This window comes from Schistocerca gregaria, chromosome 6 (genome assembly GCF_023897955.1).
Source record: "Schistocerca gregaria isolate iqSchGreg1 chromosome 6, iqSchGreg1.2, whole genome shotgun sequence".
In the NCBI taxonomy this organism is placed as follows: Eukaryota; Metazoa; Arthropoda; class Insecta; order Orthoptera; family Acrididae; genus Schistocerca; species Schistocerca gregaria.
This window is the reverse complement of record NC_064925.1, coordinates 67,497,373-68,650,805: the sequence shown is the minus strand read 5'-3', so window position 1 is coordinate 68,650,805 and position 1,153,433 is coordinate 67,497,373. Positions and strand designations below refer to the sequence as shown.

The 1,153,433-nt window shown below is 42.8% G+C and overlaps 1 protein-coding gene across 1 annotated transcript in view; it reads left to right on the top strand.

The window, feature by feature from the left end:
* Positions 1 to 1,058,933: 1,058,933 nt before the first annotated feature.
* The window catches only part of LOC126278105 (uncharacterized), a 1,197,991-nt gene continuing 1,103,491 nt past the window's right edge, over positions 1,058,934 to 1,153,433 (top strand). Inside the window, exon 1 of the mRNA XM_049977982.1 lies at positions 1,058,934 to 1,059,321. Coding sequence (XP_049833939.1) covers positions 1,059,249 to 1,059,321 — 73 coding nt within the window. The 5' untranslated portion in view covers positions 1,058,934 to 1,059,248. The remainder of the gene's footprint in view (positions 1,059,322 to 1,153,433) is intronic.

Here is a 1,153,433-nt window from a genome sequence, read left to right as displayed (position 1 = left end):
CAATTGGAAAAAGCAACCGATGATTTTGTAATTGTGATAAACGGCAATCGGCGCTGGTTTATGATACTGGTTGCCAGTGTTATACTTAAACTAATTAAAAGTAGTAGTGTAAGTAATTTTCTTGCACCAAATAGGGCTAGCCCCTAGTTCTAAGGTAAGGTGTACCACGTTACCTTAGGCTAGTCTGTTAAATAGGTTGTCTCTAGATTTATGTAGTGCTGTTATGCTGGCCTCATTCAGAATGGAACTACCTTAAGGCGCGCTAAGCTATTCAAGTTCCGCTGCGCCTGAAATAACTACTTAACGATGCTGAAATTTTGGCATGTAGAGAGCATAACGCGTGGAGCCGTACTGATTAGGTGATGCTTGGCACACCGGTAGTCCCGTGCTGTCTGTTGTGTTCTGTGGTGATGAGTGATCAGAGTTCGTTAGTTGTTACATACGGAGTAAATTGTATTGTGTGGTAATTCTTGTCAACGAAAATAAAGTGGATAAAAGATGTAGTCACTTGCCTTATTTTAATGTGGAAGTGCGTTAAAAGGAAAACGCTAGCATTGATCTTAATCGTTAAATTTGAATGTGTATTATAGCTTGAGGAAGGTTTCATCTTTTGAGTAACAATGACACTTCCAGTCAGATTTGAAAATTTTAATATTAAATGAGACTGCGTGGATTTGTTCTATTGTTTCTCAATATCATATTTATGAAATTTTAAACGCAATTCCTTCAGAACACCGTTGATATAAACTTATAATTTTTTAAATATTGATTTCAGAACTTGTGTAACCATCATTTTTAATGGGTGATAACGCTGAAAGAGGACCATGGTTCTTACACCGAATTCAGTTACAGAAAGGCGTCCGTGAACATTATTGAGGGATCGGTTGTGCCTGCGTCACGTGGTCCGACAGTTATGACGTAACCTCCTCTTTAGCCTCCGAGATTACTGTGGCTACCGCAAATAGTTTTCCCCAACAATTTTCAGCTCGAACTGGACAGTTAATAAAACCTCCACTCCCAGACAACAAAACTCGGATCATCTGTTAGCCCATGGTTTCACCAAATCCATTCTCTTTCATCACCAACCATGCAAACATAACATAAAATTTCGATATGCACCCATCACAGTTCAGCACTAAACAAGTACACTTACCAGTACGATTAGCAAGGTGAAGGTGCCGACGGGAGAGGAAAAACAAGACTATTCCCATTACATGACATAATCCAGTAATCGAAGCGGCAATGAAACAAATCACCATTAATATAAGAGAAGAAAAATGTTGTAGCATTGTGTGATAAATGCAAGTCTTATAGAAACACCGCAGTAAGTAGTATTCTAGTTGTCTCAGAGGAATTACTATTCAGTATTTACACCAAGTTTTCTAGACCCTCTTGATTTTTACTAGCACGGTTTCTAGGAATCTGGTGCAATTCCACAATAAAAATAGTCATGTAGGCCGAGGCGTCAGATTTGATTACTTAGATCGAACGAGATCCGTCTGCCGGATTATTAGTAACGTATCCCTTTTCCGAGAAAGATCCGAGTAGACACATTCCCCAGCCTGGGTTTCTAAGGTTCGCTGTGACTGAACGACAGATGGTATTCAGGTAGAATGAACGAGTTGTTGTAGCAATTACGGCATAGCTACTGTTCTAGAGGACTGGTTTTGGAATAATCGTTCAGTCGTTCAGATTTAGGTTATCCTTGATTTCCAACAGTTCCTTGGATAAATGCGGAATGGGGCCTACAACATCGCCGCTGATGAATTTCTTCGCCTTCTTTGTTTTATCTGTGTTAATTGGTCAACTCAAGTAAACCTCTACGTCGATAGGTCACTAAATCTCACCCATTAGTTCTCTCGATAATACACTATTTTCCAATTTTCCGTTGTACTACCAAGTAATTTCTAAGCAGTTCAACACTGTGAATACAGCTGCTCCATTTGCCGTAATTAATAAAAATAGTTGTAATTGTCACTGCAGTGCGTAAGTGCACTTTTTTGGCAGATAAATAGTAAATATTTTGATGTATCTGGAGGTAAAGAAGCACTACATTTTGGAGCGGCCAAAAAAAGCTCAGTACGTAACAGTTCGTAGTGGTGTCAGCCAGGAATGACATACGTGTCCTATGTTGCGTGCGCCGCATGAAGAAATCTTGGAGCAGAGTATATGAGACTGCACTCTGATCGAGAAAGTAGTTAGCAACCTCCGATAGACGCCCTGCAACGACTCGATCAGTTTTAATAAGAAGTAGATGGTTCAAATGGCTTAGAACTACTTAAACGTAACTAACCTAAGGACAGCACACACATCCATGCCTGAGGCAGGATTCGAACCTGCGACCGTAGCGGTCGCGCGGTTCCAGACTGAAGCGCCTAGAACCGCTCAGCCACACTGGCCGGCAATAAGAAGTAGACGTAAAGACGTCTGGAAGAGAGAAGAAACTGCAAATGGTACGTGAGTTGTACAATACGATGAAACACGTGTGGCACCAACGAACTGGGCGTAAGTCTAGAGATCATCGACCTTAAAAGCCGTTTGGCATCAGGTTCACGATTATTATTTTTATAGAATCTGAAAGTGTATCACGTATCATTTTCAACGTGTTTAAGTGCCTGCAAACTACCTTGTTATCGAAATTACAGTTTGTATGCTATTGTGTATGAAGTAATTTTAAAAGCGTTTGCGTCATGAATAGTACACAGGTACGCAAGATTACCACTGTGTTTCACAAATATGATGTATACTGCACTCTGCTAAGGCTCCTATCTTCTGCTGTTCTTAGTGGTTGAGTAAGACACTGAGGGCCTTCAGCCACGCATTGTTGTAAAATCTTAAATAAATTAAAAACCGTGTGTCAAGTACTGATAGTAAATGGAGTGTTTCCACTTCCTCAAAGTTCAATCGAGAATGACAACATTCAGATCCAAAACAGTTTTAATTTTTCAATGCGCACATACTGTAGCGTTTTCAGAAAAATAAAACATTCTAACTGATTGTTTAATGCAGAGCACTGGCTTCAGTCGTCCTCCGCTGTCGCAAAACTGAGATAATATTACACTATGTTAAGCAGGTATCAAGCTATATCAAAATTTAACTATTATTGTTTAGTTCCTGATTCTGTCTTCGTAATTTCATTGCCTCATCACTGATATATGAATTGTGAACTGATCACGGTCTGGACACGCCACAAGTGTGACATTAGGTAGCTTATTAGTTGCTGTGATAAAATGGGGGCATATTACAAGTAGAGCTACGTCATTTTATAAATAAAGAAAATACTTTCTAAAAATATTATTAGGAGTCCGTCTAAGTATGAATATCTCTAAGCTGTTTGGCATTTCCCATTTCATTTAATATGAGTATCATACACGTAGAGGGTAATGAATGGTTGGAATATGATGATAATGTTTTATAACAGGTAACTGGACTGCAGTGGCTGTAAGTACTGACTTCAAACTATTTCATATCTTCACGGCACTTAACATGGTGCAGGTGTTCTTTTTCTCTCCACTTTCTGAGAGTGCGTGGGAATAAGGTGACACTGGATCTGAGACAAGGAAGGCAGCGCCTGATAGAACAAAGAAAGTACGGTCGAAGAGTCAGCAGGGCCTCTGGCATTCTCACAGGCAGATGGCGTCAGGCGTTGTCTCCCTGAATGTAGTCTCCCCGGTGGACCCCCCTGGAGGCCATGCTATTGTGCATTTAGGACTCGCCTCCAGCCTGACAGAAGAGCAGTGTGAGAGGAGGAATTTGATAAGCGGCTGGCCTATGCTCTCTTGTGCACTGAAAAGTGTCTACAGCACATAACAATCGTAAGGCCAATTGACGCTGGCCGTCACATCACATCGTGTCCCGTATTGTCAAAACGTTCCGCAATGTGTTACAAATAGTGGCGTCAACACTGACCGTCCCATTCCATCATGTCACGCCACAGCACTGTCAACGTTTCCCGGGAAAGAAGTCTCGATGGTTGGCGTCATCTGTCCGTTGTTGATCACGTGCCCCACCACGCTCATTTCCTCTCGACATAAGGCCGCGAACAGATCTCCATATTTCGTTTCGTCACGGTTTTCGTGGCTGATATCAGTTGTTTGTTGTTCGTTATTTTTTATAGACCGATTCGTTACTTTATTTCCTTTGTTAAAATTTATAACAAATGACGAAATGTTAATTGAAGCAGCGAGGCAGCACACTGAATTGTACGGCACAAGAGAACTAAATTACTTGCCCTATACTACATTTACAAAATGCATTTTTACACGTACCACTACTGAATTTAATATGAAATGGATTGAAATATGACAGCAACTTGGAGTGAAAAATGTACTGTGGATAAAATCAGAATGATTGGTAGGTGGAATTTATTTGTATGTAATCAGACCCTTGTAGTGTTTCATAAAGAAATTGACTGAAACCTTTAGAAATTGCACGTTCTTTGTTTAAATATATCTTAGATGGTGGCTTAATTATTGTCTAGTAGGTTTCTGGACTGTGTGTGAAACTGTTCGGAAGCATCAGTGGCCAAAATTTATGTGATTTCATTAGCTAATAGTACAAATAAAGCACTTGAAGTATTAAAAGCCGTGGCCGGGGTGGCAGAGCAGTTCTAGGCGCTAAAGTCTGGAACCACGCACCCGCTACGGTCGCAGGTTCGAATCCTGCCCCGGGCTTGGATGTGAGTGATGTTCTTAGGTTAGTTAAATTTAAGTAGTTCTAGGTTCTATTGGACTGATGACCTTAGAAGTTGAGTCCCACGCCCGCATCTCATGGTTGTGCGGTAGCGTTCTCTCTTCCCATGCCCGGGTTCCGTGGTTCTATTCCCGGCGGGGTCAGGGATTTTCTCTGCCTCGTGATGTCCTTAGGTGTTGTGTGATGTCCTTAGGTTAGATAGGTTTAAGTAGTTTTAAGTTCTAGGGGACTGATGACCATAGATGTTAAGTCCCATAGTGCTCAGAGCCATTTTTTGTTAAGTCCCATAGTGCTCAGAGCCACTTATTAAAAGCCTAATAAAGGATGTAAGCAATGCATTTAAATCTTGAAGGGAAAGATATTGAGGGAGATATAACTATTGGACAAAAATTTACACTGGGCTGGCAAGTAAATTTAAGCTCAAACAACCCAATTTTTCACAGGACATGATGGCAGCTCTTTCCTTTTAGTAATTCTAGGTGCAGTTTAACGTAACAAATTAAAACTGGGGTTTCGACTTCTTAAATTATAAAATGCAGATTCCTCTTCCTTGAGCTCCTTGCGTAGCTCGTGAAATTTTGCTTTTGTGGCACGTAATGACAGTTTTCGGACGACACTATTTTTTGGTGTGTTTTGGCCGTCTATCTTCCTTCTCTAATGTATAAGCTGTCCCTGCAAGCTGCAAACCTTTGAATTCAACAAATATAGATGTAGATGGTTCAAAACGGTCAAATAGCTCTAAGCACTATGGCACTTAACATCTGAGGTCATCAGTCCCCCAGAGTCAGAACTAACTAATCTAAGGACATCACACACATCCATGCCCGAGGCAGGATTTGAACCTGCGACCCTGGCAGCAGCGTGATTTCGTACTGAAGCGCCTAGGACCGCTCGGCCACAGCGGCCGACAGATGTAGAAGAATGTCATTTCCGCACAAATGTGCACTCCACCATTCACGTATATAAGCTACCGTGTTGTGTACGCGCACTTCGGTTGTAAAAGCAGTTGAAAATCATCTTGCGAAGATCGCAGTTCCCTCGAAAAACAAGACGGTTTAGGGCAGATCTCGTAAACTGAACTGGCTTGACGTGCCGTTACGTGACGGACAGTTTGAATTTGCCTTGTGCTTTCTAAAAAGACACTGCCAGCAGACCTGCAGGAATGTAAGGGCCTAGATTTGAGGATAGTTTTCTACTCAGAGAGAACCTCTGATAGGTTTTTGTGACGTTAGGAGTTGGAGTATTAGCAGCAGCTTTTTTAAAAAACAGAGTTGGGTCACAGAGTCATTGGAGTTTTTTAACACGCCGCGTTTTCCTTGTTGAGGTTTTCATGGAAGAAGTTATCATACCAACGGCTGGTTGGGTGTTCATATTCGGCGACTGACAGTCACCTCTTATTTGGCAGAAAGGAAAGAGGAGGCCGTTCCATTCACTAAAGATTTAAAGTTCATCCGGCCATGGAGAAGAAAGGTGACCTCTGTGAGCGCTGGCACCCACACGAGCAGCGAGTCTGGGTCCAGAATTGGTTATCAGTGGAAGCGCAAACCACGCCCTGTACTTCAGAAGCACGGGCGCGATGGCTGCGTTCTGCGCGTCTCATGCAGATTATCTACAGTGAGCTCACCAGCACCTTAGGACAGCCTTTGGTCCATATCTGTCTCAAGTCCAGCATTGCTTTAGTAAACGCTTGCATTTCTCAATCTAACTGTCAACCAACAGTCACTGTAATAGTTTAATTAGAAGCTACCGAGTCATTTTTTCACTGAGCTACAAGTAACTCAGGAAACCAGCAGGTTCGCGTGATGTAATTCGAGCAAGGCAGATTTGTAACATTACTTGAAGTTTCTTCCTACTCGTATGTGTTATATGTTTGTGTTTAACTGAATAAATTAAAGTATTCACTTAAAGCTTGTTTCTTTTAATATCTTCACAAAAGACTATATTGGATATGATGGTGTTCTTCGTTTTAGAATCCACAGCTTTGGCAGTGAATTCGTCGCATTGGTCTTTTTGTTGGGCACAATACCTTCAGCTTCAGTCTTGGAGGTATGTTTGGCTCTTAAGTGATTTCCTGGCCAGGGTATTGTAAGTTTTGTATGTTAACTGGGGACCTAGAAACGACTCAGAGGCTCCGTCCCAGCCTCAGCCGAAGTGGTCGACAACCCCACGACGGCTACCCCAGTCCACTTCACCCCTCCGCCACCCCACACCTAACCCAGGGTTATTGTGCGGTTCGGCTCCCGGTGGACACCCCCCTCCCCCCCCCCCCTCCCCCCACCTCCTCCGCGCCGGGAACGTGTCACACCGGACGGGTGTAAGCCCTATGTTTGCGTGGTAGAGTAATGGAGGTGACGGTGGTGTACGCGTACATGGAGACAGTGTTTGTGCAGCAATCGCCGACAGAGTGTAACTGAGGCGGAATAAGGGGAATCAGCCCGCATTCGCCGAGGCAGATGGAAAACCGCCTAAAAACCTTCCACAGACTGGCCGGTTCACCGGACCTCGACACAAATCCGCCGGGCAGATTGTGCCAGGGACCAGGCGCTCCTTCCCGCCAGGAAAGTCGTACGTTAGACCGCGCAGCCAACTGGGCGGGCTTCTGACCAGGGTAGCCATTTCAAACACAGATGAGATTTGCAACTAAAATGGAACCGCTAAATTACGAGGGTCGTTCAATAAGCAATGCACCACATTTTTTTTCTTAGAACATATTTATTGTTAGGAGTCAGAATTTGGTGATAATATACATCAACATGTCATATTTTTCTATGTAGTCTCCATCGAATTGTGTGGCTGTACGCCAACGTTATGGAAGAGCATGTACTCCCTGCTGGTAAAAGCTGTTGTGCTGTAGGCGTAGCGATGTTTTCACTGCATGACTGACACCCCCGTCATGTTCAAACGGTAATCCCAGTAGAGAACCTTTAAGCTGCCTAGAGGTGGAAAGACAATGGCATCCGCACGATTAAGCATTTCGGGAGCAGGACGACCCGAGCGCGGGTGATCGTGGAGCTCTGTTTCTGCATTTCCTGAGGCTGTAACTCCCTTTACCCATAGCCCAATACTGTCATACACTGCACCAAAAGTTGGTGGATGTTCACCAGGGTTTCTTTTTCTGCACAAGAGAATTGAGCTGGCTTGGCTCTGACCACTATGGGACTTAACATCTGAGGTCATCAGTCCCATTCAATAAGAGCACGTTGCTTGTGACGTGAGTTGTATGTAGACGCCACTTTGACGCTGTACTACGCCTCTGCCATCTGCCAGAACGGTTCGAAACTTCACCGGCTCACGGAACAAACATCAGTTTACGCACAAACAAGGACGTTTGTCTAAATATATTTTTGAATTTAAAAAAAAAATGTGGGGCATTAGTTATTGAACGACCCTCGTAAATGAAATTAACTGCACAGTTGTAACAGCGTAGTTAGCTCGTATAATAATCCGATAAGATAACAATGCTGAAAACTAACTGCGGGCGTTACATACACAATTTGATTTGTCTAATCTTTTATATTGCCGCACCACATTTTCGAAGTTTCTCTTCTTATCTGGACTGTTAATGGCTCACATTTTACACCGTAGAAACAGACAACATCTACAACCAAAACTTCCTAACATTTCATTTTTTGTCCTGAAATGTTAAAGCAACATATCGTGTGTTTTTGCATATCTTTACTGCTACCTCCGATATACAGGGTGAAAAGTATTTGAACCGACAAACTCTGGGAGGTTGTAGGTGACATCAAAACAAATACTTTTCCCAAATGTCATTTTTTCCTATGAGGAGTATTTAAGCCGGTAGAGAAAGATATCTCTGGCGGCAAATTAATTAAACCAACAAACATTTTTTCCATTCTTTTATGACGAAGAGACAACACATTAACACAACCAAATTTCAATCACAGTAGATTTTCAGAAATGCCTCCATTCACACGTAAAGAAAGGTTACACCGTCGGATCATGTTCTGTCTGACACGGGTAAAAACTCCGGGAGTATCCTGAATTCTTCCTGCTGCTGCTAGTATCCGGACAACCAGATCCTCTTCTGATGCAAAAAGAGTTGCGTAAACAAGGTTGCGCACCTCTCTCCACACAAAAAAGTCCAGAGGGGACATATTTGGGGATCGAGCAGGCCATGGTACAGGATCAACTCTGCCAGTCCGCGTTTATGGGAACCGTCGATCCAGAAATCGACGCACACGACGACTGAAATGTGCCGGCGCCCCTTCATGTTGGAACCACATGCTTTGTCTTGTAGGGAGCGGGATGACCTCCAGCAATTCTGGCAATGCTCTGGCGAGAAAACTCTAATAGTGCCTGCCATTTAATGGCCTCGGTAGCAGATACGGTCCAATTAAACAGCCCCAACAACACTGACCCACACATTAATCAAGAACCGCACTTGCTGAGTGGTAGTAACTGTGGCATGTGGGTTATCCTCACTCCAGACATGCGAATTGGGCATGCTGATGACTCCATCACGCCCGAACGCTGCTTCGTCGGTAAACAACACAAAGGACGAAAATGTAGGATGAATTTCACACTGTTCCAGGTACCACTGCGAAAACTGTGCTCTGGGTGGATAATCAACTGGCTCCAGGTTGTGGACACGCTTTAAGTAACAATTGCTCTTGCATTCGTCTGATTCGTCCCCAAGTTACGCGCAACTGCACGAGTGTTGATTGAAGGATCTCGCGCCACACGCTGCAAGACATCTTCCTCAAATTGCAGCGTTCTTACCGTGCAACGGTGTCCCTGTCCAGGTAATCTGCTAAATAATCCAGTCTCACGCAGACGTTGGTACACAGCAGCAAAGGTCGCATGATGCAGGATACGGCGATTAGGATATTGTTGTTGATAAACCAGCTGTGCAGCTCGTCCGTTGTGGAGAACTACGTAGTATCAGTGTACTCATTCCAGGTTAGGGTGACCAAATTATTTTCGGTGAAAACGGGGACACATTCACCCGGGTGCCAGTGAACACCTCATTCCACATGTACCCAGGTTTCTTAATTTTAAATATTAATGTTTTGTTGATACGTTTTGTTAACACGATTATTATAGCTAATAAGAGGATACAAAAGATTGATATAAACTAGATTATCTGTACAATCAATGACATTTAATAAACGTATACAGTAATAAAGAAATTTATACGATTTTACAAAATTTTACAGCCATTCAACTTTTAATCAATTAATATTAACATGAGCTTTAATATTACTGAGCACTTGTAGATGGAATTGTCTGTCCTTGGACAAAAGGGTATTTTTCACTGCCTCCAGCCTTCTTGATCATGTCTTTGTTCTTTGAGACACAGTGATATAACTCTGCACAATCCATTATGTAGTTCTACAGGATCTGCAGGATTGCTTCAAGAGAGTCCACCTCCATTCTGTTTCTTTCATCGGTCCGCTGTATATTCATGAATGAAAATATTCTTTCCACATTGGCATTATGGGCTGGGATTTCAAATAAATACCTTGCAATTATTACCAACTCAGAGTATTGCTGAAGACAGTCACAGCTTTTAAAAAAACTCACCCACTTCTCATGACATTCCAATGGTGTTTTTTTTTTTTTTCATCATTCCACTTGAGAAGACTTTCTTCAACAAAATTTGTCAGTATGCCGAACTGATCAAAGAGAATGGATTCATCGATTTCAATCTCTTTACTCTTCAAATAAGAAACTCTCTCTTCAATACTTTCCCATTTTTGCACTCTCTTCAGTAACATCCAATCAAACACTGGCGATGAGGGTAAATATGAGGCGCTCCCCTTGCTGAGATATTCTACACAAGTGTCATAAAACTTGTCAACTTCTTCTCTAAAACTCCTTTCCGCTGCTTCTGATACTTCTGCTCTTTTAAGAACAGATTTCACTTTAAAAGAAATGAACTGCTGTTCTCTCCTCTTAGTAACAATTTACAAAGTATTTTTCAAAACGTCATTTACCTCTATTACACTTTTCGTGCTTCCCTCAATTTCCTTTATCCCACGCAGCAAAGTGCTAAACTGACTGTGAATGAACTGTAAGTAGGCTTCACTTAGAGAGTCACTGAAAAACTGAACCAATATTTTGGCGTCTTTGTCTTCATTTAGGAAAAATATTTTAACGGTTCAAACAGGCGGATTACTGTTTCATCTGCTGGAAACAGTGATAACCAGCGAGTTTTCAAGTGACACATTACATTCATATATTCAATTCCCACATAATCACAGAACTCCTTACGCCTCTCTGTTCTAACAGTATATATGTAAAAGTGTGAGTATACCTTCATGACGATAGTTTCAACATCACAGATTAAAGTGTCATCAGTCTGCACGCTATTGTGTAAAACATGTGCAGAGCACACTATGCCTTCAATGTTTTCATGCAATGTTGCCTTTAATTTGGTAAATACGTGTCATTTGCCTAGTCTTTTTAAACCACCAAAGTTTGTGTTGGTGTTGCCTCCACAAAATGCCACACATTTATTTTTCTCAAGTTCAAACATTTCGATAGTATTCATACAAAACTTGAAATTTCGTCAGATGTTTCATTAGGTAGGGAACTCATCTTCAAAATTTTCGTCTGAATTCCCTGATTAATATCGAAAAACTGAACAACAAACGGAAATATTTTAGAGGACTTATGATTGCTGGCATCAGTGGATATCCCGTAGAAAGAAGACTTTTTGATGTATTCAAGGCTTTCCTTTACACTCTGGAGTGCAATAACTCCTTTCACTAAGACTGACACTTTAGTTCTTGCTGAACTAAACTTTTTTTGCAATGGAAGAATCAACAAACATAATGTTGTTAAGCTTATTAGTATAATCACTAGATGCATGAGTTTGGTGATGTTTTACCGTGTAGTAGGCTACTGTAAGATCGGCTGCTCGAACTTTCGTCTCTTTACTTGACTGATGTTCCACGAAATAATTTTGTAGAGTTTTACTGCAGCTCGGTGCACTATATCTGCTAATGTGTTTCTTTGACCTAATGTGATCAACTATGTCGGAACGTCCACCATGACTTATACTAATAAAACAGTTGTATACGGAACGCTCTGCTTCGTAATCAAAACGATCTTTCTTAATTAAATTCCATTCCTTGGAATAACAGTCACCGAACTTGCAGGCACGTTTCGGCATTGCGTTTCACAGTACTGCAGCAATAATACCACTGAGAAAAATTATTGCAGTTTATCTGACAAAAATCAACTACTACACTGTTCTGACAATGAGTGTGTGAGTAACTGGCGAGGCAATCGGACGGTTTCATAGTTCTGTTACAATAATACAACTTACTACTTGTTGGCCAAAGTACCGCTCAAAGTAAATTATAGCCTGAGTGTATCAATACTGATACTGTGATTACTAATATGGGACAATGGAGGTTTTAGACAAATTAGCTAAAATACATTAATTGCTTGTGTTGTTTTTCCTTTAATATATCGAAATCCTAAAATTTTGAGAAAGTTTCACGAAATGTATTTAAAAACTGAATTCCGGGACTTATGAGCGTCCAGAAACAAATTTTCGGGACACCGGAACACAGGGATGAGAAGCGGGACAATGCCGGTTTTCCGGGACGTTTGGTCACCGTACTCCAGGTGTATCGCTCCATTAGTAAACAGAGGCAATGCCTTGCTTCATTGGTGGACAGAAGTTGCCTATAACTGAAGAGCGAAATACGACCTCTAACAACTGAAGAGCATAATACGGCCTCCACAGGTTTAAATAATCCTCATAGGAAAAAATGACATTAGGGAAAATATTTGTTTTGCTGTCCCCTACAAACTCCCAGAGTTTGTCAGTTTAGATACTTTTCACCCTGTAGATGCACAGTGGTGAACAGCAGGAGGTAGCAGGAGAACCGGAAGGTGTCGGACGTTCAGCTGGTGACCGGCAGACAGCGGACGCGCCGCCGCCAGCGGAAGCCAGTCTCGCCAAGGGCGCTGGCCGGCTAGCCGGGCGGCTACTGTGCGCCCAAGTTCTGCCAACTCTGCCGCCGCCGGCGCTGGCTCCGGCAGACCAAAGGAGTGTGGCAGCGGAGAGCCGCGCGCTCTGTTCCCGCGGCAACTTGGCCCGCTTGTTATTTTTTCCCGTCGCGGGGCTTTTCCTTGCCGCTTCCCTTGTTGATGTTGGGCCAGCGTCCCTCTGGCGGGTGTATCCGTATGTTTGTGCACGGCCGCGCCTGTTTTGTCCGCTCGCCAAATAAGGGAAAAAGTTGGCGTCCCGCATTTAGGGGCCAGTCCGTCAGTCCGTCACAATGGGCGCGACGGACCCGGGGGCGGCGGCGGGGGCGGCGCCAGCGAGGCGAGCTGCCGGTCGCCCCGCACAAAGGATACGGCAGAGAAGTGCGGGCGGCGCTGCTGCGTCTGCAAGACTGCGACCGCCTCCAACTGCCGCGGGCTGTTGTGGTAAGCCATCCATTGCTTTTATGGCCAGAGGCTGTTTGTCCTGACGCACAGTTGGAACCTAAAACACCCCGAATGAAAGTAATATCCTGCTAACTGCTGAAAACTTACCATTTTAAGATGCCTCAGCTTCATGAATCCGTTCCATACAGTTGAACGGCCGCAGTGCCTTGCATCTAGTCCCTTCAGTTGGGGGCCCAAGAACACCACCTGATTGTCTCCTGTTTTCGTGGAAAAGTGTTAAAGCATCTCAGACAGCGTTAAATCCTTTACACGGGACGTGTGTCTCATCGTCAGACATGCCACATGTATTTTCCGTCATGCTTCCTGATTGCTCTGAAATGACCTGCTACGTCTCACGTAACGTAATGTGCTCCTCATTGTGATATGCGAGAGCAGCGCTCTCCAACGGCATTTCTCGGCTGCATCTGGTGTGTGCGGTAGCTCGGCGGATTGCTAGCCCAAGGGGCCCAGGTTTGATTCCCTGCAGGGTGGTACGTCTTCTCTGCCCAGAGATTGCGTGTTGTGTTGTCCACAGGCTCGTACGTTCATAACTTTAATTCCACTGTTCAGACGGCTGGATAGGCACATGGCCTAAGCCAACAAACGAAAGAAAAGAGCTCAGTTTTTTTACGATAATGAACGCTGGTGAAATATCTGTGTTACCTCTGTCACTGGATCGTCGGAGATGAAGGGATAAAATCACGAAGAAGATTCAAGACACGTTGTTGGTTTTGAACAACGAACTGCTGGGACAGGATCACTAAGTCATGCTGAACAACGATCTGAGGTGCATACTAGTGGAAGTTACTCGTTAACACAATTGAACCTGCAGCTCAATTTCGCTTTTCAATTGAATATACTTAAAATATATTATCTTTAGTCAGTTTTCGCATCTATAATACCCATATTCTCGATGTTGTGTTGGCTATCATCGCTCGGTACCAATGTACTTCGCCACATAAATCGGGATTCATTTCGTAATTTCATTCGAATGAAATACTAGATTTTTTCAAAGCTGCTCACAAGCGAACCTCCCCATCGCACCCCCCTCAGATTTACTTATAAGTGGGCACAGTGGATAGGCCTTGAAAAACTGAACACGGATCAATCGAGAAAACAGGAAGAAGTTGTGTGGAACTATGGAAAAAATAAGCAAGATATACAAACTGAGTAGTCCATGCCAAAGATACGCAACATCAAGGAAAGACAGTTCCGAAGCGCCGTGGTCCCGTGGTTAGCATCGGCAGTTGTGGAACGAGAGGCCCTTGGTTCAAGTCTTCCATCAAGTGAAAAGTTTACTTTCTTTATCTTCGCATAGTTATGATCTGTCCGTTCTTTCATTGTTGCCTCTGTTCACTGTAATAAGTTTACTGTTCACTGTGATAAGTTTAGTGTCTGTGTTTTGCGACCGCACCGCAAAACCGTGCGATTAGTAGACGAAAGGACGTGCCTCGCCAATCGGAACCGAAAACATTTGATCGCAAGGTCATAGGTCAACCGATTCCTCACAGGAAAACACGTCTGATACATTCTATACGACACTGCTGACGGCATGTGCGTCACATGACAGGAATATGTTGTCGACCCACGTAACTTGTACACTTGGCGAATGGGTGAAAGGACTCTTCTACATTGCCCGATTTAGGTTTTCTTGTGGATGTGATAATCACTCCCAAAAAGTGATGAAAACATAAGAGTTTGTCACATAAACTGAAAATAAAAAATTGAACTATTTCACTCGAGGGAAGACTTGAACCAAGGTCGACTGATTCCGCATCTGCTCACGCTAACCACGGGACCACGGCGCTCCTGAGCTCGCACTATCCTTAATGTTGCCTGTATTCTGCATGGACTACTCAGTTTGTATATTTCGCTTATTTTTTCATAGTTCCACACAACTTCTCGATTGATCTGTGTTCAATTTTTCAAGGCCTATCCACTGTGCGAAATTATAAGTAAATCTGAGGGGAGTGTGATGGGGAGGTTCCCTTGTCAGCATCAGTGACAAAGGTGTTTACAGGAAATGAGATAGTCGAAAAACCCAAGAGATAAGTATATACAGGGTGGTCCATTGCTCGTGACCGGGCTAAATATCTCACGAAATAAGCAGTCAAACGCAAAAAACTACAAAAAACGAAACTCGTGTAGCTTGAAGGGGAAAACCAGAGAGCACTATGCTTGGCCCGCTAGATAGCGCTGCCATAGGTCAAAATGATATCAACTGCGTTTTTTAAAAATAGGAACCCACATTTTTTATTACATATTCGTGTAGTACGTAAAGAATTATGAATATTTTAGTTGGACCACTTTTTCGCTTTGTGATAGATGGCGCTGTAATAGTCACAAACATATGGCTCACAATTGTAGACGAACAGTTGGTAACAGGTAGGTTTTTTAAATTGAAATACAGAAAGTAGGTACTTTTGAACTTTTTATTACGGTAGTTCCATGTACCTTTGTGAAATTTTCATTTCTGAGAACGCATGCTGTTACAGCGTGATTACCTGTAAATACCACATTAATGCAATAAATGCTGAAAAAAATGTCCGTTAACCTCAATGCATCTGGCAGTACGTGTAACGACATTCTTTTCAACAGCGAGTAGTTCGCCTTCCGTAATGTTCGCACATGCATTGACGATGTGCTGACAAATGATGTCAGGCGTTTTCGGTGGGTCACGATAGCAAATATCATTCAACTTTCCTCACAGAAAGAAATCCGGGGACATCAGAACCGAAGAACGTGCTTCGACTACCAATCCACATGTCATGAAATATGCTATTCAATACCGCTTCAACCTCACACGAGTTATGTGCCGAACATTCATCACGTTGGAAGTACATCGCTATTCTGTCATGTAGTGCAACATCTTGTAGTATCATCGGTAGAACAGTACGTAGGAAATCAGCAGACATTGCACCATTTAGATTGCCATCGATAAAATGGGGGCCAATTATCCTTCCTCCCATAATACTGCACATTAACGCGCCAAGGTCGCTTATGTTCCACTTGTCGCATCCATCGTTCATTCCGTTGCCCAATAGTGCATATTACGCCGGTTTACGTTACCGCTGTTGGTGAATGACGCTTCGTCGCTAAATAGAAAGCGTGCAAAAAATCTGTCATCGTCCCGTAATTTCTCTTATTCCCAGTGGCAGATTTGCACACGACGTTCAAACTCGTCACCATGGAATTTCTGGTGCATAGAAACAAGTATGTAACAAAAAGCCATACAGCAACACGATATAGACCTTTTCCGCAACTGGTAAACGGTCCATTTTAACACGGGTAAAGTATCACGAAGCAAATACCGTCCGCACTGGCGGTATGTTAAGCGATACCACGTACTTACACGTTTGTGACAATTAGAGCGGCATCTATCACGCAGCGAAACAAGTGGCCCAACTAAAACAATTCATAGTTCTTTACGTACTACATGAACATGTAATAAAAATGGAGTTCCCATTTAAAAAAAAAAACGCTGCTGATATCCGTATGACCTAAGGCAGTGCCATCTAGCGAACCAACCACAGCGCAATTCGTCAGTATGTACAGTACTTCCTCGATTCATCGCCAGTTGGCCCAATTGAAGGAAGGTAATGTTGGCTTCGGTGCTTGTGTTGATATGCGACTCATTGCTGTACAGTACTAGCATGAAGCACATCAGAACGAAGCATCAACAGGTTAGTGTTCATCACGAATGTGGTTTCGCTGTCAGTGCAATGTTTACAAATGCGGAGTTGGCAGATGCCCATTTGATGTATGGATTATCACGGGGCAGTAGCCGTGGCGCGGTACGTTTCTATCGAGGCAGATTTCCAGAACGAAGGTGTCCCGACAGGAAGACGTTCGAAGCAATTGATCGGCGTCTTAGGGAGCGCTGAACATTCCAGCCTATGACTCGCGACTGGGGAAGACCTAGAACGACGAGGACACCTGCAATGGACGAGGCAATTCTTCGTGCAGTTGACGATAGCCCTAATGTCAGTGTCAGAGAAGTTGCTGCTGTACAAGGTAACTGTATGGAGAGTGCTACGGGAGAACCAGTTGTTTCCGTACCATGTACAGCGTGTGCAGGCACTATCAGCATCTGATTGGCCTCCACGGGTGCACTTCTGCGAATGGTTCATTGAACAATTTGTCAATCCTCATTTCAGTGGAAATGTCCTCTTTACGGATGAGACTTCATTCCAACGTGATCAAATTGTAAATTTTCACAGTCAACATGTGTGGGTTGACGAGAATCCGCACGCAATTGTGCAATCACGTCATCAACACAGATTTTCTGTGAACGTTTGGGCAGGCATAGTTGGTGATGCCTTGACTGGGCTCTATGTCCTTCCACCTACACTCAATGGATCACGTTATCATGATTTGATACGGGATACTCTACCTGTGCTGCTAGAACATGTGCCTTTAGAAGTACGAAACTACATATGGTTCATGCACGATGGAGCTCCTGCACATTTCAGTCGACGTGTTCCTACGCTTCTCAACAACAGATTCGGTGACCGATGGATTGGTAGAGGCGGACCAATTCCATGGCCTCCACGCTCTCCTGACCTCAACCCTCTTGACTTTCATTTATGGGGGCATTTGAAAGCTCTTGTCTACGCAACCCCGGTACCAAATGTAGAGACTCTTCGTGCTCGCATTGTGGATGGGTGTGATACAATACGCCATTCTCCAGGGCTGCATCAGAGATTCCACGCTACGGAGGGTGGATGCATGTATCCTCGCTAACGGACATTTTGAACATTTCCAGTAACAAAGTATTTGTAGTCACGCTGGTACGTTCTGTTGCTGCGTGTTTCCATTCCATGATTAATGCGATTTGAAGAGAAGTAATAAAATGAGCTCTAACATGGAAAGGTTCCGGACACATGTCCACATAACATACTTTCTTTCTTTGAGTGTGAGGAATGTTTCCTGAAAGTTTGGCCGTACCTTATATATATATATATATCACACTCAAAGAAAGAAAGTATGTTATGTGGACATTTGAAAGCTCTTGTCTACGCAACCCCGGTACCAAATGTAGAGACTCTTCGTGCTTGCATATATATCTCTGGCCACAGGGGAAACGTTTCAGTCGTTGGCATATGCAACAAAAAATCCAGCATATACATTATTTACAATAAATAACATCTACCATTGGATGTAGTACTTCTACTAAATGAACAAGAGTGACCAATAACCTTTTGGAAAAAGAATAGTGTGAAACAATTTGGAAGTAGATGGACGTAAACTTACCTTCTTTCTCTTTAGATCTTACAACGCTATCAACTACACTCCTTCTACATGGCAACTCAGCCTCAGTTACATGGCACGCACTGTGTAAAGGCTATACCTAACAAGGTCATTAGTTCATATTTAACTACGACAAATTGCACCAAAACAACCTACTTTTTCTAGGCCGTCATTGTGCCGGAACACTGAAACTACGTACTTCCATAGCATACAAATTATTGCACGATAAGCAACAAATGAGGCAAGCCGATATGTAGTTCCATGTCATTCTATTACAACAAATGAAACCTTAAACGACACGTATTCGGGAGATCTTCTGTGTTTGAAACACTGTACAGTCATACCATGTAAGCTACACTGAAGTGCCAATGCAACTGATACAGGCATGCGTATTCAAAGACAGACATATATAAAACGCAGAATACGGCACTGCGGTGATCAATCCTTATATAAGACAAAAAGTGTCTGGCGCAATTGTTAGATCGGTTACTGCTACTAAAGTGGCAGGTTATCAAGATTTAAGTGAGTTTCAACGTTGCGTTATAGTCGACGCAAGGGCAATAGGACACTACATCTCCGATGTATCAATGAAGTATGGATTTTCCCTTACGACAATTCCACAACAGTACTCTGAATATCAGGAATCGGTTAAAACATCAAATCTCCGACTCCCTGCGCCCGGCATAAGATACTGCAAGAATGACACCAAGAACGACTGAAGGAAATCGTTCAACGTGACAGAAGTGCAACCCTTCTGCAGATTGATCCAGATTTCAGTGCTGGGCCACCAACAAATGTCAGCGTGCGAATCATTCAACGAAACATCATCGATATGGGCTTTCGGAGACGAAGGCCCACTCGTGTATCCTCGATGACTGCACATCCCACGCCTGGGTCCGTGAACACTGACATTGGAGTGTTGATGACTGGAAACATGTTGCCTGGTCGGACGAGTCTACTTTTAAATTGTATCCTGCGGATGGACATGTATGGGTATGGATATAACCTCATGAATCCGTGGACCCCGCATGTCAGGAATGGACTGTTCAAGCTGGTGGAGGCTCTTGCAGTGGCGTGCGGCATGTGCAGTTAGAGCGATATGGTACCCTTGGTAGGCCTAGATACGACTCTGACAGGTGACACGTACGTAAGCGTCCTGTATGATCACCTGCATCCATTCATGGCCATTGTACATTTCGACGGACTTAGACATTTCTAGCAGGACAATGTGACACCCCACACGTCCATAATTGCTACAGAGTGGCACCAGGAACACTATTCTGAGTTTAAACACTTCCGCTGGCCACCAAACTCACGAGATATGAACATTATTGAGCATATCTGGGATGGCTTGCAACGTGCTTTTCAGAAGATGCTTTCTCCCCTCGTACTATTACTGATTTATAGACCGCATGATTAATGCTGTCAGTTTCCTCGAGCACTACTTGAGATATTAGCGGAGTCCTCGCCGCGTCATGTTGCGGCACATATGTGTGCTCGCTAGGGCCCTACACGATATTAGGCAAGAGTACCAGTTGAAACGTCCACTTTGAAAAATTAAAGAATGACTACCACTACTAAACTTCTACGTTATTTGATGCAAAGACAGCTGAGTAAAACTGAACGTACTCCGACAGTTCTCTCGTGTTCTGACCATCACTAAACTTACACACATTATTTTCAGCGCAACGCAATCTGACTTTCAAAAATCCCTAGAAAAGAATGGCCCTGACTAACAATAACCTATACCTTTCATGAATTACTTACCTCACAAAAATCTTCGTTACTCGAACTACTGCAATACAGCGAGCGCCAATAATGCCAGTTAAATAAAAGATTCTAACTACTGAAGGCACTAACTACTGATAGGCATAGTTAGCAAACGAAAGATTTTGACAGAGAAGAAACGATATATTTACCTTAATAGTATAATGCGAAGAATGGAATCAAGAACCTTCATCTAAAACTTTTGGCTCGTGGAGACGAACGTGGCCAGTGAGATACAGCATCGGTTTTACGTCACAAGCACTACTTAGGAGCCGCCATTGTGTATGGAGTTAAACTCCGTATGTGGTGGATCTACTTTTTAAGTAGGCTGTTTAGTTTTTGATGTTGGTAACGCCACGTAGCGCTCTGCATGAAAATCACTGACTGCTCTGTTTGCTGTCTATAGGTGGCTGGCACTGTTGGAATATTCGTTGTCGTAGTGTTGGGCAGTTGGATGTGAACAGCGCGTAGCGCTGGGCAGTTGGAGGTGAGCCGCCAGCAGTGGTGGATGTGGAGAGGGAGATGCCAGAATTTTGAGAGGTTACTATAAGAGGACAATCTTGACGTGTGTCCGCCAAACACACATACACACACACACACACACACACACACACACACATATATATACAAACACACATACACACACACACACACACACACACACATATATATATATATATATATATATATATATATATATATATATATATATATAAAACAACCACCTTTAGAAATTTCCCTTATATCAATTCATGACAACCATCTTTACCTATTTCCTTTTTCTGGCGGACACACGTTAAGATCGTCCGCTTATAGTAACCTCTCAAAACTCTGGCATCTCTCTCTCCACATCCACCACTGCTGCCGGCTCACCTCCAACTGCCCAGCGCTACGTTGTGTTCACATTCAACTGCGCAACACTACAACAGCGAATATTTCAACAATGCCAACAAGCCACAGACTACACACAGCACAGTCAGTGATTTTCATATAGCAAGCCACAGACTGCACACAGCACAATCATTGTTTTTCATATAGAGCGCTACTTGGCGTTACCAACATAAAAACCTAAACAGCCTACTTACAAAGCAGATCCACCACAAACAGAGTTTAACTCCATATACAGTGGCGGCTCCTAAGTAGTGCTTGTGACGTAAAACCGATGATGTATTTTTCATTGGCCACGTTCGTCTCCACGAGCAAAAAGTTTTAGATGAAGACTCTTCATTTCATTCTTCGCAACGTAGTGGAAGGTGGAATTCGGCGCTGCGAAACTACCACCTCGTCGTCCACGTACGTTTTCACGTGCTGAGAGATGACGGCTTTGGTCCTGCCGCCTCTCGCGATATCGTTGGGCAGCGTCGCCTTTCAAGAGCCAATCAGAGCCTATGTCGCTATAACTCCAGTTCAGACATCGTGGTTGTGCAGAAAGGCACTGTTGGGCACGCTCTGGTGTAGTGCAGATGTCCTGATCAGTGTTTCTGGGCTGACGAAACAGATCTGTGAATTCAAAATATTGTTTCTCGTACTTGGGTGAGATCACTGTATGATTTTAGCTTTACCAGTGCACTTTACGCGTACCACTTTAGATTCTTGACGATAATCTAACTTTTGGGCACTGTTTATACAAAATAAAATCTCAAATTGTAACGAAAACCAGCATTCCCATGTGGCTTAGCAGACGATATCTATGCGCAATTGCCACTTTCACGAAAGCCGGTAGTAACTGACCTGACCAACGATTTTATTCTCATGTTCAGAAAGTTATAAGGCAGATTGCTGTGTAAGCGACATCATCCAAGTAACTACAGTAACAGAATGAAGGAACAAATGTAAACAACAGACATGCATTTGACCAGTGAGATGTGAGCGTCTAATATTAACTACTGGATGTGCTGCCATAGTGCATCAACGTGACGGAGTCACAAATCTAAATAGAGCAAGTGTCCAAGACATTCTCTAGAACGCTCCGAAAAAGAGGGAAGTGTGTCCTAAGTTATTCCCCCACACCTCAACTTCCGAACAAAAATTGGCCCACCGATGCCTGCCACGCTTTACAGAAATGCAAAACATGGATCTTTTCTGGGAAGAATCAACAAGGGTGACGAGACTTGGTGTCAGCACTTCGAACTTCCACTAAGAGATGAAATACAGATACTTACGTAACCGTATTAACGTCAATGTGACGCGCGAGTTGAACAGTATCCAAAAGAAAGACCTGTTATTTTCACATAGTTTTATGAACGTCCTATGTGCTGCACTCATAGAAGGGAGATTAGTAGATTACCTGAAGTATTAAAACCTCCATCTGTACTTTCTTTTAATTTTTATTAATTCGGTTTCTGAACTTTTGGCGCTGACGGGTTATAAAGACATGATGTCTGTGTGGTATTTGAAACTAACTGTAATCACCTACATGGCATCAACTACCATGTACAGAAATTGCTGATACTGGATTCTATTTTTTAGCACAATTTTCCGTTCCGGATTTAATTACATTAAAAGATTTCACTCTTCTCCAATTGAAACCACGTGCCGTTATATAATTTCATCAGTAATGAATTTACTTAAGGCGCCCGGTCCCGTGTCTGGCTCTGAGCACTATGGGACTTAACTTCTGAGGTCATCAGTCCCCTGGGCCTTAGAACTACTTAAACGTAACCCATATTCTGTTGACCATTTTCACAAGGCTTTGTTCCAGCTCTCTGCCTCCTTTCTTAAACACTTCTGCTGGAATACCATCTGTCCTTGCCGCCTTGTTGTTTTTCAATTTTTTGATGCCCACTGCAGGCCATTAAAATTGCACAGAATAAAGACAGCATGCAACAAACGACAAATTAGTTTAATCTATACTATACGCTTTGATATGCAGATGAACAGCATTTCAGCGCAACCGCACAATGCAAGTAGGAATAATATCAGCTATACAACGTATACAGGGTAATCAGAAATAAAGCTTGGAAAGGTGTTGCAGGGTATCTTCTGATGAGAAATAATTGTTAAGAAAAAATTCGATGCTTGCGCCGCTTCCCAGTTAATTAGCACTGAAGGTAGGCAATCACACGGACAAATTCAGTCGGCCCTCCAGACATAATGACTTGGTTGGCACACTGGCCTCGCATTCGGAAGGACGGCGGTTCAATCCCGCTTTCGGCCATCCTGATTTAGGTTTTCCTTGATTTCCCTAAATCGCTCTAGACAAATGGCGGGATGGTTCCTTTGAAAGTGAACGGCCCACTTCCTTCCCTAATCCAATGAGACCGATGACCTCGCTGTTTCGTCTGTTCCTCCAACCAACCCAATCCAACTTGGTTGGCTGATTTGGGGAAGGGGACCAAACGGCGAAATCATCGGTCCCATCGGATTAGGTAAGGAAGTGGAAGTAAGTCAACCGTGCCGTTTCAAAGGAACCATACCGGCATTTGCCTGAAGCGATTTAAAGAAATCACGGATGGCCTGACACAGGTTTCAACCATCGACCTCCCGAAAGGAAGTCCATTGTGTTAACCACTGGGCCAACCAACTCGGTGACACGATTAGTGTCAGTCTCATATTGTAGGTGACAGCGCAAGAGACTGCTCAGCCTTTGGCTGGGGCTCGATCCTACCTTCCATCCCATGTCAAATTTCTGTATCGCTTTCTTGTTCGAGTTTAGGAAACTAAATGAAGTCCGTGTCTGGCGACACCATCTTCGGCGGGCAGCTTCAATTTTTGTGCTCAACGGCGTGATTGGTTAACTCCAGTGCTAACTTACTCGGGATCGGCGCAACGTATCGAATTTTTGTCATAAGAATTATTTCTCATCACAGCCTACTCTGAAACGCCATTACAAGCTTTTCAGACTATTTGTGGCGATTGTGTACAAGGAAGGATTACACAGTTGGTTTGTCATTCAGAATTCTTATTTGGATACTGATTGTTTGTGAGAAGATTATGGTATGCTTCGTGTAAGAAGGGGAAAGTCAACCAGCATGTGTTGGATTCGGCAAAGAGAAAACTGTAGCCTATCGAGACTGCGGCATACCTTTTCGTGGTACTGGCGTACTGTTTTGTCACGATCTCATGACAGTCAAGCCAATATCTAATCTTTTCATATACGATGTCATGTTTCTTTGATCTGTCAGAATTTTATTTTGCGACTGCAGTTTCAGCATTAAGTCATTTTCCAGCATAACAGATTGAGATATAGACAGCAGAGATGACAGCGTAGTATTACCCTCGCCAGGTTAAACGGGAGCACTAATGCGCTGCTTCATGGACTCAGGTAGGCGCCCCAGCCCCGGATCGAATCCGCCCGGTGGATTACAGTCGTCGGTCGGTGTGCCTGCCAGCCTGGATGTGGTTTTTAGACGGTTTTCCACATCCCGCTAGGTGAATACCGGACTTGTCCCCACGTTACGCCTCAGTTACACGACTCGCAGACACCTGAACACACTCGCACTGTTCCATGAATTACACTCGACACAGACAGCTGGGGTACACTATTTCTGTCCTGGGGTGGCCGCAGGAACAATATCTGGCCACCCCTTTCCACTAACCTTGCCAAATCCGTTCCTAGCAATGCCGACACTGCGTCAGCGCAGGAAAGGGCACCAGTGAAAGAAAGAAAGAAAAGAACAGTGTACTATTACGTTTTTCTTTCTACCTAGCGTAAACCTGTACGTCAAATGAATTAAACCTACTCAATACTGGTGTAATATTCAACAATATCTATCATTTGTCACACAAAACGGTTTTCAGCTGTTACTCTATCATCAGGTACTTACCTTTGTACCTAATGATGGTGTAACAGCCGGAACCGGTTCGTGTTTAAATATTTTAGAATATTACACCAGTTTTAAGTGTGTTTCATTCATAATGCATAAAATATTCTACCAAGAACCGAGGGAAAAATCAGTCAATGTGATCAAAATCTTTTGTCTGAAAACGACTCAATGCCGAAATTGCAATCGCAAAATAAAATTATTAGAGCGGAAATCAAGATGACATTATTCAAAAATTTATTGAAACTGTGGACCCGTATTACAAGATAGTAAATATAGAATCGATAGTTTCAGGAGGGCCATACTGAATGGTATTCAGATAGGCAACAGCTCAACGCGATTAACGCAGGAGAAATGGTTCAAATGGCTCTGAACACTATGGGACTCAACTGCTGTGGTCATCAGTCCCCTAAAACTTAGAACTACTTAAACCTAACTAACCTAAGGACAACACACACATCCATGCCCGAGGCAGGATTCGATCCTGCGACCGTAGCAGTCGCACGGTTCCGGACTGCGCGCCTAGAACCGCGAGACCACCGCGGCCGGCTAACGCAGGATAGGTGAGGCATAGTGTTCGCTCGTCTGTATGCCGTCATGTAACGTGAGTCACGAGCTGCACTTGTTTACAAAAAGACATGTATCCGGATGGACTGTGCGTCCATACGTGGAGCATTACGGACTGTAAGGAAAGTGATCGTTGTTGCTGCTGCCTTGACGTGGCAGTAGGGAGAGAGGAGGTGAAGTGCTGAGCGTAACAACCCCTGGACCCGGGAGGGCCGTTACGAAATCTTTTTCAGACGGATCCCAGTTCTGATACATCAACCTCTGAAGGCAGTGAGGAAAACTAATATTGTCGTTGTTACAAGGACCGAGCACTTGCTTGAATGATCGCTGGTAGCCATTAGGTACACAGCATGATGACGACTGGCTCACAAACCTTGTTGTTTGCACAGCAGCCGTTACATTTATGACTTGCCAAAGCGAATGGCCGCACCCTAAATTAGAGGTCCCCCTTACACTGTGAAGTTATATTTCAATTAGATAACGCAAAACGGCATGTTCCCCGTGCTCTCCTAAACTCTCTCGCACTTCTCAGCGCGTTCTGCAGACTTCTTAATCGATGAAAATATCCCGTCATAGTTCACCAAGACTTTCCCTCATTGTTCTTTGTTGCGAAATTCGATATTATTTTTTGCCAAATTAGTTGTTGTTTTCACCAAATGTGACCTTTTTTTAAAAAGAAAAATTAATATTGTCTTTAATCTCGTGTTATATGTTTTCTTTGTTTCTTTGTTTTTTGCCTGTTTCTAAGCTGCTGTCGCTGTCACATGAAAGAGCGTTACGGGAATTTAAAGATTATACTCAACCCTCAGCATTGAAGCTAATACACACATAAAAAAAGTTTTGTGTCACTTCCGTTCCGAGAGTTCCGGAACCTGTACAGAAAACTGGAATAGAGATCAACATAAACATCATTTCGCCCTTTTTATTGTTTATGAAAACCACAGATTGCCTGTTGTAGCACCATACAGAGAGACTCTAAGAGGTGGTGGTCGAGACTGCTGTACACCCTGGTACCTCTAATACCCAGAAGCAGTCCCTCTTGCATTGATGCATGCCTGTATTTGATGTGGAATACTATCCACAAGGTCGCCAAGGAACTGTTGGTTCAGATTGTCCCACTCCTCAGCGGCGATTCGGCGTAGATTCCTCAGAGTGGTTGGTGGGTCACGTCGTCCATAAACAGTCCTTTTCAGTCAATTCCAGGCATATTCGATAGGGTTCATGTCTGGAGAACATGCTGGCCACTCCAGTCGAGCGATGTCGTTACCCTGAAGGACGTCATTCACAAGATGTGCACGACTGGGGCTCGGGACTCGAATTGTCTTCCACGAAGACGAATGCCTCGCCAGTATGCTGCCGATATGGTTGCACTATCGGTTGGAGGATGGCATTAACGTATCGTACAGCCGTTACGGCGTCCTCCATGACACCAGTGGCATACGTCGGTCACTCATAATGCCACCCCAAAACAGCAGGAAACCTCCACCGTGCTGCACTCGTTGTACAGTGTGTCTAAGGCGTTCAGCCTGACCGGGGTTGGGTCCAATCACGTCTCCGATAATTGTCAGGTTGATGGCATATGCGACACTCATCGGTGAAGTGAACTTTATGCCTATCCTGAGCGGTCCATTCGGCATGTTGTTGGGCCCATCTGTACTGCGCTGCATGTTGTCGCGGTTGCAAAGATGGACCTTGCTATGGACGTCGGGAGTGTAGTTGCGCATCATGCAGCCTATTGCGCACAGTTTCAGTCGTATCACGACGTCCTGTGGCCGCACGGAAACCACGATTCAAAATGATGGCGTTGCTGCCAAGGTTCATTCGAGGCATAATTCGTAGGTAACGGTCATCCACTGCCGTAGTAGCTATTGGGCTGCCTGAGCGACACGTGTCATCGACTGTTCCTGTCTCTCTGTATCTCCTCCATGTCCAAACAACGTCACTTTGGTTCACTCCAAGATGCCTGGACACTTCACTTGTTGAAAGCCCTTCCTGGCACAATGCGAGCGCGATCGACCGTGTAGACGTGGTTGAACTACAGACAACACGAGCCGTGTACCTCCTTCCTGGTGGAATGACTGGAGCTGATCGGCTCTCGGACCTCCTCCGTCTAATAGGCGCTGCTCATGCATACACCTTTGGGCGGGTTCAGTGGTATCTCTGAACAGTCAAAGGGACTGTGTCTACGATACAATATCCACAGACAACGTCTAACCTAAGGATTTCTGGGAACCGGGGTGATGTAAAACTGTTTTTGATGTGTGTAGTAGTCAAAATACAAATTTATCTTTCAATAGCTATCTGTTGCCAGTATCAGCAGGTTTATAACATTTTCATAGTAAAAAATTAGAAATTTCACTATATTTCATAAAAACCGCCGATTTCGCGTAATTTCCGAAAATCCGCTAATATAGCTTTACCGTTTTCGGGAACTTTCCTGTTTTTAACAATAAGTAAATTTTAGTTGTCTGCTATCCTTCTTCGTGTTGCTCGTCCGTGTAGTGACCCACCGCATATAACATTTCATTCATTGGGTAGGAATAACTTAAAACATCTGAACGATAATGTGAATATTGGTAGTGTTTGATGGTCAATAACGCAGGTAAGGCACGTGTGACGTAGCACTGTGCGTGTTCAGTACGGAGTATGCATCAGTGCAGATTGTCTACGAGTAGTGCACACCTTCGTATTTGCATTGAGAGGGCCAGGCCGACGTCCAGTGAAAGACTTAACAAAGTTACAAAGAGGGCACATTTTGGGGGCTGGATTATCTGGAGCATCAGTAACCAAGACAGCCAACTTATTGAATATTCGAGAGCAACTTTTTCAACAGTCTTGGCAGCCTACACAAAACATGGAAAGACATCATCGAGTAACGGTAATGGTAGGCGCAAATCAAAACTAAATGAGAGAGATCGTCGCACGCTAACGCAAATTGTGTCAAAACGACACGAAACTATGGCAGCTGAAGTGACTGCAGAACTCAATAGCCATATTCGAGACCCCTCCATGAAGTCAATATTCATGGACGAGCAGCTGTATGAAATCATTAGTGACGACAACCAACGCAAAGAAGCGTAAAACATGGTGTCAGGAGCATAATTCCTGGATGGCTGACCTGTGGAAACACGTCATATAGTCCAACGAGTCAACGTTTTCGTTATTTCCAGCACCGGGCTAGGTTTACGTCTGGAGAACGCCAAAAGAAGCCTAGGATCCTGATTGTTTGATTCCAACGATTAAGCAGGAAGGTGGAACTGTGATGGTATGGGAAGCCTTATCACGGTATTCTGCTGGACTCATGATAACTCTCAAATGCCGTGTTACAGCCAATGATTACGTGAACACTTTGGGTGATCAGGTGCACCCCATGATTCGAATGTTGTTCATCAACAATGTTGCCACATTTCAAGACGATAATGCACCCATTCACACAGCCAGGTCAGTACGACCGTGGTATAAGGAGCATGCAACTGAACTGCCGTGTCTTCCCTTGCCAGTGAAGTTCCCAGCTTGAACATTACCGAAGCCTTGTGGGCGGTATTGGAGCACAGCCTCTGGAGCCGATTACTGCCTCCCTCGTCTCTATATCCAGACACTCCGGGATGATGATGGCATTGAAACAGGGGATGACACGCGTAAAGTTGAAATACTAAACACCATTTTCCGATGCTGTTTCACAGAGGAAGACCGAACTGCAATTCCTTCTCTAAATCGTCGCACAAACAAAAAAAAAGCTGACATCGAAATAAGTGTCCAAGGAATAGAAAAGCAACTGAAATCACTCAAGAGAGGAAAGTCCACTGGACCTGACGGGATACAAATTCGATTCTACACAGAGTACGCGAAAGAATTTGCCCCCCTTCTAACAGCAGTGTACCGCAAGTTTTAGAGGAACGGAAGGTTACAAATGACTGGAAAAGAGCACAGGTAGTTCCAGTTTTGTTGAAGGGTCGTCGAGCAAATGAGCAAAACTATAGGCCTATATCTGTGACATCGATCTGTTCTAGAATTTTAGAACATGTTCTTTGCTCGCGTATAATGACATTTCTGGCAACCCTGAACCTAGTTTCAATCTGCTTCCCGCAGCGCTGCGGCGAGGACGTCTTGTTTACGTCCCGTCCGCGCGGTCGTCAGTGTCCGTAGTTGTTTATTACTGCGTTGTCGCTAGTTTAGAGTCCATCACTATCGACGCAACATGGCACATTCATACAGACAAACCACCATGAAGATCAGTTTTCAACCCGATCGTGCACGAACTCGAGCTTTTGAAGTGGAACGTTTTCTACGTGACGACGTTAAAATTGACCCGCGAGCTACAATTGGTATCCATCTCTCTATCACGAGCAGTGTTGTCTACGTCAAGCTAGTAAGTGACGAGGGGTGCAATCGTGAGCGCACATGCGAACGATCTTAAATTCAAACATTCTGATGGCCATATTGGGGCGGTCGCTATCGATTACGCGGGGCTTGGCCTCCTTACGATACTCGTCTTCGAACACCCTTTCGAAGTACCACCGGACGTAGTCACCGCGGCTTTCCAGCCCTACGGCAGAGTGATCAGCCATATGGCCGAAAAATGGACCACCTTTACAACAGATTAAAATTGAACTGACAAAACTTGTTCCGTCATATCTTGTCATTGGCGGATGTAGGGCGATCATTATATATGACGGTCAGCAACGCACTTCCTCTGGTTGTGGCCAAGTAGGGCACGTCCGGTCGGATTGTCTCCGACGACGGCTTACTGAAATCCCGACATGTGAATCTATGACTCCTTCTACGGTGACGAACCCTCCTCTCAATTACGCTGAAGTTACACGGGCAGCAACCTTTTCCGATGCTGGCGACATTAGTCCGATAGCCGCCCCCGATGGCGAGACCATAATGGCTTCTGCAGTACAGGGTCCGGCCTCTACAATGGCACCCCCACCAGAAGATAATCACCGACCGATCTTGCAAGAAGGCGTCGATGCCAGGATGGACATTGACCCACGGGTTGTGCCGACAGCGGCTTTTCTTCCAGACACCGGAGCAGCTGAAGAAATCCACCCACATTCAGATACTGAAACACACGTCCGTAAACAGCGTTCCCCGCGAAAACACAAGAGACTGCGGCGTGCTTCATCGGACGAGTGTTTGCAGCGATCGTCTGACATGGACTGACGACGGTATCGGCGGTACAGAGGCCGCTTTAACTTCAAACTCAACTGATCGCCGTGGTGATGACTTCAGCCCCTCCGACCCCACAGAACAGCAGGATCACAAGCAGACATCCGCTGCCGATTCCCAGCCAGCAGAGCTGATGGAGTCAGCGCCGAGTGCCGCAGCAGCCACTAACAGCCACCAACAGTCAATGGTATTTCATGGCGACTGGGCGGACGACTGTGAGGCAAACTCCTTGCCCATCGTGTCGGACGACAAGGGGGGAAATTTACCCCACCAGTGTAGATCCTTTCCCGCAATCTGTTACAGTGACGAGACAGCCTTACATGGGTATTGATGGCCAACACGGATGCTCTGGATAGACCTCACACTTATCGCTTTGTAACTATAAACATCAACACTATACGGACGCGCGCTCAGGTATCCTTGCTTCATGATATGTTGAACTCTGCTTCAGTCGACAGAGCCCTTCTCCAGGAAGTGTACGTCGACGACTTCCCAGTCACGTACGGTTACGATGCTTGCGTCTCTACAGCTTCCCCAACAGGCAACGGTGTCGCTGTACTTCTTCGGGATGGGATAGTGGCGGACGATATCCTGTTTCTGCCTGGGGCATGAGGAATGGCACTCAGAGTACTGGGTGTCCGCCTCATCAATATCTACGCACCTTCGGGGACCTAAAAACGTCGCGAACGTTCACGATTATTTGCGGAAGACGTCGCCCCGCTCTTCGAAGGCCGCCATGACCACCTGGTGTTTGGAGGTGACTACAATTGCGTACTGGCGCGCAGAGACCAGCTCCCACGACATAATCCGTGCCCGGAACTCGAGACGCTAATTCGAGACCTGCAGATGGTGGACACTTGGGAACATCTTCACGGCCACCGACCGGGATTCACGCACTTCACGAGTAACTCTTCCAGTCGTATCGATCGGATTTATGTCTCACGCTTTCTCGTCGCTGGAACACAGGACGCGGAACAGTGGCCCGCAGCATTCTCGGACCACTCAGCTTACATTTGTGCCGTCATCTTGCGGCGGCAACAAGTGTGGAGAAGCCGCAGCCCGTGGAAATTAAACATCGCTCACCTGTCGTACCCGGATTGCCGCCAAGCCGTTGAGGATACGTGGCATTCGTGTGAAAATCGCCTCCGTGTATATCCCACAACGATCCGCTGGTGATTGGACTGCACCAAACCGGCACTGAGGCGAACGTTGATAACCTACGTTCGCGACCACGCTACTTGGAGAAGACATACACTCGACTTTTACTTCCGGGTTCTGCGCGACTGCGATGCTATGGCGCCGTCTCCGGAACGACAAACGGCGGTCCACCGTGCTAAGGCTCAGATCCTCGCTCATATGCGACGCCACCTAGAGGGGGTAGTCATCAGCTCGACGACGCAGGATTGGATACCGAGCGAACGCCCGTCAATGTTCCACGTCCTTCGTGAACGTAAACGTCGCCTGATATGACAGCACTGGGGGACGTCTCTCAGACAATTTACGGCACCGTCACCCCGGCAATGGAAGCGGCCTTGATGGAAGAGATTACAGGAGAAGAAGTGATCGACGCCATTAGAAAAGGGGCTGTCAACAAGTCTCCGGGTCCTGATGGCCTCCCATTGGAATTTTACCATACTTTTCGATATTTATTAGCCTCCCGATGGACGGACTATCTCCGGACGTGCCGCTCCCTGCGACCCTTGTGGAAGGGATGATTATTCCTATTCACAAACCGTCCGGTGGCTCACGACTGCAGGACTACCGCCCGTTGACGCTATCGAACTGCGACTTTAAGATCTTTTCTCGACTGTTGGCGGCGCGGATACGCCAGACCCTACAAAATGTTATCTCACCTGATCAAACGTCATTAGGAGGCGACAATAATATTCAAACAGCACTCAGTGAATATCGTGACTTGATCTCACTGGCGAGGGCATGTCATCTGAAGGGTGCACTGGCGGCAATCGATTTTAGTCAAGCTTTCGACCGAGTGGACCACAACTATTTGGAAGCGATCCTCCAACATATGCGGTACCCACTGCCATTCGTCACTGTCGTCATTCGACTACTTCGTGGCGCGACGTCCAAGGCGATCGTCAACGGCCGACCTTCGCAGTCCCTCACCATTTCTAGATCGATACGCCAAGGCTGCCCTCTTTCCACTTTACTTTACGCTGTGGCCATGGAATCTCTCCTCTTCGGCCTTCGCCACCGACTAACGGGTATGACGTTACGAGGCCACACTTTCCGATGTAAAGCGTACGCTGACGACCTGGTGATTGTCATCCGCAACGGTGACGACACCGGTAGCGCACTAAATTGGATAGCGAAATATGGTATGGCCACTGGTAGTCGTATCAACGTTCAAAATCGGTGGCGATGAACATCGCGGTCGGATTGTCTGAGAACAGTGTCACCCCCATACAGCTCAGAGATAGTTTGAAATGTCTCGGCACTGATTTTCCAGACGATATACGACGGACCGCTGCTCACAACTTTCGACGGCCTTTACGAAATGTTCGGACTGGAATTACCAACAACCGCCTACGTGCCCTGGACGTCGTCTAACGGACCCAGTATGTTAACACACATTTAGCGTCACGCATTCCGCACATCGCCCAGATATTACCTATACCTGTGATGTTAGCTCGCCGTATACTTGCGGCGTTTGGGTCCTTCGTGAGTTCAGGAATGCTTTTCAAAATCAAATATGAGACTCTCACCCTTCCCCGGGATCGGGGAGGGCTTGGCCTTTATCACGTTTATGACAGAGCTGTCGCCCTATTTGTGAGCACATTAGTCAAATTATGGCACCGCCGTCCGGACAGCCTGATCCGTTTGTTAATAGAAGAACTAGCACCGCCCTCCCTGTTGCCACCTGTGCCGATACACCATGTACCCTCTTCGCTCTTCTACATCGGTGTCTTTTACCTCGAACTCAGTTGCGATCGTTTGCCTTACCAGCGACACAACAGGCATTGGCAAAGACGGTTTATAGGGTCCTGCAACGTGGTCGACCCGATAACGTCGTGGAGAGGAAGCACCCGAACGTCCACTCGCGAGTAGTGTAGAGGACAATTCACCACGTAACACTGGACACTGACCTCACGGCGATGTGGTATATCACTGTCAACGGTAAGCAGGTGACCAGATCAAAGCTTCATGCGATCCACATGGTAGATTCACCCACGTGCATGAGCTGTGGAGTTGAAGACAACGATGAACACCGTGTTAGCTGTGGCGAGTCTACGGCAGTGTGGCACTTAGTGAGGCAAAAATCAGTATACTTCCTTTGGGTAACGACGAATCATATCGACCCCAAGACTATCTTATTACAGGTTGAAACGTATTACCCAGGAACTAAAAGAGCAGATGAGCAAAACTATAGGCCTATATATGTGACATCGATCTATTGTAGAATTTTAGAACATGTTTTTTGCTGGCGCATAATGACATTTCTGGAAACCAAGAATCCAGTCTGTAGGAATCAACATGGATTACGGAAACAGCGATCATGTGACACCCAACTCGCTTTATTTGTTCATGAGACCCAGAAAGTATTAGATACAGGCTCCCAGATAAATGCCATATTCCTTGGCTTCCGGAAGGCGCTGGTAAACAAAGTAAGAGCCTACCGAATATTAGTCCAGCTGTGTGGCGGGATTGAAGAGTTTTTAGCAAACAGAACACAGCATGTTGTCATCAATGGAGCGACGTCTACAGACGTTAAAGTAACCTATGGCGTGCCACAGGGGAGTGTTACGGGACCATTACTTTTCACAATATATATAAATGACCTAGTAGATAGAGTCGGAAGTTCCATGCGGCTTTTCGCGGATGATGCTGTAGTATACATACCTCATAATTTGGTAAGAGATGGAACGGAACCCCCGTGGTATACAAAAAATGCCCGAACGCTGTTGCAGAGGCAACGGAAAAAGCATGCGAAGTTCAGAAGAACGCGAAATCCCGAAGATTGGCTAAACTTTACAGACGCACGAAATTTGGAACGGACTTCGATGCGAGATCCCTTTAACCGGTTCCACAACGAAACATTGTCTCGAAATTTGGTAGAAAATCCGAAGAAATTCTAGTCGTATGTAAAGTACACAAGCTGCAAGACGCAGTCAATACCTTCGCTGCGCAGTGCCGATGGTACTGTTACCGACGACTGTGCCGCTTAAGCGGAGTTATTGAACGCAGTTTTCCGAAATTCCTTCACCAGGGAAGATGAATGGAATATTCCAGAATTTGAAACACGAACATCTGCTAGCATGAGTTTCTTAGAAGTAGATACCTTAGGGGTTGCGAAGCAACTCAAATCGCTTGATACGGGCAAGTCTTCAGGTCCAGGTTGTATACCGATTACGTTCCTTTCATATTACACTGATACTATAGCTCCCTACTTAGCACTCATATACAACCGCTCGCTCACCGATAGATCTGTACCTACAGATTGGAGAATTGCGCAGGTCGCACCAGTGTTTAAGAAGGGTAGTAGGAGTAATCCATTTAACTACAGACCTATATCAATGACGTCAGTTTGCAGTAGGGTTTTGGAGCATATACTGTATTCAAACATTATGAATCACCTCGAAGGGAACGATCTATTGACACGTAATCAGCATGGCTTCAGAAAACATCGCTCTTGTGCAACGCAGCTAGCTCTTTATTCGCACGAAGTAATGGCCGCTATCGACAGGGGATCTCAAGTTGATTCCGTATTTCTAGATTTCCGGAAAGTTTTTGACACCGTTCCTCACAAGCGACTTCTAATCAAGCTGCGGACCTCTGGGGTATCGTCTCAGTTGTGCGACTGGATTCGTGATTTCCTGTCAGGAAGATCGCAGTTCGTAGTAATAGACGGCAAATCATCGAGTAAAACTGAAGTGATATCAGGTGTTCCCCAGGGAAGCGTCCTGGGACCTCTACTGTTCCTGATCTATAGAAATGACCTGGGTGAAAATCTGAGCAGTTCTCTTAGATTGTTCGCAGATGATGCTGTAATTTACCGTCTAGTAAGATCATCCCAAGACCAGTATCAGTTGCAAAGCGATTTAGGAAAGATTGCTGTATGGTGTGGCAGGTGGCAGTTGACGCTAAATAACGAAAAGTGTGAGATGATCCACATGAGTTCCAAAAGAAATCCTTTGGAATTCGATTACTCGATAAATAGTACAATTCTCAAGGCTGACAATTCAACTAAGTACCTGGGTGTTAAAATTACGAACAACTTCAGTTGGAAGGACCACATAGATAATATTGTGGGGAAGGCGAGCCAAAGGTTGCGTTTCATTGGCAGGACACTTAGAAGATGCAACAAGTCCACCAAGGAGACAGCTTACACTACACTCGTTCGTCCTCTGTTAGAATACTGCTGCGCGGTGTGGGATCCTTACCAGGTGGGATTGACGGAGGACATGGAAAGGGTGCAAAAAAGGGCAGCTCGTTTTGTATTATCACGTAATAGGGGAGAGAGTGTGGCAGATATGATACACGAGTTGGGATGGAAGTCATTACAGCAAAGACGTTTTTCGTCGCGGCGAGATCTTTTTACGAAATTTCAGTCACCAACTTTCTCTTCCGAATGCGAAAATATTTTGTTGAGCCCAACCTACATAGGTAGGAATGATCATCAAAATAAAATAAGAGAAATCAGAGCTCGAACAGAAAGGTTTAGGTATTCGTTTTCCCCGCGCGCTGTTCGGGAAATGTGAATTGCAGAGTAGTCACGTAGATAGATGTAAATATACTGAGACGTTGCAGCATTAGAAAATAGTAGCGAAATGCAGGAAGATCTGCAGCGGATAGGCACTTGGTGCAGGGAGTGGTAATTGACCCTTAACATAGACAAATGTAATGTATTGCAAATACAGAGAGAGAAGGATCGTTCATCGTATGATTATATGACAGCAGAACAAACACTGGTAGCAGTTACTTCTGTAAAATATCTGGGAGTGTGCGTGCAGAACGATTTGAAGTGGAATGATCATATAAAATTAATTGTTGGTAAGGCGGATGCCAGGTTGAGATTCATTGGGAGAGTCCTTAGAAAATATAGTCCATCAACAAAGGAGGTGGCTTACAAAACACTCGTTCGCCCAATACTTGATTATTGCTCATCAGTGTGGGATCTGTACAAGGTCGGGTTGACAGAGGAGATACAGAAGATCCAAAGAAGAGCGGCGCGTTTCGTCCCAGGGTTATTTGGTAAGCGTGATAGCGTTACGGAGACGTTTAGCAAAATCAAGTGCCAGACTCTGCAAGAGAGGCGCTCGGCATCGCGGTGTAGCTTACTCGCCAGGTTTCGAGAGGGTGCGTTCCTGGATGAGGTATTGAATATATTGCTTCCCCCACTTATACCTTCGAGGAGATCACGAATGTAAAAGTAGAGAGACTCGAGCGCGCACGGAGGCTTTCCGGCAGTCGTTCTTCCCGCGAACCATACGCGACTGGAACAGGAAAGGGAGGTAATAACAGTGGCACGTAAAATGCCGTCCGTCACACACCGTTGGATGGCTAGCGGAGTATAAATGAATACGTAGATGTAGATGTAATACAAGAGTTCGAAGAGGTTCTGATCGAAGAGTAGCATAGTATTCCACTGGAGACTACACAGTCATTATATGCCAGTATCCCAAGAGGAATCACAGCTATATTACGGGCAAATGGAGGTCCAATCCATTATTGATAATCAGTCCCAAGTAAGTACAAGTGTTGACATTATATTGCCTGTTCCCTTTATTTATGTGGTATGGTGCGAAATGGGTGTGAAATAAGGTATCGTGAATGTAACTGTGCGGTACAGATTGACTAGCACAGCTAGGGGCACTAAATTCAATTCTTCTGCCTCAGAATTCTCACGATCGATCGTCGCCTCTTAATCGAAGCGAGCGAAAGAATTCGGAAATGAACACGCAGAGCTAAGCGATTGAAGCTGCCAGATCCGTTCGGCCCCCTCTCTAAACTTTGCCTTCGAAGTAATTGTTATTCCGCGGCCGAGCGCCGTTCCCGCGAGATTAAACCGGAGCGGGTCCGCAACGCGGCTCCACAGCGGGGTTTTTCTCACCTCTCTGCCGCGCTCCCCCCCAGCCGGCTACGGTATGACAGTCTCAAGATTGCGGCAGAACGTATTAACCGTGCCGGGCACACAATTACGCAGCTCCCGGCCGCCGGCTGGCCGGACGCCGACGTCACTCGCAGTGTGCCATTAATCACGCGCGCTGCCTGATGGGTAATTCTGCCGCCGCATCCAGCGCCGGGGCGGGGCGCCGCGCCGGCTTGCCACAGTTCTACCCTCCTCCCTCCCCCCCCCCCCCCCCCAACCGTTAAATGGCTCTCCGCTGATTTATGTACATCCCGCGTGTATCAAGAGTGTCTGCATATTTCATGAAACCTTCGCGCTACATCAAACGGCTTCCTGAGCGTCTTAGCTCTGCATCTTCTCTCCCGCCGGGGCGCCTCCCTAATCCCTTGACACATGTCGCTACTCGAGACTGGCTGCGAAAATGGCACCATACGTTACCCCTTCCCCCATCGCCACTCACCCACTATCGGTCGCTCTAACCGCCTGCCTTCCTCACACCCGTTTGTCGCTCACAGATGTCTGTGCATGCTTCCTGTGAGACTTTCGTGAACCGTTCGGTAGCGTTCCCTGAGATACTACTCCTCAATTACAGTGGATGATAGCTCTCTACATGCTTCGGATCGGTGAAGAGGCTTCCTGCATGGCACAGGGGTGACTGTCGGAAGGTCATAACCAATCCGGTATCTAATTTTTGCTTTTATACTTGCTACAATGAAAATTTTCTACCATTAGAAAGCTTTCTCACACTCATGCTCACAAATTAAGGATAATTGCAGTATGTGGTGCCACACAACGTGGCATTGCACAAAACTGGCGCTAATAGCATAGGCACATAGGGAACACACACGAAACCGATCTATAAGTCCACGGTATTGTTGATAAGTTGAGAAAACCGTCCCGAAACACATGCGCTACAAAACGCCACTGTTCCCTGCGCATGTACCCCGACATCAATTGGGATATGATGAACATACACACGTACAGAGTCCGTATAACGGGTTTGCAATTTTGCACCAGTGCCTGTAGGACCTCCTGAAGTGTCGTAGGGGTTTGAGGACGTGCAGCTATACGTCGACCGAGAGCATCCCAGACGTGCTCGATGGGGTTTATGTCTGGAGAACAGGCACGCCGCCCCATTCGCCTGATATCTTCTCTTTCAATGTACTCCACGATAGCAGCTCGGTGGAGCCGTGCGTAATCATCCATCAGGAGGAAGGTGGGTCCTACTACACCCCTGAAAAGAAGGACATACTGTTGCAAAATGACGTCTCGATACACTTGACCTGTTACAGTTCCTCTGTCAAAGACATGCAGGGGTGTGCATGCATCAACCATAATCCCATCCCACACCATCAAACTACAACCTCTATACAGGTCTCTTTCAAGGGCATTAAGCTATCTGGTTGCTGGTTCACTCCAGATAAAAACCCGGCGAGAATCACTACTCAAACTGTACTTGGACTCGTTTGTGAACATAACCTGGGACCAATGTTCCAATGACCATGTGCTGTGTTCTTGACACCAAGCTTTACGGGCTCTCCTATGACCAGGGGCCAGTAGAATACACCTTGCAGATCTCCTGGCGAGTAAACCATCTTTGTTCAGTCGTCTGTAGACTCTGTGTCTCAAGAAAACTGTTCCAGTGTGTGTGGTAAGGTGCCGAGCAAGGCTACCTGCAGTACTCCGTGGCCGTCTGCGGGCACTGCTTGTGAGATATCGGTCTTCTTGTGGTGTTGTACAAAGGGGAGTCTCCCGTACTGTAATGCCTGGACACGTTTCCGGTCTGGTGGAATCGTTGCCATAATCGTCAGATCACACTTTTTGGCACACGGACCTGCTGTGTTTGACCAGCCTCCAATCGCCCTATTATTCTACCCCTCACAACGTCACCAATATGTGCTGTTTGAGCCATTTACAACACACAGTCACCATTTTCACTTCTGAAAACGTCTGCACACCTACTCGCTGGACCGTACTCTGACATGCACCAACACACCTCTGCGTCGGTGAACTCCCGCCAGCGCCACCGTGCGACAACCGCAGGTCAAATGTACCGCATGCTCATACCTCGAGGTGATTTAAACCCACAAACCGCCCACCAGAGCGTTGCTTCACCATGTATCAGCATTATCCTTAATTTATGAGCATCAGTGGTAGTATTATAAGAACGTAGGCTTCCACTGCCGGTGTCATAGTGATTAAAATTCTTCTGGGTATTACGCCGCGTCATTGCTAAAAACTAACAATAATAATAAACTATAACCGACGTTTCGACCGAACTGAAACGGCCTTCCTCAGGAACGTCGGTTTTATATTATTATTGTTGTTACTTTTTAGCAATTACGCGGCGTAATACCTAGAAGAATTTTAATCTCAGTGTTAGTATTTTTCTTTCTTGGTTATGACTGAAAGTCAAGTGAAATGAGTTTGTTCACGGTAAATGATAACAGCCGAACAGCTGCAGGATAAATATTTATTGAAATCCTTGAGTATAGTTTCGGTATATCTAAATATATCTTCATCAGAATTAAAAATACACTGAAATAAGATCCTGCAGTAGAGATACATTTCACGGTTGTTTTATGTATATCCACTGCATGGCACTATTGTCTTATGGATCTCCGCTACAGGATGTGATTTTAGTGCATTTTTGCTTCGGATGAAGGTATATTTAGATATACCGAAACCGTGTCCAATGATTTCAATAAATGTTTATCCTGTAACTATTTACCATGAAGATTTCCAACAGTTGCTGTTTCAGCCACGTTTAAAATTTGAAATGAGTTTGAGCTGTAAAGTATCAGATGAGAAACAGCAGACGAAGTGTCACGAAAGTCTATGGGGCTTCCAGTCTTGTAAAGCAGAGTATATTGTGAACAATTTCATAACATTACTACATCCGTATTTGCATAAATATTTCCGTGTAGCTGAAGACAGGTTACCCAAGGAGATGTTTGGGCTATTTACCTTCCCTTATCTCAAATGTCAGTGTCATTCTTATTCATACAAGGAGAAATTTAGCTGCAACGTGGTTGTGCCTGGCACAGAACAGTGTAGGCTCGAGGCCGGTAGTGTTGTTCCAAAGCCTGTGTAAACTAAATAGATGATTTTCTCATTGAAAGAAATATTGAATGATTTCGACTTTACTTTGTAGCATTCTGGTAGTTCCTTAGAATTTTTATGGGTATTCATTTTTCTATTGCATACTATGTCAGACTGATACCTCAGTAACAAAGCTGTACATTAAATAAGTTTTTATGTAGTAGTTTTTCTGAATTTTGAACTGTTAGAACGTTCATGAGTAATTTAAGGCGAATAATCAATTCTATACCGTCTGTCTCACCTGTTAAACAGTTTAATCGGACATGTATTTGTACTGTAATACAAAATGTCGCACTAGGTAACAGTAACTTTCCGATTATCCCCCCCCCCCCCCCCCCCCCCCTTCAAAATAAATATCTTTCGTGCAAATCAGTTGTTTGTTATTTGAAAAACTAGCAGTGCAGTCAATATAGTTACGTCAGTTGGTTTAACAGCTGTCCGGTCAAGAGTACCTCCACCTTTTGGCTGGGCGAGGCCCAGTGCAAAAACTACATCTGTGGGACGTGAAGTTGGATGGATTCTCTTTTATGTACATTGGTTTGTCGACTAGATTTTATTTTATATAATTCCATCTACCGTGGGAGTGCTAAAGAATGTGATTTACACCTGTGTGTGGGAAATTTGTTGCTGTCGTTTTGAAACGTCCCCTTAGAAAAACCTATACATGACTGTGCTTAAACTGACAATATTTTTAGCGCAAAGCAATCTGACTTCCAATAATCCCTACAAAAGAATGGCCCTGGCTAACATTAACCTATACCTTTCACAAATCACTTACCTCACCAAAAATCTTGGTTACTCGAACTAATGCAATACAGCGAGCACCACTACTGCCAGCTAAATAAAAGATTCAAACTACGGAAGGCACTAACTACTGATAGGCACAGTTAGCAAACGAAAGATTTTAATAGAGAACAAACAATGTATTTACCTTAATAGTCATAATATATATATATCAGTTCATGACACCAATTCTTACAAATTTCTAAACTCCGCCATCTCTCTCCCCACGTCCACCACTGTTGGCGGCACACCTCCAACTGCGCAACGCTATGCGCTGTTAGCATCCAGCTGCCGCTGCCCAACACTACAGTGGCAAACAACAATGCAAATCAGACACAGACTGCACACGGCACACGGCACAGCCAGTGATTTTCATACAGAGCGCTACGTGGTGGCGGCGTTACCAATACAAAAACCTAAACAGCCTACTTACAGTTTGTCTGGCTGCGACTGCTTCGTCTGTTGCAGTCGTCTGGTCCGGGGTGGCGGTTTTCACAACCTCTGAGGGCTGTAAATTATGCGTGGCATATGTCGGTTAGTGCAGTACATTTTCAGTGTTAATTGTAAATGGATCTTAAGGGACAGGCACCGTAGTGGACATTGTATGTCAGTGGCTAATAGTAACACGGGATTAACCAAGCGGTCGAGGGCGCTGCAGTTATGGACTGTGCGGCTGGTCCTGGCGGAGGTTCGAGTCCTCCTTCAGGCATGGGTGTGTGTGTGTTTGTCCTTAGAATAATTTAGGTTAAGTAGTGTGTAAGCTTAGGGACTGATGACCTTAGTAGTTAAGTCCCATAAGATTTCACACACATTTGAACATTTTTTGTTTGTTTTTTTTGGCTGATAGCATTACACTGCTCACCACTGTCTCGCTCCAAATTCAGCTTCCAGTTTAAGAATTAATTTACTCACACTTCTGCCTGAGTGTGGAGATGGGGGCTACACCCCAGAGTTAACCAAAAGTGAAAGTTGTGTCCAAGTTCCGTTAGCACTGCGACTACGAAATATAAATGTCATGGATTATGTTCACGATATCACTGTTGTTGTTGTTGTTGTTGTCTTCAGTCCTGAGACTGGTTTGATGCAGCTCTCCATGCTACTCTATCCTGTGCAAGCTGCTTCATCTCCCAGTACCTACTGCAACCTACATCCTTCTGAATTTGCTTAGTGTACTCATCTCTCGGTCTCCCTCTATGATTTTTACCCTCCACGCTGCCCTCCAATGCTGAATTTGTGATCCCTTGATGCCTCAAAACATGTCCTACCAACCGATCCCTTCTTCTAGTCAAGTTGTGCCACAAACTTCTCTTCTCCCCAATCCTATTCAATACCTCCTCATTAGTTATGTGATCTACCCACCTAATCTTCAACATACTTCTGTAACACCACATTTCGAAAGCTTCTATTCTCTTCTTGTCCAAACTAGTTATCGTCCATGTTTCACTTCCATACATGGCTACACTCCAAACAAATACTTTCATAAACGACTTCCTGATACATAAATCTATATTTGATGTTAACAAATTTCTCTTCTTCAGAAACGCTTTCCTTGCCATTGCCAGTCTACATTTTATATCCTCTCTACTTCGACCATCATCAGTTATTTTACGTCCTAAATAGCAAAACTACTTTACTACTTTAAGTGTCTCATTTCCTAATATAATTCCCTCAGCGTCACCCGATTTAATTTGACTACATTCCATTATCCTCGTTTTGCTTTTGTTAATGTTCATCTTATATCCTCCTTTCAAGACACTGTCCATTCCGTTCAACTGCTCTTCCAAGTCCTTTGCCGTCTCTGACAGAATTACAATGTCATCGGCGAACCTCAAAGTTTTTACTTCGTCTCCATGAATTTTAATACCTACTCCAAATTTTTCTTTTGTTTCCTTTACTGCTTGCTCAATATACAGATTGAATTACATCGGGGAGAGGCTACAACCCTGTCTCACTCCTTTCCCAACCACTGCTTCCCTTTCATGCCCCTCGACTCTTATGACTGCCATCTGGTTTCTGTACAAATTATAAATAGCCTTTCGCTCCCTGTATTTTACCCCTGCCACCTTTAGAATTTGAAAAAGAGTATTCCAGTCAACATTGTCAAAAGCTTTCTCTAAGTCTACAAATGCTAGAAACGTAGGTTTGCCTTTTCTTAATCTTTCTTCTAAGATAAGTCGTAAGGTCAGTATTGCCTCACGTGTTCCAACATTTCGACGGAATCCAAATTGATCCTCCCCGAGGTCTGCATCTACCAGTTTTTCCATTCGTCTGTAAAGAATTCGCGTTAGTATTTTGCAGCCGTGGCTTATTAAACTGATAGTTCGGTAATTTTCACATCTGTCAGCACCTGCTTTCTTTGGGATTGGAATTATTATATTCTTCTTGAAGTCTGAGGGTATTTCGCCTGTCTCATACATCTTGATCACCAGCTGGTAGAGTTTTGTCAGGACTGGTTGTCCCAAGGCCGTCATTAGTTCTAATGGAATGTTGTCTACTCCGGGGGCCTTGTTTCGACTCAGGTCTTTCAGTGCTCTGTCAAACTCTTCACGCAGTATCGTATCTCCCATTTCGTCTTCATCTACATCCTCTTCCATTTCCATAATATTGTCCTCAAGTACATCGCCCTTGTATAAACCTTCTACATACTCCTTCCACCTTTCTGCCTTCCCTTCTTTGCTTAGAACTGGGCTGCCATCTGAGCTCTTGATATTCATACACGTGGTTCTCTTCTCTCCAAAGGTCTCTTTAATTTTCCAGTAGGCAGTATCTATCTTACCCCTAGTGAGATAAGCTTCTACATCCTTACATTTGTCCTCTAGCCATCCCTGTTTAGCCATTTTGCACTTCCTGTCGATCTCATTTTTGAGAGTACAGATCGCTGATCGCTGCTTATGCTGGATCACACAGTGGGGGTTCCTCCCATTTCTACGTTTTGTGATGGCATGTGGTCGTCCAGTAGCATGCGGCCTCACGACGCTTCAACCACTTACCGCAGGTGCTCACGACAGCAGTGCGCTAACAGGCGACGAGCTTCTTCGGTACAGAGATTCTCGTTTTGTCGCAGCGGCACATAGTGCCCTTTGTGAAAACCGCTTATTTAGTAGATTTCCGCACATGCGGACCGTATCTTCGCTTCTTGCCTGCCCATTCTCCTCTCTCATTCTTTTCTTACTGCCGTCACGTGCGCGCAACACCACCGGACTCTGTACACATTCAACTTAGCGGTGGACAGTGGCCATAGCTTGTCATAGAGTGCCGGCCGCGGTGGTCTCGCGGTTAAAGCGCTCAGACCGGAACCGCGCGACCGCTACGGTAGCAGGTTCGAATCCTGCCTCGGGCATGGATGTGTGTGATGTCCTTAGGTTAGTTAGGTTCAAGTAGTTCCAAGTTCTAGGGGACTGATGACCACAGATGTTAAGTTCCATAGTGCTCAGAGCCATTTGAACCATTTTTTTGTCATAGAGTAGCAGACGGCTGTGGTGGTTAGATTATGTTAGCAGCAAATTTAACAACTGTAGACGTGGCAGAGTCATTGCGTATCGGTTAACTAAGTTTCTACTGATGAATTTCACCACTAGTGCTTATACTGATTATCCCTTTGTGCTGCCTTATGTAGTGTGTTTGTTTGTAGGGTTATTCGTGTCGACCGCAAATTTTGAAAGATTGGAAAACACTTAATAAGGTTTTAAGGAAGCCGTGCGTCAGAGACTTCAGTTATATTACTGAAGACAGTTTTGTGAGTGTTATGGCGAAATGTACCTTTTTAGACTATATTAATCACTTCTTGTTAATGATTAGAGTCGTTGCTATTCATACATGTTTCCTCCTTTTATGCTGCCATTGAATATTATGAATATTGCCATCTTACAAATCTACACAAATGCCGTAAAGAGTGCGTCACCATGTTATCTATACAGTTCTCTGTTCGAGAGCAAACAATTTTTCATTTCTAATTACAATCCACCTGTAGCCATTCTATGGCTTTGCGCCCCTGGATCCAGTGACCAGGAAGCAGACGACCCGAGGACGCCGACGACGTATTTTCTATTAGTTTAGTGCCTAAGTTCGAAAGGTTTTGTTTTCTTATGGTTTTATTTATCGAGTCTCATTTTTTATTTGTAGTTCATGGTTATTATTTGAGTTTACATTTTGTCATTTCGCCAAATAGGGACAATGACTGGAGCTGTGATCTCTAGAATGTGGAGTGGCAAATGGAGAAATCCTAACATTTCCGACATATTCTTCTGTTTGAGTTAAGTGGAGAGATAACAACAGTGTAGGCAGCCGGAAACATTTGAGCTATGTGTGGAGGATAATGCCATTGGGTAGAGTACGGCAAAATGACAGTTTTCTTGGTTTAGATTGGTTTAGACTGGACCGTTTTGACATAAGTGGCTTTCCATGTACAGAAAGAAATGTTCAAATGTGTGTGAAATTTTATGGGACTTAACTGCTAAGGTCATCAGTCCCTAAGCTTACACACTACTTAACCTAAATTATCCTAAGGACAAACACACACACCCATGCCCGAGGGAGGAGTCGAACCTCCGCCGGGACCAGCCACATAGTCCCCACTCATACGGTTATAGTTGGTGGGGACTTCAACCTACCCTCGGTATGTTGGCAAAAATACTTGTTCAAAACCGGTGGTAGGCAGAAAACGTCTTCCGAGATTGTCCTAAATGCATTCTCCGAAAATTATTTCGAGCAGTTAGTCCACGAACCCACGCGAATTGTAAATGGTTGCGAAAACACACTTGACCTCTTGGCCACAAACAATCCAGAGCTGATAGAGAGCATCATGACTGATACAGGGATTAGTGATCACAAGGTCATTGTAGCTAGGCTCAATACCATTTCTTCCAAACCCATCAGAAACAAACGCAAAATAATTTTATTTAAAAAAGCGGATAAAGTACCACTAGAAGCCTTCCTAAAAGACAATTTCCATTCCTTCCGAACTGACTATGCGAATGTAGACGAGATGTGGCTCAAATTCAAAGATATAGTAGCAGCAGCAATTGAGAGATTCATACCTCATAAATTGGTAAGAGATGGAACGGATCCCCCGTGGTACACAAAAAAGGCCCGAACGCTGTTGCAGAGGCAACGGAAAAAGCATGCGAAGTTCAGAAGAACGCGAAATCCCGAAGATGGGCTAAAATTTACAGACGCGCGAAATTTGGCACGTACTTCGATGCGAGATGCCTTTAATAGGTTCCACAACGAAACATTGTCTCGAAATTTGGTAGAAAATCCGAAGAAATTCTGGTCGTATGTAAAATACACAAGCGGCAAGACGCAGTCAATACCTTCGCTGCGCAGTGCCGATGGTACTGTTATCGACGACTGTGCCGCTAAAGCGGAGTTATTGAACGCACTTTTCCGAAATTCCTTCACCAGGGAAGACGAATGGAATATTCCAGAATTTGAAACACGAACATCTGCTAGCATGAGTTTCTTAGAAGTAGATACCTTAGGGGTTGCGAAGCAACTCAAATCGCTTGATACGGGCAAGTCTTCAGGTCCAGATTGTATACCGATTAGGTTCCTTTCAGATTACGCTGATACTATAGCTCCCTACTTAGCACTCATATACAACCGCTCGCTCACCGATAGATCTGTACCTACAGATTGGAAAATTGCGCAGGTCGCACCAGTGTTTAAGAAGGGTAGTAGGAGTAATCCATTTAACTACAGACCTATATCATTGACGTCGGTTTGCAGTAGGGTTTTGGAGCATATACTGTATTCAAACATTATGAACCACCTCGAAGGGAACGATCTATTGACACGTAATCAGCATGGCTTCAGAAAACATCGCTCTTGTGCAACGCAGCTAGCTCTTTATTCGCACGAAGTAATGGCCGCTATCGACAGGGGATCTCAAGTTGATTCCGTATTTCTAGATTTCCGGAAAGCTTTTGACACCGTTCCTCACAAGCGACTTCTAATCAAGCTGCGGAGCTAAGGGGTATCGTCTCAGTTGTGCGACTGGATTCGTGATTTCCTGTCAGGAAGGTCGCAGTTCGTAGTAATAGACGTCAAATCATCGAGTAAAACTGAAGTGATATCAGGTGTTCCCCAGGGAAGCGTCCTGGGACCTCTACTGTTCCTGATCTATAGAAATGACCTGGGTGACAATCTGAGCAGTTCTCTTAGACTGTTCGCAGATGATGCTGTAATTTACCGTCTAGTAAGGTCATCCGAAGACCAGTATCAGCTGCAAAGCGATTTAGAAAAGATTGCTGTATGGTGTGTCAGGTGGCAGTTGACGCTAAATAACGAAAAGTGTGAGATGATCCACATGAGTTCCAAAAGAAATCCGTTGGAATTCAATTACTCGATAAATAGTACAATTCTCAAGGCTGTCAATTCAACTAAGTACCTGGGTGTTAAAATTACGAACAACTTCAGTTGGAAGGACCACATAGATAATATTGTCGGGAAGGCGAGCCAAAGGTTGCGTTTCATTGGCAGGACACTTAGCAGATGCAACAAGTCCACTAAAGAGACAGCTTACACTACACTCGTTCGTACTCTGTTAGAATATTGCTGCTCGGTGTGGGATCCTTACCAGGTGGGATTGACGGAGGACATCGAAAGGGTGCAAAAAAGGGCAGCTCGTTTTGTATTATCGCGTTATAGGGGAGAGAGTTGGGCAGATATGGTAAGCGAGTTGGGATGGAAGTCATTACAGCATAGACGTTTTTCGTCGCGGCGAGGGCTTCTTACGAAATTTCAGTCACCAACTTTCTCTTCCGAATGCGAAAATATTTTGTTGAGCCCAACCTACATAGGTAGGAATGATCATCAAAATAAAATAAGAGAAATCAGAGCTCGAACAGAAAGGTTTAGGTGTTCGTTTATCCCGCTCGCTGTTCGGGAGTGGAATAGTAGAGTGATAGTATGATTGTGGTTCAATGAACCCTCTGCCAAGCACTTAAATGTGAATTGCAGAGTAGTCATGTAGATGTAGATGTAGATAGTCCATCACTGCAGCGTCCGAGACCGCTCGGCTAAACCCGCGCGGCTTTACAGAAATACCTTGGGGATTTGATAAGGAATGTTTGAAGCCATTAATCCTCAATGATCGACGCTATTGTGTCGAGAATTAGAGAATGTGACCAACTGTGATCATTATACCATCCTGCGACATTTGCATGCAGTGACGAACGTTCATAAATTAATTGTATGGGTGACGCATGGTCTAAGTCAAGACCACGAAAGTGATCGGGTGCCTTGCTCGTCATTAATTGCCTCGTGAACGAGGCAACCTATCCTGGCAAACAATGGTGTCTGTATGAAAATATAAGGAAAAGAATATAATGATTAAGCCGAAAAAAAAGCAGCAACTCCCCGCAGAAAGCCCTACGCGCATCTACAAAACATAATGTTACCCATAGGGTCGAACAGCGAATATGTGGTGTACTACGAATTGCTTCCCCGAGGTGTAACCACCACTGCTGACATTTACTGCCTGCTGACCAGAAAGACTGCGTGAAGTGATCCTACCCCACGATAACACGAGCACGCATTCAGCTAGATTGACAAAAAACACTGTTCAGGAGTAGGATTGGCAAGTCATTCCGAACCCACCTTATTCACCTGATGACGCACCCTTTCTGCTCTCTGTGGAACAGCCTTTAAGGAACTTCCTTCCGGATGTAAATGCGGTCCGAACGTGGCTCGACGAGCCCTTCGCCAAATACCCACGTGGTTTCTACAGGCGTGGAATGGAAGAGATAGCCCAGCGTTGGCAGACTGTTATATATAGTGAAGGGGAATAGGAGAATATATTATTGATGACGAAAGTTTCTGTTACGCCTATCTGTTGTCTTTATTATACTAATGGAAAATCGCTACGAACTTATGCACTGAATCTAACACTAAAAACTGAAGTACGAATGAAAGAAACATTTGGTCAACCGACTATCATCAAAATAAAAAAGAAACTGTTTTTGTTTACTGGAAAATAAACAGAAAGCCTGAAGCTTCCGACATCTATTGTAAGATATAGACACACAAAGTAGGGGGACCAGTTAGGCCCATTATCATTGGGAGAAGGACGTCTGGAGCAAAATTAATTAAAAGGTGGTACGAAGTGCTTAGAGAATGGTGTGTTAAAAAGACATCCGTTACTTAACAGTAGCAGGGAACTGGCGCAACTGATACAAGAGTGTAAATGAAGTGAGGATGCCAAGGTTGACTTGACTAGATGTAATTGTTTTTGAGATATATTTATCTGTACCAGTTGAGAAGAGGAAAGGCGTTATGAAAAAATCAAATATACAATCCTGAAACAGATGAATTTATATTATTAAATTCTCTCTTACCGTTCTACTTTTTTGAGTTTACTGTAAGTTTTATGTTGACGAGTAGGTTTGCTACGGTTCTTCTCAAAATCCTGTAGAATCTTGGTCCTCTAAATGTGGTGTACGCACGTCCCGATCCCTCCCTACAACCATCGGAGTGCTACCCGGTTATAAAATAAGTGAAAACTCATTTTCAAATAATAATTTTATTTATGAAAGTAGAGAGTACAATCGCCAACAAACTTCACATATTCACATACGCCTTTTCCTTTAACCCAAATAAATACAGACTCATTTCAAAATTTTTGCGCCTGTTACGAGTATACAAAGACAAGGAAGAAGGCGAAACATAGGCTGATTTACCAAAGTCCTTATTTGCTAATTCAGATATATGGTACGTACGAAAAGCAATAACGTCTCTGTCGACAAAGCTTTCGAGTCCAGGAACATTTGGTACTCCAGTACCACCTCGCACAATGGCTACAGTCAACCATCCGTTGCCATGACTAAATGTATCATTTATATCTATACTAAAATTAAGTCTACAGCTGACAAAAACGGCAGGACCGTCAAGCAGAGCTTGGGCAGCGACAGATTTAACTGGAATACGATTCTTCTTGTCTCCAGCTGTTGTAGCAAATTCGACGTTCTCGATGGTCTTGTAGACTGTATGTTTAGATTTTTCGTAATTTCCCTAAACAGCTTCAGGCAAATACCACGATGTTTCCTTTGAAAGGGCACAACCGACTTCCCTCCCGACCCTTCCCGCCGGCCGTGGGGGCCATGCGGTTCCAGGCGCTGCAGTCCGGAACCGCGGGACTGCTACGGTCGCAGGTTCGATCCTCTTGGGCATGGATGTGTGTGATGTCCTTAGGTTAGTTAGGTTTAAGTAGTTATAAGTTCTAGGGGACTGATGACCTCAGATGTTCAGTCCCATAGCGCTCAGAGCCATTTGAAGGTAATCCGATGTCACCGATGACCTCACTGTTTGGCCCCCTCCTCCAAATCAACCGACCAGCTTCCCTGCACGTTGGTTTAATTTAAAGCAGTGGTTCCCAACAGGTGGTCCGCGGGCCACCATGCGTCTGCGAGCTATGCCAGAGGGGACCGCAAGATGCAATCAGAATAAAAAATATGTTAAATATATTTAGTGTGGTAACAGATTTTTAGTTTTGGCCGCTTCCTGCATCTGCAGAGCATAGCGAACGCTAACTTCTGCGTCTACCATTTTCCTAGAGCCAACTGACACTAGAACATTCTAGCGCAGAACTAGAATTAGATTGATGCAAAGAGTTCTGCCGTATGCCGTTAGACTACACGCGCTGCCTATTGGCACTAACAACTGACAATCACTTTACACAGGCGACAGTCGGCCATGTTAATTTATTTCTGTGCTTTCAGAGACCGCTTTGTTTACATATTAAATTTTCTATATTGAAACAGTAGTGTTTGTAAAGCGTTGTGTTTTGGGGAAGCTACAGTTCGCGTAGTTAAAAAATGGACCGTTGGTTAAAGAGTGGTTCGTTAAAACGAGAAAGGCCTACATATGATGAGGAAGATAATGCATTTCTTGTACTGATCACCCAGAATTCAAGACAAAGAAATTTTACAATAAAAACAATGGCTAAACTGAAAAACTTTTAAGCTCAATATTTTTTCAATTATGAATATGGAAATATTTTTTCGATGTACCGAAAATAGAAAACGTATAAAAAGACGCTTAATTTGGCTTTTTTAGGTCCTTGATACTGTGCTATGACAAGATACCAATCATGCTCGATGAGGGGTCCTCGAGAGAATTTTGTTTTGAACCCCTGACTTAAAGGATTTATTAGCACACAATGCCAAAAAGGGACTGAAATGTTGTGTGATGTGGTTGGTGCCTCTGTTTTTGTATAGCCGCGCCGTTTCTCGACCGTTTCCTTCAGCTTTGCCGTACTCTTGCTCCCGATATGAATAGAAAATCATTCTTTTGCATACAATACGCAGCGTCAGTCATACAGCCTGCAACGAACAAGGAATACACGACACGTGGTCAGAGGAACTTTTATTGGTTTAAATGGCTCTGGGCACTATGAGATTTAACTTCTGAGGTCATCAGTCGCGTAGAACTTAGAACTAATTAAACCTAACTAACCTAAGGACATCACACACATGCATGCCCGAGGTAGGATTCGAACCTGCGACCGAAGCGGTAGGTCGGCTCCAGACTGTAGCGCCTAGAACCGCACGGCCACTCCGGCCGGCGGAACTTTTATTCGTCAGAGCCATCTGCAATGGCAACGATGCATTTCGGAACACATGCTCATAGGACCTTCTTTCAGCCATTTCCAGTCAGGAATTCGTCCATGCAGTCTGTCGATTTTGTTACTTTTCACTCTGTATATGAGACTGCAAAAGCAGTTACCGCAAAGTAGTTTACAGAATGTTCTGATAACGGCATGCTGCTGTTCGTAAGAGGGACGGGTGTGTCATGACCGGCACGCTCCAGCAGCTACGAAGTGCAGAGGAAGCCGATGTGGTTAATTACCGACTATCGCTCGGCCGTGTTTCGGGTTACACGTGCTGGAGCGCACACCAATCTCAGAACGCAAATAAATTTACCGTCGACGGGCAAACAAGCAGTGTGCGCGCGTTTTCCATTTCATGCCAGCGCATCGGCGGGAATCATGACGCCGCTACAGCATTACCTCCCTAATAATTAGACACGCCGGCTGCGCCGTGCGGTTAGCCGGAGCGAGAGCAACGGGCCTCTTTCAGCCGCCTGCGTTCGCCGCTGATTGGGAGTAAACAACTGTAAACGCTACATTCGCAAATACTGCGGCGGGCTCGTAAATTACAGAAAAATAAACATCCCGCAGTCCGCGGCTGCTCGTTTATATTTCAGAGTGAGTGGACGGCGCTTGTTTTTGGTCCAGAAAGGCAATTATTCTTGAAAGAGACCAGCAGCAGCAGCCGCCGCAGCGCTGCGAGCGAATGCGGGCGTGCGTTCAGCAGACGGTACGCTGATCCGCAGTACTCCCTTCCCCTCCCTACCTATCTCCCACCTTCTCTCTTTCAATTTCTGTCTCTGTCTCTCTCTGATCTCGCCTGACAGCACGGTCCAGCAGGTGGGGCCCAGCCAGGAGTCACGAGAGCCGGATATTAATGGCTGACGGGACGCCTGTTCTTGTGCGTCTTCGGTCGAATAATTAGCCGTCCCCCAGCTCTGCTGGCCGGCAACTCTTAATACCGTAGCTAGCAGTCCGCGGAATGCCCATAAATCACGCCGGGAAAACGGGCCACGGCAGGAAAGCAAAGGAGAGGAAAGGAAAGAGGATTTCTGCAGGCCGAAATTTCTCTCCGCTTTCAACAAGCGCTAGGCACCTGTAATTGGTCCCAGCCTGGCTCCTACACGACCTGCTCCCGCTGTTATGAATAATGGATAGTTCGCGTATTATTTTTGTAACTTTCTCTCCCCCTTCCTTCGTTATTTCTGCAGCATACTGCTAAAAGTACGGCCAGTTTGCTGGGAAAAATGTTATTCTTTCCGAAAACAGGAACTGGTATTGATCCACTGTTGTCAGTGTCGTCGCCATGACCGTATTACATTCATAAAAATGAAAACAAACCGTCTTCACTGACCAATCGTGATTTTTGTTCCAATACACCAGTGAAAGAACAGACAAATTACAGGAATTATGGAGAGGATTGAACAGTCTATTTTGTACAGAAAATGCTTTGAGTGTAAATCGAAGAAAGACGAAGACAATGAGAAGTAGCATAAATGAGAGTAGTGAGAACTTTACATTACATTTGGAGATCACAACGTAGACGAAGCTAAGGAACTCTGCTACCTAGGCAGCAATGTAAACCATGACGGTCGGAGCAAGAAGGACATAAAATGCAGACCAGCACGGGCAGAAAGTGCATTCTTGGCCAAGATAAATCTACCAGCATCAAACATAGGTCTTCATTTGGGGAAGACTTTTCTGAGAATGTGCGTTTGGAGCACAGCATTGTATGTTTGCGAGATATGGGCTGTGGAAAACCAAGAACAGAACACAAGCATCTGAGATGTGGTTCTACAGAGTACTGTTGAGAGTTAGGTGGACTGAAAGAATGAGGAGATTCTCAGGAGAATCGGCGAGGAAAGGAACATACGGGAAACACTGGCAAGAAGAAGGGACAGCATGACAAGACTTCTGTTAATATAACACGGAATAATTGCCGAGCTAGTAGAGGGAGCTGTAGGGGGTAGAAACTGTAGAGGGTGACAGAAATTGGTCTACATCCAACACATAACTGAGATCATAGGTTTCAAGAAGTATTCTGAAAGGAAAAAGTTAGTGCAGCAGAGGAACCTGGATGTCACTTTCAGGTGCTTCATCAGGTTATACCATTTTTTGAAAACAGAGCACCACTGGTATTGTTAAAACCACTTAGGTAAATTACAAGGCGACATTCTGTGCAATGCAGGCAAAATTTTTGCGACGCAATACATAAAGTAGTAATACACACATGCAGAGAATACGATTGACGCTGTTTCCCTCTCTGCTTCATTCCACAGGTAAGAAGTGGTATCTTGACTTCCCATCTTATGTTGCGACCAGAGGAAATTACATCCGTCTGGCCACAAGTGTAGTACCTTGATCGCCCTGGGAAAAGGCGCATCAAACTAGAACACAGGAAATAATAGTTGAATTCCTTATACACGTGAATTAAGGGTTTACTTGACTTTGACACATGTCTTTGCCACGGATTAGCTCGACAATTTGCAACTGTCATTCGCTATAAAGCATCTTTAGCCGCACACATTAAAAAGCTGTTCTTTTCTAGTACAGAGTGCAACATTTATGAAAGTACATTTCATCAGAAAACTTAATACTGTCGCTGTCCTACACTATTGTATTATCTACTGTAGCGTAAGTCATGAACTGGCACGAGCTCTTGCATTCTCGACACTATGTTGACCTCAGTGTGAGTGCACGTCTGAGCTGCGAGGGAAGTGTGGTGTTCTGGAGTGCCCCGCATTCGTCACTGCGGATTGCAGCGAGCCCTCGCTAATCTCTGTGGCATCGATTGCTGTTGACGACTTTAGTCTGGTCAAATTATACGCATCATTTATTGTCGGTAACTGAACTACTTATGCGATCAGTTAAACGTGATGCTGTTCGTGTTTACTGACTTCGTCTTCATTACATATGATTTACAAGGTGACCAACAAAAGGGAAAAAAACAAAAATGAATAAGACGCAATACCATGGGTTTGTTACAGGTGTAGGTGAAGTGATAAGATGAAAGCCAGCTTGGAAAAGGAGATACATCCATAGTTGATAATATTTTGCCGTGTTCTCTGGGAAAATGAATAGCTGTTCAATAGTTCCTTTGTTTGGATGTATCACGAATTCGAACAACAGGTTATTTCAAGGCTATGCCCATCCTGCAGAGCTTGCATTGAGGTACAACTTGTTATCTGAGGTGTCTGCTCTCCAAATGCAATTATGGCAGACAGGCTACCACATGGTCATTAAGCGTGGTAACGAAATGTTCCACACTACAAGTACCCGATCATCTGTAGAGTAATTCTAGGGCTGTGAATGGAAAAGATTTTTTGGTATTTTCCATAAATTAATAATAATTAACAAGTATCCCAAGTATGATCTATGACGGAGACAAGGATTCCCGGGGATGTCCTCGGCGTACCACCGTGATGTAACTGTGCTGCGGATTACAACCAAAGGAGTCCCGTTATCAAACTAAGTGGATCCCTAGACCGTCACTCCTTGTCGTCAGACCATATGGTGGGCGTCAGTTAGGTTGGCACCCCACCCCTGCCCAGGACGTGTCCGGACACGTCTTCGGCCTGGAATATCATATGTAGAAGAAGTATCTTCAGTGATAAGACCTGCTCCTAACTGTGCCAGACAACAGGTGTCTGAAGAGGATCTGCACAACAGTAGGATACCAGCCTGGGTGTTGCCCGCTGGTCGGCCTGACTATCAGAATGATGGTCTGGGACGCCATTTCATTTCAGGATCCCTTTGGTTGTCATCCCCGGCACATTTCCAGCACCTTGTTACGTTGACGATATTCTACGCCCCATTTTGTTGCCCTTCATGGCAAGCAATCCTGGGCTTATATTTTAGCAAGATAATGCGCGCCCGCACACGGTGAGTGCTTCTACGGCTTGTCGTCATGCTTGCTAAACCTTACCTCGGCCAGCAAGGTCATCGGATTTCTCCCAGTCGCGAACATTTGGAGCATTGTGGGTAGGGCCCTCCGACCGACTTGGGATTTTGAGATCTAGCGCTGCGATTAGCCAGAATTTGGCACGATATTGCTCAAGAGGACACCCAACAACTCAGTTAATCGGTACTAAACTGAATAACAGATTTCATAAGGGTCAGAGGTGGACGAATGCTGTATTTATCCGCTCAACTTGAGAAGTTCTTTCTTGTGATCAAGTCATTCGATTTTCCTGGAATTGTAATCATTTGTTTGTGTGTGCATGAACAGTACATCTACCTGCTTCCGTACCATTCAGATAATTCCTTGGTGGTACCTCGTTTTCTTTTTATCTTAGAGTCAACACTGCACAACAGAATAAAAGGAGCACTTTTTAGAAACTCCGTAATTGTTTCCCATTAGGACACAGAGGTCTGAAAATTAGCTTAAAAGTACCCACAGCCTTCCACTGTAACGATTCAAATCGTGACGTCCTGTGACGTCACCCTAGGGCCCATCGACGTAATGTGTCGATACATGCGAAAAAAAGCCAGAGCTCAGAAAATCATGTGATGTGTGTTAATGCTGTCACATGGGTACCAAATTTGACTAAAATTCTGCTAGTAGCCGTTCGAATACATCTGAATGTGTTTCGAAACACAAAAGGATAATTACGCTTTTTCAGCCCTCCTGCTTTGCGCTCGCCTGTTATGTGATCACAGGAAGGGGTGTTGGCGACACTGCCTCACGGTTGAATAAAACACCAAAGGGACCACATCAGACCCCCAGCGCGGAAACTCCTCCATTGATACCCGTCCGCAATTCTTGAGTACTTCAAAAATGTACCTGTACAGAGACGACCCGTTGTACACGTGTAGGCGCCTGCAGGCAGGCTACACTTATACACTAGCACCTGCTAGCAGACATGCCAAACCTGCAGGGTGTCAGGAAGCTGTCTGAGAGCAAGTGCTTAGGACTCCATCACAGGTTGTGTCTGTAGAGACACATTTTTAATTTCTCAACGAGTAGAGCGGTTGGCATCGGAGATCCTACCGAGCTCGGAGGCCCTCAAGGGTCCTTCGACGTTTCAGTCATACATGTGCCAATGTCACACCCCTCCGTGTTCACGCCACAGGGTGGTGTGAAATAGGATGATTGAAAAAGTGTAAGCAACCTCTGCTGCTTCGCGTCACGTTCGGATTTCGTCCAACGGTTTTGAATGGTACCTAGTGGATCCGTCCTCTCCACCGGAGCAAAAACTTCGGCCGCGCTGCACTCCAAAGAAGCACCATCACGTTCATTGATGTTGGTGGCCGTAGATGTCCTCAGAGAAAATTGAATCGTCCGGCGCGTGTCAGCATTGTCAATGGTTGTCATGAGCACTGGAAACTGTGGTTATTGCCTGGCAAGTGTGTGAGAATTGACGCCCCAAGGAAAAGCGTTCTTTCATTGACACCCTTTACTCAACTCCCTAAGCAACCTTTGTGACAATTCCAAGCGGCGGTGCGCCTGAAATATTTCCCTCATCCACCAGTAACAAAACCGTGTCACACTAACGTTGGGCGTGGCGGTTCGAGCTCTATCGCAGACGCGTATAAGAAGTGTCCAAACTTGGGTAACAGTCGATGTGACGACCTTGGTGTCGTGTGACACGTCTACCGTGGCACTGTACTGAATTTTGGTGTAATTTTGTGCTCATGTGGCATCACTAGCCCACTTTAGACCTCACACACACGTATGAAGTCTGAGCGTTACTTCGCACGTGTCGATACCTTGTTCTTTGAAGCGTCGCCGATATCAAAGATTACACAGCACGCCACCACGGCATTGCAGAGGAACGTCGTACCCACCTTTGCGCAAGGTTTCGAACTTTTACATTGCATTGGGAGACATTTACGTGGCATCGAAAAAGTATCGTTCAGTTGCGTTGCGCAATTTAGTTCGTCTCGGGTGAACTCTCTAGCGGGCTACAATAAAAATTACCTTCAAAAATTTAGTTACAAGCCTACGAGTTATATCAGACGCTCTAGAATTCACATGTGAATGTATTTAATTACGCTCCGCTTCTAAGGCTGCCGCTGATCACCAAATGATGCCAAGCCATCAATCAAAAATTAATTAAATGTCTGAGAATAACACAGAAATTTAAAAAAACAACTGGACATGGTACTAAATTCTTCATCTACATCTACATCGTTACTCTGCAGTTCACACTTAAGTGCCAGGCAGAGGTTCATCGAACCCTTTTCAGACTACTTCTCTACCATTCCTCTCTCGAATAGCGCGTGGGGAAAAGGAACACATAAATCTTTCCGATCGAGCTCTGACTTCTCTTATTATATGAAGATGATCATTTCTCCCTATATAGGTGCGTGTCAACAAATTATTTTCGAATTCGGAAGAGAAATTTGGTGACTGAAATTTCGTAAATAGATCTTCCCGCGAAGGAAACCGCCTTTGTTTCAGTGACTGCCATCCCAACTCGCGTATCATATGACACTCTCACACCTATTGCGCGGTAACACGAAACGAGCTGCCCCTCTTTGCAATTTTTCGAAGTACTCCGTCAATCCTACCTGGTAAGGATACCATATCGCGCAGCAGTATTCCAGCAGAGGACGGACAAGTGTAATGTAGGCTGTATCTTTAGTGGGTTCGTCGCATCTTCTAAGTGTTCTGCCAACAAAGGGCAGTCTTTGTATTGCCTTCCCCACAACATTATCTATGTGGTGTTTGCAATTTAAGTTGTTCGTAATTGTAATTCCTAGGTATTTAGTCGACTCGACAGCCCTTAGATTTGTGCGATTTATCGTCTACCCAAAATGTATCGGATTTCTTGTAGTACCCATGTGGATGACTTCACACTTTTCTTTGTTTAGTGCCAATTGCCACTTCTCGCACCAAACAGAAATTCTCTATAGATCATTTTGTAATTGGAATTGATCGTCTGATGATTTTACAAGAAGGTAAATTACCGCGTAGTCTGCAAACAATCTAAGGGGGCAGCTCAGATTGTCGCCTAGATCATTTATGTAAATCAGTAACAGCAGAGGGCCTATGACACTACCTTGCCGAACGCCAGATATCACTTCTGTTCTACTCGAAGATTTACTGTCTAATACTACGAACTGTGGCCTCTCTGAGAAGAAATCATGAATCCAGTCACACAACTGAGACGATACTCAATATGCACGCAATTTGATTAATAGTCGCTTGTGAGAAACGGTATCAAATGCCTTCTGGAAATCTAGGAATATGGAATCAGTCTGAGATCCCTTGTCGACAGCTCTCATTACTTCATGGGAATAAAGATCTAGCTGTGTTGCAAAAGAACGATATTTTCTGAATCCGTGTTGGTTATGTATCAATATGTTATTTTCTTCAAGGTGGCTCACAATGTTCGAGTACAGTGTATGCTCCAAAATCCTACTGCAAATTGAGGTCAGTGATAAGGGTCTGTAATTCAATGGGTTGCTCCTATTTCCTTTCTTAAGTACTCGTGTGACCTTTGCTACTTTCTAGTCTTCAGGAAGATGCCTTTCGTCAAGTAAGCGGTGGTATATGATTTCTAAGAAAGGCCCTATTGCGTCTACATACTCTGAAAGGAACCTGATTGGTATACCATCTGCTTTTCTTAAGTGATTAGAGTTGTTTCGCAACACCTAAGATATCTACTTTTATGTCACCCCTGCTAACAGCTGTTCTGGTTTAGAATTCTGGAATATTTATTTCGTATTCTTTCGTGAATAAATTACGGAAAACTGTATTTAGTAACTCCCCTTCAGCGGCATCATCATCGGTAACATTTCCATCGCTATCGCGCAGTAACGGTATTGACTATTTTTTGCCACTGGTGTACTTTAATGGTTCAAATGGCTCTGAGCACTACGGGACTTAAATTCTGAGGTCATCAGTGCGCTAGAACTTAGAACTACTTATACCTAACTAACCTAAGGACATCATACACATCCATGCCCCAAGCAGGATTCGAACCTGCGACCGCAGCGGTCACGCGGTTCTAGACTCTTGCGACTAGAACCGCTCGGCCACTCCGCCCGGCGGTGCACTTTACATACGACCAGAATCCCTTTGGGTTTTCTACCATTATTTGAGAAAATTTTTCATTGTGGAAACTATTAAAAACGTCTCGCGTTAACGTCCGCACTAAATTTCGTGCTTCCGTGAAACTTAGCCAGTCCCGGGGATTTTGCGTTATTCTGAATTGATATGCTTTTCTCGTTGTTTCTACAACAGTGTTCTGACTTGTTTTGTGAACTATGGTGGATCAGTCCCGTCTCTTATTATGTTTTATGAATCTTTCTATTGCTGTCGATACTGTATCTTTGAATTTGAGCCATATCTGGTCTACACTTACATAATTAGCTTGGAACGAATGGAGACTCTCTCTTAGGAATGCATAAAGCATATATTTTGCGTTTATTTTTTCTCGAAACAAAAGGAGATAATCTTCATTTTAGTTCACTACCTAAAGGAAACGACAGAATTCATAGAAGCAAAACGAAATGCATTTTCTTAACAATATTACAGGAGGCATCCCGTTATATTAAACCTTCTAGTGTTCTTTAAACATATTCCTTAGCCAATCACAACTATAAAAATATCAGCTTAGAACGACTGTGAGGAGCGAATTAAACAATGTCTTAATTGTCTTGTTTCTATGAGACACAGAGAGGCCGTGGGTTCAGCATCTCATAGCCCGATGTTCCGAATCCCACCAGCGCTCACATCAGCGTTCTGGGTGACGCATTCCCCTGATCTCAAAGCTGTATGGTGCCTCGGACGTTGTTAGACCTGATCGTGAAACATCTTTTTTTTCAAAATTGTTATTGAAAGGATTTTTCCCAACTGACAGCGCTTTTCGTATCAGGCAGTTCGAAATTAATATTTTCCAGTTTAGCAGCGATAAAACAAACGTCTGTAACTGCATCGTTACAGTACAAGTTCCTTTCGACCAGCCCACATCCAGCGAGAGTAGACGGAGGTTTGTTACTGGCGCCAAGTCGATTATGCATATATCAGGATAATATAAATTCGGCAATACAACATTAACAGAACGTTAACAACTTCGCCACTATCACCTAGCTGTTAACGACAAACTACTGTCAGTAGACTTCACCATTTTTACTTCTTTTGCCATTACATGATTATTTAACAATCTTTCGTTTTTGAGGATGTGATATCGGAATATATGTGTTCACTGATGTTGTTAACCAATGTTGCGTGTTTATATGTTGTACTAGCTGAGTACCAGGCATTGGCCGGGTACGTCTTTATTTCAGTCTTCAATTAATCCACCGCGTCCTTCTCCCTCTCCTTGTCCATCACCTCCTTCACCCCCGTCTCTCTCCACCTTTTTCCCCTCTTTCTGTATGCCTCCTTCAATCCCAGTTCTCTGTCCACCCTCCTCTGCCCCTCTGTGTCCTTCGCCTCCTACACCAATCCCTGTCCATCTGCCCCTCCCTCTGTCTCTGTATACCTCCTCCTTGCCCCTCGAACCATCTGCTCACCTGTCCATTTACTTCTACCCTCTTTCCGTCTATCTCCACGTCCCCGTCTCCCTGCAAGTGTACCCCATCCACTTTCCCTGATAGTTTTCTCCTCTTTCTTTCTTTGCCCATAACCTTTCTCTCCCCTCTCTTTGTCCGTTTTCCGCTCCCCCTGTGTCTGTATATATTCTATTCCTTCCTTTTCGTTCCGCGATATCACTTTTACCCCACTTAATATTAGGTGCTGGTTCCTCCCTCTACAGTATTTCTTTACGTATAGTAACTAATGTATGTACCAGATACAGTTGCAATCGCTCGAGGGACTAAGCATGAGATTTTTACACATGAAATTGACAGGAAACCCCCATGTCAAATATATTTCACATCTATTTAATACACTGTATGATCAAAAGTATCCGAACATCCCCAAAAACATACGTTTTTAACATTAGGTGCATTGTGCTGCCACCTATTGCCAGGTACTGCATATCAGCGACCTCAGTAGTCATTAGACATCCTTAGAGACAAGAATGGGACGCTCCGTGCAACTCACCGACGTCGAACGTGGTCAGGTGACTGGGTGTCACTTGTGTCATTCCTCTGTATGCGAGATTTCCATGCACCTAAACATCCCTAGGTCCACTGTTTCTGATATGATAGTGAAGTGGAAACTTGAAAGGACACAAACAACAGAAAAGCGTACAGGCCGACCTCGTCTGCTTACTGACAGAGACTGCCGACTGTTGTAACGTGTGATAGGCAACTATCTATCTAGACAGTCACACAGGAATTCCGAACTGTATTAGGACCCACTGCAAGTTCTATGACAGTTTCGTGAGAGGCGAAAAAACTTGGGTGCTCATAAGCCACACATCACGCTTGTAAATGCCAAGGGGCGCCTCGCTTGGTGTAAGGAGCGTAAAAACTGGGCGATTGAGCAGTGGAAAAACGTTGTGTGGAGTGACGAATCAGGGTATACAGTGTGACGATCCAATGGCAGGGTATGGATATGGCGAATCACCCGGTGAGCGACACCTGCCAGTATATGTAGTGCCAACAGTAAAATTCGGAGGCAATAGTATTACGGTGTGGTCTCGTTTTTCTTGGAGGTGGCTTGGTTTTTGCATGACACTATCACAACACAGGCCTACATTAACGTTTTAAGCACCTTCTTGCTTCGCACTGTTGAAGAGCAATTCGGGGATGGCGATTGCATCTTTCAACACGATCGAATACCTGTTCATAATGCACGGCCTGCTGCGCTATTATCACACGACAGTAACATCCCTGTAATGGACTGGACTGCACGGAGTCCTGACCTGCATCTTATAGATCTTTTGTCATTTTTTGGAACGCCTACTTCGTGCCAATCTTCGCCGACTGACATCGATACCTCTCTTCAGTGTAGAACTCCGTGAAGAATGGGCTGCCATTCCCAAAGAAACCTTCCAGTACCTGACTGAACGTATGTCTGCGAGAATGGAAGCTGTCATGAAGGCTAAGGGTGGGCCAACACCATATTGAATTCCAGCATTACCGAGGACTCCTAGAACTTGTAAATCTTTTTCAGCCAGGTACTGTTGATCAGCTAGCATTTATTGCAAACGTATTTGCACACATATTTCATCTGTGCATCTAGCAAATTTCACGCCACGGAGCTCAGTGCGTATGACGTTGTAACTCCTGAACTGTGTTTCGTACACTGATGTAATATAGCAGGTCGTCCAGTAGCATAACTTGATACAACGAAAGGTGTCGTGAATAGAGCTGGCGTGTCGTCAAAGCCTTCAGGCGCCGACACCAGACTGCAACACATTGCTGTCGGGCGTATTGCCAGCTCCGCCCCTGCGACTACCGACTACACGGCGTTTCGGCACCGCCATTTGCAGCGCGACCTGCCCAAAGCAGAGAGGGCGTAATCAGCAAGACAGATCGCTCCTGCCACGAACCTTTTGCTGCATCCGTCAATATCAAGTGCAGCCAATCAGAAGGAAGTGTACCTCTGCCGTGCGGGTATTTAGGACCACACCCACGCCGATTACGGCAGTTACGACGCAGCGAAGAGTTGAGGTTTGTTATGGATCCACTGCCGCTTCGATCGCACGCCACTTTCGACGGCAAGAGACCTCGGAAATAGACTTGTAGGCCTGTTGGTATTCTGTCAAACTCGTTTAGCAAGATTGTAAAAGCTGTGACCTCGAAGAGATCGTAACTTACATGTTAGTTTCGTCCAATGATCTCCATTCAAAGAGAGCGACGATTCAAACATTTGCTAGACAAGCAGAGAACGCTGACTGTAGAAGCTTCCATTGCGTTGTCTCCTGGACCAAGATTTGTATTCCAAGTACTTGCGTTTAATTCTGAACTTATGTTTCTGTCAGGAACAAGTTAGGAAGTTTGTTACTTGTTTTGACAGTCAATGAAGACCATTTGTGTCCTTACATATAGAGGATAAACTATATGCTCGAGTGTTTTTTTCGAATGTCAAGGATACTTCAAGAGTTAATAGCAAAGAATAACAAATTGAAGCGTCATATATAAAGCGGCTGCTTTTCACTCATCTAAGTTTTTTTATGACGTTATACAGGGTGGTCCACTGGTCGTGACCGGGCCAAATGTTTCACGAAATAAGCGTCAAACGAAAAACTACAAAGAACGAAACTTTTCTAGCTTGAAGGGGGAAACCAGATGGCGCTATGGGTGGCCCGCTACATGGCGCTACCATGCGTCAAACGGATATCAACTGCGTTTATTAAATGGGAACCCACATTTTTCTTATTACATATTCACATAGTACATAAAGAAATATGAATGTTTTAGTTGCGCCACATTTTTCTCTTTGTAATAGATTCCGCTGTAATAGTCACAAACATTTGGCTCACAATTTTAGACATACAGTTGGTAACAGGTAGGTTTTTCAAATTAAAATACAGAACGTAGGTTATTCCAATGTGATACAAGTACCTTTGTGAAGTTTTCATTTCTGAGAATGCATGCTGTTCAGCGTGATTACCTGTAATTACCACATTAATGCAATAAATGCTCCAAATGATGTCCATCCACCTCAATGCATTTGGCAATACGTGTAACGACATTCCTCTCCACATAGAGTAGTTCGCCTTCCGTAATGTTCGCACATGCTTTGGCAATGCGCTGACACATGTTGTCAGTCGTTGTCGGTGAATCACGATAGCAAACATCCTTCAACTTTTCCCACAGAAAGATATCCGCGGACGCCAGATCCGGTGAACGTGCGGGCCATAGTATGGTGTATCGGCCGCACGCAAGCTAATTGCCGGACATCCATCATGTTGGAAGTACATCGCCAATCTGTCATGCAGTCAAACATCTTTTAGTTTGTAAAGAAGTAGTAAATTAAAATGTCATGCTTCATGTGGCGTTTTTACTGCATGAACAGAAAAAATGTAGTAAGCTGTAAACTTTATTTCGTCATTGTTTTGTTTGGGTCATCAGTGAGAATAGTTTGAAAATGTGTGTAAAGTTTGTTGCAAGTCACTAACTGGTCTCATGCTCAAATACTGCGTCACTAAAGTAAGGGTATTGGCGCTTCGTGGGCTACAATGTTTTATCACCCCAAAATCCATCCCATAGGAAGATAGGTGCTCCTCTGAAAGGGAAAGCTTTATGGAGATCTTGCTGCCTCTCACGTCCATCTAGAAAAGATAACCATAAGTGTCCTAAATAAGGCGAAACGTGTCGCTGAATAATAAAAAAAACTAAAATTGCAACCAAGGCTGTTTTTAACCAATACAGTTAAGCACTGGTGTGCTGTTATGCCACAGGTGGACTGGAAGAATTTCTGTAATACTAAGACGATCCTTTGTTGGGTATACAAATGGTCCCTAGCACATGGGCTACCCAAAACACTGAACCCTACATGTTTATCACCATCAGAGGACGAGATATGAGCACTTGAAAATCTATTAATTATACGGGGTGCTCTGGAACATACAATGAGAGCCAAAAACATACTGGTACACCTGCCTAATATCGTGTAGGGCCACCCGAACACGCAGAAGTGCCGCAACACGTCGTGACCTGGACTCGACTATGTCTGAAGTAGAGCTGCAGGGAATTGACACCATGAATCCTGCAGGGCTGTCCTGTAAATCCGTAAGAGTACGACGGGGTGGATGTCTCTTCTCTTCTCTTCTCTTATTCTCACATATCTCTGATACTTGACAAAGTATATATACATTTCTCTTCATGGCTATGTACAGGAATATGATAATCTTATTAGGTACAGACTGAAACTTGACAATAGACCCATGCAGACTGATACAGACTGATACAGACTGGTGCAGAGTGACTAATCGGAGGTCTGTACACTCGTTATAATACCTTGACCGTACAGGTATCACTGCGAGAGTGTGATCGGCGAGGAGAAAAGGTTCTACGTTAGCAGCAATCTCATTGGCTGCGTTACATATTAATACGCGGATCGGTGGAAGCACAATTTGGTCCGCCTCAAAGGCAGCGCCATCTCGTAGTGTGGATACGGACGGCCGCTGCGCCTGCGCTGTTGTGCTTAACGGGGCGCTCTCTAGTAGGAACGTCGTGTACGCGCTGACTACGCGGAACTATGTACACAACACAACGGCACGGCTGTCTTGTTGCGAATGCCACTGTAGTCTATAGAGCATATCAGCAACGCTCTCGCACTCACTAAACTGTCAGTAGAGGGAGTGTAGCGCTCTTCGTTGGGTCTACTTTATCTGTAACACCAATCCTGTTCCTTGTTGGTTCGAGATTGATAAACAGTACTTACGAACCGGTCAAACAACCGTTTGTAAGGCAATTCGTCGGTGGCTGACCTACGTTTTGCTAAGATTCTTTCAGTACCTCTCACCCCGGCATATGCTTTTCTTATAACTGGTTTTATGTGGGGTTTCCACTATAGGTCGCACCAAACGGTTACTCTAAGGGCCTTACGGTTGTTGCTGATTCCAGAAATTGTTCACAAATAACGGGGTAGACTTCTAGCATAGCAGTATCAAATGTAAAATGTCTCACTGACCTTCCATATATAGAATGGGTAAACCCCTTAGACACAAATTAGCCGGCCAGGGTGGCTGAGCGGTTCTAAGCGCAAAAGTCTGGAATTACGCGACCCCTACGGTGGCAGGTTCGAATCCTACCACGGGCATGGATGTGTGTGATGTGCTTAAGTTAGTTCGGTCCAAGTAGTTCTAAGTTCTTGAGTCCCATAGTGTTCAGAGCCATTAGAAATAAATTAAGACGTCTGCAAACTACGGCAAGGGACAGTCGATGAGAAACAGATCCTTTGCATGTAAAATACGATGTGCTTTATACATATTAATTGATAGATCCACGAAAAAATGGGAAATAACAGATCTGCCTTAGTTTCAGATTTTCACTAAACCTTTGTCAGGATGTATGCATGTGAGCAGTGTTGAGACCCTAAAAAAAAGAAAAAAAACAAAAAACTCAGTAGTAGCAATGTGTGTGATGTTCGTGGCATAAAAATATATTCGAGGGTCGATTTGGATAAATCGTTAAATGATGTGGAGATCTACGACACATATAAAATCGTAAACATGTTTCTGAATCGTAATGCGGCTCAAAGTGTTGCTAATCAGGTGTATATGAAGAATTAATTAGCCGGCCGCGGTGGTCTAGCGGTTCTAGGCGGTCAGTCCGAAACCGCGCGACTGCTACGGTCGCAGGTTCGAATCCTGCCTCGGGCATGGATGTTTGTGATGTCCTTAGGTTAGTTAGATGTAAGTAGCTGTAAGTGCTGGGGGACTAATGACCATAGATGTTAAGTCCCATAGTGCTCAGAGCCATTTAAACCATTTGTTGAAGAATTAATTGGGCAAGTAAACAATGTTGTCTCTCTTCTCATAATTTACGTGAATTTTCGTAACAGTGCCATTGCAGAAATATTAAGAGTCCACTTGAATATTGTTTATGTGCTCTCAAGGGCGACTGTAAAACTTATTTTGTGCTGGGCTGTACCATAGACTAACTTTTTTCTATAAATAACATGTGTGATACTGGAGGTATCTACTAAGCTGCGTATTTCGTACACTTGTCTCTATCCAACATATAATTTATTCATTGTAATATGTAACAGTAGTTTTCACTCACGAATGAGCTAAACGATCTCTGCATCCACAACGAGCTTTAAAACATTCTACTTTCATAATTACGATGACTTTTTAATTTATATAAAGTGTTCACATGTCCCAACGGGATAAATGAGATGTGTCTTTCATCACGTCGTTAATACGATAAAAATTGTTAATCTGCCCCCTTTAAGAAATTTTTTCTAGCATATAATGAGTTTCATTGCATTTTGACCTGCTATATTCTGACATGCATGGTATAATTACATTTATGTATTTGACTTATTGGTTTCAATGTAATATTTTAAGTAAATTAAAACCTTATATCTCTGACTTTCTACGCCAGATGGCGGTTACTGTGTCATAACGAATTCTGTTATATTTGATGTCATGCTATTTGTATATTTTTGTTCTTTTCTAGTCCTGTAATCAGACACCATATAACTTCTCCTGTTGATTTTTATTCTGACATGTTTTTTAAGTTGTTTGAAAATAACACGCCGGCCTATGTTGGCAAGATGTGCATTTCCCCCCTGTCTTTTTATGCGTTTTAATGTACAATTTTAAAACCGAAGTATTCAATTAATGATTTGTAAGTGCACGTTGGTAATCTCTTGGCAAATAATGAATTGTTAAGTCTCCACGCGACACACGCCACATAGAGGGCGTTCCAAGACTCTGTCAAACGGAGGTCTGCTGTATAGGTGATGTAAACAACGTCTTCAGTTATTGTGATAGCTTCTCAGTTTTGGTTATTGATAACTTGATACTAGTGTCTGAGTTTAATTTGTACAGGTATGTTCTTTCCAACCGCTGGTTTATACTCAGGTGTATTTGTGGTTTTGGTTTTTACTCACTGATCGCTATGTAAAGAAATTTTGAACATCCATCACAGAAGATGATCACTATGTGACCGAAAATCGATTTTGCTATCAATGAAACATCAATATCACAACCAACGCTGACCTTCCCTAGAATTTTTTATTTTGTTATACTTTATTATACATTATAGTTTATTATAATCTCAAATTCGCATTTTTGACAGGTTGCACAGAAATTAAACAGTGGAAAGTCAATGCTAAACCATGTTAAGTACGCTGTGTTTGAATTTAAAATTGTTAAGTAATCATTGATGTATTGTGTAGAATAAAATTTTGGCTGGGGTTTACGATTTAATAAAAAAATATCCGTACTCTAGAAACATTTTATAAAAATGACTGAATAAAAAATTCACAATGAACGTCTTTGGGATGTCTCATTTATGAAATCTTATTGAAAATTCACTGCACAATTTATCGAAACAACCAATTAGTCGCTTACCACCGTTTACAACCGAGGTCTTCAAATCAGCTCCGGTATGAACTTTTATATCACGTTGATTAAATTCTAATTGGTATACACTAAATGTAATAGTATCTGCTGTACGTCAAAAAAATCTGTGACGGACCAGGACTCAAACGCGGATTTCCGGCTGTACGCGAGCGGTCACCTCAACTTCTTTGGCTATCCGTACACGACTCACGGGCAGATCCAAAAATCTACTGTCGCCGTTCCTGCGTCACAATCTATACTCGCACACACATTATGATAGTTCCGTGCAGGGGAGGACATTTTTTTAAATGCCTCGTATCGGCACAGACGTTACTGTCGTATTCCGTTATGTAGCTGACGGCTGTTCGTATTCACAACTACGAAAACATTTCCTATACTTCATAACGGTTATAGTAGTAGCAGCATCTGTTGCTTCGGACTTGTATGCATGACCGAAGAAACACTGCATCGTTCTTCTTGACAACACACCCACTGCAATATCGTTACATTTGTAGTTGAAAATGAGATATTCATAGTAGCCAACCTGCCCCACCTACAACGAAGTAAAGAGAATATAAATAAGAAAGTTGTTACGCAGGATGGTTCACGAAGATATGCAAATATGTTATTCTACAAGTAAAACTAAAGAAAAAAGTTCATATAAATATAGGTCCACAAATTCTTAGTTACACAGCTACAACTAATAAAAGATTTTGCCTGAAACGTGGCATCTTCGCTAATATGAAGCCAGCGCAAAACACTACGAGATTAATGTAAAGCATGATATCCATATATTTAGTTGTTTTTGATCTGGTGCATCTAATAAAACATGTCCCAGATGTAAATCTGTAGTAGTTTTCCAGAACATCCAGAGAAGTAAAAGAAGTAATTTCGTAAAATTTTTAATTAACTACTTGGCTAACTTTGTTTTTTTTAAATTCCAGACAATTGCACAAAGTTTTCAGCTGAAGTTATAGAGATTCTAATTTTGTAGTAATGGTGGTAAAACGTTAACGGAATGTGTATGAAAGTGTCAGACCGTCTGATTTTATTAATTCGTGTTAAACAGGAAAATACAAAGCACAGTGTGAAGGAAGTTGTACAGTATACATACAGTTGCACAGTACATTCATAATAAATGTTCAAAAACGTCTCCACCGAGTTCAGTGTATTTAGCTGCGCGCGTATGAACACATTTTGTTGCTCGTTTCAGTTTCACAGGGTTGTTCTTTATTTCGTCTATTTAACTCATAAAGCGCGCAAGTAATGCCTCGCGTGTATTGACTTTGTCCTCATAAACCATGTCTTTCATCCATCCCCAAGCACAACAATCCCGACGTCTAACACAACGAGCAATCGATTTAATCTTTACTTCTCTAGAAGTTCTGGAAAACTACGGCAGGTACGAGTCTGGGTCATGTTTTATTAGATTCACCAGACCAATAGGAACAAAATTAATTGGAAACCGTGCTTTACTTTAACCTCATACAGTTCTGCGATAGCTTCATACTAACGAAGGGGCTAAATTTCAGGCAAAATCTTTTACTATCCGCAACTCCGTAACCAAAGATGTGCAGACCTATGTTTAAAAATGGTTCAAATGGCTCTGAGCACTATGGGACTTAACATCGATGTTCATCGCTCCCCCACAACCTAACTAACATCACACAACACCCAGCCGTCACGAGGCAGAGAAAATCCCTGACCCCACCGGGACTCGAACCCTGGAACGCGGGCGTGGGAAGCGAGAACGCTACCGCACGACCACGAGATGCGGGCACCTATGTTTATATGAACCCTTACTTGTAAAATAACATATTAAAATATTTGCATATCCTCATGACTCACCCTGTATCCGAGGGCTATTTAGAAGTTGGATTAAGTTTTCACCTGCAGCAGCAAAGGGCTTAGCTAGTGCGGCCCTATTGTTGTCTGTTTAGTCGGCATCCAGCTGTGCAGACGTGAGGTTCCTGTAGCATCCTCTTCATTCACAATAATAGCGTTAAATGTACGCTGAAATTGAAGTTCAAACTGTGAACAGCGGTCAGTAATGACATTTTTGTCAAAAAAATCGTAAACTGATTGAAATTTATGGGCAGCTGTGTGAAGTGTACAGAAACAACGTAATCATGGCAGTTGGTGTGCGTCTGTGGTGCAATAGGTTTCAGATCGGCCTAACTGTTCGCAATGAACAGCAATGTGAACGACCAAGCACTGGGACTGAACAACTGGTCGCAAAATTGGATAACAGGGTTCAGGAAGCCCGCCGATTCACAGTGACGAAGCTCTGGTTTCGTTGTCCACGAATTTCACGAAGAACATTGCATAAAGTCGTTGCATAGAATTAGGCTACACAAATTTTGTGCAAGATTGGTACCAAAGAGCTAGAAAGAAAACTACAACAAGCAGCGTACAGCTGTGTCACTGATATTTCTAGAATCTTATGTAAAATGTGGTGACTCATTACTTGATTGAATCGGAGCTGGAGACGAGACACGTGGACTGGGAGACCAAATTGCAGTCTGCGGACTGTGGCCACACAAACTGTCCAAAAAGCAAGGAAAGTTCTTTGAAGAAACATTATAGCGAATGTTTTTTTTTTCTTTTGTCGTTGTTGTTGTTGTGGTCTTCAGCCCTGAGACTGGTTTCATGCAGCTCTCCATGCTACTCTATTCTGTGCAAGCTTCTTCATCTCCCAGTACCGACTGCAGCCTACATTCTTCTGAATCTCCTTAGTGTTTTCATCTCTTGGTCTCCCTCTAAGATTTTTACCCTCCACGCTGCCCTCCAGTACTAAATTGGTGATCCCTTGATGCCTAAGAACATGTCCTACCAACCCATCCCTTCTTCTAGACAAGTTGTGCCACAGACTCCTCTTCTCCCCAATTCTATTCAATACTTCCTCATTAGTTATGTGATCTACCCATCTAATCTTCAGCATTCTTCTGTAGCACCACATTTCGAAAGCTTCTATTCTATTCTCCTCTAAAGTATTTATCGTCCATGTTTCACTTCCATTCATGGCTACACTCTATACAAATACTTTCAGAACTTACTTCCTGACACTTAAATCAATACTCTATGTTAACAAATTTCTCTTCTTCAGAAACGCTTTCCTTGCCATTGCCAGTCTACATTTTGTATTCCCTCTACTTCGACCATCATCACTGATTTTGCTCCCGAAATAGTAAACATCCTTTACTACTTTAAGTGTCTCATTTCCTAATCTAATTCCCTCAGCATCACCCGACTTAATTCGACTACATTCCACTATCCTCGTTTTGCTTTTCTTGATGTTCATATTATATCCTCCCTTCAAGACACTATCCATTCCGTTCAACTACTCTTGCAAGTCCTTTGCTGTCTGTGACAGAATTACAATGTCATCGGCGAACCTCAAAGTTTTTATTTCTTGTCCATGGATTTTAATCCCTACTCCGAAATTTTCTTTTTTTTCCTTTACTGCTTGCTCAATATGCAGATTGAATAGCATCGGGGTAAGCAAATACTGCTCGAGAGGTACTCGGTGTGGGCGGTGTTTCCATATACGCGGATCTTGCACCCAGTGATTACGATGTGTTGTTAGTAACGATGAAGACCTGTCTCGCAACGCAGCGCTTTGATCATGATGCGGAATTGCGGAAGGACGTGACTGACTGGTTGAAGTCTCGTACGGAAGAATTTTATGACGATGGGAGTACGAAGCTCACTCTATGACAAGTACCTAAACTAGTGTGGAAAAAGGTTCGAATGTGTGTGAGATCTTATGGGACGTGACTCCTAAGGTCATCAGTCAGGCCGGCCGGGGTGTCCGAGCGGTTCTAGCTGCTACAGTCTGGAACCGCACGACCGCTACGATCACAGGTTCGAATCCTGCCTCCGGCATGGGTGTGTGTGATGTCCTTAGGATAGTTAGGTTTCAGTAGTACTAAGTTCTAGGGGACTAATGACCTCAGAAGTTAAGTCCCATAGTGCTCAGAGCCATTTGAACCATTTTTTTCATCAGTCCCTAAGCTTACACACTACTTAACCTGAATCATCCTGAGAACAAACTCACACACCCATGCCTGAGGGAGAACTCGAACCTCCGTCGGGATCAGCCGCAGAGTCGATGACTGCAGCGCCTGAGACCGCTCGGCTAATCCAGGGCGGCAATTAGTGTGCAGACTATACTGAAAAGTAGTCGGTTTTAAATGAATAAATTTTTTGTTCGCGATTTTGTATCACCTAAGATGTATGCAAAATGACATGCTCAGGTGAGGCAGTGCTCTACGTAGAAGTCACAGAAGGAGTATTGCAGACAAGTACGGTACGCAAACCGGTACAGGGTGCCCCGCAAGCGCGGCAGCCGCATCGGCATTAGCTCTCGCCCTGCGCCCTGGCAGCCGGCCAGGTCAGCTCCCACAACCACCGAGCGCTGAAAAGCTCTCAGCATCGCCTCTGCGGTGTTCTCGTTAATCGGAGCTGGTCACGGACGGCATTTCCTGGTCGATCGCCAAACAAACCAGCAAGAGCTCCGTGTAGCATCCCCACACAGCGGCCGAAAAATACAGTTCAGAACTAACGCTTTTCAGAAGCCCACAACACCTAACACGAAAGACTGCTCAAATAACGCAATCACCTTCACGAAGATATCTTATTGTACACTTCTATTCTGAAATACAGCGAACAGATATACATGAATCAAACACACTAGCGATGCAAATGATGATGATGAAGTCCCATACTCCTTGACAGAGCGTAGGGGAAAGAGGAGGTGGTTTGCCATTGCCTTCCTCCGACCGTAATGGCGATGAATGATGATGATAAAGGCGACACAACAACACCCAGTCATTTCGAGGCAGGTGAAAATCCCTGACCCCGCCGGGAACCGAACACGGGACTCCGTGCTTGAGAAGCGAGAACCCTACCGCAAGACCACGAGCTGTGGACCGCTGAGAATAGAAGTGTTTCATTAATGGGAGAAACATAATGATTCACGATACACACTAAAGCGCCAAGGAAACAAGTATAGGCATGCGCATTCACATACAGAGATGTGTAAACAGGCAGAATATGGCGCTACGTTCGGAAACGTCTATAAAAGACAAGAAGTGTTCATCGCAGTTGATAAATCGGCCACTAATGCTGTTGCATTAAGTACTGGGAGATGAAGAAGTTGCACAGGATAGAGTAGCTACATCAAACCAGTGTCAGGACTCAAGACCACAACAACAACAAACTGCTGCTACGATGGCAAATTATCAATATTTAAGTGATTTTGAACGTGGAGTTATAGTCGGCTCACTAGCGATGGGACACAGCATCTCCGATGTAGCGCTGATATAAGGATTTTCCCGTATGACCATTTCACGAGTGTACCGTGAATATCAGGAATCTGGTAAAAGATCAAATCTTCGACATGGCTGCGGCCGGAAAAAGATCCTGCAAGAATGGTACCAACGACTACTGAAGAGAATCGTTCAACGTGATAAAAATGCTATCATTCCGCAAATTGTGGCATATTTCAATGTTTTTCCGTCAACAAGTGTCGGTGTGCGAACCTTTCAACGAAACATCATCGATATGGGCTTTAGGAACCAAAAGCCCATTCGTTTACCTTTGATGACTGAACGATACAAAGCTTTACGCCTCGTATGGGCCCGTCAACACCGACATTGTATTGCTGATGACTGTAAACATGTTGGACGAATCTCGTTTCAAATTGTATGGAGCGAATGGATGTGTACGGCTATGGGTACAGTCTCAAGAATCCATTGACCCTGCACGTCAGCAGAGGACTGTTCAAGCTGGTGGAGGCCCTGTATTTGCGTGGGATGTGTGAAGCTGGAATGATATGGGACAACAGATACGTCTAGATTCGACTCTAACATATGACACATATGTTGGCATCGCGTCTGATCACCTGCAACCATACATGTCCATTGTACATTCCGACGCACTTGGGCAACTCCAGCAGGAAAATGTGACACCCCACGCATCCAGAATTGTACAGAGTGACTCCAGAAACACTCTTCTGTGGTTCCGCTGGCCACGAAACTCCCCAGATATGAACATTAATGACCATCTCTGGGATGCCTTGCAACGTGCTGTTCAGGAAAGATCTCCACCCTCTCGTACTTTTACGGATTTATGGACAGAGCTCCATGATTCATGGTGTCAATGGTACTGACCCGCTAGTCTTGTCATAAATCCGAGGTAGAAACAAGATAGTAATGCGTCAGACCACTGTCTCAGTGACACTAGAAAAGGTCACACAAATGTCTTCTATGCCTTGCCAGGTGCAAAGCAAGCAAATAACATAGGCACGGCTCTAGTGGGGTTGTTTTTATGACTTTTACATGAAGTGCTCTAGATGTTGAACATGATAGTTCATGGAACGAACAGAAAAATCAACATATTGAATCTCATCGGGACTTACTGCAGCATAGGAATGTGTTAGACGAAATTTCATGTTTTCGGGTGTAATTGGTATTTCCTTGCAGACTTATTCGTTTAGTTGCCACCAACAACAAATATCGAGAACTGTTAAGACGAGAGAGAGGGTGTGTCTTTTTCTGATTCCTGAGCGACGGATTCTGCGATCCCGAAATGTTCTGTCAATAAGGTGAATAAATGTTCAAGGGAGCCTTAATGTTGGTACCGGGACACATTTAAAATCCTTTAAAATGTGTCCTAGTTCAGAAGACCCATCTGTCCAACAGGAACACACTATGCAGTTTTTTTGAAAAGGCAGGATCGTATGTTAAAAGACGAAGGGCTTCCTTCAGTTTTCTCAGCTGATCAATACTGTGCATTCGAAATTTGATTTACACTTGGTTTGTAAACGATGTTTCACACCCAAATAAAATGTGGCATTGAATCGCCACATCACTATGCACATTTTCTGGACACCATTCGGATAAATGTGACCGATTTTGAAATTTATAGCCATGAAACCGTTGGAACGACATGTGAAAAGAATGAAATGGTATTGGATGTAATAACCGAAGAACATTTCCAAAGCCGAACCCCGCTCGCACGTTCAAGCTTACTTGTATTGGCATGTGGATTGCGTGTTACTATTGTTAAAATGTTTGTAATATTTCTTTCATCAGTAGCTGCTCCTGCTCTTCACAGTTACAGTCAATGGAATCTTTCTCTAAAGTTTGCAGTCAGGTCGTAAGATTACCTTCAGCTACCTTTCACAATTCAACCACCTCACTTCACTGCTTTGAGATACGCGCACCCAAAGAAAACTCATACCTACTTTCCCAACTCTCGTATTTCTGAGAAAATGTGAGTAGTAGACTTAGTAGGACAGTCGTCGTAGTGTAGTGATTATGATACTAGGTTGTTGAATGAAGGGCCGTGAGTTCTAAACTCGACTAAACTGTTAAACTTTAATTTCTATTATCGGTTCGGGTACATTCTAGAAGTTGTGTAGCTGTATACATACCGTGTGTGTTCTGGCCGGACGCAGTTAGGTCCTCGTTCTTGTATGTGCAGGTGCTGAATAAGCTTTCTTTACGTGAAAATAGTGTTCGTAATTCATCTGCTTACAACTTCTTCTACGTGACATTATTCTGGTGAAGACGCTGGCTATTGGAACTTGTGATAACCCACATATCGACGACACAGTGGCTCCCATCAGGCCACGACAGAGTCGCCGTTTACGTGGCGACAAAACCCGAGCTCGAACCATATTCAACAAATCGCAGTCTATCGGAGACAGAAGAAGAAGACAACGCTACGATGACAGCAACTGTGTGCCACCACATGAGACATCCTTCCGGGTTCTCTGATGACGATAGCCAAGATCCAAAAAAGTGGCTGAAGGTATTTGAGGGCATAGCCAAATTTAACAAATGGGATGGCACACCGCCTCTTTGGCTAACGTATTTTTCTGCTTGGAGGCCACTGCCATGCAATGGTATGTGAACAACGAGGAGAAGTTCACAAGCTGGGAAGTATTCCAGGCGGAACTGTTCAAGTATTTCGGCGACACACAATAACCGAAGTGCAAGGCTGAAGATAAATTAAAGTGTAGCGCACAGCGTCCAGGAGATACTACAGAATCCTACATTCAAGACGTCTTGGAGCTGGGCGAAATAGTGGATCCTAGAATGAAGGAGGAAGATAAGGTGGCACATCTCAAGATGGGTGTTGCTGAGGACATGCATCAAGCCTTACTCTCGAAGGCAGACGACTTCATAAAATGGTGGCAGTATATCGAGACAATGTATCAAAAAAGAATTACACTCAAGAAGCTGGAACGGCTTCCAAACGTCGTATCGATGTCTGTGATGAAGGAACTGATTTCTCAAGTGTTCTGGGTCAGACAGTGAGAGAGGAAGTTCAGGAGGCTCTTGGATTGCACGGCGAGCAAAAAACCGCGACAATTCAAGAGATCATGAGGGAGGAAGTGGAACATACATTGAACCGAATCTGTCGTTATTTCCCTTTAAAACCATTAAAAAGTCAAGACCCAGGCGGAGTTATGTTCCCACAATGCCGCATGAGGAACCTATATGGACACTAAGGAAGACTTACGTCTGGAGCACCCAGGATAACCAGCCAGTATGTTTCCACTGCGGACGACCGGGACATGTGGTGCACTGTTGAAGAGAAAGGCGGCGGATATTTGATGACGCCCGCGCCAGAGGACAGCAGACCGATCTTAGCCGACGCCAGATCCATGACGACGAAGATGAACAAGAAGATGTGGGTGCAGTACGACGTAGGTCACCATCGCCGCAAGCTAGCCGCTGGAGAGGACGCTCTCTAACACGCCAATCAAGGTCTCCATCGCCGTTTAGAAGCTTCAGCCGATCACCTAGCCTCCGAAACCTGGGAAACTAAAGGGTGTGACCTTCCTTGGAGGTGAGGCCACCGAAGAGAAAAATCCTCCGCCGTCGATCATTACAAAAATAAGAAACTACGTCGATATCCTCATGGATGTCAGACCAGTCCAAGCTCTTGTGGACTCTGCAGCATCATATTCTGTCATTTCGTAGAAGTGCCGTCACTAGTTGCAGAAAACCGTATTCGTCGACAGCAAAACATATCTGCTGAGGTGGCTAATGGGAAATTTGTAAAACCTACTGGAAGATGTCTCATTCGTGTGAGTATATGTGGCCATACATAGCCCTTAGCATTCATCGTCTTACAAGAGTGTAATGACGTCATTCTCAGATGGGACTTTTTGAAAGCTTCTCAGGCAATTATAGATTGTGGCCCCTTGAAGATTATAGTAGACGAGATGAGATACTGTTGACAGGAAGATGCGTATCCAAGTGCTTGGAGACTATGTGTGCTGAATGATGTGATTATTCCTGCATTCAGCGCTAGAAAAGTAACTTTCATATGTCATGCCATACATCAACCCATGGATCTTGTAGTGGAATGTAAGAGAAGCATGCCATTGAAGAATAACTTGGTCATCCCAGCCTCTGTCGCCTCGTCTAAGAACGGATTCGGTGAATTGTCGCCGAGAACCGCAGATCCTTCCAAAACGAATGTGCGTAGAAACGCTGAGTCGTTTATTGCCGAACAGTTGAGTGTCATAGAAACCTCCCATACTGAGCCTACGGGCGAAATTGGCGCTAGAGGCAAGATCTTCTACCCCGACTATCACCAAATCTCACTAAGCAACAACAGATGAAGCTACTTACCATTCTTCAAGATTTCTCTGGATGCTTCAATCGATAGGTGAAGAGTTAATTAGACAAATCGACGGTGAAGCACCGGATTAGCACTGGAGACCATCACCAATAAACCACACTATGTATCAGTAATGGAACGCTGAATAATTCGCGACGACGTAGAGAAAATGATGAAGAACGACACCATTCAGCCTTCGCAGAGCCCATAGTCGTCACCAGTGGTTCTCATCAGGAAGATGGATGGCAGTTCGTGCTTTTGTGTTGATTACAGGAAGCTTAATAATGTAACTGAAAAGGACTTTTATCCCCTTCCATGAATTGACGATACACTAGATTGTCTGTAGGATGCTAAGGTTTTTTCAACCAAGGACATGTACTCGGAATACTGGCAAATTGAAGCAGATGAGGCTGATGGTGAGAAAACTGCATTCATCACCCCTAAGGGCCTCTATCTACATCTACATCTACATCCATACTCCGCAAGCCACCTGACGGTGTGTGACGGAGGGTACCCTGAGTACCTCTATCGGTTCTCCCTTCTATTCCAGTCTCGTATTGTACGTGGAAATAAGGATTGTCGGTATGCTTCTGTGTGGGCTCTAATATCTCTGATTTTATCCTCATGGTCTCTTCGCGTGATATACGTAGGAGGGAGCAATATATTGCTTGACTCTTCGGTGAAGGTATGTTCTCGAAACTTTAACAAAAGCCCGTACCGGGCTACTGAGTGTCTCTCCTGCAGAGTCTTCCACTGGAGTTTACCTATCATCTCCGTAACGCTTTCGCTATTACTAAATGATCCTGTAACGAAGCGCGCTGCTCTCCGTTGGATCTTCTCTATCTTTTCTATCAACCCTATCTGGTGCGGATTCCACACTGCTGAGCAGTATTCAAGCAGTGGGCGAACAAGCGTACTGTAACCTACTTTCTTTGTTGTCGGATTGCATTTGCTTAGGATTCTTCCAATGAATCTCAGTCTGGCATCTGCTTTACCGACGATCAACTTTATATGATCATTCCATTTTAAATCACTCCTAATGCCTACTCCCAGATGACTTATGCTTCCAGTTGCTGACCTGCTATTTTGTCAGCCTATCTTTCTATGTATTCGCATCACATTACTCTATGAGTTTAAGGTAAGGCCGTTTGGTTTGTGTAATGCACCAGTAACTTTTGAACGTATGATGGATAATCTTCTAAGGTGTCTGATGTGGACAATGTGTCTTTGTCTTGTAGATCACATTTTAATGTTCTCAGCGACATTTGATGAACACATAAAAAGACTGAGGGCCGTTCTTAAGTGTCTCCAATAAGCCGGACAGAAACTTAATCCACTAAAATGTCTCTTTGGAGCCAAAGAAATCAGAATACTTGGGTGCCTTGTGTCAAACGAAGGTATGCGGCCAGACCCAGAAAAGGTGAGAGCTATAACGAAATTTCCTATTCCTAATAGTATCACAGACGTAAGAAAAGAAAAGTTTATAGGCTATGCTTCTAAGACACTTACAAAAGCCGAGAAAGAGAATGTCTCGCTGTGACCTGGGCAATGTGCAAATTTCGATAGAATTTATATGGAAGGCCATTCACAGTTGTTAAAGACTATCATTCACTTTGTTGGTTGACAGGACTTAAGGGTCCAACAGGTCGACTCGCCAGGTAGGCACTAAGACTATGACATTACCACAGTGTATGAAAGTGGAAGAAAACTCCAAGATGCTGGCTGTCTCTCCAGATTCCCTGTGAAAATCGTCAAGAGTTTGGTCTCGCTGCACTCCAGGATCTCTCTGCTGAGTAGGAGAAGGACGCCAAGATATTTCAAATTATGCTTGCCTTAAATCGGTCAGAGTATGTGAAAGGACAATTTAAGGTAGTTAATGGATTACTTTGCAAGAAAAACTTTGATCCGTTTGGAAAGAGGTGGCTACCAGTGATTCCTAAACACATGCGCTTAGACGTTCTACAGAAATTCCGTGACACACCTGAGGCCAGCACATTTAGGATTTATTAAGACATACGATAGAATCCGTAAGAGATTTTTCTGGCCAGGTTTATTTAGGAGTGTCCGTCACTATGTGTCGCACTGTCGAGAGTGACAGAGGAGAAAGGCAGAGTCCTCAGAAACCACCTCTCAGACTCATACCAATTCCACCAGCCGAAAAGCCTTTCCAACGTCTGCTAGTGGCAATAGATGGATAATTGTTTGCACTGATGACATGACGCGCTATGCCATTACAAAAGCCATGAAAACAGCCGAAGCATTCGAGGTAGCCAAATTCATCGTAGAAGACATTGTATTAAAACACGGTGCCCCGAGGTCATAATTACGGATTGAGGGAAAGTTCGTCAATCGAATCTTGCGACAGAGATAAAACGTCGCTGCAACATTACTCATCACATGACGACTCCCTACCATCCGCAAACTAACGGGCTTACTGAACGCCTTAATAAGACCTTGCCGAGATGCTATCAGTGTTCCTCAATGTTGAGCTGAGCAACTGGGATGAGGTGCTACCTTCCGTGACGTTTACCCTAACAAGACACCACAGGATTTACGCCACTTCTGCGGTTGCATGGGCGTAAGGCGATCACGACGATGGACACTGTGTTTCCGTTACATCCTAATGACGTGGACGACGACTACATCGGCCAGGTGTTAACCAGAGCTGAGGAAGCTCGGCAGCTAGCTCCACTCAGCACGCTGCAGGCTTCAGAAAACGATCGCTGAAGGTATGACGCGAGCCACAACCCTGTTGTCTACCAGCCTGGTGACCTCGTCTTGATCTTCACTTCTGTTCGGAAGGTTGGTCTCTCTGAGAAGCTCCTCAGGCGCTACTTTGGTCCTTGTCAGGTTGTAAGACAGTTGTTTGATGTTACTTATGAAGCTGAAGATATCGACCCCGACACGACGAAAAGTCAGAGATACGCTCCACGTCCTTCGAATGAAGCCCTACAACGTTCCTACCACCCACGGAAAATTCGAAGATCCAGCGACAGGCAACAAGCGGAAAGTTGACGAAGAACGTAGCGGAAAGGGAAGTTCTATGAAGATTACCACCAGCACCAGGGTGGAAATCAGTCATCGGGAGTCGGAGTATGCATGACCGATGACTCATTCCTGGACTAGGAGGACGTGACACCGAGACGCTGTTCTCTTAAGCAGGGAGCAATGACACAGGAGAAGAAGCTGAGTAGTACATTTGCCATAGTGTAGTGGTTATGATACTAGACTGTTGCAAGGACTGTACGATTTTAGTTTCCATATTCGGTTCGAGTACATTCGAGAAGTATCCACAAATGGCAAGAATCATTGTACTGGAATGTTCTTCAACTATATATATATATATATATATATATATATATATATATATATATATATATAAGCGTCTTCTCTACTATCCTAAATGCAAGTGGGCACAAAACTCAGTTAAACGTCGCGTGTGTTTACAAGTGCGGTTGAAGCCTGTGAGTCTCTTCTGTACTAGCCATCAGACAATAATATTGTCACGCAGAATAATGTGTAAGTAGATGGATGACGAACAGTAACTTCACTTGACGAAAGTTTAATCAGCGCTTGCACATACAAGAGCGCGGAGCGAACTGCCTCCGGCCAGAACACAAATATACAAATTGAGAAAGTTTATGATCTAACTTACTGCTGTACTGAAGCTCTTGATAACGTTTTCTGTATCCATTCCTTTTGACAGTAGCCACAAACAAAAAAATTAACACATACCGTCATTAACACGTCCAGCACTGTGTTTAGACACTTAACAGTTACGTTCACAATGACCTGTTTTTATTATGTTTAACAGTACCAGACTTGTGTGAGTAGCAGGACACGATCGAACCAGATTACAGAGCCTACGTTATCCCCTGGCTATGGAACGTCAATGTAGAAGAGTATACGGGTAGCGGCATTGATTTAACGTATAGAAAAATCTAAAACGGCCTTTGAAAGCCATGTTTCACTAAACCTTAAACATTTGAAATCCGTGTAAGTAACCATTAGCGGCATTGATTTAACGTATAGAAAAATCTAAAGCGGCCTTTGAAAGCTATGTTTCACTAAACCTTAAACATTTGAAATCCGTGTAAGTAACCATGGTGGATTGCTACTTCAGGTCAAGATAGAGACCTGTATCATGTACAACATGTAGATTATTTATAAAGGAGAATTGAGGTACCAACATCTAAACACAAAATTTGATGTAGGTATGTGTCAATGTACAATGCGAATTTATGTAAGTATGTATGCATTTTTCCACATTTCCTCCTAAACCACTTGTCCGATTTCAACCAGACTTGATACAAATATCTATTACTGTCAGGAAAGAATTGCTATGGGGCTAAGGATCACCTACGTATCCAAGCAGAAGGGGTGGGGGGTGGGGGAGGAAAAGCAGTGTAGCGAGCGACGTGATAATATCCATACTTCCAGTATCTGAGAATGAGAGCACTTAGTGACTCCTAACAAACTTTACAAATAATTTCTAACATTCACGAAAGTATTTTTTACTGAGAATCACCAAAAATTATGGAAGCAAAATCGTTTAACGCTTCCTATGTTTCGCTGTTCATGCAGTAAACCTGGCGCATGAAGATGACGCTTTATTACTTCTTTACTACTAACTTTATTAACGAGACATTTCGTAGACAGTGTTTACATTTACCATTGAATGCGCAGCCAAAAGTATATCATTGTACTGCTCACATTTCAGGAGATGTGACGTCGTAAACACGGCGATGCATCAGAACTTCCACGTCGCAGACGATCATTTACTACTAACTGTATTCGCAGCAGGTATCCGACACAATGTCTACACACGCCGCTGATTGTACCCACAAAACTCGTTAGAGATACGGGTGAAATATATGCTCAAATATGTTAAATATAAGTGAAATTGACATGTGTACACGCAGGCATTACAAAGAGTGAAGAGTTAATCTCAAACTTATGGAATGATTTCACTTAAAGTACGCACAGTAGATATGATCTGAAATGAGATATTGTGGGGGTGAGAACCCACAGCCTGATCCTGTCGTAGGGGTGGTAGTGAAAAGTCGGAAGGGGCAAAAGGAGATGAACACAGAGTAGGGTAGGGAGAAATGAAAAGAAAGAGGGGAGGAGAGGAGATGGACAGAAGAAGGAATGACGAGGACACAGAGAGAGGTGTGATGAGAAGACGTCAGAGGAAGGAAACAGTGGGGGATGTACAGAGGAGGGAGAAGGAGGTACATAGTGAAAGGGGGAGGATGAGATTGACATGGAGAGGGGGAGAAGAAGGCGGTCAGAGAGAGGAGGGAGAGAGAGCAGGAAAAGGAGCCAGGAAGAAGGAGTTGGAATTAGAGGTGGAGGAGGAGATTGACAGTGGGGGAAGGAACAATAGATGGACAGAGAGAATGCAGGAGGAGATGAGGAGAGGCAGAGGCCGGGGGAGGTGGACAGAGAGTAGGGGTGGAGGACGTGGACTGAGAGAGGGGATGGAGAAGATGGGTGGAGAAAGGGGAAAGGGGAAATGCACAGAGAGAGACGGAAGGATGAAATGAGCTTGGAATGAATATATACGAAGGACAATGTCGGGTACTCAGCTAGTAAACTTGATAAAGTAAATACAAAAAAATGTGATCGATATGGAAAACGACAGATAACTTCGAGCAATTCTGTCTAATGGACAAACTGATTTCAATTACATGTTTTAGATTTTCAGCAATTACAGGTTTTAGGTTGTAGTTTACAAAACAGTTCTCAGACTGGTTGTATTCTATCTGGGATTTATGAAGAGAGAGGCACCTTATATTACTCCTATACCCTGCTGAAAGAAGAATGGAAGACCAAGAACGAGCAACTTTGATTGTGTTATACCAGGATGTAGTCTATCACCTCTAATACTGAATCTGTACGTCGAGGAAACAATGGTGGGAATGAAATAAAATTTCAGAAGTGGGATTACACTTCAGGGTGAATTGGTATTTATGATGTGATTTACTGATGCAGTAGAATTAGAGGATCTGATGACTGGAACGAACAGTCTAACGCACATAGAATGTGAACTGAGGGTAAAATGAAGACAAACCAAAGTAATAAGGAGAAGCAAAGAGACTAGCGATAACTTAGCATCAAATTGAGGACCACGAAGTAAACGAAGTGGAATTCAGCTGCCTTTTGAGCAATACATCAGATCGAGGCAGGACATCAAAAACAAATTGGCGTAGGAAAATACGGCATTCCTAGCAGGAATAGTCTACCAGCATCAAACATTCGTATAAATCTGACGAAGAATTACCTGATCATGTAAGTGTGGAGAACAGTATTGACAGTGAACCATGGACTGTTGTAAAACAGTAAAAGGAGATTCGAATAGTTCCAAACGTAGTGCAATAAAAGGATAATGAAAACTGACCGAACTGATAATATAAGAATCGCGAAGAGTAGTATAAGAATGGCGAAGAGAAACATGTGGAAACATTGGCAAAAAGAAGGGGCAGAACATTAGGACACGTTAAGATACCAGGAATTAATTTCAATGCCACTAGACGAAAATGTAGAGGGTAGATTTTATACGTGAAGGCAGGAACTGGAATATTTCCAAATGGTTACTCTAAGATGAAGAGATTGGCAGAGGGGATGAATTCGTGACAGTCCGCATTTAAGCAGTCACAACACTGACGGAATGAAAACAAAATTACTAGTAGGTATGTTCCTGATAAAATCTCCAACTCTTTGTTGTTCGTAATTACTTTGCAAGGGCATACGTGAGACAGGAAGGTAGAGGGTCGCCCAGTATCACCAAAAGATACAGTACAACAGAAGTCAAATATTCACGGACCATGTGCTTGGGTATGTGGATGATGGGCATTTCATCACCATCACATATCGTGGGTTGGAGAGATAGCAATTACATTCCCCATTCTGTACGAAAACCAAAAATAATATTCGAATAGTTCTTGTTTCTTCCCGTGTAAGGCAGAGAAAAGTAGCTGCTATTTACTGTAGTGTAGTATTTCTACCCGCTTTGATCGGGATCCCATGAATGTAATACGAATGTGGAATCGATGGTTTAAAAAGGACATTTCTCAGCACGCCATATGACCGGACTGGCCCACGCAACCAGCGCTCGAGAGGAGCGACGTACTGCACGCTTCAGCCAGCACTACCGTACACTCAGAGCACGTACCTTGTCAGAAAATGGGCTTGTCTCCAGGAAGCCATTCAAGACAAACGTCCTCAGACGGCAGTGCCATGATGTGTGCAGTACCACGGAATGTCATCACGGCGACCAGTGTTTGATTCGGAATTAAAGTCGCCAATACCAGGGCGCCCCACGAGAGCACTGAGACCCAGGAGTGGCATTGTAAGGTGTCAGGCAAATCCAACACCTTCCATGAAAACCCTGACATAATAAGCAAATCTAGTAGTATGTCACATAGCTCCGAATAAATCGTGACATTAAATTAACAAAAGTAATACGAGTAACGAGTGGGCAAATGGAATACCACAAACTAACACAAGAATGCCTAAATGCATGTCGTACCGTCCCACTGTGAGGCAGACGCAGTTCCGAGGGGAGAAACGAGGACAGAAGCCGAGAGCAGAACCGCGTTAAGCTAGAAGGTCCTACGATAAGGGACGGACACCCACGTCTCCAGCTAACCACTAGGGCTCACCACCCACACGTTTTAGCGTGAGACTTTTTCGCGTCTCAGGTACGTCAATGACCACCCCCCAGCCCATGTTAAAAGCTAGAGCCCTCCAGAAAAACAGTATAGATCTTACGATAACACAAAAAGGGCCACTACCACCCGCACGTTTTAGCGTGAGACTTTTTCGCGTCTCATGTACGTCAAGGACCACCCCCCAGCCCATGTTAAAAGGTAGAGCCCTCCAGAAGAACAGTATAGATCTTACGATAACACAAAAAGGGCCACACCAGCTGCAGGTTTTAGCGTGAGACTTTTTAGCGTCTCTGTTACGTAGCAAACTTTAAAAACATTGCCCCACCACGAAAAGTATAACTTTTCTCATTGGATAGACAGAATATTTGTAGGCGGAGCTTAAGGTTATCATTGAGATCCTGATTAGTCAGATGAAAACACAGCCAGATAGTTTTTTAAACGAACTTCGGTAAATTGTAGTAAGGAGAAGTTAGGAGAGTTACTTCCGAGATGGCGACGTAAGCGGAGCTGTGCTGCCCGCCGCTGCCCTGACGCTGCCTAAACACCGACAAGGTAATGAACGCACGCGATGCCGCATTTTTGAGCGCATAAGGCTTCACTCAGAACTGCAGAAGTCTCGTCTGTTACACACCTTTTTCGCGTAATACTAGTGTCGATCGTTAATTAAAACTCATGGTTTTCACATTTGCCACTTCAAGAACAGATCTGAAACGCGATGATTTTTTTTATATAGTTATTGAGAAGCCACGTCAGCCACTGTAATTTACGACAAGTTAGATAAGTAATTAAAGATTATTGAGGGTCACTGTAGACCATTTTGATAGTTTTGTCTTTTGTGATACTTAAATTGAACCTAGATTATAGATGTGATATGGCATAGGTCATCCTTCGATCAATTATAGAACTTGGAAACCCATTCCGGGAATATTCGTTCACATTTTTGTTGAACGCAGTTGGTTTTTACCATCCTGTATTAAAACATTTCCTTTTATCAGTAGTGCAATTTATAAACGATGTTTTGTGAGTAGAATAAAATTTCCAATGGTAAACTTAACGGCTTTTTCGACGTTATTTTACCAGCTAACTAAAAATAGGAAAGCCTTGAACCCTTTCCACTACATTTAGTTAGTATTAAGATTCTTTTACAGGGAGTGCAGTGGAGCTGACGCTGAGATAATTTAGTATTTGGTTATATCATCGCTAGTCTCACTGAACTCTTCTGAATTCTACATGTCATGTGTGTTCTTGCGTCTCCTTACCAGCAACAGGTCCCAGGTTCAAAATAGTTAAATCCCTAAAAAACAAGCTCAGAGCGTCGTTGCGCGAAAGTGGTAGGGAGACACGATATAGTACAAACAGACACCACCATGAATGTTTAGAGCATCACGTAGCCTTTTCTGGCTATTGCTTGCTCTGCGTAAAGCGTCTCAAAAAACGCATCTGCTTGTGTGTAGTGGCTGATGAGAAAAATCTTTGCTAACTTCCTTCTTAACCGTCGTAATGGGTTGCCATTAGGTACGTAACACGACCGTCTGTAGATAAAAAATTCGCTTATTTGAACAGCAGTCCATACAGGACGTTTAGACCTCACCGGGAAAACTTTGAGAATGGATTCCTCATATAACAAGAATAAGATAAAATGCTATGTCAACTTTGACTCAGGTGTTCATAACTACCGACTTACTTGAGCGTATTACTATGGTTCAAATGGTTCTGAGCACTATGGGACTTAACATCTGACGTCATCAGTGCCCTAGAAGCTAGGACTACTTAAACCTAATTAACCTAAGGACAACACACACATCCATGTCCGAGGCAGGTTTCGAACCTGCGACCGTAGCGGTCGCGCGGTTCCGAGCTTATTACTGTCACACAGTGCTCAGTGAAAAGTGCTGTTCGCCGTTGGAAAATGTATTACGTCTGTTACGAGTGTTACACATGTAAACAGATAGTTAATCAATATGATATGGTCCTCAATATCCTTCATCAAATGTGAATGAAGTACAGAGATGGCCAGCTAAGTACGTGGCTGTCGGATTATCCGTGCAGGTGGAATCTGCTCTGATGTGACACTTAAGTATCATTAAACGTTTCCTTAGCCATTGGCAAAGGTGTGTATGACGTGGTTTGTAATTGTCTGTGCCCTAGTCTGCAGTCTGGAAATGTACACAAACCAAGCGCTCGTCAGCCCACAGTGGATGTACAGTACGGCGGATGATAAAGAATTGGATGAATGTCGCTTGTACCAGTAACGCTAGCCCTAGCGCAGATTACCGAGCCGAAAGACACTGAAGGAATTCATGCCCGCCTGAGTGAATATGGGAGTTTCACGGGTCGACCAAGACGTACAACACCGGAGGACGCGGAAGATAGACTCAACTCTATAGAGTAACATCATTCAATCAGGAAGAAACCGTTATACTTGCAGAGGATTGTGCCACACGTGACGAATTGGAAACGTTAACTTGAAAACGTGCTGTACCTGTGTGGTCTGCAGTGCCCACAAGCCATGTCTCCTGCGGATTATCCTCCAAGAGTAACTTTCTGCCAATGTTTCCAACAGCAATCTGTTATCACGCTGGCCGGTGTCTGTGGCCGAGCGGTTCTAGCCGCTTCAGTCTGGAACCGCGCAACCACTACGGTCGCAGGTTCCAATCCTGCCTCGGGCATGGATGTGTGTGATGTCCTTAGTTAGGTTTAAGTAGTTCTAAATTCTAGGGGACTGATGATCTCAGATGTTAAGTCCCATAGTGCTCAGAGCCATTTGAACCATTTTGTTATGACACCAACTTTACAGCTTTTGTTTTATTCACAGATGAAGTGACATTCGCAATGAGAGAAACTCTGAATTATCATGAAAACACGCGTGGGTGGGCACAGATCCTCATGAAACTGTCCAGTCGCCTCATGAGAGTTAACATATGGGCTGTCATTGTTGGCTGATTTCTTGTTGTCCTTCCAGGTAGACTTGCTAGACAGAACTTCACAGATTTCTTGCGTACTGATTTGCCTGAGTACTAAGACATGTCTCTTGCATTCCGTCGACTACTGTATTTCATGCACAGCAGTGTTCCCGCACATTTCTGCCTGTCTGTCCGAAGGCACCAGAATGTACATTTTCCTGAGCGCTGGAGAGGAAGAGGTGTACCGATTGCTTTGCCATTCCATTCTATTACTTATGCTCCCTGGTCTTCCACATGTGAGGACACATAAAGACTTTCGTGTATTCCAATGCTGTGCTACGGGCGAAACTACTCTCAAAGCACGCATTGTGGCAGCCTCTCAGCCAGCACGAACTACATCAGGCATTTCCGATTGGTTGCTAAATTCAATGCCACTATGAACGGAAGCCTGTATCCGACGAGAGGAGGTCAGGTTGAATATTTCCTCTTATGCTTAACCAGAACGTGCAACTGGCATTACGGACGTACAGTGCAGTGTGTGGGAACTCAAGGTCGAATAAATGTGTTATTACACACTTACGGACTCATGGCCGGCCGCGGTGGTCTCGCGGTTCTAGGCGCGTAGTCCGGAATCGTGCGACTGCTACGGTCGCAGGTTCGAATCCTGCCTCGGGCATGGATGTGTGTGATGTCCTTAGGTTAGTTAGGTTTAAGTAGTTCTAAGTTCTAGGGGACTGATGACCACAGCAGTTGAGTCCCATGGTGCTCAGAGCCATTGGAACCATTTGAACCGGTCTCATGCTGACTTACACTTCTTTATGTAGGGGATCTATTCCTGCAGTATTGCTGTCGAGTTTCAGACATCCTGTATATTTCTTACGTGTTAAGGCCGCTAACTGTGTCCTAATATACGTTTGAACAGATAAACGCAATTCTGTTGTCGCTGCTACCCAGTCATATTTCGTCATAGAGAGGAAGTTTGACTCTTATCCTAGGCAGCACGTTCTCACTGGAAACATCAGGTGGCGGGCACAGCGCCATACACTAGCCACTACGACTGATTAGTTTTGACACAAATCTGAAGCATAATTAAATACTGTAACTGTACCTGTGTTCGAAGCTCACTTTGATGGGACTTAACATCTGAGGTCATTATCCTGCTAAACTTAGAACTACTTAAACCTAACTAACGTAAGGACATCACACACACGCATGCCCGAGGCAGGATTCGAACCTGCGGCCGTAGCAGCAGCGCGGTTCCGGACTGAAGCGCCTAGAACCACTCGGCCTTATGGGCTGGCAAGCTCACTTTGAAACGGTGTCCTGCTGGGCTAGAGCCATTGTTACTGGAATAAAATGCAGCACCGCTTAAATCCCCAAATCATTTACTAATTTAATCAAGTGTTATTCGTGCTGTAATGTACTGGAACTTAAAGTCATTTACTATTCTACCTCTTCTTGCAATCTTAATGGCCAGTAAGTCAGTACATAACAAAGTGACATTATCATGCTCTATGAAATGGTGTTTCCTGCAGAAGTTGTTGTGAGAGGAGTGTACTAGTAGTTCCGATTTACAGTGCTCCTTCGAATAAACCTGTTTCGGTAGTGGAACAGATCAGTTTCTCGTCGCGTACAACACGGTACAACAAAAATTACTAAACATCACACAACATACCGCTTCTTCCCTGCATGACAATTCGTCCGACACGTGAGCGATTACGTATGTATGGGATATTCTCCCTCAGCAGGTGGCCCATCAATACCGGAAGCTGCCAGCACCACTGGGCTATCGGCTCTCATCGGGCGGGCAGAACCTCTGGATCCTGTCCAACACATTCAGGGCCATGACCAACAACGATTTTTATAACAGTGGTTTTACAACATGATGTGCGTGCATGTAACGTGCTGTATATTTTATTAAAAATTACGATAGATGGCAAATATCTCAACATTAATACTAGGGCCAATCACCTCGGCCACTAAACCCGGCGCTGCTATATCACATTCTCACAGCTGCGAGGTGGAATGGGGCAAGAGCTGGCGATAGACATTTGCGCAGCGAGCCTACGAGTTCCCATTAATGTAAACTAAACCTGGAGGAGGCAGAAAGGATAGGGAAGGAACTGATGATTGCAACTGTATCGGGAACTTATGCGGAATGAGGGTCGACGAATGAAAATGTGTGTCTGATAGGTTCGCGAACCCGGGATCTCCTGCTTAGTACGCTGCTGCGTGAACCACTGCGCCACCCGGACACAATGTTTCTCGCAAACGCGCGGACCATCTCGGCACGGTCCTCAGCCGTCCTACATTCCCATCTAAGGCAACTACTTATCCCCGGTCACCGCCCATGTACACCTTGCTCGCTAATTTTAGTCCCCAGTGTTCGTTCTGGCATGACAGAAAGAACGGACACCACGCATTCATGTGAGCTCGTACCCCTCTCTAATGGTCCGTTTGTGCTGCAGCCCTGCTGAATCTCAGTGCTCCCTGGAAGCCTCGCTACATTTACGCTGCATCTTTGATGGCGCGCTACATCCCTCCCTCTGCACACATCTCGCTTCTCGTCTGGATCATTTACCCTGACCCTGCAGCTGCTCATCTCGCTAATTGGGGTGATTACTTGTAGAGTGCGAAACAAAAACATCGCCGCACCCTCTGAATGTGGGCCATCTGCACTGCATATACCCACACCAGTTCTGACAACAGCTCAAAAACTACCCAAAGCACTTTTTCAGACAATTGCGAACGTCGCAGTAAATTGTTCAGGTTATGTGAACTACCGATCCGACCTTGCTCCGTGTGGGTAGACTACTGGTTGAGCAACTTGGCCGTCATAGCGCTAATAAAATAGACCCACAAAACTAGATCTTAAGTCAATCTGTTGGCAAAATTCCTACAGTAGTTCCTGAGATTCACTTTCCCATGCAGAAAAAACACATTGGAAGACTAAAATTTAAAATGTTTATAGAGGAAGGGGAAATCTTCTAATTATAATAATTTTGTATGACTTATTGACCTGGTGAAACTCTTTCAACTGGACTCCACATCGGTGACGTGTGTCTCTGACCTACACCAGTTATCCAAATGGGCAAACGGGATGTGCATTTGAACGTGAAATCCTAACATCGTGTCATCTCTGGCACACCAACGACAGGTAAGTGCTAGTTCGAAAGGAAGACTGAAAAATTTGTGGTCCTGTTCGGATGCAGTGGAGTGTCCTTTCACTTTCTAGACCTGCACTTTACCACCAGAACTCCGGGCACAACGATGATTGGGGCCAATCTTCGCCGCTCTCTCGAGGCAGCTGTTTACTTTTATGCTCTTCCAGCCAAATACCGCCTTCTCCGCAGCTGCCCATCATTACCACGAGACGTCACACCAAACTGCAATTGAAGATGAAGCAGATAACAATACCACAGGGGGCTTATACGATGCCAGGATGGCGTGGAACGGACTGCTGTAGTGAAAAGCTATCAGGCACTCGATGCCGATTATGTAGGAGAAGTTTAGAGAGCTCATAGAGGGATTCTCTTGCTTTTTACATGTTTCTTGCGCTAATATCACGATGTGACAGTCGTGTGTGTAACAGATGATCAAGAAGATTTCAGACATAACGATAGAGGTAAAAAAATGTAATTTACCATTGCATCTGTTAATGGTATTAAGAAATGGACAGATAAGAATTTGAGATATATTTGTTATTATTAGATATCAGTAGAATGAAACAATGGAAAATCCAGGATGGAATGTAACAATACCAGAGAAGGAACGTTGCTACTCATCATATAGTGGAGATGCTGAATCGCGATAGGCACAACAAAAAGATTCACGCACTCATAGGTTTCGGCCAATAAGCCAGTAGACACCCACCCACACACACACACACACACCACACACACACACACACACACACACACACACACACACACACAACTGAGAATTGAAACTACATTTCCAACACACACAGATATCATTAGAATGTAGATTAGAATCTTCTGAGCGACTGGAAGTAGTGATGTAATATGCGATAAATTGGAGCAATTTAGCGGTCACTGCTACGGATGTACTCATCTGGGTCCGCTGTTGCTAGGACGCATAACATACAAGAAGTGTTATTAGATACTTGATGTATTATGACTTTAATTTCATGTAAACAATATATCAGGTATAGTTTGAAGTTGATCATAAATACATACTGCCTAATAAACGAAGTGAAGCACATGAAGGTATGGTCGAATGTCAATGTAACTTCGTACACATGCAAACCATCGGCGTGTGTGTAGATGATTGGAGTTGTAATTCTCTATAGAAGGTAGAACACCCAACAGAATGTATTAGAGTTTCTCGTGTTCACGGTTGTTATCTGGCCTGGAAGGATGTATAAGTATCGTGAACAGCATTACATGTTGAGTGTAGGCTGTCCTTAACACTAATGAACAAAGGGTTGCGACGGGAGAGGTGTCGTGAGTGAGAAACATAGACTGCTGTCGGATGGTGTCGCATTTAGTTCATCGATGAATCACAGTTCTGCAGTACCCGAAATGACCATCACCAGAGACTGCAGCGGCGACCTGGGGAGACAGTTTCATTTTTACGGAGGGTAGGGCCAGCGCATCTGTCTGGTGCTTATACCGTCTCAAGGATGGCCGTGGTAGGTTCCTGGACAGAAGACGTGTTTATTGAGTAATTTTGAAATCAATATGACGTCTTCTGTTCTCAGTTAGATCCGGTGGGAGAACCCTCAGGTCAGCCTGCTGCCATGGTCTTCCCATTGGATCTCTGTGGGGCTCCAGGAATGCTCACACTCTGTCGTGGCTCCTCTCACCATTCCACACCGCATTGTGCATTTGCTAGATGCCGTGATGCCCGACGCTATGGCCCTACCAGGCACTGCATGTTGCGGTGTTGTCATGATGAATGACTCTACTACCTGCCAGTTGGCGGCGCTATCACGAAGATCCAATCAGCCTCGCCCACCTGCGTAGCGGAGATTTATCAGAAAAATGGAAATGTCTTGCAGAAACTGTTATAATAAGCAGAGAAACGAGTGCAATCTAGGGATGGCGGCCATCGCTGAAACAACCGGTTTTTATCAATGTCAGATTAACCTGACTGTTAAAATCGGTCAAAATTACCGGTTTCTGAAATAAACTATTTTCGGCTTTTACTCCTATTATTTCCTGCAATAAAAGTAGAGATCGAAGAAAGGTTGTGAGCCGTGTGCGGCTCGTCTTGATGCCGTTCATAACTTGGCATCTTGTAATAGCGATAGTGGCTTCTCGTTTTCTTAGTGTGTTCACTGGCGCCACTACGTTTGCTCCCCTAGTCTGTCAGTGAGAGACAGCCACAGCGCTTATCAATAGCGCGTACTGTGGTACCATCTTTGGAGCGACCGCTGGTACTTCCGGGTCGCCGTCTGTCGAGAGTTCAGTTGGGACGGAGCAGCAGTGAGGGCCGGACAGCCAGGACTCGCTCGACCGCTGGCGGCACACATGCGATGGAATGGTGTGGTCGCGGGAGTGGACGACCGTGTCAAGGGCCGGATATAGAGAATTTTAGTTGAACGGTCCGTGATATTCGAGTAGTGCAACTTTCATTGGTGTGTGTGTGTGTGTGTGTTTGTGTGTGTTCCCCCGTCGAAGTGACCTCATGGCATTAAGTTGTAAAACGACGATTTATACCGGGAACCTTCCCGTGGTTGACTTAAGTGGGCGACTGCTGATTGGTCGTTCGGGTGGTCGTCGCAGCGGACGACATGCATTTGGTCTTCCGACCGCTTCTGGCTTCTCTGTGTTTGTGCTGACTTATAATACGCTCGGTTTGTCTATAGTTACTGGTTTTTGCATTGTGAGTTCAAATGGTTCAAATGGCTCTGAGCACTATGGGACTTAACTTCTGAAGTCATCACTCCCCTAGAACTTAGAACTGCTTTAACCCAACTAACCTAAAAACATCACACACATCCATGCCCGAGGCAGGATTCGAACCTGCGACCGTAGCCGTCGTGCGGTTCCAGACTGTTTTTTTTTTTTTTTTTTTTTTTTTTTGTGGTCATCGTCCTACTGACTGGTTTGATGCGCCCGCCACGAATTCCTTTCCTGTGCTAACCTCTTCATCTCAGAGTAGCACTTGCAACCTAAGTCCTCAATTATTTGCTTGACGTATTCCTGTCACTGTTTTCCTCTACAGTTTTTGCCATCTACAGCTCCCACTAGTACCATGGAAGTCATTCCCTCATGCCTTAGCAGATGTCCTATCATCATGTCCTTTCCTCTCCGATTCTGCGTAGAACCTCCTCATTCCTTACCTTACCAGTGCACCTAATTTTCAACATTCGCCTATAGCACCACATCTCAAATGCTTCGATTCTCTTCTGTTCCGGTTTTCAGACAGTCCATGTTTCACTACCATACAATGCTGTACTCCAGACGTACATCCTCAGAAATTTCTTCCTCAAATGAAGGCCGGTATTTGATATTAGTAGACTTCTCTTGGGCAGAAATGCCTTTTTTGCCATAGCGAGTCTGCTTTTGATGTCCTCCTTGCTCTGTCCGTCATTGGTTATTTTACAGCCTAGGTAGCAGAATTCCTTCATTGACTTCGTGACCATCAATCCTGATGTTAAGTTTCTCCTTGTTCTCATTTCTAGTACTTCTCATTACCATTGTGTTTCTCCGATTTACTCTCAAACCATACAGTGTACTCATTAGACTGTTCATTCCGTTCAGCAGATCATTTAATTCTTCTTCACTTTCACTCAGGATAGCAATGTCATCGGCGAATCGTATCATTGATATCCTTTCACCTTGTATTTTAATTCCACTCCTGAACCTTTATTTTATTTCCATCATTGCTTCCTCGATGTACAGATTGAAGAGTACGGGCGAAAGGCTACAGCCTTGTCTTACTCCCTTCTTAATACGAGCACTTGACCGTCCACTCTTATTATTCCCTCTTGGTTGTTGTACATATTGTACACTCCTGGAAACTGAAATAAGAACACCGTGAATTCATTGTCCCAGGAAGGGGAAACTTTATTGACACATTCCTGGGGTCAGATACATCACATGATCACACTGACAGAACCACAGGCACATAGACACAGGCAACAGAGCATGCACAATGTCGGCACTAGTACAGTGTATATCCACCTTCTGCAGCAATGCAGGCTGCTATTCTCCCATGGAGACGATCGTAGAGATGCTGGATGTAGTCCTGTGGAACGGCTTGCCATGCCATTTCCACCTGGCGCCTCAGTTGGACCAGCTTTCGTGCTGGACGTGCAGACCGCGTGAGACGACGCTTCATCCAGTCCCAAACATGTTCAATGGGGGACAGATCCGGAGATCTTGCTGGCCAGGGTAGTTGACTTACACCTTCTAGAGCACGTTGGGTGGCACGGGATACATGCGGAAGTACATTGTCCTGTTGGAACAACAAGTTCCCTTGCCGGTCTAGGAATGGTAGAACGATGGGTTCGATGACGGTTTGGATGTACCGTGAACTATTCAGTGTCCCCTCGACGATCACCAGAGGTGTACGGCCAGTGTAGGAGATCGCTCCTCACACCATGATGCTGGGTGTTGGCCCTGTGTGCCTCGGTCGTATGCAGTCCTGATTGTGGCTCTCACCTGCACGGCGCCAAACACGCATACGACCATCATTGGCACCAAGGCAGAAGCGACTCTCATCGCTGAAGACGACACGTCTCCATTCGTCCCTCCATTCACGCCTGTCGCGACGCCACTGGAGGCGGGCTGCACGATGTTGGGGCGTGAGCGGAAGACGGCCTAACGGTGTGCGGGACCGTAGCCCAGCTTTATGGAGACGGTTGCGAATGGTCCTCGCCGATACCCCAGGAGGAACAGTGTCCCTAATTTGCTGGGAAGTGGCGGTGCGGTCCCCTACGGCACTGCGTAGGATCCTACGGTCTTGGCGTGCATCCGTGCGTCGCTGCGGTCCGGTCCCAGGTCGACGGGCACGTGCAGCTTACGCCGACCACTGGCGACAACATCGATGTACTGTGGAGACCTCACGCCCCACGTGTTGAGCAATTCGGCGGTACGTCCACCCGGCCTCCCGCATGCCCACTATACGCCCTCGCTCAAAGTCCGTCAACCGCACATACGGTTCACGTCCACGCTGTCGCGGCATCCTACCTGTGTTAAAGACTGCGATGGAGCTCCGTATGCCACGGGAAACTGGCTGACACTGACGGCGGCGGTGCACAAATGCTGCGCAGCTTCGGCCATCGACGGCCAACACCGCGGTTCCTGATGTGTCCGCTGTGCCGTGCGTGTGATCATTACTTGTACAGCCCTCTCACAGTGTCCGGAGCAAGTATGGTGGGTCTGACACACCGGTGTCAATGTGTTCTTTATTCCATTTCCAGGAGTGTATATGGCCCGTCTCTTGCTATAGCTTACCCCTACTTTATTCAGAATCTAAAACAGCTTGCACCATTTTATTGTCGAACGCTTTTTCCAGATCGACAAATCCTATGAACGTGTCTTGATTTTTCTTTAGCCTTGCTTCCATTATTAGCCGTAACGTCAGAATTGCCTCTCTCGTGCCTTTACTTTTCCTAAAGCCAAACTGATCGTCACCTAGCGCAATCTCAATTCTCTTTTCCATTCTTCTGTATATTATTGTTGTAAGCAGCTTCGATGCATGAGCTGTTAAGCTGATTGTGCGATAATTCTCGCACTTGTCAGCTCTTGCCGTCTTCGGAATTGGGAGGATGATGCTTTTCCGAAAGTCAGATGGTATGTCGTCAGACTCATATATTCTACACACCAACGTGAATAGTCGTTTTGTTGCCACTTCCCCTAATGATTATAGAAATTCTGATGGAATGTTATCTATTCCTTCTGCCCTATTTGACCATAAGTTCTCCAAAGCTCCAGACCGTAGCGCCTAGTATTGTGAGTTGTTTGTGGAATTGTTTTCCCGGATACGTGTGTATCTTGTGGTTTTGAATGAGCAGTTGTTTTATTGCTGTCTGAGTACTGGAGTGAGGGGTTGCGAACGGAGATCAGTTCGGTTGGGGCGCAGCAGCAAGCAGGTCCATGCTGCACAGGGCAAACCGGGTATTGAGGAGGGGTAGATGAGAGAGCGACGACTTCATTGCACACCGAACCCTGGACGTTTAAGTTGAGTGAAGAGTGGACTCCTAATGCGACCTCGACTACTCTGAGATCTCGCCTCTCGTCGGCGGGTTGTTGGTCATAAGACCGCTGAGCCTGGCCGCAACGAATGAAATGTTTCAAGGCGGTGAAACATTGCAGCCGTCTTACTCTATTTGTTATTCATCATTGAATTTAGAATGTTCTTATTAGTGAAATGCAACCAGCGGTATTTTCTTACTTGTGGCCGCTAACGCACCAGTTACCTGCCCTGACTGTTAGAGTATATTTCCGGCAGTGTACCTTTCCTCGTCGTGTTGATGCTGTCCGACATGGCGTGTAGTTCAGCAGCCTCTTGTATTGTACTATGCATATTTCTTTGGGATGTCTATCTTGGTTCAAGTGTTTCCTTCGGCCTTGGGTCTTTTCTGAAGACGTAGTGCTGTCTGTCTCTTCGCCCTTGCCTAAAAATATCCCATCGTTGTACCGGTGATCGGACGTTAGGCGGATTTGTTAGTCGGTCCGTCGGCGCTTAAGCTGCCCCTAGTTTGAGTTGCCATCCTGTTACGTGAGTAAAAGTCTTGGTTGCCTGTCTTACCTTACCTTATGTTTGAGTTTCCTTTCCAGGTCGACTCTTGGAACACTTGCTAAGAACCACTTGTCCTTATTCCTTACATGGTGATGTTTGTTTTGAGGATATTTGTAATTTTATAATTATTGTTGGTGTGGCCTTATCTAAGCAATATTTACATCTTTTAGGTGATAAGGCCTTCAGCCGTGTTACAATAAGTTTTTTAAAGCAAACTTCTTTTTAAAGCGAAGTATTTGTTGATATGTGTGCTATTTGGAGTTGTTCTCCTGACTTCTAATTCAGGCATTCAGCCGTTAGTTATTTGAAGTTGTGTGTGGCCTCCAGCTGAGAAATAATTTCACTTCTTTCGTGATAAGGCCTCCAGCCGTGTTACAGTAAGTTATTGTAAGGAAACGTGTTTTAAAAGCAAGGGATTTATTTTAAAAGTACTATTTGGAATTGTTTTCCCGACTTCTCATTAAGACCTTGAGCCTTGTTCAAAAAGATTTTTATTTATTTTTTTATTTAAGCACACTCGTTTTAAAAGCAAGGTATTTTTTGAGATGGCTGCTATTTGGAATTGTTTTCCTGTCTTTCAATTCAGGCCTTCAGCCTTTTGTTATTAGAAAATGTTTGTAGCCTTTGGTAGAGTGATAATTTCACTTCTTTTATAATAGTGCCTTCAGCCGTATTACAGTTTGTTTTGAAACGAAGTATTTACCTTAATATGTCCTATTTGGAATTGTTCCTCTGACTTCTAATTCAGGCCTTCAGCCATTGTTATTGCGGAATTTTTTTTCTGTGATAAGGCCTTCAGCTGTCATACAGTTAATTGTGTTTTTTGAGAGACTGTTTTAAAATTTTAATTTCTTTAAATAAATTTTACGTATTTGGTGTGCAGCTGAGAGTAATTGATTATGGCCCCATCCACAATTGTAACTTTATCCTGCCCCATCCTGAGGAACCAGCTCTCAGACTGAAAAATTTTCACTGCCTCAGTTTCAAGATGCACAGAATCAAAATATAAAATTAAATAGATAAATAAAATGAAGCTTTGTGCGTCCTCCATTTGCTGATTTTCGTAGCAAGTGATACGTGTTTGAATACTACAAAGAATATCACTGCTACTTGTCTACTGATTCCAATTTCTTAAAACTCTGCTCAAAAAGCATGTTGAATCTGTGGATCATACCACTACTTTGACATTACTAATATACAGTGCTAAAGAGTGAAAACTGACATTGGAGAAATACTATTCCAGTCAATTTGTCCATTTTCAAGGTCTACAAACAGATAATGACACATTGTGCTGACGCAAACAAAAGATGTGTTACTTTCCATTTTTATTGAAAACTATCAATGAACTGTTAAGTTTTAAGTTTTCACCTCATACATTGTAGCAAGTTTAATGTGGCTCCTCTCGTTTTTAATCTTTTAAAGCAAATGAAGCATTGTACGTCATTGACACTGCACTTCATAAAATACTTCCAGACTAAAGTCCGCTCCATGTAAGAAGGCGCTTCCGCGAATAGAGGTGGAGCGATAGGGAGGCGTGGAGGGTCTGAGGTCTATGCCTGCGTGGCGGCAGACAGCGGACAAACGAAGTCCGTGTTGCTAAACTGTGTTGCTGTGGACAACAGTCATGTTCATTCGCCTTACGTACATCGTATTATACGTTCAAATATGTGAGGGAATAACACGTTTTTAAACTGATTTCGATCATTCGTCCACCTGAGACTTTGAATGTTTCTGTCCCTGGTGTCGTGTGGTATTGCGAAATTTTGTCCAGCAGGATAGCATCAGTTGTATGCTATCGTCAGTTTTTGCGTCGTACTGGGCATTTTTGCTGTCCTTGTGTAACGCTATGCATGTAGTTGTGTAATTAGGCCCAATCTTTGTGATTAATTATGTAATTTCCTGACAAAAATAAATAAAGTACACAGACCTAACCCTCCTCTCCTGCATCCGGACAGTTTCCATGTGCTAGGGCGTGCACTTGGGCTTTCCATGCAGGAGTACCAGGGTTCGAGTCCCGGAAACGGAACCGCCTTTTTTTAATTTCCCGTGAATTCCAAACGCATCTGGTTGATTAATTGTGCTAGGGGGCTGCACTTAGGCTTTTCGTCCACGAGGACCAGGGTTCGAGTCGCTGATACGTTGCACTTTTTACGTGCACTGAGTGTTTGTGCATTGCATTATTTTCTGGTGTTTAAGCATTGTGAGCGTGTTTGCATAGCGTTCCACAGCCATTACTTCGGTGATCTACGAGTATTTTGAACGTCTGTATGGTGTGCAACGGATTACGTCGGTAATTTGCAAGTTATTTGCGTCTCTGCACATCAGTGTACTAAGTTATTTAAGAGTAGTTTCGAGGTTTATAAACTGCATAACGTACCCCTTGCACATCAGGTTGAGCGTTTTGTATCAGTGTAATAAATAAACTATGTGAAGTCCTTCCCTAAATTGTTGCAAAAATAAATAAAGTACACTCCTTCCTCTCCCCAGCATCCCAGAAGTGGCTGATCCCTTTTGCCACCAATTTTCCCCTACAGATCGCCAGGGGGATGAGAAGGCTGGGGCACATGTGCAGCTGAGAAAACATGTGATGTCGTCATGATTCTGTGCTCCTATTGACTGAACTCGACGACCACGTGACATATCGTCGCTCCCTCTATCGGTAAACTCGCGAAATAGTTCTTTTGTCTGCTGGATAAGTGGCAGTTGTCTCTTGTGTGGTGGGAGATTATAGGTAGGATTTAGAAATGGCATACAATTATGGCAGAGGCATATGTTTCCATGTGTTGTATAATGCATCTGTAATGCATCTTGATGCAAAGCATTTATTTGCAGGACTGTATTCTTCCTCTTCATATTTTCAAGCATTAATGATCGCTTTCATTCTTCATGCAGTGAGCTATGGATACACTCCTCAGCTGACTGAGTGCATGTAATACAGCTATTAAAACTCCTCCTGTCTGGCACCAACACCTCACTAATTGATCACATCCTTCTTTCACACTGACAGCTCAACAAGCACTGATATCCCAACCTCTTGTAGTGATAACACCATTCTAATTCACTAATGCTGCAGGTAGATAACAAATTTAAGCTAATTTCAACAAATTTGAACAAATCTATAGAAATTTATACAAATTACATTCGAACTGAATGACGTCATGAGCAGTCACTAGTGAGGACAACCCGATACTAATTGCCCTCATTTGCAGAAGTAAGCTCTTAGAGCAAAATGCCCCCCCCCCAAAAAAAAATTCAAAATTCCCGCCAATTTTCCAAGAGGATGGCACATCATCACGCAAAATGTCGGAAAAGGGGGGGTGGTGGTGACTGACAGGTGACCAATAGAAGCAGCACGGAATTCAGTTTCCCGCCAAATTTCTAACATCCCACCAGGGGGGCATCGTGCACTTTCCCACCAAAAGCCGCCATCTTGGATAACAGTACTAGCATCATCAGCTGACGTCACGACCGCTATCTTGGATTACGTCGTGCTGTTTTCTACAGCCCGCCATCTTTGATGACGTAATCGCCGCGATCTTGGATACAGCTGGCAACAATGGAGAGTGGGGTAACACATACTTTGCTCCACAACTGATGATGGCTTTTCTTCTGATTTGGTTCCTGAGAGTAAATTTGCTCTTGTGTTTAGGTGTCAGAAAAATGCAGTGACTACTGTTCGGAAATAAAAGCTGTCACTTTCAAGAAGTGATTCACTGAGCAATTCTTGGCATACCTAGCTTTGAGGTCATCATTGATATTGCTGTGCCAGTTATTATTCGGCTGTTACAGGGAAATGACGAAGTACAGGCACCAGGAATGGGATATTGTGCTCTGGCTGCAAAATAAAAATATTCTGGGCAGTATAAGCCAGACTCGTGCTGAACTCGTGCAGCTTATTAATTTATAAAAGTCACATAACAGAAGTACAAATTTGACTTTCTAGTATGTGAATGTGGTCACACAGTTTTGCACTTACCCACATATTACTGTCAATCGAATAAATCCGTTAAAGTTAATTTGCGCACAGGTTACAAGCTACGTTGGGTAAAAAACAAAACTTTTCAGATAACATACACTAAGGCTTGTGTTTGAAGCATTAGACAGCATCCCCCTTCAGTGTCGGCGCACTGTGTATAAACAAGGTGAAAAGTTTCAAAAATAATAAGTTTTTCAACTATCAGTTCCATTCACTGAACATGAGAACTTCCCAGGTTTTATTCATTAGGAATACGTAGCCTGTGAAGCATTCAGATTATAGTGTTCAACACATTGCCCACGGAGAAACTAAGATTTTCCCAGCCTGTTGAATATTCGCGAGAATTCGGCTGGATAAATTCGTCACTAACGCCTGTATTTCGGCACGCAAGCCCCTGTCATTTGCAGGGCACGAAATGGAAAATCTCTTAAAAAGAAAGGAAGGATTACCTGTCGATATATCGGTGGTTTTCGACGTTATCGGTCAGCATTCCATCGAGTTCTGAGCAGAAGACGATTAGTTGTTAGCTTGTTCAATGGATGATAAATGCGTTCTCCCACTGTAACGTCGAACGAGTTAGTTTAAACTCATAATGCTTGTTGACACCAAAAAACATGATAACATACTGACAGTTTTTACAATGGTTTTTTACACTTGTGTTTGCTACCAGTAATTCTTTTAAACGCATAGTGATTTACACTGAAAAGCAATGAAACACACCAACATACACACATTTTACACATTTAAAAAAAATATATGCAGTAGAAGCAGTTGTCAAATACATATAATGATTTTGTGTAAGTTTAAAGTTTTTTGTTACATATTAAATTCTTAATTATAATACAGTCCAAATCGCAATAAATGGAAACTATTTTAGACGATCTTGTCGTTAGGAAATCGGCATTTTGAGAAAAAAATTTTCTTTACGTCTTCTCAAAGCTGTATCAGCTGTTCTCACCTTCCCACATCGCTCAGACAATTGCTGGGGAATGGTGGACACAACCTCAAAAGACACAAAATTCGAAATTTCCACCCATTTGCCCAGAAGACGACACACCATCATGCAAAATGCAGTAAAAGAGGGGGGGGGGGGGCAGGGGACTGCCAGGTGACCATTAGAAGCACATAATTAAGTTTCCTGTCAAAATTGAAACTTCCCACTTATTTTCCTAGAATATGACCCACCATTATGCTAAAAGTCGGAAAGGAGGTGACCTGTAGACACACGTAGTTCAATTTTCCCACCCAAAATTCAAACTTCCCACCAGCGGGGGAGGGGGGGGGGGGGGGGGAATGGGGCGTGGCCCTAAACCACCGTCTTGGGTAATGGTACTCATGTCATGAGCTGACATCTCGACCGCCATCTTGGATTATGGCATGAGCTGTTGCCAAGTCTACAGGCCACTATCTTGGGTGACGTCATTTTCGCCATCTTGTAAACATGTGGCAACAATGGAGAGTAGGGTGACACATACTTTGCTCCACTACTAGCATGCAGAATAAGAATCCGAGAACCTTTTCCTGACCTTTTCCTGAGGGAGCTTTAAAATTGCCAGTACCATCACTCATTTTCCATGGAATGATTCACCTATGTTTCATCAAGGTAATGCACTGTAGAACCTCCTCCTCCCCTTGTACCACGTTTCTTCGTAACGGACGTGCTTCGTGCTGCTTCTGTGTCACTTCTTTCACTTAAAGGCTCTCTCTTCTTACCCCGTTTAAAACAAATGTATTTTAAATTTCTTTACGTTGACGAAACGCTATTTTTAAAATGTCAAAAATAGAAGTATCGATTTCACATTCAAATTTGAAGGTGTTGTAAATGATGTACATAAAACTCTTCGGCTGCTTGTGAAGCATCTACATCTACATGATTACTCTGCAAATCACAATTAAGTGCCTCTCAGAGCTTTCATGGAACCTTCAAGCTGTGTCGCTACCGTTCCTCTCTGGAACAGCGCGCTGGAAATACGAACGCTTTTATCTTTCCTGCGAATTTTAATTTCTCTTACTTTATTGTGATGAACATTCCTCCCTAAGTAGGTGGGCGCCAACAAATTTATTTTCACATTCTGAGAAGATAGTTGGAGACTGAAATTTCATGAGAAAATCCCCCCACAACGAAAAACGGCTTTGTTTTGGTAATTGCCACCCCAATTCGCGTATCATATCCGTGGCAGTCTCTCCCCTATTTCGCGAAAATTAAAAACGAGCTGCTCTTCTCAGAACTTTTTCGATCAATTCTACCTGCTGAGGATTCCACACCTGACAGCAGTACTCCAGAGGTAGGTAGAAAAGCACAGTGAAAGTAGTCTCTTTAAAGGACCTGATGGTATATTCTAAGTGTTCTGCCAATAAATTGCAGTCTTTGGTTTGCTTCCCACACAATGTTATCCATGTGATAGTTGCATTTTAAGTTATTCGTAATTGTAATCCTTAAGTGTTTATTTGAATTTATATCCTTTAGAATCGTGTATTTATCCTGTAAACCTAATTAACGGATTCCCTTTACTAATCATGACTTCAGACTTTTCATTATTTAGACTCAATTGTCACTTTTTTCACCATACAGGTATCTTGAGTAAGTTGTAATCTGTTTTAAACTCCGATGACTTTATAAGACAGTAAATCACAAATGCATCTGCAAACTGTCTAAGAGGGTTGCTCAGGTTGTCTCTTATATCTTTTACTCTATGATTTTCCGTCGATTACCTTTCTGACAGGAAGTCACGAACTCAGTCGCACAACTAAGACGATACTCGATAGACACTCAATTTAATTAAAGTTGCTTGTGAGGAACATCGCATTTATTGCTATCACCTGACATATTCATTTGGAAACCACACTAATACGTTTACAGATGCACATTCACTGCTACTGCCACTGCATCAACATCTGGAAGAATAATTCGGTCGCTCTGTGAATGAAACTACATTTTCGCAAAACACGGAAGCAGCGCAGCACGCGGCAAAGAGGTTCTTGCAGTCCAGTTTGTAACTCGCGGCTAGGAGCTTGGAAGAGAACAAATGTTATTAGTTACTAGCAGTTAATGGTTGGGGGTGCTCATAAGGGAACCTCCCCATCGCACCATCTCAGATTTAGTTATAAGTTGCGACAGTGGATAGACCTTGAAATACTGAACACAGATCAATCGAGACAACAGGAAGAAGTTGTGTGGAACTCTGAAAAAAAGCAAAATATACACACTGAGTAGTCCATTGGTAAGATAGGCAACATCAGGAGCGCCGTGGTCGCGTTAGAAAAAAGTTACACATTGTTTAATTTAATGTTCATTTAAAAACAAAAAAAAAGTGCTGCAAAGAGTAATTCATCTTTCGGTTTTTTAACCACTAGCAGGTGTAGAAGTATGAAACCGGAATTCGATTGCAATAATTAAACGCCTGTTACTTGAAACTGATAAACAACATTTTGTTCAACATAATTTCCAATGCTATTTGTACATTTCTCCCACCTCTCCGGCTGGCTATGAATGCAACGCCAAATAAACAGTTCTTCTTTTGAAGTGAACCAGTCGGCGAGCTATTTTCGTACATTTTATTACGAAATGAAGCATTGTTCAATGAGAATGTGTCCCAGTGTTGCATACAGATGATAATCGGACGGAGCCAAGTATAGAGAATAAGCTACATGCTGTACTATTCCTCAAATGACCCGTTTTGCCGTATGTGATGGGGCGTTATCATGAAGCAACATGACGTTGTGTTGCCTACAGAGCATTTTTTTTTCTTTCCAAAGCGATTTGGTCTTCCAGTGGATGTCGATGGTTTGCCTGGATACACCAATGATTTACGACGCTTAGGAAACTCAAAATACATCCCTGTTTCATCACCTGTCACTATTCGATGCAGAAACGATTTTCTTTTGTATCTGGAGAGCAGCATATCACAAGTGGTCTTTCGATTTGCTCGCTGTCTTTCATTCGTTTCATGCGGAATACATTTTCCAACCTTCTGCACCCATAGCTTTAAACCAAAGAGCAACGGCTCTCTGCATTCAGTTGCTCCACTAGTTCCTGTTGAGTTTGAGTATCATCTTCACCCATTAAGACCTACCATTCGTTGCCTTCGAACTTTATCTGTGGCTTCCCGTGTTCATCGTTTCTCAGCTCAAAATCACATTTGAATTTTTTGAGCCACTCGAAACACAGTGTTTTCCTAAGAACAAGTTCGCCTGAAACTTCGACAAGCATTAAATGCGATTCTCCAGCAGTTTCCTTCAAATGATAACACAAAACCATTGCTGTGCCCAATTCGTAGTTCGTAGGCACAAAACTCGAAATGCTTACGGGTCTGAAACAGATAGCGCTGTATGGAACTTGGGTTACTGTGTGTTTACGTTCGTTGTCAGGTGTTACAGGGCGCAGATGGCGTTGCAGTCGCGGTCTTACGGTCCCTACACTGACGGCTAGCACGTTCTATAGTGAAATTCCGGGTTCTTCCTGGTAACTGGCACACAATTACAAACACCTGTAACAACTGAGGCCAAACAAACACAGAAGAATATCGTTTGTTATGAAATAAAGTACCAGTGAACATAATCCACATGCCACAGTTGCTAGCGCTCATCAAGTGCCGTTCTTTGTTAATGTGTGGGTTGGTGTTGTTGGGGACTGTTTCATTGGATCGTATTTGCTACCTAGGCCATTAAATGGCAGGTACTATTGCAATTTTCTCGCCAGAGTATTGCCAAAATTGCTGAAGACGTCCCGCTCCCTACAAGACAACGCATGTGGTTGCAACATGAAGGGGCACCGGCACATTTTAGTCGTCGTGTGCGTCGATTCCTAGACCGACGGTTCCCAGAAATGTGGTTTGGCAGAGGTGGTCCTGTGCCATAGGCTGCTCGATCCCCATGTATGTCTCCTCTGGATATTTTTGTGTGGGAGAGGTGCGCAACCTTGTTTACGCAACGCTTGCTGCATCAGCAGAGGATCTGGTTGCCCGGATAGTAGCAGCAGCACGAACAATTCAGGATACTCCTGGGGTTTTTGCCCGTGTCAGACAGAAAACGATCCAACGGTGTAACCTTTGTTTACGGGTCAATGCAGGAAATTTTCAAAAACCTACTGTAATTGAAATTGGTTAGCGTTAATCTGTTGTATCTTGGTCATAAGAAACGTAAAAGTGTTTGTTAGTTTAATTAACTTGCCGCCAGAGAAATCTTCCTCTACCGCTTTAAATAGTCCTCATAGGACTACAATCTCCCAGTATATTTATTACCCTGTATATTTATTTCGGTTGCGGAAAGGGTTTCGCTATTAGACATTATTCGTAATGATCGAGCCATCCTCCTTTATTCCTAGCCGTCAGCAGTCTCTGCCACTGTTACATTTGCTTAACGATTCATTTTCGTACGTTAAGCTTTTGACAATCCCACACTGATAGTGTGTAAAATTTGCGAAGCGTACCGTACTTCCTAAATAACTTTATGGATGCGCACCGAGGCTTGGCTGTCTCCGTCTCTGTCGGTCTCTTTCTGCTGAGTCGCTCGCAGTCACGCACTGTCTAGCCGAGGTCGCTGTTTCTGCCGACTTGGTCGCCAAGCCTACTTTCCCACACTTGCTGCTACTGACACACTGGCCCCAGTGCAGACACGATGCTCGGCTGGGGAACTTGTAAATTATCTGTATTACTACACTGCAGTGTTCTGCAGTGCAAAACGAGTGTCACTTCGACGCTATTGCTGCAAGCATAGTGGGTGAGGCCGTCGCATGTGACTTCACATCACTGCTGATTGTGACTGAGGCACTTTGTTACATTATGAACATCCTGCGTCCTGATGTGACCTGTTTCATGGGGCAGTATAGCGCACATCCACAAATTTTAGCATGTGCCTCTATGAACTGTCTGAGGGACTCCCATGGCGAGCAAGGTCGAAAGCTCTGTTCCCAATAGATCATGACAGGGATCAATTCAGCCGTCAACTGCATCGCAGTGGCGGTTTGCTTTGATATCGAAGACTATTTACAAAATATGTGAGCCAGCTGATCAGAAGAGCATAGGATGACCTTATGACACCCTTCCTAACAGAATCTGTGCATTTATCAAAGGCAGATGTGGTGCAACGTCATACTGCCAAGTGGAGCTATACTACCAAGATCTTAAAAAATTTGCTCGATTTCGTAATCACTGAAGCAACACCGTATTCCCTCTCACCTTCTGAGGACTCATTTCGTTTCACTCTCCCTTTCTGAATGCTACACATTTTTAATGAAGCAGGGTGTCATGCTGCAGTTTATGTAACAACGGAGATGGTCTTATAGTATGGTATCTCTATTTTTCATGTAGTAGTTACTAGTTAACATACCTCATGTATGATGGCAAGTAGATAAGAAGAAAATACATGCATGCTTTCCTCGTCAGCGTAATATAACTGTCTTTCTGAAATTATGGTACTCTGATACTCAGGACGTATGAATTCTGAGTTAACTGCATATGCTATCTAACCACTGCTAGGCCTGAATGGGACAGCCATAAAACAACGGCGTTACGCAGGACAGAGACGTGGCGACGCCTTTGTTCGAGAGGAACGTTAGTGCGTTGCGTTTCCTTCTGATTGCGTTGCCACTGAGACGCCCTTCGTCTGTCACCCTGAGGCGGGGATGGTGGTGGGAATTTCCGACTCCCGCCGCGGCTTCACAATACGGCGGCCTGACCCAAATCCGGGCGCGTAGGCGTCGGCGTTCCTCTGTATGCAGACGGCGGCCGTCGCGACTCCATGGGGGGTGTCACGTCTGCTCTCCGGCCGTCTGTACGCGATATGGAACTGTGAAAACAATGCTTCTAGAGAGCTCTCCACCTCCCTCTCCCTGTACTACCGCGGGGTCAAATGTCACTGTAGAAACAGGAACACTGCAATCACTTTGGAAATGGTGTATCACCTTCATTTATTTAGATAAGCACACTTAACCTCGATAAGAAGTATTTAAGTTTTTCATTTTACAATTGATCTCGAGAGTGAGACTGAGCGAGGTGGCGGAGTGGATACCACACTGGACTCGCATTCGGAAGGACGAAAGTTCAATCACGCGGCCGGGCAATATGATTTAGGTTTTCCGTGATTTCCATAAATCGCTCCAGAAAAATTCCAGGTTGATTGGCATAGCCGACTTCCTCCACCATCCTTCTTCTCCCCTGAACAACATAACCTAACCCACCACATCTGTATCAGAATGTGGCCGTGTATAAAGCAGGAATTGGGAGCAGAGACAGTGGCACTTGGAGTACTGATCTGGGAAAAGTGGTGCTTGGAGTAGTGGGCTGGGACCAGTGGCACTTGGAGTAGTGAGCCAGGACTAGTGGTGCTTGGAGTAGTGAGCTGAGACCAGTGCTGCTTGGAGTAGTGAACTGGGACCAGTGGCACTAGCAATAGTGTGTGGCAACTATTGGAGCTTGGAGTAGGGAGCTGAGACAGTGGCACTTGGAGTACTGATCTGGGACCAGTGATGCTTGGAGTAGTGAGCCAGGACTAGTGGTGCTTGGAGTAGGGAGCTGAGGCCAGTGGCACTTGGATTAGTGATCTGGGACCAGTGGTGCTTGGAGTAGTGATCTGGGACCAGTGGCACTAGCAATAGTGTGTGATGACTAGTGGAGCTTGGAGTAGGGAGTTGAGACAGTGCCACTTGGAGTACTAATATGGGACCAGTGGTGCTTGGAGTAGTGAGCTGGGACCAGTGGCACTAGCAATAGTGTGTGGGGACTAGTGGAGCTTGGAGTAGGGAGTTGAGACAGTGGTACTTGGAGTACTGATCTGTGACCAGTGGTGCTAGGAGTAGTGAGCTGGGACCAGTGGCACTTGGAGTAGTGAGCAATGGACTAGTGGTGCTTGGAGTAGTGAGCCAGGACTAGTGGTGCTTGGAGTAGTGAGCTTAGACCAGTGGTGTTTGGAGTAGTGAGCTGGGACCAGTGACACTAGCAACAGTGTGTGGTGACTATTGGAACTTGGAGTAGGGAGCTGAGACAGTGGCACTTGGAGTACTGATCTGGGACCAGTGGAGCTTGGAGTAGTGATCTGGGACCAGTGGCACGAGCAATAGTGTGTGGGGACTAATGGAGCTTGGAGTAGGGAGCTGAGACAGTGGCACTTGGAGTACTGATCTGGGACCAGTGGTGCTTGGAGTAGTGAGCTGGGACCAGTGGCACTAGCAATAGTGTTTGGGGACTAGTGGAGCTTGGAGTAGGGAGCTGAGACAGTGGCACTTGGAGTACTGATCTGGGACCAGTGGTGCTTGGAGTAGTGAGCCAGGACTAGTGGTGCTGGGAGTACGGAGCTGGGGCAAGTGGCACTTGGATTAGTGATCTGGGACCAGTGGTGCTTGGAGTAGTGATCTGGGACCAGTGGCACTAGCAATAGTGTGTGATGAGTAGTGGAGCTTGGAGTAGGTAGTTGAGACAGTGCCACTTGGTGTACTGATCTGGGACCAATGGTGCTTTGAGTAGTGAGCTGGGAGGAGAGGCACTTGGAGTAGTGAGCCATGGACTAGTGGTGCTTGGAGTAGTGAGCTGGGACCAGTGACACTAGGAGTGGTGAGCCAGGACTAGTGGTGCTTGGTGTAGTGAGCTAGGACCAGTGGCACTTGGAGTAATGAGCCATGCCCAATGGTGCTTAAAGTAGTGGGCTGGGACCAGTGGTGCTTCAAGTAGTGAGCTGGGACCAGTATCACTTGGCGTAGTGAGCTGGGACTGGTGGTACTTGCAGAAGTGTGCTGTGATCAGGGGTGGTTGGAGTGTTGACCATCGACTGGTAGCACTTGGAGTAGTGAGCTAGGATTAGTGGTGCTTGGAGTAGTGAGATTGGACCAGTGGCCGTTGGGCGGCGACGCCCTCCTCTCTCCGTGTCAAGGGGGTCATGTGGTTCGAATTTGTCATGAGGCATCAGGGAATTAGGAGTTTTGTGTTTATATAACAGTTTCTTAGTCCAAAGCCCACTCAACTATCCCTGACTTTATTTCCTGGCCGTGTGGCAATCTAGTTGCGCATGGTAACTGATTCGAGGACGCGGAATTAAGCCACCTGGTTCCTTGTTCGCCTATTGTAAATTTCGGCTCCGAGAAACACACTTCTTGTCAGAAAGCGTGCACCGGCCCTTTGCTAGTGAGGGTGATTGTTCGGACCATAATAAAGGTCTAACTGCGCTGCCTGCCTCGTACCCTTGTAAAGCAGAGAGGAGCAGAGCTGTGTCGCAAATTTCTGGCTGTTTAGGTTTCTTATTTCATGCTCACCAGCACTGCCTAAATTATTTTTATATTCTGCCGTTTTGTTTGTGATACGGACAGTGTGTGTGTACTATAAAAAGTTTACATAACTATAGCCATCTCACTGAGTGGTGTAAGGGCGGCAGTGTTGGCCCAGACTTAGACGCACCTTTAGTCTGTTCCAGTGTCACACACAGTGTGGTGTGCCTCCTTAAGGGACTCTTGGAGCGTGGAGCTCTTGCAGCTGTGGTTGTAGAGGCCATGCAGAGCTGCACCATCTTCACTGAGGACGCCGCCGCTCGCAATGTTATGTAATTGTAATGTATAAACTGTTTTGCTCAATTGTTCTTTTCCTCATCCTTAAGACCTAAGCGGTCAGTGGGGGCTTCCACTCACTAACTTACGAAACTGTACTTTACTATCTCGTTCGTGCCACTGCTGTTTTCATCATTCCAAGAGCAAATGCCAGTTTGGTACCTCTTGTATTACAGTGAAATATGCTTTTAATTTTGGCCAAGTTTCTTAAATATGGAAGCTACTCCTAGTGTAAACTGCTCATTCCTTTGGTTTAGTGTTAGTGGTTTCTTTAATATGGCAGTCCCCCCGCCATTTCTATAAATGTCGGGAGCTGTAAAGGCACTGGCTTAGGGTACCTAGAGTTTGTTTTGCTCACAGTTGACTGTATTTCGTAGACGAGGTGCCTAGATGGGGCAGACTGTTTTAGTTTCTCCTTATTTTGTCAGGTCATCACCCTGCTGGGTTCTGCTTATTGCTCCTGGTGGTTCCAGTCAAATCTTGTAAGAGGAAAAGTATGTAATCTGCATTACATGATTTAAACTTTGTACTTAAATGGCTTTCTTCTGCCGAACATTCTGGCTATGCGTTGTAAACCTTTCGCGGCTGGAAGGCTGAGCGTCCTGCCTGCCTGGCCGGGTGACAGGGACGAGCGCACTGCGCGCCTGGCCGGCGGCGGCTGTCGCAGCCCTGTGGCCGCTGCAGGCTACGGCCGCCGCAGGCTTCCCGCGTGTTGCCGAGTGCACAGAACCACTGTTCAGCAGCGCCTTAAAAAAACACTATACTCTGTATGGTCACTTTGGTTATAGTTTCTGATAACAACGAAAGAGAGCTTCGAAAATAGCCAACACTTTCAGTTATATGTTTATTATGGGCTGAAAAATGGTTGGTTTAGAAAAATGATAGGAACTTTTTTAATAGTAATTCCAAAATCCTCTAACTAGAGATTTACACCGTCGATGTATGTGCCTAAAACATATTAAAATTCCACTATCATCACATGAATGTATTTCAAGATATATAGTTTTAAATAGAGTTGTGCGTAGCGAAAACGCCCAAATCTCGAACAATATTCTTACTACGGTCTTAAATAGATAATAATTACAGAAATTTAAAACCTAATTTTGTCATGCAATCGGACTAAAAGTTAAACAAGGAATATATCTGCATAACTCATTTTGCGATAGGCCCTTGCCTTCGTTTGTAATTAAAACCTGAAGTCGATTCTCCACAGTAAGAAATTGGATAGTAAACGCCTACCTTCTTCTAGCTCGCTGTCTTCTTTTTCAGCCCGTCACGTTCAGTACGGTTTACTTTAATGGTTTCCCATCCTCATTTTCGACGCAGGCTTTGGACTGCCGCTGGCTGAGTTAAAAACCATTTTTTTTACTTTTATCTGCTTTTTTTTGTCCGCAGCTCGTGGTCTCGCGGTAGCGTTCTCGCTTCCCGAGCACGGGGTCCCGGGTTCGACCCGGCGGGGTCAGGGATTTTTCACCTGCCTCGTGATGACTGGGTGTTTGTGTCGTCTTCATCATCATCATCAATCATCCCCATTACGGTCGGAGGAAGGCAATGGCAAACCACCTCCACTAGGACCTTGCCTAGTATGGCGGCGCGGGTCTCCCGCGTCGCTCCCCTACGCTCGGTAAACGGAGTATGGGACTCATCATCATCATCTGCTTTTTATTTTTATTTTTTTATTTTTTACTTTTATCAATTTGAAACGTACAAAGTTACTAAAACGTGCTAATATTTCTTTAGCGTGTGGTAATTTTCGAAACATGGCACCATGCAGAGAGCCACATCGCACTTTTTGCATCTTATGCGTGTCATTTTTCGTTGTGAATGAGCAGTGCATACTACACAGCGTCTCTGGGGAATCTCCTTTTTCTCCGTTGCTACGAGGAACCCTGGATAATGTCCCTCTTTATTCTCAGGCGGAAAGGGCTTTCTTCTTTGGTTGTCCGTGGGATCGCACTTTTACACGTTTGACTATGAAATCTGTCAAGCAATTGACGGATTAGCTCCAAGTGGTATTTCGCTAGTGGTATCTTCTGTTGCTTTTGTATTTCAAAAACAGTTTTTGCGTTCAGCACACACAAGTCAGTCAAATGAAAGAATACTTTCTTGTACCACTTCAGTGTCTTTCGGATGCACTGTACAGAAGATAATAGCATGTCTGTCTTATCCACTGCACCCATTGACTTATTATAGCTGACGACACAAGTGGGTTTCAATTTGTTTTGGCCTGTTCTATGTTCTTTCTTCTGTGTCTCCACAAACTCTGGTCCATTTACGGTCGAAAGCATCCACACTTCTTTCTTGTCCATCCATTTTAGTGCCATTAATGTTCCACAAGATTTGAACTGTACTTCCCCTTTTTTCAGCTTGTCTGGTAACGGTGGTAGATGTTTCCTGTTTTTTCGTACTGTTCCGACGGCGTTTGTACATTTTTTGTGGAGCCATAGAAATAATTCTGGGCTCGAGTACCAATTGTCCAAATAAATGGTATGACCTTTGTTGAGGTATGGCAATAACAAACTCACAACAACATCGCCTGATTTTCCCCAATCAGAATTTCCAGATTCTATTTCCGTGGCAGCACCAGTGTAGATAATATAATCCAGAATATAATTCGTTTCTACGTCACAAAGGACGAAAATTTTAATGCCAAAACGACTACGTTTATTTGGTATGTACTGCTTGAATCGGAGCCTTCCCTTGAAAAGTAGCAAACTTTCGTCGATCACTAGGTTTTCAAAGGGTACTACTGCCTCGCGGAATTTATTTCTTGTGTGACCTACAATGAGACGTATCTTTACAAGAATATCTTGAGACGCGGTGGAATTGTCACAGAAGTGCAATAAACGCAGAATCAATTTGTACCGGTCCCTGGCCATTATGTTAGAAAATATTGGTGTCTGAAGCAAAGAATCTGTCGACCAATATTCATTCACTTCTAACTTTTTACTTCTAGGCATAAGCAGAGAACATGCTAGGAAACAATAAAATTCTGATGGCTCTATATGCTTCCAGCGTGCTAATCTACTGGGCACTGTCGTCATTTTTTCAGTAATAAATTTATAATAATTATTGATCTGTGTACAAATGGCAGAAACAAATTCCATGGACATGAAGTACAAAAAGAAATCTAAATGACTTGCTGACTCTTCGAAGTCCACCTTTAACCCGCTAAATGTGTTCACAAAACGGTGTCGTTTCGTCACAGGATGATTCTCCGTCCAGTCATACTTTCTTTTTCCTGACGAAGTTTCACTTACTCTATCTTCTTTTCCGTCTTCAGAGGAAGAATCTTCTGTTCGTGATACCGAGGATTCAGCAATAAGTCCAGGAGCATCCAATTCTTCATCGGAAGAAAGCTCCGAAGTATCACTACAATCTTCGTCACTGCTATTCATGAGGATATCCATGATTTCCTTGTCCGATAAACTGTGTCCCGACATGGCAAAGTCTACACACGCGAACGCTGTCGTCTCACCAGAAGCGAAAAACGGACTGGCCGATTGTTAGACTCGTAAGCAGAAAGTGTGCAGGGGAGGGAAAAACTAAAGTGCTTTCTCACTTTACAAAGAAGACCAGACAATGAAAGTGTTGTCTGAAAAGTGGACAACAGCCAGCAGCCGCTCTATTGTGAACGTTTACCTGTTCCCGAGCCCGGGCGTATATGTATGCCATTAGCCGTCTGGTATTCCCGCCTGCCGGGCGTAGATGTATGCCCGTAGCCGCCTGGACTTCCCGCCGGCTGGGCATACATCTACGCCCGTAGCCGTCTGGTCTTCTAACTGCCGGGCATACATGTATGCCCGTAGCCGCGAAAGGGGTAATGATAGCTATTCTGAAGATGGTGAAATATGAACAGAGCGTCGTATTTGAGACCAGGCGGTCAAGGAAAGCAGGATTCGGTTACGATTGCTGACGAGGCTGTAATCAGTTACTATTGGTTGGCTTTTCTTTTAATAACATCCAATTTATTTAAAATCAAAAACAAATTAAAATAATGGCAATAACTAAAGAACTGTTTCACGGCTGAAGGCCTTAATGGCAATAGATTAACAACTGATTAAACTTGCTGCAACATACAATTACAGTTATTAAAACACCAAAGTCAACTGACCAAGATCTTAAGGCTCACTGCAAAAATACAATTGCCAAATTAAAATTTTAAGACAAATAACGACGCTCTTGGCTGAAAGCCTTAATAGCAATAAATTAAGAACTGTTTCACGCCTGAAGGCTTTATTGGCAAAAAATTAAAAATTGTTTAATTTCTCGCAACTTACAAAGTACAGTAATTAAAAATACTGAAAACAAATCAACAAGGTCTTAAAGGTTAAATGCTAAAACACAATTGCCACATTAGAATTTTAAGACAAGTAGCAATAGTCATGGCTGAAAGCCTTTAACGCCAAGAATGCCAATTATTAAAAAAAAAAATTAACAAACATACTGTCAAACAGCACGGCAAAAGCAAAAGTTAATTTAAAAGACAGGTACCGGATCACCAAACAGCTGCGACAAAGTGATAGTAAATATGGTAGTAGAACCGTTTAAACTTGCTGTAATGCCATGAATAGTAATTACATAAAAAATTTTGAAACATACAATAAAACAGCAAATATACTAACAAGGTCAATTCAAAAGGACAAGCAACTGATCACCAAACAGGTGAGAAAACTGACGGTAATTTGGTAATACAATAATAAAATAATAACACAATACTAAAACACAAGGGCTAGTCACAGACGGTGCTCCAGGAATCGACCTCTGGGAAGGTCAGGCGAAAAACACTTTCGCAAGTGATGATAAAGGCAACCAAAAGTCTGAGTTAGCAAATTGTGAAGTGAATGTCACTCCACAAGTTGCTAACTCAGACTAGTACCAGTGTAACGGATGACTAATGATAATCTTCTAAAGCTACCTTATGTATGACAACCAATGTAACGATGGAACACCACGCCAAAGCCAGAACTGGCAGTCAGCACTACATCCTCAGAATGCTGTGTTTAGATCGTCTAAAAGGAGAAAGGAACCACTACTACCAGACTAGAAGAAACACCAACCGCCCTACAAATCAAGAATACTGTCAAACTACACACCTTACCAGACAGCAGTGGCAAGATGAGGAAACGTACACTGCCGTTACATACACCAACCTCCAGGGCAGGTCACTGAGGATTTAGCGGCCACCAGGCAGGAAAAATATCGCTGGCTAAACTTAACCAATCCCGAGATCGCACGATGTTGGAGGTTTCACTGCTAGGATTAAAATCCACTCAACTTAAAGCTTGTTGGATCCGGTTGACAATTAGGTCATGGACCCCCGTGACCACAACCCTTCCATCTCGCAGTGCATGTGCACCGCCAGCGGTCCCAGCATGTTCTCACCATGCCCTCTTGGCTCCTCCAGAGTCCTCAACTGAACTGCCACACTCACACGACCCGGAAGCACAAAGACGTCAGCCCAAAGATAGGGCCACAGTTACTACATATCGATAACGCCGCTGTTGCCACTAGTGGACAGCCAAAGCTTTCGAAACCAAGTGGCGCCAGTCGGCACAAGAACAATACAAACAACAGCAACCATGTCAACTAAACGATACAGTCTGGCCTCCAACAGAGGACGGACACCTACAACAGCACGAATGGGAACCGCAGCATGGCTCAATTGAACGTAGGGTGTCATCATCAAATCGAGGCACTGTCAGCTCTGCTCAAAAGGCCTTCCGCATTATGATTGCTGTAAGAAACAATTGTAAGTATAACCCCTTTCAGGTGAAAAGTGAGGAAAATTTACATTTTTTTAAGATATATGGAGATGCTGATGCCTGGCGTACTGTAATTGGGTGCTCAACCTACTTCAGCTTTTGGTTCAAACTTTCTCCTACATGCAATGCTGCGGGAGAAAACTGGTATTTGTGCTATGCAGGACTAAAGACGGTAGAGGTTCCGATATTTGCTACTAGTGTGAGCCTTGCATGACTCATGTTCTCGTCATCATGTATTTTACACCCTGTTGTTAACGTATTTCCACCTCACAACGTTAAATTACTACTGAACTTTCTGCCTTGCCTGAACGTGACCAGCGTTAGCAGCGCGTATTAACATATCCCCTCTCGTAGTATATTTACTTGACTGCTACTACATCCCAGACATTGTTTGTGGTAAGCGAGTTTGGGTTGCGAATTCGGGCTGCAAGTCAGTTGCAAAGCGTCTGGAACGCAGTCCGGACCTGCCAGTCGGGGAGTTGTCATGTGGCACTAGTGCAGTTGGGCTGGAGCTTGGAGGCCTACGTTGACATGGCTCGCCCGAAATTGCCACCACGCACCGCTTGAGCCGGGCCACGGTCTTGGTGGATCGTTGGTCCGTCGTCCTATTGGACGACGCATTTGGGCTCGCCGATCGTTCATGAGTCAGCTGTGTGTGTGTGTGTGTGTGTGTGTGTGTGTGTGTGTGTGTGTGTGTGTGTGTGTGCATCGACTCCCGATTTGTCTTTGTGCATGTTTAGTTACTGTTGGGTATTGTTCAGGTCTTCGTGTAAAGGTTTGTCAGGTTGAGTGTGTAGTTGGCGTTATTTCCATTGACGACTATTTTAGATGTTGTCGGCATTCTGAGGGTATTCGATCGGTTGGTGCTGTCCAGGGAGGATATCTCCGCGCAGCACAGAGGACTGGGACTGCAGGAGGTCCCTGCACAGTGTCGGAGGGTGTGTGGAACTGTCTGATCGCTTCGAGCTTTGTGGCTCACCGACCCATGATGTCAAAGTTTAGTGGTGTCTTAAGCACCCAAGCCATGTTAGTTCATATGGTGTCGTTCGTTTCTGTGGTTCGCTGTTGAGGAGCTTTTCCTGTGAGCAACACCGAGTGGTTGTAGTGGTGAAGTCAAGCCGCCGTGCTGTGGAATTAACTATATTGGTTCACTACAATTCAAGTGCACTAGCGGAATTTTCTGCCTTGTGGCTGTTAGTGTTCCGGTTACCTGCCCTGGTCCCCTGGTCACTAACGTAATTTCAGGCAGTGTCCTTTGCTTACCTGCTGTCGCTGTCCAACACGATGTGGTTTTGACAACTTAATATATATTTCATTGTGGATAATCAGATCTCTAACAGTTTTGACTGTGAGTTTTCATGTACCGATTGATGGCTAGCAAGTCGTTTGGTCGGTCTGTCCTTGACTGTTTCTTGCTTTGGTTACCGATGGATCAAGTGTAGTTGGGTCGACCACCTGTCTCACCTAAGTGAACCCCCCCCCCCCACCCCCTTTCTGGAGGCGTCGTCTGAGTGCCGTTATACTGTCATTTTCGTCGGTGTTTAATGGTCTGTTGGTAATCTTTTCTAGTCAATGCTTCAAAAGAAAAAGAACTTGTTGTGTTTTATGAAAATCAAGGGCCTTTAGCCCGTATAAGTAAGTTTGAATCCTGGGAAGTGGATATTTCGCTGAAAGTTACTGTTGTTGTGCTGTCTTTTCATTTAGTGCGCTGTTAGCCACTTCAAACGTAAAGGCTTAGCGTATTTTCAATTTCTGGAAAATCAATTGTCGGCCTTCTGCCACTTGAAACCTTACTCTTAAATTTAGTTTTTGACGTTGCGTAACTTCTCATTTGTGGGCTTTCGGCCATTTAAAACTTAAAGGTTAAGGTATTTTTTGAATTTTTGGTAAATCAGCTGTGCACCTTTACCCACTTATAGCCTTGTTCTCAAAATATCCCCTTAAGCGAAAACATTGTGGCCTTCTGCCTCAAAAGAATATGGTAATATATTTTTAAACTTTGAAATTTAATTCTGGCCCTCAGCCGTTTGTATTGCACCTTGTATATGTGTGTTCCATTCACTTTTGATTGGAGGTTTGAAGCGTAACTGTGATATATATATTATCTGCTTTTTAAACTGCATGTCTGTGTCTTGAAATTTATCTTGTTGATTTTTAAAATTTCTTGTAGGGAGGCTTTCAGCCGTGAAAGAATTCGATTTGAAACTCGTAGTTGTAAAGGTTCGACTATGTTCCGTTTTGGTTTAAATGTGTTATTAAATTACAATAAATTACAATTTTGAAGTGAAACTGACCGCCACCTAATTTGGCCTTTTCCACAGACCTCATCACCTGTTCTGCCCTGAGGCTTTAGTGGGCGTATCACAGTGAATGTAGAATTATCTCATTGGTTTTCGACGAATTAAGCTTTAACACCATGTCCTCCGGACAGTTTGATAGTCCACACAAGTCAGCACTGAAACTGTAGATATCTGTTTTCAATTTATTGGTTTTGGACTGTGGTGTAACTGGAGAACATCAACATACATATGGTATTTACAGTTGGCCATAACTGATGCCACTGTCATTGAAATACAATGAGAAGAATGTAGGAACTATTATAGAATCATGGGGGACGCTTCATACCACTTGTCTCCGTTGCATACTTATTGTGTCGGAAATGAAACATTATTTGTGAGACGTCAGGTACGAGGTAAATCGATGCACTTACTAGGAATGGAGTTAAGGATGCTAAGTTTGACAGGTAAAACATTGAAGTCGACAGTATCAAAGGCATCGCCAAAGTTTACCCAGCTCTCCCTATCCATGTCTACAAATCTTCTATTACTTTTATCAATCATCGACAGCCCATCTGACCAATGCATCCAAATGAAAACCTCACCTAGCACCATGGAGCATGACTATATTGAAGGGAGACAGATGTCTATGTGAGCAGTGACACTTCTGACACTGTAGACTGAACGGGTGTATTTTCTGCAGGCTCCGTCAATTCTTTTATTTTATTCCTTTACTTTGTGGCCTGATGCCCTTCGTTGTGCAACCATTGTCAATTTAACCATGGGAGGGAGGAGATGTACTTCATCTGTCTGTGAATCGCATAAACTTTGTTCTGCATGTTATGGTATATTATCTGTCTGCATACAGTATTTTCTGAGAAGGAATATGGGGATCATCACAGAAATTCTTAAACGATCGCGGGAAACAGTCTAAAAAGCAATCTGAGACTATCCGGTGTATCAGCCCATGGAAATTAATGAGGTGCGTAGATTCTATTCTCATATGGCTAAGCTCCCTGACTCGCAAGCTAACTGAACTGAGTATAGTTCTATACGAGCAGGTCAGACTAGACGCAGCCGTCAATTACAATTTTATCCTCCTCGATTACATCTCACTGACGATGGGACAATATCCATAAAATCACACTCTCTGAGAATCCATAGAAATATCCGCCTTTAGCTGAGACTAGCGTCTTCACCATCTGATTTCGAGGAGATGTTAAATTGTGTCACGTAACGTTTCCACGAATGCTGAAGCTTGTCGTATTACTCTTGTAAAAAATTCAGGTGCTCTGACATGGAAACAGATTTACAGCATCCGAAACTATTTGTCAGCCTAGTGATGAATGCGGATGGGAGAGAAAAGTGATATGTAGCTTCTGTCCCGTCACTGACGCGACATGCCATAAGTAACGGTAAATTGTTTCTGTTGCGTGGCGCCAACTTTGCTCGTGCCGAAAAAAACGCTGGCAGTGAAACTCTGAAGCTATCAGTTACATACATACGTAAAACTGTTTGTACTGTTCCCTGCCTTGAAGGTGTCAGTACCTGTCGGCTGTTCCTCTAACTGATTAGACCTGTATGATAAAGGATAAATAATGAGAAATGCTTTATCAGTCTGGAAAAAATATTTAAGCGTGCACTCAGAATATTTCTTCGAGCACTAAAGCATTGTTAGAACACTGGAACAGAATGACCGTATTCAGATAGGCAGTATGTGACACACGAAGAATGTCTGTAGCGGATTGTGAACTGTTTCGAAACTCTAGGCAAATTGTAGCTGTGGCGCTTATCGGGACTCGAACCCAGACACTTGCCTTTCGCGAACAATGCTCTCTCTAGCTGAGCTGTCAGGCAGAATTCACTTCCCATATTTCATACAAACTTTCTTGTACGCCTTGCTGGACTAGAATTCATGAAAGAATTGATAGTGCGGACAAAGGTTGGCAATGCGTCCTAGACGTATTATGAAGCCAGACACGATCTCGGTTTCTTAATTTGCATTATTAGGAAAAAGGGTTTTAAATTTTTCTACCCGGAACCTGGCCGAGCCACAGTCCATGACTAAGTTATGTAAGTAGGATGTTTAGGTTTTTTTATTGGTAACGCCAACGCCACGTAACGCTCTGTAAGAAAATCACTGGCTGTGCTGTGTGCAGTCTGTGGCTGGTTTGCATTGTTGTCTGCCATTGTAGTGTTGGGCAGCGGCAGCTGGATGCTAACAGCGCGTAGCGTTGCGCAGTTGGAGGTGAGCCGCCAGCAGTGGTGGACGTGGGGAGAGAGATGGCGGAGTTTTGAAATTTGTAATAATTGGAGTCATGAACTGATATATTATGACTATTAAGGTAAATAAATTGTTTGTTCTGTATTAAAATCTTTCATTTGCCAACCATGCCTATCAGTAGTTAGTGCCTTCAGTAGTTTGAATCTTTTATTTAGCTGGCAGTAGTGGCGCTCGCTGTATTGCAATAGCTTGAGTAACGAAGATTTTTGTGAGGTAAGTGATTTGTGAAACGTATAGGTTATTGTTATTCAGGGCCATTCTTTCGTAGGGATTTTTGGAAATCAGATTGCGTTGCGCCAAAAATATTTTGTTTCAGTTTAAGCACAGTGTTGTATAATTTTTCTAAGGGGATGTCTAATATGTCGACCCTTAGCCGAGCATACCTCACTGGAATCTTCTGATTTTTTTTCTTGTAGTTTGTGTAATAAGAGTAGATTTTGTTTATTGCTAGCGGGTAATTGTAGAGAGAATCTCTTTTGTAGTTGCAGTCGATCATTGTTGTACATTAAAACAGTTGTGGCATGCATGTAGATTTGCACCAAGTATTGCACAGCTGCGCTTGCAATTAACTAGATACTATTTTCAGTGCTATGTTAATGTGTTCTCTTATTTTTGCTCTTCAAATTGTGCTTTTATGTGTTGTCGTGTGAAATATTGTGACAATAATGGCGTGTGAAAAACGTAACACTAGGCTCCAAAGTAAACTGAGAAATAATAGTGACGACGAGCGTCGCTTATCTGCACCACTGTGTAGTGAATTAACAGACATTCGAAGTAGTAATTTGGTAATTGTACATAGGGAAATGGAGCGGGCGGCAAATAATGGTGTAGACAATGAAACAAGTAGTGAACAGGGAACAATTATCGATCGATCAGTCGCTAACAGCTCGCCTCAGTAATCCGAAATGACAGAACACAATATTGCAAATACTGTAGACTTAGGTTATGGTTCCTCACCGTTTTCTCAAATGAGTCAAGACACATTTTCTGCCTGTCAAAATGTAAATGTTGCCGGTGAAAATGCACTGCCAAAAAGCATAGAAAAACAGATTCCAGGCACTAATACATTATTGTTGTAATTCATGCAACAAATGGAACAAAATCAGAAACAAATGGGGCACAATTTTCAAACGTTAGAAACAATGGAACAAAATCAGAGACAAACACAGCAAAAGCTTCAAAAGTTAGACACAATGGAAAAAAAGCTTCAAAAGTTAGACACCGCACTTGAACAAACATGTGAAGATTTAACTAATGAGTTACATAACATCGAATCGAAATGTCAAAAAGTCTGTAATGACTTAAAAACACAAATTTGTGATCATTTCCAACCTATTTTTTCGCGGCATGAAAATGCATTACAGAATCACGAAGCAGCCGTAAAAGTACTGTAAACAATTGTTCATGAAAATCAAGAGACCTTCCAAGCTTAAATTGACTCAGTTGCATCTACCGATTTGGTTACGCAACTTGCAAAAACTCAAGCGAACTTAAAGGACACAGTAGATACTCTGAAAATTGGTTCAGAAAGACACACAGAGGAAATAATTTCACTATCGGATAAAGTAGCCAAACTTTCAGATCAGTTCACTAACCTATCTACAAAGGTAGATGATGATCTGAATGACACAAAACCTGTAGCCTTCACTGACACTGAAGAGTATGAACAAATTAGGAAATTCAAACAGAATCAAAATCAAATCAACACACAGTACAAAAGAGAAATCCGGGAAGTACAAGATCAGTTGGCTCAAGTAATACAAGAATTACATATTTCAGAGGACACTTGCGCCCCAGTACAAGAAGAGGGACATAGCAATACAGAACAACCACAAAATAATAACACAGGGCATTTCGGAAATGATGAAAGAAATTGGCAAGGTACACTGAATTTTGAGATGGAACCGCAGAAACGATGTAACAATGACCGACATGCGACTCGCCGACATGATGATTTTGACTATAAGCTGTTCATTACTACACGTAAATTCAAAACGTTTAAGAATTCTGGCAACGACATTCATCCACAAGCGTGGCTTCATCAATTCTCTCATTGTTTTCCTCCCAACTTGTCATTAGAACACAGATTAGAATTTATGTGTGGCTACTTGGAGGATGAACCAGCTGTAAGAATGCGATCGGTCATTCACGATCGCCACAGTGAAGGAGAATTTTATCATGCCTTCCTCTCAGCATATTGGTCTCAAGCTACACAAGACCGAGTAAAACATGGCATCATAATGATGAAACATTTCAAACAATCTGAATTTTCCAGTCTTGTGAAATATTTTGAAAACATGAAACTTCCCGGCAGATTAAAACTGTGTGCCCGACCGAGACTCGAACTCGGGACCTTTGCCTTTCGCGGGCAAGTGCTCTACCATCTGAGCTACCGAAGCACGACTCACGCCCGGTACTCACAGCTTTACTTCTGCCAGTACCTAGTCTCCTACCTTCCAAACTTTACAGAAGCTCTTCTGCAAACCATGCAGAACTAGCACTCCTGAAAGAGAGGATATTGTGGAGACATGGCTTAGCCACAGCCTTGGGGATGTTTCCAGAATGAGATTTTCACTCTGCAGCGGAGTGTGCGCTGATATGAAACTTCCTGGCAGATTAAAACTGTGTGCCCGACCGAGACTCGAAGTGTGGCTAAGCCATGTCTCCACAATATCCTTTCTTTCAGGAGTGCTAGTTCTGCATGGTTCGCAGAAGAGCTTCTGTAAAGTTTGGAAGGTAGGAGACGAGGTACTGGCAGAAGTAAAGCTGTGAGTACCGGGCGTGAGTCGTGCTTCGGTAGCTCAGATGGTAGAGCACATACCCGCGAAAGGCAAAGGTCCCGAGTTCGAGTTTCGGTCGGGCAAACAGTTTTAATCTGCCAGGAAGTTTCATATCAGCGCACACTCCGCTGCAGAGTGAAAATCTCATTCTGGATTTTGAAAACATGTTGCACAAGAATCAGTACCTGTCAGACCCATACAGCCCCTCAGAACTCATCCGCATTTGCTTAATCAAATTACCGGAACATTTACGGCATATTATTTTGGCAGGGTGTTTCAAAGACGACTCTGAAGCTTTTCATGGGCTCTTACAAGAATTAGAAATTGACACTGACAATCGCAGAACGCGAAAACAGGAACACAACAATTACAGGTCACATCCGTCGCAATTCCGCGATGAAAGAAATAATAACTGGACATGACAAGGCTATTCTCACAATACAAATCGTGACCAAAACAGACACCACCCATATGACAACCGTTGGTAGAGTAGTAATAATTACAGGGAAAGATCACCTCTCCGTGGTAGTGACTATCACAGAGACAATCAGAGAAACAAACAATATGGGAAGCAAAATAATTACTATCAATGGAGACAGAATAACCTTAGACGCAACGGTCCAGCGCGCAGTTACGATTCAAAGAGAAATTCTCCACCACATGACCGACGAGAAAGAAACTATGGAATCTACCGACATGACGACAGACGATATAATCGTAACGACAGACCTGAATTTCATCAGAAGTGGCGGGTTTAAAACAGGGCAGGACCCTCTCGGCGAGGTGAATTTGTAGAAGTTATGTCTCCTACTCCTAATAACGCCTCGCGCCAACAAAGAGGCAGACAATGACTCGAACTGCAAGTAGCCACTTGCGCCGGCTGGCTCAGAGAAAAATAACATAGACGCTAACCTTGAGAAAAATTTTAGCATTCCATACCGACGTATACATGATAATTACTTGGAAGTTGAAACTCTGCGTACTAGGAAGAGTAAAGGTTTACACCACATTTCACATGCAAAACCGTTTATTGAAAGATAATCTCTTTTTTAACTTAGTCTTTGCCATAAAATTTTTCACTTCACACTATTAGTACAAATTGTCACACTGAGAAATTGTTAATATGCAACAATGTTTTGAAGTTAACTATCCAGTCTAGAACCTAGGGAACATTTTTAAACAGAAATTACGAATGCATTGTTATAGTGAAAAGACGACACAGTGTTGTTATTTGTACATTCTTGCTTGTTTATTGCACGATTACGTAACGACTATAAGGCTTCCATACTTAGAACATATACTGTTAATGAGGTTTTAATGCAACATTTTGGTTCAGTTGAAAAGACATTCTTTATTTGGAGTACCTTCTGTGAGATTAAAGATGACTTAGCGTTTGGTTTCTTTGATAGCTACATGATTAAATCACGACTCTACTAATGTGTGACACAATTTACATTGTGCTTTTGCGGTGTATCTGTTTTACATCTGCACAGTTTTTCTGAATTCTTCTGGAAAGGAAAACATGTTTTAGTAGTAACTTTATGGTATAGCTACAATGAGACAGCCTTTTCTGTAGCACAACAATACATTATAGTTCAGTACTTACTTCATCACAGCAATAAGCGTAGTAACTACGATATCTATAGGCAAAGCATTTCACTTTTGTTTATCATGAGGTAAGTACATTGACTTCTGCAGAACTTAGCTTTCGGAGGACGATAACTACGACACTTCCACAGCACAGAGATTATCTTACAACAAGACGCACAGTTTAGCGCTACAGTACACGTATTTGAGTTCAAATCAGCCATAATATCAAGAATTTGTAATAATGTGTAAAGAAGTGGATGATAAAATAGTGACAAGGTTACTACTTTTGTTGAAAATATAGAAGGTATCATATTATAAAGCAAATGTCAAAAACATTACCTTTAATACATCATGACTTCATTCTTGAAAATCAGGATGAAGTTAGAGAATATATAAATGTATGGAGACACAAAGGAATAAAATGCTTTTATTTAGCTCAAACATTCCCACCTGCATACTGGATTCCACCGGGGTTTCAGATTCTCATAGGGAAGTATCTGTGTTCCAAATTAGCCTAATGCGAGACTGCATACTTGCATGTTCCTGCTGCATGCCATTAATAACAGATTGCCGCCTCCCATGATGGCGTCGGCCTCCATTATATGCTTCTCATCCCCCTGTTCTTTAGAACTGTATTTTTCTTTATCGAATGGTAGAGTATAGATGCTAGATAGTAAACTAGTTTTTGGATCATACCACAGATTCACATTTATGAAGTCAGATAAAGCGATTGGTTCTGGTTTGTGTTTTGTGTTGATCCCCAGGAGATCAATTTGTAAACTGTAGGCTCCATTCTATTGAAAGAGATTGTCAGATAAAAATGTTTGTTTTGTGTTTCTTTAGCAATTATTTGTCATGTGATGTTTAGTAAGAATAAAGCAATTTTTATTTAGAACACAACTCCTCCCAGTGCTCTGATTTACATTATTTTGCTATTTTATTGATTGCAGTTGATAGAGTCTGGAAGCTTGCGATGCATCTATCACACTATAGAGTTTGTGGTCCAAAAATCAAACTAGATGGAACATTAGCTAGAGGAGGTCAAGGAATTACACAATTTCGTGAAGCATGTAAACTACACTCCAGGAAATGGAAAAAAGAACACATCGACACCGGTGTGTCAGACCCACCATACTTGCTCCGGACACTGCGAGAGGGCTGTACAAGCAATGATCACACGCACGGCACAGCGGACACACCAGGAACCGCGATGTTGGCCGTCGAATGGCGCTAGCTGCGCAGCATTTGTGCACCGCCGCCGTCAGTGTCAGCCAGTTTGCCGTGGCATACGGAGATCCATCGCAGTCTTTAACACTGGTACCATGCCGCGACAGCGTGGTCGCGAACCGTATGTGCAGTTGACGGACTTTGAGCGAGGGCGTATAGTGGGCATGCGGGAGGCCGGGTGGACGTACCGCCGAATTGCTCAACACGTGGGGCGTGAGGTCTCCACAGTACATCGATGTTGTCGCCAGTGGTCGGCGGAAGGTGCACGTGCCCGTCGACCTGGGACCGGACCCCAGCGACGCACGGATGCACGCCAAGACCTAGGATCCTACGCAGTGCCGTAGGGGACCGCACCCCCACTTCCCAGCAAATTAGGGACACTGTTGCTCCTGGGGTATCGGCGAGGACCATTCGCAACCGTCTCCATGAAGCTGGGCTACGGTCCCGCACACCGTTAGGCCGTCTTCCGCTCACGCCCCAACATCGTGCAGCCCGCCTCCAGTGGTGTCACGACAGGCGTGAATGGAGGGACGAATGGAGACGTGTCGTCTTCAGCGATGAGAGTCGCTTATGCCTTGGTGCCAATGATGGTCGTATGCGTGTTTGGCGCCGTGCAGGTTAGCGCCAAAATCAGGACTGCATACGACCAAGGCACACAGGGCCAACACCCGGCATCATGGTGTGGGGAACGATCTCCTCCACTGGCTGTACACCTCTGGTGATCGTCGAGAGGACACAGAATAGTGCACAGTACATCCAAACCGTCATCGAACCCATCGTTCTACCATTTCTAGACCGGCAAGGGAACTTGCTGTTCCAACAGGACAATGCACGGCCGCATGTATCCTGTGCCACCCAACGTGCTCTAGAAGGTGTAAGTCAACTACCCTGGCCAGCAAGATCTCCGGATCTGTCCCTCATTGAGCATGTTTGGGACTGGATGAAGCGTCGTCTCACGCGGTCTGCACGTGCAGCACGAACGCTGGTCCAACTGAGGCGCCAGGTGGAAATGGCATGGCAAGCCGTACCTCAGGACTACATCCAGCATCTCTACGATCGTCTCCATGGGAGAATAGCAGCCTGCATTGCTGCGAAAGCTGGATATACACTGTACTAGTGCCGACATTGTGCATGTTCTGTTGCCTGTGTCTATGTGCCTGTGGTTCTGTCAGTGTAATCATGTGATGTATCTGACTCAAGGAATGTGTCAATAAAGTTTCCCCTTCCTGGGACAATGAATTCATGGTGTTCTTATTTCAATTTCCAGGAGTGTAGATGCTATTGCCTATTCCAGAGGATAACAGTTTAGAGAAAAAGCATGAAGCAGATAAACAACTGGAACAATGTGAAACAGAGAGAATGCATTTTTCTAACATTTCATTAGGATGATAATTAACTGCATCATGAGTCAGAGGACAACAAACATTGCGAGCAGATTTGGTTCATGATGAAAATTGTTGGGGATTATAAAAATATTTTTCCACATAAAATTTTATTCATTATAAATGAATAATTTCAACATCGATTATTATTTGCTACTGAGTGGTAAAACTAATATTAAGTAAATTAAAATTAAACCCAATAATGAAAAATCATATAGTAACCATTATTTTTAACATCATCATCATCATCATCATCATCATCATATAAGACTGATTATGCCTTTCAGCGTTCAGTGTGGAGCATAGCCCCCTTATCAAATTTCCTCATGATTCCCCCCCCCCCTTTTTTTTGGTCATCAGTCTACTGACTGGTTTGATGCGGCTCGCCACCAATTCCTTTCCTGTGCTAACCTCTTCATCTCAGAGTATCACTTGCAACCTATGTCCTCAATTACTTGATTGAGGTATTCCAGTCTCTGTTTTCCTCTACAGTTTTTGCCCTCTACAGTTCACTCTAGTAGCATGGAAGTCATTCCCTCATGTCTTAGCAGATGTCCTATCATCCTGTCCCTTCTCCTTATCAGTGGTTGCCACATATTCCTTTCCTCTCCGATTCTGCATAGAACCTCCTCATTCCTTACCTTATCAGTCCACCTAATTTTCAACATTTGTTTATAGCACCACATCTCAAATGCTTCGATTCTCTTCTGTTCCGGTTTTCCCACAGTCCATCTTTCACTACCATACAATGCTGTAGTCCAGACGTACATCCTCAGAAATTTCTTCCTTAAATTAAGGCCGGTATTTGATATTAGTAGACTTCTCTTGGCCAGAAATGCCTTTTTTGCCATAGCGAATCTGCTTTTGATGTCCTCCTTGCTCCGTCCCTCATTGGTTATTTTACAGCCTAGGTAGCAGAATTTCTTAACTTCATTGACTTCGTGACCATCAATCCTGATGTTAAGTTTCTCGCTGTTCTCATTTCTACTACTTCTCATTACCTTCGTGTTTCTCCGATTTACTCTCAAACCATTCTGTGTACTCATTATACTGTTCATTCCGTTCAGCAGATCATTTAATTCTTCTTCACTTTCACTCAGGATAGCAATGTCATCAGCGAATCGAATCATTGTTATCCTTTCACCTTGTATTTTAATTCCACACCTGAACCTTTCTTTTATTTCCATCATTGCTTCCTCGATGTACAGATTGAAGAGTAGGGGCGAAAGGTTACAGCCTTGTCTTACACCCTTCTTAATATGAGCACTTCGTTCTTGATCGTCCACTCTTATTATTCCCTCTTGGTTGTTGTACATATTGTATATGACCCGTCTCTCCCTATAGCTTACCCCTACTTTATTCAGTATCTCGAACAGCTTGCACCATTTTACATTGTCGAATACTTTTTCCAGGTCGACAAATCCTATGAACATGTTTTGATTTTTCTTTATCCTTGCTTCCATTATTAGCCGTAATGTCAGAAATGCCTCTCTCGTGTCTTTACTTTTCCTAAAGCCAAACTTATCGTCACCTAGCGCATTCTCAATTTTCTTTTACATTCTTCTGTACATTATTCTTGTAAGCAATTTCGATGCATGAGCTGTTAAGCTGATTGTGCGATAATTCTCGCACTTGTCAGCTCTTGCCGTCTTCGGAATTGGGTGGATGATGCTTTTCCGAAAGTCAGATGGTATGTCGCCAGACTCATATATTCTACACACCAACGTGAATAGTCGTTTTGTTACCACTTCCCGTAATGATTTTAGAAATTCTGATGGAATGTTATCTATCCCTTCTGCCTTATATGACCGTAAGTCCTCAAAAGCTCTTTTAAATTCTGATTCTAATACTGGATCCCCTATCTCTTCTAAATCGTCTCCTGTTTCTTCTTCTATCACATCAGACAAATCTTCACCCTCATAGCGGCTTTCAATGTATTCTTTCCACCTATCTGCTCTCTCCTCTGCATTTAACAGTGGAATTCCCGCTGCACTCTTAATGTTACCACCATTGCTTTTAATGTCACCAAAGGTTGTTTTGACTTTCCTGTATGCTGAGTCTGTCCTTCCGACAATCATATCTTTTTCGATGTCTTCACATTTTTCCTGCAGCCATTTCGTCTTAGCTTCCCTGCACTTCCTATTTATTTCATTCCTCAGCGACTTGTATTTCTGTATTCCTGATTTTCCCGGAACATGTTTGTACTTCCTCCTTTCATCAATCAATTGAAGTATTTCTTCTGTTACCCATGGTTTATTCGCAGCTACCTTCTTTGTACCTAAGTTTTCCTTCACAACATCTGTAATGGCCCTTTTTAGAGATGTCCATTCCTCTTCAACTGTACTGCCTACTGCGCTATTCCTTATTGCTGTAACTACAGAGATAGAGAAATTCAAACGTGTCTCGTCATTCCCTAGAACTTCCGTATCCATCTTCTTTGCGTATTGATTCTTCCTGACTAATGTCTTCAACTTCAGCCTACTCTTCATCACTACTATATTGTGATCTGAGTCTATATCTGCTCCTGGATACGCCTTACAGTCCAATATCTGATTTTGGAATCTCTGTCTGACCATGATGTAATCTAATTGAAATCTTCCCGTATCTCCCGGCCTTTTCCAAGTATACCTCCTCTTCTTGTGATTCTTGAACAGGGTATTCGCTATTACTAGCTGAAACGTGTTACAGAACTCAATTAGTCTTTCTCCTCTTTCATTCCTTGTCCCAAGCCCATATTCTCCTGTAACGTTTTCTTCTACTCCTTCCCCTGAAGCTGCATTGCAGTCGCCCATGACTATTAGATTTTCGTCCCAATGTACATACTGCATTACCTTTTTAATATCTTCATACACTTTCTCTAACTGTTCATCTTCAGCTTGCGACGTCGGCATGTTGTCAGTGTTGGTCTGCTGTCGATTCTGATTAGAACAACCCGGTCACTGAACTGTTCACAGTAACACACCCTCTTCCCTACCTTCCTATTCATAACGAATCCTACACCTGTTATACCATTTTCTGCTGCTGGTGATATTACCTAATACTCATCTGACCAGAAATCCTTGTCTTCCTTCCACTTCACTTCACTGATCCCTACTATATCAAGATTGAGCCTTTGCATTTCCCTTTTAAGATTTTCTAGTTTCCCTACCACGTTCAAGCTTCTGACATTCCCCGCCCCCACTCGTAGAACGTCATCCTTTCGTTGATTATTCAATCCTTTTCTCATGGTAACCTCCCCCTTGGCAGTCCCCTCCTGGAGATCTGAATGGGGGACTATTCGGGAATCTTTTGCCAATGGAGAGATCATCATGACACATCTTCAACTACAGGCCACATGTCCTGTGGATACACGTTTTTTGTCTTTAATGCAGTGGTTTCCATTGCCTTCTGTATCCTCATGTCATTGATCATTGCTGATTCATTTCCCACCCATAGGACAAGTGCCCTGAACCTCTATCCGCTCCTCCGCCCTCTTTGACAAGCCCGTGGGTAATGGGGCTGACTTCTTATGCTGGAAGTCTTCAGCCGCCAATGCTGGTTATTTATCAAAATTTAGGCAGTGGCAGGGATCGAATCCGGGACCGAAGGCGTTTTGATTATGAATCAAAGACGCTACCCCTAGACCACGGATACATGATCCCCTATTCAATGCTAACATTTGTGCGTTTTCTGATGTTAAACCTATTACTTCAAAATCATTCTTAACCGAATCCAGGTACCTTCTCCTTGGTCTGCCCCGACTCCTCCTACCCTCTACTGCTGAACCCACGAGTCTCTTGGGTAACCTTGCTTCTCCCATGCATGTAACATGACCCCACCATCGAAGCCTGTTCGCCCTGACTGCTGCATCTATACAGTTCATTCCCAGTTTTTCTTTGATTTCCTCATTATGCACACCCTCCTGCCATTGTTCCCATCTACTAGTACGTGTAATCATCCTAGCTACTTTCATATCCATAACCTTAACCTTGTTGATAAGGTAACCTGAATCTACCCAGCTTTCACTCCCATACTACAAAGTTGGTGGAAAGATTGAGCGGTGCACAGATAACTTAGTCTTGGTACTGACTTCCTTCTTGCGGAAGAGAGTAGATCGTAGCTGAGCGCTCACTGCATTAGCTTTGCTACACCTCGCTTCCAGATCTTTCACTATATTACCATCCTGTGAGAATATGCATCCTAAGTATTTGAAACCGCCCACCTGTTCTAACTTTGTTCCTCCTATTTGTCACTCAATCCGTTTATATTTCTTTCCTCCTAACATTACTTTCGTTTTGGAGATGCTAATTTTCATACCATAGTTCTAACATTTCTGATCTAGCTCTGAAATATTATTTTGCAAACTTTCAATCGAATCTGCCATCACAACTAAGTCATCCGCATATGCAAGACTGCTTATTTTGTGTTCACATATCTTAATCTCACCCAGCCAGTTTATTGTTTTCAACATATGATCCATAAATAATATCAACAACAGTGGTGACAGGTTGCAGCCTTGTCTTACCATGAACTCAAATTACTGTTAACTCTAACTGCTGCCGGACTATCCATGTAAAGACCTTTAACTGCTAGAAAAAGTTTGCCTGCTATCCCATAATCTCGTAGAACAGACAATAAGTTCCTCCTAGGCACCATGTCATATGCCTTTTCTAGATCTATAAAACATAGATACAATTCCCTGTTCCACTCATAACACTTCTCCATTATTTGCCGTAGGGTAAAGATCTGGTCCTGACAACCTCTAAGGGGCCTAAACCCACACAGATTTTCATCCAATTGATCCTCAACTAACACTCGCACTTTCCTTTCAACAATACCTGAGAAGATTTTACCGACAACGATGATTAAGGAGATACCTCTGAAGTTGTTACAAACTTTTCTGTTTCCATGTTTAAAGATTGGTGTGATTACTGCGTTTCTCCAGTCTGATAGAACCTGTACCGACTCCTAGGGCATTTCAGTTATCCTGTGTAGCCATTTAAGAACTGACATTCCACTGTACTTGATGAGTTCCGACTTAACTTCATCTACCACAGCTGCTTTATTGCACTGCAATCGACTGACCATTTTCTCCACTTCCTCAAGTGTGATCGCATTTCCATCATCTTTCCTATCCCGTTCTACCTCGAAATCTGAAACATTGCTGATCGTATTTTCACCTACATTTAGCAACTCTTCAAAATATTCCCTCCATCTGCCCAAGGCATCCACAGGATTCACCAGCAGTTTTCCTGAGCTGTCCAAAATACTTGTCATTTCCTTCTTTCCTCCCGTTCGAAGACTGCTAATCACACTCCAGAATGGTTTTCCAGCAGCTTGACCTATAGTCTCCAACCTGGTTCCAAAGGCTTCCCAAGATTTCTTCTTGGATGCTGCAATTAACTGTTTGGCTTTGTTTCTTTCATCAACATAACTTTCTCTGTCTACCTGAGTTCTGGTATGTAGCCATTTTTGATAAGCCTTCTTTTCCCTTTTACAGGCTGCCTTGACTGTGTCATTCCACCAAGCTGTTTGCTTCATCCTACTTTTACACACTACTGTTCCAGGACATTCTTTAGCCACTTCTAGTACTGTGTCCCTGTACCTTGTCCATTCGTTCTCCAACGCCTGTAATTGACTACATTCAAATAACTGACACCTTTCTGAGATCGCTGTTATGTACTTGTGCCTGATTTTCTTATCATGAAGTTTCTCCACTCTTATCCTCCTACATATGGACCTGACCTTCTGCACTTTCGGCCTCACAGTCCCAGTTTCACTGCAGATTAAATAATGATCAGTGTCATCAAAGAATCCTCTGAATACACGTGTGTCCCTCACAGCCTTCCTGATTTCCTAATCTGTTATTATATAGTCAATGACAGATCTGGTCCTCTGGCTTCCCAAGTATCATGGTGAATGTTCTTATGTTTAAAAAAAGAGTTTGTGATTACTAAGCCCACACTGGCACAAAAATCCAGAGTTGTTTCCCGTTTCTGTTGGTCTCCATATCCTCTCCAAATTTACCCATAACCTTTTCATACCCTTCTGTTCCATTTCCAATCCAGGCATTAAAATCACCCATGAGCAGAACACTGTCCATGTCCTTTACCCTAACAACTACATCACTGAGTGCATCATAAAAACTATCCATCTTATGTTCATCTGTTCCTTCACAATGCGAATATACTGACACAATCCAAATTTTCTTGCTAGACACTGTCAAATCTATCCACATCAGTTGTTCGTTTACATACCTTATTGCAACTACACTGGGTTCCATTTCTTTCCTGATGTAAAGCCCTACACCCCACTGTGCTATTCCTGCTTTGACTACTGACAGGTAGACCTTGTATTCTCCCACTTCCTCTTCTTTCTCACCCCTTACCCCAATGTCACTAACAGCTAAAACGTACAGCCCCATCTTACTTGCAGCCTCTGCCAGCTCTACCTTCTTCCCAGAGTAGCCCCTATTGATATTAGTAGCTCCCCATCTCATTACCATTTGTTTGCCGAGTCGTATCTTAGGAGTCCCTGGTTTGTCAGTTAGAGGTGGGACTCTGTCACCTCCAAAGGTCCAAGGCATTTTGCTCTGATTGTTTCCAGCATCATATTTAAAGTACCAGGGAAACAGGTTGCTAGCCTTACTTGACCCGAGTCCCATTGAGTTTTACCCCTAACGGTTGAGGGACTAACTGGTGGATTTGGTAGTCTTTGCCGTATGAGCACAAAGGTGACCACTGCCCAGCCTTATTCCAAAGTAACTGGTATCCTGACTGTCGGGACCACTTACTTGGCCACTCACACGTTGCCTGTGGTTCACAAACTAGCACATGACTACAGGAACCCAAACCATAATTTTAACTGATAATCAAAAAACTAAGGAACACAAAAGTGGGTGGAAATTGACTCTTAACACTAGGCACAATTGGTGTTAAAATTATTGTATATCTAACAAAAAGAAAGAAAGTTCTGGACTAACAAAATATAAAGACGGTTTTCCATCAATTTTGCTTGCTGCACAACCATTTTTTGACAGTTGCTCCCTCATCAGATGGTGGAGCACCTGCTGAAGTAAATACAGTAATAAACTGGGAAAAAACATGATAAAGCATTAGAAGAAGAGAAAAGACACAATATGGCAATGGAGAATGGTCCTGGAACTAAAATGTTATAAGAAAATAACTGAGAGTTTCCCTAAGGTATTAAGTTATTTTCATACATATACAAAAACTTGCTAAAAAGTAACAACCAATTTCGTTCATATTTTTATGACTGATGAATTACATAATAAATCAAAGAATTTAAATATGGTACAGCTAATTTAGATACAGTAAAACTTTATTAACACAAATCTGAAAGTACCGAAAAATCAGGAGTTCGTGTTAAGAAAATTCGAGTTAAGTGAAAAACACAGATTTTAATAAGTATAGATGTACAACAGTACACTAATGTGTAATACACTACACTATCAATCATGTTATTGTAGACTTGTAACACTATAAAGTGAATGTAAACTCCAAGTACTCACAAATTATATATGTTACTTTCTTGGAAATAATTCGGTCATGGTTCGCTGACATTCATGGGAACTATAATATTTTGTAGTTTCACAGTCACTGTAATGTAAACCTAGCAATGATGTCAGATGTTGAAGCGAACCACACTAAACAGTCTAAGGCTGTAAACATCTCCCGACAGGTAGGTGCAATACTATCTGTATTCCCTTACTCTTCACTTTCTTTCTGATGGCCCTTCTTGCACCTTGTTCTCAGCTTTTGGCATATCTGATTCCACAGAAGCACATACGGCAACATCGTCGTCTACACTAATGAATTCTTCGAAACTAATCCCAGGGTTCACAATGTCATGCAGAACTGTCGATTCATCATGTGAAGTTGAATCTTCTAACTCGTGGACATCTATAGTGTTGCTATGTCTCCAAATTCTGTTAAAGCACTTCTCTATATGATGTGGCGATACTCAGTTCAAGGCTGTTGGGATGGCTTTTATTGCGTCAAGAATATTCTAATTTGGGGTTGCAGTATTGTTTTCAGCAGCACGAATTGCATCTCTCACAAGTCGCTTATGATAAGCTCTCTTTATGAGATAGATTATACCATGGTCCAAAGGTAGAAGGCGGCTTATGTTGTTGGGTGGAAAAACCAGAACCTTTATGTTGGATAGGTTCACATCATGAACATTATGGGCAGTACATCTGTCCAATGTAAGAAAAACATGTCTATTTCAGTCATGTTACTATGCATTAAATATATTATTATGATACCAATAATTTAAAAAAACGTTTGCTGCATTTATAAATATTCCAAGAGAACTTCTTAAATATCTTGTTTCAAGTGAGCTGTTCCATAATGGACAGTGTATACAAAATGTAGATGATGTAATACATGGTCACTTGCATGTATTAATGTTAGGACTACTGTCAGATAACTATCAATAAAATAATATATTAAATCTAATACTTGGAGATTTTAGGGAATAAGAAAAAAACACTTAAAATATAAAATCTGGATAGTAAGAAAAATTCAAGTACAAATGAAAAACTATGATATCAGGCAATAGAAAAGAATTAACTTCAAGAATCAAAAATTTAATTAATCATCTGAACACTGAGTCAGATAAATTTCCTAGACAATCATCACTAGATCAAACAACTAGAAACGTAATTAATGAATTTCATAAAGAATTAGGTAAAAATTTTAAAGCAAAGAGAGTTACATTGATTTGAAAGGTAGACATTTAGTAGATACAAATGATTCGCCTGATGTAAAAGATGAAGTGAATAGAAAGTGTTTAGGAAATGAATTAAATAATTTAATAACAAGAAGTGTATATGCAGAAATGACCACAAGTATTCTATCACAGTCCAGTAATTACATTAAAAAAGAAATAAGTAGATAAATGAAAATAGAGAAAGTGTTCTCAGATTATCACACAAGGTCAATCTCATGAACAAGTTCATGCATTTGCATTTACAACTGGGGATGAACAAAAAATTCATCATATTGAGTATGTTTTACCTGAAAAAGTCATTGTTGGTGGGATGATATAGATAAAGATCTATCATCAATTAATTCTGATATTTCATTAAATGTCTTTGATGACACTTGTCACCAGAAAAATCGTGATGTCTAGTCATTAAAATATATTGAATAAATCAAATTGTATTGTATTAAAAGACAGAGTTAAAAATGTATCACTAGATTTAAAAATAATGTATTTTGGTCAAATTTAATCTATATGAAAGGATGACCTTATCTGGTGCCTGATATGCAAACAATTTACAGAAACTGACCATCTTCAAAGAATAATAACAAAAGATGGAAGAGAGATGACTGAAGGACTTTGCAGTGTATGTAAAACTAACAAGAGAAAGTTAGTTGAATAATTTTATGAACATTCTTAAAAAAATTATTATGAATTAGATAAACCAATAGTAAAAGTTTTTAAACAAGAAGTATTGTTTTGGTTAGTATAGATAATCTATTTCATTAAATGGAATGTTTTAACTTAAAAGGAATTTAAAACTAAATAATTTATCATGCAAGGTTGCGCACTGGCTAGCACAATGGACTTGCATTCAGGATGACAGGTGAATCCCATGTCTAGCCATCCTGATCTAGGTCTTACATTATTTCCCTAAATCGCTCAAGGTAAATGTTGTGATGCTTTCTGTGAAAGGGCACAGCCGACTTCCTTCCTCATCCTTTGTTAAGCCAATGAGACCGATTACATCACTGTCTGGCCTTCTCCCCCACACACCCAACGCAACTCATTGTCTTTTTCAAAATTTGCTTGGGTAATTATACTGAAACATAAAACACGAAAAAATTTTCATAACTTGCTGAAAAAATTTGGTTACAAGAACAATGTTGTCACTATTAAAAAGACAATTGAAGGATAAAGTGTGGAAGAAATTTGCTCTTCAAAGATATTCCTATAGATCGAATTGGTTTAGGAAAACGTTGAATGTAATGAAAAGAAACATTTGGAAATGAAAACGAAACTAATGGATGTAAGTAAATGTAACTTAAAGTTGTCTCTAAGTATGACAAACCAAAATTTGAAATAATACATGAACTGAGAATGACAAAACTGAAATAAATTTTTGAAAAAGGGTGTACTACAAACTGGTGAACATAAATATTTGAAACTGATGGTGTTGTATTTTCAGATCTAATTTTGTTCAAACTAAAAGGTATCAATTTTTTTAGGAGCAACAGCTACAAAAACCAAAATATATGTATATTAAAGAATGTTTTGAGAAAGAAACAGGTAAAGTTTACTTTAGAAGAATTTCATAATTCACATAGGACATCAGATAATTTCAGTATAATTCAATATTTTGAGTAAATTTTCAACACATTTTATTGTGCAAATTAATTGAGTTTGGAATGCATTGGGTTCTTATTATTTCTTCACAGTTTGAATGCTTGTCTTTAAGAACATATAACTGCCTTGGAAAATTTCTTGTTAACATCTAATACCATAGTCATCAAACTTAAATTCATCAACTAATTTCAGAATAAGGAACATATTTCTCAAATTAATATCATCTGATGGTATGGCAACATGTGGTTCCATTTCATACCAAGCACTTTCTCTAGTCTATTTAACTTAACAATTTCTTCTCTTCTTCTTTTCAGCACATTGCTTTATCAATTTCTGAATCTTAAATTTTTTCCTCTATGTTTTCTTTTATTGTAGCTGGTACACAACACTTTCTGGAATTGATGGTAAAGCTTTGGTAGAAACTCAATCATTTTCTGGTTTATTTACTGTCCTGTTTTTTATATTTTAATATTAATGAAGTTAAACCTGATACATTGATAAATATTGTGATGTTTCCTAATATATTTGTATCATCTACATCAATATTTTTTTTCTGGTAGGTTATTTAGTACCTTTATATCCCCAGTATTTTTGTAACATCCTTAGCTTTAAACAATAAATTATTCATATTATCAGTTATAACAATCACCTCTTTACTGTTATTAGCAATTATGTAATTCTTCTGGATAATTGCAAATATATTCATAAAAGGAGATTCTGACTGTAGGGGTCATTACTGGCAGCTGTGACCAGATGTACTTAAGAATGGGCTCCAGCTACCAAAAACAAAATTGGTCAGAAATAATATGGCTTTTTAATTGTATTATTAAAATTTTTTATATATAACTTTAAAATTAATGATTATAATCTCAGTTCAGTAATAAATATAGTATGTGGTTGCATGTTTGAAGCGTAAAGTCTAGGTTCACTGATATATTTTGAATGTGGATAATATTTCTAGATAAAAGCATTTCAACATTATTGAAATTCTCATATATTTTACAGTGTTTCCCACTAACCTGCAGTTTTATAGCATCATAGGGCATTCATGCCCTAAGATATCAGTGACTTGATTCTATAAAAACACAGATTATTCCTTTCATCATTCATATTAAAACATCCTTACCATTGTAGGTAGGCTTGTTGTTGATGAGATTTATTTCACTCCATTTAGAAGAAAACGTTTTTATTAAAATGTTTTAGATACACACATTTCATTGATAAATATTGTGAATTTTAATGGACCCCTGAAACAGGGAATCTTTAAAATCAGCAAAATATACCCTCATTGTTTTTTAAAATTATGAAAATGTATATCATTGTAGGCCCCACGGAAATCTTCATATATTTTCCTTGAGCTGTTTAATTTTTTCAGAGTCCTGCTCCAGAGCCCCCAAAGGACCATAATAAATAATAAGGTAAAATTTAATTAGTTATCAATATATTTTTCCCTTCAAACAGTGGAAAATATATATGTTTAAACCAAGTACCTAAAATTAGTTGTGAAGATCTGTGATTAATAAATTACAATATATTTATAACAGATGCTTTTGAGATCAAGACACATATACTACTGGTTCAGTTCATAAGTACACACATTTATATGTAATTTTTATAGTTACTGTAGACAAGGTTGCCAATTTCTTTAAATCCAGGAAACCTTTGTAAGTAAATTAAAAGTACTCATTTTCAGGTGGTGTCTCATAGCGGTAACCTTCACTGGTAAATAATGTGTGTTTCATTATATCTGAAATCCTCCAAAGTAGAGGACCTTAAATTTGAAATTTTTTTATCTTCTCAATATCTTTGAAAGCTCTATCTATTTCCTTATAATGTAACACTCTTGCAACTTAGTTCTCTTTGAACTATGTTTTTTTCCAGTCATCAGTTATCACTACCACTTGCTTACTATTGCATGCAAGCTTGTTGTTGATGACTTGTAAGGTTGACTTCATTTAATGAAGGTTAGATATTAAAGTATTTTTTGCCAACAGACATTTTGAATACAATAAAGGAGCTGCTGTTTCTTGGTTCGTTCATGGATTGATAAAAATTTTGTGTTTTTGATATATGTGTTATCACAACTATTAATTATTTGATTATTTCATCTTTTTACTGGAATGGATTACAATGAGAAAAAAACTTCATGTAATTAGTATATTCCTTACACAGTTAACAGCCTTAAATTACCTGACACTTGTGTATCACAATGAGAGCGCATATTTAAACACATTAATAAATCATATTTTTTTATTTCCTGGTAAAAAATTACTTTATAAAGGTACTGATCAAGTCCAAAAAATGCAAACCTCGTAATGTAGAGAAGTCCGTTGATAATTTTACTTCAGTGAATTCATAAAAATGGTTATGGCACAATGTTTAGACAATGTACAAACGAATATCATAAGAAATGTATAAGAGTGAACGAATTCTGCACGTTTGTGGAAAGTATATTTCTCAATGATGTTACAAAGAACATGTAAAACAAGTTCAGAGTGATTACCATGCTGAACTATTATTAGTGTGCAAACCCATTAATAGCAATGAAACGACTGAAAACACAACAAAATGATATATTAATTGTCCAGAAATTAAATATTAAGTTTTTCATAGGAATCAATCTTGTGGAGACAAGCATATAAGTAAATGCAATAAATGTAAGGTATATTTCAAGAAAAAAGCAAGTGATTTACTGTTAAAAATCAGGTTTATCATGCTTCAAATTCAGCCTTTGAGGGCGATCAAAATTACCTTCATCACTGTATTAAATTATAATTTGCTGTGAATAGAGACCAAACTGAGACAGTTCACAGTCATGCAACTTCATGATTATTGAAGAAATATAATTTAACTTTTTAATTAAAACCAAGAAACACAGATTTAATTACCTCTATTATCTCACCTAATTTATATATCCACATATTGAATAACTTCAATACCGTGGAATTGTTGAGATCAGAGGTATAGCTAAAAATTATCGTATTAGTGCCTGCAAAATTGTATACTTGAATTACTTTAGATATGTTACTAGGGTTTCCATTTGATACAGAGTTATTCCAAAAAACTGTGCCAAGACCAAACCATGTACCTAATATAAATTATTTTTACAGATTCGAAGATGATGTTCTTGAAAAAAACTTGACCACTGAGGAAAAAGAAAACAGTGAGAATAGATAAAACATTTCCATCTAGTATTAATTTATTTGAGCAAGGAAAAGAGGAGAAACAATCAAAAATTTATTTGAAATTGAAAAAGTAAGATTAAATTTAATGAAATATTTGGAGTCCGATCTGTTGAATAGTAATCTGTCTAACCAGATAGCATTTATGAAAAACAGATTAGAAAACTGTCTAACCAGATAGCATTTAAGAAAAACAGATTATATAACCAAAGCACTTAATTTTATGCTAGAAGAAGCTGAATACAGAACTCACTTCAGAAACATAATGTATTGAATACAACATCCACAAGTACATTTTTTTTAAATTTCTACAGGATTGTAACATCAGATAGTTCTCAAAAACCATTTAAAATTTAGTGCACTAAAATGAAAGATGTACTGATGTCACATGACTCTCTTGATGTAGCAGATACCACATTTAATATTCAGATGTTAGCAATTCCTAGAGGTAGCAGATATAATAAAATAAAGAATTCATCTGATGATAAAAAGCCTAAAAGGTGTATTAGAATAATGAATAATAATGATAGTCTGTTTGCCATAGAGATATAATCACGAAATTAACATATCGTGTAAGTGTTATCTCATATGAGAACTGTCTTTCAGGGTTGAAGTGTATAAAATATTGTTGCTCTGCTTGTTGCACCATTTGAGAAGAAAACCTTGAGCTTACAATGATTATGTCCATCATCTTCATCTGGAGGTACAGAAATAACTACAATTGAAATTAAGGAAATAGAGCAGGAGGCAAATACAAATCCCAAAAAGAGTTAACCTGCATATTATATAACAACTTAGCAGAATACAACAAACAACGATTTTGTATAGATGATATTAGAAACATTGAGCAACTAATAGATATCTAAATAGATGTTGCATGTGCTGAGAGTACTAATTCAGATCGAGTTATCCATTGTGATCCTTGGAAAGGAATAAATATATATCTGCATAAAAATCACAACAATTTTGATATGATTAACAGTGCATTGGCTTTCTTATAATCATCATGTCTCTGTGACAAATAAAACAAGACTTATAAAAACAAGAACAAACAAAGCTGCAATGCAGAGAGAGAAGTCTGTATATTCTGCAAAAGGAAAGAATACAATACTGTGGAAGATAAGATTTATTGTGAAAACTGTATTATAAGTTGTTACATGGTTAAACAATGACCAACAAGTTAGTGATACAGTTTTTAAATGTGAAGAGTGTAAGCACATTTGTTTGAACTCTGATGTACATAAATGTTGTTTGGGAAAAAGGAGGAACTGTCAACTATTTATGAAAATAGAAAATAATTTGTGTTACACACTACACAGAACACAAAAAGTTTGTGCATGTGCAAGAAAGTTTTGTAAGGAAATTATATCAAAAAACGCAAAAACTGTCGCAAAAATAGTTGTACAATTAATGAAGAATACCAAGATTACCAAGCAACAATATAGTTACAGGAAAAGAGTTTGAGTGTTGTGAAGAGTGATTTGCAGGAAAAATTCCTTGAACCTCCACCGAAAACAGCCTCTGGTTAGATAATGAAGCTCAGTAGGAAACCAGAATAAATATTCCAAATGTGTTCGTATGTGTAATGGTGACACAGCTAATAATTTTAAGACAAAAGGTGTTTTATATAAGTGAGTGATATCTGACATCAAAACTGTATTTTTGTAGCTCATTATTGAAGAGGTTATGGTTCACAATTCACTCAGTTTTATTGAGTTGAAAATACAATGAAACCATATACTATCTGAACAGGAACTAAATTAATGTTATAGGAATTAAAACATTTGGATATAAAAATTATAGAAATTAGCATTTTTTTATAATGACCAGTTACTGCCATTTCCAGAACCTTTGATTTGAAACAATGGAGGAGTTATTCCTAATGCCAAATATTATTTTGCTGTAGCAAGATTTCTCAGATGCACAATCAAGAAACTACAGTAAATTATACATTAAACAAGAGAGGGAAAATATTAAGAATTTTGGAATTATGATGAAGGTACATTGAGATGAGGTTGTTTAGAAATAAGGAAACTATTCCTTAGAAATAGCTAAACTAAATTCATTTTGCTACCTAACTTGTGAAATTTGTGTTTCTATACATTGATCGAAATAATTGCTTGATAGAAAAATTACTGTGTTGAATAAAGAATATCAAGAAAATAATGGTAAAGAAACTGTGGCCTGATGAACAGTTCAAACAATAGTAATATTCAATATGCTCTTAATAGTGGTGAAGTAAGTATAGCTGAAGCGAAAGTAGGTGGGCCAACCTTGGGGGAAGATCATTTTGAATTCTATAAAAATGTTGGAATACTTGAGACGATACTGACTCTGCAACTTATCTTAGAAGATAGATTAAGGAAAGATAAACCAACATTTCTAGCATTTGTGGACTTAGAGAAAGCTTTTGTCAATGTTGACTGGAATACTCTCTTTCAAATTCTGAAGGTGGAAGGTGTCAAATACAGAGAATGAAAGGCTATTTCCGATTTATACCGAAACCAGATGGCAGATATAAGAGTTGAGGGGTATGAATGGGAAGTAGTGGTGGGGAAGGGAGTGAGAGATCATTGCAGCCTACCTAAGATGTTATTCAATCTGTATATTGAGCAAGCAGTAAAGGAAACAAGAGAAACATTTGGAGTAGGTGTTAAAACCCATGGGGAAGAAATGCTGACAACATTGTAATTCTGACAGAGACAGCAAAGGACCTGGAAGAACAATTGAATCGAATGGATAGTGTCTTGAAAGGAGGTTATAAGAAGGACATTCACAATAGCAAAACGACGATAATGGAGTGTAGTCGAATTAGATTTGGTGTTGCTGAGGGGATTAGAATAGAAAGTTAGACACTTAAAGTAGTACATGAGTTTTGCTATTTGGGGAGCAACATAAATAATGGTGGTCGAAGTAGATAGGACATAAAATAGAGACTGGCTATGGCAAGGAAAGCGTTTATGAAGAAGAGAAATTTGTAACATCGCGTGTCACGTTTTCTTAACGTATTTGTATGGAGTGTGGCCATGTATGGAAATGAAACATGGACGATAAATAGTTTGGACAAGAAGAGAATAGTGGCTTTCGAAATGTGATGCTACAGAAGAATGCTGAAGATTAGATGGACAGATCATGTAACTAATGAGGAGCTACTGAATAGAACTGAGGAGAAGAGGAATTCGTGGCACAACTTTACTAGAAGAAGGGATCGGTTGGTAGGACGTGCTCTGAGGAATCAAGGGGATCACCAGTTTAGTAGTGGAGGGCAGAGTGGAGGGTAAAGATCGTAGAGAGAGACCAAGGCCTGAATACAATAAATAGCCAGTGTTCTCTTCTTGTCTAATTATTGTCCTTGTTTCACTTCCACAAGTGGCTGCAGTTCATGCAGATACTTTCAGAAATGCCTTCCTGCCACTTAACTCTGTACTTGATGTTAACAAATTTCTCTTCTTCACAACACTTTCCTTGTGAGAAACAGTCTACATTTTGTATCCTCTCTACTTTTACCATCATCACTTATTTTTCTCCCCAAGTAGCTAAACACATCTACCACATCTCATTTTCTAATCTAATTACCTCAGCATCACCTCATTTCATTCGACAGCATTCCATTATCCTCTATTTGCTTTTGCTGATGATCATCTAATATCCTCCTGTCAATACTGTCCTTTTCACTCAACTGCTCTTCCTGGTCCTTTGCTGTCTCTGACACAATTACAATGTCATTGGCAAACCTCATAGTTTTTATTTCTTCTCAATGGATTTAAATTGCAACTCCAAATGTTTCTGTTGTGTCCTTTACTGCTTGCTCAATATACAGAATTAATAACATCGGGGATAGGCTAAAGCCCTGTCTTACTTCCTTGTCAACCACTGCTTCCCTTTCATGCCCTTGCCTCTTATAACTCCAGTCTGGTTTCTGTGCAAATTGTAAATGGTCTTTCACTCCCTGTAGTTTACCCCTGACACTTTCAGAACTTTAAAGAGAGTATTCCATTCACCATTGTGAAAAGCTTTCTCTAAGTCTACAAATGCTAGGAACATAGATTTTCTTTTCCCTAATCTATCTTCTAAGATAAGTAGTAGGGTCAGTATTGACTCGCGTGTTTCAACATTTCTACGGAATCTAAACTTCCACGTGCTCAGCCTCTAACAGTTTTTCCATTCGTCTGTAAATTTCGAGAATTTTTACACCTGTCGACACCTGCTTTCTTTGGGATTGGAATTATTGTATTCTCCTTGAAGCCTGATGGTATATCACCAGTCTCATACATCTTTCTCACCTGATGATAAAGTTTTATCATGGCTGACTCTTCCAAGGCTATCAGTACTACTACTTGAATGTTGTCTACTCCTGGGGCTTTTTTTTTTACAGGTCTTTCAGTGCTTTGTCATACTCTTCCTACAGTATCATACCCCCCTTCTCATCGTCCTCTACGTTCTCTTCCATTTCCATAATATTGCCCTCAGGTGCATCAGCCTCGTATATTCTTTGCTTAGGACTGATTGTCCATCTGAGCTCTTAGGTCTCTCTAATTTTCCTCTACAGCCTTACATCCCTGCTTAGCCATTTTGCACTTTCTGTCGATCTCTGTTTTGAGACGTTTGTATTCCTGTTTGCCTGCTTTATTTGTGCATTTTTGCATTTTCTCCTTTCATCAATTAAATTCAGTATCCCTTCTGTTACCCAAGAAATCTAGGAGTAGAATGGATTAAGAAAGAAAGAATATGCCTCAACAGGAGGAGTATAACAAATTTGAGTTTCGCTAAAGACATAGCCCTCTTCGCCAAAATTCCATTCGAGCGGCAATCAATGCTCTAGGATCTTAACATATAGAGAAAGATGGTAGAACTCATAATGAAAAAATCTTAAGCGCTAATAACGACAGATGGATTAGAAACCCCAATATATCTTGAAGGAACGGAACTAATTATGCATCACAAAACATATACAAAGGAATGGAAAAAGAAATAAAACGAAGAGTTTCCATAGCTTGGAAAGCTTTCTGTGCCTTAAAGCTCATATTGCTATACAGAACGCAGAATAGGAGGTTCAAAATCGACACAATCGAAAGCCCCGTTTTTCCAGTGTTATTACACAGATGACGGACATGGGCTCTCAACGCCAAAGAGAGAAACACTCAACAGGTAAGCCAAAGTAAAATGCAGAGGAAGATCCTCGGCGTCTTTCTGAAAGACAGATTATCGAACACCTGGATACACAAGATGTCAGCAACAATAGACATAGCACAGGCTACGAAGACCAAATGGTAACAGGGCGACCATGTGGCGAGTGTGCAAGGCGACAGATGGACGGCAAGAAGCTCCCAGGATGACCAAGACTTAAATGATCGGACTTAATCAGAAAGCAAGGAGGAAGACAGTGGACCAGCGTCGTGAGAAACAGGGAGAAGTTTAAAGAACTAGAACTGCAACTGAGTGATTAAGTGTTGTGTGCATCAACTGCGGTACCCTTTTACATGGACTAGCTCACCGCTTGACTCTTTAAAAGCAGGTAGCCCGACTTGTATCAGGCCTTTGCACTCAATGGGAAAACACTGACTATTTTCATCCATTTCATTCATTCATTATATTACCAAAGGATTTCTACTAGCCATCGCCTTTTTACCTACTTGATCCTCTGCTACCTTCGCCATTTCATCTCTCAAAGCTAACGATTCTTCTTCTACTGTATTTCTTTCCCCTGTGTTTGTCTGTTGTTCCCTAAACCTTTCTCTAAAATTTTCTAGACCTGTGGTTCTTTCAGTTTATCCAGATCCCCCCCTTTAAATTCCTATCTTTCTGCAGTGTCTTCAGTTATAATCTACAGTTCATAACCAATAAATTGTTGTCAGAGTCCACATCTACCCCGTGAATATGTCACACAATTTAAAACCTGGTTTCTAAATCTCTGTCTTACCATTACATTATAAATCTGAAACCTTCCAGTGCCTCCAGGGCTCTTCTTCATTCTTAAACCAAGTGTTAGGTTCTATTGAGTTATGCTCTGTGCAAAATTCTACCAGGCAGCTTCCTCTTTTATTCCTTAGCCCATATTCACCTTCTTCTTTTTATTCTCTTCCTTTCCGTTCTATCGAGTTCCAGTCCCCCATAAATATTAAATTTTCGTCTCCCTTAACTATCTCAATATTTTTTTTTATCGCATCACACATTTCTTCAGTCTCTTGGTCATCTGCAGAGCTAGTTGGCACATAAATTTGTACTACCATGGTTTTCAGTTTTCTATATTTAATTTTATGTCACACAAAAGAATAAGTTATTAGCTAATAGGCAGTAAAAAGTTCAAATTTACTGGAGAGTTCTTATTCTGCAAGTCAGAATTTCTTTTTTAATGAGCTACTGTGTCAGACTGGTGGACTGGGAGTAGGAGGGCACCACAGGACTGTCCTGAATACAGGTTTGATGACTTCCGTTACAAAGTATACACGTTTGTATTCCACAGAACGAAATACAGTGACGTGTGATAGAAGAATGTTGTGTGAATTCCCCGAACATGTAAAGTTTATATATCGAACTCATCAGAAAGATGTGCTCTTCAAGATTAACATACTTCTGAAAAATCGATTTTTTTAAACTTTTGACGTCCTGTCAAACTCTCGTGTACGACAGGCTGGCGCAAGTACCAATAATTTGCCCGGTTCGAAAATACCATAGATCTGGGGCTGACCAACGCACGCTACGTAGGAAACCCACAGCCACTCTGGAGCGAAGGAAGTGATTTTTTTCAATAAATATTTACGAATAAGAGCCACTATCTCCACTACAACTGTTAGGGGAAGCCTGTCGGTCACAAGCACTTTCACCTATATTACTAAATAAAGAGATGAATAATGCTTTTAAACTAACGAAGTTGTACAAACAGTACTTGTAAGATGTCGACTGCATGCCATACTTGGCAGTCGGCAATAGGGTGCCTCCCAAGCGGATTCTGTAGAACGACCATGCTCTCGAAAAGTGCTATGCTTCTTTCATCATAATGATAAACCTGATGTAAACAATCACAGACGCAGTGATTGGTCAGATGCCGTAGCACACGTAGACGGTTGTAGCAATGCACTTGGAAGACGGAACTATTGTAAGTAGGCTGTTTAGGTTTTCTTATTGGTAACGCCACGTAGCGCTCTGTATGAAAAATCATTGGCTATGCTGTGTGCAGTCTATGGCTATTTTGCATTGTTGTCTGCAATTGTAGCGTTGGGCAGTTGGCTGTTAACAGCGCGTAGCGTTGCGCAGTTAGAGGTGAGCCGCCAGCAGTGGTGGTGGATGTGGGGACAGAGATGGCGGAGTTTTGAAAATTTGTAAGACTGGAGTTCATGAACTGCTATATACATTATGACTTTTGAACACTAATAAGGTAAGTACATTGTTTGTTCTCTATTAAAATCTTTCATTCGCTAACTATGCCTATCAGTAGTTAGTTCCTTCCGTAGTTTGAATCTTTTATTTAACTTGGCATAGTGGCGCTCGCTGTATTGCAGTAGTTCGAGTAACGAAGATTTTTGGTGAGTTAAGTGATTTGTGAAAGGTACAGGTTAATGTTAGTCAGCGCCATTCTTTTGTAGGGATTTTTTAAAGTCAGATTGTGTTGGGCTAAAAAATATTGTGTCAGTTTAAGCACAGTCATGTACAATTTTTCTAAGAGGACGTTTCATATGTCGACCCTTAGCCTAGGATACCTCACTGGAATCTTCTGATTTTTTTCGTGTAGTTTGTGTAATTAGTGTAGATTTTGTTTATTGCTAGCGCGTAATTGTAGAGAGAATCTTCTTTGTAGTTGTAGTCTTTCATTGTTGTACAGTAAAACAGTTGTGGCATGCATATAGATTTGCACCAAGTATTTCGCAGCTGCGCTTGCAATTAACTAGATATTATTTGCTATGTCATTGTGTTCTCTTATTTTTGTTCTTCAAATTGTGTTTTTCTGTGTTGTCGTGTGAAGTATTGTGACAATAATGGCGTGTGAAAAACGTAATATTAGGCTCCAAAGTAAACTGAGAAATGACAGTGAAGACAAAAGCAGTGTTAGCACCACCGTGTAATGAATTAACTAATGTTCAAAGTAGTAATTTGGTAATTGTGCATAGGGAAATGGAGTGGGCTGCAAATAATGGTGTAGGCAGTGAAACAATTAGTGAACAGGGAAGCATTATCGATCGATCGGTCGGCAACAGCTCTCGTCAGGAATCCGAAATGACAGGACACAATCTTGAAAATACTGTACATTCAGGTTTTGCGTCCTCACCGTTTTCTCAAATAAGTCAAGACACATTTTCTGCTTGTCAAAATGTGAATGTTGCCGGTGCAAATGCACTACCGAAGAGCATAGAGGAACAGATTCCAGACTCTAATACATTATTATTGCAATTAATGCAACAAATGAAACAAAATCAGAGACAAACACAGCAACAGTTAGACACAATGGAACAAAATCAGAGACATACACAGCAAAAGCTTCAAAAGTTAGCCACTATGGAACAAAATCAGAGACAAACACAGCAAAAGCTTCAAAAGTCAGACAACAATGCCAAATAGCCACAGACCGCACACAGCACAGACAATGATTTTTCATACAGAGCGCTACGTGGCGTTACCAATAAGAAAACCTAAACAGCCTACTTACACTGTGTATGCATCAGATATCTTATTTCAATGTTACTGTAAATGAAACCTTAAGTTAATCTAATGTATACACAGCAATCGACGTATTTTCTTAAGTATCCTCTAGCCATGTAATTTTTATTTAAAAAATCTTGTATATTCGCAGTCTCTGCAGCAGATGATTGTGAACTGATTGTCCCTCTGTTCATATATACTGTGAAAATGATTGCCACTGTTTGTGCTCCATGGTTAAAAACAAGCGTGTGCAACACTGTTCATAACTGGTGAAGAGTAAGTTGTTCTTCAAACGTTTTCCACAAGCTTGCAGAGAGTACCGGCTTTCGAGGTTACCGAGAAACATTTTTACTAAAGTAAAATCGTTTCTGTAAACGAGATGAGTGGCTGAATGGGTAGCGTTGGAGAATTGCACTTGAGTATCTATAAATCAGTGGTTCGAATCTGGATTTGGTCTTTTTTTATTTTTTGTTTTCCTTCAGTTCCACTATCAACATAATTAAGAAAAAAATTCATCAAATATATCCTAATCAGCACACATCTAACAATGTTTTATGAAAAACACACGTCTTCCTATTCCTAATTACATGTTGCATGACAAGTTACAATATTCATTGCAAATATAAGTTGTAAATTGTAATTATTTTATAGAAGCCTTGTAATAAAGATTGTTCCAGTTAAGAAAATATTAGAAAGTAAATTCTTGAGACAAAAATAAAAAGACTCCAATACTCTTTATTTATATTGTTTCCATATGGTTTCACAAGAGTCAGAATGATAAACGTAGTAGAAAAATGAATAACAGTTTTCTCATCATCACACACACCATATAGATGCTGCATTTTTATAGCTGCCACTGTACCACTGTAATATGAACCTAATGGATCTAATCTGGAGCCAAGTTCAGAGATTCGTCGTGAGAAATAATTCTGCTTTTAAGCTGCTAGACGTACTGTAAGTAATGTACGAAGCTTTGTCATACGTCACTGTCTAATAGAGGCCTAATGGAGAACGGCAAATCATAAAAAGAGATGGTTTCATGAATTCTGTTGTTGATCGCCTCGTTATCAAAGTAGCAGGTAACAATTACAGTACTGAAATGTATTTCCGGATCGGGATACTGAAGGAGTTCGACAATTACCAGACGACTAACTGCAGATAGCACACTCACTGGCTTCAATACTATTAACTACACGGTCAAGTCGCCTGCTTATACTCAGAGCTCACGCAGAAAAATTACTTTTGGGCTGCGTCTAAGTTAGGGTTTTTATAACTCTTGTTCCTAATTACGCTAGGTTGTTAGCTAACAACGAGAGCTTATGTTTACGTACAGCCTGAGTTTTACCGTAAAACACTTCATTCCATACAAAAACTAAATGTCCTTCGAAACTATGTTGTTTCTTTGGTCGTCACACTTAACGCCTTAATTGCAGCTGTTCGTATCACTGCTTGTTAGTTGCACCAGCTGATTAACCAGTATTGTCCAAGCTACATGCGCCCTTAAAGCTGTTTCCCTGTGTTATCGCCGGCCGCGGTGGTCTCGCGGTTCTAGGCGCGCAGTCCGGAACCGTGCGACTGCTACAGTCGCAGGTTCGAATCCTGCCTCGGGCATGGATGTGTGTGATGTCCTTAGTTAGGTTTAAGTAGTTCTAAGTTCTAGGGGACTGATGACCACAGCAGTTGAGTCCCATAGTGCTCAGAGCCATTTGAACCATTTGAACCTTGCGTTATCGTTGAGTCGATGTGCTCGTAACGCATAGCATACAACGTACCGTGTTATCCTACTTGATGATACTCACCATAGCTTGTCTTCCACTCTACATCTACAGCTACATCTACATCCATACTCCGCAAGCCACCTGACGGTGTGTGGCGGATGGTACCCTGAGTACCTCTATCGGTTCTCCCTTCTATTCCAGTCTCGTATTGTTCGTGGAAAGAAGAAATGTCGGTATGCTTCTGTGTGGGCTCTAATCTCTCTGATTTTATCCTCATGGTCTCTTCGCGAGATATACATAGGAGGGAGCAATATACTGCTTGACTCTTCGGTGAAGGTATTTTCTCGAAACTTTACAAAAGCCCGTACCGAGCTACTGAGCGTCTCTCCTGCAGAGTCTTTCACTGGAGTTTATCTATCATCTCCGTAACGCTTTCGCGATTACTAAATGATCCTGTAACGAAGCGCGCTGCTCTCCGTTGGATCTTCTCTATCTCTTCTATCAACCCTATCTGGTGCGGATCCCACACTGTTGAGCAGTATTCAAGCAGTGGGCGAACAAGCGTACTGTAACCTACTCCATATGAAACGAAATCTAATGAGACTTCCGCAAATGCGGAAAAACAGATAGTGTAATGTTTACATCAAGTTCACTCTTACGATAAACGCAGTATAGTTATTGAGTTAATAAGTGGTATATTGTTTCGTTGTTACTATTTTGCGGTGTTATCACCAATAAAAGCGTCGTAATGGCATTCACAGACATATTTCAAATGATATAGCTAGCTGCACTGTCACTTACGATTGTAGGGTAGAGAACTGCACTTTCCGGACAAATCGATGGCGCTGCTACAGCTTCTGCGAGGGACATTAACACAAGACCTTCATGGCAAAACAGGTAAGAGCAAATCTTGCCCAACGACTGAGTAGGATGATTCCAGGAAGAACTGCCCTAATCTCTGCAAATATCTGGTGGAAGAGCAGGCCAGTCGTACCACGAATGAGACACTTCAGGAGGTTTTATAAACTGACGGAATATTACAAGGAGTTGAATCGATTCTGTCCTAATGAAGTGTCACCCCATAGGAGGTAGTCATCAACGTCGCTTTTGGGATGGTGATATAGATGAAATACCTAGAGAGGATCCCCTTTTCATACTATTGGAAGATTCTTTCGGCGGCATACCTGCGCCAGCTGCCTGAATATAGACTTGTTGGCAAGCTGGTGCTTCGTTTCAGTAACGACACCAAACATGTGTCATTTGGCGAGCTTACATCGACAGGTCTCTAAATGCCGAATTTGCGTACTCGCTTTTATACTACCGTGCATCGAGCACTCCGGGATCTACGATTGTTAGCACTACGGAATGAAAACCAATGTTGCACTCATTATTAAAGCTGCTTTGTTGTGTTGTCGCGTGGCAGTAGTATGTTAAGAAAGAATACGAAACCGAGAAAAAGAATATAGTTTTGTCAAGTTTTGCTTTATTTAAGCAGGTTGTAACGTATCCTTATTTTTCAGTTCATTGACGTTGTATGGAATGTCTTTCCTAAGCTCTGCAAATTTTTAAATATCGTATCCGATATATCAATTTTCTTTTGTATGTGACTCAAAACGACCCCGTATTAGGGTTCATTTTGGTACCATTCCCTAATATCTGCTACTGGGACGATAGATCATTCCATTCCAAAGGAAATAATGAGTTGACCAATGATTTGAATGGTCATGACTGACAACAATGCACAATCACAGAGATACAAATTACGTTGAAATGGTTCAAATAGCTCTGAGTACTATAGGACTTAACATCTGTGGTCATCAGTCCCCTAGAAATTAGAACTACTTAAACCTAACTAACCTAAGGACACCTTACACATCCATGCCTGAGGTATGATTCGAACCTGCGACCGTAGCAGTCGCGGGGTTCCGGACTGAAGAGCCTAGAACTGCTCGACCACCGCGGCCGGCAACAAATTAGGGCCAATCGTTTCCTCAATACATCTGTAAAAGACTTAGCACTTTCAGATAGTTCACTGATGACGCTGTAGCTTACAGGAAAGTATGTGGAGGACTCTACTTGGATGCGAGTGTAACTGACACGTCGGACGCATAGCTGAGACGACGACAACAAGAAAGCAGTGGAAAGACATAGTACATGTCTGATACTGAGTACCGTAGCGTAACAGTAATTTACAATAAAAATTCGTGGTTAGGAACATCGGATTGCGTTAATGCATCGAGTGTAGCCGACAGGAGACTTCAGTAACTCTAAGATCCTCGTGTTCTGCGTAGAACTGCAGAAGATATGGAATTTTCGTAAGAATTTTGGTTCGCTAGATATTTTCCTGAATCATCACCGACGCTGAACCTGTGAAAAAACCGAATTAATCCTGCTGCCTTATTATTTTCTAAATTAGGACCAAGGATTTTGTCTAACACTTTTTAACCATTTTGGAATAAGTAGTCCCACAGAAAGTTGCACTCAGATTGTGTGTCATCGATACTTATCTGAGGGGAATAGAAGAGGGAACATTCACAGCCACGGTGGCTTGCAGAGTGCATAGCGCGACAAAACATTCACCAATCAGTACGTTTTTTGCGAGCCTACTTCTTGTGAACAGACAAATGACCAGATTTAGGTACAATATATTGTACTTTTTATTTTCGTTTATATTTATTTATTATTTTTATGTTTACTTTATTTTTTGTATATTTTCATTTTTAATGTTTCCAGTGGTAGATTTCCTTCTCCCTCTGGAATGCCATACAAAACGCATAAAATTCCATTAGTAGCCAATACATATTTTTCTTCAAATAAGCCAATGTAAAATTTTAATGGCATTTACACAAAAATTCCGAATCATGAAACTCATTATTATTATTTTTCGTTTCCTTCAGTCCACTGTACCTCAGTTGGGCGTTTCCATCTTTTAAAACATTGAAAGTTCCAGCTAGTTATTTATTTCAAATATCTCTCTGCTAAAAGACTCTTAAACTATTTATACAGATTTTTTTTACCATATCTATTATTCAGATATTAACACCCACTAATGCTATATAAAACATTTGCTTCTAGCCCCCTATTTTTGTAATATATACAAGGCATTCTATCATAATTTTCTGGAACTTCTATTTTATCGTCCTGAAATAATAATTTTTATCTAGGTTCCTTACTGATTAAATTTATTGTGTTAACATCTTTGGTTATCCAGTTGAACTGTGTCTTCCCCTTCACTTCATTCTCAGTAAACCTTATCACAGATTCATCATTAAACTTTTCAATACTCTTGTAATTTAAAGTAAACCCTTTAGTCTTCATCACAGTATTTTTATAATTTTTCTCAAAATAGTAGCATTTAGGTCCTGTCGATGCCCAATTTTTAATACAGTTGTTTCCTAACTCATTACTCCATTCATATGGCATACAATCTGTTTCCACAGTATTTTTAGCGTCATCAATATATGCTGTACTGTCTGACACAAAATATATAACTGACCCTCCTAGCTTATCTAACATTCATTCAACATTTCTTCAATAAATCCTGCATTGCTGATGCACTGAGCACATAATCTCTTTTATCAGTATCATAGTGCCTAACTGCTGGTTTATCGTCAAACTCTTTAAGATAATGGTAATAAGGAACCATTTGCTCTTCATCTTCTCTATTTCCTCCAATGGTTTTCGGAACATTAAAACCTCATCCTATGATTCCTTGTTTTACATGCTCGATTGCTTTGCATTTTTGATCGAGGGGGCGGTTGCATTTGGTTGCGAACTATGGAACTACTGCATCAGTGTACTCCGAAAGGAACCTAATTGTTATACAGTCTGGATCGGAAGACTTGCTTTATTAAATGATTTGAGTTGCTTTACTACTCTGAGGACATGTACTTCTAACTCACTCATGCCTTTTTCGTTGTATGCGCAACAATCTTCTGACCTGTTCTGTGTAACAAGAGTGATAACCTTCGTCGTTTATGAATTTATTTGGTATAAAGTTCTCACTTCCATTTGATACTACTACTCTAAATTCAAGTCACAGCTAGTTCACACTCACATTGTTAATTTGGAAGGACGGCGCCAAGACAATTTTTATTTGCTCTTCTGAACACATACATTTTTCGTTTATTTTTGGAGGATTCTAGGGTTGTGGTATTCAGGTTCCCTGTAAAAACCTTGTGTTCACTAATCCCTGTTTCGGTTTTGAAGCTCGTTGTTAGTTCAGGATTATTTATTCCTTGGAGAACAAATGTGTTTTCTGAACCGCTTAATATTCGAGTGGGCGCATAAACTAATTGCTGGTAATAAATTTCAGACAATCCATTTAGCACAATTCGGATGTGTTCTGTGCATACCTCTGGATTTAAACATATATTTTCGCCAATATATCCAAGGTAAATTGCAGTCACCACCAGTTATAAATGTATGAGTCAGATACATGTTTGAAATGAGACCAAAGCTTCCTTTGAGACCTTCAGCAATTGTATCATCTGAGTTGGGAGGTTGGTAAGAGAATCCAGTTATTATTTTATTCCAGTTGCCAGGAAAGGCCTCTACCTATACTAACTTTGAGGTGATATGTACTTCGACCTTTCTGCAAGACAAACTACTTCTAACAACTGCAAACACAAGACCGCTAACTGTATTTAATCTATTTTTTATGAAAATCATTAGGTACTACGCAAAAACTTCGGCTGAACTTACCCCTGGCTTCAGGAAGATTTAACTGCCCTATTGAGCATCAGTACTTTGTATTAGCACTTGCAACTCTGGTACTTTCCAAACATAGCTACAACAGTTTATAACTGTTCTACTGAGGGTTCCTAGATATACGTTCTCCCTATGTTCAGGCTGCTCTCTTGGAGACTGGAGCTCTTTTCGTGTTTCCCCAAAACCTGCTAACCTAAAAACCCCCAAACCAAGTCACACAGCCCCTGCTATTCATGTAGCCAACTCCTGTGTGTAATGGAATCCCCTGACTTGAATAGAGGAAACAGAAACGCCTGTGGTGCAACTCTAGCAGTTTGGAGCCTACATAATCACAGAAACGTCTGAGTCTCTGATTCAGATCCTCCACTTAGCTCTCGTACCAATTTCGCACAATCGCTCCTGTCGACTACGCTGCAGATGGTAGACTTCGATTTAATCTCCAAGCAAGACAGGCAGCCTTTACCACTTCTGATAGCTGCTCGAAACGAGAAAGAGTCTTTTCCACTCCAAAGCAACACACATCACTGGTACTGATGTGTGCCATTACCTGCAGTTGGCAGCACCCTATGCTCTTCATGGTATCCTAAAAGAACCTTTCCACATCTGGAATGACTCCAACAGTATGCACATGGAGTGCACGATGGCTTTCTTCTCAGAATGTCAGCCACATCACTAAGGGTCTCCATAATGTGGTTAACATTGGACTCCCAATTACAATAATCTCACCCTCTATGACTTCCCAGATCTTGCTGGTTCGGAGGTTTTATTCTGAAACAAGAGAAACGGCTGCACGTGGCTCAAGGATTGTGTCAGCCAGAGCCAGCACCTGTAACCCATTTGCTAGACTAAGTGAGGCCTTACGTTCGGCCCTGGGAAGTCTTTCGCCACGTGCCACAACCTGAGGCGACCTCCCACTCTACCGCAGATTCTTGGTCAACCTCAATACAACCAGTAATTGGGCTGACCACTGGTACGGACCGATTGGTTGACTGTAGGACTGCTGGACGTCCGTTGGATCCCCACAGCTGGCCCAAAACAGTGAATACCATCTACTGCAGACTAAAGCTGTGTAACCGAAGCTAACACAAGCTATTGTTGGGAGTGACGTGTCACCAACTCGGCTCTCACCCACACACAACATTCACAGGGCCTATCCATGCTAAAGACCATGGGAAACTACACTACACAGACAAGGTAAGGATTATCGACATGTGTTGCAGAATAGTAGTATACACATTGATGAAGATGCAAGGGTGTGTCCAGTAAATTAGATTAACCCTCCCGAAACCAACCTTTTTCACACCTCTATTTTACCAAGCGAGGTACTTGGAGTACCCCAAAAGAGTTTTTTGTTTTATCCTAATGTTTGTTCTCAGATTTCGTTATTTCCATTGAATGGGTTTATTTAGTATTGAAGTATTTTATCAGATGACAGACACAAAGTACAAATTTTTTTTATATCTTTCACTAAATTCAGTACTCTACGAACAGAAAGTTAATAATATATGTACCTCAACAGTCACTGCAGTAAAATAACAAAAGACTGTTTTCAACTTTTCAGTCAAATAAATTTTGGCACTGTATGCACTTCAGAGTAACAGTTTCTTTTCTGTGCATATTACAAACAGGTTTTTTGCACGTTACACAACATAATCTTGTTTTCCGATCTTCGTTTCCCTTGCAATCTTGACATCGTTGTCGTGTTGGTAATTTGGAACACTGGGTGTGGATCACTGCTGTAGGAATTGCAATACCACAAGCTTTCAGTGCAATCTTGTACATGTTTATGAAGACCGTTGATATGTTTTTCTCTTTCTTCCTTGTTGCCTTTGCTGAGTCCAAATGCCAGTTCAGTCGTGAACAGTTTACGCCAGCTTCGGTTATTCTTCTGCCATTCAGGAAATCTTTCAGTGTACAGAATATATGCATTCAGTGTTGCAATATCTATCATGTCCATGACGATTTTTAGTGGCCATCGCCTCGTTTCTCTAAAACAACGGTATTCTCTTGTCATTTTGTCCCCATAATCTACAGCACTTTTCCTTTTGTTGTAGTGCAGTATGATTTCGAGTTTGTGTTCATTTTCTTCACCACTCACTTGTCTCTCATTATGCTCAATAGAGAGTAGTATTACAGCCTTTCCCTTCTTTGGAACATAGGAAACTAGGGTCAAGTCATTTGTGGAACCAAACATTGAATAGTGAACTTCTCTCTTTCTGTTGGGCGAGTATTCCTTCGGAATCTCTTTCTTATTGGAACGCAAGGTACCAACCAATGTCATGTAGTTCAGCAGCCAATGGAAAACTGGTGAACAGATGATCAGTTTTTACACCATGACCGTTATTGAGAAATGGTTCCATCAGATCCAAAACTAGTCTCTGTTCTTGATTCACTTCCCTGGTATTGTCCACCATTCCTGTGAAAATTTGCGTCCGTAATAAGTATGATGTCTTCACATAAGCACAAATCCAAATTTTAATGCCATACTTGCCAGGCTTGCTCTTCGTATAAACTCTAAAAGGGCAGTTCCTCGGTACATTGCTAATCGTTCATCAATAGTCACATATTCATAAGGACAGAAAATCTTGCACAAGTTAGATTGAAATCTGTCGAACAGTATCCTGATGGCTTGTAGATTGTCCTTGGTTTCTTCAGTTCTCTGTGCTCTTGCGTCTCTGTTGTCAAATCGCAAGAATTTCAGTGTAGACAAAAATCGGTTTCTTGACATGGCAGCAGAAAAGAATGGTTACCGAAAGGCAACATTACATCAGCATAGATCGGATGCACTTGTGCGTTGTCCATGAATTCGACCAGCTCCTATTAGAATTGCTAATACAGTGTACACTTCAGTTGCATCTATATCTCTCTGTTGTGGTTGGCAGGAGAGCCAACACCGTTGTACTAAAGGAGGACGAAATGCACGCGTTTTAGCTCACGCAGGCTGGCATGAGGTCTGGAACATGACAAGGGAATTAGGATTGAGAAAAACGGACGTAGCTGGTGGAATACTTAACTTTAATCCATTAATGACGAACGTCGCTCTTGACGGTACATGATTTACAACATCAATAGAAACTTATCATGGCGCCTTGCTAGGTCGTAGCAAATAACGTAGCTGAAGGCTATGCTAACTATCGTCTCGGAAAATGAGAAAGTATTTTGTCAGTGAACCATCGCTAGCAAAGTCGGTTGTACAACTGTGGCGAGTGCTAGGAAGTCTCTCTAGACCTGCCGTGTGGCGGCGCTCGGTCTGCAATCACTGATAGTGGCGACACGCGGGTCCGACGTATACTACCGGACCGCGGCCGATTTAAAGGCTACCACCTAGCAAGTGTGGTGTCTGGCAGTGACACCACACTGTCCATGTCTTTTTGTTCGAAGAATGAGCTGCATTCCACAAAGAAATTACTTGTTTGGCTTCCCTGTTCGTTTCTTCTACAGTGATGCTCACGATTTCCGGTGAGATAACTAATAAAAATAACTCTGTTATTGTTTTGATTGTTTTTCCATCATTCACTGGCCCAGGTGTTACGTTCAAAATGTAGCGGCGTCGACACCCCCCACCTTTTAGTGGTTCACTAGAAAATTGTAGTCCACATCTAGAAACAAACAAATCTCCAGTATCTTCGTTTCCTTCTTCATCCACTTCTTCTTCTTCTTCTTCTTCTTCTTCTTCTTCTTCTTGTTCACGTGTGTGTGTGGTGTATTCTGATATTTCATCATCAGCTTCATCTGATGCTATGATATGTTGTCAATAGGTTGCATATATTCATTAAGTTCATTATCAATGTCCCATTCATTTTCATCGTCACTGATATCAGAATTGTATAGAATTTCCATGATCTCGTCGCTAGAAAGTCCTTTGGACATCCTTACTTGCAGATGAAATACTGACTCATGTAATGTCAGCTCAACAGTGAAAGTCAAATTCAAATCATCAATAGTAACCAGCAACAATAACATACATAGGATATATCGCAAAACTCAACAAAAAAGAAAAATGACAGATATATTTCCCAAAATTTTCTTTTTCTACAAATAAGAAAATAAGACGTTTCATACAAAGTGGGGTAGTCTCACAATCCCACCAATAAATGACTTGAATAACAATTATAAAGCCAAAAAAATTAGACAGTCGTGAGTGTGAATTCAATGTCAATAATTTTAGTACAAAGTCACGAAACCACAGGCATGTGCACATTCAGATAACATTATTACATGGAAAAGATCAACCTGTGTTAGTCAGAATACCCCGCTTGGTAATGCGAGGGTTAACATGCAGAGATTCAAAAACTAAACCATCAAAGCACATAGTTGAGACTAGATAACTATCTGTTGGTTTGGAAATTGTAAAACGCCACATAATCGGTTTACTTTCCGACACAAATGAAAATGTGAGAACTTAAACTAAAACGAAGATATCCAAAATATAAACTGTAAATGCAAACGGATGAAATTACATAAGTCACTCATGGTTAGGAACTCGTAAATTGTCACTAAATCAGCTACTTCCCTGTTGTTGCTCTGTCTTGGCTGGCGGCTCTGCCTGACTGATTAATGCTAACGTGCGATCACTACCTTTCAAAACAAACGAACAAACGGCTTTTGCGCTACGAAACTCAAGTCTCGATACTGACGAAAACGCAATAACTGAGTCTAATAAATTAGATTAACATGCAGAGATTCCAAAATTCAACTATCAAAGTACACAGACAAGACTAAATAATTCACGCCTGATTAGGTACTTGTAAAATGTCACTAAATGAGTTTACTTTCCCCCCAAACGAAAAATTGGAAACTGTGTCTAGTAGATATTGAACCTACAAGCAGAAATACAAAAGCTGAACTACCAAAGCACACAGATGGGAACTCATAAAATGTCACGAAGTTAGGTACTTCCCTGTTGTTACTGTTTACAAGTAGAGGGCTGCTGCCTTGTACTATTCAAGTTTTAGATACATACTCTTCTGGGTATGTACCATTAACGATACATGCATTTCAGGAAATATAAATAACTGGAACTGATGAAAATGATAATGTAATTGACTTCAGTGGTGCTTGTGTGACAATTGTTTTAGAAATGACCCAATAAAATTTTATCCTTCTTAAATGAACAAGATTAAAATCTATCATTGCTATTCATTCCCTGTGAATGAAAAAGTATACATGGACTAACATAAATATTGGAGATGGTTGCGTTCATCCTAATCATGCTCAACTGTACATGTGCTTCAGTATTATTGGAGCCGATGTTGCAGATTACCCAAAGTACGAAAGAAAATCCAACAAAAAATTGATTGACAAGTATGTGGAAAAGCTGTCTGAGATTATCACCATAAAGAAAAGAAACAATATTTTGTTATGTAAGCGAAATTCACAGTGTCCCTAGCCAACGAATTAAACATGGAATGTCATATTCTCAACAATGGGAAGATAAAATGTAAGAAAAATAATGCACTTTTTCTACTGGACTTGCTTGGTGGGTTCTTTAAAGATCACAAGGAAGTTATTTGTGAAAGGGATAGTACTGTAACTTTTACTTGGAGTTCTTGTGTGTTATTCTTCAGTGGGCTGACAGTAACAAAGCATGTGTTGAAGATATCACCACACTTCCTAAGGAAGACAAAATTGTTTAATTAATGGAAAACTCTATTCCTGTTGTTAGATGTGCTCCAGAATATTCACTTGAGATAGAGCAAGAAGAACTGAAATGTTTCAAGATTTCCATATCTTCACGATTTGACTTATTTATATTTGCCGTGTTTCACACTGATGGAAAAAATAATCGGAGCTTTGACCCTTCCTTGTTCTGTCATATCAAGCTACAGAATGTCTAATATACTGACCTAAAAGAAAACGACAATGAATCTTTATGTGTCAAATTCATTGATAAAATGTTGAATGAAACAATTGCTTACATCATCATTTATGGTAAAAGAAATTTATTACATGATGTTCAGCATTGAATTTACACTGAAGATGTTTAATTACATAAAAGAATAAAACTGACATTTCCTTTGCAAAACAAGAAACATGAAATAATTTATCATGTCAGTTACAAGATGGTATCCTATTTCATTTATTATTATTTCTCTGGATATGACTTTTATGTATATTTTGTTAGGTTTTTTTAAATCGCTTATTATTTGGATGAGAAATAAAAATCAATCTATTCTGGAGTTAGAAATAAGTGCAGCAAAATATAGGACCCATATCCATGAGAGCCCTGACTCTACTGGCTGATTCAGGAAGTGTGCATCTGATAGAGCACTGCCTCGTTCACTTCCTGCTATGAAACCACAGTTTTCTCTAACTCTGAAACTAAACTTGTCACACAGTAATAGTTCAACGAAATGCTAATATAATCTCAGTTTTTGTTCTCAAATCACCTTTGTCTTTCAGAGAACCACCTACATATATGATTTAATTAGCAAGCAAAGGTGATAAAATCAACCTGCTGGAAGCCCTGGAAACTAACAAACATCTAGCTCGCAGTCCAGATGTAATCCTAAATGACCAGACACAGCTCAACAATTCCACTCTCCTAATCATCACATTATCGTCTCTGTTTTTCATACTTCCCACACTGTCTGTTCCTACATATTCCCATTTCCCTGTAGTCATTAAGTTGTTTTATTTCATTGAAATTGTCTATGTAATCCTTATAAACTGTAGTTTTACTTGTTTTATTTATTTAATGTTAAGTGATACATAGTCACAGTTTTGAGTATAATCTTATGATTTTTCCTGTCTGCTCCTTTTATATTTGTGAACTGTTCAGCCTTTTTTGATCACTGAAATGCAGTACCAGCACACTCTCAAAGATTGCATTTGCAGTATATTCCCTCACACACCTCCATTTTTCTGCATTTATTAATTTCTGTTTATCTTATTGATATTGGTTAAATTCCTTATTATTCTGTAGTTACATTGATAATTCTTTCTTCTTTTAACTGGTTTGTGTCTCCATGTTTTATACCTCCTGAAGGATCATTGTTACATGTTAATTTCATTTCATTAATTTTGTTTATTAATAGAAATGGTTATTGAGGCATGCTGTTCCTATTTTGTGTTAACGTTTTGTCCTCTCCATTTTTATTTTTATCTATTTGCTGTTCAGTTTTTTTACTTTTTACATTGTATTACCACCACACTGTCAAAGATGCTACTTACTGTGTGTTTCTGCTTCAATGTAGATGTGTAACTTTTCTTCCAATGTTGTTTACAAACATAGTAACTTCTTTGGTGGCAAAACTCAGTAAATGTCTTGAGATGGTCTTGTGAGCCCAAAACCGGTTAAGACAATAAATGTAATACTGTTGAACAAAAGCAAACTAGTGTGCTTCATTTATTATAATGTTGTTCTGGCGCTTTAGCCAATGTTTCAACCACTCCTTTCTAAATTAGTTGCTGTCCTGCATTCTTTGAGAACATCTGACAACTAACAGGGCAGCTCTAATCTGACAGCTTAACAGTACACTAGGAGAAGACAAGGGGCCAAAAGCAGTGTCACTAAAAGCAAAACATTTCACATCAGACGTACCAGAGAAAACCCTGAGGTAAAAATAATAAACAATGGAAAAACATCAAGAAGAAGCCTTCCAGGTTTCTCCAATATGGCCTAGGTTTTGCTATTATGAATTTCATTAAAATTTTATTAATAATTTTTTTTCTAAATTATCCCTTACTAAAGAAGCTAAATAATGGAAGCAAATGTACATTTGTTATAAAAAGTTAGTAAGCTAGAGATAAGTGTTTTGAATAAGGTACGTAATAGTATCCCGACACGCCTGTACATACCACCTTGCCTTCCAAATCATCGGTTCAGGTGACCATTCTCCATATTTCGACAGTTCAATGGCCACTGTTCCTGAGCCACTCTGGGATCTGCGACGAACAGAGGTACCCGTGTGAGACGGTGGTTTCTGTATCATATAAAGTAAGGACCGTACTGACTGTTCAGCTGCGGACTGGTTGATCATGCACAGCAATGAATTTCCGAGAGATTGCCGAGGAATGCGACAATGGCGAGCCCCATCATCAATATTTCATACGAGGGTGAAATCACCTTTCCTTCCTTAATGTGGAGCTCTAGAGCCTGCACTTCTATACAGAGCTGTAGACCAAGTGAATTTTTTTCCAGATTGACCTGATTTTTCCTTCAAATCACTTGGCGACGATACTATCTTATAAACGACAGTGCAGTGTTTGAGAATAAATTGCTTATTGAATTTTTCAAATGAGTTGAGGACATTAGGGGTTACATTGCACTCATTTCGGGCACATTCAGTGATATATTCATTGGAGAGAATAACACACATTGTTTTAATAATCAAGTTTTCCCCAAGCCCATCACATGTTTTCGATGATATTTTATAAGGTCGTACCCTAATTATTTTGGTAAGTAGCTACACGAGACCTTACAGTATTCCAGAGGTCAGGTTTCTAACTTTTCACGTGGCTTTACAATTTATAAGATATTGTTTGTGAAGAAATCGTGATACGTCTATCACCAGAAGTTTCGCTTTCATCTTCGTTGATCGGAATATGCGCATTTCCTTTAGCATATCACAATGTTTTTTGCTCGGAACGTATGTTAAATCTGAATTTGTACTCAGGCCAAAGTAAGGAACATCGAATGACTTGTGACAAAGAATTCTAATGAACACACACAGTAGGATATTCTGTTGTATTTTGGATTTTTGTTGAGTAATTATATGAATTTCTTGTAATTTTTGTATGTTAATTTACGTAGGATAGCATTGTTTGGAATGCAGTAAAGTTACGAATGTGATCACTAATTTAATAAAAAGTGTGCTCTGTGTCCTAGGTAGGCATTCTGTCAGCGATACACTCTATTCAGTTATATAGGGAGATGTTACAGAAAATATGTGTCAGATTGGGATGAGTGGTCAGGCGAGGAGCGAAAGTGGTGCAGAAACACATCCCACCAAGAGTAGTTTGAGTGCTTGGGTCAGCTAGACCACCCATATTCAACGCATATTTGACGAATGCAATGAAATCTGATTTTTTGCCACGTGTGAGTTTTAATCACAGCGAAATGCTTTCAGATTACCTGTGGCAATGTTAATACATGACAGAATTTATTGGTGGTTGTCGGTTTGTGGTCAAACAATCTTCTGTGAAGCATAACGATATTATCAGAATACCAGAGGCTACGTTAATGAGCGATGGAATGTGTTGGTGGTTACGAATGTGTGGTGATACTGCTTGATAGAATGGGCATATCGAAATCTTGTGGTTTTGTATCAGGATCCCTGCATCCAGATCCCGCGACAAATGTGAAATAATAATACTGAATTCTGTCAGACAAATGTCACAAAAATCTTTCTTACCTAATTGAAATTAATTTTTGTAAATAATAGCTTTGTTTCAAAGGTGTTGTTTTATTTAAAGCTCTCACGACCAATCTATTTTTGCAGTTCAAAATATAGTGCATTAGCTAATGCTTTCACTTGTTTCGTTTAACCATCAGAAATCGTTAGAAACAGCCATTACAGCCCGTATTGTGGAAAAGATTATCATTTCTATATGTGATAATTTCTTGTAGAAATGAGAAAATGTAACTGAAGTATAGTTTCGGACAAACAGGACTAAAGAGATTGTGCATGAAAAAATGCAAACTTTTCACGGGGTACATTGGCAGGGAGAGTCATAATAAACCAGGCTTCAGATTCAAGACCACAACAACAGCAAGTTAAACACATTTCTATGATCACTTGAAATGTTTTTAAAATGCAGTAAGTACTGACAAAATTTGCAAACTGTGCAAGCAGCTCTATTGCTTAATTTCCATAATTTGCTGTAGGTCATTACTATCTTCTCTTTTAGGAAACAATAGCACACTTGTACGTCTTTCGAACCCTAACTTCTATTATGGAGTTTTCAGGTTTTGCTCAAAATGTCTCTTCGGCTTTATACATTGCTAAATTCCTTAAATTTCCAGCGAATCCTGTAATATGTGTTTATTGTTTTGGTTTTGCTTTTTTGGTACCGTAATAGTTTCCACTTCTACTTCTGTACTGTGGTCTATAAAACACTGAATAATATATCTTCCGTTGCCATTTTTAGGAACTTCTTCTTGAACGATGAGAGATAATGGGGACGTGAATAAGGAATTGAACGTTTGCAGAAAATATTTTGACAGAAAACCACTGATATGATGTAGATTGTAATTTTTTCGTAACATTAAGAACAGCAGATAGATTGCACTACTGGAAATACTTGAGGTCAATAAATACATGAGACACAAAACCAGATGGTTTTTAAATCAACAAAGACAACTTTCTTTATCGCCGCTGTTGAATTAAGTTATGTTAGCATATGTTATGTACAATAGTTAATTCATGTTTATTTTCGAATTTTAACAAAAGTTGCGGCTTCCAGTTAATGTATGAAAAATAAATTTCATTTCTACTAACTGTAACGAAATAGCACTTGTCTTTCTAGATATATATTCGATGCGCCATGAGCTCGCAGCGTCATTACTATATTAATGTTATTAGGAGCAAAACGTTCATTCAGTGATAGTGAAAGTAGGGCGAGTACTGAGATTATTATTACTGTATTAGTCGTCTTTTCCACTACAAGAAGCAGAAAAAAATTCGATTATTCTCTACATATAATGTCAAACACTGTATAATGTTATTACTTTAACGATGTGAGGTTAATATAAGGGTGAAATAACTTTCGTGTATTTTCTGAAAACGGTGCAAACCACCGTGCCAACGGCTTTACCACGTTGGACACTCTGTTACTCATCAGATCACCCAACTTGGTATTTGGCAACTTTTAACACTTACGCAACATATCGATTATTTACTATTTGCAACCACAAACCGCTTTGATTTGAATGTGAATTTGTTTTAAGTTTGTAAATTTCTATGTTATTTTCGGCAAATTGCATTTTAAATTAATTTCCTTTTGTATAGTATATCTGTCAACTGCAAATTAACATAGTTGAGTAAAGCATAAGCGTTGCACTATTCTAAGTTGTTGGAAAATACATAGGGAAGCATTTCCATAATGGAAAGGTTGTAGAGCGAATTGGAAATGTAGAGACATGTGACGCTAGAGTGTCCTGTAATTCTGGCAGCACGAGCCTGGGGATAGTCTTTGAAGAGTGAACATAATAGGGGGATAGCCCCTTCAGTAATTGTTTCTTAAATTTAATTTTTAATTTTATAAGTAAATAGAGGGCAACCACAGAACTTGTTTTATTAATGAGGTGGCCCATTTGTCTAATCGTTTATTTAATCTCACATTCTTTCTGGTAGAAGGGAGGCAGTACCGAGTTTATTGTGTAATGTTGGCCATTGCGCTTTGTCATTTAGTTGTTAAAATTTACTTCTAAGGATTGACGTTCTGTCTAAGCAGTTACTGTGCATTCAGCTTTTTTACCGAGGCACTGTGCCTTACAATAATTCTTTGGGTTTTTAGTTTCAACAAAAGTACTTTATAACAACCAACATAACCATCAACCCATTAAACTTCAATTTACATCTACATCTACATTTATACACCGCAAGCCACCCAAAGGTGCGTGGTGGAGGGCACTTTAGGTGCCATTGTCATTACCTCCCTTTCCTATTCCAGTTGCATATGGTTCGCGGGAAGAACAACTGCCAGAAGGCCTCCGTGTGTGCTCGAATCTCTCTAATTTTACATTAGCGATCTCCTCGGGAGCTATAAGTAGGGGGAAGGAATATATTCGATACCTCATCCAAAAATGCACCCTCTAGAAACCTGGACAGCAAGGTACATCACGATGCAGAGCGCCTCTCTTGCAGTCTGCCACTTGAGTTTGGTAAACATCTCCATTACGCTATCACGCTTACCAAATAACGCTGTGCTTTGGCACGCTGCCCATACTTAGCTCACTCTGTATGGTATTCTACTCCGACGAGCTTTCCATTAGTTACACGGTCACCGTCATCTAATGTCCTGTCGAAGTGATCGTATTTTTTTGTGGTTTTACTGATTTAGAAGGCCCGTTATATAGGTAATGCAATTTCTTTTTCTCGGCCAGTTTCGTTTCAATAAATGCGGAATTTGTTGTGGTACATCGTGGAATATTCCTGCATGAGCCAATATATTTTCGTGCCCTCCTTCTTCGCCTCCCCCTCCTCAGGGCTCCCTCACTCCGTCCTTCCCCCCTTCCTCCTCCTTCCTCCTTTTCTTCCTTTTCTCCTGCCGGACACCTTTCTATTTTTCACTCCCCCCCCCCTGGCTTCCAGCTCCTTTCCTTTTCACCTCCACTGCCCCCATTCTTGTTTTCCCCATCGTGTTTCACCCTTCCTTTTCCTTCCTCCCTCCTCCCTTCACCCGGTGATATGTCCCTTCCCATTCGGTGCAGTGATTTTTAACGTTTTCGTTGTGGTGTCAGTGTTTCTTCAGTGCTGTGTGCAGTAATACATTCCACCAGCAGCGACAGTGTCGCCAGCATCATTCATTTGTGTTCCCACTGTGGGGTTTTCTTTGTTTTCGTGTCGACTCACAGTGTTCATTCTCTGCAGGTGTGTGTGGCTCTAGACTTTGTTTTTTTTTATCTACCAATTATACTCATCTATTTTGGTTCTTGTTTATTCATCACTTTATACCATTCTATGTTATGTGTTGTTTTCTCATTTGACAAAGTTTTTTTCTGTAACTCTCTTGGCTGAAGTGCAGAGTATTGCGACACTGCCAGCCCACCCCATATTGGGGAGTAAAATAATTATAATGAAAAAAAAGATATTTTCCTGAGTTGAGCTAGGTGATGGTACCATACATAACCTGCAAAACGGCGTCTCTAGAGGATGTGCGTTCCAAGCAGACAGGTGTAATTCAGTTTCTTTTGGTGGAACACCAGAGCATCGCATATATTCATAGATGCTTCCAGAAGGTCTGTGGTGCCCTGGTGGTGAAACAAATGTAAGGTGGGACTTTGGGCGAGGCGTCTGTCGTCATCGGAACCGCTTCGAACAAAACCTGTCTGTTCTCCCACGTGCCAGTTTGTCGCACACAGCTGTGACTCCTGCAATGTTGGAACGGCTGGCCGCGGTGGTCTCGCGGTTCTAGGCGCGCAGTCCGGAACCGTGGGACTGCTACGGTCGGAGGTTCGAATCCTGCCTCGGGCATGGATGTGTGTGATGTCCTTAGGTTAGTTAGGTTTAAGTAGTTCTAAGTTCTAGGGGACTAATGACCACAGCAGTTGAGTCCCATAGTGCTCAGAGCCATTTGAACCATGTTGGAATGTGCTGACACTCTCATTCGCAGTGATCAATGGATCACAACTAAATATCTCACTACTCAGGTCGTCTCTGTTGGTAGTACTGACACAGTCGTCCACCAGTTTTGGGGTACACGAAAGTAAGTGTCGGCTGGGTTTTATAGTTACGTCATTTAAGAAAACAGGAAGTGTTCAGGCACATGTGAAACGTCAACCACGACCTGCAACAAATGATGATGCCGAAGTAGTTTTTTAGCTGCTGTTTCGGTTAATCTGCACATCAGTAGCAGACAAATTGCACGAGAATCGGTAATCTCAAAAACGTGTTGAGAATGTGCATCAAAATCGATTGCACCCATACCATATTTCTATGCACCAGGAATTGCATGGCGACGACTTTGAACGTCGTGTACAGTTCTGCCACTGGGTATTAGAGAAATTACGGCTCGATGACAGATTTTTTGAACGCGTTCTATTCAGCGACGAAGCGTCATTCACAAACAGGAGTAACATAAACAGCCATAATTTTCACTATTGGGTAACGGAAAATCCACAATGGCTACGACAGGTGGAACATCAGCGACCTTGGCGGGTTAATGTATGGTGTGGCACTGTGGGAGGAAGGATAATTGGCCCCCATTTTATCGATGGAAATCTAAACGGTGAAATGTATGCTGATTTCCTATGTAATGTCCTACCGATGTTACTACAAGATGTTTCACTGCATGACAGAATGGCGATGTACTTCCAACATGATGGATGTCCGGCACATAGCTCACATGCGGTTGAAGCGGTATTGAATAGCATATTTCGTGACAGATGGATTGGTCGTTGTAGCCCGCACGTTCACCGGATCTCACGTTCCCGGATTTCTTTCTGTGGGGAAAGTTGAAGGATATTTGCTATGGTGATCGACCGACAACGTCTGACAACATGCGTCAACGCATTGTTAATGCATCTGCAAACATTACGGAAGGCGAACTACTCGCTGTTGAGATAAGTGTCGTTACACATATTGCCAAATGCATTGAGGTTGACGGACATCATTTTGAGCATTTATTGCATTAATGTAGTATTTACAGGTAATCACGCTGTAGCAGCATGCGTTCTCAGAAATGATAAATACACAAAGGTACATGTATCACATTGGAACAACCGAAGTAAAATGTTCAAACGTACCTAGGTTCTGTATTTATTTTTAAAAACTTAGCTGTTACCATATGTTCGTCTAAAAGTGTGAGCCATATGTTTGTGACTATTACAGCGCCATTTATCACAGAGCGAAAGATGTGGTCCAACTAAAACATTCATATTTCTTTACGTACTACAAGAATATGTAATAAAAAATGGGGGTTCCTATTTAGAGAAACGCAGTTCATATTCGTTGGACCTATGGCAGCGCCATCCAGCGGCCCAACCAAAGCTCCATCTGGTTTCCCCCTTCAAGCTAGACAAGTTTCGTTCTTTGTAGTTTTTTCGTTTGACGCTTATTTCGTGAGATATTTGGCCTGGACCACCCTTGTATATATATAGAGTTATCAGTCATCGGAGTGGTTCCCTGTGGTTCTCTACCATCCCACACATTTCTTACCATCTCACTCTGACATAATGTGGAAGTTATTCCCTGATATCCTAACATATATCCCGTCATCCTGTTCCTTCATTCTATTAGTGTCTTCCGTATCTGCCTCCCTCCACCGATTTCCAGTCCACCTAATTTTCAACAGTCTTCTATGTCATCTTTTCTCTAATGCATCGATACGTTTCTTTTCCAGTTTCCATAATTCACTACCATACAAAGCTCTGCTCCTTACGTACATCCTCAGACATATCTTCCTTAGAGTAACACCAGTGTTTGATACTGGCAGACTTTGGCCAGATATGCCCTCCTTACCTGTGGTAACTTGCATTCTCTATCCTCTTTGCATAATCCGTCAAGTTATTTTGTTTACAAGGCAGCAGAGTTCTTTAACAACTTCTGCATCGTAGTCCCCAACAAAAAGGTTCATTTTATAGCCAATCTAATTTCTGCTACTCGTAATAATTTTCATCTTTCATCGGTTTACTGTCAGTCCAAGTTGTACACCCATTAGACTGTTCAGTCCGTTCAATAAGCCATGCAGTTCTTCTTCAGTTTCATTGAGAACAGCAAAGCATTGAGCAAATTTTATCAGTTTTGTCCTTTAATCCCCCTCATGATTTTTTGTATTTGCGTCATAGTTTCTTCGATGTATAGTTTGAAGAGAAGGAACGAAACGCTATATTTCTGTCTTGCATCCTTTCCAAACCAGCCACCGCCTTGTTAGTCTTCCATTTATGTTGTTGGTACTTGGATACAGTGTACATTATCCATCGTTTCCTATGACTTGTGTACTGATTTTTCATGAATCTCGCTTCTACTATTAATGGCTTCCTTTGATTTGCTTCTATGGTGTCCTCACCTTTCTGAAAGTCAGTCTGATCGCCGTGTAGCATATCAAACATAAAATAACTTGTCGGATGAAATGAGAACGACTAACAAAAGCAAATATGATACTGCTTGCCAAATAAAGTCTACAAGTCCCCGAGTATCAAATACCTGTCTTAATATGAGGAAGACATTTTTGAGAATATATTTTTGGAGCGCAGCATGGTAGTGAATCATGGTCTGTGGGAACACCGGAAATGAAAAGAACTGGAGCTTTCGAGATGTGATGCTAAATTAATGACGTAAGAAAGAAGGTCGAGGAACATTTGGAGAACTCTTGTAAGGGAAAGGGACAGGAGGATGAGGTTCATGTTAAGATATCAGGCAATAACTTCCGAGGCATCATGAGAAGCTGTTGAGAGCAAAAAACAGTAGAGAAAGACAGAGAGTGGGATACATATAGCAAATAATTAAGGACGGTAAGTGCAAATGTTGTTCAGAGATGAAGAGACTGGCGTAGGGGAGGAATCCGTAGCGGGCCACATCAGATCATTCAGGAGGCTGACAATTTTCCAAGTTTCGATGAAAATAAAAAACGATGCACCACAAAGGAATTATCCAAATGGCACGGAATTCGGTAGATGTGATGTGCATGTACAGACAAAAAAAGGATTACAGTTTCAGGAAAACTGGATGATTTATTCAGGAGAAAGTGATTCAGAAACTGCGCAAGTCAATAACGCGTTAGTCCACCTTTGGTTTTTACACAGCGCTGATTGACAAGAGTTGTTGGATGTCCTCCTGATGGATATCGGGCCAAATTAAGTCAAAATGGCTCATCACAAGCCTCAGACTCCGGAGCTGGTTGGAGGACTCTGCACATAATGCCCCAAACACTCTTAATCAACAAGAACTCTTCCGACCTTGCCGGCCAATGTAGCGTTCAAGAAGCATGAAGAGAAGGATTAGAATCTTCTGCCGGGTATCACGTTGGTGAAAAGTGAGCCCATGGTCCCTTGCCACGAAGGTCAACGAAGCCGGGCGTAGAATATCGTAGACCTACCAGTGTGCTACAAGGGCGCCGTGGATGCTAACAAAAGAAGGCCCGCTATGAAGGGAAATGGCACCGCAGACTATCATTCGTGATTGTCGGGCGGTATGAAGGGAGACAGTCAGGTTCGTATCCCATCGCTAAGCGGGGCATGAGAGTCAGGTCTTTGTCCTGGAAAGTCACTGAATGAATTGCCATTAGTAACGAGTCCCGCTTCGAAGTGGACCCAATGAGCGTAGAACACGTGACTGAGTAGGCAGTAGGCTTGATTGTCGGCCGCCATACGGCCGGACGATCTGTAATGTTACTAAGATTCGGGAACTTCATATTTATCTATCGGCAGCCGTCTGCTAGAGGATTCCAAACTGTAGCGCGTAACGTGGTGGCTTGTAACGGATCTTTGTGATTGCATGAGAGAGGGCGTGCTGTAATTGAGTTTCGAATTCAGAGAGCCCGTACACACTGTGATCTCCGTCTCCTGCATCATGCCAGAGGACACACGAGCCCTGAGGCACGACGTCTTGGATTCACTGTCATCGATCACCCTTCATGCAGTACTGCCTTCGCCACATGCGACTTTCAAATATTTCCAAAACTTAAACAGCACCTTCGAGAACTTCCCATTGATAGTGATCAAACGGTGCAAGAAGAGGTGAAGTTCTGGCTCCATCAAGAAATATAATACAGTGACCGTATCAACAAAGTAGTCCCTCTTTGGGAGAAATGACCGTATCAACAAACTGGTCCCTCATTGGGAGAAAAAGGTTCTTTGCAAGTTTGATTATTTTGAAGAATTAATATGCAGACATGTCCGCCACCCGTGATCTCGCGGTAGCGTTCTCTCTACCCGGGCACGGGGTCCGGGGTTGGATTCGCAAGAGGACTGGATGATGTTGTGTCGTCTTCATCGTCATCATTCATCCCCATTACGGTCAGAGGAAGGCGACGGCAAACCACCTCCACTACGTCCTTGACTAGTACGGCGGTGCGGGTCTCCCGCATCGCTCTGTCAACCAGCAAGGGACTTAATTTCCATTTCCATCGTTTAGAAGGTTACTTATGTTCATTTTATTTAAAAAGCTTTCAGAGTTTCATATAAGATATTTGGAAGCATGCGTTCAGTGTTTATCAGTAGTGTTTTGACATCTCTTGCAAATAAGTTCAAATAGTTCAAATGGCTCTGAGCAGTATGGGACTTGACATCTGAGGTCATCAGTCCCCTAGAACTTAGAACTACTTAAACCTAACTAACCTAAGGACATCACACACATTAAAGCCCGAGGCAGAATTCGTACCTGCGACCGTAGCGGTCGTGAGGTTCCAGACTGTAGTGCCTAGAACCGCTCGGCCACACCGGCCGGCTTACTAATAAGTAACAACATACAACTCAGCATAGAAGGCAATTGTATATCGTCCGTTCTCTCATATCAAGGACAACTTGTGCTGTGCTTTTTTACACGGTCGCCCATTTACGTAATAAAAAACAAGTTTTAGATACAAGAAGTACAACCTCAAAGCTAATGTTATGCAAATCTCTCGGTATTAGATGCCTTACGTGATACACTGAAATCTTCGGAATACCTTGGAGAATCCAAATTTTGTTTTAATATTGTAAAGAGGGTCCATAATCTTGAAAATTTCTATAACTTGAATAGAGAGTGCAGGTTCTGCCTCGTAGTTCTTTTACTTAAAATATTTTGAGCCGTGTCACAAGCTACCAACAGATTGTAGCACGTCTTTGAGGCAAAGATTCTGGCGCCCGGAACGGGTCAGCGAGTGGGCGCGCATATGCTGGAAAAGGGGGATTTGACACTACGGCGCGAGGCGAGGTGGACGCAGCTGAGTAGCGGGTGTGGCCTGCAGCGGTGCTTTGTTTGCGCGTGGTCATTTGGCTTCTAAGGCTCCCGGATCCGACAGAAGACGTCGTTATCACACAAAATGTGAGTGGCGGAGAGTGTGACGCTGGTTGGTACGTCTGGCTGTAACGAGGCAGATCGGTCCGTTGAATGGACCTTGTGTAGTGGCGTACGAAAAATCCACTTCAGAAAATCGCGTCGGCCTTTAGTGGGTCCTAGCAAGCAGTGATTGGCTTCTACAGGAGGTCGAGAAGAGATTACAAAACACAAAAAATTTCGGATCACATTATTAAAAAAAGAACAGCCTGAAATATTTAACTTGTCACAATCCAAGTTCACAGGAAGGTCTGTGTATTTTTACCCTCACTGAACCATAACACTTTTCATTCGATGCCGTACCGAATGGTCATCTCATATCAGTGTAGAACTGACTACAAATTTAGGTATATAGTTCGGACTCCTAGCAAATCTCGCGCTGCAGGATGTGAGTAATAGCCCACATCTCGTGGTCGTGCGGTAACGTTCTCGCTTCCTACGCCCGGGTTCCCGGATTCCATTCCCGGCGGGGTCAGCGATTTTCTCTACTTCGTTATGGCTGGGTGTTGTGTGATGTCCTTAGGTTAGTTAGGTTTGAGTAGTTCTAAGTTCTAGGGGACTGATGACCATCGATGTTAAGTCCCATAGTGCTCAGAGCCATTTGAACCATTTTTTTGATCTGAGTAATACATTGTTGTCACAAAAACAATGTCTGAGTACACCATCTTGATGTACTCAGTAATGAAATAAAGCAGCAGGCTCTGCCGGAAATATCGACTCTTAGACAATGTGTCTAATAGTGTATTTTAATACGACACTATGCCATCTTAGGTAATTTATAACGTTTAAAACACTTGATAATGGCACTTTGAAGCCGAAATCATGATTGTGTAAGTGTTAATGTAGCACAGCAATTAAACAACAGTCTAATGGCGTTACTGACTTTAAAGAAATATATTATGACTGTTGGCCCCCATTATGAAAAAAATTATTATATGACTAGAGAGAGAGTCTTAAAGTTTTCCTGGCGTACTGAATATTGCAGCCGGATCATTTTGACTTCTGGCCACAATATTACAGTTAGCAACCGTCCAGCCATCTTCAGGTGAGTGTGCGCTACTGCATGGACGGTTGCCAGCCAAAATATTGTGACAACAAGTCAACAGGATCCGGGTGCAATCCGGAACCCTCATAGAATAATGACCAAATAATGGGCAGAGCAGCACTCAACTCTGACGTAAGTAAACATCTAGCTGCGATGGTGTACAGAAACTCTCAAGCGCGTGTCTACGCCCCGGTCTCTCATTTTTGCTGCGTCAGATGGCGCAATTTCTTATTTCTCGTTCGGACGGGAGATACCAACTTTGGCATAGTATCTCATACTTCTCATTGTTGTCTGTTGGTTGTTTTTGTTGAGACAAAGGATGATATCAAGTCGAAGCTTCATTGACGTAATTAATTTTTCTGCCTGAAGAAAATTAAGACATAAAAAAGCGTTTAAAATTTACATTTATTTATACTCTACAGGTGAATTCCACTTAATTTAGCTGCGCCACTTTCAGTTTTTAGTCTACGTAATACTTACTGTGTTCTTCACATATGAGAATATAAATAATGTTAATACAAGCAGTGTCAAGTGAACCAACTCTTTTGTGATGTACGCGAAGGTAATTACAGTGTTTTGTTCGTAAAAGAGCTACATTGATTTTTTTCTAAATCATTTTTAGGTTACACTGAATTTTTCGTAACTAATATATATTTGGCATGGTATTAAGTTACCAAATTGTCGTCAAAATATATTAAAAAGACAAGAAAGACTTGGAAACTGAAACTATTTGCTCCAATAACAGTTATTAAAACCATCCCACTATTTTAAACAGAGGTTCGTGTCTCTCGAGAGATATCGTAAAGGTATTCTTCGTAAACACAAATAGTACTTGCTCGAAATCTCAACGCCCAATAGAAACTAATGAAATACAGTTTCCTGGTGATGATCCCGTTGGTAGCGCACATTTTAATACGATACAAATACCATACATGAATACATCGAAAAAAAATTCCCGTAAATATTTCTTCGTAGGTGAAAATAATTCTCTCGTTTATTTTGATCGAAAAAAAAATATTTTTCTGGAGTTCATCAGGAGAAAACCTCTGAGCGAACGCCAGAAAACTCATGTCGAGGTAAATTATTTTAAGGAATACTGCTTTTTTTTCATTTTATAAGCTCTGGGTTATAGTTTCTCTAGTTAAACTGAGATCATCATTTTTTTTAACTTACTGAATTTTTTTAACCTTAGAGAATTAATAGGAACCCGTTCTAGAGGCGAATAGCGCCATGAAAGCTATATGGGAAGGTTATGTCGGTCTGCACTCATACCGCAAAGAAGAATATATTACTTATTTAAATACTGTTTTGATTTTGGTGCTAAATCTGCTAAAATTAGCCTAAAATGTTGTCTATGAATTCTAGATTGAGAAAGGTAAGACAATTCACACGTTTGCAAAAGATATCTTTTTCATCACATATAACGTAAAAACGTATAAACAACAGCTTCCAGAAATATCAGACGTATCTACATGTACAGATCACTGTCCTGCGCTATGATTACAAATCTGTTAGCTATCTAATATACATCCTGGTTTTTTAGAAGGGTATATCAAGGTGTACTTGACACCAAACGACTCTCACGAACTGAAAATTTTATTGAATTACAAAATCTGTAAAAAGTAATGTAATTTTGTGAACCATGTCTGATTTATTGATGAGACACAGTCCTCCTTAGTCAGTTATTTCCTCCCAGTGCGAGTCCCTCTTCCATAAAATTACTTCAATTTAAAATCAGTCAGTAGTTTGGTCTCCTCCACTGCATGTGGGCAATACCTCTTCTATAATTCTGAATCGTTTACAACAGGCGTTCCGTTTTTAATGACCCGCTAACGTAGTGTGAACTTCGGCGTCAGTGACTGGCGGTAGATTTCGAATGGATTAAAGTTCATACAAGAGCAAGGGGCAAAAGTATAGCCAAGAGAGGAGACCGATCACAGATAACAGTAACTTATCGCAAAACAAATACAACTGTAATAAAAAATTTGGGACAAGAATTTAGAAACAAATGGCAGGAAACCAGGTAAAAACGTGTTTTTCTACACTCAGCCAACGATTTAGCGGACAGACTTTTTTTCTTATTTTTCTGTAGCATTAGACTTTCTCTTCGAACACGCAGGTGAACAAGATATTCTAGGGGACTGTTTGTCACAGCGGTTCTATGTAAATAAATTATAGAAGTTCTGTGCTACGATGCCTCATAGCGTCGGGAGTCTGCCTAGTTTTGGATGTCGACCACCCTTAGCAGCTCGGAACTGGCAAGCCCTCCAGCTCAGCACGTAGACCTCGAGGTAGTAAACGTGCAGGGCACGTCTGCCTTTTGAGGGAATCTGCTGCATCTCCTTTGTAAAAAACTTCTCTTCTTTCTGAATTCCGTTGTGTGTTGTTGGGAACTTTGTCTGTCAAGAGAGAGTCGAAGAAGTCCTGAGAGGTAACGAGAGAGCTGCAGGAACTGCATTCTCTTCGAGGTGAATAAGAATGCCAGTTTAAGGGCACCTTGTGTGGAACATGCTTTGTATGCAGCAAACGTCGGAAAGTATTTGCATCGCTTTAGAGGTTGGCTCAGTATAAGAACTGCATTTTGGTCACACATTGTACATTTGCAATTCGTTCCATAGATCAATGACGAGGGGGACGTCTCGGATACGTAAGATGCAGGAAATTCTGTGAATTACTATATTACACTAGATTTATATCGATTTTCTTTAGTATTACGTTATGTAACTGATTGTATTATTTATCTGGTAGTAAATGCCAAAATTAGAATGAAGAGATGAAAAAGTATGGATATACTTAGATTAGTTTTTAGTTTTTCGTCGATATTCCGGAACGTATCATCCGAAGACTAATGCAATAATTTTGGCTAACGTTAAAACAGAGGTGTATTAAAATGAAAAACACAATCTCAAGTTTGCTTTACCCAACTAATGTTAAAAACAAGATTGCTTGTAACATTTAATACACTACTGGGCATTAAAATTGCTACACCAAGAAGAAATGCGGGTGATAAACGGGTATTCATTGGAGAAATATATTATACTGGTACTGACATGTGATTATATTTTCACGCAATGTGGGTGCATAGATCCTGAGAAATCACTACCCAGAACAACTACCTGTGGCCGTAATAACGGCTTTGATACCCCTGGGCATTGAGTCAAACAGAGCTTGGAAGGCGTGTGCAGGTGCAGCTGCTCATGCAGCTTCAACACGATACCACAGTGCACCAAGAGTAGTGACTGGTGTATTGTGAAGAGTCAGTTGCTCGGCCACCATTGACCAGACGTTTTCAGTTGGTGAGAGATCTGGAGAATGTGCTGGCCAGGGCAGCAGTCGAACAATTTCTGTATCCAGAAAGGCCTGTACAGGACCTACAACATGCGGTCGTGCATTATCCTGCTGAAATGTCGGGTTTCACAGGGATCGAATGAAGGGTACAGCCACGAGTCGTAACACATCTGAAATGAAACTTCCACTGTTCAAAATGCCGTCAATGTGAACAACAGGTGACCGAGACGTGTAACCAGTGGCATCCCAGACCATCACGCGGGGCTATACGCCAATATGGTGATGACGAATACACGCTTCCAATGTGCGTTCACCGCGATGTCGTCAAACATGGATGCGACCATAATCATGCTGTAAACAGAACCTGGATTGAGCCCAAAAAATGACGTTTTCCCATTCGTGCATCCAGGTTCGTCGTTGAGTACACCATCGCTCGCGCTCCTGTCTGTGATGTAGCGTCAAGGGTAACCGCAGCCATAGTCTCCGAGCTGATAGTCCACGCTGCTGCAAACCTCCTCGAACTGTTCGTGCAGATGGTTGTTGTCTTGTAAACGTCCCCGTCTGTTGACTCGTGATCGAGAAGTGGCTGTCTTCTCGATTGCTAGTGATACGAGGCCGTTGGGGTCCAGCACCGCGTTCCGTATCGCCCTCCTGAACCCACAGATTCCATATTCTGCTAACAGTCATTGGATCTCGACCAACGCTGGCAGCAATGGCGCGATACGATAAACCGAAATCGCGATAGGCTGCATTGCGACCTTTATCAAAGTCGGAAACGTGATGAAACGCATTTCTCCTCCTCTCACGAGACATCACAACAACTTTTCACCAGGCAACGGCGGTCAACTGCTGTTTGTGTATGACAAATCGGTTGGAAATGTTCCTCATTTCAGCACGTTGTAGGTGTCGCCACCGGCTCCAACTTTGTGTGAATGCTCTGAAAAGCTAATCATTTGCATATCACAGGATCTTCTTCCTGTCGGTTAAATTTCGCGTCTGTAGCACGCATCTTAGTGGTGTAGCAATTTTAATGGCCAGTAGTGTATATTGACCCTATTACTGCACATAAAACACTGAGAAATCAGAATTTAAGGATAACTCACATTGCACATTAGTGTCACAAAATTCACTGGATACTTCCTAATGTATCGCGTCGGACCTTCTTTCAGGTGGCACAAGGCAGCCTCTAGGCGTGGTGTTGACTGAACAAATCGTTGGAAGTCCACTACAGAAATTTTGAGCCATCCACAACTGAGAAATTGATGTCAGTGCAGAACGTTGTGCGCAAAATGATCTCTGGGTTATGTTCCGGAGATATTCTACAGGATTCATATCGGGTGACATGGATGGACGAATCCTTTGCCCGAATTATCCATAAAGATCTTCAAACCAATCGCGAACAATTGTGGCCCGGAGAAATAACTTCATTATTTGGGAACATGAGGTCCAGCAATGGCTACAGATGGTCTCGAAATAGGCGAACATAAACATTTCCAGTCAATAATTAATTTGAAACATAGCATCTTGTCTATTCCACGTTAATACAGTCCCTCATCGTTGCAGTGCCTTGTTGACAACCTGGGTCCATGGAGTCGTGAGGTCTGCACCACACTCGTACGCTACCATCAGCTCCAATCAAATGAAATCGGGGCTCATCTGAGCGGGCCAGGTTTTCGAGTCGTCCTGGGTCCAAACGATATGGTCACGAGTCCAGGAGAGGCGCTGCAGGCGATGTCGTTAGCGAAAGCTCTCGGGTTAGTCGTCTGCCGCCACAAACCAGTCACTCCAAATTTCACCGCACTTTCCCAACGGAAAAGTTCATCGAACGTCCCACATTCATTTTGGCCGTCATTTGTCTGTTAGCACTGACAACTCTACGAATATGCCGCTGCTCTCGCTCGTTAAATGAAGGACATGTATGGTAACCTCGGCACACTCTTGATACTGTATATCCCAGAATACTGAATTCCCAAACGATTTGCAGAATGGAATGACCCTTGCGTCGAACCCCAACAACCACTCCGCATTCAGAGTCAGTTAATTTCCGTCATGTGGCCATACTCACATTGGAAACCATTTCACATGAATCACCTGAGTACAAACGACAGCTACACCAATGCACTGACCTTTTACACGTTGTGCACATAACACTACTGTCATCTGTATACGGGCTTATCGCTATACCATGACTTGTCACCTCAGTGCATACAGAACTGGCCAGCGAAAATGCCGCTCAGAATTCTTTAATTCGGACTTTTCGTAGATGTTGCTCACTTAACGTGTTTTAAACATATGAACTTTCATTCCATTCTGGAATGATGTCCTTCATCAACAACAGTATGACGTGTGACCTCATTCGAACATGAGTACGCTCTTGTATTTTCTGTGCCATAGACGTTCTGCTGTGTACAGTTGTTATAATTTCTAATTATCAGTAAGTTCGAACCTAGAAAGAATAATAAAACCGATTCTGATTCATCCATCAGAGTTACGGTAAATTAGAAACATGTACGCAATGCGCTGATTATCAATCTACAGCAGTTTAATATTAGCACTGGAGTCTCTATAAATGTATCATAAGTAGCCCGAATGACAACATGCGGCCATATGTTGTCACGTGGGTGTTATTCAAGTATGAAAACTGGTTCCCATACGGAACTACGGGTAGGGATTGTGGGGTGCGAAAGGTTCGTGATGACAGCACGTTTTGTAGGTAATTAGTTTCGGAAAGGTTTTATCAGCGGGCTGCTTCAGTTCATCACAGTCGACTGCATCCTGTGCTCCCTACCTTCCTTCCGTCCAAGATCCAATTACACCCTTGTAACACTATAATAACTAAATCTGGAATTCCATGCACAATTGAATCTTAAAATATTCATGCATTCATACACAAGTAAATGAGCCAACATGAACAATTAACCGAAAAACATGGAATATCAAAATTTGATATATTATCTATGCATTTCGATTTATTTCAAAACAATAAACTACAGCTAGGTTTTCCAAATTCTCCACCGACCAGCGTAGCTCTGCGTGTCGAGGCCAATTTGGGGATTCGAGAGGCAAGTTGGTTCGAATCCATCTGCCGACAATCTTAAAAAGGTTTTGTGTGGATTGTTTGCCATTCTCAGTTTAGGCAGATGCTTGAATTCGTCCCTTACTATAGATCACAGCCAACTCCTTCGGAAATCCTTTCTTCCCTGACAGAATTCAGTCCCTTTAACTATGAAGCCTCTCTATTTAAGGGAGGACGTTGATGAAACTGTCGGAAAATATGAATTAGCTATTTATTTTTTATTTATTATTATAAATCATGGTCAACAACCTCCCAAAGCCTCAAAGATGAAATTTGATTCGAAGTACCTCAAAACCAGTAAATGTGTGACAAGTCCTTTCTGCCACGCCTCTTTTTGAAGCTACACTTCAATTCTAGCTCGGTAAACAACGATTCCGTGGACTAGTTTCAAGTAAACTTGCATGGGATCCATTTAGAAGACTGTGGTATACACTCCTTGGTTTTATACATCCTTTGTGACTGTTCTACGTCTTAGGAACAATGACAAATCAGCTGCTTTGTTTGTGAGGATGCAATCCTTTTTTTTGCCATGTGCTATTGACGGAGATTGCAATGCTATCAGACAGAGCATATCCAGCGTAAGTGACGTGTAAAGTGCGGTACGGGCTACATGTTTCACATGGTCTCAAAACATGAAAATCTCATAAAATCTCATTCATTTTCTGTGCCACCCTAGTTGGGGTAAATATCTACGGACTGAGAGGTATAACAGTACATTAGCAAGAAGAGACTTCCAAATTTTGTCCAGAATTTTGCCAAGCCCACTTACAGATTTGTGGCCGCTCCTGAACTTCTAAGAATGTGTTTAGATAAATGAAGGAATCACATGTCAGTTACTAAATCAACAATCTTTTATTGAGTACACGACCGATTTCGGAACAGTTACAGTTCCATCATCAACTGTAAAAAGCAAAATCACATAATCAAAGGTTCCATTTCAAAACAATAACAATGTCAAAAATTCCATAACAGCTGATGCCCCATCCTGCGCGACTGGGAACACAAACAGCAAAACTATGTAAATCACTAAATACTAGAAGTCAGTACTGAAGCCGGACACGACCCAAGCGCAGGTGCGGTACGAAACAGATATGAGACTGAAACATCCTGGCAGATTAAAACTGTTCCGGACCGAGACTCGAACTCGGGACATTTGCTTTTCGTGGACAAGTGCTCTAACATCTGAGCTACCCAAGCATGACCCAGGATCCGTCCTCACAGCTTTACTTTTGCCAGTACCTCGTCTCCTACCTTTCCCCAGGCTGTGGCTAAGCCACGTCTCCTCAATATCCTTTCTTTCAGGAGTGCTAATTCTGCAAGTTTCGCAGGAGAGCTTCTGTAAAGTTTTGAAAATAGGAGATGAGGTAGTGGCCGAAGTAAAGCTGTGAGGACGGCTGTGATTCGTGCTTGGGTAGATCAGATTGTAGAGCACGTGCACGCGAAAGGCAAAAGACCCGAGTTCGAGTCTCGGTCCAGCACAGTTTTAATCTTCCAGGAAGTTTCATATCACTGCACATTCCGATGCAGAGTGAAAATCTCATTCCTGGCATGAGACTGGTTCCATGACGATGTTGGGATGAAGGTATTAAAGGCAGAAAAAGGTGACTAATATGGTACTAAAGGCAGAAAAAGGTGACTAATATGGGGTATTAAAGTGTGCAGTATGTCACATTAAGTATGAAAAATCGATGAATTTATTTTCTATAAGGTCAAAATATCACACTATGCACGGACAACTATGGTCATTTGTTATTATTAAGCCATGAAATGAAAAATACCGGAAATCGAGAACTGTAACGAAAATATACAAAAACATGCATTTGCGTGGAGATTCTGGGTTTAATAATAATTGTAACCAACGTGAGTTTGATTTGCAGGTAACACTGTAAATACACTAATTATTTTAATTTATTTGCAAGCGTCTGTTATGCGTGAAGTTTAAGTACTGTTTCTGCAGTTCAAATGAGTAAACGGGAAAATCAACAGTTGACTCGATAACGGAAAATACCGGAGGAAAAATGATTTCACAAGATCTTTAACAAATCATCAGCCTTAGCCAAAGAAGTGTTTGAATCTGTTATCGTAGTACCTAGACAGGTAAAGGAACAAACCGAAAGATACAACCATCAACACGACATCCCATTAAGTGTATTATAGAAGAACAGTACTTTTGCCAGCAATGGATGGACTCGTTTAAAATGTGGAGAACAAATTTCATCGAAACAAGGATTTCATGCCTTCAGCCGAAATGATGATGCCCATTAAGTGTCATCAGGAGAATTTTGCTAAAGTATCGGAACTCAACGTTTACTTTGAGACTAGGGTACCGCAAATCGAACTTAAAGCAAACTATACTTCATGGTGAGTAATCAAGGATAGTCTCTCCTCCCTGTTAAACGGAAATTATTTTTTGATGCTCGTGACAAGAGCATTTACTTACGGCCGTACAAGTATCAATAAGCGAAGCTGAAAAATCATCATCCACAATGAAACGGGTGAACACCTACTTACGGAACACAATAGAAAATGTAACATTGATCGGTCTAGCCTTAGTGTCAGTACACTGTCTTCTTCCTTTTACAGCAGATGTCTGAAATGTCATGGCAAGAGAGGGACACTAAGACTTTTACTATTGTTAGCAAATCAAGTTTTGTTGTATTTCTGCGTGCACAAAAACAAATTTAATGTTATTTAAACAAATTCGGGACAAACGTGAATTACAGTAATAATATTGTTATGTATTTGACTATCTAAGAAGTCAATATCTCATGTAAAGCAAATGGTTGTTTAGTTGAGAGACGTATCTAATCTTCAACCAATACTCTGATACCACAATTGTAATTATTGGTTTGTCTGTACATGTACAGTACACCTACCGATTTCAGTACAATTCGGATGATTACTTTGTTGTCTGCCTCTTTTTCCTTAGAGTGTATTTTTAGCAAATTTTTTAAAACTGAGTTTATAGTTTGCCTGTTGCTATTTTGTAAAGATAATTGATATACAAGACAGGCTCATAATTATTTGTGTGACTTACATATGTATTAAACATTTCTCTAATCTGTTTAATAAATTCAAAATAATTGTTTTTACTCTTAGTCTCATAGACTTTTGTTTAGTATTTTTTCAGTTGCATTATCTTCATCAAACTCTTATGGTCTTTATTTGTAAAAATAATGATAAAAAATTACTTTTTCGTTACTTTTATAGCATTATTTTGGAAATAGTAATTTATTTCTCGAGCGGACTCTATTTAAATTTAATCTTGTTTTGAGTAATATTTTGGTAACATGCGTAGTCCAGCGATATTTATAGCGGAAGACGGCTACCGACTGTCAATTTGTATTATGTATGTGTATATCGATTCGTTTCGCAGCAGAGTGAAGTTATAATTTTGCCAAATAAAGAAATATTAAATTGTGGATATAAATAAATTTGTGAACGTAATAAACGAAACTGACGAGCCTTTTTAAGATCCTTTTGAACAAACCGCACTCCTCCTTTGCCAATATCCTTGATACCTTCTTGCACTTGGCTAGTTTTATTACGATCTACGGGTGATAAGTTCAGTTAGTGTTACGCACATGCAGACGGTGGACGAAAACTCAAAAAACGCAATACATTATCATACTTAAAACGGTGTAGGCAACCTGTTAGCATGCAAAACAGTTTCGAGTCATCTCGGAATGATAAATATCGGTCCTGTAAAGTTTTCATTGGATTAGTAGTTGGTGGAGTGAGTGGGTTGCTACGTCTGATGTCAAAAGCTACCGCCCAATTTCTCTTCTTACTGCCTTACCCAAAATTCTTGAAAAAACAGTGTATTGTAGAGTAGCTTCACACCTTTGTAAAAATAAGGTTTTAACAAAATATCAGTTTGGTTTCCAGAAGGGTTTTTCTACAGAAAATGCTATATATATTTTCACTAATGAAATAGTAAATGCTCTGAGTAACCGGAAGTTACCCGTTGGGATTTTTTGTGATCTATCAAAGGCTCTTTATTGTGTAAATCATGGAATATTTCTATATAAGCAAAGTACTGTGGTATGAATGGGACAGTGCTCAAATTTTTTAAATCATACCTGGGAGAGTGCAGAAAGTTGAAATACACAGTTCACATGAAATGCAAAAAACTGGTGATTTCTCAAACTGGGGAAGAATGGGGTGCGGCAAGGTTCGGTCTTGAGTTCTCTGCTGTTCTTAATATATATTAATGACTTGCCATTCTATATTCACGAAGATGCAAAGCTGGTACTTTTTGCCGATGATGCAAGTATAGCTATCACACCCAACAGTCAAGAATTAACTGGTGAAATTGTAAATGATGTTTTTCAGAAAATCACTAAGTGGTTCTCTGCAAATGGGCTCTCATTAAACTTTGACAAAACACAGTATATACAGTTCCACACAGTAAATGGAATGGCACCATTAATAAATATAGACTTCGATCAGAAATCGGTAGCTAAGGTAGAATTTTCAAACTTTCTAGGTGTGTGCATTGATGAGGGGTTGAACTGCAAAAAACACACTGAGGAACTGCTGAAACGTTTGAGTTCAGCTACTTACACTATTAGGGTCATTGCAAATTTTGGCGATATGCATCTGAGTAAATGAGCTTACCACGCCTATTTTCATTCTCTGCTTTCGTATGGCACATCATTCTAGGGTATCTCATCATTGAGTAAAAGAGTGTTCATTGTAGAAAAGCGTGTAATCAGAATAATTGCCGGAGCTCATCCAAGATCATCCTGCAGACACTTATTTACATATCTAGAAATCTTCACTGTAGCCTCACAATATATATACTCACTTATGAAATTTGTTGTTAACAATCCGCCAAAAGTAATAGCAGTGTACATGGCTACAACACTAGGAGAAAGGATGATCTTCACTACTCAAGGTTAAATCTAACTTTAACTCAGAAAGGGGTTAAATTATGCTTCCACAAAATTCTTTGGTCACTTACCTAACAGCGTCAAAAGTCTGACAGATAGCCATATAGCATCTAAAACGAAATTAAAAGAATTTCTTAATGGCAACTCCATCTACTCATTAGATGAATTTTTGGATATAGTAAGTGGGTAATTTCCCAAAACCCACAGAAAAATTAATAAAAAGATAAAAAAATGAAAAATATTGCGTGTCATGTAATATTATGTGTAATGTAATATTTTATATTGACACCATTTATTAACCTGACACGTTCCACATCATTACAAAGTGTCGTATTTATGATCTGTGGAACAAGTACTAATCTAATCTTCTCATTTTGCGAAGTCTTTTTCTGTGTAGACTGTCTACTATCTGCGGCTTTTACTCTTTACGAACAGCAACGTACTGATGATTGACCAACTCGTTTTTCATGGATGCTGGACTTTAAGGGATTTGTAATGAGTACAACTTCCCACTCGTTCCACAGGCTAGTAACACTAATTTCGTGAGAGTCCCCTTAATAGGAAATCTGTCGTACGAGTTAGACAGACGTTTTAAGAACAGGGTGTAGAGGGTATGTTTCATTCGAATGTTATGCTTTTTATATGTGACGAAAGGGTAGGACATTTAAAACTAGTCTTCGTGAGTATTTATTGAGTAGAAAATTGCAGAGTAAACCACACTCAGCGTTTATGGAGCAGCTAAATCTAGTGGCCATTAGCCGCTGGCGATAAATAATTTAAATGTACTCCATTCGGCGAAAAAGAGAAAAAGAAGCTGAACTTATTATAAGAGATGGAAATTGCTAAATACTTATGTGATAGTACTGGTACTCTTCTTAGTGGTAGTTGGTTAGCAAGAATCAGACTTTTAATGATTTAATGCTACGTGACATAAGGTTCCTCCAGGGATTTTGCACCATTATTGAAATAATTTCATTCTTCGTTGAATTCTCGTATTTTAACTTAATACTTTTATGTATGTAGCATTGGCTCTAGACATTCCATTATTATCGTCCTTTTCTATAGCGTATAATGTATTTCAATCCCATACCACCATGTAGGTGCTCAAATGTTAAGATTTTTCGTGCCCTTATGAACATTCTCTATAAGTGTGCGGTCTTTGAGCGTACATTTAATAGTGCAGTATCATAGAATTCTGTCCTTCAGACTGAGATATGTAATATTTCAAAGTTTTTAAGACAGTTAAACGTTGTTTTGCAATTTTAAAGTTGGTCTATTTAATTGTTGAATGGAGGCTGCCTTTGTGTGCTTTATCCACGACGCACTTGTTGGGTGACTTCGAAATTACCATCGTTTACCACAATACTGTTTCATCAGGTTACATTCCATTAGGAAAGTGGGAGCATTCAACGACTGTTATGTAATTTGTAAATGATAGAGCACAGCAGTCAGTCGTCCTCTTTTTTCTGGTTTTATAGCGCAGATCCAGGTTTTGGCTAGTGCCTAGCCATTATCAATACACTATTTTTTAATCTCGATGCATGTTAGTTCCCTGTTGTTCGGGCGTCCGCTACAGTTCTTTGAATACTACCGTATCAGTAGTATTACTGTCTACAGTAGTATTCAAAGAACTGTAGCGGACGCCCGAACAACAGGGAACTAACATGCATCGAGATTAAAAAATAGTGCATTGGTAATGGCTAGGCACTAGACGACACCTTGACTTGCGTAATAAAACCTGCAAAAGAAAGGGCGACTGATCGCTGCGCTCTATCAGTTATAAAATACAATACCTTTTATTTGGTGCAGAAAGCATCACCGTTGGCCCACCTTCCTGTTCAATGGTTTTAATAAATTTTATTTTATTTTAGTATGATTTAACCGTTCTTATCAAGTAAAGTTTAATCAGTTTGAAATTGGTGTTGTTCGTAGTTAAGATACTAGCACCATCTGTTGTGCTTTAGTTGTATAAGCGAGGGTACTGCGGCCATCCACCGTTTAGTCAGTTCTAGTGCCGCCGCCGGACAGACCCCCCAGCTGTTTGGGTTGCAGGCTAGTATCACCTACGCATGGCTTTACTTTTTGCTTTATTTGTTGATAAAACGGTTCAAAGGTATTTGTAATTTTTCGTTGGTTTCCTTTACGAGTTTTTCAGACCTCCGTACCGAACTAGCGGTGGGCTGATTTCTGAAAAAAATGATCCATTATGTTTTCACAGTTCCTTTTAGTTATTTTGACGACTAGATTTTCAACCATAAGGTTATATGTGTATGTGGTAGTCTTAGAGCTTTCGAATTTGGCACAATGACTTTCATTTGACAGTTATAAGAGAGTGTTGTTTACGGTTTTAAGGACATTATTGGCCCAGCTTAGAATCATGCGTTGTAATGTTTTAAGACAGTTATTTAATTAGCCTCTTTCTTTTTGGCGAATCTGACGATGATTTACTACGGCGAAACGTGTTACTTTTAAATAAGATTAACTTTGCAACCGTGACCGTTTTATTTTCAATATAACTCATTTCCTCCAATTTTTCTGCTGACAGAGTTCGCGAGCGCGACTTTCAGTTCTGCGGTGACTTTTGCGTCAGCGGTCCTCTTAGTTTTCATCAAAATCGTCTTCAATGACCGTCTGTTACGATATCACAACACACATTTCCGCCCGGGTAATGATTTAGCCGATGATGTTTTTCCGCCTTCTCTGTATGCGGCATGAATCATCGATGCGATGCCATTTGAAAAATCTAACACTTTAGTTCTCTCGGATATGGAAGCACCCGCCTCTAGAGCATCAACTACTTTCCTACGCTCAAATTCACTTAGCACCTCCCACAACACCGAACGCTATTCTGAACATGACTGACACTTGCAACGAAGTGAAGACACTGCAGCGGTGCCGTTCGTGGTCAGATGCATCAGAGAAACGTGCAGTCCTTGCTAACATCTGCAGCTGTGTTCAAGAATACACTGATCAGGCAGAACATCATGACCACCTACCTAATAGCAGTAAGGTCTTCGTAGGTCGCTGGAGGAGGTTGCCACCATACTTGCACACACAAGCCACCTATTTCCTGTAAATTACGGGAACAGCGGAGATGAGTTCTTATGCTACGTTCAATTGTATTCGAGTTGGGTTCGTTTGGATTCTGTAGCGACATCACCATTTAAGAAACGGAAAGATAGTTTCGTGCGTTATTCTAAGGACAGGTTACAGAAAGGTGCGGGCCGGATTGCAGTCAGTTACGCTGACCAGCGGTTGCGAAATGGAATGGAGGCCACAGGGCCGTCGAACCGCGGAAAGGAGTAAACGCAGCATTTCACATGTCGCAAGCTATAGGGAGAAGGGGCCCACTGGCGCAACCGGGGTGTGGGGCGTACGTGACTCGGAGCGATGCGTTAGCAAAACAGAGGCGTGCAGCCGAGTATAAATAGGTGTTGTTTTCTAACCAGATTTATTGAAGTGTGGCAGCTCTCCTGAACGGCGGCGCTTGTCACACCGCCGGGCTACACGCAGCAACAGACGGGCTGACAGCGTCCCAGTCCACGGTGGGTATTTGGTTCGACCCTCTGAGGCCGACGTGGGGTCCGCAGCCGGCCGGGGCGGCCACTCTTCAGCTTTGAACCGCGGACAGTCGTCTCTCAACGCATTCCAGTGAGACGCAGAATTGAAGCGTCACCCATCCACCATTGTCAGCCCAGTTTGCAGTTGAATATAAGTTTAATTTAGTGTTTTGTTTATGTATACTGTAACATTTGTAATGTTCGTGAATTATCTAAAGTTTTGTATTTATTTTTATGTTTCATGTACGGAGAGGGCGGCGCAACGAACGGAGACAGCATCTTCACTGCCAGGACCAGAGAGAAAATTGCTGGCCACTGTACGTCGCGGGTCGACAGCTAAAGAGCAACAGAAGATCCTGAAACCGGGTTGTTGCGTCGTGCTTCTAAAAACTGAAAAAATAGAATTTGTTATGTTTCTACAACAATGACGTCATATAAAGTTTAATAATGTTGTAAATGTTCAGTCCTATCTTGTCAAGGCTCCGGTTCACGTTTATATGTAGTATATAGGAAGGTTATAAACTGGTGTATACTACAAATGTTTAAATACGTGTTCCGAGAATTTGAGTATGAAGAATTATATTAAAGAATAAGCATTACTGATTTATTTGACAAGATTATTAATTTTTGACAATGTTCATCGCTAGTTTGAGTCTTAAACGTTTATTCAATGTGGTTTTAATATATATTAAAGCAAATAACTTGCATTAATATAATTTCTGAGAATAAACAAACGACATCTAAATTGGAAAAAAAGTTTGCGCAAACCAATAGGACTGAGTGACGTAATTCTGCGCATATGACTCAAATGATGATGTTTTAATTACAGTTTCGTTCAAGAACCATTCAGAGACAACTTCAAAGAATTTAAATAATATTGAAGTGTTCTGTAACACGTAGGTGACGAAGTCTGCACATGGTCATATGTCAAAAGAAAATCATTTATACAAAACTTACGTCGTTACACTGCAACATGCCGGAGACTTTCGTGGTCGTTGCCGCCGTGTTCCCAGCTATGCCAGCTGAGGAATAACCAGCAGCAGGGCCAGCCTACGGCTCCCGGCGGAGCAGTGCGGAGTCAACGGAGATGGTGGTTGCTGAGTCGGCTGCTGCCGCAGCCATCCTGGCGTAATCGGAACTCTACAGCTGGCGAACAAGGCCGGCACGACACAGCGTTGCGTTGCACAGGTCGCTGGGGCAGTAACCTCAGTATAGCAGTATCTGTGACGCAGACCGAGGTCAACGAAGCGCTGTGGTGGAACGAATAAATCGTTTGAAAAGCTCGGCCGATTTTTAATACAGCACCCCCTGGCACCCACACACTACACTTGGTGCCAATGCGCTGCATTCGGCGTCAGATGCCACAACAGATCTGGCGAGCTCGGGGCCAGCACATTAATTGCAACCCGCCACTGTGTTCCTCGAACCACTCTATCGCACTCCTGGAGTTGTGACATGGCGCATTACCTCGTTGAATAATGCCACTGCCGTTGGGAAACATGAGCTCCATGAAGGGATGCATGTGTTCTGCAACCAATGTACGATACTCCTCGGTCGTCATCGTGCCATGCACGAGATCCACTGGACCCGTGGATCCACACGTGAACGTCCCCTAGAGCATAACGTAGCCACCGCCAGCTTGTCTCCGTTCCGCGGTACAGGTGTCAAGGAGTTGCTCCCCTCTACGGACTCGCTCACTGCCATCAGCATGATGAAGAAGTTCCATCAGACCATCTAATGCTCTGCCCCTGCGCTGATGTCCAGTGCCGATGATCACGTGACCATTTTAATCGTAGCTGCCGATGATGTGGTTTTATCATTGACACATGCATGGCACGTGCGCTGCAAAAACCAATCGTTAGGAGTTTTCGGTGCACTGCGTGTTGACACACACTTGGGCTCTGACCAGCATTAAAGTCTGATGTTGGTTCCACCACAGTTCGCCACCGGTCCTGTTTTAGGAGTCTGCCCAACCTTCGATGTCCGACAGCTGTAATGAGAGGTGGCCGCCCGACCCTACGACGTGGTTCAAACTTGGTTTCGCTAAGTGTTGAAGACATTCACCACAGCTTTCCTCGAACACGCAATAAGTCGTGCAGTTTCCGCGACGCTCGTGCAGAGCCTCCAGGACATCATAATCTGCCCTTGGTGAAATTCAGATAGAACGCCCGCTCTTCCTACCCAGGTGCCCCCGCTATCGCCTGTACGTGTTTATCTCGACAGTAGGCCAGTGGTCATATTGTTTTGGCGGGTCAGTGTACATTTTTCGAGATGTTTCCATATTTTTTTCAGTTTCTGGTTCCAAAATGGCTCTCGGCACTATGGGACTCAACTGCTGTCGTCATCAGTCCCCTAGAACTTAGAACTGCTTAAACCTAACTAACCTAAGGACATCACACACAGCCATGCCCGAGGCAGGATTCGAACCTGCGACCGTAGCAGTCGCACGCTTCCGGACTGCTCGCCTAGAATCGCGTGGCCACCGCGGCCGGCTTCAGTTCCTGTACAACAGCCATTATCCACTCAGACTGCATATCATAAGCAGGAGAGGTTGTGTCCCGTAGTAACAGCAGTGAAAATAAGATTTTCTAACGTAATTCCAAAGATATAGTGCCGTGATTTCGCAGTACATTTAACCCTGTGTTACTCGCACGAAAATTCGTGACACCGTTACGCGCGCGGATGACTGGTATCGTCCACAAACAAGTGGTCTATTTGTATACTTTTGTAAGGTGTCAGGCAAGTCCAACACCTTCCATGAAAACCCTGACATAATAAGCAAATCTACTAGTATGTCACATAGCTCCGAATAAATCGTGACACGAAATTAACCAAAGCAATACAAGTAACGAGTGAGCAAATGGAATGCCACAGACTAACACAAGAATGCCTAAATGCATGTCGTACCTTCCCACCGTGAGGCAGACGTAGTTCCGAGGGGAGAAACGAGGACAGAAGCCGAGAGCAGAACCGTGTTAAGCTAGAAGGCCCTACGATAACGGACGGAGGGACGGACACCCACGTCTCCAGCTAACCACTAGGGCTCACCACCCACACGTTTTAGCGTGAGACTTTTTCGCGTCTCAGGTACGTCAAGGACAACCCCCAGCCCTTGTTAAAAGCTAGAGTCCTCCATAAAAACAGTATAGATCTTACCATAACACAAATGGACCACAGCAGCTGCAGGTTTTAGCGTGTCTGTTATATTAGGATCACTGCTCAGCCCATGTTAGAAGATAGAGCCCTCCAGAGGAACAGTATAGATCTCACGATAACGCTAAAAGGACCACACCAGCTGCAGGTTCTAGCGTGAGACTTTTTAGCGTCTCTGTTACGTTGCAAACTTTAAAAACATTGCCCCACCACGCAAAGTATGTTTCTCATTGGATAGACAGAATTTTTGTAGGTGGAGCTTAAGGTTAACATTGAGACCCTGATTGGTCAGATGAAAACACAGCCAGATAGTTTTTTTAAACTAACTTCGGTAAATTGTAGTAAGGAGAAGTTAGGAAAGAGTTAGTTACAAGACGGCGATCTGGATGGCTGGTGCGCCGGCCGCTGTCGCCCTGATGCTGCCTAAACACCGACAAGGTAATGAACGCACGCGATGCCGCATTTTTCAGCGCATAAGGCTTCACTCAGAACTGCAGAAGTCTCATCTGTTACACCCCCTTTTTGCTTAATACTAGTGTCGATCGTTAATTAAAACTCATGGTGTTCACATTTGCCGTTTGAAGAACAGATCTGAAACGCGATGATTTTTCCTTCATATAGTTATTGAGAAGCCACATCAGCCACTCTAATTTATGACAAGTTAGATAAGTAATTAAAGATAATTGAGGGCCACTGTAGACCATTTTGATAGATTTCTCTTTTGTGAAACTTAAATTAAACCTAGATTATAGATGTGATATGGCATAGGTCATCCTTCGATCGACTGTAAAACTTGGAAACCCATTCAGGGAATATTCGTTCACATTTTTGTTGAACGCAGTTGGTTTTTACCATCCTGTATTAAAACCTTTCCTTTTATCAATAGTTCAATTTATAAACGATGTTTTGTGATTAGAATAAATTTCCAATGGTAAACTTAACTGCTTTTTCGACGTTATTTTACCAGCTAACTAAAAATAGGAAAGCCTTGAACCCTTTCCACTATATTTAGTTAGAATTAAGATTCTTTTACAGGGAGTGCAGTGGAGCTGACGCTGAGATCATTAAGCATTTGATTATATCATCGCTAGTCTCACTGAACTCTTCTGAATTCTACATGTCATGTGTGGTCTGGCGTCTCCTTACCAGCAACAGGTCCCAAGTTCAAACTAGTTCCCTAAAAAACACGCTCAGAGCGTCGTTGCGCGAAAGTGGTAGGGAGACACGATATAGTACAATCAGACACCACCATGAATGTTTAGACTTTGAACGGTCTTTATGACTTGTTTTATGATTTTTTTAATTACACCTAAATATTATAAATTGAATATGTGTACACAGTATAATATATTCTAACGTTTGAAACAGTTTGACCATTCGAAGAACAATGTTCTCAGATGAATTACTAACATTACATAGTCCGTATTGTTGCTTAGCAACGTTCGGTTCTAAATTCAACGTGTAAGCTGTTTTTGCATCAATCAAAGCAAACACTTTTAACCCACAATTCGCTGGTTTGCTAGGAATATATTGCCTTAAAGGGCAGTTTCCTCTAAATGCCAAAAGCTTTTCGTCAACAGTAAGATTTTCACTAGGTGAAAAATATTTTTGGCAATTGTTCGTGAACAATTCAAGTACGTCTCTGATAACTCTGATAACAGCCAACTTGTCAGTCTCTCTGCGAACACCTCTATCACGGATATTATCAAACCTCAGACATCTCAACAGAAACCTGAAGCTCTTTTCAGTTATGCACAAATAACATGATTAAAGTCCGTTTCCCTTTGAGTTATCCCCCAATTTCGATATACACTTCGTAGAACATCACAAAGTTCCACATAGATATAAGAAACCAGTGAAAGCTCTCATCTCTATCACATCTGTTTTCTTTAGCATCACTTTCGCTAGAGAAGTTACCATGAACTTAATTGATGTATCTAGAATGAAATTTTCACTCCAAAGCGGAGTGAGCGCTGATATGAAACTTGCTGGCAGATTAAAACTCTGTGCCGGACCTTTGCCTTTCGCGGGCAAGTGCTCTACCAACTGAGCTACCCAAGCACGACTCACGGCCCGTCCTCACAGCTTTACTTCTACCATAACCTCGTCTCTTCCAAACTTTACAGAAGCTCTCCTGCGAACCTTTCAGAACTAGCACTCCTGAAAGAAAGGATATTGCGGAGACATGGCCTAGCCACAGCCTAGGGGATATTTCTAGAATGACATTTTCGCTCTACAGCGGAGAGCTTCTGTAAAATTTGGAAGGTAGGAGACGAGGTACTGGCAGAAGTAAAGCTGTGAGGACGCGGCGTCAGTCGTGCTTGGGTAGCTCAGTTGGTCAGGCGGCTCTCGCAGCCGAGCGAAGCGGACGTGCGGTGTGTGCTCTCCGCTGACAGAGAGGGCCCGCGCGCCTTGTTTACTTTCTTCGGCCGACACTAAAGTGACGCCGTAGCGCTACAAGACCATGGCGAACCAATACAGAAGATCAACCTTGAAATTCACATTTCGGAACGACTTTACCCGACCAAAGGTGCTCGAAGTCGAACGCTTTTTAAAAGAGGAAGCCAAGATCCCGGCTGCCGACATTGTCGGCATTCACTTTTCGATCGTCAGTAGCACGGCCTATGTAAAGCTCATAAACGAAACTACTTGCGACAAGGTGCTTCGAGAGATGAAACAAGAACTCCGCTTCTGCCACGCAGATGGCAATGTTGGCAACGTAGAGGTCGGCCATGCCGCAATGGGACTGCAGACTATACGCATCTTCGAACTTCCATTTTAACTCCCGGCGGCAGACATTGTAGCGGCGCTCCGCCCCTACTGCACGGTACACGAACACGTGGCTTAAAAAATTGACCCAGTTTAAGACGTATCCAGTACTCAATGGAGTGCGCCAAGTGCGCATAGATCTCCAACGACACGTTACATCCTATCTACAGATAGGAGGATGCCGGGCCATAGTTATTTATGACGGCCAGGAGAAGAAGTGTTCTGGATGCGGCAAGGAAGGTTACCTTCATTCCGAGTGCCTCCAGCGTCGGATCATACAACTCCCACCGAAGGACGTTGCACCACCAGTGGCGAAGACTGTTCTACTCGTAACTTACGAGGCGGCGCTCACGACGTTCTCCACACAACAGACACCGCCGACCGCTTCAGCGGTACAAGAATCACTTTCCACGGACAGAAACCTGAATGATCCGCCGACCTGGCCAGTGGTGGAAAATAGTACTACGACTCTGGAGCTACCGAACGCGACAGACGTTGACGCCAGTAAGATGACAATTGATTCCCTTATTGTACCGACCGAAGCGTTTGTTCCGGCGGAGCGTGAGTCAGTGCCGTCTTCTGGCAATGAAGGCCACGTACGGAAACAGCGATCACCGAAACGCCGAAAGCGGCGTCGTCGGACCGTGTCGGAACACAGCGGTTCGCATTCAGCCGGGGAAGAACAACTGACCAGTCAAGAAGCCAGTCACGAAGCTGAGGCTGTTTCCGCTGACTCTAACTTTGCAGAATAGACAGAAAAACATGCAGCTTTCGACTATCAGCCCATTGACAGAAACAGTAAGCAGCGGGAAGGTACCAGTGCAGGCAGCGAAGTCTCCCGGTCCCTTACTATCAAACATCCCGAGGCTATGGAACATGAACAGACATCCGCACCCGCTTCGTGGGCCGAGGACGTCGAGACACAAGATCCCGACCCGCGGCCGGCTGAGGCGCCGCCGGATCATGCAGCATAAGCAGCACAAGGAGGACCGCGTTCGGCGGGGGGTGACATCACTTCCGATCTTCGCTTCTCTCCACCTTCACCATGGATAACCTCGCCCAAACAACTCGTTGCCAGGCTTACCGCCTGGCGACAATGAATATCAACATGACCAGTTCTCCTGTCAAGATCCTACTTTTGAAAGAAACCATACGAGCCATGGGGGTTGACTTTGCTTTCCTACAGGAAGTGAAAATGACTGCACTTTCGCACTTTTACGGTTACACCACACATGTGACGCCCGGTAGCCCTGCAGATACCGGAGTGGTAATATTAGTGCGTGAAGGTATTGAAGTTACCGACGTCACGTTTCTTTCCTCCGCGCGAGGGATAGCATTTACGGCACTCAACACCCGATTCATTAATGGTTACGCGCCGTCGGGTACCACAAGACGTCACGACCGCGCCAGATTCTACTCCACAGATGTCGCTCCCCTTTTCCTTGGACGATACGACGACACCGTCTTCGCCAGCGATTTTAATTGCGTACTTCACCCCAAGGACCAAATCCCACATTACATGCCTTGTCCGGAACTGGGTGCGATGATCCAAGAACTTCACTTGTGCGACACGTGGGAAAAAGTCCACGGTAACCGCTCTGGCCACACTCATCTTACCAGTCATTCGGCCAGCCGAGTCGACCGCATATATATGTCACAAGATCTCACACAAGGTGTGGTGGACGCCGAACTATGGCCTCAAGCCTATTCTGATCACAGTGCCTATATCTGCACTATACACCTACGCCCCCAACAAGTCTGGCGCAGCAATGGCTTTTGGAAGCTCAACATAACTCATCTCTAGGACCTGGATTGCCGTCGGCAAGTTGCAGCAACGTGGACTGACTGTGAACGCCGCCACCCTCGATACACCTCGACCCTGGAGTGGTGGCTCCTCTGTGCCAAACCAGCAATCCGTAGGACACTTATGCAATATGGTAAGGACGTGACTGCGTGGCATCCACAGACCCTCGAATTTTACTAGTCGGCACTCTGGGACCTTATCCCCTTCCCCGAAGAGGCAACATGATCAAAGCAGAATCAAGGCTCACATACTATCATTGACAAATCGACGACTAGAAGGTGCAGTCGTCCGCTCGCGACGGCACGACCGAACGTTTGCAGAGGAACCCACTATGCACCACGTTGTGGCGGATAAGCGCCGACAACTCCAACATTTAATCACACAACTCAGGACACACGACGGTCGCTTATGTACGACCCAAGCAACCATAGTAAAGGCGGTGGAGGATAATTTTCGCCATCTTTACAAGGAAAGAATCGTCGATGACGAGGCCACTACTGAAGTGTTATTGCAGGTAACACGTACTATCGACGAGGCTACCGTGAATGCACTAGCAGAGGAAATATCACTCGAAGAAGTCGAAGACTCCGTGGACAAAGGTGCGGCCAGTAAGTCTCATGGAACTGATGGATTGCCCATCGAATTCTACCGGACTTTCCGTGACATCATGATTCCGTGCTGGGTTATAATGTTTCGCGAACTTATGTCTCCAGACTGTGTTGTGCCGCCAGCTTTTGTAGAAGGTCTTCTCATACCGGTACACAAGCCAGGTGGAGGGCTATCGATTAACGACTCTCGGCCTCTTACAATGCTGAACCCCGATTACAAGATTTTCACCAGGATTATGGCGAGCCGTATAAGGACGACTTTGCCGATGATCCTCGCTCCAGAACAGACGTCGCAGCGGGGAGAAGCCAACATACACATGACCACCGGTGACTGCAGGGACTTCATAGCGATCGCTTCTGCGTGCCGTCTGAGAGCGGCGATCGTCTCCGTAGATTTCAACCGCACCTTTGATAGAGTGCACCACAACTTCCTCCTACGAGTGATGGATTGTATGGGATTTAGCCCCGGCCTCATCGACACCCTACGGCGTCTTTGGACCGCAGCCAGCTCACACGTCCAGGTCAATGGAAAGACGGTAGGACCAGTACCCATTAAGAGGTCTCTACGACAGTGTTGTCCCCTTTCTACCTACCTTTATGCCATCGCAATCGAGCCACTCCTAGGGGGCCTTAACCACCCCCAATATGGCATCACGCTGCGGGACGTCACCTTTCGCTATAGGAAATACGCTGACGACCTGCTACTGCTGGTTCGTTCCAATGACGAAGTTCCAAGCGTCCTAACCTGGATTGAGCGGGGCGTGGTCTCGGACCGGAAGCCCTCTCTCCCCTCCCACCAGTTTCTGATCTGCGATATTTGGGAATCACGTTCAAGAAAGATGTACGTAAAACAGCTGCAGCAAACTACCGACGGTTATTACAGATCATACTCCCAATGGTGCGACAGAACCTTCTCTGGGACTTGAATCAGCTACAACGTGTTGAATACCTGAACCTCTACGTGGCATCAAAACTCAACCACGTGGCAAAGGTCCTCCCACTACCGCTGCAGTAGGTCGCCGGCTTCAGGCGGCGTTCAGTTACTACGTTTCCGCAGGTCATATCTTCAAAGTACGATACGACACTCTTACCCTCCCAGTGCACAAAGGAGGGCTGGGGTTGATCAACGTCAGGGCGAGAACAGCTGCCCTTTACATGAGCAACATGACGAAACGATGGAAAAGTCAATATACCCCTCTCACGGGTCGTTTACTACAGGTTCTGATGTCAGTCTCTAACGTCCCTCCGGTGTCGGGTGCGCACGTCGCACCACAGCTCTCCCATGTTTCGACCTTCATTCTTGATTACAGCTATGTCAGCTCGAACCTCTCCGCCACGCGTCCACCAAAGGTGAAAGATTTTTATACCAACCTTCAGCATGCTGTTCCCCATAATGTGGTAGAAAGCAAGTACCCTACGGTTCACTGGCCAAGAGTGTGGAAAACGATACACCACAACTTTCTGTCATCCACGGTGCGTTCGAAGTGGTACCAGATCGCCAACAAAAAAATATACCACACTACAGAGACTTCACACTATTGGGCTGGCAGACTCCCCTTATTGCCCAGATTGTCACCTTTTGGATACCGATGAACATCGTTTTACTTGGGCATCATCGTCCGGAGTTTGGCGACTAACACAGTAGATATTGGCTTGTTACCTCCGGGTCACACCTGCTTTGACTGACCCTCAGACACTACTCTGTCCCGATGAAACTTACTTTCCGGCTGCAAAATATTATGCGCTTACATGGTTCAAAGGACTTACCGTCGCCTACATCTTTAGCGACGGAGAGAGAGAGAGCAGCTTGATTACTGGTGGTTCCTTCAAAATGCTCACAATACCCTCGAACGCACACCGAAATACCGTACGCTCTTCGCTAATTATTTACGCAGAGTTTTCGTTAACCCTCCCCTCTCTCAGCTGGGGAGTGCCAAGCTGCGTTTAATGTGTTCTGTGCCGCATCACACTAACGGCTGAACGTTCTGCGTTGTCACTCATGAGCGAAGGAAGAGACAAGCTGCTGCAAGGATGCTGTTTTCCTTGAGGCACTAGCGGAGCAGAATTCCTCCGTTGCAGATGCCCTTCAAAGGCGCTATTGGAGATATCAGATAACGATGGCGAGGTTCCAAGTGGAACCAGTTACATAATTGAAGAAACGTTTAGTTGGAATTAGATCAGTGATTTATATTTTTGTTTTTGGATTACTCTTTCATGCCAACTTAGGTTGTTGTAACACTTACTTGTAACACTTAGTTACTAGAATTCTCATTTGTACACGTTCATTAAATGTAATCATGTAAAAAAAAAATGTGGCAAAGGTTAGCCCTAACCTTGATTTCCCATATTTCCCCTGTTATATGGGCAGCTCTCTGGGGTGGGTTTACTCAGGAGCCAACGCCTGAAGTGGATCAGATTTTTTGTTATAGGATGAAAAGTGGCGGTGACACTTAGTTTAACAAAAAAAAAAAAGTTGGTGGGGCACTTGCCCGCGAAAGATAAAGGTCCCGATTTTGAGTCTCAGTCCGGCACACAGTTTCAATCTGCCAGGAAGTTTCTTAAATGATGTATATATTAGTGCATGTTGTGATAATGCTTATTTTGTGTTCATCCAAGAACAAATTCAGAATTTCTATTTCTGTCTTTTCTATACAAGCTTGATTTTGGTCCAGGCAAATACATTATCAAATTACGAGATCTGCTTCTAACACTGGTAGGAATTTATTTTTCATGTGTTTAATTATTCCATCCTTCACTAAAAAAATGCATCCTCTTGTTACTTCTTCCTATGATTCATATTCATCATTTTCTGACACATCTTTTTCTGTTCCTGAATCATGACCGCTTTCATGAACAGAATCCTCAGTCTCTGAGTCAGCGCTTACACTGTGAGCATCTTCATCACTCAGCTCAATGAAACATTCCAACCATAAGTTAAGATCTCTACCAAACTGTCAGAGGTTTTTGGCCTTTGACATTTCCTCCACAATTTAAAAATGAAGAGAATACTAGGTAACATGGTAGGTAACTGCAATGAATTTTAGTACGTCTAAATTTACGCACGTGAAAGATCGATTGAATCTAGGAAAGCAATAAACCTATATAGACCTACTTTGTTTCAGATTGTGGCAGCAGAGCTCGCGCGGATGACAAGTGTCCTCCAGATTACAATAATGTTGCATAAATAATGTCTCTTCCATAACTGAAAACCAACAATGATTGGAGCTAACAGCCAGAGAGTTAGCAGAAAGGTACTGAAAACAGCGCGAACTCATTCCAGCACTGTCTGACAAAACTGAGCGGAAAAGTCATGTGGATGACGAGTGTATTCCGCGCGAGCAACGGAGGGTAAAATGGTTCAAATGGCTCTGAGCACTGTGGGACTTAACTTCTGAGGTCATCAGTCCCCTACAACTTAGAACTACTTAAACCTAACTAACCTAAGGACATCACACACATCCATGCCAGAGGCCGGATTCGAACCTGTGATCGTAGTGGTCACGCGTTTCCACACTGTAGCGCCTAGAACCGCTCGGCCAACCCGGCCGGCAACGGAGGGAGAAAGTCCCATCTCTCATGGCAGTTGTCGCCAAGGGTAGTAGCGTCTTCCCCTGATGGAGTGGGTGCGTCGAACATGAAAGTAGTCGAAGGCACTGCATGAGGTATCGAGCAGAATGCGGCCGTGGCAAGGAGAAGGAATACGGTGTCGCGTAGTAGATTGTTCAGAGCTTCAAGCCAGCTAGTGAGGAGATGATGCGCAGCTGCTAGCTGCCAGCCCAACGATGCTCCCGTGGCGCGTTATCCAGTGGTGTTTCCCTGGAGGCTTGCTGTGAGCACTGGAATACCGAGGGCCTAGAGCCGGTGCCATGGGCGGCTGCTTGTTGGCAACATACGGGGAACTGGCCTTTCACTGTTGATTTGTTTCTCGAAAGTTGTGACGTTCCACGTCGAGGCTTGCAAAACATAAAATCGTGGTGAGTCGTCGTCAAAGAAGTGTTCTGCTCCCGAAACTGGGGGACTTGGGCACAACACCGGCGGATGCACTACGCGTGGAGATGGGAGTGTTCTCCATCGACCATCCGTCCAAGAGCAGCAGCGCAGCTGGTTGAAGAAAGGCAGGCGCCACAAGTTATTCGAAATTTTAGTAGAGGTCATCACAGAAAGGCACCAACTGCACCGTTGGCGAAACAGTATCTGTCAGAGAGAATGCGATTCAGCAGAATACGGACGTCACCTTTTTCTAAAGCATCAAGGGACGAATGAGGCTAAAACATAGATCCTGCTCGCGGCATGGTCCATTCCCTCAGGCGCCATGGTCAACATTGGTCTGAGCCGAACACTTATGTGCACTTGCGGAGAACTGGAAACTACTGGACATGTCACTTTACACAGTGCCAGACTCACTCATATACGACCCTGAACCGAGTATGACAAATCAGGAGCAAGACTACGAAGCATGTCGATTGGGGCATAGTGAAAGACATAACCGATAATTTTGTCATATACGTTACATAAACAGGAACAAAAAGACATACACATAGAACAACAAACTTACAAACACTGGAATATGATATTTGGAATGACAAAGTCACGGACATAAACACAGAAACAGACACAGATGCTGAAATAGATGCCAACAGCGAAATTAATATACAGACCAAGATGGAAGATACGACTAAATTAAGAAACAGAGAAACGGATCAAGTGTCATTTCAATACATGTCGAAGCATCTTGAGAAATAAAAGTAATTGAAATGATAACAATAGTTTTGTAAGCTTAGGTACAATAGAACAGTAATGAAAATTATGTAATGAAGTAATATAAGAGTAGTACAACACAAATCGGTAAACATAAATAATCCAGTTAGTATGAATTATGTATGTACTTTGTACGCTACCTCGAATGTAACCGGCTTGATGATTTGTGGAGCCCTCAAACCGGAGACAACTTGGTTGTGCGGTCACAAAAATCTAGGTACTTTCCTACTATATTTTATTCCTTATTCTTAAATGAAAGGTTTTTGTTATTTTAGAAAATTTATTCGAATTTATAATACATCATCAAGTGAAATGACATCATAACGTTTTCCCATCTTCCTAAATTTCTATGTTATATTTTTAGGTTTTCATTTCTTGATTACTTTTATATCTATAGGTATTTGAAGTTGGAATGTTACTTATCGCTGTTACAAATAAGAAATATCAAATAATTTTCACTTTCTGTACATTTACAATTACATATTGTGAAAATAGGAGCTGTCTTAATGACGAGGTGCCAGGTCATTTGTAAATGGCAGCAGCAAATGAAATTTAATAAAAATAAATAAAAATAAAAAATCCTCTTCCTTTCGACAACATTTTGTTTGATGATTTTAACGTTGTATTGGGAAGCTGAAATTCGTTTCAATAACCATCTTTCCTGTGCAGCAATATCGATTTCTATAGCGACTAGTAACAAGCAGTTCTCGCGTACGGAACACAGGCATGCTGGCCGCGCCCTGTGGTGGTGAAATTCGTCATCGTTGTGAGAGCCGACCCCACTCGGCGATTGTGATCGACAGGGACCTGCTGTGCCCGGCTTACAGGCACGAAACCCAGACTTTTCTTTTTCAAATTTTTCTTGTTACGCTCCACTTCTGGACTGGATGCTAGAGAAACGGTTTGTATCATTAAATCTTTGATAATCTAGTGCCATTGTGGAGTAACTATTTATATCACGACACGCACAACAAAGCACAAAGAGTTCTAAAGTTATATTAATTGTACTAAAGCTTTATGGTGCTTACCAATCTCTTCAGTCGGTTTTAGGTAGGAAAGCAGACTAGTTCTCTGTGCAAGGCAATGCTCTCGACTTCCCAATGTTTTGAAGTTATATAATAGTGGTATTACGGATCCTTTTACGGTGTTTGTTAATAAAATGACCGTATGATATGCAAGAAATATTTCAAGTAGATTAGCTATTAGATTAATAGTCGCTTGTGAGGAACATTATCAAAAGCCTTCTAGAAATCTAGGAATATGGAATCGATCTGAGATCCCTTGTCGACAGCACTCATTACTTCATGGGAATAAAGAGCTAGCTATGTTGCACAAGAACGATATATTCTGAATCCGTGTTCGTTATGTGTCAATAATTTTGTAATGCCTATTCACTAAGTATTCCCTTTTAGGGTGGACTCACATTAGGGAGGACGACAGTTCAATCCCATCTCCAGCCATCCTGATTTAGGTTTTCCGTAATTTCCCTAAATCGTTTCAGGCAAATGCCGGGATGGTTCCTTTGAAAGGGCAAGGCCGATTTCCTTCCCAATCCTTCCCTAACCAGAGCTTGCACTCCGTCTCTAATGATCACGTTGTCGACGGGAAGTTAAAAAATTAACCTAACCTAACCTTTTAGGGCAAGCTTAATCATTTACCTTTTCTACATGTTTGATTCAAGTAGGCACCTGGCTGTGAAATTTTAGTGTAAGTTTTGCGAAACCTGTGTATGGAAACATTCATCATTATATTTTTATACTCTTTTAACAGTGATATAGAGATATTTGCTTTAGGCAGTTTTTTTGGGGGGAGGTGGTTATATTTGCTACCTTATTTTATGATGCATTTTCTGTGCTTATAGCCGTAATCTCTTAAGAATGTGGCGAATGTTGATCATGCGATTTGTATATCTGTAGCCAATATCTCACCTGTGCGGTATTTGTTAGCAGTGCCCTTAGCCTTGTGAAAGGCGAGCTCGACAGTTCGACTGCTGCAGGCTGCGAGGTCCTGTCGCTGCTGTGCCCCTAAACGTACCTGCCGGCTGTGTTTGAGCCGTGTCCGCTATTGCTGTAGTGGAACTGGCGCCTTGCCTGCTTGCCTTCTTTTTCGCCATTCGCATTTTAAGGCTCTCTTGTATATGTTTTAACTTCTAAATATTCTGCCTACAAACCTATATGTGAAAGACGTTGTAATTCTATTTTTAGGTAGTTCCCTTGCATGTTCAAATATTTGCTTGTATACTTGGTGTGCTGAGGAAAATTTTAATGCAGTCTATTTTCTGATTACCAGCTCCTTAGATTCCTATTTCTACTTGTAACTCACTATTCTTTGCTTGAGCTTAATTTGTTGTGGTACGCATTCTACAGATGTAAGAAAATTAGTCAGGTCTGTCATGCTTGGTTGCTTAATCTCACTTACCAGTTCTCAATAACTGTGACTATTTAGGAAGACTGTGCAAGAGTTATTCTTCACTGTCTTATTTTTTAAGAGAGGTTTTATTAGGATATTTTTATTTGTTGCTAGTACTGATTCCCTGGGGTAGGATGAATCTAGCGTTTAGTCAAGTCAGTGTGCAGTTAAAATTAAAAAAAAAAACTTTTTTCATTTAACAACCTCTTACGTTCAGAGATATTTGGAGTTTATTGTATTTTATTTTGTGCCATCATGTGCAATGTAAATAATTGTGTCATAGAAAACAAAAAATGTGGAAGCATGCTGGGTCCATGACCCATAGGTCTGTGGATCAAAACCACACCAACATTGTAACCTCAAGATATATGTTGGGATAGGAAAGGAATCACTTGCAAGAATTATGGACCCACGCTTCGATGTGATTCTTTTCCCACTCCAACGTTTTTCCTGAGGTTTCAGTTGATACTAACAAAGACAAGTGGATTTAAATTGATCTTTTGGTGTTATTTTTAACATCGTCACAAAAAAAAAAAAAAAACGTTCGATGTCAAGCGCCTTGGGACGGGCATAGTGTGAATAAAAAGGTGCAACATATAGTCGTTTTGCAGTAGCTGTGAGCTATTTGAATTTATAAACTTACGAGGGGTGGAGGTGAAGACTGACATAAGTGGATTGATCATCATAGTAAAATAAGAGATATCACAGCTCGCGCAAAAAGATTTATGAGGTCGCTTCTGTTCGTGAGTGGAACCGCAGAGAAATAACTTAAAGATGGTTCATTGAACTCTCTGGTAAGCATTTAATGCGAATTGCAATGTAATCGTGTAGATATAGATGTAGATATGGAACTGGCCTTCATTGCCTGCGTGTTTACTGGCGAGCATGTCCTAATGGCCCTTAGAAATAACTTACATACTTAATGATTTAAACACACCAGTTCTGAGGAAATTACAACACTGTGGTTTAATAATAGGAAATAGTCTGCGCCTCTCCTGTAATGATACAGAGACACGACGTCAAATTCAGCATTTCGTGGGTCAAACGTACATTGCATTAGAAGCACATAAGCGCAGTGGTATCGTTACTTAAAAGCTTTGAATGTGTGGAGGGCTAGAGTTTCTCTTTACGGATGCCAAGGTAGAATTCACGCGTGGTAGTCAAGTTTCTGCACTTCACAAACTTCCATTAGCCCTGAACACGAGTAAAAGCGGAACGAATGGAACACGTTTATGACTGAAGAACAGGCAGTACGCTGCCGCCAGCATAAACAATATGAAGCAAAAATGCATCAATAATCCTTCATTTATGTACCTTACCGCAGATGTGTGTTCCCTAAACCTGTTTTTAACGATCATAGTTGCCTGGTCTCCTCATTTGCAAACCGCATTGTAGAGAAAGTCATCGATATTTATCCGTATATTGGTATATCGTGAAAATAGGTGTAAGCTATAGGAGGGGACGTCTAATACACAGTATGTATAAGTACTGACAGGATAAACTAAGAATGATAAACCAAGAACGAAGTGCTCGTAAAAGACAGGATATAAGAGGATTGACGATGATGATGATGATAATGATCATTGTTTGTAGGGCACTCAACATTGTGGTCATCTGCGCCCGTACTAGTTCGAAATCTTTCCATGTCCTGTTATGACAATTCCCGAATCATGGTGAGGACAATATAAACACCCACTACCCGGGTGAGCTAAATCCACGACCCGGCTGGGAATCGAACACGGGACCCCGTGATCAAGGGGCAGCAATGCCAACCACTCCTTTTGTATTTCTTATTTTTTTAAATCTCATTTTGTTCGTTATGGGTCGTTACATTTGTTTCAGTTGTTTTATCACAGAGGGCAGCTAACCCTCTGACCGAACACACTGAGCTACAATGCCGGCACGACTGCACTAGACAACTAGCTGCCGTCTATAAGAGAGTGGCGTAGTCTTTCGCCCTCTCTGCTCAACCTATGCATCGTAGAAGCAATAACGACGGAAACAAAATGTTCAGGAGTGTGATTAACATTCACGGGAAAGAATACTGACGATAAAATTCGTTAATGACGTTGATGTCATCAGCGAAAGAGATTAGGAACTGCAGGAATTGTTGAATAGAATAAATAATTTAATGAGCAAACGGTACGAATTAAGAGTATCCCGGGAAAAGACGAATGTAATGAAGAGTAGCAGAAAAGAGATCAGCGATAAACTTATCAGATCTCGTGACTACAAAGGAGTCGAAGTGACCGAAATGTAATACGTTGGAACCAAAATAACATATGACGGGTAAAACGTGATGCACATAAAAACATACTAGCACGGAAAAAAGAGGACATTTCTTGACAAAAGAAGTCAACAGGTATCAAATATCTACCTCAAGGGAGGAAGAAATTTCTGAGGATATGCATGTGAGGCACAGCATTTTGTGGGAGATAATCATGGATAATGGGAGAACAAGAAATGGAAGCCTAAATACGGCGTTCTGTAAAAGGATGTTGAATATTATATGTACTGATTGAATAAGAAATAAGGAGGTCCTCTGCAGAATAGATTAGGAAGGGAACATATTGGGAACGCTGACAACAAACAGGGAGCGGAAGATAAAATATATACCAAGACATCAAGGTATAACTTCCACGGTAGTGAAGGAATCTGTAGAGAATAAAAACTAATACAGACTGAAATACATCCTACAAATGTATGTTATGGTAACACCAAAGTACGGTACGAGAAAGTACTCAGATTTTCTTACTCTGTTGGTGTTAACTTTTTTTTTCGTTTCTCTGCCCAGCCAACAGCACAATAATAAGATCTTATCTATCGGCCACGGCTGTCATCTCTACCTGTCCTAGGATGGTTTATATCCTTTTCATGTTCTTCGTCATATTTTGGTTCCGAGGTGGCAGAATTCCTACACTTTGTCTGCTTAAGGACCCATAATGATCTAATGTCATTTTTGCTATTCGCAATTACTTTCGCGTTTATTCCATGTACCGTCAACCCATATTTTGTTCGCATTAGACCGTTCGTTGCTTTCAACCGGAAGTGCAATTGTTCCCTCCTTGCATTGAGGATAGCAATGTTGTCTGTGAAAATTATCATCAATTTCCTTTCATCTTGAATTTTAATCCCAGTGTGGGATCATTTGTTAATACCTGTCATTGTCTCTTCGTTGCACAGATCGAATAAAAATTGTTAAAGTGTGCACCTGACTCTCAAACACTGTTTAATCCGCGTGTTTTGTTCTTCACCTTTCATCGTTATTATTTCTTCTTGATCCACGTACGCCATGCGTGTTTCTGCTCTTACAACAGAGCTTACAAACATCGTTCTGAGAATTTTGAAAATCTTACATGACTTTATACTGTGGAACGCTCTACATAAAGAGGACAAATCTTCAATTTTTCTGCTTCCGTTATCGAACGTAAGGTCAGAATTGGCTCACAGGTGCCTCTGGTTTTCCTAAATCCGAACTGTTTATCATGTAACAGTCCCTAACTTTCTTATCCGTTTCTATGTATATTATAAACGTCGCTAACTTGAATGTATGAGCCGTTAAGCTAATAGTGCAATAGTTCTCGGTCTTGTCTGCCATTTCGCTCTTCAGGATGATATTTTTTCAGAAAATCTCATGGAATTTCGCCGTTGCACAGAGTCCACACATGGACTGTAGTAGCTGTTTGATTGCCAGTTTTCTCAAGGACTTTAGAAATCACTGGCCCTGACGAATTTATCGTGAGCTAATTCACTACTTCGCTGAAATTCCTTTATTCTACCGTCTCAGTTGCTCACTAATGTTTGTGACATGACTGTCTTCAATAAATATTCGCAATTGACCAGCATTGTGATGTGTAGGTGTTCCATATGCAACTACTCAGATCTGCAGATGGTCAAATATTGAACGAAACTTGTCATCCCATAAATACAAATGTGCAACTGAACCGGCAAAATAAATGGTAATTTTCTCTCTTTATTTTAGAAATTTCTAAGGAATGCAGGTCTTTTTCCCTTTAAGATCGAAATTCTTCCATACCTCCAACTCTGTAATAAAGGACCACCATGTCATCTCTATCGAATTTCATTTCGCTTCTATCATGTCATGAGATCGTTACTCTTCATTGCATAGGCATTTAATGCACTCTTTCCAGCTATCGGCTCTCAGCTCTAAGTGAAACATTTACTCTTGAGCTCTTTATGCATTTGCTTTTCATTTCGCAGAATGCTGTTTTGGACACTTCTATATGCAGAAAAAATATGTTATTTGTATAGAAGTATTCCTTAGTTTTCCTAAACGTGTTTCTACTTCCTTTATTCGTTCATTCATTACCCAAGATTTCAAAGCAGTTACTTCCTTGTACCTGTATTTGCCTGTCCAGTCCTCTTCAACTGAACCATCTACGTGGTTCAAATGGTTCAAATGGCTCTAAGCAATGTGGGACTTAACATCTGAGGTCATCAGTCCCCTAGACGTAGAACTACTTAAACTTAACTAACCTAAGGACATCACACACATCCACGCCCAAGGGAGGATTCGAATTTGCTACCGTAGCAGCAGCACGGTTCAGGACTGAAGCGCCTAGAACCGCTCTGCCACAGTGGCCGGCTATCTACGTGGTCTTAATTATCGCTGCGTCTACAGCATTTGAAACTTCAAACGCTCATCAACATCCCTCAGTATCTTATAATCCCACTTCTTTCCATTATGATTTTTTTCCTGACGATTCTACTTAACTTCAACTTGTTTTTCGTCGTTGCTAAATTTTGATAAGCGTCTGTATCTGCGCCTCGGTACGCCTTACGGTTAAATAATTGATGTTGGAAGCTCAGTAATCCAACAGGAATGCAGCTAGAATTTTCTTGTGTGTCTACAGGCATTTTCCAAGTACATTTCTTCTAATCGTTTTTTTAATAGAGCAATTTATACTACTAGCCGAAATTTTGTTGAAGAACTCTGTTGACTTGTATTGTGCCTGATTCCTACTACCATGCCCTTACTCTCCTAGCTTCTTCTCATCCCGCTACGACAATGATCCAGTCCTCCATGTTTATTGAATTTTATCTCCCTTGAAAGTCCACATAGATTTCTTCGTAACGTGTACCTGAAATACTCTTAATGGCTTTGTTTTGCTGTAGATTCTAAAGAGAGTAATCCTGGCGCTTAACTATTCACAACACTTCGTTTTCTTCCATAGTGACCTGAAGCTGTCTCGTTCCTATGATCACCTTCTTCGTTATACTGTCACCTTAAGAGCGGTAATACATTTCAGATGTCTGCTGAGCACCTTCATTTCAGCTGTGATGCTTGCTGTACAGAAATAAAATGCAAATCACAATCGCTGTATGTTTTACTGTGGCAGTTCCATGAGCATGCTGTCTTGTTCCGTATAGATGGTTCACTCTTTTTGTTATGCAACTGTTGCCTACCCGCATGTAGTAGACAATTCTGAACGGCCCTTTGTATGACGTGAAACAGCGCTTGCACTAGCTCCATAACAAATGATGAATCGCGAGGTACAGGCAACGATTTAAACACCTTTTTATTTCAGACTTGTAATGAATTTATGCAAACTGTAGTCCATTGTCTCTAATCTGATTAGCCACCTATTTTGAACCAACAGAAGAACTGATAACCGTATCATTTACGGATAGCTTTGGGAACGTACTGCTTAGCATTTAACGCTTTTTGAACTTGGTTCTTTGACTCTGATGAGTACTACAACTGTGTATCATCGGGATTGTTCACACTCCGCTTATTGTACCCATAATTGCAGAGCTGCGATTTTCCGATTTGATCATATGGTGTGGTAGTGTTTGAGTGAAATTTTGTACTCAGCTGTTATTATGTCCTGTCTAATGCCTGATGTCTAATGCCTGGTCTTACGTAAAATCGGTGAGTGGACCGAAGGCTTCCATCCAGTCACTCACTTATCAGCCTGGCCTGGCAACGGAAGACCGCAAAACGAAAACTGAAATTTTAAATTTAGCATTTTACAGATCTTTCATGCAGGAGGACAGTACAAACATACCGCTGTTTCAGTCTCGTACAGATTCCCGTATGGTGGACATAGACATCCCTGGGGTTGGAAGCAGCTGAATGGGTTGAAAATAAATAAATCGCCAGGTCTGATGGGATTCCAATTCGGTTTTACAGAGACTACTCTACTGCATTGGCTTGAATTTATCGCGATTCTCTTGCCCAACGTAAAGTCTCGAGCGACTAGAAAAAAGCGCAGGTGACGCCTGTATATAAGAAGGGCAGAAGGACGGATCCTCAAAATTACAGACCAGTATCGTTAACATCGGTTTGTTGCAGGATTCTCGAACATGTTCTCAGTTGGAATATTATGAATTCCCTTGAGACAGAGAAGTTGCTGTCCATGCATCAGCACGGTTTTAGAAAGCATCGCTCCTGCGAAACGAACTCGCCCTTTTTTCATATGATATCTTGCGAACCGTGTATGAAGGGTATCAGACGGATGCCATATTCCTTGACTTCCGGAAAGCGTTTGACTCGGTGCCCCACTGCAGACTCCTAACTAAGGTACGGGCATATGGGATTCGTTTTCAAATAAGTGACTGGCTCAAAGACTTCTTAAGTAATAGAACCTAGTACGTTATCCTCGATGGTGAGTGTTCATCGGAGGTGAGGGTATCATCTGGAGTGCCCCTGGGAAGTGTGGTAGCTCCACTGTTGTTTTCTATCTACATAAATGATCCTTTGGATAGGGTGGATAGCAATGTGCGGCTGTTTGCTGATTAAGGTTTGGTGTACGGGAAGGTGTCGTCGTTGAGTGACTGTAGGAGGATACAAGATGACTTGGACAGGATTTGTGATTGGTGTAAAGAATGGCAGCTAATTCCAAAGATAGATAAATGCAAATTAATGCAGATGAATAGGAAAAAGAATCCCGTAATGTTTCAATTCTTCATTAGTAGTGTAGTTCTTGACAAGGTCACGTCGATTAAATATTTGGGTGTGACATTGCAGAGCGATATGAAGTGGGACAAGCATGTAATGGCAGTTGTGGGGATACCAGGTAGTCGTTTTCGGTTCATTGGTAGAATTTTGGGAAGATGTGGTTCATCTGTAAAGGAGACCACTTATAAAACACTAATACAACCTACTCTTGAATACTGCTCGGGCGTTTGGGATCCCGGTCTGGTCGTATTTAGGGAGGACGTAGAAGCAATTCAGAGGCGGGCTGCTAGATTTGTTACTGATTGGTTTGATCATCATGCGAATGCTACGGAAACGCTTCAGGAACTCTGGAGAAAAGGAGGCGTTCTTTTCGTGAATCGCTACTGAGGCTCTCTGCAGAACAGTTTTACTGTTGTTATTGTGGTCTTCAGTCCTGAGTCTGGTTTGATGCAGCTCTCCGTGCTACTCTATCCTGTGCAAGCTTCTTCATCTCCCAGTATCTGCTGCAACCTACATCCATCTGAATCTGCTTAGTGTATTCATCTCTTGGTCTCCCTATACGATTTTTACCCTCCACACTGTCCTTCAATACTAAATTGGTGATCCCTTGATGCCTCAGAACATGTCCTACCAACCGATCCCTTCTTCTGGTCAAGTTGTGCCACAAACTTCTCTTCTCCCCAACCCTATTCAATACTTCCTCATTAATTATGTGATCTATCCATCTAATCTTCAGCATTCTTCTGTAGCACCACCTTTCGAAAGTTTCTATTCTCTTCTTGTCCAAACTATTTATCGTCCACGTTTCACTTCCATACATGGCTACACTCCATACAAATACTTTCAGAAATGACTTCCTGACACTTAAATCTATACTCGATGTTAACAAATATCTCTTCTTCAGAAACGCATTCCTTGAAGTTGCCAGTCTACATTTTATATCCTCTATACTTCGACCATCATCAGATATTGTGCTCCCCAAATAGCAGAACTCATTTACTGCTTTAAGCGTCACATTTCCTAATCTAATTCCCTCGCCATCACCCGATTGAATTCGACTACATTCCATTATCCTCGTTTTGCTTTTGTTGATGTTCATGTTATATCCTCCTTTCAAGACACTGTCCATTCCATTCAACTTCTCTTCCAAGTCCATTGCTGTCTCTGACAGAATTAAAATGTCATCGGCGGACCTCAAAATTTTTATTTCTTCTCCATGGATTTTAATACCTACTCCGAATTTTTCTTTTGTTTCCTTTACTGCTTGCTCAATATACAGATTGAACAACATCGGGGAGAGGCTAAAACCCAGTCTTACTCCCTTCCCAACCACTGCTTCTCTTTCATGTCCCTCGACTCTTATAACTGCCATCTGGATTCTGTACAAATTGTAAATAGCCTTTCGGTCCCTATATTTTACCCCTGCCACCTATAGAATTTGATAGAGGGTATTCCAATCAACATTGTCAAAAGCTTTCTCTAAGTCTACAAATGCTAAAAACGTAGGTTTGCCTTTCCTTAATATTTCTTCTAAGATAAGCCGTAAGTTCAGTATTGCCTCACGTGTTACAGTATTTCTACGGAATTCGAACTGATCTTCCCCGAGGTCGGCTTCTACTAGTTTTTTCATTCGTCTGTAAAGATTTCGTGTTAGTATTTTGCAACTGTGACTTATTAAACCGATAGTTTGGTAGTTTTCACATCTGTCAACACCTACTTCCTTTAGGATTGGAATTATTAAATTCTTCTTGAAGTCTGAGGGTATTTCACCTGTCTCATACATCTTGCTCACCAGATGGTAGAGTTTTTTCAGGACTGGCTCTCCCAAGGCTGTCAGTAGTTCTAACGGAATGTTGTCTACTCCCGGGGCCTTGTTTCGACTTAGGACTTTCAGTGCTGTGTCCAACTCTTCACGCAGTAGCGTATCTCCCATTTCATCTTCATCTACGTCTTCTTCCATTTCAATAATGTTGTCCTCAAGTACATCGCCCTTTTATAGACCCACTATATACTCCCTCCACCTTTCTGCTTTTCCTTCTTTGCTTAGAACTGGGTTTCCATCTGTGCTCTTGATGTTCATACAAGTGCTTCTCTTATCTCCAAAGGTCTCTTTAATTTTCATGTAGGCAGTATCTATCTTACCCCTAGTGAGATAAGCCTCTACATCCTTACGTTTGTCCACTAGCCATCCCTGCTTAGCCATATTGCATTTCCTGTCGATCTCATTTTTGAGTCGTTTGTATTCCTTTTCGCCTGCTTCATTTACTGCATTTTTATATTTTCTCCTTTCATCAATTAAATTCAATATTTCTTCTGTTACCCAAGGATTTCTACTAGTCCTCGTCTTTTTACCTACTTGATCCTCTGCTGCCTTCACTACTTCATCCCTCAAAGCTACCCATTCTTATCCTACTGTATTTCTTTCCCCCATTCCTCTCAATTGTTCCCTTATGCTCTCCCTGAAACTCTGTACAACAACTGGTTCTTTCAGTTTATCCAGGTCCCATCTCCTTAAATTCCCACCTTTTTGCAGTTTCTTCAGTTTTAATCTACAGGTCATAACCAACAGATTGTGGTCAGAGTCCACATCTGCCCCTGGAAATGTCTTACAATTTAAAACCTGGTTCCTAAATCTCTGTCTTACCATTATGTAATCTATCTGATACCTTTTAGTATCTCCAGGGTTCTTCCACGTATGCAACCTACTTTCATGGTTCTTAAACCAAGTGTTAGATATGATTAAGTTGTGCTCCGTGCAAGATTCTACGAGGCGGCTTCCTCTTTCATTTCTTAGCCCCAATCCAAATTCACCTACTACGTTTCCTTTCACTATCTGAATAATTTCTTTTATTTAATCATACATTTCTTCAATTTCTTCGTCATCTGCAGAGCTAGTAGGCATATAAACTTGTACTACTGTAGTAGGCGTGGGTATCGTATCTATCTTTGCCACAATAATGCGTTCACTATGCTGTATGTAGTAGCATACCCGCATTCCTATTTTCCTATTCATTATTAAACCTACTCCTGCATTTCCCCTATTTGATTTTGTGTTTATAACCCTGTATTCACCTGACCAAAAGTCTTGTTCCTCCTGCCACCGAACTTAACTAATTCCCATTATATCTAACTTTAACCTATCCATTTCCCTTTTTAAATTTTCTTACCTACCTACCCGATTAATGGATCTGACATTCCACGCTCCGATCCGTAGATCCGAATGGGGGACTATTTTACCTCCGGAATATTTTAACCAAGAGGAGGCCATAATCATTTAATCATACAGTAGAGCTGCATGCGCTCGGGAAAAATTACGGCCGTAGTTTCCCCTTGCTTTGAGCCGTTCGCTGTACCAACACAGCAAGGCCGTTTTGGTTATTGTTGCAAGGCCAGATCAGTCAATCATCCAGACTGTTGCCCTTGCAACTACTGAAAGGGCTGCAGCCCCTCTTCAGGAACTACACGTGTGCCTGGCCTCTCCCACCAACGGCAAGGTCCATGGTTCATGGGGGGGATTTTACTGTCGCCAAATTATATTTCGCTGAAAGACCACAAAGATAAAATAAGGGAGATTAGAGCTCGTACAGAGGCATATAGGCAGTCATTTTTCTCTCGTTATGTTTGAGAGTAGAACAGAGAGAGGCAGATGCTAGTTGTGGTACGAGGTACCCTCCGTCACGCACCGTATGGTGGATTGCGGAGTATGAATATAGATGTAGATGTAGATGATGTTTACATTGTGAAACAGTTGTGAAGGATGTATTTGCTTCATGTTACTCGAGGCGGTATACGACTGCATGTTTTTCCCAACTTTCTAAATTTGTTCTTCCTGTAGTATTTGGATTCGTCATACGATGTTTAGGTCTAAAAGTATTAGAACATATTACCTGGCTCTTACATTATCGTTGTTTTCCTCTTTTTACCCCCTCGTTATCAATGCTGCGGTTATGAAGAAGAGGATATGGCAATTCATGTGTGCATTAGCTTGTATGTCGCTTTAGTTTACTAGTTCCACTACAACCTTCGTCGTATGTTAATCGTTATATCTGTAATTAGATATGCTGCTAATAAGGAACCCGTCTCCTTTCTGTACACAAGTTACAACCTTTTTATCTGTTTACTTCGCCATCTTTTATCTTGTCATTTCTTCATTTCTCCTGTGGTTATGGATAAAGGAAAACAGGTTTTACTGTAATAGATTGGTGTTCTACATCTACATCTGCATACACCTCTCGCAAGCCATTGTACCGTGCCTGACGGAAGGTACCCTATACTATAACTAGTCATTTCCTTTCCTGTTCCACTCGCAAATAGAGCGAGAGAAAACCGACTATTTATGTGCGTCCGTACAAGCCCTATTCTCTGTAATCTTATCTTCGTTGTCCTCATGCGAGACGTACATTGGGCGGCAGCAGAATCGTTCTACAGTCAGCCGTAATTACCGAGTGTCTAAATTTTCTTAAGAGTGCTCCTTAGAAAGAACATCGACTTTCTCGACGGATTCCCGTTGTTCGAACCTCCGGTAACAAATGTAGCAGCCCTCCTCTGAATTGCTTCGATTCCTTACTACAATCTGACCTGGTACGGATCCCAAACACTCTAGCAGTACTCAAGAATAGGTCGCACGAGCGTCTTATATGCTGTCACAGATAAACCACATTGTCCCAAAATTCTCCTAATGAACGGAAGTCGAACATTTCTCTTCCCTGCTACAATCCTTGAATACTCATTTCATTTCATATTTCTCTGAAACATTACGCCCAGATATTCAATGACTGTGTCAAGCAGCACACCATTACTGCTGTATTTGAAAACTTATGTATTTTATTTTTTGTACTCATCCGAATGCACTTGCATTTTTCTACACGTAAAGCTAGTTGCCTTTCGTCACAACAACTATGAATTTTGTGTAAGTCATCTGGCATCATCTCGCGGCAACTCAACGACGACACCTTCCCACAAACCACAGCATCATCAGCGAACACCAGCACACTGCTGCTTACCCTGTCCTGCAGATTGTTTATGCATCTAAAAAGTAACAAAGACTCTGTCACATTTTCCTGGGGGACCGCTGACGATACCCTCCTTCCTAATGAACTCTACAATATACTGGGTTCGGTTACTTAAGAAGCCTTCGAACCAGTCACATACTCGTGAACTTATCCCGTACGCATCTACCTTCGTTAACTGTCACAGTGCCAAAGGTTTACAGAAATCAAAGAATACGGTATCCACCTGCTAACCTTCGTCCATGGGTCGTAGGATCTCATGTGAGGAGAGGGCAAGCTGAGTTTCATACTAGCGATGCTATCTAACACCGTGCTAATTTCTGGAGAGTAACTTTTCCGGCTCAGGGAAATTATTTTCGAACTGAAAATAAGTTTAAGCTTTCTGCTGCAAATGTTAAACATTTTGATCTGTAATGCCTCAGTGATATTACAAGTGTGGTCATTTGGTGACATTAAATATATCATTACGCACATATAAAATGATTTATGATTCTTGTATGGGCTCAGCCCCTGTCTCTCCCTTTACATATATTGTCATGTATAGTCATTATAGTGATACGTAGTTCTAATAACATTGTAACATTTGTGATAAAGCCGATTATTTCTACTTTAAGAGAAGACTTACACATGTCTTCCTTACGCTCGCAATGTACAGTACTAGTACATTTATTCATTTGTAGATCTCTTTTTATAAGGATATAGGACACATCAGGGTATTTACAAGTTTAGATCAATTTAAAATAAGCTCATTCGTATACACATATATTCACAGACTTGTAGTTAGATTTTGCTTCTGGTATACAATCCTTTTATCTTAATAACTTATTAAATAATCTAATGCCAGACTGATCACTCATATCTCACTATCAGTCACTGCACACACTTTACACACATTGTTCCCTAACACTTCCTTCACTTCCCTCACTTCCCTCACTGCACTCTCGCGCTGCACACACACACTCGCACTGCACGCACACTCACACTCATACACACACTGATATTTCCCTCCCTTGCTCCTATTTGTAGACTATATCACATTATTTTAATTACAGTAAGTGAGCGAATATTACTGCGATACTTTTTCCAACTGCACGTACCGAACGTCCACCTTTTCGTTTGCTGTAACTCAGCCCGGTAAGACGTGAGGTGTCCTGTACGAATGTTCTTATAGTTCTATGTGTCGCATAGAATCACGGCCGTTCAACGTACATTTGATGACGTATCTTTAACCATAAGCCTCGAGAAAATGCTCTATCCCCACAGACGAACTTTCGAATGTTGTTCAGGAATACGTTCTCAGTATTTTGGTATAAGGGATCGATGGTCTCACGGGCTTCGGCAACTGGCTACACAGTGACTGCATTTTGTTTGGCTGCTCGCCCCGGTTAGATTTGTATGCGTCTTGCACTGAAAATAATGCACAACAGTACAAAATGCGAAGGTGTGCGCTGAGTGTCTTATCTCTAAATTTTTTAGCCTCTCCCTCACGGTGCTTGCTTTAACAACAGCCATGCCCACTCTACTCTTCGTCCTGAAGCTTCAGTGGTGCTCAGCTCCCAATCAGATTTATTTTTACAGCTGTGCTAGTTGTACGCTGAAGTTATACTAAGCAGTACGGATAGTTTTACTGACGAAAAGTTGGCCATTATACACGTCGAATATTGGCACACTAAATTCACTGAAATAGCAGAACAATGCTTAGCTGAACTGTTCCATCAGAAACGACAACCACCAACAACCAGTTTACGTGTCCATAGGCTGCAGTAACGCTCGGTATTTTATCTGTCTCTGCATCTACATCAACATGGTTACTCCGAAATTTACAGTTAAGTGCCTGGCACTTCCTTTAATACATTGCTCTACCGCTCCACTTACGAAGAGCGCACGGGGAAAATCACACTCAGAAGAAAGAGTTGGCTACTTAAATTTCATGATAAGATCCTTCATCAACGGGAAACGCCTTCGTCTTAATAACTGCCACATCCCCCCCCCCCCCCCCTCCCCGCGTGGGATTTGCCGAGCGGTCTAAGCACTGCAGTCATGGACTGTGGGGCTGGTACCGGCGGAGGTTTGAGTCCTCCCTCGGGCCTGGGTGTGTGTGTTTGTCCGTAGGATAATTTACGTTAAGTAGTGTGTAAGCTTAGGGACTGATGACCTTGCCAGTTAAGTCCGATAAGATTTCACACACATTTGGATTTGAAGTTGAACTAACACCCCAATTCGCACATCCTCTGCGTGGCAATCTCTCCCCTATCTCTCGTCAATACAAAACGACGTGCCCTAATTTGTACTCCTTTGGATGTTCTGCGCTAATCCACACCGCAGAGCAGTACTCTAGAAAGGGACGACAAGTGTAGTGTGAGCACTCCCTTTAGTAGATCTGTTGCATTTTCTGAGTGTTCTGCCAATAAAGAGCAGTCTTTGCTTAACTTTTACAACAACATTAACTACGTGATCGTTGCAATTTAAGTTATTCGTAATTGCATACTTGAGTGATTCCATACTGCAGGAATTTTCCGCTGCTCTGAAGGAATTTTCATTGAGACGAGGCTGACGGCGGTAACATATGAAATAAATCATAATTAACTTATTACTCTGTTACGAGCCGAGATATTCAAAATGTATTCCTCAACAATGAAAGTTTCTTATTGGAGTTCTGGTCCGCCCTGTATTTTTTGTATGCTACCCATCTAATTCGCATTTAGTTTTAATGTATACGAGGCAAATGCCGTACGCTGTACCACTGTAATACTGCAATCTAATGAGTGCTTTGACTCAAATCCACTGTTTCGTATTTTAGCTGTCCTATATATATTTGAGAAATTATAGTTCATTAAATCTCTTCGGAATGTAGTTTTGGTTTTCCTTTTACATCATCTTAGTATTCAGAACACGCCTCAAGACCAACATATCGAATTTTTGAGGACCCTGTTTGCTTGAAGTTGTTCATTTCCTTTATTTCCCACGACATCCTAGAGAAACTCGTCATAACATAGTTAATCATTTATCTCGTTAATACGGTTCCCCACTTCAACACTACATGAGAACCTACCTACTGCATATGTCAGCAATACAACAATAGGTTTGCAATATCAGCTGAGATCAGATATTGCTACTTATATTAATGGATTCTTTTGTGAATTCCTGGTCGTACAAATTATTGTTGAAGTTTCAGAACAAAAAAAAAAAAAAAAAGAACAGCCTTTGTTCCCTAAAATTGCTTCATCACTAACCGGCTTCAGCACTAAGTTGTCACTTAAGGGCCTAATAAGCCGAAAAAAGAGTAATGAAAAAGTAATATTAGCGAAAAAAAAAATAGTTTGATTTCAACCTTAGACTGGCTGCCGGTACCATTCTCATCACTTCGAGTGACATCTTCACAATCAGCAGCAACTACTGCCCTTCCTTTTATTTACTGTGAAAATCAGATATGATCATGAAATACGCTTCTGGCCAACGAAAATGTTTTAAATCCGTAACTTCTACTACTTCGCTACTTAAATGGGTAAAAATGACCATAAAAAGGAAAAAGAAACCGATCGAAGGCAATATAACAAGTCACAATAAATGAGGCAATTTGAAGATAATATTTCGGTGCATCTTTTGACGTATGGTTTCATTATTAAGCCTGTTCGACAAATAAAATGTAGTAGCATTACAGCGTCATGCAGAAACCGACCTCATAATGAATTTAGATGCAGAAGTGCCAGACTTCACACAGTAGTTATGCTGTATCACGTAGCATCTCGAGAGTCGTAAAACTCTGAAACGTTCCGCCGGAGAGAAGCAATAAAGGAAACAGCACAGTTGTTAATGAGACGTCAGCTCCGAAGTACTTTCTAATTGTCATGAATAGCTAAGCGATGGCAATACTGCAGGGGAGCTATATCAAAAGAATAGAATAAACAGATGTCACAGAACTTAACTAGGCACTCAAATCTTTAAATGAGTTTAGCGTGGAACTATCTCGAAGAAAAAATATAATAAAAGACTATCTGAATATAATTCACTCACACTGGTGACGTGAGTGATGTGCAAGACCTTTTAAAATAGACGCCTAAAGGCAATAATCAACTTGGAAGAAACCTGCAAGATCAGTAACAATATTTTCTGTTACCTGTGTCATCGTTTCTCTAGTTTCTTTCACAAAATAATTTTGAAATACATATCCTGCAGGGGTTAGCCATTAAAATAGTTACTGAAATGTGTTAAATTATGTGTTTGGTGCCTCATGGTCGGAAAACACTAACATGAATGGTAGAAGCCGACGTCGAGGAATACCACTTAGGGGTTAGAAACTTTTATTTAGCTGGCAGTATTGGCGCTCACCGTATTGCAGTAGTTAGAGTAACGAAGATTTTTGTGAGGTAAGTGATTTGTGAAAGGTATAGGTTATATTTAGCCAGGACCATTCTTTTGTAGGGATTTTTGAAAGTCAGATTGCGTTGCGCTAAAAAAATATTGTGTGTCAGTTTAGTGTTGATCAGAACAGGTAAAGAGCGAAATGACTGAGTACGTTCAGTTCTGCTCAGCTGTTTGAAAATTAAATAATGTAAGAGGTTTATCAGCACAGTTAATTCTGTAGTTGATTTTTGAGCTTACTTTTAAATTATTCTGTTAGGCTGCAGTAATACGTCTGGTGTGCGCATGAGCTATAGACATTACCTCTTATCGAAGGGGTCACAGGGAGTGTGAGAAAAAGAGGCAATAAATGGAACTATCACGTTTCGCTCAAAGTGGTGGAAGTTTTCTGCCGTACACTACGTTATTGGACTGCAATCGACCGCGTACATGTGTCGCAGAGGAAACAGTAGAAAAGAAAGTTGCATTTGGCAAACTTTGTCCACGTATAGTGATTTTTCTTGCTGGATCTGTTCTCGCCAGTAGGAACTTCCGACAACCTACATCTGTGGTCTTCGGTGTGGCACTAGAAATGTCGGAAAGGAGAAACACACTTGAAGCTTTTTGTCGGGACTGTGTGCAGCAGAGAGAAGCCATATCGCGTTTCACTGGCGTGCTGCAGCAGCATCGTACACAAACTGCAGCGATTTACGAGCCGACATGGCTTTAAAGAGCAAATGCAGAAAAAGAAGGTTAAATTTTAACGTCGACATGACGAGAGTCGAAGCAGTGCTGGAATACCATGGGAGGAGAAATAATCGGTGCTCTCTTTAAACGTCCACACCAGTGTTCAAGTGTACGGCTTTGACGGAAGCTAGTAAAATCAGAATGCAGAACATCGATTTTGGTCCCGATCCTACAGAATTAAACTCCACAGCTTCTACAGTCGAACAACCTCATTAGGTCGAACAATGGAGAGAAATTCTCATTTCTGTCTTACGTATCTCTACTTCTTCGTTTTAAAATTAGTTTATGTCTCGCAACAACTGAGCCAGTTTTTGTTATTACGTCTACAATTCCGCCGCTTTTTCTCGAAGTTCGAGGTTTCAGTGAAAAACTTCGAAAACATTTACGAATAAAGTTATTGGTCATCGCTGACCACTACTTTCCTCCGTCTTTCGGGCAGCATACTAATCCCGTGACGGAAGGATTGGGCGTCGTTTGAGGTGATCTGTGAATCGATCAAATTTTGCACCTGTTCATGTGACAGTAAGTGATGGTAGATCAGGCCATGTTCCGCTGTCAGTGGGAGCAACGTCTGCAGAATACGGCGGGTTGGGTAGGCCTTTCCTTCTGCACGTTCCCAAGGACGTTTTGATGTGTTCTGCGCATAGGCCATGCTGCAAAATCACTCCTTCCTGCTTATCACCGTATTGCGACCATTTCTCTTTCTCTTCTCAACTCAAACGAATCAAGTGCTTTCGATAACGATCTCCTGTTATTGTTTCCGTCGATTTAGTAGCTTCAGAAATCTTCTACCACCACGCCGGGCTTCGACGTCAAAACCACCGTCGTTGCAGAGTTGAAACCATTCTCTGCACGTTCTTTCAAAACAGGTGCCTCCACATAGGTCTTGTCGAGAATTTTATGAGCCCCATCATATGACTTCTTTATGTTAAGGCACAAAAATTACCCATACCAGAAAAGACGAAAACTGTGCTCGTAAGTTTACATATTCAATCGACAATAACTTTATAATGGGGTACAAATCGACTAATAATTTGATAGCGCTATGTTCACAAATGCCTAAGCTTATTGTACTTCGACTTACCAATGCCCCACCACTTTCCGCTGTTGCAAAACGACGGAAGCAAAGTTGCAGACCTAATATTTCTGTTAAGAATTCCCGACTATTTTCTTTAATCGGCTATTCCTTAAAACTCCTCTTCGTTGCACTCCACCCTCTAAATATTTTACTATCTTCTGCAGCATCTCCCGCGTGTGGCTTCCAGTTTCTTTTATCTTAGATTTAGATTATTCTGCGCTCCGAACTTAAAAATTTTACTCCACATCCACTGGCAATGTGAACTGTGTACACAGCAATAGGTTATACGAAAATTCCGGAGTAACACATAGGAAACCACCAGTACTGGTGGGTATAGGTGCATACGTATTGTATTTTCGGCATGATTAGGCATCTACTGTAAATACATCGTGGATGAAATAAATGATTCACTGATAGACGGGTTAATTATTTTTGTAACCCAAACGTGTTTACTGTATCAAGAGCTTGCCTATAGTGGCAGGTAGCGTTTTAGCCTCTCAACCGCTACGCTTTGGATAAAGAAATGGTGTTTGTAAACTCACCTCTCGTTCTGCCCCAACTCGTAACAGACGTATCAATTCAATTCAGTACCAGTTTATCAACTATACAGCTGCGCAAAACCTACGGACAGTGGTATCTTTCGCCTGATACGTCACAGCCAAATAGTATAGGGTGTTTCAAAAATGACTTTACGACTTTATAAAATTCATATAAATTTACTAAAAGAAGATATAGAGCTGGGTTTACTACTATATTGTAGGGAAACACATCAAGGTTTTTTTTACGTTAAACTAAAGACGTTGTATGTGGTTTCCTGTGTACACACCATCGCAAGTCAATTTCTTCCCAAACTCGCTGTGGCGTTGCAGGTGTAACTTGCTCAGTGGTGGCGTAAATTCTTGCTCCAAGGTCGGGTAGAGAAGCCAGCACAGGAGGTACAAACACGAAATCCCTGATGAAACCTCAGGTCTGAGGACCATGGAGGCCATGCAACTGGCAAGTGACAGCCAATACATGGACCTGGGGAATGGTCACTGAGAAAATAACAGTCGTCATTAAAACATTTATGCCATTCATAAATTGTAGGCCTAATAGGAGGATTTTTAGCGTAGTTAGTAGGGGAATTAAGCTGAACTGTTGTCGCCGAAAACGATTCTTCAAACGAAAACACACAGCTAGCACGCTCGGGTCCAGTGAAGGCTGAAATCTTTAACACAACTGCCGCTAACCCTCATTACGGTGCGATTCGGTACTAGCGAACTACGCGTGACAAAACTTGATTGATGTATTTCCCTACAAATTGACACTTTGTAGGTACTAAGAATTAATTTATATGAATTTACAAGTTGTAAAATCCTTTTGAAACATCCTATGTAGCCCGATGAAACTTGGGCCATACGGAAAGAGAGAACTGCTACAGTATAGTACTGGAGGAATCTCAAAGAAATGGCAACAAGAAGAACAAAAATGACACAGAAGTCAACGCGATTTATAATGGTCGGAACAAAGGGCGGAACGTAGTTCTAATAGGGAATGTGATCATCACGTGCTCTGTAATGTGCTCCCATGCTATTCATAAGGCTCTTAATGAATTCTTATGGTAGGATGTTCCATTGAGCCATCACTTCCATCTGCGGTCTTCGATGCGGTCGTGTACCCACAAAAATGAAGTCAGGACCGAATACACCAGTCAAAGAGACACACTTGATGAAGCAGCACACTGTTTAATAACGCTGATCAGTGAGTGCATCGAGTTCAAAGATCTGGATATCAGTACGCCCATGACATACCACACTCTAACTCCCGGCGCACCAAAACGATAAAACGATGAAGTTCGACAATACTGGACCAACCCTCATAGGGTAATAGATGGTAACTGCGTAATGGATTCAGGAAATTGGGAGATGTATCACGGCACGTCCATATGTACCAATTATCATCTAGCCGCGCTCGTGCGGGAACAGAACGCACTGCCACAAGGATCCCTTCCCAAGGGGCTATCATGAATCGCTGTGATTACACTGTCATTATTGTCTTTGAATGAAAGTCTAATATCTTTTTGTCTGTGTGTGTATTTCTTTCAGATACCTACTGTACTACACTGTAGCCGTTTTTTCTAATTATAATTCTAGACTCATCGAGCTCCGTTATTTGGCAGCGACAGATCATCCGAAGTTTAGAACACGAGTGTATCTTTCGTAAATTCACAAATATATTTCGCTTTACCCCACTATTCTTCTTGCAGCCTAATAAGCTAGATGGCTCTAGGTTTTAAAAGATTCCTTCAGTGCTGTACTTTCAGCTGGTGACATTTCCTCTAGTGTTACCAAACAGTTAAAACTAAACCTACTAAGTGTCAGGCAGGAAAGTAATATGTATTAATCTCATACAAACTGTAACCTTTGGATTAAGTACCGGTATATTGTTGGTAGTAGGTAAATACTGTAAAGCAGAAGCATTAGTATATTTGGTGCTTAATTAATAGTTTTTCAACTGTTTTGAAATTTTATTTTGTTTCGAATTGCACCGTGTTTCCCTCACCTACCCCTCTTCCACGGAACTAATATGCGTTCCCCCGCATCCTCTATACGAATTTCGAACCACGCTTCTAACTCATATCTTGGTAAAGAATTCAACTCTCATTGTTTGCCACGGCGGCTGTATATAAAGGAAGCACTTGACATTGTATTTTCTGAGTATTCGGCAAAGATCGGCATTGCGTGTTTCACCCTCCATCCAAAACGAGAACATTGTTAGGATCAGTTAAGGACGACTTACGACTTCGGAAATCGGAAGTTTACAGCATCTCTTGCCAGTGCGGTGAAATACATGTAGGCAACACCATCCGGACGGTAGAGGAGAGATGTAGTGAGCATAAACGCAACACAGACAATGCGCAGCCGACCACGTCCGCAGTCGCAGAGCACCTGGAACATGACTTGCTAAAATACCCTTTTTTTTTTTGGCGATTGCACATCCCCCCCCCCCCCCCCCCCATCGACGGTCCGGACCCTCCGATCCGTGAACGGTTAGCAGCCAGTGCGGCGCCTCCAGTGTCTCGAGGCGGTCGATAACAGAGGCGGCAGCAGCTGGAAGCCGGAATCTGGTAGCTGGAGCGGGCGGCCGGCAGCTGGCGTGGCCGCCGCTGTGTTTGTCAGCCTGGAGAGCCGCCCACGATGGCCGCTATTGTTCTTGTGCCGCTAGCCGAGCACGCCGGGCTATTATGGGGCCCGGGACGGCGCCCCTCACAGAGGCCCTCGCGATAAGCCCTACAGTGGTACCCGCTGCCGATCCGGCACACAGGCAACCACTTGTCAATTCTACGGCAGGCGGCGACGGGAGAGACTGTCCTATGCCTCAATCTGCTGGCAACTTTGCCGTCTTTTAGCGTTATCCAGGATTCCACGTCTTCATCTGCCCCCTACTCCTCGCCCTTTACTGAAGACATAACTCATCATTAAAGCTACTCACCTCTAAAATGTGCCCCTGCCAAGAGGTTTTCCTAATTATTACTTTCACTAACTTTTGTTTCTCTACTAACGTTTCGAAGCACCCCTTCGTTCGTCATTCTGTCAGTACACTTCCATTTTCGCAGTTTACTCCACAACTACATAGCTGAACTTTTAACATTTTTTCCTGGCCTGACCTGTAGACCTGTATATTGGCTATTACGACGCCAGAGGTGGTTTCCAGTAATTCAACAAAATAGGCTTGTTTTCAGCTTGAAGATGATCGGTCGGTAGTTCCATACTATGTATGGATTGTTGGCGGTTATAGTATGGTGATTTCAGTAATTAGAGATTCTACCACTATGGGTAGCGTTTTACGTCACGTGTTGGAATCAAACTATTGACAGCTCTTGTAGAGAATGGTTGTTCGTTAAACGGTGCTAGTAACGGATGCAGCAAGTAGTCGATGGAAACGCCTGAATATTGTTGCTGAGCCTGACTATCCGAAAGGGGAAAAAAAACGAGAAATCGAAAGAAGGTCGGCCGACTTACCAGGATGTAAGAGACGAGTCCCCTCTCTTTCTAGGGGGGGAGGAGCATTGTTTCTCAACTCTGTAGTCAATTGATGAAACTATTTATTTTTCCAATAAGTGCGTCCCCACGCACGCACGTGGAATTCTAATTTAGGCTTTACCGGGCGCTTTATATTATATATTAATGTTATCTAAATTTAACATTTTAATTATGCAATACTTATCTGTGCAACCGATTTTTACGTGTGTTCAGATGATGTGATCTGACTGCAACGAGACGTCAGTCAGAGAATCTCCAAAGCGAAACCGTAAATCTGACTACTGAATTTCCTTAGTCCTTGTTTTGAAACAGTATACAATCTTCTATTCCCAACTTCCAAGGCCTGCCTGCTACAGAGTTGTCTATGGCTAGTATCTCGGCATCCCCTCTATCAGTTTCGTGTCCCCAAGTTTTTGCTTTTCACTGACAGCACTACATGAGTTCAGCTGACTTGCCGATGTATATAATTTTCATCCAGAAAAATCTCTTTCCTGATCAGCGCTTTATCTTATCAAACCTCTACATAACATTGGTGCAGAGTTCAGCACGAATTTGACTGATCACTTATCTATACAGCAGATTTCGTTATTTTTCACTAATCGAAATATGACGTATCTTATTCTGACTTCCATGAATATTATGACAGTACGTGAAGTTAAAATAACATTCTAGACAACATAAAATTTACATAATTTTAACCACAGACAAACTTTTGTAAGACACAGCAACCACCCAGATTTCCCTGACTCACTCTAGCGACTGACAATTCTCTGCAGCCTAATGGACCTACATGACTAGTAACCACCCTGAAGTATGGTATTTATCTGCCGGTACCGGGCATGCGACTTTCAAGCACAGAGTCTGATCCGTATGGCGATACACATAATCGATGTGCGGGTACAAATCGTACACGCATGGATGACGACATATGCAAGTTTGGGTGTGGCCGTGAGTCGTGCACGGATAGCCAAATGGCAAAGTGGGCGCTCGCAATAAGCCGGATATCTGGGTTCAAGTCCCCGTCCGGCACATTGTCGCCATTCCATTCTACTGGTGAAGGTACTCATTATCCCCAATTGCTAATTCATCTAATACTAGACAATGACTTCTTACAACTATAATATTACAACAATATAATATTGGAAATTGACTAGCTTAAGCAACAGTAACAAAAAACTTTTTCATGGACTCAGAAAAATCTATATATTGAAAATGATACTGACGTTGGTTGTAGTGACTTCGTTCCATAGTGGATCATCCAGCGTGGTAACGGTGTTATCTAATTTACAGACGTTCTTTACTTTCACTTCTTTATTTGTAATATAGGTCTTAACCTCAGTTAATGGGCGTGAGCGTGAAAAATACTCGTGCGTCTATTGCATACAATTAGAAATGAAAAATCAATACAGTACGAATGTAACATAACAAAATGATATAAAAAGTACCACAAGTTTCCTTATCTACATATTGAAGTTTCTTATATGAAAACATACGTTTATCACAAATTGTCAATTAATTGTCTCAAGAACATTTTATTAATTCTGAGGAACATAATACAAATCGCCACAGGGCGAAAACTTTGCGATAGAGGAACGGATTTCTCTCTTCAGATCACACCTCTCCATTCCAGAACAACTGCAAAAATGGTTCAAATGGCTCTGAGCACTATGGGACTTAACATCTGAGTCCCCTAGAACTTAGAACAACTTAAACCTAACTAACCTAAGGACATCATACATCCATGCCCGAAGCAGGATTCGAACCTGCGACCGTAGCGGTCGCTCGGTTCCAGACCGAAGCGCCTAGAACCGCTCAGCCACTCCAGCCTGCCAGAACAACTGCACTTTTCTGTTCTTCATTCCATTGTTCTTGAACTGATTGTCCATTCTTACTATCAATAATATTACTAAACTTTTCTGAAGCTACGTTGCTTCCTTGTTGAACCTGATGCTGGTTGCGAACATTTCTCTTCTTCCACTCTTCTCTTCCTCTTAGTTGCTTGTGATTCATTTTCTACTGCATAACTATTAGATTACAATCGTTGGTTTTCTTCACATTATTGTTTTGATTTCATCCTTTCCCTCACTAATTTCTTCATCATACGTCGTTAATTGATTTGCTAAACAGTACGCTAATATTGGAGTTATAATACTTCTGAATTACTGTAAACATAGCACTCCGTTTCAGCTTGTTGTACCTCATCTACTTAGACACTTTTCGAGTTACATGCTACTGACAACCCCCCTCCGCCCGTGTTCTTAGTTTTGAAACTTGTTCTTCGCCCTTGAAAATCCATTTCGTCGTGAAAGAACGAACTATCGTCCATATCCTCATGTGCGTTTACTCCACATTGTGTAATGTGATTCAAAAAAAAATTGAAGGCGACTCACCTTGAAAATGGCTGTAAGTCTATCAACAGAAATATCGGAACAATAATTAAAAATATCTCTGGAGAACACCAGCATAAATGATGGAATACTCGATCCGCTGTGAAAACATCAAGAAAAACATAATTGTCTTTTTCTATCGTCGATACTTAATTCGGTATTTCCATTGTTGAAATGGATTTTTTTCGTATGCTTCTTCAAATAATCATAGACATTAAGACTTTCCACCGTCAATAACTTCATTTTTATCACTCGACATTCCAGAACTATAGCGGCCTCATCAGTTGCTTCAACACATTTCAGTTTCACCTTCAGAGTAACTATAATCGTGAACGAATTAATAGTTTCACACTTCTTCAAAACATTCTTTGGAATTCTCTACCGTCATTCGCATCTTACAAAATAGTCAATATTTCTGTGAACGAAAAATTAATAACATTTTCAGGACAAACAACCAATTTTTGCAAAGGGTCGTTCTCTTCCAGAAAGTCATTTCGAATATATCCCCTATAGATTGTTCTTATCAAAGAAAAGATTCTTCTGCTCGTGTTACGTTGTTTGAGTTTCCATGAATTCCTTGTAAACTCTTTACTTCTTATTCAGATTCTTCTCGATATCTATCGACGTTCTATTACTCATTCGTTCCTGTAATATCTGCGTTAACGATTCCACATCTACATGGACTAACTGTAACACTGTTGTGCAATCCTGCGCCCGGGTTCCCGCGTTCGATTCCCGGCGGGGTCAGCGATTTTCTCTGCTTCATGATGGCTGGGTGTTGTGTGATATCCTTAGGTTAGTTAGGTTTAAGTAGTTCTAAGTTCTAGGGGACTGATAACCATAGATGTTAAGTCCCATAGTGCTCAGAGCCATTTGAACTGTTGTGAAATGTGATCCTCTACTGTTTGTGTCTCTGTATAACTTTATTCCTTTCCTCATCCCCATCACCACCCCGGTTCATGACTAAATGTACTGTCCACAGGCTTGGGTCGATTACCAAAATATGGTCTATGGAATTTACTTGCGCTAGAAACAGCAGATCACATTTTCTCGTTATTGTTCTGAGGCTTTCATCGTCTTCAATACTGGTGTCGATTCTTTTATAACGGTTTTCTTCTCGAAGTCCGTTTTCATTCCGAACACAGTTACTATTAAATCTGTTGGATTCGTATTACTTTTATTCCGTAACTGGAAATTTCTTTGCTAATGTGAACGTCGTCTTTCTTGTAGATAGTCTTCATCGGATTGTCGCCGGATCACCTTGTGCAAATTCCACAGTATTTCCTCGGAGCAACTGTCGGAAATCTTCAGGTGTCCTAGAAACGGGGCGTCGACGTGTAGACACCGTCAGTTTCACCTAGCCCCCAGCTAGGTTGAACCACCTGAAAATGTCGGACAGTTTCTCCGAAGAAATATTGTATAATTTGCACAACGTGATCCGGCAGCAAAACCGTGAAGACTATGTACAACATACGCACTGGAAAAGGTTGAAGAGTCACATCGCCTTCCTTGCTGAAAGTTTTCGATACTGTCACTGTAATTATTGCTACTTCGAAAAGGATCATCCAAATGCTGTAGCGTGGACATGTTCTATTGCAACTTTGTAGTTTATAGACAACTTTGATCTTCAAGTTGCTCTGACTGAAGAAGTTTATTCTACTCGTAACATGAAAAAAATGCCATAGTTTTTAATTTACTACAATCGGATAATTTCGTGCATCGGTGATTTCAGCCTTCTCCGCAGACTATCACTTTGTGACCAGAATCTTTTAAAGCCCTCAGCAACCTACATTCTGTAAGGCTACAGCAATTCTGGATCACCGACATACTTTGTAGTTTTTTACAAGAATCCAAATAACTCCTAATGGAGTCCACCTTCGTATCTTACGTCCAGTTTGATGTGACTGCACTACCAACCGTAGTCTGCGATTCAGTAATGCCTCTGGCAGGACTCTCAGCTGTTTCTCGTGATCCTGCAAGGTGCCTTTTAACCCTTCTACTGAGCTTTCATTCTTGCTCATCAAGACTATAGTGGAGATGTTTTATGGCATGACTGACGCAAAAGTTGTGTGAATGACTCTTACTAGTGGCATAAGCAAATGCTTCATCTAACGGAGCACATACTAAAATGGTAGGGACTAAGGATCTAGGAGTAGTAAAATGCTGAGCGAATTGCTGTTTTATTGATATGCATAGCAAACACTGTACACGCGTGCGAAGGAGACTTTAGCACCAACAAATATCAGTTACGTACACTCCTGGAAAATGAAATAAGAACACCGTGAATTCATTGTCCCAGGAAGGGGAAACTTTATTGACACATTCCTGGGGTCAGATACATCACATGATCACACTGACAGAACCACAGGCACATAGACACAGGCAACAGAGCATGCACAATGTCGGCCCTAATACAGTGTATATCCACCTTTCGCAGCAATGAAGGCTGCTATTCTCCCATGGAGACGATCGTAGAGATGCTGGATGTAGTCCTGTGGAACGGCTTGCCATGCCATTTCCACCTGGCGCCTCAGTTGGACCAACGTTCGTGCTGGACGTGCAGACCGCGTGAGACGACGCTTCATCCAGACCCAAACATGCTCAATGGGGGACAGATCCGGAGATCTTGCTGGCCAGCGTAGTTGACTTACACCTTCTAGAGCACGTTGGGTGGCACGGGATACATGCGGGCGTGCATTTTCCTGTTGGAACAGCAAGTTCCCTTGCCGGTCTAGGAATGGTAGAACGATGGGTTCGATGACGGTTTGGATGTAGCGTGCACTATTCAGTGTCCCCTCGACGATCACCAGAGGTGTACGGCCAGTGTAGGAGATCGCTCCCCACACCATGATGCCGGGTGTTTGCCCTGTGTGCCTCGGTCGTATGCAGTCCTGATTGTGGCGCTCACCTGCACGGCGCCAAACACGCATACGACCATCATTGGCACCAAGGTAGAAGCGACTCTTATCGCTGAAGACGACACGTCTCCATTCGTCCCTCCATTCATGCCTGTCGCGACACCACTGGAGGCGGGCTGCACGATGTTGGGGCGTGAGCGGAAGACGGCCTAACGGTGTGCGGGACCGTAGCCTAGCTTCATGGAGACGGTTGCGAATGGTCCTCGCCGATACCCCAGGAGCAACAGTGTCCCTAATTTGCTGGGAAGTGGCGGTGCGGTCCCCTACGGTACTGCGTAGAATCCTACGGTCTTGGCGTGCATCCTTGCGTCGCTGCGGTCCGGTCCCAGGTCGACGGGCACGTGCACCTTCCGTCGACCACTGGCGATAACATCGATGTACTGTGGAGACCTCACGCCCCACGTGTTGAGCAATTCGGCGGTACGTCCACCCGGCCTCCCGCATGCCCACTATACGCCCTCGCTCAAAGTCCGTCAACTGCACATACGGTTCACGTCCACGCTGTCGCGGCATGCTACCAGTGTTAAAGACTGCGATGGAGCTCCGTATGCCACGGCAAACTGGCTGACACTGACGGCAGCGGTGCACAAATGCTGCGCAGCTAGCGCCGTTCGACGGCCAACACCGCGGTTCCTGGTGTGTCCGCTGTGCCATGCGTGTGATCAGATCATTGCTTGTACAGCCCTCTCGCAGTGTCCGGAGCAAGTATGGTGGGTCTGACACACCGGTGTCAATGTATTCTTTTTTCCATTTCCAGGAGTGTAAAAGACAAAATTTAAAAGTTCCACGCAGACAAAAAAATTTTAACATTACTTACACTGCTGTCGTACTACCTAAGGGAAATGTCTGCTACAGTAATATGTTTGATAGTAACATGAAGTGATATTAAAATAAATATGTCTATGAGACACACAGTGTGGGCAAATGTAGATACGGCTCGAGTTCGGTTGAAGTCTCAAACTGTCGCTTGACAAATTCTGAAAGATACGTTAAGAGTGCATGTTAAATGTACTTAGTAATAGAACGCCACAAAACATGACGGCGTTTAAATGAGTTTGTCTAGCTCGCATGTATTATAGAAGAAAATAAATATGAAAAGGCTATTAAATACAGCCAACAATGAACATTAAAATTTTAACTAAACAAACGTCTTCTGTAACTGACACAATCTTAACAATTAAACAAGTGTATTTTGTGACAGATACTCATCAGCAAAATGCTGATCCCCACAAAGGTATTAGGAGGTTTTCTACAATTTCTTCAAAGAACATTTTGGCCCTTGAATGTGATTTTCACTCTGCAGTGGAGTGTGCGCTGCTATGAAACTTCCTAGCAGATAAAGACTGTGTGCCGGACTGAGACTCGAACTCGAGACCTTTGCCTTCGGCGGGCATGTGCTCTACCAACACCTGCTCATGAAAGGCAAAGGTCCCGAGTCTCGGTCCAGCACACAGTCTTAATATGCTAGGAAGTTTAATATTTTGCCTGTTAATTATATTCTTGAGGTTCTAAACACACACATACACACACACACACACACACACACACACACACACACACACACACACACACAAACCTACTCAGTGGCGCACGCACCCCCTTGTGTTCACTATATAGATGATCATGTAATCTTTGTAGTTCCAGGAGTATCCAGTTATGTACCCGGTAATTGCATGAATAATAGTAGGACCAAAATTAGTAGTACTGTATTCGATCATATAGCATTAGTCCTCATGCCGCATGCATCTTTTTGCTGACGCTCGCAAATAAGGCGGTTATTATAAATATATACCGCTTTCATCTTTCAATTTATAAAATTTTTTTAACTTTTCGTCCTTAATTCCAAGTTCCTGTAACAGGTTAAAGAAATTATATTTGTTTTATGGAACTGGTTGCTGGTTGTTTGGAATATACTTTTTAATTCCGATATAGCTCTCATCTGGTAGATAGATGGTCCTCTCCAATTTCCTTCAAGTTTCATCTACCTACAGACGTCAAAGGAATCACTTAGTGAGGGAATGCGTTCGATTTGCTAAATGGTGCATGCCATTACACCTCATTCAAATGGCTCTTTAACTGCCCTCAAGAGTTACACCAAAATATAAAAGTGTTCGCCTAGTCTGTGGAAGTTCCATTCTTGCAGCACTAGCTCCGATGATAGCACGACGTTTTCTTTGATATAGACTAACAGTGTCGTTGTTGTTATGTGCCGTACCTTTGTTTGTATCTTCGCACGCGAAGATGTTGGTACAAGTTCGAATAAACAGGTTGGGAAACGGAAGAGTAGTGATTACATTGTGTGGTGCATATACATTATGTGATCGAGATGCACTTCGAGCTAATCGCAATGAAAAGTATTTCGCCAAGCCCGTAAAGGAGGAAGACAATTTCAAGCTACGTACAAATCTGTTCTGAGTCACAGTGGTTACTACATGTGTAAACGTGTATTCTTATGGCACTGTGAAGCAAATAACCTCAAAACATTACACTAAATCTCATTATTAGAAGAAGGTACGAAAAACTCCCAACCGTATGAACGCAGATGTTACGGGACGTGTTGGAAACCCCATTATCTCCAAGTACATACATTTAGTGTACTGTCCATCGTTCTAAAATTACGACATTTAAAGTTATTGTGGAACTGTGTAGACAGCTAAGCTTTCCACGCCCTGCCTGCTAGGGACATACAATAGGAAGATTTGATAGTAGTGAACACTGTACCGTCTGCCATGGCATGAGGAGCAGTTCCCCTTATCTGTTAATGAAGTGATAGTATAATAGTTTCAGAAACGTTAATAGTGTCAAAGTACAGCCAAGACTGGAACTGAAATAATCCGCTTTGTCTCTAGAGCACGGTCGCCCGCCCAGAATCCTGTTACGGTAACTTTTGGGGAGTGCGAAGGAAAGAAAATCGGGCGTCGCGAGGGGCCAGCGGGTGGATACGGAAAATGGACTTAAAAAGAGAACCGAAGGAAAGTTAAGTGTCGAAAACATATGAAGTTGCCAGGGGTGAAGTTTAGACGCTGAGCCTCATTCGCAGAGTTTCTTTTCTTCGGCTCTCTTCGGCACTCCCTCCCTCCGCTTTGGTCCTCGGCTGGTGGCAGTTCCCGCGGGAGGCCAGAGATAACTTCGCGAGGAACGTCCAAATGCAATCTCTGGCCGGCGGGTCAACGGCGTCGCACCTATATTGATACTCTCTGGCCAAAGTGCTGATCGCTGACTCCGCTGCGCGCGTCGTCCGAAAATTGAAACCGAGCTGACCGGCGGCTGTGGCAGCCAGATATTGGTATTGGTCGGGCGTAGCGGCAACCGTCGCCAAGGCGCAAACGTGTGACGTAGCGTGTGCAGGGATGCGACAAATGAAAGCCGCCTGCGTTTCGTGTCTGTATGTAGTGAGGCCTTGGACGACGTCGCATTTCTGTTACACATGCATCAGTCCAATACGTCTTGATACCGTTGTACATGGTATTCACAATTTTAGTTTCCACGTTTTATGCACTTCGTTCTAAATATATACACACACCGATAGTCAAATCCGTCATGCAGGAAATGAACTATGGAGTGCGTACATTTGTACACTCCTGGAAATTGAAATAGGAACACCGTGAATTCATTGTCCCAGGAAGGGGAAACTTTATTGACACATTCCTGGGGTCAGATACATCACATGATCACACTGACAGAACCACAGTCACATAGACACAGGCAACAGAGCATGCACAATGTCAGCACTAGTACAGTGTATATCCACCTTTCGCAGCAATGCAGGCTGCTATTCTCCCATGGAGACGATCGTAGAGATGCTGGATGTAGTCCTGTGGAACGGCTTGCCATGCCATTTCCACCTGGCGCCTCAGTTGGACCAGCGTTCGTGCTGGACGTGCAGACCGCGTGAGACGACGCTTCATCCAGTCCCAAACATGCTGAATGGGGGACAGATCCGTAGATCTTGCTGGCCTGGGTAGTTGACTTACACTTTCTAGAGCACGTTGGGTGGCACGGGATACATGCGGACGTGCATTGTCCTGTTGGAACAGCAAGTTCCCTTGCCGGTCTAGGAATGGTAGAACGATGGGTTCGATGACGGTTTGGATGTAGCGTGCACTATTCAGTGTCCCCTCGACGATCACCAGAGGTGTACGGCCAGTGTAGGAGATCGCTCCCCACACCATGATGCCGGGTGTTGGCCCTGTGTGCCTCGGTTGTATGCAGTCCTGATTGTGGCGCTCACCTGCACGGCGCCAAACACGCATACGACCATCATTGGCACCAAGGCAGAAGCGACTCTCATCGCTGAAGACGACACGTCTCCATTCGTCCCCCCATTCACGCCTGTCGCGACACCACTGAAGGCGGGCTGCAGGATGTTGGGGCGTGAGCGGAAGACGGCCTAACGGTGTGCGGGACCGTAGCACAGCTTCATGGAGACGGTTGCGAATGGTCCTCGCCGATACCCCAGGAGCTACAGTGTCCCTAATTTGCTGGGAAGTGGCGGTGCGGTCCCCTACGGCACTGCGAAGGATCCTACGGTCTTGGCATGCATCCGTGCGTCGCTGCGGTCCGGTCCCAGGTCGACGGGCACGTGCACCTTCCGCCGACCACTGGCGACAACATCGATGTACTGTGGAGACCTCACGCCCCACGTGTTGAGCAATTCGGCGGTACGTCCACCCGGCCTCCTGCATGCCCACTATACGCCCTCGCTCAAAGTCCGTCAATTGCACATACGGTTCACGTCCACGCTGTCGCGGCATGCTACCAGTGTTAAAGACTGCGATGGAGCTCCGTATGCCACGGCAAACTGGCTGACACTGACGGCGGCGGTGCACAAATGCTGCGCAGCTAGCGCCATTCGACGGCCAACACCGGGGTTCCTGGTGTGTCCGCTGTGCCGTGCGTGTGATCACTGCTTGTCAGCCCTCTCGCAGTGTCCGGAGCAAGTATGGTGGGTCTGACACACCGGTGTCAATGTGTTCTTTTTTCCATTTCCAGGAGTGTATTTAAGTACTGTTTAGTTGTCAGTGAAAAGGCTGTCAACAGATAATGTTGGGGCAGATTTGTTTTCATTTGCCTCATCGCAGCGAACAATTGTGCAATGGAAGGGAAAACCTTTTGCCACTCCACGAGAGATCGGCGCTAGCGCAACGAGTTGTTCACGTGATATTCATTGGACTGTTGCCACGTGAGTGCTCTTGGAAGAGAGCTGTGGCGGTGACATAGTTCTGTTGTTGTTTTGCGCATAGTGATTTGCGAAGATGGAAAAAAATCGAGATTCGAGCAGTGATTAAGTACTTCGTAAAGAAAGGTATGAAAGCTAAGGACATTCATACCGATTTTCAGAGTACACTTAGGACCATTTCATCTAGCTAGAAATCCGCAGACGTTTCTAGTGTTCTAAAACAGTTCAAAGACTCTGACTGAGCCAGAACAGAATTAGCGAGAAGATCAGCTTACTGTGCCTGATCGAAGCCCTATCTTTCTAGGCACGTGGTAGTCATGTTTAGCTGGGGTCCACATAATAAATTACCGCGTCCAAAATTTCACAAAAATCAGTCACGACTGCTCACTAACACCGGTGTTTGCCGCCTCGGTTATTGCGTAATCAGGACGGTGGACTGCAAAACGATGATGCTCGGGTTCGATTCCCGGCTGTAACGGAGATTTTCTCCGCTCTTCCTATCATCACAAATGAAATTCCACTGTTGAGATGGTTGTACAGGTAAGTCCCGAAAGCCAATAAACTGAATACAGCATGTACTAGGCGGGACAGAACGTGGGGCCGTCTTAGCTGCTGAGGTCCTTCGCCTCGCGCAGTCAACACTCTCTGCCCGGCAACATACAGAGTAGTTGGAAACTAGTGACGGAAACAAATACATTGCCACCGCTGGTACAACGTCATTAAATCTAAATCTTTATCTGAACTAACAGAGGAAGATTACGTGAATCTGTGCGAACCGTCCGCACATGTTATCATCGACGTTTCAAATAGGTCTTGCGAAAAATTAAAGCCCTGTTGAGCACATCGTACAAGTAGCGTATTACTGCTTGTCGGGCAACGGATTTTTGTTCAAAGATACTAGTTTCAAAATAAAAACTGTCCATTTCTTAATAAAATGAAAATAGTTCTCAATTATGGAATTTATCTACAATACTAGATGGCTAAAGCACTTACTCGTCTCACAGTAATACGTGGCACGTCTAACGCTTTCCAGGAGGAACAAAAGTCTGATGTTCAGTATTCCATATAATTATTACAGTCCGCATTTTGAAAGTTTAAATTGTTATAATAATTTGCTCATTAAAAGGTATGCTCTACGTTAAAAATTTAACGCGGTATGACAAGTATTACAGTTAGGAACTGCTTATATGTATTGAGAGTACGCAAGTCTCGGTGTGCAAATTACTCAGATTATATTCACCCACTATTTGAGAATAAGGGAACTTAGCGACTTCCAGAAAACTGTACAAATAATTTCAAACCTTTTCGAAAATCTCGATAACTGGTACCCATAGCCCCCACCCCCACAAAATACTAGTAATGAAAGGAAAGAAATTATGCCTTGCTGCTTTTTCTCTGTTCGACGTGTTTCAGTAACAGGTACAACGTTTTTACTTATTACTAAAACTCTTTACTCCTTCCAAACAGCCCTCGGAAGACCCAACGTTATTGACCCACCGACGTGTCGACCTTTTGCTCATAGGCGCCATCGGATGCGGATATGTAGGGGCATTTTGGTCAGCACACCACTCTCCCGGTAGTTGTCAGCTTTCGCGACCGGAGCCGTTACTTCTGGATCAAGTAGCTCCTCAGTTTGCCTCACATGGGCTGAGAGCACCCCGCTTGCCAACAGCGCTCGGCAGACCGGACAGTCACCCATGCAAGCTCTAGACAAGCCCGGCAGTGCTTAAAATCGGTGATCTGATGAGAAGTGGTTTTACCGCCGGGGCGTAGCCACTTGTTCACTATCAGCTCTATCCGCAACACATTTTGGAGACGTGTACTACTAAATGTAACTGCAAAATTATATCGTTGTAGGACGTATGCTGTTTAGTATCTAAACAATGCTGCTCTCTTCTAACCAGTACGCAAAGTCTGCGGTTGCAAAAGGTAAGGTAAGTGGAGTCCCTGGTCAACAATGACTCAAATAATTTAAGCTATATATTGATGGGACTTACACTGAATCTACTTGCGTTGTAACTGTAAACAGCGGACTTAGCGCGAAATCAACCATTGATGTGAATAGTCCAGTTGAGACTTCGTATAAGTGGTTTTAATGTTTTACCTTACGTATATTGGTATATATCTATCACTGACTCACATTCAAGGCTTATACAACTGTATATGAAGGGCTTATTTCAATAGTGGTACAAGTCCATTTTCGTTCATGGTGAGGTACAGAGTCCTAAAGTTAAATGAGCGCTGAAAAACCTGCTGTTGAGATACCTGAAATATTCAAGCACATTTCTTCTTGCTAGATATAAACCTTTCTTTCTGTTTGTTTGGATCATTAATTTCAGCTACATTATAGGCAAAAAACTGGAGGTAATGGACTTGTACCACTATTGAAATAAGCTCTTTGTATACAACAAGGTATGTGTGTCATCTTGTTATAACTGGTTGTCTATTTATATTTTGGAACTGAAGATGGCCACATAACGACCGGCATCTGGATTTACAATAAACATTACTCGTGACTGATTCCTACATCGCTTACTACTTGAAATAAATACAGTCACTGGGCACATCTGCTTCCACACGAAATCAAACGAGATGAATAATTATGATAGGAAAACCGCAATAACAGTTAAATACAGAAACCTCATGGGAAGTCTATTTATTTATTTATTTATCATCCCATCAAAATTAAGGGTATTTCAGAAATAGCCTTCCAAACCCATAATTCTATATTTTGTAGCCTCATAACGCAGGAGTAGTGTTTGTAGCTAGTAATCAAAACGTCGTTCTTCCTCTTGTGATATTAGATTTGTTACGTTTTATTATTTTTCCAAAAACTTTTATTCTTGCTTGTTTATTCACTTTCCCTGAATCTAACCTACCCACTGCTCACATACTGAATCAAATTCATCATCAATGGCAGCCAAAGTTTTTGGTGTAAAGTGTCAACCTTATTCTGTCAACAGTCTTGTCAAAGGCGGCAGAGGAATAGAGTTTTTCGGCAAACTTTTGCCCTTCAGGTGGAAAAAGTCCCTAAAAGACAGAAGAATGCAAGAGTGAGCAGGGATCAAATGGTTTAAATGGCTCTGAACACCATGGGACTTAACATCTGAGGCCATCAGTCCCCTAGAACTTAGAACTACTTAAACCTAACTATGGACATCACACACATCCATGCCCGTGGCAGGATTCGACCCTGCGACCGTAGCGGTCCCGCGGTTCCGGACTGAAGAGCCTACAACCTCTCGGCCACAACGGCCGGCCAAGGATCAAAGGTATGAGGGTGCACTGAAGACGCATCCACATACGTTTGGCCGGTAAGTGAAGAAATATCATGATGATCTCACTATTGGCAAAAGATTCGACATTAATTCCTCATTTGGAACTCCAGGAGAGAACTACCTAGGAAGAGGTCAACCATGTGAAAAACACTGAATAACCAACAAAAATATGACATACTATTAGTAGGATAGAGCAATTTCAGATGCCTGAATGTGGTACGGATTCTAGAAATTCTGGAAAAGGAAATGCAGGATCGCAGTGGAGATACATGCTGGTCATTGAGTGAAATGGACAGATGATAAACATTTCAGCATCATAAAATGTTATAGCGAGAGTCACATTCGTTAGCAATGAAGAATGTCAGTTAAGCTAGCAGTTAAGTGACAGAATTGCTCATATCAAAATCGACACCGCGCCAATACCAACTATAATAGTTGACATAACCATGCGGATGTCAAAGCGGAAGATGAAGAGAAAGAGAAAGTGTTTTAGGATATTCAGTGTGTTTTTCAGTATGCTACATGTGAAAGCCATCTGCTATAGGTGAGTTTCATACTGTGCATTGATTCGCATATCCATGAGCACTTGCATGTCTCAAAGAACATAAAGTCAATCTTGCGCAAACAGGAGTAGGTTCATTTTTGGTTGAGAATCGAAAAGGTATGTCTCCAATGGGAAGCTGAAGCTCTGAGTCTAGCTGACAAGTAGCGCTCTTTATCACAGATTGGTTAAAGACGCCACGCATGCTGTGGTGAGCAGACTCTGTCTCCTGCTGCTTCAATGTGCCGAACTTTTTAGAATGGACATTTTAATATTGACATGGGAGTACTGAAGCAACATAGTCCAAACTTTTGGTGAGATGATGGCTTCCTTGTGTTGCCTTTGCTTAACTATCCATTGAGATGTTCACAGATTTATTCACGCATTAATAACACTCCATGTGAGAAATGTTAGTTTCTCAGTTCGGGTTCACAACATGGTTGGAACATATGGGAATCGATGTCCCTCTTCCATTCATATATCTCAAAATGCAAGTTGTTTATCGCATTTCAGTTCCATATAAAAACGGATGTACGTATGCAGGGTGGTCAGAAAACTATTGCAGAGCTTTTAAGTGTGTTTCGGGGTAGTTTGTGCTCAGAAACAATTGTTAAGTAAAAACAATCAATGCGTTGCATCTTTTCCGAGTTAATTAGCACTGAAGTTATGTTAACCAATCAGGCCGTTGCGCGTGCAATTTCAAGCGGCCCGACAGATGCAATTAGCGGCAGTTGTTCTCATTGCGTAGATGTCATTGCTCAACGTATAACTCGGGTTCGTTGCTTACTACCGTCCCATAAACACTTTCAGTGTTACTCTTTTTTATCGGTTGTAGGAAACCAAACGAAAAACACGCTTGCCGACACCGTCTGCTGAGGGCAGCTTCAGTTCGCGTGCGTAACGATCTTCCTAGCTAACATCAATGCTAATTAAAACAGAAACAGGTCAACGCTTCGATTTTTATTTCTTTAACAATTATTTTTCATCGCAACCTACCGTGCAAATCACTTGCAACCTTTTTAGACTGTTTCTGACCACGCTGTGTGTATTTACGTAAGTTCCACAGTTGCACCTAAACTACTGGACCGATTTTAAGCAAAGTCGGTATGTGGTATTGGTGTGGGAGTGAAAAAGCAGCCGGTTCGAAACCTGCCTCGGGCATTGGTGTGTGTGATGTTCTTAGGATAGTTAGGTTTAAGTAGTTCTAAGTCTAGGGGACTAATGACCTCAGAAGTTAAGTCTCATAGTGCTTAGAGCCTTTTGAACCTTTTTTTGTTATTGAAAAAGCAGCGTAGCACACGACGCGGGAAAAGCCATACTTTAGACATCCAGTGTCTGAAAATGAGAGCATTTAGTGAATTGGATCAATCTGCTGTTATTTCAAATAATTAATATACTTTTTCTCGCAGATAACCCTCACACAATGATGAAAGGAAATGAGTGGCTTACTACATTTTTACAGTTCATGGAGTAAAACTCCACATGAAGCACGACGTTTTAAACTATTACTTCTCAATAATACCTGTTTTCGAAACACATTTTTCAGACCGCCTTCTCATATAGCACAGGATGTACCAGGAAAACTATATAGTTGTAAGAAAACAACGGAATCATGTATAACGTTTTAATTTATCGCTTATTTACCACCAATATTTCACAGACAGTATTCGCATATGTCGCTCAATGTATAGAAAAATATTTAATAGTGTGACACATAGTTCAAGGAGTGTGACGTCATCAACACTGAGATGCGTGAAAAACATCTGCATCATGGTTCAAATGGTTCATATGGCCCTCAGCAGTGTGGGACTTAACATCTGAGGTCATCAGTCCCCTAGAACTTAGGGCTACTTAAACCTAACGAACCTAAGGACATCATACACATCCATGCATGAGGCAGGATTCGAACCTGCTACCGTAGTAGTCGCGGGTTCCAGACTGTAGCGCCTAGAACTGCTCGGCCACCCCAGCTGGCAGAGGGAAAGGAAAGAGGGGAGATGAACAGAGTGATAGGAGGGGGGGGGAGGACCTGGACAGACAGAGGGGATAGAAGAGATGGACAGAGAGAAGGGGGAGGAAGAGGCAGGCAAATAGAGAGGAGAGGAGGGATGTACAAAGAGTGGTAGAAGGAGATGGTTTTATGGATGGTACCGAGGAGACCATTGGGAGAAGAAGCTATGGACTTAAAGACGTAGAATGTTAAAAGAGGAGTAAGGAGCAATTGAGCACAGGGGGAGGAGCAGATCGACAGAAGGAGGAACAGGTTGGCAGAGGTAGTGGGAAGGGGCAGATGGACAGAGACATTGGACAGAAGGAAATGGACAATGGACTGAGATTAGGGTGTAGAGGAGATGGACAAGCTATAGGTAAGAAGAAGGTGGACAGAATGTGGAGTGAGGAGAAGATGGTCGGAGAGATGAGGGAGGAAGAGGTGGATGGAGAGAGGGTATCGTAGATGGACAAAAAAGGGGAAAGAGGAAATGGACAGAGTGTGAAGGATGGGTGGGCAGAGAGTGGAGGTGGAGCAAATGGACAAGAGAGAGATGGGGATGAGATAGAGGGGGAGGTGAAGGTGGAGACAGAGACGGAGAGAGGGAAAGAAGAGAGAGAGAGAGAGAGAGAGAGAGAGAGAGAGAGAGAGAGAGAGAGAGAGAGGGAGAGAGAGAGAGAGAGCGAGAGGGAGAGAGAGAGAGTAGGAAGTCAGGCAATGCAATTTACATCTCTAGGATGTGAAGGACAACACAGATTATTTTTCAGAAGCAGCGTGTTGTCGTATGCATATCGTTTAACGGACAGTTGCAGAAGGACTGGTATTATAGAGGGAAACAGCGGGCAGTCAAACTTCGCAAATGACATGGGTTGTTAAGATAAAACCTGAGATGTCGTAACCAGAACAGAGAGTTAGGGACTTCTTTGTAGAGCACAGGACACTGACAGAGACAAAGTTTCCTCCAAATAGAATGTTTAACGACACATAATGATGACTACTCTTGGTTCACGTAAGTAATTTACAAATGGGAGTAAGGAATGTGACTGTGCTTACAAATCGCCTACCATATTGTCCACTGCATGGAAGTAGGCTCACACATGTTGGTCACATTTTGGAGCACCGAGGCTAACAAGGTTTTTAGCTTGTTAATCACCGAAAAGTCATGAGCACTTGACAGCTTCTGGAGGTTTCTGAAGTTTCTACTTCATGGATCCTTCTCCACACATAAATATTGGGGTATGGTCTGAAGATGGTCCGCCTTTGCACTGAAGCTTGCCATCAATAAATGTGATTTGCCTGAACCAGACCGTTCTTTTAACGAAAAGGACACTTGTGTAAACTGACCGCTGTTTTTCCCAAACGTTTTAACAAATAATTCCGAACTTCATTTTGAGGACTTATTTGCACGTCGAAGTCTAACATATTTTCAAGTCCGGGAATAGCCTCACCTATGCATCCTTTTCTAGTATTTTGTATTTCTATTCAAGTAACCTGTGGCAGTCATGGTACAACTACCGCGGAAGTAAGTATTCTGTCGACGACAATTGCATTTCCAGATCCCTTACCCAAGTTGGCCAAGGCATTAGTTTATTGATTTCTATGATTGTTAAACCTATTTCTTGTGTATCTGATTATGTACATGTAATAAACTGAGTTCATTGGGATCGTTGCTTAATTTCGTCATCCGGTTAATTCTTTTATCATTGATGGATGATGATTTACTTGAGTCATATATTAGAGGTCCAAATTAATCCATTTAATAAAGATTAGAATTAAAGGATTCCATCCACGTGAGAGGGAAGAGTTATCAAAACGCGTAAACTGACCATCATATTCCATCGGAATTTCTAAAATCAGTGGGGCAACTAGCAATCTAACGACTGTTCAAGTTGGTGTGTAGAATCTAGGAGACTAGAGACGTACCATCACACTTGCGGGAAACTGTCATCTACACTGTTCTGAAGGTAGCAAGGGCAAATACCTGCAATTACTTTTGCACGATCATCTTGATAGTGCATGCAACCACGTTTCTGACAAGAATACTGTGCGGAAAAGTGGCAAACAACACTAGGAACCTGTTAGATGACCAGTTTGGCTTTAGGAATGTTGAAGCTACCCGCCCTAGAGAAGCAAATCTCACGTTGTCGATTAACCGTGAAGAACGAATTAATGAAACTCAAGAAACGTTCATACGATTAATCGAAAGAGCGTGATAATATAAAATGGTGGAACATGTTGGAAACATTGAGTAAAGTAGGAATAAGCTATGTGGAGAGGCCGGTAATAATAGTACATACAAGAACCAAGAGGAAACAATAACAGTGGGAGACTAAGAACTGTAGTAAGCTCCTAAGAACAAGAACGAAGTGTTCAGGTTAAAAAGGGTGCATTCCTTTGCACGTACCGTCCAATAGACACATCGGAGAGACATTAACGGGAGGGACACATTGGTTAAAGATTGGATTCAAATTCAGGGTGAAATGATATTACCTATTAGATACGCTGATGGCACTGCTATTCTGAGTTAACAGGAAGAAGAATTATAAGATCTGTTTAATGGAATTAACAGTATAATCAGTACAAACTGAGAATAAACCAGAGAAATAAGAAAGTAATTAATAGTATCAGAAATGCGACTAGCGGTACACTTAACATCAGACATTGGAGGGCGCTATGCAACCGAAATTAAGGAATTCTGAGCTACATTGCAAGCATAATATCAAATGCCTGACGAAGGAGGGAGATACAAGAAATAGATAAGTACAAGCAAAGAGGCATTTTATGACCAACTGAAGTATGCTAGCATCAAACATTGGCCTTAAATTGGGGAAGAACTGCTGGGAAGCTGCTTTTGTAGCATAGCAATGTGTAATAATGAATTATGGCTCGTGAGACAACTGGTAAAGAAGGAAACCGAATGTTTGAGTTATGGTGTAATAGAAGAGTGCTGAAAATTTTGTAGAGTGATAATGAATAAAAATATAAACAAGGGAAGTGTAGAATACACTGACGAGAAGAAAGGCAGGATAATATTATACGTATTAAGAAATCAGTAAATATCCTCCATGGTTGTAAAAACTCTAAGAGAAGACAGATACTGGTATATATCGAACACATAACTGAGGAAGTAGGATTGCAAGTGCTACTCTGAACGAAGAGGTTGGCACAAGAGAGGAACATGAAAACTTTTACGTTTTGATTCCTCTGCTATGTCCTCAGATGCTGAAAACTTAACACTCATATTTTACATAATATAAGTCAAAGACAGTATTTTGTGTACTTTTAGTACCTTTGCAACCTATGTTTTTAATCCCTAACAGTGTTGAAGAGCACATTTTGATACTTGCAGTGCATCTCCCGTGTATGTGTGTAGTCGATTGTTTACAAGAATTAAGTACGTGGAAATATACTTTCACATGATTACACTGTGTGTTACTGTGTTAGGTGTTTTCTTTTTTTTTCATGCCTACTTTAACACATATTTCGAGAAGAACAACTTTTTGTAAACCGCGACATTGTGCCGTGACTTAGAATTTTACTGTCGGTGGTTTAGGTCTTTTCTGGAAGTATTTATTTATTCGACAAATTTTAAACTACATTGATAATAGTTTTTGTTGCCACAGAAACCATCATCAGTTCGTGTCATCGTCTACGGAATTCATTAAAAAGTTACAGCACCTTCAGTTACTGGAAATGTAAAAATTTGACTCACTTTGATGTCGCATGCAGTTAAACAGGGAATAATTTATTACTATATTGGCACAGCAAAATATGAAGCTAAGTAGACAGGTGTAGCTACAAAAGCCTGTTATAGAACTAAATAAATGTGAATTTCGCAACTTTTCTGAAAAGCTCGAGTGTTTGTCACAGGAATCTGTTGATTTCAGTCACCGCCCACCTGCCTAACACACACCACTCGGCTCCTGTGTACGGAATTAATTACCTCATTCTGTGTACATACATATGTGAAGCTTTTGAGTGTTCTGCCTCCACAGCAACTAATTTATTCCTGGAATGGTGCCCACACAGCTATCCGGTTTAATTAATCAAGTTTTTGAAAATATAACTATGGCGAAAGGCTCATATATTAAATAGCGCACCTATTGTTAACATAAAACTTCTCATTTTTCTGTAACTAATCACGTACAAGGATTGCGAAAAAAAATTAGAGGACGACACTGTATTTGTTATCCAGTAATTGCACGCACAGTTAAATTTTTTGTTCAGCACTTTATTACCGTCACCGTAAGCCGTAATTCTTGTACTAAAACCAGAGAGTGAACGGTTGATGTTTGTCGTATTAAAGATCGATATAGCTTTGGTATTACATTTCTTGATGAAGATGCAGCAGGTTTGATGGGGGCAAATGCGATGAATTACGGCAGTTTTCAAAATCGATGAATTCTGATATCCATTTGTAAAGTTCCTTCTACATTCTGACATGACAACTATTCTTTTTGTTTCCTCAAACATTCTCAAATAGGGCACAATGGTTTTGACCGTATGAAGTTAGACGCCTTCGAGCCTTCCATGGAGCAAACAAGAAGACAGTGTGGCTAACGGCATTAAGATCAGAAAGGAAAGTCTGTCATTGGCGGAAAATGTGCGAGATAAATTCAGTGGCATACTCTTACGCACTGACAGAAAAAAAAATCGGAACACCCGAAAGGAGTTGTGCGACATAAAGTCTGTAAACGTTCTTCTGCATCTGAAAGATAATATCTGTTTCAAATTTCATGGATGATGCAAATCACGTTTGCTGTAAAGGCACGCTGGGACCAGTGGGATGACGGCAGTCAAGAATGTCTTTAAGGCTACAAAGACGCCATTACTAACGTCTGACTGAGTTTGAACAAGGTTGTGTAATAGAGCTGAATGTTCGAAAGCAAAAGCAATGTCCAACAAATGGGTCCCAGCTGGAGATGTGAAAGTCAAGGACAGTCTATTAGAAGAGATCCGTGAATATGTCTACCTTGGCCAGATTATAAATATGAAGTGAGACATAAGGCCAGAAATCTATCGACGCATCAAGCTTGGCTGGCAAGCATTTTGGGAAGAATTCCAGATCAAAAATGCAAGTAAATCTGAAGCAAGCAGTATTTGATCAATGCATTCATCCTTTGATGACTTATGGCTGCGAGACATGGACCCTGAACTCATTTACAATAGGCAAACTTGGGACAGCATAGTGAGCCACGGAGAGATCAATGCTGGGCTATGCAAGATAGGATAGGAAAAGGGCAGATGACATCCGATCCGAGACGAAGTAGGTTCCTTGAAATGGCAGTGGGCTGGCCACTTCACAAGAAGAAAAGACAACAAATGGACGAAGCTAGTACTGGAGTGGAGTCAGAGAGAGCACCGCAGGAGTAGAGGAAGACCACCAGGCAGATGTAACAAGGACATCAAGAAGATCGCTAGTAACACCTGGCAGAGATCTGCCCAAGACCGTCCCACTTGGAGAAGACTGCTGAAAGCCTACCTCAATTCACGACTGGAAGAGGCCACATCATTTAATGATTGAATTTGCTGCTGCTGCTGATGATGATAATGATGTCCCCTCTGGCATGTGGCACAAATACTTGGTACGACTGTACATTATTGCTGGCAGTGGTGGTCCGGACTCCGGACAGCCACAGAAAGACCGGGCTCCAGTCGTCCAAGTGACACTACCAAGAGGGGAGACCATAGTCTTCGGCGTAAGACTGACGCATCGTACTGCATCTGCAGCAGCAATCTGAGCAGGAATTGGCAGTACAGTGACGTTATGACCGTTACAAATCTGTTGCTTCAAGGACAGATCCGACCCAGACACCCTGTTGCTTAGACTCAACCGAACCAAAACCACTAAAACAACCGCCATTTGTGACTTTAGCTGTGTGAAGCGAGAGCTTGTTGTACGGCAGTGTGGAGGTCTGTTATATTTTCCGATGAAAGATGGTTCTACTTCGGTGCCAGTGATGACCGTTTGTTGGTTAGGAGGCCAGTTGAGATCTTGCAAAAAATTTGTCTGCGTGCTGCCTGGGACGCGATTTAGTATGACAGCACGAGCATTCTCGAGGTTATTCCACGCAACTTGACTGCAAATCTGTACGTCGATCCGATTGTTAGACCTATTGTGCTACCGTTCTTGAACGGTATTCCATGCGGTGTTCAGCAACTGGATAACGCTCAGCCCCGTATCACTGTTTGCGGCGGCGCGGTTCCTTCCGTCCCTTTACGACCAAGCTTCACCTACCCGTGAACATTGTCTCAGCAGATCATCAGGAGGGAAGCCGAGAAAAACCTACTGTGCCGGCCGCGGTGGCCTGCGGTTCTAGGCGCTTCGGTCCGAAACCTACGGTCGCAGGTTCGAATCCTGCCTCGGGCATGGATGTGTGTGGTGTCCTTAGGTCAGTTAGGTTTAAGTAGTTCTAAGTTCTAGGGCACTGATGACCTCAGATGTTAAGTACCACAGTGCTCAGAGCCATTTTTGAAACATACTGTTCTTCGACGTGAACCAGGATGCAATTAAAGTCACTAAACCTACGTTTCGGGAGAAAGTTTTCACACGAAATGAAAGGTTGGAATTTTTTTCCTTAATTTATTCTGAAACTTAGGTGAACAAGTATCACTGCCAAGCCCATGATAGTCTTAACGCAGTCACTCACTATCCCTTTCACTCACATTAGCAAGTTTATGGTGTTGCATTTCCCGAAAACGTAATAGCTTCAAAAATACGTATTGTTTTTGATGGAGAATGCTCGCCAAATATTAAGTCTGTCGGTACTTAATGCAGTCACAGTTTTTAGCCACCGACCTTTTATGACTTTTCTCGTCACAAAATTCACTTAAAAATTTCGGAATTTCTAACCGCCCAACGCAAAAATTATGCCGTCTCTTTACAACACTTTTGGTGTATGAAACACTGCTAGATCCGGCAACTTATCATTTCCATCGGAACTACTACTGCACACGTCCGAACTGTTTCATGGCTAGGCTCTGACTCTCCTCTAGAATACATTCTCTATCAGCAGAGTAAGGCGCGTGAAGAATATTGCTTTACCATTGGTCAGTTCACTCAACAGCGAATAGTAAAACAACATTCTCCCGCGTCATTCCGCGCTTTCCATCAATAATCAATCGCAAAATAGTAAACCTAGGAACTGAATTTTTTACCGACGTAATTATCTAATATGCTCAAGTTTTGTTTATGCATAAAGTTCTTTACTATCCTTATTTATACCAGAATTAACTTCCCATTTACCATAAACTTACTTTACAAATCTATTCCACAAAAGTCCCCTTTGTCCACATCCATACTTCTTCGAAATGTTCCCACACTAAATTCCACTACATAACTCGTTAAACAATTATCTTCATATTAACCTTAAACCACAATCACGCATAACTCATACTGCTAAAACTCATTTATAACATTTTACTTACACAAAAAGACGTAATAACACTTTATGAAAATACTAGAACAGTTTATGAAAAACATTGTATTACTTTAGTGGGCACAATCGAAACTACATCACAGTCCCCTATACAATACTGTCTTCTATCGGCTGATACATAAACTACGTGCTCGTCCAGTCTCGCGTCACCATCTGTCACTATCCAGCTCTGAGACACATCTCCCACTTAACAACCTCCAAGGCACGATTGATATACGGCGCTACGCCTCATGTTGTAACCAAACATGCTCTACCGAGAGTCGGCATGTTTCCTTGCCTGCTCGATCACCAGATCTGCCTCCAGTGGAGCACATATGGGACGTCACCGGACGTACACTCCAGCGTCATCCACAAACAACGATAATCTTCCCTGTAATGGTGGAAATAAAAGAAAGGTTCAGGAGTGGAATTAAAGTTCAAGGTGTAACGGTATCAGTGATACGATTCGCTGATGGCATTGCTATCCTGACTGAAAGTGAAAAACAATTACATGATCTACTAAATGGAATGGACAGTCTAATGAGTTCAGAGTATGGACTGTCAGTAAACCGAAGAAAGACGAAAGTAATGAGAAGTAGCAGAAAGGAGAACAGCGAGAAACTTGACATCAGCAGCGATGGTCCCGAAGTAAATGAAGTTAAGTAATTCAGCTATCTAGACAGCAAATTAAGGAATGACGGATGGAGCAAGGACGACGTTAAAAGCAGAATAGCACTGGCAAATAGGGCATTCCTGGCTGAGAGAAGGCTAGTAGTATTAAACATAGGCCTTAATTTGAAGAAGAAACCTCTGAGAATATACGTTGGGAGAACAACATTGTGTGGTGGTGAAACATGAATTAGGAAAACCGGAACAGAATAGAAACATTTGTGATGTGCTACTACAGACGAATGTTGACAATTAGGTGAACTGATAAAGTAGGAATGAAGAGGTTCTCCGCAGCATCAGAGGAAAGGTATATGTGGAAAACAATGACAAGAAGGGAAAGGATGGGAGGACATCTGTTATGACAACAGGGACTGGCTTCTACGGTACTAGAGGGAGCTGTAGCGGGCAAAAACTGTAGAGGGAGGCAGAGATTAGAAAACATCCAGAAAATAACTCAGGACATAGATCTCAAGTGCTACTCTGAGATGAAGAGGTTGGCACAGTGGCACAGTAGAGAAATTCTTGGCTGTCCGCGTCAAAACAGAAGTCTGACGACTTAAAAAAAAAAAAAAAAAATTGAGAGAGAGAGGGAGAGAAATACTGATTGAACAAGTACAACAGGAACAGATATGGAATTTCATTCCACAAACTGACATTCCTTTACAACACAGTTCAAGCACGTTTGCATGCTTGTATTCAACGTTCCGGTGGTTACAATGGTTATAAATGTTCACGAATTTCACATTAGCAACGGTATATCTCGCTCTAACATAATATGTGATCTTGCAATCACTTAAAGATGTTATCCAGACGTATGTATTCCCGAAATTTCTTTACTCTACATTAATTATTGTTTCTGGTGTTGCTACTTTTGCCCGTCAGCGTGTTATGTAAACTCTCACGCTGTTATATTTGCTGTTTAGTAAAACTAGGATGTTTTATTTTAGACAAAGAAAAAAAAGCAACTGAGTATTTGTAGTACTCGGAATCATGCAAAGATCTTAATTATTGACGTAACAATGGTGAGCGAAGGACGGCCAATGAGAGTGTATCTTGGTGCGTACAGTCGATTGCTGGAAGAGACACGAGAGTTGGTCTTTTGTCACAAATGGAGGTGGATGGTTGTCTGAGTGGAAGCTCGCCTCTATGTGTGGGGGAGACGTTAGACCATAGTAGCTGGTGCAGCGGGGTGCAATGCCTGGTTCGGAGATGAACGATGCAGCAGCCTGTCCCACTTGACGCTGCTATCGCAGAAGGCACATCACGCTGTCATCTGAGTGACGCCATCCAGAATTACACGCCAACTCAGATCGTAATCCTATGTTGCAAGGGTTAGTTCGTTACAGTCTTTAGAGTAAAGATGACTGTTCCTGGCTGCGGCATATAAATGAGGGATCAATCACCAACTTGTAGGTCGATCTCTGTCGCTTCAAAGACTAGCTGCAAGGACGTTTTATGAACTGACGTTAAGTCTGTAGCGATGGTTTATGATCTTATGTAAGCAAGCCATGATGGCCGGCTATCATGTTCGCTGAGAAAGCATCATTCAGACGGTGGATTTAAACATGTGAGTTATCTTTGTAAATAACTGATTCTGCCCCCAAAGAAGATTTTCTTTCGTAAAATTTTTTGGGGACTGATATCGGAGCGGGTAGGGAGGGGGGGGGGGGGGGGTGCCTGGCGTCGTCTCTCCAGTACTAAGGTTATGAAGGTATCCCAAGTCAGCCGTGCATCGGAGCCTCCGCGTCTCGTCTGCTGCTCATTTGTCGGTGGGCGGTCGCACCAGTCCGCCGAGAGTAACAAAACTCCTACAGAAGTTTCTGATATTAGCCAAGAATGTAAATAAAAAACACAACAGCAGAAGGTATCTAATGCCACATATGGAAGGAGAATGTAAGTATATAGTAGTGAAAATCAGTATAAAGACAGGGATCCTATGGAAATAATAGCAAAATGCCTGAAGAATACATTAATCGAAATTATTATGAAAGTGGTAGAGTATATATATATATATATATATATATATATATATATATATATATATAGGGTGTTTCAAAAATAACCGGTATATTTGAAACGGCAATTCAAACTAAACAAGCAGCGATAGAAATACAGGCAGAGAAACTTTCGAAATTACAGTAGTTACAATTGTCAACAACAGATGGCGCTGCGGTCTGGGAAACTCTATAGTACGATATTTTCCACATATCCACCATGCGTAGCAATAATATGGCGTAGTCTCTGAATGAAATTACCCGAAACCTTTGACAACGTGTCTGGCGGAATGGCTTCACATGCAGATGAGATGTACTGCTTCAGCTGTTCAATTGTTTCTGGATTCTGGCGGTACACCTGGTCTTTCAAGTGTCCCCACAGAAAGAAGTCACAGGGGTTCATGTCTGGCGAATAGGGAGGCCAATCCATGCCGCCTCCTGTATGTTTCGGATAGCCCAAAGCAATCACACGATCATCGAAATATGCATTCAGGAAATTAAAGACGTCGGCCGTGCGATGTGGCCGGACACCATCTTGAATAAACCACGAGGTATTCGCAGTGTCGTCTAAGGCAGTTTGTACCGCCACAAATTCACGAAGAATGTCCAGATAGCGTGATGCAGTAATCGTTTCGGATCTGAAAAATGGGCCAATGATTCCTTTGGAAGAAATGGCGGCCCAGACCAGTACTTTTTGAGGATGCAGGGACGATGGGACTGCAACATGGGGCTTTTCGGTTCCCCATATGCGCCAGTTCTGTTTATTGACGAAGCCGTCCAGGTAAAAATAAGCTTCGTCAGTAAACCAAATGCTGCCCACATGCATATCGCCGTCATCAATCCTGTGCACTATATCGTTAGCAAATGTCTCTCGTGCAGCAATGGTAGCGGCGCTGAGTGGTTGCCGCGTTTGAATTTTGTATGGATAGAGGTGTAAACTCTGGCGCATAAAACGATACGTGGACGTTGACGTCATTTGCACCGCAGCTGCAACACGGTGAACGGAAACCCGAGGCCGCTCTTGGATCACCTGCTGCTGTAGCTGCGCGTTGCCCTCTGTGGTTGCCGTACGCGGTCGCCCTACCTTTCCAGCACGTTCATCCGTCACGTTCCCAGTCCGTTGAAATTTTTCAAACAGATCCTTTATTGTATCGCTTTTCGGTCCTTTGGTTACATTAAACCTCAGTTGAAAACTTCGTCTTGTTGCAACAACATTGTGTTCTAGGTGGTGGAATTGCAACACCAGAAAAATCCTCTGTTCTAAGGAATAAACCATGTTGTCCACAGCACACTTTCTTTTGTTTCCTTTACTGCTTGCTCAATATACAGATTGAATAACATCGGGGAGAGGCTACAACCCTGTCTCACTCCTTTCCCAACCACTGCTTCCCTTTCATGCCCCTCGACTCTTATGACTGCCATCTGGTTTCTGTAAAAATTGTAAATAGCCTTTCCCTCCCTGTATTTTACCCCTGCCACCTTTAGAATTTGAAAAAGAGTATTCCAGTCAACATTGTCAAAAGCTTTCACTAAGTCTACAAATGCTAGAAACGTAGGTTTGCCTTTTCTTAATCTTTCTTCTAAGATAAGTCGTAAGGTCAGTATTGCCTCACGTGTTCCAACATTTCGACGGAATCCAAACTGATCCTCCCCGAGGTCCGCATCTACCAGTTTTTCCATTCGTCTGTAAAGAATTCGCGTTAGTATTTTGCAGCTGTGACTTATTAAACTGATAGTTCGTTGAAAATTGTAGCTTCTGTAATTTTCGAAAGTTTGTCCGCCTGAATCTGTACTGTTGTCCCAAGCATATTGCAACAAACGGTGTATTTCTATCGCTGCTCGTTTAGTTTTTATTGCCGTTTCTAATATACCAGTCATTTTTAAACACCCATATATATATATATATATATATATATATATATATATATATATATATATATATATATATGACAAACAATCTTGATGCGATTATGTAGCTTCTTTCACAATCCGAGTGCAAAAATAACGTCTTTGCATATTCTGGATGGAAAACAGTATAAAAGCATTCACTGTCTTGTATTATTGCACCATTAGCACATGTTGTTTAAAAAAGGATTTTACAACTTTAAATATCCATATAAATTAATACATAGCACCTACAGAGGTGATTGTGGGGATGATTTGTAGGGTTGTTTATCACGTTCTGCCTCGAGTAGTTCGCTAGTGCCGAATCGCACCGTAAGGAGCGCTAGCGGCAGTTGCATTAAAGATGGCTGCCTTCACTGGCCCCTAGCGTTCTAGCTGTGTGTATTGTTCTCAAGAATCGAAGTCGGCGTCAACAGTTCAGCGTAATTTCCGTTCCAGGTACGGTGAAGATCGTCCTAGCAGGCCTACAATTTATGAGCAGCATAAATGTTTCGTAGAAACAAGGTGCTTTGTAAGAATTAGGAAATAGTCAGATCGTTCAAGAACATCCGACGCCGTCGTTGAGCGAGTGAGACAACGTTTTGTAAACAGCCCTATGAAATCGACCCTGCGTGCATCTCGCGCACTGCAGATTCCACATACAACACTTTCACATATGTTGAGAAACGGTTTGCATTTGAAACCGTGCAGATTGACGATCGTACAAGCAATAAAAGACACTGATAAAATTGCTCACAAGAACATCTGTGTGGATATGTTAAATCGATTAAATGAAGATGAACATTTCTTCGACAAAAATCATCTTTTCTGAAGAACTTAAGTGGCAAGATTAACACATATAACTGTATGATTCGTGGCAGTGAAAATCCACATCAAACGTTGTAAAATGTTTGTGATAGCCCTAAGCTGAACGTTTTTGTGCAATGAGCAAAAACAAAGCTTATGGCCCTTTCTTTTCCTTGAGAGAAACATCAGTGGAATAGTGTACATGGATATGTTACAACAATTTTTGATAACATACATCGATGAGAATGACCAAGACGAAATGTTTATTTCATGCAAGATTGTGCACCACCCCACTACCAGGTTGATGTTCAGGACTTCCTCAGTGACTGGCATACAGGTCAATGGATTCACTGTGATGCCGCAATTTCATGGCCCTCATGTTTCCCAGACATGACACCACTCGACTTTTTTTTATCGAGATTCATCAAGGATATCGTGCTTGTATCTCCTGTGCTGGCTTCTCCATCTGCACTTAGAGCAACAATTTACGCCGCCACTAAGCGAGTTTCACCTGCTACACTACAGCGAGATTCGGAATAAACTGACGTCTGATAGGATGTGTGGAAGATAACCAATGGAAGTCACATACAACATCATCAGTTTAAGGTAAAAAAAGACTTGATGCGTTTCCTACAAAATAACACTAACCCCACCTCTATATCTTCTGTCAATAAATTTACATGAATTTTTAAAGTTGTTAAATCCTTTTGGAAACACCCTGTACTTTATATAATCTCATTTCCACCTAAGTACCTTAAAATTTTCTTTGACATTGATGTCGTTAAGGTTTCTAGTTCTTGCAGTGAAACTGTCACCACTCTCCTCGTATCGCTCTTTTCAAGATACATACGGCCTAAAATTGATTTCCATTGCTGTAAACACCACTTGTAAGTATTCCCCAAAGGTTTTAAACACGGTTGAAATTTTGGCTAAGTGCAGGCCAGGCGTTGATCTTGTTGAAAAATTAGGCTTTCTTCATTCATTTTAATCAGCTCTACCTCTAGTACCTCTAACTTGAATTTCCATTCATCATTGAAGATCATATTATCCCATTCTTAAGTCCACGACGTACGTTTTGCAGGAAACTTCAATGTTGCACTTTTTGTTTGGGTGTTAGAGTGGGTTTCTGCAACGGTCTCTTGAATGCAATACGTTGGTCATGTGATAAAATTTGTCATGCATGTGTGACAATTACTGGCAACTGTCAATCAGCCACCAATTGAAATTAATAACGGCTTGTGCTCCTTGTTTTGCGTAAATGTAACCATTTCGATGCCTCACATAATTTTCTACTTTGGCCATGTTTTCCACTCTGTCCATATTATGCACTGAATCTCAGAAAATAATAAAAGACTGTATGTGAAAGGTTCAACGTCGTCTCGATCTGAAGATTAGAGTGGCCCATTTCCTTGTACACGCTGATTTTTGCTCTTTTCTCTTTATAACCGTCCACGGCGTGGCATTGTCACGAACTTGGTGTACGTACACAACATTCAATGCTGCTGACTTCAAATGCGATTCAAGTGGACTGCATCTGCCAGTATACTGGACATCATACAGTCGTATATACACTGTGCACAACTATTCCGACCGACAATGGAAATTATCGTACAAATACCCATGTTGTTGTTGTAGTCTTCAGACCTGAGACTGGTTTAATGCAGCTCTCCATACTACTCTATTCTGTGTAACATTCTTCATCTCCTAGTACTTACTGCATCCTACATCCTTCTGGATCTGCTTAGTGTATTCATCCTTCGTGTCCATCTACGATTTTTACCCTCCATGCTGCCCTCCAATACTAAATTGGTGATCCCTTGATGTCTTAGAACATGCCCTACCAACCAATCCATTCTCCTAGTCAAGTTGTGCCACAAATTTCTCTTCTCCCCAATTCTCTTCTATACCTCCTCATTAGTTATGTGATCTATCCATCTAATCTTCAGCATTCTTCTGTAGCAGCACATTTCGAAAGCTTATATTCTCTTCTTGTCCAAATTATTTATCGTCCATTTTTCACTTCCATACATTGCTAAACTCCATACAAATACTTTCTGCCACTCAAATCTATACTCGATGTTAACAAACTTCTCTTCTTCAGAAACGCTTTTCTTGCCATTGCCAATCTACATTTTATATCCTCTAAACTTCGACCTTCATCAAATATTTTGCTCCCCAAATAGCAAAGCTCCTATACTACTTTAAGTGTCTCATTCCCTAATCTAATTATCTAATTCTCTCAGCATCACCCAACTTAATTCGACTACATTCCATTATCCTCGTTTTGTTTTTGTTGACGTTCATATTTTGTCCTCCTTTCAAGACACTATCATTTCCGTTCAGTTGCTCTTCCAAGCCTTTTGGTGTCTCTCACAGAATTACAATGTCATCACCGAACCTCAAGGTATTTATTTCTTCTCCGTGGATTTTAATACCTACACCGAATTTTTCTTTTGTTTCCTTTACTGCTTGCTCAATATAGAGATTGAATAACATCGGGGAGAGGCTACAGCCTTGTTTTACTCCCTTCCCAACCACTGCTTCCCTTTCATGCTCCTCGACTCTTATTACTGCCATCTGGTTTCATTACAAACTGTATGTGGTGTCACCGCCAGCCACCACACTTGCTAGGTGGTACCTTTAAATTGGCCGTGGTCCGGTAGTATACGTCGGACCCGCGTGTCGCCGCTATCAGTGATTGCAGACCGAGCCCCGCCACACGGCAGGTCTAGAGAGACTTCCTAGCACTCGGCCCAGTTGTACAGCCGACTTTGCTAGCGATGGTTCACTGACTTCTACGCTCATATTTGCCGAGACGATAGTTAGCATAGCCTTCAGCTACGTTATATGCTACGACCCAGCAAGGCGCCAGTTTCCGTACTATTGATATTGTGAATCATGTACCATAAAGAGCGACGTTCTCCATTAATGAATTAAAGTTAAGTATTCCACCAGCTATGTCCTTTTTTATCAATTCTAATTCCCTTGTCATGTTGCAGACTTCACGCCAGCCTGCGTGAGCTAAAACGCCTGCATTTCGGCCTCCTTTAACCATACGGTTGGCTCTCCTGCCAACCACAACATTGGCGACGAGGCAATACCGCGTTCTTTTCTAAATTGCCCTGATGTACTTGTGTAATGGCTTCACCGCAATCTCCAGATGTACTGTCCGAATTTTATCGCTTACGGAATCAGCAGACGCAGTCCTTACTGGATGCCCTTGGACAGCTCGTCCAGGGTCAACGTGCGATGCAAAACCATGCGGCAGCAGCCGCTTCACCGCTAATGCAGCCGCAAAACGCTGTTGCACCAACTTTTCGACCTTTTGACGCTGCACTGGAAAGCTGGACGGAGTGGTCACGCCAATTTGGATTCCATCTCGCCGCCTACAGAATTCAAGGTGACGAGCGGCAGCCTTTTCTGCTTTTATCCGTCGGGGTGACCACGTACCGTGTGATAGTCCAATTATTTCCCCGACGCGACTTAGCAACTCTGTCCTACGAACAAATTTTGTCTGCATCAGATGCATATTTCAAAGAATCAGTCAATGTAGTTGCCAAACGGTATACCTTCTTTCGTACAAAACGTACGGCAGGTCAGACTAATCGGGAGTGGGTTGCAATCTTGCAAGGCCTTACTAGGGGTTGTGCTTTTGAGTGTCAATGTGGACTCCCTTATTCAGATACTATGGTTCGTGATGCAATTGCACAGAACGTTTCTGATGTTCGTATAAGGGACCAAATTTTGAAACTAGTAAATCCCTCCCGTCAACAAGTGATGGACATATTGGATGGGCAGGACACACTTAACTTTGCTCAGGAATCATTTGAAGCTTCGCCAGCAGTGTGTCAGGTTATCCGGCCCGCCGGGCGAGCTGTACGGAACAGTAAACAGTCCTCGCGCCCGGCCGCGCCGCTGCCGCCAGGCTATCAACCACGTGCGCCGCGCAGGCAAGAAATTGCAGTGATCAAATCATCCCCGCGGTGTGTTACTAAACATTCGCTTGAGAATTGCCCATCACGCCAAGCTATTTGCTTTTATTGCAATAAAAAAGGACATGTTCAGAGTGTTTGCCAGAAAAAGCTCAGATCGGAAGCTCAAAACCGTTCCAGGCCTTTTGCTTACCGCCGGAATCGGAATCGAACCAAGGATACTCAGGCTCGCGAACCTTCGCCCATGGAAATTCATGTAGTTCATTCCACTCCGTGCAGACCCACTCTCTCTAACACTGACTGTGTTCGTCCCAAAAATAGTGTGCGTCCATGTCGCCGGAACTCCCGTCGAGTAGCAAGTGATTATGTACCAGTGTCAGTTCACGTTGCACGAGACAGTCGCTCTTGTCGTCAGCAGGACAATAATCTTTTTGTAGACTTGGACATTAACGGCAAAGTGATACCTTTCCAGCTCGATACCGGAGCTGCAGTTTCACTGATCAATCAAGTCACTTACAAACTGCTGGGCATACCTCCGTTGCGTGCCGCTAATGTTCAGTTAACCAGCTATTCAGGGCAACGTATCCCTGTGTTAGGACAGTGCAGCCTTCTTGCAACATACAAAGGACAAACAAAACTAGTGTCATTTTACGTCCTTCGTTCTTCTTATGCAGTGAACTTGTTTGGTTTCGATTTATTTCAGTTGTTTAACTTGCCTATAGTAAATCAGGTCTTATCAGTGAACCAGACTGTGCCTTCAGACAGTGTTTCTCGTCTATGTGAAGAATTTGCAGAATTTTTGCACCGGGCCTCGGTTGCGCTAAGAACCATAAAGCACGTTTGGAACTGAAAGTAAACGCGCAACCGAAATTTTTCAGAGCGCGCAATGTTCCCCACACATTGCGTGATGAGGTCGCAAAAACATTACACCAGTTTTCTTTCTCCTGATAACGAGGTCTTCCTGAGTAGTCCCCGCCCGGAGATCCGAATGGGGGACTATTTTACCTCAGGAATATCTTACCCAAGAGGACGCCATCATCATTTATTTAACCATACAGTAAAGCTGCATGCCCTCTGGAACAATTACGGCTGTAGTTTCCCTTGCTTTCAGCCGTTCGCAGTACCAGCACAGCAAGGCCGTTTTGGTTAGTGTTACAAGCCCAGATCAGTCAATCATCCAGACTGTGGCCCCTCCAACTAATGCAAAGACTGCTGCCCCTCTTCAGGAACCACACGTCAGTCTGGCCTCTCAATAGATACCCCTCCATTGTGGTTGCACTTACGGGACGGCCATCTGTATAGCTGAGGCACGCAAGCCTACCCACCAACGGCAAGGCCCATGGTTCATGGGGGAAATACCCATATATGCCTTTATACTAATATCCACTACTGTGTAGAGGCTCATTCAGCTGCCGCTACCGATGTCGTTTTATGTAACTCATTTTGTTGAATGTGGCCTTAAAGAACCAAACGCCAGATTTTTATATTTTCTCGCTCGTTACGCGCAAACTATTTGCCCTAAGGAGCAATGAACAGGACGGGTTTAAAGGAAATGTTATGTTCTTAAATTTTATGAAGGAATACGTTTTCGCTGGAGGCCACCGTTTTCTAGCTTTCCGAGAAAAACAAAAGTGAGCTACAAACGTACCTACACATTCGTCGCTCACCAATCAGGATTTCTTGTATGTTACTCGTAGCACTCTCTCCTACCACTGTAGAAAAATTTACGAATATACGATTATCCCCAATATTCCACCTTTTTCGGTCTCTAATGACGTCACCAGCTTAGTTGGCTATTCCGTCAACGCTATTAATTCCGTCAGGGTGATGTAAGAAAAACGATTTTCTAAACGTTACGCTAAAACTAATTACGCTGTGACTTCAGTCCAAACTTAACCCTTACATGCACGGTAGTTTCGTAGTCAGAAAGCCTGCCGAATACAACGGTGTGATTGTTTATGTTATGCTGTCAAAATTCAGAGAACTGGTAGGTAAAACTTATGTACGCGTCAATTTTACAATTTGTAAGTGCTCGGCTAAGCTGCTGGCGTAATAAGGCCTGTCAGTGAACAATAAGAGAGGTCGAATGTGGTAAACAATTCACGCAGTCACAAATTGTACAGTGCTAGGAGGGAGTGCCAAGAACAACATATTGGAAATCATGGTCTGTGGGAGCTGAGTGTGGCAGTGGGCGTGCGTTTGTAGGTCACTTTTGTGCCTTTTTCTTAAGTAAGTAGAGAACTATGTTCTCTAAAGGAAACTAATCGCACAATTAAACTTAACTGTCTTAATTTACTATAAAAAACATGCTGTTCAGTTTTTTTAAGTACTTACAGTTTGCACACCGTGAGCGAGAGTATATGAAAATCTCACGTGCAGCTTTATATGCCAGGCATAACACTGAGGGTTGGATACAGCGACAACTGCAGAGGGATGCAGCTGTAGTTGTTCGTTCGCCGACAAAAACATAAGAGGTTGTAGTGCGGCCGGTATTCTATCCACGACCTTGCCTTTAGCAAGCCCACACCTAACAGCTCATAACGAAATGTTTTGTCAAAAAATCTTTGAAATTAAAATCTATGAATATCAACACTTCTTGTTTTACAAGCGTTATATATACCATATACAGGGCCAAATATCTCACGAATTAAGCGTCAAACGAAAAAAACTACAAAGAACGAAACTTGTCTAGCTTGAAGAGGGAAACCAGATGGCGCTATGATTAGCCCACTAGATGGTGCTGCCATAGGTCAAACAGTTATCAACAACGTTTTTTTTTAAAAACAGGAACCCCCATTTTTATTGCATATTCGTGTAGCACGTAAAGAAATATGAATGTTTTAGTTGTACCACATTTTTCGCTTCGTGATAGATGGCACTGTAATTGTCACAATCATATGGCTCACAATTTTAGGCGAACACTTGGTAACAGGTATGTTTTTTTGAATAAAAATACAGAACGTAGGTACGTTTGAAAATTTTATTTCGGTTGTTCCAATGTGATATATTTACCTTTTTGAACTTATCATTTCTGAGATCGCATGCTGTTACAGCGTGATTAACTGTAAATACCACATTAATGCAATAAATGCTCGCAATGATGTCCGTCAACCTCAATGCAATTGGCAACACGAGTAACGACATTCCTCATAACAGCGAGTAGTTCGCCTTCCATAATGTTCGCACATTCATTGACAACGCGCTGACGCATGTTGTAAGGTGTTGTCGGTGGAGCGCGATAGCAAATGTCCTTCAACGTTGCCCACAGAAAGAAATCCGGGGACGTCAGATCCGGTGAACGTGCGGGCCATAGTATGGTGCTTCGACGACCAGTCCACCGGTCATGAAATATGATATTCAATACCGCTTCAACCACACGCGGGCTATGTGCTGGACATCCATCATGTTGATGGAAGTACATCGCCATTCTGTCATGCAGTGAAACGTCTTGTAACATTGGTAGAAGATTACTTAGAAAATCAGCATACAATACACCATTTAGACTGCCGTTGATAAAATGGGGGCCAATTATCCTTCCTCCCATAATGCCGCACCATAGATTAACCCGCCAAGATCGCTGATGTTCCACTTGTCGCAGCCATCGTGGATTTTCCGTTGTCCAATAGTGCATATTATGTCGGTTTACGTTACCGCTTTTGGTGAATGACGCTTCGTCACTAAATAGAAAACGTGCAAAAAATCTGTCATCGCCCCGTAATTTCTCTTGTGCCCAGTGTCAGAACTGTACACGACATTCAAACTCGTCGCCATGCAGTCCCTGGTGCATAGAAATATGGTACGGGTGCAATCGATGTTAATGTAGCGTTCTAAACACCGACGTTTTTGAGATTCCCGATTCTCGCGCAGTTTGGCTGCTACTGATGATCACAATAGCCATACATCCACACGATAGCGACCTTTTTCGCAAGTGGTAAACGGTCCATTTTAACAAGGGTAATGTATCACGAAACAAATACCGACAACACTGGTGGAATGTTACATGATACCACGTACTTATACGTTTTTGGCTATTACAGCACCATCTGTCATAAAGCGAAAAATGTAGTCCAACTAAAACATTCATATTTCTTTACGCACTACGCGAATATGTAATAAAAATGGGGGTTCCTATTCAAAAAATAACCGCAGTTGATATCCGTTTGATGTATGGCAGCGCTATCTAGCGGGCTAGCCAAAGCCCTATATGGTTTCCCCTTAGAGCAATACGAGTTTCGTTCTTTGTAGTTTTTTCGTTTGATGCTTATTTCGTGAGATATTTGACCCGGTACACCACAGCAGTAAATCTTACAACACTGGTAAACGTTTCATTCGTTCTATTACTATTGGTTATAAATCTTGAGCTGACTGCAATCTAATTAAAAAGAATTACACCAGACGCCTTTCGCTTTTATTTATACAGCATTTTCCGTCGTTATTGGTGTTTCTTTACATGTTTTGCTCCTTCTCTCCTTGCTAAGTGCGGTTGGCATCGAAACGCTTCATTTTACATTTACACTTGGCCGTTAGTAGTATACTGCAGTATTTCCTGTGCTGCACAATTTAAAATTCGCTTTCTTAAACTGTTTCTCATTCTGCACTGCAACAGTGTTTATATCTGTATGTATATTTCGTAGTCTTCCAGATGCCAAAGTTAAACATCCATTGGGATCTACAAATTTTGGTATGCTTTTTATCTCCGTTTACAGTTTCTTGAAAGACACAGTGATCGGAGAAAAAAAATGAAATAATGGTATGGTGTTATTAGCAAGGAGACCTCATTTTGGGCTGCTCGGCTGCTTAGTGCAGGCTTTTCATTTGTTGCCGCTTTGACGACTTGACGACGAAATGATCACGACGACGCAACACCCAGTTCCAGATTCGGATAAACTCTCAGACCTCGCCGGAATCGAACATGGATCTCCTGTAATGCGCTGACCGCTGACCTAAAGAGGCGGGCAACGGTCAGAGAACCACCTCAGCTGCAGAGATTCTTTCACGTACATTATCAGGTGAATACATTCTCTATAGCCGTCTGCACGAACTTGATGAGAGAAACGTGTATTTTAGTAAGGTGGGATGCTTCAGTTCCCAGGTGTCATTCAGTTCTATGTTAGTAATAAGGTCATGCAGCTCCTTGCAAAAGCTGAAGTTCAAGTACTGGCCTCTTACTTACCATTCATTTCAAATCTCCGACTATTAAACAGATTTTGACGCTTTTTCTCAAGAGGTAAATAATATCTTCTTTGTAAAAGGTGGAGCTCTGTAACATGCAGGTTTGCCGAACGACACATACTGGTCACGATATTGTGCACTGGTATTCTCTCACTTTATAGGATTGCTGCACCGGTGAATTCTTCAGATGTTACATCCCATATTGTTTTAAAACCTTGTGTTGATAAACTGAAAATAGCAACTTCCTGCAACATAACTATATCACCTTCTGAGTGATGGATGAACTGTTGTAGATATGCAGTTTTTGATTCAGATGTAATTCTGTTAATATTCAGAGGGAGTATTTCATAAGCTTGTGTCATAGTCGCAGAGAAGATCAGTAATACTGACTGAATGACTGTGCTGACATTCCGTCTCCGTTAGAGTTTCATATTGGAATTCGTTTCCTTGATTCGCAATATTAATGTCTTTCGAGTCTTTATTTTTGTTCCTCTCTGCACTAATACTTCGCAGACCGCCAGTCACGAGTATCTCGGCAGATGAAGGTGTCGAAGGGTCTTGGACGGTCTGAGAATCCATCTGTTCCTGAGAAGCTTTTTGTGTCTGCATCGCAGGCGCACTTTCCTGTTCTCTGCTTTCGTGTCTTCTCCTTCTTTCCAAGTATATCACGGAGGCTAAAACAAAAACATGTGGATCCTAATCCTAGTAGTGGCATGGTTCACCCCTCGCAAGGGGATGAACCATACTCAACAAATCTACTCCGTATGGGATTAAGACAAACGGAGATATGTACACATGGCAGTCCGCGAACACCTGAACCTATTGTACTAAGGTGTAAATTACTTGAGCACGCATGACCTGCTGTGAGACACGACTATGTCAGCACGATTCTCCATGATCCAGATAAATGGAATATTGTAAATAGTCTGGCTGACGCAGTGACAAGAGCACTGCTTGAAGTATACAAAAAGCAACGTCCTACTGCCAGAACAAGATCACAGATAGAAAACGACACCACGACGCTACATACGGCAAGACACATGTTACGACGCAGACACGGACACTGGAACAAGTATAGGCTAATACTGATACAGATGTTGTAGAAGGGCCAAATTCATTATGACAGATTGATAACATCATGACTAATCGATATATATCAGTTGATGTATAATGCAGGTTCCTCTCTCTCGGCTCACAACATCGTCACTTCACTTTCTAGATGTACTATCAGTGTATAATTTTTATAAACTATCATTTAAATACAATCATTCTGTATACATCAACATAAATATAATATTCAAACCTAGTGAACAATATATGAACTATATGTATTTAATTTAAATTAATTCAGTCAATCCAACTACATTTTGAAACATTGTATTCTATATCTCAACGACACTTCATGTCTGATATTTTAACAATTTCCTCTCTAGTACATTCAAATAATTTAAGATTTATTACTTACATGATATTTTCATTACTTGTCCTAAAATGTAATATTTTAACCATGTGCTGTTCTTAATTATTTGTATCTCTACTTAAAATTTTATAACACAATGTTTGCATTTTGTTTAATATCTGTCTCTAACCATGGTTCAATTTGTCACGATACTTCGTTCGTAATTTCATATAGAGAAATTTGATTATGTTCAACTTATACCTACAAGAACATCTTTTGTATCTAGAATTCTACACGCGAGAATTTGGCTTCAGTCGATATTAAATATCTTTCATACACTCCTGGAAATGGAAAAATGAACACATTGACACCGGTGTGTGAGACCCACCATACTTGCTCCGGACACTGCGAGAGGGCTGTACAAGCAATGATCACACGCACGGCACAGCGGACACACCAGGAACCGCGGTGTTGGCCGTCGAATGGCGCTAGCTGCGTAGCATTTGTGCACCGTCGCCGTCAGTGTCTTCCAGTTTGCCGTGGCATACAGAGCTCCATCGCAGTCTTTAACACTGGTAGCATGCCGCGACAGCGTGGAAGTGAACCGTATGTGCAGTTGACGGACTTTGAGCGAGGGCGTATAGTGGGCATGCGGGAGGCCCGGTGGAGGTACCGCCGAATTGCTCAACACGTGGGGCGTGAGGTCTACACAGTACATCGATGTTATCGCCAGTGGTCGGCGGAAGGTGTACGTGCCCGTCAACCTGGACCGGACCGCAGCGACGCACGGATGCACGCCAAGACCGTACGATCCTACACAGTGTCGTAGGGGACCGCACCGCCACTTCCCAGCAAATTAGGGACACTGTTGCTCCTGGGGTATCGGCGAGGACCATTCGCAACCGTCTCCATGAAGGTGGGCTACGGTCCCGCACACCGTTAGGCCGTCTTCCACTCACGCCCCAACATCGTGCAGCCCGCCTCCAGTGGTGTCGCGACAGGCGTGAATGGAGGGACGAATGGAGACGTGTCGTCTTCAGCGATGAGAGTCGCTTCTGCCTTGGTGCCAATGATGGTCGTATGCGTGTTTGGCGCCGTGCAGGTGAGCGCCACAATCAGGACTGCATATGACCGAGGTACACAGGGCCAACACACGGCATCATGGTGTGGGGAGCGATCTCCTACACTGGCCGTACACCTCTGGTGATCGTCGAGGGGACACTGAATAGTGCACGTAACATCCAAACCGTCATCGAACCCATCGTTCTACCATTCCTAGACCGGCAAGGGAACTTGCTGTTCCAACAGAACAATGCACGTCCGCATGTATCCCGTGCCACCCAACGTGCTCTAGAAGGTGTAAGTCAACTACCCTGGCCAGCAAGATCTCCGGATCTGTCCCCCATTGAGCATGTCTGGGACTGGATGAAGCGTCGTCTCACGCGGTCTGCACGTCCAGCACGAACGCTGGTCCAACTGAGGCGCCAGGTGGAAATGGCATGGCAAGTCGTTCCACAGGACTACATCCAGCATCTCTACGATCGTCTCCATGGGAGAATAGCAGCCTGCATTGCTGCGAAAGGTGGATATACATTGTACTAGTGCCGACATTGTGCATACTCTGTTGCCTGTGTCTATGTGCCTGTGGTTCTGTCAGTGTGTTCATGTGATGTATCTGACCCCAGGAATGTGTCAATAAAGTTTCCCCTTCCTGGGACAATGAATTCACGGTGTTCTTATTTCAATTTCCAGGAGTGTATTTCATCTTTTATCTTTATTTTTAAGACTTTTATATATTGATATTGTTTTTTATTATTTGTATGTATTTCAGACATCACTTACTGTATTACACAGTGTACAAACATGCAGAGCAACAGCCACAGCAGGCTAATTAGAAATAGGTCTGCCTTCTCGTGGCGGGGATGGGCAACGGCATGGCTGCGTGTCAAGCTAACCCAACTTGTGAGCAGCCATGACGGCTGAGTGATCTATATACTGTTTGGCCTGTTACTTGATTTAAGTAGCACACTGGCCACCTTATTAACCCAGGTGGTGAGCTACGCTGTAATGTTTAAAAGAAAAAAATGAAATCCTCTACAGAAAATCTGCCTCCGATTTCCCTTCCGTCCCCTGCTGTCCCCTGCCGTCGCGTTCGTTTTTGGTTTGGAACTGATACCTTACTATTTGTCCGCAATCACTGATTTCTTTGTTTACCTTACCGTCACCTCAGACTTGCAATCTTAACTGTTTTGCTTTAGCGACTTGCTGTTGAAGGTTCGGTGTTAGTCCACGTGGCGACCTGTGCTATTGCCTCAACTGCTTCTAATACAGATTTTGGACTCTCTATCTGCACGACCTGTTGTAAATTTGGTACGTCCTCGTCCGTGTTGATTCTCTCGTGAGTTTCAGGCCTCTTGACTTTTAGCGGCGGCACATCAGGGATAGAGGATGGCTTCTCTTGTGCTTTTGCAGCACTTTCAGTGAGTGACATTTGTGTTATGTAACACTTCTACGAAACCCAGGGCTCTTCTCTTGTGGTTTTGGAGCACTTTCACTGAGTGACATTTCTGCGGAGTAACACTTCTATGAAACCCAGTGCTCTGGCTCCGACTACCGGCTTTTGATAGGCACGGGCACACAAAGAAGAGTAGCACACTGACGTGTTCAAACGGACAGATAATGAATGGATCTGGTTGCACGTCATTTTCCTGATTTTACCCTGCAACGATATTGTGTTCACAGTCCACCCATACAGATTTTTATTCACAGAATCTCTGAAGGGGAATGCTGCGATTATCATTAGAGGCATGGCCTTTGAATATTTTACAAATATCGAGAGCGATTCAGCCATGTCAGTGTAGTTTACAAGGAAAACGCCGAAGAGGTAACCTCTTCCCCCCTCCCCGTTAAACTTTGTATAGGACTGCAAATCGATATAAGGTACATTACACCAGTGTTAAGTTTTTACCTAATTTCAAATGGTGACGATTCCTACTCAAGTATAATTTCTACTCTGAGTCATGCAAGCCAGAAATGATTTTAAGTTGTCGTCAGTTTGTAGTCTTTTTTAAACACTTCTGAGCTGTGGTGGTTCATCGGGCTATATCGGCTTTGGTAGTCGCTGCTCATCGTCCACCGCAGGGCTTTGTGGCTCGTGGAACCGTGGCGAACCGAAGGTTTGGTTGTCACTGGTCGTGACAGTGTGGGCTGTGGAGTAGAAATAAAAACGTTTTCTGACCGAGTCCGGTCTGTCGGTGCAATAGGGAAGAAAGGTTCTCAACATAGAGGCCGGAAGGAACCTCGTATTCATCTTTTGGCATCTTCGAGTAGCATGTTACGGCTAATTTCATATTTAGTAAAGTAATATTTCTTTGAAAGTACATTTGTGTATTTTCTCTAAAGTAGGGGAATTTAACTACCTAGCAGATTTAAAACTGCAACATAAGTGATCATCTATGTTAATCGAACCGTAAGTTTCTATTGCAAAGGCTTTGTTAAAGAACTGCTCATGTCCGTTGTTATTTGAAACTAAGTTTAGGAATTTCAACCGTACATTATAGGGTACTGTGTGTTCATTTATCTAGGGGCATTTGCTTATTGGCAATCCATCAGTTCTAAGTGACTGCTCCTGTCAAAATTGTATTATAAATGCTTATAGTTGTGAAGGTCTAATTGTTTCTTGTATTAAATTTTATGACTCAGTTTACATAATTTGCAACGAATATTGCTTCATAAATTACGTGTTTGTATTACAACAGTGCATGAAGTGCTTGAAATCCCTTAGGCCCTGAGGTTCCCGTAAGTCTTGTGAGCACATGAGATGCCGTAATTTCCCATCTCATCTCTCGAGAAGTCTCGACAGCCTTCACTGCTGACTTTCTTCTTCTTTCCACATCTAACGTTGAAATTAATCGATAAATGAGTACACATTTGGATAAACTTTTGATATTAATGTATTTGTCTTTCGATTCCATTCTTGAGAGACGTTTCCTGTGCAATGGGGCCTTCCACTGCAGTTCTATACAGCACTTAGCGCGTGTCCGTTATAGACTTGCTGGTCCAGAAGCAGGCTTTCATAAGTACTCCCCTGAACAGGCATTTGCATAATTTCTAAGGGAAGATGAGCTATATCTGAACAAATTTTAATGTAACAGTGTGTTTCTCCATTTCTCTTACATTCACGGAGAAGGCCGCAACGCTGAACTTCTTTTCACAAACACAGATTAAAATGAAAATGACGACCCATAAATCTCTGTCAGGAGAATCAGCTAATTTAACGATAGAATTTCTGAGTCCATGATGAGACACTCGGAGTTTCATGCAACCACGTTGGTTTTAACAGGTAACTGAAAAGATCATAATATGTTTCTCGCTTTTTGTTCGGAAGCGAAGGGTAGAGAGCTGGTGTAGTGTTTGTTTCCTCCCAGGAACTTATAAGACAGATGTGAAGTATGAACAGCGGTCCCAACTATTTAATCGAAATTACGAGCGTTTCATCGACAAAAAATTATACACAGCTTGATAGACATGATTTGCCCTTTTTGCTGGCAGATACCTATATTCTCCCATTCGGTCATCTTTCACATATGTAGATAAAAATTTGCTGTCATTATTTGACAGTAAAGCATTTTAATGTAAGAATACTCCTCCAAAATAGGTCGGATCTTCAGTAAGTCCCATGTATTTTCCCCGAAAGCAATGCAGTTACAGTTTCGTCATATATGTGATAGTAACGGTGTTACTGAAACACAGTCTCCATTTAACCACTAACGTAAACTGATATAATTATAGTAGCTTTTCCTTTAGCATGTTTATCTGCACTTGCGAAAAGTTTTCGCTCATCATGTCCTCTTCATGTGAAACGCAAACATGCCTACCATCCCCTTAAACTGTGTCACTTTTAATAATTAGTCTTCTTTACGTTTATTCTTTAATCTTTGCATTTATTTTTTTACAGCAAGTTACATCTTATTTCTTTGATGATGATTATGTTTGGTTTGTGTGTGTGTGTGGGGGGGGGGGGGTGGATGCTCATGTGCGCGGTCATGAGCCCCCGTACAAAGTGCCAATTTGTCCACAGTCGACGGCCGGTGTGGCCGAGCGGTTCTAAGCGCTTCAGTCTGGAATCGCGGAATCGCGCGACCGCTACGGTCGCAGGTTCGAATCCTGCCTCGGGCATGGGTGTGTGTTACGTCCTTAGGGTAGTTAGGTTTAAGTAGTTCTAGGTTCTAGGGGACTGATGACCTCCGATGTTAAGTCCCATAGTGCTCAGAGCGATTTGAACCATTTTTTTGTATACAGTACAATCTATCCACTGTCACGAACGATAATGATGATGACAACACCTATCCCGTGTCCCCGGCCAGAGAAAACCCACAACCCGGCCGGGAATCGACCCCTGAACCCTGTGATCCAGAGGAAATCTTTTTTGTTATAATCCACTGTGTGATGATGCCCGTTACAAATGAATAAAGACTTTTTTTGGTGATCTCGATGAATTCGATCTTCACAAAGCTAAATGTAAATGTAAATGTCGAGCGTCTAGGGCCTCCCGTCGGGTAGACCGTTCGCAAGGTGCAAGTATTTCGATTTGACGCTACTTCGGAGACTTGTGCGTCAAAGAGGGTGAAATGATGATGAGGAGGACAACACAACACGCAGTCCGTGAGCAGAGAAAATCTCCGACCCAGCCCAGAATCGAACCCGGGACCATAGGATTGACACTCTCTCGCGCTGACCAGTGAGCTACCGGGGGCGGACTTCACAATGCTTAGAACGCAGAATACTACTCTCCAGTCAGATAACATCTGGGGAGAAAGCCACGTACCACAGTAGTCTGTCAATGAAATAGCGTGCCGGCAGGGTTCTTAGTGCAACAAGTGACCTGGTCGAGCAGTTGTCGCAGGTAGGGTGGACAGTGTGATCCGAGGTCTACTATCTGAAATGTCGTGCGCTCCGTGGAAATGTCGACACACTCCGTTTCCGTACAATTGTTACTCCGAACGAGGTGTCACAAAGTCTTACTGCTTCCTGTTTTGAGGATGACGGAGGAAAATCTGCAGGCGGTAGTTTCGGCTTCTATTGTTATACCGCGCTAGAGTTTGACCCATCCATACCGATCACTAGGTTCTCCATGGAAAGTGAATCTAGCATCAGTTTCCTGCATTGCTCTAATCAGTTTTTTAAAACAAAAACTCATCTTGTGGAGTACGTTTTGTGATCACACTTACACGACAGATAAAACATCCTCCATCTGTCCATTGTAAGTAACACGGCCCTTGCATCCACAAATAATTACATGAATTTGGTGCGGAACTGTAGAAAATATTCTCAGTTCGAATACAAAAAATTTCCTAGATACCGAAATGCCTATGTCCACGAATGAGCACGATTCAAAAAGCATCGCTTGTGTAAAACTCAGCTTGCCAGTTTGTAACAAGATATACTGGGACCTGTGGATGAAGGTCAACAAGCAGATTCCCTAGTTTTAGATTTCCGAAAACCATTTGACAAGATACCCCACCGCAGAGGCTAACGAAAGTACAAGCATACGGAACAAATACCCAGACATGTGAGTGGCCCGAAGACTTCAATAGCAATAGAACCCATTACGTTGTCCTCGATGGCGAGTGTTCGTCAGAGTCAAGCGCATCGTCAGAAGTACTCCGGGGAAGTATTGTAGGACTGCTATTGTTTTCTGTGTACATAAATGATCTGGTGGACAGTGTGGACAGCAATATAAGGTTGTTTGATGATTGTGCTGTGGTGTACAGTAGGTGTCGAAGGTGAGTGACTGTACGTTGATACAAAACGACGTGGGCAAAATTCCAATTAGAAGGCTTGTGTCTTACACCCAAAGTAGTTTCTTTCCAGACTGTAACTAAATTTGGTTTAAATTATTCCAGCGGTTTAGGACGAGCATTTTACCAGTGGCTTTGTCCAGCTACCCATATGTCAAACGTTATCTCACAAGTATTTGCACAGATATTTCCCCAGTATCTCTAGCGGCTTTCGCCGTGGAGTTTCATTTTCACTCAGATCACTGTTCATGGCATCGTATCCCCTGTACTACGTGCTGTACAATAACATAATTTTGGTGCTAAATCAAGTGCTACCTGAGGCTACTGTCTACGAATAGTGTTCTGAAGAGGATTAGCAGTAAAGAAGTAATAAACTAAAACGTCTAACATGGTACGGCAGTTTTTCAGGTAAAAAATGGAAAATGAGCGTTTGGCGTCATTTGCCGGGAGGTCCCTTACGGGGCAGGTCTTATTACATTCGACGTAACATTGGGCGACCTGCGCGCCGGATGGGGATGAAATGATGAATGAAGACAACACAACACCCAGGGCCTGAGCGGAGAAAATCCCCGACCCAGCCGGGAATCGAACCTGCGCCCGTAGGACGCCAATCCGTCACGCTGACCACTCAGCTATCGGGGCGGAAACTTCATCAGGTATTTCATTATTTGACGTCCTTATCTCCCGTAAATACTGTCTGTAAAGTGGGTCGAGAATGCAGTTATTATTAAATGAGTAATAAATTAAGGCCGGCCGCTGCGGCCTGGCGGCTGTAGGCGCTTCAGTCCGGAACCGCGCTGCTGATACGGTCGCAGGTTGCAATCCAGCCTCGGGCATGGATGTGTGTGATACCTTTAGGTTAGTTAGGTTTAAATTGTTGTAAGCCTTGGGGACTGATTACCTCAGATATTAAGTCCCATAGTGTTTAGAGCCATTTGAGCAAACATGCTCAATGTGGCAGTTTTACTGAGTGAGGAGCGAAAATGTAATAACAGATAAACTATTTTCCGGTGATCCTTTTATGAGTGTCGCCAGTCAAAAGAAGTTTCGTAAAGGTCGAAACTATGTGTGTAGTCTTTTTCAAGTCTCTAAGTGCTCTCATTCTGAAATATTTGTAATAGTACTGGCTTTGCAGCCATCACATTTGGCCACAAGGAGCTCTTTCTGGAGCAGTTGAGAAGACAGCAGTTGCAAGATGACGTAACGTGGTGTGAGGTACCGATGACTGATGGTTTGTGAGGTACGGGTATCGTGAGAAAGATAGCCTAAATTGTCGTTCTTCTCCGCGGTCGGCTGCTGCATAGATATTCTATTATTAATATTGGGGGAACTAAACAGCGTATTGCTTGCGTTTCATATTTCAAGCATCTCTTAAAAGTGTGCTATCATTGGATTATTTCACAGGTTTTAATAACCAACAGAATAATAAACAACGGCTAAACGAAAAGGCAGACGAAGCACTTAGGTGATCGGATCGCATATAACTTAGATAAAGGGGTAAATGGTTCGGCTGTAAGATCAGAGCTTGTTCGGCAGTGTCAGAGGACAGACATGTTGTCTACCGCGGTCAGTGTCAGTTAAGATTTCGTTAGTAATCCATGGTTTGTAAAAATAAGAGCCGGTTGGGAAGCTTCGGAGGACAAGCGTGGTGTCTGCCGTGGTCGGTGTCAGTTACGACTGTATTAGTAATTTCTGGTTATTTGGACATTTAGTTGAGAACAGTGTGATACTAATTACGGAAGTACGCAGTTCAGAATTGTTTTTGAAAAATGAAAATTATTTGTGACTCAAAACTGGAATCTAGCTGTGCAGTCCCTCGTATTTCGCTAGTAAAAAGAGATTGGCACCGCATATAAACAACCTAATTGGAAATCGCTAAGAGTTTATCGCAGCATCAAGATAACGGATTCACAATCTACGTGCTGTTTTCTGCACAGGGGAAAACAAGTGTTGAAGACTGCAGGCGAGTGCACACTCATTAGGAGTTATGCATTCCACGCAGGGCGGTAGAATCAAACAGGCTCCGCGCGTGTACTGCAGTCTTATTACAAGTGAGATCACTGACACGTCATCTGTGGTTGCACAAAGGTGGTATGAAGGGAGAGAAATATTTCTGAGGGAAGAGGTTGACCATACATGTATGTACATATATAACCCCATCTCTCCAACCATATTCTCTCTTTTTGCAACTTGCCGTGCACTTCGTGACTAATCTATTGGTATTTGCTCATCGTGAGCTACACTGCTTCTTCACCGCCAGCCCCACCCCTTTGACAAACAGGTGGATCTTACCTACAAAGTGATCATTTCTAGATAGTAAGTGACATGTATACTAAGTTTGGTTGAAATCGTTGCAGTGGTTTAGAAGGAGATGTAAAACACATGTGTATATATGATACGAACATCCGTTTTTCTAATATGTATGGATGGCGCACAACAAGTACAACAAAATATATCTTTATTTCGCGGTACCCTTTAGCGATAACAATCTTTATGGCCCCATAAGTAATTTTCAAGACCATAAGATCTGATGACTGTGACAAAACTACACAGCATACCGTCATCTGCCTGCACTTTACATCCGTTTTACATCAGGTGTTCTGCTTCCATGTCCAGGTAACGCGTATTGAACAATAGTTCCTGCATTAGCTTGTTGTTTTTATTATGGTTTGCTTTTGGTTCACAATAGAAGGTAATAGCGCTTAATTATCATCGTTCTTCATTTGTTGCTACATCAATGGAACTTGCAGTCAATATTAACAAATTGTTAATTATTCAGCCGGAAAAATACTGCATGTTAACTGCTCTTCCAGCAATGGGAGCCCGTAGGGCCTTACGTGACTGAAACGTATGAAGCCCTCCTACTGTTTCAAAGCGAAAGGACTCCATGCTTCTGTAATCCACATTTCATTCTCTGATGCTGTAACATACGAACAGAACACCCTTAGTGAAAGAAAACTACACGAAAAAAGTATCTGAAAATCTCTCTGTATAACATCAAAACTACTAGTTTATTCAAAAAACATTTTACGTGAATGTTAGAGGATTTCCAGATGTACAGTTACATGAGCAGTCTATAATGGGATTCTGTGCAGCTCTCAGTTGCTGACACCTGGTACTGAAAACTGCATATGACTGCTACGGAACGTATCAAAGGCTCCGTTTCACTTTTCTTTTTATGGGGGAACGGGTTCGGTGGTTTTAATTTTAGGCTCGTATGTGATCCGGTCAATAGCTGGATTTAAATAAATAGATATATCAAGGTAGTAAAACATCTTGAAATAACAGAAAAAACCGCAGTAAGATTAAAGATATTTGATGGCAAAGTTTTGAGAAACTACTACGAAGATGTAAGGCGTAGTGAGATCAAAACTTTACAAGATAATATCGATAGAGTATTAACTACATAGGACCAAATAACACCATCAGACTTAAGAGAAGTATGAAAACAATAAAAAAATTGAAATGGTTAATAATAACTTACTAAAAGAATGTTGCCAGGAATGTGACATACCACCTGCGTGGCGTATAGCTGTATTAATATCTCATTTTCAGAAACTTGAAAGAAACCTCTGCGAAAATACGCTCGTAACAGTGATCGACAAGGCGCTCACTCCACAGACTACCAGTGGTTCATATGTTACAGTCACGCAAAGCCTAAGGCCTGCCGTTGCTATAAGAGCAGTTAACATGTAGCAGTTTTCCTGTTGAACTGTACCTGTAATCCAGGATAGTAAATGATAGGCTGATTTGTTATTAGAGGAAGAGCAAGGAGGATTCAGAAAATGCGTTTCATGCATAAATCATATCTTCACTCTATAATTAATAACAGATAATCGACGAGGTGACTACAAAAGAGCATTCTGTAAACTAAAGAGATAAAATTTATGTGAAATTATGAGTCTCAGGCAACACCCCTCTCCCCCCCTCCATTCAGTTCTTACATTAAAACCAATTAACCAAACAGCTAATATCTTTAATGAATGGTCGACGGGTTAGGAGTGTTAAATTAACAGCTATACAAGAACTAAGGCAAGGATGCAGCATTTCACCCACAATTTAAATAAATAAATATACCATATCGTTACGGAATGGAGAACAGAGATAGGTCTTAAGATAAAAATAAATCACAATGCAAAAACAAAAGTTTTGATGACCTCACAGGCATACGAAACACAAATTAACTTCAAAGATCTGTGTACAGATTTAAACCAATTGCCAAGGAATATAACTTATAAATTACGGTATCTAAATTACAGTAGTGGCGTTTCAGGGAAAACAGCCAGTTCATTCTAATAAAACTGTCAACAGAAAACCCACTGTAAAAATCTCTCATTTCTGCTATTCAGGAGCACTTAGAAATAACAAGAGCGTCCTAAAAAATTTTGTCTCCGTATTTTTTATGTGAAAACTCTGAAGACTTTTTAAATAAAACAAACTATATGAACATTCTACATCTTCATTCTTCTTGTCTACATATTTAATTCTCAACATAGCCACGCTGGGGACGAACACTTTTCTCCCAGTGTACCGAACACGCATGTCGTACTATAAACAGATCGTTGAATGACAAGGGAAGAAAACACACCAGCAATGAAATTTATAATACAGGATGAGTCGCTAATTATTTCCACCAAGAATAACTCTGAATGTATGATAATAACTGAAAAGTTAGTTGGATAAAAGTTGCATGGGGCAATAGGGGCCATAATATGACGTTGGTCTTTTGTTGTCAAGTGGGGTCGCTTCAGAGATATGAAGGTAAACTTTTTTTTAATGGGATGCTATAGATTTGTATTTATTTTCTGATAGCGTCTATCGAGATGAACCTAATTATGTGTAACAGTAAGGTCTTTGAAGGTCAACGAAGGTCACAAAGGTGGCAAGAACTTCCATTTACGGAAGGTCTTCGAAGTGATGGACATTGGTATCAAAACACTACTGCATTGTTCTTATCGTGGACTGAGTGGTACTCCTTAACACATCGGGACTTATCGAAGCACATGCTCTGACAATTATCTCTCGTATAGCTTACAGTTTCTATTAGTGTTGTATTGGGAAACCGTCGAATGGTGTTTACATGTCAATGGCTTTAGATGGATACGCAATAATCTTCGAATTTTTACTATTTGCATGATATACGAGAGAAAATTGTCAGAGCATGTGCTTCGGTAAGTGTCGATGTGATAAGGAATACAACTCAATCCCTGATAAGAAGATTGCAGCAATGCACTGATACCAATGGTGATCACTTCGAAGACCGTCTGCTGTTTTCATGAATGAAAGTGACTTGCTTGCCTAAGCAAAAGAATATAAGACCCAGAAAGTGGAAACGAGATTCTTAAGAATGGTTCAAGGCTGCTCAAGAGTGTAAAGAACACGCGGCGAAGAGAGGACAGAAATTAATACTTATGATATAAGGAGAATCAGTGAACGATACAGAGGGAAGCAGAAAGTACATACTGATAGAATGAATGAAGATAGTTTGTCAAAAGGGGTAATGGAGTAACAAGTAGAGGTCCAGGAAGACATTGGAAAACGTTAGAGTAAACCTATTCAGAAAACGCTTTTCGCTTAGCATCCTAGATCATATTGGGCTGAAGAAAATGAGGAGTCTAGCGAAATCGCACCTAGAGGGATGAAACAAAACGGCGAACATCAGAGGTAACCTGGTTTACAATAGCTTTTGTGCAACAAAAAATAGTCCTTAAGTTCAATATTTCACTCTAGGAATAAGTGTAAAATATAATGTCGTGGTGCACTTACGCAGATCACCCTATCTCCAACTAAGGAGAATAGCTTAAAAAGCATTGCTTTCAATAATACCCCTAATCGTGGTGCTAGCATGGAACTGATAGTATGATTTATCAAGGTCAATCATTTGGTTGTACAATACTTACAATACCTGAGACTCAATCATTTGAATAGACTGGAGACCAAAGATAAAAAGTCGTATGACTACTGTGCACGGGTTGTGGAGCGGTCAGGACTTGGGAGAGGGCGTCCAGGACTGACGTTAAATGGTAGAACAGGAAATTAGGTCAAATAAAGAGAATGTATTTGAGTGTACGGAATACATGAGACGGACATAGGCAAGATGTAGGTAAGTCTAGGAGGTTGGACAAACTACGGAAAAAGGGTGAGATGGCGGTTCATGTTATGTTCTTTTGGTGGCCGCTCATGAGACACAGAGCCAGAGGTTCTGCCTCCAAAAAAAGACGTCTGTTCTGCTCCAGGGATGGATCACAAAAGAGAAGACATGACTGAGTTCTGCTGTCCACAACCTGCCATCGCCCAGGCACGTGACCTGCCTCCCTCGCACGCTTTGCGTAAATCAATGGAGTGAATTTGCTAGCAGCATCAGAAGAGTGCTGAAGGCATCTCCTTTTAGCATCTTTAAACGGACCTAACGGCCTCCGTTCTGGAAAGCAGGCAGCTTTTGTCACATAGGCAAAGCCAAAGATACTCTAGGAGAGATCTTGTAAAGATTTCACTGGAGCCTTAGAAATAAATCTTTTTAAACCCATTTCCTACACATTCCCTGACTGACTCAAACCTTATACATTCCCTTCCCGTTCCAGAGGACGGGAAACTCACATTGTGTACAACAGCGTGTCATCCATTCTCCAGAAATACGGTATGCCCCGGTAGAGAACTTAACGTTTTGGAAGGGGTGTGTTGTAACATTTTATTATGTGCAAGAGGGAAAGTATTTAAATGCAGTTGTATTTAAGAATTTCGGGAGGTAAGTAAATAATAAAATATTAAATGTTCAGTTGAAATCGTCATTCAGAATTGTAATATAATGAATAAAGGAAATTAATGGAACGTGGTTTGATTAATTAAAACAATTTCTCGTAATATTTTGTTGTTACAATGCAAATTTCATTGTAACAAAAGAGCCGATACGGGCCGAAAGCACTCTGCACTGATTTCTTAGTGATTTGCATGTCTTTCTAGAAGTATGAAGGTGTTAGTTCTGTCTGTAAAATATTACTATAATTGCTACATACGGGAACCCACATTACAAATGTAAAATGCATTATCGACATAACAGAATACTTAACCCTCTGAAATTCGATCTGTTTGAGTGACAAACATAGTAAATCAACTCAAAGCAAAACTTTAACACAAGATTTGCATTAGAACTGGATTAAGTACATTTGAGAAAGAGTAATAATAAAGGTACATCTTGTTACATACTCTGTTATTTGCGGATATAGTTGCACAGAGTTCCACAGGCTACAAAATATTAACACAATTTCAATAAAATGCGGAATTCACTTAGCAGGTCAAAGAGATGATGTACTATAAAACTTACGAAAATCTTATCTGTATTATCAAATTTTAAATTACAGAAGTACAAAATCTTTTCTTACATTACATAGCACATCTCACTGAGAATAACAGAAGAACTTCTGATTACCAGGGATATGCAGGTGGTTGAATTCGTTAAAATTCCAGGTGTTTATACTTTAACAGAATTTGTTGAAGTAAAGTAACAATAAAATAACAACTTATGAAAGATAGGTCAATTGGGTTCCATGCGAAATAGCTCTTATTTTAATATTAAAAGACGGTACAAAATAGATCTCATGGCAAGTACAATTCGCTTCTGAAGAACGAGGATTTCGAAATTAATCAAGAATAAGCCCAGGAACACAAGAACTCGACAGATAGGGGGCATAAGGCAACAAACAGTGACGTTGGCCGATTTTAGGTGAAATTAAAAATATGTAAATTGGAAATTTATTTGTGGATTAGCACTGCCATTTTCAACAGTGGTCCTGAATTAGCCCCTCCACATATACAAGCTGGCTGTGCGCAAATGTACATGCCAGAACGGTCCACTTCATAAAAGATATTCTACAAAAAGGGCATGTTACAGATCTAGCAGAGTCAACGGGAATCCAACACAGGGACACCTTGACAGTTTTTTGAAACTTTATTCGGTTGACAACAGCGTCATTTTAATGAAAAAAATTTGGAAACCATGGTCCGACACCTAACCCAACTATCTGTTTGATCAGAAGGGATTTCATGTACGTAATTAGCCTATACTGTAAACTCAAAATTTGAAATATGAGAATTCTACCTACTGACATTAAGATACTTTGGATAACCCCAGTAAGTTACAGTACTTCAAAACATGGCATATTGAAGTATTTGGCAATAACGAGTAAGAAGGGCACAGGGAAAAATCACACCTGCGTTAAAATTATTCATTCGTTTCAGATGGAGAATGGCAGCCAGAGAAACTGATAAACTGTCGCTGCCTCAGCTTGCATACATTACTGGAAATTGCCAATAGAACCAAACAATACAGAAAATCTCTGAGCATAAATTTGTATTATGCCTATTACAAACCTGCTAGGTGTACTAAGGGGGTGTATAAATAGGAAATCTGGTAAAGAGTTGTTTGTTCAAAGTGTTGGAAGCTGTTGGAACACATTAGGTGACAAAATAACAATATATGGGAATGTAAAAAGCCAATGTTATCTACGACCACCAGCTCATACTACAAACACCCTGGCGTGACGAAATCAGAGAAAGGGACATGCACATATAATGGCGGCAGTAGTATAGGGTACACAAGATACAAATGGCAGTGTATTGGCGGCGCTGTCATTTGTACTCAGGTGACTCAGGTGGATACATTTCCGACGTGATTATATCTGCACTACAAGAATTAACAGATTTTGAAAGCGGAATCGTAGTTACCGCTAGATGCATGGGACGTTACATGTCGGGAATGGTTAAGGAATTTAGTATTCTGAGATCATCAGGATTATGGGTGTGTGGCGTACGCCATATTTCAAGCATTACCTCTCACCATTAACAACGCAGTCGCCAACGACCTTCACTTAACGACCGAGAGCAGTGGTGTTTACGTAGAGTTGTCAGTGCTAACAGACAAGCAACGCTGCGTGAAATACAGCAGAAATTGAAGTCGGACGTACGATGAACGCCACTGTTAGGGCAGTGAGGCGAAATTTGGTGTTAATGGGCTATGGCGGCAGACGACAGACTCCAGTGTCCTTACTGACAGCAGGGCAACTTCAGAACTGGTTAAGGACCAGCTGGTGGAGAACATGGACTCCACTAGCCAGGAGAATGCTCCAATCGAGGCAACCACAGCCAATGGCAAGGGAAGTGACATTGCATCGTACTTATTAACAACACAGGCACTGCTATTTCGACATTTTCGTCAGTACCAGGCCCTTAACTCTCAATAAATACGTCGTTCAGTGGATGGAAATATACGTAACATGGGAGAACAAGTTGTGAAATATGGACAACATATTGAAGTTTGTGTCTGGCCGTCATTCATGCTCAGATGGCCAAAGCAGTGGAGTGGCACAAACGTCTTGTTAACATCCGTGCCGCGATAGTGTGAGCCCATTGTGGTTGTCGTTTACAGTTACAGCCACACAGATTACTTCCTTCGACGCTCCACGACATTTTCACGGCGAAAATCGATGATGAAGTTCAGTTTTAAGACTATGTCCAACCAAGAGCACTGGGAACTGAACAGTTTATAACAGATGACGATCATATCAGTTATCATAAACTAGTATTGATTCAGCTCTCTATCGTGTGTAGTGTGGTCCACATGAACCTGGTGGACAATGTGACTTGCGGAAGTGATATTCAGTTGAGTCATCCAGATGGACACTCTGGACCTGTGAAAGTAGAACGGGCAGGTCTCGGCCAGAGAACGGTCCATGTGTTTGAAATGCTGTCTGAGTTTCCAGCAGAGACAGTGATCGAAGCACTGAGAACTTATGAAACTGTTATCAGCTATATATGTGTAGAATGGGCACATTTTACTCAGACCCAGTTTTGAAGGGGGCCCGCCACGTGCATAGACGTTACTAGATATGTCCCATACTATTTGAACATAGTTAGACGCCGCACCATCGTAATTTACGACGACCAGCCAAGACCTGTCCAGGATGGCAAGAGGGACATCTAAGATCATACTGTATACAATGCAACAGTGCTCTCATTGACGAATGTGGGGATCTTTGGATCTGTACTGTCTCATCATCGATTGTCGATAGAAGCGTCGTCACCAATGTACCCTGCGCATACTCTGATGTTGCAGCAGAGCAGTATTTATGGGCAGTCCATGCTACCACAGCACCACCTGGCACTGGACTTCTGACACAAATGGGAAATGGGCCAATAAGGAAGGCTGGCCATCACAGGGTTAGTGGCAGGAACCTACGATTTTGTCATATTCGTTCTCAGATACTGACAGTGATATCCGAAAACACAGGGCTCCAAAGTAATGGAATAAATTTGACTGGGTCTATGAAATACCTGCAGAGGACGAAGATCTCGACAGTGGCAATCATACTCAGCAGGAGCGTATGAACATCCATCTCGCTGATGCCATTGGATCAGGCGTGAATTCACAGGAGGCCACTCTCAACACCATGCTCCTAGATGAGGGATAGCAGACAGACTCAGAAAGCTGTGGCGCAGATTATCAGGATGGCCAGTTTTATTTAGGAAATTAGTCACCTACTTTACGTAATTGGCTGATCGCTTTAAACTCTTGAGAAAGATGTGAGAACCCTTCGTGTGGTCAGACAGTCAACAACCCGCATTTGATTCCCTGAAAATCCCACTGAATAACGCTCCCGTTCTGGAGGTCGCCGACTTTAACCATCTGCTTATAGTTCAGACCATGCTCCCAAGTCTGGGATTGGGACTGCTGCCATGCTTATTCAGCAACAAGACGGGGAGCTGAGGCCCTTAGCCTACGTCTCGTGGCGCCTGTCTCCCAGCGAGAATAAACACTCCGTTTAGAAGTTGAAAGGATTAGCGGTTCTCTTTGCGTTGGCGAAATCCAAGTTTTACTTGGAACACTAGGAGTTCACCATGGAAACGGACAATCTGACACTTGGGTCTTAGCTTGTCCCTGTACAACAGTTCATATAGCACTATGAGGTGTGCATATTTCCGACTGTCAGTTTAAAGTCAGCATATCAGGGGTGGTGATAACATTGTTGCCGATTCCCTGAGCCAATTGTTTGAAAATCAGGAGGAGGGTCTTCGCTTAAATGAGGAAAACCGGGAAGAGGTTTCTGTGAACACTCGACTTGCTGACGTTCTCGTGGTGTTTGGCGATTTCCTTCAGCAACAGCAACGTGATCTCAATCTAGGCCACGTTAGGGAATAGTTGCAATCTGAGAAAGCTGTTCCCAGTTACGAGATGCAGAAGGACATACAGTGCCAGAGGTTCAAAATGGTTCAAATGGCTCTGAGCATTATGGGACTTAACATCTATGGTCATCAGTCCCCTATAACTTAGAACTACTTAAATCTAACTAACCTAAGGATATCCCACAACACCCAGTCATCACGAGGCAGAGAAAATCCCTGACCCCACTGGGAATCGAACCCGGGGAGCAGTGTCAGAGGGGTCTGTGGGACGAAGAGGTTCGGATTTGCCTACCTGTCGTTCTTTCTTTGAGTATTTTCACTGGTCAGGGGTTGGGGGAGGGGTAGGCATTTTGGAGTCTACAGGGCCATCCATAAAATACATGTCTCTCTCCTGTCTCTCATTGTATACAAGAAACATCGTTAAACACTGCTGAGAGTATCAGATGGCCAAGGTGAAGGGGGTTTCTCCAATCCACCTAGGGGAAGGCGGCCATGGAGCATGTGTTTTTCGATTATGTCAATCCCCTTCCCCATACCCAAGGCAGACATTGTTTTATATTTGACGCTGTAGATGGTTTTACCCAGTTCATCTAGCTGTTGCTCATTAGTGGCATTAAGACGGGGCAAATTACTAAGCAACTATGTAGGATTGTGTCTCGATTTGGCCCTTCTACACTAGTTCTTAGTGGCAATGCTTCCTGCCCCATTTATAGAGAATTTCGGAATTTTTGCTTCCGCTCTGGGTTAGACATGTACCACCACCTCATAATACCCCAGCCTTCAGTTGCAGCGTACATTGATCACAACGAAAAGTCTTCCTTAATCGCCTTCTGCCTTGACTCTCAAACCAAGTTTCACCTTACCTTACCTTGGTTGAACCAGCTGTTTAACACCAGGCACGAGACACACCAGGACACTCCTGCCTTTGTTATCTTGACTTATCCCCTCAATTCCCCGTCCGTCCATTAATGATCTCCTACCCAAAGACATTGCTTCTCGGGAAATCAGAGATTATTGGAGCATGGGCAAAGACTACATCCAAAGCACACATAGGAGGGAGCAGCGCGATGTAACTGGGGCTGATGTCTGGAGTCTGATCTTTGTTAGGAACTTTGGGGATAGAGGTCCTTCAGGTAAAGCTTCCAGTAAAGTGACACCTCGTTTTGTAGGTCCCTGTAGGGGGACAGAAGTTCCAATCACGCTCAGGCTTAGGGAGGAGAATAATCTGAGCCAGACTAAGCAGGCCATTGCTTTTTTTAGTCTTTTTTGTCTCTTCCGCCCTCCACCCATCCGACGTCCCGCCCCGCGGTTTTGGTTTCGAGGGAGTGTTGGGTGGCGGGGGCAGAATAAACTGTTGTGCAATCGATGGGTCGCGCCGGTCTCTATTAGAACATCTTTGCCTTAAGTGGGTGCAGTTCGCGCAGAGGTGGAGGTGCTAGGGCACTGACAGTGAGGCTGGGAAAGTGAAACAGTTCGCTCAAGCTGAGGAGGCAGAGTTGGAATCTGGAGGTAAGGCGTGTAGGTGCCAGCAGTTCACCGTTGGTACAAGTTCGGCAGTTAACAGTCACACGCTCTGAGTGTAGCAACGATATACCAGGAAGAGATACTCAGGTGGGTTCCAGGATTACAAACCATTATTACCTTGGTTGCGGCCGGTTGCAAACCTTTAGTAGTGAGGGAAGCAGCCGGCCGGAATGGCTGAGCGGTTCTAGGCACTACAGTCTGGACCCGTGCGACCGCTACTATCGCAGGTTCGAATCCTGCTTCGGGCACGGATGTGTGTGATGTCGTTAGGTTAGTTAGATTTAAGTAGTTCTAAGTTCTAGGGGACTGATGACCTCAGCTGTTAAGTCCCATAGTGCTCAGAGCCATTTGAACCATTCTGAGGGAAGGAGCGTGTTGTGAGCTTCAGTGATCGACAGGACCTCGAGACGGACGACAGACCGATGCTGTGATGATGTGTGTCGGTTCCACGCTGTCTTTCCTGGACCCATGTACGGATATGTCCGGTGAGCTTCCGATTCAGTTTATCGGATGCGAGTGAGCCGAGCATTGGCAGCAACAGCCGCTGTAAGTGCAATTTCCTGCACCGGTACTGCGACTGTCAAGTTCGGTAGTTTTCTGGTTGTTTGTTCGGAGTTCACGCCCGGTTCCACACAGTTTTCTGGTTACTGATCCATTCCGTTTCTGTCTCTAGGCAGAAAAGTTGCTTGTTCACACATATAAAGCTATTGAATTTAATTCTTTATTTAATCGTTGAGCCTTAGTGTTGGATTTGTAGCGGCATTCACTTATATGTTAAGTGGGCTCATTTCATGTGTTGAGTCCTGCCCTTACTATTACTGGCTCTTGTCTTATTGAGCGTTATACGACCAAGTTCATTCTGCTGGTGTCAGGGGTTCGTTAGCCAACCGAACACGTTAGCTTGGGGTTTAGTGGGGTAACCACGTGCCGGTTACCTGTTCACCTCCCGCCACAATTTGTGGTTGGCACTCGGAACTCCTGCTCGGTAGTTGTATTACGAGCTGTGTTTAGGTTTTGGCACCCTTACAAAAATGTTCAACTGTGTGTGAAATCTCATGGGGCTTAACTGCTAAGGTCATCAGTGTCTAAGCTTATACACTACTTAACCTAAATTATCCTAAGGGCAAACACACAGAACCATGCCCGAGGTAGGACTGGAACCTCCGCCGGGACCAGCCGCACAGTCCATGACTGAAGAGTCTAAGAGCGCTCGGTAAATAGCGCGCGGCGGCGCCTTTCAAGTGTCGCAGATTTGACTCCGTTAACTGGCTAGTAAGTTATTTATTTGTTTTTCTTGTTGCTGCAATTTTGACGTGCGGCGGCGTTCGGTTTGTAGCGGAGGCCAGGCCCAATTCCTGTACTAAACTCTCTATTTCTTTGTTAATTAGGCTAATATTTCTGTTTCTTTTTGGTGGAACTTGGGCGACATCAACCTGGTTCGTACAGCAGCGTCCCAAGACGGAGGCAGGTCCACACTCGACGGAACTGCCTCCTAGGTGCACCAATATTCCTTACGAGTCCATTACGTCCTGAAAGGACGGGGTTATAAAGCATGTAGATGTATTTGTTTGTGTCTGAATTACTAAGCTCCTGCTGCAGCTCTTCTTCAATTTTTTTTTTTTTAATATTTCTGGGTTATACAAATTGTTGAAGTGTTGACTGGCTAATTTGCCAATTGAGTGATTACTATATTTATTTATGTAGATATGTTTATGCAAGTGTGACGTAGGCAAATGAATTGTTAATAATATTACCCCTTGTATGCACTGTTGGCTTTTGGACTGGCCAAACTGTACGACATTTAACATCTTTTGAATTCATAAAAGTTCTCACTGAAAATATTTACCCTTCATAACGTAATAGTTAACATCAGTTTTGTCTAGTTAATTCTCTTGCGCCACTTGTGCTCCTCTGCTATCCAGCGCTGTGGTAATTTTCTTATGTGGTTCGTGTTTGTTGAGTCTGCTTCTGTTTTGAATTGTAAATTTTAAAAATTCTCTGAGATACTTATTGTACTTCCACAGGTTTTGTTATTGTATTAAATCTGTTTGATATTAATCAATCAGGTACACTTTTGTGATTGTAGATTATTCTATCAGTACCACAGGAGGTTTTCTCTTTTTTTCAGTATATCTTTAATAAATCTAACTTAGGGTGTTGTGTTAAAATAAAGAGAAAATTCACAACACGATTGATGTTCGTTCTTCCTTTGGCCGTGTCATTCCTATCACAGACAGTTTGACGCGGGTATTGCGTTGCACTGGGTAAAACACATCGGTGACAAAAAGGTGGATATTAATTTCGGTAGACACAGGCGAGGAAAAATTTGTAAAGAGACAATGAAGAATTAAAAATGAGCATTTGTTTTTAAGCTTTACGAGCGATGCCTTAAAACAAAATACCTGAAATAAATGCTTCTGAACCGACAATGGACTTAGCTCATCTGAAAAGCAGTGGGACATTACGAGAATTCGATAAAAACTCGGCCTACAGTGGTCCACCGAACGATAACAGATATATACGATACGCATCTCCAAGACAGGCTGCACGTTATTTATTTGACGCCAAACGAAATACTCAACAAAACAGCACTGTACACCAAAATTCTACGACCAAACTACGTAATGAAAATTGCCTACTATTATCAAGTGACAGAGACCTATGGAATATATGAGAGAGGGAACCTTTAAACACCTCAAAATCCTTAGAAATTCTAGACTTCTCCACAAAGTACAAATATGTATGCATGTCAGCCATCCTTCTGACGGAAACTGTTAATCTTTACACCGACTTAAGACTTATTACATTATGGGGGCTAACCAAATAAGCTCATTGACCCACAATAGTTTTTATAGTTGCTTTTTCGTTTTATGCGTTATTGGATACAAGAGAAAAAGCTATAAGTTTCCATTCATTAACAGGAATCATCGACAAAACCATAAGGGAGCAAATAGAAGCAGAATGAGAGTAGCAGATACAAAGCACAGGTTTGCAGTAGTGTTACTTAATTCTCTACGAGGTATGTGTTTCATCATTATTCTCGATATTCTTCGTAAATCGTTACTCTTTGTAATGTTAAATTGGAATTTAACTTGCTTTCTCATTATCCTTACTTTTATCATTATGTATCACGTAACACTCAACTAACTTTACGTCCATCGTCGGTTTACATCGTAAGATAGACCATTTAACACCGCTCACTCATGCCCATGATACCATCACTTACAACAACTGACACAAAATCCTGTCATATACATAATTATCTCTAACCATATTAACCACAGGGCCTCTTGCCTGGTCACAAATAACCTCAATAAAAATAATCTCATACAAATTTCCATATCAGAAAAACATCTTTGTCCTCTGCGAGCTAACAGCCGAAGTGTCATCATATACTCAGATGGAAACTTCCAAGAGCATAACAGACAAATATGAGATCAATTGATATAACTCATATTATGGTACATCCCTTAAAACATAACAGTTTCGTGTACTGAGTTGACTAGTTAATCAAGTACCACTTATGAAACACATAGGGCATGCAAGGGGTAAGACTTCAAGATGAGCAGGGAAAATATATAGGAATGAAGAAAGAAGAGAGAGATAAGATAGGGGAAATTCATTCCATTTGCGTTACGACCTGGACGGTCACAGCGTTCAAACGTTTTAGGAGGCAGCAGGCACAACTCGTATAAGGACTTTATGGCGTTTGCAGGCCTGATCCCTTCAGCCATCTGGCACACATAACCGCGATTGAAAAACTTTATGGTTTGTGGCTCAGACGTGGATTTCGCGTCTGTGCCTGGTATTGCAGTATAATGCAGTCCCATAAACGCTGAAGGAATTTTGGTGTGTAACGTAACCCTTATTTGCAGATGAGAGCTCATTTTACTTTATTTCCAGATTTCCTATTTCACATACGTGAAGTGAACGTATCGGCGCTGCAGTACCTACAGAGTAAGGGGTTAGCCGTAGATTGTCTGGTTAGCAGAGGCTGTTCGCCATCTGGCGCTTTAGAGGCAGTGGGATGAAATGCCGATGCAGAAATTGCTCGTGTCATTATCATAGAGATAAGTAGGAAAAGTACATGTATTCTGGCGCGAATCAAGTAATCGTTATTAATAAATATTTACTAACAGAAGTTGCCTTCGGCCATTTCGACATTAGGAGGAGTGTATGGGTCATGAGTACTGTCTTTCAGTAACTTAACAATGTCAGAAACGTTGATATTAACAAATAAATGAATAACTTTGGCATAGCCAAAGATGTGCGATCCTATGTGAACTACATAGATCGTACGCTCAAGTTACAGACTGATCACCATTGTCAGCAGTCGTCGGTAGTTCGGTAGGATCCCTTTCGATCTAGTCATGCTGTAGACCACGCACTCGTACCGCTAAAAGTTAGTTTATAATCAGTGTGAACAAGTTCATTTGACGGTGGTTGCCAAATAAACGCACTATAATCACATCCCAGGTAAAAATTGCTTGCACAAAAAAACTTATTCCCGTTCCATGACGTAAAACATAGACAGTACTACTGCACTTCCAGAATCCGAAGTCGCTGCTATGGTTCTGCAAGAGAACGTAAAACTAAGAGAGCATCTCAAAGTAACAGTTAGGAAGAATTCCTACGCGAAGGCCCACTGAGTCAGTTCAAGGACGGACAGGTTCAATTATAGCAAAAGTTAGGTGGGAAAGCGTGGCCAGTATCACTGTACGCCCCTTACACCACCATCTACGGCAGGCTGTTCCAGCTCGTGGGCTCCGTTGTGAGCCGCGGAGCGCTCCCTGCTCCAGGGAGCCGTGTCGCTCGCTGTGGCCATTCGAGTGGGCCGGCACGCAGGCACGAGGCACGGCTGGCTGAGGCAGGCGGCAGGGCAAGCGTTTTGATGTGCCAGGTGCGTCTTACAATATCGACAACCTCATACTCTAGCTGCTAACACGTGGTGACATGCTACTCCAGGAAATACGATGTTCAGGAAATAAATAAGAAACAACTGTTTCACAAGAAATTGCATACTAAATTTATTGTGCCTCTGTTAGCTTGACATTTTCTTTTCATTACAAGATCGGAAATATCAGGTGTCAAAGTGTTTGCAGCGTTAGTGCGGAGGATGGCTTTCATTGTTGCTTCCTGAAGAAACGATCGTTCCATACTTTTTACTGAGAAAACTGCTCACAACAATACGTAGATACAAACATGCACATGATCTGAGCGGCATCGTTGTGAAGCTTGGGAAATGTTTTTTGCTGTAATGAACGATACCATCGTGACAAACCCTACGTATTGTAGTGCCTCTCTTTCAACAAATTTGAATTTTGCAAATCAATTATCTCCAACTGAAGTGACGGTGACAAGTCATCGGGGGAAACTGAAAAAAGAGTGCTGAAGTCCTTGAGTTCCACTTCCAAATTAGTGAGGTCTCGGAATCGTGTTTCAAACGATGTGAAGAGCTGCTTTAACATTGCTTGGAAATCGCCGAAAGTAGTACCTTCAGGTAGTTTTAAAGAAGCAAGATGATTGAAAGACGTTAAATGTCCATTACTCATCTGCCTTTCAAATAAACGTAACTTTTCCATGAACGCTTTGATCTTGTCGTGCATGTCAACGATTAGCTGCCCTTTGCCCTGCAGTGACAGATTCTAATTATTCAGGTGCATAGTTATATCAGCTTGGAACGCCTGGTCTGATATCCATTTTATACCTTTCAGACAATACATTTCCTCCCCTTTCATTTCGAGAAAAAGGGATATTTACCCACGAATGGCAAAGAAAACATCAAGAACTTTTCCCCGACTCAGCCAACGAACTGTACTGTGGTAAGGTATATCCCCATACTCCGCTTCCATATCTTTCAGGAATCCTTTGAATTGGCGTTGATTCATACCGTGACGCCGCACAAAATTCACACAGTTCACGACGTCTTTCATTACGCCACATAGCTCTACTGTTTCAGCACACAGTGCCTCTTGGTGAATAAAACAATGAAGAGTCAAAACGTCTTTTCCGAATTCGTCCCTGAGTTTATTTCTCAGACGAGAAGCAAAACCTTGGTGACGCCCTATCATTTGTGGTGAACCGTCCGACGCTACAGAATTGAGCTTATCCCACGGCAAATTAATATTGTCCACTGACTCAGAAACAGCTTCAAAAATGTCACGTCCTGTCGCGGTGTAATCGAGTGATACCATATCCAACAGTTCTTCAGTTACTTGCAGCTCCATGTCGACACCACGCACAAAGACTGCAAGCTGAGCACAGTCCAATATGTCGGCGCTTTCGTCAAGCGCTAGCGAAAATGCAACGAAGCTCTCCGCCTTTGTCCTGAGCTGTGTCTCTAAATCCGCTGCCATGTCCAGGATTCGACAAGACATTGTTTGCTTCGACAGGCAAACCCCTTCAATTGCCTGCAGATCCATTGGAAACAAACATTCGGCAGCTGCTACCAAGCACGATTTTACGAATGATCCCTCCGAAAATGGCTTGCCACTTGTCGCAATGATGTGAGCGACCCTGTAGCTGGCTGGAATTGCAGAGTCAGTAGTGTTTTCTCCGCTCTCATTCACCTGAAAAATATAAACGCATCACAGAACACAAACTATGTTGCATATTTGATACCTCCACCTTACGAAACTGTTTTTAAACTTACGACTCCTGATATGTCGTTCTTAAGCCTGGCTACCATTTCTCTGCGTGCAACGCCTTCTACCTGATCGTAGTGCGCTGCGTGAAGACGTGTATAAATGTCGTTGTATATTATACCTCTTCGCATAATTAAATACTTTATGACATACAATACATTGCGGACGACCATCCCTCTCAATAAAAAGAAAGGTGTCTTCCAAAAGAGGTACAGGGCCCCCGCGGCTATTCGTAGCTGTCATTGAACACGGATTATTGCGTCAGTTGCGGCTGCATGCCGCCAGGGGGCAGTGAGTTCTCTTTCCGCCTCCACGCGGACTCTGAGCTGCCGCAGTGAGCGCTCCATAGCGCTCCGGCTCCCTGCAGATCCGTTGGAACAGCCTGTTCTACGGACTCAGCGGCTAAACTAAGACATTTCTGGCGTTTTAGTGCGAGTGGGGAGTTCTTGCAACAGCGACGTGTTTTGGTCCTCTTGTTAGACCCGACTTTTTGTGCACCAGGAGTTTACACAGTCTCATATTTGACTACAGCGAGATTCGCATTGTGGTATAGATAGCTATGACGCCACAGCGTAGGTACACGTTCTTAGGTTGGCACTACGACACCGACACCGATGACAGAGCCCTGTAGCAGGCGCTGTGCAGCTCTACGAGCGCCGCTCGGGATTCTGCCCATTTGTTCGCGAGTTACGTTAAAATCAGTACCGAGATTTTTACCTCAGCTACTCCTACTCGCTTCCTACATTCGGCGTTCCCTTCAGTTTACAGGAGCAGACCCACGCGCCGCCTTCAAGGCTGGATACAAAACCCATAACGTGGGAAACATCTTTGAGTGGGGCTCGATAGTGAAGATAAAAGGAGAGTAGAACACAACAGGAAAACGGCAACTAAGGGACTGTTTCGAACGCCTTTTACACGCTAAACACATCTTGCTAGCTGCAAATAGTGGACAATAATCGAAAACACTTAAAAAATATCTATAAAAGCTTATTCTTTTCGCAACTAGCCCTGTCGGAGGTTCGGGTCCTTCCTCGGGCATGGGTGTGTGTGTTATCCTTAGCGTAAATGAGTTTAAGTTAGTGTAATTAGTGTGTAAGCCTAGGGAACGATGACCTAAGAAGTTTGGTCCCATAGAGCTTTACCACAAGTTTCCAAAATGAATTTCGTAGCAACAATTTTACATGAAATTAAATAAATGACAATGAAGTAAAGAGGTCGGTATGAACTCAAATAGTACAGCAGACACACATATTAAAAGAATGGATCTACAGAACTATCAGGTAAATTTGTTTTGTTATTCCGTTTTACTTTGACTTTTGGTTCATGTTCATTCAACCACCTCAGTAAAGGAAAGAAGATGCGTCAGTGCACCGGGGACAATATTAATGTCAGTTGTAAGGACAACACATCCGTGCCCGAGTGGAAGTAATCTCAGAATAGGCCTGGAATCGATCCCGGACCTTTCGGTTAGCAATCTGCCTCGCCGACTCCGCTGCAGGCGAGGCAAACATTACTACGTAGAGATACTACCCAGCAAGATGCAGTAACTAACATGCCAAACTTAATTCTACACAATATGCTTTTAATTATTGAGAGGGGTAGAATTCAAGCAAGCATCAGCAGAAATGGTGTACAAAACCACAGTCTGAAACTGGCAAAACCTCTGTAAAGCAAAACCTCTATTGAGAACTGAAGTTCTAGGCACAAGAAGCACTAGTTTTGAGCTCTCAATGCGGAAAACTGCCATGACGTGAGTTGTCTGCTCTGAAGGTGACACTTTCCGCTAATATGTCGGCCATTAAAAGTAGCTGCACAGCGTAGACAGGGGTGAACAACGACGGTGTGACGTGCGCGGAGATCTACAAGAGCGGCTGCCGTGCCGTACGCCTCCGATACACACGTAGGAGGAATCCGCTACTGTTTCGTCTTTACCACAAAATCTGGACAATCAGTTTTACAAAGGTGCGCACGAGGAGCGGCTCAACAGCGACGCCACTTTTCAGTCGGTCTAGCTCCGACAGGAAGGCGCCGAAACTGTCTTTGTCCTGTCTCCCCCGCCATAGGTTATTTGTAGGTGCACACACGGATGACATTTGAGTTGCCGATGCTGTGTTCTCTGAAGTTGGATACGTGGAAATTTGCAAAATGACTGCCCTGACGGATGAAGACATCAATGTAGAAGTAGAAAGGAGGCCACTGTTGTGATGGAAGGTCCTCGAACTGCAGCTAGTTAGCCATATCATGTTACACTCATGCACAAATCTGAGGAATTTCTATGGATAATATTTTACCTCTTTAAATACGAAAGTGAATTTCCTTTTATTTTGTGTTTCAGCCATAAGCGGGTGCATCTAGTATTTCCTTTTCTATTCCGTCCTGTGTTGAATTATGAGAGAACAAGCTACCGGGATCTCCTAAAAAATTCATCTAAACAATATGCACTTACTGACTCCACTACTAAAATCGATATAAATAAGCCTACTCGCAATAGTTGCTCAGTGTGTGCAAGCTCTCAAAACCAGAAGCAACTGGAATGCAACAAAGACGAAATAGTTGCGCGACACAAGTATACCGTGTGCGCCCGCCCTAAAGAACCCCACACACGAGCGACACATCGTAGCGATTCCTCGCATGTGATTTCATCTGCAATCGGTCGCTCGCCTCTACTCTCCACATACAAGCTATCTGCCTAGCAACTTCTATTAGTATGATGATCGACACAGTGTCAAGAAGTTCTGCTACATAAAATCAGCTGCTATGTTTAGCAACACTTGCACCTGACATCCTAACTCGCGAATACTTATAAAACACAAATTTGAAATAGACCACAATATTATAAGTTGTCAAACTTCCTTGAAACACTTGATTGGGAACACTAGGTTACTGTACAGAATATACTAAATTTTCAAATTAAGACAAATGGGTCGTGTACATCTGTCCAATGTGCCGATACAATCTGTTTCACGTTTATTAGTCCGCATTTCCTTTTCTGTTATTGCCTAAATGCAAGTACTTAGGCCTTCACAATTTAGTCGATGTGTCTGTAGAGGCGATGTAAATAGCAGAACTACTGATTACCGAAGCTCTTGTTATAAATTGTATGAAGGAGAATTAGAATGTGTAAAATGAGAAGAAGCTTGAGTATAACTATGTAACCGATTTGGCTTGTACATTTAAATTGAAATGTCCTCTTAACATTATACGAGGTACCTAGTGTATCATTTTGTTTAGAAGTTAAAAAATTATATCGTAAATGACATAAAATCACAAAATGGAGCTCATTCTTCGGGGCTATTGCTACAAACTACCCATCACTTCTGCAGCACAAGCTTCAAATTACTAATCACTGCAGAACCGGAGGGTGTATTTCGTATTATTTTTTTAATATAAATGGCTTCCACTTTACTTCTGAGAGTATTCTCAGAGTAGGTACTGGCCTGCGAATAACTGTCAACTGTAATATTTATTTCTTACTCTATTTGGGCAAAGTGTATCGAAACAAAACTGCACAGTCACGCTTGATAAATAGTGAGACAGGTGGCAGCCATATTGACACACACCTCCGATAACCAGCCAGGCAGCCATATTGCGAGCACGAATTGCATGTGATTCCCACAGACTGCCTGATTCCAATGCGACCAGTGATCAGCGACCGATCGCTGCAATTTGCCCAAACACGTTGGCCCTTAGGTTGCTGTCATAGTGGCACCGATATCTGTGAATTCTGCCTACAACCAACATCGGGCGAAGACGATCAGTACGCCTGAATCAGCGCTGTCACACCGTAGCCAATATTATACCCCGAATGTATAGACGTTGGAAGACAATCAGTGAAATTCAAATCTGCTTTTCTTCTGTCAAATTGAGCGAAGTCCTCACATATGAGCTGTGAGAAACTGACGTTTAATCCAAGAAACAATGTTTGAGGCAACCTGAAGATAAAAATATCATAATCGGTATATAGTTCGGAATCTGTCTACTGAAATCGCAGGTTTATTCGAAACCATAAGTATCCAAAATCTTTATCGGAAATTTTGGTATGAAGTATAACAAAAAAAATGCATTGTTCAAATGAGAAGGTTGCCGTATCTTATGCTTAAAGTTACTGTAGTGTATCTTTTTTTGTGTTGCTGTAATTAGACGTTGGCTGTCTACAAGTTGTTATTACTGCTTACTGATGTTACTAGGAGTTCGATTCTGTTACATGAAGTGGTTTGCAAATGTGACGTTAAGCGCGTGTCCCTTCAAATGCTTTACGAATTCGGAGTATCTTATTCTAAGCATTTTTTGTCTTTCATACGTATACTACACGACATTCGTTTAACGTTAATAAAAGTATGCCTGCACAACTTCAAACAAATTCAGCAAAATCATACGTGACAAACTTCATGATAACGAAAGCTAATTTTCAGTACTTGTAGAGGTGTGATTCGAACTCAGTTGAAAAATCCGATTGTCACATTAAAGAGGCAGTTCTGGCTGTAGTCGAAGTAGACTTCGGTATTTGTAATCTTGCGATTACATCTTTCCAATATTCAAGATTATACCACGTCCTGAAAAGTACATCTTGAAAGTTTTTGTTTGATATGTTGAATGCTACTTATGATGCCTAAAGGCTAATTTAAATCTAATATCTTCATGCTCGCACCCCAAATACTACTAAATGTTATATTTATTCTACACCGCGTTTTGAAGCTATGCATTGCGTAAGAGCACTAAAAAGACACCGTGGTAAGTTCAGATGATTTCCTTTATTAAAAGTTACACTGAATCTGAACTAACACTGCCAACAGACACCTTTTTAGTTCCTTTCTCAAATCCACTGAGCAAGTATTTAACGAGCATTCAATTTTCCCGTAATAGAATCTGAATATCCTGCCACCACTGAATTAATTTTCACCATTTTTAGACTAAAATGAGCTGCTGTCAAACGGCAGATCTGTCTCTCATTAGTTAAATAATTCTTCAATACGCATGTGTCGCAATAAAACAGTATCTACTTTCACTACGTAACTAAACCACTATATGCTCATAACCTCAGTGGCAAATCCTGTATACACAGAAGTCGCACATCCTACCAGTTTTGCATAAAAAACCATACTCGGAACAATGCGTTTGGGAGAGAGCCTCAGTGCTGTGCACCATTGCAATCACATACGAGGAGCCACAATAAAGTAATGAGACTGATGTGAAAAAAAAAATTTTGCTTACCGTTTTAGTCCAGTTTAGTGTTGTCTCCTTCAAAGTAGTTCCTTTCTGATTGCACACACTTCTTCCAGCGGTTCTGCCATTGATGGTAACATTTCTGGAACACATCTTCTGTAATATCATCCATGACCCTCGTCACAACTTTTTGGATATCTTGTGTTGTTTGAAAATGGTGTCCCTTGACCACCGTTTTGACTCTCGGAAATAGAAAAAAGGCGAACGTGGCGATATCTGGTGAATAAGGTGGCAATGGTAGTACTGAAATTTGTTTCGAGGTTAAAAATTGCTGTACGGACAGAGCAGTATGGAATGGCGCATTATCGTGATGCAGAATCCAATTATCAGCAATGGAGGCAAGGACACGAAGAACTCTTTCACGGAGTCTTTCTAAAATTTCTTTGTAGTAATATTGATTGATTAACTGTTTGTCCAGGAGACACCCACCCTTTATGAACAATTCCCTTGAAATGAAAGAAGCATACAAGTATGTATTTCACTTTTGACTTTGACATGCGAGTTTTCTTTGGTCTGGGTGATCCCTTCGAGCACCATTGCGAACATTGGCATTTTGACTCTGGACCGTACTGAAAAAACCAACTTCCATCACCAGTGATAACACGGCTCAGCAACTCTGGATTGATTTCCGTTTGCTCTAACAGATCGGCAACCACATTCTTCCGTGTTATTCGCTGTTGTGGTGTGAGATTTTTGGGGACAATTTTTGCACAAATCTTTCTCATACCAAGATCCTGAGTTATTATTAGACGAACCGTTTCTCGATTGATGTTCAGTTCTTCTGCAATCATTTTCACCGATAATCTTCGATCAGATCGTAAGAGTTCATGTACCCTCACCAAGTTGAAATTTTTCCGTAATGTTGGTGGTTCTCCACTGTGGTCTTCATCTTCAACATTCGTTCTGCTTTTACTAAACATTTTATGCCAACGAAAGACTTGAGCTATAGACACAACCTCCTCTCCAAAACCCTTCTGAAGCTTACCGTAAGTTGTCGTCGCGTTTTCATCCAATTTAACGCAAAAAGAAATAGCATTCCTTTGCGCAATATTATGCGGTTCCGTTTCAGTGACGAGAGACACAAACAAGTATTTACTTATTTGCAGCACAACCCACACTGAGCAGTTTCGTCGATGTGCCGCTTGGCCTAGATGCAGCTCATAGACCAACGTCAAAGATGTTGTGGCTACGCAAGCCTGCAGGGTTGCCACATCTTTCAAAGAAAATAAGTCTCATTACTTTATTGTCGCACCTCGTAATATGGAATTTAACGTTCAAAGGTAGCGGCTCATTCTACTGCTAATCGGTGGTGGGAGAAGTACAATGTTGTCACAAAGTCAATGCATATTTAACTTTTGTAGCATGGCGTTTTCCGCTTCATCTCATATCCATAAAACTTGTCGCGAGATTCCAGTATCTGGTGTCAGAGTGTACAGTATTCGCCACGTTCTTTTGGAGACAGATATAGCTCATTTGCGTGCATTCGGTATCTTTTTTAATAGCAAACTCCGTACTGCAGCATACACCTCCGAGCAAGAAGGCGTCGTGGTATACATCCCACCTTTGTAGGTTAAAATCTAACCTATACTTCATATATACAATAGATTGTAAACTAACCTAACGTCCTTGAACATGCAACAAAGTGACGGAGGAGACTGGACGCATCATGACCAAGCTGTCTGCCAATATGGCTCTGAGCACTATGCGACTTAACTTCTGAGGTCATCAGTTGCCTAGGACTTAGAACTAATTAAACCTAACTAACCTAAGGACATCACACACATCCATGCCCGAGGCAGGATTCGAACGTGCGACCGCAGCGGTCGCTCGGCTCCAGACTGTAGCACCTAGAACCGTACGGCCACTCCGGCCGGCCTTCATTATTCAGCAGGTCACAAAGGTAACCATAGTATTTTATTTCATTTGTGTGACTTTGTTACTATTTTGTTGGGGGTGTTGTAGAACCTTCTTCTTCCTATCCTGTTACTTTACCCTGGGGCATACTGTAGCTGTGTAAGAGTGGCAGGGAGAAATTGTATTAGAGGTGTACTGCAACAGAAGCCGTTTGACGAACTCACAAACTCGGCCTGTGGAAACAGCCACGGCAAATGGCCTCTAAAGCGGTAGCGACGAGGCCTTTACAAAACTGGTGACCAGTGTTTACAGAAGGAACGTCCTTAGTAATGTATAATTGTAAGTACCAGTCATCGTTATCATACTTCTGTAATGCTAGAGTTCTCTAATTTGTCTTTAAATATATTCTTTGCTTATAAGTTTCATACCTTTCTAATCTAAGCTATGATGTTTATTATCCTTTGGTTACCTTCTGAAGAAGAAAAATTTAGATTTGTCGAAACCTAGGTAAAGAATTTCTTTATCCATTGCAACTGGTCGGCTGTTTATAATTTTATTACGTGAAACCGTTGCTGTTGTGCTGCTATGTTTAAAATATTACACTGTCTTTGCTTCACATGCAAAATTAACCAAACTCCAGTTACGAGGTTTCCATTGCATACTATAAACATGTACCTTTTTCTCAGAAACTACTCCAGAGATTTCTACATAATTTTCTCTGTTTAATCGCTTTGCATATAGTGAGCTTCTGCAATGCGGTTTTTTCAGTATATCGAAAAGGAGAATTTTAATAACTTCTCAGTTACTATTCTGTAAGTATAAAAATTATGCAAAACAAGATCCATGCCTCATACCTCAGCTTATACTCAGAGTTTCAAAATTTGCTCTTGAGTCAAAATTTTTTGGGTTTATAGAAATAGGTCTACAGACCTTCATAATCCTGGCCCTCACACCTTTGACAAAAATTTACATAACTTTAAAAGTCATAATTATCATAGAATTAAATTTAAACCTCTACCTAACATTTTTTTCATGTCTGACCTCTTCAGGAACCAGAAGGACCCAAGATTTGTATTCGGAGTACTGTTTCTTTTCAAGGCTTCGCTTCCGGTTTCTTTTTTTCTACCTTCTTTCCTTTGCCAGATCTTCAACTAACTTTTCAGCTGTAGAGAGGCGCTGTAAATCAACTTTTCTCGAGGTATCTTAAGTGAAATTTCCTATCTTACATCCCATTCTCTCTAACACCTTCATCCTCTCTACGTCCCCATCATTAAATACAAGTGCTACATTATAACCTCCAATTTTGGCAACTGCAGCAGATGAATATGTGGTTTCTGGATTCGGTTTCCATATCAGTGAATTGGATTCTCGGTTTTGCCATGAACACATTTTTTTAGAAGTAGCAGATGATCTGCAAAACCTAATAATTTATATCATAGCCTTATAGATGCATCACCTGCAGGTTTGCTTGAATGTAATCCGCGGTATCGTTGTTCACCGAGGTAGCACTCAAGTGTTCGTGCAAGAAGTGGGCGTGGTAGGAAGACCGCGTCACACTTTCTATTATTTTTCAGTCACTTTAGATGCGATTTCAGCGTGAAAACATAAGGAAAATGTTGCCAGTCAGTTCCACCAATGAATAAAAGATAAATTGAATATTGAAATTTTTGGTCAGTTTCATGAGCGTCCCTTCTTAAACGCGAGTATAAGAAATATATATATTTAGCCAGCAGGATACATGGGGCAGCCTATCGTAAGAAGCTACCAAGTGAAAGCCCGTACAGGGAGTGGAGAAACTAAAGAAATTGGGCAAGGGAGACACGGCGGTTCATGTTAAGTTCTGTTGGGTGCTGGTAATTTAGCTCAGTCTCCCGAGAAAGACGTCTGTTCGTCTAGAGATCTGCATCACAAAAGAGGGAAGCGACTGTGTTCTGCTCTCCAGAACACGTGACCTGCCTCCCAGGCTCAATCGTGGCCAAACAGATGGCGTGGATCCGCCAGTAACTTCAGCAAAGAGCCGAAGGCGTCACTTACCAGCAGCTTTATCTGGGCCACACTGCTTCGACCGAGAAAAGTGGGCACCTTTGGTCACATAGGCAGAGCCGAAGTTACTCTGGGAGAAAACTTGTAAATACTTCTCTGGAGACCACCAAGGAAACGTTACAGTGCGTCTGGTCCCGGCGGAAGTTCGAGTCCTCCCTCGGGCATGGGTGTGTGTTTTTGTCCTTAGAGTAATTTCGATTAAGTAGTGTGTAAGTTTAGGGACTGATGACCTTAGCAGTTAAGTCCCATAAGATTTTACACACATTTGAACATTTTTTAGGAAAAGTTATTAAAGAAATTTCCCAAATGTACCTTGACCGGCTGGCACCCTGTACAGTTGGCAAGGAGAAGAGTCGGCCACCTCATTGTCATCGCACGTGCATAATAGCTCCTTCACTATTAGTGTGTGAAATTTGTGTCATAAGTGCATCTGTTGGATGTAGGTGATTGTAACAGGTGTGTATTGTATGATGATGAGGGAAGAGACAAGGTAGAACGCGATGCTGGCTCATAGCTCGCTTCTGTTGACTCTAGTGGGGTCCCCATCTGACGGACGCATCACAGACACCAGTGATACGTAACGTTATTCCATGAGAGGCCGCAAAGAGGTTTGGAATTTAATCGTGGACGTTGGTGCCAAATCGTCGGATGAGTAACGTTATGGAATCATCTCTCCTTCTTACGCACTGCCGGCCAATTATTGCTGACGAAAATTTTCTCTGAGGGCAGTATTCCAAACGGCTTTGAAGCGTCATCATAGAGGTTCCACCCTACGCTCGGAAAAATAAAACACCCAACTGGCTCAAGCATGTAGTTGTAACGACATATTCCCCGAAGAATTTGGTCTGAAGCGTCTTAGGCACTGTGAAAGTAGCAATTCTGCAAATTGAAAACTCGTTCTGGTAGTAGAAGAGAATTTTCGTAAAAGCAACAAATGACTTCACGTAATTAGACAAAAGAAACTCTTCGTGGAAATGGCTGCTCTAGGGCATGGACGTAGGCAAAATTCATTTAGGAGTGTCGTAGTGTTTCCCTAAATCAGCCGCGCAAGAGCAGTCTGCCAGGTGCATTTATAACGCTCTCAATAGAGACGTTTATGCTGCAACAGGAAGGGGGAAGGGAGGGAGTGTTTGCTCAACTTGAGCTGGGAAGGGGTGATGGGATATCTTAGAAGCAGCCTTAGCCATTTTATTCATGCACCTGCTAATGTTGCACACTCCCATGATCACGCCACAGGAGAGTGCAAAAGATGAGTACTGAAAAGTTCCGTCTGGTCACGTTCAGATTTCAGAAATGGTTCAAATGCTCTGAGCACTATGGGACTTAACTTCTGAGGTCATCAGTCCCCTAGCACTTAGAACTACTTAAATCTAACTGACCTAAGGACATCACACACATCCATGCCCGAGGCAGGATTCGAACCTGCGACCGTAGCGGTTGCGCGGTTCCAGACTGTAGCGCCTAGAACCGCTCGGCCACCCCGGCCGGCGTTCGGATTTCGTCGGATGGTTCTGAACAGTCCGTAGCGTATCCAGTCTACACACCTGAACAAACGTACCAGTCGCGCTGCATTCCAAAGCGGTGCGATCACGTTAAAAGGGGCTTAAAACCACGATGTTATTAAAGAAAGGCAGAAATGTCCGAGGGTGTGAGCATCATCGAAGGTCGTGGAGAACGTCTTCCTTTTGCTCATCACCCCACGAACTGTCTTCGCAATTTTCGGTAAGTATTTGAAATCGTTCTTTGAAATTTAAGTAGAACTAAATTTTATTTTCACCGTGTGAATGAGTCTTACTACTATCTGAGCTTTCATCGCGTACAGTCTTTCTCTTTGGCTGTATAAAGCATGTGCAGGTAATAGAAAGAAGAAGTCCAATCGCCCCAGGAGAGGGGGAGGGTGGGGGGGTGTTGGTAGCGGTGTGAATGGACTAGCAGGATATCCGATATAAAGAAACAAAAATAGAAAATTTTAACGCAACTGGTGTGCTATTTCATCATATCGGCAGTCTTAAGAATCAGCTGCTGAATCTGATGAACCAAAATCTAAAAGCAGATAGCCAGCCGCTGTGGCCGAGCGATTCTAGGCGCTTCAGTTAGGAACCCCGCTGCTGCTACGGTCGCAGGTTGAATCCGGCCTCGGGCATGGATGTGTGTGATGTCCTTAGGCTAGTTAGGTTTAAGTAGTTTTAAGTTCTAGGCGACCGATGTCCTCTGATGTTAAGTCCCATGGTGCTCAGAGCCGTTTGAACCATTTTTAAAAGACGTGATTGGTCTTGGCGATGGATGGAGATTTCTGAGGGGAAATGCAGACGTAATCTGATCTCCTCGCTACCAATAGAAACTGCAACATTTAACTTCGCCATGCAAATTTGACACTGTAACTGCTAGGTCACTGGCGATTGCAGAAATGAAAAATCAGGAAAGTGGACAGGAAGTATTCCGAAGGAATCTGACATGTGCCGAAACTCAACGACGGACACAGCGGACACAATTTATTGCGCCACTTACATGCAGTTACCATTGTCCTCATTCACCACGATATACACTACTGGAAATGTAAAAACGAACACATTGACACCGGTGTGTCAGACCCACCATACTTGCTCCGGACACTGCGAGAGGGCTGTACAAGCAATGATCACACTCACGGCACAGCGGACACACCAGGAACCGCGGTGTTGGCCGTCGAATGGCGCTAGCTGCGCAGCATTTGTGCACCGCCGCCGTCAGTGTCAGCCAGTTTGCCGTGGCATACGGAGCTCCATCGCTGTCTTTGACACTGGTAGCATGCCGCGACAGCGTGGACGTGAACCGTATGTGCAGTTGACGGACTTTGAGCGAGAGCATATAGTGGGCATGCGGGAGGCCGGGTGGACGTACCGCCGAATTGCTGAACACGTGGGGCGTGAGGTCTCCACAATACATCGATGTTGTCGCCAGTGGTCGGCGGAAGGTGCACGTGCCCGTCGACCTGGGACCGGACAGCAGCGACGCACGGATGCACACCAATACCGTAGGATCCTACGCAGTGCCGTAGGGGACCGCACCGCCACTTCCCTGCAAATTAGAGACACTGTTGCACCTAGGGTATCGGCGAGGACCATTCGCAACCGTCTCCATGAAGCTGGGCTACGGTCCCGCACACCGTTAGGCCGTCTTCCGCTCACGCCCCAACACCGTGTAGCCCGCCTCCAGTGGTGTCGCGACAGGCGTGAATGGAGGGACGAATGGAGACGTGTCGCCTTCAGCGATGAGAGCCACTTCGGCCTTGGTGCCAATGATGGTCGTATGCGTGTTTGGCGCCGTGCAGGTGAGCGCCACAATCAGGACTGCATACGACCGAAGCACACAGGGCCAACACCCGGCATCATGGTGTGGGGAGCGATCTCCTACACTGGCCGTACACCTCTGGTGTTCGTCGAGGGGACACTGAATAGTACACGGTACATCAAAACCGTCATCGAACCCATCGTTCTACCATTCCTAGACCGGCAAGGGAACTTGCTGTTCCAACAGGACAATGCACGTCCTCATGTATCCCGTGCCACCCAACGTGCTCTAGAAGGTGTAAGTCAACTACCCTGGCCAGCAAGATCTCCGGATCTGTTCCCCATTGAGAATGTTTGGGACTGGATGAAGCGTCGTCTCACGCGGTCTGCACGTCCAGTATGAACGCTGGTCCAAATGAGGCGCCAGGTGGAAATGGCATGGCAAGCCGTTCCACAGGACTACATCCAGCATCTCTACGATCGTCTCCATGGGAGAATAACAGTCTGCATTGCTGCGGAAGGTGGATATACACTGTACTAGTGCCGACATTGTGCATGCTCTGTTGCCTGTGTCTATGTGCCTGTGGTTCTGTCAGTGTGATCATGTGATGTATCTGATCCCAGGAATCTGTCAATAAAGTTTCCCCTTCCTGGGACAATGAATTCACGGTGTTCTTATTTCTGTTTCCAGGAGTGTATGAGTGGTCAGCGTGACAGATTGTCGTCCTACTGGCCCGGGTTCGATTCCCGGCTGGGTCGACGATTTACTCCGATCAGGGACTGGGCTTTGCGTTATCATCATGTAACCATCATAAGGCGCGCAGTTGGCACATTGTGGCATCGAATGTAATAAACCTGCACCAAGGCGGCCGGACCGGCCAATGACGCGAAACACTCATTTTCACCACTCTCAGAAAAATTGTTACCGGCAAGCGTGAACGTGCATCGTTTTCGTTTCAGTTCTTGCTCTGAGGGATACACGGAGCTTGGTGATGAACAGAATATCTAATAATCAATACCTAAATGTACAGCTCGAAAGCCGGCTGTATATTTACAGTGTTCAGCCGTTATTTTGATAGGCCGATACGTCGATTTTATTTACGCTGGTATATCTATATAAAAGTATTTCGATATTTTTATTGATACCAATATATAGAACACCCGAAATTTTTAAAATCATCAGCAGTTCTAGACGAAACGTTGCTCTGTGAAGCGCAGGGACGCCCGATAATGACGTCGCAAGCCGCCACGGTTTTGAATCATTACAGAGGAAGGTTGTAGGCATATTTGAACCGAATCTGAATGTTACGTGTCGCAATGGGAGACAATGACAGGGTTTCCAAGACGTGATACTATAATTTTGTTACACAGTGCAGTAGAAAACATTTCCAGAGAGGTCAAGCAGTAGTAGCGACTAATATTGCAAAAAAAAAAAGAGTATCTTTAAAAATCAGTTAGCGTATATCCTCTGATCCAACTGAACTGTTCATTGACTGGATATGGTGATATTCGGCTACCTGGAGATCATTTGCAACCAAAAAACAGTATTATGGACGACAGCGCGCTTTTTCACTGGTTATAATTGTTCACGATTAGTCTGAAGAACATTTTGAACTATACGAGTGAATGATTTAGTCACCCACAACACCCGACATGAATCCTGGGAGATTTATGGAACATAATCGTGATATCAGATCGTGCACAAAATCCTACATCGGCAACACTTTCCCAAATGTGGACGTCTTTAGAGGCAGCATTGCTCAATATTTCTGCATAGCACTTCCAACGGCTTGTTGAATCCATGCTCCGACGAGTTGCTGGACTAGGACGGGTAAAAGGAGGTCCGATACGAAATTAGGAGGTGTCGCATGACTTTTGCCACCATAGTGTTTGTCAGGGCATGAGGAACAGCGCTCTGCATACGAGTTTTAAACCGCAGAAAATATAACTCCAATTGAAATCGGTTGAAGAATGAAATCTGTGTATAGTGGCGATTCTGTGGACATGAGTAAAGTGCTACGTTAGGTAGTCCGGCCTTCTAAGTGAATGGATCCTCAACGTGTGTGACAGAGCGTTCGATTACCTATTCGCAGTCGGATTGATGAACTGATCAGAGAATGTCGTCGGATAACACAGACATTGTGGTCGGGTAAGTGTGGCATAACGCGGGAGCGTGTATGGTCATCACTGCAGAACTGCGGTACATGAAAGTGCGTACATTGTGCGTGTCTCGAATACTCACTCCTGACATGATATACAGGAGATTGGGCATCTGCAAGGAATTTTGTTTTCGCTTTGAGTGTCCCATTCGCTGTCAAAATCATGGTCACTGTTGTTCCAGAATATTCAGGGTTCGAAATGGTTCAAATGGCTCTGAGCACTATGGGACATAACTTCTGAGGTCATCAGTCCCCTAGAACTTAGAACTACTTAAACCTAAGGACATCACACAACACCCAGTCATCACGAGGCAGAGAAAATCCCTGATCCGGCCGGGAATCGAACTCGGGAACCCGGGCGCGGGAAGCGAGAACGCTACCGCACGCACTTCAAGATTCGGTGCATTTGGAATTCGTACCTAAGGCGCTGCTAGGCTCTGAGAAAAATGAAAGAACGAAATGGAAGAGTTAGACAGCATATGGAGCATCATCTGCTTCAGCATAACAACAGATTGCCCACGAGCGCTGCGACATCTTCAACAAACCGACGCCTTTAGTTCACTGTCATCGATCATTCTTCTTAAAGTCCTGACTGGGCCCCATCACATTTTCATGGTTTTGAAAAAGAGAAGGCCTTCGAATGCTTCACTTTGATGGTGATGAAGCGGTGGAAGCAGAGGTGACGTTATGGTTCCGTGAACAAAGAGTCAATGTTTTACAGTAACGTTGTCAACAAAATGGTCTCTCATTGGGAGCAATGTGAACGTCGCCTGGGTGATTGTGTTGAAAAGGAAATATGTAGACATGAAGGGTAAAGATGTAGAATGTTAGTAATCTCTGTTTTATTTAAAATAAAAAACATTTCGAAAGCATTACTTTTTAGAACGTCCTGGTAGTTTTAGTGATAACGCTGCAGGTGCCGTGCGGGTTAAATGGGCCAATATTCATCACGATGTTCTACTTTGATCAGCACAGAAGCAACGGTATTGTAGGTTTTTTTTTTTTTTTTGTTTTTCTAAGACGTGGAGAGTTGCGAGAGAGAGATGTGGGTGGCGAGGGGGGGGGGGAGGGGGAAGAAATGATGTCAATGAAAAGCGACTGTTGCACTTGACGGCTCATTACCTTGCCTGTGGTTGGATGTACGCTATAAAATCAAATGTATGCGGTCACCCTTTATGTTAAGCGTATTTAATAACTATACGTTACGAGAGGTGTACTCGACAACATGAAAGGAGGTGGGGAGTACTTTGTTGTCAGCAAACAAGCACTGACAGCGTAATGCTTCGATCGGCAGAGCTCAGTCACTTCAAAACAAGCACTGGATGTTCCTTGGGTAGGAAATCCGTAAGTGACATTTCAACCCTTCTACTAATGATGCCCAAGTCGTCTGCTGGTAAGGTGATTGTGGAATCTAAGGGCGATGGAACAACCGTAGTCAACCAAAACTAAGTAAACCTGACGTACCACCGACAGGGAACGCAGTGCATTATGGAGAATGGTAGTGAGATGTTGCGTGAAATCAGCGGAAGAAGTCACTGGAAAATTCCAAAGTGGTACCATTAATCAGGGAAGCACAATGACTGGAGGTAGGCAGTTAAAAGAATGGAATACCGTGCTCGAGCAGTTACTTATAAAGCTCACGTTTTTGTAGTCAGTTCTCAGTTACATACTCTGTGATAGTTCGATGTGTGGATTTTGGTATGGGGAGTGGCTGCAGAACCTTAGCTGCCATCACGTGCAGTGGCATTGTTGAAGTCCAGACGAGAGGATGTTACTTTGTGGGGCTGTTTCTCGTGGTGATCTGTGGTCCTCTTATTGGTCTTAAGAAAACTCTAAATATAGAAGGATATGAGTACCTTTAACAGCATTGTGTACTGCGTACAGTAGAGGAACTGTTCGACGGTGAGGATTCTGTACTGCTCGACTGCTACGGTCGCAGGTTCGAATCCTGCCTCGGCCATGGATGTGTGGAAAGTACTTAGGTTAGTTAGGGTTAAGTAGTTCAAAGTCTAGGGGCTGATGACCACAATGTGAGGTCCTATAGTGCTCAGAGTCATATTTGATGGTTCTGTTAGTTTGACTATGTACTCTGTCATAGGGCAACATGTTTCAGGAAATGGTTGGTTGTCAAGTTCTTGCACTGCAAGGGACTGGATGCTCAAAACCTCTGTCTAAACGGAATGGATGAGCTTTGGGATCAGATATAACGTCGACTTCACTCACGGCACGTTAAAAAAACGTGTGTGTATGTGTGTATGTGTGTGTGTGTGTGTGTGTGTGTGTGTGTGGGTGTGCGAGAGAAAGAGAGAGACAAACAGAGAGAGAGAGAGAGAGAGAGAGAGATAGAGAGAGAAGCGGGGGATATTTATACGTGCCTATGATAAACCACTTCCCTCAGAAACATTTATATTCTTTATACCTCGTCTGTGTTACCGCAGGTTACGTGTCACTGATCTCAGTTGTACTAAGACTGCAGTACACGCAGGTTGTCTATTTGCTTCCACTGCGTCCTAATAAAAGTTCACCAACGTGCCTTCTTTACAGTTTTTGGCCCGTGTGCACATAACGTAGGTCGCGAACCCGTCATCTTCAGGCGTAAGAATCTCTTAGAGAGGAAGTGTTGGTTCAGAAACGATTAATTTCCAATCACTTTGTTTATATGGGATGCCACTCGTTTTTTTATTAGCGGAATACGAGAAACTGCACAACTACATTCCTTTTAGAGCCACAAATGATTTCTATTCTTCAACTAATTGGTGAACTGCGTATTTCTGTAGTTAGTATCACACTCTCCTCAAGTACGTATCAGTCTTCTGACACTGCCGAACCCGCTCTGACCTTACACACTAGTCATTGCTTGGTTCAAATGGCTCTTAGCACTGTGGGACTTAACATCTGAGGTCATCAGTCCCCGAGAACTTAGAACTACTTAAACCTATCTAAACTAAGGACATCACACACATTCATGCCCGAGGCAGGATTCGAACCTGCGGCCGCAGCGGTCGCACTGTTCAAGACAGAAGTGCCTAGAACCGCTCGACCACAGCGGCCGGCACTAGACATTACTAATTAAGTCTTAAAGAACTTGGAACTACTTAAACCTAACTAAACTAAGGACATCACACACATTCATGCCCGAGGCAGGATTCGAACCTGCGGCCGCAGGGGTCGCACTGTTCAAGACAGAAGTGCCTAGAACCGCTCGACCACAGCGGCCGGCACTAGACATTACTAATTAGGTCTTAACTGATACCGCGGTGGACAACATGTCCGACCACCGAGACCGCCAAAGCAGTTCTATTAACGTACCATAGATTACCAACGAAGACTGAACTAAAATCAACCGCGGCAGACAACATCTGTGTCCTCAGACACTGCGGAACGAGCTCTGATCTTCCAGCGGAACGACTTTGCCCACCATCCAGGTTAGGCACGATCCGAAGATCACCGAAGTGGTGCATCCCCCTTTTCGTTTAGCAGTTGCTTTTATTCTGCTTTTGATTCATACTTGTGAAACATTTGAAGCATAGTACGTTATTGAGAGATGCTTTAATCTGAAACTGAAGTAAATCAGCAGTTTAGTTTGTCTAATATTGATAACAGAAGATTACCATTACGGCGCACAACTTCTGAACGCACCAGCCAATCATGGAGAATGACCAAAATTTTGGCAGTCTTTCTCACGATGCCCGTACCGAACAAACCGTCTGCCATCGGTACCTCACACCTTATTACGTCATCAGGCAACTGCTTTCGTCTCAACTACTCTAAAGAGAGATTCTTGTAGCCGAATATGATGACTGCAAAGCAAGAAATACTACACGCTCTAAACCCCAACGTCTACCATCATTACCTTCTCTCTTCTCTGCCTTGAGTTAATGTGTGCTGCCACTCCGAGACACAAAGAATCTATAGCGGAGATATGGCTCTCATAGAGGCGAGGCATAGACACACCACATATTAATGCCTATGAGCCATGGTAAAATTTGTTGTTTTGAAGAGCGCGCCGCAGTGCCTAGTGTAAAGCAGTCGCTATCCGTTTCTGGCGGTGGCGCCGTTGTGGTTATCGCAGCATAGGAATCTCCCTATGGTGGGGAAGGGGAAATGTTGCCTGTTGACGTGCATTTAAGGGGCGCTATCAGCTCGCCAGTCTCCTCTCCCGGGCTTCCCCTCCCCCCATTCCTCCGCTCCTACTACCATCTCCTCTGCCATCGGCATCTTTGCTCACCCCTGTCCCTCCTCCTCCCCCTTCTACCCCTCTTTGCAGGTCCCCGGACTCGTACACGCTACGTGGACATTCGCGCGCCGGAGATGATGGCCATCAGTTTGCAAAAAAAAAAAAAAAAAACAAAAAAAAAAAAAAAAAAAAAAAAAATTATTTATGGAAGTATACAGTACAATCACCAACAAATTTTACATATTCACATACACCTTTGCCTTTAACCCAAATGAATACAGATTCGTTAACAGATATTTTCCTCCTGTTACGAGTATACAATGACAAGGAAGAAGGAGAAACATATGCAGATTTACCAAAATCCTTATTAGCTAATTCCGAAATATGGTAAGTGCGAAAGGCAATAATGTCTCTGTCAACAAAACTTTCAAGTCCAGCAACACTTGGTACTCCAGTACCTCCTCGAACAATGGCAACAGTAAACCATCCGTTACCATGACCAAACGTATCGTTTATATCTAAACTAAAATTAAGTCTACAACCGACGAAAACTGCAGGACCATCCAGCAGAGCTTGTGCAGCGTCGTGTTTGTGTTTAGTGTCCGCCGTCACGCTTCAACGTTCACCTGTGCCGCCGAAATCATCAGTGTTTGTGCGTCGTGTCGACAGTTTATAGAGTGGATTATCGTCTAGTGTGAACCGCTCCGTGTTTTTGTATTCTGAATCTACTTTTTTTTACCCGCCATTATGTCAATTATGTGTATTCTTCATGTTTCCTCATTGTCTACTCTAAGGCAGAAGGGCGCCGTAGGATGCTGCTGCCAGCCTACCTGTTGTACGGGTGTTAAAATTACAATAAAGGAAAAACTCGCCGGTCGGTCAGTCTGTCAGTCGGGGCGAGTCTGGTCGGTTACTCAGCCGCGTCAGTGTGGGGGAGTCAGCGTCTGTCTGTCGTCCGGAGTGCTAGTGTGTGTTAGGCCGCCTGTCTGATTGAGGTTTTTCAGGCAATGGGCATTGGCGGTTGGATCGATCCGTTAGTGGGTCGCGCACTGAGACACAAGATGACTTGTTCCTCTTGAGCGCCGGTGCATGTGAGCTCGCTACGTCAGTCCAGTGGCCCGTGACGTATAGTGAGAGTTAGTGGCTTCGCGGCCGACACGAGACCAACAGGAGTCAACCCACGACATCGGTCTGGCCGGCGCGAGCTGCGACGCCGTGAGACTGGAGATCGGCGCGCCTTCCTGCGTCCGTTGAAGCGGCTGACAGCGGACGGATAGGGAGAGCGTTTTGGGGGTGCTGCGCCACAATCTTCGCCAGACATCGCAGTTTATTAGAAGTTAATCGATTCATGGTATGTTGTTTCATTTACTAGTTAAATTGTACTTGTTTTCTTGGTCAGTGTCTCGTCTCTAGCTTGCTCTTGTGTCTCCCGTCCTCATTTGTTAGGCAGTTAGTGTCTGTGTGTCTGTCGGTCTATCGTACGTTAATAGCTGCCTCTGTCATGTTTGTAGGATTCGGTGTTAACGAATTTATTTCTTGAAGTGTAACGGCCGAATTGCTGATATATGTTTTTATCTTGCCTATCATCTTGAGAGGTGGTAAATGTGTAATGCAGAGCATGTTTGGCAAACCTTGTATATTTTATGTTGTTGTTGTTGTCTTCAGTCCTGAGACTGGTTTGATGCAGCTCTCCATGCTACTCTATCCTGTGCAAGCTGCTTCATCTCCCAGTACCTACTGCAACCTACATCCTTCTGAATCTGCTTAGTGTACTCATCTCTCGGTCTCCCTCTACGATTTTTACCCTCCACGCTGCCCTCCAATGCTAAATTTGTGATCCCTTGATGCCTCAAAACATGTCCTACCAACCGATCCCTTCTTCTAGTCAAGTTGTGCCACAAACTTCTCTTCTCCCCAATCCTATTCAATACCTCCTCATTAGTTACGTGATCTATCCACCTTATCTTCAGTATTCTTCTGTAGCACCACATTTCGAAAGCTTCTATTCTCTTCTTGTCCAAACTAGTTATCGTCCATGTTTCACTTCCATACATGGCTACACTCCAAACAAATACTTTCAGAAACGACTTCCTGATACATAAATCTATATTCGATGTTAACAAATTTCTCTTCTTCAGAAACGCTTTCCTTGCCATTGCCAGTCTACATTTTATATCCTCTCTACTTCGACCATCATCAGTTATTTTACTTCCTAAATAGCAAAACTCCTTTACTACTTTAAGTGTCTCATTTCCTAATCTAATTCCCTCAGCATCACCCGATTTAATTTGACTACATTCCATTATCCTCGTTTTGCTTTTGTTAATGTTCATCTTATATCCTCCTTTCAAGACACTGTCCATTCCGTTCAACTGCTCTTCCAAGTCCTTTGCCGTCTCTGACAGAATTACAATGTCATCGGCGAACCTCAAAGTTTTTACTTCGTCTCCATGAATTTTAATACCTACTCCAAATTTTTCTTTTGTTTCCTTTACTGCTTGCTCAATATACAGATTGAATAACGTCGGGGAGAGGCTACAACCCTGTCTCACTCCTTTCCCAACCACTGCTTCCCTTTCATGCCCCTCGACTCTTATTACTGCCATCTGGTTTCTGTACAAATTATAAATAGCCTTTCGCTCCCTGTATTTTACCCCTGCCACCTTTAGAATTTGAAAAAGATTATTCCAGTCAACATTGTCAAAAGCTTTCTTTAAGTCTACAAATGCTAGAAACGTAGGTTTGCCTTTTCTTAATCTTTCTTCTAAGATAAGTCGTAAGGTCAGTATTGCCTCACGTGTTCCAACATTTCTACGGAATCCAAACTGATCCTCCACGAGGTCTGCATCTACCAGTTTTTCCATTCGTCTGTAAAGAATTCGCGTTAGTATTTTGCAGCCGTGGCTTATTAAACTGATAGTTCGGTAATTTTCACATCTGTCAGTACCTGCTTTCTTTGGGATTGGAATTATTATATTCTTCTTGAAGTCTGAGGGTATTTCGCCTGTCTCATACATCTTGCTCACCAGCTGGTAGAGTTTTGTCATGATTGGCTCTCCCAAGGCCGTCAGTAGTTCTAACGGAATGTTGTCTACTCCAGGGGCCTTGTTTCGACTCAGGTCTTTCAGTGCTCTGTCAAACTCTTCACGCAGTATCATATCTCCCATTTCGTCTTCATCTACATCCTCTTCTATTTCCATAATATTGTCCTCAAGTACATCGCCCTTGTATAAACCTTCTATATACTCCTTCCACCTTTCTGCCTTCCCTTCTTTGCTTAGAACTGGGCTGCCATCTGAGCTCTTGATATTCATACACGTGATTCTCTTCTCTCCAAAGGTCTCTTTAATTTTCCTGTAGGCAGTATCTATCTTACCCCTAGTGAGATAAGCTTCTACATCCTTACATTTGTCCTCTAGCCATCCCTGTTTAGCCATTTTGCACTTCCTGTCGATCTCATTTTTGAGACGTTTGTATTCCTTTTTGCCTGCTTCATTTACTGCATTTTTATATTTTCTCCTTTCATCAATTAAATTCAATATTTCTTCTGTTACCCAAGGATTTCTAGCAGCCCTCGTCTTTGTACCTACTTTATCCTCTGCTGCCTTCACTACTACATCCCTCAGAGCTACCCATTCTTCCTCTACTGTATTTCTTTCCCCTATTCCTGTCAATTGTTCCCTTATGCTCTCTCTGAAACTCTGTACAACCTCTGGTTCTTTCAGTTTATCCAGGTCCCATCTCCTTAATTTCCCACATTTTTGCAGTTTCTTCAGTTTTAATCTACAGGTCATAACCAATAGATTGTGGTCAGAGTCCACATCTGCCCCTGGAAATGTCTTACAACTTAAAACCTGGTTCCTAAATCTCTGTTTTACCATTATATAATCTATCTGATACCTTTTAGTATCTCCAGGGTTCTTCCACGTATACAACCTTCTTTCATGATTCTTAAAGCAAGTGTTAGCTATGATTAAGTTGTGCTCTGTGCAAAATTCTACTAGGCGGCTTCCTCTTTCATTTCTTAGCCCCAATCCATATTCACCTACTATGTTTCCTTCTCTCCCTTTTCCTACACTCGAATTCCAGTCACCCATTACTATTAAATTTTCGTCTCCCTTCACTATCTGAATAATTTATTTTATTTCATCGTACATTTCTTCAATTTCTTCATCATCTGCAGAGCTAGTTGGCATATAAACTTGTACTACTGTAGTAGGTGTGGGCTTCGTATCTATCTTGGCCACAATAATGCGTTCACTATGCTGTTTGTAGTAGCTTACCCGCATTCCTATTTTCCTATTCATTATTAAACCTACTCCTGCATTACCCCTATTTGATTTTGTGTTTATAACCCTGTAGTCACCTGACCAGAACTCTTGTTCCTCCTGCCACTGAACTTCACTAATTCCCACTATATCTAACTTTAACCTATCCATTTCCCTTTTTAAATTTTCTAACCTACCTGCCCGATTAAGGGATCTGACATTCCACGCTCCGATCCGAAGAACGCCAGTTTTCTTTCTCCTGATAACGACATCCTCCTGAGTAGTCCCCGCCCGGAGTTCCGAATGGGGGACTATTTTACCTCCGGAATATTTTACCCAACAGGATGCCATCATCATTTAATCATACAGTAAAGCTGCATGTCCTCGGGAAAAATTACGGCTGTAGTTTCCCCTTGCTTTCAGCCGTTCGCAGTACCAGCACAGCAAGGCCGTTTTGGTTAATGTTGCAAGGCCAGATCAGTCAATCATCCAGACTGTTGCCCCTGCAACTACTGAAAAGGCTGCTGCCCCTCTTCAGGAACCACACGTTTGTCTGGCCTCTCAACAGATACCCCTCCGTTGTGGTTGCACCTACGGTACGGCCATCTGTATTGCTGAGGCACGCAAGCCTCCCCACCAACGGCAAGGTCCATGGTTCATGGGGGGGGGGGATATTTTATGTAAGACTGCATTTTATGGGTTTTTATTTAAATCGTCCTGTTAGCATATAAAGTTTCCACCCTTTCTCCGTAAGACTTTATTAAAAAAAATGAAGTTGCACCTTCGGTGCCAAGTTAATCTTTTAATGTTAGTGTTTTATACCATTTCCATCGCTCCTACGTGGTGCATGGTTTATGTGCTTGTGTGAGCTGTTAAAATCTTTAGTTTAAAGTAATCTGACGTGATGCAGATTTGCACCAGTGAAGTCATTCAGAGGATGTTGTGACGTTCGTGACTACAGGCATGTCAAAAGGGAGCGGCAAGATCCTCAGCCTGAAAGCTCATACAGTCAAAACTTGTTCTTGCTGCCTCTGAATAAATTATAACTTGATATTAAGAGGGTGCTTTCTGATTATAATTTTAAATCTGTTTTTTTTTTTTAAGAAAGGAAGGGTTTGTAGGAACAAAATTTCCATTCGTTGAAAGAAATTTGTTTTCATCAGTTACCGACTGGCAACTTCTTCAGTGCTCACATAGTGTGATGAAATATGTTAGTGTTCTTGATGAATTGCTAGTAAGTAAAGTAAATTCTTAAAGAAAGGATTTGAAGGAGTAAATTAACGGTTCAGCCCACTATTTTTTTAATGTGAAAATGTTTTTGATCAGATGGTGTAGGTCGAACATGCGTTTCAGTGTGAGCGGAATAGGCGAAATGACGCCATCGGTTGCAGAAACAGAGGATCAGTATCTTCCGAGAGATGGTGAGGAGGTGAGGTGATGCAAGTCATACGGCCACGTTCATTTCCCTTACGTAAACTGTGGTCTCCCTACATTTATCGGTAGTCACGAGTCGAATGTCACGGTACGCTCCGGCGCTCCGCGTGTGCTGTGTGAATGAAACGCACGCCGCACGCCTCTGCGGCGGTGTCGGAATGCGCGTGCTGCCGTCCGCGTCTGATCTCTCGCTTCCGTGGGACGCCAGCACGAGCAGCGCCGGGCCGTGCCACGCGGTGGACGTTCGATAGCGGCGACTGCGCCTCTTGTTTGCTGCAAACGGACCGCAGGATCCGCCAGTCGGCTCTGCGGAGGCAGGCGGGGAAACAGGTCGCAAAATGGGCGCGCCATCCCTCCAGCACAACACAGCACACCACACTAGGCCACCAGCACCGGCTGCGTGGCGGGCAGCCGACCCACATACCAGGGCAGGGGTCGGCTGCAATTCACCGGGGTCCACGCCGCCACCTGTCAGGCGACAAAAGACGTCTGCACGTAGCGGCGTTCGTCACCTCAGGTGCCTCTGCAAAGCGACAAAGCAATTTACCACAAGATCATTGCCTGCTGTGCTGCTGAAAACCTGGAATATTGAAGCTACGGCTGTCATCCGAAAACTCTGACGTAACACTTCATCAAAATGAGACGTGACCCCTGCGTCTAAATGCAATATGAGTTAACTACAGGGCGGCGCACGAAATGTGTTACCAATTGTTTATTTCACAATTTACGACGAAAATTAGATATCCCGCTAGGATCTCTACACCAGTACCAGCAGAGCTTGGAAAAACCAATGAGTTAGGAAATGACGTGTAATTCTCGATCTGCCGCTAGGAGACTAGTAAGCAGCAATGGCTGACAATGGAAGACTGACGACACGGCAACGATCGGCAATTGTGTAACTTTTTCATGAAACGAAAAGCCTTGTTGCGACTCAGAGGCGTTTTCGACAACAGTTTAACACACGGTGGGTCCCTTGCAAGAAGACTATCCACAGGTTGTACGATAAATTTGTACAGGAAGGAACAGTATTGGAATCGAAGCGACCGCGGCCTAAGCGTTTTTGTTCGCCGGAGATTATTGAAGCGGTACGAGTTGCTGTACAGAGAAGTCCCGGGAAATCGTGTAGAAAGGCAGCAGTGCAACTGCGAATATCCAGACGCTCCGTTCCACGCATTCTTAAAAGTGACCTCCTTATGTACCCATACGAGATGAAATGTTCACAATAGCTCACTGCAGAACACAAGCAGCAAACTACTGTTTGCTCAGTGGGCGGAGGATAGGGAAGAAACTGACACACCGTTTAGTTTTCCGTCGAGGCGCATTTTCATTTGGACGGTGTGGTTAACAAACAAAATATACGCTTTTGCGTCACCGAAAACCCACAAGTGCTTCATGAACGACAACATTATACTCCGAGGAATACAGCGTGTGCGGCAATTTCCAGTTATGGACTTACTGGACCCTTTTACTTTGAAGAAACTGTGCACAGCGAGCGTTATTTGAGCATGCTTCGCAATAGCTTCATTCCATAGCTTCTTACTACTGCCTTGCCCTTCAACACGCAGTGGTTCATGCAAGATGGACCAAGGCGACATACTGCCAACACTGTGTTGGAGATTTTACACGAGCATTTCGACATGAGGATCATTTCACTCAGGTCGCTTCAATGACGGACAAAACTGGCCCTCCAGTAGTCCAGACCTCAATCCATGTGACTTTTTTCCTTGTGGGTACCTAAAGGAAAAAATTTTCCCGAAACTTCCACGTAATTTAATGGTGCTCAGAAGGCTAATTCTTCAAGCTTGCAGTGAAATTACGGAAGACATGTGTCGTTGGGTAATCACTAACTTTAGGTTTCGTTTGAAGGAGGTTAGGAAACCAAATGGTGGACATATTGAGCATGTGCTGAGTTAGAACAAATCTCCATGGACGGCTCTTCATTGTACTATATGTTCCTTTCAGATTTTATTGACAATAAAGTTTATATTCAAAAACAAATGGTAACACGTTTCGTGCTCCACCTTGTACGTGCCTCAGCCAGTGCTGTACTAATTTTCAAACTTCCTCGTTTGTTGACAACACCATACCAGAAACACACTTTTCTTTTCTATTTCTTTCTCTCACATTTTCTGGTCATTAGTATTCTTCCTATCCACATATGGTCTGACATCGCGTCAAACTTTCGTGACGTCACTGCATACCAACGTGGCACTTGAATTCCAGTAGCTTCGGTAATTTGTTGATTACATTCCAATCCTTATTTTCCCTTCTAGATTCTGCCCTCTGTGGCTCCCTGCTTACAAAAACCTATACGGGACCTTTGGCTACACTAACTGCAGATCAGTTGCTCACTATATTGAACTGTGAATTTACATTCTAAACCTTTTCTTAAGGATTTACTTTATTTACTAGCGATTCGTCAATAACATTAACACATTTCATCACATTATGTTAGCGTGGAAGTGGTTGTCAGTGGGTAACTGATGTAAACAAATCAAATTTCTTTCAACAAATGTAAATTTCATTCCTAAAGGCTTTTTTAACTGATTTAAAGTTATAAGCAGAAAGCAGCCTCTAAACATCAATTTACAATTTATTCAGAGGCAGAAAGAACAAATTGTGACTGTATGAGCTTTCTGGCTGAGGACCTTGCCGATCCATTTTGACACGGCCGTAGTCACGACCGCTCACAACAACCTCTGAAAGCCTACACTGGTGCAAATCTGCAACACGCCAGATTACTTTAAACTAAAAATTTTAATAGTTCACACACACCCTGTAAGAGCGATGGAAATGGTATAAAACACTAACATTAAAAGATTAACTTGGCACCGAAGGTGCAACTTCATTTTTTTTAATAAAGTCTTACGGAGAAAGGGTGGAAACTTTGTATGCTAACATGAAGATTTAAATAAAAAACCCATGAAATGTAGTCTTACATAAAATATACAAGGTTTGCCAAATATGCTCTACATTGCACATATACCACCTCCGAAGATGATAGGCAAGATAAAAACATATTTCAGGAATTCGGCCGTTACACTTCAAGAAATAAATTCGTTAGCACCGAATCCTACAAACATGACAGAGGCAGCTATTAACGTACGGTAGACCGACGGACACACAGACACTAACTGCCTAACAAATGAGGACGGGAGACACAAGAGCAAGCTGGGGACGAGAGACTGACCAAGAAAACAAGTACAATTTAACAAGTAAATGAAACAACATATCGAGAATCACCTAACTTCTAATAAACTGCGATGTCTGGCGAAGACCTGGCGCAGCACCCCCAAAACGCTCTCCCGAACCGTCCGCCGCCAGCCGCTTCAACGGACGCAGGAAGGCGCGCCGATCTCCAGTCTCACGGCGTCGCAACTCGCACATGCCAGACTGATGTCGTGGATTGACTCGTGTTGCTCTCGTGTCGGCCGTGAAGACACTGCCCCTCGTTATACGGCACGGGCCACTGGATTGACGTGGCGAGCTCACATGCGCCGACGCTCAAGACGGACAAGGCATCTTGTGTCTCAGTGCGCGACCGACCAACCGATCGATCCAACTGCCAGTGACCATTGCCTGAACAAACTCGAGCAGACTGGTGGACTAACACATACTAGCACTCCGAACGACAGACAGACACTGATTCCCCTACACTGACCCGGCAGACCAACTAACCAACTGGCGAGCTTATAGCGCCCCTTAAATGCACGTGGACAGGCCACCTATCCCCTTTTCCACTAGGGGGAGACACCAAAGCTGCGATTGCCACAGCGGCGCCACAGCCAGAAACGGAGGGCGACTGCTTCACACTACGCGCTGCGGCGCTCTATTCAAAACAGCTATTTTTATCAGGGCTCATATATTTTGTTCATTTTTTAAATCATTACGCTCCCTCACTTGATTGTACTAACGAGACGACCGCGCATTGTCGACGTCACCCATGGTGTCTGAATTCACGCTACACACAGGACTTGGGCAGAAACGAAAGTGAAAGAAGAGGAACCTTTAGATGGCCAAGCGTGTAGAAGTTATGGAAAATGAAAGGTGGGTTGGACGAGTTATGAGTCGTTTATGCTATCATAATTTCCAGGCAGCGGTTAGGGCAGCGAGAACAGCGTAGAATGTTAACGAAGCAGATGCTTCAAATGGATCTGAGCACTATGGGACTTAACATCTGAGGTCATCAGACCCCGAGAACATTGAATTACTGAAACCTAAGAAACCTAAGGAAATCACACACGTCCATTCCCGAGGCAGGATTCGAAACTGCGACCGTAGCAGCAGCGCGGTTCCAGACTGAAGCGTCTAGAACCGCTCAGTCACAGGGTTGGCGTTAACGAGACAAACATAATGTGGAGTCCATCAGCGTTAACATCGTTCTATTTTCTTCTTTAGCGTTACTTTCACTGCAAATAATAATGTCGTGTGACGAGGGCCTCCCATCGGGTAGACCCCTTGCCTAGTGCCAGTCTTTCGACTTGACGCCTCTTCGGCGACTTGCACGTCGATGGGGATGAAATGATGATGATTAGGACTGCGCAACACCCAGTCCCTAAGCGAAGAAAATCTCAGACCCAGACGGGAATAGAACGTGAGCCGATAGGATCGACAGTCCGTCACTCTGACCACACAGCCACTGGGGACGGACTCACTGCAAATAATTTGAATTAATGATCATTTTATTGTATTTATAAAAATTTCCCTGCAACTTATGAAAAGGAAATGAAGAGAAAATTTATGATTGCAGATAAATTGCCACAAAGGGATTGAATACACGAGACTTTCGTGTACAAAATTAGAAAATTTTATTATTACACAGTTTAAAACTTACGCCATAAAACCAAGAGAGGCAATAATTTTCTTGGCATTTTGCAGGTGTTATAAACGATACGTTTTTATAGTCGAGTGGTTGTTTTATAGATTTTATAAAGAAACTTGATATTCACTCACAAAATGTGTTCTTGTCGAAAGCTAGCAAGCGAATATGCACCATAGCCATAGGTAGTGCTGTCCCCAACGGCCGTCAGGCCAATTTTGTCTCCACTGGGAACCCACTGTGTGCTTGCGGCGAATCATAGGAAGTTCTTTCAATTACAACCTGCTTGTGTAAGGTTATCTGCAGAGTCCTCCTGGAAACTGTAAGTACAGTCCTTTCTTGGAAAACGTCGATAGAGAGTTCTGTGCTCTCTAATTACAATCTCTTCCTGGAAAGTTATTTACAGATCCTCGTGCATGCTGTAACTACAGCAATTTCTTGGAAATCTATTTGCAGTCCAATATTTCCCTTTGTTTCTCCTTCTCATGCCTTTCACGAAAATATTAATTAATATCATGTATTGAGCATTATTTATATTTATTTTTGGTGTACGTAACACAAAAACTGAAAAAAGAACGTTTCCACGTACAGACTCGTCCCTAGAACTTAACATTGCCACATGCCGCTCCAGCGGCTGCCTGGAAAATATAACGTGAACGGTTCAGGCGGCGCCAAACCTGCGCCCAAAATGCTGTATTTTCTAAACGCTTGGCCAACTGGACACCCAGTTCATTCACCTTTATATCTGGTAAAGTTCCTCGTGTCCATAAATTTAGATGAAACCGGTGATGATGAGTGGCCACGATGCCCTTGTAAATGGACCGTTTATGTTAAACATTTTCAGCAAAGTTATAGACAAATATAAGACATTTTTGTTTCTATTTCCTAGAATAACTAATATATGATACTGACCTTGCTGACTGCCAGCGGATGACCATTCTGGAATTGAACTGTTTCTTTTACAATCCTCCTATTACAAACTTATCCATTAACACAAACCATTGAAAGTCTCACCACAACGAGCATCTCATATTCACATTAATTGGCTTCCAGACACCATAACTAAAATGTCACATTACAACGCAACTTCGATCTCAGGTTCAGCCACAGATCTGTCTATCACCACAGCAATCATTTACAAAAAAAGCTAGGCGCTTTATGTGTCTCCATGTACGAAGTTACACAACACAGCATCATTAAATTAGTAGTGGAGCAAAGCAGATTCTCTCAAATCCTACACTGTGATCAAATTTATTGAATTTGGCTGATACAAAATAGAAGCCATAGATGTGGCAATGTCACACTGACTTCATGGCGGGAAATTCAAATTTTGCTTGGAAGTTTGGCAGTTGGGTTACATCCACTAACCTAACTTCTCCACCCCCCCCCCTCCCTCCTCTGATGTCAACCACCCCTCACCATCACCCTGCCCTGGAAATGGTGGGAAATGGTCAGTCTCTGTCTAGCTACTGAAGAGGAAGGTTAGGTTAGTGTAATTTATTCATTTACGGGGGAAACAGAAATAAAGACCAGTCCTAATTACGTATCTACATACACAGTAATACACGAGAAGCGCCTAAAATCACAATATGGCTCCAAACTGACGTTTCACAACTGATGCTTACCTATCGGAAGACATTTACAATACCACTCGAAACTAGTATCAAGTGGACTCAAAATAAATAGTACCTGTGCAAAGGGCGCTGCCTTCCCCTATAAGTCGAATTAAATGTCGATGCTCCACTTGTGAATTGGCAAGAATGAGACTAGAGCGGAAATAATAAGTAAAACAATCTGCTAAACTGGTATATGCACAAAAATTCTAGAGTCTGCAGTTATGTTAAGAAATCGGAGTACATGTACCGATGGTTCAGATGGCTCTGAGTACTATGGGACTTGACATCTATGGTCATCAGTCCCCTAGAACGTAGAACTACTTAAACCTAACTTACCTAAGGACATCACACAACACCCAGTCATCACGAGGCAGAGAGAAGCCCTGACCTCGCCGGGAATCGAACCCGGGAACTCGGGGGACTACGTGTACCTGCTGCTGATAATAGCACTGTGCAAAAGTCGATTGCACGAAGTGTAACACCACTTCATCTGTAAATTACACACACACACACACACACACACACACACATATATATATATATATATATATATATATATATATATATATATATATATATATATAAGCTTTGTGAATTACCAAATGATAGCTCAGAAGAGGTTAAAAACTTCTACACAAGAGAGTTGTAATCAAATATTTAATGCACATTCTGGTACCGAGCGCCACGGGTTTCGAATCCGCGCCAGACGGTATGGAAATCGATGACCACTAGAGGTCTCTGTAGTGGTCGCACTGTACGTCGTGGCTACGAGTACTCCTGGCCCCAAGTCTAACGTGAGGGCGCCACTGTGGAGCACGTGGTCCCAGCGGCCAATAGCGACATAACTGTCGTGTATTTAGGCGACTGCCTCTCACTGAGCGAGTGGATACAGATCCTCTACACCTCCCATAAACTTGATCCCCCTCACCCACTTGTCTCTCCCATTCTCTCCCACCTCCTTCCACTGCCACGCCCATATTCCCACGTCCCACCTGCTCTCCATCTCTCCACTCTCCATATCCTCGATCAAGGTGGCTTCCGCCAGCTCCCCCTCCTTGACGATGCCCTCATCCCCTCCATCTACCCCTCCTACCAACTTTGATCCTCCCCTTCCTCACCCTGTGCTTTCTCCTTTGGGCACCCTGTCTCCCTCCTCCCTTCCTCTCACCCTCCTCCCACCCCAGGATACCCCTACCCTCTTACCTTCTTTGCCACCCACCATCTCCTCTGCTACTGGCATCTCCACTCTCCCTCCTACCCCACGTTTCCCGTTTTGGCAGGTCCCCGAACTCGCACACATCAAGTGAACATTCACGCGCCGGAGATCATCGCCATCGGTTCTGTGTGTGTGTGTCGTGTTAGTGCTTCAGTGTTTTCACCACCCACGCTCCATCGCTCACATGTGTCATCTCACTCATCACTGTTCTTGTCCAGTGCTGACCGTTTTTTATTTTTCGACACCCGTGAACAGCTTCGTGTTTTTTTTTTCTTTTACTCTTGTGGCCACTCTTTTTGTCCACCGTTATGTTATGTTTTTCTGCGTCTTCATTGTTTCTATTTGTACTGGCTGTGGCCGAAGAAAGGCATAATATTGCTGCTGCCGGCCCACCTTTCGTATAAGGTGTCAAAATAACAATAAATAAAAAAGCTCTGTGAGGCAGTCTGGTATTCGCGTCAGTTGATATCTCGCTTACAGACATTGTGTTGACGTTGCGTGTGCTTACTTCCCGTTTACGAGTGGCCATTGTTTTGATATCTTGAGGTTATCTCTTGTCACCCCGCTGCTTAATACTTTGTTGTTGATGTTGGCGTCTTGCTTGGTTGTCTGTCGTCATGCTTGTCCTTCCATTCCCGTCCGTCCGTCTTGCTTTAGTTAGCAGTAGTCCCGCGACCGTTCCTGTCGCGGTTACAACACACACCGTTGTGCAACACAAGTTCCTGGGCCAATGGTGGAACTATAGCTGTAGCTCACTCGACGTTCTCCGGCAATAAAATATTATTATTTCCAGAGAATTCTGCCGTTAATGACTCAAGCTTTCTCAGCCCCTGGAGCAGAGAGACGGGTAGGTAATACCTGTCGAAACGAAACGGTTTTTCCATAAGCAAAATTCCTGTCTAGTATATCTCACTACGTTTCTGGGGAAAATGCTTTCAGCAGACCAACACGTATCGGAGTTGTGAACAATAGCAAAATACCTGATTGTGAGCCCCTCTTCCTAAGCGTATATCCTGGCCTGCATTCAGTGTGAGAGGAAGCACCTGCTTTAACATCGTTAAAGTATCGTGAAAATTTTGTACTGCCGTGTCACAGGCTCTCTTTCCACACATTAAAAGAAATCTATATTTATTTGTTATGTCCCGCAACAAAAAACGCGTGATTATGAACCCAACTGTCGGATCATATCTGTGACCGTTGCCGCCAGTATCCTGGCACCAGCAGATTGAACTCCCGACTTATTTCCCTGCCCATGTTTAATGGCCGGCATCGCCAGCACAGCCAGTCCCAGGTCCGGGACTGAATACCATGCCGGCCAGTATTAAGAGCCTCAGCTCTGGTTCGTGTTGCACCAGTGGGCCACGCGTTTCAAAACACAGTGGATTTCACAGCACAGTGCTACAGACTAGAAAACTCTGAAAGAAAATAAAGCCCTGTGTCTTAACAACCACAACCCACCAACCCACATCGGTGGAAAAAAAGAAAACACCTCCATGTTAGTAATAATCCCGAAACACACTTAACTATTCAGGCGAAGCCTGGAATACTGCATTCCGCCAGTGTCCATACTTGTATGAGATGGAACGAGACCACCGTACACAGTGCAAGTAGTCGTCTGCACTGTCCACTGCTGAATGGGTTGCGTTGTAACGGACCACGAGTCCAGTACAAAGACGTGCTGGAGATAGATAGAGATATAAAGACTGTTACAAAAACGTACTGCCAAACTTTCCGGAAACATTCCTCACATACAAATAAAGAAAAGAGGTTATGTTGACATGTGTCCGGAAACGCTTAATTTCCAAGTTAGAGCTCATTTTAGTTTCGTCAGTATGTACTGTACTTCCTCTATTCTGATTATCAAATTGTAAATTTTCACAATCAACATGTGTGGGCTGACGAGAATCCGCACGCAATTGTGCAATCACGTCATCGACACAGATTTTCTGTAAACCTTTGGGCAGCCATTGTGGGAGATGTCTTGACTGGGCCCCATGTTCTTAGACCTACGCTCAATGGCGCACGTTATCATGATTTCATACGGGATACTCTACCTGTGCTGCTTGAATATCTGCCTTTACAAGTACTACACAACATGCACGATGGAGCTCCTGCGCATTTCAGTCGAAGTGTTCTACGCTTCTCAACAACATATTCGGTGACCGATGGATTGGTAGAGGCGGACCAATTTCTTGGCCTCCACGCTCTCCTGACCTCAACCCTCTTGTCTTTCATTTATGGGGGTATTTGAAAGCTCTTGTCTACGCAACCCCGGTACCAAATGTAGAGACTCTTCGTGCTCGTATTGTGGACGGCAGTGATACAATACGCCATTCTCCATGGCTGCATCAGCACATCAGGGATTCCATGCGACGGAGGGTGGATGCATGTATCCTCGCTAACGGAGGACATTTTGAACAGTACCTGTAACAAAGTGTTTTACGTGACGCTGGTACGTTCTGTTGCTGTGTGTTTCCATTCCATGATTAATGTGATTTGAAGAGAAGTAATGAAATGAGCTCTAACATGGAAAGTAAGCGTTTCCGGACACATGTCCACATAACATATTCTATTTCTTTGTGTGTGAGCAGAGAGATAGACAGAGAGAAGAGAGAGAGACAGACAGACAGAGAGAGGGAGACAGAGAGAGAGAGAGAGCGAGAGAGAGAGAGAGAGAGAGAGAGAGAGAGAGAGAGAGAGAGAGAAACAAATTTGCGTCACCCTGAGAAAAAAGTGTGGCTTCATGGATCACACCAGCATACAATCGAACAAGGGATTTTACACGCCAAAAAACGATAATATTTGATTCGTTAATCGCAAACTTCAGTTTTACACACCAAAAGAGACGGTGATATTTATGACACTTTTCTGTTGAAATCATCTAGTAGCATATAAAAATACCCAGAATGTCGTGTATTTTTACATGGTCTGCTGGAATAGGATACCATTTAAGCGACTGCTCTCGATGTCAGCCAAGTAGCAGTGTGTTACCGATCGCTTGCACAGAATAATTTCGAAGATAAAGAGTGGGAATTATATTTTTAGAGAGCAAAAGGTTTAGCTTGAGACGTTCTGAAAGCCATTGAGTGACTAGAAACATGTCTAATCTGTGAAGATTTTTAGGTGGAAATTCGAAAACAGTTATTGCATCAATAAATGTTGAATTAAAAGTATACAAAAAAGTTATTGTCGAAATACTGCCGGATAGTTAGCAGACATCTGTCAAGGCTACTTAAGTAAAGTGATCTGTGCGTGGTACTCCCTCTCCTCTTACAACTGTGCCGTTAAAATTACGGTCATAAATGATATATACGTGCACCTAGATTCCAATCTGATTTCGAAATGTAATTTGCTTAGAAAAAAAAAAAAACTCAGTAATCCAGAGGTGCAATGGAACGAGAAGCGTGTAACTTTACCTCCAAACGTCTATCAAGGCTATTTAAGCACAGTGGTGACACGTATGGTACTCCCTCCCACGATTAACAAATGTTCCATGAAAACTATATTCCTCCATGTCATATAGATACATAAAGACTCCATTCTAATTTTTAAATGTAATTGGCCCACGAAGGAATAAAGGACAGCTTTCTTACGGTTCTCTAATATAATGGGCGTGTAACATAGGCCCCAAACGACTGTCAGGGCTATTTAACTACAGTGACGCTGTATTACTCCCTTTCATAATTAATAAATTTTTCATTAAAACTAGGTCTTCCGCATCATATACACCAAATAAAGATTTTTGAAATGAACTTCGGCATCGGTAGCATTCAGACAGGACGTAACTCGAACAGTCCACTTCCATAGTTTTAAATCATAGCTTCAGAAATCAGATTCTTTTTAACGGAGGAATCTTCGTAATACATTTCTACAGAAGCGGGAAGGGTATGCGACACAATACATGAAGGTACATTTTCAGTGAGGTGACTGGATGTTCGAAATTGTAGGATAGTAGGCGTAAGCTAAGGAAGAATAATTGTAAGAGCTGATAGCTACTGTGTTATATCCAAACACCTGCTCCATCACAACAGCAGTTTTAACGTCAGCTATTTCAAAAGCATATAATTTGATCAACGGTCTTTGGATGCTTTCCTGCTATCATATTTTACACGAGGCGGAATGTAACGCTTCAGCTATTACTATAGCAAAATTATCAAGTTTTCTATCTTGCTATTCAGATTACTTAGACCAGGCTTGCTATTTCTGATCTACAAAAAAACTCCTATAAGACGATGACTTAAAGGTATTTTCACAGTTTATTCAATCATATGACCATTATCAAGGATCTTCCCACCACATTCCTAAAGAAGAGGGAAGTGTCTGTGTCACAGTGGCTGCCATGAAGGTGGATTTGCGATGAGGTGATCACAGGACATTTACGTATGTATCTGACCGTAATGGGTGATAGAGTCATTTCCTATACACCTGCATAATATACCAATGCAAGGGTTCAACTGGATATGCTATTGCATGCAAATAGGACAGACAATATGGCTGTAATAGCAAGGATAAGTAGAGCGCCCTCTCATCAAATCCCCTAAGCAGATCCTCACAAGTTCTCTGTCTGACTATCGACTGCGATGTTTATCACGTTACACCAGCCCATCCACCAGCCCATATCGGTGTTGTCTTTCCAATCCTTTCGTCTGAGGGAGCGCTATTGATTATCAGTGATTATCAGATGGCCAGCCGGAGTGGCCGTGCGGTTCTAGGGGCTACAGTCTGGAACCGAGCGACCGCCTCGGGCATGGATGTGTGTGATGTCCTTAGGTTAGTTAGGTTTAATTAGTTCTAAGTTCTAGGCGACTGATGACCTCAGAAGTTAAGTAGATATTGCTCAGAGCCATTTGAACCGTTTTGATTATCAGATAGTGCCGGACGGCTGTGTCTTACAACACTTATTTGAGAGTGCCTTGGCGGGATGAAGCACATTCCGGAACGGCTGCCTGAAAATATCTGCAGTCTGTTCTCGCATCTGATTGGCTGGAAGACGTAAATTTCAAATGATTTCGTAGAACAGAGTAGAACTGAGACACCTAATTGGTGAAAGTATGGCTACACCTTAATTTTTTCGGACGCTAGACTCATATAAACGATAATTTCATTGGTTGTCTGAAATAGTATGTGTTGGAGTGTAAAGCTACTCTGGTCTGTGTTGCTACATGTGCAAAAAAAGATGTGGATGGGAAGTGAATAGACTGTATCCGATCGTAAGGGAGGTATACATTCCCCGATTTTTACCTGGAAAATTGCAATTTCAACATAAGAGTCATAGGAGTAAAATATTTTACATGGAACAATATGTCCAGTGGTAAGGAGGATGCAAATACACGTTGAAATTGATATCTCCAGAGCCACAGTCGTCATGAAGAGGTGTTTCCGATACTTTGCTCAGTGTCGAATGTCATATACGTTCTGATGAAGGTTGATTTGCTCACGCTAACTTAGTTACAATTTTCTCTCTCCCACGCTCTCTCCCTCTCCCCCCCCCCACCCTCTCTCTCCCCCCCCCCCCCCCTCTCTCTCTCTCTTTTTCGCTATTGGTGTCGTCAGTGTAGCAGGTTCGAGTGTTCTAGAAGCCTCTTGCTCGACCATGAGGTTTACTGGCGCCCTGCATGTTTTGCATTTTTATTTGGTTGAGACAACATCGGTTGAGATGGGTTGTTTGCATCAAGAAGGTAAGGCACTAGTGGAGGACACATTGATGGTTCTCTAGGCATGAGCAACTCGAACGATTATGAGTATTAAAACCTTAGATGATTTTATAAATTAAAGGGGTTGTCGGGAATCCGTTATATTATTGACATCGGACTTAATTAAAAATTACGAGTGGAGCAACCAGTTTGATCTATATTCGAGTTTGCGTGTAAAAATCTTCGCAGACAAGGTAATTTTCAAGTTATTCAACGATTTGCAGCACATCCCACGCTAAAGATTCGGCGTCTAGAGATTTAATTTCCGCCCTACCTTCTGAGTTATAGTGTGCACGCATTCGGCATCATACTACTATACGGTTGATACTGAGAACAGTTTCGTAAATGGTGTGATATTTCGGCAAATTATGTGAAAATATGCAAAATTCGGTGAATTTTCATGTGGTACTCGATGATTACAGCATAAAAGTGTCACAACTATCCACGATTGTTTCTTGAATGCAAATCGGATGTTTGAGCTGATATCGGTAAATTAATTCGCCATTTACGTAGCAAGTACTGCCGTTTTCTTGGCGTGCAAAATGTATTGTTCGACAGTACGGTGGTGTGATCGATGACGTCACCCTGTTTTGTTACGCTTTGAAGTTTCTCTCTCTCTCTCTCTCTCTCTCTCTCTCTCTCTCTCTCTCTTTCTCTCTCGCCATGCAGCAGGTCTTTGTACTGGACTCGTGGTTTGTTACAAGGCAACTCATTTAGCAGCGGATAGTGGCGATGACTGTTTGCATTTTGTACGGTGGTATTGTTCCATTTCATAAAGGCACGCACAGCTGATGGACGCAGTATTCGAGCTTCTCACGGATAAATAAGTATGTTCGATGATTATTATTACCACGAGGTAGTTTTGTTTTCTTTTGTCACCATAGTAGAGTGTCCATTATCGTAATCTGCCACATGACTGTCTTCTTTTGCAACTTCTCGCCTGCAGGAATGTGCTGCAAATTCCACAAGACTAGTATGTTTTGAGAATGAAATTTTCACTCTGCACCGGAGTGTGCAGAAGTAAAGCTGTGAGGACGGGGCGTGAGTCGTGCTTGGGTAGCTCAGTTGGTAGAGCACTTGCCCGCGAAAGGCAAAGGTCTCGAGTTCGAGTCTCGGTATGGCACACAGTTTTAATCTGCCAGGAAGTTTCTGGTTAAAAGCATTATACACTTCACTTCGCGCACTACGATTTTCCGCCGGCTGATCGACTGCATACCCTACAAATTTCATGACTTCGTCCACTGGTTATTACCACATTCACTTCATCAACACTGTTAGGAGGAAGATGTGAGGCTGCAACATGCACGCGGCGAAAGGATCGGACTTCTCTGTATTCGTTCGTTAATTCTAGTTCTTGTGTTTTTTCCACACACATTGTGTGAAAGAGAAATGGAATCGGAAATGGGTGTTTCGGGGAAGACAATTTTCATAGTTTTGTTTTATTTCAGATTCTAGCATTACAATTTTACGGCGATACCCAAGTATCTCATTTTTCAATAATAATAATAACAAAAAACTCTTTCTGATCTTTCATATGAATTTTGGCTTTTGTCAGGGAGCAAAGCGAATAAAACAGAAAATACTTCTTCTATGCTTCCGATGTCAACATGTATAGTGTACAGTGGTCTGAATTGTTAAGAAGAACTGCGAAAGTACTGCCCATAGAAAGACATCTGTATTCACAAAGGATTTTCTCCACTTCACCACCAAACACTGGGATTCTTTCGGGTGGATCAAACCAATTGTCATATGTTTTTTTAAAAAAAGGTTCTATTCACTTACATTCAAATGTCATTACTCAGTTCATTTCCTGGACTAGTGCTAGGGTTCTAGGTCGTCCCAATAACGTCACTTCCTGCTTTACATCTTGCAGTCTTGGAGTTCGCATTTGTAGAAGTGTTTTGCTGCCTTTCACGTACAGCATTCCAGCGGGTGTTTTCTAACATGGTGGCGCTCGTCCAGATACCGCTGCTGTAACCGAACATGCTCTACAAACTGTCGACATGTCCCACCGGTCTGTTCGATCACCTGATCTGCCTCCAATGGAGCACGTCTATTACATCATCGGACGACAATCTCGCCATCACCTACAGCCAGTGTTAATCGTCCCTGTACGGGCCAACCATATAGAACAGGCATGGAATTCCATCCCACAAGCTGACCTCTGGCGACCCTACAACACAATTAATGCACATCTGCTTGCCCGCAGTCAACATTCTGCTGGTTTCACCGATTATTATTGTATCAGCATTTCACATTTACAATGGCTTATCTCGCTGTTAAATTAACCTCTGATCTTTATCTATAATTACAACCATGCTGGAGAACAGTATCCGCTTCATGTATTCATACAATCCTAAAACCTGAGATCCAGTAAACTATCTCTTTCAATGAAGGACAATTAAAACTGTATCTGTCTCAAACACTTAGGTAAAGTCAAGGATAATATTGGCAATAACTACTGCTATTAATACGAGACCATATCGTATTACGCTTAATCGCTGGACATGTGTCTAGAGATGTTCAATACGTGTACAGTTGTGCAGCTAATGTTCAGCATCAAGATTTTTCTGTGAGTGGTAGAAAACAATTAAAACATACTACAAACATGCATACTCTACTACCATTCACCACGAGTCGACGACAGATACCATGCCACACTTGATTAATATGCTGACTCATTAGTTCTCTTTGTTTATTGTTTTACATACATATCAACTACTGGAACGTCAGTATTAATCGTTCAGCTACATCGACCAAGTTTCAAAAAAGCTACTGATTTCGATTAAACCATTTAATACGTTTCTCTCTCTCGATACAGACCAAGGTAAAGTGAGTGTTTAAAATCTTACTTACTTGGTAAGAGATTGTAGACCATATGAATTGCAGCAGCGTTAACGATACACGCACGGCACTCATTACTGCAATAACTGAGAGAATAGGTACTCTGACATGCACGTTATGTAAAATTCTTTTGGGACATAGCATAGCCTTGTTGTTTCTGCTGGGTCCTGTACTTGGAGAACCGACTGTGGAAAATGACGAGGCCAGGTCCTTCTCTTTCTTGTCACTTAGAAAAATTGCGTGCCCCTACTACTCAACCACGATATTACTGCACTCTGCCGTTGGCTGTAACGTACGGTGACCGTACTTTTGGGACTGAGGAAAATTCTTCGTCCTGCCAATGCGAGCAGGTCAGCTCAGTACATGCTCTGAACCCCAATTACGCCCCAACCGAAACGGTCTCATTCCCAGTTGCTAAAATATAGTGGTCGACAAATTGTGTACCTCGGTTACCCAAGACGGAGAAGGAGACCTAGAGTTTATCGCGTAATCAGAACCACGTGTCGCTGCTTGCAACTCCCCACATCCTTCTAGAAGCCTACATTAAAGCTAGGCTAAGAACTTTTATATTTCGTCCGCGATTCTAGCCTATGTCTTCTTGTTTACAGCCACGCGCTTTTCTACAGCACGTCCAGAAGTGACTACGATTCGGAAACTGTTATTAGTCGCATCCCTTACAACTGCCTCTCTAATCGTTCTGTACGTAACGTCCTGAGTTTTCGCCGGCAGCACAACAAGGTTAATGATTCTGTGTGGTGTTAACGAGGTAAAAAATGTATCGAAGTCCTATAACTTCACACGGAAACATGCAGACACTATATTATGCTGTAGTTTAGTCAACGGTGTTAACCAGCAGCCACGTGTCATGCGCCTCGAGCGACATCCTCAAATCCACATTCCAATTAAATAAATGTTCAACGGGTTCTTCCAAGCACCATTCCAACATAGGACAATCGCACCCAGGACGACGAACCGCTGGCTACTGAAGAACAGGTTTTCAGGTTAGTAGAATAAGGTCCCGAAACAACTTTGTGGAGACCTGAAGTCACTGAAGACATCAACCAAGCCATTGCGTTGTCAGTTTTCACGATATTTTTCAGTACGATTGTGCAATCTCCTAGCTAATAACAGCACCATGACTCATAATTGTGCTCCCAATGAATTCTAAAGTGGCCAGTGAAGGTCTAAAGAGCACAGCTTGCTTTTCATTTGCGGATGTAGCCTGATAAATACGGATTCATACCTCACTAATCACATGTGAGCCGACGCAGATACTCGAGGAATCATATAATTATCACATATCCTGCAGTATCAGGAATCGTAACTGACAGACACATATACACCTTACCTTAAAATTAACAGGTGTTGTTCATGTACAGTATCTGTACGAAAAGTTTCCAGCACCATTTGCAGAATGTTGCCGATGTTGAAAGACAATGAATGTTGAGAATTCTTATCGATAAAACGCATATGGGAAACAGTCCTCTTTTTATGCGTTATTTAACATTACGTAGAACAGGAGCGTAATATGAACCTCTGAGAATGGGAATAGGAAGAGAGTACCTGGAAGTGATAGAGGAAAGCAAAATCACAGGGGGTGGTAGAAGCCGGAAAGAAATTGCGAGTACGATAGAAAAAGCCAAAACTGCATTTAATCGGAGAAGGAACTTACTCACCAGCAGCAACATAAGTCTGAAAGTAAGGAAACGTATCATGAAACGTTTCGTTTGTAGTGTGGCCCTATACGGGTGTGAAACTTGGACAATTGGAAGAGGAGAGAGAAGACGGCTATAGGCCCTGAAGATGTGTTGCTATAGAAGGATGAAGAAGATCAGCTGGAGAGACAAAGTAACAAATGAAGAGGTGCTTGGAAGAGTACAGGAATCCAGTTCTCTGTCGATGCACATCCAAACAAGAGGAGACAAACTTGTAGGGCACATCCTACGACATAACAACATCATAGGACCAATAGCAGTAGGAGCTATTGAGGGAAGGAATCAGCGGGGGCGACTGAGGATATCATACATGCAACAGTTCATGAATGACGTTGCATGTAACATATACGTGGAAATGAAGAGGGTTGAACACTGAAAGAAAGAAGAAGAACAAATGTTTACTGAGTGGCAGATTGTTCTACGAGTTCTAGTAGCAGGCTACACGCCTCCACCTTATTCGCCTTATTTGTGGGAATGGTGACATTTAAAGTCATTGTTGTATACCATACTCATCGACAATGTGCGCACCTTCGCAAGAGCGTGACCAAATCGGATAGTAGTTTGTGATCCCGAATGTTGTGTAAGAACAAAATTGAGAACATAATACGGTGTAAACTAATAAGTGCCTATCGTATGACAGGTACGCCGCTAAGTCAAGATGTATATGCTTCCGAACATCATGTTACGGACTATATTGGCTTTCGAGTGTTGCCATGCCATGTTACAAGATGGCTCTAACGGTTTTATACCTCCCGTACAAGTAACTAATCAAATACAGGCAAATATTCGACCAATATCCAGTTACGACGAAAAATAAGAATCTAATGTGCAGCGCCAATACACAGGGTACTGAAACAAGAGTATTGAATACTTTTAGAGGAGGTAGTACTAATCTAAAAGTGAAAAATAAGTCCAATAAGTATGGATCCGGAAAAGCATACTACCCCTAGATAAACACTCGCTCATACGAAGGGCTGAACGACGCTTGATTGAGAAAATTAACACAGTCGCTGCATTAGCCCTCCGTCAAATGTGTCGTCGGGGTATTATGATGTCTTACGGTACTCTACCTACTATTACGTGGTTGGAGTCAGATGTGAGGTTCGAGTCGTGGTGTGGGCTACACTACTTTTCGTCATGTTTGTGTGCCTTAGGGTGTGTGTATTGTGCAGCGAACCGTGGACCTAGAAACGACGAGAGGGTACGTCCCGCCGTAGCCCTCAGTAATTCACAACCCCGCTACAGCAATCCACCCACCACATGGTTCGGCCCCCTTCCTCCCTCCTCCTTCCCCCCTCCCTCTTCCCCTCCCCCTATCCCTTCCCCCAACCCCCCCTCCCCACCCCCCCCCGCGGGGAACGTCTCATATCAGACGAGTGTAATCCGAGTTTTTGTGTGGTGGAGTAATTATGGTATACACGTACGTGGAGACAGTGTTTGCGCAGCAATCGTCGACGTAGTATAACTGAGGCGGAATAAGGGGAACCAGCCGGCATTCGCCGAGACATAGAAAACCATCCACAGGCTGGCCGGCACACCGGACATTGCCACTAATCTGCCGGGAGGATTCGTGCTCGGGAGAGGCACGCCTTCCCGCTCGGGAAGCAGCGCGTTAGATCGCGCAGATAGTCGGGCGGGCTTGCCTTAGGGTACTAGGATGCTAGCTGTGAGGTGGGGAGAACTGCCTTCGAAATACAAACGTTTGCTCGCACAGTGGCAGCAGAGACATGAGCGTCGAGATTTGATGAGAGAAGAGTTGTTCCGGAATAGAGAAACGTGTTTGTCTCACACACCAACGGTCATTCCGTTCCCGCCAACTGACGCCTCCTGTCAACTGCAACATTACCCCACCTGACAAGTGTAGTATGTGTATTACACCGGAGTTGGGTGAACTATTAATTTGTGAAGTGTTTAAACAATCAGCAATTTAGGATGAAAGGGACAAGCTGCATCACAGTCCATACGTTCTAGATAAATTTTGGGAAATCGTGGGAAAACCTGCGGCTATTACAAGTAAGTAGGCATAGAACAACCACAAGTACATGTGAAAAATACATGTTGTACCAATTTTATATACTCAACTAATGTGTTTCGTGCTACATACATATTACTACAATTTTCTTGAAAGTTATGAAGAATGTTTCTAATTTGTTTTATTAAACACAGTGAAATTAACTGCAAGAGGGTCGTATTATATGTGGCATTGTCGCAGATATATTTGCATCTTAGATCCAGATGTAATATTTTCGTTAATTTTCAAGGGCCAAATTATCATAAAAGGAACACGCATTGGCTGCGCGTGATGCAAATTTATATACACGTATATCTTTATTGTAACCGAACAATGTTCTGTAAGGTAGCTTCCACATTGTAAATTGATAAAAAATAAAAATAAAGATCATACGAGTATTTTATTTTATTTAATGGGCGCAAAATCTTGCAAAATTATCATTACAAGAAATGAAAGATTTTCTGTTTGGATATACGTGTGTAAATTTCCAACATATTTAAGCAAGAATGTCACATAAATTTCTATTTAAAAGAGCCGTATTTCATGTAGTAACATGAAACAATATCTATGCAAAACAGTTGCGTCTGGGATGCAATCTGAAGAGGTCTTTAAATTTCTCTCTGATCGATTTGCTGTTCGAGTAGTTAGGTTGTTAATTCTGTGTCTCTCCACACTGGAATATCCGTGTTTCGTCAGCACGTCGAATGCAGCTAAACCTGGCCAACCTTTTCTATCTGTAACTGTACTGTAAAGCGCACACACGGATTGGAATATCATGTCCGCTACATGTGCTTCGGTCTCAACAGCTTTTCCAAGTATCCTCCATACTGAAGAAGTGATGCTAACGCAGCAATCTACAGTTTTTCGTCCTCTTCATAATCTTCTGTCGAATGTTTTCTTCTTCTCATCAAGCCCTCTTCGTGGATGAGTTTGTAATAAATTAGGTAAGGGAAGATTTTCACATCAGCAACAAAAACAAAAGGTGTACCAATTTCACAGTCTGGAAGCTTTCTGTCTTCTACAATGGGAGCTGATGCTGTTCCATGCACTTCCTCAGCAGTGAATAACGGAAAATTCGTGCATCACACTGTTTTCCAAATGCGCCTACTTTAACTGACATAAAGGTGTAATCTGCGTCTGTGAGGGCTTAAAGTACAGTACAAAAAATCTTGTAGTTACGGAACATAGTGCCCGATTTACATGGACACTTCACTTCAATATGCTTGCCGTCCAAGCTACTTATACATTTAGCAATGTCCCACTTTCCATATTTTCTTGAAATCTCAATAAAGACTTCAGTTGTAAATAGTGGCATATGTGGTGGCTGCAAAATGAGCCATAAACATAACGTAAGTTCTTTGACTACGCATCCAATAGTGAAATCTTTCATCCGAAAAGGAAAAGACATAGTTGTAAATAAATTTACAACGAACATAATTAATTACTAAGAGCATGTCCTGTGCAAATGATTTTGAAATATATTATAATATTGGTTGCAGGTAAAGATGCCAAAAACAAATGGAAGAATCTCCTTGGAGAATTCAAGGAAAGGTAGTCAAAAAGAAGTGGTTGTGCAGCAGCAGATAACAGAATGTGACTGGCCTTGCTTCAACAACCTTCCGCTTTTAGCAGATTGATGAACACCATGAAATATGGAGACAAATTTAGAAGCTGATGAAACAGATTCGCAAATGTGTGACATAGTTGAGCAAAGTTGTTCGGGTATTATAGATGAGTCTGCTGACTCACACGGCAAGAAATTCGTCGACACATGGTTCCAATGCTTTATTCTCAGCTTACAAAAGAATGCCGACTGGTAGGGCTTCTGATGCAATTGCAAAGGAGCTATTAGCGATCGAACAAGGAAACCTAGAATTTCCAAGAATGAAATGGGAAACAAAGACACAACGCCACAGCAAATAGATGAAGATGTGACCTTTCTTTAATTCATTAATTCCACAAGCGAAAACACTCAACCGACAGAAAAATATGCAGTTGAAAATTCAAGTACAGAAACTGTTATTGTTTCAACAAACGAGAACAGATTCACGTGTAAACAGTGGACTTGGCTTCAGACATCTCGTCTGTATCATCCGACTGCTCCGTCGGTAACATTGGAAGTATCGTTACACTTTTAGATCTGAGTGGTAATAATAATCAAAATTTTTAATGTGGTCATGAAGCATCCAAAAATCCATAACGATATCTAGTATGTCATTTCAACTGCGTTCAATAAATAAAATTAACATAACAAAGGTTTGTATCTTGTATGTAGTAGTTTTGATATTCAGTCTTACCTCAAAGTGATCTCTAGTCTTTCCTCTGGGAAGATTGCCTGTTAGCGGCAAATGCACTAACACTTTTCTTGCAAACTGTGTGTTATCAGATGCATTATGTACTCAAACGTTAATTGTGACATTTTCAGACACAAACAAACTTCTCAGGATAAAGCTTCGATTTCGGAAACAATGTGTGCTATACACCTTCTTGTTTGATTCTTCGATTACTAGGATGAACACCTTCACGACTTTCATGTGAGTTTAAAACCCATGACTGTCCGAGGACTGTATATTAAACTGCGTAAAGCTCACAATGATCGTGTGTCATCGGCAGTAAATTCACTGTGATGGTAATTTTTCAGCACTGCTTTAATCGCGCCTCTACCATACACACTACTGAGCCGTGGCTGGCTCATGCTATGCGCTGAATTAAACCTTCTTTGGGATTCTGTGTTTAGTCTCCCGCGGTTATCGCGATTATGCTGTTGTCCTATTCTTCTGCCGGTGGCAGCAGCGGTGTGTATCGATATTCACACCTTGGACTATCTTTGACCCGGCGCTTATTGTTTCCGTCTGGGCGGTGTGCGACAGTCGGTCGGTTGGCGTGGAGCAGCAAGGAACTATCCGCGGGATGTAGTTTGGCTGTGGCCCCAGCCCCTGTCGGTCACTACGCGATGTCGGAGTTTGTGTGGCTGTTCCCATAGCTGCAAGGTCCGTGTCTTACCGACCCTGGACACGAAAGTTAAGTTTTGATTTAATCTACCAGCAAGTCAAGACTGTTCACATTGTGTCGTTTGGAGCTCGTTGTCAGTTGTTGGGATATTCCCACGAGCAACAACTTGGTTTTCAAGTTGTAAAATTCTAGCCACCCGCTGGTGGAATTTCTCTGTATTTGGTTATTTGAATTGAAGTGTACCAGCGGAATCTTTTGCCTTGTGCCCGTTAACGTTCCGGTTACCTGCCCTGGGCGTTGACCCTAAATGTCAGGCTGTGTAGTTTCCTCATCGTGTTGTTGGTGTCCAGCACGGTGTGTAGTTTGACAACTCCATGTATGATCGGTTGTGGGCACCAATGTCTTCTTGTCTTCTACGTTGTTCTGTTGCAATCCCTGCTGTGCCCTGATCGGGTGAGGTGGAAGTTATGTTGTCCCGTGGATCCGTTCACTGTCTGTCGGTTGAGTTGTCATCGGATCGTGAATGGTTGGCCTGACTGCCTGTCTCACCCAAACGAGCTTCACTGTTTGAATTCCAGGCCAACTATCGAACATCTGAGCGGCCTTGGTTGTACTACCTCTTTTCTATTTCTTCTTGCTGTTTCTACTTGTATGGCTTCTAGCCGATTTTTGTTTTTGTTTTAAATGAAGGTAGTTTTGCCCTTGAGGTGTAAGATTCTTTAGACCTTCAGCCTAATTTAAAGAACTGTTTCACGGAAGACCTTTGGCATTTTAAAGGTTTTAATGTTGTTGAATTTTGAGTGGTGAGCCACCAGCCGATTTTGAATTTGAGTTGTTTTGCTCCTAAGGCCTTCAACCTAAATTAAAGAAGTGTTTCACGCAAGGCCTTTGCTATTTAAAAAAATTAATGTTATGTAGTTTAAGTGTTAGGCCTTCAGCCGATTTGAATTTAACTTGTTTGCTCTTGAAGTGTCTCATTCTTTGGGCCTTCAGCATAACTAAAGAACTGTTTTAAGACAAGGCTTGCCTTTTAAATTTGCCTTTTGGTTGAGTTTTGCCTAAATAAGAACTGTTTTATAAGGCCATGTGTCTCTAAAAAGAAAGTGAAGTTGTTTAGCCTTAAGTGTTGGGCTTTCTGCTGATTTTTAATTCAAATTGTTTGCTCTGAAAATCTCAGATTCTTTGGGCCTTCAGCCAAAATAAAGACCTCTTGTAAGGTAAGGCTTGCCTTTTAAATTTCTGATAAAGCTAGCGTTTTAGGTTATTGCCCTTCACTCATTTTTAAATTAAAGTGGCTTTTAGTCTGTAATTAAGTCCCAACTATTAAAGCTGTGTGTTTAAAAAAATAATTTTTTTCTCTTGTAATGTTTGGTCAAATAATAAAGTTGTATGTTCGATTGTAACTGACAGCCTCTTATTTTGACCATTTTCGACCTCCTGTCTTGCGGGTTTAGCAGGGCGTCTCAACTACGTCTCCGCTAGTATCTCTGCTCTGATCGCAGCTAGCGTTGCAGTTTTGACCATATGAGTACCCATATTGTACAGTACTGTCAACCCTGGGCACGTACTATGGTGTTTCACTCAGGTGGTTACTGTTGTTGAGCTGCTCGTGAGTACAAACGGTGTAGCACGTTTACATTTTCTCTCTTTCACCTCTTGTTAGCAACGGAAGCCTACTACTCGACAAGTGAAATGGCTGATATGATCCTATGGTTTATCAAATGGACGTAGACTGCTAACCCGTGCATTCTACATTGAAAAATACCAGCGGCCCCGAACGTTCTCTGATAAGCTGTTCGGCAGACTTTTCCAGCGTCTGAGAGACCCTCGCACCTCGACAGACTGACAGTGAAAGGCCCCGTACGGTCTGCAAACATGACATGCACCAGCGTGTGCTACGGTTAGTGGGAGAAACCTCTGTGACCAGTGTGCGACGATTAGCACTAGCAGAATGCGTAACTCACTCTCTTGTCTGGGCAGTAGGCGGTACTTCACGAAACATTGCTGTACGCATATAAACTACAGCGCGTTCAGGCCGTAAGGCCACAGGATCATCATGGCAGACGGCGGTTCCGTCAAAGGCTGTTGTAGAAGTGTGTTGCACATCCATTGTTCACATCAAAGATATTATTTATCTATGAGGCAGGGTTCCCAAGAGATGGTGTTGTGTATTTCCATAACAAGCATGTATGGTGCAAATCCCAAACAATTCAGGAACGAAGTGCCAGCACTGATTCGATATTCATACTTGGTGATAGATCCAAACGTGCTATCACGAAGGTTAACCGGGGACCACTACCTTGGCTTTCTTCTGAATGTATTTCCTACCTTGCTGGAGGCTGTTTAAGTGCAGCAACAAACACATATGTGGTTCAGTCTGGCACACTAGCACAGTATCGTGACAATGTGCGCGAACATCTGACGCAGACATGTCCTGCTCGGTCCCCGCACCTCAATCCCCTAAACTTTTGGTTAGGGGGAGACGATTGAAGGAAATGGTCTAACGGTGTGCGGACACCACAGGTTCGCGTCTTCAATACGTGCCAGCAGGTACAACAACCGGGTGTGCTTTAAAGGGTGCGTGCCGGCCAGAGTGGCTGAGCGGTTCTAAGCGCTTCATCCTGGAACCGCGCGACCGCTTCGGTCGCAGGTTCGAATCCAGACTCGGGTATGAATGTGTGTGATGTCCTTAGGTTAGGTTTAAATAGTTGTAAGTTCTAGGGGACTGATGACCTCAGATTTTAAGTCCCGTTGTGCTCAGACCTATAATAACCATTTAAAGGGTGCGTCATTCCTTACGCCGGAGGATAGACAAGTGCATCGACATGAGTGGACGCCACGTTTAACACCTATTTTTCGTTTATTGGATTCATCTCAAATAGAATGCATTTCTGGACCCACATTTATATTACGTATTTTCCTTTCTTTCGATGACAACAACCACTTCTCAAAGTATTCAAAACTTTTTTTTGAACTCTCTGTATTTACTACAGCCGTATTGCTTATATTGTTTCTCAAACGAGTTTTCGTAATGAGAAGTCCTCTGTCGATAGAACTACATAATACTTATTCTGTGTTTCTGTATCAACCTAGAGGACACTCTTCAGATCTTTACATATTGAAGACACTTTTATGGGAATTAGTTGATGCTTTAAAGGTAAGTGATAGAAAGTTACATCACAATGACATTACAATGAAATCCAGTCCATTAGGATTCACGCTATGGAGGAATCTGTTTCAGCTCTCGGTCCAGCAACCTCTATACCGAATTTAGGCGGAAAACCTTTGAAACAGATTGAGAAACAGTCTTATTCTCTAGCGATCTCTAGATGGGATAAACAAGAACTTGCTTTCTAGTAAACTGTTTCTGTCATAGTCATTGATATCGATTAAATGAAAATTCCATCGTTGGCTCGTAAAATAAACGAAATAATCAATTTCATTGTCTCGAAATGAAAAGGGAACAATGATGCATGTATCAACTTCCTTGCTTACTGATAGTTGTCAGTCGTATATTTGGCACCTTATAATATAAATATGAACAATCTGTGCTCGATAAATTATTGTAACTGGAGTAAATCTTCCTTTTTGAATTTAAAATCAACCTCTGAGGCGAGATACATTACACCCCATCTGATCAGGGGTACTGTAACCCACGTTCACTTCTTGTATGTTATCCTCCATATGAGACCAATGTCAATTTTGATAGCTCCCGTACCTAGCAACAGATGGAAAAACTTATCTGTAAGTTTTTACATTTCAGGGTTAGCCCGTTTTAGAGCGCACGTTTTCAATTGAGGAATTTTAGTGTCAGACTCCACTTTGGTTCACTTAAAGAGTGTGAATAACAGTTACGTACTTGTAATTTATTCCACGCTTTCTAAGAATGGTAAATTCTAGAGAGATTGTACGGAAACATTCAGTTATATCCTGTCACGCATGTGGGTGGGAATATTAGCGCACAATACGTTTAGTAGCAAATGCATCGGAATTACTCTCGTGAGTATCCGAACTTTATGAAAGGATTGTAGAGAGAACTTATAACGGAGCTACACTTGTGATTAATCAGGATTTTTAAATGGTGCGTGCACCTACTTTTCCCTGTCGTTTGGAAAAAACATCTGTTTTGAAGAATAATGAAAAATTGGATAAGAGCAGCTGCAGTTATAACCGAATTTTTATGTCGTTTCAGCTTGCGCGTGATAACGATCGCAAGAAACTTCAAATGGTTCAAAATGGCTCTGAGCACTATGACATTTTACATCTGACGTCATCAGTCCCCTAGCACGTAGAACTACTTAAACCTAACGAACCTAAGGACATCAGACACATCCATGCCCGAGGCAGGATTCGAACTTCCGACTTTAGTGGTCGCGCGGTTCCAGACTGAAGCGCCTAGAATCGCTCGGCCACGCAGGCGAAAAAGTAAAAATAAGAAATAGTTATTGAAATCAGGAATGAATGAACTAAATCAGTTATAATTTCAGGCCGTACCCGTGGTCTAGGGGCAGGATGAAAAGTGACGGTGGCACTTAGGAGTTTTTTTAGTTCCATTTTCCTAAAGGGCTTTTTAGGGGAAATTAATAAAAATAGGGTATTAAAAAAGGGGGTAACAACAAAAAATAGAAAAAAAGAGCGAATAAAAAAACAAAAAGGGGGGTAGCAAAAAATGGGGGGGAAAAAAGGGGTTGCATTTTTTATCAAAAAAAAGAGGTAGAAAAAAAAATTAAAAAAAGGGGTAGCGTCTTTGATTCATAATCAAAACGTCTTCGGTCCCGGGTTCGATACCCGCCACTGCCTAAATTTTGATAAATAATCAGCATTGGCGAACGAAGACTTCCGGCACAAGAAGTCAGCCTCATTCTGGCAACGGCCTTGTCAAAGAGGGCGGAGGAGCGGATAGAGATTCAGGGCACTCAATGGAAACCACTACGTTAAAGACACGTAACGTGTATCCACAGGACATGTGGCCTGTAGTTGAAGAAGTGTCATGATGATCTCTCCATTGGAAAAAAGATTCCGGAATAGTCCCCCATTCGGATCTCCGGGAGGATACTGCCAAGGGGGAGGTTACCATGAGAAAATGAATAATCAACATTCTACGAATCGGGGCGTGGAATGTCAGAAGCTTGAACGTGGTAGGGAAACTATAAAATCCGAAAAGGGAAATGCAAAGGCTCAATCTAGATATAGTAGGGGTCAGTGAAGTGAAGTGGAAGGAAGACAGGGATTTCTGGTCAGATGAGTATCGGGTAATATCAACAGCAGCAGAAAATGGTATAACAGGTGTAGGATTTGTTATGAATAGGAAGGTAGGGCAGAGGGTGTATTACTGTGAACAGTTCAGTGACTGGGTTGTTCTGATCAAAAAAAGGCTCAAATGGCTCTGAGCACTATGGGACTCAACTGCTGTGGTCATTAGTCCCCTAGAACTTAGAACTACTTAAACCTAACTAACCTAAGGACATCACACACATCCATGCCCGAGGCAGGATTCGAACCTGCGACCGTAGCAGTCGCACGGTTCCGGACTGCGCGCCTAGAACCGCGAGACCACAGCGGCCGGCTGTTCTGATCAGAATCGACAGCAGAACAACACCGACAACGATAGTTCAGGTATACATGCCGACGTCGCAAGCTGAAGATGAACAGACAGAGAAAGTGTATGAGGATATTGAAAGGGTAATGCAGTATGTAAAGGGGGACAAAAATCTAATAGTCATGGGCGACTGGAATGCAGTTGCAGGGGAAGGAGTAGAAGAAAAGGTTACAGGAGAATATGGCCTTGGGACAAGGAATGAAAGAGGAGAAAGACTAATTGAGTTCTGTAACAAGTTTCAGCTAGTAATAGCGAATACCCTGTTCAAGAATCACAAGAGGAGGAGGTATACTTGGAAAAGGCCGGGAGACACGGGAAGATTTCAATTACATTACATCATGGTCAGACAGAGATTCCGAAATCAGATACTGGATTCTAAGGCGTACCCAGGAGCAGATATAGACTCAGATCACAATATAGTAGTGATGAAGAGTAGGCTGAACACTTCAAGACATTAGTCAGGAAGAATCAATACGCAAAGAAGTGGGATACGAAAGTTCTAAGGAATGACGAGATACGTTTGAAGTTCTCTAGCGCTATAGATACAGCAATAAGGAATAGCGCAGTAGGCAACACAGTTGAAGAGGAATGGAGGTCTCTAAAAAGGGCCATCACAGAAGTTGGGAAGGAAAACATAGGTACAAAGAAGGTAGCCGCGAAGAAACCATGGGTAACAGAAGAAATACTTCAGTTGATTGATGAATGGAGGAAGTACAAACATGTTCCGGGAAAATCAGGAATACAGAAATACAAGTCGCTGAGGAGTGAAATAAATAGGAAGTGCAGGCAAGCTAAGACGAAATGGCTACAGGAAAAATGTGAAGACATCGAAAAAGATATGATTGTCGGAAGGACAGACTCAGCATAAAGGAAAGTCAAATCAACCTTTGGTGACATTAAAAGCAACGGTGGTAACATTAAGAGTGCAACGGGAATTCCACTGTTAAATGCAGAGGAGAGAGCAGATAGGTGGAAAGAATACATTGAAAGCCTCTATGAGGGTGAAGATTTGTGTGATGTGAAGAAGAAGAAAAAGGAGTCTGTTTAGAAGAGATAGGGGATCCAGTATTAGAATCGGAATTTAAAAGAGCCTTGGAGGACTTAAGGTTAAATAAGGCAGAAGGGATAGATAACACTCCATCAGAATTTCTAAAATCATTAGGGGAAAGTGGCAACAAAACGACTATTCACGTTGGTGTGTAAAAGTTATGAGTCTGGCGACATACCATCTGACTTTCGGAAAAGCATCAACCACACAATTCCGAAGACGGCAAGAGCTGACAAGTGCGAGAATTATACCGCAATCAGCCATACAGCTCATGCATCGAAGCTGCTTACAAGAATAATATACAGAAGAATGGAAAAGAAAATTGAGAATGCTCTAGGTGACGATCAGTTTGGCTTTAGAAAAAGTAAAGGCACGAGAGAGGCAATTCTGACGTTACGGCTAATAAGTAAGTAGGATAAAGGAAAATCAAGACATGTTCATAGGATTTGCGACCTGGTAAAACGGTGCAAGCTGTTCAAGATTCTGAAAAAAGTAGGGGTAAGCTATAGGGAGAGACTGGTCATATACAATATGTACAGCAACCAAGAGGGCATAATAAGAGTGGACGATCAAGAACGAAGCGCTCGTATTAAGAAGGGAGTAAGACAAGGCTGTGGCCTTTCGCCCCTACTCTTCAATCTGTACATCGAGGAAGCAATGATGGAAATAAAAGAAAGGTTCAGGAGTGGAATTAAAATACAAGGCGAAAGGATATCAATGATACGATTCGCTGATGACATTGCTATCCTGAGTGAAAGTGAAGAAGAATTGAATGATCTGCTGAACGGAATGAACAGTCTAATGAGTACACAGTATGGTTTGAGAGCAAATCGGAAAAAGACGAAGGTAATGAGAAGTCGTAGAAATGAGAACAGCGAGAAACTTAACATCAGGATTGATGGTCACGAAGTCATTGAAGTTAAGGAATTCTGCTACCTAGGCAGTAAAATAACCAATGACGGACGAAGCAAGGAGGACATCAAAAGCAGACTCGCTATGGCAAAAAAGGTATTTCTGGCCAAGAGAAGTCTACTAATATCAAATAGCGGCCTTAATCTGAGGAAAAAATTTCTGAGGATGTACGTCGGGATTAGAGCATTGTATGGTAGTGAAACATGGACTGTGGGAAAACCGGAACAGAAGAGAATCGAAGCATTTGTGATGTGGTGCTATAGACGAATGTTGAAAATTAGGTGGACTGATAAGGTAAGGAATGAGGAGGTTCTACGCAGAATCGGAGAGGAAAGGAATATGTGGAAAACACAGATAAGGAGAAGGGACAGGATGATAGGACATCTGCTAAGACATGATGGAATGACTTCCATGGTACTAGAGGGAGCTGTAGAGGGCAAAAACTGTAGCGGAAGACAGATATTGGAATACGTCAAGCAAATAATTGCGGACGTTGGTTGCAAGTGCTACTCTGAGATGAAGAGGTTAGCACAGGAATGGAATTCGTGGCGGGCCGCATCAAACCAGTCAGTAGACTGATGACCAAAAATAAAATTACTTACGAACGGTCGCCAGCTCAGTGTGTGAGCAAAATTACTGCATGACTATTGTTTATAAACTGTAATAATTGAATGTTAATCAGGCGACAGCGGAACCAAAGGCACTGACCCGAACGCAGATTAATACCGTTACTTAATCAGGAAACAAGCAAAATAATTTGTCCTGTACACAAGCTCGTAAATGTTGAATAGTTTTGCGTTGTTCACTTTAATGCTGTTACTGATTTTACAAATGCAGATGTTCGTAAATGCTTGTTTCCCATTATAACAAGCTATTTCTGAAAAGTTGTGATGCTTTATTCGAGAAGACTATTTTTACACTACACTGTTACGTAATTGGTCAATGTGAGTAGACTTTGTTGTGCACACAAAACATGATTTATACTGGTCTGAAATAATACCATGTCAACAACTATTTAAATTTTGCTTCACCTCATTTTCTGTTAGTCGTAATTCTTCAAATAGTTGTACTACTAAGCAACAAAGGTCATTTAGGTTAAATGACGGATCTGAGTAGTTCTCAGTTCGGTAAATTGTATTTCTTTGTCTCAATTTCCGAAATTTATTAAGCTCATGTGTTTCAATATTTTGCTATTTTTTCTCTGGTGGTATTCCCGGAGTCAGTAAAGGTAATAGGATAGGACCCTGTTAGGTAAATGTCTGAGATGAAAGTAATTTACACTGTTATTCAATTAAGAAAAACTACTAGGCTGCCTATGCCTTTACAAAGTGAAAATGAAAGTGGTCGGATCTTACTACGATGAGTTGCTGTTGGTGCGATCTAAGGCGTTATTCGTTAAAAGCGCACGACTATAAGCTGTTCCTTATCGTCGCTCCATACAACATCTTTGAGCCAACGGTATTCATATGAAATACGAATTCCTCTTGATGGCAATGTACTAGGCCTACTTATAACCACACAATATGCCTGACCATGTATTAAAATTCTTGCAGTTTATTCTTCGCAGTCTCGAACTCCACGTCTGTGCTTGGCCTCTGGTCACTAGCAACTCTCTCCGCCAACTACTTCATTCCGAGAGCGCGCTTACGCTCCCAGTGTCAACACTCTTTACTTCAAACATAGCCTTTGGCTCTATACAACCGCATCCTTCCCCTACTAGGCCAGCGTTTCCACTACATCATATTTACAATATTATTTTTAATTAGTTCATTTGAATTAATACTTTGATATTTAATAATATGGCAACATTAATAAAATAATGAAAGATTCATACAGAAGTTTCATCGCATTTGGTTACAGAACTAACTATGCGAAAAATTTATCGGGCACTGTGTTGTTACGAACTGAAGAATGGAAGGTAGAATTGAGGGAGAGAGCAGCAGTGTGGTTATAGGAGGAGCAGAGACACTCTTGACGCAATTTTTGTTTTGCAATTGGTAATAGAGGCCACATTTAGTAAAGCGAAGTAACATATCACATGGCATTCACTGATTTGGAGGAGACGTTTCGTAATGCAGAATGGAATACCATTATTTTTCTCTTACGAAATGTAAGAGGGCAGAGGACACATTTCATGGACGCTGGCATGAAGCCGCCATCATACCCATACCTATGCCCTATAAGGACAAAAGCCTTCCTTCTAGCTACCGCCCGATCTCTCTTACCAGCCGCGTTTGCAAAATGGTGGAACGTATGACTCATGTCCGGTTTGTATGGTGGCTCGAGTCTCGTAATTTACTGACGAATGCACAGTGTGGATTTCGAGAACGGCGTTCTGCAGTTGACCATGACGTTACTTTGCCCATCCATGTCATGAATGGTTTTCTCCAGAAATCCCAGACCGTGGCCGTGTTTTCCGATTTGGAGAAGGCCTACGACACCTGGTGGAGAACTGGTATCCTCCGCACTTTTTACATGTGGGGTTTCCGTGGTCACCTGACTGTTTTCTTTACGCATTTTTACAAGATCGAGTTTTCAAGGTGCGTGTGGGTTTTGCACTGTCGAACACCTTTATCCAGGAAAACAGAGTGACTCAGGGTTCCGTCCTGCGTGTCGTCCTTTTTGTTATCCCCATTAACCCTATCATGGCCTGTCTCCCACTGGGCATCCCCGGCTCCCTTTTTGTTGACGATTTTGCCATTTATTGCAGTTTTTCAAGGACCTGTCTCACTGAGCGGCGTCTTCAGCCGTGTCTTGATCGTCTTTACTCCTGGAGTATCGACAATGGCTTTCGCTTTTCCACTGACAAAACTGTCTGTATGAAGGGTGGTTTCTCTCACCATCTTTACATCTTGGGCATGTTGCCCTTCCGTTCGTTGAAACTACGAAATTCATGTTAAATGGGAAACTATCTTGGTCCTCCCATGTATCTTACCTGGCAGTCCGCTGTACGCGGCTCCTCAATGTCCCAAGTGTCCTCAATGGTACTTCCTGGAGTGCCGATGGAATCACCCATCTCCGTTTGTACCGGTCACTTGTCCATTCAAAACTCGGTTAAGGGTGCTTATTTATTGCTTTTGCATACCCATCCCTCTTACGCCGTCTCAATACTATCCAGCAGAAATAATTCAAAAGCCAAGATCGCTTAAATACTATTTCCTAGATGACCGGCTTCAGCACACTAATGGTGCCATCATCGCACCTGAATGTCGCTTAACATGCACAGATCATTTGGATATAACGATACATGAGGCAGAGCAGCTGATATAAAATCATTGTCACAGAAAAAAAAATTAAAACACTACTGCTCCCATGGTTATTCTATTCCATCAGCAGTTGTGTTTTAATTTTCATTTCTGCAACAGTGATTCAAGTCAGCTCGTCTGCCTCGTGTATCGTTATACCCAAATCATCTGTAGATGTTAAGCGACATTCAGGTCCTATGATGGCTCCATTAGTGTGTTGAAGCCGGTCATCTAGTAAATAATGTTTAAGATATCTAGGCTTTTGAATTATTTCTACAACAGAGTGATAGCCCCACAACACACTATGTATTCACTGTTCAATACTATCCGCCATCGTGGCATCCATTTGGCCACAGACGCCTTTTACACCAGCCCGGTTGAGAGTCTACATGCTGAAGCTTCTGACTACCCCCTGTCCTAACGCCGTGACTTTCTCCTCAGCAGGTATGCATGCCGTTTGTCTGCCATGTGTGGCCAACCATTTGCCGCCTCCTTTTATGATTCCTTTGGTCGTCAGAATGGGGCTGCTGGAGTCTGCTTTCGGCACTTGGTACAGTGGCTTAACTTCACACTAATTGCACCTTTCGAGGTGGGTGTGAACCCTTCACCACCTTGGCTTCGTGTAGCAGCTCATGTAATCCTTGGCCTTGACTCGCTTCCTAAGGACAGTACTCCAGCTTCTGTCTATCGCCTTCAGTTTCACATGGAAGTTCGCGATAGTACCTTTGTACACACTGATGGTTCTCGGACTGACTGTGGGGTTGGATGTGACTTCGTCATGGGCACCCGTGTCTTTCGATATCGGCTTCCGGCACACTCCTCACTATTTACAGCCGAGCTCTTTGCCCTGTATCAGGCTACTGAGTACATCCGGCGACACAGTCTTTTCAATTGTGTCCTCTGCTCAGACTGTCTCACTTCCCTTCATAGTCTGTGTGCGCTGTACACCGCCCATCCCTTAGTACAGCGGGTCCAGGAAAACTGTCAACTGCTCACTCTTGGTGGAGCCACTGAGATGTTTCTGTGGGTTCCTGGTCATGTTGGTCTGCCTGGAAATGAGGCTGCCGACGTTGCTGCCAATTCTGTAGTCCTTGTACCTCAGACTGTGAGTACCTATATTCCCTCCCATGATCTCTGTGTTTCTCTCTTTAGGCGGTGGTGCCCATTTGGCCTCGCCAATGGTCCTCCCCTCACGGGAATAAGCTCAGGATGTTTAAGCCTCTCCCAACGGCTCGGACGACCTTCTCTCGGCCCTTCTGCTACGAAGAGGTTATTTAACTCGGCTACGTTTTTAGCCATCGCCATTAGCAAAGTGGTGCTACCCCACCATTTTGTGGACACTGCACTCAAGTTTTAACTGTCCACCACTTCCTGACCGAATGTCCATTTCTTAACCGTTTACATTCCTGTTTGGGTTTGCCGTCAGAGTTATCGGCCGTTTTAGCAAATGACGCACGGGCTGTCGACAGCGTCTTACTTTTCATCCGCCAAAGCAATATGGCGAAGGCCATTTAATTTTTAGTTTTTGACCTCCGTTTCCGTATGGTGTCATTTCTAGCCCTTTTTCCACGTGCCTGTTTTTAGCTGTCTTCCAATTGTTAATTGGGACTAACGTATAGTCGTTTTTAACTCTTCTCTGTGTTCGAATTCTTTAGTTTTGACTTGGGTGCGTATGACCCCCAGTTGTCTTCGCGCCCTAAAACAAACAAGCAAACAACAGTTCCTGCATCATTTTTCAATCAGTTCTCCTAATCCAGAATTGAGGTATCTATCTTCTGCGACTCCTGCGGAAGACAAAACAAGACTGCCACTGTGTTCAGATTACTTCACCATCTAACAGAATAAACGGTTGGACTTTGTGAAGAAGGCATTCCCCCTAAGAGGTCACTTGTACCTCAAATGTTATAAATATATTCGGTATCATTGACCAAGCTGAGGAAACAGTGGTGTCATTTTTCCGGAATTCAGGCTAGCGCCCATCGCTATTTGTTGTTATTGATGTTGAGGCCAGCCACATATAATCAAAAATGGAAAGGGAACCCGGAAATAAAGTACAAAGGAAGAGATTTTCTTTCCAATCCAGACCAATAAAAGAAATGGAAGATACACGATAAAAGGAATCACTGGTTCGGTTTAGATGCAGTCACCGAATAGCCTTTGAGGGAGCATTGCTACTTCTTCTTGGACAGGAAAGACTAGTTACCAACATGAGAGGGGGCGAGTTCAACCGCGCGTGTGCTTGATATGAAGGTGAAGTAGATTCTTTTATAATAATATGAGTTGGAGGTTCTTTTTCATTTCACAAAACGAATTTCCTATTCTTTTAATTATTAAAACTGTATGAATTTAGTTGTTCTGATTATTTTATAGATAATCTTAGAATATGTACCTTGAAATAAAGGAACTTACTTGACCTGAAAAGATTTTCCCATAGTGAAGCGCATGTGTATTTCAGTTGTCTCCTGCATTATTCTCAACCATTGAAAAAGCACAGAATAATATTTGCAACGTACTGTTATAAGTTTAAACGAGCTAATTTATTGTAATGAAAATTTAATTAAGTGCTAAGTGTTTGAAGTCTGGAAACTACTTCCAATGTGATGTGGACTTGTCATAATTGTCCTCGGTGAGGGTTGCAGTCTTGATAAAAATACATCGCATTGTTGCTCGTTATTAACACTTAGTTTAGGAAGGCTCCATTCCGTCGTTTGCCCACTTCCTTTATTTTAGCTTCGGTGTTCCATCTCGTATCACTGAAGAAATTTCTTACCTAGGCATGCTCCTCCTATACAGTAGGACGTGGATATTTGGAGGAAAATTAATATTGTCGGTTGGAATATTTGCGCCCGGTGTACATACAGTAATGTGATATCAAGTATCGCGACAAATGCAGTGTCAGTAGTTTACTATATAACAAGATATAAACGATACAGGTGGTAGAGGGTGGAACTCGGTATAAAGCCAGTCGTCTCTGTGTGGCATTAGTGCGTACCTACGTGCCTACACTGCAGATAGAAAACAGACACCATTAGTGAGAGTGTGAGTTGCGACATAAACGAAGATTGAGATAATGTCACGCGTAAAACAGTTACAATGACGAAAGAACAAAACTGGGTGTGCACAAGGAAATCGACAAGAAGTTCACCCGTTCAGGTGAAGTCATTGATAATTTCGTTAGACTGGGCTCACGATATGGGCGAATCGGATATTATGGGCAAATTAGAAAATTATGTGACGCAGCGCATCCAGATGGTTACATTTGCGCAAAGCAAGGGCCACAAACGGTTATTCATCTCAGCTTGTGGCTGGTTTACTGTTGCCAGTAACTGCCAGGTGTGTACGAGGAAATTTGTCACTTTTCAAGCACCTTGCCTTTAAGAGACGACTGCAGAAATCTGCTCTAGTACCCAAACATTCGCTAATCTTGAGGATATGAATAATGTTATCTCCAATGATGAAAGGAAGTTTAATTTATATGGCCCAGATGGACTTCAGTATTATTGGCAGGATCTTAAAATTGTGCAGCAGGTCAGGATGAGTAGAAATTTTGGTGGTGGAAGTGTTATGATATGGGCAGCACTCTCCGCTAAAGATAAATCAAGCAGTGCTTGTCTGAACTCTAGAATGAACTCTTAACATGTACTCTGAGGTATTAGAGACAGGACTGATTAGAGTTTATGAAGACTGAGGGGACGAAAGTCTAATGTTTCAACAAGATACTGCGTCTGTGCATGTTTCTGTTACACCCAGAAAGTTTTCTGAAGATAAAGATATCGATATTTTGTCTTGGGCTGCAGGTAGCCCTGATTCGAACCCCATGGATGACCTTTTGAGAATGTTACCAATGCCTGTTTATGAAAGTGGAAAACAGTTGGAGGCAGTATATAAAGCTGAAAAGATTTTTACGAGGAGAGTGGGTAACAATTTCACTGCAAGAACTATTAACCGTAACCAGGTCCATCCCGAAGACAATTGTCGAGGTAATTAGGAAGAACGGAGGTTAGATAAAGTGCCAACAATGCAATACCACAACAGGAGTCTGAGCGACTTTATACCAACTTCCATACAGGAAATGAAAGCCCCCTCCCCCTTTTCATGTATTCTTGGTATGAAAGAAACTGCTCAATTCAGTCATGATTGATTATGTCCTACAAGTATCTAATACTTTCACAACAAATTCGATACACATTTGCTGCAAAAATTGTACTTTTAAGTATGTTGGAACCGGCCTTTATAGAAATTTCCGCTACTGTAGCTTCCCTCTACTACTCCTTGACAATTTTCCTGACGACTCTGTACGAAGTGCGCAGCCGTTCCAGCTCTTTGTGTCATTATGCTGTTAAGTACACGTCAGCGGCATTGCTGCAGTGGTAACACCGGTTCCCGCCACATCACCGAAGTTAAGAGCTGTTGGCCGTGGCTAACAGTTGGATGGGTACCATTCAGTCTGCCGACGCTGTTGGCAAGCGGAGTGCACTCCGTTCTTGTGAGGAAATTTGAGGAATAACTTGACTGAGAAGCAGCGACTTCAGTCACTAAAACTGACACCAGCTGGGAGAGCGTTGCGCTGACCATAAGACTCTCCATATTCGCATCCAGAGACGCCAGTAGGCTGAGGATGACACGGCAGTCTCTCACTGGTGTTAGGGTCTTCCGAGACCTGTTCAGACGGAGTATAGTTTGTTAAGCACACAGGTTTGTTCGTTAACTTGTTCCAAGTCATCTTGCGCTGATCCGCAACAGTCTACACGGATGAATTTTAGAGGCTTCTTTTTTATATTTGATTCTATATCTATGTTTCACACTAAACACAGCATTTCATGAAACCTTTTCATCTCATGAAGTTCACTGTGAATGTTGATAGCTATTTCTTTTTATAGAGACAGCTTTTGCCTTTACCAGTTACTGCTGCAACGTCTTCCTCCTGTGACCCCTTTGTGTGTATTCTAAGTGTAGCAGAGTAAGCTTCTGGCACTTCGTCGTAACCGGCCAAGTGGTATATCTGTGAGCCACTAACAAATTTTGTAACCTGCGCAGCTCCCTCCAACGAGTCATTCTATCGCCATTGGTTGATGAGCTACATGGGGTAGCACAGCTAGGTGTTTCCACAGCTGGCCGTATGGTGGGAGCTCACCACCTGTCGTTAAACTATGGGCCAGAGTGGGTATAAACGATCTAAACTGAGCCAGTAACGGCATTCTGTTGTCACTGAGCAGTCACTGCACCTCTCGTTCGTCGAATGTATGGTTAAGTCACCTCGAACATCATCGCAAGATAGAAAAAGTCACTAATAAGCTTTCGAGGGGTGTTTGAAAAGTCCGTGCGAAGTCCGAGAGATGGCACAACCGGCAAGTATCGAGGTCATGTTTAGTTAATAGCATCTTTGTAAAGAATGCACACCAAGTTTCAGCCAAATTGGTCTATTTCTTAGTGTTTGTCATTCGTGTGACTCAAGAAAGTCAAGTGATTGTTAAAAAATGGACGAAAAAAGGTTCGTGTGGTGATTTAATATTACCTCATGAAAGTCAAAATGCCTCAGGAGACTAAAGAGAAGCTTGATAAACATTACGGTAACTCTGCACCTTCGACTATAACAGTTTATAAGTGGTTTCAAAATTTTCGGAGCGGCCATATGGGCACAAGTGATGCTGAACCTTCTGGACGCCCTGTGGAGCTTACGACTCCAGAAGCCATTGATAAAATCCATGATATGGTGACGGATGACAGAAGAGTTAAGGTTCATAAGATTGCTAGTGTTGTGGGCTTGTCTAACGAACGCATACATAATATTTGTCATAAACATTTGGACATGAGAAAGTTATCTGCAAGATGGGTTCCGCGATCGCTCACGCTTGACCAAAAACGGAATCGTGTGAAGTGTTGCAAGGATGATTGTAGGTGTTCAGAAAGAATCCGTAGGACTTTAAGCGTCGTTTCGCCACTGTGGATGAAACATGGATACATTACTATACTCCTGAGACCAAACAAAAATCTAAACAATGGGTTACCGAGGGAGTATCTGCACCAAAAAAGCAAAGACCATTCCTTCCGCTGGAAGGGTTATGGCGACTGTCTTTGGGGATTTGCAAGGGATAATCCTTATCGAGTATCTAGAAAAGGGTAAAACTATTACAGGTGAATATTATTCATCGTTATTGGACTGTTTGAAAACCAAGTTGCAAGAAAAACGCTGGCGATAGGACCGCAAAAAGCTCCTTTCCCATCACGGCAATGCGCCAGCACACACCTCAGCAATTGTGGTCGCTAAATTAATGGAAACAGGATTAAAACTCGTTTCACATCCCCCATATTCTCCAAACGTGGCTCCCTCGGACTACTATTTCTTCCCCAGTTTGAAGAAACTGCTGGCGGGACAAAGATTTTACTCAAGCGATAAGGTGATTCCAGCAACTAATAGCTATTTTGGAGACTTGGACAATTCCTATTTTTCGGAAGGGATGTACAAATTAGAACAGCGTTGGACGAAGGAGACTATGTCGAAAAATAAAAAAAGGTGTACCCCAAACTCGTAAGTACTTTTTTATTTTTGCACGGACTTTCAAACGCCTCTCGTATAAGCCGTCATCTAACCCTCATTGGACTGAGCCTTCAAATGGGACCAGCTGGGGTTACACTGCTCAGCGGCCGTCATCGCGTGAAATACCTGCCAGCTTCCAAGGATCATGAGTTTAAGTCGGGCGCCTGTACGTTTTAGACAGCCGCCACGGATAAAGGCAGTACTTGCCACCTCCTGGCCTTGTCGCGTCACTATGCAGACACGCTGTTAAGTCAGCAAGAGCGTCGTCGCCGCCGGCTGCCGTTGTGCTGCATCAGCATTCCACAGGGGACGACACCTGCTGTTTACTTGCCATGGCCAGCATGTGAGAAACCACCGTATGGAGGAAATCAAATACTAAGGGCTTTGAACAAATAACAGACTTTTTTCCTTGCCCAATCTCGGTTGAAAAAAAAGCATAGGTTCTTTATTACTTTTTTTAACATCGTTGAAAACTCATGCTTCAGCTCCTATAGTTTCATCAAGTTCCGACTAGCGGCCCTATACGTAGTGGCATCAGCAACGGAAAACCATTCTAAGCTCTCATTTGAGTTTCTTTTGGCGGAAAACGAGGAGCTCAGAGAACCTCACTGGACTGTTCTTCCTCAACCAACCAACCAACTGGCTGGATTTTCCAGCTTCCAGATTCCGTCGGTTTGGCCCAATGAAGGATGCGCTCCGAGGGAAGAAGTACATGGCTGATTGGGAGGCTATTGATGCAGAAAGAAGTTTGCTCCGATATCGACCAGTAGAGTGGTAACATGCGGGCATACAAGTTCTTCCAGTGAAATGACGTTTAAGGTCCTCCCATGAATGGACATTATGCTAAAAAACAGAATTTGCCGCCACAAGAGTGGCTTATAGTGTGGATTTCTGGAATGCTGAATAAAAACAACTTGCTCTGAAGGGGGGAAAAATGTTGCATTTCTTATTGAAGACCCGTCGTAGTAAGAAAGTTCCAATTGAGTGAGCAACTACACGTGCTACGATACTGGAGACTCCATACCACAGTTTCAACGCATGGAACTATACAACCAGATCTGGTGAGCCTGTAACATAAAACAGCGAAATTCGTCGACCTCTCCAAGAGTTTCAGGTCCATGTTTAACCTTTAGCCTCCCTGCAAGTCCTCCAACTTCTCGTGCATACTATTACTTTATTACTATTTTTGTCTGTATACATGTTGATGCTGCTAGCTAACATATGTTCATTGAATGATTGTTGGTGGTTACATTCAGCTACTATTGCTACTCTTCCCCAAACGAACTCTCACAATGAGGTCTCACTTACTTTCTCATTGCCTCTTCAGTACACAGATAATGTATCAGTGGTGATCAAGGGCATTCCTGCGTTCCAAATTTCTTGATATTGGCTTCTATACGAGTCCAACAGACCTGAATACTCACGTACTTGTGACGTACAGGGAGTGGATTACCGTTTCATCTCTATAAATGAAATCACATTTCGTAAGAGAAAAGTAATGGTATTCCATTCTGTATTACCATACGTGGTTGTAAGTCTTAAGAAGAAAGTACTTGCCCGCAAGAGAAAGATGCTGCAACATCTGAATGATCTAGTTCCCTCATAGTGAATGTGGCATTATAGCGCACACCTATTCCAATTTGGACCTATCCTTTTGCACTACCCAGCTTGCCCGTCGTCTTGAGTGGTCCGTTCCTTCTGACACCTACTCGAACGATCATTTCCTGTGTGCTCTCTGTTTGCTGACTCCTACCCCATCCGTGTGCACGCCCAAATGGCAGCTCACTAAGGCTGACAACAGCTTTACTCCTCCCTGGTGACCTCCGAAGAACAAGATTTCCCCATTTGTATTGACCAGATTTACTATCGCACCAACGTTATCCTTACTGCTGCAGAACGTTCCATTGCTTGTACTTCCTCTTTTCCACACCGTGCCCCAGTCACTTAGTGGACTGAGGCATGACCTGATGCAATTCGTGAACGGAGAGGTGCTCTCCGCGTTTTTAACCATCATTTTACAATGGGAAATTGCATTCGTCAGAAACAAATGCGTGAAAAATGCCGTCGCGTTCTACGGAATAGCAAACGAGCTAGCTGGATTTCATTCACTAGTTCTTTTAACAGTTCCACCCCTTCCTCTATCATGTGTGCCAACCTCTTCTGTCTTAACACTGGAGCGCCCACTTTCATTTCCGACTCCTCGCACACCTATTCCAATTTGGAACTATCCTTTTGCACTGCCCAGCTGGCGCATCGTCTTGAGTGGTCCGTTCTTTCTGGTTAAGAAGGTCAGCCAAGAGGGCACCTCTCTGATAGGTCCAGGGAGGAACCCAAACTGCCCGCCGGTGTGGCCAAGCGGTTGTAGGCGCTACAGTCTGCAACCGCGCGACCACTACAGTCGCAAGTTCGAATCCTGCCTCTGGCATGGATGTGTGTGATGTCTTTAGGTTAGGTAGGTTTAAGTAGTTCTAAGTTCTAGAGGACTGATGACAGAAGTTAAGTCCCAAAGTGCTTAGAGCCATTTGAACCATTTTGAACCCAAAGGAGATGATGTGCATTAAAGTCAGCAAGTAGCAAAATGGGAGAGGTCGCTGTTAATAAGCTGAAGGAAGTCTGCTCTGTTGACACTGAATGACGGAGGCACATAAATGGTACAGAGGGAAAAAGTCAGGCTGCGAATGAAAAGCCGAGCTTCAACAGCTTGAAGACGGGTAGTCAGAGAGATGGGTTGACTATGAGCAGCGTGACGCCCCCATGAGGTGGAATGCCAACCTCAGGGTGAAGGTTCTGACCTTCGGTCTGGCGAATCGGTAAGTAATGTGAAAAGTAAAAGCGGTCGTGAGGGTACAATTTCTTTTCCTGTAGACAGAGTACAAGGGGATGCTGGGATTCCAGAAGCAGCTGTAAATCCTCATTGTGAGACTGACAACCGCGAACATTCCTTTGGAAGTCAGTCATGAGAGGAAAGAGATGTAGCGGGGTCAGCTCGGTGGCCGCCGAGTGACACCGATGTAGAGTCGGTACTACAGGGCACAGAAGCAAGAGGATCCAGATCCATGGGGTCGAAGAAGCACCAGCTTGCTTGCGCCATCTGTCTGTGCAGTCCAACGCTGGAAAATGATTGGTAGTGCGCACCGGCGAGACAGGGGCTCGCTGGGCTAAGGTGCGACGTGGCCACTCCATCGAACACGATCTTCGAGTTGGTGAAGGAGAAAACCATTTGCCTGTGTTGGACTTCTTCGAGCATTTACGGGCAGAGGAAGACTTGGGTGCTCTTTGGCTGGAGGGATTGAGGAAGACTTCACGGCAGTACTCATACTGTCTTCCCCTTCCAACCGGTTGTCTAGCTGGGGCCTTCGCTCCATGGCGCGAGACTTTGACGGTTTGTTGAACAGTGGGGCAGGCGATGGTGATGACACCTCGACAATGGGCGATTTCACAACCTCAGAGCTGAATTTGAGGTCGCATATCTGTGTGGTCATGTCCTTCATTGAGCGAGGGGTAACAAGAACAGAACTATAGGTGGCAGACAGGAGAACACAGGGTTTGCAGCTAGCCAGTAACTTGCGAGCTACTGGGGCAAGCAGTTTTTCGTTTACCCTAATCTCTTGGACAGCCCACTCATCAAGATGCACGGGACAATCCCGAGAGGAGACGATATGACCGCCATTGCAGTTGATACAGCAGGGAGAAGGAGGCGGACATTTGCCCTCTTGAGCAACCCTGACACGGGTGACTCATTTGGCTGAGTGTCGACAAGACGTTCTAGTGTGGTTGAAACGATGACACAAGTAGCAGCGCATCGGGTTCGGAGTGTATGGCTGGACTGTGATAATTTCATCACCTGCTTTGACCTTGCATGGCAGCACCACTCTGTCAAAGGTGGGGAAAAGAGTTCAGGCGGGCACTAAGTAGGAATCTACCTTTTTCATTACACGATGGACGGCAATGACACCCTGATCAGAGAGGTAAGATTGGATTTCGGCCTCGATTAGAGCGTAGAGCAACCTGGAGCAAATTACACCACGGAGAGAATTCAAAGTTCTACAGACCTGGACACGAAGAGGATAGCCGTGGAGAAGCGACGCAGCAAGCATATGTTGCACTTGAGAATCAGAGGAAAAAGAGGATCCTCCGAAGCTGAAGCGGAGGTACTAGAGGAGAAGGGAAACAAAAAAGGAAAATGGAGCGAAAAACAGAGTTGAGATTGTTCTTACGTCAGCCACAGAATGCAGAACGTTCCCAATAATACCCCAGACTTGTTCCCCAAGGGTGGGGAAAAAGAATAGCAAGATGGCAGACATGCAGCACGGAAGGGAAACAAAAAGGTTGCGAAGACTGGGGCCCCGTGGTAGCCAAGCATAAAGCCGCCAAAGAGTCGCGAGCCTCCTGGGGGCATGCAGGAACTGTGAAACCTCATCCGTTCCTCTACAGCCTGTACTCTCTGGATACATATAACAAAACCATCTATACTTTTTTATATTTAGACAAGTGAATTTTTTACTTCAGTCCATGATTACTGCAACCTTAGGCGGAATTTTTTCAAATTCCTTCTACGCATGCGCTCTCCGGGCGCATTTGAAAACAACTACCCGTTTTTTCCAAACCGTTAACAGTGATAATAAATATAGAGAACTATCGTTTATAATAAACTTAGACTTTACATTTGAAAAAGCGAAATTTTTACTGTAACAAATGGTTATTGAAATATTTAATGGATTATTTTGACATTTGTTCATGGTTTTTTTGTTTCTGTCATAGAACACTTTAGCTTTCTAAAATACAATTTATGGGCTGCTTCATTGGGTCCAAGTTCAGAATGAGGCCACATTTTCTATCAGCAGAGGATGTTGAAGTGAATACGTTCTAAATAATTTCTCATCTTGGCTGCGTACTCATCATTGTGGATATCCAGAACAGAAACCTGAACAGAATATCGTGCGGTATATTTCTTAAGATATGTTCTTATCCTTAAATCTCTCATTGAACATTCTGAACATTATTCTTATATTCAAGCACTCGTTTCGATAGATTTTCTCTGTCTTCGTCAATTTTACTGGCCGTTGCGACCGTTAAATGAACTAATGTGTCCTCTTATTATTTCACTTGTGTTATCAATTAAAGCCTGCGGGCGGGTTCTGTACTTTCATTGGCCAATCGGTAGAGATTGGTCTCAAGATTTAAGTTTCTTGAGTAAACCTGCCTCCAACCTGGCCTGTCTCTGAACTGTTCACAGTAGCTGGCTGTCTGCCCTAGAGCCCTATTCATAACGAATTCTGCTGCCGTTATATCTTTTTTGCTGCTCTCGATATTACCCTGTATTCGTGTAAGAGGAAATTCGTATCTTCTGTCCTCACTCCGCTGACCTCTATCAATCTAGACTGAGCCTTCGCAAATCCCTTTTCAGATTACCCAGCGGGCAACAGTGACAACATTACTTGGAGTAGAAGTATAAAACATTAACCGTGCACTGATGTGTTCTCCTATCAACCAACATAATTTTATTCCTTTCTCCCTTCACCAGGTGAATTAGATGGTCACGGAATTTCGTATTTTAATGTTTTGCAGATTTACGAGCACGTCACTTCTGCTTTGCAAATTCATTAACTACACATATTCGTAAATACGAACACTGCGGGTGCCATTGTTCATATGGAGCTCGTGAATTTAATTTCGCAGTGTGATCGTCTTCTTATTTCGTCTTGCTTCTTCATTTGCATGTATGTCATTATTTACAGTTCTAAAAGATATACGTGTATATGAAAATTTAGTCACATGTGCCTCCTGTCTTATTTGTAAAAACGATTCCTTTAATTAACTACAGCACTTCAATTTCAAATGGCAACTTTTAGAAAACTGAATATACTATTCTGGTTGTCGTTTTTTGCTTATAGATATTTCCATTAGAACCGAGGTTTACGCTACTTCCAAATATACTGATAGGAAGAAGTCGGTGAAACGTCTCTGTATTTCCTCTTCTGACCAAACAGAAAAAAATTTGCAACCTTATATTAGAAAACCTTAATAAAATGTAATATTTAAGGAAAAATAAATCAGGGTGTTGTGATATCCTGGAAATGATATTACAGTAAGTATCGTATTATACGGAACTGAAGGCGAAAGAGATGTAAATGCTAACAAAGAAAAATTTTAAAGCAAAACGAGCTACGTGCATTCGGGGTCAAATAAAGGACAACACATCGAGTTCACATGTCACGCAAAAGTCTCTACAATAACGGGGCAGGCTGAGTTTCCAAACAAAGAATTTCAGGTAAAGAGATTTTGGTGATAACTATCACGATTTATAAGCATTAGATACGTTCTCTACAAAGCTTAAGAGTAGTGAAATTACATCACAGCCTTCTCAACTGCTTATATCTTGCATTAAGAAATTTCTTTATATGTTCTTTAAATATCAAGTTTAATTTCCTGATTTGTGGTAAAAGTCTTTGCTCGACCACAAACGTGAATGCACGTTCTACTAACACTTCTTTCACACCCGGCTTTACATTCACTGGAAAATTTAGCAACATTCAACCCAAAGCACGAATAATTTTTGCAGTACTTCTTTGCGTGATCCTTAAAAGAGTAAGCCATAGAGGGTCAGTTTCTAAAGAGCTGAAACTAAACTTGAAATCTAGTTGGGGACAAGGTGTAAGCATTATTCGTTTTGGAGACGTCATATAAATGAAAAACGAAAGAAATGCTTCTGGGTTACATGAAAGAAGATTTAGATCAGTTCATTAATGAATCAGTATTTTCCTTACCAATGAAGTTAAAAGATTCAACAACGCATGGAATTTGGAAAATGTAGTAGTTATGGTCCAGGAAATTTGGAAACATGTGGTAAGGTCTTATGGGACCAAACTGCTGAGTCATCGGCCGTAAGCTTACGCACTACTTAATCTACCTTAAATTAACTTACGCACACACACCCATGCCCGAGGGAGTACTCGAACCTCCGACGGGGAGCCGCGAGGACCGTAACAAGACGCCCAAGACCGCGCTACTACACCGCGCGGCTGTGGTCCAGTGGTCCAGGGATAGCGCCTTTATTTAGTAACCAAAATGTCTTCAATCCCGATTTAGAAACCCGCCACCGCTTAAACTTTGCTTAACGAGCATTGGCGGCCGAAGACTTCCGGCATAAGAAGTCACGCTCACTGCACCAACAGCAAATAGGGCGAAGCAGCGGACGGAAGTTCAGGGTGCTCTCTTGTCCTTCGCGTGGGAAATTGCCCCTAAAGGCGGAAGAATCAGCAATGATAAACGGCGTGGGGATGCAGAAGGCAATGGAAACCACTGCACTAAAGACACATAACGTGTACTAACAGGACATGTGGCCGGTAACTGACAAAATATCAAGATGATCTCTCCATTGGCAAAAGATTACGGAAGTCCCCCATTCGGATCTCTTGGAGGGGACTGCCAAGTGGGAGGTGAAATAATCAGCGAAAGAATAAAGTTCTACGAGGCCGGGCGTAGAATGTCAGGACTTTGAATGTGGTAGGGAACCTAGAAAATCTGAAAAGGGAAATGCGAAAGCTCAGTCTAGATAAAGTAGGTGTCAGTGAAGTGAAATAGAAATAAAACAACGTTCAAAATGGTTCAAATGGCTCTGAGCACTATGGGACTTAACAGCTAAGGTCATGAGTCCTCTAGAACGTAGAACTACTTAAACCTAACTAGCCTAAGGACATCACACACATCCATGCCCGAGGTAGGATTCGAACCTGCGACCGTAGCGGTCACGCGGTTCCTGACTGAAGCGCCTAGACCCGATCGGTCACCCCGACCGTCAGAAACAAGGATTTTTGGTCAAATAAGTATAGGGTAGTATCAACAGCAGCAGAAAATGGTAGAACGGGAGTCGGATTCGTTATTAGGAAGGTAGGGCAAACAGTGTGTTACTGTGAATTTTCAGTGATAGAGTTCCTTCTTATCAGAATCGACAGCAATCCTACACCGACAACGATAGTTCAGGTATACATGCTACGTCGCAAGCTGAAGATGAAAAGAGAGAGAGAGTATATGATAATATTGAAAGGCTATGAAAATACGTAAAAGGGAGATGAAAATCTAACATTCATGGGAGACTGGCATGCAGTTGTAGGGGAAGGAGTAGAAGAAACGTTTACAGGAGAATATATGCTTGTAGACACGAATGAGAGAGAAGGAAGACTAATAAAGTTCTGTAATAAATTTCAGCCAATAATAGCGAGTACTCTGTCCAAGAATCCCAAGAGCTGGAGATATACATGGAAAACGCCGGGTGATACGGGAAGATTTCAGTTAGATTATATCATCGTCAGGTAGAGATACCCAGCAGCAGATACAGACTCAGATCACAATATAGTGGTGATGAAGAGTAGGCAAAATTTTAAAAGATTAATCAGGAAGAAACAATACTCAAAGAAGTGGGATACGAAAGTACTAAAGAATGACGAAATACTCTAGAAGTTATCTAAGACTGTAGATACAGCAGTAAGCAATATTTTACTAGACAGTACAGCTGAAGACGAATGGGCATCTCTAGAAAGTGCACTCATAAAAGTTGGAAAGAAAAACATTGGTAAAAAGGAGATAATTGCGAAGAAACCATGGGTAACAGAAGAAATATTTCAGTGGATCGATTAAAGAAGGAAATACAAAAATGTTGAGGGAAATTCATGAATACAGAATTACAAGTCGCTGACGAATGAAATAAATAGGAAGTGTAGCGAAGCTCAGATGATATGGCTACTTGAAAAATGTGAAGAAATCGTAAAACATATGATTGTTGGAAGGACTGACTCAGAATATAGAAGTCAAGACAGTCTTCGGTGAAATTAAAAGCAAGGGTAGTAACATTAAGAGTGCAACGGGAACTCCATTGTTAAATGCAGAGGAGAGATAGGTGGAAAGAGTACGTTGAAGGCCTCTATGCCCGGGGAATATTTGTCTAATGTGATAGGAGAACAAAACAAATCCGATTTAGAAGCGATAAGGCATCCAGTATTAGAATCAGAATTTCAAAGACTTTGGAGGACTTAAGATCAAAAAAGGCAGAAGGGACAGATAATATCCTATCAGAATTTCTAAAACCATTGGGGAAAGTGGCAACAAAACGACTATTCACGTTGGTCTGTGGAATATATGAATCTGGCGACATACCGTTTGAGTCTCGGAAAAATATCATCCACACAACTCCGAAGACTGCAAGAGCTGACAAGTGCGAGAATTATCGTACGATCGGCTTAACAGCTCAAGAATCCAAGTTGCTGACAGCAATAACATGCGGAAGAACCGAAAAGCATAAGGCACCAGAGACGCAATTCTGACATTGCTGTAGATAATGGAAGCAAAACTAAAGAAAAATCAAGAGACGTTCACAGAATTTCTGGACCTGGAAAAAGCGCAGCAATGTAAAATGGTGTAAGATATTCGCAATTCAGGGAAACGTAGGGTTGAGCTATGGGGAGAGACGAGTAATATACAATATGTACAAGAGCGAAGAAGGAATAATAAGAGTGGACGGCCAAGAACGAAGTGATCGGATTACGCAGGGTGTAAGACAGATATGTACTCTTTCGCTTCTACTATTCAGTCTACACATCGAAGTAGCAATAATGGAAATGAAGGAAATATTCAGGAGTGGGATTAAAATTCAAGGAGGAAGGATATCAGTGATATGATTCGCTGATGACATTGCTACGTTGAGTGAAACTGAAGAAGAAACACAGAATCTGCTGAATGGAGTAAGCAGTCTAATAAGTACAGAATTTGGATTGAGAGAAAATCGAAGAAAGACGAAAGTAATGAGAAATTGGAGAAATAAGAACAACGAGATATGTAACATCAGGATTGATGGTCACGAAGCAGATGAAGCTAAAGAATTCTGCTCACTAGGCATTAAAATAACCAATGACGGACGGGGCAAGACATCAGAAGCATACGGTCAATAGCAAAAAGGGCATTCCTGATCAAGAGAAATCTACTAGTATCAAACATAGGCCTATATTTGAGGAAGAAATTTCTGAGAATGTACGTTTGGCACACAGCATTGCATGGTAGTGAAACATGGACTGTGAGAAAACCGGAACAGAAGATCATCAAAGTATTTTATATGTGGTGCTACAGACGAATGATGAAAAGTAGGTGGACTATTAAGGTAAGGAATGAGGAGGTTCTGTGCAGAATCGAAGAGTAAAGAAATATTATTGATTGGATACTCCATGGCTTGTTGTGTACAACACGACCAAATAGTGGATAGAATTGGAAGGAAAATCAGCATTGGTCTTATTTTGTTGTTTTATTGTCAGCAAAATCGTAATTGCTCTAAGTTTGTGGTTATAGCTTGATGCCAGTGCCTACCAATTTTAATTGTATATTACAGCACCGAGGACGGTCACTAAGTGACCCAAAATCGATTTTGCTGACAATAAAACAACACAATACTGCCAATGCTGATTTTCCTACCAAGTAAAGAAATATGTCCAGAACACTTACAAGGAGAAGGGAAATGGTGATAGGACGTCCTTTAAGACATGACAGAACGATTTCCATGGTGTTAGAGGTAGATGTAGAGGGCAAATCTGTATAGGTAGAGGAAAACTGGAATTCGTCGAGCAAATATATGAGGACGTAGGTTGCGAGGTGAAGAGGTTGGCACAGGAGAGGAGTTCGTACGGGCCGTATCAAACCAGTCACAAGACTGATGACGCAAATGAAGGAAGAAAGTACGGACTTGGTAGGTGCGTACGACGCGGACTTCTTGCGGCCACACGACATCACGGATGCACGAAGCGCTGCAATAGCCACACCTCCTATTGGCAGCGATGACGCCGCCTTTTCATCCCTCGTCTCTGGTCGCAGCGGCTGCTGCCAGAGTTTCCCGGATCACAGCAAGCCGTTGTTACTGTTGCCCTTTGGAAACCTCTGTGTTTGGTTCACAATGTCGTGGCATCTACAGCGTCGAACTTCGTCCATTCGTCCTTTAACCGATACGCTATCAGACTACATGACACGACACAGCAGAAAAGACATGTTTCTCTGAGCTGCAGCAACTGATGTGACAAAGTTTCAACAGTTTTAGGGTCTGAAATGTTTTGTTCAATGGAAGCCTACAAAAATTAGGACAATGGTTGCATGTGCTGAAATAAGTAGTATATTCGCTCCCTTTGTTGACACTATTATTTTTGCTGACTTACGTAGGTCAATAGGAAAAGGCTAATCGAAAACACAGAATAAAGATGGAACTTTTGATCAGAAAACCCTTCGAATCATTTGGCGAATACCCACTAACATATGAGCATCCGAGCTCCTATAGTCTCAGCTTTCATAACAGTAGTAACGCTGTTCGTAAAATAAATAACCGCTTAACTTTCCATTGCAGTAGCGTCTTAAGATCACACAACATCAGACTGTACGGACAACATAATCCACCAGATAGTTGTATCTAATACTCTTTAAAACTCTAACTTAAACATTAAGCATTAAATTCTCCGCCAGTACTTCACTGGCTGTTATGATTTCAAGCATGATTCATAGGTGCACTGAATGTTTCTCTAATCTGCCTTATCCCTTACTTCTAGACAGATCATTTCCCCTGTTTTTCCATTTCTTTTATTACCTCCATAGGCAACATGCCAGTTCGTAAGATTGCGTCCTATCAACAGACCTCATTTTAAATAAAGTTTCTGCCTAATTTATTCTTCCTCCGGTCAATTCACTACCTCATGACTTGTTGATCGATCTACTTATCTCTAACATTCAGCATTATATCAACAAATTTCAAAACTTTCATTATCTTAATATTGGAATTGATTATCGCCGACTTTTCAATCCCATACTAGACTGTAATCTAGACAAGTAACATCAGAAAAGACTTCCTGACGTTAATTTCCAGTAGATGTTCACAAATTCGTCTTTTCTGGAGTATTTTGCTTGCTGTTGCCAATCAGGCAATGGATAAGTATCACTAATGACTTTTCTTCTAGCACTCTCTGCTAGGCTGTACTAATACCGTCCACTAATGTCCGCGAGGCTGGCAGGAGCGGCGCTTATGTTCACTCCCTGCAGAGGTCGCCCCTGTCGTGGTGGGGCCCCTGTCAGCGCCCTATTGACTGACGTCGCATCACCGCCTCCTCTGGTCTTTCATTCTTCCTCTTCGATCCGGCGCTTGTGGTTACGCCAGAACACGGCCATTTTACCAAAGTTTGTCAACCAGTGCCAGAGATTGTCCAATGACCGACACAGGAAGTGTTACACGCCCTCTATTGTTCCTGCCCTATATTAACGACGTAGGAGTCAACCTCAGTAGACGTAGCATAGATAATAATGTGGGTAGAGCCAACCAAAAACTGCGATTCAGTGCCAGAACACTTTGAAGGTGCAACAGGTCTACTAAAGAGACTGCTTACAGCACGCTTGTCCACCCTATTCTGGAGTATTGCTGTGCGGTGTGGGATCCGCATCATATGGACTGACGGATGACATCGAAAAAGTACAAAGAAGGGCAGCATCGCGAAGTAGGGGAAATAGTGCCACAGACATGATACGTGAAGTCCAGTGGCAATCATTAAAACAAAGGCGTTTTTCGTTGCGACAGGATCTTCTCATGAAATTTAAATCAACCGGTTTTTGCCTCCGATTGCGAAAACATTCTGTTGGCACCGACATACACAGGGAGAAATGATCATCACGATAGAATAAGAGAAATCAGGGCTCGCACAGATAAATTTAAATTCTCGTTTTTCCCACGCGCCGTTCGAGAGGGGCACGGTAGAGAGACAGCTTGAACGTGGTACATTGAACCCTCTGCCAGGCACTTTATTGTGAATAGCAGAGTAGTCACGTAGATGTAGATGTAGATTGTCCTAGTTATCGCAGATCATCAGCTGCTACTGTCATAGGCTACCAACTGCCAACGAGTAATCAGAGGGCAGTTAACGCGGAATGCCGAAGTGTCTATCACGAGCTGAGGCTGAACTCTCAACTGTGACAGCTGTCTCGGCTGACTAGTTTAGTCAGTGTCACGCCTAATCATAATCAAAGAAAAGTCGAGTACTTGTCTTGCACATTAGATTTAATAAATCATCGTTATTTGTTACGTATGACGTTGCTAATGTTATCTGTGTTTTAATTAAGATAGGCCTGTGACAAGACTAGTTGCAAGTAAGTCATCTGCTGTTTGTTACTCTTGATGTCAATTTCCATACCCACATCGATAAGCACTGTTCTCTTAGAGAACCTTTGTCACTTACGGATCTGCTGGAATTGCTTATCTTTGAACGGGAACTGCAAGGCAAATCTTAAGCAAGTCGCCTAGACCATGATTTGAGCTAGCTAATACATATGTTGCTGAACCAGTAGATATGTTAGTGAGCGATGCGTGATCGGTGAACAAAATAGACACTCTGGTCTTCTGCTTGGTGCTGCAAGAACTTAGTAATCTGTTTTGTTTAAACGCTCTCACTTTTCATAATGGTCTGGGCACTTCGAAGCGACACTGTTGTGGATGATGGTGAGATGGTTTTTTGCATGAGCTGCATTTACGATTTTGTCATTTGTGAGGATTTATTTTCGTGAGATATTTCGCAGTCTTATTTCACAACAACAGTTCTATGTTCGAGTTCACAGTTTCGTTAAGACATGCAGGAATCAATAGCCAGTTTCTGTTTAGTCAACTGGATTTGCAGATTAATTATCTTCTGACTTTTTATTAAGGTCTTGACCATAGGTTAATTATCTTCTGATTTTTTAATAAGGTCTTGGCCATAGTCCTGTTCCGTATTCTAAGTATCAAGGCATCTTTAGTGTGGTATTGCTACGGATTATGTATTTAAAGGTTTAAAATAAGGCGTGTTTTGATAATGTTGAATCTGGCATTCCTTCTACGTGTTCTAGCCACCTTCGTCAATTAGACTTTTTCTTCTGATTTAAAGCATGTATCCTAAGCTCTGCTCTCCTGCCTTCGTTTCTTAGTCTCTCTAATCCTGGGCAGCTCTTCACACCTATTAGAAAATTCATTTCTCCGCTTGGATTCTACTTCCTTGGTTTTCAGTAGTTGTCCAGGCTTCGCTTACAAATGGTGTTACAGGCGTGGCCAGTACCTCATGAAACTTGACTTTTTTGTCATTTCTCACTTTCTCTCTCAATGTTGTAGTGATTTTTTCGCATGTCACTTGATATTTGTGCACTCTGTTGGCAATGTCGTGTACACTCCGGTAGTTATAATTTTTCCATTGTAATTAAATTGACTATTTTGATCAATGATTTTGTTTCCTACTATGTTCTTAGTGGTCAGCGGTTTTGTCCATTTGAACACTATCACTTTTGTTTTTAGGATGGATATTGTCATATTATAGTCATTAGAAAATACAATCAGTCTATAGATGGATCTTAATAGCGAAGTCTCGCTACCTGTAGAATTGCAACATCGTCTGCAAAAAACATCGTATTAAAAAATATTATTTGTGGTAATCTCAAGCCTGGATCAATTCTTTGTTTCCATGTTGCAATCATTTCGTCAATGCATAAATTAAAAATGTTGGTGAGAAGCGATGCCCTTGTCGAACCATTAATTTATCGATATGACTTGTGATATAGCATAATTAGCCTTTATTCTTACTTTGTCCTTTATTTATTGTTTCTATGTCCTTTGTTATTTGCTGAGGATACCCAGTCCTGTGAAATATGTCCCACAAGATTTTCCTGTCTACATGGTCGAAGGCTTTCTCTGAGTGAATACGTGCGATGTGTTTCCCTATTGATCTCTCTTACTTTTTCTGGAATTTGTGTGATAACATTATCAGTACATGGTCTTGCTTTCCTGAAATCAGTTTATTCCTCAGATTGTCGACAATAATTTGTAGATGTTGATTTATTATCTTGGCATAAATCGCATGCCCTCTGTCAGCAGAAGTTGTACCATGACCATTATTGCATTTCTTTCGTTTACCTTTTTTAAGGACTGAAATGACATCTGCTACAGTCCATGGTTTTGGGGTTTGGCGTGGTTGCCAACACATTATATAAATGAAGAACTCTAAGTTTTAAAAATGATTCCCCGTATTTAAGTAATTCGGCGTTTCTACCGTCGGGGCCCCTTGCTGTTCGACTTTTTCGTTTTATTTAAGGCGTCGTTTAGTTCTTGGATCGTTATGAGATCACTGTCATATGTCATATTCTCCATCCATTTAAGTGGAGGTCTTCCTCTGTAGCTTGATATTCATCACATCAGATCTGTTTATAATGCTGAATCCATTTATATTTTGTTAATAAATTTACGTTTGCTGTCTTTTTCAGGTTTATTTGAATGCCTCATCATCTTGTAAGCTATGGACTGTCTTTCACGGGTGCCATGTTCAATTCCGCTCACAAAGATATTCCAATATTCTATATTTGCTTTCCTGACAGTGGTTTTTACTTTATTTATTTTCTTTTCCTCAACTGCTTTCCATATTGTAAGTCCCTTCTTACTTCTTTCCTAGTGACTCATTTGCCGCCTGTTCAGTACATTATATTTCATCCTTCGGCTTCTTCACTTGTGTCAGCCTGGTTCAGGCAAAGATCCAGTTTGTTTTGGTGTATAAGTTTTATGCTCTCATCTTGTAATAGGTAGACCTTAAAACCTTGTTCCATTCATGTCTCAGTCCTTTATATCTTCTTCCATCAAGCGAGTATACCTATTTTTGCTACTACTAGAACGTGATCCGAGTAAATGTCACTACATCTGAGTACACGAAAATCCTTAGCTTCCTTACGTGTTTTATTGTTGCCGATCAGATAATATATTATTGATCTCTGTTCCTTCTCTCGCCAAGTGAATTTACCTACGTCTTTCTTCCTAAATAAGCAGTTGAAAGTTTACAGTCCGTTATTTGAGGCAAAATGTATAACAGAATATCCACTATCATTAATGTGTTTTCCGCTAAAAGTTACCCTGTTAGAGGCAGTGGATTATTTTCTGTTGTGGAATTTAAATCTCCGCTGACTAATAGGTGGTCCATTCTGTTGTATTTATCTATTTTTCTTTGCAGGGTATCATAAAAAGCATGTCTCTCCTTTTTTTCCATCTGCTCTCCTGAAGGGTAATTACGTTATTTCTTTTTCATACATTAAATAACATCATGGGAATTATGTGAATATAGAGTGATTTTCCTTGGAGTATGATCATATAAAGTCACGTAGTCCACTGAAGGGTACGAGTATGTCGAATATGATGACTGTACTGATGTTCTCTACAACAAATATTCAGTATTCACATAATTTGGAATTCTAGCGACCTTATTTTTCACTACGCTAACCTTTATTCAGATCTTTGTATGCGTTCACTTCCAGACAAGTCACGTTTCGCATTCACTGTAATTCAAAGAGAATGAACAGCCTTATGCACTGATGGGAAAAACTCATTTTTAAAAGAAACTTTCAGGAATCCAAATGGGTTTAGGTTGCAGTTGATCTTCAAGACACGTGATTGCAGAGACATACTGAGTCACACTTCGTGTCCACTTTATCTCCAATAAGGACAGAAGCTGAAGTACTGAATTACAGTTTGGGCCTCCTACGTATCAAACAGCTGCGTTATTCACTACACCACCCTCGAATTGGGGCTGTCCTTATCTAAGATAAAGTTGAGACTCACTATCTCTACACGAAAAATGTAATGTCATCAGATCAGTAGATCACCTACGCCTGAGATACAAGCAGGATTTCCCCATTATGTACAAAGCTGGGGTGCTATTCTAGTATCGTAGATTCTTGGCAACACTAACGATTTTAGAGGGGGAAAAACAGGATGGGCTGAGGTGTGAATCGAAGTTTGCGTTGGGGACGGCACTGGTGTACGTTAGTCCACGCAGCTATGCTAGACTCAATTTCAGGTTTCTGTAGTGGACAACACATTGGATCACTAAACAGGAGATCTAGGTTCATGTCCCGGCCGTTGCACGAATTTTAATTCATTACATCAGCCTCCATTCCAATCGAAGATAAAGTAGATATTCAGTATGTCTCCTCAAAAATTGAATTCTATCAGAGCAATGGATACTGCCAGAAAAAGAGATTTCAAGGTGAAAACCAACAAAATAAAATAAGGACAGTGGTCTGTAGTCCATTTAAATCAGATGACGCCAAAGAGATTAGATTATGAAAAGAGACACTGCAAGTACTGCATGAAATGGAAGGTATCTAATGTAGAGACGGTATAAACTGAAGATTACTTTGCATATAGTTAAGGACTCTGATTTATATTGCATGTCTCCCATCGCTTGCGACACCTTTGTAAATACAAGTTAAGTATTGCCGTTCTTCTTGTCTGTAATAAAACTACTAATCTTACTTGCTTAAATTGTTGTATAGCATTCCGAGAATGCAGCATCCTTTAGTCACCCTACACGGGACGAGTGGGCAAGACCTCACATTTGGCGACGAGCACTTACAGGCCGTGTGTAGGTGGGTCACCGCTTCCATAAGCGATCGGCGGCAGAATACTCATCGGGTGGATGTAGAAAATAGTCCCTTTGGTCGAGCTCCATCTGAGGCAGCTGACGTATCAATTTGCCAATAGACAGGAATATTTTGTGTCTTTTGAGGCAAGCATTATAAGGTTCTTGTTATGTGCGCCATCTATTGGGAGACAGGCCACTACTACAATGAACTGACAGAAGTCGTGGGATATGCACTTATACAAATGGCGGTACTGTGACGTACACAGTGTATAAAAGGACATTTCATTGGCGGAGTTTTCACTTGTACTCAAGCGGCTGATGTAAAAAGGTTTGTGACGTGATTATGGCCTCACGACAGGAATGAACAAACTCTGATCTCGGACTGATAGTTACAGCTACACGCATGCGACCTTCTACTTCGGAAATCGTTAGGGAACTCAGTATTCATAAAGTCAAGAGCGTACAGGGACTAACAAGTTTCAGACATTACCTACTACCACGGACAATGCAGTGCCTGACGGCCTTCACTTAACGCCGAGAACAGTGGCGTTTGCGTTGAGTTGTCAGTGCTAACAGACAAGCAATACTGCGTGAAATAACCGCAGAAATCGATGTGGGATGTACGACGAATGAATACGCTAGGACAGTGCGGCGAAATACCATGGTAATGGGCAACGGCAGCAAATGAATGACTCGAGTGCATTTGCTAAGAGCTCCTAGGGTCATGACAATATCGGTTGTACGACAGACAACTGGAGCACCATGGCTTGTTCAGATGAGTCCCGATTTCAGTTGGTAAGACTGATTGTGGGAGTCGAGAGTGGTGCTGACCTCATGAAGCCATGGATCCAGGTTGTCAACAAGACATTGTGCAAGCTGGAAGTGTGTCGACAATTGTGTGGACTGTGTTTACATGGAATGGGCTGGTTCCTCTAGTCCAACTGATCATCGACTGTGAACCATTCTTTTCGGTACTTGGAGACCAATTGTGGCTTTTCATGAACTTCATGCTCTCATACGACAATGGAATGTTTGTGGATGACAGTGTGTCATGCCACTAGGCCACAATTGTCCGCGATTACATTGAAGAACATTCTGGATAATTCGAGCGAACGATTTGGCAATTCAGATCGCCCGCCATTAATCTCATCGAACATTAATGGGACATTATCAAGAGGACAGCTTGCGCACAAAATCCTGCACCAGCGGAATTTCACAATTATGGATGACTGTAGAGGCACCGCGCGAGATTAGCCGACCGGTCTCAGGCGTTGCAGTCATGGACTGTGTAGCAGGTCAAGGCGGAGGTTCGACTCCTCCCTCGGGCATGGGTGTGTGTGTTTGTCCTTTGGATAATTTAGGTTAAGTAGTGTGTAAGCTTAGGGACTGATGACCTTAGCAGTTAAGTCCCATAAGATTTCACACACACACACACACACACACACACACACACACACACACACACACACACACACACACGCACACACTGTAGAGGCGAGATGGCATAATATATCTGCAGCGGACTTCCAACAAGTCTTTAAGTCCATGCCACGTGGGGTTACTGCACTACGTATGGCAAAATAAGGTCCAACCACAATATTAGGAGGAACCTCACGACTTTTTTCCCCTCAGTGTAATCCCTGCTACTCTGGATGATACCTACCAGGTGGAGACCTCTCCAGCTCCGTTCCATAGTTAATGGCGTACACAGCAGCTTCATGCTTTTGATATTCAATAAGGGTTCTTGTTTTCTGAATGGTGGCAGTGGAAACTGCAAAATTATGGAGTATCCCTAAGTAAAATTTTACTGCAGGTAAATCATCGTTTGCAAATGATGGGCTAGACATTCTTCACAATATACACTGCCGATCATTTGAATAATCAAACTAACTCAGAGGAATGTTGAAACAACGGTCTTCGCCAGTCAGCGAGAGAAGCCAGATTTTCATGTATTGGATTCAAATCAAATGGCTCTAAGCACTATGGGACTTAACGTCTGAGGTCATCAGTCCCCTAGACTTAGAACTACTTAAACCTAACTATTCTAAGGACATCACACACATCTATGCCCAAGGCAGGAATCGAACCTGCGACCGTAGCAGCAGCACGGTTCCTGACTGAAGCTCCTAGAACCGCTCGGCCAAAGCGGCCGGCAAGTATTGCATTTTTAGACGATGTTTCACTGATGTGACTCTGTGTAGTTACAAGAAAAACCGATAACAGATATGCTGCCTTCGTAACTGGAAGACATCCCACTGTTTGTAGCTCATTCTGCCACTTCAGTCCCGGAAGTTTTGGGGCTGGGTTAACAAAAACTAGAGACAGGTTAAGATAGTGGTTGTAATGTTTCCCCCAACTTGAGTACAATGCACAAACCTGTAATACAACCATGTGAAACGACCGGAGATGTTCTTCTTTCGGGTGTTGTCCAACTCACGCGTCACACTGGTTTGAATATCAGTAATGTTGTCAAAGTGTCCACCCTCCATATGTATTTGTACACATTACCCTTAGTGGTAATACTTGTGCACAAAATGGACAACACTAAGGAGAGGTAGGTTATAGAGTGATATGGCAGCTGTAGTTGTAGGAAAGCTGAACAGGCCAAAATAGGCAAACATGATAACTCAAGAAAAAGGAGATTTATTTAACTTGTATTACTGAAAGTGAACGAAGACTATTAAACGAACGTGCGATGTCTGTTATTTCGGATATGTCTAAAATAACAGACGCCACACATTGATATAATTGATTTACCTCAATGGGTAATACATCCAGAATTTTCAGTGAGGATGTGGAATATCGTTAGACCTCCAGTGGGAATGTAAAATTAGCGGACGTGGAGGACATGGATTGGCACTGCTGATAGGTGGTGCTTGGTGGCGGTATGGGCCGGCCAGGATGCATGCCAAGACAGTCCCTGCATTTGTTATAAACACTATGTCTGGATGGTTCAGTGGTTAACCAATTGCTTGGTAAGTAAGAGACGACACGTATGAGTCCTGATCCAGCATACATTTTTACACATTGACGCCGACAGCAAATACAGTTCAGATTCTTAGACAACATAGTTCTATGGAGATAAACCGCAAATAATTTGCTTATAATCAGTCATTCAAAATGACAGTCACAATCGCATTATTTATTTTCCTGCTAACTGGTTTCAACCCGCGATGGGGTCATCTTCATGGCAATTTACACTATATAGTTATAATGTTAATAAGCAATCTCGTACGTAATCTACAATCACTTAGCCAAGGGTACATAGATAAACAGATTTTTATACCCATTTGTTCGATCGCTGGAGTCGTCACCCTGCCTGTGCACGGTTGGTGACTCTTCATGGTTGGCTCTCTGCATGGGCTTAAATAACAATGGATAATAGCTAGAACACACCACGACAACGCATGCTGTGCAAAGATAACGCCGCAGCAGAAGACCACATATATTGACAACAACGTGGCGGAAGAATGGTTATGGTACGCCGTTACCATAACAACGAACGCCGCGCAAAGATGGCATTACAGCAGACGACTTATAGGAAGCGGCTACCATGACGACAGCGTCCCAACAACACAGGCTAGGGGGCGCTTGATGTATATTATCGCCCATGACAACGCCGTCCCCACCACAAGTGATAGAGAGCTCTGCTCTATCCTCAGATGGTGTGAAAAATGAATGGGAGTACTGTTTCCTGAATTTTAAATAATTGTAAATTTCTCGAGGTTTAATTAGTTATATTTATTATTTATTACGTTTTATATTACAACTGGAACAAACTTTAAAATTTACCATATCTAGCTTAAGCATGTAACTACCTTTGGTCACCGTGAAGGGCGTTACCGTCTGCCCACGTGTTGTTGGCCGTTATTTAAACTCATGCAACATTCATAATTACCAACCGTGCACAGGCAGGGTGAGGACTCCAGCGTGCAACCAAAACGACCAAATAGGTATAAAAATCTGTTTATTTATGTAATCTTGACTAAGTGCTTGTAGATTACGTACATGATTACTTATTAATATTATAACTTTACTGTGTAAATTTCCCTGAAGATGACCCGATCGCGGGTTGAAACCAGTTGGCGGCAAAATAAATAATGCGATTGTGACTGTGATGTTGAATAATGAAATACAGTTCAGATGCAACTGATATCACTAGTAACTTCCCTTTCCTTTACTTTCTCAAACCCCAAACCTTAATCTTACATAAGGATGAGGATTTGCTACAAATAGCAGTTAGATTGTCTGAACTAAGCATGAGCGATGATGTCACAGCACCCACCAGGCGGTGTCTGCGCTGCTCCCAGTAGGGAAGTGGCTCCAAGCGCAAGTGTATTGAGTGTCTGCCGCCAGCCATCCTCTATTGTGACGGCAGGGGGCGCCTGTAGTCGAGAGCCATTGCAGGTGTGGCTCAGCAGGGATGCTTCATTACGTCCGCTGGATGTGGCACAATCGCTATCAGCGTCTAAATGGACACCTGCTGTTCCACTGCCAGTACTGATACGCTGGTAGGTTCGTATCTGTATGTAATAATACAGTAATTTCGTATTGATGCCGCCAAGTCTCACCATCTGCGATGATTTTTTCCAGAAATGAACTTCCATATTTTTGCATTTGAAACATGCCGCCATAGATATCCACGTTATGCTGTGTTTGTTCAGGAGTCAAAGTGTGCAGTGTCAACTTTGCACTTATGTTCTGTTCGTCAAAGTATTCTCATCCAACACTAATGAGTTCAGTGATGACGGGATCTAAAATATTCTTAAACTCTTATTTCAAAACATTGTGGAGAATGTGTCGACAACACTATTTGGACATGCGCTCCACTGCGACTTTACACAAAAACTTTCACACATATCAGCCATAATCCAAGTACTCAACGCCGCCTGCTCACAACAAACTGTTCGAATGCATGCGTCTTGTTTACAGTTGTGAGTTCAAGCTGCCATCATAGTTACTATGCTGTAGTCGCTTATACGCCAAGAATAACATCAGCCACGGAACTTTTTGGATGGACTTTCGAAAGGCTTTCGACAGAGTTCCGCACTGTCGCTTGCTACGAAAAGTGCGCGCTTACGGTGTATCGAATGACATATACGGTTGGATAGAAAGTTTTCTAACAGACGGGGAGCAGTATGTCGTCCTGAACGGGGTAACCTCAACAGAAACAAGAGTAACTCCAGGTGTGCTCCACGGCAGCGTAATAGGTCCTCTGCTTTTTACGATTTAATTAAACGATCTGGTTGATGATATTGACAGCGGCCTTAGACTGTTTGCCGATGATGCTGTAGTCTACGGAAAAGTAGTATCACACGAAAGTTGTGAACAAATCAATGAGAATTTCCAGAAAATAAATTCGTGGTGCAATTACTGTCAGTTATCTCTCAATATTAGTAAGTTTAACCTACTGCGTATAACAAGGCGAAAATCCCCATTAATGTATGAGTGCAAAATAAATGATCAGTCTTTGGAAGCGGTAACATCATTCAAGTATCTGGGTGTGTCTATTCAGAATGATCTCAAATGGAATGAGCAGATTACGCAAGCAACGGGTAAGGCGAACACTAGATTGCGCTTTATTGCTAGAATCCTGAAGCGATGCAGGCCTTCAACAAAGGAAATAGCCTACAATACGCTAGTTCGTCCAGTCTTAGAGTATTGTTCGTCTGTATGGGATCCTTTCCAGTTGGGTCTGATTCAAGAGATTGAGAAGGTCCAAAGAAGAGCGGCAAGATTCGTGACTGGTACATTTAACCATCGCGAGAACGTTACAAATCTCATAGAAAGTTTGAAGTGGGACACACTTGCAGATAGACGACGTGCTAAACACCAGGGACTGGCCACTAGATTCCGAAATCCAATCGTCACCGAGGATGTGGAGCACATATTATTACCACCAACTTTCAAAACGCGTAATGATCATCATCCAAAGATAAGGGAAATAAGAGCTCATACTGAGGCGTACAAACAGTCGTTTTTCTCTCGCGCGATCCGCTAGCGTTGTCTGTCAGCGAATGGCAGTAGCACCGTTTATTGACATCTAGTACGCATACACTCTTTGGAAGTTCGTGAAGCGGTTTTCAGAGTCGGGTATTTCGGGAGTTCGGTTGGGACAGAGCAGCGGAGACGTCCGGCAGCGCGAGGACATTTTGGGATCGCTGGCGGCACGCATACATTGCCAGATCGAGGGGCTGTGGTTGTGAGGGCCACAAACTCATTGTCCACCGGACCCAGGACATTCAGTTGAGGGAACATTAATCCAGTACTGAAATCTCCACTATTTTGTGGTCACGCTGTTTGTTCGTGCGTTGCTGTTCGCAGGGTCACTGCGAGACAAACTTCAACAAGTGGAGCATTTCGACATGGCGGAATCTATTAGCCGTCTTCTACTGCCGGTTATCAGTTTTCGAATTTTGTGTTATTATTTGTGAAGTGCAACCAGCGGTATTTTACTGCATAGTGGCTGCTAACGCCACAGTTACCTGCCCTGGAGATTGGTGTATTTTCGTGGCAGCGAACTTTTGCTCGTCTTGCCAATGCTGTTCACCATAATGTGTAGTTCGACAGCCCCCTTTATTGCGGTGTGGATTGTGGTTTCTTTTGTCTACCTTGGTTGCAGTGGTTTCTTCCGCCTTTCGATGTTTTAAACACCTGATTCTTAAGATGCAGTGCTGTCTGTCGCTTCGTTGTTTTACTGGTTATCAAAAGTTAGGTAAATTTGGTAAGAGCATTGATCGGCCTTTAAACTGTTACGTGAGCATAACTATTGGCTTACTGTCTCACCACTTATGCAGCTGTAGGGACGTTTCTCAGTTCAATCCTTGGAACACTATCTGTGGATCACTCCCTACTTTATTTGATCTGAATGTGTCAATTGTTTGAAAATATTTTGTTTAAATTATTCCTATTGCCTGTGGCCTTCAACCGACAAATAATTAGAATTTTTTCTTAACAAGACCTTCAGCTGTCAGTGTAGCTTGTGTTACAGTCAGTTTTTAAATGATTGTTTTAAAAATTATTTTGGTATTTTCAATGTCTACTTGTCTTCCTCACTTGTAATTCAGACCTTCAGCCGCTAATTGTTCTGAATTATTGCTTGTGGCATTCAGCTGACAAATAATTTCGAATTCTTTCTTAATAAGGCCTACAACCATCAGTATAGCTTGTGTTACAGTCAATTTTTTAAAGAATGATTTTTTTTAAAGAAACAAATATTTCCTTGAATAAGGTGTATGTGTTTACCGTGCAACCAACAGTAACTGATTAGTACCCGTTCACAACTTTTCCTGCAATCCCTAAGTCCCACTATCATATAGTATTACCGCAGTAAGAATGCCAGAGAAAGAAAACAATTTTATTGTCAGTTTTACACTATTAAAGTTCAATGAATTTTTAGGTTAAACTTACCCAGAAGTTAGTTTTATAGTTGGAAAGGGTAAGAACAAGGTCTATATAGCATTCAAGGACGACTTTAGCGAGGAACTTAAAAGAGCTACAAATCGTTAAGACTAAGTAAGACCAGTTGGCGTAAGAGGGGGAGAGGACACTCAAAATCTTGAGTGGTGCACAGGCGCTATAGCTTAGGTCGGTTGTGTTGTTATCATGTTTCCCATCTTGACGGACCACGAGTGTTCCATATCAAATTGGTGATCTCCATTTCCTCTAGACCATTGTGGTTTGTTATAAACAGTTATTTTAAACATCCTGTATAGCTTTATTAATCAACAAAAAATACGCCGACAGTTTCATAATTCGTCAGCTTAAAGGTGGCTTGTTACTTCGATATGCCATAAAATTCGTGGTATTAGCAGCTAAAAATAAATGAAAACCGGACCTGGATATATTTACATATTGTGGATATGTTTGAGGTCGACTATTTTAGATTCTTGTCGCTCTGTGGCTGTACAGGGACTTATATTCAGCACACGTTAAGTATTGAACACATTTGACTTCATTCCCCTGTTATCCACACCCAATCAGGAATCATATTAGGAGACGATTAGTCAATTTTTCTTTCACTGTAAGGAATCATAACGAAAATTCAGTTACCTTTTCAGGAAAAGAAAAAATTATAAAATAAAAGAAATGTGGTGAACAACGTAAATTATCATCCAATGTGGCGTCTACTATCCAGTTGAGCTGAGGCATTAATCTACTGATTCTCTTTGCAACAAAATAAATCTGACCGTTATCTACCGTCGTAATTCAAATAATCACTCGCAGGACGCATACGCCTTATAACTGACATTTCTGTGTTCAGATAATGTTCAGTCTGTACATACGTCAATGCACTTCCCCTTTTCGATAACCTAGATAATTATGTACTCTACATACTAAATGTTTCGAACGTTTATTATCCCCTGAACTACTGTTATACATTATTGCATGCGAAATTGTTATAAAATTTGAGTAAATAACGTCTTTTCCTTGTAAATTGTTTGCAGGGACCGAGGCAGCTCATTCCAGCGCTAATTTATTCACCATTGTCAATCGATTGCCTGGATGTCATTACCGGAAAGAGAATTTCATGTGGGGATAGTTACATTGCAGCTCGCCTCAGTCACCGTTAACAAACCTACTAAGCGTAACTTTGTAGAAGCATTTTGTAGTAAAGTGGTTGCGCACAAAATCTAAAGTCGACCAAAAGTGTTTCTTTGACGACACTTGTACTCAACAACTGTCGTTATACGACATCAGTACCAATAAAAGTTTCAGAGCGAGTTAAGGCGTCCAGTCGTAAAACGTCGCAGATATTTGTAGGTTACACCGCGGTGACGACATAATGGACTGTCAAAGACCACAGCTCTCCAGGATTGTGCAGTACTGCAGTTCGCACTTCGATGCTTTTAACAATGCTCGCGTATTTTGTACTATTGTGCATGTCCTCATATTATGTCTGCATGTGTGGTTAATTTCAGAAGCTATTGTAAGGATTTTGAAAGTAATTGCGCTAACAGATATTGACTTATTCTTGACGAATGTTTGTTTATAACGCTATAAATGATGAACATGTCTTACGGCCGTATTCACTGAGTGCTACCCACGCGAAGACAGTCGGGTAGCCAGTTTTATCTGACGCACAGTAGCTGGATCAGGACTGTGGTCTGTTCAAAATTACTTTCGGATTGACAGAATGGACGGAAGCAGTAGGTGTTAGTGGGGGGGAGGGGGGGGGTTGAATAAACGTGGCAGACCCTAGCCACTTTCCGCCAGTGACACGCTACCTGCAGTTTCAGCAAATCCCATAAGTTGCCGAATCTTTACCCCAAACAACACTTCCTGCTTGCAGCAAACTTCAGTTGCATCCAGCATGCTGTTCTGTGTGATAGTTGCTCCCTGCGCCTTTTGTGTGTTCGTTGTTACGGTTGCAAGAGTTGCTACCGTTATTCGTTGTTATCGTTATTTTTTATTACCGTTACTTGCTCTTACCGTTACTTCCTCTTACCTTTACTTGCTCTTACAGTTACTTGCCCTTACCGTTACTCGCCGTCTGGTACTCAACAATGTCAGCGGCAATTTTGTCTCAATTTGTAAGTGGTAAATTTCGACGTCGCTTACTTGGCCATGGAATTGCCGTACGAGGGTGCGTTACATGCCTACTTTAAAGCTGGAAAATTTTATGGGAGCCCGCTGCTCTCCTTTACCAAAGTCATTGACAGAGCTGCTGTTGCTTTGAATGCAAACAAAAGCACTGTTGTGAAGATTGGGAAGGATTTGTTCGACGATGAAAGCGAAGTTAAAGAACCATCGAAACGTACACTCCTGGGACAAGAACGTCTTATGGATAAGCGGATTACCAATATCGATTCGTTTTCAGAGCATGCAATTCGTCGTCATGTTGTTGATTTTTACTGTAGGATGTAACATCCGACGCTGAGGAAGTTACTCATCACTCTTAAGGAATAAGGACTTTGTCAACGCAGCCACACATCATTTCCAGAGTTTTACACAACCTTGGCTTTCACTACGGACATTTCTGTGGCCGTAAGCTGTTGATGGAGACCTAGGATATTCACTGAAGGGCCAAAGAAGCTGGTATAGGCATGTGTATTCAATTACAGACATTCGTAAACAGGCAGAATACGGCATTACGCTCGGCAATGCCTATAAAAATCAGCAAGCGCCTTGCGCACTTGTTAGACCGGTTACTGCTGCTACAATGGCAGTTTATCAAGATTTAAGTGAGTGTGAACGTGGTGCTATAGTCGGCGCACGAGCGATGGAACACAGCATCTCTGAGGTAGCGTTGAAGTGGGTATTTTCCCATAGGACCATTTCACGAGTGTCCCGTGAATATCAAGAATCTGGTAAAACATCAAATCTCAGAAATCGCTGTGGCTGGAGAAAGATCCTCTATGAACGGGGCCAACGACGACTGAAGAGAACGTTCAACGTGACAGAAGTGCAACCCTCCCGCACATTGCTGCAGATTTCAACGTGGCCATCAGCAAGTGTCAGCGTGCAAGCAATTCAACGACACATCATCGATATGGGCCTTCGGAGCCAAAGGTCCACTAGTGTACCCTGGGTGACTGCACAACACAAAGCCTTATGCCTCGCCTGGGCTCTTCAACGTCGACGTTAGGCTGTTCATGACTGGAAACATGCTCCTGGTCGAACGAGTCTCGTATCAAATTGTATCGACCAGATAGATGTGTACGGGTATGGAGTCAACCTCATGAGTCCCTGGGTACTGCATGTCAGTGGGGGACTGTTCAAGCTGGTGGAGGCTCTGTGATGTGGGGCGTGTGCAGTTTGAGTGACACGATACTTCTAGATACGACTCTGACAGGTGACACGTACTTAAGTATTCTGTGTCATCACCTGCATCCATTCATGTCCATTGTGCTTAGCGATGGGCAAATCCGGAAGGATACTGAGATACCCCATATGTCCAGGATTGCTATAGAGGGCCTCTAGGAACACTCTTTTGAGTTTAAACACTTCCGCTAGCTACCAAACTCCCCAGGCATGAAAGTTACTGAGCATATCTGGGATACCTCTCAACGTGCTGTTCAGCAGAGACCTCCACCCCTCGTACTGTTAAGGATGTATGGACAGCCCTGCCGGGTTCATGGTGTCAGATCCCTCTGGTAGTACTTCAGACATTAGTCGAGTGCATGCCACGTCGTGTTGCTCCTCTTCTGCGTGCTCGTGGGGAGCTACACGACATTAAGTATGTGTACCAGTTTCTTTGGGTCTTCAGTGTAGCTGTATGGCGAAGCCGATTTGTAATGGCGTGATCTGATGACACGTGCGTCAGTTCTGGTCTGAGCGGACGACACAGATGAAGGAAAATGACAATGCCTTCTGGCAAGGGTAGCAGATTTATTCCCCTTCATATAGGCATCTTGCAGGGCAAACAGAAAGGAGCGTCGTAACGTCGATGCAAGTGACGACCGTAAAAAGGTGGAGCTTATAGAAAAAATATCTGTATATGAGCCATAGTTCCCCCTATACGAAATTGACGAACTGGCAAAAAAAAACATGATCATACAGTTGTTACGCTATCAGCTTACCACTCCCATTTCAACCCAACATAAATAATATGGGCAGAAGATAAAGGTTACGTCGCCAGGAATGATAGTAAATTTAGCCTCTCTCCAGCAGATGCACTCACAAGAGAAGCTGTCAGTAACGTCACCACCGCAGGTTGGAAGAAGGCTGTCAAACGTACGCAGAGCATTGTGGAAAGGGCGTCGCAGTGTGAAGCTCTTTGGAAAATTCAGTGGGGAGAAAGATTTTTCATTAAATGACAACAGTGACACTGACACTTAAAGAATGTATCACAGCAACGAGTTTTCAATTATCCACGTAGAAACGGAACACAGCTGGATCCAGCTACGTGTTTGGCGTGCGCAGTTCACACCCGTAAGAGCCTACATAACAAAATTATATCGTCGTAAGGTTGAATTATCAATAAGAAGGCTTTAATAGCAACTAGTCTGAAAGAAAGTTAACCTCAGAGACTGAGTATGCATCACATAAAATATATATTACTGTTTGCAGTATAACCGCTGTAATACTGAGGCCTTGTTATTTGTATTGCTTTCGTTCTTTCTAAGCGACAGAGGTTGGCCTACATAAGATACGTTTTCCCATCGTCATAACCACACTCAATCTTATTTTTGGTTGCTGTAGAATTACGTAGACGGATCAGAAAAATTAGTAACAGTTTCATTACAAGCCTATAGTGATCTGTTTCTCGTTCCGAAACTGTACAGACTCCCGATGAACAGTTGCGCAAACGGACCATTGTGCGTACATTTAACTCACATTGTCCCTCATTAGAGATGTCCGATAGCCTTCTGGTTTGGAACATATGAAAATATGTTTTATTAAGATTTCATTCCCATAATGTATTCACCTAATTTCATAATAAAGTAGTTTCCTGTATGTCGAAAATTCGACAGCGTCGCATTTCATGGCTTAGTTTATTTTCAGTAACAGTTCCAAGAAAGGAAATAATTTGCTATTGATTAAGTAGTGCATAATTGTGCCACGTATTCTGTTAATAAAAAGCAAGTGGTATCCCGTATAAACAAATTGAAAATTTAATTATTCATACAATATTAGTTCCTCGTTACGATTTTATTACAGCGCCAAGCTAACAGATTCACGACCTACGTGCTGTTTTCTGTGCAGGGGGCAATATCTATGGAAGACTGCAGATTGGTGAACATTTATTAGGACTTACGCATTCCACTCATTGCGGTGGAAGCAAATAGGCACCTCGTGTGTACTGCTGTCTTAGTGAAAATGAGATCAGTGACGCGTCATCCGTGGTAACACAGAGGAGGTATTAAGGACAGAAATTTTCTAGGAAAGGGGTTTGTCACAGGCACATACATATAATCCTCTCTCCCTTTCTTTTTCAGTTTGCCGTTTATCAGTGTTTTGCCATTTGAATGCAATATAGCTTGTAATGCATCGTAGCGCATCTGGAAGAACATCCGAGATTACGGAGTCATCTCACATTATACCTATATCTGCTAATAACAGGATTTCCACAGCTTCCCATGTTTTTCATACTCGCAAACATTAGTCAAAGTAGGGATAGTGTAGTGTAGTGGTTAAAACACATTCCTGACATGCTAAACGGTGTGGGTTCAAAACTCCTCATGTTCTTTTACATTTCAATTTTTATGTTATTAAAATAATTTCGAGCATTGTTTTTATTCAGTCAATTGGTTTAAATATATTTGATATTTATAATCTCTTGCTGCACCATTTTAATACCATATGAACTTTTTTATTTTCCCTTTTTCGTTTTCCATGTGATATTAATTATTTGTAATTATTAACTTCGATTTAATTTCATATATTTCATTAATTTATTTTTCATCCTTGTTAATGCAGTTCTTACTTCGATTCCATGTGTAGCGTGAATATCGTTTTATTTGTAAGCCCTAAGTTTATATCTTCATCTGCGCTATTTTGTCCATAGTGCAACAATGATACATCTTTTAAATGTTTGATTGATGATAAACATCCAAGAAATTCTTATCATATAACGAAAAATACATTTTTGTCACCTTTGCACAGCCTTTGCCCAATTAAAATAAGCCTTCCTCATTTTGACACGAAACGAGTTACTTTCCTAGGATGCACCCGAGATTTCCGTATTCTGATGGATGCACAGGTCCTCTGCGTGACGTAATGGGGCGCAAGGGCGTCTAGGAACATTTCAGTCACCAAGAGCCGAAATGACCATACTCTTTTTTTATTTACCAGAAATCTACACACGCTTCTGTGTTAGGTATGCAGTACGCGTGCAACCGGGGCATGGGAGAACCTGTAATGGTGGAGGAATATATCCGTCGACTAGGACAGCCGGCATAGACAAATAGTTGGCTATATTGCTAACTTTAAATTTGATTTACCAGTTAAAAAAAGTGAAATCTGTAGCAGCCATGGTGGAAGATTCATTCAAACTGATGTTCGTATTGTCATTGAGAATTTAAAAAAACAGATTATTATTACCAATACGAGACTTGACGGAGACAACGAACATCACCTTGAGCAGGCATCTGAGGAACATTCAGGAGAGATCGTGTGGGAGTCTCGTTTGATGTTCTCCGGTGTAAACACGTAAACAACTACAATTAGAGTTTTGCATTTAAAGAACTACAGAATCCGTCAAAAGTTCTTCGGGACACTTATTACACAAAGTGGAATTCACTACTGTAACACGATGGTAGTAACCGTAGCAAGAATACTGCTCGGGACTGTGGTTATATCATGGACTAAGCGTGAATTATACTATACTAGCTGGGGTACCCGGCTTGTCTCAGGGAGTTGATATAAGATAGAGTGGTAGCGGGAATAAAAGAATAAACTTTAAATTATAAGAGGTAAAAAATTATTAAAAGCGTATGCTAACTATATAAAATACTTGTTAAGTCATAAGAGATACAAAACATTTAATGAAAACATGTTCTAACTATTCACAATACTGTGAAGTGGTAAAAATTTTTATTGACAACGTGTTCGATTTACGAAACTTGTAAATATACAAATTTTTCGTTTAGTTACCCAGGGTATAAGCATGTAAAAATTTTTCGAGTTTCCTACACGAGAGCAAGCCACGTATAATTGAATGTGAGAGAAGCATATGTCTTTGAAGCTGATGTCGCGATACTGTGAAGCTTTTCTTTGCCATTTGTTACTTATAAAACAGTAAGTTAATTTGATTGGCAATTGCAGTCTCTTAAATTGACATGGCAGTTCAGTATAGCTAAGTGATAGCCTGTGGATAAACAGTGCGTGTCTACTGTACTTTGCAGTCATAAGTTTGGCTTCGATGGTGATATTCGGTAGCTGTTTGATGACCATCTTTGTTCCATTATATAACCTGGTGGGTTGTATGATCGGAGATTCAATTTTAAGTAGAAGGCATTGTAATGATATTTTTTGGTACTTCCAAAGAGTTTAAAAACTCCGTAGGGAAGTCTACACTTTCTTCAAGGTTTACCATTTCGTCGATCGATTAGTATATTCTCTCGACCAAGAATATTCTTATGAATATTAAATTTGATATAATCGACAATATTATTTATAGTTGTCAAAATGGCCCTTCCAAATAGCCAGTCCCGACTGGTATAGTTTTAACGATGTTTGGATAAATTGGGTCGATGAGATCGTTTTTTAGCAGCGGCTATGTAGCAGGAATTACTTTAGAGTTTCGCTAGGGTGGTCATCTGGTGGGAAGGATATGTGCTACGTCTATTAGTGAAACCTGTTGAGCAAAATGCCCTGTTGTTTCGTCTCTCAGTAGTTCAACTTCCACATTTTTTGTTAGTCGCAGTATTTGTATGTGTGGCCAGAGATGTGATATTTTTAAGCTTGCCTTGATCTCGTCTGTTGGTGTTGACTAGGGCCGACTGGAGTGGCCGGCCGGTTCAAGGCGCTACAGTCTGGAACCACGCGACCGCTATGGTCGCAGATTCGAATCCCACCTCGGGCATAGATGTGTTTGATGTCCTTAGGTTAATTAGGTTTAAGTAGTTCTAAGTTCTAGGGGACTGATGACCTCCGAAGTTAAGTCGCATAGTGCTCATAGCCATTTGAACCATTTTGTTGACTAGGGGATAACAGGAAGTGCTTGTCGAAGATCCCCTGAGGGTATGAGTAAAGGTCCTCCCACCGCTTCAGAGTTTCCTCGCAAGTCTTTTAAGGTTCTGTCCATGGCCTCGAGTTTTCTTTCTTTTAATGTGCCATTCTGCAATTGTCTCAGGAGATAATTGTAACTTACTTTGGAACTTCACCCCATCCAGATATTGTTTAGTATACTTTACACTTTTCGATTTATATAGTCATTGTATCACTATGACTACTCACACTTCACTTTTCGTTATTTTTCACTTTTTCGGTTCCTCCCACCGTCACTGATAAGAAACTGAGGTTATAACACATGACGGGTTAGGTTTAAGTAGTTCTAAGTCTAGGGGACTGATGACCTCAGATGTTAAGGTCCATAGTGCGTAGAGCCATCTGAACCATTTGTCGCGATGTTTCGATATTTTTGCCCAACTCCTGCATGTCCCCACCGCAAAAACCAGTCAGGTAACACGAAGAAATATCATCTTTCGTACGCAGACAGCTGAGCGTGACTAAAGAGCTTTGATTGATAATTCGTCTCCTGAGGACAAGATTTATGCCGTACTTAGGCATTTTATGTACTGTTTGGTGTTCAACTTATTCTGTGCAATGGTTCTGCAGTAAACGTGTATGTGAAACTTACAATAAGGCACAAAACAACTAGTGCGGGCCATCCATAGAGCAGACCAGTATCGCAGAACGTCGTCTGTTGCCGGATAATAGCGCATCATCTAAATCCAAATATTTTGAAACTTGTGGAGAAAAATACACTTGTCTCGAACATTCAAAACTGATTTAGGAAGCGCCCTCTTGTAATATACAAAATTCTGTATTTATATACGACATCTTTCAGAAAGTAGCTGGGGTGTACATTTAATGTTCACCTTCAACAATTTTGCAACAATGTTCCACTTTGTCAACGACAAACATACAGTACAGTCATAAAATTGTCTTCGATGATACGTTACGGCACTGTGGATATAATACTAATACAATGAAGAGCCAAAGAAACTTGTACACCAGCCTAATATCGTGTAGGGGCAACTCGAGGACGTGCTGCAACACGAAGGGGCAAGGACTCGCCTCATGTCTGAAGTAGTGCTGGAGGGAACTGCCACCATGAATCCTGCAGGGCTGTCAGTAAATCCGTAAGAGTAAGAGGTGGTGGTGATCTCTTCTGAACAACGGGTCACAAGTCATCCCAGATAAGCTCAATAATGATCACGTCTGGGGAGTTTGGTGGCGAACGAAAGTGTTTAAACTCAGAATAGTGTTCCTGGAGCCACTCTGTAGCAATTCTGGACGTGTGGGGTGTCTCAGTGTCCTGCTGGAATTGCGCAAGTCCGTCGGAATGCACAATAGACATCAATGGATGCAGGTGATCACACTGGATGCCTACGTACGTGTCACCTGTCATTGTCATATCTAGACGTATCAAGGTTCCTGTATCACTTCACCTGTACACGTACAACAGGATTACAGAGCCTCCACTAGCTTGAACAGTCACCTGCTGACATGCAGGATCCATGGATTCATGAGGTTGTCTCCACACTCATACACGTCCATCCTATCGATGCAATTTGAAACGAGACTCGTCCTACGAGACAACATGTTTCCAGTCATCAACAGTCCAATTTCGGTGTTGACGGGCCCAGACGAGGCGTAAGGCTTTGTGTTGTGCAGTCATCAAGGGTACACGAGTGGGCCTTCGGTTCTGAAAGCCCATATCAATGATATTTCGTTGAGTGGTTCGTATGCTAACACTTGTTCATAGCCCAGCATTGAAATCTAGAGCAATTTGCGGAAGGGTAGCACTTCTGTCACGTTGAATTTTTCTCTTCAGTCGTCATTGGTCCCGTTCCGCAGGATCTTTTTTCAGTTGCAGCGATGTCGAAGATCTTATCTACATCTACATCTACATGGTTACTCTGCAATTCACACTAACGTGCCTTGCAGAGGGTTCTTCTAACCATTTTCATACCACTTGTCTACCATTCCACTCTCAAATCGCACGTTGGAAAAAAGATCACCTAAATCCTTCCGTTCGAGTTCTGATTTCTCTTATTTTATTATGATGATCATTTCTTCCTGCGTAGGTGGGTGTCAACAAAGTATTTACGCATTCGGAAGAGAAAGTTGATAATTGAAATTTCGTAAATAGATCTCACCAAAAAGAAAACCGCCTTTGTTTTAGTGACCGCCACCCCAACTCGCGTATCACTGCGCGATAACACGAAACTAGCTGCCCTTCTTTGCACTTTTTCGATGTTCTCCGTCAATCCTACCTGGTAAGGATCCCACACAGCACAGCAATAGTCCAGCAGAGGACGTACAAGTGTAATGTACGCTGTCTCTATAGTGAGTCTGTCGCCTCTTCTAAGTGTTCTGCCAACAAAGCGCAGTCTTTGTTTCGCCTTCCCCACAGTATTATCTTTGTGGTTTTTTCCAAATTAAGTTGCACGTAATATTAATTCCTAGGTATTTAGTCGAATTGACAGCCCTTACATTTGTGCGATTTATGGTATACCCAAAAATCATCTGATTTCTTTTAATACCCATGTGCATGACCGCGCCCTCTCTTCGTTTAGTGCTAATTGCCACTTTTCGAGCCATACAGAAATTCCCTCTAGATCATTTTGTAATGGGAATTGACCGTCTGATGATTTTACTACACGGTGGTGGTGGTGGTGGTTAGTGTTTAATGTGCCGTCGACAACGAGGTCATTAGAGACGGAGCGCCAGCTCGGGTTAGGGAAGGATTGGGAAGGAAATCGGCCGTGCCCTTTCAAAGGAACCATCTCGATTACTAGACGGTAAATTACAGCGTTATCTGCAAACAATCTAAGGGGGCTGCTCAGATTATCACCTAGATCATTCATATAAATCAGGAACAGCAAAGGGTCACTTCTGTTCTATTCGATGATTTCTACATCTACATCAATACTCCACAAGCCACCTGACTGTGTATGACGGAGGGTTCCTTGAGTACCTCTATCGGTTGTCCCTTCTATTCCAGTTTCGTATTGTTCGTGGAAAGAAGGATTGTCGGTATGCTTATATGTGGGCCCTAATCTCTCTGATTTTATCCGCATGGTCTCTTCGCGATATGTACGTAGGAAGGAGCAATATACTGCTTGACTCTTCGGTGAAGGTATGTTCTCTAATATTTAACAAAAGCCCGTACCGAGCTACTGAGCGTCTCTCCTGCAGAGTCTTCCCCTGGAGTTTATCTATCATCTCCTACAGAGTAGATTTCTAGTCTCCAGAAAATTCATTATACTCGAACATAATACGTGGTCCAAAATTTTACAACTTATCGACGTTAGAGATATAGGTCTATAGTTCTGCACATCTGTTCGACGTACATTCTTGAAAACGGGGATGACCTGTGCCCTTTTCCAATCCTTTGGAACGCTACGCTCTTCTAGAGTCCTACGGTACACCGCTGCAAGAAAGGGGGCAAGTTCCTTCGCGTACACCGTGTAAAATCGAACTAGTATCCCATCAGGTCCAGCGGCGTATCTTGTTTTGAGCGATGTTAATTGTTTCTCTATCCCTCTGTCGTCTATTTCGATCTCTACCATTTTGTCATCTGTGCGACAATCTACAGAAGGAACTACAGTGCCGTCTTCCTCTGTGAAACAGCTTTGGAAAAAGACATTTAATATTTCGGCCTTTAAGTCTGTCATCCTCTGTTTCAGTACCGTTTTGGTCACAGAGTGTCTGTACATTCTGTTTTGATCAACCTACCGCTTTGACATAAGACCAAAATTTCTTAGGATTTTCTGCCAAGTCAGTACATAGAATTTTACTTTCGAATTCATTGAACGCCTCTCGCATAGCCCTCCTCACACTACATTTCGCTTCGCGTAATTTTTGTTTGTCTGCAAGGCTTTGGCTATGTTTATGTTTGATGTGAAGTTCCCTTTGCTTCCGCAGCAGTTTTCTAACTCGGTTTTTGTACCACGGTGGCTCCTTTCCGTCTCTTACGATCTTGCTAGGCACATACTCATCTAACGCATATTGTACGATGGTTTTGAACTTTGTCCACTGATCCTCAACACTATCTGTACTAGAGACAAATTTTTGTGTTGAGCCGTCAGCTACTCTGTAATCTGCGTTTTGTCACTTTTGCTTTACAGAAAAATCATCCTACCTCTTACTACGAACTGCGACCTCTCTGAGAGGAAATCACGAATCCAGTCACACAACTGAGACGATACTCCATGTGCACGTACTTTGATTAATAGTCGCTTTTGAGGAACGGTATCAGAAGCCTCCTGGACATTTATGAATATGGAATCGATCTGAGTTCCCTTGTCGGCAGCGCTCATTACTTCATGGGAATAAAGAGCTAGTTGTATTGCACAAGAACTATATTTTCTGAATCCATGTTGGTTATGTATAAATTTGTTGTATCATTGGTTATATATCATTTTCTTCAAGGCGATTCATAATGTTTCAGAACAGAATATGCTCCAAAATCCTACTGCAAATTTAGGTCAGTGATATGGGTCTGTAATTTAAAGTGGTTGCTCCTATTTCCTTTCTTGAATATTGGTGTGACCTGTGCTATAGTATTCCTGATACGGTACACTCGTGAAATGCTCGTAGGGGAAAATCGCCACTTCACCGCTACCTCTGGGATGCTGGGTTCTATCGCTTGTGCGCCGACTACAACTCCACGTTCTATTTCAATTGAATCCTGATAACCTGTCGTTGTAGCACCAGTAGCCGAGCTAAGAATTGCGCCAGACATTTGTTTTCTTAAATAGGCGTTGCCGTCCGCAGCACCGTATTCTGACTGCTTACGTATCTCTGTATTTGAATACACATACCTACATAAGTTTCTTTGTCCCTTCGGTATAGAACCCGTTGCATTACTGTGGACGGCGAATGTTTACCAAAACTAAAAGTAACGTCTCCTGCGTCCCAAGGACATGATATATAACCGTAACGACCCTCATATATGTAAACGATTTGTCTGGTAAGTTCAGTTGAACCTATAGTTTTGAGTAAAGCATCAATGTTAGCGACAGTAGGGAACCGCGGAAAGAATTGTACAATATTTGCGCTTAGTATAACAAATGGCAGCTCTGTTCAAATCTTGATTAATGCAAGATAATTCCCGTAACAAAGAGAAACAAGCGGCTAGTACCCGATTACAAGATTATTGAGGAGTGTATTGAATACCTCAAATTACACATCTGTCAAGAGAGTCTCATGATTTTCGAATGAGAAGTAAATAGTGAACTTCGCTTGGAAACATTTCTGTGTACTACAATATGTAGTTTTCTTTTACAGTCGTATTGACCAACTAGGATCACGTTAACAACTTTAGCTCCGCTTCTTCCTTTGTTTTGGTTTCCTATTTTTCCAGTATTCCCTCATTCTCTCCCCATGAACTCGGTTCCTTTCTTCTGTCCATGTTGTTCCCGATTTTTTATTTCTTCTGCTTTGAAAGCCTTCCAAATTTGGTATTTTGTTTTTAAAACGGTTTCTTTCTGTTGTTTCTGATTCTTTGACGTTGTTTCATTCAAGATCTTTTCTTACTTCTGTAATCCATGCTATAGTCGATATCTTCTTCCAGAAATATAGGAGTATTTGTTTTGTTAGTCTATTTCTATCCATTCGGTAGAGATGCCCAAAAAAGTTTTATCTTCGTTTGGCTGTTACTTCAGATATTTTTTCTATATTTATGTAGATCTCCTCATTATTTTTTATTTTTCAACTATCTGCAGTTTTCATTGCCCCCACTACTTTTCTAATAATCCTTCTTACCAGTACTTCTAGTTTGTCCATGTTATAGTTCATCGTTAGGCATTCAGATCCATATAAACATTCTGGTCGTACCACTGTGGTGTAGTGTTTTAGTTTTGTTTTTCTAGATATACATTTCTTGTTGTAAATATTTTTGGTCAAACCATATGCTCTTTCCATTTTGTTAATTCTTACATCTATTGCAGATTTTTCTAGTCCATTCTGTTGTATAGTTTTTCCAAGATATTTCAATTTATTTACTCGCCCTATTTTACCAATTTGTGTTTCTATGTATTTTGGTGCATTTTTTATATTTGTCATAATTTTTGTTTTTTCAGCTGAAATATGTAGTTTATATTTCCATTTATGTTTTAAAGTGCTGAGAATAGTATCTATCGTGGAGTACGAAAGATTTTCGCCTGTACTGTCATCATCAAGGCAGTTTGACTAGTTAACATATACTCCAGATATCAACAAGAAAATAAGTGAAACAGTGAAACTTCCTGGCAGATTAAAACTGTGTGCCGGGCCGAGACTCGATCTCGGGACCTTTGCCTTTCGCGGGTAAGTGCTCTACCAATTGAGCTACCCAAGCACGACTCACCCTTCGTCCTCACAGTTTTACTTCTGCCAGTGCCTCGTCTCCTGCCTTCTAAATTTTACAGAAGTTCTCCAGCGAACCTTGCAGAACTAGCATTCCTGAATGAAAGGATATTGCGGAGACATGGCTTAGCCACAGCCTGGAAGATGTTTCCAGAATAAGTTTTTCACTCTGCAGTGGAGTGTGAACTGATATGAAACTTCTTTTCAGATTGAAACTGTGTGCCGGGCCGAGACTCGAACTCAGGACCGTTGCCTTTCGCGGCATCTGATGACGGGACGTGACTCGTGCTTGGGTAGCTCAGAGCACTTTCCCGCGGAAGGCAATGGTACCGAGTTCGAGTCTCGACCCGGAACACAGTTTTAATCTACCAGGAAGTTTCATATCAGCGCAAACACTCCACTGCAGAGTGAAAATATCATTCTGGAAGTCAAACAGTCAGGGACGCGAGGAGGTCAGTGAAGATTGCCATACCTGGAGATAATGTGGCCTGGACAGTGATTAAGTAAGACAGCTCCTGAATTGGAATGTATGGAGTTCCATATCCTCCTCATTGTACATCTGCGACGTCGGAGTTCAGGAAAGAAGGAGGTTTGAAGCATCATAGTGTAGCACTCGCAGCACGCGAGCGAACACACTGTTGAACAGCATCCACCTGTAACTGCTCACTCGATACATTCCGGCGTACGTGCTCCATTGACAGGGTCAGGTGGCTTCACCTTCATTGCGGAGCCAGTTATTTTGAAGTTTTCAGTCGGTCTCAAAATGATATTGTGGTCTGGGACAGGTTGGCGGACGGGTACATTAAAATGGGTGCAAAGTTATGTTGTGTCTGGGCTCACACAGCGTTTCCGAAAAATCCCCGGAGAGCGAAAGTAGGATGTTTCACGCACAACGTCACTAGAAGCAAACTGCCAACTCTAATGGAGACCCTCTGAGGCCAATACATCGGCCGTACTACGCAATATAAAAAGATGCGATTCCGTGACGACATAACAACACACATGGACTGACTTTTGACACGCGCTCCCACACTCGCATCAGGCCGGTAGAGCAGATGCCAAACTGCAAAAGAGGTGTCAGAAGAACTTAATTAGGAGGCACTGGAAGAAAGGTGACTCTGTGGTCAGAAAAGGTGTTTTGCAGGGAACATAGTCAACGAAAACTGAGCAATATTTTGTTGCCTCTACGCTAAATCTTAAGTAGAGATCATGAAAATGAGGTAAGACAGATCATGGTGCGTGCAGACATACATGGATACTCATTTCTCCCACATTTAGTACACAAATAAAACAAAACAGGAAATCACTATACAGCTACGACGTACCCTTCGTCAGGGACTGGGTAGTTGTTTAGTTACTTGCGGAGTATGATTGGAGATGTATGACTCTCAAGAGTTTTTATATTTTGCGAATCGAAAATATGGATTATTTCTTAAGATCACTTGATAGTGAATCTGCTTCAAAAATTCGAATTTTTTTCCGTCTTAAATCAATATTTAGAGATTAGTGAACAAAATGGTAGTTAAATGAATCGATTCGCACATCGGGAACATCTTTAGAAACATGTTTAAATGATGTCGGTATGCGGCAACGACCGTGTTTCCACTACGGTCGGTTGTCAAATGGCGTCATTATTATTTTGCCACATCGAAAAGATACACTGTGTAATCGTTTTCCCGAGTTGGCAGCCCTGTTAGCACTCACGCTTTCCGATGCTTCTTTGTTTTCCTTTGTCTGTCTATGGTTTTCGAGAGTGGTTTGTATTCATACTTGTGTACGTTGTTGAGTTGTTGGTGCTGTGTCATTCTGGGATGTAGTTACGCCTCCAAAAAATGTTTTGGAACTGGAAAACGGAAGTTTTATGGCAATCGGTTTACTTCATTTGACAGTAGAGACTCTGTAATTACATCGACAAACCAACTGGATGTTATGTCGACTCCGCCAAGTGCCTCATGACAGAAGCTAAAGTATTTGACTACCCAGAGTGATATTTCTATGAAATATGATCGAAACACTGTAACGGAATGTGTTTCCATGATTGCTGGGTTGAGTGCTTTATGTTCGCCTCTAAAGAATGCTGCTGTGTGTGCGCTTTGTGGAAAAGGTGATATTAAAATTGTCGAAGATTTTGAAGGCAGGAAACGTGTGGCTAGTAAGTTACAAGTGTTTTGTGATATCTGTGGGGTAACTAAAACTGGGTATTCTTCTAGATTGTGCAAAGGAAGACTTAATAATACAAATATCAGACTTGCATATGGAATGAGGTGCACTGAGAAGGGTGGAAGGGTAGAAAGACAGCTTAAACATTTTGTGCTATCAGAAATTTCCCCCACGTACAAGATTTGAGAAGAACACACAGTTACTTCTAGAAAGTCCTGGTGAAGTGAGTGCTGTGTCGATGAAGAAAGCAGTAGAGGAAACTGATATAGCTGCAGCCTTGGATGGGACATGGCAGAAGCGTGATCACCTATCATTTCTTTTTTTTATGAATCTCATTTTGTTCGTTGTATCTGCTTGGGGAGTACGTCACAAGACACCCGTTGAGGTTCGTTGTTGATCCATTTTTTTATTACAGAGGGCAGCCATCTCTCTGACCGAACACGCTGAGTTTCCACGCCGGGAAAAAAACGAACGTACACGAGCAGGATTCGAGCACTGTACCTCCAACGTGGTAGCTGTGAACTTTCAACTCTGCGCTACGCTAACTTCCTCGTCATTGAATGGTGTTGTCACCGCAACATCCCTAGAAAGCGGAAAGGAGATTGACATAGAATGTATGACAAAGTAGTGCCATGGTTGCAAAGGAAATAACCAGGACCATGTTTGTGTTCAGAATTTTTCTGGGTACAGTGGCGGAATGGAATCAGAGGGTGTTATCAGAATATTTCATAAGTTAGAAGGGAATTAATGTGTACGATATATGAAGTATCTTGAAGACGCAGACTCCTAAGGATTTGAAAATGTGTTGGAAAATATGCCTTATGGAAGAACTGTAAAAATTGAGAAGTTAGAGTGTGTTGGTTATGTCCAAAAGAGAATTGGCACTCGTTTACATAAGCTAATAAAAGATATGAAGGGAAAAATGCCCAGTGATGGTAAACCAATTGGCGGTAGGGGTCGTCTTACTAAGGAAGAGGTCGACAAAACGGCAGCTCTCTTCTGGTTTAACCATAAGAAGGAATCGAGAGAATATTGAGGCCACGAAGAAAGCACAATGGGCTACCTTTTTGCATAAAGCTTCTACGGATGACCATCCACAGCATGCTCTCTGCGACAGTGGTGCAGACACATGGTTTGGAACAAGAAAGTAATAGCAAGTGTAGAGACTTATGCAAACCATCACTCCCTGCCATTTGAGGTGTTGGAAGCAATTAAGCCTATATACAGAGACCTAAGTGACACTAAACTATTGTCACGGTGCTTACATGAAAAGACATAAAATGCTAATGAAGGTTTCAAGCATGTGATACGGGACACTTGCCTAAAATTGTGTTTGCTGGTTTCAGTACCAAGAGATTAGGTGTATTAGATGAAGGTATTTGCTTTAATGATGGGGCAGTTAGGAGATATGATATTTTACAGTTACTGGGACTAACTCCTGGTTTCAATATGAGACAAGCACTGATAAAAGTTGATTCCGTCAGAGAGGCCGAAGGCGAATATGTGTTCTTGAGGCAACTAAAGAGGTCAGGATAGCAAAGAGGAGCATGAAAAGGAATACAGAAGATGAGGAACACAAAAACCAAGAATATTGTGCATCTGGAGGGTTTTAAGAACAACAGAGGTGAGTAACAGATGAAATGTACCTTTAAACTGAATTTCGCAAGACTCAAATTTTCTGACATGTTTATTTCATGCAGAATAAAAACTATTTGGGCTAGAGGACTGAAATGCTTTGTGTTATTTCAGGCTACCATTTGGAGAAAAGTATTATCACCAGGAGGAAAAATATACCCTTATTAATTTTAAAAAATTGACTTACTTTTGACTGTCTAATTTATATATTTACTGTATAATAACTATTTATTGAAATCACTTGATTGTAGTGTACGTTTTACATAACAATGTCATAAATATGTTCACAAAGTCTGAAGCAACTAAGAAAAATAGTTAATAAGTCTCGAGACTTCAAACATAGACTTGCAAGACAAATTTTAAAACACTGACCGACATAAGTGTTTTCGTAGTAAAGTTTATATCGAAGCGATTCTGATTATTCTTATACCAAAATCTTCATCCTTGAGGCACTTTCAGTGTCCTAATTTTTTTTTTTTTTTTTGTATTCAGAGCTCACATTATGTAGTTAGACACTCATAAACTTTGTGATAATTCTTACTGTGTTTCCATCTGCGCGCTGGGAAGTTACCATAATCGATTTCCATATCTGAAACGGCGCTTTTAGATTTGCTAAAGGAATATATTGTTTAAATTCATAAACTGGTGTCTCATCGCGTCACTGCAATACTTGCTTCGGTTTTTGGGCACTGAGATACTCCCAAACTGCAACAACTTTCATCTGCTTCTTTACTTTCAGCTGTTAATATATTGGCAGCTTCATTCAAACGATGGCGTAGTTCCCTGTGCAGCTAGAAAGTTTCTAAATTGGAAAAGAAACTAAGAAAATTTTAGAATATGTACAGTAATATACTGGATCATCGGCAATTGAGGCCGATGTGTCTGAGATACATGTCTTCCGTACTAACTTCTTTAAATTACAGGGTAAAATGTCGCGAATCCGACAAAACAGTTTACCAGTTGCCAAATATGTATCGCCAATAGAAAAAATAGAGCCGTTGTCAACTAAGGAGAGCAGGGACCAACGTCTCCCTGCTGAGGCATAGGAGCTGTCCAAATGCGGTTTTCTACTCAAACTCAGATACAACTATCCTTAAAGTATTCGTAAATGTATCCCCACGCCTCCACGAGGAATAGGAATACCACGTAAAAACTGAGTAGCTTTTAATAGGCGTCGCTGTTAACAACTCTTGTCAAAAGGTCCTAACCAAGTACCTTGTGTTACAATTTGAAGCACGAGTAGCTGAAATCTAATACCTATGGCGATAGGCAAGTGAAATCTGCTTTCATATTCTGGTCCCTTAGTACATTTGGCATCATTCCCATCTAGTTTCTTTTCTCTTACAAATTTCGTTAAAAGTTGAAACTGAGACTAAATTTTGAAGGAACTAGAAATAGATAACTGATCCCTTGTGGTCGATTGTTCATTACTTGAAGGTCCTGCATCTCTTATCCGAAAGATTGCGTAGTAATTCCTACTCGAATTTATCTGAGGTCTTCTGGCGATAGGCAATAGATTTTTGCAGCGTGTGAACTCGATGTAACCAACATGTAACAGAGAATTAAATTTTCACTCTGCAGCGCGGTGTGCCGCTGGTATGAATCTCCCTGGCTGATGAAAACTGTGTGTCGCACCGGACTCGAACTCGGGACCTTTGCCTTTCGCGGACAAGCGCTCTACCGACTGAGCTAGCCAAGCACGACTCACGGACCGTCATCACAGCTTCAATTCTGCCAGTATCTCGCCTCCTACCTTCCAAATTTCATAGAAGTTCTCCTGCATATCTTGCGGGACTAGTACTCCTGGAAGAAAGGATATTGTGGAGACATGTCGTAAACACAGGCTGGGGGGTGTTTTGAAATGGAACTTTATCACTCTGTAGCGGAGTGTGAGCTGATGATATGATTCGCAGAAGAGCTTCTGTGAATGTAGGAGACGAGATACTGGCGAAAGTCACGGTGTAAGACGACGACGTGAGTCGTGCTTGCGTGGCTAAGCTGGTAAAGCACTTAGCCGCGAAAAGCCAAGGTCTCCAGTTAGAGTTACGAACCGTAGGAAGAATCAACGTGTAACTCAGTTTGTAGCTGGAAAAAGTTTTTATTCCAATGATGAAGTAACGCCATTCATATATGGGTGTTTTGGAGACTGAATGAATGAAGGGGAATTTGGATTAATTACATAATCTGTAAGACGAATTCCACTTCGCTGCCGACTAAACACGTGTTCTGTGGACCACTAAGTTCAGAATTTAATTTATGGTCTGTCCGAAGCGGTAATAACAATACAATTCTAGTGGGAGAGGCACGGAAGGAATCTGTTAAATTGCTGTGCCAACGTAATATCCAACAGGAAATTGAATTCCGTGCCATGTGATGTTACAGTAAATAGAAACTGTTCTGTCGAGTGTCAAATACATGAATGGTGCACAGTTTGTTGCAAGAGAAACCTTGAAGCATTTTACAGAATGCCGTCACCACACACACACACACACACACACACACACACACACACATACATACACACACACGCACACACACACACACATACACACACACACACACACACACAGAGAGAGAGAGAGAGAGAGAGAGAGAGAGAGAGAGAATGAGACGGAGGGGTATTGTGATTTATTGAAATGGAGCGCCATGAAAGAAGACAAAGGATTAATGTTCCTTTGACGTCAAGGTAATTTATGTGAAGCACAAGACCGGCTAGGAGAAGAATGTGGGTAGACAGCACGTGTCTTTTCAAAGGAAACATGTCTTCCCTTGCCTAAATCGATAAGTAGAACTACACAAAATGTAAAACATGTTGCTGGTCAGGAGCGAATCTAAAATGTCTTTCACAAATTCGAGGCATTTTGCACTTGTTTTTTCTTTCTGGCTGTCTCTCTCTCTCTCTCTCTCTCTCTCTCTCTATCTTTGTGTGTGTGTGTGTGTGTGTGTGCGTGTGCGCTGGCGCGCGTGTGTCCGTGCATTTGTGATCGACAGACACAAGGAGAGTGGGGGAGAAACAGATAGGAGATAATGTAACTCTGCAGGCTTTCAAAAATGGTTCCAATGGCTCTGAGCACTATGGGACTTAACAGCTGTGGTCATCAGTCCCCTAGAACGTAGAACTACTTAAACCTAAATAACCTAAGGACATCACACACATCCATGCCCGAGGCAGGATTCGAACCTGTGACCGTAGCAGTCACGCGGTTCCGGATTGCGCGCCTAGAACCGCGAGACCACCGCGGCCGGCGGATAGAAGACAGATTATATTAACAGCACTCCAATAATTATAACGTTAGCCGGATATATTTCGCTTAGTTACACATCGCACAAAGCGACACTACATTCGTTACACTGACTACGCTTTGTGAACACATTTGTGAATTCGAATGGACCATGTACACGGTGATTTCGTAAGTTTCATTCGATTCACGAGACTACTTGTTGTACAAAAACGAATATAAATCTCTATCCATGTAGAATGTAGATTCTTACAAATTGCCGTTCTATGTTATTCGATGGTTCGGCGAACTAAGCTTCTGTCATATCACATTTTATAACGGAAGTAACTGTATCAGACAATGCGCCGTGTGTATGAACCATAAGAAACGCGAACATTATCATTGCATTACGTGCGATTTTTCTTACCTCTGTTGTTGAATACAATGTTAGTGACTCCGATTTTGTTCTTGCTCTGATAAAGACGAAACAAACTTATGATTGTGAATATTACATATTACAGCTAGACAGTACAACTTCAATTCAAGGATGAAATAAACGAGTGATCATCTCTAATAAATAATTATTTGAGACTCGAACATAATAATACCTTTTCTAGTCATTCTAATTACTATAAAAAGTTTCGTCTGAACTAGGTCGACGTGGAGCAGGAGAGACGCCGGGGAGGTTGGCGAACGAACGAAGTGCACGCAATAACTAATCTGGCATGGCTCATTGTCAACATATTACCGCACGAAGTCACACACAGAAGGCAAGTTTAGATCCAATGGACATTTCAATACGTCACTTGAAAACCAATAATACATGATAATCTTGTCTATAAAACGAGGAAATACAGTAAAAATGACAATATATTTCTTCACAGATTTCGGTCCTTCAACGACTCGCCCTCTTCGGTGCTGTCCTAGGTATGCCCTGTCTGCTGGACGTCGGATTTCACCATATCCTTGTACCTGAGACTTGGTCTTCCTCTTCGAATATTTTCTCAGAGTTTCAAATTATATATTAGTCTTGGTAGCCGGTTATCTTCCATGCATCGCATGTGTTCACAGCATCTAAGCCACAGAAAGGTTATTTTGATTCGTAGCCTTACAGACTGATCCTAATTTCGAATTTCCTCTTTCCATATACTGTCGCCCGGCGTCTTTCCGACAGTGTTATAAACAAAAGTAATCTCACTGCCAGAAATCTGCGGATGTCCTTACAGCTCTGGGAGTTGATTCACAACCATACGCAAAACTGGCATTTAATAGATCTCAGGATGCTTCACGTACATTTTAGTGGTAATTTGTTGGTCTATATTAGGTCTTTAACTACTATATTAGATGGAGGTTACTACAGGTTTTGATTCTGCGCATGATTTTTTTTGTCTATAGAACAAATATCGGTGAAAACACTCCCAAAATATTTTATGACAGGACAACAGTAGCTAATCACCTCAAGTTCAACATGATGTACTTGATTGCTCACATTTTCCACTGGTTGAAGACAGGGCCATATACTTAAATTGCTTCTACAGATGTATTTCATCTTCCAGGTCTTCTCTCGGGTAGCTCCACAGGCACACGTCATAAGCAAATAACATCTACTTCATTGTTTTCACGGCCGATGTTTTGCAGCCTTTACTATCGATCTCGCTCTTTAGAGTAATGGAAAGAAGAGCTGACATAATTTCGCCCTGCACTAACCAAGATTTTATGTCAAGTACTTCCATAATTCCTAAAGTTATTTTGATTTTACTGTGGGGATCATCGTCAAATTATTGATCGTGTGTGCCATGTCAAGTAGTATTCCAATTTTCTACAGTGCTTCACACAACTTTCCTGTTCAAACACCTTCTTTATATCCAGAAAAGCTAACCACAGGTCTCTGTGCTGTTCATAGTATTCTTCTGAACTCCTATTAATCTTTCAGAAATGTGTATGGTTCAATCCTTCTCGTGGCAAATACCAGGACTTCAAAACTTTTATTTGAGGGACGTCGATAAATTCTCATTTTTATAAAATATTACGTAGGTAAACGTCCGAAATAACACTTTTTTGGCGACATGAAATACAGCGCAGATTATGCAAAATCTCGGACATGTGGAAAACTGTGATTATTCAGTAAACAGTAAACGATGGTTCACGAAGGCTGATAAGAAATGAGCCAGTATGGCTCTTCCAGGAGGATGTCCGACGAATAATATCGAGAGTCTCGTCCCCCAACGGGAGAGGAAACAACTGAAGCAGCAAACACCCTAACTTATCTAATAGCCTCGTCTAAGAGAGAGAGGTGGCGCAGTATGGCGGAATAACAGAATAAGACGCGGAGTCGTGAGGATGCCTGGAGACAAAGAAGCTCAACATAGATCACACTGAGTAAGTACAACTCAGGTGTAACAGCAACCCCGATTTCCCATCAGCTTCATATGAATGACAAAATACAACAAGAAACCAAAACCAGGTAGTCTAATCGGAAGACTCCTGCAGATAAAAATGAAGAAACATCCGAATCCATGCCAAATTCTAACATGAATGGATTGGGAAACGCAGTAATCCTACGTAAATTACGTAAAGCTGCTGGTTTGTATGTGATTCGGATTGACTAAAGAAGGAAATTAAGATTCTCTACGAATGTTCGTAGGCCTGAAAAGGAGATAGTCCCGAGGAACTGTAGACCAAGGTCTCCTCAACGCAAATCATACAAGATTTTCGACAGTATGTTTCTGCAACACAGTCTTCTTGGCTATGACCAACACTTCATTCGACTACAGGAGGGCTTGAGGCCAGGCTGAAGTGCCGTCGCACATGTGCTCAACCTCACTCAGCAAACTGACGATCGGTCTGCAAATCAACGAATCACAAGAGCAGCTTTCACTGCTCTTAGTTCTGCACATGCCACAATGAACTACCTTATACCGTTAGAGAAGTTGTGTGTGCTTGTGAAGGACCCAAAATTTAGCAGATTGGTGTGAACCTTGCTGCAGAATAGAAGGTCTTGTTGACTTTAGAGGCCAGTAATGTAAACAGAGAATACAGAGAAATGGTTTGCCACAAAGTTAGTGCGCTAGGTCCACTCCTATTCAATATTTACACTAATGACCAACCACTGCTCCTAAAACGCAGTAAAGATCTCGTAAATGTCTAACATTCGAAGAACTCATCCTTGATACCCCTCTGAAAGAAAATGTCACACACTACTAAGCTAACTACCTCAAGCGAAATCCATCAGAATCCCAACTTTGAGCTTTCCAGTTCAGGAATTAAGAGGCTTCCTGAAAATTTCGGGGCTCGTGGAATGGAACCCTTCTGGAACTGTCTTTCTCAACAAAATATCTAGGGGTAGCGCTGGATTGCTCTCTCACGTTTACAACATACTGTCAAAGACAAGCACAAAGTCAGTACCAGAAATGATACCTCGAGGAAGTTAGCAGGTAGAAATTGTGGTGTAAGACCACAAGTTCTTAGAATGTCTCTCTGCTATTCTGCTGGAGAATACAAGTACGCATCCTCCTTGTGGTAGAGATCAGATCATGTCACGACCGTGACCCCTGCATTGAACACGCTTTTGCAGGTTAACCACCAGATGCATAAAATCCACCCGTGTTGGAAAATATACTGTATTGCTGGCATTGCGCCCGTAAGTATTCATCGATAATTCGCTGCTAACCAAAAACGACTGAAAGTTAAAATCGTTGAAGCGCACCAATTGCCTGGCCATCAACACTCTCAGTGTAGGCTGAAATCAAGCAAGCGTTTCCTCCAGATACCAAAGCCTTCCAAAGAAATATAAGCAGCAATAGTGGATGAAGCCACATGAACGTCTTCCGGTTGGCGACAGCGAGGGCTGGGATGTTTGAGGGCCCCATCAGGGAACAAGAACTGTGGTCGGCAGGGATACGTCGTCATTAAGGCATCGGGCTCCTCAGCAGACGTCAGCAAATGTGAAGTTATCGAAGACAGTCAGCCGTAGTGCCAACGCTTCTCTGTCCATTTTCATAATCAGAACAAGATCTATTGCTTGTCAGGGACAACGCTTCAATATGGCGCAATTTTGGAGCTATTCAAGCAAACCAAGCGCTGTGTTGTGTGTGAGACACACAGGCGAGCGAGTGCGCCGCAACACGTTTGCGCGTAGCGCGCAAGTATTGCACCACAATTAGGTATAAAATTAAAAGTGAAAACTTATGTTTAAAACTTCGTTGAAATATGTTTTATTGTAATAACGTTTCAAATATGAAGTCTTAATGTTCCTAGACTGGATAGTTTCCCTAAAAATGCAGGTTTAAGAAAAAAATAAGTGGCGCTGTATAATAAAGCTAGCAAACCAGAATGGTTAGAATGTGCCTATGGAGCTCATAAGTAATTGGTGCAAATTTCAAAGCTAAAGAACGAAAATTACGATCGCAATCGAAGTTTTTCAGAAAAATGGAAAGCGCTAAAAATTGGACTTAGAAACGTAAAAATTTGTTTTATACTTCGGTTCCTCCTAAAAATAATAACTAAAAGACCACGTTAAGCTACCTCTTACAGTTTTTGAGTAATTTAATAAAAACCTTTGTAACTAAAATATGCCCATTTATAGTAGATTAAGTACCCGTAATTTTAATAATAGATGATAAAACATACTAAATAATATAGCTATACCAACATTTTGAGTTGTAGTATTAATAACAGCCAATACAGCTTCTAGTAAACGTATGGTTCCTGAGGTAACGATCTACCTTCAGTTCCCCAATAAAATTTCTAGAAGGCAAGGGTTTCATTCAAGCAAGCTGAAACTTTTTCTATGATTTCAAATAACGTAACTGAATGCATGTAAAAATTAAGAAAGTTCTAAATTAATTCATAACTTTGTTATTAAAGAGAATGTGTCACAGAACTCGGTCGTCCAGGGACTGCTGCCATGTGAATAAGTCAGATGACAACAAATGTTCCCTAGGCAGTCCGCAGTGGCACATATATAAATACAACCAGAGAGGCAGGAAGATGGTTCACTTTACCCTCAGCCACTCTAGGAGCAATGTGTGTTAAACGCCGGATCGCGCTCTGCCCCGGATGACGTCAGAGACGGAGTGTGACAAATCGCATGTTTGCGGTAAAAACGGATAATGGACTCGCGAGGACTGTATACCGGCCTGGATCGCTTAGAATTCGCTAAGGTAACTGGTAGTGTGCCGTCCGTGATAATTACAAATCCGCGTGGCAAGTTGTGACTTATTTCCACTTTTGTGGCGAGCATTTATATTGAATATCCAGAGCTGAATGCGCCCTTGAAAAGACACACACGGGAAGGTGTTATAAACAGGCGAGGCTGCTATCGTCAGGCCGTATTGCGAGTTCTTTAACTGTTCTGGGGGACGGCTTATCTGAACTACAACTCATAAAACGTTGTTGTTGTTGTGGTCTTCAGTCAAGAGCTCTCCATGCTACTCTATCCTGTGGAAGCCTCTTCATCTCCCAGTACCTACTGCAACCTGCATCCTTCTGAATCTTTTTAGTGTATTCATCTCTTGGTCTCCCTCTACAATTTTTACACTCCGCGCTGCCATCCAATACTAAATTGGTGATCCATTGATGCCTCAGAATATGTCCTATCAACCGATCCCTTCTTCTAGTCAAGTTATGCCACAAATTTCTCTTCTTCCTAATTCTATTCACTACCTCCTCATTAGTTACGTGATCTACCCATCTGATCTTCAGCATCCTTCTGTAGCACTACATTTCAAAAGCTTCTATTCTCTTTTTGTCTAAACTATTTATCGTCCACATTTCACTTTCGTACATGGCTACACTCCATACAAATACTTTCAGAAAACACTTCCTGAAACTTAAATCTATACTCGATGTTAACAAATTTCTCTTCTTCAGAAACACTTTCCTTGCCATTGCTAGTCTACGTTTTATATCCTCTCTACTTCCACCATCATCAGTTATTTTGATCCCCAAATAGCAAAGCTCATTTGCTACTTTAAGCGTCTCATTTTCTAATCTAATTCCTTCAGCTTCACCCGATTTAATTTGACTCATTCCATTATCCTCGTTTTGCTTTTGTTGATATTCATCTTACATCCTCCTTTCAAGGCACTGTCCATTCCGTTCAGGTGCTCTTCCAGGTCCTTTTCTGTCTCTGACAGAATTACAATGTCATCGGCGATCCTCAAGGTTTCTATTCATTATCCGTGAATTTTAATTCCTACTCCAAATTTTTCTATTGTTTCCTTTACTACTTGCTCAATATACAGATTGAATAACATCGGGGATAGGCTACAACTCTGTCTCACTCCCTAACCAACCACTGCTTCCTTTTCATGCCCCTCGAATCTTATAATTGCCATCTGGTTTCTGTACAAATTGTAAATAGCTTTTCGCTCACTGTATTTTACCCCTGCCACCTTCTGAATTTGAAAGAGAGTATTCCAGTCAACACTGTCAAAAGTTTTCTCTAAGTCTACAAATGCTATAAACGTAGGTTTTGTCTCTCCTTGATCTATTTTCTAAGATAAGTCGTCGGGTCAGTATTGCCTCACGTGTTCCAACATTTCTACGGAATCCAATGTGATCTTTCCCGAGGTCAGCTTCTATCAGTTTTTCCATTCGTCTGTTAGTGACCTTTATTACTTGAATGAATAATAATAGTTATTTAAGATGGGACTGTCCTCTGCCGCAAGAGCGCCTGATAATTTACAACCTTCACTTTCATTGCTTAGTTCACTGACTGACAAACTGAATGTCCAATTAAACACCTTCCAGCAGTCCACTTTCCAAACTTATTTTATTTGGCTACAGTTTGGGCGATTTGCTACGTCATCTTCACGCCCCCCTGACCGATGTGTAGGAAGATTCCAACCTCGGTTCCGGTCAAAATTGGGGCCGGCATTCAAAGACTGGGACCACTTCAACCATCATCTCAGCAGGTACCAGTCTCTCACTGCTGGCTCCTATTTCGGCACCCGCTGTTTGTCATGGGTCCCTTCTCCTCTGTTGCACAATGTAGCGGTCACCTGCTGCTCTAGGTGATGGTAGTCGACCACCTCCTCTGTTTAGGCCAGCAGTACCTTTGGTTCGAAACGCTCCCCACGCTGGTGAAATAATGCTGTGAAGCTATCAGATTATTGGGGAACACTCTTCACATTTCATCCTCCTTCCAGTTCTGTGATGATTCGTCTCCTAGTGAAGCCATGCAGAAATTGTTTCTGAGCCATCTTGAAATGAAAAACGCCACCTCTGTGCACTTAAAATGCTCGCTGGATGACAAGCTCTGTCTTACCTTGTTCATTCAACTACATCGTGTTGCGGGGCCGGCCCCATTTGGTTCTATAGTCACGCTGACCTCAGACGCTATGCGACGTTCAACTTCCTGGCTACTACTGGGAGACCTCTGACAACATGATCACGCACTTTCGTTCGTTTTCACCGGGCATTTAATACGTTGCGTTACATTATCTAGCTCGTCCTTAAGGTTGTCACAGCTGTCTACTATTTTGTAGAGTGCCCTGAGGACTGTGGTTGTCTTTTATTTTTGTTCCTACGATAGTTTTGAACTACGGATAATAACAGCCTTTGATGCACTTAGATTAAATATGCACTGAAGCAGGAAAAATTATTTAGTGAATTTATAATGCATGAAACATTTCTACACATTGTAGAAAGATTTAAAATTAGATTAATCCTTTCATCACACACAGAATGTATAGGTAATTACGAATTGAAATATCACTTGTAACAGTATTCACGTAACTACGTTTCCGCTGAACAAGGGTTAATAGAATAATGTTTGTAGCCGAATTTATTTTTTATTTTTGGGTAATTACGTTTTGCAGATGAGTGAGCAGTATTCACTCTCACTTTATCTGGTTTCGCAAGACTACAGGATTAAACTTTGATGGGGAATTTAAAGGAGCCTCGCAAGCAACGGAAAAAATCTTGTTTGGAATAACAATGATGTGAATTCAACACGGTCTTCGTGCCTAATCCGAGGGGATTGCTCCCTTTAATCAATGTCGGGCCTTCCCCTCGCGTCTACAATAACAGAGATTTATCCACCTCCCGAGAGCGTGTGTGTCGAGCGTTACTTCCTGAAATTGCCTCTCTGGTATTTTAAGCGCAACGTAAACGGGATCTGTAACGCTGCCAAAAGTGGAAACTCTCGTATATAGAGCCGCGAAAGTGTGCCAAAATTTTATTCCGTGAAATTATGTCTGCGAGAAAGTGGCTGGTATTAGAGTTTTATATTCACAGCGGTGTCTGTAGGCCGCTGCACCGTTTGGCAGATTTCCTACTCGTCTGAAACGGCGAGAAAACCGGCGACAGATACGCTGATTTGAGTGCTATTTGTTGCGATGTACAACGGCTTCCTCAGGATATCGGGGAGGCCGAATGTTTGCTCACGCTTTCCGAGGCACACCGCACCCTTCATCATTCTCACACTGCAGTCGTTCGTTGCGTATACTTCCAGGCTACGACGTGCCGATGACGACATCAGTACTTCTGGCAGGACAAACTGTTGTGGTTTAGTTGTTTAGAACACTATGAAACCGTCAAATGAAGTGCAGGTATCTTGAAATAAGTGTCACCTATTGCTACAGTAGGTAGTGTTTATCTAAACAAGAAGAAAAGTTCCCATAATTATGCGTCCGGGAACCTATACTATTGGTATATGGGTCGTTGAACATCCGCCGTTCAAAGCTAGCATTTATTTAGATGTGAGGCAGGATTCCCAAGAGCGGACATGACAAATTGCCACAATGCGTACATGTGATCACAGACAAATCCACGAGCAATCATTGAGGTGTGGCATCAGAATCTCTTCAGTATCAGTGTACGAGCAAGCATTGTCGGTTACAGATTGAAATAGTGACTTCATCAAACAGATTGGCAAATGCTGTCTACTGCGCGATGAATTACCAGCGCTTTATTGGAGAACAAAGACCGTGGCTTATGCACAATGGGCAACTATCCCATTTTCTACATTCCGTGAGACCTTACACAACCGCAAGTTACATGAGTGACTGGCTGGCGGTGGACATTTCGTAACGTGGGCCTTCCCGGTTAACGGGCTTGATCAGCTGGATTTCCGGCTCCGCTATCAGGGCATTTAAAGGCATTGTAATGTGTCAGATCACTCGAGAATGTGCAGACGCTACACGGAAGTTTTACTAGTGCACGTGACCCACTCCGAATCGAGCCCGGTGTATTTGAAAGAGTGCGTGACCCACTGCGAAGAAACGCTGATGAATGTCTCAAGATATTGATTATTGATACCTCTGCATGTCTACACGATCGTATGTCTGCCTGTAGTATCTACACAGCCGGTCAGATAAAAAGCAGAACATATCGAAAGACTAGAGACTGGACCACCATTTTCGCGGGACATGTACATCAGTAAGTTCTGAAATGATTATCATTTCAGTCACGTCGGCTCAGCATGTATCTTGTTGCCTAGTACACACATTGTCCGCCATGGGCACTGATAACTTGTTCCGTCAGAGATGGCATCGACCAGTATAAAGCGCGAATGGCATCCACGCTGTATTCACCTTCTAACATTCTGTGTGATGTCTGTTTGTTCTATATCGTGTCTCCCTACCACTTCCGCACTACGACGCTCTGAGCGTGTTTTTTAGGGAATTGACTACTTTGAACCTGGGACCCGTTGTTGGTATGGAGACGCCAGACCACACATAACATGTAGAATTAAGAAGAGTTCAGTGAGACTAGCGCTGATACAACCAAATTCTTAATGATTTCAGCGTCAGCTTCACTGTACTCCCTGTAAAAGAATCTTAATACTAACTAAATTTAGTGGAAGGCGTTCATGGCTTTCCTATTTTTAGTTAGCTGGTAAAATAACGTTGAAAAAGCAGTGAAGTTTAACACAGGAAATTTGATTCTACTCACAACACATTGTTTATAAATTGCACTATTGATGAAAGGAAATGTTTTAATACAGGATGGTAAAAACCAACTGCGGTCAACAAACATGTGAACGAATATTCCCTGAGTGGGTTTCCAAGTTCTACAACGGATCGAAGGATGACCTATGCCATATCACATCTATAATCTAGGTTTAAATTAAGTTTCACAAAAGAGAAAACTATCAAAACGGTCTACAGTGACCCTCAATTATCTTTAATTACTTATCTAACTTGTCGAAAATTACTGTGGCTGATGTGGCTTCTCAATAACTATACAACAGAAAAATCATCAAGTTTCAGATTTTTACTTCAAGTGGCAAATGTGAACACTATGAGCTTTAATTGACAATCGACACTAGTATTAAGCAAAAAGGGGTGTAATAGATGAGACTTCTGCAGTTCTGAGTGAAGCTTTATGTGCTGTTATGTGGCATCGCGTGCGTTCATTACCTTGTCTGTGTTCATCAGGGGGTGGCGGGCAGCACAGCTCCGCTCACCTCGCCGTCTCGCAAGCAACTCCTCCTAACTTCTCCTTACTACAATTTACCGAAGGTGGTTTAAAAAAAACTATATGGCTGTGTTTTCATCTGACCAATCAGGCTCTCAATGTCAACCTTACTCTCCAACTACAAAAATTCTGTCTATCCAATGAGAAACGTTATACTTTTTGTGGTGGGGCAACGTTTTTTAAAGTTTGCAACATAAGATAGACGCGAAAAAGTCTCATGCTAAAACTTGCAGCTGCGGGGTGGTCCTTTTTGTGTTATCGTAAGATCTATACTGTTCTTTTGGAGGGCTCTAGCTTTTAACATGTGCTGGGGGGTGGTCCTGACGTAATAGAGACACGATAAAGTCCCACGCTAAAACTTACATCTGTGGTTGTCCTAGTCGTTGGCTGGAGATGTTGGTGACCAGTCCATCCCTTATCGTAGGGCCTTCTAGCTTAACACAGTTCTGCTCTCGGCTTCTGTTCTCGTTTCTCCCCTCGGAACTGCGTCTGTCTCACGGTGGGTTGGTATGACATGCATTTAGGCAGTCTTGTGATAGTCTGTGGTATTCCATTTGCTCACTCGTTAATCGTATTACTGTGGTTAATTTAATGTCACGATTTATTCAGAGCTATGTGACATACTACTGGATTTGCGTATAATGTCAGGGTTTTCATGGAACTTGTTGTATTTGCCTGACACCTTACATATTACCACCCTTCGAACTTAATTTTTGCACTGAATTTAGACAATGATTGAATAGTTGTCTAAGTCAGTGAAATATTTTCTAATTTATCTAAATTTTGTTGCGTACTGTTCAGCCACATTATTCTGTTCTATGCTAGTTTGTATTACCAATATATATTTTTATATTCTTCCACATTATAATTAAAAATGACAAGAGAAGGATATTTTTATGCTATTATTACTTTTTAATTATTTTCTTTCTTTATTTAAGTGTGAAGGTGGTTTTTTAATAAGTTTGTTATCGATAGTGAGGAGTCTTTCACATCGATTTTCTTAGAAATATTGTTTTTATAAATGTAGTAACTAAGTAAAATGTATTCTTCACATATTTTCTAAATATCATGTACAAGTAAAATGTTTCTGTTTATAGACACTCATTTCAACATTGTTACACTAAAAAATGAGAATTATTTCCAAAAATTGCTTCAACATAGAAATATACATACACAAATATTGAGATATTATTCTAGTACATGGTACAAATGTTTAAAAAATGGTAAACATCCAACAAGATAATGTTTTATTCTTTGTTTGTATCAGGAAAAATAAGTAAAAAAAGTTATTCTTTTATATTATGAGGAGAAAATAAGTGGCATATTGTTTCTTTATATACTGTCCATTTCAGAACTAATGACTTATTTCAATTGATAGCCTATTTTTTACTTAAGTCCACACTCAATGACTGGTATTTTGTAGTTTGTTAGCTGTCTGCTGTGCTTAACTTATTTAGATTGTCACACATTTCTTTAGCACAATTCCTACATCACATAATTTGATTTCACACATTCACACAATCCTATGAATGTTTAAGCATGAGGTTGGCGAATGTTTTTGCACAAAGGTGATGCACTTGAGCGAGATGGATGTGGAGGTCCCATAATGGAATGGAGCTGGGAGTGCAGGATTTTGTCATTTACTGGCTTTGTATGCGTGAAAGTCATCGTTATGTGTCGCTGAAAGCGGTCGTTTTTCGTTGTAATACTTCACAGACGACAAGTTCACCATAGAATAGGGATTTGGGAAGGTATGTTGTCTATTCTTCATCCATCTTCTTTCTTGGTCTGAATCTTGCGAATCTTCAACTTTTGTTCTTCCTGCTTTTTTTCTGCTTCTTACTTGCTTCTTGGTTCTTCTCTTGGCAGGATATGGAAATATTTGTTGATAACTAGTCGCTTTGAAATTCTCCTCTCAGTAACAGTTTGATAAATTGTTTGAGCTTGTCATTTTTACTTTGTGGAAGTTTTCTTCAGAGTCGTGCATCAGCATGCTGTTTAATAGCAGTAGTGTGACTTTTACACATACTTTTTTTGCCACTGGTGGCTTGCCCAAGCCGTCTTCCCATCAGGCCATTTTTTTGCTTGCTGCACTGAGTCAGGGGTTTATGAGCGGTGAAAGTCCGATGTTTGCTTGTCAGTCCCTGCAGCGGTCCCTTCTGGCGTCCGGTGTCCTGTCGTGTCTCTGCAGGGTTCCGTGTTCTGTCTCAGCAGATATACAGCCCACTTCAGCTACAAGGGCCTTCTGTTGGTCTCGCAGTCCTTTCCCTTCTCTCGAAGCTGCTGCCATGAAGGAATGGTGTCTTGCTAATTACATCCTATTCTTTCTTGATACTTATCACATTGCAACTTGTGGGTCATTGCATCTGGTCTTTGCTGGAGTTTTTAAAATGGTTCTGACAGAAAGTTTTGCTTATAATCATCTAACACATGTCTAGTACCTACATTGTTTTACACCTTCTTAAAAAGTTTTACAAATTTCGGCGCCCTTTCCATGTTACAATTCCAAAATATTTTGAGTCTTAACATCTACTCAAGAATCCTCAAATTCGTTTTTTATTTTTGTGTAATGTCGTGGTGTATAGCATTTTGTATTTCATGCTGTTAGACTATCTACGATTTATCCCTTCACCTCAGTCTATGGTACTATTGGTGTTATTATTGAAATTACTTTCTTTTTCCCACCTTCCTCTCTCTTCGTTCTTCTTTCTCCTGACGATTTTATCTGCAACATAATCTTGAAATATTGTGCTGATTATTTACCAGTAATAAAATTAATCTTCAAACTTGTACTGAAAGTGTTCAATACTGCCAGCCTTAGGTAAAAATAGGTCTGCTTTATCTTGAAAAATACCCTCTAATTCTCTTTTACTGTGTTCTGAAATACCTTGAACTTCTTGCCATTTTTCATCGATTTCTTTATGAACTTCTTACAAGAGTTGTGGCGATTCCCCCTTTTGTGCATACCATTCTAATTCTTCATCCTCTTTATCTCACGTCATTCTTAATTGTATGTTTATAACTGATATTTCTTCTAATTTTAGCTTTTGCTCAAAGCGAAGTGTGACATTCCCAAATGTTATGCTGCCTTTCCCCATATCTATTATAGCCCATCTCTCATTTAAAAAATCTGCACCTAGAATCAAATCTACATTTAAGTTTAGGTATAATCACGAAGTTGGCTTCGATCTTTTGACCTTGGCAAGAAAAAGTTAACCTTAAAACTTTCTTGGCGATATGTTGACATGTTCAAAATCGGGTATCTGCCAGTTGTTCTGTCACAATATTTCGATAGTGTTCCTTACTACCTTCATCAGGTGCTACCTGAGACTGATCTAACCGAAGATCTGGTGCAGTATTTATGTCTGTCTGGTGTAGGCCGCTCCCTCTGAGATCTGCGCTTGCTGGACTCCACCTTAGGCGGTCCTCGCCCACCAGGTCGCTCCCACATAGGTCCGCGCCCGTTAGGCCGCTCCTGCTGCGGTCCACGCCCACAAGACCCACGCAGAGTTAGTGTTCCGTCGACAGCAGACGTGTCACGCGCGAGCTCCTGATGTCTACGGACGCTACTTCGGCTGAGGGTGTGACGGATCGCCGTCCGGCGGAGAATACTTGGTCGGCGGCCACATCTGGCCTCCCACATATGATGACCAGGCAACGACAACTTGGGAACGATCTGTTGACGACCTCTGCAAGGACCTTGGATCTCGCTATGGATTGCACCTGTGAGTCGTTGGGAGAAGATGACGACGGCCACCAACAGAATAGTCGTAAGCGCACCGGCGAAGCCACCACCAGGGCAGATGAGGGCTTTAAAAAGCCCCCATAGAAGAAGGTCTCGAAGCAGCCGCAGCAGTGACCTGAAGCGAACGCGGTGCCAACCTCTAACCGCTATGACGTCATCCACGATTGGCCGGATGACGTTCACCCATCCCAGCAGCAACATGAAGGGGTGCTGCAACAACCGTCCCCGCCTCAACTGCAGCGGAAGGTGCCGCCCATTGTGTTGCATTTCAAGAACTCCTACAAGCAACTGCACATGTGGTTGAAAGACCATTGTAAGCATTCGTTCACTGCCAAGCAGATGGGGGGCAATAACCTCAAACTCAGCCTCTCCTGTACTGAGGACTATGTGGCTGTTATGGATATGGTTGGGCGAGAGGGTATACCGATGTATACCTATCCAGCGGTCTGTCCTCCGACTCTGAAGGCGCTCTTGAAGCACGTTCCAGCGTCTCATTCCCATGACGACCTGAAGGAAAAACTGGAGGACCTCGGCTTCATGGCGAAGGTTGTGGATTACCATCATATGCCAGGGACCAATAAGCTTACTGGCCACCGCTGCAATGGGAGAGACAACACCAGACCTCTCCCATTGCAGCTGAGGTACAAGCATATGGATCCCGGATGGAGCTGCGAGTGCAACAGTCTGGAGACGACATTCCACCAGATAAGATTCCAGAACATAGTCCATAGTAACACGGAATTGGAACAGGGAACCAGGGAGATGTCACAATGGTGGGAGATGATCAAAATAAGAGCGGACCACAGCAAGAGCGGCTTGACGGGCGCGGACCGCCGAGGTAGCAGCCTGGCGAGCGGGTACTGCTCAGGGAGCAGTCCAGCGGGCTCGCAATGCAGCGGAAGCGTCCTAGCTGGCACGGACCATCGAGGGAGCGGCTGGGCGGGCGCGGACAAGCGAGAGAGCCACCGGGCATTCGTGGACCAGCGAGGGAGCGGTCGGGCGGGCGCGGGCCAGCGAAGGAGCGGCCGGGCGGGCGCGGACGGCACGGGTAGCAGTCTAGTGGGCGCGGACAGCAGCAGGAAGGGCCTAACGGGAGCGGACCGACGAGGGAGCGACCTGGCGGGCGCGGACCGCCCAGGGAGATGTCCCGCGGGCGCGGTCCACAGAGGGAGCGGCCTACACCAGACAGACATAAATGCTGCTCCAGATCCTTGGTTAGATCAAACGATACCGTTAGGCCGGAGCAATTCGGCTTCAGGAATCACCACTCGACAACACAACAACTCCTCAGCGTAGTCGAACTTATAACACATGGCTACAACATGAGCAAAGCCACAGGGGCCTTGTTCCTAGACATCGAAAAGGCTTTCGATCGTCTCTGGCACAACAGACCCTAACGCAAACTAATCGAAGCTGGTTTCCCGGATGGACTCATACGTCTCATACACTCATATCTCATGAACAGATGTTTCCACACAAACGTGCAGGACAAACAGTCAACACAACACGGTATACAAGCTGGAGTACCCCAAGGAAGCATTCTAGGGTCCATCTTGTTTAACCTGTACAGTAATGACTTCTCAGCGACACAAAACACGACGTTAGTTGTCTATGCGGATGACATAGCCATCCTCGGGCAAGACTGGAAACTGTCGAACATCAGTTCACGAATACGGACAGCACTCCAAACAGCTGAGCCTTGGTTGGAGAGATGGCGTATTAAAGTGAATGTCGACAAGTGCGAAGCAGGTCTGTTCACACGCAGACCGAAACTACTGCACAAACACCAACACTGTAGACCAATAGCACTACATACACGCCCAATACGTTTCCGAGAGAAAGTCAGATGCCTTGGTGTCTGGCTGGGCCGGAAATGTACATGGGGGGACCACACTGAATATGTTGTCAAGCGAGCGCACGCGAGGCTCAAACAGCTCTACCCAATGCTCAACAGGGAAAGCACACTGAATAGGAGGGTGTCGAGGTCCATGTACATGACACTGATTTGACCTCTGATGACGTACGCAGCTACCGTCTGGGAATATGGAGCTCCTACACGACTTCGCCACCTGCAGATCATACAGAACAAAGTGCTACGAATCATTAGCAACGCTCCATGCTACACACACACCGTGGATCTTCACCATGAATACCGCCTTGATACCCTCAAGGAAGTATTCAAAAAACACGCCACACAACTACACAGGAACTCGAGACACTTGAACAATCCTTTCATCCTCACTCTGGGAAACTATGATCACAACCACGGGTGGAAACACAAGGGGCCAAAGACACTGCTAGCTAGGGCATAGCCACCTATGATAAACCAACACACGCAAACAGCGACAAACGTCGGTAAGCCCCTGCACATCAGCAACACTGACTGGCAACTACGAGCTGCAACTAGAGCCGACCAACAGGCCACAGCAGGAACACCAAAGAGCTCGCCCACAGGCGCAAAAACAAGCTGCCAACATTCCCTCACACTGTGTCTCCGGTATATGACCTATCGGACACAAGATCGATTAGAAACCTAACTGTTGCAGGTTGATGACGCTGAACGAGGACTCTGTACTGGCACCCAGAGCCAGCTGCCGAGCAGCACAACGCACAACGCCAAGGTATCGACAAGCATGATACCCACTACTAACAAAGCCTATGCTTGCAAAACCTATCGCAGGCAGCAAGACAACCGCTACTGCTCTTACCACCCGACCTAACTATCGCAGAGGTTTTTTTCCCTTGGCTCTTGCCTTGGCACTTATTTTCCTCTGCCCTTAAAACCGTTATCCTTTGTCAGATTTCGACAAATCTATCTCCAGATGAGCGCTTATTAATGGTTAATCTTAACCAGACGTACGCAAACATCGCAGTACCCACATCCTGCGACACCTCACTTTAGTGAATACTAACCCTTATGCAGAGATGGCAGTAGACCTTTTGTGTTGGCCATCATGCCAGCGTGGGCATAAAGATATTGAGGCACACTATCGAAATATTGTGACAGAACGACGCAAACAACTGGCAGATACCCGATTTTGAACATGTCAAGAGGTAACTTTGTTTGCTTCGTAACTTTCACAACATTGTTTCAAATAGAACCTCTTACTTTAATCTTACGTGTTTTCAGAACTGGCAATTCCTCTTCGGCATTGAACTGCATGAATAAATTTTCTGAGATCGCAGTTAGTTCCTTTGCGCTATCAATTACAATATTGACTGGGATATGCTTTACCATGGCCTTCACAATTTCATAACTTCCTTTATTATATACATTAGGTTGTATGCCCACTCATAACGTATTTTCAACTTCTGTCGACTGCGGAGTATCCTCATTGAATTCGCTTTCCCTGGTTTCCATCTCAAATAGCTCTACAATACTCATTACTTGGTCCTTTCCTCCTACATACGTTGTGCATGCTTCTGGTAATTCATATTCCTCGTCAGTATTCTCCGAATTAATTTCATCCCAACACGATATTGTTATTTTCTTGTTGTCGCTTTTATCTGGTCCCTGCAGATTTGTTTCTTCCTTCTTCTCTTCTCATAATAAGATTTTTACTTCTCTGTTGAAGGTGCTGCAATTATCCAGGGTCGGTGCGTCATTCTCTTTGGCATGGGGCTTAGCTGTCAATTCGAACGTTTATAGTGGTTTGGTGGTCTTACCTCCACCATTCTATCTGTATTCGCTTCTCTGGTTCAGCTTGTTGATATGCTTTCTTTGTTGGTAATTTGTCGGTCTATTGGTTCTCCAGTACCCGTTCCAGTTGTCGTTATTCCCTCTGTAATAGTTGTCGTTCCTTGGTGAATTATAGTTATTTCCATATTCTCTTATAAATTCATAACGGGTTCTTTGTTGAAGTTCATTGTTGTTTCTTGGTTCGAAGTTACCACATGCTTTTGTAATTATTGTTTCTTCGTACTGTGTCTTGTGGATTCCACTGCTTTTTGCTTTCGTTTTCACGTGCGCTTCGTCTTTTTCTTGCGTCACCTTCCGAAAACATGAACTCTAGTTACCTTAGAATACGTTTAAATGCTTCGACGTCATTGCCTCCGAGACCTACGAATCATTGCTGGTATTTCAATGGTAGCTTCATCGCGCATAATTTAATCAGCTCTCCGTCACTGTATGGTACATCTAAGCATTGATTTTTCTTTGCCATCAATTCGAAAAATTTCACGGGACTCTTCTCTCCTCAATTTTCAAAGTATGGGTTCTGCAATAATTCGTACTTCACTCTGTTCTGTGCTTCGCTGGACCAAATCGTGAGAGAAACTTCTCTCTGAAATCTTCGTACGATCGGCATGTCGCTGCTACATTCTGCATGGTTTCTGCGACTGTTCCTGACATGTGTGCACATATAAAGTCTAGTTTGTGTGCTAGCGTCCAGTGTTCGGGTAATCCTACTCGGAATTGATCAATAAAAGTTTATGGATGTAATGAGTGTCCTTCTCGAAAGTGTTGAATTTATATGACTGTGAGGAAATGATCGTTGTCGTACTTCATCATAGTTCCATATGAAATTCGCGATTCTTAGGCACTTTTGTTTCTGATCATTTATTCTCTAGTTCTTTCCGGTTGTGGTAGATGCATTGCATATTGTCCACTGTAACTTTCGCCTATCCTTGCGTAGTATCGTTGGAGTGGTACGCAATAATTTTCTTCCATCGGTTGTGAACGTGTAGCTGAATGCATTGCACTGTACTCTTCGCGATCTGGCTTTCCATTGTCACGTATGTTACTTTCCGCCTATGATTGGAATCGCAAATGCATGATATCTTCGTTAATTGCTTGTTTTTCCGGTGTTGTTACAGATACGGATGTGGTTGCAGAAACTGTGCTTGTGCGATCGTATTCACTACGCTCTTCAATGGTTTGCAACAACTCTGTTCGCAATTTCGGGAATTGTCGCTTCGTTAGCGCTTCTATTTTGGCTATGCGGTTATCATATCTTTTCAGCGCTGCTTTAGTGATACGTTTGTGTAACACACTGTTTTCAACAATTTCACGCGCTGTACTTGCTGCTTGTGTAGTAATTTCGTTTATTTGTTTCTCTAGTTTCTTGACTTCTCCCTGGGTGTTGTTACGTAATGTTTTGATCTCGTCCTGAGTGCCATTACCCAATGTTTGTACGTCCACTTGTAACTTGTCAATGTCTGCTCTCAATTTATTGTAACCTGTTATTATATTTCGTATCACTTCTCGAGATTTTTTTGCCTCATCTGCAATATGCCTTGGGTGTAACTGAATTTTTTTGTTTTGTTCGTTATTCGCACGCATTTGTCTTGTGTTTTCTGCATTTTGTTTCGTCATTTCTGCATTATGAATTTTAATTTGGTTCGCAATTTCTTTATTTTGTCTTGTCATGGTTTCCGTCATTAATTGTAATAATTCTGCCAGATTGTTGGGTCCTATTGCGTTTTCTTCCGACGTCCTACGCTCTGTGTTTTCGTCCAAGTGTTGGTTCGCAACTGATTTCATTGAACTGTGCTGTGACACGTTTCTGCTCGCGTTCCTTGTACTCTGTGATGAGGGAGCTCTGATTACTTGTACTATGGGTTCTACGTATTGAAGACGCAAGTTAGAATCCTCATCTACCGTCTCTCTACCTTCCTGTACCTCTGTCGTATCCTAATTTACGTTTTCTATGCCTTGACGTACATTATCCTCGTTATGGTGCGTTATCTGTCCTATTTCTCGCGATACTGCAACATCTGTTGTACTGTCCTCTGTCCATTTTCATGCTGGGCCCTACCTCAATTCGGTCAAGGTCTCGATCTGCCATTGCTAATCTTTCCAAATCCCTTATTTTCAGTTTTAAAAGCAATTCACGCGCCCTACTTCGCGTCAACATGCGCTCATACGATCTCGCGCGTTTCCTAAACTTTGTGTTCACACGACTTGACAAATCATTCACTTACTTGTTGGGTCAGAACCAACTTGTCAACGATGTATCCGCCACCTGTCCGCTTGCATTGAGGAGGAAACTTAATTCTAACAATATTAAAATTCATAACTTAATTATGCTATTGTCTTATGCCAGACTCATTTATATTGATAATTTTACTATCTATCGCTGCAGCTACTGTTATCGACTATTTATAACTTTTAATTTTTTTTATTACGACAATTTTTTTAACAGGAAATTTTTCTCACCTAGTTAAGCATGTGATCGACCTTCAGACATGGTATCTTACTATCCTGACAGGGTCGCCATTTTCTAACATCCTGTGTGGTGTCTGTTTGTTCTATAGCGTGTCTCCCTACCACTTTTGCGCAACAATGCTTTGAGCATGGTTTTAGAGAATTGACTAGTTTGAACCTGGGATGTGTTGCTGGTAAGGAGACGACAGACCACACATGACATGTAGAATTCGGAAGAGTCCAGTGAGACTAGCGATGATATAACCAAATACTCAATGTTTTCAGCGTCAGCTCCACTGCACTCCCTATAAAATAATCTTAACAATAACTAAATTTAGTGGAAGGGGTTCAAGGCTTTCCTATTGTTAGTTAGTTGGTAAAATAACGTCGAAAAAGCAGTTAAGTTTAACAATGGGAATTTTATTCTACTCACAACACATTGTTTATAAATTGCACTATTGATGAAAGGAAATGTTTTAATACAGGATAGTAAAAACCAACTGCGGTCAACAAAAGTGAGAACGAATATTCCCTGAGTGGGTTTCCAAGTTCTACAACGGATCGAAGGATGACCTATGCCATATCACATCTATAATCTAGGTTTAAATTAAGTTTCACAAAAGAGAAAACTATCAAAATGGTCTACAGTGACCCTCAATTATCTTTAATTACTTATCTAACTTGTCGTAAATTACAGTGGCTTATGTGGCTTCTCAATAACTATATAACAGAAAAATCATCAAGTTTCAGATTTTTACTTCAAGTGGCAAATGTGAACACCATGAGCTTTAATTGACAATCGACGCTAGTATTACGCAAAAAGGGGTGTAACAGATGAGACTTCTGCAGTTCTGAGTGAAGCTTTATGTGCTGTTATGTGGCATCGCGTGCATTCATTACCTTGTCTGTGTTCGTCAGGGGGTGGCGGGCAGCACAGCTCCGCTCTCCTCGCCGTCTCGCAAGCAACTCTTCCTAACTTCTCCTTACTACAATTTACCGAAGTTGGTTTAAAAAAAACTATATGGCTGTGTTTTCATCTGACCAATCAGGGTCTCAATGTCAACCTTAAGCTCCACCCACAAAAATTCTGTCTATCCAATGAGAAACGTTATACTTTTTGTGGTGGGGAAACGTTTTTTAAAGTTTGCAACGTAAGAGAGACGCGAAAAAGTCTCACACTAAAACTTGCAGCTGCGGGGTGGTCCCTTTAGTGTTATCGTAAGATCTGTACTCTTCTTCTGGAGATCTCTCTCTTTTAACATGTGCTGGCGGGTGGTCCTAACGTAACAGAGACGCGAAAAAGTCTCATACTAAAACATGCGGCTGCGGGGTGGTCCTTTTTTGTGTTATCGTTAGATCTATACTGTTCTTCTGGAGGGATCCAGATTTTAACATGGGCTTTGGGGTGATCCTGACGTAATAGAGACGCGAAAAAGTCCCACGCTAAAACGTGCAGCTGGGGTTGTCCTAGTGATTAGCTGGTGACGTGGGTGTCCAGTCCATCCCTTATCGTAGGGCCTTCTAGCTTAACATGGTTCTGCCCTTCGCTTTTGTTCTCGTTTCTCCCCTAGAAACTGCGTCTGTCTCACGGTGGGAAGGTGTGAATTGCATTTAGGTATTCTTGTGTTAGACTGTGGTATTCCATTTGCTGACTCGTTTCTCGTATTACTTTGGTTAATTTAATGTCACGATTTATTCGGAGCTATGTGACATACTACTGGATTTGCTGATCATGTCAGGGTTTTTATGGAAGGTGTTGGATTTGCCTGACACCTTACAACCTGGATCTAAGGTTCATCTGTGGTGTTTGGCATGGGGACATAGTAGTGCAGCCTTCGTTTCACCGTATCCCACACATTTTCGACTGGTGACAAGTATATATAAATATGTGTGTAAAATCTTATGGGATTTAACAGCTAAGGTCATTAGTCCCTAAGCTTACACACTGCTTAACCTAAATTATCCTAAGAACAAAGACCGCTCGGCTAATCCCGCGCGGCCTATTGGTGACAGGTCTGGTGATATGGTGGGCCAGGGAAAAAGGCTGACATCCTGTGAGACACAGAAGGCATGTGTTCGAGCAGTAGCATGTGGTCGTGCATTGTTTTGCTGAAAAATGGCGTCTGGGTGCAGTGCAGATTTGGAATGGCTACGGGTAGCAGGAGGTCATTCACGTAAGTCATACTGATCATAAGTGCCCTGGACACGCACCAGCTGTGATTCGTAGTTGTACCCAACAGCAGCCCACACAATAAGGCCTTGAGTTGGCGCTGTAAGTCTTGTGTGAATGCAGTCATTGTGGGGCTCTCCCCCTGTCGGCGGCGCGGCGGCGAACCAAAATGTGGCCATCATTTTCAGACAGAGCATGGATTCTTCCAAGAACACTATCTGTTGCCACCTCTGTCCACAGAGACGTCGTTCCATACACCATTTCTGTCTAGAATGTTTCTGAACATTCGTCAAAGCTAGGTGGATAAGTGGACAATGTGCACATGACCCACGCCGTGATAAATGGCAAGGGATTGTCACCCCTGACAGTATACCATGTGTGACGCCCTTCCACTGTTGCGCCAGAGCCGAGGAGGACGCAGATATGTTCTGAAATGCCATTTGGATGAGGTGTCAGTCTTTCCAGATATGTTGGGACCTGACCCACCTTGACATATTCTACGGACTCTCCGAAACACTGCCTCCCACACGAGCAGCAATTTCCGGGATGGATGCGTCACATTCTCTTATGCCAAGACGCGGCCTCTTGTAGACTAACTGGTTTGACGCTACGGTTCGCAACACGCCTGCGAGGCATCCTGAACGTCATCTCAATTCTCATAGATCCAGTCCGTTCGGTTTGTAGTGGCAAGGAGATCCTCAGGTACATTTGACAGGTAGGTGGTGTTGCGCCGCGATATCGATGTTGACCTTGTACCAGCGGGCCGACATGCTTCAAATACTAATCATTTCTGTAGATCACTCATGTGCATGTTCTGTGAAAATAAACGTCATATCTCTAATCGTTCAAGGTGTTTCTTTTTTCTTAGCCTGAGTGCATTTTTACGAAACAGGCAGGAATGAGAGGAGAGACTATCATATACATAGAAAGATATACAAAAATTCCTCTCGTATAATAAGCCGAGTGGTGGCCTCGGCATGTCGCTACATTTCAGTGTGTTTGAAGATGATGGGTACGAAACTCACTGAAACTTTGCGACAATAAGACGCCACAACTCGGCTGATCACCCGAGAATCATCGTTAAAATACGCCGAGAAAGCTTGCAGTAATGATATTGCTTTCCCGACATATCATTTAGGCATTTATTTTGAGGTTTTTTTTACCAGTGCAGTCAGAAAAAGGCTTCAGTGCTAAATTACAAACTGTGTAGTACATAGAGTGGTTAATAATTAATTAAGTAATCAGTTATTTAATTAACACTCGTGTCACCAGTTTTTGTTTCAGTGAGACTCATTAGGGTCATAAAGCCCTTCAAGTAATTTCCTTGGGGTATACAGACTGTATTTTAATGAACTAACACAAAAACATACATTGCAATTGTTCATCGTAACAGCCATAATTCTGCTTGCGTATGTCTGACATTCAAGTAACATAAATGAATTTAATTTGCAGGCATACTGACCTCAGTAGTGCTCGTTGCAAAATCGCACGAATAAATCTGAATGAGTTGTAAACACTGGACACAATTTACACAAATGGGGAAAGTCATATGTTCAGAAAATATTTGTTCTGAAAGCAAGGGAGGTGTAACTGTCCATTGTCGTTATGGTGTCACATTGACTCCTGTCGTACAAAGAGGTAAATCTAATGTTTCATTCCAAAACACTGAGTTAGATGTGACACCCATGGTGCTGAACTTTGTCGGGGAGCATTGTCCTAACAGGTGAAAAATAAGTGCAGAAGGGCGAGAGAGAAGGGGAAGATGCAGATCGAAGAGGAAAAAGGATGAGAATAAATAAGTAATTAAATAAGCAGAATAATCCATTTTTGTCTGACTACACTACTGCAGAACAAATACCGGAAGCAGACGCATCCGTAAAATATCTCAGAATTGGCGTACATAGCAGTTTAAATTGAACGAGCACATAGTGCAAATCGCCGGTTAGTCAGGTGCCAGGCTGACAGTCATTGGAAGAATAATCTGATAACACAGTCCATCCGCACAGGGGACAGGTTACAGAACACTTTTCCGATCAGTACTTGGTTATTGCTCGTCACTGCTGGATCAGCACCACATAGGACTGATCGAGGAAATAGAGACGATAGGTAGAAGAGAAGTGTGTTTCTCTACGGGTTCATTTAGTAAATGGGAAAGGTTCACGAAGGTGATCAACCAATCTCCAATAGCAGAAATTGCAAGACAGGATTCTGCGTCGCGGAGAGATTTACTGGTATCGAGTTTCCAGAGAGTGTGTTCCTAGAAGAGTCACTCCATGAAGGTAAATTAGACAGACTGAAGCCTACACGGAGATTTATCAGCAATCGTTCCTCCCGAGAATCGTTCGTGGCTGGAACAGGAAGGACGAAGTGACAGTGGCACAGAAATTTCCTTCCACCACACACCGCAATATTGCTTGTGGAGCATATATGTAGACGTAAGTGAAGTAGAAGAAGAAGAAGTAGAAGGAGGATGTAAGAAGATAGATAAAGGACAGGCTAATCTACATTTAAAGCATTTGTAGATTTAGAAAAAGCTTTTGTCAGTATTGCCTGGAAGGAATGAAGGCTGTTTACAACTCGTACGGAAACCAGACGACAGTTATAAGAGTCGAGAGGCATGAAAAGGAAGCAGTGATCGGTAAGGGAGTGAGACAGGGTTGCAGTTTGTCCCCCATGTTATTCAATCTGCACATACAGCAAACAGTAAACGAAAAAAAAGAAAAATTTGGAGAAGGAACTACGGTTCACGGAGCAGAGATAGAAATTTTGACGTTTGCTAACGACCTTGCAATTATGTTAGACACCAGACGGTTTGGAAAAGCAGTCGGACGGAATGGACAATGCCTTCAAAGGTGGGTGAAAGATGGACATCAACAAAAGCAGAACTACGATAATGGATTGCAATCGAGTTAAATCTGGTGATGCTGAGGGAATTAGATTAGAAAACAATACACATTAAGTATTAGGGGAGTTTCACTATTTGAGCAGCAAAATAACGAATGATGGCTAAAGTAGAGGGGATACATGGTGTAGGCTAGCAATGGCAAGAAAAACGTTTCTGAAGAAAGGATATTTGTTACCATAGAATATTCTTTTAAGTGTTAGGAAGTTTTTCCTGAAAGTATTTGTATGGAGTGTAGCCATATATGGGAAAGAAGGAAACAGAAACTTTTGACATGTAGTGCTACAGAAGAATGCCGCATATTAGATGGTTAGATCACATAACTAATGAGGATGTACTGGACAGAATTGGGGAGAAAAGAAATTTGTGGTGCAGCCTGACTAAAAGAATGGACAGGGTGACAGGATAAATTCTGAGGCATCAAGGAATCACCAGTTTAGTACTGGAGGGAAGTGTGTGTGTGAGTAGGGGTGGGGGTGGGGGGGGGGTAAAAATTGTAGAGAGACCAGGAGCTGAAAACAGTAATCAGATTCAGAGGGACGTAGGTTGCAGTGGTTATTCGGAGATGAGAGGGTTGTATGTAGTAGTATCATGGAGAGCTGCATCAAATCAGCTTTCGGACTGATGGCCACAACAACAACAACAACACCAACAGCAGTTAAGACTGATCGCCAGGCAAACAATGGTTAGTGAATCAGGTTCTAGTTTCAAGAAATGTTACCTCAGCCTCTGATTTTCCATGTTCTTAATTTCCGCCGAACAAGAAAAAGGTATCGAAATGCGTATCCCGCACTTCATTCTACCATCATTATGGTTTATATTCAACCAAATTGTCTAAGCGAGCTCAACCAGAGAACAACCTGCCTGTTTTCTGAAAAAAGTCAAGGAAAAATAGTTTCCTGAGTTATCTCGATACCTCCCACTTCTCAGCCCTCTTAATGAACCTATCCTTTTTTATGCATTGTCAAGTTTTGACTTAAATGCTTACGAGGTTTCAGAGACCGGCATCATCTGACTTCAATACGACTATAATTCCAAGCAACATTAAAGAACCATTGCTTAAGTACGTCTTGGTCGCAGATAACGACACTTACCATCTGCAGAAGGATGCAGCGAATGTAGAAACCGATCTGCTGTAGAAACCGCCCTGAAGGAAGATTTTTTTGTGTTCCAGAGAAATGAACGTACACACCAGAATAGTGACTCTGTCACTTATCCCAGTTGTTATGTTGAAGAAGGTAGACTCATAGTTATAGCTTTTGATAGCCTTGACAGGAATACATGTTTCTAATCCTAAAGTTATCTTACATAAAGTACTAAGAGCAAAAGATTAGCCATCACTTTTGCAAAAATCGTAGTGGTGTTCTACTAGGCAAGATTCCATGGCCTTCAGACAGTTCATAAGCTTCTCCCGTGTGAACAAAGTTGCGTGAGGCCTTTCGCTGTCACGGAGAAGACGTTCGTTTGCAGTTTTGGGGCCATTAACGCGCTGAATTCTCTTCCGTTTCCTGAGTGAAGCATAGTACACTTCAGAGTTGCTCGTTGTATCATAAGGTAGAGTCCTAGAATGCCTTCGCCATGACTTTACAGGCTGAAGGTGGGACTTTGAACTTTTTCTTCGGCGCTACTCTACAGATTGCAGTTTTGTTTACGTTTGCCGGCCGCTGTGGGGCGAGTGATTCTAGGCGCTTCAGTCCGGAACGAGGTGACCGCTACGGTCACAGGTTCGAATCACGGCATGGATGTGTGTGATGTCCTTAGGTTAGTTAGGTTTAAGTAATTCTAAGTTCTAGGGGTCTGATGACTCAGATGTTAAGTCCCATAGTGCTCAGAGCCATTTGAACAATTTTGTTGTTTCCGTTTTGAAGTGATGAACCCATATTCGACAGTAATTTTCACTATAAAGCTTGTATCGCGCAAGCAACTCCGCGCAGGTGGTCCTTCGTTGCTCCTTTAAGCTCTCCAGTTAGATGGCGAAGAACCCATTGGGCACACACCTTTGAGTTCCCCAACTGGTGGACAAGTGTGTCAGCACTACCGACAGAGACGTCCATTTTAGCAGCGACTTGTTTGACTGCGATCCGTCGACCACCTCAGTTATGATTGTGTCCGCACGTTCCATCATTGCAGGAGTCACAGCTGTGTGCGACCGGCCGGCGTGTAGGCGAGCGGATAGGTTTGCGAGACCTTATTACGATGACGACGGGCGTCTCTCACAACGACTCATCCTGATTTTGTTCACTGCCACGTCTCCATAGACTTTCTGCAAGAGCCTGTGAGCATGTGTGGTGCTCTGGTTTTCCGCCAAAAGAAACGCGCAGATCTCTCCTTGGAACGCACGTACGTTACAGACGCCACTTTGGAGTATAAGTGTAGTTCCTCTATCTATCGGAACTTCATGAAACTATAGGAGTGAAGTGAGATTATTCCACGATGTCCCGCAACAAATTCCGCATTTTTCAACCAAAATTGGCAGAGAAAAAGGTGTGTTGCATTCATATTGAACGTGACTCGTCTATTTCGCCGTTTTAGACAGTAAGGCGTTATGGTGTCTGAACGAGTCACAGGTGCTCATTCCAACTTTACACGACATGTTCTCGAAATCAGAGACATTGCATGTAGTATTTGGGTTAAAAAATTCATTTAAATATTCATTTATGCTCCCTACTCTTTCCTCAGCGCACGTAAGTAGTAATGAAACGTCCCCTTAGAAAAATTAATGACTGATAGTGCTGATAAACCCCTTACGTTATTACATTTTCAAACAGCTGAGCAAAACTGAACGTACTCAGAAATTTCTCTCTTTACTTATTCTGATCAACACTAAACTGACACACAATGTGTTTAGCGCAACGCAGTCTGACTTTCAATAATGCCTACAAAAGAATGGCCCTGACTAACAATAACTTATACCTTTCATGAATTACTTACCTCACAAAAATGTTCATTACTCGAACTAGTGCAATACAGCGAGCGCCAAAACTGCCAGCCAAATAAAAGATTCCAGCTACTGAAGCCAGTAACTACTGATAGGCATAGTTAGCAAATGAAAGATTTTGATAAAGAACAAACAATGTATTTACCTAAGTAGTGTTCAAAAGTCATAATACATATATCAGTTCACGACATCCAGTGTTACAAATTTACTGTCTCTGGAGGACACACGACCAGATCATCCGCTCTCAAAACTCCGCAATCTCTCTACCCTCATACATCACTGTTGGCGGCTCACCTCCAACTGCACAACGCTACGCGCTCTTAACAGCCAACTTCCCAACACTACAATAGCCAATTTCAACAATGCAAACCAGCCACAGACTGCACACATCACATCCAGGGATTTTAATACAGAGCGCTACGTGGCGTTACCAATATAAAAACCTAAACAGCTTACTTACAGTAAACTCTCGTAAATACGTCCCTTTTTCTTCTTGCCGCAGTGAGACTGCATCACAATTCATTCCTTTGGTCGAAATTTAATATATAAAAGGAATCTTACACACGGTAGTATTTCTGAGTAGGTATCTCCATATACTCCATGAAGAGAGATTGATAGTTCGTTTACAGACTACGTGCAGTCGACTAAATACTGTAACTGGATGGAATTGGGGAGAAAACTGTTATAAAGCACAACCCAAACAAAAGTATTTTGCTGAAGGAATACAGTCTGAGCCACGAAGGATCGGCCGACCGCGGTGGCCTCGCAGTGAAGGTGCTCAGTCCGGAACCGCGTGACTGCTACAGTCGCAGGTTCGAATCCTGCCTCGGGCACGGATGTGTGTGATGTCCTTAGGTTAGTTAGGTTTAAGTAGTTCTAAGTTCTAGGGGACTGATGACCTCAGATGTTTAGTCCCATAGTGCTCAGAGCCATTTGAACCATGAAGGATCAAAATTCGCAGAGAGGCCAAGTCTTGACTGTAGAAAATAACTCCTGGAAATGGAAAAAAGAACACATTGACACCGGTGTGTCAGACCCACCATACTTGCTCCGGACACTGCGAGAGGGCTGTACAAGCAATGATCACACCCACGGCACTGCGGACACACCAGGAATCGCGGTGTTGGCCGTCGAATGGCGCTAGCTGCGCAGCATTTGTGCACCGCCGCCGTCAGTGTCAGCCACTTTGCCGTGGCATACGGAGCTCCATCGCAGTCTTTAACACCGGTAGCATGCCGCGACAGCGTGGACGTGAACCGTATGTGCAGTTGACGGACTTTGAGCGAGGGCGTATAGTGGGCATGCGGGAGGCCGGGTGGACGTACCGCCGAATTGCTCAACACGTGGGGCGTGAGGTCTCCACAGTACATCGATGTTGTCGCCAGTGGTCGGCGGAAGGTGCACGTGCCCGTCGACCTGGGACCGGACCGCAGCGACGCACGGATGCACGCCAATACCGTAGGATCCTACGCAGTGCCGTAGGGGACCGCACCGCCACTTCCCAGCAAATTAGGGACACTGTTGCTCCTGGGGTATCGGCGAGGATCATTCGCAACCGTCTCCATGAAACTGGGATACGGTCCCGCACACCGTTAGGCCGTCTTCCGCTCACGCCCCAACATCGTGCAGCCCGCCTCCAGTGGTGTCACGACAGGCGTGAATCGAGGGTCGAATGGAGACGTGTCGTCTTCAGCGATGAGAGTCGCTTCTGCCTTGGTGCAAATGATGGTCGTATGCGTGTTTGGCGCCGTGCAGGTGAGCGCCACAAACAGGACTGCATACGACCGAGGCACACAGGGCCAACACCCGGCATCATGGTGTGGGGAGCGATCTCCTACACTGGCCGTACACCTCTGGTGATCGTCGAGGGGACACTGAATAGTGCACGGTACATCCAAACCGTCATCGAACCCATCGTTCTACCATTCCTAGACCGGTAAGGGAACTTGCTGTTCCAACAGGACAATGCACGTCCGCATGTATCCCGTGCCACCCAACGTGCTCTAGAAGGTGTAAGTCAACTACCCTGTCCAGCAAGATCTCCGGATCTGTCCCCCATTGAGCATGTTTGGGACTGGATGAAGCGTCGTCTCACGCGGTCTGCACGTCCAGCACGAACGCTGGTCCAACTGAGGCGCCAGGTGGAAATGGCATGGCAAGCCGTTCCACAGGACTACATCCAGCATCTCTACGATCGTCTCCATGGGAGAATAGCAGCCTGCATTGCTGCGAAAGGTGGATATACACTGTACTAGTGCCGACATTGTGCATGCTCTGTTGCCTGTGTCTATGTGCCTGCGGTTCTGTCAGTGTGATCATGTGTTGTATCTGACCCCAGGAATGTGTCAATAAAGTTTCCCCTTCCTGGGACAATGACTTCACGGTGTTCTTATTTCAATTTCCAGGAGTGTAAGTTCTGGTCTATATAGGTTACAATAGTGATTCAGAATTAAGAGACATTCCTAGGGTAGGAATCCTGGTGAAAAATAAGAAGGCTGTCTTTTGGCGGTACACCACACGAACAAGAAATATCTTGGTTGTAACGTTGGATACTGCTGTAAAAATTTATTTAACTGCTTCTTTATTCCAAAGATCATATTCACGACAAACCCTGTTATAAGAACACATCAAATGAACAGGAGATTGAAAAGACAGTTTTTTCTTTATGTAAATACACAGATTTCACACTTAGCTGTTGCTGGTTACCACCAGATGATGATCTGCATATCGAGGGCAGCTACAGCGAGTGTGAATAGACAGTACTAGTTGTAAGGTGTCAGGCAAATCCAACACCTTCTATGATACCCTGACATGATAGCATATCCGGCAGTATGCCACATAGGTCCGTATAAATGCTGACATTAAATTAACCAAAGTAATACGAGTAACGAGTGAGCAAATGGAATACCACAGACTAACACAAGAACGCCTAAATGCTTGTCATACCTTCCCACCGTGAAACAGACGCAGTTCCGAGGGGAGAAACGAAAACATTAGCCGAGAGCAGAGTCATGTGGACCGATGGAAGAAAATTATTGCTTGCCACTCCAACGCACATGTACATTACCATGAGGGGTGAGGTACACGTACACACGTGGTTTGCTTCAATGAAAAAGACGAATAAAAGGGTGTTATCGTGTGGACGTAATGTCCTGTTCCAGTCTCTTCTGTACCTAAGGTCCAGTGCTCTCCGATACACACGATCGAACAGCGGAGGAGTGGTACTCAAGCGTCAACTTTAGATTACAATATCTCCGGATGCAATTACCATTTTAGAATGCAACAAACGGCACTCATTACGTATTTGTTTATATGTTCAGATGTGCTGACAAAACTAACGGTTTTCCATTTAAAAAACGTAGGTTTGTGTTAAAAAACATACTTCCGTGCATTTCTTATGGTTTGTATTAACCAATTACACTAGCCCCTCTCCTCACGTTCGGTCTGTGGAATCGATCGTCAGTATTTGATGTGGTTTATGAAATATATCCAGCGGTAATGTTAGGTGACTCACCCTGTATATTGACGAAAAATACACTGTGATCATTGTAACATCTTCCACATATACATTACATAAAGTGAAAGCATCTACTCTCTCGCCCAACAGAACAATAACTGCACACGACATGGTCTCAATTAGTACTGCTCTCAACATCCTCTCAACGAGCACTGCCCAAGGCAACCACTAAACTGCAACTGCCCCAGGGGAGGCGGCGGAATAATAGTATTTGGCGCAATCTCTGGCGCTATGACTCTGTGTAGCCACCTTTCAACAGATTCTAAACATTCATGGTGGTGTCCGTTAGTTCTATATCGTGTCTCATTACCACTTTCGCGCAACGACGCACTGAGCGTGATTTTTAGGGAATTGACTAGTTTGAACGTAGGACCTGTTGCTGGTAAAGAGATGCCAGACCACACATGACATGTAGAATACAGATGAGATCAGTGGGACTAGCGATGATATAACCAAATACTAAATCATCTCAGCGTCAGCTCCACTGCACTCCCTGTAAAAGAATCTTAATACTAATTAAATTTAGTGGAAGGGGTTCAAGGCTTTCCTATTTTTAGTTAGCTTTTAAAATAACGTCGAAAAAACTGTTAAGTTTACCACTGGAAATTTTATTATACTGACAAAACACCTTTTATGAATTGCACTATTGATAAAAGGAAATGTTTTAATACAGGATGTAAAAACCAACTGTGTTCAACAAAAATGTGAACGAATATTCCCTCAATAGGTTTCCAAGTTCTACAATGGATCGAAGGATGACCTATGCCATATCACATCTATAATCTAGGTTTAAATTAAGTTTCACGAAAGAGAAAACTATCAAAATGGTCTACATTGACAGTCAATAATCTTCAATTACTTATCTGACTTGTCGTGAATTATAGTGGCTGATATGGCTTCACAATAACTATATAACAGAGAAATCATCGCGTTTCAGACTTTTTACTTCAAGTGGCAAATGTGAACACCATGAGTTTTAATTAACGATCGACACTAGTATTACGCAAAAAGGGGGTGTAACAGATGAGACTTCTGCAGCTCTGAGTGAAGCCTTACGCGCTCAAAAATTCGGCATCGCCTGCGTTCATTACCTTGTCCGTGTTTAACCAGCGTCAGGGCAGCGGCGGGCAGCACAGCTCCGCTCACCTCGCCATCTCGGAAGCAACTTCTCTCTAACTTCTCCTTACCACATTTACGGAAGTTGGTTTAAAAAAAACTCTCTGGCTGTGTTTTCATCTGACCAATCAGGGTCTCAATGTTAACCTTAAGCTCCGCCTACAAAAATTCTGTCTATCCAATGAGAAACGATATGCTTTTCGTGGTGGGGCAATGTTTTTAAAGTCTGCAACGTAACTGAGACGCGTAAAAGCCTCACGCTAAAACCTGCAGCTGGTGTGGTCCTTTTAGCGTTATCGTAAGATCTATACTGTTCTTCTTTTTACATGAGCTGGAGCGTGGTCCTAATGTAACATAGACGCGAAAAAGTCTCACGCTAAAACTTGCGGGTGGTAGTGTTAGAGGTAGGCTGGCGACGTGTGTGTCCAGTCTGTCCCTTGTCGTAGGGCCTTCTAGCTTAACACAGTTATGCTCTGGGCTTCTGTCCTCGTTTCTCCCCTCGGAACTGCATGTGCCTCACGGTGGGAAGGTACGACATGCATTTAGGCATTCTTGTGTTAGTCTGTGGTATTCCATTTGCTCACTCATTACTCATATTACTTTGGTTAATTTAATGTCACGATTTATTTGGAGCTATGTGACATACTACTAGATTTGCTTATTATGTCAGGGTTTTCATGGAAGGTGTTCGATTTGCCTGACACCTTACATATCACCACCCTTCGAACTTAATTTTGCACTGAATTAAGCAATGATTGAATCGTTGTCTAAGTCAGTCAAAAATTTTCTAATTTTTCTACATTTTTGTTGCATACTATTCAGCCACGTTATTCTATTCTATGCTAGTTTGTATTACTAATTTTTATTTTTATATTCTTGCACATTGTAATTAAAAATGACAAGAGAAAAATACTATTATTAATTTTTAATTATTTTCTTGTTTATTTAAGTGTGAGGTTTGCTTTTTAAGAAGTTTGTTATCGAAAGTGAGAAGTCTTTCATGTCGATTTTCTTAGAAAAATTGTTTTATAAATGAAGTAATTATGTAAAATCTATTCCTAACACATTTGCTAAATATCATGTGCAAGTAAAATGTTTTTCTTTCTAGACACTCATTTCAACATTGTTACACTAACAAATAAGAATTATTTCCAAGAATTCCCTTGACAAAGAAATATACATACACAAGTATTGAGATATTATCCTAACAAATGGTACAAATTTTAAAAAATTTGCTTTGACAAAGAAATATACATACACACGTATTGATGTATTGTCCTAATAAATGGTACAACTGTTAAAGAAAGGGAAAACATCCAAAAAGATAATTTTTTATTCATTGCTTTTATAAGGAGAAAATAAGTGGTATATAGTTTCTTTATATACTGTCCATTTCAGAACTAATGACTTATTTTTATCGATAGTCTTTTTTTTTACTTAAGTCCATAGTCAATGACTGTTATTTTGTAGTTTATTAGCTGTCTGGTGTGCTTAACTTGTTTAGTTTTTCACACGTTTCTTTTGCACAATTCCTACATCACATAATTTAGTTTCATACGTTCACAAAATCCTATGAATGTTTAAGCATGAGGTTGGCGAATGTTTTGCACGAAGGTGATGGACTTGAGCGAGATGGATGTGGGCAAGTATTTGATGTACAGCTTCGTTTGTCGTTCCTTGTTGGCTTTGCAAGTGTGTGTTGGTGTTGTGGAGGTCCCATAATGCAATGGAGCTGTGAGTGCAGAATCTCGTGGTTTACTGGCTTTGTATGTGTGAAAGTCATCGTTATGTGTCGCTGAATTCAGTCGTTTTTCGTTGTAATACTTCGCTGACGTCTAGTTTACAATAGGATAGGGATTTGGGAAGGTATGTCGTCTATTCTTAAATCATCTTCTTTCTTGTTCTCAATCTTGCGAATCTTCAACTTCTGTTCTTCCTGTTTTTTCTCTGCTTCTTACTTGCTGCTTGGTTCTTCTCTGGGCAGGATATGGGAATATTAATTGATAACTAGTCACTTTGAAGTTCTCCTCCTAGTAACAGTTTTATAAATTGTTTGGACGTGTCAGTTTTACTTTGTGGATGTTCTTCTTCAGTTTCGTGCATCAACGTGCTGTTCAATAGCAGTAGTGTGACTTTAACACATATTTTTTACCAGTGGTGGCTTGCTCAAGCGGTCTTCTCGTCGGGCCGTTTTTTTTGCTCGCTCCGCTGAGTCGGGGGCGTCCCGGGGTTTACGAGCGGCGAAAGTCCGGTGTTCGCTGGTCCGACCATGCACCCGTCCCTTCAGCAAAGGATTTACAAGGGACCTTTGTTGTTCGCCCTTCTCTCTACGCTTCTGTCTTGTAAGAATCGTGTCTTGCTAATTACGTCCTTTTCTTTCTTGATACTTCTCGTGTTGCAACTTGTGGGTTGTTGCATCTCTTCCTTGCTGGAATTTTTAAAATGGTTCTTACAAAAAGTTTTACTTATAATCATCTAACATATGTCTAGTACGTACATTGTTTTGCGCCTTCTTAAAAAGCTTTACAAATTTCGGCGCCCTTTCCATTTTCAATTGTAAGATATTTGGGATCTTAACCTCTACTCAAGAATCCTCAAATTCGTTATTTATTTTTGTGTAGTGTCGTGGTGTATAGCATTTTAGTTAGGCTATCTACGCTTTATCCCTTCACCTTAATCTATGGTACTATTGGTGTTATTATTGAAACTACATTCTTTTTCCCTCCTTCTTCTCTCTTCATTCCTCTTTCTCCTGACGATCTTTTCTGCAACATAATTTGAAATATTCTGCTGATTATTTACCACTAATGAAATTAATCTTCAAACTTGTACTGAAAGTGTTTAATACTGCCAGACTTACGTAAAAATACCTCTGTTTTATCTCGTAAAATACTTTCTAATTCTCTTTTACTCTGTTCCGAAATACCTGTAATTATTTTGCAATTTTTCTTCGATTTCTTTGTGGACTTCTAACATGAGTTGTGGCGATTCTTTCTTTTGTGCATACGATTCTAATTCTTCATCCTCTTTATCTCACATCATTCTTAATTGTTTGTTTATAACTGGTATTTCTTCTAATTTTAGCTTTTGTTCAAAGAGAAGTGTGACATTCCCGAATGTTACGTTACCTTTCTCCATATCTATTACCGCTCGTCTCTCATTTAAAAAATCTGCACCTATAATCAAATCTACAGTTAGTTTAGGTATAATCACGAAGTTGGCTTCGATCTTCTGACCTTGGCACGAAAGAGTTAACCTTGTTTGTCTCGTAAATTCCGCAGTATTGTTTCTAATAGGACCTCTTACTTTAATCTTACGTGTTTTCAGAACTGCCAATTCCTCATTGGCATTACACTCCGTGAATAAATTTTCTGAAATCGCAGTCAGTTTCCTTCCGCTATCAATTACAATATTGACTGGGATATGCTTTACCATGGCCTTCAAAATTGCTTGAATTTGAAAGAATTGGTTCTCTTCTTCTTCTTCTTGCATCAACAAATCGTCCACTGAATCATACATGAGTCTTTTTAGGAATTTCCCTTGTGAATTCGTACTTTCTGTAAGATGATCTTCGACTGCTACTTCTCTCTCTTTTATTTCCTCTTCTCTATTTCTTCCTTCATTTATGCTTTCTTCAACATCCTCTACTTTTTCCTCATCCTCGTCTATCTTCTCCTTCTTCGTCGCTACTTCCACATAATCGCATCTAAATGCTCTAATTATCGCCCCATACTTAATTCATTATATACGTTGGGTTGTGTGCCCACGTGTAACTTATTTTCAACTTCTGTCGACTGTACATTATCCTCATTGAATTCGCTTTCCCTGGTCTCCGTCTCTGCAATACTCATTACTTGGTCCTTTCCTCCTACATTTGTTGTGCATGCTTCTGGTAATTCGTCTTCCTCGTCAGTATTCTCCAAATTAATTTTGTTCCATCACGATATTGTTATTTTCTTGTCATGGCTTTCATCTGGTCCCTGCGGATTTGGTTCTTCCTTCTTCTCTTCACGTGATAAGATTTTTACTTTTCTGTTTAAGGTGCTGCAATTGTCCTGGGTCGGTGCGTCATTCACTTCGGCATGGGCAGTTAGCTGTCAATTCGAACGTTTATCGGGGTTTGGTGGCCTTACTTCCACCTTTTCTATATGTATTCCCTTTTCTTGTTTAGCTCTTTGATAATGCTTTCTTTGTTGGTAATTTGTCGGTCTATTGGTTCTCCAGTACCCGTTGCAGTTGTCGTTATTCCCTCTGTAATAGTTGTTGCGTTCCTGTGTGAATTATAGTTATTGCCATATTCTCTTCTAAATCCATAACCGGTTCTTTGTTGAAATCTATTGTCGTTTCTTGGTGCGAAGTTATCACGTGGTTCGTAATTATTGTTTCTTCGTACTGAGTCTTGTGGATTCCACTGCTTTTTGCTTTCGTTTTCACGTGCGCTTCGTCTTTTTCTTGCGTCATCTTCAGAAAATATGAACTCTAGTTCCCTTAGAATACCTTTAAATGCTTCGACGTCATTGCCTCCGCGACCTACGAATCATTGCTGGTATTTCAATGGTAGCTTCATCGCGCATAATTTAATCAACTCTCCGTCACTGTATGGTACATCTAAGCATTGATTTTTGTTTGCCATTACTTCGAAAAATTTCAAGGGACTCTTCTCTCCTGAATTTTCAAAATATGGGTCCTGCAAAAATTCGTACTTCACTCTGTTCTGTGCTTCGCTGGACCAATATCGTGAGACAAACTTCTCTCTGAAATCTTCGTACGATAGGCATGTCGCTGCAACATTCTGCATGGTTTCTGCGACTGTTACTGACATGTGTGCACATTTAAAGTCTAATTTATGTGCTGGCGTCCAGTGTTCTGGTAATTCTACTCGGAATTGATCAATAAAAGTTCGTGGATGTAATGAGTTTCCTCCTCGAAAGTGTTGAAATTTTCTGACTGTGAGGAAATGATCATTGTCGTACTTCGCCATAATTCCATATGAAATTCGCTATTCTTCGGCACTTTTGTTTCTGATCATTTCTCCCGTCGTTCTTTCCGGTTGTGGTAGATCCATTGGATATTGTCCACTGTAACTCTCGCCTACCCTTGCGTAGCATCGTTGGAGTGGTACGCAATAATTTTCTTCCATCGGTTGTGAACGTCTAGCTGAATACATTGCACTGTACTCTTCGCGACCTGGCTTTCCATTGTCACGTATTGGTTGGGTATCTTGTCTGGCTAACCTTGCTGCTTTATTGCTGTGCAGGCTGTCTGATTTCACGTATGTTCTTTTCCGCCATTGATTGGAATCGCAAATGCGTAAAATCTTCGTTAATTGCTTGTTTTTTCCGGTGCTGTAACAGATACGGATGTGGTTACAGACTCTGTGCTTCTTCGATCATTTTCAGTACGCTCTTCAATGATTTGCAACAATTCTGTTAGCAATTTCTGAAATTGTCGCTTCGTTTGCGCTTCTATTTTGGCTATGCGGTTATCATATTTTTCAGCGCTGCTTTTGTGATACGCTTGTGTAACACACTGTTTTCAATAATCTCACGCGCTGTACCTGTTGCTTGTCTAGTAAATTCGTTTATCTGTTTCTCTACATTCTTGACTTCTCCGTGGGTGTTGTTTCAAAATGTTTTGATCTCGTCCTGCATGTAATTGCGCGATGTTTGTACGTCCGCTTGTACCTTGTCAATGTCTGTTCTCAGTTGATTGTGACCTGATATTAAGTTTCCTATAACTTCTCGAGGTTCGTTTGCCTCGTCTTCAACATGACTTCGGAGTAACTGAATTTTTTTGTTTCGTTCTTTATTCTCACGCATTTGTCTCGTGGTTTCTGCATTTTGTTTCGTCATTTCTGCATTCTGAATTTTAATTTGGTTCGCATTTTCTTTATTCTGTCTTGTCATGATTTCCGTCACTAACTGTAATAATTCTGCAAGATTGATGGGTCCTATTGCGTTTTCTTTCGACGTCCTAGGCTCTGTGTTTTCGCCCAAGTGTTGGTTCGGAACCAATTGCATTGAACTGTGCTGTGACACGTTTCTGCACGCATTCCTTGTACTCTGTGGTGAGGGAGCTCTGATTACTTGTACTATGGGTTCTACGTATTCAAGACGCAAGTTAGAATCCTCATCAACTGTCTCACTACTTTCCTGCTCCCCTGTCGTATGCTGACCCAGGTTTTGTGTGCATGGCGAACATTATCCCCGTTATGGTGCGTTATATGCCCTATTTCTCGCGATACTGCATCGTTTGTTGTAGTGTCCTCTATTCTCTGTCCATTTTCATGCTGGGTCTCTACCTCAATTTGGTCAAGGTCTCGATCTGCCATTGCTAATCTTTCCGTATCCCTTATTATCTGTTTTAAACCAATTCATGCGCCCTACTTCGCGTCAACATGCGCTCATACGTTCTCACATTTTGCACACACGACTTCACAAACCATTCACTTACTTGTTTGGTCAGAACCAACTTGTCAACGATGTATCCGCCACCTGTGCGCTTGCAATGAGGAGAAAACTTAATTCTAACAATATTAAAATTCATAACATAATTATACTATTGTCTCTGCCAGACTCATTTCTATTTTTGCCAGACTCATTTCTATTGAATACTTCTATCGCTGAAGCTACTGTTTTCGACTATTTATAACGTTCAAAAAAATTTTTTTTTATATACGAACATTTTTAACAGGATGTTTTTCTGACCCAGTTAGGCATGTGATCGACCTTCAAACATGGTATTTTACCATCCTGGAAGGGTCGCCATTTTCTAACCATTCATGGTGGTGTCTGTTAGTTCTATATCGTGCCTCCCTACCATTTTCGCGCAACGACACTCTGAGCGTGTTATTTAGGAAATTGACTAGTTTGAACCTGGGACCTGTTGCTGGTAAGGAGATGCCAGACCACACATTACAAGTAGAATTCAGAAGAATTCAGTGAGACTAGCGATGATATAACCAAATACTAAGTGATCTCAAGGTCAGCTCCACTGCACTCCCTGTAAAGGAATCTTAATACTAACTACATTTAGTGGAAGGGGTTCAAGGCTTTCCTATTTTTAGTTAGCTGGTAAAATAACGATAAAAACAGTTAAGTTTACCATTGGAAATTTTATTCTACTCACAAAACATCGTTCATAAACAGCACTATTGATAAAAGGAAATGTTTTAATACAGGATGGTAAAAACCAACTGTGTTCAACAAAAATGTGAACGAATATTCCCTGAGTGAGTTTCCAAGTTCTACAATGGATCGAAGGATGACCTATGCCAAATCTCATCTATAATCTAGGTTTAAATTAAGTTTCACAAAAGAGAAAACTATCAAAATGGTCTACAGTGACCCTCAATTATCTTTAAATACTTAACTAACTTGTCGTGAATTACACTGGCTGATGTGGCTTCTCAATAACTATGTAACAGAGAAATCATCGCGTTTCAGGTTTTTTACTTCAAGTGGCAAATGTGAACACCATGAGTTTTAATTAACGATCGACACTAGTATTACGCAAAAAGGGGGTGTAACAGATGAGACTTGTGCAGTTCTGAGTGAAGCCTTAGGCGCTCGAAAATGCGGCATCGCGTGTGTTCATTACCTTGTCGGTGTTTAGGCAGCGTCAGGGCAGCGGCGGGCAGCACAGCTCCGCTCACCTCGCCATCTCGGAAGCAATTCCTCTCTAACTTCTTCTTATTACATTTATCGAAGTTGGTTTAAAAAAAAAACTATCTGGCTGTGTTTTCATCTGACCAATCAGGGTTTCAATGTTAACCTTAAGCTCCGCCTACAAAAATTCTGTCTATCCAACGAGAAACGTTATACTTTTCGTGGTGGGGCAATGTTTTTAAGGTTTGCAACGTAGCAGAGAAGCTGGTGTGGTCCTTTTAGCGTTATCGTAAGATCTATACTGTTCTTCTGGAGGTTTCTATCTTTTATCATGGGCAGGGGGGTGGTCCTAATTTAACAGAGACGCGAAAAAGTCTCACGCTAAAACTTGCGGGTGGTAGTGTTAGAGGTAGTCTGGCGATGTGGGTGTCCAGTCCATCCCTTATCGTAGGGCCTTCTAGCTTAACACGGTTCTGCTCTCGGCTTCTGTCCTCGTTTCTCCCCTCGGAACTGCGTCGGTCTCACGGTGGGAAGGTACGACATGCATTTAGGCATTCTTGTGTTAGTCTGTGGTATTCCATTTGCTCACTCGTTACTCGTATTACTTTGGTTAATTTAATGTCACGATTTATTTGGAGCTATGTGATATACTACTAGATTTGCTTATTATGTCAGAGTTTACATGGAAGGTGTTGGATTTGCCTGAAACCTTAAAATATTAACATAACAAAAGAGGTGGACAACACAGTTACACTGTCTTCTTTTGTAATGCCAAACGAAAACTCTTATCTCAAATATTACGTTTTAACTCATGTTATGAGACATATTCCACATATGTTCATTTTGTTACTGTTAAATCTACTGAGCAAGAACCAACTCGTTTTCTCAACTTAGCTATTAAGGAAAATACAATAGACCGTCAACACTACCACACTCTTCAAAATCAACAAACCAATAAAGAGCCCTTCTGAGGATCAAGCAAATAACAACTAATTTCTACAATCACAGTTCCCTTCGACTCCTTACCCACACAACTGTTCCACGTCGATGTTGACTCTTAGCAACTGGTTGATAGCATAGCTCAACGAAAGCTATGTGTCCCAATCTATACGGAAGACAGTATGGTGGAGGTGGCACAGTGATGGACCAGCCGATCTTCTCCGCACTCGGCGAGTCAGGAACTGACCGCTGAACGGCCGTGCGTCGGCCTATGTAGGCCCGGGCGGAAGGATATTTGCGGGACATTTTGCACATACATGGTCGCTAGGAAATAGTTCGTTGGTCGTCACGCCCCCTTCGAGAGCTGCTGGTTAATGCCTTCAGATCGACATTGGCCGCACCTGCGTGTTAGTTGTAAACTGTGGTACTTGCTTGTAAACATTCTTTCTTGCGTCGCCTGACCTCGGTGCAGTGTCTGCAACCCGCATAGGTTGCCTGTCAGCTGTGTTGCCGCTGCAGTAGGCTTCAGTGGTGACTGCAACAGTTACAGTCCTATGGATGACACCAAAGTCTGTCTAAACCAGCTGTACGAAATGAAAAAAATATTTATGCGATCTTGCTGTTGAATGTCTTTAGCAAGTAAAACAGATCATTCCTTTAGTCTTCTCAAAATGAGAAAATTCCGTTTATTCAAATAATTCACAGTAGTCACCGAGATTGATGGTTTATTGGTTGGTTGGTTTGGGGTATAAAGGCAGCAAAGAAGAGGCTCATCAGTCCCTCCGACATTGATTATGTTCTTCTATTTATCAGTATCATTTTTATTGGTTACATTACTTGTTCCTTTCAGTTACCATCTGTTCTACACAGCAACAGTTCTGTGTAAGGTGTGATCCAACTTATTTCTCTGGCAGCAACAAATCATGCTAAAATTACTTTCGTACATCATTGTACTACAGATAACTATTGCATTTACCTATATATTACTCAATTCATGTAACTTTCAAATTTTTTATTTTATTCATAAAATTTATAACTTTAAGAATGTTACATTAAAATAATACCTACTACACTTCAACTTGCCAACCGCTCCCAATTCATACCCTCCTCCTTTTCTCCTCTCCACTAGTTATGTGTTTATACTACAGCACACAGTTTTCTGGAAGCACAACAGCAATGCTGTTGGGAATTATTCTGCACGACGTTGTATTATGTAGCTCCATATGCATATGATGGGTCACCTACCCAACTTCATTGATAGATGAGGAAATCCTCTTTAATCCCTCGCCACCAACTGTAAAGTAGACGAATGCTGATACATAGTTATATAGTTAGTTTTATTCTTACATGATCAGATACTGATCGAAATTAGTCATCATAAAAATTTGCTGCGCTGAGACGAAGAAATGTAGGATAAATTTAATCCTAGAATACTAGATTGTGTTTCCCTTTATCCCTTTCTCTCTCTTTTTAATATTTCTAAGAGAAGGCAGTGCTTCGTTATTTGAGATACTAGCCATTGTTTGGACAGGTAGAGACAGATCCAGTAGCCACTACAAGCTTGTTTTAAATGATTGTGGTTTTAATTAGTAGTGTTGTTTGATCGCCAAGTGACCAATCATAGTGTTACTGTAAGTATTTCTTGAACATTTCCGTTTTATGAAGTATTTTACAGCAGTAAAAACTGTGCTAGTATAATAATAATAATAAAAGTAATAATAGTGTTCATAGTACACTGTGTGAGAAATACAGCGAAATACCCAGAAACATGATCAGATGACAATGTAGCTTTGCACGTGCTCACACCATTGGCCTGTAGGTGAAATGAAATGAAATGTCGTGTGACGAGGGCCTCCCGTCGGGTAGGCCGTTCGCCTGGTGCAAGTCTTTCGATTTGACGCCACTTCGGCGACTTGCGCGTCGATGGGGATGAAATGATGATGATTAGGACAACACAACACCCAGTCCCCAGTCCCTGAGCGGAGAAAATCTCCGACCCAGCCGGGAATCGAACCCGGGCCCTTTGGATTGACAGTCTGTCGCGCTGACCACTCAGCTACCGGGGGCGGACGGCCTGTAGGTAAAGGATATTAATTGCAAGTCTTTGTGACAATCTGAAGAACGACCGAAATCCATTAGCGTTGTTCGTTTTTGATGTTGTATCAGGCGTGGTTGGGTGTACGAAGGGAGGAAGAGCAACAGATCGAGTCATCAGGGTGAAGGACACGGAGACTCAGCGTGCTCTGAGCCACCATTATCAGCAGCTGGTGGAGTTTGAAAGAGGTCTCATTGTGCCAGTCCATTTGGCACGCTGGTCAAATAGTGCCGTACCGAGATATTTCGGGCATTCCGATGTTACAGTGACCCGGTGTCGAACAAAGTGGGAACGTGAGATCAGGCTTTTTCATCATCAAGTTTCCGGTTGACCATGTCTTACAATGCAGATTCGCACCTCACGTCTGCAGCTGTCATCTCCCACTAGTGGTTGTAGAGTAGGAGCAGTCAGCCTGGGTAATTACTGTGCCATTTGTAAGCTTTCGCTAACGACTCAAAACAAACGGTTACAGTGTCGAGACAGAAGAACAAAGACTGCTGATTAAAGACGTCACATTGGGTTTAATAATAAGCATAGAGGCGACCAGGGGGAAGTACCATTTTTCCAGTGTTCTGGAGAGGTGCAGCTGTGTTACTACTGGCACAGTGGTGCAGGGAGCTATCAGATATGACTTCAGGTCACGTCTGGCGGTGACTGAGGAAAATCTGGCACCACAACTGTACGTCACGGACCTCCTGCATACTTATGTGGTCCTACTCATGCTACAGTATCATGGTGCCATATTTCAACACCACAATGTTCGTGGCACATGCCACTTGTCTGTTTGAACAGTCGGTGGAATGCTGAGAACAGTTGTGGGACTGGCGCGGATGTGACCTCCGTCGGCGGGCATCGAGGATCAGTTAGAACAGCTACGTGCCAGCATGCCCCAGTAGAAAAGGCGACTCCTTTATGCCACTTTTCCTAAACGCGTTAGTGCACGCATCCAGCGAAGAGCTTCATACTGATACTACCGATTTCTTTGCAAATTTCACTAGATTTTGTAATCGCTGAAGTATCACATACTCACACAACCCCAGAAATTTAATTTTGTTAGAGGCTGATGACCCCAGACGTTATGTCCCATAGTGCTTAAAGTCATTTGAACCATTTTTTAATTTTGTTAACTCTTACCCTTTCGGGCGTTTTGTCTTTAGGAATTGTATGTGAATTATAGTGACCCTAGAAATGAGTAACAGATTTGCTTCAATTTAACAACGGTATTTGCTGGTAATGACTGTATACTGTAAAGGGACATCTTCCCCTAGTATTACCTTTCCTCAACAGTTGTTGTCGATACCAGTATTGTTTCTCGAATATTGGAGGGGTTTATACTATCTCAGTTGCTTCACTGAAAATTTTCATATAATGTTTTACACAATTTTTTACATATGAAGTTAAAATTTTTGATAAGGAATTACTTTATCAAATAGTTTACTTTCGGTGTTAAAATCGACAAGTACTAGTTCTGAATGTAGAGGTAAATACTTTTTTTTTTTTTTTTTAGAAACCTTTGAAATAACAAGTTATTGGCAGACTTAAAATTTCTGTTATTAATCACGCGATCCTATACCGATTACTGTTTGTATTTCTGGATTCATTTTTGAAATAATAAGCGTAACTGTTACTGTAATGGCAACTAGCAGAAATTTATTAGTAACGACAAACTGTAAACCCTTTGGAATATTGTTATTTCCGGAGAGTGTGGGAGTCGTAAACTAGCCTCTGATATGATCGCACGCATTTTTGTAACTTTGTGCGAACAATGTAATTTAGGCTTTGTAAATGTGAAAAATTAAAATACCGTATGATATCCCAAAATGCGAGAAAATATATTAACGTAAAAAAATGCAGGAACAAAAATCTTCACATTTATTTAGGACCAGCAGGGGTGAGATTTTCAGCTTCAATAATCAGAGACCTAGGCAAGAAGAACTGGAGCCATCTCAACATGACAAGCTAAGTAAGCTAGGAAGTTTATTGTAATCTTCGCTGCTCCCAAATCTTCATAAAAGACTGCTTATAAATTACTTGAGCTCTTTTAATGTGAACAATACATGAAAGTAGGAAGAAGGGGCAGATTACAATACTCAGGATGCTTTACTGCGAAAATGAAAGTGAATCTAAGGAATACGGACTCAGCCAAATAGACGAAGATGAGTGCGGTGCTGATGGCCATGTTAAAGAGGGTGTGATATTCGCTGATAAAGCTACATTTCCACAAAGACCCTCAAGATACGTTCATAGAATCATGCCAAAAAAATACTGCTGGAGCAGGGCACTGCTGCGTTTGTTCCACGAACAACGTCAGAAAAAGTGTAACAGATTTATTTGCCCAGACTGCTTTAAGTTATCATGCGAGAAACAATTTATTATTTATTCGAATAGGAATAATAATTTGATTGCGGCAATACATCAGTTTACTCATTGCAATAGTGATTCTAATTACTTTGACAATCGTTGTTTATGCATTTCACCAGTATGGTCTTCACCTGTAGTGCTCATAAATACGATAATCCAGGGAGAAATTGGATGTTTAGTGTCTTCTTCCTGAACTGTAATTTCCTTATCAGACAAAATAGTAATTAAAGTAACTGATAATCCGAAACGCACAGAGGAGTAAAGGGGCAAACAGAGCGCTGACCTAGGAAAACCGCGGTCGATGGTGTTGGTTCGTCTTCTTCGGAAGCCCGCCTGGAGCTATTGGCTGTAACTACAAATGCGAGGAGGGCAGAGGAAGCAATTTTTCGGAGGCAACATTAGGGCTCACCTGGCCAGCGCGCCGGGCCCAGAATTCAATTCTGGCGGCCGTGGCTGGCTGCTGCTGCCGCGATTAGAAGGGAAGTGGGGCGCACCGCGCCGGCGCGTGCCCGGAATGCGGGCGCCGTGGCCGCAGAACAAAGCCGAAGCCAGATCCACAGCCAGATCCACGGCCGCGGCGGCTGCTCGAGTCGCCACCGCCCAGATGCCGTCCGCGCTTCTCACTGTCCATTCAGGATGGTAGCCACTACCAATAGCAGGCCATAGTGCTACACACACATACATGGTGGTCTATTAATCGTGACCGGGCCAAATATCGCACGAAATAAGCATCAAACGAAACAACTACAAAGAACGAACTTATCTGGCTTGAAGGGGGAAACCTGATGGCGCTATGGTTGGCCCGCTAGATGGCGCTGACATAGGTCACACGGATATCAACTGCATTTTTTTAAACAGGAACCCCAATTTTTTTATAACGTATTCGTGTAGTACGTAAAGAAATACGAATCATTTAGTTGGACCACATCTGTCACTTTGTGACAGATGGCGCTGTAATAGTCGCAAACATATGGCTCATAATCTTAGACAAACTGTTCGTAACAGGTAAGTTTTTTAAATTGAAATACACAACGTAGGTACGTTTGAACATTTTATTACGGTAGTTGCAATGTAATACATGTACTTGTGTGAACTTATTTCTGAGAACGCATGCAGTCACATTACCTGTAAATACCATATTAATGCAATGAATGCTCAAAATGACGTCCGTCAACCTCAAAGCATTTGGCAATACGTGTAACGACATTCCTCTCAACAGCGAATAGTTCGCCTTCCGTAATGTCCGCGCATGCATTCACAATGCGCTGATGGATGTTGTCAGGCGTTATCGGTGGATCACGATAGCAAATATCCTTCAACTTCCCTACAGAAAGAAATCCGGGGACGTCAGATCCGGTAAACGTGGCGGCCGTGGTATGGCGCTTCGACGACCAATCCATCTGTCATGAAATATGCTATTCAATACCGCTTCAACCGCATGCGGGCAATGTGCCGGAAATCTATCTTGTTGCAAGTACACCGCAATTCTGTCATGGTTCAAATGGCTCTGACCACTATGGAACTTAACAGCTGTGGTCATCAGTCCCCTAGAACTTATAACTACTTAAACCTAACTAACCTAAGGACATCACACACATCCATGCCAAAGGCAGGATTCGAACCTGCGACCGTAGCAGTCCCGTGGTTCCTGACTGAGCGCCTGAACATTCTGTCATGAAGTGAAAGATCTTGTAGTAACATCGGTAGAACATTACGTAGGAAATCAGCATACATTGCGCCATTTAGATTGCCATCGACAAAATGGGGACCAATTATCCTTCCTGCCATAATGTCGCACCATACATTGACCCGCCAAGGTCGCTGATGTTCCACTTGTCGCAGCCATCGTGGATTTTCTGTTGCCCAACATTGCATATTATGCTGTTTTACGTTACCGCTTTTGGTGAATGACGCTTCGTCGCTAAATAGAACGCGTGTAACAAATTTGTCATCGTCCCGTAATTTCTCTTGTGCCCAGTGGCACAAATGTACACGACGTTCAAAGTCTCGCTATGCAATTCCTGGTGCCCAGAAATATGGTACGGGTGCAATCGATGTTGATGTAGCATTCTCAACACCGACGTTTTTGAGATTCCAGATTCTCCCGCAGTTTGTCTGCTACAGATGTGCGGATTCGCCACGACAGCAGCTAAAACACCCAATTGGGAATCAGCATTTGTTGCAGGTCGTGATTGACGTTTCACATGTGGCTGAACACTTCCTGTTTCCTTGGATAACGTAACTATCCGGCGAACGGTCCGGACACTTTTTATATATCGTCCAAGATACCGAGCAGCATACATAGCACACGCCCGTTGGGCATTTTTATCACAATAGCCATACATCAACAAGATAACGACCTTTTTCGCAATTGCTAAACGGTCCATTTTAACACGGTTAATGTATCACGAAGCAAATACCGCCCGCACTGGCGGAATGTTACGTAAAACCACGTACTTATACGTTTGTAACTATTACAGCGCCATCCATCACAAAGCCGAAAAAGTGGTTCAACTGAAACATATATATTCCTTTACGTACTACACGAATTTGTAATAAAGAAGGTGGTTCTTATTTTAAAAAACGCAGTTGATAACCGTTTGACTTATGGCAGCCCCATGTAACGGGCTAACCACAGGACCATCTGGTTTTCCCCTTCAAGCTAGACGAGTTTCGTTCTTTGTAGTTTTATGGTTTGATGATTATTTCGTGAGATATTTGGCCCGGTCACTATCAATGGACCACCCTGTATACAGGGTGTTACAAAAAGGTCCTGCCACACTTTCAGGAAACATTCCTCACACACAAATAAAGAAAAGATGTTACGTGGACATGTGCCAGGAAACGATTAATTTCCGTGTTGGAGCTCATTTTAGTTTCTTCAGTATGTACTGTACTTCCTCGATTCACCGCCAGTTGGCCCAATTGAAGGAAGGTAATGTTGACTTCGGTGTTGTGTTGACATGCGACTCATTGTTCTACAGTACTAGCATCAAGCCCATCAGTACGTAACATCAACACGTTAGTGTTCATCACGAACGTGGTTTTGCAGTCAGTGCAACGTTTACAAATACGCAGTTGACAGATGCCCATTTGATGTATGGATTAGCAGTAGGCAATAGCCGTGGCGAGGTACGTTTGTATCGAGACATATTTCCAGAACGAAGGTGTCCCGACAGGAAGACGTTCGAAGCAATTGATCGGCGTCTTAGGGAGCACGGAACATTCCAGCCTATGGCTCGCGACTGGGGAAGACCTAGAACGACGAGGACACCTGCAGTGGACGAGGCAACTCTTCGTGCAATTAACGATAACCCTAATGTCAGCGTCAGAGAAGTTGCTGCTGTGCAAGGTAACGTTGACCACGTCACTGTGTAAGGTGTCAGGCAAATCCAACACCTTCCATGAAAACCGTAACATAATAAGCAAATCTACTAGTATGTCACATAGCTCCGACTAAATTGTGACATTAAATTAACCAAAGTAATACAAGTAACGAGTGAGCAAATGGAATGCCACAGACTAACACAAGAATACCTAAATGCATGTCCTACCTTCCCATCGTGAGGCAGACGCAGTTCCGAGGGGAGAAACGAAGACAGAAGCCGACAGCAGAACCATGTTAAGCTAGAAGGCCCTACGATTACAGACGGACTGGACACCCACGTCGCCAACCTTCCTCTAAGTCTACCACCCGCACGTTTTAGCGTGAGACTCTTTCGCGTCCCTGTTACGTCAAGGACCACCCCCCAGCCCATGTTAAAAGCTAGAGCCCTCCAGAAAAACAGTATAGATCTTACGTTAACACCAAAAGGGCCTCTACCACCCGCAAGTTTTAGCGTGAGACTTTTTCGCGTCTAAGGTACGTCAAGGACCACCCCCCCAGCCCATGTTAAAAGATAGAGCCCTCCAGAAGAACAGTATAGATCTTACGATAACGCTAAAAGGAACACACCAGCTGCAGGTTTTAGCGTCAATCTTTTTAGCGTCTCTGTTACGTTGCAAACTTTAAAAACATTGCTCCACAACGAAAAGTATAACGTTTCTCATTGGATAGACAGAATCTTTGTAGGTTGAGCTTAAGGTTAACATTAGGATCCTGATTGGTCAGATGAAAACACAGCCAGATAGGTTTATTAAACCAACTTCGGTAAATTGTAGTACAGAGAAGTTAAGAGAGTTAGTTCCGAGACGGCGCGCTGGATGGCTGGTGCGCCGGCCGCTGTCGTCCTGACGCTGCCTAAACACCGAAAAGGTAATGAACGCACAAGATGCCGCATTTTTGAGCGTATAAGGCTTCACTCAGAACTGCAGAAGACTCATCTGTTACACCCTTTTTTTGCGTAATACTAGTGTCGATCGTTAATTAAAACTCATGGTGTTCACATTTGCCACTTGAAGAACAGATCTGAAACGCGATGATTTTTCTTTTATATAGTTATTGAGAAGCCACATCAGCCACTGTAATTTACGACAAGTTAGATAAGTAATTAAAGATAATTGAGGGTCACTGTAGACCATTTTCATAGCTTTCTCTTTTGTGAAACTTAAATTAAACCTAGATTATAGATGTGATATGGCATAGGCCATCCTTCGATTGATTGTAGAGCTTGGAAACCCATTCAGGGAATATTCGTTCACATTTTTGTTGAACGCAGTTGGTTTTTACCATCCTGTATTAAAACATTTCTTTTTATCAATAGTGCAATTTAAAAACGATGTTTTGTGAGTGGAATAACATTTCCAATGGTAAACTTAGCTGCTTTTTCGACGTTATTAGGAAAGCCTTGAACCCTTTCCACTAAATTTAGTTAGTGTTAAGATTCTTTTACAGGGAGTGCAGTGGAGCTAATGCAGAGATCATTAAGTATTTGGTTATATCATCTCTAGTCTCACTGAACTCTTCTGAATTCTACATGTCATATGTGGTCTGGCGTCTCCTCACCATCAACAGGTCCCAGGATCAAACCAGGTAATTCTCTAAAAAACACGCTCAGACCGTCTTTGCGCGAAAGTGGTAGGGGGACGCGATATAGTACAAACAGACACCACCATGAATGTTTAGAAAATGGCGACCCTGCCAGGATGGTAAAATACCATAATTGAAGGTCGACCAAATGCCTAACTAAGTCAGAAAAATATCCTGCTGAAAAATTTTCGTAGTAAATTTTTTTTCTAAAATTATCCATAGTCGAAAACAGTAGGTGCAGCGATAGATAGTAGAAGTGTTCCAGAAAGACATTCTACCAGAAAGAATAGCATAATTAAGTTATGAGTTTTGAAAATTGTGAGAATGCGAGCACTCAGGTGGCGGATACATCGTTGACAAGTTGGTTCTGACCCAACAAGTAAGTGAATTGTTTATGAAATCGTGTGAACAAAAAGTTTATGAAACGAGTGAGATCATATGAGCGCATGTTCACGCAACGTAGGGGGCGTGAATTGCTTTTAAAACAGATAATAAGGGATTCGGATTGACCGAATTGAGGTAGAGACCCAGCATGAAAATGGACAGAGAATAAGGGACAGTACAACAGACGATGAAGTATCTCGAGAAATAAGACAGATAACGCACCATAACGAGGATAATGTACGTCAAGGCATAGAAAACGTAAATCAATGTACGACGGAGGAGCAGGAAAGTAGAGAGACAATCGATGAGGATTCTAACCTGCGTCTAGAATACGTAGAACCCATAGTACATGTAATCACAGCTCCCTCACCACAGAGTACAAGGACTGCGAGCAGAAACGTGTCACAGCATAGTTCAATGAAAACAAACACTTGGGCGAAAACACAGAGCGTAGGACGTCGGGACTAAACGCAATAGGACCTACCAATCTGGCAGAATTATTACAACAAATTACGGAAACCATGACAAGGCAAAATAAAGAAATTGCGAACCAAATTAAAATTCAGAATGCGGAAACCACGAGACAAATGAGTGAGATTAAAGAACAAAACAAAAAAATTCAATTACACCTAAGTCATAATGACGACGAGGCTAGAGAATCTCGAGAAGTGATAGGAATCTTAATAACAGGTCACAATCAATTGAGAACAGACATTGACAAGGAACAAGTGGACGTACAAACATTGCGTAGTGACATTCAGGACGAGATCAAAACATTACATAACAACAACTAGGCAGAAGTCAAGAAACTAAAGAAACAGACAAACGTAATTACTAGACAAGCAGCAGGTACAGAGCGTGAAATTGTTGAAAACAATGTGTTACACAAACGTATCACAAAAGCAGCGCTGATAAGATATGATAACCGCATAGCCAAAATGGAAGCGCAAACGAAGTGACAATTTCAGAAATTGCGAACAGAGTTGTTGCAAACCAATGAAGACCGTAGTGAACAGGGTCGAACAAGTACAGAGTCTGCAAACACATCCGTATCTGTAACAGCACAGGAAAAACAAGCAATTAAAGAAGATATTATGCATTTGCGATTCCAATCACAGGCGGAAAGTAACATACATGACAATGGAAAGCCAGGTCGCGAAGAGTACAGTGCAATGCATTCAGCTACACGTTCACAACCGATGGAAGAAAACTATTGCGTACCACTCCAACGATACTACGCAAGGATAGGCGAAAGTTACAGTGGGCAATAGCCAATGGATCTACGACAACCGGAAAGACCGACGGGAGAAATGATCAGAAACAAAAGTGGCGAAGAATAGCGAATTTCATATGGAATTATGGCGAAGTACGGCAACGATGATTTCCTCACAGTCAGAAAATTTCAACACTTTCGAGAAGGAAACTCATTACATCCACGAACTTTTATTGATCGATTCCGAGTAGGATTACAAGGACACTGGACGCTAGCACACAAATTAGACTTTACATGTGCACACATGTCAGGAACAGTCGCAGAAACCATGCTGAATGTTGCAGCGACATGCCTATCGTACGAAGATTTCAGAGAGAAGTTTCTCTCACGATATTGGTCCAGCGAAGCACAGAACAGAGTGAAGTACGAATTATTACAGAACCCATATTTTGAAAATTCAGGAGAGAAGAGTCCCTTGAAATTTTTCGAAGTAAAGGCAAACAAAAATCAATGCTTAGATGTACCATACAGTGATGGAGAGTTGATTAAATTATGCGCGATGAAGCTACCATTGAAATACTAGCAATGATTCGTAGGTCGCGGAGGCAATGATGTCGAAGCATTTAAAGGTATTCTAAGGGAACTAGAGTTCATATTTTCTGAAGATGACGCAAGAAAAAGACGAAGCGCACGTGAAAACGAAAGCAAAAAGCAGTGGAATCCACAAGACTCAGTACGAAGAAACAATAATTACGAACCACGTGATAACTTCGCACCAAGAAACGACAATAGATTTCAACAAAGAACCGGTTATGGATTTAGGAGAGAATATGACAATAACTATAATTCACCCAGGAACGGCAACAACTATTACAGAGGGAATAACGACAGCCGGAACGGGTACTGGAGAACCAATAGACCGACAAATTACCAACAAAGAAAGCATTATCAACAAGCTAAACAAGAAAAGAGAATACATATAGAAAAGGTGGAAGTAAGTCCACCAAACCCCGATAAACGTTCGAATTGACAGCTAACTGCCCATGCCAAAGTGAATGACGCACCGACCCAGGACAATTGCAGCACCTTAAACAGAAAAGTAAAAATCTTATCACGAGAAGAGAAGAAGGAAGAACCAAATCCGCAGGGACCAGATGAAAGCGATGACAAGAAAATAACAATATCGTGTTGGAACAAAATTAATTTGGAAAATACTGACGAGGAAGACGAATTACCAGAAGCATGCACAACGAATGTAGGAGGAAAGGACCAAGTAATGAGTATTGCAGAGCTATTTGAGACGGAGACCAGGGAAAGCCGATTCAATGAGGATAATGTGCAGTTGACAGAAGTTGAAAATAAGTTACACATGGGCACACAACCCAACGTATATAATGAAGGAAGTATGGAGCGATAATTAGAGCATTTAGATGCGATTATGAGGAAGTAGCGACGAAGAAGGAGAAGATAGACGAGGATGAGGAAAAAGTAGAGGATGTTGAAGAAAGCGTAAATGAAGGAAGAAATAGAGAAGAGGAAATAAAAGAGAGAGAAGTAGCATTCGAAGATTATCTTAAAGAAAGTTCGAATTCACAAGGGAAATTCCTAAAATGACTCATGTATGTTTCAGTGGACGATTTGTTGATGCAAGAAGAAGAAGAAGAGTACCAATCCTTTCAAATTCAAGCAATTGTGAAGGCCATGGTAAAGCATATCCCAGTCAATATTGTAATTGATAACGGAAGGGAACTGACTGCGATTTCAGAAAATTTATTCACGCAGTGTAATGCCAATGAGGAATTGCCAGTTCTGAAAACACGTAAGATTAAAGTAAGAGGTCCTATTAGAAACAATACTGCGGAATTTACGAGACAAACAAGGTTAACTCTTTTGTGCCAAGGTCAAAAGATCGAAACCAACTTCATGAATATACCTAAACTACATGTAGATTTGATTATAAGTGCAGATTTTTTAAATGAGAGACGAGCTATAATAGATATTGAGAAAGGTAGCGTAACATTCAGGAATGTCACATTTCTCTTTGAGCAAAAGCTAAAATTAGAAGAAATGCCAGTTATAAACAAACAATTAAGAATGACACTAGATAAAGAGGATGAAGTATTACAGTGGTATGCACAAAAGAGGGAATGGATTCAACTAATGTGAGAAGTCCATAGAGACATCGACAAAAAACTGCAAAAAGTTCAAGGTATTTCGAAACACAGTAAAAGAGAATTAGAAGGCATTTTACGAGATAAAGCAGAGGTATTTTTACCTAAGCCTGGCAGTAAATAAACACTTTCAGTACAAGTTTGAAGATTAGTTTTACTACTGGTAAATAATCAGCGCAATATTTCAAGATTATGTTGCTGATAAGAACGTCAGGAGAAAGTCGAATGAAGAGAGAGGAAGGTGGGAAAAAGAAAGTAGTTTCAATAATAACACCAATAGTACCATAGATTAAGGTGAAGGGATAAAGCATAGATAGTCTAACAGCATGAAATACTAAAATGCTATACACCACGACACTACACAAAAATAGAAAACCAATTTGAGGATTCTTGAGTAGACGTTAAGACTCCAAATATGTTAGAATTGTAACATGGAAAGGGTGCCGAAATTTGTAAGGCTTTTTAAGAAGGCGTAAAACAAGTAGATACTACATGTGTTAGATGATTATAAGTAAAACTTTTTGTAAGAACCATTTTAAAAACTGCAGCAAGGAAGAGATGCAACTGCCCACAAGTTGCAACGTGAGATGTATCAAGAAAGAAAAGGACGTAATTAGCAAGGCACGATTCCTACATAGCAGGAGCGTTGAGAGAAGGGAAAGGACAGCAAAACTAACAGAAGGCCCTTGTAGCGAAAGTGGGCAATAAATTTGCCCGCTAGGTGGAACCTTGCTGGGATGGAACAGGGAGCCGCACAGTGACAGCCGTGCAGAGGCGCCACGGGACGCCAGAAGAGACCCGGATTTTCACTGCTCGTAAACCCCAGGGCACCCCCACTCATCGGAGCGAGCAAAAAACGGCCCGACGAGAAGACCGCTTGGACAAGCCACCGCTGGCAAAAAAATATGCGTAAAAGTCACACTACTGCTATTCAACAGCACGCTGATGCACGAAACTGAAGAACTTCCACAAAGTAAAAATGATGTTCCCAAACAATTTATCAAACTGTTACTAGGAGCAGAACTTCTAAGGGACTAGTTATCAGTAAATATTTCCATATCCTGCCGAGAGAAGAACCAAGTAGCAAGTAAGAAGCAGAGAAAAAACAGGAAGAACAGAAGTTGAAGATTTGCAAGATTGACACCACGAAAGAAGATGGGTGAAGAATAGACGACATACCTTCCCAAATCCCTATCCTATTTTAAACTAGTCGTCTGCGAAGTTTTACAACGAAAAACGACCGCTTTCAGCGTCACATAACGATGAGTTTCACGCATACAAACCAGTAAACCACGAGATTCTGCACTCACAGCTCCATTCCATATGGGACCTCCACAACAGCAACACACACTTGCAAAGCCAATAAGGAACGACAAACGAAGCTGTACATCAAATACTTGCCCACATCCATCTCGCTCAAGTCCATCACGTTTGTGCAAAACTTTCACCAACATCATGCTTGAACATTCACAAGATTGTGTGAACGTGTGAAATGTGATGTAGGAATTGTGCAAAAGAAACGTGTGAAAAACTAAACAAGTTAAGCACACCAGACAGCTAATAAACTACAAAATAACAGTCATTGAGTATGGACTTAAATAAAGAATAGTCTATCGATAAAAATAAGTCACTAGTTCTGAAATGGACAGTCTATAAAGAAACAATACGCCACTTCTTTTCTCCTCATAAAATAAAAGAATACCTTTTTTTTCTTATTTTCTCCTTATAAAAGGAAAGAATAAAAAATTATCTTGTTGGATGTTTTCCCTTTCTTTAACATTTGTACCATTTATTAGGATAATACCTCAATACATGTGTATGTATAATTCTTTGTCAAAGCAATTTTTTTAACATTTGTACCATTTAGTAAAATAATATCTCAATACTTGTGTATGTATATTTCTTTGTCAAAGCAATTCTTGGAAATAATTCTTATTTGTTAGTGTAACAATGTTGAAATGCGTGTCTAGAACGAAAACATTTTACTTGTACATGATATTTAGAAAATGTGCTAGGAATACATTTTACTTAATTACTACATTATACTTGTGTATGTATATTTCTTTGTCTAAGCAATTCTTGGAATCATTCTTATTTGTTAGTGTAACAATGTTGAAATGTGTGTCTAGAACGAAAACATTTTACTTGTACATGATATTTAGAAAATGTGTTAGGAATAGATTTTACTTAATTACTACAGTTGTAAAAACAATATTTCTAAGAAAATCGATGTGAAAGACCCCTCACTTTCGATAACAAATTTCTTAAAAAACAAACTTCACACTTAAATAAAGAAAGAAAATAATTAAAAATTAATAATAGTATAAAAATATTCCTCTCTTGTCATTTTTTATTATAATGTGGTAGAATATAAAAATATAAATTAGTAATACAAACTAGAATAGAACAGAATAACGTGGCTGAACACTACGCAACAAAATTTGTATAAATTAGAAAATTTTTGACTGACTTAGACAACGATTCAATCATTGCCTAAATTCAGTGCAAAAATTAAGTTCGAATGGTGGTGATATGTAAAATGTCAGGTAAATCCAACACATACCATGAAAAGCCTAACATAATAAGCAAATCTACTAGTATGTCACATAGCTTCGAATAAATTGTGACATTAAATTAACCAAAGTAATACAAGTAACGAGTAAGCAAATGGAATGTCACAGACTAACACAAGAATACCTAAATGCATGTCGTACTTTCCCACCGTGAGGCAGATGCAGTTCCGAGGGGAGAAACGAGGACAGAAGCCCAGAGCAGAACCGTGTTAAGCTAGAAGGCCCTACGATTACAGACGGACTGGACACCCACGTCGCCAACCTTCCTCTAAGTCTACCACCCGCACGTTTTAGCGTGAGACTTTTTCGCGTCCCTGTTACATCAAGGCCCACCCCCCAGCCCATGTTAAAAGCTAGAGCCCTCCAGAAAAACAGTATAGATTTTACGATAACACCAAAGGGGCCACTACCACCCGCAAGTTTTAGCGTGAGACTTTTTCGCGTCTCAGGTACGTCAAGGACCACCCCCCAGCCCATGTTAAAAGATAGAGCCCTCCAGAAGAACAGTATAGATCTTATGATAACGCTAAAAAGACCACACCAGCTGCTGGTTTTAGCGTGAGACTTTTTAGCGTCTCTGTTACATTGCAAACTTTAAAAACATTGCCCCACCACGAAAAGTATAACGTTTCTCATTGGATAGACAGAATCTTTGTAGGTTTTCTTAAGGTTAACATTGAGACCCTGATTGGTCAGATAAAAACACAGCCAGATAGGTTTATTAAACCAACTTCGGTAAATTGTAGTAAGGAGAAGTTAAGAGAGTTAGTTCCGAGACGGCGAGCTGGATGGCTGGTGCGCCGGGCGCTGTCGCCCTGACGCTGCCTAAACACCGAAAAGGTAATGAACGCACGCGATGCCACATTTTTGAGCGCATAAGGCTTCACTCAGAACTGCAGAAGACTCATCTGTTACACCCTTTTTTGCGTAATACTAGTGTCGATAGTTAATTAAAACTCATGGTGTTCACATTTGCCACTTGAAGAACAGATCTGAAACGCGATGATTTCTCTTTTATATAGTTATTGAGAAGCCACATCAGCCACTGTAATTTACGACAAGTTAGATAAGTAATTAAAGATAATTGAGGGTCACTGTAGACCGTTTTGATAGTTTTCTCTTTTGTGAAACTAAAATTAAACCTATATTATAGATGTGATATGGCGTAAGTCATTCTTCGATCGATTTTAGAACTTGGAAACCCATTCAGGGAATATTCGTTCATCCTGTATTAAAACGTTTCTTTTTATCAATAGTGCAATTTATAAACCATGTTTTGTGAGTAGAATAAAATTTCCTATGGTAAACTTAACTGCTTTTTCGACGTTATTTTACCAACTAACTGAAAATAGGAAAGCCTTGAACCCTTTCCACTAAATTTTGTCTGTATTAAGATTCTTTTACAGGAAGTGCAGTGGAGCTGACGCTGAGATCATTAAGTATTTGGTTATATCATCGCTAGTCTCACTGAACTCTTCTGAATTCTACTTGTCATGTGTGGTCTGGCGTCTCCTCACCAGCAATAGGTCCCAGGTTGAAACTAGTTAATTCCCTAAAAAGCACGCTCAGAGCGTCGTTGCGCGAAAGTGGTAGGGCGACACGATATAGTACAAACAGACACCACCATGAATGTTTAGAACTGTATGGAGAGAGCTACGGGAGAACCAGTTGTTTCAGTACCATGTACAGCGTGTGCAGGCACTATCAGAAGCTGATTGTCCTCCACGGGTACACTTCTGCGAATGGTTCATCCAACAATGTGTCAATCCTCATTTCAGTGCAAATGTTCTATTTACTGGTGAGGTTTCATTCCAACGTGTTCAAATTGTAAATTTTCACAATCAACATGTGTGGGCTGACGAGAATCCGCACGCAATTATGCAATCACGTCAACACAGATTTTCTGTGAACGTTTAGGCAGGCAAGGTTGGTGATGTCTTGATTGGGCCCCATGTTCTTACACCTACGCTCAACGGAGCACGTTATCGTGAATTCATACGGGATACTCTACCTGTGCTGCTAGAACATGTGATTTTACAAGTACGACACAACATATGGTTCATGGACAATGGAGCTCCTGCACATTTCAGTCGAAGTGTTCGTACGCTTCTCAACAACAGATTCGGTGACCGATAGATTGATAGAGGCGGACCAATTCCATGGCCTCCTGACCTCAACCCTCTTGACTTTCATTCATGGGGGCTTTTGAAAGCTCTTGTCTACGCAACCCCGGTACCAAATGTAGAGACTCTTCATGCTCGTATTGTGGACCGCTGTGATACAATTCGGCATTCTCCAGGGCTGCATCAGCATATCAGGGATTCCATGCGACGGAGAGTGGATGCATGTATCCTCGCTAACGGAGAACATTTTGAACATTTCCTGTAACAAAGTGTTTGAAGTCACGCTGGTACGTTCTGTTGCTGTGTGTATCCATTCCACGATTAATGTGATTTGAAGAGAAGTAATAAAATGAGCTCTAACATGGAAAGTAAGCGTTTTTGGACCCATGTCCACATAACATATTTTCTTTCGTTGTGTGTGAGTAATGTTTCCTGAAAGTTTGGCAGTCCGTTTTTGTAACAGTCTTCATGTCTCTATCTATCTCCAGCACGTCTTTGTACTTGACTCGTGGTCTGTTACAACGCAACCCAATCAGCAGTGGACAGTGCAGACGACTGTGTGTTTCGGGATTATTACTAACATGGAGGTGTTTTCTTCTTTATTATTTTTTTTGTAACACCATATATATATATATATATATATATATATATATATATATATATATATATATGAGAGAGAGAGAGAGAGAGAGAGAGAGAGAGAGAGAGAGAGAGAGAGAGAGAGACAAACTTATGTTTGGCCTACCTTTTTGCAACACCCTGTGTATCTGTGTGTGTGTGTGTGTGTGTGTGTGTGTGTGTGTTTAGTTACATGCAGCTTTTGCAAATTTCTAAGTGCTGCATAAATTGCAAAAGTTGCAGCTTATATTGTTAATTATTCAGCTAGAGAGTTTTGTGGTGAGTAAAATTCCACAAATTTTCAAATAATTTACATAGCTTTTGGAACAGTGTAAGAGGTTCACCACCCTGCTGGAGCAAATGTTATCTCGATGTATTGCTCACTTGCTAGAACGACAATTCATAGGCGCTGTCTCAGACATAAAATATCTTTGCCCTGTCAAAAGAGAGCTGCAATTAAGTCGCAGATCAGAGAAGTCTCTGCCGCAGTTGCAGTCGCTCGCTGCTAAAGTGTAGTTGTAGTCTGTCGCTGTTACAGCGCAGTTTAGAGTCAGTAGTTGTTAAAGGCAGAGTGGAAAACAAATTGTAAAATTTTGCTATATTATAGTGAACAATAAATGTGATCATCCGCAGATCTAAATGATACCATGGAATGAGATGAGAATGAACAAATGAATAATTGTTGATAAAATGAAAAATCAACAGTCTAATTAAATCAACCATTATACTGTAATGTAAATTTTATAATTTTTATTGGCATGCGCTTAGTTAAGTCAATTGCTGGGACGTTAATATGAATATGTTTCAATCTTTTATTTTGTGATTCGTCAACACCAGTTGAACCAGATCTGAAATATATTACAGTTTCCCGTGTAATGGATTCTAGATCTTCATGAATAACGTAAAAAAATTTCTGAATATAGTTGTTTTTATCAGTCAACTATAAACGTAGGAGGTAACGCGTGGTCTAGGGCCCGGCACGGTAACTCAGCGTGTTCGGTCAGAGGGTTAGCTGCCCTCTGTATTAAAAACCTGAGCTAACCGATAAACAACGAACGTAAACGAATGTCTTACGACGTCCGCCCCGAGAAGATGCAACGAACAAAAGAGAACAAATTGAGATTTAACAAAAAAAGGGGGTGTAGCGTCCCTGATTGATAATCAAAATGTCTTCGGTCCCGGGTTCGATCCCCTCCTCTGCCTATATTTTGATAAATAATCAGCACTGGCGGCCGAAGTCTTCCGGCATAAGAAGTCAGCCTCATTCTGCCAACGGCCTTATCAAAGAGGGCAGAGGAGCGGATACAGGTTCAGGGCACTCTCTTGTCCTAGGGGTGGGAAATTGCCCATAAAGGCGGAAGAATCAGCAATGATCAACGACATGAGGATGCAGAAGGCAATGGAAACCACTGCATTAAAGACACGTAACGTGTATCCACAGGACATGTGGCCTGTAGTTGAAGAAGTGTCATGATGATCTCTCCATTGGCAAAAGATTCCGGAATAGTCCCCCATTCGGATCCCCGGGAGGGGACTGCCAAGGGGGAGGTTACCTTGAGAAAATGATTGAATAACCAACGAAAGGATAATGTTCTACGAGTCGGGGCTTGTATTGTCAGAAGCTTGAACGTGCTAGATAAACTAGGAAATCTGAAAAGGGAAATGCAAAGGCTCAATCTACGAATAGTAGGGGTAAGTGAAGTGAAGTGAAGTGGAAGGAAGACAAGGATTTCTTGTCAGATGAGTATCGGGTAATATCAACAGCAGCAGAAAATGGTATAACAGGTGTAGCATTCGTTATGAATAGGAAGGTAGGGCAGAGGGTCTGTTACTGTGAACAGTTCAGTGACCGGGTTGTTCTAATCAGAATCGACAGCAGACAAACACCGACAAAGATAGTTAAGGTATACATACCGACGTCGCAAGCTGAAGATGAACAGGTAGAGAAAGTGTATGAGGATATTGAAAGGGTATGCAGTATGTAAATGGGACGAAAATCTAATAGTCATGGGCGAATGGAATGCAGTTGTAGGGGAAGGAGTAGAAGAAAAGGTTACAGGAGAATATGGGCTTGGGACAAGGAATGAAAGAGGAGAAATACTAATTGAATTCTGTAACAAGTTTCAGCTATTAATAGCGAATACCCTGTTCAAGAATCACAAGAGGAGGAGGTATACTTGGAAAAGGCTGGGAGATACGGGAAGATTTCAATTAGATTACATCATGGTCAGACAGAGATTCCGAAATCAGATACTGGATTGTAAGGCGTACCCAGGAGCAAATATTGACTCAGATCACAATATAGTAGTGATGAAGAGTAGGCTGCAGTTCAAGACATTAGTCAGGAAGAATCAGTACGCTAAGAAGTGGGATACGGAAGTTCTAAGGAATGACGAGATACGTTTGAAGTTCTCTAACGCTATAGATACAGCAATAAGGAATAGCGCAGTAGGCAGCACAGTTGAAGAGGAATGGACATCTCTAAAAAGGGCCATCACAGAAGTTGGGAAGGAAAACATAGGTACAAAGAAGGTAGCTGCGAAGAAACCATGTATAGCAGAAGAAATACTTCAGTTGATTGATGAAAGGAGGAAGTACAAACATGTTCAGGGAAAATCAGGAATACAGAAATACAAGTCGCTGTGGAATGAAATAAATATGAGATGCAGGGAAACTAAGACGAAATGGCTGCAGGAAAAATGTGAAGAGATCGAAAAAGATATGATTGTCGGAAGGACAGACTAAGCATACAGGAAAGTCAAAACAACCTTTGGTGACATTAAAAGCAACGGTAGTAACATTAAGAGTGCAACGGGAATTCCACTGTTAAATGCACAGGAGAGAGCAGATAGGTGGAAAGAATACATTGAAAGCATCTATGAGGGTGAAGATTTGTCTGTTGTGATAGAAGTAGAAACAGGATTCGATTTAGAAGAAATAGGGGATCCAGTATTAGAATCGGAATTTAAAATAGCTTTGGAGAACTTACGGTCAAATAAGGCAGAAGGGATAGATAACATTCCATCAGAATTTCTAAAATCATTAGGGGAAGTGGCAACAAAACGACTATTCACGTTGGTGTGAAGAATCTATGAGTCTGGCGACATACCATCTGACTTTCGGAAAAGCATCATCCACACAATTCCGAAGACGGAAAGAGCTGAGAAGTACGAGAATTATGGCACAATCAGCTTAACAGCTCATACATCGAAGCTGCTTACAAGAATAATATACAGAATATTATACAGAAGAATGGAAAAGAAAATTGAGAATGCGCTAGGTGACGATCTGTTTGGCATTAGGAAAAGTAAAGGCACGTGAGAGGCAATTCTGACGTTACGGCTAATAATGGAAGCAAGGCTAAAGAAAAATCAAGACACGTTCATAGGATTTGTCGACCTGGAAAAAGCGTTCGACAATATAAAATGGTGCAAGCTGTTCAAGATTCTGAAAAAAGTAGGGGTAAGCTATAGGGAGAGACGGGTCATATACATATATGTACTACAACCAAGAAGGACTAATCAGAGTGACGATCAAGAACGAAGTGCTAGTATTAAGAATGGTGTAAGACAAGGATGTAGCCTTTCGCCCCTACTCTTCAATCTGTACATCGAGGAAGCAATGATGGAAATAAAGGAAAGGTTCAGGAGTGGAATTAAAATACAAGGTGAAAGGATATCAATGATACGATTCGGTGATGACATTGCTATCCTGAGTGAAAGTGAAGAAGAATTAAATGATCTGCTGAACAGAATGAACAGTCTAATGAGTACACATTATGGTTTGAGACTAAATCGGAGAAAGACGAAGGTAATGAGAAGTCGTAGAAATGAGAACAGCGAGAAACTTAACATCATGATTAATGGTAACGAAGTCAATGAAATTAAGGATTTCTGCTACTAGGCCGTAAAATAACCAATGACGGACGGAGCAAGGAGGACATCAAAAGCAGACTCGATATGGCAAAAAAAGGCATTTCTGGCCAAGAGAAGTCTACTAATATCAAATACCGGCCTTAATTTGAGGAAGAAATTTCTGAGGATATACGTCTGGAGTACAGTATTCTATGGTAGTGAAACATGGACTGTAGGAAAACCGGAACAGAAGAGAATCGAAGCATTTGAGATGTGGTGCTATAGACGAATGTTGAAAATTAGGTGGACTGATAAGGTAAGGAATGAGGAGGTTCTCCGCAGAATCGGAGAGGAAAGGAATATGTGGAAAACGCTGATAAGGAGAAGGGACAGGATGATAGGACATCTGCTAAGGCATGAGGGAATGACTTCCATGGTACTAGAGGGAGCTGTAGAGGGCAAAAACTGTAGACGAAGAGAGAGATTGGAATACGTCTAGCAAATAATTGAGGACGTAGGTTGCAAGTGCTACTCTGAGAAGAAGAGGTTAGCACAGGAAAGGAATTCGTGGCGGGCCGCATGAAACCAGTCAGTAGGCTAATGACAAAAAAAAAATAAATAAACGTAAAGCCGGGCGGTGTGGCCGGGCGGTTCTAGGAGCTACAGTCTGGAACCGTGCGACTGCTACGGTCGCAGGTTCGAATCCTGCCTCGGGCATGGATGTGTGTGGTGTCCTTATGTTAGTTAGGTTTAAGTAGTTCTAAGATGTATGGGACTAATGACGTCTCATAGCTCTCAGAGCCTTTTGAACCATTAGGACAGATCTCGGTGTCCTGGTGCTGACGAATCACAACACCAAAGATTGAAACAAATACATATTAACATCTTAGGCAAGTGACTTAAATACATGCACACCAATAAAAATTGTAAAATTTACCGCACAATAGATGAGTGACTTAATTATACTGTTCATTTTTCATTTTATTAACAATTATACATTTGTTCATCATCATCTCATTCCATGGTATTATTTAGCTCTGCGGCTGATCACAATTATTATTCAATTCTATATAATAAAATTTGTCCTGCACTGTGACTTTAACAACTATGAAACTGCGCTATGAAAGCGACCGACTACAACTATACTGTAGCAGTGAGCGACTGCAACTGCGGCACAGGCTTCTCTGACCTGCGACTCTATTGCAGCTCTCTTTTGACAGGGGCGAAGGTATTTTATGTCTCAGGCGCGCCTATGAATTGTCGTTCTAGCAAGTGAGCAATACATCGAGATTACATTTGCTCCAGCAGGGTGGTGATCCCATTACGTCAGTAACTCAAAAGCTTCATGAGAAAATTGTCCCTGAGTGCAGGCAGATGTCAGCTACTACCTACAAACCTGCAGCGCATACCTGGAATCCTGGCGCCATCAGTATTAGTGCCTAAATAAACTTTAGAATGAAAAAGAGTTTCCTCTATGAACCCTATGAGCCGTGGTGGAGCTGGTGCGGTAACCTTTAGAATTTCTGGAGCCATTAGCTCGATCTATCGTGTGAAGTCCGTCTAGTTTAAAGCCACTAAAGTCTTTTCCACATGGTACACGGGGTGTTGTGTGGCGAGTTGGTTAGTGGGACTGAGCGAGGAGCATGGGGTGAGTGGACCGCCCAGCGCTTAAGGCGAGCACATGCGCAACCGTCTTGGGCTCGGAGTCCGGCGACTGGTTGCTGGGCATGTTTTTGGGCCGATTTCTGTCCGTGGCTGACTTCGAGTGCCGTCTTCGTGAGGAGCCTGGCACACTGATTAGGGAGCTGAAGCCAGTCTCGCTGTACTGAATCCTGGGCCCTGTTTGGAACAGGCAAGCTTCAGCTTCGATTCGTGAACGTCAGTTAAGGTTTCGATTATGATGTCTTAGCTGTTATTACTGAATGGCTACCTGCTTTCTATTTTGGTTGTACTTAATTGAAGCTGTTGTTAAAGAGGGCCTAGCTGTTTTCTATTTAGTAATCATACTTAACTCAGGCTGTTATTTGTTGAGGCCTGCCTAAATTGCATTTGGTATATATACTTAACTCAGCTGTTACTACTGAAGGCCTGCCTGTTTTAGTTTCGTAATTTTATTTAACAGAAGCTGTTATTCTTCGAGACCTGCCTCTCCGTTTTTCAATTAAATCAAGAGCTGTTTTAAAAATTGAATCAGCTGAATCTCTTATTTATCAAGGCCTACCTGTTTTTATTGCTCTGTTGTTGAGATCTGATATCTTACTCAGAATCTCTTGCAATTAACTGGAATTGTGGTTGCCAATGGCCTACCTGTTTCAGAGGTACTTTGTCAACAAGGCAGTAACAGGAAATGACACATAAGCCTTTCGCCTTACATCCCTGTATCCGTAATTGTAGCTTTCGCCCTTACATTTTTAAAATGATTAATGTTAAATGGTGTTAAGCCACGAGCTAATGAGTCATGAGATGATTCGTACTGCTCATTTCTACCAGCCTTCCCTATAGAATCGTGAAGCTAGTTTCAGTGCATCGTGAGTGCTACCTACCACTCCTCCCCAATTTGTGGAGACAATTGCTACAAATCACGACCACTCGTCAGGATTACGCCCCGTAGAGACAACTGCTTCATTCCAACCCTTGCGCCCTGATTTAAAATCAGTTAAAATGAGTGTACTATACGTAATATACATAAACTTCTCGATTCTTGAATTTTTCCTTCTGAACTGGCAAAATTGTAAGACATCAGGCTGCTAATGCTTTGTGTGTAACAGATACCATTAATAATAATGTGTAGACCCTACAACACAGTTTCTGTTGTGTTGTACTGCAAATAAGTTCGCTTGGGTCTTCAAAAGTGAATGATAAAGCAACTTTTGATTCACTGGGGGAACTATCTACAGCCCAGAAAAGAAAATTTCATGAGATATTTGAGCATATATGATATACATCTCTCAATTTTACTCACATATACACGTGGTACAATGTAGAAATATAGCCTAGGGGGTACACTAAGGGAGGGACACGATGCTGATACATCCGTTTCACAAGCTATAACCTCCACCATATTGTGGCACGATTTAATGCTCGGTTTAGAAAAGAAATGCAATTATTGGTAATAAGTTACATAATCCGTGATACAGTCTTACGAAATAGTAGTAATAGTAACGATCTTTTAGAAATGAAGTTGTTTTTGATTGGAAGCCTTTGGTTTTTATACCTCTAAAATTTAGATTTTACGCTTCAAGAAGTAATTACCCACAGGTTGGAAACCATAGTTTAGAAGGTTAAGTTATACTTCATCAGTCGTCCTACACCTTGTATCTTGAAAGAAAAGAACTTTTTACCTTGGAACATATGATATTGGGAAATGAACTGAGTTTCTTCGATGCCTCAAAAATTTTCCCTATCTCGAGCACTGAAATTTGTGTTAGTTGTCAGTAGCTTATATTTCAAAATCTCTGTGATTTGCTGCTGGTTGATGGTAACTTCTTCATTTTATTTCACTTAATGATTATTGGGGTGTGGAAGGGTAATAATAACGTAAGACACAGATTATTAAATACAGTATTGACAGTATTTTTTCTACTGTCACACTTTTATATATGAATAGAACGTTTGTTCCTAGCTACGTGGCAATAGTGCACGATGGAACAAGTTTTCGAACTGGAAACTCCTTGCTTTTCCGGAATGCATGTTTCTTTAAATTTTAGAGAAACAGCTGCATCACATACGAAACGAATATTGTTATTTCAAAATCGAATAGGGAAATGTATTGAACATCCAATATAGAGCTGGCTAGAGGCTGTAATCTTCAAAGTGTTCCTAAGTACAATACACTCCCCTCTGCAAGACGTTACTGCACAGTAGGTTTGACAAAAGATTTTTGTGGAAAAATTGTTTTATATCTCGTATTGGAAATAGAATATCTACCAACGCGTAAAGGAATTCAGCAGCGCCAAGATGAAGAGGTCGCGGTTTGTCGTTGCGCGTAATTGCTCATTGTTCTGGTCGAGAGCCCACGACTATCAGGGCAATATGGAATCGATTGGTTGAGGGAAGCAGTACTCGGTGCCAGTAACATCCTTACAGTCCGTCTCGACTAGCGAATGACGGGGGACGTCCTCGTTATCGATCTGCCTGCAACAATACAAATATCCATAGGGATAGTGCGGCGATGTCAAACACCATAGACTGCCAAGATGGCGACTATTATGTAACTCTGCAGGCTTTCGTGGTTGTCATCATTCCATGTAATATTTTCTAGGTTCCCTTCTACCTCTCCTCTTTCTACTCACTGAATCGATGTTTCGGCGCCTCTGCCGGGATCTTCTTCATTTCACACCCCTGCTGGGATCTTCTTCATAGTCTTCTGCTTTTCCCGACTGGCTGATACCTGCCGAAGACCAGTGTGCTGTTCACTTAAACAGGGTGGAGCAGAGAAAACGCATGATTTTTGAACCGCTAGCTAGTACGCGGCGACGAGAGGGGGTATTGACCTTGAAAGAATGTTGGCAGACTGCCCATACAATGCAGTTTTAGTCGCTATGGAGCGTTCAAGCGTAGAGCATCGTGTGTTCGTTGTTGAGCAGTACTTTATAAAGAATGATTCCGTAGTCACTGTGCAACGTCTTTTCCGTCAAAATTATGGAGATGGACGTCGAGGTGCAGTGCCTGATCGAAATACTGTACTCCGATGGGTTGCAGCTTTTACAAGTACTGGACCTGTGATGAAAAAGAAACCACCTGGTCTTCCCCGTTCAGTTTGTACTACGGAAAATGTAAACCGAGTGAGAACGGCAGTTGTTGCTGGTCCGAAACGATCGGCTGGACGGCAGGCTGTAGTGCTGTCACGTCGTACGCATCACCGCATCTTACATGATGATCTTAAGTCTCACTCGTACAAGATAGTGATCGTCCAGCAGCTTAGTGAAGGGGTTTTGTGCAGCGCACAGAGTTTTGTCGCGTAATGGACGAAATTTTGACGGAAGATGCAGATGCTACAGTCTTCATGAGTGATGAAGCACATTTCCATGTAGACGGTTACGCCAATGTTCAAAATTGTCAGTATTGGGTGCCATAGAACCCACATGAATTACACCAAAGACCTCTCCACAGTTTAAAAGTAAGAGTGTTGTGCTGCTATTCAAAGATGGGCATTGTTGTACCCCACATTTTTGAAGAGGGAGGAACTGCAGTTACTGTGACATCAACGTGCTATGTTAAAATCGTAAACAACTTTCTTCGCCCAGAACGTGCCAGTCGTCAAGTGAATACGAGAGAAATGTGGTTTCAGCGGAACGGTGCCACAGCTCACACGGCGTGAGTATCCCAGGACATAATTCGAGATGTGGTGACGTTTACTCACTCTCTCGCTCACCCGATTTGTGGATATGCGACCTCGTTTTGCGGGGATATTTACAATGAAAAGTCTGCATGAACAAGCTTCGCCAATCGATGACCTGAAGAATTCCATTCGTAAGGAACTTGAAGCCCGGCTGAATGAAATGTTGGAGAGATCCATGTATAAATTTCAGGAGAGGATCCAAATTTGCATCCAGGAAGAAGGACGTCATCTCCAAGACATTGCTTTTTGAACCTAAGTAAAGTGTGTATATTTGAAAACTGCGTTAAAAATCTATCACAATTCTTGTTTTTGCTATTTTTATCAAAACGTGTCCCAGTCATTCAATAATGAAAAACATGCGTTTCCTCTGCTCGACACTGTAGAAGGGAGATTTTCCTGCGCATTATTTCAAGCGACGGCGTTATTGGGTGAAACTTTTTCGGCTACTGTTGGTGGGCAGCACATGAAAGCCTGCTTTTTATAAGCAATTGTGGCTCTGTGACACTGTTCATCTAATAGGAAGCAGAACAAGATCCTGAAGAAGATCGCAGTTGAGGAATCGAAAAAGCGATTGTGTAAAAAGAAACTGGGAACGAAGATGACGTGGTCTAACAACATAAGATGCTTTAATCTTAAATGGTGACTTTTGTTGCACTCTACCCGGACATAGTAGCAGACAGAGAGGCGCCGACACTGTAGCGCCCAGCGATTAGGCTACAGACAGGCGAGGCACCACTTCACCTTATGAGATAAATCCCGATTTTGCGTACGGAAAATCAAGCACCAATCAATGTCTCTACTTTCTGTGTAGAACCTTCATAACCGTCATCATGCTATGGGGTGCCACTGGGCACAAAAAACGAACACGTGTTGTAAAAATTTTTTGTTTATTTATAGACGCAATCACATTCTTATGACACAGTCATAACTGGTTTCGGCCATACAATGACCTTGTGATTCTAAAACAATAGAAAAGAAAGATTGTATTAAAACCCAAAAATAAGTGCAATATATAACCCGCTTATTAGTAATCTAACTGAATTTATGCGAAATACATATAGATGATACCTAAAGGCGGCGTACACTAAACACAGCTTCATGCATTGCCAAACTAGCCATAAAATGTAAACCATCGGTCTTATATAGATATAAAAATTTGGTAGATTTTGTTCACCTTCTTTGCGCTGTATGCGCGCGTCCTCTATAAGATAGTTTTATTTTTCAAAAGGCTAAAATATTACAAATTTACTATTAATATTTAGGTCAAATGTACATAAAATTTAAGATTACAGAACACATCGTTAAATCAGCGAGATAACATTTCAGAACAAGGGGAAATCAATGCTATAGTTAAAAATAGTAGTAGCACTTGTCGAGTGTATTTCTGATGCCCGCTGTCGCTGTATTTCGGGCTGTTGCCTGTTTATGCCGTCGTCTATTAGTACGACAGGGGCGACGATTGTAGTGCTCTGCTGCAGGTGGATGGCAAGCTCCTCCGCCTTAGAGGTTATTGACATCTACTGTGGCCCTCACTAGGCAGTGCAATATTCGACGGCCAGAAGGCTCCATCCTTGGCTGAAGCACGTATGTAGTAAAAAAGATTCGCTCAGATGAACATATCGTCGTAAATGTTGAAGTATGCGTCTGTTGCAAATTCATTCTGTTAATTGAGGTGTTTGTCAGTTTCATTACGTCTCGTAACATAAATCTCCAGTTGTTATAAAATGTCTAATCGTTTACATTTTGTAACTTGATGTAAAATTTGAAGCTGTTTGTCGATGTTACCAATATTACTACCCTCCTGTTGCATATGTAAGCCTAGTTCTGTCTTATCACCGGGATACGTGTGTTCTTTAAATCTTCCATTTTTTCGGATTGATGACATGATATTTTGTAGTACCACCCTCCCCCCCGCGATTTACTATATTTATTACCTTTCCGTGGCAAGTTATGAGGCAGTAGTCTTTTTAAACTATTGGAAGTTAAAATTGGATCAATACTTCAGAGTTACGATAAAGACGGTCTCTAAGGTTCTATGCAAAGATTCCCTAGAGCAAGTAGGTCGTGTGACAAGATCGTCACCGATAGTAGGCACAACTCAAACCAGAACATCGGAGAGCTACACAGACGGACACAGGGCACAGCCCGTATCCAATACGTCTCAGAGTACAACCTGAGATGAAGCCCCATGGAACACATCTTGAACGAACTTATTATTCTGTGCAAGACATACTACCATGAACAGCATGCCACGAGAGATTTATTTTTGAGGTAATTCTAAAGTGAGATAAAGAAGATGCCGCACGGTTTCACAGTGGCTCTCTAGCTATCTTGAAGAATCGGATGACATCAGAAAGACTGAAGGAAATGATCGATTACACACAAAGGGCGAGAGTGTAGCATCATGAACTGGTCATTCATGCTCTAGGTAGAACACATGAGGCGGAGAGAAAGAGGAAGGAAGATGGCCAGTACGAAGGCCAGGGCTAGAGAGTAACAGGTGAAACAGAAAGTCGTCCTTAAATCCTCCCAACGTTCGAATAAGCGGAAGAAACGGGTTACAAATTGATTTCTGTGTACATGGGGCTGCTATAAATTAGAAAAAACTGACTCTGCGAATGCATTTGCACTGGAGACCTTGAAGTAAAAGGGATCACTTGGTATACACAATATCAGCCTATCACTCACATAAAGCCTTTCTTAGTATAAACTACACTAAAGGCTAAAAAGGCAGACGAAAGAGCAAATACAAAAGGAGATTAGGAAATGACTATAGTTCTACTATACACGACTTCAAACAAGTGGAAGCCATATCATTTTATTACATGCGTATATGAAATGCTCCTGTGTGAAATAGTGTCAGCTTGGTGTGAATCACAAGAAAATACAATTTTAAATATGTTCATCTTACCTCACAGTGCAAATGTTCTTAGAGGAACAGAGTTATATGCTATCAGGTATTGGATGTGAAGCACCGACGTGTGGCATGCATTGGTTTGCATGACTATCACAGGGCATGATCCCGAGAACACATAAATGTTGAGATGCATTAGGAATTAGGTTTGTACCTCATTTCGGGTGACCAGCATCAGGAAACACACTGATCTCTAATAAGAGTATCGTATATCCAACACTTGCAGGATTGTCCTGTAATTGGTAGGTAGTGTTAGATTGTTAGGTGTTCCTGTATTTAGATAGTGCTGAGAGAGCATCGATGATGACTATTAGATGTATGCGTTTGGGTCGTCACCAGATGTAAGTGCAGTGTTACAGTACGTTTGAACAAAACGACTGTTTAGCGGGAACAGTTTTGTTTTATGGCAGCACATATGGTGCAGATTCTGAAAGGTAAGCACCGTTGCGTGGTTTGTCAGTGACGGTAAGAACGATCCACAGTTAGGGATATACAGGGTATTACAAAAAGGTACGGCCAAACTTTCAGGAAACATTCCTCGCACATAACGAAAGAAAATATGTTTTGTGGACATGGGTCCGGAAACGCTTACTTTCCATGTTAGAGCTCATTTTATTAGTTCTCTTCAAATCACTTTAATCATGGAATGGAAACACACAGCAACAGAACATGCCAGCGTGACTTCAAACACTTTGTTACACGAAATGTTGAAAATGTCCTCCGTTAGCGAGGATACATGCATCCACCCTCCGTCGCATGGAATCCCTGATGCGCTGATGCAGCCGTGAAGAATGGCGTATTGTATCACAGCCGTCCACAATACAGGCACGAAGAGTCTCTACATTTGGTACCGGGGTTGCGTAGAAAAGAGCTTTCAAATGCCCCCATAAATGGAAGTCAAGAGGATTGAGGTCAGGAGAGCGTGGAGGCCATGGAATTGGTCCGTTTCTACCAATCCATCGGTCACCGAATCTGTTGTTGAGAAGCGTACGAAAACATCGACTGAAATGTGCAGGAGCTCCATCGTGCATGAACCACATGTTGTGTCGTACTTGTAAATGCACATGTTCTAGCATCATAGGTAGAGCGTCCCGTATGAAATCATGATAACGTGCTCCATTGAGCGTAGGTGGAAGAACGAAACTAAAATGAGCTCTAACATGGAAATTAAGCGTTTCCGGAAACATGTCCACATAACATCTTTTCTTTATTTGTGTGTGAGGTATTTTTCCTGAAAGTTTGGCCGTACCTTTTTGTGACATCCTGTATTTGTTGCGCGGTAGAACTTTGAGGCATACCTCCTAACATCGAGTCGGACCCGTTTTAGCTCGGTTTAATGCGGCAACTCAACAAGTCGCACGATGTTCCCTTTCGACATATTAAGCCATTCCGCCTCTTCAGCTGTCTATAATTCCACAGGTCTTATCGGTACTGGATTTTGTTAAAGACTTGATCTCTCGATAACGTCACATTAATGTTCGATGACATGCATGTCAAGCGATATGGGTGTCTAGATCATTCACTCAAATTCCAAAGAATGTTCTTCAAATCTGTGGCGAACTATTGGGGCCTGGCACATTGAAAACCATAAATTCAATCGATCTTTGTGAATATGAAACCTATGAATGGCTGCAAATGGTCTGTAAGTAGCCAAACGTAACAATTTCCAGTCATTGATGGGCTCACATGGACAAGAGCATTCCATGCAAACACAGCCCATACCGTCATGGGGCCACCACTAGCTTCCACAGTGCCTTGTTGACAACTTGGCCCATGGCTTCGCTAGCTCTGTGCCACTCTCTAACCCTACCATTAGCTCTTACCAACTGATATTGGAACTCATATGCACAGACCACCGTCTTCCAACCGTCTAGAGTGGTCACACCTTCTTGGCGTGAGTCGTCCGCCGCCATAACCCAATTAACGTCAGATATCGCGACCCTGACCTAACGGGGAAGTTCGTCGTTAAGTACAACATTGATTCATGCATTTATTTCACGCAGTTGTGCTTGTCTGTTAACACTGATAACCCTAGACATACGCCTCTGCTCTCGGCCATTAAGTGAAGGCCGTCAGCTACTGCGTTGTCTGTGGATACTGCCTGAAATTTGCTATTCTCAGAGCACACACTTGACACTGTGGACCTCTGAATACACAGTCCCGTAAATATTTCCGAAATGGAATGTTCCTTGCGTCTAGTACCAACTTCCACTCCACGTTCAGTAACTGTTAATTCCCGTCGTACGTTCATAACCACGTCGGAAACCTCTTCACATGTATCGCGTGAGTACAAGTGACAGCTTCGCCAATGCACTGCTACACTACTGGCCATTAAATTGCCACACCAAGAAGAAATGCAGATCAAAAACGGGTATTCATGGACAAATATATTATACTATAACTGCCATGTGATTACATTTTCACGCAATTTGTTACATAAATTCTGAGAAATCAGTACCCATAAAAACCACCTCCGGCCGTAATAACGGCCTTGATACGCCCGGGCATTGAGTCAAACAGAGCTTGGATGGCATGTACAGGTACAGCTGCCCACGCAGCTTCAACACAATAGCACAGTCCATCAAGAGTAGTGATTGGCGTATTGTGACGGGCCAGTTGCTGTGCCACCATTGACCAGACGTTTTCACTTGGTGAGAGATCTTGAGAATGTGCTGCCCGGGGCAGCAGTGGAAAATATACTGTATCCAGAATGGCCCGTACAGGACCTGCAACATGCGGTCGTGCATTATCCTGCTGAAATGTAGGGTTTCGCAGGGATCGAATGAAGGGTAGAGCCAGGGGTCGTAACACATCTGAAATGCAACGTCCATTGTTCATAGTGCCGTCAGTGCGAACAAGAGGTGACCGTGATGTGTAACCACGCTTTCAATGTGCGGTGTCACCAAACACGGATGCGACCATCACGATGCTGTGAACAGAACCATCCGAAAAAATGTTTTCCCATTCGTGCACCCAGATTCGTCGTTGAGTACACCATTGCAGGCGCTCCTGTCTGTGATACAGCGTCAAGGATAACAGTAGCCATGGTCTCAGACCTGATAGTCCATGCTGCTCCAAACGTCGTCGAACTGTTCGTGCAGATGGTTGTCTTGCAAACGTCCCCATCTGTTGACTCAGGAATCGAGACGTGGCTGCACGATCCGTTACAGCCACGCTTGTAAATGCCTGTCATTTCGACTGCTAGTGATCCAGCACCGCGTTCCGTATTACCCTCCTGAATCCATGGTTCCATATTCTGTTAACAGTCGTCGGATCTCGGCCAACGCAAGCAGCAATGTGGCGATACGATAAATCGCAATTGCGATAGGCTACATTCCGACCTTTCTCAAAGTGGGAAACGTGATGGTACCTATTTCTCCTCCTTACACGAGACATCACAACAACGTTTCACCAGGCAACGCCGGTCAACAGCTGTTTGTGTATGAGAAATCGGTTGGAAACTTTCCTCCTGTCAACACGTTGTAGGTGTTGCCACCGACACCAACCTTGTGTGAATGCTCTGAAAAGCTAATCATTTGTATATCACAGCATCGTCTTCTTGTCGGTTAAATTTCGCGTCTGTAGCACGTCATCTTCGTGGTGTGGCAGTTTTTATGGCCAGTAACGTATTTATACTTTGTGTATGTGTTACTGTCCCTTCTGCGTATGTGCATATCGTTATCCTATGACTCATGTCACCTCAGTGTAAATCAGTCTGCGACAGCCCCAACTTCAGCCATGGCTATGGTGAATACTGATCACTAACATCTCTTTGTTTGTTGCTTAATAACGTAAGTAGCGTGAGGAGGCGCCACAGATGGCAAATAATATGAACAGGATGACGAAAAAGAATTTCGAACACACTGGATAACCTCATACAATTAGGAGGATAATATAAAGTAATTATTACCCTGATGCAAAGGTACATATCCATGTTGTTTAGTATGTAACTTAGTCAGCATTTAAGCTTCTCGTCAGATGCAATTTTGAAAGGTACTAACGACTTGATAAACATGAGGTGGCGTAAGAAGTTATTTTCTCTGTTGTGAGATTTTTGTTGACGCATAAACAGTGTAGCGTATGAAACTCTGGTGAAAAGGATATCGTAGGAAGGAGGACGGAATAGTGATGGTGGATGCATACGAAAGGATGGTAACGTCAAGTGCATTGTCCTCTGTTTGTATAATCTAAAATGTTGCAGCCATCAATAATTCTATATTTTGGTTCACTTGCATGCTCTATATAACTAAATGCATTGTACGAGCTTGCAAATAATTAAGCTGTTCCTTTTAAGCCGTGGCAAGCGGAAGATATGGATTATCAATAATTACCTAACTTAACCCACTAACCTTGGACTGAACCCAACATCTGCAACGATAAATATTCATGACGTGCAAGAGACCGGATAATTGTGCTTCCATTACAGGCACGCTTTGTCAGTTAAATCTCTAATGCATTATGAACAGTAAAAAGGACGTTATTAGTAATAAGGGTACTAACACCGAATTTTTATAAAGATCATGTAATTATTTAGATTATATATTCTCTCTACTTGTTTTTATTATGATTATTGGAGTCATTTTGCGGACAGTTTAAGTTAATTGGACACTGTTAGAGTCATTCGATATGTAAACTTGTGACATGATCGCCATATAAGCGTATGTTCTGTATAATACTGCAATAGAATAATATTTGTAATGATCTTGTACTCATTCATAAGTGCAAGAAAATAGGAGGGGGGGGGGGGGGGGCTAACTGCACCACGAATTTTCGGTAACAAGTTTCACATCGTAATCAGTACATATATTTGCCGATGACATATACTTTACGTATATGCTTTAATGATATTCGGCTTGAGTGGCTCTGCTGTCACTTGACGAGAAGAAGAATAGCAGATGAAGCTGTTCAACGTAACATTACCTCCAGCCTCGGTAGAGAGAATATGGTTTTTTGATCAACTGATAGTAGGGGCATTCTTTTTTTTTTTTTTTTTTTTTTTTTGTAAATCCTTAAATTTATCAAGGACTTGCCTTCAGCATTCAGCCCAGGATTAAGTGAAAACTATGGTCGTTTCCTTTAAGATCGATAAGGTTTTTTTTATCACTTTCTTATCATGAACATGTCTTTTTCAGTATTGCTTGTTGTACTTTCTTTACTACTATTGAGATTGGTTATAACTTAGTCAAACATAATATTATGTCCGATTCTGTCGCATTGTGGACGATAAATTTTGATTTCTGCTGTCCCTCTACGTACATTAAGAGGGCCAAGTATACGCACAGTTTTGACGCTATGGGATGTTATGAAAAGCATGAAGCCATTTTAAATGTTCCATTTCGTTTAACGTGAGAATTACGTTCAAGTAATAGGAGGCAGAAATTACAATACTAACACAAAAGCAAACTGTACTGCAGTGACTATGTACTGACCTCGAATTGACTTCATGTCTTACTACATTTATCAAGCTCCGTGTCTCCTTTTTCTAGGCTTTCTGAGCTGGGTTTGAGTCAGCAAGTCGTTGTTTGACATAAACAACCAGTGTTCCTGGGCAGCCAGCAAGGACTCAGCTATTCACAGAAGGCAGTAAAGGCGGCATGAAGTGATGTCAGTATAGAAGTTGCGTCGCTGATGAGTACTTGGGTCGTCGGTGCTACTGTAGGTTTGTGACACGTCTCCAGCACAGTGGCCGAGCAGTGCTGAATGGTGGAACTTTTATCAGCTGGAGACTGGCACTAGTGTGTATAGAGTAGTCCCTTCAAGTGACAAAAATACCGCACTTTGTAAATAAAAACGGAAATGTCTTCTTTGGCAGGAAGGAAAGAGTAGGCTGGACAATTTGTAACACCTGTCTTCGACCTATTTTTTATCTGTATCGATGTTTCTGTGTCAATTTGCAATGTAGCTTATGAAGTGTTGTATATGTCATGCAATTTCTTTGACTGCGTATACATATTTCAGTTACGTGAACTTTTTGAAAGATGTTGCTTAAACTGTGCCCGTGGATTTAAATAACTACAGGAATGATTGTTATATAAATGTACTGTACATGACTTGGTCCATTGTTGGGAACGTAGGGTTGAATGTAAAAGATGTGGGGAAGCCCCGCAGCTACGGAAGTAGCATGGCAGAGTGGAAAAGGTGTGTTTGCCGTGTAAGTGGCAATTCGTCATTTATGACGGGCAAGGAGTCTGGGCAGAGCAGTGCTGTGGTTAACATCTCGCTAGCAGTAGCGGACCATTGTGGCTCGTGTTCTTGGAGTTTTGTGGCCAGAGGAGCTTAAGAGCAGTTTGTATGGGCTCGAGACGCTACGTTTGGTGATGCTATTTTCATGGCATGCTTTTTGGCACAGTATAAATATAATTCTGACGCCAAGAAGAACGGTAGCGGGCCGAGGCCAACAGTACTGCATGAGAGCACCGCCGCCATCTTAACAGCCACTGCGAATCACATCACCAGTGCCACCAGCCGTCGACTAAATTGTTTATATTTGGCACCCTGTAAATGGACCGGATATTTGAGAAATTTTGTTTTAATAACAGTCGTGGGGTTGCTAAAAATCTGTATCTTGCACCTGCGATTATCCCAAATCACAGACCTGGACAGGGATCCTGTCCTAGTGAATTTAACTCCGAGTGTCCTAATTTATTATTCGGTAGCTCTAAAATAGTTGTGATTACTTTCTAATATGTGGACTTACAGTGCTTAAAGTTCACTTATATAGTTTGAGAACTACTCCACTTCCAGGCATTTTTAAATCAGTCTGCCGTCATTTTCTTAAATAATTTGCCTTACTTGAAAAGCTGCCAGAAAATAGTAAAATTGTTGGTTAAAAGAACAATAACATTAATCTGAAGTGAAAAAGATAATTAAGTTTTGGATTTATGTATTTGCATCAGAACTACAAAGTCTTATCAGTGTTTCTTTCATGATGAAGTGTTTGAACTGGAATTTAATGTTGTGTTGGCATTTGCACAGCCAACTACATTTTGAGTAGGTTAAAAGACTGATTATCAAAGCACTTTCGTTATTCAAAGAGTTACAACTGGTTGTGCTTTGCTTAATAATTATTGATGAGAATACTTACCATTTCTCATACATACTTGTGTAGTGTTGTTAATGACCGTGATTCTTCAATCCATGGAAGTTGAAGGGCGCTGATGTGCTAGGCTAGTTAGTTAATGAAGCGAAGCAAAGCGAAGGCTCCTTCAGAGCAACTATAGCTAGATTTGCTTTCAGTTTAATTGCTTCAAACTGAGCTTAAGAAAGAAATATTTACTCTGTTAGCCCTTGTAATGCAATTTGGTTAATACACAGGCATAGAGGCCCTGTACCTAGGAGCCATGTTAAAGAGAATGATCTTTACTAGACCCTCTGATTTACGTCAGAATTATTTCATGCTATTCCCTGTTTAGTATTCCTATTAGTTTCAAGTGTGTTCCATAAACTGTAGCATTTAGTCCATTTAAGGTACGTGTCGTTGAGAGTTATGTGTACTGCTTGGTACCTCATTGGCCATTTGTCTGCCTGACTTCCACGTTAGTAGTACATTTGCCTGCAAATTTAGGTTACTGTGTAGTAGTGAGAACAGATATAAAGAGAGGGAGATAGTGTGAGTGTGTGTGTGTGTGTGTGTGTGTGTGTGTGTGTGTGTGTGTGTGTGTGTGTGTGTGTCAAAGGAGGTCAGTTTATCCTTAGCGCGCTGCTTTCTGCTTTATTACATTGCTTGACACGAATGCTGGCGACCAATATTAATACGTAGTATCACAACTTGCTTTTGTGATGACAGAACGTCTGTTGCTGACCCACCTGTTTACCGTTTTTATACTCTCCTGGAGTGTTTCGGAAACGAATCCCAGCCTGATTGTTCTGTTCCCATTAGGTTAACTCACAGTCAAACCTTTCTCAAAAATTCGTCGCAGAGGTTTAACGTTAGTATCGATTCCCGTTTAATAGTGGGCGGTGTTACCGCTAGGAATTCAGATATAAAACTGGCGAGTCTGACATGGGTCTTGTTGCTGAACGGATCTCTGTGGGGTGTGGCGTACAATAGAACAGGCAACCGGGGGCCGGAGTTCATGTCTGCAGATGGATGAACCTCGCCCTGTAAGTCAGAGACCGAGTTGTGATGACAACGCTCTGCACGAGCTGTACTGATCATTTATGACGAGCACTATTAGGAACAGTGGAATCGTAAGACAATCCTCTGTCGGAATCAATGCAGTGATCCGTCTCACCTCTATCGGTACGCTGGCAGACGAATGCGTTTTTCTGTGTAACAGTCAGCTTAAGAGCCACTGTATTATTTGGTTTGAAATTCGTGTGTCATTTTACATCAGTTGCGTCTAAAGGGCGCATTCCCAGACTTCACCCAACTCTCGGTACAAGTACGGGTACTTGTAAGCGATACAGTGCAGATTTGTAATTTTAACTTAGTGTCGTCTTGTAATCAGATGCGTTTCCTGTTTATGGTTTATCTGAAGAAGTTGATGTGTTTATATAAAGCTTGTTTCAGTTGACACCTTTAATTAGTGTCATTGTTTTTTTAAAAAAAAGCGTTATATTATTGGGGATCCACAGCCTCCAGAAACTTAACAAACGTAAACATGGTCCGTAATAGGCTGTAACGTGATTTTTACTTCATCGTACAATTAGCTGATTTCGACTACTTGTCATTGTCAACCACTTTTAAAACCAACATTGGAAAGGACTAAATGTTAGGCATGCAGGCAATGTAGTGCTTTTCCTTGTTGGTTTTACAAGTGCTTGAGGCATGAAGACAATGTTGTGCTTTTCTACATGGATTTTACAAGTGCTTGACAAGTAGCTAAAAGCACGATTATATAAAAATCACAATACAGCCTACTAAGGACCATGTTTACGTTTGTTAATCTCATTTACGATATGGTACCACCCTCCATTTTATGATCCACAGCTAGAAACCTAAAATTTCATCGCGTTAGGTAATCCGTTTGTGCACTGTAGTTTAGATTGGTTCTTCAAAGTATGTCTGCCTCCTAATCAGTTTTCTGAGTCATGTTAACAGCTCAGAGAAAAGCGCCGTTTTGCATTAGTGCACACCATTTACGGAATATTACCCAGGAAGGACTTTATATTATGTTTGTTACCCGTAACGATGGACTTAAGCACGTATGTTAGCAAGTTTTATACAGGCTACCATGGCATAGGGTAACTCGGGGTGAGTTGGACCACTGGGTGAGACGGACCAGTGACGTATTTTATGAATGCGCCGCTAGAGAGCAGCACCGTTCTCTAGTGAGCAATATCTTTGTTGAACGAACGTCGTGCAAAAGTGTTGTCATTATCGTCTTAGTTCAGGAGAAAAATCACATTTTATATTTTGATAAGTTGAAAAGTTTTATCATGTAGTTACGTTATTTTAGTATTATGGACCAGTTTGCACAGTATTCCTGCAGTTTTTTTTACCAAAAGCTTGACAAATGTGTTGGCATGTACCTAATCTAAAATGCCCACAGAGCTCTAAGACTGCAGACTGAAATCTGGGTGGTCCATCTCTCCCAGACACTAGGGATAGATGGACCACAGTTAAATGCATCTTAAATGACCTTGGAAATTACATTAATATTATAAAAGTTATCTAATAACATGTTTTTGCATAGTTGGTATTTTTCTCTTTCAGAAAAATGGCAACTAATTACAAAACGACCGGATCTTGTGAGTGAGGCAAATGGACCGAAGATGGATTGATGAAGCCATACATGCTGTGCGGGATAATATCATGGGTGTCAATGCTGCAGCTAAAGCGTTTGGTATACCTAAAACTACACTGAAAAGAAGACTGCAGTTACAAAATTATTCTAAGGGTAGTATGGGACCTCAGCCTTTACTGGGTATTGGGAATGAATGAAAAGTCGTCGCTCACATTAAGAAACTTCAAGAGCGACGTTTTGCACCATGTAGAGATTTGGTAAGGAGTATCGCATTTGAATTAGCTTAAAGGCTAAATATACAACATACTCTCAATAAGGAATTAAAAATAGGCTGGTTACAACTGGCTTCAATTCTTTCTTAGACGTACTCACTATATAGTTGTAAGAAGAGCGGAAGGTGTGTAAGCTGCTGTAGCCAAAGGGATGAATAAAGACACTATGAAAGAGTACTTCAAGCTTCTTGCAACTGTCATGCGCGAAAACGAATGGTCTGGCAAATCAGGCCACGTCTACAATATGGATGAAACTGGGCTACAGCTGAACGACAAATCTGGCAGTGTTTTAGCAATTAAAGGTTCAAGAATCGTTGCGTCATTCACATCTGGCGAGAAAGGAGAGGATCTCTGTTGTGTCAATGGCGAAGCAACATTTCTTCCACTCTTTTCGATAGTGAAGGTGGAAAACCTAAAGCAGGAATGTATGTATGTAGTGACACCTGGTGCAATTGTAAGAATATCTGAAAAATCTGCATATGTAAACAGTTCTGTTTTCCTGGATTGGGCAAAAAACCATTTCACTCCCAGGAAACCAGCAGAAAAAGTACTGTTAATACTTGACGGACACACGCCTCACACAAGCTGTTTGGAAACTTTAGAGTTTGCAGAGGAGCAAGGGATTATTTTAATGAGTCTTTAACTAACCTGTTTCTACGGGTTATTACGTTAAGAGTGTGAATGGAAATGCTTATTTATTGTGAAATTAAAGTAAGAAGATTAGGGTCGCCACCGACTCTAACCATACAAGTAATCAAAGGTTTGGCGGAGTCGAAAAATAAATTAATTTGATCACAGACCAAAAACTCAAAAATACGTACATCGTGATATCGCTCATAGGGTATGCGATGTAATTAATTGTATTTCCCGTGCACTGTCCACGAGAATCAACCTTTTGAAATAAGATAGTACATGCTTGAACACTGTGCACAAGATCAGCTCCCATCAACACACATGAAAATAAGACTTAATCTAAAGCATTTGTTTTAAAATAAAAGGGGAAACTAATCACTGGGCCTGTGCGTAAGGAAACGCGTTAGATGTGCTTACAGGAAAGCTACGAGGTGAGGGGCTTAGGTGCAAAACCGTAACCTCGGAATGCAAGAGAAAATTGTGTATAAAATTATTTATTCCTAAGATACGGATGTGAGGCATGTACACAATTGCTGATAACATTAATTCCTAAAACATTAAAGAAAAGCATCGATACATACACCGTTATAGTCAACACCTAAAATCATTGGTGTGAATCATTCATACAACTGCTGTTGTGGAGACGCAATTTCTAGGTATCGTGGCCAAGTTGCTACAATATCTCATCACACAATCATGAACGGTTAACATTCCTTAAAACGAACATGAGACCGGACAGTTAGTGATGGCGGTAATCAACACACTCTATTGTTCAATCACGTGGTCGGCTCCCCACGGGTGAAAGATACACAAAGCAAGGAAACTTACGAGAAGGCAAAGCTATAAATATTTAGAAAAATGAAAGCTTATACAGGCACAGCTGAAGGCAAACACACATTCATACAGAAGCGAGTGCTCACTTCTTATCGACACCTTTGTGTGGCGCTCTTCCGGTGGATCAAAGTCTGCTATAGAAATTTACGAAAAGAAAAATCTGCCAAGGTTTTGCATTCCTGGCAGCGACAAGGCAAATCAATCTTTCAGAGCTGAAAAGCGAGACCAAAAGCTAACAGCTCTCCTCTCGCCCAGTAACAGCGCGCCACGCGTTCAGTCTAACACACCCTTCTTCGACTGGAGCACAGCTGTAGACGTTTCCCGTACCGGCGACACACTTCCTTCATCTCCAGCCTCCGCCACGCCCCGCGTGGCCCGGATAACACAAAGATGCCATTTCCGCCATCAGCCTAACGCAATTGGATTTCTCACAAGTAGCGCAAACCTCTTTGCCTACTTGACCACTACGAGAGTTGGCTATTCTGTACAATTGCTCCCTAATCTGTATCACTATCGCAGACTTTCTGCAGCAGACTATGGCACCGACTAGCAGCGTGACACACAACCACATTCATTCAGTCACACCACTATGAGAGTTATGCGAAAAGATAAACAAGGGAAGGAAAGAGAAATGCTAGTGAAAATGGTCTACCGGACCAATGAAAGGTGGCTACAGGACCATTTCAAGTCTACCTCCACATACATCCCACTGGTTGCAACCGTTGGATCGAACATTTATCAAATCACTGAAAAACTATTTTTACAATGCTTGTTAAAATTTTTTGGTAAATAATCCAGGGAGGAAAATAAACATTCTTCAGTTTGGAAAACTACTGAATTGAGCATGGGCCGAATCAGCCACCGTCGAAAATGGTACAAGTGGCTTCAAGGCATGCGGAATAATTCCACTCAGTCTGTCTGCAATCCCTGAGTATGCTTTTTTTTTCGGAAGTTGAATCAGTGCCAACAAATATAGGAGCTGAATCTAGCAACTAACCAGTTCATAGCTCATCAACAAACCCAGCGACCCCAAGCACATCAAAAGAGCTGAGTTCCTCCGCCGACACAACTTCAAGCACCACTCCTACGAAGTCCGAGACTTCCACGACTACCACATCAAAACTAACGACTCCGATGTCTAAGCAAACACCGACATAGCTTTTGGAAGAAATATCACCTGTTCCTTCTATTAATAAAACACCGAATTTCAAGAGGAACATAACAACTGTCTCCAGAGTGCTAAAGTCTGCTGAAAATATTAAAAGTGTAAAGGGAAAGAGGGATGAGGAAAGAAAGGCGACAGAAAAAAAGGGAACAAAACCTACCAACAAAGCAGACGACTAGGGAGGAGAAAAAGAGGCCCAAGAAACGACAAAAGAAAAGCGCTGCAGAGTCCACGATGTTCATCAGATGCAGAAAGTTGCAACACTGAAGACTTTGTAGAAAATACTGAAAATAGCTTTGAAGAATGGGACGAAGAGGGATGTGCCGGGTGTGGAGAAATCTGTCACGAAACCAACAAAAAGGACGATTGGATTCAGTGTACTTTCTGTTCATGATGGTCACATGAATTCTGTTAATCATTTGCTAATGATTTTAATTGCTGTGGTAGGGGAAAGTTTGCTCAAAATCTAGAAATCAATGAAAATCCTGTGTTCGCTTACTATTTGCAAAAAACTGATAAAGTTGTTTTGGTGTGAAATGTCTTACTGTGTTCATTACTACACATTCCAATAAAAATATGTGATTTCCATTCACTCTTTTCTTCATGTTCTAACAACCCTACCACAACCAAGGTCAAAATTTAATAATGATTGTGGTGTTCCTCACACTGCTAAATACTGTATTTTCGGGCAACAACAAAGTTATTATGTGGCAGGTATGATTAGAGCACAGTTAATAAAGTCATTTCATGTAATAATGAATAAACTAGGCACTCATCTTTTCATGTTTCCCACGCTGGTCTCGTTGTAAAATCATAGCTCAACCGTCGAAAATCTAGGTGTTGATGATTCCAAGCTCGGATGCAAAGAGGCCTAGGTGTTATTCTGCGATATTCAAAAGTTTTGTAGATGCGCTTCACAAACCATTCTTAAAGATTACACTTTTTCGGGACAATGGTGATGTAAAAAAGTAATCAGCACTCCGAATTTAAGTTACACTTCTTTTTTACTACTTTTGCTGCAACATCACGTTACACACAAAACATACAAAACGTACTTGAAAACATCTTCCTCACGGTTAAAGTTCATATTTTATAAGCTAACTACAATATGTGTCTTTCCAACATTACATTCAAGACTTGACCTTCTCAAGATCCGACTCTCTAACTCATTAATAATCGCTTACCCGCCCAAAAATCAAGAGTTCAAGTACGTCAAAGATCATAGTGACAAAAGAAAGAATACACATAAGAACAATAGCATTGTAATATAAACATATCGATGTATTAAAGTACCTTTACATTAATGAAACCTAATGTGAATGTTGTCTCAGAAATATGTCAACTACTTTACAGAAACGCAGCTGAATATTGTTGGTATCGACAGGTTGAGTTGCGGTGCCGTAATTCAAGTACCATTAGAATGTGTAGCAATTATTTACGTGGCCCATCTCTCCCAGTACACTGGTCCATCTCACCCATAGACGTACGGGTGAGATGGACTGCAGATGTATATTTTTATTTCGTTGTGTGACTTACACTTTGAGTGGGAGGGCCTCAATAACGTACTGTATGTAAGTTTATATGACAATCTACAGGAAAATGCTGCCTGAAGTTAAAAAAATTAAAAACCATAGAGAAAAAAGTGGTCCAACTCTCCCTGAGTTATCCTAAATAGATCCGCGTGATAGGCCATACTGCTCGCAACATCACTCATTCACAAAATTAAACACAGCGGCTACGGGCTCAGAACTTCGGTGCTCATTACGCGGTTGGAATTGTGTGCACAGCACCGGCTCTACCACCGCCCCCCGGTCGCCCCACGCGAGTAATGCTGTTTCTGTGTCGCGACGCCGGCGGCGCTCATTTTTCATTTCGCAGTGCGCGCGTCTGCTGACGTCTAATCGGCGGCGCCTCCGAGATAAGAGCGGCGGGGGCTGGCTGCTGCTCCGCCCGAACTGCAGCCGTAATTAGCGGCCGGCGCCTTGTTGCCGGCGCGGGCGCAGCCCAGCCTTCCCGCCGCGGGCTCCGCCGGTAATTACCGCGGCCCGGCTCGCGGCCGCGTCCGCGTCAGCCGCCGCAAAAACGGAAGAGTCCCCGCCGTGCGAATCACGGCCGCAAGAAACCTCCCACTGTGCGTGCCGCGCACCCGCGGGCTGCCGCGGCTTTTGCAGGCAGCCGCCAGACGCTCCGCGTCCTCCCTTGCCACCCCCGCCGCCGCCTCCCCCGCCACCGACGCCACCGGTGGACAAAACCAGCCGCTGCGCCGTCCGCGATCCGTGTGCTCGTCGCCGCGGCTGTCGCGCTGTGCCGGGGGACGGCCGTCTGACGGCGTCCCCGTCTTCCTCCCAGCCGACACGGCGGCAGAGCCGTTTTGCTCCAGCATCGTTAGCAGCGCTACCTACCGCGCAGCCGCGCAGAGCATCGCGTTTTTGCCCAGCAGTGCAAAGAGTTAGACTCTCAGCGCGAGGAGAGTATTCCAGAATCTGAAGGCACTCTTTGGCTCTGAGCTCTATGGGACTTAACTTCTGAGGTCGTCAGTCCCTTAAAACTTAGAACTACTTAAACCTAACCAACCTAAGGACATCACACACATCCATGTCCGAGGCAGAATTCAAACCGCAGCGGTCGGCACTCATTGATTTTGTCGTTGCAGGCTATATCTCCTCAGTGCTAACGGCGTGTTGTCCTCTTTGCCTTCTTCTACCAGTTGGACGTTTCGTTCTCTCTCCTGGGACAACCTACCTTCAGCACATCCCCCCCACCCACCACTCATCCAAGTAGGTATAAAGTGTTTCATTTAGCCGATATGAGCTCGAATTAGTTGCTTATTATTTTTTTACATTTATTTCTTTTACATTGCTTCTTGAAGCGCTGCTAAACCCGCTGGGCATAACAAGTGATTAGGTTTGTGGAAAGGGCCAAATAAGGTTGGGGTCAGTTTCACCTTCAAATTGTAATTTAATAACACATTTACGACCAAAGCGGCACATAGCCGAACCTTTACCAAATTCAACTCTTTCGCGGCTGAAGGCCTCCAAACAAGAAATTTTAAAAATCAACAAAATAAAAATGGAGTTAAAACAGCAAATAAGATAATTAAAAAAAACATGTATCACAGGTAGGTGGAAAGCCTCAATGGAAAGTAGATGGAACAAACATATGCAAGGTGCATTACAAATGGTTGAAGGCCACACTTAAGTTTCAAAATCTGAAAATATATTACCATAGTCTTCCAAAAGGCAGAAGGCCGCAATGTTTAAGCTTCAAAGATAATTTTAAGAATAAAGTTGTAAGGCTGAAAGCTCACAATTAATCTTGCAAAATTTTGAAGAAAATAGAACTATAAGCCTTAAATCTTATGTAACTGAAAGCAGATAATTAAACACCGGTGGGAAGGACAATAAAGACAACGCCATCACTTAGATGAGACAGTTGGTGAGCCCATCTACACTTCATCCGTCGGAACACGACCACGGGGCAGCTACGACACAACGACTTGCTTGCCATCAATCAGTACATGGGAACTCAAACACAAAACCTTAAGAAGTGATAATCCACAATGAAGTATGTATTAATTGACAAAATTACACACCATGTTGGACAGCGACAACAGGTGAGGAAAGGACGCTGCCTGAAATTACGTTAGTGGCCAGGGCAGGGGTAACGCGGACACTAACGGCCACAAGCCATAAAATGCCGCTGGAGCACTTTAATTGTAGACAACAAATATAGTTAATTCCACCGCATGCCTGCTAAGTTTCAGCAATACAAACACTCGGTGTTGCTACCCGCCAGGGTAGACGAGAGCGCTAACGCGCTGCTTCCTGGACTCGGGTAGGAGCGGCGGCCCCGGATGGAATCCGCCGGCGTGCCGGCCAGCCTGGATGTAGTTTTCAGGCGGTTTTCCGCATCCTACTAAGTGAATGCTGGGCTGGTCCCCACGTCCCGTCTCAGTTCCACGACTCGCAGACATTTGAAACACATTCACACTATTTCCCGATTTACACTAGACGCAGACAGGTGAGGTACACTGCTTCTATCCCGGGGGGTATGAAGTGGCGGCAAGAAGGGCATCCGGCCACCCCTTACAATTAACCGTGCCAATTCTGTACTTAACCCTGCCGACGCCGCGCAGATTGCGGGATAAAGGCGGTAGCAAAAGAAAGAAACGAGGAAGAAACACACGGTGTTGCTCACAGGAAAACCTCCCCAACAGCAAACGACCGAAACGAATTACACAACATGAATGGACGTGGCTTGGGTACTTAAGACACCACTCAGCTTTGACGTCCTGAGTAGGTGAACCACGAAGCTCGTAGCGATCGGACAGCTCCACACACGCTCCGACACTGCGCAGAGACCGCAAACGGACCCAGACGGCTCGACCGCACGGAGATAACTTCCTTGGTCCGCAGCAACCGACCGACTAGCGGCAGAATGCCGAAACATCTAAAGTCGTCTTCAGTCGAAATAATGGCAACTACACACACAACCTGACAAACACTTACACGAAGTCCTGAATGATACCCAACATATCTAAGCACACACGAAGACAATCGGGAGTCGATGCGCGCAAGCACACACACACACACACACACACACACACACACACACACACACACACACAACCGGCTCATGAACGATTAGTGAGCCAAAACGAGCCGTCCGGTATGACGACCGAGCGACGATCCACCCAGACCGTGGCCCGGCTCAAGTGATGTGTGGCGGCAATGGTCGGACGAGTCATGTTGACGCAGACCTCACTGCTGCTCCACCCGACTGCACCAGTGCCGCATTACAACTCCCCGACTGTCAGGTCCGGACTGCGCTCCAGACACGTTCCAACAGACTGGCAGGCCCGAACTCGCAACCCGAACTCACTACGAACTCCTCTACGACCGACAAAAAAATGACTCTGAGCACTATGCGACTTAACGTCTGAGGTCATCAGTCGCCTAGAACTTAGATCTAATTGAACGTAACTAACCTAAGGACATCACACACTTCCATGCCCGAGGCAGGATTCGAACCTGCGACCGTAGCGGTCGCTCGGTTCCAGACTGTAGCGCCTAGAACCGCACGGCCACTCCGGCCGGCCGACCGACCGACAACGACCTTGAAGTAATAGCAGTCAAGCAAAGATACTACGAGGGGGGATATATCGATACGCGCTGCTAACGCCGCTCACGGTCGGTCAAAGCAGCAACTACGTGACAGTAGTAATTTAAATTAACGTAGTGAGGAGGACGTATGTTAAAAACAGGGTGTAAATTACATGATGGTGGGAACACGAAACACGCACGGCTCACTTGTTACACTTATCAGTTCTTTAACCTCTAAAAGTGATTGTTGCTGCGAAAAATTCCAATTTGCACCATTATTCGCTATCCATTTTAACCCGTAAGTCCTCTTGCAATAGGCTGGGTAAGTCAGTTCATTGGACGGAGGAAGGCAACGCCATACACTTCCAATAGGACCACGCCTAGTAACGCACTGTGATGTGTCGAAACGTCCCGCAAAGTTTTTGTTCTTGTCTGCTTTATGCCATTCTGGTGGAATCGCTGGTTGAGTAGAACCACTTCACCAGAGGAGCTTGTGGTGCGAATGTGGTCCTGGAGGCGGTGTGTGACGGGCAGCGACAGGTGTCTCGAGTTAGTAGCGCGGCGTGAGGAAGGTGGCGAGCGGGGTTACGTGCTGGAAGCAGCCCATGGTTCAAATGGCTCTGAGCACTATGGGACTTAACATCTTAGGTCATCAGTCCCTAGAACTTAGAACAACTTAAACCTAAGTAACCTAAGGACATCACACAACACCCAGCCATCACGAGGCAGAGAAAATCCCTGACCCCGCCGGAAATCGAACCCGGGAACCCGGGCGTGGGAAGCGAGAACGCTACCGCACGACCATGAGATGCGGGCGAAGCAGCCCATGTGTGTGCCGGAAGTAGACTTGGCCGCATCTGGAGTGAAAGCGCAGCCTAGTTGTTGTAGAAAGCCGTTTTTTGCAAAGCAGTAATTGGGAAACGAGCCCCACTTTTGCACGCAAGAGCGCCTCGGTTGCACAATACTGGTGTTGTCCGGAGGAGGTCGGCGCCTGACGCCACGATTGGAGATCTGCACAGCCGTCACCATAGTGTTACTGCGCCCTGGTTGCATTTACACACTTGTACTGGGTAACTCCATGTGAAGCTGGTTAACCATGTTACTGAGTACTTGCCCATCTGTGTTGTTGGTTTTGCAAAATTTTAATTGAAACTACCCTTGTAGTGAGCCATTTGTTCCACTTCCGTGACTGGTCGTTTGTTTGTATTAACTGTTCATATTACGAGGTTGTCATTGAGTTTATCCTGGTGGAGACCATTATTATGTTTACATGTTTGGGGCCAGTGGCTACTGATTTATGTTTGGGGTCTTATCATGTCGATTTAATGACGTGTGTAAGGTGTAATGTTGTTGCATTAATTCATTATGAAAGCGGTGCTGATATTCAAGACCATAAAAGTGGGTTAAAAGCTCTGAGCTATATGAGGAAGTTAACCTTGCATTACTGCGCAACTTTTTCACCAGGTAGACAATTTAAATAAAAAGAAATAAATCAGTTTATATTTTGACATTTATTTTAGCATTGACCATTGTTCCCTTAAAATTTCAGCATATCAAACTTGATTCATAATTAACCTGGTACCTTATTTAGGATTGTGTAAATGTGAGTTTGTAATCTTACGGAAAACATCAAATAGGGACCCAAGATTGGGAGACTACGCACAACACCGCATTCATAAAATAACACACGAAGAACGTTGAAACATATGCAAGAGGAAATAAACCACAACCAACCGATTCAATTGTCACCCAAAGAAGTTATGTATGTAGCGCAATCCTGTCCATCATGAAATTACCACACACTCGTATACTAAATTCATGCTAACTCTCTGTGAAATCTTCACTGAAAAGAATAGCTGAGGTCTACTTTGATGTTTACACCATATGCGTCACGTGGTCAGCTTGGTTTACACAAAGAGTGTAGCTCCACAATAATTTTGATAATTAAAATAGATTACATCGAAACGCAATTTACAAAAGGAAAACCTCGAACTGGTTACTCTCGTCTTACTATTAACCTGATGGGTCAAACAATTGTATTAGCACGTGGTACTGGTCTCACGAAGTACACCCCACGTGGGTTAAACATAAAGAATAGTTGCTATATTGAAAAATATTGTCAAGATGAGATATTATAATCTCACGCACATGCGCATTTAAGACTGATGATCTTAGTTAGAGTTACTGATCAACACGTGGTTCCACTTTACACACAATGTAGTGACAAAGCAACTACCGGAAGATATTGTGAACTTCAAACTCGAATTACACTGCGTTGCAATTTAAGATAACATTAGATATTTTAGAGGTAAACCTGAAATAAATGTGATTAAATTTTCAGTTAGGCTGAACTTAAGAAATCCATTGTCCTAGGGACTTAGCAGACACGCGCTTAGCCAGAGATCTTACCACTTCTGACACTCGCCGCAGACTGACTGGCATGGGCCCCTACCGATCGTGCTTAACAGATACAAACGGAAGTGACCACAGAGGCAGCTACCTATACCAGCATGACAAGGGACGGACAGGACCATACTAAGAACAGAAACTTCTCTGCTTTTAGAAAGCGTAGCTACCTGTTCCGACGTGGGTCCTACTGTTCTCTGTCAGACAGGCAACTAGAAATACATTTGCTCATTCATCCTCTCACACAGAAGGGAAGGGGGATGACAGTATCTTATCATACACAGTATATAAAAGAAAGCGAATGTAGGTCCCGTATGAGACTGTGTGACATGAATTACATATGAACTGTGTTTTAAAGTGTGGTAGTGTGACAGATCGTTCTTGTTTATGTGTAAAAGTAACACGTTCCACTGCTCAGTCTCCTCCCAGATAGTCAGAAACACTACAGTAAATTTAGAAGAGCAATTTATGCCATAAATGACAACAGATTTAGGAAATTAACATGAAAGGAATCCAACAGAGACCTTTCAAGGTACTACCAGGAAGTGTGCATAAGACTCACGTGTGAAATACAAAAAGACTTTAAGATTACGGCCCTGTAAATCCACTAAGGTAGCAGCGGATGAATTATAATGCTGCAGTTTTGTTTTTGACTTAAATAGTTACCATTTGTAATTGAAGAGTCCACATCTCTTAATTTGACGTTCATCTGAAGGAGTTTTGCACCTAAACTTGCTTTGTAATTGTTCGCTGTTCCTGACGTGTAAGGAACTCATAATAAGGACGTCTTGCCGTAATTTTTGTTGTGTACTTCAAGTGCTTTTGCTAAATAGGATTTGTCTGAATATTGTTTTTGCGTTTCAATTACTGTCAATCTGTTGTTATAAAATCGTTTAGGGGTTACTGCACGCATTTTTAAGATAACATTGGGGATTGCCATTCGTCACTCCAACAAGAAATGTTGTCTCAGTTATTTTCTATATCCCTCCGTTCACTCAACTTCGAAACTTTACCGTCATCAGCAACCAACATCAGATTTCTGCCCACCCCGTCCGCCAAATCATTGATGTATGTAGAGAACAGCAGTTCTATCACACTTCCCTGAGGCACTGCTGACGATACCGTTGCCTCTGGTGAACACGCGCCGGACAACATAATGCGTTCTTTTACATATCTGTGAACATATTCCATATGCTCGCGCCTTCGTTAACAGGCTGCAATGGGCACCGCGTCAAATGATTTCTGTAAGTCTACAAATATGGCATCTGTCTGTTGCCCTTCGTCCTTAGTTCGCAGTATGTCATCTGAGAAAATGGCAAGCTGAGTTCCTCATGAGCGGTGCTTTCTAAAACCATGATGATTCGTGGACATAAGCTTCTCAGTCTCAAGGACATTTATTGCATTCGCACGGAGGATATGTTCAAGGATTCCAGAGTGCACTGAAGGTGGCGTTCGTTTGTAATTTTGGGTGTCCGTTCTTTTACTCTTCTTATATACAGCAGTCACCTGTGCTTCTATCCAGTCGCTTCGTACTTTGTGCTCAGCGATGGATTCCCTATAAACGGAAGCTAATTCAGAAGCCAATGCTGTAAAGCACTCTTTGTGAAACGGAATTGGGATTCCTTCCGGACCTGGTGACTTATTTGATTTCCTGTTTTAACGATTTCTTCAACGCTAAATTTAGAACATCGGCTTTCGGTTTACTATCTTTAGCTGCCACATCAGATTGATCAGCAAATGACTGAATGGTAGCCTTAGACCCGCTTAGCGACTTTGCATAGGACCAGAATTTTCTCGGGTTCTCCGCCAGATCATTTCCACCCTCATGGTGGTAGTTGTTGAATGCCTCCCGCAAAGATCTTTTCACATGTGCACCAATATCTACTAACCTAGCCTGTCGGTATTTGTGCGTTCTCTTTTGATCGGAGAGAGCAACAGCCTCTACTTCCTCAGCACCTACAGAATTTCGTAATTAAACCATGGTGGGTCTTTTCCACCTTTATCCACTTACTAGTGTTATGACAGATGGACACTTGTTATGTCTTCTGCAGTACTTGTTACGGCCGTTTCCTACTTGTTAGCAGCCGGCAGAGTGGCTGCGCCAAAGACTGAGACGCTGTGGAGTTTTACAATTATTTATTGACCTTCCTTTACAATGTCTCCCTCGTCGACGCTGCCCAGCCCTGCGGATCCCTCCGCCTGGCTGCTGCTGTGTATAGATTCTGCGAAAACGCGCGCAATGTGCGCCAGCAGTGCTCCGCTGTAGCCCGGGTGCCCAATGGTTGAGATGAACTCGTCGCCGTCAGGTCAGCTGCCGACAGCTGCTGCACCGGCGGCTGTGAAGCCGCCAGTCGCAAGCAACACGTAGTTCATCAGTTATTTAGTCATCTGCAACCCACAACGTTAAATCAGAATTTCAGCCGCAAGAATGTATCCCTAGACGCAAGACTTGGCGCCAACAGTAACTACAGGAGAAAATGATGATGAGTTTTTCTTTTGTATATCTTACGCCTCTCGAAGACACTAAGAAAAATTTAATAGTGATGTGTGGGAGGGTAATGTTACAGCCTCGAGCAACACGAACGCTTTAACAAGCGCCGCACACCCTGCGATGAGTACACTAGGAGATGTCTCAGCAGCAGAGCCCGTGGGCAAAGCAAGCGACCCCTGAGGCGTCCTATTCGACGCGCCACGATCTCCTGCACAGCTATACCCCGAGCCAGCGGCCTGAAGGTGTTTGATCGTAGTCCGGGGCATTCAGATGTTCCCTAACTGCGGCCAGCTCCTCCTGCGTCCGGCACTCAGCATCCATACGCCCTAAGTATCCTAGTGAGGCAAACTGAGGAAGGAAACTAAAAAAGCATACAGAATCCCACATATGCTAATTTTATCGCACGGGATCAAATCTTCAACTCTACAGATTAGACTAAGACGTACATTCGACAGATGAATGGCACGGAGACATCATCGCTCGAATGAATCACATACCTGCATCTAAAGTTATTTTCCTTAAGCCACAATAAGGTGCGTGGCGTAGAGTACTTTGTGCACCACCTTCACTACTCCAGCTCTTTCCTGCTCTACTCGCGAATGCTTTGCGTGAAGAACGATGGTTTGTAAGCCTCCGTACGAGTTCCAATCTCGCAAATTTTACGCCAATGGTACTTCCTCGAGATATGAACAGGCGGAAGAAATATATTGGCTCTGCCTTCTGTGTCTGCACAGCATGGAATTCAACTTTTACATAACGACACAAGCTCAGCACAATAGGCTGCGGGGTGGTAGGACTCGACCAAGTGATGCATCAGGCAATCACCATAAACAGTTGCAATGAAGATATATTTGGCGCATTGAAACAAGACAAATAACAAATAAAACCATCTTTTTAAAATTATCTTCTACATCTACATGTACATTCATACTCCGCAAGCCACCCAACGGTGTGTGGCGGAGGGCTCTTTACGTTCCACTGTCATTACCTCCCTTCTCTGTTCCACTCGCGTATGGTTCGCGGGAAGAACGACTGTCTGAAAGCCTCCGAGCGCGCTCGAATCTCTATAATTTTACATTCGTGATCTCTACGGGACGTATAAGTAAGGGGAAGCAGTATATTCGATACCTCATCCAGAAACGCACCCTCTCGAAACCTGGCGAGCAAGCTACACCGCGATGCAGAGCGTCTCTCTTGCATAGTCTGCCACTTGAGTTTGCTAAACATCTCCGTAACGCTATCACGGTTACCAAATAACCCTGTGACGAAACGCGCCGGTCTTCTTTGGATCTTCTCTATCTCCTCCGTCAACCCGATCTGGTACGGATCCCACACTGATGAGCAATACTCAAGTATAGGTCGAACGAGTGTTTTGTAAGCCACCTCCTTTGTTGATGGACTACATTTTCTAAGGACTCTCCCAATGAATCTCAACCTGGTACCCGCCTTACCAACAATTAATTTTATATGATCATTCCATTTCAAATCGTTCCGCACGCATACTCCCAGATATTTAACAGAAGTAACCGCTACCAGTGTTTGTTCCGCTATCATACAATAAAGGATCATTCTTTCTATGTATTCGTAATACATTACATTTGTCTATGTTAAGGGTCAGTTGCCACTCCCTGCACCAAGTGCCTATCCGCTGCAGATCTTCCTGCATTTCGCTACAATTTTCTAATGCTGCAACTTCTCTGTATACTACAGCATCATCCGCGAAAAGCCGCATGGAACTTCCGACACTATCTACTAGGTCATTTATATACATTGTGAAAAGCAATTTTTCCATAACACTCCCCTGTGGCATGCCAGAGGTTACTTTAACGTCTGTAGACGTCTCTCCATTTATAACAACATGTTATTTTCTGTTAGTTAAAAACTCTTCAAACCAGCCACACAGCTGGTCTGATATTCCGTAGGCTCTTACTTTGTTTATCAAGCGACAGTGCGGAACTGTATCGAACGCCTTCCAGAAGTCTAGGTAAATAGCATCTACCTGGGAGCCTGTGTCTAATAATTTCTGGGTCTCATGAACAAATAAAGAGAGTTGGGTCTCACACGATCGCTGTTTCCGGAATCCATGTTGATTACTACAGAGTAGATTCTGGGTTTCCAAAAACGACATGATACTCGAGCAAAAAACACGTTCTAAAATTCTACAACAGATCGACTTCAGAGATATAGGTCTATAGTTTTTCGCATCTGCTCGACGACCCTTTTTGAAGACTGGGACTACCTGTGCTCTTTTCCAGACAGTTGGAACCTTCCGTTCCGGTACACGGCTGTTAGAAGGGGGGCAAGTTCTTTCGCGTACTCTGTGTAGAATCGAATTGGTATTCCGTCAGGTCCAGTGGACTTTCCTCTGTTGAGTGATTTCAGTTGCTTTTCTATTTCTTGGACACTTATTTCGATGTCAGCCATTTTTTCATTTGTGCGAGGTTTTAGAGAAGGAACTGCTGTGCGGTCTTCCTCTGTGAAACAGGTTTTGAAAAAGGTGTTTAGTATTTCAGCTTTACGCGTGTCATCCTCTGTTTCAAAGCCATCATCATCCCGGAGTGTATGGATATGCTGTTTAGAGCCACTTACTGATTTAACGTAAACCAGAACTTCCTAGGATTTTCTGTCAAGTCGGTACGTAGAATTTTACTTTCGAATTCACTGAACGCTTCACGCATAGCCCTCCTTACGCTAACTTTGACATCGTTTAGGTTCTGTTTGTCTGAGAGGTTTTGGCTGCGTTTAAACTTGGAGTGAAGCTCTCTTTGCCTCCGCAGTAGTTTCCTAACTTTCTTGTTGAACCACGGTGGGTTTTTCCCGCCCCTCACAATTTTACTCGGTACGTACCTGTCTAAAACGCATTTTACAATTGCCTTAAACTTTTTCCATAAACACTCAACATTGTCAGTGTCGGAACTGAAATTTTCGTTTTGATCTGTTAGGTAGTCTGAAATCTGCCTTCTATTACTCTTGCTAAACAGATAAACCTTCCTCCCTTTTTTTATATTCCTATTAACTTCCATATTCAGGGATGCTGCAACGGCCTTATGATCACTGATTCCCTGTTCTGCACTTCGGCTCTTTTTGTTATGAGTAGGTCCAAGATGTTATCTCCAATGGTCGGTTCTCTGTTTAATTGCTCGAGGTAGTTTTCGGACAGTACACTCCGTATAACGTCACTCGATGCTCTGTCCCTACCACCCGTCCTAAACATCTGAGTATCCCAGTCTATATCTGGTAAATTGAAATCTCCACCTAAGACTATAATATGCTGAGAAAATTTATGTGAAATGTATTCCAAGATTCCTAGATGTATCACCTAGGTAAGAGCAAGGTACTTCAAAATTTAAAAATTCATAAACCTCGTCTATTACACATTTAGTGAAATGAGTTACAATTATTTACTCAAAACCTATGATGAAACTGAAGAACAATTTACTACAATTTAATGAATAACTGTAGTCTTTCGTAATTGTAGTGATTGGAATTACAAAAAGTAATTAAGAGTACAGGCAACAACGAATCAGATACCACGGCAAACAACCACGTTACTTAAATGGCAGACACCCTACAATTTAGGAGATAAAATATAATATTTCATGTGACGAAGCAACCTCGTGCGATTCAACAAACTACGCCCAGAAGCGGACGCCCGCCCACTCAGCTGTTTCCAATACAGGCGAGGAATGGAGCCCCAAACGGTTACGAATATGCACGGAAAATCCTAGAACTAGTGGGTATCTACAACAGACTGACATCTGCCTTTAGCGGCTAGAAACACAATAATTCATTACAGCACATCATCTGTAGAATTAATCAACCTATAAATGAACATCAGCTAAGTAGTCCAAATCTATTATCTTATGTGTGTACGGCCAATTATACATTATGCCGCGAGTGAACTAGGAGAGCTGCCACGCACGGTCGAAGGGGGCGGAAAATACACAACAACACAAGCAGCACGCAACCCAGGACCCCGCACCCGCTACTAAGACAAACAACAGAAGTAACAAATGAAAGTCAAAAAATGGTTCAAATGGTTCTGAGCACTATGAGACTCAACATCTGAGGTCATCAGTCCCCGAGACTTACAACTACGTAAGCCTAAGGACATCACACACATCCATGCCCGAGGCAGGATTCGAACCTGCGACCGTAGCAGCACCGCGGTACCGGACTGGAGCGCCTAGAATCGCTCGGCTATCGCGGCCGGCCACAAATGCAAGTAACTAGCGTGCAAAACACAAGGCGACTTATAGCAAATAGCCACACTTAAATTTGTGATTAAATCAGAATTAATTACCAAATCCACATACTGTCGTTGAGGGAATTCTTGTACTTTCATTAATTCAGTAGTAGAATCAGTTTCAGGCTATTTAAACATACAGTAACAACTAGCCTCTCGGCAACTTCGAAGAACTATTAATTTAGATATAGACACGTGTCTCTCAGACACATCATCACTTCAAATAGAAACGTAACAGTAATGTTATTGCAATCCAAGCAAAATATAACCGAAGAAAATTTTATCCATGTATGTCTATAGAAACTGGCCCGCATAACTCTGTCGTGTGATACTAGCGCAATAAACAGGCGGCGCGTATACAAGGAGCAGCCAAACTGTTTCCAATGGCGGTTAACACTGACAGTAGCAATCTACAAACAATGTATCACCACTCCAGCCCCTAGTAAATGTTAATCATCACATACAGCTCTCACAAGAACCTTACGTACTAAGCAAGTTGAAATTAACCCATTCGAGGACAGACACAGTAGGAGTAGCAAGGCCATCCCAAGAAAATGAAGTCAACAGCACTGAACCGAGTAGTCGATTCCGGCTACAGTTTACAGCAGAAGCAAAGCCCTCACCCTCTTGCTTGTTCGACGAAGTCAGCCGCCTCAGATCCCGGTGCTAGGAGACATGCAGGAAGCGAAGTACACCAATGGCTTCCCAGTAACGTGACTGCTGTGGATATTTGCTACGGTGCCGCCACCCTGGTAAACAGCTCTTCCTGATGCCTTGCACGGCGCCTGTACTTTTCGCCAGGCTTCCCAAACTACGTTGCTGTTGGAATCTTGGAAGTCACGGCTCCTTCGCATTCGAGTAAAGTGTTTTTATTTTTATTGGTACTTGTTATCACAGGGCCACCTCTGTGTTGATGTGGCATTAGACATGTCATATTAACGCGCCTCCGTGTGATTGTATGGGTGAGCATCGGTCAGTATAACTGCTGATAATTTGTTGTCCCAGGCCACAGCCCATACAAGTGTACAAGCATTCTGTTCTAAATTGAATCGGATAAATTGAAAACGCTGGTTGGTTGGTTGCTTTGTGGGACAGGATCACACAGCGAGTTCATCGGTCCCATAGGATTAGGGATGGATAGGAAAGGAAGCCAGCTGCGCCCTATGAAAGGAACCACCCTAGCATTTGCCTAAAGCGAGTTAGGGAAATCACGGAAAACATAAATCGGGATGGCTAAACGCGGGTTCGAACCGTCGTCCTCCCGAATGCGAGTACTGTGTGCTACCAATTGCTCCACCTCGCTCGGTGAAATTGAAATTGCAACAGTGTGTGTCGAAGACAAGGCACTTTTTATAGATGAATAGTATAGTATACGGATTTGCAGGCTCTCATACTCCATTTTGTTAAATTCCAAGTAATTTAAAGAGCGTTAAGCTTGTAACGTGTATGTGTATTCACTTCCAGAATAAGTTAATGTTGCCTACATCTTAAACATCCTCATTTGTAGCCTCATTTGGGCAGATTACTGCTCCATCCTGGGGTGTGTTGGCAGGGTAGTTCTGGCAGTGGACGACGCGTTGCTGCTTCCTGGGCGCATAGTAGAAACGTGTTTTCTTTCTGCTGTGGCGACGCTTCCGCTGTCGCACGACGTCTATGTTGTCCTGCAATCTGGGGCCTCTAGCAGCCGCCTCGTGTCTCCTCAATTTCTTCGTTTGATAAGTGCTACGGCGGAGTGTTGCCAATTCCGGAACTCTTGATCTATTCAGTATTCTGAATTCAGCAAGCACATAAGCTTTTAAGCACGTTCTGCACAGCCGAAGTTCCGTGTCGCTATATTTGGTCTTAAACTATTTGTTTATGCCTTGCATCCTTGTTGCTAGTTCAGAACGTGTTAGTTATTAGTATTAAATGCTGCGATTTTTTTTTTCACAGCTATTTGGTAACTCCATTCATTGTGAAACTTGCTACTTGTTGCCTGTTGGCTGTGATAGCCATCTGCGGTAATTTGCCACTTTTTCTTGTATATACTGGAACTGTGTATTTGTTGAAGGGTTATGATCAATGTTTCTGCTGGTGTGTACCAGCTGAGAGTAAGATTTAAATTGTATGCCTTCCCCGTTTTTCTTGTATTTTGTGGGATTCTGTACTTAATTGCTTAAGGGATTTTTATTAAGGTTTATAAATTGTTAAGGGTTTTCCAACAGACGCAATCAGTGGCGTGACTTGTTATTCTTTCTGTATTTTTTGTGGGCGTTGTCTACTCGTTTAAAGTGCTATACATGCTTGGGAAGTGTTAGTACCTATAGTAGCAGTCATTTTCGTGAGATTTCATTTCATTGGTAAAGCTCAGTTTGTTGAACCAGCTTGCAGTCACACCTAGTTGGTGTGACTCTTACGTGTATTTGGGGACTTACATAAATTCCTCTTTTTAAGCCCCATGCTTAATGGCACAAATTGTAAATTTTTTGTTCATGAACTGATCCTGCATATTACCTTTAAATTATTCTGAACACTGTTTATCGTTTTCGAGATAGTTTTTAATTTATAATCGTAATAATTGTTTTGAGCTATTAAGTGTATTCCAGGAAATGAAAAGACGACTAAATGTATGGGTCCACCTTCTATGTGTTTTTCTTTAAAATTACCCTATCCTCGTTGTCAACTACCAGTGTGAACATATTAACTGTATAATTGTGACAAATTTTTCGAACTGCCTACACATCTATTTTTAACCTGAAATTTATGTTCATCAAATCTATTTTTTTAATGCCATATTGAAGTTTGTAATTAACAGTTCCTAAACGGTGGCAGCGTGACTGACAGTAGAAGTATTTGTGATAGGCACGGTTTTCTTATGAGCAGAATGGGTGTGTCATTTCTTGGAAAGCATTGCCAAAATATTTTTTGACACCTTACCCTACGTTTTATACAAAGCTTGGTAATAGAATAGTCCATCCGAAATTAAACGTGTTTTGCTCATTATGTCTCGTCACGACATTCCAATGTATATCAATTGATCAGGGCAGCATAATGAGATAGAAGCTATTATTCCCCTATGAAGAGCTAACCCTGGACACTGATCCACACTATTTAGTAACATCTGTAGACGTAATGGGTCGTTCGCGGAATTAATGAAAGCTACCGAGCACTATGCATCCGAAGTGTAGTACAAATGGTTTACATGTAACCACTGTAACACGCCAGACGAAGGGTATTTTTTCTTTCCTTTTCCGAATTCACTTTTAGTGACAAATACGACCCCTGCGAACGGCCGCTGTGGTTGGTAGCACAAAGGACGACCTGCGTTCGCTGCAAAGTATGTGTGATGACCGCGGGTGAAGTGTCGCCGACCGCATGCGTGCCGGTAGCCCAGCCTCGCGCCTGTTTGTCCGCCACACACACACACACACACACACACACACACACACACAGCAGCTTTTATTACAAGTGCGCTTTTCGCGGCAACGACCGGCAAAGGGCTCATCCGGCTGCCAACGCTCAAAGTGCTTTCGGAACCAAACGTTCTGCGTGCAGCAGTTTCACGGTTTGCTAGTAAAATTTCATCCCGTTTGTGCTACGACTCACATCTCGGGTTTTGCCGTCTCTACCCTTCAAAGTCTTGTTTTAACTGCACTTAGTCCTTTAACAACTGTCAGTGTATATATTTAACCTTGAAACTGTTAAAATGAAGAGGAAACAGAGGATTCTGACTGTGGAAGCAGCACATCTTTCCACAAATTAACTTACTATTAATAACAATAGTGAATGGCCTATAGAAAAATTTAGATCTGCAAGCCACTGGTGTGTAAAACATGAGGACAACATAACTCTGTATTGTCTCACTGCCAATGACACAGCTCGATTTGTCGTGAATCAAAAATAGAAAGAATTGCTACAGTACTAGAAAATCACACGCAATGAGGTGAACACAGATGACAATTTTAATTAAAATTCAATAATTTCACGGAAATTCCTATGTCTATATAAGTTCCCTGCATATTAGAAAAGGCGGTAAACAGTACTTAATGGAGGTAGGGCGTCAAACTGGCCGACTTGGAGCAGGAGAGGCATCACAGGACATTTTAATTTCCAGTGTCTATACTTTTACAAATAAATTGATAAAACTTTGTCAGCATCACCAGGAAGGATTCATGGTTCACACTCATTGCCGTGGAAGTTCGAAAACATAACAAAATATTTTTTTTACATGTGAAATTTCATAATTTTTCACTTACTAATGGCTGCATTTGTTGCTATAGGTACACTTTTCTTCATAACTTAGAGAGATTCTTCGATGAATTTCTTCACAGCATACCTACCATACTTACAGGTGTTTGACGTCCTACCCCCCTTCATAGTGTGGGCAGTAGCCACAGACTTCAGTGAATGTTCTGAAACGTGCTTCCATGCACGCTATAAGGTTGGCAACGAGTTCTTGTTTCAGGACGCTATATTCCTCCTCCAGCGCTCTCGAAAAGTACCGGACGGTCATTGCTCCACGCGGAGGTGTTTCAGTACGCCTCCCCAACACACCCCACTCATCCTCGATGTTATTTAACTCGGCGTAACGGTTATGGCAGTCCATATGTGAAGTATCATCTAGTTCCAAGACTAACTCCACTTCTACTGTTCGAAGCTGTCGTACATCGTCGCCCATAAAATATGAGGTAAGGGCCGAATACTCCGGTGAAAAGACGCATATGGGAAGCGGTAGTGTATCACTATAACGTTGACCCGTGAGTGTACAGCGTTCAAACATTTGGAGCTCAGTACGCCCATTCAACATAATGCCGTCTCACGCCGTTAACACCTGGAGGAACAGAATGATCACGTTAGAGTGTCTCTGGGAGCGATAGGTGTTCTCATCTTTCGCCTAGTGAGGATAAGGAAACGTAATTATTGTGTTTTACTAAGAGTGTCAATGTGTTCATCACATTTCTTATTTCTTTCTGTGCTATATATGAAACAAGATAGGGAGAGGATTACAAGCTATATCTGAAATTGTGCTACCATAGAAATTAAAAAAGTTATAATTATTGCATCAAAAGGAAACTGAAGTAGTCACATAAAAGCTGAAGATGCAGCAGAAACATATTTTGAGAAGTCAATGTTTAAATATGGGAGTCGTAAGAAGAAGCAGTGAGATGAATGGTAGGAAGTTAAAGAAAGAAAAATGTGATATACTGAAAAGATGAAACAATATTGCAGTAAAAGAAAAGAGCTAATTAGAAGCAATCCAGTCTGTCACTAGAAGCAATCCAGGTTATCACGTGATCCATAGTTGACCAAAATGGAAGTAAAATGATCCATGTGATTGAGCCTTTCTAAATAGGACAGTTGAAAACAATGACTAGGTGGTTTTCAAAACTTAAGTTTTCTATATGCCTAAAAAAGAACTCTTGTATTTGGTGTACATATCTTATTTGAAACCGTTTATCATGATAATCACACGTGTGACTGCTATAATTAATTTATCAACTGAATAGTGGCAATTCCACTCCATAGGCGATTTTCAAGCTGAACATTATCGTAGCTTTGCGAATGTAAAAATTTAAAACAATCAGATACGAGCAGTATTAACACGTCATGTTCGGATGGCATCATCTTGTCACTATATGCATAGCATTTGCGACCATCATTTGTGAACAAAAGTCTTTAAAATTTTCTATTTTCCCGAGGAATAAACTGTTCAAAAAGATTTGAGGCTAGCAGCCGGTCGTGGTAAAGTTCATTGCACGATATTTCGGCTGGACAATTGCCAGCCATCTTCAGGTGAGCCGAACGAGGACTGACGAAGACTTTTTTTTTCCTTTATTGTAATTTTAATCACCTCATACAAGGCGGGCTGGCAGCAGCATATTACCCTGTTCTTCAGCCTTGAGTGGTACAATAACATGACATGTAGGTGGCACAGACAATACAATAAAAACGGCGGGCAAAAAATGTAGATACAAAAAACAGTAAACATGAAGCCGTTCACGCTGGATAAGAAAAAACACCAACACTTGATGACACAGCGCACAGAACACTCATGACTGCGACGGCACACGTGAACGGTGATGGCGTGACGACGAAATGACACTGAACACAAAACGAAGGCAATCACATCAGACACTGATGGCGATGAGTGGTTAGCACACTGGACTCGCATTCGGGAGGACGACGGTTCAATCCCGTCTCTGGCCATCCTGATTTAGGTTTTCCGTGATTTCCCTAAATCGTTTCAGGCAAATGCCAGGATGGTTCCTTTGAAAAGGCACGGCCGATTTCCTTCCCAATCCTTCCCTAACCCGAGTTTGCGCTCCGTCTCTAATAACCTCGTTGTCGATGGGACGTTGAACACTACCCACTACTACTGATGGCGATGATCTCCGGCGCGCGAATGTTCACTGAGCGTGTGCGAGTCCGGGGACCTGCCAAGGGAGGAGGAGGAGGAAGGGGAGTGGGACAGGGAGAGGGAAGGGCAGATGCCATGGGCAAGAGAGACAGGGGCAGGGGAAGAAAAAAGGGGGGAGCCCGGGCAAAGGGTGGAGGAAGGGAACGGGGGAAAAGGAAAGATTAGGGAGGGAGGGTACCAAGTGGAGAGGCCACAGGAAGTGGGGGCGGGTAGGAGGGGTAGATGGAGGACTTCATCAGGGAGGGGGAGCTGCCGGAAGCCACCTTGGGAGAGGGTAAGGAGGGTGGAGAGATGGAGACCAGGTGGGATGTGGGAACACAGCCGCGGCAGCGGGCGGAGTGGGAGAGGATGGGCGAGACAAGCAGGTGAGGAGGGTCGAGTTTGCGGGAGGTGTACAGGATCCGTATCCTTTCAAGGAAAAGGAGGAGGTGGGGGAAAGGAATGAGATCGTACAGGATCCGCATGGGGGAGAGGAGACGGATGCGATAGGCGAGGCGGAGAGCATGGCGTTCAAGGATTTGAAGGGATTTATAAAAGGTAGGGGCGGTAGAGATCCAGGCCGGATGGGCGTACCGAAGGATAGGGTGGATGAGGCATTTATAGGTGTGAAGGATGGTGGAGGGGTCCAGACCCCACGTACGGTCCGAAAGGAGCTTGAGGAGGTGGAGTCGGGAGTGTGCCTTGGCTTGGATTGTCCGGAGATGGGGGGTTCAGGAGAGGCGGTTGAGGGTGACGCCAAAGTACTTGAGAGTGGGAGTGAGGGCGACAGGACGGCCGTAGATAGAAATCAAGGAGGCGGAAGGAAGGGGTGGTTTTGCATACAATAATAGCCTGGATTTTGGAGGGATTGACCTTGAGCAACCACTGGTTACACCAAGCGGTGACCCGGTCAAGATGGGATTGGAGAAGGTGTTGGGAGCGCTGCAGGGTGGGGGCAAGGGCAAGGAAGGCGGTGTCATCGGCAAACTGGAGAAGGTGGACAGGGGGTGATGGCGGCGGCATGCGCGCCGTATACAGAAGGTACAGAAGGGGGGAAAGGTCGGAGCCTTGGGGCACACCGGCAGAGGGAGAAAAGGTGTAGGTATCCGTGTTATGGATGGTGACGTAGGAAGGACGGTGGGAGAGAAAGGAGCTGATCAGACGGACGTAGTTAATGGGAAGGGCGATATGCCATATGCTGTCATAAGCTCGTTCGAGATCCAGGGAGAGGAAGATAGTGGAGCGACGGGAATTAAGCTGGTCGGAAAGGAGATGAGTGAGGTGAAGGAGGTCGTCGGAAGAGAAGGACGGCCGAAAGCCACACTGGGTAACCGGAAGAAGGCGGTGCTGGCGGAGATGCTGGTGGATGCGGCGGGAGAGGATAGATTCCAGGACCTTGCTGAAGACCGAGGTAAGGCTGATAGGACGGTAGGAAGAGACGGCAGACGGCGGTTTGCCAGGTTTAAGGAACATCAGGAGACGGGAGGTTTTCCACGGGTTGGGGTAGTAACCAGTGGACAGGACTACATTGTAGAGCCTGGTCAAGGTGGAGACGAAAGAGGCAGGAGCTTCGCGAACGTGACGATAGGTGACACGATCGTGACCAGGACTGGTGTTGAGTTTTGTGCGGAGTGTAGCAATGAGATCCTGTGTAGTGATTGGGGCATTGAGTGCCATGTGCGTAATGTTGTCCAAGTACTGGAAACTAGGTGCGAGTGGGACGGATAGAGGTGTCAGATCGATCGCGGACATCCGGGAAGAGGGAGTAATCGAACTGCAGATCATCAGGGATGGAAAAGACATCAGACAGGTAGGAGGCAAAGTGATTGGCCTTACTAAGGGTGTCAGGGAAGGGGCGATCATCATGGAGAAGAGGATAGTAGGGGGAGGGTTTAGTTCCGGTAAGGTGACGGAAGGTGGACCAGAACTTGGATGAGTTGATAGGGAGGGTAGCATTTAAATGGGTGCATGTCTGTCGCCAGTCCCGGCGTTTCTTGGCCGCGAGCAAATTACGTGTGTGTCGTTGGAGTTGCTGGTGGCGTCGTAGTATGTCCAGGTCATGCGTGTGGATGAATGCACGGTAGATACGGCGGGATTCACGGAAGAGAAGGATGGCCTGTGGGGGTAAGGTAGGACGGTGGGGTTGGATAGCGACAGTAGGGACGTGGGCCTCCACGGCCTCGGACAAGGTCTGCTGGAGAAAGGTGGCGGCATGGGCTACATCGTCAGGGATGTGGTGGGTGAAGGGGTGGTTATCGACCTGGGTGGAGAGGGTATCCCGGTAGGCATTCTAGTTGGCACGGGTATAGTTATGGACATACTTAGGGGGAGGGTCATGAAGAGGGTTGGGGCGGGGGCGACGACCGTCTGAAACGGTGAGGAGAACAGGGAGATGGTCGCTACCAATAGGGTCCAGGACATCCACCGTTATGCGGCCAAGGAGGTTGGCGTAGGAAAGAACAACATCAGGAGTGGAATAGGATTAGGGATGGGTGTGCTGGGGGATGGGGATGAGGTCGCCTTGAAGGGAGGAGAGGAACCGATGCCACCGCCATAGCTGGGAGGCGGAACGACTGGGGATGTTGAGGTCGGCGGCTATCACGTAGGAGGAGAAGGTACGGTCAACGTGGGAGAAGAAGTCGAAGGGAATAGGGGCGTTAGGGCGGACATAGATGGTGGCGCAGGTAACGGTAAGGCTGGGGAAGAAGAGACTAAGGATCAGCTGTTCGGTGGGGTCGGGAAGGACACGTTGGAGCCAGACAGGGATCTGGCGGGGGTGACCAATGGCAACTCCCCCACACGCAATCGGGAGGGGATTATCAGAACGGTGAAGGAGGTATGGCGAAGTGTGGACGGTGTGGTGGGGTTGGAGGAAGGTTTCATTGAGGAGGAAGGCGTCCACGTGGTGGGTGGCAAGGGTGTGCAGGAAGAGGTTCTTGTTGGCAGGAAGAGAGCGGATGTTGTTGAAAAGGATACGGTGATGTCGCACCATGACAGGGATTTAGACAAGGGTGTCAAGGTGGGAGAAGGTGAAATGGGCCTGGTTGTTGGAGTAGGTGGCGTACATTTTCAGGTGGAAAACGGAACGGGCGGCGAGGGATACCTGTTGCAGGGTGTGGGGGCACTGAAAAGGACAATGGTGGATGAAGGGTATTCCGGGAGGGGTGGGGGCGTCCAGAGGGCGGATAGGAATGGTGAGCTCAGGAGTGGTAGGAGGGGGTCCGGCTTTACATTTCTGGGAGTAAGTGGAGTGAGGGAAGTTACAGGTATTACAGGAGGGGGGGACTGGAGAATCTGGCACTGCCTGAGAAAGTGGGCTTGCCTACAGTGCGGGCAGGTGGGGGCCTCACGGCACTCAGATGTAGGGTGCGCATTATACCTCAAGCACCTCTGGCAGCGGAGTGATTGAGGAGGGGAATGGGAAGGGTCAACTGGGTAGTGGCGGTGAAAAAGAAGGGCACCCTCCTTCAGGAGATGGTCGATGGAGGGTCGTACTCAGAAAAGACCCGCATAAGGCGGGTGGAGCCAGCGGAGTTATGAACGCAGCGAACCGCACGCACCTCCAGATGGGGATATGCCTTGAGCTCTGCCAACACTTCCTCCTTCATGATCGCCAGACTAAGCCGAGTGATCACGGCGGTGAGGGTCGGTGGGTGACGTGGGGGTTGGGGTTGGCAGGAGGGAGACGGGGAAGGAGCAGGGGTGAGGGAGGCATTAGCGCCAAAACGGGTGACAGGGATGCGGGAAATGAGGTCTGTGTGGAGGGTAGGGCTGGGGCAGAAAATGAGCACCGAATCATGGCGAGGGGTAAGGAGGGAGATGGGGCACCAGGAAAATTCTGGCGAAGGAAGAGGGTGAGGTTCCGGGCTTCAAGAAAGGAGGGATCATGACGGGAGAGAGGATGAGGAGGAGGGGGCAGGTGGGGACACATCCATGGCATCATGAGTTGGGGAAGGGGGACGAGGCGGAGCCTTTTTGGGAACAGAGGAGGCAGGGGTGCCACTGGGGCGCTTGACGGCGGCGGAGGAGGTGTGGGGGATGGGAATGACTGGAATGTGGTGGGGAGCGGCAGGTCCCGGTGCTGGAGTCGGCGCCGGAGACGGTGAGGGTGACGGCGAAGGCGACGGTGATGATGATGATGACGAGGGCGAAGGGGAGAGTTGAGCATGAGCTGTAGCTCTCCGGGCAACCACCCTATCGGGGGCCGCAGAAACGGAAGGAGCAGGGGGAGGGAGGGGAGTTAATGGATTGGAAGAGGCACGGGAGGGAGGAGCCGGGGATGGGCTGACAAATAGGAAGGGAGATGGGAGAGTGAGGAGTGGGGGGATTGACTGAGGGGGGAGTGATGCGGCACACCATGTGATAGTGGTGGCAGCGGCTGAGGGGAGGTGTAGACGATGGCAGTGGTGGTGGTTGTAGAGGAGCTGGTGGGGTTTGACATCATAATGAGAGGAGAGACACAGAACAAGATAAGGAAACAAATTTGAGACGGGCAGTGCGACTAGAGACACAGAGTACAAGGTGACGGAGAACGACGAAGAACGAAGGAGACTGGGGCCGGAGCCCCACTCTGCTGTCGCTGGCGGTGGGGGCACCCGGTTGGCTGGCTGGTGGTGGTGACGCCTCCGCTCCTGCTGCTGCTGCTACTGCTGCTGCTGGAGGCGGCTAGGACCACCGCTGGCTGCTGGCGGGGACCGGCGCTGGCGGGGACCGGCGCTGGCGGGCTGCTGGCGAGACCGTTGCTGGTGGGAACCGGCGCTGACGGGGGTCGGCGCTGGCGGGGATCGCTGGTACCGGGAACCGCTGCTGGCTGCTCGCTGCTCGCTGCTGGTGGTGACCGTTACACGGGGACAGACGGACGGACGGGCTGGCTGGCTGGCACCTGCAACACCTATCACTTCGGTTGGTACCGCAACAGCACAATCGAAGGGCGGTATTCAAGCGAATTACCGCCGGAGAATGCGGACGAAGACGTTCTCCTCTCCAACTTATATAGAGCGCTGATGGTGCTGCCGCGCATGCGTTGCAATTGTGGAGAAAGAAGAGCCACACCGCCCAGCGACAGCGCCATTGCTGGTGATACTGCAGTAAACAGCTGCCGTCGGTATTGTTGCTGGCCGCAGCTATCGAAGTCTTCTGGCGTCTTCGTCTCATGCAAATTTCGGAGATGACAGGATTCCATGCTTTATTCAATTGGTAACCACTGTCACGGTTCATCACCCGCAATGCGTATTTCAACTGATTCTTTGATAATGAAGTCCCGAAAAGTTGTTGTAGTCGCCAAAATCGAAGTTTTGTCGTACTCCATTGAATGTCCGTTAGAAATACAATGTTCCGCAACTGCAGACTTACTGGGTTGCAGAAGGCGAGTGCAGCGTTGATGTTCCGTAGAACGCTCTTCCACTGTACGCGTTGCCTGTCCTATATACGCCATACCACATTGACACAGTACTTTGTAAATTTCCGCCTTCCGCAGTAACATCCAGGAATGGAAGGTTGCGATCTTTCTCTAGTTCCATAGTAAATTGAATATTCTCATGGATTTTCACACGATATACGGAACTCTGCTGATTTTATTAACAGACTGGGGGCTCTCCATTTAAGTAGTTCGGATCTTCTAGTGAGTTAGGATGTAGTTTCCATTTTCACAAAAGTACCTCTTGCGTATTCCTTGTTTTTAATTGGTCAACAGTTTCAATCGGACATTACTGCTTTCTTTCGACATACTCTTTCTTCAAATTATTTTATGTTTAACCAGGAATATTTTTAACAGTCTGACGGTGTCGCCGTGGGCAGCCCTCTGTCCACTCTGGTGGCTAACTCTTCATGGAAGATTTTGAGGAGAGAGCACTTGATTCAGCAGTCTGTAAACCAACTGTTTTTTGGAGATACGTCGACGACACTTTCATAGTGTGGCCCCACGTAGAAGAAAAGTTAATAGAGTTTTTTCATCATTTTAACTCCATCCATGAGAATATTCAATTTACTATGGAACTAGAGAAGATGGCAGCCTCCATTCCTGGATGTTTTGATTAAATGGAAGAGTGACAGCGCTCTGGGACATTGCAAGCCCACTCACACTGATCTGTATTTGAATTCTAAAGTTGCCATCACCCATCCCAGACCATGAGTGTACTTAAAACCCTTGTACACAGGGTACACATGGAGTCAGATGCAGAAAATAGGCTTAAGGAACTGGCACATTTGATGACGGTGTTTAGAGAAGATGGGTACTCGACCCGGCAAATTAACAGGGCCTTCTGAGCTAGAGCCAGGAACCGAGCAGTGGATAATGAGGAGGACGTGCCAGCCCAGTCCCTAGCTATTCTTCCCGTTGTCGGAAATATCTCCTTCAAAATAGCAGGGACTCTGAATAATTTTAATGTGAAAGTGGTTTTTCGTCCGCCTTCTGAGATTTCTAATTTGCTGGGATCGGTGAAGGATGATTTGTTACTGCGGAAGGCGGAAATTTACAAAGTACTGTGTCAATGTTGTATGACCTATATAGGACAGGCAACGCGTACAGTGGAAGAGCGTTCTACGGAACATCAACGTTGCACTCGCCTTCTGCAACCCAGTAAGTCTGCTGTTGCGGAACATTGTATTTCTAACGGACATTCAAGGGAGTACGACAAAACTTCGATTTTGGCGACTGCAACAGCTATTAGGGACTTCATTATCAAAGAATCAGTTGAAATACGCATTGCGGGAAATCTAATGGACCGTGACAGTGGTTACCAATTGAATAAAGCATGGAATCCTGTCATCTCCGACATTTGCTGCGGCCAGCAACAATACCGACGGCAGCGGATTACTGCAGTTCCACCGCTGGACGGTGTGGCCCTTCTTTCTCCGTAATTGCAACGCATGCGCGGCAGCACCATCGGCGCTCTATATAAGCTGGAGAGGAGAACGTCTTCGTCAGTCCTCGTTCGGCTCACCTGAAGATGGCTGGCAGTTGTCCATCCAAAATATCGTGCAATGAACTTTACGACGACTGCAAGCCTGAAATCTTTTTGAACAACATAATATCTGTGCACACAGGGTGGTCCATTGGTTGTGACCGGGCCAAATATCTCACGAAATAAGCGTCAAACGAAAAAAATACAAAAAACGAAACTTGTCACGCTTGAAGGGAGAAACCAGATGGCGCTATGGCTGACCCGCTAGAGGGCGCTGCCATAGGTCAAACGGATATCAATTGTGTTTTTTAAAATAGGAACCTCCATTTTTTATTTCATATTCGTGTAGTACGTAAAGAAATATGAATGTTTTAGTTCTGCCACTTTTTTCGCTTTGTGATTGATGGTGCTTTAATAGTCGCAAACGTATGGCTCATAATTTTTGACGAACAGTTGGTAACAGGTAGGTTTTTTAAAATTAAAATACAGAACGTAGGTACGTTTGAACATTTGATTTCGTTTGTTCCAATGTGATGCATGTACCTCTGTGAACTTATCATCTGTAAATATCACATTAATTCAATAAATGCTCAAAATCATGTCCGTAAACCTCAATGCATTTGGCAATACGTGTAGCGACACACCTCTCAACATCGGGTAGTTCGCCTTCCGTAATGTTCGCACACGCATTGACAATGCGCTGACGTATGTTGTCAGGTGTTGTCGGTGGATCAGGATAGAAAATATCCTTCAACTTTCCCACAGAAATAAATCCGGGGACGTCAGATCGGGTGAACGTGCGGTTCGACGACCAATCCACCTGTCATGAAATATGCTATTCAATACCGTTTCAACCACTCGCGAACTATGTGCCGGACATCGATCATGTTCCAAGTACATCGCCATTCTGTCATGCAGTGAACGATCTTGTACCGACATCGGTATAACATTTCGTAGGAAATCAGCATACATTGCACCATTTAGATTGATATGAATAAAATGAGGGCCATTTATCCTTCCTCTCATAATGCCGCACCATACATTAACCCGACAAGGTCGCGGATCTTCCACTTGTGGCAGTTATTGTTGGTTTTCCATTCCCTACTAGTGCATACTATGCCGGTTCACGTTACCGCTGTTGGTGAATAACGCTTCGCCGCTAAATAGAACGCTCGCAAAAAGTCTGTCATCGTCTCGTAATTTCTCTTTTGCCTAGTGGCAGAACTGTACACGACGTTCAAAGTCATCCCCATGCAATTTCTGTTGCATAGTAATATGGTACGGGCGCAGTAGATGTTGATGTAGCATTCTCAACACCAATGTTTTTGAGTGGTGGTGGTGTTTAGTGTTTAACGTCCCGTCGACAACGAGGTCATTAGAGACGGAGCGCAAGCTCGGGTTAGGGAAGGATTGGGAAGGAAATCGGCCGTGCCCTTTCAGAGGAACCATCCCGGCATCTGCCTGAAACGATTTAGGGAAATCACGGAAAACCTAAATCAGGATGGCTGGAGACGGGATTGAACCGTCGTCCTCCCGAATGCGAGTCCAGTGTGCTAACCACTGCGCCACCTCGCTCGGTAATGTTTTTGAGAGTCCCGATTCTTGCTCTATTTGTCTGCTACTAATGTACGGATTAGCCGTGACAGCAGTTAAAACACCTACTTTGACATCATAACTTGTTACAGGTCATAGTTGACGTTTCACATGTGGCTGAACACTTCCTGCTTCCCTAGATATCGTAAATATCCGGCGAACGGTCCGGACACTTGGGTGATGTCGTCTAGGATACCGAGCAGCATACATAGCACACGCCCGTTGGGCATTTTGATCACAATAGCCATACATCAACACGATGTCGACCTTTTCCGCAATTGGTAAATGGTCCATTTTAACACGAGTAATGTATCACGTGCAATTCTTCAACGTCGGGTCAAACAGGAAGACTTGCACCAATGATCACAAGCCCCCAGACGAGGTCCCCCAGGATGTAATCAGTTTTTTTCATGTGCTAAACACTTGCACAATTTTGCTCGCACGCCTAATGTCGTATAGTCTCAGGTCCACCTGGATGTTTGCCTCTGCGTCAGCCTATGTTTCATCCCCAGATGCTACACCATATCCAAACTAAAAACGGAACGCTGTGAACTGAATAAAGAGCCACAAAACCTATTAGAGCTTAATAAAAGAAAGCAAGGGCAGAGAGGATATCTGGCCAACATGCCCTCGCAACAAATGAGGAAAGCGGAGGACTACAAGGAGAGAGATGCCAATTCCCTAAATAACGCAATAATCTGTTGTCATAAATGTCTATTATGACGCTTCAGAAGTAATTCGTCATGAGCTTTACTGAACGTAAGGACAATGTAAAGAGTTTTACACTATGAATTTTGAATAAATTCAAAATTTTCTAAAAATATTAGAAAATCTTTGGCTAATCCCGCGTCGGTATGTGGAGCCATGTGACACTCCTGATACCTACAGTTTCCTTTGATGATATTTTGTTTCTCTGGGCCTGTACTGGTGTAGTGTGAAACACGCATTCCCTCATCTATTTGCGGACCATCAAGATGTTAACAAATTGAAAGCCGGACTCCAAGCCTTCTTCAAATTCAGACCTCCATCTCTCTTCCTTAAGGGGCAATGCTCGTGAAAAATGACCAAAAATTTCCTTGGTCTATAGGAAAGAGCATTTCAAGGTGATTTCAAAAATGTATACTTTATGGGCATTATCATTTTCCGTTCGTTCTAAAATTGAAGTTGAACGTAATTTTGCACATGGGCCACGCCCATGTGTCATTTTCATATGTGTCAGAATACGTGATGCATTATTTTATTCTTCTGTTTTCCATAGTTAGTTATGGGTCGTTAACACAGGTGTATTCTGGAAGGCACTGACTCCCAGAACCAAAGTACAGGAATGTCTAGAAGGCTATGGTTCGAATGTATACAAATATATGAAAATATATGATTTCCTAATTTCATACCATGTGGTTTTGTAGATAGTGTGTATTGTTTTGTTTCTGTGAGTGTGTTTCCTGTGTTACAAATGCCGAGAGTAAAGGAGTAAGCCCCAAAGGAAAATTTCGCGGCAGCCAGTTCCAAGCACAACCGAATAATACACATCAGTTGCTTCAAAAGTCGCCTACGGAAATTGGTTCTTCTAGACGTAAACTTTTGCTTTCTGAATATAATAACAAGCAGCACAGTAGTATTGTGAGCAGGAATAACGACGGAAATGTTATTGTGAAACTAAATATGCTGTCAAGACATTTGAAGAGTGTTGTGAAATGTAAGTACTGCAATTGTAAAGATATTATTGATGTTTCTGCTGACATTTCACCAAGAAAGGGTCTTTCAGGTCGGTTAGTGATGGCCTGTAACTGTGTAGGATTCACATTGATACTATGACATTGCCAGTAACTCACAGTCAATATTACAGTGTAAATATTCAGCTTGCTTATTCAAAGCGGTATATTGGAAGGGGAAGGAGAGCTGCCCACATTTTTTGTGCAGGAATGGATTTGCCTCCAACTCCACTGAAGTGGGACAGATACAGTAAACTAATATATAATGCTTTATGTGGTGTAAGTGAATATTCAATGAAAAGAGCAGCAGAAGAATCATTAGCGTTGTCTCAGAATACAGACACTGTAGCAGCATTTGATGGATCTTGGTAGAACAGCGGTCATACTTCTCTGAATGGGATTGTAACTGCTACATTTATTGCAGCTGCTAAAACAGTAGGTTATGAATGTCTAACAAAGCATTTCCAGGGTTGTTCAAGTAAATTTATTGACACCCATGTTTGTGTAAAGAAGTTTGATGGCCCAAGTGGAAACATGGAAACGAAAGGAGTTCTAAACTACCTTGGGGATGAAGACTGTAAATGGCACACAACTGTTTTGAAGGGCAGACCATGTGGGGACGTTCTCATAGAACAGCTTCAATGTGTTCGATATGCACAAAAACTAATGAGAGCTCGACTTAAAAAAGTATGTAAAGACCTCAGTGGAAAAAAAACTGTCAGATGGAAAACACATAGGGGGTCCAGGTCGTCTTACAAAAAGTGAAATTGATTCTTTAATTCACTATTATGGACTAGCAAAAAGGAGAAATGTGTGAGATTTGGGCAACATGGTTTCACAGAGTGTCAACAGATGAAACTCCACAGCATGATTTGTGTCCAAAAGTGGAATATTCGTGGTGGAAGCACTGACTGAACAATACTACAGACATATTATATACCCACAAGCATTCCTTACTTCTTGCTGTAATGCAGGCAGTTAGGTCTATATACAATGATCTGGCAAATGAATATCTACTTAGGAAATGTATGCATGGTCTCTCTCAGAATGCAAATAAAAGCTTCAACAGCTGTATATAAGAGAGAATATCCAGAACTGTATTTGTAGGGCTGACAGTTCTCAAGATTGGTGTAATGGATGCAATAATAACATTCAATGATGTGCAACTTCAAGGATCAATGTTATGAAGAAATTGAACATCCAGACGGGAAATAATCTGGCTTCAGCTCTAACTGCTATTGATACGCGGCGGTTAATGGAAGCAGAGAGAAGCCGGCCGGTGTGGCCGTACGGTTCTAGGCGCTTCAGTCTGGAACTGCGTGACCGCTACGGTCGCAGGTTCGAATCCTGCCTCGGGCATGGATGTGTGTAATGTCCTTAGGTTACTTAGGTTTAATTAGTTCTAAGTTCTAGGCGACTGATGGCCTCATAAGTTAAATCGCATAGTGCTCAGAGCTATTTGAAGCAGCAGCTGCTACCAAGGAGTCAAGGATAAAGAAAAGAATGACGAGAAAGAATGTGGAGGATAAGGAAACAGAAAAACTGGAGTTTGCAGCTGGAATGTTCTAAATGAGCATAGTTGGAAGTTAATAAATCTCTATATCTTCTTTTGCGATTTACCGAAAACTTGAATTTTCATCATTCAGGTACACTTTTCTCCTAAGTGACTGAAGTTAAAATCATAAAAATTTGACAGATGTTTAGAATGACTTCCTCTACCTCCGTTGCCTACTATTTCCTGAAAAATTTATAATATGATTATGATGTCTGTGATATTTGAGCTACATTTGTAAATATTCTTGTTGTAGTAAGACAAATTACTTGTCTTTTTCAAAGATCAGCATCAGGAAGGAAATTGGAGGCATAAAACACTTATGCAGTGTGTGGTTCCAATGAAAATGGTACCGCAGTGAAACAGTGTTCCGTTTTTATAATATTATAAATATTGTTGTCAGTTCCAAAATATAATAAAGATCACAATGAGTTTTTGGGAAGTGTTTTAACTAATGACGCTAATTGTGTGTAAGAATTTTGAGCTGTCTCTCATTTATAGATCAGCTGCACTATGAGGGTGAAGATAATGCTAAAAGTGCAACCAGTTGAGGGGAGTGCCCCCTTAAGTTTTCCGATTATTTTTATTGACATTAATTGAGTTCTCCCGTAAAACTGCGCTAAGATTCTGGTCTCATCGTACTTCATTTCTTGATTATATTATATTCAAAGCAGTACATCGCAACAGCTCGTTTACTTGGTTGTTTTAGTCGGGTGCGTAGCTCACGTGCAGTGTATCTTGAACACTGTATGTAAGGAGCTAATCAAAACAAAAATGTTTCAGAAACTAATGAATGGTGGAGGATGTTTCGATTTAAATAAGGTTTGCAGTTCGGCAGCCAACTTACTAGGAGCTAACCAGTCATCACATCCATCTGAGATGGGAATTGCTGAGGGAATATGCTTTTTACAGAATATCGGTGGAGGCTCTGCCAAAGAAAAGAGTATCAAAGAACGTATAGAATGTCGGGAATCGAACTCTGATATAAACACGATACTGATGGAAATAAAAATGAGACCCAAAATTCTCGAGAAAAATTTAGCTGTGAGATATAAAGAGTGGTGTGAGATGTACAATAGTCCAGGCAGAACCTGAAGAACTACTGAATCGACACTCGACGTACTGCATACTAAGTGGAAACTACAACTCAGCAAAGAACCCAGAATCACATAATTAATAAATTACGCCGAGAAAACATGATATAGCAAATGTATTGTTACTGATCAGTAAACAGGTTGTGATTCTTCGATTTCTCCCTTCATATCCGATAATCGATCATTTTATAGATTTACTGCTGGTTCACGGTGTAGCGGTCAGTCAAGTGACCATGGACAGGTTTGCTGAGGAACTGAGCTCTCTGAAGTACATGGATGACCTACAGGGTATGAAGATGGTATCGGTTCTTTCGGACATGTCCGAAAGAACGGACACCATTCTCATGTACTCGTAGATAAGGCTTACCGGCCAATGATCTCATTCAGTGTGGAAGCACTCACAATGCTCAAACTCTTACGGGAATCGGTAGATTTACTTCCGTGAGTAATGAATGTAGTGGGTAGCGGCGCTACAAATGTAGCTGGTGGACCGTAAGTTGGAAATGTGGGTCTCACGGGGAACGTGCCAGAGGTAATTCCTTGCAGCCCCACTGTCCGTTGTGTCCTCAGCGTCCTCAATGGCTCAGTCGGATAGAGCGTCTGCTATGTAAGCAGGAGATACCGGTTTCGAGTCCCGGTCGGGGTACACATTTTCAACCGCCCCCGGTGATATTTATCAACACCTGTAAGCAGCTAATGGTCTGGATTACATTGTAATTTCAGACCTACAGCGTGGTCACACTTTAACTTTCGCTACTTAAGAGGGCCCTCAAGACCAACGACTCATCGTAGGCCAATGAAAGTTATTTATAAAAACATGCGGACGTTAAATAACAAACAAACGAGTAAAATAAAAAAAATTATTTTCCACATGACAGGGTAACATTTTGTTAATTGCGTACTATAATTGTATTGCACGTTACAAACGTTGTTCAGTGTGACGCACATCTGCATTCACGATAGCTTGGACCAGCACTAGACATTGCTCCACGGCTGTGCAAAACAGCTGTGTACCGGAGCATGTTCAGCTATCGTGATACAGGTCGTGCAGTGCTTCAACAACGAACATTGCGCCTAACTATCTCAGCAATGGCATCAGTAACGTCTTCAATAATTATAGCACAATTGGCCGTCGACCTTTCCTAGTAGCAATACGCAAATCGCCAGTTAATTCGAGCTTCCGAATCATATTGTTCAACCCCAAAGCGGACAGAGAAATTGTACGTATTCCTTTATTGCGTTTATATTTGCGAAGAGCAGTAGCACTATCGCTGATGTTTTGATAAAACAGCTTCACGAGTAAAGCGCTGCTCACCTTGTCCAGACCCAAATTCACTGTCTGCAACTGTAAAGCGCAATGATGCCTTGTGTTTGAACTCTAAGATGCTGTACCAGTGCGTGCGCCTAATGAACAGCCATGACACAAACCCCACTAACAGGGCAAATCATGCAGTGTGCTGCCTGAAGATCAGTCCTATAAACATGGGTACCTACACGGTATCTGCTTTTCCGTCTACATTGGCTGAAGTCGCGATAGGTTAATTATAACGACCCTGTACGTCCTCTTCTCTCGCGAGCCATTCCCCATGCCGTCCGCGCCAAGACGGTAGCTGCGGTATCTTGGTTGTAGCTACTCTGTCCACCTTGGCCGCCAGAACATTGTGTCTGTTGTGTGTCCTCTTAATTAGATGCAGTGATGCATCCAAGCCTTCCTGAGGCTATAGCCGCAGTCCCAGTTGATGATATTGCTCATGATGCGTATTATAATGTTCTCTTTAATGAGGCTTCCCAGTATTTGGAAGTTTTTCTAAAATTGTAGTATGTTTAAATTCCATTCTATCAGTCTCTGTAAAACAGTTTTTGTGGGCACAGACGAAATAAATTATTCGATCATGCCGCTGGTTCCCCGTGACCGAATTTCGATAGTGCGCGACGTTACAAACTATCAGGGTTGATAGAGAAGTTTAAATGTATCAATTTGAGGTAACGGATCCTAGACCGGAAACGTCCGAGTCGAGAAGTATAAGCGGAACTCTTCACAACTTCCGTCTGAGGCTCTCGCAATATTCAGTATAAGGACTCCTATTTCCAACCCTCATCTTGACGTGCAGAATTTCCGCTGATTACTCACCAGTACACCAAGATAAATTCCGTTGCTCATGGACGAGTAACGCCTGACGCTATATGATGTCAAAGGGAGCGAAAATTCTAAACGTTTCAGAACACAAACAGACTCAGTTGCGAAATTATTTGATGTCAATTCACTGACTCGTTTCACTCTTTTGGGACATCTTCAGGTTGTCTACAAAAACAATAAAACACTCAGTTAGATACAAATGGAGCAAAAGGTCATGGTCCTATGTTGCACGGCTAAACAGGCGACGTGAAGTAGAAATAACGAAGAAGTGGCGGAAAATAATTTTGTACAGTTACCGTGATGTTACTTACCTTTGAGCAGTGCGAGGCTTGTGTTCGTGCCGTTATTGCTTCACATCTCATCTTGGTGGTACCGCCGCCTCGTTTCATATTCGATTTGCGGGCGTCACTAAGTTGCTGACTTGCCTGCCCGTGAGTTACAGCTGCAGCGCTTATCGCTAAGAGCAATGTCGTACTATCTTTGGAGCGACCGGTAGTATTTTACGGGTCGTCGCGTGTCGGGAGTTCAGTGGGGACGGAGCATGTAAGGTGCCTCTGACGTGAGGAAGACATTTTTACCAGTTTCAATACATTATTGTCTCTTATGGATGTATTCGCGATAGTAGCCTGTCATGAGTCGGAGAGCATTTCCCTCGCTGGCTAGCTATGTGACGAAGCGACCACATGTCGCGCGCAGTGGCGTGGGGCCCGGGACTGGACCGAAGCAACAAGCGTCAGCCTGGGAAATATACATGACTGGAAGTACCGCCATCTTGGCGCCAAAGTCACCGAATCTGTTTATTTATATTTAATAATTATAGTCATTTATGACAACATGAATACTAGGAGGAGCCTCTGGATGTTTAAAACTGTTTATCACAATTTTGCCTCGTTAACATTCACACCCGTTCATTAACAAATGCATATCTTAGTAAGTACGAACTTGATCGGAAATACACGAACTGTGACGAATCTAGTAAGAGATACGGACTGCGCGCCAAAGTCGGCCGTCGGCGTTAAGAGCTCCTCCTGTCTTGTTCGATGGTAGCCAAACCCTCGGTTACGAGTAGTTTGTGACATTAGTGTTTCATTATCGATCTAATAGGAATAAAAGTGATATTACGGCATTCTGAATGTTAATTTCGAGTAAATAGATACCCCAAAGCAGACCGACAGCAATTTCTCATACTTAGCTTCCACCGACAGAGACATCCATTGCGCCAATGAAGAATCTGCACGGGACGACATTACGAGAGCTGCACCGCGCACAGGTTGGAGGAAATCAGACGACACGACTCACCAAGGCGGATCAAGGAAGGTCCGACTTACACTCGCAAATTCCGGGTGGAAATATGAGGAGCCATACTGTACGTCACATATACCACCCTGTATGGACTCGTGGCTAAGCTGAGTAACGACAGTATGAGCTTAGAAGCGAGGGGGTCTTGCAAGCAGAAGTGAGGGCCGGACAGCCATGACACGAATCGTCACTGAACCAACCAACATTCGACCCGGCGTCCGCGCTAGGGGAAAGGTGCCAACGCCAACCAACTACCAACGCTTTGATGTTACCCTCAGAAGACCGAAGCGTAATCAAGGCGGGACGCTGCGTTAGTTCCGATTTTCCCCCATACTCGCGAAGCAGATCTCTGCCAACAGAGCTTTTCGCTGTTGTTCGTTGGCCTTCTTTCGTCTAGTGTATTCGCGCCTATAGAAAAAATCCAGTGTTCCTTCAGGCAATGACTCATTCTTAGGCTAGACGCTGATTTATAATTTTATAATGGTAACCCATTTTCTGTTTTCCATCTGCTTCTTTGTGCATGAAATTCCATAAAATATCTCTGGTTCCGGAGTAGGTTGAATTCTTTAGTGACGTCATACGCTTTTCTCAAAAGAAGCTGATTGTTGTGTCGCAAGCCGCAGAGAGGTCAATGAATACAGTGCCTGTGACGAGCCATTTCCCGAAGCCATCCTCGGTCTGCTGTGTCAAGTTTAACGTCCGGAATTTTCAACTTTCTCATGCCCTGAAGCCAGCTTGGTGTGCTGTAAGAAAAGGTTCCACTTTTCCTATCTGTTTGCTAAGCTCTTTTCGGCAGACACAGTATGCTCCCATTTATGTGCAGTTTGTCAGCCAAACAATTTCAATACTAACCGCATCAAACTTTACGATACTGCTTATAGACTTTACGGTGCCATTTTATTGTCATTAGTTCGTAGTAGGTATGGAACGCTGCTGCGTCTGCATGGCTCGCGTCTCTTCTTTAATGACAGATACGTTTTAACCGGTAGGTTGTATTACGGCGGTTCAAAACATTGGTTGCAGTTTATATTCCCTAAATGTGTGTTAAAGGACCCACAGCTATGTTCCATTCTGCTATGAACTTTTGCCTTGTCCATCAGAGTTCGATAATGGTGTCATATGGCGTTATTTTTCACTCGTCAGTCAAATTTCATACAGAGGTGAATAATTTGAGGGCCTTAACATCGGAATATAATTTACTGTGCCCTACGGTTAAATTCTAGCAGGTAGTAGTGGTGTCTGTACGTGCATCCACGCAAATGGAAACGCTTGTTATGTTTTGTATCATGGAACGTTTCCAACGTTTGCCGCTGGCGCAAATTTTATTGTTAAATGGCCACTACTGCCTTCTGTTTGAATGACCATTGACCTGACAGGTGTCCAAGAAGCTGTAACTGAACAATTTAGTATGACGTACGTTCGTGGCTGTACTTTTGTTAGATCATTTTAAAAAATTTCCATAACAATGGCTGGCTATTAGTGTAATATACAATAAATCTTTTTCGTTTCCCACACTTTCCAAAATTTTTGTGAAACACGTTGTTCATTACCATAAAACTATTGTTAAATCACACGTTATTCTGCAGCTAGTTCTGACAAGACTCTCATCTTTTCTCGTAGGCCTCGACATATTGCGGAAGAAAGCAAGTATACAACTGTAACTGAGAAATGAGGCAATGTATTTACACCGCTAAATACTTCAAGAGCTTCATGTGATGTAAACAACGTTTCAAAACCTTATTGTACGTCAAGCTGATGTTCAAAAGTTTCTAAGCAAGTGGTTTTACGAACATGAGCATAATTTAAATCTCAGAACCTCAGTGCAAGATGTTAGTACCAATAGCAGCTATTTTCTACACTTTATCAACGAACATCGTTCTGTCTTCTTCTTTTCTCTAAATTCTACCCCATCCAGTACCATATCCGCTTTTTCGGGATTTGACAAATATTATTATTTATCAACGTTCCAGATGACATTCGTGAAGCCACAGCCGTCAAGGAATGTAACTGCCGGATGTCGTGTCCCACAACCGTCTGTGAATCGAGTAAACGTTGTTCTCTGCGTTACCGTATTTGAATTGTTGTGTATGGTATCTTTTGAGGTGAAATTTGGGGACCGGTCCAGTATTTGGCTAAACGAGTGAGGAAAACCATCAATGAACCATACTCTTGTTAATCAGTGTGCCAGCCCGCGGGTGCAAGTCCGCTGCCCGGATTCGATCTTGACTGGCTCACTTCCTGTCTAGCGACCTGCGAGTAGGTCTCCGTGCGTGGATCCTATTATCAATAATAGTACAGTATCGATGAAACAATATTTACCATTCAAAAATGTCATTAAATTTTCTCGACACATTTTCCGTTTCCTCGGTCCAGTGTTTTCACTGCAGTTTAATAGTGCATCTTCGTTACTTCAGTAGTTCCACAATCAGAACGTAAAAAATTCCAACTTTTCCGAACACGACTCTGGGGCATCCATTCACGCGTGCTTTTGGTGTTGAATCAGCATACACGCAGCCAACCAAATACCGATAGGTTTATGTATACATTCGTATGAAATGCCTGTCGGTTCAGCAATCTCGTGAATCTGTCGAATACCAGGAACTTTATTGATTACTTCTTCATAAGAAATTCGTAACCTACCAAATACTTGAATGAGAATTATGTGCGAGGCACGTGTTAGGAATCCGCCTCTGTTCCTGCGACATCGTCGCAGGCGCTAGCTTCAACAACGTTGGTGTGTTACTCTTCTATCAGAAAAAGGGCGTGAAACTATTTTCAGAGGTAAAACTTTGAACATAGCTGCTAAGGTTCAGTGACCGTGTAAGAATTATATTGGAACAAATAAGCCCTCGGTCACAAATATTAAGTCATAATTGACCTGGTTTCGACGCTATTATGAGCGTCGTCTTCAGAATTATACTAAGTTCTAAAACATATTAGGTATATTATACATTAATAAAATTAAAGTTTGTACTGACTGGAAAAGATGCAAGTACTTACAAGTCACATATTAAGAAATATCTCAGCCGTAAAGGCGACGTCATGAACAGTTGTGAGATGGCGAGCCGCTAAGGGCTGCTCGTACTGTGAACAAGGGTTGCAACGAGAGGCTGTGCGCGCGCGCGCACACACACACACACACACACACACACACACACACACACACACACACTTGGCGGAGGGAACTGCGCAGTCTACTCTCTGTTAAGAAAACGGCAAAAGATGTAAGTTTCTCTTCTCATTCTCTAACACCTTCGCCAACAAGGTTGACCTGAAGCAGTCATGGATCTGCATTCCATTGGGTAGCCGGAGAATTGATTTTGTTCTTTCTCACATGGGTTGCGTCTTCCACGACTCATCTCTTCCACAAGTGTCAAAGTTTGATGTCCTGTTGGACCAGAACAACCTTTCCATCTCAGGACCCTCTCCTCAGTGGGTATACTTTAATCTCATAGTTGTGCTTCAGTGAAATTTGTTCTTGACCTCTTCATTCGGAATGTTTCGATATCATCCATCGTAGATGCTTGTTCTGGTCCAGATCGAATAGTTAGCAGTTCGCTGCCGTTTTGGATGTGGCCTGGAGTCAACGCAAGATGACTCCTCACAATTTGAAATTAATGCATCTTTTATTGCTATCAAAATAAGTTTCGGCTGTCTTCGTCGTACAGTGAGCAACCAATCACTTTTTTGAGGCTGCGCTTCATGAAATCTATCATACGTTCCCACCAGCCTCCTAGCAAGAAGACCATGGTAGTATGCACTTCCAGGTGATTGGACAGTGGGCACTGTGCTATCATATTCTTGTGTGCTGGATTATTCTGAAGAACGCTAACCGTTTGCTGTTTGTTTCGTGGGGAGCAGTAGCCTTTAGTGCACTGCAGCCGCGAGGCTACGCCCCGTGAATAGTGCTCGACTACATCATATACTATGCACACACACGCGGCAAGCAGTTAACTCACAGAGGGACGGGCCAGAGCCGCGTGGCCTTACCACGCGTGGGTAAGGAAACAGACTCCACCTGTACAGACAGCTTCAACACAACGCAGTCCCAGCAAGAGTTCATATGCGTTTGGCATTAGAATTTCTTTTCTGCTGTCGATTTTGCACGATTTCTTTGGAGAAGGTGTGCGATCTATGTCTGGGACTCACCAAATAGTTTCACAGAACAACGCAAGTTGAAGGGACAACCGAATATTGAATGTTACTGAAGCTCATTGTTTCAGTTCTAAACCGTGTACTTCCGTGTAATAATAGATGATGAATTAATGCTCGCCTTCAGTCAACTTCTAAAATCGCACTGACATGTTGACACATTTTAAACAGAATAAATTAAATGATATACGTTGAGAGTGTGATAACAGATTATAGTTGTCAAATTGGTTTATAATTAACTAAAGAACTTCAGCTACACTGTAGAATTCACGAGTACAGCAGGCAAGTGAACTAATAAGAATCGTTACATTTTATGAACTCAACAGAAAGAGAAAGGATTCGTACAGTATAGTGGTCAAAAAAATATGATTGTTATTCGAATAATAATATAGGGATAATTATTCGATTAAATAGGTCGTTCAAACAGATTTTTTCGCCAATAAGTTATTAGTAAATTAAATAAGGAATGACATACTGTGGCATTGCGTTTGCTTCTTGCACAGAATTGGTGTTTGTTCCCTTGGCTCAGAGAGGTTTTTGTTTTACAAATAACTTATTAAAAGTTTTTTCCGGCAAAGCGGCTTTGTGGCTCATCGCTTAAGTTCCAGACTAAAGAAGTTAGGCTTAGGGTTAGAACCTCGGTTTGTCCTACGATTTTCTCTGTGCTTATGGCTTCCTTCGCCTATAATGATGAGAATTATGCCAAATGAAGTTGCATTGTGTTTCACAGCACGTGATGAAATGTAGATCCCTCTCCAACTCGCAGTATCTGTTCAGGGATGGGAGAATGTTATCGGCACATCACCATGCCGAGTACACTACTGCAGAGCGGAAAGCATTCTTCGAGTTGGTCACAGCTTTACTTTATTTACAGCGTAACGAATGAAACATAGCTTCTATGCGGACGGCCTCAGCAGATTTGGCTATAACGCAATCTGCCGCCACAGTGTTAAGCAGCAAGTTTACTCAGCCAGCTGTAAGTCGTTATTGATCAGCAAAGCGAGATGGACGTGGAGTATGTTATGGCTTTTTTCTCATAACAAAAGTAATTTTCTATATTTATTTTTCCCTCGCTTTGCTTGCTTTATGCGCGGAGGGTTATAAGTTCACTTACATAGATGCTGCAGCATACGCAAAATATAGTGATTCATCCATTTTTATGCAATCAGTTTCGCATTAAAATATCGTTGGTTAAAGTTTAAGAATATCGGAGGAAAGCTCCCTATTAAACTAGGGAGTACCAGTGCTGCGTTTGATTGTCATAGACGAGGCATTTTGGTATATCTTAAAATTTAATTCGTCCTTATAGAGGAAGGAGTTTAACAAACAATAAAAGACCCTTTAAAAACAGGCTGTCTTTGCCTATGCGGTTTATAGAATGCACTCACGCAAATAAATGAAGAACGGAGAAATTTTCCTCTCCCAGTGGATATTCGAGATGAATTTACAGTTGCCATAATACATGCGTGTTGTGTTTTATAAAATAATGTACCTGAAAAAGGTGGTTATAAATTTGTAGACATATTTCGTGTCCCGGAAGTCCTACAAGCTGTCGAAAATCATCATAATTTTTTTTTTCGTAATGTGAGCAAGGACTGACGGTTTCGACAGGTGCACGGATGCTGAAGGCAGCCAAGTTGGCAGAGCGGAACCTGGTGGCTGTCGTATCATCCCTATGCAAGTGCTACAATGCACGTCATTTTTTTATTGGCTGCAGCAGACGGCGTGCCCATAGTGTTACAGCCCTACCACACAACCGACTTGGCCCCCTACATCTGTCTCTGCACCTGTCAATACGTATCCCCTCCCAGTGCTAACACGACGCAAGATCTCTAACTAAGCATCCAGCGATGAGAATTTAGATGATAAAAACTCTCAAGCTTCAAAACCTTTCTTAGAATGCTAACACTATCAGATAAGCGTGACTCCGTAGCGCAGCTACACAATTCATGGTTGCAGTGCTACAAAATGGGTGAAACAAGCAAAAACTCCGTGGTGTTAATGATTAACATCACCAGACTTTTAATCGAATGTCTCTTACAACGTTTATATAATGCTTCTGTACGTCGAGAGCCATCCAAAGTATTTTAGGATTAATTATGAGTGATCTTGCGGTTAGATTATGGAACAGTATTTCGACGCGACATCCGTCTGTGCAGTTGCATAGAGCTCTGAGATTCAAACATTTCGGAAGAGACACTGGGTTCGAGTATATAGAAGAGTTCGTAGCACTGGAGCACATGTCGTGAAAGTGTCGAGAGACAATTGTGAGGCGTGTTTCGCCTTATTACACCAACTGCAACTACTGCAGTAGAGTCCTATTCACAATTTAAAAAATTTTCCTCCTCTATTGTCGTTCATGACCAATGGAGGTTTGTAAAAAACTTCAGACATACAATAACTAAAGAAATGTGAAATAAATCGGGTTGAGAGTTTCGAATGACATTATGATGTAAAAAGATACTTATTAGGAATTTGACGCAAGAAGTGAAGTTAAAACTGAATCAGAAATAATTATTTGCCGGAAACTACAGTGGAATTGACGAGTTTTCAAATTTTGCTGAAGAAGATTATGAGCTGAAAGTGAAACATCGAAGTCATGATTAAAGACTAATTCAGGAGTGCATTGCATGTGCAGACCATATTTTCCTTAGTGTCACAATGGTACAGCTCCGTCAATCAAAGTTTCTAATGAGACATTTGAAAAAAAGAGTTGTTATGAACACTAATTTAAAAGAAACGAAATGTACATTCTATTAATAAAGGACAAAGAACTGGAGCTATACAGGCAATTCAATTTCAGATTTATGCGTTACCTTTCACATTTTTATTATTTTTCACAAATGAAGAATAAGCGTTTTTCTGCATGTTGAAACGTCCCCTTAAAAAAATTTATAACTGACTGTGCTGATAAACCTCTTACGTTATTTGATTTTCAAACAGCTGAGCAAAGCTGAAGGTACTCAGACATTTCTCTCTTTACTTATTCTGATCAACACTAAACTGACATATTTCTTTTTTTAAGCGCAACGCAATCTGAATTTCAATAATCCCTACAAAAGAATGGCCCTGACTAACAATAACATTACATGAATCACTTACCTCACAAAAATCCTCTTTACTCTAACTACTGCAATACTGCGAGTGCCAATACTGCCAGCTAAATAGAAGTTTCTAACTACGGAAGGCACTAACTACTAATAGGCATAGTTAGCAAATGAAAGATTTTGATAGAGAAAGAACAAAGTATTTACCTTAATAGTGTTCAAAAGTCATACCATATACATCAGTTCATGACATCCAATCTTAGACATTTCCTTTTTCTGACGGGCACACGTCCAGATCGACCACTCTCAAAACTCTGACATCTCTCTCCCCACATCCACCAATGCTGGCGGCTCACCTCCAACTGTGCAACGCTGTTCCCATCCAAGTGTTCAACACTACAATACTGAATATTCCAACAATGCCAACCAGCCACAGACCGCACACAACACAGTCAGTGATTTTCATACAGACTGCCTCGTAATGAGTGGGTGTTGTGTGATGTCCTTAGGTTGGTTAGGTTTAAGTAGTTCTAAGTTCTAGGGGACTGATGACCATAGATGTTAAGTCCCATAGTGCTCAGAGCCATTTGAACCATTTTCATACAGAGTGCTATGTGGGGTTACCAACATGGAAACCTAAACAACCCTTTTACAATGTAAGTGAATAACGTTTCGAATAACATATGTTTTTCGCGAATAACGAATAGTGATTTATATCTATATGCGTTATTCGTCATTCTCATAAATTTTGCCTAAGTCTTGTGCGAAGCAAAGCTCATGGCGCTTGACTGTAAATTCACAGCCTGTGTGCAAGTGAGTGCAGGCGCGTGGAATCCGTGTGTCTCACGAAGCTGTACCAGCTGCGTGTGCCTCAGGACAAGACTGGAGGACTGGTTGTCGATTCCACGCCACGTCGAGTTGTTAAATTACGCTGGGAAAAAGCAGGTCCGACAAATAGTTATGTATGCCATGACTTTTGTCACCTCCGGGTACATGATTTGCCACAACACACATGCAGTCCGACTTAACTGCGACACGACTCGTCACTGGCATGGCAAGCGAGAGCTTTTCGATGACCACTCAACGCTGTACAGGAATTAGACGTCTACCAGTCACTGTTTATCCAGCCAAGGCTACTAGAGCCCGGGAACTGCGTGGTATATCCAAGTTGCCCGTACGCACCCGTAGTGTACGAGTGGGAGCGCTAATACGCTTCGCGAATGATGGCGGAAGCTGCCGAATATTACCGTGCTCTTGACGTGTATGTTAGATCAGGAAGTTCCCGCCATCGTGTATTTTACAGCTTGTTTTTAACATATTTCCACCTCACTACGCTAATTTGAATAACTGGTGTCACTGAGTTGCTGCTTTGCTTGACCGTGAGCGGCACTAGCACGATTATCCACATATCTCCTCTCGCAGTATCTTTGCTCGACTGCTACTACTTCCCGGCAGCTGTCTGTAGTGAGCGAGTTCGGGCCTGCCACTCAGTTGGGACGCGTCTGGAGCGCACTCTGGACCTGCCCGTCGGGGAGTTACTATGCGACACTAGTGCAGTCAGGATGGAGCTGTGAGATCTGCGTCGACGCGTTTTGGCTCGCCGATCATTCACGAGTCGGATGTGTGTGTGCATCGACTCCCAATCTGTCTTCGTGCGTGCTTAGTTACTGTTGGGTATCGTTCAGGTCTTCGTGCAAGTGTTTGTCAGGTTGTGCGTGTAGTTGGCGTTATTTCCACTGAAGACTATTTAGATGTTGTCGTTGGTGCGGACCAGGGAGGATATCTCCGTGCGGCGCACGCAGCTGGGTCCCATGGTGCTTCCTGCGCAGTATCGGAGCGTGTGTGGAGCTGTCCGATCGCTACGAGCTTCGTGGTTCACCGAACCAGGACGTCAAAGTTGAGTAGTGGTTTCAACTACCCAAGCCACGTCCATTCATGTTGTGTGGTTCGTTTCAGTGGTTCACTGTTGGGGGGCATTTCCTGTTAGCAACACCGAGTGATGTAGTGGTGAAATTGAGTCGCCTTGCGGTGGAATTAACTATATTGGTTCACTACAATTCAAGTGTACCAGCAGAATTTTCTGCCTTATGGCCGTTAGTGTTCCTGTTACCTGCCCTAGCCACTAACGTAATTTCTGGCAGTGTCCTTTCCTCAACTACTGTCGCTGTTCAACACGGTGTGTAATTTCGACAGCTCAATACATATTTCACTGTGGATAATCACGTCCGTAACAGTTAGGTCTTTGAGTTTTCATGTAGCGATTGGTGTCCAGCAAGTAGTTTGGTCGGTCGGTCCGTGACTGTCTATTGGTTAAAGGTTTAAGATATTTTTTTTTTAATTTTTCGAAAATAAACTGTGGGTCTTGGGCCGCTGAAAGCCTTATTCTTAAAATTTTCCCTTAAGCAAACACATTGCGGCCTTCTATCTTAAAAGATTACGGTAATATATTTTAAAATTTTGAAAATAAATTGTGCCCTTCAGCCGTTGGTATTGCATCTTGTTTATGTTTGTTCTATCCATTTTTGCCTTGAGGCTTTCAACCTAGCTGTGATATATAATTACTTTATTTGTAATTTTCACTGCGTGTCTTCAGTCAGTTGAAAAATACCTTGTTGATTTTTAAGATTTCTTGTTTGGAGGCCTCTAGCCGTGAAAGAATTGGATTTTGAAACTCGTAGTTATAAAGGTCCAGCTATGTGCCGTTTTGGTTTAAATGTGTTATTAAATTACAATAAATTACAATTTGGAAGTTAAACTGACCGCCACATTGTTTGGCTCTTTCCACAATCCTGATCACCTGTTCTGCCCTGCGGGTTTAGCGGGCGTATCAGTTCGTCCACAAACGTTGTGTGCTTTTCTGTGCTGAACAGTGTCTATTTCTACTTGAACTCCCCTGGCCCAACATCTACAGGCATTTTGTAATTTCCGACACACACACACACACACACACACACACACACACACACACACACTGCCAGCCAATCGCTTTCTCCTCGAATTGGATGAAAGGAAATACAAGGACAGTCAGTACAGTACTCGGACGACGAATGCGCTTATGCCGTGCAGAGTAAGGGTCCAGTGATGGCGATCAGGGTAGCATTTGTTTTGGTATTGGCCTCTGGAAATGATTTGCGTGGTGCTGGGTGTCGTGAGGCCATGACTGCTGGTGTCTCCTGACGGCCGTGTTGGACAACAGCAGGAAGTGTGATGCGTTTCAGGAAGATCTGCTTCTAGTTCCCTCGCAAGAAGATTTGTGGGAGCTATACGTCCAGGATAGTGGCTCCATTGACTGAGAGTAGTGTAGTTCAGTATCTGTTTCAACCAATTATAAACGAACGTTTTCCATTAGTGTGGATCATATCATACGCACTCGATTGTGAATGATGAGTCGCTCCACAAAGAAGCTCTGTCCATTTCAGATCCTGTTCCTTAAATGTAACGGAGGAGTCAAGAGATGAGCAGAGCTGCAAGTTATTTCAATCTACGTAAGGCAACTTTCTTAACTGAAGACAGTCTGTTTCTGATGCGTACAATATATGCTGAGTAGCAATTTCAGCAGCTGCTCTTACAAGTATGACAGAATCCACTAGCCCTTTCAGATGCTTCACGGAACACATGCGCACAGCAGATTCACTTGCGTCTATCATATCGCCGATCGTCACAAAAAACAACTGTTTGCCGTGTTTCGTAACTCGCGAGTACATTTATGACATACTCTGTGCCCAGTAATCGTCTGAAGTGAGGACAGTTTTGGGGCAGTCTGGACGACAATTCAGAGGCACGTTTTTTGGTCAGTAGGGTGTCTGACAAAGTCAGCGAATCGCGGCATCGTGCCTTAACGGACGGACAGCGTTCGAATACGGCAAACACAGACGAGGGACGGACATGCTTGTGGCTCCTGTTCAGAGCTGGACGCATGACCTCGTGACTGCAGCTCTGTGCCGACATGTTCCTATTGGAGAAGACAGATGTGCAAACATTCCATGATTTTGCTTCCTGCATACTCTTGTTGAGGGCAATGAGTAACAGAGGTGCAAGGCATGGTGGTGTGCAGCTTTTATATTAATTTAATTCGACAATTTCTTGTTTCTAACCAGACTTTACATGTGGTAGGATGTAACATGCGTTTTACTGCGAGACACTCTTGATTCACCTGGGCGAGAAATGGGTTCCTCAGCCTTACATCCGAATCTTAAGCGAGCTAAAAGAATTCAATTTCTCATTCATGCCACTGTTCTTCTTATTTTAGTAGTGTGGTTGAACACTTTGTGGGTAAATTCCTTATGATGTAGTGGCTTATAATACCACATTGTTTACGTTTCAATAACAATATTCTTGCTTGTACTATGAGATGTTACTTAAATTGAATACAGTCCCTTATAGTCTCCTTAAATTTCTTTGCCACTATAAAACTGATAGCCGAAACGTAACGTTATGACGTAATACACGACGGTTAATTAAAACTTTTACTACTTGAGCCAGTGAAAGGCGGAAAACTATTGACCGTATGGTTACCAACTTTATAGGAACCATCTACAGGCTGCGCACTGCAATATTTGCCATTGTTAGCGTAGTGACTTGCCGTTAGGCGTCGGTACTGGTACGACATCTTAGGGCTGACTCACGATCTCCAGTGTGCTTTACAGTTGCAAACAATAGACATGGGGCTAGCCAAGGTGTGCTGTTTTACTAAAACAAAAGCATAAGCGCTGCTGCTCTTCGCAAATGTCGACGCATTAAAGGAATACAGAGAAGTCCCCTTCCCGCATCTGAATTGAAAAACATGATTTGGAAGTCAGAATGAAGTGGTGATTTGGGAATTGCTCCTGGGATAGGCCGACGGCGAATACTGCCACAAATTGTTAAAGATGTTACTGTTGTCAAAACTGAGAATGCTGGATGCTACGTTTGCTCTTCAAGCAATGGTTTCTGTTCTTTCAGACATGTCCAGAAGAACAGACGCCATATACACAGGGTGAAGAAAAATGGTGTCACGATATTTTAACTATGGATAGCTGAAGCCAGTAGGAACAAATATCACTTGTGTTGTGTAGGTCGACAATGCACCATTTTTAAACTACGGAAACTTGGCGGCACACGCTCCGATTGGCCGAGAGTTTGACCTGTTGCCGTTCATCGGTTGACGGGCAGCGCTATGGTCGTCCGTTCACACATACAAACGTCCCTCGCCCCGTCACTGCCCCAACGTGATACACACACACGTGTCGAATAGGTCTTGCTGTTTGTCTCCACCTCACGTCAGATACATTCACACGTAAGCTTCGCCTCGGAGCACACAAACGTCACCCGCGATTTAGTCATACAGTAAGCATGGCGGCACAGATTTCGTTTGAAGAACAAAGACATATGGTTTTTGTTTATGGACTAGCCAACGATAATGCGCATGAAGCTAGACGGTTGTAGGAAGAACGGTACGCAGGAAGCCACCACCGACACCGGCAAAACTTTACAGCAGCCCACCGGCGCCTTGACGAAACAGGCTCGTTAGCGGGATATAATGGGGATGCCTGAAGACCTCGAACACGACAGGAAGCTGCATTTGAAGAGATTGTTTTCAAGCGCTTCGAGGAAGCATCTACGATAAGTACTCCAGTGGTTGGACACGACATGGGGGTCACTCATCGATTAGTCTGGGAGGTTTTGAGGGATGACGGACAATATCCATTTAGTTTCCACCCTTTCCGAGACCTAAGTACCGTGGCGGACTCTTAACACAGGATAGCGTTTTGCCCGTGGTTTCTGCGACGTGTTGCACGAAATCCCGGCTTCACCCCCATTGTATTATTTACCGACGAGTGCACCTCCCATCGAGATGGCCTTCACAATCCTCTAAACGGTCATTACTGGGCCAGGGGAAATTCTCATGTCACGTACGTCCATGGACACCAGAAACGGTTTTCGCTCAACATTTGGGGAAGAATTGTAGGTGACCAACTGATTTGACCGGCCCGTCTACCTCCTCATCCTACCGGGGCAAATTACCTTCCTTTTTGCAACAAACTGTACCTGGCCTGCTGGAAGATGTTCCCCTAGATACACGGCTATGTATATGGTTTCAGCACGATGGGGCGCCCGCACGCAGCAGTCGTGCTGTGAGCAGATATTTAAATGAACTCTTCGATGGCTGGACAATTGGCAGAGGTGCCCTCAGGACATGGCTCCCGCGATCACCAGACATCAAACCAGCGGGCTTTTTCCTGTGAGGATTCTTCAAGGTTGTGGTTCACCCACCCAGACGAAGAGGAATTAATGGATCGCATTGAACATGTCGCAAATCATATCACGGCAAGGCAAGGAATCTTTGAAAGAGCCCGGCAAAACAGCTTTAGACGTTACCAAGCTTGTGTCGCGTAAGAGGGTCGCCAGTTCGAGCACCTGCTCTTTCTGTTCGCGAACTGACAGCTGCGGAACGGTTTGTTCCCGGTACGTCTTATCATGAAACTACAATGGATATGTCGGGAGCCCGGCAGATTCACCCCCATGTCCCCAGAGCGGAAGGCTGACGTCCTACCACCGAGCGTGCGGGCCGACTTGGATAAGTCGCGATCTCCGGCAGGCAAAGCATTCGTGGTTATCCGTTGTCCAGAGCATCGGGCAACAGGGGAATCCCGCGACCAATCGGAGAGCGTGGCGCCAAGTTCCCGTAGTTTAAAAATGGTGCGTTAACGACCTGCACAACACTAGTAATTTTGGTTCCTAATGGCATCAGCTATTCAGGATTAAAATCTCGTGACACAATTATTCTCCACCCTGTATGTGTATCGAAGTTGTCTCTTACACTACAGACTTTGGTCCTTCCATTTACGCTAGTCTGATTCTTTCGTTAGGAGGCTGCGTGCAAGAGACGATATTTTAACTGAGGAAGTAGAACCTTCCACGCACTGTCCATCCGCTAGTCTGATTCTTTCGTTAGGAGGCTGCGTGCAAGAGACGATATTTTAACTGAGGAAGTAGAACCTTCCACGCACTGTCCATCCTTGGAGCCCACCAGGGAGCTCTGCGTCAGGATGGCTGCAGACACCTCGGCGGTGATGGATTAGCAGGTACCGTGCGAGTGTGGTCGGGCCGCAGCGCTTGCCACTATCTTTCCTCGCTTACTGCAGCCATCAGTCTTCCGACTGTGAAGTTGCTGACCCTCACCTCTTCCCACTCTGCAGCAGTCTTGTGCTCGATAATCTGCACAGCATTCCATTCTGAGTCTTTTATGTCATGTTTTCGCTAGTAGAGGTAGCTGCATCTAACTGCCTGTTGGAGTATGTCCAGCATTTCAGTGGGTATCCGAATGGTCGTTTTATGTCACGACATGCTGTTGATATGGGCAGTTTTGTATTTTTCATACGCAAAATTCTGAAAATCATTATATGTAACATTTGAAGTAGGGACTGCATAAATAATCTACTTTGAGCGAGATTCTGCCGCATTGAGAAAACTTACTATTAGCCTAACATGTCTTGTTATTTTATTCTTACATATTTATCTTTTCCAATTATTGTTATTTTATATTACAAGTTTACTTATTATAATTTGAAATTATTTTAACAAACACACAAATATCTTCAAATAACAGTAATTACACCAACTCAAATTTCATTAAATCTTATTATGCTTGACCTGGCCCCCTGATCATTTTAGCGGGAGACGTTACTGTGAGTTCGAGCTCGGCTGCGAATGATTAATACAATGTTGGTTAGTAATAATGGCCAGGTGTTTCAACATATGAACAATCTATATAGAAGATTTCGCCTTTCCTATTACAATCTTCTGGGTATTGCGAAAATGACCAAGCACAAATGGTTCAAATGGCTCTGAGCACTATGCGACTAAACTTCTCAGGTCATCAGTCGCCTAGAACTTAGAAATAATTAAACCTAACTAACCTAAGGACATCACACACATCCATGCTCGACGCAGGATTCGAACCTGCGACCGTAGCAGTAGCGCGGTTCCGGACTGCGCGCCTAGAACCGCTAGACCAAGCACATTTCTGATAATATATATATATATATATATATATATATATATATATATATATATATATATCTGGCAATGTACCGTGTGGATATAAAATGTGTTTGAAAAACGGATAAATTTCAAACCTCGTGTTTCACGAAGCTCACACGAACTACGGTGAGGGCGCCATCATCAGACCCTGTTGTAATTATGACATCGCGTACCATTTTCATCCTGGTACAATAACGGCTACGTGAAAATGGTATGTTCGCAACTATAGTCCAATTAAAATTACTGTACTTGACAGTTGATGTCTGTCTCCGCCATAGTGCTGCCACACGGGCTGCTGCCTATCATTCAGTTATAGCCGACACACAAACACGGCCTGTCTCTTCCTAAAATACACTGAAGAGCCTGAGAAACTGGTACACCTCCCTTTTTGTGTATTGGTGTGACTTGAGCAATTTTCCAGTCTTTCTGCGAGCGGGCGGTTGTATATCATTTGCAGTAGGGTTTTGGGTCATAAACTTTGTTGGAACATTATGAATTATCTCTAAGAAAACGATTTATTGACACACAACCCGCACATATTCAGAAAAATATGTTCTTGTGAAAAAGAACTAGCTCTGTATGCTCATGAAGTAATGAGTGCTATCGACAGGAGATGTCAAATTGATTCCAGTATTTTTAGTTGATTCCGTCTTGCCACTGGTGTGCTTTATGTATGAACAGGATTTCTTTAGAGAGTTTCGTTGTGGAAATTACTAAAAGCATCTCGCATTCAAGTACGCGCTATCTTTCGAACTTCTGGAAAAATTTGCCAATTTTGTGGATTATGCGATCTTTGTTCGTTGCTTTTGCAACAGCGATCTGACCCGGTTTGTGTACCATGGGGCATCAGAACCATTACTTATTAAGTTATGTAGTATGTGTCTCTCAACTGCCGTCGAAACTATATCTTTGAAATCATTCCACATCTTTTCTACTCTTACATGATCAGAACGGAAGGATTGGATACTGCCTCTTAAAAGGGCGTAAAGAGTAGTTTTTTAGCTTTTTTAAATAGATGTACTTTTCCAGAGGTTGTTAGTTTCTCTCCCAACACTTTTTATTGTGTTAGCACCGGCACTGCGATATGTTGAATCGCATAATAAACGCTGCACCTTTTTGCATGTAATCTTCCTTGATCAACAGAACTGTAGCATTGCCCTTGTCCGAGGCATGTCTATCGAGATTGGTCGTTATTCGTGGAAATATGATGTGACCTGGGTTTATCAGTCACCATCTAAGATCAGCGTCCTTTTAGGATCGGTATAGGATGACAATGGTTTGCGTAAGGTGGGTGTCTATCGTATTCTTTGGATTTTTGGCCTGTCACTTATTGGTTGAGTATCGGGATCGTGGAGGACCGTTATACTGAGTTTAAGCGTCACACACGCGTACAACAGAGTGAATCAGATACTGACACTAGTCCTATATAGCAGAGGTTTCCAACCTAGGGGTAGTTATCCCCTGAGGGGGTAAACAATATTTTTTGTCGGGTATAAGCTAAATGATTCTATTCACTTCCAGTCACCAAACTAAATTCTTTTCAGAAGATTATTACTATCACAAATTTGTAAGATCATAATACTGATTACATAAAATATCAATGATTACATTTTCTCAATTAGTAGCATTAATGCTGTTCAGGTCACAGATTCTTCACGCAGTCCACTCACAGCACACATGTGTTGTGCATTGTCCCGTACATCGCTGATGGTAAAAGAGAGAAATGCTACATATCTGAAGAGATTGTCTTCTCCAAGTTGTAGGCGGTACCTACTGAGCCGTGGCTGGCTCGCTTCATACCCTGTTCTTTTTTTTCTTTCTTTCTTTTTATCATTGGTTGCAGTCGAGTGGCGTCTTACTTCTTCTTCGGTTATCGCCATAACGTTGCTGTCTTTTCTCCATGAGTGGCAGCAGCAGTGTGTATCGATACTAGTACTAACGTACTATCTTTGGTGTGGCTGATGTATTTTCTGGGTGTGCTGTTTGTGGCAGTCAGTCGGTTGGCGCAGAGCAGCGAGGAAGTCTCCGTGGCGCGTTGTCAGGCCGGAGCCGCTGTTGGCGTACACGCGCGGTTGGAGTTGTGAGGCGCTTCTTGCGAGGGTTGCGAAATTCGTCGCCCACAGATCCTGGACACTAACGCTTAGTGCTCACTTAACCTACTACGAAGCCTTAACTGTTGTCACATCTCTTCGTTTGATCCTGGTTGTCGCTTTCTGGGAGATTCCCACGAGCAACAATGTGTGTGCAGCCGTCTTCCTGTGTGGTGTTTTAATTTAATTCATTCCTTCATTCATGTAGTGTACCAGCGGTATGTACTGCTTTGTGGCCGTTGACGTTTCGGTCACCTGCCCTGGTCGTTGTCGTAGTTTTCGGCAGTGTATTTTCCTCGTCGTGTTGATGCTGTGCGCTGCTGCGAGTAGTTCGATAGCTGAGTTGTTGCTGGCAGTTTTGGGCGTTTATACTGACTTGTCTGGATTGGGCACCAGTATCCAGAACGTTGTGTTATCGACATCTTTTTGTAGTTTTGCAGGTCGGATGGAGCAGAACTGATCTTGTTGGTTGATTCGTCAGCTTGCTTTCGGTTTGGTTGCCTACCGATTAAGAGATTGTCGGTCCGGCTGTCTGCCTCACCTAAATGTGCGTTAGTGTTACCTTCCCAGCTCGATCCTTGCAACTTTCTGGGCGCCGCTCCTTGTGTTTTATAGAGTGATTTCCTTTTTAGTCTTAAGTACTCTGTGTGGCCTTCGGCTGTGTTTTAGCTTATTGAAAATGCTAGGCTTTATTTCTTAGGCCTTAACCGGTAAATAAATGTTTCTTGTTTGGTATGTGGCCTTCAGCCTTTTAAAATAAAAATTGAAAAAGAAAATTCCTTGTGCCTAGGCATTAAGCCATAAATTGGTTTCAAGTTGGTATGTGGCCTTCATCCGCGTTTTCCAACTTAAATTAAAAATTTGAAATTTCTTTGTCTGGGATTTAAGCCATGAGATTGTATGGTTTGCGTATATGGGTCTCAGCCGAGAGTTATGTGAAGCATTTTAGGACAAAGCCTTTAGCCCACTTTAGTTGAAATGTAAAGCTCCTCCTCGTAGGTCTTAAGCCATAAATTTGTTTTCTGCATGGTGTGCGGCCTTCAACCGAGTTTTAATCTCTCTTAAATTAAAAATTCAAAATGCTTGTCTTCCCCGTAACTCATAAGATTGTTATTCTTTAGTATGAGGCCATCAGCTGAATTTTACACGAAATATTTGAAGATCAGGCCTTCAGCCTTTTCAAACTGAAAGCTCTCCTTCCTGGACCTTAAGCCGTTAAATTGTTTTGTTGATGTGCGTCCTTCAGACGAGTTTTCAGCCTATTTAGATTAAACTTTGAAATTCTTTGTCTCAGCCATAAGCCACAACACTGTTCTTGAGTAACATGAGGCCTTCAGCCGTGTTCAAGAGCTCCTGTACCTCAATTCCTTGCTTTGGCCTTGTGCCTTAGATTTTTTATGTGGCTTTCAGCCGAACTAAATCGAATCAAATCAAAGGAGGTATTTCGTTAAAACCTTGAGAGTTTTAATTCTTGCTTGTGTGATTGTATGTTCTAAGAAATGAAGTTTATCTCTAGAGTGCAACTGACAATAACTTATCTTGGCCCTTTTCATAAATATAACCGCATCCGCTCTGTCCTGCTAGCCCAGGGATTAAACCTGCAGTAGTCCACAAATTTCTTCATTTCTCATTTCGAAACAGATAAAATGAATTAATGGACTCCAGGATACAGCGGTAACTGCATATGGCCTACTATAGTGCTGTACACAGTACTCTTATTATTACTGTTACTATTACGGCTATGGCCAAACACGAAATACTAACAGTCTGAGGTCTTCCACTTTCTGGCAGGAAGTAAGGAATGGAGCAGTCAAGTAATTTACGAACAGTAAGTACAGTGCGCACATTTTAAGTGGGGTGGCAGTGTGCACGTCTAACAATTGCAGCAATGGAGATGAGTAATACAGGGGAAGTATGTTTCGTAACAAGTGTCCATCCTCACTGTGGATAGTTTTCTTTGTCGTCCGAGAAGGAGTTTTGGGTAGCTCTTGCGATGTAGCACGAATTCCTTCGTCATTCATTCTTAAACTTTCCTGCCTCTACCACATTCCACTTCGATTTTTGCTATCATTTTATGCAGATCCTTAGTAGCCGTCATCGGACCAACGCCTTCTTCGATACCCTTCAAATGATACATCGACTTGTACCTGCTTCTGTACTCATTCCTTGGACTCCTCTACAATTTTTATCTCTAGCACTTCCCTCCAGTAATATAGTGATGACTCCCTGATATCTAAGAACTACCCATTCCTTCTTTTAGTCATCACATAAATTTCTTTTTTCTCCAGTTTGAATCTGTACCTTCTCATTTGTTTGTTTAATTTACCCACCTAATCATCAGCACTCTTTTACAGCACCATATCGTGCTCTTGTCCACTTTTCGTTTCCATACGAGGGTATAACGACAAAAGGATACATCGTTGTAAGAGTGTTGGTACAGGATGAAGTATGTGTAGAAATAAATGCTAATGTCAAATTCAATACACTACATAGGACGTTTCGGTTAATGTTTGAAAGGTGCTTTCCTAAAACGTTATGCAGTAGATCCATTAAAAGAACAAGTAAGCAATGGATAGCTAAGGGAACAGAAATTTCATGTGTAAGAGGAAGAGTGAAATTTATCTTAAGTCCAGAGTTAAGTCAAGAGCCAACATTGCGTCTATACTACAGAAAAAAAAACCTGTGATATTTTAAGTAAAGTGATTCAAATGTCCAGAAGTATGCATATCCGGATAGAAATAAATGAAACAGATAGTAAGATGAAAACTCCATAGGGCATTGTCAAAAAAGAGACAGAACAGGTAGTCAGTCTAGATTAGATTATTCGATAAAAATTTAAAGTAGATGACAATATTATGAATGATAATTCATAAGCTGCAAGTACTTTTAGCAATGAGTTCCTAAACGTAGCAGAAAATTTAGGATTAAATGATTCAGTTGAAGAAGCAAGAGAATATATTAAAAATGTCATTTCACAACACGACAAGCAACTAGAATTAGCAACAACATCTTTCACTGAAATTAATACAATTTCAAAAAGCAAAAGATAGAATTTCGAACAGAATTCTAAAAAGTTCTTTGAACTTAATATGCAATGTTGTTAGTGATATATGCAATGCATCACTAGAAAATGAAATATTTACAGCCAGGTTAAAACATGCAACTGTGGTACGACTTTGTAAGGAAAGTGACAAAACAAATTCAAACAATGTTCGTCCTGAAAAAATTTTCACTCTGCAGGGGAGAGTGCGCTGATACTCATCTTCTGTGAAGTTTGGAAGATAGGAAATGAGATAGTGACGGAATTAAAGCTGTGAGTCTTGCTTGGGTAGCTTAGTCGGTAGAGCAGTTTCTCGCGGAAGGCAAGGATCCCGAGTTCGCGTCTAGGTCCTGCACACAGTCTTAATGTGCCAGGTAGTTTCATACCTTTGTCCTGTTTTCCTATTTTCCAAAATATTTAATAAAGTAATGTACTTGTACTCCGGAGTAGCCCTCCGCTGTTCAGGGCGTCTCCAGATGCAGCTTCGCTGATCCTCGGGGCTCAGGTGGAAGCGAGACTCATCATGGAAGACAGTTCTACTCCTGGCAGTCATATTCCAGGTCTAAGACGTGTCCAGAGACGCTCCAGACGGCGGTGGGGGACCAGCCTTCTTGCTGCCCGCCATACGGCCGGACAAGCATGGGGTCCAGCCTGAGGTGCCATTAACTTTCGTAGCACCACCCCTTGGCTTGTCATCCGAGGCAGCTTTACATCAGAGCGGTACGTCGACGATATTCTGCGCCCCGTTTCGTTTCCCTTCATGGCAAGCCGTTCTGGGCTTATACTTCAGCAAGATAACCTCCGTCCGCACCCGAGGAGGGTTTCCACTGCTTGTTTCGTACTTGGCAAACCTCACTTTGACCAGCAAGATCGCCGGATCCCGCCCCAGTTGAGACCGTTTGGGGCATTATGGACAGGACACTCCAACCTGCTCCGGATTTTGACGATCTAATGCGTCAGCTGGAAAAAATTTGTCACTGTAATCCTCAGGAGGAGATCCAGCATCTCCAACAATCAGTACCAAGCCGAACAATTGCTTGCATAAGGGCAGACAAACGCCTCACTGACTTACTCCATTTGTGAAGCTCATTCTCTTGAATACATCATCCCGTTTTTCTTAAATTCTTATCAGTTGTTTGTCTGTATATGTAAATCACATCTCGAGATTTCCGTTTCATTCGAGTAATTCCTTCGCGGCACGTCGTTGCTCCTTTTTCTTTCTTCTCTCTCGCTCTGTCTGTTTCTCTCTTTGAGTGTATATGGTGCTCGCATTGTAAGAAAGTCTGTCATATTCCATATTCATCAGTGTTTCTTCGCTGTTGTGACCTTTTTCTTCTTCTTTTTAACGTGGTACTCGAGAGTGTTCCTGTCTTGCGCTAATCGTGCAAGGAGCTATCGAGAGGTTTACGTTTACCGGCGTTGCCGCAGTGTATGTCCAACGTTGCGTGAATCCGTCGCGGGTGTATAAGCACCGACATCTTTCTGACGTGCTTGAGGTAAATGCGGAAACGTGAACTATTGCGACGTTATTACCAAATGCGTCCAAACAGGACCAACGAGTTGTTTTCCTTTTCTTGGCTGCCGAAGAGCATATAGCGATAGACATTCACCGAAGAATGAAGAATGTGTATGGGGCAGCATGCCTGTCGGGAACCACTGTTGCGTAATGCTGCACGAAGAGGTTCTGCTGTCTCTCTCATCGTAACGCTGGTCTCTGCGTCGCAAATGCAATGCAAAAGCCGGACGCGGTGGCTGTGCGGTGCTGGTGCTGCAGTCCGGAACCGCGGGACTGCTACGGTCGCAGGTTCGAATCCTGCCTCGGGCATGAGTGTGTGTGATGTCCTTAGGTTAGTTAGGTTTAAGTAGTTCTAAGTTCTAGGGGACTTATGACCTAAGATGCTCAGTCCCATAGTGCTCAGAGCCATTTGAACCATTTTGCAATGCAAAAATTACGCCAACTGAAGTGAGAGACACCCAAGCACCTGTCCTACAGTTCTGATCTCTTCCCATGCGATTATCACGCCTTTGTTCCATTAAAAAATGGCCTAGAATAGCTTAGAAAGGGACCTACACATTCGACAACTGCTGTTGTGCAAGGATCTGCAGCAGCAATTATGGGCTTCTTCACCCAGCAGGACACCGTACTGAAGCAAACTCGTATACTTAACTTGGTGCGTTAGTGGGACGGTTGCCTCAGTGCTGGCGACTATTTTGCCTGATTGGCGTACCAATTCTCGACTATACGACCTTTTAACAGAACCTTTTTGATCGTCCTTTTTAGATATTCACCCTATGGAAGTAGTGTGTAAAAAGTTCTGACGTGTTTGCATGTGCCTGGTTGGTATCTGAGAAATTGGTCAAACTTATTTTGATATGTAAATTTCAGTGCACGGCAACTGAACTGTGTTAAGATTACGTTTTGAACGGTAGTGCGAGGACCTCGAAATCCAGACTAGTTACGAAACCAAACAATTCGCCTGCCGGAGAGAAATCCAGTTTTAAAAAATCTATATGAGATTATCACGCCTTAGGACTCGAATAGCTTCGAAGAGATCTTGAACTTTCAACGACTGCTATCGTGCGAGGATGTGCAGCAGGCAATTATGGGTTTGACAAACTGCCTATTGGCTTCTGTCTCTGGTTCTCCTTTCACCACCGGCAATTGAGGGTAAAGCATTGACAAAGTCAGCCACTCGTGCTGGCGAAACGTCAGTACAATCGTCGGCTGAAGAACCCGGGACAGAAGCCAATAGGCGGTTTGTCAACAAGTGGCCACGAAAGCCTTAACAATTTTGAGTTATGGGTGTCTTCACGCAGCAGGACACCGTATTTTAGCAAACTGGTGCGTTGGTGGGACGGTTGCCTCAATGCTATCGTAGAGTTTTCCTGATTGGCGTACCAATTCGGGACTGTACGGCCTTCGAACAGAAGATATCTGATCGCCCTTTTTAGATATTCGCCCAATGGAAGTAATGTGTTAAAAGTTCTAACGTGTTTGCATGTGTCTGGTTGGTATCTGAAAAATGGGTAAAACTTGATATGAAAATACGTAAATCTCAGTGCACGGCAACAGAACTGCGTTAAAATTAAGATCTGAACGGAAATATAAGGACTTCGAACTGGACCATGCGAGAACCAGACTTGTTAGTAAAACAAACAATTCGCCTGCGAAAGAGAAATCCGTTAAAAAATTTCTATACGCATTTGGACTGCGAAATAAATGACTCAGATTGAAGCGTGAACACTAAATATTATCAATCTTTAGTCTTGCAAACAATGACTAACAGAAATGTTAATTATTTCACAGCAAATTAATGTAAAATTTACCTTATCTAACTTTCTGCAAACTGCATGAAAATTTACAAGATAGCATTTTTCTGAAATATTTTGGTGATATGAAACGTATGACATGATACGACATTTTTGCAGATACACTTCGACAGTCACTGTACCCTTGTAGAGGATATGAATTTAGCTGATAATTAAATTTGTTGACCTACATGTGCGCACGGTACACTCGTGCGACCTGCAACCTTTTGCTATTAAGAATATTATTCTGGCTGTCCAAAGCCAAAATTAACGTGCAATGTGCAATGTGCAATGGAAAGCGGTATGTTACCAATTTTCACAAAATGCTTTCTGTAGCTCAAGAGTCCCGATGTGCAATGCGAGTATACAGGTGCAGTCATAAAGGTAAAGAGTGAAAAATGAGAACAAGCACTCCAAGTATAACAATACTTAATTAAGAACAATACGCTCGTTCACAAAGTTCTCACAGCCCGCAGCTCGTCGTCGTGCGGTAGCGTTCCCGCGCCCGGGTTCCCGGTTTCGATTCCCGGCGGGGCCAGGGACTTTCTCTGCCTCGTGATAACTGGGTGTTGTGTGATGTCCTTAGGTTAGTTAGGTTTAAGTAATTCTAAGTTCTAGGGGACTGGTGACCATAGATGATAAGTCACACAGTTCTCACAACTAGACAAGTTACCAAAAACAGTTTTTAACAATTTACCTATGTACAATTACTATCCTGGACACTAATTTCAATTATAAGACAAGTGCATATGCTTCACTATGAAACTTCTTACTCTAAATTTTAACCATAAAAAAGTTATAACAATAAGAAACCGCACAGTTATGAATGTATAAAGAAAATCAGATTACCTTAGAAAACTTACCTTCCTGTTAATGTCTTCTCGGTTTCGCAAAATTTTTTCTCAGAAAAGATTAATACAAAATCATTTTCAAATAATGCTGCCACGAATCCACAGCAGGCCAGCCTCCATCCATCTCAATGCAAGTTCATAGCCAGGCTGTCTAACACACACTGACAGTTACTATGGCAAAGAAAAAACTAACTTCTCTGACCATGATCTTCGGTCTCAGGAAGTGACTTGTGAAGAATATGGTTATATCGACACTATGGAGGTCGAGTACATTTGTCCAATTCGTAAATTCATTCACGTTTATGGTGAAAACTACCTGGAAATTGTCATGGCAAATAAATGCGTCTGACAGTATCAGATGCCGGCCTCTGTGGCCGAGCGGTTCTAGGCGCTTCAGTCTGGAACCGCGCGACCGCTAAGCTCGCAGGTTCGAATCCTGCCTCGGGAATGGATGTGTGTGATGTCCTTAGGTTGGTTAGGTTTAAGTAGTTCTAAGTTCTAGCTGACTGATGACCTCAGATGTTAAGCCGTATAGTGCTCACAGCCACTTGAACCATTTTGAACAGTATCAGACTACAAGTGCGAAGAAATAGGGTAATAAATAATTAAGTTAGTATGTACAGATAATTGGTTGAGAGTTACGCTGCTCTTGTCAGCCTCGCTGATTACTTTTATCACGAGAGTACCTGCCGTTAAAGTTTTGCGACTGCGCTGTTCATGTCCACTTAGCGGCCACGACGCTAAATTGTTGCAGTCAGCGGTCTGCAAGCGCGGACACCAACGTGTCAGGATCGGTGATGACGCAACGAGATACGGGGCGGTCGCGACCAGGTACGTCACGAGCTGTGCTACGTCACGGCAATCCACACCTCCTCCCCTGCCCCCCCCCCCCCCCACTCCCTCTACGCTCGCCTCACACACACACACACACACACACACACACAATTACACCTGCGGCGGCGGAGCGGTAACAAGCGACGACAGTTATAACCGAGTTAGCCGGGATTGTCTTGTTTATACAACAGGGCCCGGTGACAAAGTCCCGACCCGTCTCGCACGTTGCGATGCTAATCTCTCAATCTGCCATTCTAATGCGCGGGGCGGACGGGACTAATCTGCGATTCCACCGCCCGGTAGCCCTGTCCGCCGCTAGTGCGAGCGCCCTCGGCATTATGACGGAGGAGACGCCGGCCGAACAGACTTGTCAGTTATCTCGATGCTGCCAATTGGCGGATCCGTCGCGCGCGGCTGTGTATGAACACGTATGAGTGTGATCTGCGCGGGCGAAGAATCGTCCGCGTCCCGGCCGCTCTTTCTGTGAAATCCAGCGCCGGCTGAAATAAAACACCTTTGCCGATAGCCGTGTGAGGGAGATATGCAATTCCTATGCAAACCAGGTGCGCTAATTTGCATATTACAACATCATTATGTATCCCCTCTCCGCTTTCTACCCTCGCGCAGCTACGCCTCACGCGACCCAAATTCTGCCTCACTGCAATATCGGGTTGCTTTGGAGCAGGGGGGCGAAGAAAAAAGGAAAATATGAGTGCAGGAGAAAAAAGGCAAACGGCTTCTCGGTCCTTAGTACCATTCCTAATTTGCGGTGGCGATAACACGAGGGAAATGAGGTACACACGCGTGCGGTAAGTAATTTAGATCCCAGCGCGATACCAACGGCGAGATAACATTTGCACGTGGGCTCAGCGCCGCTGTCACTGTGTAAACGCACACTGCTCGTGACACGAGTTTAGATGTGGCCTGCGTATCACTAAAATGTTTTCCTGCAACCGAAAATTACTTGTTTGAAGAACAGTCGTACCCTGAGCATGAAACCAAACGAGTTGGCGCAGTAGTCAGCCAACTAGAGATGGTTCGGGTGGACAACGGTTAAGCCCGCCGTAGCGGTCGTGTGGTTCCAGACTCAAGCGCCTAGAACCCCTCGGGCACTCCGGCTGGCTAAGCCGTACCAGGCAAGTGCCAGGCTGGCGCCTCCTCAAGCCTTCCCTAACCTAGCTTATCACCCGTCTCTAACACCATCAATGTCGATGGGACGTTGAAACCCTAATCTCCTTCCTAACTGAGCATGAAGCTACAGGCTCTCTTATGAATCAGATAAGAGACTACTGTAGGTCTCCATTTGCGTCATTAATTCTACATGACGGAACTTATGCTGCGCATTCTCTTCTAACAGGTTGGAGACTTGCTCTGTCAGAGCAGATATACTCACTTCAGTACTAATGGATCTTTTTTCTGGCATGATTTGTGCAAATTACCAACAACTTACTCTAGACTGAATTTACTCCTCAGAACAATAACTACACTAGTTACACAACTCCTTTGTCATAGTTGAGCACTACACGCAAGAAGACAAACAACACTCACAATACACAACTAAACAAAATTAATCCTTCCACCTTGCTACTGACCAGCGACATTCCCTACAATTGTGCGCTGCGTGACCAAACCGTTTATAAATTGAACATTCTACTGGTGCAAACTTCGTGCGTGGCTCCCCATGCCCCGTTAAATTACGCACAGTACATCTGACTGGAACCAAGTACGTTGCCCAAATGTTTCCCTTAAACTCAGGTAAATCTGCTGTTTCTGCAGGTCTCACAAAGTGCACTCCCAACAAAGAACGTGCATCCATAGTTATTAACAAAAATCGCCTCGTGCATGTACCACTAAACCAAATCTGTAGGCGGTGGGCGCGAGGACTTCTGACACCAAATCTGTAGCCGCCCCGGTGGTCCCGGTCGGATACGGTGGACTGGATGGCCGAGCGGCGACGTCTCCAGTTGTCAGGATGCCACGAAATGACTGTGGACGCGTCAGAAACGCCAAAGAAACATTATTCATTCATAACACCTTTATTGGTGCCGACTACAATGTGGCTTGGTGATAATAAACGACCTTCCCCGAGTCCTCGCTGACACCAGATCCGGGCCGCGCAGTCTTGCTAGCGCAGCGCCGCGTGCTGTGACGTAGGAGAGGGATGACCTTACTTGGGCCGTGCGTGGCTGGCGGCGTCCGGCTGGCCGGCCGGCTCGGCTGCGGACAGCAGGCTGCTGAAGGTGGAGGCTCCCGGTTCGAGTCCCGGCACTGTAGGCACGAGAGCCGTTCTCGTAGTGCGGAGTGTATCCCACCCCGTCTTCTTCCCTGCTCCTGCTGTGGGCTCGTCCGAGGCGGACGGCCGGAACGGGCTGCAGTCCCCCAGCGTCGTCGGCTCACCCAGTTGTGACGGCAGATGCACAGGGCCTAAGCCCCGCACGATATCGAGGACGGCTCACTCATGTCGTCAGCATTGGCGGCGAGTGAGTCTGACTCGATGTCTGCTAAACAAAAAAATGGTTCAAATGGCTCTGAGCACTATGGGACTCAACTGCTGTGGTCATCAGTCCCCTAGAACTTAGAACTACTTAAACCTAACTAACTTAAGGACTTCACACACATCCATGCCCGAGGCAGGATTCGAACCGGCGACCGTAGCAGTCGCACGGTTCCGGACTGCGCGCCAGAGCTGGAACTGTCCCCTCATGTCTGCTGCTGAATCGGCTGCCCTTACTGCAACATGTCCTTAATAAAGATTAACATGACGATCACCAAGCTGAGCGCTACACATTGAACTAGTACACATCTCACTGCAAATCTGACTGCGAATGCCTTGTTGCTATCAAAGCTGGCGTATTTAAAGGAAGCACGAGCGACATCCTGACGTCATGCTGGTTTGTAATGAATACATTCGTTCCACTTATACTGCTGATTCATCTGTCGTACTCACTCCTTATGTCTTCTTGCGACAGAGTTACGTGTTGTCACAGTAGACTTACGCGAAGTTGTGAAATGCAGTAAAGTTGACGCTATACCTCTGTCTTGCACTCTACGAAAGTCTCAGTCCAACACAAACCCGCGTGCTAAGCAATGCTCTCTCGTCTGTTGGGTGTAACTAGGCCTTTGCCCTTGCGTGACGACACATTCCGATATATCTCCAATCCTCTTACTTCTTGGCCAACCTGCTGCCTCTGGCTCTCGGCATAGGCAACGAAACTTTGACAATATTCCACGTTTCCAACTCTTTACTATTCCGCGACACTACACTACCTAGATGGCCCTTAACCGCAGGCCAGTAGTTTTTCATTTTCCTTACGAATTTTCTTCTTGGACCTCAACTTAAACAAAACAATTTTTGTTAGAGTGTAAACTCTCCCTGCTCACCTAACTTTGCAAGAACACTAGAACACTAAAGTTAATACTATAACAAAATAAAAGCCGATAAACAAATACATCACCTGCCTTTAATACTAAGATTTTTTGCATGACACAATAAATTTGTTTTCTTCTACAATCAGAACAGAGGTAACTACCATAAATCAAATGTTTTAGTTTAGTGGGAATTCATCATCTATGAAATGAGATGACACCAGGAATAACAACTCAAATGTTCAAAAAACGCCATCCTAACAGGTCTCAAAGGTCCAGTAGCTCCCCAAGCGCCATGTTCCTGTATTCCCGTGATTCTATGGAGAACTTCATATCGTATTTGTCTATATGATTTTTCCACAATTCATGATTCATTTCCATCCAATGCTTTACATGGAACGTATGTTTACAGAAATTTCCCTCGTTCAGTTAAGGGCTGTGTTCCCTCCCAATTCAAATTTCCTCCAGAGGGATCCCACTGGGGGACCAACCTGCAGTCTTCGTGCTTTTCTTATGAACAATAATGGTGAAGAAACCATGTTAAGAAATAAAATAAAACAAAACAAAAAGAAAAACAAAAAAGGAATAACTTATTGAGAACAACTAACGGAGATTCTGGGTTCGATTCCCTGCACAGCCAATGATTTTTCCTTCGTCAAATGACTGGCGTGTGTTGATATCCACGTCCTGACATCATTGAGAGCTACTTGAGCTAGTACCAGCGGTCCCAGGTCACGAAAACTGACAACGACCGCGAATGTGGTGTGCTGATGACATCAAGCTACTCTGTACTGCATCCAATGACGCCATCGGCAGAGGTTGACACGGTGGTCAGTAGATCGGCACACCTGAGCCGTTTACGTTTTATGCTTGCAACTAAAGCGTGTCAGAAAGTGATGGTCCCAGCCAGAGCCTTACATTTTGAGTATTTTAATCAGTTTATTGCAAATCATATTAAATATCTGTATAGAGCTTAAAATTTTAATGTAAGGAGATGCGAGAAAGGTAGCAGTTGAATGGAGTAGGCGTTTCTCCCCACAGGAAACCACGAATAGGACTCGTCTGTTACAACAAAAATGACAGTAATGTAACATAGCACTGAGCGAACGTCATCCTTGTGGCAGTGCCTGAGTTGGGAACAAGAAGGTAAAAAACGCTTGCCGTCTGAACTGCAGAATGGGTTACATCTATAGTAATTAGTAAGCTGTGATAGATTCTGTGTTGTTTGGAAGTGGTGACCAAGTCGGAGGGTGAGTTAGCGTGTGTAGCCTTGTGCAAGTGGTCTTTGTAACCTCGTCACTCACAGAATTGGGTTCACCAGTGCGAAGCAAGATAAAGTATAGGTAAGCTCATGTTGCAACAGTATACAGTTACTAACAGGCACGACAACGCATAACGACTGTTACATACATAGAAGAATTGGATGTATATCCTAATCACCTCCTGGCCTCTGTCCATAACATCCTCATCCCTCTCTGCCCATCTCCGCCTCAAAATAGTTCAAATGGCTGTGAGCACTATGGGACTTAACATATGAGGTCATCAGTCCCCTAGAACTCAGAACTACTTAAACCTAACTGACCTAAGGACATCACACACAGCCACTCCCGAGGCAGGATTCGAACCTGCGACCGTAGCGGTCACGCGGTTCCAGACTGAAGCGCCTAGAACCGCACGGCCACACCGGCCGGCGATCTACGAGGATAATAGCTTCAGCGACACTGTACTGCCTGGTTTAAATCTCCAAACCGGTAGAATTACAAAGTCTCAGACGACTCAGCGTCCGTAGTAGAATTCTAATCACAAGCGGATTAGCCTTAATTCAGCCCTCTTGTTTTATGTTTAAACAGACTGCGACGAGCAAGAAAAATAACTCAAAGCTGTGTCTACAATTTTTGTTTAAAATTATATCGAAGGAGAAGGAATATATGTAGGACAACAATACTGTTCAATGGTTGAAATGCCCTTCTATCGCAGTTAAAACTGACTGTAAAAAAGAAAACGAAACCGGACACTTCCACTTTACAGAAATTTCTCTATTACACGCTGTTTTCATATAAATCCTGTACATTGTTGTTCAAAAGAATTAATAGTCCATGTCCGTCTCAATGTTTATTAGAGCTCTGCAAGAAAATTTGAATGAAATTAGTCAAGAACGTTTCGAGGTTTTCCTGACACTTTTTCATGGTTATATACAGCGTGACTTTTTCCGTCGTGTACAAACTCTAGGGATTGATTGATGAGTGGATACGTAACAGGAATGGTCTATTGAATTTATGTCCAGAAATGAAAAGTTTCCATGCAAGAGAACATTTATTCAATCACAAATTGTTACAGAGACTGCGGGCTAATACGCGCTGTACCGTGCAGCCACAGTCACAAGCTCTCAACATGGTATGCATGAGCCTCAACGCATACGTTCTAACGCGTTCACATTGGCCAGGCTGCATCCGAATAATGTCAAAGTCAGCGTCAATACTGCAACTGAAGCCCTTCGTTCGATCCATCGACCACGGGAGACACAATTGAGATGCGTTCGGACGTTAACGGTGAAGTGGGCTGGAGCACCATAAAGTAGCAACTACGGAACCCTGCGAATCATCAGTGATACTTCTTCCAGCAAGGGAAGGCAAAGTCACCCGCAAGAAACGCCGATAGTTACGGCCTGTTAGGAGACGTTTAAGGAACACTGGTCCCAAAATACGGTCTCCAGTTATCACGAACCACACATTTCGGCTTTACCGATGCTAATGATTCGCTGAAATTTCTGAGGATGTACGTCTTGAGTACAGCATTGTATGGTAGTGAAACATGGACTGTGGGAAAACCGGAACAGAAGAGAATCGAATCATTTGAGATGTGGTGCTATCGACGAATGTTGAAAATTAGGTGGACTGATAAGGTAAGGAATGAGGAGGTTCTACGCAGAATCGGAGAGGAAAGAAATATGTGGAAAACACTAATAAGGAGATAGGATGATAGGACATCTGCTAAGACATGAGGGAATGACTTCCATGGTACTAGAGGGAGCTGTAGAGGGCAAAAACTGTAGAGGAAGACAGAGATTGGGTTCTGCATATTATCCCACAGATGGCACTAAAGTTGAAGATATCACTCGGCGTAAAGGTGGCCTCATCTGTGAATGGGATGGATAACGTAAATTCCGGAATCGTGGATGTCTGGTGAAGAAACCAGTGGCAAAACAGCTTCAGCTGTAGGAAGACTGTCGTTAGTACACGGTAGGTCCTGCAGACGCTGAAAGTGATAAGAATAGTAACAATTGTCATAGAGTTCCACACGGTCGCCTGGCTTACCCTTTACTGGCCGGCCATTTGCCTGTTAGTGACATGGCGGTCGCCTTCCATAGTGTTAATTACATTTTCCTCCAAGTCTGATGTCCGAAAACTTCGGGTACGCCCTTTATAATTTCCTGCCTTGCAACGACCCTGCCTCAGACGAACGGATAAATACAGCTTCAAACAATGAATAGTATGGTGGTTGTCGGCGGGCTTAGGTCTCCTCATACAACGTTGCTGCCCACCGACCATTGCCATTTGCATTTCCGTAAATAAACGCCATGTCGGCAAGCTCTCGATTCGAATATTCGAATACGGAACCATTGTGTACAACGCTGTATCACATTCACTACAAGGTGAGTCAGTAAAAGAAGTGAATCGGACATAATATTACCAATCACGAGGACTTTTCGGAAAGTAAGGTCCGATGGGGTGCGAAGTGGAAACCATAGCGAAAATCCTCTGAAGATTTGCACAGGTGTATTGGGCGTTGTCTTTAGTAGCCCCGTCGATAGCGTCAGGTCGCTCTGTTCAGTTATGAGCGTACAGTGGGCATGTAAAGATGCTCAGAACAATAGTGTCTCTCACCAAGTACGAGAGCCTGGTGTGAGAGTGCGTCTGATGTCATGCAGTCCATCTAACAACTTTCATGTATAAATTCTGTTTTAACTGTCTTAAATGCAAAACGTGAAAATGAAGTGTGGTCTAGCCTGAAACAGTCGAAGGTGGCGCAAAGTTTGTGAAGAATAGAAACTGACATTTTCAGCACTAGGAAGTCTTGGCTCGGGTTTGGTCTGCGACACCTTACACGCCACTTACGATGATTGCATTTTGGTTGTGAGTGTCGCTCAGTTGTACTGCAGGAACAAGAGCGATTTGTTTGTGACATATATTTCTAGAGTTGCGATAGACATAGGTAAAATTTGGCACGGGAGGCTTCCGTCTCGTCGACGACGTGGTCGTTATACACGGAGGATAACCTCGGAATGTAAGGGGATGGTGAAGGAAATGGGCCGTGCTCTTTTTCAAAGGGATCATCACCCCCATTTGATTTATTTACGAAAATCACGGAAAACCTAAATTTGGGTGACCGGTCAAGGATTTTAACCGTCGTCCTACGGAATGCGAAACCAATGAGCTCACCACCGTACAACCTCCCTTGGTGATAGCCATAGGAGAAACACTAGTATTTCTGTGCAAGTTTCTCCCTTGTGTTGGGTACCATAAAAATTTTTGTGTCTCAGATAAATGTGAATCAAAGAAATCACTTGTTATAAATGGAGATAACTGCACCTTAACCTAGGTGTCATAAAGTCAGTCACGTACAGAGGGCGTTGTTTTCAGACTAAAACATTTACATGTGCAAGGGAAAAGGAGGAACAATCCAAATAGTTTGTATGTCGCTAACTCCAGAATATACCAGCTCGAGGTTTAGTACAAATAGCATCCACGATGTAACCGAACGTGGCATAGGGAGTCTAGCTGAAAATGGTAGGTGAGAGTTATATCAACGCAGAGATAAATCGCAACGACATCGAGAGATGATTTCCACTGTAGAAGTCCTAAACTATGCTCTTTAGATTGGCAAGTTCACATCGTTGGTGCAGTTTGTGAAGTTCGGGCGACAGGTGTATGTTCCAATATGGCCTGATATGAAAACTATGAATATTCATATACAAAGTTTTGATCCCGCATCAGATTTAGAATTGCAATCTGACTACAGATTAAAGAAAGTTATCTAATCAGTTAGCACCTACTATACTGGTGCAATGATTAACAAATGGTTCACATGGCTCTGAGCACTATGGGACTTAACTTCTATGGTCATCAGTCCCCTAGATCTTAGAACTACTTAAACCTACTTAAACCTAACTAACACACATCCATGCCCGAGGCAGAATTCGAACCTGCGACCGTAGCAGTCGCGCATTTCCAGACTGTAGCGCCTAGAACCGCTTAGCCAACCCGGCCAGCGCAATGGTTAACAGCAGGCATAGCAAAAAGACATATTTTCAGTGAACATGAGGAATCGTATTTAGTATCTCAACAAACATATAATATCGCTTGTAGTCAGCTGCATTGGAAGTGGGGATACGAGCTCCATCCTGTTATAACTACTTTCAGGTGAAATGCCTTCAACACACAGACTTTCTATAGATTGAGGCTCTGCGAATCCGTCATCTTTTTCAACACCAAAATCTAGCTTTTGGTAGGAAATCATGCAAGGAACAAGGTTGGATAATACTGACAGTAATGATTGCTAGCATCAATGTGAAATTTATTAAGACACTTGTAAAATGCTGTCAATTGTAAAATGTTAACAATTTCTGAAGTGGAATGTTACTTTTCACATCATCCGAACGTATACCGACTGCAGAGTAAAAGTCACGATAGTGCGTCTAAATAAAACGTAAGTGGTTAGGGAAATTCAAATGTGAGTGTATTTAAGTATAAATTCATACAACTGTCTTCAGAAAAACAAATAATTCGTAGTTACATACCGTCAGTGCACAAGAAGCACGTGGCACGCTAGGTTCCACCACGTGAACAATTCAATCAACGCACTGTTTAATTTAATTTGAAAGGCAGTTTACACTCATTAGTCGATAGAAAGAGTGACTAGACTGACTGCAATGTTGTCAGGATGAATTGATGGGAAGCAGTTTCAGCACCGATTCTCGAAATGTACTCGCTTCACAAAGGTACAAGGGCTCTATGCACACAAGTGTATGGAATTTACAGCAAGTACGTGGTGCAAACCAAGAAATTAAATAAGTATAAACTACACGTAAACTTTAATAAAATCGCGTAGCAAGTACCCATTTCCTGCACGCCGCTTAACAACATTTCCGACCGGCGACGAGCAATCAGCGGCATTCCACCACCAACACGTTCGTTCCCCATTCGATGGAAGACAGCAGTAAGTAGCCCTGGCGACCATAGTGTGGCAGGTTATGATGTGACTTGGTCGCTCACAGGGAAACCAAAAGCATAGTTCCAGTATACTTCAAAGACTACGCAAAGGAAACCAAACTGTCTGCGATCGATACTAGGTACAGAAGAGCATCTTCGCAGTGAGTATACAGTGCCCAGAGCGAGAAGTGACTGAACTGTTGAAATACTGAACTGAAATATGAGAGCCGCTCACTAACAGACAACTCTGAAGTGATGTAATTTCAATTGCGAACACTGGGTCGAATTTGACGCACAAATGGTACAAATGATAATTTGGTGACTATTAATCTATTAGCTAAAGGAGAATCTGCAACTCATTACTTGCGAATGAAGCGTGAACTTTTGTGCATGATATTTTCTTTCCGCTAATTCCATTCTGTGTAGTAATCAATTCCAATGATTATTTTATACCAGTAACTACATATATTTTTATAAAAGCCTTTCTTTGCTAAATGAGTGCTCGAGTATAAAAAATGCCGAAATTAGCCATAAATTCATTTGAGCGTATTCGTAGTTCATTAATTCCTTACAATTTCATGCACTAAATGATGTATCCAACTTAGGTAGCACTGTCGAAACATCCTTACAGACCTTTCATCTCAACGTATACTCCGGAAGCAGCATTAGGCATGTGTCGGAAGGTACTTCTGGTACTATTATGTGATTTCCCTCCCACATCCTCCCTTACATGTTCCATTCCCGAATGACACATCGGAAGAACGATTAGTCGGGAAACCTCTGTATGAACTCTAATTTCTCGGTTTTGCTCGTTGCTGTCATATTGCGAGACGTATGCAGGAAGAATTGATATGGTGACTGACTCTTTCCTGGACGTACTATCTCGCAGTTGGAGAAGTAGCCCTCTCTGTGATGCACAATGCATCTCTTGCATTGTCTGCCACTGGAATTTGTTGACCACCTCCGTAACGCTCTAACGCCGATTAATCGATCTCCTCACGAAATGCTCCACTCCGAGTGATGAGCGCTACTCAAGTTTTAGTCTGTCACTTGTTTCCTCACTGGGTTACATTTGCTTAAGATTATCCCTACACACACAGCCTGACACCTGTATTCCCTAGTTGGTGTTTTAATGTGATCATTCCAGTGTCGATCGTCATAAATGATTTCTCCTAGGCGCTATAAGTTAGAAATCAATCCTGTTACTCCATTATTCCTGCAATGATATAACAGTGCCGAGATATTCATTAACTGAACTTTGATTGCGATTAATGACTTTCAGAGTAGACAGGGATTTGAAAGAAGCAGTGTATGACTTATATGACAATGCAAACTCTTTATTATTAATTGCCTTTGCACGTCTTTTAGTAGTTAAGGCAGTACTGACTGAACTAGATATGAGGAGTTTTCATTGAGGCTCTGATGAATTTCATTCTGACAACCGAATTAGTGAGTAGCTATATTTGACTTATTGTCTGAGAAAATGAATTCTTCGATGACTTTCGCGAATTTCCCGCCACATGCGGTTAAAACAGTAAGATCTTACACGAGACGTCTTCCAATCTGTCAGAGTGAAAGGGAAGTCAAGGCCCACAAACAGCAAAAAAAAAAAAAAAAAAAAAAAAAAAAAAAAAAAAAATCGGTGGAATGTATTACTTTTTTTTATTTGAGCCACTAGTTAGTGTGGATTCCGCCTGAAGTGGCCATTACAACTAGAAGCCCGCAGATTTCAACTAGGTAGGGCAGTGGACATAACAGCTACTCCTGAAGCAAATACAAAACCTACTGATACGGGAATCGCCACAGGAACTTGCCGGTAGGCGCTGAAAAAGGAAATATGAACATGACACTTTGTCGATTACAGGCCATATTCTCTGTGGATACTCATTATGTGTTTTTAAGATAGCAGCTTCCGTTGCCTTCAGCGTTCTCGTGCCTTTGACTACTGCTGGTCTTTTGCCGTTTACGAGAAGTAACCGAATACACGACCGGAGGGAGCACTGTAACCTTGCCCTCTCCTCCTCCCTCCTTGACAAGGCCGCTGGTGAAGCGAGGATGACGTCTCAGACCGCAAGTCTTGAGCCATTATTTTGATATTTTTATTAAGAATCTAAACAGTGGCTGCGATCGAATACTAGTGAACGAGGATAGCCCTAGACCACATATACTTGAGGATACCGGGGGACACAAACAAAAGCGAAAGTATTTCCCCTTTCCAGAATAGGGTGAGATGGATGTGCATATTACAGGCCTAGATTCCTGACGTTTTACAACTACAGAACTTATTTTACGTTTCTGTATTAGGAGGTTTTTGGTGAAATAAATTATCCTCTATGATACCGATATTTGAAAACTCACATTTGTCTCTTCGACTTTGACATGCGGGACGTTGCCGTATTTTGCGCTCAAGTTGGAGGCATGGTCATTGAATTGAGGAAAATATTTGATACAGTTTCCCAGTGCTATTTACTGAAACAAGAATGAGCTTACAAAACAAAATTTGTGACTTGATGCAGGACTTCGTTGCAGATACGATTCAACGTGTTGCTTTTAACGAAACGAAATCGACAAATGTAGAGATAATTTCAGTAGTACCCAAGGTAAATGTCGTAGGATCGTTACGGTTTGCAATATATGTTATTGAATAAAGTCGAAACTCTGCGAAGCAGTTTGTAGATGATGAGATTCGCTACAAGAAAGGAAAGTTTCCAATCGACAGTGAAAGTTAAAGTTAACAAGTGTAACATATCGCGCGTAAATATGCAATGGAATGTAAAATGAAAGAGCGTCTTTCAATTCCGGTTTCGACAGTAACTAGCAGTTATCATCACATTCTTAGCTCTAGATCCGTCTCGTCGACGTCTAGCTCTTTCTGTTAGATGTGAGAATCTGTGGGTGACAGACACTGTTTAAACTGGCCATGAAATAAACTACTTTACATCAAGCGATCTTCGGTTCTAATATTGTAAATTACGATTTTACAACGCCCCAACAGTCTCTCTCTCTCTCTCTCTCTCTCTCTCTCTATCTATCTATCTATCTCTCTCTCTCTCTCTCTCTCTCTCTCTCTCTCTCTCACACACACACACACACACACACACACACGTGGAGGAATAAATTCGCAAAAGTCATCGAAGAAATCATTTTGTCACAATAAATCAAATATACGAACAGGTTATTCTACCACTCTTTATCATATTTCGTAACGTCAAAAGAAGAAAATGACTCCTTTCTGGCATGACAGTACTCTCGGCTGCTCATCCATTAATTATGTCACTCCACCCCACCACGAAGGAATTGTCCGAGGGGGACGGAAATCGTCAGATGTGACGTCCAGTCTTCGTCCAGGAATCTCGTTAACTGAAGTATAAGTAACTTCAGTGATGAGTCCAGTTTCGAATAGAGCCCTGATGATCAGCGAAGACGTGTATGAAGACCCTCTGGACAGCAGTGAGATATCGACATGACCCTCTGCTTCCATACTGCCCGAAAACACGGACTGATGGTCAGGGATGCGATTTCATTGTCATAGCAAGACTACTTTGGCAGCATCCTTACAGCTGTGGGAGGTCAACGATATTCTACGCCCAGTTTTGTTGCCTTTCACTGAGGTCATCGTAGGCTTACAGTTTAGCAAGAGCATGTCTACCCACATCCGTCGAAAATTTCTCTTGTTTGCCTTCGCGCTTGCCAGACCCTACCTTGGCCGATACGGTCGCCGGATCTCTTCCCAGTTGATAACACTCGGAGCATTATGTGCAGGGCACTCCAACCAGCTCCGGATTTTGGCTATCTAACGTACCTGTTGGACGGAATTTGCCACTATATACCTCAGGAAGACATCCAAAAACTATCAATCGATACCAAACGGAATAATTGGTCGTGTAAAGGCTAGTGGTGGATCTACAAGTTACTGACTTGCTCGATTTGTGAAGCCCTTCCTCTTGAATAAACCATTCAATTATAAATCATTCAGTTTTTGCGAAATCGTAGTCATTTGTTTGTCTGTACATGTAAATCACCTCTACCGATTTCCGTTGCATTCGGATAATTCCTTAGCGGTGAGTCTTCTTTTTAGTCTTGAAGTGTACTGTTAGCCGGAATGTGACGCTAAACTTGGTAGTGAAGCTAGAAAAAACTGAAAAGGGCGGAGCAAAAGCTCCAATTAGATACAGTGGATTTCAGTAAATGAAGTGGAAAGAAAATAAGGATTTCCCGTCAGAATAATTTAGGATAATATCAGCGATAGCCGACAATGGTATAACGGGAGTAGGAGTGATTTCAGGCGTTCCCCAAGGTAGTGTTATTGGCCCTTTGCTGTTCCGTATCTATATACAGGATTTGGGAGACAATCTGAGCAGCCATCTTCAGTTGCTCGCAGATGACGCCGCCGTTTATCGACTAATAAAGTCATCAGAAGATCAAAACAAACTGCAAAACGATTTAGAAGAAATGTCTGAATAGTGCGAAAAGTGGCAGTTGACCGTAATAACGGAAAGTGTGAGGTCTTCCATATGAGTACTAAAAGGAACTCAAACTTCGGCTACGTGATAAATCAGTCTAATCTAAAAACCTAAATTGAACTAAATAGCTAGGTATTACAATTACGAACAACTTAAATTGGAAGGAACACATAGAAAATGTTGTGGGGAAGGCTAACCAAAGACTGCGTTTTATTGGCAGGACACTTAGAAAATGTAACACACCTACTAAGGAGACTGCCTACACTACGCTTGTCTGTCTTCTGTCTTGCTGCGCGGTGTGGGTTCCTTACCATATATGACTGACGGACTACATCGGAAAAGTTCAAAGAAAGGCAGCACGTTTTGTATTATCGCGAAATATGTCAGACTGTCAGAGAAATTATACAGGATTTGAGATGGAAATCATTAAAATAAAGGCGTTTTTTGTTGCGACGGAATCTTCTAACGAAATTCCAATCACCAACTTTCTCCTCCGCATGCGATAATATTTTGTTGACACCGACCTACATAGGGAGGAACGATCACCATGATAAAATAAGGGAAATTAGAGCTCGTACGGAAAGATACAGGTGTTCATTCTTTCCGCGCGCTGTACGAGATGGGAATAATAGAGAATTGTGAAGGTTGTTCGATGAACCCTCCGCTAGGCACTGAAATGTGTTTTGCAGAGTATCGACGTAGATGTAGAGTGATGTTAACTGATTCTTCCGTCACTTCTCAGTAGAACAACATTATAATAAATGAAAAGCTCTGTATTGTGTGTGTTCTACAGGATTAAATTATTCACGTTAACCGTTTTTTTGTTTGCAAAGGCATCAGGAGAACGTAGGATTCGTCATAAGTAGGAGCGTAGACAAGAGTGCGTTACTGGGAACAGTTCATTGATAGAGCTGTTCTCATCAGAAACGACAGAAAACTAATGCCAACAACACTAATTGAGGTATACGGTACTTGCCGACGTCACAGACAAAAGATGAAGACATTGTACGAGTGTATGAAGTAATTGAACTGCGATGCTGGATACACAGAGGTAGGTAAGGGGAGATAATGACTATGAAATCAAGGGGAAGTGAAGGAATACGTCAACTAGTTGATAAAAGAATGCAATACATAAATGATCAAGGCAAGACACGAAGACAAAAATAATGGGCGTCCACCTGAAACCTCCCTGTCTTGCAAATGCAGTTACTAAGAAAACTAAGAGAGATAGGTACTTGCACTATGTGCATCTTGTAAATAGACTCAAAAATTGTGTGTAAATATTTGTCCCAACCATCACTTTGTTTCCAAAATGGCTCTGCGCACTATGGGACTTAACATCTGACGTCATCAGTCCCCTAGGACTTAGAACTACTTAAACCTAACTAACCTAAGAACATCACACACATCCGTGCCCGAGGCAGGATTCGAACAGGCGACCGTAGTGGTCGCGCAGTTCCAGACTGAAGCGCCTAGAACCGCTCGGCCACACTGACTTGCTACTTTTGTTTTGTTTCAGGTGCTAAATATCCATCAAACTGACCTCACCTAAACACAGAGTCCTGTGCATGGCGAGATGAAATAACCTACTGCTGTCGAAAGATATTTCTGACGCCGTTTTGAAAGAAAGATTTTAATGCGATTATGCATGCTATAACAAGTTCCTAGTCTCTGTAAATGCAAACAGTCACGTTCTGGCAGAAAACTGTTACAGTGGAGATCAGAGACGGTCCAGGGAAGTTCATTAATGTCAAATCGTCAAGCATGACGAGAGCTGAGTAGCGTCGCCCAGAAGTTCATAATTTGCAGCATGAACTACATCGCTTGCACACTTGCAAAGTTCATATTGTGAAAGCACTGAAGGGAAAGGAATTGTAGATTCGCCACGAATTTCCTGCTCAGTAGCTGGATCTGTTCGGGTGATACCCTATCTAGCAAATATTGTTTTCTTTGTCGAAGCAACCCATACACGTTGTAAGGTTGATCAACAACATTTGTATCTGCTACCTGGTATTCGGGAAACCACCATAGTTTCGTTCTCTCTTGACGTCTGAATTTTTCCGGCTTTTCTTTATTAATTGAAGGAAAACAAAAGGAATCTTTTACAAAAAAAATCTTCTCAAAATACTTGAGTTGCTTTACATAATACTCCAAACTGGAGGTGTGTGTCATTTTTTTAATTAAATTTCTAAGTCAAGGAGGTATCATGTGCACACCCTGCAAAAGTCAATTAAAAATTAAAATAAATAGGACGTGCAAGGAAGCCAAATCAAAATAAGTGCAGGACAGTTGCAAAAGAAATCTAAAAGAAAGTGGTCGTCCGAAAGACTGGATTACCATATACAAAAGTCAAAAAACCTGCAATGAAACTAAAAACAAGTGTGCCAACATAAAGAGTCCAAGAATAATTCTGATGTTGCCACGGAGCAAGATTTGTCCGGTGAGGTGACAAGAAAGAAATGGGGGTTCCAATGCAAGAGTTTAACAGATCTTGCGAAGGTTTGCGATCAGATTAAGCAAAGGGAGTAGATAACGTCCCATTAGGCTTTCTAAAATCGTACAGTGAAGTGGCAAGAAACCACTTTTCAGGTTCGTGTGCAGACGTCTGGAGACACACTACTAAACTTTCGAAAAAATATCATCCACACAATTCCGAAGACAGCAAGGGCAAATAAGAGCGAGAATTATCGTACAATCAACTTAGCGACTCGTGCATCAGGGTTTCTTTTCGGGAGATGACGATCAATTTGGCTTTTAGAAAAATAAAGGCATCAGAGAGGCTGTTATGATGTTGGGCTCATTAATAGAAGAAAGACTTAAACATCAAGACGCATTTATTACATTTATTGACATAGAAAAATCGTTAGGCAACGTAAGCAGTACAAGATGTTTAAAATCGTAAGAAAAGAAAATAAGAATACGCTATAGCGAAAGACGGATAAAGTACAATACATAGAACTGCCAAGAATGGACAAAAAGAATGGGTGACCAGGAGCGTAGTTCACCAAGAATGTAGTTATCAGATTACAAAGCGTGCACGGGAGAGATGTTGCCTTCTTCAACTACTGTTCAACCTGTAAAATGCAGAAGCAGTGACGTAAATAAAACAAAAGGCTCAAGAGTAAGATTAGAATACATGGTGAGAAGATCTGATTAGCTTCGTCCGTTGAACTTCTATGATAAGTGTGAAGAAGGGTTACTAAAACCGTTGAATGAAATAAGCAGTTATTGAGTACAGAATATGGGTTTAGAATATACCGAAGTAAGACGAAAGCGAAGAGGAATAGCAGAAATGAAAATAGCAATTCACTTAACATTGAAATTGGTGTCCTGAAGTAAATGAAATTACGAAGTTGTTCTGTCTTGGAAGCGTAACATCACATGACGGTCGAAGGAAGGAGGAGATAAAAAAAAAAAACAGACTGTCACAGGTACAGAGAGTGTTCCAGGCGAAAAAACACATAGGCCTACATTTGTGGAAGAAGGTACTGACAGTCTATTTTTGGAACACAGCATTGTAATGTAGTATCTCGTGGACTTAGGGAAAACCAGAAAAGAAGGGAATCGAAGCTTTTGAGATGTAGTGGTGCAAAAGGATGTTAAAAATTAGGTTGACTTAAGATGGAGAAAGAGGAGCTTCTACTCAAAAGTGGCAAAGAAAGGAACACATGGAAAAACCACGGGCAGGAACATTGGACTGGATGATACGATGGATGATAGGATATCATAGAAAAATTTACATGGCAGTAGAGGAAGTTGTAGAGGGTAAAACTTGCAGAGGAAGACTAGATTGGAATAAACCAAACAAAAATTAAGTATGTAGGGCGTAACAGCCGCTCTGTCATGAAGAGGTTGGAACAAAGCAGATATTCGTGGCGGCTGCGTCAAACCGGACAGACAACCCCAAAACTAGAGGATATTCCTCGTTGCTCTATGAACCTATGACGATCAACTGCTAGAAGCGGAGCAAGGCCTTTCGAATAATCTGTGTAGAATCTTGCATGTGTCTCACATGGTCTAGATGACTTTCGAGCTTTAAACGAGAGTAGCTGCTTTACTATTCCGTGAACACTTACCTGAATATCTGCCAATTTTCGTTCGTGTAGTGATTGGAATGAGGGATCTTCCGCAGTGAAACAGATTCTCAAGAACGAATTCAGGATTTCGGTCTTCTCTTTGTTGTCTTCCGGTCCGGCGACAGTATTGTCACAGGGACGGAATAAGTGAATGACTCAACAGAACTCTAAAACTTCTTACAATTTTTAGTGAGCAATTTTTTTTCAAATTTTGGGAACATTTTTCTCACTGCTATCCTTATGATCATTGACACTTCGTTCAGCTTTTGTCAGCGATGGCTGAGAATCGTTGAAACCTGTGGTGAAGGCTTCTTTGTTTCGCAACAATTTTGTAAAACTGCTACTAAACAACGATCAATCTTCCGCACTCCTTGACACTTCGCTCCAAAAAATACTTAAGATGCATGCTTTTCAATTGTACCCACTTGGGATGCACCTCTGCCTGCTCGGAACTGAATACTTCACATATGACTTCCCGACACTCCGCAGGTTGTATCCTGCACTCCTAATTAATAATATTCTTATAGCGTTCGTAACATGCTTTTGATACACTTAGTCATTGACGCTATGACATCGTTACGTACAGAGATGGCTTCCTGTAATGATTGGAAAATTTAATGTCTGTGCATTGCCAGAAAGACTCTTAATTCGGGTATACATCCACTCGAAGTAATTTTCCGACAAGGCGTTCAGAATAAGGTCAACCCCTGCATTAGGTATCAGTTTTGATCACATGATTCTCCTATTCCAGAGCAGGCATATCGATGAATCCCCCTATTGCACTAGCGTGATTAGGAAATGTGTTCACGATATTCAGCAGGTTTTCTCTGAAAAGCTCTGTCACAACAACTCAGGACGCAGGTGGTGTATAAAAGCATCCCATCACAGTGATATATCCGTCTTCGATCATTAACTTTGCCCTGATACTTTCATATTCGGAATGAAATGAAATGATCGTATGGAATTGTTGGCCGGGAGGCCCCATGCAGGGAAGTTCGGCCGCCGTACAGCAAAGTCCTTTTTAGTTAACGCCCCTTCAGCAACTTGCGAGTCAATGGTGATGGAATGACGATGAAGAACACACAACACCCAGTCATCACGAGGCAGAGATAATGCCTGACCCCGTGTGCCGGAAGCGAGAACGCTACTGCAAGACCATGAGCTGCGGACATTCAGAATGTATAACTACCTCGACAGATATAATGAAATTCTTTACTGCCGTAAATATTTAGTCACCATTAGAACGCGATAAATGAAGCCGAACCTGATGGAGCACGTAGGTTTACTCTAGCAAGAGATTTTAAAATCAGGGCAAACTCTGCTGGAAAGTTGGAATTCATTCTGCTCCACTATCGTAGCGTATTTTTGTTACTGGAAAATCAGAGTGTTTCTCTATATAAAATGATTTTCATTTCTGAAGAGTATCCAAGACCTGGTGGTCTAAGTGCGTGCCTCGAAACTGAAAGGATATGGGAACCAATCTCTGACGAACTACCAAACTTTTCGGTCTGATTTAGTCTAGCCTTCTCGTCTCAGTAGTGTAAAGATTCGCCAGCAACAGACATAAGGTTCGGATGCACTTGATACCATAGGTTCCTTTCTCGTGGTAGAATTCCTGGAGTGATTTCGGAATATGTAAGTCGCCGAACTGGCGTATAAATGAAAGATTTGCACCAGATGGTTAAATCAAGCGGAATTATTATTATTATTATTATTATTATTATTATTCACGAACGGTACAAAACCAATTGTTTTTCGTTTTCTTTAAGTGCGTGCCAACGTCGCTCTTCGTACTAACGACAGCAAAGGGCGACTTTACAAGAGAGCCGAAGTACAAAGACTTTCTTAGCACAAAGGATCTGATAAGCTAATAAAAGAAAATTTAAGCTTATAAAGCAAATTAATTAAATTCTTTTGATACCGAGATGTATTCAGAGTCAACAGCTGAGCTCACGTTTCTCGTAGAGAGTAAATGGTGGAGCGGTCTGAATTTTATCTGACGTATAACAATCTTGGATTATACTGGTTCCGTCACTTATGTGAATAACAACATACTTCTTTTCGTACACTTAGTCCGTCAATCGAAGTGCAGCACTACAATTCGTATTATGTATAGAAGTATTTCGTCAGCTGGTCTTCTATCTGTTACATGCTACGTATTTCTTCGGAAATATTGTATCCAGTAAGTAAAAATGTGACGCCGGTCGCGATTTGTGACTACCTCCGGAGAGAATAATTGGTAATTCACCAAAAGTATCCTCTACTGCATCTCTGTGTGCTCCACAGCTAAATCGTTAATTTCATTACACGAAGGAGTTTAAGGAAGTGACTGCTAAAAAATTATGAGTGTATTGATTCTCTTCCATAGTTCCTAAGCTACCAGCCTGTGTTGTCTGAATGTATATCTGTTGAGCCGTGGCCGGCTCACGTTGATGCCGTTTCTCCTTTGACATTTTCTCACAATCGAGTGGCGTCTTATTAATCCCAGAGTTACTGCCATAACAAGTTTCTTACTTGCCTCCGTCAGTGGCAGCAGCAGCAGCAGCGCTTATCGATTCCAGTACTGCTGTACCATCTTTGGTGTGACCGCTATATTTCCGTGTGGTGTGTGAGAGTGTGTGTGTGTGTGTGTGTGTATGTGTGTGTGTGTGTGGCGGGGGTGTGGGGGCAGTTGGTCGGTTGGGACAGAGCAGCGGACAAGTCTCCTCAGGGCGCGAAACCAGATTTCATTTGTATTTTAAGCTCTTCTTACGACTCATCTTTCTCACCCAGCCGGTTATAGAGGAAACAGTTAAACGTGGCCTCCGGTGCCACGGTGCAAGCTGCTATTTCTCCCATATGCAAATCATAATTAACAGTCGTGACAGCAAAGAATCTTACGAACAACAGAAAAATGAATTCTAAAATTTTTGATCTGTTGTCTGACAAGTAGTATGTTACTGTTTTGTGACACATACTATGTCAACGTTAGACTCATATCAGTCAAATATATCTGTCAAATAGTGACGATAATTTGTCCGTGTCATAGTTCCCTCTACATGCCACACCTAAGAAGCAGCCGTAGATTTCTGCACGTAAGTAGGCTCTGTAGCTGTAACGCATCAGAATGAAATTCTGTGGCTGGCATCAGTACAAAGGACTGTAATTTGAGTGTGTGGCCGTTACAATGAAGTCACCTCTGAGGGTGGCACTTCAGGTGGCTAAAAATTATGCTGAGTTATTTCTAAATTAAATCAAATAAATTCACTAAAATCCATAGTCTTCGTGGGAATGGAACCAATGAAGTCATACATCATGCTATGTTTGCTGAAACGACAGTCCAGAAATACTGAATATACAGTGGTACGAATTCTTTGTGGAGAGTGAAATGTAATCCCTAACTGGGAAGAGAATCTTCAAACTTCAGCTCCTTCTCCTAATGTCGAGCAGTCCTCTTTTGATAGACCTTGACAGCCTTATTGATCTTCACTTCTTGACCACGGGGTTCTTGAGAAATGAAGAAAAATGAAACTTTATTACTCATGATACTGATGTATTCATATCTACATAGTAGGTTGCCTTTCTCCAAATTAAAAAAAAATCCTCTGTTAGTTAATACATCTTTTTTCATAAAATAAAACCTTCTCGCTATTAAAGCGTTTTCTTTCATACATTAAAGAGTTGATATTCCATATTTGTTGTTGTTGTTGTGGTCTTCAGTCCTGAGACTGGTTTAATGCAGCTCTCCATGCTATTTTATCCTGTGCAAGCTTCTTCATCTCCCAGTACGTACTGCAACCTACATCCTTCTGAATCTGCTTACTGTATTCATCTCCTGGTCTGCCTCTACGATTTTTATTCTCCACGCTGCCCTCCAATACTAAATTGATAATCCCTTGATGCCTCAGAACATGCCGTACCAACCGATCCCTTCTTCTTGTAAAGTTTTGCCACAAACTCTTCTTCTCCCCAATTCTATTCAATACCTCCTCATTCGTTATGTGATCTACCCATCTAATCTTCAGCATTATTCCGTCTTTGAGACAAAAGGAAAACAAAAAAAAAAAAATCTGATGTTCTGCTTAAACGGGCTCCCAATGTTTCACTTGCCATTTATGTCTAACTTAAACCTAAGAGAGTGTAACCGACTCGTGCGCTATTCGATACGCAATCAAAACGGTGTTACATCTCATCCGGTAGCTAAGCAACGGCCGAGTTCGCGTCTCGGCAGGCGACATTCGCAAGTTGTACCTCGATGGCTTTTCACACAGGTCCTCATCAGCTTCACCTCGGTCGTTCACCAATGAGAGCTGGAGAGTGTCCTTCCAACGGCAAGTTGTGGACATGGACCCTATGGGAAGCTCCTGGAATAGAATATTATGTCGAGGCAGTTAGTGGCGCTATTAGACTTACACGTACGAGAATCCCGTCGCTCAATTTGACAAAGGACGGCGTTGGATCTTAAACGTATTTGTGGCTACAGAATCATGGGAAAAGTGGAGTTACTGAATTGTAATTATTGGCGCCTCTTGAGCTTCCTTGATAAGACTGTATAAATAATCAGAGTTATCCGCTGTGTCGTAGGGAGCCATATAACATGTGTTTAGGTTTGAGTTACTTTGATTTTGCTTAAAAAAACTTACCTGCGGTTAATTGTCATAGTTTAGGGTTTCTGTCTGTTCTTCGAAGAGTCATTCTTGTTTAGCGCATTTGAGCCAAGTTTTAAATTTATCAGTATTGATGCTGCCTTAATGTGATTTAAGTGTGTACCACTTAACTACGTGTTGTTTTAGGGTAAGCCTTGTGGGTTTGTTTTTTAAAATTTTATTTACACATTCCTTTATGGAAACAGCCTGAGTCGTTTGTCTTTTAGAAATGGCTTTCAAGTGTCACTCTTCTGATTAGCTAAGACCTGTATGATGGCCAGTTCATTGTCTGATTGGCTGAGTATATAGGTTTCAACTAACTATTGATTCTACGTGTTGTAGGGAAGGCAGAATTTCAAACATTGCTTCTTGAATTTATTTTGATAGAACGTCTGTTCCACCCACACTGTCAAACCTGAACTGAAAATAGTTTACACTTCAAATACTGATGATTATTGGTAACTTCTTTGGATTTGTTTTCATATGTCCGTTTTACATCTCAAAAGAATATCGTCTGAACTGCCTGCAGAAAAATGTTAATGATTTGACTTTTCTGGATGAAGATTTTTGTAACCGGGTGCCTTACCAGTCCCAGTTCCTCGCTTGTTACAGTATTCCAACTACGGTTAAGAAATTATGAAATATTTGTAACCAGTTGTCCTGTAAAGTTGATGTTTGAGGTATGGCAGTGAGATACATGTAAAGTTCCACCAGCCAAGCTTAGCTCACATTTCGGCGCCACGTTCTGTTTCCTGTTGTGAGCAATCTTCATTGAGATAGTCCGATGGAAGACGGAAGGCTCCAGGTCCGGGCTGTAGGGTGGATGAGGAAGAACATTCCAATGAAATTCTTTGTGCTTCCCTCGGATGTGCAGACTTGTATAGGGTCTTGCGTTGTCATGAAGTTCGTCTGTTTCTTGTGGTGACAAACACACTGAAGTCGTTTCTTCAATTTCCTGAGGGTTGCACAACGCACTTCAGAGTTGATCTTTGCTCCTTGATATCAAACGGAAAAGCCTCTTGTCAGTCCCATAAGGTAACAGTCATGATTTTAACGCCTGAGGGCGCCGCTTTGAATTTCTTGTTCGGAGTAGAGTTGCTGTGCCGCCACTCCATGGATTGCTGTTTTTTTCCGGCTCGAAGTGATGAGCCCACGTTTCAACACCTACGATGATGATCAACAAAAAACTGTCACCGTCAGTCAAGTAACGCGCAAGCAATTCCGCACGGATGGTCGCCGGTCGGTCTTCAGGATGTTCTTTTAAGCAAAGAGGAAACCAGCGGATACAAACCCTTGAGTACCACAACTGGTGGGCGTGTGTGTCGGAACTACCAACAGAGAATTCCAGTTGCGCAACGAAGCGTTTGTTGGTGATCTGCACGTCCTAACATTTCAGGAGTGATAACAATGAGCGGCCGACTGGCACGCGAGAAATCGAACAGGTTTGCACCACCTCCTTGTGATGGCGACTAGCACCTCGCCCAACGACTCATCGTGCTTTTGTCCATGCCAAGCCTCCGTACACATTCTGCAAGCACCCACAAATATCTGCGATGGTCTGGTTATTCGGCAAAAGAAACTCAATGACAGCTCTCAGCTCTCTGTTTGGAACGCATCTCCGTTACTGAAACAGTTTTGGATGCTACGTACAGCGCCGCCACCTATCTGAACTTCATGAAACTATAAGGGCTGAAGAAGGGATACGTCACAACAAATTCCGCACTTTTTCAATCGAAACTGGCCTAAAAAAATAGGTGTTCTATTACTTACTCAACGTCCCTATTAACTATGCTCTTACAGATAGAATTTTCTGTGACTTTTGTAAGGAGTGCGTCAGAAGTCTCCATTACATTGATTAAATATTAAGTAAGGCTCGTCTTTGCATTGTGTAAGATTGGAAATAAATAAGCACTCAGATATCGATGGTAACAATCTGAGGACGAAACATGAGAGCGCGATTCTAAGCATTGTTGTGAGACGAGTCAATAGTGTTGATCGAGAGCTCGGAGGCAGAAGACTTGTCACATTACCCTCACGTCGGTGATGGCAGATCTTACCACACTCAAGACCTGGTTTCATTTATATGACCGGAGAGATTTAGTGGCTAAACTAACCTTGAAGATGTATTTCAAGGTAAAATTCGCAATCATAGCCTAAGCCGCAGTTGCAATATTAGGCTCGTGATTGTTAGTCCTATTCTGCAATAATTCCATGTTTTGCTTGGTCGTTAAAGAAGCCACCATTAACATCCAAATAACAGCAATTATTCTGCACATCTAATTCACAAAATATGTTGTGGTTATTAAATGTTAATGTAACTTTGAAACTGAAATAGTTTGTTAACTGGCACTCCACCATTATTGATATTTATGTCATTGTCAGGCATTTCGCCATTATTAATGCTTGTCAAGCTATTATTGATCATGATGATTTCTTAAGTATTAGGTATTTTTTATGGAATCCCTTCTCACAAGTTATTTAGCAGTTAACACGATCCAAGCATACTCCTTTTTATTAAACTCATTCTTAAGTTTTAGCCACCGCTGCTGCTACAAATTGCCGTAAACCACTTGGAAAAAGGCAGTCATCTAAAGAGGTTAGTACAAAGCTTAACAGAGACACTGACATACCACAAAGTGTCATGTACTTTGATCCAGTAAATTCTGTTGCACAAGGCAGATTCTGTATCACTTGTAAATTCTTATTCAGATACGCAGTCAGGTAGCTTCTCCAAATGTTAGTTTTAAGTTTTTCATGTAACGATCTGTTGAGGGCATCAATCGCAGTGAAACCGACACTCATACAACCAGCACACAGTGTTATGCTGGTTAAATTCCGATTACTGATACCTCAGATTGTTTATCAAATCTATTTTCACAGACGAACATAGGCGTTATTTGTGGTAAGTATGTTACATATTTGTTGTTGGTACGTTAGACTTTTATTGCTGCCCTATCGCAAGAATTCATTGCATTCTGAAGAGGGATTGTGCTTATCGCTGGAACAACCCGTATCGGGTTATATCGATATTTTTCAAAGCTAGTTTAACCTAAATGTGGAAACCGCTCAAGAAAACTGCTCAAGAAAACCGGTTTTTTAAATAATTTCAATAGACATAGTAACAAAATATTCCATTAAGCAGACAAATAAAAGAAGTCCGTTCACCGTTTGTTGCTTTTCTCGGAAAGTGAAAAGTGGTTAAATGCTACGAAAAAAATCACCGCTACAAGCAGATCAAGGTATATTACACTCCTGGAAATGGAAAAAAGAACACATTGACACCGGTGTGTCAGACATACCATACTTGCTCCGGACACTGCGAGATCACACGTAGCAAGCAATGATCACACGTACGGCACAGCGGACACACCAGGAACCGCGGTGTTGGCCGGCGAATGGCGCTAGCTGCGCAGCATTTGTGCACCGCCGCCGTCAGGTCAGCCAGTTTGCCGTGGCATACGGAGCTCCATCGCAGTCTTTAACACTGGTAGCATGCCGCGACAGCGTGGACGTGAACCGTATGTGCAGTTGACGGACTTTGAGCGAGGGCGTATAGTGGGCATGCGGGAGGCCGGGTGGACGTACCGCCGAATTGCTCAACACGTGGGTCGTGAGGTCTCCACAGTACATCGATGTTGTCGCCAGTGGTCGGCGGAAGGTGCACGTGCCCGTCGACCTGGGACCGGACCGCAGCGACGCACGGATGCACGCCAAGACCGTAGGATCCTACGCAGTGCCGTAGGGGACCGCACCGCCACTTCCCAGCAAATTAGGGACACTGTTGCTCCTGGGGTATCGGCGAGGACCATTCGCAACCGTCTCCATGAAGCTGGGCTACGGTCCCGCACACCGTTAGGCCGTCTTCCGCTGACGCCCCAACATCGTGCAGCCCGCCTCCAGTGGTGTCGCGACAGGCGTGAATGGAGTGACGAATGGAGACTTGTCGTCTTCAGCGATAAGAGTCGCTTCTGCCTTGGGGCCAATGATGGTCGTATGCGTGTTTGGCGCCGTGCAGGTGAGCGCCACAATCAGGACTGCATACGACCGAGGCACACAGGGCCAACACCCGGCATCATGGTGTGGGGAGCGAGCTCCTACACTGGCCGTAAACCTCTGGTGATCGTCGAGGGGACACTGAATAGTGCACGGTACATCCAAACCGTCATCGAACCCATCGTTCTACCATTCCTAGACCGGCTAGGGAACTTGCTGTTCCAACGGGACAATGCACGTCCACATGTATCCCGTCCCACCCAACGTGCTCTAGAAGGTGTAAGTCAACTACACTGGCCAACGAGATCTCCGGATCTGGCCCCCATTGAGCATGTTTGGGACTGGATGAAGCGTGGTCTCACGCGGTCTGCACGTCCAGCACGAACGCTGGTCCAACTGAGGCGCCAGGTGGAAATGGCATGGCTAGCCGTTCCACAGGACTACATCCAGCATCTCTACGATCGTCTCCATGGGAGAATAGCAGCCTGCATTGCTGCGAAAGGTGGATATACACTGTACTAGTGCCGACATTGTGCATGCTCTGTGGCCTGTGTCTATGTGCCTGTGGTTCTGTCAGTGTGATCATGTGATGTATCTGACCCCAGGAATGTGTCAATAAAGTTTCCCCTTCCTGGGACAATGAATTCACGGTGTTCTTATTTCAACTTCCAGGAGTGTATGTACACGACCTACTTTTTATTTTTACTGTAATTTGTCGATGAACTGACATGTTTTTCCACCCTACAAGATGTCGCAATGTGTTGTGGCTGATCATGTTATCAATCGTTTAAATCAAATAAAGCGTTGTACGTCATTGATACCGCTTGTCGTAAAATACTTCCAGAGAAGGAGGGAACAATTCTGTAATGCAACTAATATCTGATACCAACAGCGTGAAATTACCACACAGACCAGATGCGGAAAGCGTCGCACACTGCATGTACAGTCACTTCGACAAGAAAGTGTAAGCCATGATGTTAAATGTAACGTCCGCAGCGACATCTCTGGTAGTGATCTCAAATCTGTACTCAATGTGCTTTTGCACAGTTTATTGATAAGGAGTATAGGTGTTTAATGGTTCCTTCTGTCGGTTGTAATTTTGGCCATTTTCACTTAATTTACAGCCAATTAAAACGCTGAAAAATGTGCAGTTGTTCACAATAATGTGCCATCGTTATCAAAAATGCGCTCTGAGGTCCGTATAGAAGCTATTTGGTTCTAACGAGGCAAACTGCGTGCTGCAAGAGGACAATGATGCGAAACATCGCAGCTGTCTCTGTACAGCGTGGAAACAAGACAATGGGCTGACCAAAACGGGTAGGCCCGGTATGTCTTCGGATGCAAATCGGATCGCAAATGTTTGGTCGTATATTAATATGAAACTTAAAGGAAAGCCAGTAAATATCTTGAAACAACTGTCATAAAATCAGGACGATATGGATATTGTTACCGAGAGACCGTGCAGGAAACCTCGTGAAAGGTCTGCTGAAAAAGATGCCAACCTATAATCAATAAAGCTGGCTATTGGATCAACTATTAATGATTATGCAATTAGTAATAACATATAATTTCATGCAAACATACTTTTTGTAATAGTCTCTTATTTCATACAGGAAATGGCGTTCACTTTCTTATGGAACTGTCTGTTGTGACACCGCAGCCACTTTCGTCAAGTCGGCGCTAGCGGCCGTGGAGGAGGAAGGGGCCGGACTCTCTGGGGCCAGCACACGGCGGGAAGCCGGGCCGACGTCCTCGCCTCGCTCAAGAAGGGACACGATGCGAAGCACCCGTCTGACATCGAGAAGGGTGCCGAGAGCTGATGGACACCTGCAGCCGTTAGGAACGCCAAGAATGTGTGCGTGAAAACATCACGAGTTGTTCTGGCCTTGCGGCAGTCATTTTACCTGCCTTAGAAAACACGGATGTGCCGACAATTCCAGCACCCCACGGGCTGAGGTAGGAGAGCGCAAAAAGCGCGGGATATCGGCGCATGGAGGCATGTGATAGAAGCCAGCATTCGTAAGATGAATCTTTTTTTCCGACAGTGAGGACATTCCTTGCAAATGACGGACGCCGGCAGATTTTGAGATGGCACCCAAACATGAGTCTTTCGAGGGCTCACGCAGAGAGAGCGGTTATAAATAAGTGTTGCATAGCTGCTCTCCCAACAGCCCTGGAATGCAGTAAAACATCTTAAAAATGTGAAATCGTGAGAAAGATGTCAGTTCATAAGGCAAACGCCAGTCCACCCTGCGCGGAGAGGTTTGGCAATGAAACGGCGATCTGTCATTGGCTACATAGAAAATTTCGTCGGCCAGAGAAAACACCGAAAGGAATAACGTTTCGAAGAGGAGTTGAGTTGAAAGATGGATGAGAAGCGAAGAGGGGAGCCGTGGAGACACCGCGGATGCGAGAGCACACGGGCGCTCTTGAACCGATCGCCAAGATCCTCCTTCTGATTCCGTGATAGCATAGCTTCCGTCACGCATACCGACGACGGGCTGACAACGCAGAGGTCGCACCTGCGACCGCCGCAAATTCGCCATTGCTGATGAGGGCAGCCGACAACCCGTGCAGCACAGCTGCGACACGACGCCACGCACCGACGCAGCGCCTGCCGCCGCCAGCAGTATATGAAGAACGATAACAAGAAAGGTGAGACGATTCGTTCCCTCCTCCTTCCCCTTAATAACTGTCCTGTCCACGCCCATTAGCCGGCCGCTGTGACCGAGCGGTTCTAGGCGTTTCAGTCCGGAAACTCACGACTGCTACTGTCGCAGGTTCGAATCCTGCCTCGGGAATGGATGTGTGTGATGTCCTTAGGTTAGTTACGTTTAAGTAGTTCTACGTTATATGGGACTGATGACCTCCGATCTTAAGTTTCATAGTGCTCAGAGCCATTTGAACCATTTTCCAGGCCCATTCAAATCGGCCCTGAGATTAATAATTTTGTTTTGTCTAAGCAGCACGAAAATAAATACATTTGTTTCATGTTTTGATATCCAAGCAATCTTTCACATTCCTAAATGAGCCCTTGAATTCTGTAGCCTTTGTGTTTGATTTCATTTAATTATTGATATCAATTAATTGTTGGCTCCCAACGTGGGGCTATCTCATTAGTCATCTGCTCGTCATATCACGTCCGGCAGCACAGGGAGAATAATTCCCCAGAGTTCACTACACTGTACAAGCATAGCATTCAATAGGACAGGCCACATGGTAACAGATACATTGTCTCAGAAATGCTGCAGCACTTCTGATGTCATGTGTTTCTGTCTGCACTGCTATTAATTTAGCACTGTTCTCTTTTCCCATTTTCTACAATAACACAAAATTTCGAAACAATGTTGATTTTATGAATAAAAATTACTCGTTTATTAAAATTGTTTTATTGGAAAACGAAAGTTATCATCGCTGCTATGAGTAACTGGCATTCGGTTCTTTACCCGGTTATTAAAAAAATAAAATACACCTGTTACAACGGAAATCAAACAAATACCGATAAATACCGGTTATTCATCACTAAAGTACGGGTATCGGGTCTAAACCGTCTGTTTTTCCCATCCCTAATTGAGAAGGTTTGCAGTTATCAGATATAGACTGCCTGACTTCTGATGGGTTCAAAAATGGTTCAAATGGCTCTGAGCATTATGGGACTTAACTTCTATGGTCATCAGTCCTCTAGAACTTAGAACTACTTAAACCTAACTAAGCCAAGGACATCACACAACACCCAGTCATCACGAGGCAGAGAAAATCCCTGACCCCGCCGGGAATCGAACGCGGGAACTTCTGATGGGAAAAATAAAAATGTGCCGCAAATAATTTGCAATAATGACGCAGACCTACCCCTTGTTAATGAACAGGAGAATCGGCCATAACAGAAAATGTTGGGAACAGTGGTTACGGATGGGCCAGTCGGTTGCCGTCGAATTTCTGCGCATGCTAGTCTCTCACATCACCTGTCTCGAGTGCTTCGCTGTGTCACTATGAGTCAGTGAGACGAACGGACATATTTAGTGACCAGTGGAATCCACCACAAAATGTCACTGTCAAGTGCTATGGAAACACAATTCGTGGAAAATGAGTGCGGAAATGTTTGCGCGAGATTTTAAGATTGTATGAGTTTTGGAAAATCCTCCAGTCAAGTCTGAAATTGGAAACTTGTTGACACAGTGGTGTAAAGGGAATCTGCAACGAATATAAATGTGTAACTATCCGAAAACAGTTCGAACATCAATAATCATTGCTCGAGCTAAAGCAACAGTAAGAAAAAGTTTCAAGAACTCTGAATATCGTTTATCTGTTGCAGTGATAATTAAGAGGTGGTTATATTGAGACATTACCAAAAAGAAGGACCTGGACTTTCATCCTTACAAACCTACAGTTGTGAGTGAGTTTAAGTGTCCAGGCGAATTTTCCCATGTTGATTTCTGTCGTGTATTTCCAAGTGAAATGGAATCTGGATATGTGGATCCACAGTATTTCATTTCTTGAGCTGAAGCCTGGTACAGCCTGTCAGTGTACGTTGCCTCGCAGGACATGCACAACTGTAAAGCACAAAATTCCCATCATACAGGCGTTGGTTAATCTCAAGATTGGTGTTTGATAGTCAATGATTGGTGTGTGGTTCGTAACGAAGTTCCTTCACCAAACCTTATGCAACCGTTATGTCAAAATGGTTCAAATGGCTCTGAGTACTATGGGACTTAAAATCTGTGGCCATCAGTCCCCTAGAACTTATAACTACTTAAAGCTAACTAACCTAAGGACATCACACACATCCATGCCCGAGGCAGGATTCGAACCTGCGACCGTAGCAGTCGCGCGGTTCCGGACTGAGCGCCTTAACCGCATCGACTCACAGAAGAAGAATGACTGAGCGGATAGTTTCAGCAGCGCAGAGCAACACAACAAACGGACTTTACAACCTAGTCATGCACGCGTGTGGTGATCGATGAGGAGAGTATAATTAGCAGAGGCGGCGTAACCACACCTCTCCAGCTCGATTTCCTTAACTCTCCCTGTCACTTTTATCCGTGGTAGAAATTGCGGAGTCGTTTGTAGTCAGATATACCCTAACAAAACGAAAGACAAGAGAAGGACGCACCACAAAGCAATTATTGAAATCGAACGGAGATCCGTAAAAGTGATGTACATGTACAGACAAACAAATGGTTAAAATTTCAGGAAAATTGAATGTTTTATTCAATAGGGAGAGCTTCACATATTCAATAAGTCGATAATATGTTGGTCCATCTCTGGGGCTTATGTAAGAAGTTGTCGGGCTTGGCATTGATTGATAGAGTAGTTGGATACCTTCCTGAGGGATATCGTGCCATATACTGTTCAATTGGCCCTTTTGACCCTAAAGATCGCGAGCTGGTTGGAGACACTGCCCATAATGCTCCAAACGTCCTCAATTTTTGGAGAGATACGACGACCTTGCTGAAAAAGGATTTGGCATGAACAATGTCTTTGTGCACTGTAGCTGTGTGCGCCTGGGCATGTCTTTCTGAACCGTAAGCCCAGGAATGGCCTGTGATGGAGGGCAGTAAAATGGGGCGTACAATATGATCGGTGTATCGCTCCATTGTAACAGTGCTGTAGATGACAGCCAAATGAGTCCTGCTATGAAAAATCTATCATTGTAGGTAGTCAGGTCATACGACTGGTTCCACAGCTGTCTGGGGCCTCTCCAGACATGTTCTCGGCCTGTGATCCCACTGACTGGAATAGAATTGTCGAAAGTGATGTGTCACGCTTACAACTGAGCCCCGATGATCACCATTCGGCCTGGCAACCAGGACTGGTGGTCAGGGTGCGATTTCATATCAAGGCAGCGCCTCTCTGGCTGTCATTCGCGGCACGCTAACGACAGCCTCCCCCCCCCCCCCCCCCCCCCGTTTTGTTGTTTCAGCAAGGTGATGCCCGGCAAATCACGGCGAGATTCCCTGCTGCTTGCCTTCGTGCTTGTCGAGCCCTGTCCTGGACGGCAAGGTCGGCGGATCTCTCCGCAGTTGAGAACTTTTGGAACATTAGGGGCAGGGCCCTCCAACCAACTCGTGTTTCTAACGATATAAAGCGCCAATTGGATAGAATTTGGCACGATATCCCTCAGGAGGATGTTCAGCAAGTTTGTCGGTACGTGCCAAGCCGAATAACGTCTTGCATAATGGCCAGAGTTGAACCAACGCTTTACCGACATTCTCTTCAATGAATCGTGCAATTTTTCAGAAACTTTGACAATTTGTTTATCTGTACGTGTACACTACGTCTACCGATTCTAGTGCCTTTCGGAATTCTTTGCTTTTCTTATGTCTCTGAGGTGGAGCTAGCGCAGTGGTCAGCACACTGGACTTGCATTCTGGTGGCGGAGAGGGGAGGAGAGAGGGTGGTTCAAATCCCCGTCCGATCATCAAGATTTAGGTTTCCCGCGATATCTTTAAACCGCTTAACTGCTGGAATTGTTCCACTGAAAGAGCGTGGCCGATTTCTTTCCTCATCACTCCCCAATACGATCTTGAACCCACTGATGACGGGACAAACATCAATGTTACTTTCTCCCTTTCTTTCCTCGTGTCTCATAAAAATTGATAAATCCACTCCATCTACAAACTAATGAATTTCGCAACTTCTGTTTTATGGGATTAAGACTGTAAAGTGTCATTGGATTTGTTAATTTTGAATGCGCAAAGGATAAAGTTCTGACTGTCTTGTCAAGCCCAGGTTCGTAAACAGACATTACACATAGCTATTAAGTCTGGCCCTATCTCGAAGTAATCAAAAATGCTACTGTAACATTCCAAAAATATATACATAGATATTAATGACAAGTTTGGGATTTAACCTAAAATAGTAACACAATCTCTCCCTTTGCCATATTACATTTAATTTACAAAAGCTCTCAGGAATCTAGATATAATCAATAAGCAAGTTTAATTATTACTTCTCTCATCAAATAAATTAATATTTAAACATTGAATATGTAAGTAATCAAACTATATCTCATATGTGAAAACGTTGTCAACTGAAACAATTCTTTAGCAGTCAAAATTACACCTACGTCGTAGCTGTACAATGAACTAAGTAAGGGGAGGATAACTGTATCTAATCTCATGTACTCATTAGAGGGTAGATTAGTAGTTAGTTCTTGAATTTCTCTATTCAAAGCGCACGTATATTGGAGTATGCAACTCTCGCAAAATTGTACTCAAAATTTAATTTCGTCAAAAGCGCTTCGTACAATACCAAACGGCAACTGGGGCGGCTTTGTCTCCGTGCTGGATCTGAAATCACTAGTTCCCTACTCTGGCCTTGACAGAAAGTTATCAGTCTCAATCGCTATGCGTTCCGTGGAACGTTCAAATTTCCCTAGTCGAAATTAATGCCAACTGCCCACTCGCTCTGGGTTGAAGTGACGCGCGCAAAATTCAGACAGAAAACCCCGCAGGAATATTTACCTATCGCTTTGCGTTTGTTTCCACGATACGTGAAGCGTGTCGCCCTCACTTCGGAAACGTAGAGTCAGAGTCGCGCCTTTACCACACACAGGTGTGTGGATCGCCGCTAAACATGAGCGCCCGCTCTCTGTCTTAATTGAGTCCTAAAAGTGCTATTATATGACGTTATCATCCTCATCTTGATTCTACTGCGTCACACGTCTGCCTTCAACCGACTGCTCCCACGTAAAGGTAAACTCTTATTTTTCTTGCCCAGGTCTCCAGTCGTTAATGTACTCTGACCACTTACTTGCGTCTCGGCCGTGTTATTCTCATAGTTATTATATTGATTTTCCCCTATTTCTTTCTAAAGTGCACCTGGGCTTTCTTTTGGTAAAGCTAATTCAGTCGTTCCAATGTCATTAGCCACCTGCCCTATCCACCTCCAAGCTGCGCACACTTGGTTATGTCGTTGAAAGGGTACATCCTTTGTTATTCCGTGCATGAGATGGCTCTAGCTATATCCTGTTGTCAATAGTATTATTTGCTGGTGATTTTATTCGGTATCGTCGTTATGCAGCTTATATAAGGCTCGAAAATGTGGACACCTTACAGATGAATATGCAACTGACTTCACGCTCTATGCAGACTTGAAATATTACACGCATCAAAAAAAGTTTTGCATCACCCCGGTTCCCAAAACTCCGGAAGATAAACGTTCACTCTGGATATTGTTTCGCAGACACAGTCCCTTTGACTGTTCAGAGATGTCACTAAACCAGCCCGAAGATGTGAACAACCATGTATGAGCAACGCCTATCAGATGGAGGGAGTCCGACAGCCGATACGTTCCAGTCATTCCACCGGGAAGGCTCGTATTGTCTGTAGTTCAACCATGCCTAGACGGCCAATAACGCAATTCGATCGCGTCTGCCTTGTTACTTTGTGCCAGGAAGGGGCCTCAACAAGGGAAGTGACCAGAAGTCTCAGAGAGAACCAAAGCGATGTCGTTCGGACATGGAGGACATACAGAGAGACATAAACTGTCTATCAGATGCCATGCTTAGGCCGCCCAATGGCTACTACTGCAGTGGATGACCGCTACATAAGGATTATGGCTAGGAGGAACCCTGATAGCAAAGCGACAATGTTGAATAATGCTTTTCGTGGAACCACAGGATTTTGTGTTACGATTCAAACTGTGCGCAATAGACTGCATGATGAGCAGCTTCACTCCAGACGTCCATGGCGAGGTCCATCTTTGCAACCATGACACCATGCAGCGGTGCAATGAGCCCAACAACATGCCGCATGGACCACTCACGATTGGCATCACGTTTCCTTCACCAATGAGTGTCACATATGCCTTCAACCAAACAATCGGCGGAGGCGAGTTTGGAAGCAACTGGGTCAGGCTGAAGCCTTAGACACACTGTCCAGCGAGCGCTGCAAGGTGGATGTCTCCTGCTTTTTTGGGGTGGCATTATGTGGAGCCGACGTATGCTGCTGCTGGTCATGGAAGTCACCATAATGGCTGTACGATACGTTAATGCCATCCTCCGACACATAGTGCAACCATATCGGCTATGTACTGATGAAGCATCCGTCTTCATGGACGACAATTAGCGCCCCAATCGTGTATATATTGTGAATAACTTCCTTCAGCGCAACGACATCGCTGGACTAGGGTGGCAGCATGTTCTGCAGACATGAACCATATCTAACACGCCTGGGATAGATTTGAAAGTGCTGTTTATGGACGACGTGATCCACCAACCACACTGACGGATCTAGGCCGAATCGCCGTTGAGTAGTGGGACAATCTGGACCAACAGTGCTTTGATGAACTTGTGGATAGTATGCCATGACGAATACAGGCACCCATCAATGCAGGAGGACGTGGTGGTATTAGTGGTACCGGTGTGTACAGAAATCTGAACCACCCCCCCCCCCCCCCCAAGATGTCATTGTATGGTGGCACAACATGCACTGTGTGTTTTTCAAGGCCAATAAAAAGGGCAGAAATGATGTTTATGTTGATCTCCCTTCCAATTTTCTGTACAGGTTCCGGAATTCTCGGAACCGAGGTGATTCAAAACTTTTTTTTATGTGTGTAGTGCTAACGCTCGAACCTTCATTTTGATGTGTATTTTAGTATACCTCAGTTTCCTTTCCAATTAATATTCACTTGTATTCCGTACGAAGTTTTGTGGACAATGCCTCGTTTGTTTATTACCCATTACACACTCAAATTGTAAGTGGTTTTAATTCAACTGAAAATTGGTTATCAAGAAAATGTAATGACTAACATTCCCAACGTATAAAATGTTACTAACTTAATATTCAGTCTTGGGTATAACTAATAGTAATTTAATTTGTATCCTGGCCTAAGCGCAAGAATTTCAATGTGATCTAATGGCGGTAGGCCTGTCTCCTAGTGACTTTTACTTTAGGAGAAATGCTGATATGATGTTCTACAGTATTCTAGTATCCACTATTCTACCTTTGATGTGGGCACAATTATGTAAACCTGGCTTCACGGCCATGAGACCAAGAACAGTACTTTTTATTTGTCTCGCTGTCCTTCTTAAATAATTTTCACAAAGGTTTATCGTAATTTTTCCAATTGTGTGACTCAATTGGCTCTGAGCACTATGGGACTTAACTGCTGAGGTCATCAGCCCCTAGAACTGAGAACTACTTAAACCTGCGACCGTAGCGGTCGCGCGGTTCCAGACTGTAGCGCCTAGAACCGCTCGGCAACACCGGCTGGCCTCTAATTGTGTGAATGGATTATGTTTTTGGAGATGATATTCCCACTCGAAATGTCCCTTTATTTTAAACGAAAACAATCACATGATGGTGGTCAACACGTAAGGTAGAAATTGCTATCATACTAATATATTTTCCTTTCTTCGAATCATTACGCCTTCTGTCAAAGAAGCTATTGCTAGTGATTTTAGCTGCTTATATCTAAACGCATTACGTATTTACATCTAAATTTCATCTAATTTGACTTTATAACTCATCACCCACGAAGTATTGTTTCGTTATATCTCAATGTCCTTCCAGACTGATATTCACTCTTTATCAGCATAGAGATTTGTTGTCAACGCGACATGTTTTTGCATGTAGAGTGTGGTTAGAACTCACCCAGAAAATGGTTTTAAGTCAACTGTAAATTGTTAATCAACAATGTATAATGACAGTAACGTTCAAGAAACAGGAAATATTGTTAGTGTAGTATCTGATTTCATGAATCGTTATTCCATATACATTGCGATTTAAGCATAAGAACTTGAAACTGATCATGTCTGGTAGACTATAGAACTTTTAACATGTACTTCAATATAAATGCTGTTGTGTTGTACATGCGTTGACCTAATGTTAAGTATACTGGCGATGAAGTTTAATTTCTGGTATGTGAAAGGTTTGGAGACAAGGTATCGAGTATTAAGGCGAACAGACGCTGCATCGCTTGCTAAAAAGCTCTCTCTCTCTCTCTGTCTCTCTCTCTCTCTCTCTTTCTCTCTCTCTCTCACACGCACGGCCGTTTACGGTTATCGGCTCGGAGAACACACACCATATGGGGCGGACACTGGCCGAGCAGTACTTTTAAATTGCTTTGCCCCACCACATCGGTTTGTACGCTGATGGAAAAGGAACGCTCGTGGAAAAGGAACGCTCTTTTTCTACTCGCGCTGTCCGGCTACCGCAGCTATTTGGACTACATTTCTCCACACACATAGTGCGATAAACATTAGTAGACCTATTTATTTAGGCTCTGTAGCGTGATAACATGAATCTCTGTGTCAATTTCAACGTACACTAGAGATTTTGTAATAGTGCGATACTGCTTTTCCATGTTTAGCGCAAATGTTTCCTGTTCGAAAACTCTTACACTATCGTGCATTATATATTCCAGGGACCTTGCTAAAGTTATTGGATACAAAAAGCGTTTTTCGGTGTTGAATGCAGCTATATAATATACGGGTTGATCCAACTAAGCTGTTCGTCTCAAATATTTTCGGAACCGTTTAAGATATCCTAGCTTTGTTTGCATGCAGATAAATTTTCGTTGCTATTTAATGACAGATATCGATATGAACTTTGCTTTTGGAAACGAAAGTATAATCTTTTCAGTTCCTTGTAGTTCTAAAAGACAGAAACACAACGGCGTTTAAGTCTTCACAATCCAACCACGTCTATTCTCTATAGGCCACTGTGAAGTTAATGTCAGAGGGTACGTCGCATTCTACAAATTATTCGGGCTTTCTCCCTTTCCATGCTGAGATCGAAGGAAGAATGATGGTGGTGGTGATGGTTGTTGGGATGTTTAAGGGGGACTAAACAGCAGTGATGGTGTAATTGTCTCTGGGCATGTTGTAATTAGTCTCGTCTTGTCTTCGAGATCTCTGTGTGAGAGGACTTCCGGTGTTTCAGGATATCCCTGGCTTCATGACTTAATGTTGGTTCCAGAAACTTTTCCAATGCATTTAAGTGGCAGAGTTCACGTCCATCTCATATCGCCTGCCGGTTCAATTCTTTCAGTGTCCTCGTTAATCTCGCCCCTGGTCGAACAAAACGTGTGACAATTCGTCCCTCCCTTCTTTGTATCAATTAAATATCACCCGTTAGTCTTACTTGCTAGAAGGTCCCACACATTTGAGCTATATTCTAGAATGGTTCACAGTGGTGTTTTGCATGCAATATGATTTGTACACCGATTGCGTTTACCCTGCATTCTACGAGTGAGTCGCAGTCTGTCACCCGCTTTACCTTACGACTGAGACTTGGTGGGGAAATGAAATGGAACGATCACAAAGTGTTCCACCCAGGTAAAAGATGAAATTATCGTTTGGCATTGATGGCAGGGAGGCCCCCTTCCAGGGAAGTTCGGCTGCTGGGTACAAGTCTTGTTTCAGATGACACCACATTGGGGGATTTGCGCTTCGGTGATAATGAGACGATGATTAGGACAACGGAACAACCAGTCCAGGGGGCGGGAAAAATCCCCAACCCGGCCGGGAATCGCACCCGAGCCCGCGGCGTAATATGCAAGCAGGTTACTACTCAGCTAAACAAGTGGACTGTACCCAGCTACTCGTATGCGGTACTTGATGCCAATTGTGAGTCACTCTTACATTATTCTTAAACTACTATGCTGCTTTCCTCTTGTAAAGAGCAGTACTTTACATTTCTGAACATTACATGCAAGTTGCCAGTCATTGTACCTCATTGAAATCATATCAAATTTTGACTGAATACTTCCTCATCTTCTTTCAGAAAGAACTTTATTACAGATAAACGCATCGTCCGCGAAAAGTCTTAAGTTACTGTTAACACTGTCTGCAAGGTCGTTAACACTTGACAGACGTCGCTGGAAATTTTAGCCCTGCATGCGTTGCCGAGTCGTGGTATTATTCTTGTTGTTTTGGAATTTATACACAATCAAAGACGTATAAGTAAACAAACTTTATGGTCACTACCAATTTACAAACGAAGTAAAGGGAGAAAAATCAAACTAACGATATCACAAAAATAAACGTAGCCTTTCTGTTATATTTATTTCTCAAGAGAAAACCAACAGACAAAAACCTTTTTTATTGAATACAGGTGTGAACTGTAAGAAAAATAACGTACATTTACTTCTACAGGAAATTTGTTAAACATTGACAACAGGGCAAACACGCATGTAGAAAGGGATATTACTTAGGAGTCTTGTAAATCTGCAATGTACTGAAAACACAATTTTTATCTTTACTGTCCGTAACCGGCATCTAATCTTCGTTATCAGATTCACAGCCCGAAAATCCACTTCCTGTTTGGTGATCACTTGGAATAGCATTTTCGTTGGTGGTGATGCTCTCGGGATCGCCATCTTCATCTGAACAGTCAGCACCATACTCCTCATTCCTGTGTTAGTAAACATGGTTCAGAGTTAAGACCTGTAGCTTTGATGTTTCTGGATCCACGGACATATTCCCTATACTGAAAGCTGCCTAGTGGAATCCCAGTGTCTAAATTCATTGCTTACAGTGCTCGTCGCCTGAGAACGTGAAATGTCTCCCCACCATGGGAAGGCACTGAACAGGGTATATGCTCCCTGATCAACAAGTACGAAAGTTACTGCTACATCATAGTTCCATGGAGACTCAGAGACTCCGGAAAGTCAGTTGAAGGTTAATATGCAACATCGACACCAGTAGTCTGAACACACTTCAGAGAACAGATTAACTCCAAAGTTCAACGAAACAAATTGCCTACAGCTACCGACATGAAGCTTGTGAAGCCGAAATTCTGTTTATCGGAAGGTGGTAAACAGTCAGTGAAGTTTGTCATTTTAGGCTGTCATGACTGAAGTGCATGTTAAGCTTTCTTGGGCTTCCTTGGGAGTATCTTGTCAAAGTCTTGCTTTAGAAACTCTACAAATTAACCCCAGGGGACTCGCCGCCCATTGGTAGGTTCGTGCTTTTGTACCAGTGGACCCCAGCCTTTGCAGCATCTTTCCCTTCCGTTCTGCAGGTCTATCCTCTCGCTATTCTTTTTCCCCTCCTTTTGTGAATACGTCTGGGGTGTTTTTTTGCAATGCGTTCCGAATTTTCAGTGGCTGACACCAGAACGGTCTGACCACTGTTCTTAATTCCTTTTTTATTTCCTCGTTCACCTTCTCCTTTCCTTCCTCCACTTCGGCGTTTCAAGTTCCCCTTTTTCTTCTTCCTCCCTGTGCGCTCCTGAAGACCGGTCCACACGTCTGACGCGTAACAGATGACTGGATGACGCGTAATTTCCGGCCCCAGGTCGAACAGGTACTTTGGCACATACACCCCGCTAAAGCCGAGACCCAGGCAGTGGTGACTGCCTGAGCTACTGCCTTCCCAAACTGCCGGTTGGTCTCTCTGTTACGTGTCCTTGAGGGGTGACCTGAGGTGTGAACAATCACCTAAGGCAGGAGCGCCCCCTTTTGAAGGTAAAGAGGGGGGGGGGGGGGCAGTTGGTAGAACAGAGCTGTCGGAAACAATCATGGGGCAACTGCTCGCATTGTGCCTGTAATCATCTTCATAGTCATAGTCTGCCAGAAGTCAACGGAATGAAGCTCCCAATTGAAAAACATTCCCAGCTGCACCACGGTTCATCGAGGTTTCACGTACTGAAGATGGCCAGTCCTTGGAAACCGTAAATCTTTTTCTTATTGAGAAAGTGTTGATGCAGTTACTGGTGCTGTGAAATCTTGCTCTGGTTTACGCAATGAGACTTTCCTTTTGGAGACTACTGCTGATTATCAAGCGCTGAAGCTACTTACCGCTTCACTTCTCCATGCCTGTTACGTTCGTGTCGAGGCCCACAGAACTACGAATTCTTCCCGTGGCGTTATTTACACTAGGCTGATCTGTGGTATGACCGAAGCAGAAACCCAAACGTACCTGTCTGATCAGGACATCGCTGCAGTTCATCAGGTGATGAGAAAGGTAGATGCATCCTAAGTGCCCACACGCACTCTTTTTCTCAGTTTTGATAGAGTTGTTTTTCCGTCCAAGACCAACACAGGCTATGAAGATATCGCAGTCCCGTTGTACATTGTGAATGTGATGCTACCGGTGTCATCATTTCAACCACACTGGAATGTCCTGTAGACTCCCAGCCAAATGTGTAAACTATGGCATAGATGCTCACGGAGGTGATTGTCCGCCTCCTTCTCCCCACTGTATCAACGGCAATGGTGACCATGCTGCGTCCTCTCGAAATTGTCCCATATATCTCAATGAGCGGACTGCCCAGGAGATCTGGTTAACGAAAAAAGTGCCTTACCCTGTCGCTCTCAAGTTATTGGCTGCTCGCAAACCTGGTGTTCTGCAATTTGGCTCTTACAGTATTGTTCTTGCTACCTCTCGTTCCATCAAGAACAGGACCATTCAGACCATGAATTCAGCACTGCGGTTATGATATCGCCCAGTGTCATGGTAGGATCGCTGTATCCTGTGATGTGCAATAAGGAACCAAACTTTCGTTTCACGGAAGAGAAGTCAACTGCTAGACAACTGGCAGGTCAGAAAGGACAGAAGGAATATATCTGCGAAGGCTTTCTACGGCCTCCAGCTATTAAACCGGTGATTCTTCCTCTGTCTATGGGAAAGGCTCCAAGAAGTCAAACAAGGGGAAACGGTCTTCTCCTTCACTGACTGAGATACTCTTCGACGGTGCCACCACGAGATACCCTTGCCCACGCGACCTCCGTGTCATCAGTGTGCACTGCAACAGTTTTTCTGCCCTGGACTCCACACATCGACGTTAAAATAGGGTTCCGAACAAATAATACTTTAAAATTGAAGCTCCGGCATAGAATATGTAACAGTAGGAATAAATTTCAGGATTCAGGTGTATATAAGATCAAATGTAATGACTGCTGTAAACAATATATATGGGTAGACTGGTAGGAACTTTGAAATCAGATTCAGGGAGCACACCTACTCTCAAAACAAAACAGATCTTGTTACGCAAATGGCTGCGACAAAGCGCTCAGTCACGAACATTGAATACAATTTAGACATCCTGCATAGAGCTCATAAGGGACGGTTTCCTAACATTTTGGAAGAAATTTAAATACACACCCACCAAAATAAAGATCCGGATTTAATCCTCCACGAGCAAAGCGAATTCAGTCATAAAGCCTATTTTAGCATTTACGATGACCTACTAAGATGACAACTGTTGCCTGTGGAGGTCCAGGCCGAGGGATGAGAGATGGTGCGCGGTGAAGAAGCCGGAAGACGAGTGCAGCGCCTGGCGTCGTTGACGGGGCCCTCCTGTGCGGCCCTCTTGCCCGCGGCGATGGACATCAGACGACTGAGCGGACCGCGGCCCAACACCGAAATGGCGGGAACCACGGAAGCAGAGCGTAGAGGTAAACAATTTCACACCAGCACCATAGATATATAAATCGCCTTATGTTTTTTAGATCGTATAAAAATGATAATTTTACTGTTTTTTAATTCTCCCCATGAACCATGGACCTTGCCGATGGTGAGGAGGCTTGCGTGCTTCAGCGATACACATGGCCGTACCGTAGGTGCAACCACAACGGAGGGGTATCTGTTGAGAGGCCGGACAAACATGTGGTTCCTGAAGAGGGGCAGCAGCCTTTTCAGTAGTTGCAGGGGCAACAGTCTGGATGATTGACTGATCTGGTTTTGCAACATTAACCAAAACGGCCTTGCTGTGCTGGTACTGCGAACGGCTGAAAACAAGGGGAAACTACAGCCGTAATTTTTCCCGAGGGCATGCAGCTTTACTGTATGATTAAATGATGATGGCTTCCTCTTGGGTAAAATATTCCGGAGGTAAAATAGTCCCCCATTCGGATCTCCGGGCGGAGACTACTCATGAGGACATTGTTATCGGGAGAAAGAAAACTGGCGTTCTACGGATCGGAGCGTCGAATGTCAGATCCCTTAATCGGGCAGGTAGGTTAGAAAATTTAAAAAGGAAAATGGACAGGTTAAAGTTAGATATAGTGGGAATTAGTGAAGTTCGGTGGCAGGAGGAATAAAACTTTTAGTCAGGTGAATACAGGGTTATAAATACAAAATCAAATAGGGTTATTTCAGGAGTAGGTTTAATAATGAATAAAAAAATAGGAGTGTGGGTAAGCTACTACAAACAGCATAGTGAACGCATTATTGTGGCCAAGATAGACACAAATCCCACGCCTACTACAGTAGTACAAATTTACATGCCAACTAACTCTGCAGGTGATGAAGAAATTGATGAAATGTGTGATGATATAAAAGAAATTATTCAAGTAGTGAAGGGAGACGAAAATTTAATAGTCATGGGTGACTGGAATTCGTCAGTAGGAAAAGGGAGAGAAGGAAACATAGTAGGTGAATATGGATTGGGACTAAGGAATGAAAGAGGAAGCCGTCTGGTAGAATTTTGCGCAGAGCATAACTTAATCATTGCTAACACCTGGTTCAAGAATCATAAAAGAAGGTTGTATACATGGAAGAATCCTGGAGATACTAAAAGGTGTCAGATATATTATATAATGGTAAGACAGAGATTTAGGAATAAGGTTTTAAATTGTAGGACATTTCCAGGGGCAGATGTGGACTCTGACCACAATCTATTGGTTATGACCTGTAGATTAAAACTGAAGAAACTGCAAAAAGGTGGGAATTTAAGGACATGTGACCTGGATAAACTGACTAAACCAGAGTTAGTACACAGTTTCAGGGAGAGCATAAGGGAACCATTGACAGGAATGGGGGAAAGAAGTACAGTAGAAGAAGAATGGGTAGCTTTGAGGGATGAAGTAGTGAAGACAGCAGAGGATCAAGTAGGTAAAAAGACGAGGGCTACTGGAAATCCTTGGGTAACAGAAGAAATATTGAATTTAATTGATGGAAGGAGAAAATATAAAAATGCAGTAAATGAAGCAGGCAAAAAGAAATACAAACGTCTCAAAAATGAGATCGACAGGAAGTGCAAAATGGCTAAGCAGGGAAAGCTAGAGGACAAATGTAGGATATAGAAGCTTTTCTCACTAGGGGTAAGATAGATTCTGCCTACAGGAAAATTAAAGACGCCTTTGGAGAGAAGAGAACCACTTATATGAATATCAAGAGCTCAGATGCCAACCCAGTTCTAAGCAAAGAAGGAAGGCAGAAAGGTGGAAGGAGTATATAGAGGGTTTATACAAGGGCGATGCACTTGAGGACAATATTATTGAATGGGAAGAGGATGTAGATGAAGACGAAATGGGAGATAAGATACTGCGTGAAGAGTTTGACAGAGCACTGAAATATCTGATTCGAAACAAGGCCCCGGGAGTAGACAACATTCCGTTAGAACTACTGACGGCCTTGGGAGAGCCAGTCATGACAAAACTCTACCAGCTGGTGAGCAAGATGAATGTGACAGGCGAAATACCCTCAGACTTCAAGAAGAATATAATAATTCCAATCCCAAAGAAAGCAGGTGCTGACAGATGTGAAAATTACCGAACTATCAGTGTAATAAGTGACAGCTGCAAAATACTAACGCGGATTCCTTACAGACGAATGGAAAAACTGGGAGATGCGGACCTCGGGGAGGATCAGTTTGGATTCCGTAGAAATGTTAGAACACGTGAGGCAATACTGACCTTACGACTTATCTTAGAAGAAAGATTAAGAAAAGGGAAACCTACGTTTCTAGCATTTGTACACTTGGAGAAAGCTTTTTACAATGTTGACTGGAATACTCTCTTTCAAATTATGAAGGTGGCAGGGGTAAAGTACAGGGAGCGAAGGCTATTTACAATTTGTACAGAAACCAGATGGCAGTCAGAAGAGTCGATGGGCATGAAAGGGAAGCAGTGGTTGGGAAAGGAGTGAGATAGGGTTGTAGCCTCTCCCCGATGTTATTCAATCTGTATATTGAGCAAGCAGTAAAGGAAACAAAAGAAAAATTCGGAGTGGGTATTAAAATTCATGGAGAAGAAGTAAAAACTTTGAGGTTCGCCGATGACATTGTAATTCTGTCCGAGACGGCAAAGGACCTGGAAGTGCAGTCGAACGGAATGGACAGTGTCTTGAAAGGAGGATATAAGATGAACATCAACAAATCAACAAAAGCAAAACGGGAATAATTGAATGTAGTCAAATTAAATCGGGTGATGCTGAGGGAATTAGATTAGGAAATGAGACAGTTAAAGTAGTAGAGGAGTTTTTCTATTTGGGGAGCAAAATAACTAATGATGGTCGAAGTAGAGAGGATATAAAATGTAGACTGGCAATGGCAAGGAAAGCGTTTCTGAAGAAGAGAAATTTGTTAACATCGAGTATAGATTTATGTATCAGGAAGCCGTTGCTTAAAGTATTTGTGTGGAGTGTAGCCATGTATGGAAGTGAAACATTGACGATAACTAGTTTGGACAAGAAGAGAATAGAAGCTTTCGAAATGTGGTGTTACAGAAGAATGCTGAAGATAAGGTGGATAGATCACGTAACTAATGAGGAGGTATTGGATTGAGTAGAAGAGAAGTTTGTGGCGCAACTTGACTAAAAGAAGGGATCGGTTGGTAGGATATTTTTTGAGGCATCAAGGGATCACTAATTTAGCATTGGAGGGCAGTGTGGAGGGTACAAATCGTAGAGGGAGACCAAGAGATGAATACACTAAGCAGATTCAGAAGGATGTAGGTTGCAGTAGTTACTAGGAGATGAAGAAGCTTGCACAGGACAGAGTAGCATGGAGAGCTGCATGAAACCAGTCTCACGACTGAAGACCACAACAACAACAACAACAACAATTCTGAAAAGTACAGATTTTAACCTCGACTTCTAAATATTTTACTTAAGTATTTTTAATATATAAAAAAGAGCTACTGAATACAGTATGTGCAAATGGAATGTAACAAATGTACCAGACGCCACCTCTCGGTAATAGTGTTATAATTGATATAAATGACGTGCACTCTGCCAACCAATTTTATGTGACGTAGCATGTGAAAGTTGCTGAATTTGGATGGGTTACTCCTGTAACTGAAATATCAGGTACGTTCTGGTACATTTGATGTTGATTAGATAGGATGAAAAAGATTTGCTTCCGTGAAATAGCAAATTATCATCGTTATTTTTACAGATCTGATGATGGTTTTGAATGAACCGAAACTTGTCATATGAATAAAAAGTTGGCAATGAAGACGGATTTTAAGTAACATTATAAAATCACTGATTGCTGTTATCCGATAAGACATTGTCTGCTTTAGCAAATCCTCTAAGGTGATAACCATTTTTTCCATACTTCCCTTTCCTCGTTATGACTCATCTTGAATGGAATGTTCGTGGTCTTGGATCAAACAACAAGGATTTACCGTTGTTCTCAGAATCGCAGCTTCCGCTTGCTCTGTGCCTCCAGGAAACAAAATTGCGTAGTCACGATTGCTTTGAGCTCTCTCATTTCTTCCCAGTCCATTTTGATCTTCTCCTCGATGATGGAATTCTATCTCATGGGGGAGTTGCTTCTCATACGGGATGACGTTCACAGTCAACTCATATCGCTGATTGCCTGCCTTCAAGCTGTTGGAGTTCGTTTTCTCCTTCCTCACTTCACCTTTGTACCATTTACATGCCTCCGTCAGTGTCACCAGGGCAAACTTCCTCCAGCTTATTTGTCAGCTACGTCACCCCTTCTTTTGCTTGGTGACTAATGCGCACTATACCCTTTGGGGTTCTGCCATAACATGTGTGACAGGTGCCCTCTTAAATCAACTTCACCTCCTATGTCTTAACAGTCCTTTCAGACTCCACGCACACCTATTCCCATTTGGACATACCCTTCTGCACTTCCTATATTTCCCTTCATCTCGAGTGGTCCGTTCTCTCTGACACATACTCGAGCAACGATTTCCCGTGCGCTATTCGTTTGCTGACTCCTAACCCACCTACAAATACCCCCACATGGCAGTTTTCTTAGGGTGACCGGAGGCTTTACTCCCCTCTGGCGACCTACGACGAACATTTCGCCAGTTGTGATGACTAGTTAGAATATCTTACAAATGTTATCCTTATTCCCCCATTACATTCCATCCCTCGCACTTCTCTTTACCACGCCGTGCTGCAAAGTAGTTCGCGCACAGAGACGGGCTCTCCGCGTTTTTCATCCTGCGATGGCAGACTAAATTCTTTATGAACAGATGCGTACACGGTGTCGTCGCAATATTCAGGATATCAAAAAAAGCTAGATGTATTTCATTCACTAGCTATTTTAACTCTTCCAGTCCCTTTTCCGTCGTGTGGGCTAACCTTCGACGGCTCTCTGGGATAAAGATCCGTTCCCCAATTTCCCGCCTGAGAGTAGCAGACAATGTCATAGTGGACCCTCCTGCTGTCTCTAACACCTTGGGCTGCCAGTTTGAGGAGATTTCGAGCTCCTCTCACTATCACCCTGCCTTTCTCCATCGGAAAAAGGCGGAGGATGCTCGCCCGATACTCTTCTCTTCTCAGCATCTTGAGTGCTGCAATGTCGCCTTCACCATGAGGAGCTAGATCATACTGTCATCTCATGCCAGTCCTCCACCCACGGGCAGGACATGTTCACATTCAGATGTTACAGCACCTTTCTTTTGTACAACCGCATGTCACCAGAGGGCAGGTTTCCAAGACGCTGGCTTCACGCCTGCGTCTGCCGTGTAGCCACTGTGATACTCATACCTAAGCCTGGGAAGGACAAACACTTTCCTTCTAGCTACTGTTTCTTTTCTCTCATGAGCTGTGTTTTCAAGGTGATGGAACATGATTCACGCCCATGTGGTATGGTGGCTCGAGTCTCGCAATTTACTAACCACTGCACAGAGTGGATTTAAACTGCACCATTCTCGTCACTTTTTCCACCCATGTCATGAATGGTTTTCTGCGGTAACCTCAGACTGTGGCCGTGTTTTTTAATTTGGAGAAAGCCTGCGAGACTTGCTGATGGACTGGTATCCTCCGTAATCTCCAAACATGGGACTTCTGTGGTCGCATGCCCTGTTTCCTTTAGGAATTTTTGAAAGATCGAGTTTCCAAGGTACTTGCTGGTTCCGCCAGGGTAACGGTGTGCCTCAGACATCTGTCCTGAGCTTTGTCCTCTTTGTTATCGCCGTTAATCCCACAATGGTCTGTCTCCCGCCGAGCATCTGCGGCCCTTTCCGTTGACGATTTTGCCATGTATTGCAGCTCTCCACGGACTTGTCTCATTGGGCGAGGTCTTCAGCGATGTCTCCATCGTCTTTACTTATGGAGCATCGAAAAAGACTTTCGTTTTTCACTGACATAACCGTTTGTTTAAATTCCTGTCGGCTCAATTGGTTTTTTCCAGCGTCTTTACCTCTTCGACCTGTTCCTCTCCCATTCTTTGAAACTACGAAATTCCTGGTGCTCATGCTCGATAGAAACTTTCTTGGTCCTCTCACGTCCTTGACCTGACAGCCCACTTTATGAGGTCCCTCGGTGTCTTACGTATCGTCATTGGTACTTCCAGGGAAGCAAATCGAACCACCAACCTCCGTTTGTAACATCCCCTTGCCCGTTAGAAACTAAACTATGTGTGTTTTGTTTATGCATATGCCCGTCCGTCCCTCTTACGCCGTATCAATACCATCCAGCATAACGGTGGCCACTGCGCCCTTTTACACTAGCCTGGTTTGGAGTCTATGCAGAAGCTGCCAAACTACCGCTGCCCTACCGCCCACACTTTCTCCTCAGCAAATACGCATTCCGTTTGTCTGCCATGTGTGGCAACTATCTAATGCCTCGTTCTCCGACGACTTCTTTGATCGCCAGAACGGGGCGTGACCCTATTCTCTGTTACTTCCTGGGCATCACTGTTGGCTCTTGCTCCGCCAGCTTAACTTGGCGCTACCTGCCACTTTCCCGACGGGTATGAATCCTCCATCAACTTGGCTTTGTGTGGTGGCCAGTGTTCCCCTTAGCCTTCATTAGGTTCCTGAGGACACTACTCCAGCGCCGCTTTATCGCCTTCAGTTTCATAACCTTCGCTCGGAACTTCACGACAGTACCTTTGTGTACACTGATCGGTGTTTTTCAATTGAGTCATATGCTCCGACTCTCTCAGTGCCCTTCAAAGTCTGTGTGCTGTACACCGTCCATCCTTTATTGCAAAGGGTACAGGAAAGCTGTCACTTGCTCACTCTTGATGGATCCACTGCGACGTTCATGTGGGTTCCCCGTCAAGTCGGTCTCATAGGAATCGAGGTCACTGGCGCTTCTGCCAAGGCTGCAGTCCTCGTACCTCAGCCATGTAGTTCTTACATTCCCTCCGATGATCTCCCTGCTGCCATCTGTAGGCAGTTGGTGTCACTTCGGCATTATCACTGGTCCTCCCTTCGTGAGAACAAGCTCCGGGTTATTAAGCCTCTCCCAGCGGCTTGGACAACTTCTTCTCGGCCGTCTTGCCGTGAGGAGATTATTTCAGCTAGGGTGCGTATCGGGCACCGTACTTTTAGCCATCACCATTCCGTAAGTGGTGCTCCCCCACAACTCATTGCCCCTAGCCCTTGATGGTCCGCTATTTCCTGACGGAATGCCCTTTTAACCATTTACGTTCTCGTTTGTGTTTGCCGTCTGAGTTATCGCCCATTTTAGCGAATGACGCTCGGACTGTCGAACGCGCTTTACTTTTCATTCGTTGTTGCAGTTCGGCGAAGGACATTTAATTTTTAGTTCAGGGCCGCCGTTTCTCTATGGCGTAGTTTATAGACATTTCCCCATGTCCCTGTTTTTGCTCTCTCCTCTTCCGTCGATTGCAGTCACCGTGTACTCGTTTTTAACTCCTCTCTACAGTTCTGACATGGGCACATGTGACCCTACTTGTGTTTGTGCCCCAAAACAAAACAAACGAACTCTACAATTTACCTCCACTGTTTCTGACACTTTAAAGGGATACCTTGTTTAACGTTCTTACTTTCTTTCTATTGCCTCGTAAGTGATTATGTTTTGGGACAACAGTGTCCTCTCACTAATAAAATTCTGTGACCAGGAAAGAGCAGTCAGACTGATCAACGGTTGCAGTACATGAACTTGCTGTACGCCACTGTTTAGGCGTACCAGAATTTTCAGCATACACTATGTTATGGGATTTGTTATTGACGACACAGATTCACTGAAAAGGAAAAACGCAACATTCAGTGAAAACTGGACGCGAAAGTGGTACGTACTTGGGTAACACATGGATCAGTATTATACTGAGAGATGTGCAATGATACGATCTCGTTGTCTTTCTCGGCGAGTTGAAAAAAACTGTAAGACTCTCCGGTTTCCAGCGAAGTGAATTCATCGAAATGGTACGGCGTTTCTATGTATGTTACTTCGGGCGTCTTCTGAGAGCTTTGCGTTATTTAACCCTAGAACACTAAAGGGGTGGGAAATTTTACATTATTACTAATCCATTGTAACTTTTACTACTCCATATTTTATTCGACGACTGTCAAGATTTATCGTTTAAACACCCGTTAATATCAGTTACAATACCACCCGTGGTATGCCACACACAAAGTAAGTACAGAATGTCCTGTTTCCCGATGTGTACTGACAATGCCAGACTGGCGGTAGCAGCGGATTGGTCCCAGATGCACTCCTAAATGTGACGAGGATTTATTAAAAATGTTCAAATGTGTGTGAAATGTTATGGGACGTTGCTGTTAAGAATATCAGTCCTTAAGCTTACAGACTACTTAACCTAAATTATTCTAAGGACAAACACAGACAGCCATGCCCAAGGGAGGACTCGAACCTCCGCTGGGACCAGCCACACAGTCCATGACTGCAGCACCCCTTAGATCGCTAGGCTAAGAGGATTTAGCAGTCTAAGGTTAATGTAAGCGCTACTCACCCGGTATAATTTTCAGTTGGCTTCTAGAAAAAATTAGAAAAAAGAAGAATGATAAACCACAAGTTTTCAGATAAAAGCAGAGAGGTTTCCTTGTGCCACACTATTACTGTACAGGCATTCTCGAGATCGGATTAGGACTTTCCTCTGTAATCTGTTTACCCATATACTCTGTGACAGATATTTTCGTAGATTGTTAATACTTTCCTTCCATTATAAACTTAGTAATGAACGTTCTGTGACCTCTGTACTGACTAGACCTATGGTTTTGCTCGAATGGGCACAGTATAGCGGATAAGGAAAGGGAAAAGTGAATAAAAAATTACATAGCTAGATGACCTCAGAACGTTCACCATCAGAAAGCGGTGAGGGTCTTTCAGCCGCCTTGTGGACTGTGTGACAGTGAGCTATACAAGAATGCTCCAAACCATCGTATGGAGTCACACGGCACTACCCAGGAGCAGATTTTGATTTTACACAGGTTCAGCAATCTGAAATTTCACGCAGGCTGTCTGTGATTTTATTTCGATTTCCCATTTATTTCACGTTAAAGTTATATACTTAGTTGTGTAACGCCGGAAATGCATATACTACTATTTCCATCTATTGTATTATAAATTTTTTCCTTAGTTGTTACCTGAAGATATGACATTTCTGTGTATTTATATAATGTAATTGTATCACTATATCAGTTATGTCGATGTATAATTGGTTTGTTTTGTAAATATTATTTGTATTTTTACGCTGTGTCTTGCCTAGGGAAAACTATGCTATCGAACGGTTACATCGATAGGTCGTGTGGAGAACCAAAGTATTTAGGATCTTTGGTAGTGTTAACTCTGCCGCGTGCAGCGCGGGCAGAGCGGAGTCTGGCTGGAGTAGGGCGGTGGAGCAGGTGTGTTGAGTGACGCTCCCGCAAGTTGCCAGGCTTCCGGGGGTTTGGCAGCATGTAATTGCGCTAGACTTGCTATGATAGTTTCTGGCACGGCGTCGTGGACGCGAAACATTGGAGGCACACATCATGAGCCAGTTTCGCCTGGTGACCGTGTCGAGAAGAAGGTGCGCCACATCCAGCTACTGCAACAGCTACGGCCGAAAGTGAGTGATTGTCGCCACCTCCTCGATCGACGACTTCAAACCTTCAATCAATCAACAAGGAAGACTGAAACCACGTAAAGTTTTACAACTGTATGGCAGACCTCAGCTTTTCAAACTACTCCATTAGCATCACTAAAATACAGCAGTGTTAACTCAGCCGCGTGCAGTGAGGGCAGAGCAGAGTCTGGCTAGAGTAGGGCCTGTGTTGCTCATTGTCCCAAATGCATTACCAAGCAGGGTCCCTTCCTTTTCCGAAATGAACTCTAGTGTCTTTGAAATTCAAATGCCAACCTTAAAGTAATATCATTCGTTTTCACTGCTTTAATTTCCGAAGTTCAGTTAAGGTATTCATAGCTGGCTACAATATTTAGATTACACAAGCACAAATTAAGAGGGTGAGTTTTGTTTCCATATTTTAGCTTACTTGTGACTGCAGCTCAGCTTGCTACGTACTAAATTCCACTATTTTTAATTGTTCAGAATCATTTAATTCAAGTCCAAAGTTAAATCTCTTATTTCTAAATTGTGTAGATTCAGATAGCTTTTGAAATGATTGCACCGGCCTGTGTGGCCGTGCTGTTCTAGGTGCTTTAGTCTGGAGCTGCGTGACCGCTACGGTCGCAGGTTCGAATCCTGCCTCGTGCAGAGCAATTTGAATCATTTTTGAAATGATTGTTGAGGTAGCCCAAGACTAACATTCAATTGGTTTTTGTAGTGCTTCAGAAACAAAGTTCACTATTAATTTCAGTCACTAAATTAACTTTCAATTTTCCAGTTTTATTAATTATTCTGCTAAATTAAGTCAGAGTGTAGCGAAATTTATTACTTCTGACAAATAGTCAGTTTTCACACAACACGTGTTTACCTTCTGTTGCCACGCTTTAAGTGCTAATTATATGCGCAATAACCTTTCTTTTTCAGTTATTGTAGTAGTTGTCCATAGGACTGGCGACCGTAATTTTCCCCAAATCTCAAATATCTAATTAACGCCAGTTAATTGTTAACGTAACGACCATACATTTGCTTTCTTTAATAACTTTACCCCTCTTCATAATTAATTCCACAAGTTTCATTAGCCTTTTCCTTTATTTACATGTAACTCTTTCCTCCCTCTTTCCCGACGGATTAACTTCGGTGACGATTGCTTTTCCCAAATTGCCATTAGGTACACGCGGTTTAATTTTTACTGTCATTAAAATCGGTAAGTGAGAGGCAGGTTACAGTTGCTTCTAGAGTTTAAACACTACGAACGAATTCTCTGCAATTCAAATCATAGTATACTACGGGAGAGTTGAAGTTCCTGTAAGCAGAAAACTGGGATTGTAACTCGCGCTATTTCGACTGGGCGCGTTGCACAGTCTCGTACTGGGACAGCACCAGTGAGGGGTGATTAGTGCGGTGCACACGGCACTGTGTCCCCGGTGTGTCGGGCACAGAGGCGGCCCGGCTGCGAACCGGCTGTTCCTGTGCGAAGCGAAGCGAAGCGGCGTGCACGGCGCGCCGTCGGTTAGAAAGCTTTTGTCCTAACGGCTGGCCGGTCGTCAAATAGTGCAGCTGACACAAAGCAAGTGGGTGCGCGCTCACAGACCCGCGGCGGTTATCCGCTTACAGGCGGACCCTTCAGCTGGACAGCCGCGGCCGGAGCGGTGACTGGCGCGTCCAGCGCCTGATGCAGCTACCACCCGCTCGGCTTCATTGAATCCCGCAGGGCGTCATCGGCGCCAACGCAATGTGAAGCGGTCCTGTGCGTGTGCTCGCACGTGCGCCCAAGCACCTTTGTTAACTTCCTCACGCCTGAATCGACTGTAGTTTCCCCTACTAGCCGATAACAGTGTTTAGAGTGAACACACGCGACAAAGGCAATTGTACGCTAGTAGCGAAAGTACGAAATAGCGTCTGAGTCCTGCAACCAACTCCTGTGGAAGTAATTTATAGTCTTCGGGTTTATAACATCATATTTGTCTAGTCATTGTACTCAAATTTGTTCTTTTGTTATGTCTAGTTACTTAAAATCTCAATAAAAATTATTGCCGTATAAGCGAAAATCGTTCTGATTCTTCTGACAGTGGATATCTTCCACTACAAACTCTTTGCTTTCCATAGTTTGGGATCAGGCATTATGGATCAAACGACAGAAAATGTCTTCATTTGTTCGTCTTCGATACTGTGAAACATCTCTCCTACTTCAGGCTCTTTGGTTTCCATGTTTTTGGAGGAGACAGTAAGAACTAAAACAAGAAATAAATATGCAATAAATATGGGCTCGCACATAATTCCAATCCCAAAGAAAGTAGGTGTAGACAGATGTGAAAATTACCGAACTATCAGTTTAATAAGTCACAGCTGCAAAATACTAATTCGAATACTTTACAGACGAATGGAAAAACTGGTAGAAGCCGACCTAGGCGAAGATCAGTTTGGATTCCGTAGAAATATTGCAACACGTAAGGCAATACTGACCCTACGACTTATCTTAGAAAAAATATTAAGGAAAGGCAAACCTACATTTCTAGCGTTTGTGGACTTAGAGAAAGCTTTTGACGATGTTGACGGGAATACTCTCTTTCAAATTCTGAAGGTGGCAGAGGTAAAATACAGGGAGCGAAGGCTATTTACAATTTGTACAGAAACCAGATGGCGGTAATAAGAGTCGAGGGGCATGATAAGACCAGTGGTTGGGAAGGGAGTGAGACAGGGTTGTAGCCTGTCCCCGATGTTATTCAATCTGTATACTGAACAAGCAGTAAAGGAAACAATAGAAAATTTTGGAGTAGGTATTAAAGTCCATGGAGATGAAAGAAAAACGTTGGGGTTCGCCGACGACATTTTAATTCTGTCCTAGACAGCAAAGGACTTGGAAGAGCAGTTGAACGGAATGGACAGTGACTTGAAAGGGGGATATAAGATGAACATTAACAAAAGCAAAACGAGGATAATGCACTGTAGTCGAATTAAGTGGGGTGATGCTGAGGAAATTAGAGTAGTAAATGAGACACTTAAAGTACTATAGGAGTTTTGCTATTTGGGGAGCAAAATAACTGATGATGGTCGAAGTAGAGATGATATAAAATGTAGACTGGCAATGGCAAGGAAAGCGTTTCTAAAAAAGAGAAATTTGCTAATATCGAGTATAGATTTGAGTGTCAGGGAGTCTTTACTGAAAGTATTTGTATGGAGTGTAGCCATGTATGGAAGTGAAACATTGACGATAAATAGTTTGGACAAGAAGAGAATAGAAGCTTTCGAAATGTGGTGCTACAGAAGAATGCTCAATATTATATGAGTAGATCACACACTAATGAGGAGGTATTGAATAGAATTGGGGAGAAGAGGAGTTTGTGGCACAACTTGACAAGAAGAAGGAACCGTTTGGTTGGACATGTTTTGAGGCATCAAGGGATCAGAAATTTAGCATTGGAGGGCAGCGTGGAGGGTACAAATAGTAGAGGGAGACCAATAGATGAATACACTAAGCAGATTCAGAAGGATGTAGGTTGCAGTAAGTACTGGGAGATGAAGAAGCTTGCACAGGATAGAGTAGCATGGAGAGCCGCATCAAACCAGTCTCAGGGCTGGAGACAACAACAACCACATGGGCTCGAAAGGACAGACCTTAAAAATTGTGAATGCAAAACTGAATCCTTGTTCATTACTGGTGTCGGTCACTAATAGAAACTTATCCTTAGGTTTGTGGCGCTAAAACAAAAAAAAAGGGGGGATTGAGGACATAGCAAAAATGCTCAAATGTGTGGAGAGAAATTAAAATTCAGAAAAAGAATATTTGAGGCATGCAATGCAACATACTTCTTCTCGACCAATTTCGTTGGAAAAAACGTGAAATTTATTATGGGACATCAAGGAACACTGCTACTTCAGCGTCTACACTTTCATGAAGTTCCGATAGGTGGCGGCCCCAACGTAGCCATCAAAATGGTGTCCGTAAGAGACGCGCGTTCCTAGCAGAGAGCTGTCGTAGAGTTTCATTTAGCGGAAAACCAGAGCATCGCAGATACTCGTAGTTGCTTGCAGAGTGTCTACGAAGACTTGGCAGTGAACAAAAGCGCGTCGAGTCGTTGGGCGAGGCATCTGTCGTTATCGCAACAAGGTCGCGCACACCACCTCTCCACAGCAGAACTCGTTCGTAGCCGAACCCACGGCCAGTATAATCACGGCAACTGTCTTCAGGGACAATGAGGAGGTTATTCTGTTTGATGTCATCCCTCATGGACCAACGACGAGCTCTGAAGTGTATTGCGCTACCATCAGGAAACTGAAGAAACGACTTCAGCGTGTTAGACGGCTTAAAAATACAAACGAACTATTTCACCAGGACAATGCAAAGCCTCACTAAAGTCTGCGCACCCGAAAGGGGCTCACAAAAATTCGTTCCACTCTTCTTCCTCATCCACCTTACAGCAAGGATCTAGCGCGTTCCAAATTCTTTCTGTTTGGCCCTGTGATGGATGTACTTTGCAGGAAGCAGTAGATGTTGACAAGTAGAGTGGTACCACGCCGGCACGCACGTCCTCACAGTAAGATGGTGTAAGGACGTCACACCGAGCTAGAATATGTTGAAAAAATACGGTTTTGTCGGCGAAAGAGTGTGGTGTAATATGGTGTATTGGACTCATGAATAAAACCATTCTGCCCTGAGAAAAAAAAAAAAGGCCCTCGTGTAACAAACAAAAATTGCGTAAGATTGCTGTCATAACCGAATTGTATACATGAAGGAAGAATAACGAAAGAAGCTTTATCGAAGATAGTGAATGGTTAAAAGTGGCATTATAAGACGAGGGATACTTTCGCAACAGCTTTGTTTGTGTTCGAAACATACGAAAGGCTACTCCGTGGAAGGTAAGGAAGGACAAAGAACAGGAAGTTGATGAAGATGAAGAAGAAAAATAGTAAATGATTAATCTCTCTATTTCAGCTATATGCTAAATTAAGAAATCGATAAATGGCACACAACTGCGAACTTCGGAATGTCAGTAGCATACATTATACCATACTAATCAGGAAATTCGCTAACGTAAGTGCGCTGCGAATTCAGCTTCATATGTATACCAATCTTCCATCATAACAGCGGAATTTAGGGAGAATCATGTCCAATCCTAGATCGAACACTTTGATCTTACAGCAATTCAAAATTGAAAGGACGAAGATGCACGTTCATTCGGCACTTTAATTTCCTCCCATTTGCTGGGCTATTTCGTGTTGATGTCGCAGACTTTGAGGGATCATGGAGAGGGGTAAATATGTCAATCTGACGTAAGCGACCCTACACCGGTAACAACAGAGTCGAAAGGTAAAACCGAAAATCGACATAAGTTCCGCTTTACCCTCGCACATATCCAAAATTAAAAGTCTCAGCTTGTAATGGTACCTGAATTACGCAACCATTACGGCACCTCAACTGAACCTCTCGATACCAGCAATATTCTACTGTGTTTCTGTAAAGTAGTTAACATATTTCTGAGACAACATTCAGATTTGATTTCATTAATGTAGAAGTACTTTGATTCATCGATATATTTATATTGCAGTGTTATTATTCTTGTGCGTATTCTTTGTTTTGTTACTATGATCTTCGACGTAACTCTCGATTTTTGGGCGCGTAAGCGATTATTAGTTACTTAGAGTCGGACCTTGAAAAAGTCAAGTCTGTGACGTCATGTTGGAAAGACACATAACGTAGTCAGCTTATAAAATGTGAACTTTAACAGTGACTGTGAGGAAAATGTTTTCAAGTATGTCTTGTATTGTGAAGTGATGTTTTGTGTGTTACGTGATACTGCAATAAAAGCAATTAAAAAGAAGTGTAACTTAAATTCGGAGCTCTGGTTATTTTTTTTACACCACCATTGTGCTAACTTTGAAAGATTTATCTTCAAGAATGGTTTGTGAAGCGCATCTACAAAACTATGGAATATAGCAGAATAAAACCTAGGACTCTTTGCATCCCAGCTTGGAATTGTTGTGGTTGGCAGGAGAGCCAACCGTGTTTTTCTAAAGGAGGCCGAAATGCACGCGTCTCAGCTCACGCAGGCTGGCGTAAGGTCTGGATCATGACAAGGGAATTAGAATTGAGAAAAACGGACGTAGCTGGTGGAATACTTTAATCCATTCATGGAGATCGTCGCTCTTGTTGGTACATGATTCACAATATCAATAGTACGGATACTGGCGCCTTGCTAAGTCGTAGCAAATACGTAGCTGAAAGCTATGCTAACTATCTTCTCGGCAAATGAGAGAGTAATTTGTCAGTGAACCATCGCTAGCAAAGTGGGCTGCACAACTGGGGCGAGTGCTACGAAGTCTCTCTAGACCTGCCGCGTGGCGGCGCTCGGCCTGCAATCATTGATAGTGGCGACACGCGGGTCAGACGTGCACTACCGGACCGCGGCCGATTTAAAGGGTACCACCTAGCAAGTGTGTTGTCTGGCGGTGACACCACGTTCCTCCCCCGCAAATTGGCGTACAGTTGTGGCGTAAGGCTTCCGCCTGCCATGGGGAGGACCGCATGTTGACGTATGCGACGAGGTGGCTGTGCCACTCGCACCCTGCCATTCGGATCGCGGGGAGCGAGGAAACGCCTGAAAACCTGCTCCAGGGTGCACGCCACCATGCGGTGTGTGCGCCCGTAGAGAGACAGGAGGGGCCGAAGGGTCGACCTCCATCGGGCCGGAGCACCCAACGGGCGAAGACGACATATGGTGTGGAGCGGGCAAGAGGTCCATGTTGGAGAACAACTGGTCATTGGAAGCGATCGGCGGCGCGTGATCCAGGGAGGCGCCTGGCGGTTGCAGCGACGCGTCCACAGCGGGCGTCGCCGGCGGGATAACAGGCAGCTGCGGCGGCGGCGGTGGCGGCGGTGGCAGCGGTGGCGGCGGGGCGTCGCCATGGGGCAAAATGGAATGCAGCGTCGGTAACACCTGGGGATGAGGCGAGCCAGTAGATGGGTCCCCGGTGCGCTAACCGGACGGCATCGTCGCTGAAAGCAGACGGCGAGCAGCAGATCCCGTGCGACGACAGAGGCGCAGCTGATTGAGATTCCGACGCACCTCACCAGAGGCCCCAAAACCAGATACATAGCGCGGCCGAGGCAGCGAAGAATGCGCCCTTCGAGCCAACGCCGTGAACCTCGATAGTGCCGATAGTAGACAACGTCGCCTGGAGGAAAAGCAGGTTTCTGCCGCTGCACAGGAACCTGATGCGGCGGATGTAGCAAAGACATCAAGGTTCGGTGATGACGACCGTGGAGCAACTCAGCCGGCGAACGACCATCTCGTGGCTGAGAGCGATACGAGGACAAAAAGAGCAATAACGCGTCTTCCCGAGAATGCGACTCTTTCAACTTCAACATCTGTGACTTGATAGTCCTGACCAATTGTTCAGCGGCACCGTTTGACTGCGGCGAAAATGGCGTGGACGTCACATGTTGAATACCATTGTCCGTGCAGAATGACTGAAATTCTGTGGACATGAATTGTGGGCTATTGTCGGAAACAATAGTCTGTGGAAGACCTTCAATGCAAAAGATAGTGAATAACGCTTGGATGGTGGCAGATGACGTCGTGGAAGACATCCGGACAACAAAAGGAAAATTACTGAATGAATCTACCACAACCAACCATCGAGCATTCCAGAATGGACCAGCAAAATCGATGTGTAAGCGTTGCCAAGGGGAAGTGGCTTTTGGCCATGCAAAGAATTTCCGCGGTGGTGCTGATTGTTGTTCGGCACACACCATGCAAGAACAGAACATATTCGTAATCGCGGCATCGATTCCGAACCAAGTACAGTACTGACGAGCAAGTTGTTTCGTTCTCACTATGCCCCAATGTATTTTGTGGAGAAGCTGTAAGACAGAGGACTGTAACGAACGTGGTACCACGACCCTGGACTGATCATTATCAGAACGCAACAGCAAAACACCACGTCGTACAAAAAGTCTCTCCTTGTGAGCAAAAAATCGGCGAACCAACGGGTCCCCGACCCGTGACTTTGACAAGGGCCATTGCGTAGCAACAAAACGCAGAACGGTAGCAAGGACAGGGTCGGCAGCTGTGGCTGTAGCTACACGACGAAAATCACGTCGACCACGTCATCGGTTTCGGCACCAATGAACATGCAAGCAAGTTCGGAGGAATCGAATGCCCTATCCTCAGCAACAGGCAAGTGGGACAACGCATCGGCGTTTCCGTGCTTAGCAGTGGACCGATACAAGATATCGTAGCGGTACTGCGAGAGGAAAATTGACCAGCGAATGAATTTCTGCACTATACGTGGAGGTACAGGCTTGGTCGGATGAAAAAGCGATGTCAAAGGTTTGTGGTCTGTGATTATTGTAAAGTGACGACCATACAAGAAATCATGCAACTTTTAACACCAAATACGAGAGCCAATGCATCTTTCTCGATCTGTGAATAATTTCTTTGCGCAGGCGAAAGCAATTTGGACGCAAAGGCAATAGGGCGATCGTGCGATCCATCATTGTGCGCAAGCACAGCACCGATTCCGAAATCCGATGCATCCACCATCAACAAAGTCGAATGGCGTAAGGCAAGTATTGGAAAGCAACGCCGATTTCAAGTGGCGAAAGACGCGCTCGCATTCCGTCGTCCAGACGAACGGAACACCCTTACGGCGTAAGCAATGAAGCGGAGCTGAAATTGTAGAGGCATGCGGCACATATTTATTGTAATACGTAATTTTTCCCAGCACTCTCTGTAGTTGCTTCAAATTCCGCGGCGAAGGCAAGTCTTGTATGGCACGAAGGTGCGTTGGACTGGGATGTATGCCTTGGGCATTGAGTACATGTCCCAGGTATGGCAAGTCCCGAGCAAAAAACACCATTTGTCCTTCCGCAAGCGAAGCCATTTTGTCGCTAGACCTGAAATAATGTTCTGAGAGCGGCCAAATGTTCTTCATCCATCTTTCCAGAGATCACAATATCGTCCAGATAACTTGCTGCAGTTGGGACCGACGCACAAACAGTTTGTAGATATTGCTGAAACAATGCAGGAGCGGATGCACACCCGAATGGCAGTCGTTTGAATCGATACAAACCAAGATGCGTGTTAACCACCAAAACGTGCTGGGATTCTTCGTCCACCGGTATTTGCAAGTACGCATCTGCCAGGTCCAACTTCAAAAAATATTTACCCGGGCACAGTTTGTCAAAAAGATCTTCTGGGTGGGGTAAAGGAAAAGTTGCAATCACTAGTTGTGGATTCACTGTTGCCTTGAAATCCACACAGTCTCAATTTGCCGGAAGGTTTTGGCAAAATTACTAAGGGTGATGCCAGAGAGAAGCCTGCACACTTTCAAGTACACCTTGTGATTCCAAATAGTGTAATGTTTTTGCGACCTCATCACGCAATGCGTGGGGAACATTGCGAGCTCTGAAATATTTCGGTTGCGCGTTTACTTTCAGTTCCAAATGAGCTGTATAGTTCTTAGCGCAACCGAGGCCCGGTGCAAAAATGTCTGCAAATTCTTCACACAGACGAGAAACACTGTCTGAAGACACAGTCTGATTCACTGGTAGGACCTGATTTACTATAGACAAGTTAAACAACTGAAATAAATGGAAACCAAACAAGTTCACTGCAGAAGAAGAACGAAGGACGTAAAATGGCAAAAGTTTTGTTTGTGCTTTGTATTTTGCAAGAAGGCTGCACTGTCCTAACATAGGGAGCCTTTGTCCTGAATAGCTATTTAACGTAACATTTGCGGCACGCAACGGAGGTGTTTGTGTCTTGATTGATCAGTGAAACTGCAGCTCCTGTATCGAGCTGGAATGGTATCACTTTGCCGTTAATGTCCAAGTCTACAAAATGTTTATTGTCCTGCTGACAAGAGAGACTGTCTCGTGCAACGTGAACTGACACTGGCACATTATCACTTGCGACTTGACGGGAGTTCCGGCGATGTCGACGCACACTATTTCTGGGACGAACACAGTCAATGTTAGAGAAAGTGGCACTGGGCGGAGTGGAATGAACTACGTGAATTTCCATGGGCGAAGTTTCGCGAGCCGGAGTATCCCTGGTTCAATTCCAATTTCGCCGCGAAGCAAAGGGCCTGGAACGGTTTTGAGATTCCGATCTGAGCTTTTTCTGGCAAACACTCTGAACATGTCCTTTTTTATTACAGTAAAAGCAAATTGCTTGGCGTGACGGGCAATTCTCACGCGAATGTTTAGTAGCACACGGCGGGCATGATTTGATCACTGCATTTGCTTGCCTGCGCGGCACACGTGGCTGAGAGCCTGGCGGCAGCGGCGCGGCGGCGCGAGGGCTGTTTACTGATCCGTGCAGCTCGCCCGGCGGGCCGGTTAACCAGACACACTGCTGGCGATGTTTAAAATGATTCCTGAGCAAAGTCAAGTGTGTCCTGCCTATCCAATATGTCCATCACTTGTTGAAGGGAGGGATTTACTAGTTTCAAAATTTGTTCCCTTATACGAACATCAGAAAAGATCTGTGCAATTGCATCCCGTACCATAGTATATGAATAAGGGAGTCCACATTGACACTCAAAAGCACAATCCCTAGTAAGGCCTTGCAAGGTTGCAACCCACTCCCGATTAATCTGACCTGCCGTACATTTTGTACGAAAGAAGGTATACCGTTTGGCCACAACATTGACTGATTCTTTGAAATACGCATCTAATGCAGACAAAATTTCTTCGTAGGACAGAGTTGCCACGTCGCGCCGGGGAAATAATTTGACTATCACACGGTACGTGGTCACGCCGACAGAAGACAATAAATTAGGCTACCGCTCGTTACCTTGAATTCTGTAGGCGGTGAGATGGAATCCAAATTGGCGTGACCACTCCGTCCATCTTTCCAGTGCAGCATCAAAAGGTCTAAAAGTGGGTGAAACTGCCTATTGTGGCTGCGTTAGCGGTGAAGCGGCTGCTGCCGCATCGTTTTGCATCGCACGTTGACCCTGGACGAGCTGTCCAAGGGCATCCAGTAAGGCCTGCATCTGCTGACTCTGTAAGCGATAAAAGTCGGACAGTACATCTGGAGATGGTGGCGAAGCCATTACACAAGTAAATCAGGGCAATTTAGATAAGAACACTTTTACTCTCGTCGCCAATGTTGTGGTTGGCAGGAGAGCCAACCGTGTTTTTCTAAAGGAGGCCGAAATGCACGCGTCTCAGCTCACGCAGCCTGGCGTGAGGTCTGGCTCATGACAAGGGAATTAGAATTGAGAAAAACGGACGTAGCTGGTGGAATACTTAACTTTAATCTATTCATGGAATACTTCGCTCTTGTATGTACTTGATTCGCAATATCAATAGTACGGATACTGGCGCCTTGCTAGGTCGTAGCAAATAACGTAGCTGAAGGCTATGCTAACTATCGTCTCGGCAAATGAGAGCTTAATTTGTCAATGAACCATCGCTAGCAAAGTCGGCTGCACAACTGGGGCGAGTGCTACGAATTCTCTCTACACCTGCCGTGTGGCGGCGCTCGGTCTGCAATCATTGATAGTGGCGACACGCGGGGGTCCGACGTATACTACCAGACCGCGGCCGATTTAAAGGACACGACCTAGCAAGTGTGGTGTCTGGCGGTGACACCACAGGAATCATCACCACCTAGATTTTTGACGATTGAGTCATGATTATATAACGAGACCAGCGTGGGAAACACGAAGAGATGAGTGCCCAGTTTTTTTCATTATTACATGATATGTCTTTATTAACTGTACTCTAATGACACCTGCCACATAATAACTATGTTGTTGCCCGAAAATGAAGTATATAGCAGCGTGAGCAACACCACAATCATTATTAAATTTTCACATTTGTTGTGGTAGGTGTAGTAACCAAAACCAATTGCGGGAACGCCTTGGGCTGCGGATCGGAGCCGCCAGGCGGGGAAGCCGCCGGCAGTGGAGCACGCACCACCGGGCAAACAAAAGAACGTTACGGACGAGAGACCAACGGCAACTGACAACAACCGACCACGACCGACTATGACCGACAAAACAAGGAAGAGATAAACAACGAAGGCTTGTGGAAACCAAAACACCAAACACCAACATTAAATCCACTCAGAACCAGAGCCAGGTAAATGTCAACAACGAGCAACGACCAGAACGCAGTACCGCCGAGATAGAAACGAAATCCAGAGCGAGTACCAGACTGGCTGGACTAGGTTTTCTTCTTTTCTTTGTTGTATTTCAGTTCCCAATCTGGGCGGGACTGGACTAGAACAGAGCGGTTCCCTAGATACGAAACCGGAGGGAGGGGCTATTGGCCGCTGTCTGCACGTGGCGTAGCGGTGGCGCCCTCGCTGCGCTAGAGCCGCTGCGCGGAATAGCCGCTGTGGAGGCGGAGCCCCACTATGGGCTGACCACGTCCACTTGTTCTGGCGCGTGTTCGACTTCCGCGGCGGAATTTACTAGAGTAAGGTTGTTAGAAGCTACTCCTGATCACGCGGCACAGAACTATCGCTGAATACTCCTAAAAAGCCTCAGACATTATCCCACGTCGATGGACTAGCAACAGCGCACGTAACTTGAGATCAGACGGACCGAAAATCCTGTTTGCGGTTCAGTAGTAATGAATGCAATTTATATGCACAAGTTGCACACAGGCTGCTACATTTACGACTGTTGTCCAAAACGGCGCCCGACACAGTCATTTCAGGCATTGCATTGTCGCATCAAGTCTATCCTTTGCAATACAGCCGGTGTTATTTGAGCAGTACTGCAGGCAGCGCAAATTCCTACCAAGAGGTCCTCGTCACTCTCGACGGGTGTCTCGTACACAAGACTTTTCATAGCTCCACAAGAAAAAAATAAAGTGGGATGCTGGTTGCGACATACGATCCTCTCTGGCAGGAAATGTCTGACGCAGATGTTCACGACCCGCGCAGTCCAAAATGAGGTGGGGCTCCATGGCATTGGAAGCATCTCTATTGACGAATAACAAGCGGAAAAGTACCAGTACGTGCACTCCACTCTCAGACCTACCAGAAAGACTTTCGCTTATATCTTTCGACACAGCCGTTTCCTACCCAGAGTCTGAGATTTTATGGACAAGTTGATAGCGATTTTGATGAATAATCTGGAGTATTTTGCAAATATTTAAGTTCTACAACGGCACTGTCTTTAAATTTGAATACTATTATATGCTGTATCTTTTGGTAGAATTTCTGTTTTTGATGATAATATGAAGTACTGAGTAGGAAGCTTGAGCAGTGGCAGTCTTTGTCTTTATAATTAGGCGCTTTGTAGAGATTTATTTGGGGACTAGGGGATTATTTTTCATTTTATGTTAACTGAAGCTGACCTTGTGATATTTTTATTTAGACTTGGATACTCAGATTACATGTGGAGGTTGTTACGTACCAATTGGTCATTTTCTTCAGAGCAAGATGGAAAATCCAGCAGTTAGTCATTTTAATTTACTTGTTATGGCGAAGCTTGGTTGTTGTGACGATGTCAGCTTGGCTTTTCTAGACTGCTATCTCTCCGCGAGCAGAAATCGGGCTATAGAAGATGTAATGGAAGGTAGAAGATAAAATGGAAGCATAGAGATTGCTAATATTTAATGGAATGGAAGCAGGTTATGGCACCGTACATTATGTTTTTATTTTTTAGTTCTGAAAATACAAGGATGCTCCCCTCTTTGGAAGTCCAGTTGTTCAGGAAACTGAGAGATGAGAAATCGATGTTTGTTTCGGTGGTTGTAAACCTGTATCTTGTAATTGTAGATATGATTAACCCTTGTATAAAATCAGCTGAGCGTGCAACGTTGAATGGATGCTATGTTGTCAAAATCTAAGGCATGCCTTACAATCAGCTAAGGTGTATCGGAATACAGTCACTGAACCCCGATCTCGCAAGACATACTAAGCGACTATATTTTGCGTGCTAGAAATTTCAGAGTGCAGACAAAAGAAGATGTATGGGTACTGTTTTGCTGATCACTGTTTGTCAATCGTTGTGCGACGTAATACAGCCCACTACTAAAATGTTACGTTGTTTCGATGCCGAATCAGACGGTTTATGAGTTCGTCATATGAAACCGATGATTAAAATTACGAGGAGACATCCTCATTGCACTGCTCGACGCTATAAGCGGAAACCAGACGTAAGTTTAATAGACTGCGTTTATGAATTACTTCTCACTGAGTAATATACCCCAACTATTAGAAACGCGAACCTCTTTTCCGTTGCACAGAATTTATGAAAGAGTGTGTGTGTGTCTGTGTGTGTGTGTGTGTGTGTGTGTGTGTGTGTGTGTGTGTGTGTGTGTGAGAGAGACAGATAAAGAGGGGAGGGGGGAAGGGAGTGAGAGAGAGTGAGAGTATTTCTGTTCGATTCCAAGAGTGCGATGGTGGTACCACAGATTCATGGGTGTGAGAATTATACGTGTGCAAGGCCTGCAGGTATCGAAGCTTAATTCTCACTATTTATGGGAGTAGTATTTTCTTTTCGTAACATGCACTAGTCTTTCAAATTTAACGGCCTTTAGTCTGTATAAGTTAATCTCACTTGTCACTTGTTTCGTTCAATACATGGAATGACAATATTCTGTAAAACAAAAGAGCCACTAACTCATAACTAGAGCTACTATGATTCCTATATTTTAGTACCCCTTTTTACCCACTTACGTTCTCGTTTGTGTGTGCCGTCTGAGTTATCGGCCGTTTTAGCGAACGACGCGGAGACTGTCGATCGCGTTTTACTTTTTATCCGTTGTAGCAAGTATGACGAACGACGTTTGATTTTTTAGTCCAGAACCTCCGTTTCTCTACGGCGTATTTTATAGACGTTTCTTCACGTCCCTGTTTTCAGCTGTCGATTGGGATTAACGTATAGTCGTTTTTAACTCCTCTCTGTCTTCGTGTTCTACAGTTTTGACAATTGCACGTATGACATATGTTTTTGCGTCCTAAAACGAAACAAAACAAAAATGTCGAGGAATTCTGCCATCTAGAAAGCCAAATAACACTTGAGACATGAAAAATTAGGAGTTATGGAGCCCATCAGTGAAGTACAGCAGTGGTTCTGCATTTTAATTACGGGGGGGAGGGGGGAGGGGGGTGTTACGGAAGCACAGATTATACAATATCTGTAAAAAAATCCACGACCTGGTATATGAAAGTTTTGCTGAGGTGAAGATGTTGGCTCAAAAGACTGAAACATGCTGGGCCACATGTAGCGTATCAGATAACAGATGATAATGTACTTATAATTCATTTTCCCTAGTATGTTTTGCCAGTGTGCTTAGGCATTGCAAATTATGTGGAGCGTAGATAGTCAATGTGATCCGTAAGTTCTGTTAAATATCAATTGTAATACTATGCCGATCACAGCACATTTTTACCTTGAATTGATGTTTAAGGTGATCATATGATAGTCATACGACCACGTGTTTGATTGCCTTTCACTCATGATGTCAACACATTTAACAGTGATGTAATCAATCATTTAAATCACTCAGCATCAACATCCACATCTGCATCTGCATCGATACTCCACAACCCGCCTCCGGAGGGTACTTTGCACCACTACTAGTTATTCCCTTTCCTATGACAGTCGCAAATAGAACGACCGAAAAACTGCTGTCTGTATGACTCCTTTTCAGCCCTAATTTCTCGTAGCTTATCTTCGTGGTCATTGCGTGCGATGTATGTTGGAAGCAACAGAGTCGTTCTGCCTGTTCAAATGCCGGTTCTCCAAATTTCCTCAGTAGTGTTCCTCGAAAAGAACATCGCCTTCTTTCCAGCGATTGCCATTTGAGTTCCCGAGGCATCTCCGTTAACACTTGCGTTTTTCTCGAGCCTAGCAGCCCGCCTCTGATTCGCTTCAATCTCTTTCTTTAATCCTACCTTATACGGATCCCAAACACTAACAGCACTCAAGAATAGTTCGCAGCAGTGTCGTATATAGATCTCTTTTACAGATGAACGACACATTGCTAGATTCTTCCAGTTAACAGAAGTCGACCTTCACCTTTTCTACCACAATTCTCACATGCTCTTCCATCCCATACGCTTTGCAACGTAACGCCCAGATATTTATACGACATGACTGTGTCAATCACGGCACTAATAATGCTCAAACTGAACATTACGAGTGTGTTTCTTCAATTCAGCCACATTACCTTACATTTTCCTACATTTACAACTAGCTGCCATTCGTCAACACAAGTAACAATCAGCCAACGAATATAGTGAATTACAGAAATTTTGATATACCCAATTACCTCATTTGTGCTTTATACATCCCATCCCTTCAGCCAACGACAGTATAGCATTCTGTCACACTGAATGGAAAATATGTAATCGCAGATATGACGAAAATGACTGAATCGTAGGTTGCACAAGATGATGCTCTTCTTCAATAGATTATTTCACTAACATGTGACACGCTGCAAAGCCAACTAAGTTTTAACGGGTGTTATAACACAAAAATGAATTGCATTTTGTAGACAAATGCACCTTCAAACATTTTGCAGCACCTTCATGTAGAGGTGGAAAGCCACATTTCCTTCCTAAGCTGATTCATTTCCATTCCTTAATCTGATTTTCAGCGTGCTGGGAGTTATCTTAAAATTTTAAGAGCTTTTTCCGCATTTCTCAAATCTTCTGCAGTCCACTTTCTCTCCATCTGAAACATTATGCACTATCTAAACAGAATATATAGATAATACCGATACAATCTAAAGCTGGCTGACAAGTTAAAAAATTAGGTGAATGTCTGTAAAGGTTGCTGGTCTAGTTAGCATTTATGTTCATTGCTTGTCAGATACAAAGGACATTAAATTGAATTAATAATGTGCCGGCCAGAGTGGCCGAGCGGTTCTAGGTGCTACAGTCTGGAGCCGCGCGTCCGCTACGGTCGCAGTTTCGAATACTGCCTCGGGCATGGATGTGTGTGATGTCCTTAGGTTAGTTAGGTTTAAGTAGTTCTATGTTATAGGGGACTAATGACCACTGCAGTTAAGTCCCATAGTGCTCCGAACCATTTGAACCACTTTTTTGAATTAATAATGTTTGTTAACTGTGACTAGATTCCTCTTTTTGCAGGCACAAATCTCTGCCTTAAGTATGAGACAAACATAAATGTAGTTAGCTCTTGTAATTCAACAAGTACCATTATCGCACATCTGCCAAAAAAACACGAAAAACTTTGTTGAAGTAATTTATCGGCTATGACTGTCTCTGCCGTGAAATGCCGCGTCTGACGTGAGAATCAGGGAGTTGTTGTAATGAGCTATGACGAAGCTCGTCCTGGAGGATGATCGGGAATTCTGGCTACGTTGTATATTAATAAGTAATTCCGATTTTTTAAAACTTTACGTGAGTCACGACGATTGGGTTACAGGATTTGACCAGACCATGAGCCTTCACAACATCCTGTATCTTACGATGATAAAGTTCTTGAGACATCAAATAGAAGTCAATAATTATCGACGAATTCACTGAATGTATCATGATTAATGTAAATAATTATGTATTCTCAGAATTTCCACAGTTCATAACTTTTGTATTCTTTGACGTAATGGTAATATTCTCATTTCATATAGAAAGTAATTTGATAATTTACAACTTTTTCATTAACTGGAAGCCGAAGACTATCTCATAAGTTCATAATGCTGTTCCATGTAGTAAATATAGCTTGTACGAGAGAATACATAGTTAACTTACTGCAGTCACTTCCGTATCATCGCTGGCCACACTCGGCCCCTTACCAGAACTTCTCACAACATATACGCATACCGAGAAGATTGTATAGGGATGGGGATAGTCCATGGCAGAGGATGAATCCTTCACGAAATGGGCTACTGTCCTTATTGAAAGACATACAACTCACATTAAATTATTCTCTGACATTCGGTTATTCAGTCTGTTTGAATTTCATTACCGATTACTACAACCTCCTTTGAAATTAATGTAACTTTGAAGTTTAAATTCTACGAACTTGAAAAATTACATAACGTGAAATACCTCAATTCTGAACCTACAATGAGTATCACTGATTAGCATTGATCAACTGATTATGGTTTGGTGGTATATGATATTGAGCTATCATAAAGTCTGACAAAGGCTGGATTTTAAAAAGGCAGCTGGGTTTCATTTAATTTGGCTCTTAAGATATCCATTGAATTAACAATTTAATTCCAAGGTTCCATTTTGTCAGCTGAGTCAAAGGGAAACCACAGGGAAACCTAGACCGCACTCCAGCCAAGCCTGGTTAACACACGTTTAGCAAAATAAAGGTTACTATAGAACCGATAACAATGAGAATTTTAAAACTAACGGTGAACTACGAGTCATGGAATAAATGTCTTTACAAGAGGAAGGGAACGGAAGAATGCCGAGTGCGGGATGGGAACTAATCTTGTGAGGGGTGATCTGGAATGTCATGGCTCGAGTCAGCCTTTCCTTCACGTTCCATATATTTGAACTCGTTCTTATTTATTTTTCCTTAACGCATAAAATCCCATAGTATTCCTTAGTTGTGAATCTGTGCAAAAATATTAAAATGGGATCCGCTCAGCTGACTAAGCTTATGTAATTGAAATTGAGAAATAATACAGTCAATCACTCAGAAAACTAATACTAATATATAGGAACACTATTACGGAAAAAATATAGGGTTACAGTCTATAACATTTAGATAAGAATTGATTTTCTGAAAGAAAATAGTTCATCATTAACACGAAACAAGAAGGAGATTCATACTATAAACTGAAAAACACAGTTTTATGCTAAAGTAGCACATCACTGGATGACCACATTCATCATGGTATACTTTTCATTATTCAAGAACATATTCCCCTTAAGTAACATGTGTCTATTATATATCGACCTTTAACAACTGAACTTCTAAGAAATGGAGTCTCGGTCATACACTCAAAATAATATTTACATAAATCTTGAGGGTATAGCACTTGAATCTTGTGTGTTTCTGGATATCAGAGCAGATAAGAACCTTCATTGGGCATCCTAAGTATTACATAGAGACCAGCGCATAGAAGCAGCCACTTCGTATTCCTCCTTTTAAGCAAATAAGCTTGTGGATGTGACCTTACTAACACTTTATCACCTGCGTTGAAACTATGCCGCCTTTAATATGCCCGTCATATCGTAGTGTTTTTGGTTGAATTGCTTCTGTCAAAATAATTAATACTTCCCGAACCTTCCGTTCCCGTTGGTTTTCCTTAGATGGAATTTGTGGTAAAATATTCACCAATCCGTTCTCCTCAGACATCTTGCATATTAGTTTTGCAGGAGTGAATCTGGTGGAGAAAAGGGAAATTGTTGGTCACTTCTTCAAACTGTGATATGTAGTTAATCCATAGATTCTGTTTTCTGTGACAAAAAGTGCACTTGACTTTATTTCATTCCTTAAAATATGTTTCACGGGACCGCATTCGAGATGATGTCTTGAAGTTCGAATTTCTTTAGTGGTATGTCCACCAAAAGCGATCATGCAGCATCATTTGAGATTCCTGATTCTTGGCACATACTTATTCCATAATCTGTTACTAACTGGCACAATTTTAGTACTCTTTAAAAGATATACCTTGACATATTTTGTGAACACATCAAGGAATCCCACAATGTACTTACAGACACCGACAGAAATTAAATCCACCCATTTGTCTGCAATAATTCAGTGCAGATATTTCTCGATTCCTTATTTATTCGGCTTCTTCTTCTTCCCCTTCTCCTACTTCTTCTGGCATACAGCAAATAATTTTAAAATCCGTTGTACATTTCTTCTACCGCCTGCAAAATAGCAGCAAGATCTTATCTTACTTGTTCACTTGTGAACGCCAAAATGGCCCCCGTCACACGTGTGTACCAAATAACTATCTTCCCACCCTAGTAGAATGTATATGCACCACTTCCGTGACTGAGGATTCCTCTTAAGGAATAGAATCTCAATTACAATTTGATAATACTGCTTTAGTTTTTTCTCATCAGGTTCCTCCAACTTCCATTACTCAGAGTGAGTCACGTAAGAAGTAACACCTTTATTTCTTGAAAGGTTACACATATCGAAACGCGGTTTTCGGTTCAAATGTTAGATCGTTTGGTTAATGTTGGTATCAACGGAGATATTGAAGCAAGACTTCTTTTGAATGGAACCTATGCGCTTCGTAATTGCATTCCATATTTCTTGAGAAGACAATTACAGTGATGCAGCGTTTGTTAATATTGTCGTTTAAACCTGTTGTAAAAATTTCGAGAAATGTCCTAGAGTTCAGAGCACTGTGTCAAAACTCGGCATTAGCGCGGCAAACAACACCAAGCAGAGCTCCCGTGCCACGCTGTGTCATAATGTCAACACATTTGCCTGCTTACTTGTTTGCATTGCAGGTCTGTAATTTCTGTTTCAACATTCGTTGCGTACAGACACGGAGAAGTTGCTTAAACAACTTGCATATGGTGAATGTAATGGAAGTGACGAAAGAAGAGTACAGCGGTGTTGGGCTATCTATACGGATCGCTAATTTCCGACGTTCCAGGCAATTGCACGAACTATTAAGATGATAGTGCGGACAGGCTGCTTGAACGTCAATATGAGGACAAGAAAGACGACTGCAACTGACAGAGAACGAAGAAGCTCTTCTGACTACGACGCTAATGAATCCGAACAGTCCCGCGGTGCGTATTGCCAAGGAAAGTCGAATCAGCCAGGCAAGAGTCACTCACATCCTGCATCGACAGAATTTCCATCCCTTCATCTGCTACTACGTCAGGCATTCGACGACCGTGATTTCGAATGTCGTACAGAACTTGGTTTGCCTTTCAGCGCTAGCGTGTGCCCTTTGCCGATGAAGCAACGTTTACTAACCACGCTAATGTAAATTTGCATAGCATGCACTGCAGGGAATCCGAAAATCCACTCTGGATTCGTCAGGTGAAACGTCAAAGGCCTCGGAATATAAAAGTATGGCGCGGTATCATTGGAACTTACACTGCGACACCTTACTTCGCCTCAGGCGCTCTAAACGGATATTCGTACGCACACATTCTGACGAACATTCTGGCGGTTCTTCATAAGAGGCACCACAGGATACTCGACAGTGTATGTGGGTGTAACGCGACGGCTCTCCAGGTCAGTCGTCCCGTGTTGCAACGCAAATACTGAGGGAGAACTTACCGGGAAGTTGATAGGGCGAAATTCTGTTGTTAAATGTGATGTTCCCCGATTTGACTCCTCTCTATCTGTTTCCTTGGGGACCACTCAAAGATGCAGTCTATGACGAAACCTCAGCTACACCAAAGAAATCACGTCTCTTCATAGTCCTTGCGAATGCTGATCGCAAAAGTGCGTTTCAGTACTTGGCCAATAGAATGTTAACTAAAGGATCAACTTTTCTTAAGACGAAATTTATATTTGTGATTTGGGCGATTACCAGTTCATTGTTAGTAAATTGTTTATTACATTTATGTTTGCACGAAATTGTCTGCAGTGTCAAATAAATTGCAGTGTGTATTCCATGTAGACGGTGACACTGTCATTACGAGCATACATTCAGCATGAAACGATGTTCCGTTAAGAATAATATATATTTTGCGCTGTACGTGTGGTCACCAAAGTATTTTTAATAAAATGTTACGTTCAACTAATATATTCTACATGACATAATTTACAATAGTGTAAGTAGAGACTGTTGTCCAACACATGCACTTTACCTTTAAGAAGCACCCAGCCACATACAGGAGAAGAAAGGTCAGACCTTCCTTCTAACATTAAGATGTGTAATACGGTAGTTGCTTTTTGCTGCTTATAAGACCTCTTTATTTTGAAGAAGAACAGCTGATTTCTCTGTTTCAGTTCACATAAATGTGGGAGGATAGACAAATTTTCCTAAGCTCTTTGCGACACACCAAATTCTAGCATATGTCGTATTTCCATATATAACATTCGTAGGTGAACCTACATCTAGGTCATGAATTGATTAAACGGGAATAAAGCTTTATTATCGTAGCGTAGGGCTACCGTGCGCTATGCCATTACGCAGCCTAGTGAGAGACTACTGCTTGGCAGTGTTTGCACCGCAAATGGCGTTTCCGGCCACCGTGCTGGTTTGAACGTCAACATTAATAAATGCTGTGTCACCGCAACTGTCTTCTCAAGAGCTATCGAATGCATTTAAAGTATACGGTTCCATTAACAAAGTAATTACTTCCATACTTCAGTTGATAACAGAGCTAAAAGCAACCTAACAAAGACATATTTGCCTTTCGGCGCTAACATTTGCCGAAACCCGCGTTTCTGTATGTCTAACCATTTCAGAAATAAAATGTGGGTTGCGTGTTACGTTAATCACCCGGTACTTGTTGCCAGGCCTCGTCACTTAATTAGAGGCGAGATATATTTTTACATAGATTTAAATAATACTTTCTAAGAACACCGTACTTCATTAAAAAAACTTGAATTTCGGTCATAGTTTGCAGTCTCAGGGTCCAACTCTTGAGGAAGTTGAGACAGGGTATTGGAAGTTACATTCTCTATGTGTTTACATGTGCAGAGGAATAAAGCGTATTCTTGAACCACTGAAGTCCATCCAGCTAACCTATGACGCAACAATTTACACTCCTGAAGAACGTTCAGCACTTGATAATCACAACGAACTGTTGCTTTCTTCCTAAAAGAACAATAGTAAAATTTCCGAAAAGCTTATACAACAGCTAGCTATTCCAACTCTGTAGTGGTGCAAAACCGTCCACAGTCTGATAAAATCCGACTTCAAAGGGTATTGGACAAAATTTTGATTTTACTTTCCTCTTCTGGGGTCTGTAATAGACACACACCCAAACCTATAGCTGGTACATTTGCCGTAACTCCAGAATCGAAAGACATTTCACGATGACAAAATTAGAGAACTTACTAGTACTGTCTTAATGGTTTTCAACAATTTCTGACATTATGGTATCCGCTGTCTGGGGACTAGTTTCCTCAACAATCAAAGCAAAGGTTTGGTGATGCTTCAATTGTTTCTTCGTCCCTGGTACTATTAAATACTTGATCGCTCTTATCTTCTGGCTGTAAGGTAGAATATCTTTTGAATCGATGAGATGACCAAGAAACTATACTACTTGTAGAGGAAAGTGTGACTTTTGAAGTTAAGCTGTGATCTGACTTCACTTAAACTTATCTAGCACTCTTGTGCATAGGGTAATGTGCTCCTCCCTGGTCGTTTCCTCTAGGAGGTCAGACACAAGCAAAGTTAGTTGGTTTCTTAGTTCTGGTCCCAACATTGCATCTGACACCAAAATAAAAGCTCCTAAGCTGTTGTTCATCCCAAAGGGAGAAACCTGTAACTCCTATAACCTTCCAGCTTAAATGAAGGCGGTATATTTCCTTTAATCTGGCGTTATTGGTACTTGCCAATATGAAACTCAGAGATCGTTGTTTGTAAATGATGTTACCCCTTGAAATTTTGTAGTAACTCATCCACATTCGACAGGTGTGTCCATGCCAGGACATTGATTAATAAAATCAACAGATTATTGAGTGCCAGATGTAACTTTTCTCTTGCTCTGGGTAGTACAGGAAGTTAGCTACAATATGGACTGGTGGACAGCACCATTAAATCCAATTCCAACATCTGCTTCATTTCATTGTCAACAACCTTCTGTAGTGACTAGAGAACTGGATAAAATATTCGGCAAAAGTTTTGTGAGGAAGCACCTCTAAACGTTATGTATCTCCCTCAATATGCCAGGTCATTCCACAAAAACATTCTAATATTGCAATAAGACATTCGCCAATAGCTGCTTCTGTAACAAATCAAGATTCTGGGCTCCTATAACCTTTGCTCAACCTCCGTCTCCAGTGTAGTCACACACATTTTTTAGACTGGTAAATTGTGCGTGGAACCGTGTTCCTCACACACAAAATATAGCTGATTCTGCCTGTAATATCGTCTGTAATTACTATCTTCCTAAATAATTTGTATTGGGCCACTGCTGTGTTAATGCGGAATTCGATACGATAAGTCGAAATTTGCGTCCTTTACACGAAAAAAGTTCATGTCGGGGATACAATGTACTATTAAACCTTTAATCTTTTAGGTTTCATAGCAGTAGCTCTGACGATCTTACAAATTCTCTTCCTCACTTGGCGTCCGTCATTTCTCCTAGGTGGTTACATTACACCCTTCAGTCAGACACCATTACCCCAGATGTGAACTGTGTCATCAACATTCCTCTTCCCCACTTAGTTATCATCATTTCCCCTAAATATGCACCTAATATGCACCTTTCCACCTTTTCGAGAGACACCCTTCCCCTAAGTGTCTATCATTCACTTTTTGCGTGGCATCCATTCCCTCTTTCTCCCTTGGTGCTCATCACTTACCCTAGTTGAGCAACATTTCCCCTTTGGATGGCCACCATTCTCCTGTGTGTCCATTAGGCTTCCTTTTTGTGGCCACAGTTATGCTATGTGTCCATTACACCTTTGTGTGGCTACCATTCCGTCTTCCCTCTAGGTATACGTAATTTCCCATTGGAAGGCACCCTAACCCCTCCTGGCGGCCACCATTGCCCCTAAGGATGGCCTCCATTCCGCATTCCCTCTTAGTGTTCATTATTTCACAGAGATGGTCAATCTTCCGCTTTTAGTTGGCTACTGTTACCTAGTTGTTCAGCATATGTCGCCACTACCCCCCCCCCCCCCTCTTCCTCACTTTGTGCTCATGATTTCCTCTATGTGGGCACCGTATACCCTTTGGTGTCCACCATTCCCCCTTTGGGTGGCCACTGTTCTTTAAGCCACCCTTATGTAAATTTCCCCCACATGGCCACTCTTACCCTCTTGAGTTTCCATCACTGTCACAGCAGTTCCTCATTGTCTCTCTGTGTGGCCACCATTAGGTCTGCCTCCTCGATGTTCAACTTTTCATGTGCACACCCTCCCCCTTTTGGGTGTTCACCATTTTGGTTGTTTGGCTTAAAAGCTTTGGAAAGGGATTAAACTAAGAGGTCATCGCCCCCTTGTTCCTAATAAAAGAATGCCACAAGTGTGAGAATAAAACAGACGAGACATGTAACACAAACCGGAAAGTAAGAAAGGACCACAACAGCCAAGGAAAGGCAACGGACATTGAAAAGAGGAGAAGAAAACCACAGAGACGCAAGAACAGAAGAGTAAAGTGAGGAAGCAGATTACATTACCTGGCCTACCACGAAAATAAAAGGGAAAAGCTGGCTACCCTGCAACACATTAAAACCTCCACACTAAAGGCACTAGGGTGGAAGACACAGAGGGACAAAGGACAAGCGCTAAAACTCAAATCGAATGATAAAACCCATCCTCACGGATGAAACGTAAAACCCAAACAACCGATGAGGCGTTGTCTGCTATAAACAATGACAACGAGTCCAGGTGGCAGCTGTGGCCGAGCAGTTGTAGGCACTTCAGTGTGGAATTGCGCTGCTGCTACGGTCGCAGGTTCGAATCCTGCCTCGGGCATGGATGTGTGTGATGTCCTTAAGTTAGCTAGGTTTAAGTAGTTGTAAGTGTAGGGGGCTGATGACCTCAGATGTTAAGTCCGATAGTGCTTAGAGGAATTTGATAATGAGTCTGGCAAACGAAGATGAAGTCGCAGGCATCCAAAGAAACACAGAGCAGCACAATATGGGTCACTGTCAACAGGGCGCCAAACCGATACTGAGGTGGGTCACCAGGGCGCAGGACGAAGCCCTGGGGTCGCCCAGGCATGGAAAATGCGGAGCCGGCAGAGAACCACAGAGTCTCTGCGAGAAGCCCTCATCGAGGACTTCCACGCGTTCTCGATCCCCTTAATGGCTCGCAGTTTGTTGTGCGTACTCAGATTTTGCCATTCCATCTCACAAAGCAGAAATACTTGCGACATAATAACGAAAGCAGGTCACTTGCGAGGATGATGATCTCCGGAAGTGGTTAAAGTGTAGCCTGTTTGGTCAGTCAGCAAGTTCATTTCCTGGGATTCCGAAGTGACCAGGGGCCCAGACGAACACCACTGAACGACAGGATGGACGCTACCAATAGATGACGACGGTAGCACAGGTCGATAGTTTTCTGACGAGCAGTCTGAAAACTATCGACCAGTGAACACAAAAGAAAATACTCCCCAGGGCATGAACAGAAATACTGAAGTGCACGAGAAATGGAAAACAGCTGTGAAATGCATACACTGCAGCCATCGGGTACGGAATGCTGTTCAATAAGGCAGCCGTGAATGTAGGCAAAGCCAACGTGACCATCAGCCATCGAGCCGTCGGTGTAAACCACTTCAGAGCTTCCGAACACATTAGGAATCAAGAGGAAGTGACAGCAGAGAGCCGCAGCGTTAATGGAGTCCTTAGTGTGACGTGGAAGGTCTAGATGAAGCTGCGGCCGAAGCGTAACCATGGAGGCGTACGTGGAAGGACCTTAAGCAGAGGTGGTAAAGGGAAGGACTCCAGTTTGAAGAGAAGGGGCCGCACGCAAACCGCAATCGTTACCCTTACCTGGGCCGCCGGTGCATGAGATGGGCTGCCGCGGGCGGGAAAAGGATGCTCATGAGAACTACGGATGTGTGCTGCGTAACTGGCGAGCAGTTGCGCACATCTCATCTACAATGGAGAGACTGCAGCCTCCACCAGTATGCTGGTCACCAGACTAGTCCTAAAAGTTCCTGTCGCTAGTCGAACCCAGCAGTGGTGCACCGGTTCGAGCAAATGTAATGCTGAGGGCGCTGCCGAACCACAAACCATACTCCCATAGTCAATTTTTGATTGGACAAGGGGTCTGTAGAGCTGCAGCAGCATAGGACGATCGGCACCTCAATTGGTGTTGCTCAGGCAATGCAATGCAGCGCACTGAGGTGCTACCAGCACTTCTGCTTAAGTTGATGAAGATAAAGAAGCCATGTCAATCGAGCATCGAAAACCAGTCCTAAAATTCGATATGTCTACACTACAATGAGTGGATGGTATGAACATAAAGTTCTGGGTCTGGATCAACGGTACAACGCCAACAGAAGTGTATGACACACGACTTTTCGGCTGCAAACTAGAAGCCGTGGGCTAGAGTCCATGAATGCACCTTGTGGATGGCTCCCTGTAGGCGACGCTTACCAACACCAGTATTGGAGCAACAGTACGAAATGCTGAAGTCGTCTGCATACAGAGAAAGTGAGACGGAGGGCCCGACAGCTGCTGCTAGACCATTACTGGCCACTAAAAATAGAGACACACTCAATACAGAGCCCTGCGGGACTACATTCTCCTGTATATGGGAGGCATCAATTTCTACACAGAAAGTATATAGCGGCAGGAGGTTTTGGATACAAATCGGGAGTGGGCCCCAGAGAACCCACTCATACAATGTGGCAAGGGTATGATGTCGCCAGGTCGTGTCGTATGGTTTATGTAAATCAAAAAAGACGGCAACCAGTTGTTGCCATCTCGAAAAGGCTGCTCGGATGACGGACTCGAGGGACACAAGATTATCAGTGGTAGAGCGACTCTGGCAGAAGCCGCCCTGACATGGAGCCAGTAGGCCACGTGACTCCTGCACCCAACCCAACTGCCGACATACCACATGCTCCAGCAGCTCACAAACAAGCTTGGTGAGGCTGATGAGCTGATAGCTATATACATCAAGTGGGTTTTCACCGGGTTTGAGCACAAGAATGATGGTGCTCTCCAGCGATTGCGATGAAAATAAACAATCGCACCTAATCCGTTGAAGATGACGAGGAGATGTCGCTTATAGTCAGATGAAATATGTTTAATCATCTGGCTATGGATCCAATCAGGCCCAGGAGCTGTGTCAGGGCAATGTGCAAGGGCACTGATGAGCTCCCACTCTGTACATTTACTGTGGCGTGTACTGAATGAGAGGACGTTCCCTTGCAGCCGCCGTTTGTGAGTAAGAAATGCTGGGGGTACTTCTCCGACGCAGAGGCTCGAACGAAGTAGTCAGCAATCGCGTTTGCTTCAGCAGATAACATGCCAGTTGGGGTAACACCGGGAATACTCGTTGGGGTCTGGTACCCGAAAAGACGTTTGATCTTAGGACAGACTTGGGCAGGTGACGTATGGCACTTAATGTTCCAGACGTACCTCTTCCGTCGTTTAATAAGGTAGCGAACACGGGCACGGCCCCGTTTAAAGGCTAGGAGTTGCTCCAGGGAAGGATTCAGCTAATGCCGCCCTAGAGCTCGCCGACGCTACTTAATTGCTTTCATAACGGTCGAGGGATCGCGTTTTCTGCCACAGAAACAATTGTTGCTGTCGTCACCTGCTTAACCATCACATCTATGTTACCATGTGGGGGAGATTCAACGGTGACAGCAAACGTGAAAGTTTCCCAGTCCGCCTTGTTTAAAGTCCATCTGTGCATGCGTCCGTGGGCCCAATGCTGGGACAGTGACAGGATGATGGGAAAGTGGTCACTACCACACAGGTCGTCATATGCTCTCCAGTGGATGAATGAGAAAAGTCCTGGGTCGCAAATTGATAAATCAATGGCCGAGTAACTACCATGAGCCACACTGAAATGTGTGGCGGCCCCCGTGTTTAAGAGCCTAAGGTCAAACACTAAAGTTTCGACATCTCTGCAACTGACAGTAAGCACAATGCTACCCCACAATGGGTTATGGGCGTTAAAATCTCTCAAAAGTAGAGAAAGTTTTAGGGAGTTGATCAATCAGTGCAGGTAATACATTCAGTTGTACTGAACCATCTGGAGGAAGATATAAACTGCAGACAGTTATTACCTGCGTCGTCCTCATTCCGACAGCCACAGATTCAATAGGGCTTCGAAGGGGCAAATGTTCACAACGTACTGAATTTAGGACATGAACGCAAACTCCACCTGACACTCGATTATAGTCGCAACGGTTCCTGTAGTATCCCTTATAGCCTCTGAGGGCTGGGGTCTGCATTGCCCTGAACCAAGTTTCCTGGAGGGCAATGCAGATATCAGGTGTAAAGCTTAACAGCTGCCGTAGCTAAGCTGGGTGGTGGAAAAAACCGCCGAAATCCCACTGGAGGTTGACGTCATCGTGAGACTGGGAAGGCATGGAACATTCAATGAGGTAGTTTACGCTTCCGAGTTAGTCGCTGCCACCGACAATTTGCCTGAGAAGTCTATAACCATTGTGTCTGTGTGTCTGGCGGGATCTACGTCCTCAGCAGACGCCAAAAACTCCACCCCATCCTCGGATGCAGTGCTGGAAGGTAGCAGTGGTGCAGGTGCCACTGCTATTTCCTTGGTTTTAGGGGTTTTCGTTTTGTACTTCTCTCGCTGTTCCTTGGGTTTCCTTGGCTGGGAGCTACTTCGCTGGCTCAGTCACCAGGACTGGGATTAGCGTGAAGCCCTACAACCAGCTGCCTTTGGGCTCTTCAGCCACTGGCAGGTGTCGTCTTTCCCACTATCAGAAACCTGGGAAGGGAGTGACCCAAGGGACCCCTTCCTAGCGAGAGAAGCTGAGTAAGACTTACGCTTCTCCGGCTTAGACGTGGGGACAGACGTCCCTGATGATTGGTGGAGGGGGGGGGGAGGATATTGTTCTCGAAGTAGGTGGTGCAGGGGCAACAGGGAGGGAAATGCGTCCCTCTATCAAGGGGGAGGTGTCTTCCAGCTCGTAACTGCGGTTTGCGGAGCTGATGGTGTCGGAACTGTTGTAGTGGTGGCATAGAATGATTTCATATGCACAGGATGCAGGTGTTCAAATTTTCTCTTAGCCTCAGCGTAGGTCAGTCGGTACAGGGTCTTGTACTCCATTATTTTCCTTTCTTTCTGGAGACTCCTACAGTTTGGAGAGCAAGGCAAATGGTGCGCTCTGCAGTTGAGACAGATGGGAGGCAGGGTAATCTATCACCCCTGAAGGCCAAGACGAATGCACCAGTGGCAGTCTGATTATCCCCTCGGACCCCGATGGACACGTTGGCGAAATGCATACCTCACCGCACTAAATTGACGCGAATTTCGTCAATTAAATAGAAGTTCAATGTCAAATATTATACCCTGGAACATATTTAAGCTTTATGGGACACGATGGTTACAGAAACATCCGCCAGCTTGTCACAAGCGAGTAAAGCCCATGAATGGGCAGAGGATGCTGTTGTGATCAAGACTGACCCAAACCTCATATTGGAGAAGCCCTGCACCTCCCCAAACTCGTCCTCCAAAATCTCAACAAAAAACTGAGCCTTTATCATCATGACAGATTCCCCATCAACTCTCGAGCATACAGGGTACTGGGGCTAATAAGATCCGCTGCTATACTTAGCCAGAAATTCCTCCCATGGTGTGTACAGAGAGGAGAAAGATTTGGGGTTGTACTTCTGTGTGTTGAATTGAGCTCGTGAACGTTCAGAGACTGCTGGTGTTCCACCACCAGCAAGAGATGACGCACTACGTTTCATGGCATGTCATCTGACCTGATGCCACCCACTCCGACCAGGGGCCCTCTCCACAGGCGCCACCCAGCCGCATCCAAGGCCACCTAGCAGTATGGCCATTGTCGGGAGACCCAATGCCCCAGGGGGATGGGCATCTACCCCTTGGCATATGTGGCGAGTTAACGGCGTAGGCATCAGCAGAGCGATCCCTGTTTGGTCAGAGGGCTACAATCAACAGGGTACATGGCAGGCCCACCACAATGGGCTGGATACCGAGCTTGTTATCAGGTGCAACGAAGTCCATGGTCATCGACGACGCTGTAAGCGACACTGTATAGTGCATGCAGGAAAACGCACCCAGGAAGGTGTCCTCGCTCAAGAGCTGGAGAATGGGTGGGAGTTCAATCCGACGACGAGAAAGTAGGTTAAAGATCTCAGTGCACGATGGACACAGTTCACCATGTAAGGCGCCCTTCCCCAATTTGCTCGCTCTTCAGGAAAATTTTGAAGAACGGAGGTCAAACCCTACATGGGACCATCACATAAAGGCCGAAACGTGTGGAGCTCCTTTTAGTCGCCTCTTACAAGAGACAGGAACACCTTAGGCCTATTCTCACCCCCAGACGCACAGGGGGGGTGCTCGCCATTTTCTTAGGTGTCCACCAATCCCCATTGGCTGCATGCTATTCCCCTAGACTAATGGGTGGGACAGTTTACATTGTGACTGTCATTACCCTGTATGTTAAAATCCTTAATAATCAATTATGATATAAAACGTAGGACTCATCTTGATGCTGCACATAATCAGAAATATAGCCAAGGGGGGAGGTAGGTTCGACTCCTAGCTGGGGGTTGGAGATGATTTTCTCGGTTCAGATACTGGGTGTGTGTGTCGTCTTCATTATCCTCATTTCATCCTCATCGACGTGAAGTCGATGAAGTAGTGTCGCCTTGGAAGACTTACGCCAGGCGATTAGCTCTACCCGCCGGGAGATCCTCGCCACACGACGTTGTTATTTATTATCAGAAGTATGAAACAGTTAACTGCGAAGTTTGCTAGCGTTATTACTCGATGTCAAAAAACTGACAAGATAGATCACACAGGTAGTTTAAATACATCAGACCATTGAGCTCACCATCGTAAATGACTGGGTGCGCCACTTTACTTTCCCTTGTACACATACAGCTTATACAGAATGTGGCAAATAAAAGTGGCCCAGACGACAGGATACGTTTGGACGTGGGTGTGCATCTAACACCACAGCAACAGGATGGAACAACTGCCCATACAGCCATCACAACCTTGGAGCGCATTAACTCAATTTTCACGTCTGACAGATTTGTTAGCAGAGGTCAGTCTGGTCGCGGTCTCACCCAGGTTAACTGAACAGTGTACGATTACTTCATATGGTGAGCCCTTAAGTCTAAGGTGTATCGCAACAACTCTCATAGTCTTCAGGAGCTGCAGAACAACATTTCGGATGAGACTGCAGGAATTTCAGTAGTCTAGTTTCGATCCACATTCAGCAACTTTCTGACCAGGGACCAAAAGTGTCGAGAGATGATTGGATGGTCACTTTTAACATCAGATATAGTAAGGTTAGTACTGTACTTCCTTTCCTCTGCTGTGCTTTTTGTACCCTAGAACCCTGTTTCTGGACCGCCTTTAATTGCTCCGCCTTTATTCATTTCATGAAGTTAATGATGCCACATGGTAAATCGCCTTGATGAGTCATTGTCTGTCTCGGACGTCATGTCGTTTGTGCGTATATGTAAATATTTGAACACAAAACCTCATGAAAACCAAGAAAGACAACGGCTGTAAAAAAGTAAGTATTCTTCTACGTATACAGCCTATAACTCAAAAAAATTGTGATATATACGAATAGACATCTTTTTATTCCATGTCTTAGAATATGTTGTCCTGATTGAATAGCAACAGTCTAGTCGAGTAGATGATAAAAATGATTCTTACAGGAAGAAGAGGCAGCAGTAGCGCACAATCTGCAGAAATCCACATCGGTAACCTTATAACAGTAAACTCGTTTGCTATGACACAAACTAACGTTATCCTCTGGGAGGATTTTGGGTTTTGACCGTATGTTTATCTAATGGATAAGCGATTTCGGACAGTAATTTCTATTATAATGCAATTTACAGAAAACTAAGGTTTTAATTTGGCGATATTGAAAGTACAAAAGTTCATATCAATGAAACAATAAACAGTCGCCAGCCTAATTAGGCATATTAATTTGAAACATTTGTTCAAGGAAATTGAACATTAGTAGTTGTAGGAACTTCCCTTAATATTACCTTTGAGTAGCACGCTGGATACACATGACTACAGGGCGATCTATGATGTGGGTAGCAATAGTTGCCACTAGTGCACAAACCAGCTGTCAGAGAAAACGAGATTGTACTCTACACATTATAATAACAGTTACGATCACAGTCATTACGTAAGTCAGTACAGAGATGTTACTGCAGGAAACAATGAATTAAAGATGGTCATGAAAAGAGTTCTGACATAACTGACAAATACCACAAATAAAATTAAATAATACTACATATACACTTTTTATACTCCCATTTATATAAATGTATCAGACTTCTTTTGTAGCAATAAATATCCCAATTAACTTTCTGATTTCAGAAGAATATAGTGTGGACCCATAAACTGATACTGTCTCTCTAGGCAGACACTATGATTATTTCAGAAGCAAAGTTCAATTCAATCAGCATTAATTGTTAGCCCCACTTGGAATATTTGTTACAAATAAGTTTAATTTAAGTGCCTTTTCCATCACCTGTGAAGCAAATATTTTAGACAGTAACATTTACACTCTCTGGCACTGAAATTTTGCTCGTTTAATACTCAGAAACAAATCACCAGTTAGAAGCAGGATACTCGGTTTTCTGCACACTTAGGAGGGGAACCTGCTTCGGTTCATTATTAGGATGACATTAAGAGTCAAACGCAGGCTTATAGCACTTGGATTATTATTGAAAACACTCTCACAAATTATCTGTTGCATGCCATGATACATATCTATCTGCCTGAAGTTGGTGGAGCAGTGGCGAAATAGAGGTGGCAAACGACGTGGCGGCTAACTGTACTCACGGCACTTTGTGTTATATGCTCTGCACAATTTCTTCTCGGCGACGGATTTTTATCATATTAGAGCCATTTCTTATTGCCAAGGGTACCATGCAACAACCAAATCCACATCCTAGGCGAAACTGCTTGCAAAACGGCTTCCAAATGACTCGCTTGGCACCCTCGTTGTGTATCGTGCAATGGATAGCCACTGACTGCGTACGTTCCCACCAAGTAGTCGCTCAGTTAAACCGCCAAAACCACCATTAATATCGCGCTAAGCCACTTCCGTTGCGGAGGGACTTCCCTACAGCTTTTACCTTTCACAACACAAGTTACATTAGTATGAACCAGCTTCCAATATACAAATTTTTCTTTTTGAACATACATATATCATAAAATTTCATTTTTAAACATCATTTACCTTTTACAATATATATATCACGAACTTTAATTTTCCTGTGACAAATCAATACCCTTAACTAACGAAGAACAAACACTTCATAATTACAGATACGTTGTTACATACAATCTATTTCTAATCGATATTGGTGTTAAAACCTGACATTATTGTAAGGGTGAATTGGCAGCAAAATAGATTAAACGACATAATCTTGAATGTCTCGATGCGGAGTCTGCATTTAGAAGAAACATATGCACTGGTGTTACAGCTTAATAGCTTGGTATTGACGAACGTAGACATTTCCTGGGCGCCTGTTTTCACATTTTAGAGAGTGAAGTTCGTTAAATTAACCAATCTTTCTAGATCGATATTGTTCACTAGTCTACAGCTTTCTCTTGTCGACGTCATGGGAGGGAAAATTTAACTATCTCAGTGCCAAGAATGTGTCTCCATTGCTGTCTGTAGGCGTAAGTGGATAGTACTCAACCAGTGTTAAACAGCGACTTTTGAAAAACTGGGTAACTTTTCAAGTTGGCGATTCCATCTGGGCGCCGAAAGTAGTAGTTCAGCTGCGTGTTAATAAAATTATGTGGTTTTATGTGAGTGTGTATACGAAACTGCTAAAGACGACAACAAAAATCCGCAGTAGTAAACATAAAGTAAAATGATAATACATATTTTAACCGTTTGGTTCTCAGCAGTTTACGTCCTCTAGTTGAGTACCCACAAAGTGGGTCTAAATATTGGCAATATGGAAACCAATTAAGCTTTTCCAATATACCATTCCCTACAGTGCTCAGATACGCTAATGTTTCCATAAAACAGAATTAAGACGCGACTGTAAACGTCTATAGAACGTAGTATTCACATTATGAGTGAAAGATTGTAGAATATAAGAAAAGAATTTAGCCTTGTACCACTGCATAATTAATACAGTATACAGTCATGAGAGACATGTGAATCTAATGACGTTGTTTATTGCCCATAATACAATACAGATAAATGTCCATTTAGCATATAGAATGTTTGAGACACTCATAAATCGCGTTACCAATTATTAGTACTGAGCTGTGATACACTGATTGTGCATGTGTTTGTTTGAATTATAGGAACAATACGTGCATATTTAGTTGATTATGCACAATTTAAACTGAATATTAGTATATTTCCTGTTGCAAAAAACATGTTCGTAATATTCACAAAAGTTGGTAGTAAAATGAAGCTCCCTAACGTGATTTATGCTGACATGGAATGTATCTTTGTACCAATCACTGATCACAGCAATAATATTGACTCTGGGCCGTATTCTGACGAGGTACATTTTCATAAACCATTCAGTATTGTCTACGACGTACACTACAGCTATAACAAGGAATATTCCCAGTTTAAATTGTGTAGAGACAGCAGTTGCATGCAATGTCCCACTGAATAATTTTATAGAACCACTGAGACCACATTGGCTTTTTATCGAAAAAATAAAACAATGATGTTAATCCGTGAAGAAGAATCGTCCCACTCAGCCGAGGTCCGTTATATTTCTGAGAAACACCTATAGGAAGATGATGTAAGACACCGACACCATTACCATTTCACACATGCATACTGAACCCCATCACATCACAGGTGCAGTGTGAATTACAGACCTCACTACTCTGTACCCATGATATTCCAGAATCTGAGCAGTTGTGATGGGCATTTCTTAACCACAAACCGATGTGGAGAAATATGAAGAACGCGCCGAAAAAATCCATTAGATACAGGTCATTTTTCAATTTTACCAAGGTACGTGGAGAACAGGCGTCCTTCAAAAAGGAGTGTTGCAGTAATGCATCTAGAAAGCTACTGTACCTGAATTAAGGATTGGATTCGTTAAATTTCTTGACATATTTCCATGAAAAAATGAGCAGCATACTTACAACTAGATGAATTCGAGATAACGGTAAATTTTCGCGACAATCAGACCGTCAGTCTTTTCAATCAATACGGAGTTATTCCTTATGAATATAGGAGCCAGAGAATAGAATCCTTTGAAATGTGGTGCTACAGAAGAATTCTCAAGATTAGATGGGTAGGTCACGTAATTAATGAAGAAGTATTGAATAGAATTGGGGAGAAGAGGAGTTTGTGGCACAACTTGACAAGAAGAAGGGATCGTTTGGCAGGACATGTTCTGAGGCATCAAGGGATTACCAATTTAGTATTGGAGGGCAGCGTGGAGGGTAAAAATCGTAGAGGGAGACCAAGAGATGAATACACTAAACGGATTCAGAAGGATGAAGAAGCTTGCACAGGATAGAGTAGCATGGAGAGCTGCATCAAACCAGTCTCAGGACTGAAGACCACAACAACAACAACATGGGAACAACGAACAAATTCTGCTGGAATATCGCCAGTTGGCAATCGACAAGTTAAAAGTCTCTTAGCAGGCGAAACAATAACAGAGGCCGAATAACTGTGAGACGGCAGTGTCTGGAACGCATTGAAATGTAAGACTCTTGGAGAATATTATGATCTGTATCTAATAACTGATATGCAGCTAATTAAGGATGTGTTTTAAAACTTCCAGGGTCTTTTCCTTAGGCGTATAAATAAAATCTTGACACCATATTACTTCATTTGGCTTGGCATGGGATGTTTCCCCGACAGTGCTTTTTTCTGTTTTTTCTTTCTTTTTTTTTTTTTGAGTCACTAGTCTTCTGTTTCGTTTGATGTGGTGCGCCACGAATTTCTCTCCTGTGCTAACAACCTCTTCATCTAAGAGTGATATTTGCGACCTACGTCCTCAAATATATCTGCTAGATGTAATCCAATCACTGTCTTCCTCTACGGGTTTTGCCCTGTACAGCTCCCTCTATATCACGGAAGCCAGTTCATCATGGCAAACAGATGTCCTATCATCCTGCCCCTTCTCCTAGTCAGTGATTCCCACATGTTTTTCTACTCCAATTCTGCACAGAACCTCCTCATTCCCTATGAGTCGCCCGCATCTCGTGGTTGTGGTCTAGTGTTCTCGCTTCCCGCACCCGGGTTCCCGGGTTCGATTACCGGCGGGGTCAGGGACCTTCTCTGCCCTTTGATGGCTGGGTGTTGTGTGTTGTCCTTAGGTTAGTAAGGTTTAAGCATTTCTAAGTTCTAGGAGACTGATGGCCATAGATGTTAAGGCCCATAGTGTTCAGAGCCATTTGAACCCTATCTCTCTACCTAATTTCCAACATTCGCCTGTAGCACCATATCTCAAATACTTCGACTCTCTTTTGTTCCGACTTTTTCATAGTCCATGTTTCACTACCATACTATGATGTGCTCTTCTCCAAACGTATATTCTTAGAAATTTCTTCTTCGGATTAAGGCCTATGTTTGCTACAAGTAGACTTCTCTTGGTCAGGAATGCCCTCTTTGGCAGTGCTAGTCTGCTCTTGATGTCCTCCTTGCTCCGTCCGTCATTGCTTGTTTTGCTGCCTAGGTAGCAGAATTCCTCAACTTCATGTACTTGTTGACCATCAGTCCTAATGTTAAGTTCCTCGCTGTTGTCATTTCTCCTACTTCTCATTACTTTCTCCTTTCTACAATTTACTCTCAGTTCATATTCTGTACTCATGAACCTGAACATTCCATTAAGCAGATGACGTAGTTATTCACTTTCAGTGAGAATTGCAATGTGATCAGCGTATCGTGTCATTGACCCCCTTTCATGTCGAATTTTAATTCCACTCCTGAACCTTTCTTATTTCCACCATTGCTTCTTCGATGTACAGACTGAACAGTAGGGGCAAAAGGCTACATCCCTGACTTACATCCTTTTTAATCCGAACATTTCGTTCTTGGTCATCCATTCTTATTATTCCCTGTTGGTTCTTTTACATATTGTGTATGACCCGTCTCACCCTATGTCTTTCCCTTATGTTTTTCAAAATTTCATACATGCTGCACGATTTTACAACAGCGAACGCTTTTTATAGGTCGACAGATCCTACGAACGCGGCTTTATCTTCCACTAGTCTTGCTTCCATTGTCAACAGCAACGTGAGAATTACCTCTCTGATGCCTTTACCTCTCCTAAAGCCAAACTGGTGGTCATGTAACACAACCCCAATTTTCTTTTATATTCTTGTGTATATTGTTCCTGTCAGAAACATGGATGTATGAGCTGTTAAGCTGATGGTGCGGTAATTATGCCGTTTTCAGCACTTGCAGTCTTCGAAATTGTGTCATATTCTTCCGAAAGTGAAATAAATTAAATAAAATATAATAAATGGCGACTGGCGGGACTGCCAACAATTAAAATTTTCATATAAATTTGTGCATGTATTAATTCATATATTGTATGTGTGTTTTATGTACAATATGCTGGGGTCCGGTCGTGTGAGCTGAGCAGTCCCGATCCCCACCGTAGAACTTCACATACCTGCAAGCACACTCAACTATTAGCCATCTCATCTCATTCTGGTCCTTTAAGCTGAATAGTCTTCATCTTTACGGTGGAATATAGTTCCACATTTTCACTTCATTTCCGTATTTTCTTCGGAAGCAGTCATAGACATTTATTTGGTGCATTCTTTTGAGGAGGAACTTTTGTCTGTGAGTGTAACTAAGCGCGGACAAACATATAGGTTTGTTGTGTTTTCTAATTTTGTTATGGTCAAAAGTAGATCACAATTTAAAATAGATGAAGAGAAACTGTCAGGTGTTCCCGAAATTGACGAAAATGAGCGTGTAGAGGAGATAGCAGCTTCTTCTCAACAGGAGAGAAATCCTATGTCTCACACCTCAGAACAACTAAGACTTTTGTCAGTATCGGTGACGACTATGTCAGGTGTGGTACAAGCAGTATCACAAAAGCACGACGACGTGTCACAGAAGCAAACTGGAATGTCATTGGTGGTACAAACAGTATCACAAAAGCAAACAGATTTGTGTCAAAAGCAAACAGGCATGTCAGCTGCAATTCAGGCATTACTTAGCCAGCAGCAACAAATATAAATTGAGATAACCGAGTTAAGTCGTGGGCCGTAAATTGATAAATCAATGTCCGAGTAACTAACATGAGCCACGCTGAAATGTGTGGCGGCTCCAGTATTTAAGGGGCTAAGGTCCAACAGAGACAGTAAAGTTTCAACATCTGTGCATCTGCCAGTAAGCACAGTGCCACCTCACAAGTGTTATGGGCTTTAAAATCTCTCAATAGCAGAGGATGGGTTATGGAGTTGATCAACCAGTGTAGCTAATACATTCAGGTGTACTGCACCATCTGGAGGGAGATACATATTGCAGACAGTTATTTCCTGCGTCGTCCTTATTCTGACAGCCACAGCTTCAATAGGGGTTTGAAGGGGTAAATTTTCACTACAGACCGAGTATAGGACGTAAACGCGCAAACTCCATCTGATACTCGATTATACTCGCTGTGGTTCCTGTAGTATCCCTTATAGCCTTGGAGGGCAGGGGTCTGCATTCCTGGAAGGCAACGTAGATAGCAGGTGTAAACCTTATCAGTTGCCGTAGCTCAGCCGGGCGATGGAAAAAACGGCTGAAATCGCACTTGAGGATGACGTCATCGTCAGACTGGGGTTTCATGGAACATTCAGTGAGGTAGTTTACGCCTCAGAGTCAGCAGCTCACACCGACTTCTTGCCTGAGCAGTCTGTATCCATTGTGTCTGTGTGTCTGGCGGTCCTCAGCAGACGCCAAAATTTCCACCACATCCTCAGACGCAGTGCTTGTAGGTAGAGGTGGTGTAGGTGCCACTGCTATTTCCTTGGTCTTAGGGGTTTTTGTTTTGGATTTCTCTCGCTGTTCCTTGGGTTTCCCTGGCTGGGACGGCTTCACTGGCTCTGTCTCCGGGACTGGGATTAGCGTGAAGCCCTATGACCTGCTGCGTTTGGGCTCTTCATAGACTGGCGGGTGTCGTCTTTCCCACTAGCAGAAACCTGGGAAGGGAGTGACCCAAGGGACCCCTTCCTAGTGAGAGAAGGTGAAGAAGACTTACGCTTCTCCGGATTAGAAGTGGGGACAGATGTCCCCGAACTTTACGGGGGGGGGGGGGGGGGGGGCGATGTTGCTGTCGAAGGTGGTGGTGCAGGAGCAACAGGGAGGGAAATGCCCCCTCTCCATCAAGGGGGCAGGTGAAGTCTACCAGCTCTGAGAGCTGACTGGGCTTTGCGGAGCTGATGGTGTCGGAAGTGTTGTAGTAGCGGCATAAGACGATGTCATATGCACAGGATGCAGGCGTTCAAATTTTCTCTTAGCCCCAGTGTAGGTCAGTCGGTACAGGGTCTTGTACTCCATGACTTTCCTTTCTTTCTGGAGAATCCTGCGGTTTGGCAAGCAGTTGACACAGATGGGATGAGTAACCAAAGATGTGTATTGGAGGACTGTATGTGAAGCGATCGGACGTGTTGTATGATGGAGGGATTTTGCTACTGCTGTGTGACGCTATTAAGCTCCATTGTGGATGTTTAGTTATTTGATGTCAAAATAAACAAATTCAAGAAAATAATACGCATTCAAGGTATGTATTTATCAATTTATAGAAGATTTGACAAACATTCTGCAGATATCACGTGACGTAGATCGATTGGAGGTGCAGTGTGGAATGATGGTGCGAGCCTGCATCTTTTCACGGTCAATATTCATCGAGAGAATATCTCAGAACGAATAAACTTTTCGGTGATAAAAAAAGTTGGACACATCAATGCATACGCATCATGCAACATAGCACCTAGTTGTGCCGAACGATCTTCGCAGCGATATAAACATTTTCGACATTTCAGGTGGAGCAGTTCCGTCGAGGAGTATCAGCGATATCGACGCTGCGGGACATATATCTCTCTCTCCTGTGGTATTTGAAACCGAAGACTTATCTTCTTTATCTAACCTAAATAAAACCACCGGGAATCATAACTAAAATTACATAAATTATTAAAAATCAAAATTTTCATAAACTAATGTCTTAAATAAATAAATAAATTGAATAAATACAGTATAAAACTGTGACTATGACAGGACGGCCAACAATTAAACTCGTCAAATTTGTGTATTAATCCACATATTGTGTGTGTGTTTCATTTACAATATAATTGGTGGAGAACGGTCGTGTGAGCTGAGCAGTCCCGATCCCCACCGCAGAACTTCACATCGCTGCAAGCTGGATAAGGAAAGCACACACAACTATCAGCAATCTCACCTCAATCTGGTCCTTTAAGCTGAATATTCTCCGTCTTTATGGTGCAATACAGTTCTATATTTTCACTTCATTTCCGTATTCTCTTCAGAAGACGTCATAGACAATTATTTCGTGCATCCTTTTCAGGATGTATACAGACATATAGGTGTCTGTTTGTTTTTTAATTATTTTATGGTCAAAACTAGATCACAGTTAAAAACGGATAAATAGATAGTGTCAGATGTTCAGGAAATTGATGAAAATACGAGTGTAGAGGAGATAGCAACTTCGTCTCAACAGGGGAAAAATCATACAGCTCAAATCTTAGAACAACTAAGACTTTCGTCCGGATCGGTAACGACTATTAAGGTGCGGTACAAGCAGTATCACAAAAGCAGGAAGACATGTCACAGAAGCAAACCGGAATGTCATTGGTAGTACAAACAGTATCACAAAAGCAAACAGACATGTCAGCTGCAATTCAGGCATTAGTTAGCCAGTAGGAACAAATTTCAAATGAGATAACCGAGTTTCGAGATGCGCAGAAGCAGTTTCCTTTGGAAATCAAAAGGAGTACCGAATAAATGCAAAACATGAAATCGAAGCAGGATGAAGTAGAAACTTCCTTAGCGGAATTAACAGAAACTGTGACTACCAAAGCATCTGGATGTGATCGGTCGATACGAGATAATTTCAGTAAACATCAACAGGATTTCTCAAACAAATTTGATGAATCGGCATCCGCTAAGGAAAACTAGGTAGTGCTACGTATAGATGCAAGTATAAAAGAATCGCTAAGCAAATTGCCTATTGACAGCTTACCAATTGCAAAAAATATTTGAAAAACGTTAAAGAAGTAAAAGAACAATGAGGGGCGAATTTTAAAAAATAGAAGGACGAAATAGTCCATTCTCTTCAAAATGTGTCCAGAGATATGGAACAGATACAAGTGGCAGTAAAAGACTGTTGAAACGAGCTGTGTGAAGTAGAACGAACGCAGGGCTCAAGCCATGAATCGTGTTATGGTAACGGACATGCTTCTCCGGAGGAAATATAAATTATAACCGAATGCATGCAGCGCCGTAAGCTACCTTTAATAACGTGTAGGCTGCAATCCTAACGGAGGAAAAATTGTTGAAACATAGGCAGTTTCAGACTTTCTCGCCTGAGTGAAAATCCATAAACCCAGTGCTATTTATACGAGGATATCGTGGAGTAGGTACTACCAAGGGCATGGACTGAAGCGCAAAAGATCAGTTACGTTTCAGGATATATCCAAGGTGATTGTGCGTTATGGGCCACGGATATGATGGATACATGGGAAATGTACGAGAAAATTGGGAAGGCGTTTCTTGCTAAGTGTTGGTCACAGGGTGTCCAAGAACGATTAAGAAAAGAGTTCTTTAAGTCGGAGCCGTTCTTCGTAACAACAGGAGGCCTACGGTGATACTTTGAGAAGTATATAAATAAAACAAGATATTTGGATGAACCTACACTCCTGGAAATGGAAAAAAGAACACATTGACACCGGTGTGTCAGACCCACCATACTTGCTCCGGACACTGCGAGAGGGATGTACAAGCAATGATCACACGCACCGCACAGCGGACACACCAGGAACCGCGGTGTTGGCCGTCGAATGGCGCTAGCTGCGCAGCATTTGTGCACCGCCACCGTCAGTGTCAGCCAGTTTGCCCTGGCATACGGAGCTCCATCGCAGTCTTTAACACTGGTAGCATGCCGCGACAGCGTGGACGTAAACCGTATGTGCAGTTGACGGACTTTGAGCGAGGGCGTATAGTGGGCATGCGGGAGGCCGGGTGGACGTACCGCCGAATTGCTCAACACGTGGGGCGTGAGGTCTCCACAGTACATCGATGTTGTCGCCAGTGGTCGGCGGAAGTTGCACGTGCCCGTCGACCTGGGACCGGACCGCAGCGACGCACGGATGCACGCAAAGACCGTAGGATCCTACACAGTGCCGTAGGGGACCGCACCGCCACTTCCCAGCAAATTAGGGACACTGTTGCTCCTGGGGTATCGGCGAGGACCATTCGCAACTGTCTCCATGAAGCTGGGCTACGGTCCCGCACACCGTTAGGCCGTCTTCCGCTCACGCCCCAACATCGTGCAGCCCGCCTCCAGTGGTGTCGCGACAGGCGTGAATGGAGGGACGAATGGAGACGTGTCGTCTTCAGCAATGAGAGTCACTTCTGCCTTGGTGCCAATGATGGTCGTATACGTGTTTGGCGCCGTGCAGGTGAGCGCCACAATCAGGACTGCATACGACCGAGGCACACAGGGCCAACACCCGGCATCATGGTGTGGGGAGCGATCTGCTACACTGGCCGTACACCTCTGGTGATCGTCGAGGGGACACTGAATAGTGCACGGTACATCCAAACCGTCATCGAACCCATCGTTCTACCATTCCTAGACCGGCAAGGGAACTTGCTGTTCCAACAGGACAATGCACGTCCGCGTGTATCCCGTGCCACCCAACGTGCTCTAGAAGGTGTAAGTCAACTACCCTGGCCAGCAAGATCTCTCGTATCCCCCATTGAGCATGTTTGGGACTGGATGAAGCGTCATGTGACGCGGTGTGCACGTCCAGCACGAACGCTGGTCCAACTGAGGCGCCAGGTGGAAATGGCATGGCAAGCCGTTCCACAGAACTACATCCAGCATCTCTACGATCGTCTCCATGGGAGAATAGCAGCCTGCATTGCTGCGAAAGGTGGATATACACTGTACTAGTGCTGACATTGTGCATGCTCTGTTGCCTGTGTCTATGTGCCTGTGGTTCTGTCAGTGTGATCATGTGACGTATCTGACCCCAGGAATGTGTCAATAAAGTTTCCCCTTCCTGGGACAATGAATTCACGGTGTTCTTATTTCAATTTCCAGGAGTGTATAACGGACAAGCATATTCTGCGGATTTTGAAGGCGAAACTTCCGTCTGAGACGAGAGAGAAGTTAATATACGCATCGGAGGAGAATTTAGAAGAACTGATATCAGTCATGGACTCCCCTGATTTGATGCAAGAAGATATTAAGGCAAGACGAGACAGAAACAGCGCGTACTCGCGGTCGAATAATGCTTCGGTAGCCGAGCGGCAATCAGCTGATTCAGGAGACAAATGCAAATCGCGCTCCACCGCACTGCAATAATTACGACCAATGTCGTAATTCGCGTACCGGTAATGGAGACAATTTCAGATACGGGAAAAACAGACAGAACCGACGCGAAAAACTAGAATCCAGGTTATAATGTGAACACGGATTCTACGAATTGGCAAAACGATAACAGACAGAACTACAGCTTATAATCGATTTTGAACAACTGGAGTTTGTGGAAATAGGTTTCAGATGCGCAACTGTTCATTGTTCTTGCAGACATTCAGTAGCCAATAAGATTCATTGTCGACTGCAGTGAAAACAATCAATGACTCCTACATCACTTGTATCTGTGTGAATAGCTCATACAGCTGGGTGATGTTGTAATATCTTATCGTTTCTGAATTTTAATGGTTGAATTTTTGTGGTTGGGGATATTTCCAGACGATACAAACACCTACGTACTGGAAGCAGACCTTGAATACCTGACAGTATTTATGATTTACATTCAGGTGCACTCCTGTGCCCCCAAAGAAGGTACCAGTATCAGTCGGCAAGAAACTGCATAAATAATTTTCGACCTATAGTGACAAGAATAACTATGCCATTCAAGACAGAAATATGAAACAAAATTTACTAAATAAGCATGTTAAAATATCCATCATATTTTATTTGGGCAATCTTCCTTGATGAAGCCATACATACTGATTAAAGCACAAAATGAGTTTGAGAAGAATTCTTCATGCTCACGAACAACGCATAATGAGTGAAAGATACAGGATATTAGACTAGTAATATCTTGGTATAGTATTCCAGAACACTTGCATTAATTGCGAAACACTACATTTAAAAGGTGGGTTATTCTTAACGAAAATCTAGTCTCCATTGCACTGAGTAGAATTAATGTAGTCTTCAATAAAAGAATCCCATTTGATATGGTGACTTTAGATGTTTCGGAAACCCTTCATTTCTACATTTATTATGTATACATATTCAACAAATTTCGAGAACTAATGTTAACTATGGCAGTGAATGCAAAGTGTACCGCATCGAAGTTCGGAATTTGCGCGAAAATACAATGAGTGATGTGCATTTGAGGTTTGACACAAAGGGATTCCTAGCGAATAACAAATAGAATATTCTGCTGATGAAAAAAACGTGGTGGGGAAATGAAAAATGATTTAAATGGTGAGCTCACTTCAGATTTTTTTGCCCTGTGTAAAAATAGTATGATTCTGAGACCAAGTCTGGTGGAATAATGCGCAGAGCAAGGAGCATAAAACAATATTCTGCAAATAGGCTTACTATTGTGTCCTGAATTCCGAAATAGAAACTGCTGTGTAGGTTGTCACTCAGCCGAAGCAGTTTGTTGTTTCGACTGTTGAACAAACAACCTATACATCCCGCTTACGTAAATACGCACAATTTGGAACAATACCGCAACAAAAATGATTGTGTATCAAATAAATAACTGATTGGTTTCTAGTGTAAAAACTACCTAAATACTTGAAAAATTTAATACGAAGTAAAAACGAAGGGATGTTTGAAGCAAAAATAAAAAATACGGGTAATGTATATAGTTTTAAATATGTAGTGTGAATGTTATACAGTTGACACCTATAAAATGTAATGAAGATAAAAGTAAGTAAAAAAATTACGAAAACAATTTTTCTAATAAATTTTATATGTAGCATATTTACTGCATTTGAGTTCGTTATTCCTTTTCTTCCTATCCCCTCTCCTGTTCATTTCCTTCATGCAACACACAACAGTAGTGTATCTGTCTGTCTCTCAGCTGGGCTGCAGCTTATGAGCACACGTGAGACATGCAGAGGCACCCTTATAGCTAGCTCTGTATGCACTGGATTTCCCTCTGCTTCACAACAACAAGTGAAGACATACACAGATGCTCCATAACAGGTGTTCTGGATGCCGGTCAGTGTGACACTCATGAGAAAACTTGAAAGCTTAGAACATTAATATTTTTTCTTAAAATGTGAGACATGGCATTTAATGACACATAGCTCGAAATATGTATGTGTACGCACACACACACACACACACACACACACACACACACACACAGAGAGAGAGAGAGAGAGAGAGAGAGAGAGAGAGAGTCACTAACCCTAACACTGTCACGAAGAATAACTCCCAAAGTAGACAGGTGTTGAAAAGTTTATGGGACGGAAGTTCCATGGGACACAAGGATCTCGAACCACAGTGACAAGATTATCAATTTCCGTTTCCTTCTTAGTAACTTACCTTCGCCGGATGTATTTCCGATGCGTTAAAGATCCACTTCTCAATTTATCACACTCACATCTAAATGAAAGAGGTGTAGGGTGAGTACGTTGAGAATATCTTTCAGCGTTTAAGTCACTAGCACTCACTGAATTTCGTTGGCATTCTCCGTAAATGACAAGCATATCGACTTGTTCTTCGGAGGAATACATCATTCGCATTCTATTGACTCGACGACAGTAGTATTATCATTCCTATTAGTGTTGTATTGCGAAACCGTCGAATGGTGTTTACATGTCAATGCCACGTTAGCTGGCTGAGCCGTACTCGGCGAATATTTAGTATTTGCACGATGCATGAGAGAGAGAAGTTTCAGAGCATGTCTTCGATAAGTGCCGAAGTGATAAGGAATACCACTCAATCCATGGCAATAAGATTGCAGCACTGCACTGATACGAATGGTCATCATTTCCAAGATCTCTAAATGGAAGTTCATGCCACCTTTATGACCTTCGTTGACATTGAAAGACGTTACTGTTTCACATCACTGGATTTGTCTCGACAGCCGATATCACAAAATAAGTAGCCAACTACAGTATTCCATGTAAAAATACAAAGCTGACCTACGTATCTCTGACGCGACCTCACCTAGCAAAACAAATCCAACGTCATATTGTTATTCTAGTTGGCAATGTATATAATGCGTATCCTTGATGTGTGTGTGTGTGTGTGTGTGTGTGTGTGTGAGAGAGAGAGAGAGAGAGAGAGAGAGAGAGAGAATGATCACAGATATGTTTTTGATGTATAAAATATAGAGAGAAATTATTGCCTTTAATGAGAGAAATCGCAGGTGTGTTTAAGGACTATAGTGTCTGATGTTAGAAATACACAGAAATCACATGTTTATAATGCCTGAAACCGAGAGAAATCACATGTTTGTAAGGATTACAGTATTTGATGTATGGAAAGTGGAGATACATTTGTTTTACTGAGCCATTTTTTGTATATAATGCGTATCCTTGATCTTCCAGTAATTTTACTATTTCCTACAGATATGTACGTATATTTACAGTATCATGTTTGGCTTTCACAGAAAACATTGTAGTTTGAAACCATTTTTACGCCTCATAGTAACTGTGCCACGACTTAGTATCAAGGAATTTGGGGAGTGGAGTGCTGGGTTTTAAATGGAGTATCGATCATGCTGACTCAAACTTCTTTTATTAATCTTAGCGTTTTTACATTAATGCATTCTTAACTGCTGTGCTACGAAGCTCCGAGTCTTGCATGTCACTCAGCCATGTGCTGGCGAAGGAGACCAGACAGCAGCCACCGTAGCTCCGCGCCGGTGGGACACAAGGTCAGTGGCAGGAACAGTGCGTTTGTGAGAGCTTCTGAGGGAGAAGCAGTTTGAAACAGAACCTGTATGAGTAACAGAAACCTGAATAATTAGCCACATACTATCAATCCGCGCATCTAGCTGTCAGATCTGCCGCTCTTAAACGCACAGTCGATAAAAGTATAAAGTGGCCATTGTTACTAAATAGAATCAATAAAGTAACAAACTGAAGAAACTCATGAACAACCCAAGTTACATAACAATATAAGTCTAAGTAGTTTTACAATTATCACACTGAGTGAAATTTCAATAATGATTATAAAACCCACTTAACATTTAGTGTCGTGTGCTAACACATTCAAAGTAGGGCTTTCAGTAAGTGAGCACAAATTATAGGACTTCACTATACAAAGACTTCACATTCCATCTTGCTTGCACACACGACGTAGAATGTCAGTTACACACAAAATACACACCTGGAAATTCAAATAGGAACACCGTGAATTCATTGTCCCAGGAAGGGGAAACTTAATTGACACATTCCTGGGGTCAGATACATCACATGATCACACTGACAGAACCACAGGCACATAGACACAGGCAACAGAGCATACAAAATGTCGGCACTAGTACAGTGTATATCCACCTTTCGCAGCAATGCAGGCTGCTATTCTCCCATGGAGACGATCGTACAGATGCTGCATGTAGTCCTGTGGAACGGCTTGCCATGCCATTTCCACCTGGCGCCTCAGTTAGACGAGCGTTCGTGCTGGACGTGCAGACCGTGTGAGACGACGCTTCATCCAGTCCCAAACATGCTCAATGGGGGACAGATCCAGGGTAGTTGACTTACACCTTCTAGAGCACGTTGGGTGGCGCGGGATACATGCGGACGTGCATTGTCCTGTTGGAACAGCAAGTTCCCTTGCCGGTCTAGGAATGGTAGAACGATGGGTTCGATGACGGTTTGGATGTACCGTGCACTATTCAGTGTCCCCTCGACGATCACCACAGGTGTACGGCCAGTGTAGGAGATCGCTCCCCACACCATGATGCCGGGTGTTGGCCCTGTGTGCCTCGGTCGTATGCAGTCCTGATTGTGGCGCTCACCTGCACGGCGCCAAACACGCATACGACCATCATTGGCACCAAGGAAGAAGCGACTCTCATCGCTGAAGACGACACGTCTCCATTCGTCCCTCCATTCACGCCTGTCGCGACACCACTGGAGTCGGGCTGCACGATGTTGGGGCGTTAGCCGAAGACGGCCTAACGGTGTGCGGGACCGTAGCCCAGCTTCATGAAGACGGTTGCGAATGGTCCTCACCGATACCCCAGGAGCAACAGTGTCCCTAATTTGCTGGGAAGTGGTGGTGCGGTCCGCTACGGCACTGCGTAGGATCCTACGGTCTTGGCGTGCATCCGTGCGTCGCTGCGGTCCGGTCCCAGGTCGACGGGCACGTGCACCTTCCGCCGACCACTGGCGACAACATCGGTGTACTGTGGAGACCTCACGCCCCACGTGTTGAGCAATTCGGCGGTACGTCCACCCGGCCTCCCGCATGCCCACTATACGCCCTCGCTCAAAGTCCGTCAACTGCACATACGGTTCACGTCTACGCTGTCGCGGCATGCTACCAGTGTTGAAAGACTGCGATGGAGCTCCGTATGCCAGGGCAAACTGGCTGACACTGACGGCGGCGGTGCACAAATGCTGCGCAGCTAGCGCCATTCGACGGCCAACACCGCGGTTCCTGGTGTGTCCGCTGTGCCGTGCGTGTGATCATTGCTTGTACAGCCCTCTCGCAGTGTCCGGAGCAAGTATGGTGGGTCTGACACACCGGTGTCAATGTGTTCTTTTTGCCATTTCCAGGTGTATATATACCATCAAACCAAAAGATAGAAGCAATAATTTCAAGGATGGCCAGTCCCGTGGCCGCTGATTTCCTTGTAATCAAAACCATTGCCCACTCATACCTTTCGTGACACTGCTTAGTCTCAGTAACTATAATATCACTTAAAGCATTAATTAATTCTTCTGATTTACAAATAGCAGCAATAACCCTTTATTTCTACTGACACTAGCCGTAGCTTAACTTACATCTTAATACTTGACGGGTTTCAGCCCCTTACCACTGTGTCAGCTTAAGGCAACAGCTTGAAGACAGGTAGGAAAGTAAGCCTAGTAAATACTGTCTTACTAATCTATAATTAAGATATAGGTCGGCAGGTCAGGTAAGGCGGTGAACAATATCACCACCTGTTAACAGGACGGGCAACAATAATGCTCAACTGCAGTGTTCCATTCATGCAGTTACAGTCGAGTAAGAAGAGCCCTTGTATGCCTTAAGGCGACATGATATAACTAAATCTAGTTTTCCTCAGTCATGTACACAGAAACCCAAAGCCACCACAGTACGAATTAATACATTTACACCATTATATCAGTAGCCTCGTCGATAACACTTACTTTTGAAACCAAGTGATACAAGATTCTGTACAGTCGCATTCTGCACAGTCACAGTTTACCTCTTCGATCACGAAAAGACTTTCACTCCAGGACAACTTTACTTACATGTCGCGCCCAGAATCAAACGATAAACTCTCATAACGCGATGAACTCTAAAAAGACTCCGTCCGAACAGGCCTTGGAAGGCCCAACGGTACCGACCTGCCGCCGTCTCATCCTCAGCTCACAGTTATATCACTGGATACAGATATATGTTCAGCATACCGCTCTCCCGACCGTATGTCAGTTTACGAGACTGGAGCTGCTATTTCTCAATCAAGCAGCTCCTCAGTTTGCCTCACAAGGGCTGAGTGAACTAACCACTTAAATAATAGAAAGAAGCAGGTTTCTGTATTCTGTCCTTCTGGTGACTGACTTCACTCACCAACGGTTGTCTTCGTGGCCAGATAGTATCATCGTTTCACATTGAAGTCTGTGTCTTTGTCGTGATAGTTCAAAACTCAAAATTACCACCGACAACAACGTACTGAACCAACAATCATAACTCGTGGACTGCACCATGGTTTGACACACAACAAGCAAGACTCTCTCAACTAGCAACAACACGTTACTGTGGAAAAACCCATTCAGGAGCAGAATTTAGTTTCCCATGCGTGTCATAAGTTGCTCAGAAGCACACACTATGAACATACGAAACTATAAAAAGTCAGAACGATCACCACAACCTTTTTGAGCCAACAAACTTTGCACATACACCTGTCAGGATCGTACACCTAGGGCGTACCACATCACTCCGCTAAAACCAATAGCGCAATCTGAAAGCCGCCCTAACGATCTCTATATAAAAGAATTTCACACCTTACATGCACCAGGCAACAACACGCGTCACCCGAATATCAGCGGTCATTGCTTCCGGTATGCTGTGCACTGTTCAACGCCACAGAAATAATATTAATACCACGGTGGTTGGCCCCAACTCACAATAATCAGCTATCATCAACCACACAACTTTGGCGAACGCACGTATAATAGTAGAAAACCCACAATAGAACAGAGACAATTCCTCAACGAGCTAGCAAGTCTACAATTGCTGGCCATAACTCGTAGTAACGGAACGGTCACAACACAGCAGCCATAGTCATCAAAACTACCGAAAGCTGGCGAACAGACAGAGTCACAGCACATGCGACCACTGTATCCCAACACAGACCGTGGACCTGCTCACCAGCCACAACTGCCTTTCCTACCAGACGCGCACGCACTCTCACTCATCTACGGTACGAGGGCAAGTTCTCGCTGCACCTGGCATGGAGCGCCACCCACAGCACAGTGCCCTAAGAGCCGACATTGCCGGAGTTCAAAATACTGCATTGGACAGAAAACTGGCGAATAATTTTACACTGATGATATACAGACATAGGCAATACCTTTTGGAAATAATGAATACCTTGGACTTTCACGGACTTATTCATTTCTTGGAGTTTCGAGTTGAGTTTATGTAATTTTTAATGTATGTCTGGCACAATTTCAAACCTCGTATTAACACTACATTCTGACTGGAGTGGGGAGAGGCAGAATCAAGGAGGGTCAGGGTGAGAGGTTATAAAGTACAAATGAGATACGGGATTTTTTTTAAATTTATATTACTCATTGACTGATTAACCCTCAAGTGTGTGCGCCTGTGTATAAAGTGTGCTATCCACAAATAACATTGTCTAGTGCCATTCTATTGTTTTCCAGTTGTGAGCCCATACCTATTCCTTCAATATTGCTTCAGCTAATTCAGTGCGAAGTTGCCATGTTATACCTCCAAGTGAGCAGCAATAACACACAATAAACAGTGAGCTATGTGAGAATAAATTCATGATCGGTGCAAGAGAATGACTCAGGTTCCGAGCTAGCTGTGTAATCCAACAACGAATCAGTTGCCCACGAGATATTTAGCAACCGAATAAGCCATTGGCTGGGATGTTATGCAGCTGCACTGTGTAATTCTTCGAATGGATCATTACCTTGGATAAGACTTGTGATAGTAACACAATAATGTAATGAAAGTCCGCCCCCGGTATCTGAGTGGTCAGCGCGACAGAATTTCAATCTTACGGGCCTGGGTTCGATTCCCGGCTGGGTCGGAGATTTTCTCCGCTCAGGGACTGGGTGTTGTGTTATCATCATCATTTCATCCCCTTCGACGCGCATGTCGCCGAGGTGGCGTCAAATCGAAAGACTTGCACCCAGCGAACGGTCTACCCGACGGGAGGCCCTAGCCACACGACATTTCATTTCATATAATGAAAATTCATTTTATTATTGTTTCATTAAACAGTGATTTAGTTTAATAATAAGTTTATTTTATGGTTCTTTAATTAAAAAAGATTAAACTGTGATTTTATTCATACATATTTACCTTGGTAACACAAAGGCAGATACTCTTTACACGTGTACTTTGCACTCGCTCATGTTGTAACAAGTGGCACGCCTGCTTGATTGATTGATTATCTGGGTTGAGGGGGCGCTCGAAATCATGGTCATCAACGCTCTGACGAAACGTCAACATGCAAATTTCATGGGTGGGGACGAAGGCTGTCCCCACATGCGGAGCAGTTTATAACGTATTAAGGTCTGCCACGCTTCCCTACCAGCTTATGGATGAGGCCTGACAGATCACGAAATTTCACCACTCTTTTAACAATGGTATCTTTATCTGCTAGGATGGTGGACAGATCTCCATTGAGACCGAGGGCTGCCCTAATATCAGTGTACAGGACACACGTAGCCACAATATCCTGAACTGAAAGCGCCACCCCACAAACATCACTGAACGGTTGATCCTCCCGCCGGAGGAGGAAGCCATGTGTGAAAGGGCTATGCCCGATGCGCAGTCTGGTAAGAAAAACCTCCTACCTCCTTCCAGCGGCGAGGCTGATATGAAGTCCGCCAAGCCTTTGTGGTCGATTTAAGCGAACGCAGTTTGTTGTATGTCACCTGCAACCATTCAGTCAACGGCTGACATACGATGGATCTGTCAGAAAATGAGATAATGGCTTGCAATGGGATGGGACATTGATGGACAGCACCATCCAAACATGCTTCCCTGGGAGATTTCTCAACCATGTCATTACCCTGTATCCCAATGTGGCCAGGTGGCCAGCCAAATATCACCTTCTTGCAAGTTGTTGGAGCCGCTGTAAGGAGTCACGAATGAGCAGCATCAGCGGGTCTACCGGTTACATTTGGTGATGTTCCTACAGAGCACTAAGAGAGGCGGAACACGCAAGAAAACTCTTACAGTGATCTCTGTGAATCCTCTCCAGTGCCATCAGAATGCCATATAGTTCCGCATCGTAATTTGTCAATTGTTCAGGAAGTCGCACTTTAAAAACCCTATCAGGGAAAACTGCAAAACAACCGACAGCATTCCCCTGTTGGGATCCAGCTGTATAAATAACGATAAAACTATGGTACATACTTAAACTGGATGAAAACAAAGTTGTAAAAGCATAGTCTGGGGTAAAACATTTCGTGTGCTGTGTCAAGCTTAAAATAACTTTGGGTGCCTGAAGACATCAAGGCGGCAGTGCGTTCCATCAATGGGCGAACCTTAAGGCGGATATAGCCTGCAAGGTTATGTTTCGGTAATTATGAAGTACTAAACGTTACAATAAACATTGCCGGTTTTTCCAATTTGCCATTGACACTCTTCATATAATACTGCACTTCCGTGACGCCCACATTCTTCCACTCTTCATGTAACAGCACGGGGTCAGCCTCCATTATATCGCAGCAGGTAACCACGCCCGTACTAAAGTTGATGGTGTTACGCAACTCAGGTCCGACTGATTAGTCACCAAAGGCCTTACACCGCAGAACCTTAAGTATTTGGTCGTAATTAGCAGTTTCAACTATAAGCGTTCCATTACGAAGTCGTTTGAAACTTTTCAGGTACCCAGTAATACCTTCCAATGCCTTGTGAATATAGAAAGGGGATTATTCTCAAAGCTTCCCCCATTTTGCTTGATGACCATGAAAGTGTTATGGCCCTGTTACTTCTTTTCTGGAGGACTCACTAACGAACTCTCTTTCAGGAGTGGGTGTAGATGCTGCCTGACGGTACATCCGTCCAGTTAGGAGTAGTAATTTCATCAGACAGTTCCATAGGGATCCCACAAGACGCTAGGGAAACAACCGTCAAACCAGTCGGAGCCCTGCATGCCTGAGCAAGCCTTATACAACTGACAGGCGGCACGTGCCCCAGAGGTTGCCCGCTGAAGACTGTTTTACCTCAACAGCTATTTACCTCCTGAGCATGTAGCACACCTTGAGGTTGAGGTTTTCTTTATAGAGGTGCGTACCTTCCTCACAGTATACGTGGTGAAACCAAGACCACCGTTCTCAAAACCCACAACATTCCTCGGCTGCGCCGCGTGGTGGTCGCTGAAGTATGACCAGATCTTACAGTGGCAGAGGACTGGTGGCGCTTACCAGTCCCCAGCTCATGAAGCCCGGGGTCGCCAAGCCCGTACTCAGCAAATGAATGCTGAGCCCCTGAGGGTCTGCTTCATGGATAACTGATATTTTAGATTGATAACACCGCTGATAAAGGGGCTGGTATTATGAGTTGAAGAACTTCAGTGTTGTCATGCATGACTTTCACGAGCATGTAATGATCACATGAGCAATTTCAAGGTAATTTCTAGGCAAAGTGTGCTGGAATCAGTGAAGTATTGCTGCTGAATCCGTTACCGTATTGAGAAAAGCGAAGTTTTCTGCGATCATTCGTCGATCTTGCATTTTCAATCCACTTCTAATATTTTGCTCAGTTTCCAACTTTACTTACAGTTCCTTCAGCACTTGAAACGGTAAGTAAATTTATATGTATCAGTGTTATCTTTCTATTCTTTATTGTAATTTCAATCGCCTGCTCCATATAGGCAGGGGAGGCTGCAGCAGCACAGTCCACCGCTCTTCTGGCAAATGGATTTACAAAAATACATGAAACGGGAAACCTCACATAAAAAAGGGGATGAAATGCGGACATAAACACTATAAATGGAGGTGATGGGAGTTAAAATATACACTAATGAGGGAACATGCACTGGGGATAGTCAAAAAGTCAACGAAGTTAAAAGAACAAAGCTGGTAATATGTCGCGCACTTAAAATACACTTAAGACAATGAAGTAAAATCTCAGTCACACAGTGAGACACTTAAATAAACCACTAGAAACGATGGAAAACTCATGAAGAATAAAAACCACTGGTAGGGACCTGTCGAGTAGCGGGAGGCCCTAGAGGTGGGAGAAACAGGTTAGGAAGGTGTGGTGGGTGGCTGGGGGGGGGGGGGGGGTCGGGAGGAAGAGGAGAAAGGGGAGCAGGAGGCGCACTAAGACGCAGGACATCGGTGGGGCGGTAGATGAGGAGTGAAGACAAGGCAGGAGGGAGTGCAGAAACACAAAAGGGGTCATGGGAGAGGGAAGGGGTGTAGGATAGGGGAAACTGCTCAGAGGAAGGGAAGGGAAGGGGAGGCGGAGCCTGAGGAGTAGGGGGGAAGAAGGTGGTAGGAGTTGTAGATGTCAGGGAAATGCTCATCATCTGGGAGGGGTAGGAGTTGGAAGTTGCACTGGGAAAGGAGGTCGAGGGTGTGGAGATGGTGTAATGCAAAGGTAAAGGTGCAGCAACAGGCTGGGGGTGGAGAGGAAGGGGGAAACCATGGGGTGGGGGCGATCTAGTCAGCGGATGATATACAGGGAGCAGATGTGTTCAAGGAAAAGAAGAAGCTGGGGAGAAGGGGATGAGGTTATAGAGGAAGAATGTGGATACAGAAGGCGAGGCAGAGTGCATGGCGTTCTAGGATTTGGAGGGCTTTATAGCATCTGGAAAGGGCGGAAATCCATATGACACTGGCATAACAAAGGATGGGATGGATCAAGGATCTGTAAATGTGAATGATGGAAGGAACCAGTCCCCATGTCAGCCTGGCCAGGTGTTTCAGGAGGCAGAGTCTGTTGTGGGCTTTGTGTCGGATCATAAGGAGATGGGGAGTCCAGATAGGGTAAAGCACAGGGGTGAGGCCAAGGTATTTCAGGGTAGGAGTGAGCTGGATAGGACGACCGTAAATGGTTAAGTAGAAATCATGGAGACGGAAGGAGCGAGTGGTGCAGCCCATGATGATTGCCTGGGTCTTGGAGGTGTTGATACGAAAGAACCACTGGTTGCACCAAGTGGTGTTCAAGGTAGGTGTGGAGGGTATGTTGGGACCCTTTAAGGGTAGGATGAAGACCCAGGAAGACGGTGTGATCAGCTAATTGGAGGATACGTACAGCTGGTGTAATGGGACGCGAAATTAAAGTGTGACCCATCCCTAAGTATCAGCTCAGTTTGTAGGTAAATATAAGTTTAATTTAGTGTTTTGTTTATGTATTCATAATATTTTGTTATGTTTGTAAAATATTTAAAGTTTTGTATTTTAGTTTCGTATGTTTCATGTTTGGAGAGAGCAGCGTAACTCGTCGCGGGTCAACGGCCAAAGAGCAGCAGAAGATCCTGTGACGGCGTTGTTGCGTCGAACCTCCAACATTGAAATAAATGAAAATTTCTAATTTTCCATTGTAATGACGTCACAGAATGTTTAGTTCATGTTGCATTTTGTTCAGTTATGTTTTGTCGAGTCTGATGTTCACGTCTGTATGTAGCATACACGAAGACAACAAAACTGTGTATGCTCTAAAGCTTAAATACGTGTTCGAGAATTATTGATGAAGAGTTATATTGAGGAAGAGTTATTACTGAATGTTTCCAAGATATTAATTTTTAGAAGAGTATGAATTCTATTTTTGAATCTGAAAGGTTTTAGAATCTGATTTTAATATGGGAAAAATAAGATAACTTGCAAGAATATAATTTCCAAGAAGAAACAAACGACATCTAAATTTCAAAAGTTTGCGCAAATCAGTTGGACTCATTGACGTAATTTTACACAAACGACTCAACGGAAGGTATTTTAATTTCAGTTTCGTTTGAGAATCTTTTATAGAGAACTTTAAAAGAATTTAAATAATTTTTTGAAGTGTTTTTTAAACTACGTAGGTGACGAAGTCTGCACACGGTCATATTTCAAACAAAAATCATTGAGTCATACGCGTCGTTACACTACAGTAGGTGGAGGCCTGGGCATAACAGAGGAGAGAGGAAAGGACACGCAGGCGGTGGGATGGAAAATACGGGAGTTGGAATTGTTAAGACTGACATAGGAGGGACGGCGCTAGAGGGAGGAAGCAACGGGATGGAAGAAATTGGTATGGAGAACATAGTTTGAAGAGGAACCCAGGATTCCAGACACGGTTGTAGGCGTTCTGGAGGGCGAGGGAGACAAAGATAGCGGAGCGACGGGAATTAAATTGGTGATAAAGAAAGTTGGTGAGGTTAAGGAGCTGGTAGTCGGCTGAGAAGGAATAATAGTTAACTGTTGGCAGCTACCTTAAATACTGATTATCACACATTTTGTAGAATGGTGTAAAGAATTTTTTACGGGTTGATTATGGCACAGATACTAAATTTCGCACAATTCCGTGAAAGCATTACAGCATCACTAAATGTACCTTATACGTGGAATAAAAGATTTAAACCCTATTTTATCATTGAAATACAGTGATAAGATATAACATTATGACCACTGCCCACCGTGGCGGTGGATGTCGCCTTGTTTCGTTGCGGGCACGTGGAGCGGCAACGAAAGTATGTAAGTGGAGCAGACATGGATGGGGCAGCACCCAGGCGAAGATATAGGACGCAAATGGGAATATCCATTGAGATAATCGGTTCTGGTTAGCGCAAAGCCTGTGAACGAGTATGTCATAAACGGCCAAGTTCCTCGAATGTTTACGTGCTACCGTCGTGGGCATCTACGGAAGGAGACAGGAGTACAGTGAAACTGTCACTAGTCGTTAAACGGTTGGACGTCCACGGCACTTCACAGAACGTGTGGTTCTGAGGCTTTTATGCTCTGTATGGTAGGATAAATGGTGATCTGTGGCATCTCTCTCGATAGAGAACAATGGTGTTCATATGTTGAGCTAACGACGACGTCAGTTATGTGTGCAGTGAGTATGAGATAATTGGAATTGAACCATCGATCTGTAGAAAAATACCAGCTCCTCGTGTGAATCACATCTTTTTTACATTTCCAAATGTGTGTGAAATCATATGGGACTTAACTGGTAAGGTCATCAGTCCCTAAGCGTAAACACTACGTGACCTAAATTATCCTAAGGACTTACACACACTCACCCATGCCCGAGGGAGGACTCGAACCTTCGCCGGGACCAGCCGCACACTGTTACGTTAATGTCGGTGGTCGTCTCCACAGACGTCGTCATCGGAATAAACGGCGGCTCGAAACGTGCAGCACGCCACGAACGCTGCGTGGGGGGAGCATTTTTACACTATGCGAGACATTATTCTGCGCTCGCATCGGACTCTGTGATAGTAACTGAAGGCACGCTGACAGCTGCCAACGATTTGCATCCCGTCATGGTTGATGTCTTCTCCGACGACGATGCCATCTTTCAGCAGTATCATTGCCCGTCTTTAGGCGTTATAATCATTCCACAGTGATTTGAGGAGCATTATAGTGATCTCACGTTGATGTCTCGGAGACCAACTTCTCCTGATGTAAATCCTTCGGAACCCATCTGAGTAGTTACCAGGTGACATTACCAACTACGCGTATCAGCGGCCCATTATTAATGGGAATTAAATGACCTGTGGGTTGACATCTAATACTGCATACCTCCACAAAACTACCAACAAACTGTCGGGTCTTTGGTAAGCAGAATCAGTGATGCATTTCGTTCCGAAGACGAACAAACAAGCTGTTAAACAGGTGGTCTTAATGTTTTGGCTGATCAGTGCGAACGCAACACGTAAACTACTATTATCTGAGGGAAGCTGAATTACATGTTGATAATGAGGAGGCCGACATTTACGAGCCGTATCATATTTTTCCGATTGTGTCACATCCTACATTGGCCTGAAATGCTTCATTCAGTTGTTTCATTAATACTTCTGCTTCGAATTAAATAAATATCTAGACCTGAGGCAGTATGACTCTACTGTGTAGATATTGTATGTATAGTTATGAAAATGAGTTACACGATAAATTTAATTTTTTTTTCTTCATCATAAAGCTATTAGACACATTGTTATACACATACATTAACAATGTAGCGAATGATATACGTAAACCGTTACAAACAATATGTAGGGTATTGGTGTGAATTGTCGATGTCAGAGAGGCCAGCAGGATGTCCTCTCGTGGAGCAGTCTTCTGTGGTGTGTTCCACGATATGTAATTCTTCTGAGTCACAAAGTGTGGATGCCTGCTCACAACTTTTGCTTAACAGATATGTAGCCGTGACACGTTGAGTTCTAATTCCTTTCAAAAGTGACACGATATATGCGGCTGGTCAAAACCCCAGTGGAATTTGGGTGGGTCCATTCATGAGCTTATGCTTTGATGAGGCTGAACTCCTCTTCCGCAGCAAACCTTACTTTGGTTCGTAGTATTCTAGAGCAGAGTCGGTTATGATCTGCATCTTCGACATGTTGATGGATTTGCACATTTTTACCACCCACGATCTTACGTCCATTGCAGAAGAACGCGGAGTGGATGCTGATGCTTCCCAGACAGTTCCAAGTAGCTTTTGAATGATGTTTGGTTTATGTCTGTCGAGGATAATCTTCTGGTAATTTTGTGCTTCAATTTAAGTACTGTATTTTCAAACTGTATGTTAAGTTTTTTTTCGTTTATTATACTGTGTGGTTGGTAGTAGGAAGTCTCTGGTATGGTGGCACTTGGTTGGAGTCTTACATGCAAAGATATTTTGTCATTGCATTTGAATCCACTATTAAGGTATTCTTTCACTGTTAAATTGAAATAGACCTTTGTTGTAATCACCCATTCACTGGCATAATCGAAATGCAAACTACTAAAGTCATCTCAGCCTTCGTCTTTGGATAGTGTTCTGCCAATTGCGCAGCGCGATCTTGTCTCAAAGACAGAAACAGGACCGCAACTCATCACCAGTGTCTCTTCAAACAGGAGCTTGGCTAACTTCTGATGATACCCGTCACGATACGGTTGTTATTTCAGTGTTTTAGATCATTTTGTTTTAAGTAAAATGTGATTTCAGTATAGATTCTCAACACTTAACACGACGTGCAAGCGAAGCAGCATCTGCGTAATAGCGAGTGGCTGCTCTACATATGGGAGAACGTTATCATCAGATGCTCCAGCAGACGGTCCAGCATGGAGCACGGAAGAGTGGGACCCGTATCGAGTAATGGTCGTTGCAAGGATATGCCGGCAACGTAATAATTATACGACGGGAAAAGCTCGCCGTGTGGCGATAAATTGTAATATCGTATTACAAAAGAACGATACTGATGTACGTCTGCAAACAACACCCAGGGGTCATCATCATTAGGATTTCCGTACAGCGGGCTGGGTAGTAACTATGTTAAAGATATGCTTCCACTGGTTTCTGTTCGGGTATAGCTTTTCTCCTGCCGCTGCACCCCACGTTACTCCACTCCTCTTGAGACCTTTATTAACCTGGTTTCCACATCTCTTTGTTTGCCGCCCAATTGGTGCACAGGTTTGACATAACCACATCAGTCTGGCAGCAGTCATTCTTTCCCCCACGATCGAGGTCACGTGCAGGTTCCTATTTGCATATTCGTTCGTAACTCTGTCACTTCTGCTTTTCCGTGGAGCAAACCTAAGGATCTTCATTTCATACGCTCGTAACCGACTTTTTGAATATTCAAATGGCTTTGAGCACTATGGGACTTAACTTTTCAGGTCATCAGTCCCCTAGAACTTAGAACTACTTAAACCTAACTAACCTAAAGACATCACACACATCCATGCCCGAGGCAGGATTCGAACCTGCGACCGTAGCAGTCGCCTGGTTCCAGACTGTAGCGACTAGAACCGCTCGCCCACCCCGGCCGACTAACATTTTGACGCAGGTCTGCAGCGATACGTCATAATTCGCAGGAGATGTGTTTTGTACACGGTTTGAGCTCTCAGAGGAACTCGTTTGTCCCAGATTAGGTTTCGTAGTTGGAAGAGTAAGATGTGTCCTCCTGCTGTTTCGTCTGAATCGTCTAGTTCGGCATTTCCGCGCCAACAACAAGAGCCTGATTTTGGCCGCTGACACTTGGCTACTCGTTTTGTGTTTTCTCATGGATAATTTTCTCTACGCTCGTAGCTCCTGTGGTAGAACACATAACGTCGAGGGACAAAATTACAGTACGTGAATTTTGCTCGCTGCTGAGGCACTTGGCGTCTTGTAGGGGCCACAGGGCGTCTTGATATAAGTAATTTCAGTACAGCACAGTGAGCTCAGAGGTCCTGTGGGTACCACGATGTGTGAACTGATGCACTACTTTTGATTGATGGTAACAGTGGGAGATCTGTACTATAAACAGAACACTTTTGTTTGTATATAGAAATCATGAAATCCGCTTTCCTGTGAATATAAAGTAGGTCACTGAGAATATCAAAGACCTTGAAAATTCTCTGCGACTTAGTATGCATTTCCTCTTAACTCCTCTACTGGAATACGACGATACCAATTTATTGAATACAGACTGACGAATGAAGACTAACTAGACAGAAACAACATAAAACGAAGTAATAAAACGGAACACGACACATGTATCAAGTTACTTACGTAAATTTGTCTATCTGACAATCGGTTTGGGGCTGCCTAAACAAATCGGGCTGGAGCGGCTGGCGGCGTGCACCTGCGGTTGGAGTGTGAGGTGCTGCTTACGAGTACAACGAAGTTCGTCGCCCAGCGATCTTGGACATGAAAGGAGAGTCCTCACTTAATTTACTATCGAGCCTCAACTGTTTACATTTCTTCATTTGATCCTGGTTGTCGCTGTTGGGACATTGCTGTGTGCAACAACGGATGTGTGTAACTCGGCTAAGATTGCAGTCGTCTTCCTGTGAAATTTAACTTAATTCACTCTTTGTTATGGACTTTCACCAGCGTTATCTTCTGCCTTGTGGCCGTTGACGTTCCAGTTACCTGCTCTGGCAGTTGACATAACTATAGGCACTTTATTTCCCTCAACATGTTGTTGCTGTCCAGCGTGGTGAGTGGTTCGACAGCTGAAGTGTTGTTAGTCGTTGTGGGCGCCAGTATTGTGTGTGCCGTGTATTGAAATCGTGCAGTCGTTTTGTTAATTGAGTGAAGCAGAACTGATTTTTTTGATTGGTCGGTCGGCTGTGTGTCGGTTGTGTTGCCTCCAGAGTAAGTAGTCATTTGACGGGCTACCTGTCTCACCTAAATAGGTGTTAGTGTTACATTCCCATGCTGAACCTTGGAAACTTCTGAGTGCCGTTCCTCGTGTGTTATGTAGTAATTTCCCTGTTTGGAATTGTTTAGTTGATGTGTGGCTTTCAGCTGAGTATTAATATCACTTAAATTAATGTTCTGTCATATTTGCACTTAAGGCATGAGACTGTTATTCTTTACTTTATATGAAATATTTTAAGATACGACCTTCTGCCCTTTGAAATTGAAACTCTACTTTCTAGAGCTTAAGCAGATAAATTATTTGTTGGTGAGCTGCCTTCAGCCGAGTCTTAATATCACTTAATTTTCTTCTCTTGCTTTTAAGGCATAAGATCGTCATGCTTTCGAATGGGATCTTCAGCCAAATTTTAATGAAATTTTGTAAGAATGCCTTCTGAATATTTAATTGAAACTCCTCTTATTGCTTAATATGCGACCTCCACCCTAGTTCCATTAAAATGAAATTGATAAAGCCTTCAGCCGATTAGACTGAATACTTAGAAAATAATCTCGAATGAACCATCCAGAAGAACCTTGTATTTCAATTTTGCTTAAGCCTCGTGTCTTGGACTTTCAGTATGGCCTTCAGGCGATCTAACGTTAACCAAACGAGGTCGATTAAAGTTTTGAGTGTTGGAATCCTTGTTGTAATATTGTTTGTTGATAAATAAGGTTTGCATATTGAGTGCAACTGACAGAAATCATTTCGGCCCATTTCCACAACGTAATGCGCTCTGTCCTGATAGCACATTAATTTCACAAGATGTGTAGAAAGTGGACAAAAAACGAGTAAACACAATAGCACATAAATCACAGTATCATACTATTATTAATAGCTAAAGCATTTACATTAAACTAAATTACAATTGAACACGTTCGTATTGAGTGACAGTTCAACACCTCACTGATCACACAGTGCTCTTATGCTACTTCTAATATCAGCTGGTCACCATCGGCAATGGCGCCATCCTCCATTATCTCAATATTAGTATATTCCTACTCATTAAACCTCTTTCTTGTGTTAACTTGCCGCATTAATTCCCTACGAATATCCGAGATTTCTAAAATTTTTACGATCTGCAACTGTACCCACGTACAGACTCAACAAGCCACCATAAGGTGCATGGTCTAGGGTACTTGTACCACTACCAGCTATCACCTTTCCTACTTTGCTACGAAATCGCTTGAGGGAAAAACGACTGTTTACATGTTTCTTTTATCTTGTCACGGTCCCTACGCAAAATGTGTGTTGGTCGATATAGGATTATTTTGCAGTCTGTAGCAAATTCAGGTTCTCCAAAACTTCCAAATGAATTTTCACTAAAAGAGTCTCTTCAGGAGTCTATAGATTCGTGATTCCGAATCAGCTCGATGTTTCTATTCAATCTAACCTCTTGGGAATCCCAGATACTTTAGAAGCACTCAACTGTGGCATACAGGTGTTGTGTTTGCGATCTCTCCTATAGGCAGACTACACCTTCCGTAAGTTCTGCACATCACTTGCCTTTGTCAGGAGGGCACGTACATTGACAGAAAAATGAAATCGCAACACTAAGAGGGTGCTGTTCGACATAAACCGAAGTTGATAGAAGTGCTGTACACAAAGGTATGTCTATTATAACTTCATACCAAGTCGCATAAGAGTGGCGGTGGTAGCGCTGCTATGAGGATGCAAGTCTGGTTTACATTAAGTGCACGCTGGAACTGTCATGAGCGTTAGTTACCTTTGAGATTGGACGTGGTGAGTTGATGTTAGTCAAAAATGCCTTAAAGGCGAGAAAGACGCCATTGTCAGCGTCTAACTGACTGAAGAAAGTCCTGTAATAGGCCTATCAGAAGCTGATTGTTTCATCCGCGATGTCGCAGAGAGACTTAGCAGGAATGTAGCCGTTGTACAAGACTGCTGGCAGCGTCTGCCGCTGCAATCTGAGCAATAACTCGCACCGTAGTGACAGAAAACTGATACAAACCGTTTACTTCAAGGATAGCTCCGAGCAAGACGCCTTGTACCATGCATTCCAGTGACCCCAAACCACTATTGTTTGAGTCTTCATGGTTTTATGCGAGAGCTCATTGTAGTGGTGGGAGGAGCACTATAATGTTTCCCTATGATAGCCGGTTCTGTCTCGGCTCCAGCGATTGCTATACCTCGGTTAGAAAGAAGCTAATTGATTGCCTGTAAATAGCCTGCCTGTATGGATGACACACTGGACCTACACCTGGAGTTATGGTCTGCATTGCGAGTTCGTATGACAACAGAAGCACTTTCGTGATTATTCCACGCACCTTTTCTGCAAGTTTGTACGTAAATCTGATGATTCGACCTTTTGTGTTGCAATTAATAACAGAAATCCAGGGGATGTTTTCCAACTGCATATCGCACATCCACGTATCGCTGTTGTAATCCAACATTCTCTGTGGAGTGTCAACATGTTGCTTTAGACATCTCGATCGTATCTGTCTGCAATCGAGAACATATTACACATTATCGGACAAAAATTCTAGCGTTATCCACAAACAGCATTAATTGCCCCAGTATTGGGGGTCCATACGCAATAGGAATGGAACTATATCCCACAAACTGACTCCTGGCATCTGTACAACACCATGCGCACACGTTTGCATGCTTGTATTAAGCATTTTGGCAGTTACACCTTTTTTTAATGTACATGTACTACATGAACATGTAGTCTTACACCGTTAATCATTGAAATATGTTACTTAGATAAATATATTAGTGGAATTTCAATACTCTGCATAAATTTTCATTTAGCGCTGTAATATTTTTCCATCAATGTACACACCTGGAAATGGAAAAAAGAACACATTGACACCGGTGTGTCAGACCCACCATACTTGCTCCAGACACTGCGAGAGGGCTGTACAAGCAATGATCACACGCACGGCACAGCGGACACACCAGAAACCGCGGTGTTGGCCGTCGAATGGCGCTAGCTGCGCAGCATTTGTGCACCGCCGCCGTCAGTGTCAGCCTATTTGCCGTGGCATACGGAAATCCATCGCAGTCTTTAACACTGGTAGCATGCCGCGACAGCGTGGACGTGAACCGTATGTGCAGTTGACGGACTTTGAGCGAGGGCGTATAGTGGGCCTGCGGGAGGCCAGGTGGACGTACCGCCGAATTGCTCAACACGTGGGGCGTGAGGTCTCCACAGTACATCGATGTTGTCGCCAGTGATTGGCGGAAGGTGCACGTGCCCGTCGACCTGGGACCGTACCGCAGCGACGCACGGATGCACGCCAAGACCGTAGGATCCTACACAGTGCCGTAGGGGACCGCACCGCCACTTCCGAGCAAATTAGGGACACTGTTGCTCCTGGGGTATCGGTGAGGACCATTCGCAACCGTCTCCATGAAGCTGGGCTACGGTCCCGCACACCGTTAGGCCGTCTTCGGCTCACGCCCCAACATCGTGCAGCCCGACTCCAGTGGTGTCGCGACAGGCGTGAATGGAGGGACGAACGGAGACGTGTCGTCTTCAGCGATGAGAGTCGCTTCTGCCTTGGTGCCAATGATGGTCGTATGCGTGTTTGGCGCCGTGCAGGTGAGCGCCACAATCTGGACTGCATACGACCGAGGCACACAGGGCCAACACCCGGCATCATGGTGTGGGGAGCGATCTCCTACTCTGGCCGTATACCTCTGGTGATCATCGAGGGGACACTGAATAGTGCACGGTACATCCAAACCGCCATCGAACCCATCGTTCTACCATTCCTAGACCGGCAAGGGAGCTTGCTCTTCCAACAGGACAATGCACGTCCGCATGTATCCCGTGCCACCCAACGTGCTCTAGAAGGTGTAAGTCAACTACCCTGGCCAGCAAGATCTCCGGATCTGTCCCCCATTGAGCATGTTTGGGACTGGATGAAGCGTCGTCTCACGTGGTCTGCACGTCCAGCACGAACGCTGGTCCAACTGAGGCGCCAGGTGGAAAGGCATGGCAAGCCGTTCCACAGGACTACATCCAGCATCTTTACGATCGTCTCCATGGGAAAATAGCAGCCTGCAATTCTGCGAAAGGTGGATATACACTGTACTAGGGCCGACATTGTGCATGCTCTGTTGCCTGTGTCTATGTGCCTGTGGTTCTGTCATTGTGATCATGTGATGTATCAGACCCCAGGAATGTGTCAATAAAGTTTCCACTTCCTGGGACAATGAATTCACGGTGTTCTTATTTCAATTTCCAGGAGTGTATATGTAGCTGATGCTGCTCCATCAGATATTTGGTCGCGAATTTTGATAGAGAACAAACTAAAAATGGCACTAAGAGAATTTAGTACAACATATCTGTCGCGATCGTCTTCGTGGTTGTAGTACTGTGAACACTTTCGATGGGAGAAGAATTGGCGCTACAGTGCGCTAGTTTAGATGACAGTACAGGTAGTTGCATGGAATGTATACTATAAGATGACATTACTTTCTTGCTTAGGAATGGCAGCACCGGAACCCCCACAGCTCCACAAATCAAGCGATGACCTTCACTGCAGTCCATGAGCGCTACTTCTGCTAGGACGACGAGATGTTTGGTTGGTTTAAAAGAGAGGGAAATGGACCAAACAACGAGGTCATCAGTACCTTCTTCTGAATAAAACAATGCCAAAGGGTGAGAAGCAAGACTCATAACACAAAATGGCGATAAAGGAAAAACCACAAAAACGACTGAAGGGCAAAAAACACTTATATTGAAAAAAGGGGAGAAGAAAACCCTAGAAACGCAAGAAACAGGTAGAATAGATTGAAACGTCCAAATAGATTACCATTGCTAGCTGACCAACAAAATAAAAAGGAGAAGCCAATCACTCTTCACCACATTAAAACTTCCACCCTGAAAGCACTACTGTGCAGTACACAGAGGGACAAATGACATGCACTAAATTTTGGATCAAATGATAAAACCCACCCGCACGAATAGAACGTAAAACTAAATCACCTGATGAGGCATTGTCAGATAAAACTAGCGGCAATCAGTCCGCTAACCGAAAATTTCATCGCAGGCCAGTGAAAGTCGACAGGGCACCAGAATATGGGTCACTGTCAACTGGGCGACGTATCTACATTGAGACACGTCATCACACAGCTGGAAGTAGCCCTGGGTCGCCCAAGGGTGGCCAATGCGGAGCTGGCAGAGAACAACAGAGTCCGTGCGAGAGGCCCACATGGAGGACTGCCACACAGTCGTAGTTTGTTGTGCATACTGAGACTATACCATTCCATCTCCAATAGCCAAAAAACCTGGCTATGTAAAAACGAATGCAGGTCAGTTATTGGAATGCCGATCTCCATAAGCGGTTTCCATAGAGCCTGTTTGCCCAGCCTGTCAGCAAGTTCGTTGCGTTGCCTGGGATTCTGACGTGTCCAGGGGTCCATAAAAGCACCACTGAACGACCAGACCGTTCCAGGGCATAGATGGACCCCTGGATGTACGCAACGAAAGGATAATGAGGGTAGGTTGGTTGGTTGGTTAGATTTGGGGTTTGATGGGGGCTAAACATCGAGGTCATCAGTCCCCAGTTCCAAAAAGACATACCCGTAAAAGGCCTATACAGTAAAAGCCTAACTTCTGCACCCAGAGGGAGGAAAGACCAAGGGGTACGAATTTAAATGAACACCGCAGTAACACAAAATAGAGGACACTTAAAAGGAGCAGAGCAAATTGTTGACTAGAGTAAAACAGACTACAGTGGTTGATGGATCAAGTAAAACGTCAACCACAAAACGACAAACGATGAAACTCCAGCTGGAAAGTGTTGATAGAGGTACCAACACAACTTGTTACCATAAAAGACACTATTTTGTTATCCACGTCACAATTAAAAGTCGGTGGAGTGGGTGTAGCCTGAGAAATAATGAGAGTGCGCCCACATTAGAGCGACTGACAAAACCCAGCTGCACGGATAAAACGTGAAACTGAGTCAGCTACAGAGGCATCGTCACCTAGAATTAAAGGAAGGGCAGCTGCTAAATTAAACGACTGCCGCAAGGGGGGTAAAGGGGGGTCCATCAGAAGATGGACCACTGTCAGGCCTGTATCTCAGCCACACTTGGGCGGGTTTTCACGACGAAGGAGATAGCTTTGGGTCAACTGTGTATGTCCAATTCGGAGACGGCAGAGAACAACTGAGTTCCCACGCGTGCCCCTCAAGGATGAGTTCCATACGGCCGTGGACGACTTTACCATTCGCAGCTTATTTCGCGTCTTCACGACAGACCATTCAGAACTCCAGACATCACGGGCATTGCTATGTAGGGCTGACCGGAGGTCTCTTTCGACGAGACCAAGCTCCAGGGATGGCGAAGTGGTGACCTGCTTGGCCAACCGATCGACACGTTCGTTTCCTGGAATGCCGATGTGGCCAGGGGTCCACAATAACGTCACTGAACGGTCACACTCGGCGAGAGCAAAAACAGCATCTTGAATACCTCGCACCAACAGGCATAAGTACAATGAAACTACCACTAATCGTTAAACAGTTGTACGTCCAAGCCACTTCACAGAATGTGCGGTTCCGAGGCTTGTTTGCTCTGTACGGTAGGATAAATGGTGATCTGGGGCACCTCTCCCGTTCACATGTTCAAATGTTCACATATTGAACTAACGACGTCGTCCGTTATGTCTGCAGTGAGCATGAGATCACCAGGATTGAACCATCGATCAGTGGAAACATGTCAGCTCTCCAGGTGAATCACATTTTTGTTAATGTCATTGGTCGTCTCCACGAACGTCATCTAGATGAAATTGCGGATCGAAACGTGCAGTACGCTACGAATGCATCGTGGTGGGAGCTGTATTACACTATGTGTAAGAAATTCTCATATTCTCGCATCGTACCCTTTGCTAGTAATGGAAAACAGGTGACAGCTGCGAACCATTTGCATCCCTTCATGCTTGATGTCTTCTCCGACAACGATGCCATCTTTCAGCAGTATGATTGTCCGTGTTTAGGAGCTAAAACCATGATACACTGGTTTAAGGAGCATCATAGTGAACTCACTTTGATGTCTCTGAGACCAACTTCTCCTGATGTCAAACCTTCGAAACATATCTGGATAGTTATCACGTGCCATTATCGTGTACGCATATCAGCGGCCCATTATTTACGGGCACTACATGACCTGTGCTTAGACATCTAATACGGCATACCGCTAAAAACGCACCAACAAACTGTCGGATGCTTGGTAAGCAGAATCAGGCATGCATTTCGTTCCGAAGACGAACAAACAAGCTGTTAGACATGTGGTCTTAATGTTTTGGCTGATCAGTGCGGACGCAAAACGTTAACTACTGTTATCTGAGGGTAGCTCAATTACATGTTAATCATGAGGAGGTCGACCTCTATGAACCTTAGAATATTTTTCCGATTGTGTCACATCCTATATTGGCCTGAAATCTTTCATTCCGATGTTTCATTAGTACTTCTGCTTCGAATTAAATAAAAATCTAGACCTGAGTTAGTATGACTACTGTGTAGACATAGTATGTTTAGTCATGAAAATGAGTTATGCGATAACTTTTTTTTAATCGTGAAGCTATTAGACACATTTTTGTATTCATATACTAGCAATGTAGCGAATGATATAAGTAAACCGTTACAAACATTATGTAGGGTAGTAATGTAAACCGTCAGTTTCAGAGAGGCTAGCAGGAAATCCTCTCGTGGGGCAGTGTCGTGTGATGCACAAAGTTGGGATACCTGCTAACAACATTGGGATAACAGATATGTAGACATGACAGGTTGAGTTCTAATTCTTTTCAAAAGTGACACGATTTACGCCGCAGGTCAAACCCCCAGTAGTTTTTGGGTGGGTCTATTCATGAGCTCATGCTTTGATCAGGCTGAAATCCTCTTCCACAGCAACCCTTACTTTGGATCGTAGCCGTCTAGAGCAGAGTCGGTTATGATCTGCGTAATCTATATGTTGATAGATATGCACATTTTCACTACCCACGATCTTACTGTACTCGCTCATGAGAGCGTTTATTGTTTATGTGGGCTGTTTAGTCAAACAGATACACAGCACTCAGCGAGAAGACAAGTTCATTGCAGAAGAACGCTGGGTGGAGGCTGATGCTTTCCAGATAGTTGCAACTAGCTTTTGAATGATGTTTGTTTTAAGCCTGTCAAGGATAATCAACTGGTACTTTTGTGTTTTTCTTAAAGTACTGTATTTTCAAACTGTATGTTAAGTTATCTTTCCTTGATTATACTGTGTGGTTGGAAGTAGGAAGCCTCTGGTATGGTGGCACTTGGTTGGAGGTATTTTCGCATTGCATTTGAGTATACTATTAAGATTTCCCCTCAGTGTTAGATTAATATAGACCTTTGTTGTAAGCACCCATTCGTTGGCTTAATCGAAATGCAAACTACTAAAGTCATCTCAGCCTTCGTCTTTGGATAGTGGTTTGCCAGTTGCGCTGCGCCATCATGTCTGAAAGACAGAAGCACTACCGCAACTCATCACCAGTGTCTCTTCAAACAGAAGCTTGGCTAGCTTCTTGTGATACCCATCACAACACGGCTGTTATTTCAGTGTTTTAGATCATTTTGTTTTAAGTAAAATATGATTTCAGTATAGATTCTCACCACTTATCACGACGTGCAAGCAAGGCAGCAGCTGAGTAATAGCGAGTGGCTGCTCTACGTATGGGAGAACGTTAACATCAGCTGCGCCAGCAGATGTTCCAACATGGAGCACGGAAGAGTGGGACCTGTATCGAGTAATGGTCGTTGTAAGGAAATGCCGGCAACGTAATAATTATACGACGTGAACAGCCCGCGTGTGGCGCCAAATTGTAATATCGTATTACAAAATAACAACGATGTCGGTGTAGGTCTACAAACAACTCCCGATGGGTCATGATCATTTGCATTTCCGTCCAGCGAGTTATGTAGTAACTATCTGAAAGATATGCTTCCATTGGTTTCTGTTCGGGTATAGCTTTTCTCTCGCCGCTGCACCCAACGTTACTCCACTCCTCATGAGACCTTTATTAACCTGGTTTCCACATCTCTTTGTATGCCGCCCAATTGGTGCACTCGCTTGACATAACCACTTCAGTCTCCATCATTCCCCCAAGATCAAGGTCACGTCCAGGTCCCTACTCACATATTCATTCGTAACTCTGTCACTTCTGGTTTTCTTTGGGATGACTTACGGAACTTCGTTTCAATTGCTCGTATTTGATTTTCTCTCTTCTTTATTACACAGGCCTCCAGTATACGCCATGATTTGTAGGAGATAAATTTTGTACACGGTCTGAGCTCTCAGAGGAACACCTTTGTCCCAGATTATGTTTCGAAGTTGGAAGAGTCACCTGGATCCTTCTGCTGTTTTGTCTGAAACGTCTAGTTTGGCATTTCCGTGCTAACAACCAGAGGCTGATTTTTCCCGCTGACACTTCGCTACTAGTTTTGTGCATTCTCAAAGGGCTCTTTCCTCTACGCTTTTAGCCCTCTGGAAGAAGACATAACGTCTAGAGACGAAATTGCAGTACGTGAATTATGCTTGCTGCTGAGGCAGTCGCCGTACGGGTCTGGTAGGAACCACAGGGCGTCTTGACATCAGGAATATCTGTACAGGGCAGTGAGCTCAGAGGTCCTGTGGATACGACACGATGTGTGAACAGATGCACTAATTTACATTGATGGTAACAGTGGGACAACTGTATTATGTGCAGAACACTTTTGCTTGTATATAGAAATCATGAAACCCTCTTTCCTGTGAATCTAAAGCAGGTCACAGAGAATATCAAACACCTTGAAAATTCTCTGCGACATAGTATGCATTTCCTCTTAACTCCTCTACTGGAATAAGACGATACTAATTTATTCAGTACAGACTGATAAATGAAGACTAACTTAATAGTAACAACATAAAACGAAGTAACAAAACGAAACACGACACATGTATCACGGTACTTATGTCAACTTGTCTATCTGACGATCGGTTTGGGGCTGCCTAAACACATCGACGAGTTTTGCCTGCACTAAGGGGGTAAATGATCAACATTTCATGCGCCTGCTCGTTTCATACAGCGTACAGCTAAATGTCTAATGTGGAACATTTAAAATTGTAATTATAATTTATTATCAAGAAGAGCCGTGAACAGCTCGTGTTCACCCCATTAATTGTTTGTCATCCTCTATTTCATTAGTGCAGCCTCGTTTTCTTATTCCATTTTCTGGCGTCACTAACTTACTGCCTTACTTGCCCGTGAGTGGCAGCAGCAGCCAGTATCGATAAGCGCATTGTCGTACCATCTCTAGAGCAACCGATAGTATTTCCAAGTCGTCGTGTGTCGGGTAGTGAGGGATTGGGAGACGCACCAGCAGTGCAGTCGCGACGGACCAGCAGTCCAGTCGTTCAATTGGCGTGGAGCAGCGAGCAAGCCCCTGTCGAGTGAAGTCGGGCTGGAGCCGCTGGCGGCGTGGACGTGCGGTTGGAGTGTGAGGTGCTGCTTACGAGTACTACGAAGTTCGTCGCCCAGCGATCTTGGACATGAAAGGAGAGTCCTCACTTAATTTACTATCGAGCCTCAACTGTTTACATTTCTTCATTTGATCCTGGTTGTCGCTATTGGGACATTCCTGTGTGCAACAACGGATGTGTGTAACTCGGCTAAGATTGCAGTCGTCTTCCTGTGAAATTTAATTTAATTTACACTTTGTTATGGACTTTCATAAGCGGTATCTTCTGCCTTGTGGCCGTTGACGTTCCGGTTACCTGCTCTGGCCGTTGACATAACTTTAGGCACCTTATTTCCCTCAACATGTTGTTGCTGTCCAGCGCAGTGTGTGGTTCGACAGCTGAGGTGTTGTTGGTCGTTGTGGGCGCCAGTATTGTGTGTGCCGTGTACTGAAATCTAGCATTCGTTTTGTTGGTTGAGTGAAGCTGAACTGATTTTTTTGATTGGTCGGTCGGCTGTGTGTCGGTTGGGTAGCCTCCAGATTAAGAAGTCATTTGACGGGCTACCTGTCTCACCTAAATGGGCAGTAGTGTTACATTCCCATGCTGAACCTTGGAAACTTCTGAGTGCCGTTCCTTGTGTGTTATGTAGTAATTTCCCTATTTGGAATTGTTTAGTTGATGTGTGGCTTTCAGCTGAGTATTCATATCATATAAATTAATGTCCTTGTCTGATTTGCCCTTAAGGCATGAGATTGTTATTCTTTATTTTATATGAAACGTTTTAAGATACAACCTTCTGCCCTTTGAAATTGAAACTGTTCTTTCTAGAGCTTAAGCAGTTAAATTATTTGTTGGTGAGCTGCCTTCAACCGAGTTTTAATATCTCTTAATTTTCTTCTCTTGCTTTCGAGGCATAAGATCTTTATGCTTTTGAATGGGATCTTCAGCCAAATTTCCATGAAATTTTGTAAGAAGGTCTTCTGCCATTTTAATTGAAACTCCTCTTATTGATTAATGTGCGACCTCCAGCCTAGTTCCATTAAAATTAAATTGATAAATGCTTCAGCCGATTATATTGAATATTTAGAAAATATTCTTGGGTGAACCATCCAGAAGAACCTTGTATTTCAATTTTGCTTAAGCCTCGTGTCTTGGATTTTCAGTGTGGCCTTCATCTGATCTAAAGTTAACCAAACGAGGGCGATTAAAGTTTTGAGTGTTTGAATCCTTGTTGTAATATTGTATGTTGATAAATAAGGTTTGCATATTGAGTGCAACGGACAGAAATCATTTCGGCCCTTTCCACAACGTAATGCGCTCTTTTATGATAGCACATCAATTACATATGATGTGTAGAAACTGGAGAAAAAACGTGTCAACACAATAACACATAAATCACAATATCAAACTATTATTAATAGCTAATGTATTTACATTAAACTAAAGTACAATTGAACACGTTCGTATTGAGTGACAGTTCAACATCTCACTGATCACACAGTGCTCTTATGCTACTTCTAACATCAGCTGGTCACCATCGGCAATGGCGCCATCCTCCCATTTCTCAACATTAGTATATTCCTACTCATTAAACCTCTTTCTTGTGTTAACTTGTCGCATTAATTCCCACGAATATCCGAGATTTTTACAATTTTTACGATCCGCATCTGCATCCACGTACAGACTCCACAGGCCACCCGATGTTGCGTGGTCCATGATACTTGTACCCCTACCTGCTATAACCTTTCCTACTCTGCTACGAAATCGCGTGAGGGGCAAAAAGACTGTTTACATGCTTTTCTTACCTTGTCACGGTCCATACCCAAAATGTGTGTCGGTCGATATAGGATTATTCTGCAAATTCAGGTTCTCCAAAACTGCCAAATGAATTTTCACTAGAAGAGTGTCTTGTGGAGTCTATAGATTCCCGATTCCGAATCAGCTTGATATATCTATTCAATCTAATCTCTTGGGAATCCCAGATATTTTACAAGCACTCAACTGTGGCACACAGGTGTTGTGTTTGCGAACTCTTCTGTAGGCAGACTACACCTTCCGTAAGTTCTGCACATCACTTGACTTTGTCAGGAGGGCACGTACATTCACAGAAAAATGAAATCGCAACACTGAGAGGGAGCTGTGCGACATAAACGGAAGTTGATAGAAGTGCCGTACTGAATATGTCTATTCAATTTCATACCAAGTCGCATAAGAGTGGCGGTGGTAGCGCTGCTATGAGGATGCAAGTCGGGTTTACATTAAGTGCACGCTGGAACTGTCATGAGCGTTAGTCACCTTTTAGATTGGACGTCGTGAGTTGATGTTAGTCAAAAATGCCTTTAAGCCGAGGAAGACGCCACTGTGAGCGTCTCACTGACTGAAGAAAGTCCTGTAATATGCCTATCAGAAGCTGATTTTTTCACCTGCGATCTCGCAAAAAGACTTGGCAGGAATGTAGCCATTGTACAAGACTGCCAGCGGCAGAAGTCACGATAAGACCAGGATGCGGTCAGGCACTACCAACAAGGAATACCATCGTGTTCGGCGTATGGCTAAGGGGTATCGCCCTGCGTCTGCCACTGCAATCTGAGCATCAACTGGCACCGTAGTGACACAAAACTGTTACAAATTGGTTACTTCACGGACAGCTCTGAGGAAGACGCCTTGTACCGTGCATTCCCGTGACCCCAAACCACCATCGTTTGAGAATTCAATGGTTTCAAGCGAGAGCTCATGTAGGGGAGGGTGGTGGTCTGTAATATTCTCCGATGATAGCTGGTTCTGCCTCGGCTCCAGCGATGGATGTACTTCGGTTAGAAGGAGGCTAATTGATTGTCTGTAGATAGCCTGGATGTGTGGAAGACGCCCTGGACCCACACCTGGGGTTATGGTCTGCGGTGCGATTTCGTATGACAACAGGAGCACTTTCGTGATTATTTCACGCACCTTGACTGCCAATTTGTTCATGGATCTGATGATTCTACCTGTTGTGTTACAATCTACGAATATAATTCCAGGGGATGTTTTCCAATAGGATATCGCTCGCCCACATATCGCTGTTGTAATACAACATTCTCTGTTCAGTGTCAACATGTTGCCTAGGACAGCTAGATCATATCTGTCTCCAATCGAGCACATGTAGCACATGATCGGACAACAACTCCAGCGTCATCCACAAACAGCATTAATCGTCCATGTATTGCTGGACCATACGCCACAGGAATGGAACTATATCCCACAAACTGACTCCTGACAACTCTATAAGACGATGCGAACACGTTTGCAAGCTTGCATTGATCATTTTGGTGATTACACTTTTTAGTAACGTACATATGTAATGGCTTGTTTCTCTCTTCGATGAACTTGTGGTCTTACACCGTTAACCATTGAAATATGTTACTTAGATAAATATATTAGCGGAACTCCATTACCTCAAATGCCTCTGAGCACTATGGGACTTAACATCTGTGGTCATCAATGGCCTAGAACTTAGAACTACTTAAACGTAACCACTCCAAGGACATCACACACATCCATGCCCGAGGCAGGATTCGAACCTGCGACCGTAGTGGTTGCGCAGTTCCAGACTGAAGCCCTAAAACCGCTCGGCGATAGCGGCCGGCATTTTATTACTCTACATGTATATTTATTTAGCGCTGAAATTTTTTTCCGTCAGTATATATGTAGCTGATGTAACTCCCTCAGATATTTGGTCATGAATTTTGATAGATAACTAACAAATGGCAACAAGAGAACGTAGTACAACATATCTGTCACGATGTGTGAGCGGTTTCGATGGAAGATGGATTGGCGGCACAGTGCGCTAGTTTAGAATACAGTACTTGTAGTTGCATCGAATGTGTACTATCTGACGGCATTACTGTCTTGCTTAGATAAGACAGTTGCAGAACCCCCCACACCTCCACAGCTCATGCGATGACCTTCACTGCAGTCCATGAGTGCCACTTCTGTGAGGACGACGAGATGGTTGGTTGATTAGTTTGTTTAAAAGATGGGGAAAGCGACAAAACAGTAAGGTCATCGGTTCCTTGTTACGAATAAAACAATGCCACAACGGTGAGAATAAAACAAGCAAGACTGACAACAGAAAATGGAGAGAAAGGAATAACCACAAGAACGACTGAAGGGTAACAAACACTTAAATTGAAAAAAGGTGAGAAGAAACCCACAGAAACGCAAGAAACATGCAAAAGAGATTAAAACGACCAAATAGATTACCATTGCTGGGTGACGAACCAAATAAAAAGGAGAAGCCAATCACTCTTCACCACATTAAAACTTCCTCCCTAAAAGCACTAGGGTGGAGGACACAGAAGGACAAAGGACATGCACTAAAATTGGTATCAAATAATGAAACCCACCCTCACGAATAGAACGCAAAACTACATCAGCTGATTAGGCGTTGTCAGATAAAATTGGCAGCAACGAGTCTGCTAACTGAAGATTTCGTCACAGGGAAGTCAAAGTAGACAGCACACAAGAATATGGGCAACTGTCAACCGGGCGCCGCATAGCCACTGAGACGGGTAATCACGGCGCAGAACGTAGCTGTGGGTGGCCCAAGCGAGGCCAATGCGGAGCTGGCTACGAACCACAGAGTCCCTGTGAGAGGCCCACATGGAGGACTGCCACACATTCGCAGTCTCCTTAACGACACGCAGTTTGTTGTGCATACTGATAGTATGCCATTCCGTCTCCCAAAGCCGAAAAAGCTGGCCACGTATAACGAACGCAGGTCAGTTATTGGAATGCCGATCTCCCTAAACGGTTTTTGCGTAGCCTGTTGGGCCAGCCTGTCAGCGAGCTCGTTGCCTGGGACTCCAACGTGGCCTGAGTCCACACAAACACCACTGAACGACCAGACCATTCAAAGGCATAGATGGACTTCTGGTCTGAAGCTACCAAAAGGATGATGAGGGTAGCACTGGTCGATAGCTGGCAGGCTGCTCAAGGAGTCAGTACACAAGAAGCAACGACGTCCCTGGCCGTGAAAGGATGTGCTCAAGAGCGGGAGATATAGCCACCAGCACTGCAATGAAAACACTGCAGCCATCGGGCAAGGAATGCTGTTCAGTATGTCCTCCATGGACATACGAGAAGCCAGTGTGACAATCAGCCATCGGTATGAATCACTTTATGGCCTCGGTACATGTCAACAATCGAGACGAAGTGACAGCGGAAACCTGTGAGGTGAACCGAGTCCTTTGGGCCATGTGAATGAGTCAGGCGAGCGGCAGTCTAGGTGTACACCATGGAGGTGTGTGCGATTGGACCTAGAGTGTACATGGTAAAGGCAAGGACTCCAGTTCAGATAGAAGGGATCGGACGCGAAGTGCAATTGTAAGCCCTGACCTTGGCCGCCGATGCGACAGATGAACCGCCGTGGGCGGGAAAAGGAGACGGTAATTCGGATGCTCAGGAGAACTACGAGCGTGAGCAACGTAACTGGCCAGCAGTTGTGCGCGCCTGACCTGCAACGGAGGAACTCCAGCCTCCACAAGGACGGTGGTCACCGGACTCATCCTAAAAGCTCCCTTCGCTAGTCTAACACCACAATGGTGCACAGGGTCGAGTAAACGCAACGCTGAGGGTGCTGCCAAACTATAAACCACACTCCCACAGTCAGGGCCAGATTGAACAAGGGCTCTGTATAGCTGCAGCAGCGTAGAGCGATCTGCACCCCAGTTGGTGTCACTCAGGCAGTGGGGGTCACTGAGGTGCTGCCAGCACTTGCGCTTAAGCTGACGAAGGAGAGGAAGCAGAGTCAATCGGGCGTCGAAAGCCAGTCCTGAAAATCGATGCGTCTCCACTACAGTTCCGGTTCTGGATGAATAGTACGACGCAGACAGAAGTGCATAACACGCGTTTACAGCCGAAAACAAAACCGTGGGCTAGAGCCCAAAACTGCGCCTTGTGTGTCGTACCATTCATCCAGAACCGGAACTGTAGTGGAGACGTATCGATTTTCAGGACTGGCTTTCGACGCCCAATTGACTTTGCTTCCTCCGTTGCAGGTCAGGCGCGCACAACTGCTGGCCAGTTACGTTGCTCAGGCTCGTAGTTCTCCTGAGCATCCGAATTACCGTCTCCTTTTCCCGCCCACGGCGGTTCATCTGTCGCATCGGCGGCCAAGGTCAGGGCTTACAATTGCACTTCGCGTCCGATCCCTTCTATCTGAACTGGAGTCCTTGCCTTTACCACGTACACTCTAGGTCCAATCGCACACACCTCCATGGTGTACACCTAGACTGCCGCTCGCCTGACTCATTCACATGGCCCAAAGGACTCGGTTCACCTCACAGGTTTCCGCTGTCACTTCGTCTCGATTGTTGACATGTACCGAGGCCACAAAGTGATTCACACCGATGGCTGATGGTCATACTGGCTTCGCGCATGTCCATGGAGGACATACTGAACAGCATTCTTTGCCCGATGGCTGCAGTGTTTTCATTGCAGTGCTGGTGGCTATATCTCGCGCTCTTGAGCAAAAGCTTGCACGGCAAGGGACGTCGTTGCTTCTGAGTACTGACTCCTTGAGCAGCCTGCAAGCTATCGACGAGTGCTACCGTCGTCATCATGTGGTATCGTCAGACCAGGAGTTCATCTAGAGCGTTTCTGCCGAGTGTAACCACTGGTGTGATTAGTGCACTCCCACAAGTGCGACGGAAAGACGCCATCGCACCACATCCGGTTGAAGGTGATGAGATGTCGTTTGTAGTCAGACGAGAGATTTTTAATCATCTGACTGTGGATCCGATCGGGTCCAGGAGCTGTGTCGGGGCAATGTGCAATGGCACTGAGGAGCTCCCACTCTGTAATTGGGGATTATAGGGTTCACTGTGGCGTGTAGTCAACGAGAGGACTCTCTCTTCCATCCGCCGTTTGAGAGTGCGATATGCTTGGGGATAATTTTCCGACGGAAAGTGGTCGGCAATCGCGCTAGCGTCGGTAGATAACATGCAATTTATGTTAACACCAGGAACACCTGTTTGGGTCTGGTACCCAAGAACTTATTTGATCTTTGCCGAAACTTGGGGAGGTTACGTATCGCACCCAATGTTGGAGACGTATCTCTCCGAACACTCCTTTTTCCGCCTTTTGATAGCTGGCGATCACGGGCACGGGGCCGTTTAAAGGCTATGAGGTGCTCGGGGCCACTGTGCCGCTTATGCTGCTGTAAAGCTCGCCAATGCTCCTTAGTTGCCTCAGCGACCATCAAGGGACTGTCTTTCGCTGGGGTTACCCTAAGAAACAAGGGATCGCCGCAGAAACGATCGTTTACACACACACACACACACACACACACACACACACAGAGGCGCGCACGCGCGCACTTAAGTGTCCAACTAATTGATACTGGCATGCATATTCAAATACAGACGTAAGTAAACAGGCAGAATACGCCGCTGCGATATGCAATGCCTGTATAACACAAGTGTCTGACGCAGTTGTTAGATCGGTTACTGCTGCTGCAATGGGGAGTTATCAAGATTCAAACTTGAACGTAATGTTATAGTCGGCGCACGAGTGATGGGACACTGCATCTCTGAAGTAGCGATGAGGTGGGCGTTTTCCCATACGACCATTTCACGAGTGTACCGCGAATATCAGGAATCCGGTAAAGCATCAGATCCCCGATGACGCTGCGGCCGGAAAGAGATGCTGCAAGAACGGGACCAACATTTTACATATATATTCTTTAATGATATTTTCATGACTGGTGCAGATGCCTATTTCAAACGCACAGCTCAGTGACTAGAATAAAGACTACAAAAGAGAATGATGTGCATACGTATTTTTTAAAAAAACTTACTGTGTTCCTAGAAGTGTCCGTTATTCAGAAACACACTTTTTCGATAATTTTTTAGCATCCATGAACTGTGTATCTATAAATAACATTCAGTTTCAGAAGCGTGTAAAGGAACTATTGGTGGCCAACATCTTCTCCTCCAATGGGGAAACGATTGATGTCTGTATCATGAACAACATCAAACAACGACAGTGATATGTATAATCTGACAGCACATCTGCAGTATAATAACGTGACAAACGCAAAATAGAGTCTAATTTTTTTTCTGTTTGATGATGCATGGCTACAATAGTCCATACGGACCTAAGTGGTTTGTACACTTGTATATTTTGAGAGACGTTTCTAATTAAGTCTTAAACGCTAATATCTTTAAGATTTTTGGCTTATTCCACCCTCGTGGAGACTGCTGCACTTAGAATTATATATTAGTTTTTCTATTATTTTTTTTTGTAAATATGTCTTACTTACTTTTCATTTTACGACGTGTTCTTTACCCTTGATTTCCTCACGACCGAGCTATGGAGCAAGTAGTAAATCTAATCTAATCTAATGTAATGTAATAAACCTCCGACGGCTCGGCCATGTGACGCAGTTAATGGCTCAGCATGTGATTTTCGCGAACGATAAGTGCATCACCGGTGAATGAATCTCGAGAGGAGCACATTCAAGGGGACCCTATCAGGCGCTCGGCGGGGTGGGGCCCAGTGCCCCCACATCTTGCGGCGAGCACTCGATGCTGCCACCCTGATAACGCTCCAACCCTAGCGGCTCCAACCCTAACGGGCGCTCCTCGCCGGGCCATCAGACTGTGTTCCGGGGACGCTCAATCGCCTTAAGTAGAAGGAATAATCGTCGAGACGCAGCTTTATCGTCTTCCACCCTTCACCATCCTCCGGTCTCGCTTCTCTATTGTTTCCCTGCGGCTCCTCATAGGGCGCGTGGAATACCCGTGCGCTGGGTGTGCGTGAAGTGGTGGCTGCCTTATCGCGCACGGGAAATATTTTAAGTACCGATGTGCACAAAGTGGTCGGTATGTTACCACTGCGTAAGAATAATGATGAATATTTTGTATTTGGCTCCTCTGAGCAACACAAAATACAGCAGCAGCCATAAAAATTGTGGCAAAACTAGAAGAAAAGTATTAGCATCGTTTTATAGAAAAAATTGATTCATTAAAGACTTTCGAAACGGCAAGGCAGCGGGTGAGGGGAATGGTAGGGTGTTTTTGCAAACAATTAACAAGATTATAACAAAATTTTTGTTTTAACTGTTTCCAAAAATTTTTGAAAATTTTTCATTAGTATATTTTTTCTTTGGTACAAACCATTTTAATAAACTATTAAGAGATCTCTCTAATCAGAATATTAATCATACTAGCTCAAATCATTGGTCTAAAGCAATCAAAGGTTAATGTACACAAATATTCCGAAGCACAGACGTACATTCCTTAAACAGAATGGGCATTTACTGTAACGGCATCAAAATCTTTAAACAAAATGTGCGTTTACTGTAACTGTGTAAAAGTACAGTTTATCAAAAAGTAACGTATGTCATCTCGTAGAAGGCCATATTTTACTTAAACTGCACCAAAGGTACCAGACAGCCACACGTGAGATATGTCACTCCTAAGAAACGGGGACTGTTTAAACAGAACGAAGATAGACAACATGGCTAAGTGTGACGCATGTCGCTTTTAAGGAAACAGAAATTTACTTAGATTGCATTAAAAGTTGTACCACAGCTTACACGTAACGAAGGTTATCCTAAGGTATGAAGAAACACAGCACCTTTAATTAAAACGATCTGAAATTTTACATTAACGTGCCGTGAGGTGCGACGCCATTAAAGTTAGTTTTACCTTCTTATTTAAACAATATATACCCGTGTCAGTCGTGGAAAATAATACTACAGCACCCGCGCCTCAGTATGATAGAACGAGAAACCTTTACCAACCAAGGAAATGTGAGAGACACGCAGTGCCAAACGTCAAATACAGGGAAGCAGCCTGTCATAATCTTGGAATAATCACCATTCCACGTGAGAGCCTTAGCAATAAAGGCTTAACGCCAGTTACATAAGTGGCGTAATCAAATATCAGGTTTCCTTTAAGGCGTAAATTTTAACTGAGATGGTACAATGGCTGCTACTAAAAGGGCATCAGTTAATCTAGAAACAAGATATTAAATGCTCTGCATAATGGTATTCAAGGATCTAAATTACTGGAAGAGCTTGACACTAGCCTCAACAAGCCTAGACACAAACACATTAATTACAGTTATCAGAACCAGAGACGAGAGAATATATCGCACTGCAAGGCAGAATGGCGCGCACGTTACGAAAATTTGAACTGTGGCAAAGATCAACCGTCTCCTGGGCTCAACCGACACTTGTTAACTTAAAACGGGAGTACACAGCAAATTTCAGTAACTAAGAAAATACCAGGAACAAAATACAATCACCTTAGCACGAAGTACTGACATTTGTCGACACACAACTAAGCTAACACTGTCACCGCAAGTGTGTCTGAACATTAACAAAGGTAATGCGAACAACAGGTTTATAAATATGTTACAGATTAGTGACTCGTGCGCTACCGGCCCTCATGATCGAGCGGTTCTAGGCGCTTCAGTCCAGAACCGCGCGACTGCTACGGTCGCAAGTTGGAATCCTGTCTCGAGTATTATGTGTGTGGTGACCTTAAGGTAGTTAGGTTTAAGTAGTTCTAAGTTCTAGGGGACGGATGACCTTGTAACACCACAGCTCTTATGCTGTATGGATTTATTTTGCTTTGGTTTCATTTAATATTACATCGTTAAGCTTCTGTAATTGTGTTTGAGTGAATAGATGACACAAAATTGCATACTCCTTTCTTTGTACAAACTTTGATGTCATGGTTTGGTTCTATGCAAAGTAGTGTATCTCTCATTTAAATTCTTTGTCCCATTTGGAGGGAACCAAACTTACTGTATATAATTGTGATTTTGTGTGAATAATTTTTTGTAGCAATGTCGATATGTGCAAATATTCTGTTTTATTTAATGTATTTGGTTACTGTTATGTAAACTGCTGATCCTCACTTAGGGTTCTTAGTTAGTTTGTATGTAAAAGAAGTAGTGTTTCCCCTCGGGAACGGAACTGTGTAGCGCGCGCAAATTGTGGTTGGCATAGGTAGAAAAGGTGGAACAAGAGTCAGTCGGGGGCGAGCCACCAGTCAGGGACGAGCTACCAAACTGTGCACTGCCATGTAAATGTTGCATACTGTGCTGGTTCCGAGAGAGGTTATTTCTGCTACTTTCCAGTGCCTCGGATGGATGGATAAATAACTGGAACTATTCTGGAATTTGTATATATCATCGCCATCAAGAAATGACAAGAGTCCAGCAATTCTACCTGCAATTCCACCTACCGACATGCAATCGCCACCACATTGCGCAATCACTGTAATGGAGCACTATAGCAATGTACAGTGAAGGATCAGCTAAATGGATGTGTTAGTGTGCTCAAATATAAGGTAATTTATAACTGAGTTTATGTACCTACCTTGATTTTTCTCCTTATCATAACACCTCTCAGGTTCCTCTCCGTTTGAACTAAAGTGATTTCCGAGTGTCCCTACTGAAAGAACATTAAAGACCAGTGTTATTTCTAATTAATGCCTCTTGAACATAAAAAAAAGAAAGTTAATGAAAGTAATTTTCCTAATAAAACTGCTTATTAATGTATTGTTGCCAACTTCAAATTAAGAGTTCGTAAGACTGAGGCTTATAAAGTTTTGCTTCGTAAATGATCTCATTACTGCCTGTTGTAAATCACAGAAGGTGAGTCAATATCTTACATATATGTTAATTTTGTCTCTCAATGTAGTAAGAGTGGAAAACTGCAGTATGAAACGTTATATACTCATGTTTGCTAAGTGTTTGTCTCTCTTGTGTATTAGAAGTGCATATGAATAGTATACCACGATCCACAGTCTGTCTATTGTGTTAATGCTCGGTAACAAGTAACGGAAAGACCATTAATTATGAAAACCATAATTTTTTTATTGAAATGATTGTGAGAAGGAACCTGTTAGTGGATTCCAATTAACTTTCATTTAAAAAAAAAAGTATTTAAATGAGAGAGACTTAACCTATATCCAATTAATGATTCTGCAGTGAATAGTAATAATAACGTTATAAAGACCATCCAGTTTGTGTAACCCTTAAAGTTATAGTGTGTTTCGGTATCTGTTATAAGTTTGCAAATAGTTTGTGCTGCTCCAGTTGTTAGCTTCAATCTTAAAACATACGTACGTGTCAAGAGTTCACTGCACTCGCGTGTGACAAAGTATAGGTTGTGTTTATCCATTAAAGTTACTAATAGCTATTTTCTTGAACGAGAATGTTAATCATTCTCGTGCCTAGTTAGGCCTGCGACCGTTTTCTTTACCTTTTAAACAGTACAGATAGGCAAAATTTTGTTTGTTACTGTTCAAATATTTCCGTAATTCTGACTTTCACTTCCGATAAGCCACCTCCGTTAGGTACAACACGGTCAACACAACAAAATTCCTCTCAGAGGGTAACACTACTCTGTTGTGTTATACCATAATTGCTTCAATAAGATTGTTTTATTTCACAACCTGCTTTAAGTTTATGATACAGCAGCAGCAGACGAAAGTGTTATAACCTCAGAGCCATTTTTTTGACTGGTGCTCTTTCGGAAAAGGTTAGATAGACCTCACGTGAAACTTACAACGACAAGGCAACACGGCCACAAAAAGTTTCAACACCAAACAGCAGTCAAGTAACGCCTCCAAGGACTAAATTCAACAACTTATTGTTAACGAAATAATCGAACAGTTGCATAAAAGAAATTTATTTTCTTTACCGCTGTCGGACGCTTGATGTCCTATTGTCGCATTGTTGACACTCGCAAATAATGCGATAGGTATAACCTGAAGAAGAGCGTTACGTGGCCCAAACCGGTGAAGAAATTCAACTTCTTTTATGCAAGTGGTTGCTTGTAATTTCATTATATATGACTGCAGTTGCTCAGGACGGATAAAATACTAAACAAATTATTTAGATGTTGGAAATGACTGGTGCTATGAACGAGATAAGACTTTACTCTTCTAGGGTAATGAGCGCTACTAGCAAACAATGGTGCCTCACGATATTTGGTCCAACGCACTCAAGCAGTAAACTGACAGACGTCCATTCACTAGATAGCCCCTACTACTGTGACGCTGGCAGTGAACAGAAAGGCACTCCTGCGGTGTTGCGATGTCGGCGCGGCGGCTGCAGCTCACGGAGCAGTTGCTACTTTGTGAAAGGGCGTCAAAGTACAGCGCCGTCAACAGAGCCAGCTCTGCCCTGTGCCCTGCGGTTGCGCTGACAGGTTTCGAGGACGTTCTGGTGGAAGTCAGAGTCGATGCGGGCGATAGGCACCCACCAGCTCAACACCATGTATTCCTATTCATGTAGACCTTCGTCATGGGCTGTGTGCAGACCGGCCCACGACACAAGTCACCTCACAGCTGCCAGACGGGCGAAGCAATCACTGAACAGACCTGCAACGATGACGACCGATAAACTCGCCAGAGATCATCAGTGAGGCCTGCAGGCGCCTGGTGCTGGAAGACACCAAAGTCTTCCAGTCAGTGAAAGTGGGGGGATAAGCCAGCAGCAGCTCGCCTGTGTCGATGACATCCTTCAGTTGGTATGACTGATAGGGCCCTAGCAGCCTGCGACAAACTGCACCATCGCAACTCTCGATCTCAGGACTTCAATATTTATCTCTGCAGCTGCAGCGTCAGTGTGCTGCAACGCCATTACCACTCTTAACTATCGCGTTGTTGCTTTGTTGCCCGTGGTAACCAGAACGACGTTCTGCTCTCTTTTCAGTATCATCATTCTACTTCAACAGCATCTTGGTCGTTCAGCTCAGGCGGTATGGGGCAATAGACTTGGTGGAATGCCCACGCTCCATGCTATGTCGGCTGTTAATCCAGGTTAGCTTCCGATGTAGGTATTGCGCATTCGCCTGCTTTCTATTCTGCTTTGATTCTGGATCTGTCCAGGGAGAAGTCCAACAGTTATTTGATATCCGCTCAGAATATTCTACTGACGCGCAACAGTTCTTTGATAAAAAGGCATGGGATTCTTCCTACTGAAGCAAAGCAAGCGCTGTATCATGTATAAGATACAGAGGCGAGCGAGTGCACGGGACTTACCCTAGTTCACTGCTAGTAGCGTCACGTCATCGTAACGCGCCTGCATATAGTATTGCACCACATTTAACATAAAAGTGAAAATTAAGATTTGTGTGTAAAACTTTGTTAAAGTATAGTTCTATGTAATAATGTTTCAGGTAACAAATCTTAATGTTATAAAATTAGTAGTTTACGTAAAATTCACGTTTTGAAAGAAAAATAGGAGGCGCTAAATAATGACGCTAGGAAGCCAAAATTTGGTGAGAAGGTGCAGTAAGAAGTCATTAATGAGTGGTGCTGGTTTCCAAAACCATAAAACTAAAATTGACTCCAGAATCCGCGTTTTTCGGAAAAATCAGAGGCGCGAAATAATAGAGCTACAATATTGAAAATTGGTAGGATGCTTCAGTTCACCCTAATAATAATAATGGAAATACCACAATCAGTTACCTCTTCTAGTTTTTTAGTAATTTAGTAAAAACTACTTTTGTGAGTAAAATGTACATAAGCATTATAGATTAAGTACTTTAAATTTTAGTGATAAAACAAATTCTTTAAGACCAATGATCAGATAGGACAATTAACAAAGCTACACCAAGTTTTAGTCTTGTAGCATAATTAACAGCTGATACAAGCCTTGATAAAGCTATGGTTCAGAGGTAACAATCTACCGTTAGTTCCATTGTAAAAATTCTAGAGAGTAAAGTTTTAATTTTAGCGGGCTGAGATTTTCTACGTGCTTCTGTACTGCTCAGATGTATGTATACAAAAATTGAGAAGTTTGTAAAGCTATTATTAAATGTGATATTTAAGATTATGTGCCTGAGATAGCGATCATTTGGAGGCTGTAGGCATCTGCATAGGAACGGAAAGAACAGATGCTCTCTTGGCGGTACGCGCCGGAGCTATATAAAAAGAGCGGCAGAGGCAGTAGTAAGCTCACTCCGCATTAGACCAACGCCTAGTCCACGCGAGCTTAACGTCCGATCGCGCCTCGCCTCGGGTGACGTCATAGCGGGCTGTGACATGCGCGTACTTAGCAATGTAAACGGACATTGAAAATCGCGAGGACTGTACACCGTCCTGGATCGTTTAGACTTCGGTAACAAACTGTTATTGTGCCGTCCGTGTGAAGTATAATTCCGCGTGGCAAGTGGTGACTAACTCCACTTCTAAGGCGAGCATTAATCTTTTTTTTTAACATTATTGCGAACTATTAATAGAGCACCGTTAGTTAGAGTAATGAACTATTCGGGAGGAACTTGCTGTGGAAGTCGCCTCTGAACTATTAAACGATTGGCTGAATTAACAATATTTAATGTCTTTAGCATTTTCAGAAGTTTCGAGTAATTTGTGTGAGCCTTTAAGATAATAAAATCTTGTTTGGAACTTTAAATTTTATTGAAGCAGCCCTAATCCCGTGAAGAACTATGGATATTTTTCGTTTAGCTGGGCTGTACAGGAATGTGGTCGTGCAGACTGGGAACTAAGGTCAGTAAGTTTCCCTTCGCTTTCTGACTGGCCACCAAATTAGTTGCCAGGCTCGCGTGATTTAAGGTGGCAATGTTCAACTTTCATTCAACATTAAACAACGACTTCTTCGCCGTCCCACATATGTTGCATCGGCAATAGTCTGTTACGTGAAATGAACATTCAAACAACTCATTCGACAACTTCTTCGCCGCCCCACATATGGTGCTTATCGGCCCGGGAAAACTGAATTAAAAGCAAATAAAAGTGCTCGATGTGTGAAAGCGATTGGTATAAATTAACGAACTCGGTAGGCAATAACAGGACACTGAATTGAACTAGTGTGGGAACAGTGTTACCAGTAAAGGCGGGTGTAGTGTATAAACAATAAGTGTCTACCGCTGTACGTTGGTTAGTGACGATGGTGAGGAAGGCGACGATGCTGGATCGCGGCTGCCGACGGCGCTGAGACTAAAGGAAGACGGTGCGTCATCGCGGAGCTGCGCTGATCTGCGAGACAGCTGCCGGCTGCGCCGAGCGGTCAACGGTGCCTTGCTGCCCCCCCCCCCCCCCCCCCCCTGGAGCTATTGCAGTAGGCGATTCCTGTGGCGGTACTCGACGCTACAGCTGCTGCTGCTGCCTTCAATACGTCGCGACGCGTCGCATCACGATTGCTGGTACACCGCGACGACATCATTCGTCGAAATCAAGCATTTAAGTTAAGTCAAAGACTTTTAAAATATTTATTAGCTGCTGCTAACAAACTAAAAGATATGGAAAGTAGTGTACATTTCAGAAGGGAACCGGTCTCTGACCAAGAATCCTCAGGATCAGGAATTGAGTTTAATGAGGATGGTTCCATTAATCCCTCAAATATTGAACTAGAACGTAATTTGTCACCAGTAAATTATGACTTTAATTTAAATGAGAGTGCAGGGATGCAATCAATAAGTGAAATAGAAGTCAAAAGGGAGCCAGTAGAGTTGCTAACTTTGTCAGGTAGTGAAACTGAGCTCAATATATCTCCAGCTCAGTCAAGTCAAGAGATACAAAGTATCAAGGTAGAAGCTCCGGATTGGATGCAAATACTGTTTGCCAAACTCGAATCAAACCAAAATAAAATTGAGGCTAAAATTGAGGATAGTAATAAAGAACTAAAAGAAGAACTGCAATCAAAATGGAATAGTTTGAATTATAAGATAGATGCTATTCATCATGACATTCAAGTAAAAGTAGGGCAACAGTTAACTAAAATGCATAGTACTTTCAAATGTGAAATAGATCAAATTCAAAAAAATTATCAAGAGGCAGATGAACTTTTGGAAGTGAGGTTGTCCGAAAGATTGAGCAACGAGTCCAAACTTTGCTCTGACAAAGTTAAAGAGGTACAAATTAAAGTAGATACTTGTCAGAAAAACATTGAGAAAGTAAAAGAAACCTGTACCGAAATTCGTGGTGCAGTGGAACAAAGATGTTCTGCCAGGATAGAAGCAGTAGAGTCACAAGTAGAGGAATTAAATACTAACATTGCTAACCTAGAAAATAGAGTAACCTCTGTTAATTCTAGTCATTCTACTGTACAGCATGTGACTTCAGTTGACGCCGCTTTTATAGGGTGTCGACAGTTTTTGCGCTTTGATCCTGATAAGTACATTCTCCCTCTTGAATTTTGGAATGACTTTGAGGATGTTCTCCCCAACACTTGGTCAGAAAGAGAAAAAATTTCATTTATAAGAAGTCATTTGTCAGGTGATGCTTTGCGATGGTCAGCGGATGTAATGATCAAATGTAAAACTTTAACTGAATTTAAGTCTGCATTTCTCAACGAATACTGGTCACATAACAAACAAAATGATGTGTTAAGGGAATTCTGGAGTGGTAAGAAGTTTTTCCCAGGGCGTGAATCAGTAAAGGATTTCGCTAGGAAGTGGGTTTCAAGACTGTCACATTTGACAGAAAAGATGAAGCCAGATATGATCATTATGGGTTTAGAAGGTAAGCTGCCGTGGTACTGGCAGAAGAGGATCATTTCGGCCCCTAGAGATAATATAGACAAATTTATTGAATATCTGGAAAGAGTGGAAAGATTAGCTGCTGCTGAGGAGCAGGTGCAGCAGAATAACAAATCTTCTAACAATCACGTACAAAATAATGGAAACGTGAACGTTTGAAATATGGAAGTTAGGCACACCAAAACAAACTATCGAAACCAAAGCCGTGGCAGAGGAAGAGGGGGTAGATACTCACCACGCTTTCGTAACAACTACTATGACGAAAGTGGAGAAGTAAATACTATGCCATTAAGACAAGAAGGGAGTCATGATGCTACTATATCTAGTGGTGTCACAGATGAACACAACAGGCCGCGTGTGGGAAACTAAATCCCGTCTATGAGGAAACTGGCGCTCACCAGGCGGTAACAGTAACACAGCCAGTAACGGAAACACAGACAATCAGCCAACATACACAGACAGACAACATGGATGACGAAATAAATACAGATAATACCAGTGATGTGTTAAGCCACTCTCACAAAATAGTGGATAGTATTTTGGATACACTATAAAAATGGGTCAAGGAAGAACAGGAACTCAAGGTAGATAATGGGTTTGAGTCTGATGGGAATAATGATGAAGTAAAAGCTTACATTTTCGATGAAAATGGCAATCTAAAAGCTGAAGTAGAAGTAGCAGAAGTAGAATCAGTACTGCAAAACTTTAGAGAGGAGGAAATGATGAATGAAGGGGGTAGAAATAGTAACGAGGTGAAAGAATCTAGTAGCTGTGTAAACGTGCCACAAATGGTTGAAGGTGACGACATTCTTATGAACAGCAATATTGCGCAGGGACGCAGTTGCTCAGAGGTAGAGGATAGTTTGGCTGATGTGCAGCAAACAAAAGTAGAAAAAGTCGTCAGATGCTTCGATTTAAAGTTAGTGGACAGATTAGAGAAAGCAGCTAAGATTATAGAGCATGATGAGCCCCAGGATGTAAATGTAAATGTAATTGCAACTGATCAGAATTACTTTAGCTGGAAGAACATAGAACGAGATTTATTAGACGAGGTGTGTGAGCAACCTGTTCAATGTAAAATAACTCACCCTGTTATCAAAGTAAACATATCAGGAGTCACTGTGCGTTGTCTGCTTGACAGTGGCAGTGAAGCAAGTGCTTTATCACAAACATTTTTTGACACCATACCCAATAAAGAGAAGTTAACAGTTATGAAAGTAAGTGGCTTAAAGATTATAGGTGCTACTGGAAAAGTCTCTAGACCAGTTCAACACGAAGCTTTGATACCCATTGGTATAAATGACGTAGTAATAGATCATCCTTGTTTGATTGTGCTAGGCTTAAGTGTTGATATGTTGATTGGTACTGATTTCTTATCAAAGTACCAGGGAAAGATCAATTTTGATCAGAACAACTTAATTTTAACTTTACCTGACTCTAAAGTGATAAGAGAGTCTTTTATAGGAAGTCATATAGGCGGTAGTAATGAAACTTGGGAACTGCCTATTAGAGTAATAAAGAATAAAGGATACTTGCAGGAAAATTTGGTTTTCAGTGAGAATGAGGAAAGTGCTAAGGTTGAAGAGAGACACATCCTAAAGGAATTTAAAATTAACAGTAATTAATTACTGTAGGGAGTCTGCCACTCTTTGGCGGATACACGGTTTGGCGTACCGTGCAGTCCCAGCTGGGTGAAACTTTATTTCCTTTTCAAGTTTCATTCCCTTCTTCTGGTCTATCATAACAGGTAAGAATCACATATGTCTTCATGTTGTATATATGCTATTAGGTTTTAAGTATTCTTAGTAAGGATCTACCTAGTGAATGGCAAAACAAAAGTCTGAGTACCAATAAGAGGCAAACATGGCTAAAATAAATAAATTAAAATATTTCATGTAATTGTAAAGGGTTAGAAACTACAACTAAGAGAGACACTTTGCAGTATACGAAGTACGGTATGAATATGAATAATCCATGAGATTATGCAGAAGGTAGTATGTTGCTAGAAATAAGGTTGTCTGAAGGAAAACAGCGTAAGAAGGTAATGCTCATAGAGGCAAGCAATGGCGTTTTAGAATTAAATAAATGGAGATGTGTGGAAGTGGTGTGAGGATCGCACCAAATATATAGAAACAGGACGTCAATAGGCTGACAAAAGGAAAAGGGAGAAAGAAGTGGAGAAATGAAGTATTTTGAATCTGGAAGAAAAGGGAGAAAATGAATAAGGTGAAGAAGTGAAGTAAGTAAATTGAAGTAAATGATGTAGCATTAAAGAATAATTCCCTCACGTCTCGTGAAATGGTGAAAAACGCTAAATCTTGCTTGAGGCAAATAAATAGTTAAACAGACAACAGAAACACACAAATATTGGAAAATGCAGAAATTTGGAATCGGTATACTGAAAATAACTAATTTCTTTAGTAATTCATACAATAAAGCAAAGTGCTGGTCAGCAAATGACTTCTTTGATGAACTAATCCATACGATAATTAAGCCAGAGTACATTAAAACTAAAAGGTTACTCAATTTTCTAAGTTGAAGCAAGATCTTAATATATTAATTTGCTAAAAGAATTTTCACTATTTAGGAACCTAAAAGATTATTTATGAAAGAAGAAAGTAGGAGCTATTGTATCAGATACGACTTAGTGCTAAATGTCTTTCTGACAATTTCACAATTAGTAAAATAGTGCCAGAATATAAACTATAAAATGTACTTTGTCCTACCTTAGATATAAGTTGAAAACAGAAACTTAGACTGTATTGTCTGTTTCTCAGGGACATGCAGGCTGCATGAATGACTGACAACAAGCGGTAGGGAGATTGGAAGTAGAGACGCAAAACCACAGTGAATACCATTTCCTCCCACAATTTTGTCAATCAGTGAAATTAAATGAGTGTTACAGTAGGACACCCACCACAGTGCCGAGTATTATAGTAAAAAGAAAAATGTGAGTGCGTTGCAGTGATAAAAGTCGTGTGTATTTTCTTTTTCAGGAAGAGACTGATTTTAAAGAAAAAAAAATAACTATTTTGTAACCATTGAAAAATTTATATTTCCATGTAAATGTATGTAAATAATTTGTGAATGTCTTCTGTACTAGGTTTTCTATGTGTATATGAGTATGGTTATTTTGTGTATGTAGTAATAAGGAATTTCCTGAGAAGAAGCAACTTAAGTTGAAAGAGGTATACTAAAGTAATCCATCGCTTGTTTGTTCCTTTTAGAAATTTAATTTTGTTCAAAAATAGATTTTCACGAAAATTAAAAAGGGGGTGATGAAGCAAAGCAAGCGCTGTATCATGTATAAGATACAGAGGCGAGCGAGTGCACGGGACTTACCCTAGTTCACTGCTAGTAGCGTCACGTCATCGTAACGCGCCTGCATATAGTATTGCACCACATTTAACATAAAAGTGAAAATTAAGATTTGTGTGTAAAACTTTGTTAAAGTATAGTTCTATGTAATAATGTTTCAGGTAACAAATCTTAATGTTATAAAATTAGTAGTTTACGTAAAATTCACGTTTTGAAAGAAAAATAGGAGGCGCTAAATAATGACGCTAGGAAGCCAAAATTTGGTGAGAAGGTGCAGTAAGAAGTCATTAATGAGTGGTGCTGGTTTCCAAAACCATAAAACTAAAATTGACTCCAGAATCCACGTTTTTCGGAAAAATCAGAGGCGTGAAATAATAGAGCTACAATATTGAAAATTGGTAGGATGCTTCAGTTCACCCTAATAATAATAATGGAAATACCACAATCAGTTACCTCTTCTAGTTTTTTAGTAATTTAGTAAAAACTACTTTTGTGAGTAAAATGTACATAAGCATTATAGATTAAGTACTTTAAATTTTAATGATAAAACAAATTCTTTAAGACCAATGATCAGATAGGACAATTAACAAAGCTACACCAAGTTTTAGTCTTGTAGCATAATTAACAGCTGATACAAGCCTTGATAAAGCTATGGTTCAGAGGTAACAATCTACCGTTAGTTCCATTGTAAAAATTCTAGAGAGTAAAGTTTTAATTTTAGCGGGCTGAGATTTTCTACGTGCTTCTGTACTGCTCAGATGTATGTATACAAAAATTGAGAAGTTTGTAAAGCTATTATTAAATGTGATATTTAAGATTATGTGCCTGAGATAGCGATCATTTGGAGGCTGTAGGCATCTGCATAGGAACGGAAAGAACAGATGCTCTCTTGGCGGTACGCGCCGGAGCTATATAAAAAGAGCGGCAGAGGCAGTAGTAAGCTCACTCCGCATTAGACCAACGCCTAGTCCACGCGAGCTTAACGTCCGATCGCGCCTCGCCTCGGGTGACGTCATAGCGGGCTGTGACATGCGCGTACTTAGCAATGTAAACGGACATTGAAAATCGCGAGGACTGTACACCGTCCTGGATCGTTTAGACTTCGGTAACAAACTGTTATTGTGCCGTCCGTGTGAAGTATAATTCCGCGTGGCAAGTGGTGACTAACTCCACTTCTAAGGCGAGCATTAATCTTTTTTTTTAACATTATTGCGAACTATTAATAGAGCACCGTTAGTTAGAGTAATGAACTATTCGGGAGGAACTTGCTGTAGAAGTCGCCTCTGAACTATTAAACGATTGGCTGAATTAACAATATTTAATGTCTTTAGCATTTTCAGAAGTTTCGAGTAATTTGTGTGAGCCTTTAAGATAATAAAATCTTGTTTGGAACTTTAAATTTTATTGAAGCAGCCCTAATCCCGTGAAGAACTATGGATATTTTTCGTTTAGCTGGGCTGTACAGGAATGTGGTCGTGCAGACTGGGAACTAAGGTCAGTAAGTTTCCCTTCGCTTTCTGACTGGCCACCAAATTAGTTGCCAGGCTCGCGTGAATTAGGTGGCAATGTTCAACTTTCATTCAACATTAAACAACGACTTCTTCGCCGTCCCACATATGTTGCATCGGCAATAGTCTGTTACGTGAAATGAACATTCAAACAACTCATTCGACAACTTCTTCGCCGCCCCACACTACCTGTTGGTCAGGGGCTTGAAGATGATGTAATGCTGCACTGAAACTGGTTGTTGTAATAAAATAAATGGAAATTTAGACGGCTGAAGGTGTTTCGATTCGACATTTTCTACTGAACAGCAGAGGATCCGCAACTATCTCTATGAAAATGGACTTACAGAGAGTTAACAGGAAATTCCACTGTGATGTCTGGAGCTCATTAGAGAACATTAGCTTTCACACGATTTAGTTACTTCAGTCAAGCTGTCCAGGTATTCTCTGCTTCATTCCATTGGCATGAATCACCTATTAGTAATATTCTCACCTACTGCCACACTCATGTTTGACTGTACACAACCTGCTCATCTGCAACTCTCTGCAGATTGTCTCCGAACAACTGCCGTACATCAAATCTCTAGTTGTGAAACTGCCCCTGTATTCGGACGACGGGGAACAATGTAGGTTTCAGTCCGGTGGCGATGAGTGACTACAAGATTCGATAGTAGAAACTATATCCGTATCTGTAACCTTACAGTATCATTACGTTAAACCTTTTGAGTATGACAGTTTGTAGCCGTATGGACTGGAATGACCGAATGTACAAACTTACCATCTTCTCTCCCTGTTCCACTCCCGAACAGAACTATGGAAAAATGATGGTCTTTATGCCTCTGTACGAGCCCTAATCTCTCTTATGTTATCTTTGTGGTGTTTCCGCGAAATATAAGTCGGTGGCAGTAAAAGTGTACTGCAGTGATCCTCAAGTGCTGGTTCTCTAAATTTCCTCATTAGCGATTCACTAAAAGAACGCCTTCTTTCCTCCAGAGACTCCCACCCGAGTTTCTGAAGCATTTCCGTAACACTCTCCTGATGGTCAAACCTACCAGTAACAAATTGAAACGTCCCCTTAGAAAAATTTATACAAGGCTGGTCCATATGAAACGTCCCCTTAGAAAAATTATACACGACTGTGCTTAAACTGACACACAATTGTTTTTAGCGCAACGCAATCTGACTTTCAATAATCCCTACAAGAGAATGGCCCTCACTAACATTAACCTATATGTTTCACAAATCACTTACCTCACAAAAATCTTCGTTACTCAAACTACTGCAATACAGCAAGCGCCACTACTGCCAGATAACTAATAGATTCAAACTACAGAAGTCACTAACTACTGATAGGCACAGTTAGCAAATGAAAAATTTTAATAGAGAACAAACAATGTATTTACCTTTATAGTCATACTATATATATATATATATATATATATATATATATATATATCAGTTCACGACACCAATTCTTACAAATTTCAAAACTCCGCCATCTCTCTCCCCACGTCCACCACTGCTGGCGGCTCACCTCCAACTGCGCAACGCCACGCGCTGTTAACATCCAGCTGCCCAACACTACAATGGCGAGTATTACAACAATGCCAACCAGCCACAGACTGCACACAGCACAGCCAGTGACTTTCATACAGAGCACTACGTGGCGTTACCAATAAGAAAACCTAAACAGCCTACTTACATAGCCCCCATGCTCCCCCCCCAAAAAATTATAAATCGTTTTGGTCAGTGGCCAATAGGGATTTGAAAAAATTTTTCATAATTACAAGGACAAAGAAATGAAATGCACACACTTATCGATACAATGTTGGTCAAAAGCTAAAATTTTCTCACAGTCCATAAAGACAGTCCTGATCATTCATCAAAGTAAAATTGCAGTGTTTTCCTCAAAGTCTGAGTAGTAAAAGAAAATGCACACGGAAGTAGTGGATTTCCATGCAGTCTTGAAGAAGTAGTGTTGTCCTTTCAATGAAAGAAAGTGCTGACTCTCGACATGCAGACAGGTAATGGGCCACAGCAGAGTCAGTCGACGTTGAAGACTATCGGTAGGTAGGTCATCACAGAGCAGACCCACTGTAGTCCTGGTAGAGATTACTATTGGTGGGAAACCAGAGGTGCAGACCCACTGCAGTCCTTGTAGAAATAATGGTATTGGTGGGTCATCAAAGGTGTAGACCCACTGTAGTCCTTGTAGAAATAATGGTATTGGTGGGTCATCAAAGGTGTAGACCCACTGTAGTCCTTGTAGAGATGGCCAGCAGCCATCTGTTTGACTGTGCAGGCGCACAATCACCATTGAAGAGTCTTGCAGATAATATGTCAAGTCCATAACCACCACTTGTGCACTCACAAAAATTGTGTTTGAAATGTCCTTACAACCAGCAATGCTGTTATACAATCCCTTACTGAATTATTAACACACGTGCAAACACTATCAGTCCCTACTTCTGACATATGGTCCATATACTATGACCAACAGAAATGTGTGCAGTGAAATGTAATTTACAAGTTACTTAATTTGACGAACAGGTGTCAATTACTATTTTATAACATGAGAATACAATAACAAAGGTACAAAATATATCATTAAAGAACATAATAGTACAGATAACATTTGCAGTAATACAGGCTTTACAAAAGAATCGAAATAACATATACAACAGTGTTACAGGAATTATGACAGGATCACATACATAAAAAATCAGAATAAATTTCGAAACATCAACTTCACACATGAGCATTAAAACAAAATAGAATAAATAATGTCTAAACATCTTTACAAAGTAAATAACATATTATTGATGCAAATTATATTAGAGGATAACAGTATTCCTCATCATAGTGAATGTAGCTTAGTATTAGAACAGAAAAAATTGTATGAAACAGTACACAGAGACAGGAAGAAAATAAATACACAAGGGTACACAAACACATAGTGGGATAACACAAAAGGAAAGGACAGTGTTTGTTTTCAGGGTAACATTTGGTACTGGAGTCCAACCCAAAACTTCATTCCATAGATCGCCCCTCTTATTTCAACATTTGCTCCAGCCAAAAAAAAATCCTATCCAAGCATGCTTTCTGTATTCTGTTCTCATCCTCTTTCAAAAATAGTTTTCATCCACTGTACACTACTTTTTTGGCCAAACCATTTTCTTATAGCTTCTCAATGCTTTTCTTCCAATTCATCATAGTTAGTTTCTTATATAGTCTACCCCCTCTTAAGCTAACGTAAACCTACTGAGCTCAGATGCTAAACTAAGGGACAAGGCAATGCAGCAGCACAAAACAATTAATACAAACAGCAATAACAAAAAAAATAGAAATTGGCAAAGCAAGCAGCAGTAAATGTAATAACTTATATCTAAACATGAGAAACCCACAAGCAGGAAAAAATATTACAGTAAAAATGTTTAATACCTATGTCACATCTTAACACTAGAGTGATGCATCACGAGAACATACGCTAGCAGATAAGTTACCAAATCGTAAAAAAAAATATTTTTGCTATTCCTGTCAAGGGAAATGTCTTTTTGAGCTCCTTCGTTTTTTTTTAAGTGCATCATAAAGTTATTATTTACTGGATCTGTAGGCATAAAATATTTATATTAGTACATCCATTAAATTCTACAGTAACCAATGCTGCTGTGCAGCTATAAACTAGATATTAAACAAAATAGGCAAAGCAAGGCGTGAAACGTCATTCGCTAGACATATGGCATTTCATAATGTAGTAAACAATCTTCCAACTAGCAAGACCATAGACATGAAATGTTTCTAATCATTTCAGTAAATATTATAAATTGAGAACTCTACAGTGTAATCATGTTTTCCAGTTTGTGGGTGTCGCGAGGATAATGGCCTCTTTTTTTTCTCCACCTGTGCCTCTGACTGGCACACATTAATGGCTTTCTTTTGTCAGGTGGTTGTCGCGCAGCTGGGTGCCCACGACGCATTACGTGCAGATGGTCACTTAATTGTCTTACCGAAATATTTACGACACCAGTTTCCGTTACAGAGGCAGTCTCATACAAAAATATTTCACAGGTCAAGAATTTGCGTTACAAATCTGTAGAAACAAAATCCTATAAAGATAACAGTGTCCAAAAAATTTTCGTCGGCATTGTAGTACATTCACGCATTTACATACATTTCATAACTCTTAAAGTACGATTCTTGGTTTCCAACAACCTTTTTCACAAACCAAGAGTCCCTAACAACTACTCATTATTCCATACCTTATTCGTCGACTCTTCTTCAATATTTCATCATACCAGATATGTAGCATAATCAAATAACTCATATAGCATTAGCTTATTGATCATAAACATACCGCAACAGCGTAATACACATCGTCATCATAACATCATAAAACCTCAGCCAAATCTCATAATCGTCGTAGCTTCTTCCAATAATTTCAAAACCTAAAAAAAAATTCTCTGCTCATGTCAAAAGTGCCATCTACCTCAACCGTACTTTAAAAATCATGATCTCATACCCAATTATGTCATTCAAACCTCTCATAGTATCACAATGGTTCCGAAAATGTATGAACAGTTCACAAAGTACAGACAAAATACAATTTTGTAAGTGTGAAGTTATCCAACTGTATAATTACGTAAACATCTGTCACTGATGTAGTATAATAAATGTTTGTTTCTCTCAGTTAAATGACCAGGTAGCTGTGTAATTTATGTGTTAGAGAAATATGGTACCGATGTGTAAAGTTGTATAAGCAAATACCATATTACCTAGGGCTCCTTGTGCTTGCCAAACACATGGTACACAAAGTAGACGTGTACCCCCCTGAGGATTAATGTAATTATATCCTCAGATGTTACAGATTACAGCAATGGAATGAAATGTATCACGGAAAACCTTTTTATCATTGTATTTCAAATATCTTTAAAAATAAATGTTTTAAGTAGAAAATTAGTCACTCAAATACGCGTACTGTAGCGCTAAACTGTGCGTCGTGCTGTAAGATAATCTCTGTGCTGTGAAGTGTCGTAGTTATCGTCCTCCGAAAGCTAAGTTCTACAGAAGTCAATGTACTTACCTCATGATAAACAAAAGTGAAATTCTTTGCGTATAGATATCGTAGTTACTATGCTTATTGCCGTGATGAAGTAAGTACTGTACTGTAACGTATTGTTGTGCTACAGAAAAGGCAGTCTCATTGTAGCTATACCACAAAGTTACTACTAAAACATGTTTCACTTTCCAGAATAATACAGAAAAACTGTGCAGATATAAAACAGATACATTGCAAAAGCAACATTGTAAATTGTCACTCATTAGTAGCGTCGTGATAAAATCGTGTAGCTGTCGCATAAACTAACCACTGAGTCATCTGGTATCTCACAGAAAGTACTTTAAATCCAGAATTTATTTTCAAGTAAACCAAAATGTTGCATTAAAATCTCATTAGCAGTACTGGTAACTGTTCTAAATATGTCAGCCTTATAGTCGTTACGTAATCGTGCAACTAACAAGCAAGAATGTACATGCACAATAACACTGTGACGTCTGTTCACTATAACAATGCATTCGCAATTTCTGTTTAAATAAGTTCTCTTGGTTCTTGACTGGATATTTAACTTCAAACATGGTTGCATGTTAACAGATTCTAAGTCTGACAAATTGTACTAGTAGTGCGAAGTGAAAAATTTTATGGCAAAGACAAAGTTAAAAAGCAGATTATCTTTCAATAAACGGTTTTACATGTGAAATGTGGTGTAAACCTTTACTCTTCCTAGTACGCAGACTGTCAACTGAAAAGCAATTATCATGTGATTACGTCGGTAAGGAACACTGGAATTCTGCTCAAGGTTAACTTATGTTATTTTTCTCTGAGCCAGTCGGCGCACGCGGCTGCCTGCGGTGCGAGTCATTGTCTGTTTCTTTGTTGGCGCGCGTCGTTATTGGGATTAGGAGACCTAACTTCTACAAATTCACCTTGCCGAGAGGGCCCCGCCCTGTTTGAATCCCGCCAGTTCTGATGCAATTCAGGTCTGTCGTTACGATCATATCGTCTGTCATCATGTCGGTAGATTCCACAGTTTCTTTCTTGTCGGTCACGTGGTGGTGAATTTCTCCCTGAATCGTAACTGCGCGCTGGACCGTTGCGTCTAAAGTTATTCTGTCTCCCTTGATAATAATTATTTTGGTTCCCATATTGTCTGTATCTCTGATTGTCTCTGTGATAGTCATTAGCGCGGAGAGGTGATCTTTCCCTGTAATAATTACTACTCTGCCAACGGTTGTCTTACGGGTGGTGTCTGTTTTGGACACGATTTACGTTGTGCGAATAGCCTTGTCGTGTATTATTTCTGTCATCGCAGAATTGTGACGGATGTGACCTGTAATTGTTGTGTTCCTGCTTTCGCGTTCCGCGATTGTCAGTGTCAATTTCTAATTCTTGTAAGAGTCCCTCAAAAGCTTCAATGTCGTCTTTGGAACGGCCTGCCTAAATAATATGCCGTAAATGTTGAGGCAATTTGATTAAGCAAATGCGGATGAGTTCTGACGCGCTGTATGGGTTTGAAAGATACTGATTCTTATGTAACATGTCTTCAAAATATTTCACAAGACTTGAAAATTCACATTGTTCGAAATTTTTCATCATTATGATGCCATGTTTTACTCAGTCTTGTGTGGCTTGAGACCAATATGCTGACAGGAAGGCATGGTAAAATTCTCCTTCACTGTAACAATCGTGAATGACCGATCGCATTCTTACGGCTGGTTCATTCTCTAAATAGCCACACATAAATTCTAATCTGTGCTCCAATGACCAGTTGGGAGGAAAACAATGAGAGAATTGATGGAGCCACGCTTGTGGATGAATGTCGTTGCCAGAATTCTTAAATGTTTTGAATTTACGTGCAGTAATGAACAGCTTATAGTCAAAATCATCGTGTCGGCGGGTAGCATATCGTTTATTGTTACGTCGTGTCGGCGGTTCCATCTCAAAATTCGGTGCACCTTGCCAATTTCTTTCACAATTTCCGAAATGCCCTGTGTTATTATTTTGTGGCTTTTCCGTATTTCTAAGTCCCTCTTCCCGTGTAGGAGCACGAGTGTCCTCTGAAATACGTAATTCTTGTATTACCTGTGTCAGCTGATCTTGCACTTCCCGGATTTCTCTTTGGTGTTGTGTATTAATTTGATTCTGATTTTGTTTGAATTTCCTAATTTGTTCGCACTCTTCTGTGTCATTAAAGACTACCGGTTTTGTGTCATTCAGATTATCATCTACCTTCGTAGATAAATTAGTGAACTGATCCGAAAGTTCGGCTACTTTCTCCGATAGTGAACACATTTCCTCAGTGTGTTTTTCTGAACCAAGTTTCAGAGTGTCCATTTGCGTTGAAATCGAATCTACTATGTCCTTTAAGTTTTCCTGAGTTCTTGCAAGTTGCGTAACCGAATCGGTGGATGCAACTGAGTCCATTTTATCTTGCAAGGTGTCGTGATTTTCACGAACAATAGTTTGCAGTTCTTTTATGGCTGCTTTATGATTCTGTAATGCATTTTCATGCCGGGAAAAAATAGGTTGAAAATGCTCACAAATTTGTGTTTTTACCTCATTACAGATTTTTTGGCATTTCGATTCAATGCTATGTAACTCAGTAGTTAAATCTTCACGTGTTTGTTCAAGTGTGGTGTCTAACTTCCGAAGATTTTGTGCCATTGTGTCTAACTTTTGAAGCTTTTGCTGTGTTTGTCTCTGATTTTGTTCTATTGTGTCTAACTTTTGAAGATCATGTTCCATTGTGTCCAAATGTTGCTGTATTTGTCTCTGATTTTGTTCCATTGTGTCTAACTTTTGAAGCTTTTGCTGTGTTTGTCTCTGATTTTGTTCCATTGTGTCTAACTTTTGAAGCTTTTGTCCTATTTGTTGCATTAATTCTAATAACAGTGCACTGGTGTCTCAAACATGTTCCTTAGTGCTATTTGGCAATGTTTTGAACCGGCAATATTCGCAGTTTGAAAAGCAGAAAATGTGTCTTGATTTATTTGAGAAAACGGTGAGGACGCAAAATCTGAATCTACAATATTTGCAAGGTTGTGTCCTGTCATTTCGGAATCCTGAGGCGAGCTGTTGCTGACCGATCGATCGATAATGCTTCCCTGTTCACTAATTGTTTCACTACCTACACCATTATTTGCAGCCCGCTCCATTTCCCTATGTACAATTACCAAATTACTACTTTGAACATTAGTGAATTCATTACATGCTGACGCTAACACACTGCTTTCATCTTTACTGTCATTTCTCAGTTTACTTTGGAGCCTAGTGTTACGTTTTTCACACGCCATTATTGTCACAATTTTTCACACGACAACACAGAAAAACACAATTTGAATAACAAAAATAAGAGAACACATTAACATAGCACTGAAAATAATATCTAGTTAATTGCAAGCGGAGCTGCGAAATACTTCGTGCAAAACTACATGCATGCCACAACTATTTTACTGTACAACAATGAAAGACTACAACTACAAAGGAGATTCTCTCTACAATTACACGCTAGCAATAAACAAAATCTACACTAATTACACAAATTACAAGAAAAAAAATCAGAAGATTCCAGTGAGGTATCCCCAGCTAAGGGTCGACATATGAAACGTCCCCTTAGAAAAATTTATACAAGACTGGTCCATATGAAACGTCCCTTTAGAAAAATTATACATGACTGTGCTTAAACTGACACACAATAGTTTTTAGCGCAACGCAATCTGTCTTTCAATAATCACTTCAAGAGAAAGGCCCTCACTAACATTAACCTATATGTTTAACAAATCACTTACCTCACAAAAATCTTCGTTACTCGAACTACTGCAATACAGCAAGCGCCACTCCTGCCAGCTAACTAAAAGATTCAAACTACAGAAGTCACTAACTACTGATAGGCACAGTTAGCAAATGAAAGATATATATATATATATATCAGTTCATATCACCAATTCTTACAAATTTCAAAACTCCGCCATCTCTCTCCAACTGCGCAACGCTACGCGCTGTTAACATTCAGTTGCCCAACACTACAATGGCGAGTATTACAACAATGCCAACCAGCCACAGACTGCACACAGCACAGCCAGTGATTTTCATACAGAGCGGTACGTGGCGTTACCAATAAGAAAACCTAAACAGCCTACTTACAAAATATAACAGCCCGCCTCTGAATTGCTTGTATGTCCTCCCTGAATCCGACCTGGTAGCGATCCCAAAGGCTCGAGCACTACTCACGAATAGGTCGTATTAGTGTTTTATAAGCCGTCTCCTTTACAGATGAACCACATCTTCCCAAAATTCTACCAGTGAACCGAAGACGACTATCCGCCTTCGCCACAAGTGCCATTACATGCATGTCCCACTTTATATCGCTCTGCAATGTTACGTCCAAATATTTAATCGACGTGACAGTGTCACGCGCTACACTACTAATGGAGTATTCAAACATTACGGGATTCTTTTTCCTATTCATCTGCATTAATTTACATTTATCTATATTTTGGGTTAGCTGCCATTCTTTACACCAGTCACAAATCCTTTCCAACTCATCTTGTATCCTCCTACAGTCACTCAACGACAACACCTTCCCGTACACCACACCATCATCAGCAAACAGCCGCACATTGCTATCCACCCTATCCAAAAGATCATTTATGTAGATAGGAAACAACAACGGACCTACCACACTTCCCTGGGGCACTCCAGATGATATCCTCACCTTCGATGCACACTCAACACCGAGGACAACGTACTGGGTTCTGTTACTTAAGAAGGCTTCGATTTATTTGTAGAATACTAGATAAATGCACTTTTCAACTGGAATAATAGTGCCAGGATACGAAATGTTTTGCTTTGCATGGCCTATACCACCCATCTTAAGCTCTACACAGAATGATCGTTGCTCTGTGACACTGTCGTTTGTAGACATCCTGAAATGATTCCTGCACTATACAGAGCGACACTAAGGGGATGAATGGGGAGCTATAACACTGATTACAGTAACTCAGGATTGTTAAATTTAAATTATTTTGAAATGATTCTGAGTGCTGCAACCTTCACACATTGTTTCTGGTCATGAATCAATCACTTCCACTGTTAAATCAGACTTACCGAACGTTTATCAATGAGGATAATTAGTATCTACCTGTTCAGTCCACGAGACGCAGCAGATGTACACTGACGTAAGTTTTTATCATTCACACTTCAGCTTAGCTTGTTTACAAAATGTATTTTCTTTCCTGCTACTCTGCACACTCGTGAACATGCAGAACCAATAAACATCTGTTACCACGTGAATCAACTTTTGTTTATAAGTGTACACCATGTGTAATACTTGCCTATCGAAAGAATGAATATCTTAATTGGATAAGTTAATTACATAAAATAATTTCTTCTTGTAATATTTGATAACTAAATCATCACTAATCAAAACGTAATGCTTAAAGAATGCATCTGATTACTAAGTCAACTAATGATGTCAACGACCTCAGTTCATTACAGGTGTAAGAGTAGGATTGGAGACATCCTTTGTGCGAGGTCAGAATGACTGCTGGAAAACTGATGTGTCTTCGACACTAGTAGTACATTATTAGTCCAATCATTTATTTACCATGTTTACAGTTCGTTCTTCTCCCGCGCCACACTGGGCTGATGCTTCACTCAGCTGCGTCTTGGATTCTGGCTGGATCTGTTAGGTCAGCGTCAGCAAGCTCAGGTGAGGATTTTAGCATCCTTGACGCCAAACCCAGTCGCCAGCTGGCAGGTGGCGGCCATTGCCCAATGCGAAAGTGTGGTCTCATACTGCCTGTTGGAGCGTCCTCACTCCCCTTCCGAATTTTACGACGACCCTTGATGAGTCGTCAGCGATGTACCTGAAGTTAATAGCCGTGCATTCAGCTGATCTCCTCCCTGTCGGGCTGATGCCCCAGGAGGCTCCAGAGTGTTCACCAGGTACGTTGACACCAAGACGCTCTATTGTTGGTTTCCACGTTGAAGTTCAGTGCTGGCACCACTCTACAATGTGTGGTCAGGAGGCAGTAGGTATCAGGTGTCGAGCAGCGTGAATGACATCAGACGAAGACCATCACGTCAAGCACACCTTTGGCTGCTTCATGGACTTTGCTTAAGCATATTGGAGTAGATTCACTACGGTATCATAATCGTACACTGCAGGGCTAGTGCTATGAATGCCATCAATCCCGATGATCAACGGATGGGAGCTGGAACAACTGGAGTGTGTAAAGGAAGCTAGCACGAGAGTATGGCGTGACGCTTGGTTCGTAATGACCGTATGTGTCCTTATTTCGCTATACTCAATGTACAGGGTGCGGTATCACGTCCTTATTGGTTATTCCTGTGTAATACGAAGAGTCATTTGTGCCACTTTTTACGAGCTAACGAATATGCTTGTCTCTCCTTCCTTGGTTTTCTCCCGTGGTTTACATAATGTGTCGAAGGCCTGATCCACTCGCAGCATACTAGTACGCTTCTTGCTTCAGACTCTGCCTCTGGGTCAGTGTGAATGAGTTTTAATAGAAATTTCCACTTTCCTGCACCTTACTGCTATGTGGCATAGCACGGGTAAGGTATCAAATTTCACAAGAAACCAATTTAAGAATAACTGAAATCAATAAATCAAAGCCTAGCGAAATCAGGTTGCAAGATCTTAAGTGGTAACTCAAAGTAAATTCGTGTTGTAGTTTTCGGTCCAAAGACTAGTTTGATGCAGTTTCCGATGCTACTCTACCCTGTGCAAACCTCTGCATCTCCGAGTAACTACTTCAGCCTACATACTTCTGAATCTGCTTACTGTATTCATCTCTTGCTCTCTCACTGTAAAATTTTTACACCCACGCTTCCCCCTAGTACTAAAGTGGTAATCCCTTTATGTCACAAAATATGACCTACCATCTCTTCTATTGTTCTAGTCAAATTGTGCCACAAATTTCTTTTCTTTCCCATTCTATTCAGTGCCTCCTCGTTAGTTACATGATCCACCCATCCCGTCTTCAGCATTCTGTAGCATCACATTTCAAGGACTTTTATTCTCTCACTTTCATACACGGCTACACTCCAAATACTTTTAGAAAAGACTTAAATCTATACTCGATGATGAAAACCTTCTTGTTCAGAAATGCTTTTCTTGCCATTGCCAAACTACCATTTTATCTCTCTCTGCTTCGATCATCATCATTGGTTATTTTGCTGCCCAAACAGCAATGTGTCTCATTTCCTACTCTAATTTCTCTCCATCACCTGGTTTAATTCGACTACATTCCATCATCCTCGTTTTGCTTTTGTTGGTGACCGTCTTATGTCCTCGTTTCAAGACACTGTCAATTAGATTCAGCTCCGTTCCCAGTCCTTTGCTGTATTGTAGCACAATCACAATGTCATCGGCGAATTTTTCTTCTCCCTGGGCTTCGATCCCTACTACAAATTTTTCTTTTCCTTTATTGCCTGGTCAATATACAGGTTGAATAACATTGGGGATAGGCTACAATACTTTCTCACTTCCTTTTCAACCACTGCTTTCCTTTCATGCCCCTCGACTTTTAACTACCGTCTGGTTCCTGTACAAACTGTAAATAGTCTTGCACTCCCCGTATTTTACTCCTGCGACCTTTAGAATCTGAAAGTGAGTGTTTCATTCAACGTCGTCAAAAGATTTCTCCAAGTGTACAAATGCCACCAGCGTATGTTTGCCTTCCCTTAACATATCTTCTGCAAGAGGTCGTAGGGTAAGTGTTGCTTCGCGTGTTCCAATATATCTCCAATCGAAACAAATCTTCCCTAAAGTTGACTTCTACTATATTTTCCGTTCTTCTGTAAAGAATTCGCGTTAGATTTTTGGAACAGTAACGGATGAAACTGACAGTTCGGTAATTTTCACATGTGTCAATACCTGCTTTCTTTGGAACTGGAGCTTTTATATTCTTCTTGAACTCTGAGGGTATTTTGCCTGTCACATACGTCTTGCTTATCACATGGTAGAGATTTGTCATGGCTAGCTCTCCCAAGACTATCAGTTCTGACGGAATGTTGGCAACTCCCAAGGCCTTGTTTCTTCTTGGATCTTTGAAAGTTGTATTCCTCTCGCAGTATCGTATCTCCCATATCATTTAAGTCATCTATTTCCATAATATTGTCCTCACCTTTTTGCCTTCCCTTCTTTGCTTAGGACTGATTTCCATCTGAGCTCTTGATATTCATACAGATAGTTCCCTTTTCTCCGAAGGTCTCTCTACTTTTCCTGCAGGCAGTATCTATCTTACTCCCAATGGTACATATTGGTATATCTACATCCCTACATTTGTCCTCTAGCCATTACCTGCTTAGCCATTTTGCACTTAATGTCGGTTTCATTTTTTATACGGTTTCATTCCCTTTCGCCTCTTTCATTTACTGCATTTTTATATTTTCTCCTTTCACCAATTAATTTCAATAGCTCTCGTGTTACGAAGGATTTCTACTAGCCGTCTTCTTTTTACCTAGTTTATCTTCTGCTGCCTGCACTATTTCATCTCTCAGAGCTACTAATTCGTCTTCGGCTGTATTCTTTTCCCCAGTTCTTGTCAATCGTTCCATAATTAATATCTGAACAAAACATTTACAGTGGTAGATGACATAATGTGCTCCCCATAGGTTACTACACAGAAACAGCAATTACTTCGGAAGCACATGCATTTGCATCTGTCGCTAGAGTTGAAGGCATACTGAACTTCTAACTGCAAATAAATGTTCTAATTGAAGACTGGAATCATTCAAGATCATTATGAAAACTTCACCTTTCCCTATTTTTCGATTCACTGTTTCGACTGGGTCTTACCATACTTGGCGTCTGCCAGTAGTGGCTGAAATTGCTGTCTCGGTGCCAACAACTCATCTCTACTTGCCTTTAAGTTCAACCACGCCTGATGAGAGCCTCTCACCCTAACATGAATTAGGGGAAACGAGGGCAGGAAGTGAAGTGACAATTTTCAAAGCATTTTCGACAAAGAAAATATTGCGCTCTGTGTTTCTCGGTCTTTCCTACTTTTCACTGGCTGAATAATAGTTCTTATGAGTGCTGACCAGTAGGGTGTAGTCTCACAAGATGCAGGTCTTTCTCCCTTCAGCCTTTCTGCCCACTTTCATGCACTAGCCTATACAGTCAGATCTGTAAGCACAGTGACACCCTGTATTGCCAGTCCTAGATTATTTATGTGAACTAATAGAGACTGTCTGTTTCTTTCAACATTCAGTTTGGCGTCATCCAGTCTGGTGTTGATATCTAACGCACTACAAAGCAGTCCAAACTGCCTTTTTCCCACAACACGCCCTAAGATGTTAATTCTACATCCGTGTTTCTTCCTGATGTTTGCCACTACAACAGCAATTCCTCCGAGAATTTCGCCATTTCCAGGGTTGCACGCTGTGAACACGGCTCGTTAAAAACTAATTCTGTTGTCCGTCACACCAGGAAACGTGCTGTGCTTTGTCTCATTCCTGCCGCTCGGTGCCAGTGCGGCTTTCTTGCCCCTCTCCCGCTCCAGGAAAGACGGCTCTGGTCGATGTTACCTACGAGTAGTTTACAGTCACACAACTAAGTGTGCCATAATTGCACGAATAGAGCTCGAGACGGAATGCCTGGGGTTTTATGTGCTACTGTGCGGTGTTCAGGCTGCTTCCACAGTGGTCTCGTTTACCTATGCATGCAGTTTAAAGCAGGAAATCAAAATGTAAATAATTATCTGTTGGTGATCACTAGTGCTCATTTATTTTTCATTATCTGGTGGGGATTAATTCATTCCGATTTAATTTGGCTTCCTCTTCCGGGTTTTACACAAGTTACGCGGCAGTTCGGTTGAAGCGGTGGCTTCATATCTAACTGCATGCTCCGATGAGTGAACAAGCCTCAGTAACTCTATATTGAGGGATCCCACAACACTGCCTTCACCGCGCCAACAACCGTCGTATGTGCGCCAGAGAAACGACTGCTGCGCTAACGTGGCTATTTATGAACACAATATGCAGGTCCTGCAGTCAATCTATAAAGGAGACCACATATGAAACACCTTAGAACACCCTAGAATATTGTTCAAATGTCTGGAAACCGTACAATGTAGTACTAACGTTGGACGTACACAAAGATGGGCAACTAGGCATCATGAGTGGCCATCGGATTGTTTCACCAGTGAGAGCGTCACAGAGATGCTACATCCGTGAACTAGAAGACGCTTTAATCTACACGAGGCGACGAGAGTCATGGTATAGAGATGTGACCATATAAAGATGTCGGTAGCATCACGTGTACAAGTTACAAAAAGGCAATACATTGGTGGGGCTGTCATTTGTACTCAGGCGATTCACGTGAAAAGGTTTACAACGTGATTATGACGACGGGAATTAACAGACTTGACAGGTGGAGTGGTAGTGGAAGCTAGACGCATGGAACATTCCATTTCGAAAACCGTAAAGTAATTCAGTATTCCGAGGTTGGTTGGTTTGTTTGTAGGATTGAAGGGTCCAGACTATTAGGTCCAATGGTCCCTTTTTCCATGAACTTGAAACCCCCACAAGGAATAGAAACAATGGAGGTGACCTGAGACGTCACAGGTCAAGAAAGACACAGACAGAGACGAGAAAAAAGGAATTAAAATCACACCGAGTGTCACAGTGGTTGGCCGACCAAAGAAACAAAAAAAGGAAAGGCCAACCGCCAAGAAACGCACTAGAAACCTCAGTCTAAAATCGTCTCAAGAGGAAAAGGACAAACACTTAGGTCAAGCGATAAAAACTCCTTGCACAAATAAAATTCAAAACTAAAACTGCCCTCGCAACGTCATCTGATAAAAGTGCAGGAAGCGTATCAGGCAGCGCAAAAGTCTGCCTGAGCGGAGTTAAAAGCGGGCAGTCAAACAAGATGTGGACCACAGTCAAAGCTGAACCACAGCGACATAAAGGTGGGTCCTCGCAGCGCAATAAATAGCTGTGCGTTATGCAGGTATGGCCAATGCGCAGCCGGAAAAGGACAACAGAGTCCCTAAGAGGGACCCGCAATGAGGAGCGCCACGCACCGGTAGCCTCCTTGACGGCCCGAAGTTTGTTGGGTGAGGACAGGGCCCGCCATTCTTCACCCCAGGTGCGAAGTACCTTCTGCCGCAAAACTGACCTGAGGTCACTCTCCTGCACCGACAGCCTGTTTGGTCAGCGTGTCAACACGTTCATTTCCCAGGAAGCCTACATGACCCGGAGTCCACACAAAGATCACAGACAGGCCGCAACGGGCAAGAGTATGGAGGGACTCCTGGATACCCATCACCACACGAGAGCGAGGGAAACACTGGCCGATAGTATTCCGAGGTGCACGTTATTAAGAGTGTTCAAATAACATCAAATTTCAGGCATTATCTCTCACCACGGACAACGCAGTGGGCGACGGCCATCAATTAACGATGGTGAGCATCGAATCTACATAGAATTGTCAGTGGTAACAGACAAGCAAAACTGCCTAAAAGAACAGCAGAAATCATTGTGGGTCGTACGATGAACGTACCCGTCTCAACAGTGCACCGAAATTCGCCATTAATGAGTATGGCAGCAGACGATCGACGCGAGTACCTTTGTTAGCGACATGACAGCCTGCAGAGTCTCGCCTTGGCTCTTGACCAAAAATTGCTGTAAACGACTCAGACTAGTCACGATTTCGGGAGAACTGATGGTATGGTTCGAATGTTGATCCATAATGGTGTGGGCTGTCTCTACATGCAATCGACTGGGGTCCTCTGGTCCCACTGAACCATTGGAAAGGGAATGAGCGTTTGGAGTCATTGGCCATGAGTCCCCTTACCCCCACATTGGGCGACCTGCTGGATGGATGGTGATGAAATGATGAAGACAACACAACACCCAATCCCTCAGCGGAGAAAATTCTCGACCCATCCGGGAATCAAACCAGGGCCCCTGAGGAAGGCAGTCCATCACGCTGACCATTGAGCTATCAGGGCGGACAACTAGATTAGATTAGATTAGAGATTAGATTAGTTTAATACTTGTTCCATAGATCATGAATACGACACTTCGTAATGATGTGGAACGTGTCAGGTTAATAAAAGATGTATGTACAAGATATTACATTACACAAAATATTGCATGACACTAATATTTAATTTCTTTTATTTATTTATGTTTTCCCCTCCCCTCCCTAAATTTATATCTAAAAATTCTGCCAATGAGTAGATGGAATTGTCATCTAGAAATTCTTTTCATTTATTTTTAAATGTTAGTTGGCTATCTGTCAGGCTTTTGATGCTGTTTGGTAGGTGACCAAAGACTTTTGAGGGACATAGTTTACCCCTTTCTGTGCCAAAGTCAGATTTAACCCTGCATAGTGAAGATCATCCATTCTCCTAGTGTTATAGCTATGCACACTGCTATTACTTTTGAACTGGGTTGGATTATTAACAACAAATTTCATGTTGTTGTTGTGGTCTTCAGTCCTGAGATTGGTTGGATGCAGCTCTCCATGCTACTCTATCTAATGCAAGCTTCTTCATCTCCCAGTACCTTCTGCAACCTACATCCTTCTGAATCTGCTTAGTGTAGTCATCTCTTGGTCTCCATCTACGATTTGTACCCTCCACGCTGCCCTCCAATACTAAATTGGTGATCCCTTGATGCCTCAGAACATGTCCTACGAACCGATCCCTTCTTGTGGTCAAGTTGTGCCACAAACTTCTCTTCTCCCCAATCATATTAAATACTTCCTCATTAGTTATGTGATCTATCCATGTGATCTTCAGCATTCTTTTGTAGCACCACATTTCGAAAGCTTCTATTCTCTTCTTGTCCAAACTAGTTATCGTCCATCTTTCACTTCAATACATGGCTACACTCCAAACAAATACTTTCAGAAACGACTTCCTGATACGTAAATCTATATTCGATGTTAACAAATTTCTCGTCTTCAGAAACGCTTTCCTTGCCATCGCCAGTCTACATCTTTTATCCTCTCCACTCCGCCCATCATCAGTTATTTTACTTCCTAAATAGCAAAACTCCTTTACTACTTTAAGTGTCTCATTTCCTAATCTAATTCCCTCAGCATCACCCGACTTAATTCGACTACATTTCATCATCCTCGTTTTGCTTTTGTTGATATTAATCTTATATTCTCCTTTCAAGGCACTATCCATTCCGTTCAACTGCTCTTCCAAGTCCTTTGCTGTGTCTGACAGAATTACGATGTCATCGGCGAACCTCAACATTTTTATTTCTTCTCCATGGATTTTAATACCTATTCCGAATTTTTCTTTTGTTTCCTTCACTGCTTGCTCAACATAAAGATTGAATAACATCGGGGAGAGACTACAACCCGTGTCACTCCCTTCCCAACCACTGCTTCCCTTTCATGCCCCTCGATTCTTATAACTGCCATCTGGTTTCTGTACAAATTGTAAATAGCCTTTCGCTCCCTGTATTTTAGCCCTACTACCTTCAGAATTTGACAGAGAGTATTCCAATCAACATTGTCAAAGTCTTTCTCTAAGTCTACAAATGCTAGAAACGTAGGTTTTCCCCCTCCTTAATCTACCTTCTAACGTAAGTCGTAGGGACAGTGTTGCCTCACGTGTTCCAACATTTCTACGGAATCCAAACTGATCTTCCCCAATGTCGGCTTCTACCAGTTTTTCCATTTGTCTGTAGAGAATTAGAGTCAGTATTTTGCAGCTGTGACTTATTAAACTGCTAGTTCGGTAATTTTCACATCTGTCGACAACTGCTTTCTTTGGGATTGGAATTATTATATTCTTCTTGAAGTCTGAGGGTATTTCGACTGTCTCATACATCTTGCTCACCAGAGGGTAGAGTTTTATCAGGACTGGCTCTCCCGAGGCCGTCAGTAGTTCCAATGGAATGTTGTCCACTCCGGGGGCCTTGTTTCGACTCAGGTCTTTCAGTGCTCTGTCAAACTCTTCACGCAGTATCGTATCTCCCGTTTCATCCTCATCTGCATCCTCTTCCAATTCCATAATATTGTCCTCAAGTACATCACCCTTGTATAGACCCTCTATATATTACTTCCACCTTTCTACTTTCCCTTCTTTGCTTAGAACTAGGTTGCCATCTGAGCTCTTGATGTTCATACAAGTGGCTCTCTTATCTCCAAACGCATCCTTAGTTTTCCTGTCGGCAGTATCTACCTTACCCGTAGTGAGATAAGCCTCTACATCCTTACATTTGTCCTCTAGCCATCCCTGCTTAGCAATTTTGCACGTCCTGTCGATCTAATTTTTGAGACGTCTGTATTCCTTTTTACCTTCTTCATTTACTGCATTTTTATATTTTCTCCTTTCATCAATTAAATTCAATATTTCTTCTGTTACCCAAGGATTTCTACTAGCCCTCGTCTTTTTACCTACTTGATCCTCTGTTGCCTTCACTACTTCATCCCTCAAAGCTACTCATTCTTCTTCCACCGTATTCCTTTCCCCCATTCCTGTCAATTGCTCCCTTATGCTCTCCCCGAAACTCTGTACAACCTCTGGTTCTTTTAGTTTATCCAGGTCCCATCTCCTTAAATTCCCACCTTTTTGCAGTTTCTTTAGTTTTAATCTACAGGTCATAACCAATAGATTGTGGTCAGAGTCCACATCTGCCCCTGGAAATGTCTTACAATTTAAAACCTGGTTCCTAAATCTCTGTCTTACCATTATATAATCTATCTTAAACCTGTCAGTATCTCCAGGCTTCTTACATGTATACAGCCTTCTTTTATGATTCTTGAACGAAGTGTTAGCTATGATTAAGTTGTGCTCTGTGCAAAATTCTACCAGGCGGCTTCCTCTTTCATTCCTTAGCCCCAGTCCATATTCACCTACTACGTTTCCTTCTCTCCCTTTTCCTACTACCGCATTCCAGTCATCCATGACTATTAAATTTTCGTCACCCTTCACTATCTGAATAATTTCTTTTATTTGATCATACATTTCTTCAATTTCTTCGTCATCTGCAGAGCTAGTTGTCATATAAACTTGTACTACTGTAGTAGGTGTGGGCTTCGTATCTATCTTGGCCACAACAATGCGTTCACAGTGCTGTTTGTAGTAGGTTACCCGCATTCCTATTTTCCTATTCATTATTAAACCTACTCCTGCATTACCCTTATTTGATTTTGCGTTTATAAACCTGTATTCACCTGACCAAAAGTCTTGTTCCTCCTGCCACCGAACTTCACTATATCTAACGTTAACCTATCCATTTCCCTTTTTAAATTTTCTTACCTACCTGCCCGATTAAGGGGTCTGACATTCCACGCTCCGATCCGTAGAACGCCAGTTTTCTTTCTCCTGATAACGACATCCTCTTGACTAGTCCTTACACGGAGATCCGAATGGGGGACTATTTTACCTCCGGAATATTTTACCCAAGAGGAAGCCATCATCATTTAATCATACCTTAAATCTGCATGCCCTTTCAGCCGTTCGCAGTACCAGCACAGCAAGGCCGTTTTGGTTATTGTTACAAGGCCAGATCAGTCAATCATCGAGACTGTTGCCCCTGCAATTACTGAAAAGGCTGCTGCCCCTCTTCAGGAACCACACGTTTGTATGGCCTCTCAATAGATACCCCTCCGTTGTGGTTGCACCTATTGTACGGCTATCTGTATCGCTGAGGCACGCAAACCTCCCCACCAACGGCAAGGTCCATGGTTCATGGGCGGAGGACAAAATTTCATAAGCGAATATATATACTGTGAGTTTATGGTGAGGATCCCTAGATCCTTAAATAGATATCTGCAGGATGACCGTGGGTAGGCTCCAGCAATTATTCTGATTACACGTTTTTGGGCAATGAATACTTTTCTAGTCAACGATGAATTACCCCAGAATATGATGCCATACGAAAGCAGTGAATGAAAGCAGGCATAGAAAGCTAATTTACTGAGATTCTTAACACCAAAATTTGCAATAACTCTAATAGCATACGTAGCTGAAGTCAGACGTTACAGCATACCATCAATGTGTTGCTTCCAGTTTAACAAACCAAAAAATTTTGAAAATTCTACCTTAGCTACAAACTTCTGTTCAAAGTCTATATTTATTACTGGAGTTGTGCCATTTACTGTACGGAACTGTATATACTGCGTTTTATCAAAATTTAAAGAGAGTCCGTTTGCTGAGAACTACTTAATAATTTTGTGAAAACATCATTTACAATTACTTCACTTAGTTCTTGGTTTTTGGATGTAATTACTATACTTGTATCATCAGCAAAAAGAACTAGCTTTGCATCTTCATCAATGTGGAATGGTAGACCATTAATGTATATCAAGAACAGTAAAGGACATAAGACCAAACCCTGTGGGACCCCATACTTGATAGCCCCCCAGTTTGAGGAATCAGCTGTTGCTTTAACATTACATGAACCACTTATTTCAACTTTCTGCATTCTTCCAGTTAAGTATAAATTAAACCATTTGTGTACTGCCCACCTCAAACCATAACGATTTAGCTTATCTAAAAGAATTCCATGATTTACACAATCAAAGGCCTTTGAGAGATCACAAAGAATACCAATGGGTGATGTCCCGTTATTCAGAGTATTTAATATTTGATCAGTGAAAGCGTATATAGCATTTTCTGTTGAAAAGCCTTTCTGAAAACAAAACTGACATTTTGTTTGTATTTTATTTTTACAAATATGGGGGGCTGCTCTTGACTGCATTACTTTCTCAAAAATTTTTGATAGAGCTGTCAGAAGAGAGACTGGGCGACAGTTGTTGACATGCGACGTATCCACCTTTTTATGCAATGGTTTTATAATGGCATATTTCAGTCTATCGGGGAAAACACCCTGCTCGAAAGAGCTATTACATACGTGGCTGAGAATCCTACTTATGTGTGGGGAACTAGCTTTAAGTATCTTGCTGGAAATGCCATCAATTCCGTAAAAGCTTTTACTTTTCAGTGAGATATTTTACTGAATTCAGAGGGAGAGGTTGGTGGAAATACAATTGCTCCATACTACACAGTTATGGCATCTTCTATTAGAAGTCTTGCCTCTTCTAGTGAAGATCTAGATTCTATTTTCTCCACAACATTTAAAAAATGATTATTGAAAATATTTTCAGTTTCTGATTGTTTGTTAGTACACTTGTCATTCAGTTTTATGGCACTAAAGTCTTACTGTGCTCTAGGTTGCCCTGTTTCCCTTTCAATAATTTTCCAAATTGCTTTAATTTGATTATCAGAGTTACTGATCTCAGACATGATACACATGCTTCTGGACTATTTAATAACTTTTCTTAGTACCGCACAATAGTTTTTATAATATTGAACAGTTTCGGGGCAGTACTCCCTCTTACTGTTAGATACAGTTCTCTTTTATGGTTGGAAGATATTCTTATTCCTTTAGTTAGCCAAGGTTTTTTTATATGTTTTCTTGGAATTATGTTTAACTATTTTCTTGGGAAAACAATTTTCAAATACCCTTAAAAATGTATCGTGAAATAAGTTATATTTAAAGTTTGCATCGGGTTCCATATACACTTCATCCCAGTTAAGCTGCTTTAGGATTTCCCTAAAGTTTGCAATATTTATGTTGTTAATGGAACGCACTGCTTTGAAATTCTGATTTGCTATACTGCGTGGAGCTATGTCATGTACTGTAACTAGCTGTGCACCGTGATCTGAAAGACCATTATCAACAGGAAAAGCATTTATGTCCTTAAATGTATCTTGGTCTATAAAAAAGTTATCTATCAATTTCGTGCTGTTATTTGTTATCCGAGTAGGAAAATGATGGAGCGCAAATTGAAAGAACTGAGTAATACTACAAGGTCATTCTTCCTATTACACTCTTTCAGGGAATCAACATTGAAATCCCCACAAATGATAATTTGATTCCCCACTGTCTGACAGATAGCACAACAAAGCATCCAAGTTCTCTAGAAATAGCTGGAAATTCCCTGAGGGGGACCTATACACTGTTACAATTATGAAAGTGCCATCATTTAGTTTAAGTTCAGTGGCACATGCTTCCATATGTTGCTCTACACAAAATTTTTTAGTTTCTAAATTTTGTACACTGTGGAAGCTTTTGACATATATGGCAACTCCTCCTCTCATCATATTATCTCTACTTACATGTGCAGCTAATTTGTACCCATTGATGCAAACCTTTTGCATGTCAGTGACAATGTGATGCTCAGACCGGCATAGTATATCTATTACATTCTTGGTTTCTATATCTTCTAAACAAAGCAGAAGCTCATCAATTTTATTCTTCAATCCCCCAATATTTTGGTGAAATATACTAACGTTATTTCTCACTTTACTTTTGTGACTATCTTGAACTTTTTTAACATCTTTAGTACTTGCCTGGCTGAGTTTCCCACTGGACACTGATCTTACACTAAAAAAGAGTTTCCACCATGACACGTAGTTCTTCCCTCTTTATATTTCCTGCTATCAGCCCAGCCAGTTTACCCTTCCCTTTCCTGTTGAGGTGTAGGCCATGTCTAGTATAGTCCCACCTACAGAGTGAATCAACTGGAACCACACCAATGTGTGACCCTGCACCAGATCCAAGTAGCTGTTCCAACTCCAAATTAACTCTCCTGACAGAAGAGCTCAAATGAGGCTGGTCGTGGCGCTCCAGAACCGACACAAACCCTACACTGGTATGACTCGAAGCTGATGCAATGTTTGCCAGATCACACTCTATGCTGTACCCCAGATCTCCATCAATACTGTTGCCCGGCCCACCCACAGTAACCACAGTATCTTCCTTACTAAAGCATCTACATAGTGAACCTAAATCCTCTGTAACCTGCCCCAGTCCTGCACTAGGTTTAAAAAAACTTGTGACCTGGTGTTCTGACCCTAATTCATCCTGCAGAAGTTGGCCCACACCCCTAGCATGCGAACTACCTATCAACAAGACTTTCTTTCTCTTTGCAGACTTCCCTACCTTCTTATAGAATTTGCTGCTGAAAGCTTGTTGAGCCGTGGCTACATCTACTTCTGTGAGAGGCTCATCAGTTTCTGACTGAGGCAACAGGTCAAACCTATTTTGTACATTAATAACAAAGCTGTCAGAAAAATTTCTTGGCCTGTTCCTTATGCCTGTTGCCACTTCCCACCCCTGTTTACCCTTCTCCCCCCTTAACCTGCCCAGTTCTCGCTTAGCCTCATCTAGCTCAGCCTGAAGGGCAGCAATTTTTCCCTGCTGTTCTACAATCTTTCTATCTCTACTGCATAGCCTACAGAACCACTGATGAGTCTCGCTCATTTTCCCAATTCCCACGCCACTACAATCGACCCAATGAATAACGTTACTACATCTATCACACCAGACCCCGGAGCTAACAATTCTACGGCACGTCAGGCACTTTACACTCACGGTAAAAATCGATCTTAGTGACAGAAAGACAATTAAGTTACCGGAAAACAATGAAAATACGTGTACGAAAAATTTGGCCTACTCGCCACAATGTAAACAATGGTTCAGAAGATTTTTATTGGAAATTACTTGAGAGATGACGATACTCTACAGATATAAAGGGGCAGCAAACGTATTTAGCAGACTAAACTATCAGTAAATGCGCTTAAAATTGCGGTATGAAATTTAATCTGAAAGCTCAAAAGTTCGGCCTGGCCGCGATATGTAAACAAAACCAACTTTACATGATTACTGTGAAAATACTCGAGTAAGAAAAAAATGTTTAATGGTTCACTTGAAGACCACTATAAATACCGTAATAAATTAGTTTAAAGTGTTAGAAACAGTTTATTACTACTTAAATTACTTATCTTGTACGGGAGCGGTGACTCAAACGTCCGTATAGCAGGCGCAGGACCTTTCGAGATGATCATTGACTGGAAATGGTTATGTTGAGCTACTTGCAGACCATTTGCAGTCGTTAAATGACTTCATGTTCCCAAACAAAGATGAAATGTTTATCGGTGACAATGCGCCAAGTCAATGCGCCTCAACTGTCCCCGACTGGATTGAGGAACATTCTGGACGGTTCCAGCGAATGGTTTGGTCCGAAATGAATCCCATAGAACGTTTACGGTATATTCGAGGAGTCTGTTCGTGAACAAAATTCGGCACCGGCAACGCTTCCGCTGTTATGAATGGCTAATGAGGCAGCTTGGCTCAAAATTTCTGCAAGGAACTGTAAGTAGGCTGTTTAGGTTTTTTTATTGGTAACGCCGCAGCCACGTAGCGCTCTGTATGAAATCACTGGCTGTGCCGTGTGCAGTCTGTGGCTGGTTTGCATTGCTGTCTGCCATTGTGGTGTTGGGCAGCGGCAGCTGAATGCTAACAGCGCGTAGCGTTGCGCAGTTGGAGGTGAGACGCCAGCAGTGGTGGTTGTGAGGAGAGAGATGGCGGAGTTTTGAAATTTGTAAGACTGGAAGTCATGAACTGCTATATATATTATGACTATTAAGGTAAATACATTGTTTGTTCTCTATTAAAATCTTTCATTTGCTAACTATCCCTATCAGTAGTTAGTGACTTCCGCAGTTTGAATCTTTTAGTTAGCTGGTAGTAGTGGCGCTCGCTGTATTGCAGTAGTTCGAGTAACGAAGATTTTTGGTGAGGTAAGTGATTTGTGAAAGGTATAGGTTAATGTTAGTCGGGCCATTCTTTTGTAGGGATTATTGAAAGTCAGATTGCGTTGCGCTAAAAATATTGTGTCTCACTTTAAGCACAGTCGTGTATAATTTTTCTAAAGGGGACGTTTCTGAACTTCCAACGACGTGTTGTGTCCATGCCACGTCCAATTTCTGCACTACGCCAGGCAAAAGGAGGTCCGACACGATATTAGGAGGTATCTCCTCAGTTTAGAGGCACACGATCCCGGGGAAAACTATTTACTAAGTTTCTTGGACCAGTTGGAATTAGAAATCAGGGAATATCTTAAAATCTGCTACGTACAGACCCAGAGGCGTTAATGGAATCACGCTTTCCGCACTCCATACGTTATTCTAGCAGTTAGAACTGTTCCCATGGAAAGTGCCCTCTGCCATGTACTTTGCAGTAGTTTGTGTAGCATAAATCTAGAAATGTGCGCCGCATGGTGTGGCCGAGCGGTATGCCGCGCCTTGCCACGGATCGTGCGGCTACCGCCGTCGGAAGGCCGAGTGCCGAATCCTGCCTTGGGCGGGCGCGCATTTGTGTGTGTGTGTGTGTGTGTGTGTGTGTGTATGTTGTCCTTAGCGTAAGTTAGTTTAAGTTAGATTAAGTTGCGTGTAAACCTAGGGACCGATTACCTCAGCACTTTCGTCCCATAGAAACTTACCACAAACTCCCAAAATTTAGAAATGTGCTGTACCCAGTAAGATATTTGTTTGTGTGTATTTCGTTTGGAACTTTTCGGAAAGAAAGTGTATGATGAACGTTATTCAGCAATTACATACTCGCACTGTCCATGATAATCACTAACAGTTGATCCTACGTCACAAAGAAAACTCACTACTGCAACCCCCTCAGACTCAGTAGTAAGATGGTACAGTGGCTACCCAATCAAAAACTCTACATAGAAAAAGCATGAAAACAGGAAGAAGGCGTACTGCACTATGGAAAGAGAAGCAAAATAGAAGTTAAAGGTGCAAACTCAAGATAGGCAACTGTCTGGATTACGACGACGTGGTTATGTGGTCGCGGTGTTGGACCGCCAACTCGGAGACACGTGTTCAGACCTCCCTCGTGCCCTCATTTTTTTGTTTTCCGCGAAATTATAAACTATCCCGATCATTGACGTGCATGTTTGATGTCTGAGTCGTGATGTAACTCCCGGTTTCAACAGCGAGGTGTAAAGAAGGGACATCCAGACGTACGTACTTTCTATTTGTCCTGAAGAAGTACTATGTTACGACTCTTTCTTTCCGTCTTCGGAGTTTTGACTGTTAGATTTATTTGATATAACGTAGAACACACCATTTTGTTTGTTATTTTCACTTCTGTGAGGTCTACGCGGCATCTCGGCTGCTCCCACTTGCGGCGTTAATACACTCCTGGAAATGGAAAAAAGAACACATTGACACCGGTGTGTCAGACCCACCATACTTGCTCCGGACACTGCGAGAGGGCTGTACAAGCAATGATCACACGCACGGCACAGCTGACACACCAGGAACCGCGGTGTTGGCCGTCGAATGGCGCTAGCTGCGCAGCATTTGTGCACCGCCGCCGTCAGTGTCAGCCAGTTTGCCGTGGCATATGGAGCTCCATCGCAGTCTTTAACACTGGTAGCATGCCGCGACAGCGTGGACGTGAACCGTATGTGCAGTTGACGGACTTTGAGCGAGGGCGTATAGGGGGCATGCGGGAGGCCGGATGGACGCCCCGCCGAATTGCTCAACAAGTGGGGCGTGAGGTCTCCACAGTACATCGATGTTGTCGCCAGTGGTCGGCGGAAGGTTCACGTGCCCGTCGACCTGGGACCGGACCGCAGCGACGCACGGATGCACGCCAAGACCGTAGGATCCTACGCAGTGCCGTAGGAGACAGCACCGCCACTTTCCAGCAAATTAGGGACACTGTTGCTCCTGGGGTATCGGCGAGGACCATTCGCAACCGTGTCCATAAAGCTGGGCTACGGTCCCGCACACCGTTACGCCGTCTTCCCCTCACGCCCCAACATCGTGCAGCCCGCCTCGTGTGGTGTCGCGACAGGCGTGAATGGACGGACGAATGGAGACGTGTCGTCTTCAGCGATGAGAGTCGCTTCTGCCTTGGTGCCAATGATGGTCGTATGCGTGTTTGGCACCTTGCAGCTGAGCGCCAGAATCAGGACTGCATACGACCGAGGCACACAGGGCCAACGCCCGGCATCATGGTGTGGGGAGCGATCTCCTACACTGGCCATACACCTCTGGTGATCGACGTGGGGACACTGAATATTGCATAGTACATCCAAACCGTCATCGAACCAATCGTTCTACCATTCCTAGACCGGCAAGAGAACTTGCTGTTCCAACAGGACAATGCACGTCCGCATGTATCCCGTGCCACCCAACGTGCTCTACAAGGTGTAAGTCAACTACCCTGGCCAGCAAGATCTCCGGATCTGTCCCCCATTGAGCATGTTTGGGACTGGATGAAGCGTCGTCCCACGCGGTCTGCACGTCCAGCACTAACGCTGGTCCAACTCAGGCGCCAGGTGGAAATGGCATGTCAAGCCGTTCCACAGGACTACATCCAGCATCTCTACGATCGTCTCCATTGGAGAATAGCAGCCTGCATTGCTGCGAAAGGTGGATATACACTGTACTAGTGCCGACATTGTGCATGCTATGTTGCCTATGTCTATGTGCCTGTGGTTCTGTCAGTGTGATCATGTGATGTATCTGACCCCAGGAATGTGTCAATAAAGTTTCCCCTTCCTGGGACAATGAATTCACGGTGTTCTTATTTCAATTTCCAGGAGTTTATATTCAATCACATGACTCCTACTTCATAACCAGTGTGTAGTACGACAACTGGAATGGAGGACAGACACATCAATGATGGGACTGACAGTTCAAAATTTTTTGGAAAGAAAGGGACACCAGCGAGAATTGTACACGGATCTCCGTGTTCGCAGTCCAATACCGTAGCGACAAAGCCACGATGTCATGTGTACTCAGATCCGTAAAAATGTTAAACATTTTCAGCTTCAACCGTTCAATGTTTCTAGTTTGTTCCTTTTTTCACAGGTTAGTACAGCTTCTTCCTGGTTTCATGTCTGATCTTAATCAGTTTCCGTCGGGCTATCCATTTTACGACTAATTCCGTGTGTGTATGCGTGAGGAGGGGGGGGGGGGGGGGGTCCATGGGGAGTTTTCCTGGTGAATAGGGTAATAAACTGAGTCGGTTGTGAGCGCAAGCTATGAAGACTGTAATTTCAATATTATCTATGACGTTGAAGAAAAACACTGGCTCCGAAATTAACCATTACAATTTAATCAGAAGTGACCAGAGGACATTATGGACTTTTGTTGGAAGAAAGTTTTTGAATGGTGTACTGACATTGTCCATTCTCGCATCTTTTCTGTGTTTAATGAACTACATCCAGAAATCAGGAATGATATTAAACTAAACACATTTTCACCTCCAATGAGCGCGTAATTTGCTCAGAAAGGTTTACCGTAGCTTTTGTCATTCATGTAGTTTTCTGATTAAGTGCGTCACAGCCCTTTCCACATCGGAGGTACTTGTCCGTGCTAAAAATCGTCTAAAAGGTGTCACAGGAAGAATGTTCAATATTCAGGGATAGAATAAAAATGAGTATTCGAAGTAAATAGGTCTAGTAAATATGGGGCCTGAAGTGCATACCTTAACAGCTATAAGCACTTTTTCATCTACGCCAATGCGAAACATTTCTTCTACCGAACACAATCATACCACCTCATAGCTCTCGTGTGCACTGTAGAGTCCATTTTTACCACACTTTTTCTTATTACGGTCCGTAGCACCTCCTCCCAAAAAAGGAAAAGGAAGAGCTTTCAGAAGAAACGATTCGTTTCACGCAATCTAAGATCAAGAACTGTTCACAACTCTTATTGTTGTTGTGGTCTTCAGTCCTCAGACTGGTTTGATGCAGCTCTCCATGCTACTCTATCCTATGCAAGTTTCTTCATCTCCCAGTGCCTACTGCTACCTACATCCTTCTGAACCTACTTAGTGTATTCGTCTCTTGGTCTCCCTCTACAATTTTTACTCTCCAATACTAAATTGCCTCAGAACATATCCTACCAACCGATCCCTTCTTCTAGTCAAGTTGTGCCACAAACTTCTCTTCTCCCAAATCATATTCAATACCTTGTCACTAGTTATATGATCTACCCATCTAATCTTCAGCATTCTTCTGTAGGACCACATTTCGAAAGCTTCTATTCTCATCTTGTCCAAACTAGTTATCGTCCACGTTTCACTTCCATACATGGCTACACTCCATACAAATACTTTCAGAAACGACTTCCTGACACTTAAATTTATACTCGATGTTAAGAAATTTCTCTTATTCAGAAACACTTTCTTTGCCATTGCCAGTCTACATTTTATATCCTCTCTACTTCGAACATCATCAGTTATTTTGCTCCCCAAATAGCAAAAATCCTTTACAACTCTTACGGTACACATTTTAGAGTCCATGTTTCGTGAACGTTTTGCAACGAATTATGATCCCTACCACACTCCAGAATACTGATCTTTCCTCCCAGAATACCGTGTATGGTGTAGAATCTGCGCTACATAATTTGTTAGATAGGTATTCCTTGCACATAAAAACTGGATTTTGTCAGCATACGGAACTTTCGAAATATTTCTGATGTATGGGTGTTCACAGTTAGAGTCGTATTATTAAAACTTAAAAAACTGAGGCAGCTTCAGTATTTACTTCTACACTAGCTCGTTTCGGTGACACGTGTTTATCGTCTGCTCGACCGCAAAAACTTGCATAAAATCACACAGCAAATCGTATAAAGCGTTCCTGAAACAAACTGGAAAACGCCACGTGTAAGCCAAAGTTGTATAGAGGAATTTCCCTCTTCAAAATGAAGTGGCAGGCAGCAACCTAACCGTGCGTTAAGCGCTACTCGTGCTAAGTTTGCCTACCGCACTGCAATCGCATACTCGCCGCCACTCACGTGTTTCCTGAATATCTGCCCTTGTCCAGGTGTAATTAACGACCTGCCAGTATTAAATGGAACTGTATGAAACATTTGATTGTATCGGTAATACCCCCTTTGACTCATTGTAAGAGGAAGAGCCGGTTTAACGCATTCGCAACTCTGAAAAGAGGGCAGAGGTACGAAAGCCTCCCCGTCATTTCAAAAGCTTCCCCTAAGCTCCTCTTTATTGATTAATTAGTAGTCATCTCTTGCAGATTATATAATGGAGCAAAATAACGAAACGATATCTTCTTAACTCTGTATTCAGCATTTGTATTTAAGCGTATATATTTATCCTTTTCCGCGTCCTCTTAGTGCATTGCATCGTCTGTAATGCGACTAACGTCTAATGATGCAAGTGACCACAATACTGATTCCATTAATTAAAGAAACATTGGTTACAAAAGGTTTTCTGATCGCTAGCAGGAAGCGAAATCTGAAGCACATATGGGGCTCGTATTACTTTGTTTCGTGAAACAGTTTATCCCGAACGAATGAATATGAGGAAACGAAGATAGTAACACAAGTGGTTTCTCTCTTGCTTTTCAAAATATTTCATTCACTGTTTGTTATCCTGCAACGAGTAGTTCTTGTTCATTAACTCCTCTCTAAGTAAATTCTTAAATAACGTTGCTCATCAGTGTAACAACCGAACAAAGTGCCATTTTTGGCTGGAAATTTTTGATTATTACTACAATAAAAATTGATATGGTCAATACTTTCTCGCCAGTTGACCGAACACCACTTCCAGTAATTAAGGTCCTACAATGCTATGGTAGATGACTGGACTTTTTGTTAAACGCGATCTTTCAGGTGGAGTTTCTGTCGAAATTTTCGAAGTTTCTGTATACAGCGTTGAAAGAGGGGAAACCTTTTTATTCCAGTCACAAAAACGGTCTTCCAGTCAATGTCGTCTGTAAGTACATATTTACTGCTGTGCTTCCATGTCAATGGTATCTTGCTTACACTTGTTTTAAAGCTATCAATGAGAATAACAAATACGCACAAGAAAATTTTAGACAGTAGAGACGACGTAAATCCTTGAACAAGTTAGGGAAAACAACCGTACGGCTCAGTGGTAAAAACATATTTCTGATCACAGTTCAACCAAAAGTAAGCTCGCCTATAATATAATATATTCGCCATGAGTAAGACATGGTACAGACCATGATTTGGTAACCGAAAACAACTTGTAACTCAAACCTTACAAAAGTAATTTGCATTAACGCTGAGAGGCTGATTCAGTACCATATAATCAAAGCCACAAGCCTGACGCAGAACAGCTAATTGTCGAGCTTAGCGGCTAGTTGATTTCAAATAGTCTAAACTGTCAAAGACGCCGTTGAGCAGCTACGTAATACCAGCGACATGTTTCCGCCGGAACCACTCAATACCGTGCGTTACAGTCATAGTTTTGCGGCTGATAACAGCAGAACACCACTGCGGGTTTAGTTAGCAGTCCCCGCCGAGTCGTGCCGAATAGCCCGTCCTTCAGCGTAAGGCGGCCAACTAACGCCACACAGCCGCAACTCGGTCCTGAAGGCTAGCGAGCTTCCACATGCGGCACTCAAAGGCCGCCATCTCTGAATGCTCTTTACATGCTTGCTGCCACATGCATGCTCACTGCCCACCGTCCAAGCACTCGTTCCTTACTCCTTGCCTCGCCTATTTCAAAACCAAAACAGATCAAAGAGGCAAGACATTGAAGATAGGACAGAAACAAAGATATCAAAATAAGAAACGACGGCATCATGCGAACCGCTGGAGTATTATGCTGCACGTACATACGAAGGCTACAAGCTGTGTACTTGACAATCGTTAGCAGACTAGTCAAAAACATCTTAACGTGTAGCTTAGAGATGAATATTCACGCCAGTTGGCAGTACAGTAGCACTTCGTCATAACTGCCAATGGACTATACAACATTTACCCGTAAAAAGACAACAGTGAAATATGTTTGACAAAACTGACAACAAGAAAGATTTCAAAATAATTTCTTCTTTTAAATCTATAATAGCGAATAACAAAACCGTAGGGCGGCCGTCAGATGGCAGAATAGTAGCAAATATTGCGCCCTAGATTCACAACACTAACAGTGAATTTACTTTATGAATAATATTAGACATGAGAACATAATGAAAGTTCAGAAACAAAATACTAACAATCTAAAATGTAAAGTAAACAACAATAAACGAGGCCCATATTGGCTACCATCAGGTAGTAGAATAGTAGCAACATTGGCGCCGAATATCGTCGCTGCTACAGTGGATTCAATGAAAGCCAAATAACAAAATGTGAAATTACAATGTAGATAAGAAAATGAATGAACAGCACCATATTAGCTGACGTCAGCTCGTCATAAAAGAAGCACTACAGCTACAGTGAGTGTGTCTATAAAAACTGTAAATGCATATAAAAAAATCAACTAAATGCACCGTGACAAAGACGTAAAAACTTTTCCAAGAATAATAAAGGTACAGTTTGTTACTACTAAGATACACAGTTAATATATATGAAAATGAGAGTAAGAAACAACATCGCACGCATCTCGTGGTCGTGCGGTAGCTTTCTCGCTTGACACGCCCGGGTTCCCAAGTTCGATTCCCGGCGGGGTCAGGGATTTTCTCTGCCTCGTGATGGCTGGGTGTTATGTGATGTCCTTAGGTTAGTTAAGTTTAAGTAGTTCTAAGTTCTAGGGGACTGATGACCATAGATGTTTAGTCCCATAGCGCTCAGAGCCATTTGAACCTTTTTATTATTATTATTATTTTTTTTTGACGGTTGAACGTGAATGCAAACTGGAGATTTGTATTCCGAAAAAAAAAAAAAACTACTGATAGAACAGTAAAAACGAAAAGATGTGAGTGAAATATCCGATTAGAGTGGTTCTGTTCATTCGAACTACTAATTGGGCTCATCTTTTTTTCAGTTTCTTCCAAAATTTACAAATCTAGAATTTTGGGCTCCATATGAGAAACAGTTAAAGACTCTTCAGCTGCCTCAAAACTGTTTTTCCTCGTAAAGTGATATCCTAAAGCTGTAGAGGTTTTATTGCGCTGTTCCTTAAATCTTATTCGAAAATAACGATATTTTTTCCCGATAAATTCACATTATATTTTGTAGACAGCCGAGTAATAATTTACAAGATTTTTCACCGAATTACGTAGCACTAGTGTGAACGCACTATGCGCCTGAAAGTCAATCTGTTTGTTAGCTTCCCTAAATGCCCTTGCCATACGTTCGCAAAACTGCCATGAATAAGAGATGGTGTACGCTGGTGTAAGCAGACACAGAAACTAACTACAACGCGTTATCCGTTGCTTCAGCTGTGGTTGTTCTAGTAAAAACTGAATTACTTCATTCACGAATGAGACATTCCATATAATCATTTCGTAGCTATCCGTATCACTATGTTTCCCTTTCAGTGCATCTTTACTCCAGTTCTAACATGGAGGCTCTGTTGAACATCACGTAGAAGGAAGAGTGGTTGTGCGTCTCAGCACTGATCATTACTTTAGTGGTAGTAGGCTTCCGAAGAATTCCACAGTCTCTACTGACACTGAACAGTATCACTGCCTGACGGCTGTATTGGTTGCTAATCAATCGTTCTTCAAATCCAGAATCACTCTATGGCTCGTAAGATGGGTTTCGCACTTAACTATTTGCAGATATCTGAAAAAATAAAAAATAAAATAAACTGAGTGAGCAGTTTCCCATAAGGAGCCATTACAGCTTCTTTGGATATCACCAACACATATGCAAGTATTCCTATACACGAAACTTTACATGCTGCGAGAGTAAATCTCATGAGGTAATGAAATTAAGTGTTGGGGTGTTCGAGTTGGTAGAGCTGACACGCGTATCACTGATCTTCAATCATTTTGCTTTTAATAATAATGTTTACTATCAAAAAGATGATCTTACAAATGGTGGTGGTCTCGCTGGCTCCCTGGGCGAAATTTTTATCAATGACGTAGAAAAGAACTGTTCGGAAAGTAATAGCATCATTTCTGGCAATATTCTTGTCTGTCATAGACATGTTGAAGCCATTTTTGTTTAACCTAAGGTTGAATAGGAGGATGTAGCTGATTTGCGTATTGTTATGTTGCTAGCGGGTCTCAAGGCTGCTGGGAGTAAAAGGACGGAGTCCATAGAGGTTCCACAACAAGGAACATTATCTGTCAACCATAGAAACAACCAGCACTCCTTATAGCACAAAGACAATGATATTACAACTTACTGTTTGTTCAAATAATATATGAAATTAAAATTTCAGAAAACTCTTTGCAAAGCAACAAGCCTAACGCTTAAGAACATTGTAAGACGTTGTGGTCTCGTGACCTTCATTGCTTACATATTCCGCCCTCACAATCATATTCTGTATATCAAGACGCTTCATTCGAACCCGATCTCGATAAGATAAATTCAATATTGTATGAATTCATGTAAACGATATGCAAATAACAAGTAAGCGCACTGTGTTTGAAATACTCGAAGTTGGCGTACACATATACATTCCAGACACGACAGTCACAGAGGCTTTTAGTTCGGGAGAGCAACCGCAGGCCAGGAGGCCGATCGCAACCTATCTGCGTCGGCCAGTGACTGCCCGTGGAGCAGGAGGAACGACCCCGTGTTCGGCTTAAAAGCTAATTCCGCTACATTGTGTGGGAGCGCCCAGCCTATGCATTCTTTAGAAATACAGCACGCAGTTTTAGAGATTTTCACAGGAAGACAGCAAACGTCAAACGCCGATGCTACATATTTCCGGATTGGTCGCCTTAAACGAAACGTCATTCTCCCGTTTCAGAGGATCAATGCTGATTGGCAGACGATATTTCTGACGCCTTGAGCTGAAGGAGTAATGGAAGAGACCGAAAGATATACCCCTACATGACTGGCGTGGAGAGGCGCCGTTCCGTTGTCGCTCTTGGAGCGAGAACACGTAACAAGATCTTGCGCGCTCTTACGTGTAATCAGAGAGCGAGGAACAAGTCTCTTCTCAGTACTTCACGGGGAGAGCGCCTCTGTCGAGAGCGCATCGGAGTGCGACTCTATATTGAGTCCTTGCGATTAAGTGTTGTTCACTGTTTTGGCCGCCACACTTATTGTGCGGTGTGAACGGACAGAGTAATAGTTAAATGCCTGCGAGCGAAGTTTTGAGTGGCAGCTCGGTGGACTGGTTATCTGACCGGTGTACCACGCCAATAGTTAAACTAGGGGCGAATAGGAGTCCTTGACTTCATCAAGGCATAGGGAGAGTTTCATTGGCGAAGGTCAATCCAGATAGAATGACAGTTATCTTATTTGTCAGCAGTGAGCGGCGCAGACAGCAGTCATCGCAGCTTACGGTATTGTGCGCTACAGCTACTGTGAGCCCCATATTTCCTCCACAACAGTACACTTCTCTGCATTCAGACACGACAGCCTCTACTGTATCTAGCAACATTCCAACGGATAATTATTCAGGTTGAGTGGGGGCGGCTCTCAGCCATTCTGCCAAGTCAATAACAATCTTAAACTTTGTATAGAAATTTTATTAGCGAATCCTATCCTTGGGAGGTAACTTCACATTCCCAAGAGAACCTGGAAATAACTTCAGTTCATAACTCAAGGTGCCATTGTGATTTCTGTGAGTTTTGGCAAAATAAATAATAATTTTCGTTAGTTTCCTGTTTTTCTTACACGAACTAGCACCACTCCGGTATCCAAGTGTCTCACTAGTTACGTAAGAAATTTTGTGCCTTTTTGTGTCATTGCCTTACAGCGGACAACTCCAGAAGATATTTATTGCTGAAAGTCTGTCTGACTTTTGTAGTAGTGTGGGGGTGGAAATTGCATCTTGCAGGAGCCACAGGGTAAAGGGCACATCTCGAATTAATCCGTTGTGCAGAATGACAGAATAGCACCTCGCTGCTCATACCATACATTTCAATTTAATACACGCCTGGAAATGGAAAAAAAAACACATTGACACCGGTGTGTCAGACCCACCATACTTGCTCCGGACACTGCGAGAGGGCTGTACAAGCAATGATCACATGCACAGCACGGCGGACACACCAGGAACCGCGGTGTTGCCCGTCGAATGGCGCTAGCTGCGCAGCATTTGTGCACCGCCGCCGTCAGTGTAAGCCAGTTTGCCGTGGCATACGGAGCTCCATCGCAGTCTTTAACACTGGTAGCATGCCGCGACAGCGTGGACGTGAACCGTATGTGCAGTTGACGGACTTTGAGCGAGGGCGTATAGTGGGCATGCGGGAGGCCGGGTGGACGTACCTCCGAATTGCTCAACACGTGGGGCGTGAGGTCTCCTCAGTACATCGATGTTGTCGCCAGTGGTCGGTGGAAGGTGCACGTGCCCGTCGACCTGGGACCGGACCGCAGCGACGCACGGATGCACGCCAAGACCGCAGGATCCTACGCAGTGCCGTAGGGGACCGCACCGCCACTTCCCAGCAAATTAGGGACACTGTTGATCCTGGGGTATCGGCGAGGACCTTTCGAAACCGTCTCCATGAAGCTGGGCTACGGTCCCGCACACCATTAGGCCGTCTTCCGCTCACGCCCCAACATCGTGCAGCCCGCCTCCAGTGGTGTCGCGACAGGCGTGAATGGAGGGACGAATGGAGACGTGTCGTCTTCAGAGATGAGAGTCGCTTCTGCCTTGGTGCCAATGATGGTCGTATGCGTGTTTGGCGCCGTGTAGGTGAGTGCCACAATCAGGACTGCATACGACCGAGGCACACAGGGTCAACACCCGGCATCATGGTGTGGGGAACGATCTCCTACACTGGCCGTACACCTCTGGTGATCGTCGAGGGGACACTGAATAGTGCACGGTACATCCAAACCGTCATCGAACCCATCGTTCTACCATTCCTAGACCGGCAAGGGAACTTGCTGTTCCAACAGGACAATGCACGTCCGCATGTATCCCGTGCCACCCAACGTGCTCTAGAAGGTGTAAGTCAACTACCCTGGCCAGCAAGATCTCCGGAACTGTCCCCCATTGAGCATGTTTGGGACTGGATGAAGCGTCGTCTTACGCGGTCTGCACGTCCAGCACGAACGCTGGTCCAACTGAGGCGCCAGGTGGAAATGGCATGGCAAGCCGTTCCACAGGACTACATACAGCATCTCTACGATCGTCTCCATGGGAGAATAGCAACCTGCATTGCTGCGAAAGGTGGATATACACTGTACTAGTGCCGACATTGTGCATGCTCTGTTGCCTGTGTCTATGTGCCTGTGGTTCTGTCAGTGTGATCATGTGATGTATCTGACCCCAGGAATGTGTCAATAAAGTTTCCCCTTCCTGGGACAATGAATTCACGGTGTTCTTATTTCAGTTTCCATGAGTGTACAAACGGCAATAACTTCCTTCAATGAAATAGTTTTTTTTAAACCTGGAACTCATGCTTTTGCTTGCAAATGCTAAATAACTTTCTTAAAGTTTTAAGAAAAGTCTTTACAGATGTTGTGCAATGCCAATTTTTTAGACAAAATTATTTAACAGAGGACTGAACAGTATGGCAGCTCCGAAAGCGTTTGAAATCTTTTGACTAGTCAGAAACACCAAAAATGTTATTTACGAGCTATGGTTTTAAATCAGGAAAAAAATTCTTGATAGTAGAATACATGCATCAATTACAGTACTGCTCAAACTTAGCCTTCCGAGGCCATAGACCCACTTAACTGAACTGATCAGGAGGCCACGCGTGAGGTGCATCCCAGCCGGCTTAAACGGATTATCAGAACATGGCCTGTTTTACACCAATTGCGAAGCCAGCTAACCCTTGCATGACAGATGTTGAATATTAACGCACAGCCTTGCAAACAGTCTAGAAGCTCTAAATCCTTGAAGCAAATTGCACTTAAGGCATTTTCATTTCAACTTCAACCACAAAATGAATCAAGTAGGTGGCTTATTGAAATATTGTGGCAGTGCGCAAAGCAGTAAAAGCACTGATCATTACAGGGTTAAGATAATATTACATCTTTAAAGTAACAAGTAACATGGCATTGCGTGTTTTGAGCTACTTGCGCACGCAATTGAGAAGGGGTAACTAGTACTTAATCGGATACTGCAAGAGGCACCGTTACCAATAATTGCAGTGTGATGAGGAGGACTGAAAGGCTCACTGTCCTCTCACAGTAACCGGCGTAACTTCCGCCGCGTCTCGTTGCTGCGTGTACTCCTTACAATCGTTCCGAGTTAACAGGCGACCCTTACCAATCGCACCGCCGCAGCGTGCGGACCCGAGAAAGAACCTGCACACTAACCACTCTTGACAGGAGTTACGATTGACACGTGTTCATCCAACTGCACTCAAATATCACGTTTACCGTGGAAATGAAACGAATAAGATGCTCAGTTATTTGGATCTATGACTTACAGAACTTCGGGTCTCTCGTTGGACATTTTTAGGAAGCCAACTACCACTAATATTATTATCATTACTGACTATTGCCATTCAAAATCTGACAAACGTGCGTTCTCCCAAGGATAATGCGTTTAATTTTTTTATCTCTTATTCACGGCGGCATTGCGGACATATAGCAAGGGCACTTACGAATGCTAATATGCAGGTAGGCTTTCAGAAACTTCTATTGTATTGAGCTGGGGACCTAGAAACGACGGACACACGTCGTCCATCGGTCGCCCTCAGTGTTTCAAAACCCCACAACAGGCCACAGCAGTCCAACCACATCACCGCCGCCCCACACCGAACTCAAGGTTACTATGCGGTTCGGCGCCCAATGAACCCCACCGAGAACGTCTCATACAAAACGAGTGTAACCCCAAATGCTTGCGTGGTAGCGCAATTATGGTGTAGGCGTAAGTGGAGACTGTTCGCGCAGCAATCGGAGACGTAGTGTAACTGAGGCGGAAGAAGGGGAATCGCCGAGGCTGGTGGAAAGGAGACTTAAAAACCATCCACAGGCTGACCGGCACACCGGACCTCAACATTAATCCGCCGGGCGGATTCGTGCCTCGGACCGGCACGCCTTCCCGCTCCGGAAGCAGCGCGTTAGACCGCGCGGCTAGCCGGGTGGGCTACAGACACTTAGAAAGATTAGATCAGTGCTACGCACTTCGTTTGGTGAAAGCCCAAGTAAATTCCTAAAATCTGGTAGTTGTCTTCAAAATATCATGTGGATCTGGTGATAAAACGTGTAACAGGCAAACACGGTTTATGCTACCTACTTAGGGATACACATACTTTTGAAGCAATTGAAAAGTCTTTAACTTTTTTACACATAGAGCCTGAAGCTTTAGATTTGAATAGTTGGAAGAAATTAAAAAAAAAACATAAAATATTTAATGACACACTACGTAGTATTATGAAAGGGCGAAACCACTTCAATCGGAATAGCGTTTATCATATTTTCAAAATTACTTATGGAAGGTATTTTTGTTTTCGAACGCTCCTGTTATAAATAAGGTGACCGTACTTTTCGTGCATCACCCTTTTGGTTCACTGCTTTCTCCTTCGCCAACCCCACCCTCTCACGCCACCCAACCCCTTCACCTCCCATCACCCCCTCTTGCTATGTTGATTTCTGTCACTGTTGTTACTGTTTTAGGAGTGCTTGTCTCTGAACACTAAAATTCAGTTTGTATTGATATTATGTCTTACTCTAATTTTCACACCTCTTAATATTTTATGCAAGCAGCAACAGACTGTATCTATATTGTTCTTACAAAGGTTTGTGTCTTTGTATCAGGATACATTTACTTAGCTTATTCCACTTCTATACGTTTACATCGTTTATGAAGACACTTTGCATAGGTCTTATGTTCCTTGCATCTCTTAGTTTTTTTTAAAAAAAGCTGACGTGTTCCACTACGGCTCTGTTCATTACTTTTCTTATTCGCATCGTAATTTTATTTGACTTTGTTGTTAGCTTTAATTACATCCATTGTCAAGTGCGACAATGCTCTGTGCCAATGTTACTACTGTTCTGTCACCTGATGGCAGCCATTACAGATTTTAAGATTTGTAGTTATTTTGTTGTTGAAATTATATAAGGTACTTACGTCTACTATCCTTCGTAAGTAAAGTTCACTGTTAAACGTTACCATGTACGGCGCTACATTTGCTCATATTCTACCACCTGACGGCACCCACGCGTCTTTTTCTGAGCCGTGCTGCGGCACGCGTTGGTGCTGTTTCTAGGTTCCCACCTCTCTGTTGGAGGCCAGACGGTACCGTTTAGTTGACATGGTTGCGGTTGTTTGTCTTCTTCTCATGTTGACTGGTGCCACTCGGTTCCGCCAGCGTTGCCTGTCCGCTAGTGGCAGCAGCGGCGGTTATCGATATGTAGTAACTGTTGCCCTATCTTTGGGGCGACGTCGTTGTTTTCCGGGTCGTGTGAGTGGGCCAGTTCAGTTGGGGACTCAGGAAGGGGCCAGGTCCGTGCAGTGGCAGAACACGTCGGGACTGCTGGCGGCACGCACGGACTGCTGGATGGAAGGGCTGTGGTCACGAGGGTGCACGACCTCGTCGTAAAGCGGTTCCAGCTAGCTTTAAGATGAGTGTATTTCAATCCTAGTAGAGGAACTTCCATCACTGTGATATATCGCGATTCTCCAGTGACTTGGATCGTATTGCTGCTCGTAGTGTCCCCGACGTGAACAGCAGCTGGTGGAGTACGTGGGGAAGACGGATCTGATTAGCTTTCCTCGACTTCTTATTAGTATTTACTGCGTTCAACTTGTTACAATTTATTAAGTACAACCAGCGGTAATTTTTCTTGCCTAGTGGCCGCTAACGCCCCAGTTAACTGCCGTGAGGATTCTTCTACTCTGGTGGTAGTGATTCTTTTCTCGTTCCAGGCTCTCTAAGCACAGTATTCTGGGGTCGTATTGTAGACCGCCGGTTTCGGCTTTGGCGTATTGTTCCATCGTTGTATTTGATTTATCGGACGTCAGGTATCTTCAGCAGGATTATCATTAGTCATTCGTTAGACTGCCACTAGTCTGAGTTACGATCTTGGGAAGTGAGAGCAACTCTTGCCTGCCTATCTCACCGCTCGTGAAAGTGTTTGTTGCCGGACCTTCTCAGAGGTCGATTCCTGAAGCACGGTCTGCGACCCCTTGGTTGTTGTAAGACTTGTGTGTCCTAAAAGGAGGTCTGATGGCCAGCGGTTCAGTGTAACACTCCTTCAGCCCACGCCTTCTACGGTTATAATCTGCCCCAGTACCCTTTAAGGAACTTATATATTGATCCTGGTATTTTATTATTGTATTATTTATTACAATAACTTGTAATGCCTACGTTTAACGCTATATATGTATAGTTGAAAGTTCTGGTCGCCTTCTGGCATAAATCTAGCAGTGTAGTGTTCAATGGATGTTGAGGGTTGAGTTACAAAGTTTACCGTCACCGTATTTCACCCGTTTGGTGATCAGTTAGTTGTTTTTTAATAAAACTTTGCTGTTGTATTTGCAGTTTTACAGCAGGTTTCTAACGTTTTAATATTGTTGCCGTTCCTGGCATGTAAGGCCTTCAGCCGTGATTGTGGTCACTTGCCTTAAAATAATAATTTGGTATTGGTATTTACGCAGTAAGCCTTTAAAACCTTTTTTTTTTCTTTTTGGTCATCAGATCCATCTACTGACTGGTTTGATGCGGCCCGCCACGAATTCCTTTCCTGTGCTAACCTCTTTATCTCAGAGTAGCACTTGCAAACTACGTCCTCAATTATTTGCTTGACGTATTCCAATCTCTGACTTCCTCTACAATTTTTGCCCTCTATAGCTCCCTCTAGTACCAAGGAAGTCATTCCCTCATGTCTTATCAGATATCCTATCATCCTGTCCCTTCTCCTTATCAGTGTTTTCCACATATTCCTTTCCTCTCCTCTCCTCATTCCTTACCTTATCAGTCCACTTAATTTTCAACATTCGTCTATAGCACCACATCTCAAATGCTTCGATTCTCTTCTGTTCCGGTTTTCCCACAGTCCATGTTTCACTACCATACAAAGCTGTACTCCTGACGTACATCCTCAGAAATTTCTTCCTCAGATTAATGCGGGTATTTGATATTAGTATAATTGTCTTGTCCAGAAATGCATTTTTTGCCATAGCGAGTCTGCTTTTAATGTCCTCCTTGCTCAGTCCGTCATTGTTTATTTTACTGGCTAGGTAGCAGACTTCCTTAACTTCACTGACTTCGTCACCATCAATCCTGATGTTAAGTTTCTCGCTGTTCTCATTTCTACTACTTCTCATTACCTTCGTCTTTCTCCGATTTACTTTTAAACCATACTGTGTACTCATTACACTGTTCATTCCGTTCAGCAGATCATTTAATTCTTCTTCACTTTCACTCAGGGTAGCAATGTCATCAGCGAATAGTATCATTGATATCCTTTCACCTTGTATTTTAATTCCACTCCTGAACCTTTCTTTTATTTCCATCATTGCTTCCTCGATGTACAGATTGAAGAGCAGGGGCGAAAGGCTACAGCCTTGTATTACTCCCTTCTTAATACGAGCACTCTTATTAGTCCCTCTTGGTTGTTGTACATATATGTATATGACCCGTCTCTCTCTATAGCTTACCCCTAGTTTTTTCAGAATCTTGAACAGCTTGCACCATTTTATATTGTCGAACGCTTTTTCCAGGTCGACAAATCCTATGAACGTGTCTTGTTTTTCTAAAGCCTTGCTTCCATTATTAGCCGTAATGTCAGAATTGCCTCTCTCGTGCCTTTACTTTTCCTAAAGCCAAACTGATCGTCACCTAGCGCATTCTCAATTTTCTTTTCCATTCTTCTGTATATTAATCTTGTAAGCAGCTTCGATGCATGAGCTGTCAACCTGATTGTGCGATAATTCTCGCACTTGTCAGCTCTTGCCGTCTTCGGAATTGTGTGGATGATGCTTTTCCGAAAGTCAGATGGTATATCGTCAGACTCATATATCCTACACACCAACGTGAATAGTCGTTTTGTTTAAACTTCCCCTAATGATTTTAGAAATTCTGATGGAATGTTATCTATCCCTTCTCCCTTATTTGACCGTAAGTCCTCCAAAGCTCTTTTAAATTCCGGTTCTAATACTGGATCCCCTGTCTCTTCTAAATCGACTCCTGTTTCTTCTTTTATCACATCAGACAAATCTTCGCCCTCATAGAAGTTTTGAATGTATTCTTTCCACCTATCTGCTCTCTCCTCTGCATTTAACAGTGGAATTCCCGTTGCACTCTTAATGTTATTACCGTTGCTTTTAATGTCACCAAAGGTTGTTTTGACTTTCCTGTATGCTGAGTCTGTCCTTCCGACAATCATATCTTTTTCGATGTCTTCACATTTTTCCTGCAGCCATTTCGTCTTAGCTTCCCTACGCTTCCTATTTATTTCATTCCTCAGCGACTTGTATTTCTGTATTCCTGATTTTCCCAGAACATGTTTGCACTTCCTCCTTTCATCAATCAACTGAAGTACTTCTTCTGTTACCCATTGTTTCTTCGCAGCTACCTTCTTTGTACCTATGTTTTCCTTCCCAACTTCTGTAATGGACCTTTTTAGAGACGTCCATTCCTCTTCAACTCTGTTGCCTTCTGCGCTGTTCCTTATTGCTGTATCTATAGCGTTAGAGAACTTCAAACGTATCTCGTCATTCCTTAGAACTTCCGTATCCGACTTCTTAGCGTATTGATTCTTCCTGACTAATGTCTTGAACTTCAGCCTACTCTTCATCACTACTATATTGTGATCTGAGTCTATGTCTGCTCCTGGGTACGCCTTACAATCCAGTATCTGATTTCAGAATCTCGGTCTGACCATGATGTAATCTAATTGAAATCTTCCCGTATCTCCCGGCCTTTTCCAAGTACACCTCCTCCTCTTGTGATTCTTGAACAGGGTATTCGCTATTACTAGCTGAAACTTGTTACAGAACTCAATTAGTCTTTCTCCTCTTTCATCCTTGTCCCAAGCCCTTATTCTCCTGTAACCTTTTCTTCTACTCCTTCCCCTACAACTGCACTCCAGTCGCCCATGACTATAAGATTTTCGTCCCCCTTTACATACTGCATTATCCTTTCAATATTCTCATACACTTTCTCTATCTGTTCATCTTCAGCTTGCGACGTCGGTGTTGGTCTGCTGTCGATTCTGATTAGAACAACCTGGTCACTGAACTGTTCACAGTAACACACCCTCTGCCCTACCTTCCTATTCATAACGAATCCTACACCTGTTATACCATTTTCTGCTGCTGTTGTTATTACCCGATACTCATTTGACCAGAAATCCTTGTCTTCCTTCCACTTCACTTTACTGACCCCTATTAAATCTAGATTGAGCCTTTGTATTTCCCTTTTCGATTTTATAGTTTCCCTAACACGTTCAAGCTTCTGACATTCCACTCCCAGACTCGTAGAACATTATCCTTTCGTTGATTATTAAATCTTTTTCTCATGTTAACCTCCCCCTTGGCAGTCCCCTCCCGGAATCTTTTGCCAATGGAGAGATCATCATGACACTTCTTCAACTACAGGCCACATGTCCTGTGGATACACGTTACTTGTCTTTAATGCAGTGGCTTTCATTGCCTTCTGCATCCTCATGTCGTTGATCATTGCTGATTCTTCCGCCTTTATGGGCAATTTCCCACCCCTAGGACAAGAGAGTGCCCTGAACCTCTATCCGCTACTCCACCCTCTTAGACAAGGCCGTTGGAAGAATGAGGCTGACTTCTTATGCCGGAAGTCCTTGGCCGCCAATGCTGATTATTTATTAAAATTTAGTTAGTGGCAGGGATCGAACCCGGGACCGAAGACGTTTTGAGTATGAATCAAAGACGCTATCCATTCACCACGGATATACTTAAAACCTGAGTTACTGCATTCCTGGCTTCTGATCCCGTCCGCTGTGTTAGTGGCGACTTGTCTTTAATATTTCAATACCTCTAATTTATAAGTTGTAGACAGTTTTAAACAGTTCTTCATTTATTGCCATTCCTAGCGCGTAAGGCCTTCTGCCCAGATCGCAGTGGCTTGCTTTTAAAACATTATCTGTTGTTATCTGTATTTAATGGTGATTTACTAAATTGTAACTCACTGAAAACACTATTATTTACACAGTTGTTTATTGCTTCATTAATAACGTGTGGTATTTTTTATTTATTGTTGAGTCTGGAGTTACTGTAAAAAAAGGCAACCAGCAGTAACTGATCACGGCCACGCCCACAATAGTAACCAAATCCTACCATCCCTTGACTACCAGGTTTCATTGTCCTTTTCTGTTTTTGTTTTAAAAGACAAACAAATATATTTTGCTATCCTTCCCACTGTTATAATTTTGTGTGTATTTAACTATTGTATTTTTATGACTTAATGTTTTGTAGCATTTTGTCACTTACGATGAATGTTGGTGCCACCATCATTACGATGCTAACGTCTGGCGTGAATTTTCACGTCTAGGTTTCACGATAAGATTTTATCACTGGTCTACTTACTACTAAGATGTAAGTATCGTTTAACATTTGTATGTAAGTGGAGGATGATGCTACTACGTATATTTTGCCTGAAGAATCTTGTGTGTACCAATGAGAGCTGTTTTTCTATTTCACTATTCTGATTCTGTTTTGTAATTTCCATGTAACTTTACTTTTCATCATATATCTAAACATCGGTAAGTCCGAAACGCGTGATGTAACGAGCAACGAAGTCATTCTATTTTTGAGACTATTTACTAGCAGCCTACGCAGCTTTCGTGCATTACTTATGCTGATTTAAATATGGCCCCCTGCTTCGAATTTGTGTTTATTGACGATGTTTTCAGAAACTGTTACCTCGACCACTTATTTTATGTCGGTAATCCGGAGACTGTTGGGCTGTTTATTAACATACAAACTGCGTATCTGCCTTTGCAGCGACAGGTATTTGTTACGAACTTCAGTTAGTTCATCTTCTCCTTACTCCTCTCTCCATCCATTTCCTCCCCCCCCCCCCCCTCCCAGTTTTGTCCGTCCATATCCTCCCTCCCCTTCTGTCTGTCCATCTCCTCTTCGTCCTATCTCTGTCCGTTTCCTCCATCCACACACTCTCTGAACTATCCTCCCCCCCTTCTTTCTGCCCATCTGCTCCTGCCCAGTTTCATATTCCATCTGCTCCTCGCCCCCCCCCACCCCCCCTGTCCATTTGCTCCTTTTGTGCATCTAATCATCGCCCACTAAGTACATCTCCTCCTCCCATTTTACACCCTCCATACCGCCCCTGGCATCGGCCTTACCGAAGTGGATACACCGGTTCCCGTCAGATCACCGAAGTTAAGCAATGTCGGGCGTGGCCGGCACTTGATCGAGTGAGCGTCCCGGCCGCCATGCACTGTTGCCATTCTTCTGGGTGCACTTAGCTTCGTGATGCCGACTGAGGAGCTACTTGAGCGCATAGTAGCGGCTCCGTTAAAAAAAGTACATCATAACGAACGGAAGAGTGATGTGCTGACCACATGCCCCTCCTCAACTGAGGATGACACGGCGGTCGGATAGTCCCGATGGGCCACTTGTGGCCTGAAGACGGAATGCTAATCCCCTTAATACCATCACCTTCTCCCTATCTCCTCTTAAACCCGTCTCACCCATGTCTCCTGGTATATCTCCTCTTCCCCTCTTCTCCCACCACTTATCTATCCATCTCCTCCTCTTCGCTTTCTTTGTTTGCGTGACCTTCCCTCTGTCTCTATGCTTCTCGCCCTCCCCCACAATCTGTATCCATATCAACCTCATCCTTAGCCGTTCTATCTCTCCATTAGCACCCTTACCGTAATAAGAAGTAGCTGGTTCTCTCCCCCACAGTATTTCTTTCCAGATAACAATTAATATCCATAACAAGTTTGGTTAGTCTAAGGAGAAGATTTTATCTGCAGTTTTGGGCCAGTAAGCATTTTTCACATAGACTATATTTCACATAGACTATATTTCACAAAGACTATATTTCACAAATTTCTGACAAATTTCAACAATATTTGGACACACATATCACCTGCGTGTGTAGTGAATTTTTCCCTGCGGTTTGGTTTCCACGCAACTCAATGTTTGCAACGTTAATTACATACGTCAGCAGGTACTTTGAGTGGTATATGTCAATACTGTCAGCAAAATATGTTGCTACTCGGGGCGTATAATATACTGAGGTTTGTTGGTTACCAATTAGTAATAAAATCGGCATATATGCGGCCTGAGGTGCACCCCACAGTGTCAGTGTTGGCTCTTGAGAGGAAACGTTCGCTTACCACAGCTTTAGGCTGTCAGCGCAACTCACGGCCACTAGTCTCTCGCCAAAAGGAACGTGTGAGCAGGCGCTGACGCAAACGTTCTGAGACGTGGCGGTTTCGCTGAGATCGCACGCCGTCTGCGTACTGTTGTGAAGGACCCGGCGCAGCGACACGCGGCGGTTGTCTGGTTCGCAGAGAGGCCGCTTGGGGCGCGCGGTTCGTACAGCCGCCTAATTGGACGCAAGCCTCGCTCTGGAAGCGCGCGCGCTCCGCCCCCTCCATGGTGTGTTTAATTTGAGCGGCCGCGGACGTTGTTCGCCGCCACCGCGGGCTCTGGGGATGCAGGCAGTGCCGCCGTTGCAGTACGCTGGCGATGCTGTCTGCTGTAGCGGTTAATGGGCCGCACCGCACGCTGTTGTCTGCAGGCCGGAGGTGACTGGTAAAAGCGGAACGCTCGACTCTTTCGCCTGCAAAATAGCAGCTACTGATAACGACGGAAACTTAACGGCGAATTAGCCCTCTACATCTCAGAGTAGCATCTAACGTCCTTTTTTTTTTCTTTGCATATATCTTAATATCACAAGGAACTCCTTGCGCGCGTGGTCGCAGATTCAGTATTATATAAGTCTCATTCGAAATTATGGATAAAGGGATGTAAGGCGAAAGATTAAGGCCCATGTACCATCATGTGTCATTTTCTGTTACTACTTTATTGGCAGAAATATCTCTGAAACGGGTAGGTCTTTGGGAAACACAATTTCAGTAACTACGGCACGGATTGAGTAAGTTATCACAGCTCATTACTAGGACAATAAAGATAGGTAGGCCTTGATTAATAAGTGTTTCAGCTAACACTCATTATGTGGATCAGGCAGGCCTTCAATAATAACAGCTTCAGTTAAGTGAAATTGTTGTTGTTGTTGTTGTTGTGGTCTTCAGTCCTGAGACTGGTTTGATGCAGCTCTCCATGCTACTCTATCCTGTGCAAGCTTCTTCATCTCCCAGTACCTACTGCAACCTACATCCTTCTGAATCTGCTTAGTGTACTCATCTCTCGGTCTCCCTCTACGACTTTTACCCTCCACACTGCCCTCCAATGCTAAATTTGTGATCCCTTGATGCCTCAAAACATGTCCTACCAACTGATCCCTTCTTCTAGTCAAGTTGTGCCACAAACTTCTCTTCTCCCCAATCCTATTCAATACCTCCTCATTAGTTACGTGATCTATCCACCTTATCTTCAGTATTCTTCTGTAGCACCACATTTCGAAAGCTTCTATTCTCTTCTTGTCCAAACTAGTTATCGTCCATGTTTCACTTCCATACATGGCTACACTCCATACAAATATTTTCAGAAATGACTTCCTGACACTTAAATCTATATTCGATGTTAACAAATTTCTCTTCTTCAGAAACGCTTTCCTTGCCATTGCCAGTCTACATTTTATATCCTCTCTACTTCGACCATCATCAGTTATTTTGCTCCCCAAATAGCAAAACTCCTTTACTACTTTAAGTGTCTCATTTCCTAATCTAATTCCCTCAGCATCACCCGATTTAATTGGACTACATTCCATTATCCTCGTTTTGCTTTTGTTAATGTTCATCTTATATCCTCCTTTCAAGACACTGTCCATTCCGTTCAACTGCTCTTCCAAGTCCTTTGCCGTCTGTGACAGAATTAGAATGTCATCGGCGAACCTCAAAGTTTTTACTTCGTCTCCATGAATTTTAATACCTACTCCAAATTTTTCTTTTGTTTCCTTTACTGCTTGCTCAATATACAGATTGAATAACATCGGGGAGAGGCTACAACCCTGTCTCACTCCTTTCCCAACCACTGCTTCCCTTTCATGCCCCTCGACTCTTATGACTGCCATCTGGTTTCTGTACAAATTGTAAATAGCCTTTCGCTCCCTGTATTTTACCACTGCCACCTTTAGAATTTGAAAAAGAGTATTCCAGTCAACATTGTCAAAAGCTTTCTCTAAGTCTACAAATGCTAGAAACGTAGGTTTGCCTTTTCTTAATCTTTCTTCTAAGATAAGTCGTAAGGTCAGTATTGCCTCACGTGTTCCAACATTTCGACGGAATCCAAACTGATCCTCCCCGAGGTCCGCATCTATCAGTTTTTCCATTCGTCTGTAAAGAATTCGCGTTAGTATTTTGCAGCTGTGACTTATTAAACTGATAGTTCGGTAATTTTCACATCTGTCAGCACCTGCTTTCTTTGGGATTGGAATTATTATATTCTTCTTGAAGTCTGAGGGTATTTGGCCTGTCTCATACATCTTGCTCACCAGCTGGTAGAGTTTTGTCATGACTGGCTCTCCCAAGGCCGTCAGTAGTTCTAATGGAATGTTGTCTACTCCGGGGGCCTTGTTCCGACTCAGGTCTTTCAGTGCTCTGTCAAACTCTTCACGCAATATCGTATCACCCATTTCGTCTTCATCTACATCCTCTTCCATTTCCATAATATTGTCCTCAAGTACATCACCCTTGTATAAACCTTCTATATACTCCTTCCACCTTTCTGCCTTCCCTTCTTTGCTTAGAACTGGGTTGCCATCTGAGCTCTTGATATTCATACACGTGGTTCTATTCTCTCCAAAGGTCTCTTTAATTTTCCTGTAGGCAGTATCTATCTTACCCCTAGTGAGATAAGCCTCTACATCCTTACATTTATCCTCTAGCCATCCCTGTTTAGCCATTTTGCACTTCCTCTCGATCTCATTTTTGAGACGTTTGTATTCCTTTTTGCCTGCTTCATTTACTGCATTTTTATATTTTCTCCTTTCATCAATTAAATTCAATATTTCTTCTGTTACCCAAGGATTTCTAGCAGCCCTCGTCTTTTTACCTACTTTATCCTCTGCTGCCTTCACTACTTCATCCCTCAGAGCTACCCATTCTTCTTCTACTGTATTTCTTTCCCCTATTCCTGTCAATTGTTCCCTTATGCTCTCCCTGAAACTCTGTACAACCTCTGGTTCTTTCAGTTTATCCAGGTCCCATCTCCTTAATTTCCCACATTTTTGCAGTTTCTTCAGTTTTAATCTACAGGTCATAACCAATAGATTGTGGTCAGAGTCCACATCTGCCCCTGGGAATGTCTTACAATTTAAAACCTGGTTTCTAAATCTCTGTCTTACCATTATATAATCTATCTGATACCTTTTAGTATCTCCAGGGTTCTTCCACGTATACAACCTTCTTTCATGATTCTTAAACCAAGTGTTACCTATGACTAAGTTGTGCTCTGTACAAAATTCTACTAGGCGGCTTCCTCTTTCATTTCTTAGCCCCAATCCATATTCACCTACTATGTTTCCTTCTCTCCCTTTTCCTACACTCGAATTCCAGTCACCCATTACTATTAAATTTTCGTCTCCCTTCACTATCTGAATAATTTCTTTTATTTCATCGTACATTTCTTCAATTTCTTCGTCATCTGCAGAGCTAGTTGGCATATAAACTTGTACTACTGTAGTAGGTGTGGGCTTCGTATCTATCTTGGCCACAATAATGCGTTCACTATGCTGTTTGTAGTAGCTTACCCGCATTCCTATTTTCCTATTCATTATTAAACCTACTCCTGCATTACCCCTATTTGATTTTGTGTTTATAACCCTGTAATCACCTGACCAGAAGTCTTGTTCCTCCTGCCACCGAACTTCACTAATTCCCACTATATCTAACTTTAACCTATCCATTTCCCTTTTTAAATTTTCTAACCTACCTGCCCGATTAAGGGATCTGACATTCCACGCTCCGATCCGTAGAACGCCAGTTTTCTTTCTCCTGATAACGACATCCTCCTGAGTAGTCCCCGCCCGGAGATCCGAATGGGGGACTATTTTACCTCCGGAATATTTTACCCAAGAGGATGCCATCATCATTTAATCATACAGTAAAGCTGCATGTCCTCGGGAAAAATTACGGCTGTAGTTTCCCCTTGCTTTCAGCCGTTCGCAGTACCAGCACAGCAACGCCGTTTTGGTTAATGTTGCAAGGCCAGATCAGTCAATCATCCAGACTGTTGCCCCTGCAACTACTGAAAAGGCTGCTGCCCGTCTTCAGGAACCACACGTTTGTCTGGCCTCTCAACAGATACCCCTCCGTTGTGGTTGCACCTACGGTACGGCCATCTGTATCGCTGAGGCACGCAAGCCTCCCCACCAACGGCAAGGTCCATGGTTCATGTAGTGGGGGGGGGGGGGGGGGGGGGGAAATTACCAAACAGAAAACAGACAGGCCTTCAGTGATAACTTTTGTGTTTCCAGAAGAGCCAACACCGTGTTACGAGTGGAGGCCGAAATGCATGTGTTTTAGCTCAACCAGGCTAGCGTGAGGAGGGAAGACCTATACTGACGTGAGGTCTGGAACATGAAAAGGAATGAGAATTCAGAAAGCGGAAGTAATTAGCCTGATACTTAACTTTCATCCATTAATGATGAATTTCGCTCTTGACGGTACATGGGTCACAATATCATCTATTCAGAATACATTCTTGAAGGAATTACTTATAGTAACCGAATATGGGGCCTTGCTAGGTCGTAGCAAATTACGTAGCTCAAGGCTATGCTATACTGTCGTCTCTGCAAATGAGAGCATATGTAGACAGTGAACCATCGTTAGCAAAGTCGGCTGTATAACTGGGGCGAGTGCTAGGGAGTCTCTCTAGACCTGCCGTGTGGCGGCGCTCGGTCTGCAATCACTGATAGTGGCGACACGCGGGTCCGACGTATACTAACGGACCGCGGCCGATTTAAAGGTTACCACCTAGCAAGTGTGGTGTCTGGCGGTGACACCACAATATCAGCTTCACTTAAGTGAGATAACCAAATAGAAAACAAGCGTGTTCTCTTTACTAACAGCTTCAATTAAGCATGACTACCAAACAGCAAACAGATATGCCTTCATGTATAACTGCTTCAGTTAAGTAACCAAGAGGTTGGGCTGCACCAGAAGGCTGTTACGTAAGGAGAACGAGACTACACCAAATAGGAAGGTCAAGAAAAGTTAGATTGAGAGGACCGGTCTTCCCAGGCCCTTTTTGTTGGATGCAGAACGGCTACAAATTTTAACACAGCAAGGCTAATTACGTGAAAGCAACAATAACTAACCAAACGGTATACCTGCTTCTATGCAAGATATCGCCTCTACAACGATGGCGAAAGAAAATTAGGGTGCCAAACCCAATTACATAGCCTAAGCAATTGCAAATTTTGAAATCCAGTCGCCTATGCCGATATAATTAACAAAGGGATGACGTCCGCAAAGTACGAAGACATCTCGAATCTGACACCCGGCTGTATTATAAGAGAAAGGTACTTATCTGGTGTTCCAAAACGCTTGGCACGGAGGTCAGCTGGAACCCAACCAGCCAGGTTCTGTGTGACGAAGTTGGGGGGGGGGGGGGGGTGGCGGTCCGATCACATCATAGAAGAAATACGTTATCGCTCTGGCTCAGGAAACACCATCGCCTCACACAGTTTACTACACTCATGCTCATAAATTAAGGAAAATGCTGATACATGGTGAAACAACACTCTGGTGGGCGATTTGCGCTGGCAGCAACCCACATACGCAGAGGTGTGTTGGTGCATGTCAGAGTACGGCGCAGCGAGTAAGTGTGCAGACGTTTTCAGACGTGCTAATGGTGACTTGAAAATGGCTCAAAGAACACATATTAATAACGCTATGAAGGGTAGAATAATAGGGCGATTGGAGGCTGGTCAAACACAGCAGGTCGTATCACGGGCCCTCCGTGTGACACAAAGTGTGATCTCATGATTATGGCAACGATTCCAACAGACAGGAAACGTCTCCAGGCGCTACAGTATGGGACGTCCACAGCGTACAACAACGCAAGAGGTTCGATATCTCACCGTCAGTGACCGCAGACGGCCATGGAGTATTGCAGGTAGGCTCGCTCAGGACCTTACAGCAGCCACTGGAACAGTTGTCTCCAGACACACAGTCTACAGACCACTCAACAGACATGGTTTATTCGCCCGGAGACCTGCAAGGTGCATTCCACTGACCTCTGGTCACAGGAGAGCCCGTAAAGGCTGGTGTCAAGAACACAGTACATGGTCATTGTAACAGTGGTCCCAGGTTATGTTCACGGACGATTCAAGTTAAACAGTGATTCTCGCCGGGTTTTCATCTGGTGTGAACCAGAAACCAGATACCAACCCCTTAATGTACTTCAAAGGGATCAGTGTGGAGGTTGTGTTTTGATTATGTGGGGTACTGCACCAGTTTGTCCGCTTTACAGGGGTGCACTGGGCCCCACGTTCCTCCTGATGGATGATAACGCACAGCACCACCGAGCTGCTATCATGGATGAGTACCTTGAAACAGAAGTTATCAGGCGAATTGAATGGTCTGCCTGTTCTCCAGACCTAAACCCCATCGAACACGTCTGGGATGCTCTCTGTCGACGTATCAGTGCACGTCTTCAAACCCTTACGACACTTAATGAGCTCCGACAGGCACTTACGCAAGAATGGGAGGCTATACCCCAGCAGCTGCTCGACCACCTTATCCAGAGCATGGCAACCCGTTGTGCGGCCTGTGTACGTGTGCTTGGTGACCATATCCCATACTGATGTCGGGTTACATGAGCAGGAAACAGTGGCGTTTTGTAGAACATGTGTTTCGGGACGGTTTTCTCAACTCATCACCAACGCCGTGGACTTGCATATCTGTGTCGTATGTGTTCCCTATGTTACTATGCTATTAGCGCCAGTTTTGTGTAGTATCACGTTGTGTGGCACCACATTCTGCAATTATTCTTAGTTTATGAGCATGAGTGTATATCCTGTTAAACAACCCGGCCAGTATCGACTCAGGAAAGGCAAACAATAGCCACAATTAAACGAACCACCTGTTGATGAAGTAGATCAGCTAAGAAATCGCAAACATCGCAACAGACCTTTTAACAGTTAAGACCTCAGAATCCAAAACATAACTGAAGTTCAATAATCGAAGCTGAAGCTTCCCGGTGCCAAAGGGTGCCCAGAATTCAGCACAGCGAAACTGGCTTCAACTCTCTCATCGTTGCGCCATGGTCGAGAGCTAAGTCAAGCACGAAGACCGCACTCGAAGTCAGCCACGGATTCAGAAGGACCCACAATATGCCCAGCAACCAATCGCCGGACTCGCCGGAATCGCCGGGCTGACCTATCACACCGTCCTCCTATCTGCGTTACCGCTCCCCAACTCGCCACGCAGTAACACGCCTCGTCCTCTGTCAACAATCTCGAGCAAAGATCTTAGTGACCTCAAGTCAGAGGGACAACACACGACAGGACGATGTAGAGGAGCCAGGAATTCGATAGGCCACGCCAACAGCCCTGCCACTTGTTATTGTGTTAACACTTTTCAGGGGAACAATATTAGTTACTAACGACGCATCGTGTGCATCAGGAGGGCAACAGAAAACGAGTGTCCGGGAAGTGCAGAGATAAACCTTCAATTGGATGCATGTATTACACTTCACAGAACGGACATCGTCGACGTTCAGGAAATGTTCAAAACGAACCATTAACTTGGACCACGAATACAGAAAGAGAAACGTCACTTCATAGCGGTCACAAAGTTTCGCACCATCAAGATCGAAGGCGAACTCCTTGAGAGCTATAAAAATGCAGGGCGTTCGGCTAGGTATCCACTCTCAAAGAATGTATATAGAATTTAGTAATGATGTGGACTGTAACGGCATGACACCAAGTGCGAAACAGTCTGTCGTGGTGCTTATCGTGGTAGTAGATATCATTTAAGGCGTAGTTTAAAATCGAGCGATGATATGTTATATAGGCACTGAAATAATAAATATCCAGAGGCTGGATCTGTCCAATGGTTCAAAGTAGAGTGAACTGTAACGTCACATACTTTTCAGGAGAGATATTTTCCTCTAAAGCAGTATGAATTTTATACACCGACCGGGAATCAAGCAAAAACAAGTTATTTTGACGAGCTACTGTTTAAAAGTAGTGACCATATCATAACTGTATTTCTCTTACCCCCATATTCTCACTCCTGGTTGCTGTGACTTAAATATTCACTACTGCACTGTTCGGTGCACAGTGATTGCTTCCGACTAACCAAAAAACAAGACATGGATACTCGGGGGTCGTCACGAATGCAATTCCTCCTACTTTTTTGTTGTGACTTTGGACGTCGATGCCATATGTCGTTGATGTGCACATATCAAAAAATGTTTTCCATCACCCCGGTTCCAAGAGCTCCTGAACACAGTGACCTTGGATATCGTATCAGTAGTGTAACGTAAGTTTTGCGTAAATGACTTTTTTTGGCATATGACCATGCGCAGACTTCGTCACCTACGTCAGTTACAAGACACTTCAAAATTATTTAAATTCTTTTTAAAGTTGTCTCTCAATGGTTCTTGAACGAAACTGTAATTAAAACATTATCATTTGAGTCGTATGCCCAGAATTACGTCACTCAGTCCAATTGGTTTGAGTAAACTGTTTTCAATTTAGATGGCGTTTGTTTCTGCTCAGAAATTATATTAATGCAGGTTATCTGCTTTAATAAACATTAAAACCACATTGAATAAACTTTTAAAACTCAAACTCGCGATGAACGTTGCCAAAAATTTATAATCTTGTCAAATAAATCAGTAATACTTCTTCCTTAATATAATTCTGCATAAATAAATTCTCGGAACACGTATTTAAACTTTTGAAGTATACCCTAGTTTATTATCTTCATATATACTACATATAGACTTGAACATGAGCCTTGACGAGATAGGACTGAACATTTACAACATTATTAAACTTTCTGTGACGTCATTGTTGTAGAAACATTACAAATTCTAATTTTTTCAGTTTTTAGAAGCACGACGCAACAACTCGGTTTCAGGATCTTCTGTTGCTCTTTGGCTGTCGACCCGCGACGTATAGTGGCCAGCAATTTTCTCTCTGGTCCCGGCAGTGAAGATGCTGTCTCCGTTCGTTGCGCCGCCCTCTCCGTACATGAAACATAAAAATAAATACAAAACTTCAGATAATTCACAAACGTTACAAATATTTCAAAATTCATAAACAAAACACAAAATTAAACTTATATTCACCTGCAAACTGGGGTGACACTGTTGGATGGGAGACTCATCAATTTCGCATCCCACTGCATATCGCAGACACAGTTCCTTTGACAGCTCAGAGATGTCTCTAAACCAGCCCAGCCGGCCGGTGTGGCCCTGCGGTTCTAGGCGCTACTGTCTGGAACCGAGCGACCGCTACGTCGCAGGTTCGAATCCTGCCTTGGGCATGGATGTCTGTGATGTCCTTCGGTTAGTTAGGTTTAATTAGTTCTAAGTTCTAGGCGACTGATGACCTCAGAAGTTAAGTCGCATAGTGCTCAGAGCCATTTGAACCAAACCCGCCCAAATATGTAAACAACTATGCATAAGCAGGGTTATTAAACGGAAGGGGTCTGACAGCCGATCAGTTCCAGCCATTCCACCAGGAAGGCGGTACAAGCCGGCCGGTGTGCCCGAGCGGTTCTAGGCGCTTCATTCTGGAGCCGCGCGATCGCACATCGTCGACCTCATCATCGAAGGACCAGTCTGTGACTGAATGCAACCGGTTTGTTCACAAACTAGACACACAGCGCATTCAATCGAGATTTCCATTGTTGTGCCCTTTTTTCTGTGGGGTAGAGATGCAAAGCTTACTCCGGCAGAAAACAAAAGAAAATACAGTAATTCTTAAACGATCTCTCCATGACTGTAGGCCGCTTTCACCGAAAATACTCAGGAGATAACTCTTAACATCCGCTGCAAAATTTGTCGATGGAGTTCACACACTACATCTACAGCTACATCTACATGATTACTCTGGACAGTGTTCATCGAAATATATTGCAGCTATTTCTCTACCGTTCCATTCTCGAATAGCGAGCTGCAGAAACAAACACTTAAATCTTTCTGTGCGAGCTCTGATATCTCTGATTTTGTTATGATGAGCATTTCCCCCTATGTAGCTATGTAGCTGGGCGCCGACAAAATACGAGGGTTGCCAAGGAAGTAACGCAGCACATTATATTTTTTCAACAATTCTTTGTTGAACATAACGAGAATTACACACATGAAAGGATAGTGTTTTCTCTACGCACCCAGTTTTTTCATGTACTCTCCATCCTGTTCCATGGCTTTCCTCCAGAGTCGAGAAAAGGACGTGTGTGCCCTGTCGTTACCAATCCTTGTCCTGTTGGCGGATCCAATGCTTCACTGAATGAATCACGTCCTCATCGGGCTCAAAATGTCTTCCACGAATGTCATCCTTTAATGGCCCGAACAACTGGAAGTCCATGGGGGTTTGGTCAGGTGTGATAGCCATGGTTGATCTCCCACGCCAGTGCAAATCGTGGAGCTCCGCCGAACCGCATTCTTATGACCTCACCCTCCGTGGACAGCGACAAACGGGCTCCATAGACTTTGCACAGACGCTCCATACACTTTGCACAGGCGCTTGTGAATATTCCCTACAGTTTCTTTCTCTGCAGTGAGAAATTCAATGAGGACACATTGCTTGTAACGTATATCACCTACAGACGCCATTTTTAAACTGTTCTGCATCTACGCTATCTGTCGGATGTGACGGAAACTTGGCGCGCTCACTCAGGAGACATCGAAAAACCACATAGTTAACGGTCCGCATTCGTCGCATTGTTTTCGGCTGAGAAGAAAAAAAAGAATTTACTTTCTGGGCAGTTACCTTATTTTCACACTATGAGGAGAAAGTAGGACTTTATGAGAAGGTGTTGCCGTAACGAAAAAGCATTTGTTCTAATGAGTGCCACCTCAATCCAGGTATCATATCCGTGCCACTCTCTCTCCTATTTCGCGATAATACGGAACGGGCTGCCGTCTTTCAACTGGTTCGATGTCATACGTGAAACTTATTTGATGCGGAACCCACACAGCACAGCAGTACTCCAGGAGAGTGCGCACAAATGTATTGTAAGCAGTCTCTTTAGAAGATCTGTTCCGATTTATATATGTTTTAACAACAAATCGCAGTCTTCGGTTTGCCTTCCCCATAGTGTTTTCTAGGTGTCGTTGCAGTTTAACTTATTCGGAACTGTAATCCCTAAGTACTTAGTTGAATTCACTGACTTAAGATTTGTGGGGGTAATCGTGTAACCGAAATTTAGCGGATTCCTTTTACTACACGTGTGGGCGATTTTACACTTTTCATTATTGAGAGTCAACTGTCAGTTTCTGCCACACATGTATTTTGTCTCAATGAGTCTGAAACTTGTTTTGATCGACTGATGGCTTAAGGAGACGGTAAATAACAGCGTCATCAGCAAAGAATCTAAGAAGGCTGCTCAGGTAATCATCTAAATCGTTTTTTGTAGGTGAGGAACTGGAGAGGGCCTATCACGCTTCCTTGAGGAATTCCGGATATTATTTCTGCTTTACTCGTGGACTTTCCGGCAGTTGCTATGAACTGTGACCTGTATGACAGGATATTACGAATCCAGTCGCACAACTGAGGTGACTTCACTCAATTTCATTGATGTGGGCGTGTACAGCTCGTAAGCATTTCTGCAAGTTAGTCACCACAAAATTTCGGTTGGTAGGGCTCGCATTATAGGTTCATCTTCGAGATTTGTAAAACAGGCTCTTTGTTATCTTATAGCTAGCCCGCATCTCGTGGTCGTGCGGTAGCGTTCACGCTTCCACGCCCGGGTTCCCGGGTTCGATTCCCGGCGGGGTCAGGGATTTTCTCTGCCTCGTGATGGCTGGGTGTTGTGTGATGTCCTTAGATTAGTTAGGTTTAAGTAGTTCTAAGTTCTAGGGGACTGATGACCATAGATGTTAAGTCCCATAGTGCTCAGAGCCATTTGAACCTTTTTTGTCTTATAGCTCTTTGTTGTCTTGAAGAAAGAGTACAGCTACCGCTGTGTGCATATTTTATGTAACCAGCATTTGCTCACTCCATTACGCCAGGGGCATTACCGACGTTTGTGCTTAAACGTCTAAAGTGGAGCGGAGTACCAATTAGCGCTTTCGACAGCAGTTCTACTCAGCACTGATCAGGTACTCAGGGCAAAAGCTAAGGGCGGGATAAACGCGACCAGGCAGCAATTTATCTGCGATGTTTCGCCTCGCCCTCACAGAGGCAACTACAGCCGTGCCCACGGATGGAGCAAGAAAGTGTACGGCCTGTGGCTGGCGGATATCGACGAGATATTGCCCCGGGAGGCTCTCCAATTAGCGACCTCTGGCCGGTCGTGGCTTGGTTCCTAAGCAACCCGCAGCGGTCGCCAGCAAAAAAAGTGAACTTCCTACAACAGGCGAGACACACAATACCTAAGCACATTGTGAGATATTTTTGGTATTATTATAATAACAACAACAAATAGCTATTGCTCCATTATGCTGCCATATTTTTGTTTTAGAGACGCATTGGTGGTTCTGTTGATTAATTAAGGGTTTCTAGTATACTCACAATCATTATCAGAACTGAAAAAACTGCACGAAGCTTTTTTTTGTAGAGGCTAAGGTTATGATAAACGCTCATTAAGTTGTATTTCATACTTACAGCGCTGACTAAACGAATAATTCATAATATGAACATTCAGACATTTAAATCACTCTGTCCTATTCTTCAATCATCTTACACACTAGGCTCGGCTAGGTTCCCAATGTTGCTAAAAGTCTTAATAAAAATAACATGCTTTGGTTAACGAAAACTTTCTGTGAAAACAATACCTTCGTTTTGTCAGTGTTCGTAGCCTTGTGGAGAAGGAAAACAGCAGGTCACCCCAGTGTAAAAGTCACAAAACTGAACTTCAGGCCGGGAAAGTCTGCAATTAAAATACGAGAATACTAAAACGAATAGCAAAACATAGTTCTATCAGTGAGAGTCTCAGCCATGTTACCTTTTCCCTTGTTGCGAATTTTGACTTGTCAATTGCTTTGGTAAGTTCTAGACCAGCAGTTTCTTTACGTGCTTACCTCGATACGTTCCGAAGCATTCTATTTTCATGTTAAACATTTATGGTTCATGTCGGATAACGTATTACATAATGTCATGTATACACCACCCTTCCACGGAATCTCACAAATTGCTTTCTCTTTATTTTGCCTGTTACTGTCCAATACTTGTAAGTATATATACCTTACTGTCACTGCATAATATTTAAACGCTGTCTCACCAATACTGTTTGGTAAGCTCGTATTTTGTGTTGCTGACAGGCAGTGATTTTGTATTTTATATTTTATATCTTCGTTGTCTTTAACACAGGTTAACGAAGGGATTTCAAAACTGCGCACTACTCAATGGCACCGAAAATAAATAACGTTTTCATATGAATTCACTCTGTTAATCAAACTATTTATCGTTGAACTAAAGAAAAATTGTTGTTCCAATAATGTTACAGGCACTGCAACCCTTAGTACTAAATTTCTAACACTCTTTGAAAAATATCAATTATAACTGCAGTAGCTGTGGTGCAATTTGTATAGGTCAGTTTCGTGTATTACTTACTTCTCCACAGAAAAAGGCGGCTTTGGGTGTAGCGCCTCTTAGGTTATCGCTCAGCCCCTCCACAAATGTTTTGTGCAGCATGAAGGTGGGAAAAAGCATCAAATTCCTCTTAAATTTTTCATAGAAGCATTTTCTTCCACGTATTGCCCTTGTCCCATCTCTCTGCAATGGTTCAAAATACATTTTCCTCTCCTTACACTTTAAATTAATATTTCAGTGAAAAAAAAGAGAAAACTGTGTGTAACTGGATCTTTAAAAGTTGATTACCAAGCGTTTCGCGATGGAATCCTTGGATAAAAGAATTTCGGTTTTACTTACCGCGTCAATAATTGCCTCCATCATCGTCGTCAGGTGCTATATCTCCCTGTTGTGCAGGTGATGGCCTCACTTTCATGCCTCATAGCATGCGCCATCTTAGTCACGTAATCTAGTCAGTGAAATGCCGTTCTCTGGGCATAAATGTGCGAACCTCGCCAGTTTCACGACGATTCTACATAGCGTATACTCAACAGCTTCCCCCTTCTCTAGTAGCCACGTACCATAGGCCTTTGGAAGAGTGAAGTGTCCCTTATGCCTACAAAAAAGAAAATGTGTAGATCATTCCCGTTTTCAAGAAGTGTCGTCAAAGAGACAGTCAAAATTATATATCCGACGTCTGTCATCTGTAGAATTTTGCTACATAAGTATGTTCACATATCATGACGCTTCCGGAGACCGCAAAATCTGCTCTACAGGAATGACCATGGGTTCAGATATCAAGGATCATCTGAAACCCGGCACGTTTTGTTCGTTCACTAGTCCCGGAAGGTGATAGATACCGGCGTTCAGACATATGCCATGTTCGTTGACTTACGTAAGGCATTGCATACACTTCCGCCCCGCCGTCTAATGAACTAAACACGAGCGTACGGTATATCAGGTCAACTGACTTAGACGTAAACGTGATTTGGGTCGTCCCCAAGGCAGCATTATAGGTCCCCGCTCTTTTGTGGGTATCATCACCAACAGAACTTCCATTAGGCGCTTCGCAGATCACGCTGTTGTATACCGAAAAGTCTCAACGCCAGGAAATTGTAGCGAAATGCAGCAAGATATGCAGAGATTTGAGTCTTGGTGATTGGCGTTGCAGTCACACCTCAACATAAACAAGGATAATGTATTACACACATTGTCAGAAACAGTGGCCGCAGTTACTCCAAAATATAATCGATGAGTACGCTTAGGGATGTATTTCAAGTGGAACGGCCACTTAAAACACGTCACAGGAAAGTCAGGTGAAAGACTAAGATTCACTGGAACAATCGACAGTGAAAGTAGTCCGTCAACAAACGAGCTGCCTTACGAAACAGACGCTGGACCAATACTTGAGCATTGCCCCTCAGTATGGGATCAGTACTAGATAAAAATGGTAGATATACACTCCTGGAAATGGAAAAAAGAACACATTGACACCGGTGTGTCAGACCCACCATACTTGCTCCGGACACTGCGAGATGGCTGTACAAGCAATGATCACACGCACGGCACAGCGGACACACCAGGAACCGCGGTGTTGGCCGTCGAATGGCGCTAGCTGCGCAGCATTTGTGCACCGCCGCATTCAGTGTCAGCCAGTTTGCCGTGGCATACGGAGCTCCATCGCAGTCTTTAACACTGGTAGCATGCCGCGACAGCGTGGACGTGAACCGTATGTGCAGTTGACGGACTTTGAGCGAGGGCGTATAGTGGGCATGCGGGAGGCCGGGTGGACGTACCGCCGAATTGCTCAACACGTGGGGCGTGAGGTCTCCACAGTACATCGATGTTGTCGCCAGTGGTCGGCGGAAGGTGCACGTGCCCGTCGACCTGGGACCGGACCGCAGCGACGCACGGATGCACGCCAAGACCGTAGGATCCTACGCAGTGCCGTAGGGGACCGCACCGCCACTTCCCAGCAAATTTGGGACACTGTTGCTCCTGGGGTATCGGCGAGGACCATTCGCAACCGTCTCCATGAAGCTGGGCAACGGTCCCGCACACCGTTACGCCGTCTTCCGCTCACGCCCCAACATCGTGCAGCCCGCCTCCAGTGGTGTCGCGACACGCGTGAATGGAGGGACGAATGGAGACGTGTCGTCTTCAGCGATGAGAGTCGCTTCTGCCTTGGTGCCAATGATGGTCGTATGCGTGTTTGGTGCCGTGCAGGTGAGCGCCACAATCAGGACTGCATACGACCGAGGCACACTGGGCCAACACCCGGCAACATGGTGTGCGACCTCCTACACTGGCCGTACACCTCTGGTGATCGTCGAGGGGACACTGAATAGTGCACGGTACATCCAAACCGTCATCGAACCCATCGTTCTTCCATTCCTAGACCGGCAAGGGAACTTGCTGTTCCAACAGGACAATGCACGTCCGCATGTATCCCGTGCCACCCAACGTGCTCTAGAAGGTGTAAGTCAACTACCCTGGCCAGCAAGATCTCCGTATCTGTCCCCCATTGAGCATGTTTGGGACTGGATGAAGCGTCGTCTCACGCGGTCTGCACGTCCAACACGAACGCTGGTCCAACTGAGGCGCCAGGCGGAAATGGCGTGGCAAGCCGTTCCACAGGACTACATCCAGCATCTCTACGATCGTCTCCATGGGAGAATAGCAGCCTGCATTGCTGCGAAAGGTGGATGTACACTGTACTAGTGCCGACATTGTGCATGCTCTGTTGCCTGTGTCTATGTGCCTGTGGTTCTGTCAGTGTGATCATGTGATGTATCTGACCCCAGGAATGTGTCAATAAAGTTTCCCCTTCCTGGGACAATGAATTCACGGTGTTCTTATTTCAATTTCCAGGAGTGTAGTTCATTTTTCCTAGTATGTTTTTCCAGTGTGCTTAGGCATTGCAAATTATGTGGAGCGTAGATAGTCAATGTGATCCGTAAGTTCTGTTGAATATCAACTGTAATGCTATGCCGATCCCAGCACATTTTTACCTTGAAATGATCTTTAAGGTGATCATGTGATAGTCATACGAACACGTGTTTGATGGCCTTTCATTTATGATGTCAACACATTTAACAGTGACGTAATCAATCATTTGAATCACTCAGCATCAACATCCAAATCTGCATCCGCATCGATACTCCACAACCCGCCTCCGTCTGTGTCTATGTGCCTGTGGTTCTGTCAGTGTGATCATGTGATGTATCTGACCCCAGAAATGTGTCAATAAAGTTTCGCCTTCCTGAGGCAATGAATTCACGGTGTTCTTATTTCAATTTCCAGGAGTGTATATAGGAAATCCAAAGAAAGGCAGCGCTTTTCGTTACAGCTTTGTTTAGTAAGCACGGAAGGCTCGCAGAGATGGTTAACCAGCTCCAGTGCCAGACGCTGTGAAACGTCCCCTTGAAAAAATTAGTGAATTACTGTGCTGATAAACCGCTTTACGTTACTTGATTTTCAAGCAGCTGAGCAGAACTGAATGTACTCAGACATTTCGCTCTTTACTTATTCTGATCAACACTAAACTGACACACAATATTTTTAGTGCGACGCAAAATGACTTTCAAAATGCCTACAAAAGAAGAGCCCTGACTAATAATAACCTATACCTTTCATGAATCAATTACGTCACAAAAATCTTCATTACTCGAACTACTGGAATACAGCGTGCGCCAATACTGTCAGCTGAATTAAAGATCTTAACTACTGAAGACACTAACTACTGATAGGCGTAGTTAGAAAATGAAAGATTTTGATAGAGGCCAATACATCAGTTCACGATATCCAGTCTTACAAATTCACTTTCTCTGATGGACACACGTCCAGATCATCTGCTCTCAAAATTCCGCCATCTCACTCTCCACATCCACCACTGTTGGCGGCACACCTCCAACTGCGCAACGCTACGCGCTGTTCACATCCAACTGCCCAACACTATAATAGAGAATATTTCAACAATGCCAACCAGCCACAGACTGCACACAGCACAGTCAGTAACTTTCATACAGAGAGCTACGTGGCGTTACCATCATAAAAATCTAAACAGCCTATTTACAGCTACAAAAGGGGCATTTTGCAATCACGATTTGAACCCACATGGAGACTTATCGGCAGTCATTCATCCTGTAAACTCTTCAGTGTTGAAACAGGGAAAGGGCGGCGTAGTATGTGTGTGTGTGTGTGTGTGTGTGTGTGTGTGTGTGTGTGTGTGTGTGTGTGTGTGTGTGTGGTGGGGTGGGGGTGGGGGTGGGGGTAAGCGGAGAACGACAGTGGTACAAAATAGGACCCTCCGCCACACACCGAAAAGTGTATATGTAGTCAGGCTTAGTCCCTGAAGACTATAATGGAGGAATCAAGAAAAGCTGGGATTATATAACAGAATCGTCTATCGTTGTGGGAGTACAAGGGGCACACAACAACTGGAAAATGGTCGTTGATGCTGACACCAGTCGTGTTTAACAAAAATGAAAATAAAAGAGCTGTCTGCATTAACATTAGGTTACAAGTAATATCACGTATGGGAAACTTGCACCATCGTGTTCCATACCACAGAAAAGAAAATAATTGAAAACTTAGGAGTTTTCCAAACTCGATGCAGCAAGTTAAGTTCTTAGGTTTTCAAGTTCCCATTAACTATGAGGTCATTAGATCCGAAGCGCAAGATAAGACAGGAGGCAATTTGTTGGAGGAAGTCGGCTATGTTCTTCTAGAAGGAACGACTTTGCTGTTTTTCCCCTCAGCCATTCGGTAAAAAGGCGGAAACCATAAATATGAATGGCCGAAATGGGAAAGGAAATGGTGCCATCGAGAATGCTGGGAATCATTTGTGCTTGACTACTACACCACTTTGGAATTTTCTCTTTTTAATGTAGCCTCATTTCGCCGCAAGTTGTTGCTGCCTACATGCCGACGATACCCTTTGCGCTTCACCTCCATCATTGCCAATGAACAGTCGAGAGGCCACTCACGGCAGAAAGATGGAACCGCCGTGTCAGAGCTGCCCTGCCAATTTATCCGGCGGCGAGGAATTCCTAGACCGCGGGCCATTATTCAGTGTCACGGAAACCTCTCGTCTCTGCCCCTCGCAGTCTCCGAAATTAGGGGCTATGAATCAAATATGCGCTAATTTATCGGCGGTTCCCACAAATATGCGGAAGGTAATGGATGCGTGCACTGCGGGACCGCGGCCGCTTGCCCTACTCTGACGCTCACGTACGCAGCGCGTGCAGAGGCGCACACACGCGGGCCGCTCGCCAGCGCACGCATCACTCGATTTAAAAATTTCCATAATAAATGGCTATTAGCTGTGCCGCTACATCGCGTTTCCTTTTTTACTGTTTTCAACTTTTTCCCCCTGTCCGTTTCTGTCCTCCATATTCTCTTTTTTTCCTCTTACATGCCGCGGGTGTTCTTCACGGGAACATTCCTCACGAAATGACGCGTACCCGCACAGATAAATGTCTACAAGCACGTTCGACAGGTGGTCGAACCTTTAGTGGGGCTATCGACGTGACAGTAACTGAAACAGTTCAGACGACGGACGGAATACACAAGTAAATGAGTCTCTTGGCTACTACGTCCTGCAGTTGAATTCAGGCAGCTGAGCCGCAGTTGCAAAAAAAAAAAATAAAAAATAAAAATAAGGATATTGTAGGGATACGTGGCAGAAATGACGAACAGTTCCGTATGTGACACAAAATTGGTAGATAGGAGTAGAAGAGACTGGAGTGTGATAGACCGAGAAGCACATGTTGTAATATACGATATCACACGAGCCACATTTTGTTACGCTCGTAAACAATCTAACTGATGATTTTATTTACCTTTTTGTCTTTAGTTTTGTCATTTTTGAATACAAGTATATATGTAATCAATGAATTATGTAGAAATTCTGCTTGTCTGGTATGTGGACAGTCTCATATTTACAATTTCTACCTAATTTTGACAAAAGGGAAACACACGACTTGCGTATATCCAAAGCTTAATTATGTCATAAATATTAGGAATACAACTGGGTAACTAATTAGATAATTAACTAGAAGTATACACGGTGGTCCATTGATATTGACTGGGCCAAATATGTAAAGAAATAAGCATCAAACGCAAAAACTTCAAAGAACAAAGCTCGTCTAGCTTGAAGGGGGAACCAGATGGCGCTATGGTTGGCCAACTAGACGGCGCTCACATAGGTCAAACGGATATCAACTGCGTTTTTTAAAATGTAGACCCCCATTTTTATTACATATTCGTGTAGTACGTAAAGCAATATGAATCTTTTAGTTGGACCACTTTTTTCGCTTTTTCATAGATGGCGCTGTAATAGACACAAACCTATTAGTACGTGGTATCACGTAACATTCCACCTGTGCGCACGGTATTTGCTTCGTGATACATTACCCGTGATAAAATGGACCGTTTACCAATTACGGAAAAGGTCGATATCGCCTTGATGTGTGGCTATTGTGATCAAAATGCCCAACGGGCGTGTGCTATGTATGCTGCTCGGTATTCTGGACGACGTCATCCAAGTGTTCGGACCGTTCGCCGGATAGTTACGTTATTTAAGGAAACAGGAAGCATTCAGCCACATGTGAAACGGCAACCACGACCTGCAACAAATGATGATGCCCAAGTAGGTGTTTTAGCTGCTGTCATGGCTAATCCACACATCAGTAACAGACAAATTGCTCGAGAATCGGGATTCTCAAAACCGTCGGCGTTGAGAATGCTACATCAACATCGATTGCACAGGTACCATGTTTCTATGCACCAGGAATTACATAGCGACGACTTTGAATGTCGTGTACAGTTCTGCCACTGGGAACCACAGAAATTACGGGACGATAATAGGTTTTTGCACGAGTTGTATTTAGCGACGAAGCGTCATTCACCGACAGCGGTAACGTGAACCGGCGTAATATGCACTATTGGGCAACGGAAAATCCACGATGGCTGCGACAAGTGTAATATCAGCGACCTTGGCGGGTTAATGTATGCCGCGGCTTTATGGGAGGAAGGATAACTGGTCCACATTTTATCGATGGCAATGTAAATGGTGTAACGTATGCTGATTTCCTACTGTTCTACCGATGTTACTACAAGATGTTTCACTACATGACAGAATGGCGATGTACTTCCAACATGCTGGATGTACGGCACTTAAATCTCGTGCGGTTGAAGCGATATTGAACAGCATATTTCATGACAGATGGATTGATCGTCGAAGCACCATACCGTTGCCTGCACGTTCACCTGATCTGACGTCCTCGGATTTCTTTCTGTGGGGAAAGTTGAAAGATATTTGCTATCGTCATCCACCGAAAACGTCTGGCAACATACGTCAGCGCATTGTCAATCCATGTGCGAACATTACGGAAGGCGAACTACTCGCTGTTGTGAGGAATGTCGTTACACGTATTGCCAAATGCATTGAGATTGACGGACATCATTTTGAGAATTTATTGCATTAATGTGGCATTTACAGAAAGTCACGTTGTAACAGCATGCGTTCTCAGAAATGATTTTAATCTAAAATACCTACCTGTTACCAACTGTTCACCTAAATCTGTGAACCATATGTTTGTGACGATTACAGCGCCATCTATCACAAAGCGAAAAAAGTGGTCCAACTAAAACACTCATATTTCTTTACGTACTACATGAATATGTAATAAAAACGGGGGTTCCTATTTAAAAAAAAAACGCAGTTGATAACCGTTTGACCTATGGCATCGCGATCGGGCCAACCAACGTGCCATCTGGTTTCCCCCTTCAAGCTAGACAAGTTTCGTTCTTCGTAGTTTTTTCGTTTGACGGCTGTTTCCTTAGATATTTGGCCCTGTTACGATCAATGGACAACCCTGTATATACGAAAATCTAAAATTTTAATGTTACGTATTTCGATTTCCTGGAAAACAGATTTGTGTTACACTTTATTAAATACGTCACAAAGCGCCTTAGTAGGATTAAAATTAAATTCAATAATTGTAAATGAGTAATTTATAATACTCGCACTGAACTTAATTGCTAAGAACAGAAAAAGTATGACAAGGAAAAAGACGCATCACGAAGGAGTTAATTGAATGGGGCGGAAATCGGTAGATTTGGTGTTCATGCGCAGACAAACAATTGATTACATTTTCAGAAAATACGAATGATTTATTCGGGATTATTCGAAAGAAACACCGTCACAAACAGAGCAAGTCAATAAACATTGGTCTATCTCTGGCCCTCATGCAGACGTTTATTCGGCTTGTCATTGACTCATAGAGTTGCTGGATGTCCTGCTAGGGGTTATCACGCAAACTTGTGTCCAGTTGGCGTATTAGGCCGTCACAATCCTCAACTGGTTGGAAGGCCCTGTCCACAATGCTCCAAATGTTCTTGATTGGAGGCGGATCCGGCGACTTTCCTGTGCGCGGTAGGGCTTGGCACGCACGAAGACAAGCAGAAGAAAATCTCACCGGCTGCGAGGGGACAGCCTGGATTGCCATGAAAGATAGCCAACCGCAGTGTAAAATATCGTCGATTTGCCACAACACTATGAAAAAAATAATGACACCCCATATCATCACTCCTGTTTGTAGAGCAGTATCAAGAGCGATAGTGAGGGTGGCATCCAGACACTCTCCGGGGTGTCTCCAGATACGTCTACGGCCTGATATCTCATTTACAGGAGGAAAATTGTCTTCAAAGTTGTGTCCCGATTCGAAATATGCGCCGTTGACCAGCGACGACTGGAGTGGTGGGGCATCAACCAGACTGTCGCCCTCCATAAGTGCCGACAGGCAGTCGTGGCGGTCTAGGAAGCCATTCCTGTTCATAGCTGGACCCCCTGTCGTTGTCATCCTCGATAGACCCCAGCAGAGCGGTACGTCGACGATATTCTACCCTCCGTTTTGTAGCCCTTCATTGCAAGCCATCCTGGGCTTTCATTTCCGCAAGATAATGGCCGTCCGCACACAGAAAGAGTTTCTACTCCTTGTCTTCCTGATTTCCAAACCCTACCTTGGCCAGCAAGATCACCGGATGACTATCCATTTGAGAACAGTTAGAGGGTTGCGGACAGGGTCCTCCAATCGGATCGGAATTTGAACGCTCTTACTCACCAGGTGGGTAGAATTTGGCACGATATTCCCCATGGAGACATCCAATAACTCTGATAAGCAATTCCAAGCCGAATAATTGCTTGCGCGCAGGTCAGAGGTAGACCAATACGTTACTGCCATGCTCAGTACAAATCACATCTGCCGTTTTCCGTCGTATTCGGATGATTCCTTCGTGATATGTCATTGTTTTTTAATTTTTTTCCTTTTTTTTTAAATAAAAGAATGCATATTCTTCAGCGGCTGCCACCTCCTAGCCAGCGACAATGTAAGCGCACTGCAGTAGTAATTCAGACCACGTCTGGTTGAAGGGCAGCACCAACGTCCTACAAAATCAGACTAAGAAAAACGGAATATCCAGAAAAGATATCAAAACCCACTTTATCGACGAAATAATGACTAGCAAGTTAAGTATTACACCTCATTTTAGTAACATCCAACTATAACTTTCATCAAATCGTTCTCCTTATTTTAAATAAGTAATACACAAAATAATAAATTATTATTTTACTGCTGATCAGCTAGTTAACCCTTTCAGACCCTCTCACTACAATTGTGTACATAAACCTTTACAACCTGTTAGCTGCAACAAAAGTATTTCTTCCTCGAGCGAACCTGAGCTACACACTTGTAAATGTTCAACATTTTCATCACGCAGAAATGTTGCCAACCGTTGGGCATCACTATAAAAATACCAGCAAGTCAATGTTGCAGTGCGCAGAATACATGGTTCGCTATATTCCAGTGTATAATTGAATATTCTTGTTGTTATTTTACATGGAAATGATTGAATGATCATTTTAGTATTTATTACAATAGAGAATATTTTATAATTAGTTATTTTAGTCCTTAAAGTGAAGCCAAGTGAAATCCAAGGGAACAAAGTACGTTTTGGAAACGGGTACACATTTTTGTATAAATCTTGCTCCTAAAATCATACAAAAATCACCTAAGACCACTGCCATATAAAGAAAAATTTTTCTTCCTCCAGAAAAATTTCGGGTCTGAAAGGGTTAAGTGACAAAGTTAAGATATACTCTATTTCGATACTCCATATTAGATTACCTTCAAGGGATATGTTTCATTTAGTTGCTTGCGCAATCCTACGCGTGCTGTTAGCGAGGATGTAAGTGTGTGTCTGGTGTGATACTTATCCCACCAACCTAAGGACATCACACACATCAATGCCCGAGGCAGTTTTCGAACCTGCGACTGTAGCTGCAGAGCGATTTTTGACTGAAGCGTCTAGAACCGCTCGACCACAGCGCCCGGCTAACACGTTTGGGTGGAATCCGTGTATCAGTGGTGCAGGTAGCTGTACTGTACATGCAGTCACATCGAAATGGTATCTGCGGAGGGGCCAGACAATCCTATAATCCCCAAAGGGCAGCAGTAGCCTTTTCAGTAGTAGCAGGTATAGTTGACCACTCCTTGTAACGTTTAGCCAAAAGTACCTTGCTACAAGCATGTTATTACTGCGAACGACTGATAGTAGACTGGAAATCACAATCATTACACTCCTACTGGGATCACTGGTCGAGGAATACATCCTAAGATGTCCTCATGACAGATAGCTAACGAAGTGCATTATACCCGTGAGTGAGGAGACCTGTTAAGCACTTAGGTTGGTTACAACATTTTAAACTGAAGTGGATAGGATAAGGTTGGATATATTGGGAATTAGCGAAGTGCGTTCGCAGGAAGAAACGCAGTTGCCATCTGCCGAGCAGATGATCGCTGTGGCAGACAGATATCTACTAATACCAGTGTTGCTGGCCCTGTTTTGACCAGAAACGAGGTAGGATCTTCCTACACGTCGGTAAGAGGCCTGAAGATGGCGCAGTAAAACGCTGTAACTGGTAGCCAAATAAAACAAGTTTGAAACCTAGATGGCTGAAAGGAATTTAATTTGACATCCTGTACTGAACAGCCGAGTCCCACAACCATCTCTAAAAAGGTGGACATACAGAGATAAATGACAGGAGCGAACAACGACTGCAGAGGTATCTATGTACGAATAGATCTACAACAGTGAATCAACTCACCACTCAGATGAACCAAGGGCTCATGACGCAATCTACTTAATGACTGTTCACCGAAATTTGCTGTGTATGGGTTTCCACACCAGGTGCCGAGATCTGGTCATATGTAGACTGCTATTCATTAGCAACGAAGGCTGGATTTGCACCTCCTTACTGGAAGCGGGTGTGCACCGAGTGTCGACAGATGGTTTTCTTACATGATTAATGTCTGATGCTCCATCGGACTGATGGTCTTCAGAGTGTATGACATGAACTATCGGAAAGTGAAACCCACACTGCTAGCAGCGCGGTGTAATGCGCTGCTTCCCGAACGGGGATGCGTGCTGGTCCCTGGCAGTAGTGGAGCAACCTGGCTACAACCCCACTCTCAATTGTTGCCAAATTCATTCAAGATGGCGGATCCCAGATAGCGGCGATAAATATGGCAATGACGTCATGGCGGGAAATTCAGATTTTAGGCGGAAAGGTAGGTCATTTGGGCTACCTCCACTAACCTACTCCCCTCCGCTCCCCCCTCCTGACCCTCCCCCAGAAAATGGCTGACAGTCAAATTCTAGCAGGTCAATGTAACACACCACGGCTACCTCAAGTAACGTAAGAAAATAGCGGGAAAAGAGGTCACTTGGGCTACCTCCACTACCCTAAGTCACCCGACTGCCATCTCTTCCTAGGAATGGGCAGGAAAAGGACGCAAACTGAGCTAGATAGGATGGACATAAGACCTTATTTAAACAGTTTTTAAGTAAACAGTTAGTGGCAGTATCACCTTCAAGTGTGTTCACCACGAGCTCCAGAGTCCAACTGACCTAGAACACAATACCGCAACCAGAGGGAGCTGTCGCCCCTCCTGCGATATAACCCAAGATGGCGGTCTGGAGGGGGAAATGGCAGGAAAAGGACTCAGCCCGTTCTGGGATGCTGGAGAAAGGAAGGAGCGTACTTTATTTATTTCAGAATAATTTATTTAGGGATGCAATTGACATAGTATATTTATTACTCTGGTTCAAAATATTCACTCTGATGGGCTTGAGGTCACAATGCACAGATTACATACCTGATTACTATTCGTAAATAATGCAGCACACTGATGTACAGACACGCAGACAAGTCGAAAATTATCAAATTAATGCAGTAGACAGCATACAGACCTGTAAACTACTCGCAAATCACCGAACAAATGCATTGCATTGATGTACAGACAAGCAAACAACTCGTAAACAACGCAGTACGCAGCATACAGACATGCAAGCAGCTCGTAAACCGTAAAAAAATAATGCACAGGTAACACTATGCAAACACACTCACAAAGCGTAAACAGCCGAAACAGTACACAAAGACTCATTGCACGTAAAAAACCCATTCGAACTATCATCAACTACGACATATCAGAAGCTCCAACGTGCGCCAGAAGCAGACATCGCCGACTCAGCACATGCCCCAGGTGTCGGGTCACTGGTGACACCCAGCAGGTGAAGATATGGCCGTCGGCTTCCAAGCCACGCACATGTCTCCGTTTGGGTCCTGCAAGCATGAGGTTGCAGCATCCCTTTCATACTTGACACCTGAGAATTTCCTGTCGAAATATGAATTCACGTGGGACCGTTGCTGGCGCGATGATGAGTAGCTGCAGTATGTGTCCAGTGCCGAGAGATGTTTGCATAGCAGCTACAAGGTACTCAATGTTATAACGACATCACATATAATTATAAATAACAGCCAAGTCCCCTTCTGGACATGATATAGATATCTGTTGCGATGCTTCCCAGAAAAACACAGATGGCATTGTTCCTAACGCTCCTTAAGGGACATTCGAGCTGCGTGTAGTCATGCACATGTGCTTATCTGCCCAGCATGTCTGACGCATTGCTGCAAAATGTTCGTCCTGCTGTCAACATGTGTCTCAGAAATGTTAAACATTCTCACTGCTAAAAGCCTGCGTCATGTCTGTTAAGATCGCGAAGACGTCATTAATCATACAAGCATACATGTTGTTTGGAAGGTGAGCACTGTCTAAGAACAGACAGGGGGAAATCAGGACACGTATGCAAACAGAATTCAAAGCTTTCTCTTACAGAACAGAGAAATAGCGGGAATTTTCGGTATACTGCAGCAACTCGTCTGCAGATCTCCTATTTCCACAGTGGCAGATCAGTGATGGGTTCCCCACCACAGATGGATGGTCTGCTTCAAATTGTCTTTGAGGACATGCTTTCTCATAACTTTCTGTAGATACCTTTCCTCCATATTGTTTGAATCAGTTTGTAGATGCTCCTACATCTTGGCACAAGGGATATCTTGTGAATGAGTGGTGCATTATGATTGACTGTTAATCAATTTACCTGCCAAATTACTGATACTACCGGTGAGGAAGCATTGCCAGCTTTTTTTCTGCACAAGAGACTTTCAGAAGCAAAAACTATTTTGTTCAGATCGTCCTAATGCACCGACAATTAAACCATGCAAAGTGGTCTACAGATTGTAAAATATGGAATGACTCTTACCCAATTGCAGTGATAATGCACCGACAATTAAACAATGCAAAGCGGTCTACAGATTGTAAAATATGGAATGACTCTTAGTCAATTGCAGTGCTCTGCCACTGGGAGCGGGAGTTGCAATGTTAGAGCGTGGAAATGATCTCCATTCAGGCTATACATCACTGTGTAAGGTGTAGATGTAGTAAAGATACTATTCGTAGCCTGCGCCATTCAAACTCTCCACTCTTACGTCATTCATATAGCTGTCAACCGCCAGCTCGTACATATACCACGAAGACAGATTGCATAAGCACATGCTCCGCACTAGATATTTCCAGCGAGGTCGGGCCGTCATCCACTTCCGACAAGTGACCAGAGCGAACTCAGCGGACCAAAGTCACTCTCACTACTCTTCTATAAAGGCAGGGTCGCCTCCACTCGGCTCCACTCGGCTCAAATACGTTACGGTTCCTGGACCCGGGCCGGCCGCGGTGGTCTCGCGGTTCTAGGCGCGCAGTCCGGAACCGTGCGACTGCTACGGTCGCAGGTTCGAATCCTGCCTCGGGCATGGATGTGTGTGATGTCCGTAGGTTAGTTAGGTTTAAGTACTTCTAAGTTCTAGGGGACTGATGACCACAGCAGTTGAGTCCCATAGTGCTCAGAGCCATTTGAACCATTTGAACCTGGACCCGGCCTGTTTGCTTGCTTTCCTACACTCATCTCCCGACTCTGGGTTTACAAGAACATACGTAAATTCGCATGATTTGTCTGAAAATCATACCATTTTCGCGATACTTCTAGATATCAAGTTCATAGCAATATCGCTTGCGTAGCAGCACTGCTCGTGCAACATAATTCCGAGCATATACACTCGAAATTAATTCTCTAGAAACACGAAACTTTAGCCAGGTAGAGCTAGCTGTAAACCGTTGACTAATTAGGCTACTGGCCATTAAAGTTGCTCCACCAAGAAAAAATGTAGATGATAAACGGATATTCATTGGACAAATATATTATATTAGAACTGACATTACGGTTTCATGCCTTTCTATGCATAGATCCTGAGAAATCAGTACCCATTACTGGTACCTCTGGCCGTTATAACGGCCTTGATATGCCTGAGCATTGAGTGAAACAGAGCTTGGATGGCATGTTCAATTGTCGGTGCAATATGGTGATCTGAAAAAAATAGTTTTGCCGCTGAAAGTATCGTGTGCAGAAAGAAAAGAAAGGCGGACAGTGCTCCCACAACGGCGGTATCACTAATTCTGCAGGTAAATTCAATACGAGGCAATCATAATGTTCCATTCAATCACAAGACGTCCTTTGTGCTGGGACATTGGACTGTGTACAAACTGATTCGAGCAACATGGAGACAAGGTATCTACAGAAAATTCTGAGTAAACAAGTGTTCAAAGACAATTTGAAGCAAACCATCCATGTCTGGCAGGGATGCCATCACTGATCCGCCACTGTGGCATTATGACATCTCCAGACCAGTAGCTGTAGTATACCGAAAATTCCCCCCATTTTTCTGTTCTGTAAGATAATGCTTTGAATTCTCTTTACGTAACTGTCCTCATTTCCCCCAGTCTGTGCATTGACAATGCTCTCTTTCCAAACATCAAGAATGCTTTTATGTCTAATGGTGTTTTCGCGAGTGTGCACAGGCATGGTGAAAGCTTTTGGCAGTGATAACGTATAACGCTTATGACACGGAGGTTGACAGCTGGAAGAACATTTCGTGGGAATGTCTTAGCCATGCTGGGCAGGTAAGCACGCATGCACAGCTATACATAGCTTGCATGTCCCGTTAGGATCGCTAGGAACAATGCACAATGTGTTATTCTGGGAAGCATTGCAACAGGTTTCTATAGCGCATCCAGAGGGGGGACTTGGCTATGATGTCATTATAGCACTGAGAACCTTTTAGCTCCTATGCAAACATGGACAGTCACCACATCTATATGTCATCGCACCAGCAATGGTGCCAAGGTCAATATGTATTTCGACAGGTATTTCTCAGGTGTCAAGCATTAAAGGAATGCTGCCATCTCATTCTCATGGGACCTGAATGGACACCTGTGCTTGGCTCGGCAGCAGATGGATGTGTTGTCAGTTGCTGGGGGCTGCCATTGACTGTGACACCTGGGGGCATGTGCTGAGTTGACAGCATTGCCATCGGGATGCATAGGAGTGTCTGATATGTCACAGTTGATGACAGTTCGAAAGCGTTTTTTGTGTGCAATGAGTGTTTGTGCACTGCATTATTTTCGGCTGTTTAAGCTTTGTGAGCGTGTTTGCATAGCGTTACTCATGCATTATATTTCGACAATTTATGAGTTGCTTGCAAGTCTGTATGATGTGTACTCCATTGTTTATGAGTTGTTTGTGTGTGTGTACATCAGTGCACTGTATTATTTATGAGTAATTTGTAAGTCTGTGAACTGTGTATTGTGACCTCAAGCACGTCACAGCTAGTGTTTTGTATCAGTGTAATAAATATATTATGTCAAATCGATCCCTTAATTAATTGATCCGAAATAGATAAAGTACACTCCTTCCTCTTACCTGTAGCCCAAGGCAGACTGAGTGCTTTTCCCGCAATTTTTCCCCTCCAGACCGCCATCTTGGATTATCTCATGGGAGGGACGATAGCTCCCTCTGGTGGCAGTAGTGTGTACTAGGTCAGCTGGACTACAGACCTTGTGGTGGACACACTGGATGGCAGTACTGCCTCAAATCGCTTAAACAAGGACTGAATGCAAAATAAGTGATGCAAAGCGATATAAAATGGAATGTGTATGTGAGAAGTGTGGTAGGGAAGGTGAATGGGCGATTTTGGTTAATTTGAGGAATTTTAGAAAAGTGTGGTTCATCTGTAAAGGACAGCACATAAGGGACGCAGGTGCGACTTATTCTTCAATACTGTTCGAGTGTTTTGTATCAACAGCAGGCATTATTGAAGGAGAACATGGAAGCAGTTCAGAGTCTTTCTGCTATATTTGTAGCTGGTAGTTTCGAGCAACATGTATATGTGACGTAGAGGCTTCAGGAGCTCGAATTGAAAACCTTGGAGGGAAGGTGACGTTATTTTGGAGAAACACTATCGAGAAAATTTTGAGAACTAGTATTTGTAGCTGACTGCCAAATGATTCTGCCACCGCACGTAAGGACTGCCAAGACAAGATACAATTAATTAAGGCTGCTATGGAGGAATGTAGACACTCCTTTTTCTCTTGCTCTATATGTGAGAGGAGCAGGAAAGGAAATGACAACTAGTGGTACAGGGTACCGTGCGCCACGAACCGTTCGGTGACTTGCGGAGCATCCGTGTAGATGTATTCGCTGTTCTCTGAACTTCTGTCATAAATCCACGCAGTAGCCTTTCTAAAAATTCCCGCTTCGCCGAACAAGGTTTTCAACCATAGCTTAGTGCTCCCTGTGTGATGTTGGAGCGGGTACTACTAGTTTAATAAGTGTGGCATTTCCGGCCATGAATGTTTAAATCATGGAATTATATTATGCTGTCAAGATTAACAAGTTGAACCCCAAGTCTATAAAATAATTTGTAACTCCAGAATTTAATGCATTATTGCATCCAGATTCGAGGACAAAGTGTGCAATGCCTGTAAACAGTGCCAATATACTGTGAATGTTTCCGTGCAATTAACTGAACCAGTGCTGTATTCCTTGTCTCGTTTGGGTGAAAGTTGAACACAATTACATGGGGAGCTAACTGAAAAACTTACATTACGAACACGTTTGTAATAGCTGTTATAATGTTTCATACTGAAGTCAGTGGGGTCCCAACCACACATTCGCAGTTTCTGCATGAAAAGCTTGTTTCTGGAACCATGTTTATTGAGACGGTTTTAGTTTTACAATCGTACACTACCCACGGTTTTAAGAGGGCTGCTCGGAAAGTAATGTCCGATCTGTCGCGAAATGGAAACCACACTGAAAATATTTTTTTTAAATTCACATCAGTTAGCAACACCTTCCAGCTTCCTGTCTAATTAGTCGCCGCTCAGACTTACACATTTGTCGTGGCGTTGTACAAACTTTGCAGTACCCTCGTCACAGAAAGCAGCTGCCTTTGCTTTACAACAATTATTTGTGCCAAAATGTTTCCTTCGTAGCTAGCGTTTCATGTGAGCAGAGATGAACATCAGAGGGAGCGAATTAAGGGCTGTACTGTCAGTGATCAAACACTTCCCATCGAAAACGCTGACAGAGCATCTTCATTGTCTCGAAGAAAGAAACGCTTGACATATACACTCCTGGAAATTGAAATAAGAACATCGTGAATTCATTGCCCCAGGAAGGGGAAACTTTATTGACACATTCCTGGGGTCAGATACATCACATGGTCACACTGACAGAACCACAGGCACATAGACACAGGCAACAGAGCATGCTCAATGTCGGCACTACTACAGTGTATATCCACATTTCGCAGCAATGCAGGCTGCTATTCTCCCATGGAGACGATCGTAGAGATGCTGGATGTAGTCCTGTGGAACGGCTTGCCATGCCATTTCCACCTGGCGCCTCAGTTGGACCAGCGTTCGTGCTGGACGTGCAGACCGCGTGAGACGACGCTTCATCCAGTCCCAAACATGCTCAATCGGGGACAGATCCGGAGAAATAGCTGGCCAGGGTAGTTGACTTACAGCTTCTAGAGCACGTTGGGTGGCACGGGATACATGCGGACGTGCATTGTCCTGTTGGAACAGCAAGTTCCCTTGCCGGTCTAGGAATGGTAGAACGATGGGTTCGATGACGGTTTGGATGTACCGTGTCCCCTCTACGATCACCAGAGGTGTACGGCCAGTGTAGGAGATCGCTCCCCACACCATGATGCCGGGTGTTGGCCCTGTGTGCCTCGGTCGTATGCAGTCCTGATTGTGGCGCTCACCTGCACGGCGCCAAACACGCATACGACCATCACTGGCACCAAGGCAGAAGCGACTCTCATCGCTGAAGACGACACGTCTCCATTCGCCCCTCCATTCACGCCTGTCGCGACACCACTGGAGGCGGGCTGCACGATGTTAGGGCGTGAGCGGAAGACGGCCTAACGGTGTGCGGGACCGTAGCCCAGCTTCATGGAGACGGTTGCGAATGGTTCTCGCCGATACCCCTGGAGCAACAGTGTCCCTAATTTGCTGGGAAGTGGCTGTGCAGTCCCCTACGGCACTGCATAGGATCCTACGGTCTTGGCGTGCATCCGTGCGTCGCTGCGGTCCGGCGCCAGCTCGACGGGCACGTGCACCTTCCGCCGACCACTGGCGACAACATCCATGTACTGTGGAGACCTCACGCCCCACGTGTTGAGCAATTCGGCTGTACGTCCACCCGGCCTCCCGCATGCCCACTATACGCCCTCGCTCAAAGTCCGTCAATCGCACATACGGTTCACGTCCACGCTGTGGCGGCATGCTACCAGTGTTAAAGACTGCGATGGAGCTCCGTATGCCACGGCAATCTGGCTGACACTGACGGCGGCGGTGCACAAATGCTGCGCAGCAAGCTCCATTCGACGGCCAACACCGCGGTTCCTGGTGTGTCCGCTGTGCCGTGCGTGTGATCATTGCTTGTACAGCCCTCTCGCAGTGTCCGGAGCAAGTATGGTGGGTCTGACACACCGGTGTCAATGTGTTCTTTTTTCCATTTCCAGGAGTGTATGTTCTGTAGGCTGCATAGCTTCAGGTGAAATCTTTCAACAGATCCACATACTTGGCGGGAGACACTGTTGTTTTGGGCATTTCTACGTTATTACTGTGCGCCCTGAATTAAAAAGAGCCATGTGTCACAATCTACAGGTATACTAGAGACGCTGCCCAAATACACTGTGCGAAGCATTATCGGATTTTCACAGTGGTTTCCATTTCGTGCCAAATCGGACCTTACTTTCCAAATACGCCTCGTATTTCGTGTAATTAATGATACAATCTGTTTAACAGCTCTTGACTCAAGAATGAGATTTTCACTCTGCAGCGGAGTGTGCGCTGATATCAAACTTCCTGGCAGATTAAAACTGTGTGCCCGACCGAGACTCGAACTCGGGACCTTTTCCTTTCGCTGGCAAGTGCTCTACCATCTTTTTTTTTCTGGCAGAGTAAAACTGTGTGCCCGACCGGGACTCGAACTCGGGACCTTTGCCTTTCGCGGGCAAGTGCTCTACCATCTTTTTTTTTTTTTTTACCGAGACTCGAACTCCGGACCTTTGCCTTTCGCGGGCAAGTGCTCTACCAACTTTTTTTTTTTTGTTTGCCTTTCACGGGCAAGTGCTCTACCAACTTTTTTTATGGAAAGGAAAAAATAAACATGTGCTCCGATTTGTAATGAAATATAATGAACATAGTATTTATGAGTTCTAGGCTGCCGTTGCACAACATAAGAAAAGAAAGGAAATGTCTTCTTGAGGTGCACAAAGGGCTATCACATCATTGTCGAAAGGAAAGTTGCTCCGCTGCTCTGAAGAGAAGGAAAATGTTGATAGGAAAATGGGAAGGAAAAAAAATGCCTTTTGCATTGGTGAGCATCTGAATAGTATCTTAAAATTCCGGCAAGAAATAAAGTCCCAGGAAGCAAATTGGATTCATACATACAGGCAACTGGCAACCTCTACTATCCAAATATTGTATTTGAAGCATTTAACCGTTAATTATGATTTTCAGCATATTTCCAAATATCCTCCTGTAGTCACAATGTTGGCTTACTTTAAAGTGTTCAATTTCTATGTAAGAATAATAGTCTAGAAAAGTAGCATGCCTATTCTGCATAATAAACGATGCTGTGTGGCCCATGATCCACGTTGTAGCGTTGTTTTTTGCTCGTGGATACCTCAGTTTTTGTGGCTGAATGATCTCTAAAAGGTCTACACCAGTGGGCGTCGTACGGTCTATCACTGACAATCGTTGACGAAGAAATGTTGTAATTTCTTCTGCATGTCCGCACGTGAACCTATGAAGGAGCGTATCGACTCTTCCGCATGCCTCACAGTTGGGCGTTGGATGAAGGCCTATTTTATGTAGCTTTTCATTCGTTGCTACTTTATCGTTGACTGTGAGATACCAGTCTGCTATGACACGTGATGGTAACATGTCGTTGTGCACATTCCGCCATATTATACTCCAATGTGTATGTGGATATTTTTCTTCGTGACGATTCCTGTGGTTTGTTGTCATGAGAAGGTCATAAAGCTTCCTGTTCGTCAGGCTTCCGGTATCGACGATGTTGTGTCGAATGTAGCTCATTTCCATGTAGTATAGTCGCACATGTCGGTAAGAAAGTGGAATGCCGGCGACATTAACGGGTGGGTCCAAGCTATGAGGTTTCCACCGCTGAATGAGGTTTCTGATGAGACTCGTCCTCCGGGTACGAAACTCCTTCCTGATGCGATTTAGGAGCAGGGTGACACATTTTTTGTGTACTTTAATGAGGTTAAGGCCACCTTTGGACGAAGGTAAGGTTAAGGTATCGAACTGAACTTTGAAATTATGTCCCCTAAAAATAAACCAACATAACGCTTGTTGTATACTCTTGGCTAGGTGGTCGGAGATTGGAAGAATTTGCGCCAAATAATTCATCTTGCTCGTAATGGCGATCTCGATGGTCTTAACTTTCTGTAGTATGTTCAAGTCACGGTCGGAGTGTAGCATCAAAGCAGCACGTAATTTATGAAGCATGTGTGACCAGTTCGTCGTCAGGAATTTGTCTGGTTTGGCTTCAAAAGTAACACCGAGGGTTGTGTGAGAATCCTTTACCTTGCACCAGGTAACATGGGATATGTCTCCGATACCGCCACCGATTTGCAAAACTGTGGTTTTAGTTCTATTGAGTATTGCTCCTGAAAGAAACGTGAATGTTTGTAGAAGAGTTGCTGCTGACAGAAGTTGTTGCGATGATGACACAGTTACGCATATATCGTCAGCATACGCAATGCATGGGATAGTGACCGACTCGACGCTAAGCCCGATCCCGCTATGCACTAAGTTGTTCAGGAGCGGCTCTACTGCAATGGCGTACAAAATCATTGAGAGAGGACATCCTTGGCGGATGGACTGCTCGATGGAAACTTCTTTTGTAAAATGGCCATTAATGAGAATCCGTGAAGAGGCGTTTGTAGTAAGTTTGCGAATTAATTCTATGAGATGAGGTCCAAATCCTAGTTTCTTCATGCTGTGAAAGAGGAAATCATGACGTACACGGTCATAAGCCTTCTCAAAATCTAGAAAGATCAGAGCGCCTTGTCCTTTAGTTTCAGCATATGAACAGATGATGTCCCTCAAATCGCAGGCAGCTGAGATTGCACTTCGACCTTGCACTGCACTGTACTGGTAACTGCCTAAAACCTTGTACATAACGGTTTGCATCCTTAGCTTAATCGATCTGGTGATGATTTTGAAGTCGGCATTCAGGAGTGTGATGGGTCGCATGTTTTCGACCTTCCTGCTGTTCCCTTTTTTCGGTAAGGGCAGGATGATACCTTCCGTAAATGCCTTGGGTATGACTTCCAGGTGCCAGAGTTCATTCGCTATCTCGAGGAGTGTCGGACCGAGGACGTTCCAGTATCGCTGGTAAAACTCAGCACTGAGACCATCAGGTCCTGGTGATTTCCCTTTCTTTACACTGTGAACCGCCAGTCGGATTTCGTCCTGTGTGAAAACAGATTACAACTTTGCATTATCCTGTTGTGACAAGCGACAGCTCAAGGTCCTAAGAAAATCCTCGCACGAGTGTTCATCAACGAGTTGCTTCTTGTAAAGTTGACTATAATAGTCGTAGACGTGCGAGATGATGTCACGTTGCTTCGTGATGGCATTCTCAGTGTCATCAACGACGGCTTCAATCAACATGGCTTTACACCGTTTCGTCGTTCTCAGGATGTGATACAGAGATGCCCGTTCTTCGGCGGCAACGTCCTTAGGGAAGGCTCGCACGATGATGCCATGCTTTCGTTGGCGTTGTATCGCCGTGATTTTCGCTTTATATCGTTTGATCTTTACGTCGATGTCTCGAGAAGGATTGTTAGTGCGACTGTACAGTTCTCTCAAACAGCGATAATAAAATTCAGTAGTCTGTTTCTGCCAAAAGCTTTTTTGTCGGGCGTAGCTCATGACGGTCAGGCGTGATTTAGGCTTAGCACACTGAATCCACCACTGTAGAACGCTAGCGTAACGACGTCGGTGCCGCTGGAGCTGTTGCCACGTTAAGTTCACCTCCTCTTCAAGTTGGGCATCCTGCAGAAGGCTGACATTCAATTTCCAGTAACCCTTCCCGCGGTAAATTGGCTGGCGGTGTAGGTTGAGGTAACACTGATATGCACAATGGTCGGAGATATTGACAGGAGCTATGTCACAGTTCACAGTGTGTCGCTGGAGGGCATCGGACACATAGATCCTATCCAGCCGACTGGCAGAATGACTGGTTACGAAGGTGTACGCTACCCGTTCACCGTGCAGTTGTTCCCATGTATCGTGAAGACGCATGCCATGAATTAAATGTTCAAGTTCGATACATCTGTTCGTGTTAGGAGTTTGGTCTCTGTCGTTGAGCACACAATTGAAGTCACCACCAAGGATGAGATGTTCACGATAACCGCTAAGAAGAATGGGAACCTCGGTTTTATAAAATTTCGAACGATCTCTCTTATGAGTGCTACCTGAGGGGGTGTACACGTTAACAATCTGCACACCATTCACTCGAAGAGAAATGCCACGACCACTGGGCAGCCGCTGCACATCCGTAAAGGGTATACCGTCGCGCAGAAGGATGGCAGTGCCTACAACATCCTGAAGATTGATGTTATCAATAAGAACGTAACCGGGCACTTCTAAGGCTGTGACTACCTCCTGTAGGAGGGCAATGTCAACGCTGGTACCATACAAGAAATCAATTAGCGAACGGAGTTTCACCGCACTTTGAATTCTATTGACGTTAAGTGTGGTAATGTTGTAGGTTTGGCTGTCACCCATGATGGTTCAGAGGACAATGAGCTGTGAGTTTCGCATCGTCCTTCTCTCCGGCTTTGAACCAAACTCGTTGGTAACGTTTGGAGTACGAAACGAAATGTCAAAACCAATAACGGGCCAGGGAGGGGAAGGTCGCAGCGCGATGGTCATGCGCGAGAGCTGCTACTGCTGCATCTCCTCGTTCTGCTGCCACCACGGCTCATTGCTGTCGGGGTGCTGCGCGGTGCGCGCGCCGCCCTGCCCGCCACCGCCGGTTGAGTCTGTCAACGTGGTCGCATCCGCCTGGCTACCACGCGGGGCTGCGACTGACGTCAGCGAGTTCCTGCGAGATCGCTGCTGCAGCTGCTCTCTGCTCTGCTCGCTCTTCCTCTTGGCCGTTACGGTGCTCTGATCCCTTTCAGCGCTCAGTAGTGCCTTCAGGTGTTTGGTTTGTTCACGAATGCGTTCTTGCCTCGCGGTGTCCTCGCAGCGCACGGAGCAAGAAGATTGAGGTTCAGTCTCGCTGCCACTTTCTGACATGTGTACGGGTCCTAAATCATTCGACTTTTCCTCTTTGCTACTATTCCCTTTGCTTCTCCTTCGGCGGCCTTTCTTCGTGTCTGCTACCGTCTCTACCGATAGGGGTGGTTCAGGCAAACTGATCTGCACCCGCTCCTGTACCTCACACTTCTTAGTTTCATAGGTGGCTGGCGCATCGTTGGTATCCAGCGCTAACTGCCCCGGTGAGGATGACGGTGCCGAATCGACGTCCGTCCTACCGCGAATGTTTTTGGCACTGCATTCCACCTGAACTGGCACCTCCGCCTCGCTGACATGTTCCGGCTACCGGGGTGGTGGTACAGTCCCCGCGACCACCTCACTCAATAGTGGTACTAGCTTTTCACTACCGTCTGCAGGACGTTCCCGTGGAAGTTGAAATGGACGTCTATGTGTACAGTTCATCCGCAGATGTTCAGTTGAATGGCAGATCGAACAGGTAGGGGGTTGACCAATGTAAGTTACCTGTGCACGACAGCCGCCAATGGCAACATACGAAGGTATATGCTTTTTCAAGTCTACACGTACACTGCGCACCCCGCTGTTAACTTGGTAGCGATAGGCACTCGACAATTTTTCATTTGTAACTGACAAAACAGCGCCGTACAGTGACAGAGAACGTGCAAACAGATCATTAGGGCACTCAGGTGGCACATTAAATACCCTGACGGTTCTTACTCCGTATCCCGAAGCCACGATTTGGACATTACTAATACTGCCATCATTATGACGGAATGGTCTCACACCAACATGCTTCTCAGCGAATTTCTCGTAAGTGTCACTCGAAATAAATTTGATAAATAACGAGTACTGCACAAAGTCCAACTGGAATGTGTCGACTATATCTTCAGGCAATTTCAAATCCTCAAAGATCCACTCATGAATTTCAAACGCCGTCGGTCGCAAGGCAGCGCGATCGAAAACACACTGAACGCTGTTCGCTCTGTTAATTGTCGACATCTTACTTACAACAGTTATACAGAAACAAACGTTAACAGCGCTCGCACACGCTGCTCAGCTCTCCACCTCAGCACTGCTCGCGACGTAAACACTGGCCCGCGCTACCGCCCGTCACAGCGCGATGTGCACTGGCCGAGTACCGGAACACGACGACCATCTGAGCTACCGAAGCACGACTCACGCCCGGTACTCACAGTTTTACTTCTGCCAGTACCTCGTCTCCTACCTTCCAAAACTTTACAGAAGCTTTCCTGCGAAACTTGCAGAACTAGCACTCCTGAAAGAAAGGATATGAAACTTCCTGGCAGATTAAAACTGTGTGCTCGACCGAGACTCGAACTCGGGACCTTTGCCTTTCGCGGGCTAGTGCTCTACCATCTTTTTTTTATTTATTATATTTATTTATTTTCCACAATCACCCTGTTAAAAGGAACATGTAGATCATGTAGATCATTTCATGGTATAGTATGTGCATTACATATGGAGCGTTGAGAGAAGCGTGAGGTTCATTATCAGCTGTCAAACGTGCACACCGACTGCACCCGGCACATCCCAACTGCGTGGGGGGTCGAGGAAGACTGCCTGAAGATAGTTGGCAAAGGTTTTCCGATAGTGTGACCATCTATGAACCTCATAGTGGGCTTGCTGTAAGAAATATCAAAAGTCGAGTTGCGACTTGGCACCATCCCCATAGAGGTACGCGATCAACCAAACCTTGGACCCAGATGATCGACTGTGATTTAGTCGCCGGAAAGTAGTCAGTCTCCGGATGTAAGAAGGAAGCAGGTGTAATATGTTGCGGGGTCACACGGAGGTAGCAAGCCACCATCTGTCGTCCTAGGAGCCATACGTCCTCCACCGCGATACAAGTTAAGCGGTGATGGTCGTCATCCACTTGGCGACATTTCGGGCACAGTGGAGTGTCCACTAGTCCAATTGCATGGAGTCGTTGGTTGGTGTTGAACTTGCCACAGGTGACAGAGAACCACAGTGCCCGAACGAAGGTAGGAAAGAATTTTTGGTGCACATGTCTCCAAATCTTCGGCCAATGCAACGTGGGGTGTTTCATTTCAATGACATTACGACTTATCCGTCGTAGCAGCCAAACATAAAAATCCTTCGCGCATGGTGGTCTCGTGCGCGGAAGCTCGTCTCTGATATAACTAAGTTCCACGATAAATGTTGATACATGCGCAAAATGTGGCGTAATGTTGCCTATCGCCACCGGAGGTGTGAGGGACGCTGGGACTAGGAGATCCAGTAGACGGGATGTAAGGGAATCACGCCCGCTACGCCATTGCTTGTACATCGTGGCTAGAAGGAGCGCCGTCGCTCGGCAGCGAACATTCGTAAGTCCGAGTCCCCCCTTGTCCGTAGGGAGCGTGAGCGTTGCGTATCGCACCTTGAGGGGCGACCCAATCATCACAAAATAGCCTAGTGCTGATTGAAGTCGATGCCCGAGCGTGAGTGGTAGGGGCAGGATCTGCGAAATATGCACCATTCGAGAAACCACATAAGTGTTCAGATATTCGACTCGCTGCAAAGGATCAAGGCGTCGTAGGAGATGTTGGCGGACCATGGTACGTGTTGTCTGTAAAATACGTCGGTAGTTAACTGCCGCAGTATGTTTCACAGATGAGGTAAAGTCTATGCCGAGATAGCGGAATCATTGCACATAAGGAAACGAACTGATTTCTTCCGGCGTAAGGCCCCTTCCAACCGGCATTGCTGCCGATTTGTTCATGTTCACTGCACTACCCGCCGTCACACTGTGGCCCGACAACAGTTCAAGGACCGTCTTCACCTCTTCCTCAGAACGAACGAGCAGCAGGAGGTCGTCCGCATAAGCACGACATTTGAAGGTGTAGCCCCGCAGTTCCACCCCAGAAAGAGAATTTGTTAGCCTCCCAATTAATGGTTCCAACGCTATCGCGAACAGCAGCATCGAAAGAGGGCAGCCCTGGCGAATGGAACGTCGAATTTGAATGGGCCCTGCTATACGCCCATTAACGTGTACCAAGGATTGTGCGCTCCCATAAATCCTTCTAATGAGACCAGTAAAACAGTCTGGAAATCCCATTTGTTCCAGTACGGCGTACAGATAGTTGTGGCGCACCTTATCAAAAGCACTGTCAAAATCAACCGCCACTATCGCCGCTTTAAGCCGGCACTCCTCCGCCAGCGCTATTACATCACGGCATTCGCCAGTAGCTGTTTGCACATTCACCGATCCACCCGGTGTCGTCTGTTCTGGGGAGAGAACGCTACGAATTAACATACGACATCGGGACGCTAGCATCCGTGCAAAGATCTTATAGTCTGCATTAAGCAGGGTGATGGGGCGATAATGTGTGACCGTAATTCCTGGCTTCGGTTTATGTACTGGCACCAAGAGGCCTTCCATAAAAGCCGGTGGAATAGGCGCATCAGAATTTAACAACTCGTTGTACATTTCCGTCCATCGCGGTGCCATTTCGTTGCGAAATTCTCGATAAAATTCAGCAGGAAGTCCATCAATGCCTGGGGAGCGATTCAACGCACCGTTGGCGATCGCATCATGTACTTCCTCACAGCTAATAGCTTCCAGTAAGGTTCCAGCGTCTTCCACCGTTAGTGTACGGGAGACGTATGTGGCTATACGTGCGAGGTCATCAACACGGGCTGCTTCCTCCCGATAGATGTGTTGGTAATGGTCGACGAATGCAGAGACAATGTCCGCTTGACGCGTCACTCTTCGGTCTTCGCGGGTAATGAACTCCCGTACCAAAACGCGTCGTCGGTGCTTTCGTTCATTCACGACGTGGTGCATGGAAGGAATCTCGTGTCGTATCGTATCGTGACAGCTGGCGCGCGCGCGCGCGCGCGCGCGCGCGCGCGCTCGCGCGCGCACCATGTTTCCCTGAAGATGTTTCCGAGCTAAAGCTACTAGTTTAGCTTTTATCCTTTTGCGTTCGATCCAGACGTCCGGTCCCGGCGGACCATCGTCCAGGTCGCGCAGCGCTGCAAAATAAAAGTCGGTCGTACGGCGGCGCCATTCGGCCATCTCTCTGCTATATGAGATGAACGTACGGCGAAGCGCCGGTTTAGCACAAGTCAGCCACCAATCAAGCTTCGTCGCATACCTTCCAACCTTTCGCTCGCACATCGTCCATGTCTCAAGGATCCGTTGACGACATTCGGGATCATGTAGATGTTGAATGTTTAATTTCCACGGGGCCTTGCTGTTCCACACCTGTCTACGGGGAAGAAGCACCGTACAGATGTAAGCGCTGTGATCGGAAAATGCCAATGGCCAGCGTTCCTCGTCCTGGACATCATTTGCATGAGCCCGTGAGATATAAATGCGATCTAATCTGCTCGCCGAATGACTTGTCACATAGGTGTATCCCGGTGCATCTCCATGTCGTAATTCCCACGTGTCACTAAGTACAAGGTCGCTGACAACGATTTGCAACTCCTGGCTGATGTTTGCTTGCGGCCATTGGTCTTTCTGGCTGAGAACACAGTTGAAGTCTCCACCAATTATTACACATTCATAACGTCCATGGAAAAGTGGTGCAATATCTTCTGCATAAAATCGCGCCCTTTCCCGCCGCCGATTGTTTCCCGACGGTGCATAAAGATTAATGATGCGTGTCCCAAACGTCGTGAAAGCCATTCCCCTGGCCGACGGAAGGTAACACACGTTGTCCACGGGGAAGCCATCTCGCACGTAAACTGCCACCCCACTCCCATTGTGATCTCCATGTGACGAATAGGAGTGGTAGCCTGCGATGTGTGGGAGTGCAGCTATGTGGACTTCCTGCAGCAAAGCAATATCCGCATCAGATGCCCAAATCGTTTCCTTCAGTAGGTGTATTTTGGTTGGTGAACGCACGTCATTTATATTTAATGTCGCAATACGGTTCGCATGGCGTTGAATCCCACTCTGTCAAGGCGCAACAATATCTTCCTGCATCGGCGCTGGGGGCTGAGTTAGAAGACGTTCTCTCGCCCCTCTCTCTTCACCTTCAGCAATTACTAGGCCGTCTTTGTGAGTGCCGGCTGCCTCTGTATGACGTCCGGCGCCTCCTCAATATTGTCATACCACATCTTTGCAGGCAGTGATATATTCATGTCCATAGCCACAGCATCTGCGTCTGGAGAGCCAACTGGTTGTGGTTCCTCTTCAGCATCACGACGTCCCGCTACCGTCAATGTGACAGACCGCTGTGGGTCTGATCGAACAGTTTCCATTGCCTCATCCTGCTTCGTAGAGGCTCTTGTGTCGTCTTGCTCCACAGGCGCGTCGTCGTCGGGGCAAGGGGAGTCATCCCTAGGAGATGTCGTGCGACGACGCCGTTTCCTCGTTTTCGGGGAACGTTGTTTGCGTGATCTTCCTTCCGTGTCCTCAGATTGTAGGGAATCACGGCTGCCCGACAGAAAAGCATCCGTAGGAACTGGAAGTGTTTCGATTCCCACCGTTGTAGTTGGCGGGAGTTCGGTCGAAACTGATGTTGTCGTCACAGAGTGCGTTCCAGACGGAACAGCATCCGTAGTGGCTGGAACTGCTTCGTGTACTATCGGTGTGCTTGGTAGGAGTTCGGTGTCAACTGATGTTGTCGCCGTAGATTGTATGCTCGATGGAGCAGCATCCTCTGTCATCCCGACGTCTGCTACAAGGTTTCGGAGAGTGCCATCGGGAATTTCCACCGGGGCTGTGTCCTTTCGGTCATCAGCGGACGCAGTGAGGGCTTTGGCATAGGTGATCGGTAGTACTGTCATCTCTGGCGACGGCTCCCGCACATCTGAAGGCAGTTGCGTAATCCGCCGTTGCATACAGTTCTACCTGACGTGTCCCTCCTGGCCACAGCCAGAACATGTACGTGGTTGCCCATCGTAAATCACCACCGCCCTACAACCACCAATTGTCAGATAGGACGGTACATGCTTCTGAAGATCAATAGTGATCTGTCTCACTCCGTTAAGCACGGGGTACGTGGCGACTTGTGTCCAGCGTTCTGCTGTGTGACCATGTACCGTGCCGTATGGCTTAAAAGCCTCAATAACTTCGTCAGCCGGGAGCTCAAATGGCAGCTCAAAAACACGTATTGTCCGTACACCCAGACCAGCATGTTCTACAGTTACCGTGCCGACATTCCCGTCACTATGGCAAAATCGGAGACCTGCTTTTGTCGCCTGTAGAATTCTCTCACACGCCGCGTCATTTACCATCTTAACATACACCGTGGGACTAACGATGGACAGGTGAATTCCGACAATATCGTTTGGCGGTATCTTGACGTCCTCACGTATGAATCGTTCCACTGCTAAAGCCTTTGGTCTTTCGTAGTCTTTGCAGAAACTGAATCGTAATGTAGTTTTTCTGTACTTGTTCGCCGTGATCGTTGTTATTAGCCCGCGCGCAGACTAAGTCCACAAGTAAACAAACACTCCCACACGCCGCACAGGCGGAAGTATCGGACCTCCGCTCCGCACGGCCGCTAGCGCCGAACTATTTTTTTTTTTTAAATGCTGGAGGCGCTGGGTATCGATCCCATTACCTCTCGCACGCTAACCCTGCGCTCTTCCATCTGAGCTACGCCCACCCCCCCTACCATCTGAGCTACCGAAGCACGACTCACGGCCGGTACTCACAGTTTTACTTCTGCCAGTACCTCGTCTCCTACCTTCGAAAATTTACAGAAGCTCTCCTGCGAAACTTGCAGAACTAGCACTCCTGAAAGAAAGGATATTGCGGAGACATGGCTTAGCCCCAGCCTGGGGGGTGTTTCCAGAATGAGATTTTCACTCTGCAGCGGAGTGTGCGCTGATATGAAACTTCCTGGCAGATTAAAACTGTGTGCCCGACTGAGACTCATATCAGCGCACACTCCGCTGCAGAGTGAAAATCTCATTCTGGAAACATCCCCCAGGCTGTGGCTACGCCACGTCTCCGCAATATCCTTTCTTTCAGGAGTGCTGGTTCTGCAAGTTTCGCAGGAGAGCTTCTGTAAAGTTTCGAAGGTAGGAGACGAGGTACTGGCAGAAGTAAAACTGTGATTACCGGGCGTGAGTCGTGCTTCGGTAGCTCAGATGGTAGAGCACTTGCCCGCGAAAGGCAAAGGTCCCGAGTTCGAGTCTCGGTCGGGCACACAGTTTTAATCTGCCAGGAAGTTTCGGCTCTTGGCTCTTTGGCAATGTCGCTTATTTCTTCTAACATAAATGTTTCTGTCGTTAGTGGCAATTTGCACGGATCAACCGCAGTTGTTTTACTGCTCTAGATGCCATAGCTTGTGATAAGTTTCTTACCTTCCGCGATTATTGTAGCCTGTGTCTTACTGTGTGCTATTTTTTGGAATTTTATACTAGTTATTGGTCTCTATGTCGTCCTCGTCGTGTTTCCTTCTAGATTTTCTGGTGACTGTCCTTTAATCTCTCTATTCCTTAGGGTAGTCAGTGTAATAGTAACTCAAAAACCAGACCTCACCTCATCTACTGCTCGCAGTCATATCACGAAACCGAAAAATCCTAGAAAAATTAAGAAGTATCAGTAATCAAACTTACGTCTCTCAAATTTAGTGCTGGATAGTTATAAAATTGATTCGATATAAGAAGACCAGGAAAGTTATAAATACACTCCTTCATCCAGTCCCAAACATGCTCATTGGGGGACAGATCCGGAGATCTTGCTGGCCAGGGCAGTTGACTTACACCTTCTGGAGCACGTTGAGTGGCACGGGATACATGCGGACGTGCATTGTCCTGTTGGAGCAGCAAGTTCCCTTGCCGGTCTAGGAATGGTAGAACGATGGCTTCGATGACGGTTTGGATGTACCGTGCACTATTCAGTGTCCCCTCGACTATCACCAGAGGTGTACGGCCAGTGTAGGAGATCGCTCCCCACACCATGATGCCCGGTGTTGGCCCTGTGTGCCTCGGTCGTATGCAGTCCTGATTGTGGCGCTCACCTGCACGTCGCCAAACACGCATACGACCATCATTGGCACCAAGGCAGAAGCGACTCTCATCGCTGAAGACGACACGTCTCCATTCGTCCCTCCATTCACGCCTGTCGCGACACCACTGGAGGCGGGCTGCACGATGTTGGGGCGTGAGCGGAAGACGGCCTAACGGTGTGTCGGGACCGTAGCCCAGCTTCATGGAGACAGTTGCGAATGGTCCTCGCCGATACCCCAGGAGCAACAGTGTCCCTAATTTGCTGGGAAGTGGCGGTGCAGTCCCCTACGGCACTGCGTAGGATCCTACGGTCTTGGCGTGCATCCGTGGGTCGCTGCGGTCCGGCCCCAGGTCGACGGGCACGTGCACCTTCCGCCGACCACTGGCGACAACATCGATGTACTGTGGAGACCTCACGCCCCACGTGTTGAGCAATTCGGCGGTACGTCCACCCGGCCTCCCGCATGCCCACAATACGCCCTCGCTCAAAGTCCGTCAACTGCACATACGTTTCACGTCCACGCTGTCGCGGCATGCTACCAGTGTTAAGGACTGCGATGGAGCTCCGTATGCCACGGCAAACTGGCTGACACTGACGGCGGCGGTGCACAAATGCTGCGCAGCTAGCACCATTCGACGGCCAACACCGCGGTTCCTGGTGTGTCCGCTGTGCCGTGCGTGTGATCATTGCTTGTACAGCCGTCTCGCAGTGTCCGGAGCAAGTATGGTGGGTCTGACACACCGGTGTCAATGTGTTCTTTTTTCAATTTCCAGGAGTGTAAAAATATGGTAATTAAAAGAATTTCGTGGCTTTCTCACATAATAGTAAAATGAAGTATGATAGGCAAATATTATAACTGAAAACTGTTTACACATGTAGTTTAATCTGATGGCGCAGACAATGCCATTCGTGGGGAGATATGTGTTTGAACTTATCACACTTTCCCACTTTCAGATTATGAATGACTATATCAAAAAGTCCGTAGTTACTCATTTCTCTTCTGGCAATCGAACAGAAGAAAGAACCAAAGTGCTTAACCGCATTATATTCTAGGTGTCCTTATTAACTATGTAATCATATTATACCAGATGACATCTGCAATGCACTGCTCTTACTTTTGTTTTGTGGCTTCATTTCTATTCCATGTGCGGCTTGATGACAGGTAACATTTATTAAAGGTACCGACTGTTAGCAGATATTTTATTAGTATAGTCTGTAAACACATCCTTTTGTTTTCGATGGTCCTAGAAAACTTTTGTCTATTTGAACAAAGGGCAGTAGCGTGTGAAGCACTTACAGAGTACGGTGACCCGCTACCAAATACTACGAAGAATGTCTAACTGTGCCGACTCAAAATGTCGTCACTCTTAAAGCGTATTTGAACCTCTCCTACTCCTAGAGCGAAGCTGGCGCGTCCCAAACGAAGGTACCTGTTTTCCAGTGACCACCGAAGTGGCCTTGCGTCAATGTTCGATCCGTGAGGACCATCAACTAGGCCTGCTCGCTGCAGGACACCGATTCCGTACCCTAGAGTTCTTGTCTCTGTGGTCAATATCATAAACAATGATAGCTACTATCAGATGATATAATGTGTTGACGTTGTTTCTTCGACTTGTGTCATCTGGCTCCTTTGAGGTCTCCGCTTACTTACAAGTTACTCAATGGGTTGTCTGGCCGAGGTTGTGGACTCAGGTGTGCCCCATTGGCTGCGTAGAAGTTCTGAGTGGCTTGGGTTATCATTGGGGAATCCTTGCTTACAATTCAGGAAACAGTTAGTGCCGTTAGCTTAAGAATGGTTGATTTTCTCAAGAATTTATGACGATGGTGGCTCCAGTGTTGGTGGTTTGCTGAATTTAACCGCGACTCAGTTAGATGACAGTTCTGATCAATATTACTTAAGTTTCATTCATTTTGAGTTGTTGGTCTGGAGAATGTGACGGCGAGGAATATTTCATGAACTATATTACTTACAGAGTTTATAGGCACTCAGTTTTTCGGTAGCATTTTCCACCTATCGGTACTAGGGCGTTTACAGATTATGTATCTTAAGCCTACATTTTATGGGAAGGGCTACAATTTCTTTTATGGTGCTTTTTCCAAAAATTATTTCAGAGGGCGGTTTTGTATCTGCCGAGCGAACAGTGGAGGCTTGTCTACACAGTTGTATAAAAATATCTGAAGGTTTGTTAAGAGGAATCACTAAGAGGTCCCATTTGGAGTAAAAGGATTATTGTTATTCCCAGCTGTCTATTCCTCATTGCATGTTCGTCTATAAATAAGGAGGCTTTTGCCGCTTTGTCGTTGCTGGGAGCTCTGTCTCCTTGAACAATGAGGACTGGTTTTCCACTCATCGTGAGCGGGGGGCGGGGGGGGGGGGGGCAGGAGGGGGGTGCTGTCTGAGTTCTGTGAGCTTGAAAACAACGCAGACATGAAGATTTAGGAAACCATTAAAGTTAACATCCGATTTACTAGGCTTCAACGATAGCTGAAGGTGTGTCAAGAGGGAATTACTAAAAAGTTCCTTTCGCAGCGGTGGAATCCTCATTATGGCAGGTTACTTATTTGTGTCGGCCGTTATAGGTTCTGACTTGATCTATAGGGTTGGGTTGGTTCCTAATTAGAGTCAGTGAAAGTTTTATTTTGAATTTACATGCCATAAAACGTTTGATTTTTCTAATCATGTTGTGAATGGAAGAACAGAGCATTGTGAGGTGACAGGTAAATCCAATACCTTCCATGAAAACCCAGATATGATAAGCAAATCCAGTAGTATGTCACATAGCTCAGAATAAGTCGCAAACATTAAATTAACCAAAGTATTACTAGTAACGAGTAAGCAAATGGAATACCACAGACTAACACAAGAATGCCTAAATGCATGAGACCGACGCAGTTCCGAGGGGAGAGACGAGAACAGAAGTCGAGAGCAGAACCGTGTTAAGCTAGAAGGCCCTACGATAAGGGACGGACTGGACACCCACGTCGCCCGCTAACCACTAGGGCACACCACCCGCAAGTTTTAGCGAGAGACTTTTTCGTGTCTCTGTTACGTCAAGGACCACCCTCCCAGCCAATGTTAAAAACTAGAGCCCTCCAGAAAAATACTATGGATCTTACGATGACACAAAAAGGGCCACACCACCCGCCAGTTTTAGCGTGAGACTTTTTCGCGTCTCTGCTACGTTGCAAACTTTAAAAACATTGCCCCACCACGAAAAGTATAACGTTTCTCATTGGATAGACAGAATTTTTATAGGCGGAGCTTACGGTTAACATTGAGACCCTGATTGGTCAGATGAAAACACAGCCAGATAGGTTTTTTTTTAAACCAACTTCGTTAAATTGTGGTAAGGAGAAGTTAGAGTTGCTTCCGAGATGGCGAGGTGAGCGGAGCTGCACCGGCTGCTGCCCCCCTGAAGCTGCCTAACCAACGAGAAGGTAATGAACTCACGCGATGCCGCATAACAGCACAGAAAGCTTCACTCAAAACTGCAGAAGTCTCATCTGTTACACTCCCTTTTTGCGTAATACTAGTGTCAATCGTAAATTAAAGCTCATGGTGTTCACATATGCCACTTGAAGTAAAAATCTGAAACGCAATGATTTCTCTGTTACATAATTATTGAGAAGCCACATCAGCCACTGTAATTTACGAAAAGTTAGATAAGTAATTAAAGATAATTGAGGGTCACTGTAGACCATATTGATAGTTTTCTGTTTTGTGAAACTTAATTTAGACCTAGATTGTAGATGTGATATGGCATAGGTCAGCCTTCGATCGATTGTAGAACTTGGAAACCCAATCAGGGAATATTCGTTCACATTTTTGTTGAACGCAGTTGGTTTTTACCATCCTGCATTAAAACATTTCCTTTTATCAATAGTGCAATTTATAAACGATGTTTTGTGAGTAGAATAAAATTTCGAATGGTAAACGTAATTGCTTTTTCGACGTTATTTTTTATATCATCGCTAGTCACTGAACTCTTCTGAATTCTACATGTCATGTGTGGTCTGGCGTCTCCTTACCAGCAACAGATCCCAGGTTCCAACTAGTCAATTCCCTAAAAAAACATGCTCAGAGCGTCGTTGCGCGAAAGTTGTAGGGAGACACGATATAGAACCAACAGACACCACCAAGAATGTTTAGAGCACCAGGACAGTGTTCGCAATTTAGTCGTTACTGATGTTACGACTCATAACTTTGGACATTTAGCAGCAGAGCGGAGGAAACAAATTGTGGAGTTACGTAAGGAATTTAGTGATGTGCTTATCGGCAGATTAGGCGAAGTGAAAGGAGGGGAATATAAAAGCGATTTGACACACAATATTCCTATAAGGCGTCCCACATACAGATTGTTACCATCTATACTGAAATAGTGAAAGGTGACTGTAGATTAAACGTTAAGTAGGGAGTCGCTAGGCCATTCAAATCCCTGTACTCCTCTCCCATGTCTGGTGTACAAGCCACAGATCTGTGGTGTCCTCGTCACAGGCATGGTCATACTTGTTTCTGACTATCGGGCTCTGAATGAATGAGGAGTGATCAGAAACTAACGGTACAAAGCTTCCAGTGAAACGTGTACATACTATTTTATACAACCAATACACCGAATTGGCAGTACATACTTTAGGTTATTTTTCGACATAGTCTCCATGCTTGTTGAGACAACTGCCACTTCGTGGGATGAGTCTGAATATAGCCTCCTGATAAAACTGCTGTCCTTGCATGTTCACCAACATTGATCGGACTTGTTTCACCTCCTCGTAAGCAGCGAATCTTCGTCCTACTAGGTGATCCTCCTTTTGTCCTGAGTCACCTCCTCCCCGCGACGTGTGTTCAGATCGGTTGATGCATTATTATTGGATCGGCTACTGAGACCACCGTCATTGACATTTCCTCTGCCGGCGACAAACTTTTTACATCATTCTGCTACATGTTGACGAGACATTAATCTCTCCGTAATCCTTTACCAGTGGCCGGTGAATTTCAGCCGTGGATATTCGTTTCACCGACAGAAATCGAATAACTGCAAGGATTCCACCGTCAGATCAATTTTCCAAACGAGTGACGGATTATGTTAGCCTACAAATAGCGCTGTGGATGGTGGAGGATCAAAATCTGCAAAGTTGCATGCCACGTGTATCAGAATTACCGCTTACTACTAGTTTATCGACACCACACGGTACTCCAGGACTATCGCCCATGTAATCTCAGTTCCTGATCACGCCTCGTAGCTGTTTAAACATCCCCTCTTGCCTCATTGTACATGGTTTTCTCATGGTTACAGACAAATGTTTTTTGAGTCAATAGTCTTCTGTCTGGTTTGATGCGACCCGCCACAAATTTCTGTTGAGTGCCAACCTCTTAATCACAGAGTAGTACTTACAACCCGCGTCCACAATTATTTGCTCAATGTATGCGAATCTCTGTCTTCTTCGACAGTTTTTGCACTCTGGAGCTCCCTCTAGTACCTTGAAAGTCATTCACTCATTCCTTAACAGATGTCCTACCATCCTGTCTCTTCTCGTTGTCGATGTTTTTCACATATCCTACCCTCTCAGATTCTGTGCAGAACCTCCTCATTCCTTACCTTGTCAGTCCACCTAATTTTCAACATTCGTCTGTATCACCATAACTCAAATGCTTCTATTCTCCTCTGTTCCGGTTTTCCCACAGCCCACGTACCACTACGACACAATTATGTGCTCCAAACGTACATTCTCAGAAATTTCTGTCTCAAGCTGAGGCCTATGTTTGATACTCGCAGAATTCTCTCAACCAGGAATGCCCATTTCGCGAGTGCTTTCGATGTCCTCCTTACTCCGTCCGTCGTTGGTTATTTTGCTGCCAAGACAGTAGACTTCCTTAACTTCATCTACTTCGTGACCGTCAGTCCTGACGTTAGGTTTCTCGCTGTTATTATTTCTGCTACTTCTCATTACTTCATTTATTTTCAATCCATATTCCGTACTCATTAGACTGTTCATTCCATTCAAAATATTACGTAATTCTCCTTTACTTTCACTCATGATAGCAATGTCCTCAGCGAATAGTATCATTGATAGATTTTCACCTTAGATTTTAATTCCACTTCTGAACCATTCCTTTATTTCCATCATTCCTTCTTCGATGTACGCATTGAAAAGTAGGGGCGAAAGGCCCCTGTCTTACATCCTTTTCAATCTGAGCTCTGCGTTCTTGGTCTTCCGCTATTATTATTCTCTCTTGGCTTTTGTACATGTTGTATATTACCCGACTTTCTCTATAGTTTAGTAGTATGTTTCTCAGAATTTCGAACCTCTTGCACCATTTTACATTGTCGAACACATTTTCCATCTCGGCAAATCCTATGAACATGTCCTGATTTTTCTTTAGTCTTGCTTCTATTATCAACCGCAACCTCAGAGTTGTCTCTCTGGTTCCTTGTCAGCAACTTGGATGCATGAGCTGTTAAGCTGATTGTGCAATAATTTTCTCACTGGTTAGCTCCTGCAGTCTTCGGAACTGTGTGGATGTTATTTTTTCGAAAGTCGGATGGTATGTCGCCAGACTCATACATCCTACACACAACTTATATAGTCGTTGTGTTGTCACTTTTCCCAATGATGTTCGAAATTATCTATCCCTTTTGCCTTATTTGATGTTAAGTGATCCAGTGGTCTTTTAAATTCTGATTCTAATTGTGGATCCTCAATCTCTTCTGAAAGGACTCCTGTTTCTTCTCCTTCTATCACAACAGTGAATTATTCCCCCTCATAGAGATTTTCAATGAAGTCTGTCAACCTATCCGTTCTTTCTTCTGCATTTAACAGCGTAATTTCCGTTGCACGCTTAATGTTACCACCCTTGCTTTTAACGCCACCGAAAATTGTTTTAACTTTTCCATATGGTGAGTCAGATCTTCTAACAATCACGGCTTTTTTGATTTCTTCAGATATTTCATGCAGCCATATCGTCTTAGCTTTCCTGCGCTTCCTATTTATTTCATTTCTCAGCGACTTGTATTTCTGTATTCCTGAATTTTCCTTAACATTTTGTACTTCCTTCTCTCATCGATAAGCTGAAATATTTCATCTGTTACCCATGGTTACTTCGCAGTCACCTTCTTTGTACCTATGATTTTCTCTACAACTTCTGTGATTTACATTTTTTTTAGAGATGTCCATTCCTCTTCAACTGTACTGCCTACTGAGCTATTCCTTATTGCTGTATCTACAGCATGAAAGACCTTCAAGTTCCTTAGTACATCCGAATACAACTTCTTTGCGTATTTATTCTTCCTGACTAACGTCTTACACCTCAGGCTACTCTTCATCACCGCTATATTGTGATCTGAGTCTATACCTAGGCACGCCTTACAATCCAGTAGCTGATTTCGGAATCTCTGTCTGACCATGCCGTAATTTAATTGAAATCTTCTCGTATCACCCGGCCTTTACGAAGGATACCTCGTCGTCTTGAGGTTCATGAACAGACCATTCGCTGTTACTGACAAATTATTTACAGAACTCAGTTAATCTGTCTCCTCTGTCATTCCTTATCCCAAGTCCTGTAAAATTTTCTTCTAATCCTTCCCCCACAACTGCATTCCAGTCCCACATGCCTAATAGATTTTCATCTCCCTTTACGTACTGTATTACAGTTTCAATATCCTCATGTACTTTCTCTTGTTCTTCATTTTCAGCTTGAGACGTCGGCATGTTTACCTAAACTATCATTGTCGGTGTTGGTTTGCTGTCGATTCTGATAAGAACAGCCATATCACTCAACACACTCTTTATCCTACCATCACATTCATAACGAATTCTACTACCGTTATACCATTTTCTACTGCTGTCGATATTACCTTATAGACATCTGACGAAAAATCCTGGTCTTCTTTTCATTTCACTTCACTGCCCCTACTATATTTAGATTGAGCCATTGCATTTCCCTTTCCAGGTTTCCTAGTTTCCCCTAAAACGTTCAAGCTTCTGGCATTCCATGCCTCGACTCGTAGAATGTTATCCTTTCGTTGATTATTTAGTCTTTTTGTCATGGTCACCTCGGGCTTGGTAGTCCCCTCCCGGAGATCCGAATGGGATACTATTCCGAAATCTTTTTCAGTTACAGGCCACATCTCGTGTGGATACACGTTACGTGTCTTTAATGCAATTGTTTACATTGCCTTCTGCATCCTTATGCCGTTGATTATCGTGATTCCTCTGTCTTTAGGGGTAGTTTGCACCCCAGGGGCAAGAGAGTGCCCTGAACCTCTGTCCGCTCATCCGCCCCCTTTGATAAGCCGTTGGCAGAATTAGGGCGACTCCTTATGGCGGTTCAATCCCGTCTCCAGCCATCCTGATTTAGATTTTCCGTGATTTCCCTAAATCGTTTCAGGCAAATGCCGGGATGGTTCCTTTGAAAGGGCACGGACGATTTCCTTCCCAATCCTTCCCTAATCCGAGCTTGCGCTCCGCCTCTAATGACATCGTTGTCGACGGGATGTTAAACACTAACCACCACCACCACCACCTTATGGCGGAAGTCTTCGGCCGCCAATGCAGATTATGAACCTACATTTAAACAGTGATCGGTTCCGAAACGAGGATCGATGAAGCTTAGATTACTAGTCAATTACTTTTTTTAAGGAACCTTCCAGGAGTCCCAAGGGAGGTGTGGGGGCAAAGTGGGCAGGCTTCCCAACCCAAGGCTTGGCCACCAGGTTCCGTTCCCACCCTCCAGCTATCGCTGAAAGCGTAGGGAACGTGGAGCAGAGGTACACTGATCTTTTATTCTTTTTTTCCTTTTCATTCTATTTTATTTTCATTGATATCAGGAAACTGGCGTCACGTGAGGAGGAGGGCGCAGAAAGGCGTCAGAGTAATTGGGACTATAAGTGTATAGTTGTTCAGAGAAGAACAGTCCTATGGCCAGTGAATATATCGGTTCTAAGCGTGGAAGAGGCTGGGATCAACTCTTCATGACAGGAACATCTAGCTGTGGCGAGGGTTAGGGATGATACTACGGAGGGAATTGGAGAAAGTTGTCGGTATTTTGGATTCCGGACAACTGCACAGTGGCATTCATTAAGGAACTGCCAAAAGTCAAGAATACTTTTCTCGCCGTCAGAAAACAAGTTGTGTGCTGCGTTTCCACAAATCCATCTCACACAGTTCGTATTTGCTTGCGGGAATCATCCCACGTCCGGAAAGAGGAACATTTGAGTTGGTCTCTGATGAGAAGTCGTACGGGTAATTGGGGACAACATCGGTCACACCGAGAACCAGAAACCTCTCGCCGATCTGCACAACAGGCGATGCTCGTCTCTGTTCATAACACGACAGTCGACACACAGCTGGGTATCTGAAAGGTGAATCCTGTGAAGGCGTGGCCGGTGTACTTGCTCATTGACAGTATGGTACCATGCAGACAGGAAGTCAGTGTCAAGATAAAGAGCGCACACCGATCGCCAAACCACGCCAGTCGACAGTGGGGAAGTTTCCCCTCAACCACATTCGGTGACCTGTGCTGCTGAAGAAAGCATGGATCGCCTTCGCCGGCATTACCACAGTACGGACGTAGCTCGTTTCAAGGAAAATGTGGAGGAAATAAAGGAAGGGCGGAGGGACTTCCGAGAACCGGATGGGTGCTGAGAGAGAGTGTGGTGCAAGGGCCTCCTGCAGTAGGCTGGTAAGGCACGTAGGGCTAAGGCGTCCCAACGTCATGTGATGGCTCTGAGCACTATGCGACTTAACTTCTGAGATCATCAGTCGCCTAGTACTTAAAACTAATTAAACCTAACTAACCTAAGGACATCACACACAGCCATGCCCGAGGCAGGATTCGAACATGCTGTAGCGCCTAGAACCGCACGGCCACTCAGGCCGGCACGTCATGTGAGTGCAAATGAAAAGAGCAACTGCTCAGTCAGGCATATGATATGGATGTAAACCGCCCCTGTACCACGTGAGGGTAAGGGTTTCGTACCTTATCTTGAACAGTAAACAGTAGCAAACAAACGAACCTAGTGGCGCTAGCATGCTGGGGGCCGTGGATGGCGGAACAGGAAATGTCTGTACCACGTGGAGAATAGGTGAAGTCAAATATACATGCAAGTATTGCGTGCGTTGCAGAAGATAGAGTGCCCGTAAACGGTGATCTAAGAGCCCAGCTCGTAGTCTGGAAAGTAGGCGTCGGCAGTTGAGGGCAAGTGCCCGCCGCAGATCACCTGCGAAGTCGAGTCCTAGAGTCGGAGAGTATCTGGTACACGAACAGGAGCAGCACTGTCTGCAGGAAGACCCGCACCTACAGCCATGGCGCTCAATTTGCGGACGGTGAGGCAGATACAAAGAGATTCGACGTAGGTGGTAATCCATGGCAGTGACTCCCTGACCTCAGCACCGCTACTTCTGTCTCAAAGTTGGTTGTAGGTTGTGTTCCAAAAATGAACAGTGTAGAGACAGGTGTGATGCCACTTTTTACAAGACCTGACCATCATTTTGCAGGACATTGCTCAAGCACGTACAGTGCAAGCTGTTACTGATTTGTTTGACTAATGGGGCTTCTAAGTGTTATACCATCTACTCCACTCCCCTTACATAAGCCGTCGTAACTAGATCTCTAAACTGAAGGAAACACTTCACGGCATTCGCTTCATAACTGCTACAAATTCGTCGGGTAACAGACCGCGCAGCTCTAACTGTCAATGAATTGGCACTGCTAAGAGTATCCTGCGACTTCCATATCGCTGTCAACGGGTTACACACAATGCTGGTGACTACTCTGAAGCTCAGTAAAACTTTGAAACACATACCTATTTTGTACGAGCTGTAAATAAATAGTTGCCACTACTGAAATTGCAACCCATGTATTACCCTCTTGTTTATGATTTTTTTTTTATAAAAGGGAACAAATCTGCAGTTCAAGTGGTAAATTATTCTTGTGTTTTACGTCGTTAGTGTCGAAGCTGATCAAACACTAATATCGGGTTGTCAGTTTTGCAGGCTGGGCTAGGCAGCCATATCGTATGCTTAGCCGGCCTGAGTAGCCGAGCGGTTCTAGGAGCTTCAGTCTGGGACAGCGCGACCGCTATGGTCGCAGGTTCGAATCCTGGCTCCGGCATGGATGTGTGTGATGTCCTTAGTTTAGCTAGGTTTAAGTGGTTGTAAGTTTTAGGTGACTGATGATCTTAGATATTATGTCCCAAAATGCTCAGAGCCAATTGAACCGTTTTTTTTCGTATGCTGACCCAGTTCCTCGTTGTCCGGACGGCAAACAAATTGTTCGAGTGTGCCTCACCAGCCGACCGACCTGACAACTGGAGAGGAAGCAAGTGTGGTTCCGGGCTGAGGAACTCACTGAGCCGATATTCCATGTCTAGTTGCGGTTGTGGATCGTCGGACACTTAAGTCCTTTTGCTTGTTGCCACTCTTTGCCCCGGAATTATTTTTAATTTTCCCATCCCTTGATAAATTTGCTCTTGCCTGCCTTCTTATCATGGAATCGAGCCTCAAAACTGTGCAAATAGGAAGGTTTCAAGCCATCGGGCAGTTGCTAAATTTTACCAAGCTAATCTTTATGTGCAAATTTATTTTACCACAGATTTGCATTTTTTGCCAATTTAACAAACGTTTCAATCCCTACAGGAGTGCTTGCTGTCACTGTTTTTATATTTGTTGTGTTCCTGGTAGCCATCACTATGCCCCAATTGTTTCGAAGCGTGACATTTATTCTCTTAAGTGAGGCCTGTATTGATCTTGACCTTGTTGTAATGTTTAAAAATTTTCAAGGCAATTTGTAAGCGTTCTCCCGCTTGGTGATTATTGATTTTCATTTTGTTGTACATTTGAGTTGTAATGTAAATGCTTAGCCTTCTGGCACTCTGTCATTGATGATGATGCCAAATTGTAATTATTTTTTAATAAAATGGGGTAAATTCCAGTGCAAATTTTTCAGTCCTTCTCGTGCTCTACCACTATTGGTTATTGTTAACTGACCTCTTGCTTGATTCCATTGCAAAGGAAGATTTTAAATTTATTCGTGAAATAAATCTAGATGTTGTCAACCACATGTGATGTTGAACCTGGAGCTTTGCCCTCCCATGACTTCCTGCTGCCTCCAGTGAATATTTCATAGTGGATGTAAAATTTTCAGAGTTTGATTCCAATTTAATGCCAATAATTTCTCCAATGGTTTATTCCGTCAACGATTAATGGATTAGTTTGAACCACACCATTTTATGAAAGATGTTATTATTGCTGTAATGGTGCTGTTTCTAAAATTATTTAATACTGCATCCTTATATCTGCCGATCAAATTGGTAAGACGTGTCTCAGTAACTGTTTAAAATTATATTTAGCTGCACGTTATAACACCGTCACGATTTTCTGTTTATAAATGTTGCTGGGTTGTTTTGGGAATATTGTGCTGTAGTAAAATTTTGTTAATAATATGTTTCTGATTAAATGCAATTTGAAAAAAAAGTACCACATTCACCTCAACCTAGCCTTTCTACTCATTTAACCTGTTTCATTAACTCTGTGTCATCATGCAGTGTTTAAAACGCCGAACTAGTGACCCGTGAACTGAACATCCGTTGCTCTGAGTAAATTCTACTCCATTAGCTACCTAATTGGGCAAATGATCTCATAAAATTGTGTACACTATACTGTATCACCTAACTGTTTTTGATACTACTTCCCAAATAGCAATGTTCGAATGTCCTTCATTGATTCTTTGTCAGCTTAACGTTAGTTGAAGCTGTTTTGTAATGTTGGAAATATGTGATGGAATCTAAAATATCGTTATTTAAGCGAAAATCGTGAAATATCGTTCGTCAATATGTTACACGTGCAAATTTTTCCACTATAAAATTACCAGTTTCAATCCTTTAACTATAAACACAGTACCAACAACTCATATTTTCCCACAGTACTGGGTATATATGATTGGCGTGTACTTACAGAGACACTTGTTATTAATTGCAGTTCGTTTCATTAGTTCCACCATAGATTTCATTTAATGTAACTGTATTTATTCTGAGCTACATGAACTTGTCTAGAAGGCAAATTAGGTTTCAGCGAACACAAGACAGACGTTGTTCCGAGTACATGTTGTGCTGCACCCATTTAGTAACAGACATTTCGTAAGTGTTCGACGAGTCCTAAAGAGCTTTAGTTAGAAACTGCCATAATACAAACCCAAGTTAAAGCGACTTCTCTCGATTAACTTTACAACTTACTGCAGAAATCACTGGAAATAAATGAAAACTGTGGGATATCTAACTCGATTTTTAATGGGAGCATTATTATATTACTGTGAACAGAACTATCAGAAATGTCGCCAAGTACGAGAAACTCCACGAAAGTATGATTTGGTCACATATATATTATTAACATGCTTATATCTGATTTCTTTGTGACATTCAACTACCGGCAAGTTTCAGATCACTTCCTACAGAAATCATGGCCGAAATATCCACCTTGCTTTACTCGTCATTAAAGTGAGGAGAATAACATTATTTTGCTGAGCTTTCATTATTGTTGGCGCTCAGAACTAATAGAGTGAAACAAAGAATAAACATTTAACTGAACGACTTGATGAAAATGTTTCAAATATTGCCTAAAAGTTCTGATCAGTTTTAGTCGGTTTACGACGGTCAGATTGAATTTCACTTTGCTCTTTATAAAATCTATCGATATATCCGTACGAAGAAGGTTTACAACTGAAATTTGGATTTCTTTTGAGGAGGACATAGCATTTTATCTTGAATAGAGGGTCATCAAAAATGGCTCTGAGCACTATAGGACTTATAATCTGAGGTCATCAGTCCCCTAGAGCTTAGAACTACTTAAACCTAACTACCTAAGGACATCACACACATCCATGCCCGAGACAGGATTCGAACCTGCGACTGTAGCGTTCGCGCGGTTCCAGACTGAAGCGCCTAGAAGCGATCGGCCACATCGGCCGGAGGAGACTCATCAACATGTAGTGGTGAACTAAGAAAACTTCTCCCATCCAGCGTGAAATGACATGTAGATGATTAATTAGATCGCCACACGTTGGTCACCAAAAATTTAATGAAGCCTTCAGAACTCTCTGTTACACCACATAAATGCAAATTAGCAATGAGGTCGCCCTACATTTGGAGCCAATTTTATGTGACGTGGTTGATAAAGTCGAATCAAAAAGGATATGGTTATGAGATTAAGAGATCGATAAGCGAATGGAAAAGATTGTTTCCATGAATGAAACGCGCAAAGACTGCATTTTTTCCAGCAGCTTTTACAGACAAAACAAAAACAAATTAGAAAACTCAGGGCCGATTTGTCAGGGCGTGGACACTACTTAGTTATTAAGGGTATGGGGTGGGGGTGGGGGGACGGAGGAGCAACTCGTCTTTCCAAACTTCCATGTTGACAGGTCGCCGTATGTTGCCGTGACCAAAGCAGCGATTTCGCTCTCTCATCAGTCGTCACCCTTCTTTCAGCTCAATGTCTCCTCGAATTTTTCCTCCTCTCAACACTACCGCTAGCGCACTACAATTTTCAGTACCACCCAATGTCTTATAGTCGTTTCATGCGCACGCCTCTGTGTGCAGGGTGAAAATTCTGTGTCTTGCGAGGGCTGGTGTGTGACTCGAGAACTTACGCCTTTCTCACGATCTCACCTCAAACCTTCTTGCCACCGTTGGTGGCACATTGTTTCAATGTTCTCCTGCATTCCTAAATTTCTGTGAAAACATCCACACGACACCTTTTTGTAATGGCCCTCTCTGCATGAAATATGTACACTCTCCTGATTGCCCTTCGTGTGAGAGTCTGCTGGTGTTCGTGATATACAACCACAATGTCCATCCTGTGCAGAAAAGATCTTTTTAAACAGGATGACTTTTTTTGTCTCGTCTCATTGTCACTGTAGATTTCTACCTTGGGATGCCAGGAGGTGTTGTTGTTGGTTGCCGGTGTCCTCTTTCTGTAACACAACTAGACGCATGTATTCACAGGGTTCCTTATTAATCAGAACAGAAAGTTACATATCTTAAGCTAGTCCATGTGGTACAATCTCTTCTGCAATAGTCCACGTTAGCCTCATTTCCGGCGAATTAAAAGTCCGCTACATACACTAGTCTGGTCGCTTTGTACTGACTGACTCTGAGCGAGAGGCTGAGCTAAATGCGACTGCGACTCTCACTGGGCTGCGACTGCTGGCTCAACTCGTTGACCCATTGGATGACTGACTGACTGGGCCCTCCGTTCTATGGCGTCGATCTAAGTACTGGCGGCCTAGAGGGTGTTGGCGGCGCGTTGCCTGCGAGTCTGTTTATATTTTGCATATTAGAATTTAAGGGAACGCTAAGATCACTCGAGAATACGAAGTTAAGTAAACGAACCTCTTTTTTTTTTTTTTTTTTTTTTTTTTTTTTTAGCGATGCTTGTAGATCCGACATTATGCAACCGAGTAAATGGGAATGAGACCTCCCAAGATAAGTGATTCATACATTACACATAATGATTTTAGGTTGTGTGTACACGCTCCCGTCTCCTTGGAGATTATATGGGTTAATTAATGATTATTATGTTATATTCCTCTTGTTTTATTTGACCGTGTATATCAAGACTTTGTTCATTGTTAAATGCAATGGTGTGGTACTAACTGATGGAGACGCATTAAGAACTGGTAAAATTTAATTTATTTCCTTTATCACACTGCACAAATATAAACACACTATTGTTCACATTGTGTGCCACTACTATTAAAATCCTTCGCTACGCGATCGCCTTTGGCTGACGCACCTTCCACAGTCTCTCAACAACTGCCCCTGCTTGCGACTCTCTGCGCCACTGAGCATTGTCGCCCTCCAAAGAACAACCACTTACAGATACTACACACCAGTACCCACACATGTGGTAGGAAAGAGGGTACCAAGCCTGTTTTTGTATGTGTAATAGAACGGGAAAAGAAACTCACTTAAAAGAAACATACTACACTGTTGGTAAAAATGTTAAAGTGTTACCCATCTAATCCCTTCTTGCATGGCCAATGGCAGTCGAATTATGCATGTTTTCAAAAATTAGTTGTTTTCTGCAACAAAGTGTTTGAACAGATACCCGCTTTATACCCCTTTAATAGAGCACTTTCACTAACGTTAATACTCTGTATGGGCTAGCTTTTGTGTCAAATGTTCCCTTTCATGGCGCTTTATTTCTTTTAGATGTTGGCATTTATGACATTTAAGACATTTAAAACTTTGATCAACATTATTAGAGTGTAAAGTCAATTTTTGTATCATATGTTTTAATTCTATGAGTCTTGTCTTCTTAGTCCTTTTTTTGGTATGCGACGTATATCTCTGTGAGGAACAGTATTACACCATATGGTTTATTTTTATTCTCACATGTTGGTTTCATGTGCATATGTCTTAGTTTTATTTGTTTTCATCATTGTTTATTTGTGGATAGCTTGCATCAAGGGAAAACAGTTGGGTAAGTAGTTGACTGGGCTTCACACCCTAGGGAACAACTGAAGTATCCTCATAAAACTTCACATTAGTGAGTGAAGTTTATGTGTTTTCATTAGAACGCCAAGGAAACGGGTATAAGCAAGCGTATTCAAATACAGAGACATGTAAACAGGCAGAATAGGGAGCTGCGGATGGCAGCACCTCCATTAGACAACAAGCGTCTGACACAGTTGTTAGATCGGTTACTGCTTCTACAGTGGCAGGTTATGCACATTTACATGAGTTTGAACGAGGTATCATAGTCGGCGCACAAGCGATGGGGCACACCATCTCCGAGGTAGCAGTTAAGCGTGAATTTTCCAGTACGACCATTTCACGAGTGTATAATGTTTATCAGGAATCCGGTAAAACATCAAATATTCCACATCGCTATGGCCGGGAAAAGATACTGCAAGAACGGGACCAACGACGACTGAAGAGAATCGTTCAACGTGACAGACGTGCAACCATTTCGCACATTGCTGCGGATTTCAATGCTGGACCATCAAAAAGTGTCAGCGTGCGAACCATTCAACGGAACATCATGGATGTGGGCTTTCGGAGCCGAAGGCCCACTCGTATATCCTTGATGCCTACACGACAGAAGGCTTAAAGTCTCGCATGGGCCTATCAACACCGACGTAAGACTCTTGATGACTGGGAACATCAGTCTCGTTTCAAACTATCGAACGGATGGATGTGTACGAGTATGGAGACAACTTCATTAGTCAATGAACTCTACATGTTATCAGGGTTCAAGATCGTGGACGCCCCCTAATGGTGTTGTGTGTGTGCGGTTGGAGTGTTATGGGACCCCTGATACGTCTAAGTATGACTCTGACAGGTGACACGTACGTAAGTATCCTGTCTGATCACACGCATCCATTCATGTACATTGTGCATTCCGACGGACTAGGGTAATTTCAGCAGGACAAAGAGACACCCCACACACCCAGAATTGTTACAAAGTGGCTCCAGGAACACTCATCTGAGTTTAAACACTTTTCCTGGCTACCAAACTCCCCAGACATGAACATTATTGAGCACATCTGGGATGCCTTGCAATGTGCTTTTCAGAAGAGATCTCGACCTCCACCTACTCTTACGGATTCATGGAGAGCCCTTCAAGATTCATGGTGACAATACCCTCCAGCACTACTTCAGACATTAGACGAATGCTTGCCACTTCTTGTTGCGGCACTACTGCGTGCTCGCGGGGGCCCTACACGATATTAGGCAGCTGTATCAGTTTTCTGGCTCTTCAGTGTACATGGGCCATTTTGCCATGACTCTCAACCTTCCGTATGACAAGATCAATAGTCATGACAACGATCTGTGTGATACCTCCACCGGCGTCCGAATTTTCCGAATCATAGCACGAGCAACCCAGGAGGAACTCAGAACCCGTGTAACGGGTACCTAAGACATGGACATCGGGGCCATTTACGCTACCACAGAGGGACTCTGCGGGAGGGTCCCTCAGCCTCACTTTCCTGGCCGGGATCCTGGAAAGAGAAACGTGACGAAAGTTGATGGGCTGCAGCCGCCAACGGGACAGAGCGTCAAAAACGCACACATGAAGGTGTGTGGATTCTTCTTGCTGAAAGCAGCCGTTGTTACTTGCGCTCAACAGTTAGAACGTGTCGGAAATACAAGCACCTCACATGCTCTGGGAGGGAGGGTACACAGAAGTGCCAAGAATTCCCACAGGGAGGGTTGTGGAACCAAAGAACTATGTAAGAAGTCAGCCTGGTTAGAAAGATACCTTTGGACAGGGAGGACGTTGCTAATCAATCATGAACGCCAGCAGATTCTTAGACGAAGCACAAACATGAGACTGTCCAGTGGAATATTCGACTACCCACCACACTGCTCCGAGGCAATGTGGCTACCGGCGTCACCTCATAACGAAGGACTACAAACTGTGACAAGATGAGTCATTTCCCCATTCCATCTCCTTAGTAACTCAGTTGTGTTCACGCACAGTCAAAACGGCCCTGAGATTTATAATTTTTCTTTTGTTTTGCGAATAAGTGTAACTGAAGGAGAAGGAAGGAGATTAGAGTTTAACGTCTCGTCGACAACGAGGTCATTAGAGACGGAGCGCAAGCTCGGGTGAGGGAAGGATGGGGAAGGAAATCGGCCGTGCCCTTTCAAAGGAACCATTCCAGCATTTGCCTGGAGCGATTTAGGGAAATCACGGAAAACCTAAATCAGGATGGCCGGAGACGGGATTGAACCGTCGTCCTCCCGAATGCGAGTCCAGTGTGCTAACCACTGCGCCACCTCGCTTGGTAGGTGTTACTGAAATAACATACTGACGATGAAGAGTAGATTGAAAGTTAAGAGAATCGTCTGGAGTCATCAATGTGGAAGAAACTGGATACAAATGTATTGAGGAATTTTGAGACACATATGGAATTCGCTATGGATGTGGATAGTGTTACAAGGAGTACCAGAGAAGAGCAAGACAGTAATGCGTTGGTCCAGAAACAGCCCTTGTGGAAGCAGTTATTCAGCATGACACTGGTTGAAGGTTTCTTGGATATCCTCCTGAGATCGTGACAAGATCTCTCCAACTGGCACCTTAGATCGTCAAAATCCTGAACTCCTTGGAGGGCGCTGCCCATAATGCTCCAAAAGATCGCAACAGGGGAGAGATACGGCGAACTTACTGGTGAAGATAGAGATTGGTAAGCACGATGTCAAGCAGTAGAAACTCTCGGAAGGTATTGGATTGCTGAAATGTAGGTGGAGGGTGGTTTGCCGTGAAGGGAAACAGTCAGGATATAAAATATCGTTGTGTACCGCGGTGCACCAAACCAGAGGGGTTCTGCTATGAAATTGAATAGCACCTCAGCCCTTCATTCCTAGTTGTCGGGCTGTATGTCTGGTTGACATACCATAGATGTCTGGGCTGTCTCCAGAATATTCTTCGCTGGGCTCAGTGCGAAGTGGGACTATCACTGATGACATTTATACTCCAGTCAATGAGATTCCAGGCTGAAGACGTGTCTGGAGAATCCCCAGGCAACCGGGATACCAGCTTACCTGTCATCTGCCATGCCGCCTGACAGCCAGTAGAGATATTTGGGAGTGCCACTTCATAGCAATAAATTTTCGGTTGTCATCCGCTGCACCCTTACAGCACAGCGATATTTCGATGATATTCTACATTCCCATATTGTGCCTTCTGGCCGAGCTGTCTTGGGCTTATATTTCAGTTCTTTAGGGAGAGTGAGTGTGTCAATACAGAAGACATTAGAGTCAGAATTTAAAAGAGCTTTTGAAGGTTTGGGATCAAATAAGGCAGGAGGGACAGGTATCATTCCATGGAGATCTCTAAATTCACTGTGGAAAGTGGCAGCCAAACGACTGTTCAAGTTTGTGGGCAGAATCTATGAGACTGGCGATGTAACATCATTCTTTCAGAAAAATTCATCCTAAAATATACCAAGGACAGATAAATGCAAAAACTATGGTACATTCAGCATAACAGCTCATGCTTCCAAGCTAATAATAAGATAATATACAGAAGAATGGAAAAGAAAACTGAGGGTCCGTTAGATGACGGTCACTTAGGATATAGGAAAGGCAGGGGAACGATAGAGGCGTTTCTGTCCCCGAGCTTGGCAGCAAGAGTGAAGAAAAATCGAAGCACGCTCGTAGGGATTATTGACCTACAAAAAATGCTCGATAATCTAAAATGGTGCAAGATGTTCTAGGTTCTGAAAAAAAAGTGTAACCTATATGGAAAGACGGGCAATATACAATCTGTATGAAAGCTGTGAGGGGGTAACAAGATTGGAAGACCAAAAACGAAATGCTCTGATTAAAAACGGTGCAAGACAGATATGCAGTCTTTCGCCCACGCTCTTCAATCTGTACTCCGAAGAATGGTTCAAGTGTCGAATTTGAATTCGGACTGAAAGGTTCGCTGATGACACTACGTTCCTCAGGCAAAGAGAAGAAATTACAGGATTCATTGAATGGAATGAACAGTCAAATCAATACAGAATGGGGATTGAGAGTAAACCAGAAGAAGACAAAAGTAATGAGAAGCTGCAGAGAGGAGTACAGCAATAATCATAACATCAAAATTTGTGATCACGGAATAGACGAAGTTACGAATTTCTGCTAAAGTGGAAGCAAAGTAAACCATGATGTACAAAGCAATAAGGATGTAAAAAATAGACTAGGGCAGGTACAGAGGCATTCTTGGTCAATAAGAACCTACTGGTATCAAACATAGGCTTTAATTTGATGAAGAATTTCTTGAGAATGTACGTTATCACCACAGCACTGTATCATAGTGAACGATGGACAGGGGTAACCGGAACAGAGGAGAACCTAAGAGTTTAAGATTTGGTGCTAGAGAAGAATGTTGTATTTTCCTTTAACAGTTAAGATATGAAATGAGGAGGTTCTCTGCGCACATCGGTAAGAGAGAAACATACTGGAAACACTGACAAGGAGAATGGACAGGATGACAGAAATGTTTTAAGACATCAGGGAATAACCCTCCTGGTACAAGAAGGATCCGTAGGAGGTAGAAGGTGTGTGGGAAGGCAGAGATTTGGATCCAACAAACGTTTGAGAATGTAGGTTGCTAGTGCCACTCTGAGATGAAGAAGACAGCATGGGAGGGGAATTCGTCGGGGCTGCAGCAGAATAGTCAGAGATTGTACCTGCTGTAACTGAGAGTTTACAACTTGGAACACTTAGCCGTATTTCCACATGAGATCTTCATGCACGAATGACACGTGGCTGGTTTTCGTTACTGTTTATCTACAAATCGTGATAAATTCCGGTGTGTGCGGTGTGCTACAAATTTATGCTACGTTCCACAGTCACTTAAAGAAGTTAAAGGAAGTTATTGCTACACGGCGTTTGTATTTCTGTACTATAGTTTACTCTATGCTATTGGATAATTTCGACCACATGGACATTTTAAGCTGTACTCGAGGATATATCACACAATCCATCGAACACGAATATAGCCACTCGATTTTTTAAGGATTAAACTGTACACTAAATGTGTGAAGGTGTTAAGAAATGAAGCAGAATATCATATGATGAAAGGATTAAATGCTGGTCACATGTACATGTGATCAGCATTAGTAAGTTTTCTGGTCTTATAATTGTTCAAATCAACCAACATGCACATTCATTGTTCATCAGCCATATATATAGTGTAATGCACGTTCACGTTACTACTGATATAATAAACACGACCATAGTGCTCAGTGATGTGTGACAAACATCCTTACGATGAGATCGGGAACAAACACACATTTTGTAAAATGAAAAATAGAGGGGAGCGTTTTATGTAGAGGACAGTTTACTTAGTAACGTATGATGTTTTTCGGCTAGTACTTCAGTATTATAACTGAGGTAATATGAGGTAGTATGCACGAGAGACAGCCTTATGCACTATTCATCATTTTGTACATTTTTGTTGTTTCTAGACATGAGGTTGTGTTTTGTACAACTTTCCAAGTTCTTCACATTGAAGTGTTGCGTGATATGTTAAGCCTACTAGGAATATTACATTAATACTTCTGTTTCAGAAATTTATGCGAGTAAAATTGTATATATTCTTAACACAGGTTTTGTAACGTGTGGATGGTAAACCCATACTTCGTCGGCTATGCACCATCCGGTACCTTGAAACAGAAAGTCTTCTACCATCGGACATGTGTCTTTCAAAAATAACTGAGTTTGGTTGATTTCTTTACACAATTACCTTGCTTGAAAATGAAAATTTCTGTTGATTTCCAACAGCTTCAGTTTCAAAACGTATTATGCTTTTGTCTAGTTTGTGGTATTACATATGCCTAATCTGAGTCCACTTACTGATCATTGGTATTATGTAGGGTGACACTATAACACAAGACAACATGATTTTCTCGTCGCAATGCTTTTAAATATCAGCAGCATGTTTCTTCCTCTGTACATGACCATGCTGCAAGTTGCAACATGTTTTTGCATTTTAAAAACAATTTTCTGTAATAATTCTCGCAATTCCTAAAAAAAAACATTGGAACTCTTCAAAAGTGAGCTCCCTCATATAAAATTGGAATCAGAAAGTAACTTGAACTTCTCTTACGGAGCTGGTTAGAGGCATAAGTCTGCGAAGTGTCCCAAGGTTCAAGACTCTTCCCCAGAAATTCCCACACTTGGACAACAAAATAATATTCGCTTCAATGCGGGAAACGTCAGATACTGTCTGCTAGTGTAGCCGTGTAAAATAAGATACGTTGTGTGACCAGATGTATGGACACGAGGAGTCATGGGTTACATTACACCTATGGCTAACTGCAGACCTGTATGGGAATATAACGGTAGTAGTAAGGTGATATTCAAATCGACCAACTGCTTAAATGATAATTCTCACTAAACCTCACCATCATCTGCTTTCTAGTAAAACACATCCTAGAACTTCGTTTGTAAAAGGACCACAACATATGCCACAGCCACCGAATTTGTATATATGTTCTCTGCCAACCATGGAAGAATTGAATAATTTTAAAAGCCATAAGGTAAATGTATAGAGACTTCCCATAAGCCGTCCCACCATAAGGTCGTTTCACACTTGTCCAGCTCTTGGGCAAATGCGCCAGCAAAGTACACGCAGAATAATGTGATCAGTAGATGTGTAATAGGCAGGGCATACATGAGGTGAGTGGCAGTGGTGGGGGTTACAGGCAGGCGCTGTGGGCAAATCTCAAGCACCGGCAGGGAAGAGCCGTTCTAAACTGTAAAGCTTATGCTCATTGTGGTGTCACCGCCAGACACCACACTTGCTAGGTGGTAGCCTTTATATCGGCCGCGGTCCGGTAGTATACGTCGGACCCGCGTGTCGCCACTATTAGTTATTGCAGACCGAGCGCCGCCACACGGCAGGTCTAGAGAGACTTCCTAGCACTCGCCCAGTTGTACAGCCGACTTTGCTAGCGATGGTTCACTGACAAAATACGCTCTCATTTGCCGAGACGATAGTTAGCATAGCTTTCAGCTACGTTATTTGCTACGACCTAGCAAGGCGCCAGTATCCGTACTATTGATATTGTGAATTATGTACCATAAAGAGCGACGTTCGCCATTAATGGATTAAAGTTAAGTATTCCACCAGCTACGTCCGTTTTTCTCAATTCTAATTCCCTTGTCATGTTCCAGACCTCAAGCCAGCCTGCGTGAGCTAAAACGCGTGCATTTCAGCCTCCTTTAGGAATATATTTCTTGCAAATTTTAAGTTGGGCCCCTGTAGGCCCACACTTACGTGGTGACCATTCAAAAAGATTTACCGTCACCTTCTCTTTTGTTACTGTCTGAAAAGAATTCCATTGAAAATGCCAAAAAACTAGCAATGTACCTTCTCCCAGATTATTTGTAACTTTTAGAAACGTGTCAAGAGTGGCGACTTTTTAGTAAAAAGTACACATTTCTCTAGCTAACATTCGATTTTTTGCTAAAATACAGGCGAATTTACACCTTGTTATTTCCCTAACATTTTGTGTAGACACAGCTACAAGAGAATTCTGAAACTGTGAGTTATTAATTTATTAACTGAGGAACTCAGGAAATGTAAAGTCAGTAGCTAATGAAAAAGCACACCCTCGGTACAAAATAAACAAGTTATGCCTTCACTTTTTTTTTTTTTTTGTCATCAGTCTACTGACTGGTTTGATGCGGCCCGCCACGAATTCCTTTCCTGTGCTAACCTCTTCATCTCAGAGTAGCACTTGCAACATACATCCTCAATTATTTGCTTGACGTATTCCAATCTCTGTCTTCCTCTACAGTTTTTGCTGTCTACAGCACCCTCTAGTACCATGGAAGTCATTCCCTCATGTCTTAGCAGATGTCCTATCATCCTGTCCCTTCTCCTTATCAGTGTTTTCCACATATTCCTTTCCTCTCCGATCCTGCGTAGAACTTCCTCATTCCTTACCTTATCGGTCCACCTAATTTTCAACATTCGTCTATAGCACCACATCTCAAATGCTTCGATTCTCTTCTGTTCCGGTTTTCCCACAGTCCATGTTTCACTACCATACAATGCTGTACTCCAGACGTACATCCTCAGGAATTTATTCCTCAAATTAAGGCCGGTATATGATATTAGTAGACTTCTCTTGGCCAGAAATGCCTTTTTTGCCATAGCGAGTCTGCTATTGATGTCCTCCTTGCTCCGTCCGTCATTGGTTATTTTAATGCCTAGGTAGCAGACTTCCTTAACTTCATTGACTTCGTGACCATCAATCCTCATGTTAAGTTTCTCGCTGTTCTCATTTCTACTACTTCTCATTACCTTCGTCTTTCTCCGATTTACTTTTAAACCATACTGTGTACTCATTAAACTGTTCATTCCGTTCAGGAGATCATTTAATTCTTCTTCACTTTCACTCAGGATAGCAATGTCATCAGCGAATCGTATCATTGATATCCTTTCACCTTGTACTTTAATTCCACTCCTGAACCTTTCTTTTATTTCCATCATTGCTTCCTCGATGTGCAGATTGAAGAGAAGGGGCGAAAGGCTACAGCCTTGTCTTACACCCTTCTTGATACGAGCGCTTCGTTCTTGATCGTCCACTCTTATTATTCCCTCTTGGTTGTTGTACATATTGTATATGACCTGTCTCTCCCTATAGCTTACCCCAACTTTTTTCAGAATCTTGAACAGCTTGCACCATTTTATATTGTCGAACGCTTTTTCCAGGTCTACAAATCCTATGAACGTGTCTTGATTTTTCTTTAGCCTTGCTTCCATTATTAGGCGTAACGTCAGAATTGCCTCTCTCGTGCCTTTACTTTTCCTAAAGCCAAACTGATCTTCACCTAGCGCATTCTCAATTTTCTTTTCCATTCTTCTGTATATTATTCTTGTAACCAACTTCGATGCATGAGCTGTTAAGCTGATTGTGCGATAATTCTCGCACTTGTCAGCTCTTGCCGTCTTCAGAATTGTGTGGATGATGCTTTTCCGAAAGTCAGATGGTATGTCGCCAGACTCATATATTCTACACACCAACGTGAATAGTCGTTTTGTTGCCACTTCCCCTAATGATTTTAGAAATTCTGATGGAATGTTATCTATCTCTTCTGCCTTATTTGACAGTAAGTCCTCCAAAGCTCTTTTAAACTCCGATTCTAATACTGGATCCCCTATCTCTTCTAAATCGACTTATGTTTCTTCTTCTATCACATCAGACAAATCTTCACCCTCATAGGGGCTTTCAATGTATTCTTTCCACCTATCTGCTCTCTCCTCTACATTTAACAGTGGAATTCCCGTTGCACTCTTAATGTTACCACCGTTGCTCTTAATGTCACCAAAGGTTGTTTTGACTTTCATGTATGCCGAGTCTGTCCTTCCGACAATCATATCTTTTTCGATGTCTTCACATTTTTCCTGCACCCATTTCATCTTAGCTTCCTTGCACTTCCTATTTATTTCATTCCTCAGCGACTTGTATTTCTGTATTCCTGATTTTCCCGGAACATGTTTGTACTTCCTCCTTTCATCAATCAACTGAAGTATTTCTTCTGTTACCCATGGTTTCTTCGCAGCTACCTTCTTTGTACCTATGTTTTCCTTCCCAACTTCTGTGATGGCCCTTTTTAGACACGTCTATTTCTCTTCAACTGTGTTGCCTACTGCGCTATTCCTTATTGCTGTATCTATAGCGTTAGAGAACTTCAAACGTATCTCATCATTCCTTAGAACTTCCGTATCTCACTTCTTAGCGTATTAATTCTTCCTGACTAATGTCTTGAACTTCAGCCTACTCTTAATCACTACTATATTATGATCAGAGTCTATATCTGCTCCTGGGTACGCCTTACAATCCAGTATCTGATTTCGGAATCTCTGTCTGAGCATAATGTAATCTAATTGAAATATTCCCGTATCTCCCGGCCTTTTCCAACTATACCTCCTCCTCTTGTGATTCTTGAACAGGGTATTCGCTATTACTAGCTGAAACTTGTTACAGAACTCAATTAGTCTTTCTCCTCTTTTATCCTTGTTCCAAGCCCATATTCTCCTGTAACTTTTTCTTCTACTCCTTCCCCTACAACAGCATTCCAGTCGCCCATGACTATTAGATTTTCGTCCCCCTTTACATACTGCATTACCCTTTCAATATCCTCATACACTTTCTCTATCTGTTCATCTTCAGCTTGCGACGTCGGCATGTATACCTGAACTATCGTTTTCGGTGTTGGTTTGCTGTCGATTCTGATGAGAACAACCTGGTCACTGAACTGTTCATAGTAACAGACCCTCTGCCCAACCTTCCTTTTCATAACGAGTCCTACACCTGTTATACCATTTTATGCCGCTGTTGATATTATCCGATACTCATCTGACCAGAAATCCTTGTCTTCCTTCCACTTCACTTCACTGAACCCTACTATATCTAGATTGATCCTTAGCATTTCCCTTTTGAGATTTTCTAGTTTCCCTACCACGTTCAAGCTTCTGACATTCCACGCCCCGACTCGTAGAACATTATCCTTTCGTTGATTATTCAACCTTTTTCTCATGGTAACCTCCCCTCCCGGAGATCCGAATGGGGGACTATTCTGGAATCTTTTGCCAATGGAGAGATCATCATGACACTTATTCAACTACAGGACACATGTCCCGTGGATACACGTTACGTGTCTTTAATGCAGTGGTTTCCATTGCCTTCTGCATCCTCATGTCGTTGGTCATTGCTGGTTCTTCCGCCTTTAGGGGCAATTTCCCACCCCTATGACAAGAGAGTGCCCTGAACCTCTATCCGCTCCTCCGCCCTCTTTGACAAGGCCGTTGGCAGAATGAGGCAGACTTCTTATGCCGGAAGTCTTCGGCCGCCAATGCTGATTATTTATCAAAATTTAGGCAGTGGACGGGTTCGAACCTGGGACCGAAGACGTTTTGATAATGAATTAAAAACGCTATCCCTAGACCACGGGTACTTTTTGCCTTTACTTGTAGTGTTCCAAAACACATAGCTATTCTCGTTTCACCAGTTTTCGATGGTCTTTAAATTACACTGTTTCTTTGGAAAAGTCTGAAGTTAATGGAATAACACGGTAGACAACGAAATTTCGCATCATAATCATATGGCGAAACACTATCCTAGTTCGTGGCCTGACATTTTCCAAAATCTTCTTTCGATATCTTAAACCGTTTACGAAATAAGATGAATACTGTGGATATGTCACACTGGCTTTATTGCAGGCGTTTTCTCGAGATTGGAGACCTCTACCAAAGTCTAAACGAAAAATATTTTAGATACATTTCATATGCTGCAATACATTATGTACTTTTCATGAAACACAGAATCATAGCGACCCTTATTTTCCTTTGAAAACTTTTTCTAATATCGCGCAGTGTGTTACTTCCATGTAAATGTTCCATGTTAACTAAGACTATTGACGAAATGATGGGTACATCATATATATATTAGGGTGTTACAAAAAGTTACGGTTAATCTTTCAGGAGACATTCCTCACCCACAGAGAAAGAAGATAGTAAATATGTTATGTGGACATGTGTCCGGAAACGCTTTTGTCCATGTTAGAGCTCATTTTATTACTTTTCTTCAAATCACATTAACCATGGAATGGAAACACACAGCAACAGAACGTACCAGCGTGACGTAAAACACTTTGTTACAGGAAATGTTCAAAACGTCCTCCGTTAGCGAGGATACATGCATCCACCCTCCGTCGCATGGAATCCCTGATGCGCTGATGCAGTCCTGTAGAATGGCGTATTGTATCACAGCCGTCCACAATACGAGCACGAAGAGTCTCTACATTTCGTACCGGGGTTGCGTAGACCAGAGCTTTCAAATGCCCCCATAAATGAAAGTCAAAAGGGTTGAGGTCAGGAGAACGTGGAGACCATGTAATTGGTTCGCCTCTACCAATCCATCGGTCACCGAATCTGTTGTTGAGAAGCGTACGAACACTTCGACTGAAATGTGCAGGAGCTCCACGTGCGTTAACAACTTGTTGTGTCGTACTTGTAAAGGCACATGTTCTAGCAGCACAGGTAGAGTGTCCCGTATGAAATCATGATAATGTGCTCCATTGAGCGTAGGTGGAAGAATATGCGATCCAGTCAAGACATCACCAACAATGCCTGCCAAAATGTTCACCGAAAATCTGTGTTGATGACGTCATTGCACAACTGCGTGCGGATTCTCGTCAGCCCACACATGTTGATTGTGAAAATTTACAATTTGATCACGTTGGAATGAAGCCTCATCCGTAAAGAGAACATTTGCGCTGAAATGAGGATTGAGACATTGTTGGATGAACCATTCACAGAATTGTACCCGTGGAGGCCAATCAGCTGCTGATAGTGCCTGCACACGCTGTACATGGTGCGGAAACAACTAGTTCTCCCGTAGCACTCTCCATACAGTGACGTGGTCAACGTTACGTTGTACAGCAGCAACTTCTCTGACGCTGACATTAGTGTCATCGTCAACTGCACGAAGAATTGCCTCGTCCATTGCAGTAGTCCTCGTCTTTCTAGGTCTTCCCCAGTCGTGAGTCATAGGCTGGAATGTTCCGTGCTCCCTAAGACGCCGATCAATTGCTTCGAACGTCTTCCTCTCGGGACACCTTCGTTCTGGAAATCTGTCTCGATACAAACGTACCGCGCCACGGCTATTGCCCCGTGCTAATCCATGCATCAAATGGGCATCTGCCAACTCAGCATTTGTAAACATTGACTGACTGCAAAACCACGTTCGTGATGAACACTAACCTGTTGATGCTACGTACTGATGTGCTTGATGCTAGTACTATAGAGCAATGACTCGCATTTCAACACAAGAACCGAAGTCAACATAACCTTCCTTCAATTGGGCCAACTGGCGGTGAATCGGGGGAAGTACAGTACATACTGACGAAACTAAAACGAGCTCTAACATGGAAATTAAGCGTTTCCGGACACATATCCACATAGCCTCTTTTCTTTATTTGTGCGTGAGGAATTTTTGCCGAAGGTTTGGCCGTACCTTTTTGTAACACCATATGGTGGTCTATTAATAGTAACCTGACCAAATATCTCACGAAATAAGCATCAAACGAGAAAACTACAAAGAACGAACCTCGTCTAGCTTGAAGGGGGAAACCAGATGGCGCTATGATTGGCCCGCTAGATGGCGCTGCCATAGGTCAAACGGATATCAACTGAGTTTTTTAAAATAGGAAACCCCCATTTTTATTACATATTCTTGCACTACGTAAAAAAATAGGAATGTCTTAGTAGGACTAGTTTTTTCCCTTTGTGATAGATGGCGCTGTAATAGTCACAAACATATAGGTACGTGGTATCACGTAACACTTCTCCAGTGCTGACGGTATTTGCTTCGTGACACATTGCCCGTGTTAAAATGGACCGTTTGCCAACTGCGGAAAAGATCGATATCGTGCTGATGCAAGGCTTTTGTGATCACAATCCCCAACGCCCGTGTGCTGTGTATGCTGGTCGGTACCCTGGACGACATCATCGAAGTGTCCGGATCGTTCGCCGAAGAGTCACGTTGTTTAAGGAAACAGGAAGTGTTCAGCCACATGTGAAACGTCAACCACGACGTGCAACAAATGACGATGCCCAAGATGGTGTTGTAGCTACTAATCCGCACATCAGTAGCAGACAAATTGAGCGAGGATCGTGAATCTCAAAAACGTCCGTGTCGAGAATGCTACATCAAGGTCGATTGAACCTGCACCATATTTCTGTGCACCAGGAGCTGCATAGCGACGACGTTGAACCCCGTGTACTGTTCTGCCACTGGGCACATGAGAAATTACGGGACAATGACAGATTCTTTGCACGCGTTCTGTTTAGCGACGAAGCATCATTCTTTAACCGCGGTAACGTAAACTGGCGTAATATGCACTACTGGGCAACGGAAAATGCACGATGGCTGCGACAAGTGGATCATCAGCGACCTTGGCGGGTTAATGTATGGTGCGGCATTATCGGGGGAAGGATAAGTGGCACCCATTTTATCGATGGCAATTTAAATAGTGCAATATATGCTGATTTCCTACGTAATGTTCTACGTACCGTTGTTACTGCAAGATGTTTCACTGCATGACTGAATGGCGATGTACTTCCAACGCGATGGATGTCTGGCACATAGCTCGCTTGCGGTTGAAGGGGTATTTTTAATAGCATTTTTTGATGGCAGGTGGATTGGTCGTCGAAGCACCATACCATGGCCCACACTTCACCGGATCTGACGTCCCCAGATTTATTTCTGTGGGGAAAGTTGAAGGATATTTGCCATCGTGATCCACCTACAATGCCTGACAATATGCGACAGTGTAGTGTTCATGCATGTGCGAACTACTCGCTGTTGAGAGGAATGTCGTTACACGCGAAATGCATTGTTTTTGACGGACATCATTTTGAGCATTTACTGCATTAATGTGGTATTTACAGGTAATCACGCTGTAACAGCATGAATTCTCAGAAATGATAAGTTCACAAAGGTACATGTGTCACATTGGAAGAAACGAAATAAAATGTTCAAACGTACCTACGTTCTGTATTTTAATTTAAAAAACCTACCCGTTACCAACTGTTCGTCTAAAATTGTGAGACATATGTTTGTGACTATTACAGCGCCATCTATCACAAAGCGAAAAAAGTGGTCCAACTAAAACATTCATATTTCTTTACGTACTACACGAATATGTAATAAAAAATTGGGGTTCCTGTTTAAAAAAGAAAACGCAGTTGATAATCTGTTTGACCTATGTCAGCGCCATCTAGCGGGCGAAGCATAGCGCCATCTGGTTTCCCCCTTCAAGCTAGACCAGTTTTGTTCTTTGTACTTATTTCGTTTGACGCTTATTTCGTGAGATATTTGACCAGATAACGATCAATGAACCACCCTGTATATACTCCTATAGTGTGAAGGTAAATTCACGCACTCGGGCTTCGCAGCGTGACTCCTCACATGCCAGCGATAAAAAAAAATAAGTAAATAAATAAATAAATAAATAAATAAAAAAACTTCGGTCACCAAATTTTGCCTGGCGAGTACATCCGGCAGAAAAAGGACGTTAAAGAACGGTAATCTGGCAACACTGTAACCACATGTGTGGTAATTATCTCTGTCAGCCGGTATTAGTCGTGTTGTAAAGTTGGTGCATTGGATTCAGTCTTGGGTTAGCACGCAGGAGGTCGATTGTTCGAGTCTCATTTGAGGCTTATGATTTTTACTTGGTAAATGTAATGCAGGAAGTACGATATCTGGCATTTCATACGTCAAAAGCGATTGCAGTGGGTTCTCTAGTAAACATTTTCATTTAAATACTTCAGTCGTAGAAATGAAAGATTGGTCAGCTTAGAAAGAAGCCCTATCCACGTCGTGGGTGTGAATTTATTCCCACCAATCCATCTACTAGATGTGAAACCTGTTTCCTTTGTACCCTCCTCCAGTAGTCCCATAGATTAGTACCAAATATTATTCTTGACTCATTCAGGTCCATTACGGCCTTACGTTACCAGTAGGACTAGCAACGTGCTTTGCGGATAATGTCCAAACCCGGTTACTATTTGTATGTGTTATCACCATGGCCACTTAATTTTGCCTTTCAACATTGAGTCTGGTAAGAACATGCTGTTTAGCGCGTATTTCAGTGCATTATTATTATATCGATGGGATTGTGGATACTTCACGTCTGTTATCATTTGGGAAACAGTGTACTTTGAAACCGAACGTTTCAGTATTAACAGTTTCGGGATGAATCATGCACAGCAATATATGTCAGAGGCGTAATGTTGCATTAGGTGGAACAGCGTACAGGACTGTATGTGCTGTCCATCAGACAGGGACTAGTTGCGAGTGGAGTAATGCGCCCGTCACAGACTTCATTCTACAAGCGTACGTGTATCAAGTTTTCTTATTGCAAGCCTCTATACCAGTGTGGCAGACATAAGGAATACACTAACGATGGATATGTGGATGTGCTTCTGGTCTTTGGTGGGTCAGATAAGAGGACTGATGTTGACACTTGTGAATATGCTGCTACGTATCCTCGTCCACGCCATCCACATGAAAGTGTGTTTCGTCATCTAGAGCTGCACCTTTAGGAGTCAGGCTCTCTCCTTTCAACATGGCAAACAATGGTCGTCCACCGACTCGCCACACTCCAGCTACTGAGGGAGCTATTCTGGATGTCATACACAAAGAACTTTAGCGTAGCGTAGCAAGGCAGCTGCGTGTCTCGAAACGTACAGTCGTTAACGTGCTGCACGACCATAGGTTGCACCCCTACCGTTATGCTTTAGTGCAACACCTGCCTCCTGCAAATCGTCATCAGGGGATGCAATTCTGTGATTGATTCCAACAACAACAGGAAGCCAACTATGAATCGTGAAAACCGTAAGATGGTCAATGAAGCAGCATCCACTCGTGAGGATGCCTTCAGTGTACACAATGCTCAACACTGGTGTGAGGTTAACCTGCACTTCACCTGCGACCATGGATAGCAAGTTCTTTGGTATCAAAGTCTAGGATGGAATTTTCGGCGAGAGGTATTTTGGCACCTACATGTTGCCTGACCGGCTGACAGCACGGTGTATCATGCATTCCTTTCAAACTGTCTGCTTGATGCGCTGGAAGATGATCAAAATGGTTCAAATGGCTCTGAGCACTATGGGACTTAACATCTGAGGTCATCAGTCCCCTAGAACGTACAACTACGTAAACGTAACTAACCTAAGGACATCACACACAGCCGGCCAGTGTGGCCGAGCGGTTCTAGGCACTTCAGTCTGGAACCGCGCGACCGCTAGCGTCGTAGGTTGGAATCCTACCTCGTGCATGGATGTGTGTGATGTCCTTAGGTTAGTTAGGTTTAAGTATTTCTAAGTCAAGCGGACTGATGACCTCCGATGTGGAGTCCCATAGTGCTCAGAGTCATATTGAACATCACACACATCCATGCCCGAGGCAGGATTAGAACCTGCGACCGTAGCGGTCGCACGGTTCCATACTGAAGCGCCTAGAACAGCTCAGCCACCCCGGCCGGCAAGGAATATGTTCCACTGAATGTTAGGCAGAGGATATGGTTCCGACATGATGGTGACCCTCCACTCTGTGGAATTAATGTGCGACAGTATTGGACAGAACATTTCCAGGGAAATGGCTCGGACGCGAAAGTCCAGTTCTATGGCCACCGCCTTCATCTGACCTAAACCCCCTGGATTTCTTCCTCGTTGGGACAACTGAAAGAGCACATGTACTCTACTCCGCCGATGAATGTGGAAGAACTGTTGGCGTGTGTTCATGCTGCTCTTGTTACTGTGGACCCAGCTTATATGGATTCCGCTTTCACCGACTGAAATACTGAACCTTACTAAAGGAAACCAGACCCGGTTGAACTTCAACTAATTAGTGCCTTGCAGCAAAGGCCTGATCGATATTTGTCGTTTTTCAGTGGGATAATTCGGTCGTTGACGGTTTTGAAAACGATGATGTAGTAGTGTTCCTGCTGAGAGTATTGCGAATACATTCTGGAAAAAAACCCACATAAAAACAGTTAGTAGATTCAAATGTGCCTGTTTGTACTAGCGCGTCCCATGGATACCTATCAACAGAGGGTAGTCAGCACCAATCTCTTCACTCCTGTTGCCAAGACATCACACAGGCATTTTGCACGTCTCCGCTGTCACAGACCACTCCGAAACCTCATCAATTGACACATTCCATTTGTAAATCAAATATTTAAAGCTTTTCCTTAGACGTCGTTCTTTATTTGAGAATTTCTGTAATAAGGTATTGTATGGATATATTTCAAATTCAAAATGTTGTTAACGTCCTATAAAATAGGAAAAAAATTAAAACAAAATTTAAAATCTTTCATTTTTCCCTCATCTCATTGTGACTGTGAGATGTGTATAGGTTGGCTACATTCTCTGATTGTTGTCTTATGGCGTTAGATTGAATTCTTTAGTCCTGATCGTAAAACAGTTGAAAAATTTATCACCACCATTTCTCAGCTAGTAAAAAAGTATAAAGAATACCCAGACATCGTCATTTCTCATGTTGATTGGATGGGACGCTGCATCCTATTTCTACTTCTTTTCTTCAGGTGTCTACAAAAGTCGGTACAAGCCAGAAGTTTGTTGCAATCCATTCGCTTAATTCTACGTCATACCTTAGGAATACCTCTACAAGTGCGGACATGTGATCAGCAAGTGCCGCTAAGGCCTATGGCGTCACCACCTACCACACTGTTTACACGGCTGCCGGGCTGATGTGGAAAGTGCCTGGAAGGTAGGCGCTGTTCTCCCAGTAGCCTGACACGTGTGAAAAGAGCCTAAGACGACTTGGTAACAAGAGCGGCGCATTGTCAGGCAGGGGCACGTGATCCGGGACTCCCGCAGACACATTTCTGCTATGGGTCTGGTGCACCAACTGGAAAAGTGCTCCACAGCTCAAGTACACCAGCCGGTATTGTTCTCTGGGCTATAACGTCTAAAGTTCACGCAGACTCACCGTGAAATTCTGCCAGTACGTGGACCAAACGCAATTTCGGTCCATCCTTTGGGAATTGGTACCAAGAATTTGACCAAACGATGCACAGGTGTGGGTGAATCTGTTCCGCCAAACAGCCCAGATCCTGCAACATTCATTTCCACCTCTTCGGCAAGCCGAAATATTATCTTGGGGAAAAGGGGGTTTGCAATTGTTACAACGATCACACAGCGATTCTCGAAACCTTGGTGACCAAGTAGCGGATTTCTACCATGGAGGAACACTACGATTGATAGAACGTTGAAACTTTCTAAATACGATTCTACTGTTATAACTGACGAAACGTGATCTAACTGTTACTTTATACTTTGAAACAGTACAACTTCGAAATTCCGATTATAGATTATGATTTCGAATAGTCTTAGCTATCCTATTTGTAAATACAAACATACAAGGGGACTGTTATTGAACTATATGAAATAAAATCACCATAACTTGCGGTAGGACGTTCAAACTGCCCTGTTAGCCACGGCGAATGATAGAAAATAGTATGCGCGTGCATGGTTTGCTTTAGCGATGAAGCTCAGTTTAATTTACATGGATTCGTCAATAACCAAAACCGGCGCATTTGGAAGACTGAAAATCCGCATTTCACGTTCGAGAAATCTCTTCTCCTTCAATGGGTAACTGTTTGGTGTGCAATATCCAGTCACGAAATAATCGGTGCTATATTCATCGATGTCACGGTGACTACCGAATGGTGCGTGAAGGTTTTGGAAGACGATTTCATCCCCATTGTCCACAGTGACCCAGATTCGACAAAATGTGGTTCATGCATGACGGAGCTCGACCACATCGAAGCACGAGAGTTTTTTATGTCATTGAGGACCAATTAGGAAATCTCATTCTCTTTCTGGGCTACCCAGAGGCCACTACCATTGGCGTCGATTGACCGCCATGTTCTCCGGCTGTGAAATCATGCGACTTCTTTTTGTGGGGCTGTATTGAAGACAAGGCGCAGAGCAGTACCTCCAAAACCATTGTTGAGCTAAAAACAATTCAGGAGCTCAACGAAAGCATAAATTTTGAGACGCTTCAGCGAGTCATACAGAATTTCGCTATTCGTCTGTACCACATCGTCCCCAAGGATGGCAGCCACATCGAACATGTCATAACCTAAATCCACATACCTCTAGTGACGATTAAATGTTGAAAAAAGTGCGTAGTTTGTAACTAACTTAAGTTTTTTTCATGTAGTTCAATAATTATAATTGTGACCCTGTATTAGTGCAAAAGGCTTTTGAAATTGTACCACACAAGCAGATTGTATTGAAATTGCTTGCTTATGGAATATCGTGTTAGTTATGTGACTGGATTCGTGATTTACAGTCAGAGAGGTCACAGTTCGTAGTAACTGACGGAAAGTCATCGAATAAAACAGAAGTGATATCTGTTGTTTCCCATGGCAGTGCTATAGACCCTCTGCTGTCCCTTATCTATATAAACGGGTTGGAGACAATCTGAACAGGCGTCTTAAGCTTTTTGCAGATGATGCTGTAGTTTATTGTCTAGTAAGCTCACTGGAAGGTCAAAACAAATTGGACAACCATTTAGGGAAGATATCTGAATGGTGCGTAAATCGGCAATTGACTTAAATAATGGATAATGAATAAAGAATGTCAGGTTATCCACAAGATTGCTAAAAGGAATCCGTTAAACTTCGGTTACACTACAAATCAGTCAAATCTAAAAGCCGTAAACTCCACTAAATACCTAGGAATTACGAATACTTGAAATTGGACAGAACACATGGAAAGTGTTCTGGGTAAGGTAAACTAAAGTCCTAGAAAATGTAACATGTCTACTGACGATACTACACTAGTTCCTCCTCTTCTTGAATACTGTTGCGCGGTCTGGGATCCTTACCAGATACGATCATCATAATTTCATCCTCATCACCGGCGCGCAAGTCGCCCAATGTGGAGTCGACTAAAATAAGACCTGCACTTGGCGGCCGAACTTCTGCGGATGGGGCCTCCATGCCAACGATGACATACGCTCATTTCCATATCATAGCAGATAGGATTAATGGAGTACATAGGAAAAGTTCAAAGAACAGCTGCATGTTTTGTTTTTTCGCGAAATAGAGGAGAAAATGTCACTGACATGATACATCATTTGGGGTGGATGCCATTAAAACAAGGGCGTTTTTCGTTATTATAAATCACCAACTTTTTCCTTAGAATGTGAAAATATTTTCTTGACGCTCTCCTACATAGGGAGAAAAGGTCGTCATAATGAAACAAGGAAAATCAGAGCTCGCATCGAAAGATGTAGCTGTTTTTTTTTGTTTTTTTTCACGCTCTCTTCGGGAGTGGAAAAATAGAGAATTATTTTGACGGTAGTTCGATGAGTCCTCTACCAGGGACTTAAGTGTGATCTGCAGGGTATCCAAACAGATTTAGATAATCTTTGATGTGTGTGATATCAGTTAATCTAAGTACATATGACAATCTGTAAATGAGACTGAATGTAAAAAATGGTTATGAATACTGCTCAAAATGGCATCCTCGGGTAACAGTCCCTCACGATAGCTAACTCGTACGTACTGGAAATGTGCGCTATTAGAGAAACGCATCTACTGAATTTCTATGACATTTTACTACTGGATACAGTTTCTAAACTCATCTGAAAAGGGTACGTTAGGCCTTTCAATAGAGTCTTACCTCGCAGGGGACAGCTCAGTTCTATTCTGTCTGCATTCAACAAGTATGTGAAGTGCTGAAGTTTATGACCAGTAGTAAATCTATGCCCAGCAAACTGCCTTGCCAAATCTTATTTTATTTGAGTTTCACAAATTAAATTATTGTTCTCCTGCCGAAAATAAGGTTCACTGTCCACGCAGTAGTGTAAGTCGTCCAAGTGCAGACTTTATCAGATACTCTCATCTATCAGTAAAGATAAGCTTGTGTCCAATATTTCTAAATGACATATGGTAATATTTTGAAATTACATCCAACCGTTTAATGACATAAAAGTTACTCGTACTAACATGAATAATTACTTTTTCTCAGTGTTATCATACCATCCTAAATACTTTTCTTACACACAATACTTAAACTGCGAAAATTTATATTTGCCCTGTTAAATGAAATACTTTTAACTAGCAATAGTGGGAGCAAACTAATTAGTAAACTGAGCACCTGACCGGTAACTCACTTGGATACCAACACGTAGATATTATTAAGCATAATGAAATCTTTACACTACAATAATTACTCTGGTAGTGTTTGTAGCAAAATAAACTCAATGGGAAATAAATTTTTCCAAATACGGGTTCTCTGTATCAAAATTCCGTAGGAGTTCTTTTCAACAAATATTTTCCTCCTTATTTTCACATCTACCAATAAACACACGATAAAATTCCTACCTCTTCATACCTCAGGTAAATAAAAAAACATTCTTCCTATACACAGTTGTCCTCAAGCCTGGCATACCATGCATCACACTTCTATATGCCTTCATAACCTCATTATACTATGTTATATTCTCATTTTTGTATCATATTCGTGTAGCGTCAGAATACAAATGGAAAATACCAGTGTTCTGAGCTTTGTGAGAAAAGACAACCATAGACATATAACTAGAAACTTGTTAGTTCAATATATGTGCCACGTGGACAGTTTTCTCTTCTGAAACAATGTGCAATAGTGTAGCACAAATTCATAATACACTTATCAACCACAACGGATAAAACACTTGTAGCAAATAAACCATCACAAAGAATTATGGTTAATACAGAACCTAGCAATTAACAAAACTCCATATACACAGCGAGTATAACGATAAGAAAATCTCTGCAGTAAGAATGTATTAATCAAACCTGACATAACATAACCTAACCTAATTGCATAAGTTCGTAGCATTTTTGTTTTACATGTTGGTACTCCATTTGCTATAGGTTTATTTATCAGTTGTCATTTTTTCTTTGTAGTTCACTGTTACTATCTGAGTTTATCTATTGTCACTCATACGTGCATCTCTGCTTGCTCGTCATCAGTTGTTTTGAGAACAACACAGACCAATCCCATCCTGTTTCGTTACTGGTGACGAGAAATGGTGTCTTTATGAGAACATAAGGAAAAAAATAAAAAAAGAAACGTGAAGGTCATACAAAGCAGCAACTTTCCGTATAAGGACCTTTGCGCACGCACAAAAAATACTCTTACGCGTATAGCCATCACCACTGACATTTACTGTAAATAACCGAGGAGCCTTTTAGACTGAATCCAAGAACAAAGACCAGGAAGGTTGTGTGAAGTGATGCTACTCCCTGATGGCACCCACCCACTTCTGGAAGCCTGATGAAATACACTGTACAGGAGTAGGGAAATCATTCTACACCCATCTTCTTCATCTGACATTCCACCCTCAGATTTTCACGTTTTCCGTCTGTGTCGAACAGCCTTCAAGAAACTTTGTTTCCGGCTGACCTCCAAACATGTCTCGCCTCTAAACCACTTGTTCTCTACAATCACGGAATCAGAAATTTACCCTTTGGAAGACTTGTAAATAGTGACAAATAGTACGCTATTGATGACTAACGTATTTGTTATATGTATCTGTTGTGTTTGTTAAACTTATTGAAAAATGGTACTAACTTTTTCATAAATCCTGCACTATAATAGCATTGGTAAAAATTACATAGGTGACTAAACAGGAGAAAATACTAACCATCACTTAACGTTTCGCTAATAAACGTATCTTATGTCTTTACACCCTAGCGATACCGTTCATTAACTTACGCAGTAGTTTCATTCTTGTCTCTACTGTCTTGTTAATGTTGGTTAGAGCCATCTCCATTACCTGGCGACGACGTAGCTGTAAGTGTGGTGGAAAAGGTTCTAGTTCTCTTGCATAGTCTGGTGAGTGCTTATTTTTCAGTGCTAAAAGTGGGGACAGAGAGGTGGCGTCTTTAGGTATTATTTTTTAAATCCTGAAACATGTTTATACATTTAACCGAAGATTTATATTGATGATAGCACTACAATCTGCATGGGTTTTTAGTTCCTTCATGATTTCTAAAGGGTTCTGATATTGAGAAGGCTATCCACACTTACAGTGAAAATGTGCTTAATTCACTAGACAAAAAATTGCAGGCCACTGGTATATTTTGTAATGTGTCAAAGGCATTTCACTGTGTTAATCACAATATGCTTTTAAATAAATTAGAATATTATAGTGTAGCAGGAAATGCTGCAAAATGTTTCAAATCTTATATCTCTGGCAGTAAATAAAGGGTGTTATCTGGAAAGAGACATGTATCAAGCTACCAGGCAACTGGGAACTAATTACATATGGGGTCCCACAAGGTTCCATTTTGGGGCCCTTACTTTTTCTGGTGTATATCAATGACCTTTCATCAGTAACATTACCAGACGCTAAGTTTGTATTGTTTGCTGATGATACAAACATTGAAATAAATAGCAAATCAAGTGTAGTCTTACAACGATCAGCTAATAAAATATTTGTGGACATTAATCACTGGTTCCTAGCCAATTCTTTGTCACTAAGTTTAGAAAAAACGAACTATATGCTGTTCAGAACTTGTAAGTGGTGTCGCACGAGAATATGCCAAACATACGATGACAAGAAAATAGAAGAAGTGTACAGCGCTAAATTTTTGGGATTACAGCTTGATAATAAATTCCACTTGGAGGAGCACACCACAGAACTGCTTAAGTGTCTTAACAAATCTCTATTTGCAATATGATTGTGTCGGACATAGGGGACATAAAAATGAAAAAGCTGGCATCCAATGCTTACTTTCATTCCATAATGTCATCTGGGATTATTCTTTGTGGTAATTCATAGCGAAGCTAACATTTTCTGGGCACAAAACGTGCAGTAGGAGTTATATGTGGTGTGAACTTAAGAAAATCCTGCAGAGGCCTGTTTAAGAAACTTGGGATACTAACTACTGCTTCCCAATGTATTTATTCCTTAATGAAATTTATAGTATTTGTAAAATGACTCTTCCATATAGTTTTCATTAAAAAAAGTGTGATCATTCTACTTGGGACCTGTGGAATGGTAGATTAGCTTATTTGTTTCAGTTGTAAATATTTGTCAGGTGTTATTGTTTTTCTGACATGTTCCACATTCTGGAGCACCTCCTTACTACGAATCAAATGGAATCAAAGTAAATCTAATCTAATCTGATGATGCTTCTGGAGGGATCTGAACTCGGGTGGTAGCATCAGATAAAAATAGATTGACCCTTCCTGTATCACAAAATGCGTAACCAATTATGTGACCAAAATTGATGTTCATTACCTGAAATTACTTTGTCAACATCAGTCTTTTAAGATATTCCTGACAAGAATGCAGACACCGAATTCACAGTTACTTTCATCAGTGGAGTAATTGAAACAAAATTTTAAGTGAGTTCACCTGTTACAAAAAGTAAAACCATGGTTTGTCATTGACATTATCCTGAAAAGTCAAGAGCTGTTAATTCCTTTAACTTAGCCGCAATAACGTGAAATAATTAAGCAGAGTGTCAAGTACCAGGGGTAACAAAACTGCAGACATCAACTTCATAGTTGGTTTCAACAGTGGAGTTAATGAAACAAATTTTGAAGTGAGTTCACCTTCTACAGAAAGAAAAATCACACATCGTTAATTTTTGGTATTAAGCTGAAGATTACCACAGCTGCTGATTCTTTTAATTAAGCTAAAGTAATAGGAAGTAATGGAACACAATGTGAAATAGTAGGTGGTTTGCTCTGTGACAAAGGCTGAATTTTTCTAGAACACCACAAATTCTTTTCTCCAAATTGTTGAAATGACATGTATCACGTAATTTATTGAAACATTTTCTGGGACCAAAATAGGCATAATTAAGATACATGTACCAAATAAGCTTCTGAACAAAATCATCGAATATTCAGAAGACCCACAGAGAACTGTCAGGATTCCTGCATCTTAACAGAATGTTCTTTCTGTCAAATAGTGATATTTCAGTGCAGTATTTGTCTTGCAAACCAATTACTTGAACGTCCCACCAAATACTAAGTAGAATCTTTTTCTTTCTCTTGATAACGAGATATGGTTTCCAAATGCTACTTTCTGAACGTACAATAAACTAATGTTCATGGCAAATCCGTCCGATTCCTCTAATTAGTCCAACAGGTGCACGTGACTATAAAACCAATGATTTTGTTGTATTCCAAACTCTAATATTTCAAGTTTAAACGTAATGCCAAAATCGGAAAATATGTGTAACAGTGAGCTGTACGCCAAACGAAAGCAACAGACGAAATATTCATGCCACTTGGTATTTTACAAAACTAGTAATAAGGAAAAGCTGTGTATTATCTACAAGAAGGTTGCAGTTCAAATTGCCAAAGCTGCATCTTAAGTCAAGTGAAGATAGCACTTTCATACAAAAACGTTTTTGTAATAACTCTTCTGCAGTTTGTGGCAGGTGGTAAAGTTATAATACTGATTTGCCTTGAATAAAGCAATAATCTTATAGATCCATATTTTTTGTTAACAATATAGAGTGGGCTGTTGTATGATCTGACAAAAGGTTCACTAAATTCTTGAACTAACACCAACTGAACTTCTCTCTTTACATGTTCTCTCTATATAAGAGGAACAGTGCATAGCGGTACGAAAAAAAGGTGTGTGTTATTTCACTTTGAATTCGTACAAGAAATTTCTTACAGTTCCTGGTCTATTACTCGAAACGTGGCAGTGAAAATGTCGAATTTTGGTTAGGTCTTATTGTCTACTTCGGACGAACCCTCAACTTTGTGTTCCTTCTTACGTATCACTTCTTGTATTTAAACGGATTGTTCATTTTCAGAAAGAGATGCTGTCACATTACGCATGTTACTACAGACGGACTTATACGAACTTTGTTATTTGACTGGAGAAAGAAATTTTAAACAATTTGTGTCCTCCTCTTCCTTTGAGATCCAGTCCTCAGATTTTAAGCATAGCTTACCATTAAGTTCCAGTCTTGGCTTTGCAGCATTAAAGTTTAAAATCGCTTGATGTGCTCTCAGAATATCAACATCCGTAATTATTACTGTTGTAAGTAGTGGGACTATTACAGAATTTTCCGAAAACTCTTGTCCTCGACATACAAAATATTAGTTTGGTTCTTCATATCAATGATAACCTTGGTCACTTTTCCTTCCTTTTGTCTTTGTAGTGGTAATATCTGACAGACAGCTACGTGTCACTAATAAAAGAGATGGGACTCCCAGCATCTAAAACAGGAGATGACGGAACTTTTCTAATCGAGATGCTTACGGCAGGATGAGTTAAAGTGTTTTGTGTATTGTTATTCTGCTTTAACAGACTGTGTCTAATGTCTTCCAAATGCATTACATTTATCCTGTTGGTTAAAATGTTTTGTGTGTGGACAAACATATCGTTAATGGGCTGCTCCACATATTATTGTTGTGATGCACAGTCTCGTCTCAAATTGTAATCAGAATTTTCATCAGAGTAGGTAGACAATTGTGCTATGTCTTAATGAGTTCCTCTACTTGTTTCATTACAGAGTTCAGATGTTGAGTAATCTTGCACACTTAATATTGGGTGGTGGTTTGAGAGGATCTGATTCTTATATACATGTATCGTGCTGATTCTCTTGGTCTTTCGCCTGCAAAATTTCCAAGCTATATACAGTTCAAGTCAGGACTCTAGTTTTTTGATCTCAGACTTGAAAACTCTACACACTGTGTCACTAATCTGCTTCGGTAACCCACTGAAGTTAACCAAACGTTCATGTCCTAGTTTTTTTATTGTTCTCTTTCAATGTCCTGACAATATGCTCTTTGGACCTCTGAACTAAACACTCTTCCTCAGTTTTAAAATTAATCTTGTCTTTTAAAATTTTCCTATATCTCGTCCCTAAGCACTCTATTACTTTCCTTCATTTCCATGTCATTCCCTGAGACCACTGACATTAAAGCTTCTAAATGCTCCTCATTACCAGCCGTAAGTTTACTATGTAGAGGTAGTGGCTACATTAATCTGTATAATTTACGAAAGGTCTTCCCTTTCTGGTGAAAGATGGAAATGCTCTGTCAGTTTGCTCTGATGTTATACAAGTGCTACCTGAATCTTAAAATATGGATATAAAACGTTGTGGTAAATCATATTCTACAGAATTATTATCAAATGTAGGATCTGCTACAGCATTCTCATGTTCACCTCTAAGTACTGAATTCTGGTTATTCTGCTCTTGTGTGTCATTGTCACGCCTACCTCACTGCAATCACTAGTTAGAGAAGCCTGTCTTCTGCACCACACAAGCCGCTACCAGCAGCTTCCCCTATTCCTCTGACACCAGATTTTGATTTAGTGGTCTTGACATATTAGCACAGATTGAGACACTACGAATGAAAAACACAAATATTCTAATACAGTCAGTGAATAATTACTAAGCACAGTTAATTGCAACAATCACACAAAACTAAGCATTATGCAATTATTTATTAATAGTACATGGAAATGTAAGTAGAAAATCAAAGCACATCAATAATCTTTCGTTGTAAATGGAGTTATAGATATGAGCGTTTTCACTTAACTGCAAAGCCAAAATACTACCAAAAAGATCGTATTCTCAGCAGATGGACAGGTGAAACTTTCTAAATACTATTATAGTTTTACAACTGAATCAACATCGTGTAATTATTATGTCTTACTTGTGAACTGTGTAACTTTTAAGTTACAATTGCAGATTTTGATCTAGCATAGTCTCAGCTGACTTATTTTTAAACACAAACATGCGAATGTATAGAAACTTTGAAGTGCATGATTTAATTTAATCTAAGCTGCATGTGACTACCTGTAAATGAGTTTGGAAACAAGAATGGTTATCAACGACACTCAAAATGGTTTCCTATTGAAATATTCACACCCAGTAGGTAACTATAACGTGTGCGAAATGTGCTCTATTAGAAAAACGCATCTACTTATCTTACATTTAGTTAATGAGTGTAGTAAGTAATTTCATCTGGAAAGGTTGGTTAGGTTGTACAGTAGATTCAGGTCTGCTCTGTCTGCAGAGTGAAGTATTTAACTGCATGACCTTTTGAGCATCACTGTGCGTGAGATTGCCTTATCTTATTTTACTTTACTTTCGTAAATTAAACTCTTGTTCTCTCGCCGAAAATATGATTCGATATCCACACAGTAGTGCAAGCCGCGCAGGTGCAGGTTCTATCAGATACACTCATCTTACAGTGAGGATAAGCTCCAGTCAAATATTTATGAATGACATACGGTAGTATTTCAAATTTTTTTCCAATCCTTTTAATGACACTAATGTTCCTCGAACTGAGATGAATAATAACGTTTTCTCATCATTGTCGTATCATCATAGATACTGCTCTTACACACAATACCTAAATTACGAAAATTACTCTTTGCTTTTTCACATGAAATACTTTAATGAACAGTGGTGACGGGAATCCAATTAGCATAATGATCACATTAGACACGAACTCGTACATTTAATCAAGCAAAATGAAACCGGTTCACCGCAATAACTACTTGGGTAGTTTGTGTAGCAAACTAAACTCAATGCAAATTACGACTATCTAAATGTATCGTCTCTGTAAAACCCTCTTAAAAATCATCCTTTACCCTCAGTTATACACCAGGGAGCACCTCAAATAAAATGTCCGCCATCCAAGCTCCTCACTCTTTCTTGAGATATCACTTTCTCTCCCAGTCTGGTCGACAACTGCTTCCCTCGCCCACCCCAGCTCTCCTCAGTTATACCACAGCTTCTGGCGGTCAAAGAATACGTATCACACAAGTGTTTAGCCGCGAAAAGATGCTCATGATAAACATTCCAAATAAATTACCAAGCACATCACACAGACTGACATTTCTCATGATGTGTATATTCTCATGATATGTATAGTCATTTCTTCAGAGATGTACACTTTTCAACCTTTCGACCGTTGTTTATAGTGACTTGGCATCTACTGTGAAACACCCTGTAATGTAATCCTCAAAATATTGTGCAGTTTAGTTTTTGATGTGTCCTAGGATTGTAACGCCATAAGCTAAGGGAAATGAGTAACAACTTCGTTAGGGCAGCTCATCGGTAATGGCGAAAGGAGTCTACTATACTTTCAGAATGATTACATATTCCAAATGGTGACTACAAAGCAATGTGGTATTAATATATGCTAAATTTTTTAGAGAATGAAGCATTGTTTACGTATCATAAGTACATCAATCTTCGCAGAATGCACAACTGGTTAGTTGAAATTGAATGCTGGCTGACAGTAGTGGAGTGTTAACGACTTTGGCTTGCCAGTTTATGATGCAGGATTTTAACGAACTGCAATGTTGGTTTGTATTTAATGACTGCACTATATATAATCACATAAGTCTATATAGTTCGCAATAAATATGCTGCTGCTGTTATTACAGTACACCTAACTAGACGTAAGGCAATCCATCTAGTACCAACAATGGATGCTCTGCTCATTCCGCTGTGGTAATCACAGATATATTCAAGAGAGCATTTCGAGATCATAGGACTTGTCCTTTCGGGAAATATAAAAGTGGCTTCTACCCTCACCAGTCTTCAGCCGGCACGGTAGCTCAGCGTGTTCGGTCAGAGGCTTAGCTGCCCTCTGTAATATAAAAACTGAGTTAATAGATCAACGACGAACTTAAAAGGGTGTCTTACGACGTCCGCCCCGATCAGATTAAAACGAACAAAATGAGATTAAAATTTTAAAAAAAGTGGTCAGCGCGACAGACTGTCAATCCAAAGGGCCCGGGTTCAATTCCCGGCTGCGTCGGAGATTTTCTCCGTTCAGGGACTGGGTTTTGTGCTGTCCTAATCATCATCATTTCGTCCCCATCTACCCGCAAGTCGCCGAAGTGGCGTCAAATCGAAAAACTTGCACCAGGCGAGCGGTCTACCCGACGGGAGGCCCTCGTCACACGACATTTCATTTCTTTTTTTTTTTGCAGAGCTCTTTGACTCTTTTCCACTGGGTACAAACGTGATCACGATAAGGAAACAGTGATTCCCGAGGACTTGACGTTGCGAATAACTTGAGCTAGTGCTAATATAAGTCAAGATAAAAATCATTGTGCAATACTGTTTGTAGACATTGTTCTACAATCTGTATCGATACTGAAGGTCAGTCTTTTGAACACTTTATATCACAGGCATAGTTGTAAACACAGTAACTAGAGAGGTGGCGGGTCATTTCAGCTAGCCACATATAAGTCACGTATGAGATGATGGAATAAACTGCACTATATAACTGCACCAGGAATTTAAATGAAGAATACAACAAACTGAAATGACAGTACAAACTCTCTGTGGATTTTATATTCTGATTTCACTTCCTGCATAATGTAGTAATTGTTTGTGGAGACAGGCAAGAGGCTCTTGGAGGCAAGCGGTTGCTTGACGAACAACACCGACTGTTCCTTTGAGACCGGACAGAGCAGTTGTGACAAGGCAGGTAGCAGACGAGTGGAACTATAGTCCACCGCGTTGTGGGCAGCAGTGCTTCCGCCAACAAGACGCCAGGCAACACCTTCTCCAGATCGGTGATACATTATACGGAGACTCCGCCACTCTGTTAAAACGCAAGCTGTCCACCGTTCCCCCGTTTAACTTTCTGGCTATAGTAGGCGCCGACAGAGTAATGTAGACTTCATAGTAACTCCGTCGGCATCGCTGACTTTGCCGAAGCGTAAGCTCTAGCCACAGGTGACGTCCTTATCCCTTGGTTTTGTGACGCTACTCTCTAGCAACATGTTCTTTCTCGTTGTCTTGCGGACGACATTGACGAATACGGGAATCTTCTTGTCCGTGTTACTGTCTGTTAAAACTCTCTGAACACGAATTAACACACTGTTGTTCCAAATGATGGCAGAGAGGTGCGCAGAAATGGTTTGTCTGAGTACACGTAAAAGTTGCTTAAGCTGTGTAGTATTCTAATCTCTTGCGCGGTTTACGTGGTATAAATTTGAAAAGTGAAGTGTGCCTGCAATGTATTTGTAGAAAAATTTCTGCCATTGTAACATGAGGTGTTATATGTCGTTTATAAACAAATCTGAAGGACAGACAAAAGACAAGACATACACGTTGCTCTTGAACAACATAGCCATCAGAAGCAGTTGAAAAATAACACCACGGCTAATAGACAATCCAGCGAGTTCTTATGGAGACAAGAAGTATAAAGCCACTGACTTTCCTGATCTGGACTCTTTGCTTTCTGAATGCGACAATTCTTGCTCGGAATTAGATATCCTAGCGACGATAATGATAAGGATCCAGATTACAAGCCTCGTATTTCACGAGATAATCAGCTGATAATCATAGCAGAAACTGATTCTGAAGATGATGAAATATCAACGGACAATGGGGTACCGCATGAGCCATGTGACATACGTGTCACAGTAGGTCCCTCCACTAGGGATAGAATTGCTCGCCGGCCTCTGTGGCCGAGTGGTTCTAGGCGCTTCAGTCTGGAACCGCGTGACCGCTACGGTCGCAGGTTCGAATCCTGGCGCGGGCATGGATGCGTGCGATGTCTTTAGATTAATTAGCTTTAACTAGTTCTAAGTTCTAGGGGACTGAAGACCTCAGATGTTAACTTCTATAGTGTTCAAAGCCATTTTCAAAATTGGGTGAAGCAATACCTTATGCGCGTGGCTTTAGATCTGTCTCATAAATTACGTGAATCATGTCGTGAAACTCCTTTACAATATTTCAGAAAACTATTTAACTGTGAGATGATAAAACAGATTATTGCTCAAAATTATAAAATGTGCGACACACATTGTCTGCCTTAAATTAAATCTAAATAAAATGGAGCAGTTCAATGGTATTCTGATATCCATGGGTGTAATAAATTTGTCTACATTTACAGGTTACTGGGCTGCATCAAAAAACATAGAAAAAATTTCGGGTGTTATGAGGGATGAGATTTCAGAAACTTCGCAGATACCTTCTTTTCACCAATATTGTCAGTTGTAGCGAGCCGTTGGTGAAAATCACCCCCATTCTGGATGCTGTGTTAATTAAGTGTCCACATCTTGATGCTGAAAATCAATTTCAATACATGAAATTGTAGTTTCTTATAAAGGTACCAGGGCTGGCAATCTATGTCACTATATTCTTAACAAATCCCACACACGGGTGTTCAAGAATTTTGTAAGCAAAAGAGTCTGGAACTATATACGAATACATTCCGTCTGTCGGTAAAGGTATGATTGCGGACTTACCGCAATATGAAAAGAAATTGGAAATTGGCGGCCATGTTGTAATTGTACCATATAAGACAATGGTTCAGTCACTCCACTCAAGAATGTACTTTGACAACTTCTCTTCCATACTGGACATGTTAATGTATTCTCTGGGAAGAGTACAGAGGAATGGTATTAAATATCACGTACTTAACCAGAGAAGTGACTACTGAAGCGAGAGCGAGAAAGCTATGATTAAAAGTTGGAAGAACATTCAGGAATCACCGTAGTTAGGCTGGCAGATAACAAGTTAGCAAGTTTAGCAAGGGCGTTTTATGGAACAGAGCCAGTGAAAGCTGTGAAACCTTGTAATACTGTTCAAAAACGAGAGACGGAATTGCCGTGTTCAATCACTGTCAGTTTCTATGTGTGGGTGGTGTAGATTTGGCGGGAAAGGTTTTCTAAGTACACAGAGTACCTCTCAGGCAAAAGTGCAGTAACCTGTGACTGTAAGACCTGTGTGTCGTCAACGCGTGGTTACCTTTTAATCATGAAACTTGTGGCAAGATAACTTCATTTAAATCATTTCGATCAGACATTGTTAATGCTTTGATGAGTGCAAACAAAAAGATAACAGGAAGACCTAGTAAGGAACCGCCATCTCCCAAGAATAGAGCAAAGAGGCCACTCAAGTGTAACGTATTATAAGTGCAAATAGTCTTGTGTTTTACGCTTGGAAGAAATTGTTTGAAAGTTTTTTATACAAATTGTAACTGGTATGTGAGATTATCCCTCATTGCCAATCTTCGTTGGGAGCTGTTGTGTATCTGAGAAAACTGAGATTCCCGTGTCTCAAGACAATAAGTTGTTTGTGGACACATTTATCACAAATTAACTGAAGTGAAGCAGAAAGTAGAATACCTTCAAACTCCAATGTATCAGTGTTACTGTTTGGCAACGTTGTTCTCAAGCAGTATTCCGTATTTTTTATATAGTGAATAAATATTATTAAAGTTCAAACATTTATGGCCATTAACAACTTTTATGCCACCCAATAAAGGATTATAAAGCATATGTTAACATTACATAGCTCGAATTATTATTGGCTGACTGATGGGCCCCCAAACTGATGCAGTGAGAAGTAGGACGATTATTCCTTTATTTTTTCATTGGCGAAAACACACTGGCGGAAATGACACTACCACTCATTCGTGGATGGCCTGAAATGTAGATCCTGCGTCCCACGTTTTAGATTGAGGAGGGGGTAAGCCAATTGACTGGAGTAATAGTTTTACAGAGCCTCTGGAAGAAGGACTGCAGCTTTTACACAAATATGCCACTGACCGCGGTTGACAGAAGATTTAACGATTCCTCAGAAATCTTTAAAAGGGCAGAAAATAGCCATCAGAATGAGGGTAACTTCGGCTTGGTATACTGGAGAGAGAAGAAGGTTTAAGATACCCTGGAGACTGTATGGAGAGATAGAGGGCGTCTAATGACTACCAAACGCAAACTCATATGAAAACAGCTTTCTATGTCGGGGGTTTGTAATATTATTGGGCTTTCGGAATATGAAAGCTATAAGTACCCCTGGAAAGGCATTCAACATGTTACATATTAAATGATAAACTCATGAGGCCTATTCTTTGAAAGACATTTGGTTTGTATAATTTACGTAACTCTCAAGATGTGCATCTAGCGCAAACGTTAATACATCGACTGCGCAGTCAGAGAAACATTTTAACAGAAGCTGAACTGAGCGTTCCGCTTCGATCTAAATAGAAAATATGACGGTAAAAACTTTTGTAGCTCTTCATATTTTATCGCAATTCTTCTTCTAATGCGGAAGTGTAAAAAAAGGTCGATTGTGAGCCATAAAAATGAGCGGTCTTGCCCGCGTGCAGACAAGAATTGTTAATTGCTAAAATTCAACTAGCTTATGTTCGATACTCTAAATCGGCAAGTTATTGTTATAAAAGGGTTAAACAGTGAAAGAACTGCATCGAAAGAAAGAGAAAGATAATGAGTGTAAATTGTGATATAGATGTGAGCCAAGAAGCGATCACAGGACAGGCTGAAATCTTATCGCACCAACATAGTCAGAAAATTAATTATGTAAGCGATACTGTTTATAAATAAGCCCTAATTGCCTGTGAGAATTATTTGAATACACTTAGTGTTTACCAGAATTCTTATTCTGTTCTTCCCCTTTTTGTACCTCCATGTCATATTATTTTTATGAATGTCAGTCAGCCTTTACTACAGCAGAGAATACTGCGGCATCCTGGACGTAGACAGAAGGCCGTTCCTTGTTTTCTATACAACTCTTAGCTGCCCCATTTATTAATGATTTCATTTGCAAATGCAATTTGTATAGTTCATTGTCAAAGGTCCCTTAGGTAATTATAAAATTCATACTGATTACGTAAAGGAATCCGGGTTGTTCTTTTCCAAATAATATAAGCCTTTGCGTAATCATAAACTAGCCTCCTTCTGACAACGATCAGGAGCCGACCAGAAGACGGACGTCTTCGCCCTCTTTCGTGTTTCCCGTGGCAAAGTTGTGCCAAACTGGGAACACGACCTTCTAGTATGAAATACAACACCTACATAAGTATTAGATTAAAACTGAAAAAAATTGAAATATATAAATGTTTAATTTATTTTTTTATCACACTTGAGGTTTGAGTTGTCGCGTCCTTTGAGCTGTCGCCGTTTCGGTTCGGCGGCGGTCTCCTTTGACTACAGTAAGAAACAGGTCGAAGCAACTGCGTAGTAGGGCAGAATAGTTCGGTCAACGCGGGAAATTTGTTGAATTACAGAACTGTCGATCGATCGCATTGCGGAGGTCATATACTTGGCATCACTGGCTGTCAAACCTTCTAAACTGTTACTTGAACGATAGGCCTCTTGTAGAACATCTTTGCCTTTTGAGGGCGCGGTTCGTGCGGAAATCAGAGGCGACGTGAGTGGTAGTGAGGCCGGGAAGGTGAAACAGTTCGCCTGGGTGAGGCGGCCGATGTGGAAGCTGGCGGCGAGGCGAGTAGTGCGACGGCAGTTGATAAATGAAACCGAACAGGAGCAGACACTCACGCGAGTTCCTACATTACGAACCCTTATTACCTCGGTTGTGGCCGTCCGTAAGCCTTTGAACGTGTCGGGCGTTTACCGAGGGAAGGAGCGTGGTGTATGTTTGCCGGCCGCGGTGGTCTAGCGGTTCTAGGCGCTCAGTCCGGAACCGCGCGACTGCTACGGTCGCAGGTTCGAATCCTGCCTCGGGCATGGATGTATGTGATGTCCTTAGGTTAGTTAGGTTTAAGTAGTTCGACGTTCTAGGCGACTGAAGACCACAGATGGTAAGTCCCACAGTGCTCAGAGCCATTGTTGGTGTATGTTTCAGTTCCCGACCTGGGCTGGAGGCGGAAGGCGGTCTCCGCTGTGATGTACACTCATGCTCATAAATTAAGGATAGTAGCAGGATGTGGTGCCACACAACGTGCCACTACACAAAACTGGCGGAAACGGCATAAGCACATAGGGAACACACACGACACAGATCTGTAAGTCCACTGTATTGATGATAAGTTGAGAAAACCGTCCAGAAACACTAGTGCTACAGACCGCCACCGTAACCTGCGCATTTAGCCCGACATAAATACGGGATTTGATTACCGTACACACGTACACAGGACTCACAACGGGTTGGCATACTTTGGATCAGGTGATCGAGCACCTGCTCGGGTATAGCCTTCCATTCTTGCATCAGTGCCTGTCGGAGTCCCTGAAGTGTCCTAGGGGTTTGGAGACGTGTAGCGATACGTCGACCGAGAGCATCACAGATGTGCTTTATGGGGTTTAGGTCTGGAGAACAAGCAGGCCATTCCATTCACCTGTTTCAAAATACTCTTCCACGATGGCAGCTCAGTGTGGCCGTACGTTATCATTCATCAGGAGGAAGGTGGGACCCACTGCACGCGTGAAAATGTGGACATACTGGTGCAAGATGACGTCCTGATACACCAGACCTGTTACAGTTCCTCTGACAAAGACATGCAGTGGTGTACGAGCACCAATCATAGTCCCATCCCATACCATCAAACCACTACCTCCATACAGGTCCCTTTCAAGATCACAAAGGGGTTGGTATCTGTTTCCTGGTTCATGCCAGATGAAAGCCCGGCGAGAATCACTATTCAGACTCGTCCGGCCGCGGTGGTCTCGCGGTTCTAGGCGCGCAATCCGGAACCGTGCGACTGCTACGGTCGAAGGTTCGAATCCTGCCTCGTGATGGCTGGGTGTTGTCTGATGTCCTTAGGTTAGTTAGGTTTAAGTAGTTCTAAGTTCTAGGGGACTGATGACCACAGCAGGTGACTCCCATAGCGCTGAGAGCCATTTGAACCATGTTTGAACATAGCCTGGGACCACTGTTCCAATGACCATACACTGTGTTCTTAACACCAAGCTTTACAGGCTCTCCTGTGACCAGGGGTCAGTGGAGAATTAACCATGTCTGTTTAGCTGTCTGTAGACTGTGTGTCTGGATACAACTGTTCCAGCGGCTGTGCTAAGGTCCTGAGCAAGGTTACCTGCAGTACTCCGTGACGTCTACAGGCACTGATGGTGAGATATCGGTCTTCTTGTTTTGTTGTACACTGTGGACGCCTGGACACGTAACCTGACTACTGTAATCGCTGGCATAATCTTGAGATCACACTTTGTGGCACACGGAGGGCCCGTTCTACGACCTGCTGTGTTTGATCTGCCTACAGTCGACCTAGTATTCTACCTCTCATAACGTCATCAACATGTGCTCTTTGAGCCTTTCTCAATACAGAGTCATCATTAGTACTTCTGTAAACGTCTGCACACTTACTAGCTCTACCATATTCTGACATGCACCAACATACCTCTGTAGATATGGACTGCTGCCAGCGTCACCGTGCTACGACCGCAAATCAAATGCACCGCATGGTCATAACCCGAGGTGATTTAAACCAACCCGCAAACCGCCCACCAGAGCGTTGTTTCACCATTTATCATCATTATCCTTAATTTATTAGCATGAGTGTAGTTGTGTGTAGGACCCTCACAGTCCTTGCTGGATCGTTGTAAGGATATATCTGGTAAGCTTCGAATTTGTTTTATTGAATACAGCTGAGCCGAGAATCGATAGTAAGCAAAGTTATAAGTGCCATTTCTTCTACCAGTATTTTGACTGTTTAGTTTGGTAGTTTTCTGGTTGTTTGGGATTCACGTCCGATTCCATGTCAGCCTTTTGGTCATTGAACCCGCGTCTGTCCCTAGGCAGTAAACTTGCGTGTGAACTCCTGTGAAATTACCGAATTTGTTTCTTTATCTAAAGCTTCAGTCTGACTGTTAATCGCCAAGTTCAGTTGGCTGCTGTAAGGCGTTGGATTTTTGGCGGTACGCATTTGTATATTCAGTAAGTTCATTTCATGTGCCACGTCCTGAATGTACTATTACTTGAGTGTACTATTTCATCTATTATCTTATTTGGTGTTTACCAACTCTGACTGTGTAGTCTTTATTGTTTGTGAGGGAGGGGTCACTTAATCTAAAATTCGCTCTCATTGAGGACTTTATTTGCGTTGTTACTACTGTCTTATATGTGGTTGCAATGTTATTGAAAAGGTTATATTCTATGTGATCTTAGTCAGAGGTTCGTTAGCCAATGGAACGCGTTAGCTTGGGGTACAGTGCTCTGCTACACGTGACGATTACTGGTTTCGCCCTCACCCACGTGGCTCGAGTTTGGTACAATTAGCGGTGGGCACTCGAACTTTCTCCTCGAGAACGGTACTTGGAACTGTGTGTAGATTCTGGCAGCCTGACGGGCTTCATTGATTTGATTCATTTAACTCATTGGGAAATTATTTACTTGTTTTTCTTGTTACTGTAATTTTGACTGTCATTCGTCGGCGTTCTGTCCGTAGTAGGGGCCTGGCCAAATTCCTGTACTAAATTCTGTTTCTCTGTTAATTTTGCTACTGCTTGTCTTCCTTTTGGTGGGACACGGGTGAAATCTGTCTGGCTGATACAGCAGGCGCAGCGTCCGAAAGCGGAGCCAGTTCCGCGTTCGACCGAAGGGCCGGCCGGGTGTAGGTGGATCTGCACCACTTTGTATTTGCGAGCCCACTGCGCCTTTTCTAGACAGCGTTGTATAGCACGTCGATGTATTTATTAGTGTCTTAAGCGTTGCGCTCCTACTGCAGCTGTCCTTTTTATATTATAGTACCCGGTTATATTAATTATCCGGTTTAAACTACAACAATTTACATTAGCTAGAGCTAATTAGCTAGTTGAGTAATAGGTAGATACATTTCTTTAAATTTGTTTATGCGAGAGTGGTCATTAATCTTACTCGTTGAATGCACTAGTGGTTTTTGAACTGGCCAAACTCTAGGAGATATAAGACGTTTGATTTCATAAAGGCTCTCACTATCTATTTGTTCCATTCAGGGCGTAATATTTCACATCAGTTTGATTTGGTTATTTCTTATTTGTACCATTCAGGGTGTAATATTTCACATCAGTTTGGTTCGGTTATTTCTCTTGAGTACCTCGCGCACCTCCGCTTTCCGGCTGTATAGTAATTTTCTTATATGGTGCTTGTTTGTTGGTGTATGCTTTTGTTTTGAAAAGTAAATCTTACAGTTTCCTCCGAGATAGAATATTAAGCTCTTTTATGTAGTACTACAATTTTCATTATTGTAGTTAATCAGTTTGCTATTCATCAGTCTAGTATAGTTTTATGATTGTAAATTATTCTGTTTCTTAGTAGTCAGTACCATAGAAGGCTTTTTCCAATAGACGTTTAATAAATCTAACTTAGCATGTTCTGCTAAGATAAGGAGTTCAGAGCACGAATGATGTTTCGTCTTCGTTTTGCCATGCCTTTTCTACCAAAGACAGTCTGACGCGGGCATTGCCTACTACACTACTGGTCATTAAAATTTCAATACCATCAAAAAATGCAGATGATAAACGGGTATTCATTTGACACTTATATATTATACTAGAACTGATATGTGATTACATTTTCACGGAATTTGGGTGCATAGATACTGAGAAATCAGTACCCAGAACATCCACCTCTGGCCGTAATAACGGCCTTGATACGCCTCGGCATTGAGTCAAACACAGCTTGGATGGCGTGTACAGATACAGCTGCCCATGCAGCTTCAACACCATACAACAGTTCATCAAGAGTAGCGACTAGCGCATTGTGACGAGCCAGTGGCTCGGTCACCATTGACCAGACGTTTCCAATTGGTGAGAGATCTGGGGAATGTGCTAGCCAGGGCAGCAGTCGAACATTTTCTGTAACCAGAAAGGCCCTTACAGGACTGCAACATGCGGTCGTGCATTATCCTGCTGAAATGTAGGTTTTCGCAGAGATCGAATGAAGGGTAGACCCATGGGTGACGCAGGGTCAAGGGTAAGCGCAGCCATGGTCTCCGAGCTGATAGTCCATGCTGCTGCAAACGTCGTCGAACTGTTTGTGCAGATGGTATTTGTCTTGAAAACTTCCCCATCTGTTGACTCAGGGATCGACACGTGGCTGCACGTTCCGTCACAGACATGCGGATAAGATGCCTGCATCTCGACTGCTAGTGATACGAGGCCGTTGGGATCCAGCACGGCGTTTCGTATTAACCTCCTAAACCCACCGATTCCATATTCTGCTAACAGTGATGTCGCGATACGATAAACTGCAATCGCGATAGGCTGCAATCCTTAACGAGGCATTATAGCAACGTTTCACTAGGCAACGCCGGTCAACTGCTGTTTGTGTATGAGAAATCGGTTGGAAACGTTCTTCATTTCAACACATTGTAGGTGTCGCCACCGGTGCCAACCTTGTGTGAATGCTCTCAAAAGCTAATTATTTGCATATCACAGCATCTTCTTCGTGTCGGTTAAATTTCGCGTCTGTAGCACGTCATCTTCGCAGTGTAGCAATTTTAATGGCCAGTAGTGTACTTTCTTCTTGCAAACACTGCGTATTCAAACTCCTTTATGGGATAACGATGACCGAAAATGTACGTGTTGTTTACTACGCTTCTCCCCCTCAGAACCTTGTCAATAAATAATTAGAATTATCAGTTTTGACCGCAACTTGTTTTCATTGAACAAGTTGTAATGAATGTTAGATTCCTTCAACATTTGCTATGCTGTTTTTAAGGAAATCATGAGTGTATTGTACTCCTTGATTTTCCTTTCATAGTTGATGTTTCCGCCCCCTCCCCACCCCTTCCCCATCTTCGGGCATATTTAATACATAGATCTGATACTGTAACTGTAGCGAACATATCATCAACGAAAGACAAGCTTGCGAGCTCGCGCAAGCTGTTCCTGAGTTAACCGTTTCCTTACATTTCATATAGTGGTGTAAACGTTTGAGTGATCTCTTTTCCTTACCGAGTGACCGTGGTTTGATGTGCTATCGTGCTCTTACTGTTAGATCAAGTACCACTCATTTACGTCCAATGCCACAGACAAATAGTATAGTTCTACTGAAAAGTCGGCAGCTAATAACAAGGGTCCAGTGGGGGCCGAAATTATAGAATAGTAACAAAACTTGGTAGATATGCTAATGCGTCAATGTGGAACTGATTTACATGGGGAAAAAAACTATTCCAGTTTTGGCCACCAGGTGCAAATCTTGTGCGGTGAATGCAAATAAGGCGCAGAAAAATATTTCTGTATATAATGGATTAGGAATGGACGTGTTCAGAAAAGGTCAAACAAGTGAGAAAGGTTTAACATTGACTTTATTATAACCGCCGCTTATTGAATTTGTTCAGTATGAGCACCGGAGACGTGGACAATATTCTGCATCCGTAAATCGTCATCAACAGTTGCTCGAGCAGCTCCAGTACTTTCTGAGCAGTATGTTCCTGCATATTGCCCATCAACTGAGGTACAAGCCGAAAGTGATCCTGATAAACGAGTTCTTTTAGAAACGGCCGGTGGCCGAGCGGTTCTAGGTGCTTCAGTCTGGAACCGCGCAACCGCTACGGTCGAAGGTTCGAAGCCTGCTTTGGGCATGGATGTGTATGATGTCATTAGGTTGGTTAAGTTTAAGTAGTTCTAAGTTCTAGGGGACTGATGACCTCAGATGTTAAGTCCCACAGTGCTCAGAGCCATTTTCATTTGTATTTTGCACTTAAATGGGGTATGAACACGTGTATTTTGCAGGCCGTATATCTGGAACACCTCTGAAGATTAGGCGGTTGTGGATGGTTGCATTACGCAAATCTTTCACTGGCGGAGCGATACGTCTTGCCCATCTTGCAAGAAAACGGTGGTTTCCACACAGTTGCACTCTTCCCCACCAGGAATGACATGCTGCACAAGGAAGTCTCGAATAACGCGTAGACGTCACGGTACTCTTGACATACCATCTGGGTGTATTCTCTTCAAAGGAGTACGTACCGAGAAAAAAAGGCGCTTGTGAATCCAGAACAGTCAAATACAGGGCGTGCAATGATTCTTTGTGCACAATACGCGGTCTAACAGTACAATAGGTTTGGCAGTTCTGTGCATTCACTACATCCTGCAGCGTAAAATGTGCCTCGTCACACCACAGCAACTCGCCCGGCTACGTGCCATCATCAACTTCGCCAGAAACTGAAAAGCAAAATCAGAACGTTGCTGAGGATCATCATCATGAAGTTTCAGTTACTGGCACCATGTGGGTTTTGTACGGGTACCTGTGCAATATAAACCGTGTCCTGTTTACCGTCGGATGTTTAAAAAAGTGTGTGAAATCTTATGGAACTTAAATGCTAAGGTCGTCATTCACTAAGCTTACATACTACTTATATTATGCTAAGGACAAACACACACACCTATGCCCGAGGAAGGACTCGAACCCTCACCGGGACCAGCCGCACAGTTCATGACTGCAGCGCCCTTGACCGCTCGGCTAATCCCGCGCGGCTGCGTTCGTTCGATTCTTTACTGTACAAAAGTTTGAATTCAGTTATCTCAGTCTCTACAGTGCACAGTGTTTTAATATCTGTATTCTAGTACAAGCCAACATACCTGAAAACTGCTTTGAAGTAGTCGTCTAAATATTATCATTTTGGTTCCTGTTTCTAATTTTGTTTTCATCGTTCCACATCATCTTTTATTGTTAACATATTGCTTCTGGCTTCGGCTGTAACCAGGCAACTTCTTCTCTAGATTGAGTCCATTTGCACCATTGCCACACACTCCTGTTACTTTCATTCGACAAGAACATAATGGGGAAATAGTTTAACACAATATTAATAAGCGTGACATTTCGCAAATTCCATTTATACATTACTATACATATACTGTTATTAACACAGTAAAAACAGCGAATGAGATCAGTGTCAAGGACTTCATATTTTATCGGTATTCGAACATAAGTAGATCTCGGTAATCTAGAAATGGAAACAAGAAAACGTAACTTCGGCTTTACTCTAGTAGTGACGCCGAAAGGCTGTACTCACTCAGGAAGACTGGCAGCAGAGGCCTCTTGCAAGTGAAGCAGACAGTGGAGGAAGAGATGCATCCAGTAGCAGGGAAAGTAAAGGATGTCAAAGAAAAGGCTGTAATTAAAGTCACCTACAGGAAAAGGAACGAAAGAAAGTGTGAACCACCTACGTTCACATATAATGTGATAGCAGAATCGAAGGAAAACAACCGGAAATCTTATCAGATAAGATGACTTGATAATCTAACTACAGTACTCTGTTGCAAGTCTGTGAAAGCTATACAAGTGGTTTCCCGCACACAGCGAGCAGCGCCCAAAATACCTTGCTACCGACTTAGTAAATTACCCATCTGCCTATTACAAAAATGCACTTTTACAGGGTTGTGCACGAATTATCCTCCGATACACCTTGAATTCGAGTACTGTATTGCCATTATGATAATTTTTATTATTATGATTATAACTGTTATGTTGAGGAACTATCTTCTTCAACAGAGGATCTAAAGCATCTAATCTGTCCGGGTGAAATAAATGCATAAAGAAAAGAATGAATAAAAATTAATGAAATTTATTTAGTGGCAATTAACGAAAACTATTCTGAAACAACCAACAGTATCACAGCGGCGAGCTCAGTAGTGTGCCAATCTGCACAATTCTACGATATTTGTGGCGTCATATCAACCATTTGTCTTGAAATTGTGAACTGTCCACAATAAAAGCAAAGGTAACTGATGTTTGGGACGTGGCGTGGCGTCCGGTTTCATAATAGATGTTACATGATGATGATGATATTATACAGATATTGAATACTGATTTGTGGAAGTCGTTATTTCTCTATAAAGGTTTTTGCGTCGCGGACATATTGTTTCCAACAAAACAAGTTATTCTTCGAGGAAAGAATGTTTGCGTTAGGATTGCTTAACCTCTCCCTTGCCCTTGCAGTTGTTTGCCTGGGAAAAGATAGCGGAAACACAACAAATCCTTGCCTTCCTGGGCTGAACATATGCTCAAGAATCCGTACGCTTACCATAGCAAGTGCTACCTAGTATGTTCCAAAACGCAGTGCACAAAAATAGAGGAATCTTCCGGGACGCTTACCTTGCCTCCTGTTCGTGACAGAAAGGTAGAATCAAGTCTTAACGGGCTTACGGAGGCAACATTAGTTCATTGGCTGTTCCTTAGAGTAGTTCTCCACGCCCCCTTCACCCGCCTCCCAGAAAAAAGGGTTCTTCACAATTTTTTCGTACCAAAGCCGAGACGCAAATTCCATGACAGCTAGGAACAGTAAATGGCAAAATTTTTACAATGTGTTTCTAAGATCCCGATTTCGATAAGTCTTGAAAATTTTATTACTATCTTTTTTCGTTTCTGTGATACAGAGATTCAAAGTTACACTACTTCTACTCTAAAATACTAACGTAAAATCCTGTATGAGTACGGAAACTTAGTTTATAGTGTCACTTGTCACGGAGAAATGTGCCGTAAGGTGTATCCGTTGTCATCAGAAGGGTTGTGGGAACGCCATGTTGTACTACTGAAGCACATGAAAATTTTTCGGCACCTAAAATTTGGTATGACAGGTAAAATTAGTCTTGCATTATTCTGATTTCACTTGATTAATAATCACTTCGTAATTTTCGTATAACTGAGAAGCCCTTCTATCAGTAGGGAAAAGAGCGTAATCAGCGGAAAAAATATTCCTATTGGAGCACAAAAGAGGCGAAATACTTCTGTTTAAACGACTCTGAAAAGTGACGTACCAGCTGCTTTATTCTGCCTTCTTCAGCACCTTAAAAGTATTCCATAAAGTTTTACAATGAGAAAATAATCGTGCTTGTTTGTACTTAGAGAAAAGGTTTCGGTGGCAATGAGTGAGAGAAAAAATTGTAATAAATATTGGAATATGTTTGACAGTGGATATGGTATAGAAAGTGCGAAGGACACACTGGCAGTGTGAGAAAAAGATAGGGACACAATGGCGCTGGAACATAGCTGAGAGAGACACAACAGTGCAAGGAAATTGGTGAAGGGGGCAGCACCGGTATGACAGCAATAAAGAAGAGAAAATGGAAGTGTGTGAGAGCCAGTGATAATGAAAGACAGTCAATCAGAATGACAACGGGGGAGAGAGAGATAGTGACAGTGAGAAGAGACAGCAGCAGTGGGAAGGAATGTGTAAGGTAACACCAACAAAAGGGAGAAAGTCGGAGACAATAAGAGTTAGACGAGGCAATAGTGGGAGCACTGTGCCAAAGAGACAGTGGCTGTAAAACAAGGGACAGCAACAGTTAGAGAGATAGAGAAAGTGAATTGGGTTCAGTGAGTGGGAATGGGCAAGTGGAAGTGGATTGTGTGAGCGACTTAAAGGGATGGACTAGTGGGTGTGAGAGAGTTGCAGTTAGGGAAGTTTGTGGGAGTGAGAGTTGAGTTACTTCTTAAAGACAGCGCGAAGAATGCAAAAATTATTGAGAAAATTTTTGCTGAGGAATGTAAGTTGAGGCCACTGGTATCCCACTTTTCAGAGTCTTTTAAACAGGAGCATATTCGCTTTCTTTGTGCTCCGATAGAAGCATTTTTCCGCTTGTATAGTATATTAATGGTAATGTGAGAACAGAAATGGACTACAACTGAGTAGGAATCAAAGGCCTCTACCTTTTTAATTATTTTCAGGGTAATATATCAATATAACATGAATGGCGTGATGCTGAATCATTTCCTTAACACACACGTATTTTCATAACCTAGCGTAGATATGAAAGTAATGGAGCATTCGAAATTTGTGCCCTGCTAGTATGACGCCTCAGACAGGAAGAATGACTACAGAGAGATGAAAAAAATGTCACACTGTAACATAACCGATCAGCGACGGATTTGCATCTGTAATGTGGTAACCTCCGCCATCTACTAAGTCGATTAACGTAAAAACGATATTTACATAAAATTGCATACAAACAGAACACTCCCTTCGCCGTTGCTAATGTATTGCGTCGTAACCGGCTGACTTCAGGTCTTGTAGTTATCGTCTGTCTGGCGGTCGAGCCAGTGATGGACGTATGTGTACCTGATGGCTGCCTGATTGTGTATGCCTCATTTATGGGACACTCAGTCTAGATAAGGTGCAGACTGTGTTTCCTGTGTGCCGCCGTGTCAAGGGTGCCAGGACTCGAGAACCGACTAATGTGGACAACGACGTGCTGGTGACAGAGATAGTCACATTACTGACTGTGACACTGTAATGACGAGCAGAAGCGATGCAATGCTGGTGTGGTTTTAGTACTGGACAGCAACAACTAGTGAGCAATCATACAATTGGCAAAGGTACCACGTTAAAATAAAGGATTCACTGGCCGATATCTGCTAATGATAGGTTGCAGGGATGAAAAAGGAAACGAAGCACAGACTGATAGGTGCGGCATGTCAAAGACTCCATGAGCGACAGCACCCAGCTTGTCAAATGGGCACCGTTTACGCTCGTGATAGATACATTCTCGTGTGCTGACTGTTGACACGGAACGAAATTGGTCTCCTAACACTTCTACTGTCGTATTTACCAAGCGAATAATTCGGGAACCAGCTGTCCGGTCATGGCAATCCATTTTTTAATCGTCACTCACTTCACGCATTACTTGTAAAGAAAGTGATGACTGCATTAAGTAGCAGTAAGATTAACGCCCTTTGCGTTGACCCACGGACGTCATGTAGTTACCTCTTCGAGGACCTAGACGTTTTAATTGCGGCGTTAAAATACATATATTCGCTATTGCAATTCGTCATTAGTGATCCATCACTATTAGAAAAGAACAGTGTGTACGTAAGTATAACAATAGATCAAAAAGTGCACTTCATTACGCATTGTTAAAGCTGTCAGTTGCTCAGAGAAAAAATCAATGTGCTACAACAAAAGTTTTTGATCATTTGTCGAATAACATAAAATGTCTGATGGGTACAGAAACGAGTTTTAAATCTAATTTAAAATTACATCTCCTGGACAGCTCCAATTCCATTGACGAATTTCTACTTACAAGGTGATAGCCAGTCAAAATGAAATAAAATGAACTAAAATGAATTAAGCGCGTTTGCATGATTAGGGCTATGTGTTCATTAATGTTAACACTAACCATAGATACATATGCCGCAAATAAACTAACTCGTTCCACACTATTTCGATAAAATAGTTGTTCCAATGATCTACGGAGCATGTAGCTAGGTAACCTAGGATATCCCAACTGCGCCCCACATTTGTAGCTATGCAATACACTAACTCGACATCGTTAAATAATTTCGGAACGCATGGGCTGTAACATGTCAAGGCCATGGCGGTGCTTGGGAGATCCCTATGTCCTCTTAACAACCCGTCATTCCACTTGCTTTAGTGTTCCCTTAATTTTTTCTATATTATGCTAATCTTTTCAACCTCTACGTAACTATTACAACCAATACACTACAATGTGTTTTGCAGGCTCTAGTATTTTTCACCCTACGTTTCTCCCTCCACGACCAGGTTAACCAACATTGGATACGGTATGATAAGTTACTTTCATAGTTCTTCCTTATATTTTCTTACTAGAACTTCTTATTTTGTACTTTACCTTCCTACGATACTATTTTACATTCTGCAACAGTACAACATTCCAGATTAGTAACACCAAATTTCCAGTGGGCTACGTTTCACTTCCATGTAATGCGTATACATTAAGGAACATCTTCCTCAGTTCAGTACAAATAACAGGTATCAGTAAAGATCTTTCATTGAAGAAAGCTTCAGAAAATAAACTTTTTCATTCAGTTCGTTGCTGTTTATTACTTCTAGATTATCGGTTTCTCGCACTGTCTCCCATCTTAAAGCTACAACGAAAAAATTCTCTTAGAGAAACATTATCAGTTTCACTGTCATGCAATTTGAAGATTGGCGACAGTTCTTGAAACCGGTAATCTTGAGACTATATGTATATATTCTGATCACATCTATCTGGACTTGTATTAATGCCATCAATATGAGGTGTGTCCACCTTTCGCTATCATGACGACTTGCTGGGATCATTTCCAATGACGTGTCTGAATGCCTGTGAAGGGATGACAGCCCATTATTCCTCAAGAGCCGAAACTAAAAAAGGTAGCGATGTTTAATGCTGGAGTCTGGCGCCAAGATGCGGGCCAGAGTGGCCGAGCGCTTCTAGGCGCTACAGTCTGGAGCCGCGTGACCGCTACGGTCACAGGTTCGAATCCTGCCTCGGGCATGGATGTGTGTGCCGTCCTTAGGTTAGTTAGGTTTAATTTGTTCTAAGTTCTAGGGGACTGCTGACGTCAGATGTGAAGTTCCATAGTGCTCAGAGCCATCTGGCGCCAAGTCAAAGTTCGAACTCATCTCAAGTGTGTTCCACTTTTGGTTCGTGTCGAGATTATGAGTAGCACAAATCCATTTCAGGAAAGTTTCTGATCACAAATCATTGCCTCAGACATGCTGGTTTAATATGGATTGCATTGTCATACTGAAACAGTGATCGTCTTCGAGCTGTTCCTCTACTTTACGCAGTATTCAGAGCTATAGAATATGCTCATATCCTTCCGTATCAGAATTTTCGTTGGCACAAAAGGGAGACAGACTGCCAAAATCACCCCCATACCTTAACACCACCTCCTGTTTACTGCTGGTACTATACATGACGGCAGGTAATATTCTCCAGATGTCTGGGCACTCACACCCTTCCATCAGATTACCACAGCGTATGGGGTGATTCATTATTCATTACTCTAAATAAATCAACCATCCACTGTGCACTAATATTGCTCTTTACAACAGCCCAATTGAGCGCCCGTAAGCCCCAACATACACACACACAACAGCCCAACCATAGCTTGACCACAGAAAATGAATACCTTGTGAGGAGTTGCTGCACCATCGTATCCCATTACATATAACTCCCTACACATCTTCATGCTGCCCGCTGGACTGCTGGAACTCACAAGTGATTCCTTCCGTGGATTTCAGGTGATTTATTTCACAGCCACCCTCAGCAATGCTCGACAGTTGCCCTCCGTCAGTACATCAGTCCTGGAATCACATCACCAAGAGTCGAGTTCAGTAGCTTTAGAAGGTTCAAAGTGTCCTGATGGATTTGTTGCTCAGGTAACATCCAACTATTATTCCATACTGGAAGACACCATCTCTCTCCTGACAGACACATTCTGCTGTTATAGCTTCTGTACCGACACAGTTCTCCCTGCCTCGTTTTCCATGCTTGTGGGTCTGCCCTTTAGGACGTGCAGTGATCTATTCCACACACTGGAATATGCGGATAATCAGGTAATGTATGTTCAACTCACAGTCACTCTGTGTCACACTCATAACCACATCTCGCTGCGCTGTAATTGTCATTTAGCTGCATATGTCATGGAGCAGCTAAAATCATTAGCACAGCAAATAAGGTTATACCACGAAAATCTGTGGTTATCTCTAGTTTCATTGCTTCTTCTTGGGGTAGTCAGTACTGCGACTGATCTTAAGCCGTTCTCCACCATAGAAAACTTCTTACGAGAGTTTTACAGAAGGAAGTGCACAGCATTTTTTTTTTCTCGGTCGACAGCAATGTTACGAATGCGAAAAGTTGCTTATGTATTATTTAAAGTCTCCTGTGTAAGCACGCCAAGTTTGCGTCCCATCCGACGGATAGAGTAGCTGCCGGACAAATTCAAAATGGCGTCTGTAGGTGATGGACGGTACAAGCTACGTGCCCTCAATGAATTTCTCACTGAAGATGGGTAACCGTCACAAGCGCAAAGTCTATGTACATCTGCTGTCGACAGAAGTGCAGTTAGTGACTGGGTACGGAGGGTGACGTCATCAGAAGGCGATTTGGCGGAGCTGCACGATTTGAAGCGGTCGGGGACGCCATCCACGGCTGTCACATCTGACACAGCCCCCTCGGCCTTCCGCTTGTTTGGCCCAATAAAGGATGCCGTTCGCGGAAGTCGTTTTGAGGACGATGAGGAGGTGATTCACACAGTAAGTACTGGCTCCGCTACCCGGACAAAGATTGGTACCGTCACGGCATACACGCTCTCGCCGTGAGTGGACGGGCATTATTTTGTTGAAATATAAGCCCATGATGGCTTCCAAGCCCAGGGATGGCTTCCCATGAAGGGCAACGAAAACTGGTCGTGGAATACTGTGGGGTGCTGCCCATTCGTCTCGTATAGGGTGCCTAAATGATGCTGCGTTCTCGGAATTCTATACAACAATTCAAGCAAATCGCTTTAATAGTTTTTTGACAATAAAGAAGGTAGACAATACTACACTTTGTATTACAAGAACGTGTCGCAAGCGATGGGCGACAGGCAAACAGTCATTGTCTTTCTATGTATAATATGTCCATAGAAGCAGTAGATAGGGATCACTAATAACTGATATCGTAGTGCTCTTCTAGTGCCGGTCTAGTACTACGCGGCTGAGACTGGCAGGAGCTGCGCTTATATTCTCCTCTTGTACAGGCCGCTCATGTCGTGGTGTGGTCCTAGACAGCGGTCTATTTGCTGACGTCGTCTAACAACCTTCTCTGCCCTTGTGTTCTGTATCTTCGTGCCGGCGCTTGTAGGTACGCCGGAACATTATAGCCGTGCTGTAAGGATGTCGGGGAAGACAACCAAAGGGGTCCTGCTATGAACAGACCAGTGACTCCATGTTGTCGGGCTGCATGGCGAGCGACAGCCAGGCTGGGATCCCACCACTGTCCGGGAGCTCTTCAGACACGTCTTCGGCCTGTAATAGAATCAACTGGAGGAGAATAATCTTCAGTGACTAGTATGGCTTCGAATTGTGCTCTCACAACCAGAAAGTCGTTTCTGGAGACACCATGAGTAGCGGTGACTATCGCCTTCCATTGAACATGCCAGACAGAATTAATCCTTGAGTGCCATTACTTTTCATTGCAGGACCTCACTGGTTTGTTATCCGTAGCACCCTTGCAGGGCAGCGATACGTCAACAGTATGCTCTGCCCCGATTTGTTGTTCTGAGCCTCCATTTAAGCAAGATAATGCTCGCCCGCCACCTCTACCCCTCCCCCCCCCCCACCCCACCCCCTCACACACTGATAGAGTTTCTGTTACTTGTCTTGGTACTTGTCATAGCCTACCTTGGCCGGAGAGATCCCATATTGAGGATGATTTGAAGCATAATGGGCAGGCAGGGCCCTCGAACCATCTCGTGATTTTGACCATCTAACGCGCCAGTTGCACACAATATCATACTATATCCCTCAGGTGGAAGAGATCTAACAACTTTTTAATCAATGCCAAGCCGAGTAACGACTTTCATAAGAGCCAGAGGTGGATCAACGCGTTGTTGACTTATTGACTTGCTCTATTTGTGAAGCGCCTTCTCTTGAATCAAATTCTTCTGACATTTTATTCATTTATTTGTCTGTACATGTACGTCATATCCATAGTGCCAAGACTGGAAATTTCCTTTAAATGCTCAGAAACGTGAAATTCTGTTCTCTACAAACTACGACTACTGTATGAATGAGTCCCTATTGGAATCAATAAGAACATACCAACACCTTGATGTAACTCTTTCTCGAATATGAAATTGAAAGATCTCTTAAGCTCAATCGTAGGTAAGACAGTTGTCACACATGGGTTCCGTTGCAGAATACTGGGAAAATGCGTTCAATATACAAAGGAATAGCTTGCAAAACAGTCGTTCTAATCATCCTGGAATGTGGCTTCGGTTTTGTGGTTCGTATGGCGTTGGAATGATGGGGGATATTGAAAGTACAGTATCGACAGCAGCACTGATAGCAATAGGTTTGTTTAAATCACTAGCGTTTCCAAAATACTGAGAAATCTTTATCAGGAGAGACCTGACGATTTACGGAGTTGTAACAATTACTTTAAACCGAAGAATGTAACAATATACTGCAGCCAAGTATATATCTTCCCAGTACGGACAAGAGTAAGTTAATTACAACACGCAGAGTCGCTCTGCGTTCTGTATGTGAATGGTACTGATAGATAAATAAATGTTTGGTAGAACAGGTAGTATCCTGTGCCATGCTATTTAGAGTTGTTTAGATCGTGTGGATGTATCGATACAGATGTACATTTACAACCTTGAAATTTGCTGGGAACGCTTTGAGTTTCAGTATGTTCTTCTCCTGAATACGGTCACTCATGCATCAATAGTGGCACCGGTTTATTGGCGGATAACTTCCCTTTGCGTCACGATGCTCTCGAATTGTTAGGTTTACGGGAGCAACTGTGATTTGGTTGATGTAGGAAAAGGGCAGGAAATGGCTAGATAAGTGGCTTAAAACTTGGAGTACAACCGGCTGTAGCAGGCCGCGGAGAGTTTGCGGAATTTTCAAGTCGCTAAATCTGTTTACAACATGAGGGAAAGTGGATCTTAGCTAGGCTGAACATGGGCTCTGTCTGAGGAAGTTCCGTACGCCTTATCACACCGTAAGCCACATCTGTATCAGAGGCTGACGACGAACGCTAATGCAGTGTCATTCGATCCGGAGATGTCTAGTTCGAATAAATTAGTAGAAAAATCCATTTCAAGTACCTGACAGAACGGCCACTACTTACATTTTCTTATGAACTTCTTCTGGTTCCCGCTCTGAACTTCCTTCGAAGGTACCTCTGTTGTTAAATGAAAATCACCATTCTCATAGCTAACTATTCCACATACTCCGCTAGATCAAATGCCCCTGTGGATTATTTATTCATTACAGTCTTCAGATAAATGCATCCTTATTCCTTCGGCGAGTTTACGAAGTTAATTTGCCATTGTCGCAATATGTCGACATCTTGTATTTTGTAATATCTTAGGATCAAGCAAAGAAATTCAGTGGTCTTCCCACGGCATCCTTTCACCCCACCGTGCGCAACATGATTTGCGTTTTGTCAGAAGTGAGTTCATTTTCGGGGTATCCAGCAAACACGGCTCTGCTGCGGCACGGGTAAACAGATGTTTCAGAGCGTGCGATTGAAATGACACTGCAACTGGAACCGTACTCCAAAACTTAAGTGCTCAGAACAGTAGGATTGTTATGGGCAAAACATCTACATTTCGCACAGATTGGCAAAAAGCTTTCTATAGCCAACATCGAATAAACACTTGAGTATTTTCGACAACCGGCTTCGTCAAACGTTGTTATCGTCTCTCATCTTGAAACATTTGTGTTACAAAATGTGCTCATTATGAGTTGGAACCTCCTGTCAAGTTGTCATATTACTGTATAAAATGCAGTACATTATGCAAAGGTTTGTCATAAATAAAACTTCTTATTTCTAACAAACCTTTGGATAATATTCTAAATTGTGTTCAATAATATGACAACTTGGCACCGGATTCCAGCTCACAGCTCAATTGCACGCTGTGAAACATCTGTTTACCCGTGCCGCAGCAGAGCCGTGTTTACTGGATACCCCGAAAATGAACTCACTTCCGACAATACGCAAATCTTGTTGCGCACGATCAGGTGAAAGGATGCTGTGGGCAGACCATTTGTGACATACATTTTCGAAGAACAGAAAATGACTGCAAAGCCTCTCGAAGCCGGTTGTCGAAAATAAGTTAGTATTTATCGATCTTGAGTACAGAATAGTCTTTACCAAGTAAAACTAATCGTTTCTCCTCTTTTCTCAGCCGCAGCAGAGCCGTGTTTACTGGATACCGCGAAAATGAACTCACTTCCAATACGCAAATCTTGTTGCGCACGGTCAGGTGAAAGGATGCTGTGGGCAGACCATTTGTGACATACATTTTCGAAGAACAGAAAATGACTGCAAAGCCTCTCGAAGCCGGTTGTCGAAAACAAGTAAGTATTTATCGATCTTGAGTACAGAATATTTTTTACCAAGTAAAACTAATCGTTTCTCCTCTTTTCTCAACGTAAGATATTTCAGTCACACTGGTTCAACATGAAATTCTGGTGATATCGTAACTAAATGCAATGTTACTTACAAATTTAGTAAAACAATGTTAGCAGTTTTACCAAGGTCACTTAGACATCGGTGATGCTGTTGGGGAAGAATGGCAACCGACCGCCACCACAGACAGCTCTGTTCAGGCGAACGAGGAACAACAGTTGGGAGTAAGAGATCTTCCAATGGTGAAACGTTCACACAGCGGTTCTCGAATGGCTCCTTGATTACTGTGCGAATTTCTGCCGTCGACAGCTATCACGTTCCAGCCGTTGTTTTCAGAGACCTGTTTACTACATTTAAAAACAGCGTCAGGTATCTGGGTCGCTTTGAAATGTAATGCAGTGTTCAGTGAAAGTTACTTAGCCCAGAAACATAATGGGTGACTTACTTTTTGAACCCTCATTCAATACTATCATACTGGTCAAACTCTCTGATTGCAAATTTTACTTTTCTTGCAGACCGAAAGCTTAGATTTCGATAGTAAATCCACTCTAGCCTAATTGTAATTATTCCTTTATTTCATTTTCTATAGTAAATTGTCTTTAATATTGAAACTCGTTGAATAGTTTTCAATATTTTATCGTGTTTCACTTTTATTTATGATTTGTCCGTAATCCATTATCTGTGTATAAGTTTAACTGATTTTCAAATGAATTACCAAATAGCGTCATAAGGTACTTCTTTGTACTGCTCTTTGTCTGTAAAAGTAGAAAATATTACAATCTCCGTTTGTCACATTAAACGTATTCTTTCTTCGTTTTCTCGGTTTGAGACCGTGTAATCCTTACAGTGTAAGGCTGTTTTACGCTTTCTGCTATTGTAAGTAATTCACCTTTACTCTATTCGGACAAAGATAAATGTGCATAATGTAGGAGTAGTAAATAAGATCCTTGACTCTTCAGTCTCCTCTGTGGCTGACTTATTAGTCAGTCTGTTGTGCAGTGCTGAGGCATTCTTATTTGAAACACAATAATGTGCGCTTGAGCTTTTGAAAGAATGAGATATGCTTTCTGCGAATCTGAGAGAAGCTTTCTAGAGTTCTTTATTACTAAGATGAAAATTGACGTATAACTTTCCTTATTTATGTTATCAACAGCGAAGATTTAGGAGGAATTTTAAAGGTTTGTTTGGAGTTTGGCTCTGAACACTATGGGACTTAACGTCTATGGTCATCAGTCCCCTGGAACTTAGAACTACTTAAACCTAACAAACCTAAGGACATCACACACATCCATGCCCGAGGCAGGATTCGAACCTGCGATCGTAGCGGTCGGGCGGTTCCATACTGTAGCGCCTAGAACCGCTCGGCCACTTCGACCGACGTTTGGAGTTTCTTTGTAATTAGAGAATTCTATAATTGTTAATAGTTGCTTATGCTGTGCAGTCTTTTTGTCAGTAATCGCGGTTTGAGTTCTCAAAGACAATTATCTTTAAAGTGAAACCTACCTCAATGTTTCATATTAAAGTTTCGCATTTTTATTATCTGTGCGTTGCACCTTGCGCCAGACGAAGTAACAGATTGTTTCTGACAAAAATAATTTAAAACAGATTGTTTATCTGTAGTTGCTGAATCTGCTACTTTGTTTTTCCTTTTAAGAACATCACTACTCCAGACACAAAAACACGATGCTGAGCAAGAGGTAAGCTACTTTTATTTCTGGGTAGATCTCACGTTACGTTCATGAGTAAACACTGTGTAGTCAGGATTGTCAGGGGTCGTGTTAGTAAGTGCACTAATTTTCAGTCAAGAGTGCTGATAATTTCAAAGATGTAATTTCTTCCAAGAAAAGCATTAATTAATTTATTTCTTTAGTCTAACATTGCACTTCACTTTATGCTTCTTTCATAACGTGCTTCGGCACTGATTTTTATTTATATAGTTTTCACTGACTTCGTCGTGGAATTTAGGGAAAGCAGGAAAGATGTAGACGGGGCCTAATCATTTACCGTTGGTTGCACAGAAAACACATACACTTTATTTAAGAAAAAAAACTCTCAACCACCATTTTTAAAAGATTTTACTTAGCTAGTGGCTGAAAACCTTATTAGAAGAATTGGAAGTTGTTGTTGGCTGAAAGCCACAAGCAATGTTACAAACAATTAATGGCTGAATGCCAGCAGCAATTTCAGAATACACAACGACTGAAGACCTGAATTACAAGTGAGGAAGCAGTTACACGTTAGCAAATACTAAGATATTTTCTTCGTAACACTCAAAACGGTAACATGCTATGGTAATGGCTGAAGGCCTCACTAAAACAAGATTGAAAATTATTTGTCGGCTGAAAGCCACGTGCAATGTTACAAACAATTAATGGCTGAAGGCCTGTTTAAGAAAGGATTCAAAATTACTTGGGGCTGAAAGCCATAAGCAATTTTCAGAATATTCAATGGCTGAAGGACTGAATTTCAAGTAAGGAAGGCAATTGCATGTTAAAATACTAAAACCTTCTTAAAACAATCTTAAGGAACTGTAACAGATTATAGTGACGGCTGCAGGCCTTATTAACAGAAAATTGAAAATAATTTGTCGGCTGAAGTCCACAAGCAGTGTTACAAGCAATTAACTGCTGAAGGCCAGAAATACAAGTGGGGAAGGCAATAGAATTTTAAAACAACAGAGTAAATGTAAAGTAATTATGACAACTTGTCCAAAAAAGACGGAATGATCTACAGACAGTGCTCCCTGGATCGACCGGAGGGGGGCGAATACAGCTGTGTAAGCAATGAGACACCCAGCCATGAGTTGTACTCACGTAACAGCATGGCAACTCACACTAGGGGTAACTTAAGCGCCGACCGACCGACTAACCAGTCCGCCTACCGTCCGATCACCGTTACAACGATGGAACATTTTTAGGCAAGGGTGACGAGACGGACAGCACCACGTCTTCAGAAACACACTCAAGGCCGAAGGAAACACTAAAACCAAGGTAGGCCTCCCAAAAGCATATGCACAGTACGATTCAAAAGTCTGTCGAACTACACTCGGTGCCAGACAGCATCAACACGACGAGGAAAGGTACACTGCCGGAAAGGTACACTACCGGAAAGGTACGCTAACCTCCAGGGCAGGTAACTGGAGCTTTAGCGGCCACAAGGCAGAAAATACCGCTGGTTGGACTCCACTGATAAGAATAATACTAAATCCAAACTAACATCAAGGAGTAGAACGCAGCTAATAGCTTCCCACAAGCTGACAGAATCCACTTGTTGCCGTTGGTCTCACCGGCCCTGGTAGAAACAACGCGCAAATAACAGCAAGATCTCAAACAGCGGAGGTTTCAGTAGGACATGGTTCACTCTACTTCAAACGTCGTGGGTTCGGTCGTCGGCTACAGCCCCTGGGTCCAGCATTGCCTGCAAACCACCAGCGGTCCCGGCCTGCTCTGTTCGAAGCCGAAGTGCCTGACACACACGACGACCCGGAATACTAGCCGTGGTACAAGAGTCAGTACCATAGAACTGGCTATCGATAACCACTGCTGCTGCCACTCGCGGACAAACAATACTAGTAACTAGGTGGCACCATTAACACAAGAAGGAATCGAGACCCCACTACCGCTATTACACGACGTCAAGTTACGAATGGCAAAAACGAGAGCAGCACACGGCTCACCACACATAATTAGATTCGTTTGGCAGCCGACTGGATTCATTGTCTATTTCATGTTTTGCATTTCACAAAGTCTAAAGTTCTATTTCGCGACACTGTTCACATGCGCAACACAAGACCAACCAACGGTCAATTAGGCTCTGCGGTTAAATGCTTTATCTAAAATACATGTTACGTCAGGAAAAAATTTTCGAAGTCAATGTATTCATATTTGTCTTGTACAGACCATATTTTATAGGAAGTTTATAGATGTCAACCTTTTCGCCTAGGATAGTCCACTGGCTTTCTTTGATTACATAGTTAGATTGCAACATAGGGTGTCAAAAACAAATCAGAGTTATAGGGAACGTACTAATATTTGTATTTTCTCTGTGAGCTTATGTAAGGTCACTGTCATATCTGTGTGTCATTTTGTCTGGAAACTTTTTTTTGTCGTTTTGCAAAAGTGTTGAGTAGAAAGACTTATGTTGTGTAGGAGAATAATAGTTCAAACTATGTTGATTGTTCAGTCTTAAATAGATTTTTTGTAGAATTTCAGTTGCGTAAAAAGTTATTACATTTTGTTATTTAACTAGAAATAGAAAATTTCGTGCTGTGAGATCGCAAACCACGTCACGAAGTAACGACGCAATTATTAATGAGACAGAAGAATCGCAACAGTAGTTAACGTAAATCAATCATTTGAGGTTTAAGAGTGTGGAAACAACTGTCCAACACTGGTCAGTTCTTTATTAGAGACTGCAGCAGAGCAGATTTCCAATAGGTAATTTTAGAAGACGAATAGGCAGGTGGCAAGTCGCCTCGGCTCTGCCACATTTCGCTACAACCACTTACAGAGACAGTCGATTGGACTTTTGCTTCTATTTGTCTCAATGAGACAGTACAAAAGACAAGATCAATTACTACTAACAATACACGCTCAGTCGTTGCAAATCAAGTAAACATGAGAGCGGAAGTTAACAATTCACCTTATAATTGCTCCTAAAGATGAATAACGCACTTGAACAATTTCAGAAAATAGACCAAACACTGGAACAATACGCAGAACAAAACGCAAAATCACAAGAAGACATACTTAAAGATATCAAGAGGCTCGAGAAGAAAAAACAGCTAAACGTTTCTGTAGAAATTCGACAAGGGATTAGAAATGACTCGCAATCTATTATTACGAAACTTGAGACAGGGCTACGCAGCGTCGAAACAGCACAAAATAATTCAAAAACTACAGAACAGAATGACAAAGAAGAGGATCTCGCAAAAATAAATACGACTGTAGAGACCGCGGTAGTCTCGTAAATCATAGAACGTCAAGATCACTTTAAATTCACTGTTGAAACTCCTTTGTACATTAACAAAGAATGTCGAAGATCTGTCAACAAAGATGGCAAATTTTTCTACTAATATCGACAATAGTTCTGATGTCACATATCCTCTCCCACAACAGTATATCAGGCCCATAAGAATCTTAAAGAAAGTCAGATTAAAGTCAGTGAACAACAGAAAAAGGCATAAACAACGTGTCAGAACAGTTGACGCGTATTCTAATGCATACAATTCTGATAGATGTAGCCCACAGAACACATGGCAAATGCCAAGACGGCCAACAATCAGCGGCGTGGAAGTAACACGCAAGAAATAGCTCACACCAATGACCTACGACTCTGGTAGCTGACGACATTATGGAGAGGACTGAAAAATCGCTGCAGAAAAGGCAAATTTCGTAAATTTTGAAGACACAAGAGCTATTTTATTAAAGGATCAGATAATATACACAATGGTATCGCACGTCCAATGATACATGTTTCCATAGGTAATATAATTTTGTCTGCTTTTCCTGACTCTAGTAGCGCCGTGTCTGTGATCAGTGAAGTTGCATTCAACACATGTACAAAGACGAAAGACTGTCTACATTCCCTTTACGCAAAATGAAACTTCAAGGTGCTATTTCAGAGAAATATTGTTGATGTACGACATGAAAATTGTTTGGATTTCATATTTCAAGGCCATAAATTTGTGATGAGTTTCTTAACTGTACCGCTTTTGTCGACAGAAACGACACTGGGTGCAGGCTTTTCAAATTAACACAAATCTATTGTAAATTTTAGTGGTGCCGAGGTAATCCTAGAACCTGAAGGGAACTCAATTACACTAAAATTTTAAGAGTTGATCTCAAAACAAAATGAGAAAGTGAGTTGTCTATGCTTTTTGTCAGACCATGCAACACGTTTTCCACAGAATTCTTTTATGCTGAGGGACAGTGTTTAGTACTTCTTGTGATGACATTGATCAGAAAATATATTTACACAGTTTGATCCAAGAGAACACAGACAAAACAGCATTGCACTGAACAGATCTTCTTCTTCTTCTTCTTCTTCTTCTTCTTGTTGGTGCCATACACTCGTAGTGCGTCAGCTGGTCACAGGCGTTCCCTTCCTTCTTGATTCTCCAAAAAATCAAGCTCTGAAAACTTCTCTAAGTATTATATTTCACATAACCTAATTAATAATAAATTTTTGGAGGAACCCAGTCTGATTTTATGAAGGGATTGGGAACCCGAGAAGCGCTTTTTGGCATGAAGATGCAAAGATGATATGACTATCCTCAGAGCAAAAGCTCAATCGAAATACTGTGCACGTTTTTGCATTTGCTTTCTTCGGTAATTGGACAAAGTTTGATTTGAGCCATTTATCTGGGATCTGGCCTGAGCTGTAAATTTCATTAAATAGGGCTGTCAACGTTTTTGGGTATATGCAAGGCTATAACTGGAAAGTTCAAAAAGCAGAATCTAACTGCTTTAAGAGATGAGGATAACCCTATTATTTTCGACTTTTAAAAAAATAGCAAAACAGTGGGAGAATTACATATCAACTCTGTTTCGCAAATATTAATTTACTCATTGCAATCAAGTTTCGAGTTTATCACAGATCCTAGATATTTAAATTTGGTTACTTTCTCGATATTTACTACCATTAATGACTAGGGACTCATTTTGATCAGGGGTTCTTTAAATTGGCGTCCATTTATTTTCGTTGGCTTTTATTCTGACACCGAAATGCTGACCAGCTTTATCTATTTCTGTAAGTATTTTCTATAGCTCGACTATGGATAGCGCAAACAAAACTGTGTCGTTGGCATATCGTAAGTATCAGATCTCCATCCTTTATTAGATTGAAGAATCTTGGCCGGCTGCTGTGGCCTAACGGTTCTTGGCGCTTCAGTCTAGAACAGCGCTACTGCTGCTGCTGCGTGCGCAGGTTCGAATCCTGCCTCAGGCATGGATGTGCGTGATGTCCTTAGGATAGTTTAGTTTAAGTAGTTCTAAGTCTAAGGGACTGACGACCTCAGATCTTAAGTCCCATAGTGCTTAGGGTCATTTTAACCACTTGAAAAATATTGTCCATATACAAATTGAACAGTAATGGGGATAGTATACAGTCCTCGCGGACTCTTTTCAGTATTTACGCAGATCCAGTTTCTAAATTTTTATTAGTTCTGATCTATGCTTTTTGATTCCAGTATAATTGCTGAATGATTCTTATTTCCTTACCACCGAATCGTATTTCTCATGAGGTTGTGATAAGGGGGGCCATGCTTAACGATGTCAAATGCTTTCTCATAGTCGATAAAGCATAAATGGAGAATCTTCGAAGTACCCAAATGGCCACCCACCAAAGAATCATGAAAATAACGAAAAACCGGGCGCACCAAAGCTACAGGCAAATATATCTTGCACTGCTAGCCTCTCCCACTCTCTTACAGAATACCATTCTTAACAATATACTCATCCGACACCTCTCCTGTCAATACACGTTGCTTAACGGGGGCCCAAAAGAAGTTCTGATCCTGATGCTGTGCCACATCGTAATACAGAGGGGAATGTCACCCAACACCATACAATTAAGACTGTCTCCCTCCACCTGCTGGTTTTTCTCACTAGGTGTATTTTCGGCGAACATCCGGCTGTGGACATCAACAGAGATATTTTCAGAGCCCCTCACATGTTTAATTTCAAACTGAAATGCCGATATGCATACTGCCCACCTGACAATAAAGCCAGTTCTACGTGGCCTAGCCAACACACAGCTCAAACCCTGATTGTCGGTTTCTAATTGGAAAACCCGATGTTCAAGGTAGAAGCGGTACTTGCCTAATGGAAATAAAATGGCCAAAGCCTCGCATTCGTAGACGGAGTACTTGAGTTCGACATCAGTTTACCGACGAGACGCGCAGGCTAATGGCTGTCTCTGCCGCTCAAACTCCAGGAGGAGAACAGCTGAAATACGAGCATTAGAAGCGTCAGTTTGAACAACAAACCTTTTATTAAAATCGGGTACCCCAAGAATCGGAGGACTGGCTTTCGCTGCCTTAATATGCTCAACGGCAGCCTCTTGGGCGGGTCCCCATTCAAAACGCGCGCCCTTCTAGCGTAACTCATTTAAGGGTAACGCCAGCTGAGCAAAACTGGGAACGAAATGCCTAACATACTTTTCCATGCCTATGGATTTACCAATATCCCGCTTATCAGTATATGGAGGCAAAGCCCGTAAGGCTTTAGTTCACTGTAGGTCAATGCAAATTTTCTTACCCAACACTATATGACCTAAGAAAGATACCTGCTGCTTGGCTAGCATTATCTTACTAGGCTTAACGGTCAGCCCGACTACCAGCAATCTCCAAAGAATACTTCTATTCCTAACATTTTTTGAAGACCCAAAGTGACTTACCCGCCGCACGCATTCTCCTAAGAACGATAGAGAGTAATTCTTGTTCAGGTAAATCAATTAGTAAGGCCAAAGACACTGACTGAACTCTATCGACATACTGATATCACTGTTACTCACCCCGCTGCACTTCCCAAATGTAACAACACTCAAGCTGTTCACGAACCCGGTGGTCAAACCTTTGCCTAATTATGAGCTACCTTACGTGCTGCAAGGAAAATCCTTCCTCCATGGCTAGTGAGAGGAGTTTCTGCAACTCACGTCTAGCTAACGGGTACAACAAAATTACTTGGTGAGGAACACGAAAGGCGGCCGCGCGTAGTTCTAGGCGAACCAATGTCCACAATTTTTTAACCTGAGCAAGTCACTCCACAACCAATTCAGTGATATGTCGGAAGAAATAGACCAGAGTATTAGGCAACTTGGCAAATACAGCATCTAACTTGACAGAGGATGTACCAGTACCACCCCAGCGTTGGCTCTCACACCCTCCTGACAGCGAAAACCCTTATCTTCAACCTTCCTCCCATCCAACTCCAAACAAGTAGGCTTAAACTGAAATGCGCTTACCAAACTTCCCAACTCACTGGTTAATTTTTTGTGATGATTTGTCAAATCTAACATGCTTAAATCCGCTATCCGATTAGTTAAATACACTCCTGGACATGGAAAAAAGAACACATTGACACCGGTGCGTCAGACCCACCATACTTTGTCCGGACACTGCGAGAGGGCTGTACAAGCAATGATCACACGCACGGCACAGCGGACACACCAGGAACCTCGGTGTTGGACGTCAAATGCCGCTAGCTGCGCAGCATTTGTGCACCGCCGCCGTCAATGTCAGCCAGTTTACCGTGGCATACGGAGCTCCATCGCAGTCTTTAACACTGGTAGCACGCCGCGACAGCGTGGACGTGAACCGTATGTGCAGTTGACGGACTTTGAGCGAGGGCGTATAGTGGGCATGCGGGAGGCCGGGTGGACGTACCGCCGAATTGCTCAACACGTGGGGCGTGAGGTCTCCACAGTACATCGATGTTGTCGCCAGTGGTCGGCGGAAGGTGCACGTGCCCGTCGACCTGGGACCGGACCGCAGCGACGCACGGATGCACGCCAAGACCGTAGGATCCTACGCAGTGCCGTAGGGGACCGCACCGCCACTTCCCAGCAAATTAGGGACACTGTTGCTCCTGGGGTATCGTCGAGGACCATTCGCAACCGTCTCCATGAAGCTGGGCTATGGTCCCGCACACCGTTAGGCCGTCTTCCGCTCAAGCCCCAACATCGTGCAGCCCGCCTCCAGTGGTATCGCGACAGGCGTGAATGGAGGGACGAATGGAGACGTGTCGTCTTCAGCGATGAGAGTCGCTTCTGCCTTGGTGCCAATGATGGTCGTATGCGTGTTTGGCGCCGTGCAGGTGAGCGCCACAATCAGGACTGCATACGACCGAGGCACACAGGGCCAACACCCGGCATCATGGTGTGGGGAGCGATCTCCTACACTGGCCGTACACTTCTGGTGATCGTCGAGGGGACACTGAATAGTGCACGGTACATCCAAACCGTCATCGAACCCATCGTTCTACCATTCCTAGACCGGCAAGGGAACTTGCTGTTCCAACAGGACAATGCACGTCCGCATGTATCCTGTGCCACCCAACGTGCTCTAGAAGGTGTAAGTCAACTACCCTGGTCAGCAATATCTCCGGATCTGTCCCCCATTGAGCATGTTTGGGACTGGATGAAGCGTCGTCTCACTCGGTCTGCACGTCCAGCACGAACGCTGGTCCAACTGAGGCGCCAGGTGGAAATGGCATGGCAAGCCGTTCCACAGGACTACATCCAGCTACGATCGTCTCCATGGAAGAATAGCAGCCTGCATTGCTGCGGAAGGTGGATATACACTGTACTAGTGCCGACATTGTGGTTCTGTCAGTGTGATCATCTGATGTATGTGACCCCAGGAATGTGTCAATAAAGTTTCCCCATCCTGGGACAATGAATGCACGGTGATCTTATTTCAATTTCCAGGAGTGTACATTAACTGCGCCCGCAACCTATTCACCTGACAATAGGTTGGGTTTCCTCCAAAAGACAAATAGTGCCCTTGCGGCCTTTAATAGCCTCAAACTAAAATTCAAAGGCAGCTCCTGTCTCACCCAGCACCACCGGCGTGGCGCCAACCGGCTGAAGAACGTCAGCGCGCTACAGTAATAGTCAAAACAATTTGGTGCCACAGAACACAAACGAGAAACGAGTGAAACTGACAGCAACTAGAATGGCAAGCACAAGCGCAACCATGCTGTGCTACCAGTGAGACGCCCTGCAAAAGCCCCAGGACAGGACAGGACAGGTAGTTTAAGTTGTGGAAAGGGGCCAAAATAAGTGGCTGTCAGTTACACTTCAACATAAAACCTTTTAATTGATCAAACATTACAAGAGGAAAGAAATATTTTTAAAGAACAACACAGCTTTAGCTTTGGAACTTCATTAGCAGCTCAGTGAGCCGTAGAACCTGATGCCATAAGGGCAGGACCACTTTAATTTAAAATCAGCTGAAAGTCAATAACTTAAAATCTCAAACAAAATCATTAATTTCAAAGGCAAAGCCTTATCTTAAAACAGTTCCTTAATTAGGCTGAAGGCCAAAACAATCTGACACTTTAAGAGCAAACAACTTAAATTCAAAATGAACTGGAGGCCCAACATTTAAGCTTCCAAGCATAAATTTTAAGAGTGCCAAATGCTTTACGTAAAACAATTCTTAACTTAGGCTGAAGGCTCAAACCATCTGACACCTTAATGGTCAAACAACCTTAATCTAAAAATCGGCTAGAAGCCATACAAGTACAAACACCAAAGACAAACAGGAAAATGCAGTGCAGCTAACGGCGCTCAGAAGTATCGGGTGTCGGCCAACACTTGAAATAGTAATGTTTACTTAGGTGAGGCAGGCAGTCGGCCCAACCATTGTAGATCCGACGACAACCCAACCGACAGACAGTCAACAGACCCACCGACAGGATAACCTTTACTTCACCAGACCAGCGCACAACAGGGAGTTCAATGGAACAACGTAGAAGGTATTGGCGCCCACAACCAGCTATACGTTCAGTTGTCAAACTACACACCGTGTTGGTCAGCGACAACACATTGCGGAAAATATACTGCCGTAATTTACGTCAACGGCCAGGGCAGTTAACCGGAGCGTTAACGGCCACGAGGCAGAAGATTCAACTGGTGCACTTCAATTCAAAATAACCAAGTACAGTTAAACTCCTCCGGAGGGTGGTTTTTATTTCCCAACTTGAAAACACACGTTGTTGCTCGTGGGAATATCCCAACAAATGACAACGAAGTCCTAATTACACAATGCAAACAGTCGTGACTTGCTGGTAGATTAAATCAAAACTCATCTTCCATGTCCGGGATCGGTGAGCCACGAACCTAGCAGCAATGGGAACATCACATAGAGGCTGCCAGCAGGCCCGGCCAAACAAAGCGCCGCGGATATTTCCTTGTTGTTCCACGCCAATCGATCAACTGCCTGCACACAGCCCAGCCGGAAACTATAAGCGCCAGGCCGAAGATAGTCCAAGGTGCGGATATCGATATACACCTCGGCTGCCATCCGCGGAAAGACAGGTTAACAGTATAATCGCGATAACTGCGGGAAACACAGAATAGCAACCAAGGTTTACTTCAACACATAGCATGAGCCAGCTATGGCTAAGGTGCACTCTTCCTCAATCCACTTTTCTTTTGCTTCTTTAACCATCTTCTTTATCTCTTTATGTATCTGTTAGTATTCCACATTTTTATGACGCACCTTCTGTATTCTACGTTCTTCCATTTTCAGTAGAATATCTTCTGTCATCCAGGACTTAGACGTCAGTTTCTTACACATACCAGTTTCGGTTGTAGCAGCTTGGATGGCTGCATTGCGTATCTTTTCCCAGGATTCATCAGTACTTCTTTTTTGGAACTCGTCTATGAATGGCACGTTGAAATTTAATCTTTAAGGTACCAATAACAGGGCTTTGGCCTCATCCAGTAGCTGCACCTGTATATGATTGGTGCGTCATGCTGTTTTGAAATCGCTTATTGGTCAGTAAATAATCAATCTGATTACTCACTATTGTCCCTTCTGTGTCTTTGGACGAGTTCCAGGTGCACAGTCTTCTGGGATGTATCTTGTAAAAAGTGTTTTTCATTGTGAATTCTTCAGTCCTACAGAAATCGATAACGGTGGTACCACTTTAATTTGTTTCGCCAAGACCAAATCCCGCTACGACTCCATCAATTCTTGCATTTCCAACTTTTGCATTGAAAGCTCCCATTATCATGTTAATGCCTTCCTTCTTCAAGGTTCGTGTTATTGAATGTAGAACATTGTAGGAGCTCTCTACTTCTTCAACGCTCTTGTCTGTGTTGGGTCATATACCTGAACTACATTCACATTCTGCATCAGGCTTCTAAATTCGATGTCAATTAATCCGTCAGATATAGCAGCTGCGCAAATTTCACAGTTTATCAACTTTTCTACAGCTATGTTTCATACTCCACTTTTTTCCACTTGTAGGAGGTCCTGAATAGAACATTCTTTTATCTTCTAGATTGACACATCCACTATCTGGCCATCTATGTCCACTGGTACCGAGTATACCTATCTTTAAGCATGTCGTTTCCTTGAAGAGATTCTGCATCTTTCCTTCGACCAATATGGGTCTCAGCACTATGGGAATTAACTTCTGAGGTCATCACTCCCCTAGAACTTATAACTGCTTAAACCTAACTAACCTAAGGACACCACACACAACCATTCCCGAGGTAGGATTCGAACTTGCGACCGTAGTAGTCGCGCGGTTCCTGACTGAAGCACCTAGAACCGCTCAGCCACCGCGGCTGGCATCTTCTAATAGACTCCGTACATTACAAGTTGCACACGAGAAGGTATTCTTTGTTTATATTGTTGTATCCTGTCCTTCCAACTCTGGTCAAGGGTCCCCAGAATCCTCTTACCTAGTTCAACACTGATGGTGGAGGATTCCTCTTGGTGGTTACCTCCTGGGTAGTTTTCCATTTTTGTTTTTCCATCATGTGTTTAAGATGCGGGAGAATAGGTTTACCTGTGGGTTTCTTGGGGAAGGAAACAGCACTGTTGTTCCCATTGACTTCATTGCTTAGGTTGCAAACCGAAAGACACCCTCAGACCTCGATACCTAGTACCATCGGGGTCGAAGAAGGGAGGCCGACAGGAAAGAAGAAAGAAAGGGGCCTGACACAGGTAAGTGGAACTAATGTCAGACTCAGCTTTGGGCAGCATGGATGTTACCTGCCTACTTCTAGAGGAAGTCCCCTGGGGAACTGAATAGACAGGTGGAATATTTTTGAAACTTTGCATTCACACTAATTTGTTTTTACTCATCATACAGGAACTGCAATATGTTTACAGTACATATTTCAAGCCAAAGATAACATCAGATTTTGATTTAAGCCATATATCACCCTGTTTACTACAGTGAGCAAGGGAAAGTAGAAATTCAGTCAGCGTCGCATCAAGGTGTCAGAACCACCAGTTAGTCCATTCTATAGTCCACTGTACACAGAAGAGAAAAAAATGGATTGATAAGACTCAGATTACATTCAAGACAAATTAACACCATTATCTTATCTGAGACAGATAGTTCCCCAAACCTTACGTGAACGGCTTAAGAATTTTTTATGGTGTATAAGTTCTGTCTCCGGTAGACTAGAGAATGGGTTTCTTGCAAATATTACTGAACCCAGAATGTGGAAAATTTATTGCATTTATCTGTTTTTGGGTATGCTATCAGTTTCAGGAATCACCATTTTGTCTGAATATTTCTATTGCCACCTTGATCCGCAGTATAAACTCAGTCTTACCAAAACACTTGTCTGCCCCCAGTAGCTAGAATGTTCAGCGCGACAGAATTTCTATCCTAACGGCTCGGGTTCGATTCCCGGTTGGGTCGGAGATTTTCTCCACTCAGGGACTGGTTGTTGTGTTGTTGTAATCATCATCACTTCATCCCCATGGACGAGCAAATCGCCGAAGTGGCGTCGAATCGAAAGACTTCCACACAGTGAATGGTCTACCCAACGGGAGACCCTAGTCACACGACATTTACGTTTACCAAAATAGTTGAAGCAATACATTGCCTCATGTGTTGATAACATCCTCATAGCTAAAAAGTCTTGGTCACAACATAGTTGTATCCTCAATAGTTTTTTGAAGAATCAGGAATTACTGTCAAGCTGGAAAAATCGGAATTTACCAGGACAAGAGTGAAGTTTTATGCATGCATCATTTCATCTGGAACCATAGGGCCTGAACCGAAAAAACCTGTGGCAATCAGAGCCATTACTATTCCAACAACTAAGACATAAATTTGTTGCTTCCTTGGTTTAATAAAATTCCTGGCTCACTTACTGGCAAAAACACAAAATGGCAGTGGAATGAATACGTGCAAGTAGAGTTTCTGAGTCTAAAAGACGCACTTCTGAATGCTCCAATTTTTGCACACTCAGACCTGTCACGCGAGATTTGTTTAAGAACAGGTTCATAAAAAGCTTGGTTAGCTGCTCATCAGTTCCCCGAATTTGGGAAAAATAGTACCTCTGTGCAAAGAAGAATAGCTTTTGCCAGCCGTGTTCTAATGAAATCAGAAAGAAATTATTCAATAACTGAACTAGAAGCTCTAGCAATCATTTGGGCATTTTCCAGATAATGTTTTTTTTCTTTTCTGGCAAATACTCTGAAGTCTACACAGATCGCCATTTATTACAGTTTTTGATGTATTCAAAACTGAATCAAGACAAATTAAAACGTTGGACATCATATCTTCGAGAATTCCTCTTCACAGTAACTGATATTCGTGATTCACAAAAATGTGAATTATATGAATTAGAGACCTAGATATTTCCATTTAGTTAGTTTTACATGTAGTTTTGTATTTTCATTTTCCTGTTATATGTAGTATTACTAATGTTATATAACTATAATTTTAAACTGCATGTGAGTCATGCGAAGAAATAAATAAAATGTTGTTGTCGACACTTTATCTTGTGCATCCATTGGCTTAAAGAAATAGTATAGAAACGAATCTTGAGAAAACTTCAGTACAGTGTATACTGAGAAAGTTGCTTTTGGAAGCTTTACTGTTTCTTTTCTAAAAGATATTGCGCAGGAATAGGATAAGGGTCTCATCTGGAGAAACACACATCTCAGTTACGCTCATTTTGAACCAAGTAAGTGTTTCAACAAACTTCGCACAATCTGTCACTCCAATAACTTGGATGAGAGAACCAGAAATTATTTGTCTGTATGCAAATTGTGTCAAAAACAAAGTCATCTACTGTTATATACTGTGTTCCACTACTTCCCATCATTCCTACTAATATAAGAGAATTAGCAGTCGTAGACCTTCTAGGCTCACTCAAAGGAGCTCAGAATGGATTTTCGTTTTGTTGCTGTAGAGCTAACTTCCAAATTTGTCACACTCACTTCCTTACGAAGAACCACTGTAAGAACTGCATCTCATTCTTTTTAAAGCGTTTTCTGCGTGACGTAAGGCATGTTGACAAGGTAATCTAGGATCATGGTTTCCAGTTTCAGTCAGGTATTAGGACTAGAACGTAAAAAAATCATAGAGTTAAACCAGCATTTATCTCTCTTTATGGACCTCTAGACAATCCTTCGGGACTTCTTACGTGAGAAACGAGTTACCTTTGCAGATTATACTGTCACTGATATCAGAGTTGGGATAAGAACATACTCATGTTTCAGAGCATTTTAAACGAATTGCCACACGATTCTACTCATTACCTCCCTTACATGTACTTAATAGTTAACAGCCACCAGACGAAATCAGATGCTTGCACCATTTCTTAATTAACGTGGATTACGTGAAAGACGGTTTTGCCATATCAGTAAGTAACGTCAAGAAAGAAGCAGAGTGAAGAAAAAAGTTCCGACATACTAAGATAAACGTCACAAAGCTCTACGTTGGCCATAAAGTGCTTGTGAAATCCCACCATTTGTCTCACAAAAATAAGGATCTATTTTCTTGGTGTACAATGGGCCTTACAGGATTCAGAAAAGGGTATTTGATAACGTAATAGAAGTTGAGACTACTGATGCAAAAAGGAGGAAAGGACTGCATCACTTTCACGTATCAAGCCATTTGTGGAATAACGAATTTTGCATTTTGCCCAAATATCATTGTCTTGAAAACTACCTTGAATTGTTAGTGGTATGGTAAAAATTTCTGACACAGTTATGTTCTATGTTGTATTATCATTTTCTTGCGATTTGCAGCGTATGCCACATGAGAGCATTATCCTGTCCAAGTATGAAACCTTTTCCTCTGTAACTAGCTACACACCTTTTTATATTCATGTCCGGTTATGACAGAAGTTATGACATTTATATATGTGATGTCTCTAAGATAAACTCAGTTCTACTATTTGGTTTATGTGTATGTGAAACTTATTATAACCATTGCATCTTCACTCAACATGTGATTTACATTATAAGTAGGCCCTGTGAACTGCACATAAAATATCGTCTGTCTAAGAAATGACCTTATTCCTAGAAAAATATTAGAAATATTACAAAATCATTGTATTGAAATGTATGGTGAAGTTTATGTACAATACACGAATATTTGTGGATTACAATGATCAGTGTGATCAGAAAACGTATACATATAGAAAGAATTATACAAGATTTGGTTTCAGATACACAGTAAATTTAACAAGAGTACCAACGAGCAAAATAAAATTATCTTCTAATTGTGAGAAATGACTATGAAAATGTACAAGAAAATCTAGTGAGTACAGGATCATGGATCATAGGTTACAGAAAATCTTTAGTTACTCAGAACAAACAATTGACATATAAAATACAGGAACAGTGGAAGTAAAGCTAAACAGACCAGAAATAAAGGACAAACAAACATGGATTACGTAAAAGATGCATGTATAGATGGGAAAGAAATGTGACTTCAATGTGGAAATATACGTATAGGCAAGCTGGAAAATGATTGTATTGTATGGGAATGATGATGTAATGAAATACAGGCAAAGTGGCATGATATTTTTGGCAGGTACATTGAGATGAAGATGCTATGGGAAAAGCCTAAGGCTTCAGAGATGGTGCAGTACACAAGTTAGAAAACTTATTAGTGCCTTTGAGTGCTAAATGACACCAGAGCATCAGACAGACTGACTGAGACATAGGCTTTAAAGTTCGCTTAACATGTGAGATGTCAATGGAAAAGGGCTTCCCTTAGTCTGCTCATATTTGATTCTACATTTACTGTCAGTTTTTAGTGTGTAGTCAGTGACAGACATTCAGTTGTGTTACTGTCTGCCCCAAACTCTGATATATTTTTCATATTTCTGAGCTGTGGGTTCAGTACCACAGCGACAGTGACTTCATCAACGGTCGTATTCAAGAATTGTGTGAATGTTTGTTAGTCATATTACTTTTCTTAGTGACTAGATTAATGACAAGAGATGTTACCTGTATTCTTGCTGGCGGTCAGTGATGCAACTTATTACTTTCAGTTCCCGGGTTCGATTCCTGGTGGGGTCAGGGATTTTCTCTGCCTCGTGATGGCTGGGTGTTGTGTGTTGTCCTTAGGTTAGTTAGGTTTAAGTAGTTCTAAGTTCTAGGGGACTGATGACCATAGCTGTTAAGTCATATAGTGCTCTGAGCCATTTGAACCATTTTTATTACTTTTAGTTGTACTTGTGTACAAGCCTCAGCGTTAATGATATGAGACATTAAGACAAATCGTCGACGGTTCTGTGTGATAAACTTTTACCTATACTCTACAGAATGCAGGAAATAGTGTGAGTGCTTCCTCCATGTGCAAAGACAATCTTCAACTGCACATTCAAATCAGAACACCCTTTTGTACCTTTTGTAACATAAATCCTAACACTTGTCTTGTTATTTATAACTATAAATTATTGTACTTACTTCTTATTAACATCTCCTTGCCTTACCACGGCTAAGACAATCGGTAAGAAATTTCTCTGTGACGCAGGGGATAATGTAAGGTTCTCATATATCTTCATCTATTGTGAGTAATTCACCTATAGTGTACTGGGACAAAGGTGAATGAGTGCACAGTAGTAGTGCATAAGATCATTGACTCTGTGTTTAGTTTCAACTGTGGTTGTCTTGCTACTCAGTCCGTTGTGCAGTACTAAGAATTTCTTAGTTCAGGCATAGGGTCGTGAAGCTGAGTTTTCAAAGAATGAGACATGTTTTCAGTGAATCTGGGAGAAGCTTTCTAAAATATTTTACTATCAAGATGAAATCTGACATATAACGCTTTCTTGTTCATTTTATGGGTAGACAAGATTTTGGAGAAATATTAAATGTATGTTTGCAGTTGCTTTTTAATGAGAGAATTTTGTAGTTGTTAGGAACGTTCTTATGTTGTGCAAAGATTTTGTCAATAATCGTAGTTTGATTTCTCAAAAACAAACAGTGTGTGGTCAAGATTGTCAGGGGTCGTGCTGTGCTAACAAGTGAGTTAACTTTGATATTTTCAAACAGTTAATTTCTTCTGAGTACAGTAGTAGTTTTTGCGGGTATTCTTAGTATAACATCGCAGTTCACTTTATGCATCGTTCATTATGTGCTTCGGTATTGAGTTTTATATTTACTTACTTTACGTGATCAGGCCCAACGGACCAAGTGCTGCTTTGAGAGACTGCCTCCACTTCAGCCTGTCTTCAGCTCCTTTCTTCCATCCTTCCAGCAGTCCCACTCTCTGAAGGTCTTTGGATATGCAGTCACTCTGTCGGGTTGTTGGTCTTCCTAGGGGCCTTCTGCCAGTTGACCTGGTGTTGAGTACAGTTTTCGGCCATCAGTTGTCCTGCATTCGATCAACGTTCCCTGCCCACTGGAGTCATGGTGCGTTCATTACAGCCATGATGTTTGGCTCATTGTGAATATCATACGAGTCTGTATTCTGACAAATCCTCTATTTTTCACTCTTGTTATGGTAAACTGGTCCAAAAATCTTTCGAAGGAGTTTCCTTTCAAATATCTTCAGTGTGTTCAGATCTTGCCTGGTTATACTCCAGGTATCATCTATATAGTATTACTGGCTGTAGGAGTGTTTTGTAGATGTTTATTTGGAAATGTCTTGGCAAACTTTTGATTTTGAGGAGAGCATTATGGCCATGGTAACAACGGTTACTTGCCTATAGTCTTGCCTGTATTTCCATTTTACTGGATGTTTCATCTCTGAATACTGCGCCCAGATATTTGAACTCACTGACTTGACGGTAAAAACCTTCAGTTGTCTGTAAGGGTGGAAGTGGTTCTTAAGTTTCATTATGTCTACAGTGTAGAACCATGTATTCCCTCTTGTCATGATAGACTTGAAGTCCAATTTCCCTCGCTGTTATTTCCAGAATGTCAGCCATTTTCTCTAATTCTTCTTGCGACCCAGATAGTAGTACTATATTATCGGCATATCCTAGGTACTTTACATTCACATCCCTAGTCTGGACTCCCGTGAGTTCATTAGATGACATCTCTCACATTACCTTCTCTACTGCGAGATTGAAAACAACAGGCGATAGTCCATCCCCCTGCCACAGACCAGTTTTTATTTTGAATGTTTCAGACACATAATTTCCAATTTTTACCTTTGCTGTAGTATCCATCAGGCAGGCCTTCGTGAGGCTTAATAGTTTCTTGGCGAAACCGAACTCTTCCAGACACCTCAGCATACTTTCCCAATGAATGCAGCATGTGTAGTTCTTGGCCACACTCCCATCATTTTTCTATGATCTGACGTAGGACGAAGATTTTGTCGATAGCAGATTTCCCATGATGAAATCCTCCTAGATATTCTCCAATAATGGTGTCTGCCAATGGTTGAATTCGATGTAGAAGACAGATAGAGAAGATCTTATAATAAATATTGAACAGAGTGATGCCACAGTAGTTTTCACTTGCCGTTCGTTCATTTCTCTTGTGGACGCGACAGATTAGTGCATTACACCAGTCTTCTGGAACGTTTTCATTGTTCCAAATGGTCTCTATTAATTTGTGAATCCTTGTGACAAGGTATTCACCCCCTTCCCGAATTATTTCAATATAGATGCCGTATTCTCCTGGGCTTCTGTCCTTTTAAGCCATTTTATCTGCTTCTGATCTCTTCAACAGTTGGCGGTAGGTATTCAGGGTCTGCTGTCTGTGGTAAGGGGAAGTTAAAGAGTGTCGTTGGGACTTCACAATTTAACAAGTCACTGAGGTATTCTTCCCCTCTCTTTGCAATTTGATATTCATTTGTCAGCATCTCTACTTCGGCATTTTTATGAATTTCTCCGTGAGTTTATGGGTTTTCTTCAGATAGTTGACCTTTCGGTACATGTTTTTCATCCTCCTTCCCTGGAAGTCTTCTTCTCCTTCTGTAATAACGAACTTCCTCTTTTTTCTCTTCAATATCGCTTGTGTTTCTCTTCGGACTCCATCAGATTCTGCCTTACTGATCTGATCAGTAGCTGTCTGTAACAACTTGTCACAGACTTTTTTTCTGCTACTGACTGCCTCTTCACAGACCTCATTGAATCATTTCTTCTTCCTCGCCACTATGTTTTCCAGTGACTGCTCCTGCATCCTTTGTAAGCATATTTCTAATCTCTTCCCACTGATGATTTACAGCTGAGTCCTCTGTTTCCAGCAGTACTCTAAAACGATTCCAAATCTCAGCTTGAAGTTCATTACTGGTTTCTCTCTGTGATACTTTTCTAAACGTGGCACTTTCTTTAGTTTACATGTATGCTTTGGTATCAGCGTGACTGTGGGTTGACTTTTAAGCAAGAAATGGTCGGAACCACATTCAGCCCCACCGGAATTCCTTACATTCATAATCCAGTTCCTGGTTTCTGCGTTGATTGCTATGTATTTTATTTGATTGACTGTTTTTCCAACTGGGGATACCCTTGTTCCTTTGCTGGGATTCCATTAGCTGGGGAGGGAAAGTAAATGTACTATGAACTGTAAATTTCTGGCACAACATGCTTACTTAATAGTCCACCAGAAATTTCGAAATATTCTACAAACGAATCATTTGCAAACGAACTGACGTAAATGTTCCACTTCATGATTCTATGTGTTTGTGCACTCTTGCATATGTGTGAGATGATTGATTCTAGTTGTGATTCATAAATCCTGTTGCGAGAGGACACAGAACTTGTACGTTTTCTGAGGTGCACAATTTCGTATTTCTCTGCAGCAAGAGCGCGTTCCAAGTATTTGAACCACGATGGTATTTTGTCGCAGCCGAGTTCAAAATATTTCAGCTGTTACCAAAAACGTACACACTGTGAGAAAGCAGCAACTGTTGCTATAATTTTTCATAATTATAAATTTTTCATAATAATAATGGTTTTTACAGTGTCAAATGCCCACAATATGGATTTAGATATATCGAACATACAGGGAGAACTTTTCAAAATAGCATTAGATAAGATGGTGCCACTGAGTGTCTCAAGTCAGATTTAGTGGTGCATTTTCCATGCAATATGCACAGCAATAGTTATTATTTGAGCATTCTGATGCCATGCGAAAATTCGGTTAAAATATTACGCTGTAATGGTTAAATTTTAGGTTCTTGGTTGAAAGAATGTTGTAAGGTTCAAGGTGAACTGTCAGTTAAAAATCATAACTTTTAATGGTTAGATTTTAAGTTCTTGGTTGTTATTCTAACAGTAACTTGGTTTTAAAAAAAACTATTTTATCTGACATTTAGTTGCCTTTGAAAATTGTAGGAATTACATAAGGATTTTGTTGAATTCCCATTTCAAGTTCAATAAATAAATCGGTTACATGATTACAGCTATACCTTTTCTCTTCATTTGATTCTAAAAACAACTAAAAAAACTCAATTATTTTAAATATACTAGTACTGTTTAATAAAATCTATTAATCTTACTTCTATAAAACTTGAATTAGGCAATATTCTTATTGGTTTGATAGATTTGGTTAGTTTGTGAAATTTGTCAAGTACACTTAACGAAATACCGAAACTGTAAAAAAGATTTTTATTTACATTTCCAATAATAATAACCACTTTCTAAAGCATGTAGTCATACTCATCGAAATTACATTCTTTTCATTTATTTCCTTTTATAGAAGAAAATTCAACTGTTTTTACATATTTCATTTTGAAGGTTAGTTAATGCGCTTAGGTATGGAGTTAAATCTGCCTTTGAGAAGTAATCTTGAAAAAACGTTTTCTCTTTCCTTACTTGTGAAGTAATTGGTTCTATTAGTTTTATTAAGTTCATTAATTTTTTCATTGAAATACATTTTAGTGACATATTATTAAATTGTGTAAAAATACCTGTAAATTTGACTTTTGTGATTAAATTCTGTTTTTCTTCTTTATTAAAACAATTATTTAATCATGTTAAAATACTTTAATATACACTTGATTGGAAAACTCTTTACTACATACTGCTTCTTAACAACATCCTAAGGATTTACTGTTTCTTATATACCTCAGCTAATCTTTTATTTTAAAATGAATGTAATTTTTCCTTACTTTAAAAGTATTAAATAATTGTTTATGAAACTGTTTTATGGAATTTCCTATTTTTGAGACTATTGATGATTGAAAATTTTGGATATGATTCCATTTTGATTCTAATGATTGTAATGACAGTTTTATTTTCTTAGGTTCAGAATATAATTCTTCCATAATTTTTGACACTAGTGATTGAATATCTTAGATCTTTGATACCATTACCTTTATCACCTTACTGAGAATAGATATCCTACCTTAATTTTCAATTCTGGTTATTCAATTATTTGATCCTATTATCTTCACCATCATACTAAACTGATATAAATAGCACACCTTTTGAGGGAAAAGAAAAATTCTCTATGTAATACATTCAATATGAAACATTCGTAATTGGAATAATGAAACATATATTTGTGAAATTTGTAAAAGAGTACTAAAAATTATTTCTAAATATACACTCCACAGTTCTGAAAAAAGGACAGAAAATATTTAACAGAAGACCATTATTATCATTGCGATGGAGGGAATGAATAGGGCAGTTAAAGATATAGTAAAAGAAAAAGACAAAAAGATGATTTTTGCAGATGATATGGTAATATGCGGTGATAAAGAGGTAGATGTACAGTTACAGCTTGATGTGTGGAAGGAAATAATGAAAAGGTATGGATTAAAAATGAATAAAGATAAGAGTGAAGTAATGGTATTTGGAAGAGAGAAGGGAATCAATGGAAATATTACCTTGAATGGAGAAACCCTCAAAGTGGTAGAAAGTTTCGCTTATTTAGGGAGTGAAATATCTATGGATGGAATAATAACTAACGAAATTAATAGGAGGTTACAGAAGGGAAGCAATTTCTACCAAACAATAAAGCATCTGATTTGGAATAATGAGGTTTCAGAAAGAGCAAAACTCCTTATGTATAAGAATTATTGCATCCATATTGTCACCTATGGTGGAGAAACATGGATGATGACAGAAAGGGACTGGAGCAGACTGCAAGCAGGGGAAATGAAATTTCTCAGAGCAGTTAAGGGAAAAACATGAATTGACAGAGTAAGGAATGTAGAGATTAGAAAGGACTTCAAACAAGAAAGTATGAGAGAAGAAATTGAAGGAAAGGGATTAAGATGGTATGGGTATGTTAAGAGGATGCATGGGCAGAGACTCCCCAAAATTATGGAAGAACTAAAGATGGATGGGAAGACCTAAGGGCTCCCCAAGAACATGGTGGAAAATGGAAGTGAGAATATTTGTTGAAAGGAGAGGTGTGACCTAGCAACAAGTGGAGGAAGAAAAGTGGTGGGAAGGTCGAGCCAATTGGAGAGGACTCGTCAGCACCCAGACCCAGCAGTAGCTGGAACGGGATTCGGATATAGATAGATAGATAGACCATTATTATCAAAAAGTTGTATATTTCTGTGTTTCTTTTGTAAAATGTATTTGAAAACATCAACAATTAGATTATCATGAAAAATGTTAAGAAATACCAAATAAATTTATTTAGTCTATTTTAACCATAAAAGGAAATTATAGTTTTCAGTATTTTCAAAGGAAACAAAACGACAGTTTAGATATTCTTTCAAGAAAACGATACTTAATAGAACAGTCAGGATCATAATATTTAACTGTTAAAATTCAACTATTAAAATTTTGTATTTTAACTGGTTTTTCACATAGCAACAGAACTATCAAATGATAACAACTCACTGCTTGTATGACAATGAGGATAGCTTAGAAATCTTGCATGTACAATCTAAAGGCCTAGTCCTTAACATTTTTGAAGAATTAGAAATTATAAAGTACATATTTGAACATGCAGACACTAGCCACAACGAGAAAACAGATATTAAACATAAGGGTACGCTCAGAAACTGTTTGCAAAGTCTACAGCTGTCTCCAGTACGATGGGTTTTCGTATTTGGCCATCTTGGCATAAGCTGTATCTCTAATATCTCATTTCCTTATCTTGGGCTTCAGTCAAACGTGTGATGTAGCACAATGTTTTCAAAACTATCTTGAAGTTTTCTTTTAATGGGTTGTACATAATATATTGTGCCTCATCTTAGGACCTAAAGTGTAACTCTGCAGCTGTGCACATATTTAGCATTATTTGGTGCTTACTAGCCACACTGGGTTCTCCATTAGTGGAGACTTTATGCACCCTGATTATGAAGGTTTACCTATATGTTGTGCTGCACTATCTGCATCTATAACCTTATGTTCTGAATATGACATACTCTTTATGTAGACATATCTTTATTATGTTTAATTTGCGGTGTTTCGGTTAGGCCACTTTTATACTTTGTACTACAGTTTTATTAATTACATATTTTGCTGTATTGAATTATTAGTTTTATTTCCTGAAAATTTTATTACACCTTTTTATTATTTTTATTTCTTGACAGTTGGATAAGGCATTGCATGATTAGGCCTACCTTGACTAGTTCCAAACATGAGTATGGATGTCTTAGCACTTTTAGTAGCAGGTGGCATTTCGTAGAAAACGTCTGAATGTTGTCATATCGTTAGCTATGATTTCTTGGGTGGTTCCACCCACACTCATTATCGGTACCCGTGGAGTCTTATTTGGGTTTGCATCACAGCATGCTGACTGGTCAGACTGGACTTTCACGATATACTGCAGCTCTTAATGAATTTTATCAAGAACCCTCTCAGTTTTCCTTTTTTTTTCTTTTACAGCGCCTGAAGATGGGATTTACATCCCGAATCCTTGGTCGTTTGTATGCTTTTATTCAAATAAAAGATATGTCAAGTACAACTGGAGTGGATTTGTTTATCATGAAAAATATTACCAAAAACTTCTGTCTCATAGATTACCGCATCATTTGCGAAAGGTCTGAGACTGCAACTGTAACTATCTGATTTGTGGAAGTAAAATACGAAGAACAACGACTGGGTTGTAATCCTGTGTCATACACCAGTGTCTTTAGAATAGTAGCTGTTCGGTGCAAGGGACTGTGATGAATATTTGAAATCAGTTTGTTAGATATACTCTAAAAATGTGTTCCCTAGGCCAGATTACAATATGGTGTTAAATAAAAGACGATAAAGTTCTTAAAACAAGATTAGACACTTTCACTGTGACAAAAGCGAGCGGTTACTGCTATCTACCGTATATATATATGAGGATAGGAGCTTCAATAACATAATTTGCATAGTTTGAATCTGGGTATGATTAGAAAATTTCATATGATTGTCGTTGCTTCTCAGTATTCTAATCATAAGCCAATAAGCCATAAAGACAATTGTCATGATTTCTTTAAAACTGACACTGTGGAAAAACAAAAATGGCACATTGTTCAATATACAACTTTTGTCTGAAAATATATAAGGAGAAAAAAATACATATTTGATGAACAATATGTCTAATTGATTACATGCTGCCTTATCACAGTAAAAACTGACTCGAGATAGAGGATTTTGGTTACAGCATTTCTACTTCATGCATTACAAATACATAAATATATTATATATTTTATAAAAATATAAAGCTTATGTCTGAAAGAATGAAGTAAATTTATCAAGAAATTTTTGAAGATTTTGGTAGCAATGTTTCCGTTTATATGTTACATACACATTTATAAATTAACTGTCCCTCTGAACATTCGTTAAATCTTCATGACAAAAAAGCTGAAAATCGATCAACAAATTTTCGAGATATTTGTTGACCAGTTTCTCTTTTCTTTATTATATGTATTTAAATATCGAAAAAATATATACTTTACACCTTTCCAAGAAATCTTTAGAGTATCACGAAAAAAAACTTAAGTAATTTGGTCAAGTCTTTTTCGAGATATTGGCTAAAACGTTTCGCCTTTACATATGGACTTACATTTTATACGTATAAAAATAAATAAATATTACTGAGCGAGTTGGTGCAGCTATTGCCACACTGGACTAGTATTTGGGAGGAGGACAGTTCAAACTAAAGTCCTGCCATCCTGATTTTGGTTTTATGTAATTCCCCTAAAACCCTTCTGGCAAATGTCAGGATGGCTCCTTTGAAAGGGTATGGCCGATTTCCTTTCCTCTCTAATCCGAACTTGTGCTCCATATCTAATGACCTCATTATGAAAGGGACATACATGAAACCCATTTAGGTTTTTCGAGATTTTTTGTGACTACATTTTATGTCCTGCAAGTATAATGTAAAAGTTTAAAATAAATCAGGAAGAGATTTTTGATAATATCTTCAAACAACGACTTGTCCTTATATGTAAGTTTGGAATAGATAATTCAAACATGTGTGAGGAACAATGTATGACAGTTTAATATATAATACAAGAAAATAAACAGGAATGTGGGCAGTGTCGATATGGATATTACTCCGGGTAAACGAGACATGTGTCCTTAAAGGAAGTGAAATATGGCAATTTCATCAATATTCTCTTTTACAGTTTACTGTGTGATAACAAAGATCAACTGCTAATTCCATTACTAGCGTGGAAAGAAATATTGCCAACAAAGCAAAATGTGGGATTTGAAGCCTTAGATATGGAAAGATTTGAACTAGCATATCAGCTCTCAAGAGTGGAAGAATATAAAGGGTGTAGGTTTAGTAATTAAGAAATCATATTTAAATGAAAGAACCTAAAGTCTAATTTTTAGGTTAAGAGTTGCAGGAGTGGTATGGACGTGAGGTGAGAAAGGAAGAAGGTTGCCAACGAAAAATGTTTACAAACAATGTTCCGGCACGACGAAGGAAAAGATACCGTCCTCTGACATCTTGAAATGCTATAGAGAAAGCTAAAGATGGTAAGGAGAGATGGTGACCGCGATGCAGGAAGTAATAAGCACCATATGATCTCATCTACAATACCGCTAGAAGGATAAATAGCCCCAGAAAATGGAATATTTAGAATTGTAGTATTTTGTAAACTTGTAGCCATCAGAATTAACCCCAATTTTCAAGAAAAACTACAGATAAAATTAATTTCACAAACTGAAATTGAGAATAAATCAAGGGCAACTGTGTTCAATTTCCATACCCCTTAATCGCATTGTAGACGACTGACAAAGACAAGTGTATGATTTTCGTAATTTGGATGATCGTTGAAATATGCATGTTGTTGATGAAGAAGATCGTGATGATAATGGCTGAGTCATTAGCAAATTCTGCGCACGCTTTCATTCATCGATCTGTCACACAAATTCCCGTTCTCAGACGTCATCGCTTAATTGCGGTTTTGCGGTTGCACTCAACCGGATATTAGGTCGTCGAGTGTCAGTGACGCAGCTCTGGAGAACCATCAATTTATGTTTGCTAATTACAGTTTGGAGCGTACAGAATCTTTATTAAACTGCAAACACTGGTGAACTCGGTAATTCGGGGAGCGCTAGGATACGTCCGTCCTGTGCGAACGGTTTAACTCGCGGCTCGTACGTACGTTTGGGTGCAGATTAGTTACGTGTCAAGATCTGGTACCATTTTCATACTGGTAATTAACATTACAGGCGCACTACTACAACCAGAGAGCAATTAGGGAAGTACGCGCCACAAAGCCACAACTGACTGAAGACGGAGCGGTACGCTGCACTTGTGGTGAGCGCGTGGCGCTCGCGTTATAGAGGAACGGGCGTTGAAAACTCTCTCCGTCTCTGCCGAATTTACTTTCCGTGCCGTCACTGAAACGGACAAGCGGCGTACTGACTTCAGAGGCGGTACAGAGAGATGGCTCGTGACACAGGAGGCGATTACCCTGAGAGCAGCTTAAAAATAAGATACATGTTAACGAAAGAGTGGAAAGCAGCGTGAGGCAGCAGCTATACTGGAAGATGAGATAGTATATTATTTTCTGGCATAGAGGAAATGTCCCTTTCTGGGGTTGGTTCCTTCTGTATGTAGTTACAAACGATACCAAATGGAGCCGAGAAAGGTCAAAAAACGAAACAGTGATAATAGTGTCTGTTGACAACTCGAACCACCGCAGCATATCAATAGATCCAGAACAGAGGATTCTGGGGTGCGAAATCATAAATGACATTAGCAGGGGTTGAATATTGTGTGACACGTTAAACAAGATAAAAAGGAAATGTCATCACAATAGGTACTCACCGAAAATTGGGAGATACGTATAATAGCAATAATTGTGTGAGGAAAGAAGACAGGAACCGAGAAGAATGGGTATGAGTAAAGCTGAAGAGCAAAGAAACGAGGGAAGAGCACTCTAGACGACAGAACGCCAACGTGGAAAAAACGTTATCCACAGAAAAAATATGTTGTTTTCAGTTCAGATCACGCGAACAGAATAAGTGAAAGACTACACCGACGTCCTGTACAAGTAATTACCGACAAATACTACAGGATCAAAAACATATTAATTTACTAAACAATCTCCATGGTTAATTGAAATCTGTCTAGATTTATCAGTAATGCTAAAAGCAGAGACTATTCCGCTGATGAAAACCCGTGTTTAATTGAAATCTGTCGAGATGTGTCAGGGATGCAAATAAACCGAGAATGTTTCTCTGGTCCGCTACTTCTTGGGTGATCGACTAACGTAACTGGTATAACAGTGCTTATGTTCTAAAAAGTGTTTAATTCACCTAAAAGATAATTTTAGGTCGCCTCACATGAGGAAGTAACGCGTAGGAGAAGTACAGAAGGGCACGCCAGTACATGTTTCCTGCACGTACGCACTTTTCTTGCACTGAGACCATTACGTCCCGTGCCGATAGTTAGTAGTTGATAAGAGATTTTCCTGTCATATAGATTAGGATACTAAAGTGATGCAGTGACACAAACATTTACTGAATGGCAAATGCAGATGTTTTGTGATTAAACCTGTCTAGATAGTTTAATAAATTTCTTTATTTACAAGCCATAACCACATCAAGAAAAGTCTCAAATGCTTAAGAATATTAATTCTGGTCAAAATATTGATACTGATCTATATAACATGCAGGTGGAGGAACGGAGAGTTTCAGTGCATTCTCTTGAACTTGGGATAGGAAACTGCCCCCAATTAGCAACAATCAACGGCATGAGGATGCAGAAGGCAAAGGAAACCACTGCATTAAAAACACATAAAGTGTTGGCTGTTACTGAAAGAGTATCATGTTGGTCTCTCCAGTTGCAGAAGATACCTTAATAGTCCCCCATTCACATCTCAGTAAGAGGACTGCCAAGGGGGAGGTGACCATGAGAAAAAGATAGAATATTAAATGAAAGGATAACGTTCTACGACTCGAAGAATAGAATCTCAAAGCTTGAAAGTGGTAGGGAAGCTAGAAATTCTGAAAAGAGAAATGCAAATGCTCGATCTAGATATAGTAGGGGTCAGTGAAGTGAAATTGAAAGAAGACATTGATTTCTGACCTGATGAGTACAGAATATTATCACCTAAAGTAAACTCTTCCAGAACAGGCCATGAAGAATAGACAACAAACAAACCGACGACGGTATTTCAGGTAGACATACCGACGTCGAAAGCTGGAGTCATAAAGAGATTCTGAAATCAGATACTGGTTTTGTAAGGCGCACCCAAGGGCAGATATAGACTCAGATTACAATGTAGTAGTGGTGAAGAGTAAGCTGAAGTTTAAGAGATTAATCAGGAAGGATCAGTAAGCGAAGAAGTGCGATACAGAAGTACTAAAGAATTACGAGATACTCATGAAATTTTCGAAGGCTATAGATAAAGCAGTAAGGAAGAGTTCAGTAGGCAGTACAGTTGAATGGACACCTCTAAAACGTGCAGTCACAGGAGTTGGAATCAATAGGTAACAGAAGAAATACTTCACTTGATCAATGAAAGAAGAAAGTACAAAAATGTTCAGTGAAATTCAGGAATTCAGAAATACAAGTACTTGAGAAATGAAATAAACAAGAAATGCACGGAAGCTAAGATGAAATGGTTGCAAGAAAAATCCTTAGACATCGAAAAGGAAATGGTTGTCAGAAGGACTGACCAAGCGTATGGGAAAGTCAAGACAACTTTTGGCAAAATTAAAATGAACGATTTTAACAATAAGAGGGCAACGTCAATTCCACTGTTAATTGCAGAAGAGAGAGCTGATAGGGGGATAGAGCACGTTAAAGGCTCCTATGAGGGGTAAGATTTGACTGATGTGATAGAAGAGGAAACAGAGGCCAATTTAGAAGATTCAGTATTAGAGTCAGAATTTAAAAGAACTTCGCAGGACTTAAGATCAAATAAGGCAGAACGGATTGATAACATTCCATCAGAATTTCTAAAATCATTCGGCGAATTGGCAACATAACGACTATTCACGTTGGTGTGTGAAATGTAGATGTCTGGCGACATACCATCTGACTTTCGGAAAAATATCATCCGCACATTACCGAAGACTGTAAGACCTGAAAAGCGCGAGAGTTATCACACAACGAGCTTAACAGCTGGGGTATCCACGTTGCTGACAAGAATGATATACAGGAGAATGGAAACGGAAATTAAAGGGGTCTTAGATTACGACATGATTGGTTTTAGGAAAGGTAAAGGCACCAGACAGGCAATTTTGACGTTGCGGTTGATAATGGACGCAAGACTGAAGAAAAATCAAAACACTTTCATGGGAACTGTCGACCTGGAGAAAGCGTTCGACAGTGTATAATGATGCAAGATGTTCGAAATTCCGAAAAATTTGGGGTGAGAGAAAGAGACGGATAATATACGATATGCACAAGAGCTAATAGGTAATAATAAGAACAGATGACCCAGAACGATTAAAAAGGGTGTCATCCTAAGATGTAGTCTTTCGCACCTACTATTCAATCTTTACATCGAAGAAGCAGTGATGAAAATAAAATGAAGTTTCAGGAGTGATACTGAAATTCAAGGTGAAAGGATATCAATGATACGATTCGCTGATGACATGGCTATCCTGAGTGAATGTGAAGAAGTACACTCCTGGAAATGGAAAAAAGAACACATTGACACTGGTGTGTCAGACCCACCATACTTGCTCCGGACACTGCGAGAGGGTTGTACAAGCAATGATCACACGCACGGCACAGCGGACACACCAGGAACCGCGGTGTTGGCCGTCGAATGGCGCTAGCTGCGCAGCATTTGTGCAACGCCGCCGTCAGTGTCAGCCAGTTTGCCGTGGCATACGGAACTCCATCGCAGTCTTTAACACTGGTAGAATAACGCGACAGCGTGGACGTGAACCGTATGAGCAGTTGACGGACTTTGAGCGAGGGCGTATAGTGGGCATGCGGGAGGCCGGGTGGACGTACCGCCGAATTGCTCAACACGTGGGGCGTGAGGTCTCCACAGTACATCGATGTTGTCGCCAGTGGTCGGCGGAAGGTGCACGTGCCCGTCGACCTGGGACCGGACCGCAGCGACGCACGGATGCACGCCAAGACCGTAGGATCCTACGCAGTGCCGTAGGGGACCGTACCGCCACTTCCCAGCAAATTAGGGACACTGTTGCTCCTGGGGTATCGGCGAGGACCATTCGCAACCGTCTCCATGAAGATGGGCTACGGCGCCGCACACCGTTAGGCCGTCTTCCGCTCACGCCCCAACATCGTGCAGCCCGCCTCTAGTGGTGTCGCGATTGGCGTGAATGGAGGGACGAATGGAGACGTGTCGTCTTCAGCGATGAGAGTCGCTTCTGCCTTGGTGCCAATGATGGTCGTATGCGTGTTTGGCGCCGTGGAGGTGAGCGCCACAATCAGGACTGCATACGACCGAGGCACACAGGGCCAACACCCGGCATCATGGTGTGGGGAGCGATCTAGTACACTGGCCGTACACCTCTGGTAATCGTCGAGGGGACACTGAATAGTGCACGATACATCCAAACCGTCATCGAACCCATCGTTCTACCATTCCTAGACCGGCAATGGAACTTGCTGTTCCAACAGGACAATGCACGTCCGCATGTATCCCGTGCCACCCAACGTGCTCTAGAAGGTGTAAGTCAACTACCCTGGCCAGCAAGATCTCCGGATCTGTCCCCCATTGAGCATGTTTGGGACTGGATGAAGCGTCGTCTCACGTGGTCTGCACGTCCAGGACGAACGCTGGTCCAGCTGAGGCGCCAGGTGGAAATGGCATGGCAAGCCGTTCCACAGGACTACATCCAGTATCTCTACGATCGTCTCCATGGGAGAATAGCAGCCTGCATTGCTGCGGAAGGTGGATATACACTGTACTAGTGCCGACATTGTGCATGCTCTGTTGCCTGTGTCTATGTGCCTGTGGTTCTGTCAGTGTGATCATGTGATGTATCTGACCCCAGGAATGCGTCAATAAAGTTTCCCCTTCCTGGGACAATGAATTCTCGGTGTTCTTATTTCAATTTCCAGGAGTGTATTACACTATCTGCTGAATGAAGAGTACAGTCTACAGGGTACAGAATATGGATTGAGAGTAATCGAAGAAAGACGAAAGTAATGAGAAGTAATAGAAAAGAGAACAGCGGGAAACTTAACATGAGGATTGATGGTTGAAGTAGATGAATTTAACTAAAACAACCAACTTAAGTAAAATAACCGATGACAGATGGAACAAAGAGGAAGTCAAAAGCAGACTAGCACTGGTAAAAAGGGCATTCCTGGCCGTGAGAAGTCTGCTTGTGTCAAACATAATACTTAATTTGCGGAAGAAATTTCTGAGAATATATGTTTGGAGCTCAGCATCTTATCTCAGAGTAAGTGGACTGTGGGAAAATCGGAACCGAAGGGAATAGAAGCATTTGCGATGTGGTGCGGCAGACGAATGTTGAAAATTAAGGAATGAGGAGGTTCTGCTGAAAACAGGAAAGAAAAGGAGTATGTGGAAAAGACTGAAAAGGAGAAAGGGCAGGATGATGACATCTGCTAAGACATCAGGGAATGACGTCCGTGGTACTAGAGGGAGTTGTAGAGGGAAAAAACCGTAGAGGAAGATAAAAATTGGAATATATCCGGTAAATAATTAAGGACCTAGGTTGCAAGTGCTACTCTGTGATGAAGAGGTTGGCACAGGAGAGGAATTCGAGGCGAGCCGCATCAAACCAGTCAGAAGACTGTAGACTTCAAAATCAGAAAAAATGCTGACACTCACGATACGATCTGGAAACAAAGCCCCAGTTATGCCCCCAAACAACAACAATAAAAACCAGTAAATGATAGAAGATTTCTGGAAATATCTGGTAGAAAGCACCATCAAAATGTACACGAAGCACTTAAAAACTTTTTAAAGCCCTAGCGGCAGGGAAAGAAATTCATAGCCACAACAGGAAAGCAGACGGGGCACAGCAGGACACTACATAATGGACAGTAGCTCATAGTATTCTGCAGTAATGTCGACGTCAAAACTATGTCAGTTTAATTCCAGGAACTGCGTAAGACACTACCGACTTGAAAATCCCCCCGGCAGCGCCCTATGAGAATTGAAAATAGACATAATAACCATGAAGAACACCAGAGAAATTGTAAGTGTAAGAACAAGGTCAGATTGTTTCGACATGATTATCATCTTTTCTGAATTAAAGCGAAATATATACGTAACAGAAAAATCGAGAGAACCAGCACAACTTTCAGAACAGCCCCAAAGAACTAACAACTAAACAAGAAAGTGGTAACAGAAAAATTGAGAGCAACAAACGGCAAAAAGAAATGTAGGAAAATGGGAAAGAACTGATAAAATAGTGGCAACTACAGATTTTGATCCACAGACGATGGACCAAGGCATGCAGCAGAGCCATAAAATGCAGAAGAGAAACCTGGAAAACATTTAACAGTCACAAAAAAATCCGAAAGTTTGAAGAATTAAACAAGACATAGACGACGTCTTCGAAAATTACCAGCAGATAATAAAAGAGGTTACGAAGACAACAAGCTGAAGGAGATGGAAGAGGATTTTAACGAAAACAAGAAACGAAACTTATGCAGAATATTCAGACAAAATATTTTACGATATCATCCACCGAGTTTATGCTTCAAAAGACAAGGCCATACACAGAAGTCAAGCACGATAAAAAAACTGCTAAATATTAGCACACTACTTTGAGTTACTACTTAAATGTGACAGTGTCTAACCTGGCTACAAAACTCCCAACGCGGGAAGAATTCGTGAACATGATAAAAACATTAAAAAATAAGAGAGAACATAGAGAATATGAACTGATACCCGAAAATTGGAAATTAGACCACTGAAATATTACACTCAAAACACACAGAAAAATAGGAAACAAGGAAAGTACCAGAGGAATGGGAGTCAGCCCTAACACAACCCGTGCACAAGAAAATAGACTGAACAGACCCTGACTATAGAGGAATTTCAGTACTACCCGTCACATACAAAGCTCTATCCAAATCCCTGTTCGGTCAGCTGCAGCCTCAGGTAAAAGGATATCAAGGAATGCTCATTGAACAGATCTGATGCCTGAAAACAACTGGGAAGTCTGGGAAGTCTGCGTACAGCATAGTAGCATTCTTCCAATTCAAGCAGGTCTACTACTCCATAGACAGAAACTCTTCAACGTACTGTAAAAAAATGAAGGTGGACAACAAGAACTACAGTGAGGCAAAAAAGAAACTGAAATATGCATGCGTATTCATATACGGAGATATGTAACAGGCAGAATACGGTTCAGCGGGCGGCGACGTCAATATTAGACCTCAAGTTCCTGGCGCAGTTGTTAGATCGCTTACTGCTGCTACGATGGCAGATTATTAAAATTTAAGCGAGGGTGAACGTGGTGTTGTAGTCAACGCACGAGGGATGGGACTCATGATCTCCGAGGTAGCGATGAAGTGGGGATTTTCCCGTACGACCATTTCACAAGTGTACCTTGAGTATCATGAATCCCATGAGAGGTGAAATATCCGATATTGTTGCTGCCGGAAACAGATCCAAAAAGAACGGGACTAGCGACGATAGAAGAGAATCGTTCAATTTACAGAAGTGCAGCTCTTCCGGAAATTCATGCAGCTTTTAATGCTGGGCCATCAACACGTCTCAGTGTGTGAAATCATTCAACGAAACATCATCGTGTACCCTTGATGACTATACGACACAAAGATTTACTCCTCGCCTGGGCCCGTCAACACCGACATCGGACTTTTTGTTGTGGTTGGCAGGAGAGCCAACACCGTGTTACTAGAGGAGGCCGAAAGGCACACGTTTTAGCTCACGCAGGCTGGTGTGAGGTCTGGAACAGGACAAGGAAATTAGAACTTAGAAAAACGGACGTAGCTGGTGGAATACTTAACTTTAATCCATTAATGTGAATGTCGCTCTTGACATTACATGATTCACAATATCAATAGTAACTGATAATGGCGCCTTGTTAGGTCGTAGCAAATGACGGACGTAGCTGAAGGCTGTGCTAAACTATCGTCTCGGCAAATGAGAACGTAAGTAGGCAGTGAACCGTCGCTAGCAAAGTCGGTTGTACAACTGGTGAGCGTGCTAGGAAGTCTAGACCTGCCGTGTGGCGGCGCTCGCTCTGCAATCACTGGCGACACGCGGGTCCGACGTATACTACCGGACCGCGGCCGATTTAAAGGCTACCACCTAGCAAGTGTGGTGTCTAGCGGTGACACCACACTATTGATGACAGGAAACATGTTGCCTGGTCGGACGAGCCTCGTTGTATTGAGCGGATCGACGTGTACGGGTATGGAGACTACCTCATGAAACCATGGGCCGTACAAGTAAGCAGGTGACTTTTCGAGCTGGTGGAGGCTCTGTGATGATTTGTGGCGTTTGCAGTTGGAGTGGTATGAGACCAGCCGCCCGAGGTGGCCGAGTGGTTCTAGGTGCTACAGTCTGGAACCGCGCGACCGCTACGGTTGCAGGTTCGAATCCTGCCTCGGGCATGGATGAGTGTGATGTCCTTAGGTTAGTTAGGTGTAAATAGTTCTAAGTTCTAGGGGACTGATGACCTCAGAAGTTAAGTCCCACAGTGGTCAGAGCCATTTTAACAATTTGATATAGGACCCTTAATACGTCTAGATATAACTCTGACATGTGACACGTAAGTAAGCATCGTGTCTGATCAACTGCATCCATTCATGTCCATTGCGCATTCCGGCGGACTTGGACAATTCCAGCAGGACAATGCGACAACCGACACGTCCAGAATTGCTACAGAATGGATCTAGGAGTACGTTTTTGAGTTTAAACGCTTCCGCCGGCCGGTAAACTCCCCGGACATGAACATAGTTAAACGCATTGCTGTTCAGAAGGATCTCCATTCGCTCGTACACTCACGGATTTATGGGCAGCCCTGCAGAATTCATGGTGTCAATTCCGTTCAGCACTACCTCAGACATTATTCGAGTCTACGTCACGTCGTGTTTCGATCTTCTGCGTGCTCGTGGGGGTCCTACACGATATTCGACAGATGTAACAATTTCTTTGGATCTTTAGTGTAAAAGGTATCCAAGTCGGTAGTGTCTTCTGCAGTACCTGGAATTACAGTGACATAATTTTGAGGTCGAAATTACTGTAGAAGTTTTTGAGGTGCTTTCCATTACAGTGTGTCCTGCTGTAGGCCGTCTATATATATATATATATATATATATATATATATATATATATATATATATATATATAAACCAAAGCGCAGTTCATGTCATGGGAGAGGTCTCGGAAGGGAGACAACGTGAGACAAGGAGGAAAAAGGGCCTGTCACTAATTCTGTTAAACTTAGATTTAGGAAAATAATTAGGACATGGAACAAAACAGTCAATCAGACATTCAGAAAGGGCCGTCAGCGTAAACTGCCTGACGTTTGCTTCTGATATAGCTCTCATAAAAAAATTACAGAAAGGAAATCAATGAAGTTCTAGAGATACGACATCAAATCTCAGGAAAATATATAAAAAACATAATACGTGGACTCAAAATCCACAGAGAGACAAACTAAAAACTGAAAACCGAAAGATAATACAAGTAGGAAATTTCATGTGTCTGGTGGAGATTGTACGGAAACAACACTGAAATCATCGGCAATGGAGATCAAGGGGTTACAGAACTACACTAGAAATTTCTTTCAGAAACAGCGCACTCGTAAGAACTCACTGCTTTCACGTGCGTTACTATACAGTTTATAGGTACATGAAATGTAATTCTTAGCACCGGTGTTACAGCTGCGAATAGATGACATGCGTAAGCGAAGCGCATACTCTTCCAAAAGCGACGCCAACATGGTCCGGGAAGCGCGTGCGGTTTTCCATTATTTATAATGCAAACAGACCGCGATGGCCATTTGCTGGCGCAAGTGTCGGCGTCGCTATCGACCACTAGAGTGGATATTCGGCCGCTGGCTGCCATTGCGCGGTTTCCCATATACGCCGTAATATTTTGTCCGTCACCACTAACAGTGGCTATTGCAGCGACCGCCTAGTACACAGGTGACCTCACACTGTGTATTATGAGGGGACACACGTATTGACCATTTACCGATAACTATCATACTCTGGTAAGGCACCTCGCATACATAAGACCAGAAATTAAGTTCAGGTTCCCTACCATTGTAATGTATTTACAGTTACCCATATGATTAAATCACAAATGGTCAGCATAAACAGAGTTTCAGAGCAGCTAAGTCTTTTAGTATGTAAAGATAAGATTTAATTTTGCTTCATTATATCCGGGATGAACCAGAACTACACTGACGAACATTCACAGGTACAAGTGTTGGGCAAAATAAAAAAGAAATATCTAGTAAAAATGGACTGAAAGTGCAAAGCTTAAGAACTATGAGCACATGCTCCTCTTCGAGACTAAGGAACACCGTGGTGCAATGATTAGCATACTGGACTTGCCTTGAGGAGGCCGACGGATCTAACCCACGTCCGGCCATCCTGATTTACGTTTTCCGTGATTTCCCTGAATCGATTCAGGCAAATGCCGGGATGGTTCCTTTGAAAGGGCACGGCCCATTTCCCTCCCCATCCTTCCCTCATCCGATGGGGCCGATGACCTAACTCTTCGGTCCCCTCCACCAATTCAACTGAACAACCTCTTCTATACCACGAAACATTTGGCGTCTAGTGCAAGCTATTTGATTTCCACATTTAGGAAGGTGAAGTATGAACAAAAGCAAGCGAAATATTTCCAGTAAACGTGGGCTCTAATACATATACCTCAAGAATTCACTTATTCAGTCTATAGGATGTGTTTCACACTAGCGATGATGAGCAAATTCTCTTAGTACTTACGCACTTCAGAGCCCGTGTTTAACGGATATTACCATCTTGTTTTGATACATACTGCCACCTCCGAAAGATAGTAGGAAAAGTTCTGATTCACCCTGTGTACATAAAGTTCTCTGCAAAACGTAAGTAGGGGCTTTATGAAGTAGAGTAAAATATAGGTGGCAGTCAAATGTTAACAAGACAGGTGGAAAAAAGTAAGTAAACTGTTTATTATTTAAAAGACCGAAGAAAAAAATGGCAGACTAAAAGTAATTAATGTAGCATGAATATATATTTCTGTTGGATATTGTTGAGTGATTAACACTGCGACATCACAGGTTAATGTAAACGCGAGATAAGCCATTCCAAGTGGTACAACCCAATGCTGGTACATTAATAAGAGGCGTAACCACCAGAATGTCAAATTTAAGCATGAAAACGTCCAAGCATAGGGCTGTATAAATTCCTAATGTCAATTTGAGGGATGGAGTTCCATGCCTGTTGCACTTGGTCTCTGAATCCAGGGACGGTTAATGATGTTTGTGGATGACATTTTAGTTGTTGACTGATGATGAACAATACGTGCTCGATTGGAGACAGATGTGGTGATCGAGCAGACCAAGACAACGTGACGACAGTCTTTAGAGCACGTTGGGTTACAACAGCGGTAGTGGGAAAGCGTTATCCTGTTGGGAAACATCCCCTGGAATGGTGTTTATGAATGACAGCACAACAGGTCGAATCAACAGACTGATGTATAATTTTGCAATCACTGTGCATAGGTTAACCTCGAGAGAGTTCCTGTTGCCACGCGAAATCACACGCCACACCGTAACTCCAGGTGTAGTTCCTTTGTATCTAGCGCGTATGCAGGTTGGTTGTTGGCCCATAAGTGCTCTCCATCTTACCAACACACAAAAATCAATGGCAGCGAGGCAAAATCATTTTTAACTAGAAAACACAAACTTCCACGTCACCCTCCAATGAGCTCGCCCATATCGCCGCTGGAGCAGCAAACTGCGAAGTATGGAGTCAGTGGAGTGCAGGCTACAGGGCCCCTGACTCGGGAGCTTGCCTTGAAGTAGCCTATTTGTGACAGTCCTTTGTGTCTCTGTGGTGCCAACTGTCGCTCAAATTGCTTCCGCAGATGCAGTACGATGTGTCAGAGCACTACGGTCTTCCTTCTAGGTAGTGCCACGTGGCTATTATCATAACCTCACTGGGTTTGAACGAGGTTGTGCAATAGGGCTACGAGAAGCTGGATGTTCCTTTTGCGATACTGTATAAAGACTTATCAGTATTGTAGCCATGATTACTGGCAGAGCCCAGTCTTCTCGCGACCGTAAAGTAAACCAGTCTTCTCGTGACCGTACATTATCGTGACCACTTCCGCCAGTAATCATGGCTACATTAGTGCCAAGTCTTTCTGCAATATGCAAAAGGAACATCCAGCTTCTCGTAGCCCTATTGCACAACCTCGTTCAAACCCAGTGAGGTTAACATTATATGATAACATTATATGTTAACATTATCTCACCACGTCCAATCTCGAAGGTGTCCGCCGCTGGTAGCTGAGTGGTCAGCGCGACGGAATGTCATACCTAACGGCCCTCGTTCGATTCCCAGCTTGGCCGAAGAATTTCTCCGCTCAGGGCGGGGTGTTGTGTTGTACTAATCATCATCATTTCATCCCCAATCGGCACGCAAGTCGCTGAAGTTGCTTCAACTCGAAAGACTAGCACTAGGCGAACGGTCTACCCCACGGGAGGCCCTAGCCACACGGAATTTCCATTTCATCTCGAAGGTAGCTAATACGACCGTTACAGTCAGTGTTTAAAGCAAATCTGATTTTCATCCTCACTGTGGAGTTACTAGCGCCAGTCTTATGTGATTGGTGCTAAATCGGGACTACATCTTTCAGATGTAGAAAAACGCCTACCAACTTTAGTCTATGTCGCACAATGCCTCATTGGTGTTACGAAATTTTTTTCCGTCAGTGTATATTCCACTGTGATATCAGAGGGTCAATGGCTTAGTGGAAAAAGGTTTACTGTGGACTATGGAATCGTGATTGTATCCAGCCGCACAATTCTTCACCCCAAGGAAATCGACGGTCACGATCATCTTTCTTCAGGGCACAAAAAGTACGGAAATCGCATGGGGAGAGATCGATATAGTATGGAGAATTTTGCGCCGCAGAGATTTCGCTGGGAAGCCTTTACATTCCCTTCATACGGTCCCGATCTCTCACAATGAGATTTTCTTATGTTTTGTAACCCTGCTGGATGGTATTCATTATCGCCAATTTGCTTGGCATGAAGAGGTATGCGCCTAGGTGCAATCATAGTTCAGTATAAAAACGCAATTTTTTTCTCAAGTAAACATCAGCGCTATTGTCTCGCAGTGCGATAAATGTCTTAAAAGTTACGGTAATTGCTTTCTAAGTAATGAACGTTTTATGCACTTTTTTATCTTCGTCTCGCTTTATGTGCCAGATCTTCATCTTAACTACTAGATGGAATTGAATGAATGGGCTGGCGTATGATGCCAGAGGTCATCTTGCACAGGAAAATGTATAACACATGGCGTGAGGTCACTGTGACTATTGCGCAAAACAGGGCTGACGCCGCAACACGAACCGGTTGAAGGGTAGAGGAAATACATTGTGGCTCAATGAGAAAGCAGTTGTAGTTCACTGAGCTGGTGTTGTACAGTACAACAGGGCTCGGAGCGACATGTGGATGACTTCACATAAGGATGCATCATCGGGAAAGTGGAAGGAGCACGAATTGTCAGGACTGGAGCCCAGGAGTCTGGTACCAGGTCACGCCATCGTTTCGAGTGCTTGTGGAGCGTTGAGAACCGCAGTCACTGCGGTACATATTCTCTGGTGCGTACAAGATAAGGACTAAAAGTAAGTTTCGCATTATGTGTCACTGGCAAGTAACATAGCTCGACGAAACTTGGATCGTACATAGAAAAATCTCCCACAGTTGAGTACTGAAGGTATTAGGAAGAAGTAAACAGTGAAATGAAAAAATAACACTTTTATTCAAAGACGATAACTACACTGAAGTGACGTCGACTTATTGTGGTGCACTGGACATTACAAAATGAGAGACACGATTCTTAACTGTGCGTCCTAGAACGTGCTCCTATGCTAGCCACGAGATTGGTAAGGAGCGGCCCGTGAAGCTCACCTTCTTACGAAGTCCCGGGGTCTGTCTTTCGTTTGTTTGTTCGCTTCTGAGATGTTCTTGTCCCGGTGGAGGCGGTGGCGTCTCGGCGGCAGCCCAATTTCAGAGACGGTGGCTGCGATAGGGCGCGATCGTCAGTACGGCGGTCGGAGTGATCGATGCAAGGCAACTCTTGTGGAGCGACTCGGGAAAGACGGGAAGTGGCAGTGCGAGTTATGATGTGACCACCAGAACAGACAGATGGAGGCGCCATCGGTTTTCAGAATGAGAGGCCCGCGGGTGTTTGCATTCGGTTGAAGTGGGTCACCGTCCACCCTGATCGTTTTTCTACTTAGTGACGTTCTTTTGCTTCTGTTATTTGGTAGAGTGACTGCAGTGCTGTGATCCCCGATATTAATTTTGATCCAAGTTACAAAAGTCTGTTGGATTAGCTGACTGCTTACAAGTATTCCCGAAAGAATAAACGTGAGTAGTGCCGACTTGGTACAGTTGTTTCTTATTTATGAGCAAATGTTAAGGCTGTTTACTGACATTTTCGAGGTAATTGGTGTGCGTCCTTAGGCCACACATTTAACTGTGCATGTCTGTGTCTTCTCCGGACTTGACTCAAGTTGGGCGGCTGCTTCGCTTACTCTTTGTGTCTATCTCTTTGGTTGTTCTGGGTCTCCGTAAGGTTTCTTTTGTGTTTTGGTTCGATACAGCCACAATGGGATCGCGGGTCTTCCTTTCTGCCCGTTGTCTTTCGAGCCGCTTATACCTCGGTTTTTCCATATTGGCTGTACTTCCACAAAGGCAGTGTGATTTTTCGCACTGAACTTGTACTTTTGCCGGCGAGAGGGTCACTCCTTGGAGGAGACGATGCCAATGTCATGGGGTAGAAGGACGCCCTAACGGCGACAACTGAGGGATGACAGCTCTGCAAGTGGCTCACCAAATCCTGAATTACGTAAATCAGTTTATACGCTTTTGCAAAATCGAGTTGAAATTACATATTGGTAGTATCTCTCAAATGGTTGTTGTCCGTAAATGGTTATTACCTATTTTTAAAAAGAGAAAAGAAGTTTCCTGTTTGTTGTTTAACTGAGCGAAAGATGTAAAATTTTGATAAATTTCTGAACTCTTTGGGAGTTTAATATCTTAAAGGATTTGATACATATTGCGTAAGCTCTGTTGAAAGCATATTTTTGGGGAACCTCTTAAACTGTTTTTGTCTCTTAATTGGTTAAGATTTCCATTAAGAATTTGTCAATTGTAAATCTGTCACAAGCATTTGAGTAAGCTTGTAGTGTACATACGTTTTTTTTAATTTAAAACCTTTAAACTTTGTAATGACATCAGAAATGAGGTGAAAGTTAGAAAAGCAGCAAAAGATGTTACATTGTCACACTACCCATGCTTAAAAGCTCATTTCTACCACGAAGATCAAAAATCCTCATTTACAAAACAATTATCAAACAAGTTGGTGTGACCGAGCGATGTGGAGCAGTGGTTAGACACTGGACTCGCATTCGGGAGGACGACGGTTCAATCCCGCGTCCGGCCATCCTGATTTAGGTTTTCCGTGATTTCCCTAAATCGCTCTAGGCAAATGCCGGGATGGTTCCTCTGAAAGGGCACGGCCGACTTCCTTCCCCATCCTTCCCTAATCCGATGAGACCGATGACCACGCTGTCTGGTCTCCTGCCTCAAACAACCAACCAACCAAGTTCGTGTGCAGCGTGTTGAAACGTAGACCATGACTGCAAATGAAGAAAGGATCCTTAGCATTTGGGAGAGAAAGGTTCAGTGTAAAATATACCTCCCAATATACGATCAAGAAGGTTGGCGTATCAGTACGAGTGAAGAATTAGACCAACTCTTTGAAGAACCTGACATTATCACTACCACTAAAATAAGAAGACTGCGGTGGGCAGTAATGGAGGGAGACAGAACATGTGAGACGATTTTTACGGCAAGGCTGGAGGCGGACGACGGAAGAGGCGTTACAGAAAGAGATGGGTAGACGGAACTGAAGAAGACATGAAAACGTTGGCTGTCAGAGGGTGGAGACGGAAAGCCATGGACCAGATAGAATGGCAGAACATTGTGATGCAGGCCAAGGCCTTTCACGGGCTGTAGAGCCGAGGGGTAAGTTAGTAAGTAACTAACCTTTGTTATTATATTTTTTTAAACACCCGGAATGTTTTATTATCGAAAAATCTTGGGTGTTGTTTAAATAAAGCGTGTAAACTAAAAGATGAAAGATGTTATCCCTTAAATTCGCCTAGCCGTTCCACGTTCCCTTGGCATTGTTTCTAGAACTGTTATTACTTTTTGATTGACCATGTCAAATAGTCATTCAGAGCGAGGTTTTTATTAGTGGGGCGGGGGAAAGGAACCTTCAAGCATCTTTCACTTTGTTTGTTTATTTACTGGTATAACATTTATGGCTAATTATTTTTACTTATACATTTTTGATTTTCAGGTTACGATTCACTATGGAGGTGCGAGCCCAGGGCTCAACTGGTTACAGAAAGAGCAGACTGCCTTCGAAGCTAAGATCTGCTCTCAAGTCCACAAGGGAAGCGTTGCCGATGTCACTGCGCGGTAGAGGGAGGCGTTGGTAACACCCTCGTCGTCACTGCACAAACTGTAGGTGACGTAGGTGATGTGTTGTCACACTATACTGCTTCGTTGGCCAGTTTGGCGTAGGACATCCATTTTCTTGATGGCGCTCCTAACACTCGTCAACAACTTTCTCGTTTTCATGTGCAACTACACTCCTGGAAATGGAAAAAAAGAACACATTGACACCGGTGTGTCAGACCCACCATACTTACTCCGGACACTGCGAGAGGGCTGTATAAGCAAAGATCACACGCACGGCACAGCGGACACACCAGGAACCGCGGTGTTGGACGTCGAATGGCGCTAATGCGCAGCATTTCGTAGTGGGCATGCGGTAGGCCGGGTGGACGTACCGCCGAATTGCTCAACACGTGGGTCTCCACAGTACATCGATGTTGTCGCCAGTGGTCGGCGGAAGGTGCACGTGCCCGTCGACCTGGGACCGGAGCGCAGCGACGCACGGATGCACGCCAAGATCCTACGCAGTGCGGAAGGGGACCGCACCGCCACTTGCCAGCAAATTAGGGACACTGTTGCTCCTGGCGTATCAGCGAGGACCATTCGCAACCGTCTCCATGAAGCTGGGCTACGGTTCCGCACACCGTTAGGCCGTCTTCCGCTCACGCCCCAACATCGTGCAGCCCGCCTCCAGTGGTGTCGCGACAGGCGTGAATGGAGGGACGAATGGAGACGTGTCGTCTTCAGCGATGAGAGTCGCTTCTGCCTCGGTGCCAATGATGGTCGTATGCGTGTTTGGCGCCGTGCAGGTGAGCGCCACAATCAGGACTGCATACGACCGAGGCACACAGGGCCAACACCCGGCATCATGGTGTGGGGAGCGATCTCCTACACTGGTCGTACACCTCTGGTGATCGTCGAGGGGACACGGAACAGTGCACGGTACATCCAAACTGTCATCGAACCCATCGTTCTACCATTCCTAGACCGGCAAGGGAACTTGCTGTTCCAACAGGACAATGCACGTCCGCATGTATCCCGTGCCACCCAACGTGCTCTAGAAGGTGTAAGTTAACTACCCTGGCCAGCAAGATCTCCGGATCTGTCCCCCATTGAGCATGTTTGGGACTGGATGAAGCGTCGTCTCACGTGGTCTGCACGTCCAGCACGAACGCTGGTCCAACTGAGGCGCCAGGTGGAAATGGCATGGCAAGCCGTTCCACAGGACTACATCCAGCATCTCTACGATCGTCTCCATGGGAGAATAGCAGCCTGCATTGCTGCGTAAGGTGGATATACACTGTACTAGTGCCGACATTGTGCATGCTCTGTTGCCTGTGTCTATGTGCCTGTGGTTCTGTCAGTGTGATGATGTGATGTATCTGACCCCAGGAATGTGTCAATAAGGTTTCCCCTTCCTGGGACAATGAATTCACGGTGTTCTTATTTCAATTTCCAGGAGTGTGGTATACTGGGAAAACCGGGATAGTGATATTGGCCATCTTAAGCCTGCAGCCGACCCAGTGCTATTTGTTCAACAACTGCAGGGTCAGGTTGCAAAATTGAAAGGTGTTGTAAATCGCTTGCTTCAGAGGATGAAGCAAGATCGAGGGGGGGCCAGGTTTCTGATACGCAAGTTGGGCTGAATAATCTCGGTCTGGTGCTTATTTCGCCTCACTGTTTTGCTACAAGTAATTTCAGTAAACTACCATACCCTACGGGAATTTTATTGAGGGAAGTTGATAAGTAGTCCATTGAGTCAGAAAGTGACGTCGAGACGGTTTTATGGCTTTCTATTAAATCTTAGCGTCATGCTGATGTATTGAATTTACCTCATGATCAAGGTCTTCAGTTGCTGTAAACATTAATGAGTGGGACATTGAGTCACGTATTTGCTGACATTTTGTGCGAAGATAAGGTGTTGAAGGAGTTACATCAACTGGCGATCAGTTTCTAACTGTCTCCAGTTTGAACAACTAATTGCAGTGTAAGCATTATTCGTGCATGCAATCAAGTAATGAGCCCTTGAATATATATAATGAGCTGATCCGAACCGCTGTTTTGGCTTCATAATTTCAACTTCCCTAGGGTCAAATTGTTGACAACATATTGGAAGGGATCAGGCCGGACTATCGATCTTGCATCACCTTAGCTAGCAAACCATCCACTTTTGATCAGTTTAGTACTTTGGTTTCCAGAATTGAGGGATAATCAGCGGGTTCAGCCATCTTTTGGTTGTTCGGGAGCTAATGGTTGTCTGGTGCAACCTACATTTGATAGTGTCCGGTGACAACTATGTAAAGTCAGTCTTCGTTGGCAGCAGATAGGGCGTTTAGTTCGTTAGCATCTGGTTCAGCTAAAAGAGGAGGCTGACAGTTGACGGTGTTGGAAGTCGAGAAAGGATTTCATACCTTACTTTCCCAGGCGTTGTCGTCGAATTAGGGGCGTAGTAGCCGATCCATTACCCTTTGTGTGTGCTTAGTTGAATCATGAGCCAGTTTGCACCCTTGTTGATTCTGAGAGTTCAGTATCACTGCTGGACTATCATTGGTACCTGTGGCATCGATCTTTATTGTTTCCTCTCTTACAAACTTCTTCTCGGAGGGCGTCGATCTGTTAGCAGCCATCAATTGCTTTTAGTCGGCGAATTTGTGGTTAGTTTCAGTATTTCGAAGGATTTCGAAGTTTCGCTGGCCTGCCCGTTAATTTTACCCTAGGCTGTGATTTTATGTCCTACACGGGATTAATGTTAGATGGTCAACAACGGGCTACTTATTTTAAGTTTTGTTCTGGTGAGCGACTCGGTTTATACTCTTGTAATATTCATTGCCGATGTGTTCTGTTTTGCCTGCTACTGCGCGTTATGAACTGAAGCATTAGGAGCCAAAACAAAGGGATCATTTGTCGTGGGTGATCGACAAGTTTTCGGAAGCGGTCACCAATAGGGTTGCCATGACTAACAAGATACAGTATAAGATGCGGTTGAATGACGATGTTCTGTTTCTACACGTTATCCATGCCCTTCTCCTCGCCGCCCCCCCCCCCCCCCCCCCCGCTGAAATGAAATGAAAAACCTCCGTGCCTTGATACACAGCATGTCGCGTGAAGGGACCATAAGACACAGTAACTCCCCCTACGCCTTACCAATGTTGTTGGTTCCTAAGGTCAGTAATGTGGAGTTACGACTGGTAGTGGATTACAGGTTGGTGAACGAAAATGTTATATTGGAATCTGTACATTTACCTGATATTCATCACAGTTTCACAGGGTTCTCAGCAGCAAAATATTTTCCCCTTTTGGATTTGAACAAAGGCTTTTACCGTATTCCGCTGTCAAAGGATTCCAGGCACATAACCACCTTATGTGCTGATGGAATCTCTTCAACACGGTCCCGTTGGTCTGTCAATGGAAGCAGCTGTTTTATCTGGGTTAGTGGATCGGGTGATAGGTTGGTTAAAACGTTTATACAGCTATTTGCACGGTGTTGTTACCTATAGCCCCAACTTTGAGAAAAAAAGTGTGTCATTTAGAAGCAATGTTGGAGAGGTTTAGGGAGGCAGGTTTGAGCGCAAAACCTTGTAAGTACAACTTCGTGCACCCACAGATTTCCATTATAGTCCTTTTAGTCTCTGTAGAAGAGATTAAGATGGATCAGGAGTGTTCGAAGTATCTGCGAAAATTTCTCCCTCCTGTTAATAACAAGGACGTCGCCAGATTCACTGGCCAACTGGTCACACATTGGACCATCGTGTGGCTTGGAGATTATCACATCTTCGGCTGCATTCGGAAGTCCAGATGATGACACTGGTAGGTGAGGCTGAAGCAGCACAGTCACACATTGGATCATCGGGTGGCTTGGATATTATCACAACGTCAGTTGCATTCTCAAGTCCCGATGATGACATTGGTAGGTGAGGCTCAAGCATCTCAGTCACACATTGGACGATCTGGTGGCTTGGAGATTATCGCATCGTCGTCTGCATTTGGATGTCCAGATGATGAAACTGGTAGGTGAGGCTGAAGCAGCATAGTCACACATTGGACCATCGGGTGGCTTGGAGATTATCACATCGTCAGCTGCATTCACAAGTCCACATGATGACACTGGTGGGTGAGGCTGAAACAGCACACTCATACACTGGACTATCGGGCGGCTTGGAGATTATCACATCATCGGCTGCATTCAGAAGTCCAGATCATGACACTGGTAGGTGAGGCTAAAGCCGCACATTCATACATTGGATCATCGGGTGGCTTGGAGATTATCACATCGTGGGCTTCATTAGGAAGTCCAGGAACAAGTACTGCTCATACCTGGGAGAGGAGAATTCTTCTTTACTGCTCACTGTGTCCACTGTGGGCTGCAATTACCGTATGGCAGTGGAACTTGGTAGATATGCAGGATGGCCGGCGACAGCTACCTGGAAGAGTCTAAGTCGCAGTCTATGCCAGTATTCAGTCTTGGACAGCCTTCTTCATTCGCCCCAGCAATAATGGCGAGAGTCTCACACTGCACGAAACTCATTAGTTGACTTCCTGTACTAGCTGGAGTTTATTACTGTTTTTTCTTTCGAAACGCTTGGAGAAACTACAAGTTTAGTTGACCTTCTTTTTCTCGTATTTACGCGTTCGCTAATCATTTCTAGTCCTGTCTGTCTTCGTGGTCACCACCTCCATCGCGAGGAGCCACCTCAGTGTTGTTGTGGTTCATATTTGACTTGAGTCCTCGTCTTGTTGCACTGTTCAATTTCAGACGCCCTGAGCGGGATGTTTGACCTACTCGCGACTCTGTTGTGAGTGTGTGGGTTTTATTTTGTCAAGTTGCTCAATGGATTGATCCTACAAGTACCCTTTGGCTCCTGAAAGAAACAATTTCCACCTCACACTACTACAGAAGCCAGACGGACGCTCCTAATGTACCAACAAGAAAAGCTTGAAACACATTCAGCAACAAATATCTTCTGGAGTCGTCCACTGTAAGGAAAAGACACAAAAACATTCTGTATATTCTTACGTAACTAGTGGAATGCTTGGGTATGGGAGTATTGCTAGTTAGTATAACAAAAACATAAAATGAACGAAAAATATTATTTATTACAAAAATTCTGAGAAATCAAGTGAAACTCTTTCTCATTAAAAAAATAATAATAAATTTCTGGGATCTTTTCGGAGCAGTAGATTGTCTCCTATGGATAGGAATGCTATTATTTTACAAAGAATGGAAGGGTTCTTTTCTCCCTTCTCTTTAACAATGTTATTTACTTGGCAGAATGGCTAAGAGCTGAGGCTACACAACTTGAATTACTTTTCTAGGTACGATCAAGGCTATTGTGTGAGAAATGTAGTGGAGTGTACTGCTAGGGAGGGCAGATGGGGCTCGCATACGCTGCAGTGCACAGTACCGTGAGCTGCGATGACTGCTGCCTGCATCGCTCTCTGCAGACAAATAGCACAATTATCTTGACCTACCCAATCAAACTGTCCCTACGCCATGATGACGTCAATGCCTGCTATCCACCCCTAGTCCAACTCTTGGCGTGGTACACCTGTCAGATAACCAGTCGACCGCAATACCACTCAATACTCGCTCGCAGGCGTTTAACTAGTTCTCTGTCCGTTCACACCACACAGTAAGTGTGGCGGCCAACACAGTGAACAACGCTTAATCGTGAGGGACTCAATATAGAGTGTCACTCTGATTCGCTAACAACTGAAGTGCTCGCCCAGTGAAGTACTCAGAAGAGACTTTGTTTCTCGCTCTTTGTCTACACGTACGAGCGCACTCGCCCTCGTTACGTGTTCCGGCTCCAAGAGCGACAACAGAACGGCCCCTTTTTCTGGAAAAGTTGCAAGGGTATATCACTCGCTGTCTTCCATCAATCAGAGTTGCTCTTTTAAACTGTAGAATGACGTTTCGTTTGAGTCGACCAATGTGGAAATATTTAGCATCTCCGTTAGGTGTATACTGTCGTCCTGTGAGAACTCCGTCTGTGAAAAAATGCGTCTTCTGGGCTCTCCCACACTATGTAGCGGAATTTGCTTTTAAGTCAAACAAGGGGGTCTCTATTCGTATACTCTGGCAAAAGCTATCTTCTCTCTGTGCGGTCGCTTCAGCCGAAGTAGGTACGTCATTGACCCAGCCCTCTGAAGGGAAAGTCTTCCCAGTGGGTTGGTTACCTCTTTAGAACGAAAATTACTGTAGCCATCGTGTTGTGTACGCCAGCCTAAACATTTTCAACCTCGGTGCACACTCGCGATTTATTATTAGATTTGCATATCTCTTACAGGAATTCATACAAAATTGTCTCTACGTTATCGAGTTTTTGTTCGAATGAAGTGTGTTGATGCGCAGAATGCGATTGTCAGGACGGAATGTGTAAGAAATGAAGGTCAGGAGACCACACTGCCTTACACTGTCTACTGTGTACACAGTGTTTAGAACGAAAATTACTGTGGCCATCATGTTGTGTACGCCAGCCTGTCATGTTGTGACAATGCCACAATGACTGATCTATTTGTTCGTAAAGGGGCTCTTTACCACACAATCCAAGGGTGTGCATCTGGCCTTATCTCCCAAGCCTTGACCCTCCCTCCATTTTAACTCTTCCTCGTTCTTTCTTTGCTACTGGTTCGCCTTCATGTTAATTATTCCCTCTCTATGTTTCTGTAGTCTTTTTTTTTAGGCTGGACACTATAGAGTGCCTCTCCTATTCTTCTGATCAGCCAGCCCGGGCCAACTCCTATAATATTTTAATAACTTCTACCGCTTTCTTCCCTTTTAGTGCATGTTTTTCCCTTTTGGCTTTCTTTTTTCGTTTTCTCTTTCAATGAGGTTCACATATAGTTTTCCGCCTTTTTTGCTTTCCCTGAGTCTGTTGGGGAATTGTTTTAATCCACGACCTTTCTGAATGAGGTAAAAGTGACTGATGACCCTGTAGTTTGATCCCTTTCTCTCCAAACCAACCAACCAGTTATCCTGCCTGGCTTCCCAACAACGACAGATGCTGCAACACTCTGCATCCCACCTCTCTTTACCATTTTGTACGAAGTAATACACAACACAGGCGACACATTCCTTAGACGAGTGGCTGACCACCCACTGAGCAACATTTGCCAATGGCAATGTCGTCCCCATAGTTTCGGCGGTATTCCTACATTGAAGATCATAAACTTGCTATGTATTTGGCATGTGACTATCTACTGCAGGTCAGATAGCAAGTAGTCTTTTACAAGAATGCTATTTGAAAGCAATTATTAGTGAGCGCGTTTGCATTACAACTCTATACAATGTATGAAAAAAAGGTAACCTCGCGTGTTAACTTCGTACTGCTTACTGCCTGCTGCCGATGCTGAGCAGTAAATGACTGGCACTTGTGACTAGATGCAGACAGTTACCTCTACCCCATCACTACCGTCTTGTTGAAATTTGTGTATTTAAATCGTAGTTTTATGTAGATAAATTTCCATTCGTGGTACGTTATTTCGAATCTCATCGTGCTACATTCTTAATCTGAAAGCTATCACCACTTATATTTGTCATCATCAGCCATTTGAAATCCAGTGATTGATAAGAGTCTCCCCTGTAGTTTTCCTTCCGTTCGTTTTCTGTTAGGCGCATCCGTGTCATCGGCACAAGTTTTTTGATGATCATTAAGAATGACTGAACAATTTTACCAAATGTGGATGCCTATCGCTACTCAGCTTTACAGTGAATACAATTTTCTGATGTGGAAACTATATACGTCTTTTACTTCTGTTTCTAAACTGATCACCACCACATAGCTGATGAAAGCAATGTCTGTGCAGGATAATCGACTTGGTCTTGGAAGTATCCGCTAGCTAACTATTGTACCACAGAAGCTCCTAGTGGGCCTCAGTTCTTCGGTGCATTTGCAGGACGGCACGCAATTCACGACCTACCTACTGAAAGAGTGTGTGAGATGCTATGGATGTTACTCCTTTAGTTGAACGCTACCCCGTACCGTCTGTGAGTATTTTTCCATGTGCATAAACTGTATTATGACTCGTATTTGTAGTCTTTGATACGAAGTTGGGCTTACACAGAGCTTATACAAGTTAACAATATTTGTTTCGGGTTAACACACGTAACTGTAACGTTAAAAGACATCCGTTGATATACAAAGCGAATTTTTTTCTCTCATGCAGAGTTAGAGCTGTTTAACGCTACACTTCCGAACTGTCAATGATGTACGTGAGTTTAACACGTATGTAACATACAGGTCGTTGGAGCTGGGCAAGATTTCCATAGTTTAAGTAACTAAATCGGAAGTTTCTGTGGTATAAGACTTTCCGTAGCTGTTTTACTGTTCTGTATATCATGCATGGCAAACGGCAAGTTTTATCGTAAGTTACGTGCTGATTCATAAATTTCGAAATAGCTGTTGACTCAGATTCAGCTAAAAATTTTTATTTTTGGTTCAGAATGCCAATTTGGATCAAAGAATGCCGAATAAGGAGACAAATAAGTTATTTTCAGTTATTGTAAGACTTTACAAGGAACACTATGGCAGAGAAATAAATTTTATTTTGAAAGAATGATGAAATCCAAAAACGTTACTTGAAATGCCGAAGGTGCCAACATATTCGATGGGCGCGCCGAGGATAAAAAGAGAAATATCTCAATGTGCAGTTTCATCTTGTGGTACAGCTCAGATATATAAAGCAAGAAAAACATTTTCAAGGAACAAATAGGTTTCACCACCCACCTTAGTTAATGATTACCCTCTGCAGAATAGAAAAGTCGTCCAACGAATAATGCATCAGAAAAATATAGCGCAAATATTTCTAAAAATCAAGTACGTTTTTATAGTAGCCTTAATTATTGATACATAGTTTATTGTTTTCTCTGTTTCCCTGCTTAGGTGTCGGACTTTGTTTCTCATCAGGTCATGATTTCCCGCACACTTCGTGTAACACTTTTTCGCCCTGTTCTTATACCAATAAGCGAAATGTAAAAGAAATGCATCAAAGTTTTTTTTGCTTCCAGTTACTTCACGCAAGAAGTACGAGACTGTATACATATTCGCCAGCATATGAGTTAAGCATGAAACATTGAACTTTCTGCCACTGCTAAGTCCATGAAAAGTGAATGGCGACTGCTGTGGTTCGTATTGGATCATAAAAAAGAAACAACAAAATGTTCAAATGTGTTTGAAATCTTATGAGACTTAACTGCTGAGGTCATCAGTCCCTAAGCTTACACACTATTTAACCTAAATTATGGTAAGAACAAACACACACACCCATGCCCGAGGGAGGATTCGAACCACCGCTGGGACCAGTCGCACAGTCCATGAGTGCAGCGCCTGAGACCGCTTGGCTAATCCCGCGCGACTAAAAATGAAACTCCTCGGCTAGCTCATCCCTTCTGCGTAACTAACAAATGCGGTCTGTCGTATGAGGAGGCAGTTAGATCAAGGATCTGATAATACACACCCCATTTTTCGTGGAATTTGACCGTAAAGCCGAAGAAAAAAAATGGAGAACGTAAAAAAACTGCCATAAAAGAACTAGAAGTTTTTCTGAGCACGGTATTCAGCGCTCCTTGTTGAACAGGGCATTCCACAATAGTCGATCTCTAAGTGCTTCACGCAACGGCATCGTTAATTGCGATAGCAGTTAGTACGGGATCATAGAGATCAGGCCGTGAATAAATGGCAACGTGTTCCCTTGACAAATCAATTACGTTTGTTGTCACACCATGTCGATGGTTGTGTCCGACTATGTCGTCATGCAGCCATGATTGTTCGAAACTTGCGCGGCGCCACCGATGTTGGCCGTTGGGACTAGTATTGTGTTACATTGGGGCGTTTACCTTTGCCTCCGTGGCAGCTGCGGTCGTAGTGGAAGGGATAATCAATGTTGTAGGCTACGTGATACTGTTGAGAACAACCTGCATCCCTTCATGTTTCATGTCATCTGCGAATGCCTTGGTATGTTCCAGCAGCATAAGTGCCTCTCTCACTTGTCCAGAATTGCGCCACAGAAATACGCCTGATCTGATCCCAACTGAACTCCTCTGCAACGCTTTGGGGTACCAGTTCCGCACCCACAAACCACCAGCCTTTAATTTACAAGATTTCCGTGCGTAGACATCTGCAGCCATATACCTCCGGAAGCCTATCGAGGACTTGTCGAATCCATTCCACACTTAATCGCTGCGGTATCGCTTTCCGAAGGTGAACGAACACAATATAAAGCAGGCAGTAATAGTATTTTGTTCCTTCAGTATGCTAAGGCTTTTCATAAATCAATCAGCTATTCAAAGTAACCTTCCTTGTCTCTGTGTGTGTTGCGTTAGCCTCAGGCCAGACACTGCATCCGGCCGAGAGCTGTTAAACACTGATGCTGCTTACTGAAAAATCCTTCCATAGCATTTTGTAATGCAACAGTCTGCCGTAGAGGGTTGGCAGCGTTTGCAAACGCCGTGGTGCGACTCTGCAATTTGATAGACACGTGGAAGGAGATGGGTCTTTGTGCAAAATGCAATGCGTAGAGGTATAGTGTGGGCTGTTAATATCATACAGCAGCGAAACTAGGTAGACATGCGGAACCGATTTACACTCGAAAAGTGACCAGAAAGGGTGAAACAAGTGAGATAGGCATAATACTGATATGGTTATTAACATACCTTTACACTATTTATTGAGTATGAATACCGGAGACATTGACGAGACCCTGCATCCGTAACACTACGAGGCCAACAGTTGCTTTCAGCATTTCCTGTAGAATCTGAGCAACGTGTTCTGGTATGGTGGCCTTCACGTCGGGTAGAGACGTAACTGAGGTAAACGCATTTTCTTAGATGTCCCCAGAGCCAAAACTCACATGGATTCAGATCAAGTGATCTGGAAGAGATTTATGCGGGAAAGCTGTGGAGCTAACACGTTTATGGAAAGTTTCATTAAACATATCTCTCAACAGGTGAGCAGAATGAGGTGTTATTACATCTTGCATGAAAACCGTGGTTTGCACATAGTTGCGCGCTTCCAAAGCAGGAGTCACATGATGTACAAGGAGGTCTCTGTAACTTGCAGACGTCACAGTACACCTGATGGACATTCCCTCCGAAGGAAAACGGACTATGAGTATGTTTGTGAATCCACACCACACAGTAACATACGGTGAGTGCAGTGACTCGCCGTGCACTACACATAGTTTAACAGCCTTTGTGTATTCACTGCACCATGTAGTGTAAAATGTGTTTCGTCGCTCCATAGTATTTTGTATGGCCACATGTCATCAACTTCCATCCTTGCCAGAAACGGAAGAGCAAATACAGACCGTTGCAATGTGAGGTTTCATTTGCTTGTGTCATGTAAGGGGACCAGTGTGAAATTGACGACAATACTTTCCGCTGTTGAACATGCGATGGACAATTATCGTACACTGCATGAACACCAGCACCTGGGACGCATGCTGCATGGTCAGTTACAGCAACAGCAAGTTCGCCAATCACTTCTACCAGGATACGACGCCTTCCTCCTCCAAGTGGCACATCACCATTAATTCGGCGATACTCTCCCAATGTAGCACTCTACACTTATTCACCAAAAGTCATGGGATTTGTTTCCATCAGTCTTGTGACTGGTTTGATGCTGCCCGCTACAAATTCCTTTCCTGTGCCAACCTCTTCATCTCAAAGCAGTTTTTTACCCTGTATGTCTTGTACTATGGAAGTTATTCCCCATTGGCTTAACGGATGTCGTATCATCCTGTCCCTTCTTCTTGTCAGTTTTCTCCGTATATTCCTTTCCTTTCAGAGTCTGCACAGAAGTCCTCATTCCTTGATTTGATTTGATTTGATTTTGATTTGAATCTAAAACAGCTTAGGTCAAACCCGCCACTGAACACACCGCAACCGAGTTTACTATACGGCATCGCTCCCTGTATATCTAGTAAGGCCAACCAGTGCCTTTAAATAGTACAACGAGTCCCTTTACCAGTTTATCATAGACACAATTTCTTCATATCTAATTGTCCTGAGATTCCGCATCTTTTGCTCTCCAGCCCCATGCATTCGAAGATTAGGTGTGATGCACAGATTCTGCATTTAGGGTCTTCTTCCGTTACACCCCTTGTGTGTAGGTGTTTTTGTTTTTAAATTCCAATGGCCAGTCATCAGTCCAGTCATGAGTCTGATCTCTTTCCTGTTCTATCCCAGGATTTCAGAGCTTCTTTTATAGCATGGGTTGGGCATCATTACTTTACCATGTTTTTGTTTACGGACACTGGTCCAATATTCTGTTTCCTAAGTCAGTTCCGTAGTTCTAGTTTGATCATAGCATTGGTGATTGTCAGGATAGGTTCCAGTCCAATAAATGGAGTCGTTACCCCCATCCTGGCCAATCTGTCGGATTGTACATTGTTATAGACCCCTGAGTGGCCAGAGACCCACACTAGGTGTACCCTATTGCTTCCCTCTAGCTCCACCAGAGCCCTGTGGCATTCTCAAACTATTTTAGATGTCGTTGCCGGATCTGCCAGTGATTTCAGGGCTGCCTGGCTGTCTGAATGTACACTCCTGGAAATGGAAAAAAGAAAACATTGACACCGGTGTGTCAGACCAACCATACTTGCTCCGGACACTGCTAGAGGGCTGTACAAGCAATGAACACACGCACGGCACAGCGGACACACCAGGAACCGCGGTGTTGGCCGTCGAATGGCGCTAGCTGCGCAGCATTTGTGCACCGCCGCCGTCAGTGTCAGCCAGTTTGCCGTGGCATACGGAGCTCCACCGCAGTCTTTAACACTGGTAGCATGCCGCGACAGCGTGGACGTGAACCGTATGTGCAGCTGACGGACTTTGAACGAGGGCGTATAGTGGGCATGCGAGAGATCGGGTGCACGTACCGCCGAATTGCTCAACACGTGGGGCGTGAGGTCTCCACAGTACATCGATGTTGTCGCCAGTGGTCGGCGGAAGGTGCACATGCCCGTCGACCTGGGACCGGACCGCAGCGACGCACGGATCCACGCCAAGACCGCAGGATCCTACGCAGTGCCGTAGGGGACCGCACCGCCAATTCCCAGCAAATTAGGGAGACTGTTGCTCCTGGGGTATCGGCGAGGACCATTCGCAACCGTCTCCATGAAGCTGGGCTACGGTCCCGCACACCGTTAGGCCGTCTTCCGCTCACGCCCCAACATCGTGCAGCCCGCCTCCAGTGGTGTCGCGACAGGCGTGAATGGAGGGACGAATGGAGACGTGTCGTCTTCAGCGATGAGAGTCGCTTCTGCCTTGGTGCCAATGATGGTCGTATGCGTGTTTGGCGCCGTGCAGGTGAGCGCCACAATCAGGACTGCATACGACCGAGGCACACAGGGCCAACACCCGGCATCATGGTGTGGGGAGCGATCTCCTACACTGGTCGTACACCTCTGGTGATCGTCGAGGGGACACGGAACAGTGCACGGTACGTACAAACCGTCATCGAACCCATCGTTCTACCATTCCTAGACCGGCAAGGGAACTTGCTGTTCCAACAGGACAATGCACGTCCGCATGTATCCCGTGCCACCCAACGTGCATTAGAAGGTGCAAGTCAACTACCCTGGCCAGCAAGATCTCCGGATCTGTCCCCCATTGAGCATGTTTGGGACTGGATGAAGCGTCGTCTCACGCGGTCTGCACGTCCAGCACGAACGCTGGTCCAACTGAGGCGCCAGGTGGAAATGGCATGGCAAGCCGTTCCACAGGACTACATCCAGCATCTCTACGATCGTCTCCATGGGAGAATAGCAGCCTGCATTGCTGCGAAAGGTGGATATACACTGTACTAGTGCCGACATTGTGCATGCTCTGTTGCCTGTGTCTATGTGCCTGTGGTTCTGTCAGTGTGATCATGTGATGTATCTGACCCCAGGAATGTGTCAATAAAGTTTCCCTTTCCTGGGACAATGAATTCACGGTGTTCTTATTTCAATTTCCAGGAGTGTATGTAGGTGCTACGGTTGTCGATGCACCTATGAATATTCCGCTCCACACATGCCCTGACTGCAGTAATTTCAGCTTGGAATACACAGACCAGTTTTCCTAGAGAGATGATGCCCTCCAGTCTTGGGTGAACCCCAACACCCCTTCCCCAACGTCTCGGTCTGATTTCGATCCATCTGTGAACAATGTTCCCTGTACGGTGTCGAAATATTTTTCTCACTGCTACCTGCTTCCAATGATTATATTGTAAGGCTTGTTGAAGCAGCTGGGAGTTATTATATAGTCGGTAGGCATTTTCCTAGTCATTCCTGTATTTACCTCCTCACTATGTTAATGTGTGATGTTGGATATCCTGATGAGATCCAGTTTTTGACAGTTGTAAATCTGTATGCCCCAGCTGCTGCCTCCATCTTTACCCAAGGATGTAGTTGAGGTATGTCCAGCATGACATCCGTTTCAGAGGTTGGTATGGTGCTAATTCCGCCTGTGATGGCTAAACTGGCCTTTATCTGCACCTTAGCAAGCCCCTTAGCTACAACACACTGCTGTATCTTCTTCCGCTATGGCCCCATAATAAATCCTAGGTCAAACCACCGTGGTGTATATGCGGTGCATACCTCTCTGGCTTTGGCCCCGGATTTTATCAGAAGCCCTTCTGTTACTCACTAATCTCCTTGGAGCAGATATGAGCGGTCCATGTTAGTTTCTCATCTAAGGTTACCCCTAGATATTTCACTATCCCTTTCACAGGTAGAGTTTCATCGAAGAGCTTTAGAGTCCTACTTGAGTGTTGGATATGCCTCTTCGTAAATGGCACCACAACAGGACTAACTCTCAAATCCTGTTTAATGCACCAGTCTCCTTGTGCCATATTTCTGTGTCAGTAAATTTGCCAAGTATTACTATGTCAAGTTCATCTGTGTATCCTTTGCAGAAGCATTGTCTGGAATTTAATTCCTCAATGAGTTCGTTCACCACTAGATTCCACAGCAAAGGGGACAGAACTCCTCCTTGTGGGCAACCGCTAGTGGTGTTAATTACCATGTTTTCAATCATCATGGTAATCCCTACTTTCCTTTCATTAAGTATGACCCTGGTCCATCTACGTATAGTGATCCATAGGTCATGCACCTCTGCTGCCCTTACCACGGAATCGACGGTCGTGTTCCTGAAGGCCCTCTCGATATCCAGGAAGTGAAGTGCTTTCTCCACCCTCCCATGATTTACTTGGTTGATATGCATGTCGGTTTGAATGTAGAGGGGCCCCAATTAGCCTCCTTTCCCAAACGTATACATTAACCAGGTTTTTCAATGTTTTGAGAATGAAGAAGGACAGACTGACTGGTCTCGTATCCTTGGCCTTGGTATGATCAGTTCTCCCTGGCTTTGGAAAGAAGACTACCTTCACTGCCCTACATGCATTGGGAATGATTCCTACTCCTACGCTAACCCTGAATGACCTGCATAGGGCGATTGCAGGAAAGCTGGAAAGATTCCGTCTGGGCAAGGTGACTTGAAAAGTTGGAATGTTCCCAAAGCCCATTGGTGTTTATTGAAGTCCAAACATTCCTTGGCCGATTCCCAGCCCTCTCTTCGAGTGACTGAGAACCATTGCCTCTTTGGGATCATATTCTGGTCTGTGTTGTCCTGGAGAGCATATTGAGGAAAATTAGTTTTGAGGAGCAATTCCAGCATCTCATGTCCTGTCTTTGTATATTCCCGGGCGTCCTACTTCAACGGACCTCTTGGATTGGTTGGTGCTCTAGTGAGGATTCTGTGAAGTATGGCTTGAGCAGCCATGCTCTCCACTTCCTCACAAAATGCCTAAGAACACCGGTTTTACTGGATCAAAGGCATAGATCACTAAGTAGAACATCTTTCAGTTTCTGGAAAGTAGATTGACACTGTCGACAGTTCAAAGGGAACGTTCTTCCTGTGCAAGCGATGCAAAAAAAACACGATCTGCGTTGCATCAGGATATAACAGAATGTACTACATGAGCTTCCCTATCACAGACTGCGATTCCCGCATGTCTTTTGGGGTGGAGGACCAGGGATATCAAGCAAACTGATTTGCAACGTGTGAATACCCTGGCAGTGCTAACGTACTCAATTTATGACTGAATAAGGTACATATTTGTCGCTGTTACACTTGAGACTAGCTGCAGACAACACTTGAAACAGTGTATGAAGGCTGCTAATTTGTTCTTGAGGAGTGCGATGCGATCTGAGACGACAAGGCCATCTAAATAATTCTACCAAAAAGAAACTTTTGCGCCGGCAGATCTGACCGTGTGGTTCTAGGTGCTTCAGTCTGGAACCGCGTGATCGCTTCGGTCGCAGGTTCGAATCCTGCCTCGGGTATGGATGTGTGTGATGTCCTTAGGTTAGTTACGTTTAAGTAGTTCTAAGTTCTAGGGGACTGATGACCACGGATGTTAAGTCCCATAGAGCTCAGAGCCATTTGACCCATTTTTTGAAGAAACTTTTGCTGTCAGCTACTCCATAAAATACTGAAATATGGCGGGTGCAGAATAATGTCCAAACGGCGATTTAAAAGATTTGAAGAGACTCAGATGAGTATTAATGACAATGACCTGTGGCAACTGCTTATCCTGAGACGTTTGCAAATAAGTGTAGTGCAAGTCAATTTCAGAAAAGTAAAGTATGCCACTGAATTTGAAGGGCTTCTTTCAATAGTGGTACAAGTCCATTTTTGTTCATTCTGAGATAGAAAGTCCTTAAGGTAAATGAGCGTTGAAAAACCTTCAGTTGAGATACCAGAATTATTCAAGCATATGCTTTCTTGCTAGAGATGAACCTTTCTTTCTGTGTGTTTCCGTCATTAATTTCAGAAACATTACCGGCATAAAAGTGGAGGTAATGGACTTGTACCACTGTTAAAATAAGCCCTTCGTTTGTTCTGCGCGACAAGGGGTAACTGTCAATGACTGTTGGACAAATCAAAGTTCTCTTAAGATCGGCGCACAACGAGAGTCTTTAGAACAACAAGTGGGGTCGGCGAGTGTCTGGCTGTAATGTGTGCTAGAACCCCTTTGGCCAGCAAAGCAGTAAGTTCCTGCTCCACCAGTTCTCAAAGAGCATGAGGAACAGGACGAGCCTGTACAAAACACTGTTGTGCATTGTCCTACATTGTGACATGCGCAACAAAGTTACTAGCTTTGTCTTAACCCTTAGGGAACTAATTCTGACATTCTGTACATAATATAGCAACACTTCTCCAAGGATCAAAGGAAGTACCAGATTGTACATTGTCCTGAATGCTTAATCCAAATGAATAAAAACAGTGACGGGAGCAAAGCGCTGTGAACATCACTGTCTTGGCCAGATTTCGGAGAGTTGCAGGTAAACTACAAGTGCCCAAGACACGAATGTCACGGCCATTATACGCTGCCAGCGTATGGCATAAACGTTAATGTGCAATTTTTAGGGTCAACGTTCGAGTTATAAAATTCTTAATCTATTCAGAAAACGGAGAAAAATTAAAGAAAATTTTGTATTAAGTTTTATATATCGAGGTAAAAAACAAAATACAGATAAATCGGTGCATGATATTGATTTTGAATAGATTTACATTTTTATATTTTTTAAATTTTAACTGAATAAATTTAGTTGAATATTTGATTTTAACTGAATAATATTTATTAGATTTTTACATTTTTTTAATTAAATGGAAATTTCCTTCTTCGGTGTGGATACATTTTTAAGCGGGGACACAGTAAATTCAAAATAATGGTTTCAAAACAGGAAATTTTAAAAAAGGATGCTCTCTTTGTCTAGAAACGGTATACATTATCTGCTAACGAACGTTTCCTTTGCCAACTTTGAGACGCCGGTTGGGTGGTATCAGTCTGTGATACCGCAGCCTGGCTGGGATTTCCGATGTGATTTGTGGGACGGTGAGTACACTTCTGGAAATTGGTGGAACTTCCGGATGTATTCCAGAATATATCTCCACAGTTGGGCGTTGCAAAGTGCGTCCGCAAAATCACAGTGGCGAGTTCCTCGTGTCTCGCCTTGCGGACTGCTCAAGGTTGTCAGCATATTCATTTCGCTGTATAAGCTAGGGGCAGGGCTTTACCTGTACTGAGAGCAGGAACTCAACATTATAACAATTAAAACAGTGAGTTTAATTAATTACATGAAATACATTTAAATACACTGTACTGTCCAAAATCTCAGTGGGTGCTGAAAATATTTTCCTCTTTCTTGAAGGTATAGCTGAAAACGTTCACATTTATTTGTGAAGACCTTTGTTTGGACTGAATGCCGAAAATCAATTACTGCAGTCCTCATTTCAACTGTTGTCTTTGTGTTATTTTGATAAACAAATGTTTTACCGATATCCAAGAGGAAATAATCGGACGAAGACAGATCTGGTACACGCGGGGGCAGAGCCTAGTCGTAATTACTCTGTCTCCGAAGTTTTCATCTAAATGTCGTAGAGACTGCTGTGCTGTTTAAGCAGTAGCGTTGTCTTGTTAGAAAAAATGTATGATTGATGTCGTTTTCATCCAGCAGGACAGTAAATGCGTAAGTTATGTGTAGATATCGGAAGTGATGTTTGTATCGGAAAAGATCGGCCCCATAATGCGGGATCATGGTGTGTAAACCGATACTCTGATTTCCGCTGCGTCCAATGGTGTTTCTCTGACGGTATGTGGATTTTCGGATGATCAGATCCGTGATGTTTCTTAATTTATGTAGCCCGGTAGATGGAACCAATCCTCATCAGCGAAACCGTTCGATCTGAAACACCAACTTTTTGTCGGTTAATAAATCGTTGAAAACAAACACAATATGGTCCATACAATGTATTTATTTCACAGCAGTAATTTTATACGGCAGCATCCCTAGTTCATTGGTTACGGCATTTTGTGGTGTTGTGCGAGAGACCTTACCCTCTTGCTATAATCTCCTGACCGATTTTGCTGGAATCCGCCAACACGATTTTAGAAATGTCGTCAAGGTTCCGTGCTGTTAAAATTGTTGGCCTACTAGTTAGTTGAGGGTGCATCATGGTTGGTTGGTTGGTTTTGTGGTTTGATGGGGGCTAAACATCGAGGTCATCAGTCCCCTGTTCCAAACAGACATACTTGTAAAAGGGCTATACAGTAAAAGCGTAACCTCTGCACCAAGAGGGAGGGAACACCGAAGGGTACAGAGCTAAAATAGAGGACACTTAAAAGAAGCAGAGCAAATAGTTGACTAGAGTAAAGCAGACTACAGTGGTTGATGGACCAGGTAAAAGGTCAACCACTTAACGACAAACGAAGAACCTCCAGTTGGAAAGCGTTGATGACCCAACACAACTTGTTACCATAAAGGACACTATTTTGGTATCCACGTCACAATCAAAAGTTGCTGGGGTGGGTGTAGCCTGAGAAATCATGCCAGAGCGCCCACACTAGAGCGAGTGATAAAACCCAGCTTCACCGATAAAACGTAAAACGTAAAATTGAGTCAGCTGTAGAGGCATCGTCAGCTACAATGAAAGGAAGTGCAGCTGGTAAATTAAAGGACTGCCGCAAGGGTGCATCAGAAGATGGACCACTGTCAGCCGTGCATCACAGCGACGGGCTGGTTGTCAATGCGAAGGAGATAGCTGTGGGTCAACCGCGTGTGTCCAATTCGGAGACGGCAGAGAACAACTGAGTCCCTACGCGTGCTCCTGCAGGATGAGTTCCATACGACCGTGGACGACTTTACCATGCCAAGCTTATTTAGAGTGTTCAAGACAGACCATTCAGAGCTCCAGACATCGCGGACTTTGCGATGTAGGGCTGACCGGAGGTCTCTTTCCACGAGACCAAGCTCCAGGGGTGGCGAAGTGGTGGCCTGCTTGGCCACCCGATAGACACGTTCGTTTCCTGTAAAGCCGATGTGGCCCGGGGTCCACACAAACGTCGCTGAACGACCACACTCGGCGGGAGCAACAACAGCATTTTTAATACCGCGCACTCAAGGGTCCCGAGATAAACACTGGTCGAGTGCTTACAATCCACTCAGGGAGACACTGCATATGACAAATGACTCCCCAGGGCGGGAGGAAAGGTGAGCTAGTGCACAATAAAGTGCAATCAGCTCCGCAGTGACAACACTGCTCCCACAAGGCAGGGAATGCTTCTGAACGTAGTCGCCGTGGATGAAAGCAAACCCAGTGCGTCCATCGACCACAGAACCATCGGTGCAGACTACATCTGCATCTCGAAACGAGGCAAGAAGAGCCATGACTTGTTGACGAAGACTTTCAAGTGGAACGGAGGTCTTGGAGTCGCAGGACAAATCCAAGCAAAGTCGCAAGCGAGGGAGGGACCTAGGAGGGGTAGAAGAAGAAGAAGCCCGGAAAGATGGAGGAAGGGGAAAGGACTCGAGTGACGAGAGAAGGCAACGAACGCGGATCGCGACCGGTGCATCATGAACTGAACTTGTTGTCTGGAATCTGCCGAATTAAAGCACGTTCAGTATCACGATGTGGACACCCCGAAGCAGGGAAACGTAATCTAAATTGCCGCCTCACATGCCCAGTTAAGTTTCGTCCCTCACAGAAAACCTCTTCCACTGCTCTGTCTGCCACAATAAAGGCCGGTTCCTACTACAGCGCTGCAGCGCGGCGTGCGGCAACGGCAGCGGCAGGCGTTTTCCGCTTTGACGCGGCGGCTCGCGGAATTGGCGTTCCCATCTGGAAGTGGCAGACGCTAGCGGTAGCCAATGACGTACAGCCACTGAGGTACGGGGCGGGACAAACTGAAATGCCCGGTGTGTTTGGTTAACTGTATCTTACACGTACATGAAGGAAAGACGAAGTTGGGTGAAACACACCAATTTTTCATTTTCTGTACAATGTACTCTTTCACATATTTCATTATTCATGTTTTCTCATTTCACCATAAACAGATTCATGACTACCGTTCATGATTGTTCATTATATTCTAACACACTGAAACAATGTACGATAGAAGAGATTATTCAGAGAGTTAAGCGAAACAAAAGTTTTAAATGTGATACGGTAGCAGGTACAGGAAAAGAGTAAGAACACAAAGGCTTGGGGAAAGGGCTGAAAGTGGAGGCTACCTGATAAAATTTCTCACAGAGCATAATCAAGAAAGAATAACACATATTTGGAACAGAGTTTTCGAAAGCAGATATTAAACTGTAAGACATTTACCGGTGCAGACGCAAACTGACAATAATTTATTGGTTAAGAGCTGCAGTTTACAACTAAAGAGGCACTAAAGGTAAGAAATTAAGGAGATGGAACTTGAATAAGTCAAGACCCACAGTGTTTCGATAATTTAAAGTTACCGTAATGCAACGACTGACTAAAACAGAGGAAGGAATCCGCTAGAATGAGATGAAGTGGTGAATGCAGCAGAGTATGTGAACGGGGAAAAGGTACAGTAGAATTCGTTAGACAAGACGTGATATATTAAAATTAATTGACAAGAGGGAAAAATATAAAAATGCAGCAAATAAAGTAGACCGTGTGAAATATAAATGTCTAAACATGACGTTGATACAGAGTCCAAAATCGCAACGTGATTTTGCACTTGGATAAACACAAGAGGTTGAAACGATAAAAAAGAAAGAAAACTTTGTTCAAAGGAGAAGCAACTGTCAAGAACTCATTTAACAAGCCAGTACTAAGAAAATAACAGAAGGCTAGAAAGTGGAAGGAACATGTAGAGAGGTGAGGCGGAGGGCTTGTACAAACTAACATAAACACAATGTTAGATTCCTTTGAAATGTCTGAACACACAAGGCAATACTCATCCTACCACATAACTAAGTAGACAGACTGAAGAACTGAAAAACTGTGTTTATAGCGTTTGCATGTGTAGATAAAGGTTTTGACAACCTTAATTGAAAAAACATTATTTGAGCTCTAGAGATGTCATCGACAAAACACGGGTACACAAGATGGTATACAAGTTGCACTGAAACCTAACTGCATTTCTAAGACTTCAGTGCCTTGAGAGGTAAGCAATAACTGAGAAGGCAAAATAGAGAGGATATAAAGTCAAGACTGCCAATAGCAAGAAATGCGCTCTGAAAAGGAAATTTGTTCACATTGAATTTAAATTCTAATGGTTGGGTACTATTTTACAAAGGTATTTGTATGGAGTGTAGCCTTCTATGTAAGTGAAGTGTGGGCGGTGAACAGTTCTGTCAAGAAGACAATAGACACTTTCAAAACGTGGTGATAAATAAGAATACTGAAAATTAGAGATAAGGATCGTCTAACTAAAGAAGACGCGCGGAATTAAATAGAGGAGGAAAAGGAAATTATGGAATAACTTGACTTCAAGAGGGGTTAGTCGACACAACATATTATGAGGCGTCAAGACATCGTCAGTTTGATAATGGAGGCTAAACGGTAGATTCAGACCAAGGCTTACCAACGGTAAGAACATTAGCATGGATGTAGGACGCAGTAGTTATGTAGAGATGAAGAGGCCTGCAGAAGAACACTGTATCAACACACAGAAGAATTGTATTTCTTGTTAATGCAGCCCAACAGCAAATAACATTTCTTTTCATTAGGTAGGTCATCTGCGTTTTTATTGCGAGAATATTAGTTTAATGTGGCCTCTAGCGCATATATTTGTGATGAATTTAGGTATACATCTCTTGTTAGTCTCTTCAAACAGCCTTATGGAAAAGTTACAACTTGAATGCAGTTTTCTTATGGCGACTGTCTGAAAAAGATGAAGGTTAATTACTGTTATGGCCACTCTGCCATTTGTACCATTTTCGTAAGACATGTATTCCTTCATGAAACAACAAACAATGACTGGTTACGTATCATCCAAGTCTGAACTCAGTGGCAGTTCTCAAACTGTGTAGAAATCATCATTGGCAAATGTATCGTAGTGCCCTTTTACATATTCTGGCATACGTTTTTGTCCAGTGGAGGCTTTTTCGCTGACTTCAGATATCATGTGACCATTCTCATGCATATTAAAGAATGCACGAACGTCGTATGAAACTATTTGTAAATACTATTTTTGTCGGGGAAAGTAAGTTAAACAAAAAGTAAATACTGTATTTTGGCAACCAAATATGGAATCGGCAACTGGATTATAGCGCCTAAAGTGGTAACTGTGGAAGCAATTATTATGACTGGTCTTTCATAAATACTTGCAAGACTGTGAACAGTGGATATTGAAAATGATTCACATAATATTATATTTGGTGCTTTATGTCAAGGTGTTTGACACGAAGATTCGATCGGGGATGTAAAATCTTTCGGTAAAAGAAATCGACCTGTCAAAGACCATACATCTGATTGTAAAGATAGTTTTAGTGATGGTGGAAAGAGTAATCGGCAATCAAGTGTTATTACATGTAATTATAAAGTATTCTAAACGTTGTAGATGAACAAAATATCTTAAGGCAAAACGAAATAATAAATAAGACATTTGTTTACGTGGCCATCACTTGCAGCAAGCACAGAAATATTAGTTTTGTAAATAATAAAGGCCATTTTCTTCCATTGACGTATTTTGTTGGTTTTATACGCTTTTCGCATTTTACTTTAGGGCACTTCCAGTGAAATCTTTATGTTATTTGTAGATTATGAAACAGTTCAGGTCTTATTTTTTTACGAGAATAAGTCATTACTGACAGTTAATCGAATTTTTGGCTGGCGCCTGCGTTTCCACTCATTTGGTTGCAGGCTGTAGAGCGCACTATAAAATCGCTTACGAGACGTAAGCATATTAATTACATGTTACAAACTCTTTCCTTCAAAATTTTTATGTTCTTTGCGCTAATTGGGCGGAGCACAATTATTCTTCTGTCACTAGCTGCGAATATTTTACCAAAAACTGATTTAGAGTCGTAACTATCGTGTGTTCAATTTATGTCTCTTCTTATTTGGTTCGTGTATGTACACATTGCCAACATAAGCAAACATATGCTGAAAACTAAAGTCTATTCATTTTGTTTTCTTTATATCTATTTATGTGTGCATGTAGTCAGTCAGGCTGAGCTGAAGAAATTGAATGTGAATGTAATATGTGCCAGAGCGTAGATGAAAGTTTTCGTGTTCGGCTGATTCGAATTCTGATTTAAATATCTTGTGGAGGAGTTCATGTGAGATTTAGGACAAATGGGTTCGGTGCTAGTATTCTCGTAATAATCATCTGTTGAAATGTTATTCTACTATTTTAGCTGTTAATGTATGCATTGAATCTACTCTTATATGAACTCCACCACAAAACATTTGAACCAAAACTGAAATCAGCTGAATACCAATCGTTTCAACCACTGTCTGACAACTACTGCTTTCAGTTTCAACTTTCTATAACTATCACTGACTAGCCACACACATATACAGATATAAGAAGAACAGAAATAAACAAACATTCGTCTTCAGGATATAATTATTTAGCTTGGCAATATGAAGATAAGCAAATCAAACAGGAAGGGACATTAGGTGAACACACTTTACGACTTTAAATCAGAGTTTTCGGTAAAATGTCCATAGCTAATGACAGAAGAAAAAGAGCAAACATGAAAATGTGTTTATGTGTCAAAAGCAAAGTTTTAGTTCAACCCCCCGCATGTGACTAGGTGAGGGAAACGTAGACGTCTGCCAAAAACTTGATTAACTGTACGTAACCAGTTTTTCACGTAAAAAAAAGATGTGAATTATTTCATAATCTGCAAGTATCACGTATCAAAACAAAACTGAATCATTCTACATTCCACCGAAGATACGTTAAAGTAAAAGGCGAAACGCGTCTAGAACAAATAAAGTACACTGGAGCTAGAAAAAACGTTTGTTACTTAGTAAAGGAAATAATCAATAGCTGTAGATACCTAGCAAATTACATCTTATGACATACTAGCAAATTAGTTTCGGTTTAACTTCTGTATGTCTATATAGAATACTGTAAATATTAACGTGTTCCATATCACTGTAATTCTCATTCCTAATACTATTAAATGCCGTTTAAAAAAGTTCATCTGTCCATTCTAAAAAAGTGTAGTTACTTTCGTATCTCGATAGATAAACAAATTTTGGAAATTTATCATATGACGAAATACACGACCTTTTACAAATTATCATTTGAAAAAAAAATAAACGTTTAGATCTCTTCAACCGTTTACGAAATTTGCGGTTGATACAACCACATGGCTTACGATGAACAGGACGAAGTATCGGTTGCATCGGGAGAGACCCGTGTGCAGTCACCGCACAGCCCATCCAACGACATATCATTCAATATCTCGAGAACGGTGATAGCTATCGTTCTGCTCTCAGCTTTTAAAACAATTTAGATATGTTCACTAACTTTCATACGTAATAATGTATCATCTAAAATTAACTGTTCGCGAAGTTCACGAAATGACTTTTTACCTCTGCACACTCATTAAAATTTCGTCTAATGGTTTACATAAATGCAATACAGCAAGTAATCACGAGAAATGACGAAAAGAAATTCGGTCCTTTATCGAGAGAAGGTATCACGCTGAAACATGCGTAAGAATCAAATTTTTCTATCGAATAGTTTCTTTGACATCGAATGATATGTGTTTCATAGTTGCCGTCGCGTCCGCGCCAGCGGTTCGGCTGAAGTTCGTGTGGCCTGGGGCTCCGTACCTGACGTCAGGCTCAGCGCGTTCTGTGATTGGCGGCGCGGACATGGAGCTCGGCATGCTGGCAGCAGCAGCGGTTTCGACATGGGAAAACTGACTCAGACCCCGCTGTGCCGCGCCGCTGACGGTGTTTCCATGGCAACCACTCTACTGCCGCGCGGTTTTGAGGCTCTGCAGCCCTATTGGGAACCGACATTAATCCTTCTCACTACACTTATCTTGCACAAGAACTAGAGAAGTACACAACAGCTGCAACAGACAGGCGACACTACAACCACCACACTGCCACTGCAGGTCCACACACCACGTGCAAGCGAGACTTGAAAGTGCGTCCAACATTACGTGCCCCGTAAGGTGAGACACGCGTTGCTCGCTGCTGCGGAGAGTCCTAGCGGCTGCACAGTACAGCTGTGAGATTTGGGGAAAGAATATCTTTGTCTTTCAAGTTACTTTAATACTAGAATATGGCTACCTCCTAGTCACATGTAAAATGTTACATCTGTTTAATGTGATGTGTCACGTATGACCTCATACAACTATGTGACTAAGACTTGTGGATTGTCTACTTCCCATACTTATCACTTTTAGTGTCTTTGGCATGAACAGCAAAGTGAGGCGTCTCATAATCCACAGTAGCGACAAACCACGTTACGAGTTTGATTTGAAGTGATATGGAGAGACACTCAACACTATTGTTTCATGATAATGCCAAGTCTCTTGTAAACAAAACATTTACATGGAAACTATAAAAGACTAAGGTTTCCTACTCACTTTGAAGCAATAACTTTCTAAACCGCCACAATGCACTGCATACCGCTGCTGAGCGTTCCATCACTCCCTGCTTGAAGCAGGGAGCGAGTGGGCAAAAACAGTCTTGATCACAATACAGTAAGCTTGATTACCAGTTCCATTTCACCATACAAATTGTATTACCTAACTACGCTTTTCCCATTACCTCAGTATCAGGATTGGATTAACACATAGAGCCTACTGTTTTTAACGCAACACAATCTTGAGTCCTATTATTCTTTCACTGTTGTTGGGTAAGAGATTTTTCATTGCTTTCAAATCGCTGTTGTTGTCGTTGCCACTTATAATACAGAGAACAGGTACTCACTGTTACCGATATAGCGTGTAGTGCTATTTGAAGTCTGTCTATATATTGTACTATGTTGATGACCACCAAGGACTGTGCGTTTTTTAATTCTTTCTTTCCCCCGAAGATTTGGATGATGGTTTTATCCTATAAGACATGAATTGTCATGTGCTGTACGGGTTCGTCTATTGACAGACGTTTGGAGACGTTTCACTGATTATGCGGGGTTCGGACAGGATGACTATCTGCGTTTCATTCATGGTTTTTGTGCTATCGATAGCAACGACGCCACAGCACAATTTCATAAGTTGGCACTATGAGACAAGGACGAGAGCGCACTCTAGCCGGAGCAGGAGAGCTCTACGAACTCCGCTCCAGTATCAGCCCATTTGATGAAGAGCAGACGGCCGGGACACTTCGCACCTCTTTGCAAAGTTATGCATTTTTTTTATTAGAGGAGGTGATTTAAATTAATACTGCACTACCGACATGTATTACCTATTCCTGCTCCTACCAACGCGACGGCTTCCAGGCGGGATATGAATGTTTCACCGAGCAGTGAAATGCTTGTTGTGCACTTGGACCTTGGAAGTTGTGGGAAATGAAGTACTAATTGTATGTGACGTGAAGAGATTCCTCCAGGGTATGAAACCGGTTGTCACACAGGGATAAACACACTAAACAGCTACTGCGGATTTGGACTTTAACTCAGTTTAATATAGACTATTTTACCATCTTTGATTCTAAATTGTTTGATTGTCCTTCACATTATTTGGTAGTACTTTAGCTGTGGTCGCCCAACCTGTAAGGTTATTTGTAGTAAATGCTCACTCTCCGAGTTCTGCAAAACACTCAGTCATCGGACACCTAAGTTTCACTGGTGTGGTGACATGACTTTTTTCTGTTTTGTTCTTCATCACAAGCCACACTAAAGGCGAGCACATATGAAATCGAAGTGTTCATCGGTCGACATCACTGGTTTGTCGACATAAAACTACTGCTGTAGAATTATATTAAATCACTGGTTTACTTGTATGTGTTGTCCATACACAGCGCATGTACCTCTGTGTAACAAGGCTTCATACGCCAGAACATTTATCTAACCTTTGTTGTGCATCGCAGCAGAAACTGCTAATTGAGTAAGTCAACTAATGTTAAGTACAAGATTACATAATCCAGATCGACAACTATGTGGTATTTCATGGATCTGAAGCGAATAAAAAAATCCAATAAAGTGCAAGGTTGATTTCAGAACTAAGCCAAGAGAAATCAGTCAAGAAATGCGGGAATATGTTTGGAAGTGTGATCACATGTGTACCACTCAGTGCACATGCGCCTTCCATCGTATGTCAACTCCTTGCGCTTGCCATGCAACCAACCGATGTTGCAATGCTGGGAGTACGAAACACTTGTCTCCTAGGCTACAGGATGTGGTTCCCTCAGCGACGTTTCTTATAAATAATGCGAGGCAAGTGGCTTGGATGTATACTGGAAAACGAAATCTGTTTACTGTTTTCTTCGGCATCGGTAAACAACCGTTAGTTGTATATTTTACATTCAGACTTTAGTGACTGACTCATAAACAAGGTATCAGTCTTTATAGGCATTGACCCCTCTTTTTATTTTTTGTATCATATGTCTCCTGATATTTTTAATGTAACACACAAGGAATCCCCTCATGTGTCTGTCAGAGTAGCACTTGCAACAAACATCATCATTTATTCGTCAGTTTTATTTCAGTCTTAGTTATCTACTACAACTGTTGTCCCCTATTCGACCAATGTAGTACCATGGAAATATGTCTTAGCATATATGTCCTCAAAGCTTGTTGTACCTCTTTGTCGTTAGTTTGCCACACATTCCTTGCACTGTCGATTGTGCAGAACTTCTCCTTTTGTAACATTGAACTTTATTGTTAAAGCTGCTATTCTCTACATACATTGCTATTAACAGTCTGTGATTCATTCCCATAGAATGTTGGCCGGCCATAGTGGCCGAGCGTTTCTAGGCGCTACAGTCTGGAACCGCGCGACCGTTGCGGTCGCAGGTTCGAATCCTGCCTCGGGCATGGATGTGTGTGATTTCCTTAGGTTAGTTAGGTTTAAGTAGTTCCAAGTTCTAGGGGACTGATGACCACAGCAGTTAAGTCCCCCAGTGCTCAGAGCCATTTGAACCATACAATGTTGTGCTCAGAAAGTACATTCTCAGAAATCTCTTCCTCGAATTATGGGATACTTGGATACTAGAGGATCTCTTTTAGTGAGGAATGCCATCGTTTCCTGTGCTACGCTGATTTTCATATCCTCCTCACTTTGTCCTGCATGCGTTATTTGCTTCCATAGTAGCACGCATCCTTTCCGTCTTCCGCAACGTTTTCCTCCACACTGATAACGCGTTGCTGCTAATCTCATATTTGCTGCTCCTCATTTCTCTTTCTGTGGTTTTGCATTCAAAATACACACATCAAAAAATGTTTTGCATCACCCCGGTTCCCAGAACTCCTGAAGACAGACGTTGACTGTGGATATTCTGGCACAGACAGTCCGTTGGCTGTTCAGAGATGTCACTAAACGTGGCCAAAGATGTAAACAACCATACATGAGCAGCGCCTATTAGACGGAGGGGATTCGACAGCCGATCAGTTTCAACAGTTTCAATCATTCCACCAGGAAAGACGTACGCATCCCGGGTTGTCTGTAGTCCAACCATACCTAGACGGTCAATACCGTGGTTCGATCGCGTCCGCATTGTTACTTTGTGCTAGGAAGGGCTCTCAACAAGAGAAGTGTCCAAGCGTCTCTGAGTGAACCAAAGCGATGTTGTTCGGACATGGAGGCGGCAGAGAGAGACAGGAACTGTAGGAGGAACCCTGACAGCAACGTCACCATGTTGAATAATGCTTTTTATGAAGCCACAGGTCGTCGTGTTACGATTCAAACTGTGTGCAATAGGCTGCGTGATGCACAACTTCACTCCCGACTTCCATGGCAACCACGATACCATGCAGCGCGGTACAGATGGGCACAACAACATGTCGAATGGATCTCTTCACCGATGAATGTCGCATATGCCTCAAACCAATCGTCGGAGACGTGTTTGGAGGCCACTTGGTCAGGCTGAACGCCTTAGACACACTGTCCAGCGATTGCAGCAAGGTGGAGGTTCTCTGCTGTTTTGGGGTGGCATTATGTGGGGCCGACGTATGCCGCTGGTGGTGAAGAAAGGTGTCGTAAAGGCTGTACGATACGCGAATGTCATCCTCCAACCGATAGTGCAACCATATCGGCAACATATTGGCGAGACATTCGTCTTCATAGATGACAATACGCGCCCCCATCGTACACATTCTGTGAATGACTTCCCTCAGGACAACGACATCGCAAGACTAGAGTGGCCAGCATGTTCTCCAGACATGAACCCTATCTGAAATTGGAATGTACTGAAAAGGGCTATTTATGGACGATGTGACCCACGAACCACTCTGAGGGATGTACGTCGAATCGCGGGAGTGGGACAGTCTATACCAATAGTGCCTTGACGAACTCGTGGATAGGTTGCCGCGACGAATACAAGCATGCATCAGTGGAAGATGACGAGCTACTGAGTATTAGACATACCGGTGTGTGTAGCAATCTGGACGGTCACTTCTGGTGGTCTCGCTGTGTGGTGGTCCAACATGCAATGTGTGGTTTTCACGTGCAATAAAAAGTGCAGGAATGATGTTATGTTGATCTATATTACAGTTTTCTGTACAGGTTCCGAAACTCTCGGTACTGAGGTGATGCAAAACTTTTTTTGATGTGTGTACATTCTGTGCTCAGTGGATTATTCATTCTACTCAAGACGTTCTGTGATTGTGTCTCATGTGTTTAATTCATAATGTTCCCTTCCAGGTTTTGTACATTTAATGAATCGTCCGTGTTTCCGAGAAATTTTTCTTACTGTAAACAACTTACTTGCTAAACGACCAGATAAACATGTCATCTGAAAAGTCAAGGTCTTCTGAAGTCAACATCGAAACTGCCACCATATGCCTGTACGTCCCCAAAAGGCTGACTGATCGTCATATAATATTCTTCATTTTCTTTTCCTTTCTTCTGTGTGTTGTTCTAATCATAAATTTGTGTACACGATTCGCCAAGCTGCACCCGGATGTTGAAGGCAGTGTTCCAATACTTGTCTGCGCTTAGTAACAGTCCAGCAGGAAACTGTCTAGGAAATTCATGTAATTTTCAGCGCATTCATGAAACAGAAACGATTGAGGACGTAGACGATTGTGAGATTCGCGTGCTTAATAATGTTTCCCTTCTCGACGTTACGTTGCATGGCTTTGAGAAGTTATTTAATGCTCTGGCACTTACTTAAAACTTTAGAAAGAAAGCTGTTTTGAAAGAAACATAATGTCAGGTTTACCATTTAAGATTATTTCGCAGTCAGGCAGTTATTAGCAGCACCAAACTTTAAGCGAACATAGTTGCTCTTGGTCCCAAAAGACCGGCTTGACAGAGTAAAGTGATGGATGGTCTCGCAAACTGAGTGCAGGACCTGCTTAGTCTATTCTCTTGAGAACACCCAGGAGACCGTCGCCTTGGAACGCTGAAATAAAATGCAGTTTACTTACGATTAGCTTCGAGGAGTTTCGCTAGGTAAAACAAGAAGACGTAACATGTGTCTAACGTAGTCCAGTCATTTGCTCCCCACAAGTCTATTCTGTTACGTAATAAGAACACGGTCGATTTATCAGGCCGACGGTCAGTACTATTGTACTCTGCTATAGCAGTTGCTCCAAGCAGATAATCTTGCTATTTTATATTCCTGCCTCCCTACTCTACTTCCTGTATTCCGTTTAAGAACACAAAGAATTCTGATACAACAATTTTATTTTCCGCTTTTCGGACATATAGCCTACGTCCTTCTTGTAGTTCTTTCATGTATCACAGAAGTGCTCGAAATGTTGTCAGCAATCGTGCAGATATATGGAGGAAGACGAATGATTCATAAATGACGAACGTTTCAAGAAAATAAATCTTTTGCTATTAGAGTTGCGTTGTTGAATAAGCTAAGGGACAGAGGCCATATTGTTCCAACGTTTTGTTGAGGCACGGTGGTGTAACTTATGATGTCATGGTGTGGAGAGAAATCGACTGTGGTTTTACATCACGGCTGGTAGTAATCGAGGAAATTTTGACCGTGCAGTAGGAAAACACGAACGTCCTGCATCCCCATGTGTTATCTCACACGGAAAATCATCGTAGTGCCGTTATTCAACAGAAATATTCTACGGAGCTTAATTTTATGACTGCCTGCACGTTGTTGAGAAGGAGCAGCATATCTGTGTCCCTGTGACAATGTGTGTGGGAGCGTCTGGCGTGGCGCACATGACCGCTCTGTTGACCCATCCATGCAGTCTGAAAAAGTTAATAGTGACACTAACAGTAAATAAATTTTATGTGAACTCAAAAATGGTAGATACAATGCCGTCCTTTGTCATGGAAACGTTCCGTTCACACCACAGCTTTCCGCTTCATCATGTGCAAACAGTCCCGCTTCAGTCAAACTTTTTGCTATTAAATACTATTCCCCACAGATCGATTAGTAAATCAGATTCATACAGCAACGTCACACTTCAGCAAACAACTTTGATTTCCCTCAGACTGATGATGCGAACCATCACACATTCATTTCAGTTTCAACACAGAACAGAGTTTGTTTCCTTCCGTGAAGCATACCAAAAATATTAGATTGTCACTGCGTCACAACGCAAAATTTTTTGAAGAACAAAACAACTTCCATACATTGAATCTCTGAATTGTGAAACTAATACTGGGCAAAAGCAAACAAACTGCACTCCTGGAAATGGAAAAAAAGAACACATTGACACCGGTGTGTCAGACCCACCATACTTGCTCCGGACACTGCGAGAGGGCTGTATAAGCAAAGATCACACGCACGGCACAGCGGACACACCAGGAACTGCGGTGTTGGCCGTCGAGTGGCGCTAGCTGCGCAGCATTTGTGCACCGCCGCCGTCAGTGCCAGCCAGTTTGCTGTGGCATACGGAGCTCCATCGCAGTCTTTAACACTGGTATCATGCCGCGACAGCGTGGACGTGAACTGTATGTGCAGTTAACGGACTTTGAGCGAGGGCGTATAGTATAATAAGAACACCGTGAATTCATTGTCCCAGGAAGGGGAAACTTTATTGACACATTCCTGGGGTCAGATACATCACATGATCACACTGACAGAACCACAGGCACATAGACACAGGCAACAGAGCATGCACAATGTCGGCACTAGTACAGTGTATATCCACCTTTCGTAGCAATGCAGGTTGTTATTCTCCCATGGAGACGATCGTAGAGATGCTGGATGTAGTCATGTGGAACGGCTTGCCATGCCATTTCCACCTGGCGCCTCAGTTGGACCAGCGTTCGTGCTGGACGTGCAGACCGCGTGAGACGACGCTTCATCCAGTTCCAAACATGCTCAATGGGGGACAGATCCGGAGATCTTGCTGGCCAGGGTAGTTGACTTACACCTTCTAGAGCACGTTATGTGGCACGGGATACATGCGGACGTGCATTGTCCTGTTGGAAAAGCAAGTTCCCTTGCCGGTCTAGGAATGGTAGAACAATGGGTTCGATGACGGTTTGGATGTACCGTGCACTATTCAGTGTCCCCTCGACGATCACCAAAGCTGTACGGCAGTGTAGGAGATCGCTCCCCACACCATGATGCCGGGTGTTGGCCCTGTTTGCCTCGGTCGTATGCAGTCCTGATTGTGGCGCTCACCTGCACGGCGCCAAACACGCATACGACCATCATTGGCACCGAGGCAGAAGCGAATCTCATCGCTGAAGACGACACGTCTCCATTCATCCCTCCATTCACGCCTGTCGCGACACTACTGTAGGCGGGCTGCACGATGTTGGGGCGTGAGCGGAAGACGGCCTAACGGTGTGCGGGACCGTATCCCAGCTTCATGGAGACGGTTGCGAATGGTCCTCGCCGATACCCCAGGAGCAACTGTGTCCCTAATTTGCTGGGAAGTGGCTGTGCGGTCCCCTACGGCACTGCGTAGGATCCTACGGTCTTGGCGTGCATCCGTGCGTCGCTGCAGTCCGGTCCCAGGTCGACGGGCACGTGCACCTTCCGCCGACCACTGGCGACAACATCGATGTACTGTGGAGACCTCACGCCCCACGTGTTGAGCAATTCGGCGGTACGTCCACCCGGCCTCCCGCATGCCCACTATACGCGCTCGCTCAAATTCCATCAACTGCACATACGGTTCACGTCCACGCTGTCGCGGCATGCTGCCAGTGTTAAAGACTGCGATGGAGCTCCGTATGCCACGGCAAACTGGCTGACACTGACGGCGGCGGTGCACAAATGCTGCGCAGCTAGCGCCATTCGACGGCCAACACCGCGGTTCCTGGTTTGTCCGCTGTGCCGTGCGTGTGATCATTGCTTGTACAGCCCTCTCGCAGTGTCCGGAGCAAGTATGGTGGGTCTGACACACCGGTGTCAATGTGTTCTTTTTTCCATTTCCAGGAGTGTAGTTCTGAGTTTTAGGGGACTGATGACAATAGATGTTAAATGCCACACTGCTCAGAGCCATTTATTTGGAAACATCGATTTTCGGAACGAATCACATCTGCATTCATCTCAAAAAAATTTGCCAAGCCAACATCAGAGCTGGATCAATTATATTGCGCTATGTGTGTATCACTCTCTGAGCGAAAGAGGAAGCAGTAGGCAGTTCATGTGGTGTCCTCTGCAGTAGCAGTTATTGTGGTGTGTTCTGTAAAAGTTATCATGTGATAGATTGTAATGTAGAAATTTTATGATACCAATATTTTGTGTTACACCACACGTTAAATAGGTAGTTTAAATGATGAATGATTGTATAATGGTATGTAAAGTGAAATGATGAAACTTAAATATAATTGATATAAGAAATGATTACTGGATTGATATTACAAAGATATTTAACGAGTACATGTATTATTGGAAACGGAAATGCGGAAACAGAAGTCTTCGCACAGTTAAGGTAAGGTAGCTAATTTTTTATTACATTCCTTTTGCCAACGCGTTAGTGTGAATGAGTTGGCTGATAATTGGTAACAGTGCTTTCTATGTTGAGTAAACCCAGAATGTACGTAAACAGTATGCATAGGCTAGTTAGATATTTCGCTTTTCTAATGTTCCTAAGACTTGTTGACACAACCATACATAATTTGATGATTTGTCTTTATGTTTTTTAGTGATGTTAGTTAATACTTGCTTTACAAATCTCATTGTTCGTGAATACGTCAGCAATGAAATGTTTTCATTTAGAGAATGTAAAATATCTGAGTAATGTAATTTCAATTGTCAGATGTTTTGAAAGGCCAAACGTAACTTCCAATACAGCTTCACTACTGAAAAAGTCAGTATCAGTAATCCACCCAAATCACTACCGCCTCCCTGTCTAGGTGATATGTTTTTTTAAGAGACTGATTTTTTCTTAAAATTCTCGTTTATCAGCCAAAAGAATCTCATATATATTTCAAAGTCTTACCGCTAGCTTTGCACAATGCATCATGCTGATGTTTCGCTCATACTGTCCCACCTAACAGTGTAAACTAGAGGAAGAGATCAAACCAGACTGCACAATGTGTCTGTGGCAGCACAAGTGGATGACATACAGAAATTAGAACTCAAAATTAATGTGTCGATGGTACATATAAATCATTATGCCTGTCCTGCAATGTTCCACCCCAAAAAAAGACGACAAATGACCAAGTAAAAGGGTTCAGGGAACAACAATAAGAGAAAAACGAAAAAGAAAAGAATATGCAAAGAAAAACCTTTCAAATGACGGTAATGTTAACCAACACTAGGAATATAATAGGTTAATAGAATGAAATGTTTTTAATGTATAGTTGTTAATACATTTAAATAAAGATATATGGTTACTAAAAAAGGAGTTGAACTCGGGACCCTTGACTTTTGCGGGCAAGTGCTCTACCATCTGAGCTACCCAAGCACGACTCACGACCCGTTCTCACAGCTTTACTTCTGGCAGTACCTCGTAGAGCTCTTGCCCGCGAAAGGCAAAGGTCCCGATTCGAGTCTCGGCCGGCACACAGTTTTAATCTGTGAGGGTGTTTCAGAATACAACGCAATCCACCGTTGCTGCTTTAGAGGTAAGACAATTTTATTTATTTGTTATCTACACAGGGAGCAAGTTATCGGTTTTGAACCGGGCCTGAGGGTACAGTAACTAAGGGGCTGAATGCATTGTGCAGTGACTGTATTTCTTTATTGGTACTGGGAGTTGCATTGCCCAGTCAGTTCGTATAAAGTTTTACTAACAATAACACAGAGTAAAAAATTGGTTCAAATGGCTATGAACACAATGGGACTTAACTTATGAGGTCATCAGTCCCCTAGACTTACAACTACTGAAATCTAACTAACCTAAGGACATCACACATATCCATACCTGAGGCAGGATTTGAACCTGCGACAGTAGCAGCAGCGCGGTTCCGGACCGAAGCGCCTTGAACCGCTCGGTCACAAAGCCCGGATAATACAGAGTTAGCACACCACTTCTAGTTACCACACGTTACACGATAACTCCAGCTTTGTTTGCATTCACAGTTCAGGCATTCATTTATGTATTTCAGTAATATTATAGAGCGCTACAAGGTCTTTGGCCTAATTAGTTAAGAACATGATAACAGCATGCTCACAAACGTCTCTGAAGTTGTTACGACATAAATGCTACGCGTAGAGAGTTAATAATAGTACCGGAACGGTCAAGAAGTTGCACTTGGTTATGCATATGTGAGAATGCACCGCTGAGTTGCTTTTGCGATCCGAAGAGGGTCTGATGTTGGACTGAAATCGTTCGTCTTTAATTTAAAAAGTACGGGTACCGCTACACATGTTATTATTGAGTTTTTGACCTTACTAAAAGCCGTTCAGCACTACATTCACAAACTACTTCTAAAAAATAAGTGTTCGCCGATGACAACAATTCTGTCAGGGAAGGCAAAAGAAGTGGCACGTAAGTTGAAAGGAATGGTCAGTGTATTAAAAAAGAAGTGTAACATGAAACTGAAGGAAAGTAATGAAAGAGTAATGAAATGTACTCCAATTAGGACAGATGAAGCTGGGAGAATCAGAGAAGGAAATCAGGAAAAAGTAGTAGATGTGTTTTGCCTTTTTAACAGAAAAATAATTGCAGACGGCAGAAATGAATAGAATATAAACTGTGGGTAGGCAACAATTATTAAATCCTTCATCTCAAAGAAGCGTTTTTAAGAAAAGAATATAAATTTTAGAAATACGAAATATGTGACCGCTCATTTAGTGAGGCTTCAGTCGGAAGGTATTACCAAAGTCCGCAGAAGTCATACTTACGTTGAAAAGCAAATTTCTGAAAGGCGCTACCCTGGCTGCGAAGAGCTTGCCCCCACCCTTGGGCAACTGTCTCTGACGAATTAGTGGGCTAAGTGGATATTGTTTCCGTCACTGGGAAGCCAGAAGGCTGATTTATCTATAAGCTAAGTTACTAGTGGCCGGGGAATACCGAATGCTGCTAGTTTAACCGGTTGACGCTAATGGTTATAACAAAGCCTATGCAACGCATATAGTTGTTACGGAACTATAGTACTTCCGGGAACTGCAAGACTATCTGCAGACACCGAAAGTATGTGGGTTGGGCGCTGCCGAGCTTCCTGTTAATGTTAATATTTATGGTCTCTCGATGACTGACATGTCAGAAAAGTCGTCATGGAGTAGCAAGTAAGACAGTAGGGCAGAAGGGAGCTGAATGACTAGTGTTAGCACTTCAATAGATGCTGATGAGGCACCCAATCAAAAGAGTGAAGAGACCAAAAATGTGTGTCAGTGTACGGAAGCTGGGAGGGCACAGAGTCAATAATTGTTGGGCTGCTGCTGGCCGCCTGCAGCCGGACTGTCGAATGTAGTGTGTAGCGACAGGTACAGGAACTCGTTCGCCAAAAATGACCAAAAGTTTGTAAACAATATTTGTGATCTATAGAAAAGAGCATCTCATGCTGGTTACAAAAACTATAGTTTATGGGAATTTTCTTAAATTTAGTTTAAAGGTAATGTTGCATAAGTACCACACTCCTTGCACTTTTCAAGTTCGTCAGTGTACATGATATATATTTCTTCTGCTTACTTATTCCAGCTGTTAGTTACAGATCGGAAACACTGCTCTTTTCCGGAAGGTTCTGACTGCCGGAAACTAGCTACAGGTGTATGGTGAAAGTTGTCGTTTAGATGTGACCAAAGGTCTTTGGCCATATTTGTTTACTTACTGCGTTCCGACTTAGAAACACATACCCATAGTACTTACAGCTGTGCTGCTCTACGTCAGTGCGTGCGTTTTCTATGTTAAAGATTCTTAGCACTCCGTCTTCAGGCCACGAGTGGCCTACCGAGTCCATCCGGCCGCCGTATCAGGATGATACGAGGGCCTGGGGTCAGAACACCGCTCTTCCGGTCGTTATGATCGTATTGTTGAACGAATCCGCTTCTGTTCGGTCGAGTAGCTCCTCAATTGGCATTACGAGGCTGAGTACACCCCGAAAAACGGCAACAGCGCATGGGGGCTGGTTGGTCACCCATCCAAGTGCCGACCACGCCCGACAGCGCTTAACTTCGGTGATATCACGGGAACCGGTGTATCCACTGCGGCAAGGCCGTTGACTCTATGTTAAAGATGCCTGGAGTAAACGAAATTTTTCACGAAACGGAGGTTCCGTGGCACTTAGTTCAAAACAACACGGAATAATACACATCATTTGACTCGACAATCCCTGATGGCAAATATGTGCACATTCGGTTGCTTTAAACGTAAACTTTCTCACTCTGATTGTAATTAGGGCAAGATTAGAGGTATTGTGAACAGGGCAATAATTAAATCTTATCACATACATAAATATTTTCGATGAATTTTGAAGAATGCTGTGAAGTGTAAACACTGCCATTATGAAGTAAGTATCGAATTTCCTGTGGACTTCTCTGGATGAAAAGGTATTTCAAATCGCATAATAATTTCCTCTATCTCGTGTAAAATAGACACTGATACTACGACGTCACCAGTAAATATTAGTAAACTTACTGTACAAATATTCAGCTTGTATATGCTTGTAGGGTTTTGAATGAGGGAGGAAACTTGCCTAGACATTTCGTAACTGCCGACTGTTAGACAAACATTTTTGACAGTCGGCAGGTGATGGTTGAAGCGGTCACTGTAACGAATAGATATCTACTAATAGCAGTGCTGCTGGCCCATATTTTTATCACAAGCGAGATGGATTCTTCCCACCCTTCGGTCTGGGGCCTGAGGCTGGTGTAGTAAAACGCTGAAACTGGTTGCCCAATAAAATAAGATCGACAACTGACGGCTGAAAGGGGTTTAATTTGACACTTCTGCTTAGGGCTGATTCGCGGCTGTCGACCTTGTTAAGGATACGGGCCATTAACGAGTCAGTCACTGTATTACAATTCATGCAGCTACACTAACGCTGCCATGTGGCGGACACGGTCCAATGGACGGGACCAACCCCACATAGACGTACCGCACTGTGTGCGTGAGGTGCCAGTGGCACAGAAGGTGGCAGGAACACTTGCAGAGGACGTCGGCTTTCTAGTGGGGAGTCACGATTCTGTAAGTGGCGGCCGGAAGGAGAGCAACAGTACTGCTGCGGTCATGACCCACTGCCGCTGCCTAGGAGTCGAACTGTTGCAGAGGACGTCGGCTTTCTAGTGGGGAGTCACGATCCTGTAAGTGGCGGCCGGAAGGAGAGCAACAGTACTGCTGCGGTCATGACCCACTGCCGCTGGCTAGGAGTCGAACTGGTGTTGGAGTGAGCCTGCAGGTGCCCACTAGTGGAAAGGCACCAACCCCCAGAAGGAGGCCTTGATGCTGGAAGATGATGCGGCTGCCTGCTGATCCCCGGCGCAGCGCTGCCTGCAGTACACCGTCATCGCACGCCTGTGGGGCTGTGAGTATCTTTGCTAGAAATTCAGAATTATTTACACAAGATAGCGGCCAATTTGTTGTGGTGATGTGCTGCTTTCAGTCACATTTCAGCCAAAATTTCCACGGCCCGTCAGTGGATAAGCCACTTGGCTTGTTCTGTAATATCCCTATTTTAGTGCTGCAGTGGCAATATTTATATGTTGTATCCACGGCCTTTGATATATGAAATTGAAAGCAAAACTTATTGTTGATTATTATATTTACAGCTGAGCGATTGGACCATTTGTTAATTAAAATTCATTTAGTTGATCTTATTCTCCTCCATGGACCTTAAAAGAATTCTCTCCCCCCCCCCCCCTCCCCCACGCCGTCCACTGCTGTCGGTCAAACCTAGGAAAAATTTCAGGTGGTTGAGACTTCAGTTCAAGTATTTAAAACGCAATGAACGTTTGCATCGTTATGAAAGTCTCTGTCAGATTAAAACTGTGTGCCGGACAGACATTCGACTTCGGGACCATAGCCTTTCGCTGGCAAGAATTCTACCATCCTATTTTGTTGTAAATAATTTATTTCAGTAACAATGTTACACATTCGAAATAGATACTAAGTGCATGTAATGACCATGTACACATGTTATGCATGAAATGATTGAAACAAGAACAGTTTGATCATTGTAATTATGATAATGTTAAAGAAATGCAACAGAAGGTCGTGTTACTGACTAAATTACCAGAAAGAATTAATTTGAACATGAAGAAAAGTTTTTTTAAAAACATTCAAACTTCTTCAAACATGAATAAATAAAAAACTGCACTTTGAATTACATGTGATCTAATCTTTATAGAAGCATAAATAGCATTTTAAGGAGGATATCAGCTAGCTTTTGGGATAATTTTCAATATATTAATGTAGACAAGGAAATCGTGTCAGTGAGAGAGAGGTTAAGGGAAAAAACTGATCTCTAACCTTCTCAGCTCAGTCACACTATTTATGGACATTTCACACAATTATATGGAAGAGACCAAAACTTATACAGTATATGGAACATTTATGCACATCTTGCATAAGAAAAATTTAATAAATAATCATATTAAACACTCTTTTAAATATTTGAGAATGGCGGAAAAGAGATGTTATAAAGTTTACTAGACTTCCAACTACACTCTCCGAAAATTAATTGAATGATAATTATCTGAAGTGATCGGACCAATACAATAAATCTTTCACTGTAAAACTGACTTACACACAACAGTGCAAAAATGAACAGGGCAATTTGCCACTCATTGAATATTACATAATATCAGATATAGTCTTGTAGTTTTAACCAATCGATGAAGACATTTCCATACAAATGTCAATTTTCATACTTTTACTATAAACCAACAATGTAGCTTTAATCAAAAATTTGTGTGAAATCTTATGAGACTTAACTGCTAAGGTCATCAGTCCCTCAGCTTACGCACTAGTTAACCTTAATTATCCTAAGGACAAACACACACACCCATGCCCGAGGGAGGGCTCTAACCTCCGCCGGGACAAGCGGCACAGTCCATGACTGCAGGGCCTTAGACCGCTCGGCTAATCCCACGTAGCTGTAGCTTTAATGATTTGTGGTTTAACACTATTGGACACACAATATGACTGTCACATAAGTTCTGTACATTAGCTTATAAAATTAAAAAAACTACTTTCTGAAGAAGGAAAAGCACAAAAGCAAACATTTAAATCAGAAATTTAAATATTATTGTTAAGGTAACTACAATATATCACTGTCATTACTTTTTTTCTTTTCTATGTTAACCATTTCTTTCAAATACAATTTTTAACATACTACCGAACTTTTCCTTGTCATTCAAATACCTTAAAATTTTGTCGTTTTCACGCAGCATGTGTACCTTGAAGTCTACGGTGCTATCGGATCCTAGTCCGCTAATGACGTAATTAACTATATTTTCCAGCAACCAGTAAGCAGCATTATCTTTTGCCTCTGGGAAATAGCGTGCGGCACGCCTGTGTATCAATGACAGCGATATACTCTCAGGGAATGTCCTTGCAATCACAGCTATTTGATCTCGAATACACTTCCAATTATTTATGTGACCCCTGCAAGTGTATCTATGAATTATTGTGTCAACTAGATGGCATTGTTGTCATAAATTTGTTTCACAGATTCCGATTGCGTGCAGTCTTTCATTGGTGCTAACTATGTTATTAACTGTCTCATAGTCCATCTGAGCTACCCAAGCACGACTCAGGACCCGTCCTCACAGCTTTACTTCCTCCAGTACCTCGTTTCATACCTCCCAAACTTCTCATTCTGTTTGAATTGTTTTTTTCAGCCATATTTTTTATGAAGTCGCACATTTTTGTTCTATTGTATTTGCTGCTGGTGAACAAGTAACACGTAAATAGGAAATCTTCACATGATAGTTCAAGAACTCTTGGAAAGAGTCAGATTTAGATTAAAGTTAAGTGGATGATGAGGTGGAAGAAACTGGAGCTGATTCACTGGCCGACAATGAAGATAACGTTCAGCCCAATCCATATATGCTTATCATACCAGCTGTCATAAATACATTGCCAAACGTGGACGCGAGTATGTTGCGGAGTTTGATTTATCATGGCTTTCCTGTTTGGTTTGAGTATATCGAAGAAGAAGCAAGCAATAATAATAATTATTTATGAAAGTATGTGATCAGTTTATACTAACTTTGAGCTCTTGACAATGGCAATTTTTCTGAAAATATCGACCTTGGCAGTATGAATATTTCCAAAGCTTTGGTTCGTTTTGGACCGTAGGTATAATGTGTAACACGGAACCTTTAGCTTTGCAAAGACGCCGTTTAATTGGAACAATAGCTTGTAACATAAATGAAACAAAACATTAAACATTACGACTGTATTCAAAGAACATTATGTTAAATTAACCATGTAGACACTTACACTAATTTTGTTGCTGTGTGCATCTATGAGTACGCCTAGGATGATGGCGATGTGGGAGATAATTATCTGCAGCGATGGCCGATAAACATCCGATCAGGACGGCTTCCAGAACAAAAAAATGGCGTCTATTCGGCAAGACAACTGAACGGCATAACTATTCTCATGTTTCAGCGGTTGTATGCTACAACCGATACAACCGCTTATACTAATTAATATCTTATTTAATTATTTAGCTATAATCTGAACTTATATCTACGTTTTTGCTATATATCCACGCCCGTCCTGCGAATGTGCCTTTAAATTGTCCCCTGAATGGCGAGGCGAAAGGACACACCTGTAGGCGATCAGTACACCCTCAAGCACATTCAGTACAATATTTACGTACATATTCTAATACAGTTCATAGTATACAATACTTGAATGAGGCCCGAAAGCCTAGTGGATTTTAATGTTGGTACTACGGCTGCCGCGTATGTGCAGTCGCGTGTATTTGTCTGGCAGTAGCCGTTAGTTGAACTCGCGACACGGTGATCACAGTTTATATACAGTTCGAATGTGCGTGTGCACAAGACATCACTGTGACAGAACATTCCAATTACTTTTTGTTTTCAGAACTAACATCTAAAACAGGTACAACAATCTCGAAACTACGACATATGTTGAAGAACAAAATACATTTAATTATTGGCCATTGTCTCTCATGGGAAGTACAGCTCTTGAAGTGTCTTTCTGTTATAGGTTAGCCGTCATTGTTCGACGTGTCGTCCTTTGTAGTTCATTTACACAATACATACAATAATAACGCAAAGGTGAGCATTAGTTTGATAGTTTGCCTAACGTATATGTTACTGCATATCGACGTCACTCTTCACAAATTTCACGACCGATATGTGGGCATGTTCACCCGTTGCACTGTTTACTTTGACTGATAACACTCTTCTTCCTAGGTCATGCTTCGCGTGATTGAAGACCAGTGGATTTCCCTTCCACAACGTACGTTTCGTGAAGGCATGGATGCGAGACTTCGGACGGGTAACAGCTGGCACCGATCCTCGATTTGTCTACGTAAGAGTGGCCGTCGTATTCCGAGGACATTATACTCCCTGAAATCCCATCCAAAAATCCTCCACCCGCGGACTTGTCTTCCGTGCTTTTGTGCGTCGCGACCTTAGGTACAGTGGTTTACCAGTTCCTTATTTTGCACAGTTTCATCATGGTAAATGACATTAGATGATGCACCACGAATGTTATTGCACTTAACATGCACAGTTCCATCGCGCTCACAGTACTGGCGACGTACAGAGAATGTTTGTTATGAGGTTTCTGCATAAATATTTCATCGCGATCATTCACATAGCGATTTATAAGGAACAGATGTTAATAACTGTTCACATATACTTCATCGTGGTTAAAGGCATTGCGATGTATGGAGAATGATTTTAAGGCAGTCTCTTTCACATAAATCTCGTGGTTTTACATATTTTGGTACATATTACAAATTCTGGTCACATTGGCCTACGAAAATATTTAATTTTGCTGTACATCAATATAGATAATTATACATAAATACATATATTACATTTTGGCTTTATTGGAATACAAGTACTTACAGAATTTTAGAGAAATTACAGATTTTTCAACCAAATGTTGCAGTGATGTCATATGAAACAGGAAACATTAGACACAACATCTGCATTCATCAGAAAACAAGCCCAAGCGCACATATTCTAATGAACAAACGTCTAAAGGAACACTACAATCAAACCTACAGAATTCTCGCATTACGAGTCTGCGTAGAGTGTGTATATGGCCTTGGCTCCATATAAACATATGTTATGCAGTATGAAGTGCATCTAATCCGTTCCTAGGTGGTAGTGTTTCGTTGGCATGTGATTTCGTGTATACGTCAATCAGTCATGAGTAGTCCTTGGCCGACGGTACAGTTAGTCAATTATGTTGTCTTAAAAATATTTTCATCGCACTTTCGTAAATGTCATAATAATATTTGCGTTAAAATTTAGGCTGATGTGGTTTATGTACGTTCGGCGAAGTCGAAATCTCTTCTTTCTTCTTCTGCTGCTAGTTGGATCAGCTGAAATAAAATGTTTTATGCTACCTTATTTCCTTGCAATAGTAGTGAGAGGTACGTGTGTTTTACAAAAATAAATTTTACTTATTCATTACGAACAGATATACGTTTAGTGCTCAGAATGAAATACACTTACGTCTCGATGAGCGTAAAGCCCAATGACTCTATTTGCTTCTGTGTTCTGCAACAGGTGTGCACCAGGATGTGATATGTTGTAAATTACATATGGACTGTCGTACAGCAGAGGTGACTTCGCGTTCCATCGTTTTAGTGCAGAAGATTTGTTGTGAGAACGCAATAGTACTTGTATGGCTATCTTGAATTCATGCTTTCGCTTAGAAGTACTAGAGTATTACCTGTTTCTTGCATTAGCATGCTGCTTCAGCGAAGTTAGTACTTCTTTTAGCTTTTCATCATCCGACTGCTGCTGAGGTGAAAGCTTTGGCAGGAGGTCGCTCCACTCATTTGATTCTTTGTGGTCGAACATAATCTCGTTAGGCGTATAGGTTGTGTCGTATGTATTCAGGTTGTTGTGAACTTCTTCAAATAGTGACAAATGACTTAACATAATTAGAATGTTGTGTAGGTATATATTTCCCCATGAATCTGTTCAGCTCTCTGAAAATTAGTGCATTAGGATTAGATTGTGGACTAAACTTCAAGATGAAGATACTCTTAATGCTATTGTCCTTCAAGACTTTGTGCCACTTGTACTCTGTGTAGTACGTGGGCTTGTCAGATAAAATTACCTTGGGATTTCCCACGTGAGGAATCTAGTCACAGGAGAATCGTCTGATGATTGAATTAGCAGTTGCAGATCTTATGGCGTACAGCTTAACATGTTTAGGAAATATATCATAAAATACTAAACCATACTTCACACCACCGCTACTTGCTGTATGTGGACCTCTTATGCCTGTCCTTACAGTCTCTAGAGGTTTGCTGGGTAGTATGGAATGTAGATCTGTCTTTGAAGATAGGGTCTGAGATTTAGATTTTTGACAAAATATGCATGTTATAAGTAGATTGAGAATTTTTTGTCTCATATTAGTGAAATAACAGTACCTGCTAAGGCATTTCTTCGTTCCATAAAGTCCCCAAACTAAGTGTGTGTGTGCCAGATTAAGTTGTGTTCCGAGTCCTTGGGAAGACATACGTATCAGCTAGAGCCGTCAGGATAACGACGACAGAATAACATGTCATTATATAGAAGATAACTGCTAAACAGTGGATGGTCAGGTTGATCTATGACTAGGGTCCTTACCTTCTTCCACTGTCGTTCAGAGTTTTGTAAAGGTGCCATATTTCTACAGAAATCGATGTAATGTTGGTAATATTCTTTATCCTGCATTAGGAGTATTCTGTAGTCGTTGACCTCATCAAGATCAGTTTTACAATCATCATTTATTTTGGGAAGACGGGACAAAGCATCAGCAATGATGTTGTCTTTACCTTTAGTGTATACAATCTCAAATGAGTAATTCTGTAGAGATAAAGCCCAGTGTGATAATCTAGGATGAACTAAATTACATGTTAACAAAAATGTCAGAGCTTGGTAGTCTGTATAAATTTTCGTGTGTTTGCCATACAAATAATAGTTAAACTTTTTGACAACCCAGACAACAGAAAAAGTTTCAAATTCCGTGGTTGAATAAGTACATTCACATTCACTAAAAGTGCGGCTTGCATAACCAATGATTTTTACCTGTTCCTCTTCTCCACTCTTAATTACTTGAAACAGGCAACAACCCAAGCCACTGCATGACGCATCACACGTCATAAAAAAACGGTCTAAAATGTTTGCATTCACCAATGCAATTTTATCAAAATCTTGCTGGCACTGCTCAGACCAGATCCATTGCTGATTCTTCTTAAGTAAATCTAGGAGATGGCTACTGTTCAATTGTTGTTGTGGTAGTAAACGTCAAAAGAAAGAACAGAGTCCCAGAAATGACTTAAGTTGTTTTTCAGTGCGAGGACAAGGAAAGTTCCTAATAGCGTCCAACTTACCTAGATCAGGACGTATACCTTCATTATGTGTCTATGATACCTAATCTCACTACAAGCAAATTTTTACCTCTTTAGGCTAGCTGTTACACCAACTTGTACAAATTTATACAGAATTCAAGGGTGCCAAGATGTTTATTCCAAGTCTTAGTAGCTATCAAAAGAACATCAACATAATGTGTAACAGTCTCAACAACCACGTCACTAAGCACAATATCGAAAGCAGGAATAAATACGCCTGAAGCAATGCTCAGTCCGAAAGAAAGAACACAGAATTCATATGTTCGCCCCCCGAATATGAAAGCAGTATATTTTCTTGAATCAGGACTGATTGTGACTTCTGGAAAAGTACTTAGCATCTAAAAATTTCTGTAATTGTTCCTCTAAATTTTCTGGTTTAGTGCGTAGAGGTAGTATAATTTCATTTTTGGCACGTGCGACCAACGCCAATCTAATATTTCCGTTAGGTTTCATGAGAACGAGTAATGGACTGCAGTAAGGAGATGTGGAAGGTTCGATGATTTTCCACTGTAACATCTGTTTAAGCTCCTGGAACACCGCAGGTTGGTAGATAGTGGTACATTATAGGTTTTGTGATAGAAAATTTGGTATAAACATACGTCTTAATGACACCTGGTAATTTGGTAAATACCTCTATATGCGTAGAAAGTACATGTTAAAGCTCATTGCATTCATCACCAGTGATAGCAGTCGTTTCACTTAACTTACTGCTATCCAGTGTTTTAAAGTCATCATATTCTTTATCAAGTGCGAGTGTCTGTATGTCTGTGTCGTCGCTCTCTTGCAAAAATTGAATTTTGTACCATGTACAACACTTGTCATGTTTGAGAGTCCTGGTATCCAAGTCAATCACGATTTCACTGTCCTTATGTCTAAGGAAACATTTACGTTTCCAGAAGTCAATAATACTCTCCTTCTCATATAACATATCTCAACCAATAATAGAAATAGTAACTATATTGTGGACAACGAGGAATGGCCATTCTACTGGTGCATTACCTATCTTAATGGTCATAGACATCTGTTTCGTAACTCTACTAGTCTTATTACCTACGGCAGTTAAAATCTTACACTTTTTAACTCTGGTACAGGTTTAAATTCAATCATTTTTTATAGAAATTATATGACAAAACCCTCACAGCCGCTCCTGTGTCCAAAAGAGTACAGGTTGGAATACCTCCTACTATACAATTTGTTCTAGCTAAAACTACACTCCTGGAAATTGAAATAAGAACACCGTGAATTCATTGTCCCAGGAAGGGGAAACTTTATTGACACATTCCTGGGGTCAGATACATCACATGATTACACTGACAGAACCACAAGCACATAGACACAGGCAACAGAGCATGCACAATGTTGGCACAAGTACAGTGTACATCCACCTTTCGCAGCAATGCAGGCTGCTATTCTCCCATGGAGACGATCGTAGAGATGCTGGATGTAGTCCTGTGGAACGGCTTGCCATGCCATTTCCACCTGGCGCCTCAGTTGGACCAGTGTTCATGCTGGACGTGCAGACCACGTGAGACGACGCTTCATCCAGTCCCAAACATGCTCAATGGGGGACAGATCCGGTGATCTTGCTGGCCAGGGTAGTTGACTTACACCTTCTAGAGCACGTTGGGTGGCACGGGATACATGCGGACGTGTATTGTCCTGTTGGAACAGCAAGTTCCCTTGCCGGTCTAGGAATGGTAGAACGATGGGTTCGATGAAGGTTTGGATGTACCGTGCACTATTCAGTGTCCCCTCGATGATCACCAGAGGTGGACGGCCAGTGTAGGAGATCGCTCCCCACACCATGATGCCGGGTGTTGGCGCTGTGTGCCTCGGTCGTATGCAGTCCTGATTGTGGCGCTCACCTGCACGGCGCCAAACACGCTTACGACCATCATTGGCACCGAGGCAGAAGCGACTCTCATCGCTGAAGACGACACGTCTCCATTCGTCCCTCCATTCACGCCTGTTGCGACACTACTGTAGGCGGGCTGCACGATGTTGGGGCGTGAGCGGAAGACGGCCTAACGGTGTGTGGGACCGTACCCCAGCTTCATGGAGACAGTTGCGAATGGTCCTCGCCGATACCCCAGGAGCAACAGTGTCCCTAATTTGCTGGGAAGTGGCGGTGCGGTCCCCTACGGCACTGCGTAGGATCCTACGGTCTTGGCGTGCATCCGTGCGTCGCTGCGGTCCGGTCCCAGGTCGACGGGCACGTGCACCTGCCCCTGACCACTGGCGACAATATCGATGTACTGTGGAGACCTCACGCCCCGCGTGTTGAGCAATTCGGCGGTACGTCCACCCGGCCTCCCGCATGGCCACTATACGCCCTCGCTCAAAGTCCGTCAACTGCACATACGGTTCACGTCCACGCTGTCGCGGCATGCTACCAGTGTTAAAGACTGCGATGGAGCTCCGTATGCCACGGCAAACTGGGTGACACTGACGGTGGCGGTGCACAAATGCTGCGCAGCTAGCGCCATTCGACGGCCAACACCGCGGTTCCTGGTGTGTCCGCTGTGCCGTGCGTGTGATCATTGCTTGTACAGCCCTCTCGCAGTGTCCGGAGCAAGTATGGTGGGTCTGACACACCGGTGTCAATGTGTTCTTTTTTCCATTTCCAGGAGTGTATTTCATTGGTAGATGAACAACATTGTGTATTTTCCTGCAGTAGTTTATCAGATAAGCTCTCATCATGATATTAGCGGATAAATAACAGTTGTGGCAGCTTAAAACTTTTTGCTACATAATCATTGTGCTATTCGCCGTTGGGTGTATCAAACAATGATTTGATACTGAAGTCGCCCCCCAAATCTTCTTCAGCCACGACCTGCGAAACAGTAGTGACTGTCTTTGATGTCGTAATTAGTGCAGGTGATTACGAAAATTATCCGGAAAAATTGCACGCATTTTACGTGAACACCAAGTGGAAACCATCTTCCGTTCTCCAAGCAAAACCAAGAGCCTTGTTGGTAGTGTCAAGGACAACCTTAGTCTACGTATATCAGGGGTTTATGAGATATCTTGCCAATGCGGTAGTGTATACATAGGGCAGACCATTCGTAACATTGAGGTCCGTTGTCGAGAACATGAGCGGCACACCAGACTGCAACAGTCTAGTAAGTCGGCATTGGCCGTGCATTGCCTGTCGGAACTCCACAGCGTGGATTATGACCAAACCAAAGTCCTAACACAGACTTGCAAATACTACGGCTGTGTCATCAAAGAAGCCACAGAGTTCAGAGTGAGAGAGCCACAAGTAAATCGTGACACGGTTACATCCTTAGCAAGGCGTGGGAACCCGCAATCACCTGGATTAAGAAGAAAAAGGATATTTCCCTAAGTGTACCGACTTCGGGGGAGGAGGGAAGAACAACGAGATTGTTGCCGGCAGACCCTCCTGAACGAGAATACCTAGGACGCAGCGCCCAGACGGCGGAAGAACGGACGCTGTACCTGGACCGCGCGCGGGGCGCGGACCGCACCGACTCACAGGAAGTGCCTGAGAGAAGAGCGGGAGGGGGATTGACCTATATATACATGGCGCCGGCACACCGCCCGTCAGTACATCAGCGTACCTGATGATGGCAACGTGGTCGATTGCCGAAATATTGTGTCCTATGCAGAATCACACCAGGCTGTTCACCCGAGATTTATTTCGTCATAAAATATGCCTGGAGGAATTGAAGAATCACAGTGCAGGTGATGATACAGGCGGAGGCGGAATTTCACTTGACACTTGTATTATGTTTACCTTCGGGTATTGTGTATTTCACTCTCCAATCTGTTGTGGCTTTTGTGGTTGAGAACCTTGACTTACCTGCAGGTTGGTGGGGAAAGCAACATTTTGGTTTTGTACAAGCTGTTGAGGTATTTGCCACTAAAGTGGTTGACCAGTATTTATGCACACATTACCGTAGTTACTGTTCCAGTTTTGCTAAGGCTCATAATTGTGTCTGTTTTAGTTCCAGGTTTTGTTGTTTCCATTTCTATTATTTTCATTACTATTGTGGCGGCGCTTCGTGTGTGGGTTGTCGCTTGTTGTGTATGATATGTTATGATTACTGTTCATTATGGGGTGTGTCTGCTGATGTTGGTACTTGTATTGGTTTGCGGAAGGAAGCTGTTGATTCTGCTGCGCTGCGTAACCGACAGCGGCCGGCCCGCCAGGATTGAGTTGGCAAGCCTGCGCGCTTTGCATGCCACTGACGTACACATTGCGGCGGCTGTTTTGCCGTGAGGAACGTTGATCCTCATATAACATATCAACAGAATCAAGCACTGACAGAAAATGTTCTGCATCATTGTCTGGAATGGCATTAACTTCTCTTCAATGTTAAAAGGCAATCTGGCTTTCACGTAGCTAGAGGTTCATCAATGAAGTGGCCCGTATTCGAATATTTCTCAAAATACTGGCGCAAATTGCCATGTTTAGCATTGTCGGGTACATTATATGCCCAGACAGCTGCGTAACTTTGGATATAACCTCCAATGTAAGAAATACTCATTCCGTCACTACATTCTCGTTGGAATGCATTTCTAAATGATTTCAGAAAAATTACAGGATGTACAGGACGTTTTTCTGGTATGAAAGGTTGAAATTGCCGATGTTTAATCAGACTTTCTTCTTCTTTGGCACTGTAATGTAGATTGCTGTCACTATAGTTATTATAGTGATCGTGTGGTGAATGGAAAGGAGTGTACTGCCCAAAAATTTACCGATTGTAATTAGGTGTCATGTGTACAGGTGTCTGTTGGGTATGGAGAATTCATGTCGTTCATATATGTGTTTTCATTACCAAAGTGTGCATTTTTATTATTAATATTGTTACACTCTGGCCGTATGTCATGAGCTGCCGCAGCTAAGACTTTTTTTTTTAACAAATTCGGCTACGGTGTGGTGCCCAGCCGTCTGTAGTTTTTCCTCTATACATTGGTCGAAATATTTATTTTTCTCATAAATCCAGCCATGAAATTCTTTATTCATGTTGGCAAAATGATTGGCAGTGTGTAATTGCAGTTTGTCTATAACACGCATTACTGTAATTTAAGATAAAGTTATCCATAGCGTTAACTTTGTTTTCAGTTACAGTAATGCGTGTTTTCATTGAGTCATGAACTGACGGATAAGATTTCACTTGAGTGACAACAGCTTTGCATGTAGCGTTTAAATGTCTGATTTCAGTTTGAATATCTTTTACGTCTTTTGTGCTTTTTTCGTGCTTTAAGTTCATTTCGGAGAATTTTTAGTCAAATTCGGACACTTGGCAGCTCCGTCTACTTTTAAACTCGTCTACTCTTTCACACAAAGTATTGTTACAAGTTTTTAGTGCCCTTAATTCAGCCTTAATCTCGTCATGTCGCGTTCTTACAACTGCAATGTGTTCGTTAATGTCTTTTTTATTTCGGTTATCAGATTTTTGTTTTAAGTCATCTGATTTTGTATTGATAACATATGTGCGTCGGTGTCTTCCTTGCTTTTAGTCAAACATGCTGGCAATAATTGTCAACTGAAACTGCTCTGCCCCCCCACACTTCCCCCACCACGTCGTGTGACATGACACCACGGACAAGAATGGGCTCTGAGCTTGATTTAGCTATTTGACTATGGTTGGTCGATTTACGAAATTTCCGTCACTAGTTGTCTTAACTGCTGATTTATCGTTACTATTGGGGCCAACTCCGGAGTCATTGTCAGTGTGTTGTCCAATGTCCAAGATGCATTTAGCTTGCACCTGTTGTCTCTCCGTTCCTCTTTTGGTAATCGTTTACGTGTTAACACCATGCTACACGTAGCGTATATTGCGAGAAAAATCTTTAAACAAGTTTGAAAATGAATTCATGAAATTAATTTCGATGGCAACAATGTTGGCTTCACTGAGCAAGAATTGCAATTAATGGTGAAATAATTATCATTATTAGGTGCTTGGCATTTTGCGTTGCACATGACACAATTCAGCCATTTTGTGGAATGGTATGACTGTATTGTTGTAAGAAGCTGTATGATAAAAATAATTTGGCATACCCAATCCTGGTCAACATAACTGATACAGTTATCGAAAATTTTCACAAAGTTGGGAAGAGAGGTACAATTACTGGAATCGCAACCTTGGACTAGCATGCTGATGTTAAAAATGCGATGTCTTCCCTTGGATCCAAGTGTGCAGTGTTTGATTCCAGGTTTCATCAACAATTTGGTCCACCCCTGCTAGCTGAATGGTCAGCGTGACGGATTGTCAATGCTCTGGGCCCCGGTTCGATTTCCGGCTGAGTCAGGGAATTTTCTCTGCCCAGGGACTGGCTGTTGTGTTGTCCTCATCATCATCCTATCTTCCTCATCGATTGCAGGTCGCCGCAGTCGCGAGAAATTGAAAGACCGGCACCCAGCGAACGGTCTGCCTGATGGGGGTCCCTAGCCATATAGTTAAATAAATTAATAAATCGACAATTTCAATTGTTCATATTTTTGGTTGGCCCTTACAAATATTCAGTGGCAATAGCTCGTCAGATATGATCCAATTATCAATGCAACAAAGAAAAACAATGTAGCAAATACAATAAAATGTCCTCTCAAGGTCGCCAGTTTGGTTTATCATGGCTTTTCCTGTCTGGTTTGAGCATATAGAAGAACAAGCAACTAATAATAACAAGTAATGATGGTAGTATATGGTCAGTTTATACAAACTTTGCGAGCTTGACAATGGCTTTCTGAAAAAGGTAAACTGACTGTGACTTTTTAAAAATATCAGACTTCACAGTTTGAATATTTACAAAGGTTTGGTTCGTACTGGACCTATGATATAATTTGTAACATGGAACCTTTAACCATGCAAAGAGGCTATTTAATTGGAACAATAGCTTCTAACACAAATGAAACACAAAATTAAATATTAAGACTGTATTCACAAAACATTATATTAAATTAGCCATGTAGACACTTGCAGTCAGTCAGGCAGCAGTAGCCGGCCGAGACACAAGCAGCAACAGAGAAGTAACCCCTTTTGTGACATTTACGAGCTCCTAACCCGGTGCAAATTTTATTATATAATCTGTGTGCTTTAATAGTTTAGTTTCTTGAGTTTCTGCGTGTAAATTTAATATCTAATAGCCACAGTTCTCGCATTTCCGTTTGCGCCAGAAGTAACCCAATTTTGTGACATATTACAAGTTCGTAATCAGGGGCGAATTATTTAGTTTCATATGAGTTCTTCGGTAGTTAGGTTTTAGAATATCTGCGTATTATTAGACACAGTTCCTCCGTTTTCGTCAGGGTCTACAGTAGATTTTCGTAGTGCGAGTCGATAATCGCTTGTTTGCTCGTTTTGATAGCTACTGACTGTTTGTTCGCGTTAGTCAGGCAGTAAGTCAGACAACAGTAGCCGACCAAGATACAAGGAGCAGCAGAGAAGTAACCGCTTTTGTGACATTTACTAGTTCCTAATCAGGAGCGAATTTTATTATATCAGCTGTATGCTTTAACACTTTATTTTCTTGAGTTTCTGAGTGTAAATGTGATATCTAATAGCCACTGTTCTCGCGTTTTTGTTTGCGTCGGAAAGTAAACAAATTTTGCGACATATTACTAGTTCCTAGTCAGGGGTGAATTCTTTAGTTTCACCTGAGCGCTTCGGAAGTTAGGTTTTTTGAATATCAGCGTATTATTAGATACTGCTGCGCTAGGATTAGTCCTAGTAGAAGGAAAGGGAAATTTTGTCAAAATTCAATGAAGGCACACCGGGGCGATGAAATACGGGGTCGCTGGCAGAGAGTTGTAACAGTCGACAGCCAGCAGGAAAGGCAGACATGGCACTCGCATGTGCGGTGCTGCGATAGTGGTATTGCACGCACGATTTGATTTGAGTGGAGCAACAATGAGGCAGGAAACTGCAGCGTTGTTTCAAGTTATTGCGATGTATGAGGCAGTGCAGTAGGCCAGATCCAAGAGCGGCGGTTTGTAAATGGCTCATGCCTGGGAATTTACCCCTGCCATAGTTTCTGTCTCTCTCTGACACTACCTCTGAAGCGAGGGAAAAATCATTACAAATAGATGGGCAATTTTAGCTAGGGGCAGAATGTGCCAGGTCAGTCGAGTGTCGGGACAGACCTGTGCTGGTCTTCGCTTATTGGGGTCAGTCTGGCAGCAATGTTATAGGTATTCTGCATCAACTTGTGTTCTGTTTTCTATGTACTTGTTTGGGCTATATTCCGCCTCCAGGGACACAACACTGAAGCGGGACAGAATGGCAACGTGGAGATCGCACGGTCTGACTGAAAGAGGGCAGTGACAGCGGTCTGCAGCGGATCCAGGAGGGGCTCGGATCAACTCCAGTCTATGGGCCAAGTTCGCTTCCCACATGGCGTACCGGGGTATGGGCAAGGCGTATGATGCGGGAGGCGCAGCAGAGCTGTAACAGTACCAGAGACGGCGGCGGGGCTGCCATTCACCAAGCACCACTGGTTGTGGCACAGCATCCAGGAGGGCGCAGGTTTGAGTCCGATCCTGTCCTGGGAGCAGCGGTGGCCCGAGGGCCACTGGTGATCGGTACACCCACCTTCGTGCCATGCTCGGACAGAGCAGACCAAACGGACAGAGTGCGGTGAGGACCAGGGACTGTAGCAGTGTCTGGAATTGAGGGTAGCAGCACGGTGCAGGTCGCATTGCATCAGCGGGCGGTGAGTAGGGGACTGTGGCCGACTTCCAGCAGGGCGGCCTCAGCATACCAGGAGTCTGCTGAGCTGGCTGGACTCGCTGGACAGCACTCAGGTGGCATGCCGATACTACACTTCACCCATTGAGTACTGTAAATTAGCTGAATAAACGAATGTTACCGAATACCGCTGCATCACACTGCACTGCACCTCGACGCTCGTGCACTGTCTCGGCCTCCTGACAAAATACGGCGTGGTGGATCCTGGCTTCAGCTCAGCTATCAAGAGTCCCGGGTTCGAACCCCCAACCCCACAACAACACAGTACCTGCATTTTCGTCACTGTCTACAGCTGAGTTGCGCAGCATATGCCGATAGTCCGTTGATCTGCATAGTTTAGTTTTCCATGGTGTTTGATATGGACAGGGACTGAGATTGTTGTGTGCAGATGCGAGCCGAGTTGGTGACACTTTGCTTTCAGCTTCTGGCTGTTATGGTTATAGTTAAACAGCTTGAGGCTGAAATGGAGGGGCACTCCTGTTGTGGGCCGGCCCTGGGGATCCAACGGACGTCCAGCACACCCGAGTCCCCTAATCGATCCTCACTGGCGGCCAACCCAGTTGCTGCTTGCACTGAGGTTGATCCCACACCTGTTGTCAGGGTGAAGCTGGGGGTGAAAGACTTACCAGGTGGCTGCATGTAAGACCTCCCTGGTTTGTTTGACAGGTTCCAGGCGCTGTTTGTGGCTGACACTGTCGCTGAGCCAGATGCTGCCGCCTGTCCTGTTTTAGAGGAAACCACTCAGCCTGCTAGATGCGGGCATTCACAGAGGGTGGGCTTATTGGTAGTTGGGAGCTCCAACGTTAGGCTCGTTATGGGGCCCCTTAGGGACTTGGCTGACAAGAAGGGAAAGAAAAAAATGTACACTCCGTGGTTATACCGGGTGGAGTCATTCCAGATGTGGAAAGGGTCCTCGCGGATGCCATGAATAGCATAGGGTGCAGCCAACTTCAGGTGGTTGCTCACGTCAGTACGAATGATATGTGTCACTTTGGATCAGAAGAGATTCTCTCGCATGTCAAGCGGGTAACTGAAGTGGTAAAGGCTGCCGGTCTTGCTTGTAAGATGAAAGAAGAGCTGACCATTCGCAGCACATTCGACAGGACCGATTCGGGACCTCTGGTACAGAATCGATTGGAGAGTCTGAAATCAGAGGCTCAGACGGTTCTGCGACTGTGTAGGCTGCAGAGTCCTCGACTTGTGCCAAAGGGTGGTTGGGCTTCGGGTTCTGCTGAATAGGTCAGGTGTCCACTATATGCAGAGGCGGCTACACGGTAGCAGGGACTGTGTGGCTTGGACTGGGCGGTTTTTTAGGTTAGAGGGTCTCGGGAAATACAAGAAGGGCTTCAGTCACATAGGATGGGGGCCGAACACAGGAAGAACGTAGATACAGGAACCATTGGTATAAAAGACGTAGATGGTCGTAGAGGTCTTAGGAAAGTACAAGAGCTCCAAACACTAATAGAAAGCACTGATACTCAAATCGTTATAGGCGTTGAAAGCTGGCTAAAGCCGGATATAAGCTCAGCCGAAATTTTTCCGAAGAACTTAACGGTGTTCCGAAAGGATAGGCTAAACACTGTGGGTTCAAAATGGCTCTGAGCACTATGGGACTTAACAGCTATGGTCATCAGTCCCCGAGAACTTAGAACTACTTAAACCTAACTAACCTAAGGACATCACACAACACCCAGTCATCACGAGGCAGACAAAATCCCTGACCCCACCGGGAATCGAACCCGGGAACACGGGAAACATGGTTGGCGGTGGCGTATTTGTTGCTGTTAGAAGTAGTTTAATTTGTCGCGAAATTGAAGTAGATACTTTCCGTGAGTTAGTATGGGCAGAGGTCATTGTTGGCAACGCGAATAAAATAATCTACTATCCTTTTACCGACCTCCCAATTCACATGATAGAGTGGCTGAAAGGTTAAAAAATATTGAGTTTGATTTTAAACACGTATCCGACTCATACGATAAAAGGTGGTGGTGACTTTAATTTATCCTCGATATGTTGGAGAAAATACATGTTTAATTCCGAAAGTACGAATAAAATATGATTTGAGATTGTGCTAAACGCATTCTCTGAAAATTATTTCGAGCATTTAGTTCATGAACCCACGCGAATAGTAAACGGTTGTGAAAACACAATTGAACTCTTAGCAACAAATAATCCTGAGTTAATAATGAGCATGAAAAGTGACACAGAGATTAGTGAACAAAGGTTTTTCGTAGCGAGACTGAATATTGTAATGCCCAGATCCGCGAAAAACAAGCAAAAAATATACCTGTTCAAAAAAGTAGATAAAAATTCACTTTACGCCTTCCTGAGAGACAATTTCCACTCATTTCAAATTAATAATATAAGGGTAGACCAGATTTTGCTTGAATTCAGTGAAATAATATCGGCAGCTGTTGAGAGATTTATACCAAAAAAATTAACAAACGACGGAGGTAATAAGCCTTGGTACACAAAACGGTTTAGAACACTGTTGCAGAAACAACGAAAGAAACATTCCAAATTTAAACAGACACAAAATCCCCAAAATTGGCGATCTTTTACAGAAGTTCGAAATTGAGCGCTGACTTCAATGCGAGATGCTCGTAACAGTTTCCACAACGAAATGTTGTCTCGAAACCTGGCAGAAAATCCAAGGAGATTGTTGTCCTATGTGAAGTATGTTAGCGGGCAGAAATAATCAGTGCCTTCTCTGCGCGATAGAAATGGAGATGCTATCGAAGACAGTGCTGCCAAAGCAGAGTTACTAAACACAGCCTTGCGAAATGCCTTCACAACAGAAGAGGAAGTAAATACTCCAGTATTCGAATCGACAGTTGAAACGTCCTCTTTGAAAAATTTATACACGACTTTGCTTAAACTGACACACAATAGTTTTTAGCGCAACGCAATCTGACTTTCAATAATCCCTACAAAAGAATGGCCCTGACTAACATTAACCTATACCTTCCACAAATCTCTTACCTCACAAAAAATCTTCGTTACTCGAACTACTGCAGTACAGCGAGCGCCACTACTGCCAGCTAACTAAAAGATTCAAACTACAGAACTCACTAACTACTGATAGGCACAGTTAGCAAATGAAAGATTTTAATAGAGAACAAACAATGTATTTACCTTTATAGTCATAATATATATATATCAGTACATGACACCAATTCCTACAAATTTCAAAACTCCGCCTCTCTCTCACCACGTCGACCACTGCTGGCGGCTCACCTCCAACTGCCCAACGCTACGCGCTGTTAGCATCCAGCTGCCGCTGCCCAACACTACACTGGCGAGTATTACAACAATGCCAACCAGCCACAGACTGCACACGGCACAGCCAGTGATTTTCATACAGAGCGCTACGTGGCGGCGGCGTTACCAATAAGAAAACGTAAACAGCCTACTTACATAGCCCCCATGCTCCCCACAAAAAATTGACAAATTGTTTTGGGCTGTGGCCAATACAGATTTGAAAATTTTTTTCACAATTACAATAACAAAGAAATGAAAGGCACACACTTATCGATGCAATGTTGGTCAAAAGCTAAAATTTTCTCACAGTCCATAAAGACAGACCTGATCATTCATCAAAGTAAAATTGCAGTGTTTTTCTCAAAGTCTGAGCAGTAAAAGAAAATGCACACCGAAGTAGTGGATTTCCATGCAGTCTTGAAGAAGTAGTGTTGTCCTTTCAACCTAAGAAAGTGCTGACTCTAGACATGCAGACAGGTAATGGGCCACAGCAGAGTCAGTCGACGTTGAAGACTATCGGTAGGTAGGTCATCACAGAGCATACCCACTGTAATATTGGTAGAGATTATGGTATTGGTGGGCCACCAGAGGTGCAGACCCACTGCAGTCCTTGTAGAAATAATGCTATTGGTGAGTCATCAAAGGTGTAGACCCACTGTAGTCATTGTAGAAATAATGGTATGGCAGGGTCGCCATATGAAACGTCCCCATTGAAAAATTTATACACGACTGTGCTTAAACTGACACACAATAGTTTTTAGCGCAACGCAATCTGACTTTCAATAATCCCTACAAAAGAATGGCCCTGACTAACATTAACCTATACCTTTCAAAAATCACTTACCTCACAAAAAATCTTCGTTACTCGAACTACTGCAGTACAGCGAGCGCCACTACTGCCAGCTAACTAAAAGATTCAAACTACAGAACTCACTAACTACTGATAGGCACAGTTAGCAAATGAAAGATTTTAATAGAGAACAAACAATGTATTTACCTTTATAGTCATAATATATATATATCAGTTCATGACACCAATTCCTACAAATTTCAAAACTCCGCCTCTCTCTCACCACGTCGACCACTGCTGGCGGCTCACCTCCAACTGCCCAACGCTACGCACTGTTAGCATCCAGCTGCCGCTGCCCAACACTACACTGGAGAGTATTACAACAATGCCAACCAGCCACAGACTGCACGCGGCACAGCCAGTGATTTTTATACAGAGCGCTACGTGGCGGCGGCGTTACCAATAAGAAAACGTAAACAGCCTACTTACACTGTATGCCAGTTAGGTTCCCTTCGGAGTATGTTGATGCAAAAAAAAATGGTTCAAATGGCTCTGAGCACTATGGAACTCAACTGCTGTGGTCATCAGTCCCCGAGAACTTAGAACTACTTAAACCTAACTAACCTAAGGACATCACACAACACCCAGTCATCACGAGGCAGACAAAATCCCTGACCCCACCGGGAATCGAACCCGGGAACACGGGAAACATGGTTGGCGGTGGCGTATTTGTTGCTGTTAGAAGTAGTTTAATTTGTCGCGAAATTGAAGTAGATACTTTCCGTGTGTTAGTATGGGCAGAGGTCATTGTTGGCAACGCGAATAAAATAATCTACTATCCTTTTACCGACCTCCCAATTCACATGATAGAGTGGCTAAAAGGTTGAAAAATATTGAGTTTGATTTTAAACACGTATCTGACTCATACGATAAAAGCTGGTGGTGACTTTAATTTATCCTCGATATGTTGGAGAAAATACATGTTTAATTCCGAAAGTACGAATAAAATATGATTTGAGATTGTGCTAAACGCATTCTCTGAAAATTATTTCGAGCATTTAGTTCATGAACCCACGCGAATAGTAAACGGTTGTGAAAACACAATTGAACTCTTAGCAACAAATAATCCTGAGTTAATAATGAGCATGAAAAGTGACACAGAGATTAGTGAACAAAGGTTTTTCGTAGCGAGACTGAATATTGTAATGCCCAGATCCGCGAAAAACAAGCAAAAAATATACCTGTTCAAAAAAGTAGATAAAAATTCACTTTACGCCTTCCTGAGAGACAATTTCCACTCATTTCAAATTAATAATATAAGGGTAGACCAGATTTTGCTTGAATTCAGTGAAATAATATCGGCAGCTGTTGAGAGATTTATACCAAAAAAATTAACAAACGACGGAGGTAATAAGCCTTGGTACACAAAACGGTTTAGAACACTGTTGCAGAAACAACGAAAGAAACATTCCAAATTTAAACAGACACAAAATCCCCAAAATTGGCGATCTTTTACAGAAGTTCGAAATTGAGCGCTGACTTCAATGCGAGATGCTCGTAACAGTTTCCACAACGAAATGTTGTCTCGAAACCTGGCAGAAAATCCAAGGAGATTGTTGTCCTATGTGAAGTATGTTAGCGGGCAGAAATAATCAGTGCCTTCTCTGCGCGATAGAAATGGAGATGCTATCGAAGACAGTGCTGCCAAAGCAGAGTTACTAAACACAGCCTTGCGAAATGCCTTCACAACAGAAGAGGAAGTAAATACTCCAGTATTCGAATCGACAGTTGAAACGTCCTCTTTGAAAAATTTATACACGACTTTGCTTAAACTGACACACAATAGTTTTTAGCGCAACGCAATCTGACTTTCAATAATCCCTACAAAAGAATGGCCCTGACTAACATTAACCTATACCTTCCACAAATCTCTTACCTCACAAAAAATCTTCGTTACTCGAACTACTGCAGTACAGCGAGCGCCACTACTGCCAGCTAACTAAAAGATTCAAACTACAGAACTCACTAACTACTGATAGGCACAGTTAGCAAATGAAAGATTTTAATAGAGAACAAACAATGTATTTACCTTTATAGTCATAATATATATATATATATATATATTCAGTTTATGACACCAATTCTTACAAATTTCGAAACTCCGCAATCTCTCTCCCCACATCCACCATTGCTGGCGGCTCACCTCCAACTGCCCAACGCTACGCGCTGTTAGCATCCAGCTGCCGCTGCCCAACACTACACTGGCGAGTATTACAACAATGCCAACCAGCCACAGACTGCACACGGCACAGCCAGTGATTTTCATACAGAGCGCTATGTGGCGGCGGCGTTACCAATAAGAAAACGTAAACAGCCTACTTACATAGCCCCCATGCTCCCCACAAAAAATTGACAAATTGTTTTGGGCTGTGGCCAATACAGATTTGAAAATTTTTTTCACAATTACAATAACAAAGAAATGAAAGGCACACACTTATCGATGCAATGTTGGTCAAAAGCTAAAATTTTCTCACAGTCCATAAAGACAGACCTGATCATTCATCAAAGTAAAATTGCAGTGTTTTTCTCAAAGCCTGAGCAGTAAAAGAAAATGCACACCGAAGTAGTGGATTTCCATGCAGTCTTGAAGAAGTAGTGTTGTCCTTTCAACCTAAGAAAGTGCTGACTCTAGACATGCAGACAGGTAATGGGCCACAGCAGAGTCAGTCGACGTTGAAGACTATCGGTAGGTAGGTCATCACAGAGCATACCCACTGTAATATTGGTAGAGATTATGGTATTGGTGGGCCACCAGAGGTGCAGACCCACTGCAGTCCTTGTAGAAATAATGCTATTGGTGAGTCATCAAAGGTGTAGACCCACTGTAGTCATTGTAGAAATAATGGTATGGCAGGGTCGCCATATGAAACGTCCCCATTGAAAAATTTATACACGACTGTGCTTAAACTGACACACAATAGTTTTTAGCGCAACGCAATCTGACTTTCAATAATCCCTACAAAAGAATGGCCCTGACTAACATTAACCTATACCTTTCAAAAATCACTTACCTCACAAAAAATCTTCGTTACTCGAACTACTGCAGTACAGCGAGCGCCACTACTGCCAGCTAACTAAAAGATTCAAACTACAGAACTCACTAACTACTGATAGGCACAGTTAGCAAATGAAAGATTTTAATAGAGAACAAACAATGTATTTACCTTTATAGTCATAATATATATATATCAGTTCATGACACCAATTCCTACAAATTTCAAAACTCCGCCTCTCTCTCACCACGTCGACCACTGCTGGCGGCTCACCTCCAACTGCCCAACGCTACGCGCTGTTAGCATCCAGCTGCCGCTGCCCAACACTACACTGGAGAGTATTACAACAATGCCAACCAGCCACAGACTGCACGCGGCACAGCCAGTGATTTTTATACAGAGCGCTACGTGGCGGCGGCGTTACCAATAAGAAAACGTAAACAGCCTACTTACACTGTATGCCAGTTAGGTTCCCTTCGGAGTATGTTGATGCAAAAAAAAATGGTTCAAATGGCTCTGAGCACTATGGAACTCAACTGCTGTGGTCATCAGTCCCCGAGAACTTAGAACTACTTAAACCTAACTAACCTAAGGACATCACACATATCCATGCCCGAGGCAGGATTCGAACCTGCGACTGTAGCAGTCGCACGGTTCCGGACTGCTCGCCTAGAACCGCGAGACCACCACGGCCGGCCTGTGTTGATGCATTAGCTCCATACTTGACAATCATATACAACCGTTCGCTGAATGAAAGGTCCATACCCAAAGACTGGAAAGTTGTACAGGTCACACCAATATTCAAGAAAGGTAGTAGCAGTAATCCACTACATGACAGGACCATATCGTTAACGTCGATATGCAGCGAGATTTTGGAAAATATATTGTGTTCAAATATTATGAATTACCTCGGATAAAACTGTCTATTGACACAGAAAACATTGTTCCTGTGAAACACAACTAGCTCTTTATTCACATGGGTGTTGAGTGCTATTGGCAGGGGATTTCAGATCGATTCCGTATTCTGGATTTCCGGAAGGCTTTTGACACTGTACCACACAAGCGGCTTCTACTGAAATTGCGTGCTTATGGAATGTCTTAGTTATATGACGGGATTTTTGATTTCCTGTGAGAGAGGTCACAGTTAGTAGTAACTGACGGATAGTCATCGAGTAAAACAGAAGTAATTTCTGGCGTTTCCCGAAATAGTGTTATGGGCCCTTTGCTGTTCCTTATCTATATAAACGATTTGGGAGACAATCTGAGCAGCCGATGACGCTGTCGTTTATCGACTAATAAAGTCATCAGCAGATCAAAACAAACTGCAAAACGGTTTAGAAAAGATACCTGAATGGTGTAAAAAGTGGCCGTTGACCCTAAATAACGAAAAGTGTGAGGTCATCCACATGGGTGTTAAAAGGAATTCGTTAACGTCGGTTTCACGATAAATCAGTCTAATGTAAAAGCCGTTTCAACTAAACACCTAGGTATTGCAATTACGAATAACTTAAATTGGAAGGAACACATAGAAAATGTTGTGGGGAAGGCTAAGCAAAGACTTCGTTTTATTGGCAGGACACGTAGAAAATGTAACAGACCTACTAAAGGAGACTGCGTACACTACGCTTGTCCGTCCTCTTTTAGAATACTGCTGCACGGTGTGGGATCTTAGCCAGATAGTACTGGCGGCGTACATCGAAATAGTTCAAAGAAGGGCAGCACGTTTTGTATTATCGAGAAATATGGGAGAGAGTGTCACAGAAATGTTAACCGGATTTGTGCTGGACATCATTAAAATAAAAGCCGTTTTTGTTGCAACGGAATCTTCTCACGAAATTCGAAATACCAAATTTCTCCTCCGCATGCGAAAATATTTTGTTGATACCGACCTACATAGTGAGAAACGATCACCATGATAAAACAAGGGAAATGAGAGCTAGTACGGAAAGATATAGGTGTTCGTTTCTTTCCGCGCGCTATACGAGATTGGAATAATAGAGAACTGCGAAGGTGGTTCGATAAACGCTATGCCAGGCACTTAGATGTAGATGTACACTAGTTCTGCAGATGCATGCAACTATGGGTACACCTATTGAGATTGCGTCTCCTAAAATGATTGCGGTGTGCCAAATACACTCCTGAAAATTGAAATAAGAACACCATGAATTCATTGTCCCAGGAAGGGCAAACTTTATTGACACATTCCTGGGGTCAGATACATCACATGATCACACTGACAGAACCACAGGCACATAAACACAGGCAACAGAGCATGCACAATGTCGGCACTACTACAGTGTATATCCACCTTTCGCAGCAATGCAGGCTGCTATTCTCCCATGGAGACGATCGTAGAGATGCTGGATGTAGTCCTGTGGAACGGCTTGCCATGCCATTTCCACCTGGCGCCTCAGTTGGACCAGCGTTCGTGCTGGACGTGCAGACCGCGTGAGACGACGCTTCATCCAGTCCCAAACATGCTCAATGGGGGACGGATCCGCAGATCTTGCTGGTCAGGGTAGTTGACTTACACCTTCTAGAGCACGTTGGGTGGCACGGGATACATGCGGACGTGCATTGTCCTGTTGGAACAGCAAGTTCCCTTGCCGGTCTAGGAATGGTAGAACGATGGGTTCGATGACGGTTTGGATGTAGCGTTCACTATTCAGTGTCCCCTCGACGATCACCAGAGGTGTACAGCCAGTGTAGGAGATCGCTCCCCACACCATGATGCCGGGTGTCGGCCCTGTGTGCCTCGGTCGTATGCAGTCCTGATTGTGGCGCTCACCTGCACGGCGCCAAACACGCATACGACCATCATTGGCACCAAGGCAGAAGCGACTCTCATCGCTGAAGACGACACGTCTCCATTCATCCTTCCATTCACGCCTGTCGCGACACCACTGGAGGCGGGCTCCACGATGTTGGGGCGTGAGCGAAAGACGGCCTAACGGTGTGTGGGACCGTAGCCCAGCTTCAGGGAGACGGTTGCGAATGGTCCTCGTCGATACCCCAGGAACAACAGTGTCCCTAATTTGCTGGGAAGTGGCGGTGCGGTCCCCTACGGCACTGCTTAGGATCCTACGGTCTTGGCGTGCATCCGTGCGTCGCTGCGGTCCGGTCCCAGGTCGACGGGCACGTGCACCTTCCGCCGACCACTGGCGACAACATCGATGTACTGTGGAGACCTCACGCCCCACGTGTTGAGCAATTCGGCGGTACGTCCACCCGGCCTCCCGCATGCCCACTATACGCCCTCGCTCAAAGTCCGTCAACTGCACATACGGTTCACGTCCACGCTGTCGCGGCATGCTACCAGTGTTAAAGGCTGCGATGGAGCTCCGTATGCCACGACAAACTGGCTGACACTGACGGCGGCGGTGCACAAATGCTGCGCAGCTAGCGCCATTCGACGGCCAACACCGCGGTTCCTGGTGTGTCCGCTGAGCCATGCGTGTGATCACTGCTTGTACAGCCCTCTCGCAGTGTCCGGAGCAAGTATGGTGGGTCTGACACACCGGTGTCAATGTGTTCTTTTTTCCATTTCCAGGAGTGTAATTATCTGTGGCGATGGCAGATGTGAGTCCACTCAGGACGGTTTTCATAACAAAAATGGCACCGTCTTCTCGGCAAGACAACTGAACAACATGATTATTCTAATGTTTGAGCGGCTGCATGCCACAATCGGTACAGACGTTTATACTAATGAATATCTTATGTAAATTCTTTATCTATATTCTGAACTTATATCTACGTTTTCGCTATATATCCACGCCCATCCTGCAAATGTGCCTTTAAAGGAGCCATCTCGAGAATAGCGGCGTTCTGTATAAAATGTATTGCGGGAAATAACGGGGCTAAGACAACAATGAGAAATTGAGGGTCTGAAAGAGGCTATAGCGTTAATTTGTTAAAGTTCGTGTGATTAATCTAATAAAACTACACTTAAATGAAGAGGGTCCTTGATTAGGTATTCAACACTGATGAAAATCAACTATTTTGCTGTATGGGGCTCTTACTAGACATGGGTTAAAATCATGACAATAAGATAGCTGTCCAAAATTTATGGTCTATGCTTCAGGGCCGACAAGTCTATTATGGAGCAATGAGTCGGTCCAGATTTTTCGAAGTGACTAAAATATTGGGATTTAATGATCAGAATACAAGAGAAATTCGTCACGATACTCACTCAATGAGATTCATTTATGAAAGCTTCAATTCTTCATTTCCATTGTATTTCATTGGTGGTTTGTATACCACAGTGGATGAGATGTTGTCTTTGTTATGTTGTCGCTGCCGATTGAAGGTGTTTGTAAATGAGAAACCTAGAAAATACGGCATTCTAATTAGAATGCTGAGGCTAGATATGTCACCAGCAGCGACGCCTATACAGGAAAGTCTTCAGAAATGCACGGCATCTAAATGGACCAATGGATATCGTAAAGAGATTAATAAACCAATTGGGAATCAGACCGCATGTTCCCACGGCTCCATTCTAAAATTAAGTGGAGCTTGCTGAGACTCTGTGGAATGGTTTTCACTTAACACTTCCTGATACCCTACTGTCGAAGAGGTGACACATACCTGAAGGGTTCAAGACTACAGCCGAAAGCTATGTACGCTCATCCATCTTTTTATATACTGACCCTCATACACAGAGGCCACCATTTACTCTCGCATCAACTCTAATCCGTGAGAAACAGTGACTGCTGTTGACGCTTTCGATTTATCATTCTTCTGAGTAGTGTAGACTCAAGAAAGATTAACGTAAATCCTTTTCGTAATACTGCAAAGGGATATGTGGACACCACAGACCAGATGGCAAGATATTACAGCATGAAGAAAGGAGTAAGATGGCATATGTCCCTCTTCTACACACTCATTAGCAATAAATAAATATTTATTCTTCCTTCTCAGCTTTCCAGCTTCTAAATCACAGAAGGGTCTTTCTCATTAACTTAGGTCTTGACCTAATGAGGCCCTATGTAGATAAGCGTATCGGAAATTTGTGCGGGCTTCAGAATCCAGTAACAATGGCAATGGACTGCATCACACAACTGAAGCTTAGCTGCGCTATGGAACCTTCAACATCAACAGCTTAGCCAGGAACACGTGGTCGGTGCCACGAATGCTGTTAAGAAGCTGCGTCTGGAAAGGTCAGGTACATCAAATTGAGAAAATCAGCTGTTCAGTACCTCAAACCAGACTGCGGAAACACAGCAAGAAGCCAATTTCATGTGAAAAATGTGTTTCAGGGTGTGACAATAGATTCTGTTTGCTTCATGTAGTAGATTGAAATTAACTAGTTGTTTTTACAAGAGAACACAATTATGAACAACACTGGAAAAAAATTATACAAAGTGAATTTTATGATTTGTTGATTTTGTTACTGTTACATCAAAAAATTTTATTATCCAGTACACAAAAATCATGTCTTATCAGTTGTAAGTGTCCTTAGTTGTATCAGAAGAAAACAAATTTGCATTACGACAAATTAAATTACGATTTTCTTTCTCGACCTGTGAGATCCTCCCGTTGGTATTATACCTAACAAAAAACCTTGGTAATCCTAAGGTCGATGACAGGCCCTATAGGGGCACACAGATACAAATATTTGAAAGTGTTGAGAATGTTCAGAAATGAGCTGGAATTAGGTTTAGAAAATTATGTAATGTATCAATGGAAAGAAAATGTCAGATGGAAAACGCTTGCGAGGTGGGGGTGACTTTACGAATAGTGAATCGTATTTCTTTATTCATTATTGTGATAGAGCAATAAGGGAGATTGATGGAGATTTGCTGATGAGGAGAGAGATTCGGCAACATGGTTGGACAGAGTGAGTGTTAGTGAGGCGATTGAATCTGTGTGTAAGGATCTGGCAGGTAGAAATCTAGATTTGTATATGCATAGTCTCTCAAATAACAGCTGCGTAAGGGAGCGAATACTGAAAAGTACATTTCTTGGCCTGACAGCGGTGATGATAGGTGTTATGGATGCTGTGGGTCACCGCCAGACACCACACTTGCTAGGTGGTAGCCTTTAAATCGCCAGCGGTCCGTTAGTATACGTCGGACCCGCGTGTCGCTACTATCAGTGATTGCAGACCGAGCGCCGCCACACGGCAGGTCTAGAAGGACTTCCTAGCACTCGCCCCAGTTGTACAGCCCGCTTTGCTAGTGATGATTCACTGACTACAAACGCTCTCATTTGCAGAGACGGCAGTTTAGCGTCCGCAGCTCGTGGTTGTGCGATAGCGTTCTCGCTTCCCGCGCCCGGGTACCCGGTTTCGATTCCCGGCGGGGTCAGGGATTTTCTCTGCCTCGTGATGACTGGGTGTTGTGTGATGTCCTTAGGTTAGTTAGGTTTAAGCAGTTCTAAGTTCTTGGGGACTGATGACCATAGCTGTTAGGCCCCATAGTGCTCAGAGCCATTTGAACCATCGACAGTTTACCATAGCCTTGCCTTCAGCTACGTCATTTGCTACGATCCAGCAAGGCGACATATTCAGTAATTAGAATGAATTCTGAACAGACAATATTGTGAATTATGTACCGTCAAGAGCGACGTTGATTATTAATGGATTAAAGTTAAATATCAAACTAATTACGTCCGCTTTCTGAATTCTAATTCCTTGTCATTTTCCAGACCTCACGTCAGTATAGTTCTTCCCTCCTCACGCCAGCCAGCGTGAACTAAAACACGTGCATTTCGGCCTCCTCTAGTAACACGGTGTTGGCTCTTCTTCCAACAACAACAGATGCAGTAATAATTTTAAGAGATGGTAAAATTTCTAGGAATCAAGCTTCCAGCTTGGAAGGTATGTGGTTTAACTTCTGCCTTTTACATATGGGCTATGAAGAACGAAATTGGAGAGAGTTGCAAAAGCTCCTACGGAGTAGGCAAAGATAAGTAATATAAGGAATAAGCAAAATAAGGAAAATAAGGAAAATGTGTGGAGAATAAAGAAACAGGTGGTGAAAAGGAGTATCCAACTTTAATGTAAATCTGCATAGTGGCAAGCTTATAAGTTCGTAAAACTTCTTTTGAAGTTTTAAGAAACTCTGCAATTTTGTCTTTCTGGCATACTTCCTCCTAAATGACTGAAGTTAATCCCACCGGAAATGGCACATATAACTAGAAAGATTTTCTCAACATACATTACTAATTATTTTATGGAAAAGTTTAAAACATAATGACGATGTGTATCATTGCTTACCTGAATTTTAAATACATGTCTCGTATTAAAATAACACTTTTATAAATATTATGGTCAATGTCACAGTAAACTAAATACCTAAATGGTTTTCTCAGAAATGAATAACCTTGTTTTTATGATTAGTGTTTTAAGTAGCTATGGGTTGCATATCACCAATACTTTGTGGGGAAGGGAAACCTAAAATCGCAACCCATTCCTATGTATATACGCATATCGAAGCGGTAGATGAAAATTTGTACCAATGCTGGGATTCGAATAAGGGTCGCCCAATCACTAGGCACATGTTGTAATTATGTAATAGGCGTATTTAAACTGTTTTAGCATGTAATTATCTGAACTGTTTCTTATTTAAATTGTTTTGTTAATTAAATTGCATTGTGTATTATTGAGAAAGAGCGGGAAACCGCGCATAGATACATTTTGAGAAAGAGCGGGAAACAGCGCGCAGTAAGCGCAACGCTACTTTTTAAGAATTTTTGTAAAGAACTATACCCCTTGTAATTGTTTGTCAAGATCGTTCTCAGAATATACACTCCTGGAAATTGAAATAAGAACGCCGTGAATTCATTGTCCCAGGAAGGGGAAATTTTATTGACACATTCCTGGGGTCAGATACATCACATGATCACACTGACAGAACCACAGGCACATAGACACAGGCAACAGAGCATGCACAATGTCGGCACTAGTACAGTGTATATCCACCTTTCGCAGCAATGCAGGCTACTATTCTCCCATGGAGACGATCGTAGAGATGCTGGATGTAGTCCTGTGGAACGACTTGCCATGCCATTTCCACCTGGCGCCTCAGTTGGACCAGCGTTCGTGCTGGACGTGCAGACCGCGTGAGACGACGCTTCATCCAGTTCCAAACATGCTCAATGGGGGACAGATCCGGTGATCTTGCTGGCCAGGGTAGTTGACTTACACCTTCTAGAGCACGTTGGGTGGCACGGGATACATGCGGACGTGCATTGTCCTGTTGGAACAGCAAGTTCCCTTGCCGGTCTAGGAATGGTAGAACGATGGGTTCGATGACGGTTTGGATGTACCGTGCACTATTCAGTGTCCCCTTGACGATCACCAGAGGTGTACGGCCAGTGTAGGAGATCGCTCCCCACACCATGATGCCGAGTGTTGGCCCTGTGTGCCTCGGTCGTATGCAGTCCTGATTGTGGCGCTCACCTGCACGGCGCCAAACACGCATACGACCATCATTGGCACCAAGGCAGAAGCGACTCTCATCGCTGAAGACGACACGTCTCCATTCGTCCCTCCATTCACGCCTGTCGCGACACCACTGGAGGCGGGCTGCACGATGTTGGGGCGTGAGCGGAAGACGGCCTAACGGTGTGTGGGACCGTAGCCCAGCTTCATGGAGACGGTTGCGAATGGTCCTCGCCGATACCCCAGGAGCAACAGTGTCCCTAATTTGATGGCAAGTGGCGGTGCGGTCCCCTACGGCACTGCGTAGGATCCTACGGTCTTGGCGTGCATCCGTGCGTCGCTGCGGTCCGGTCCCAGGTCGACGGGCACGTGCACCTTCCGCCGACCACTGGCGACAACATCGATGTACTGTGAAGACCTCACGCCCCACGTGTTGAGCAATTCGGCAGTACGTCCACCCGGCCTCCCGCATGCCCACTATACGCTCTCGCTCAAAGTCCGTCAACTGCACATACGGTTCACGTCCACGCTGTCGCGGCATGCTACCAGTGTTAAAGACTGCGATGGAGCTCCGTATGGCACGGCAAACTGGCTGACACTGACGGCGGCGGTGCACAAATGCTGCGCAGCTAGTGCCATTCGACGGCCAACACCGCGGTTCCTGGTGTGTCCGCTGTGCCGTGCGTGTGATCATTGCTTGTACAGCCCTCTCGCAGTGTCCGGAGCAAGTATGGTGGGTCTGATACACCGGTGTCAATGTATTCTTTTTTCCATTTCCAGGAGTGTAGTTAACTTCTACCAGATTAAATGCATTAAGAATTTTCTATCCCAAAATCATTCACGTAAATGCTTTACGGAATTTATTGTTATCTTAAAAGAAAAGTCTAAACTGAGCTTCAGCTTTTATCAAATCTAAATTTACTTCAACTTAAAGAATTCCAGTCACAAAGTATTATGAAACTCCACCAGCAGCTTATAATTATGTTAAAGAGAAGTAAGTATATTCATTCCACAGTTTGCTGTAGCAGTCAGATGGCGATCCAGTATATATAATTAAAGGTAAGAATCAGTCTTAATAATTTCAGGTAACGACTGAGGGCCACGGCGACAACACATTTTATGTTTCGTCGTAATAATCAGCAGGTAGTCTTGACAGAGCAGCAGTTAAAAGATTTTAAGAGACGCAGCGTTCATTCAGCAAGCAAACGTACATCCAATATTAGACGGGAAGGTTTCACTTGGCAAGTCATGCCGTGCGCTGACGTTAATTAATGCTGAATGTTTATAACAGGTTATGCAGAGAGTTGACACAGATGCAGAAGAAGAATGTGTATGTTATGTTAGTATATAAGAAATGTATAATGTTAAGAAATAATTTTGCTAGCATGTGACACATTGCAACACTATGGATGGGGACCACACATTACAATGTCTAACCAGAATAATGTTTACCTTAATTTTCAGCTGCAAAAGAATACTTTAAATAATTTTATGACAGTAATTTTATTGTATATTATGACCTGACATTTGACGACTCATAACTGACGACTACACCCCTGAATGGAAGATAAAATTTTAGGACAGTAAGTCAAGAAATGCATTGTCAACAAAATTTATAATTAATGATGTAAGAAACTAAGATATGTAAATACAGAATAAGTAATAATGTACTTGTCTATACCAAATCTGTATACTATCAAATACTGAATAAGTAGGAACTTTTATGTCTTTTATATATGGGAATAATTTTCTGGAAGAATTCTTAAATTAAAACTACATATTGTTACAAATTACGACACAACATATTTTGTCATAGGGAAAATTATTTGGTAGTCAAATTATGGTACCAACAATGTCCGTGAACCCATTGCCAAAACAATTTTACCCGTACCTTAATTCCTGTGCATCCCCATGGTTATTGAGCACAGAATCAGTGAATTGTGAAACACGTGACTTCAACCAATGATGTTCTCGACGAGGTGTTTGCATACCTAGATGCACACCACAGCCCGATGTATGTCAATTGGTGCCTGCATACCTAGATACACACCACAGTATGATGTACGACAATAGGTGTTTGCATACCAAGATGCACACCACCAACCTTAATGGACCATTGGAGATGGAACTTAATCCTGATGTGGCTGCGGCAACTCAGGCTATTCGACGACGTACTTAGTGTTTGGGTACACTAAAACTATGGAGCAAGGCGATGATGGAACCACATGGCGAAACCTGGTGTTGTGCTATGTGAGGGAAAGGAACAGACTTTTGAGTGCATTCACAGACAGTTGCCAGTGCTTTGACCATGCTATCCAATTCCTTTTGTACCTTCCTTAATTGTGGTACTAAGAGATGCCAATTTGAATTAAATGTTTCATAATGTAAACTTTCAATTGCTTCATATGATCTGTATATTGATTTTCACATTTACTCTTATTCTTGTTGTTAAATTTAAGGGAACCAAATTTTACTTGATGTACAATTCCTACTAAAACCCTTTCTATTTACATATTCTCTTTATTAGAGATAGACAAATCATTTCGTATGACAGCATTTGTGTATACACTTTGTTCAAACTATTTTCTATAATCAAATTTTATACTTATGTTGAGTCCATATGACTCAACTACGTAGTAAAATTTTAAGAAAGCCGAGTAACGGCATATGTAATTATGTAATAGGCGTATTTAAACTGTTTTAGCATGTAATTATCTGAACTGTTTCTTATTTAAATTGTTTTGTTAATTAAATTGCATTGTGTATTATTGAGAAAGAGCGGGAAACCGCGCATAGATACATTTTGAGAAAGAGCGGGAAACAGCGCGCAGTAATACATCTGCAATGGTAGCAGGGATTGTCTGCACCAAAAACCATTGTTGGCGGCGATACCGCACTTTTGTAGCATTGAGCGTTGGAAGCGAGCAGTTGCGAATAAGATGTGAGACGAGGCAGTCGTAGCTAGCGAGACATGAGAGGAGGTCGCTGTAAGCGAGGTATGAATTAACACTTTGAAAGAAGCGGTGTGCTCGCCAGCCACTCGCTATATGTAGCGCAATGCTAGTTTTTAAGAATTTTTGTAAAGAACTATGCCCCTTGTAATTGTTTGTCAAGATCGTTCTCGGAATATACACTCCTGGAAATGGAAAAAAGAACACATTGACACCGGTGTGTCAGACCCACCATACTTGCTCCGGACACTGCGAGAGGGCTGTACAAGCAATGATCACACGCACGGCACAGCGGACACACCAGGAACCGCGGTGTTGGCCGTCGAATGGCGCTAGCTGCGCAGCATTTGTGCACCGCCGCCGTCAGTGTCAGCCAGTTTGCCGTGGCATACGGAGCTCCATCGCAGTCTTTAACACTGGTAGCATGCCGCGACAGCGTGGACGTGTACCGTATGTGCAGTTGGCGGACTTTGAGCGAGGGCGTATAGTGGGCATGCGGGAGGCCGGGTGGACGTACCACCGAATTGCTCAACACGTGGGGCGTGAGGTCTCCACAGTACATCGATGTTGTCGCCAGTGGTCGGCGGAAGGTGCACGTGCCCGTCGACCTGGGACCGGACCGCAGTGACGCACGGATGCACACCAAGACCGTAGGATCCTACGCAGTGCCGTAGGGGACCGCACCGCCACTTCCCAGCAAATTAGGGACACTGTTGCTCCTGGGGTATCGGCGAGGACCATTCGCAACCGTCTCCATGAAGCTGGGCTACGGTCCCGCACACCATTAGGCCATCTTCCGCTCACGCCCCAACATCGTGCAGCCCGCCTCCAGTGGTGTCGCGACAGGCGTGAATGGAGGGACGAAAGGAGACGTGTCGTCTTCAGCGATGAGAGTCTCTTCTGCCTTGGTGCCAATGATGGTCGTATGCGTGTTTGGCGCCGTGCAGGTGAGCGCCACAATCAGGACTGCATACGACCGAGGCACACAGGGCCAACACCCGGCATCATGGTGTGGGGAGCGATCTCCTACACTGGCTGTACACCTCTGGTGATCGTCGAGGGGACACTGAATAGTGCACGGTACATCCAAACCGTCATCGAACCCATCGTTCTACCATTCCTAGACCGGCAAGGGAACTTGCTGTTCCAACAGGACAATGCACGTCCGCATGTATCCCGTGCCACCCAACGTGCTCTAGAAGGTGTAAGTCAACTACCCTGTCCAGCAAGATCTCCGGATCTGTCCCCCATTGAGCATGTTTGGGACTGGATGAAGCGTCGTCTCACGCGGTCTGCACGTCCAGCACGAACGCTGGTCCAACTGAAGCGCCAGGTGGAAATGGCATGGCAAGCCGTTCCACAGGACTACATCCAGCATCTCTACGATCGTCTCCATGGGAGAATAGCAGCCTGCATTGCTGCGAAAGGTGGATATACACCGTAGTAGTGCCGACATTGTGCATGCTCTGTTGCCTGTGTCTATGTGCCTGTGGTTCTGTCAGTGTGATCATGTGATGTATCTGACCCCAGGAATGTGTCAATGAAGTTTCCCCTTCCTGGGACAATGAATTCATGGTGTTCTTATTTCAATTTCCAGGAGTGTAGTTATGTAATTTTGATGGAAAATTAGGTATGTAGCGCAATGCTAGTTTTTAAGAATTTTTGTAAAGAACTATGCCCCTTGTAATTGTTTGTCAAGATCGTTCTCAGAATATAGTTATGTAATTTTGATGGAAAATTAGGTATGTAGCGCAACGCTACTTTTTAAGAATTTTTGTAAAGAACTATACCCCTTGTAATTGTTTGTCAAGATCGTTCTCAGAATATAGTTAACTTCTACCAGATTAAATGCATTAAGAATTTTCTATCCCAAAATCATTCACGTAAATGCTTTACGGAATTTATTGTTATCTTAAAAGAAAAGTCTAAACTGAGCTTCAGCTTTTATCAAATCTAAATTTACTTCAACTTAAAGAATTCCAGTCACAAAGTATTATGAAACTCCACCAGCAGCTTATAATTATGTTAAAGAGAAGTAAGTATATTCATTCCACAGTTTGCTGTAGCAGTCAGATGGCGATCCAGTATAAATAATTAAAGGTAAGAATCAGTCTTAATAATTTCAGGTAACGACTGATTGCCACGGCGACAACACATTTTATGTTTCGTCGTAATAATCAGCAGGTAGTCTTGACAGAGCAGCAGTTAAAAGATTTTAAGAGACGCAGCGTTCAGTCAGCAAGCAAACGTTCATCCAATATTAGACGGGAAGGTTTCAATGTGCTAACCACTGTCCCAGCCAGACACTGTGGCTTTGCACACAGACTACTCTACGCGCCTCGCTCCACAATCCAAAATTTCCTTTAACGTCTCAGGACACTTGGTATTCACCCTAAGTGGGCTGAAAGGAAATTTGGTTCAAATGGTTCAAATGGCTCTGAGCACTATGGGACTTAACATCTATGGTCATCAGTCCCTTAGAACTTAGAACTACTTAAACCTAACTAATCTAAGGACAACACACAACACCCAGTTATCACGAGGCAGAGAAAATCCCTGACCCCGCCGGGAATCGAAACCGGGAACCCGGGCGTGGGAAGCGAGAACGGTACCGCACGAGCACGAGCTGCGGACAAAGAAAGTTTGGATTGTGGAGTGAGGAGCGCTAGGGTAGTCTGTGTGCAAAGTCACAGTGTCTGGCTGGGGTAGTGGTTAGAACATGTGCCTAGTGAGTGGGTGACCCAGGTTCGGATACGGCCATTTTTAGTCATCGCTGCAGTCTGCATGCATAGATCAAGAATTACTTTTTTTGTTTTATGGATGGGCACAGGTAGAATACTACATAACAGAGACGTTGTTCTGCAGTTATGGTGGCATGACAGGAAGTTGATCTCTGATGCAACATACTCGGGTGCATGTGCACAGAAGATCTGATGAAATAGCCGTAGCATGGTCGCCACTGTTCTAAATGGGAATAGTAAGCGCTGACATCGTGTATTACACCGATGTTACAGACTTAATCTTCTTGAAACGTACGATAAGTATTCAGACAGGTACAGAATAGTCCAACTAGCATCGTAGACCATGACGATGGTCGACATATCAGTGCCTTTTAGCACTGCTGCTCCATGTCTTCCCTACATTTGAGACTAACGCGTTAGTTCAGGCCTTCAGCTTGTAGCATGCGACAAAATGGAGTGTGTACGAGGGTACGGCATTAAACTGAATCCCTCAGTAATTCGGAATCGAAACGTGTATGATTCATCGGCCCTTGATTACGTGTTTGGTATTTCAGTGGTCTTACCGATACTCAAGTGCCCCATGCACACCGTATCGAATCTTTCTAAACGCAGTTCGTGTTACTCGAAGTTACTTTTCAACAATTGATTACAGAACACACAGTAAGCAGAATGCTGAAATAGGATATATATATATAGCAAGTTGGACAAGCTAGAGTTGCAATGGCCAGTATGAGTCCACAGTTTAGATTATTTACGTAGTTTGAACCGCAACACCAGCATCACACCACAGTAGTTTGAAATATTCGAAAGCAATTACGCCAAACACCAACGTATTACTGCTATATAACACATTCGAAACTGCAGCCACTTCTGTTTCGGCACATTATGAAAAATCAGTTTAATTGAGGCAAGATAACAGAACGCTATCATCCCTCCAATTAATTGCCTTTGCGCACCGGCAGTTGAAATTCTCTGATATTGCAGAGTAAACTTCCAGCCACCGCCATAAAATCATAGCATTAACTGATTCCGATGAGCATGCGTCGTTCGCTGCGAGGAATGTAGACTGGATGCATGCGTTTTGTGAGTCGCTTCTGTGCGTCACGCTTCCCGAAAAATCGCATGAGAACTCAGTAGATATACAAATATGGAAACTCATTGCTTATTAAATAATTTCCACATTGGTGTATAACTACTAGTTAAACATGGTTTCATCTGATGTGTTGCACACCACACATAACCTCTTCTTTCTGTGTTTACAAAAACAAAGGCTCAAATAGCCGGCTAGGTGGCCGAGCGGTTCTAGGCCCTGCAGTCTAGAACCGCGTGACCGCCCCGGTCTCAGGTTCGACTCCTCCCTCAGGCATGGATGTGTGTGGTGTCCTTAGGTTAGTTAGGTTTATTTAGCTCTAAGTTCTAGGGGACTGATGACCTTAGAAGTTAAGTCCCATAGTGCTCAGAGCAATTTCAACCAGTTTTGACCCTAAACTAAAATCAGCTAGTATTAATATTTTACATCGTCTTCATACAGATTTCATGTGCCTCATTACATTCAGTGTTGGAGAATATTAATAGGAAGGAAGTTTATGGAGTAATGTTATTTACTTTGGTATGCTTCTGTTTCTTGAGACACAACCATAGAACATAATATGCGCTGAAACCTAATGAGGTATCTTGAACAGAATGACGTTCTCCATGCCAACAAGCGTGGGTACCGAGGACAAAGATGGAATAAAACATAGTTTGCACCTGTGTCACATGACGTGCTGGAAGCAATAGATGAAGGCACTCGAGTTGATTCCTCTCCATTCACAGAGCATTTCACTTGTTATCAAAACTTCGATCTTATGAGGTACGAAGCTTCATTTGCGACTGAACTAAGGAATTTTCGGTAATGAGATCGCTGCAAAATATCTTGGATATAGATTTATCGACACATGTAGATATGATTTCGAGTCCCAGGGAAGTATGCTGGGACCCTTGCTGCTCATGTTGTATATTAACAACCTCACAAAGGCTGTTAATAGTAATCTCAAAGTTTTCGCAATGGTATAGTTACCTGTAATGAAGTACCGTCTGAAAGAAGCTGTGCAAACACTCACTTAGATCTTGACTAGACTTCAAAGCAGTGCAGAGAATGGTACCTTGCTTTAAGTGTAAAACAGTGCACTAAACGAAAGTATTAAAAACCTAATATGTTATGAGTAAAATATTAATGAATCACACTCGGAATCGGTCAACTCATATAAATATCTGGAGGTAACGATTTGTAGAGATATGAAATAAGACGTTCGCATTGTGTCTCTCTTAGGCACAGCAGGCGTGAGACTGCCGATCATAGGTAGATTAGTGGGGAAATACTATCAATTCATGAAGGTGACTTCATACAAAACTGTCTGTTTTGTAAATAAAACCACCTTTAATTTTTTTTTCCAGACGCGTTTCGCCTTTTTCTTGCTCTAAGGTATCTTCAGTGGGATATATAACGATACAATTTTGTTATTTTTAGATTTTAAAACAATGCACGTCGTGGTTTTTTTATGTAATTAAGTAATTACTTGAAGTTTTCAGTAATCTGTGTTTTCTCTCATCTGTTCCGGAGGTCGCACTACCACTACATTTTCTGAACAGTAGCACAGTATTGTATTCCGATCGTTTGCACACTGTTCACCATGTTCCTCCTTCTTTTTGTGGGGAACTATTATTCTTTTACCACTAGACATAGCTATTTGTTCGAACACTACTTACCGCTCCCACAGACATTGCGAGGACAAGACTAATTACATAATCACAGAGACACTTAAGCAATCAGTCTTCCTTCAATTTGTATTATGTGTGTTGCTTATAAACAAACTTATTCCATTTTATCAGGGTACATGCTGTAGATAACAGAAACTTCATCTTCTTGCGTTCAGAATAGCTGGGTTCTGAGATGCGTTAATTTTTCTGGAATGTTGGTTGTACGTAGACAGTAATACACAACAGTACTGTGGGTGGGTCTAAGGATGAAGAACTGGTCGATACGCACGTTGTGTGTCGGATCACAGAACGCAGTGGAAATGGAAATGCCGTGTGGCTAGAGCCTCCCGTCAGGTAGACCGTTCACCTGGAGCAAGTCTTTCGAGTTGACGCCACTTCGGCGACTTGCGTGTCGATGGGGATGAAATGATGATGAAAGACACATAACACCCAGTCATCACGAGGCACAGAAAATCCCTGGCCCCACCGGGAATCGAACCCGGGACCCGTTTTGTTCTCACAACAACGGTAGTCGCATCGCAGTACTTTTACTTCTGACTGTTGGTCCATTACTCTGTGTTTTGGTGACTGCATATTACACACTTTTACACTGTTGTGAAGATATTGTTACAGTGACAATGGTGACTGAGATAAAAAGCGATTACACCATGTTGTTGTTTTTGGTGTTGTTGTTGTTGCCGTAGTCCGATGAATAGCTTTATGCAGTTCCCCGAGATAGCTTATCGTAAGATACCTACATATTTTACAGTAACTACTAAAATATACATCCACTTGAACATGCTTATGGTTTTCATACATAGTCCTCCTTTAACAGAATTTACCCTTGTTCTTCCCTCTCTGTTACCAAGTTGAAGGATACTTGATGCCTCAAAATGTGTTATGTCAACGGATTCCTTCTTTTATCCTGACTGCCCTACAAATTCTTTATTTCTTTAAAAATTCTATTCATTACTGGTTCACAGATCCACGTAATCTTGACGCTTCTTCTGTAGAAACACATATCAAAAACTTCTTATCTAAACTGCTTATAGTCGATGTTTTAGTTTCATACAAGTCTACACTCCATACAAATGACATCAGAGGAGACTTCCTAACACCCAACTTTTGAATCATGTCAACAAATACTTTTTTAGAAGTTCCTTCATTGTTGCTGACTACCTACGCTTCGTATCCTCTCTGCTACGGACATATCAGTTAATTTTGTGACAAAATTGGAAATACACTCCTGGAAATGGAAAAAAGAACACATTGACACCGGTGTGTCAGACCCATCATACTTGCTCCGGACACTATGAGATGGCTGTACAAGCAATAATCACACGCACGGCACAGCGGACACACCGGGAACCGCGGTGTTGGCCGTCGAATGGCGCTAGCTGCGCAGCATTTGTGCACTGCCGCCGTCAGTGTCAGCCAGTTTTTCGTGGCATACGGAGCTCCATCGCAGTCTTTAACACTGCTAGCATGCCGCGACAGCGTGGACGTGAACCGTATGTGCAGTTGACGGACTTTGAGCGAGGGCGTATAGTGGGCATGCGGGAGGCCGGGTGGACGTACCGCCGAAATGCTCAACACGTGGGGCGTGAGGTCTCCACAGTACATCGATGTTGTCGCCAGTGGTCGGCGGAAGGTGCACGTGCCCGTCGACCTGGAACCGGACCGCAGCGACGCACGGATGCACGCCAAGACCGTAGGATCCTACGCAGTGCCGTAGGGGACCGCACCGCCACTTCCCAGCAAATTAGGGACACTGTTGCTCCTGGGGTATCGGCGAGGACCATTCGCAACCGTCTCCATGAAGCTGGGCTACGGTCCCGCACACCGTTAGGCCGTCTTCCGCTCACGCCCCAACATCGTGCAGCCCGCCTCCAGTGGTGTCGCGACAGGCGTGAATGGAGGGACAAATGGAGACGTGTCGTCTTCAGCGATGAGAGTCGCTTCTGCCTTGGTGCCAATGATGGTCGTATGCGTGTATGGCGATGTGCAGGTGAGCGCCACAATCAGGACTGCATTCGACCGAGGCACACAGCGCCAACACCCGGCATCATGGTGTGGGGAGCGATCTCCTACACTGGCCGTACACCTCTGGTGATCGTCGAGGGGACACTGAATAGTGCACGGTACATCCAAACCGTCATCGAACCCATCGTTCTACCATTCCTAGACCGGCAAGGGAACTTGCTGTTCCAACAGGACAATGCACGTCCGCATGTATCCCGTGCCACCCAACGTGCTCTAGAAGGTGTAAGTCAACTACCCTGTCCAGCAAGATCTCCGGATCTGTCCCCCATTGAGCATGTTTGGGACTGGATGAAGCGTCGTCTCACGCGGTCTGCACGTCCAGCACGAACGCTGGTCCAACTGAAGCGCCAGGTGGAAATGGCATGGCAAGCCGTTCCACAGGACTACATCCAGCATCTTTACGATCGTCCCCATGGGAGAATAGCAGCCTGCATTGCTGCGAAAGGTGGATATACACTGTACTAGTGCCGACATTGTGCATGCTCTGTAGCCTGTGTCTATGTGCCTGTGGTTCTGTCAGTGTGATCATGTGATGTATCTGACCCCAGGAATGTGTCAATAAAGTTTCCCCTTCCTGGGACAATGAATTCACGGTGTTCTTATTTCAATTTACAGGAGTGTATCATTTACTACTTTTAGAATTTAATTTCCTAATTCAATTGTATCAGGGTTATGTGACTTAATTCAACTACATTTACGATCATACACAAGCAATTTTGTGGCAGCTGAAGGAACAGGGAGAGGGATGTTCTGTGTCTTTGGGCGTGTCTGTCAGAGAGAACTTCCAGTGTAATGTGACGGTATTCCTCATTACAACGTGACGCGAAGACAAGATTTGTATGTCTTCAAGCGAGTGAGAACTGTCGGAAAACTGGTAGAAGAAGAAACTGTCACGATTATAGCCCAGAAGTTTGGTTTTGTTCACAGCATTGTTCCCCGTGCAAGATGGGCGTTCCGAACCACAGCACTGCTGCCCCAAGGAGAGGACGTGGTGAACCATGATCAACTGCGCCAGCAGACGACCGCTACACTGTGCAGTGACGCTGAAGCCTACAATGAAAAAGATGAGTTTGTCTTTGGTTCGAGATGGAGCAGTTTAGACAGAAATTTATCATTCCTGCGGTTCCTAGAGGTGAGGGAATAGATCTTATCATTCTTTTTGATATGTCCGTGCTGGTGGAGCCTGAAAAAGAGGTACACACACTCTGATAGGGGATGAGTAAAACTTAATCGCCCAGCAGGTCAGGCCAGCGTGTGGTTGGGCTGTGGTGAGGTTGTTGGCCCAGTCTCGGATGAGCCGGTTGCCGGAGTGGCCCGCTTTCTCGTAGAACTTCTTGGCAATGGCGCGTATCCTATCGCGAAGTGGCAAGATCCCGGTGTCCTTGTGGAGTTGGCTCTTCCGGTAGCGCCTCGGAAGACGCAGGGCAGTCTTCAGGACGCGGTTCTACATTCGCTGCAGAATCACAATGTGAGCATCTGCAGCTTTCCCCCAGACCACGGCCGCTTACTCGAACAGTGGGCGGACCAATGCTAGGTATAGCGGGATATCGTGTTGCGGTGGCGATGACGACTGCGGGTTTAGCAGCAGATACAGGGCACAAAAGCGTCCTATTGCTCTCCCTTTGACATCACGGATGTGATACTTCCAGGTGAGCCTGCAGTCTAGGGTAGCCCCTAGGTATTTCGCCGTCCCACTCCATGAGATAGCTTCTCCGAGGATCTCGACTGGCGTAAAGCCTGGTGGCAGAAGTGTTCGGGTGAAGTAAATTGCCTGGCTCTTCGTGGCGTTTAATTTCATCCACCATTTTGTTGACCATGAACCGAGGGCGTCGCACCCCCGTTGGAGGCGGTTTCTCAGCACTTGGGCGTTCACGCTGCGAGTGAACAGGGCTGTATCATCCGTGTACAGCGCCAGCTCAACTCCTGTCACATTCGGAGCGTCGGCAGTGTACAGGGAGTACAGCGATGGGGGCGAGTGCCAATTCCTGCGGCACTCCTGCACGTATCTGCCGGTCTGTGGACGTACCGTCGTCGGCCCTCACGTTTAAGGTTCGTTCAGACAGGTACGACGGCAGTAGCGTCATGTGGGTCGTCGATGTCCCTTGTTCAAAAAGTTTCGTGCCACGCCGAGTGAAACACTTGGGAGACACATTGTGCAGTACGAGAGAAGGGACACAGCTGTTATGATTATTGGAATTATCAGGGACGTACGGTAATCAGTCTCAAACTCCATAACTGAAAGCCTGTTGTTTTTTAACGAGGAGCCACGCGGGATTAGCCGAGAGGTCTTTGGCGCTGCAGTCTCGGACTGTGCGGATGGTCCCGGTGGAGGTTCGAGCCCTCCGTCGGGCATGGGTGTGTGTGTTTGTCCTTAGGAGAATTTGGGTTAAGTAGTGTGTAAGCTTAGGGACTGATGATCTTAGTAGTTAAATCCCATAGGATTTCACACACATTTTTTTTTGGACTAGGATGTTGTCTTCCTGCTCGACGACCAGGATGTTTTGTTCAGTAGTATCCGCACATCCGCTGCACAATTTGCAATGCTGCCAAGGGCGCAGGGGCTGGACGAATGAGATGGTGTCGTTTGCTCTTTGCGGCTGAGGACAGATACAGTCCGAGCAGTGAATATGCACGTTTCCTCACATGATAGCTTTGACGGTCCTGGTGATATGGTGTGGCGAAACATAATGTCACTGGCTGTACTATGCGCCAAATCTTTGAACATAGCAAACAGCAGTCAAGGTTATTATGACATTGCACTCTTCCGCAATCGCTCGTTCTCAGGGGTGCATTCGGTTCTGACATCAGTTTTATGGATGACAACGCCAGACCACATCGAACAGCGCAGATAGGTAAGCTGTTGGAACGAGAGGATATTAGGCTAAAGGCCTGGCCTGCGCATGCCCCACAACTGAGACCCATCGAGGAGGCGTTGTGGAGACTTACTGCGGCACGTGAACACGGAGAAACGACCAGCAGCTGTCAACCGCGCTCGTGGAAGAATGGAAAACCCTACCAAAGTAACTCCTTCTCAACCTCGTGGCCCGTACGGGAGCGCGTTGCTGAGCATTCATTACTCTCCTTTGTGGTCACACATCCCGTCTATTAACCACTTCCGCTTTTTTTAATGTTCAGCTTACCATCACAAATCACGGTGACTTGAGCGAGATTATTCTCTTTGGATAAATCTATCAATGTGTTCGTCTCATTGCGTATTTCTTTTAGTTATCTTCTGTGATTCATTGCAGCAGTTCTTTCGGCTTGTGGGCCAAGTTTCATGAAACTATGTTACCTGTTGGTGCCACATCACGCGGAAGTTACGTTTCCTTGTCATTTCTGCTCAACAGTGTAGCTTTAATGCATTACGTACGGCTTAAACGGGTAGCAGTCGAAGTAGTTAGGAATGTTGCGCAAAACTCAGCAGATGACTAGTAGCACCAAAACTGCAACAAGTTATATGACTCCACTGTCAGTTTCTAGTTCGCCTATCCAGCTAAACTGTCAGCGAGCCTAACGGAAAAGTCGAAGTCACAAGTTAAATTCTCACTGTCACCACTTCACTTTCCTGCTGGGAGCCATGGTACGGGCGGGACATCGGTGTTCGCACCCTACGTTCCTCCACACCACACCCCAAAGGCTGCATTGCAGAGGATGAAGCGACGGCCAGTCGGCCATCGAAGGTCCGTCAGGTGTTGTTGGTAATGAGTACTGTTCCTCAAAGAAAAATTTGACCATACACTACGCAGGAGTCATTACAGTTCATTTTTAAACCCGTATTTAACCTTTCTGTATTAAGTTCTTCCATTATCTGATGTATTTTATCTGCACTAGATACATACAGTACATCACCAGTGAAAAGAATGTCACCGCATTTGGCCCCATCTTTTGCCAACTCCTGCAATCACCTAAGGCAGTACACATTAACCATTAGTACTTCTTTTCTAAATAAAGCTGCCGTTTCTTGCTCCACCTTAATTTATTTTTCCCATGCGCGTTTCGCCTTTTTCTTGCTCTAGGTCATTATCAGTGGTGTCTATAACGATACAGTTTTGTTATATTTAGATTATCAAACAGTTCACGTCGCGATTTTTTATGTAAATAAGCAATTAATTGCGGTTTGCTGTGATCTGCGTTTCCTCTCATATGGTCTGGATGTCGTACTATCACTCTATTGAGGACACATAAGCACTATTTTCATTCCGAACATTTTCACACTGTTTACCATGCATCTTCTTCTTTCTTGTAGTCTACTATTATTCTTTTGCCACTCGATATAGCTATTTCTTCGGACTCTGTCCTTCAAACAGCCTAAATATTGGGACTTCATTACGTGTCTCTCTCTCTTTGGTTTGTTTATCAAGACCTTGCCAACATAACAAAGTATATGTTCAAAACCAACTTCTAGTCATGATGCTTATATCGTGTGTGTGTGTGTGTGTGAGAGAGAGAGAGAGAGAGAGAGAGAGAAAGAGAGAAAGACATAGAGAGAGAGAGAATGATCAGCGGCAGGGGGGGGGGGTGTCAAGGTGAATGGTCTGCAAATGTGGAATGGTTTGCCCCTTATTTCCACATTTGCAGAACAGCTAAGAGAACACAACCACAAACCAAACACCAGAGAAGAAGACATGAAAATAATTATAATCAACAATAGAAAACACCTCCTAACCCACATCTAGTAAACCAAAGCAGAAGGGAATATCCTGTTGAATGGTGAAGTATACATGCAAAAAAACAAAAAGTCAAATCAGCTGTCACCAAGGCTTTCAACCACTCGCTAACAGGTGGTACACTCAAATTCAATACGCTACAGTTCAAACTACCATTCCCTATTCACAAACTCACTACAAAAAAAAGAGAAAAAGTAAAGGAAACATATGCACACTCTTCAGCTCTCTCTCTCTCATACAAAGACACACGATGTAAACACCATGAATAGAAGGCGGCTTTGAACACATACTTCGTTAGGTTGTCAACATGTAGGTAAACAAACCAGAGGAGGAAACACGTAATGAAGTTACAATATTTACGTTATTAAAAGCACAGTGTCCGAATAAATAGCTATACCAAATGGCAAAAGAAAAAAAGGAGAAACATGGGGAACAGTGTGAAAGAGTATGGAATACCAAACTGTTATTATGTGTAGGTAATTGATCACAGAAAACCGTAAGTAGTTACTTATTTACATAGAAAATCGCGACGTGAACTGTTTCATAATCTACAAACAACAACTGTATGAATATAAATCCCACTGATGATGCCTTAGAGCAAGGATAAAGCCAAACACGTTTGGGGAAAATAAATTAAGATGGAGTTAAAAATGGCGGTTTTATTTACAAAAGAAGTATTTCTGTGTTTTTGCTGCGGGTGTTGGCCACGCAAACATACTTGTTATTAACCGTTAAAAGCATTCTAAAGGGCAGTGACACGCTTTTCAAAATATGCATGGCTTCAGCAACTGGGTGAATGATATTAATAAATGTCTTCCGTAATTTAGACGTATACCAAAGTATATTTTTTGTTTAGGTCTATGAATTACGTATTTTGGTATAGTTACCTTCCGAAACAGAATATTGAATCGTCTTTACTATTCCCTTGTTACAAATGAGGCATGGTTGATGTCAATAATTATCAAACTGTTTCACTGCTGACATCGTGTTATAATTACTGAAAGGTAGTGTAATCTAGAACAGTGACGTACTTTGGTTGTAATGAAATATCTACAAGGAAAACCCGAGAGACCCAGTCTGCCGCACTTGATGTCCTTCCACTGGATGGTTTGTCCTCAGTGCTTACCTGACCACGGAAAGAGGCAGACCACCGAAATGCTATGCTTCGATCTACTACACTATTACCACAAACCTCTCTTAAAACGTTGTAAATTTCTAGTGGTTTGTTTCCACGAAGGGATTCCATTCTGATATAGGAAGGCTGGTCACTACATTTAATCACACCTGACTCGGTTTCAGCTTCAATTCTGAAACTGAATTCCCCACGACATTGGCACGTGACGACTGTCACGCATAAAGTGTCGCGCACAACTGACGTGATCACACCACCGTGCTGGTCGTGCATCCGCAGTGCCCATGCTTTTTGAAATTACCCTCGCATATGTGTCGGTCCAATGGTCTTGCTGCAGTGGTAACACCGGTTCCCGTTAGATTATAGAAGTTAAGCGCTGTCGGACTCGGCTAGCACTTGGATGGGTGACCGTTCGGTCTGCCGAGCTCTGTTGGCAAGCGAGGTGCACTCAACCCTTGTGAGGCAAATTGTGAGTTATTTGAGTGAGAAGTATTGTGCTGCTTGGAGAGTGCAGTTTACCAACCACTCTCCGTGGTATGACCAAAGCAGTGTTATTTCATGTGCTGCACTCTAGAGAGTCTACTAGCATTTTCGGCATGGACCGCTTTGACTTTTCCAGGTTTACGGTTCACAGGAAGCTATTACAAATTAATTCGTTTGGATTTCTCGCCAACGATAAAACATTATGTGAAAAGTACAGTTCTCTTCTCCATGGCAGTTTAGGCAAGGCCCAACGGAGAAAAGACCCATGTGACATAGAAAGAAAACGCGCAGATGCCTTGTTTTCGTTCTCGTCCTGTCACTTATGCATTACGGGACCAGGCTGACGTAGAGTATCATCGGTTGCATGGCAGTTACGTCATCAAATGACTGTCGGCCAGCCAATGGGCGTCAGCCCTGTTGCTCCTTACTAAACTGACGGTCGGATTCCGGTGCCCCACCCTGACGATTTGATGGATAAATTAAGTCAGTATCAGTATTTTTCAAAAAATTTATTTCCAGAAGGCCTGTTTGCAACTGCCTTTAGATGAAGGGTCAGACAAGATTTTTTTTATCGCCACATAAGGGATCATTCCAGACTCAGCGGTTACCATTCGGTAGCGCTTCCGACACAGCTACTTTACGATTGTACCTTCAGCAACCGACGTCGCAAGTACTTTATTATTCTAACTACTCCATCTGATCAAAAGCATCCGGATATCAGACTGAAAATGACAATCAGGTTCGTGGGGCCCTCCATCAGTAATGCTGGAATTCGGCATGGTGTTCGCCCACCGTTAGCCCTGATGACAGCTTCCACTCTCACAGGCATACGTTCGATCAGGAGATTGAAGGTTTCTAGGGGAATAGCGACCCATTCTTCACGGAGTGCTGCACTGACGAGAGGTATCGATGTAAGTCGGTGAGCCCTGCCACGAAGCCGGCGTTCCTAAACGTGCCAAAAGTGCTCTATACGATTCATGTCAGGGCTCTGTGCAGGTCAGTCCTTTACAGGAGTGTTATTGTGCAGCCACTCCACCAGTTGCTGTGCATTCTGAACTGGTGTTCGATCGTGTTGAAATATGCAATCGCCATCCCCGAATTGCGCTTCATCAGCAGGAAGCAAGAAGGTGCTTAAAACATCAATGTAGGCCTGTGTTATGATAGTGCCAGGAACAAGAACAAGGGGTTCAAACCCCCTCCACGAAAAACACGACCACATCATAACACCACAGCCTCCGAACTTCTTTGTACCGCCACAAATTCACGAAGAATGTCCAGATAGCGTGATGCAGTAATCGTTTCGGATCTGAATAATGGGCCAATGATTCCTTTGGAAGAAATTGCGGCGCAGACCAGTACATTCTGAGGATGCAGGGACGATGGGACTGCAACATGGGGCTTTTCGGTTCCCCATATGCGCCAGTTCTGTTTATTGACGAAGCCGTCCAGGTAAAAATAAGCTTAGTCAGTAAGCCAAATGCTGCCCACATGCATATCGCCGTCATCAATCCTGTACACTATATCGTTAACGAATGTCCCTCTTGCAGCAATGGGAGCGGCACTGAGGGGTTGCTGTGTTTGAATTTTGTATGGGCAGAGGTGTAAACTCTGGTGCATGAGACGATACGTGGACTTTGGCGTCATTTGGACCGCAGCTGCAACACTGCGAACGGAACCCGAGGCCGCTGTTGGATCACCTGCTGCACTAGCTGCGCGTTGCCCTCTGTGGTTGCCGTACGCGGTCGCCCTACCTTTCCAGCACGTTCATCCGTCACGTTCCCAGTCCGCTGAAATTTTTCAAACAGATCCTTTACTGTACCGCTTTTTGGTCCTTTGGTTATATTAAATCTCCGTTGAAAACTTCGTCTGGTTGCGACAACACTGTGTTCTAGGCGGTGGAATTCCAACACCAGAAAAATCCTGTGTTCTAAGGAATAAACCATGTTGTCCACAGAACACTTGCACGTTGTGAACAGCACACGCTTACAGCAGAAATACGACGTACAGAATGGCGCACCCACAGACTGCGTTGTCTTCTATATCTTTCACATCCCTTGCAGCGCCATCTGTTGTTGTAAATTTGTAACTACTGTAATTTCGAAAGTTTGTCCGACTGAAAATGTACTGTTGTCCCAAGCATATTGCAACAAACGGTGTATTTCTATCGCTACTCGTTTAGTTTTTATTGCCGTTTCAAATATACCGGTCATTTTTGAAACACCCTGTATGTCAACAAGTGTATATGAACGTGGTTTCCTATTGACCATAGTGAAGCCAATGTGCGGCCATTCTGAACTTGTATCAATTCGTCAGTCAGTAACCGTGCCTCATTTAGTGTGTACTGAACCCCAAGTACATACATGCAGTTTCACAGCTACAGCCGAACCTGGAAAGCAAAGATAAGTTTCGTTGTAATTAGTGAAGCATTACTTACTCAGTGTGTTCAAGCTAACTGTGTCGTTACTAGCCACCTCATTGTCCACGAAGTCGGTCACAACAGCTTCTGTAAGAACTCTGGTGAGCTTAACGTATTCTACCCCGGGTCTTCTCGTATGACTCCGATTGTGTGTCGCGTGCCTCGAATAAATATATGGTCTTTCACTAACACTGTCATTTGGATTGCGTAGTCTCCTTCGAAAAATTGAAATCTGTTTGGCGCACACCATACTGTGACTGCTGTCAGACCCCAGTAAAACGACACTTCGAGAAACTGGTTTCTCTGTAAATTTCATATAAACGATCGTAGGTATTAGCTCCACTGTCAAACATGTTATGTTATTGGGAAAATGATTAAAATTTTTCGTTGGTGCATACTGAATGCTTCTCAGAGACAATGACAGCTTTAAAATTAGTAATAAAGATAATTTTCCTTTAGTGTTGTACATTCTTCTTATACTGTGATGAATTACTTACGACCATTTTATTAATGGTGATATGTATTGTGATGCCGAAGTTAAAGTGTCAACCTCCCTGAGAACGTACTTACATGGCGTTCACGTGTGAATTCTTACAGCCCGCTTTCATGCAATCAGTACCTTCCTTTTAACTAATTATTGTGTAAGTCATTGTTGAGTGGAAATATACAGAATATGTCATGATGTTGATATATTTCTCTCCAACGCTGCAATTATACGATGAGCGGAAGCATCTCAGGTTAGAGAACGTTAGTAATCTGCTTCTTCCTGTTCAAGACTTCATCAATACGTAAACCAAAAATTTGGAGCGTTCTGCTCCATTTACCGACACCTTCTGTTTGTATAGTATGATTCAAACCAGCTGAGCATAAACCATCAGTTTCATAAAAATTTAAATTTCCTAAGAGAGTAACATGATCTGCACAGGTCAATGTCCTGATTAGATCACAAAAGAAACAAACTGGCGATATATTATTTTTTAACGTTTCTTCTATCTTATGAATGAATGTATGAAAAGCATTATCAGTCGAGCAACCATTCTAGCATCCACACTCTGATGTCCTAAGTAAATTGTTTCCACTTTAGTGTGCGACTATTTCTGAACACATTACTTTTTGAAAATTCTGTGAAAAAATTCCATTTAGGAAACTGGACGATAACTGTTCAAGTCTTCCTTACACCTTTCTTATAAAGTGGTTAAACGACTGTATATTTTAACACGTCGGGAAAAATTCCTTGTGGCATTGAAACATTGCATATATCAATAATGACATGCCTTATTAAGTTTGAGAAAGGTTTTTGAAATGCTTTTACCTAATATGGGAGTGAATTTTAACTAAACGAAGTTATATTACCACCCTTAGTAACTAGCCCCTTTTGTGTATCTAAGGCATGCCTTAGAGATAGAATATGTGGACAAGTTCGAAGTGGCTCGCAGACATGTCAGCAATCACATCGAATTTTGAGGTCCACATTCTATACATACGCTTCAAAGAATATGAAATGATTAGAGATGGAGAAATACCGGCCCTAAGTAAATTCATTACCACATACTGTTGATGTTCAAAAGGTAAGTCACACGACGGACAACACGCATGTGAATTTATATGAATGAAAGCTACTCAAAGTGACCCATTCAGTGTATTATTGGATAGCCCACGTTCGTTTTATTCCATGTTCATATCGTGTACTGGCCTTGTCATGATGATAATGGAGGGCATGCCTGTACTAAATGAGTGGAGTCCCAGCAAGACACGATTTGGAAATCAAAATGGACGTCCCTCCATCTTCTTTGAACACTATCTACTTTAATTTACTTAGCGAAGCCACCTTTTGTGGGAAGTAGACAACTCTCTCATTTTTCGTCGACTAAAGCTACTGGCCTCCTACGTGTATCGTAAACTACTGACAATTATTTTACCAAATACAACTCTTGATAAGAAACAACAGATTTATTCACCATTCATCTTCTCCTTAAAACAACTAATCTCTAACGCAATGTTTTTCTGTGCTAGGGAAGGGGAAAGGATGTACCCTGAATTAATTCGCACAAACTCAAATACTATCTCTCTAATGTATTCTGCATCCCCTAAGGTTTGAAGAAGAAAGGAACAGCAGAACAGAATGTGGCCACTCGTTATATTCAAGCACGCTATCACGAATTTTTACTATTTATGATGGGCATTACTCAAACCGTGAAAAAATCGCTACTTCGTCGTAGTCCATAGCAGAGCAATTTTCCTTCTCATGCCCAGTTCTGGTCTGAATAAAATTAAGTAACAATTCAGTAAGGTATTTGCCCTGCTAAATAAAAATTCGTGAGATAGGTAATCAAACTAGACGCTGAATAATACGAGTTAAAACTACATTCGTCAACCTCGAGTGCATTCGGATCAAATATACTCTCTCCTATTGTCTGTGCTATCAGAGGTTACGAGGTCCGCCACAGACAACGAGAATTCAGTGTAGTTACCATATATACATGCTTGTCCGTACAAGTGATTTCACACGTATCTATACTTAGATTAATTCTACATTCGACATGCAAATGCAGCCAGTGACCACGAGGTCAACTGGAGACAATGGATTTTCAAAGTATTCACCATATAATATGCTTCCGCCTTCAAAGGAAATAACACGCAAGTCAGCTCCGCTTAATTCTACACTTCACACGCAAATAATCTCAACTTCAGACTAGCACGCGCAAAAATCATTAGCAAGCCTGGTTGCAAAGCATGCCCTTTGTATTAGACAACGACACCTGGTTGATGAAGTCTTTCCTACTCAATTTTCCTACGCAAGTAAATTAAAAAAATCACCATCTCTCTTACTCATAATATTTCCTAAAGAGGATTGGATTAGTGAGTAATCTAACCAAAACATCCCAAATACGGTACCTTCGTCATCGGAGCACATACAACAAAAGTCAACTGCCCCTCTCGAGCGCCAGTGTGCTAATGACTAACATGGCGACCGTAGCGACCAGTCTTGTTTCCGGTAGGTGGTGGAGTGGACTTCCTACCATCCATTGCCTACCACAATTGCAGAACTGTACACAACTTCGATCCATCATCCCTGCTTTGCTGTCCTTTGAAGAAAAGTCTTAAACTGCTAACAGGCTGGGACTGCACATCTATGGCAGCTTCCTGTATCATCCGAGTAAACGAAAAATTCCAAGCCATTCAACACCCAAACCAATTACCAGAAGAAAAGAGAAATGAAAAACATAAGCCCAATCACAGAGACAATGAGGACACTTGAGGCTTAGTGAGGGATGTGCACTGAAAAATAAAATAACACAGCATGCCCATCCCTTCTCCATAGCACACTGGTCCACTGTACCGAATTACAATGAAACTGTGCACACAAGTCTAGACCTGCTGGTCTATCTAAAGTGGACGAAAGTGAAAGGGGAAAAGTGATACCTTTTCGAGCTGGAACAACTTTTCAGAATTCTGCTTGAAACTTCGTTAAAAACATATGAGCTTTTGCTTTTTAGACTTTTATAACTGTACTAATTTCAGTGAAGGCTCATGCTGCTACTTTAACTTGTTCAATGTTTTTACGAATGTCGTTTTTAATACATTTTCTATCTTCCTGATCTGAACCATTTAATCATATATTTGCTGCTATGATTAGAAACTAACCGTTAAAAGCAGTAGCAACTTGTGAATAATAATTCACAACACTGTCATTTACTTTAGTTGTGATGGAATCTTGTACACTGACTGGTAGTCCTGTCTCCTGTATGACAATGTCCCACATAGCTTTAGAGTTATTATCTGCGTTATTTATTTCTGTCAGGAGATGAATACTTGTGGACATTTTAATGACTTTTCTTAAAGTACTTCAGTATTTTTTTTGTATTATACAAATAATGTCAGAGTTTCCCTTACTCCGCCCATTACGTAAATTTCCCGCTTCCTTTAACGTGACATTTTAGTTTCCTTGACTGAAGCTCTCAGATGTTAAGTCCCATAGTTCTCAGAGACATTTGAAGCCATTAGTTTCCTTAGTTACCCACAGGTAACCTGTTTTTGTATTGTATCTTCTGGTCAAATTTTTAGGAAAGAAACTTTAAACTATTGATATACACTCCTGGAAATTGAAATAAGAACACCGTGAATTCATTGTCCCAGGAAGGGGAAACTTTATTGACGCATTCCTGGGGTCAGATACATCACATGATCACACTGACAGAACTACAGGCACATAGACACAGGCAACAGAGCATGCACAATGTCGGCACTAGTACAGTGTGTATCCACCTTTCGCAGCAATGCAGGCTGCTATTCTCCCATGGAGACGATCGTAGAGATGCTGGATGTAGTCCTGTGGAACGGCTTGCCATTCCATTTCCACCTGGCGCCTCAGTTGGGCACAGCGTTCGTGCTGGACATGCAGACCGCGTGAGACGACGCTTCATCCAGTCTCAAACATGTTCGATGGTGGAAAGATCCGGAGATCTTGCTGGCCAGGGTAGTTGACTTACACCTTCTAGAGCACGTTGGGTGGCACGGGATACATGCGGACGTGCATTGTCCTGTTTGAACAGCAAGTTCCCTTGCCGGTCTAGGAATGGTAGAACGACGGGTTAGATGACGGTTTGGATGTACCGTGCACTATTCAGTGTCCCCTCGACGATCACCAGAGGTGTACGGCCAGTGTAGGAGATCACTCCCCACACCATGATGCCGGGTGTTGGCCCTGTGTGCCTCGGTCGTATGCAGTCCTGATTGTGGCGCTCACCTGCACGGCGCCAAACACGCATACGACCATCATTGGCCCCAAGGCAGAAGCGACTCTCATCGCTGAAGACGACACGTCTCCATTCGTCCCTCCATTCAGGCCTGTCGCGACACCACTGGAGGTTGGCTGCACGATGTTGGGGCGTGAGCGGAAGACGGCCCAACGGTGTGCGGGACCGTAGCCCAGCTTCATGGAGACGGTTGCGAATGGTCCCCGACGATACCCCAGGAGCAACAGTGTCCCTAATTTGCTGGGAAGTGGCGGTGCGGTCCCCTACGGCACTGCGTATGATCCTACGGTCTTGGCGTCCATCCGTGCGTCGCTGCAGTCCGGTCCCAGGTCGACGGGCACGTGCACCTTCCGTCGACCACTGGCGACAACATCGATGTACTGTGGAGACCTCACGCCCCATGTGTTGAGCAATTCGGCGGTACCTCCACCCGGCCTCCCGCATGCCCACTATACGCCCGCGCTCAAAGTCCGTCAACTGCACATACGGTTCACGTCCACGCTGTCGCGGCATGCTACCAGTGTTAAAGACTGCGATGGAGCTCCGTATGCCACGGCAAACTGGCTGACACTGATGGCGGCGGTGCACAAATGCTGCGCAACTAGCGCCATTCGACGGCCATCACCGCGGTTCCTGGTGTGTCCGCTGTGCCGTGTATGTGATCATTGCTTGTACAGCCCTCTCGCAGTGTCCGGAGCAAGTATGGTGGGTCTGACGCACCGGTGTCAATATGTTCTTTTTTCCATTTACAAGAGTGTACATTTACTATGCAATAAATTGAATTTGACATTAGTATCTTTTCTACTTATACCTCACCCAATACCACCCCTTTATCCCACTCTTAAAACTCATATATACATATATATATATATATATATATATATATATATATATATATATATATATATATATAATGTAGCACATTACAGTTATGTGCTTATTCCATTTTAGATTTACGTTTATTGTTATTCTTATACTCTTTGCTGAGGGAGTTTAAGATGCTAAAGTTTCCCTATATTTTGGTTAATGAGCTTAGAATGCACAGCCAGTAGCGCATGGTTTTTTGATTGGCTGTGCTTTCATCTTACATCCTGCTCCCATTTTGATAGCGCACGTAGTTCGGTAATGAGACAAATATTTTCAGGTTATTGGTTTTATGTGCTTAATCCATTTTAGATTTAGGTATATTGTTATTCTTATACTCTTTGCTGGAGGTCATCAGCGTATAGGTAGTATTAGCAGCAGGACAAAATTGATGACACAAAACTGACATATAATGACAGTTCTATAAGGTCTAATTCCCATTCCTTGGTAACAGTTGTGTTGCAAGTTGGTGAATCCATCGAATTGGATAATGAAACATGTGTCTGTGGTGATAGTTTGTTTTGAAGTGTTGCACGTTGTTTGCACTGGAACGTGTCTGTAGTGATAGTTTGTTTTGTAGTGTGCCAGTCAAATGGAATTTCTATTCGTTGAAGTTTATTACACCGTTTAAGCTTAGGTACTACTGAAGTCTCTGGGTTAATAAAACGAAGTGTTTGAGACTTCTGGACTTTATTTCGAGATAATTTAGACAAGAGTGAGGTGACTGAGACCTTTCAAAGCCTAAACTAGCTTTATAACACTACTGAAGTGAAAAATTGTATAGTAAATGCCAAAATCAGCTTTCGAATGACAACTCTTAGCTACAAAACACAGACAATCTTTGGAATGAACCCGACAATTATGCCAGCGTCCATACAATATCTTTGTTTACAGTATGAACATAGAAAGAGTATCGTATTCAGGAAATAATTCTTGCTAGTAATATTTAGAAGATAAAGGATTCAGCAAATCAGATAGAGCACAATTAATAAATTCGTGATTAGAAGATTAATTATGGCCTTTTCTAGAAATACATAGTGATAGTCAGTATAATACATACAGCTGCATCACTCTCTGGTGCGAAAGTTGTTACCGTTTGACACTTGGAGCTACACTAGCGCTACAAGGGGTGATAAACCATACAGTGGCTTGTGTTGTAAGGATAATATATGTTTTAATTGCAATCAACCAGCAATAGCATACAAAACTTGGGGTTTGAAAATTAATTACCAAAAATCAGATTCAGATGAGCTATACACTGAAGGAAAGAAAATCAAAATGATAAACACTTTCTGTTATTTAGGATCCATTTTAGAAATCGAGGGAAAATCAGAGTCAGAAATCAATAAAAGAATTAGTAGCGGACGGAGGGTCATTGGGATGCTTAACTCAGTCTTATGGAGCATGAATGTAATGAGCAAAACAAAAAAAATTAATATACAAATCCATATTAGAGAGTGTGGTTCTGTATGGAACGGAGACATGGACAATTAACATGAAGCACATTAAAAAATTACGAGCTCTAGAGATGGACTTTTGGAGAAGATCGGCAAGAATCTCCAGGATAGAAAAGATAAGGAACACCGAAGTAATAAGGAGAATGGAAATAAAAAAAAGGATGTATGACGTAATGGATAGGAAGAAATTACAGTGGTACGGGCATGTACGACGAATGGAGAGAACCAGAATACCAAAATTGATACTGGAGTGGGAACCGGAGGGGAGAAGAAGAAGAGGACGTCTTATGACCACCTGGATCCAAAATGTACAGCACACAATGAGAAGAATGGGCGCAGAGGAAGAAGACACACAAGTTCGAAACACCCTGATAATTATTTTGAGAATATACACTCCTGGAAATGGAAAAAAGAACACATTGACACCGGTGTGTCAGACCCACCATACTTGCTCCGGACACTGCGAGAGGGCTGTACAAGCAATGATCAGACGCACGGCACAGTGGACACACCAGGAACCGCGGTGTTGGCCGTCGAATGGCGCTAGCTGCGCAGCATTTGTGCACCGCCGCCGTCAGTGTCAGCCAGTTTGCCGTGGCATACGGAGCTCCATCGCAGTCTTTAACACTGCTAGCATGCCGCGACAGCGTGGACGTGAACCGTATGTGCAGTTGACGGACTTTCAGCGAGGGCGTATAGTGGGCATGAGGGAGGCCGGGTGGACGTCCCGCCAAATTGCTCAACACGTGGGGCGTGAGGTCTCCACAGTACATCGATGTTGTCTCCAGTGGTCGGCGGAAGGTGCACGTGCCCGTCAACCTGGGACCGGACCGCAGCGACGCACGGATGCACGCCAAGACCGTAGGATCCTACGCAGTGCCGTAGGGGACCGCACCGCCATTTCCCAGCAAATTAGAGACACTGTTGCTCCTGGGGTATCGGCGAGGACCATTCGCAACCGTCTCCATGAAGCTGGGCTACGGTCCCGCACACCGTTAGGCCGTCTTCCGCTCACGCCCCAACATCGTGCAGCCCGCCTCCAGTGGTGTCGTGACAGGCGTGAATGGAGGGACGAATGGAGACGTGTCGTCTTCAGTGATTAGAGTCGCTTCTGCCTTGGTGCCAATGATGGTCGTATGCGTGTTTGGCGCCATGCAGGTGAGCGCCACAATCAGGACTGCATACGACCGAGGCACACAGGGCCAACACCCGGCATCATGGTGTGGGGAGCGATCTCCTACACTGGTCGTACACCTCTGGTGATCGTCGAGGGGACACTGAATAGTGCACGGTACATCCAAACCGTCATCGAACCCATCGTTCTACCATTCCTAGACCGGCAAGGGAACTTGCTGTTCCAATAGGACAATGCACGTCCGCATGTATCCCGAGCCACCCAACGTGCTCTAGAAGGTGTAAGTCAACTACCCTAGCCAGCAAGATCTCCGGATCTGTCCCCCATTGAGCATGTTTGGGACTGGATGAAGCGTCGTCTCACGCGGTCTGCACGTCCAGCACGAACGCTGGTCCAACTGAGGCGCCAGGTGAAAATGGCATGGCAAGCCGTTCCACAGGACTACATCCAGCATCTCTACGATCGTCTCCATGGGAGAATAGCAGCCTGCATTGCTGCGAAAGGTGGATACACACTGTACTAGTGCCGACATTGTGCATGCTCTGTTGCCTGTGTCTATGTGCCTGTAGTTCTGTCAGTGTGATCATGTGATGTATCTGACCCCAGGAATGCGTCAATAAAGTTTCCCCTTCCTGGGACAATGAATTCACGGTGTTCTTATTTCAATTTCCAGGAGTGTAGTTTAAGAACGGTTATTGTTGGTATTGTAATTTCCAAGTAAATTATTATGTTGGAGATAAGCCTCTGTAATGAGGAAAGGCTCAAAATAATAATAATTTCATTTTATACTTAAAATTTCTCTTCAACTAATAAAAATATGACTGACGTACGCCGTTTTGGATAGTAAGAGCTGTGCAGAATCGCATTAGAAAACTGAAGAGCCATAATGAGAATGCAGGCTTTTAATACTGGTAAAGTTAATAATCTGACTATAGTAATTTTGAACAGTAAACTTGCCTGAATGATGAACTTTGTCATAAAACCTACGATAATTAGTTTTCCTACACTGATCACCGATACCAGAACTAAAACTGATACACAACACAAAAAAATTATATTGAAAAAAAGTATTTAGTCCTTACCTCTATCCTACACAAATCCGATAATGGGTTGCAGTACTGATCTGTCTTGTGTGCTGCAATGCTAAAGCTGAAAATTACTATATCTACACAGACACAGTCGTGAGGTGCAATGAATTCTCTGTTAGTTGCTAACTGAAGTTTTTTCAGGACACACTTGGTTCCTTTTCGGTCTTTGAAATATTTCAAAAAAACCATGATCAATTACAAATTGTAAGCGAAAGGTAGGTGAAAAATGGCGCTTTGATAAGAAAAGAGTCACTTAAAAAAATACCATATAAAGATTCCCTTACACTTCCTTCTTCTCAGATAAATTACCATTACATAATTGTCTTATTTAAGCACAGCAATAAATTGACGCTTTACATTTGAAACAAAACAGTACAACTGCTTTCTAACTTTAATACAGCTAACCACTATCTGCTACTACGCCTACACACACAGCAACACGATAACCTAACCCTGGGATACAGCTTGCAACATCGCTGCTCGCCCCCATGTAACAGCTCGAGAGAAAAGATATGACATTATTTTACAATCGATTAACACTTAAATGACACCTATGATACTTAATTGATGAATAATTACTGTATTTCTACATTCTATGCCTTAGTAAGACACCAAGGGAAACGAATTACTGTAAAAACAACTGATTTTATCTGATTCATTGACATAAATTACAGCTTACTCAGAAAAAATGCTTACGGATATGTATGTACATGTGGCTTACTCCACTCACAGCAAGAAAATATAAATATCTACTTCATGCATGAGAATCATATATTTCTATTGTCTGTTCTTATTATGACAGCCACTTCCCTTCACATGCACAAAGATTTTTATGGAGGCTAATGAATTATCCTTCAGTTTATTTCTTATACAATAATAATTTTGTAAATGTAATTACTTTTGTTCCACGTAGTTTTCTTACGTTCCACATTCAGTGATTTGGCTCAAAGTGCAGCGAACAAAACTTCAAGTTATGGGCTAGATAGACGAGACCTTTCTGCAGGAGGTGTGGTGGTCATCTAGTGTTTACTGGCAATTTTTTGTTATTAAAGGAAGCACTATTACGTTACAAAAGAATCGCAAATAAACTGTCCTGTTATCTGCCGTTTATACCCTTCCAGGGTTCTGAGGAAACTAAAGAATGACAAATGTAGTGTCACATCTTAGTTGTCATCGATTTTATGGCAACTCACTCACTCCCTATTGCAAAAACTTAGTTAAAAATCAGTGTAAACGATAGTAATCGCATTTATCCGATATCATACTGTCACTTGCTGGCCGCTTGGCACACACCTACCACAGTTGGCAGCAAACACAAGATGGAGTGTCGCAACCAGTGATTATAACTAACTTAGACTGCGTACACCCCTATCTCTGACCCGTTCAGGTTTGAAACCAACATCATGTGATTTGAAACAGGAAGCCGAGTTTGCTTCATTGCAAGCTATGTGAAATGGAGTTTTCAGTTAAAGGTTTTCTCATTTATAACTGGAATCAAGCACAGATTTTAACTGGCCTTATTGCTGTTACACTAATTCCTATGGAAATCCTAATATAAATGCGATAGTTATCATTTTTCATGTGGCCAGGTGAAATGTACTGACAGTTGTTCTTACAAGCAACGGAATTTCAGTCCTTCAGTGAATGTTTGTTTTTGTTGCAATGTGAATCTTTTAGTCGAACGCTTCCACAGAAGTAAACGACAAAATGGCTTTTTCTTTTTTTTTAAAAAAAAGGGTGAAATGTTTTGTTGTGTTTTTATAAGAAATGAAATCTTTTTATATGCATAATGTCCATTATGTAATCCAGTCAGATACCCAAAATATATTAGAAAACGTTGGCTGCACATAAAACTCATATAGCTGGTTGGATATTAACGTTCGGTCATCTTAAAATCTTTATTCTTTCATCAACTTTTACTTCTAGAACCAACATACATCCTAACTTTCAATTACGCATAGAAATATCACTGCAAGGATTGTGAAAACACTTTTACACCTTGGAGTTTTGTCTGAAAAGTTGGGAGCAAAACTAACTATACTTCTCTGAGTTTACATGGAGATCAGTATTTCTATTTCTAGTACAAATGATAAAATCTGATGTGAAACAAAATCCCATGTGAGCGATGTAAAATGAGTCAAGATTTACATTAACTCAATACAAGCAAATTGTAGCATTTAATCAGTACTGGTATTAACATTAATCCACATACCATTGTGTTGATCAGTATTACTAACGCCTCCATTAGCTAAATTTAACTAAGAAAATCCAAATGAAAGTTGCTGCTTTGGAAGAAGATGCTGCCTCCACAGTTATACTAAACAGTTGATGATTGTCTACTGATAGCTTGATATTTACTTGATTGCTCCCATTTTTGTCAAACAATATAGTTCCTTCCATCGGCCAAATACTATTTGATGTATAACTATGCAAAGAACTGTATTGCCTGCCACATAACTGACAGAACTTTTTAATCCTTTAATCTAGATCTTGAGAGAACTTCTAGAAAGAGTGCCTAATTAATTTAATTTCTTTCCTTCGAATTGGTAAGAACGCCAGTTGCATAACTCCTCTTTCAACACAGAACAATAAACAAAGTGTGAGTTAAGGTAAGTTTATATCCCTTGTCTTGTGATTGTGTACATCACAGCTCACCTGAAGCTTCTTTTTTTGCTGAAAAAAGCATCAAAGGATACACGTATTTGGGAGTGTGTGAAGTGTTCCAACCGTCTTAGAAAGCTTTCTGCAATGTTTATAGTTGTCAGCTTGACACAATACTTTTTCTGTTCAATCCCATTGAAACAAAAACTTGGTTCATTTTAAGTACCCTGCCTCAAAGAATAATTCATTATTAGGTAAACAGTCTCTATTTACCAGGAATGCATTAACTCTTACAAGATCTGCTGTAGGGTATACAGTATGTGTTAGACAATAAAGATTGAAATCCTTATGGCAAGTTGTCAGAGACAAATGGTTTCTGGTGACTGAAACTTTACTCGTCCTAGACTAGTGCCAAAACAGATTCCTTAGAAAAGCAACAAACACATAAAAAATTAAAGTATTGTTGGTAATAATATAAGCACATAATTTATAAATATAGGTGTCATCGAAAAACAGTGTTCATGCAAATCATATAGCCTTGTGGAAAGTTACTGCTGTCTCACTTAACAGAAGTCTTTTGTAATCAACTTTATTCAATCCAAGTTTTGTTGCAGTCGAAGAACAGTACAGGGGAAGATGCAAAAAAGAGTTCAGCCACATTAAAAATTAAAATGATAACACAGTTTTAAAGATTCTAAAATATGAAGTTAATTTTCTGAATTACACACTGGAACAAATATAAGTCATCAATTTCTTACTTGTCATCAATACCATTTAAGAAAAAAATGGAATAAGTTTACAAAATTGCACTCAAATTCATTAATTTATTTCATGGAAACAAAGACAAAACCTACAGCTCAGTTGTAGGTGAATTTACTGCTGTAGCTGTAGGTGCCACAAAATATGTACATAATTATATTTTCATAACAACCACAAAAGCACTGGTTATCAGAAAAACTACTTTTTCGTCGTAACTTCTGATCAGGTTATAGTGTAGGTTCTTGCTGTGGAGTCTCATCTCATGATGTAGCCTTATTTTTCAATACTCCATGAGTACAACTTTTTTTCAGTCTATGAATGTGATTATCAAGAGGGACTGTTTGAAAGATGTTTATTCAGCTAAAGGAAAACACCATTCTTTATGTCCTGCAAAGATGAGGTAACATATTTCTTAAAATTGTTATCCTCCATTAGAAATGGGCATTTGTCTAACACTTTCTGGCCCATTTTGCACAGATAAACACAATCATTGGGTATAATTGACAAGCCACCTGTGTTTTTTCTGTTCAAGGTACTGGTACCAGAAATTTTATAAAATGATGAATTTTGCTAAATATAGCTCTGCAATATTTAGTTCAGTTTCCTAGCCAAATACAAAGTATAAGAAACTGGATGAGGTTTGTAATAATAGTCGTTATTTATTACGGTGGCAGAGCCATTAGCACTAGTAGATGTGCCAACCAGAATGTGTACCAAATGTCTCTTCTAATTAGATTGATGTTCTGCTCCTCCACGATTTATCACAGCAATAAAAACACTTCCAACAGATCTTGACCGAGTTTACATGTCAGTATGAAAGGCTTTCGTGGTGAAAATCTGATTTTGACAGCCTCAGACACAACCAAAGATGAATATGGACTGTTAATTATACCTGTTAATTCAGTTCTTGTTGAGTGAACCAGTAAAGTTCGCTCACGGGATTGTTTCAATATGAGGCGATTACCTTTTGCTTGCTTTACATACTAGCATCTTTATAACTGGCAACAGTCCTAAAATATAGACGTTTATTTTGGGTAAAATCCGGACACTGTGTATATAAATGGATTTCATTTCTTATAAAAGCTTAAGAAAACATTTCATATGTTTTGTAGAGTAATCGTCAGAAAAGTAATGCTGTAAGATAAACTGATATTTTGTCTTCTAGTATTGCGGAAGCGGTGGACTAAAAGACTCACAGAGCAACAAACAGAAGTATTCACTGAAGAACCGTACTTCTGCAGATCGTAAAGAGAACTGACAGTATGCTTCACCTAACCATGTGTAAAAACATAAAGATCGCCTTAATATAAGGAATTTCTGAGAATTTAGGTTAAATGCACTACTACATGTCTAGTAGTTATGAGGTAAATTGTTTTACTGTTAAGGTCCACAATTGCTTTCAGCGCCACACAATGCTTAATAACAGAAACTCGGCTTTCTGCCCCCAATCACAGGATTTGGATGTTGTTTCCATTGTAATGACTTCACACGTCTACATCATCTGTGGTCTGTGGTCACGACTTACGTTAGACGGTGCTGATCATGCATGTAAAAACAGAAGGGAGGGGGCGCTATAGGCTTACGCTCTACCTTGTTTTGAAGCCAGAGTGGGCGGGGCCTGCCGCCTTTTTAAGTAGCCCAAAACGTTAGCAGGCTACTGTTTACGAGTGGTTCTTATTCATTATTTCTGTTGTGTGGATGCAACAACAATTTTAAATATTAAGGTTACGGTGCTCGCATAAAAAACATTGGGTCAGACATTTGCGAACGTTTTTCTGTTCTTGAATGCGTATTTTCTCCGCTAATACGACACATTTTGCCTGGCTAATGTAATTTGTTTTTTGTTGATACATTTCGAATAACCAAGACGAGAATGATATGGTGTCAAAAGGAAGCTTTTGATATGCATTTGATTTCACTGTCACTACATTTGTATCGATATCAAATGAAGCAGTAGCTCTGAAGCTACTGCTTGTTTGCTTATTGGTACTGCTCCTGGTCAGACACATTTTCAGCTTTTAATTCCTAAGCGCTACATTTTTAACGTTCAAGTTTGCAAAAAACTAATCAACGTGTTCTTTGTTAGCCCATAAACCTGTACGGAGAGAATAGAAACGAAGCATGCTATCGTATCTTGTGCACATCAACATTGTGAACGATAATTGAAATGTCAAAGAAGCAGAACCGCAAAGAGGTATACCTCCATACAGAATAGAGTTCTTGTTTTATTAGACTACATTTCATTAGTCTCACTCTACTTTTCACACCTTCTCACTGTCAAATCTGACCCATGACACGTCATTCAGTACATGGCCAATAAATAGCAGTTACAGGATAAAAAAATATGTAGTTTTTTAAACATGTACCAGCATTGTAGAGTGCTATAAATGTGATTAAGACCCCGTAATTTAACTTTAACATGTATGTATATAATTTTTTTTTAGTAATGATTCTCTTCTCTGTGTAACATGTAGGCATGCCTTTCCAACAGTAGCCTATTTCCTTCTTTTCCCAGAATATTTCTCAACAGTAACTCTGTCACTTTTTCAGGAATAACCAAACATGGCACAATAGGAACTTACATCTCCTTTGATTATCCGCTTGAGTGTACTTTTGAATTTCAGTTTGTGGTTTTCAAAGTATATAAGCTTATAACACGCTTTGTAACGTACCTATAGTTAGTTAGTTCCGTGTTCCACGTATCTTTTGCATGACAAAGGATGATAATGTGGAACGGGTGGTTATATGTTGACATTGATTTCCTCTTATGCTTCCACGTCGATCATTTATTAATTTTTTTCGTTTTTAAATTATAGAGAGACATGTTAGTCAGCGCTTCCTATCCATGTCCATTTACACATACTGGAACTCATAATCTTCTGCAGAGTACGAGGGGTTATCAAGGACAAACGTTTTCTGTTTAGCATCAAATTTCATTTTGCTGTCTGTCAGGCATTTTATATCACTGGGTAAGAGACCAAAACTTTTGACTGAAGAATAGTGAACCCGTGTTTAGTCTACAGACATGCTTAATGTGACGTAATGACTATAGTTTTTTTCTTCTGGTACTATAAGTATGTACAACATAGTTTCTGTTAACTGCAGTGGATTATTTGCAACAAACTTCATGAGGGGATAGCTACATTGTGAAGCCGTTAGATTGCAACTCGCATGCTGAGCAGCAGGCTGCCAGATCAGCCGATGCATTTATGTAGCCACGTGTTGCACAGTGACGAAACTGCTGACAGGAGTCATTGCAGGATATAGTGGTGCCGGCCGGGGTGGCCGAGCGGTTCTAGGCGCTACAGTCGGGAAGCGTGCGACCGCTATGGTCGCAGGTTCGAATCCTGTTGCGGGCATGGATGTCTGTGATGTCCTTAGGTTAATTACGTTTAAGTAGTCCAAAGTTCTGGGAGACTGATGACCTCAGAAGTTAAGTCCCATAGCGCTCAGATCCATTTGAATCATTTGATACAGTGGCTGATGTACAGTGAGCAGTTTTTGTCCAAAGCGCTAGGAGAGTACATTCGTTTGTTCAGAAGGGAAGGTCAACAAGTGTTTTCCTCCTTTTGACCAGTCAGTGATGGCAGAATCGAGGCGCATACGCTACTATATTTCTCAACTGATTTTAGAGAAACTATTGCGTAAAAAAATAATCTTTTCTGTACTCTTAGGTTTATCTACCAGGTTCCGTATGATGTGCCCATCATTCCGTTAATGGTCACAGTTATTGTGATATTGACGTGGAAGTAAGACACTACGAGAAATTCTGAAAGTTTGCAATGAAAAACAGAGGTTGCTATGATTTTGCGCTTGGTGCATATTACATGATATTTCGTTGCGTAAGTTAGATGACATATCGAATTTTTCTTTCCACTTGGGTAGGGGTATCCACCTATCACCAATCTCAAGAAAATTGTTCTGACGCTGCACACTGATTTGCGATCGCGCCGGGCCAGCACTAAAGACACAATATTCCTTATATTTCATAAACGGTATGAGATACCGAAATGAGACTCTGGCAAATGGTAGCGCACAGAGAGGAGAGTGTTTTACTACATTGTTATTATGTAAAACTCTTTTATCTATCGTGTTATTTCACTAACTACAAAATTTATCGATGAAAGAATCTAATTTTTAAGGGCCATCGACAGCTGGTGAAACCAGAAATGCTATGGGCTTTGGAACAGCTACAGTGAAGACATTACACCTTTTTTTTACCGACGATGTACTTTTTCATGAGCTACTGACCTTACTTTTCCTCGGTTCCTTAATTAATAAACTTTATAAACCAGTGATTCCGAATCCTGTGTCTGCACAACATGTTAATGAGGTGAGACTGTGTAAACTCCACTGTGTTTTGGCAAAAAATCAGATTTTAACATGGCAACCAGAGGAATGTATAGGATTCACTCCAAACTCGCCACTCATGACGTTTCTCTGAGAGTTACAAATGGGTAACAAGCCAGGGAAATACAAATCGCTGCATTTTCAGCGGAATTATTTTTAGATACTAAACAAAACAGATGTGACAGTAGATCTTTTTGAAAGGTCACCACGCAAGTGTGGGCGGGCAGGGGTCCCACTTAATGTCTGCAAAAAACGTGAACGCAGGTGTCATTTTAGAACGGCACTTCCCCCTTCAGTGCCCGGTGTTTCCCCTCCAACGCCTGCCCGTAACCCCCACCACTCCCGCTCTCCCCAGGCTAGCCCTGTCGTTTGCGCATCTATCGGCCACCGCATCCTGCACTTGACTGTACACTGTGCCTCGGATGTCGGAACGTTTGCGACGTGGAAGACAATGAAAAACACAGGAAAGAAGAGAAACAATGGACAGTGACTAAAGTGAGGCAAATCTAAAGTCAAATGGCATTTATATAAAACCACTACGATAAAAGTAAAAACTGCAACCATAATTCAAGTATACAAAAACGGTTCAAATGGCTCTGAGCACTATGGGACTTAAACTTCTGAGGTCATCAGTCCCCTAGAACTTAGAACTACTTAAACTTAACTAACCTAAGGACATCACACACATGCATGCCATAGGCACGATACGAACCTGCGACCGTGGCGGTCACGCGGTTACAGACTGTAGGGCCTAGAACCGCTCGGCCAATCCGGCCGGCTCATGTATACAAAAGAAAAAACTGATTGAACGGCTCCACTTACAAATGAAATGTGATTCTCTTAATTTTTAGACTACAACCAGGCTGATTAGTACATCCGTAAACAACAGAGGCTGGCGTTTTTGATGAAACAGCAAAATGTCCACAAAACTTAAGAACCCAAGACTGTCGAAAGTGGGCACGGACAGTCAGAGTGATGTCATGGAGAAGTATAACAGCAGTGAACTGCGAACGTATGACTGCTGTGAACCCTACTGTTCAGGGCTACTTAAGATGGTGGATGTCGTCTTCAAGTGTGTGACATAATAACACTCCCTTCTTTTTTTAATCTTATGTATTCTTCAGATGAAGTTTAAGTCTGTGGGTTGCTATACCAACAAGATATCAACCGGGCCGTTGTAAGGTGATTTCATAAGCACAAATATTTCAAAAGCTAATGATAACGACAAGCTCATGCCCTCCACGATTGGCCGACTAAACTAAACCTAAGAATTTACGAAAATTTATTTTCGAAACTACTCAGAGGTTTGCGCCTGTGGTACGAATTCGACTTATTGCAACAGCACATCTTATCTGACAGGTGGCACGTGTAGTTGTTCAGTAACAAAATCTGACCAGCGACTGAAAAACGTAGCAGCAAGGGCAAATACATAAGAATATTCCATGTACCAGCAACGTCCTTGTCGCAGTGAATACACAGATTCCCGTGAGATCACCGAAGTTAAGCGCTGTTTGGCGTTGCCGACACTTGGATGGGTGACCATCAAGGCCGCCATGCGCTGTTGCCATTTTTCGGGTGCACTCAGCCTCGTGATGCTAATTGAGGAGCTACTCGACAGAATAGTAGCGGCTCCGGTCCCAGGAAACCATAATAACGACTGGGAGAGCGGTGTACTGACCACACGCCTCTCCTATCCGCAACGTCCATGAGGATGACACGGCGGTCGGATGGTTCCGATGGGCCACTTGCGGCCTGAAGACGGAGTGCATACCATGTACCAGTCATTCAGTGCCACAGTTAATTGAACTAAGAGGAGACGAAAAAATGAGCACTAACGAGTGTACAATGCAGCAAGCTTTTCACCTTAAACGCTGCATGGTACAGAATCAATGTAGCCACCAAACGTATGAGAGACAATTTTGTCTTAGGATTTCTTTACTGATTGTCTATCGGCGTGTTATGGACTCTTTCACAGAAGAGGTAGAAATGTTATTCCAGCTAGAGTAGAAAGGAAAACAATTTCACTCTCCCGCTTCAAGGGCTAACATGTCACTGCTAAGGTAATGCAATGGCGTCTGACAGCGCTCCCTTGTTGTCCCTTGACATAGAAAACTCAACGTAAATGGCAAAGGAAGCTGCAGTTGGTCCTTTAACCAGAGTCCTGGACTTAAAACCACAAATTCGATTCATCTGTGCCATCTAATAAGTGAGAAAAATGCATAATATTTAATCTAAGGAACAAGAAAATATCGAGTGAATTTTCCAACATAATGCCAAACCAAACGATGAAGTAAATCGACGGTCACATAGTTGCGAAACATATTTTAAAATGTTGTCAGCTCTCCACTAGACCAGCTACAGGCTGAATACGGCTGCTCAGCGGATATGAATACTGAGCTGTCTAGCAACAGGGAAGCTTATCTTCAGATGAAGTGGAGTCGTCAGCCGGTAATGCAATGACTAGGAGCGGAAATTGGTTACATAGGCCAAAGAGTTACGTTAGCGTTTCTGTAATTATGATTTGGCTCTGTAGTTACGAATAATATCCAGATGCACCGGATACAACTACGATCGCATAAATAAACAGCAGCAGAGGTTATTTCAGCGGTTCCCTCTCCTATAGCTGTCTTACATAATTCTGTTTTCCACCATAAGCAGACTGCAGAGTAAAAAACTCATTCACTGCAACTGATTCGCCTTTTTAGCGTCGGCTGGAAGTATTAACGTTAAGAGACAATAATATTCGTTTTAATACATTTTAATATTATATACATTATAACAGTTTTCCTTAAAATTGTTTGCATTGGCATCACCTCTAATCTGTAATACTGCAAATTAAAAGACAACACTGTTTGTCAATGTTCGTTCTGGTGACCACATTCCGTATGCTGCGAATAGCATTGTTGTTGCTGTTGTGCTCTTCAGTCCTGAGACTGGTTTGCTGCAGCTCTGCATGCTAGCCTATCCTGTGCAAGTTCCTTCATCTCCCAGTACCTATTGCCACCTACATCCTTCTGAATCTGCTTAATGTATTCATCTCTTGGTCTCCCTCTGTGATTTTTACCCTCCACGCTGCCCTCCAGAGCTAAATTTGTGCTCCCTTGATGCCTCAGAACATGTCCTACCAACCGGTCCCTTCTTCTCGTCAAGTTTTGCCACAAACTCCCCTTCTCCCCAATTCTATTCACTACCTCCTCATTAGTTATGTGATCTAGCCATCAAATCTTCAGCATTCTTCTGTAGCACCACATTTCGTAAGCTTCTATTCTCTTCCTGTCCAAACTATTTATCGTCCATGTTTCACTTCCATACATGTCTACACTCCTTACAAATACTTTCAGAAACGACTTCCTGGCACTTATATCTATACTCGATGTTAACAAATTTCTCTTTTTCAGAAACGCATTCTTTGCCATTTCCAGTCTACAATTTATATCCTCACTACTTCGCCCATCAACAGTTATTTTGCTCCCCAAGTAGCAAAACTCCTTTGCTACTTTAAGTGTCTCATATCCTAATCGAATTCCCTCAGCATCACCCGACTTAATTCGACGACATTCCATTATCCTCGTTTTGCTTTTGTTGATGTTCACCTTATATCCTCCTTTCAAGATACTGTCTATTCCGTTTAACTGCTCTTCCAAGTCCTTTGCTGTCTCTGACAGGATTATAACGTCATCGGCGAACCTAGAAGTTTTTATTTCTTCTCAATGGATTTTAATACCTTCTCCGAATTTTTCTTTTGCTTCCTTTACTGTTTGCTCAATATACAGATTGAATAACATTGGGGAGAGGCTACAACCCTGTCTCTCTCCCTTCGCAACCACTACCCCTCGACTCTTATAACTGCCATCTGGTTTCTGTACAAATTGTAAATTTGTATTAAACCCCTGCGACCTTTGGAATTTGAAAGAGGATATTCCAGTCAACATTTTCAAAAGCTTTATCTAAATCGACAAGTGCTAGGAACGTAGGTTTGCCTTTCCTTAATCTTTCTTCTAAGATAAGTCGTAAGGTCAGCATTGCCTCACGTATTCAAATATTTCTATGAATCCAAACTGATCTTCCCCGAGGTCGGCTTGTACCAGCTTCTCATCCGTCTGTAAAGAATTCGCGTTAGTATTTTGCAACTGTGACTTATTAAACTGATAATTCGATAATTTTCACATCTGTGAACACCTGATTTCTTTGGGATTGGAATTATTATATTCTTCTTGAAGTCTGAGGGTACTTCGCCTGTCTCATACATCTTGCTCACCAGATGGTAGAGTTTTGTCAGGGCTGGCTCTTTCAAGGTCGTCAGTAATTCTAAACGAATGTTGTCTACTGTCCGCCGAATAGCATATCGTTTCAAAAACCAAAAATAAGCCAGGCAAGCGAATTTCTCGCAATGACCTAAAAACGGGACTCAAAAACTGTGAAGATAATTGAACAAATGCATCATTGCATTGCCAATTTTATTGCACATTCTGATGGCATGAAAGTAGACGTAGCTGCGATGAGAATGTGGGAAAAAGAAACATAAAGTGCCGACAATAATGTGTTAGATATATCATTCTCATGCAAAACTGACATTGTTTCCATAAAAACAAAACACTAGAAATTGTCAAGTACTCATAACCATTACAATGTAATGGCTTCGTCAGTAACCGTGAAAAGAGCCTGATGAATGGGGTTTTCAGATATCAGAGAGCATCTTAAGATGGAGAGAAACTTAATTAGCAAGAAGAAAAATGAATTTCTCTGAGCACTATGGGACTTAACTTCTGAGGTCATCACTCCCCTAGAACTTAGAACTACTTAAATGTAACTAACCTAAGGACATCACACACATCCATGCGCGAGGTAGGATTCGAACCTGCCAGCGTAGTGATCGCGCGGTTCTAGATTGTAGTGCCTAGAACCGCTCGGCCACTCCGACTGGCAACAAGAAGAGGTACCCCAGGGGAGAGTGCGATGAAAGCTTTGTGCCCCATGTTGCAGTTGTCGCATTTTGGTCATTGTATATTTCTCCGTTGTTTCACTCTAACGACCCCTCTAAGCCTAACATCATTCTTATGTGAATTAGCGAGATAAGTATTTATTCTGCCGTTTAAACATTAGAACACTTGTGGCAGCATCTGGCTAAGTAGGGAACACAAACTGTAATTTAATTTCATCTATGAGATTATTAGAAAGGATTAGTAACGTTTTCAAGGAACTCACTTTGTACATCAGGTTGTTTTCCGACACAGCTGCTCCTCGTCTCATTAGCAAAGCAACGAATTTAGATGAAATGAGGTTGAAGAAATTAATTAAACATTTAGAGATAAAATCTAAATCATGCTAACAACTAAATTTCGAATTTCTGTGCTCCACGTTCAAATCAAACCTTTGTTATTATTTTCTTTATGCTGTTGCGGTAGTATGTGATATCAATGACAACAGTATTTTTCTGACATTGAGGAACAAAATTTAATTATTTAGGAAATCAGTAAACATTTAATATATTATTAAAATTACATTTTATGAGCACGAATCTTGTATAACCTTATGTATCTACCAGTAATTGAAAAGAAGAAGCGTGTAAATTCTAGTATATCAATTTTTACTGTGATTTTTAGGTTTATACATGAAGAGAACCAGAGTATTCAGCACAGTGATATCTGTCATAAAATCATTAAAATCACAAAACAGTGGAGCACTAGCAACAAAAGAGCGAAGGCACATATCTCACACTCACATTCTTTAATGTGATTATCTTGAGGAAAAGCAACTCCGTTAACGATCTAAATACCTCGTTATCAGTCGATAACTTCTCCGCAAACCAACCGTATGAAAATATTTTCTTGAAAACAAGAACCTGCAATTAATAAAGGACCCAAGGGGTATATTTTAATAGTGTGATCGCTTCTACCTGTGATATTTATTTGCTGTGTGACGAGAGTAGGACACTTTCGTAATGGGCGAATGTAATTTTTCATTTGTGAGTAAAAGTATACGTTGTGGTATTGACAGAACGGCATACCGCTTGGCTAAATTGGGTTTAATGAAGAGGTCGATATCCCGATTTCATCGATAATCAGGCCATCGTATAAGGAGAGATAACATTGCCCAATCGACGAGTCAATAATGTAGAGAACTGGCTCCATTCTTATGTAATGTAAGAAAATGTTGTCTAAAATTGATGATTACTATCCTTTGTGACTTTTCCAATATTGTAGCTATTGTGTACACATTATGATGCCATTCCATTGGCTGGTTTACGTCTTGTTGGGCTCTAGTACCATATTTGCCACTGACTTCCTAGAGACAGTAAAAATTTCTTTGTGACTTTTCCAATATTGTAGCTATTGTGTACACATTATGATGCCATTCCATTGGCTGGTTTACGTCTTGTTGGGCTCTAGGACCATATTTGCCACTGACTTCCTAGAGACAAATATAAAATTCTTTGTAAGAGTTTTTTGGAAACTTTCAAACCTTACTGAGCTGTGTGAAAGTGCGCAAGGGGAGGGTTGTCTCAACATTAGATCAAAGTGATCGATTGTTTTTCGATCGTTTGAAAGAGGATAAAATCAATGGACATACGGCTAATACACGAGCATCGTGGGAGTGAGCAGTGGCTGCAACAGCCTCACTGATGTCAGGAACTTTTACATTCGAAGCCTCGTAAAAGTGGTGCGATTCATTCAAGGGGAAACAGAATTGGGCCGCGTCGTGTCGCCAAATACATCAGCACCAATGACTAACTTACAATTAATGAATTACTGAAAACAGTAACCTCCATTACACTTCGTGAAATCGACCATGATTTAATTATAAGTAGGGATCAAACACAACGTATCACATCCCTATGAAGATGGTATCTGCTCTTTCGGACATGTGCGAATGAACAGATACCATCGGTGACCATGGAGCTCTCTAGAGTAAAATGATAATTAAATCAAGCCCTTTAGCTGTCGATAGGCGTTGATATACATCAACGGGGACAGTTGAAAATGTGTGCCCCGACCGGGACTCGAACCCTGGATCTCCTGCTTACATGTCCGAAAGAACAGATACCATCTTTATATAGTTAAGGCTAACCGACCATTGACCTTCTTCTTCTGCGCGGATGCACATGCATTGCCCGAACTCTTACGGGACTCGGTAAGATTGTCTGCCGCGAGTAATGAGTGTAGTGGGCAGGGGCAGTACGAATGTAGTGTGTGGACAGTAAGTTGGGAATGTGGGTCTCACGGGGAGCGTGCAAGGCATAAATCCCTGCAACCGCACCATCCTCTGTGCTCTCGGTGGCTCAGATGGGTATAGCGTTTGCAATGTAACCAGGAGATCCCGAGTTCGAGTCCCGTCTGTGCACACATTTTCAACTGTCCCCGTTGATGTATATCAACGACTGTCGAAAGCTTAAGGTCTTGATTTCATTACTATATCACATCTTTAATGAGAGAATGCTATCGTTTTGAGGTGAGAAAGTTACAGAAATTGCTGTTGCCCAACTGAAACAAAGAAATCTATCGTCAGCTTCTGGACAAAGTATCGCGACCTTATGTAAAAAGGCGGAAAAGTGCGATGAGCCCCCAAGCGCTGAGGCACAAACATAATTATGTAATGGATAATAATAACAATGTTTGTGACTTACTGGACTGCTGCAAGCCTTTGTATTGGGTGTCACTTCGGCAACATGTATGTCCTTATCCACCCCATTTACCAAATTGCGAAAAGGTAACCTACAGTTTAGGTTGGGATCCGAACGTCACGTTGTTTCTAGGGACTCCTCACCTCGTTGAGAGGGGAGGTCTAGGTTAAAACGAAGACTGAAAGATACGATCCCGCAATCTCTCGGTTTACAGGCGCACACAATACCGCCTTTTTTTACGTTTTACACTTTTTTTCTATTTAGACAAAAATAAATCTCTTCTTTCAACGAGCAGAGACAGTAGCGCTCCACAAAGGAAGGCTTTTCAGTAGTCCTTATAATCGTTTTAAATATTTTCATATTTTAATTATGATAAATACATAAAATCAGAATTTCCACAAAAGTGAACCGGAACAAGTATTACAACAAAAGCAAGACGGTAGGTAGGGAATATTTCCCGCAACTTTACAATGCGGTATCTAAGTTATCCAGTTTCAATCCCCAGGAGGATAAAAACAAAAGACTGCATATTGGCAAACAAAGTGTGATAAGCGGTATCCTCTGCCACATCCAGTGAACGGTAACCGTACATTGCTGAATCGTAGGAAAGTCAGGATCGTCCTCGCCCCTCACTGTACAGTGAACGTAGTGGCCTAAGAACCACATAGTTCTACCGCGGAACCACATAGTTCTACCGATTTCCACCAGTGGAAAAAGGAAGAGCCTGGACAAGGCAGTTTTGGTCGATCGAGGGAGGGAAGCCTGTTGCCGTCTTATCCAGATACAGTGTTCTAGACTGGAAGGGAAAAGCATATGTGTAAACCAAGGCCGTCTATGATTTCGGCTCGCAAGCCATGCTCTGTGCCCGAGTGGCCGAAGTGCTCAGCCTCACTTCACATATCTTCCAGCACGACGCCGTCTTGTGTGATTGCGAGGAGGACAAAGAGGGGAAAGCAACGAACGCGCCACATTTAAACGGCAGTACAGTTCTACTGGAAACGACTTGGTTTTATACTTCACATTTCTCATTAACATACATCATGAACAACAGACTTTTTCAGTATTAATCAATTACCTTTGGTGCTCTGAAGACACAATATAATGTTAATCTGGCACACACTGTCGGCATACGGGCAGACGTGGACAATTTCATGGAGTTTCGGACTGAAGTTGACAAGTAATCGTGATTTATTTACTTCCATAATCGAAAAAAAAGTGTTTCACAGAAATATCTCAATCGAAATATTGAAGCACTATTGCAACCTCATTGGAAAATCCACCCTAAGAAAATAATGTAGACATCCTGGACAATGTTAACGTAAACAGATTTGTCATTGAAACTGGAATTACCTTGCTGGTCAGTCGGTTCCATCTGCACGTGCACAGGGACGCTTTCAACTTAAATGGCAAACGGTCTTGAAAACAGCTCGAAAATAAAGACTGACAATGTCCTCAAAATCTTCATAGAACTAACGTCACAATCAAGGTCACAATCAATTCTTCAAATTCATGCTTACTCTAACGCCAGTGAGCTTAAGGAATGGGATGGTCTTTTCTGAGATTTTTATTGCATCAAATCAGAAAGAAGTTGCCTCGCAGTGCCTTACTGTGGGCAGTATGTGGTCATGTCCACTAAAAATGCAAAACTTGCAATGCATTCCAGTTGTTCTAAATTTTGTTCGAGCACTCCTTTCTCCTTCATAAATTCATCAATAGCGAGATTTAAATCGAAAGTTCGTCCCAGGCGTGCCCCTTGACTTAAGAAGGGTGTTACAAAAAGGTACGGCCAAACTTTCAGGAAACATTCCTCACACACACATAAATAAAAGAAGCTATGTGGAATGTGTCCGGAAACGCTTAATTTCCATGTTAGAGCTCATTTTAGTTTCGTCAGTATATACTGTACTTCCTCGATGCACCGCCACTTGGCCCATTTGAAGGAAGGAAATGGTGACTTCGGTGTTTGTGTTGACATGCAACTCATTGCTCTACAGTACTAGCATCAAGCACATCAGTACGTAGCATCAACAGGTTAGTGTTCATCACGAACGTGGTTTTGCAGTCAGTGCATTGTTGACAAATGCGGAGTTGGCAAATGCCCATTTGATGTATGGATTAGCACGGGGCAATAGCCGTGGCTCGGTACGTTTGTATCGAGACAGGTTTCCAGAACGAAGGTGTGCCGATAGGAAGACGTTCGAAGCAATTGATCGGCTTCTTAGGCAGCACGGAACATTGCAGACTATAACTCGCGACTGGGGAAGAACTAGAACGACGAGGAAGTCTACAATGGACGAGGCAATTCTTTGTGCGGTTAACAAAAACCCTAATGTAAGCGTCAGAGAAGTTGCTGCTGCACAAATGTAACGTTGACCACGTCACTGTATGGAGAGTGCTACGGGAGAACCAGTTGTTTCAGTACCATGTACAACGTGTGCAGGCACTATCAGCAACTGATTGGCCTCCGCGGGTACACTTCTGTGAATGGTTCATCCAACAATGTGTCAATCCTCATTTCAGTGCAAATGTTCTCTTTACGGATGAGGCTTCATTCCAACGTGATCAAATTGTAAATTTTCACAATCAACATGTGTGGGCTGACGAGAATCCGCACGCAATTGTGCAATCACGTCATCAACACAGATTTTATGTGAACGTTTGGGCACGCATTGTTGGTTATGTCTTGATTGGGCCCCATGTTCTTCCACCTACTCTCAATGGAGCATGTTATCATGATTTCATACGGGATACATTACCTGTGCTGCTACAACATGTGCCTTTACAAGTACGACACAACATGTGGTTCATTCACGATGGAGCTCCTGCACATTTCAGTCGAAGTGATCGTACGCTTCTCAATAACAGATTCGGTGACCGATGGATTGATAGAGGCGGACCAATCCCATGGCCTCCACGCTTTCCTGACCTCAACCCTCTTGACTTTCATTTATGGGGGCATTAGGAAGCTATTGTCTACGCAACCTCGGTTCAAATGGTTCAAATGGCTCTGAGCACTATGGAACTTAAATTCTTTGGTCATCAGTCACCTAGAACTTAGAACTACTTAAACCTAACTAACCTAAAGACATCATACACATCCATACCCGAGGCAGGATTCGAACCTGCGACCGTAGCAGTCGCGCGGTTTTGGACTGCGCGCCTAGAACCGCGAGACCACCGCGGCCGGCCGCAACCTCGGTATCAAATGTAGAGACTCTTCGTGCTCGTATTGTGGACGGCTGTGATACAATACGCCATTCTCCATGGTTGCATCAGCGCATCAGGGATTTCATGAGACGGAGGGTGGATGCAAGTATCCTCGCTAACGGAGGATATTTTTAACATTTCCTGTAACAAAGTGTTTGAAGTCCCGCTGGTACGTTCTGTTGCTGTGTGATTCCATTCCATGATTAATGTGATTTGAAGAGAAGTAATAAAATGAGCTCTACCATGGAAAGTAATCGTTTCCGGACACATGTCCACATAACATATTTTCTTTCTTTGTGTGTGAGGAAAGTTTCCTGAACGTTTGGCCGTACCCTTTTGTAATACGCTGTACATGATGTCTCCAAATTCTCCATCCATTTCCATTGAAAACTGTTGCAAGCTTTTCAAGTGATCCATGGCGGCAAGTTTCGCAGTAAATTGCTCTAGATATACAGAAGAGTGAATCCAATCTTCACATCATTGTAACTGTTTGCTCCTCAAGTGGCATCTACAAGTTTAAGTTCTTCCTGCGTGGTACTCTAATATAGTTTCGTAGCAAATAAGCAGTATCCATCACTTATGCAAATTGAGAATTCTCACACATCTATTCTGCGATTCCCACTCATTTTAAAGGAATGCGATGATAGATGCTAGATTGCCTCTTTTTGTCCAAACAGGAACTGTGAACGTCATTCATTCCACGAACGAACAGCAAAGGGCAAACAGCGCTCGCTGACCCCACGATTCTGCCAAACTCAGAGAGTTATGCCGACCACAGAATACCGCGCCACAATGCTAAATGGAACGCCGCGGTGTTCCTGGTACTTGCGAGGAGTAACCTGTAGTCCGCACACGCTGCCCGCGTGAACTTTGGCACGTCGTGGCTGGCCGTGGTGTAAACGCGTTAGTGTGGAGGCAATTGCTGCACTGTTCTGTCGCACTTAGTTCAATACGAAAAAGACGTTCACTGTTTGGCACCAGCTTGTGAACGACCTTATGCGAAGACCATTGGTAGAAGAGGAAGGCTAATATAAAACGACACCATTTTCCAAGAGGTCGTCGAAGATGCGCGTTCAACACGGAGAGGCAAGCGAGACCGCCCCAGAGACGAAACAAGAGAATGGTAATGAGATGTGTCTTTGAGAGGATTCCACCCCAAGTAAATGACAGAGGTATAAAATTCTCGTATGTGTTTCAATTTGAAATTCTTCCGGCTAACATCGACAGGAGGAGTTGAACTGACCAGCCAGAGCTCGCCATCAGTTTATACCATACTCCAAAAATGTGATTTTTCCATAGCAAATGGTCCAGATGATAGCTTTATTTTATAGGATATTATCGCCAGAAGCGGAAAAACTTGTGCGACATAACATGCTTTAAACAAACTATAGGTATAAAAAATCCTGACTTTTGAAATACTGTAAGGGAGCTGTGCTTATTCTCTAGCATCGGCCCTTGTATTTTATTCATAACCGATCTCCAGCTCAGAGCAGCCATCTTCATCAGGCTACGATCAGTGACGACACATAACGATCAGCCACCATGGGGTCACACAGTCGGTAAAGCCACGTAAATTCAACACAGTGCATTTCCGTTCAAAATGCGGGCTCAAAAGAGATGACAAATAGTATCAAAGATTTCGTTGAGCAGAGGAATTTCATCTTAATTGTTACAACTATAATATCGTCAGCATATAATCTCACCGAAAACTAGTCTCCTTATATCGTCAAGCCACGTATCTGAGAAGCGATATGGCAAAGTAGGGGCAAACACTGATATAGAGAGGGGGCTACTTTGTGGGACGATCCGAAACATAGTGATTTGGGAGGGGGGGGGGGGTGAATTGTTCACCTACGTTTGGATCCCAGTAAAAAGAGTGAGCGACACTCGATGCTCTTCAGTATCCGCTTCCAGCACCCGCAACAAGAAACTGACTTACCCTATCAAAGGTCTTATTGAAATACATCAAAAGTAAATTCCAGGGAAAAGAGTTCTTAGCAGTCACCGTCAGGATATCTCGGCATTCTGTGACAGCGGTCAGGATCGTGTGGCCACGAACACAAGTGAAATGCATAGTTTTTTGTTTTTTTTTTTCTAGCACGACGAACAGGCGTTTATTCGCTGACGAGCCACAGAATTGGTACACGTACCTGATTTTGTGTAGGGCCTCCGCGAGCACGCAGAAGTGCCGCAACGCGACGTGGGGTGTCTGCAGTATGCTGTAGAGAATTCACCCCTGTACAGCTATCCATAAATCGTTAAGAGTACAGAGCGGGTGGGGGGGGGGGGTGGGAGGCGTGTCTCTTCTGAACAGCACGTGGCAAGGCATACCAGATGTGCTCAATAATGTTAAACTCAGAAGAGTGTTCCTAGAGCCCCTCTGTAGGAATTCTCGATGTATGAGTTGCCGCATTGTCCTACTGGAATTCACAATGGACAAGAATGGGCGCAGGTGACCAGACAGGATGCTTTCGTACGTGTCACCCGTCACAGTCGTAGCTAGATGTATCAGGGATCCCTTACTACTCCCACCGCAGACACCCCGCACCATTACAGAACCTCCACCAACTTTAACAGTCCCCTGCTGACATGCAGGGTCCATGCATTCATTAGGTTGTCTCCATACCTGTACACGTCCATGAGTTCCATACAATTTGAAACGAGACTAGTTATACCTGGCCACATGTTTCCAGGCATCAACAGGCACCAACGTCCATGAGCTCGATACAATTTGAAACGAGACGAGTTCGACCTGGCAACATGTTTCCAAGCATAAACAGGCCGCCGGCCGAAGTGGTCTCGCGGTTCTAGGCGCGCAGTCCGGAACCGTGCGACTGCTACGGTCGCAGGTTCGAATTCTGCCTCGGGCGTGGATGTGTGTGTTGTCCTTAGGTTAGTTAGGTTTAAGTAGTTGTAAATTCTAGGGGACTGATAACCACAGCAGTTGGGTACCATAGTGCTCAGAGCCATTTGAACCATTTGAACCATCAACAGGCCAATGTCGGTGTTAACAGAAGATTAAAGCTTTGTGTCGAGCAGTCATCAATGGTACACGAGTGGGACTTCAACTCCGAAAGCCCACAGCGATGATGTTTCGTTGAATGGTACGCATCTTGACACTTATTGATGGTGTGTGTGTGTAATTTTATGGGACCTAACTGCTAAGGTCATCAGTCCCTAAGCTTGCACACTACTTAACCCAAATTATCTTAAGAACAAACACATACACCCATGCCCGATGGAGGGCTCGAACCACCGCTGGGACCAGCCGCTCAGTCCAAGACTGTAGCGCCCATGACCGTTCGGCTAATCCCGCGCGGCTACTTATTGATGGCCCAGCATTGAAATCTGCACTTCTGTTACGTTGAACGATTCTCTTCAGTTACCGTGGCTCCCGTTCTTGCAGGATCTCCCTCCGACCGCAGCGATGTCGGAGATTTGATGTTTTACAGAATTCCTGATATTCACGGTACACTCGTGAAATGGTCGTGCGGGAAAATCCACATGGTACCTCGGAGATGCTTTGTCCATAGCTCGTGCGCCGAATGTAACACCATGTTCCAACTCTCTTAAATCCTAATACCCTGCTATTGTAGCAGCAGTAACCTACCTATGAACTGCGCCAGACGCTTGTTGTTTTACATAGGCGCTGCCGACCTCAGCGCCGTATTCTACATGTTTACATATCTCTGTGACTGAATACGTATGACTATTCTATTTTCTTTGGTGCTTTAGTGCATATTGCTCTCGCAACAATTTTACATTCGAAACAACGAGCGTTATCGAGCGGAATTTGCCACTGTCAGAACGTCGAGACGTTTTCGAAATTAAGAGGATCTCGTCATCCTTGAAAGGGGAGGAAATCAAACCCTCCCACAAGACCTCATTTACCAGTGATGGCCGGCCGGTGTGGTCGGGCGGGTCTAGGCGCTTCAGCCTGAAACCACGCGACCGCTACGGTCGCAGGCTCGAATCCTACCTCGGGCATGGATGTGTGTGATGTCCTTAGTTAGGGGGGACTAGGGGACTGATGACCTCAGACGTTAAGTCCCATAGTGCTCAGAGCCATTTGACCACTTTACCAGCGACGTCATAGATTCACCTGTAAGTGGCCAAAAATTCATATAAAATCCTTTAGGGAAGACATCTCATGTCGGTGATTTACGCGAGAATAACACTAAAATGAGAAGTCGTCTCGGAGCAAGTCACCTAAAAATTCTGAATTTGCGGGAATTTAGAAATGTGGGATTTACTTCACACTCTGCAGAAGAGATAAAATCATCAAGCAACACAGTAAAGACGCTGGAGCTCTATAAAGATTAGAAAAAATATTGGCGTATCGTGCACGATGTGCCGTGTTGTGACGTGACCACGTCTGTCTCTTAGGCCTCGGCGCGCATCCTGGTTTGTAAGAGTCGTGACACATACGCGTTTCGAGCACGCTCAAATCAAATGGCTCCAAGCACTATGGGACTTAACAGCTGAGGTCATCAGTCCCCTAGACATACAACTACTTAAACCTGAGGAAATCGCACATACATCCACGCCGGACGGAGGATTCGAACCTGTGACAGCAGCGCGGTTCATAACTGAAACGCCTAGAACCTCTCGGCCACAGCAGCCGGCTACAAGGCGCTCGAAACCGAATAAGAGGGTACAAGGAAGTTTACTGATTTCGAAGCAATGATCGTTGTTCTAATAGTAAACTCTTCCATTTGCTGCCGTTTAGCGTCTCGCTTTGATCTGCCGAACGTCTGCAATCGGCGGAGGGGGTAGCCAGGTGCTATCGTAAAGATCGCATGAAACGGCACAGTAAAATTCGTCGGTCTTCCGTATTTCCCTGGGCCTTGCAGCTCTGAATCACATTAACGCCGTTCGAACTACCGGTTTTAATTCTCTATCCGCTAGGCCATAAATAAGGGATATAGTCCCATGGAAGGAAGACTGCTATCCCATACTCCGCTAAACATATCGTCGAGAGAAGGATCCTGTAATTGTGATATATTATCATCCAAGAAGAACGATAAAGTTGCACCGGTTGTCGCACGTGATTGAAAATCACAGCTATGGCAGTGATCCCTGGAGTTGGCGGGTGTAACACGCATTGGCAATAATTGCTCAGATAATGAATCAGAAAAATAAAAGCGGTCAGACCCGCCGCGGGAAGTAGCAGTAAGGTATGTACACGTGAGAACGGTAGATCTGCAGATCCACGCATAGTGTAATCACAGTGTGCTCTTAAATCATTAAGTTGTCGACTGAAACTGAAATAGGGGGTCTGGTCTACAAGACACAACACAGTTAGAATCACCGCCAAACAGAACTCTCTAGCAATTTCTTCGAAATAAATATACACTCCTGGAAATTGAAATAAGAACACCGTGAATTCATTGTCCCAGGAAGGGGAAATTTTATTGACACATTCCTGGGGTCAGATACATCACATGATCACACTGACAGAACCACAGGCACATAGACACAGGCAACAGAGCATCCAGAATGTCGGCAATAGTACAGCGTATATCCACCTTTCGCAGCAATGCAGGCTGCTATTCTCCCATGGAGACGATCGTAGAGATGCTGGATGTAGTCCTGTGGAACGGCTTGTCATGCCATTTCCACCTGGAGCCTCAGTTGGACCAGCGTTCGTGCTGGACGTGCAGACCGCGTGAGACGACGCTTCATCCAGTCCCAAACATGCTCAATGGGGGACAGATCCGGAGATCTTGTTGGCCAGGGTAGTTGACTTACACCTTCTAGAGCACGTTGGGTGGCACGGGATACATGCGGACGTGCATTGTCCTGTTTGAACAGCAAGTTCCCTTGCCGGTCTAGGAATGGTAGAACGATGGGTTCGATGACGGTTTGGATGTACCGTGCACTATTCAGTGTCCCCTCGACGGTCACCAGAGGTGTACGGCCAGTGTAGGAGATCACTCCCCACACCATGATGCCGGGTGTTGGCCCTGTGTGCCTCGGTCGTATGCAGTCCTGATTGTGGCGCTCACCTGCACGGCGCCAAACACGCATACGACCATCATTGGCACCAAGGCAGAAGCGACTCTCATCGCTGAAGACGACACGTCTCCATTCGTTCCTCCGTTCACGCCTGTCGCAACACCACTGGAGGCGGGCTGCACGATGTTGGGGCGTGAGCGAAAGACGGCCTAACGGTGTGCGGGACCGTAGCCCAGCTTCATGGAGACGGTTGCGAATGGTCCTCGCCGATACCCCAGGAGCAACAGTGTTCCTAATTTGCTGGGAAGTGGCGGTGCGGTCCCCTACGGCACTGCGTAGGATCCTACGGTCTTGGCCTGCATCTGTGCGTCGCTGCCGTCCGGTCCCAGGTCGACGGGTACGTGCACCTTCCGCCGACCACTGGCGACAACATCGATGTACTGTGGAGACCTCACGCCCCACGTGTTGAGCAATTCGGCGGTACGTCCACCCGGCCTCCCGCATGCCCACTATACGCCCTCGCTGAAAGTCCGTCAGCTGCACATACGGTTAACGTCCACGCTGTCGCGGCATGCTACCAGTGTTAAAGACTGCGATGGAGCTCCGTATGCCACGGCAAACTGGCTGACACTGACGGCGGTGGTGCACAAATGCTGCGCAACTAGCGCCATTCGACGGCCAACACCGCGGTTCCTGGTGTGTCCGCTGTGCCGTGCGTGTGATCGTTGCTTGTACAGCCCTCTCGCAGTGTCAGGAGCAAGTATGGTGGGTCTGAGACACCGGTGTCAATGTGTTCTTCTTTCCATTTCCAGGAGTGTAGTTGTACAACTTCTTCCTTGTGAAAATGCAAGCAATCCAAATGATGGCCAGATGCGGATGGAGCATAAAGAAGATTTAATATGAGATATTAAACGTACAGCCTATGCGCTGGCCGTTTTCAAGTCTCTCGATATTAGCAACCTTTTATCAAATGATAACATGATCAAGACTTCTACATGGGATGAGCCCTTACCACAACGGGTTTGGAAGAGTAAATCAGAGGAAATCGCAGTTAATCAGGTGATTTCGCTAGCGACGGATACTCATTCTACGTACACTCTAGCGGTGATGCTCGATATCGACAACCTATGGTGGCCTTCTTTCTTTGGTCGACTTAGAGATTTCGAGCGTCCAGAAGAACTGTATAATTGCCTGGGGAATTATTGCCACGAGCGACATACGTCTTTAACATCCCCAGGAAAGACAATAACAAAAGGCTGTCCACATGGATCAGTATGTGGTCCCGAGTTTTGGGATGTAGCACTGGAGCCCATACTACAGACGTCACACGACAGCGGTAACACAAGCGGTCTGGTGGCATTTACAGCAGCTGTGCTGTTCCTTGGTGGTGAGTGCAGAAGGATTATAGAAGACAAATGTATTGCGGCCTTCCACGAATTTGAGGGCTGGTGCAGAAGTGTTAAATTGTCACTAGAACCTCACAAAACAACGTACCTCCTGCTGAAAGGGAACCTAATAAGATATCCTAGAATAAATTTGAGTGATGTGACGATTAGGAGAAGCGCAGTCACTAGATGTCTAAGTGTGCTTTTGGACGAATATCGTAAGTTTGCATGTCATGTAGAGGAAAGGCACCAACATAATGAACTAAATTATAAACACTGAAAATAGGCAATTTTGCCTTCCCTTGAAGACGATCAGAGTATACCGCCGATCTATGTTAGCATCAGTCGTACGGTATGGTGCGAGCATCTGGGCTAATAGATTGCAGTTAGTGAAGCCAGCCTCATTACTCAGAAGAGTTCAACGATTAGTGCTACTAAGACTAACGGGTGCCTGCTGTACTACCCCGAATAAGGCTTTGTTAGTAATACTAGGAATATGCCCACTGCCGGTCGTTGTGGCCGAGCGGTTCTAGGCCCTTCAGTCTGAAACCGCCCGAACGCTACGGTCGCAGGTTCGAATCATGCCTCTGGCACGGATATGTGAGATGTCCTTAGGTTAGTTAGGTTTAAGTAGTTCTAAGTTCAAGGGGACGGATGACCTCAGATGTTAAGTCCCATAGTGCTCCGAGCCATTTGAACCATTTGAAATGATCACTGGACTTAGAAATTACGAAAAGGGGAGCCTTTTACTGATTACAAAACAACCAATCAAATGGAAGTACGAAGCGGAATTGAGTCCAATCCGAAAAAGGCAATAAAGGATAGCATACTACAACTGTGGCAAAATGAATGGGACACTTCAGAGACTGGCAAGAGAACATGCGAATTTCTAACACTAGGAAGAGGTTGAAAATGGGATTTCTTAACACATTACCTAACTGATACAGTACCTGACAGGTCATCGCCCTTATGCCACGTATCTATACAAAATCAGAAGACGGATGAATGAATGATAGTTGCGCCTGAGGCAGTGTGGGCACACCAGAACGCACATTGTGGGACTGCGCGCTCTATGACGATACAGCGGGTAATGGATGTCAGGTATTAAGGATATGGGACCCAAAGCAGCACTAAGGAGTGCTTCGATCAGGCGTATCTTGGACGATACTGCAGCAGCAATATCCAGGAAAGCCAATGAAGACTTCACGTCACATTCAAACATGTCATCACGCTGTCGTCCAGGTTAGCAACTTTCCCTGAAGATGGAGAGACGATGACTGAGGTCGGCAACCACCTAATGAGATGCTGTCCCAAGAATGTACATCGCGTTGGTGCAGGTAATCATGTAAGTAAAAAAATATTTCTTTGCTTATAGACACAATCTCATGGCTCTGAGCACTATGGGCCTTAACATCTGAGGTCATCAGTCCCCTGGAACGTAGAACTACTTAAACCTAATTAACCTAAGGACATCACACACACCCATGCCGAGGCAGGATTAGAACCTGCGAACGTTGCGGTCGCGCGGTTCCAGACTGAAGTGCCCAGAACCGCTCGGCCACATAGACCGGCTCACAATCACATGTTTATGACACAGTCGTAACCGGTTTCGGCCATACAATGACCATCTTCAGATGCTAAAGGCGGCATACACTGACACAGGTTCAATCGTTGTCAAATTTTTATAGGTCACTCAATCACCCATTCCATAGACTAAATGTAGTTTTTTTTTCCAAAATCATGGAAGAGTGGACTTTAAGAAGTAGCAGTGATGGTTGGATCTACTTGCTCCAGTGGAAACACTGCTGACGTGCTGCCCGACGCCCCAAGAATGCAGCAGGCTATGGCGGTTGACCGGGATACCATGAGGGCGGACCTAGTAGCGGAAACTACAATCAACGAGTTAAATGCATCAAAATAAATGAACAAACAGACAAAAAATTCTTTGTTGTTTGCAGATTAGAAGCTGGGAAATTGGTTAAGGTTATTAAACCTTTTGGTCATTCCGTCCTCATACAAGGTTGTACTAAATAAATGCTTAGTATATTACAGTTCGTAGAATTTTACCATTTGTGACTGTTGTCCTCATATTGTCACAAGCAGAGAGTTTATTTGAGAACGGTATCCACATCCATCAATATGTGGTACACAACACAAAACTGAATGCGCACAGTTACATGGACGCTTCCCAATAACCTTTGTAACTTCCATCAGCTGGTTAGTATCTTCTGAGTTTAGGTAAAAGCAAATTATTTGTGCGTAGGAAGCTGCATTCTTCAAAGTGAAATGTAAAAGTGTCTTTAAGAACAAAAGAACGAAAAGCGACATATATATAATTTTATACGTGTCTCCAAATGAGGACGTTGTGAATGAACGGTTGTAATAGCATAGTATTTTAGGACATTATTTCGCTGCCTTTTTAGTCACCTTGCGGTGATTTCACAATGCCCCGAGTCTAAGGTAGTGGAAGGCCACTTACAGAAGAAGTTATACACCTCCTTAATTCCTCTGAAACTGACAATCTATTTTATGATCCTCGCTATAATTTTGAACAATGATGGAAGTAATGTGATCACTGACAAAAAATCGTTTCACAGGTGCAAGAAACCGGATTAAAAAAAAAATTGTATTGTGTAAAACGTAACATTCACTTATGTCTGCATGGAAAAAACTGATTTCACTATCATTATTCACAAGGATAAAAGCATAGTTTATGATTATAATCAATAAGTAAGCTTTGTGTAATTTATGCATATTGATGGAATAAAATACTCGAGAAAAATGTCCTTATTTGGGAATGCGTTGTATCTCCCATTGGGGCCACCTCGGAATACTTTATACATCTGAAAAATCATAATTTAATTTTAGGGACTAGATGGTCAAGCCATGATTTTTTTTTTTCAGGAAGAAAATTATTCGTGACAGAAAGGGTTAATGTAGTTCTGTAGTAGTAGACGTAGTTGTAGCTTTTTCAATATCTCTTTATTAAAATTAAGTGTTTCAAACAAAGAATTATTACATAACATATATAATGAAATTTTCACTCGCTGTTAAGTAACTACCTGGCAGATTAAAACCGTGTGCCGTAGCGAGACTCATACTCGGGATCTTTGCATTTCGCCCTCCGGCAGCCAGTTTTAATCTGCAAGCAAGCTTCACTAACTAATAACTATCCAAGGAAATGTGTTTTGTATGGTCTAATTTAGGTTTTCAGATAATATGCCGCAATTATGGAGAATAAATAAATAAATTAGCAATGGGTTAAAATAATACAGTTCCAGTAGAAAGTTCAGATATTGCAATAAAACACATAAAAACCCAGGAAGAAGAAACTGATCGAACTACAGTTGTAACAAAATCACGGCATCTGCATGTGAATCATATACAAACTGGAGCAACGCTACGACACTGAGTTCAGAACTTATCCTGTTCACATTCAGAGTAAAAGAAAGTACATGCCTGTATCCGTCGTCTACAGGAATCAATTAGAAGCCACTAACAAAAAGTGACATTAGTGTTGCGCACCGTAGTCCATGTCGAAGCACTTGAACAACGCGGACTGGTCAAGGACTTGTACCCTCAAGTCCAGATTCTTCAAATTTTTTGTGCTGCTTCTTTTTGCGTGTCACCGCACGCTCCAGTTGAAAACATCGAATACTGCGAATTTGCATGTGGTAACGAGAGGGGATCGTGTGTAACATACAGATCTTGCGCGGAGGAAGGAATTTCCAGTCCGCACCCGAATGTATGTGGGCTTTTTGAATTCGGTTGATTGACTGAAGAGGATGCGGACGGTATAACATTTGAGCTATCAGCCAGTTTTCCTGCACTGCCGTGTCGCTCGTTAAGACCCCTACACAAGCACAAATTTATCGGGCGACCGACCAACTGACCAACAGACCGACCGACCGACCAATTTCGTAGCAGCCTACACTCGATCCTCAGCCAATTACACCTCCACCGTGTTGTTATGACTTGTTTCTCTTACGTTCGTTGAGTTTATGTTCTACGGAATCCCGCTTAGTTTTAAACAGAAACAAAAGCAGGGGTTTGTCATTGCTGTTTTAAGTTTTAAATGTAAAAAAGCCACAAAAAGCGGAGATAGTGATGTGGGCAATGAAGTGGTAATGCAAGGAAAGAAAATCGCCCACGTTCTGTTACTTAAGCAGCTGGGATCCGATGACTGTCGTAATTATCTAAGAACGGATGAATCATGCATTTAGGATGAAAACAAGGGAGTACTCTCCTCGCTACGGTAAAGGCGAAAGTAATAGACGTCCTTATCCTCTGACGTGTGAAGCGGTACTAGACTAGAAGTATGTGCAGATAATTTATCTGTAGGTTTTGATGAATGAGTTTGCGAGTATGAAATTATTTGACATATATTACTGTATCGTTTGATTTCATTGGCTTATCCGTTTAAGTTATTTACATCGCCAAAAGACTGTAGACTTTGTACCTTACATAAATATTAACTTGTTACCTATGCCTGTTTGTGAGAAAACAGCTCTCTTAACAGTCGTAGAGACAGACACACAGATGGACTGACGGACAACAAAATGATCCTGTAAGGCTTCCGTTTTTAACTACGGAACCATCAAAACTGAGCAGTTTCTGTGCATTTTTGACCCTTGGATGCCCGAAAATATCCTTCCATATGTGATGGTCTGGTTACTGATGAAATCCCAATATTGACGTTTCATTAAAAATCACAAAATTACTGGAGAGACCCACTGTGGGCTGCACTTCCGTCACTCAGATGGAAACTTAGGACCTGTCACCATTGGCCATCCTGGTCTCCATGTCACAAAGATCAGAATGTTCGAACAATCATTCGGATTCCTTGCAGATAATATGATCAAGGACCGCCAACCCTATGGTATGGTCGTTGAATACATTGCTGTAAAGTAGGAACAGTTGAGGGCATATACTTTCCTTTCGGCAAGGTCGCATCAAAATTAGGAGTCATGTACCATCCTACCTCTGAGTCATATGTTGCAGGGCCATATTTCAACCACACACATGCTCTGATTGTGGTAAAGTGGACCATCTATAATCACATTGTATCGAAGGAAGTGTTGTTCAAATTCCACTTACCAATGCACCACATCCGGCAACATGACAATTCTGCCAGTGACGCGTGTGGCAGCGCTTATCGCGCTATCTCCAAGCCAACTGCATGGCCACCTAGATCAGCCCGATGCTTCTCCACAGTGTCCATCGGATGTCGCTGCCTTCAGTAAACTTGAGGATGTCAGCTTATGGTCATCTTCCTCGACCCACAACGAAACGGTGTCTCAACACCACGGTTCCTCGATGCATTTATTGTGCCTATTGTAGCCTTCGGATCCGAACGCCAGACCTTGTTGCCATCACGTGTTAGGGAAGAACACGTTCGCAAACAACGATCACCATGCCTATGCAAAAGTCGCACATTGGTCACTCAAGGGGACCAGTAACCTTCCCCCACCCCCACCCCCCACCTCCCCACGATGATGCTGATCCTGTCCAGCCAGAGGACACTGTCATCTACACTCAACTTCCTAGTTGCCGCTGTTGTCCAAATTAGTCTTTTTTTTTAAGATCTGAGAGGAGCGAAAATTACAATAAACTTTATAGTTTACCTATCTTTACACATAGAGTTGGTTCCATTTCTTCTGGTCTTGTTGTCTGATTCTTGAAATTCTCACATTTGAGGTCTTCATGTTGAATTGATCAAAATAAATTTTAATCCTTGTTGTTGCAGAAATTTGTTGTTACGTTAATTTATTTTGTCACATTTTAGTATATATTACATTCTTTTGATTTTTCACATTAACTAAGCCGAAATTATTTCTTAAAAAATACAAAAATACGCCCGATCACGTCAGACGCATGCTTACTGCTGTCTCATTCAGCGGAAATAACAATATTCCAAAGGGTTTGCAATTTTTCTTGACAAATGATTTGATAATTAATAATAGACATTTTAAGTGTGCCAAATAATTCATAACTTCAAATGTTTCCAAAAAATACATGTAACTGTAAATTCAGAACTATTACTTATCAATTATAACATCCAAAATAAAGTAATTCCTTTTGATGAATTTTTGCTTTAAATATAACATACTAGGTATAAAATTATATGAAAGTTTTCAGGAAAGGAGCTAGAAAATTTTGACCTAACCAAAATTCGAAAAATAATAGTGGTGTAGAGAACAACTGTTGGGGTAAAGTAGCACTAGAGCAGGCTGTCCCTTTATAACACTCACACACAGATTAAACCGATAGGGACTGCGACAAAAGCTTTGTTTGGCGGTTGCCCTGGCATCGTCGACTACTATGGATGTTTTCCCGTTGGATACATGGATTGAGACCACGGTCTTTCTGCAGTCGTCACACTTCAGAGAAGACCATATTGGTGGATCAGAGCCACCCACATAAGGTGCCTCACTACCGTCATGCACCGATACCCAGTAAAGCTTTGATCCACACTGTGAACACATGGTGGTGAATTTGTATCTACACCACCTCCCGCAGACCCATTGCCAGCACCACCACGCCACACATACAAGGTCACCAACATCAATACCAATACGGTTAAAAACGCAGTGAAGTTGCAACGCATGCACGAAATGCTCAGGACGTTGTAAGTTGTTATTCTTCTACAAGAGGTTATTCCGACTCTTTACGGATTCGAGTTCTTTTCCCCATTCAGCACACGCACAAGGTATATGGTGTGGCCCTCTATGTACAGGGAGGTATCCTGGTTATAGGTATGGTTTTCCTTTAATTTAACCAGAGTAATACCATCACACTATTTGCTCAATATATACATCCCATTGGGCTCGATATACGTACGTCAACAAACTACGTTCTACAAATAAAAATAGCGCAGTTATTTGCAGGACCATACGGCTGTTACGTCGTAGCAGTCGATTTCCTCTTTGCTCTCCATCAGAAGGAGCAGACACCTGGATACTAACCATGTCCAGCCTAATATACATTGGTGGAGGATTCTCACCTCATGGTGGTAGCCCTGGCCACACCCACCACACAAACTGTTTAACAAGTCGACTCGATCGGATTTAGGTTTCTGCAATTCTTCGGAGAGGTGGGACCTCCACGGTATATGTCCCTTGGGCTGTTCTGACCAATGCGCGTTCATCTCGGCGGTACACCTACTGCCACAACAAAATTGGCGGGTGCGAGGTCGCTGGCAGCACAGTATCTCTCTTGTTCATAACTCAGTTTCTCAACAACACATCTCTGCTGCACGAACATCCTGCAGGCAACATCTTCCTCGGTACCCCTCGACGCTGCTGTGGTGGATCACTTATATGAAGCCGGTGATCAAGAGGAAATTTATATCTTGCGGCGGAGATGCAGCGGCGTGGCACCTTGTCACCGCACTTTGTAAAGTCACTCCACTCCAACAAACTCACTATGCGAACTGTAGTAATGACCCTGCCATGTAGAACGTGTCGATGACTAGACCGTGACGGCGAAAACCGTTGGAGCACGTCCTCTTGACATACGGTGCTGGAATCTCAATTTAAAAAATTGCAGTAACGTTTGAGGCATTCACTAGCCACTACGTAATTACAACACCCTCTACCTGCAAGAGCTGCTTTTGCTGAACTGAAAGTGTGGTAAATAAGCTCGCACAAGGCTGAAATATATTCTACGCATATACAAGCACTGAAATATTGGGACATCACGTATCAGTTTCATAGAGTCCGGCCAAGATAGTTATGGTGCAACTTCCCATTCTCTTCAGTGTATAACTACGTGATGGAGTCATGATTTCCACGCGATTCTGACCGGTAGTGATGCTATTCTGTGCCACCGGTGTTTCTGGACGTAGTGTGGAGGGCAATTTGGTCGGTGCAGTGCTTCACCAGCGTTTGGCTAAAATTCGAACTTTGGGGCCTCTAATGGTTATTCAAGTAGCTTCCCAGCGAGCCTCGTGTTGCTGAAAGCACCATTTTACAGTCCTACCACAAAAAACAAATCACTGACTGTGCCAGAAATCGTCGCCGCACCCATTGGACAATGGTCGAATGTGTTAACTGCACGCTAAGGAAGCACTTCCCTCCCCCCCCTCCCGCGCGACATGTAATCATTCTGTCTGGAAAGTGGTGGCGTTGCGTGGTGAGCGAATTATTGCCTGTTGTGATTTTCAGTCTGAAGATTAGCATTATCGAACTAACCGAACTAACCTATCCTGAGCAAATTTTCTTCATTTCTTAATATCGACTGCCACGTACATCCATTTCTACCAGATTACTGTAATCATGCCGTACTCCCTCCATAATTTTTACCCCCTCCACACATTTATTTTCAGTAGCGAACTGACAATTCCTTAGCGTCAAGGATGTGTCCTAACAACCAATTCATTCTTTTATTCACGTTTCGCCATTAACCTTTGTTTCTCGAATTCGGTTGGGGAACTAATCATTAGTTATTCGATTTTCTACATCTACCTCGACATCTACATTTATATTCCGCAAGCCACCTGACAATGTGTCGTGGAGGGTACTTCTGCTGCCGGCAGCAGTGGCCGAGCGGATCTAGGCGCTTCAGTCTGGAACCGTGCGTCCGCTACTGTCACAGGTTCGAATCCTGCCTCGCGCATGGATGTGTGTGATGTTCTTAGGTTAGTTAGGTTTAAGTAGTTCTAAGTTCTAGGGGACAGATGATCTCAAACGTTAAGTCCCATAATGCTCAGAGCCATTTGTACTTCTGGTACCACTATTTCTTTTTACCTTCCCTCTTCCATTTGCGAATAGCGCGTGGAGAGAATGATTGTCGATAAACGATTATATTATCCATAATTTCTCGAATTTTCTTGTTGTGGCCAGTTAGTGATGCGTATGTGGAGGAAAGCAATATATTTTCCGTTCTCCCCGAAACCTGCTCTCTCTCTGAATTTGAATAGGAAACCAGTCCACGATGCACACCTGTCTGCCAGTCACGTCTTTTGAAAATCTGTGTAGCGCTCTCACGCCACCTGTGACAGAACACTGTGATCTTAGCTCGAGCTTTTGTCTCTCTTCTATTAGACGTAAGGTGCTCCCAGTGAGGTACAGTACTCACCCGTTTAATATCTTCTGCTCTGAGCGGTTTGTCGTCCACTTCTCTCTTACGTACGTGGCCACACTCCCGACAAAGAGCTTCCATTTATTAATCTGATAAAATTACGTGTTTCAGAGACATATTAATTCTGTGATAATAGATACTGTCCAAGGCCAGGATTCGATACCGAACCAGGAGCCTCTGTTTCGAATACTGTCCTTGGTACCAATTTTAATTCATTGTTTTGGGCTGTATTCATTATCACTTACATTTATATTAGATGTGGAGAAACTGTATTTTCTGTATTAGTTTTTTATTTCCTCTCTATTTGGGCAATCATCATAAATTATTTTTCTGCCCAACTAGCAAAACATATCTACTACTTTCAGTGTGTCATTTCCTAGTCCAATTCCTTCAGTATAGCTTGATATAGCTCAACTACGTCCCATTACTCTTATAAGCATGCATGTATAGGTATTTATTAGGTTATTCTCTCACACTTTAGTACACAACCTTTGTCTGAAACAGTTACGATATCCTACAATTTAAACGTCGCAGTCAATTTACTCAGTCAGGTTGCTTACATGTTTGTTCTGCCTGGTCAGACCAGTAATGCTCAGCATGCTGTCACGTCCTCCGCATTTACTGCTACCTATGCTTGTGCCATGCAGTCGGTGAAGTGGATCAGTAACTTCGCAGTTTTCCAGCATGTGCCTTTGTTGCTGTCACTTCGTGGGTATGAGTTGGGAAGACTACAGCATAATTTTATGTGGGAATAATGTTTCATACATTATGTGTATATTTGGCTAACTATTGACATAATCTGTGTCTTGCTGAAATGTAAGTCACCCAAAGATTTTCATATAAAACGAAAGCGATTGTGACGTAAAAAACAAATCTTTGACAGGAGCTATGATGGTTTTCTGCTAGCATTTACATTCTTCAGAGGTGGAGGCAAAAACTGTTGAAGTTCTGTATTGGTACTGAAGGATACAGTGAACATACAGTTGTACAGTATTATTCCATTCTTACTCTGTTATTCCGATGTAATACAACAGTCACATTTGGCCGCTCCATAAAACTGCCTGAAATTATCCCCGAGTTCCGCATCGATTTGTAAGCATTCGGCCACTTCATAGCCGGCCAGTGTGACCGAGCGGTTCTAGGCGCTACATCTGGAACCGCGCAACCACTACGGTCGCAGGTTCGAATCCTCCCTCGGGCGTGGATGTGTGTGATGTCCTTAGGTTAGTTAGGTTTAAGTAGTTGTAAGTTATAGGGGGCTGATGACCTCAGCAGTTAAGTCCCATAGTGCTCAGAGCCATTTGAACCCCTCCATAAAACTGCCTGAAATTATCCCCGATTTCCACATCGATTTTTAACTTTTACGGCTTTATCACTTCACGGTGTAGTTCAAGTGTAGCTGTTTAGCTTCTCTGTTGTAAATTATTCTCAGCTTCAGTAACAGGCACATTTGAAGTCGGAACCACATTCTCTTCTCAGTGACTCTTTGCAGAAGGCACTTCGGCACTTGCGCTGACAGTACTGACTCAACATCGACAAATGTAGCTTGCAAATACTTTACTAGCCACAGATGTGCGTATTTGTCCGAGGTGTCTCGGTACGGTACTGTTCTTGTGTATGGTGAAGGTGCCACAGACTGACTCACTGGGTTAGCGAAATATTTCAGTGCAGGGATGTCATGTTCTTACTTTTGTTCAGACCCACAGTCACCATCATGATTAGTTGGTTTACTCGTTGCTGAGTGTAGTGATCTCCTTTCTTCATTCGTTAAGTAACTGAATCTTCTAATAGACGTCTTCATCCACAATGACCTTCTGTTTAATTTTCTTCACTTCATCCTACCATCTACTTACTGCTCATCCTCGCGGTTTTCTGCCTTCGATTTTACTTTGAACGATAATGTTCTCTAAAGTAACCCCTTACTTTCTCAAAATGTGCGGTGCTAACTGGAACTGCCTTTGGATGACACGGGAAGATAAATTTCTTGAAACGCTATAGGGTCTCCTTGTTGGCCTAGGTTCGAGCAACACTCTCCGCCAACTCCGCCATCCAGAAAACATAACTCCAGCGCTTCTCACTAGCTTTAAAAGTCGAGAGGTCCAACAGTCACACAAGAACACAGGGTAAACCAATGATTCCACCAAGCGCATCCTCGTTGTTTTGAATGTTGACCTGTTCTACCTGATCGCAATGATGTTAACCATTGCATCTTGTCCAGGGACGATTTCTCGACTTATTCCTTTGTCACACTTTCCTGTGTCGTTGGTCGGAGGTGTACACAATCATTCTCTAGGTGCATATTCTTTAATAAATTACCATTATTTAAATAAAAAAGAATTTTAATATATCACGTTTTTTAAATAGGACTGAAAAATATCAAATTACTTCTTGTTGGCCCGCAACAGATAGTCTTCAGAATTAGGGAGTGAGAATTGTTAATCAGTATTACTCCTACAATACTAGTAAGATTTGAAACGGAGAACTTAGCTTGCGTAGAACAGACAATAGTAATGAGGCAACATATTAATGCATCAGTTAGTAAGTAGAGTAATGGTAATGGGGTGAATTTTCATCCATCAGTTATGTATTGCATCTGCCCTGAGATTTAAAACAATCTTAAAAATTTATTCATAGCTATTAAAAATCGAGTGCCAGAAATTTTCGGAACTATCGGTATGGGTATAGGAGCCTATACTGTCCAATGAGAGATTATTTTTTGCCTTTTAGTCTGTTCGAAACATGCAGTATAGTAAAAATTTATTTTTATTTTAAGAATTAATTTCTGTTTTTTAATGTTTTCAGTCGATTCCAAACATTCTGATGAGGTTTCAGAAGAAACATGCGTTAAATTAAGGTTTATTTAAATTTGTCTACGTCTGACTAAATCACTATATTGCTACTTCCAACGAATACCTGTCAAAAAGCAGTGAATGAAACATTAGAGAGATTCAGACTGATATAACAGATCCCTTTCCACAAAACATCCGTGTCTGGAACTGGAAGAAGGTGAAATCCCAGTCGTGCACGAACTACCCTTCCTACCAGAGAAGGAAGCTGGTTACTGCTGCACTATCCTCCAGTTCCGAGCTTCGCTCACTTTGAAGTAACAGTCATAAACAAAGTACCCTCTGCAACACACTAGACAAGGTAGTGCATTAATATTGCATTGTCATCCTGTTCTGACCTACGTTTAAAGCTTCAAGTCTCATGCATCGAGAAGTTAGTTTAAAATTGTTTGCAAAATTTATATCGAACAGAGAGATAATAAAAGGATAGCCATCTCCTCTCCACCCCTCTTTGCTGAAACGCATTCCGAGACTCCCCACCCAATACGCCTCTCCTGCAGAGCAGGTGAGATGCCAGGTGTTACTGAAATTATCAGCCCCCACGTCTATCGCACGGATCACAAAGGAAGTGAGTTACAGTGATTTAACAAAAGACATGGGTGACTTTCTAGTACCGTGATGGACCTCTTTTTGCCAGGTGTAGTGCAGCAACTCTACGTGGCATGGACGTAACAAGTCGTTGGATATCCGCAGCATAAATATTTAGCCACGCCACCAACATAGCCGTCCATAACTGTGAAAGTCCTGCCAGTGCAGGATACAGCCCACTAAATGACATCTCGAAAATGTCCCTTACGATTTATGTCAGGCGATTTGGGTGGTCAAACTATTCGCTAAAATTTTCCAGAATTATGTTAAAACCAATAGCTGTTGCCTGGTGTAATGACATCGTTGTTTGGGAGCAAGACTGATAAGTCGGTTCTTACTGGTATTAAGAAAAACGTGGAAGGAGCAATCCACCAATATAACTTTCTTTTCACACAATTTGTTTATTTAATAATGTATACACTCCTGGAAATTGAAATAAGAACACCGTGAATTCATTGTCCCAGGAAGGGGAAACTTTATTGACCTATTCCTGGGGTCAGATACATCACATGATCACACTGACAGAACCACAGGCACATAGACACAGGCTACAGAGCATGCACAATGTCGGCACTAGTACAGTGTATATCCACCTTTCGCAGAAATGCAGGCTGCTATTCTCCCATGGAGACGATCGTAGAGATGCTGGATGTAGTCCTGTGGAACGGCTTGCCATGCCATTTCCACCTGGCGCCTCAGTTGGACCAGCGTTCGTGCTGGACGTGCAGACCGCGTGAGACGACGCTTCATCCATTCCCAAACATGCTCAATGGGGGACAGATCCGGAGATCTTGCTGGCCAGGGTAGTTGACTTACACCTTCTAGAGCACGTTGGGTGGCACGGGTTACATGCGGACGTGCATTGTCCTGTTGGAACAGCAAGTTCCCTTGCCGGTCTAGGAATGGTAGAACGATGGGTTCGATGACGGTTTGGATGGACCGTGCACTATTCAGTGTCCCCTCGACGATCACCAGAGGTGTACGGCCAGTGTAGGAGATCGCTCCCCACACCACGATGCCGGGTGTTGGCCCTGTGTGCCTCGGTCGAATGCAGTCCTGATTGTGGCGCTCACCTGCACGGCGCCAAACACGTATACGACCATCATTGGCACCAAGGCAGAAACGACTCTCATCGCTGAAGACGACACGTCTCCATTCGTCCCTCCATTCACGCCTGTCGCGACACCACTGGAGGCGGGCTGAACGATGTTGGGGCGTGAGCGGAAGACGGCCTAACGGTGTGCGGGACTGTATCCCAGTTTCATGGAGACGGTTGAGAGTGGTCCTCGCCGATACCCCAGGAGCAACAGTGTCCCTAATTTGCTGGGAAGTGGCGGTGTGATCCCCTACGGCACTGCGTAGGATCCTACGGTCTTGGCGTGCATCCGTGCGTCGCTGCGGTCCGGTCCCAAGTCGACGGGCACGTGCACCTTCCGCCGCCCACTGGCGACAACATCGATGTACTGTGGAGACCTCACGCCCCACGTGTTGAGCAATTCGGCGGTACGTCCACCCGGCCTCCCGCATGCCCACTATACGCCCTAGCTCTAAGTCCGTCAACTGCACATACGGTTCACGTCCACGCTGTCGCGGCATGCTACCAGTGATAAAGACTGCGGTTGAGCTCCGTATGCCACGGCAAACTGGCTGACACTGGCGGCGGCGGTGCACAAATGCTGCGCAGCTAGCGCCATTCGACGGCCAACAGCGCGGTTCCTGGTGTGTCCGCTGTGCCGTGCGTGTGATCATTGCTTGTACAGCCCTCTCGCAGTGTCCGGAGCAAGTATGGTGGGTCTGACACACTGGTGTCAATGTGTTCTTTTTTCCATTTCCAGGAGTGTATGTATATAACCATAAATTTTGTTTTTTTACAAAATGAAGATATTTGGAAAATTCTTTTGATCTTAAATCTTAAGATCAATAAGCTTTCACAAAAGAAATCAAAACAGCAGACAATATGACAATGATTAAAAGACCGCCGCACCTGCAGCTCACCCATGAAACAGCGGTGTTTACTACAGCGCTGGACACTGTCTTATTAAATGCCCTTCTGCAACACATGAAAACTATATAAGCACCATTGACAACAGGAGTGATTCAATTACTCAAAACAGATGTAACTTTTATTATTTGATGGCTGTACGTCCAATGGTTCGGGGTTACGATACGAACCTGTACTTGAAGGTTAAGCAGATTAGGAATCAATATGACAATGATATCGCTTACTTCAAAGCAACCAACCTCCTAATTTCAATCGGCAACCAAAGTGCGAGTGGATCCCAGCCCGTCCCTTTTGACAATCGTATGTTGTCCAAAGACCTGGTGACAGTTGGCTGTTAATATTTTCAAAGTTAAACTGATTCTCAGTTATTAATACGCTCTTAAGGAACATCATAAAACTTTACAGTGGACACTTATTAGAAGAGAACTCACTCGGCGTAACCAGAAGATCCAGCTAAATACGCCAGTAATGACCAGGTCTTTCAAACATGTACAGCTTAGTAGAACAGGTTGTTCAAATTAAAACTAATGACTGAGAGATACAATTAGAATCAAAAACTTTAACCGGTTAACATCTAAATCTAACCACAAAGTAGCTGTTTTGTCGAAGGACAGCCTGTATTTTAGTACAATTGTTATTTCAGTATTTACGACCAAGAGCTGATTCATTAGAACATTAATGATCGGGCATAAACCAGAAAGCAAAGGAAATATAATAGCCGGAGAATTTTCAAACAACAGCTAGGGTCTTACAACAATACTACGTCACATATTTACGACCAAAGAGCCGACCAAGCAAAACTCTGAGCGTCGGGTGCAAACCAGAAAATAATAAGCTGGGCAGGAAGACAATGGCAGAAATCATAACGAGGATTACAGAATGCTACTCTCCTTTATCAGCAAGCAGTTACATGGATCCACGGTGCGTCGCAGCGTTACTGGCAAGGAAACTTCCCCATCGCACGTCCCTCAGATTTAGTTATAAGTTGGAATAGTGGATAGGCCTTGAAATACTGAACACAGATCAATCGAGAAAACAGGAAGAAGTTGTGTGGAACTATGAAAAAAAAGCAAAATATACAAACTGAGTAGCCCATGCGCAAGATACGCAACATCATGGACATGTGCGCTCAGGAGTACCGTAGTCCCGTGGTTAGCATGAGCAGCTGTAGAGCGGGAGGTCCTTGGTTCAAGTCTTCCCTCGCGTGAAGAGCTTAATGTTTTATTTTCAGACAGTTATCAAAGTTCAGACACTCACACATAATCAATGTTGGTCTCCAAATTTCCAGGACGTGTTCAGATTTGCTTGGACATATGCAGGATTTGACGGTCTACACACGAAAAAATTTGAAAACTTTAAAAACATATGTTTTGACAGAGGACAGGGAAAATTGTGCGACTGTGAAACTGTTACATTCATTTGTTGCAGTTTATGTGAAAAACTCTTACGTTTACTTCACCTTTTGGGAGTGATTATCACAGCCACAAGGAAATCTAAATCGGGCAAGGTAGAAGAATCCTATTACCCATTCGCCATGTGTGCAAGTTAGGTGGGTCGACAACATATTCCAGTCGTGTGACGCACATGCCGTCTCCAGTGTCGTATAGGATATATCAGACGTGTTTTCCTGTAAAGGGATTGGTTGACCTATGATCTTGCGATCAAATGTTTTCGGTTCTAATTCAGAGGCACGTCCTTTCGTCTACTAATCGCACGGTTTTGCGGTGCGGTCGCAAAACACAGACACTAAACTTATTACAGTGAACAGAGATGCCAATGAACGAACGGACAAACCATATCTTTGAGTAAATGAACTTTTCACTCGAGGGAAGACTTGAAACAAGAACCTCTCTTTCTGCAGCTGCTCACGCTAACCACGGGACCACGGCACTCCTGAGTGCAGATGTGTTTAATGTTGCCTATGTTGCCATTGGACTACTCAGCTGGTATATTTTGCTTATACTTTTTCATAGTTCCACACAACTTCTTCCTGCTTTCTCGATCGATCTGTGTTCAGTTTTGCAAGGCCTATCCACTGTGCCAACTTATAACTAAATCTGAGGCGGGTGCGATGGGGTTATGGTGGTGCCGATGAAAGCAAGGTAGAGGAGGACCGCCAGGCCACGAGCGGTCGTCCGACACGAATGTTGCAAACCACCCGACGGCATGTCGGCTTGGTGCTTGCAGTCGGCGCTGACAACTGTGAAGCACTCCGGTATCTTCGCTCTGCGCACGCCCTCCTTGCGCAGCTCGTGGCGTCGCCGCTCCGACCTCGTGACCACCTCTTGTCGCCAATCCCCAAACTTCGTGCCTCTAGCCCTGCGGGCAAGGAAAGATCTTCCAACGACACATCCTAGAGACACCAACACTTTCTCATAGATATTGGCAATGGGGCCGCAAGTGGGATAGTCGACCCTAACCTTGAGAAAGTGGCGCCAGACAGAACAATCTACTAACTTAATGGTGCCACCACTGAATGACTTCCACGAATGGCTGCAAAAAATCTCTAGGTGGCCCATGATCAGTTCCGTTGGGCCAGGGGACCTAGCCGATTTCATGTAAATGCCGGATATACCGTTATGGAGCCACCGCCAACTTGCACAGTGCCTTGTTGACAACCTGGCTCAATGGCTTCGTGAGGTTTGCACCCCACTGGAACCCTACCATCAGCTCTTACCAACCGAAATCGGGACTCATCTGACCATTCCAAGATTTTCCAGTCGGCAAGTATCCAACCGATATGTTCATGAGACCAGGAAAGGAGCTGCAGGTGATGTCTCGTCTGCTATCGTTGCCTGTTCAATCAAAATTTCACCTTATTGTCCTAAAGGATACGTCCGTCGTACTCCGACACTGATTTCTGCTTTTATTTCACGGAGTGTTGCTCCTTTGTTAGCACTGACAAATCTACGCAAACGCCGCTGTTCTCTGTCGTCAAGTGAAGGTCGTCGGCCACTGCGGTGTCCGTGGTGAGAGGAAATACCTGAAATGTGGTATTCTCGGCACACTCTTGAGGCTGTTGATGTAGGAATATTAAATTCCCTAACAATTACAGAAATGGAATGTCCTATGCGTCTAGCTCCAACTACCAGTCTTGTTTAAAGTTAAATTCCCGTCGTGCGGAAACCTTTTCACATGAATCAGCTGAGTATAAGTGATAGCTCCGCCAATGCACTGCCCCTTTACACCTTGTGTACTCCTTGCTACTACCATCTGAATATTAAGCTTATCGCTATCCCATTACTTTTGTCACCTGAGTGTAAGACTACAGTTTTAAAATATGAAATCGCTTGGTGATCGGGATGTTAGTTTTACATCAACTGCAGAATGTGTACGGAGCGGTTGGGCAGACAAGAACGCGCCTAATATAACGTGGCGATAAAGAAGCGCTATTCGAAGTTTTTGGACATTGTTTATCTAGCAAAGAACGTTCTCCATGGTAGTACGGAACAACTGACCGACATTTTGAACAGAAAACTTCAGAACAGTTTGCGTTAGGACGTTCAAAGTGCACGGTTGGCCGATAGGCACGGGTATTAGAATGGTTTGTATGGTTTGGTTTAGCGACGAATCCCACTTTCATTTGGATGACCTTAGGGGCCTGTGAATAGGCATTTCACCAGCGACATGTGACTACGTGGTGTTCAGTGGTCACGGAATACTCGGTGCGATATTCCTTCATGCCACGGTGGCTACCGAACGTTACGTGAAGATTTTGAAAGATAATTTCATTCCAGTTACCCAAAGTGGTTCTTATTTCAACAATATGTGGTTCATGCAAGACCCAGGTTGACCCTTTAGAGGCAGGAGAGTGTTTGATGTCCCGGAGCAGCACTTTGGGGACCGCATTCTGTCTCTGGGGTCCCTAGGGGCCACTGCCATGAGTCTGTATTGGTCGCCCTTTTCTCTGGATCTAAACACGTGCGACTCGTTTAGTGGGGCTATGTTAAAGACAAGGTGTACAGCAATAGCCCGAAAACCATTGCTGAGCTGAAAACAGATATCAGGAGGTGGAAATGGGCATTTGGCTTCATTGGCCGGGAGGCCGCTTGGGGGGAAGGTATGGCCGCCGTGGTGGTTGTCTAAGTACATCCGACACCACATTGGGCGACCTGCGCGCCGGATGGGAATGAAATGATGATGAAGACAACACAACACCCAGTCCCTAAGCGGAGAAAATTCACTGACCCAGCCGAGAATCTAATCCGGGACCGTAGGATGGCAATCTGTCACGTTGAACACTTTCTTCTTTTTTTTTCTTTTCATTTTGTTCGTTGTTGATCGTTGTGTTATGGTGGCTGCGGACGTCACATGACTTCCGATGAAGTTCGTTTGTTGATCCTTTCACTCAGTTTTTTATTACAGAGGCCCACCAGCTCTCTGACCGAACACGCTCAGCTGTCGTGCCAGCATCCACTCAGTTATTGTGGCGCACAGCTATCAGGAGATCATCGACAGCGTCGGGGTTGCGGCACCTCAGCGTGTCATGCGGAATTTCGTGTTCCTCTGCGCCACATCATCTCCAATAATGGAAGGCATAATCTAAAAGCGAATGTAAATACCGCTACAGTTCTTTTATTTAACACGTGACCGGTTTCGGACTCTTATACGCCCACTTCAGGAGTCATAACTTGTGCTATGACGAAGAGCGCCGCGGTGGACGTGTAGGAAACGCAGTATACTACCAACGAGCGCAGAGTATGGAGGTAGGGCTCGCAGAACCGAGTCATGACACCTACTGATTAGCGTATAACAGCCCGATACCGGTCGCGTGTTAAATAGAAGAACGTCACAACTGTACTGGTGTTTTTAACCTCTGGTATAATGCTCATATGCGAATGTTCCTCCGACAGGATTGTTTGTTGTTAAATCCGAATATCTGTCGTGACGTTTTGATGTTGATAAAATGTGTGCATGCCGTAGTTTGTGACTAATTTACGTTTTTCTCCATTCCACTCATGCTCATAAATTAAGGATAATTGCAGGAAGTGGTACTATACAAAGCTGATGCTAATAGCACAGTCACATAGGAATCACACACGACACAGATCTGCAAGTCCACGGTATTGGTGATAAGTTGACAAAACCGTCCCGAAAGGCATGTGCTACAAAACGCGACTGTTTCCTGCGCATGTAACCTGACATCAATGTAGGATATGATCACCATACACACGTACGCAAGCCGCACAACGGGTTGGCATTGTCTGGATCACGTGGTCGAGAAACTGCTGGGGTGTAGCCTCCAGTCTTGCACCAGTCACTGTGGGAATTCTTCAAGAGTAGTAGAGGATTGAAGACACGCAGCGATACATCGACCGAGAGCACGCCAGACGTGCTCGATTGGATTTAGGCCCGGAGAACATGCAGGCCATTCTATTCGCCTGATAACATCTGCTTCAAGGGACTCCTCCACGATGGCTGCTCGGTGGGGCCGTGCGTTATCATCTATCAGGAGAAAGGTAGGACCCACTGCATCCCTGAAAAGATGGACCTAGTGTTGCAAAATGACCTGACCTGTTACAGTTCCTCTGTGAAAGGCATGCGGGGGTGTACGTGCACCAACCATAATCCCACCCCACACCATTAAACGACGACCTCCATACAGGTCCCTTTCAAGGACAGTAAGGTTCAAATGTATCTGAACACTACGGGACTTAACATCTGAAGGCATCAGTCCCATAGACCTTAGAACTGCTTAAACCTAACTAACCTAATGATATCACACACATTCATTCCCGAGGGAGGATTAGAACCTCCGACCGTACCGGTCTCCCAGACTGACGCACCTAGAACCGCTCAGCCACACCGGACGGCCGGCGTACATTAAAGGGTTGGTATCTCGTTCCTCATTCACGCCAGATGAAAATTCGGGGAGAATCACTGCTCATACTATCCCTGGACTCGTCTGTGAACATAAGTTGGGACCACTGTTCCAATGACCATGTACTGTGTTCTAGACATCAGGCTTCGAGGGCTCTCCTGTCACCAGAGGTCCTTGGAAAGCACCTTGCAGGTCTCCAGGCGAATAAACCATGTCTGTTCAGTCATCTGTACACTGTGTGTCTGGAGACAGCTGTTCCAGTGGCTGCGATAAGATCTCGAGCAAGGCTACCTGCAGTACGCCGTGGCCCTCTGCGTGCACTGATGGTGAGATATCGGTCTTCTTGTGGTGTTTTACACTGTGGAAATCCCGTACTGTAGCGCCTAGACTCGTTTCCTGTCTGCTGGAATCGTTTCCATAATCTAGAGATGACACTTTGTGGCACTCGGTGGGCCTGTGCTGCGACCTGCTGTGTTTGACCAGCCGCCAGTCGCCCTAGTATTCTGCCCCTCATAACATCATCAATAAGTGTTCTTCGAGCCAATTTCAACACACAGTCACCATTAGCACTTCTGTAAACGTCTGCACGCTTACTCTCTACACCGTACTCTGTCATGCATGAACACACGTCTGCGTATGTGAACTGCTGTCAGTCATGAGACTGGTTTGATGCAGCTCTCCATGCTACTCTATCGTGTGCAAGGTTCTTCATCTCCTAGTACCTGCTTCTACCTACATCCTTCTGAATCTGCTTGGTGTATTCATCTCTTGGTCTCCCTCGACGATTTTTACCCTCCACGCTACCCTCCAGTGCTAAGTTTGTGATCCCTTCATGCCTCAGAACATGTCCTACCAACCGGTCCCTTCTTCTCGCCAAGTTGTGCCACAAACTCCTCTTCTCCCCAATTCTATTCTGCGCCTCTTCATTAGCTATGTGATCAGTCTAATCTTCAGCATTCTTCTGTAGCACCACATTTCGAAAGCTTCCATTCTCTCCTTGTCCAAACTATTTACCGTCCATGTTTCACTTCCATTCATGGCTACACTCCATACAAATACTTTCAGAAACGACTTCCTGTCACTTAAATCTATACTCGATGTTAACAAATTTCTGTACTTCTTTCGTTCCCATTGCCAGTCTACATTTAATATCCTCTCTACTTCGACCATCCTCAGTTATTTTGCTCCCCAAATAGCAAAACTCCTTTACTGCTTTAAGTTTTTCAGTTCGTAATCTAATACCCTCAGCATCACCCGACTTCATTCGACTACGTTCCATTAACCTCGTGTGGCTTTTGTTGATGTTCATCTCATATACTCCTTTCAAGACACTGTCCATTCCGTTCTCCTTGGATTTTAATACCTACTCCAAACTTTTCTTTTGTTTCGTTTATTGCTTGCTCAGTATACAGATTGAATAACATCGGGGAGAGGCTACAACCCTGTCGCACTCTGTTCCCAACCACTGCTTCCCTTTCATGCCCCTCAACTCTTATAACTGCCATTTGGTTTCTATACTAATTGTAAATAACCTTTCGCACCCTATATTTTACCCCTGCCACCTTCAGAATTTTAAAGAGAGTATTCCAGTCAACATTGTCAAAAGCTTTCTCTAAGTCTACAAATGCTAGAAATGTAGGTTTGCCTTTCGTTAATCCAGCTTCTAAGAGAAGTCGTAGGGTCAGTATTGCCTCACGTGTTCCAGTATTCCTACGGAATCCAAACTGATTTTCCCCTAGGTCGGCTTCTACTAGTTTTTTCATTCGTCTGTAAAGAATTCGAGTTAGAATTTTGCAGTAATTAGCACTCTGTAAATGTAACTACGAGGGTGGCACAGACAATAGTCTGCAGACAGGTACTACAAGCCACGCTAGCTGACATGGGCTGCACTCTCCGTATATGTGGCATTGACCGACACATTACTTGGCGGGAGGTGAGGGGCCGAATGCGAAATTGGGCGCCCGTCCGGAGACTCCAAAGGGGCGGTCCCGCGCCGCGGGTGTCGCGGTGCCCGGTGCGCATGCGCGCGGCGGCCCTTCTGCGAGGGACGCGCAGGGCTGCGCTCCGCTGCCGGTGTCAGTACAGCGGGCGCTCCGCGACCACCCGGAGGCTGTGACGCTCCATCTGCTGCCCCCTTTCAGCCGGCCGGCAGACCTCGCGCGACGCCGACGCTGCGCCGGCTCCCGGCTCACCTGCCGAGGCAACCTACCGGCCCACCCCGAGCGCAAGCACCGCCACCTCGTCCCCGGCGTCAGCGCGGATTCCTCCACACGTGACGCGCCAGACTGACAAGTGCCATTAGGCGGTCGGCCGCTGTCGGCGGCATGACAAACGCGAAATGATCACCGCGCGAAGCAGTCAGCGAACCGAGTAACGCACCCACTGATCCGATGGCGTCCTTCTGCTCCAAGCAGCAGTGGTGCGTTTTTTTCGTGTGCGCCTTCATTGGAGTTGTACCGAGAGGTAAGTTACTGTAGCTGTCTTTGTAGGTGGAACGATGCATTGCCATCTGAAGGGGCTATGCCTTACCTCGACGTTCATCTACATCTGAAACACTGATTTTGCTGTTTCTTAACCTAAGAACACGTTCACTCTGATATACTAGATTTATTCATTAAAATCAAATGTCACGAAATAATTACGGAATTTTCAGTACGCGCAAAAATTTCCTTATGGGCTGGGTGTTCAGTCTCTCCGCAGTGCCGTATGATAGTTAGCCGCACGTGGTGTCTGGCGCAGTGAATATACCGAAATGAAACTCAGTGAAATACAAGTCATTGTCGAATTAAGTCGGGTGATGCTGAGCGAATTACATTAGGAAATGAGACACTTAAAGTAGTAAAGGAGTTTTGCTATTTGGGGAGCAAAATACCTGATAATGGTAGAAGTAGAGAAGATTTAAAATTTAGGCTGGCAATGGCAAGGAAAGCGTTTCTGAAGAAGAGAAATTTGTTAACATCGAGTATAGATTTAAGTGCCAGGAAGTCGTTTCTGAAAGTATTTGTATGGAGTGTAGCCACGTATGGAAGTGAAACATGGACAATAAATAGTTTGGACAAGAAGAGAATAGAAGCTTTCGAAATGTGGTGCTACAGAAGAATGCTGAAGATTAGATGGGTAGGTCACATAACTAATGATGAAGTATTGAACAGAATTGGGGAGAAGTGAAGTTTGTGGCGCAACGTGACAAGAAGAAGGGACCGGTTGATAGGACATGCTCTGAGGCATCAAGGGATCACAAATTTAGCATTGGAGGGCAGCGTGGAGAGTAAAAATCGTAGAGGGAGACCAAGAGATGAATACACCAAGCAGATTCAGAAGGATGAGGGTTGCAGTAAGTACTGGGAGATGAAGAAGCTTGCATAGAGTAGGGTAGCATGGAGAGCAGCATCGAACCAGTCTCAGGACTGAAGACCACAACAACAACAACAATTGCTTGAATATTCATTTTTAGTTACAAATTTTCACCTTAAAAGATAAAAGTGCCCCCCCCCCCCCCCCCCCCCCCCCGTTGTTGAATACACAATTCAATTCGTCTAACCATGCATCCAAACACAAGCTGTAACATTTCCTCTGTAACAGAAGCAGTGCAAGTGGATATTGCAGTTTTCAATTCATCGATGGATTTTGGACGTTTTTTTTTAGACAGTTGCTTTCGCTGCGCTCCAGAAGAAGAAGTCAGGCGGTGTTAGGTCAGACGATCGTGGAGGCCAAAGTCCGTGTGAAATAATGCGATCACGACAGACATCAGCAAGCAGTGACATTGAAACGCTAGTTGTATGCTCGGTTGCACCATCGTGTTGAAAATAACCGTTCAGTGTTTCAATTAACACAAGTTCTCTTTTGAATGGGTACATAATATCACTGCAGTATCGCTGTGCGTTTATTGTTTCGCTGAAAAACCCAGGCAGGCGAACAATCCTACGTCACGCACGGCTAACAATCATACGGCACTATGGAGAGATTTTTTTAACTCCCCTTATTTGTATCTTGTTTTGTGAGACAGTGCAAGCCAAAGCTACTCGGTGATAGAAAGATTTGACAGAATGTTGATTAGAGAATTTGCAGACAAAAGAAACTACGATTAAATAAAACACAATACGATCAAGTAGCACAGACAATAGTTTCCAACTACCGCGAGTAACTTCTGTACGGAATAGGAATATGCCACAAGGAGCCCTCTCGATTGTATTTTCGTCCTCGGAGTTTACTACTCAACATCTTACAGTCCTGTTGGAAAGTTGTAGAAAATAAACGTGCTGAATACTGTTCGCTTCCTTGTGCAGTCCTTAAAGAGGTGTTATCGAAGTGCAAAGCATTTTTTCATCTATTATTGACTGAATGAATGCTACAGTTTCTTTCTAATAAGTCAATTTACCAGCAACAAATATGGATGTGTGTGCAGGGTTGGCATAGTTACAATTGAGATACCTAAGCAGCAATATGCAAGAAACACACAGGGTGTACGTATTAAGAAGCTTCCTGTGCATATCGCTTCCAGTGCTTTTCGTGTTGCCTGTTACAAGGGTTACATCATGCGTCGAAGTTTCCCTTTTGTTACAAAGCCTTGACCACAAGTTGTAACTGAAATTTCGACATTTCGTTATACCTTTTAAGCAAGCCTGCTCAGTACACGCCCATCGTCGAAACTCAAATTTGATACGAGCTTCAAACTGATATTATCTACGTAATTAAACACAAACATAATCAGTGACTTAAAGGTTTCGAACGACACGTCGAAGTTTCTTTGCGTTTTGCCTTCTCCACTCGACAAAACTCGGCCGACTGATGGCTTTAATAAAGGATCGCTTAGTTTAAATAGAAAAGTCAGGCGATGAAATGCTCCTTGTTTCGCTCCAACAAGTCCATACTGCCTCCTACGTTACATCACATAGACAGTCGCCTTATATTTCTTGGTCTCACGCTATAGCGCGTTTATTCGCAAAACAAACTCATGACTTACTAAGAATTCGATACTGTTTCGAGACTACAGTTCTTCTCGTGGCGATAATGTTAGAGGAGTGAATTTGAGAAGCAGGCTCGAAATTATCTCACTCTTAAAGAGGGAGTATAAAAGTAATTTTCATTTCGTCTCTGATGCTGCTGATATGTGTGTGTGTCAATCTTTTTAAGAGCTAATAAAGGCATAGCACATTACTTGGTGTCTTGAGATAGCTGGTGACCAACCCTTTCCCAATCTCACGTGACAGAACCGAGTGAAAACAATCTTTATTCATAATTCCCTCAACATTTTCCGTCATCACCAGGTTCGATGTACATGATCACAGTTTTTCATGCCTGGTAAAGTTCTATTAGCCGTTTAACTGCATCATCATGTAATTAAAATTCGGAAATGTTAGAGCATTCATCATTATTAACCATGACATGAAGTCGGATTGAACTTCGGAGGAGACATGTGACTATGATAGCTAAATAAACCGGAAAATTCATACTCCTGTTCATATGTTATTCTTACATGAAAGGGACCACGACTGTGAATTATAAAATGTATCTTTGATCCTTCCTAAAACAGTAGCCCAAAACGTAATTTTATTGACAACATCACGCGCTGACAAGAGTGTTCCCCACCTCAACAGAGAAGTTCTTCAAAGTGACACATATATTTTATTTGGTCCACTTCTATCAGTTCCTCAATGGGTGTCACACAAGAAATTCAAAGGTTGTCATTGCATTCATTCATAGGTCGTACGATGCTTTCCATAGCCTCTTCTTTCAACTCCTGAAAGGATTTATGTATGTGAAAAATGTCGAGCAGCACATTATCTGCAGTGCACGAATGGACGATGAACGGTAACTACTCCTGTCACTAATGAAGTAAATCATTTGGTGCGCCGGAGTAAGGTAAGATTATTCAACCGCCAACAGGACAACACCAATGCGTTGTTCAAATTAACTACTGTACTCAGGCTTCTGCGCTCATTAGGCAGCACACGGCGACTTATACACGCGGCGCTCGGGGACCACAGCACAGCTACGACACCTGAGGATGGGCTTATAACAGTCCGAAACCGGTCGTGTGAAAGTAAAGAAATTTATAACTGAAGCCGTGTTTTCAACCTCAGCTACTGTACTTAAGACATATTTACCTTTTCTTTTATTTCTATATTCTACTTCTAACTCTATAATACGTGTCAGGGCGTAGATTCCACTGTGCCAACGGTCCTTCACATAACCTCTCACAAAGTATTGTTAACTTGTTTTCATATACAGGCTTCTATCGCAACGGAACCCAGGGATTTGAAGTATAGCGGCAAATCACACTCTGTCAAACGAGTTTTTCGAATCCTTTACGGATTCACGAGATACTGCGGGTTTTCGTTCAAGCGCCTGTCATTTCCACTCTTACACCCCTCCGCGAGGCAAATAAGGCTGTGATCGATTACGCTGCTTTTCTCAATACATTTTCTACGTCTGTGAACCCAAAGCAGAACTGTATTCCACAAACGCTGTATAAATGTCTTGTAAACACTTTCCTCCACTGACGTCCCACAAATGTTCCGAAGCCTACCATTACCTTACCCCCTCCGATACCTGTGTTTGTTCATCTCCATACCGTAGCCCAAACTCATTTCTGTTTGCATCATACGATGGCCGTTGTGAAACTCCAAACCTGTAGTGGAAGGCTGCTATGAATCGGCGTTTCTCTCGCAGAATTTCCGGATAAAACTGTGTGTTACGGGATTGTCTATGGTATAAGAAGTCGTCACATATAATTCTCTCATCAGACATATTAAAGAGCTGTAATTATAAACTTTTTCGACATGCGCACCACAAAAACTAAGACAAACAATGTATTTTACGAAAGGCGCAGAACTTCGTGACGGTATTCAAAGATGTGACAATTATGGTGTAAAATTGAGCGGCTAAAGAACAATTACACGATTAATTGAGATAGATCGTTCTCACTATTGCCAACTAAAGAAATTATTAGACAGGGGATAAATGTCAAAGCTAGAGTAGCAGCTCCAGAAATACGTCGCCCTAGTAGTAAGGCTCTTTTATGGACCAGAACTACAAATCGTGGAGAAATGTGCCGCTTATGCATAGACAGAACGTATCTCCACGTGTTTTGAAACAACTAAGGAATCACGGAAAAACAAAAACAATGACGATAGTAACCAAAATTTTCAGCCACACGTCCTAGTAAAACTAAAGATTGAATACGTCCACTCTGGAGTAAGAGGGAGATATAGGACGGGATAATTAAAATGATAGGCCTTACAAGAGACGCATAGGCTCTGTGCAGTGGCCAAAATGTATTGTAGCTACCCGTGTTCCCTTATTAAACCGATCAGACACTGACGTAACGCATGTGTCTTCGGGAAAAACAGAAGAGCAAAAAAGTGGTTCAAATGGCTCTGAGCACTATGGGACTCAACTGCTGCGGTCATTAGTCCCCTAGAACTTAGAACTACTTAAACCTAACTAACCTAACTACATCACACACATCCATGCCCGAGGCAGGATTCGAACCTGCGACCGTAGCAATCGCACGGTTCCGGACTGCGCGCCTAGAACCGCGAGACCACCGCGCCCGGCAGCAGAAGAGCAAACTGTGGTCTTGATAGACCTTGCAAGTTTGTTTCGCTCGTTTGATTTTTTCATTTTTATTTCTTTCAGAGCTCCATGTATCAATCATGCATTAGCTTCAAAATTCTGAGAACTGATTTCACTGTGAAAGGATTGTCTAAAAGTTTTAAGGAAACAACAGACTTACAGATGTGTTCGTCATCCTTTTAACTACCGTTTAATTAACAGGCCATCATCAGTCACAAAATCGACACACCCGATCGACATATTAATCGTGCTCGATTAAATGGGCGGGAATTTTTTGTGACTTCACGTACCTGAAATTCGACAATTATCCTGCATGTATGATGCTCTCAGTAACCGTAAATTTCTTTATTATATTATTGGGTATCATTATGGTAACTTTACCCGCCACTGTCAAGATGTTTCAAAACAACACTTACATAATAATTACGCATTAGGTACGATAGGAAAAAAGGAACCTATTCAGATAATTTGTGTCTAGATTCCGCATGCATTAGGTATCTCTTGAAGGAAGTTATGTCCTAACAGACAGAAACACTATCTATTTACAAGCGGGCAATCCAATGATTGTTACTCCTTATCGGAAGTTTCATAATTACGGCACTGGCTGACTGTTTAACAACAGAGAGGTATGAGCGTCATTTGCAACGTAAGCTGCAGCTGAGGAAGACTACACATGGTTCGGTGAGAAACTCACAAGTTGAGAGACAGACTTCTTTTATAGGCAACCATGTTTCAGTTTCACACTGATTGTTTGCTACGTGCAAATGATAGCAATAGCAGACATCACTGTCACAAACTAGTTACTTTTGTGAGGTCTGGTTTGAGCTATGCTCCAGATGACTGGATGTGTTATGTTTAACAAATAATAACTTTCTGAGGCCACATACCGTGACCCAATATCAGCGTTTTACGGTGAAAGAACCATATGGCTTCTCCAACTATTATGGTTCCCTAGACTTGTTTAAAAGTTGCTATTTATTAGAAGATCTTTTTTATGTCTGACATAAGTTGGTTGGATAGGATAAACAAACGATCCGGCAGTAATTGCTGAACTACCCGCCGAACAATGACAATTCACATTGGAATGTAGAGAGTTGTCATTAAGAAGAACGGCTACGACTATGCTGTTCTGTACGTTAGTATTCTGTATATTCTAGTTAAGTTTACAAAATATTTTTATATTATTTTTACCACAAAAAGCCGTACTTGTAGATGTGCAATACAAAAGCTCTATTCTGAACTGTATCTTCATCTGTAACGAATGCGCCGATAATTGTGTATCACCGTCTACACGTAAAAATCTTTATTCATAAACGTTCTTACTTCCTTTGTGTCTTCTGATAATTTTTGAGGATTCCTGGTTACCGCAGACGTTACACGTGAAGCGTACACTACTTCACGAAATTCTGAGGCAGACGCAGACACAAATACTACTGTCTTCCTTCCTTAAAGAGACGCGACATATAGACCGGAATTGAGGGCGAGGTAGATCCTCCCTTTTTCTAATGAATCAATTACAAATTGCGAACAATTCTTCGAAGAGGCGCTTCTGTTTCTTGAGCTACCTATAGGTTAGAAGTAATGAATGTTTAAACAAGTTTATTGCTTCAGACCATCTACCCCTGTCTTGCACAAACTTTTTCATCTCACATACCTACCATATGCACCATTTTCGGAAGTAATTTTCACGTATTCTGAACTTTGTAGGCACCTAAAATTCCTTCTCTTTCCTATTCCTTCCGATGCGGAACCAGTTATTCCCCAACGATTTACCAGAAATTACCAGGCACTGGGTGTAGGTTATTGTGCTATGTGTTAAGCATTCATTTCTTTGTTCGATTTTTGTTTCCTGTTCCTTTTCATTTCATGTTTACTGTATTAGTATTCTCAGCTATACAATATTTTCAGTACTTTAAGTTTCTGTTTCTATACAGTCTGTACCTTAGCGTCAAATTAAATATGGGGTGTTAGCTGAGTCCTTCACTTTTAAGGCTCTTGTCTCGTCTGCACCATCAGTATCAAATATCATCCATATTTCAGTAATTGTATTTAATTTCGGCTCAGAACTAGAATAGTTACTTCACTGCTTCTACTATATGCCCACCAGTTCCGGTGATCATGAAGTGACGTTTCTCTTATTACTCTTCATTGCAATGTCTCAGATTTGTTTCCTCTTAAACGAGAAACAGTGTTACTTAGGCTGGTAGCCCACTTCGATTATTTTAGTTTATCACTACCCTTACCCAGCTACATATCATGCAGAAGAACATCAGTGGGACGCGTATTCATCGATCTTTTGATTTCCTTCTAAAAATTTCTTTCACTCACATTATAGCCTCTTCCTCGTATTGAACTACACAATATTCCTCTCTGCAACCTTGCATACAACCCTCGTAGCAAGGGTTCGTATTTCTAATCTTCCACATTTATTATTTCCACTTGCTGTTTTCTTTAGATTTTCTGCATTGTGCGTCTATGTCTTATAACTGAAACATTCATAGAATTTGAAATATCTCGTAGACGAAGGCCTTCTCTGGGCCCACATATCCTGTGGAGGTAAATTGTTTATTTTTTATCTTTCCCTTATAAGGGCATGGATGAAATGTTTTCTTACTATTTCTACGATTCCAGAAATTAAGCTCATCTTCATCAAATTAAAATTTCATTTTCCTTTGTATATCTCTGTTCGTTAATCTTACGTAAATTAAATGCCAGAATCATCGTTTGTAGTTTTACATTTCAGCACTCGTTGCGTCTTGGTTTGTATGATTTATAATCTTCCCTGAATATTTGCGGGTAACTATGGTTTTCCGACTAATTTCGACAATAGATAAAATAACGTTATGTTAGTGGAATTTTAGGAGTGAGGGTGGTATACCGTCCAATGGGCTCTAAACTCTAATCATGCAATGCTCTGTTAAACAGTTGTTACAAGTGAATGATATATTTCGTCAACGTGCTCCTCATTCATTTTCTCATACGACAAGAGTCACCAGTCAAATCTCTGTGATAGCAACCTACGTCGGTGTTTTCTAAGAATCTATCGCTCTTCCGTTTCTTTTTATGGACAGCTAACTTTTCATTTATTTATTACATTTTGTCGCTTTGTATATCTTCTAATGTTAGCGTACTATTATATACTGTTCATTTCGACTTTGCTGCCGATATGATACATAGTGTGTGTAACACCTCATTAAATAACGAGGTAGTTAACAGAAAATGTACTTAGTCATTAAGTATCAGAAAGCGTCACTTTCTAGTGTCGAGAAGTGTTAAAGATGAGAGCCACTGAAGAGTTTTTATCTTACCACATTTCTTCTTTAGACTTCTATATTTCGATGGACCTACATCAGAGATAGACTTAATAAAACGTTCCTCATTAATATTTACACTAAAGATCGCTAATAAACCAAAGCAGTAGAATGCTCTTTGGAAATATCATATTTCTTTATTGCTTATAATGTACAGAGTAGATAAAGTAACACGTGCTTGGTAACCTAAATTAGTCTTATTATCATATTAAGTGCGAAATATGATCGCACAACAAATGCAGGTGAAGCTTAGTTGAATGCGTACCGTATTGTGGGAGGAATATGTTTGCTGTAAATTAGCAACGCACGTTAGCAAAGGTACGTGGGATGAATCGGACGGAACACCTACATTTATCAGGGACATGTAAATTCCCGTAAATGAAATGTGACGAATTAATAATTACGAAATCAAGCAAAGATGAAAACGCTGTAAACAAAAGTAAACTTTGTTCCTGTTGCAGGGTGCCAATAATTGACAGATAATATGTTCTCCGATGGCATGGTGGTGAAAATCATCACAAATCCATATTACCAACAAAGAAGCAGTACTTTTTAACATATAAAGCACCAAAGCGAGTTACATGACAGTACAAATAAACCATATACATCTCATTCCAACCAACAGCCTCATCGATACACAAATCTTAAGCGTCATTCATCTTAAAAGTTGGCAGCTATCATATTGTGCTCAGCGTCGCCAACTAAAACCCATAACAGAACAGACTTCCATTTCTGCTTTCGTAACTGCAAATAGCGCTATACGGCTTAACATGGTCAAGAATGTGGAAAATCGGCCTTTATGTTCAGTATTACCCTTATTTGCCTAGGTCGGGAGCATACAGAATGCCCACACCGAACTAGATTGCGCTAGAAATCATCTTCAGATCTAAATCAAACAGAAGAATTATTGTTAATAAAAAGTTATACTTTCTAACACTATGTGTAACATAAGAAAAGAAAACTACGCAACAGATGCCATAAAATATTGTTACAGAGTGTAACGCTTCACGTGTCATACAATCAAATACTTGGTCATTAAAACTACTGTGCGTTCTGTGGCTATTGTTTAAGATAATGACAAACCTACATTTATTAGGGTTCACCAGTGCAAGCAAAATTTCATAAAACAATGTATCATATGAAGAAAATGTCAGACGAAGTACATTAGAAATGGAATTTCGGCAGATTACCTTAAGACTAACAAGGAAATCAACAACTGAAATCCATGAAAATGAGGTTAGAGAATATAAAAAGGTAAATGAGCAGCCTGCTAATTGAAACTGAAATGTGCACCTCATTAAATAACGGAGTAATTTAACAAATTAAATGCAAATTACAATAAAGGAAATAATAAACCTTCGAAAACTTAGTTGCTTGTTAGTAAATAACGATATAAATTAGATAAAAATTTCGAAGTACAGAAGGGAAGAGAGGGAATGTTGCGTCAGCCATGGGTTCACTGCCGGTACCAGGGGTCGCTTCCTGCGTGTGGTACTGTCTTTTCTGCTTCACGTTCCACGTGAAGAGTTTATGGTCAGTAATGTATGTATCAAAAGAGGCTTTATTTTCAACACGTATGCTGCTTAAAAAGTGTTTTAAGCGTTCGTCACGTCTGTCCTATATAATATTCTCCACAGTGATTGCAGTGCAGTTTTTACACACCTGAATCCAGGAGTATGTCAGCTTAATGACCAATTTAATGGCAGAGTTGTTACTTTAAAAGTGTTGTTTGTTTAATAACATATGGTAAACATTTTTTTAAACATCGCTTCATTTTTTGGGTATTTTGCCTTTATACGTCATCGCAACACACTTACTTTATGGTTTTTGGAGCCTTGTTGATGAGTGGTTTACCTAGACATGATTAATATTTATTCTATTTTGAATATAAAGATTTATGGCACAATCGAAAGAGGTCATGACATTTTAAAAACTTGCGATCGAGACACACAATGTTTTACATGTCAAATATCATATCCGATCCCTGTGTTCATCGCTGCTGTTACTTACTTGTAATGATGATACAGTTTTCTCCTTGGGTCATCAGCCAGGATAGAGTCTGCTGAATAGCGTTTTATATGTCGTGTTTACTTCTCGTGTGAAAATGGAATACATTTGGGAATGTAACCGAGGGCTTCCGCTTCCGTTGACGGTGTCAGTAAAATTTTTTAGGGTACGTGACAGCAGAGTCAACAGTAAAATTCTCTAGCGTTACGGTCACTGTTCCAAATGGCCCTCCTCAGGGTGTTGTGCTGATTCAGTCAGCACAGAACCCTGAGAATGTCTGTAACAGTGGCCGAAACGTTCGAGAATTTCACGTATTAAAAGTGCTGTGACATACCATGCAGACTTTTATTGACATGTGTATGACGTTTGTCTCTGACTCGTGGGTTGATTTAGGGACTGATTTCTGAGAACGAGTCGCTCTTTGTGTCCTAGAAATGGAGGGTACTTTACGAAGGCGGCAGCGTGATTTCCCACAGCGCCGTTTCGTTCTCACCACAGTAACGAGCTAAACAGCCGAATGCTCGCTCACTTCCAACCGCAAGCGAGAGCTAAACTGCCCACTACGGCTCAGCAGGTGACCGCGTAAAAACACCTGTTAGCGGCCAATTCACCGAACACCACTCAAGCACTATCAGCCGTACACGTCTCTCTTCACGTAATGTAGCAGTGATCCAGCTCATCTCAAGCTCTGAAATCGTGCAGTTCCTCGTCAAATGCTGGTGAACAACTGTATAAAACTTTCGATACCCTCTACAAGAGTTTGTGAGAAGCAGAACAGGACTGAAGATAGTTAGGCACATACATTAAGTAATTACTAAGTTCTGCATTGTCATGCACCTGCGAAAATCCGCGTAGAAATAGCGGCTCAGCTCCAGCTATCCTGCTGGGCCATGATCTGTACAAAACTGTTTTGAATACTTCATCAGTTAATTATTGCTGTGTGCTGCTGTGATACCTAAGTAACTCCAAAAGTCTATATGAGATACACTGCAAGGTAAACAATGTAACGTCCTCAGGAACTGGTTTCAGTCCAATCCGGTTATAACTAATGCATACTGTGGGGTTTTAGTGCTAGTTTCCCACTTGTCGCGGTCATCGGCAATCGGGTGGAACTCAAGAGGACTCAGTTTAGTGATGAACAAAGTTTGCAGCATTCATTATATGGTGTTCTTTATTGTTATTTTATTGGGTTTGAGGAGGAGACCATCACACGAAATACAATTATTGCACAAAATGATAAAAACAGGACACTGGTTGGATGTAACTGCAAACTGTAAAACATGGTTAAGCGATATTATAATTCAATCGAAACCCATAGCTGCCGGCAGGTGTTGTCGATATACATCAATGGGGACAGCTGAAAATGTGTGCCCCGACCGAGACTCGAACACGGGATCTCCTCCTTACATGGCAGACGCTCTATCCATCTTTTTTTTTCGTTATTTCGTTCGGTGTTGTTCGTTGCGTTTGGTATGGGCGGACGTCACATGACATCAGTTCAAGCTGATCGTTGATTCCTTAACTCAGTTTTTTTTTTATTACAGAGTGCCACCGAATCTCCGACAGAACACGCTAAGCTACCGTGCCAGAGAAGAAATGATGAGGACAACACAAACACCCACTCCGCGGGCACAGAATATCCCCAACCCCGCAGGGAATCGAACCCAGGACCCTGAGAACCAGAGACAGCAACGCTAGCCACTAGACCACGAGCTGCGGACAATGAGCCACCGAGGGCGTAGAGGATAGTGCGACTACAGGGACTTATCCCTTGCACTCCTCCCGTGAGACCCCCGTTCCCAACTGTCCACAACCTACATTCGTAGTGTTCCTAATAGATATTTGCCTATTCACTCATTACTCTCGCCAGACTAAGCTGACGAGTCCCGTAAGAGTTCTGCAAAAACGTGCGCATTCGCACCTCACAGTTGAGCGAGATGAGGAGTCAACGAAGTAAATTTGTCTGGCAGCAGCATTGCCATTCAAGTCACCAAATGTTAATATAATATCGACTTACATATATACATAGTGCAACACTGGAGAAAAAAATCTAATCTCCGTCTGAACGGACCTCGTAAAGCCAAACGGTACCGACCGACCGCCATGTCACTCTCTGCGTGTTGGCATTACTGGATACAGGTACGGAGGGGTATGTGGTCTCAGCACCACTCTCCCGGCCGTTGTCAGTTTTCGTGACCGGCGCCGCTACTTCTCAGTTAAGTACCTTCTTAGTTTGCCTCACAAGGGTTGAGGGTAACCCACTTGCCAACAGCACTCGGCAGACCGGACGGTCACCTATCCAAGTGCTAGCCAAGCCCAACAGCGCTTAACTTCGGTGATCTGTCGGGAACTTGTGTTACCACCGCGGCAAGGGCGTTGACTGTAATGTAAAGATATACTCAAATTCTAAAGTTCCTTTTACGAACCTGTTCGTGGAACTAACAGCTGCCCTAAGAGAAACTTATCCTCAATTGTTCAAATATTGTGCCGTGTAATTGTACTTGGATGATGGTATTTATCACATTATACGAACGTATGTACAACACGATTTGCAGAAGTCACTAATTTTTCACATGTCTCGTTTTACTGATATTCATATGGCCTGCTCGTAGTCTCTTAAGAGTCCCCATTTCACTTCTGCTGCGCACCAAGCTGAGAAACTAAACTTGGCGTCCAATTTGTTGCTGAATCGTCCATTAAGATGTGGATTTGATGTTATGGTCTATGGCCACTAACTTGTCCATTCAGTTTTTGCTTGTGCGGCGACTCTCCTACGAAAATAGCTGTGTGGTAGGAGTACATCGCAGGAAAATAGATGCTGAACCACTTTCGCCGGTTCATCTTCTTGTTCGACGTCCCTAATTCCAACTTGTTCCGGTATCCACTGAGGATGAATCAATCGATTCTGTCCCTTTGCTCTACTGCGACATGCCAGTACATCGTGTGCCAAAGAATTAACAGTTGTTTCCCTTCGGCTGCCATCGTAAGGGACCGTAGAGCACTCATGGAGTCAGCACATACTCGGATTTCAGGGAGTTGTGAATCGAATATGTTAAGCGTAACTTGGCGGTGTAGTGGTTTTGGTGCTGCAAGTAGAAGCTTCCCAGCCGTGTCTGGTGACACCTTCAGTGCAATATATAACTCTGCGGTTAATATCGTTGCATCAGTAGGTAACAGTAAAGATTGTCCACGTCCACTTTAATGATCAGAAACATTAGAGACACACATTTTGGAACCATCCATGTACAATTTGTACCAGCCATGCCAGTTATGATCAAATTTCTAGTAGACAGAAGCTCTCAACTCCCTTCGGATTAAGGATGTTTTAGATACATGACTATCATATACAACATAGTGAATTTCTGAAAAGATATCGTTTGCTTGACGCGACATGTCCTGATGTTAACATTGTGCTGTCTAATGTTCCAGGAGAGATTTGGGCTTCTTCTACTAGTACGACATAATTTGCATCATATTTAGTAATCGGGATAATTTGCAATGAAATGGATGATTAATAGAGGATCTGACCCTCAACATGTATCGACCACATAAGCGCTTCCGTAGCGCAACGAATGTGGGAACTGTCAATTCCGCTTGCATGCTACATAGAAGTGGTTTTAATATAGCCTCCACAGATAAGCAGACCTAATTGAAATCTAAAGTCTTCAATCGTGATCGCGTGGGATTAGCCGCGCGGTCTGAGAGGCTGTAGTCATGGACTGTGCGGCTGGTCCCGGCGGAGGTTCGATTCCTCCGTCGGACGTGGGTTCAAATGGTTGAAATGGCTCTGAGCAGTATAGGACTTAACATCTGAGGCCATCAGTCATATACAACTTAGAACTACTTAAACCTAACTAACCTAAGGACATCATACGCATCCATGCCCGAGGCAGGATTCGAACCTGCGATCGTGACAGCCGCGCGATTCCCGAGTGAAGCGCCTAGAACCGCTCGGCCACCGTGGCCGGCTCGGACATGGGTGTGTGTGTGGGTGTGTGTGTGTTTCTCTTTAGGATAATTCAGGTTAAGTAGAGTGTAAGCTTAGGGACTGATGACGTTAGTAGGTTAGTCCCATAAGATTTCACACACATTTGTTTTTCGATCGTGACGTGAGTGCAGAGACACAAAACATGCAGCCGTATTCCATCTTGTTCCTAGCTATTTATACAGATGTAAGAGGGTCGGCTGTTCAGTCAGTGCAAGACAAACCCTTCACGATGTTAATTTTCGTATGCCTGGAGTTAGTTGACGTGTTTTTACCATATCATCCGAATGTTGAGCCACATACAGAAAAATTTTGCATGCATAGATGCTAAAATAGTTTCGCTATTAATTTGGAAGAAGACTGCGTCTTTGTCTACCTCACGTCCAGCAAAGACAGCCAGATGACATTTCTCAGGCACCACATCCGCTCCTAACTCGAGTAACTGTGTTGCCTCTACTGAGACCTGGTTGCAAGTAGTTCGAGGCACAGGTGTGGTCCTTATGCTCGTCATATATCACAAAGTCGTCTGCACTCTGTATAAACGTAATCGTTTACCAGTCTCCGTGTTTTATGTGTTAAAAATTATTTTCTCAAGGAACCTCCATGTGTTAAACCTTCATAGACGGTTATGGAAGTCTGTTGTCGGTCAGTCGTGCTTAATCATTAAATCTTGTGGTGTATTGAAAGCGAGGAGCAGTTGACTATGTTCGCTAGTATACTCACATTACATAGGATTTGTATGCACATTTTGTATCTAGAAAGAATGAAAACGTATACATATGTACTGTCAGAGAACTTCCATTGCATATTTGTAACAAAGGCAGTGAATCTAATGTGCTGATATCTTCCTGGAAGCCGAGTATCATGCTGTGAAGTATTTTGTTATGCTGTTCTTGATCACGTAGTCGTAATACTGCAGCTACATGATATTCAGGATACAGGACGAAATATACGAACTGACACAGCGTCATTTCCAAGTTTAGAAGTGATATCATTTTGATTAGCCTCCATTTCTTAGGACGTAGGTACTGTGAAGTACATAGTTGATAACCTCGGGGAAGTGAATTTTATTTCGTAGAACAGATAATCACAAATTACGAAATTTTGTCTCAGCCTAGAGCGGTGTCATTCTTCTTCAGACCATGCTACATGTCATTCATACTAAAAGTTGTAACAACTTGTGTTGTGTAGTCAGTTACATATCATTGTAGGAGTTCAACAGCTCAAGGTACTTTGCGGCACATAGGCTGGAGCTAACAGGTCCATGAAGATTCTGAGTTATCCTCACTTGCCTTGCCATGCTATTATTATTGTGAGTTGATTCATCTAAAAAACCATACCTTTCAGTTTGTGCTGAGACATCCGGTCCAAGTTCGGAACAAAATTTAATCCAGCCCTTCTATCTTGCAATGTGCGTCATCTTTGCCACCTTAGCCATTTTCTTCCTCATATCTATAAAACTATTACATGTCGCTCTGTTTTAAAGGTTGTCTTTTGGAAATCGCAGGAGAACATAATTCTAGAGTACGACAGTCTTCCGACTATGAGTACGCATACCTGTTGAACAGCTTCGGCCATTTGAACGGGGTGGATTACTAGACCTATGATAATATGCACGGATGTATGGAGGGACTGCTTCACGTTTTGGACGCAATGTATCGGTGTTGTGTCTCTGCTTTCTGTAGTGGTCTGTGGAACGTTTCCCAGGCCCATAGACTAGGTTCTTGACGTCCACGTAGAACAGATGATCCTCAGGATTGATGCATTGTGCGAGCAACGATGCCCGATCGACCACCATCCAGGGAAGAAATTGCGGCAGTTCCTGAACCTGCTGTGTCAGCAAAGACCACTGGGAACTGCCTACTTGCAGCAGGGTTAAGGTCATAGGTCCGTTTGTCCGGACCACTACTGACTCGGCGACACCGCCAAGCACGGCTAATCTAAAGTGGAGTCATGGAGAGTGGGAAGGCGCCCTGCCGTCTTCAGTGATAAGAGCAGGTTGTTTCTTTGCATCGGGCGTTCACGTGGGCGTCGCAGACCCGCTGAGTGTCCTAATCCGGAGTGCATCCGTCAACGTCATGCAGGTCCCACCCGAGGCTTAATAATGTGGGGGCTGGATAGCCAACAGTTAAAAATTGCAGTTGTATTTAGTACTTCTGCAGGGTAAAGTAACCACTGTGCTGTGGCCGCTCACTCCATTCATCATAGCGCCTACTGCATCGGCGTCTCACTTCACATCCAACCAACGCGGGATGCCTGCAATCACAGGATGTATATTCACCAGAAAAACCTAAATCGTCAGTGTTGTCAACAAAAATATTTACCAGCAGCCACACCACACCACCAGGTCTCCCCCAACGGCTGCTAGGGACCGCTACTCGTTTCCAGAGCAGCTTCATCAGTGGGCATAGCTAGCCCAGGAACTACTTTGATACGCTAGGCACGTGATCGCAAATAGCTCCGGCAGATTCATCCGCCGAACGGGCTTTATAGGGTGGCGCACTGCCGGCAAAGGGCAGTTCGACGCACCGCTTGGAAGTATACAGAGCTGCCACTCAGACAGCTACGGCCAGACGCCTCTTCTAGCTGGCTGATCACTTGCAGATGGACTTGGTACAGTCAATGAACACCTTCACATTGTAGAATTGTTTTATTGTGATATCTCTCCGCGAAGAGTAGGGTTTTTTTAGTATTATTTGTTATTTTATATTGGTGACGGTTCACAAAAAAAAATGGTTCAAATGGCTCTGAGCACTATACGACGCCGGCCGCGGTGGTCTCGCGGTTCTAGGCGCCCAGTCCGGAACTGTACGACTGCTACGGTCCTTAGGTTAGTTAGGTTTAAGTAGTTCTACGTTCTAGGGGTCTGATGACCACAGCAGTTGAGTCCCATAGTGCTCAGAGCCATTTGAAACATTTGAACCACTATGCGACTAAATTTCTGAGGTCATTAGTCGCCTAGAACTTAGAACTAATTAAACCTAACTAACGTAAGGACATCACACACATCCATGACCGAGGCAGGCTTCGAACCTGCGACTGTAGCTGTCGCTCGGTTCCAGACTGTAGCGCCTATAACCGCACGGCCACTCCGGCCGGCTGACGGTTCACAGTTGGGATCGAGTCCGTTTTTCTTCTGGAGATTGCACTATTGTTTCATTTTGTGAGCTGAATAAATTGTTTTCGGAGCTATGTTTTCTGCATTTCTATTCTGCTAGAACAGATACTTCACAGTGCCCAGTACAGTCCTACAAGTTGTTAGATCCCTGAGAAAACCATGTCAAGGAACTGTAGCGATCCCGTAGCAGGAGAGAACGAGTCCACACACGGCTACTGCGACGCTACTTGGTGCACATTGTGTATGACAACCATCCAGGCCAGCATGAGCATCAGATCTGTCACCAACTGAACGCAAATGGGTCATGTTGAAATCGGAACATACTCGTTCTCTACAAACTGCAAGAACCATTGACTAATGTTAACAAAGGATAACAGGTGCTTGGGACGATTTATCGCAGGATAACTTTCGGCACCATTATTATCTTTTAAGCGGGAAAATATGTGCTTGCGTTGCCGCCAGAGTGCACACTGTAGGTGTTTGGGAAGACTAACTGTGACGAGTGTGTTTCATTTCGTATGGATTTGATGTGATACACTATTCTAACGATGAACTACGTTTCACGTTGCTTGTCAATAAAATGTCCTTGTCTTAAAGTCTGTTGTATGTTTTTCCGGCAGCATACATAGCCAAAACTTTTCTATGTTTCAATATCTACTATCTTATTGTAATCTTTATTTTTTTCAAATCCTGGCTTGATAAATTGTTCCCTTCTGCAGTTATCTTGTACAACCAACGCTCTCTTCTTCATTTTTCCCTCTGGGAAATTCTGATGCTTCAATGTGGTTTGGTATTTCTAGTACGAGCCAACATCAGTATTATCATACTTAACTCCTGTCATCGTCCTTAACATAACCCCTTCGGAATACGGTTGACTGCAACAAATTGTCTAAATGGTTCAAATGCCTCTGAGCACTATGTGGCTTAACTTAGAACTACTTAAAGCCAACTAACCTAAGGACATTCACACACATCCATGCCCGAGGCACGATTCGAACGTGAGACCATAGCGGTTGCGCAGTTCCAAACTATAGCGCCTAGAACCGCACTGCCACTCCGGCCGGCCAACAAATTGTCTACTCGCATTTTCTGTATGCGGTTGACCTTGTGATTCCATTAGACGCTATCTAGTTCCAGACTGCGCTGAAACTGAGTTTAAAAGGAGTTATGTGGCAATCATAGACTTTCTTTGTGAAATGTGTTGTGGACTACTCACTACATATATGATAATGTAGCAGTGCATCCTGCTCTAGAAGACAGCTTAGACTTGTAAAAGACGTTCAGTTTATGTGATAGTTGATTCAAATCAGAATATATTTCCTTGGTTTTTAATGTCATTGAAAATCCCTACTTTCACCGATACCGCAACCATCTGTCAAAAAACTAGTCTTATGAGATGATGTAGCTTCACGATTAGTACTACACTAGACGTCATTTCATGTTATCGCTTGCCTGTTACCAAGATGTTACATATTTTCTGTCATTAACTCAATTCCCTATGTTTCGGATCACTTTTGTAGTTGTTAGTATACATACTTTCTAAATATTATTGGAAATCCTTTCAGAAACCAATACTGATGTGCATGTTTCAGTATCCCTAAATATACAGGGTGAAGCGAAATTCGCGCACTCGGGCTTCGCAGCGCGACTCATCTCACGCCATCGACAATACAAGTCTGTCACAACATTTCGTTTGGTGAGTACATACGGCAGAAAAAGGACGGTAAAGAGTGGCAATCTGGCAACACTGTAACCACATGTATAGTATATAGCTCTGTCACATACGCGTTGTGCTGGACACTTGGTGCAGCGGGTAGAGATTTGTGTTAGCATGCAGGAGGTCGAGAGTTAGAACCTGGGTTCAAGCAGAAGTTTTTTATTTGGTAAATGTAGTCCAAGTGGTACGGTATCTGGCATCTTTAATTGTCAACAGCGATTGCAGCGAGTCCTCTGAGAAACATTTTCACTTACAAACGACAATCGTAGACATGGAACATTGGTCAGCTTTGCAAGCTGCCCTTTCCACGTCGTGGCCTCGAATTATTCGCACCACTTCCTCTACTAGAAACGAAACCTGTTATCTTTGTACCCTCCTCTAATGGTCCCATAGATTAGTACCAACTATTATTCTTGCGTCGTTCAAGTCCATTACATTTCGTTAGGGGCTTACGTTACCAGTAGGACTAGCAATGTACTTTGTGAATAATGTCCAAACTCGGTTACTCTTTGTATGTGTCATCACCATGGTCCCATTAATTGTTTCCATTGTCTATTTCTTATTTGTCTAACCACGTATATGTTGTGTTCACCGTTACAAAATGTTTTGAAATTAGGGTACATGGGACATAAGGAACGGTATCTTTATTACAGTATGAAATGACAGAATGAAATTAGCATATATAAAAAGAAATGCAGCTCAGCCCAGAATTGAACCCTCGACCTCCTGCATACTATCCCAAAACTCTATTCACTGCGCCAACTGCACAGAACGACAAGTACATGCTGTAGAGGTAGTTACCTGTCGTGTTTTACAGTGTTGCCAGATTGCCACTCTGTAACGTCCTTTTTCTGCCGGATGTAGTCGCCAGACGAATTTTTGTGACAGAGGTTTTTTTTATCTCTGGGATGTGAGGAGTAGCACTGCAAAGCCCGAGTGCGAAATTTCGCTTCAACCTGTATAAATTTGTTCAGTAACACTCCGCTGGGTAAACTGGTTTGTTGATGTGACGAAGTCATTATTACTAAACTTATTGCGTTTGTTGTGTCTCCTGAACTGACTGCTTCTCCTTCTGCTGATGATCTTGTTCCCGTGTGGCGACAGTGGTCGGCAAAGCGCTTGACTACTAAAACATTTAAATGTTAACTAATTATGACGACAATTACATTGACATAATGGCTGCTGCAGCCTGAAGTACATTTTCCTTCTCGCCGCATTAATTACGTTATTTCATAAGCACATTTGACCACAAACACTGGTGTAACATCTGCCATTATTACACTCCTGGAAATTGAAATAAGAACACCGTGAATTCATTGTCCCAGGAAGTGGAAACTTTATTGACACATTCCTGGGGTCAGATACATCACATGATCACACTGTCAGATCCACAGGCACATAGACACAGGCAACAGAGCATGCACAATGTCGGCACTAGTACAGTGTATATCCACCTTTCGCAGCAATGCAGGCTGCTATTCTCCCATGGAGACGATCGTAGAGATGCTGGATGTAGTCCTGTGGAACGGCTTGCCATGCCATTTCCACCTGGCGCCTCAGTTGGACCAGCGTTCGTGCTGGACGTGCAGACCGCGTGAGACGACGCTTCATCCAGTCCCAAACATGCTCAATGGGGGACAGATCCGGAGATCTTGCTGGCCAGGGTAGTTGACTTACACCTTCTAGAGCACGTTGGGTGGCACGGGATTCATGCGGACGTGCATTGTCCTGTTGGAACAGCAAGTTCCATTGCCGGTCTAGGAATGGTAGAACGATGAGTTCGATGACGGTTTGGATGTACGGTGCACTATTCAGTGTCCCCTCGACGATCACCAGAGGCGTACGGCCAATGTAGGAGATCGCTCCCCACACCATGATGCCGGGTGTTGGCCCTGTGTGCCTCGGTCGTACGCGGTCCTGATTGTGGCGCTCACCTGCACGGCGCCAAACACGCATACGACCATCATTGGCACCAAGGCAGAAGCGACTCTCATCGCTGAAGACGACACGTCTCCATTCGTCCCTCCACTCACCCCTATCGCGACACAGCTGGAGGCGGGCTGCACGATGTTGGGGCGTGAGCAGAAGACGGCCTAACGGTGTGCGGGACCATAGCCCAGCTTGATGGAGACGGTTGTGAATGGTCCTCGCCGATACCCCAGGAGCAACAGTGTCCCTAATTTGCTGGGAAGTGGCGGTGTGGTCCCCTACGGCACTGCGTAGGATCCTACGGTCTTGGCGTGCATCCGTGCGTCGCTGCGGTCCGGTCCCAGGTCGACGGGCACGTGCACCTTCCGCCGACCACTGGCGACATCAGCGATGTACTGTGAAGACCTCACGCCCCACGTGTTGAGCAATTCGGCGGTACGTCCAACTGGCCTCCCGCGTACCCACTATACCCCCTCGCTCAAAGTCCGTCAACTGCACATACGGTTCACGTCCACGCTGTCGCGGCATGCTACCAGTGTTAAAGACTGCGATGGAGCTCCGTATGCCACGGCGAACTGGCTGACACTGACGGCGGCGGTGCACGAATGCTGCGCAGCTAGCGCCATTCGACGGCCAACACCGCGGTTCCTGGTGTGTCCGCTGTGTCGTGCGTGTGATCACTGCTTGTAAAGCCCTCTCGCAGTGTCCGGAGCAAGTATGTTGGGTCTGACACACTGGTGTCAATGTGTTCTTTTTTCCATTTCCAGGAGTGTATATTAATAGTCATTACGTATGCGTTGTTTCTAATGTTACCTCGAATTAAAAGCAAATTTGCTTCAAACATATGATATTATCAATACGAAGCTACTTCTAAAGGGGGGACTTAACATATGGTGGCTGAATGCAGACAATACCGAAATTGACGCTTTGCATGTGTTATCAATCTACTACAGTTTCATTAGACTTGCAAAGGGCTTTTCGGTACGAAACGTAGATTGTAAGAAAAGTAAATTGGATGAAAGACGCTCACTGTCTCTGAAACTTGCTGCCGGACCTTCACTGGCTGTCAGATGAAAATAAAAAACACTATTAGATGTTTCTTTCAGTAACGTGGGATCAGTGCACAATAAACATGGATTTAAAAAAAGTCGTTATCTAACAACTGCCTTTAACAAGACCTAGGAGTTCATAAAAGTACACCTTTGGTTAGGGAAGGAAACAAAAAATATTCCTCGAACTTTCACATATATAGCTTTAATGCAATTCATATTTTGTTTGTGACAAATACTGCGCCTGAACGTAAGCTAATATTAGTATGAGCTGCAGTGTAACAGACACACACACACACAAAACACACACACACACACACACACACACACACACACACACACAAAGGAAATAGAGTTTCCTACGCAAATGGGAACCATCCAACTTGTATAACCTCATTCTGAAGTGTATCCAAAGTGCTCTAAATTCAAATAGGAATGGATACTGAGCAAATATTACGTAAGAACGCATTGCCGGAGTATGTTACTGGAATACCTGTGGTTTTTAGTAAATCTGTGTTGTGCTGTTTCCGTTTTGTACGCACATCCAGTGCGACAGCGCGACAGTCGGAGAAGGGTACTCAAAAGGTGGACGGGACATGCTCAGTATTTTCCCATCGTCCATCCATATTGATCGAACCGAAACAGGGTGTTTCTAAAAGGTTCACGACATTTCACTCTCTACGACACACTGTAGGCGTAACTGAAAGACTGCGTCCATGTGCGTCTCCTTCCAACAAGCCTGGTGAAACCTCAATGCCGGATAGCAAAATCAGTGACACGACAACGGAGGTATGAGAACAGTTCGATTATAGCATGGATGTTTATCGTTCATGCTGTGAAATATTGAATGTTCTTGAACCGTAGTTTAAGTCTTTAATCCTAAATGTATATCTAAAGTGTACATAAAGGATGTAAACGTATGCACGTACTACACGTACCCCTGGAAAATTACATGTTTTTTTTCTTTTTTTTTTGTAAGTAAAATCTTTGCGGTCTTATGTGTAAATTAAGATTCAGCCCAAAATTTTGTCCTCTTTCGTGTAGATGATACAACTCCGTGAAACTGGATGAATCCGGTCACATAATTGAAACGATATTCGATAGGCACGCCTTTCTTTTCGGCAATGTATTTACTTGTACAATATCTCGTGTACGATTTAGGACATTAAAAACTATAATCACAATTTTCAGAGTCATTTCTGTTACAGCGTAGTTACCTGTAAATACCACATTAATGCAATAAATGATCAAAATTATGTCCGTCAACCTCAATGCATTTCGCAATACGTGTAACGACATTGCTCTCAACAGCGAGTAGTTCGCCTTCCGTAATGTTCGCACAAGCATTGACAATGCGCTGACGCATGTTGTCAGGCGTTGTCGGTGGATCACGATAGCAAATATGCTTCAACTTTCCCCACAGAAAGAAATCAGGGGACGTCAGATCCTGTGAACGTGCAGGCCACGGTATGGTGCTTCGAGGACCAATCCACCTGTCATGAAATATGGTATTCAATACCGCTTCAAACGCACGCGAGCTATGTGCCGGACATCCATAATGTTGGAAGTACATCGCCATTCTGTCATGCAGTGAAACATCTTGTAGTAACATCGGTAGAACATTACGTAGGAAATCAGCATACATTTCTCCATTTATCTCTATTATCCTTCCGCCCACAACGCCGCACCATACATTAACCCGCCAAGGTCGCTGATGTTGCTCTTGTCGCAGCCATTGTGGGTTTTCCGTTGCTCTATATTGCATATTATGCCAGTTTACGTTACCGCTGTTGGTGAATGACGCTTCAACGCTAAATAGATCGCGTGCAAAAAATCTGTCATCGTCCCGTAATTTCTCTTGTGCCCAGTTTCAGAACTGTACATGACGTTCAATGTCGTCGCCATGCAGTACCTGGCGCATAGAAATACGATACAAGTGCAATCGATGTTGATGTAGCATTCTCAACACCGACGTTTTTGAGATTCCCGATTCTCCCGCAATTTGTCTGCTACTCTTGTGCGGATTAGCCGCGACAGCAACTAAAACACCTACTTGAGCATCATCATTTGTTGCAGGTGGTGGGTGACTTTTCGCATGTAGCTGAACACTTCCTGTTTCCTCAAATAACGTAACTATCCGGCGAATGGCCCAGACATTTGGATGATGTCGTTCAGGAATCGTAGTACACGCCCGCTGCACTTTTTGATCACAATAGCCGTACATCAACACGATATCGACGTTTCCCGCAATTGGTAAACGGTCCATTTTAACACGGGTAATGTATCTAAAAGCTAATACCGTCCGCACTGGCGGAATGTTACGTGATACCACGTACTTATACGTGTGTTTCTATTACAGCGCAGCCTATCAAAAAGCGAAAAAAGTTGCCAACTGAAAGATTCATATTTGTTTACGTACTACACGAATATGTAACAAAAAATGGGGCTCCCTATTTTAAAAGACGCCGTTGATATCCGTTTGACCTATCACAGTGCCATCTAACGGGCCAGCCATAGCGCCATCTGGTTTTCCCCTTCAAGCTAGATAAGTTTCGTTCTTTGCATTTATTTCATTTGACGCTTATTTCGTGAGATATTTGGCCCGGTCATGATCAATGGACCATTCTGTAAATGCAAAGCTGGCCACAAAGGTGGTATGGACTTTTGCGACAGGGCGTTCGACTCCTCCACCAGCGAGACTGACGACTGCTGGATGCTCGATCCTACACATACTCGAGGGGATTTAAGAGGGGGGAACGGGTAGGCCAGTCCAGTCGCCGAACATCTTCTCATCCCAAGAGCTACGCCGCTTGGGCTGACGATGTGACCACGGTGGTAAATGCACTCCTAAAACGACACAAAAGGAGAAGGAGTAACGTGTGATATTAACTATGAATTGTGAGTGTGGCGTGTACAAAGATCTGGTGGTCAGTACGACAAAAATGATGCCACCCTACGCGACATCACGTGGACCACCAAAACGATCATGTTCGACAACGTTCCTAGGCGTATTACGTGTTTCCACCTATAAAAGTACGTCAGGAATTCCTGCTCGCACTGAACCCAAGGTCATCCGAAAGAGTAGGCAACTCTATTACACGTTAGTGCAGTACTTACGCTCTTGGCACCACCACAAGCCGTGTTCCCAACGTGCGGTTGTCAACGCAACACAGCCTGCTGATCATCGGACAGAGAGACCACATGTGGAGCCTGATGAGATTGTCTGACTTGCAATCCTGTTCGAAGTGGTAGGAGTTACATCCTCTGTTAGACGTGGGTTACTTCTTACCTGTTGCAAAAGGATCATGGTCAACCTCCTCTTCTCGTTCGAGCAGCCTGTGTTTCGGAACACTCCTCATACATGTGGGACAATGTCGGGAAAAATATCAAACTACTAGGCATCACTGACGTACTTAATCTTTCTTCCAGTTTTCCGATGACTCTTCTCTGTGAGAAATCTTCCAAATGCCGGATCCGGGCTATGTTGTAATGAAGAACACCAACACAATGCACCGTATTTGCCTGCTGATTGACACATTCATCGTCTTTTCCCATTTCCATCGACTGCCTCTTCTTGCGAGGCCTGCCGATTTGGCGCTACACTCACGCTAACACTACGTGACGCCCAGTTATTTGTCCACAAATTGAAAACCTCCGGCAACATGCTTCCGCACTTTAATTTATTTCGACCGACTAGGGAACATGTTATTTTATTTTACCTACCTCGTCCTTCGGTTTTGCGCTGCAGTGTACGTTTCTGTTCTAATTCCATGACACATCGTGTCTCTCTCCATTTCACGATACGGAAAACTTATAGGTAATTAAGAATTGTAATACCAGTTGTACTGATATTACTCATCTAACAATGTGCATACAGAGCATCCGTCGATAGGAAAACCATTTGTCATCAAAACTGGTTTTTATGTGTGGAAAATTACGTTTACAGAATTGAATTCTCCCTCTGCAGCGGAGTGCGCACTGATATGAAACTTTCTGGCAGGCTAAATCTGAGTGCGGGACCGAGACTCGAACACGGGACTTCTGCCTATCACCGAGCGAGGTGGCGCAGTGGTTAGCACACTGGACTCGCATTCGGGAGGACGACGGTTCAATCCCGTCTCCGGCCATCCTGATTTAGGTTTTCCGTGATTTCCCTAAATCGCTTCAGGCAAATGCCGGGATGGTTCCTTTGAAAGGGCACGGCCGATTTCCTTCCCAATCCTTCCCTAACCCGAGCTTGCGCTCCGTCTCTAATGACCTCGTTGTCGACGGGACGTTAAACACTAACCACCACCACCACTTCTGCCTATCATGCGCAAGTGCTCTACTATCTGAGTTTCCCAAGCACGATTCAAGACCGGTCCTTACAGCTTTAATCTCGCCAGTACTTATCGTTGGCTTCTACCTACTGGCGGAATTAAAACTGCCAGGACGGGTCGTGACTCATGCTTCGGTAAGTCAGATGGTGGAGCACTTGCCTGCGAAACGCAAAAGTCCCGTGTTCGAGTATCTGTCCGGGCCAAAGTTTTAATCTGCGAGAATGTTTCAGATTACGCTTTCCACATGAGTAAGAAGTGCTGATTTTCACGTGTTAATGTGTCTGGTTTGGCAATCGTAAAGGTTGAAAACCCATTGAGAATTTGAAGGAGTTTGTCAAGCAACGGAAAACTCTGGTTTGGATTTAAAAAAATCATGTAAATTCAAAACAGTATTCGTGCATAGTCGTCTATGGCGGACTGAACTCCGTTGATGATGGAGAACAGAATGTCAAATAAAACACCTTTCAGCTAGATGATTTCCAAGCTGTTCTTTTATTCGGCTACCAGTTTCGGTGATTTACTACGCCATCTCGAGGCCCCGTGACCGATGTGCTGGATGACTCCAACCTCGGTTCCTGTCATAAAGGGACCAGAATTGAAAGACTGATATCCGTAGATTTCTGCTTGATGCAGCAATCATTTCAACCATCATCTGCCGGTCGGTCAGGGGACATAAAGGTGGTGTAGTAAATCACCGAAACTGGTAGCCAAATAAAATAAGACTTAGGAAATTAGGCGGCTGAAACGTGTTATATTTCACATTCCGTACTGAACAGCCGAATCCCGTACCCACCTCTGAAAAAACGGACATACAGACATCAGTTGGGAATAGTTCGAACGAGATATCTGAATATCTGTGGGACAGTGGCCATCCATTGTCTCTCAAGAGAAACCGTAGTGGGTAATGATGTTCCATACCGGGATCTCGAGTGAAGTGGAACTTCTAACTCACTGCAAAGATAATCCACAGAGCTTAGGTCGATCAACCCACTTCAAAGATGTTGTTCGTCAAAAACAATCGCATCACTGGTGCTGCTTTATGAGAGGGTGCATTGTGAAGCTTATAAAAACAATCATCTTCGCCAACTCTGCTGTATGCAGTACAGAGTACTGTAAAACTTGTTCCTACCTTTCCACGTTCCTAGAGCGCAATGAGGGGACCACACGCTAACCACGAAACATATCCTTATACACTCACACCACATCCTTCCCGCAGGTTATTATTTGTACTACTAAGGATGGCAGGTACTAAATGTACAGAGCAAGAACCAACTCGTTTGCCAAATTCTTTTTAAGGAAACTACTATAAACAGCCAACAGTAACACACACTTCAAAACAAAAAAATAAAGAGAAGGATCCCTTCGGGTAATGAAGCAAATATAAACTAATTCCTATACCCGTACTACTGTTTCAAATTGAAGTTGGCTCTTAGCAGCTGGTAGAGAGCCTAACATGACAGCAGCGACGTATCACAATCGTTGCTGAAGAGAGGATGGTTGAGGTGACACACAGCTGGACCGGCTAATCTTCTCCACACTTGGCGAATCGAGAACTGCCTGCTGAATGTCCGTGAGCCAGGTTATCTAGCCTCGGGTGGAAGGATACTTGCGGGACTATTTGCACACACGTGATTGCCAGGAAATAGTTCTTTGATCATCGCGCCCCCATCCTCTGTTGCTGGTTGATGCCCTCTGATGGACGTTGGCCGCACCTGTGTGTTTATTCTCAGCTGTGGTACTTGCTTGTAAACACTTTTGGGTCGTCCAGATTTAGCAGCAGTGCCGGCAACCCTCACCACTGGTCTGTCTGCGGGGTTGCCGCTGCAGTAGGCGTCTGTGGTGCCTGCAGCAGCAGTTAACGTTCTTGAGGCATTCCTGAAACCCAAAACCTTACACATTTGTGTCACTGGTACAGGGTACAGCTTGATCCATCACTTCAAGTCACTCGTTTCTAGTCATCCCCTGTATTGTGGAGTCATTCCTTGCACCACCTGAAGCATCTCTCGACACTGACCACAGAAATATGTGGCTTATGAAGAGCTGCCCCATCATTGTACCCTACTCTACCCTGTTCTTTGTACCTCTCTACGCATAATTATTGTGCTAGCTGGATTGCCAGTGACACTTTGGAGCTAGTGAGTGATTCCTTCGTTTGATTTCATAGGATTCCTTACAACAACCCTCCAACAGCGCTCAACGTACTGTGTACATCAGTGCGTGGTCTTCATTTAGTTGTGGTTTTCCTTTTCATTTCAAGTTCACGGTCACATCAGTAACAGTCGACTTGGGTGGACTCAGAAAGGCTGAAATGACGCTGGTCAACTTGTGACTAAGATCATGTCGGGTGAGAATTCCACGTTCAAGGTGATGGAGTCCTACTGATCAACCCTTTCTGCTGTTACTGCTTCTGTACTCCCCGACCCTTTTTATGCCGGTGGTTCCACCTCTCGTGAAATGTGGTGGTCAGTTCCGCATTACATAGAGCTGTCGGAGTGCTTGTGATCAGAGGGTGTGAAACTCTTTACTATCTAACAGAAGCATTATCGAGTTATGGGCTATTCTGCCTGACATGAGTGTCGTCCATGGATATTTTGTACATGACCGACAGTGACACCTACCAGAACACCCAGGACCTCAAGAAGTCACCTAATCGCCGATAAAACATGAAGGATTACATTAACATCTTTCTATAAAACTGTACTCCCTTGCTCGTCCTCGTCTCCATACTCTCGTGCATGCTACTGTCAGGAACTGCTGAAGGGATTTTAATCCGGTTTTAATCAATACATTGATTTACGAGAAAGGTTTTCGTATATAATTATAAATATTTCAAACTGTCCTTATTATGATGAATCAAAGTTGTGCAAACGATGCCTTTCCGACCTAGCAAAGAGCCACTGTCACTCGAGAGAACAAGAGTGTGTCGAGAGCAGAGCAAGGGGAATCTAATTCGCTTCGGTGAGATGGTCTAGCAGTAGAGGATATGGCTGGAAATAGAGATGTCTTGGAGGCGAATAATGGCTGGATCACATTTTGCGCTCTGCCTTTTACCCAAGCAATCACCTCTCAATGATGTGGGTGTACGTATTTCGAAATATGACAGTTCCAGAGTGCCAATTTCTGTTTCATTCGTTTTATAAATGTCGGTTCTCACTTTTGATTCACTGTAGATTATCTGAACAACAAGCAGGTGGTTACTTAATTTTGGAGTATCATAATAAATATGACATCATTAGGATGTGATGTTAGAGTAAGATTTTGAAATAAACAAACATTTCGGCCAATAGTTTGCCTTCAATCGTTCGAGAAAATTTGCAGAGCGGGAAAACATGTGAATCTAAAGAATGTGGCGTTTCCCTTTTTATAATACAAGAAAACGTTTATCAAAAATCTATTTCAGCAACTTTGCTCCGTTTACTTACAGTACGTTCGTTCATCTGGGCTGCAGGTGACTCATCTTAAGACTCTGTACCTTCCTTCACTCAAACCTAGATGTGGACACGATTCCATGGGTGGCAGGCGAAGAAGTCTGACACAAATAGTTCACGATCGTGAATTGTGTCAGTGAATATCAACAACGCATCACACTTCTTACTAAGTGTCATGAGAAGAGTGCTGTAACGTAAGCTGAACGTATACATCATGCGTATTTTTCCTTTTTTTTTTTTTTCATTTGTGCTCCCACAGCCAAGCACCGACATATAGTGAATCACTCGCACACAGATACATCCATGATTCGCATACAATATTTACATCACGATGTATTACCATCTTGGCTATGCCAAATCAATATCCAATATATGACGTTCATGCCTCCAGACTAATTTCCTGCCGTGCGCTGCTCACATCGCGGGATTTTCAATAATTAATGCAACAGTTTTTATTCTAGTGCAGTTTCGGTTGGAGAAGTGCGTAATTTGTTATGAGTTGTCATCAAATATTCCCCCTTCAGCCCCTGTAATTTAATGATGTTCCCATTGGTGGCCTTCAAAACGGCGTCCTTAACGGAGGTGCGTTCAAGGCAGAGAGCTGTCACCGTGTTTCTCTCGGCGGAAAACCAGAGCATCAGAGATATTCATAATCGCTTACAGAATGTCTGCGGAAACCTGGCAGTGAACAGAAGCACGGTGAGTCGTTGGGCGAGGTGTCAGGCACCATCACAACAACCTGTCCGATCTCCCGCTTGCCGACCGGCCGCACACCGCTGTGACTCCTGCAAAGTTGGAACGTGCGGACACTCTCATTCGAGGTGATTCTCGGATCACAGTCAAACACTTCGCTCCACAACTAGACGTCTCTGTGTACCCGCTGGGTCCATCGCCGCCCAACGGAACACCGCAAAGAGCAATGAAGGACCACCTGTGCTGAATTGCTTTCGCGTTACGAGACTGACGTGACAATTTTTTGTTGAGCAATGTCACAGGCGTTGAAACAAGGGTTCATCAGTTCGAACGGGAAGCCAAACAGCATTCAATGGAGTGGCGTTACACCACTTGTCTTGCGAATAAAAAGTTCAAAGGCGCACCCACAACTGTTAAAGTCATGGCGACAGTCATCTGGGACTCTGAAAGAGTTGTTCTATTTCATGTTCACCCTCATGGTGCAACGGCAAACTCCGAAGTATAATGTAATACTGTCAGGATACTGAAGAAAAGACGTCAGAGTGTCCGTCGCCACAAATATGCAAACGATCTTCTCCTTCTCCACGACAACGCAAAGCCTCACACAAGTCTGCACACCCGAGAGGAGCTCACAAAACTTCATTGATCTGTTCCTCCTCATCCACCTTACAGCCCGGACCTCACGCCTTCCAACATCCATCCGTTTGGCCCGACTATGGATGCACTCTGCTGGAAGCATTACGTGGGAGATGGCGAAGTCACGGACGCAGAAAGCCATTGGATCCCATGTCGGGCGCACCCCAAATTCTCCCGAAACCAGGTAGGTAAGCAGGTAACAGGACCGAATCCTCCCAAACTGACACATTGTATTACAGATAATAATATCATTATCTCTGTCATATTTGTTATCTCCTTCTCCTACCCCACCCATGCTTAAAAAAAAAAAAAGGTGATTCACTTATGCACGCTTTGCGTGTGACCTTGAGCGAGACTTAGTTGCTGGCGCTTTGCCGGCTGGACTTTATCTCAATAAGATAAAAGACAAAACTTTTAAACATACTCACGATGCACGAGAAGATTTTTTACACCTTCTACTGTAACTTCATATGCTTTCCTTTGCTGCTTGGAGTATTCATAACGTTTAGAACTGCCACATGCTTCAAACGGGAAGATTTGGTCACATCGTCTTTCATATCGTTGCGGTCTTGGGAGGATTCGGTACGGTTTTTCGTACCGCGAGAGGATTTGGGACTGAGCCCCCCATGTCCACCAGTAGAGAGGTACCATGTGAGTATACAAGGCCTCCCAGTAAGGCGTAGTAAGACTGTCGCATTAAACGATGATTATGTTGAAAAATAGGATCTTGTAGCTAAAAGAGTGGGGAATAATGTGGTGTACTGTAATTCCGAATAAAACAAAGCTTCCTTCAGAAAAATAACGTGTTACAATACTTATTGAACAGCTCTGGTATGAAAGTAATGACATTCCAATACTCAGCGTTGTTCTCTGACATTTATTCACAAATTTACGCAGTTGCCCGCAAAGAAATTACGCTTTACCACACACGTCGTCTGGCCGTAGACATTTTGCTACAAGTGCGAAGTCAGGGCAGGTCGGTAGCAATCGGTAAGTGGAATGATATTCCTGTAATTAGACAGTAAAAACGTATGTTTGTTTGCCGATCACTTCGTGAACTCGGCAGTGGTCCTCAGGCACGGAGAAGAGACGCACCGGCGATAGTTTTAGCATACTCCTGTGGCGGCCACGAGAGCGAAACCGCTGCCCGCGTTGCCCGCCAGAGATGAGCCCAAACTCCACGACGGCGCGTCGCTTATCTCGCAGCGCAGAAGTGCAAATCCGGCGCTAATTGGCAGCCACTCGCAAGGCGCCGCCGCCAGCGCAAGTTTGTGGGGGGCGGAACTGTGGGTGCGCTGGAGCCAGGCGGCGGGGGCGGCGGCGGGGGCGGCAGCGGCGTCTGAAGTGCAGCGCGTCGCGACGCCTGAGGGCGGCCACATCCCCGCCGCTCTTGTTGCAGACCAGCGGGGCCGTCGTGTTACGGACGGGACGACACAGTGGTAGCCGCTGTGACTTTCCGAGCCGTTCCCAACACACACAGGAGCCATGACGCGTCGCTCAGTGCCGACAGAAAGTAAAAACTCTTGGCAAGAATTCGGGAGGATTCCTCCGTTACGCCAGAATCTAAGAAACGGCGTCAACAGAGAAACAGCAGAGCATGTTGGACGTACGAGCGTAAGGGTAGCATTTCTCAGCCTTAAAGAGGTTCAGTCCAAAAATTTACGGAGGAGAATCTGGTCTTGGAATGCGAATTTTAAGTGTGGAAACTACCCCTTTACACCTGCCATGGGATTTTACTTCACCGAAATCTTCTGTGAAATTGAGCGTCATCCATACCTATTATAAAAATGGATGTACGTATACACATACGTGGTGTTTCCGTAAGAACGTACAAAATTTCAACAGGACATGGAGGTTGCGCCATTGAGGTAGGGAACCGGGGGTCAGGCAAGACAGCTTATGGAGATATGGAGGTAAACTTGTCTACCGCGTTGCTTAGAATTACTGTTTTTCAGCTTATTTACAACTAACATGCATACAAATTTACACGTACTGTGCTGTTTGTGTACATGTACTACATTGTTTATTTCTTGCAAGGGACCAAGGGGGACGAGCCACATATTCTACCCTGACTGACTTGAATGGCAACCTAGAGATTTGTGCAAAGAGTTCTATCTGAGTTGTCGGAGAACGTACCCTTGGCTGTTCGTGAGAGGACGTTGGTACCACATGGTGCACTGCCTCACTGGATGTCCGCAACCATCTCAGTGCTGAAAGTCCTATTCTACGGCTTGCGAGGTCACCTGACCTGAATCCCCGTGATTATTTCCTGGGGCGATATCTGAAGTCACTTATGTATAAGACCCCCACGGATTCGAAGACTGAATTGGTTGCCAGAATTGTATCTGCCCGTCATGTGATTCAAAATACACCAGGGATACTTGCCAGGGTGCGCCAGAATGTTGTACGCCGATGTCATGTTTGCATTGAGGTTGATGGCCATCAGTTTCAGCACATTTTGTAAGCTAAAGTACAAATGGTACATCCATTGTGTCAATGATGGTATTTGCAGTTAACTAATGTAAATAAAAAAAACATAGTTGATTTTGTTCCTATTACATCCTTAAGCTGGCATTTCCGAACTCTAGTTCCCTACCTCAAATTGTTCAATGGATCATCCGCTATGCCCTGTTAACTTTTTGCACGCTCTTACGGAAACACCCTGTATGTATGAATCTACATAGGTATATATGTATGTTGCACATCTGCCCCTAAATCACCGGACCGATTTCAACCATAGCTGGTACACCTATCACTTATTGTCTGGAGAGAATCCCTGTGGGGTAAGAACCACGTACCTATCAAAGCGGTGGAGGTGAGACTGAAAACGTAGTGTACGTCATGACGGGCGAACTTGTAGAATTTATTCATACAGTATTTGAGAATGAAAGCACTTAAACACTTGCAAAGATTCGATATTTCTGGCAGAGCCAGAAATATCGACTCTTAGACAATGTTTCTAATAGTGTATTTTAAATAGGACAATATGTCTTCTTAGGCACTGTATAACACTTAAAACACTTGATAATGGCACTTTGAAGCCGACATGATTGTATAAGTGCAAATGTGACACTGTAAATAAACAACAGTCTAATGGTAGTACTGACTTTAAAGCAACAACGAAGTGCTCTCATTTAAAAGGGTGCAAAAAAAAAAAAAAAAAAAAAAAGGGTCGAGTCTTTCGCCCCTTGTGCTGAAGCTAAAAATAGAAAATGTAATGACGGGAAATAACGAGTTTTAGTAATGGGATTAAAATTGACGCTGAAAGATATCAGAGACCAGACTTGGTGATTGTAATTTTCAGTGAAAGAGAAGAAGAACTGCAGCAGTTGTTGATAAGAATGAACAGTGTAATGAGTACAGAACGAGTACTAAAGTAAACCAAAGCAAGACGGAACTAATGAGAAGTGGCGGAAATGAGAAAACATGAAAGTTAACATAAAAATTTGGTTGTCACAAAGTGGATAAAGCTAAGGAATGCTGTACAATAATCCAGTGCCTGTGTTGTTCAGAAGTACGATGCAGTGGTCCTTCGGACATGCATGCAAGTCCAAAGCTACAGGAACTGTGGCGACTACAGCCGTTATGAAATACATGAAATCTGTTTGCTGTTGCGAATATGCACAACCATCAGCTGTATAATGTAATAACGACAGTGACAGTTCGTGCCAGACCAGAGCTCGAACCCAGGTATCGTGCTTATCGACAGCGGTAACCTTACCATTTTGCTATTCGAACTTACTCTCCGGCCAGACCCAAACTCCCATATGCCGTCATCCATTATGTATATTCTCGTACTTAGGAGAAATTTTAACCTTAAGTTTCTGGGCCGCTGTCGGTGGTTAAATAAGATACTGGATTGCCTGTGTTGTTCAAAAGTACGATGCAGTCGTCGTTCGGACATGGATGCAACTGCGGTAACTACAGCCGTTATAAAATACATGAAATGTATTCGCAGTTACGAAAATGGGTATCCATAAGCTGAATAATATAAAGACGGTAGTATACATAATGGATGCATGGATGCAGGTTGTAGACACAGACTGACGAGATACAGGAGTTTGGATCTGACCCTGAAGTGTGCGCGGATAGCTTAATTGTGTGGAGACTCATCGCGGTAAGTAGGTTGTCCAGTTTCAAGTACCGGTCCGGCACAAGTTTTCATTGTCATCATTCCATTATATTGCTGACGGTTGTGCATATTCGGAACTGGGAATGCTTTCCATGTATTAAGGAATCCTCTTACTTTGCAAAGAGATACAAAACAGTCTATCAGAGACAAAGAGAACATTCCTTCACTTAATTTGAAGAATAAATTTCTGAGAAACTAAGTTTGTAACATGGAGAAACCAGAACAGAAGAGAATCTAAGAGTTTGAGATGATAAATAGGTGGACTATAAGAAATAAGGAAATTCTTCTCAGAATTGCTAAAAAAATGGAAAACCTTGATAAGGAGGGACAGAGTGGTAGAACATGTGGTAATATAACAGGAAACGGTACTACAGAGAGCTGTAGAGGGTAGAAAGAAAAGGCGAGGGGAGACACAGATTGGAACACATGCAGCAAATAATTGTGGATATAGGATATAAGTGCTGCTCTGAGATGAATCGATCGGCACTGATCGATCGGCACTGGAGAGGAATTCGTGACGGGCCCCAGCAAACCATTCAGATGCCTATTGACTCAAGAAGAAAAAGGAAAAAAAAGGAAAACCTACTGTCTGTTCCACTAACAAGGCAGATGTTCGGAGGAAGCATAAATTTCCCGTAATTTTTAAAACCGGATACCAGTAAATTTCTCCGAGACGTTGATTAACTAACGTGACGGAGGTACGAGGAAGCTTCAGGGTTCTACATTGGACGAGGCAGCTTGTTGCTTATGCCACTGCCGCAGTAATTAAGAAAAGTAGGTCAGACTAGATCTGATCTGGAAAAAGGTGTCCCGTGGGCTACCGATAAAAAGTGTGTTATCTGAGCAGATATGCGTGCTTTGGAAACATTAGTACTGTTCGACGCTAACGTCGCTACAAGTGAAAAGCTGGGTGGAAGAGGGGGAGGGGTTGGGGAAGGAAGGCTCTTCAGCCGATATTTCGAGGTGAAACACTGGCCGGTTAGCTCCTGAATATTCACTGAGGTCTTATCTTTCGTAAACTGCTTTCGTCTTAACAAGAACTTCGTACTGAGATATTGACGCAGTATATGAAGTGTAAATTTTTTCATCTCCACCATCAGGACGCTCTTTCATGTGAAAACCACACCGGCAAGGTAACCATAGAGTGTTTTACTCTGTTGCCTACGAAGGTGGCGTAATGTCGAATATAAATCTTGATATTTTGTTGGCCGGTCGTCTGACGTACGCTTCAGACCACACCCATTAATTACGTTCAAAAATTCTGAGTCATGATCTGAAACAATTGTTTTGAATATGATAGCGACAATCGATTCAGCCAGATTGTAGCAGAACTGCACAACTTCATGGAGACTCAAAGTTGGCATAGCAGGCACACTACTAACTTAGATGATGCCTTATTAAAAAAAAATAATAATAAAAATAAAAATAAATTGCTGAAGTGGTCCATTAACAGGAGAATAGTTTCTTTAATTGTAAGTCTCATATGAATACCACTTTTTCTCCATTTCCAGCTGTGCCTTGTATACACCGAACGAACTGTTGCTGCTTTAGATTCAAGTTACTAATTTACTAAATCTTTCTAATCTAGCGCTTACTTCATTCTTTTAACGAGTCTTCCGCATTAGTTTAGATCCAATAGAGATAGAGTACTGCACATAATGAGCAGTCTCTAAACTGGACGAAGCCCTTTGACCTTCTTGCCTTCCTACATAATCGCATCGCGTGGGCAAAATGAATTTTTTGCAAAGTGTTGATATGTTTTCGCACATATGATGACGAACAACAGCAAATATTTTCGATATTGATAATGTACGAGTATTTCTCCTGATAATGCTCGTACTTCCCATGTAATAGCTCAAGGGAAAACTTCGAGAATTACTATTTAGATAAGGATACACATTTCGACGAGGACATTTCGTGAAGAGTTACCAGAACACCACATGGTGCCGTGTCTGATTAAAGTGTTTCTATGTGGCTCTTTTCACTAATTATCAGTTGGCAATTCAGAGAATCATATGAGGAAACAACATTACATTTCAGTTCTAGGGTCAAGAGGAAGCGACTGTCGTGTTTACTCGTAAAGGTCCCGCGTTTTTAAGTGTCACGAACTGTTCTGCCAATGCATGGTCATCAACACTGTGCAACACATCTTCATTGTTCAGATTTTGGAGCACCTGACCCAAAACATTCTGAACACACTCAGTTAAGGGCACAATGTACTGTATTAGCAGGTGACGCTGCAAGAGTGAAACAGCCTCAGAAATAACGTCAACTGTTTTAGAGACTACAATAATACGGACTAAAGTGCAACCTTCAAAAGTTCAGATGCGCGAGTTCTTCCAAAAGCACTAAGGGTACGTGCTGTATCATTAAGGACTTCAACTGACGAAGCTTCATATGAAATGAAAAATAGCGAAGTCCTACAAACTTATATGACCATCAGTCATTTCTCGGAAAAATAAGCTATTAAGCAAACTTTGTACCAAATGCCATCCAGATCGCCAGACACCTTAATAACGTAAGCCATAAAGATGCAAAATATGAGTGGTCAAAGTAACATCAGAAAGTTTTCGCAAGTTAAAACATTATCCGAAGTCTGCTGCTTATATGGCGAACGATGTTCTATAAAGATGCGTTATCCCGCCCACTGACGTGTCTCGACAAACCCTCGGAGACACTCTTTCTCACCACCTCGATGATGGCAATGAAAACCCTGTGGCATTCGCGTCTCGAGCACTCACTTCAACTCAGTTAAATCATTCACTTATCGTTAACGAAGCACTACCTTTATTCGCATCAAAAAAATTCCGTACATTTCTTCACCGACAAAATTTTACCTAATAAGGGACATAACCCTTTACTGTATTTGTTCGCCCCTAAAATATTCCTTAGAGGACAAGCGACAAAACGCTTCACTTCTTCCTCAGCCATTACAATTACTCAATTCGTTGCCAGCCAATGGTATAAATTACTAACGCTGATCCACACTATTTTTCGGACCAGATTTGACATTTGGCACTGCGCTTCGAAATAGATGGCACTTTAAAAAACTTACTGGAAGATTTATTGTCACTGCATCCTTAACTGTGAAAGGTACAGTTTAGGACGATGCCCTCAAATAAGTTACGAAATACATTCGTCAAGATTGCTCAGAACGCCTCCATCCACACTTCCCTCCAGAACTAAAATGCAGGATCCAGATGGTACATGGCGCACTCATGCTGGCACGATGCTGATCTCTGACGACGACGATTGCCAGAGCGTTAGCATGCTATAACCCACCTGCACTCGCGGGGGGCGACGTCCATGAAGACAATCGTAAGCCAGTGTTCCTACTGGCCTAGCATCATGAAGGACATCAATAGGACAACCTGCTCCTCCGCGATCTGCATGTCAACTGAGTGAGCACCGTCACAACGATTCGACGCCTGACTCAGGCCGCAGCGGATATGAGAGCGTGTCCATGTGGACTTCTCTGGCTCCCACTTGAGAGACATCTGACTCGTCGTCGTAGACCTTTTTCCCAAGTTTCCATACGTAGTGATAACGTCAAATACGCCGGCAACAGAGACAGAAAGCGCCTTCCAGACAGTATACGCTATTGGAGCGACTCCTAAAAGAATCGTTTTGGACAGTGGCCCTCATATTTCATCCGGTACGTTTCGGAACGACTTAACGCACACGACACCGGGGCCATTCCACCCAGCCTTCAACGATAAAGCCGAGGTCTTCGCACCACCTGAAGGCGCAGATGCCCGCCATCACTTTATTCTCTGAGACTTCCTGAGGCCTACAATATGCCCATTCTACGCCACCCCTCGCTGGGCACAGAGGTTAGTGCTGGCACCTTCAGAAGTTTCCCGGATGGATATTGGCCGTCATCGGAGTCACCGGACGGACAACTAATGTTCACAGCGGATGCCAATCAGCTTCGCCTAATCTTAGCAGCCTCCAACCCAAGACGACCACCTTAATCCCCAGAGCCTCACAGTAAACTTAAGTCGCACGGCGCACGAACGTCCTCGGGATCAGCGTTATCGTACCTGGTACACCTCGGTATGGGACAGTTTTACACCTCCATCATGGTGTCCAGTATGGACCTCTGAGGCAAGAGCACTAGCCCCAACCGGCTGCAATATCAGCGCCTGAGTCCCGCCGCAACATCAGACGGCGAGAAGGACAGTGAAATTTTGGCTTACTTGCCCACCCACCAGTTGTTTCAACCGGAACGGCGTTCACGATACGGTCTGGGACACCCTTGGTCCTACACGTCAATGAAAGGCAGAAGGAATGCGTTGCCTGTCGTCCTAAAGCAAAGTCGATAAACTGCCCATGCCTACCAGAAACGACTCATCCAGTAGCTGGTAAGGCACCCCAATGGACCGTCACATGCGCCTGGCTGCTGATGTCAAGCCAGAGATAAAACGTTGTCGCAAGGTCGCTGCAGGAGACGCTTTGTCTCATTAATAAAATTTCTTCACTTCGAACATTCTTGACCTAGCTGTTTATTGGATTTGAACTAGAATTCGTTTTGAATTGCAGTTCTATGGATTATTTATGAATTGGCTTGACAATAGAATATCTGGATTACAATCTTCATGTTTTCTACATCTTACTATAACGTGCAGTTAATTACGATGTTTCAGTGTTTTCTGTGTGATAAAGAGTGTGTTGACCCACTGCAACTGTATTCATTTCAGTGACTGTATTTTGGTTGTTGGTAACAAGAGAGTTGGCACATCATCAAACGTATTGCTGATTCACAGAGAAAACCTCTCGAACAGCGCTGAAGGCCATGGCGCGGTTATAAGTCCTCACTCCACTATACGGTTGAGGAGATCTGAAAGTTAACATGGGACATAAACGACATGTCTGTTACAGATACTGTTCTAACAAAAGGAATCCCCAGCGGCTCAAATGCGCAGAAGACATTCGCACGCGTGGATGGCGAAATTTCATTTAGGGTTGGTTTTTGTTAGTATCTGCTTGCCGAACTGTTATACAGACTCGTCTTGCAAACACTGCAACGAAAACTAGATGTTCCTTCTAAAAATAAAAATAAAGAGTTCCGTGAGCCTTTTCAGTTAGATGACGGCATCTAAGCTTCAACATCAAAGTGCAATAGGAATGATAAGTTGCATTGACCGTACTAGATGGCCGAGACATGCAAGGTACAAAGAGTATTACTCGCTTTGTCCTTTCGCCAGCCTATAGAGTAAGAATTTTACAGCGGATGGCCGATCTATTAATTTCAGTTTCCGCAGTAGTAAACGTACTCCCGGTATACACAAGGGAATGTCAGCGTTCAGTATATCATTTTCCAGGTATAGGTCGTTGGCCTTAGTTTCGCCCTGCAGTTCACTGTTTGTCATCTATTTTTACTTGCTTTCAGGTAAGCGGATGAAACTTCACCTGCAGCGTTGTGCTCCCTTTGAAAGGCTGTGGAGTATTGCTTCGCCGAACTTGGATTAAGTTAAAAATACAAGTATTTTACGAAAGGATCTCTAAAGAAGGTATTTTAGTGTGCTCACCATGGCGGAAAAATTACGCAGAAAAAGATGCGAAACGTGGAAGAAAATGTGCACGTAAAATATCATTCCATACGAAAAAAGCAATATTAATCGAAGCCTTTGTTTATCTATGTCTAAATCAAAAAGTGATTGATGGCCAATACTGCATAAACTCTGGGAAAATGAAGATACCAACTTCCTATCTCCTGCTTTTCATCTAATTGCTTTGCTCAGCGAGCCTCTAAGGATTTAAATTTAACTTCTTTTTTCAGATCACTCACCTGTCTGCTAAAGATATCGTTTTAGCTACTTCACCTAAGTGATTATTTTCATTTATCACTAATTTTTCGCTGTTGCGCTGTAAATGCCTCTCACCACGTCTGCTTTAAGAGATCATCTCATTTAATAGCTCCCAATTTGCAGGTTTAGCCACTGCGATCAGTTGATTTAAAGAGAACACTCGTATTGTAGTGTGTAGGATTGTTTAAAGCGCATGCACAATGTTTCCGAACTGATGTTTTCTTGCATTACAGGGGGTTGCCAGTGGAGTTGCTAAAATGTGGGTCACTGAATATCACGACAGGGATTACGCCGGGTGCAGACTACCGACAGGCCTGCACTGTTCTATCAGCCGTCACCCTCTGGGAGATAATAGATGTTTTCCGATACGGAAAATTTTTCAGTGGTCATCATTTCTAACCCAGTTCAAGTCTGGATTACTTACCTAGTACTGAAAAATTTCCTATAAGACTATTTGCCTCTTCGTTTTTATTGCACACTGAACGAACATTAAAGCAATAGCTGTGTCTGATGTTTTGCTACTGCTTGAAAACACCAAATACTGTTTACAAACTATGCGTATTGTATATGAAGACAGTAACTTTTCTCGAAAGAACAGATACTATTGATGACCGGGTGAGTGGATGGGCAAATATCTGTTATGTACATTACATGTGTGGAAGTAAGAACAGTTGGGAATGCGGGTCTCACGGAAGCGTGCAAGGGATAAGTCTCTTTAGTCACGCTAGTCATCTGCGTCCTCGGTGGTTCAGATGGATAAAGCGTCTGCCATGTAAGCAGCAATCCTGGGTTCGAGTCCGGGTCTGGGCACACATTTTCAGCTGTCCCCACCGAGTTATATCAACAACACCTGTCGGCAGTTGAGGGTTTCAATTAATTTTCATTTATTAATACGTATTGTGTCCAAGTCGTTGGATACTCAGTTCTTCTACAGCCCTCACGTACGTAGGCGTAATATGCCGGTACGTAGGACTTCTTGTGGTCTAACGGAGCGATTAGTGGGTCACAGCCAAAGGCAGTGGACTAGCTTTTAGGAGAAACGGGATTCTCACCCGTCAGTCCTAAATACGTCTGTCCTGTTTACCATAAGCCACTTCGTGCGATTGTGGAAATGGTTCCTTCAAACCGGTAACCGCGGGGTCATCTTGAAATAGGTCTCACTTACTCTCAGTAAATCATTTCCTAGGTTAGTTTACCTTCCACTCGGAAAGTGGATGTACTCAGCGACTGTATGTGACATAAATTATACAGTGCAGCAATCAGTCGTCCTTTTTTTATTTCATTATGCAAATCCAGATTTCGGCTAGTAGCAAGCCATTCTCAATGCGCTATTTTTTATTCTCAATGCATGTAAGTCCCTGTTGTTCGGGCGTCAGTCAAAGTTCTTTGAATTCAAAGAAATGTGACTGACACTAAAATTCTCAGAAAGTCAAAGACATTTGTTGCGAAGTGGTTCAAGCGATATTTAGAGGTTGCGAATATGGATCAATTACCGGAGAAAGGACTAAGATGCCAAGCTATAATCGATATTGGTAGTGATTGGTGTAACTGTTAGGTAATCCTGCAATTAATAATAATCTGTATTTTCACGTAAACTTATTTATAACAGTGTCTTTTATTTCATACAGATAACGGTGCACACTTTCTTGCAGAACTGACTGTATTTCTTGCTACCGTAACATATGTCCCATAATTTTAACATTTCTTCTTGTCAGTATCATGTAAAGTACCTCCTAATTTCTTAACTTATTGCTCCGTCTAATTTACAAATCCGTGTAGCCTATAGCACCACACATCAACGCCTTTAATTCAACAAATAACCTTAGCGGTTGAGCAACCACAGCTAAAAAACATAATGTGAAGGCCAATAAACAGTTTGAAATCAGAGATGGTAAAATACTTTATACTAAAACTGTGTGAAAATCCAAATCCTTGGTAGCTGTTTATTGTGTTTCCCCTGTATGACGAATGTTATGTTCCGCGCATATGTGTTTTGGAATTTGTGGCATATGAAGTATTAGTTTTACATAACCTGAAGATATACCTCCAGGGTACGAAACTGGTCGTCATACAAGGAAATCACAATAAACACCTACTGCGGATTTGGACTTTCAATCAAATTTTAAAGCAGACTATTTTACCTATCTCTGATTTTAAATTGTTTGCTTGGCTTTCGCATTATGTCCGCCGACATTCCTCTTTTCTAATTTCACCCAGTCCGTTATTCACCACCATGCAGTCCTGAGCTCCAAACGTATGTTCTCAGGTATTTCTTCATCACATTAAGTCCGATGTTTGACATTAGTAGCTTTCTCTGGCCCCTCTTTGCCTGGGCTAATTTGTTTATTCGTCCGACATGTTATTTTCCTACCAAGGTAGCAGAATTCCTTTATTTCGTCCAGTTTGTGGTTCCTATATTTGATGTTGGTTGTATATGTGACATTCTTTGACACTCGCTAACTTAATCATCAGATCTATAGATGAACAATCCGTGGACCAAATGTCGGGCCTGGTGGTCAAGTGATGAAGTGCATGCATAGGAGCCGAGAAGTCGCGGTATGGAATCCTAGTTGGCCAACGGACTTTCCAGTCTTCGCTTTAACCTCTCCTTTACCTCTCAGCGATGTGATGAGTCGCCATACACAGCACATGGTTCGGATTTCACGTAAAACCGTAGTTCCCCTTTCACCTGTTGGACAACTGGGTTTGGTTACGGACACACAAGTCACCGAAGCGGCGACCAATAGAAAGACTAGCACCAAGCCACTGAGTCAAACGAAATTATTGTTGTCCTGAAAATTTATATATTTGTTGAATTTTTCCCTAAATGTGAGAAAGCACTGCGAGTAGAGCATTCAAATTTTGAGGGAGTCGTAGCATATATATCCTGAGTCTCCTGAACTAAAGGAAGAAGATAATGTAATATATAATTAAAATTATTTAGAATAACGTACAAAAAAGTACACAAAATTTTAACCGTGTAGTTAAAAATTTGTGTATCCGGTAGCAGCGGCTAAAATGCAATTATTGTAGTTCAGTAGACTCAGAACATAAAGCTTAAAGTCCTTAAAAGTTTCATGTCAATGGCTGCAGTGGTTCCTGAAGTACAGGGAAGCCAAGTCACTCACTAAGTTTAACATTATCGGGACAGGTCGTTCCAACTCGCCTTGTGTGTTTTTTATTGTTTTGTTCAAAGCAGCACCGACTCCGTGTCAAACAAGGATATTTGGTTTTTTGGGTAAACGAGTCTTCACTGGGAACTTTTACTGCTAGTTTCTCGTTCTCTGCCGTATCAACAACGATGTCCAGCTGGAAACATGATTTTCAGCAGAATACATCGCTCTTTATCCCCTTCCCGACCAATGTTTTCTGAGAAGCGTCGCTCTTGTCGGCACTGCGTACCTGGAGAAAAGTAAACCCGTAGCTGTTGCACACCGCAAGTTTACGCTACAGAGCCCTTACCATCGCAACTCGTCGTAGGTACAGGCGGGCAAAGTACTGCCCCGGAGCAATTTGCCTACAGGCAAACGTGCGGTCGCAGCAGCTCAGGTTCGCTCGCTGAGATGAAATCGAGGCGCGTATTAGCACCCCGAATAATCCCCTGGAAATTAATGAGGGACCCGCTAGTCGGTAGGCCGCCGCGCGGAAAACATTCACGGTGTGCGCACGAAGCTGCCACTGGCGCGAGCGCGTCGCTCCGGTTCCCGCTGCAACAAAGCAAGAAGGTTCGGGCCCGGGAGATCGTTTCTCTGGAGACGGGCGTTCACTAACTCAAGGCGTGCTGTGACTGTCATAGAGGCAACGTTGCCAGTACATGGGAGGCACTGCAATCCCGTATGGAACAAATGCAAACCACTGGAACACAGACACAGAACGCAGCAACTAAGGAAAAAAAACTACTTCATCTGAAATTTTGGAGTGCAATTAAGTATTAAATCAGGGCTGTTGCTTACTTTTCGTCTCTCTGAGATTGAGGTGATGAGGGGGAGCGCTGAGTTCCGAAAGGAGGAGCTAGGAGAAGCAAAAGTGTTTGCAGACGTTTCTGAGGAAACTGCCGGACATTCACCTGAAGTGACTTACTGAAACTTGTACATCATCTGAAATTCTGGAGTGCAATTAGTTTCAAAGCAGGGCTGTTACTTACTGTTGGTCTCGTTGTGATTGAGGCGATCAGCGGGAGCGCTGAGTTCCCAAAGGAGAAGCTAGGAGAAACAGTACTGTCTGCAGAAGTTTTTGAGGAAAGTGCCAGACATTCACCTGAAGTGACTTACGGAATCAGGTATTGTGAATCTCTGTATGTCTGTAGTATTCATGACTCTGGAATCTTCTGATGATGATCGTATAGTGGATTTGAAGCGTTGGTATTCAATGGTACAGACGAAAACATGCTAGGTCTATGTTTTTTCTTGACACTATATTGAACGAATGATTTGGCACTGAATGGTGAAGATGAAAACGTGCAAGGTCTGGTAAACGTGAAGTCTTTTCTTACGTTGTATTCACCGAATGCACTTTGCGTTAGACATGACATGTGGTCGGATGAGAACCCCCTTTCCTTGCACGCAGCAAGTACATAGCTTTATAACTGCACCAAATAGGGTTAGACACAAGCTATGGCAAAAGTTGATGTCAATACTAGCAACAGTTTACACATATATATCGATATAAGTCATACAATCCTTGGGTTGAGTATGAAGACTTTGTATGTAACTGTAGAACAACCTCCACTTTTCCCAGATATGTCATTAAACCTTGGTATAGTTCTAGATCCAGTTACTGAATGACTAACTTCCCTCTTGTAAAGTCCAGTTTGTCTCATTTTGGAGGAAGCTGTAGATGAGTTCTCAGACATACACCTGAGGTACGGTAGTGTTTAACGGACTCACTAAGTAGAACTGTGTGTCATCTTATATCCACTTAAGGAGGATAGATATCGACTTAAGAAGTATTTTTGTGACTTAAGGTGGATGCATAATATAGTCCTTTTCGAGTGCGCCCTCACTGGATTTCAGCCTAAACTACGCCGCGTCGGAGTTGTAGGCTAGTCTGGTGTCTCAGTAGATGATTGAAGTAAAGCCGAAGTTCTAAATTTCGCATTTAGGAAACAGTTCACGCAGGAGAATAGTACAGACATACCGTCGCTTGACCAACGCACAGACTCCTGTACAAGCTATACTTCATACGCATCGCTGGTGTAGAGAGACGTCTGAAGGAGATGAGAGCAAATAAGTCTCCAATGTTTTACAAAGAGTGTACTACGGTAATGGTTCCATCCTTATCTTGCATTTATGGCAAATCTCCCGCCCAGCGCGAAGTCCCAAGGTCACAGTCTGAAGGCTCACGTGGTACTAAAGTGTGACGCGGGAAAGCAACAATGCTGCGTAGACGCACTCGTGCTTCCTAAAGCCAGCTGAGCGAGTTGATTTTGTTCTTTTAGATTTGCCGCAGATGTTGGACAAGCTACGTCAATTGTGTAACGATGCCTTTATGAGTGATAATATGAACAGCCACACCTGTAGAGAAGGTTCTAGATGTCCACGCTGCACAGATGCAAGTCAGGATTGCCGTATTGTAAGAACAGCGGTGGCAGACCGTACAGCTGTCCCAACACAGAACAACACAGAAAGAGGACTTATTAACTCAGACATGTGAACACCAACTGCTGCGAAGCAATTATTATCAGTGGGACTATAGGCATGCACAACTCCATCGCGTCCTTCATTCACGCCACAGCATCGACATACACGGCTCAGCTGGTGTCGTCAGAGAATCAGCTGGAAGACGCAATGGCGCACTACGGTCTTCAGCGATGAACGCAGATTCTGCTTGCAGGCAAGTAATGGTCGTAGACCTGGTGAGCACTGTCTCGTACAGTGCATTCGTTTAAAACACCCTGGCCTCCGCCAAAGCATTACAGTCCTGGAGTGAGATAAGCTACGGCTCTCCTTTCTCAACTGGCGTTTCTGGAGGGAACGCTAACCAGAGCTCGGTACATGCAGAATGTTCTTAGACCCGTTTGTTCGCCGTTCTTGCGACAGGAAGGAGATGTGTCGTTCCATCAGGATAATGCTCGGCCACACACTGCGCTTGATGCTCTTGATGCTCTGCAACACGTGGAGCAACTTCCCAGGCCACCATTACCTCCGGTCTCCAGTCTAGTACATGTGGGATGTGATGGAACGAGAAGTGATCCATACTACTCGTCAGCCAACAACTCTTACAGAACTACGTGAACAGGCAGAGCAGGCGTGACATAAGGTATCCCACGACAGTATTCGCTATCTGTACGGTCGACTGGATGCCAGTGTTATTGCCTGCATTGCTGCCCGTGGGGGCTACATCACGTACTGGTATCTCAGCATGCGTCGATAGCTGGTATCTCAGAACCGCTTGTGATATTGATTTGTAAATGTTATCATTTCATGTACTCCATTTTCACTGTTGCAACAATAAATCTTAAGTGAACGGGCGCTTGTTTTTTGATTCCGTATCGACCGGTAAACACAGCCCTAGTATTCTGCATAACCGACTACCTTGTTAACTGGCTGTGTTTAAGCACGAACTTTGATGCGAGATAACGCCGTGGGAGATGTACTGATGCTTCTAATGTCTCCCATAACAGTACATTTGTTAACGTCGGTTTCAACGCAGCGACGCAGATGCGGAGAGCTTTATACTGTATCTTTTTCCAGTTTAAAGAGGGTGAACTTCCTTGCCGATACGTAGTTAATACATGCTGTGGTGTCACCGCCAGACACCACACTTGCTAGGTGGTAGCCTTTAAATCGGCCGCGGTCCGGTAGCATGTCGGACCCGCGTGTCGCCATTATCAGTGATTGCAGACCGAGCGCCGCCAGACGGCAGGTCTAGAGAGACTTCCTAGCACTCGCCCCAGTTGTACAGCCGACTTTGCTAGCGATGGTTCACTGACTTCTACGCTCTCATTTGCCGAAACGATAGTTAGCATTGCCTCCAGCTACGTTATTTGTTACGACCTAGCAAGGCGCCATTATCCGTTTCTACTGATATTCTGAAATATGTACCGTCCAGACCGACGTTCGTCATTAATGCATTAAAGTTAAGTATTCCACCATCTACGTCCGTTTTTCTCAATTCTAGTTCCCTTGTCATGTTCCAGACCTCACGCCAGCCTGCGTGAGCTAAAACGCGTGCATTTCGGCCTCCTTTAGTAACACGGTTGGCTCTCCAGCCAACCACAACACATGCATACTCCGGAGGTTACGAATAGCTGCCCTGTATATGCTTAGTGTCACATTGGGTTTACGTTGCGATTTCGCTACACCGTAGTTAAGGGAAAGATAATTTTGTAATGTGGTTCGCTCCTTACTTCGTCTTAATGCCTCCATCCGTATCACCTTTGCACCCATGCAATCCTCATACCAAAAGGGCCTTGGAGATCGTCTTTGCACATATCACGTTCGCCTTTCTGGTATGGACTTCGTAGCTTCATTGCTGATGGACTCTGTGAAAGTTCTACGAGTATGGTCTACCACAACATCGTACGTGCATGTAAGTACTTTCACGTTGTGTTGCTCATACTTTTTATACGCCTCCAAATCAGCTTTCCGTATGTAACACAAATACACATTATAATGAATTTCGGTAGATCATTCCTGACCATGCAAGGTTATTAGCAGCGGCGGGTGATCCGATCCTAATGGGTCTTAGAGAACGCACCACTTCATGATAGAAGCCAATTCGAGTGATGCAGTAGATAAGTCGGCTGGTGACTTTCCTTGACTAAGTATACTAATGTGAGTACCCGAGCCATCATTCAAAATTACTAAATTTATCGATTGTTTCCCAAATCGTATTCCCCTCTCAATCAGCCTGTTTACAACCCCAAGTCGGGTGCTGTGCACTGAGATTTCCCAATATCAGAGTACTGCCATTACTTGCTGTAACATTCTGAGAATTGTCTCGTTACTTATCCGTATATAGGGAGTTGTGATCATGGAAAGAACTGACGCAGTTTTATTCGCATTGCTTACTTCAATGGCACGTTCCTCAATACCCCTGATTTTATTATTGGTTTCGACTCTTTTGCAATTTACATCATAACGGATTAAGACTGCTGTTGCACCGTAGCTATCCTATCAGCTTGTACAGCTTGGTAGCCTGCGAAGGTGAAGGTTTCATCTGCAGCTAGCTATGTTTCGTTAATTTAACATCATTACTTTGCACGAAATTTAGTAGAACAATTGTATTGCTTCTTACATATCTAGGGTTCCGCTACAATGCATCCGTGTAGTTACAATATACAACTGCATATTGTCTTCCTCACGTCGCTTCTTGGTTCATCACAACCTGTTTTTGTCGCTCCACTATACAAAAGTGCATGGTCTCTCATAACCTTTGCCCATTATTTGCTGAGGACGGCCTGTTTGATTTCAACTGCACTACACGCTAGACCTCCGGAGTCCTGCAGGTGTCTACGTAACACATCATAATCGACTGAGTTGTGACGCAGCAAAGGTATTTTCCTCAGACGTATAACGTCGGTGCATCGCGTTTGCGAGCCGCAATTCACACTTCACGTCCGCGTTTAGGAGGTCGTGGCCGGTGCGCTTGTTGGTTCCATACCGCGTACGGTGGCAGTGGATTTATTTTCCTGTAGCAAGGAAGGTAATTCTTTTAGCGTTACATCGGTACTACATAGGACGGGGTTTTCAGTGTGGGTGAACGATTTCAGCGTCAGGTCTTTTTTTTTTAATACTTCCAACGCTTATTGAATTGAAATGTTACTGAGTTGATGAGCTTGTCTCCTTTCAATGTATTAAGAATATGCTTTGTCTGTGGCATGGCGTGCATCTTAACAATTGGCGCAAGTGAATGTATCCGATTCACAGACTGACCTTCTGTGATTGGCACTACACATGTCAAACTTGAATTTCCTACAGTATTATCTAATTAAGTGTCCAGTACATAAGCATTTCATTCATACGCGCGAGGGCCCCGAGTAGGATCCCAGAGAGCATCGAATACCATAAATGGACACATATTGACAAGGAACCCCTTGGGTGCGAGAGCGCAAAAGGCCAACGATTTTTACGACGTTCAAAGCACCACATATTTCCTACCATGCAACTACTATATTGGCTGCCAGTCGCAACAGGTAACGGGACTGGACCTATCCAATGGCGGGCACAGTATGAGGCAACGGGGCGTAGTTGAATTGCTTGGTCGTCGAGTAACGCGTAACAGTTCTACAGAACTACTGGTGTCGAAACAAACAGAGCAATGGCAACGATAAACAAAGCAAATATTGCATTATAACTAGGAAAACAGCTGCCGAAATTCACATTTCCGCAGACCAAAGTGGCTCAATGAACTATGGGACTTAGCATCAGAGGTCATCAGTTCCCTAGACATAGAACTACCTGAACCTAACTAATCTAAGGACATCACACACATCCATGCCCGAGGCAGGATTCGAACCTGCGACTCCGAACTGAAGCGACTAGAACCGTTCGGCAACAAGGCCGGCTTCGTCAGACAGGAACCCAAGATATTTCGAAGAGTGAGAAGGAAGTGGCAGATGAAATACTTCGTTCCTGCAAGATACGTCAGCGGAATGTGTGGTGTCGTATACCCTAGACTGTGCGGGAAACGTACATGAGGAGTGCAGTTATGACGATACGCATTTTATAAGTGAAACTGACGTTAAAACCAGTGTCGAGCTATGTAATTCATTATTCTTCTCAGACAGGAAGCGACAAACCCCGTCTCCGTTGCAACGCAGTAACGGACATATATTGTCCGAGGAGCGAGTACTAAACATAAAGTATAGATCATCGGCAGCATAGTAAGAAACAATTATGAACAGATGAGTCTGCAACAATATGACCTTGTAGTGCATAAGAAGGAAACTGTTACTGAGGGATGACAAGGCGCACTTGCTACAAAAACTGGTGTTGGCACGTTTCGAGGATGTTTTTATTTCCTGCATTAACTCGTCATTGTCGAGATATACATCGACTCCTCGTGTCACTCCCTGAGTGACACGAGGTAGGAGAGTGGGTAGTTTGGTATATACGGTTCTGTCTCACGAACGACTGAATGTCTGAGATTTCGCCATTCTCTTTGCTTTGTTGACCGTCTCCACTTTAACCTATTTCTTCCTGCAGCTGTAATATTCCAAATCTGCTCTTTGACTTCCGGCGTATTTTCGTGAACAGTTTGCTAATGGCTATAGGTTGGATCTTTATTACGTAGTCCGTGTTCTCTTTGATAAATAAAATTACTAAATTCTCAATTATTGCTTGGCAACTCGCATCGGTATACGAGGTGCGACAATATAGTAATGAGGCTGATTTTCTTTGCAAGATGTGGCAACCCTGCAGGTTTGCGTAGGCACAATATCTTTGACCTTTGTCTATAAGCTGCCTCTAGTACAAGTAGCACATCGATGCAAGTGCTCAGTCGTGAGTTGTGCTGTGATAAGTTTGTGTCTCTCGTCACGGAAATGTAACCGCATAATATTGCGTAACGGCGTGTCATTTCTCTTTGAGTTAAATTGGGTGAAAACCCCACGCCGGCCGGTGTGGCCTAGCGGTTCTACGCGCCTCAGTCTAGAACCGCGCGACCGCTAAGGTCGCAGGTTCGAATCCTGCCTCGGGGATGGATGTATGTGATGTCCTTATGTCAGTTAGGTTTAAGTAGTTCTAGGGGACTGATGACCTCAGATCCTAAGAGCCATATAAACCATTTGAAAACGCGACGACAATTTACGGTAAGCTTCAGAAGGCTTTTGTAGAGGAGACTACGTCAAAAGCTCAAGTTTTTCGTTGGCATGAAATATTTAGTGAAGGCGGAACGAATGTTGAAGACCGCAATGGACGACCATCAACCTCACGCATGGATGTCAACTTGGCCAGGGTGCGTGAACTCGTACGATCTGATCGACGGTTATCCGTGAAAATCATTGCAGAAGAACTGAACATATATCGAAAAACGGACCGTCTAATAATAACTGAAGATCTTGGTATGAGACAGATTTGTGCATAATGGTCCCCAAAAATCGCACACCACAACAGCGAGAAACACGGAAAAATACGCAGCCGATGTGTTAGAGCAAGCGGAAATAAATGCAAAATTGTTGAGCCGGGTTATCACTGGTGATGAAAGCTGTTTTTTTCACTACAATCCAGAGACAATACGACAAAGTTCTCAGTGGTGCTCAAAGGGATCACCAAGACAAAAAAAAAAAAAAATATCTCATATCAGTGTCAAAAGTGAAATTCATGCTTATGTGCTTCTTTGATTCCAAGGGAATTGTTCACAAAGAATGGGTGCCTCCTGGACAAACAGGTAACCAATATTACTACAAAGAAATTTTAGAAAGACTTCCTAAAAGAGTTCTTCATGTCCATACCAACATTGCTGATAATTGGATTCTGCATCACTGTAATGCACAATCCCATATTGCTCTGTCAGTACAGCAATTGTTATCCTAAAAACAAATTTCAGTACTAACACAGCCACCTTATTCACCAGATATCGCTCCGTGCGAGTTTTTTCTATTTCCAAGAGTCAAAACGGTGGTCATGGGACACCATTTTCAAAAAACATAAGGTGTCCAAAAAGCTGTGACGAGGGTCTTGGAGGAAATTACAGAAGATGAGTTCCAGAAATTTTACCATCAATGGGAGAAGCGCTGGAAAAAGTGTGTGCAATTAGAAGGGAACTACTTTGAACGAGACAACATTAAACTTGACTAAAACGCTTAGCAACATTTTATTTTCACATCTGTCTCATTACTTTTTTGTCGCACCTCGTACGTAGATAAGAAAAGTCAACAGTTGACCTAACTACTGCACTACTCGAACTGGCTCCTATCGTGGTTTCTTTAGAGTCATCAGTCTTATCAGTTGGTTTGATGTGGCAGGCCGCATCAAACCCGTCAGAAAACTAGTGACTCAAAAAAAAAAAAAAATATTAAGGACCCAGTTCTGTTATTCTGTACAGGTGGGTTTTATTAGAATTCTACCTGTTCTTCCTATTCTCAGGTTTGTCTACTTGAGTTATGTGTGACTGATTACATGTGTCGTGTCTTGCGTCTCCTCATGTACCATGGGGTCACCTAATGCCATACGTTTGACAGCTCCATATTTTCCTTGCAGGCCTGCACCGCGTATCTTGCCACCACTCACACCCGAACTCCTACGTTCTAATTCCCTGTCTGAGCTCACTTGTCTATGAAGTCGATCACAGTACTTAACAGTTTGCACCAACACCTCGGCTACGACAATGACGTCTCTGCGTTTGCCGTCTGGTCTGGTGGACTGCCACACCTCACGGAGTTAGTGTTTTAAACCGCTGTTGTTTAGTAGTTGTTTACCAGTCTATTCCGTTAGCCAAAACTGAGTTCCAGAGATACTGCACGCGGTAGTAAGGGTGTTCGCACGCGATGTTTACTAGACAACAGATACTGCAGGACTCATATGTCTTTCTTACAAAAAGCAAGGTGTATGTTAAACATATGGCTCGTTTTTATAATCCTATGTTGACTTTTTTTGCTCCGGTTCACCTCCGTAGGTTAGTGGTCAATTTATCTGGCTGCTACGCAGAGGACCCGGGTCCTTTTCCCGCTACTACCAGGGAATATCCCTGGAAGAACAGATATGGGCCTATTAAGGAGCTATTTGAATAAGGTCAAGCAACACACAAATTACGTCTCGATTCAGTACTACAGGCTCCAACCGCCTTCTCTCCAAGCGACTAACGCGGTTACTGTCACCGTACGGACGTTCTCCTAGGAGACAAGTTGCTTGTTTCCGACGCACCACTGCCAGTTTACTGTAACCCTCGCACCCTCACATTGACGATGGAACACACAAATTGCGTTGTGATTCAATACTACAGGCTCCAGCCGACTTCTCTCCAAGCGACTAACGTGGCTTCGGTCACCGATGGACGTTCTCCCGGCAGTCAAGTTACTTGTTTTCGATGCACCACTCCCAGTTTACTGTAACCCTCGCACCCTCACAATGACGATGGGACACACAAATTTTACAGGCTCCAACCGACTTTTCTCCAAGCGATTAACGCGGCTACGGTCGCTGTATAGTCAAGGTCAATTCAACGTCGTATAGCAATAGGACGACAGGTCGGTTGGTCGGTTCGGTCTAGTCTATCCCGGCAGAACGGGGAGCCTCGCTTTTGTTTTACTTCAGAAATGTCGTACTGCTGAGCGTAGAATAAACTGATGAAAGGCAGCGACCTTGGTCTGTAGTTTCGTGCAGCAGATTTATTGGCCTTTTTGCAAGTAGGAGTTACCTGCCTTCTTTTCCATTCACATGGGACTATTCACTGCGGAAGAGATTCTCAGCAAATGTGAAGGACCTAATTCCCCACCGAGAAAGTTCTAAGGGTAATTCCGTCATGGGATGGTGCCTTATTCGTTTCAGTAGTCTTCATTGTTTTTCAATACCGGATTTGCTGATGTCAGTACCTCTCATTCATGAGTCTACTTGGCGATCGAACATTGTCATCATGGCAACCCTAGCGTTGCCGCCTCTGGATCACGGGGTCACAGGTTAGATTCCCTGTCGGGTTGGAGATTTTCTCTGCCTGCGGCTGGGTGTTTATGTTGTCCTCACCATTTCATCATCATCATCATCATCATCATTCGTGACAGAGGCTAGATTTGATTGTGAAAAAATTGGACTGCTAAAAATTGAGAGTTTGTACGGGTGCTGATGACCGCGCAGTTGCACACCCCGTAAACCAAACATCATCATCAACATAGTCTTATGTCAAAATAATTTTAAATGAGGAATTCAAATTTTCAACTTTATGTTTGGTTTCATTAAGTTTCTACACCATACAGATCACAGGAAACTGAGTGGAACTTTGAGGTACATTAACTGATTTACTGTAAGACCACAACTTTCAAGAATTTCTTGTAAATCTGTGGTCGGGATCTGATCGTGAAATTTATTGTAGGCTTCACACTCGGCCCTTCGGATCAGTGCATTGCTATTGACTTTTTTTCTAGCAGTTTCCCATCAATCTCTTTTGTAGCGAGAGGTTAGTAGTCTCTGATTTAGCAACATTCAATGAATGAATGCATTAAATCAGAGTGAGTCACTTATTACTTGACTTCTATAGATCGCGGTTTATAACGTCCTTCAACTTTAACAGCGTTTGCCAGATTTGAACTAAATATTCCCAGTTCGTCATTTAAATAAACTGCTAATGACTTTCTATCAGTTTAAAAAAACACATATTCCCTTCTAGCTTTCTTGATGATCTTTCAGCCCTTAATAACGATTGGTCCTGTAATAGAGGCATTGTCTCTGGGACAGTCTCGAAAAGATCGGGTTTGTTTGGAAGCGGGACTTCTAGAAGATTCCTTTCGCGCATGGCTTGTCAAAATAATAAAGAGTTCTCAGACAACTATCAAGACGCAAGGCTGTACTTACCGCAGATAACACTTATGTTGGTTTACCAGCCGATATAGGACAGATAGAAATCTCCATCTATTTCCAACGTGGGTTCGGAATGTTTTTATGTTAACGAGTTTTGATTAACTTTGAGCGAGTCCACGACCACTTAGTCTGAGTCTGGTGGTTGATGGAAACGTCCCATCATTAATGCAAATAGACCGGTCTCTGTTACACTTGTTCACATTTCTGATAATGTTTGCAAAGACATTTTTCTGATGGCCGTGTATATTGTAAAATTCTGAATTGCTATACGATCTAGTAGCCTGCTCGTTATAATGGCAGACTGTAGAATGATTGCCTTCAAGTGCACACGCAAACACGCGAACTGACCCTCAGGTCCGTGTTACAATAGGGCAGGCATAGCCCCTCTCCAGACGGCGTAGCGGTAGCTTTCTCTACATTACCACTGCTGTGTACTACGTGTCGTGTAGGATAGGATCTGTCATTAATAATCGAAGCGTACTCTGTCCTGGGTTTAAACCTAGTCACCGATTAATTTTTGAGAAAAGACATTGGCAAAGGCCGCAGAAGACTTCGAGCATAAAAAGTCGCCCTTGTTCGGCCATCGGCCTTGTCAAGGAGACCGGAGAAGCAGACTGAGGTTTCAGGCACTCTCTTGTACTTGGGATGGGAAACTGTCCCCGAAAGACGGAATAATCAGAAATAAGTAACGGCATGAGGTTGTAGAAGTCAATAGAAACTACGGCAATAAAGACACGTAAGTCTTATCCACAGAACAAATGCCTTGATGATTTCTCTATTGGCAAAAAACTGCGAATTGGTTGTCAATTCGCTTACCCCGAGTATGTACACTCCTGGAAATTGAAATAAGAACACCGTGAATTCATTGTCCCAGGAAGGGGAAACTTTATTGACACATTCCTGGGGTCAGATACATCACATGATCACACTGACAGAACCACAGGCACATAGACACAGGCAACAGAGCATGCACAATGTCGGCACTAGTACAGTGTATATCCACCTTTCGCAGCAATGCAGGCAGCTATTCTCCCATGGAGACGATCGTAGAGATGCTGGATGTAGTCCTGTGGAACGGCTTGCCATGCCATTTCCACCTGGCGCCTCAGTTGGACCAGTGTTCGTGCTGGACGTGCAGACCGCGTGAGACGACGCTTCATCCAGTCCCAAACATGCTCAATGGGGGACAGATCCGGAGATCTTGCTGGCCAGGGTAGTTGACTTACACCTTCTAGAGCACGGTGGGTGGCACGGGATACATGCGGACGTGCATTGTCCCTTTGGAACAGCAAGTTCCCTTGCCGGTCTAGGAATGGTAGAACGATGAGTTCGATGACGGTTTGGATGTACCGTGCACTATTCAGTGTCCCCTCGACGATCACCAGAGGTGTACGGCCAGTGTAGGAGATCGCTCCCCACACCATGATGCCGGGTTTTGGCCCTGTGTGCCTCGGTCGTATGCAGTCCTGATTGTGGCGCTCACCTGCACGGCGCCAAACACGCATACGACCATCATTGGCACCAAGGCAGAAGCGACTCTCATCGCTGAAGACGACACGTCGCCATTCGTCCCTCCATTCACGCCTGTCGCGACACCACACGAGGCGGGCTGCACGATGTTGGGGCGTGAGCGGAAGACGGCGTAACGGTGTGCGGGACCGTAGCCCAGCTTCATGGAGACGGTTGCGAATGGTCCTCGCCGATACCCCAGGAGCAACAGTGTCCCTAATTTTCTGGGATGTGGCGGTGCAGTCCCCTACGGCACTGCGTAGGATCCTACGGTCTTGGCGTGCATCCGTGGGTCGCTGCGGTCCGGCCCCAGGTCGACGGGCACGTGCACCTTCCGACAACATCGATGTACTGTGGAGACCTCACGCCCCAAGTGTTGAGCAATTCGGTGGTACGTCCACCCGGCCTCCCGCATGCCCACTATACGCCTTCGCTCAAAGTCCGTCAACTGCACATACGGTTCACGTCCACGCTGTCGCGGCATGCTACCAGTGTTAAAGACTGCGATGGAGCTCCGTATGCCACGGCAAACTGGCTGACACTGACGGCGGCGGTGCACAAATGCTGCGCAGCTAGCGCCATTCGACGGCCAACACCGCGGTTCCTGGTGTGTCCGCTGTGCTGTGCGTGTGATCATTGCTTGTACAGCCCTCTCGCAGTGTCCGGAGCAAGTATGGTGGGTCTGACACACCGGTGTCAATGTGTTCTTTTTTCCATTTCCAGGAGTGTATTTGCAAGGGGGAAGTGGTCATGAGAAGAAGAATAACGAACGAATAGGGGGGATGGAAGTCAGATGTTTGAATGTGTTTGTAAAGCTAGAAAATCTAAAACGGTAAACGCTGAGGTCATTCTGGATATAGTGGGGACACTGAAGTGAATGAAAAGAAGATAATGATTTCTGGTCAGACGAATACAAGGTAATATCAATAGTAGCAGGAAATTGTATATCAGGAGTAGGATTCATAATTAATAGGAAGCGGGAGCAGAGAATGAGCTACCGAACAGTTCATTTATAGCCTTGTTTTCACAAGAATCGACGGCAAACCAGCACCGACAACGATAGTTCGGATATTCATACGACGATGAGACAGAAAATAAATGACGCTACTGAACAGCTAATCCAGTTTATAGATAGTGTTGAAAATCTAATAATGATTTGGGACTGCAAATACTGTTGTAGGGGATGGAGTAGCAGAAAGGGTTACGGGAAAATATGGGCTTGGTAATAGGAGTGGGACAGTTCTGCAATAAATTTCAGCCCTTAAAAGCGAATACTTTGTTCAAGAATCAAAAAATCGTATGGTGTACCTGGAAAAGACCTGGAGACTCGTGCAGATCCCTGTTGGATTACTTCATGGTCAGATAGAGATTCTGAAATCTGATATTGAACTGTAAGGCATACATTGGGAAGAGAAACACTGGTGCTAAGAACGTAACTGGGAAGAAATCTTGGTAACAAAAGAAATACTTCTGCTGATCTACAACAGAAGGAATACAAAAACGTTCAGAAAAAGACAGGAACACAGCAGTTCAAGTCACTTAGGAATGAAACGAACAGGAAATTCAGAGAAGTCAAAGCGAAAGGGGTGCAGGGGAAATACGTAGAAATCGAAAAATGAATGAACGTCGGAAGGGGGTATGTACAGGATATAGAAGAGTCAAAACTATTTCTGGTGAAATTAAAAGCAAGAGAGGCAACGTTACTAGTGGACTTGAAATCCCACTGTTAAACGCGGAGGAAAGAGCAGATATGAGGAAAGAGTACACTGAAGACCACTGTGAATTGAGGAAGGTGTTTGATGACGTGATATAAGAAGTTGAAGTCGATATGTAAGAGATAGGTAAACCAGTAGTATTCTCTCGCAATATCTAAAATAATTGGTGAATCTAGCAATCAACCGACTATTTAAGTACGACTGTTCAAGTAGACGTGTAGAATCTCTGAGACTGTCAACATACCATCATACTTTCTGAAAAGTATAAGCCACACAGTTCTGAAGATAGCACGAATAACAAATGAGAAGCTACTAAACTGAATTGGAAAGAAAACACATGTATGGCACGACGTGCCTAAAAGAACGCGTCGATTGTTAGGAGATATCCAGAGGCCTCAAAGAATAGTCATTTAGATAATATAGGGGAGAGTGGAGGTAAAAATTGTAGACGGAGACAAAGGCTTAAATACAGTTAGCAGGTTCAAAAGATGTGGGTAGCGGTACTTGAGCAAAATTGAAAGAGCTTGTATTACATTGCACGTAAGTACGTAGCGTTTTTGTTCAGCATGTTTTTATTTCGGGTGCTATAGGTTTAGCTAACGATCATCATTTTTTATTTGTAGTTCACTGTTACTATTTGAGTTTACATATTGTCATTTTGTCACTTGGAGATAGTGACTGGAGCTGTGAACGCTAGAAAATGGAATGCCAGGTGGGGAAATCGCAACATTTCCGACATATTCTTCTGTCTGAGATCAATAGAGGGGTGACAGCATCGGATGCAGTCAGAAACATTTGAGCCGTATGTGGTGATAATTCCATTGGACAGAGCACGGCAAGGCAACGGTTTTCTCGTTTTAAGGTGGATCAGTTTTATGTTAAGGAAGAGTTTGGGGTTTGATAAAGATCGTTTAAACGCGTTAATCCACAGTGATCCACGTCAGTGCACTCGATAGCTGGAACATGTGTAGAAATATGATCATTCCACCGTCCTGAGGCATTTTCATGCAACGGAGAAGATTCAAAACTCGGGTAAATGGGTAGAGCATGCTCTAAGACAAAGACCAAAAATCAACGGCTGGCCATATGTGCATCTCCTCTTGCTCGTCATCAGTTGGATCGTGAATAACACCTACCATTCGTAGCCTGTATCATTAATGGTGACGAGAAATGATTCTTTATGTTAACACAGGGAAAGGAAAGGAATGGATGAGCCCAATAAAAGGAGTAGTCCCCGGTACACAGACCAGCGTGCATCCACAATACATAATGTAAAGCATCTGGTGAAGGTGTAGCCATCACTGCTGACATTTATTGTCAATAACTGGGACATCCTGCAGGTACATTCCGAGAACAATGACTAGGAACACTGAGTGAGGTGATGGTACTCCACAATCACTCCCTCCAGCATTCTGCTACTGACAAGAACTACTACACAGGAGTTGAGTCTGGATGTCCCTCCATACGCACTTTATTCACCACATGTTGCGCCGTCAGATTTTCACCTTCTCCACTCTCTGTTGAACAGCCTTCAAGGAACTTCCTTTCCGAATGAAAATGCGTAGAGGGCTCGACGAATTCTTCGCCTCAAAACCACGCGATTTCTACAGATGCGGAATAAAAAAGTTACCTAAGCGTTGGCAGGCTGTTGTAGATAGTAAACGAGAATATATTATTGATGACTAAAGTCCCTGTTATGTGCAGCTAATGTATTTATTTCAACTTATGGAGAAACGTTACGATGTCCCTCGCCAGCCCAACACTATCACGAAGAGCTGCATCAAATGAGTCTTCGGATTGAAGGCCACAACAACAATAATTTTAACTCATTCGTATTTTTAGTGCAATGTATCAAAGTCCACTTGCATTTCACATACTGCAGGGCGCTCTACAGTCATTCAGAAAATATTTCCACCCGTGACTGCGTTTTATTGGCTGGATACTTAGAAAATGTAACACATCTACTAAGGAGATTGCCTACACTACTCTTGTCCATCGCAGGCCGATGTGGCCGAGCGGTTCTAGGCGCTTCAGTCCGGAACGGCGGTGCTGCTACGGTCGCAGGTTCGAATCCTACCTCAGGCTTGGATGTGTGTGATGTCCTTAGGTTAGTTAGGTTTAAGTAGTTCTAAGTGCAGGGGACTGATGCACTCAGATGTTAAGTCCCATAGTGCTTAGAGCCATCTTTTTCTTGTCCATCCTCTTTTAGAATACTGCTGCGTGGTGTGGGACCATTACCAGATAGGATTGACGGAGTAAATCGAAAAAATTAAAGAAACAAAGGCTTTTCTCTTGGCAATGGAATCCTCTCAAGTAATTCCAATCAACAACTTTCTCCTCCGAACACGAAAATGTTTTGTTGACACAGACCTACATAAGGAGAAACGATCACCACGATAAAATGAGGGAAATCAGACCTCGTACGGAAAGATATAGGAGTTCGTTCTTTCTGCGAGCTACACGAGATTGGAATAATATAGAATTGTGAAGGTGGTTCGATGAACACTCTGCCAGTCACTGAAATATGATTTACAGAGTATCCGTGTATATGTAGATGTAGATGTTCTGTTTAGCCTGAAAAAAAGAAAAAACCGGACGAATTAACGTGCTGAATTGTTTTTGATTTTATTATGTTAGCAATCAGCTATGTATCACAGCTTGAATTCCTCAATAATTTATCGTTTGCATTTTTCCATCCTATTTCCGTTAAACACACAAAATTTAAATAAATTTGGGTGCAAATATTCAACTGTGAAATTGTTTATGAATATAAATGTGTTGATATGACCGAAGGTGGTTTATTTTTCATCATGAGGCGGGAATGCATCTGGAAAGGGGAACTCAATTCGGTGTTGCGCACGAAAATATTATTCAGAAATAATAGAGTCTTTTGTTTCGTTTCGATTCAGTTTTCTCATTTCCGTAAACAAATACAAACTGTTACTCTTTTGAGGTAACTGGATTGAAGTAAGTCTGACTCCTAAAATTAACGTGGTAATCGGGAAATTTGCTATAAAAGTGAATGAATTTCACAGGAATGTAATGCACTGTCGTTTCAAGTGATTATTGCCAAGTGTTTCTAAAATGACCGTGGCAATTACAAATATTTATGCCTTTTATCGAAACTCCCAGCAATACCTAAAAGAGCGCAGATATACTAAGAACACAAATACGCAGTTTAAATGTTCCACAATAACAGATTTATGTCGCACAATAATTTTCAGCTTTCTAAGACACATTAGGCATTTTACGACTTGGTAGAGAGTCCACACAACAGATTATAGCATTGTTTTGTCTATACTATAGAGTCATTGAGGTGTATTTGCATAAGGTAAGTTGTATACGTCCATTTTGTGACAATGTACCCTATTATATTATATCTGACCTGATTATGATTGAAATTTAAATTTATATGCATTACATATCCGACGTTAGAAACTTAGATTTGCCAAGACCGTTCATCAGAAATAAAATTGTAATAGGTGAACATTTCTGTTTTTACTTCTAGCTGTAGAAATACACTTCTTTTTAAAGGTATGTGATCATTCTACGACTATAGATCCATTGAAAAACAATGTATATTGAAATGCACGAAGATACGAAGAATTGAATCTTATAGTACATTGCACTCAAAGATTAAAACTGTAAGATCGACACAAAAAAGGGTGTGGAGGTTACAGAGGCGAGAAAAAAGTCATCGGGATTTGAGGAAATGGTGTACAATTTACAATAAGCATATTATCTTCACGCGATAATAATTTAGAAACTGCCTCCTGCTGCATTAGCAGGGATGAATAGTGGAACAGTATTTGATTGTTAAGGATTAAATCTGGTTTCAGTGATATGCGTTTGTTGATAGCCGGATATTCAAGAAATTTTAGTTTACTGCCGTTATTTGATCTATGGAAAACCTCAGGAAATCGTCAGATTGACATTCATGTAGAGCATTCTCAGAAAAGGCGAAGTCATTCTTTATAATTCTCGACACTGACATGAAATGGGCCCCCACGCATTTCACAGGTACCTACCAACAAACTACAATCCAAGTAATATTCTCCAGAGATGTAATGCTGTTGCCTACATTCTGTTCAACAATAAAGGCAAGATCTCAACTTTAGAATGGATCGGGATTTACAGAATTTCCAGCAATTTGTACAGCAAATTATTTTTGGGTCACTGATGTCCTGCTAATAGTAATAGACTCAACAGAAAAGGAGTTATGCGCCCAGTACCTTGCAACCTCTAAGGGCTTGGAGTGCCTTGTAGGAAATCATTCTTCGTGCAATATATCGGGCAGAAAGGGCACTAACGTATGTGGCGTGTGGTTTGTCCTTGTCCACAATCACAGGACGTGTCTTCTGTTATGAAGCACCATCTCCTCGAGTTGTCTCTGGATCGTCCAACTCCTGATCGTATTCCGTTTAATGATTTCCGCACCAACCAGCTTTCGTTGTGTCCAGGTGGTAGTTCTTCAGCTTCTGGCATCCATCCGCTTAGATGAGCCTTGCCTTCTCTGCTGAAACGGTGAGCTTCTCGGATGTCGTCAGGAAGCTCTTTCGCGAGCTCAGCCGTTGATGTGGTGGATTATGTCCGTGCAGTGGATGGGCACTGTTCTATTCCACTTCCAGCCACTGATCTGCGTACCCATGGTGGCGCTATTACAGCCACGTAGTAGAGCTTATCAGTTGGGGTAGGTCTTAAGCAACCTGTGATCAACCTGCAAGTTTCGTTGAAAGCAATGTCTACTTGTGTGGCATGAGATGACCCGTACCAGACTGGGAAGCATATTCGGCAGCAGAAAGGCACAGTGTCATTGCAGAAGAGCGAAAAGTCTGTGGATGTGAGCCCCACTGTGTCCCGCTAGTTTGCGAATTAGGTTGTTTCGAGTGGAGATTTTCATTTTCGTGTTCTTGCAGCGAGTCAGAGTTCTATCGAGAGTGACTCTCAAGTATATAGGGGCCTGATGATGGTGGAGTTGGATGCCTGACCTATCAATATGTAGCTCACGATTAGCTTTCCTGGTCCTTCAATGAAAGGCAGACACTTGTGTCTTCGAAGGGTTTGGTGTGGGCTAGTTCGGATTCTAGTAGCGTGACAGTGGTCTACGTGCAGTTGTCAAGTTTCTTTCCACTGTTCAAAGCATGAGCTCTGTGTAGCAATGGCTAGGTCATCTGCAAATAAGAATATCCTTGTGCCTGGAGTTAATGGCTGGTCGTTGATATAAATATGGAAGAGAAGTAGAACCAAGAAGCTTCCCTGAGGTAGACCATTTGTCTTCGCTCCCCAGCAACTGCGTTGTCCTTGAAATTCAACATAAAACCTGCGGTTTTGGAGGAGGGTGCTGATTAGTCTAACTAGATGGGCATTCTTGACTATATTGTATAATCTTGCATGGAGTAACCGATGATGGACAGTATCAAACGCTGCTGTGAGATCCACGAAGATGACGCCCGTTACTTGTCGGGTTTCAAAGGCTACCTCTATAAACGGAGTGAGGTTCAAACGTCGCCCGGTGCAGCTTCTGTTTGGTCGAAATCCTGCTTGTTCGGGTGTGACAAAAGAGTCTATTACTGGTAAGATTCTATTCAGAAGCATACGTTCACACAGTTTATAAAGGTGACTCTGAACGCTAACTGATCTGAAATTCGTGTGATGATTTTATTCATTTCCAGCTTTCAGAAGAGCTATCACCCTGCTCTTTCGCCAGATCTTTGCTATTTTGCCCTTTTCATGCAGTTGTTGAATTGCTGCAGGATCCATTTTCTTGTCGCTGGGCCGAAATTCTTGATTTGTTCCATATGGATGTCATATAAACCAAGTGCTTTACCAGTTTTCCTTTCCTTAATAGCCTTCTTTAATTCAGATATTTTGAATGGGAGAGTCAGATTCCACGTTTGTTCTTGTGGCTCTTAGTGTACTTTTGGCACTTTGATTATATGGCTTCCTTTTCTGGATTAAATAATACAAATTAGGCAACGAAATTGTGACTGGCAGCCGTCTCTGAGAAAGCTTATCACCTCGATAAAATAACTTTGCAGTAGGGATAGGAAGTTTCATGAATTAACTACATTTTCTAAGAAATGTTTGTATTAGTATAAACACAGGTGTAAATTGCTATAACACAAATGAACTCCACAGAAAGGATGGGTTACATTATGTGGAACAGAAATGACTAGTTGTTAAAACACAAAAGAACCACACAGAAAGGATGGATTGCATTATGTGGGACATAATTGACAACATGCTCTTCACGTTACATGTTCTCTAAATATCCAGCGAAGTTCTAACGTAGATACTGTGTTAGACACTTCTATTAAGGACTTTGAACTGTTCCAGGAATGACACCGCCTACCTGTCTCTGTTGCACGTTCGCTGTAGTTATTCGATATTCGTTAATTTACGCCAGGAAAGTACGATAAACTAGACTGCCATGTGCATAAATGAACCTCAAAGCGGAAATAATTAACACTGCCTCATGCTGTGCGTCATGAGCCGAGGTTAAGTGACTCCAGTCGGCGACTCGTGAGCGTCGTGTCAATGTTCCATTTCCGTCTTACGAAGTCATTCACCTTGTAACAGTCATGAGTGCTGGGAGGCTTTGGAATATTTTATTTATAGACTTTTGTTATTCCCCTGCACATTCTACGTATATATCAACAGAAACAATCCACTTAATAAAGTGGGTAATTACAAATTAACTTGAATCTAACGTGTGTTCAAAAACCGCACACGTTATATCTTACTTCTTATTAACGCCTCTACTGTCGTTAAGATAGTTAAATATGTATCTTACGTGACAAAATCTGTGGCCGAACCAGCACTGGGATATTAATCCCATCTTAATTTCCCTTGCAGTGTTATTAAGTGATTTGCACTGACTTATTGACGGCAAGAAAAATTCAATAATTTTTATAAATATTGCCCAATACATACACTTTATTTTAATATAAACTGCGAACGAAGAAAATGTCCATTCCTTTCAGATGGTACATCTAATTGCCGCTTGTATTCAGCTGAGTTAATGGTTCCACACAGATATGCACATTTAAATTAACTTACTGAGTTAAATTATGTTTGACATCTGTCGACACCGCCGTGGGTAGGATTCAACCGCATCTTTTTGAATTAGTAATTGCCTTTACTCTCTTGTTACGCACTCGAACTTTAGTGCAGGGTGAAACAGATTACATTCCACAAGGTGGGATACGAGTCGACTTACGTCTTGACACTTTTTCTGCCACACTCATTGTACACCTTGACACGCTTCTTGTTCTTGTTCTTGTTCTTCTTCTTTTTCATCATATAGATGTAGTGACGAATACGAACCAAGTGTACACGTTTTATATTCGCGCTGCCCTGCAGCTTATCCCAGGAACCTTTACGTGACTAAAGATCGCTATCGACTACACAGAATTAGTAGTATCAATAATAATACTGGACCTTTAATATTGTTGATCCTTCAATCCTTAATAGTTATTAATACTACATTAATGATTTTTAGGTTAGGGCTATCTGTCTGCAACTTAATAAAGGCAGTGATTATTTTTCGAAACTTCTTTCGCCTTACTCTATTGGGGCAGCATCAGTGTCCTAAACATTTTCATTTACATGCAACACTTCAGGAGAAAAATTCAGCCGTCGTATGTGTAAGTTACACCTGGGCACATTTCGTTCCATATATTGTATTATATGCTGTGTGTGCTGATGCTGTCTTACATGTGTATTTGTAGAAATGCTTGTCAAGCCGCAGTTCTCCCTGTAACACTGAACACCATTCTCAGCACACAACACAAACCGCACACACATTCTTCCACCGTGTTAACTTCATTTTGTTGTGAAGTGTTGCGATCTATGGGATGTATGGCCAAAGGTTATATTCGTGTGTGTGTGTGTGTGTGTGCGAGTCCTTTGGCCTCGTGTAGGAGTGAGTTGTCGTTCATGTGTATCTGGACATTTATTAGTTACTTCGACTCTGCTGCGACTTTCTGGGTATGATAATTTTCTCGTGTAGGAATGAGATATTTGTTGTGATTAAATATTCAGAGAAACTACCTGTGTTGCTCTACGTTTGGTTTAAATATACTGTTTTAAATATTCTGCAAATGTGAAATGACTGACGTTAAGCTTCGAACATCTGAGGTTTTAATTTTATCATGTTCTAAAATTTCTGCTTTTCATTCCAACTTACAGTGCATTGCAGCTTTTAAATTTCTGTTACTACATTTACGTTCCTGGTCCCCCATAATCCGATATCCGATGACCAGGAAAATTTTGTCTAGAGACTGATGCCTGGCGTAGTGGGGTAGAGAAGAAGAAAGAAGAAGGAATCATTAATACTCAAGTTCAGTCGCTCTCTTAAAAGGGAATAATCGAAAATAATAATAATAATCATAATGATAATATATCCTTTACCCACAAAACACCTGACACAGATGGGCATTCCTCGCAACAAAAACTAGTTAACGTGGTGGAATAATGCGTGAGCAATGAAAATGAAATGAAAATGCACATGTATGGCAGGTCACTGACGATGCCCTAATAAACTGAGATGGAACGCATATGGCAAAACTTATAGTGTCTTAACTTATTTGCTAACAGACAGAACTAACCAAAAGATCATCAGTACAATATTACGACTACATATTCAAAAAGTATTCTACGTAGACGGTCTCTACCTTTGACAATCATTAAGTTCTTAAAGTCCACTAGGTGTATTTCTCAGAGGAATGGAATCGTCAGGCTGCAATGGCAATAATAAAAACATTTAACAAAAAATATGCATACGTGTAAAGTTGGTCTTCACAGTCTTCGCGTGTGCTGTAGCCATCTTGCGGAGAAAGATTGGTTCAAATGGCTGTGAGCACTATGGGACTTAACTGCAGAGGTCATCAGTTCCCCAGAACTTAGAACTACCTAAACCTAACTAACCTAAGGACATCACACACATCCATGCCCGAGGCAGGATTCGAACCTGCGACCGTAGCGGTCGCGCGGTCCCAGACTGTAGTGCCTAGAACCGCTTCGCCACTCCGGCCGGCGCGGAGAAAGAGAAAGGTAATCTAATATGAGAGAATATATGAAGGGCTTATTTCAGTAGTGGTACAACTCCATTTTTATTCATTTTGAGATACAGAGTCCTAGAGTTAAATGAGCGCTGGAAACTCTGCAGTTGAGATACCAGAAATATTCAAGCATATGGCTTCTTGATAGAGATGAACCTTTCTTTTTGTTTGTTTGGATCATTAGTTTCAGAAGCATTATAGGCAGATAAGTGGAGGTAAGGGACTTGTACCACTATTGAAATAAGTAGTCAGCCGTAACATTATGACAACCCACCTACTATCGATATGAAGGCGGTCTGGAGATAGCAGATTTACCTGGCGAGGAATGCCAGCTAGTCAGACACACGCACATTGCGTGTGGTAAAAGTGAGAGTGCTTTCCGTGTGTAGAATAGGGAAGGCGCGTTATCTGTCTGAGTTTGAATAAGGGCAGATTGTGATGTCCTGGAGGCTCGGTATGAGCATTTAGTAAACTACACGACTTGTCGGGTGTTCGAGGAGTGCTGTGGTGTCTTCAACACGTGGCGAAACCAAGGTGAAACGATGTCCAAACGTCGTGGTGTTGAGGGGCCACCCCTTATTATGGATGTCGGACGTCGTAGGCTGGGAAGACTAGTACAACGGGACATGCGGCGAACTGTGACGGCACTAACATGAGACCTTACTGCTGTGCAGAGTGCAAGTATGGCCTGCCGATGGGATTCCGCACACGACGACCAATGCATGTGTCACTGTTTACACCGCGACATCGGCAACTACGACTGAAATGCACACGTGACCATCCGCGCTGGAAGTTAGCGCAGTGCCAGAGCGCTGCGTTGTCTGTCGAACTGCAATACTTTCCGCGTCATGCCGATCGGAGGGCGCGAATCGATCGCCTTCCAGGGAAACAGCTCCTCGACACCTGTGTAACTTTCGACGTCTCCTGGAAAGCCCCATAAAAGTTGAACTAAACCTATACCAGACGTGTAAATATAAAGTGCAATGGAAACACAAAACAGTGTATTTCTGTTGATAAAAAGTGTAGCTAATACGACAGATAACTATAAAGCCTGCAATTCATTAATGCTTCTATCCAAATATGGGTCCTGAAGTGGCATTATGAATTGCCGAAACTGGTGGACCTGAGAATAAAATAAAATAATATCTTAAAGTACACAGATTTTCGTGAATTATATGGGCACTGACATTTACTTAACCAGCCAATTTTATGCCGATCGGAGGGCGCGAATCGATCGTCTTTCAGGGAAACAGCTCCTCGACACCTGTGTAACTTGCGACGTCTCCTGGAAAGCCCCATAAAAGTTGAACTAAACCTATACCAGACGTGTAAATATAAAGTGCAATGGAAACACAAAACAGTGTATTTCTGTTGATAAAAAGTGTAGCTAATACGACAGATAACTATAAAGCCTGCAATTCATTAATATGATATTTTTGTGTTAAAATACTAACAAAATATGTATTTCAGTAACAAAGAGTAAACATTCAGTGTAAAGACATTCTTTGTGTCCATAGAAATTTTGTCTCATTAAAGTTAAGAAAATGCCTGTTTCAGAGATCGAATATTTATTTTATCTCTGCTGTTTAAGAAATAAGTGGCTTAGCTTTCTACGCATTAAGGATTTCATGTTCGTATTGTCTTTGATAATATGACGTAAAATGTGAACTGCTCCTGTTCTTATTCAACACCTGTGCCTCCCTGTAGAAACATTTAATTGGAAAGTAATTATTTAAAGTGGGTCCTGTAGAAGATTGACCACATGGTTTTCTTTTATCGTAATGGCGCACAGGCAGCCATTACGTAATATTTCATTAAGTACTAAACATTCGGCTTCATTCTCAAGCTAACATAATAAATATTTTGAACACTGATAATAATTTTCAAGCGTTAATATTCCGAAAGTTAATTTTTTCATGGATAGATTTAACTGCAGTAGGCAAGAAGTCTTAGGTTTGCTTCGGGGATATCTTTGAGTTTGCAACTAAATTTATTTCTGTCAAGGAAATGCTTAAACTAAAAGGAAACCAGTTTTCTATAGACGACATTATTCGTCGTTAGTACAAATCCTTACTCTACTTAGGTGGTTATGTAAACTCTTTATTCGAACAATTAGTTTAACGGACAATAATAGTAATAGTTTCATTTACAGCGTACACTTAGCTTGTCTTTTTCATATTCACAAAAAGATGTATTGATTGTTTCAGAGTTGATAAAGCTAGCAAATCAGTTATAGTGAAAAATATGAAGGGAATAGGATACAGCGTTGCAAAATATAACGATCTTGAAGTACTACACACTTTAGAGAACAGCTGGAAAGTAAATGTCTTTTAGGGTATGGAAATATTTATCCATGTCAAAAAGTGAAAAAACAAGACGCTAACGAAATTACACTTTACGAAAATTCGTATACCTTCGTCAACTATAATTCAGTACGATTAAAACACCAAATAGGTAACAGCTAAGAATATGCACATGAATCTGTGTTCCAATGGCACTGTCTTTGTAATTCCTTAAACAAACTTTATATTGTGGACTTTAATTAATCTCCGAATTTGTTTTAACAGCTTGAACCTCGTTATTTACCTTAAATTATCAAGTTTCTCTTATTGGTTCAAATGGCTCTGAGCACTATGGGACTTAACATCTGAGGTCATCAGTCTCCTAGAACTTAGAACTAATTAAACCTAACAAACCTTAGGACATCACACACATCCACGCCCGAGGGAGGATTCGAAACTGCGACCGTAGCAGCAGCGCTGTTCCAGACATGAGCGCCTAGAACCGCTCGGCACACTGGCCGGTTCTCTCTTATTGTAACGTATTTCGTCGACCAACATTAGGAATCTGACAGTAATGAGTGTAGAATGTGTGTCAAGTGACAGACGACACCAGAATGGTCACACCGGTTCTAGATCACCTTCTCGCTTATACTGCAGAATAGTGTTCATTGTGACGGAGTTTTGTAAGTATCATTTTCATAATCATAAACAATGGTTTAAAAGTTCAAGGATCCATAGGAATGGACGTAACAGAATAAAACAATAGAAGAGAGATCTTTCATATGAACAAATAGCCATTGGAATGGACGTAACAAACACACCACTGGAAGAAGATAATCCATATAAAGAAAGTAATTACATCAATTTTTTATGTGAACAGTAATCCAACAAACGAAGTGAATATTCCCACACATTAATTTATATTTTTCGTTTTGTTTAAGATGTCCACACCACATGCCACGACTGTAAACAACGTCTTGAATATTTACGTGAACTTTTGGTAAGGTAACACGGCGCCTCCCCCCCCCCCCCCCCCCCCCATGTGTTCAGCCACCTACGTAATATTACACAGATTTTCGTTGTGTAACTAAAGTTAGCCACCATTTAAAGTAAAACTGTGACGAAGGTAGATTTTGAAGCTCCTTTATCGTTGTGTTAACGTAAAAATAAGTTGCAATACAGACCGTTCTAGAAGCCAAAGCAAAACGGAGATGCTGTATTAACGATGGTCTTTTAATTTATTTACTCCAAGCAAAGGAATCTTAGTTTCAATTTTGGAAGACGAACATGACCACTCATCAGAGTCAGAATATTTTTTAAACTGGAGAAAAACACGTAATTAGGTTAACATTTGGATGACATGTCTGTAAAGCTTATTTGTAAAGAAGTGGGTACCAAGGAGACAACAAGGAACACGTCACCTAAAAAGGATATAAAGTACGCATTGAAAAATTGCAAATTTTTGTACAACTCTTAACCTTAGTTTTGTGCTTTGCTTGTCAGAACCCAACAACAAAAATTTGCAAGGGGTATTTATTTCGATAACAAGAGAAATAACGTATATAGGATAAGTAGGTCCCATGTGCGCAGATGCGCTTTTGTCCGTAGTCTTTAAGTTGATTATTTCTAAATTCGTTGCCACTTTGACTAGTTTAATGACTCAGCCATAAGGTTACACGTGTTCTACGTTTTATGTCTTTCTCAAATTTCTCCGATGCGACTGGTATGTACAACGAGGTGACAAAAGTCACGAGATCCCGATATATACATAAGTAGATGGCGGTAGTATTGCATTCGCCGAACTGTCATTTGTTCTGGTGATTCATGTGACATTTCCAACGTGGTGATTATGGGCCCACGACGGGACGCGGAATGGTAGGTGGAGATAGAGACATAGGGCGTTCCATTTAGGATATGGTTAGAGAGTTCAATATTCCGAGATCCACAGTCTCAAGAGCGTGCCGAGGAAACCAAATCAGATCTCGCCGCCGACAGCGTAGTTGCCGGCGTCCGCCACGTAAAGAGTGAGAGGAGCGGCGTTTGAGTAGAGCTGTCAGTCCTAAGAGACAAGTAACACGGCATGAAATAACCGCAGAAATCAATGTGGAACGTTCGACTAACGTTTCCATTTGGACAGTGCTGCGAAATTTCGCGTTAGTGGACTATGTCAGCAGACAACAAACGCGAGTGCCTGTGCTAACAGCACGAGATGGCCTGCAGCGCGTGAATTCGTGCACACTTCAGTTGGACACTAAACGACTGGAAAACCGTGGCCTTGTCAGCTGAGTCACAATTTCAGTTGGCTCGCGTGTGGCACTGACCCCACGAAGTCATGAATCCAGTTTGTCAACAATGTGCAAGCTGGTGGTAGCTCCAAAAGATGATATGGGCTTTGTCTGCATAGAATGGATTGGGTCCTTTGTTCCAACTAAACCGATCATTGACAGGCAATGGTTATGTTCGGCTACTTGGGGACCATTTGCAGCCATTCATGAAATTCGTGTTCCCAAACGATGACGGAACTTTTATGGATGACAGTACGCCATGCCAACGGACCACAGTTTTTCGAGACTCGTTTCAAGAACAGTCTGTACGGGCGAATGATTTGGTCACCCAGATCGCCCAACATTAATGACTTCGAACACTTATGGGACATAATCGAGAGGCCAGTTCATGCACAAAATCCTGCATTGACAACACTTTCGCAATTGTGAACGGCCATAGAAGGCAACGTGGCTCAATGTTTCTGCAAGGGAAGTCCAACGACTTGTTGAGTTCAAGCCAAATAGCGTTGCTGTACTACCCCTAGCAAACGGAGGTGTGACGCCATGTCAGGCGATATCACATGACTCTTCTCACCTCAATGTAAATATAAATTACAATGAAGGGTTCAACAAGCATTTCATGACTGTTGGCCTATTCGCGTCTTTGGCTTTTTCTTTTGTAGGTGTAGTCTACTTAGTTTGAAAATGAAATTTCTGAGAATTTAAGTTTGGAACGCAACACTGTATTGTAGTGCAGTGTGGTCAGAGCCAAAACAAGAGCAGAAGAACGTGAAAGCATTTGAGACGTGACGCTACAACGAAATGTTGAAAATTAGGTGTGCTCCTAAAATAAGGAATGAAGAGGTTCTCTGCAGGGTCGATGTGGAAAGTAATAAATGAAAAACACTGATTCTGCTACATCAGGGAATAACTTCCATGGTACTGGATGGAGCTGTAGAGGGCAAACACTGTAGAGAAAACAGAAATGGGAATACATCCAGCAACTAATTGAGGAAATAGGCTGCAGTTGCTACTCTGAGATGCAATGGTTGGCACAGGAGAGGTTTCGTGAGAGGCCGCATCAAACAAGTCAGAAGACTGATGACTCAAAAAAGTTATGAGTGTAATCAGATTTTAACGGCATGTGTACTTCTATTGCTACTTTCTTGTTTCCCCGAGTATTAACTACTACCAGCTCATACATCGGAGACAGTACACTCAATCCTCGCATGCCAGCGTACAATTTACAGTTTTAACTTCGAGGGGTTATTGATAAACAACACTGATCATATTTATCAAAACCCGTGTATTCTTTACTGTGTTTTGTATGAATATTATGTATGATCTGTAGGTGCTGAAACTTCCCAAATCTGTATCGCTAACCGTATCGAGATAATTATACATCAGTTTTGAACATATGCACTTCAGTTTCTACAGTTAGCTTTAACCATAATTTTTTTGAAAATCACGTTGTTAAAGCTGATGCATGATTATTGGTTATTCAGTTCTGTATGATGATAGCGTGATGCAGATTCCTTTTGAATTGCCAAAATATTATATATGATAACAGCCGTGAGGAAAGCGCCATCTAACAGTCTCTTCTTAGAGATTTCGTGAGCCCCTTCTAACCAGTTTGGATTAACACGTCATAATATTAAGGACGACGTGATACTGTAAACCTATATGTGTTAGATACATTCTGCTGTTTGTTATCGATAAAACATTGTTATATAAGTCTTAAGTTTCATTTGCTTGTCATGTTAGACATACCAATCACATATGTCTCATGCATACCCACTTTACTGTATATCCTTTGAAAACGGCGAAACGCCAAAACGCGTAATATATAATAATGTTAATAAACTACTGTGACCAGTGCAAATAGCGTTATTATAAGGATGTAAGGACTATTCGCAGTAATATTGTTCACGCTCGTTTGAACAGTATGGTTTCGATCGTTCAGTCTGTGCCCTTATGCAGTTATCGCTTCGGTGTAACTGCCATTTATCAACCGTAACACCGAAAAAAATGTGCAGCCTACCGGAACCTTAACATCTTCTTTCTTGGAAGTCTTTATTAAGGCGACTGATGACAGAGGCATTCTCTTCACTCTATCTCACCCCATATTTTTTTCTTTTTTAAAATAAACTGCATTTTGAAGTATTTATGTACATTTTAAGGCCTGCAAGCGACTGAAAAAGCTTAAAATTATGTGCTCTAGAAGTATAGCATATCTATCAAGAAATCTGGAAAAACGTACATTTCTCGAACGTCAGGTGACAACTTCACAAGTTAGTCGCTCGTTATTGCAATTATCTCACGAACTATGATCTGCACAGGAAATGGCGTTAGGGTATTCTGTAGAACTCCTATGGAGCTCCTGAGAATTGTGATCTTTATTTTTTCCCACATTTGGCATTTAACAAGTTTAAAATTCTGTATTGTGTAGAACTCCTATGGGGCTACTCAGAATTTTTATCATTATTTTTTTCCAAATTTGGTATTTAACAAGTTTAAAATTTTCTGGACTAATATCGATTTTCTCGCGAATTCCTGTAGAACTGTTCAAATTTAGTGCAGAGAATTCTAGATTTGTAGCGTACGTATCATAAAACAGGAAAAATTAGTATATCTCGAAATTGTTATGCCAATTAACACGACTATTTTTAAGGGTAATTCCAACTATTTGAGGGTGAGATACAAGGATTTCCGTTTGGAAATATCTGAATTGGGGTTATCAGTTACTGCATTTAAATTACAATGAAAGGAAAGATCTCAGAAACATCTGTCGGAACCGGGATTTTAGAGCTCTTTCTAATTCTGCTTATAGGGTTATACGTTTCGGACCAAATTACGAAACGTGTATGTAGGAGAGGAAACTAAATGACATTGTCAACATGGACAGTCAAGTTAGTACGCTCCAAGTAACTCCTGGCGACTTGCTTTATCAAACCCTTCCTTTATTACACAGCGATATTAGCCGTCTGTGTCTGGGATGAATTTGTCTCCGTATTGAAATTTCCAATGGCTAATAAATTTTCGCTGTTGTGGATTGCGATTGCCGTCCCGGAAGAAAACCAGAGTAATTGCCTATGTCAATAAAATACACCAGCAGTCGTGTACTTTAAGCTATTATTTTATTCTCAAGGCTACCAGTTTCGGCACGCCATTATGCTATCTTCAGGCCCCATATGCTTCTATCCAAATATAGGTCCTGAAGTGGCATTATGAATTGCCGAAACTGGTGGACCTGAGAATAAAATAAAGTAATATCTTAACGTGGACAGATTTTCGTGAATTATATGGGCACTGACATTTACTTAACCAGCCAATGTCCCCAGACCATGCTGGACCGACAGAGACTGAAAACTAGAGTGGTTCGTAACCTTGAACATATAGGCCAGACGGTACTTGGAGGTGGAACTTTAACTTATCCGTAAAGACAATGTCCGAGGTTCGAATCCCAATTTTGTATGGAGTTCTAGTCAGCCAGGAATCGGCGTGCTCTCCGCTGCAGAGTGATAATACCTTTCAGAATGTCAAAATTTGATGCAGGCATAGGCGAATAAACAGACTGGATGGAATAGTGAGTTTAGGATAGTCGCTGCTAGCGTGTTTATAGACGGCAGAACAGAGATAGAACCGGACATCCATCCTAAATTTAAAAGTGGAGTAACGTAGAACGAAGTTAACCCGAAATTTAACAGTGTACCATCTATGATAGGCAATCCGCTTCTTAAGGAATGGTATTAGATCACTGTTGCATCATGTAAAAACAGATTAACGTTTTACACTTCGACAAAACAGTCATAATTTTTTCTAATGTCCTCCATGGATATATGTAACGATGTAAAAATGGATATAGCAATGTATGTCAGTTCCACGTCTAATCCTAAACTATTAGAGCGATTTCAACCACACTTGTTCACAATGTAATTTACTGTTTGGAAATGTGAAGGTAAGAACAACCCATCAGTCAAAGGGGTGGTGCTGGGGGTGGAAAAACAGTGTAGCTCACAACGTGAGAATACTCGCATTATAGTTCTCCAGTACTTGAGAATGAGAGCACATGGAGAGCTGAAACAAACGTTACACATAATTTCAAATCTTTATGAAACTTTGCTTATTACACCTACCACTGGTCATGCAGTAAAAATGCAACATGAAGCACGACGTTTTGCGAACAAAATTCAAATATACAACTGAATGTACAGCAAAATTACGTCAGTGTACGACTCTTTGTCTAGGAGGTACGACGTGATAAACACTGGATGCTTGAAAATATACCACATCGCCCAAGAAATCTAAATTTATTACATCTTTAGTTGTAACTCTGTTCGCATCACATTTGGCAGGCGCTACCTAGATATGATGCAGAATATACCTAGAAAAATATATCGTTGCACGACCATATAGATCAGCAGATGCGACGTTATAAGTACTGGGCTGCGTGAAAATTAAGCTGCAGGACGAAATGTACACGTATGGGTGAGATATGTTAGATATGTGTGCAAAAGCATCTGACATATACGTACGAAGGAATGCCCCAGGTGTGAAGCACATCCTAACCTCTGGAACGGTAGACAGGAGGAAGAGGAGATGGACAGAGATAGTTGAGTGGGACGTGGACAGAGAGATAGGAGATGAGAAGATGGACAGATAAAGGAAAGAGAGGGGGTGGACCGAGGCTAGAGAAGGAAGAGACAACAGAGGGATGGGGGAAGAGGGAATGAACAGAGGCGGAGGAGGAAATGGACAGGGAAAGGAAACAGTGGGGAATGGATAGAGAGAGGTGGGAGGTGGAGATGGTCACAGAACGGAAAGGGGAAGAGGCGGACAGGAAGAGGGGAGGAGAGTTGGACTGAGAGAGGAGGAAGGAGGGGAAGAGCTAATAGAAAATTGGAACGATTTAATAGCCAGGCAAAATCGGGAAACTAACTAACTTATTAGAAAATTTTTCCAAACTTTCATGACCAACGCACATAAAATTTGTACAGAATACTCTAAAAACAGTTGGACGGACAACGAAATTGTTAGCAACAATTGCGGGAAGTTCTGAACGGACATATGTAAAATTTTTACACAGTATTGTAATAAACATTCAGATAAACATTAGCTATATATTTTAAAGAGTGATGTACAGGTTTTCTCTCAAATCACACTGCGAGAAGGGAAATTCTGTGTTATACTTTCATGTGAAAATGCGCTGTTTCGTTTTCTTTCTCGCAGTCAGTTTTAACCGTTGGACTAACTGTTTCTTTCTATTTGGGAGAGGGGGCGAGTAAATGGACATACAAGAGAAGAAGGAAGAGACGTAGAGGGAGAAGAGATGGAGGTGGAAAGAGATGGAGGCGAAAAGGATGTGGGAGAGGGAGACTGGAAACATCTAATTTCAGTTCCTATATATATTTAGCAATTGGGAAGCATTGCCGGGCTCGCTATGCACAGTAAAGGTGCTGGGGAAACTAAACTTGCAGCATACTAAGAGTTTTGGAACCTGCATCATAATATCTAAAATGTAGTAGTGCCCTTTGCGCCCATAGGGGTAGCTGTGTACTGTGTGGAATATAATGACAAGCAATTATCAAACTTACGGAAATACAGCCCGGGAACCTTTAAATTACCTACAACATTTTAAAATCGAATGAAGAATAATTAATGTATTAAATCACGAAATGCAAGACCTCTTAAAAAAAGTAAAATATTGTTACTGCTTATCGTCATTTACCGGAAGTGTCAAAGCTGCAGTGAAAGAAGAGAAGGAAAATTCCAGAATAGTATTATAGTACTGGAGAAATAGATGTCAATGCCGCGTTTGAGCGTCAGCTCCGACCTTCCGGAAGTAGGTTCGAAACTCAGTCGGACAATCGGCTCTTATTACGGTATGTCGTTTAATGATAAACCACGACCAGTTGAAAATACAGGAGAGTGAAATGGACACTTATTTAAAATCAATTTTTATGAATATGTAGAGAAATAAAAATGTAGTGAATTTCTTCAACATTCTTCTAATCGTGAAGACATATCATTACAAAAAATGGATAAGTTCTGCTGCCTAAGTACACACACAAGACACTTTCTAAAATGCAGGGTGTTTGGCTTCTCTCCAGGTTTGTGATTAGCTACAGAACAAAATAGAGCGTGAAATCGACATAATTAGTTAGAATGCTGCAAGAATAGAAGCTGTGCACACCCGCGAAATACGAGAAGCTTCGTCGAATTCTGTGTATGAACCGAAAATTGATGATTGGTGACACACAATTGAGAAATATTGTTCCATTCATGTCAATGTGATTGGCCCAGACACGTAACTCCTCCTGTCACGCCCTGCAGTTAATGTGGGCTTCAGTAGCTTATAGCGATTCATCTCCCGTATACACACACACACACACACACACACACACACACAAATGGAGTATTATGGCTTAACGAACCACCAATGACAACCTCATTAGGAACGTAGCACAAGCTCGAATCGAGGCATGATGGGGAAGGAAACTGATCCTGCTCTTTCCAGAGAACCATACAGGTGTTCATCCTAAGAGCTTTAGAGACATATCGGAAAATTTAATTCTGGTTGTGCAGAGTGGGACTTTATCCACCTCCCTGCTAAATAAGACTCTTCTGTTTTCCCACTGCGCCCCTTCGCTCGATCGACATAGGAATACCATCAACGTTCACCTCAGGAGAATGCCAAAAATTGTTACACTGTCCAAGCTTTACATCTATAGAAGCGGAGACCACTGATAATCATACCAAACCATGTTATTGCATTACACCCAAGTTACGTTTCTAACAGTTTTCTTTCTATGTGCAAAGAATTTCTCGTATCGAGTCGTCATTTTTCTTCTCCTGAACTCTTGTTTTTATTGCGCAAATCATTACACCGATATTCTTTGTTATCGTCTGTCTTTTGTTTACTCTTAGTCCGAATATGTAACCCTCCATGATATTTCGTTGCTATCCTTTCTGACTTCATAACTTCAATTTCACTTCCATTATCTCCTTTCCAACCACCCATTCTACTGTCCCTTACACCAAATTTTCTTCTGTAATGCAAGTAAGTAATCAGAATTTTAACAGAATTGGCGCACAGAGACATATTAGGCCATCAACGGTTGACAGCTGACTGCCGCAAACCGAATTCAGCCGCAAAGCCTCTCTGTCTGATGTTGTTTTATCTGTTGATGCGACAGTCAGTTGACATCAGCTGAGGACATAACAAACGGAAAAAAGTTTAATGAATAAGCGACAAATTTAGCATATCTTCCAAAAGGTGTTTAATTTTGCAGTTTTTCATCTAGGTATGTTGAATAACTCGTCTGTCACTTTATTTATGCTGTAGCCTCTACGTATATTTGGAATCAGGATCAATAAATGCGGTTACACCACTCAAAAGAGGTATTTGAGTGTAGTGAATATGCTGCGGTACTCTGCAGTTCACTACAATTGAATGAAATGTTAGCCAAGACTTTAAATATTCCATTGATAGAACCTGTCGATTATCGGTTGCCGCAAGTATGCGAAGAATATTATGCTCCCCAGAATTTATTTCACTCTCAGAATTGACGCTGACTACATTTTTTTTTTTTTTTGTGGTTGATCGAATAAAAACACGAATGCTGAGTCGACTGAGTTCTGGTAGATATGTCAGTATCATTCAATTGGCCTATAAAACTGTCTTAGAGAAGAGAAAATTTACTCCGCGTAAAGCGACAGACTTCATCAGGTGGAAGAGAGACGGCAAGTACGTTAAAGTGGAATTGAGCTTATCTCTGTCGTAATTTTTGACAAGAACCGGAGTTGTGTGACAAGAGAAGTTCCTAAGTACGATTTCGGGAGGAATTGTGTGTCTGTTTGATAGCCAGTCGTAAAGATTAAGGAACAACTGCTTCCGACCCCGAAACCACCATGTGCGAATGTTTTCATGAAGAGTACCGTGAGAAGCTATCGGAGTTGGAGCAAGTGATGTCAGAAGTTTGAGCGATACCATTATTCTGGGAAACAGAAGATTGAGAGACGAAGAGTCAGGTAGAAGTTAGATGGAAAATTGGAAAAATGGAAAACTAAAGTTAATTAGTCAATGGATTACTATCTGTAACAGAAAAGTTTATTAATAGGAAATTTTTATCATAGTTGCTACTGTTTTTTTACGAAATACTGAAGGAGCTAGTGTTTCCAAACACTTACCCTAACTATAACAGTGCACATTTTAGAGCCGTGAAGCAATTCAGGAGCGAAGTTGAACGGTGGCCATTTTTCTGTTGGTCACGTGATCTGCCTTCACTACAAGTGTCATAAGCAGAATATTCGATTTCTTTCCGAAATGCGCGAGGGTGTTCTGAGTGTAATGAAATTTTGTGGGATATTATATAAAAATCATGGTATCAATGTCGTTTATAAATATGCCCTACCTCTTTTCTAATGAATGATGGTACTGAAAAACGGTTCAAATATCTCTGAGCACTATGGGACTTAACATCTGTGGTCATCAGTCCCCTAAAACGTAGAACTACTTAAACCTAACTAACCTAAGGACATCACACACATCCATGCCTGAGGCAGAATTCGAACCTGCGACCGCAGCAGTCGCGCGGTTCCGGACTGAGAGCCTAGAACCACTAGACCACCGCGGCCGGTGATGGTACTGAATTTCGTTAAATTCTTGACGACTATCCAACTAATTATTAATCTCAGTATTATGTTGTGTAGCAACGGTAATGAAATCCGTTTTTAGTAAGGAAAGGAACTTAGCTTGGCAATCTCGAAGTTTCCTTATAACAATGAGAATTCCTTATAGTTTCGAGACTGCAGCTAGATATCGTAGACATCTTGCAACTCACACGTATTTGGCTGACAACCATTTAGATATTGGCTGGTAAGTGTTTCGTATTGAAACTGCACGTACACATCGCTACGTTTATACTATAAATTAGTGCAGAAGTGGATGCACATAGGCTACATCTTATAAAATTAGCAACGACTACTAAACGATCAATACACTGATAAAGTTCTTCTCGTGAAAGAATATTTATTTGATCTTGATAGTCGGTCGCTGTGGCCGAGCGGTTCTAGGCGCTACAGTCTGGAACCGCGCGAAAGCTATGTTCGGAGGTTAAAATCCTGCCTCGAGCATAGATGTGTGGGATGTCCTTAGGTTTAAGGAGTCCTAAGTTCTAGGTGACTAATTATCTCAGAAGTTAAGTCCCATAGTGGTCAGAGCCATTTGAACCACTTGACCTTGATTGTGCGTAATGGAAAGTTATCGGACTGTTTTCAAAAGAGTTCAAAAATTATCCATATGGCTCTGAGCACTATACGACTTAACAGCTATGGTCATCAGTTCCCAAGAACTTAGAAAAACTTAAACCTAACTAAACTAAGGACCTCACACAACAGCCTGTCATCACAAGGCAGAGAAAAATCCCTGACCCCGGCGGGAAACGAACGCGGGAACCCGGGCGCGGGAAGCGAGAACGCTACCGCATGACCACGAGCTGCGGACTTTAAAAATAGTTCAACTGGCTCTGAGCACAATGGGTCTTATTATCTGAGGTCATCAGTACCCTAGAACTTAGAACTACATAAACCTAACTAACCTAAGGACATCACACACATCCATACCCGAGGCAGGATTCGAACCTGCGACCACAGCAGTCGCGCGGTTCCGGCCTGAAGCATCTAGAACCGCTCGGCCACAGCGGCCAGCCGGATTGTTTTCGTTTCTCTAAAGATTTGTATTGAAGGGAAGCAGTTGCAAAACAAACGGGAACTGAATCAATGTTCTATTAGTAATAAAGTAAACTGCAATAACGCAAAGGGATACGGTCGACAGCATAATTAGACAAACTTGTAGCAAGTACAAGCATGGTTCATGGAGCACGACTATTGTGATTCACCTTACTTGATACTGAACATATGTTTTGTAAATAAGATACCAAGCACTAGCACAATTTATATAGAAATTTAGCAGTACCTGGCATGAACAAGACAGAATGAATATTAAACATTTTTCAACAGTTGGCCCTCTATATCAAAGCAGAGAGCCAATAATTATTATGGGTAAAAAGTTATTAATGGTGGACCAATATTAACTGGGACAATAGGTTATTTTATCAGGTTAATTATTGGAAAAACTTTCCCTGAGTGACAGTCAGGTAATTACACTCTCTATTCATATCGTTATTTGTATTCTCAAGGAGTTTCACTTCCTGATATCATTTAGCTCAGATGAAACATGCAGTACCTGGATCTTATAGTTTGAGTAGTTGGAGCCAGTTGATGATTATAGGACTCAGATGTTAGAGAGCTGGCAAATGCACTTCATTAATGCTGTAGTTGTAACATGAAACTTAAATCCAGATCAACAAGCCTCATGAGGATACAGAAACCAATCAATCAGCGGACTCAAATTACAAGTGGATATTTTAGTTGCGATACAACATGAGAAACATTATTAACTATATACAAATGACATTATAGACACTGCAACTTCTAGACCTGCACAATAATTAATCCTTATATTGGTCCTTCACGGGTCCACTAGTCAGTAACTATTATGAATCATTGCGGTTTTTGCTAGTAACTGTAATACTGTGCTGTCAGTTCAGTAAGAAAGATCTTTAAGCTGAATGCTTTAAACATTTTCTTGACAATTGTACTGTAATGAAACTTTGAGTATCCTTTACTGAAAAATGCCCACTGAATAATTGTGAAATTTACTACTCGAAAATTTTATCAAAAGTCTAGTGCTTACTAAAATGACTTTTCAACTCAATATAAGTCGATACTAGGAAATATCTTATCATTTGAGATTGGACATAATCATGGTAAGCGACTAAGGATAAAATACAGGGCCTCAATACAAAGTTTACCATCTGAGGTCATCAGTCCCCTAGACTTAGAACTACTTAGACACAAGTAACCTAAGGATATCACACACATCCATGTTCGAGGCAGGATTCGAAGCTGCAACTGCAGCAGCAGCTCGGTTCCGGATTGACGCTCGTAGAAACACGCGGCCACAGCGTCCGGCTAAGAAACTGCATAACTGTCCATTCAGCTACACAGTACTCACCTGAAAATGAATATGGTGACAGTGTCGATGTTCTGTGTTTCTCAAATAAGAGGGCAAAAGTATCCATGGCTCCTGCTGTGTACGAAGCTCTTCAAATTATCCTCTTAGCGTTGGATTTCCGTAGTACAGAATGCTACAAATAATAAGCGAAATTACATCCCCACGCGAGGCTACATTAAACGGTCTTGCAGGTCTTCTTCTTCGCAGTGTACCGCCAGTTCCACCTTTTCTACTCCCGCGAAGCCATTTTCATTGCGGAGGGACTTCCCTCCAAATTTTACGTGATTGTTAGCTTACTTTCCCTATGCATGAACCAGTATTACAAGTAAAGTTTTAATGTTTCCATTCTTCTACAGCACATTACTTTTGAAATTACATCCATAGATTAATTACAATAACATGAATGGTCACAAATAATGAATGAAGAATACACAGAATTTACAGTAAGTAAAAACAGTCAGAGATGTTAGTTAAGACAGACATAGGTAATTATGAAATAATGTTACAAGCTGTACGAGCGTCTTCTTTCAAGATTCAGCTCCTAGTGGTATAACCGATACGTATGCCCCTCCCCACCAGTGTTTGGGATAAGCTTAACGACGTGCACCACCAACATGATGGGTCGAACGTTCACCTGAACATAAATGAAGGGTTGGTAGCCGAAATGTCGTGTTTACATGTCAACGTCAGCTGGACAGATTTTTTATAACTAAACTTTCGCTACTTGAGAGTGCCCCCTGTCAGAAAGAGTGAATCATGGAACAATGAAACTTTGTGGAAGCATTTCAAAGAGTATACTGAAGAGAAATACATTTTAATTTCTACATGAGAGGGGAGCATATGTTAACTGTGTACCATGTTTACCTTCAAGGTTACAAACGTTGCTCAATGCGGCGAGCATCTGCATTCGCGAAAGTCTGGAAAGGCACTAGAGATACCATTTCACTATTCTTCGCAGCACTTTTCGAACGGCAGACTTTGGTATGTTCGGCCATTGTGACACAGCTCGAACACTGCTCGAAGATTGCACGTTGCGTTCAGCATTCTCAGCCGTGGTAACCAATATCTACTTCAACAATTTATGGCGCAATTGGCCGTTGGCCTCTCCCAAATCACCACTTAATTCGTAGTACCGTATTATGTTCTTCAACACCACTGCGGAAAGAGGACCTCTCTGTATTCATTTAATGCGTCGATATTTACGAAGAACAGCAGCACTGTTGCTTTGGTAAAACAGCTTTATGAACAAAGCTCTGCTGACCTTGTCCCGACCCATGTTGACTATCCACAACTTTAATGCACACTGATGGTTGTATTGCAAAACTATGTCACTGTAGCAGTACCGGTGCCTTGCGGAGTGTCAGGTTCTCTTTGCACTAACAGCAACAACAGCCTGCCGGTGCGTCCGAGCGGTTCTAGGCCCTTCAGTCTGGAACCAAATGACCACTACGGTGGCAGGTTAAAATCCTGCCTCGGGCATGGATGTGTGTGATGTCCTTAGGTTAGTTAGGTTTAAGTAGTTCTATGTTCTATGGGACTGATGACCTCAGATGTTAAATCCCATAGTGCTCAGAGCCATTTGAAACATTTGAACCACCAACAACACAAATCCTACAGCGCACAGCCTGAAGATGAATCCTTTAGCGATCCTTATCGATACGGTAAATATTTCTCCGTTCATATCGGCTCAGCTAGCGAAAGTTTAATTACAACCACCCTGTGCTGGATCTTCATATTTTCGTAAGTGTAAACACGATATACAAGTTATGAGGCGATATCTTTGACAAGGTCACTGCAATATTTATTTAACTCCTGAGCAGGTTATAAGGAATATTTTTAGGTGCCAGAATAAATCAATATGACACCAATATTTTAGCAGGCAACAAAAAGCAGCCTGTGAGAGCTACAGGGAAATATCACACTTACTGTGCAAAACCTAGTACACTTACACAATAATGTCTAATACGTTCCTCAGAAATTTCGCTAAAAATGTTACGTCCCTGTCTCAGGAATGTTTGGATGGTCTAAGGTTCACCATACCTTTATCAGGCCAGCGAAACTTATTCGTCCAATGTTTCGTTGAACTTACTTCGAGTGTTCCACAGTCATTCGTAACAGATCATCCGCTCACACAACCACCTCCACGCCCAAGTAGTTAAAAGTCGCTGTGATAGTCACCAGTTAGATCGGTAACCCTTAAAAATGCAGATTGGACAAGAATGTCGTTTGCTTCCCATTATTATTACGTCATCTTCTTCACATCTCATCTCTATGAGCGTCAAGGTCGTCTTTCCTTCCCCTTCCAATTTGCATAAGTTTCTGAAATTCCAACACATGTAAATGGAGAGCAACGCGACTACAGCTGGTCGATGACTTGCAGAAGACAGATATCCACTAGCCGTAAATTAATATAATAATTCTGTGAAGCTACCAGTTTCGGTGCTCATTTGGACCATCTTCAGGCCCGTATACACGAAACGAGTAACCATCCAGTCATTTGTGCTTACTAAAGAGACCACTATATGAAACTGTTTCCCGCAGATAGCTTCGAAATAGACATGAACATTTCACACGTCTAACGACAACTCGATACTTCTCAACAACACATCTACAGCCTCATTTAATCTTGACCAGTATACAGCTATTTATACCCGAAAGTAGGTGATTCTTGGTTACGAAGATATGAACGTCATTATGCCTTTCTTTAAATTTTACCCTGCAAGGTCATCTCGTAAACCAACTCCTCTCTTGAAGATCCCTGAAAAAACGAATAACATTACACTATTCATATAAACATGACGTTATGAAATACATAATGTGAAACTCACTTTCCCTCTATCCAACTAGCAAGACGTACAGGTACGGTTGGGAACGGTATTCGTCATAACAATTCTGTTACCTTACATACTCTATAGATGTTGTGTACATGGTTCTGCGTAGTCAGCGTCTACACAACTTTCCCAATAGAGCACGCCCCGCTAAGCACAACAGCGCAGGCGCAGCGCACGTCCGTCTCCGCACTACGAGATGGCGCTGTCTTAGAGACGGACCAAATTCTGCCTCCGCCGATCCGCGTATTAATATGTAACGCACCCAATGAGATTGGTACTAATGTAGAACCTTTTCTCCTCGCGGATCACAGTCGCGCAATGATACCTGAACGCGAGAGGTATTATAACGAGTGTACAGACCTCCGATTAGCCAGTCGGCATTAGTCTGCATTTGTCTCTACCAGTAAACAGTCAAGTTTCAGTCTGCTCCTAATAAGATTATCATATTCCTGTACATAGCCATGAAGAGAAATGTATAGACACTTTGTCAAGTCTCACAGATATGTAAGAATAAGATTAACGTACCAAGACCAAAGGAACCTCAGACTGTCAATTGTAAACAGCATCCAGAATCTAGTTACATAATATCTATGCCTTTTTATTATTTTAATATATGTGTGTGAAAATTAATCAAGTTCTGTTGAAAGTTGGTCACCGTCAATCTGCTACTCTAAGCGTGCAAGTGGCGTTTCTATCATCTGGCCTAACGGAAGAAGATAAACACGCCACGATAAGACCACGAGACATACTGCTGACACTCGACTACTTCGTTAGAGCGACAAGTCAAATAATCTGATGGTATGTATACCGAAGGTCTTACAATACGCACACCACAATAGATGAGTAGCATTTCTACCTTCTCTTGACCGGTGCACAGTTGAAGGACGTTGTTTCAATAACTGGTGTACACTTTCCTTGTGTTTCTATTTGTGTACTGAAAACTCTTTATCAAGTCGATGAGTTACGTAACACAGAGTCCCTACACTGCGAGCTACTGCATGAGACACCAAAGTCAGGAGGGAAAGTGGATTACTAAATAAAAGGATAGAATGTTGCTCATAAAAAGTGTTCTGCTATTCATATCTTCGTAACGAATAAAGTTACAAGAAAGAAAATCATGGTTCAAATGGCTCTGAGCACTCTGAGACTTAACATCTTTGGTCATCAGTCCCCTAGAACTTAGAACTACGTAAACCTAATCAACCTAAGGACATCACACACTTCCATGCCCGAGACAGGATTCGAACCTGCAACCGTAGCAGTGGCGCGGCTCCGGACTGAGCGCCTAGAACCGCGAGACCACCGCGGCTGGCAAGAAAATCATGCTGTCAATGTTTTCCTGCCGTTTGCTTGATGTTTTTTAATTCTTTTTCATTTTGTTTCTATTCAAAACGTTATTCCGGTACGTCTGGCGGAAAATAATAAGAACTGCAGATTTTGAGATTTGGTACAATAGCCTTTTGCTGCAGTTTAAGCTATGTAAAAGTGTCCTTACTTTGTGCGACAACAGACTACCACAGAACAAAGAGTATACAGAATTGAAACTCGGCAGCAACTCATGCGCCTGAATTTAAAGTACAAAAGTACAAGCGCTAAGTCTGCCGTGTCTAAAGCCAAAGACAGTTGGATACATTTTGTTTATAATTGTGCGTTATACCTCCTCGACTTACCTTGAAGTAAACAGTTGTATGTGATGTACTATTAAAGTTAGAAATATGTAATGAACAATAGTAAAAGAAAAGCCACATAAGAAAGCAACGAATGTTTCCAAGAAGCACGTGGTAACAGTACCTGAGGAAAATGATATTTTCCGATTTTCTTGCTGTAATCAACAAAATTTTATTAAACTGTCATACATTCTGCACGTAAATGAGGCCAAACTACATCAACTATTGGAGCTAGTTTTCCGATAGTAGATCTCCTTTTTCTCCAAAAAATTAAAAACTCCTTCAGAAATTTTATAAGGTAATGAAGAGGTTCGCAGAATCGGTGTGGAAAGACATATAGATGGAAAACACTGACAAAAAGAAAGGACACGATGGTTGGACATGAGTTAAGGCATCAGGGAACAATTTCCATGGTGCACTAGAGGGAGCTGTAGAGGGTAAAAACTGTAGAGGAAGACAGAGATTGGAATACATCCAGAAAACAATTGAGGTCGTAGGTTGCGAGTGCTACTCCGATATGGAAAGGTTGGAAGAGGAAGGAACTCGTGGCGAGTCTCATCGAACTGGTCAAAACACTGACACAAAAAAGGAAAAAAAAATGGTAACTCTTTAAAGTTGTCAAATATTTGACGAAAAGTACCTCTGAGCCATCAGCTGTGCAAACAAACCTTTATCTTCTACCGATTCCACGAGGATTTTCCTCTACCTCTTCCACGAGGATTATTAAACATAGAAACAGAAAAACGTATGTAGAAAGCACAGTAAAAGTAGCACATATGTGAAAGTACAATTATAAAGTACTTACAAAGCTGTACAACGAAGAGTCAGGATCACCTTATCTTGAAACCAACTCAAATCATATGTTCATACAGTTGCTCCATCAACTGAGCTTAACTAAACTTGTTTTGTCTAATACAAAACAATACTGTATGAAACGTAATTCTTAACTATTAAAAGTGATTACTGCAATATCAAGAAGCATATATTACAAGCTGAATGCCAAAGAGGCTATCGTGAAAGAATACAGAAAACAACAATAACCTGTAGGTCAAGGATGGCGCCGAAACACACACATATTTTTGGAACCCAGTAGTAACATTACATCTTATCATTAATAGCACATGAAAACGATATTACTGGGTGTGTTTTGACACATATTATGTGAATAATGTGTGTGAAGCAGATGTTAAACTATGGAGCTGCACGTGATAGAAGACACATAACTAAATTTGTTAATTATAGAGGATAACGTAAATCATCCATACCAAGAGACGTCTTAGGATCATTTGATAACGTAGTATTAGTATATTCTTTAAATATGAAAACAACCTCATATAATTTTATCGTAGTCCCATTAAAAAGTTTCAGTTTGTTGGCGTATGAAATGTCATATATACATTAACCTTTGTCAATATAACCGTATTATACAGCTGGAATAAAAATTAATCTGCATCTGCACCCAATGTAGTTCCACAGATTCACCAAACCTAGGCTTCAGGCAACTAAGTAAACCTGTATGAGTCAACATCTATAACAGAAATCGAGTGAAAGCAGATAATACATATCAGAACAGTACAAACAATAACGTTATACATCCATATTACATGGAAAATCTATAAGCAGTACATAAAACGACGACAGAATTATTTTTTCCTAAAATTTCTAAGTAATATTCTTGTTCTATAGGTATCAAATGCAATGTCCTTCAGGTTGAGATGTTAATGTATAAAACACAATCTGAATATCGAAATATATCTGAGTGTAGTAATGAATTACTCCACACATAGATGTACGTGATTTATACATTAACGCCTCAACCTGACTGTCAGGGCAAATGATACTTATAGTGCATATATTGCACTTAGAATTTTTAGGAATAGATAATTTAGTGATCATTTTATGTACTGGTTATAGGTTTTCAATGTAAGATGGATGTGAAGCATTGCTGGTGTTTTTTGTCATGATCTGTAATTATCAGTTTTCACTGTATGTCTGCTGCAGATGTAACTGATGCCAGTTTACATAGACGCCCGATGTCTAGATTTAATTGGTCTACGGAACTAGGTTGAGTTAGTTAATTGACGTGAGATATTCTGGACCCAATTGGTTCATGATTCTGTAATACTTTTATATTTTACTAATTTTTAACTCAGTTGTATACTGTGGTTACAATGACAAATCCTAATATTTCTGTAACTTTCTATGTATCGACACACAGCGATTTTATGATGTCCCTAAGATAAAATTATATGAGATTGTTTTCATATTTAAAAAATGAAATGCCAGGTTTTTAGATAATCTTAGATGTCTGTAGGTATGGATGATTTACTTTGTACTCGACCGTTTGTCAAATGTAGTTATGTTTTTCTCTGTCACGTGTGTGCTCTATAGGTTAATACCTGTTTCATAGAGATGATTCACATAATGTACGCCTCAACACAGTGAGTAATCTTGTTTCATGTCATATGTATGATTTGATGTAATGTCACTAATTGCTTCCAAAAATCGATGCTTCTGGCGACATCTTTGTTGACAGACACAGTGACGTCTACCAACCCTGACTAGAGCATACGACCTATACTCTGCGAGCAGCAGGTAATTATTGTTTTCGGTAATCTTTGACAATACTCTGTCTAACACTCCGCCTGTAATATATATCTGTTTGATGTTGAAATAATCGGTTGTAACAGCTAAGGGTTACGCTTCATATAGTATTGTACTTGCATCAGAGCAAATAATTTTAATTAATCTGAGTTTATGCAGCAGTTATATAAACATACGATTGGAGATGATTTGAAGATAATGAATTCGTGACCCATCATCGTATAGTTTTATAAATAGTTTCTATTTCACTATTTTTCACCCATGTCTTTCTTCTGTCTGTGTGTACGGCATACGTTCTGCTGTTCCCATATTTTATAATCCTCCTGTGAAGAAGGCTATTTAACCGTAAGCGAAAGAGAATAAAGGCGCATTTCGACAGCTGATGCTTCAGAGATGCATTTCTTCAAATAAAAACTACTTTTTTGGCGTTACTCATTATATTCAAAACTGTTCACAATAACTCTTATTCGAATCTGAGGAAACTAATAGGGGCACAGAATTTATTTCTCTAGTATCTTATTGTTTGATATCACAATTCGACGATGAAGCGTCTGTTCTTTTATATTCGTCATAGTTACTGTGATTTCCAAGTACGCTGGACATAAAATTTCAGGAGTTTGAAGTGACAAATGTGGCCACTGGCTAATTTACATTTGGCTGATTTTAGATGATACGTTGCTCTGTGCTAAGTGTAACCACCATATCGAAATTGTTTTTAAGGTTCCAAGGAAAGCCATATTTCGCTACAGTACGGAGAAAATATAAGTTACACTATTAGATGAGTACGTTCGTGACAACCGCACTGCCTGAGAGTGCACGTTTCTAAAATTAGTAATGGTGATTTATTGGTGTACCAGCTAGTGGAGGGAAATGGTGAAGAAGAAGACATTCAACACGATCATCTACATAATGGAAAAAGTGGAAAACTTTTGATATTTAGTACACTACTTGACAATATTTCCTTTTCGACACTTATCAATCGTCATTTATTAGACTATGTGAGTCAGTCTTCTGGTAGATTGAACTTATAGGTGTCGGTCTAGTTAAAAACATTCAAATAAATCAAAATTTAATCATGTAAATCAAATTTTAATGCAGCCTACTGTCTTTATTTAAAGTAATGCCTGTGTTCTAATTTAAGGTTGAAATCATGAACAGCGCTTACACAAACACTAATGCTCCTGCAGTGCGTTCCATAACAGCTATCTCTGTAGGAAGTGAAATTGGCTTTCCAGCTCAAAGCCCCAGAAAAGAAAAATTAAGAAGTGAAATGAAATTACGGCAAGAAAAAAACAGATATTTAAGAAAAAAAACTAGATTAATGGTCATCTCAAACTAAAATCAGTGGCGGCCTGCATGTGTGTATAATAACGAATTTAAAAGCTTAAATGATACATTGTTGGCTAAATATTAATCACAAATTTCTCTCTTAGCGTTTCATTTAATAAGTGTTTCTATTTATTCGGTCAGATTTCTTCTGTTTCCGAAGAACGGCCATTTCTAACTGTAGTAATATACCCCTTGTCGTTACGCCTTTGCTTGGTTTCAATGTTGCAGAGTCATAGTACTTTAATATCTTTTTTTACAAGTCTTATACGAACGCTTACAATTTCCTTTAGTGCAGATTTATATTACCCATTCATATGTGATAATCAGACTTTTACTTCTCGTTTGCTGTATCTCTGTCATAACGTATAAAGAGTATATTAATTATAGCAGCAAGGATATGACGAGTTGAAGCGAGGACTACAAACATAGTTGAATGATAATTACCGACTATCGGGAATAACAGTAAGGAAAACAAGAAGAGAATGTATCTCATTTATGGTCTCGTAGACTAACTACAGCGTGAAACGCATTTCATTTTGTGGTGTAGAGGTATCACAGCAGTGTGTAGTTAACTCCGAGTTCATGTTTGACACGGAAGTTAAATATTTGCTGCCGGGAGCTAACGTTGCTCCCCTGCTATCCATTTCATACTCAAGCTGATGGAAGGCTGCAGGGGACCCCTCTGAAAACTATACAGTGTTTAAATTCATTGCTACGTATTTTTTTTATCTACTTTCGCAGTCTGCCGTAACTGTAACTCCATGTAGAAAATAGTGTTGAAAAAAACCAGTGGCACATACTGTATTAAAAAATAATTTAAATTCCATACTCTTACCTTGTTTAAAAATGCCTTACAACAGTGTATTTCCGTGGACTAGCACCAGTGTAAATGATGATTTTTCGGTAGTTTGTTCGATGAGATATGAAAACATTATTTCCACATGACTGCTACATGAAAACGTAAAAATAATTCTGTTGTTTTTAAGTTGCTACGTGTGCAGCTTGTTACCTCACTTTATGTACCGAGACGTGAATCTATGTGTATTTTTTCATATAACAAGCTTCAAATCTCTGTTAACGTCGATCCTTCGATCACTGTTTATCACGGAAAATGATTCGTCTTAAAGTTCTGAAAACTGATAATCGCTGACTCCAGTTTTGCGAAAGAAGAAGAAAACTGTAATTCTCTCTGTCAACAAAGCTCCATTATGAAGCGAAATTGCCAATGCGCATTTATTAGATAGTTGTACAGAGCGCTATGTAAACTCTAAGGTACTACACGTAAGTGAATAAAAGACTTTATGGGTACTATTCCAATAAGTGGACAGTACTAAAACCTGTCTGTAAAGCTTAAATATTAAATTACACATCAATTACACCGCATACAATTAATAGTAAAGTTTATTTGCCCTTCAGCCTTTAATCGAATGGCTTACATCATTTTTACGTGGTGGATTTCTGTATTACTTAGGTAAGGATAAATGATTTCGATTTTAAAAGTTTTTTGCAAGGTTTAGCAATTGTGTTGCATGAGAGAACTGCAAGATATTAAAAACAAATTGATACTGATGAATTTTTTTGTGCATTTGAATGACAGTACCTTGAATTGTTGGTTATAGCACATCGCCGAAGAAGATATGCTGTTCACAAAGCGCATATCAAAACTTTCATGTCACTGCGCTGAATGGCACAGGGGAAGAAAGTATTTGTGGAGTGTTTAGTTAGTTTTGAAGACGTTTCGCGGATACGTACATATTGACTTACTGAGCAAAGTACTGAAATACACTGGAATACAAACTCTGAAGTTTCATAAGGTTTTGTGCAAGGAAAGTTTCACTTATCGATGAGTTCTGCTAATGTAGTTCACAAATAATGGTTACTACAGTGTGAAAGCTGAGAGGTGAAATAATGGCTTCTGAAATGTATTTCTACCCTCACTTTTACCTGGGTGTCTCCCTGTATTGTGTGTTATAGTTATTTAGAAACTAATATTTCTGTCGTTATTACACACAGTCATTATCAGAAATAGCGATTAGGAGAACATTTTTCTGTGATTTCATAAACTCATAA